Genomic DNA, 1,125,475 nt, shown 5'->3' with positions numbered 1-1,125,475 from the left:
GCAACAGCTATGAATGTAAATGGCGCTACATGTAGCTACGTCGGCTGTTCGCTGTTAATTTGTCTGTAGAATTGCGAAAAGTATCAAAGTACCTATCTGATAGGTAAAATGAAAACAGGACACACGTACGGCCGATGAATCTACAGTTACATCACCCGGCGATTCGCACGGTGAGCGAGTCCTGAGTAGTAGCAGTCGGTAATACACGTAGCGTAATCTACCACACTAGCGTCAGCGACTATACAGCTCACAGTACAACGTAAGTGTACGTATATGGGACTAGCTAGCTAACATCGGTTAATTAACTGTGGTTAAGTTCGGTTAGGATCGGATAGACGGATATATTGTTTGTTGGTGTTGTTTTAATTTTTGAGGCACGTGTCATTCAGTTGTGAAGATTTGCGCCTCAAGCAGCGATATTGTGATGGATATTGTACTCCAGCTGTGCCAAAATGAAAAAAAAAAAAAAAAAAAAAATGAATGTTGAACATTTTCTTTCAGGTTGTGGCCGCGCGGAAGGGAATGGGGGAGCCCGGGAACTAGAACCGTAGTGCCCTCACCCACATATCGGGTCACTTCACCCCATCCCCTGCTTCAACCCCACCTCACCACACACACTATTCACACACACACACACACACACACACACAAACACACACACACACACACGCGCACACACACACACACACACACACACACACAAACATACACTTCAGACTAAAAACAACAAAACGCACACACACACCATCCAATTATTTTCGACAGTTCTTTCGTGGGGATGGGTGGGGGACCCGAGGGGCCCCGGGGGCGTTTTTTTTAAAGACGGCACAGATTGGGGCATGGCGCGTGTTAAACCTATGGGAAAAACGTTGGGTTAGGGTTTTTGGTTATGGTTAAGGTTAGGGTTAGGGTTAGGGTTGGGGTTAGGGTTAGGGTTTGATGGTTAGGGTTAGGATTAGGATTAGGGTTAGGTTTAGGGATAGGGTCCCCGATAAATTTTTAGTTTCCCCAATCTGTGCCGTCTAAAAAAAAAAACACGCGCCCGGGGGGGGGGGGGGAGCATTGACCCTTGACACAACCAACCATGCAAGGGTACCGGACCCCTCCCCTGGGCGCGGATCCTAGTCTTAACGGAGCGTCCACCTCCCCCTAAAAAAAAACGTTCCCCGGCGCCCAGGTGAGCCACCCCACATTTGCCTTCGTCATTCAGGACATGTTCATAATTGTTGTTCAGCAGTTTGTCAAAAAGATATATAATTCCCCGCCTTTTCCTGATCGCTTTATTTTACTTTGCTTTTGGATGTCCATTTTTCATCAAATTATTATTACTTTGAATTCCTATTAGAATGGTATGGCCTGTACTATTTCATAAGTGGTTTCTTGGTATCTCACAAAAAGTTAAAAGCCCAATTCTCATCTTCACCAAATGTACAGTACCATCCCTTTAACATTGATTACACTGACTACTGTTTTAGGCCCTGTATATATCATCCCTTTCAGCACACACACAAACACACACAAGCACACACAAACACACACTGTGTCACACACGTTTTTCTGTTTTATGATATTCTTTATTTGAGTTTCATTCAATATCAGGTCCATAATTTATGTTGACAATGAAATTAATGATATAAAAAAAAAACAGCTGTATTCTTCTTTCTTGTGCTGCTAAATCATTTTTCCAACATACAGTACAATATATTTGTTGTTGTTTTTTCAAATCATACCATGTTTATATAAGAGAAATGACATGAAATTCTGCATAACTCTCAGAAAAAGCTATCTTGATTAACATAATCAAGATAATCCAAATCTGCCTTATTACACACACACACACACACAAGAAATTGTGCTGCTAAATAACTTTTGTTAAACATAACTTCCTCTTTTTTTTGAAGACCACACGCTAGATACAAAAATATATCAAATTAAGCATAACTCTTAAAAGGAAAAAAAAATCTTGATCAACTTGATCAGATTAATTAATATCTGCTTCATTACATAAATTCTCTTTACACTCCCTTGAGAATTTTCCAAAACGTGCCGTAATCGGAAAAAAAAAAATCATGCTTAAATTATTCAAACAAAACTCATCATTTAATAACCTATCAACCTACCCATACCTACCCATACACATACAACCCACACACATACAACCCACACACACCCCATAGAAGAAAACATTCCCACGTGCATGGTTCTGGTTGTATAATGATAATGACTGTTAGTTCACTGTGGTGGTTTGCAAAAGAGCGTCCTCTCTTGCTAGCAACACTGGCAGATTATTATGTACAAAATAATGTACTGTGAGTAGTAATACGTGGCGTATTACAACTCGCTGGCTACAGTACGACAGAGCACAGAACTGATGGCAGTGATGTCAACGTCCGAGCACTCGAGTTGCTTCCTCCAAGTATACGTGGCAAACTAGCATCGTGACACATCACAAGGATTGGTGCATTAGTGTTATATGATAACTGTCAATCATTTTCATGACTTCTGTCGCGCATTCAAAATGATGATATCAAACTATGCATCCATTATGTAGGCCTACAGCCGCTGTGTCATAGACGAGAAAAATCCATTCGGATATGGGGTTATCGGGATGAGGAGACAGGACTTTGTCTTGTTTAAAGCAACCATCCCCATCTGTGCCAATGAGTGTCAAATGCGCACAAATTTCACACACAAACCTGTGGCCAGAAAAGCAATGTGGTATGCAGAGGATTAAAAGACGTTAAAGATTGATGAGCCATTCTTCTTTGTACGTCCTAAGTGCATAACGTGTATTGTAAATATACACTGATTGGTTTATTCAGCCGTAAACCATCGTGCGTTTATTTTAAATAGGAAATCCACCCCAAAAATAAATAAACTTCAAAAGAAAGAGACAAAATGTTCCCTACAGAACGATACAAAAATGACAAAAATCGGATAAGAAATAAGGAAGATACAACATTTTGAAATTTCATTCTTTTTTTTCGGAAAACGTCTCTTGACCAGTCCTTACGAATATTCAAATCAGCTAGTTGAAGTCATGCTCTCACAAAATTATTTCTTATTCATTTCATATCAAGTCAAGCGATTTACTTATTGACAACGGTCTCCTCCATCTGTGATCCCGAAATGAAAAAAAAAAAAAAAATCATACTTCAGCTGTATAATTATGATTGTTTTAAAACCGCGCAAAACACAAAACAACAGTTATTAAACTCTGATATTATCTTGGTATGCATGGGAACATGCCCATCCCACATGAAGGAACTTTTGTTTTCTACAATTGAAATTCAATGAACTGGTGCACACTTTGGGTGGTACATTATTGTATGCCAAGTACTCCAAGTTTCAAATTCAAAAATTGAAAGGGTATAATTATTATCCGCAACTGCCAACATTCGCAATTAGAGGAGCCGACCAATTACACACTGATTCACGCACAATAAATAACAGTCCCCTCAAAACTTATGGTGAGGGTATGATAGATGATAAACTAGGAATGGCTAAGCTCTATACTACCTGTCACCCGCGCCCACCCTGCGTGTGCGTCTTCACTTTGTGTATAATGGACGGAGGTGGGTAACGCTCACTGGTAATGACAAAAATACTGAATAAATGGAAATCCAAAAATATATGTGGATTGCGTGAATGCAGCAATAATAGAAAAACACATCAGTGAAAGTTTGAGGAAAATCGGACAATCCTTTCAGAAGTTATGACTATTTACAACTTTGAAGCTGCCATCAATGGATGAAAAGACTATAACACAGATTGTGACGTAACTATATAATAATCATTATGGAGAACGGTATAAAGAAAATTTAAAGAAAATTCCACATTCCCTAGATCGACTTGTTACTGGCATGGTATTCGAGGGCTATCATCCCATTTTCCTAAATACACACAACAGGGCGGAGTTGTTTTTCTTTGTGTGTGTGTGTGTGTGTGTGTGTGTGTGTGTGTGTGTGTGTGTGTCATTGCAACATTTTCACTACTTATTTTGTTTGTTTGATAATGACAGTAATAACGCCAATGATTTAATCAAAAATCAACAAACATAATAAATGTCTGCCAGTTAATGCAGCTTGGTTCAAGGAATTTCTTAATATTCAATATTTTCAGTTGAAGTATAGATTATAAACATCACAAAGTTTGAAATGGACCATGATTTTCTATGTAGGCCTGTTATTTATAGGGATACCTGGTGATTTTAAGATGCCTATATTTATATCACATGGAAAGGTCTTTATATAAGACAATATTGTATTATTAAGTTCAACCATTGATTAAATGATTTTAGAAACTGACGTCAACGGATTTGACTTAATATTTTCACTATAACTTTGTTCATAATGATCTTTTGGTAGGGCCCTAAAATTCCGGAGTTCGATGATTGATGATCCTTATCCAGGTTTATGCAACGCGAGAGGACTCAGCACGAGAGCGACTGTTAGGTTCACCATTCATCAAACTGCAAAACAATACTGGATGCCACTTGTGGCGAACATTTTCCAGTCGGATGAAAGTTGGCGTATAGAAATAATCTATAGAATTTGACGCTCGATCTCTTTCGACAAAGTTGATTTGCTGATTTGCACCATAATGGATACATCAACGAGGAAGTTGTTTAACATATAGAAAAGGCTACGTTGCTTTATACTCTGCACAGCATAGCACTCTTTTCACCTCACAACTGATTCTTTATACAGCTGTTGGGTGCAGACAGCTCCAAGCTCTTTAAATGAGTATACCCACCCATTTATATTATAATAAAATCATGCCCTCCCTAGACTGTTGCTGAATTAGATTGTTCTACTTCATTAGAGTCCTCCTTTTCTTTTATTTATATTTATATTGGTTCTCGTATAAATAATTTGAATATATGTAAATAATGTTTATGTAAATTATGTTCATTTGTAAAGCTTGCTGTTCCTGATCAGTTCATCTTTATTTGCGTCTTCCCTATAGTCAAGTTCTCGCTATATCTATATAGCTTCTTCAAATAGACTTAAGTTAAAAGAGGATGGAGTACATTTAAAAGTCCTAAGTATACAACATCAATTTTGACACGCTCCATTGTGTACGACCATTACAGGCATTCGCTCCACGTTTGTAATACAAAATGAATGAATGAATCCCTTGACTGGAAGTATCATGTTGCAAATATTTGTTCTAAATTGTTAAGAAATGCAGGTGTTTTATCCAAACTAAAAAGTGCATTACCTTCTAATATCTTGGTAAACATTTATAATGCAATAATTTTGCCTCATCTTATTGCAATGAAGTATGGGGAACCACATACAGAGTACACATTAACAGATTATACATGCTCCAAAAACGAGCTTTATACGTATAGTGAGTAATAGTCATTTTACTTCTCCAAGTTCACCACTCTTTGTACAATTTCGGATACTTCCAATTTTTGATCTGGTCAAGCTGAATATTTTGTTGTTCATGTTTAGGTATCACCAAAATATGTTGCCCGATGTGTTCAGAAACATGTTCCATATGAATTCCTCATTCCACTCATACCCCACCTGGTATACCGCTACAATTTTCCTAAACCTTTTACTTATTCCGCTCTTTAAGATTGCAATCCATATACGTTTTACAGGTGTCAAGGAATGGAATTCTACTGATGGTGACCTTAAATCTAGCACTACATTTTCCAGATTTAAAGTATTATATAAACAGAGTGTATTTAGACAGATGGTATCCATGACTGACTAGACTTCCTTTCTTCCTCTACCTTTCTTTTTCTCATCTCTTTTTCTCTGTATACTAAGGATGGATGTGCGAGTGTGTACTATATGTCTGCCAACAAATTTTAAGCAAAGATATGTTTTTGTGTCAATAACAGATGACTTAAGTAGACATTGTGTTATTTCAATTTGGACTATAACCTTCTGTATGTATTGGTCCATATCACAAAAAGTGTTGGTTGATTGTAACTATGTACAGTATTTAATTATCCTTTTTGGTTTGAGGGCTCCAGCCACAAGCACAAATTTGCTTCTTAGGAGTCCTGGCATGTATTTGTTTCTTGTTGCATATTGTATATTGTTTTATATTTTGCCAAATAAATGAAATGAAATGAAATGACAATGAAAAATATACAATACCTGTTACATACTGGTGTATTCCTTTCTTTATTCTCGCCGGTCTTGTGTTAGGGGCCCATATTTTATAGGCCTACGCCATCAAACGAGCAACGAAGAAGTGGTGTGCCCTCAACGCCGCACTACGGTGTGGACAAAGCTGTGACTCTTTTGTTTCTTGCAGGCTAATAATAATAGAAATAATAAAATCATGGTCATAGCCACTCAGACGGGATTGTGTATTATGCCCATGTTTGTCTCTTTTGTTTATCATGGCTATAATGTTATTACATATGTACTTTGATATTGAATCCGGGTTTCAAGTTTACGTTCATTAAGGGCAATTTGTCAAGGAAGAATGATACATTAAGTTCAAAACGATACCTTGCCTATCGTTTATGACTTGGATCCAGTCCCGCAGGATTTCACTTCGAGAAAACTTTCCCTCGTACCGATCTTTTCTTGGGGAAAATAAGCGCTCTGTCAGCACGAAAGGAGGCGAGTCATTCCTGGCTGATTTGGTCGGATTTTAGTCGCTAATTAGCAGTTTGTCAACAAAAATATAAAACAAACTTTTCATTAAAAATCCCCCAAAATAGTAATAATAGGTAGATAAATAAGAATAATGATAAATAAATAAAAATAATGATAAATAAAAACGGTCTGATGGCGGGCGACTTCCCCTAAAATTCTCTAGTGGTGAGGGCCTGGGGAGGCGCGTATTCCTAAACATTTAATTGATGTTCTAGGAATGTAACATGCTTGCTTGAGGCGGGCATGCAGCCCTAGGAGCGAAAGTTGAAAGTTTGAAAGTTTGAAAGTTTATTTTACTCAACAACCCATACTCTGGTATCGGAGTCCAATGTAAAAATATATACAGATGTATCACATTATCAATTCAATAATACAGAATTGCAAATAACTTTAAAAAGTGTACACAACAACTAAAACAAAGTAAATAAGAATGAAATGAGATTGATGAAAAGAAAAAAATGTGCAGAAATATACAATATATACACGATATATGGTGAAGAAAAAAACAAAGAAAGGGAAATATGACGAGAAAGAGGGAGAGAGAGAGGGAGAGAGAGAGGAGAGAGAAGGGAAATGGAGGTGAAGAGGGAAGAGTGAGGACACAAAACTGGTGACAAAGTACCTATACAAATTAACAAAAGAAATACGAGTGACATATAGTTCAGAAAAAAAAATAAACAGAAAAAATAGAAATAAAAAAACCCGCAGAGAAATACGGAAATATATTCGCACGATATGTGAACAAAGAATGAAGGAAATGTGGAGACGAGAACGAGAAGAAGAAAAATGGGGGGGGGGGGGGAGAGTGAGAAGACAAATAAGTTATAAAATGATTGTAAAGAAGGCACAGCCTGTAAAAAGGCTTATATGTAGTATTTACAAAAAGGACAAAAAAATACTAGTAATCTAAACATGTGTCATTATATAACTACAAAACTTGGTTAAATTGGAAAGGACTGTTCTCTTTTGACAATTAAATAATTGATTCATCTTCATAGTAGCCTATTTGGGTATTTCCAGTAATATTTTTTCAAGTACCTCCTTTCGTTGTTCATTAAAGAGGCTACACTGAAAAAGGTAAAGAAATTCATCACCAATTTTATCTTCATTGCAATGGGTACAAAATCTTTCGTTTCTAGGAATTTGATTATACCATCCAGATTAGCACAACGGAATATGTATAAAATTTTTGCCAGCGAATCATTTAGGTGTCGCGCATTCCACACGAAACACTGCACTTTCTGCATGCACACAGTGTTGTATAATGTAACCAGTTATACTATGCCCTTGGCAACGGCACTATATTGTACGCGCATGTACACCACCGTAACCAGGGCCACGAGTTCTGTGCCAATAAAGCCTCAAGCCAGCAAGATGTACCTCTAGTTCTGTCTCCGAATCAAACCTTATTTCTGCGTCTGTCTTTACTTTTGTGTTATGAAACTGCCACAAAGTCCTACCTCATAACACAACATGGTGGCTAGCTGCGGGATATTTTTTTTGTGGACCAGCCAAAGACGCGAAATCAAAGTGACGAAATGACACTTTTCTGGACTGACCGAGCAATCGTCTGATTCGACGCGGATCGTATGCGCGTAGCTTTGACACAGCATACGCATAGCTACGATAGTTACGGTACAGCACCAGCGCACGGACCAAGTTTTCAATCAAGCAAGGTAACAATCTAGTTACGGTCATAAATGCATGTCTATGGACGCTCTGCTGATGCATTTATGAAATGAAACATTAGCTATATTACGCTTGATTACCTTACATCTTGAAGCAAATGCAAACAGTGTGCCATTGATTCTATGGATTGCAAAATCTGTTCCAGTGTTCGTACTATTTGATTCATGACTGAGCACAAATAGTCTAACGTTACACGTCGCAGCGTAGCTTCAAAATCTACCGGCACAGTGATCATACGTGTACCGCATGGTCATGGATACTTGGAAGCACACTTCTCGGTAGATCTATCACTAGATCTAAGTGTAATGTGTGAGCTAATGGACGCTCTGCAGCACACATTACCTCGTCAGTTGCCAATTTTATCGTTCAGCAAGCAAATGCACTTTGCAGTGTGGAACATTATCGGCACATCCACAGCAACCAGACTACAGGAGAGTCACGGACAGGACCCGGGATTCTACCTCATCGAGCCCATCGACCAGCGGAGAGCCAAACGCGGACGCTGCAGCCGCCGCATCCTCAGCCTGCGAAGGAGCAAGCCCGACAGCCAGCTAGCGTACTACGTCAGCCCATCGCGGATGGATACTGCCACAGACTTTCATTGCAGTCGAGTCTAATGTCAAGTTAGATTACGTGACGCTTAGCCTTACGACTGTGATTTTGAGTGAAAGACGCTATTCAGATAATACAACGTAACGTTATTTGATTTTTAAGTGTCATAATAAAATAAAGTAAATAAATTTTGATGTAAAAAAAAAAATCAGGCATTTGGACTCTGTTAACATCTGCCTTAGATATAAATGGACACAGATGTGAGTTATTCCAGTGTATTCTAATTTGTGTCATATCAAAGTACACGAGTGAATGAGAGTATCGAGACCCAAGGAAAAGGTCCAGCGCATATTTTGTGAGTATATTTATGCCAATATTATTTTAGATCTTGTGAAGTACCTACTGCAGTATTACTCTAGCTAAGTAACAGGTCACATATTTTCCTGTACGTGTGATATTTAATGATAATGATACTATAGTGGTCTCTTATAAAGCGCTGAAAGTCCATCAATAATGATGCTCTTGGCGCTATTTGTTCCAATATACATTGATTTGTGAAGGATTGAAAATATTTTTATGTTCTAAGTAAACATAATTAAAATATTGGTTGATGAGTTTGGATTGGTTGCAACCACCAATTACTAATATTGTATTGGTTATAATTTAACTGTTATTATAAATTATTTTTATAACCCACACTTAAACTAAAAATAAATTGATAAATAAGATAAAGATTTTAGTCATTATATTTACCCAGTATAGACTGTATACAAAGGATATTTTTGTGGATTTATGGTTTAAATAATTCCCCATCTGAATTATTTAGAGGTAACCGTTTGGAATATAAATATTTAAATTTTGGATGTTTTATTAGATTTTGAATTTATTGTGGGATAGATTCGTATTCTGTCACTCGCAATATTGTATTCATTTCATGTTGTTAGAGTGCATCGTACTGTCAATTTTTGTTTAGTGCTGATATTCACGAGTTAAGCAGAGTTACATTATGGCTAAATTCCCTGAAATGAATTGGAGCGCTAGCAATGTGGCAGAAGAGTTTAAGCTTTTCCGACAAAGAACAGAGCTTTGCTTTTTGGACCATAATATTGTTGATCCTATCAAACAGGCAACAAAGATAAAGATTGCCGTTGGCAATGAAGGCCTTCGTAAGATTAATGCATCTGGCCTCTCTACTGATGACCAAAACAATCCAGCAAAACTGTGGAACCTCTTTGAAGACCAACTAAAGGTCAAGGTCAATTTCAGAATCCACCGTCTGGAACTCATGAGATACAGGCAGAAACCAGGTGAATCAATCGATGAGTTCGTTAACAGATGTCGAAGTAAAGCAGTAGAGTGTGACTTCAAAGCCGATGAGTTATGTGAACGACTGGTAGAGCTTGTGATCGTATCCACACCAATAGAAGCATTTCAAAAGGATTTGCTTGATCAGCCAAAAGGTTTCAATGCAGACAAACTGATCGAAACCGGACGCAAATACGAGGCAATCATGGCCGGACGTCAATGCCTCCAAACACTGGACAATGACACCAACATCGGTGCCATATCACCTGCGTCAAAGAAGCGCTGTGGAAACTGCGGTCTGTCCCACCCCCCAAAGCGATGTCCTGCTTACAAAGACTATTGTAAGGCATGCGGTACCATCGGTCATTGGGCAAAGATGTGTCGAAAAACCAAGCATGAAAGCAAGATACAACCCAGACACACGGGCGGATCAACCACCCAACAAAAGGGACGCAATCGATCCAGGAACCGAAGGTTCAGAAACCAATCCACATATCGAGGGAAGGACAGAGATCGGAGCCCGTCCCAACGGGACTGGAACAAATCGGTTGATGCTGTCACTGAAAGTAACCCTCATGAACGCCCATGGCAGGAGCAGGAAGACAACGTTGAAGTCAGTTTTCATTCCATTGGCTCCAAAGACACAAAGGAGGCATTTGTGGATGTCGAAATCGTCTGTCCTAAACGCACAGGAAGAGCTACCCTGAGCCTAAAAGTGGACACAGGAGCAGGTGGTAATGTTCTACCGTTGCGTATCTTGAAAGACATATACCCACAGACGTGGAGACAGATGATCACGCCTACGAGTGCACAACTTAGCGCATACAATGGCACTCAGATTACATGCCTGGGATCCATCACACTTGGATGCAGGTACAAGCAATCTCCATGGTCTCAACAATTCCTTTACATCACAGATGCTGCAGGCCCAGCAATCTTGGGACTACCTGGATGTAAGACGTTGGGAGTTGTCACCATCAACGAAATCAGAAACATCCCAGGAAGAAGCCTCCAGGACAGCCATCCGATCAAGTCTATCAAAGACTTACAAGAGATGTACCCCCATCAGTTTGACACAATTGGAAACTTCAAGGGGGAAGCCATCCTCTATCTCAAGGATGATGCAACGCCCTCAATAGACCCCCCTAGAAAGTGCAGTGTCCACATCCGTGATAAGTTGAAGGCAGAACTAGACAAGATGGAGCAGGAAGGTGTTATCCGCAAAGTTCAACACTACACAGAGTGGTGTAGCTCCCTAACGACAAGTGTCAAGAAGGACGGAAGCCTAAGAGTATGTCTTGACCCCAAAAGACTGAACAATGCTCTTCGAAGGTGCCCTCACAAGATACCTACTTTAGAGGAGCTGAACCCAGCATTCAGCGGTGCCAAGTTCTTCTCGAAGCTTGATGCAAAATCGGGCTATTGGTCTGTACACTTGGAGAAGAAATCACAAGAGTTGACCACCTTCAGGACACCCTTTGGTCGCTACTGCTTCCAGCGCTTACCGTTTGGACTGTCGGTAAGCCAGGATATATTCCAGGAACGCATGGACCACATCATTGCACAGGTCCCTGGCTGTGTAGGAATTGCAGATGACATTGCTGTTTTCGGCCAGACAGAAGCCGAACATGACCACAACCTCCTCCAGCTCATGGAGACAGCCAGACGTGAAGGGTTAGTCTTCAATAGCACCAAATGCCACATCAAGACAGACCACATAGAGTTCTTTGGCTCTGTCTACACAGCTGATGGCATACGCCCCGACCCCAAGAAAGTGGAAGATGTTTGTCAAATGCCCACACCTCAGGACAAGGATGACCTGCAGAGGAGTCTTGGATTCTTCACGTACTTAGCACCATACATTCCCAACTATGCGGAACGTTCATCCATACTTCGGGACCTACTCAAGAAAGACGTACCATTCCTCTGGCAGGAGGACCACCAACATGCCTTTGATGATCTGAAGCAGGCAATCACTCCTGAATCATGCCTGAAGTACTTCAATCCTCAGGAAGAGACTACTGTTGAGGTAGATGCCTCCCAGAAAGGCCTAGGGGCGTGCCTTTTACAAGGAGGAATTCCAGTAGCATTCGCATCCAAAAGCCTATCACCTGCACAGGCAAACTACTCAAACATCGAGCGTGAAGCACTTGGACTAGTATTTGGCATTACAAGGTTCCATACTTACCTGTTTGGAAGGACATTCACGGTGGAAACAGATCATAAACCCCTCGAGATGATCTGGAAGAAACCACTTTCAAGTGCACCACCTCGTCTCCAACGCCTACTGATCAAGATACAAGGCTATGACTGCCAGGTACGCTACAAGCCAGGCAAGAACATGGTACTCTCAGATGCCCTGAGCAGACTGCCAAATCCTCACAAGAGACAAGACATTCCACTTGACCAGCAAGTGGATGAAGTACACTTGGACATTGAGGACTTTCACGGAGTTGACCTAACTAGCTTTGAGGAACCAAAGCAGAAGCAACTGCAGGATGAGACAGCCAGAGACCCAGTCCTCAAATTACTCTGGCAAACAGTTGTCACCGGATGGCCTGATACAATCAAGGAACTCCCTACTTCTATCAGAAGCTTCTGGCCATTCAGAGATGAAATCGGCATCTCAAACGGTGTGATATTCAAGGGGAAGCGAGTTCTCATTCCTCAATCACTACGGGATGACATCAAGAGTCAGTTGCACCAAGGCCACATGGGGATAGAGAGAACGAGAAGGCTGGCAAGAGAGACAGTATACTGGCCTGGAATAGACAGTGGCATTGAGAAACTTGTGAAAGCATGTGAGGCATGCCAAGCCCACCAAGCTAGGAACCAGAAGGAACCACTTCAACCACACGAGATCCCATCTTCCCCGTGGACCAAACTAGCCACTGATCTGTTCACCCTGGAAGGAGAAGACTATCTGCTGATAACAGACTACTACTCAAAGTATCCCCTTGTCCACAAACTCCCAAACACGAGTAGTAGGACAGTTGCAAATATAGTCAGTGCAACATTCAGTCTCTTTGGAGTACCAGCACAGATTGTTTCAGACAATGGACCCCAATATGCTGGTCAACCGTTCAAAACCATGTGCAAGAAGTGGGGAATCAAGCACACAACCTCATCGCCGAGGTACCCCCGGTCGAACGGGATGGCTGAAAGGAATGTGAGGACCATCAAATCCCTCATGAAGAAATGCAATGAAACTGGTCAAGATATCCAGATTGCACTTCTACACTACCGTGCAACCCCACTGGGATCCAATCTTCCCTCCCCAGCTGAGCTCCTGCTTGGAAGACAGATACGCACTACCCTTCCAAGTCACCACGTCTCCAGTCATCGTAACTCAGATGAGATCTATGACAATCTGGTGAAACGACAGCAGCGAATGAAGGAGGACCATGACAAGATGGCGAGACCCAGTCTTCCGGCACTACACGTGGGACAGAGAGTTAGACTCCGAGATGCCCAGGACCAAACGTGGATCCCTGCCCGGGTGACAAAAGTCTGCAAGGAACCACACTCCTATGAGGTGGAGACACCCAATGGAACACGGCTCAGGAGGAACCGTTCCCACCTTCGCGAGGTTCCTTCCATCAAAACCCCTCCACAAAACACAGAAGCTAAGCTTCCAGTACGTAGACGTGTGAGCTTCGCTGATGGAGATGTAACAGAACCACAGAACACTCCAACACAACTCCCTCCCAAACCAATCCTAAAAACTGGAAGGACTGGTTACAAGCAGTTGGAGCCAGGTACCACAGTTACTAGGTCCGGTAGAGTGGTCAGAAAGCCATTGCGTTATCGAGACACATAGTGTGCATACACGCATAGATGAGATATCTTCAAATGCGTAATGGGGGAGGAGATGATGTATATAAGTTCTAAATTTTGAAAATGAGTCATGCAACATGATTGCATAGCCCCAAAACTGGGTAGACTCCTGAACATTGTTACATTATGATATATCAGGTTGTCCTGTTATAAAGAACACTGATGGATTATATTATAATGTCCTACTTTTTATGTGAGAAGTGATTAACGTGAACACTCGTATACATGATAATACAAGAGTTTGAAATTGTGATAACACAATGTGTTAAACAGTATCCACTTCAGTCTTCAGACACCCAAGTTATCAAATTGTGTTGATTTATGTTAACTGCAGAACAGCTCTATTTGTTAACTATACAACAAACTCTGGTCAATAGAGTCGTGTAATTCAGTATCAACTCTGAATTGTTAAAAGTTGAAGTTTTCTGTGTTAACTAGCAAGCAAAAGAGGTACCTTTGTATCATTCGGTTGCATACACACCAATGCATACAACTATTACTCACTGTATGAATGAAGTTAGTTGAAAGGTGTATTATGTAAGTATCATAAGTGTGCAACCTAACGGAATGTTTTGACAAAAAACATGCATACACTATACTGTTTTAGCTATTATATGAAAATGACAAAAGCGTTGCAGTTTATTAGTTCGTTTGAGAGCGAATTTCAAAAAGTATTGGTACTGGCATAGAAAACAAACTTGGTATGATAAAAGGAACACTCTGTAACTTTCTTTAAGGAGAGGGGGATGTTGTATAATGTAACCAGTTATACTATGCCCTTGGCAACGGCACTATATTGTACGCGCATGTACACCACCGTAACCAGGGCCATGAGTTCTGTGCCAATAAAGCCTCAAGCCAGCAAGATGTACCTCTAGTTCTGTCTCCGAATCAAACCTTATTTCTGCGTCTGTCTTTACTTTTGTGTTATGAAACTGCCACAAAGTCCTACCTCATAACACAACACACAGCATGAGCACGCACGGGCAACACGCGGATATAAATGTGTAGCATTTGCTGTCCGCTTTCGTAATTTCCCTGTCGCGGGCGGGCTGCAGCTTCATCGTCAATCCAATTGGAAGCAACGCCGGCAAGCTTATAACAAAGGTTAGGAAAACACTTTTTAAAAACAAATTGTCTTTTGTCAGTCAACCATGCTGGTACTGGTCTAGCATAGGCCAGGGTTCGAAGAACAACAACTAACAAGGTCTACTACCCTGGTGGACTCGAGTCTTCATTTGTCTAGTCCGACGTGTAGAGATACGCGTAGGCACTAGTAAATTTACGTTAATGCACATCAAGCTCGTTACAATTTCTAACGTTAATTCAGTCTGTCACTGTGTCTGTGGTTCTTGAGAATTGGACATTTAGTTACTCATGAAATTGTCTTACATGTGCCAGATTTTCAAATGTTTTGTCTTTGAAATAATATGGCAAATATAGTGTACTTACCCTCCCTTTCGATTCCTAGTTCTCAGTACCGCGGTAGTTGTCCACTGCACGTCACCAGTCACTGACACTGGCTAACTCTACGGCTATCCTGGGTTTTAGGGGTCTAAATTATTTTGGGCTGCTCTGGTCGGGCTAGTCACTGGCCAAATTGCACACACACACACAGGACCAAAAGTTGTTTTGGGTGTGTCTGATCCTGGGACGAGCCAGCCTGGGTGGGTTATGTGTGAGAATGCCTGTATTACACATGTAGGACCTATGTCATATGGTTTGTCTGTGCTGCTGTTGTACAGTGGCCTGTTCTCATCAACTTAAGAAATTGGCTTAAGTCCTAAAGTTCTGTAACAGAACACTAAATTTACACTGCCTACCTACAGTATAGATTTCAGAATGTGAATGGCCTGCAGGCTGTAGGGCCTAGTATAGCACAATAGGGCCTACCATGATCTCTCCTAAATTGTCAATTTCCACACCATGTCCATTAAAGTTGGTATTCAATGTCCATGTGATGGTTGCTCTTGTACAGGTGTGACGGGTCTGTCGAGAGAATGACATCTAGCACTAGCAGTGATGAAGGGGATCTTACCAATACCGCCTCATCCTGGTGGCAGCGGCAGAAGCAGGAATCTAAAAATTTCAGAGTTGATGAGTGTGAAGAGTGCAGATACGTCGCAGGTCTGAGCATGTATGGAGTTGCAATTTATGTGGCATATACAGCAATCCAGCGGCAGAAACTCAGACAAGCCAAGACACTGTGGGGTGCAGCGCCAGCATTTATTTTCTCCACATGTAAGGGAAAAGTGTCAGTGAAACTGATGCAATGTTTACTATTGGATCTACTCTCTATTGAATGCCTTTACTTTCATTTTCTTTACTATACATGTTGTTTACACCATTTTGCATCCAAATAATAGGGTACTTCGTTATACATGATGTAAATGACCCTTTGGTGTACAGGTACATGTATATGATTCCCCCTTCCTGTAAAACCTCTAAAATGAGAGCAATTACTTACGTGTACCGTACATTGTATCGATTATAGCAATGTTTGTAAGCATTGAAGCAGGTAGATCTACCTTTTCCACTTAAATGAAAAGCAGAACTGCCAAGTCTCCCTTATTCTACAGGAAGCTTCCTCAAAATCTCATTATCTCTGCATGTCTGCACAAAAGAATACAAAAATCTTCGTGATTTACCGGTAATAATAATTTCTGCCCATTAAGATGTGTTTAATATACAAGTATCTCTCTGATTGCTCTTCGGCATCTCCCTGATTATGATGGGTGATTGTTGGCAGCCCTGTGAAAGGTGACAGTGTAATATAAAAAGTTTGTTTCATGACAGCAAAGGGTGTTGTTTCTTATGATCCTTGTCTTTTAGGAATAGCTACTGATGACAGGAAGTTGTAAAGTGATATTTATCATACAAACCATAAACTCTGCTTTCCCATCTTTGTGCATGGTTATGAATCTTCATGACACGTTCTTCAAACTGCTCTTTTGTTTTGTCTGTAGTAATCGCCGGTCTGGGTACTGCTCGGCTGCTACGCATCAATCCCTTCAACAGCAGCGGCAGTGAACTAGGAATAGACTTCCTCCAGCAATGGAAGAAGAAGAAGGCTACAAAGCCAGTAGACTCTGAGGAGCCAAAGAGCTGAAGCAGATGTTGGACCCACATGGCAAGGTAGTGCCAGGAACCACTTCCTCTTATCATCATCCCAAGAAGATGACAGCTTCTGATGGAAGCTTGAAGCATCAAACCCTGTGTCTTCTCACAGGCATGTAAGGTTATTGCCAGGATATCCTGTGGAATGGCCAGGTGGGGGAATGAGAAGAGCGCAGGAGGAAAACATGGGAGAGGAGATTGCTGACTGGAGATACATGGAAACAGAAGTGAATGGATTTTTGCAATGCAATTTTTGCATTGGTTACAAACTCGTCCACAATGGAGCTGTATCGTTCACTTCAAAGTCATGAAATTAACTATCGGTGCTACATTTATAGGTTTCTCTTCTGGCATGATGTCTTATGTAAAATTGATCTCTAAGTGCACCCTGTAATCTGTTTGCACTCAATTTAAAGTTGTCTCCCCTCCCGCAACTTCAGCAAACAATGAAATGAAATCACTTTATGATGCAGCTGGCATACACATGGTTGTTAGCGACATTTGGAATAGTGACACTGACTGGGATCATGCTGAGCTACCAGCTGGTTGTTTACTTCCCACATTGTGGTATATCAGATTTTCATGTGTTGTCATTATGAATAATTGAATAATGTGGAGTTTAATCTGTTTGGGGCTGTGTTTGACTTTCTGATCCCTAACTTGATTGAGCAATCAGCCTTGGTTCATGATAATTAATACTTTGTGTGGTAGCTACGGTGGGTATGGTTCATGAAGTCTTGTAAACATGTTACGTTTTAGAAAAGCACCACACAGGAATAGATCACATAAAAAATCATCATCAGTACCAACCTAGCTGGGCCCAAGAGTTAGAACAGCTATTCAGGGTAATTGGCTATGATGAGCACCCTACTCCTTACCAGTAACACTTTGTCAGATTTAGATCTATAGGCCTGGTATTTGAGAGAACCATTATGCTTACGAGTTCATCAGCACTAACACAAAAGTTGGCAAAACCTATTTATGAGATTGCCAATGCATGAGACTTGATTCAAAACTCTGATTCTGAATAGCCATACACTACATGTTATTGCCAACTATAGTTGACATTGCTCGAGCTGATACACAATTCCCAGTGAGCAATGCTTTTGATAGGTTTGAATTGCACTCCACTTGCCAGAGCAAATAACATGATGTAATGTAAGGGCAACACAGTTATGATGGCCACACAATTTAAGTGTTGTAAATGAAACAAGAAGTGAACAGTGAAAGTATTCTGATGTTATGGAAGAGTGACTTCAAAAGATTTGTTGCACAAGTCATGTACAAGTAGCATGTAAAGTCAGTGAAAATTTGCAATTTTGTAGGTGTTGTCTACTACAATGTAAATGCCCAGAACCCTCACGTCAAGTTATGTCAATTTCTGCCATGACACCATCGTGATCACATCTCAAATTGAAGCACAAATGGTTCAGAATATTTGCAAATCTCCTCTTCACCAATTGGGATTATCATGTGCAACTTTACATTTTTCTGACCATGCTTGTTTTGAATGTATTCATCTTGTGCACAGATGATATTAAATGAAATAAGAGAGTAGGGTTTCTACACAGATGTACTGTATGCAGGTAGTCTGTTGCCATGGAGAATGCTAATGCTACAGTCACACATGGCAGGGTCACAAAACGGATTTGATCTGGGTGAAAATGAGCTGGATTAGTCCCGGAATGGAGGGTAATTTATGCTACAGTCACACACGGCCAGATTTCGAAATGGGTCCATAAGGAATTAAAACTGTATCGACCCGGTTCGAGCCGTGGAGACCTGTATTGACCCGTATCGAACCGTATAAAAATCTGCTTTAAATCCTTAACTGAATCCTTTTCGACCCCTATCGACCCGTGTCAACCCGCTTCGACCCTTCCCAACCCGGATGCAAACCTCGTCATCATCCGTTGCATGAAGGCAATGCAGTATACTGCAAGGGTCCATACAGTTTTATGCTGCAGGTTGCAGCGGGTCGATGTGAGTCAGTGAAGTTCACACCGGGTCAATTCGGATATCAATACGGAATTGAAATCTGTGAGAAAATTTTGAACATGACCAAAAAATTTTCACCGCCTTATCGTAGCCCCCAGAATCCATCTGGTATTGACACGGGTTATGATGTAGGTCAATGCGGGTCTCTACAGCTCGAACCGGGTCAATGAGGTTCTAATTCCTTATGGACCTGGTTCGAAATCCGGTCATGTGTGACTGTAGCATTAGGAAAAAAGCATTAGGTAAAACCAGAATGAGAATGGCAGGATGTAGAGGAGAAGTGTAGCTTTTGGCTCATTGTTGAATGGCTGGTTGGCCACTTGGAAACCTGGTGTGAAAAAGAAAAATATTGCAAGAGAGAAATATCAGACTGTTGATAGGAAAATGTAGATGAAAGCAAAATGATCATTACAAGCAAAATCTCCAATGCAAAAGTATGACAGTGGCAGAGACTCCAACCCCAAGCGTTTCTTAGATGGGTCAGGGAGATTCTCCTGCCTGGACCCCCTCAGCAAACTGGAGACTCTGATCATGTGGATTGCAAAATATTTTGTATGGCAAGCTTCATAAGGGCCCTGAAAGCTCTATGCTTGTGCATGTTCAGTTGTGCTATCTTAGCCTTACTTTTGAACATACAATGTGCATTTATATGACAGAACTGATGTTGAGTATGAGAAAGCTAATTTCTAAGCGGGAGAAAATGCATCCCACCAGGAGACACGTCTAGAGCAAGAGATATTCAAAGACGGGGGATTTTGAGAGAAAACGGTCTCAAATTTGGAGAGATAGAGTCTCTGCAGTAATTTGTAGTGTACCACACTAGAAGATCACATTGCATCGTCTTAACACTAGTCAACCGTACATGATATTTTCAGACACGTGTTAAAATTGGTAATACAAAATGAACAAACAATACTCGAATAACTGGTTGGGGGGGGGGGGGGGAGCATCAGCTTTAACCGAGTTGTGTAACAATGAATGCCAAACAATTCAGACACCTTATAAATGTGACCTACCAGAAAGGTGTGTGTGTGTGTGCATGTGTGTGTGTGTGTTTTACAAAGCTTCAGTGTGTAAATGACTCTTTCCCTCTTATCACTTACATTTGCTTGAAGACCGTGTCTGGATGTGAAATAAAAGAACTCCCCCAAAACAAACAAACAAAAAATGACAAACTCGCCAAAGACATGTTAGATTTTGTGTATTGTGGGTGGGATGTATGTCAATATGATGCTGAAATGCCTACATGAGACAAAATTGTACATGAAATGAATATTTTTGTTCGTATGATCTATAGTAATGACTGAAACAAAACAAAATTGCACATTTTCATGATTGTGCGAAAGGTTTTTGTAAAAATTTTAATTTTTACACAGATCAGATAGAAGAGTTTGTAGCAGGGGTGGGAAGAAGAACATGGAATTGTTTTTGCTCTTCGAGTGCACTCATGCACATAATACTATTGTAATAAGACAAACATAATTTGCTTTGTGAACTTCTATTCTATTGAAATAGAAACATACTCATAAAGCAAACCTGTTATGAGCTGTAATGCCATCAAATGATAATAATAGCACATAAAATTTAGTACATTGTACATGTAATTTGAAAAATGTTGACAAGAAAGGCGCACTTCAGAGAACATTCACAGGGACTGTACAACAAACAAATAACAGGTACAGTGCACTCCAATTACAACGAACATGGTTGTAACGAAATTCTGGTTACAACAAAGTCAAAGTTCGGGCCGCAACATTATCCACTATGTATTTTCATTGTTTATGTGTTTGGTTATAATGAATTTTCGATATAACTTAAAAAAACTGCCGGTCCAGAGGACTTCGTTATAGCGGGAGCCCGCTGTATAGTTATGTGGATTCATTGAATGCAGAAATACTGTAGTAGAACACACCAGGAAATTTTGAGGAAATTGGAGAATGAATTCAAAAGTTATGAATTTTCAAAGTTTGATTAAAGCCCATGAGCCACTATTGCTGAAAAAGACGGCTACAATTTGTGATGTCACAGTAGTGGAATGATGTGAAAGAAATATGAATAGAATTCCTCAAAATTTGGTAAAGAATATTCCCCCTGATGGAGGCAAGACAAGCGCTCTTTCATTATGCTAGCACAGCACAAATATAATATTGAATTTTCGTTATACTTTCTTTATATCATTCCTCTACTATGGCATCACAAACTGTTGTAGCCTTCCTTTCCAGCAATAGCAGTAACAGAACTTAAAATAAAAATTATGCATTTGTATCTTTCTCGAACTTCACTGATGTGTTCTACTATATTGCTGCATTGACTGATCAACATAAATGCATATATTTATGTTAAATTTATCACCATTATTAAAAGGACACATCAAACATCTTCATCACATGACTAATAAAACTGGCAAAGAATGCTGACACTTTGCATATCTTTGACATCTTCATGCTGTTGCTTTTTAGGTTTGCAGATTTAATGCACAGACTGTTATCTAGTAAGTATTCCTTTTAAGGCAATATTCTTAATGAGATAAATTTTCCTTAATTTTGTGAGAAAATAACAAACATGCACAAGTTTGGGATTTATATGTACGTGACGGATCAGCTGAACCGTGCCAAAGCAGAACCACTTTCTTACCATTCAAAGTTACAATACCTTATTGTACAAAGGGTAAATCTGCAATCAGCAAACTTACAGTTCCAAGGCCTGAGAGATATACACAGCATGAAATATATAGGTTAAAAAAATGTCTTTTCATAACAGTCTGAATTTATACTTTGTTGAAACGACAGTGATATGTTTACACTTAGAGAACTTAATGAGACACAAAGGAACACAAATATAAAGGAACTGGTTGCAATATTCCTACACTTTATTCTATGAACCATGGCGAATAAAGATCACATTGCAGTAAAATATGATTGACCATCAAAAAAGTCAACAGTGACCTCTGACACCATTTGTCTAAAGAGAAAAGAAAAGAAAGACACCTTTAAAGTTCAAAAAGTTTGAAATTCAGGAATAACAGCTATATGATCAAACTTATGACACTTCACATGAAATAAAATCTTGAAGGACTTGAAGTGCAATTTTGCATCATGTTTGAGTTGACTTGGACAGAGTAAAATAAGGCAAAAAGAATGGTCGAAGTTTCATAAAAACTCGGATGAGACGGAAACATTTTTGCTGCAACCACACAAACCAATCAAAAGGGGCACTGAAGTCATCACCTACTCTCTCACTGGTTTGTACACAAATATAGTCAACCTTGCTTTAGTCGAATCTATTTGGACTGAAGAAATAGCTTCAACATAGAGAAAACTCAACTTACTTGTATGAGGGATTAAAATCAATAGAATATAAAGAGAAGAGGACTTGAAAAGACCTTTGACTTACAGTATGTGATTATTTGACTTATGCAAGATCGACTTACGCAAGGTTGACTATATCAAAACACTTTGTTTTGGTTGATAACTTTGTATTATAAACCCTTTCCCCATAACATTCATTATTACTGGGTTATTGCAAGACTACAATAATTTGATGTGATGAAAATATTAATTGATTTCATGCCCCAGAAAGGAAGGAAATTTTTATAGTAAAGATTTATCCATAGATTATGGTAGTGGAAGATGGTGACATCATTACCTCCTCCAATTTCAGTGTGTCGTTGATGCTCCCGGCCTAGCAGACCCAATTTTAATTATTTTTCCCCCCAAGATTTATGACTCATTCATTCACAAATATGGCAAGATGCAATACAATGCCCTGCACTGATGAGTGCTATTGCTAACAGAGAGTGCACACACCACATAGCGCAGGCTTTAAAATCCACAAGGTCGCATGATTCTACAATGCCTTCAGCTGTCAAGGAAGATTCATACCAATCCAAACTCTGTAAAATACTACACTGTTATTCCAACGCTGTGGCACATTCAATGCAAATCACACATCAAATGGCATATACATAGTGAGGGCAGTATATGTATATGCATACATACCAATAACAAATATTCATGTTACTGTACTAGAGACTTAGTAAGTGATAGCCATGCTTTGCACAAGCAATGACTACAGACTGATATTGCAAACTAAATTTACCCATTCTTACCACTCCTGTGAAAAATAGGGACATGGTCATTGGTGCACTGCCAAATATTATTCATCTCTGTTGAGGTACAGGACATAATGTTCCACTGAATGCCCACAAGAGGTATGCTTAAATGCCCACAAAAGATATGCTTAAATGCCCACAAAAGATATGCCTACATGCAGAGCATCTCAAATATATGCACTGAAGAGGAAAAAATAAAGATGCATAGACATTTTCACACCTGCACTATCAAAGCACACGTCAGTATTGTATACTGCTACCAATGCAGTAACAAATGAGAACATGTTCTACATATAAATTTCATTCAGCTTTCCTTGATGTTTTCAACTGTCTCATTCCATTCACATCACAAGAGCCATATGCACCAATATATACGCAGCTAGTGACACACTTTGAACATACAGAAAACAGCTACCAGTAGCTGAACTCACAATCGCACACATTTGTTTCAGTCCCGAAGGACTGTAGCATACTGAAGAATGCATAGGTTGTACAATACACACGTACCACCAAACAAAGGTCTGTCTCCTTCACTGATAAGCTCAGATTTGGTACCGGTACCTGGTATCTGTTGAGCAAACAGTCAAATGATGCAGATACAGTATAAATAGCAGCGACACTGCTGCCAGTCAATATTCCCTTATACAGACTGGTCTACATCACAAGGGGCTAGATAGCGGACGTATGCGTATGGTCAAGGAGTGGTTTACTCTTTCCATCACATCAAGCTTTTTATCTGTACTGATTTGATCCCTGTACCCCATCAAGTATTCGAGGAAAAAAAAAATTGCTGCAGAAATGTCTGTCTTGTCCTAATTGAATAACAAACTCTGAATTTTATTACCTCTACTCTAATAGTAAAACACAAGATCAGAAAGACATACATCAGATATATGCCAATTTGAATAACAGGAAATTAAATGTCCATTAATGAATCAGTACTGAACATAAAGCAATTAAGAAGATTTTGTAAATTCTGCAACAGAGACCAATAAATAATTTGTAAATCTGTTTTTTCCCGATCAATATATGATCATCAAAATTAAAATTTCTGTTTTCTCAATGAAATTTAAAGCACCATGACAAAAGTTACAAGACACCTTTCATGTGGTTTTCACAATTTGATCAAACAACAACAACAAAAACAATGCAGGCATTGGTTCATTTGCACCTAGACACACAGATACCTGCCCCGAGTAACTAATGTCCAAACAATTTTGAGCAAAGGATGAGAAATATATATGTAAGAAGAGATTTGCATACATTTTTTCATTGGGCCTTGACAGATTACAGCTACCAGCAGATTGACATGTTAGGATGTATGTGAAGTGGTATCTACTGTATTATATTACTTTGAAAGTAACCAACCATTTTGTACATACGCCTCTGTAAATATGGGTACACTATAATTACACATATCATAATTTCATCACCGCTTTAACATGGTCATTTGAAGATGTAGACTACATTATGCACTGAAAGATAAATAAATTCAGACCTACATGTGATGACTGAAAAGGCGGCACCAACAGCACATTATCATGAAAAAAAAAGAGATGCAAATACTGATTTGAGTTCATAGAGGAGAGGTTGTTTTGGATGTTGGTCTTTTGTCGTTAAATATTCAGTTTGCTGCTTAAAATGGCAGTCTCTTTTTTACCTCCTGTTCAAGTCATAAGACTAAGATGTCATCACAAACCAAAAATAATCCTGTAATTAGCATGCTTTCAGTGCCATATCACACATTCAAATACACATGGGAGATTCTAATACATGTGGGCACATATTTGGTGTATTCTAATTCTAATTACAGTAATTGCAAATATAAGACGTAATAAATGGATTATTCCATCACATTGATATCAGCGTTATCTCACAGGAATATCAAACAAATAGTACATCCATTTTGTACTATTCATCCTGCTAATAAAGCCAGAAAATATCTGATAATCTGGATCACATTACATACAAACTGTAGTATATGATACCATAAAGAGCCCTGTGGCTGTACACAAGATACGGCATCTGGTCAGGATACTTTCTGTAAAATACCAATGTCATGTATTTTTGGAAACAATGTCAACACACTTGTACCTTCAGTCAACCCTATCCAAGTGGTTGTCTGCTTCCTGTGTGCAAATAAATTTCCTTCGGATAAATTTTGTGTAAAATGCCCTGTATTACATCAGAGAGAGGGTTTTCCACCTCCCTGATTACATGGTGTCTTAAATCATTTGTCCACTGCTAAGTATTTTTCTCACAGTTTGTTCCCTCCTCACTCACACCTGGTTAGTTTTGTTTCTGCTTGCATCCCTGAATCTCAGATAAGAGCCATTTAAGGTCAATCAACTTTTGCTTTGTTTTGCTGTCTATAATACTATAGCGGAACCTACACAGACCATTTTGACAATCAGTGCTTTGACAATGTTCAGAACACGTACGAGTCTGAAGAATCTAACTGCTTGTTATATGCAATGAGAGTGGCCATCAATCCATCATTGGCCACCAGTTTGCATAAAAACATGACTACATCTAATTCCTATGAATAGCTGATATACTTGGGTTTGACTTAACACATGTCAAACGTACAATACTGCTTAGTGCACTATTTTCACATCTACATATAAATAATTTTAAACCTTCAAAGAAGAAAAAGAAAAGAAAATAGATGGAAGAGTTGAAGAAGCAGAAAAAGCTGTCAAGCCAGTCACCCTGCGGTCAATGAAATTCTAACCCTGACAAAATAGCACCACATCGATATTTGCAATTTACGTACACATTCGCAATGATCATGAGTTTTTATGCCTTCTTATGGTTCTGCATATCAACATAATGCAAGATGCTGATCTGAAGGTGGAAACACACTTCATACATCACCGATACAATTCAAGTTGCATACATTTATCAAAAGGGACAGTTATGAAATCTATGAGGTCTCCAAAGCTAGGATGACGTTAACATAGACAAAGCAGAAATTGCTACACTGTTTTGTACACTAATCTGTACAAATAAACAGAATCATCGTCATATTGGCAGAGCATATATGGATTCTACACAGAACTGGCTATGGCCTAATCAGATGATTCAACTGACAGAGTAGCAACAGATTAATACTACAACCTAAACAGACTGAAGTTTGAGAAAAGTAACCTGAATTTGATTAAGCCTAGGATTTCATGTACAGCTGCTACACTACTTGTTTAATTGTATACAGCCGCTCTAGACTCAAATGCCTCTTTATACTAGCAGAGTGTCAAGGAGAAATAAGTAGCAATCAAATGACATGATGTAACAAGCATCCACTTATTCCTGTTCTTCTTCTACTCCTCCTCATCATGAATCATATACTGTAAAAGTGGAAATCTTCACGGTGTGGAAATTTTTGCGCATTTCACGCACACTGAAGCTAGCACGAAAATAGAAGCACACAAATATTTTTGCATGCCAGTAGCTAATGTCCTGATTCTGCAGAATCAAAAACAGGAGAAATCCATCTTACCATGCTGAGCATGAAAAATTACTTGCGCAAAAATATCCACTTTTACAGTATTTGTCTGGTGATCATTACCCAGGACCAGCTGCTCCACTCAAGCGCTGCTGTCTCTATTAAGTTTCATCTGGCTGGTCCATCAGCATACCGGTATCTGCACCCCATCCATTGATGCCATCCACGGCTGAGGGATCATAGATACCTCTGCAGCATCTCACCCTTAATGAGCATAAATCACTGAATCTACAATGTCCGCAGGATTTACTCAAGAGCTTATGATTCATTATGTTCTCCAAAAGTTGTCTTCCAATGTTATGCTTTTTTTAAAAGATCTTGATCATTTTTTTCATTTTGTTGTTCTTTTCAACCAACACAAAACAATTCCGTGAAGATACATTCCAGGTACATTCTCCATAAACCTGTTTCTGCCGTACCCTGAATAAACCTCATCCATGTGATGAATTAAAATATCAAAAATGGGTCAAGCACATGTGAACAAAATGAATAGCAGAATGCCTTTTCTAAAATACTTTCATTATAGCAATTCCATTCCAAAATACATTTTCAGTGTAGAAAAGAAGAAAGAAGAAATATCCTACAAACCAACAAATTTGAATATGAATGGGGAAATCAAAAATACAGTAGCACTAATTGCAAAATATGTGATGTATTTGTACGGAATTTCTACCCACGCTTTTTTCTTTGTCTCCTCTGTAATCTTCTGTCCAGAGATCATAGATAGCAGCCCCAGAATGATAGTTTTAAATGTGAGATGAGCCAACCCCATCATTGTCACACCAATGAGTTCACGAACCATCATGGCAGCCACCTGGTACAGACCAGGCCATTGAATCTGAGGGGGTGGCAGCTCTGTGTAAGGAGGAGGCATACCAAAATGGTGAGCCAGCCAGATACTGGAGTAGATGCCAGTGGTCACCCCCATGATAACTATGGTATCACCCCGTGTGCTACTCCAGCCATCTTGGGTTGGATAGATTGTCCCAAGGAAAAGGGCTGTTACTATGGAGACGAGTGGGGCAACGGGATGCGTTATTAGGAAGGTGTCCAGCTGCTCCAAAAATTGAAAGACGATGAACATGAGGATGGCCGTGAGAATGATCCCAACTATGATATCCTGAAAGGTAATAATGAGATTATAATAGATGTACTGTAAATCACACCATGGTCTAATTTTCAAAATCAATTAATGTGATCTATAACTATATCAAGGGACACAACAACAAAAGTTTTTCTTACAAATCCAGCAAATTCATGAGATTCATGAAACTCATTGAATTCAAATGTCTAAAAACAAAGAATGAAAGTAATTTGAATTTCACAAACATGTAAAACATGCTACAAATTTGAACAATTTTGCCTGATTTTGGAGGAAATAGTTTGAACCCATTATAAAAAAAAAATTCACACATCTAATTGCGCCAATGCCAAGAATACTGGTATCTTACATCTAAAAAGAAACAAACCAAAAACAAACAAACAGACAAAACATGTCTTTTTATTTAAGAAAAAAAGAACCACTTGCCTAGGTTACAAACCAGGAGCAGATCCAGGAATTCCGTAAAGGGTAGGCGCCTTTACAAACTTAACCCCCTAATTTTTCCTATTATTTCTTTTGTTTTAGCAAAAAATAAAGAGGGGGTGGGTGCCTGCCCCCCCCCCCCCCCCCCCCATTGGATTCACCATTGCAAACCAAAGATTTTGTGGGGAAGGGGAGCACTGAATTACCTGGTACACTAACAAAGACATCAAACAAAATCAAATCTTGAAATGCAAACATTATATAAAGTCACTATGATGATAGAACTGAATGCCATCTACTGAATACCAAGACATTCATTGATAGATAGTACAATGCCATTATCTTCCTCTTACCATTATATAATGCATTCCTTTATAGAGACGACTCAAGCACACCAAAAGAGTCCATGATGAAGCAAGAAGAATGCCAGCAACTGGGGAATACTGTGTTTAGAAAATGGAAAGAGGGATGGATTGAGCACAATAGATCTAAACTATGTTTCAAAAACACTCACATTCATTTTGTGAGTGAGCACAAGTCTTTGAACTGCAAATATGAAATAATTTTTAATGACACAAGAAAGGCATCAAATGGTGAATATCTATGAGATACTGTAATCTAAAAACTTTCTTTTCCTTCCATAGCTGTATTCTCATATGAAGAACAAAATTACACTGCTATATTATGGGAACAAGACATTATGTATTAAAGGGCACAAAATTATCCTCCTACCCCCCCCCCCCCCCACCTCCACGTCTTGAAAATGCGGTCAAACTTTGAAAAGTCAATACTTAGCCCTGGATATAATAGATACTGTCTTGGCCTTACCTCTACTTTGTCCCATGAGACCACTAGTAGTGTGAAAGGTACCAGTGTTCCTACCATGGCGTGAGTGGATGGCATACCATACTCCCGAAAATACCGCCTCTCTAGTGGTGCAACAGGAGGGGCAGATGGGCGCGGCCACTTGATGATCTGAATGGTTTAAAAAACAACACTTCATCTTCAATACTCATCATCTTATACAATTCTGCACTGAAACAGAACTACATGGTATTATGTCACACATTTTCTCAGTTCATTACAGTACATAATTATTCTATCCCTGTCAATAATAGCATAGGCCTACATGTACTAAAGAGGATGTGGGGTTGTATCCGTATGCTCATACTGCAGACAATATCACCATATCCAGTTTGCATCGATTCTATGTCATTGTGTCCACTATCTGATCAATGTTCTATGAAGACACTTGGAAATGGAACTTGTGATTAGAGTGTAGGGTGGACTAGTGGACATGGGGTGGACATGACATTTCATGTGCAAAATGCCACATTTGATATATATCGGTAATGTGTTTGCGACACATACATTGGAATCAATGCCATACTCACACTGCCTTTCTTGCCAACAGTAGTTGGGGATGACTAGATGTCATTGAAAGTCAGTGATAACATGTGTGTTTCCTAGGCTATGGTATACCTGGTATAGTGTAGGTCCCAAGACTGAAACTGTTAACTATAATTTTCTTACAGGAATCTTACATGAAGTTAGCGCAACCAGACGCCGTGCGAAGCAGATGGAATTTGTGTACAGCGACGGGGCTGTTCAATGGATGATGTTCATATTCTTTTACGTACCCCGGCACGGGGCGCTGTAGCTAACAGCAGGGAGGTGAGATAAAAACACCTCCCTGCTAACAGTTAGTATGTGTTGGGGGTCGCTGCCAGGTGCGGTTTATAGTTTCAATTAATCACAGCGGCAAGAATAAAACTACACTGAAATTCTTGTGCAAAAATACAACCTGTTTAACTAATAATCATGATAATATAGATCTACAAGTGGGTGCCTACAGGTGTTCTGCTACACCAGTTGAGATACAGCTGTAGATCCTACTTATCCCCCGTTCACACCACACTTGTCACATTAGTGACCGTAACACAGTCAATGAATGGGAATGCTTTGTTACCTCTTTGCTTGACTGCCCGATGTACATAAGCAGCCCCCACATTAGGGCAACTCTTCGAATAATCCACGGCGACAAGTTGAAGAACCAAAAGGGGTAGAAGGTGTAATAGAATATGTCATCTCCAAGGGCAGCGCCAAAGGCGAAAAGGTAGTACCAGAACTTGTTGTGCACACGATAGCTCACTGGAATTTCCAGCGACGCTGTAGGCTTCCCGAGCTGTACTTCTCGCGGGGAACTCAGGGCATGCTGCTCTTCTGATGATGAGCTGTGTACTGTATCCCCGTAAACTTGACGTCGCGATACGTCTGAACTGTTTTCTCGTATACCTTGACCCTTAACAATATCATTTCTTTGTTGCGAATCTCCTGTAATGCCATTGATGCAATCGTTTTCATGAACACATTCTAGACCAAAATACAGCTGAATATTTGCAACCGTTTCGGCATTGTAGAGCCATCCACTTCCACCCCACCCCATGATAACTTCACCCTGTCCCGATCGAGCGAACACTGAGTTCATCATAGTCCACTGCGTGCCTGAGCTGCCTGGACTGCCTTCGTATTCGGCGTGCACACTCTAGCTGCTAGCATCACGCGGAAGTACCGTCGTTGAGGGCGTGTAGTATAAGGAGAGACCCCCCGAAAGACAGTCCAGTCGATCTTGCCACCTTTTCCCAAAATCTTTTTTTCGGGGGCAGCAATTTGTGGACTCGCGCGATGCGTGGACTGTCGCGATCAAGAAGACTTCGCGCTACCGCCAATGAGGGCGTATAAGAGAGTGAGAAAAAAGAAAAGAGTCCCAGTCCCGTATCGGGACTAAGTTCATCAAGGATCGTTCAGTGCATGCTTGCAGTACAGTGTATAGTAAGGGTACTAGGTCTCGCGCAGGGACTTAATGATCGCGCATAGCGTAACTGCGTATAGCAAGCAATATTACGCGTAGGACTAAGCGCAAAATTTGCCGATACGCCCATGGAATAAAAATACCTGACAACCGCTAAACATGAGAAGGAAGCAGGTAAGAAATTTTGATTTCAAACAAATTTTTCACTAAATTTCCAATTTTTTGGAACAAATTTTTCACTAAATTTCCAATTTTTTACCTTATAATTTACCTACCTTAGCTTAAAATCTTTTTTAAGGATGTTGTAGCCTAGACGTGTCGTCTCGCTTGTCTCGTTCGTATGATCGTAGCCGATAGAATTCGTAATTTGTTCGATCGATCGTTTATAATATTCTACGAAAGCCGAAGCACGCTACAGCCGCAGAGAGGGGCAGACACTTTCACGCATGAAACTACATAGGGCAGTTGCGCGATCTTTACATACCCCGAGAAATTGAACGCATAAAATTAAGTCCGACATACAAACGGCGACAGCGCACTACTCCGTCATCGTATCATCAGGAGATTCTGGGAGGTGATTTTTCTGCATTTTCGTTATATTTATTGAGAAATTCAGGTACGATTGTGGAATAATTTTTATTATACGAGCATCACAAATTTTCGTGCGCGATATCTAGACCCCTCAACCATACATTAATTTTGTTCCATCCCCCGCGCCCGCCGTTACGATCGACACGCAATCCCCAATAAAACGTACTTTATGTACAGTAATTCCGGTCCGCGTCAAAGATGATGGAGCGCCGCGCTTACGGGTAAATAATTCCCCATAGAGACGTGTGTTAAAATTCAAAAGTCAAAAAATTCTCTAAAATAGCTGGGAGAAATGAGGTGTACCATCTTCACTAACCTGGATACTAATAAGTGAGATATATCCTTTCATCCATAAAATTCCCAAGGCAGGTTCTTCAGCTCAAACTCTGTCCAAGGGTCCGCAAAGCCAGACTACGAGTTCTTTTCACCTATTTTCTGTATATGCACCCAATTATACCCAATAGTCCCTGCAAAAGCTTTCATCTTCCAACCAAAATGCAGTTTGTAGAGGAATTCATACTCAATAATCTGCAGGTTTTTGCCAAACTGCATCATTGATTTTTAATCATTTTTTTTCTTCGTTTATTTTGAGGGGTCTGGGACATTCCATTTTATTTACATGTGTGAGCCCTATAGTATAGTATAGAGGCCATAGGCCCTATTTCTTAGTTGAGTGCTTAACATCATAAATGTGTTTTTGATGATATTTGCCCATACATCATATTATGAGAAATTGCACAATGAAGGGTTGTAAAGCTTCTCAAAGGTACACGTTTGAAAATGATGCCCTTTTGGATTTTTTTTTTCAAAAAATTAGTTCTTCATAAGATGAATACATATGCAGGCAGTCATCCTTGGTTAAGGGGTTGTCATCATCACCTTATTCCCTACAAAGTACTTGAAAAGACTTTGTTTGTCAAACAGACTAACTTTATGTATTTTGAGCTGTTTCAGTGGTAGCCAAAACAAAGAAATACATTAAAATACAACGATCATTCCAAGTTGTGTGATACTGATGACTATGTGCTGAGATCTATAGTACCACAAGAACATAATAAAAAAGCAAATTGTAATAGTTAAGCAGAGTTGGGGGTGGGTAGAGGAGGGGGCGGGGGAAGGAGAGGGGGAAGGAGGAGGGGTGGGGAGGAGGGATTTGACAGAATAGATCAACATAAAGCAGCAGAACTTGTATGGGATGGATACTTCCCATTGACTTGTGTGCATTACATGCATACTCTATAGGGCTCACACGGGTAAATAATTCCCCATAGAGACGTGTGTTAAAGTTCAAAAGTCAAAAAATTCTCTAAAATAGCAGGGAGAAATGAGGTGTACCATCTTCACTAACCTGGATACTAATAAGTGAGAGATATCCTTTCATCCATAAAATTCCCAAGGCAGGTTCTTCAGCTCAAACTCTGTCCAAGGGTCCGCGAAGCCAGACTACGAGTTCTTTTCACTCTAAAAAATCACCTATTTTCTGTACATGCACCCAATGAAAATATAATCCCTTCAAATTCCATGAGAAAAGTTTTCATCTTCCAACCAAAATGCAGTTTGTAGAGGAATTCATACTCAATATCTGCAGCTATTCAGTTTTTTGCCAAATTGCATTATTTATTTTTAATCATTTTTTCCTCATTTATTTTGGTATCATTCTATTTTATTTACAGGTGTGAGCCCTATACAGTATTAGTGCATGGAGAGAATTCCAGCGCACGGTATTCGAGTGCGCTTCTGTATTCTTTGGTACAATGTATTGGAGAACTGGTGATAAGATTTTGAAGGTTATGGCGGTATCAATACTGATTTTACGCAAAGTCTAGAAAATCCAACTGGCGGTATATTACCTGTGAGGCGGAATGTGGATTCTAAAGTCAATTTTAAAGAAAGGAATTTGATAGAATTAGGTAGATCGTTCAAGTTATCAAATTTAAATGGGCGTTTGGTGCGTTTACGTGTGATAATTCAAGTACTATAGATTATTGTTTGATATCTAGTGATTCGTTTAATACTGGAAAGAAATTATGAAGTGGATTGTTTTGATGATTCACTATCTGATAAACATAATGCACTATACATGTTTCCTTTGATTTTGATTCTGATGAAATTAATGATGAAACTGCATGTACGCATAGAGAATGTAATGCAACCCAAGAGTCAACAAAGATTGTGTGGGATCAGGCAAAATGTTCTGATTTCAGAAGTGAAATTAATGATCGAGAGCATCATAGATGACATCTCTGCTTCCCACCTCCCTGACTGAATTGAGTGATGTCAATCAAACCGTGATAGATAATTTTGTTCGTTTCATTACAAACCGTGTACTTTACAGCAGCCTCAAACATGAATATGGTTAGAAGGTCTGTAACAAAAACTAAAGATAATTTCGCAAAATCTTCGGATGATAAACCATGGTTTGACGATAATTGCTAAAAAAAAAAATATCAAATTGAAAAAGAAATGTAAATGTGATGGTTTTAATCGTGATGTAGTGGATGAGTTTGAAAAATGTCAGAAGATCGCGCAAGAAAACCTTAAAGAAAGCACAATCATGTTCTTTAAGGACACCCATGAAAAATACGTACGTTAAAGAATAAAAATCCAAATGAGTATTGGAATATCAAAAATCCCTCAAGAAAAACGAAATCAGGGAAGTGTTCAATTGACATTGGAACTTTCCAGAAACATTTTATAAGTTTAAATGATATTAATGATGGTATGCTGGGATCGAAATCTACGAGTTTTTGTGAATACTTAATTGTAATGCAGCACATATTCCTCTTACCATGCATATTGAACATGATTATAATGATCGAATATCTGTAGAAGAGGTGACTGCTCACACTATAGAACAGTTGAAAAACAATAAAGCATCTGGTTTTGATTTGATACTTAATGAATAAAAAAAAACCAGCAATGCGTCTCTAGTGAATGTAATAACTAAATTGGTATGATTGGTATGATACGCCCTACAAAAAGAAAGGATCTGTTAATGACCCTGATAATTTTTTATCGTGGAATATCTTTATCAAGTTGCATTGGCAAATTATTTATACTTCAGTAATTAATGATAGATTAACAGATTTTCTTGATGATAATCATGCCATCGGGGAAGAACAGGCAGGATTTAGCGGGACTTATTCAACTGTTGATCACATATTTGTATTGCAATCAGTTATTGACTTGTATTTATCACAGAGAAAAAGAGTTTATTGTGCGTTGATATAATATTATATGAAAGCATTTGACTCTGTCGATAGAACATTGCTATGGAATAAAGTTGCTAGATGTAATATACAGGGAAAAGTTTTCGACGTAATCCGAAATATGTATCAAAATCGATCCTTCAATTGCATTTTTTAAATGAAATCTTGTACCATATAGGATATATACATTACCACACGAATACCATCACAGCTGAATGACTATTAATGTCATTACCACATGAGCCTGTGGTATATAATAACTATTATTAGGCCTACCCATCGAGTTCTGTGGTATTGAACATTCTCATGGTATTTTGTGTTGTAACATCAGTTCTGTAACACAGGCTAATACATGCACAGGGCATCAACATCGGGTTACAAAGTATGTATACACATGCCACATGGTGGGTACCACAGCCGGCGTTATATCGGATATTCTTATGGTACTGTGGTAACATACATGTTATGGCCTGTGGTACCGACAAGTACCACAGGGAATACCACAGGCATTTTTGTTAGGGAAGGATCGGTCCTTAAAATGGACCCTGCCTCTTCCTCTTCTGATGATATCAAAGCGACTTGCCCACGTGACAGAAATGTCCACTGCAGTCAGGCTATACTTGCAGACGATACCATCATGTCCATCCAGTCAGATGAAGATGCCAGGCTTCTACAACAAAACTTGGATAAACTGGTACCTGGTCAAAAGCTTGACTGATGGAACTCAACTAAATGCCACTCAATAACAGTCACCAGAAAGAGGACTATAGATATCATCACCAATACAGATCTGAATGGCTGGGTATAGTCCTGGACAATGTCACATCTGCCAGGTGCCTTGGTGTCACAATCGAAACCAACCACAAGTGGAACCAACACATTTTAAACATCTGCCAGAAGGCTTATAACACCCTGGCCTTCCTCCGACGAATTTTACGAATCCATTCTATACCCAACTCAAAACGACAACATATACCAGGCACTATATCATGCGTCCTCTTGCAGCATAATAGTAAATGGATGCACAGTTTGGGATCCTACACAGCTGGATGTAGGCCTATACATCAACCGGAAATCAATGATCAAGAGACGAGCCGAGCGAAACGTGCTAAACCAGTATCATAATATACCTCAAGCGTATCGGAAATGCTTGAACAACTTGGCTGGGCTTTACTTCAGAAAAGAAGAGAAGTTTCTCTACTGACCATGTTGTACAACCGTACAAGATGCACTGAACTCGCTGGTAGATTTCAACATGACCACCACGTCCAGCCGATCACACAAGACAAACAAGGACAAAATTTCCAGAAACGGACAATAAAATCGAAACGAATTGAATTGAATTGAATTGAATTGAATTGAATTGACAGAGCATCCATATGGCTATCTGGTCCCCATCTCCAGGACAGAGCAACATAAACAGTCCTTCCTTCCACAGTATGGTAGTGGAATAGCCTACCCCAGGAGCTCATCCTGCATGTCCTGGCGCCGACTGCAGATGTCTTCCGTCATCACCTGAAGGAAGATGTGGAGTAGATCGAGCAACAGGATTTTACTTGCACCATGCACCCAGCATCCAGGCACTTGCACTCTCAGATGCCCTTGTAATATGCACACACACATGTATATAAATCTGCAAGAATCTTCAGGATTGAAGGAGGCAGAATAAACAGAAGAAAAAGAAGAGATTTTGCAAATATATTATTTGCAAAATAATGTCACAAAGCAATTTTGAAATTGTGCGTAGCCTTGTACCGTCAATGTGAAATGTATATAACCATTTTTAACAAGCAACTTTGACATCGCGCACTGCGTCGTACCGTCGCTAAGTACTATGCTATGTGAAATCAAGGAGATTCAAGAAAATGGAGTCACAATACTGTCTTATTTCCTTTGAAGCCACGTTCGATGTCGCCACTCAGAAATATCTTATGTGCCAAACTGGATCTGCCACCCAGATAGGAAGACAATTGACTCGTGTCTCATTGCATAATCACCAGCCACTTTTAAGGAAGATGTCCTTGTGATAATAATTACTTTTCGCCATCCCCACTTGTAAAAGATATAGGTGATCTATATAATGGTTATAAAGACAGGGGGATGCGCGAATTGAACTTTCCCAAAAATTATGAAATAAAAATGAAAATTACTCGACTGGCCGTGACATGGCAGCTATCGGATATATCTATTGATAAAGAATAAATACTTGAAGATTATTCCATTAGAGTGTTATTTTCGGAATCAAAGTGGAAGAGTGATTAAGCCGGCATTCCAGGAGGGTGCAGTTTTAATAACATTCACGTGCAGCTCTGAGTTACACTTTTGCCTATAATTATATCTGAACGGAATCGACTTTTATTTCATATGCCTTACCATTAAGTGAGATTTCATTTCATAAAATGAATAAACAATCAAAATATAAGTAACTATATACGTTAACGTTCAAAATGAATTTTCAGATTGTTCAGAAAGACAGTGTGAATTCTTTTGTACCTCAATAGGAAACTGACAACTGTTTGAATAATTACAGCTAGTTGGAACTCCATCTCTTAAAGCTCCTTGGTGAAATGTAACAAATTCTATAACAAAACAATTGTGACGCCACATTTCGAACAAAACAACTGTAACATCACAAAGCAGTCCTGACATCATGCGCTACTTCTTGGGGTCAGTTATGAGTTCCTTCACAGCATCGCATTCACCACATTACTTTTCACCTCTCGTCCCCCCCCCCCTTTTTTTTTTTTTTTTTAATGTTTGATCCAAAATATCGAACAATATACGCATACTTTGCCTAAGTTCGAGTTTCTGGTTAAAGGGGAAGGCTAGTAACTGATCAGTGGGAATCAGTGGAAATGCTGGCAGATGATTGTTCCAATCCTTATGGGATTCATTCAAGAGTTCATTGTATATCTATTGTTGTGTGAAAATGATTTGCTTCAGATTGGTCTCATATTCAAGTAATGTGCAGATTAATGCTCCGTCACTGACCAGGGACGCTAACCTGGAAGCATTAAACTGCACATTACTTGAATATGAGACCAATCTGAAGCAAATCATTTTCACACAACAACAGATATACAATGAACTCTTGAATGAATCCCATAAGGATTGGAACAATCATCTCCCAGCATTTCCACTGATTCCCACTGATCAGTTACTAGCCTTCCCCTTTAAAGCTACAGGCCTCGTTACCTCCAAAAGAACTATTCACTGAGGGGTCACCCTCTGCCTATAGTTTTAACCAAAACTCTCAAGGCAAAGTATATTTTGTGTACTACTAGTATTATTCTTACTATCAAAACGTAGTGTGTAGCAAATCGCTTACAAAAATCAGATGATATTCATTCATTCATTCATTCATTCATTCATTCATTCATTCATTCATTCATTCATTCATTCATGTTTTTATTTTCATTTCCAACCAATATACATAGGTAATACAAACGTCACTGATAACATATCTTGTAACATAAATACATATTGTTTCATAAAGGACTTGGTGGAAATGAAATTTGAGGGGCTGCTAAAAAGCGTCTATTATAGTCATCTAAACAAATCAGTTTTTGAATGATAACTTCTGATAACAAGATTGCAAGTGGTATTTGAACCTGTTAAACTGTACGTATTGCTTCACATTGAACTGTTCGGTCCTTGCACTGAAAAAAATATATATATACAGCTGTATATATATATATTTCTTTATCATTTTTTTTTTCTTCGGCTACTGCGGCCGTAGACCCTGGGTACTATTATTTGCGCTAGTACATCAATATGGAAAACGCAGGAACATTCAAATTACATCAGCAGCGTGGGCGGTTTTATTCCAGACATTAGGGTTCATTTGAAGTACTTTTTATTCCAATATTCAATGAGTGATGACGGGAAATTATGAAAAAAAAATATTAGTGAGGGTCTTCATGTTTCAGGTAAACAAAGAGACCGATAGGTTCTTTTGTCAATATGGAGTGATTGTTATAGAGTGGTTTGTGGGAATCCCACAGGTTTGCTACAATGTGCAAAAAAAAAAAAATAAATAAATCCTAAAATATTCCAAGTAGGGCCTATTACACACAACCACTCATTCGCCACTAGCTGTCTTTTGCTACTGCATATCTTGCTCGAGGTTAAAAACATAATAAATATTTTTTTTTATACCATTCTCAATAATTCAGCAATTATACTAGTAACCCCTTCGTAAAGGACATCGCCTACATGATTAGGCCCTATGCCAAGTCATTTCAAGTAGGCCTATAAGTGCATGCATGATGACGGGGGATTCTGAATGCTTCTTACCAAATTCCTTTCCAACGGGAAATGGATACCAAGTTTTGTTTTTGCAAGGCAGTTGAATACTCATATTAATAGGGCCTATGATCTAAATATTGCGACCAAAACGAATATTGCATGAATAGACAAGGGAAAAAAGGCATACAACTATAACCAAAATCTTATAGGCCTTTCAAGCTAAAATTTGAATTGCACAGTGCGATGGTGTTGCAGATGGGATGTCTCGTATACCCAAAGAAAAACACAAACCAAACCAAAACAACAAAAAAGAAGAAAAAAAAACCACAACAACAAAGTGTTACTAATGGGAAATGATATTCGCCAGACATCATAAACTGAAAATGAAATGGAACCAAAAGACAACCCCCCCCCCAAAAAAAAAAAGAAAGAAATGAATAAATAAAAATCGAAAAACGAAAAAAAAAACAACAACAACAGCAAACAAAAATTCAAAAATAGGAGAAAATGTCGTGTAGGCCCTGGGCCTACCTTTCTTTTATCAGGTGCCATGTAATGGCGATTTGCGTGAGGATATGTTGCATGCAGCATTTGTGTACCGCCACTTCCCGCACTTCGTCCCTGCAATTGAATGTGCTCGCACACTGACGCGAAAGCGACAGTCTCTCATAGATTCGGCCATGTTTAGCTGGAATTCCCCAGTTTGCGATTGAACAGTACTAAAGATAAAGGTAAGTGCTTGTTTTCATCCCTACACTATACAGTAAAACGTGCTAATATTCCGTAGCTAAACATGTTTTTACGGCTAATTGCTGGTCAAACTGGCGAACTCTACCATACAGAGGATATTCGTCATTTCCTCAGCATTGCGCTCGGAAACACAAAGCTATGAAAGTGTCATTTTGTTAAACTCGACGCCATGGCCATTAATTCACCTCTGTTTGAATAACTCTCTTAGTAAGACTCGCAGTTATTATAGTTGTCAATATCACAGAACGATTGTGATCGAGTAAAAAAAAAACTTCGTCTGTTGTTGTTCATGATGTTAAGATTGGTCGCGTAATTTTATTTTGCGTGATAAGCAGCCTTCAGTACAAGTGATCTGCACTAATATGCATTCATATTTCATTGACAATGTAATGTAGAGTCTATTTCAGCACACCCGGACGATATGTGTCAGGTATACTGTCTTTAGAGTATCACAGGTTATCACATGCAAGCAGGGTAATGCCAAAAATACATTAAACAGTATGATAGACTGTTTTCACGCTTGAATGTGAGTGCATGAATGGAAATGTTCAAGCACACAAGTAAATGGCAATGAATGCTCTACAATTTATAATACGTTTCTTTGTCACAGCCGGCTTATACTGCCATCCACACCTCTTGTTGATATTGATTGGTGTATCACCCGATTTTTTTTTTTGGGGGGGGGGGCAAAAGAGTGCAAGGCTCAGGAGGGTCATTTCCAAATAAATATCATACTTCCGATTTAGAATATTATGAGCCTTACATACCCTTATACTTATTTCCGTTTCATTGGTAGGTATTCATCACGAATGCATGCAAAGCTGTATAGTTGTGTAATTATTATGTCCAGAGAACAGACAAGTAAATAGCATACATAACATAAGTTGGTATATGTAAACTGCTGCTGATATCAACCCACCACTCCAGGATGTTGATGAGTTGAGAATGGAGAGTTGGTATTTTAGAGATATTATGTAAAGGCAGTGGGAAACAAAAGCACTTTCCGTTAGTTTATTCCGTCAGCACAACTGTCTTATCTATGAATATAATATATCCAATGCAGGAACATGGGCAGAATAATTATCAACGTTGTTTCATTTCTGCGGCATTCCATTTCATCACTGAACGCCATTTCTAACAAACTGTTGGCGTAATGATATGAATTAAAACATGCGTCAGTATACCATATACCGGTAGTTAATCGTTACAGTGAATCCGTATAAAATGTATGTAGCATAAATATATATATAACACAATGTTATATTGAATGTACACAAGCAGAGCAAACACTTCGGAGGAAAAGCCTCTTCTGTACATGCAGTATACTATAATGAACCTCAATGAATGATCATGCTCACGAATGCACGAAAGCATTATGAAGTCGTTATCTACATTACGCCACTCGGCCCAGCCGTAGACCTGTTTTTTTTTTTTTCCAAGAGTGTATTCACAATTATAGATAATCTTGCTGGTTGTCATAAAATGCTTCAGCGACAGTTCTGTCCATATTCAAGATTTTTATGATAATATTCATGTAATCTCATACTCGAACAGCCGCCAAAGTCGTGCATAAAATTAAATGAATGTATCCATGCATAGTGCGTATGGAATTTGTTGCTTCGGATGACGACTTGTCATTACATAAAAGTCAAAGGTCCATTTCAAAGGACCTAAGCTTGCCCTTTTTTTGGGGGGGGGGGGTGGGGGTGGGGCTGAAATAGATGAGAATAGATGAAAAAAGAATACAATAAGTGACTAAAAACACTGCCCAAATGCTGTAAATGGTTGCCTTTTCGTGAATTTGAATTCCTTAACGTTCATCACGACGGTGCCGATGCAAATGTAAATGCGTTTCGCGTGCAATTTTGATTTGAATACGTATTTACACGTTCACGACAGTCGTGAGAAAATCACGAAGTGGAATGCTAATGAAATTGAAATGACCTAGTAAAGGTTTTTGAATGTTGAGCTCAATGTTCATTCAAATTTGTTCGAACTTGAATGATTGCATCGTTAAATCGAATGAAAATCTGATGAAATTGGGTGGAAAAACCTATAGCAGGGTATTGATAATTTCCAAAACATTTCACCAAAAGTGAGAGCCAGATCCTTGAATTTCAGTTATAAAAAGGCAAAAGTTCTCTCATGTGAGAGGGGGATACCCCCTCCCACACCCTTTCCCTTCTTGGTCTCCGTATATAGACTACGTACAACTATTTTGATTGACGATATTATTCCATAAAAAACTTTGAGCCAGATCGTTGAATTTCAATTCTCAAAAATGCAAAAGCTTCTTCATCTTCTCCCCTGTAGATCTAGTGCACTTTGGTGATTGAAGATTTGTTGAATATTCCGCAAAAAGTGTGCATCGCATCATTACATTTTAATTCTAAAAAGTGACAAAGCTTTGTCGTGTTTGTGTGTGTGTGTGTGTGTGTGTGTGTGTGTGTGTGTGTGTGTGTGTGTGTGAGTGGGGCGGCAGGGGGTGGGAGAAACCCTCTGTCCACCTCCATAGACTTACACGTATAGTTATACACAGTGATGACGCACAAGCGGAAGAGACGACAGATACTGTTGTTCACATTCTCCAGAGTAATTTTGTCGTACTTTTCTGATAGAAAAAAAAATCTAAATACATGTGTATTACCAAAAGTGTGCACAAGATCGCTGAATTTTAATTCTGATAATGCAGAATCTCCCTCGTGTGGTACAGTAGGGGGAGGGAGTTTGTGTTTGTGGATGATGACTATATCTCCGTGTATATGTATCTGTGTGTGTGCGTGTGTGTGGTTGTGTGTGTGTGGTTATGATTATATGGTTGTTTAAACATGATTGTGATCTCCTCTGGACCCCCCCCCCCACCTCCATTCCAGGTCTGAAGACTTGTCTACGCCATTAAAAGAGAGCCATTTCACAGTCGACTCTCAGACATAATGTACACATCAGTTACAATATAACCGCGATGTTTTCGTGATGAAAGTAATAAACTTATTGGAATAGGAAAACTGTGATTGACGTAGCTTTTGTCCATGTCATTTTCCATAGATGGGTAGGAAAAACAAAAATCGACGTCGCAAAAAATCAGGTGGGTCAGGAACGACGCGTTCTGGCGCGCACTCGACCCAAGAGGAACACGGAGCAGCTCGACCACCTTTGAACTCTCCGCAAAAACTTCCGGGTAAGGCATTACAAAGTGTATTGTAAAGATCCTGAACCGCATAATCTGTAGATTTTAGTGCTTGCAATGATAAAAAGAATAAGAGGGGGTTTATTATCGCTGTAAGACTCTTGATTCATATACAGTTGCCATTGAAAACCATCCATGAAACTGTCAATTATGTATAGCCGGTAAATCTCGGGCCATGAATTTATGTCGCAACCGCTCTCTTTGATGAATTCCCCAAATAGAAAAATGAATCTCTGTAACACATACGCCCCCTCCCCCTCGTTCCGCCGGCCTTGATATACGGCACTGAAGCTGTTGTGTCCTACATGTAGAATGACCACCCATACACCTTAACATCTCTAAATAAGATACTAGATAATACATTTACAAGAAACTGCACGCTTGCCATAGATGTTAGTTTTTGCTGGCTGCTTAAGCTTTACGTGGTCATTCAACAAAATGATATTTATTGAAGAAAAACTCAGAGATAAATTGCATTTATCCAACTCCAATTAGTTGTGAATTATTAGCTGATTTTAGATACATCATGAAGAACTATTCATAATACTGGGACCTACGCTCGACAAACTTGCTTCTAAATAGGTTCCATCATATTTCTTTAGAATTTACAGTATTGTGAGATTCCAACTTCATCGACTACTATATTATGGTACACACAATACAAATATAATAATCATGTGTCTATATACAGAGGCTCCAATATCATACAAGCTTTGCTTCTTAGTGGGACCCTCCATTTCCATCCCCATCCTTAGTTAAATTGTATTATGTACATATTTTGAAGAAAAAAAAACCCAATTGTGTTTCTTTAACTCATTTTCATATTTACTTTGTTAAATCACATTTTGCAATTATCATGAATGTCCTGGGCATATGCATTGTACATAATTTCTCTGTTATTTGATGGAAATGAAAATAAATTTGAATCTTGAATCTTGAATGTTATACTATACGCCTCCTAGAAGGATGTATGTTATTTCATTTTGTCGTATTTGATGTATTTTTTCACTGTGAAATATGCAATGAATTGAAATTGAAATCGAAATTGAAATATTTAGTGTATAAACCGGTTTCACGTGAATCTAATACTCCTGTCCCGTCACAAAACGTAATCAGTTTTAATCTATTTTTGCACAATGATGAATAAAAGACGTTGAAACATGTGTCTGTTACAGGTATGACAGGGAACAGGTATAATATTGTTGTTTTTTTTTTCCTAAAGCTGTAAAAAAGTGTCAACGGTGTCACAGTCAAAATGAAAATATTATGATGAGCTCTAAGTTCTGTTACGGTATCTAAAGCCAGATTTGCGAGAAGGACACTCAATAGCCAACCTTAGCCAACCAATAGCCAACCGCTTCGGTAGATTTTCAAAATCATTATTATCAATATTTCACGATGTCCACTGTTTGTCCATTTATGAAATTTGTAGTTTACAGTAGACCGTCAATGTCAGGAGCCAGTACTTGTCATTGATGTTGATGTTAAGTTTTCAATCTATTGCAGAAGATTCTTTGCAAGACATAGAGGATTCCCCGACACGTATTATATCAATCGAAGGAGGTGTAAAAGAGTTGCACTTTCACGACAAAGTGCACACCGTTCAGCTTGGAGACACACACAACCACTTGCTATCTAGCATGGCAGAAGCCACGGGGGATGATGACGACGGTAAGATATGCTCACTTCGTTATTATGAAGTGGTTTGTCATCGCTGTTGTGTCGTTCATTGAATTTCTTTTCGCATATGTAGTACGTTATGAGGCAATCCAAAGTGTCACAGATTCATAAGACAGTAAGATGCATGCTCGATTTGTAATTGCATCATCAGTTCTCAAAATTTTACTTTGCCCCCCAAAATGACGACGTGAAAGACAATTGCAATTGATCTCGCACACAATGATTTGACTCCCCCCCCCAAAAAAAAAAAAAAAGTAAGATAAATAAATAAAAATATGCCAACGTATACTGTGCAGAAAAACAATCTGAAGGCACAAAATATCCAGATTAGATTCATGATTTTGCAATTTTTTAGATTCTGCGAGATTCCGTGTCTTCATGAAGAAATTTATAGGATGGGAATTTATGGGGGACGTTAATCGCAGGATTATCGTTGGACCGTATTAGGCCTAAAGAGTTTTAAGCCTGATAGTCTTTATATCAGAACACAGCAAACTTTGTTTCCTAAATAATTTCTGTCGAAATACCGTTTTCATATCTCTCTACAGAAAGGGAAATGCATGTACTTGCTGAATTTGAGCCAACACTCAGTGGCCCTGATGAGGTAAAGAGCACCATAAAGCAGCTCATTCAGCAAGTTGTAGGTGACTACCACAATGTCAGTCTGTGGCATAGTAACAGAAACCTATGTTTACGACTTGCGTCTCTCTTCGAGGAGCAAGGTGCATCCCTGTGCAGAGTGCAGTTTAGCTCCATTCATTTCTATGTTCTAACGAAGACGAGAGCAAATTATAAGAGATTTACGCGAGCGTGTACGGACGGAACACTGTCGATGGCTCTCACGGATCTTCTGGTTACACCTGCACTAGAGGACGCCGCTGGTGTACAGCTGAGAGTCAGGACTCACTTGCAGGAATCTTCAATGTTATCCGACATCCCTCAGACGACAGGTACTCAAAATGTCTTTCTTGGACGTGGTAAACGTAGTTTCGACGCCATATCAAAAATATGAAGCGCTCAAACATCGCTGAAACAATCTTTAAACAGAAATTGTTACAATTTATCAAAGATTTGTGCGTGTGTGTGTGTGTGTGTATTTGTGTGTTGGGCATTTTTTTAACATACAAGACTGCATATTTCATGTTACTTCGCCTAATTTGTACGTGTGTGTTTGACTAATTTCACTCTTCTAATAGGTCCCATTAAGTTATTAGTTTACGCAAGAGTTTATTGAAGCTTCTAACCGTCTTTTCATTTGATTTTACTCTATATACATTAAAGTAACTTAAACACTGAGGGACATTCCACTCTTATGAGATTCGATTCAATTCAATTATGCTTTATTTCCATCAAACAAAAGGTTATGCATATTACGCAGTACTCTATACATTATTTTTGACAAGGTACATGTGTTTAAATGTAAGAAACATAATACTCGGTATATATAACAAGTATACAATATTACACCTCTAAGAAGTATTGACATGCGTGTAATAAGTATCTAAATTAATGAATCTACTGTACGAAGGTATTTTTGATTTGAAATCTGTAGTTAAAAAGAAATATTCAGTTTGTATTGGATGATGCACGTTTAAACGAGCTGGTACTTGTAATATACAGTATAATTATAATTATTACAATGTGTTTGATTGTATAATTACAAAAGCATGGATCATCTGCTTATCAAACAAATATTGCTATATGAATTGAGTGAAATAGATTTCTAGCGAAATCATGTCATATCCCGGTTAGAACATTTCAGGAATTGAAAGGAAAATATTTTTACGTAAATCCTTTTACGAATTCTTTTTCTTGTAAGAACTGTGATACACCAGAAATATCAGATTCCTTAAGATTTTGTAAATTTGTAAAAATTAGCAAGCTACATGAAAGATAAAATGCATGGTGTGTTTTTTAATGAAATATGCAAAGAATTTGTCATGCAATACGACACTGCAATAGCTTATACGTACATGCTTTAAACGTTTTACGTCCAAGTGAAAAATATTTTACCCTCACTCGCCTGTGTCCTCATGCGCTTGCTGATGAGTACAAGATATCAACAAGTATACAAACAGCGCTCCTCGCAGCAATGTTTGAAAGCAATACAAATATATCAGACTACTCACTGTATCTGCCATAGAAATCTAAATATTTTTGCCGGCGACTCTAAATCAGTTTTATGTGGGCATAATACTGTCATTTTATGTAGAGTTATATACGCTGTTCTCAGTACTTTTGTGTTTCATTGTGTGAATAATACAATTAATACTTACAATTCCCGATTTCTTTCCTTATTTCTTTTTGTCCTATTTATAGATGTCGAGGAAAAGAAGGTTCGAAGTTTGCATGGTATGTCGTCAAACGACGTGGCAGACTGGCTTGTACATGAGGTAGATATTCCTGGGGACGTGGCTGCTAGATTTCAACAAGAGGATGTAGATGGAGCGCTACTTGCAGAGTATAAAGAAAACCATATCAAGAAAGACTTCAACTTGACGACAGGAATCTGGCGAAAGATCAAATACGCTCGGGAAAAGTTGCTCGGAGTAACTTCATCAGATTCGTCCTCAAGCGAGTCAGGAGGCGAAGAAAGCAATAAACCAATAAAAAGACTTGTAGAAGAGCGTGCCTCTCTTGCGGAGGGAGATTTTGATCACAGTTCACGTGAAGCATTGTCATCTTCTTCAATGTCCAAAGGAAATGAAATGGGTCAACTCCAACGTGGACAGTTGCGATTCGATGGAGAAACTGATGCCAATTATCCTCAGAGATCTGCTCTCAAACAACACACGCTATCTAAGGAAAAATTATCGGCAGAAGAGGAGCGCGTTCGCTATCTTCTGACAGGAGAAGAATCAGGAACTCTTGATATCGCGTTTCACCCTCTCCTTGTTGTAAACAAACCACAAACTGCTAAATCCGAAGGATGTAATTCACTTCGTGAAAGGTTTGGTTTTACCTCGTTGGTTAATTGGAATGCCGTGTTTGACTGTGACTCGATGTCACTAAAAAATGGGCTGTGTGCTATGGTTCAGGAGGAGAAAGATCTGAAGTTACTCTTACCGTCGACATTTAGGAAGGAATTATCCTTAGAAGAAGTAGAATTCAATGATGTCCCAGCCTGGATATTTACCAACGGAAGAGAAGATCTTGACGATATCGCAACTCCAAGCTTGACTTCTGAATGGAATGAGAAATATAGCGCAGATGTAGATCGTGCTGTGGACTTCTTCACAACATCTGCAATACCCAGAGACAGGGCTGTGATCATCTTCCTCCTCCTGTCTGACACAAACATCCAGATCATGAGCGACATTTTTAAGAAGTTACAGTCGTCCATGCAGGGCAAGGGTTCATTTACGTTTCTCGTAAATGATGTTAAACTCTATGAACAATGGGCCCAAGAAGTCAAGAAGTGGTTGCCAAGAGAGCAGCTCAACAAGCGCAGCTACGTTGTTGATGATTGGCGTTGGATTGATGGTCACATAAGGAAACTTATAGGAAAAACATCTCTTGCTCCAGCTTTACTTCCGAAGTCCAAGAAGCAGGCATGCATCCTCCCGGACAAAGAGCGTTCCAAATGGCAGAACATCGAAGTTCTTCTGCTAAATGAATGTGAGAACCCTGCAATGGATGAAAACAGTCCTGAATTTCAGGATTTGGCAATGTCAGAAGAGCATAACTTCTATCGTGGCAATGCGGTCTCTTGGTGGAACTTCTTTCTAACAGATGAAAAAGTCAGAGAACGAGGATACAATCATGTTCTACAACGTGATGCCAGCAAAATACTGCAAAGTAAAGTAGAAACAAAACTAGAAAACATGAAAAATGCCTCAGGTCCGTTAGTGACATTTACTGTTTTTCATCAACCAGGCTCTGGAGCTAGTACCGCCGCAAGACAAGTTATGTGGAATTACCATCGTCAGATTCGTTGTGTAACTGTCAGGAGAGCCATACAACCAACAGTTAAGGAAATTGTAGAGGTACGTCATTTTGGCTACAGTGCTGTCGAAGACATCCCGCCTGTTCTTGTTCTGCTCGATGATATGGATGACAGTGATGTTATTGACTTCATCGCACAACTCAAAGCTGTCTACAAAAATGAGGACAGTTTGACTTGCGTTATCCTTCACTGCAAGAGAACTCCAGATCCAGAGGCAATGGCAAACTGCAATGGTGCAAACTCAGTAGTTTTGAAGCACAAACTATCAAACAGAGAGCGCAACTGGTTTGAAAAAAAGTTCAACGAATACGAAGAAAAGTACAGTGAAAAACCAGAGAGGTTGATTGGTTTCATGGTAATGAAGGAAGAATGTAACCCAGATTACATTAGGAGAATCGTGTCCAGAATCTTGGAAGACATATCAGGAACCGAAGCTCAATTGCTGAAGTACATTTCAGTCATCAGCATGTTCATGGAAAATTTCGGGATGCCAGTCTCTTGCTGTGATGAGTTTATGATTGCGCACACACCACTGGAAGGTCGAGGATCAAGGCGTCTAGTTAAGCATGTTCCATGGGAAAATCTGCTTTCCAATGCGATACGGATTCTTCTCTTATGTACAAAAGTTCATACCAAACAAGGGCTCACAAAGGTGATCAAGCTAGTCAGCCCTTCCCTTGCTGAAGAACTTGTCAAACAACTTGTCGAGTGCGAAAATGAGAAAATCGGAGACGTCATCTCCGAATTCATTCATGAGTCAGGCATTCTCGAGTCAAAGGCCTACATGAACACGTACATGGTCCTGAAAACCCGCGAACTCCTTGTCCGACGCAAGGTGTCTGAATTTGACTCGAGAGAGCAAAGCCAGTTTTCTCCTTTGATCACCTATCTCCTCGAAGAAGATAAACCAGAGGCTTTTCGATTGCTGGATGGAGCATTAGAGAAGTTTCAGAGTGGAATCATTGCGCAACAACTTGCTCGCTTGCACCTTGCGGAGAAAAACTTTGATGAAGCGAAATATTTTGCCAACAAGGCAATAGGCTTTCAAGAAACCAACTCGTTTTTCTTGCACACACTCGGTTTAATAATCATCCAAGAAATGGCTACCTACCAAAAAAACGCTGATACTCCGCTCGATGAGAAGGAGACTGATATACTTCTTGGCCTCCTTCAGGAAGGAATAACTGCTTTCCAAAAATGTCAACAGTACAGCAAGACAGAGGAAACACATTTTTCCATCTTTTCTGGATACACTGGTGAGCTGCAAGTCATATTTCGCTTTCTACGGATTTTGGAGCAGAGAGAAAGATCATTTTGTGCAGGAAATGGGAGGGACGTGATCAGACGCTATCTATTGACCAATGAGGAGATCCCCACACTGAATGCCAGATGGATTGCTTGCAGAGAACAGTTGCAGGAGCTCGCAAAGAGGGCCAATATCTCGTTTGAAAGCATCAATGATCTCTTGACATGCAGTAAGAATGGGTCTGTAGCAAAGCAAGATGTAGGAAATGAGTTGCATGTCAAGAACCACAAGTTCCCACAGCTTTACGATGACCTTGTATGGTTTTTCTGCATGAGCAATGATGATGACCCTCCCACCTCAGTGAAGAATGATCAAGAATCTATGAATAATTGGCGTAGAACACAAGTAAGATCAATGAAAGCAGACACATTCAATGCGATTTTCAAACTCGCTCAGAATGAGGATGGAGGGCAGCTAACCACCGTTCTTCAACTGCTAAACCAGAACAGACCAAAGAATGTCTTTGACCTGAAGCTATTGGTGTGTGTTCACTTTGCCCTGGCGTCCCTAGGAAAAAAACACACAGACTTCGATACGGTCTCACAGATGATTGCAGACCTGAATGATTTCGATCGCAGCTTGTATGGAGCCCTTTTTGCGTTGCTGCTTGCCTGGCCGAAGGATAGTGGCAATACCACCCAAAACACAAATGGAGGGATATCGACAGAGAAAGCGGTCATTAATCTACGGGAAAAGTGGAACAAAATGATCTCTGGCCAAAATTCAACAAAGCGAAATGACGGGCATGATCGTTCTCTCCCTCGTCACCAACTAGTTAAACGGAGGCCCCTGACACACTTTCTTCTTGCAAAAGGAAAGGGTTTTGAAAGGTTCGTGCACATCTTCATGTTCCGTGCAACTAATTCAACCTTGGAGGAAGAAAGGTACAAATTTTGGTCACGGAAAGAAGTTGTGGAAAAACTCGTCCGGCTTGAAGGAACCATCCAAGACGCTGAAAGACTAGTATTCAGGACACCATCTAACGAGCGCATTTACATCAGAATATCCCGCCCTCGACCGATCCAGCCAAGCCAGGAGAAAGTGACTTTCTTTCTTGGGTTTAACTTTGCCGGCCCGCTGGCTTACGACGTCACAGAAAAGAGAAAGGAACTTGCTCCCAATCAAGTGAGAGAAACACCAATCCGCGAGGCCTATCCAGGATACCTCCTTGGCAGCTTAAACAACCTTTATGAAAAGGAAGATGAGATCATTGCCAAATTAGAAGACATCGATTACAAGACCCGGAAGAGGAGGAACAGACAGCAACTTACAGCTGAAGAGGTAAATCGTAAAATGTGTGCACTTAAAACGAGTTTTGGTGGTGGAACACCAGTTACTGAAGTCAAGTGGGCAGGCTATTGTTAAAGACCAGGGGCGAATCCATCAATTCCTTAAAGGACAAGTCCACCTACATATACATGTGGATTGAGTAAATGCAGCAATATTATTGGAATAAATTAGTGAAAGTTTGGGGGAAATCGGACAATCCGTTAAAAAGTTATTGATTTTTAAGTATCTGCGCAGTCACTGCTGGATGAGAAGACTGCTACAGTGTATGGTGCCACATAGTCGATAGAAGGAAAGTATAAAGAGAATTTCACCAAAAAAAAAATATGCCTGTAAAATAAAAATGACGTATATTAAGGGTAACATTATTTCCCCTGCCTTCTAAAAGAGGCACAATTATGGGGAAAAAAGTGAAAATATGTTGAATTTTCCTTATATTTTCTATATATGATTCTACGCATGTATAACATCACAAGCTGTAGTAGTCTTGTCATCCAGCAGTGACCATTGGTGACTGAGCAGAAACTTCAAAAATCCATAACTTTTGAACGGATTGTCAGATTTTCCTCAAACTCTCACTGATGTATTCTACTAATATTACTGCATTTACTCAATCTGCATGTCTATGAAGTTGTAATCGTCCTTTATTTCTGGTGGCACTTCCGGGTTTAATCAGCTGACAAGCAAAAACAAAAAGAAGAAAAACAAGACAACAGCGCACATTTTGAAGAGGCCTGCTGGGGAATTGATTCGTGCCATTTGAAATTGAATTGAATTTAGTGTAGGTGTGTGTGTTGGTATGTGTGTGATTTTGCATCATCAACGACTGGAAAGTGTGCATTGGCAACAAATCTTATTTCCGATCTCCAATATGATGCAAACGATACGACCAATTTAGCATTTTTTTTTTTATTTTATTTTGTGGAAAACAGTTGGTTTCCGTCTCCAGATAAGCCATCGTACTTCACACATATTCACTACATGATATCTTTATTCTTTTTTTACGCGGCTTACAGTCTATTTCTGTTTCTTAATGCTACTTCCCTTTCACAGAGGACATTGGTGCAGTCGAGGATGAACTTGGAAAAAGATCTCGAGCAGATCAGGAACAAAATCCAGCAGAAGACGGAGCAGAGTAGTGATGACGACGATTTCGTGCTAGTTGTCAGGAGAAGAGGAAAAGCAAGAGCTACTGGGGCCGCTTCTTATACATAGGCCTAACCTGCGGAGGCCAGTATCCAGGGACGTATCACACATCATTCTGTGGTCTGTCTTTCAGTTTTGCTGCTCTTGATTTGGAGCTGACAATAGCAAAGAATATTTGCATAACTCTTTGTGTTTTGTATAGTTATAGAGTTCAGAAGAGCGAAAACTTGACAGAATCCCCGAAAATCGATTTCTTGATCTTCTTAATTTTCTGATTCTTGTATAATCACTTTTTTATAAGCTTAATCCGTTGAGGACGACTTTATTTTACTGTAAAACATATTTCCCGTTGACACCTGCCTGAGTATACTCAGGATTTGACTTCAACGGTTCAATGCTGTGTAATTTGACATACTTTATTTCACGCTTTCTACCAGATATATGGCAAGAAGCTGATTATCGGACTAACACAAATTTGAGAGAAGTCGACTTTGCAGTCCGAGGCGCAATTGACCGTGCAGAAAACTGGGAAATTAAACAATTGCTTAGATAAAGGACTTCATAATAGCGTGCTTTGAAAAACCCAAAACGTTTCATATCTCAACATTGTTCGACTTAATATATTAGGACAAGAGTTCCTTCTCGGAACAGAGGTAAAATATCGTCAAGGGAAATAATGTGGTACAGTGTATCTACTTAAAACTTCCATGTAAACAGAAAACAGTATGTGTGCGTGTGTGTGTATGTATGTGCGTGTAATTCTGAAATATAGGTATTGAAATACCTAATGTACATTTCTATAGTGACCTACATAAACCCGCAATGCTAACTTAATGTCGGAATGACTTCATTATATATTGACAGATGAGAAAACTTCTCGTTGTTCATAATAGAGTCCACAAGTGATATTTGGCCGATTTTTGTTCTGTTCTTTTTTTATTTTCGAGTCGGAAAGTTTCTTATCTTCTCACTCTCTTTCTCGTGTACCAGTGTAAACGATAGAAACAGCTTGGTGTATATCCTTTATAATTGCATTTTGATATAATATCCTGCAATAAAGTGTTATATCTATAGCTTTTCGTTGACGCCAGAGATTATTGGCAATTTAATGTAGGCCTATTTCATTCATCCTCGTTCAGACTTCCATAGCCAAAATTTTGGCCGCTATTCTGCATGACAATAAGATAAAAGTTTGCGTGTGTGTGTGTGTGTTTTTTTTTTTGTCTACCAATGCGGTGTTTATCAGTATGTGTGAATAGCTATATAAAATGCATAGTGTATCTGTTCTCTGTCTTTTGAACTGAATTGAATTGACTTGAATTGAATTGAATTGAATTGAATTGTTGTTATTGGTAGTTCCTTAGGAAGCGATGAATATCTACATGTAACCACGGGATGAGGAAACAATGTCTTGCCTATGGGCACAACGAACAACTGCAATACAGTCATGGCACTTGAACCAGAGACATCGTGATTAAGAGTGCGTGGTCTTATATACTGAGCCACGATGGTTCCTTATTGTCCCCGCCGAACGAGTTCGAGCAGGGGACTATGAAACGGGCTCCGTACGTGTGTGTGTGTCCGTGTGTCCGTCTGTCCGTCTGTCCGTGTGAGCGTCAGTGTGTGATCAAAATGTTCAATTTGCTACTTCTCTGTCATTTAAGAGCCAATTTTGATTCTGTTTGCTTTATATGAGAGCACTACATGGGAGCTTTGAAACTTCTACACACAATTTCAGTTGTGACCTTTGACCTTGACCTTTGACCTATATTGTACATTTTGCTACAAAATGCTACTCCTTCGCCATTTCTAACCCGATTTCGATTCCGTTTGCTTTATGTGATGGCACTAGTTGAGGGCTTCAAAACTTCTACACAGAATTTTGACCTTTGACTTCTTTGACCTTTGACCTTGATTTTTTGACCTGTATTGTACATTTTGCTACAAAATGCTACTCCTTCGCCATTTCTAACCCGATTTCGATTCCGTTTGCTTTATGTGATGGCACTATAGGTGAGGGCTTCAAAACTTCTACACAGAATTTGGACCTTTGACTTCTTTGACCTTTGACCTTGATTTTTGACCTATATTGTACATTTTGCTACAAAATGCTACTCCTTCGCCATTTCTAACCCGATTTTGATTCCGTTTGCTTTAAGTGATGGCACTAGGTGAGGGCTTCAAAACTTCTACACAGAATTTGGACCTTTGACTTCTTTGACCTTTGACCTTGATTTTTTACCTATATTGTACATTTTGCTACAAAATACTACTCCTTCGCCATTTCTAACCCGATTTCGATTCCGTTTGCTTTATGTGATGGCACTAGGTGAGGGCTTCAAAACTTCTACACAGAATTTGGACCTTTGACTTCTTTGACCTTTGACTTCTTTGACCTTTGACCTTGATTTTTGACCTGTATTGTACATTTTGCTACCAAATGCTACTCCTTCGCCATTTCTAACCCGATTTCGATTCCGTTTGCTTTATGTGATGGCACTAGGTGAGGGCTTCAAAACTTCTACACAGAATTTTGACCTTTGACTTCTTTGACCTTTGACCTTGATTTTTTTACCTATATTGTACATTGGCTACAAAATGCTACTCCTTCGTCATTTCTAACCCGATTTCGATTCCGTTTGCTTTATGTGATGGCACTAGGTGAGGGCTTCAAAACTTCTACATAGAATTTTGACCCTTGACTTCTTTCACCTTTGACCTTGATCTTTTTACCTATATTGTACATTTTGCTACTAAATGCTACTTCCGGCGGGGACATATTTTACGCACCGCGTAATTTCTACTTTTCCTTGTTTTTTTAAAGAGGGGCTGAATTGTTTTGTTTTCATTTTGATTTTTGAAAATATTGTGAACTTGTCATGTAATGAATCTTTGCCCATAATGCATGAAATTGACAAATGTTTCAAAAAGCATTTTAGAAGAGATTCAAAGGCTCGATTACGTCATAACCAGACAGCCCATGGCCTTATTGTGGTCAACAACTTATTTTCGGTTCCTTTCATCTGATCTGAAAAGAATTTTACATATTTGAAATCATGGTATATCTGTTATTATACGTCGAAGCCTGCGGCAATCTTTCATAATTTGCACTATTTTTCGGTTGAGGTCCAAGCAAGTTTATCATCAACCCTCTTTCTGCGGAATCCTCATCCCTTGTGTTTACGTTCATTCGTCTCGGCTTTCACGAAATTGTTTCGTGTTTGTGTCGAAGATCCTTTCGTCAATATGATGTCAACATGGATTTTCGCCCCAGTCGTTTTTTCGTAATTTAATGAATTTTCTCGTAACTAAGGACATGGTGACATGAGCTGCGTTCCAGACGTCGACAACTTCAAACACTGCCATTTTTCCTGCAGCTTTGGAGTCGCTGTTTAGATTTGTTATTTCCTCAAAGTGGTAGAATCGTGTACAGTCTGCATATGACCTGATTGTATAGTAGTAGTTGTAAAGTATTATTCTATTTCAAGAAAGGAAAGAAGCGCATTAGTTTCAGGGACTTTTGATCAATAAGAGCACATTGCCGATAATCTCTTAGAATGCTATGTTGCATTTATAAAGATATGATCAGTTTCGTTACTTATATCATCGAAGCTATTGTCAGCGCATATCACTATGTGTGATTACCAGAAGCTACACTATTATATACAGAAATACATCGATTTTTCTGGAAAATTTGTTGTTACAGATATTGATGCGCGCGGACTTCTTACTGTTTTATTTTGTATATAGAATTAATGAGGTGTATTTTCACTTGCTTTTATCGAGTAAACCTTGTGTGACTGTCTTCGATTGTATTTATTGATATGAACTTTAGATGTAATGTACAATTATGTGATTAGAAATATTTCAAGAAGTATTCACAGTTCATATTATTGCTTTCAAACAACCACTTTTACTTCCTGTATTTTCTTAAATCTCGGAAGAATGTTAATTCCATTCTAGGTGTAACGTGTCTTATCACTGACTAAAGAATGAAATGTTTGATTTGTATTCTGAAATTCACACAAAGCACTGATCCATTTATGTTGTAGGATCCTACATTATGATCTTATTTGCCTTGAATACATTCAATCACAAGATACACTATATAACTTGCTATTATAATTGTATTGTATCATATTCATTTGTGTGCGAAACTTGATTCAGTTCATTTCTGTATTGACTTTTGTATTTTTAATCTACGATCGGAGTTATGTACAGTTTTGTTATTACATAATAATGTAATTTTATCGAAAGTTAGGCTGTTCGAAGGCGTTTAAGTCACTTACCGGTTATTTATCTATTTTTTTTTTTTTTGTATATGTGTGTGTGTTTGACAACATCAATTATACTTTCAATAACTGTGTGTCTTGATTTACATGTGACATTCTTCTCTCGAATCAAGGAAAGGCGTGTGGATACACATTGCTATTGCTTGTATATTGTCCATTTATTAAACTTATCATGTATGTGTATGTTAATTCATGTTTATAGAAATAACAAATCAGTCGCCACACAACAGTGTAATGTGGAGTATGTAATGCGATGTGAAAAGGGAGAGTAAAGTTATTTGTTCTGATAATTTTTCTCTCCATCATGTACAGATGTACCAGTTTCGTGACTACGTGAGACAAATTGAGTCTATTTAACGTTGTTCTGAATGCACCATTGAATGAAAGAGTTTACTTCGTGGCTGTTCCGTTTAGTCTTGTGTAAACACGGGAACTGTCAATTCGTATTGACTCAGCTCTTAGGAATGTTCATATCACAAGAGCGTATTATCATTAATTCCACACATAATATTATGCTACAAGCTTGACTGTGCTTATTTCATCGTGTTTTGTTTTGATGATGCGTAAACATGTGTGTATACATGTATATATGATCACATTCAAGATTGTTATTATGTATATAGTTTTATTAAACGCATTTACCTATTGGTCTTTATCAGGATATCAATAGTACTATCAGTACTTGTGTATCGGAAGCTTATGATATTTCATTACAGATATGGAGTCAGTCGTTTTCGTCTTACATTATTTCTTTGTGAATGCGTGATGTGAATATTTCTATAAAAGTTACTGTCAAAGCAACATTCGAATGTATGCCATGATATTCTCTTCTTCTGTGCTCGGAGTGATGCAACCTATAGACTTTCCCAGTTTTTATAGATTTACATTTGTGTTACAATGGATGCCCAAGCTCTGTTGCTGAGTATTCACACACCTTATATTTTGTAATACATAATATGAATAACTCTAGCTTCGATAACTTTGAAGTTATTGAAAATATGATAACAACTAATTAGTTCAATAACTTCGAATTGCTTGACACTGTAAGCAAAAGTTGCAAGATGTGATTGCTACTGACATTTTAGAATCTGTATAGTACCTGTAATCTTAATATGGATAGCAATATGTGATATCTAAAATCATTCTCTTAGCTCGAAGGAGTTTCGAAAACAAGGGTATACTTGCGTGTAACGCCGATCTGCTAAATCAAATTTCATTTCACGTCTAGTCTTATCATCTGTTCACAATAACACGATTTCCCACACCTGGGAACTTTTCCTCGTCTTGTATTGGAGATGTCTTCGTTTACTAGTATCTTAATAGATGTATAGCTATCTTAAGTATACCCTAGAACGCCAACTTAGATGAAGACCTCGTGTACGAAATTCTGAGTTCGATTAGTCAATTCCAAGGAATTGGTTGTGTTTGCCAGTTGGCTTATCAACTTTTTTTAAAGTTTTGTTATGATGGTTTGCTGTCGCTGGGTATGAAATGGGTATGAAATAAATGAATCAATAAAGGAAACATTTCATGTAGCGTCGATTTTGTCTTGCATTTGACAAGGAATTAATGCAGACATGCAGAAAGAGATGGTTATCAAGAGAGAAAGGGTGTCTTGAAAGTACTGTATTGCATTTTTTTTTTTTTGCGGTCCTTTCCTTGATTTCCGATCTTCCAAAATGTTTTCTTTTCTTTTTCATTTTCGGCCTTCCGCCTGTCCCATAGAAGTACTAGCAAGAATAGAGGGCCTTTAACTTTGCCTTTGCATGTCACATAATAATAAGGGAGAGTGAGGATTTCATCCATATGATCAACAGAAAATTCTGATTAGAAGTGTTATTCTCTTTGGTATGAAGGCTTATGAAGTTACTCATAAATAATGGAACATGATGGGTGTGTTAAAATGAAAGAAAACGGATATACCATTGGTTAAAAAAATGAATATCTGTTACATGCTTTTCGTCATTTTAATCACCTGGCAAAGTATTTAGTATTCATTCATTATAGGACGCTGCGCCTTCAGTATAACGGAGGTCCAGGGTGTGAAAGTTGCCACTACATTTCTGTCCTGACCGTCACAATATTAACGGTACAGTGCTTTGCAGAACGGGGGCGAGTATAGATCTGTTGTGTCTATCGGCCATGACAGGCAAGTACATTCATGTGTCTGATGCATAAATGTGTTTGTGTATATGCTTGAAGAGAGTGTTGCCAACCGGCTTCTACTTTGTAGAAGAGTACTGGAGTAGTTGAAATAGCAAACATTCCCTCTGCAGGAGCACAATCTAGCTCCAATTTTATGGAAGGATCTCGTGTATCAGTAATGCACTTATAAATTGTAGATAGCTAAGTGCTAAAATCTCGCAGTACTATAGCATTCAGTCACAAAATCTTTTGCCGAGTGTTTGCTCATATGTGTGTGTACATATATATATATATATATATATATATATATATATATATATATATATATATATGTATATAATCAAATATATGCAATGTATGTATATAATTATATAAGGAAAATGCTCAATCGTTATCTTTCTTTTTTTTAATGACTAGCTAAAGGTATTACAGTTATCAGTGGAATGGCATAAGAATGAAGCGTAACACATACACATTTATCATTCGGTGTGGAGGTTTATTGAAAAGCTGCTCTGATTGTTACAGTCCAGTCGCAGTGCCGTGGGACAATCATCGTACATCGTAATAGGTATGCTCCTTTATGTTATGTAAAGGCATTCTTAGAAGTCCTTTGAATGAATTCATGCCTAGCTGTTGCATTAACAAAGAACACCAATTGCCCTGGAAATGATGTATTCAGCACGGAGCAACATGTGAACGTGTGAATCGATATGGAAAGGGTGAATAATGACGAAAATTAAACTCGGAGGTGAAATTTGTACCTTGTGTCAAATAAAAGGGTAAGTCACTGGCGTATATATCAATCAGTGCTTGTAAAAACTTAGCTGCACCTACAGTCTGTCGTGAGTGTCCTGAAGGCGTGCCGTCAAACTATACATAACATAATTATTGCAATTTCCAGACGATCTTAGCTCATTAGAAATCGACCGGAAAACTGAATACTGCAGTAACCAGACGTGATTGACATCGCACGCTATAAAATCACGATTTCCTTCTTTCTTTTTTGTCTGTTTTCAATTACAAGAATGCATAATGCTGGCAAATGTTTTGAAGGAGGGTTTACCTCTTGTCAAAAATTAGGAGCAAAGGTCATAAAAGACACAAGTCTCTTCACTCATGCTAAAGTTGAAAGGCCAAGCTGTTTTCAGATGCCACGCAAACCTCATGTTGCTCTGACGGAAGATCAAACAAAACTATGATAATGCTAGTCATACATAAAATTGTATTTACAAGAAAATATATCTATACACACTTGTCTGTTTGGACGGATACCCAACTGTTATTACTCCGAAAAACAAGAACCCAGGTAGAGAAATATATACACACACAGTAAAGCAGATTATGTTTCGTTGTAGCGTTTCATCGTCATACCTTTATCACGACTTATCATGATAAACAACCTCCCAAGCCGTTCAGGGATGAATATTCACAGTATGAACATTACATTACACGATCACTTTTATCGTAATACGAACGCAGTAATTGTTATACTTTGAAATCAGTGACGACATTTAGTGTTTTCCCAACAAGACGTTTGCTTTTAACCATCACATTGCATTTTATCTAGAATACACTGTCGTTTGACTACATGCAATACAATGCAATGGATAGGGTGGACCGATAGATAATCCACACTTTAACGAAAGGTTCCAGTAAACATAACGCGAGAAAGTTGTTTGCATTCTCCGTTACACACACTGATCTGGCAATCCTTGAAAACATTTTACTTATGCTGTAAAGAAACCATAACAATTTATTTTGGGCATCGTTCATGCTGTCAATCAAAGTCAGTAATAGTTTGTACACAATCACAGGTGAATTGATATTCGGCATAAATATATATCTAATCATCATAAGTATGACTGCTCCATATTGTACATGCAAATAAAAAGTAACCAGCATATAAGTTTCCAAAAAAAAAAAAAAAAAAACTTTTTGTACGCATTTCTATATTTGAATGTGAATTTACCTCACTGCAAATGCCAGAATCTACATATTGTTAACAAAGTCGAGTACGGCCATTATGCTATCACTTTGTATATGATTATCGTTTTGTTTGTCAAACGGCCAACAAACAAAAAAATATTTTCTTTTGTCAAGGTCCTGAGGTACTTTCCTGCACATGAAAACAATACCTCGTCATTAACATTTACCTTGTTATGTCACTTTTCTTTTCCTAATTATCTTGTGCAAATGATTGAGTGAGATTCAAAATTTCGTGGGGGCCTAATGTTTACAGCAATGAACACGTCGAGGATTTCTTGGGCTTGGGCTTGGACTCTTCGGCCGCTGGTTTGGGTTTGTCGCCCGATGCCTCAGCGGCTTGTGGGGACTTTGTCTCCTGCTCGGCCTTCTGCTGCTCGGCTTGGATTGCGGCAGCGTTTCTGTAGACCATGGGATAAAACAAAAATAGTTGTTAAAAGTGTGAAATGTATGTTAAGCTATCAGCGTAAATATAACATAAATGAAATAAAATTTTATACAGGTATATATAAAAGAAATAATAATAAATAAACATACAACTTAATGCAACCTCGATCAGTTCACAATATTCTTTGACAAGACTACGAGTGGAAGAACCGCAACATTGATTCTTATGAAAAGAAAAGAACACAACACAAGGACTTGTATAATACAGACGATTATGTCTCGTTGGGTGGGCTGTCACTCTCCTAAACATATTCATGGTATCTTCCTGATATTCCCCTCCCCAAGATCGGGACAAGGAAATCAGGTTAGTTCTCAAATTTACATTTGCAAGTCTACATGCTTCGTTAAATATTATGGTACTTTCTGTATCCCACCATCTGAAGAATAAATTTGTGTTATCCAACTCCATGCTCAAAAACACGAAAACGACCGACAAATCATGCTATCCATCACAAAGCCTTTCTTGCCTTTTTTCTCCAAAATTATGTTGTTATCGAAAAAAAAAGCTCCTTGTTTTTGCGCTGTTGAAGAAAAATACTAATCCACCCATCGTAACTCATTTAGCCACATATCTATTATCAAGAAAGAGTGTAAAAGGTTAGTGTTCCTCAAAATCAGAGCTTTCAAAGTAGCTGTTGAAAAATCACTTATACAAGTCACTATAGTCACAGCAATCTCTTTGACGTAGCATCGATATCTCATGCAACAGTCAAGTTACGTACGACGAGTCAATAATGGTGTATTATAATTATTATGAATATTATCTCTTCTGTGTTTTTGGTTGCAGGGTTGTTGTTTTTATTTTTTTTCAGCAGACAATCAAGGAAAAATAAGAACAACCAAACTTGTAGGATAATTAAACACAAATTTCGGCATGTTAACTTCCATTTGAAGAAAAATCTTTACCCAGGCATGAGGTCCTCAATGTCCTCGTCCTTCTCCAACCTCTTCTCCATTTCGATGATGGTAGATACGCCGTCGATCACGCACTGCACCTGCTCGACTTCGGATGTCCCGAGACGATCCAGGTTAGAGATGTCGTACACGCCGCCGACGCCCTCGGTGAATTCCCCACCTGGCGAGAGAGGGAAGAGCCGAAAATTTACCAGATCCTCACAACATAATTTGCACAGTAGATTACTCACCTTCTATTACTGCCCACTTTCTCGTGTTGATCTCGTACAGACCGTATTTATGCTGCATTGTTAGTAAGCCTCTAGATTTTATACCGAACTGCTTCAGAAGAAGATTATGGTATTATGATATTTCACAGAATAAGTAATTCATCCTGATTACTTTTTCATACATTTCTGCTTCTACATGATTATATCGTTTCATTTCGGAATTTAGAAACTATTCAGAATTGCACATTCAAAATTCACACATTTTTATTTTTGTAGTTTATTTTACTCCATATTCATCATGTTCAAAAATGGAGAGCTGGTGATTTCGTCGCCACCGCAAAAGTTACCCAAGTCTTGTATCTGAACTTTAAGTAAATTTCCTTTCTCGACATGTTATGATATTGATAATAATGAATAATCATTAAACTACTGCAGTCTCGAAAATACCAAGCAGCATGGACTTACAGGAGAAAGAGGCTGTAGTCGAACTGGACCACAATCATGACTTGTAAATATAGTTGTATACAAAATAGTAATTGTATAAGTGATAACACCATTGCCTCTCCTACACTCTGTGTAGAGGACTGCAACCACAAAATACAGACATGAGAAACTTTAAAATCCAATAGCTTCTCTTTTTTCTTGTTCTTTTTTTTTGGAGAAACTGCTAGGATTCTGTGCGAACGATTTCACTCTGTCAATCAAAATCAACATGAACCTGGTGTTGTGGAATTGCACTTATTTTGCGTTAAAGGGATGGTATAGTTTTGGTTTAGAGAGCGCTTCAGATTTAACTTTTTTGTGAGATATCAGAAACCATTAATAAGATATGAAAGTACACATAACTTTAAGGAGGATTCGAGTTTATTTGATGAAATTCGGTTTTGAAATGGATGGGATATTCAAAAACAAAGCGGTCCTAATAAAAGTCCGTCCCCAACTTGTATTACGTGATACATCAACTTTAGATAGCTCTACTGTTTGAATTTGAATTCATTCGACATAAATAATCAACGTTACATACTTGTTCCGCGCATCTGGAGACGCAGAGCGGTGCAGATTGCCTTGCAGCGCGGGTCCTTGGACAGCTTTGGGATCCTCACGTGTACGCTGCAACGCACCCCTGTTCCCAGGTTGGTAGGGCAGGTCAGGATGAAGCCCAAGTGCTCGTTCCACATGAACTCCTTGCCTTGTTCCTTGATCTTATCTTCAACCTGACACAATGACCGGACAACAACGCATGGGTCAAAAAATGAGCGTTCGGAGAGTTCATCACGATATACCGGAATCTGACGACCTTCAAGTTGAGAAAAAAAGATGTTGTAATGCCCTATTTTTTTTCTGTTCATCAAACAAGTCAAACCTCCAAGAAGATTATTCCTTTTTCAGACTTTGTAAGAATTAATATATATATATATATATATATATATATATATATATATATATATATATTATTGGTTTGTTGAATTATTAATGTACAAGCAAGTATTGTGTTTCCTGCCGAGGTTATGCTACATTGGAGTTGAAAACTTTCAATCTTTTTTTTTTTCTACTGTATTTTAAAATCTTATGACGGGGTGGTGCAAGCTTTTTACAAGCACATTATCACTGAAAGGAAAGTGGCAATTTTTTTTTTTTTTTTGCAATGTCATTAAGTTGACCACACTGAACATAAAGCAGAAGAAACTTTAGCGGTATCTTTTTCTCTATACGTGGTGCAATCGTTTGATGTTTTGTTTTTTGTTCTTTTTAATCATACTTTTTTTAACACATTCAAAAACTTGATATCATTCCTATATTTGGATACTTAATATAATTAAGTATCCAAATATAGTATCCAAATATACAAAAAACTGAATATCATTCATATATTTGGATAATTTAATCATCATGCGGTACTTGGGTAATGTGGGAATACCGTGGTGCAGTGGACAGGACGACCATGGATTTTCAGGAAAAAGGTCTTGGGTTCGGATCCCATTCTGTGCTTTTATCCATGAACAACGCACGTTTCACCCACGATGTCCCTCGTTACGCAGATGTAAATAGACGAGTACGTGGTACCATTGGGTCACCCCTGGAAATTGTGCATTTTGCTCTGCATGTCCTCGCTGAAACATCTGTTTTTATTAATGGGTACCTGGTACCGTTGGGGTTATTGGAATAGCAGGGGCCTCTGATAGAGCAGCAGTAACACCAAAGAGACTTGATAGCTGTGGGTAGATAGATTAGATGCTATACCTGTGTGAGACCTGAGCAGAAGCGTTCAAAGACCGCCTTCATGTCGCCACCCTTCTGCATGGAGATGATACGGGTCTGGTCCTCCTCGTTGATCCACACCAAGAAAGTCTTGTTCGTATTGTGCCTAACGAGGATAAGACGGGGGAGTACGATGAGTTCGGGGAGCACCAGTCCATATTTCTAATGCAAGACGCATTGTCCCTGGCGCATTGTTAGTATTTCAAATAAATAATACTACAGCCTATAGTAAAATTGCATCACGTCAAATTATAACATTAAAAAATTAAAAAATTAAAAACCGTAGGAAACTATCATCATTTCTATTTGTTTTCTTCCTCTTAACATCGTCCTATTACTGCATGTCGAAGACACAACTTTGATGAATTATTTTTCCAGACCATCAAAAACTGTGCACGGTCACAAGATATCAGCGTAACTTCACGTTTCTGCGATTTGAAGTTCTGTTACCTCGTGGAGATATTATCATGTTACGTATTGTGTGAATTAATCGCTTAGAATGACTAAAACCACTATACCAAAACACTTTTGGCAGTTGCTATCAAGTTTTCTCAAGAGACATCAAATTGCCTTTACCGGAACATGACATTTCCACCTTCAGAATATCAGCAATCTACTTGCAAACTCCCGACCCTACAATGTAAAAACTTATTCACCCTTCCCCTACCATGAACATGATTCATTTTGCATCGGTACACGGCACCAAAGAAACAGGGCACTATCAATGTTATATTTTATGTCATTCAGGATTCAATGGGAGAGCATGGCTCTGTGGTCAAATATCACTTGGATGAACGAGGGTCCTCTGCCCTTGTTCTCGACACTACCCATATCTGGATGAAACTTACGTTTGTACACACAATACCGAAAGTCTAATACACGGCACATGACACATGACTGAAGCAATGTCAATAAATGACTGGTGCCAGACTTAGCTATCGCATGCAACATAACACACTTGAGCCATTGGCCCAGGCCGGATAAAAAGGACATTAGCTTAAAGACAGTGAAATTTTGCATGAACATGAACAAAACTGATGATTTCTAAACTGCACCACTGGTGCCAGACAGCATCAGTATATAAAAAAGTACGGTCAGGAATAAGCGAATCATATAAATATACGGAATTAATTTTCACACCTCTGGGGTAATACGTACCAAATGCCACGCCCATCGGGGAAGTCCCTTGCCATACCTCCGCTGAGGAAGTGGCGGGAGATGGGTTTCTCGAAGAGGAAGTGGTCATCGATGAGCTGTTGCTGGTCCTCGGGACTCATCGACAGCAGGGAGTAATACTTTCCCTCGAACTCTCCCGACAGTGAGCACAGAGCTGCGATGATAAAGTTCGGGATGATATTCATAGTAATGACGATGATACAGATACTGATATATTGAATATGAACTTCAATAGAAAGGAGAGATAATCCATATTGCGTTTGCGTTAATGATGAAAACTAGAGGAAATTTTCACAATCACATACGGTCAAAACAATGAATGAAAGCAATTGATGACATCAACATGTGAAACTATTGAAGAAACGAACCTTTTACACATTACTCTTACATTCCTTTCCTTTTGATCAACATTTTTCTTCAAAAAAAGATTATACAGACTAATTCTCAATGCTTTTATCCATTTGCAAACTACTGTTCTTGTAACTGGGATGTGGAAATAATGGTAATGATATGACAAAAGGTGGTCCTGCCTCTAAGCGAACTTTTCTTGTCGGTTATCAGCTTCAGATGTGGCTTCATTTACGATTCCATGCAAATACAAGATGCAAGCGTTCGCGAGCAAGGATTATAATCGTCTTTGTGACATTTCACTACGTCCGCAATTTCTTAACTACTCATCATGGATAACAGGTATCCCTTCCATTACTCGCTTCAACTCAGATTTAAGAAAAAAAAAAGTCACCTTATTGATGGACCATTGTGTCAAAGTTTTCTAAACACACAACAAAGCACAAAACAAAAGAACACAACATTCCCTAAAGCTTAAAACATTGCTCCAGGCAGAATTCTTAATACCAGTACATATAACAACAAATTTACATGGTGTATTTTTCATGGCCATCCGCGATTTATATTCATATTTCATTTTTTATTGTATGATCTGTGTAGGGCCTATGTTCCTGTATGCTCCTTTATCATGTTATGTATGTTTTGAGATGCACGGAATTATGAAGGATAGTCTGTGGCTGAAGCAAGTGCCCGCGTGGAAATAAAATTGAAATGAATGAATGAATGAATGAATGAATGAATTTTGCATAAAGCATAATAAAATAGGTTTATACCTTTTTCCGGCTTTCAAGTTCGTGCTCCTCTACCTCATTCTCTTCCTCTCATTCTCTCTCTTTCGTGCTCAAACTCTTTCTGCCCGTCTTCTCCCCTTCTAAAAAATCACCTATCTATCCATCCATCTTCATTATTTTGTTGTTGTATCTTTGACGTATGCCCTGGATGTATGCTTACCTTCAGAGACAAGCTTTTCAACTTGTCGTCTCTCACTGCGAGCAATATGTGGTGACAGGGCGTAGCCCTTGATGTTGCGTCCGGTCCTGATGCGAGAGCTGACAACATAGTTATCGTCGAGAGGTCCGCCCGTAATCTTCGATGGGTCCAAATCTGTCTTGTGGTTGTCTGTGTTGAAAACATTTTGAATTTAAAAGAACAGATATAATAAACTGCTCATACAATAATTCGCATTCGTAGATTGGTGCTGGTGCTTGAAACTTAACAGGCCTAACTGAAGTCACTTACGGGCAGACACTGTGTATAGTATCAAATTGATAAGTATTTTTTCCCCGTACGCAATGTATTTTGCTATACTTTAACAGAATAATACTTTTAAAGATGAAGTATCATTTAGATCTTGTTGACTGTTTTCACGTCCATTTAAGACTAATAATGCTGTGGGATATTATTTCAAGAAATATTTCAGTGGTACCAATAGGTCCTTATGGCGGCAATAGGAGAAAACGCAAAGTGCAATGAGCCATTGCGCATTTTTGCCCTAACAATCACGAAACAAAATTGGAGCCAAACATAAACAGGTTTCAAAGGATCCATACGACGCCGTCGTTGTTCACTGGAAAATTTCATACTGAAAAACATAATACATACATCGAATTATTTTTTAGGTTCTCAGCTTACTGAACTGTTAATGCTGTCTTCAATAGGGCGATCTGACCTCATAATCTTACCCAACCTTGGCGGAAACCATGGACATTTTCCGACTTCAATTGACCATTAATTCATTTTGATGGGTTGCCCTGCATGCGTGGGACAAGTTTGATTCCACCTAATTTGCAATTACTGGCGGACTCACCTGTTGTCTTGAAGCCATTGTGGTACTCCTCGATAACTTTGTCGAAGAGGTCGGCGAAGACAGTGTAGCATTCTTCGTCGCCAGCTAAAATGCCGACGTGAAAATCTGTGTAAAGAGGAAAGGAATACTCGTGATTAAATCGGCCCTCAAGATCCGCACTGCCAGAGGACAAAATTTCTCTGTGTGCTTATAGTGAAAACTTCACACAGGGCCTCAACATTTTATACATTCACAATCTATCGTATCATAATGAAATGGGACCAGATAGAATGTTTTCATCAATTTCAAATTTTCTTTGAAGCTATCATTACACCAACCAAAACAATACTCTTTTGGGCATATTAATCGAAGCTTGGGCATATTAATCAAAGCAAACAAACCCGAACGTTTGATACTGGTTAACTCCTACATGAGAGTGACGGATAGAAAGTCTGCGTGTGGATTGAAGTTTTATTTTGATAAACGGGTCACGCGTATTGTGTCTTATTGACAACACGAAACAAAGATGAGGGTAGATAGTAAAATGATGCTGTGAAAAGCAGAGACGGACTGAAAATAAGTATTAGCTTTGAACTCGCACGATTGAACAATCATCTTCTTGTACACGCCTATAAAAATATTTGTCGCACTGGAGTATCATAAAGTTTATCTGATACTTCAAATTTTGTCTCGAAGTGGAGTCTCATCAAAGTTTTCGTCACTTTATAATAAAAGATACTATTATTGGTCATTATGCATGTCATGGCGCATGCACTTTTGAGCCCACGTTAAACTGTTCTTGGATGTATATGCATGGGATGTTCAGAGAAAGATCAAACGCTCTTGGACTGGCTGCTTATAGGCGGCTAACCTGGGTTGTCCACGCCGTTCTGGATGGCCCTGTCGATGGTGAAACCAGACGACGTCTGCACGTCACGCAGCTTCTTGTACACGTCTTGCGTACAGTACTTGGCCAGAAGGCTGTGGTGACCGTCAAAGTTCGGGTAGTCCTCACTGGCGTCGAAATCTAACTGCTTTAAGTTCGCCATTTTTTTTTCTTTCTTTTGGTTTTTCGAATTTGATGTCTCTGGTCTACGAGCTTTCAAGATGGCTTTATGAAGCAGTCGTCAGCTTTTCCTGCTGGTAAGAGTTAGAAGGGGACACGGTTACTGTGATTAAAGTCACAAAAAATGCACAAGAAGTTTTGATATCAGAGCACTTCTGTGAAACAGAACACAAAGTAAATTTTTCCTCTTTTTTATCTTTTTTTTTTAGGAAGACAATGATAATATTCTCGTCACAGCTGAAGACAAATACAATCGACATCAAACAGCTTATTTTGATTTCAAACTTTCATATTGCATTTATTTTTCCTCCGTTGATTCCTATTTTTGTGTATAAATCACTATAAAGGTAAGAGGGTTTGTATAAAGGGGTGAGACGCCACTAATAAAAGTCATTATTGGACGGAGCGAAATAAACTTTAAGGGTCGGATAAAAGAACACCCTTAAAAGTTACAGCTTTTCGCAAACTACAAGAAGCAATGGAATAGATACGGGCCATTTCTATTTCTTTTCCCCCACTTCCACAAACACATAAACGTATAATGTGACTGGCTTGCACAACACCAACGTTTAAACTAATCACCACAGCTTGCAGTATGCGTGTAATTCAAGACAAGGTGTAATCAGAACATGGATCGAATGTACGCCACCTTTCTGTTGTTATTTTTTCCCTTGTCTTTTTATTCTATTGCCTGAATGCCTGGATGCAACCACCATCAATCTCGCAACGCGCAAGACTGAAATGTCTTTGGGGTCTATCCTATTACACACACGAGGCGCCATTGCTCGCGAAATCAAGGTCACGTGTGAGGCGTTATCAGCCAATGCTGTTCTCCTTCAGCTCCTATTGCGTCTCACACTGCTTGCCTCGAACGTCATTCGAGGATTGATGGACACTATAAATCGAGTTTAAAGAGACATTCCAAACGATTTATCATATTTAACATCACGTAGTGTATGACTTGATATTACCATGTATAGATTTGTGGAATTTATCATGGTCCCATAGCATATGGACCAGTACTCTAAAAACTCCAAACACAATACACTGAACAAGGATGATCACAATCGTACAATTAAGGCTCACATATTCCAAAAATGTAAGCAATGTTGTTCCATGACATTACCACTTACTCAACAAGTCCACCTGGGCAATTTATGCATGCTTTCTTCTTTTGTTCTGCTTCCTTGAGCATCCAAACATGCATTCTAGTGTGTAGCTGCCATGTCATCATCCTCGTTCATTTTGATTTGTTATCAATTTTGAAAACATTCTTATTCCTCATTCCAAACATTACACATACTGAAGCTCTTTGTTTACCCAGTTTAACCATAGATATAGGCGTTCAATTGCAAAAGTCTGAAAATCATGAAGAAGTCTCCTGTAAGGGCATGTCCATTATAAAGTGAAGTCTAATGACGGGATGAGAGCTTATCTCCCATAACATACGTTTTTGCTTATCTCAGTTTTCAAATCTACTTTAAACTTGATTGAGAAACAGTAAAAGAAACATAGTTTGTACAGGATAACAGGCTATACGTTCTAACTTCGTGAACATTATGATTGGTTGCTGGAAATCGTTAGAAAACATTCTTGACAGGTCTGATGGTTTGGTTTTGCTCATTACAATGATATATTCATTTTATTATAGCTGAAATATTCTCTAACATCTTCGGAGCAGATGTTTACGAAGAAGCTTGCTGAACAAATATACTGCAATGGATGAGCACTGCACTCTTTCTTTCGAAGCATACTAAGACGATTTTACAGAAATCCAAGCGGGTAAGGTAATGATGCGTGGTGAAAAAAATATATATACATTGCACGGCAAGTTGAAGCAAGCTTTGACAAGATTAAGAAAATATTAATCATGCATGTATAGCTCACTACATGCATAATGAATTAAAGCCCTTTTGATATCACCATACACATGCATGTCTATATAATACGTATATATGGAGACTCTTTTCTCTATACGTAGAATATACTATCGAGGTATCCATGACGACGATAAATTTTCAACAGCATTACTTCCACGAGTTCGGAATGGCTGTTCTGGCATACCGTAATTAATACGCATTATCGGTTCATTTACCTTAAAAATACCAAAGCAAAAATCGATGGCGCGGCATTCGACTGTAGTCAATGATAGCAGTTAGTCCCTCAGGGAATATCACAGAATTACCCGAGCTTAAAGATATCAGCGATGCTATTTGTGGCTATGGTCAGAATATTTTGTACAAATCTACGTTTGATGTTTGCGCAGTCATAGCTTACATCACGAAGAGGAATTTTGCAATATTCAGGAAAGTACGAATTTTAACCTCACGACACGTATAAAACAACTTCTAATAAGAACATTTGTCATATTATTGTTCCATCACTGTCACTGCTACAACTACACCTTTTGGACGAACAGTATATTGCTATCACCATATCATGTACTTTCTATCCTTTATCATGGTGATGATAAAACCAATCATAGAAATGATAAGAAAAAACAAACAAACAAACAAACCCGAATCTTCTTCGGCTTTGATTACATCAAAGATCTATTCAGTAGTGCTAGATGTTGTCGACTTACATGATGAAGGAATAAGTTCTGGAGGACGATTACATCTTCTCTAAATGAACAAACATAGAATTCTTTTGGAAAAACAAAATACATGTATTCTTAAACTAGAATAGAATATATATCACTGACGATTCTTCTAAATTTTCAGTATCGTCACATTGAACATTTCATGCTTGAAATAAATTCAGCTTTTCAAGCATTTCAGACCTCCCATGGCATGTATAAGAATGGGAAAAAAGATGAATGCTTGCAATGTGTTTGTGTGTGTGAGTGTTTCTGTGTGTATGTAGACCTATGGGGAAACTACATTCACTGTTCATCATGAACTGAATACAAGATTTCAACATTATTATCAATGCACGAACCCATGATCGTACATGTAGTAGGGCGATGACGGTCTCTTCGCATTTTAAATTGTCTTTTAAATTAAAACAATATCGGATTCAATTAGGAAATAACTTCCATCATTCTGTGTGTTTGACTTTATCATGTTATTTGAAATCAACTTCAATGTGGCGTTGAATTGCCCTTTAACTGAAAATTCTATTCTGTCGTGTATGACCAAATTCGAGTTTTATGACGTCATCAAGATAAAATCGTTTGAAACCGCAAGAGTTCTGCGGCCTTGACAGCTGAAAATTCCAGAACGTATCATACCATGAATCACAAGTACATGTGACAAGTAAGTGACAGAGTTTTTCAACGAAAAAAAAAATGTAAACTCGCATCATAAAACCAACAAATTTCCACAGATATGACTTGTTTGTGTAAAGGTTATAGATTCTGAAACGGGAGATTCTATCACAGCCGCCTTAACATTATAATAATAGCTCATAAGAATTGGGTGTTCCTTACTACGCATATCTAATGATGGAGACATAAACATGTAAGAATGCTTTTTTTTTCTTGGAAAAAAAAAGGACTTTGAAGTTCAGGGTTTATTCAAGTGCATTACTGGAACACTCATAACAACAATCTTGTGATAACTGTGCCATGTTGAAAAAAAAATATTCCTGATCGTCATAAAACTTTCTGTCTTAGGTTTTCATGAACACTTTCACATACATGTCATGTACTTCAAAGAATGGAGAAAAAAAAACAGCTAGTAACAACAAAAATGACGTAAATTGTTGAATATAGGCCTGTATTTATACACTCGGTAATACTGTACTAAATTTCATGCTTTTAAATTCGAAGTTTTAGGAAGAGGTTAACTTTGTCTTTAAAAAAACACAGCAAAATCCCATAATCGGCTTTGTTACCCCGAATATTGTTTTAAGCATACTTACATGAAATTCAGTCAAATGGGGGACATTTTGTGGGGCTTTTTTCATGCAGGGTTATAAAAAGTAATGACCAAGTACTGGTGGGCATCAAAGATGTCAACGTATAATTAGGAAAATATTCGCCTGCAGCTAAATAGAATAAGTCACAAAAGAATATTGGATGATAAATCGTATGCATGAAGAAACATCGTCATTGGAGATTTTCATTAAAAATGTCATTAATATTGTTGTCTAACTTTTCATCTATCTCAGTAACATTTTAATTCACAATATGTTACATGTTTTTTTCGTACAAACATTCAAAATTGTTAAGCATTATCTAAATATCACCAAAGAAGATTCGAAAACAGATCTTCTCTCCCAACAAGACAAAAAAAAAAGCCCAACACACAAAACCATGAGATCAACAGGGAATAGCTTAATAACGCGAAGTGTGAACACGATATATTACCATCAATCTATCTTCCATGCCTAAGGCACGCTCGGAATTCGAGATTGTACGATTCTATTTCGAGCTAGACGTCGAGAAACCACATACACACATACACACATACACACATACACACACACACATTATACACACACAAGCTATATTTCATTAAGATGTACTGCTCACGTAAGTCACGTATTCTATACTCATCATTGTGATCCTTGATATAGATAACAGACGAACCACAATACTTACGGAGATTAATGGAAAATTTATATTAAGAAATGATGGAGATTTCGTTGACATTGATGAAAAAAAACAACAACACCATAGTGCCAGAGTATACTGATGTTCAATTTCTTCATCTATACGTAATATATTCAGTAGCAGCAATCATCCTGAAGAATTGGCAGAAGAATTTTTCGCTACCAACACAATGAGACAATATCCAGCTGAGACACAATGTAAACAGTAAAGATTGTAAATACGATCAAAGGTCTCTAGCATGTGCTTCTTCGACAGACAAGACATTTTACTTGTAAACTTATTCTAAAATGAAGGGCAATACGTGAGTTAGATGACAAACAGCAAACCACAACCTCATGACTGTATTGCACTTTATATCGATAAGTCAGTATGTCAAGGTTCTAGAATGACACAATAACGTTAACATTTATTTTCGTCATTATTAATAATGTTCAATCTCAAACAAATGTATGCATATATTATGTGTGTGTGTGTGTGTGTGTGTGTATTTCGAGCGATGCTATACTGCGCAGAGTTCACAGGAATTTTTTTTCCTTCTAAAAACAAGGACCAATATAGATAGTAAGAATTATGAAATAGAATGATGATAATAATAATTTTAACAATAGCAATAATAACTGAATTCATATTGCGCAGTTTCTTTACGTTTGTAATACATACTCACCTGCGCAATGATATAATCAAAATAAAAGAAAGCAAAAAGATTATTACACAAATAACATGACATTGTATTCAATCTTAACTGAAAATCTTGCAGTATGATAAAGATATAAATTTTAAAGGAGTTGAAAATTACGTAATGATTACATAAATCGATCATGGTTGGTAAAGTGTATCTGGAAGTATGCAGAAATGTGTTAAAACATGACTATGGAAAACTATGAAAAAATGGAATAGATGAGTTTTAAGAAGATTTTTGAAACTGTCGATTGATGATGCATGGAATAACGCTTGTAACGTTTGGCAAACAATTTGCCAAAATTCGAAGAATATCACGCATTATGTTTTATTCGTCGCATTTCGCTTGGAAATGTTGCTATAAGACAGTTTGTTGTGTTAGACAGACCTCCCCGAACAAACACAAATACTAGGACGAATCAAATGCATAGGAGGGAGAATAAAGTCCGTGTCCCCGAACACTACACGATGGCCTTAGTAACCCTATTGATTTCAGGTACATGGCAACAGGCGGCATTGTGACAACCGGAGAGTCTGAATGAAGGAAGGCGATTGTAGCGAACAAAGCTAACTGGGGGCAACTAGCACAATAACAGCCGTAAACAATTCTTTGCCCAGCGGAAGGTGCCGCTTTGAAATCACGACGAACATGATTATGCCCTAATGGACTTGCGTACGTGAACATAGCAGCGAATTGCACATTATGTTGTTAGGGTCTTCTGCATCATGTGCGAATACAGGGAGCAGTTCTTTTAGTTATCATATAGGAATTATGAAAGAAACTCACATTTTGCCCAGTGAGCAGTGACCTTTGTTTATGGAAGGGCACGAGTAAGAAAAGTGGGTCACTTGATTTACCAGGCGGAACATGTAAGAAGCCAGGAAACTCTGCGAGTGGGGTCAACGGCTGAGTTTACAAAATGTCGCCATTGTGTTCGCACGCGTCCATGGCAACTAGCTTTAGAGCGTACAAAGGGGCGGTCTCGAATCAGCCACCGCGCTCTTTGGCGATGGCGGGTAACAACTCGTAGTTCAACTCTAAGAGGCAAATCACCTGATATTTTATGTTAAACGCCCTAACAGAGATCATAAATTCTCTCACATTTCCACTGCGTTGTCATTTATAAAACAAGACATTACTACAGAATGCGATTATCTGGATTTGTTTGCGCTAGTGTGATATGCGTCTAATATTTGTTTTGAGATGTAACGATCAGGGTAATAGTCTATAACAAAAGAGCTACTCTACCGGAACTGTTACTAGAATTGCATATCTACCAACCAGTAAAAAGGGAAAATGTGACATTCTAAAGTATTTTGGGAATTCACTGACCTATCACAATCTCCACTGGCCGGCCTCTATAATGCATCATTAGATGTCCGTAATATATTTGTCTTTTTACTTAACCTTAATTAACCGTGTGTTTGAAATGTATTGTTGTCGAGGTCTCCTATATTAATATGGCAAACACCATCAATGCCAGAATGCTGCTCGGTCATATTCACTAAACCCCGGTTTTCTATAGTTGATTCACTGTTATGCAAGAGTGCAAATAACTTCATTGACTAATTCTATCATCTAAAATGAGCATTCGCTATTACGAATTACGTAAAATTGTTGAAACATCATGCCAGTATTAATTCAGAATTAATGTTATCCTAAAACGTCATTATACCAATAGGTTTCGTTGATAAGGCCAGTAAAATGCTCACAACACACAGCTGTTCAGTTGTTGGTTTGAAATGAAATCCTAGCACATGCCATAGGCACCTGCGCCCTTTCTCTCATTGAATTTATTGGCAACTTTTGGATTGCTCACATTTCGGAGCCCACAACTAGATATTATGGCGGTCACATCATTTGTGTTCCCTAATAGTAATAACGACACAAAATAACGAAGACATCGTGCATGGCTTCGGCACCGATTTTCTTCATATGATTGTGATTACGCCTTATCTCTTCATGAAAAAAAAGACATTGCATAAGTCCAAAGTTGGACAGAGCAAAAAATAAATAAATAAATAAATAAATAAAATACATTAGAAATACCGATTAAATGCAGTTCGCAGTGAGGTTCTGATGAGGTACCTTGATACGACGGGAGCTACAAATGCGAGAGTCCTTGATATTATTACAAGCAGCCAGGGTTTACCTTTCCAGCACCCTACCTGTTAAAAATGTCCCCGGCTGTAACTCTCACTGTCTAGATAGTCATAAAGTAACACCACTCTCAAACAAAATTACTCGGAATATAAAAGTACTCACCGTTTTAATTTGCTAATATGTAATGAGACCTGAAGATATACAGCGCGTCATGTGCACTACACTAGCGACGCCCGTATCCGATCGACTGAATGGATAATGCGTACGTTCGACTAGAAGAGATAGAAAAATGCTACGCATCTGTATAATGCAATCGGGATGACGCTGGGTACGCATGTGTAGGGCGGTGAGCTCAGGAGGTGATCGATATTCAGTACAACTGTACTTGCGCGACCATTATTTCGTACGGTCGCGTTCTTGTGCGAGGTCGCCTGCTGAACACACTTGTGCGTACATCATGCAGATGCGATAGGAGATGACTTCTCTCAAATCCCGCAAAGTAAAGATGTGTCCTATGTAGCTCACGCTCTTCTAAAAGGGGCTATTCGCGAGGAAACGCGGAAAAGAGAGAAACTCAATCAAAATCTTGAAATTTTCAGAAAATGTTATTGATTGATGATATAATGATACGTTGATTCAGTCTGATCTGGTTATCTATAATCTGTTTTCATGCCTTGATTATCTAGAGGCCTCCAGCCTGGCATCTCTTATGAAAATCTTTCTCAATTCCCATCCTCCCATTTCATAATATCCACTTTGTGTAAATATCGAGCATTCGCAAAGTCGACATAATCTCGGGCATTTATCAACCTATCCACCTCCATTAAGCCTTATTATCGGAGAAATTGATTTTATGTTATAGGGCTCGTTGGTGATTTTCTGTGTCTTAATTGTGCTCCTATACATAGGCTTATATCAAATTTATCATCTAGATTCAAGTGTCACCACATTTAATTATCAATTTCAATTTTGTCATTATCAAATTTATTGGGGTTTTTTCTCCAATTCTTCCGCATCTCCGTCCACTTATTTCTTTCTGAAAAGAATCATCTACCCAACATGGAAAACATAATATATAACATGATTTCTACACTAAATGACTTGTTAATAACTGCTGTGCAAAAGTCTACAATGGCGAATTCTGTTTCGATTTGATTTGACTTGATTTGATTTGTTTTGTTTTGTTTCAGATTACCTATCCGCTAAGGAAGCAGCCTGGCAGACCTATACCGAAGGACTGTGAGGATACTAAAGTGCCTTGCTTAAGGCAGGGTACAACCTATTCAGCCAGGGGTCTCGAATCAGGGATTTCGGGATTTACACCAAAGGTCTTATCCACTGAGCCACAATAGCACCTCGATGATAATAGTAATAATAATAATAATACACTCTAAAAACACAAATGTTGAATTAACATTTAAAAGGGCCGAGGAGTGACAACATTTTCAAAGTGTTGGTTTTCCTGCTAGATTCAACATTTAAAATGTTATTTCAAAAGTTGGATGCAACACTTCAAAAATGCTGTCACTCCTCGGCCCTTTTAAATGTTGATTCAACATTTGCGTTTTTAGAGTGTAATAATAATAATAATAATAATAACAATAATAATAATAATGATGATAATAATAATAGTAATGATAATAATAATAATAATAATAATAATAATAATAATAATAATAATAATAATAATAATAACAATTATAATAATAATAATAATAATAATAATAATAATGATAATAATAATAAAACAATAGTAATTATCATAATTACAATAATAAAGATAAAAGAATAAAACAAAACAAAAAAGTGTTCCAATTGTCACTTCTATCATGTTTGCGGCGTCAGATACAAACGCGGGGTAAACTGATATTCTGTATTCGGAAAGCCTTTTTAGTATATTTCCATTGTCATGCTTCTTTTTATTTTCCAAAATAAAATGAGAAAGAGAGAGAAAAAGAGACACAGACAGACAAAGAAAGCAAATATTATATACATACATATATATATATACATGTATGTATATATATATATATATATATATATATATAATTATAATGGTGAACGACGTATTCAGCGTAAACAAAAAGAGGCCCAAAACCCTGGTGTTAATCATGAAAATATACAGAGTTTCGCCATCATTCAATGAACGGAAATCAAACGGAAGGAACGCGTTGAGATTAGACAATATTAACAAGTTGATGAGTATTAATTTCAATTTTCGATGCTCCAGAAGCAGTCTACCATGAGTGTCAGACGAAAAAAAAAATGGTGTTGTCTCCATCGCACAGGTATGATAAATCCTAGCTCAGTGAACCATGGACTGGATTATAATAGACAGCTAATACGGCCACCTGTAGCCCTATTCGCCTCATGAGCGTCACATGTCTCCGGAGCGAAGGGCATTGATCTCGGGTCATAGGTCATCACCATAGCGAGGGTACGCCGGAACGGATCAGCCGGCCTCTCTACAGCCTCGCATTCTGGGCCGCTATGTAGGACCCTATTGATGGTGAACAGTATTCTTGGTGGTGCAGTCAAACGTTTTCTCGATCGCAAACACACAAGTGATGTTCGTCATTAAAGTCACTTTTCATGTCTAATGTATGACGTTGTGCCGAATTTGCACAAACAACCCTTCGTCTATGTGATCAGATTCAACGTTACCTGGGACAGAAACGCAGACGTGACGAATGATGTTTGGCATGTCAATGTACAAAGTACAATGATAATCAGACGGTACCACTGAGTAATGGGATGCCCTTTCATTTATCAACGTTTACATAATACGTGTTTTTGATGTTATTTTCATTTCAAGCACTTGCTTATTTCGTTTCCGCAAGCTGGTAACCTATATACAAGTCGATTGTCCGAAGGCATATCCTTCCCTTATACAAGTACGCATCCTATGTAACTAGGGGCTGTGAATTTGCCTTGGTTCGCAAAGTGACATAACAATTCATGTTACGAGGAACATCTATAAAATGTTAAAAACAAACATATACACATAATATTTACAATCATGTTCGCTCGCACATCTATCTAAGCATACGTATGAATACACACGCAATCACACATATATTTACTCTACCATGCCACTCTACATGCAGATCTCAACGGTATACGTTAAAAAGAGTAAAACCGCACACGGTGTTACTGTTAGCAAATAATACCCCAAATGAATTTTGTGGACTCAACGTATAGGTAAATGTGTGAAGAATACATTGGTGAGGTTTTAGGGAAAGTTTTTAATCAATGTACCATCATCATCGCTGGAAAAGAGGGCTATAACAAATCGTGATGTCACAGTAAGGGAATAAGAATTTTTCCTCACATTATTTTCGCTTCGGTCTAACCTGGCATAGAAGCACTTTTCTTACATAAAATTGGAACATCCTGTAGAAGATGGGGAGAATAATGATATCATCGTCGACATAATGATTAGTTTGACAGTAGCAAAAGTCGATGCCGTGTAAATTTTCCATTGAAGAATAAACTCTACTGATATGTTCTTCTAAATTTCTATGCACACTTAATTCACTTATACACACACTCACCATCCACATTCATCCCTTGACCTACGCAGATGTCGTTTGGGTGCATTTGAAGATGATGTCACCAGCCCTCTCCAGCCCTCTATAGGAGTCTGCAAGATTTAATCCAGTCCGCTCTTTATGCATTCTTAAATTCCCGTTTTAACTCTAAATACCTCACAATATCGCTATATCACGCAGAGCGATGACCATAATCATAATCTCGACTTCTCCTGTGAAAAGTAGAAATTAGACAATAGAATCGAAAGAATACGCTTTATCTGCATAACGTCAATCCCAAATCATGTGCCAAAAAGGGCTCTAATTTTGGGCACTTATTCAGTTTAAATGAAAGTGGCGTAGAGTTTATAAAAACGGAAAAGATTAGACACCCTACTGATGAGTGAACTCCCATTCTGTAGATAAGAGTCTAGCAATTTTACAACCCGTTCAAAAAAAGAAAAAAAAAAAAGAAATATGTTTTCTCAGGACAACTATAAGGTCAAGAAGATGTTTTCAGATATAAATGAAACATCTCACCAAGTGTTCCTCTATGACATCAGAAGCTAAGGCATGACTTTACAAAGAATGTGGGAGCCATGCAGGTGAATTGTCGCAAGGTATTGGTAAAAGCTCAATTTGCACCACTGTTCCTCCGAATTCCTACTTAGTAGAATCATGATAGTTAACTCATTTCATGACTGCTTTTCTTTGAACAAAAAGCGAAAAAAAAAACACAAACAAACACACACACACACACACACGTCACATTACACACCGCATATATACCAACATTATTATTTTTTCCTTACCAGGCTGCATGACAATTCCATAAACTTGCCACCAGTTAATATATATATTTTTTTCTGTCATTCATTTATCTTTCTCTTCGTTGTAACGAATGTCATTATACTTTGCAGTATATTATGTGCTACCACAGTAATCATCATTATGTATAATATCTATTTTGAATAGAAAGGTTCTACAGGGTAGAAAAGAGAAAAGGCGCTCCTATATCACTGGTTTCCACGAAAATCCCTTCAATAAGCGGAACTATAATAGCAGAATTTATGTAAGAAAAAAAAAAAACCACAAATATATCAGTACATTCTGCATCAAGAGGAAGCACACAGTGCTTCGGGACCGCTGTCATGGATCTGACAGTTCTGATACGACAGCCCCCCAAAATGTTTATGATTTTGTTTATTTACTTTACCATGACAACCACTTTTCCAGAGCGTCTCACGGGATGCTGGAGTGATGTGGCTGATAGGTGTGCGGCGTACCTCGGACGCGCTTCCAGCTCTCATCTCAGAGGAGTCGGCCTACTTATAACTTTTTTTTTTTCTTGCGGGGGGGGGGGGGGGGGGGTCGGTTTACCTTACCTTCATGCTAACAAATGGATTAATATTCCCATAGATATTATACAGACGGAGAGATGGATAGACGAGCTAGTAGATACACAGATTGAGGATATGGAAAAAATGAGAGAGGTATGAGACTGATAAGTGTGCATGTCTACTTGTGAGTAATATAAGCATGTTGTAAGAGCGATAGAGGGAGAGAATGAGTGAGTAAGTGAGTGAGTGGATGGGAGAGGGGGAAATATGATTTTCGTTAAGATAACGTATAAGAAACGTATCTATAAAAACGTTTTGCTGTCACACCCTGCAATAGCTTGTTTTTATGTGAAACACTCTTAGGCGCGTGCTCTATCGATATTGAGAACGTCTTGGTAAATAGTACAATGTACTAGAGATCGACTATGGAATGCCAATTGGCTAGTCCTGTTTGCTGTTTTGTTTTTGTGGGTCTTTTTCCTCCTTCAAATCGACGCGTTCGACTATCGAATTGTATCTTCACTGCCTACATTAGAGGACTGTAAGATGAGGTTATATCAACCTCACTAACACAATTATTCGCTGCATGATGTGGCAATATTATAGGTTTTCCTATGATTTTCCATAAAATTGTTATTTATTTTCATTTTATGTACATTCAAATTCGCATACTTGAAGCTGTGCCGTGACTTTGGTCAAAGGATTTCATGTTTAATGCTTTAAAATTCGTTTTAGGCACTCAAATCAATCAATGGTCATAAGTTCAAATTCGGATGTAAACATACAATTTCATGTTTAGGCATGTATTTCAAAGTTTTTGCATTTAAAAGAGTGCGATGGGCTCGATAAGTTAAAAGCACTTTCAATTTCGTTTTTGAGCAAGTGATTTTCACAATTAAGCATTCAATTTCGTAATTCACGTATGGAACCTACTTGTAAATATTATGCAAGAGTGATTATTTCCAGTAAATCATAGAATGTGACATATACTTTTTATCGTAAATTTCATCATCATGACCAGCACTTGTTTTTATATGAACATTCAGATTTTTTCCCTTTGCTAAACATATCATGTAAACTTAAATATAAAATCCTCATTTTGTCACGTCATCACAAGCTTTCATTATCTATAATTTACATCTTTATTATCATTAAGATCACCACGAATTTTAATTGTGTTTACAATCTTTATCTGACATATTTATTTCAATCAAGATCGTCGTGGGTCCTACTGCTTCGTAATCTTTATTTTACATAACTATGCCTTTGCATCACCATGGGTGATCGACATGTGGATTTTTTAACGTTCAAATTAAAACGTAGTACAAGTAACATACTTTTCAGTGGACACTGTACAAGTTTGATTTGAATGCTCCTTTTGTGAACTTGTTTGCCCGTATGCGAATTTGAATACTCGGAAAGAGCTGGCGATTGGCGGAGACGAAATTGAGTAACCATCGCCGAAAATGTATGCGCATTCAATGAATAAAATATGCACATGCGAAATCGGTTGCCAAATTAGTCAATTTGGACGTAGGAAGCGATTCTGAATGAGTTATTTCGATGACTGAGCAAATGTAACGAAAATGAACGCTTCTAATATGAAATTTAGTGACAAAACAATGAAATTGGCCGGGAAAACCTATATCACTGTGCGGAGGGGAAACACTATACATACCACACGCAGACAGAACAAACGTAATGTCAAAACCCTGCAATGCATTTTGTTAATCAGATTAGTTAGCGTGGAAGCATACAAGTTACCCTCAAGGGGAGGGGGGGGGGGGGGTGGTGTCTATTTGTACGTCTATCGCGGCTAAAATGACGGCATAGGCCTACTCAGGGAGGTGAGACAAAACTTCCCTGTCATCTACCATCTCCGATATTAAACATGTGAGGGCGTTGTACGCAAGCAATGCCGCGCCCCAGGCCGTCATTTTTTATTTTTTATTTTAATGTGAATGCGGAGCGAAGGGAGGAAGTTCTATTTTTTATCAACCCATCACATTCATTCGTATCTATAAACACCAATGTTGTAATTTGGTTGTATGTACAACACTTTCTTAATATTCCCGTTCCCTTAAGCGCAAGATTAAGAAATCTATTTGAGACATAAGCACGTACGCTGCAAGACTGAATGATAGATCCTACTCCATGTATTTTTTCTTCCACATTGAAATGTCAATGGTACAGAATGTTCAATGTATTTTCTTAAGACTCAATCGGATATGCCAATAAAGGTCAAGTCCGATAAATCACGTGTTTACCCTTCCTCCAAAGACAGAACTCTCCGCTTGACATTGTTATTATATATCACTCCTTCACCAAACAATCGGGGAAAATCAAGAGCTGGGTCTTCGTTGCTGAAAGAATAATTGTGTGGTTGCTGTCTACGTCATGGTCATGACTGTAACCAAGATACTTACCGGTATGTCAGAAACAAACGCTTATCATGTGATAAGCCCCATAGCCATTGTTCACAAAATACGTATTGAATGTATTGTCACATAGAGCCCTAACTATGGATCCAGCTCTAGGAAGACACTATACACCCATAGCTACTTTATTAAGGAGACACGCGACCTAAGGGAGACAATTTGTGTCTCAATAACGTTTTCAACTACCGGGTAAATTGTATCCCATTCAATCGCATGATTTAGTGCTGACTTAGCTTATCTACACAGTGTCTCCAAAAAAAAATTCTTGGGAGATGGATGTTAAATAGTGAATTTTTATGTATACAAACCAAGCGGAAAGCTGTTCAACAGCTATTTCACACCGAGATGCCAATTTCTTCTGCTCTCAAAACTTTACCAATGATGACTTTTTAAAAGCTTTTTTCAACCAAATTTTCACTGACCTACTGCTCTATTTTTTCTGTTTTCACACAGAGCAACATAGTTTATTATCAGGACGGAATTTCCCCTTAACAAGATTTCTTTGTGAAATTACATTACAACCACGCAACTACACATCTTCATGTTACAACCAACAAACATTACATGCAAATACTTTAAAGCAGCTGCACATACACACACATACACACATCACATCACATCACATTATGAATTGAACACGCCCTCATATCTCATTATTCAGAAGTCTTCAGATCAATAAATTGAAGATACACATAAATGGAGAAGTCAAAGTGTTGTATTAATTAGAAAACATATCCACATCAGTAGAAGTTTTGTACATCTCCTTACAATATGCACAATATCCAACATTACATTCACAGCATATTTGGGTCTTCTTTTTTTTCAGACCATAACTATCTTACTGATGAATAGTTATTGACGTGCTGTGTGCATTCAGTTCATAGGTTGGAGTTATTCATAAAGCTATGGTTATACAAAGGAGGAATCTCTTATTCTAATAACCAAAAAAAAAAAAAAATACAAAACAACATGGAGATTGGTTTGTATTTTACTTTCCTTGTTGTACCTCTGTTTATTCAAACAGGTCATTGGGTGAAATTGGGTGGAATTTCTAACCCTATGGGCACTGTTGTATGGACTTCACCAAAATGATGTATGTCATATCACACAAAGCTTTATGAATATTGCAATCAAATCAGCTCATACACATTCCACAGTCTTTGTTCCATAAATGAAATGCGAAAAAAAAAACCACCTCAACCTCTTGGAAGAGCATTCTTAATAGCTTCTTCGAGTCAAAGCAATTAGCAATTTGAATTGCTAAACGTTGCACAAACAAGTACACGTTTCTGGGCTTTGTTTTGTATTGTTTTGTTTTTTGTCGAGTAGTTTAACTGAACTACTCATTTGCCCTGGTGAAGCAGCTGACAGACACATTTCATATTTTGACTTCATGGTTGCCTTTGTTCTGCTGATGCCATACTGTGGATTACAAATCAATGAGGATGGTGACTTTCTGCATCTTGAAAACAAACTTATCAATATTATCTACTGTACATGGAGACAGTTGATCAGAATGGAATCCCTGTAAAACCTAACATTTCTTGTTCATTAGCATTTTGATTTGACCTATTTTACCTCTATGCGCCCAATATTGTCCCCTTTACAGATGATCAGGAGGTTGACTGCCCAACAGAGTATTCATATAATTCATGGGGAAGTGATAAATAATCACATATTAAGTGACATCAAAAGGGAAAAGAAGAAGAATATTTCAAACGTGTACATCATGTCAATGTATACAGTTACATATCATAGCTTCTTGGCAGTATGATTCGTGTAAATTAAACAAGTAGTATGCTGGTTTACCTTCGACATATTCCTAGCCCTCTGAAAAATAATAACAAGCTTTAAAAAAACAAACAAACAAACAAACACAAACATATGAATGGAAATGATATGATCATTCTCACTCTATGTTTTGAGTCTATTTAACAAGTTTAACCAATTAAAAAAACATGAAAACTTACATTTCCAAGGTATTACGGGTAAGACAATTGCAAGAGAAGGAAATTTGATAAGAAGAAATAGGACTGATATTAAATAAATGCAAATTTGATACTTTATTTATTAACTCAACTGCAATGTCAGAGTATGCTTTGACACTTTCTGTCCTTCAAGTCTTAAAACAGTTACTGTGTTTTGAATTGACTCATTAATTTGATATCTCCATGACCGAGTGCATAAATTTTACAGATATTTCTGACAGCTATAACTTTTAGCTTTTGATTGCAATTTTGTACTGTGTGATCATGTTATCTACATTGGCTCTATTCACGCGACAGAAATGTCTGCCAGATTACTTTGCAACTATTAACAAGAGAGGCTGCACTCCTTGAAATGACATTTCATGATGTGTAGAATGTCTGTAGACATATTTTAGGCAACTTTGCCAGTACAGTAATGTATGATTAAACTGTACCTACCCACAACACATTACAAACAAGCATGCTTTTTTTCGTCTGAATTTTTCAGACTTACGCATCACACTTTGAAAAAACTGTGGACCAGAATTTAGAGATATCAAATCAGCTATATCAAATATTCAAGAAGTAACAATGAATTGATTTCTACTACATAGTTGTTGTCACAACTCTAATCTTCACACTTTGTAATCAACACTATTTTGTGTGCACTGCTCAAGTTAAAAAAAGTTCTTGATTTCCTTTTCTTGTTTCTGTGTCTTTTCTTGTCTTCGTAGAATGACTTTGGTCAAGTTGAACCAAGAGTTTAATGAAAAAAAAAAACCCAAACATATTTGCAGGTTTTCATTTCTTGTAAAGTAAGATGAGGCTATAGAGAATGTACTGGCATACTGACCCAGCAACCAATGTGTGTGAACATCAGAATAAACCTAGAAACAACATCTGATGTAGTAGGGTCTTCCTTTCCACTGATTAGAAACAAAATCATGTGAATGCTCTTGCAAAATGCATTTAACACAGCAACTACGAATATGTCATTACTGCACACACACACACACACACACACACACACACACACACACATACAGACACACATGCACACAATCACTGACACACAACTTTTCATCATGGAATATGATAACCTTCTTGAAGCTCCATCTCAGTGATGCAGTCACATATTCCAAATTATGTGTACTTGCAGAACCTGATCAATGCCACAAAGACATCAACAAAAGTAAATCGTCACATATATGCATGGCTGCACATACTCCACTGCAAATTGTGTCCCGTGCATATATAGCGCTACCGCACACTGTGGAATTCTCTTCTTTGCATCCCTGTGGAAAGTCATCACGGCACTATGCTTATAACTTTGACATGAGTTCAGAGCAAACATCTTGCTGGTGGTAAAGGTCAGGGAGGGTCACCACTTGCCCCTCTTGGACCAGTCCTTGGGCGTCCAGTGCAGACACTTAGGGTCGATGCGGATCTTGCGCTTGCTCATGGCCTTCTGGTGGGCGTCCACCACGTCCTTGGCCAGGGTGATGACGTACTGGCCCTTGTAGTAGTTGATAAGGTTCAGGTTGCACAGCGTATAGATCACATCCTCCTTGCGGATGCTTGTTGACTCGCAGATGTCGCTGGAAAAGGGGGGAGATGGACGAGGGAAGAGAGACATGACAATGGGTTTTAGGGATATACCATACCTGTAATCATCACACCATCACCAAATATAAAACCATGTCTTTTTACTGTCAAATGATCAAACTGTCTGATCCATCAATTCCCACACCTGAGCCCACTCTTTCTCCATCTTGCTTAATGTGTTCACACTCACTCCACTATACCAGTCTTTTTCACTGACCCTGAGAAAATTATCCTCCTCAACCTGTTGCACTGCATTCACTCCTAACAGGACTCTATTTTTTTTCCCATTTCCTCACGTTTACTTTGAATACTCCTCACAGCATTTGATAGACTCTCCTATGACAAAATAACCATATGGTTTCTGCATCCTTCAGCACAATACACCATCTTCAAATTTCATTTGCATTATCTCCACAGTAGAAACTGATAACAAACCACAAAGTAACTACAGAAATCAGATGTGCAGCTACATAACCTCATGGAAGTTGATTACCCTATTTTGTAGGCTCAAATTTGTGTTTTATCACATTTGGAAGCAATAAGTGACATCCAAAGCACTTTTTCTTTTTTTTCTTCTTCTTTTTTTTTGCTGAGATGGCAGCATCCATGTCCAATTATGATCTACCAAAAGTTACAAAAAGAACAACATCACATACACACTTTCTGAATAAATGCAACAAGGTATCAATGTATTTTATGACCCAACACAGGATATGGAAATGAATTGACGGTGCTTGAACGTACTTGATGGTGATTTGTGCCCTTTCACCGTCAGGAGGCTTCGGTAGCTTGAGAATGCACTCTAGGATAGCCTGAGACCAGTAGCTCCTGTACGAGAGAAGGCCCAGGTCAGACAAGGGCTTCTCGGGGGAACCCGTCTTGCCCTCAAACTGAGAAAGAACGTAGCCTGAGAGAAACGGGAGGTAATGGCACAGTCAGTGTGATAGCACTTTGGTGTAGTGACAATAGCTGTGGACTTGCTCTGAGATATCCTCAGTTCACAGCCTCCATGGATGCAAAAATTATTAACCCTTATAGATCCTCTCGACCAAGGTGTAAAAATGGACATGTGGACGTGCTATAATTATGAGGGTAGCGCCATGGTAGTCCGAAATAAAGCTCTAGACAAGAAATCCGGAGTTTGCATTGCCGCCAGTGTGAACATCTTTGGACAAGGCTCTTTGACTGACGCAGTGCCTTTTGACTAGGGTGTACAAAAAGGAAGAACAAAAGTACTGCAGTAATAATGATGCCATGACCCTTCACAGGAGCAGTGCTAACACTAAAAAAACTACTGGGGTTTTAAACATCAGCATATTTTGCTCTGCCATGGAAGTCATGTAGCAGAATTACCTTAGAATTTTGGGGATGCATCATAATGAGTCAGTATCATTTAAATTCTGTTATACTGATTCTGTGGTAATCTTCCTTTTAGTAGGACTAATTAGCTTTATCTATACTCAATACAAAGATTTACTGACTTATGAACAATAAGATACATGTAAATACTAGTAATGCTAGTCCTTAATTCCAAGGGTAAATGTGTGAGAATGTCAGCCAAGTCTTTTATTTTGACCAATGAAACATATCTGGTTTTAGCAACATTTGGAACAATGTGGAAGTAAAGAAAAAAAAAAACACAACAGCAAAGTAAAGCTCAAAATACATTTGCAGAACAAAAAGCACAGCGCATCAAAAATGAAAAGCATACTCACAAACTGTATCTGTTTACTATCTCCAAATAAGAGTACAAAGGTGGAAGAGCTAATAGTCACAAGGTATTCAGAATAATTTTGTCATGACCTCAAAATTATGCAAACCAAACGAAAAATTGAACTTGGAGCCTATTTATATTCAAGCATGGCTGACGCAGTTGTCAAATTCAGTGGTTAACAGGTGTACTATTAGAGTGTGCTACTAAAGCGCACTTCTGGTTTACTTACTGAATTCTATGAGAAGTTTGCCAAAACCTTTCCTTTGGAATGGAGGGAGTGTGAGGATGCAGGCAACATTGTAGTCTTCTGTCGATTCCTTCTCCTGGAGAAACAACGATCAGTGCATCAAATGAAACAAAATTTGTTTTCATTCCATTTCATCAATGTTGCACACATTAATTTGCATCGCGTACAAGACTTAGGAGCAGCACAATACATCATTTATTTGGAACAGTATAGAGTGCAATGTGGCATCACCACTTATATTAATCCATATACATTTTCAAATTCATTTCAAAAGTAATATAAGAAAACCAATCAGGAGACAAACATTCTCTGAGGAAAATCGGCTTTGAAGTTTTAAGTTTAAAGACAGGTAAGGTGCGGAAGATTAGGCATTCAAATACACTAAAGCCATTCAAACTACTGCTGAGAAATTCCTCATTAAAAACAAAACAAAAACAAAAACAATGAAAAATTTCACATCCAAAACCATTAGTGGACATTGGTATTCACACTTGAGATGGTTACAATATCACAAGTTGGAACTTTGAGTGAATACCATATCAAATTTCTCATTTTACAGTCAAATCGCACCATATTGCAAGTTTTCTGCTTTAATAAGCCCAGTCATTACAATTTTTGGCATTTTAATTTGTTCACATAAAAACAGTTTTAATGCCATCAGATAATATTTTGCAAGCAAATATACTGGCACTTTGCAATGGCAGTCATCCAAGTGGTGCAGTATTTGCAGTATAGAGGATCAACTAAGAGCAAATGCTACCTTTCATATTTTGACAAAAAGACTCGCATATACAAGTGAAGAGTTTTATCGCAAAACGAGCTAACTTCATTCTTGTTGAGACATTTGTGATTAAAGCTGCTGAAAAACTAAGAAAATAATGAGAAAATACAGAACATTTTTAATCATAACTTCTAGAATATTCCTTGTTATGTCACAAGTGAGGTATTACTGGAAAGTTTTAATTTTGCTCTATCTGATGATGGATGTGGACTTACTTTGGAATCTTTAAAAATGACGCTTAGCTCATTTTGCAATAAAATTCTTCAAGTACTTGTATCGGTTTAGACTAGATCAAAAGCCAGAGGTTCAGTTCGGTTTAGCTACAGATGAAATCTTACAGCACAGCCACAAGGAACTCTTCTCAATGTATGGGGGGAAAAAAGAAATGAAAAGGGAAAATATTCCAACAAATCTAAGTCCAATAAAGAGAGGAAGAACACATACCTTTGAAAAGTAGCCAACAATGTGATAGCCCCTGCTGTCAAACTCTGTCATGACGTAGAAGAGGAAGGGGTCTGTGTCGTAATACAGTGTTTTGTGGTCCAGAAAGAGCTTGGCCAGCAGACATAGATTCTGGGAGTATGACTGTTCAGGTAAAGAAGAAAACAAAAAGTTGGTTTCATTCCCAAGGAGATGACTTCCCACACAAAATACTACATAAATATGAAGCCATTATGATATATTCTCATGGCATGAACAAACAATGACCATGAGTATGATCAGTATGGGGTTAACATTCCCTTTTTTGATTAAAGATGGTTTAGACAAGAATTCATTGAACACTCAAGTCTTGGACAGTTTGAAAAGACTTGCTGAAAAAAAAATGTAACTATCTTATTGTTTTTGCTAAAAATATGTCATTCAAACTATAATATATTGAATATATATATACACTATTCAAAATACATTGTGTTTGGCAAGTTTATTCAGTTTTGTCTATTAATATCTGACCCGTCAAATCTCATATGTTGAGTCCATCATTTACTGTTGCCTATTTTATTTGTTGAAATATCTATTTATTAACAGAAATACTACACTGATAGTTTGAAAATTTAAAATTTGAAAAACCAATGTTCAACCCATGTTTCTATTATTCATTGATTTAAAGAAATATATCATTTCATAATTCTGAGAGTATTACTGTTCGGTTACAAATATTTGATTAAATATATGTGAACCAGTGCACACAGTGCTGTGTCTCAAAACTTGTTATGAAATGTAATCAGATTTGTAAAGACAAGCTAACTCTTCATTTATGAAATCTAGTAAAGCGAATTACAATTAAGCCCACTGAAATCTTGAGTGGGAATCTCAATGCAAATGACCTTACTACTTTGACAAGATTGGTGAATGGATTAATGAGTGAATATGTGAGAGAAACAACAAATGAATGGGATGAATGAGTGAATGAATGGATGATTGGATCAATAAATCGATTAACCAATGAATGAATGCAAGGGAGAAATGAATGAGCACCTTGTTTTTCCTTCCATCAATCTCAAAGAAGGAGATGTGGTTCTTCCTGTAGATCTCATTGCCAGGTGGATGTCTTAGCTTACACTTTGCCTGCAAAATATAACAACAAAAAAAGGAGTGTTCTCATCCACATGTACCCCACAACTTGGCAAGAACAAGTCAATGGCAGCGACTGAAAGTTCAAAGAATAAGTGAGATAATGGAATACAGTTATATGCAACAGATTATTCACTTTCGTCACTGATCAAAATCACCTTGCTGCAGGGAACTACTCTATCATAACAGTGTGCATGAAATATGCCTTGCTATGTAATTACATGGAACTGATCAAATAGCGATCATTCTGCTTAACTTTCTTTGCACCTTTAGCCATTTGTAACACACAGATGATACTGATAACCTCCATACGTGTATATGCACATCCTATCAGAAATGTTTGGTTCAATTTGTATTTACTACTGGCATGTTTATATGACATCATAAAGACTCAATATTTTGCCTATCTGACAAAGAGAACAAATAAACAACAACAAACAAACAAACACACACATGTTAAAAAAACAAAACAAACAAAAACTGACCTTATGCCTCTCTAGGCACTTGATGCTCCGGACATACTTCAAACAGAACTCGCACAGGTATATCTTGGGTTTCCCCGTCAGCTCAATGGGATATGGGGAGAAGTACCATGGTCGTATGCAGTGGCGCCCCAGGACAATCATCTCAATGTTCTTTATCCTAGTGATGATGTCATCGTGATTCTTGTCTGCTACCATACTACCTGTTTGCCTGGGTGCGTTCACACTGAGACTGTCTAGAGAATCCTTTCAAATGGATGCAGAAAAATGAAGTCCATGTTGAACAGAAAAATAAAAAAAAAATTGCACTGGCAAAGCAACCCCTTGAATTAGTAAATTGCACCAATATAATTCTACACAGTGGTGTTAACAAACACATCAAAAAATGAGATGATACATCATAGGAATGCAGAAGACACACTCAAGGAATTGACTACTTGTGCCCTTTCTTTGAAATCAAGGCTGACTGAATGGTAACTTGAAAGATAATCTACCACTATTCCACAGTCTCAGATATCGAGTAAATCAAATTAAAACAAAAAAGAAAGAAAAAGAAAAAGAAACAACAAAGCATATGACTAGTGTAGAGTATGAACAAAAGTTGAGATCTCCAGGACATGATGACCATTACAATGTCACATGGTAATCTTCTATATTACTCCCTGGACATATTGCAAGAGTTTCACTCATGAAATGATGGTCATGCTCAGGGTCTGGCAGAAATTAGGAAATATTTCTGCACTTTCCTCACGTTTTCTTGGACTGCTAGAGACACCATATGGACTAATATCACATGACAATATCTAAGGTTATCATACCATGTATTTGCTAATAAAATTCCTCACAGCTCAATTAAAATGAAGGCGTCTTCTTTATGATTGATCTCATGGTAAAACACAAACCTCTGATTCCAGGAAGGGTAATTTTCGTTTTCTTCCCACAGGATTTCCTTTGTTTTTAGGGACGTTGCCATTGACCTGTAACAGATTAAGAGGAGAAAATTACACAACATCCAGATTTGAATGCATACCATTACCCCTGGTTTCCATGTGGTATATACTGTAAAGCAAGAATTTTTTTTTTGAGAAATGGAGCCGACTACTTTTTTGCGGCATAAAATTTTCACAAATTGCCACTGGCATTCAATGCATAATGATTTACAGAAGAACTTTCATACACATGTGCATTCTAATTTCATGAATGTTGGCTGTCTCAAAATTCATAAAATTAAAATACACGCAGAAAATTTCTGGTTTTGCAATAACCTAATAATGTCTGGTTCAGTGAATGTCTATCTACAACCTAAACTTGAACTCTAAAAGAAACTCCTCAAAAAGCAATGATGAGACTTGATTTTATGAGAAATGTCATTGATTCAAATACATTTGTGCTTCTTCTTTCCTTGTCTCACTGTCACATACAATATTGCAAAATCACACAGAGTGTAACTGGTTGTGCCATTATACATCAGCTGTGCTTCTGCAGTACTACTAGAAACACACCCTACATTGAAAACTGTGATGCATTAGCTGCTGGATACAAGTTAAATATACAGCATACATCTATTGATAGAAGCCCTACAAGATATGCTGATAGGTCGAGTAAACTCAAGTTACAGAGTGCACTCACCTGCAGCATGGCAGGAGTCGGAACTGGAGTCAGGGATGCGGATATGGGTGGTGTAGGTGTCGCCAGCGCTGGTATCTCCCGCTCCGGGGTAGAGGCTCGGGAGCTGCAGTTTGGGGTGGGCACCTCCTTCTGTGGCGTCTTGGCCTCCTTGTGGGGCATCTGGATTTTCTCCAGGTTAAGTCTATCCAGACTGACCCACTCATCCAGACGCTTGTTGTCTATTTGGATGGATCAATGACAGCCAAATCTGATTCAATCAGGGCATCAATGTTATGTATAACATACATACACTGGAAAGGATGTACTGCTGTAAGGTGCTAATAATCAAAGTGCCTTCCTCACAATAGCAAAACAAACTGAAATGGTAGACTGAAATGCATGCGTACTCCCATATTAAATGGCACAGTAACACTGTTTCTACAAAATGTGTGATCACATACTGTGTACGTTGAATATTTCGCGATGTTTTTATTTCTGCGAATTTCGCGAGTCAGGTGCTATTCGCGAAATTAAAGACAAACGAAAATATTGACTCTGATTCCGACGTGGATGTGATGTATGTGTGTACATTTCTCCGTTCAGTACATCAAGACTCCACGATCGCGAATTTAACCACTCGCGAAATCGTCGAGAATTCCCGATTCGTGAAAATTTAGACTCGCAAAATATATGGCGTATACAGTATTTGATCAGCATTTGTCAATTCTTTGCATTCATGGTTAGATTAAAGCACTACTGCACAGTTGTTGTTGTGTCTTGTGTGGGTTCTGTTTTTTTGTTGTTTTTTTTTTGGGGGGGGGGAGGGGGGAAAACATATACTGTAGCAAACCTTCCAAGGATAGCATTCATGAACAATGTTTTAAGACTGACAACTTTTGTGTGCACTCAAGATTTTTCTCCCTATCTCTCTCTCTTTCAAAATACATCTTGCCTTTAACATCAACCTTAAAGGCAGAACTTGGTTCTTAAAAGGGCTCAAAATTAATCCTCCATCATTTGGAACTTGCTTGCAATATCCATGTCAAAAGAGTCTACCAGGAAACTTGTCTGCTGACACAATTTTGTAGGATTATGAGCTGTTTTGGAGTATTTTGAGATCAACTGTGTAAAATTATTTTTATTGTACATGTGCTGATCAAATCGTACCCCAGCACTAATATTGACTTGCATGCAGTTAACAAGTTCATGCAATTCACTTTCACGGGATGGATACTGCTATAGCCCAATGTACATCTACGTACTTGATTATAAAACATCACGTAGCAACCACGATCGGGTATGCTCTAAGATTTCAATAATTATGGTGTACCTTTTGGGGTAATATTTTGCATTTTAGTCATTACCCAACTGGAATCATGTTTATCAGCATGATATTTCACACATTTCTTATATGTGTTGTAGGTCTCCAGTTTAGAGTAAAAATCAAGTTTCTGCAGTCGTATGGGAATTATGTTTACCTTCAACATGTGCAAAAATTTGTGACAACACAAGACACACCTAAAGAAGCTTCTTTAATACAAAAAAAAGAGAAAAGAAAAAGAGATGTAGCTACAACAATAAAGAAATTAGAGGTACTCACAGTCGATGTAGTGGATATAAAACATGAATCCATCATCAGTATCCTTTCGACTTATGACTTCACCAAGAGCTGTGATGAGAAAAACAGAGAATCCAATGACCATCAAAACAGTTGTACATTTTACTCAATCCAATGCATGAGTCTGCTAACATGATCACAATTTGAAGTACGCTTTCCGTGTAGCAACAAAAGATGTATACAAATTCTCATCCTTTCCGACAGTGAGAATTTGGGCTCTAATGTACAACTTTCACATTCGTGTCGATATCTCAAATTCCATAATCCCAAATTCCACCAAAAATTCAGGAAATACTTAACAATACTTCTTCAATCGCTTTCTAACTTTAGACATATTCCTTGAATGAATGTTTGATTTGTCACTTGTTAACCCGGGGTGCTCCTTGTACCGGTACACAGTTATACTGTGGGCTGGTCGCAGTTTAATAGTCACTTGTCAACTATGGTACGGAGCTCAGTTTTTACTTAACCCATGCCATGCAAATTTGGACCCACAAATTTGAACTCACTTGTAACTGTGTATTTGCTTAATTGTAACAGTCCATGGTAATTCATGGCAGTCGTCCATGATATGGTGACAGACTTATTTAATGTTAGATCTTTAAATTTACTAGAAACACCAAGTCTATATAGTTGAAAGTTTATTTTACTCAACAACCCATACTCTGGGTTTAAATGGACTGGGTATCGGAGCACAATATAAAAACATATATCACATTATTAATTCACAACACAGAATTGCAAATAACTTTTAAAAAGTGTACAAAACGACTATAACAAAGTAAACAGGGAAAAGTAGAAATTACGCGGTGCGTAATATATGTCCCCGCCGGAAGTAGCATTTTGTAGCCAATGTACAATACAGGTCAAAAATCAAGGTCAAAGGTCAAAGAAGGCAAAGGTCAAAATTCTGTGTAAAGTTTTGAAGCCCTCACCTAGTGCCATCACATGAAGCAAATGGAATCGAAATCGGGTTAGAAATGGCGAAGGAGTAGCATTTTGTAGCCAATGTACAATACAGGTCAAAAATCAAGGTCAAAGGTCAAAGAAGGCAAAGGTCAATATTCTGTGTAGAAGTTTTGAAGCCCTCACCTAGTGCCATCACATAAAGCAAACGGAATCGAAATCGGGTTAGAAATGGCGAAGGAGTAGCATTTTGTAGCAAAATGTACAATATAGGTCAAAAATCAAGGTCAAAGGTCAAAGAAGGCAAGGGTCAAAATTCTGTGTAGAAGTTTTGAAGCCCTCACCTAGTGCCATCACATAAAACAAACAGAATCGAAATCGGGTTAGAAATGGCGAAGGAGTAGCATTTTGTAGCAAAATGTACAATATAGGTCAAAAATCAAGGTCAAAGGTCAAAGAAGTCAAAGGTCAAAATTCTGTGTAGAAGTTTTGAAGCCCTCACCTAGTGCCATCACATAAAGCAAACGGAATCGAAATCGGGTTAGAAATGGCGAAGGAGTGGCATTTTGTAGCAAAATGTACAATATAGGTCAAAGGTCAAGGTCAAAGGTCACAACTGAAATTCTGTGTAGAAGTTTCAAAGCTCCCATGTAGTGCTATCATATAAAGCAAACAGAATCAAAATTGGCTCATAAATGACAGAGAAGTAGCAAATTTAACATTTTGATCACACACGGACGCACACACGGACGGACGGACGGACGGACGGACAGACGGACGCACGGACGCACGGACACACACACGTACGGAGCCCGTTTCATAGTCCCCTGCTCGAACTCGTTCGGCGGGGACAATAAGAATGAAATATGATTGATGAAAAGAAAAAAAGAAAAAAGTACAGAAATATACAATATATACATGATATATGGTCTATGGTGAAAAAAACCAAAAACAAAGAAAGGAAAATATGACGAGAGAGAGAGAGAGAGAGAGAGAAGGGAGAGAAATGGAGGTGAAGAGGGAAGAGTGAGATGAGGACACAAAACTGGTGACACAGTAAATTTACCTAATCCAAACCTATGCAAATCAAAAGAAATACGAGTGACATATAGTTCAGAAAAAAAAAAATTAAAAAAGAAATTGAAAAACAAAACAACAAAAATAAAAACAAAACGCAAAGACATACGAAAATACATCTAACGACAACGTTGACGTTAGATATATTCATCTGTTCATACGACAAGTGAACACAGAGAACCAGAACGAATGAAGCGCAAGGAAATATGGAGACGAGAAGAAGAAGAGAAATGGAGGGGAGAGTGAGAAGACAAATAAGTTATAAATTAATTGAAAAGAAGGCACAGCCTGTAAAAAGGCTTATATGTAGTATCTACGAAAAGGACGGAAAATATACTAGTAATCTAAGCATGTGTCACTATATAGAATTCTAACTACAAAATGTTATAAGAATCTACCAACACAAAATCCAGTTTGTGGGACACTGTGGCTGTATCCTACTTACGCCAATCATCGGATTGCGTCATCCGCACGGGCATCCGACATCCTTCCACAACCAAGTCCTCCTGAAATGATAAAAAACAACACAAAATTTCATATTTTATATATTTCAGTGATGTCAGTTTTCTTGAATTACAATGAAAAGCAAAAACTCACCGTTTTTAACGTAACGTCGATATGATCCGCCATTTTGTTTGTTTGTTTGTACTAAGCTGTGAAGACGTTCGTCGAGTTAACCTTGCTCCACTGTGTGATGTGGGTGATGGAAGTATTCTTGTGTCCCTCAGCTAGGTCTGTTGATTTACTAAACAAACTACCAAAGCCAAAGGCGAGCTTCCACACCTAAGTCTAAATGGTTTAGATCGAATCAGTGGTCCAAGATGATACACATGCAGAAACTGGTGCTACAAGTCCAACGACGAGGCAGAGACATCAGCAATGTCTGTGTTGGTCTTCATCAGCTGCGAAGAAGGAATTACAGTTGGTTGTCCTGTTACAATAGTCCGACACCTTGTAGAAGAAGTACCGTAAACATGGTGAAGTCTGTCAGAGTTGTTTCATCATGTGGACGTGCAGCTATCCCAGGTGATCAACCTCACCATGGTTGTCGAGGAAGAGAAATGAGTAGCCATGCTGCCAAGAGGAAGAGGCCGATGGTCGGCAGCTGGCAGACGACATCTGAGGATGATCTCTACGATGTGGTGATCGTTGGCGGGGGAATGGCTGGACAGGCGATGGCGTGCGCTTTGGGTAAATTTAATGTTTATGTTTGGGTAAAGTTTAATGATTATCAGCTGTAGCCTGCAGGGCTCACACCCATACTTTCCCCATAGGGATGTGTGTTAAAAATCAAATTTCAAAAAATTCTGTAAAATAGCTGGGAGAAATGAAGTGTTTCAGCTTCACTAACCTGGATAAGTGAGATATATCCATCAAATTTTCAGGGTGGATTCTTCAGTCCAAATTCTGTCCAGGGGTCCGCAAAGCCAGACTACGAGTTCTTGGCCCTGTTTTATCAAAAGATAAAATCGATTTTAAATTTCCTCAACACACAGGCTGCCATAGACTTATCATAGAAATCAACTTTATAATCAATTTTAACTCTTCATAAAACAGGGCCCTTGTCACTCAAAAAATCACCTATTTTCCGTACACGTACCCAATGAAATATAGTCCCCTCAAATTCCATCAGAAAAGCTTTCATCTTCCAACCAAAATGCAGTTTGTAGAGGAATTCATACTCAATATCTACAGCCATTCATTTTTTTGCCAAACTAAATTTACATCATTGATTTTTAATAAATTTTTTTCTTCATTTATTTTGGTATCTTTGGTACGAATTTGTGTGAAGGGGTCTGGGACATTCCATTGTATTTACGGGTGTGAGCCCTGTAGCGAGGCCGGTCTACAACTTGAAGGGTATTTATTTATTTGTGTGATAAATGCCATGCACAAGAGCTCTACTAGTACTAGATGAATCTAGACCGTGGACGTTTGTAAACTAGAGTCTACTCCAACCAAGAATCCAAGACAAGATAGTTTAATTTCATTGTTTTGAACGGTTCTTTACACTTAATTTACAGTGTGTTAATAGAATTGTCTTTTGGAAAGGAATGTTTTTTTATTGACCCCCTGGATGGATGGAATATTCAAAGCATGATGTGGTCAATGATACTGTATACATCCTAGTGTAAAAGTGGAAATTTTCATGTGAGTTACGTTTCGCACTAAGCAGGGCCACAGGGTAAGATAAAGTTCACTTGTACAAGTGTAGACGGCAAGTTACCTAAAAACTTGGCTGAAAGTGCACGCCCCCTTCCAGTTCCACGAGTAGATCTATGATTATCTATCAATTAATACAGAGAAATGAGCATGTAAGACTTGTAATTGCTAGTTGTATTCATGGTTGTTTGTTAGCCTTGTGAACTGTAGGCCTAACATTTTGATTTAATTGCATGCCGTAATAGATCTTTGGAAAGGCAAATCTTTTATTTAAAAGACTCTAAAAACAATGCTTGTGTCAAAATAACTCTTAGAAGTCTTCAATGTGATATTCTTTGTATGAATAATGAAAGGAAACTCATTTGATTATTTCACCTGCGTGAATCACTGCAGGTCAAGACCCAAGGTTGGCTGACCATCGCATTCTGCTCCTAGAGCAGGGCAAGCCACCCAAGATGCTTAGTGAGCTGCCTGAAAAGTACAGCAACAGGGTGTGTGCCCTCAACCACAACTCGGTAAAACTTTTGACAGGTAAGAAGTTATATTTTCAATCTTTATTTATTTATTTGTTTACTTATTTTTATTTATTTTGTTATTATTATAATTATTTTTTGTTTGGCAGATAATATCCCATAATACACTTGTATGGCTGGGTTGTTTTTCCTTTGCTTTGTGTGTGTGTGTGTGTGTGTGTGTGTTTGTGTGTGTATTTACCATTTTGCTCCATTTAACACTATGTGATAACATCTGAACTGGTGTCAAACAAAGCAAATATATATATATATATGATGCATCACGCGTTACCCCGGGGTACCGAAGTACCCTGGGTAACCGCGTTGTGTAGCGCCACCTCACATCCACTCGAGGACGCCAGAGAAAAATGCATGCACTGTGTGTGCGTGTAGCCTACATAGTAATTCCGATGCCACTGCATGTTATACTATGCGTGCATGGAAGCTGCGATACCACTAGCGTGTGCTTTAGTGCAGTGCAGTGCGGTGGCTAGCGCGCGCTAGCTCCAGCACCAAAATAATTTCCTCTTTTTGGCACCCAGGGTACAACCTTTTTAAAAAGATAAGTAATTCAACAAAATGGCTGATTTTTGTTTGGTACCCCGGGATACCATTTATGTATATATATATATATATATTTTTTTTTTTTTTTTTTTTTTTTAAATGGACAAAACAGGTACTTTCATAATGTTGTTTATGATGGAGCATTAACTTTTCCATCAAACCAAGTGTCTTACATTCAGGTGCTGTGATATAGCCAAACATGCCAGATAATATTTCAGAAATTATTGTGAATGGTTCTTTGACAAGGGCCATCCCATATCACATCTTATGAAGAATACATACAGCACTTGTATTATGCATATCCCAGCACCATTTTCAACTTCTGTATTCCATCCAAGTACTTTTCTTCTCTTTTTTTTCCCCTTTAATACTTGATATATTCAGATAAAGTCTTCCTTGCTTTGTTTCACTGACAAATCCAAAGAGGTGTATTATCAGGAGGATGATTGGTACCATATGCTTTAAACAAATGATTAAAACTAGAAATGTCGCTACAGCGACTGGTGTATGCCTCCGCCATAATACATGGTTCTTCTAATAGGTCTATAGTACAATGTCTTGACAATGTGTGATGACAGTTTCACACAATTGGCAAAATATTAAAATGACAGGTTTGCCACAAATGTGCTGAATGTTCACTTTCCTAGAACTAGGTTCAATTGGATGAATGATTAAAATTTCAGAGTGCAGGTACATTGTATTTGGGGGAACTGATGATTTTCACTTGACTTTTGACCCTTTACAAGTTTATGCATTCAGTAATTTTCAAGGTATTGAGAAAAAGTATAATTTCAGTATCAAATGGTAAAATAGTATTATCGAAACCTGGCCTTTGACCTTTGACCCCACAGTTCCAAAGAGAATCACTGTTACGTAGAACATGCATAAATATGTAAGTTTCATGACAATACCTTGAGTTATTTTTGAAATATGGAGGAAAAAGTGCAATTTAGCACTTTCACTTGACCTTTGACCTTTTGGCAAGAAACTTCCCACAGAATATATATTGGGTTATACATGCATACATCAAGTTTTAAAAAAATCCTTCAGGCATTGCATATATATAAAGGAAAGTAGTTATATTTTGAGGAGTTGACCTTGACCTTTGACCCCTGACCTTTGACCCATGACCCCCAACTTCCCTAGATAATCACTGCCCATCGGTACAAGCATATATACTAAGTTCCATGAAGATACCTTGAACCATTTGCGAGATATGGAGAAAAACATGAAATTTCAATTTTTTTTCTTCACAAAATAACCTGTGACCTTTGACCTTTGACCCTGTGACCCTAAAATCCACACAAAGTATTATCCCCCAAGGATATACCCTCACACCAAGTTTGATGCAAAACCGCCACACGGTTCTTGAGATATCGCCAAAAACAAAACGGGACGGACGGACGTACGGACGGACGGACGACCCGAAAACATAATGCCTCCGGCCACTTCGTTGGCGGAGGCATAAAAAATGACATTCATGAAAAGGGAATGTAGGAATCGTACATGAAAGTGTTGTTTGATTTTTCCCCAGTGCATTTGCTTTGTTAGTTCACTGTATCATCTTTTTTCTTGTCTTGAATGCTGTTGAACAGTTACCAGTATTAAACTTTCTTTCTGTTAGACATAGGAGCATGGCAGCACATGGTGAAAGTGAGAGTGAAACCATTCCGCCGCATGCAGGTCTGGGATGCCTGCTCAGATGCACTCATCGCCTTCAACCAGTCCCCTGACCTGTCAGAAGATATGGCCTACATTGTGGAGAACGATGTCACGAATGCTGCCCTCTTGAGTCAGCTGGATGGAGTGAAGAGCAATGTTGAAGTGCAGTATGAAAAGAGGTACTCATTTACTGTAGTCATATAAGAAAGTTTTATTATCATCATTTTGACTGAATGTGAGGTAATCCATCCCTGTGGCTGTAGGAATATTTTTTTTTTATATGTCCAGAATTATCAGCATGAACATGCTCACTGTTAGCACTTGCTAAAAATAATCCTAGTTGTGGATTTGTCAAAAATGGTGACCTTAACAGATCTACGTTGTTAGGGCATTTGGCGAAACTATTCTCTATACAGGACAGTAGCACACAATATTTGATGTGGAAGGTTTTCCATGGTACTTTTACTACTGTAAATGATTTTAACTGGTGCTATGATTTAATGCATTGTGCACAACAGGGTATTTACTTGCTCCTTCACTTCCATCAGAGTGAGTTCATAGCAGGGTTCAAAACTAATGTTATGACAGCAAAAATACTTAATTTGTCATTTGTTTCTGTTTGATTATTTTGCACGGGCCATCCGCAAAATCCAGATGGACAAAATGAGCCCATCCAATCACTGCATCTGATTGTTGCAGCAGCAAATTGGTATTGTAACGATATGATGATACATGTACTATGGACTAATTTACCCTGGGTAGCCCTGCAAATGTGACCCGCGACAACGGTTTCAGGCAAAAGTCGGGCATTTTGAAAATTCATTTTTTCACTGAATCACATTGCCCATTTCCTAAGCTTTGCATTGATATAAAACACTTGTATTCTTCGGCACCATAAGTGGGCATAGAAAGCGAAATAAAATGCACTTTTTAAGTTGTTAGCCAGACAAAATTGCGAGAAAACGGGCTTTGAAGATTCACCTCTTACTCAAAGACAATGTCCGAGCGGCGATGCGAGGTGAGAATCACCCATCCGTACGATGGTGCCAATCGATGTGAAGCTCCGCCTCTAGCAACCACATCGCCTTCTGATTGGCTCACTGAGAGAGTCAAATTTCCCGGGCACCCTTCCTCGGAGCTCAGCGTATGGAGCCGAAAAACAATGCGGTTCGCTCGGGTTTGTTTTACCAGTACGTCTTTCAAGATGGCGGATACGATAATTGCACGTATGGTGTACATGTGTATGGTGCACGCATTACGCAATGGCATCCACACGCCATGATCTTGTGCATGTAACAGGAGCGGGTGGCGAATCCACACATTTACATATCGCGTTTTCATTGTTGTTGATTTGACTTTATCATTGGCGACCCTTTTGAAGGCAGAAAAATGCCAGAGCTGGCAAGGGTCACGCTTCCTTTTTTATTTGTTTTTACAAGCCGTGCATATGTTGCCTTGATCGGTGGTGTTGATGATATCAAAACAAACACACAAACACGTACGACTCGTTAGTTTGGTGCGATCTTGATGTGTAGTATTTCAATATAACAGGTTACATGTGACCTCTCCTTTCCTCTCATCATCCTTCCCTTGAGTCAGTCTGCTGTCATAATTTTTACTACATGTACAAGTAGACTTTTTTTTTTCTTTTTACACGATTATGTCGTGCTACATGATTTTTTGTTTCACTTCCGTTGTCGAACATTGCGGTAGAATAGTTTGGATAGAAAGCCAAACGAAGAGCACGCACTACAGAGCGAGCGTATAAACCACTATAGCAAGAACAATGGAGCATGTACATTGTAATCATGAACGCGTGGACAAAGCATTCCCAAAACGCTGCAACTGGTGTCTCCGAAAGCCGAATTATGTAAATGTGTGCGACGCACCAGCCAATCGCATGCGAGACCCTGCGCCGTAGCAACGCTGGGGATATTGGCGCGGCGTTCGAAAGAAGATCGAAACTGACGAGTGCGATTCAACATAGGGTGCTTAAAATTCCATTTTCGATAGGAAAGACGTAGTCTTATGCTATGAAATTTAGTGTAGATGTAGAAAACATATCAAAGATTCGATTTCTGCAAAAAACTCAAATCGACAAAAATTATGGTAAAAATCTTTGTGCCCCGCCTAGGAGGGAATTTGCTCTTGCGACTTTTGCCTGAAACCGTTGTCGCGGGTCACAAATGTTAACACTATTCTCCTAGAATGACCTACCATTGGCAATATGCCAGCATGGGCCTGGTACTACAGTGGTCCCATAATTGTTTTGATCACTTAAAAAAAATACAAGTGACTGTTGTGCCTATGAAGATGGAAACACTTGACTGATTGCTTATCTCTGTAGACTGAGCTCGATCCAGATCCCTCCTCAGGGGCAATTCGAGGAGGAGAGCTGGGCCCAGGTGCACCTGGAAGGCGAGGAGAGCGTCATCAAGACCCGGCTGATAGTGGGAGCTGACGGGGCCAGGTCATCGGTGAGGAGGATGTCTGGCCTGAAGCAGCTGGCTTGGAACTATGACCAGTGGGCTGTGGTCGCCACTCTAAACTTGGCAGAGGTAGACACATCCCCTCCCGTTCACCCTCCAGTGCCCTCCGCCCCCTTCCCCACCAAGGCTCAAAACAAGAAAGAAACATACACATGTCTTCATCAAAACCAGCACCTTGATTTATTCTGGGGCCTTGTGAAATTTTTCTTGAGTGTGGCGTAGTCTTTTGGTCCCTTTTGAAATGCATTAAAGGCATAATTTACCCCATTTGTAGATGAAACAAAAACCCACCATTAGTGCTTTAAAATAGTTCTAAAATGTGAGTTAGGGATAGAAACAACCACTGTAAAAATTTGAATCAGTAAAATCGATGTTAAAGGGAGCGTATAGTTTTGGTTGAGACCTAATTTTACGTTTCTTACATTTTTTCGTGAGATAATGAGAAATCTCTTTTGAAATATGAAAGAGCATGTAATTCTATGAGGAATTCAGTGTTTATTTGATGAAAATAGGTTTTGAAATGGCTGAGATATCCAAAAAAAGAGTGATTCTAATAAAGTGTGGGACCCACACTTTATTACAATTGCTTTGTTTTACTTTGTTTTTGGATGTTTCAGTCATTCCAAACCCGATTTTCATCAAATAAACTATGAATTCCTCTTAAAATGGTATGCTCTGTACTATATCATAAGTGTTTTCTTGGTATCTCGCAAAAAGTTAAAAGCCCAATTCTCATCTCCACCAATACTGTACCATCCCTGTAAGTATTGTTAAATATACAAAATGTTAACAGTAGTTATAATAAAAAATGTTTCCAGACTAAACCGTTTACAGTTACAGTTAGATGAGAAAAATACATATATCTCTTTATATTCTAGGCTTTATCACGAAAATTTTATATGATAGGAATTTTTGTGGTACAACAGACCTACACATATACATTAAATGTCATATCTTGAAAATTTTTTAAATCACTGTTCTCAAAGGTAAACAGGACCTTTAAGATGTCATTATCTTTGCTTTGCTGATGCAAATATTCAAAGCATGGTAAAATGCCATGGCATTTGACTGAAATAATGACACAAATTACATAGAATATCTCGTATGGTATCAGTTTTATATCTTGAATCATGACCGTGTTCAACCTATGTTGGCTTCTTAGACCATGTGCCTTATTCATGACAGATTATATCTTGTGAACAGAAAATAAGTAAGAAGTGTGGACATTATGATGATAAGTAATATTCAAACTATTGAGGAGGAAAGACAAGCTAGTGTGATTGTTGTACTGTATTCTATTGCTCTTACGAGTGGTTGAGGTAGTCATGCAATCATACTCTCATGTTCTCCTTTCTTACCTCTGACTATTTTTGTTTACTTGTAGCCAACAGAAAACATTGTTGCTTGGCAACGTTTTCTACCATCAGGGCCGATAGCACTTCTTCCGGTGAGTTTGAGAAAATGGTTGAAAGCCAGCAAAAATTTGGTTGCAAAATTTGAAATGAAACTTTTTACCAGCTTGAATGTGAACCCTGTTTACGTGCATTTGTTGAGGCAAGCTATAGCCATGCATTGTCTATATGGTGTGAAACAAATGTTGCTAATGAATACAAGCGTTTACATTTGTATATTGATCTCTGTTGAAGAACCACATAGAATTCAATTATTCTGCCATGAAGACACTAATACCAATATGTTTCTTTGTTCACTAGCTGCTAAAATCTATTAATTCTGTGTCTTGGTGTATTCAAATGATATGACGTAAGTTGGATATAATCTATGATAGCAAATGTTTTGATGATCTCTTGAACATTTGGTTGTGTAGGTACCATAACACTAAACCCTCATTTATTCGTCTCATGGTGTTTTAGTGACCTTAATTGTCTGTGGTCAATGTACCTGATAAATTGAATTTTGCTTGATAAGTTACAACGTGAGTGGGATGAATGGATGGGGACATGTGCACTTGTCTGGAAGCACATATCATATCAGGAATGCATTCCTTTAATGAAGACACACGTGAACCAGTAATGTTCTCAATTACTGACTGTGTTCAGTACATGCGACCATGGATTATCGGATGTACGTGTATAAAGATACCTTGAAATAGAAATAGGTTAATGATTTATTATGAAGAGAGGCTGTCAACTTTGTGAACACTCAGCATGATGTAAGGTACAATTATTGTATGCAGTTTTTTTTATCATTTTGTGTTCTTGAGTCCATAACATGGCAATTAAAGATCAAAAAGGTGGACAGGACCATGTTAGAGGGTTCTGAGTAATGTGCATTTGCATGTTTATGTATATGACGAAGTTATATCGGTCATTGAGTAATTGTTCCTCCCTATGCATTTCTATCCTAAATGTGTTGGTATTTCATCAGATTATTTGTTTTGTTTTTACTCCATGCAGCTGAGTGATGACATGAGTTCTCTCGTCTGGTCCACAAGTCCCGACCACTCCAAAGACCTCATCAACATGGAGGAACAAGATTTTGTGGAAGCAGTCAATAATGCCTTCGTAAGTGCTCAAGCTTTTAATAACAATTTTGCACTGTTTCATCCACCTTCTTTTTTATTATAACTTCACAAAGTGTCGCCGGAAGCATCATGTTTGGATGTGAATTTATGTTTATTATGTTGGGAATAATATGTAATTCATGTGAGTTTGTGTAAGAATTTTGTTTGAGTTTGAAAATCCCTCTTTTCCACATAATTATTAGATTGAAAAAAAAAAAAATCATGGCAGGATTGCATCCAGATAAAAGAGAGAGTCGGATAAAGGGAGGCTGGATAAGAGAGGTCGGACTGTATTTTTTTATTATAATTTCTTGATTATGATGAGAGTATACCTAGTGCAAAATGTTTCACATTAATGAGTATTCCAATGTTATGTTTCTTTTTTCTTTTTCATCAATTTTCACCATTCATTGTGAGTATTCAGTTTTTGTTTTTGTTTTTGTTTTTTTGGAGGGGGTAATTTTCATCTTACACTGTTTAATATCTTTTTCTATGTTGTTGTCAGATACAATGTACACACATCATTTTCATGTATGATTTCTGTTGGAAAAAAAAAGTAGAAATGAAATCAAACTGAACTGATGTCAACTGATATTATCTCTTCTGTGTTATCACCTTCTCCATCACAGTGGGATGACAGTCACCACCACCCAACGGTGGATGCTGCCACCCAGCTCTTTGGAGGATTCCTGTCGGCCGTCAAGCCAGAGGGCTCATCCATCCGCCAGCTGCCTCCCAGCATCTCTGGCGTGGATCCCAGTAGCAGAGCCTCCTTCCCTCTGGGGCTCTGCCACGCCCCTCAATATGTGGACAGCAGAGTTGCTCTCATTGGGTAGGCTGCCTCTATATATTTGTTTCTATATACCGTATATGCCATATATTTCATGAGCTTTTGATTTTCGCAAGTCAAGTCCTCTTTGCAAATTTAACAACGCATGAAAACATTAACTTCGGTCCCGACATGAATGTGACATGCACGCATACATTTCTCTGTTTATTATTGTACTCCACTATCACAAATTCAACCACTGGTGAAATTGTTGGGAAGTCTTCATTCTTAAAAAAAAAAAATAGACTAGCCATATATATATGGCATATACAGTATTCTTATTTAGCCATTAAGGTGGTGTTTAGAGCTGTTAGAGCTTATAGTCCTACCTGTATTATGCTGTGGCCGAAGGCAGAAGCAAAAGTAAGTGCACTGGACTTAGATAAGAGCCAAAGCAGTTCAGAAGTAAACCAGTGTTCAAGATGGTGAGATAGGGTACATCTTATAGGGATATAGCAAATGAAAGCCTACAAGATTTGGGAATTTCAGTGAATTGGTACATGTAATTGCATGAGCTGCGTGCATTGGACCCAACTGGCTCTCAGTTTGGTGACAAGGCATGGAAAATGCTTTGTAAACTCTCTCATAGATGTCATTAGAACTCCTGAGTATTCAAGTGTTTCCCCTAGCTGTAAGCTTGCAAGTCCTGTAGTATTAAAGGTTTACAAGATAATATTGTTTCACATTACAGTCTGCTACATGATTGATCATTTTGACCTTAAGTGATCAAATGATCTTTTTACCTTCCCTTCCAGAAAACAAACAAACAAACAAAAATGAAGAAAGCATTAACCAAACCTCAAACATGAAATAACATAGAAACCTCAAAGATGTTTAACATGGAATTAACTGCCACACTGTCATAACAGAATGAAAAGAAATAATCCCTTTCCCCATCCTATTTTTTCTTCTTTTTTCAGTGATGCAGCACATCGGGTGCACCCCTTGGCCGGTCAGGGTATTAACCTTGGCTTTGGGGACGTGGTCACCCTTGCGCAAGTCTTGTCCGAGGCTGCTGCACAGGGGAAGGATTTAGGTGAGCATCTCCCACAAAGTTTTTCTCCAACATATCCCAGCAGTCAATCTGTTTTGAAGTTACTTGCTTATTGTGAATATTGTTCTTGAGACAAATGATAGCATCACAGCATTCTGATCAACATGTAAAGCCTTAATTTCATTAAACTGTCAGCTGGTATGAGAAAACCTTGTCTCTTCTGTCATAGTCTCATGAGAGGCAACATTCTAAAATGTGCAAGTAAGGTCTGACCAGACGAGTGTCAGTTTAGTGATTATCATTATTAGTGAAATATTTGTGATTTTAACAACAATAACAACAATTATAGGTCACAGATACTACATGTATTCACACTTCGGTATATATGTGTATGTTTGGCATAGATGTGTAAAGTAAGCTGTCATTTCATTGTCCATATAATCAAAGTGTATGGGAACAGTGTTACATGTATCAACCACTAAGAATTAAATCCAGGTAATATGCCTCGAATGAGATTTAGCTACCAGCACTATGGTAAGGCTTAAGCAATTATGATATACTTAGCAGTAGTGAAATGTTTTGAAATTTTGCATGCTATTTGCTACTCTTTTTTAGAGTACCTATTCCTTCAAATTGACCAGGCCACATGCGGCACGTGGACTCTCTCCCATTCAACCGTCTGAAGTTTCCGTTCAAAATATTATACAATGGTTGCAAAATAAGTTCATAAGGATAGTTGATGAATATAGATAAAGAAACTGTCTGAATAAAATGTCACAAATATAATACAACTGTTGATGTGGTTAGAGAACACTTTATCTATACGTTATACAATGGTCTTTAAGACAGCTTGTCCCTCCATCAAACTCATACAGTCCATATGTCTGTTTGTTTATTTGTTTGTTTGTTCATTTTCCATCTGAGAAGATGGCTGGATAGGACATTATATGAATAATTTGGTTGAAAATAACACAGGAATTTTATGATCGGCTTTTTGTGAATGATATCCAGGGTCGACTACTCACCTGATGGACTACGAATCCCAGCGCCAGCGCCATGTGGTGCCCGTCATGGGGACCATTGATGCACTGAAGAGACTCTACTCCACCAACAATCCTGCCGCAGTACTAGTCCGCAGCCTCGGCCTGCAGGCCACCAATGCACTGGGACCTCTCAAGGATCGCATCATTACTTCCGCGGCAACGTAGTGTCTGCATCACCCAGGACTGTCTGTGACAAATAATCCTCTTGTTTGGACTACTTAAAACCCTTTATATTCTTCGAGTGCTGATTACCACAGCTAAGTCCTACATGCTGAAAGAATTATCGAGACGTGTGTGCAAGAAGGAGGAATGAACAGCATCAATATGTTTTCCACGATACAGGGATTTTCGTTCTGTCCTCGGGAGTGTGAGTTTGAGTGCCTCCACCCCAGAGGGTGCCGAAAGTGTTGTGTATTCCAGACTGAAATTCCATCTCTTTGAATTTGGGCACATCATGGATGAGAAATTTCGCAAGGAGCTCCACTTATGATCCAATCAAAGATGGATATATCTGAGATGCATTTTATATTTCTAGCTGTAACTGTTGTTCAGGGATGCAGGATGGGAGAAGCCTGTCTGATCAAATCAGAGATGTCCTGATGTACATCACATGTTCCCAAAGTTTTCATGTGGCACCAAGCATAATGAAACTCTGCTCTGAGGTATCATCAAGCATAGCTTCAATGAAAGTGTAAGCTTGTGAGACTTGGTAAAGATTGTTGTGGTTTCATAGGAACTTGCAGCACATATATTAGAAGGCATGATGGCGAAATTATTGAAGAAATTTCAGTCTCCCAGTCAGCGCTGATCTCACGTGGTACGATAAGAGTTACCCTGACCTCATTTTTACAAAGCCGTGTGCTGGATGGAGATAGGCGTTCTCTTGAGTCAAGTGTTGGTGTAATTATCTGTGTTCATTTTGCAAAGCAATTAGAAATGTTGAAGCAAAGATTCTTGTCAGTCTCATGATATCAAGCTTGCGACTTTCAATGTCAGTGTTTTGCATAGTATTTGTGAGTGGTGTACTGCGTTTGCTTTGAAAATAGATGTGTACTGCATGGGGATGTGGCATTTCCTACATAAGTATGCCAAAATGACACAACTTCCAGCACCAAGGACAAAATCAACAAGATTACTGCACATTTTTGTAAATTTATTTTTCAATATATGATGAGACTTCATATTGTTCGTCAACATGTCTCAAATCACTTTGTGGAATGTGAGCTCACATTACCTATGTACATTTTATACTACACGTACGTACTGTCCACAGAAACAGACTTGCAACATGTACAATTATTATCTGAAGTCATGAATGTTGGTAAAACATTTTTCACAATATTTCTGTGATCTATCACAATTATAGTGCAACTGAATATGATATTACAAAAATCCATTACACCAATGACATTGAAAAGTGGAATTCGGTTCCTTTCCTGTAAGGTAGTCATGGTGTAAAAGTTGAGAATTTCCCCACAATCAATACTAATTCATGTTTGGCTGAGTATGATAAACATCACATCTCACATTATGTGCAATAACTTCACACCACGTGATCACAAGCTCCTATGCTCTGACTCTGCCGTAAATTACTTGTAGGTTTTACCCTAAATAGACCAACAATGGAAGATCAGTGAAGATACATTAAACCTTTCACGAGTTGACATACATTGGACACAGGAAAATTTGTTGACTTTGGATAATGTTGACATGAAACACACATTACAACTGCTCACACAGAGCTGCATAATCAACTAGCTCGAGTTGTTCATGAACACATGTATGAGATTGTAGGACTATACGACCTCCAGAATAAACAGAAAGGCACATGTCTTGTAAATAAATCAATGCAATTACAGGCTCAATCTTATGATCAGCTATGCCAACAACCTTTCTTAATGTCTTCATCAAACCTTTGTATTGAAGTGGTGTTTCCACTTTCATGGAAAACCCCATGAAATGATGGGAAATTCATCTGTTTTGTCTTTCAATGGAAGTTACAGAAGCAACAATACCTATCAACTTACCACAGGATTTGTGGTTATACCAAAACAGCACTTAGTCTGACCACTATGCACTGTTACAAAATGCATCTCATAGCTTTACCTCATGGCAAACCATTACAAACACATCTTATACCTTTACCTCAAGGCAATAGTAGGTAACAAAAATAAATTAGCTCATATGGAAACTGTTTTCCCCAAGTAACAGTGATGGCTTATTGCGCACTCCAAATAATGAATGTCATTTAGATATTCTGAGGTCAGTACATGTGCATTTACTAAATTCTAGAAGAACTGCTTTAAAAACAGTACTAAAGTACAGTACTTTGCTCCACAAAGTTTTTTTTTCCCCCAATAATAATCTAGTTGCTATGGAGAAAAAAAAGAATCACTGGACACTCGCACGATATATTCTGCACATAACAAACTGCAAATCATCACATAACACAGTTTTCTAATTTCTGCATTATGTATTAAACAGCAGTTTGCTTCTTATGTGAAGAATTAATTTAGAACTGATGGAGATAGTGTGAACATCACAATGATTACACATGTAGCTGGCAGCAAGTCGATCAAGATAAAAGTCTTCGAGAAATTGTGGCAAGAATTCACAGAGGTAGTTGAGAAGTAGTCCATGGTTTATGCAAACTTCCTCTGCATAAATGCCGGAGATGCCAACCCTCCCGATTTCACCAGAAGGCTCACGGAATCCGACTCCAACTCCCATCCTTACGGTCACCTACATCATGCTCCAGGAATTTCTGTGTGTGTGTTTTGTGTTTTGTTGTTGTTGTTTTTTTTTTTTGGGGGGGGGTGGGAAACATCTTCCTACACTTGGACAAGGAAGTGAAAGAAAAAGATATTCCTTGGGAATACTGTGTAGCAATTTGTGCCAATAATGCATCAGTTCTGCTAGGTTAGCATAAAGGCGTTGCATCTTTCATTCACAAACAAAATGCTGATTGCTATGTAGTCAGCTGTCCTTGCCACATGATTTATAACACTGCAAAGAAGGCAGCAAAGGCCTTGCTGATTGCATTAGATGAATTATTAGGAGACAGAGATACTACTATCTGCAAGAGAGTAGTAAGTGCATCTGGATCAGAGGCGTGAAGCATCTTCAAGAACTGTGGAAGGCCTACTAGAAAAATGGTTATCGATGGAATGTTGTCTTGAAAAACTTCTGGAGCAGTGGGATCCATTGAAGCTCTTTTTCCACGGAGAGATTAGAAGGAAGCTGAGTAAGAAGAGTAAGATAATGCAGAGCAAGCCAGCAAAGATGTCTGTAGTAACCAGCTGCTGTCGTATCAGAGCTCCTAACTACAATGACATTCATGGATAGAAAAAAACCAGAATAGCTGATGACAGGCAAGGCAGCTTCAAGTCAGAGCACTGCAGGAACAGACCAGCTCAGCTTGTCACAAACAGACATTAGTGTATTCTACAGTGCAGTTCCTAGCTTTATGAAAAAGCAACATGTGACTACATTCTGAAGACACAGCCACTTCATGATGAACTGCTAGAACATGCAGATGTACTAGATCTTCATTAATAAGCGTCATCACAAGAAATTTGCATCACTCAAATACTTGTTGAGAGATTTCCTTGTCTTTTGAAAGAAGACAAGGTGGATCAACTAGAGATTGAGTTTGCTCACTATCAAGTTGATCCCCTTTGTACAGTGACACATCTCAACGAATTGATCAGCAGTGGGATGAAATTGCTAAGATTTGTGATCCATCAACTGGAGGGATGAAGTTCACAACTCTAGCTACTGTCGTGACGGGATTACTAGTCAAAATAGTTAGTGGATCTTATGAATTAAATGAATGCATTTGATTTTACAATCAACTCAACCAAGGATTGATTGAAACATTATGTGTAACACACATTTACCCACATCAGCTTTTTATTCTTGATAAAAATGTCATATCAGCCCCACTTATCTTATCTCATGGAGGATGGACTGATTTTGCTACAACACGCATTTCCCATAGACACCTGCCCGCGTATACTCGGGACTCGTCCTCAACGGATTATGTTTCCTATCATTTGTAGACCTGTACATGTACATGTAACCCTCTCCCCCTCATTTTTTCCCCCGCATATATTTTTTTATTAAAGGTGCACTTTTCATTATTTTGATTACTATAAGAAATGTCAAAATACATGTAGTGTGAAAATAGACTGACAAAATGGTTTAACCCCAAGAGCTTGAAAATTTAATAATCTTGGCCCCTCATTTTTTTCATGTAAAGTTGAAAGTTATGCAGGGTCTAGATAGACTTTAAACTGAGACACTGCATTTAAAAAATTCCATTTTTACTTTTTTGGGGGGTAATTCAATGGTGCTATCAAAAAAGTGGGGATTTTTTCCTACATGAAAATGTTCCAAAATAAGCCTCAGATTGCACCAGAGAGCATAGAGAACCCAAGAGCTTCCAGGACCCTAAGGCGGGCCCTAGACCCGCCACATGGGTTGAGCACTTTACGCACATTATTTGGTGTCATGCACAGTTGCAAATCCTTCCTGATTTTGATTTCCAAAAGGTGGCATCTCTGATAATGCATGTGACAGATCATGTATGCTGACAGACATCCAAACATGACTGTGTGCTAATACTACTCACGTGAAATGTATGCTTTTTTCACACTTAGTTTAGTCCATGGATTGAATGAAAAACCATGGATTTGATTTGAACTACCTCCATGATGAATTTGGGCCTAATATTCCCCTCCAAGTTCAACACATAGCACTTCTGGTTTTCTGTCTGTAGTGGATCGATACCCGACAGGAAGACGGCAAAATGTAATTGCTCATATGAAGGGTTCACATGGCAACAATTATTTGGTCAAAGCCCTAGCAATGGGATGTGACAATTTGTCAAATCATATAGGGAGACATGCAAAAACAGGGCCATAAACAAGACTAACTTTGTGAGCATGACTCGGAAAAGAGCAGAGATCAGAAAAACATGATTATTGCAGTTTTGCAAGATTCTTTTGTCCTTACCATTCCATGTCTCTGAATATCGTAGTGCCAATAAAATGCTGTTGATGATAACTAATACAATGACATCAATATGAGATATGAGATATGAGATATGAAAGAGAATGATAAAATCATGAATACAAATAAAACAATAAATGTTGACAATCCTGTATACATTGAAAAGTTTTTGCATGTTGTAACAGTGGGTATTTTCGCACAAGTAATTTTTTCGCGCTGGGCTGGGTAAGATGAATTTTGTGTGTTTTTAATTCCCTGGACACCAGTCGTAGAATAGTGGTACATATAAAAAGCAAAAACATTTGCATGCTTTTGTTTTCGCGCTAGCTTCTGGTTGTGCAAAAATGTGTGAAAATTTCCACTTTACAGTACGTTGTAAGTTAGAAATAACTTATGGCAAGGTTGCAGAGTTCTGTGATTACTTAAAAAGGATTAACGACTTGGATGGTGTGGAGGGGCTCAGGTGTGTCAGCTTGAGTCCAGCTGGTTGAGGAGATTCTGTCTGGTGTACTCCCATATCATCAGGGCTCCACTAACGTGGACATTCAGTGACCGGATGAATCCCATCTGGGGGATCTCCACGCAGACGTCCAGGAACTGGATCAGATCGACCGGGATGCCTTCTCTCTCCTTCCTGAAAACAGTGCAAAGGTCACCAAACAGATACGAGATAATTGTAGAATGGAGTGGGAGGCGATCACACCTGATGGGTACAGCGAATGGCCCACGTACCTACACAAACTTGGCTAAAGACATTGGTTTATGTGCGGAATGAGATACAACGTATTGCTTGCAGGTACACGAAAACATCGTCAGAGTAAAAATGAAATTAGTTCCTGGAATGTTACAAAGAAATTGACTTGTAAGCTCAAATTCTGTTTGACATATTCACTACACATTTACTGAAAATAGTGGAAAAAACAAAACACTGAACTTCACATTGATATTGCTATGAAAAAGGTAAAAGAAAATTGACAAATAAATGAAATGTTTTCAGTGGTGAAAATCAGCACAGTCTCACTGATGCCACATTCTTATGATAACGAGTGCCTACGTAAAATCAGCTTCTCTAACTATCCTTTAAAAACAAATTCAATATTAAGAACCCATAATAGCCTGGACTTACCCTAACAGGAGCATGGTGCGTTTTGGAAACTTAAAGTCTGTCAGTGCCTGGCTGTTTGCTGTCTGCTCCACACCCACCAGCGCGTAGCCATGTTTCTTCATCTCCAGCATGTAATCCTTCAGGTCACCTGGCTTGACCTGTCACCAAATACAGATGGTCAGAAATGTTGGATGGATACAAATTCACGGTTACAGAGATGGGCAGAGAAATAGGCAGATAACTAAAGATTTGACTGCGAGATATTTCCAAGCACCAGCGGGCAATAAAGGGAAATTTGATACAAACATTTCCACCTTGTAGGACTAGCATGAATTTTTCACAGGAATTACATCACAGTCACAGTCAGTCTCCTGTAAAACTCCTAAATAACATCACAATCTCCTATTGATCTTAATCTTATTGAATTCACAAGACCCTGCAAATACATCTACTTGACTACACCCCAGCTGAATTTCTTGACCTATGTTGTCACATTTATGGTTCTGACTTCACTGTAAGAATGCTGCATCATCATTACAGAGCTAACATAAACTAATATCTGAGAAAGACTTCGACGAGGACACTTTCTTGCTGCATCTCATACCGTTCTCCCAAGCTAGGCTCACCATCATGAACTCAGTTTCATTGATCATCTGTGAAATTTGACTGTCAATTTAATTGCCTGTTGTCTGCCCATTCCTACAATGGATTTCTGGCTGGCACAGCTCAGCTGGAATTACTCAGATTCTATTTAGCCACTCTTCTCCTGTTTTGCATTACTCTCACAGAACATAATGGAATGACTGAGTCAAGACCATAATGCTCTGTGCTCAGACCAGTGATGAACTATGGAGGGCTCTCTGTGTCACTTTACCTTAAGCACCATATGTTAACAAGGTTCTTATTTTCATGAATTTGAAGCATCAGGTGCTATTCGCTAATTTAACAACACCAAATAATCTGAACTCTGATCCCAACAATATTTACAGAATACTGCAAACACAACACATGCAGAGCACATGAACATGATTGTGCATGTGTCTAAATCACATTTGTGTGAGTACCAGTACATTGTTATCGGTACAAACTCTGTAAATGTCTGCTTCATTCAAATGATCTTGAATCATTTTTGGAATACCTCATCATAGAGTCAATTCTCAACATGTGGTTTTTTTTTTTTTGTTCTTTCTTAAAGTTTATAGCACTTCTGTTTTCCATGAGGGATTGCTAATTTTGCTTCCTAAAAATGAGTGAATGATACCAATTTCTCCATTCATTGCTGTACTCCTCAATCACAAATTCCACCACTTGTGATACTGTTGGGAAGTCCCTGTTCACACACACTTACACAAAATCAAGTTGGTAAATATACGGCATATTCAGTACCTCTCTGATTGGCAGCCACCTCTCAGCTGACACACTGAGACTGAGGAAATCCTGGTGGTCTTTGAGCAAGAGGTTTCCCAGCACCAGACACGATGCTCCGAAGATCTCACATGTCCTGCACAGACCTGTGAAGGGCAGGGCAATATTGGTGACTATTTAGTCATCATATCCTTTCTATCACTTCTCATAATGATGTACATTTAATTTGTACATACATTTGTCAACATCCTGCACTGTACCATGGGTAATGGTTGAAGTTTTAGCAATCAACTGTCATGTCTGGATAATAAAATGACTCTGCACATATGTACAGGACAGCTGCACTTGCCTATCGTAGGTAATTTTACATCTTACCCTCTCAGAAAATGCATTGATCAAAACACACTTCAGCAGTATGTCATTTTAAGGACTGCATTTTTAAAAACAAAATCAACAATGAGCTACCTCCCACATGAAGCTGTTGTTGGTGGTGTTGTTGTTGTTGTTGATGTTTTTTACATTGACATGCATCTTGCATTTTGAGCCACCTCAATGGCCATCTCTGGTCTTTTCACACAATATCTGCAATATTATCCCATGACATGCAAAGATGACAAAAACATGTAGCTCAAAACATGGAAATTTCATTCTGACGCCCGCAAATACTTGTGCCTTCTTATTTGCTAGGCATGACACAAAGGACAAGAATGAAAGTCTGATAGGCAGATGAGTGTGTGTTTGCGTGAATCCATTTGACTGTCTGTCTGTTCTCATGAGCCTAACTAACGTGTGTGAATGTCTGATTCCGAGTGCCACAGTGTGTGTCCGTGTCTCCTTTCTCCATTTTCACCCCTCACCTCCAAGATTTGGTATCCTATCCACTAGTGATGCCACAACCACCAGATGACCCCTGGTTGACCTCTGACCTGCGGAGGGTTCCAGGCCGGGTACGGGGGCCTCCTTCCATGGAGTGATCTTCTTCTGGACGTCAGCCGAGCCGTCCTCCAGCCAGGACACTGCCCTGATCTCGGCGTCTTTTACTGGAGGGGAGACCAAACACTTCCATTAACCAGTTGAGGACGAGTCCCGAGAATACTCGGGCAGGTGTCTATGGGAAATGCGTGTTGTAGCAAAATCAGTCCGTCCTCAGCGGGTTAATCTTTCACATACCCCTGGGACGCCAACACTCACACATCTAACTAGGGAAGGTTTCGAAGAGCAATCATGGAGATATGTACAATGTATGTGCATTGCCTTCAGCAGAAATAATTCCCCATATGGGGAGGATTTTATATTCTCTTTTAAGGTCTTGAGTCCTCAGTTTTCAGGGAGCCTCCTGCAGAATCACAGACACTTTTCAAATCAGACACTCTGTGTACAACTATTACTTGACAGTTCAATTCATTCCTGCATCATGGTGCATATTACATGGCATGTGCTATTTTTTTGTTCACTTCGTTTCATGCATCAAGCAGAAGACTTGGCCACTGAGACTAGTTTCCCAAACCTCCCTCTATATGAATGGCATGCAAAAGTTTGCGGCATGCAGATAAAGTCACAACATTTAAAATTATTTTTTCCACTGTTGAGATGCTGTATTTCTTACTTTTTTCATATCAGATGATGTAAAAAAAAAAAACCACTGGAAACATAAAGACTGGTTGTAATATTGTAATATGATTAAACAGTAGGGGGAAGATACAATTCACATGTATCACAAGGACAAAACCGGTTTTAATAAGAGTGAAATTTACCTGACGTGAGTTTCTTCTTCTCCTTCAGTTTGCAGGTCCTGAGGGTGTCTCGGCCATTGAAGAGGGGCATCCCTGCACACGCATCATCCCGTTTCCACGGCGACGCATCGGACACCAGGAACAATTCTGGCCTGACGAGCTCGTCATCAGTGACAAGGGTGAGATAGGGCATGGTGTGGAAGATGGTCTCCACGCTGAGGTCCAGGATGGGATTGAAGAACTTCAGGAAGAAGCTTCCATCCATCCTCTTCCTCAGCTGCTCCAAGGCACTGTTGGATGCAGGAGGACAGGACATATATAAGGGGTATTCCATACGATTTTCATAATTTCACATCATGTAGTTCTTGAATAAACAGCTCCATGTATAGATTAGTAGAATTTATTGCGGGTCTTGAGCAGAGAAACCAATACTCTGAAAAATCTTAAACAAATTACACTGAACATCAATACTCTGAAAAAAAAACTTAAACAAAGTTCACTGAACAGTGGTGATGATATATGAGCCTCACAGAATTTTCAGAAATGTAGCAGTGTAATTCCATTACAATACTGCTTGCTTAATAAGTTTACCTGTGTAGAATCTATACATGCCTTCTTCTTCTGTTCTTTTTCATTGAGCCCCAATTAACTCATGCATTCTTATGGTGAGGCTGCCATGTCATCATCCTTGTTCATTGCAATTTGTTACAAATGTTGAAAACATTTTTATTCCTCATCCCAATCACTATAAATTCTGAAACTTTTTACTCAGTATAACTAATGCAATAGTCTGAAAATCATCCGGAGGTCTCCTTTAAAGGGACTGTACAGTACTGGTTGAGGTGGGGATTCACGTTTTGAACATTCCTAAGTGAGATAATGAGAAACCTCGTATGAAATATAAAAGAGAATGTAATCTTAAGAAGGTTTCAACGTTTATCTGATGAAAATTGGTTTTTAAATGGCTGAGATATCCAAAAAAGTGATAATAATAAATGACTACAGGCCATACCTTTTATTAGGATCTCTTTGTTTCACCTTGTTTTTGGATATCTCAGCCATTTCAAAACCGATTTTCATCAAATAAACTTTTGATACCCCTTAAGATTGCATGCTCTTTGACATCTCATAGAGTGGTTTCTGAATATCTCGCAAAACGTTAAAAGCTAAATCCTCGCCTCAACCAGAACTGTACACACCCTTTAAACAAGTAAGAGTAAAGGTTTTCGATGCAACCATCATGGAGCTGCTTCTAGTGTTGCCCTTTAAAAGTCAAAGTACAAGGTTGTTAAATTATAGAAGCCTTTGGGAGCTCTTTGGGAGCTCTTAAAGGGATGGAATAGTATTAGTGGAGATTAGGATTGGGCTTTTACCTTTTTGCGAGATACCACATACCCACTGATGAAATAATACATAGCATACCATTCTTAGAGGAATTCCAAGTTTATTACATGAAAATCGCTTTGGAATGGCCGAGACATCCAAAAATAAAGTGAAACAAAGTGATCCTAATCAAAGGTGGGTCCCAACTTTTATTAGGATTGCTCTGTTTTGAATATCTAAGCCATTTCAAAACCAATTGTCATCAAGCAAACACTGAATCCCTCTTGGAATTACATGCTCTTTCATATTTCATAAGAAGTTTCTCATTATCTCACTGAAAGATGTCAAAAACCTGAAGTTAGGTCTCAACCAAAACTATACAATCCCTTTAAAATCATCACAGCCAAAGCAATACATGGCAAAAAAGTCACCGCCAAAGACTCCTCTCTTTCTCTCACTTGCTATTCTTGGTGAAGTCCATGCAGACGGCCACACCCGGATACCTGTCAATCACGGCCTGGAGCCCCGCCTCCTGGCAGTCCCTCCACATCTTGCAGAGGGAGACCTGGGCCTGGGTGCGGAGGGCCATGGCTGGCACAAAGGTCCAGGGCAGAACGGTCGGGATGGCCCGCATGTAGAAGGCTTCCTGCATGGGTGAATTCAGCAAATTGAAGGAGAGAATTGCAGAAGAAGAATTACAATAAGAACTTCAGTCCTCACCAGCATCCACCTCCCCCCAACACCACTCTCGACGACGACGACGACGACAACAACAAGTTACCATATCAACCACTGCTTATCCATGTGTTCTAATCCCAGTAAAGAAAGACAAGAAGAAGATCATTCTGACAGACAATCAACCAGGATAATTCTGACAGTCGATCAAGTGGCCTATCATGGCTGAGACATATCTAATCCCCAGTCCAGTCCCTCGCCGTCCATTGAGGGACGGGATGGTCTCACCTGTTGCTCCTTGGGATGCACAGTTCCGAGATGTGCGATGATCATCAGCAGTGGTGAGAAACTGACCTCTTCAGAGTTTGCAACCTGAAAGGTCAAACATAAACATACAACACTCACAAAATAATTAAAAATGGAAACAACAAAAAACACAAAATTTTGACTGATGAGCTCAATGGCCTGAATTCACGAAGGTGGTACAATCTTGTCCATGGTTTAAACCATGGACACAGACCGTAGTTTTTTTATGGGGCACCAAGTGTCGCAATGCCCATTTCGTTACGAAATCAGTCATTTCGTTGTCGATGAAATGTTCATTTCGCTAGGAAATGTTAACATTTCGTCAACGAAATAGGCCATGCGACACTTGGAGTCCCATAAAAATCTAAGGTCTTTGTCCATGGTCTAAACCATGGACAAGATTGTACCACCTTCGTGAATTCGGGCCTATGGGGCTGTGTGATCCTCACTGTAGAAAATTTATGAAAATGCTTAAGTACAACAATGTGTAAATGATGGAAATATCTTTACAGATCAGGTACATCATCATAAACACATATTTTGCTGTAGTTCTCTGTTAGATCTGGCTCCTATTTCCTAAAAAGTTGTTAGGACAGCAACTCTTGCCGAAGTGACAAATGTCATGGTAACGAAAAGACTCCTGCTTCCTGATTAGCTGCTGCTACGGGAACTTGCTATTTTGGCAAGGGTTGCTATCCCAACATCTTTTATGAAATGGGACTCAAATGACTAATTTGCGATACAACTGGACCCGTGAAAAGAACAAACAGTCTGGGATCTGAACCTCTTTTCTACATATCATTGGTCAGTAATCAATGCCAGCGAGCTGAAGCTAGTCTATGACAGTGACATAATGAACTTCAAATAACAGCCCAGTGCCTCCATTTCCAACAATTCTCTATTCATTTATATCTTATTGGAGACTACAGATGACATTGGAGATCAATTAGACCAGAGAGATGGAAAAATATGAGAAGAGAAAGAGATAGGAAGACAGACAGACAGACAGACGGACAGAGAGGGAAATGTAGAAAGAGTAGCAGGGAGGAGATGGGAAAAGGTACCTCTGCGGCATAGGTCCAGAACTGGTCCACAAGGTGCGGGTGCAAGTGTAGGAGTCGCACCACAAACAGCTCCATGAGATGTCTGGTGGAGGTCTGGTTCTCGGCCCTCAGTGCCCTCAGTACTTTACCCAGCATTGCTGCAGCTGATGTCTGAGGTACGGCGATGCGCAAAACAAAACAAAGCTGACTGTTAGGGAGCATTCTTCTACAAGACTGGACCTCTTTCAATCTTTTTATTCCTCCACATGACCAGCTTGTGAGAATTTACACAGCTCTTGTAAAGTGCTTCCTAGTTTGGCCATGTGAACTCAATATCATGCATATTAACATGTACACATATAAATATTCAAAGGGTAAAGCACACTGTCCCAATGCCTGCAGAAACTGCCAAAATTTGCCGCAAAATAGACACATATATGTACATTGAAAATGTGTGAAATAGTGCTGTGATAACACAATTTTAGTTGGGTATTGCTTCTAAACGACGTAAATGTGAATATCAACCAAAAAGGTACACCAACATTATTGCAATCTGAAAACATATTAGATCGCTGTTGTTATGTAATCTTTTACAAATGATTTTATCGATAATCAACAACTCAGGCCATAGCAGTATACATCAATCTTCTGCGCGAGACTGAATTGCAAGCAGTTTGTTGGGAAATAAAATTGTTAGGGCACAATTCATTATCAAGTAACATTCTACCTACCCAATACCGAGCAGGGAGGTCTCTTCAGGAATAAAAGTCTGGTACTTTTTTCACACTTTTCATCTCAAAATACTCCGAAACAATTCACTATCCAGGCAAATTTCATCAGCCAGACAAGTTTCTTGATAGACCCTTTCAAAATATTGCAAGCAAATTCCAAATGATAAAAGATGGATTTTGAGCCCATAGATGTTATTTCTGTTTAAAGCACCATCTAAACTCCCTGTTAAATGCTTTCATGGTGATGGCCACTAATCTTCACGTAACACAGCTGAGCCACAGTCAGGCATGTCATCTTAATGCTTGACAAGCTATCATGTATTAATCAATGTATGTTTGAATGTATGTGTGCATTTGTCTGTGAGTGTGTATGTCAGTATGTGTGGATAAATGTATGCAAACAGGTTTATATTGTAGGCATGAACAGATGTATGGCTAAATGGATGTATTTCAAGGTATCAAGTTGTGTTGAAGAAGACAACAGAAAAGGTTACCTCAGAAAGGAACTGCACGATCACCACAGCCGCTTGCCAAATCCGCAGTTTGAGTCGATGGACCATAGAGTTGATGATGTAACTGCGTCTTACTGGAGTAATTTCCTCATCCTGGGTGTAAATTATGGGAAACCTTTGAATTTAGCTGTGAGGGTTCATGGATTTGGTGGATACATCTTATGTTGGGTGTTGCGTAAATTCACAAGGACTGTGAAAAACATGTAGCTTCTATTATAAACTTATAATATAAACTGAATAAAGTATACAAATATATTCAATAATGTGTTAGGAAGCTTGGGCTTTCAAACCCACTCACTAGGCCTAAAGCCTTAAAAAAGTAAGTAAATACACAAATAATAAAAGACTGGGAAGAAAAGAAAGAAAGAAAGATTTGAATAAAGAACAAAGTAAAGAGAATACCAATAAATCTTTGAAAACAACAACAAAATGTACAACCAAGTTTGTTTCCAAAACCCTTTTTGAGGGTGTATACAAAATCACCATTAGACAGCAACTGATACATCAATCTGTGCCTCACATGTCCGAATAAAGAAAAATATTGACACTTTGGTCAAAACTTCTTTGACAATGAAAACAGGAAGCTAAGGTCAAAGTTCAAACAAACATGTGCTTACCTTGTCAAGCAGACTAGTCAGGAAGTCCTCAAAAAATGCCTCCTTCCCCTGGAGGTCGCTGTTGCCAATTTGAATCAAGATGTTGATCGCAGCCACTCTCGGATGACGAGGGTCAGTTGCATTACTGAGGAGTAAGATGTAAGAATATGGCACCCATAAAAGTCAATGTCTAGTGTGTCTGTGCAACTGAGTTACTGGTTAGCTGTTTTTTTTCTCTCTTATGGTACAGCATGCCTGTTTGACAAAACTGTTTTCATCAATTTGATTTGATTTATCATTCATGCGTAACAAAGTGTTTGCTGGTTAATACTTGTCGCCTGGGCTGAACCAAGAGGGCTTGGTATCATCTGTTTCTGGAAAGTAAGCACAAAACTCCACCATCTGGTCGAGCTCTGTTCTCTGCCAGAGGTGAGATGGGCAACACTGGCTCAGCTGGCCTCACTGGGTTTCACGCACACAAACTCTAGACAATACTCAATGCAACCAACTGAGCCACACCATCATCTTCTCTAATAGCTGATAAGTATCTCTTGTATCACGATACAGCTTCTATTTTCCGTAATATTTCTAGATATGCACTTCAGAAGTCTTCTGTCACAATGTCATCAAATATTCAGTGCATCTGAGGTCTGAAAAATAGTGAAGAATTGGTCTTTTTACCTGCCACTCTTGAGAGTGCGCCGGACTGTCAACAACCCCTCATGCTGCACCAGGTAAGCAGAAACATCTTCCATCAAACTGCACAATTAGAAAACGAGGGGGAAGAGGGAGAATAATCAAAAGAAAAAAGAAAAAAGAAAAAAAGAAAAAAACATCCCTGGTATTGCACTATGGCACCTACATCTTCCTGCTGAAAAAAAACAAACAAACAAAAACAACAGAAAACACACAGAACACTGTCCATGAAGGAGGGCTTTAAAAGTAGTATGATATTCCTACAGGTACTACACTACAACATAACAGAGACAGATAAAGCCCTACAAGATTCTTACTGTTGGATGACATGCATATCTTTCCATGAAGACAATTTCATTTTTTTTTTTTTGACATACTATACAGTAAAACAGAAGGTTGCGATCCAAAAATGCATGACAACACAGGGTTTGTTCTAGTAATGAAATTCACCACACCACATTTTGGGATTTCAATGTAAATACATTTGTATGGTCATCCATCAACCACAGCTTAAGTTCCTATTCAAAAGTCTTGTATACAGCACCTTCCCATTTCTAAACACTGCAAAACACCTGTGACAATGCAAGACTTTGGAGTTTTCAATCCACTGAACAAGTCTACATGTAGAATGTAAATGACTGACCTATAAAGCAGAGATCATTACAATCAGCTCCCATATGGCTTATAGGAGCAACATTTTTTTCCTTTCTCTCTCTCTCTTGTATGTGGGGCTGTAAGGTCTGGTGAGTTTTTTCACCCCTCTCCTGCATATGAACTTGGATGATGTGCTACTTTCGCCTAAACTCTTCTCCAATAAGGTTCAACAAACAACAAAGTTTCAATCATACTGACCGAACAGATTTGGAAATGGTTGGACCAAACAGCACTGCCTCCCGCAGAATGTCAGAAATGTTCCTTAAGACGGTCATGGCATTGTAGCGACGGTCCTTGGGCGGACGTTGGAAGAAGTGCTTGGACAGCATGTCAGCCAGGTGTGAGATGAGAACGTTGACCATACCCAACCTGGTCTGGCCCTGACTCATGATCCTGGAAGTGAACTGTGGACAAGGACATTTCCAGTTACACTTGCAGGCCATCCATCCTATATCAATGTTCCGCACATTAACAGTAAACACCAGTATGCTTACGTATTCAAATCTATGAATATTCTTTTTCCTCAGTGGTGGCTTACTGACCATACTTTCTATCAATGTGTACATAATTGACTCTTTTTAAGGCTTGAAAAGCAGTTTGCAGGCATGAGTTCTTGCTATATTGGGTAAAGCTGCACAGCAAGTTTTCTATTTGTCAGGCACAACCGGGAGAACATGAAATTTGCGTTGGATACGTTAGAAGAGAGGTCTGGCACCTCTGCATTGATGATACCCCATTTGTGGCACAATCCCACACTTGTCGTTTAACATTTATCCACACATTCATGTAGGTTCCGTCACTAGTACTCCTCATATTTTACCAACAACACATCAACATATCATGACAAATTGAGAGTGTTAAGCCACCCCGACAATTGTGCGGATTTGGGTTTGCACATGTTTTGCACATTGACACCAGTCGAAACAAGCTTTGTGACCAAAAAGGGGGAAAATAGTGACTACTGCAAGAATATCATGGCAATGAATACCAATACATGAAAGTATAATGTAAACATGACATGTCAATGCACATCCTGCAGAAAATGCATTTTGTGAACTATTTGTAACTTCGACCTGACTGAAAAGGGACTATGCGACACTATATAGCATGCAATGACAAGCCATAATGCGGGGTAGCGTGGAAGCCAAATTTGTTCAAGCATCAGGATGGCTTTAAGCTGACAAATCTGACCTTCTGGAGGGTGGCATGAACTTCTGACCCCTCTCCATGCTGAAGTAGTGCTGGCTGATACGTCAATGCGACAAACGCCTCGTACACACACCAGAACGTCACATTTGCAGTCCATCCATCCAATACTGTGGTCCAGGCTGCATTTACCCCCTCAAGGCACGATGGAATGTTCCTCTCTGCTACCTAATAGTGACAAATTTAGAAGAGATGACAATTACTTTACAGCTGTACATATTGAAGTTGATATCTTTTCTTTAAAATCTATGACATCCAACATCCTTCATATTTCATATATTTCAGACACTAAATTACCAAGTTTCTTTTGTAAAATCAAATCTTATCTCAATAAGACCATAGCAAGCTACAGACTGCCATAACATGAATAGGAGAAAAAATAAATAAATAAATATCCACAGCCATATGGAATTTATCATTGCTCATGGTGTTGAGACTGTAATTCGTTTACACTTGCATATATCTTCTTCTGTTAATGCACAGTTGTCTGTTTCTTTGCTTCCTGTATTCTTAGGTTTTCTTGAGTTTCAACAATCAGAAAAAAATAACAACAAAAACAAAGATATATTCAAATCCTTTCCCTTTGAAAAGAGATAGCTTAATGTAGTTAGTGATGATCTCCTTGATTAGTAAACTGAACTCCCACTCATAGCCTGCTAGCTGGTTTAATCTACCCATATTTCTCTGTGATATCCCATTGTGCTACCACGGAATACAAGCACCTTGTTCATGCCTGATAGACAATGATTACGCATGTGATTATTTCATCCTTAATGTATTTCATTCTATTTTTTGACACCGTCTAAACCGGTTTCCATTACTTTGTCAATGAGGAGAGTGGCACACTTGAGCAGAGGCACAGCCTGGACACTGGACACCAGACCAATGTCCAGCAGGTAGCCGGAAAAGACGCGCTCCAGCGACTCCGAGTCCAGGCGGCTGCCCTCTGCGTGAGGACCACTCCGCTGGACCAGGGTCAGGAGGCCTTCCCACTTGGTCTGGATGAGACCGGATTGGATGCGGCCGTGGTCAGACACGGCTGACCCAAGTCCTGGTAAGGCAGACACAGATGAGGGAAAACAAAATGTCATGCTGATGAGTCTTTGGTATCTTCAGAAATCTCAGCTTTTTTATTTACACACTATCTGGGAACTGCTTGAGCTCAAGCATCACATTTCATTAATTCTAAACCAGTTTGATCGATTTTTAAAAACAGTGAGAAACCTCTCCTTTTTTCCTTATTCTTGAATCTTTCATATTTTTTGTTTCCGCTTTTGTATGATGAATGCTACAACGTCTGAATTATTATACAGCAGCACAGACTGTTTTTATTGCCTATGTATTGACAGAATAACTCCTCCGGCTCACAGAATATTGAAGTAATACAATTTGGAGCACTGTGTCTTCTGCTTTTGGCAACTATTCATACCTCAAAAAAGCATCTTAACAATGGTAAAGACAATTACAAACTTTAAAACTTTTCTTTTCTTTCAATTCTTTCAATAATTTCTTTCATGTAGCAACTGTTTTCTGGATTTGTCAGGACAAAGGTCATAGTTTATTAAGTCTCACAAGCAAATATTGTCAAAGGTCATGGTATACTAACCTTTGCTCTCTCTGGATGAGTCCTTGTGTGCATTTACTGAAGACTTGATGCCAAGGAGTGCATCTAGGAAGTCCGAGGGTGGGGGCAGCAATGGGGTCGGAATTAAATCGTCCAGTCGCAGGAGCCAAGCAAGGAGAGTGGTCAAGATGTGGTCCCTGAACTGACCACTACGGGCAGAACCCTACAAGAATGACAATGATGCACCAAATATTCACCCCTTATACTCCCAGCTTTGTGTCCACTTTTTACCACGTGAAAAATAAAAGTATAACAAAAGACATATACAGGAAAGAGTGGGTTTCGCATTGCATCAGATCAGTTATTTGTTCCTCTTCGTTTTGTTCTTTGTTTTCTTTTTCTGACATCCATCATATAACATGTAATGGTCACGGTTATGTTTCTCATTGAAATCAGAGTACGCACAGGTGGACACACGTTTACACATCACTTTCACTAGCTCATCATACATCTCCTACAGTGATACTGACAAAGATATATTTTTGCTCTAACAACAATGCCTGCCACATGATGCTACCTGTGGCTCACACACTCACACACAAAAATGATAATCTCCAACATTGATTCAAGTCTACCACAACTCACCTTGGGGCTTTCGGTCACCCCCACGAGGAGTTGGACACCATCAATGAAGAGCCGCTTGCCTTCTGTCAGAGCCGCGGTCAGCGACACGTCCCCTTGACCGTCGCGGCCAAGTCGCGCGGCAAAGGAGAGCAGGGAATCGAGGAAGGAGCCGTACAGGGCAACTCTGCCGACATCGCGCACCTTTGAATCAAGCATAGCAGATTTCCAAACCATAAGGTGAAAGAGAAAAATCTCTGCAGACATTTTAGGAGCTTTTGACCCCAATGGAAAAAGAAGGACCCTACCCTAAGCCCACTGCCTACAAGAAACAAGTGGGTACTGTGCAAACTCTTTGATGACATCAGAATCTCATAGGAAATGAGTTAACTTACAGAGGTGCAAAGGCACAAACACAAATTTCGCTATGCCAGTATTAGGCCATTTTGTAAATTAAAGCACCCTTCATTAAGCAGAAAAATGTAAATTGTGTGTCCTCTCACAAACAGCAGAGTACACAAACTCTAGCAGGCTGCATTATACTTTGGGGAAAGGGCTTCTCAAACAAATCCTACTCTCCTGTTAAAATTTTTTAAAAGAGAATGAACTGACTCCTGTAATACTAACCTACAAGTTTTGCAATTTGGGGGATTTACTCCACTTCAAAGTAATCCTGCCCTATCCCATTCACCATGCTTTGCACATAGAGACACAGCTACCATCCAGCATTCAGTAACATAATCACACACAACAATCATCAACACAAGGTTGTCGATCTGTTCATATGATCTGAATTGTTAATCATTATCAAACACACCTGAGATTCCTGATTTGCCAGCAGTCGCCTGAGGAGGTACTGGAAAATTTCACCAAGAGTAGAGCTCAGCATTGAAGTAAGGCATGACAGTAGATCTGAACCAAAAAGAGGGAAAAATTAGTAGTGGTCGCACTGACAAAACTTCTCGAAGTTTAACTTAAAGAGCACTTTGCAAAGTTTGCTCTTCCGTTCACACTGGTGGCCAAACTTCTCAAAGTTTCAGTTCTCGATGAGTTCTTGACTTTTTGGTCACTAGTGCGCATGTGCAACAAAGCAGAAAGCGCACACCATACAACAACTGATTGTTAAGTAAACAATGTGGAAATGATAATCCCAATGAATGCATGCTTCAGAGACACCACCCGCAAACAGGTGGTAGACTGGTCACATGACAAACTTTTCAAAGTTTCGGTTGAAGTGTTCAAACTACACAAACTTAACAAACACTTGAGGGGGTACTACAGGAAATTTCCCTAGTTTGTGTGGGAAGTTCAAAAGCAGTCAAAGCATTCTCTAAAATTAATGACATAAATCCAATTTTGGTGCCTGCATCCTTCCCACATTAACACTAAGTAATGCAATTAATTACGGTTCATAACCTACATGGTAAATACCACAAGAAAGAAATAGCAAGAAAATGAAAGTTCACTGAACCACGACCTCTAACAACTTTATTTCTACCTTATCAAAAGGCAAAGGTTTCATTCAAGGACCACTTTATTTTATTATTATTATTATTTTTTTTAGTTCATCCTTTCAGGAACGCCTGCCACTGACTGTTTATACAACCTGGTTGCCAACGGTAACAACATAGCTAAATCCCAAATGACCTCACCTAGGTGACCTCCTTTGTCCCAGGAAGCCATGTTGGATTCTCGGAGGAGCATCAGCAGCAGCTGGAGGGCCTTGTCTGATTTGAGGGAGGGCTGGTAGATGTGGCTCCCAACCCGACTCAACACCTCTAGGAGTGGGAAGAGGAGGTCCGATGCTGGGAGGGAGCTGAAAGGCAGGATGATAGGACGTAGTGCCCAACTCAAAGCCAAAACATAGTTCTCAGATGGACTCAAAATTACTCTTTCACCATTTAGAATTTAACTGAAATGCATTGAAAGTGTCTACTGCACACTTACCTGGCTGATGTGATTTGCCAGGATATCAATTTTTTTTTTTGAAGTATTTTAAGATCAAAGGTGTAAAATTTTAATCACAGTACACAACTTTAATTCCACAACTGTCCTCCCCATTCAGTAGTAGGTAGGTAGAATATTACTTGATCCTCTATGTCCTTGCAATCACAATTCCAAACAAGCTGCATGCAATTCACTCTAGCACAGGAGATCAGTGTATACTGCTGTGGCCCTGTCGATTATCGATAATCAGTTATAAAAAAATTACGTAGCAACCATGATCTGGTATGATCTGAGATTGTAGTACTTCTGGCAAACCCTCTTGGCTAATATTTCACAATTTAGTTGCTACCCAACTGAAATTGTGCTACTGCAGCATTATTTCACACACTTCTGCATAATAGAGCAAAATTTGACAGTTCTGCAGGCATATGAGAATTATGTTTTCACCTTAACCCATAATGACCTGGGAAATTTTGCTTCAGACATTTAGACTTCAATGCATATATATCTGTTAAGGGGTGAGTACTAGACAGGACTGGTTGAATTCATCAATTAATGCAATGTGAACAACATTGAAAACAAACAAACAAACAAACAAAAACCCTGAAATTTACAAAAATGGAGCTATAGGAAGGAGAAACAGGAACTGTAATGCCCTAAATTGTGTTGTAAAGTTAAGAATCAGTTGTAAATTTTATAATCACAAGGCCTTTGAGAATTCTTCAACAACATAGAAAAGACTTAGATACACACAGCAATGGGCTGCAGAGAACAATATGATTGCTGATTCTTCCATGTGAAACACTAACATTGCATTTAAAATGTTTTAAAAAAAAGTGACAAGGAGACAGAGTAGTAAGATGTCCTGAAGTCTCCTCAAGCCTTGTAGCACTTTGCTTGCTTGACTGCACATCCACTGGTTTGCTTTCTTTTAACAATTACTGTATACGCCAAATATTTTGCGAGGTTTTTATTTTCGCAAACTTTGCGAGTCAGGTACTATTTGCGAAATTAAAGACACACGAAAATATTGACACTGATCCCCGACGTGAATGTGACGTACGCGTGTACTCTTCTCCGTTCAGTACAGGACTCCACAATCATGAATTTAACCACTCGCGAAATCGTCAGGAATTTTCGATTCGCAAAAATTTAGACTCGCGAAATATATGGCGTATAGAGCAAACTCTGTCTATTTATCCATTCCTGAGCACTACAGCACCAATGTGGGACTGTCACAATGTGAAACACTCTAGTGTGTCCAGATAAATTCTAATCACAGCCAGGTTAAGATGGGACTTCAAGTAAATGCCATGAAATAGTATCAGTATTATTAGTGCTGTTACCATTACCATCTTCTTCATCACTATCATTCAACTTATCATCATCATTACCTCCATCAGTGAGGTTATGTTTCTGCTGGCACTGCCTTGCCTGTTTCCAGAATAACACAGAAAGTTGTAAATGGATTAAGATGAAATTTAGGAATTACACGAAAAGAAGGAACAGACGATTTCATTTTGGTAGTGATCTGGACCATCATCCGGACCCTAGAATTTTTTTTTTAAAATCTTTGAAAGGATTCTCTATCACTGGCAAATTGGGTCAACAAATGAGAATTCAAGCTGTGCATATTTGAGTTTGCACACTCAAGGCACAGCAGGAAGCTATGGTAGAAAGTAGAGACACTAAAAAGGATTCTTTATTGTTGGGGAAAAAGAGTCAATTTTCATTTGCAGCATATGTACAGATGGGTGGAAATGATGCAATTGGCAGAGGTCTGTGCTCTCCACTTTTCCTATACATTTGCCATCATTTATGATGGCCATGATCATGATCACTTTCTTGTTCTTCATCATCATCATCATCATCATCATCATCATCATCATCATCATCATCATCATCACCATCACCATCAACATCAACATCATTTTCACAATAATTGTTGCACCTACTTTTTCTGGAGATCAGAATGTTGAGCATCCATCACAAGAAGGACGATCACAGCCACCCTCTGTGCCTTGTGAATATCTGGCAGGTCGTCCGCCTCTGAGAAACTGGCAGTGGGGTCAACGTGAAGGTGATCTTTGACCTCCTGGAGCGTTTGCTGCCACAGGGATGAAGCAGGCTCTGGACCTCCCTCTGAACTGAAGCTTTCATTCAGAGCATCGCAAACCTTGGGTGTGCAAGAGCAACAGAGATGCAGGTATATATGAAACAAAAGCAAATAAAATATACACTACCTGCACACATTAATATATCTGTGAAAACAAACTGAAGAAATAACACACAACAACAACAAAATATTGAGCAGAAAAGCATCCAACTATTTTCTGTCAAAAAAAAAAATGCATATGAAAGCTCGAATTTTTAAGGTAAGTTTTTAATCCAAGTGTCTACAGAGAAAATTCAAACAATACATGGGGACAGATTGGAACTCAAAATCATTCAATGAAATAATAAACCAGAGAGCTTTGGAAATTGATGGTAGATAGCAGACTTGAAAGGTTCCCAAGGAAACAAACAAACAAAAAATACAACAACAACAGCAACAAAAAACCCCTCAATGTTGGTGTACTTGCCTCCTTCCAGAGTGGTGACCCTCTCTTCAGAACATCTGTTGCATTGCACGCTGCGAGAAGACCGGACACCTGGCTGAGTGAGACATCGCTCCAGTCCAACAAACGCATGGCAGCCCTGAGGAAGAAGCACTGGATGGAGCTGCGATATCCTGTGGGACACGTCAGGAATCCCGTAGATAGCTTGTCTCTGCAGGGTGATAATGATCCATTACAGTAAACAAAACTGTTTAAGGCAGGCTTTGTACAGGGTGCCTAGTTGCGGCAGAGGCCATTTCATTCATTGGTGACAAGGCCTAATCAGGTGTCACTTCCAATATCACTTGCGAGTAACTCCTGCTTGTGTTCCAAAGTGGGACTAAGCACACATGATGTTCACTAGCTATTCTAATGATGAATAAAAGTGCCCCTGCCAGAAATAGGCACCCTGTCGCAAACTGGGTAGATTACTCTAGTGCTATTTCTAAGACATTTATCCTGAACCTCCATAAGACAGTTTAGAAACCAATTTCTTTCCCCCCCCCCTTTTTTTGAGTGTGTCTGAGTGCCTTGAGTGCGTTGAGAAGAGAATCATTCAAGGGATGGTCGAAAGGAAGAGAAAAAGGGGTAGGCCAGCAGCAAGTTGGTTCAACGACATCAGGAAGTGCACGGGAACAAATATCGTTGGCGCTACTAGAATATGATATTATAATATGATGCATCAGGCGTTACCCCGGGGTACCGAGTACCTCGGGTTACCGCGTTGTTGTGTAGCGCCACCTCACGTCCACTCGAGGACAGCCACAGAGAAATGCATGCACCTTGTGTGCGTGTACATAGTCATGCCCATGCCACTGCATGTTATATGATGCATGCATGGCACGCTGTGCTAGCAATAGTATGTACTTCAGTGCACTGCAGTGCAGTGGTTAGCGCTGCTAGATCCAGTACCAAAATAATTTCCACTTTTTGGCAACCCAGGGTACAACCTTTTTAAAAGAATAAATAATTCAACAAAATGGCTGATTTTCATTTGGTACCCCGGGATACCATTTATGTCATCATATGTGTATGCAACGTGACAAAGAAGAAGAAGAGCTTGTCAGTGTGGGTATAAATTGTTAGTCTCTGAGCTTTGTCAAACTCCCAACTCTTTTCTATAGTGTTGAGTTTGGTAAGTAGCCGCACAACCCATGCCAGGACAGCGCACCACCTCCATCGGTTGTAATTAACCCATTGAAGATGAGTCCTGAGAATACTTGGGCAGGTGTGTTGGGCAGGCATGTTATAGCAAAATCAGTCCATCCTCAACGGGTTAATAGACCACCCAGCTCGTGACTGCGGCTTCCCTGAACAAATTGTGCTGCTTGTGGTACAAGACTGCCCCTTCAGATGCTGTCAATGTGGCCTTGACGGAATTAAAGACACAACAGACAATGCCCTATCCTGGCTTAGCAGCATAGACTTACAACTTTTGCATATGCCATATAATAAGAAGAAAAAAAAGTCTAGTAAGTCTTTAAGTTTTTGTGGAGAAGATATACTCTTTAATTTAATGGCAAAGAATGTTGACCAGTTTTGATTGGCCCTATATTGATTGACAGATTATTTTACATAAAAGGCTAGGGGGGCTACCAGTCTTTGAACTCATTTGTTATTTATTGGCTGAAAGTGTTCTGAAATATAATACATAGAAAGAAAAAAGATTCCTCTCCATTAACCAATCAAGAAAGCCCTCTCAAAGAGAGAAGTTCAGGGGACCCTTACGCTTGTTTTGTGTGCAGACTGCAGAATACTTTCATCAATACAAACAGCCAAAGGCTTTTTGTGAAGAAAACCAGCATGAACGTATAATGTGGGACTGTATGAGAAATCATGTGTAAGAGAGAGAGAGAGATGGTACAGGCGAGATAAATTCTACCTATTTCAGTCAAAAAAGAGCTGTAAAATTGCATGAAAATTTGTGAGATGAAGGTCGTAATTGTAACACATTTTTGTTTACAAAATCAAAAGCTTTAACGCTGAGGTGGGGGGGGGGACTTCTATCTGTACAGACCTTTTTTTTTTTTTTTTATATCAGAACAGGGATATAAGGTAAAATATGGTAAAATGGAAATAAACCTGCAAAGATGCATAACATAAGAGAATGCATGTAAATATACATGTAAATGTAAGTTTATACTACAGGTATAAACTGATGTACTACAGTATACCATGGCCAGCACCATGTTTTAAAAAGGGGGGGGGGGAGTTTATATTTATGCCACTTCTGGGTTTCATCAGCTAACAAGCAAAAAGAAAAGAAAAAAAAAAAAACGCCTCAAGCACAACTTTCAGATTTTCAGCAATTTTCAGTCCTGTAAGAGTAATAGTCCTTATAACATGAATTACTCGCCCTTTGTAAATGAAATATGATTTCATCTACTTGTGAGTTAAGCTCTTATGGAGAAGTGTGTGATACCGGTAATTCTTACCAGAATTTCCACCAGAAATCATGGAAAATGCACTTAATCTTACAATCACCTATTCAGTGTAAAAGGTTTCCAAACTTCCAAGCAATGTGTACATCATCCTGTCATGAGTATTGAGGAACAGTTGCCGAATTCAATTTCATAAACACAACTAGAAATGTCGCTATGGCGACTGGTATGCCTCTGCCATAATGCATGGTTGTTCTGTACAATGTCTTCACAATGTGTGATGACAATTTCACATAACTGGCAAAATATTGAAATGACAGGTTTGTCACATATGTGTAAAATGTTCACTTTCCTTGAACTAGGATTGCTATATTGTTTAAGCGTGCAGGTACATGTATTTGGGGATTTGAGGATTTTTACTTGACTTTTGACCCTTTTATAAGTTTGTGCATTGAGTAATTTTCAAGGTAAGAAGAAGAAGTGTAAATTCAGCATAAAATAGAAATATTTTTGCAATTTAGCCTGACCTTTGACCCTTTACCTTTGACCTTTGACCTTCTGGCAGGAAATTTCCAAGAGAATCTCCATTACGTAATACATGTATTTATCAAGTTTCAAGAAAAATCCTGCAAGCATTGCATATATATATATATATATATATATATATATATATATCCATGAGGAAACCTTCGGGCGGAGGCATAATGAAGACAACAAAAATCCACAATCATGATAATAACAATGATGATAATGTAATAATAATTTTACTTCAACACGAAGAGTGAAGTCTTTCCCCAGACAGGGCACTGTGGAATGTTGGCGAGGGCTTCGGCAATAAACAAGATCGTGACTGGACCCCAGGGCTGCTCACAGATTAGTGTCAGCAGATCAACCAAGAAACCTAGACAGGTCACAAAAATTGAAAAATAAAAATTCAATGAACTAGTAAGTAAACTGACACAGGTCTCCCAGTCACTGTCATTGACATCTCATATGTTACACATATTACATATTTGCCATATGAAATAATGATGACATTCAAAAATATTTACAAAAAAAACCTACCAGCAATGATAATGTTCATTTACTACTACTACTACTACTACTACTACTACTACTACTACTACTACTACTATATTGTACTATTACTACTACTAGTACTACTATTGCTACTACTTCTACTACTACTACTACTACTAATATTGCTACTACTTCTACTACTACTACTACTACTACTATTGCTATTATCATTACTGGATTATCATTATTATAACAAGAATGTCAGTGACAATAATGATAGTCTTCATTTCAATCATTATTAATCTTCACTCCACAAACAAATATTGGCCATGTTACAAATGTCAGCTATGGCAATGCCCATTAAGACACTGTTATCGCAGTGTGCATGGATAGTACAAAACCGCATTGTCACCATGGCACTGATATATCTTGTCAACAACTCATAAAAAGCCAAAAATAAACACTGCCTGAGAAGAGAAGACTTTCAACAGGCAATACAATTTCAGAGTGCATTTATTACCATCTCCAGCACATTAAATGCCTTAATTGCAGAGTTTTCCTCCAGAAGGCACAAAGTCCAGAGTACAGCTTAAAAAAAAAAAAAAGCAACTGAATATTTTTCACTTCCAGATTAGTCTGTGGGTATCTACATTTTGTGCTTTTGCGGTGTTTAGATAGTTTGATTCTCATAAATCAATTCATCTTTCATTCACTACAGATGACAAGGCCACCAAGCATTCAAGAAGTATGACATTGTCTGCGAGGAGTCCTTTATACAGAGCATAATATGCATGGCTTTCATTTTAGTATGATAGGAGAGCAGGGAAAGCACGGTAAGGGGGGTGAAGGTTGGTCAGGGAATGGGAATGGGGGGAATAATGAATCCCGCCAGCAGTCATCCCCAACTCCCTTCCCTCTGGTCACATGACCAATGACTGTGTACACACATCTCCATGCTCTCCCAAGGGGCGGTGCAACGTGTGCAGCCTACTATCCGTCGAGCACATGGCATGACATGTGAGTGTACGGGGAGGGGGCTGAGCCAAACTGCGGTAAACTCATATTTTTTCACATCAGCGGACAATCACCTTTTATTCAGCTCACTTATTCTGCGTCTCTCAATTCTCATTTCCTCCTCCTGTTTTGTAATTTGACTTTATGTGGTCACAGAACTACCCTTGCTTTTGCTTGGAGGCCTTCTGTTTTTTTTCATCAAGAAGACATCATTGATTTATTCAGATGGTAACTCAGCACGAGAGAGAAGAATTCTCGGATAGATGTGGTCGCCATAAAATGGAAACACCCTGGCATTTTAATACTTGTTCAATTTGTTATTCAGTCACAAATTCTACATAAATGTGCTCCACCCTTGAAAAAAAGAATGATTATATAATAAAACATCACTGTTTTTTTAATCAACTATCACCACTGTTCTTTTTTTTTTTAAACTTTCCTCCTCTTTCAAGAAACTTTGTGTTCTGAAGACTTTATTTTCAAACAGAATTTATAAGAGAAATTGAAAAGAAATACACAATAGAGTGAGATATCTTGGAAAGGTGTGGTCACAATGAAATGGAAACACCCAGGCATTTGAATACTCGTTCAATTTGTTGGGACAATGAGAAACCTCTTATGAAATATGAAAGAGCATGTAATTTCAAGAAGGATTCAACGTTTATTTGATGAAAATTGGTTTTCAAATGGCTGAGTGGCTGAGATATCAAAAAAAGTGATAATAATAAAAGGCGACAAGCCACGTCTTTTATTGGGATCTCTTTGTTTCACCTTGTTTTTGGATATTTCAGCCATTTCAAAACCAATTTTCATCAAATAAACTTATGATACCCCTTAGAATTGCATGCTCTTTGACATCTCGTAGAGAGGTTTCTGAATATCTCGCAAAACGTTAAAAGCTAAATCCTCACCTCGACCAGAACTGTACACACCCTTTAACATCACAGTCATTATGTGTGCCAAATTATTTCTGAATCGTTTACAAACCAGAAAAGAAAGGGAATCTGCAAGGGGCACTGTTACCATGGCAATGCACTTTCTGCTACTCTTATAAATTTGTCTGGCATGACTTTCATACCTTCATACAACTTACTAGAGCAATAATGATAACAAAGACTTTTTAGTCACCTTGTGAGATACATAAGCAGCAAGTACTCAGAGTTGAAAAAAAATAACTAAACACAATAACAATAACTTTAAAAAAATGACCTATTACTGAGCGATGTAATAAACATAAAACTGAATACTTGAGATCAATGGCACAGAAGCATATCAAACACAAAGTTTATGATACACATAATTACTGCAAGACACATGTCAGCATACAGTTTTCTTTTTCATATTATGGAAGGTGGGCCTGTTTCGTTATAAGTGGCATGACTACAAGTTCCAATAATTGCTGTTGAAAAAATAAACAGAAACAAACATTCAGTTGCCATGAGGGTCCAGGTTGTTGCCATGGCAGCAGCAGTTTTTGCCAATTACAAACACTGCAAAAATGTTCTCACATAGCAGGCCTCTTGGGCCTTGATTTGGCTCACGTGTATGGGTCTCCGACGGCAGCTGAGAGATGCAGGCCGACATGAACTTGGTCAGCGCCAAGCCAATGGGAGGATGCTCTCCTTGGGTGTCCTCCGGGGCCTTGGTGTAAAGGTACTCCTCATGCAGGGCATTCAGCAGCTGGCCGAGAATGAACTGCCAGAAGGGGAGGAACAAGAGCCACACACTAATGTCAAGATCACAGGGTGTTTAGAGCAAGCTGCAGTCGTGCCCCAATTTATCAAAAATATGCTATTTACTGCAGCTTGTAATGTGTACTTTAAATAAACTGACATGAGCGTCGCTCTGATAAACTGATCAAGACAGGAAGAGTATCATTTCCACACACACACAAAAAAAAAAATGTATTTAATGATTAGAGATAAAGAGAGAATTGAGATATTACCAAACATTTAAAGCACACTGAGAAAGCTCACTGACACAACAACACCACAGGACAGGGAGTTCGACGTCTACGAACATAGGGTTCCTTCTACATTAACATACACACCTCAATACCGTAATATCGACAATAACACTATTAACCCACTACTCCTACACACACTCCCTTTACCCTGCCAGATATCAATGCAGCCTTTGCTTCAGTCAGCTTACCATCCTTCATCCTCCTACACAAAATCTCAAGAGTAAGCAGACTCTCTCGTCCTCATCTGACGTTCTTAAAATTCTACCCTTTGCATCTAACACTTCACTGTCATAACACTTCATTGTCAACATTAAAAAAAAGTCAACCTCTAAAAAATGCCACTCTTCTTCTAATTAGAAGATGTTCACTCAGGGATAAACCAACAATGCTCATTCGGCATTAGAGGTAAAACATAGCTCTCAGGAGGGCTCAAAATTCATCTTCCATCATTTGGAATTTACTTGCAATACATCGAAAGGGCCTACCATGAATCTTGTCTGGCTGATAAGATTTGCCAGGAGAATGAGTTGTTTTGGAGTAGAATCTATCTTGAGATCAGATTTGTAAAAGATCGCAGTACACAATTTTAATTCCTGAAGCACTCTCCCCGTTCAGTAGTGGGTAAATACAACGTTCATACGATGATCAATTGGGCCCTAATGACTGTATTTCCCAACAAGCTGCATGCAATTCATTCTCGCACAGATGACTGATGGATACTGCTACCGTCCCATAAGTAATCAATTACGAAACACTATGCACCAACTACTATCAACATTATCCTCTGAGATTACATTACTGTTAGTGTACCTTTTATACTAATATTTTCATTATTACCCAACATTTTCATCATTACCCATTTGGAATTGTGTTATCACAGTATTATTTCATCCATTACTTACGCATGTCTGACCATTTCAGAGCAAAACGTGTATAGTTTCTACAGGTACTCTTTTCTTCTTTACAACAAAAAAACCATCAAAAACTGTACCAAAGTTTGTCAGACTACAGATGAGGTATCAGTTTTACCTTGAGCCCATCTTGGCGAAGCAGGGAACTCTGCACAAGGTCCAGGCCCAGAAAGTTGGCAACACCAAGCCTTGTCACCGTTTTGCTCTGATGGACAAAGCAGCGCTGGTAGAGAATGCACAACCAGGTGGAGTGCAATGTACACCCAGCATTGTGTTCTGAGTAAAGAAGACATAAAAATACATATATCGGTATTTCCACAGTAAAAGGGTACTTTCCAGGGATGTCTGGACTGTAAGTTTGGTCAGTTCAAGTAAGATATGTTCACCACTATGTCTAGAAATGGCATAAAACACAATGTTCAATAGAATTTAGGGCTGTTATTATCTTTTCTAGTTAATATTAGGCCATTCAGTAGCAAAACAACAAATTTTCAGTGAACATTTATTATTTGACTTTCTTCTTGTACACTGTATTTATAACATAGATGTCAGTCCAGCTTTAAGACATTTGCCCCAAAATTTTCATTTTAACATAAAGTCTAATAGATTGCTAGTTTGAAGCAATTTTGGGGCAAAGTTATATCTTATCAAAGTGTTCTAAAACATCACATTTTTTTTTTTTGTAATGAATAGTGAAAACAGAAAATAACCCAACATCCCTAAAATGAGCCATTTTATTGTGGAAATACACATACAAATTTTGTTTTTATTTTGATAATTCAGAAAATGGCAACATGAACACAGCATGGACTACTGTAAAGCAAGAAGCATTCATGGCACAAAATTTTCATGAATTGGAGCCAATGGCCTTTCTCATGGCATGAGATTTTGCAATTTGCCATCAGCATCCAATGCATTATAGACAAATAGTGCAGACAAGAACTTCTCATGCATTTTAATTTTACAAATCTTGTTAAACGTGACATTCGTAAACTTAAAATGCACAAGAAAATTTCTTCCTTTACAGCAGCACTACCTACAGTACAGCCAACCCATGTCAATCATGACGTACAGTTGTAAGACTTTGTGAAGACCAACATGTTTCAATATATCCTAGTAAATGTATGTATGTATCATTGTTTCACATGTACTTTGAAGGCCCAGTCACACTGCCCAAAAGTCGCGTAAACGCATGAATCACGCAAGAAATTTGGTTGTGCGTGCTTGTCCGTCGAGAATTTTCGCTGATATACGCGATGAAAATCACCGATGAATTGTGCAAGAACTACAGAAAGATCACACAAAAATCCCTTACAAACCACGCACTTTCAGCGCATTGGCACGCAAAGGCCCCAAACAGGGCGAATACGTGGTTGTGCGCGACGACTGAGGTCCACAGAAAACCATGCATAATCTGCGCATTATCACTTATAATGAACTGAGTATTAATCGCAAATGATTCGCGCATGAACGCAATAGCGGCAACATTTTTGCGAACGATCACTGATACTCCACACATATTTCATGCATTGTTTGCTTAAGAACCATGCAAACTACGCAAAAATTACGTAAAACAGCGCAAAACTGTGTAAACTTTTACGCGAAGCCAAGTTTTGAGCTGCTCAAAACCTGGAATCACGTAAAGCGCTGATCCGGCACACATCAGTGGACAACTACGAAGGTTCCACGTCAGACAAACTCATGAAATATTTGCGCATGTATCGCGTAAGGCTCTAATTTCTTACGCGATTCATGCGTTTACATGACTTTTGGGCAGTGTCACCGGGCCTCGAGTGAATAAGAAATATGGCTATGGGGATGATGAACACACAGACACAATACCTTTGATGTTTGAGACATAAGTGGCTCTGGCTATGTTGGCAATCCGTGGTAGTACCGGCATCACAACATGGATCTACAAAAACAATGGCAACAATCATAGGGTACTGTATGTTTCGTCTTATAGTACGACAACATTTGATGGCCTGGCTAGGGGCCTGTAAAATAATAAGATGCAACAGCAATTGTACATAATCCCTAAGGCTTACTTAATTTGTTCAACTTACTGGCATTGATACCCATTTGAAGAAGTTTTTATGAGTGTGCACACACAAAAACACACACACACACACACACACACAACCATGCACCAAGGAATGCATTGTAATGACAGGAATTTCAATTGAAGAAAAATGTATCATAATTATATCCAATCACTGAGCACACATATCAGCTCAGTTACAGATTTCATAATCCATATTAGCATACATTTATGTGAAAAGAGTGCTGATTTTTTTTTTCACACAATCAGATCACTCTGCGAGTGTCACGCATAGCATTAAAAAAAATAAATAAATAAATAAATAAATGAGTCGCTAGACAGTACGAACACTTCTGTTTTGTCTTTGGCCATATGATGAGATGTTAATCATGAAGAAGTGTATCTCCCATCACATCTTTATCAACAAGAGGTAACATAACTTTTCTCCTTCATTGAAGTAATTGTGAGAATTCATTCCTAAGATTCAATTTGTTTCTGAGGCAGGTCAAATAAAATGTGAGATAACTGCGATATGACACAAGACATCAAATAAAACATATGCAACAATCAAAATATGATTTAAATAAAAATTAACTGTGCATAATTTCCAAGTTGAGTAAAGTTCCATACCTGCACTTCATCAAGTGTTTCATATATCAGAAAAAACTCCAGCCAGAGTCTCAGGAGCTTGTCTTTGGAGGAAGGATTCCAGCTAAAGAGGGGTTGGTGGGAGGGTTCAGATTCACAATCCACGGGAATGAGGCCATTACAAGTCGCTGCCACATCAACAGCCCGTTTCAGGAGATACGCAGCACGCTTGCGAGTTAGGGGATTGGAATGGACCAGCCCAACTTGGACCAGTTCCCAAAACGTCGTGTCCCTCAGGAGTCTTGCGTCCGACTTGTGCATGTTCTTGTCAGTATCCGAATCATTGCTTATGCCATGTTTTCCATTCTTGGCGCATGGTAGGAATTCATCGGATAGGGCGCACAGGAGGAGGAAAACGTTTTCATTCATTTCCTCAGAGTAATCTCTGGCTCGCGAATGCATCTTCAGCACTTGCTTCCACGTTAAGTCTTGCATTTCCTCTTTGGTTCTTTTTCCTGCTCTCGTGCCGAGGGAAGAGTTTGCGAGCTGGGCCAGCTGCACACACATAGATGGTTCAGCTACATCCAGCATGTCCAGCATTAAGTCTGAAAGGTCCCGCCACGAATCTGCGTCCTTGTCGCACATTCGACCTTTGTCTTCCTCAAACTGCTCTGCAACCCTGCTGAGGACAGTCAGGGTCGATGATATGCTCATGTCACAAATGTCATGCGCAGTATCCTCATCCTCGTGGCTTGAGTGACCCCCACCATGATGCTCTCCCCTGGAATGAAAGGATCCCAATATGTCATTTCACAGGATACGCATAACAAGTACAATTGCTAGTGACCACTGTGTTGAAAGAAATTACACAAGTGTGAAAATCAGTCACTACACCTCTATCACCAGAGACATACAGATGTTCAATAGACAAATTATATAATGAATTTAGCAGCTTTTGTATAATTCACACCATAATTATGTGTAATATTTTAGCATAAAGTATGTAACAATCTTGTCCATAAATGTCAATAACAAATTTTACTTTCATGTAACTTTCCAATAAAATCAACTATATTGACCCTATACTCAATATCACTATCACAAAAGTTTCAATTTTAAGAGTATTAATCTAGTCTACATACTTATATGTCAAAGTTACTTGAAGACTTTAATGCATATCTCTGTCCTACTAGAATGTTCTGTACACGTAAAGAATTTCCCCAAAATATCTATGAATATTTGACTTGCAATGACATATCGAATGAAACAGAGAGGAAAATGACATACCTATAGTGCAAGAGACTCTCTCTGCACTTTGTCATCACAACATCACCTAGTTCCGGCTGATGTAGTCTAAATGGAGAAGCCACACACATAGCTAAAAACTCACAAACTGCTTGGAAAACATGCCCTTCACCAGCATCCCTATTGCCACGGCCACTGTCCCTCACCCAGGCTCGGGTCACTGGAAAACACAAGAGCTTGACAAAGTCTAGAACCTCCCCCGACTCGACGAGCTCTGGATTCCTTTGGAACATATGAGAGCAGAAGCCAATCAGCTCAGCGGCATCCTGGGGAGACCCAGACTGGACAATCTGGGTAGCCTTCGCAACAGCACCCCTGACGATCACCCCAAGTTGGGCATCGGGGGGCATCCCCAGCAGATCAAAGAAATTAGCTGCCATACTGCTGCAGGCCTAGTTTATTGAAGAAAGAGAAGACAACACTTATAGTAAAATATCTAAATGTACCAGACATGTCTACTATAAAAAAAAAACAACAACAAGGTTTTCTTTAGCAGGCATACAAAACAATGAATAATATCTATGTGACATGAACTGCTTGGTTTCATTACTTAAAGAATTGTGAAATTACCTTAAGTTCCCTAATTTCCGTTTCATACAGACAACTGAAATGATGGTTCTTGATTGGTTGTCACTCACAGGTAAAAACTGATTTAATAAAAAAGAATCTGGGGTGTGCTTGCTTATTACATATCTACCATCCAATTTTCTTGGTTTAATGAGTCCATTTCTTATCCTCAGTCGTCTTCTTCACTAGAAATTGACAATTTGATCAACGAGGTTTCCCAGTTTTGCTGCCTGCAATTGAGTCAAATATTTGCCTGCATTTAAAAACTGCAAAATCAAAAATCAGTCATCGTAACAAATGATAAGACTATGTGAGCAGATCCTAGGCTATAAATCACTGTATGCCAACGTAAGGAAAAATAAGGGTTTCAAACTGAATAATCTAGACCACTGAATAATACATTCACAAACTCATACTTGTAGATACGACCATAAACATGTAAATACTGCAACATGAACTTTAGAGTTGAGCCTGAGCATTGTCCCATGGTGATGAAGCTAGCTGACAACGCTTGATAAGCGCCCCAAGCTGCTTGGTACAGGTAGCTCTCCTAACACTGTATCCACACTGATCACAAATCTGTTCTCCCACGTTGGTATTTTTCTTACTGCTACATATCATAATAAACGCAAACAGAGGGAAACTGACCACAGATGAATCTAATTCATTAGTGGAAAAATGAGCAAAGAAAATGGGATTCCATCAGGATTCAAACCCAAGACCTCCTGATTGCTAGCCCAGTCTCCAAACTGTACCATGCATCTGGCACCACTGCTCAGTGCCACGCAAGCTTGTGCATTTCATATAAGCCCTGTCTGGAGAAAAAGTTTGGCATGTCTTCACCACTATAAAATGCTGCCCCCTATTGGTCGGTCAAACAGAAACCAACCCAGGAAAGAGTTCCTTATGTACGTATGTAACCCCCCCCCCCCCCCCCACCACTAACCTAGCTAGGACTCGACTCCTGTTCCGTGTTACTCTGCTGGGATAGTGCACAGAGATCAACATCAGTTCCCTACCCTAACCCTCAAGGCCTAATCCTAACCCCGGGGCGCTCCTTCACATAGCTGTACCCTAACCCTGATTGATAGAACACACCAGTCTTGCCCAGGAGATATGGCAGACATGGAACTCTTCACTTGCCCAGGCTGGTAGTTTCTTTGACTTTCTTCTTCTTCCTTTAAATTTTATATCTTCAATCAAAGGGCCATGCAGCCTATCACAGATCAGTCATATGAAGTCGAAGATGAACCTATCTTGTGTTTTGTTTCCAGGAGGAACATGGTTTTACTCAAGATTGGTAGAGTGTTACATAAAATTGCAAAAGTTTAAGCCAAACTACCAAAGACACAGTTGTTTGATGATGTTGATGGGTTGGGGCAAGAGTTCCATATGTTTAGGGTTAGGGTTTACATATACTAGGTTAGGGTAATAATAACAATGTTGATCTCTGTGTCTGCTAGAGTATATGCGGACCCTAACTGCGACCAGCCCAAACGTAAAGTGCTCCCACAGTCAGTGTATGCGCCCGCCACACGGCTATGCGGACCCCGGAGTCCTAACGTTTACTCCTACTAGTCTAGGACCTAGAGTAAGAACCCCAATCTTCAGACGGCCTCCAATATCCGGACACTTACCACTTATCACAAGGCAGGGCTATCCTGGGTTTTAGGGGTCTAAATTATTTTGGGCTGCTAACTTCAGCACAGGCATAGATACGGACTATGGAAAGCCAAATAGGATTAGGGTTAGGGTTAGGGTTATAGGGTTAGGGTTAGGGTTAGGGTTTAGGGTTAGGGTTAGGGTTAGGGTTTGGGTTAGGGTTAGGGTTAGGGTGAAACCATTTTGGCTTTCCATAGTCCGTATCTATGCCTGTGCTGAAGTTAGCAGCCCAAAATAATTTAGACCCCTAAAACCCAGGAGTCGACTGTCACAGCACAAGCATATCACATCGTTTCACATACTAGCACACTCGTTCACCACACAAAAATGCCTGAGTCACCTCCAAAAATCCATCTAAAATCCCAAATTTTGCCGTCAAAATCAAGGAATCGCCGTGATTTTTCCAAGCGCGCACATATTAGGGCCCGTGTTAAGAATCGGGGTCGCCGAAAAAGCGCTAAAAATTGAAAATTACGCCATTTGGTTGCAAGATTTTTCGCTTATCGCAAGCTCAGAGTGTGATGGTATCCTCAAAAACACAAAAGAAAAACAAAATCTCCGTACGTGCCGATGCAGTGAATGAATGTACAGGGGCTGAATGCAAGTGGAGAGTCCCCAAACTTTGGACACGAACTGGCGCCGCAACATCCCCAATGCAACCTTGCGTCAACAAGGTATGGCGCGCGCAGATTTTTCAGCAGCCTTGTATGCGTACTGACATTGCACGCGTGTCCAGATTTTGGAGACGCTGTCCGAATTTTGGGGAATTGACAAGGTGATTAATATTTGGGGATTTTGTGAAATGTTACGATCGGTTTAACAAAATCAAAATTGCGAAAAATTAGTTTGATATATGTGACAAACATTATTATTGATTTCATTTTGTGGAAAATTATTCGAGTTGAATAAATATTACAAAAAAAGCTTAAGTGTCCGAAAATTGGGGCTTTTTAGTTTTACTCTAACGTTAGGTGGCGGTGTGGGGTGCATATGGAACTCTTTCCCCAGCCTGACCTCTGTCCGCTTAAATTCATTGGAAATTGAGAATATACCCACATTAGCTACAATGATCCTATAGTATAGAACTAGATCTAGTGACTGCGCAAATATTTTCTCCACTCACTCCCTTCTACATCATTAAATTACAAACATATTTTTGAACTTATGGGACTACACTCATGACTGCCTTAATGACAAACCAACAATGCGGTTACATCACTACACGTGGTTTGGATATATCATAGATCTAGATATTCTTTCGAGTACGAACTGAGGTTTATGTGAATAGTTTCACCTTCACAGCATAGCTAATGATAGCAGCAGCGGTCCCCAGTCATGCCAGTCAGCGGCCCAGCGTCCATCCACCTGCACACACGTAGTCCACTTCCTGGACTGTATTCGTAGTGTGCCCGCGTGTGTACGGACGTACGTTGATGGTGTCTGTATGCACACTGTATTACACAATTCACCCCTCCTGATTTTTTTCGGGAGTACCAATTGGTGGAGTGTCGCAATCAGCGGTTGGGCGCATTGGGTGGGTGCCGAGTGTGTGGGGACTGCGGATGATAAAAATCGTCCAGTATCTGGACTAGCACACACGTTGAACGTGGCCTCCGAGTCCGACTTCGGCGAGTCGAGCTAGCTAGACAGGATACCGAACGTGACACCACCAGAGAGGTGAGAGGAGCTCACCTCCCTGGTATATAGTACACACCTGTGCTACCGCTTCATTCGTGAGCTCAGCTCAAACCCTCACACGATCGACATCACTGCACAAAACACGTGCAGGCCTGGTCAGGAAGGTGAAAAAAAAAAGTAATCCAACTCTACTACGTGTACTTATTGTCAATTTCAATTTCATTTTTTTTTTTCACAAATTATTCACATGTAACACAAACCCCTCATGGGGACATGTATGTTTTGTACATACTGTATAGATATTACCCCCCCCCCTCCCCCCCCCCTCAAAAAAAAAAAAAATGAACCAGTTTGATGTATACATGGAATGTTGTGTGGGACCAGGGAGGTGAGATCACCTCCCTGGTGGGACCTTGAAAAAGCACCCCACCCCCCCCCCCAAAAAAAAGATACTACACGCAGATGTGTGCGAATGATATACAATGTATACATTGTAAACTGAAGGGCTGAGATGAGAAACAAAAACCAGAGGGAGGTTGGGAAAAAAGAGAAGGAAAAAAAAAATGGAGGGAGTTGTGACATACGATGCAAGTATAGGGATTTGTTGGTTATTAGGGAAGGAGAACTCTTCTTCTTCATACAGCACTTCCATTTTCTCTGTTAATATTCAGTTCAAGACATAACTCGCAGGGACAGTGTCTTGAATTATGAACAGAGAAAGATGCACCAGTGGAAAGATGCATGTAGGCCTATGGGTTGGCCTTTAACTTAGAGGGCAAGGGAGCCGGAAGCGGGGGGGGGGGGGGGGCGAGGGGGCAAGTAGTGCCTCCTCCCCCATGTGCTCCCTGTAACAAATAATCAATCAATTATTTAAAGACCAAAATGAATAATATAAAGGGCACTTTTCTTGTCTAAAAATTGCCAATTTGATAACTGAAAAAAATGTGAACTTTTCGTCCCTAACGGGCCGGCACTTACACTCCAAGTAAATTTAGTGTATATAGATGGTAGCCTCGCATCCTTCGAGTGTGCCCCCTGAAACATACCTTTGATAAACCCTTTCATTTTTTTTTTCATTTTCTTCATAGCTTTCTAGCAACATAAGAATATTTTTTGATGCACGTTTGAGTTTTTAATGAATACAAATCAGACTAAAACCGAATGGCAAAGTGAAAGTGGCCCACCATTGCATGCTGGCGCTGATCTAGCCTAACTGCACGCAATGCACCCAGCGGCTCATCAGCATTAAGTGACCAATCCCAAGATGGTCAAACGAAAAACACTTTTGTGACTTTACTATGGAAATTTCCAACAGTTTCGGCTCATTAATAATGGATTATCGTTAGAAGCAGCTGTCAGTGTTCGTATGCGTTCATGAGAACGAAAATTTACGATGATTCTGAGCGTCTCGCGTCGTTCGCGCTTATAGGCCTAAATGTGTATAAATACATTTCTGAAAAATTTCTGAAAGGATATTGCATTACAAATGTGACTTCTGTTATTTTGAGTCAATAACAGCGTAATACAAAATTTAGTTGATAAGACGTGAAAGTCTATATATAACGCATTCCGAAGCGCTCGCTCGCTCGCTCTGCCCGTAGGCCTACTTAGTAAAATGAATAGTTTTCATAAGTTATGATCTCAGTCCTTATAAGCAGTGATATTTTTACTTATATATAAGTTTAATTCCTTAGAAATTTGTTTTTAAATGCTCTATAAACACGACTTTTATACTCTGTTTTTACAAAAAGTCTCTACCGTCACATAAAATTAGGCCTAATGTGTCGGCGTAAGTTATATTCATGGTCCTTCGCAGGGATTTTTTTTTACTATGTTTAATTCCCTAGAAATTTGTTTTTAATGCTCCGTAAACGCGACTTTTTTAACTCTATTTTTACAAAAAGTCCCTACCGTGGGAGGGGGTATCCCTCCTCCCCCCCCCCCCCCCCCGATCCCCCGCTCGGTCGCTTCGCTCTCTCGCCGACGATCTCACAGGTGCTGTTCGTTATTCCGAAGGTTCGTTATTCCGAAGGTTCATTATTCCGAAGGTTCGTTAATCCGAAACACACAAATTCCCAATACCTAGAGGTTCGTTAATCCGAAAATGAAAAAGGGTTCGTTAATCCGAACATATAATGTGGCATTATTCCGAAGGTCCGTTATTCCGAAGGTTCGTTTATCCGAAAATGAAATAGGGTTCGCAATTCCGAAGGCTCGTTTATCCGATAATGAAATAGGGTTCGTTATTCCGAAGGTTCGTTAATCCGAAAATGAAATAGGGTTCGTTATTCCGAAGGTATGAATTCCTTGATCCGAAATGAAAGAGGGTCCATACCGAACCTTAGTAATAAGGAGTTTTGTTTCGATTTCGGATTAACGAACCTTCGGAACAACGAACCTTATTTCATTTTCGGATTAATGAACCTTCGGAATAACAAACTTTATCACATTTTCGGATTAACGAACTTTCGGAATAACGAATCTTCGGAATAACGAATCTTCGGAATAACGAAGCTTCGGAATAACGAAGCTTCGGAATAACGAAGCTTCGGAATAACGGACTGTAACCCGATCTTACACTGTCACATAAAATTGTGCCCCCGTCGAGATTTAGCCCCCCCCCCCCCAAAAAAAAAAAAAAAGTGTTCCCGCGCACTTGTTTGTGTGAGCATGTGAATGGCGGGAGTGACCATGTGATCGGACAGGAGGCCATGTTGAAGGTTATGAACCATAAAAGGTGCGAGGAGACCCTCTGCTTGTTGATTTGATCACTCTCATCGACAGATCTCATCCATTTCAGTAAGACATTCAGTGTCCTTCGTGATAACACTCCAACTTGGATGAAATGCAACTGGCACTTTAAAATGTTAATGTGCTCATGGCAGTCATGCGTGACATTTTTTGTCAACACAATTAGGTAGGCCTATCAGAATGGAAAGAAGAATTCTCCTTTCCTCACAACCAACTTTGTAACAAACAAAAACAAAAATATAGTAGCCCTCCAAAGTTGGATTACACACACACAGACACACACAGACACAGACACACAGACACACACACACACACACACATATATATATATATATATATATATATATAATTATGTTGATAAGGTAGTCCACGTGTTGGCAAGATAAAAAGATAAGTAACAAAGGTGCAACAAAGTTCATGCTGTATTCACCAACGGTTTATTTCTTCACACAAATTTTCGAGCGTCTCGCCGCCCTTTCTCAAGTGTTGATCCGATATATAATAATTATAATTATATATTATACATATACATATTATGTATCTTATTATCAGCAAAAGGTTTCTGCTAGAAGTCCAATAAAATTTTGGTTCACAACAGTAGTTTAAGAAAATACTATAGATTATATATAAATATTTAATTTATATATATATATATATATATATATATATATATATATATATATATATATATATATATATATATATGAAGATCATTGATTGATTCCTTAGCATTATCCCTTTTTTCTGATAAAACTTAATCACAATCAAATAAAAAGTTTTTACACATGATTTTCATCTCGAACCGTTCGTGTATACTAACTGTGGAATCGCTTATCGTTTGATCCGCCAGCTGCTTTCGTTTTTGTTTTTGTTTTTGTTTTTTGGTTGAAATTGAACATACACTCCCACACACAAAAGAAATGCGTCAAATTCAACGTACCTAGCTGTTTTTTTTTTTTTATATAAACTAGAGCAAAGTATGCCTCCAGTGATATTTTGCGGAAAACACGAGCTTGTGTAATGAGCTCGATCAATGTTCAATATTACAAATCTGTACATGTCAGCTAATTTGGTGTATTCGGACAGAAAATAAAATGACGCGCATCAGCTGCACGTATATAAGATACGGCAACAAATAACGATTGAACCCTTGCCAATCCATACATGATTTGTGAATTTTAATCATTATTGCAGAATTTACGACTGACCTAGATATTTATGTTATAGTCTTCAACTAGAGCGTGCTTTTGATTGAGTCCCGAGTATCATTACATAGTTTCGTCAAAGAACCACAGGATCGATTTCAGTATTCTGCAAGATGTCATGGCTATGCATTTTGCTGCATTTTTTTAAAGGTCTCTGTTCATGTCCCATCGCTGAAAACTAACAATCAACAGCACCAATGTATCCATAATACTCTTTGTAATGACTTTTTCTCTAATGTCATGATTCTGCATATTTTGTTCGCACATTTCCTCCTTTCTCTCTCCCTCTCTCCTTCCCTTCCCTCTGCACGATTTTTGGACCATAATTTATTATATATAGGTCTATAGTGCTCTCTTTCTTTTGCCCCACTACTTTTTGTTTCATGAAAATTGAAATAATTGTAATTGTGCCTGATTTGGTACTTCTGTCCCTTATTTCGTCTGACTGTATTTGATTTTCGGTATTTTTTTAAACAAAACAAAACGGAAAAACCCAATGAGGCCTATATGGCTTAGAGATATGAAAAATGCAAATATTTTGTCTCTCTCTTTTTTAAATCATTAAACGTGTCTGAATATGTCACTGTTATGCCTTTCCTATATTTAGACTCACACATCTAATCCACTGATCTGTTGTTTTTGCCACACTTTCATTAAAAACAACTCAAATTTGCACGTATTTTCCCTCTTATCTATGCTATACATCTGTAGTGTAGGCAGGGAGGTGGCAAGCAGTCTCTGCAGTGTAGGTGCGTGCAGTAGTGCACGTGTTGTTACATGCGCTACAAGCATTAACTTCCCCGGGGAAGTGCGAGTGTACTGACACAAATCTGTCAACGGTAGTAAAGGTTGTTTATTCTGAAAAACTGCATGTACTCTGAGTTGTATTCGATGAAACCAAGGAACTACTACAGACAGATAGTTCCTTGATGAAACGGATGCACGCCAAATCCACAAGCCAATCGTAGGTCGACGTAAACCTTGATACATTGTATTATATTTCTTTTAAAGCACCTATTGGTATGGTAATAGCCGTTGATATTATCTGAAAAAAGAGATCCTCGCATTATCCTTTCTCTCCCAAATTCTTTCCCCCTATTTGTTGTCGTTGTTGCTGTGTTGACGTTCTCAAAAGCTTGCTTCTTAACGATGATAATCCTTCACAAAGCCATTGACATCTTGGAATGACGCAAAAATCATTTGCTTTCCAGTATATAGTCCCACTGAGAGAAGCAAAAGTTATGAAGCAATGTTCACAATTAATATGCATCAAACTCAACAATATTACGAGTCTTGAAATAGAATGGAGTCAAAAGGGGCCTGAGTTTTCGATCCTAACAGAATCTTCATCAGAGGCAAAATGCCAAACATAAGGACTTCACCCAACAAGAACAGTAGGGACTGGCTATAATAGAGACACACAGAACAAAGAAAACAAAAGGGGAGGGTAGGGGGTCATGGGCAAGTAGCCCAACAGGTAAAGGGAGGGGGTTATAGAGCAGGAGGGTGGACAGACAAAAGGCAGAGGAGGGTCAGTAATGATCCCGATGACCAAGGGGGCAACCTGTGAAGGATATAAGGATGAATAGGGAGGCAACGTCAAACAAGATAAGGAACAACAGAGGGATAAAAAAAGGAAAAGAGTGAAATAGCAACAGCATGGGGGGGGGGGGGGGGGAGAGCTGAGCAAGCAGCGAGCCCTGATAAGGTGTACCAAGAGAATACAACAAAGTGAAAGTGAGAGTCAACCAACAAATGCAAGTTATCAGACGTATCAAAGCATTGAATAATGATGATGATGATATATGATATGTATATCATATGTTTATATACAGTAATTATTTACGGGCCGGTTATGTCCATTTTGATTTTCCCCCTTTGTATTGTTAATTTTGTTTATTTATAGGATTTATATTTTTGCATATGTATTTATCATTATGTATATTTTCCTGTTTTTCCTATAATATTGGATGTGAAATAATTATGATAATGTTGGGTGGATTTAATGCAATTTATTGGTAGTGAATTTCGGTAGATTCGTATGATTGAACGAATGATTAGAGTTTTTTTTGTGTGTGCGTGTGTGTGTTTCCTAGGTTAAATGTATGCTGATATAAGTTCATTTTAGTGTTTTTTTTTTCTTTTCGTCCTGAAACAGCTGTTCATGTATCATGTTTGTGCGTAAATGTACTTGTATACATGTATATATTTGTGTAACTGTCAATTGTGGTGTGATGGACCGAGTCCACTGTATTTCTTTCCTTGTACTTACCTGCCTGTGGGCAGGTAGTATCCTAGGAATATTCATCACATGCTTTAATTTGCAAAGGAAATAAAGTATGTTTTATACATATAATAATAATGATAATAATAACAATAATGATAATAATAATAATAATGACAACAATAATGATATTGATGAAAGAAATGAAAATTACGATATATGTATAAAATATACATTATATAAGTATATTTATGAAAGGGGGAACACAAAATCCAAGGGAGATAAAACACATATGTTGATATGCAAGCATGAATATGCATAGTAAGCACAAACATGTATAACCACAAACAAATACAAGTGTGTGTATGTGTAGGTGGAAAAGGGCTGTATGAAAGAGACTCTGACAAGAGGAAGGAATCAATCGGGAATAAAACGGTCTGAAATAAGAAAATGCACAAAAGGCTCGAGTCTTGAAAAACCCATTTATAAGACAAAGCGTAAGAGTGACCAACACGCCAGACGACAGCGCTCTGGCCTGATGGAGGGGTATACAATATAGGACCTATATAGTTTACCGTGTGTTTGCAACGTACTGTTCCTTGAAATTGAAGTTCAAAGTTTATTTCACATCAAAAACAAACATAATATCTGCGATTACATAAATCATTGATACTGCTTACATAGAAAATACACAGATTACATAATATGAATTGCTTTCTATAAGTCCAGTCTGGTGAGTGGGCCGTATAATACAATTAAACATAAGTTTACTGTGAGATAAGCTGGACTTCATGAAAAATAAAGACCAAAACAAAACTTGAAGACCTACTTATTTTGATATCCCCATATGTGCACTGGATTTGTGATGTCCCTGCCTGGTAATTTGTATTTAGGAATGACATCTCTAGCGCTTTGTATCCAGTAGAAAAGGCGCTCTAATGTCTTAGTTCACTTCAAATTGTTAAATGGGTATTTTTACATTGAACCTTGAACCTAGAAAATGTTGCCCTGATCCTATATATTTATTTTCACCTGGCAGTTTGTTCCACTCATAGAAGTTTAGTGATTCGGAAAGAATTCAAAGAAACATTCCTTTCAAGTTACATAACATCGATGGAGGCGGTTTCTTTGACGCGTATTAAGGGCAAATAAGCTTTTCACTCACTTTATTTTTTTCAATTTGCAAGATCATGGATAGGATTGGAGTCACAATATAAAACTCAAACTGCTAAATGATACATTATCAAGTGGCAGCAACTCTAACTGAAGGAATAATGGTTTACTCGACTGTCTGAAGTCTCAATTCAATTTTTTTTTCAATCCAAATGATTTTATTTCCATATAAAGTAATACAAAGTAATATACATAACGCTGTAAACATGAATACATAACATCAAAAGGAACTTTCAATCACGTAATTTTCAACAAAACATGAATACAGCATATCAACGCTGATTTGGATGAATAAACAAGTAAGCAATACAATCTTAATTTATAACTTTACATGGAAAAGAGGAATTCATAAGAAAAGCATAGCTTGTAAAGTTTGTGAATTACTCTAGAAGGTGAGGGCATCTCAAGATTCGTCAAGGACTCCATGTATAAAATTTTGATATCATGATGTCAGTCGAAATAATCAGAAAGTTAAAAAAAAAAGACTGTGACAAGGACAAGAACAAAAGCAGGGACGGAACAGACAGAAAAAAAAAACACTAAAGATAGGCACGACAAAGAAAGGGAGGGAAACAAAAGAAGACAATGTCTACATTCAGTTATCCGGAAAGGTCACCAAGGCATGAGGAAGAACTTAAAATTCTATACAAATTTGGCTTAAAACACATGCTCTTAATTATTTAAAAAAAATACTCATCATTAATTTATTTATTTATTTTTATGAAAATCATTTTTTTTATCTGTTTGTTTGTTTGTTTACGTGAGGATGACAAAAGATTTTTTTTTTTTCAGTTTTGATTTAAAGGAAGGAAAAGTCAGAGCATCTTTTAGAGTATTATCAAGGCTGTTCCAGAACCTCGGGCCAGTGAAAACGAAGTCTGAATTGGTGATAAACCGTATTATAGCTTTTCCCGCCCAATTTCATCAGATTTACATTCAAATTAATGGAAAGGCGGTCAAAATCAAGCAATTTTGGTCACTTATCTGATACCACGGTTCATTTCAATTCTGTGAACATTCAAATGTACATGTAATTTCATTTTCATGTCAAAGTTTCATTTAATCTATTAATTCTAATTGTATTGTGTGTGTTTCTTTCCTTTCGACCTTTATTCCACTTTCAATGTAGCCCCTGTCAGTATATGGATTTAACATTATTTTGTAGGGAATGGTCATATCTCAGAATCTCTTCTATGTCCACATTTATATTCAAATTCTGGATTCCATTCCTGCCTTCCTGTGTCTATGTATCCACCGGCGTATAGCCAGGACTTGATCTTGGGGGGGGGGGGGGGGGGGAGGGTGTGGGACTGGGTGTCTCCCCTCCATAGTGCGACTTTAAAGGACAAGTTCACCTTCACAGACATGTGGGTTGAGTGAATGCAGCAATATTAGTAGAACACATCAGTGAGAGTTTGAGTAAAATCGGACAATCCGTTAAAAAGTTATGAATTTTTGAAGTTTATGCTCAGTCACGGCTGGATGAAAAGACTACTATAGCTGGTGATGTCACATGAGTACAACAATATAAAGAAAGAATAAAGAAAATCCAACATATTTCCTTTTTTCTCGCATAACAAAAGAACACTCGACTTCTCTCTTTCAGAAGGCAGAGGGAATAACATATGTCAGTAGCAAGTTGAAGAAATGTGCACTTTATTCAAAAAGTAAAGTTTTGTGAAATTCTCTTTTTATTTTCCATATATAGTTGTACGCATGTGACATCATACACTGTAGTAGTCTTCTCTTCCAGCAGTGACTGCGCATGTGCAGATACTTAAAATATTCGTAACTTTTGAACGGATTGTCCAATTTTCCTCAAACTTTCACTGATGTGTTCTACTAATATTATTGCATTCTCTCAATCCTTATGTAGGCCTATACTTATATATGAAGGTGGACTTGTCCTTTAAAATGATGTAGCAGTATTTTGATATAGGTTATTATTGAACAATTTACATATAACATGTTATCATTTAAATGAATTTCTTATTCTTATGATGAATATCATTAACGCTGTCTGTTAAGCAATCAAACAGAAAAAGCGTGAAAACGAGGGTGTAGGAGAGGGTATTTCTCCTCACACCCCACGTGGGTGATTTTGCATTTTCAGACCTGAAATTCAGCGATCTGGTGTAAACTATTACTTACAATATTTTTTCCAGCAAATAATGATAATGAATAAATGAATACGTAATGGAAATAAATATATTTGTATTTGTTTTTTAGGGAAGTGTTAATTAAAAGTTAAATCACGGAATTAAGCTATTATTCAGCGTGTGCATCATCACTGTGTGATATGTACAAGGTCTATGGGGTAGAGAGGGAGTGTGTGGAAGGGGGTTGCCCCCTTCCGCTCGACAGAGCTTTTGCGTTTTTAGAATTGAAATAAAGCAATCTGAAGCACACTTTTTTTGTGGAAAATTTGGAAATTGTCATTCCCCAAAGTGCACTAAGTCCATAGAGGGGACCAAGCAATGGGGGGGGGGGGGGGGGGGGGGCTGGCAAGATACCGCTCCCATATTCGAGGGAGCTTTTTTTCCATTTTTAGAACTGAAATTAAACGATCGGGCGCATACTTTTATTGGAACATCTGGAAATTTGTTAGTCAGAGAAGTGTAGCAAGTACATGAAGTATGTAGAAGGAGACAAAGCAGGGGGATGTTGGAGGGGATAAGCCTAATTCCCCCTTCTACACAAGGGAGGGTTTTTTTTATGATAGCAGTTAAACGTTCTGGTGCACACATTTTGTGGCATATTTGGAAAACTGCCTATGTTCAAAGTGTAGCCACAGTCTAATAAAACTACATCTGAACTGAGCGAGGAAAGTGTTGATTCAAAGGGGACATTCCCCTTGTACATGAGGGAACTTTTGAGTTTTCGGAATGTAATTGTCAAGTCTTGTACACTCAGAATTATTCAGATTTTTTTTTTTTTCAATATGAAACAACGTGTACAAACAGACAAAGGCTAGGGAAAGGGGCACAGAGGGGTATGATTTGGGAGGGGGTATCCCTCTCCCAATGTCTCCCAAGTAAGACAGATTTTGCAATTTTAGAATTGAAATTCAACGATCTGGTGCATACTCTGAGTGAAATATTGACAAATTATAATATTACTTGATAAAAGGTTGAAAGGGAGCGGCTTCATGCACATGCATACAGTATACACGTATTTTTTTTTCCCGCCTTCCAAATTCCCCCGTCCAAATCTTGGGGGGGGGGGGGCGACTGCCCCCCCCCCCTTGGCTAAACCGGTGCATATTATCACAATAATCACCACAATCATCTCAGCTGCGTAGTCCTGTTTCACCCAGGGGTATATCGCCATCGCGCCAGTGGTACTGTCTTGCTTGTTGTCTAATGCTTCGCTCACTAATTCTGTCTGTATTCGAGATATTCATGTTATGTGTACTCTGCTCTAGATGAAAAATGTACACGTATATGTTTAATAGAGTTATTCTAGCTATTCGCTTTTTGTCAGGCAAAAGGTACATGACTATGCATTTTCAAACATATGAATAACTACAAAGAATATAAGCAGCGACGAAAAACACTGCCCACATGTTATAAAATATGTTTGCCTTATAGTCAGTGGCGTATCTAGGGGGGGGGGGGGCAAGGGGGGCACGTGCCCCGGGCGCCACTCCTTGGGGGCGCAAAAAAAAAACGAAAAAACGAAAAAAAAAAACGAAGAAGAAGGAAAAAAAAGAAGAAAAGAAAGGAAAAAGAAGAAGAAAAAAAATAGAAGAAGAAGAAGAAGAAAAAAAAAAAAACCTCGCCCGTACCCCCGGGGGGGGGGGGAGAGAAGGGGAGGGGTCAAACAAAACAAAACATGATGATGACGCGGACAAAATGACAATGTTTGTTGTATTCACAAAAGATCTCCATGTTTTGTAAGCTGAAATACAAAAATTTTCGGCTCGCTCGCTACGCTCGCTCGCCAAACTTTATGTAAAAATAGAAGATAAGAAAAAAAAAAAACAACGTGGTGATGACGCGGTAAAAAGGACAATGTATATTGTGTTCACACATGCCATTTTATGATTAGCAGGCGAAATGTTACACGGAGCAGCGGCTGCAATTTCTTTCGTTCTGAAGCGATCGCCGATTGGATCAAAAGAGGACACCAACGGTTTCAAACATACGGGGGAGGGGGCGCAAAAAAAAACACAAACAAACAAACAAACCAAACAAGAAAAGAACAAAAAGTAATAATGACGCGGAAATATACATATTTCGGCTCACTCGCGCGTACTAATTTAGAGTATTTTTTCAAGTCCTCATTTTGTTGGTATAAATCGTTATCTACAAGGCCGTCACTATATCTTCATTAGAATTGTATGATTTAGTAAGCAAAAAATGACAAGAAAGCCATATTTTGTAAGCTGAAATACAAAAATTTTCGGCTCGCTCGCTGCGCTCGCTCGCCAGAATTTTTCCGAAAAATAAGAGAAGAAGATAAGAACAAAACGTGATGATGATGCGGAAATATTCAAATTTCGGCTCACTCGCGCGCACTAATTTACAGTATTTCTTCAAGTCCTCAGTTTGTTGGTATCAAATTCTAATTCGTTATCTTTGAGGCCGTCACTATATATCTGTAAGATTTAGTAAGCAAAATATGACAAGAATTCCATGTTTTATAAGCTGAAATACAAAAATTTTCGGCTCGCTCGCCAAAATTTATCAAAAAAGAAGAAGAAGAAGAAGAAGATAAGAAAAAAAAAACGTGATGATGACGCGGAAATATCCGAATTTCGGCTCACTTGCGCTTACTAATTTTTTTAGAGTATTTTTTTCAAGTCCTCAGTTTGTTGGTATAAATCGTTATCTATAAGGCCGTCACTATAAGTTATTATCTTGATTAGAATTGTAAGATTTGATAAGCAAAAGAATGACAAGAATTCCATGTTTTGTAAGCTGAAATACAAAAATTTTCGGCTCGCTCGCTGCGCTCGCTCGCCAGAATTGATCAAAATTTATTACATCTAAATCATCCTCAAAAGACCCCTTTCAAGTGCTTGAAAAAGCATATCATGCGGACTTTTTTTTTTTTTTTAAGTCCCTACCGGGATGGGGTTGCGGTTGAACACTGTCTTTTTCAGAAGTTAGGGCGCAATTTTCGCGCTTGCCCCGGGCGCCGTTTTCCCTAGATACGCCACTGCTTATAGTGAATTTGAATACTTTATAACTTTTTTCACGGCCGAGCTGATGGGAATTTATCATTCACCACGAGCACTTCAATTGCCGCGCAAACAAGCACAGTTTTAATGACCCAATATCTGCGGACACACACGCTCGCAAATAAAAAGGATCAAAACAACTCTATAAATCGATCCTGCAGAGAGAGAGAGAGAGAGAGAGTGCACATACAAATCAGTCATTGCCGAGAATGACGCAAGGAGGATCTTCAGCTACCTTTCTTCCATAAGAAACAAAAGCACCACCCATTATAGACAAATAAACAAAAGCAAAGACAAAAACACAAAATACCCACCGAACCGAAAGCGGAAAGGAAACATACGGATCCTTAACAGTGAAAGGAAATAATAAATATTGTATATAATTATGTGACCGCTCCTGACAAAACGAATCGATCAACATGCGTAGCACGTACTTTCCTCCATTTTTATATAATATCAGTGAATGTGAGTGGAATATGTGATTAATATATTGAGACCAATTTTGTCAGTGGTTAAAGTTTCAGAAGTACGACATGAAATAAATCAAAAAATAAAAATTCCCTTACGGGAAGCGTGACACCTAAACTGATTTCATTTAAACATGGTTTACGAATTATTCAAAAGGAGTCATAACTGCGATTAAACCTATAAATACACTGAAGCATAAAACAACGTCTCCTACCAATCAAGGTGGACGTGTCACTAGTAATCGTATGTTATATTGTAAAATAAGTTATTTTTTGTGGTCAGTTTGCATGCGCCAACTATTATCAAATCTATGACAAATAGCATTTCTTCAATGATATTCACTTGGTTGGAAAAAAAAAAGCACACACACAAAGAAGAAGGTGAGGTCTTTATTTTCTAAAGGAGATTTCTGTTGCGTTTATTATGCCTATATCCGATAATCGTTACCTATAAACTGCCACATAATTATGTAGATTTTAATGTTTGGTTCGAGAAAATATACAACTTTAAAACTGAAACTATATATGGCAAAACAAAACAAAAATAACAACAAAGAAAAACATCCGAATATAAAGCAGTTAACCCGGAGACAAACATCTCTGGTTATTACTCTTGATGATATCATTGACTGATACCGAATAAGGTATATTAATTATGTTTATTTGATTGTCATTATGACCAATTTTGACGTGTGACCAAAAATACACTTCGTTTAAACTTAAATGCTCTGAAACTCTACGAAGAAAAGACAGTTGTTAATTTAACAATTCTTTACATGATGATAAAATGTATGCAGAATATCAAAAATATTGTATACTATATACGAAAAGTAGCTTTAGAAAACAGAATGTGCAACAAGCAAGGTTTAGGGATATGCAATTGTATATAAAACAAAGATTAAAAAACAGAATGATTATACAGTAAAGAAAACAATAAGAAAGAAGAAGGAATTATTTCGCGTTGGAACATAGATGGAATATTTCATGTATGGAAGATGATGCAAATCCGAGCGATGCAAAAGAAATCAATGAATTAAGTAAACAATCAGATTATTTGCTTAAGCAGATGTACAAAGAGACGTTCCTGCGCTGTAGAGAAAATGGATCGAGAATGGTGAAAGTTCATGTACTTTATGAATTTAGAAAGCAATTTTCGGTGTGCAAAAAGAAAAGGAAAAATTGAATCCATAAAATTGAATGAAAAGAATGTGATTATCGAGTATAGGAATATTTTAAAACATTCAAACGAATATCATTCGGAATGATATTTTCTCCAAAGAAATATATCATTATGTGAGATACACTCATACAAAACGTTGACTTTGATATTGTCTGAAGATGACGCAAATTGACGTGAAAGATAGAAGAATACTGCATCATTATCTATGTCAAACAATAAAAGCACAGGAAGTTACGGTTTTTAAGTTGAATTTCACAATTGTTTTAAGATGATATTCAACATAATATTTTGATCGATAGTCCTAAAGGAAGCTTTTGTCAGAATGAACTTTCAGTGACCCAGAAACAATGTGTACCGATTTTATTTGAAGAGGTGAAAGGGCCTTCTGCAAGATTTCAAGAAAGCACTTGACAATGTAAATCAAATATATTCGTTGTGATAAAGCTCCACTGTAAGTTAATCTTTCATTAAGTGGATTAAATGTTGTATAATAATGCTACAGGCAATACGATGAAACGTGGTTGCGTCACCAAAGACTTAAAAATCAAGCAATTGTTATTACAAAGGTGTGATACAAAGCTGCCCTCTATCGGCCTTATTATCTCAATTACAAACTTGTAGTAGATGTTTTGACAAGTATAAAGACAAAACAAAACAAACATGTGGTGTCAAACTACCGAACACTGTTGATGAAAATTCGGAAAATATGTATAAAATTACCAGATGTCGATGTCATATTGTTTTGTTGAATCTTACAATATTGCTTTTGACGAAGAAAAGAAATTTGGTTACACTTTGTATGGCAGGCCCGAAATTCAGTGAATTATAATATATATATGTATGTATTTGTATGTATGTATGTATGTATATATGTATATATATATATATATATATATATATATATATATATATATATATATATATATATATATATATATACATATATATATATACATGTATATATATATATATATATATATATATATATATATATATATATATATATATATATATATATATTGTATGTAAAGCTAATGCAATATCAATACCTTATCAAATTAAAAATCTAAATGATTCAACGTGGTCAACAGACCTGGTGAATTATCTTGGCATTTATGGTAACAACACGCAAAAAAGATATCAAGGTATTAAAATTGGACATAAAAGTGGCATAAGATACAATTCTGAAATTTTATGGAAAGGGAGAAATTTCACTCTATGGGAAATTCGAACTTATAAAATCCTTTACAACTGATTGACAAATTGCCCTACATCGACGTAAATAAGCACTGAATTGATCAGTGTTTTAGTAGTAGCCATGATAAAAAAATCATGGGCGTACATACTCGAGCAGGATTCGAACCTACGACCTCCTGATCACCGGACAGGCGTCATCTCCACTAGGCCACTGAGCTTTCGCCCGAAAGCAAGTGTTGGTTCTAATCCTTATAGCATGCAGCGGGTACTGCTTTGTTATTCAACTACTAAAACACTGATCAATTCAGTGCTTATTTACGTCGATGTAGGGCAATTTGTCAATCAGTTGTAATGAAAACATCTCGACGGAAGAAAATCATGAATTTGACTACTAAAACACTGATCAATTCAGTGCTTATTTACGTCGATGTAGGGCAATTTGTCAATCAGTTGTAATGAAAACATCTCGACGGAAGAAAATCATGAATTTGAATTATAAAATCCTTGTTTGACAAAATGTGCACATTGCAATAGCTTTGAATGTGACCTGAAGACATTGATATTATTGAAAGACATTAATCTTTTTGCTTATTCATTCACACACACTCATATAAAAATGTACAGTGTATATCTATATCATATATAAAATGTACAGTATATATATATGAAGAGTTTGTTTGCAAAAACCGATAAGTCCATTTTTGAAGATTTTGAAGTACGGTCTCTGTCATAAAGTACAAAATAATACCTTTTAAATGACATATTGGTCACTACGTATAAATGTACATTTTTGAAGTTATGGTCAAAAGAAGCAAAAAATTTCTTATTATTCTCTTTATTTTTCTTGACCTTTAATCGCAAATATCTCCATTTGACAAATATGGACTTATCGGTTTTTGCAAACAAACTCTTCATATATAATATACATATGTCTAAATTTTTGTTTATGTGTCCATTTTTGTCCATGTACATGATAGACACACACATGTATACACACACGTGTATACATTGTATAATCAATGTACATGCACATACATGTATACATGTATTTATGTATAGGGGCCTATGTATATTCATATATGACATGTACATGTATTGTATTGACATGAATGTCAAATCTTGTTCACATATGATATGCATGAATCATTTTCCCACATGATCCACATCAAACATCTTCATGCAGTACCTCCTCTGCTTACAGATTTCTGCATGAGCCTGCAAAAACAAATGAGGTATTCAGACAAAGATTTTACATTTTCATAGAAAATGCTTTAATTTAGATATTTACTTTAATTATTTACAAGTGCACAATTCTGGCTTTGACATTAACCAGCCATGTGGCATCAGTTTTCAAGTAGGTAACAACAATTGTACATCAAATATTTTTATTCATACTGTGAGACGTGGTTACTTTTAATAACTGCCTGCACAGTACTTAAGGAAACAAACAAAAACACAAACGAGTCATACAGTATTTGAAAATACTATCATTTCCAGCTCTTCCTCAACCATTCCTTTGATAACAATAGCAATGATTGCCAATAATTTCTAGAAGCTATTGAAATCTATACACGTCTTACACTGATAAGAGTGTCTGAAGTGATATTGTTCTCTTTGATCTGATGATCACTTTGGTTAAAAAATGGGCACATGCCAATCAAACACACTTCACAATGCCACGGTATGACAATTGTCGGCCAAATGTACATTGATGCATAGAAAACTGTACAAAAAAAAAGTACATTTGTCAATGAAAAAGAACAACAAAGATGGGAAAAGAAATGTCTGCTTCCACAAATACACAATACTTGTAAATGTATACATGTGCGTACATGTAACATCACTTGACTGCAGAGCATCATGGGTACACTTGAACAGCAAATTATGCTCCGTGTGGCTTTGAAATTAACATATTTACTAGAAAACTGACATTCCGGGCTACTGGGAACTTGGAAGTGCATAAGATTGCTGGAATAGCTTAATTTATCATGGTACATACAGGAACTGAGTTAAAATTATCATTTCAAACATTCTACCATCTCTGAAGATCACGGGATCAAACACTATTGATATATCCATCGGGGAAGTCAAAAGCTAATCTTGGTGACAGGGCATACTTGTATGCTGCACCAAAATTATGGAATAATCTCCCTCTGTTTGAAAGGCAAGCAGCTACGGTTTAAGACCAGGCTAAAAACTCATCTTTTGAATAATGCATTTTATGTTTGAATTATGTATGTCATAATTATTACTTTGTAATGCCCGGTAGAGTATATTATTATAGTAGCTGCGCAATATAAATGTCCTTTATTATCATTATTATTACAATGCTATGCAATACTCACATCAACATGTCTCTTTGGGATACCAATTTTTTTTCCCCTTTGGCTTACAATACATGGGGACATTGGTCGCAAACTTTCCCATTTCAAGGACTTGAAGTTCCAGTAGTTTGACTTGCAAACTTGACAGCTGCTATTCAGATGACAATGACTGTTAGGAAGTGGGTAGAGAGTGTGCAAAGGCTGGTGTGCATATAACAGCTCTATTCATTAACTTTGCTCTCATCTCTTTTCACATACCAGCACAGTATGTGCATGTTTTGTGCATGTCGAGTAGATGCATGAAGCTGGAAAGTGAAAGTGGCACAACTCATCACACTGGCAATGCAAACAACAGCAATCAATGGATTGAATGAATGTAATAGAAAATATCTCACAGAAAACACAGTAAACAGTCTTTCTTCATCCATGGTGCACATTGGTCTCGCTCAACAGAAGTGCACTCACCTCCCCTTAAAGTTACACATAATGTAAACTTTATGACATTCACATGATAACACATGACCTTCAAACAAAACACACCTAATAAGAACATCATGTCAAAAAAAAAAAAAAAAAATGGTACGACAATCTGTTTAGTGCACAAAACCTTGATGGACACTGGAAGCACAAACCAGTAATACATTTTCATTCTGAAGTAATGTTTCCTTTAAAGAAAAGAGAAGATAACAAGTAAATTTGCTACTCATTCTAAGCGTAGACATCCCACATTTGCACTCTTTTAAACCTATGATTTTGATCATGATCTTGCAGGAATATCCATATTTGCTACTTGACTAGAGTGAGGGTATAGAAACATAATGCAAAGATAAACCTCATCACATTACAGGTACTGGTACAATTTCATATTACATGTCAAAATTATAATCTAATCAAGTTCTGATTGCAGCATCTTTTTCTTCTTTTTTTCTGTGATGAAGTACACGTAGATGTAAAGAATTGAACTCTGTAAAACACAATACAATGTAACAGTTCTGGAAATATTCAAGGGGGCGAGAGAGATACCATCTGCAGTTGACTGACAGAATATGGTTGTTTCACAAGATTATTTCTGATCCACAGCAAAAATATATGTCAGTAACTCAAAATAATAACACTACACGAAGCCAATTAACGTTTTTCTTCCGCAACAAAATTCTTCTCATGTCAACAGGTTTTGACACTTTCAAAAATTTGAGAGGTATGTTTAAATCTCATGTTCTCAATGAGATATTGTTAAACAGCACCTGCCCACAGATCAGGTTATCCTATGATGATAGAAAATGTACAGAGGCATACACCATACAATGTTTTGGTGCAATGTATGAGGAGTGGTACCTCATCAGTTAATGCATTCAACTTATTACTCAGTGTCAAATTTTGATGGAAAGAAAAATCACCTTCACACACTTTTTTCCCTAGTCAAAGTATAAGATATGAACAAATGTGGCAATTCTGTCAATATAACATTCTTTCAACTTGTGCCACTGAATTACTAGGCCAAATGGGAAAGTATTTGTACTGCATTACAGAGGAACCCATGAAAGCAGACTTATACTTCACATTAAAAAATGACATCAATATGAATAGCAAGCACTTTCAGTGGGGAATTTTGTTGCAACTGGATTCCTTACATTCTTTTTTTTTTTTTAATAGCACAATAGCATGCTGAATACTTTTATTCCATACCGAAATGGTTTGTACTACCATTCAAAACATAGTGAAGGCTACAGTAGGAAAAAATATCTTTTCAAAGGAGTACAGTCCACAATTTACATTATCGTCAGTGGGAGAAGACTTATGTTCTACCTTTTTTTTTCAGAATTACTCTCTTTCTCAAGCTTGAAAGAAACAATAAATAAATTTCATCTTTGATTATTTCTTCTGAAGAACCTCTGACAAAGATCAGAAGATCACTGCTTTAGGTATTTTTCTTTGTTTAATTCCTCTTTTGATTTAAGTGCACATTCTAAATGAAAAATCCTAGAAATTAAAATAATAATACACAACAACAAACAGTTATCACACTGAATACAATTTAGTACGTCACATTTGCTGTACTGATGCTAGAACCATCTTACATTAATACCTTGACACAAGAACAAGCAACTTTTGATTTGACTGACTGCCTCAGGATGAAAAAAAAAGAAAAAAAAAAAAGAAAAAAGATAGTATCTTGTAGGAGCAAGATGTTATACATACATGGGTCAGATTCCTATTGCACAAGCACTTTTGTGCCTTCTTAGCATTGGCCATCTTGGCATATTTCAGGTTTGTCAATGCTGTCATCTCCTGGAATAGGGTTATCGTCAATGACTGTATGTGATACACATGAGAAAGATAAATATGACACATCACAATGCCACACTGACACAAAAACCTCAAAACAGAGAGTGTTCCTTGGCATACACTTTATCCTGCGCAACACTAGTCTTTGTCAAAGGCACTTTCACCATTAAGTAACTGCAAGAGAAGTGAGCAGCAGGTCTCATGTAAGACAGCACCAAGCCATCAATAAAAGGACATTTTGAGAACCATCAGCATTTCTGAACTTATGCCTTCGAATATTTCATTTTGATACCAGCATGCAGTAGCAAAGATCACAACCAATCAGCGAAGCTCTATTCCAAGAAGCCTATGATGGCCAATGGGTAAATCTAACAATTCCATTGGTTGAATTGCACAACTGCAGTATTCAGCGATTAAATTGTTCAGTAGGTGTTGTGTGCAAATTAGGCTTTAATTGCCAGCTCGTGAATGATAATCACATTTGCTGAGCTAAGAAGGCCTTTGCATGAGGCATTTGGCTCCTGCTCACTTCTCTTGTAATTGTCAGCACGAACAAAGGTGTGAGGGCCTTTGAAATAGGCGACTGCAAAACGGGCTAAAACATACACAAGGACAAGACAACAGCAATTCTTGGATGATAACAGTTGGACCAAGCGCTAGTAATTGACAAATGTGAGCAACTACTAGATAGCTTTAGGCTGGAGGTACCTATGGGCAAATGACAGTCAGCACTAAAAATGGGAGCTCTGGAGCCAGAGTCACTGCTTGGGACTTGATGTGCTGGAATTTGCAGAGACTGAGACTCCAGATGACTGTATGGCATTCTCAGCACTAGTTCTTTGGGTGCTGGTCTCTTGGGATCCCACAGGACCAGGGTTCATGAATGTCGATGAGGTCGAACCCTCCACAAATGACAGGGGCAAGTTGCTGAGAGTAAATGCGCCACTGTCAATGGCAGGTGATGTCCTTGACGTGGACTCAAAGGATGACATGTCAACCATATTTGCAGGATTCTTGTCCACCATCGCCTTAAGGCCGTCCATAACTTTCTTTGCCTCTGGAGTGCCAAATGCATTGGGCTGGATTTTGGAGAAGTGGGTAACAGTATGGTACATTACATGTGCTTGGCGGTGCAAGTCACTCAGCTGCTTCTGCAGCTTTGTGTTTTGTTCCATGAGGGAGGCCGTTTGCATCGTAAGGTCCAGCAGGCCACACTGACGCAAGGCGGTAAAAGTGCGGTGGAATCGCTTTCGCTTACGATCTGTCTGTGCGGGGCGCTTCAGCCCGACTGAACTGAATTCGGAGTTGGCTTCGTCTGCTGCATTTTGGGCTTCGGGCGACATGGCAGCTCGCTTGGTCTGGTAGTAGTGTCTTGCTATTGACCAAGGGATATGCCGCTTGCGGTTCCCACTGCTACCGCTAGACATGCTTTCCTGTTTACTCTCATCTGACACCTTGTTCCCCTGGCTGTTATACATGGTGGAGACTCCAGTACTGCTGTTGGTCACCCCACTCTGCAGCAATTGGGGGCGCGATGGGCCCGGCAACTCGAGGTCGCACTGGACCGAAGATGGGTAGTTAGCCCCGATGCCCGAGGAATCCGACGTAGACTCGAGCTTCATGGCATTGGCGGAAGTGCTTATTACCGTTCTCATATCCATGTTTCCAGAACTTGAGTCAGACCCGGAGTCAGTGCCAGTGTTCCTGGCCTTGTTCCGTATTTGTCTCCTCTGGTTGGCATCCACTAGCACTTTGTCAAAGGTTGCCTGGGTGATCTTCTTCTGCTTCTCCTGATCACTGTTCATCCCACTGGAACTATGCCCAGTCAACGCACTTCCATTGGATTCATCCTTTGGTGATGTCTGGAAATGAAAAGCACAAGCAATTGGATGAGAAAATGAGGTCCTTCGTCATTTGAAACGGCGAAGAAATTCACAGCAATAGATTTGTCGTAAATTCTGCTAAGGGTTGTGATACTTAAGAGTTCAAGCTCAGTGGAATGCATTTGCATCTTGAATACAGTATGAATTTGGAAATCAGTGACAAGACTTTGATGAACAAAGAGAGTTCAGGAATTGCTATAGTAATGATGAGGAAACGGCACATTCTTTAAGAGAAAGCAGAAAGAAAAGGGGAAATGTTTGACACTATTCATACCATGACTACGAATTATCACCAGTCAACAATCAGTTAACCCATTGAGGACGGACTGATTTTGCTTCAATGCGCATTTTTATTTTTTCATAGGCATCTGCCAGAGTATACTTGGGACTCGTCCTCAACGGTTAAGTATGAATGAATGGTCTTCTGAAGAGACCACTCTACAATCTCTTTCACACTTACTGTAGAGCAATTAGCAGAACCAGATGAGGATGTTTCAGACATATCTGAGACGCAGCTATCTGTAAATGTGGAAATACAAACAAATTTAAACATCAACATGATGGGACTCACTATGATACAGTACTGTATGCATTGTAAATGTACATACAGTTCAAAGAAAGCAACTTCTGATGTGCAGATACTGAAAAAGGAACATAGAAATATCTTAATGGTAGAATATTTCTTGACTACATGTACATGAGATATTTGTAGGCTAACCCCCAATTACTACACCTGTGTACTTATTTACATCAAATGAAGAATCAAGTATTGTATGCCAAATTTGATGAAAAAACAATGTCACATCATACAATATAGACGCCGCAACATGACACATGGATTGTTGCCAGTCAAAAAAGATAAAAATGAATAAAAATATCCCTACTCAGATGTTGACATGTGCTGTATGGCAGGCTGAACATCCAAATTTATTCAAACCAATGTAGCAGTTTGGCATCATTGCTGTCTGTTAGGTTGTCTCTTTCCTGTAAAATACAGGTTACTACAGAGCTTTGCAAGCTTCTTTGAGATGTGCTACAACCTTTCATCTTTCTTCACAATATTCCCTTCAGATTAAACCAAAAACCAAACACACACACACACACACACACACACACACACACACATAAAAAACCTCAAAACAATTAACTTAAAATTCTAGATTTTGAACTAATGAACGCATACACTAAGAACAGAGAAACAGTAAAGGTCCCTCAATAAACAATATAATTTTTGGGCAAGGAATTGCCATCAAAAATCATTACGACTTAAAACTGTATTGTAATCTGCCTTAGTACTTACTGAGCAAAGTGTGAGCCACACTCTCTGTACATATTAAATAATTCAACTAAAAAAAAAAAACCAACTAAATAACAGACCAGTTTTGTTATGAAGAAAGCTGGCAGCCTACTATTGAGACCACACTACAGTTTATATTCTCCTGCATTCACCCTTGTGCACCCAAAATTGTACTACATTGGTCACCCCTGCTATCCCCTATATAAATCTGCACTGTGCTTCCACCGTGCAACTGTTGCCTCCACATGTTTCTTGAGGCAAGATCAAGTCTCCTAGTTGGAGACAAAAAGTGGGTTGTTATTTATTGATTGAGCTGGCTCTTTCTTCCGCGCGCCACATCCGTCTTCAAAAAGGTCTTCATCTACTTGGATTTCACTCAGCTCTGCTAAAAAGAAGAAAATATCTTTTGTTAGCATGGGATAGAAAGGTGATCACAGTATCAATTTTGAAAATAGCAACACAAGGATGAACACAAATGTAAACTGCCAACAAAAAAGGGAAATCTATCAGAGAAGAACTATGCACGCCTACACCTTTAATGCAGTGACTTATGAGCTTAAGATATCAAACTACAGCATATTTTGATCGCAAAAATAACGTATTAGTTTTTAAACATGAAAAGCTGAAACCAATCTCAAGCATTCATGGGAATACTTCAAGGAACAGAAATAGTGTCAGTGAAGCTAAAACAGACAGAATTTCAGCCCGAAACACAGCTCACTTTATTTGGTGCTTTATGCTCGTCTTGATTTGTGGCGATTTTGATTACAGTGCACTCCCGTTATAACAAACACGGTTATAACAAAATTCCTGTTACAACAAAGTACAAATTCAGGCCGCAACATTATCCACTCTTTGTATTTTTATTGTTCATTTGGTCATAGCGAAATTTCGATATTACGAAAGAAAACTGCTGGTCCCAAGGACTTCGTTATAACGGGAGTCCACTGTACATACTAGGGCATTCTTTCACCCTAACCAGGGAGGTGTAACACCTCCCTGCCCTAACAATAACTGTGCCACAGACCCCTTGTTATTGCTACATCAACTCACCTCTCCAGAGGACATCAGGTGACCTAGAGTCACCAAGCGACGAATCACAGGAGGGACTCGCCGCTGGCATCGGATTCATCCCATCTTCGGCTATCAGTACATCAGATGGGCTGGCCCCAGAGGTGGATTGCCCCGCTAACAACAGGTCTTCGCCCTGACCCTCAGGCTCTGGCAAGGCACCGGGGAAGGGGTCGAAGAGAGTACTGGAGTGTTCCGTCTCATATCTGAGCGTGGCCTGGGTGCGAGAATGGCCTCCTCTCTCCATCAGAGTCCTCTCCCCAGTGTCTGGTGTTGCGTTCTCTCGCATCTTGTCTGAACTGTCACGGGGCAATTCATCCCAGCTTACGGCTTCAAAATCTTCAATAGGTGGTGGTTGACTTGATGATGGCTGTGGTGTGCGAGATGCCATTTCATCATCTACACATCTGAGAGAAAACAGAATGCACATTGGCATTTTAGAAGTATAACGAGCCAAATGGTTCCAAGTTTACAATCCAAGGAACGTACAACAGCCTTGTTCAGAAGCACAAATTTGTGTTCAAAAAGGCATTGTAGAAACAAACTTGATTAATATGATCAACATTTTTATTAATTATTTGGATGAATTCAATTTCACACATGTGTGTATGCTAGCAATACTCAGGGGTGTGAGAGTACTGGTCGAAAAAAAAAAAAATCAGAAAAAATCTGAAACTAACAATGTTGTACATGAAAAAAAGTCTGAAGTGCATTAAACTGCATGGATACTGTATTTCAATGCATTTGAATTGCCCAAAAGTCTGCATAAGTGGGTTTTGGCAAGGAGCTTCTTGGTTTCGGGCGGAGTAAAATAAATCTGAAATCAGATTAAACCCCAAGTCCTCACACCCCTGAATACTACTGTATATTGAAAAAAAAAGGAATAAATCATGGTTTCACAGAATTTTGGCGCATGTACAGTAGCGCTCACGGTAACCTGTGTCACTCCCGCGTATTCCCGCGTGCTTCTTCGAGTGGATAAATCGGCGTTCACTTCCGACATACCTGCGGGGATACGCGGGAATACAGCGGGAGTACAACGCAGCGAGAGCGCGTGCGATTTATCGTGTGGGAAACACGCCAAAACAGCCCGATGTACGATCAACGCAAGCCCGATGTACGCAATGTATGAACAATGCTATGCTTCGCATGGCTGAGTGTGCGATTTGCGCTGTGTTGGCCTACAGGTACATCCTTGCATAGCGCGTGTGCTTGCAGACGAACCAGCTCAGTGACAGTTGCAATTATTTGCAGATTAAGAAAAGTACGCAAAGAAAGCTGCCTCATTGTAATTTAATTCCACGTGCCAGCACATCGTACTAGTACCTCGCACGGAGGGCCCTGTAAGCAGCGAGGTGGGAGGGACTCGATTCTACCTTCCTGTCAATCCACTGCACAAAACTGCAAAGCAGTAACGTCAGTATTACGAATGGAGCGATGTTACAAGCACGTGATTTCCCGAAGTTTTTTCTAGACTCACAGAGAAATTAAAAAAAACCCCTCTTTCTTTTCAACTTCGTGCACTCACCTCGTGACACATTTCCTCAGAAGAGTTCTTCTATCTTTGTCAATAAATTCACATCGAACCATGCAGTAATTTTCCAGAAAAAAAAAAATTCATCTTTAAACAATAAAATACATGTATTCATGTACGGAGAAAACCTTGTGAAGAAATTACTACATGTACGGTATCCGTAAATCGCTACTCATTCTCGGGGAAGTTGCACAGTGTTATCTCTCCCGTACTCAGTGGAGGAGTGTGGGAGAAACGCGGGAGTTACAATTTCAAGCACGCGGATACGAGAGTTTACAAAGATCGAACCCTCGGGTGTGAGGGGAAACGCGGGAGTTACAAAACTCGCACCCCTCCCGTACTGAGAGCATGGTGTGCGGGAAACGCGGGAGTTACAAAGCTCGGATACGAGAGTTACAAAAAAGAACGTACCCCACCATCCCGTATTAAGAGCATGGTGTGAGGGAAACGCGGGAGTTACAAAGCTCGCACCCCTCCCATAGTGAGAGCGTGTTGTGCGGGAAACGCGGGAGTTACAAAGCTCGGATAACAAAGATCGTACCCCACCCTTATTAAGAGCAGGGTGTGAGGGAAACGCGGGAGTTACAAAGCTCGCACCCTCCCATAGTGAGAGCGTGTTGCGCGGGAAACGCGGGAGTTACAAAGTTCGGATAACAAAGATCGTACCCCACCCTATTAAAAGCAGGGTGTGAGGGAAACGCGGGAGTTACAAAGCTCGCACCCCTCCCGTACTGACAGCGTGTCGTGTGGGAAACGCGGGAGTTACTATATAAAGCTCGTCCCCCTGCCGTATTATTTTGTGCCCGTTTACTTTTCTTTTTTTTTTAATCAGGTGATGAAACATCGTAGACCAACAGAAAAATAACAAAAAGCCTTTCTATATTTTTTCTAATTTATGCACTTTCTCTACTGTTATCTAATCTTTTTCTGTTCTTCTTTTTACTTTTTTTTCTTCTTCTAATTACTGTCATTACAGTAGGCCTATTAGTATCATCACAACTTTGTTACTATAACCTCTGAAATTTTCTTTTGTGCAAGCAACAAACTATCTTTCTCTATTCGTCTGCATGAGCACCAAGTGTTTTCTTTATTCAAGAGAAAAAGAAAGAAAAAAGCAAAATCACAAGCGTTGCGCTCAATCTACTTCCTTACGTTTATTATTGAGAAACTTAAATATATACTATAGCAACGATTGTACTAGAAATGCATACCAGCATCAAAGTAAGCCCATTTTCTATTATTCCTTGAGTTACAATAATCTCGCATCCTTTCCTTGTTAACTCTATACCGGAGGAGGGATTACGGGGTAATTTCAAAGTTCGCGCTCTCTATTCAGTGGAGTGCGCTTCTGCGGTAAACGCGGGAGCACTAATCTCTCATCCCTCTCGTGATGCTTAGAGGAAGTTGAGGGAATACGCGGGAGTTACAAAGCTCGGATAACAAAGATCGTACCCCACCCGTATTAAGAGCAGGGTGTGAGGGAAACGCGGGGGTTACTATAAAGCTCGTACCCCTGCCGTATTATTTTGTGCCCGTTTTACATTTCTTTTTTTTTAAAATCATGAATCATGTGATGAAACATCGTAGACCAACAGAAAAACAACAAAAATCCTTTCTATTTCTTTTCTAATTTATGCACTTACTCTGTGACACATTTTCTGGGTAAAGTTCTTCAATCTTTGGCAATAAATTCACATTCATACTTTTCTCGAAAAAAAAAAATTGTGTTGCACAATAAAGTTGAGGGAATACGCGGGAGTTACAAAGCTCGGATAACAAAGATCGTACCCCGCTCAGGGTGTGAGAGAATTAAACGCGGGAGTTACAAAGCTCGCACCTCTCTCGTACTGAGAGCGCGTTGTGCGGGAAACGCGGGAGTTACTATAAAGCTCGTACCCCTGCCGTATTATTTTGTGCCCGTTTACATTTCTTTTTTTTTTTTTTTTTAATCAGGTGATGAAACATCGTAGACCAACAGAGAAATAACAAAAAGCCTTTCTTTTTCTTCTATAATTTATGCACTTGCTTTGTGACACATTTTCTGGGGAAAGTTCTTCAATCTTTGGCAATAAATTCACATTCATACTTTTCTCGAAAAATAAAGATTGTGTTGCACAATTAAGCAATGAAATATTCTTCCTCACATTTTCTTCTATACAGTTATGGTTTAATGAGAAAAATAGCGATATTTCCTTATAGTTTAGGCTTTATTGAAAAAAAAAGAAGGTATGGTTGGATGTTTTGTGATACAACTGACTTACACATTTGCACCAAAAAGTGATATCCTGAACATATTTAAAATCATGATCATCATATAGATACAGTAAAATGTAATATATGATTTTTGTTTGCTATATCCCTTTTTTCAATTAGATATCATTGCATTTCTTCAATTTCACAAGCTCTGAATCTTTGATCTAACAGTACCATGAATACGAAGTGCCTACATTTTTTTTCTTTTTTTTTTAGTGGCCTAAATCACTTAGCGATAATGGTCTAACGCATCATGGTGTGATAGAAAATTATTTTCTGGCACGGGGTATATCCCTTTCTCATTTTCGCATGAGTGACATAGCTCGTATCCCCCTCCTGTATTGAGAGTAGAGAGTGCCCCTCCCCCAACCGATACTTCTTAGTGATATCCAGAGTGCGTGATTACACGAGTGACGAGGTTCGTATCCCGCCCGTATTGAAAGTAGGGTTTGCAGGACTACGCGGGAACTTCAAAGCTGATTACCCCTCCGGTATCGAGAGAAGGGGCGCGGGAAAACGCGGGAGCAACATAGGTCGTAATCAACTTGCCTGTATTGTGATTACAAAATGCGGGAGCACGCGGGAGCTTCAAGGGTCATTACCCGCGTCCCCTCCCTTATTGAGAGTTAAACAGGCAGAGCGGGACTACACGGGAGCTACTACCTTTCTTCTCATTTACATGACCACTTTCAGTGTTAATGCCTTCACAGACCACAGGCAATTATTGTAATTATAATTAATAGCCATGCTTTATTTTCACTTACCTTTCTCCTCACTTTCACGAAGAGTTTGTCGGTATATCATTATCCTCGCTTCCTTGACAGAATGCTTGCCCTTCCCATTAAGGTCTTGGTTCACATGTCCATCGACAAGCTCCGGATCTTAAATTTATATGTTAAATATCTGATTAACGCTATTAACGAAAGCTTAAACCTCTCTGCCACGACACGGAGTGATCATGCATTTCTTCATCTGGCGGCAAAATATTACATACGGTAAATATCCAAATGATGGTTGTACACCCGGAAACTAAAATTGAGTCGTAACGTGGCAAGCAAAATCCTCGACGTTGTTGCAATATCAAGTGTTTATTGTAGATTTCATTGACATCCAATGAAGTGAAAAGGGAAAACTTGTCACATAGTTTCATAACCTTACTAAGTGTTCATCACGCAGACGAAGAAAAATTTGTCAAGGCAAACCTATGGTTTCACTATGCGTTCACTTTTTGAATTGTATTCAAATAATCTATTCTGTACTATCCTTAATCTGATCAATCTTGCTGCTCTTCTCTGCGTCTTCTATTATCATTGTAACTTCGTTTCTTTTACCTCTTTAATGTCCTTTCCGATAGGCGATAAGGCAACTGTCTTCTCTATATTTCCTCTGAGCACCAAATGGTTTCATCAGTCAAAAGAAAAAGAGGAAGACAAACAGCGAGGAGCTCGATATGCAATTTATATACATTCTTCGTAGAATATTTGTTTTGGCAGGATATTGGTCCTGGCCATCACTGTAATGTCTATTTCATGTATTTATTAACTGCGCATTCTTTTCTTCAAACCCACCAGTTATCAAACTCATTTTCTTTACTGGAGTAACAGTAACAGTAATGTCGCATCCTCCCCTTGTTGAGACAGGATACAGAGGGGCAATTTCAAAGTTCGCACTCTCTATTCAATGGAGTGCTCTTCTGCGGTAAACGCGGGAGCACAACACTGATCTCACACTCCTTTCATGATGTTCAGAGGATGTTGAAGGAATACGCGGAAAGTGCTACCAGCTCCACAAAACTTTGGGTGCTGAGGATTACGCGGAAGACACAAAAGCTTGCACGTACCCCTTCCATATTCCTTGGAGCGAACGCGGGAATCGCGGGAGCTACAAATCTCGACTCCTCCCGCGTTCACTGGAGGTTCTGAGCAAATACAAGCATACACAAATCCATTCCAGAATTTTATTTTCTGTTACATTTGGTCCTATCCATGGCCACATTTTTTCGGAATTGTGGTACCGGAAATTTTATATTGTACTTCTTCCCATCCACAAGCTTTGGTTCTACTAATTTTTTTTTTTTTTTTTTTTTTTTTTTAATAGTATACATGTAATATGGCAAACCTGTAAATCCATCAACAGATTACAAGTAGTTTTTGATTTGTTCTGCATTTTGATAACAGTAGTTACAAAAATCCATGGGAAGAGGGAAACTTGTCAAATGCATAGTATTCAGCATTCAAATGCGTTCATCTTTCGAACCTTATACTCGCATCTTTACACCTGTTACCTAATCAGTCTTTTTCTCTTCTTCTTCTTCTTCTTCTTCTTCTTCTTCTTCTTCTATACTGTCATTCGTATCATCACAACAACCTTGTTACTATATATTATAACCTCTGTAATTTTCTTTTAGACAAGCAGCAAACTGTCTTTCGCTATCTTTCCTCTGCATGAGCACCACGTGTTTTCATTATTCAAGAGAAAAAATCACAAGCGTTGCACTCTTAATCAATACTTTCTTGACAGAGTATTTGTTATGGCCGATTTTGGTCCGGGTCATCAGTATAATGAACATGGGAACCATTTTTCAAACTCACCAACTTACTCTCTAAAAAAAATCGAGTGAAAATTTTCACTCTGAAAAGAGCGAATACAAAAAAGATTGAATTTCGAGTGAAATTTGAGTGAATTTTGAGTGAAAAAGCTCATTTTCACTCATTTTGGAGTGACGTCAGGGATCACTCCAAAATCCCTGACGTCACTCCAAAATGAGTGAAAATGAGCTTTTTCACTCAAAATTCACTCAAATTTCACTCGAAATTCAATCTTTTTTGTATCCACTCTTTTTAGAGTGAAAATTTTCACTCGATTTTTTCGGAGAGTAAGATCTATAGACATGAAGCAGAGAGGTGGAACTGCTTGAATTAATGCACTATAAACTATGGGTATACACGGTTATATTTACTTGAGAAACTTTAGTATATAGCAACGACTGTAGACATGCATATCAGCATCAAAGTATACTATTTTCTATTATTTCTGGAGTTAAATAATCTCGCATCTTGTACTTGTTAAGACTATTATATTATACAGAAGAGGAGGGATTACGGGGTAATTTCAAAGTTCGTACTCTCTATTCAGTGGAGTGCGCTTCTGCGGTAAACGCGGGAGCACTAATCTCTTATCCCTCTCATGATGCTCAGAGGAAGTTGAGGGAATACGCGGGAGGTACAAAAGCTTGCATGCCTTCCGTGTTCACTGGAGCGTACGCGGGAATCGCGGGAGCTACAAAGTTTAATCTCGACTCCTCCCGTGTTCACAGGAGGTTCAGCGTGAATGCAAGCTTACACAAATCCATTCCAGAACATACTTTTTTTTTTGTTACATTGGTCCTGCATGGCCACACTTTTCGGGATTGTCGTACCAGAAATGTTATACTGTACTTCTTCAAATCCCCAAGCTCCGGTTCTTCATAAAATAATAAATAATCATATATGAAATTTTATACAATGTATATACATTTTCGGAAACGTTGTATATACGTGTAGTAATAAAAGATGGCAAATTAAATCCTCGAAACATCACAAGTCTTTGTTTTTATCTTTTAGTTTGATAACAGGAGTAACAAAAATCCATGGTTAGAGGGAAACTTATCAAATCACTCAGCAATATTATTCAGAGTTCACCCAATAAACAAACAAACAAAATAGTATGCGTTAACCTTTTGAACTGTATATACTCGCATATTTACACCCGTTATCTCATCAAATCTTTCTCTGTTCTCTTCTTCTACTTGTTACTGTCATTATTAGTATTATCATAACAACTTTGTTACTATTAACCTCTATAATTTTCTTTTGGACAAGCAACAAACTAACTGTCTTTCTCTATCTTTCCTCTGCATGAGCACCACGTGCTTTAATTATTCAAGAGAAAAATAATCACAAGCGTTGCACTTAACCAATACTAGTCTTTCTTGACAGAGATTTGTTATGGCCGATTTTGGACCGGGTTATCAGTAATGAACATGGGAACCATTTTCTTCAAACTCACCTGCTTGAGATCTTACAGAAATGAAGTATTGGGAGGCGGAACAATGAGAATTAACGCATATTCATTTGAGAAACTTCAGTATATTATTTATAGCAACGACTGTTCCAGTCTTGCATAATCAGCAGCAAAGTATAGCTAGTATAGGCCTATTTTCTTTTATTTCTGGAGTTAAACTTAATAATCTCGCATCTTTTACTTGTGAAGACTATTATACAGAAGAGGAGGGATTACGGGGTAATTTCAAAGTTCGCGCTCTCTATTCAGTGGAAAGCGCTTCTGCGGTAAACGCGGGAGCACTAATCTCTCACCCCTCTCGTGACGCTCAAAGGAAGTTGAAGGAATGCACGTACGGGAGGTACAAAGATTGCATCCCTTCCGTGTTCATTGGAGCGTATGCGGGAATCGCGGGAGCTACAAATCTCGACTCCTCCCGCGTTCACAGCAGGTTCAGCGTGAATACAACCTTACACAAATCCATTCCAGAATATTATTTTTTTTTTTTTCTAACACTGGTCCTGCTTGGCCACAATTTTCAGGATTGTCGTACTGGAAATTTTATACTGTACTTCTTCAAATCCACCAGCTCTGGTTCATAATCAAATATTATACTTTTTTTTCCGTACACGTTTTTTCGTCTAGTAATATCAGATGGCAAATAGATCCCTAAAAACATTACAAGTCCTTGTATTATTCATTTTGATAACAGCAGTAACAAAAATCCATGGTAAGAGGGAAATTTATCAAATCATTAGAGTATTCAGCATTCACCTTAAAAACAAACAAATGCGTTCACCTTTCGTACTGTACTCACATATAAATACACCCATCATCTTACCAATCTTTTTCTGTTCTTCGTCTTCTACTTATTACTGTCATTATTACTACTATCATAATAACTTTGTTACTATAACCTCTATAATTTTCTTTTAGACAAGCAACAAACTGGTATCTGTCCTCTGCATGAGCACCAAGTGTTTTCATTATTTAAAGAAAAAAATATCAAAATCACAAGCGTTGCCCTCTACTTTCTTGACAAAGTATTTGTTATGGCCAATTTTGCTCAGGGCCATCACTAGGTAGTAATGGACTTGGAACCATTTTCTTCAAACCCGCACCAGCTAGAGATCTTAGACTTGAAGCAGGGAGGCGGAATTGCTTGAATTAACGCACTATCAATCTATGGGTACGTATTTGAGAAACTTACGTATACATAGCAACGACTGCATACTATAGAAATGCATATCAGCATCAAAGTAGGCCTATTTTCTTTAGTTGAGTTACAATAGTCTCGCATCCTTCACTTGTTAACTCTATACCAGAGGAGGGATTAACGGGGTAATTTCAAAGTTCGCACTCTCTATATTCAGTGGAGTGCGCTTCTGCGGTAAACGCGGGAGCACTAATCTCTCATCCCTCTCGTGATGCTCAGAGGAAGTTGAGGGAATACGCGGGAGGTACAAAAGCTTGCATGCCTTCCGTGTTCACTGGAGCGTACGCGGGAATCGCGGGAGCTACAAATCTCGACTCCTCCCGTGTTCACAGCAGGTTCAGCGTGAATACAACCTTACACAAATCCATTCCAGAATATTTTTTTTTTTAATTTTTTATTTTTAACGCTGGTCCTGCTTGGCCACAAATTTCAGGATTGTCGTACCGGAAATTTTATACTGTACTTCTTCAAATCCACCAGCTCTGGTTCATAATAAAATATTATGCAATTTTGTTTTCCGTACACGTTTTTTCTTCTAGTAATATCAGATGGCAAATAGATCCTTAAAAACATTACAAGTCCTTGTATTATTCATTTTGATAACAGCAGTAACAAAAATCCATGGTAAGAGGGAAATTTATCAAATCATTAGAGTATTCAGCATTCACCTTAAAAACAAACAAATGCGTTCACCTTTCGTACTGTACTCACATATAAATACACCCATCATCTTACCAATCTTTTTCTGTTCTTCGTCTTCTACTTATTACTGTCATTATTACTACTATCATAATAACTTTGTTACTATAACCTCTATAATTTTCTTTAGACAAGCAACAAACTGGTATCTGTCCTCTGCATGAGCACCAAGTGTTTTCATTATTTAAAGAAAAAAATATCAAAATCACAAGCGTTGCCCTCTACTTTCTTGACAAAGTATTTGTTATGGCCAATTTTGCTCAGGGCCATCACTAGGTAGTAATGAACTTGGAACCATTTTCTTCAAACCCGCACCAGCTAGAGATCTTAGACTTGAAGCAGGGAGGCGGAATTGCTTGAATTAACGCACTATCAATCTATGGGTACGTATTTGAGAAACTTACGTAAACTATAGCAACGACTGCATACTATAGAAATGCATATATCAGCATCAAAGTAGGCCTATTTTCTTTAGTTGAGTTACAATAGTCTCGCATCCTTCACTTGTTAACTCTATACCAGAGGAGGGATTACGGGGTAATTTCAAAGTTCGCACTCTCTATATTCAGTGGAGTGCGCTTCTGCGGTAAACGCGGGAGCACTAATCTCTCATCCCTCTCGTGATGCTCAGAGGAAGTTGAGGGAATACGCGGGAGGTACAAAAGCTTGCATGCCTTCCGTGTTCACTGGAGCGTACGCGGGAATCGCGGGAGCTACAAATCTCGACTCCTCCCGTGTTCACAGCAGGTTCAGCGTGAATACAACCTTACACAAATCCATTCCAGAATATTTTTTATTTTTATTTTTTATTTTTAACGCTGGTCATGCTTGGCCACAAATTTCAGGATTGTCGTATCCACCGGAAATTTTATACTGTACTTCTTCAAATCCACCAGCTCTGGTTCATAATAAAATATTATGCAATTTTGTTTTCCGTACACGTTTTTTCTTCTAGTAATATCAGATGGCAAATGAATCCCTAAAAACATTACAAGTCCTTGTATTATTCATTTTGATAACAGCAGTAACAAAAATCCATGGTATTAAGAGGGACATTTATCAAATCATTAGAGTATTCAGCATTCACCTTAAAAACAAACAAATGCGTTCACCTTTTGTACTGTACTCACATATAAATACACCAATCATCTTATCAATCTTTTTCTGTCCTTCGTCTTCTACTTATTACTGTCATTATTACTACTATCATAATAATTATGTTACTTTAACCTCTATAATTTTCTTTTAGACAAGCAACAAACTGGTAACTGTCTTTATCTATCTGTCCTCTACATGAGCACCAAGTGTTTTCATTATTTAAAGAAAAAATATCAAAATCACAAGCGTTGCCCTCTACTTTCTTGACAAAGTATTTGTTATGGCCAATTTTGCTCAGGGCCATCACTAGGTAGTAATGAACTTGGAACCATTTTCTTCAAATCCGCACCAGCTAGAGATCGTAGACTTGAAGCAGGGAGGCGGAATTGCTTGAATTAACGCACTATATAATCTATGGGTACGGTTATATTTGAGAAACTGAAGTACGATAGCAACGACTGTACTAGACATGCATATCAGCATCAAAGTAGGCCTATTTTCTATTATTTATTGAGTTACAATAATCTCCCATCCTTCCCTTACTCTATAGAGGAGGGATTACGGGGTAATTTCAAAGTTCGTACTCTCTATTCAGTGGAAAGCGCTTCTGCGGTAAACGCGGGAGCACTAATCTCTCACTCCTTCGTGATGTTCAGAGGAAGTTGAGGGAATACGCGGGAGGTACAAAAGCTTGCATGCCTTCCGTGTTCATTGGGGCGAACGCGGGAATCGCGGGAGCTACAAATTTCAACTCCCTTGCGTGTTCACGGGAAGTTCTGAGCGAATACACTAGTCAGGAGGTATAATCAAAACTTGTCAAATCATTATGAAGATATTTAATATTCACAAATGCGTTTATTTTTCGAATCGTATTACATCGTCTGTGTCTACTCTTTGCCTCCTCTTGTAATCATAATTTTTATTGTCTCCTCTCATTTTGCAAGGGGTCTGTGCCGTCCATTTACTCACTTCACAAAAGCTAATTCCAATAATCATTTATGACATTATTATCATGACTTCATAATTTTCTTTTAGCTCTATAATTTCCTTACGAATATTTCTAAGCGATACGATAATTGTTTTCTAGCTCTATTTTTCGTATGAGCACGGTATGGTTCCCTTTTCATATAAGCAAATTTAATAAACAGAGGGCCGCGGGGCGCTCAACAAATATTGTCGATCGCGCGTGCCAGCTGTTGTGATCGCATATTTCTCGACAGGTTGTGAGTATCAATGACATTTCGGGGAATACACGTTCTTTAGGGGCTACACGTGTTTTCATGGTTCTCTGCTATAAACTTTATTCTCTGACGTTCGTGGCATAAAGTTACGGCAAATACATAGGCCCTAAGTAAAGCAAACAAATGGAAAAAAAAAAAAAATCTTTCTCGTACGCCTTACGCTGTGACAGGGAACAGCTGATACGAACTAGCGCAGGCTTATTAGCTCATGCGGTACCAGAAACACATGGAAGGCAATATTATCACTATTATCATTATTATCATTATTATTATTATTATTATTTTTTTTTTTTTGGTACTGCCAACCAATCGACTCGGCGGTCATACAGCACGGTCGGAGAACTACATGTGAGACACAGGTGCGTCAGTTACCAGTGGGCCTACAAACTGTACTTTACGTACAGGAATACTGCACTACTATCGCGCAAAACACATCGTGCTGTTTTCATGGGACTGGGAATCAATTCGACGTTTTGCATTTGTTTGTCATGTTGCATTGATTCTTGCCGTTCGATGCCTCCTCGGGACTCGCTCGAAATGAGAAGGTAACGATATTGTACCGTTGCGTTCGTGGTCCAATGCCAATGTCTTCTAGTCTTTAATGATATGTAGCATGAATTTTACTTGGGTTTTGCTGGGATTAATTCCACATTTGTTTTTTTAATGTACAAGTTTTGTACTGTGATTACGCCACTCGTAACACATACAGTGAGTGCACATTGCGTCGTCAGGAACAGCATGCACTACATGCACAACGTTGAATCGCGCGCTGCTAGCTGTGCTGTGCACAGTGTGCATGCATGCTGCAATAGCGATCGTACAACTCGCACTGAACTGGAGTCTCGCTCGTGTGGGCGGGAGTTCCCTGTACTGTGTGCGGTATTGTCGCGATTTTTGGCGCCGCACACATCGTCCACGGACTTGCGAAAATTCTGCATGACAGAGCGCGGGAGTACGCGGGAGGACGCGGGCATACGCGGTAATCGCGGGAGTGACACGGACCCCCACAGGTTACCGCGAGCGGGACTGTAATACAAATTGTTCACTGTACTGTACAGCAAGAAATATTCATGGCATAAAATTTTCACAAATTGTCACTAGCATCCAAAGCATTATAGTGTAGACAAGAACTTTCATGTTCATTTGAATTTTGTGAATCTTGGCTCGCAAAATTCGCAAAATTAAAATGCATGTGGAAAAAATTTTAGTTCTAAAGTATACTGTCTACATGGACTTTCAAGTTTTTATCACATTAGAGGATTCATCAATTGACATTAAGTATGCCTATGCATTTACAAAGAAGTGAAAGAACTGATAGACATTCACTCCACTTTAAACTCAAATTTAGTCTGGTTTTGGAGTCTTATGCATCTGTTTTTGAAGACACTTCAACACTTCACAACATCATAATGAGATGGCAGTGACACTACACTTTCTTGTTCCAAAATACAGAATACAGTACAGTAATTTGAGCAAGCCACCAGCATATGATTTCCAGTCATTTGAACATTACTAGCACACTGATTCTGTAGATTTCAAGTCAGCCATTTTCAATGTGCAAAGAGAAATGTACTGTGGAAATGGAAATTTTCACGGTGTTGAAATTTTCGCGCATTTCGCGCAACAAGAAAGCAGCACGAAAAATAAAAGCATATAAATGTTTTTGCTTGCCATATGTTCCAGTAGTTTATGTCTTGATTCCACGGAATTCAAAACACGCGAAATTCATCTTACAATGTACCCAGCTGAGTGCGAAAAATTACAGGCACAAAAATATTAACTGTAACAGTACCATGTAGCAACACCAGAATCCTATATGAAGCAAAGAAACTAGAAACAAACAAACTGAAAAAGGGGGGGGGGGGAAGAAAAAAACAAAACCAAAACCTACATGTACAGCACACATCAACTGCTGCACAGAGTCAACTGAAATGGTTTCCTCTTCTCAATGCAATCACTACACATGTACTATCATGTGCCATAAACTGCTCATGGCCACTTGACTGACAAAGGGTTGGTCTTTGACCCTCTCAGACACAAGGTTGTTGTTCTTGTTTGGATCAAGGCATGTCTGTTCACATGTGGAATATTTGCACCAACACTTCACATAAATCTCATCAATTTGTTTGGTAACATATGGTTTACGAAAAAAAAAAAAAACTTTCATATCCTGGAAGCATCATTTATAATTATTCAGAGCACACAAGATATTGTGCAAATTGTATCTTGAATTGTCTACTCTGCTGTCTACCCAGCAACACCCCTGTTGGTGTATGGAATACAATACAATGGTATCTTCTTGTCAACCTGGCTTGGGTGGTACATTTGTACATTCACTGCTCATATCAGTTGATGTAAACTATATTTTCGCGAAGAGATCAGTGATTACATCAAGCAAGGCCCTGTTGCAGAAAAGTTGAGATCAAACGTGCATGAGTATAAAGACAAAAAATCAGACATACGGCTCTGAATACTTGGGCTCAATTCTGATTGGCTGACACCTGACTTGCGTTTGATTTTCTGACCTAAACGTTTGATTGCATCTTTTTATGCACCAGGGCTCAGACTTCTCAGACTCGTTGACCAAGGCAAATCCCACAGGGAGCAGGGGCAAAGGCCAGAGTGATGTTCTTTTCTGAAGCCATATTAATGTAGATATCTGTAAACATTTTAATTTATAAACTAAAAATTTAGAAGTACAGAGTGTAGATACAAAGCCAATCAATGGTGGGTACCCCAAGTATGAACAGTGTGATACGTCATTTAGGTCACATCCATTTGTATCAAGTGAACAAAGTTACTTCCTTAGTATTTTGTTTTGTTTTGTTTTGTTTTCTCAGAGATGCCAAGTTTTTTAACTGGCTGGGAGTCAGAAACTGTGATTATAGGGGATGGCTAGTAACTGATCAGTGGGAATCAGTGGGAATGCTGGGGGTGATTGTTCCAATTCTTGTGGGATTCATTTAATAGTACATTATATCTATTGTTGTGTGAAAATTATTTGCTTCAGAATGGTCTCATATTCAAGTAATGTGCAGTTTGATGTTTCCAGGTTACTGTCTAAGTGGAAATTTTCGCGGTGTTGAAATTTTCGCGCATTTCGCGCAACCAGAAACTAGCGCGAAAATAAAAACACGCGAATATTTTTGCTTGCCATACGTTCCTGTGCGTGATGTCTTGATTCCGCGGAATTAAAAACACGCGAAACTCTTCTGACTCGGCCTAGCGCGAAAAATTAGTCCCGCGAAAATATCCACTTTTACAGTAGCATGCCTGTACAGAGACGGGGCGATCATTAACGATCAGGATTGCTTTATTTTGGGTATATTTCAGCCATTTCAAAGCCAAATTTCATCAAATAAACTTTGAATTGCTCTCAGAATTATATGCTCGTTCATATTTTATGAGGTTTCTAATTATCTCAAAAAATAATCATCAAAAAACATTCGAAACCTGAAGCCCCATCATACATGTAAACCCAAACTGTACCATCCCATTAATATGAATAGTATCACCTTAATTCCCCGATTAAGCTCTCTCTCTCTCTAAAAAAAAAAAAAAAAAAAAAAAAAAAAAAAGTTACTAGCACTTGTACAGGCCAGGTTAACATAATATCTAAACCTCATGTGGCATAAAATTGTACATACCTGGGAGCAGGACAGCAGATTTAGGTAGAGATATTAAAGACGTGGCAAAGATAGACAAATCAATAATATCCGAGTGAAAACTTACAAGTAATAGGCCTACTGGTATCTTTTTTTTTTATTTTTTTTATTCCACAATGTATATCAAAGTACAACTGAATGGAACTAGTGGTTTGTTGAAAGAGCAAAAAAACAAACAAAACAAAACAAAACAAAAATCTTCTAAGCATTTCAATGACATGGTAAAAACCAATTTAAATCTACTGTAAATCACCACATGGTGCATGGTTGCCATGGGAACTGATTAAAAGCTGGTGGCAATGTTGGTGATCAATCAATTTTGTCACCATTTTTGTATACCTACAGTGTTTGTACTTGTACACTTTTATCAATCATGTTGGGGGTAAAAGGTGCAGACAAATTATATGAATATTGTATATCATTTCAGTATTCTATGAAGGAATTCACTGTCCTGCAGTAGACGGGATACAAGCGCGTGACGTCGATTCCGCTGAATGAACACTGACCTAGGTCGGTCAGTGGATGAGAAACACATGTCTTCCCCTCTGTAGATTATGTCGAAGTACTAGTACTTGCGTAATATGAGAGAAGCCACAATTTAAAACACGCGGCGACACACGCGCGAGCAGAAATACGCCAGCGAACCTCGCATGAAATCGCCGAGACTGGAGACAAGGCGCCGTGTCTCGTGTACCGTAACGTGACAATTCCGCGAGTGCGAGGTCGCCTGACTAGCAAGACAGGGAGGTCCACCTCCCTAACGGCCCTGCTGGTGATAGCTGGCACGCTAGCTAGCTAGGCACGTACACTTGCAGCATAAACTACGCATGCACCAGACTAGCGCTAGCTCGGCCTCAGCTAGCTACATGCATAAAAAGCGGCCAGGCCCTTCCACCTCCTGGCCATGCCAGGCCATGGTTCACCGACTTTAAATCAAAGAGGTTCAATATATGTAGACGTATAGAGTATGTAATATTAGAAAAACCACTAAACACGACCTAATGCTCTGAACACAACACTGGGTAGGCCTATTTATAGTTCAATCTAGTAGTAGTATGGGCCTAGTCACTGGTATATAGACCCTGTGGATGTAACGTTAGTCTAAATAGGATATTTCTAAGGGGATCCTTTCTACATTTCTAAGATCTTTAAGGTAAGGATCCATCTCTAAACATCACAAAGCAGGTCACACATCGTGCACAGCGACATGCTTCTGAATGTAGGCACAATGTAAGATCCCTTCACAACATAACATCGCATCCATTATACGACTTCTCACTTTGCTTTGCATTTCCCCTCCCCCATTTCCCTTCTTTTGTTTAAATTTTTGATCCAAAATATAAAACAAATATACTTTGCCTAATTTCGAGTTTCTTGTTAAAACTATAGGCCTCGGTGCCTCAGAAAGAACTATTCACCTCGGGGCTGCGCCCCTCAGTGAATAGATTCTAGTTCTTTTGGAGTCACCTCTACTCAAGGCAATTTGTATACTATTCTAGATAGTAAACATTCTTACCTGCCATCGCCTGCAGGAATACGATCCACGACACAGCGTTATTTATCCTGACTATCCACCAATTGGCACCATGATCAATTTCGCTGGGTAAGTTGGTTGTTAAACATGCAAAATGTAGTTTAGGGTCTATCTAGACTACTGATTTTGAAGCAGTCAATTAACAGCTGATTAACCCATCACGGCCGACCACCAAAGCAAAGTCAAAGAGCCGCTTCGTCTCCCAGTCACTGCACGTATGCACTGTATGTCACCGAGTGTCAGTCGGTAGTAAAAGCGTCAGCACCACAGGTCCACAGTACCACTGACTGGTTAGTCCGTTACTATTTGCAGACTTGTATCTAGAATATCCTAGTCGTGGGGTTTTGAGCATAAAAATCAGATCATTACGGCACCGTGGCGTTGTATAGTCAGCTGGAGGTGATGAAAAACGGGGCCTGCTTCTTCGTACGAGCTTTCCTGTTCTAACGTTTGGAGGCTCTTGTCTACTTGTCCAAGGTACAATTGGATTGTATCCAACTTGCAACCAAGCACGACAGCAGAGAGAGTGACAGCAGTACGGCAATAAATTCCAATTGCTCACACACAGTAAGGACAGTTCACCAGAAATCGTATCCGTCCTGAACAATGTGGCAAATGCATGAATTACGAAACAGGTCCTCTGAAAAGCGGCACCAAACACGAGTATGCTTAAAATTTAATCTACCGTAGTATGACCGTTTATCATGCATGTGCACTCGTATTGGGTTTCCTTGGGCAGCCCTACACGCGTACGTGTGAATAACGATGGAGGCTCCTACATGTCACCTCGTGCAGAGACACATTCTTGAGCGTACAGCACGATTGCACGGCGATGACAATGCGCCCCGATATGCTGGCACGTGGATCATGTTTACGTACACGTGAGTTTAGTCTATGTCTTCAGCCAGTATCCAAGAGAAAGGAATTCTATTTTCTCAGCGGTAATCTCACTCATCATTCAGATGTTCAATTCGGCTGTAGCTGGAGGAAACCTAAACAATTTTTGGAATTTAGCTGTTTTGTCTCGCAATTCAATGACTTTTTCAATCATCTTTGTCACGACGCGATGAATGTTTCAAAATTGTTTTTATAGCAACTGGTTCGAACAGTCTTCCTCGGCGACTATGAGGAAAACAACAGTCTTCGCCGGCCCCAGTGCAACAACATGTTGATCAACGTGACAGCGAGTAGTGCGGCATGAAAAGGCGCGTGTACACTTGTTATTGTGCCATTTCTCCGACGAGGGCGTGGAAATATCGATTCCTCGGGAAAAAATAGCACGACACTGCAAGCATAATCACGACCTATTTAGTATCTGCTTGTGTCTAGATTGCATAAGGGTGGTAGTCCATCTATAATAAGATCAATGGGACACCTGGGATAGATTTTTTTTTGGTCATTGTCAAGGTAAAACCCAAAACAACAATGCAAATTAAACTTAAATTCCGAAGATGTGACTCTAGATACATATTTGGGAGGGGGTGAGACAATTCACCTTGATGTGCCAAACTTTCCTTCAACATGTGGAAGATATCTTATACATGTATTAAATTGCAACAGCATAGGACTGTAGCAAAGGTGTTATAGAAACTGAGTTGTATGTGACATATTGGTCTATAATCCTGCCTTTGTCTGCAACTCACTGTGGCGAATACTAGGAAGTGTTTACAAATTTCTCTCATGTTTCTTCACTTGTTCCTGCCCACCCTTGCAGCATGTGCCAACTCTGCATGTGCACACACGCATGACTTCCTGAGTGTCTATATACATGCATGTATAATATATAAAAAAAAAAAAAAAATCTGAGTACATTCAGGAAAACTTGCAATGCATGCTCAAGTGTTAAACAGAGCATTGAACAAGAACACAGCTTTCAACATAGTTTTTGTTGATACACATTGTACTTTTCATAGAAACCTAGTAGCTTGATCTTTAATTACATTACCTAGCAACTGCGATTGGACATGTCGGCCTATGTGTATCTTTTTGGCTAATATTTCATATTTTCATTTTTACCAAACTGAAATTGTGCTATCACAGCATTATTTCATGCAGTCCTTTTTCATATCTGTCCATTTTTAAAGCAAAAGTTGGCAGTTTCTGCAGGTGTTTGGAAACTATGTTTTACCTTTAACTGATTGCCTGGGTACTTCACCCCTATACCAAAATTTTTGATTAATCATACACCATTTATTCAGACGCACTCAACTCAATTTCTATTCATAAATACAGTGTACCTGTTTCTATGACAAGTAGCAAAGCACATGCCAGAGGCATATAATTACACGGCCCGTTTTCCTTAACACACATAACACACACACAACGTACAACTAGAGATTGTAATTTGTCATCACTGACAAATTAAGGTGATCCGATTTTTTTTTTTTTTTTTACTCAATGATTCAAGTCCTGATCGCAATAGGCATGACCATGCAGGCTTCATCTGTGTTTAGAGACATTGGCCGTGTGATGTTTGGATTCTCATTTAGAAAAGGGCTCTCGAGTCATATCTGCCATCTTTGGTACCAAATCTGTATACACTATAACGAAGATACAGCAACAAGTACATATGACCTTTGACCCCACTTTGCACAACCTAGATGGCATCTGAGCAAAAAGTGGTTATTTTGTGAAATGATTCTTGTAACATGATCTTTGCGTGTGCAAAATATGGGAAAGATAAGACATGTATTCACCAAGATACAGGATGAAACATTTGTGACCTTTGACCCTAATTTACATACCCAAGATGTTGTCCGATCAAGTAGTTGTTATTTTATGAAATAATCTACGTGACATGAACTAAACATGTGCAAAATATGGGGGTGATAGGGGCTGTTTTTCTTGAGTTATTGCAAAGAAAGTTGCAGAAACATAGAAATATCTCAGTATATTGAAGATAAGCTTTAATTTCAACCAAGTATTTCAACATGATCCCGACATCATATGAAAAAACATAGGGCACGTAACGATAGCGCAAAGTCTGAGTTACAACATATTAAAATCTGAGAAAAATTCACCGAAGGGTAAGTGAGCTAGTGCTCGATAAAGACAATCGTGTCAATATTAACATCTAGAAAAATTCCCTCCCATAGAGATAACACATCATAACGAAGATACAGAAAAAAGGACATATGACCTTTCACCCCACTTTGCACAGATAAGATGGCATCTGAGCAAAAAGTGGTTATTTAGTGAAATGATTCTTGTAACATGGTCTTTACGTGTGCAAATTATGGGAAAGATAGGACATGTATTCACCAAGATACAAGATGATACATTTATGACCTTTGACCCTAATTTACATACCCAAGATGGCGTCTGATCAAGTAGTTGTTATTTTATGAAATAATGTTCGTGACATGAACTAAACATGTGCAAAATATGGTGGTGATAGAGTATGTTTTTCTTGAGTTATTGCACATAAAGTTGCAAAAAGAAAGAAATATTTCAATACATCGAAGATAAACTTTAATTTCAACCAAGTTTTTTGACGTGATCCCGACATCGTATGAAAAAACGAAGGGCACATTACGATAGCCCTACGTCTCAGCTACAACATATTAAAATCTTAGAGAAATTCACCAAAGCCTACGTGAGCTAGTGCTCGATAAAGATAGTCATGTCAATTTTCATTTCCATAAAAATTGCACTCCCATAGAGATTACACGTAAACTGGTCAAATTTGACAAGGTTACCTTCAATCCATTTTTTCGAGGTGATGTCGTCATCTAATCAAAATTGTGTAATTACATTTATGAAAGAGCATTTCATAAGCTACAACATATTGCAACTTAGGTGAAAAATTGGCAAAGGATAAGTGAGATACGCTCGAGCAAACTTGAAATTTGATGACGTCATTTTGAAAATTTACTTTTTTTTACTTTATTAAGAAATTTGATATCTTTTAATCATTTTGTCAGCATAGCCAGCCCATGAAATGACATGTACAACTCATCAGCTTTCAAAATATGTCAAGAAAATGGGGGGTCACCATCCATCCTGACGAGTAAAATCCGATTTAAAATTGGCGGTTTTTTGGCATAGTTGCACTGTGTATCCCCATTGACGCACGCGCGGAATTTTGAATTTGACGGGCCCGTATGACGTCATATTGAATCGGATCGACTTGAAACTTGGTATAAATATTCCTTGACATTTCGGACATCCGATCCGTGTGAAAAAATTGAAAATTTCATATGAGCTGTGCGTGCGAATATGTGCGCGCGCGTACGCGTCCGTCCAATTTTTTCAATTTTTCAAAAAATGCTCCAAATGGTCTGAAACGTGTGCAAAAAAATTTTGAGCTCGATTTGAGCATACAAATATTTCAACGCGCGCATACGCGCGCGTTTTGAGACAAAAATGAATTTTGAGAATATGAGTAGAATTCGCATGACTTGAAATATATGTGACGTAAATTTCATTGAAATATTCTATTCCATTAATGAGATATGCATGAAAATGTGTTTTCATATAATGACGTCATAGTGACGTCACGGTCAACTGATCACTATGATTTTACTTGCGCTGTCGTCTTTGCGACATGATACATATATGGTATAAGTTTGACATTGAGAGGCAATGCACTTTCTGAGCTAACCTCTGCACAACTTTTGAGGAGAAATAAAGAAAGAAACAAAGAAAGAAGAAAGATTCAGTACAGATACAGAAGGTGATCCGAGAGGATACTCGGATCACCTAATTACACTTACACCTTACACCTCTCTTCCGTCTCCTTTCATCTCCAGTTACCCTGTTCATACTATGCAAAAGGGGGGTTCTGAAGGATCCTATAGCAGCCTCGAGCAGCCTCTCAGCTCAGTATAAACAGACATACATGTAATTCAGAAAAGGTGGTCCAGTCAGGTCAGGTTCTGAAACCACCTACAGGGGGTGGTTTCAGAGCCTGCGTGCTGCAATAGCAGCCTTGAAGAGCCTCGACTGCAGTGTAATTAATGCTGGGGGTTTTGAAAAACCGCTTTTCAGCAGACTCCGGCAATGTTATCAGTGAAGGTCATCACCAGCTAACCTACACAACCTAGCCGTTGTGACCAACTGATAAACGTTGCATGGCTCGCACACTTTCGTGCTCCATCATGTTTTATGGTTATGTAAGAAATTCAAAAGCTGGCGCGTATATAAGAGGGGAACTCGGTTACCATGGGAACAGAAGCAGTCGGGTCTGCTGGAGCACTATAAGCATGAAATAGGCCACTTTTTCAACACCCGCCCACTGTATAAACAGGTTACAAGTCCATTTGCCACTCTCAAAGATCCAAGGAATCATATACATAAGTCAACACAAGTGCTTTTCATGTCAGTTTATTGATCACATATATACACATAATTATTCTATTCATAAAACACTATAATAGTATCATATACCCATCTTCATGATGTCTTTACAAAAGTGTTCATCTCACACCTTATATTTTACTCACATCCAAAGTTTGTATGTACATCAGCAACAAATATTTGCTAAGGCCTGGCAGTTCAGTTGCATGTATTGTGTAAGAAAACATCCTAAATATGCCAATTCATCATTATTTCAATAAAGAGCGCTCTTATTTCTGTATACCAATACAGCTGAACAACACTGTGCAACAATCATACGGGTGTCCATCCATTCTTCCAGAAAATCATTTTTTAAAGTGAAAACATAGTTCTGGTAAGGGTTTGAGAACCTGTCTGGCACCATTTCATATTTGCTTGCAATATATCGAAAGAGTCTACAAAGAAACTTACCTGGCTGACGCGATTTGCCGGGATGATGAGTTGTTTTGGAGTATTTTGAGAAAAATAATAAAAGTCGGAAAACCAACTTTTATTCCAGGAGGATCCAGACTAACTCGGTCTCAGGGAAAACTCGACCCTATTTCAGACAATTTACACGCAGTTCGTAATCGCCATATTCTACTGTATAATACCAAATGAGGCCTAACTGAACAGACAGGAAAGTGCGTGCTAATTCTGTACAAAACAAATGGACAGTGCGCGGTCCTCAAGCCTATATGCACATCACTTGAGTTGCTGAGACGCACTGTCTTTGAAGTTTTTGTTGCTGTTTATCAAGCGTCTTTGATTGTTGTTAGAGGTGCTTGATAGGCACACACTAATTTTGCATGCGCGCCAAAGAGGTTTTTTGACGCGCGCGTTGTAACAACTCGGACCATTACTGCGAGTAGCCAGAATGCGAAGCGCTAGTTTATACAGGCCGCTCCCATGGTACAACACTGTACAATCCAGAGGGACAACCAATACAACTCAGCCCGCCGTCAAAGTGAGGCCGAGTTATCCCGAGTCCGGGTTTAGCCTGACCCCGTTTGGGTAAGTTCTGAGACTGAACCTTTTTGGTTAATATTTCGCATTTTCGTTGTTACCCATCGAATATCTTGTTATACAGCGTTATTCCGCACATTTCCTAGGCATACATTCACATTTGGGAGCGAAATTTGACAACTTTTGCAGGCGTACCAGAACTATGTTTTGGCTTTAAAACTTCTCGGGCAACCAAGGAAATCATCATTTCTGCAGAAATCAGACATCTTCATGTGTCAGTCTGCACATGCAGTGCTATCAGCCTCATTGCCCTAAGCAGCAACACTGCAAATATGACAGTGAATGATAAGTCATATATAAATGTACAATTTTATTCCCCCCCCCCCCCTAAATACACTGGTCATATTTTTGTGTTACCTATCAGTACAAAAAAAAAAAAGAAGAAAAAAGATGTGGATGTCAGTTCCAAGAGGTGCTTGATATAACAAACAATCAAGGTGAAACAATTGCTTGGATTTTCAGGCAATTATAAATTATGCAAAATTTAAGTACCTGTGTATGTCACGTAACCACTAGACATGGTTTTGAAATGATGATTTCAACTACATGCCCAGCAGTACGATGTACAAATTAAAAAGGACATTTTAACATTTGTACATACAGATATATTCGTATGAAAATTTACAGCATGATGCAGTATGCTGTAAAAAATTACAACAAATGAAAGAAACATATGAGATGCTGAACGAGTTGCAGACATCACCTTGTCAGTCAATAACAAATTTGACACGTGTGTCATCTGATGAGATATCACACCATCTAATAACATATTAAAATGAGCTTGATGATAAACTACCAAGCTGGCAATATACAAGAACACGGTTAAGTGGAAATACGGGAAAATGTGTTTAAACATGCATTTGAATTTGAACAAACTGGGCTCAAAACCTGCATGACATAAAGACCAGTCTGACTTTTGTTGATTAAAATAACTTCAGTATGTAGGTGTCCTTTTTTTTTTGGGGGGGGGGGGGGAGGAGGGAGGGGGTGGGCATTGCTAATATTTTGAACACACCTCTTCAAATAAGGCTGTTAAATTCTCTTCAATCTTTTTGGATGAAACTGTCACTGGCCCTGCTATCCACCCTGCAACTCTCAATCGACTTTCTAATAACCAGGTTTGCAGCTAGTTAGCCACCAAATATTGCAGCATTTCTAGCATCATTGGCATTTGCTGGTCCAGTTACTTTATCTGGTCAAATGCAACTCTGCAGACACAGAATTGGCAGTTATCATCACATAATGCATGTTCCAATGTTTACTTTGCATCAGGTAGACACTTTCTTTATTTCTGCTAACTGGACAGTATGTTGACCATGCTATTAATTACTCTCGTGAACATCAACATAACAAGTAAGGAGGCTCACCGAGAGTTAACACATGGTCGATCTGTATTTGGCTTATCACTTTGCGTAGCAATCCTGCCATGTACAATCACTGGTGCTTATCATTTGTACAGTCTTGTGGAAGGCAGTGCACTTGGCATGATGTTAATCATTCACAAATAACTCGTACCTTAAAACAGCTGAGGTATGGAGTACTAGACAAAGAGGATAAATGACGAGTGCTGTAAACAAAGCACTCAAGCAAAGGTTCATTTCCAGCACTGACCTTTGATTCCAGTCAGTCACCCCCCCCCCCCCCCCCCTTACTGGGATACACGGGGAGCAAGAGGTGGGACTACATTAAGCCTCCACTTGAGAGGAGACTTGGGAGTAAAGGTCAATTACTTTCCAAGAGCATTCATGTCTCGTGTCTCTGTTGTGTAACTGTATGAGAATATTACACAGCTGGTGGCGTCATGATAATGTGCATCAAATTATGCAAAAACAAAATCTGGAGTTTGCAGTCAGCAAAGAAGGTATTTCTGTCATTGACTTTCTCTCTTTGCTTTTTCCCTGTGGCTGTAACACCATGCATGAAAACACCATTGAAATACTATATGGCCATGTTAAATGTTTATCCTTGGTCCCACAATTTTTTCTTTTTCATTCTTTGTTCTATTTTCTTTTTTAAGGTTAGTACATTCTACCTATCAGAAGAGGATGTGTTGATAAAGTGAGGAAACAAATGTTCATTGTTAAAAACCAATTTAACAGTTATCAGCATTTCCTGCATACCTTATTGCATCTACTGCACAAACAGAACAATCTAGAGATAAGGTTTTGGGATGAGAATGGAGCTAAAAATGATTCAGTATTGTTCAAATTATCAAATAGGACGTAAGAAAAGTACACTACTGTACATTAAGATGTCTGTTTTTCTTTCCTTTCTTCTCTTTTCATTAAATCCCGCACACATAAAATTGATTCAGTTGAAGCATGATGTGAGCTGTTTATCTTTATGTTACTGCTATCTGTAAGCCTTTCATACATTTGTATTTGAGCATGTGGCAACAATATGAAGAAGATTGACATTATGTGTAATTGCTATGATCTACGTATTATCAAATGGCATCCTATAAAAAGATAATGAAAAACAAACAAGCGTCGACAGTCTATTCTGGACTAAATCACGAGTTCCAATATACCACTGTTTGTTTGATGGCACTTGTATCATTTTTCTATTAATGAAAATACAACAACCAAACACTGCATGGTGAAGTACAATTTGAACTACACGTTTTGATATATAGGAGCTCCACCCACTTTCATGACACAGTATTACAGACATAAATTTATGGAGATCCCACAGGCTACTGGGACATTCCTTAACATTGACAGTGAGAGGGAATGTAATCTCACAACAAGATTAAAAGAATTGATAATTGCAATTTACTCAGAACACTGGAAGGGTAAACCAGGGAGTGCTGGAAAGTGATCCTGAATATTCACAATTACTTCAAGCACTGACATGGCAGATATCTTTGTCTTTGAACAATTCTATCCAAAACTTTATCTATAATCTACAATTCACACAGCATACCTGGACCAATTACCAAGGAAATCCACAAAATGGATTTTCACAATTCATCATGACAAGATCTCTGTGGGATGAACGGACGGATGACCCAAAAACATACCACCTTCGGCACTTTCAAAATGGAGGCGTTAAATTGACAAGTATATACCATGCTGCACTGCCAGGACATGAAACATATCCCTGAACTCCAGCAAGAAGTACATGTCTCCACACAATTGCATTTCGTGCTTGGGCTGCTAATAATAAAGGATTCTTCAGTGCCGGCTTGTGGACCTTAAAAGAAACATACAATTTGGACAGGCTGTACTGTTATATAATCCCGTGAAGGAGGATAGCCAGATATTTTAAATCAACAAACAAACCAACAAACTTGTCTCGAACATTTGGAATGATTATGCTCACCAACAGGCTGTAATGCATAACATTGTCCCTACTATATAATTCCACTATAGGTAACTATCACATTTGGCCCTAGATGACATTAACAGAGCAAATTTCATGAAATCATGCTGCATCATTTTTAAAGGTATTGCACATAGTGATGCAACATTAGAATCTGAGCTTGACCTTTGACCGAAGAGCCATATCTATCCAAAAATACTTTTAATTTGTAACAACCCCATGTTTCAATGCTCATTAGATATACCCAAAAACAAACTGGAGATTGGCAGTAATTGTGGATTTATCAAAAATTAACATGCAGAAGGGCAACTGGTCAAAAGGTAATACCGTATCAGCTGTTATTTTTGTGTACTGATTGATATTTTTGCGAATGAGGTCGTGAACAATTCTGCGAGATGTTGTTTTCGCAAATTGACATGGAAGCTGTTGCAAGTGAACCGTTACATCAGCACATGGGCGACATATTTGCGTTGTTAAATGCACGGTCTAACAGTGATTCATGAAATTTGCGAATATATAACATCTTATACAGTATTCCTAGGGCAGAAATATATGGGGGATGGATCTAAAAAAAAAAAATCCATCACAGAAACTGAAGATATGAAGCGAAATTCCACATCTAACCAGGTGAAGGTAATGTGTATTGACCCTGTTAAGTACTCGCGGATGTCATATACACAGCCTCTCAACCTGCGTCCCTCCGTGATAGTTCACATACAGTGCGTGGGAGTTGGAGAAGCTTGCCTCATACGACCACCATAGTTTCGCTGACGGGCATGTTGATGACGGCTGTGATGACGGGTATGCTTCGACCTTCCTTCAGCACAAATACCTGTCAAACACAAAACGTGCATAGCACAACATCAGGCAGTGGTCATGTTTGGTATAATATTGATGGTTATTAGTGATACAATCTAGCACTCAAGACTTTTCTTCAGACACCTTCACATCAAGTTTGATTAAGAGGTGATGTACATGCTTCCAGTCATGGTGTAAACAACAAAAACTTAAACATTTGGAGAGGTAATTCAAAAACAGAATGCTTTTGGTACTCTCAGTGCAAAAGCAATAAAAAAACCCAACAACAACATGCAAGTAAACCCTCTCAGAACTGATATCTCAAAATGTCAATGGCATTTTGGTCGAAGATGTTGCCAGCGGTATTATCAGATTTAATGATAGATACATGAATTCTATGCACAAAGTTCCATAAGGGACTGAAGGGGGGGGGGTGGGATGAGTATGGGCTTTTACCCTCTATGCCAAGTCACAAAAGTGACTGCCCTTACCTTTATAACATCTGCTATTCCTTTATCACTCAGACATTCGACTAGTGTCTCAAAAGAGTAATTCAACCCAGGGACTAGCATCGGAACCTGAAGAAAACCAGATAAAGAAACAACACAATCAAACAAAAACAAAACTATGAAAGGCACAAGTGTACATGTATCCGTCTCTCTGCATGTCGCATTGCTTCTCAAATGAACCGTTATGTCATTCATAATATGCATATCTCAGCAATGCTATAAATGTCTCACTGGCCAGTAGCAACAAATATTCACTAAATGATGCTGATCCATGTAACCGAATATAGGAGAAAAGCTCCAATGCAAATTGTATATGATATGAAAACATATGTCATGGTATAATCGATATAATCAGTAGGGTATATAATGTTGCAGTTCAACACTATAATACGATTGCTTTTGCTGTAAGTCTTTTCTACTGAGTTGCCAATTTAATCACAGCTTGAGCTGCAATACCCTTACTGTGGTTGCTTTGCCGACTGGCACAGATGTCCAGAAACTAATTGTTGATGAACAGAGATTGTCTAATCCCCCTAATCTCTATAGTGACCCTATGGCCTTCCTGTTGGACTGTGGTACATTGCTACATGCAAGTGGGCTTGGTAACTGTGCAACAAGGTCCAGTTTGGATGGACGAATGGATGCCTATGAAGCCCAGGGTCCATTTCATAAAGTCATCACTTAAAGGTAGGGGATACCTTTTACAGACCTCCCAAAGTGCAGCAAAACATTAAATATGAACCTCAGGGGACTTGTTTAGGCCACTGCTGAGAAATTTGGAAGTCAACAGTTATCTACAATTTGAATAATGCACAAAACTCAACTACTCAGTAGTTCTGTGTGTCAGCCACACTTAAGCCTTTTTGTTGCAGTCTTCTGTATTTTTTTATCTATAAACACAAATCTAAAAGTATAAGAGCTGATGTAATAACATATAGAGTGTGTGGCAAGAAGGCATATAGAAATGTTTGTAAGTTTTGATGAACTTTCTTCACAAAATATACATGATGGACACACATGCAGCAGTGCATGGGTCTGCAAAGGTAGCCTAGTAATGTACTGGAATTTACGGTGAGCCCCGAAAAAAATTCAATTCAAAATCTAACAGTCAATAAAAATGTACTAAATGTTACCTTCCACTTTCAATACTTTATGGGAGTTTCTAAAATGATACTCTCTTCAACATACCACTGTATTTATACAACTCTTCATTTGAGGCATGCAAATGGGATTCCCTACCTTTAAAAGTCTTGACATAAATCTCAGAATGGCCAAAGTCACTCTTTTGTAGCTATTAGAGACTTTCAAAGAGAAAAAAAAAATCCATTTCATTAAGTCTCTAATAAGTGTGTCTTATGAACAAAAAATCTCTCATAGAACTTTCATGAAATAAACCCCTGGGCACACAAAGGGTTGAGTATCTTGAGACCAGCCTTCAGAGCATACACAACTGGAGAACGTCTCAGCAGAGTTTGAAGAAGTTTTCAACTGGTACTCATTGTTATGATGTTGGCACTTACAGGAATCATTGTCTTCTGCAGAGAGTAGAGCTTCTCGTCATACAAGAAACTGATTAGGAGCTTCATGGATGGCTTGTTGATGGACGTATTCTGCAGCTGGACGGTCAGCTTAAAAGTGGGACCAATGCCCTGAATCTGTAAAACATGAGATTACAAAAAAAGATGTTGCATGTTGTTTGTGTCAGGGAGAGAGAAAAAAGTGGCTATTTGACAAACTCAAAAGATTGCCAATGGAGATAGGACATTGTGAAATATGGCTCATCAGAATTTCAGTGTGATCTGGCAGACTTTGCACTGGTGTAAAGATAACACTGGATTTTAGGGATTGATAGTAATGACTTGTTTCACTTGTGATCATCTGACTGTTGCTATGGGAGCTCCATCTTATACAGTTGCATGGGAGGTAATGCTAACACCAATAACAGCACCAAACATGAATGATGCTGTTGTTTTTATTTTGCAACAAGATTTTTTTTTTTTTTTTTTTTGCCACATGATCAGAACAAATGTGAGAAATTTGCACAATGGCACTTCCCCCCATATTTCTGCAAGGAACTCATATGGGTTTATACTATGAGCAGAATATATCTCTGATACAGTAGAGCGCAAGTGAAAGAAAGAAATAGCACACAAGCACAAGATATCAGTCATATTGTGGCAAAACACCCACTAGATGTTGCTACAGCAAATATGTCTGTTGTAAAACACATCAATGAGCATCACCTGTGCAGACAGCTTGATGGGTTCGTTGGGGTTGGTGGACACCGGCGTACTGCTAGAATCCATGGCCTTCACGAAGGCTCTCGCTGTGGTCAGCCGCAGCCGGTACAGATCATGCTGAAACATGCGGTGCATGGCTGATGGGGAAGAATTTGATTGACAGGTGTTTCTAAAACAATGGGGACCACTGAGGCATTACTATCTAGAATAACTTCTCTTTTGAAACACAAAACAAGAATCATATGCAGTCAGGGGATAGTCCTACACCCAAATATATTTAGAAACAAATAAGCATGTGACAAAAGTTTGTCTGAGATAATAAAAAGAAATATATAAATAAAGTCTAGACAAAGAAAATGAAATCAAGTACTTGGGAGCATAGGGGACAGGGGAGTACCTCCACCGCAGCAGATATCTACCTGTAAACAACCATGAGTGCAACAAATTCCTTCTTGACACCAAGTTCTAACTGAATCTAGCCAACTGCTGCCCCATCCTTCACCATGCAACTATGGTGAGACATGGTAAGACATGGTGTGTAGAGAAACTGAGCATAACACAAACAAAACATACACAACAGTAGACAGAATACCCCAGCCACTCTTCATACAAGCATGCTTGAGGTTCGAATGAAGGTAAAGATATTGTGATTGCCCCACCCTTCACCATGCATCTATGGTGTCCATGGAAAAGACATGGTGGATAGAGAAACTGAGCATAACACAAACACAACATACACAACAGTAGACAGAATACCACAACAACTCTCGATACAAGTATGCTTGAGTTTGGAATGAAGGTTTGATAGTGTAAAACCAGAAACATTGTGGCATGAAACTTTTGCGAAATGGAGCTGACGGCCTTTTTCGTGGCAAGAAATTTTGGTTACAGTTCGTTATTCCGAAGGTTCTTTGGTCCGACGGTTCGTTATTCCAAAAATGTGATAAGGTTTGTTATTCCGAAGGTTCATTAATCCGAAAATGAAATAAGGTTCATTATTCCGAAGGTTCGTTAATCCGAAAATGAAACAAAGCTCTTTACTCCGAAGGTTCGTTACGGACCCTATTTCATTTCGGATCAACAAATCTTCGGAATAACGAACCCTATTTCATTTTCGGATTAACGAACCTTCGGAATAACAAACCATATTTCATTTTCGGATAAACGAGCCTTCGGAATAGCGAACCCTAATTCATTTTCGGATTAACGATCCTTCGGAATAACGCCACAAATTTTCGGATTAACGAACCCTTTTTCATTTTCGGATTAACAAACCTCTAGGTATAGGGAATTTGTGTGTTTCGGATTAATGAACCTTCGGAATAACAAACCTTCGGAATAACGAACCTTCGGAATAACGAAAAGCACCCGAAATTTTATGGCATGAAATTGCCACTGGCATTCAGTGCACTGTGTAGACAAAACCTTTCCTGAATCTTGTCTCCTTGCAGGGGCGGATCCAACAATTCCGTAAAGGGGGAGGCGCCTTTACAAAATTAAAGAGGGCCGTACAGTTCCTCCCCCCCCCCCCATTCTTTCTTTTTATTTCTTTTGTTTTAACAGAAAATGAAGAGGGGGCAGGGGATCCACCACTGGCTTGTGAAATTCACAAAAGCTTCATGTACACAAACAATTCTGGTTTTACAGTATTGTGATGGACTTACAAATGCCATGCTCCCTCTCCCTCATGGTTTGATCCACAAACACCTTGGTCTTTTTCGGAACGTTCAGCTTCTGTTGCTGAGACGCGGGCGGTCCCCTCAGGACGTCCTTGTCCTCGAACAGGGCGTTGCGCTTGAGGATCTTGATGATCAGCCCCCCTCGCTTGGTGCTCATGACGAGAGTGCTGTCCTCCCGGCCAAAGCGGCCAAATTTCAGCCCGGTGATGATGTCCTGTAGGGGTCAAAGGGGCACGAAGGCCAGAGCCACAAAGTCGAATGATGTGGTCAGATTTGTAACAACCAGAATGTTGGATGGAAGCACATTTGCATTATGATTGAGACTCGTACAGTTGGGTGCATATACCAAATCTACAAAGAGACTGCCGAGTCTCTTTACCACAGTTCCACTAGCAGTCCAAGGTCCCTACCGCATCCATGCTTTTGCAATCAATTACTATTTCAAATACACCAATCAGGATGGACTACTCTATACGCCAAATGTTTTGTGAGGTTTTTATTTTTGCAAATTTCGTGAGTCAGGTGCTATTCACGAAAATAAAGACACGTGATAATATTGACTCTGATCCCAATGTGGATGTGACGTATGCATGTACATTTTCCGTTCTGTACAGCACTCCACGATCTCAAATCTAACAACTTGCGAAATTGTTGGGAAATCCCGATTTGCGAAAATTTAGACTCGCAAAATATATGGCGTAAACAGTAATCAGGTATCATTGGATATTTGACTGAATTGATTTTTTTTTCTCTCGTCAGCAATAAATTGCTCATTTTGATAATGAAAGGGGAGAGCGTTAAAAGCACATAAACCTAAAAAAAACCTGGTTCACAAAGAAATGTTATCATTTTTTTTTTTTTTTTAAATTACCTATCTACTGTGCTGGGGTGCTCAGAGCACCTGCAACATATTATAGCCCAGTCGCTGGAATCAAATCTGCTCTTCACATGCACTCATTAAAATCCCTGAGGAATACTCTAGCCGGGCTGCCACCTTGTAGTTTACACATGCCGAGGACAACTACACTAACACTCAACTTCCTGCCAGGGGGGTGTTTCATAAAGCTGTTCTTAAAGTTACAAAAAAGTTAAAGTTAAGAACAACTGGTGATCAGTTCTGATATGCTATACTTATCAGAATTTCAATAATTCAGCACAAGAACTGATCACCAGTCGTTCTTAAGTCATTTGTAACTTTAAGAACAGCTTTATGAAACACCCCAAGGTAGCCATGGGGATATCACATACATTTAAAAGTCTCTCTGGCCTTACCTCTGTCTTGATGGAGTTGATGAGGAACTTATCTCGATAGATGTGCACCTCCCCGTTCCTGAGGGCCACCATGACGGCCTTGAAGCCCTTCTGCCGGTGGTCCATCAGGTCCATGGTGGTGATGGCCGCTGGCAGGTACACTGTCCACAACTTTTTGCCCTGTAGGGGGTCAGGGAATGTGGTAGGACATTAGGCAAGGCTTTACACCTAGGAATCTTGGACATTACAATGATCTAAGCCCTTTTGGTACAGCAGGTGTCAGCTTTGCTTCCCTTTTACTATGAGCCCTACAGCTTTTCAATGAATGTGTATAATCTGCACATAGCTACTTTCGTAGGGGGTTACCAAAACTTCTGTCTGTTAGCATCAGTTTGGGGTACATGGACATCCAGGGCACTCTGGCTCTAATCATCTGCTCCGCAAAGTCATTACAAACTAACCCGTGGCACCAAATTGTAGCATTATATGTGACCATACATCACAAAACCAACAGAAAGTCATATGCCTTGATTTTACTTGAAGACTCAAAATCAATGAAAAGAGTCAATCTACATGTAGTCAATACTAAGTTTTCCATATTTTCTGAAAGATCAGTCCTTCTTCTACATTGTCCCAAAGTTTTGGATCATAAAATGAATGGGAAAGTGTGTTTAAGCAGTTTGTTTTTTTTAGAACACTTTTTTTTTAGAATCTCGTGGTGAGGTATTCCTTACATTCCCTTTTCATTTCTTTAAAAGCCTCTACACACTCTTCACTGTCAAATTTGATGACTTTTGAAAGGATGATGCTACTGCTTTGAAAGTTAGTATTAGTCATGGGCAGAATGTGTTGATACAGCATGCCCAATTTCAGCCTATGCTGATAATCTCTTCATTGTTGTTGTGATCGAGCTTTACGTCCTGTTTTTTTCCCATTCTGTGGTCACATTCAATACACAGAGGATGGCTTGGGAGGATTAAGCACTTGAATAGACCCTTTACTTCGCAGCCTCTCTTTTTCAGTAAACACTTTTCCACAGTGTATGCTTTCTTTCCAAAATTTAGACTGGATTAAGAACGTCAATTTGAACTGAATTACATATCCTTTCAAAGCTTAAAATCTGTTCTTCCAGAATCTGCCCTGAACTACAAATCCATGTCTGGTGACTTTTTGTTTGCTTTGTGATGCAGGGTCACATGTTTATGGTTTGTGCAACACTCGATGAGGATTGTGCATAGTGCCCTCAGGCATCAAAACAGTTGTAAGATTTTTCACACTGACTCTCAGTCCTGAAAATTTTCAAAACTTACTCTTAGTTTGACTGCTGAGAGGGTGCTGATAGCTGATAGTTGTTGTTCGTATGACAATGCGTTACGCTAAATCACTTTACCTGAACCCTGGCAAAAGTGTTGCCCCTGCTCTTTATTATAGATGCCTGTACTATTTGTGATTGTTCTGTACTCTGCCTCTCTGTACCACAGTTTGTACATGTATTCTTACTTTCTCTGGTAAAACAGATGGTTCAAATGATAAGATGATGATAACAAAAGGTAACTGTAACTTCTTGCCTCAGTTCACTTTGTGTAAAAGTCTGTCATCATGGGTGATGATAAAGTTGCAAAGTGTGTGCAGATTTTTGCAACTAGCAATTTGAAATTTAAAGGACACTGACACAGAAGATGCAGCCCCTGATATTTATGACACTGAGCTGTTACTTCCTAAGAGTTGCTGAGCAGAACTAGTTACTTTACAAGAAACATGGCGGGTTGGTGTTTGGTAGGCAACCATGTCACTTTGGCATTCGGGTTTGTTTTTGTTTCTGGTTTGTTTGTTTGTTTTTGTTTATTTGTTTGTTTGTTTGTTTGTTTTTTTTTTTGGGGGGGGGGGGGGGGGGCAACCACATTACCTTGGTGGTGTAGCACTGTAAGGTCTGGTCCATACAGCCAACGATGACATTCTTACCCACCCTCTCCAGGCCCACTGGCTGGGAGTTGAGCTCAAAACACAATTTGGCCATCTTCATTCCCCTGCAAAACAATAGATTTGGGGAGGTGGGCAGAGTGATCAAATTACTATTTTCCTTGCAAAGTAATTTTTAGCTTGCTCAGCATAAGGCAGTTTTATGTTTTTATGAGGCTGAGAACACATAGACAGGGTCAATTCAAACCTTTTTTTTTTCTACTTATATGTGGGTCAATTCAAACCTTAAGTATTACAAATGTATTACACACTGAAGTAATGTTACACATAATTTTTGCATGCAAGGGATGCTTTGATTGTCCTAATATCTCAAGATCTTATGACCGTTTATTTCAAAGAGATGACAGCAACATTACTTTGTGATAGATAAGTAAAAATAAACAGATGGAAATTTGTATAAATGATAAGCAATTTACATGTTCTTGATACATATCATAAGTCTACAGCATATACAACTTCAAACTAAAATTTTAATTGACATTTCATGCCAAATTTTTGGTCTTTACCTAGTGGTGCAATGAAGAAGAAATTTAAAGGGTACCAGTACCTTTTAAGGGTGTACACATTGCCATTCCTGCACGACATGACCACCCGGAACTCAACGTCATACAGACCAGACACGCTGAGAAACACCGGGACACTCGGAACATTCATCTGAAATTGATATGGTAAGAAAACACAAATGTATTTATAAGGTAATTCAAAACACTCAAAACATGCCAGGATGTAATCTATTTTGCCTAAATCACCACATCAATCCACAATCAGAAGCACTTACTGATTGCTGACAAACCTACACTTTGAATTAGTAGATTCATAGCAAAATTTGCTTACAATGATGCCAAAATACAAAGGCTTTCAGCTATGTAATGGCGAGTAAGGGTAGAGAGCCATGATTAGGGGCAATTTTAGCCTAAAATGGCTATTTCTGTCATTCACAATACCAACTTGCACACAAAGATTTGCAAAATGTTGTTCAAGTAATACATGTTTAAAGTCAATGATAGCAATGTGGGCAAAAAAGGATTCTAAAGCAGACCTTATAAAGGCATGTCAAAACAAGATTTAGATACAAAGCATTGAATCCACACTGACTGCTTAACCCGTTGAGGACGGGCTGATTTTGCTAAAACATGCATTTTCCATAGACATCTGCCCGAGTATACTCTGGACTTGTCCTTAACGGGCTAATGACTAGTTTTGGGTCTTCATCAACCCTAGAGTTAACCTTAGATGAGGAATTCAAGAGGCCTCAGACTTTAGCTCTTGTGTTTAAAAAAAAAAATTGTCCTTGTTGCAGTAGAGACAGATGCATATGGGTACAAGACACATCATGAGGTACAGACACATATGAGGTACATTTTACAAGATAAAAGGTGGACAAGAAGATTAGACCACCACATCAATTCTTAAAGATAAATGTGACTACAACATTCACATTATCATGTCATAGATGTCCACTCTCAAATGATATGTTTCATAACAAATTAATGCACATGAAATTGAAAGAAGAACATATAGTCATTACTGGGCAAAAGAACTTATTCATCAAGCAAGAAATTAACGGGAGGATAGAAGAAATTCTATCCACATCCCCACTGACCTTGCAGAGGATTGTAAAAGCTTCTGGGTCCAAGACGTAAATCTCTCGACTCTCTGTGCCAACGACTAGACAACTGATGGCATCATCGTCGGCAGTGCTCTTCTTCAATGTATCCAGGCAGGTGATGACAGTCTGGGGGTGGGGCAGAAGGGATAACTCAATATCTACATTAAATATCCAAAATGCCCATATGACTCACATGAGTATTGACTGTATTTGAATGGCAATAAAGTCTGCAGTAAAGTTGTTAATTGACAGTGAACATTGTTTCTGGGCTAAAGAGCCATTCATAATTCACAAGTGTATTTTGTGTATGGAATTGTGCATACAGTTGAACCTCTTGTATCCGGACAAGTCGGGACCGGGGCTCATCCGGATAAGGGATTTGGCCGGATACGGGAGACTCAATGCTTTATACATGTACATATACATACACATGTACTGATGTAGCCCACTGTAGTACCACATGTAGTAATGTGTATACTGCAACCTTTTCATTGTTACACTCAGTAACAGACCCAAAAATAGAGGTGTATGTTACTGTTGGAAGTAATATGTAATTCATGTGTGTTTGTGTAGGAGTTGGAGTTGGGAATCCCCCTTTCCTCCCGTAATTATAAAAAAAAAAAAAAAAATCACGGCGAGATTGCATCCGTATAATAGAGCGATCCAGATAAAGGGAGGCCGGATAAGAGAGGTTCAACTGTATTTGCATATATTTTCATTGGTGGACATACAGTCTGTGTTTCACGTCTGATCCCACACAGTAATTTATGTGTGTTTGTGGGTGAGGGGGGAATATCCTGCTGGGATCTAGTCTTATCATTGTATGGGCACACATGTTTACGTGACAATCCAGATGTTGTATACATCCGTTAGCAGGATATGGTGAATTGGCATTTGTTTCTTTATTGACGTAATGCACTAAATTGTGGGCCTGTTTGCCATATTTGGAGTGATGAACAATAATTCAATGAGTAAATATGTGCAAGCTCAAAATGTCATATTATCCAGTGGTGATGATGATGGCACACATTGTATGTGTATCATACAACAAGGAAAAGTAGAAATTACGCAGTGCGTAATATATGTCCCCGCCGGAAGTAGCATTTAGTAGCAAAATGTACAATATAGGTAAAAAGATCAAGGTCAAAGGTCAAAGAAGTCAAAGGTCAAAATGCTATGTAGAAGTTTTGAAGCCCTCACCTAGTGTCATCACATAAAGCAAACGGAATCGAAATCGGGTTAGAAATGGTGAAGGAGTAGCATTTTGTAGCCAATGTAAAATATAGGTAAAAAATCAAGGTCAAAGGTCAAAGAAGTCAAAGGTCAAAATTCTGTGTAGAAGTTTTGAAGCCCTCACCTAGTGCCATCACATAAAGCAAACGGAATCGAAATCGGGTTAGAAATGGCGAAGGAGTAGCATTTGGTAGCAAAATGTACAATACAGGTCAAAAATCAAGGTCAGAGGTCAAAGAAGTCAAAGGTCAAAATTCTGTGTAGAAGTTCTGAAGCCCTCACCTAGTGCCATCACTTAAAGCAAACGGACTTGAAATCGGGTTAGAAATGGCGAAGGAGTAGCATTTTGTAGCAAAATGTACAATATAGGTCAAAAATCAAGGTCAAAGGTCAAAGAAGTCAAAGGTCAAAATTCTGTGTAGAAGTTTTGAAGCCCTCACCTAGTGCCATCACATAAAGCAAACGGAATCGAAATCGGGTTAGAAATGGCGAAGGAGTAGCATTTTGTAGCCAATGTACAATATAGGTAAAAAATCAAGGTCAAAGGTCAAAGAAGTCAAAGGTCAAAATTCTGTGTAGAAGTTTTGAAGCCCTCACCTAGTGCAATCATATAAAGCAAACGGAATCAAAATCGGGTTAGAAATGGCGAAGGAGTAGCATTTTGAAGCAAAATGTACAATATAGGACAAAGGTCAAGGTCAAAGGTCACAACTGAAATTCTGTATAGAAGTTTCAAAGCTCCCATGTAGTGCTATCATATAAAGCAAACAGAATCAAAATCGGGTTAGAAATGGCGAAGGAGTAGCATTTTGAACATTTTGATCACACACGGACGCACGGACGGACACACGGACACACGGACACACGGACACACAGACACACACACGTACGGAGCCCGTTTCATAGTCCCCTGCTCGAACTCGTTCGGCGGGGACAAAAAAAGACAACAACAACAACAACAAACAAACACTCCAAAATCAATGAATCTTTCCTTCTTTGAATTTTATGAAAAATATTTTGATACTGTTCTCATGAATATTTGGAATTATCACATTTGTACAATTATGATTATTCATTGAAATTTACCTGTCTCTTCAGCTGACCAACTTTGTGTACATTGGCAAAGGCCTCCATCTGTTCTCTGTCTTGTAGCATGAGAAACCTGTAGAATACCCCAAAACACATTTAGTTCTAACCTTTCGATGTTTGCAAGATACTTAAAAATTATTCCAAACCATTGCATTGCATATCACGAAGACATGACTACTTTCTTTTTATAACAAGGTTTGGGTACGCAAGAGAATATCAGTTAGAGGAGTGAAGTTTGAGGCGTGAATTTTCTTAAATTTGTCTCCCACTAGAAATGAAATTTGTAAGATTGCAACAAATGACACTAATGCCTTGTCCGCCTTGGACTACTTAACATAACAATGTAAGAATTTTGGAGTTTGGGTATTGTTCCAAGTTCATCGCGCCACTGCCGGCAAACAGGGATAGCCTTGTGGTAGTGTCGCTGCCTGGAAGCAGTAGATGACAGGTTCAAGTCCTGTGGTTCCTTTTTTCTGACATGTTTGTTAAATTACATATCAGCAGTTGCGATCTTACAAATTTCATTTGTAGAGGGAGACAAGTTGAAGAAAATCCACACCTCACAGGTTTGGGTAACTGGAGAATTTACAATTGTAGAAGGTTTTCTTCATGGAATAAACCAAGACAGGGTTCCCAGCATTTCAAGAAAACAAAATTCCGTAATTTTTCCCTGATTATTCCCTGATGAAGTATTAAATTTTTATGATAACAATTTCAACTCATTTCCAGTTTCACATCCGATTTTCATCCAGTTTCATCCAATGACAATGAATGTTGGTTTGACATGCAATAAAACATAACAGTCTTACCGACTACTTTAGATTTTCGGGCCAATCAAAATTCCCTGACTTTCCCCTGATATTGAGGCATTTTTATCAAATTCCCTGACTTTTCCCTGATTTCACTGATGGGCTGGGAACCCTGCAAGATGGATTAACTTAACCTGTGGCTTGTACATATCTTTTTTAAACAGTGGATTGCTTTGAGATCACTCTGTGCATGGCTGGAAAATTCCCTCTATCCTCTTTTTCAAACTGTTTGAAGAGAGATAAGGAAAGCAACTTACCTAAGTGACCTAACTGTGAGAGCGCCCTCATTCCCTTCTCTTCGTATGCTGTCAAGCATCTCACGGAGAACGGTGACGTCGATTTTGTCCTGCAAATGAACGAAAGGTTGAATACTTGGACAATGAGGCTGTTCTGTCCGTGTTTCTACCATTTTTCTTCAAAGGACAGCTTTTTCTTTCACTGCCAACACATACAACACAGTTGAGTCATGATTTGAATTAAATCATTTCTACGAAAAACAAAATAAAACATAATATATACAGCAAGAAGAAGGGTAGAGATCAATACAATAAATTTCTTTTGCAAGAGAAAAGCAGCATGACATAAGATCTATCACAATGAAAAACCAAGGAGATATACCCTTGGAACACTTTTATAATCAGGATAGTTTGAATAGTCATGCTGTTCACTTGAAAAATTTAGTACCTGATTGAAATACATTGATATATGATTTAAATAAATAACAAGGACCAATTCACCAATGAAAAAGAAAATGCCCGCATCAATGCACTCCTACATTCAAAACAAAGGTGTGTTAACATACTGTCATACACATACTTATAAAACAAGGCATGATTCTAACTATTCAATTTGAAATATATATGCACGTCATGATTACTTCAGTTAGTAAGTTTATTTCAACATGGACTAGAGCCGTATCGATCACTTACGTCTCTTGCCTGGTTCCAGAGATCCTGCTCCACGGGGTTAACATCCAGAGGCGGCAGTGTGAATTTGAAGTAAGGCCTCAGGTTTTTGTAGACGTACAGGTAAGGACCGGAGGCAACACCAATAGCTTTGGTGTGAAGGTTGGGAGGAAGGGGGGGGGGGGGGCAATGAGCAAGAGAGAAGATAGGCAAACTCAATAAATTACTCTCAAAATAGCTTTATGAGGCTTCATATTAAAAGGTTCCTGCAACCCAAAAGTATGTTGACCTCAATTGATGCCTTTTGGTCTGTACATAACCAAATCACTAAATACCTCATGAAATTATGCATCATATATTTTGAACATTTTTCTTGATTTCTTTTCTGCACCCTGTTAAGCCCCACCTCTAAAAAAATCCTTCACATCATGTTTATTCATATTTCTGCAGTGACATCATCCTCCTGTAACACTTGAGCTGAACAATGGACACAGTTATGTCCCTTACCATTCATTGCTACCTCAAAAATTTGTCACAAGCTTTTGTAGTGCTTGCTGTAAATTCTGCTTAGGCTTACCTGGTACCCTGGGCTCATTGGTGTCCATGAAGAATGTACACACCCCAGTGGGGAGGTCAATGATGGCATTCTCACTGATCAAGGACGTTCCCTTGTACACCTTCAGCTTCATGTCGAATGTCCCTGTGCCAAGGTCGGCGATCACCAGTTTGTTCTCTCCATCTCCAGAGATGTCTGAAAAGGCTACAGAAAGTTGGACGAGACAAAAAATATTAGATTGTGATAGAGAGTATTGCACCTGACAACTCCTGTTCTTGACGACACTTTGTTTTTTTTCATTGCTCAGCCTGCATTATTTCATAAACAACATACTACTTTCTTCTCCCGATTTTGCAACAGCAATATTTTTTGGATTCTCCTTGCTCTTATGTTCTCATGTTATCATATTGTGTTAAACTAATATTATTTTCTTGTCAATTTACCATGGTAGACTATGTCTATGGACTAATGCAAAGGCTGCCACTAAAAGTTGGCTAATTTCCATATAGCAGTAAATGTTCTATTTCCATTCAGAAAGAAACCACTTAAATGTAATATGAGGTTATCCACCACAATCCCATCTGAGAGAAGTGCTATATCTGATGGTGAAAAAGTGTCAAACCTCACATTTTGCACTCTTGTGCTAAGAGACAATCTGAATTACACATTATATCCACACTGGACAGGTCTGACCTCTTCAGTACAATATCAAACAGCAAAGACAGCAGGATGATTGTAAATTATCTTAAAATAATGATATTAATGTCCCAAGTTGAATGCTTCAAACTTTGATTTATACTCACTCATGCATGATGAAAATGTGTAGAGGCTGGCTACTGGATCACTGTGAGCATCAAGCCACTTTGCATTGCCATCATGACTAGAAAAAAAAATAGATAAAATGAAAGGAAGTGAAAACAGTCTTCAAGCAAAAGCTGTCTCAATGTAATAATGATAATGTGATGGAACAGCTGCAATATATATATATATATATATATATATATACACACAAATATTATATATATATATATATATATAATATACATATATATATCATATATATATATATATATATATATATATATATATATCATATATATATATATATATATATATTTATATATATATGTAAACATCTACTTAATTCTAAAATACTGTAAAAGTGGATATTTTCGCGCGACTAATTTTTCGCGCTAGGCCGGGTCAGAAGAGTTTCGCGTGTTTTTAATTCCGCGGAATCAAGACATCACGCACAGGAACGTATGGCATGCAAAAATATTCGCATGTTTTTATTTTCGCGCTAGTTTCTGGTTGCGCGAAATGCGCGAAAATTTCAACACCGCGAAAATTTCCACTTTTACAGTACTCAATAGGCAGCTGTAGAATTTTGATGCTTTATATCAAAACATGGCACTGACATTTAGGTTTGTTTTCTTTAAAAGTCAATGACTCTTCTTAATAGAAGAAGATCCTGAAACTGAGTGAAAGGACCTTCAACCTACAGGTTGTATTTACCACTTGCTGATCATCTGACTTTCCATCATACTAAGTAAGTGAAAGCTACATTGTAAAGCAACTGCAGTATCTTAATGTGTCATTTCAGAATACGATATTTGAATGCCTGATTGGGTTCACAAAACCTCTTCAGTTGAAACAACTGAAGTGAAAATAAAACAAATTAACAAGGAAAAGTTACAATGAAAGAGAGGTATTCTGAGTTAACACAGCATAGCAATAAATATATGAGCAAAATCACACAATGTTAAAAGGATAGTTCTGACAGCCTGGTATCCTACTACTAACAGCAAAGTTGTACAATCAAAGATAAATTACAGTATCTTGTCAGCACGTAGATTCAAACTTATCATAACCTACAGTATCAATTGCACTCAGAAATACTGGCCTATGCCTCTGCACTGAACTTCCTAACTGCACCAGCGACCCCAACCCGTACCGAGTTGGGGTCGCATGGCAGCCCTATGGCTATTGAAGAAATGCCTCATACATGGCTTAGCATTTTGGTGACCAGAGACCAAAATACATGGTTCTACACTGAAAATCATAGCCATACTGCTAGATAAGATACTTATAATCAGAGCCGCTGAAATCAATTTACAATACGATCTGTTTTAAGAGCTTAGTGAAAGATTTTATCCGAGGTTTTAGTCTTTCCGCACTTTGTATCGTAGTACAACTTACACAGTGCATGCGCCAACAGCCTTGCTGTCAATCGGGTATGGATAAAACATAGCACATATCATAATACACAATGTATGTGTGTGGAAAAAAAAAAAAACAGGACGACTTGCTGAGAACTGAAATGAATAGTCATTCGCGCATGCGCATATCATTTTATTTACGTGATATGTTCAAAGTGGCGATTCGCATCTCGCGGAGATGGTCTCAAAGATGATGACGATTAATCTCGTTTTCGGAGGTAATGGTGAGTGATACATAGTTGCCTATAATATTCAACAATATTTATGGTATTACAACATGTGGCTTTTCGTTGCGAATCCAAGTGTCGTTTTGAACGATGAGTTGTTTGCTGAATTGCAAGCATCGCAGTGTACCTCACTAAATTGCATACAAGTCTTCGGGGCGCTGTTGCAGGTACAGCGTACTTGACAGGACTGCCACAGCTTAACAAAGCAAATTGTGAAAATCGAACAGTTTTTCGCGAAAATCTGAAATTTTATGAGGAATATGTGTTATAAGTATCATCACGGTCACCCGCACGCATCTTTTACATCTAGGCCTATGTCTACGGAAGCATCACGGTCACCCGCACACGTCTTTTACGTGCTTTGTCTATTATGGGAGCACCGGAGACGAGTTGCGGGCCCCTTCCTTAGCGCACAACTATTCCGAATCATTCGTGTTTGGCGACGATAGCTGCAAATATTCGATATCGATCAGTGAACTTGTGATTCCATTGGAATCTTCAGCATTTTCCCTGTATGCGAGTGGGATTTCATAGAATTTCAGTGACGAAATGTGATTCAAATATGCACAAACATTAACTATGACGAGGTGCGGTTCACCCAAGTATCTACTGCTACTTGAGAAATTCAGAGTTTATTTCAAATCTAATTCGGCTTCCCATGGCCGTGTCAACACCGTGAAGAAACAAGAGAAGGTAGTTTAAAGGGACTGTACAGTACTGGTTGAGGTGGGGATTCATGTTTTGAACATTCTTAAGTGAGATAATGAGAAACCTCTTATGAAATATGAAAGAGCATGTAACTTTAAAGGACAAGTTCACCTTCATTAATATAAGGATTGCAAGAATGTAGCAATATTAGTAGAACACATCATTGAAAGTTTGAGGAAAATCGGACAATCCGTTAAAAAGTTATAAATTTTTGAAGTTTTTGTGCAGTCACCGCTGGATGAGAAGACTACTGCAATGTATGGTGTCACATGCGTACAACAATATAAAGAACATATAAAGACAATTTCACAAAATTTCAACTTTTGAAAAAAGTACATTCCCTTGACTCATTACTGACATATGTTATGGGTAATATTATTCCCATTGCCCTTAGAAAGAGGCAAGTTAAGTGCTCTTTTATTATGCGAAAAAAGTGAAAATATGTTGAATTTTCTTTACATTTTCTTTTATACTGTTGTACTCATAAATATGACATCACGAGCCTTAGTAGTCTCCTCATCCAGCGGTTCCAATACAAAAATTTTAAAAATTCATAACTTTTGCATCGATTGTCCAATTTTCCTCAAACTTTCACTGATGTGTTCTTCTAGACACTGATATTGCTGCATTCTCTCAATCCTTATGTTTATGAAGGTGAACTTGTCCTTTAAGAAGGATTCAACGTGTATTTGATGAAAATTGGTTTTCAAATGGCTGAGATATCCTAAAAAGTGATAACAATAAAAGGCGACAGGCCACAACTTTAGAATCTCTTTGTTTCAGTAGGGTAACATCCCCAGTATTTGGTCACTTAAGCTTTTTTGCAATATTTTTCAAACTAAATTAATACATACATACATCATATCTACAGCAATGTATGTGAAATATATCAAATTTCTTTAATCTCAACTTTCATTTTGTTAAATATCTCACAGAATTGCACAAAATCCCGAAATATTTCACCTTGAAAATTCCCCAGTATACGGTCACTGGCACCAGTATTCGGTCACGAGATGTGCGCGTTCAAAGTCAATGCGTGTTCAAGGCAGCTGAAAAATGCACGCGCGCACTACCTTGTTGGCGCAAAATTGCATCGGAGACGTTGCGGCGACCGTTGGTGACTGAATACTGGGGCCTCTGCACTTGCATTCAACCCTTGTACATTGGGACAATGTATCGGCACGGAAATTTTGTTTTTCTTTTGCGTTTTTGAGGATACCATTACATTCCAAGCTTGGGATAAGCGAAAAATCCCGCGAGAGAACGGCGTATTTCTCGATTTTTAGCGCTTTTTCGGCGACCCGTACTCTTAAAACTGGGCCTTATCCGCCTGCGCTTTTGGAAAGTAGCGCCGATTCTGCACTTTTGACAGTAAAATTTGGTAATTTTGGATGGATTTTTAGAGGGGGCTAAGTAAGGGAGTTTCCTGTTGTGATTGAGTGTGCAAGTATGTGAATTAATGTGATTTGCGTGTGCTGTGACAGTTGAACTTACTGGCTGCATGGTGACTAGTGATAAGTGACCGAATACCGGGGGCTGACCGAATACTGCTGGTGCCCTTTGGCCTTACCCTACTTTAGTTTCACCTTGATTTTGGATATCTCAGCCATTTCAAAACCGATTTTCATCACATAAACTTTTGATAGAGTTAGGGTAACATCCCCAGTATTCGGTCACTTAAGCTTTTTTGCAATATTTTTCAAACTAAAATAATACATACATACATCATATCTACAGCAATGTATGTGAAATATATCAAATTTCTTTAATCTCAACTTTCATTTCGTTAAATATCTCACAGAATTGCACAAAATCGCGAAATATTTCACCTTGAAAATTCCCCAGTATACGGTCATCGGCTCCAGTATTCGGTCACGCGATGTGCGCGTTCAAAGTCAATGCGTGTTCAAGGCAGCTGAAAAACGCGCGCGCGCGCTACCTTGTTGGCGCAGAATTGCATCGGGGACGTTGCGGCGACCGTTGGTGACCGAATACTGGGTCCTCGGCACTTGCATTCAACCCTTGTACATTGGGACACTGTATCGGCACGTACGGACATTTTGTTTTTCTTTTGCGTTTTTGAGGATACCATTACACTCCAAGCTTGCGATAAGCGAAAAATCCCGCGAGAGAACGGCGTAATTTCTCGATTTTTAGCGCTTTTTCGGCGACCCGTACTCTTATAACTGGGCCTTATCCGCGCGCGCTTTTGGAAAGTAGCGCCGATTCTGCACTTTTGACGGTAAAATTTGGGATTTTGGATGGATTTTTGGAGGGGGCTAAGGGAGTTTCCTATTGTGAATGAGTGTGGAAGTATGTGAATTAATGTGATTTGCGTGTGTTGTGACAGTTGAACTTACTGGCTGGTGACTAGTGATAAGTGACCGAATACCGGGGGCTGACCGAATACTGGTGCCCTTACCCTACCCCTTATTAGAATTGCATGCTCTTTGACATCTCATAGAGTGGTTTCTGAATATCTCGCAAAACGGTAAAAGCTAAATCCTCACCTCGACCAGAACTGTACACATCCTTTAATTCATGTACTTTATAAACGATGCGATCAAGGCTGTACGCCAACACTCAACAGCGACATGGTCATGGTAACGAGACGCTATCGGCCTGCTAAGCTGCATTACTAACTGTGTATAGGGGTCCTACTGCAACGAGAGCAAGACATGGCCGCAACACACGGTGCGGCACGGGTGCAATTCGGTCCTATACTCGTACACTACTGTTGTCCTCCACTTACGATAGCTTCGAGTGGTGCATGTTTGGTTGCATGCAAGAACGCTAGTATTATCAAAGTAATATACTAATGGATGGTATTTACCTTATGACATCAGATCTATCTGTTCCCGGATTGGCATTTTTGTCATTTTCCTCTGGCATTTTGACATCAGAATCGTACAGAATCGCAGTCTCCAGCTCCAGGAATGTAAAGTAGGATGAAATACACTGACGTAGAGGGAGCCCTACTTCGGATACACCCAGTGCCGTATATTAATATACGGCACTGGATACACCTGTCGTCCTCTCATAGTAACTTGATTACTACAGTAATCCCGTTATTTTTGTCCTCTTTTCAGGCGCAGTGAGATCAGAATATTAAACCACTGGAAAGATGTTACAATCAAAAGAAAAATATAAAATTATTTCTTTTTTTCATCCTTTTAAAATGATATTCTGGCACAAATGAATTGGTAACCCCAACACATTCTATTTCCTCTTTCATGCGTATCATATCATGATATAACACTGAACAGATAGAAGTTGAAACGTGATGACATTCAGGCAAGTGTAAACAAAACAATCACTTAGAAGAAATATCATTAGTTTCGAAGAAGTAATTATACAACCTAATAGATACATTCTAAAAAGGCCCCCGAATAAGGTACATGGCGTTCAGTGGGACGTACATGAGATAGACAGAAACATGAAGTGTCCGTGCAATTAGCTAGATCTTACGAAAACAAAAACAAAACAAAACAAAATAGATGACGTAATACTTACAGTATATGTTGCAGCAATTACTGTAGACAATGAGTGAAGGAGTCTTAATAGCTAGATTGCTGGACCCATAAGAGCATTTTCTATACAACTATAAGAAATTATATTATTGCACCTCTTATCCAAATTTCATACACACCAGTCCGACCTCTCTTATCCGACCTCCCTTTATCCGGATCTCAATTAGATTGAATTGAATTGAATTGAATTGAACTGAATTGAATTGAATTGAATTGAATTGAATTGAATTGAATTGAATTGAATTGAATTGAATTGAATTGAATTGAATTGAATTGAATTGAACTGAATTGAATTGAATTGAATTGAATTGAACTGAATTGAATTGAATTAAATTAAATTAAATTCAATTCAATTGAGATTTATTTCCATTCCATTTGTTCACAAAATTGTAAAATAAAGTACAATGTATACATTATACAGTCACTATTTTGTCATTTACTCGAAAATACATAATACAAGTATCATGAAGTATAAAAAACTATACATACAATGTCATTGAATAAGCAAAATAACAAAGTAAGCTTACACTTGAAAGACTGACAAAAATAAGATAAAATGGAAAAGTAGTGGCCCACTGAAAAGCAGGGCTTGTCAGTGGGTCACTTGAGACATAATGTACTACATATCATACGAAATTAATTCACACATAACAGGAAATAATAAGCAATAGCTATTTTCGAATTTTGAAAAAAAATGCAAATTACAATTTACAAATTGTAATTGTATCATTAATCCTTATCATCCGGACGCGATCTCGCCTTGATTTGTTTTTTGTTTTTTTCAATCTAATAATTACAGGGAAGAGGGGATTTCAAACACAAACAAAATTCCTGCTCAAACTCACATGAAATACATCTCAACATAAATGACATACATTCACAAGTTTCATCTGCTTGTATTCATTGTCACTACTCACTGATGGAAACAAGCGAATTCTACAAAGAGTTCATACCTTTCCTTTATTTTATGTCAGCAAAGTCTACATGCAGGCCTGAGGACATTCACAAACACCGTGATGATGATGAATACACGTGAAGATGTGAGGTAAGTAATATCCAAATATCAAACGACTGAGGGGTATTGAGTGTATCCCAACATGAAAGAGGACACCAATATACACTAAAAAGTTTTCTTGATTGGCTCTCTCTCTCTCGTTGTTTTGAATTTCACCGACAACTCGGCTTTACATATAAATCACGTTTCTCCTTTGACTGTATTACAGATCTTCATTTAAACGTGACGATTATTCAATATAAAACATCGACAAAACGGCGACAATAACCATAACCCACACAGAACAAAGCAGGGCTGTTTTCGTGTCGAGAGGACTGTCTGTCCTTCTCACTATTGTCGACGGCTATGTTATTTCCCACTTCCTCTTGGTTCTCACCTGCACAGACTTAAAATAGTCGAACCCCCATGCCTTTTGTGACGACCAGATGTTTTGTGTACTATGTGTGTGTGTGTGTGTGTGTGTGTGTGTGTTTGCTTGCTAAAATGGGAAGAAGAAAGCAATTTAATGGACAATTCCAGACCCCGTTAAAAGAAAGAGTAAAATGCTACCAGTATACAGTATCTATATTTGATCAAAATAGGATCAAAAGTATAAGGAAATTACAAAATTGTAAGGATTTGCTAATTTTTGCAAAACAGTTCTCGAACAGTTGATATGAATAATAAAGATGAGTGAGCTGATGATAATTGTCATCACCTACAATTTTTCATTGTGTTAAAAACAAACAAACAAACGAAAATTCAATTTTTCTGCTATACATAATGTTATTCTCTGACAGAATAAATTTGAAATAACAACCATTTAAAAATGTTAAGATTTGAGACTGTCATGTATGAAACATATTCATTTCATCTGAAAAAAAAAGAAAGCCCAAAATTTCACGATTTTTATGTATCAATTATAAAGGAGGTACTGAGGAAGTGGCGTCATAACTCATTCATTTGCATATTCATTCTGATTATTCGAGAGCTGTTTTGAAAAATTTAGCGAAACTTCACAATTTCATACTATACCTGCAATTTCTACCCAATTTTGATCAAATTCTCAATGGTTTGTGCTTGCAAAATCTTACTTTTTCTTTTCTGACTACCTTGTAACTAAAGACCGGAGTTGTCATTTAAAGGGGAAGTCTGAACCAGTTAGAATCTGATAAGAAAAAATGCAAGTTTCACGAGCACGACTGTGAAAATTTGATAAAAATCTAATAGAAATTAAGGAAGGTATGAAAAATGTCAGTAATTTTTCTCTAATTTTCACCAAACAGTTCTTGAAGAGTCAACAGGCATGAATGTGCAAAATAAAAGGGTTCGTATGATGTCATTGCCTCACAAGGTGTCGAAAAGTTTGTATACAAAATTTTGAAATTTCCAGGTTTTTAGTTCAAAACGCAATTATGCCCTATCTTAAAACATAATTTGAATAATAATTATTTTGAAATCCGGATGTAGCCAGGAAAACGCCCTTTTTACACTTTTAAAATAGCTGAAACTAAAGTTTCTTATTTTTCTTTTACCATGATCAGAGGAAAATTGTCACGTGATGACATCATAAACTTACTCATTTGCGTATTCATATCAATTCATTTTTTTTTTTGCTTTTTAGTATAGGTCCCCCATATTTCATGTTTGTAAAATTGTCTTCTCTTGTATTCTTTGTAATTACGACGCTATGTCCAGTCTTATGTTCAATCGATTGTATCATGTTGTGTTTTGAGATGTGGAACAATAATAAAATGGAATAAAATTCTTAGAGAACTGGTTTGCAAAGATTAGCGAAACTTCACAATTTCATGATCCACCTGATTCTTATCCGACTTTAATCAATCATTGCTTTAGGGCCTATTTTACTCTGCAGCCTACTTTTAACTGGTCAGGAGTTTCCCTTTAAGCATTTAAAGCCAAGGTGCCCTAGTGGGCATGGCAGATCTTGTTTTCTTTTCACTATTACGTGGCACGTTTGAATAGATGTCGTGACCAACGCGGGAGCTTGGTCTATAATCTCAATTAGAGCCAATAATGTTTTTGTCTTTAATCATCCATAAAGGGTGAATATCTAAAACTTTAAAGATGTTGGAAAATCAAAGATGTAAAAGTGCAACTCCGCCACAAATGCAATGCACTTTGATCATGTTAGCAGGTAGAGAAAACATGCAGAACAAAAACAAAACCAAGTGTCATGTGGCATTGGGATTTAATTCCAAATTGAGTGAATTACTAGAAAGTTCCTCGTGAGGCATATCACTTACGAAACGGAAATGTCAGTCGAGCGCAATCTTTTATGAAGTGTACAGTCATGTGAAAGGATGACGTCATCGTCTCATTATCAAAGCTCCCTTATGATAACATCTTATTAAAACGGAAGAAAAACATCTTTGACATCACATTATTCTGGGAATTAATAGGCCTACGCAGTGGTTACTTCAAAGCACGGGATATGATCTTAGGTGCTGAATAATTTCGATGAAATTATTTTGCATGTTATTTTAAGACAAACAAATGGGGACCGAGTGAATTGTGAGGAGGTGATGCCCTATATAGGCCAAGTGCACTCAAATGCGACCTGTACAAAGAGTGTAGGCCTAGGTCCTAAAAGTGTTGTACGATATTATAATAGGGAACTTCAACATTGTAACTTCCCTTTTTCTTGCAGTTTGGACGCAACCCCCCCCCCCCCCCCCCAAAAAAAAAAAAAAAAAAAAAAAAAAAAACTATCCAGTATCCCCGGTTCGCCGACCTGGGCCCCGTTTTATAAAACTTGTCATCAGTGACAAGTTGTCATAGTTGTCATAAGCTACTGAAATTCTTGCATCTGATTGGCTGAGAGCAAATTTGTCATAGAAATGTGGCAGATGTCACTGATAACAAGTTTTATGAAACGGGCCCCTGATTCTAACTGGACAAGTTCGCTATAAAGCAGCGGCGCGATCTACACAGTTTTGAGTGTTTGTGCACCGCACGAAATACACAATACGAAAAGAGACTGACGTATGCCGAAGTCTGTAGACATTGTGTGATAGATATACAAGCACCCATACTCTCCATGTTGATATAAATGCATTGACGATTTGTGTGCAATCCGTTCGTGAAGAGCTTCAAACGCTATATGAATTAAATGTAAATCATACGTATATACCGGGTATATATCCCACATTTGTATTGCCTCGAGCTTGGTTTGTATTTTGAACTGACAAACAAACGCACATGGACTTTGTGTTGTCATATGTGCATACATTATAGAAGTCACCACCCCTTCTGTACAAATGCAGCGCACTTTCGTTACCAAAGAAGGAAACCGCTCCCCTTATTTGGAGGCCATCGGAGGCCATATCCGCCATATTTGGTAGACCCATTTCCTTTACGGTGACATGGGTCGTTCTACATATCTCTCCGCGCGATATTAATACGCAGGACATGTAATCATGAGTTTTGATCCCAAATCTAAGCACTTGCATTCACGAAATAGTTTGAATCATCATCCTCGTATCCTCAAATAGAGTGAGTTTGAGTAAAATTATTAGGAAGATCAACAATTTTTAGCACTATTTTATTTTGGCGTACGTTTCTTCAGCTGGAAAGGCATCCTGTTTCCTTATGAGGAAGACATCATATTCTGCATTTGGGCATAGGATTCGTACCGCGAAATAAAAATCGTGAAGATCATTTAATGTTTGAAAACTGATTGGACTTATATTGCTGGTCGATTAGGAAGAAGTAGCAATGTCTACTATTTCGTTTTCGCCACTTCAAAAACTGAAAAATGGCAGCGGCGATCATGGAGCGTGCCTGGCTGACAGTGATAGTAGCTCCGTTGGAACAGGCTCCGAACTGGCCGAGCGAGATCATGACTTGGATGAGCCCGGATTGGGCCCGGGCTTGACTCATCTCACTCCCGCTGATCTGGAAAAGGTAGCAGCAGGGAAGCACAAGAAGACCAAAGGGAGGGTAAAAATTAAAATGGAATTTATTGACAACAAGTTGAGACGATACACAACTTTCAGCAAAAGGAAGACGGGCATCATGAAAAAGGTACGTATTCGAATACAGTGAACATCACATTCACAAACAAACTTGTCATGTCACTCCTCAATTTTCTGACTATTCTAACACGTTTAATACTAGACCTCTGTTCTAATTAGGTGATCCGAGTATCCTCTCGGATCACCTTCTGTATCTGTACGGATTCTTTGTTCTTCTTCTTCTTCTTTCTTTATTTCTGGACAAAAGTTGTGTATCTACGTACTCAGAAAGTACTCAGAGTATCAACTTCAAACTCATACCATATATGTATCATGTTCCAAAGACGACAAATTTTATAAAATCATAGTGATCAGTCGACCGTGACGTCACTATGACGTCATTATATGAAAACACATTCTCATTCATATCTCATTAATGGAATGGAATTTTTCAATGAAATTTACGTCACATATATTTCAAGTTATGCGGATTCTACTCATATTCTCAAAATTCATATTTTCTTTTAAAACGTGCGCGTACGCGCGCGTTGAAATATTTGTATGCTCAAATCGAGCTCAATTTTTTTTTGCACACGTTTCAGACCATTTGGAGCATTTTTTGAAAAATTGAAAAAAATGGACGGACGCGTACGCGCGCGCGCATATACGCACGCACAGCTCATACGCAATAGAAATTTCCCGTTTTTTCATACTTATCGGATGCCTGAAATGTCAAGGAATATTTCTACTAAGTTTCAAGTCAATCCGACTCAATATGACGTCACACGGGCCCGTCAAAGTTGAAATTCCGCGCGCGCGTCAATGGCGATATACAGTCCAACAATGCCAAAAAACAGCCAATTTTGAATCCGATTTTACTCATCAGGATGGACGGTGACCACCCATTTTCTTTACATATTCTGAAAGCTGATGAGTTGTACATGTCATTTCATGGGTTGGCGATCCTGGAAAAACGATTAAAAGATATCAAATTTCTTAATAAAGTAAAAAAAGTAAATTTTCAAAATGACGTCATCAAATTTTAAGTTCACTCAAGCGTATCACACTTATTCTTTTGTTGATTTTCGTCCAAATTTCAATATGTTGTAGCTTATTAAATGTTCTTTCAGTCATATAATAACAACATTTTGATTGGATGACGGCATCACCTCGTAAAAAGGGATTAAAAGTAACATTGTCAAATTTTACCAGTTTACGTGTAATCTCTATGGGAGTGCAATTTTTATGGAAATGAAAATTGACATGACTATTTTTATCGAGCACTAGCTCACTTATGCTTCGGTGAATTTCTCTAAGATTTTAATATGATGTAACTGAGACTTTGGGCTATCTTGAGTGTGTCCTTCAATTTTTCATACGGTCCCGGGATCACGTCCAAAAACTTGGTTGAAATCAAAGCCTATCTTCGATGTATTTTCATATTTCTTTCTTTTTCAAACTTTCTTTGCAATAACTCAAGAAAAACATACTCTATCACCACCATATTTTGCACAAGTTTAGTTCATGTCACGTACATTATTTCATAAAATAACAACTACTTCATCAGACGCCATCTTGGGTATGTAAATTAGGGTCAAAGGTCATAAATTTTTCATCCTGTATCTTGGTGAATACATGTTCTATCTTCCCCATATTTTGCACACGTAAAGACCGTGTTACAAGGATCATTTCACAAAATAACCACTTTTTGCTCAGATGCTATCTTATCTGTGCAGATCGGGGTCAAAGGTCATAATGTACTTCTTTCTTTATCTTCGTTATGACGTGTTATCTCTATGGGAGGGAATTTTTCTAGATGTGAAAATTGACATGATTGTCTTTATCGAGCACTAGCTCACTTACCCGTTGGTGAATTTCTCCCAGATTTTAATATGTTGTAGCTGAGACTTTGCGCTATTGTACGTATTCCCTTTGTTTTTTATATGGTGTCGGGATCACGTCCAAAAACGTGGTTGAAATTAAGGGTTATCTTCGATGTATTTTCATATTTCTTTCTTTTTCCAATTTTCTTTGCAATAACTCAAGAAAAATAGCCCCTATCAACCCAATATTTTGCACATGTTTAGTTAATGTTACGTACATTATTTCATAAAATAACAACTACTTGATCAGACACCATCTTGGGTATGTAAATTAGGATCAAATGTCATAAATGTTTCATCCTGTATCTTGGTGAATACATGTCTTATCTTTCCCATATTTTGCGCACGCAAAGACCATGTTACAAGAATCATTTCACAAAATAACCACTTTTTGCTCAAATGCCATCTTGGGGGTGCAAAGTGGGGTCAAAGGTCAAATATACTTCATTCTGCATCTTTGATAGTGTATACGGAATTCGGTACCCAAGATGGCAGGTCTGACTCCCTTTTCAAAATGAGAATCCAAACATCACACGACCAATGTCCCTAATCTCAGGTGAAAACTCGAATCATTGATTTAAAAAAAAATCGGATCACCTAATTTGTCAGTCTTGACAAATTCCGAGTCTAGTTCATGAATTGCTGTGCTTGTCATGTGGATGTGATTGTGACTGTGAGCATGGTGTGACACACAACTCAAAAGTTTGTGTTTATTTGTAACTGTTAGTTTTAGAGCGCATTGTCTTTGGTAACAGGTTCGTGAGTCTTTAAATTGTGAGTGGTTATGTGAGTCATTCATGTTTACATTTTATTTCAAGGAGAATATCTTGCTTATAAATTATATTATAATGAAAGATAATTTTTTTTTTTTTTTTTTTTAAACAGACCCACTAGACTAGATATTCAAATATTACATACAAGATGGGTAGCAAAAATCCTGCAATGTCTTTGTTCGAGAGCTGTAAATGTTGATTTTTACTGGCAACATGCTACGTCACAGAGGACAGCCAGCATGCAGCACTTGCACCAGCCACTATAAACATGCTATCGGAAACTTGCAGCAAGAGTTTGCGCTTTTGTAGCAAAGGTTTGTGCAGTAAGCAAGCCTTTGCGCACTCACACTCAATAAGTTCAGAGATGCTTATTGGCTAGAAAACCATACAGTATGTCCAGTAAATTACTGGATGCATGGTTTGAAGTACTGGATATGGATGCATGGTTTTCATCTATGGCAAGCCAAAAGGAAATGCAGCCAGTAACCATAAATTTGCCTTCAGGTAAACATGATCAAGAAATGGATTTCTGGCAAGTGCAATTAATGTGCTGTCATCACTGGATAGGAAAACTACGGGGGAAATTACAGAATACCGGTTTTGCGCCATATAAATTAGCATATTGGTGCGTATAAAAGCCGCCGGAGGCGGGGCCGAAGGCCCCGCCTCCGGCGGCTCTTCCTTAGAGATGAATTTCAGCCCGAAGGGCTGAAATTCGTCTTTTCCGTCGTTTGGGGCCCCAAAAAAGCCCGGGAACGGAACGGCCGTCAAAAAGTAGGTTGACCACACAATTTTTATGAAAATTGAGTGGTTTCGGAGGAAAACTGCTCTAAATCAAGATAACTCGAGTAAATCGTCGATAAAGATCAATCGAGCCGATTTTGACGGAACTACTTTAAACTTGATGACATCATCACAACTGACATCCTCCTTCCTTCATCTCTTTTCGACACAAGTCATTCACGATCAATCACTCTACACACTAGTTTGGCAAGGCAGCGCGTATACGCGTATTGTCAAGAGACATGTGCGCACTCAACTGCTATACGTATTGTACACTGTACTAGTAAACATGCGCGCGTTCTGCACACTCAATACGCGCTACCACTGCACACGTACGCATCATAAGCTGTTGTGTGTAGGTACTGTTGTACGACTGCATAGAGTCAACATGGTGGGCTGTCAAGAGCACCCACACAGTGCGTAAGCTCTACTGTAAGCTAGCACCAGCAATTAGATAAGTGATTGTTTTCTAGTCTCACCTAAATTGCTATCGATTTCTAGGATACGGACTATCCTCAACTCCTAAAAACGTGAGTATTCATCGTAAATTCGGGTAAATTTTAACGGCTAGTCTAGACTAGCATCGTCAGGATCTAGAACTACATTATTCGGGGGACACCCCCGAAACCCCCGAGAGCAACGTAAGATACCACACTTCTCACCGCACAGATCAAAGAAAACACACGTAAACAAATGCAATCGTCGACAGCCGAATCACGGACCGTATCGCAGATCGGATTAATATTTCAGATGGTTGCTGTCGGCAAGCGTAATTACGCTCTTTTCAGAGCGATTTGCGCTCTCCGTGATTGGTTGCCGGTATTCTGTAATTTACCCAAACTACAACAATGATGCAAAGACAATGCACAGAGAATTCCACAAATATAATATGTATTTTTTTAAAATGAAAAGTACATGTACATTACACATTCTTTAGACTTGATACATGTATTACTGACATAATACATATTAAGAGTAATATTATTCCCCAGCATTCTGAAAGAGGTAAAGTCTAGTTCTTCTTCCTTATGGCAGAAATTTGAATAATACTATGTTGAACTCATATCTTTTTTAACGCTATTGTTTTTTTGTTATATTGTTGCCATACAATGCACATTGCACTTTTATTCCACAAATTGTTATAGTCTTCTTATTCAGCAATGAGAGCACATGGATTTACATGTAACTGAAGAATTCACAACTTTTAATCTGATTTTCCAATTTTCCTCAAGCTTTACCAATGTGTACTAAGTTGTCGTAGTGTTTTTGCATTTACTGAATCCATGTATGTATCAAGGTAAAGTCAGGGAATAAACTGATTTTGTTTGTAAATTTATGCACTTTTGTTTTGTATCCAACAGTGACAGTTTTTTTTCCCCCTCAAACTGTGTTTCAAGTTAACATTTTGTAACTATTATATGTCCTGGATATTCATAGTAAGCAGATTTGTACAATTCTAGCTGTACAGCATTTATCTTAAAGTATTTATTTATTCCTTACTTATTCATTCATATTTTTAAGGAAACAAGTGAGTGATAAGGCTCTATAATATTATATTTTTATTCTATTTTATTTATTTATTTGTTACAAAACAAAGCAGGCATTGATTATGCAAGTACAACTGTAATATCAGAAAGGATGTCATGTCACAGTCTTCAGGTAATTGTGACTGTACAATACATACTGCTTCTCAAAATAGTACATTGTAATACCCAAATGGTTTTCCAATCTCTTTATATCATTACATGTTACCCCACCCCCAAGTGATTAGTTTTACATTTGATACTCCTCCTTTATTAATATGAAAACAACAGGAAATGGCAAGTAGAGTTGCTGAGTACATGTATGTAGCTCTTAACACATTTCACTCAATGTACACAATGTATTGTATTCAACACTTTTATGATTTACCCAGAAGATGTGTTGGTTCGTTAGTACACTGTACCTCCCACATATGTCTATGATGAATGAATTGATACTTGATATTGTGGCTTGATAGTTTGCCTTCAGAATACAAAATGAAGATGTAGTATTTATCATAAAGAAAATGTTGTGATGCAGGCTAACTTCAAATTACTCTTTTATTAATGTTTCTGATTAGTTTTGTGTTATATCAAGATACTTCTCTGTACTGGCTATATTTTTTATGCATTCCCTGTAAGCTGCCAGTTCACCTTTACAGACATGAATTGAGTAGTAAATGCGGCAATAAGTAGAACAAATCAGTGAGAGTTTGAGGAAAATCGGACAATCTGTTCGAAAGTTATGATTTTGTAAAGTTTATGCCCAGTCACTGCTGGATGAAAAGACTACTACAACTTGTGATGTCACAATTGTACAATGATATGAAAAAAAATCAACATATTTTCACTTTTCTTGCATAATAAAAGAACACTAACTTCCCTCTTTCAGGAGGTAGGGGAAATAATATTATCCTTAACATACGTCAGTGACAAGTTGAGGAAATGTGCACTTTTTTTCAAAAAGTAAAATTTTGTGAAATTATCTGTTTACTTTCCTGATATCGTTCTACGCATGTGATATCATGCACTGTAGTAGTCTTCTCATCCAGCAGTGACTGTGCAGATACTTTTTATTTCCACCCATTGTACTGTAGGCACTGCTGGCAGGCTGACTTCAATCTCACACTCTGCTATAAAAAGATTAATCACCAGTCACACTGATTTCATTCCTGTAATGACGCTGGTACATTGTATCATCTCCTGCCATGTCACAAGTGAAAACCTGGCGGCTCTGGAGAGATTGACTGCATATGAAACTGGGCTGTTCACTTGTTCTTGCAGGCATATGAACTCTCCACGCTGACTGGTACCCAAGTAATGCTCCTAGTAGCCAGTGAGACGGGGCATGTCTACACATTTGCCACACGCAAGCTGCAGCCAATGATCACGAGCGAGAGTGGGAAAGCGTTGATTCAAACCTGCCTGAACTCCCCCGACATCCCTTCGGATAATCACCACCACAACCCAGACCAGCGCATGAGTGCGACCGGCTTCGAGGAGACAGAGCTTTCCTATCAAGTCAGTGACGAAGAAGCCTTAAATGCAAAGGTTTGTTCTGTTTCAATATGACCCAGTACAGTCATTATAAAAAAAACCCCAACCAATATGTATGATGTGAGAGCGTTTTCCCTAAATGTTATGAGGATTCCTGAATATATTATCCTGAGTTGGGCCAACCATCGCAATAAATACTGTAGCCTCCTTACTATTTAGTCCCTCAAAGTTGGTAACCAACTGTCTGTACGCTGCACAAAAACCCACATAAAAGTCCCATCTTAGAATTGCTTCACTTTCAAACTTTACCAGTCTTTTTTACCTCTTTGTTTTTTTTCTTTCTTTTTGATTTGTAAATTGAAATGCCAGCCTACTGTTCACAGGTGAAAATCCTGTATGCTTTATAATTATTTGTTTGTTTGTTTTCATGTAAACTCTGCCTTCTTGTGTACAATTGTATGTGGGCAAGCATCTATTGTTTGTTCATAAAACTGTTGTCTGAAAATAAATAAAAGAGAATAGGGGGAAACAAAGCAAAGTTGCAGCACAATTTGAAAGAGATTTATCATTTTTGTTTCAGACAGCTGGATCGAGAATACACATGCCGTGAATGCTTGATTTTTTTTTTCAGTATTTGTTGATAAGAAATGAAATTTCCTCTATGAACCACAACAGTGAATATCACTCAGTGAATAATGGCTGTTGTGATTACATTCGAATACTGTTCACCTTTGTCAGGGGGGTCAGTTACATGTAACTCCATTCATTTTGTCAACTGTTGCAAGCAGGCAAAACTAACTGTCAAAGCTGGGCAGGCATATCAGCGTAACCCAAACAGCCACTCACTGTGGGGTAGACTGTAGTCTGCTAATTCAGGCCCAGAGAACATTTTTTTTTTTAACCTCACCTACTTCAACTCAGCTTTTGCGTGTGTGTGTGTGTGTGTGTTGGATGGGGGGGGGGGGGGATGGGGGGATGGGGATGGCATAGCATGCATTGAAATATTCACTTTTTTGTGGATGTAAGATATAAAAACAAGTTTACTGACTTATAATTGATTCCTTCATGATGGCAGTGCTGACTGTTGAGAATGGATAGGTCTACTATGTCAAAAAAGGAGATTTTCAGCTTGTCATGTGTGTACTTGCAAGACTTTTTTTTATTATTATTATTTTTTTTTTTATAAATGTGCATGCATGTGTACAAGTATGTATGTAGCTTGTTCTTTCCCTTGTGCACTTCCTGATCATAGGTTTCATTTGCTTTGTTTTGATTTTTTTCTTCTTCCTCTAAGTGGAAAGAATGGACATATACACTAAATTGAGATGAGGATCTCACTCTTTGCTTGACGCCATTCTGTCTCAGTCACATAGAGAATACAGCAACATTTTTAACAGATTGGATGGGTGGCCCAGCCTTCACCTGTCATTGCAAACAACAATAAAAAACAACAACAAATGAACAAACAGCAACAATGATTAGAAGAAATTAGAAGTAGCAAAGAAATCATCAACAGAGCAGGAAAAGCTCACCCATAATGCTCAGGTTACCACATAGGCCTAATGATACATGTATAACCTGTAGTTCTTATACAGTGGATAAAGTCATGTAGAAAATAAGAATATGTCTTTGCAACTGATTGACAAATTGCCCTACATTGACGGAAGAATTTCATGAATTTGAAGAATGTGTCTTTTAGCAATACAATGGCTATGCATTTTTATTTATCTGAATAGTGTACATTACTTAAAGACATACAAAATGCAGAGCTTAACAATAAAAAATGAGAATGTTTTGAGGTTCTCTTGGAAATTTGAGAGAAAAATTTATGAGTAGGGTTCAATTTGTAGTGAGTTTCACCATACAATTGTAGAAAACCTTGTGCTTCCTAGGGACCTCTAGGGCCTACTTCCTTTTACCAGTCTTTTTTTTTTTAACTTATCCTCAAGATTGTTGTTTCTGTTATTATTTCTTCCATTCTGCAATGTGCTTTTCAGAAAGAGTACAGGCTTGTTCTCATCCAAACACTCCTTATTATTGATATTTTACTTTGTCATAATCCCAGCCCAATCTTTACAAAAGCTATCTTTTAGACCATTACATTCATGGACCCTAGTTCCGTGGATCTCCCATCAGCAGAATCCTCAAAGTACATGTAGGAGTCCTTATTGTAACCAAGGTATAATGATAGACAGAAACATGAAGCAGGATATACATCCCGTACTAGTATTAAAGTGAACATAACAGAATTAGAATTGTTCCTACAATGTAGCACAATGGGTTCACTGTTGAGGAAGTGCACCAGTTCAAGACTGCCTGCCAAGCCGAGACTAGATGATAGGCTTAGGCCCGCCCTTAGCGACCCCTGAGATTCACTCCTCCAAGACCCATTGAGAGGGATGTGCTTGCCTGGCGTGTGCCATAAAAGGGCCATGGCCCCTTGACCCCGCCTGGCCTTGTTTGGGTAGCCCCATGCCTTATAGGCCTGCTCCCCCAATTATGGCAGCCCTGGCATGTGCCTGGCAGCAGGTCGTGTCCATCACCCTGCTGTAGGCACAAGCCTTCTCTGCCATATATGGCATAATGGCATGCAGGCTCGTTGCATATGTAATTGAGAACACATGACCCCGGAGTAGCTGTATTCCCCCCCCCCCCCCTTTTTATAGGTTTTTGTTTTCCCTTCTTCATGTGGGCGATTCAGCTTCTGTTTTGTTTTGTTTTTTGTCTTCTTGATGGCATTTTTTTTTTTAAGTGAGCTGGAGGGAGTCATGTCTGGCATAGCTCCAGTGTCCCAGAGGATGGTTGTCAGGTGATGATTTCTTTTTGTGCCCTTTTTGTTATTTCTCCAAATTTACTATGAAGTCATGAACTTTCTTTTCCTACCTTACCTGCTTTTTTTTTTCTTTTCAGTTTCAGTGAATTACATGTGTAGATACCTCCTTTTTTTCTTACAGTAGGAAGTCTCATTTAAAGCCTCAGTATGAAAACAATAACAACAAATGTACAGTAATAATGCTTCACATAATAATGTCAGTTATACTTCAACATTCGTGGTAGTATGACTGATATAAAGTGTTGCTAGGGTTAGCCTAGTTGGTAGAACTCGTATCACAGAAGCATTAATAATCTCAAGTTATAGAATTGTCTTTGAAAAGTGTATGCAAGGATAGGTGTATGCAAGCAGTTCCCATCAGTATTACTTTTTTTTCTCCTTTCATTTGCTGAAAATTTCTTTGTGCTCACAGGGTCAGAGCTTGATGACAACTGCATTTGATTAGGCTGTTAAAACTATGATGCTGAGTGCATCCCTCATTGGCTTAATATGAGGTATCCATGATATACGTAACTGCAAGAAATCTTGTGGTCAAGAGCATTGAGTAAACTTTAAGATTACAATATTGAAGTTTAACTCTGAGAGTAGGCCTATTCACACATTCTCTCAAGTGTTTTTAATCTCTCTTGGGTTCCGCTATCACAAAGTTTATGTAGTTAACTTGAAGTTACGTCAGTGAATGTCACTGTCAGTAGTTTAATATTGTTGATATCATCCTGTCACAAATGGTATCCCTGACGGGGACTTTTGTTTTGATGGACCATTAGGTTCATGCAACCACACTCCTTTAGCTGGTCCAACAGCTTTTCTGGACTGCCAGTGTTGCAGACACCTCTGCTAATAGTTTTTATACTGTATGAAAACCAGTGAATGACTGCTAGTAGCAGTACTCTCTGGTATACTGGTATGGTGTTTGGTAGAAGAGAATAGTGCTCAAATGAAAATACTAGTAGCTCCATGGGACACTCGTTGCCAAACTGACAAGATCAGTAGTGGATGATAGCTACAAAGGAGGTGGGGTAACCAACATCATTCCATTTGCCCCATAGGCATAAAGGCTAGAGTATTCTGTAAGGCTGCGTTCACATAGAAGTATTCGGTATTCGGTATTCGGTATTCGCTATTCGGTATTCGGGCCCCGAATACACCATCACCCGCACCGTCAACTCACCATCCCATGCAGTGAGGATTTCTTCCTCCTACATCCTAGCAAATCTTATTAACAATTTCTAAACTGCATCAGAATGTCAGTCTACATGCCTATTTTTGCTAAAGGGCAAATCCAGACCAAAATTGTCATTATTTCACAAACGAGAGATGGTATACGCTGCAAGAAAATCGAACAAGTTCGATTCCCACTTTGCTATACTTTTCGCAGCTATTCGGTACTTTCGAATAGTGCCCTCCTATGTGAACCGGTGTGAGGAAATCCTATCGTTCGATTCAAGCTATTCGCGTGCCCTCGAAAAACGAGCCCGAATACCCGAATAGTATACTTCTATGTGAACGTAGCCTAAAGGAATTCGTAGTCAGTACCACACATGTGTAGTTGAAATTCAAATAAACAACCTCAATAGCTGTTTGTAAAAAAACAACAAAGACTGCAGGCTGTGTGTGTGCAAGAAAGCCCTACTACAATTTATGTGCATATTGCCTTCATGGTGATTTAACTTTCTCAACAGCTCATTCCAAAGGACCACAAAGGGAGAGAGTGTTACTTTGCACTTGACGCCAGAGAAGAAAGTGAACCTTGGCCCAATTTTATGATTTCTAATTTCCTGCTTTCCATTGTAATATTACCCAAGTAGGCACTGAAAGATATGAGTATAATACCCTCTGACAGCACTTTGACACTTGCATAGATCTGCATATAATTTTAGCAGCTGATTTTACTCTTCTCCATCCATGTTTATCCTGGCACCTTCTTTGATCATCTTTAATGGGTTTGATTAGCACAGAATACATATAAACCTCTTGAGTAATTCTAGGTGCAATGTGATGTCTCATAATAGTAGAATTCAAAACAAAAACAGAACAAGCGAAAGACAGAAAAATGTGTTACAATACATGTCACTGTGCCAGCATTTTTACCAAGCTTGCAGTTGCTCAGAACCACATATGAAGCACCCTAGTCTAATAGTCAGACCAATATTTCTTGTTTCAGCAAGCCTGAAAAGTGTTCATGTATCCACAGTGTGATATACACAATGACGGTACTTCCTGCTGCCCAATAAATGATCTTAAAAATGCTAATGAAACATACTGTACATATGCATGTGCAACATTTGAATTGATATCGAATGTATTCAATGTCAGGATTTCCCCATTTGCTGATCTTTTCTTCTGGTTGTAATCAGAACTACTTGTGTTTATTTTCTCCGTACCAAGCCATTGTCGTCATAAAAGGAGGGATTTTTTCTCCCCTTACCTCCTGATAATGCGTCCACTCTGTGCGTAGGTGTGTGCAGCATTTCCTCGCTCTTGTCAAAATGTCAATGACAGGAAAACCAGTATGAATTAGAATTGAGAGGAAGGAACAAGGAGGGTTCAATCCTGACGGAGATATCCGCCATGACTCATGTCCCATTCACAAGTACGCCGGAAGAAAAGTGAATGAAAAAAATGAGAAAGAATAGGATGGATAGATGGATAGATAGATAGATAGATAGATGGATAGATAGATACATATATAGATAGATAGATAGATAGATAGATAGATAGATAGATAGATAGATAGATAGATATAGATAGATAGATAGATAGATAGATAGATAGATATAGATAGATAGATAGACAGATAGATAGATAGATAGATAGATACGTAGATAGATAGATAGATAGATAGATAGATAGATATAGATAGATAGACAGATAGAGAGATATAGAGAAAGATGGGAGAAGAAGAAGAGAGAGAGATTTATAAATAGACAAATATGGCAAGAGGAGATGGAGAAGAGAGAGAGAGAGAGAGACAGGATGAGAGAGAAAGGGAGAGATAGTGAGATACGTTACAGAAAGAGAAAGAGAAAGAGATAGAGAAGGCCTATCCTGTCACCATCTTCTGTTTCTTGATTACGCACAAGTGCATGTCATGTTTCGTTATGTAGAATGAAAACAGCAGTGGACCACTCGAAAGAAAAAAAAAAACCATTTCCTTGTTGCATCACTAGTCTCATTCAGAGGATATTCAGTTGTTGTTATTGTATTCTAGGAATTTCCTCATTTGCAGACTTTTACCAGCCACAATCTGGCACAAGTGGATTACGAATGTAAACTTGAATGATTTACCGTGCAGCCAAAAATAGTTTTTGATTTTTGTGACTACACCAACAAAGAGGAAAACTAGATATTTCAGGAAAAGCTGTGATTTCTTTACTGCCCTTAATAAAGTGAGATTGGTGTAGAATTATGCAAAATGTTAGGTCAGTATCAATAATTGCAACTGAGTTCCAAGATTGTGCCTATGGTAACCCAACCAGCAGCTATTTTACTTGATTCTATTGGAACAGTGTGCTAGGGGTCAATTGAGGTCAGTCAAAAAAGCTAAGGTCTGTGTGCGATATTGTGATACAATAGAGTCGCAAGGGAGCATTGATATGTTTAACCAGTGTATAGCATTTTTGAGGAATTAAAATGATAACTAAACCCCCCTCCTCTGACAAAAAACCAAACACAAAAACAAAGAACAATTAGGTGGCTTCAGGCAAAATGTTCACAGTACAGAATGATCCTATACATGTATCATTCTTAAGTCTAGTGAAAAAAGTTGGAAAGTTTTTTTTTTTTTTGTAATTAAGCACAAACTAGAACTAGAGGAGAATTTATTTGCCTTTTTGTGGTGTTTATATTCCCAATGTTTGTCCTGTATACACTGATTTAGTTTATTACTCTTTTAAAGTAACTTCACACACGAACAGGTATGAGTAACATGACGACTCTTAGTTCTAAACTTCTGAGTAATTTGCTGCAGATTAACTCATTAAAAGCTCTCTTGCAAATTATTTCCCAAAATATATGTTGGCATACACTGCCTGTAAGTTCAGACCAAGTAATTGGCTTTAAAAAAGGGAGGAATTCAGTATAAGAACCAGGATGAGTTAGTAAATACCTATACCAAAACATAGAGCACTTTCATACTGCTCCATTTATAGTTCTTTAATGATTACAATTTGGTACAGTGCATTGTTGCTAAAAGATGAACTCCTTGTATATGTTTTGCCTTCAGTTAGGTAGTGCATTCACTTTAACAGTTATTCACAGACTTACATTGTAGATAAAGAGATCTTGAAGCAAGATGTCAGATAAGCTTGACCAGTGATTAAAGGGATGGTACAGTACTGATTGAGGTGAGGATTTAGGTTTATAAAATTTTTTGGTGAGATAATGAGAAACCTCTTATGAAAAATGAAAGACCATGTAATTTCAAGAAGGATTCAGCGTTTATTTGCTGAAAATTGGCCTTGAAATGGTTGAGATATCCAATAAGGCAATCATAATGAAATTGACACGTCACAACTTTGTTTTACATTGTTTTTAGATATCTCAGCCATTTCAAAACCGATTTTCATCAAATTAACTTTTGATTCCCCTCATAATTGTAAGATTTTTAACATTTCATAGAGTGGTTTCTAAATATCTCACAAAACATTACAAGTTGAATTCTCACCTCAACCAGTACTGTACAGTCCCTTTGATAGCCTGTTTCAAGATGTAGGCAGAATATAGTTTGAAGATTTAGAAAGGTGATAGTTTTACATATTATCTGCTTTTGTTAGCATTTTCTGTACGAAATGGGGTAGTCCCTGTAAAGTCACTCGGCCTGATGTGCTTGTGGCAGCCTGTACAGTGTATGTGACATTATTATTTGAGAGATGCTAACTTTTTTGAGCATGGCTCATATGAGCGATGCTAAGCATGACCATGTAGTGAACATGTTCATTGAATCTTCTTGGAGAAGGAAAGGACCAGGAATGCTAGTTATGAGGGAATGTGCTCGTAAACATGTACAGAAAATGCCATTCCAACGTGTGGATTCTTGAGACCTGTCTGATGGGGGCATTTGCACGTAGGCTTCTTCCCAGTCTTCAACTTTTATTCCCCGGAGGAACGGACCTGCCTTGTGTTTATAAACAAGAGGAGTATCTATATATGTGGCCCTCTTCCACGTGCTATGGGTGTGATGACGTCTTTTTCTTAAAATAGCTCGGCGCCGTACTCCTGGTGGTCGCAAGAAAGAGTACAGTGATGATAGTATCATGCCAGAGATGACTTTACGCATCTTGGAAATGCCTGGCGCTCTTTCATGTGCGGACTATACAATTGGGTGTCTGCGTCCTTCCCCCACTCGGTTTGACGTCACAAGTGAATGCAGAGGGGGCGCTGCACATGTCCCATGTGTGGCCGCGCCAGCGAGGTTCAGATTGCTTGGATTGCGAGGGGCGGCGCCTGGGCCCGGGATGGGGCGTGGCTACGTGGGGGGGGGGGGGATTGCTGCACGCTGTACGCTAAAGTGAGCCGTACTGAAAGGGACCCGGCCGCGGTGGATTTCTTGATGGATCGCGCAAGGGGTTGTGGCCGATTAAAAAAACCACTCAGCGAGTCAATCAGATTGGTATCAGCCGAATAGGTCGTGATTAGTGCAGTGTTTACTACGCCACACTCATTTGCAGTCATTAGCTGACCTAGAAATTATGGAGAGAGACTGGGCGGTCTAATCCTTCCCTCTCAGCAGATAGCAGATTAATTATACCTCATGTTGACCTCAGTAAGAGTACTTTTCACCTACCACTCATTGCTTTCTGTGGCAGTTACAACAACAGTATTGTGGAATGTCCTCGTTTGACATTGGGTTACATTGTGTTTTCCTCAATTGAGAGCTGTTGTAACCTGCTATTCACATTAGAATTGAAATAGTCCATTATTGTTCTCATGATACTGAGATGTGTGAGCATAGTCTCAGTGTTGTAGTGGGGTTTAACAGAAGAATAAATGTGTACACTGTATACCTTTGAATTCATTTGCTCTTTGTTCATGAGTGATATGTATATTTTAATGCATGCTATACAGCATTTGTATGTGCTCCCTTTCCACCATTTATAGAAAATGTTTGTTTTTTATGTTTTAAGTATGCATTTTTTTAGATTTAAAAATGGGGATTTCAGAAAGTGATGAGGTGTATCCCATTTGCTTTGTGAGAGTTTGATGGAAAGAAGAATACAGAAGAGGAAGATATCCTTTTGTATCGTATGTAAATAATAGAAAAAAAAAAACTCTGCGGGATCCTTCTCTCTCTCCCCCCCCCCCCACCCCTTCCAGCTTGGTGCGTCACTGGCTGCCTTGGAACAGTCCCCCCTTGACAAGCTTCTCACTTCTTGGGAAGCCCCTGTATCATCAGCTGCCTTCACTGATTAATGAGCTTACCATGTTTGAGAACACATTTTCCTTATATGGTCATGGGTCCTGGGTTGCGCCCACAACTCAGATGGGGAAGAATGCAAGGGGGGTTGTGGGGCGGAGATGCCTGGGTTCCAGCCCTGCTCTGTCTCTCTCTGGCTGTACTCTCTAAATATTTATGATGGAATATATTTGTGAATTTAGGTAAAACAAAGCAGTGAAACACCCCCTCCCCCTTTGTGGACTCACATTGTACATCTCATGTACCCGTAGTGTGTGTGTGTGTGTGTGTGTGTGTATGTGTGTTTGATTTTCTGGAAGAGTGTATTTGTATGAGGGCAAGCTCCTTGTGTTGAATAGCTCATGGAGCTACGTAGCTCCATGAATAGCTCTTCCCTTCCTTTGTATTTCCCTCCATCTTATCTTGTGGGCATTAAATACCTCCCCCTCCTCCTTCACCTCCCCCTCCTCTTTCACCTTCCCCTCCCCCCCTCCCCTCCTCTCTTATCTCTCCCAATTCATATCATTATCAACTCATTCAGAGCCAAGTTGTGTATTTGCACACTCTGGTCGGATGTTGAAAATCACTGTTGCATGCCATGTTATTGCATGTTACCTGTGCTTGCAGGTACTGTTACTTTCAGTGAGTTTCTAATGAAATGCTTTGTTCAAAGTGACTGTGCAAAATAGCGTGATTCAATCCCTTCTCCCACGAATCATTCAACGTGCATTCAGTGACTCGAGTGTACCATACAAATGATGATTTTTAAAGTCAAAGCACTTTTAATAATTCACAGCCTTGTTGTATACAATTTGATTGTACATCAAATATGATTATGATGATGATGATTCACAGCATTTGTATGAGGCTGCCTAAAAACATTCCACATGGCACATTTAAAGAATTTACACATCTGAGAAGGTAGATTTCCTTGAGAGATTGAGTGTGATGTCAAGTCTGCAGAAAACTAAGGGTGTGCTTATGCTCAATTTGCGAAGGCAGAATCATCGTTTTGAAATGCTGATTCAAAACGCTGATTCAAAACGCCGTTCACGGGAGCACTGTTTATGCTCACTTTCTTTGAGTCTTGGAAAGAGTGTTTGCGATTGCTTCGCTGACCTCAGCAGAGGCAGGTCAAATTGGGGCGCGCGCTGCGATCGGTGGCCTGGCCTGGGAGAGCAGCTGGGAAAAACATGCGTATGCACAGTACATGGGAAAACTGCACAGGCAAGGGTAGCTGGCTGGCCGGGCGCGCGCTTTTTCACGTGAACTGGAAAGGCATTTAGATGACGTCACTCTAAATGCGTTTAGAAACGCTGTTGCGTTTATGCTTCCCTGTCAAACGTGATTAGTCAGAAACGCCGATAGTAAACGCACCTTTTTGTGCATTTTGGATCGGCGTTTTGAATCAGCGTTTCTATCGAAGTGAGCATGGACACAACAGCGTTTTGCACTAATCACGTTTCAAAACGCTGATTCTGGCCCAAAAAGGGGAAGCATAAACACGGCCTAAATTAACAAAGAAGAGGGGAAAAAATAAGCTTACACTTCCATGAGACAAGTATATTTTACCTCACTTATTTTCACTTTCACATTTTTCTTCCTTCAGCCATAGTTGTACCACAGTATATGGCATAATAACTCATTTCAAGTAAAAAGAATCCATCCATTTGTATGAGCATCTAATTGGCTGAATGAAATCTGCGTACAACTGCCATCACGATTGGTGTACAAGTTGTAATGTGAAGTTTGGCATTGTTGTTTGGCTTGTTGTGATGACTTTCCTTCAGAAAAAAAATAGAGAGAGAGAGAGAAAAAAAAAAAGACATTCAACTTACTACCATTTTTTGTTTTTGACTGTGCATTGAGAAATACTGCGGAGTTTTACATTTGTGTAAGAATGTAAATTGCGCACCTGCTGTAATTCTCAAAAGCATGTCATGATCTAAGGTGCGAAATCAGAACATGACGATGTAAAGTAGGCCTACTTAAAAAAAAGAAGAATGATTGTGTCTTATTCAAGCTCTTGTTCCACTCATCCCTACTACTTAAAAGTAGAATTAGTTGCATATCTAATTACATGCTAGTCATCACACAAAAATAAGTAAAGACAAGATTTGTACGTATGTGCACAAATAGAGAGAGAGTTGTGTGTTGATGTTGTCAGCACCTCAGTTAATTTGCATATTTTGGTGCCATGAATATTCAGTCACAACATGTGAGACTTTAAAAATTCCACAACTTTCTTTTTGCATGTCCTCATGTATTTCAAAGACAAATTACCGCAAGAATGTGAAGGTATTGAAAGTGATGTGTGAAAGCAAAGATCAGTTCAAGTGTGGAGGGACACTGACATGTATTCTGAAAGTAAGGACAGTTTTATTTTATGAGTAAATCAAACATGGCTCTCAATGGGCACCTTAAAGGACAAGTTCACCTTCATAAGGCCAAAAAAAAAAAATTGTTGCATTGGCGTAACATGAGATTTTCAAATAGGGTCGGTCGGGCGGATTTTTTTTTTTTTTTTTTTTTTTTTTTTGCTACCTGCATTTTACGTGTAAAACTCGTGCTCAGCTCGGTAAACAGTTACAACTGCTGCACCGAATGTGCTGTGTTCATCTATTCTACAAATCATTCATGAGGCCGATATTACTGGAATTATACCCCTTCACAGAATTTAAAGATGTTGAAATCTCTATCCTGAATGTTTTCACTTCATATTTTACTATTTTGACTTAGATAAGATAGATGCAAATTGACCCATATGTACGATCTTTTCATCGCACACGGCGATCTCTATTACAGTCCCACATATACAGATTCGTGTAAGTTCTTCACACAAGAAACCTACGGTAAAACTGTGCACAATACATCGCAGTCTGAATGCTACGTATACACTGAATAAATCTTGTTAGAGTACGTGTCCGTGTTGGAAACAGATGACGTACTGATCAAGGAAGGCTTATGCGAGGCGCTAGATCTCTCCCTCGTACATCCGATATTCCCAGAGCCGTTTCCACTTCCGGGTTTGTGCGATCGCGATCGCAATCAACAAGATATTTGATATCGATAGCAAAAAAAATAATAAAAAAAACATGGGGTCGGCGGAATTTTTAGGGTCGGGCGGGTTACGCCAATGCAACAATTTTTTTTTTTGGCCTAAACATAAGGATTGAGAGAATGCAACAATATTAGTAGAACACATCAGCGAAAGTTTAGGAAAATTGGACAATCGATGCAAAAATTATGAATTTTTAAAATGTTTGTGTTTGAACCGCTGGATGAGGAGACTACTACAGCTTGTGAGTCATATGCGTACAACAGTATAAAGAAAATGTGAAGAAAATTCAACATATTTTCACTTTTTTCGCATAATAAAAGAGCACTTGACTTGCCTTTTTCTAAAGGCAGGCGGAATAATATTACCCATAACATTTGTTGGTAACGAGTTGGGGAAATGTGTACTTTTTTTCAAAAGATGAAATTTTGTGAAATTCTCTTTATATTTTCCTTATATTGTTGTACGCATGTGACATCTAAGTTATTCACACACTGCAGTAGTCTTCTCATCCAGCGGTTACTGCACAAAAACTTCAAAAATTCATAACTTTTGAACGGATTGTCCGATTTTCCTCAAACTTTCAATGATGTGTTCTACCAATATTGCTACATTCTCTCAATCCCTATGTTTATGAAGGTGAACTTGTCCTTTAAAGTTATCGTCTTGATATTCACCATGTTGTCACTTTAATATGTGATATTCTGTGTACAGAATGATTTGAGAAAGGCATGCATGTATATTTTCCACCAAAGTTCTGCTCAAGATCTAATACTGGAAAATTTGTTTTGTTTTGTTTTGTTTTTTGTTTTTGTTTTGTCCTCCATGTAAGTGGCAGGTGATTCTTGCCATTTATATTCGAAGATAAATGCTTCAATAGTTGATTTTATTTATGAATAAAACAAACAGATATCCCTGCAAGCAAAGTCGGAACCATACAGCTACTGTAAGACAGCCATTGTAAATATTCAGTAGTATGCTAACTTGGATGACCTACTAATGTTTAACTGTCTTAACTTTCTTTGAGTGTGCGCAGTTTCACTAAATCTTTTAACTGTGGCTTTACTTTCTTATAGATTCTCTTGGATTGTTGCAAATGAGATTTTATGAATTTCGGTACATACAATTTTGTACTCTTCTGTTGGTTTTTTATCCATTTTTGTGCTATTCAGCAAAACAGCAACAATGGTCTCATGAACAAGCTGTTAAGTCATAAAGTACAGGAATATGTGGGCAAAGGTGAACTAATGTGATAACAACATAATGGCAAATAATTCCCATCACTTGGGGGGGGGGGGTATGAGAAGAATAATGTTCTTTGGCACTGAAAATGAGAGTTAGTGTGCATGATATGGCCCGACACTCAATTCATGGTCATAGTGTCACATTTGACTCATAAATTTGACTTAGAGCTTTATGGAAACATAATGCTTTTGAGACAGTGGATCAAATGAGGAGCTTACATCTTTTCAACACCTACTGTGACTGTAGGTGTAGCTGCCCACTTGCTGCAAAACCAAAGCCTCTCTACAAATACTGTATGTGCGGAATATTTTGCAGGGTTTTTATTTCCGTGAATTTTGCGAGTTTGATGCTATTTGCGAATTTAACAACATATGAAAATATTTGCTCTAATGCTCACATTGTGGGTATACATGTGCACATATTTAAGTCCAGTGCTGTTATCTATTATCGTGAAGTCAACCACTTTTGTAATTGTCAAGAAGTCCCTATTTGTGAAAAGTTACACTTGCTAAATATGCTGTATGGTGCATACAGTAAACAATTTGGGAAAATAGAAAAAAGAAAAGAAAAGATTAGATTGCATTAGAAAAAGAGGCTGCTTTTATGTTTATTGGAAATGATTCTGGTATACCAATTAAACTGGGTATTGCTCTTGAGAAACTATTACACACAGGAAGGCGTGGTATGTTTTGAACGCTAAATTGAAGATAAAGAGTGGGAACATTTAAACATAAACCTCATTGAGCGTCATTCCAGCTTCCTGCTTTCATGTTTACGTAGAACCCATTGATGTCATCTAAACGGGAAGTTGATACTACAGTAGTAGTAGTGTGCATCCATCCTTTCCCAGAATTTTGAGTGCATTAATTCTCCCTTGTGGCATTTCAGTGATATCGAACTATAAAGAGAGAATGCGTTTGCAGATTGAAAATAGTTCCCACATACTACCAGTGATGCTATTAATGCCAGTAAAGAAATCGGCCCAAACTCGATCCTGTTGATAATTGGCCAAAAATGTTGTTACTGCGGTATTCAAGACTTTCTGCAAGAGGAATGTCGCCTCCTCTACTGGCCTCTCCCAAACTCAACATCAGATATGTGATGCCAAATGAAGAAGCCGTTGGCAACTTTTGCCATATGCTAATTGGGCGGTCCAGCCAATTGCGGCTCTCGGGGAGCGCGGCCGGTCGCATATATGGCATTCCAGCATATATGGGACGGAATAGACCCACTGCATTGTTGGAAGTTAAAAGCTATTCTGGGCTGATGACGTTGATAGGGGACGGTTGCCAAGTTATCCGTGGTGATAAGGAGAAAGTTTGAGGTGGACAGAATAGTTGGGATATGTGGATAATTGCCATACCACGCATTTTTGGCAGGTCATAAATGTTGTAAACTGATGTTACAGCCACGTTTGTGTTCTTTCGTATGTCACTTTAATGGTTTTATTACATGCTTGAGGCTGTTTTTTGGTGGGAGGATAGTGACATACAGGTATACTCTTGTTTCTGGACGTCTTACTTCATTTAATTGAATCTTTGTTTCCGAAATGAGTAAAAAGTAATTCAGGGATACATTTGTATGATTTCCATTTTAGTACCTGTAAAGGTTTATAATGATCATTTTAAAAGTACAATGTAGTTTAAATGCTGTTGATGAGTTCATTAACAGACTTCATGCAGGACCATGGTATTGCTTCTTGAATTAGCAGTTAATCCCAAAGATTCACCGTATAAACAACTCAGTAGTCATGTGAATACATCTGATTTATGAGATCTGTTTTCCTTGGCCTCTTTGGGTTGGACTTACTTTAAAATTTCCCTTATTCTTGTAATTTTCAACATACTCTACAAGATATGTACAATATTTTCTTTTACATCACTCCCAAATCTAATGTTTCAATCATTTGAAGAAATTTGCATAGGCAATGATACATATTGCATGCCGATTGCGGTACCTGTTTCTCATACTTTTTTTTTTTTAGTCTGATCATCAGGTATCACTATCTGCAATGGGAAAATATGTCCCAAGTAGAACTTGATATTAAATGTAAACTCAAGTGATCAAAAACCACATATCAGTTGAAAATGAATGAAAATGTCAATCACCTAAATATATCTGCAATGCTCTTTGTGTGTTGCAGCCCAAAGTTCAGGCTGCTTCAAACTGATTTTAAAAAATGGTTGCTAGTCTGTTTACACTGCCTACTGTCTGTTTGATTATCTTCTATCCACTTCTGCTGAGGTCCAACTATATCACTTGTGCACTTTAGGTCAATTCTGTAACATAAAATTTGCGTGCATGCTGCCTACATGCGCACAACATTTATGATATCATTTCTACATCTTGAAGAGGGACCTGAAAAAAAAACCACCACCAACAACAACAAAACCTGCATTGTTTTGCAGCTATGCTGAACCTGAAACAGAATAAAAAAAAAAAAAAAAATGGAGATCCAGCCCAGAAAACAGACTTTGGCCAGTGTGAATAGAATTGAAGTCTTGTCACATTCCATTCATGTGGTGCGTCAGATTAGTTCAAGTTGTAGCTTGGTGGTGACATCGTAGGATATCATTTATGTCACAGTTTTCGCAAAGATGGCATAGTTCTGTTAAGGCTTTGATGAATGTATTCATAATAGCTGTTTTTTTTTTTCCGTATAAATCCTCCAGTACATAGTATGAAGTGACTCACATTGAAATTGTGGCTATTTTTAGTACTCCTCTGATTTGCTGGAAAAACTGCATATCTGTTGCATATAAATTTATCAGCTTAGAATTTTTTTATCAAAAATATTTTCTCTGAAAGGTAAATTCCCTTCATACAAAGATGACAGAAGAAGTAAAGCTGTCAATGAATTCAGTGAAAAAAAATGCATTAACCCTCAAAGAACCACTATCTCAAACTTCCAATGAAATTGTGCATGAGCCAAGTGCTGGTGGTACTGACAGAACTTTTACTACACTGTATCAGTTTGCTTCATCCATGATATGACAGTGTCATTGCATATATTTCTTGAAAACAGATGTTAGTGTCTGCATGCAGTAATTGTTAACATTGTTTCTTTGGATCTCCAATTTTTATTTTATTTCTTTCATTTCAGGAGGGGAAATCAGCTCTCTTCACAGCGACCAACATACCAGGAGCTGGAGCAGATGCCAACATCAACACAAGTGCATCCACAAGTATGAAGAAGGCATTCGCATTGGTCGAGAAAAGCCTGAGCTTTTCTCAGATTTAGGAATTTTCACTGGAAATTTTGAGACAATTGGTTGTGCATACTGAGGAAAAAGTTAGCATAAAATCTCTACCTCCTGTGTGCATTCTTCCCCCCCCCCCCCAATAAAAGTGGCTGCTGGAGTAAAAATTTGGTCACCTGACTCTTCCTACCCTAGCACATGTGACTTTTTGGGAATTGTAACTTTCAGGTGTGCCTTTAACCATGCTTGGAGATTCTGCATACCCTGCAACACTGCAATGACTTGCCTTGCAGCCTGACTTACTAAAATGACAGCTACTATGGCAAGCAGACTTTTAGGGATTTGTAATAGCTTTTCCAGCCATTGTAAGTGATTGTAAATCATTTTATTGAAAGGGAATTATTATTTTTTTCTCTCATAAGTTCACCAATTGCTCTCATCCAACAGTTGGTTGGGAAAGTCTGAATTTGATGTACAAGTAGACTGTTTTCTGTTGGTTGACATTTTGAATTTATGACATTCCTTCACTTCCTGGTCAATTTCTCTAAGTCAAAGACCTGTAGTGACCCCAAACATTTTCTTTGAAATGTCATGTGAATCTTGTCTGACAGCTGAATAGGCTTCAGTTGCTGCAAGCTTTCTCTTTCAAGCTCCTTAGAATACATCGGAGAGCAAAACAGGCTGCAATATGAAGAGGACCCTTTGGAACTTGGTGTGTTTCAGTATCAATGAATTTTGCTAGTAGGATGTAATCGTATCATGCATGAGACTGACCTTTGACCCATGTCAGTTGTGATGATGAAAGATGTTTGGATGTAATACCCACTGTTACAGTGTATGTTGCTTGAACTTGGAAACCTGTTGTAGGCCTACGGACATAAGGATTAGTCAAGAGACCGTTAGTAATGGTATATGGGAATACGTGATTTTGTCTGTTTCTGCTGCTGTTCTAGCTCTCCCAGTGAGCTGTTTTACGAAAGGACCACCTTCTCAAGTTTGTGGCTCTCATCTTTTTCTATTTCTCCAGGCCTCCAACTGACTGGGGCTGGCCACACGTTTCCCATGACGACGTACCTGCCCACATCCTCTGCCGCACAGATTGCCAATGCCGCCAAGGTGAACTCCAGCCTAGCGGGTAGTGTGTCCACAGCAGTGCCGCAAGTGGCCAGTTTTACTACCCTCATCTCCCCGACAGGTACCTAGTTGATGCCTTTTCCAGTTCCCAACCCCAATTCCGTTCATCCTCAACCACCCCTTTATGCTCAGACAAGACCTACTCAGTAATGTTGTGGACGTAAGTTTGTGTGCTTAGCTGTTGATATGCTTGTGTCTTCACTCCTTCATGCAATGAAAAGAAAGGAGAAAAGATGAAGAAACAGATACTTCTGTGTTGCTTGGAGGTTTGCATTGTGAACTAAATGAGGGAGAAAGGTTTGCGGTAACACCATGTGTACGTAGTCCTTATCCGGATTGTTGCTTGGCAGGAGAAGAGTCTAGAAAGAGAAGAATTGAGGAGGGAAATGACGTATGGTGGTTGTAGGGAGGGCACAAAATGAAGAGTGGGGGACAGTAATGGGCTGGAAGTTGAAAGTTGTACTAGTGGAGATGGGAGAAAAGGGAACAGAGAGAGTGGTAAGGGAGAATAGAGTGAGAATCAAGGAAGATGTTCGGACATCGTTGGGAGGAGAAAGATGAAATAAGAGGGAAAGGGAATAGGGAGGAGTTGAAGGGTTAGAAAATCATGGAGATGGGAGAGAGAAGTGAAGATTCATTTCATGAAACCAAAAGGAAGAACAAAGGTACTTTACATGTCGTGCTTGCATTCGAATACCAATAAATTTAGGTTCCATATTGTATATTCTGTGATGCAACAACACCATTTCGGAGTTTTTACATGTAGTGTCAGGCTTTAAGGTAGAGAGGCTCTGCTCCCCCATTCTCCCGCAATGTATTTGATTTGGCATTACAGACCTTTTCTATTCCCTGCCTTTAAAAAAAAAAAAATAAAAAATTGGGTGTGAGCGGAATAGAGGACAAACATATTGTAACAACATATTGTAACAGCTTTGGACATATCAGCCGTCCCTTGTGTACATGAAATCCTGTAAAATATACAATAGCACAAAGTATACATTTCACACAGTGCCGACGGATGTACACTTGAGTTACAGATAAATAGATATGTGAGACCAGCATGCATGCCATATGTATTGTCTCATGGGCACACAGTGTAGATATAAGATAGTGAGGAAGGTGGATTCATGTGATTGTAAACAAAATAGACTGTGCAACTGAAATGTCAATTTGGAAAGTGATGCCAGGGTGAGTAGAACAGACTTTGGTTTAAAGTCTCACGTGTTGGATCACTTAATCTGTGTTTGTACCCGTTAGGTCAAGCCTTGACACCAGGCCAGGCTCTACAGACCACCGGTGTGCTCCAAGTCCAGCCCCAGGGACAGCCCCAGGTTCAAATCCAAGCTAACGCCCAGAGCCACACCCCTGCTGCAGCACCCACCCTCTACAGGTAATTGACACGAAAATAATATATGTAGAGTATCTTTTACCTGAAAAACTGAATGTGAGAACAAAGATGATTCAGTGCACATACAGTATGCCTGCAAGTAGATGAGCACATGGAGAATGCAGACTTCCACCAAGCAGCTCATTTCCACCCATTTACACACATATTTCTATATGCTGAAAATGGCCCAATATCCCAATAATAAATAATCCTTTCACATATCTCTACCTTGGCTTCCTGCTGCGCCTCGAGCACATGCTTAGTGTGCACATATGCAAACCTCAAATATGTGCAGCTTGAATTCCCCGGGTTGTATGCCATATTTTATTTGCCAGTGATGAAGAATCCTTAAAAGAAACAAAAAAATAATGAAAGTTTGATCAAGACAGTTATCTGGATCACTACCAGAATTTAGTCATCTGTTCCTTGTGTCATGAACTTTTCCTGTGAGTTTAATCCAAAACCGTTCATAACTTTTCGAGTTATTTTGCAAACAGACAAACAGACAGACAGACAAACTAACACTGACAAAACCATAACCTTGGCGGAAGTAAATATCTCCCCTACTTTCCAACAATATTTATAATTTCAGGCAAACTAGCAATAGGTACCTGTGGGAGTACCCCATTGTTTTCTCCCATAGACAAATACTCCCACAATGTCATTTTTACCCCCCACAGTGCCTGACTAAATAAAGCGAAACATAGAATGGAACCCCCACAATGTCCTCTTGTTCGTCCATGCCTACAAACACCAACAGGGTCAGTTATGGAAACACTCTTGTTTGGTAACCTATCACATCATGCGAGTCATTATGCCCATGTGCGTGGAACCATGATGACAAAATTGATTGTGTGTGTGTGTTGATATTTATAATACAGAATTCAGCATCCCTGCTGTTGATATGTTGTATATCATTTTGAGCACTAGATGGGAATGTTGGTGTGTTACAATTACCACTATTACATGGTTCATTCCTGGCAGGTTTGAGAAATGAGTTTTTTTTTGAAGGTTTTGGTAAGATTGAGGTGGGTTAACCTGAGAGAAACATACATAGTTTAAGCTATCACCTTTAATACTGATGGGTAATGATACAAATTGAATTTAGAGAAAAGAGGAATTTATATTCCATTTGCAAAACAAATTAGCAGTATACTGTTGCTGGACATCATTTCATAATTATGCTTATATCTTTGATGATTTTATAAATGTGAAAGAGGAACCCCATAATATTTCTCCTAAACTGTCCTCACAAATTGCGTGCTTTAGTCGTGTATCTAGTATCAAATTGACAACTAAGCCCCACCCTCCCGTGATTTTTTTTTCACCTATTTCAAATTTCTTTACATTCCCCAAGCTGAGTAGCCTATTCATATTTTGCAAGTTTGATACTGAATCGAAGTCTAACCTTGCCAATTTTTCTGTCTTCTTCTCTGAACATACACAATAAGTTTCTTGTGCAAAGTATGTCTGACAACAAATTCTTGCAATGTGAGATCATTGATGAATGAAGGTGGCCAAAGAAGTAGTCAATGTATCACATTTTTCTCATTGAATGTTATGAATTCAGAAAAAAAAAGAGTCATTATGTATGATTCTCCTTGCAATTCAGGTTACCACAGGGAGCCTCCCTTACTGGCCCTGCCAGTCAGGTTGTCACCGCACTGGTCCCGTCAATTCCCGCTGCCTCCACGGCGACAACGACGCAGCCATCACAGAACGCCAACAGTGTAGCGATGCTGGCTGCTCCACAGACATCCATCAGTCGTGAGTAGAACACAAAATATTGCTTGTAAAGAAACAAGTTTTTGATTCATTGTTTTATCACATCACAGTATGTGGATGTAGTGCTAAGGCGTCATTCTTTCATTTCGTGTCAGTCAAAAAGGAACTGAGGCAAGCTGGATGACAGAAAGTCACACTTACTTTGCTTTATACACAGAAAAAAAAGCATTGCCACAGTTGTTTTGATTCACATGGCATTGTACGCCAGTTAGTTTGAATGTGCATTGATGCCCAGAGCAGTAGAAACTAAATTCTTATGAACGTATTTCGTATCTAACACTCTATTTTTTTGCAGTTTGGAAGGTGACATGGTAAATATGGTGAAGTTGTGATTAAGCAAAAATATGAAATTATATTATAGTGGCATCATTTTGATATCTCATTTCTTGAACTTGTAGACACTGGTTACTTTTCACATTTTAATCCCAAAATTTGAGAAATTGTATCATATGATAAGTCCATTGAGTGAGTTGAGACCTGAACATTAATTTATGTGTAAGCATTATACAATCACGAGGGTGTTTCACTTTTATAACCCTAGCATTGATATTAAAGGCAAATCGTACTGTCTTTTCTTCCTCCTAGACGCAGGCAGCACCAATGCCATAGCTGCCCCGCTCATGTACCACGCCCCCCAGGGTCTGGTCTACGCTGCCTCACCGGGCTCAGATGGCTTTGTCTTCAACTACCAGACAGCTACGGCCCACCTGTCGCAAGTTAGCCAAGGTAAATAGTGTCCGGTGAACCGCAGTCACACAACAGGCTTTTTCACTCAAATGACAACTGCCAAAGAGGAAGTTTTATTTCCCTATTGACTACCACCCCCCCCCCCCCAAAAAAAAAAAAAAAAAAAATAACAGAAGAGAGGAAAGATACATGCTTATCTGCAAAGTCCAGTATTGACACTTTTTTTCCCTTTTGACATGGAAAGCTTCTTGCCTTCTTTCCTGGTTAGACAAAGATTACTTTAGTGTTATAAAGGGAATTGGAAGTATAGATACAGAGAGTGAGATGGATACAACCAAAGCAGAAAAGTAGTCAAAACAATTACCAAGTCTGAAAGACCTAGACAAAAGTGTAATTTTGAGGTTTGGATTTTGCAGAATAATTAGCACTCTTGTATACCCGCAATGGAAATAAAACACGCATTGAATATCAGTGATAACTGATATATCACAGCTATTGTATGCAATTTTGACATGAAGGGCAAATATATTTCCTTCTGCGCAGGCTGTGCGAATGATTATGTTGTACACCAAAATTTCAATGCATGAGAATAATATATTTAGTGACATACTAACCAATGTGCCTGCTCAAACCACATTTACTCATTTACTAATCAAGATAACATAGCATGCCAGCCTGAGCATCATTATGCCATGAATATGAGGAAGGTAAACTGTAGCTTAATAGTCAATCCAAAAATCCAGATGTTTCACACATGGCAAGCTTTCTCTGTCTTCGTAACACTGCATTGTTGATGGTCTTATCAACGTTTTATTTAATGGTCAGTAGCTTTTAGAATGTGATGACACCTTTTTCTTTTCCTAATAATAGTCTATAGTGAACCTCTTTTTTTTTTTATTATGGTGACTACGTACAAATGTATGTACTATCTGGAAGAATTTTCATCAGAAATGCATAAGTTTTTCAGCAACTTGTGAAAGCATCAGTCGATTGCTGTCGAACTTGGGAATTATGATCAAATGGCAAACAGCGTTTCATTTATGATTCATTTTGAAGGGAAGGAAAACATGAGACAATCAATTTATGAGAAAGAAGAAAGTTTAGCCAGGCAATTTGACTACAACTCAGTGCAACTTTGCACACTTTCTATTGCAGTAGGACAAGCATGCCTACAGCAGGTCTCAAACTGGTCTTTCAAAGCAGGTTTTTCAAGTGTTCACAAGACCTCTTTATTCTTGACATGTGCACCGGTTTTAGTTTAGAGAGGACCACTGCACAAAGAAGAGCTTTCCATAACCATGATATGCTATTGATAGTTTGAGGGCTGCTGTAGCTTAAAAACAGCAACAACAAAAGTCACTAAACAAAAAACAAAAAAGAAAAGCTGGAGAATGCAGGTGAATGAGTAAGAGGGGTGATGCAAAGTGGCATTAACTGCATGTTTGTGTGTGATCCTCCTTGACCACTTAGCCAACGTGGAAGGGAGCAGCAGCCCGGCATTCACGGGAACGGTTCCGGCGATTCCCATTCAAGTCCATGTAGCATGTCAGCAGGTGGGCAAGATGTCATCCCCTTTCACACCAGACCTCTACACCGACCCACAGTTCCGAACCTCTCACTCAGACTCTTTAACACCAAATCCCCCTTTCAACCTCCATCTCTAATTCCTTTACACAGGCTCCTAGCACCTGACCTATAACACCAAACTATCTGCATAGTCCCTGCACTCAAAACCCTTTGCTTGTAACCCTTCTCTTCATCCCATCTTCTCAACCCCTGTGCTCAAACTCCTTACACCAAACTTGTGACACTCACTTGTCTTTTCAATCCTTTCACTCAAACCCTTAACGCCTTCACAACTCATTGCACTAATCTTTCTGTCCAATCCTTTGGCATGATGCTTAGCACTAGACTTTCTACATGAACCAATCATTACAGTCCCTTCAATCAAACCTCTCTGACCAATGTATCACATCAACCCTTGTATTACAGTCCCTTAACCCAAATCCTTTACACCAAGTATTTGAGACCCACTTGTCCTCACATGCCTCTCATTCAAACCTTTAATACACTACATATGTGGCACCATTCCATTATTTTAGTAATTTTACTTATATCCTTAATATCTAACTTGTTGTACCAGTCCCATTCCTCCAATTTCTTCAATTCATCCCTGTACATCTATCTATGTTTTTTTTTTTTTTTTTCATGACCCCACAGCCTCAATTTGCTCTCTCAAATCAAAACACCAAACCTGTCACACCAACTCATCACATCGACACATCACCCAAATTGTATATCATTCAAATTCTGTCATTCACACCCTTCACCCCCAACTTGTCACTCTATTAAAAGGTACCATCCCAATCTCTACACATGACACCTTATTTTTCATATTCACCACTCTTCCATGCCCTTTACTCAAATCTGTTGCACCAAAATGGTCACCCCAACCTGTATATGCAGTCCTTAACTGCTTTACACAGTTTTTGCTGCATTAAAGGGACTGTACAGTACTGGTTGAGGTGAGGATTCAGCTTGTAACGTTTTGCGAGATATTTAGAAACCACTCTATGAAATGTTAAGGAGCATATGATTCAAAGGGGATTCAAAAGTTTATTTGATGAAAATTCATTTTGAAATGACTGAGATATCTAAAAGCAATGAAAAACAAAGAGATCCTAACAAAAGTTGTGGCCTGTCATGTTTATTAGGATCACATTTTTGGATATCTCAGCCATTTCAAGGCCAATTTTCAGGAAATAAATGTTGAATCCTTCTTGAAACTACATGCTCTTTCATATTTCATAAGCTTTTTCTCATTATCTCACTAAATATGTTATAAACCTGAATCCTCAACTAAACCAATACTGTACAGTCCCTTTAATCTGTTCCTCCAATCCCTTCATTTGCATTTTTTTTTTCCAAACTCTGTTTGAATTCAATCAAACATTCAGTGACTTGCTGTCCAAATTTACTTACCCCTATTACTCTGTTACCAGAAAGTCACACATAACTTATCAGTGTCGAACAACTTCACTGAAATGATGAAGATCATTTGTGACTTGTAGCCACCATACCTTGTTTAAGTTGCAGACATCAAAGCTGAGAAACTGTAGAATTTGGAGTTCTTTCTTTAACTAAAAATTCTGAAAGCTCAGTGTTCCCTGTCTGAATTTCAAAGTAAAAGAATGTTTGAAAGTTTGAAACCCATCCTTATGATGCTTGGTTCCTTGGTGCTTTGAATCAACTAAAAAAACAACAACAAACAAAAAAACAAAACAAAAGCCCAACAACTACAACAACAACAAAAATGCCCAGTTTCTTGCACAATTTCAACACTTTTTGTTTGGGGCCAGCCTTCTTACCGTTTCTAGGGTAGATCTTTGGAAATAAAGTGGGACAATTCATATATCAATAGAGAAAAAAAAATCTGATGAAGTTGTAAATTCATAATTGGTTGTGTTTAAATGATTTCATGTCAATGGACCACATTTTATGCTATTATAAATTACAAATTCTGTTTTTGTTGCTTGCTTATGATGCTCAAAACCAATTGTGATTGGATTAATGTACATACAATTGTTTGCCAGAATTTTAATGACATGGCATTTGTAATTTATTTGGTATCACTTAGTGCAAATGATAGTGTGTGATTGAAATCACTCTAATATTGTGTTGACAGAATGAGTCACAGAGTATGAGCAATCAAAAGTTTTAAAATTGTATTCAATCTGTAATGAATGAAGTGCATGCGTCAAACAAAAATTGTGTCATGGCCACTAAAAATACAATTGTTTTTTGTGACTAATATTATAGCATTTTGTTGCAAAAGAAAAGAGTACTGGGTCACAGTTTTGATGACAGTCATGATTTAGAAATTCATACCATGATTCCTCACCCCCCCCCCCCCCAAACTGCTCTTTCCCGTTTGCCTCGACCTACTACTTTACCAAGCATGCACCAGCAGGAAATAATATCCTAAACATTTGCAAGCAGCTCCAATCCGTTTTTTGCTTTATTTTTCTTCTTTTGAAATCTTTACATACCTAAAAATCTTTATCTCACTTCTCAAATAGGAGAACAAGGCTGGCATGAATATGACAGAATGCTGTGTGAAACCTCATGTGAATCCAAAACTGAAAATTTTTGCTTGAGCTTCTTTCACACTCGATCACAATTGTCATGTTGTTGTTAAATGACAATTTAGAGAAAAAAATAGTTTCTGCTATTGAATTATTGCGATATGAAAAGTAGCCCAGCTGAACACACAAACTGTTCTAACAGGGAATGTAAATTAACATGTGGGCTTCTTGTGGCTTGCATTCGAATAGAGTTAAAACCGAGCCCTCTTCTGAAGTAATCTGATATGTATGTATTGTTTTGCCAAGTAGTGTCAGTGAAACAACAGTAGTAGACATATGGTTTAATGTCCAAGCACAAACACTGAGTAAACCTTGTGAGATTCCCCCACTTCTTATTACATGTATAACACATTTGAGTGGCATCATTGGAATTTGCACTTTTAGTCAAGAGTAACTTGTGTTTGACCCATAGCGATGCATTTTTCATTAATTATTTGGTGACATGTGAGAGGAAATTAAAGTGAAAAGGAAAACAACAACTTCCAATGTATGATGCTTCTATGGGAATTAACTTTGACGTTGCCTTTATGTAATGAGGGTTCTTTTTTTTTTTTCCTGATTATGTTCATGTCATTGTTACAGGGGACCACCACAACACAGGCAAGTAACTCGGCCATAGCAACAGCACTCCCTCTATCGACACCGCCCCAGGTTTCCGGCCAGATAGCGGGAGCTGCACTCAGAACAGCGAGCCCTGCTGCCGTACAAGTCAAGGCGCCAGCGCAGTCCAAAGCACTGTAATCATCTGAGTGTGTGTCATTGTCACCGTTAACATGTGTTTACATCATGTCCACAGAATAAGAAATAAGAAATCCTAATGAATGCTTACTTATGCAGACCTCCCAACCTTCCTGACTGAAAAATTAGGATGATTTGGCTCAAACATAGTAAAGAAAGAGCAGTTCCCTTAGGAGTGTCTAGTAAGATTATCAAGAAAAATAGGGAACTCCTGTTGAAACAAGAGCTGGGAATGGTCAAAATTCAGATTTCTTTTTTTTTTTTCTCGCCAAATTCAGAATGGTTGGGAGGTATACTAATGGTCATGAATGATGAATAAATAACAATTCCCTCTAGCAATGGATGAAAAGAAAGAAATGTTGACTCATAAAGCACAGAAGGCTCTGATTGAATGAGTATTCCTGAATCTGCAGAAGATTTATTGTTTTCTTGGCAATGTCGTCTGTGATACACAAAGAGTTCTGTCAACAGCAGTTTGGATGATGCTGAAATATCGGTCTCATAATCTCTTTGTGCAGACATTAAGCAGCTTTGATTTTAGAAGTCTGGTATTTCATCGCCACACTTATTTGCAGGCAGTGGTGTGATTGCTGTGAGTTATCGCATGCAGTTACGCATGCACCACAGGTGGGATGAATACTCTTCAGTAAGTTCTGTGATATGTTATGTTTTTTAACCCTAATTTCTGTCCAGACATCAGTCGTATGAATAGTGAATGAAGATGTTACAAGTCAGAGCCCGTGATAAGTTCTTATATTGTAAACATCATCTACACTCACTTTATAAACTCACTTGGCCCGCTATTGTGCACCTGCCCCAGGAAATTGGTGAATTCATTGGTCACATTATCTCATCCTTTTTCTGTGTACCCTTCTGGAATGCTCTGAAATATAAACATGCCATCATTAATTCCACCCTATTGAGGTGAAGTTGGCAACTACTATGACTTTCCTGGAGGGAAGATGTATCATTATTTTAGCATTTCAAATCTGTCCGATTTGTATATTTTTAGGGGATATCTTTCCGAAGAAATGTGTGTAAATACATGTTAGAAATGTCCATGCCTTGGTCCAACAGTTGTCATTATTGTGCTCTGAATGCTTCACTTTCTTTTTCATCTTGTTGCTGGATCTATTTGGAAGAGACTCTTTTCTTTGAATGTAATTTAGCGAAAATGGCTGATTCCATTGGCAGCGTGTCCAATATAAAAGGAACCAGCGTGTCTGTCCAAGGCAATCACAGATGTTCATGGAGTAGGGAAGTTGGTGGTTTGATATTGATCCATCGTAAGTGTACATCTTGACATATGATTCCTTGTCATATGATGACATGAGCACGGACAGATCAGAGTGTCATTTAGGAGGAAATTGAGAGACGCCTTTTCCGTTTTCTGAGTAATGAGAAGGAAATTGACCTAATCAAAGACACCGTTCAACATTGGTGGTTCAGTTTCAAAAAGCGTTGAAATCTGCTCACTGAGCTCTGTGATGCCATTCAAATGCATAAAGAATCATTCAATACTAGAACTGAACATTGTGCTATCACTATGAAGAGATCTCCAAACTAAAATTACCATGCAAATAAACTATTTACGAAATTGTTTTGTTCCAACACTGGTTGACTGCACTGTTTTTAAATTTTTTTTCTTCTATTTTTTTTTTTTTTTTACTAAGCAGTTTGCATTTATTCAGAGGTTGTGATACCATGTAGGACCTTGCAGCTCAGATTTTTCAAAGTGAAAATATTATAAAACGTTACCTTATATGTTTTTGCTTTTGGTTTCGGCACAGGAAGGCGGTTGATCTCAGATTGCAAGCACTATATCACATTACCCAATGCCAATTTCAGAGAAAGAGGGATTTCAAAGAAAGGGATAAAAAAAGAGCATCAGTCATAATTTTATACCTGTGTTGACCCATTCATGTTGTGTGTTGTATGTCACGAATGAGCCCTTGCAGATGAATTTCTAAGCAAATTTGTGCCTTTAAATGTTCGGATTCACAGGCCCGGCAGTTGCTTGCCAATGCCACTCATGTGTCAGATCATTAATTACATTATTTATGTCATGCATTTTACCCACGCAATACAAGTGCGTGGTTTCTGTTCATTGATTCTCTGTATCTCATATGCTGAATATGCGCCATAGTATCAGCATCTAATAGCGGATTGCCATGGCTAAATGGTGAAACATTGGCTACTGTTTTTTTTTTTTTGTAGGGAGGAATTGTTTGATCTATGAATAATGATCATTGTAAAGGGGATTTGCTTGTTACGGAATGCTGGAAAGTACTGTCCTAGTTTATTGGCCTGTATATTGCAGTCGTCTGTGATTGGTGCAATATGTGGCCATAGAAAACTCATACAATATTTTCTTATGTCCCTTTCAGTGCCACCCGATATATTCTCACTGTGTAATATGCTTTGTTGGCGCCAGAAGGACGCATATGATTTGAGTGCAAAAATGTGTGTGGTAGCGGCCATCACAGAAAGATTTGTGATTCTTCTTGTAAGAGGCTGCCCCCAAAGGTGAAATCTTTTGTAGACACGTATGAGAGGACGCATACCAAAGAAATGGCTGAAGTGGTGGCGCAAGTATAGCAAATAATCTCAGTGGTTGGTGTCAGCCATGGAGCGAAGAAAAAAAAATGTGCAAGAATTTTGTGTTTATACAATGCATTGATACATGGATGTCTTTTTTTAAATCAACATCCATGCGAAGGTGTGAATATTCTTTCAAATATCTTAAACAAGACACTTTTTTTTCTTTTTCTTATTTTAGAAATCAGTAAGTTCAGTGAATAGGTGTATTTCAATTAGATATTGTGATAAAGTTGAATTTCAGTAGAGCAGTTGTGAACGATTTGACCATTTTTTCCAATCAATGCATGCATATATTTCTTATATTCAAGAATGTATACTTATTGTAAGATGCTACTTTTCAAACCATTTTCAAGTAGCTGTAGAACTTTCCTCGAGTATAGCTGATCTAATATCATCATTCCAGAGGTAGTAAGTGCATGGTAAAACAGTACTTATTATTGAAGATAATTCTTGGTTATGTCTCACATTTTGCTCATGTCAGCATCTAAGCAGATGAAAGAAAAAAAAAAGAAGAAGAAATGTCATATTGTAATAATATGATGGATTTTATTTCCTGTTTACACTGACAGTTGCAGAGAGCTGTGAATGACAATTCTTACATTATTTTTATAGTGTTGATCTCTCTTTTTATACATATTTGATCTTTTCCTATAATTCAAATGTGAATAGGAATATTTTCTTGGTCTCACGGAAACTTGTCCTAGTCTTACAGTGAGCATATATTTTGAAATGCTGCTCTCTTGAGAGTTACATTCTCATCTAATACAGACATTTTGCATTTCATGTGATATTTTGTTGATGATGATATAAATTTTTGTGACAGCTCTTTGATGTTTCATTGGTCATGGCAACATACTTGATTCCAAGCAACTGGAAAATGAGATTGTTCGTTTGTGCAGTTTCATGCTGTGCAGTGGAATACAGTGTGCTCATTTTCAGTTGCTCGAGTTGTAGGCTCGTAGCCATACTGTAATTGGGGGGCACACTACATGTTGGAACACCATCTGACTCTCCCTGCACATGATTTTGCTGAAATGTCTAATGCTGCGTTTACACCATGCTCCCGGCGGCCACGGCAGCCCCGTTTGCCCCGTTTGCCCCGAAATGTAGAGCGCCGTGGGTAGATGAGACATTCTCCTGTTTTTTCTCTTCGTATTCGAGTCTTGTTTGTTCCAATCCTCACCCCTGTGAACATACAGCTTTCAGATGCTGTCCTCATGGTGTCTGGTCAGGCTAGACTATCAATATTTTCTGTTGCGTCCCGCTACAGACCGCCTCCGAGTTTTGTAATGGTCTGTTATGTGCCGTTGCGTTTTGTTCCGTTAACCTCGTTTTATTACGGCATACAAGGTTCCTTCTTAGCACCGGGACTGCCTTGGCAATTTTTTTGACAGTTTAAAAATCTGACACGGCATCCATGTCAGTCGTGACCTGTCACGTTTGCCTATCCTGTCTCACTGCGTTGTCTCATGTCCATCCCGTTTTGTTCATGGTGGCCTGAAACAACGTGACTGCCGTGGCCGCCGGGATCATGGTGTAAATGCAGCATTAAGAGTTGCCGATCGTCACACAACTTCTGAATTTGATTGAAGCTGCGCTTTGTGCGGCAAATTTCATTTTAAAGTATTTATTGATTCAATGCATGATTCCACATCTCCTATACGAAGGATATCTTAGTGGCGGATCCAGGAGGGGGCGCACCGGGCGTGCCCCCCTTGATTTTTTTGTTAAAACAAAAGAAATGAAAAAGAAAAAAAATGGGGGAGGGCGCGTGCACCTACCTTTAATTTTGTAAAGGCATCCCGTCTTTACAGGATTCCTGGATCCGCCCCTGATATCCTGTAATGAGATTTTGTGTTGTAACTATAAGGATATACTAGCATGCTATTTCTGACAAGTTTTCCACAGGTTTTCTTGCGTGTTGGAGTGTCACATGTGCTGCTCTATGTACATTGGCAAATGTAATACATCAAAGATGAATGAAAGTTTAATTGCCTGTGACAAAACCAAGTTTTGCCAATTTTGTTCTTAATATAGTTTTTTGATTGGGAATATTTCTTATTGGAAGTTGGAAGACTCAAATAATCTACAGTCAACATGCAATGGATTATGGTGCCAAGGTGATTGGAACTTCTTTATGCTACAGGCTTGAGAGTTTGCAAGACTGCCATGAATTAAGTGTGGCATCTAAATTAGTTATTACACGCTTGCATGATAGAGTGGATCAAAAGTCATAGAAAATGATGATAAGCTATTCATATTCAACTGAAATGTAGCCTCAATGGAAATAGAACATCTTACTGCTTGTAAAATTCCATTGATTAGGCTGGCTGAGCTTACACACAGACACCTCAGAAAGATGAGAATAATGCTTTTCTGCTGGACAGTATGCTTCCAGTGAACTTGAAACATGCCTAAATTCTAAAATAATCATAAAAGCAAATCACCCTATGCTAAGAGAAAGACCTGCTTTTCTTCTAAATTTCAAATTTTGCCTTTAAGCAGAGAAATAAGCCTCAAGTGCATCTCTCTGTATGCTGAAAAATAAGACTTTTTTTTTTCACTCAAATTCAAATGATGCCTTTAAAGGAGAGCTCTGGATGATTTTCAGACTTCTACATTTGAACAACTATAAATTGGTTATACTGGGTAAAGAGTTACAGAATTTATAGTGATTGGGATAAATTCTAAGAATATTTTTCAAAATTTATAAGAAATCAGTGAACAAGGATGATGACATGGCAGTTTTACCATAAGAATGCATAAGTGGGGGCACAAGGAAGCAGAAAATAAGTAGAAAGCATGCATTGATTCTAACAGGTGGACTTGTTAAACAAGCAGTATTATAATGGAATTATATTGCTACATTTCTGAAGTATGTGAACCTCCTTTGTCATCAACACTGTTCCGTCTAATTTGCTTTGGGGTTTTTCAGAGTATTATTATTTTTTTTTTTCTGCATAAGGACCACAATGAATTCCACAAATCTATATGCAGAGCTGTCAATTCATTTAATACATGATGTAAAATAACAGAAATTGACTGAACTTTCCCTTTAAGCAGAGAAACGGAGCTGTGTTCCTGTTGCAGGAAGTTCCAGATGTTAAAATGGCAAAACACCCTGCTGACTAAGGTGTGTAATGTTATGCAGTGTATTTATACTGCATTGAATTATCATTGCTTTGTCAGTGGACAAATTTGAAGATGGCAAGTGTAATAATGGCTTGTGCTGAAGAAAAAAAGAATGCAATGGTGACATTTGTTTCTGTATGGTAAGAAATAGGCCAAATACAGGACTCTAAATTTGGTAATACTGGTATGGCTTTAATTTGACATTTTAGATTGTGTGTTGTCATTGTCAATGTCTTAGCAGAATTTTAATCTGATTATCATTGATTTCCTATTCTTACTAAACCGTGTCTTGAAAAGATTTTCCCGTGATAGCAAAGCATCCCAATGAGGTTGGTCGCATTATAAAATTGACTTGGGTACTGTTGCCGTCCGGAGTAAGTCTGTCTAAAGATCTTTTGAGAATCAACTGTTATTAAAACCCCAGGACAGTTTTGCTGTAAAGGTTCATTTTGAAAGAAAATGCCAAACTGTTGCTTACTGTGATTAAGATGTGTATATCTTGTAATTTCTAGTCTAAATAATGTCGACTAGCAAAATGTACAAGATATGGAAAGAAAAGACCAAAACGAACAAATGCTTAGCCTGACACAATTTTTCTCAAAAAGGATGGGCACAGACATGAGCATGCAGGACTTTTATGATTGTGTTTGTTTCCCATGTCCAAAGTGACTTGCCTGTAATTGGCAAAATCTTGGTCTTACATGCAAATTTCTTGCCTAAACCTTACATGGAATGCATGCCACATGTATCTATCCTTTCATTTTGTTTGAGACAAGGTGAAGTTATGAGCAACAAATCGATTGGGGATGTTTTTTTTTTTCAAAACTGTGCTTGGGCTTCGAATGATGGTAACCATTGATTCAGTATATAGTGTGTTACTGTATAATACATGGTCGTCCCTCTGATTTGTTTCATTCTCTCAGTAGTTAGCTGCTCTCGCTGCTCTTTTGATGCAAGTGGATTTTGGGTCAAACTTAAAGGTGCATGGTCCCGGTGTTTTAGTCAAATGCGTACATGGGCGCATGGCGCAAGTTTCATATAGAGACCTACGCTATTGACTCCTCTTTAGCGCTTACGCTTTGGCCCACTTCCCCGAGTCCGAAGAAGTCCGATCCACTGTAGTCAGTGGTCCGATCACAGTTCGGCTCAGGATTTGGCTGAGGGGGATGACAGCTTTAGCAAACTTCTTTTGTGATGTCATAATAACAAGCACATATGCACGCACCCTGGCATTACTACAGACTGCGCGATGTGCAGAGAAGACAACGAAGGCAACGTTACTTAGCAACGCCTACACACTTTGCTCTTGATGACAGCTCAACTTCGGTATAAAATCTTCGTATCAATGCTAACGGTGATCGGCAGTATCATCAACAGCGCCCTCTACACTACCGGGACTATGCCCCTTTAAGAGAGTGAGAGAGAGAGCCATAAATGTATTTGATGCCATTTACAACTTTGATCTTCTGATAATTGTTTCTATTGAAATGGAGGCTACTTTCAGCCGCCACTTTTATTGATGTAGTTTTAGTGATCTTTCTGAGTTATGTTTCCTCTCCAAACATTCTGTTCATTTGCTTCTCACTTTTGTATCTATATATGTCACAAGATACTAAGGTTGTACAGTGCCTGCCTTATATTCCCCTATAAGAGGTAAAATATTTTCTTGCAATAGACCTGTATATACTGTACAGAGAGATGAAGCAGATTTTTGTAATGGTTGTTCCATTTATCTCGAGTGCATGGTAATTGTGCATCGTGTATATGAAGTCTTGAGAAGATCTATGAAACTGCCAATGTTTTATTATTTATGGAACAATTGTATGAAATGTGTACAGACTGTAACATGCAATTCTGGAACGTTCTGATATCAACCTATATGTTGCCTGATGGCCCAAATGTTGTATTCTGTGTAACAAAAGCAGGTAAACATTTTGACGATCTATAAAGTTGATGTTTAAACCTGCTTCTCTTGTCTATTCCCATCTGTTCCAGCTTCAGTAAAATGTGCAAGTATACATATCATGAATTTGTTGTTGAAAATGAAGTTGTCTTTAATGTTTGTTGATATTTTCTAAGTGCCTAAACATTTGTTAGCTGCTGTATAAATCAAGTAAAACCATAGTTCATGGTTGCTGAAACTCAGTAGTCTTGTGTTGCAAAGTATAATGTTTCTTTTCCAGAGGAAATGGGACCCATGTAAAACATATAAGCTAAAATATTTACTTAGACTTGATTAGGCAAACATTTCACTTTTGATACATGTGATAGATACATAGTTTTTGTTACTGGTTTCCTCAAGTTTGGTTAAGGTGCCTTAAGGACTCCCTAATGTGAAAAAGAGATCAAATTATCATCTCAATCAAATATTTATTTTGCAATATCACCCACAAAGATGTGTATTGACATATACATTGTACTTGCCCTTTTTAATACAGTGCTTTTTCTTATCATTCAGCAGAAATTGAAAAGAATCAAAAGAGAAAGGTCATATTGGACCACTGGAACTAGAAACGATGTTTCTATCTTCCTCTGCTTTGAATTTGAGATGACGAACACTCAATCTGAAATGAAACCATTCTTGGCAATTTTGTTTATGAGTGTCCCACGCAATGTAAGCCTTGCGTTCACTTTGTCACTGCTTGTATGCTTGTTGTCTATGCTCGTAAATAAGAATATGCAAATATTAATTTATTCCTTGTATCTCATTTGAAATAAAGGAGACTCTATTTTCAAAGTCATTAGTCCTCTTGTCAAAAGGAATCATCGTTTATGTTCTGGGATTGGAAAAAATGATATAGATCGATCTGTGCATACAAATTCTTATGCGAATGCCATTTGTTGGGTAGAGGAAGTAAGAGAGAGAGATATAGAGACGGAGGAAGAGAGCAATGTAGAGAGGAAGAGAGATAGCTGCAGAAGAGATTAGAGACCAAGAGAACAAATTTACAAATAAAATGTTTTGTGTGAAATTATGTACAATGATTTCTGTTTCAAATCTACTTATCTGTCTTATCAATCAATCAATCAATCAATCGACCAAATCGATCGATCGATCGATCAATCAATCAATCAATCAATCAATCAATCTATCTATCTATCTATCTATCTATCAATCAATCAATCAATCAATCAATCTATCAATCAATCAATCAATCAATCAATCTATCTATCTATCAATCAATCAATCAATCTATCTATCAAGCAATCAATCAATCAATCTCGATCGATCGATCAATGAGGCGCGGTCGGATCGATCGATCGATCAATCAATCAATCAATCAATCAATCAATCAATCAATCAATCTATCTATCTATCTATCTATCTATCTATCTATCAATCAATCTATCTCTCTATCTCTCTATCATCTATCTATCATCTATCTATCTATCTATCTATCTATCTATCTATGAATAAATAATATATGTATACCATGATATGTGTGTGTTCATGCGTGCAAATGCAAAGAAGTAGTGATGCGCATAAAGATATGTCCATTTGCAAACCCAAAGGGAGATAAAAAGAGGGGTATCAATAGATGTGACCATCACTTGACATGGCTAGTGAGCCATGTGTCTGAAAGAGCAAAGGTTTAAGAGATATAGTGAACTAAGTGAACATGAGTGCATAAATGGCAGGGGAATGTGCCAATTTTTGAATTTACTTCAGTTCTTGTGCAGGCATTGCTGAATTCAAATGGTTGAGGGAGCCACAAGTGACACAAGTGTCAACTAACATTTTGCCAAGATGAGATTGAGTCCACAACTAATGACTCATTTAAACATAGTTTATTTCATTGTCATTATTTCGTGCACCGGAGGACAATAGCAAAGGGAGTGATGAAAAGAAAAACAAACCAACAAACAAAAAGCCCACCAACCACAATGAATGATCACAATCGAGCCGTTCGTACAATGCGGGCATACACGTGGACGGGATGTTTACGTAGGGAATTCCCCTACGGGATGGATCCTGCCATGACGAACATAAACAACCATCAATGACTCCAGTACTGCAGTAGTCAATGGACTGACGACTCACTGTTTTCGTTTCGCCCTTCAAGTAAGTTATTGACGTTACACATGTCTTGCTTCGTACGGAGTTTAGATATTAGAAATCATCATCCATCTATCTATCCTTTGGAAACAGTAACAAAGCCTTGAATAAAGGTTATTGAGTCTAGTAAACAACTTGTTTATTCGTAATCGTGGATAGATCTACGATATGTCTACGTGCTTGGGAAAAACAGCGAATATCATCGGTAAATTCCAAGGTGTTCCAAAGCTGTGATATCTAGATCTATGCCGCCATGTTTCCTATCGGCACCACAAAACACATGCGATACTGGTATGTTCATCGACAATTCATGTGTTTACGCATACAGTTACACTGTTCTGTTTTGTCTTCTGCACATATTTTCTTCACTATGCATGATATAGACCAGCATCGCGAAATAGTAGTCCCACACCTTAGGGTTTGCGTAATTCGTAGCAGTACAGTGGGAACGCTTTTAGGCAGGCATATCCGTTTTGTAAATGTGACTAGATCTAAGTGTTTTCTTGTGCCTACGAAATTTCGTCATCGACGGTCGTATGCAGTAGAACTATGGACTAGCAGAGTGTAATTACTGTATATGGGATAAAAATACATGCAATACAAGACTATAGGCCTACAAACTAGAATCTTATCTTGAGTGAAAGATTGGTTTGTATCTGGTTGGCGGATACATGTTCTGCTTCACAGATCCCCTCCTAGCATAGGGCTATACGGAGGAGAGCCGATAAAGTACAAAAAAACCAAAAATGATAAAAGTCTCCTCAAGACAGATTTTTCTGTCTAAATCTTATCCAGCATCCATAGCAACACGGCTACTAGTAAAACACTAATTTACTAACGTTACTGATAATACTATATATAACAAAAAACGGGCTCGGATGCATAAAATTCCTTTTTTCTGTGTTTGTATTCAGCCTCTTATTGATGATCATTGCAGGATGATTTATTGCTGATGATGATGATGTTACTCCAAAACCAAGTGAACCACTTGTCCATGAGCAGATATTAGATAATTTGAGCTAAGTGTAGTCTGTAAATCTACATTGACTGTAACATGACATTCATTTAGCATTATAAAACCAGCTCATGCAGTTGACAATCAGTCTTTGATTCTAATGTTGAATGTTAAATATACCATGGAGGTTCAAGAGATTGGAGTCACAACTAGTCAACACCATGAAAATGTATAGTTATTATTATTATTATTATTTATTCGACCAGGTAAAGAATATAGGATACATATCATTAACATCACAAACATGAAACAAAAACCAGAATGAACATTACAAAGGATACACTGTACTGTACACGTTACACAAAATGAAAAAGTTACGTGCCTTTGATATAATAGACATTCACAGCTTTTTTAAAATCTGCTATTATTTGTGCAAAGTACAGCATTTAGACACCCTGCCCTCCAATTTTGTACCGATTTTCCTCATTTACTGAGTGCCATAGTCAAGCGCGCACACAGCTGCTTTGACATGGCGTGTCTGGTAAAGCGTTGCTGCTGTGTGTGGACCGTGGAAATTTGCGAAAATGTCATCCAACAAGCTCCCGCTTGTGTGCAGAATTTGAATTGTGTGCCTGACTCAGGTGGAAAATTGTTGTGTTTAGACAAAAACAGCTTGAAAAAAAAACTCAAATTTCGGAAAAATCACATTTCAAGACTGCTCTCTCCTGCTGATTGTGAGATAGAAATGTAATTTCACAAAATTGACAAAATTGACAAGTTGCATAAATTGGCTTTGCGATGATAAAAGTGATTTATGACTTTTCCCTGCTTACTTAACCACTGCCAGCGATATTAAGTTCAGGCACATCTCTTTTATGAAAAATCCAATGAACAGAGTGATGTGTCTGGATTAACTACATTGTGGAAAAAAGAGATATCAATTTACCCTTTTCATACATCATGTACATGTAGCTTGCTGTATAAAAGCCCAATTTCTGGCAAGCTGTGCGTGCAAAATAATGGACATGCATGCAAGCACCAGATAGAGCCTTTGGCGATGACTATCACAACTGCCGTTTTCCCTGTAACCCCTTTTTGATGCTGCCATAGATAGGAAGACAATTGATTCATGTCTCATTGTTTAATGCCCAGCCACTCTTCATGGAAGATATGTCTTTATGATAGTAATTACTTTTTGCTATCCCTATTTATAAAAGATGAGTGATAAATAACGGCAAAGACATGGGAATGAACGACTAGAAATTAAGCGAATTTTAATAAAATAAATATCAAAGTTACTTACTGGGCATGTATGGGGACTAATTGTAGTATATCAATTTATAAAGAGCTATACTTGGGCATTGTACCGTATCAGTTTGATTTATTCAAATTTAGAAGAAAGTGATAAAATCGGCTTTCTAGGAAGCTCTCTTTCAAACATTTATACAACATACAGGTCTGATTTATACTTACGCAGATATATCTGGATGTGATTGACTTTAGTTTATGATATGTTTGTAATAATACCAGGGAAATTTAATTTTCATTACTGAATTAGCAAGCAAAATATACCTCATATTAAGTAAGAGTTCAATATCACTCTTCAGATTGTTCTGAAAGATAGCAGGTTCAAACACTGAACATCAAAGGCAAAAATGCACCTACGGAATTATTTTGTGCATCCATAGAAAACTGAGCTGTTTGAATAATTGTAGCCCATTAGAACTCCAGCTCTTGAATCTCCTTGGATATAAATACAGATCAGCATTGTCACGCTTGCTTCTATTTTCTTTCAACATTCCCAGGATCAATATGATGACCAAGCTTTCATTGATTGTTGTGACATGGATGCTGTGTGGTAAGCGAGTAAATTCAAAGCTTTGAATGTATGATTTAAATGAAATTGATGATTAAACAGTAGAGTGAATTTTATGTTTACCCATTAGCCAGATATCAGATTAGTAGTGCAAACCCAAGACTTGTGCTAGAAACATATCTATTGCATATTGAATATCTCATTGACTCCACTTGATTATTTTTACTTCGAACAGTCACAAAATGCTCTCTGTGCATGCACTCATAATACATTTATTTAGTATTCTGTATTGATTCATTAATTGTAACAGTGGAAATATTTATATGATTAATTTGCAAGATAACTTGATGTGTATTTTCATTGTCTTTTGAATTTGTAGACTCCTAATGTAACTAGTACTAGGATAGATAATACTTAAATCAGTAAAATGTTTGATTTTGTTTTCTTTTTGCAAGGTATGACATTATACACGGCTTGCAAATATTTTCCCTGTGTGAAATATCTCACTCATACAGCTAGCTTTTGTTTATTTGATTGTTCAAATATTGATAGGTTTTTATGTTTTCCTATTTAAAATGTGTGAGCAATATTCATTGTCATTGTTTGTCATACATGTAGCTCTTTCCCTGCTTTCCTCAAAATAGGTGCCCTCGGGTGTCCTGATCCGGGCACCCCTCAGAATGGTGCCCGACATCCGCCCGAGCCTGCGACACCCACAGAATTCGCCGTCCATGCTGTTCTCCGCTTCAGCTGCGATGACGGCTATCTTCTCGACGGCCCCCCAAAGATTATATGCACAAAGAGTGGCGCCTGGCTTCCCCCTCACCAGCCATCGTGTGTGGGTAAGTCAAGCCATTGTTATCAATGCAAAGCTGCCACATCTCACCGATTTTGCAGGGGGCTCACTGAAAACTGAAATATCTTGTTGTAATGTCCTGACAAGGGAACTTGCTGTAAAAGTGGATATTTTTTTGCGAGTAATTTTTTGTGCTCTGCCGGATAAGATGAGTTTTTGCCTGTTTTTGATTCCACAGAATCAAGACATGAACTACTGGAACATATAGCAAGCAAACATATTCACATGCTCTTATTTTTAAGCTAGTTTCTGGTTGCCTGAAATGTGCTGACATTTTGACACTGAAAATTTCCACTTTTACAGTTAATGCCTCCTTGATATTTGAGTCAAGCTAGTTTCTGGTTGCCTGAAATGTGCTAAAATTTCGACACTCTGAAAATTTTCACTTTTACAATAAATGCCTCCTTGATATTTGAGTCATTTGTGCTCATTGAGAGGCTTGTAACACTCGAGTATCTCTCATAACCTGTTTATACTAGGCAAAAAAAAAAGGGAGCTCTGAAGCCTCCTGTAACAGCCTTGAGCAGCCTTTCAGCTCAGTATAAACACACAGAAGGTGATCAAATCAGGTCCGATCACAGGTCAGGTTCAGAAACCACCTACAGGGAATGGTTTCAGAGCCTACTAGAGCAGCCTCTGCTGCAGTATAAACATTTAGGGGTTTGAGAAGCCACTTTTTAGCTGATCCGGAAGTTATCACTGAGATCATCGCCCACTAACAAACAACCTAGCTCGCTGCGACCAATCCCTGCTGACAAAACCTGCGCAACTTGCACATACTTTTGCGCAGAAGCCCGCACCATATATCAGAGGGGAGGAGCCTGTTTGACCTGCTAGGGCCTGCTCGATGGCCTGCTCGATGGCCTGCTTTTCTCAAGCAGTATAAACAGATGAGAGGCTGCTCTTTCAGAACAGGCTTTCGAACCTCCTTGAGGAAGCTCTAAAACCGGCTCACAGTATAAACGGGGTATCAGATTGCCCTCTTGAACCTTCCTGATTTTAATGTCTGAATATTAACAGCTGTGTCATTGTCATTAATTTTTCACCACTCTAGGGGGCTGGATATTTCTTTCCCCTTACAGCCTTTCTGGAGGCGGCCCAGTCTGTGATGGCCACCCTGAGTAAGACTAGATATTTTTGTGACTTTTGCTATAGTGTCTTTGCAGGGTCTGCCCTGTGGTCTTGAAGCAGACACTGAGGGGTTTGTAGCCTTCTGTAAGCAGTAGTTTTTTCTTTGCCAGATGCCCTTGGAACCTATATTTTCAAATGTCATTCCCATCTACTTCTGTTCATGTGAACTCATAATCCATGGTACAAAACTTGAAAGATGTTTGCAGTTCGTACAACAGATGTCACACTTCTTTGGAATAAAGGAGTTTTCTGTTCAAGTCAATGTGAGGCACAACCTTAGAACAAAAGATTTTCATAGGCAACATGCTAGCTTGTCACACAAGTGATATCTAATGCAAATTAGTCAGACTCAAATTATAACAACAAGGTCCACAAAAAGCTGCAAAGCTGTTGAGGAATTGCAAGTTGCTTATCAGTTTGATGAAACAACCAAAAGTTTACATTTTGTTATTCTAATGTTATTAGACTTTAATCCCCCGCTTCAGTTCATAGTGAGAGCAGTTCAGATAATTTCCATACATTAGTTGTTGCTATATTAGGCAAGCCTTCCACAGAGGTTTTTTGATTGTCAGTAGCCACTTTTGACATAAAGGTGTGCAGAGATTTTGATGTGTTCGTCATCGCCCTGTGACAGCTGGATTAGCAAGATACTGACTTGTGATGGGAAAAATTAATTGCTGGAACACCTTGAGGTTTTTCGAAATGTCAACTTCTACTCACGAGAATAAGCAGCAAATATTTGTTATATTTTATTACTGTCATCATCATCATCATAATCATTATGATAATAATTGCTTGCATGGAATAACTAGAAGACATAAACCATGAACATAACTTCGCTTCTTGGGTTTTGAAAACACAAACAAACAACACCCCCCCCCAAAAAAAAAAAAAAAAAAATAAATAAATAAAATAATGATTGTATTCTGCAGATTATTTTTCCCAAATGCCACTTTATAAAATTTTATGTGTATTTAGAAGATACACTGTAGGGCTTAATGGATTATTGGATGTATCTCTCCTAAGCATAGCCAGTGAAATTGATCCTCTTCTCTGCTCTGTATTACTCTTGGCATTAAACATGCATTCCATGGACTGTGGAGCTAAATTGCAGACTGCCCTCTAGTGGCAGTGTTGTACACACAGAGACAGGATGTTTGATGGGCAGCAGTTTAGTATTTCTTTGCACATTTTCTACTACCATAAAAGTGTTGATGCTCTGTGTATGTGTGTGTGTGTGGAATGTAGTGAGCAAATTTCTGCTATATTTGACAATCACTGAAGTGAGATTGCTGTGGAATAATGTGATTGGTTAGAGATGTTTTGATGGAGACACAGTAAGATATTTTTAGGCAGTTTTTTAACATTATCTTTTTTTATAAATAATGATGAATTTTACAACAGTAATGTCAGTGTTGCATTGTTCAATGATGATGTGGATTCTTTTTTAATCTGTTGTTAAAGGTATCCTAGACCTATTTGTTCATTCATGTTTTATTCCTATCTGGACAGTAATCATGCTCCAAAGTAAAAACAGATAATAACTTTCATATCATTGGGAAGATACAATTGTAACTAGTACCAGTGAATAGCACATAACAAGAAACAGTGGACTGCCATGCTATCGACTGTCAACATCATACATAGTCAAATTTAAAGAAAATAGTTGTTTTTACAACAATTTCATCTCGCGAACTTGTGCATTCTCATGTGCTGTAAATAATTGATTTCATATGAATTACAGTGTAGTTATCATTAATTTCTTGCTTTCTTTATTATTCAAAACTTGGTCCTCTTATCCCAAGTTGACAGGACATTGTGAATTTCCTAATGTGTTTAAGCATGATGATTATTCAGATTTTGCGTAACCCATTGAGGACGAGTCCCGTGTATACTAAGTACTTTGGAAGGTGTCTATGGGAAATGCATGTTGTAGCAAAATCAAACTGTCCTCAACGGGTTAAATTGTTTGATACCATTGAGTGAGATGCTTTGATCTGTGTTCATACTTGTTACTTTTGACATGAGTTAGTCACATTTAATTGTCTGTGTAGCATTCAAGAATCTTATACTTCCAAGGTTTAAAAATTAGAATCCCTATGAGACCATGTTTTCGTAATCAAAGTGAAATGTCAGGAGAAAAAAACTTTGGAATGTGATGTTTTCCAGTACGTTAGCAAATTTAGGACTCTTTAACATTTCAGGAGAGTCAAGATTTATAACCAGATCTCCACTGAATGACTATAAAAGGGGAATTAAAAAAACACATGCTTAAAAGTTTGTCTGATAACCCCCCCAAAAATAAGGTTTTATAACCACAACAGTGACAATTTGATCAAAATTGGAGTAAAAGTAGGATTTGCTAATTTTTGTGAAATATTTCTCAAACAGTTGAAACAAATATTCAAATGAGTGAGCTGATGATGTCATTACATCACAATTTTCCATTGATCATACCGTGTGTGTACAAATATGATGAAATTTCAATTCTTCTCCTATGAAAGTGTAAAGCATGATGTTATTCCTGGATGAAGAGCTTCACAATAATTAACTGTCAAACATAGTAGGATTTGAGACTGGGTCAAAAAAAAAAAAAGATATGGAAATCTCAAGAGTTGATATACAAAATATATGACAAGTTGTGAGGTGATGACATTGACTCATATTTACATCATATTGACAGTTCAAGATCTGTTTTGTGTATAAAATAGATAAAAGGAGAGGGAGAGAGAAAGTGACAGAGCTTTAGAGTGACATTAGATGAAATCTTTGCCACATGGACATTCATTTATAGCACACGCATATAAACTGTACTATGGCATGAGAATACTGTTATTGCAGTCCCTTGTGTATTTTTATCTGGTGGTTGGAACATTAGGAAGTAAATGCACAGCATTAAAGGGTGTGTACAGTTCTGGTCAAGGTGAGGATTTAGCTTTTAACATTTTGCGAGATATTCAGAAACCACTCTATGAGATTTAAGAGCATGCAATTCTAAGGGGTGTCAAAAGTTTATTGATGAAAATCGGTTTTAAAATGGCTGAAATATCCAAAAACAAGGTGAAACAAAGAGTTCCTAATAAAAGGCGTGGCCTGTCGCCTTTTATTATTATCACTTTTTTGATATCTCAGCCATTTGAAAACCAATTTTCATCAAATAAACGTTGAATCCTTCTTAAAATTACATGCTCTTTCATATTTCATAAGAGGTTTCTCATTATCTATGCAGGAATGTTCAAAGTCTGTTTGGTATTTTCTAAATTTTATTTTTTTTTTCTCTCTTTGGTTCTTTAGTTATTCCTGCCATTATTTTTAAGGAAAAATATGTCCCCCAAGAACGATTTGTGACGTATATATTTATCTCTGCACATTATGTAAAAAGAAAGAAAGAAAGAAAGAGACATAAAAGTTTTGCTAGGGGGAGAGTTTTAGCAAAAGATTTGCCATTTTGTCAATTGGAGCATTCTTAATTTAAGAAATATGATGTACTGTAAAAGTGGATATTTTCGTGCGACTAAATTTTCGCGCTTGGCCGGGTAAGAAGAGTTTCGCATGTTTTTAATTCCGCGGAATCAAGACATCACGCACAGGAATATATTGGCAAGCAAAAATATTCGCATGCTTTTATTTTCGCGCTAGTCTCTGGTTGCGCGAAATGCGCGAAAATTTCCACTTTTACAGTAGATGAATGTGCATATGACTTTAAACTGTCACATATGGAAGAGTAGCTCTCAGAAAAGAAGAGAAAAGAAAAAAAGAATTGCTCAATATGTGGCAAAATACATCACGCCGAGAGAGAGAGAGAGAAAAAAAAAAAAACAAAACAAAAAAAAAAACAGGCCAAATCTGGCCTGGCAAATTCACCTCAGTCCAAATAAAGCGGAGTGAAACGTGATACGTGATGCTTTTGGCGTGGAAGTTTGGAGGGGAAAAGATATTCCTCCGTTGCCCGAGGTGGTCTCAGAGACCAATCGCAGGTGTTGTGGGGCATCAATGAGGGTGACGGGCGCATTCCATTGTCGGCATTGTCGAGGCAGAAATTTCTTGCTAGATTTTTTGTTATTATTGAACATATCACTGCTATTAAAATGGTAGTGGAAATTCATGGAAAATACTCATTCAGATAATCAAACTATCTTCAGCAAGCCTCATTGTTACCTGCTAGCTGTCAGAGGGATAGCTGGAAGACATTTTCTCTACAGTTAGGGAAGATTGCTTGTGGAGTTTTACTTACTGTCCCTGCATTGGACTTAATTTGCAGCACAGAGATAAAGATGAAAATGTTTCTCCTCATTAGATTTCAAAATGAATAGGGACTATTTCTGTAAGTACACTATATGAACTAAGAATAATGTGTTGTATAATAGAATAATGATAATGATGATAATCATAAACTACTACTACTACTACTACTTAACTACTAATTATGATGATGGTGATAAGGATAATGATAATGATGATGATAATAATAATAATAATAATAATAATGATCATAGCTGCCATAGTAGTAGTAGTAGTAGTAGTAGTAGTAATAGTATAAAGATGCGAATATACTAAAATAATGTTTTGTTAGCCAGTTTTGAGCCCCTTTTGCACCGAAGCAAACACAACATCAGGTGACCAAAATAACAGACCTTAGGACATTCTTGCCACCAGTCAATTCAAGTGAAATCAAACACCATGCAGTATTTGTTGTCATGTATCAAAGTAGAACATACATTTAATCATTTTCAATGGTAAGTCTTTGAATTGTCAGTGATGGGCTTGTAGACAACTTACACAAGTCTCATTGCTAGGTTTCTGCCATTGACTAATCGCAAAATTGGAGCATGTGCATACAGTTGTAAAAGATACTAACACATTGTCTTCATTAGGAGCGTTTGTCAAATTAGAGGATATATGTTATTTTCTTAAGCTAAGTTAACGGTTGATGGGTCTTCAGGGACAACATTTAAACAAAATTGTTTTACACTTGCAGTCTAATACAAACAACCTGCTTATCTCTTGTATCATATTTGCTATGACTGTTGAAATGGAGCTGTTCATTGCCAAGATACATGAGAAACAGATCATTTATAGATAAATGATTTAATTGATCAGTTTACTACTACTGCTAGTACCTATGAGTGATCATGATAATGGTGATTAGGCATAACAGTGACGTTGATGATTAGAGAAGTTATATTTGGTTTGATTGATTATACCGACTATTAGGGTAGAATTTATGTCACTCGTGAAAATTATTAAAGTAATGGTCACAGTAATGTTGATGAAATCATTGTGGAGGGGAAATACTTGTAACAGGGACAGAATGATCTTTCGTGCTGTTAATCTGAAGACAGGTTTTTGTGCTTGATGAATTTTTGGCCCACAGTTGGCATTTTAAACTATTAAATTGAATAGGAGAATTTTCCCTCCTTTATTTCTTGTAACCTTTTCTCAACAGTAAGGTGATCCTGTACATGACAAAAGTGATGCATTGCAAAGGAGTCTCATGTTATTTTTCACCGTGTTATGATTCTTGTGGGAATGATAAGGCCTGACCTACAAGGTCAGTCATATTTTACATTGGCCATGTTTGTCATTTCGCCATGATTCAGCTGTACGTCAAGAGAAGAAAAAAAGAAAGTTGTTGCTTTTTTTAAAACACTTAACTGTCAACAAAGATATTTTCCCCACCACCTCCCTGCCACGTTGTAATCTTAGCCTGTAATAAAACTTGCCTTTGAAATATTTGTGAGAGAAATCAATACTCAAGAAAAGGCTAGCTGTCAGGAGAATAAGTTAAGATTTGCCTGTTTCGTACTTGCTATTAAGCAGCTTCTCTCGATGATTGAGGGCAGCCAGAATGTTTTGTTCATCAAACTTATATGACAAAGAAATAGATATGGCTGATGCAAGGATATGTGTGGAAATAGTTATACTTGCTATGTGATACTGAATCATTAAATGCATTTTCTGTGCACTGTCAAGTGTTCTAGATTGAGTTAAATACCCTCTTTTCAGAGAGATTTTTTTTTTTTTTTCTCATCGGTCACTCGTAAGCAAAGTTTTTTGCTTCTAGCCACTCACTGAAGTGTTTTGGATCACAGTCTGATGAATCCGACCTGTGTTGGTCAACTATAAGGTCAGTGTCAGACATGTTGGGCATGATCCGATGAGGCAAGATCGTCCAGTTTAGGAACTATTGTAGGATCAGAGCTTAGTTTGCCATCGAACGCCATATCGAGTCACAAGTCCAGTCAATGTCGCTTTCTATTAATATGTATTGAGCCAATTCGATAAAGTGTCAAGTCAATCCGATTTATGTTAGACTTGTGTTGTGCGACTATCGGGCATGTCCAGCCGACGTCCTATGACAGTCTGTTGATATTCCGACGGTTAAACAGTTATTGGACAGGCAAACATGAGTCTTGGTTCATACAGGGGCTCTTCTGGCATTGGCACCACTATTGATGACCCTCGGTGCAAGTCTCTGCAGCTTGTTGGATCAGATTTCATGGGAACTCATCAAAATGCTGAAAATTTTGCATTTTTGCAATTGGATTTTAGCCTTGGATGGTCAGTGGAATGGGGGCCGAAGGTGCAACTCCAGACCAGGTTCAAATTGGCATTAATTGATATTAGATGATCAATGGAAATAGAGTTATAATTTTGTTTCTCCTTTTTCTTGGGTGGAAATAAATGAAAATTTATTTGGATTGAATTGAATATTGGTCACAACGAAAGATGCACATATGCAGTGTTGATGATGTCATCACCTCACAGCACTCCAAAAATATCAGTAAGATACTATTTTTGGTCAATAATTTCAACACCTACAATCCCTTCCCCATAAAAGTCAGTGTTTGCTGTGTATCATCATGAGACTACAGGACTGCAGTTGTCTGTTGGGAAGTAAAGTATTGTGCTGGTAAAACATTGTGTGAAATGTGCAAGCATATTCTCACTACAGAATACTACAAAGCAGATAAGAGTAGTCTTCTTGAGTTCCACTTGTGATAAGACTGACTTCTGTCAGCAGTGTTCGTCACAGAAGTTATGATGATTTTGTGATAGAATTAGAAGCATCTAATTCAAAAGTGTGATATAATGACATTTCATGCACAAACAAGGAGGGCAAAAGATTACCATGTCTGCTTCAAATCAGAGCCACATACCAGGATGATAATTTCTGATTTTCATGGATGTTATGTGTGAAAATATAGCTACATAAGATTATTTTTATTTCATAAATTCTTCTTTTTTTTTGTATTCATTATGCTCTTGAATTTTGCCTAAATGTCCATTTACCTTTTTGAGGGCTCTCTGATATCTGAGAAAAAATGACAAAATTTTCCCGTAGAATGATTGTACTGGTAAAAAGAGTGCCCATAGCGAAATAAATGTGGTCTGCAGATGGCCATCTGCAGGCCATCCGATAGTTATCCGATGCTATGCCATCCGATAACTATCGGATGGCAATTTCACATGCAAATTAGTTACCATCAGCAAGCCATCGGTTAGCAGATGGCTTGCTGATGGATACATTTCCCGATGGCTTGCCGATGGGTACATTTCCCGATGGCTTGCCGATGGGTACATTTCCCGATGGCTTGCTGATAGCACTGCGGATGGCTATACCTACTGGCCATCCGATGGCTATCCGGTGGTTATCCGATGGCTATCGGATGGCAATTTCACATGCAAATTAGTTACCATCAGCAAGCCATCCGCTAGCAGATGGCTTGCTGATGGGTAAATTTCCTGATGGCTTGCTGATGGTAAATTTCCCGATGGCTTGCCGATGGGTGCATTTCCTGATGGCTTGCTGATAGCACTGCGGATCGCTATACCTACTGGCCATCCGATGGCTATCTGGTGGTTATCCGATGGCTATCGGATGGCAATTTCACATGCAAATTAGTTACCTTCAGCAAGCCATCCGCTAGCAGATGGCTTGCTGATGAGTACATTTCCCGATGGCTTGCTGATGGGTGAATCTCCCGATGGCTTGCTGATGGGTAAATTTCCTGATGGCTTGCTGATGGGTAAATTTCCCGATGGCTTGCTGATGGGTATACATTTGCCAATGGCTTTCCGATACATGGGTACATTTTCCGATGGCTGATAGCACTATGGATGTATGCCTATATACCAGCCACCCGCAATGGCTTGCTGACGGGTACATTTCGAACACACTCTGAAGAGTCTCTTCTGCAGGCTTGACCATCTGGTACCTCATGACCTCTTGGCCAACATCAGGTACGGTATTGCGAGTATCTAAACTTTGATTTGCTCAGTTTTCCCATCCATAATTGCTAGAGAAACATAAGTACCGGTAGCAGGAATTCCTCTTTCCACTGTCCATTCTCTTGGAAGATTAGCTGTAGATTCAAATTCAAGCCGTTTGGGTCGAGGCTGTATAGCTACTCCATCATGTAAAATCAAATGAAGAAATCCGCATGCATCCACAAACCACATCACAATCCTTGTATGTTATAGTAATGGGGCAATTTCTGGCTGGTGTATCCGCGGTCACACGAAGTCAGCACCCTTCTGCAGGAATCTCTGTTACGATCAATTTTCAATTTATATGTCATTGCCACAATCCATGCAGAGACTCTATCATCTCGGTTCATAGAGATACTAGTACTATAAAGCATTTCCCACCAATATCTCAAAGTCCGATCGGTAGACTTACCATCACGCAGGTATATATCCAGTGCACAACACACACAGTCCCACTCATAGCTATTTGCGTAAATATGTCTCATGGAGTTAATTGACACAATTTCCGATGCAAAAACGTTTAGGCTCCACTCCTGATACCATGTAACATTGCTTGGTCCGTTTAGAGACTACCATTAACATCTCGCCGGTTCAAAATCACTCACCATTCAGTTGGTACAGCTGTACAGTACCGGGTAATCATGTTGATTCATCATCTTCTAGCTGACACAGGGACTGGATACTATAAGGCTCATACTGAACATTGCAGCTACACTTGATCCACCATAATTGCAGGCTCTTCAGTTTTCACAACATTCTGTTACTGTGTGACATTACAGTATGGGATAAAATGAGAAACTTGCTTACCTGCTGATATGAATGATGGAGAAGAGACATAGACCCTACTGGAGTTGTACATGGAGTGGTGTAGGAATGATGATGGCCAACGGTTATTTCAAAGATGGTTTAACCAGGGAGGTGGGCACCTCATTGGTCTGACCACAAGGTCATCATCACCCCATACAGTCTCTCCCCCAGTCTCTTGGCCTGGCCCATAAATTTTCTTAATGACACACAAACATATATTGTATATGAACTCCTGGTTTCAGAGACTATGTTTGCTGATGTCTTCCTGGTGATACACATGATCAGATTTTTGAAACTACAAGTTTTCTGATGGCTTCCTGATAACTGTTTTTATTTGCCAATGTCATCTTGATGGTTGATGCTTTGCCATCAGAAAGACATCAGCTACCTGATGTCTTCCCGATGGTTAGGTGAGAAGCTGTTTAAAAAACCGAGTTTGCTGATGTGCTCCTGATAGTTATCAATTGGCCATCGGCTAGCCGATGTCTTGTTGATAACTGGGTTAGAAACGATCAGAAAGACATCAGCTACCTGATGTCTTCCCGATGGTTAGGTGAGAAGCTGTTTCGAAAACCAAGTTTGCTGATGTGCTCCTGATAGTTATCAATTGGCCATCGGCTAGCCGATGTCTTGCTGATAACTGGGTTAGAAACTATCAGGAAGACATCGGGTAGCGGGTGATTGCTGATAGCTACCAAATCACTGCCCAAATGCTATCCGATAACCATCGGATGATCATCCGATGGCTATCGGATGATATTCTTTTTCGGTATGGGTGATGCTGTTCACTTTGATGATGGGTTACATGAGATTGTCATTAAGAAATGCCATCCTTGAGTGTATTCCAAACAATCCTTGGTCCAATCGGTGCTTTTTCCTTGTCTTGTATGCTTGTCTCACTAGATCCCATCTTTTCTTCTTCTTTTTTTTTTTAATTTGTACTGTGCAATCTTCTCCCCGCATTTATCGCAGTTTGCATAAATGGATGATCAATGGATGATCAACAAGCATCAATCTGTGTACCTCAGTTAACAACTGCCTCAACATCATTTTCATTTTTCTTCCAGTTTGAGCAAAAAACTAAACCCTTCCTAAAAAGAGAATGAAGAAGCAAGTTTTCACACGTATTACATTACTGTTTACTGAGAAAGGAGATATTTTCTTCAGTGCCAGTCAGACTGTTTGATCAAGAGTTATATGGCATGAAAATGTTTGCTGGAAACTGACCTGGAGCTAATGATGATGACGACGCAAAGCATGAAAAAGCTGCAGTGTGTATAGATCTACGTACCGTCAAGGCCTTGGTATGATGCTTCAGCAATATTCTCACAGAGATTGCTACATTGATTTCATATCATTTACTTTACACCACCTAATAATCATGGCAGGCATATAATATCTCTCCATCTATCTACATGTATCTGTCTATCTTTTCATAAGTATCTATCTATCCCTCTGACTATACATTTTCTATTTATATATATATATCTATCTGTCTATCTATAAAAAACTACCATAAGAACAAACAAACATGAAATGTTTATTTGTTTTCCTCCATAGAGCATAATTTGTTCCCCAGGGATTTTCATTGTGTGCCGGACCTACTAACAGATTTTTGGCGTTTACCAAATTTGTTCCTGGTTGCAAGACTAGGCCAACACTTTTTGCCAGAAAGTAGACAAGTATCAAATATGTTTTGATGAATAAGTTCTGTTATATTATTGTAAAAAAGCTCTCGTGAGGCGTGTCTTCATCAGCCCAAAGTTCAAACTAGCGGGATATTTTCCAGTCTTGGAAAATAGCCCAATACAGTGCATGTGCGTCTTCATCAGCTCGGAACAGCCCGCTTGGGGAAATTAGCCCGAAAATTGACGCATGCACACTTTGCATCATTACTCTGCTTAGCTCGTGGTTCGAAAGTGGATTTCCCTCGTGCAAAATCTCCTATATCACCGTATTAGCGATCTAGTTCACGAACTAGACCAAGATTTTTGGGGAAACTTTCCTGATCAAATAGCGCGCTATTTGCATCTTCACTACACAAATAGCGCGCTATTTTGACATCGGGCTAGTTCGGTAACCGCAAGATAGCATGCTATTTTGAAACTTCGGGCTGATGAAGACACGCCTATAATTTCTGATTTTATCACTAAGTTTGTTGAGTGTATTCTTCTTTTTTTTCGGAGCAGTTGTCAGTTAATTTACAAAGGAGCAGCTTCCAGCTTTAGGCTATCATGAAGATTAGAACAGTCAGTCACAGGGGTTTTTCATATGCATATAAATCTGAAGAAAAGAACAGAGAGAAAGCCGTTATTATCAAGCATATATTATTATTATTTTTTCTTTTTGCATTCATGAGAACTGTATTTTGTCAATGGGGGTTGAAAACAAACCCTTGTAAATGTCCATGCCTAGACCAACTGTTTGGTGACTGGCAATGATGATACATTGGATAAGTTCATGTCTGTGTCAATGATGCTCTTTTCTCAGTTGACACCCCATCTTCCGGGGTGCTGTTTGCCTGTATCCTGTATCCCCCCCCCCCCCCAGCTGTTGGTGAAAGAACTCCCCGGCATCTCGTGGCCACTGCATCCCCCCTGCAAAACGGCTCTCATTAGTTTCAAAAGGAGACTCTTCACACATTCCTTGTTAGTGATGATGGTGAGGACACACCCTGCACCGCACCCACTCCTGGCACTCCTGCTCAGGAGGTGGATGTTGACCAGGTGGCCCTGTATGGATGGATTTAGGGGCATGAAAGCTTTCTCTGTACTCCCCTCCACCATCTGGCTACCCTCTCCTTTACCTCCTAGCTGTTAGCTGTCTCCTAATGCTCAGTTGAGTGGCTTTGGATGCACCACAGAACTAATTTATAAACGACATGTTTCAAAACATGTTTCATGTTTATTGAGTTGTTGTTGTTGTTGTTTGGTCAATGTGAAAGCGAAGTAGAACCATTTTGCTCCCTCATGCCCTCACACATTGCTCCAATTCTATTTTGCCAGGTGTGGTCTGGAAGTGCTTTATTGTTGCCTTTGTACTCTGTAGTTGTGGAGCTTCCCTTGACCTTTTTAAAACAAAAATCCAAATTTGGTGATGTACTCTTGCATAGAAAGCATATATGGAAAGCTACAATTATGACTTACAGGCTGTGTAGTTTGCAAGACAACTGTTATATGGGACCACCATGCTCAAAACCCACAAAAAGCCACAGATAAGGAGTCTGAGTTATGAAATGAAATATTAATTTGGGTTGACCAACACAAATTTTTAAAGTTTTTCTTACCTGGGAGAGTAATCTTTTCCGTCTCCACCCACTGTAAAAATTTGACAGTTTAAAACAAAACTGAAATCAAGATATCAGCAGTTTTTTCTGGGCTGTGTTTTTGGGGACAAGTGCTGCTTCATTGGGAAATTAATACTTCTGCACAGCACGCCTCAGTGACGGTAATCTTTAAATCCTCTTTTCTCCCTTTTCTATGAAACTGCACCTCCTACCTCTTTCATATTTCAATCACTCTTTGAATATGTTAGAATGGTCCAATTTTCAACAAATTAAAATATTATATTTCAAGCATAGATCTGACATTTTTTAAACTCTGTAGAAAAGGGAAATTCATGTTGGCCTACTTTTTGTGGGTTTTAAAGGACAAGTTCACCTTCATAAACATAAGGATTGAGAGAATGTAGCAATATTAGTAGAACACATCATTGAAAGTTTGAGGAAAATCGGACAATCCGTTCAAAAGTTATAAATTTTTGAAGTTTTTGTGCAGTAACAGCTGGATGAGAAGACTACTGACGTGTGTGAATAACTTAGATGTCACATGTGTACAACAATATAAGGAAAATATAAAGAGAATTTCACAAAATTTCATCTTTTGAAAAAAGTATACATTCCCCCGACTCGTTACCGACAAATGTTATGGGTAATATTATTCCCCCTGCCTTAAGAAAGAGGCAAGTCAAGTGCTCTTTTATTATGCGAAAAAAGTGAAAATATGTTGAATTTTCTTTACATTTTCTTTATACTGTTGTATGCATATGACTCACAAGCTGTAGAAGTCTCCTCATCCAGCGGTTCCAACACAAAAATTTAAAAAATTCATAACTTTTGCATCGATAGTCCAATTTTCCTCAAACTTTCACTGATATGTTCTACTAATATTGTTGCATTCTCTCAATCGTTATGTTTATGAAGGTGAACTTGTCCTTTAAGTTCAGCAGTCAAATATGAAACATCATATAAAGCTCAATGTATGAACGTTTAGCAAATCTAAACACATCAAAAAGAAACACGCTTCAGAAGAGTGCAAACAAATATGTTTTTTTTTTCTGTAAAGTCTTAAACCTCCTCTCTACACCCTGTCTTGTTTTGCATACCTCCCCCTTTCATCCAACCCTGGCGGAAGGATCCAAGGCTTTATTGAATAAGGCCCAAATTAGGTTAAACGTCACTGACTTGCTTGCTGGGAGGCAATTATGCGGCCAAATTGAATTAAGGCAATGAACATGTATGAATGAATGAAACGATCTTTTTTTAAAATTGTAATCACAATTTGCCCATCTGTGCCTACATACCCAGGGAGGCTGGGAAGTGAGCAGTGACAAAAATGGGGGGGGGGGGGGGGGGGAGGGGTGAGGATTGGGATAAAAATTGCAAAATCCTATACCTCTCTGCAAAAAGAGAAAAACTTCAAATATCAGTCTACGGCAAGAGATACGCACACTGAGAGCACAATGCATTTCATTCCCTTTAGTCAAATCATGAGTGAGAGCAGACGTAAATGATTTTTTTTTTTTCCGCACTCTGAACTTTCATACCAGGCATGCAATCATGCCGTGGGCATCCTCTTATGGGATAGGTTAATAATAACTGATTGTCTCTGATTTTTGCAGGTCATTTCATTTTACGTAAAAGACTGAACAACTTCATACGCAAATATCTCTGATTTTCAATGAACCTCTGCATTAGCAAGTTGATGGTGGTCGTACTCCAAGCTTCAAGTCAGAATCGATCGATTTATGGCTGTCCTCCATTCGCCATGAAGATGTCGGATTTGCCTAAGCCATCAATGCATTCTGACATGCTTGATATGCGTGAGGCTGTAGACTGGAAATGGCATAGCGTCTGGTTCAAAAGTAATCTGGGATTGTTTCTCTTCATTTCCTAGAGATTAAATGATTGGTATTGGTACCTCAATTGGCTTAGTAGGAAACATCAATTCATCTATATATGCATTTACATATTTTCTGGTCACTTATGATAGTTAGAGAGTATGCTTTCACATAAAGTTTGCACAGAAATGAACAAAAATGACCTGGGCTCCCTGTTCATGTATGTGACCAAGATGAAAGAATTTCATTTTCCCTGAATTGTAATTCGCAAATTCAAATATGTGGATCGTTGTAATCATCAGGTCTGTATTAGTCTTTAGATTTTGATGGGGGTGGGGGGGGGGGGGAGGGGAGGGGGGAGAAAGGAAGGATTGGGTTACCAAGAAACAAGAGTTGTGTTGACGTACTTGGCATTTAGCAGACTTTTTCCTGGACCGTCAATTCTAACTGTTTTTTTCTGATAGACAGTTATTGCAATGTGTATAAAATTTTGCAGATGTGCATAATGTCATCACTCTCCCGTGTTCATGGCGATGATGGCAGGAGAATTGTAGTATCTCTATTATAAATGCCACATGTAGTTGTGTATGGGGAGAATAATGTTTAGTTTTATACAGCTGTAGCTGATGATACTCTATTTGAGCTGTTATGCTTGTAATCTGCAGGTAAAGATTAAAAAAAAAAACACAACAAAAACAACAATCTAGATGTCATCTTTCAATATTCAGGTGCAGGGATTTATACAGCAGGCATCATGGTAACCCAAGATTTGCCATAGCAAGTTTTGACATTGATATTGGTCCGGTGATCTGGTGACCCGGGCCCACTGAAAAAAGTGATGTTTGGCTACCAAACTTTAAAAAAGGATATCTTTCGGTGGTATAATAAAGCAATTAAGATTTATCACCGTGTGCTATTTCGGTTGGTATTATGTTGAATGGACCCTTGGATACCAGCATGTTTTGGAATTATCGATGGATATTTGCAGGCCTATTGATAGCTCTATTCCCACGCATGTTGAAGCTATTTTCTCGTACTATGGGTACGTTTCTGGGAATGATAACAATTTTTGGAAGTCATTTGAAAAGCAACTTGTCAAGCATTTCTGGGATTCCTCATGGGACATTTCACATGCAAGATTTTAGCCTATTCCATCTAGGGATCATTAAAAGTCAAGAATTCTGGGATTCCTTATTCAATGGATCGACTCTCCTTGGGCTTTATATTTCAGGATTATTTTGAACGTGATTAAATTCAAAATGTATGTTGTTGAAGAGCATCCATGGTAGCCATCAGGCTGAATTATGGACATTTTACAGGATGCTGGGTTGAATACACTGAAATGTGTGCAAAACTGTATGTAAATGATACAGAGTAAAAAAGATATAAAATCATGTTGGTTGATCAAAATGTGTGCCTATAAAATGGCTGCGACTGGCTGGAATGCTCCCAATGGAGTGGAGAGTGAGCACTGTCAGTGCTGGTTGGAAATGGATGTATCCAGTGACCAGGTTAAAAATAGTCTGTCAAGCCCATTGAGATACTTAACAAGTGCTATATAAAAAAACTAGCTATTATCATTATTATCTTGAATATTACACACGCAAAAATTGATCATTTTTTTTATAACTACAAAATAAAAAAAAATATTGTATAGGGGTGTGGCTTCTACTTATTATGTATCTCTATCTCTCTCTCTCTCTATATATATATATGATGTATATGTATTATTATTGTCGTTATTAATATTGTTATTATTATTATTATCATTATTGTTATTATTATTATTATTATTATTATTATTATTATTATTATTATTATTATTATTATTATTATTATTATTATTATTATTATTATTATTATTATCATTAACCAGCATTAAAGATTGAACTTTCTACATCATTACGTATAAAATGAAGCACATCCATCCAGCAGACAGAGGGAGAAGCACAGAGAGTTCTAAACAAGAGAGGATGAAAGAAATTTGAGAAGAATCTTCACCAGCAAGAAGATGAGGGGAATTGAGAAAAAAAGAAGAAGAAAAAGGAAAAAAAGACCTGGCCAGGAAGTGTACTTTTTCCTGTTGTCAAACCTAATGCATGTATCAACAGAGACTTTGTTCTCAAACTCAATTAATATGCCAATCAAAGCCATAGTCGCTAGGGTGGTAATAATTTTAAAGTACGCAATTTACTTCCGCCGTAATTTGTTGTAAATTTACTTGATTGTTTGCCAAAGAAAAGGTCAAACCCCCCTGTGTAACACGAATGACATTCCTGGTTTGCTGCGGTGAGCAATCTATCTTTTGTATCTAGAAAAGATGGCAACAAAGTTTGCATATTTGTCGTTTCGCCGCGTTTGGTCTACGGGGGGCACTCAGTAATGGCAACGATGACCTGCATTTTGCTTAAAGTGGTAGTGCCCATATCCAGTAGCTGTTCTTGTAAATTTGATGAGAAAATATTTCAGCCCTCCCTAGCCTTTGGGTGGGTTCGCATCAGAATGTATGCAACTGGGCTGCATTATTCATTCATGTTCCAGGGCATTATCTGGCTAATTTGGAGTTCATAAAGCAAGAAGAGGATCACATTCCTCCGTGATCTCCGTCTCCAAGTTATTTTGGTTGGAGGAAAGTGTGATGAGTTTGACGCTCTCTCCCCGTCTTCTCCATTTTCTTCATCTCTTTCATTTTCTATTCCTTCACTCCTTTCTTCCTTCTGTCCTTCCCTCCATCTTTCATTTTCTTGTCCTCTGAAAGATCTTTCTTCCTCTCTCTATCTCTCTGGCGTCCACCGCCGGGCGCGGAAAAAACTTGTCATGGCATCCCCATGTCAGTATTTGGGGCCGACCCCAGCTTCGGCCAGCTTTTCAGGTGAGGGCTGGTGTCGTCGTAATCGAATCTCGGGAGCAGCTTCCACCGGGGTGGCGGCCTGACAAAATGTCAGGCGCTCTGATCAAGTTCTTTGCTGGGCTGTTTTTTGTGTGTGCCAGACAGTTCAGAGGGCTGGTTGTGATTTGGCTTTCCAAATTGCGAAAGTTGTTTCCTTCCTTTTTTTTTTTCTTCGCCTCTGTGTGTATATAATGAATGTACAAGTACACAGTTTTAACCAACAGTACAAATGGAATCAAGAGCAGAGTATGAGTGCTATGTGGAGATGCCTTGGCTAAGTTTATGGCTCACCATTTAACAGGATTTCCCCTCTTTAGTGCCTATTATTTTCCAGGTTTTTCCTTTGTGGCTGCTGATTAGAGTATTTTCTCTCTCTCTCTTTTATTATTTTGTCTCATGCCAAGAAAACAGTGCCATATCAAACTGATGAGACTCTCATACCTGTCCCTGTGCTCCCATGCTTCAAATTTTTCACTCTTTGTCCTCTGGAAAGCACTCAAAATGGCAAATCAACCCGCTATTAAAGTTGCTTAAATGCAAATTTTCATGTCTATTGGAAAATCCACACTTGTGACTTTTTATGGGCTTATGATGCATGGTATAGTTATAATACGTTTGTTTTTATAGCGTTTTTTTTTTTTAAATCTGTGTTTCTATTTCAGGAAATATTTCGATCGACTGATATTTACGAAATTAACAACTTGTGATAATATTGCTTCCGTAACACAAGTGCTCCGCCCATCATCTCCAAAATATAATTTGTAAGGGATCGCAAACTTTTCCCTCAGGGTCAGATGATATTCATTTTATATTCTCTTATTTCGGTTCTCGATCACAGTCCTAATTCTTGAAATATACTTGTGAAAACTATGGCATATTCAGTGCTTGTTTTCACTGTCTTTAATAATATTACATTCTTACCAGATTGTTACATTGCAGTTGTTTAAATGATTTCCCTTGTAATAGTGCACGAAGGGCTTACCTATCAGGTAAGATTGAGCTTGGAGATTTATGACAGCAGGACTCAACCCTAACATTTTCCTCTGGTGGCCCGTGTGGGCCACTAAAATCTTTTAATTTGAAATTTTGGTGTCCCGAAAAAAGAAATGTAATGGCCTGAAATAAAAAGACATGAAATTTCATTTGAATTTTAGCTGCCTGATCAGGCCTCCAAAATGATAAGCTCTTTACAAATTTGATGGCCTGATATCAATTTTTAGTGGGCCAGGCCACCATGCAGTGGCACTCCTAATGTTGAGTCCTGGACAGTGTGAGTGAAACTATTTAAATGTTGTGCTTAATTACCATTTTAATGTTGCTCAGTTGTGTAAAAATGACACTCAATGGGTCACCATCCGACATCATACTGCCTGTTCTCTTGGCTAATATTCCTGTCCTTACGATATTTACATACATATCACACATTATCCCTGCCCATGTGTTTTCTTCAAATATGGCTTTCATGGGCATGCCACTCAGGAAGAATGCCAGATAAATATCATCTACAATCCAACCATGCTAGACTGGGGGAAGTTGTTCCTGTGCACAGATTCAGGGCAAATCAAATCTTTCTCTAAATGACTGCATGAAATGCAGATTTTTGTACAAGGTGCTTCACAGTCAAATAGCCCCCAAATGTTTTTGCATCCATAGGAATTTCAATGGCTGGCTTTACTGTCAACATTCAGACTATATCTCACAATCTTTACTAGGTACTCATGCAGATGCAGCTGATTTCACTTTTAAGGGATTTTGTTTTATCGGTTGCAAGGCCATGATTATTGATTTCATTTGCAGAAATTTTTTATTTGAAGTAATTTGCTCTGCATCTCAGATTTCTTTCTTCTTTCTTTTTTTTCTTCCAGGGAGCTTAAGTAAGCCATATGAACTTCGTCTTCAAACATCGGTCATTGAATCCAGCTTAAATAATGTCATAAAGGAAATTTCATCAAATGTGCACATTGTCAGAGTGTTCCATTTTCTGTAAAAACTGAGCAACTTTATTCAAGATTTTACAAACAAAACTATGATGCTGAGAGAAAGAAGTAGCTTTATGTGGTGATCTAGATATTTGTTTGTTTTTTCTTCTTTTTTTTTCAGCAAAGGGAGGAAGTAGACCATAAAGGCCTGAAGAGACATAGCAATCTATAATAGCTCTTGTGAGATATTTAATCAATATCATTGGGAGGCAATTTGAAAACCAGACGTCACGCTCAATCAAACCTCGAAAGGTGTTAAGGTAGAATTGAAATTTCCTTTGTTTTTAGTGAGAGAGAAATAGGGAGAGAGAGAGAGAGAGAGAGAGAGATAATGACAGAAAGGGATGAGACAAGACTGAAAAAAAAAAAGAAGGAAAGGCTACACCAGACAGTCTAGAATAATTTTCTCCCTACATGCCTTATGCACAAACCTGGAAACGAATGCTTGAATTCATCTTATTAATTTATTCATACATGTTTTTTCAAGGTTAGATAGTATGACCATTACCTTGGTATCTTCTTATGGAAATGCTCTTCTCTGAGTACTGATTTGTGAGGAAAACCTTATAGATTTGTACACACTATTCAAAGTCCCCGGCAAAGAGAGGGTTAAGGTGATATGATATAGAGCTTCATACTGTCACTGTAGAGTTCTTTTTTTTAAGACGAGCACAGCCTATTTATGTATGGCTGAATAGTTCATTGTATCACACATTATTATGAAATGATTCATTGCCTGATGGTTACTATGTCAAGAATTTCAGAAGTTTTAGAGATTGTTTGTCTGTGCTGTAACTTTACTTAATTTTATACCCTTACTAATTGAGTACTGCATTGGGTCTTCCAGACAATATTGATGAATTTTATTTTATTTTATTTTATTTTATTATTTATATATTTATTTATTTATTTTATTATTATTATTATTATTATATACATTTTTTTTTTTGGGGGGGGGGGTTGAATTTGCAATTGTCATTTACATTAGTGGACATAGAAATGCATTTAGGCAAGTTTCATGTTTGTGTGTTGTAACATTTGTGAATAGTAATCGACTCACAAAATTTGTGAAAATATAGAACCACGCGGAAATTAACCTTTTCACAAATGCTGGGTCAGATGGACATAAGTGCATCTCTGTAACACTGCATGAACACACACACACACACACACACACACACACACACATGCACACACAAGCATGCACAAATTTATACCTTCACGGACATTCATGCTTGCCCACGAACCAGCCAACCCTGATCGATATCATATCTGCACGAAGAGGTGTTACAACCAAAAATCTCTCACCTCCTGTCATTGATAGCGCTGTCTTGATTAAATTGCTTGCTGGCAATTGGCAAGAGGACAGAAACTTACTGAGACAGGGGGGGGGGTTGAGAAAAGATGAAAGAAAATAAGAATGAAAGTAAATGAGAGATACAGTATGAAGGGAAAGATATTAAAAAAGGAAAAAAAAAAGGAATCTTGACAGTTTTTGAAGATCATGCTTCTACAGCTGGCATCTGCGTCTTTGGTGTCGCAGGAGTGCGAGCAATTTTGCGAAGTAACGTGAACCCAGAGTCGCCCTTGTCTGCATTTCTTGCAAGATCATGATGCCGAACTGTCTATGAGATGAATACCGCTGTTTTTTTTACTGCCGCCAGAAAGTCAAGAGCCCATGAACTGCGCATTTGAGAGCTGTTTGAAAATGGGGAACTTTGTAGTCTGTATTGAAATGCTGCCTTGAGGATTTATTGAGAAGAACCAATCAAATAATTGAGAATTACCAATCAATTAATTGAGAATAACCAATGTATGTGCGTGCTGGCAAAGTTTTGCATGAGAAAATTATCTGCATGCTATACATAATACGATGACGGCATGAAAGCCAGTACTACAAAGTCATTACTGCGTGACCTAAGAGGTGAACTTCCAGGGCTACACAAGTTAGGTTTTTGTTGAATAGTTTTGAGCGTGTGGGGCAACACTGAGCTCATTACAGAGCTCCAAATGGCTGCTCAGACTGCTTCAGAAACAGCAGATTGTATACTTGTATATTCTACAATAATGATAATAAAAAACTACATTTATAATGCGCAGCATCTATCATTACTGATACTCTTGGAGTGTTTACAATAATCAGAGCTCAAGACCTCTTTGCAACAGTTGAAGTACTAGTAGTGCAGACAATTTTTGATGAGTATAACAGGGCTGATTAGAAGGTTCAGCGTGGAGTAAGACTAATTAACAGAGATTCAGAAGTCATAGTCTGTGATTCATGCAATAGGGTTTCCTACATTGTACATCTTCACATGTACCTGGAAGAGATGATGCTTTTGCAGGATAATTTTAGGCCAGTTATAAGTTTAGTAAATTGTAAAGTAAATTGAATTACTGAAACTGCACTGGTCTTAGTATGAGAGGAAAGAGTAGAATGTTAAAATGAATAAAATGCGCCGCATCTATCATTACTGATACTCTCGGAGTGTTTATAATAATCAGAGCTCAAGAACACTTTGCAACAGTTGAAGTAGTGCAGAAAATTTTTGATGAGTATAACAGGGCTGATTGGAAGGTTCAGCGTGGAGTAAGACTAATCAACAGAGATTCAGAAGTCATAGTCTGTGATTCATGCAATAGGGTTTCCTACATTGTACATCTTCACGTGTACCTGGAAGAGATGATGCTTTTGCAGGATAATTTTAGGCCAGTTATAAGTTTAGTAAATTGAATTACTGAAACTGCACTGGTCTTAGTATGAGAGGAAAGAGTAGAATGTTAAAATGATTACAAGTAAGCTATAAGGTTATGGAATTTTGTAAGATTCACTTATTTTTGCAAAACAGTTTTTGAATGGTTGACATGACTATGCAAATGAGTGAGCTGATCATGTCATCACCTCACAATTTTCCATTAATTGTGAAAAGAAAAAAATGACACCTACCCAATGTTTCTGCCTCAAAAGTGTGAAATATTGTGTTATTTCCTACTGAATGACTTCAAATTAGTAATCAGTCAGATATATTAGTATTTGGGATGATGTAAATGTATTTGAACGTAAGAACTTGAATTACAAGATTTCAGGTACAAAATATATGGCAAGTTGTGAAGTGGTGACATCATCAACTCACTATTTGCACATTTATATTGACTGTTGAAGAAATGTTTTCATTAAGATGAATAAAACTTCACGATTTTTCATAACTTCCCTAATTTTCATCCAATTTTGATCAAATTTTCACTGAAATGTGTTTGTAAAATTTGCTCTGTTTATTCCCCTTTAATCCATTGTCACTAGCTGTGTGCTGACTGCAGTTGTTAATATCAGTCAGAGACACGCTCAAAAGAGGCTGTTGTCTGTTTTCAAGCAAGCATTATATCTGACTGATAATGTAGGTCTTACAGAGTTTGTGTTTCTGAATGTGATAGCTATCTTGAGAACAAATGATTAGTCTTGTTCAATGTTGTGTCTATAAAAGCATGCTTTGTTTTCTACAATGTATTGCATGTGTGTGTTGGTGAGAAGAGTCATTGAATGCATTCGTCCTGATTCTTTAAGAGGTTAGTTTGTTTGTTTGGTTGAGTACGTATGTGGAGACCAAGAGTGGCTGTTATGTTTTTGTAATTCACAGAGTATAATGCACGATGACTGTGAATGAAACATTTGTGCAACATAGCACCAATATTGTTGTGCTCTACAAAGTTATCAAAAACATGACTTACCACATTTGTTTTCTGGATACTTCAGTCAGAAGAGAACCTTGCTCAGGGCAAGTTTTAGATTGTTTTATTCAGTGTCTGTTAAGAAAAAACAAACGTGGAAACAAACATCTAACTGTTTATTTTCTGAGAAAGTGTCAACAGGGTGTGACAAAGGCTTGATAGTGCACTTGATGAGGGAGTCATTGAAATCAAGATCTGTTTTGTTTGACAGTAAAACATCATTTTGTTGTGAGAGGACAGTTTTTAAAAGTTTGCCCATTGTAGCATCTTTCTATACTACATGCAGAACAGTATTGAATTCTGCTCAATACTATTAGAAGTGCATGCTCACAGACACTCTTCTACATGTCAATCTGCTGGTAAATCCCAAAATCCCCACAGAGTTGATGCATGGCATTTAATGGTTCATTTGATACATTACGTCTCAGAAACCAGATTTATGCGGTTTGAGACTGCATCTTTCACTAGCTGTACTAGATTTATGTTGTTATGTTGTTCATTCAATTTTTTTTAATAATGTAAAATAAAGTGAGCAGAGTTTTTTTTTTTGTTTTGTTTTGTTTTGTTTTTTTTAATGGTTGACAACTTAGTGAACAATCTATATGATATGTAATTGTTTGTTTGGGTTGCAGAATTTTCAAGTCTTTTAACCTGTTGAGGACGGGCTGATTTTGCTACAACAGGCACTTCCCATAGACACCTGCCCGAGTATACTCGAGACTCATCCTTGACGGGTTAATTTTTAACTTTGTATGTGGCCATTTAATGTTGGCAACACATTTTTGAAATTTATGATTTTTTTTTTCTCTAAAATTGGCAAAATATTTGTAAGTATCTCTCTGATTTTGTGCAGCATTAAATAATTTCACCAATCCGATGCAATTCTTTTCCTATAAAAGATATCTTGCAAAGTTCAGGGCCCTGACTCACTAACATGGGAACCCAAATTTTGGACAGATTCAGATCAGATCTAGTTGAGAAGGATACCTAGACAATCAAGATGTACTCTAGAATGTGGCAAGGTAGGTGCAAGACATTGTTCCCAAATGGCTTAGTGAAACAGCTCTTATATTCTATGGACTAATAGATCCCAAAACCATCTCTTAGGATCCGTTTAATTGAACTTGGGATTGATTTTTGAGCTTGATGAAATAGCCCCCCAGAATTGTCAATATACATGTAGTTATAAAAAGATGGTAATATGTGCAGAAAAATTCCCCGGAACCTGTTGTGTTTAGCAGTCAATTTGTTTTTGTTTTTATTGGAGGTAACGCAGTAATTGGTTAACAACTAATTTTGTCACCCACCTGTTTTACACATATTATATGTAGGTAAGCCAGCATTAGATGATGTGCATGCATATGCACATTTTTTTTCTGCAGCAGTGCCTTCTTGTTTTCATGCAAATTTAACAAGCTTTTATAGGCAAGTAAGTATGCAGATCTTTCTGAGAGATACTGGTACATGTGAAATGTAGCTGTGTGAAAGAGGGTAAATAATTGTATTCCATTTAGGCTAAGTGGAGAGCAGATTGAGTGTATTTACTCGTGCGTGGACTGAAGATGTTGACTCCAACCGAAAATTGCCTCATTTGCTTCATAGGGCTGAGATGGAAATTACTTAAGCTACAGTCATCTTTCCCACTTTTGGAGGTGACATCATCAGAATAGCTATCGCAGTGGGATCCCCCCTGCCCGCTTTCCCTCCATAAATGTCATTTGACAGTCGTGGAACTCTCTGGATAGGATCGTGTTATCATACTGGCATTCTACCACTGGCGTGAGATGATTGGCTTAGCCAAAAAACCTTAATGGACCTACAGGCCAGATTTCACACAGGGGTTGTAAAACAATTCCATGGATCACGATTTTAGTAAATGCGCTTGACACATTGTGCATTTCAATAGAACTCAATTATGAATGCACACTGATGTGCATATGTGTAACCTAATGCCTATATTTGGCACATAGTCTGTGGACTTAACTGCACCATGCCGAATTTGATTTAAATCACCTTTGGAAATTCGGGCCATTGATCTGGATATTTACTTGTAAGTCTATCAATAGCAAGTCTTCTCCTTTAATTTAATATGCTTGTTTTTAACTCTTTATGTGCCACGTTCGCACGTCTGACTCGGTCGATGGCGAGCCAACTTCGCATATTCTGCTTTAATGCACAAACCCGCCCAAACTGATTGATAAAACGCCAAATGGCGCAGTACAATAAGAGCGGTTCTCACGCTTCCGTTCCTCTTACATATAGCTTGCATTTTATGCTGTGATTGACTATCAAGCTGTGTGCCCTGCTGGATTTAGGTGTGAATGCCAAGTTTCTGTCACTGTTTTGTGTGCAAAAGTCATGCCTTTACAGTAATTTAGCTACTAATCATTTGAAAGAAAAACAATCCTAGCTTTGTCATACAATTTACATCGAAGCAAAGCATGGTATTTTCTCTACAACTTTGCTCACTATGGCCCGAATTCACGAAGGTGGTACAAATTAAACCATGGTTTAAACCATGGACAAAACCATGGAGCGCCAAGTGTTGCACGGAATATTTCGTTACGAAATAAGTCATTTCGTCGACAAAATGACTGTTTTGGTAAACGAAATTATCATTTTGTGGACGAAATGTTCATTTAGTTACAAAATATTGTCATTTCGTTACAAAATAGTCATTTCATTGACGAAATTACTTATTTCGTAACGAAATGTTCCATGCGACACTTGGCGCTCCATGGTTTTTGTCCATGGTTTAGACCATGGTTTCATTTGTACCACCTTCGTGAATTCGGGCCTATGTGTCCCGCTTTACAGAAATCTATAGATATAACATAGATTTGAAAAGCAAAAGGTTTTCTCAAAGCATGACAATGTTGGTGTCTCAGAATAATGTGGCACACAGGGGGTTTCCACCATAGCACATTAAGAGTTAAGGGGGAAAGGTGTGAGGTTCAAGTTGATGACTACGTCAGTGAATGTAATGTGCACAATATGACTATGAAATCCCTGACATTTTTAGGGTCAGTCACATTATACCAATACAACTTTCATTTTTCTTGGCCTTATCTGTTGTTATTGATACATATCATCAAAATATTTGGTGCTACTTTTTTTTTTCTCACCATCCCTCTCTTTAAGAGATTCAGTGGTAATCCTAACTGGCTATATCTAGCAGTTCTCCCAAAACTTTGCCAACACACCACAGTGTGTGTCTGCCCACATTAATTCTATTTTTGTTTTCATACTGTCAGAGCATATCTGCCATAGTAGGGGATTGTGTCTCCTTTACTGGCAGCCAGATTGTTGCAGATCCAAAAATATAATATCTATCTTTGAAGAGAGGAGTGATGTCCTCTCTAGCGAAACTAAAGCAGTAAGTGAAAGGAAAGCGATTGGCACCAGACGAAGAAATTTGGCAAGGCATGCCGAAGGGATAGCAGTAATGATAGAATTGAGATCTCTCAGAAGCTCAGCTAAGCAAACTATTGTCTCTCATTGCAAGCTAGAATATGTGTATGATAGGTAAACAATAAATGATCATCAAGGCATAATTTGATATATTAATCCATCTCTGATGCTACTAGTTATGCATTTTTTTTTTCTCCTCCAGACTTGAGTTTATTTGTCGGTATGAGGGAATTCTCAGAGTGCTTGATGAATTTATGATCACTGACGTCCATTTGTTTTGTATTTTGTTTTTATTTGACAGTGGTGTGTTCTGGTTGCAGTGACTTTAATAGAATAAGGTAGCTAAGTTTTCTGTTACATTTCTATGATGATGATGCATTACCAGGTATACGTGATATTGAAATGGTGAAATACTTAAATCTACTTCTTGAGGTCATTTATGCATCCAAGCATATCGTATATAGTAAATTTAGGATGTGGCCTAATTACCACTACCAAATCATGGTCATATTAAATTCCAGCGAATCGCCATCTTAACTATCACATATAATCATATATGGAACTATGCTATATGCCAATGAGCAACGCTATTACATCCAGTTAATCAATCTTACAGACAATTCTACATTCCACAACCAAGTGACAACTTGTGTTTTGTTATCAGCTTCTTATTGTTGTCATTTCTGTGCCAATTTTAAAAAGATAAAAGAAAGTCTTAAATACAATAAAAAGCACAGCATGAACAAGTAGATTTGCCCAGCAACAGAGGGGATTGCAGTACAATAGCCTGCAACAACAGCATTATTTCACGCAATTTAAGCAGCTGATTGAAGTTTTGAACAGAATAAAATCGTACCGCACTTTTTTTTTCCCTTTAATTGTTGTGGTTTACCAAACTTGGGATGTGGCTTATAAGGTCTTATTCCCGGCACACATGGTAATTCATTTCGTATTGTGTTTATTTGTGTGTGTGGGTGTGTGCTTGTTCGTGTGTTTCTGCCTGATATCAACCTTAAAGCCATCAGTTACAGATTCAGGATTTGAAATTCTATGACCATGGATATTGTGACAGATATAGATATTTTGCTTGTTTTGAAAGTGCTACCTCTTCTATCAAGAATGTCTCAATTTATGGATTTGACAGCAATTAACATATCAAATTACCAGAGGACGGGGGGGGGGGGGGGGGGGGGGATGCAATGCCCTTGCCGGAGTAGGCAAACTGTTCACAAAGATATTCATCCTCTCTCTCTCTCTCATCATTTTTCCTGTCACCATATCTCACACAACTTTTGCCCCCCACTCTGGAAGTTGCAGTCAAGGATGAACAATTTTTACCTTAAACTCTTTATGTGCCATGGTGTAAATCCCCTGTGTGCCACATTATTCAGAGACAGCAATATAATCATACTTTGGCAAAGTGTTCCATTTTTCAAATCTATGTAACTTTTTGTAGATTTGTGTTACCCTGGACATGTAATGAGCAAAGTTGTAGATAAAATGCCCAGTTTTATAATTGCTTTGATGTAAATTGTATGACAAATCTATGATTGTTTCTGTTTCAAATGATCAGTAGCTTACATTATTTTAGAAGCATGACCTTTGTACGCAAAATAGTGACAGAAACCAAGAATTTACTTGCAAATCCAGTAGAGAACACCCGATGATAGTAAATCGCCCACATAAAATGCAAGCTGCACGTGACAGGAATGGAATCGCAAGAAATGCTTTCACTGCACTGTGGCATTTGACGATTTATCGATCGGTTTGGGCGGGTTTGTGTGCTTGAGCAGAATATGTGAAGTTGGCATGCCGTCGACTGAGTCAGGTGTGCGAACGTGGTACACATAAAGACATAGTTTACCATTTGCAGATGAAACAAAAACCCAGCATTAGTGCTTTAAGATAGTTCCAAAATGTGAGACTGGGATTGATACAACCACTGTAAAAATTTGAATCTGCATAATCAATGTTAAGTTTTGTTAAATAGACAAAATGTGAACAATAGTTAAAATAAAACTGTAGCCAGACTAAACCAACTGTCGACAGTTATGGTTTAATGAGAAAAATACTGACATCTCTATATATTTCAGGCTTTATTGCAAAAATTTTATATGGTAGGCTGTTTTGTGATACAACAGACCTACACGTATGCATCAATTGTGATATCTTGAACATTTTTTAAATCACTGTTCCCAACGGTAAACAGGACCTTTAAACCTGCTCATCTGCAGAGTTGAAAGACGGATGTGATTCCCAGTACTGCTGTGAATACTGTGATTAACCATAAACATTTATAGCAAATTGGAGCTGACAGCCTTATTATTTTCTTTTTTTTTTTGAGGAATGAAATTTTTGTGAATTACGACTGGCATTCAATGCATTGTGTAGACAAAAAACTTTTGAGTGCTTTTTACTTTTGTGAGTATTGGTTCTTCACAAAATTTGCAAAAGTATAAACACATGAAAATTTCTGGTTTTACAGCAGGCATAAGACAATTATGATTGGCAGAAAATGGGAGCCAGTGGGTGTCTATCTATGTCATATGATTTATGGCAGTTGACAACCTAAGTGGAGTTTCAAAAACTACAATCTGAGATTTTTTTTTTCTGCTGAATTTCTCGACAAACAGATCAGAGAATTTTTGACAATTAAAATAATATCTTTCCTTCTTCCCTTCCCATACGAAGAAACCTGAAATAATCCTCGAGTAAAAGGAAAACAGAAATCCCCAAACAGGTTGTCATGTCAGTGACGTAATGATGAATCAATGTTAAACTACTTTCTGCAGATGCCTGGATGTGTGAGAGCCCATTGAAGATTTGTCATTGTGAAATTCTGACTTTCCCACTTATGGTGTTGCAAAACTAAAACCCCACCCCAGTAAATCCTAGTAATTTCCAAATTTGGGAATCTCTTACTGCTTTAGATGCTATTCTTATAAATGTAAGTGAGGATGGTGCTTTAAAAAAAAAATGTAATTGATCTTTGCACATAAAGAGAAAGATGAACTCTTTAAATTGTTTCTGTGTGATTCTTCTGTGTGAAGGTGTAATGTTGAATCTTAATCTCCAACCCTAGCAGATCGTGTCTCCACACACACCTGTCAGCATTCATAGCCAAGGTATTAAATGCGCATCAGGCTTCATTGATGTGTCGTACGTTGCACAACCGCTGTGTTGTATCAGCAAATTGCGAGGTCATCTTTCTGGGCCAGTGCGGGACATTTGACACATGAGCACATTATTGACCCATTCTGTACTTTACATGGCAGCCAAACTTCATGCCACGTGACTGTAAATGACATCAAAATCCATGCATTCTTAATGCTTCTCATTTTCACCTACCCATTCAAAAAAAAAAAAAAGAAAGAAAAAAAGAAGAAGAAAGTTGCAGCAAGTTGTTCCCCGCCGTTTTCCTCCACAAGAACTTGATATTGGACTGATGCCAAAAGCTGACGAGTTCACACTTCTCCGCAGTTAGTGAGCCAGCGCGTAATCTTACCGAGTGATTTGCATGCGTGTACATCTCCTTGATTTCATTAAGGGACATGTTCTCCAGAACAAGATGGTTTGGGAGGGGAGGAAGAAGGGGGGGGGGGGGGGGTCGGGGGTAACAGACACCAGGACAATATTTAGCCCCAAAAAGTCAACTGTGAATGTGAGGAATTGGAGCACGTGTCTGCCAATGGATCTCACCTGCACATCCAGCTCCAGACTGAAATCAAAGCATTCCTTTCCCCCTCTCATCTCGTGCAAAGGACTCTAACCCATAAGTGGTTTTGCTTTGCAGTGGGGTGGAACAAACTGGAGCTTCCAGCATCGCCTCGAGTCACCTTAGGAGTGATAACCCTGGCATCTTTTCATTAAACTGTGACTGAATTATCTGTGCTCAGTGAGATTTTTTTTTTTTTAAACCCGCAATGTTTAGCTGTAGTGTTCATGTGGTGCTCTTAGGATAGGTTTGGTGCAATTTGCACCACATTTTTTTTTCTTTTTTTTTGTGGTGGTGGTTATTATGGTGTTTAATAGCATCTGGTAAGGGAAATGAGATGTGAAAATTCCAGCAGCGAGTCAAAACCTGCATAATGGAGGAAGTGTTGAATAAACCTCAAAAACTAAGATTTGGAATGATGCCATATTGTTCATGCGCTGTTAATTGTGTTCCCAGTGTGAAGTACCATTCAAATGCCTGTGGAGATTATCCTGTTGTTTTATCTCGCATGGTCTCACTTGTTGATGCCCTGATAAGTGTCTTGATGTGACGTTCATCCACCTTCTCCCTGCTATGCTTTGCCTTCAGATGGGACAAACCTAAGTGCCCCTTGCTCGACACATGGCATGTCCCCAGAAACTAATCAAAGTTGCGTTTAATGGGACTGTCAGGTGGTATTTTAGCAGGAGATTTTTCTCAATTTGACAGACTCAAGGAGAAGATGAAACCAATCTTTCTTTGTCTCCCCCCCCCCATTGTGCCAAATGTGATATAGCAGTCACTGTGGAATACTGCCTGATCTATATATATAAGGCACCAGGGATAATTGATTTGTTGTTTCTTAACTACCTGCGATGGGTAATAAAAAAGAGAGCTTAACTTTGTAAGTTGGTCTACAAATAAAACAAAAAATATGTATACAGCGGAACTTGATAACATTTCTTTGAAGGAATTTGACTATTCACAGCTTCTGTTAGTAAATATCTTAAAATGCTGGATAGGGGTATGTTAGCATGACAAAGGTTGACGAGGAGATATTTCAAGATATTTGAAGTAAAGACAAAGATATCTAGAATTATGAGTTGTGTGTTTGATTTGATATTGTATTTAAATTGGTGATAAAATCCTGTAGGATGAAATTCTTACTTTCTATTCCACAAACGCTGTGGAACTTGTGGGGGGGGGGGGGTGGAGATATGTAAACAAAGACAACAAAAAATGGACAAAATAACCCTGTCCACAGTGCTTTGCTCTGTGATGTTATGACCAAAAACATTTTGAAGGGGGGGGGGGGGGTTGTTGGGTTTACTTTATCTTTGACCCCATTGCGAGCAGTAATGCAGACCATCATATTAAAAACAAAACATTCCACAGCCTATTTTCCACCTATCTTGTTTTTTATGTGTATTTTGCCCATCAAGTTTTGAAGCACAGTTTTGTTCTGGCAGTAGTTAATTTGTGTCAAAGTTTTATATTTTCTTATATTTCATACCGGTGCCCTACATAACTATATAGATGATGGCCATTAGTGTGGTCATTATTTCCCACCTGCGCAACATCATGTCAATCAGTAAAACAAACTCGCAGTAGATGATTAACTAATGTCCGTCTGATCGCGGAACACAGCCACATAAATGTCGTCAGAAGGGGACGGGTATACGTCACTGAGGAAGGCAGTGGACAAACTTTGATCCATTGTCCCTGTGGGTTCTTGGTTTGCAGCCGAGAAATGAGAAATTTGAAGGCGCATTCCATGAGAGTCGGTGATGTTTCACACATCAGCCGTGTGCGGATGGCATGTTGAGAAAGTAAACACGGAGTGACTGGCAGTTGTATGAGATACTGTGTTGAAACAAAAGTCATTTGGGTTAATGTTTAAAAGCTTGTGGAAGGTGCAAAGATGACAAAACATTGGAAACAGGAATATGCTGTTTCAGTTGTTTTTTGTTGTTCTGCTGGCAATTAAATTCTTTAATCACCAGATAGTATCAACTGAATAAATAAGTACTGTAATATGTTGCTTTGTCATCCATCCATCTATCCATATAAAGCTTAATGAGCTGTCAAGTGCAGCATTTCCTGTGTGATGATGACGTTTACGATATTTTGGTAAAATACAGTTACAAAGGATTAGGATTCATTGGTGGTGTTTTTTGGCAGTTTTTCACACAAAATCACTGAGGGTAAAATACATCAGCATAATGGGAGCCGGTCTTTAAGTTCCCTGTGGCACATTAGAGTTGTCAAATTGATTTTTATGATAAAAAGTTGCCATCAGTTATGTACAGTAGTGTATAGAATATCTTTTGAACATTTAATGAAGTAGTATTTGTATCTTTGCAGATTTTAGAGTTTGGTTGTTGTTGTTTTTTTCCCAGTAGGGCAACAAGTGACACAAAGTATTTTTCTCTAATATTTGGCATAAAAGGGATTGGCACATTTGAAACAGCTTATAGCACAGTCACAGACAGAATCAGTAATGTGGAAGACAATGTATAGAGTTTATTTGTTTGTATTTTAAATGCCAAAGCTTCACTGAGGCACTGCAAGTTGTTGGACATAGCTTCGTCCACCAATACATATGCATGCCAAGTTTCATTTGGATACCTCAAATGGTTCATAGAGTGAAACAGAAAATCAATCATGGATGGACGGTCAACCCGAAAACTTTGTGGCGGAAGCATAAAATGACAACATCAAAAATGGGGAATCTGTGCGCCAAATGCCTTGAAACTTGAACGGCTGCTGTAGACCCTTTCAGCCTGAGACTAGTAGAGGAAACCTTCACCATTTGAGAAGGATTTAGAGAGGGGTGATTCTTGGCGTAGTTTCCTATGCCTCAACTTTACCCAATGAAATGTACTTAAAATTTGATCTCTGCTACTGTGGCAAGATTTGATACACACCTTGTCATCTGTGATCAATTCAAGTTTAATGAAATAATAAGTAAAGGTAATGGTGACTGTAAAACCAGAAATTTTTGCATGCATGTTAATTTTGAGAATTTCATGAGAGCCAAGATTAACAAAATTAAAATGCATGCCAAAGTTCTTTTCTACACTAGGGCCTATATACATTGCATGCCAGTGGCACTTCGTGAAAATTTCCTGCCGCAAAATAGGCCATTGGCTGCAATTCACAAAAATTTCATGATGCAATGCGTTATGGTATTCCATATGGATAACAATGAGAAAATGAAATTTAGATTAAAACTTGCAAATCAGAATTTAGAGGCAAAATCTCCAGAGAATTAATATGCTGACAATCACACCATCACCAGGATTTTTCCCCTGACTAAATTGTATGTTATCATGTTGTTGTTGTTGTTGTTGGTGATTGTTCTGTGTCCCACATTTTAGAGGAAAACTGATGCGTAGTTGCCAGTACAGTATACTGTAAAACGAGGAATGTTCGCGTGCATTTTAATTTCGCCAATTTCACGAGCGCCAAGATTCACGAAATTAAAATGCACACAAAAGTTCTTGTCTACACTGTGTGCATTGAATACCAATGACAATTCACGAAAATTTCATGCCGTGAAAAAGGCCATCGGCTCCAATTCGTGAAAATTTCATGCCGCGAAAAAGGCCGTCGGCTCCAATTCGCGAAAATTTCATGCTGCGAATATATCATGTTTTACAGAATCCCTTCTTGCCATAGGCATAATTTACCATTTGCAGATGAAACAAAAACCCAACATTAGTGCTTTATGCCCCAGTCACATATAAACACGGATGCTCAAGGATCTACACGGTGATCCGGGGACGTCCGGGGATATCCGGGGAGATCCGGGATTTTGGTATGACTGTACACACGGAATCAACACGGCAGCTACATGGATAAGGCCGGAAGAGCGCGGCGTCCACACGTACAAACACGGCATCTACACGGATCAACACAGCAGCTACACGGCAGCCACACGGACTACCCCGGATTGCTCTGCCAACACGGCAATCCCCGGATGATGCCGGATGTTTTTGACCTCTAAGAGTTGCCGTGTTGGCCTCCCGGCGTCAACACGGATCTCTCCCCGGATCAGATCCGGGGTGGTCAGGGGTGATCCGGGATGTCTATGTGACTGGGGCATTAGAATAGTTCTAAGATTATATGAGTTAGGGATAGAAACAACTACCGTAAAAATTTGAATCAGTAAAATTGATGTTAAGTATTGTTAAATATACAAAATGTGAACAATAGTAATAATTAAAATGTTTCCAGACTAAACCGTATACAGTTTTATTGAGAAACATACTGCTATCTCCTTATATTTTAGGCTTTATTGTGAAAATTTCATTTAGTAGGATGTTTTGTGGTACAACAGACCTATGCATATATGCATCAAATGTGATATCTTGAACATTTTTTAAATCACTGCTCCAAAAGGTAAACAGGACTTTTAACCCCTGGAGGTACATCAAGCAGCCTATATCTGGGCTCTTTGTTTGTGTGATAGGGTACGCTTCTTTAGCTTCTGGCAGTAACTCTGGCGGCTGACATTCGCGTTACATCACCCTTGTTTGCCCCACCTCCCTGGTTTATAGGAAATTTCATTTCAAGGTTTAAATCAGCATTGACAAGAAATATATCAGAATGTGAATTATGCTGCCCCATGATGCTGTGCAATTTTAGAAGGAAAAAATAAATGGGAAAACAAATGAATTGAGAAAGAAATGCTCTTTGATGTACTTTCGTATAATCACATTGTCTGCTAGTTATTGTGTTGAAGAAAAAACAATGTTGAGTTAGGAAATGCCATAGAGAATGATTTCAAAAATGTGCATTAATGTAAATAATCATAACATTCCCTCACAACTATATTGGTGGTCATATGGTCTGGTAGGAATTTAATGTGTGTGCTTCATTTGCTGTTTGTGCAATGTTTAGAATATGTGGGTCTTCATGCACTGAGGCATACTTATCCAATTTTGCTTGTTTCTTCCATAATAATTTTCATTGTGTTAAACCACACTTGGGCTGAGAACGAGACATTTCATTTCTCCAGAGGAAATATGTTTTTTTTTTTTGTATTATTATTATTTTTATTATTATTATTATTATTTATTCGACCAGGTAAAGAATATAGGATACATATCATTAACATCACAAACATGAAACAAAAACCTGTATCTCTTTCTTAGCAGTAGCCATACCCGAAGACATTGGTATTGACCAATCAGTCTTAATGTATTCTTTATTTTCTTTCGAAGAGCCCTTTAATCCTTTTAATGCCTATTCACCAAGGTATACATCGCCAAGCTATTTCATGAATATTTAGGTCATGACATTGGTCAGTGACATCGGTCAGTAGTTGTTGGTGTGTCAGTGTTTTTGTATTTGTCTGTCTGTGTCTGTGTCTCTGTCTTTGTCCTCACCTCCATTTTGCATTTCTATTTACTGTGATACTGCATATTTTGGATTGTCATATATGTCGTTCATTAAATGTTAAGGGCACACCCGTTACAATTTTTTCTTAACTTCTGGAGATGTGCCCCCAGCATTCTCAAATTGATTGCATGTTACCTGTACTTATATATTGATATTTATATTTGCTGGAAATAAATGTCATTGGACCTGGAAAAAAAAAATTGACATTTGGTGATAACTTGATCATTGTAGCCTTATAACCTTTGCCCATGCTCTTTGTTGTACCTTGCCAACATTTTTTCCATCAGCCTAATGCTTAGTTCTCGCACGTCCATAAACCTGACCTTAACCCGTTGACGACAGACTGATTTTGCTACAACACACATTCCCATAGACACTTGCCCGAGTTTACTCGGGACTCGTCCTCAACTAGGTTAATGCCAGCGAGACCACACACTCAAATAGAGCAATGCCAAAGTTGCACCGGAAGGCCATTGTTATACAAGTAAGGGATTAAGAGGATTACAGAAGTACCTAACCAATATTATATGACAATGGAACTGACTGTCTGTACCAGTTAGTGGCCAAATCTCTATCTAAGGACTAATTATTTTGCTTGGAGGCTGCTGGCATGAATCAGCAAGACAATGTCTTATCTTCAGACACGACTACTCCAACTTTTCCACATCCCTGCAGAAATTGGCGGAAATGCCATTGCCATCATATAAATCCATAATTTTTTGGCTCTTTGAGCGATGAACCTGAGATAAGTGACGACTCCATTCTGCAGAGTAAATATTTGTCATTATTGCGCCATGAGAAATCCAATAAATGCCGGCATGGGTCTTGCTTCCGCCTCATCAAATCGGCGTCATGGAGAGAGAATATTTGACGGAATCGCAGATTCAAGGTTGGCCCGAAATATTGTGAAAACTTTCTTACTGCTCTCCATTTTGATTTTGATTTTTTGTGTATGTCTTTAAAGGAGTGTGGTGGAGATGATGATGGGCAGGGGGGGGGGGGTTCTCTTTGTTGCATGGAAATATACATGGCACATATTATCTGAAGCTAGACAGAGCTCTTACATAGACAACAACAATAACAGCGAAAAGAACACCCCTGAATACCCTCGTTTCTGTTCAACCAGTTATTTCCCTTTGTGAGATATAAACTGGTTGATATTCTAAAGGTCATTTACATGTATGGAGGCAGTGCTTTCATTTCTGAATAAAGTGAAAGATGAAGGCGTTCATTAAAGGGATGGTACAGTATTGGTGAAGATGAAAATTGGGCTGTAACTTTTTTGCAAGATACCAAGCAGGGCATACCATTTTAAGAGGAATTTAAAGTTTGTTTGATAAAAATCGGGTTTGGAATAGCTATAACATCAAAAAACAAAGTAAAACAAAATGATCATAATAAAATGTGGGTCCCACACTTTATTAGGATCGCTCTGTTTTGGATATCTCGGCCATTTCAAAACCAATTTTCATCAAATAAACATTGAGTCCCTCTTAGAATTACATGCTCTTTCATATTTCATTAGATGTTTCTCACTATCTCACCAAAAAACGATAAAAACCTGAAGTTAAGTTTCAACCAAAACTGTCCGATCCCTTTACGCTTCAGCCCATCATTAGTGTGTGATGGCTGTAGTGCACCATAACAGTAACACAATTCTCCAATACAAAGCATTTCCAATTACAGGTTGTTCAATGCACTGTACAAATGTACATGCAATGCGCAAAATATATTGAGAGATACAAAAACGGGCTAAACAAAATTGTCTTAATTTCCTTTTTCTCTTTCTTTATAAGCACATACAAAAAGGAGAATATATGTTACAAGATTATTCTATTGTGGAACATGCTACTTTTTTTTTCACACCTAAGTGTATTTATATATATACTTTTAATTAACATTCATGTCAATACATGCAATAAACCTCAGCTACAAAGGCAACGGTCATATAAAACAAAATCTATCAATAGTTGTAAGTGGATATGAGTGAGATATCACATGCATGAGTCTTCAGAGTAGAGAATTGTTACAAGGTGTGCAAATGGAAGTTTTGGTCTGACTGCCTTCAAATAACCCTGTAAAATGCCAAATGCCACGGTTTGATTTTGTTTGTGTCACAGTGGCCTTGTCAATTATACAGTTGTTCAGCTTGTATAACTGATCGAATTTCATAACCAATATAAACTCAGTAAACTCTCTCCCACCTTACTCTCATTTCAAAACATTTCACACCTTATGAATTGTCGCACTGTAAATTTTGTAAACAAAATTTAGCAATCTTTGAAGAAAATTACAAAATGTAATTTGTAGAACAGTGTATCCCTTCTTGCCATTACAAAGTGTGTACTGTTCAAGTTTTGTTTTAATGACCATCTGTAGTGATTTTGTCATCATTTTATTGGGGGATGGGGGAAGGGGTGAAACAGCCTTCCATTCTTTGTAGAAGTATTTATTGAGACAGTAAGGGATTTAAGAACCACTCCTTCCCCAATCCTCATTCTTGTCCTTTCATTGTTGTGATATCAGCAGTAGATATGAAGAAAGGGGTTTAGAAATTTAATTACAGGCATTCACAGTATGTGTTCAAAGGGGGTTGATAAATCCTTTAGTGAGAGATTTGTTTGTAGATGTACAATGTACAACAGTTGTTGACTCCAGGAAAGACTTTAAAAGTGGAATGACCCCCACTTTTGGTGTAAATAAGATCTAGTACGTGTTTGTTTATTTCTAGATCTGATATTTTTTGGGGGTAATTTACTTTTCTGAGGAGCAACAAACCACTTGATAAGCCTTGTTTGGATCTCTCTTATGCATGGACACCTAACTAAACTATTTTTTGCTTTTGCACAATCAATACAAAAAAATATATAAGAATTAGGTAAAAACAAGTAGAAAAATATGATATCACAAGACAATAAAATCAGCCATGTGTACATTACAAGATAAATCAGTCTAAATTCCTGCTTCTCAACTGGCGAGATGCAAAACTCTCTCAGATGGGCTGTGATGTCAGCCAGAAATGAATAAAAAAAAATACTGTAAAAGTGAATATTTTCTTGTGACTAATTTTTCATGCTTGGCCGCATGAGAAAAGTTTCGTGTGTTTTTAATTCCACAGAATCAAGACATCAAATACTGGAATGCATGGCAAGCAAAAATATTTGTGTGCTTTAATTTTCGCGCTAGCTTCTGTTTGCATGAAATGCGTAAAAACTTCAACACTGCCAAAATTTCCACTAATCTAACTGGGCCTCATAAAACAACAAACAAGCAAACAAACAAACTTATTGGAGCCAAAGTATACCTCGAGTTAAAAAAGATTGAAAAGCATTGATCTAGACAATTGCTAAAAACTGTTTATCAGAAGACATGAACTTTGTACACCTCTTTGTGCTATCAAAACATGAATGTGATACATTTGTGTTTAGTTAGGCTTTGTTCTTTTAGTGTAGATATGCTGAGAACGCTTTAGCTTTTAGCAAACTGAAATGAGTTCATTTTGTTTGAAGCTGGCACTACCAAGGTCCCTCCACCTATATTTAGCAGTTTTGTCAATATCTTTTGCCACCCCTTATATCTACTCTGTATTCTGGTAACATAGGGTTCCAGCTTTTCTTGCACTCATTATTTTGTAGGCTTTTATATCTGCATTCACTAATATTTTCTTAAACCCGCCCATGTTCTCATAATGAGTGTGTTTATTACATCATCCATTTTTTTAAATGTGTACTTGACCCCTATTTTGTAAATGCTTATATAAAGGAATTAAATTCTACCTTTAGTCATTGTTTTGCATAGCAAAGTGAGAAAAAGGTTGTTGCCAACTTGGAGTGGTCATAGTCCACATGGACTCTTGGAGAGTAAAGGGTAATGACCCATCATCGCTTGACAACCATCCCACAAGTTTTCCGGTTCATTGAGTTAGCAATAAACCCTTGTGAACAGATTATTCGCTTGCCAGGCAGAAAATATTTCACACTGCACAATGCTGTCTTCTCCTTCATTTCTTCCTAGGGCTGAGGCAATCCACGAGGGAATAAACGATATAAAAATATGAAATATCACCCAATTCAGAGTATTGCATTACGTCACCACAACGCCAAATAGCCCTGATACTTTCTATACCCAAAGTCCTCTATTTGTGGTCTGTGTAGAGATGATCGCCATATATGCAAACCTAGCAGTTTTCCTCATTATTTCAAGTATATTTTGTTGGCTTATTTATGTGATCCCCAGCTCTCTTACGTGTGAAATCTTACAGGGAAAGTGCAATGACTCTCCAGCAGGATTGAAAATACAAACCCATTTGCTTGTTTTGCTACGAGGTTTCCTGGCTGTATAATGTGCCTTTGGGAGCAAAGTGAAAGGAGAATGAGTCTCTTTTTTTTTTGTGTGTGTGAAAACTTTTATTTTTGCTACCCTTCATGATAATGGGAGTGGATTTGAATCGCTTAGCATGCTAGTTGTCTTGATAATGTCTGGAATGTACTCAAGCATCTTCAAATGAGTGACCAAAATTACTGCCGTCATAAATTTGTCTCTCGTCTTAACTTCACAGCCTTGCTGTCTTTGTTGAGATGAAATGTTTCTCATGAGTTGTGAAATGGGTAAATTTCTTGTCTTTTTATTCTAATTTCTTTTTCCTTTTTTGTGGGGGGGGGGGGATGGGGGATGGAGTTGCAAATCAGGGATAACCTTAGGATGTGGAGTAAACCAAATTGGCTGCTATGAAGAAATTAATCTACACTTTAAGCCATCGTCATTTGATTTATTTGCATTTAATAGTGTTTTCTCATTTGATTTTGATTGAAAAAAAAGATGCTCTGAAGTAATATGTTACATTACTGTGTTCCTAAAAGTGGTCTCTTGCAAGATACCAATGGTCATATCATTAGCAGTTATGTGATAAAGGGGAAATGGAGGAGGTGAAACAGGCAGTAAGGGAGGTAAGAACCACTCCTTCAACAACTTATATTCTTGTTCATTTCTTGTTGCAAAATCAGCAGTAGATATGAAGATGGGACACTGAATTTTAATTACGGGCTGTCACAGTATCTGTTCAAAGTGACGAGAGGTTTGCTTGTAGATGTAAAATGGAGAACAGATGTTCACCCCAGGAAAAGACTTTTAGATAAGAGTTAGCACTTGTTTGTTGACTAGATTGTTTGTTTCTGGATGTGCTTTTTTCACTTTTGAAATTTCCATTAATTTTGATAGTGGACAGTCCATTATGCATATTGTTTAAATTCTTATTTTCTAATTTGGTGTAATTTTTGTTTAATTATCACTTTTATAGAGTCTTGTCATTTCATTTTGTTCTAATATTTACTCTTCTCCACAGATGCACCTGCTAAAAAACAGCTATGTGTTGGCCTCTCCCATATACAATGGTTTGGGTGACTGCAAACACAGTGCATGTGGTCAACCAAATCGTTATATATATTGTGCGTAATATCAGTGATATACAATGGTTCTGTAATTAACCGTGGTCAACAAAACATGTGGCTCTCTCTTTCGTGCATATTTCCCAGCAATACAAGTTGATGATAAAATCACATGTTAGACTAATAATTAAAGTTTGATATATTACAAAAATAATTGAAAATTCCAGACATAAAGGTGTTGCAATCATGATTGAAAAATGGGTAAACTTTAAACACGATTGTCTCGAAATATCATTCTTATGCCAAAATTGCATATACGATGGTTTGGAACTGCGGACGTTATGACAAGGTCTGCACCATCATTTCGTACCGACAGTGTTGCTGTGTGTTCACTGTGAATAATTTTCTAATGCTCTCCTTTGCAAAACACATTTTCAACAGAGATTACAATGTCATGAGATTTAATTTGGAGGTGCCTGATGTATACTTCTCTAGTTCTGCAGGATTTGGACGGACTTGCTTACTGGAGAGAAGTGTAGTCTCTGTGTTAATTACCTCCGCCAAGGACAGGTTATGTTTTCATTGGCATTGGTTTGTTTGTTAGTTTCTTTTTTTGTTTGTCTGTGTGCAAAATAACTGAAAAAGTTGCCAACAGATTTGGATAAAACTTACAGGAAAGGTTGAGAATAACACAAGTAACAGATGAATAAATTTTGATAGTGATCTGTCAATTTTTGTGGTTTTTATGACGGATTTTCAATATTTTGGCAGGTAGGGTCGATGAACTTTGGAGTTGAAGCTGTGCATTTTTGAGGTTTTCATACGAGCACTAAAGTGCTTGCTCTAGTTTCAGGTAGGGCGAGGCGCGCATACGCGCACTAAAGTGCGTGCTCTAGTTTCAGGTAGGGCGAGGCGCGCCGCGCAGCTGAGGGTTGATGATGTAACAAAAGGCTTCTATAATGGGAAAGTGGGCTATTTTCAGTATGCATGCGTGAGTGGAAATCACTTATCTCTGTGGAAGAACAAGATCTGTAGTGTAAATGAACTGCTTGGTAGAGGTCTCCACTCTCAGAGTGCCTCTCTAGTTTCTGTTGAAAAAGACTTGATGATGCCATTCAGACTCAAATAATATTTAATCTATCGTTTAGTGGCTTGCAGGCAACTAATGTGCCCATTTACCACTGTGGCATTCTATAACATGACTCTCTATTGTCATTTGACATTTCATCTTTGATAGACTCTTTGTGATGCCTGTGCTGTATTGTTGATCCCCCTCATGTTTGTTTTGGACTAAAGGAGAAAATTCTGTTGTTGTTGTCGCTGCCATTAGAAGATATAATTAGAATATACCATTTCTCAGACTTTTGCGAGGTGGCATCTGTATTTTCTTCCCCAGATGTATCCTAGAAGAAGAAGAAGAAGAAGAAGAAGAAAAAAAAAAAAGAAAGGCGAACTGCCATGCAATATTGGAACAACCTCTTGTCGCAGTATCCATAAATGAGAACTGATCCTAGAAAAGAAAAAAAAAGAAAAAAAAAGAAAACAGAGCAATTTCATAAAAAAAAAGTCTGACAAAGGGCAAAAAGATGAATAAGGTGCATCATTTGGACTTTCTTCCTTGATATTGCTTTCTTGCAGGTCTCACTTCTATCGATATAAGATGGCAGCGCCATAAGAGCTGCCTCTCCCTCTGTAATGTGCTTTTTATTACACCGGATGCCCTGCTCATTATTTGAATTCTCATGGCCTTTCCTGTGACTTTGCAGCATTTTTCTCATGTCCCTTTTCACCACGACGATGGTCACCGGATTTCAAAGGTTAGAAGACCCCCTGGCAAATTGGATGCAAACACAGAACTTGCCAGCACGCTCACTGACAAAACAGCACTCGATCATAACCCCTTGTCATTTTTTTTTCCCCAGACACATGTCTTTTTGAAGTATTATTGTTATCTTTTGAGATTCTGATTTTTTTCTTACGCCCACAGTTTCACAGTAGACATTTTTTTTTTCTTTAGTCGAAAGATTCAAAGTAAACAGGTCTTGTCAACCAGATTCAAATTTTTCAGTCTTGGTCCAGCCATGCTCAATATCAGATTCCTGTTCAGAATTTCTCTGTAAATTTCCATTTTCTCCGTAACTGTTTTATCGTGTCTAAAGGTACTACCTGCACAAATATTTAATGAGATTCCTGTATTTAACCCATGTGTGCAGAAGATATGACATACATCACACACATTTAGCTTTAGGCCAATGGATGAATTGTTCAATCATATCTCTCTCACTACAACCAGATTTGGGATGTCAACACTTCATAATCACTTCAATATTATACATCCAATGGAGACGGGGGTGGGGTATAAGAATAATATCAATGTTAACAATTCATTTATCATTCTTTGGAATCAATATGCTCAAATTTGATGGCAAGAAATCCCTCACCTTTGCTTCTGTTTTATGCATCTTGAACTGCCCCACCCCTCCCCCTTCTACCCCAAATACCCATTTAAGCGATTTTGCTTCTCTTACAGTACCTCTGCTTGCGCAGGAATTATGGTGGTACTTGTAACTCTGGATCCACATTTATAATTCTGCAGAAAAAATGAAAACAAAGATGACAGTTGATTGATTGTTAGTGATTACCATCATCATTACTCTGAGCACACAGAGATCCATTGTGAATGGATGGGAGCTATACCTGCCGTGTGCAATCAATTTACAACCTCATTGCTAAATCTGGCGTAATGCGTGGTGAGCTATTTGCCAGAGCTGTTACACACATCCCCCTGGAACCTTTTCGATGATTGTTTGAACAATTCTTGACCATTACTTTTTTTTTTCTATACCGCTGTAGAAATTGAAATATTTTGAGAGAACTTTACCTTTAATAAAGTCAAAAACTTAAACTTTAACAAAGATGATGGATAAATATCATTTCTTCCTATCATAACAGCACAACTTCTCTGGACTACAGGATTACAAGTGTATATATCCTCATATCATAGATTTTTCTCTGAGATTCCTCCTGAAATTCACTTCAAAACATATTTGCAACTTGACCAGAGAGAATACCAAACAAGAAAGAAAAAAAAAAAAACCCCAAAAAGTATATGCCCCGCTGTTTGTTAGTATTTCATGTTTATTTAGGCATAGCTTGATAGATGTGATATAAATCTGATCTGATTAAACTATTTGCTTTACATTGGTGTGCTATAAAAATTATTTGGGCAGAAATTGTGTGGTGGCTTCAAACTCTGATATATCTGTCAGTTGTCGATAGCAAAACATCATCAGTAAGATTTTAAATTATGTTAATTGAATAGATTTGTATTGATTTAAAAGTGGCTGCTGAAGGAGCAATGAAAGCAAGCAACCACAGAACTGACGGATGAAAGTCCCACCCAAAATATTTTGAAAACAGCTCTTCAATAGAGATCCCATGTGCTGAAATATTCTGATTCCCAACATTGAATACATGATTACGATGTACAACCGTGTAAGATTAACTCTTCAGAGGTGTCATCAACAAGATTATTCCCCCTACTAGCAATTCACGACATACATTGTGTAAGATATATTTGTCTCTCTATATATTTTCTTTTTGTTAAGTCACGCGAAGTGCCATAATCATTTTATCAAAATGAATAATGGTGATATGGATACAAATCTCAGGTACACTAGTTATCTTTATATAGATATATAAGATAGTCAATAGAAAATTTCCCTATTTTCTCTCTCTTCTTATTTTCCCAATGAAGCCCAGTTTATCAGAGAATTTGCAATCGATACTATTGTCTTCAAATGATGAGGACAGATTTCACCATTGTCAATAGAGTCTTGAGTCACCTTGATGTGAACCTATCCATTCCAGATAAATAGCAAGTCCCTGTTTATCAATAGTACAGGAAGGGTGAAAGTGCCAACCATGTCCAAAGGCGTTACAACTGTCTCTTCTCGTATAGAGTTTTTCTTCCTTTATAAAGCCTTTTCAATTTCCCATGCATTGTAAGCCTGCCAGTATTGATATTTGCCCATGAGACGTTGCCTTCTGAGTGTTTTCGAACTGCCACCTGATGACAGACAAAAAGACAAAAACGACAAGCAACAACAACATCAAAAACTGGCTCTGAATCTTGCTTGTTTGTTTTAATTCAAGTCTTCTCAGGACTTTGTAGGACAGAAGGGCTCAGATAGCCCTGAGCCATATTATGTGAAACATATTATTTTGAGCAACAATGCTGAGATGAGCTACGTGTTGTACAGAACAGAAATATTTTGCAGTCTTAATGCATACTGCAGAGGCTTGCGGTCTGAATTATTTTGTTGAACTACAATGTACTCTTTCCTAACTGTGACTGCAGAATGTTCTCATTGTTTTTACCCAACCTGTTTTTTTTTTTTTAATGAATCTTGTGGATCAATGTTGTATTGTGAAAAAAAAAATACATTTTTCATTCCTTCAATACCTGCATTATTCTGTAAAATATGAGTTTGCTTTATTATGATGAATTTATTGACATGTAGATACACAACACACACAGACACAGACATGTAGACATACATACATACATACAAACATACATTTATGTGTACGATTTGCAAATATGAATGCCTGCACACAGACACAGACATATTGAAACATACATTTATGTGTACGATTTGCAAATATTAGTGCGCACACACTATCGTGCCAATGAAGTACTTTTCCACGCTGTTGTTTGTCAAATGTGCAAACTTTTTCTGATTAACTTCAAAGAACATCTCGTTCTGGTGAAGCAATAAATGGATGGCAGTTCAAACGGTTGTTTCATCCAAATCTCCATTGTTGATTAAATGGTGTGAAAACCAAAGTTGCATGGCCCGATTATCCCCGAATCCAATCAGGCGATTACGGGGGAAATCACGGCGTGCTCACCACACCGTGTCGCGCGGGTCCGAGCACACATGGCCTTGGGCACCTGGGGCTTGCAGAAAGTGGTTAAACCCGGTATGCACGTGCATGTCTCGATGTAATTTAGAGTGTCTGGGACTACGAGCCAGAGAGAGTGGCATAGAGCGGCAGAGGTAATGAGAGAATGAGAGATATAGGGAGGGGGTGAGGCAGCGACAGAAAATAGAAGAGACATATAAAATAAAAGGAAAAGGGTACAGGGTATTACAGAAAAAAAAAGGTGTTGGAAAGAGATAAAGATAAAGTAAAAAAAAAAAAAGAAAACGTGTATGCAGGGCATGCAATAAGAAAAAGAGAAAGGTAAAAATAACGTCAGAGGTCCCGTTTACCTTTTGGAGCAGTGTTTTAAAAGATGTTCAAGATATCACATTTGATGCATATGTGTAGGTCTGTTGTATCACAAAACATCCTGCCATATATAATTTTGCAGTAAATCCTAAACTATAAGGAGATATCACTATTTTTCTCATTAAACCATAACTGTAGACGGTTTAGTCTGGAAACATTTTTATTATAACTATTGTTTACATATTGTGTATTTAATAATACTTAACATCGATTATACGGATTCAAATTTTTACATTGGGTGTTTCTATTCCTAACTCACATTTTAGAACTATTTTAAAGCACTAAAATGCTGGGTTTTTGTTTCTTCTACAAAAGATGGTAAATTATGTCATTAAGAGGGGGAGTAAACAGGATGATGGAATGAGAAAGAGGGACAAAGAAAAAGAAAGATAGGATCGGTGGGAACAAAGAGAGAGACAGATAGACATAGAGGAAGAGACAGACGGACAGAGACAAAAAAAAAACATGAAGAGGGTGAAAACAATAACAAAAGTCTATAAGGGAGATGGAGAAAGAGATGGACAGATCTGACTTGGGCATCTTTAAGAACCAGGACAAATTACTTGTTGTCATTTAGCGCAGATATTGGCTGTCACCAAATGTTTGCTCCGTAATGACTTCTGTGCGCACTGACAATCAGGGTATGACTTTTTCCCCCCAGGCCACATGAGCATGCAGTGCACACCTGCTTAAATGAAAAGGTAAAGAGAGAGAGAAAGAAAAAACAAACAAACAAATGTTGCCCCAGCTTGCCGACAGTGTGGGGGAAGTGATGCTCATGGACCAAGACATGAAGTCGCCTTTCAGCAGGGCATTGACATACACGCAACGTATATCGGCATATATGAAATAATTTGATCACAGTTTGACAAATAATGGGAGAGTTATGACCATAGGAGTGCCAGAAAGTCATTTGTGGCCTCCATCGGGTGTTTTTTTTTTCTTTTTTTTTTTATAAGTGCACCACCTGTTAAAGTTACGAGTGGAACATTTCTGGAGAAGGCAAGGTGGTATCGGTGACTGTAGCTGGACAGAACAAATGACAAAATGTCATATAATTGATGTCACATCACAACATTGATATGGGACTTTAACTGTGCGATGAATCACTGATGTTATGTGTATATGATGTCTCAAGATGGTTGCATTGGTGTCATAGTTGCACACTTTTGCCAAAACTTCCTGTGATCTTTTCTGTGTTCATTTACTGTACTGTCAGTGTACCCTCTGTATTCTGTACAGTACATAAAACATCATTTTAACCTTCTTGATACCTCAGATGGTTAAAACAAAAGTAACAGAGAGAGAAAAAAAGAAGAAAGTAGTATAAGTAGATGAAGGCATAGAAAGATCTTCTTCCAATTTTTTTTTTTTTTTTTTTACCTAGTATGATTGGCACAGCTGCCAACTATTTTTTTTCTCAATGATATTAAGTATCATTTTTCATCATGAAAAGCAATTTTTTTAAGCGAAGAATGTGTTTTTTTTCCTGAAATTTTATTTAGCATGCGTAAAATTGTAAATCAATGTACAAGTACAATTTTAGTCTCCAAGATAGATTGTCTGCTGCGTATGAGTACTTTAAAAAAATTTTTTGATGTGCAGAGATTTGCAGCCCTTGGCGTGACTGAAGAATTGTGAACAAAATTAAGTGGATGTTTTTACTGAGTGACAGCGCCCTGAATCATGAGGGAATTCGTGGGTGGAACACCATGTTCACCGATGTAAACACCAGGTAAAATAAGATCTGGGGACGACTTTGTTATTAAACATCAAGACATTGTGTTATGGACTGTAACACAATGTTAACTCCTACTGTATCCACGTGTGCAATTGTTACAAATCCTGTGGTTTTCTGAAGCAATGGCCAAAATAGGCAGCACAGCAAAAAAAAAAAAAAAAAAGAAAATAAAAAAATGTGGAGTGAAAGTGTGTGTGTGTGAGAGGGAAAGAAATGTCATAGATTTATAACAATTGAGAATCATTTTGCTTCCTTCCTTTACCTCTTGGTTTCTTTCTGTCTCTCTCTATTTTTTTCCTCATGTATGGAAAGTGTTTTATCTCACCGACCCTGCTGACTTTTCGGCATCTTATCGAAAAATAAAACCGCAATAAAAAAAGGGCAAAGTGAAGCTGTAATAGCGGACCCACATATCACTTCTCCATCGAAATCCATTTCTTTCTAATAATGCACATCCCTGACCACTTTTTTTTGGAAGCCAGATATGACTCTTGCGGTAGTGCCCATTCTATGTGGAGAACTAAGAATCGGACAAGACTTTGAAGAAGAAGAAAAAAAATACTAGGTCAAGAAGAATAGTTGATTGTCATATGCTGCTCTGTCTCACATGTAACTTTGTGAGCAACTTTGCATCATTTTGATACCTCTTTTTTTTTTGGCTTGTTTTATTTGCTTTACTTCTCTGTCATCCACAGAAGAGCAGAATAATATTGGATCTGAATGGGATAACATACAATGTAATTGTGCAAGTGTGTATAAGTGCAGTGCTGGAACGGATACAAAAACAGGTAGTATGACAACTATGGTGTATCAGATTTGGTGTTTGAATTGGGAGGGTGTTTTTTTATCTTGACCTGGTTGAATCCTACAGGGAGGGGATAGGGATATGCAGTGCTGTTACAAACATGTATTTGCACATATATCACCTGTATGGTATATGTGGATTTGTTATAGGTAATGATGTGATAATTGTAATATGTGTAAATTATACCTAATTGAAACACTGACTAAGTTTTAATGCTAGTTGTATTCTATGAAGTTTTTGTAATGGTTTTGCTTTTTTTTTATTTTCTTTTTTTTGTACAAAGAAATTACTGAAGGTATAATCAAGTTAAAATTGAAGTGCAAATTGTCCTCAGTCAGCTTTGATGGCAGGTGAACTTCATTTGTCAGTACTGGTGAATAGAATTGCATCTTTTAAATGATTGACATTTATGGATCTGGTGGTGGTCAATGCCATTCTCGTATACATTTTTGAAGAAGGGAAAGCAGATCCAACGTTGTTGAAGATGATTTCTTGCAGAGATTTAAGACTGCAGTATGATATTCTCCTCTGTCCCGATTTCACAATTGGCAGGCAATTAAAGTGTCTCACTTTTCATGGACACATTCCCCCACCCCCTGGCATTTATCGTCTGTATTGTTGGGTCTTTTTGTAGATTTCTTGTCGTTGTTGTTGTGCCACGCTGCTGTCAGGCCAAAATGACAGCTCTCCTTCCCCCAGGCAGGTGGGCTGGTATTCCGATCAGCTGCTGCTGCTCTCATTTCGGGGCTACGGCCTGTGGAATTGGTGCGGAGCCCGTGATTGGCATTTTACTGGTGCTCCCCAATTGGCGATGGTATAGTTTGGTGGCATGGGTGTGTGTTGGGGGATGGAGGAAGGAGGTGGGGGGGGGGGAGGTTGGGAGCAAACTGTCTTTTTAATTTTGCCAGAGAATTCCACTGGGACAATGATCAAAATACACCAGCGGTATGTGAGGTGTGAAGTCGACAAAAGACTATTAAACTTGCCTTATGGCATTTTCACCACCATGACATCATAAAGTAGGATGAGGTGACGCTTCATTTTGTTTTTGTTTTTTGGTCATATTCATCTCAGCCTTTTTTTCTGGGGGGGGGGGGTTTGTTCTACATTGGATATTTGTTTTTTGTTTATTTGTTGTTGTTGTTTGTTTTTTTAAATAAGAGAAGGGAAATACTGGAAATCAAACAGTGTTCGGGATCAGGACATAACTTCCCATGGATGGTACTTTTCCTCATTCTTCCCCCCCCTCCCCTTGCTCCCCCCTCTCTCACTTGTCCTATCTCTCTTTCCCTTTCTCTCTGTCTCACAATGTATGCTTCTGATCACATAATAGCTCTGCTGCTATTAACTTAGCCAATTCTGTTATTTTTTTTTATTCCTCTTTTAAGGTCTATTTCAAATGCAAATCTGCAACTGTTTCAGGCAATTTCTCTCTGAAATTTGATACAAGAAAAAAAAAACCACACACACACACATACACAAGCACACGAGAGGAAAGGAACTTTGCAAAATTAAAAAGATTAAATTGATTACATCAGAGTGTAGCTTTTTTTCCCCTTTGCCTTGTGTGCAGACTTCCTGCTGAGTGATTTTTCAATGAAATTTGCCTCGGGAATGGTTTGATAATTTCTCTTTAACGGAGAGAAATCGGTGCGCATTCCAGCAATTGACTATCATTGCCCCCCAAAATTCAATGCGTGAGGCAATTCCCTGCCTATCCGAAAAGTGTGCATCATTTCTTTTTCCAGTTTCTTTTTTTGTTGTTGCAATTAATATGTGACTAGTGGAATGTGCCCTCTGACTTTGACAGCAAATTTTTGTTATTAGATTGAAATGGAATAATTCAAATTATCATCATCATAATTTTTTTTTTGGTATCGTTTACCCACTATATATTTGCCCTCCATCATGGAATTCATTATTGGATATTTTCTGAATAAAATACTCATTAAATATCCCCAACTCCATTTTCGGGGGTCTTTTGCCATTATAGATTTTATTTATGCATTAATTTTTATCACATAACCAATATACAGAGTAATGTATTCATGGGGTGCCAAAAATATCAGAAACTTGTTTTTAGTAATCAATTAAAATAGCATCTAGAAATAATCCACATACAGGTACACATCCACAGATTCAAATACTGCATTTTGTAACATCTACTATATGACATACCCGTGTACATACATACACACACAGACAAACACACACACACCTACAAATGTATACATGTACAAATATATCTTTTCAGTGTGTGCATGAGATGATTACACAGCACATCTTTCATTGATGATATGTATTGTGGAGTGTGCTGGTTATACTTGACATGATATTTGGTGTAGGTAATGTGGCTTGAAACCTACAAAATTTTGAAAGTTTCTCTGAAATTTCCATGTGTGGTTGCGATCACCATCACTGTTTAGTGACAACATGCAGAGCTTCAAAATGCCTCAACTATTCTAAGTTTTGTCCAGTTTTGATGAATTATTTGCTATTTCATTTGCCTGACTTTGCAATAACCTGAGCATGGAGTAGCGTTCCTCTCTTGAGGATGCACTTACCATGGGGTGTTTGTAAATCATGCCATGTACCCACTTTATTTGGGTCATTCATAGAGTGATTTCAGAGCCCCAGTCTGAGTGCATCATTGTATATCATAGGATGGGTAGCAAGAATCCTGCAATCTCATTGGTCGAGAACTGTGTGTGGATTTTCTACGGGCCACACGCTGCCTCACAGTGGTACACAGGTTATCGCGCACTTGTAGCAAGAGTATGTGCACTTGTAACAAAAGGTTTGCGCACTAAGCGAGCGTTCGCGCGCTCAGTACGAGATGCCTATTGGCTGAAAAATCGTGCATCCAGTAATTACTGGCTGCCTGGTTTTGAAGTACTGGATGCATGATTTTCGGGCTTTCGTCTATGGCAAGCCAAAAGGAAATGCATCCGGTAAATTTGCCATTGGGTAACATGACTGAAAATGGATTTTTGGCAAGAAAATTGTCCCCATTCTATAACACAGATGACGAACATATTGTTTCGTGCGTCAGTCGGAATAGTGTACATGCGGTAACTATGGACTTTGGCCTAAACCCACTCGGCTTCGCCTCATGGGTTAAGCATTCCATAGTTACCTTATGCACACAATTCTGACTGACGCACTCAGACCTGTGCATCATTTGTATACCGTCTGCTGATGGACGTTCTTAGCCATAACCACTTTTTCCACTGTGGAGGATCACAAATTCTACACCTTGTGGCATGTTTGTGCATGTTTTATGGCATTCTGCACAAGACCACTGAAGGCATCTCTTTGCTATAGTGCATATGAGCATGGAGGAGACAAACAATTTAAGAGAGAGAGAGAGATTTTAAAACAAATAGTTTTTAGTACCTGTATGTCATTGCTAGACCCGTCACGCATTAGTGGTGTCAAAATATTTACTCTGCCTGTAGATGACTAAGAACAATCAACTCATGCCCTATCAGTTTGACCATACCTCTTGAAACATTCAATATTGAATCACTACTAAAATTGTAAGGTCTTGGTCACACTGAAGTAATGCAGAGACAAGTATAGACATCTCAGTCCTGCATGCTTCACAATGTTACCATTACTCCAAAGAGGTTCTGCTCATCATTATGCATGATATGTGGAATGTTATCATTCTTCCCCCGCAGTCGAGGGCTGCTACGTCATGATTGGCACCAATCAGAAGCCATATTTTTAGCAGATGAAGTCAGCACATTGAAGGGGCCGTGAAGTCATGGGGTAAGAAGGCTCTTCAGAAATATAATTTGCAACTTCAGTCAGTGCTGCAGTCACTGCACTGAAGCAAAACCAAAATGGGCGTACCGTCAGCTGAGAACCAAAAGGGCACTGTCGTGTTCTCAGATTTGAGCATGAATAAACTTGAAACAATCAATTTCTATGAAATAAAAACTTAATTTAATCAAAAGTTGGTTATGTAATACTAATGGACGAGGTTCCAATGACGCCATGCTGAGGGGTAAAACTGTGTATGGGGCCCCCATACGCGTGTGGAAGTGCTTTTTAGCATTGCATCCTACGTCCTACGATAGACAGTGACGTGTACTGGTACCATGCCCTAGAGCTATACGCTTAGCACACATGTGATTTGTTTTTGCCCTTTCAGGCGACACGCCCTTTGTCATCATTGAACCATTTCTACTCGTGTCTTTCAACTTTTTTTTTGTGTGTGTCAAATTTGCACTTTTATTTTCACTTCTTTTAATTCTACTCTATTCATATACAGTAAATCAAGATGTTTTTACAAACTACATGTAGATGCAACAACCTTTTTTCGTGGCATGAAATTTGTTTCAATTGCCACTGGCATTCAGTAGATATAGTGTAGACAAGAACTTTTGTGTGCATTTTCATTTTGCAAGTTTTGGCTCTCGCAAATTTCATGAGATTAAAATGCCCATGAATATTTCTGGTTTTACAGAAAGTCAATTTGAATGTGGAATATTATTTCACTGTACATTATTGCACAACAGACAGAATATGGTTAGTTTTTGTGCACCAACTACTTTGCAATAAAGCTGAAAATTGTCAGTGAGTTACAAAGTCAGTCCAGTGTGTGTCCATGTTTCTAACACTGCAGTAGTTTTAAAATCTGTGTAGAAAAATTTATGTTTAGTCTGTTTGACCTGGTCTTGAATTGATGTGTTTGTCTGTTGGTATTGACATAACTTCATCTCAAAGAGATTAATGTCCAACAGTCTTTTGAAAAGTTTGCTGTTTAGTTGGCAAAAGGTAAGGGGAAAACTTCTTCATTTTGATATTGGAACATTTCAATATCATATGCTTTGTATTCAATGTTGGTTGCAAATCTCATGTTCAGGTATGAATTTTTCATTGACTGCACTGCAATGTTGTTTAATGTCAATGTATAAAAAAGAAGACATACACTGTATAATATCATTTTGTGTGTCTCTCTCACTCCAACAGCAGGTAGAATTGAGGTATTGTACATACATACTGTTATTTTCACGTACAAATATGTTTCCTGAATGAGGAGGCCACAGACACTTTCGTGAGATGTAGTTTTTCGCGATTCGACACCGAGGCTATTGTAAATACGTTATTACCATAGCATATAGCAACAGTTTGGCATGTTTTTAGATTCACGGTCCAATACTGTTTCACAAAATTCGTGAAAATTAAACCCTCACGAAAATAACAGCTTAGAGAGCAGTATCATGCAGAGATGGAGAATGGCAGTCATCTCTTCTTCACTGTAAGATTTTTCGCGTTTCTAGACCTGTGAGGATAATGGCTATCAAATTGAGATTTACCCAGTTTAGGAACATCGTATATCTGCATAAGTATGCCTCTCTGTTTTCATATATATACCACGGTATACCTCGGCTGGACCCAGATTTTCTAGAAGCAGCAGTCGGCACTGCAGTGGCGGATTAGTCTCATTTTCTATCCTGATGATCGTACGTGATATATTTTTGTCTCGGATGGGAATTCGAGGCCAATCCTTGCAGTGGCTGAGAGTACTGCCTCCCCGTCACCCACTCATCCCCTCCCCCTTCTGTCCTCTTCCGGGGAGAGCTTATGGATGTGTTTGAAAGACTCAGCTTACAGATTTTTTTTTTTTTTTCGCAGATCATGAGGCCTGTGAATCCTCTTATACCAGTGTTATCATGGAATAAATCATAATCATTCTTATCCATCATGGATGGAAGGGGTGTGTGGGGGGGGGGGGGGGAGGAGGGACTAGGGTTGGTGGAAAGCATTGCAGCAGTTGCAGTCATGGTGCCAGTTATTCCTCAATCTGTGTCAAGAGCCTTTCTCTCTTGTCTTTTTTTCCTTCTTTGTCCTCTTTTATTGTAAGTGTGAAGAGTGAAGATGTTAATGGGGGGAGAGAGAGAGAGGGGGTGGAAAGATTACTGGTTTTCGACGGGGCATCCTTTGCTGGAATTCCAGAATGGAATGAGGGGTGAAAAACCCACCAAAGGGATGCATTAATTTAAAGTAGTTGAGGAGAAAGAGAGAGAGAGAAGGAGAGACCGCGAGAGAAGAAAAGGGCTAAATGTCAGCTGAAGGAACATAAGCTGCCCCCTGTCTTATGAGCCTTGGGTGAAAAGGTGGTAGAAGATCAAGCTTAAAGGTTATGTGTGCATCTTCCCAGCGTGGCCAGGGGGGATATTTGATCACTGTATCACATGGCAAAAAGAAACAGTAGAAGCAGATGAAGCAGAAGAAGAAAAAAGAGCGCCGTGGTCGCAGGTGAAGTAGAATCGTCACCCTCTCCCTCTCGTTCAGTCAAGGTTTAATCATACTATTATGCTGATTCCTTTAAGTACTGCGAATTGTCTATCGCCATCTTTTAACCTCTTTATGTGCCATGGATGAACCTCCTGTCTGCCACATTATTCTGAGACGGCAACGTAGTCATACTTTGGGAAAACATTTTGTTTTTCCAATGTATATAACTTTCTTTTATAGATTTTTGTTACCCTGGACATTTGTAATGAGCACAGCTGTAGAGAAAATGCCATGCTTTGCCTTGACGTTAACAATGTTTGACAAATCTATGATTGTTTTTCTTTCAAATGACCAGTAGCTACCCAATCGCAGAGGCATGACTTTTGTACACTAAACAGTGATAGAAACTTAGAATTTACTCGCAAATCCAGTAGAGAACACCACTTGATTGTCAATTACAGTACCACATAAAATGCAAGCTGCATGTGACAGGAATGTAATCGCGAGAACCGTGTTCATTGTACTACGGCATTGGCAATTTATCAGTCAGTTTTGGCGGGTTTGTGCATTTGAGCAGAAACATGCAAATTTAGTATGTTGTCAACCGAGTCAGGTGTGTGAACATGGCATATAAAAAGTTCCATCAAGATTGTGTAGGAAGTATATTTTTTTAAAGAAAACAACAGTGACCAAAACAAATATCCATATCAACGGAGTTCTGTGGTTAACATCAAATGTTTCATTGGTCAATTTGTATTTGGTCATTGCCACTCAAATATGTTTGAGGCCACAACTCCCTATTAGTACTGGGAAAGAGGAGACTTATACTGCATACTTTTGGTTTTATTTCTTTTTCTCTTTTTTTTTTTTTTGCATTGGGTCAATTTAAGTAAGCTTTGCTTGCATATGATTGTATTGATCACAGTATTTTTCTACAAAGTGTGTTCATATCTCCTGAAGTTATTAGTGTGTTATCATTTTGCCCTACTGCAGTGGAGTTGGGAAATTTGATTACAAATGAGATTGTGAGCTCCCCCCCCCCCCAAAAAAAAAAAAAAAATAGAACAGTAAGTGCTCTTCCCCAACTAATAAATGCTTGTGCATTAGGTAATGTTTATCATTAGATGACTTGGTCAAGTAATTGTTTGTGTGGGTTTATGTTGTCATTGGTCAGTTCTAGTCTTTACACTCATAAAATGTTTCATTACATTTTCACATTTACAGTGTATCAGAACTGTGCAAGTAGCTCAGGTATTTGAAGGTTGAAGTAACACCAAAATGTTTCAGAAACATGCAGATATCAGTACTATTCTTGCTCTATTTTCAGTATTATTATTTTTTTTTGAGTGGGCCTGGTACAGCCAATGGTGAGTTTCCACTCTTATGTAATTTTGTGTAATGAAATGCAATATTGTTAATTTGTCAGAGCAGCAGTTAATGCTCTGTTTAGGGTGTGGTTGCTGTAGAAATGATTTGTTTCTGTTTTTGTTTGTTTGTTTGTTTTGCTGATGGGATGACGTGATCACGCATTGTGCCTGGTTGAAGCAGACAAAGCTAGCGAACAACTTGTTGAACCTGTTTGCGTTTCGATGTACGACATGGATGCAAGCAGTAGGGAGTTGCATATCTCCGACAAGCAGCTAATATAAACAGAGCTCTTTATTGCTCTATCAGTGGAATTGATCATAAAGCCCTTCAGCTCACAGATTATTAATCAGTATACCAGCCGAGGATGGTAAAATACCCTGAATACCGGCACTCTTTATTGTGGCGCAGATATTCTAGAAAGAAAGATTCATACTTCGTCTGTGTGTACTAAGTATGTGGGGGTGGGGGGATTGATATTGAAGTATGGATCAGGAACTGAGCTAGGGTGCTGATAGTGTAGGGATTTTACTTCTTACAGTTCTTAATGGAAAGGAAAGATGAGGATTAATGGTATATTTGCAATCAGTTCCATGTATAATTCAGTTTGCCAGGAATGCTAATGTTGTGTTTGTGCCCAAATCCACAGTCACACACAGAGACAAAAAGAAATAAACAGATGCACACACACATACGCACATGCACACACCCTCGCACACAAACATACTATAAACACAAACATGTACAAGCAAATATGCTGATGGTATTAGGATATCTAGCCAAAAATGTGCAGACAAAATGATGATATGAATTTGATGACTTTGCACATTCTTGATATGACTTTCAACACATCTGCTCAAATTTATATTCCTGTCGGTATCATATTGCAGGAAATGCTTGACAATTTCCACACGGCAAAATATGTGAGGTTTGTGGCAATTTGTATGCATAAATTGCAACAGTATTGTGTAAATGTTGAAATTTCTATGGTGTGGAAATTTGCAATATTTGGCACAACAAGTTACAAGCACAAAAGTGCAAGTGTACAGTTCTTTTTTGCTTGTTACGCAACACCATTTACTGTTTTGATTTTGTGAAATTAGACACATTAAATTCATCCTATGTTGGTGAATGCATAAAGAACTCGCACAAAAATTTCCACTTTTACATTGTACTGTTTTCACACAGTCACAGGAACAGACGCAAACACAAACATAAGCACACACGGACAGACAGACAGACACTCATATACTCAAGCACACAAGGAGATACAGACTCATAACACACACACACACACACAAGCAGACTCATATACCCTTTCACAAACAGACAAAGACTCATACACCAACACACCAAGATACACAGGCAGACAGACAGACTGACACACAAAACACAGGCACTGACAGGGTACAGATACACACATATCCATACACATCATAAGCAATATTGTCCACACATACAGAGGAATCATGTCGGACTATAATTGTGAATAAACGAAGTCAGAAGTTTTATTACTATGTCAGAGATGAAAAAGAGAACTAATCTGTGGAATGAATGACAGGCGACTGAAGTAGCTAGGTAGCAGGTACAATCCATCTATAAACCTTGTGCAAATCTTAGTCCTGTGGTGGTGATTTGTTATACACAATCTTAACAAAAATAAACTCTGAAATGATAAAAAATATTCCCAAGATTAGAATACTCAGTGATCAGGATGTTAAAAAAAAAAAGAACAGAACATATCAAGAGACAAAACTTAAGTAGCTGAATTAAGTGCCGGTAAATGTTTGCAAAAGTTCGTGGATGTGAGGAGAAAAACTGTCCCATTCTTTCTCAAGTTCTAGGCCACCTGAATAGTTGTGATGCCCTCAGTGCAAAGTCACAACTCTCTTTTGTGTTAAAATATGACAGATGAGAATTTAGATATTTTCAAATTAGCAGTACAATTACTGTCTTGTTTAAATATAAGAAAGTGCTTGATGACAAACTTGCATTTTGGTGTTTTTAGAATGGAGAACTATTACTGTCATTCTCATGTATGTTCTTGAAGACATTTCAAATTTGTTTACCATCAACTTGCAGCATTAGAGAAAGTGATCTTGCAGAGAATATCTAATGCTCAATTGTCATTAGATTTGCCCAATATAAAGCTTTTCACGCTTTCTATCTTCTTGAAGCCAGAATCCCAGCAACAAATTTTATACAGGCATGTATAAACAGCTTTTCTAATTTTACCTAGCCTCATTTTGGGGATGGTGATCACGTAAGTGCAAGAGTCGAGCGATGTAGGCAGCTTTTTTTGGTCAATGATTAATGCTCACTGTCATTGTGAAATTGAGGGGCTTTATGAAATGGCACATGCCGAGCGTTCTGACTCGACAAAGTCTCAGTGGCGTTGCGCGTGATGCTTATCAGAACGTAATTACGCAGGATACTGGCAGATCACAATGCCGGCCACGTAAATATTTTCACCTGGCGGGCAAGAAAATTGTGAAACGTGCAATCCTTTTTCATGGTCTCTACCTCACTTTCTCATTCACTCTGCGACATTTTCCAGCTGTTGTACTATTCTGTTGGGAACAATTTGCAAAGAGAAGCAGTCACGTTGACAGGAGTTGTCGAATATTAAATTCCTTGCCCGATCCAGACGGTTTATGATTAATCCCATGCTCTGAGGGTGCATACTTTACGTCATTGCTATCCAATGATCATTTACACCATCCAGTTGACGCGTGGAAGTACAGTTGGCTGCAGAAAATGGTATCAAAGTTTGGTAAATGTTTAATTTTATTTTTTTTTCACTTCTTCTGTATAAGAGCAATGGGACAAAAAAAGAAGAAGAAGAATGCACCTCTTCCGGTTATCTTTGTCAACCAGTGAAACAAAGCCATGCTATATGCCTTTCCCTGTCATCAGCATGTAGTGATCAACAGGACCATTTTGAAGGTCACAACATGTGGCTCTTTTTTTTTTTCTCTACCAGTGGCCATTCAGGACCATGGACTGCTGAGCATAAAAACCTTCAGATCAATTAAACATTGAACACATTGCATCACATTACAGACTCCACTGTACACCACACTACTCCGATGAACATAGACTTAACATTTATCATTGCAGTTTACTTCTTTCAATTGATGGTTAAGGTATCAATAAATAGAATAAAAGCAAACTCTGTATTTACATATACATTTCCTAGGTATTTTACAAACATTAGACATTGGACTACGTTCAAACTAGTAAAGAAAATGAAAATATGATGATGTAACAAAAGGATGATCTATGGTATGCATACTCATTCATATACATATACATGTGTGTATGCAAATATGTACACACACATTTATGTGTTTATTGGGATGCACCTACGTTAGACAAAATGATAGGTTTCTATAACTACATTGCACCAGCAGAGGAAATGAAGAAATGTCAGCTACAAAAATATATGTTTTAAACTCGCATAGTGAGGTGACCACTAAATGTTCACAAAAAATGAAAGAGGAACTGATAAAGAGAAGAGAGAGAGAGAGAGGGGAAAGTTTGCGGGACACATCGGTGTTGTGGAAAGGAATGATGGGAGAGCGGTGGAAGAAGGAGTGTCCATGATGTGCTGACTCTTGAGAGGTATCCCGTGCAATCAGGTGTTGTGCTCGCTCGAATCAGAGCAGGGTTCGGCAGGGAGAGGAGGTTGGGAGGGGAAAGGGAAGAGGGAAGATGGGGATGGAGGGTAGAGGTTGACTGTCCGCCCTGCTCCCCTGGTAGGATGGATGCAGGCCATTGAAATAAACAAAAAGGAACGCGGCGGCAGGGGGGGATGTGCACCCATCTTATTTCCTTCCGCTGTGGAGGTACGAGTTGCAGGCCACGTACGCCCTCGTTTGGCTGGCGCTGGCACCGCTGCCCTTGCAGCCGTTGGCGCACTCCATCATCTTCATGGAGGTATTGCTGCTGCAGACGAAGCACTTCATCACACACTTCCGCTGCTGGACCAGGCTGTTGCGCTTCACCGCCTCCATCTCGTCCTCCAGGCCCAAGTCCTCCAGGGCCAGGCCCTCGTTGTCGTCGAAGAACGGCGCTGGCACGGCAGGGATCAGCTCGGCCGTCAGCAGGATGAGTCCCATGACAACAAGGATGGTGGAGTTCATCTGTAGATGAGGTGGTTAGATCAACATGAGAACATCTTGAGAGTAATGGCTTCAAATTACACAATCTAAATCAATGCTTCTCAACTGTTGGGCCACAAAGCACTCTCTGATGGGCTGCGATGTCGGCCAAAAATGAAATAAAAAAGATTTATATTTGATCTCATTGGCCTGACAAAAAACTGCAAAAGTCAAACTGGGTCTCAGCTAAAAAAAAAGTTTGAGAAGCAATGATCTAGCAAGGATAGTTGTAAGATATGAACAAGACATTAATTTTAATATTTTAATATGCATTTGAGGGTATGTGCCATTCTCCTTCTGTTAATGCTCTTTCTCTGTTGTGTTAAAGATTTATTGTTGTAATCACCGTTATCAATTTTAATAATAACATAATTGGTGTACATTTAACTCATTTTTTTTTTTTTATTTCATAGTGTAGCTTTTTTTTTTGGGGGGGGGGGAAGGGAGCAAACATGAATTATGTTTAGGTTGATGTGTGGAAAGATCTTGTTTCTCTCAACACATAGTTTTAATTTCATTTAATGTTTGGGATAGGGTTTGTAATGTCTGTTGGTGTTATGTTCACACAGTCTATTTTCTGTTTTGATGTGAACCATATAAGGTTAGTCTTCCAACTTTATTTGGTATTTTTTTAAATGAAACCCAAATTTAAAAGATGATGCCAGTTCAGGTGGAAAATGAATACCAATACATCAGTTGAAAACCAGACAGGCATTTCACCCATTGACTTTAATACTAAATGAACATATAGTTCCTCAGGAAACAAATACCTTATTAGCAGTGAACAGTCTCTACTCTTCTTCCCAATGTAAAGAGCCTTTCAAATTTTTACCGAGCCTTTTAAACTTTATGAACGTCTGATATTTTGTGATCTCAAGTCCAAGGGAATTATTACGTTGCTTCAAAAGATGTCAAAAATCCAGTTTGCAGTTTTTGGTTCTGGTTCCACTTTCTGGAATAGAATTAATTTGCATCAAAAGCTAAACAGGCAGTGCATCAAAGTGCAGTTACACATTTTTTTTTTCACTTTTGAAATTACATATTTTCTTTTCTCACAGTGCTTCTCTGTGACACTATGTTGTGTTTATGACACATGTGGAAGTACATCTATGGGCAGAATCAGCTGAATTCCGTTGTTTTAAGTCTGACAGTATTTTCAGTAATGGTATGTTCATGAAACCAGAGCAATCCAAATGAACAGAGTGTGTTGTAAATTACCCTCTGACCATTGATGGTTCTAAAAAGCAAACATAAAAGGGATTAGAGTTTTTTTTTTTTTTTTTGGGGGGGGGGGTGGACCCAACCCAGAATCACTGTGATGCTTTGATTCAAAGTTTTGACAAAATCCATTGTATGCACTAGTCCCAGTTCCTCTATTTGACTAAGTAATGAAAGAACTTGGAAATTTGACTCTGCGGGGATGAACACTGTTAGGTTTTGTTATGGGGTTGATCTTGATCAACCATGGGGTACTTTTGACTACCCAAGTTTACGGCAGGAAAGGAGTGAGACAACCATGTTCAACTTTGTGTTTGATTTAATTTTTTTCTTTTCAAAAAGACAAATTCATCTACAGTATGGTGAATATTTGTTACAGTTTGTTACAGGATAATCCTTACCTTGCTTGATATGTAGTGCTTTCCTAGCTGGGGAGAATTTGTTGGGGATACGAGATCCTTGCTGGTGTCTTGGTGGCTTGGGGCTGGTGTGTGTGTTTGTAGCGATTTCCTGTGAAGGGGAGAAAAAGAACAGACATATTAAGTACAAGTGATGCACTCTGAGCATCATGTTAAACTATGTGTATGTGTAAAAATTGAGCGTAATATCCTGGTGCAAACTTACTCAAGGTAATTATCAAAAAGAAAAAAAGATGTTGAAGATGGTGCACCGTGGCTTGAAAGAGCAAAGCTATTTGATGCCAAATCTGAGTGAAAGTGAGAGTGAAACAAAGTGATCTCATCCTCTCAGATTTCTGATTTGGGAGGAGTGTGGCAACAACCAGGCCAAATATTTGACGGTGGGACAGTGCGTATGTGCGACATCAGGAAAGAACTAATTCAATTAATTCGCTCCTGACTCGGTCTCGGCTGATTGCAAATGTATAAACCCGGAAGCCATGTTTACATGCTGTCCGTGGTATAGCTAGCAAATGGCTGTTCCTCTGCAGAACTTTGCCTCTATTTTGGTGCCTTTCCTTTGTCTTTGGTAGATGTGAATGCAGGACAGAGAAAGGAAAAAAAAAAAACAGCGGAGGATCTCAGACACCTTTCTATCATAATGTTTTACCCTTCTGGCGATGACTGATTGAGAGATGGATGGGTGTATCACTTTCATGACATACATTTTTTTTTTAATGCATGTTTGTGTGTGTCCGTGGGTAGGGGCCCCACTGTCTAAAGCAGCCCGCGTCAAATCACCCCATGGCCGTTTTATCCCTCTCGAGTGGTGATGGCTGGAGTTCAAGCACACTCTGCCCCTTTTCTCGCGACACGACACCGTGCGATTGAGAGTGCAGGAAGGTTTTGAGTGTGAAGGGGAAGGGGGCCCGTACCAGCCAGGGAACATGCTATGAGGTGATGCGGTGAATGTTTATTACTATGTTTTTTTAGATGCCAACATACTCTCTAAATGCATCAGATATGGGAAGGGCTCCCTCTGTTTGTTCTCTGATGTTACGGACTGTATTTAACAACATTAGTTCTGAAAGTTCATTCTTTCTTCTTTTGTTTGGGACAGAGAGAAGGGTCTACATGTACTTAATGTTTTTTTTTTATTGAATGCTCTTTTTACATAGCTGTTCTAACAGAAAATAGGAAATACAACTTATAGTGCATTTCCATGGTAATGGCTAGAAGTCATGCTATAGTAAACTTAACAGAAAAGGCACTAAACCCATCAAAAAGTGACAAACTACAAAAATAAAAAGAGGAGGGATAGGTTCAACCAAGGAGTTGCTGCAGAATATTTGTCTGCAAGTCTGAATTTAAGTTCAATCCACTGGAATGATAATTCAATGTAACTGAAAATCACATCTTGTAATGGAACATGACATCTAGCCATACCGGTATGTTGAATTAAGTGTCGGTGAGTTAATTTCACTGCTGCTTTTCAGTGCTGCTTCCCCCTCCCCCTTCTTCACATCTCTGCCCTACTGTGAGGTTGAAGTCTTTTTTTAACCTTTTTTGCTCCCAATTTTTCATTTTATACACTGCTTCTTTTTTTTTTTTTTTGCTCTAAGATTGTTTTATTAGCTTTGAAGGATACACCTTTCTCATAAAGCATAAAAAAAAGTGATTGTGTGTTTGCATGACCCTGCTGGCAGACAGCAAGCAAGAACCCCTTGTGAGTATTTCTCACTCTTTAAAACTAATCCTTGTTTAACGCATGATGAATCCCGGCAATCGTCTTGTGGACATGAAACATCCTTCCGCAGACACTACTCCTAGACCAATTTGTATCTGCTAATACCTCCCCTGGCACCCAGTGATGAACTGCTCGAGCGAATGAGAGATGGCAGAGGAAGCAGAAAGGGCCCGAACTGTACCCCTCCTCGCGTATCTCTCGGAGTAGAGGGAGGTATTACTCGTTCAGACGCGTCCAACCTTCTGGTGCCAGCCCCCAGTGTGTAGACACAGCCATCCATCAATAACCATCCACTGAGACGTATCGTACGCAGGACACGTCGTGCGGATTTACAATGGATTATGACATTGTTTTTTTTTTTTTTCGTCCTGATTTATATTGGCATGTCAGATTGATATGCCTGTTCATGCGCGTGACTCGTTTACACAAGTTTGCACAACTTTGGGAGAACGCCCCACTTCCCTTCCCCCAGTTTTTGATGGTCACGTGCTGCAGACAGCCTCCTTTTTTTTAATGAAACCTGTTTATGTGATGGATGTTTGTTTGTCTGTTGTTTGCCAAAAAAAAAAGAGGGTCATCTGCCCTGCCAGCTCATGACATGGAAATCTCAAATTGTTGGTCTTTTTTTTTACGCTCCCTCGTTCATTTTCCTCATGTGACTGACAGCTTTGTATTGACACCCATTTTTAACTGCAAACAGGAAAGCTATGCTGTGAATACAAATTTAGTTTGCCTTTGATATCATGTCCTGCTGATACCCGTAATCAGACCCAGAAAGCATCTATCAATACATAAAGCTTATTCCTCCAAGGGGGAAATAAGGATTTGAATGTTGGACTATTCTTTACCAGAAGGCAGAGGATTCTAGAAATAGTTGGCTTTTTTTTTTTATAAAGCAACCAATCAAACTTGCAACTACAAACTTGATTTTTCTTCTAGTCGTTTTGTTTTAATTAATCGTGTATAATAGTACAGATGTGAACCATTAATGACATCGGAATGTGGAAGTTTTAAAGGCAAAACATAATTTTCAGAAGGGCTCAGAATCAATCTACCACCATTTGGAATTTGCTTGCATTGTATCAAGAAGGGTCTACCATTAAACTTGTTTGGCTGAAGTGATTTGCCAGGTAATGAGTTATTTTGGACTATTTTGAGATCAGATGTGTAATGTAATTTCAATCGTAGTTCAAGACTTTTGTTATAGAAGAGCCTTCCCTGTGTAGTAGAAGGTAGGTAAACATTGCACTATGATCAACCATGCCCTAGTAATCATAATTTCCAGCTTGAATCACTCTTACATGGAAGATTGATGGATACTGCTATGCCCGATTATTGGTAATTGATAATGAAACATCACACAGCAACCATAATTGGATATGTTCTCAGATTCCAATAATATTTGCATACTGTTTTGACTAATATTGTAATTTCACATTTCACATATCCAATTGAAATTTTCACAGTTATTTCACACATCTGTCATGCATGGTTAGTCCATTTTTTTTACATGTTTTACTTTTAAACTTCACACGGACTTTCTTAACCTAGCAATCAATGAGGAATGAAACAGCATCAAATGTTCTTGAATACAGGCTGTGGGATTTCTGTGGATTTCGCGTCACCCTATTTGATAATGGAACCAAATTTAGTCACCGTTAGAGATGTGATTCCAAAGAGAGATGATCATGGCCGTGGGTTGGCTTTTGGCTGCTTTTATATTCTGGACAAGTTTGTACACTCTTTTCATTTACAGTAATGTCTAATTTTGGCAAAGATAATCAGATGTTACCTTAATTGCAAAACTGCTTCACAGTTGCTGCATGAAAATTTTCCATGTCTGGTGAGGTGCAGTCTTCTTCTGTGAGATGATTTTCATGTCTTTTCTAAAAGTGTGATGACTTGGGGCCGTCAAACTGGTCTGACATGAAGCTTTCAGTTTTCTCATTACTTTTCAATTTGTGCCTTCTTCTCTTATAATGCCACATCAACAAGGTAAATGTCGCTTTTGCGTTATTTATGTTTGCCATCGACTTTTCCTTCTATTTCTGTCAAATGTTAAAGAGAGCGCCGCAATATCCCTGGTGACATGAAGGCATTTGGAGATGAGCTATTTGCCCGGTGGTCAGACAAAGTGTTAGAAGAAGCGGCAAGTTTATGATAGTCCTGATTTAAATCACCTCATCTCGAGTGAAGGACAATATGATCGATGTGTCAGATATCAAGAGCATCTTGTACCCTAAAATATCAAGACAAGGAGTTTATAGGGTCTAGCCACATCATGGTTGCCTTGTGAGCTAGGCGGTCAAAATCAGTCATGTCTAAGCTCCCATCGAAAGAAAGAGAGAAGGTTGGAAGCAAAAAATTGGGACAATTTTTATAGCACTCTGGCAGTTTCAGAGAATGAGGGAAGTATCTTTGGCTTAGGAAACTTGTCTTTGGAAGTCTTTCAATCAGTTTTTTTCTTTTTTTGTTTGTCTTGTTATGATGATTTCATTGGGTTAGTAGGATTATTTCTGAAACTTTTCAAATGAAAATATAAAAAACCCCACAAAAACTTCACCTCTCATCTCTTGCTCACGTTCACAAGAATGTTCCTCATTCCACGTCTAAGAAGTCCCTTTGTAAGTCATCATCAAACGATGTCTCCAAATGACCTCTCCATTTTAGCTCTGTCCCCTTCCCTCTCATGCGTTTACTCTTACTGGGATGTGTGCACACTTTCAAACTCTATGAGTCCTATTACCCATAATCCCTGTCACTGGGGAAAATTGTCCACAGATCTATTACAATGTCTAGGGGAAAAAAACTTTGGGAAACCTGGAAAAGAATCTATTGTGTTTCTGATCTTGGGGACCTTTTCAGCACTTTGAATTACAATTCACCAAATCAAGAGGTTGTGATGTATCTGACATTCTTTTTATCAGTTTTGATCCTGTGTTTGGGAAAATACTATGATATCACAACCTGGCTCAAAACCCACAAAAAGTTTGCCAAAATGAATGTTCGCTTTCTTATGTAATTAAAAAGAGTAAGCTCTAAGCTTTGAAATGATATGTAACTTGTTAAAATTGGACTATCCTAACCCATTCAAAATGTGATTTGCCATATGGGAGAGTTAGGAGGTGCAGTTTCATAGAAAACGGAGAAAAGAGGATTTCAAGATAAGGGTCGCTCAGGCGTGCTGTGCACAGTGCCTGTACTTATGGTTTGTGATACTGAGCTGGTATTTATTAATTTGTTATTTTACTAATTAATTTTTTATCTCTCTAAATCTAATCAAACAAACTTTTTGTTAGCTCTTTATACCTTATGAACAAATCCAAGTGATCTAAATTTTAACAAGGTATGCACTTCATACCCTGGAAAATTTAATGTGAACAATCAGGAGTTGGAATCTGAAAAAAAATCAAAGTTTGTTCAAAACTGAAGAAAAAGTTAACTAATAAATATTAATAAAATGCATCCTACTTGATACCACAGAATAGATGCAACATAGCTTTGTGTGATGGAACCCCCCCCCCCCCAAAAAAAAAAAAAAAAGAAGATCAAAGTTCTTCCAAACTAATGGACTTACTTCCTACACACTTCTGATATTTTACATTCATGAAATTAATCTGGCCAGGAATGAGGATGCGGACACAGGACTTATAATGCCACAGACTCTGCATCTCTTTTGCCGAAATCTTGTGGTATCCGGAAGGAATTACTTGATGAAGGAGTCGGAAATAAGCAGGAAGAAAGCTCCAAACCATGGCCAAGTATTACAGAAAGAAAGTTTTTTATGACATGCCAATACCTCCCCCACCCCCACCCGACATGCCCACACACACATACACGTGCTTCAGAGTCAATATTGCTAATATGTGAGGTTGGTGCAGGTGACCTATTTATGGCTTTCCAATTAACTACACTTGTATGATGCAGCTTGCACTTGTCCTAGACATCTCCATTTCCTGATAAGTGACAACTTTAAAAAAGCCAACATTTATACCACCTCCTTCCATTTAAATTTCTCATGAGGGCATCATTTCCAAATATAAAATTCTTTGAAGTCAGTGGCAAAGAACGAGAAAAAAAGAAAGGCAATGCATGATGTTTTGAGGTCTGCCATCTCCACAGAAGTTATTATTTTTTTTTTAAATGTATTACTTCTGACAAGTGAATAAATATTTGTCTCCAGGCATTAAGAATTTGATGCGCATTCATCAGCTCTGATTCTCATGACTAAGTTTGACTGAAAGGAGAGGAGATTATCTACGATTTGACATAGATTCTGATCAAATTGCGAGGTGCTGCGCGTTTGCATATTGATTGGCCATTGATCTCAAATCATCCTATCCTGGCTCTCAATGTACAAATGAGATAAAAGATTGAAACTGGTACGTGTCGAGGTAAAATCGGCCACTAATTTGTCACATATTTGTAACTGAAATCATGATGGGTTGGTAACAATTGCTTTTGCTCAGTACTGCCAAACAGTGCAGTCAAAACAAAACAAAAATAAGAAAAAAAAAACCCAGGGTTCCCAGAACCAGTCAGATAACAGTGTAGGAAGCAAAAACTCTACACTCAATTTATTTTCCATGCTTCTCCATGCTATTTGAACATGAATTCTCTTTCAATTTGTTACAAAGCAATCATGCTTATTCATGCATGTAATTAATCTCATTTTCATAGTAACAAATAGTTTGGGAATTTTCTTTTTTTCTCCTTTACATATCTTCCATGACATTTGCTCCTGCTACAATTACTCCCATGAAATATCTGCACGCTAAGCCAAACATAAATTCTATCCACAAACATAACTCTAATCCTAATCCTCACATAAAGAGAAACCTAAAACTCTATCACAACCCTATCCCTAAATCACATGATTTATTGCTGATAATTAAACCGACAGAACATTTTGAGCGATTCAGAGTTAATATTTCATCTTAAATTGGCCAACTGTTTTCATTTTTTTTTTGAGGAAGAAGAAGATTTTGTATCATTAAATGAGTGAAGTATAGGATAGGCAGTGAATTCAAAGTTACCAATTCGATGGCTAGAAGATGATAATTCAAGGAACAAATTTCCCTAGGACTTGGTAGGTAGCAAGAATCAAATATCTTATGGCACACATCTGAACACGACCTGTTCCATCTGCGCAGGGAACAGCAGTTGGGTGTAAGTGCAAATGTACTTGAGCACAGGAAACAAGGTTACTCTTAAACATCACTGCAAATCTTGTCCAGATGCTCCGATTCTGGAAAGAGCATTCAAAACCCACTTTGCTTAATCAAGGCACCGCCTGCTGCTGTAATACCACTCGCAAATCTTGTTAGGGCACCTGCCTTCACCCCCCGAATTAGATTCATTCTGGTGGTCTGTGAGAAAACCCGGCCAGAGTCGAAGTGAAGTCATGTGACAACGTTATTGAATGAAGAGGAAGAGTTGCAAAGACCTGTTGGTTCCTAAGTGATAACCTTCTGCCCCACCCCTCTGTTCGATCTCCTTTCATCTCCCCTTTAAAGAGCAAGCTTTCACTAGCTGTGATGCGGTCAAGCTCTCTGTGACTGTATGTCTTTTTTAGGAACATGCTCTGCTTGGTGTGATTTCAGCTTTTGGTAGCCCTCCTTGTGGCAAAAAATGTTAGATTCGCCATTTTAGGTAACAGATTGTGATGCAGTTTAAATATAAATGCTGAATTTGTCCTTTCTTTTTTTCTCTTTTTTTGAGGGAAGAAAATAAAATATGAATAAGTAGAGTATGTGAGACTTTTATGTGACACCTTTTTCTTTCAGTTTGCTACTCTTCTTCTTTCATATTTTTTCTTTAGCTGACTTGCGAAATATTGTTATGGTGATCTAAGTCATCCCTATGTTGTGTGTTATGTGTGCAATAATGCCATTTTTAATTGTATATATTGCAAACATTGAAAGAAACAAGGAGGGTTCTGTGCTCTCAGTCACATGCATCCATTTATATAGGACCCTATCGCATACAAACAAGCAATTGAATTGAATTGAATTGAATTGAATTGAATTGAATTGAATTGAATTGAATTGAATTGAATTGAATTGAATTGAATTGTGATATTGATCTGTTGAAAGTGGATGTGGCCTAGAGCAATCTGTTCCCTAGGAAGTTATGACATTTTGTAGTTTTGCTAATTTCTGCAAAACAGTTCTTGTACAGTGGATATGAATATGCAAATGTGTGAGCTAACCAAGTCATAACCTCACAATTTTCCATTGATCCTGTACAAAAAAAAAAAAAAAAAAAATGACGAAAATTCAACATTTCTGTCATTGAAATCTGAAACATGTTATTCCTGATTGAATAACTTCAAAATAGTGAACAGTTGGATGTAGTAGGATTTGAACCTCGGGCATAATTTCGTTTGAATGAAAAACTGAAAATGTCAAAATTTATGTACAAACTATATGGCAAGTTGTGAGGGTATGACATGCTCACTTTGTCATTTGCATTTTCATATTTACCATTCAAGAACTGTTTTCTGACAAAATAGCAAATCTTCAAAATGTCACAACTTCGTTATTTTTCACTTGATTTTGATCAAACCTTTACCGTTGAACTCGTAATATTTTACTCTTTCTTATCAGACGAACTTGAATTTGGACTGTATTTCCCCTTTAAATTGGCTTGCTGCAGTTTAGCATGCTGTGTGTTTCTCAACTCGTCCACATCTGCATCACAAATCTGTAAACAATGCTGCTGACTTGCAGCAGGTATTTTTTTTTTTTACCCCAACAGAATGATGGTACAAGGCAATTATTTAGTGGATAGCATGTGTAAAAGAAGCAGGTTGCTACCGGCGATACTCTTTTGTGTTTGTGTGTGTGTGTGTGTGTGACCTTCTTGTTTGGTTGCCAGGGGGGAAAGGTTAATATGGGATGTAAATCAGTGTCGTTCCCTTTGTTTTCTTTATTCTCTCTTTCCGTCTGCCACTAACCTATCCTGTGCGGTAATCACTGAAGATTCAACCCCGCATAATGAATAAACTCTTTTTTTTCTCTCTCTCTTTTTTTTTTTTTTTAATCACCAAATGCATCAACTCGGTATTCAAATGCCCACGGTGGAAGCCTGGGGTCATCTCCCGACACTTGTTTGCATTGCTCATTCAGGTTTGACACACAAATTTACTGCGATTGATTGATACTGGGATGTCGGGGGGGGGGGGGGGGGGGGAGAAGGGGTGAGGAAACTGCGCTGCAACTGTTGCGTCAAAACACATGGTGTGCCTGTGTGAGTATCTACGGGTAGAGTACAAGGGGTCTGGTATCAAGAGAAGATACGAAATGTTTTGTTTTGTTTTTCTTTGCGCTTTCTGTCATAATGTGGTATATTCTGCTCATGGTAGCTCAACTGTCAGGGAGGGAGAAGTTTGCTTTTCATGAGGGATATTGCAGTGTGGGATTATAGACAAAGGTACTGATTCATGATTAAATGTCTGCATCGTGCATTCTTGATGACATTCCTACTTCTTCTGTATGTTCCAATAACGATCAGGGCAAATATGGCGGAAAGTTCATGAAGATATGCCCGACAGCTTTTTATTCTATGATATACGTAGATACAGAGAGAGAGAGAGAGAGAGTTTGACATCAATGTGTTTTTTCTTCTCCTGTTCTGCATGAAAGTGGAAATAAATCACACTGTGATCATAAAATATCTTTCCTTTAGGCTTCATTCTTTATTATGGTACTGTATAAACAGCAAGGTGATCGAAAAAGGTAAGATAAAGAAAAAATGAAGTTGCACAAACAATTATCAAGACCGATGGAATTTCACCTACTGAACAATGACTGAGGGAGAGTTTGGCAATAACAGTGAAACAATACAAAATAACAGAAGGGGAGATTTATTCCCATAAGCTTTCAAATCCAATCAATTTTCCTGGAATGTTTTTTGCTGTCAAAACTTTATGATGAGAGGGAGGTAAAAATAAGGCAGCACCAAAGACCTTATCTTGTGTGGTTATCTTTATGCTCATCATATGGAACTAAACTTGGCTGTCTGAGCATTTCTGGTAAATTTATTTTCTTCCCCTGTCTTTGGAAAGTGGGTGCTACTGTAAAGCGAGCGGTAGTTGCCCAGTGATGACAAATGCACCCAACGACTGATATTTATGACAGTCATTAATGTACATTTATGGCTTGTGCCCGTAAGTGCCAGGTGCACTTATATCGACATTAAACGTGATGCCTCGTCGAGCACTTTTCTCATTTTTCTCACCTTTTTCTGTCATTCAGAATGTTTTCTCAGGCATTTGTCTTGCTTTAGATACCTCTCATGTCGGGATCCCAACAACTCCAAAGCTCTTTTACGAATTCCGTCACAGTTTATCTGTTTGGTTAATGTCGGCAGTAAGCATCAGCAGCCATGCAGTTCACTCTTGATGCGTTTACAGTCATCAGAAATATCATTCCAGGAGGGGATGTTAGTCATTAAAAAAATGTCTCCTCCATGTATTGGTTTCTTGAGACTACATATATATATGTCTCATCATTCCAGCAAAATTACACGGTTATTATTTAGTCATAAGAGACATTGTAACAGGAAACCCATCATTTTAATTCATTGATGTCTGTCTACCTAAGAAAATCAGTCTTATGTTACCGTAAGCCAAATTCCCATAAAATCATGAATTCCCTCACCAGCTTTGGAATGGAATATCAGCACCATACAGTTTCTCAGGGGTGGGAACACAACAGTGGTTCTGGTGCTGTCTTTCTCCTTTTACTGCTGACAGTTTATGATATAGAATCGAACAATTTGAAACCCTGCCGTTTTTCTTTTTAAATCACAGATGCATGAGTGTGACAAAGTTGATCAAAATCGCCCATTTGCCATAAATCAAAATTAGACATGGGGAGGCATATTATTACTTCTGAGTTGAAGACATCATTATTGGTGAAAAGTGATGTGCATGGTTGATACCATTTGCCGACTTTTGCTAGTCACCCGGGACGAGGAGGGGGGGGGGGGGCATGTTATCATTCACCTCTCTGCAAGGACATGGAAGACTGATCTACTTCATTGTGTTTTATTACAAACTGCCGCGCTATTTGTGAGAGAAGGTGACATGCAGGGGAGAGCAATGTCTTAGCACCGAGGGACGAAAGGCGGACGTTAACTGGAGAACACCTCCCCCACATCTAATTCCACTTTCATCCACCTGTCATTCTCAACACACCACCGGCCATGCAAGGTCTCCATAGAATGTGCATTCCCCAGCCCCCTCCCACTCAGACGCATGGAATGGTCTGGTCTGAATATGATGTAATCTATCAAGCAACGTCTTGTTGCAAATCGAGACTTTCTCATGCATGAAATTTATAAATTGGATAAGAGAAAAATGTTCTAATTAAGGTTATTTTGAACAAATCACAACTTGTGATTTGTGTTTCACCTTTGTGCAGTAAATCAATGTCAGTGTCTAAGGCATTGGACTAGAAATGTAAGGCAGTGTGTTTACTGAAGGGAGCCGCATTAAGGAATGGAATCGGAGTACTCGTTACTTGTGTAAGGTCGCTAAGAAGGGATTTTTACGCAATTAGCCAGAGTAATGGATTAAAGCGGTATAAAATGCAAGTACATTGTACATTCAGGGGAGAGTGCTTATTCAAATCCAATTCGATTAGCGGGAGTACCCCATTAACTGGGACTTCATCATGTAAGGATTGCTGTCGATAATGTCAAGATAGTGTCATGGCATTGACACTTATTAATGTCCCATATGAATGTCATCTTATGCTAATACTGACACATAGTACCGCACTTAATTTGAAATTTGTCCTTGTACCAACAGTTGATTTTACCGTCATTATTTGTACCCATACATTGTTTCTACTATACTTACTAATAAAATGCAATTGACCTATGGAATTGGTCACTTTTTGTTTGACTGATGACATCATGTATCACAAAACCAGACATGTAGGCCACTCTTTCTGCCAAGTTTGTTCCATTAATGGCCAAAATTCATCCAGGAGGCAGAATTTGAAGACTCCTTTTCATCATTTTGGTTCTACGTATGTGGCGTCTCATGCACATACTATCTTGACATTGATGCTGCATTGCAGCAATGCGACGTGATAGTAGAAATGCTAAATCCATTAACGATCATGAATCTGCCCCTTTTTATCTTATGAAAAGGGGGGAAAACACACCCTTGCAACAAGAATAGGAAAAAAAATCAACAAACCAACAAACACGATGATGCTGCGCTATTTTGCCCAATTCCAGTAATTCTTTGTTGATGTTGTTACCCATCTCGGCAATTTTTTGTCAAGAGTCTGCTATTAATAGAGTATACCTTTGATTGTATGCATCATCTCTTGACGTCAAAGAGGTCGAGTAGTGTGCACCCAGCCTCTCTTTTGAAGTGGGAAGACAATGTTTGGCGAGTTCTGTCTTGCTGCCTGAACTTTTGAAAAGAGTCAGCGTGCCTGGGTTGGACTTGAGAGTGGCACAAAAGCCTTTTCTGCTATGACCATTACCTGTGAGTTTTTCCCTTTGATCACAGGGGCAGACCGGAGGAAAAAACAAAATGAAAGAGGAGAAAGGGCAAAGAGGTTGCCATTTGACGAAAATCAGGTTCCTTTTATCCAGGTCGCAGCCATCGTCAAACAATCGTTTGGCTTTGCAAAAATGCTGCAATGTTCACTTTGCTGTTCAGGGGCATACAATTGATTATGGACGGATGTGGCTGAACACATGGATGTGTCTCTTTTTTTTTTTTTGGGGGGGGGGGGGGGGTAGTGGACCGGAGCTGTGACCTTCCCAAATATATTTTTTAGAATTATATCTGATGCTTATAAAAAAAGAGGTGGAAGTAGATCTTTGTGAAATGAAGGTTTTGAATAGCAGCATCTAAGGATGGGACATGATTCATACCTAGACCTATTGTCATGTTTGGACAGAAAAAAAAAGTAAGAATGATTTGATGCCTTTTCATCATAGAGGAACTTGCAAAACTATAGTGTGAAAAGAAGAAAAAATGGGCCATTTATATTTGATAAGTTTTGGGGCTTTGGTGGGATTCTTCTCTGTTGACTGCAGAAACTAAGAATATCAGTGCTGTGATAAAAAGTAAACAAAGAAACACCCAACAATATAAGTAAATATGCTAAATAACAAAAGAAAATATTGGTATACCCTGTTAAGAATCCTATTGTGTTTGCTTGTTTTCCGCTAAGAGCAATCAAATTCAGTTGTATTTACGAACAAATGAATTTTGAAAATGATGCCAAATAACAATTTTTTTTTTGTCCCTACTTTTTATCAATCAGTGTCCATGTTTACTGCAAGACAGCTGTCTTCATAAGTATCTTTACATCAGCACAAGTTTGTCAAAGAAGTAGACCTTCGAGTGCCAATTATGGGTGCGATTTATACTCTGTGCATTGGGACTTGTATCAAGCTAGCTGCGAGCAAACTCGGACACAAACATGAAAAAAATATCTATACATTCAGGCAACCCCCACCACCCCTTTTAGCAAATTGTTCTCATCGAGACTCCATAAAATATGATCAACCCTGGCATCAAATTCTCATATGATACCATAAGCTGTGGAAGAGAGGTCTAAAAACGAAAGCTTGGAAAAAATGGCTCGTGAGAGCATTATCTAAATCCTAATGGCACGAATAAGAGCTTCCCTCGTCTGGAACGCAGTCGAAGCAATCCGCCATGGTCTACGGGGAGATGCCATTTGGGCGGGCATTGGATGCGCAACTGCCGTTATTGGCACGTCACGTCGTGAATTGCCATAACTCACTGGCAATAAGTGGCAAACAGATATCTATTGCTAGATATCAACATGTGCCTCTATCAAATTCACCAGAAAACTTTTCATCTTTCCAATTATCCCTCTCTGCATGTGTTTGTTTGTGTTTGTGTTTTTGTTTGTTTGTGTGTGTTTGGGTGTGTTTGGTTATCTGCATGTTTGTTGGAAGCTGGAGTCAGGAATGTAACTACAATCTTTCCGACATTACAAAGACGATGGTACTTGATAGACAATCAAGTGTTTTATCAGTAACCATGCACTAAGGCTTTGAGGTGTCGAAATGGTGACAATCGACTCAAAATCTTACATTCAGCTTCCCAGGCATCACTCAAGCGTGTCGACGCATGCAACTTCTCTCTCTCTCTTCCTGAGCACAAAATAAAGTCGTCAATGGCAACGGATGACAGAGTGGCATCAGGATGGATAGTGGGATGAGTCCTTGTATCTTTTTTTTTTTTTTTTTTTCATTTCTTCCTCTCTGTCAACCATCCTGCTCATCAGGCCAGGGGAGGATGGCCTGAAAAATGTATGTCAATAATGACAAGTGTCATCCTCGACCCAAACATCCGAGCCATATCCAGTTTCATAATTGAGTTATTTCTCTCTCATGTTTTTTTTCCCCCTTCCTGATTGAGCTAGAGGAATGTTCTGCAGAGAGAATTACCTCTTGTGTGAGGTAGTTGTTATCACTACTCTATTTCTTTCTTTCTCCATTGAAAGGGGGGGGGGGGAGAAAAAGAAGGATAAGATTGGAAATGCAGAGAGGGAAAGAGAATGAGTGAGCTCGTGAGAGTGTGTTGCATCGCTGGTTAAAGGACACACTGACACCTACCTTTTCCTGAATATGATTGCTGTTTCTTCGTTTGCAGCATTTTCCCAACAAGACACAATGGTAAAAGTTTGACTAGACAACTTTGTAGACACCAGACGTACCCTATCTTGATCTGCAAACTTAGTTTGAAAGACGAAGCAAACAAGAAAGGCTTGCAGTATGGTTTCACACCATTTTTGTCCCATTCAGCAATCTTTCCAACCACCCCTCCTCCCCCATGTATTGGTAAGTCAGTTATTCCTGTATATAGAGATCTTTTACAAAGTCATTCAGTTCAAATAGCTTTTCCATTTGCTTAAACAGCTGCTTTCATTGTGTGTACTACTGAACGCTAGAGCAACTCATAAACCTCAGTTTAAAAAAAGGGAAAAAGTTTGGGACTAGTGGATCAATATTCTATCCAGCATGTACTGCACATTCAGTGACTTTGTTAATGTCACTTGGTCGACCATTGGAATCCAGCGTACATTGAACCCTGTTTAAGATTTTTATTTTTTTTTTTTTTTTTTGGGGGGGGGGGTCTTTGTGCCTGTGTGCACCACCACTCTATGTTTGGCAGTCTGTATGTAGTGATGGTGGCAACATTTAGGTGTACAGTGGTGAATGGTTTGGCTCTGACAGGTGGCAGTGTAATTGAGTTTTTCCCCTAGCGGATGCCTTCAGCTGATTGAAACCAAAATTGTGTTTGTGTAAGCTCTCTAGGATGGTACTCAACTAATGAACTTGCTTTTTTTTTCTCCCTGTGGCTAGTCAATTTATGCAGAAATTGTATTCAGTCATGATGCCCATAATCCTCAAAATCCCTGAATCCCCCAAATTTATGCATTTTTTTTTTTTTTGTAGATTTGATTAAGGCTGGTTGTCATATTTGGTGGGTAATGCAGTGGTTTTTAAACAGAAATATATGCACAGACAGTACTTTGTGTGTATTTCTACATCTAACTATTTGAAAAAAAGCTGTTTTCTCTCAAAAAGTGGAGACTTTGTCATAAAACTTACACTGTACCTGGACACTGTTTCTGAATATAGTGAAGATCTATATTTTGTTTTATTTTTGTTCTTCTCCAGATCATTATTATTTCTTTTCTGTTCAGGAGCTGGAGGCAGAGAAAAAAAAGGTAATATGCCTTTAGATACAAGCAGACTGTAGCGTATCTGTGACTAATTCTCATGCTGAGGTAATCTCTGAGTATGGAACTACCCGGTAGGTAATATCCAGTTTATCTGTTGGGAAATCTTTGACTAGACTCGAATAGCTGGGTTTGTTTCCCCCTTGATAGTAAGTCTTCAAGATGAATCTTACACTGTCTGGATGATAAGTATATTTTCATTGCCCTAAAACTCAGTGGACGCATAAAGGGCTATTCAAGTATTAAGCATGTGTATCTGAGAGGAAAAAATTCTCTGAACAGCATTTGGTCGTATTGCTGAGGTGTGACAGTAAGAAAACATCTACTGAAGATGAATGGTGGTGGTGGGGGGGGGGGGGGGGGGCTTGAAGGGGGAGGAGATTTATGCCCACAATCTTTTCAAGTCCCCTGACTATTTTGAAGATAGGGTTTCTCAACAAGCAATCACTTTTGTCTCTGTCAGCTTTCTTTTTCTTTTTTGGTCTCTTTGTAAGCAGAGAAATTTTATGGGAATGTTTTGTGGAAAATTATGTTTTTTTCTCTCTGTATGCACCATTTGGGATTTGAAATAATAAACTAATAAGAGGATAGAGAACAAGCTTCATTTCCTTTTGAGAATGCCCTAGTTTGATATGTTTTAAAACGTTAAACTGTGTATTTCAGTCTGTCATAATAGCTTATTCTTTCTGAAAAAAAGTGAGAAGACTAAAATATGAGGTGTGAGTTTTTTTTTTTTTTTTTTTTTTTCAATGTGCTGTTTGCCTTCTCTACCCTCTCAGTAATCTCTCGCTTTCAAGGCTGAAATGCTATGTAAGTTTGAAAATGAGGTTAATCTTGCAAAGTGTTTTGTGCTCTGGCAAGATGACAGGGAAAGGAAATGAGACAATGTACTGATAAATGTGCATGATTTATAATTATAGTTATAATGTTAGATGCCATTCTCTGAGAAGAGCATTTCAGTTTCCTGAAAACTGCAAGCTTTTTTTTTTTTTTAATCCAGGCGCTGTACCTGGAAAACATCTTACTATCTTGCCTGTAGAATGTGACCTTCACTCTCCCTGTTTGCTTGTGAGTGTAATGTGCCCTTTTTTTTTTATAGCATAATGTGCTTTTCATCAGCTTATCTATTGTGAACATCACCTCTTCTCTGAAGAGGTTACTTGAAGAAGGTAATAAGTTGACGTTTCTTGTCGAACATTAAAGGCTGACTGCAGATTCTTTTTGAAGTTGCCAAAGAGGCATTTCGTATTTCTGCCTCAAATTTCCACACTTGTGTAAGAGGAGGCATCACACAACAATTTAAAGGATAGAGCTCTCCAAGTAAAGGCCTGAAATCACTCAACAGGCATTTGAAATGGGCAACATTAATTTGATGACTTGAAAATGAATTGTCATGTCTACATTTTTGTGTCCAAACTGTTCTTATTAGTCCCACCCATTGCTCTTCCTGAGGGCCCTCTTCATCATCATATCAGCATCCTTACATGCATGTAACCATTTACACGCCAGGATCAAGGCAAATGTAGTGACCGAAACACTTTTGACCAGGATGGATGCTTAGACAAATCCACATCTAGAGCTTTACAATTACATCCTTTCTTTTCTTCTTTTTTCTTTCTTGAATTGTAGCTTCACTTGCCACACCTATGGTAGACCTGAATGGCTTTACATAGAAACAAAAGGGTAAAAAGGGTTGAACAGAACCTGCATGTGTGCAAACTGTAGGTGTTCACATATATGTATGAATGCAATGGCAAAAAAAAAAAATGAAACCAGAAAAGTCAAATCAATATGGGATATTAGTCTTTCACAATGCAAAAATCACTTCGTTATATGAATTATTTCAACTATGAAGACAAAATAGGAGAGTGAAAAGAACGAGAATGCAGAGAAGAAGAGGGAAGAGAAGGAGGAGGATGGGAGATGGGAAGGAAGGATGGAATGTTGTGAGATGAAGAGCAGCAAACGATTTCGCTTCCACAAAATGAGCATGATATTTTTTGCAGACTTCCTGAAGAAATATTTGTTCTGCTTTCAAGGCATAATGGCAGAACGTGATGATTCTTTGTCCCCCCTTTTTTTCTGTGAAGTATTCTATCCAGGTATTTACAAATATGCTTGCCATTTTTTCTGCGTGATTTTGCCTGGTTTGCCCATCACTTTGCTATTTCTTCGAATTACACGAAGCGATGTGAAGACGACTCTCCAAACAAGACATTAACTAAAAGAATGCAATCACTTCTCCATTCTACATTACTGGGATAGTGTGGACCAAAGCAGTCATACAAGCTTGTGTCCTGTCGTGCAAACTAAACTGACAGTTCTGTACCTGTGGATTGATACCAAGGTCAGATGTAAAAAACAAAACAAAACAAAACAAAACAAAAACAAAAAACCCAAAAGCAAAAATATAGAGTACTCTAGAAACCAGACCCCAGGTAAATGGTGTGCCTTTTACATAATGACAAGAACAAGCGAAGGAGTCTTCCTCACTTCGTGTCCATTAAGGATATCTATTTGACCAAACAACGGATTGTTTGTGCAGTGAAAACTTGTTACATATCAACCTTGACTTCTCACAGGTATTGAGGGAGCTGGTTTCCAACTGAAAATGTGATCTTCTTTCTTAATTTCTCTCTCTCTATTTTTTTTCTCTCTCTTTTTTTCCCTTTTTGCTTCACATCAAGGTAGGATTCGGTATCGCAATAACTTCAGCAGGTATTTGATATCAGAATTGCTCTTTACTCCACAGGCATCCATCCCCATCATGTTTTAGGCCTTTTTTTTTTTTATGGCGACGAAAGAGAAACAAACGTCAGAAAGTTTTTCTTCATCAGCAGATTAATCGGGGGCGTGTAATTACTGTTGCTGGCACCTGTCAACTGCAGAAACGATCATGTAAACATGCTCGGAGTTCGAAAACCTCCCATCCTCAACTTCCTCTTCCCTCCCTTGTTTCTTTTTTTTTTGTTTTTTGTCTGTCTGTCTGTCTGTCTCTTGATGTCTGTCTCAACTGACAGGCATTGACATCATAGAGACTCACATTCGGTGGCCCTACCCATAATGGACATCCCACAGTGTACACACACACACACTCACACACGCACACGGACACACACATGGGACAAGATGGAGTACCATCAGTGTGGAAAACAATCACTCCTCTTCCTCTTTCCGGCATCTCCCATTAGCCGCTGACGATGAGGGGCACGTCGTGCCGGACAGCAATTTTTTAAAAGCCTGTGTTTTCAGATCAAATGTCACATCCAATCGTCTGGACCGCTCGCTCCCTGGGCCGATCCAGTCAATGATGCGTCTACTCAGCAATACTGAGTCATTTTACTATCCTTTTTTTTTTTTTTTTTCGTGCTAAGAGAAAACATTCCACTACTTTCCCCCTACCTGCTCACCTAGTCAGTCTCGTATTGTTTGGAAATTTTTGCAGAGTATTCTCGATCCGGGCTATTGGAATTTTTCTGATATGATGAGGAAAAAACCATGTCCTTGGCTAGAAACATGAAAAAGTTACTTAGTAGTTTGTTTGTCAGACAGATTCTGTCTGTTCTGTTTGTTTAATGTGGTAGCATATGTTTCATTTTTTATTTGATTTGTGTTTGTAATCTGTCACTTTCATTAAGTATTTTGAATTTGACTCTGAATTTGTATTTGCATGATTTTATTTATCTAATTCTACAATGGGGAACACATTTGCCTCAAGCCTTTTCCTTTCTCTGTGAACTCCCTATTACATTTTACACGATACATATTTCTGTTTTTATCATTATCAATGAAGTGAAGTGAAGTGAAGTGAAGTGAAGTGAATTGAATTTGATATGTTTTTTTTTTTGGTGCGACACTTTGAACTTCTTTGATTAATTTATAGTCTTCCCACCCTTCAAGGGGATTATATTCCTATCAATCATGGCATCATCAATTGTGATGGGCACAAAGCTTATTGTATTTTCTCAGTCTTTCTCAGTCTTTACATTTCCTGAAATTGACATGTCCCTTAATCATTTATGGTGTTATGATGTGTGGCTGGTAAGAAATCTAATAGTTTTATAGTTATTGTTCTTTTTTTCAACAGTGAAATAATATCTTTTATCTTTGTTCCCATTGTACTTAAATTATGATTAGAAAGCAATCTGTGTAACCTCCTACCAAGAGTCTTTTGATTGTAATGACTGAAATAAATAACATATGTGATAATAGGGAGCTTTAGATTTTGACGTGCAGATGTTTGAGACGACGAGTGCGCTGGACGTTCTCTTCTCCCCTGCGTCGCGTTGAAAAGTAGCTTTAGATTACGCTGGGACGCAACGTATAAAAAATAAAATGCTGCCCCCATATGATCGGTGCATGAAGTAGTTCTCTACGTTGCAAACTGTGCGGACGTAAAAATAGCCCAGTACATGTAGTGAAAAACTCAGGCGACGCAAGCTAGAAATAGATCGACTTGACGGGCGCTTCTACGCATGCTCAGAACATGTTTTTTTCCCTCTGAACGTCCGTGCGTCAAAATCTAAAGCTCCCTAATAACACATCTGCGGCACAGAATGTACTTATCTTGTTTCATGTGACTGACTGCAGAGCCCTCTTAGAAAATAAATGTCTTTTATTCAGCTTACTTACTGGAAAAATCATATATTTTTGTGTCTTACATTATATTGTCAGTGTTATGACTTTTCCACCTCTTGACTTTTGTCTTTTTTTGTCTATGATCTGTGACTTTGGATAAGTGCATTCAAAAGTTGCCTGTCCCCTTTCAAGGATGCAGTCTCCTTCCGTTAAATCGTGCGTGAATCATGTAAAATCACAGACCAGGTGTTCGTGCCATCGCCTGCAATGTACATGCCCGCAGGGACAACAATGCAGACGTACATTAGATGATGAGTGATTTCATAATCTGTGAGTGTCTGCTTAATTGAATCCACCTCTGCTCCGTCACCTGACCATCGCACAGCGCTGAGTAGCGAGATGCAGGTTGGGGTCATTTATGCATGTTTCCATGGTTTCACAAGATGGCAGATCTTATTTTTTTCCCGCGTTGACACACATTCTACACTAAGTTGGCTGATGGATGGTGTAATGCATGACACTGAGATGAATGAGAGTTACTTGAGCTGGGCCGTGCAATTCTATTTTCATTTTTTTCAGGGCAACTGTCACTGAAGAATGGTGACATTTTAGATTGTCATGTTCTAATAAGCGTGCATGCATTCTTGTGTGCTGACTATTGCATACCAAAGCTGTGTAAGTACGTTCCCTGTGTGTAGTAAGCTCAATGCTAATTTTGTGAGCTTCAAACCGTTTTGGTGTATACAGCAACTTACAGTCTAAGAGCTATCTGTAGGACTTTTGCCTCAGAGGCGTCAATTACCTCATTATTATTCAAAAGATTAGTTACATTGTAGCTTTGAAAATGCATGATTCATTAAAATGCTGTAAGGGTGGATAAACTTGGAAAGTTATAATATAATAATGCAAGATTGTGAACAAAGGTCATATAATTTGGATGAGGAATGACAAATTTTCCCTCAAAATATAAGCCTTTTTATTCACCATCTCCAGCTAAAAAGGTTACCGTTACCTTTTCACTCATCCCTAGGGCAATTAATGCATTATTCTCCTGTGTCGTATAAATGAAGTCAAGGGATTCTTAAGACAATTTTTGGCTGATTTTTCTTTTTTAATGCATGGAAAGATTTTATTTTTCCTGTTATTTGATGCAGTCTGTCCACTTAATGGCTTTTAGCTCATTTCCCAGGCTTATAAATTTTGCAAAACTGAATGTGTGAAAAGTTTGACCTGGAGACGTGAATGGACACTATCAGATTTTTTTTTTTTTTCATCCAAGACAATCAAACTGGTAATAGCTGTCAAAATTTGTTCAGCTGGGAAGGGCAATTTTTTTTTTTCCTTCCCGAGAGTAGCTTAATTTTGGAGTAAGAAAATGGGGGCTTGTGGTCAGTCACGCATTTCCGACTGTCTGTTTCTTGATTATCTCAACACCACTATTTTGTCACATTGCCGTGGGTGGGAGCAGGGAGCAGCAGAAAATCAGAGTAGGGATAGGAGTATTGCAGAGAGCACATCGAGGGAGTTTATACCCAGGTATGCTTCTGCAAGACGATTATCCTCTGCCAATTGCACGGGGGAAACAAATATTAATTGCCAAGTGATGATGGGACTGCAGAGTTCAGTCCATAAATGGGGTAAATTGATGAGCAAATGGCCAGTCAAAGATATTGTTGTCGTTTTGAGACGGTGGTTAGATGAGACTTGTTCAAGTCATGGATTGCAGTTTGAAAGCGATTTCTCATCCATCGTGTGGGCAGATTTGTTTGCCTCTATTTTCAAAGAGCAAGAGATGAGGTTTGAATGTTTTTTTCATTAGGTTTTTGGTCCTGAATCTTGCAGTATCATCAGAGTTCTCAGTTTTTCTCATAAACACTCAACAGTTCAAGCACTGCACAGTGGAAGTGTCACACACATATAGAAGAGGTCGCTGACATGAGAGTATATTCTTGACCACAAAAAATGCCTTTAGTTATATTTCAGTGCCATCTTGATATTTGCTTTAGCACTATTGATCCTAACCGCGGGGACAGGGAGATGTTTTCCTGATTTTTTGGAAAGAAGTTGCCATTACTGGAATAGATGGTCCCACCAAAGTTCGTGTCAGAGTCTCGCGTAGAAATTAATTGAAGAATAATCAATAACTAATACAGCTGAGACGTCCGCATCATGAGTATTTTAGCCTAATGAAATATTTTTTTATTTTCACGGAATTGCTTCTTCTAGTGAAAAAAAAATGGGATAGCAAAGACGCAGGTAAATACAAGGTGCAAATATTCATTAGATGGAAGGTCAGCAGAAGAATTGCTCTGAATATAAATAAAGTCCCATCGTCGTTAGATCCTGTCTCGTCCCCATGCCGTACCCTCATAATCCCATACTCAGCTGGCCTGATTGTCTTATTTTGTTTTTTCTTGAGTCCACACTACATGTACACACTGTCCTCCAGATGAGGTAGATTTAGAAATCTCTTTCAGGGAAGAAGCTGGTGGGAAAAGAAAAAGTCCGGTCCCCAATATTTTCCCTGCGCACACTCTGGTTTGCACCTAAATATTAGGATATAATCTTACAAGAAGTGGGCTGCTTATCTAGAGATTCTACGCATGTCTTGTGACCGGAGATTTCTGTACTGGATGTGCGCAAAAGATAAACATCATGGACCTGAATTTTGAATGAAGGACAAATTTGTTCAGGTTGAATCTAGATGACCCTTTTTTTTTTGGTGACTCATTATGTGTGCTACCAAATATTAACCTCTTTTCCATTTATTTTGTCCCTGTGTCCCTTTATCTAGTTTTGGCTGTCTTGTTGCCCCCCTCCCCCTCTTTTTGTAGTTCATCTCCTGTCTGTGTGAAATGAGCTAAGAGGGGCCAAAGTTTCTCTTGAACTCTTCATAAAAAATGTGCAACAGATTGTCGGGGTGAAATAATCATGATAGTGCAGTGAAGGGGTATGTTGGTGTGTCATAAAGCGCTGGCATGTTGTTGGGTGAGTTTTTGAGGCTTTTTTTTTGGTGGTACTTCATAGATCCTTGATATGTTCCCCTGACATTTGCTTTCATCGCTTTGCATGTTTGAATAACATTTCCCCCTTCTATTTGATCCTTTGCACTCGCATCTTTCTGACTCTTGGCAAATAAGTAGAAAATGTATTAGTGAGGATTTTCAGAAAAAAAAAGAGAGTGCAGGCAGGAAGTCAACCTGCAAGGCAAACTCCCACACAAATCAAGCGTCGAAATATGCAATATTTTTCGTGTCCTCCGCGACAAGAAGAGATATACCCTCGTAGCATGTTTAGCCGAGAGCCGGCAAATATTAATCATGCTTTACCATCAAGAGGTGAGAATGTTAATAGCCATCACTTCCACCATCCTGACATTTACCCCCTCTCTATGCCGGTGCAGCCAATGGCGTACCAATAATCCCTCCCTTGATCTTCCAACCTTAGGTGTATTCACAACTTTAGGTCGTGCGGCAGCCAGCAATCCCTTCAGATGTTTGCTTAGTCCGTTTTATCCCAACTTGGCAAGATTTGAAGTTTCCACTCTTTTTTTTTTTGGGGGGGGGGGGAGGAACAAATTCCTTTTCCTTGACCTTGTTTTTTTTTTCCAACATTTTCCCTCTCTCGTTTCCATCCATTCTCCCAGCCTTGCTTTCCAAAGATCAGAATTGTTGGTTGTTGACAAAAGATAACACCACAAATGGACAGTAAAAACCTTTTATCTGGTTGCCATGGCTACTTGGGAAGCATGCTGCGACTGTGGCATTTCAATTTCATGTGCAGCGACCAAGGAGTAATTCAAAAACTGCATTGCACTTGTTCGTAATGGCAGACTTATTTGCTGTGGTAGAGCCATTCTGTGCCGTCCTTCAAACGAGACTTTACCAGATTTTAACCTTTTGAGAATCTTAACTTGCAAATTAGATTAGGGACCCTTTTCCACAACTATCCCCAGAGAGACATAGTTTGCTGAAAAAAATGATTGTCAATCGTGTTATCTTTTATGTGCATCGAAATTCAAACAGTGAATTAATACAATCGATAACATCATCAGGTTTCATGTTGGAGAGATGGTATCAAACGCTTCCTCGTCCCCTTGTTGCGTCTTGTTAGATGTTCATGACAATCTCGGCAAAGCTTTGTAAAGGGGGGAAAATGAGAGGGAAGGGCTTGTGTCAACAGTATGTAGCCAATAGAGTTTTTGTTGTCCTTCTGCCTCTGTGCTCTGTGTCTTTGTACGTCAGTTTTAATGCTCGGCTTGCATGTTTTTGCAAGTGGCTTATGAATGTTCGTGTTGGACAACAATGTTTGCTGAAAGGCGGACAAACCACTCTGGCAGGAATTTATCTGTGTCTGTAAAGGGAGAGTTGTTGGAGCTTGTCTAATGATTGTGCGAGGATGAGAGCTACCGAACAAGAGGCATTTATCTGACTATAGAAATCATTTCACTGACACGGGGACCTTGAAGAGAATGTGTTGTTCTTTTTGTTGTTGGTGTGTGTGGGGGGGGGGGGAGGGGGAGGGTGATGGTGGTGTTGCATACCCTCTCTTCATAGTGGAAAATTGATGAACATAAAGATATCAATTTATTAGCCAGCAGCGGCGCCAGTTTTCAATAAACGTGGTACCGCCGACAATTCCATTTCACCCATGTAAGCAAGGCTGCACGTGAAAGAACGACCCGCCCCTATTTCCCGCTCATATTACTAGATTTTGTTCATTTGTGACATTTCATTAGTAGACCGCCGTGATTGTTCTAATTGTTTACTTATAGCAAATTGCATTTACCTGTGGATATTTCTTTTGTGTGAGTGTATGTAACAAGTAGAAAAGATTTTTTTATGATCGTTGCCAGAGAAAAAACAGTGTGATTCTGTATTTTCCTTCAATCAAAAGAGAATAATCATACTACTTTTTCTCAATTTGATTGCCTCTACCTATTGTCAAACTCCTATTCTAAAATTGTTGGCTCCTGTTTCAATGTTCATGCACTAACAAATGAATGACACACAAGTTCATTAAAAAACCCCAGCTCTGAGCCTAAAGTCGGCTTTACAACTGAAAAATTACATCACTGAATTAAAAAAAAAGAAGTTAATTCTACTTTCTGTCTCATTAGGGAGTTTGTTCACTACTGTCAATCAGTTGAGTGCAGATAATACAAGGATAGATACCAAAGCAAAAGGGAAACTTCATTGAATGTGCAAATGGCATTGTATCAATAGAATAAAGTAAAAAAAAACTAAGACTGGTGAAGTCTCACTTAAGTTGAATGAAATACTGTAAAAGTGGATATTTTCGCGTGACCGCTTTTTCGCGCTTGGCCGGGTAAGAAGAGTTTGGCACGTTTTTTAATTCTGTGGAATCAAGACATCAACGACTGGAACATATGGCAGGCAAAAATATTCATGCGTTTTTATTTTTGCATTAGCTTCTGGTTGCGCGAAATGCACGAGAATTTCAACACTGTGAAAATTACACTTTTACAGTATATTGGAAAGTATTGGCATTTTAAAAGTCTGGATTTATATTCAAGGGATACATCATGTTTTACATGCACACATGTGAATTAGAAACGTGATAATACCAACACCTATTAAGTTTTCCGTATATCTTTATCCAAAATGTACAAAATAAATCTTTTCCTGTGATTTAGTAAAGATCTACATGTCCCCTCTTTAATACTCACCATTGCTGACTCAAGTACAAGTCTACAATGACATAATGCATACTTGCCAACTAGTAAGATTTTATCAGATTCAGTAAGATTTTTTACGTTAAAAATAGGAAAATCAGATTTTCTGTCAGAGAAATCAGATTTTAAAAAAATATTTAGATATACCTTTCATGTGTATTTTCTGAAGATTTGACCGAAAGTAAGATTTTTAACTTCAGTTTGCATAGAAAATAAGATTTTTGCAATCCAGGAGTAAGATATTTCATCTTGAAATGTTGGCAGGTATGCATAATGCAAGGTAGTTTTTTTTTTCTTCTGAATTCCGTTAAGAAACAAGATGTTACCAGAGTGACAGTTTATATTCAAGTTGTTGAAAGACTAATTTGCATAATTTCATGTGACAGATATCAATTTCATGTCAGAATATGTGAACCAAAAGCATGCCAAAACTTGAAATCTTTTCTTGAATGTTAGAAATGAAGCTATGACTCTTCTGTTTGTGTGAAAATGTGGCTTTTTCATGCTTCTACCCTTGTGATAAGAGATTGACATTGCGTGTAACCTCTTGACGCCAAAGGGCCAAGCAGTGAAGACCTTGGGGGCAACAGAATATGTCCGCACTGCGCGGGTGGTGTGATGCATGTGCGAGTCGTGTCTGCCGCGGAGAGTACCAGGTGCGAGATGAGATTACATTGGCTGTCGAAGGACAGTTTAAGCCGGGTGCTTGTGCATAATCAGAAGAGTCAGTATCAATTACTTTCTCATCGCTGAAGTAACTCGAGCCTTAATCCATTCATGGCAAAGAGTTTTAAAAAAATCCCCACAGACTCTTCACAGCAGCTATCAAGCTACTAGTGTGGGCAGTGATTTATGTCACTTTGTTTATTCTTCTTTGGTCAGGAATGCATGTTATAACTTTACTTTTTGTTTTTTATTTACAGTCGTTGATAACTGGGAAAATGAAATGTATGTATGGCTGTCACTTCATTCGTTTGATACCACAGGTTTGTGAAGTGCGAGCTTTTGCTGAGAAGTTGAAGAAGTTTCATGCTCACCCCCCCCCCCCAATATTGTCAGCTTATTGGCGAGCCAATCACAGCCCAAAGACAGATCATCTCTAAAATGAGCAGACGGTGATGGACCTACAGCATTCACATCTACTCAAGATGATTTTATCATACACAACATCAATTAAAACATGTCTTTTATTCGTGGCTACTGCCAAACAGAGTAGCTTGTTTGATTACAGTCAGTGTATGACCAGTCTGTGAGAGGAAAAACAAAACAAAATAAAACAAAGTCAAGCATTGAGTGCCATGAAACTGTGCTGAGGAGTGAACTATGAGCCACAAGTGATAAAGACTGCATAATTTGGGGGGGGGGGGAAGAAAAATATCAGACAAGCTTTCTCAATGTCAGAAGTCTTTCAGCTTCAATAAAATACTTGCTACAAGTCATTTCCTGTGTTATGCATGTACTTGTGGTAGACAGTTGAATAGTTTCTTTGTACCACTAGGTGGCATTGTCCATATGGTAATTCAAAGATATCAGAGCAGAGCTGTTTCTGTCTGGTACTTTCAACTCATTCTTTGGCAAACAGGAGGTTGCAGGATTTAGCAAGGAAAAAAAAAAAAGCGGCTTTCAAACCAAATGAAAGAGTTTAAAGAATAAAGGAATTCTGGCTGGAATGTAGGACATCGGCCATTATCTGTGGGCCTTTTTCTCCTTTCGACATCGATTCCTTTGTGGACCCGCACATTGTTCCTTATGAGGAAAATTCTGCCCCCATCTCCGAGGTTCTCACGTATATGGCGTGTACCGTGCCAAATCTAATTAAGCGGAAAATGAAGGATTTTACCCTCAATAGAATCGCATGATAATTCAATTCCCCCCTTTTTTTTAGCTAACCGCTAAAGAAAAGAAGAACAATTCTTGCAAGCTTCGATGTCCACTCCTGCCCTTTTCAGTGTTAGAAACCTTCCAGTCCATTTAGGCAAGCAACTTACAATCACTTTTGGTTAAATGGGCCATGCAGTGTTTCTCTTACTTTCCGCCTGCATTTATCATGGCTCAATCTTTGCAATCAGACCCGGGCGATCTTGGATGAGGGGAAATTGTGTCACCGCCAATCCGATAGACTGAGATAGGGGAGTCATTGTACTCTTTTATCTTGTGTGTGTGTGTGTCTGAGTGAGTGTGAGTGTGTATGTTGTGCAGTTTTCAAGATGCATTGTGCTGTGTGATACTTTGGGACTGTAGTAAAAATAAAGTGGACTGGACAGATGGACATTGAATTTATCAATCCTAGGGGCGCGCCTTTCCTTGTAAAGTTAAGATACATGTGTCTATTTGGCTCTGTCTGAGTGGAGTTTTCAAGCGGAATTGTCTAGATGGAAGCTATGTTTTTTTTTTGTTGCAACTGAGCTATGTTTTTGTACTCAACCATTCACCAAAAGTTTTGAAATTGGTTTTATAAATACCCTTACTTGCTTTAGTTGTCTGGATGGAATATACACTTATACAGTCATATATCCCCCATTGCATCCCATGCAAAAAGGAGTTACCTCTTTTAAAGGATTGTCAGTAAGCTTGTTGGAGGCTGCAGATATCCTCTAAAAATTCCTTTTGAAATAATGAGAGACAAGGTTTCTAGATGACAAATGACATCAGAATAGCCAATAATGTAAAATCACATCATTATGAAATCATCACCTGTCACCAAACTGCTCAAGCACGTTAGGGGTGCACTGTATTTCATAATATTGCGTATTTCCTTTCAGTTTCATTAATAGCACTTCATGCTCATGTTTCTCTTAGATTTTGAGCCTGCATGGAATGCCGCTGAACCATTTTGCTTAGTTACAAATGGTTTGACCAGCTCTGTGCCCTGTTAACTGAAGTACATGTACCAGTGACAGCTAAGCCTTAGCTGAAATATAACAACTTCAAACTGCCCCCCCTTCAGACAAAGAATGCAGGAAGTATGAGTTTATTCCCTTTCCCTTCATGTGTTCCTCACTATATGTCTTTATCTGCTTTTCTGTTATCTTCCATGCTTTGCCATCGCAAGTGATATTCTAACTAAATGAAGCCATGTACAAAGTTCAACTAGTATTCACCTTCATCAAATTAAACAGATTTGGCAGTTAAAGTTTCCTGAATTGAAAATGTAATTGCATACCATACCAAAAGGGATTGTGATCATCATATTTAGCAAGGTTATTACCGACTTTCTTACCGCATAAATTGTTTTCCTGATTACTTGTCTGGCTTTGCATTTGTTTTCTATTAGGGAAGATTGCCATCCCATCCAATATATAATCACTTATGATTCTCTGCTTCACCTCTTCTGACAGTCTAGATTGGACTCTGTCAAATTCTTCTCTTTTTTTTTCTTTATAAAAATGTGACTGGCTGTGTTTATTATGTTTAAACAAACAATTTGTTTGTTTCTGATATCATTCTATATCATTGGCAACGGAGGGGATGACGTGAATATGATGTATGAAAATAGCGCCATTGCAAGAGTTACTGGCTCCCAAGATTATAGTGTCTGTCTGTCTTCTATAGCTTGTGAGAATCTATTGGTTTGTCTTCCAAGTTGCATGTGCCATTTAGGTAGAGCACAAGTGAGGAATATATCATTGTGTTTATACTTAAAAAAAAAATCTAAGACAATGGGAAAGAAAAAAAAAAAAACATCCAAGAGAGCTGATTATTAAGTTTTGAATGCCAGAAAGAATAACTGATCATTGATTTGCTTGGCAGTCTCTAAATTGAACTTGTGTGACACTTTCAGGTAGACAACAATCTCATTTAAATTGAAATCATTGAGATAGATTGAGATCATTGAGATAGGTTCACTTTTGTGCAGAAACATCATAAATTGAATGCATTTGTTTTCTCGGCACACTTATGCCTGGTCAATTCTTTCTTCTTCTTTTTATCCCCCATATCTCCTGGGGAAGAGGGCAACTGCCATAAAGCTAGTTTGTCCTTCATTGCACTCCCAAATGGATGAAACTAACATTTCCTCATGCAGACATTTAGCGGTGCATGTCTTCTAAAATTGTGTGTCGGAGCATAAATCAACACAAATTTCAAATATGGTATGCATCAGTGCACAATTTTGACTCTTACTCATCCTGCAGAACCAAGCAAACAAAAGAAAAAAAAAGAGAAAAAGATTAAGTGATTACCCAACGATGTAGCTTTCTCTTTGGAGAAGGAGGTTGAGCTATGCCCTTCAACGGGGGTTCGCAAGAGTTGCAATTACTTCCACGTCAAAGAATGACAGTGTCTTACCGTAGGTTTTTCCGAGTCCACATACTTTCCCAATTTACAATGAGATTGATCTGTTTTGAAGATGTACTAATGAAGGTTCTGAGATTTTTTGATGCAGAAAATGTGCCTGTCTGTGTGTTTGTTTCTTCCTGTGCTCATGCATCACCATTGACTTTTAGGGCATCATTGCTCCATAAAATGATTGCTTCATTGCATTTGTGTCAGAAAAGCTTAAAGCTACAATATATCATTTGCAGATTTAAAAAAAAAACACCCAGCTTTACTGCCTTAGAATAGTTCTAAAATGTGTGTTAGATATAGAAACAACCAATCTAAAAATGTTAATCAATGTTAAATATTTCTAAATATAAACAGTATGACTAATAGTTTTATTAAAGTTGTTTCTAGTATATAATGTCTACAGTTATGATTAATTGAAAAAAAAAGTAATATCTCCTTGCATCTGTGTCTTTATTGCCAAAAGTTTTGATATGGTAGGGTAGGATGTTTTTTGATACAACTGAGCTATACATATGCATCGAATGTGATAATTCGAACTTAAAAAAAAAAAAAAATCACTGCTGCCAATGGTAAGCAGTGGCTTTAACCTGTTGAGGACGGACTGATTTTGCTACAACACGCATTTCCCATAGACACCTGCCCAAGTGTACTCGGGACTCGTCCTCAACGGGTGAAGATGAATTGATTAACTGTGTGGCTATGGCTATGAAGGAGATTTTGTCTTTACCTGTGTCAGAATGAGATTAGTTCATCATTGGTATGTTTGCTTTCCTACAAAATTACTCCACAACAGAAATGTCAGAGCTATACATAATCTTTGATCTATATGCAATTTTCCCACATTCTTTGATATTTTGAGCTCTATGAATGTAATTAGAAACTGGTATTTTTTTTTTCATTTTTTTTTTTTTTTTGTGTTTGATCCTTTCAGTGGTAATATCAGTGTCCCCATTTTGGATTTTCAAAATAGGGTATAGATATTCTAAAGAGGCTGTCACTCAGCACTAATCTTAATCAGTCCATCTTATCTTTTTTTTTTTTTTTTTTTTGTCTGCTTCTCCTTTCCCGTTTTATTCCCCTTTAGCTGCTTGCCGATGAAACCGGTTTTAAACTTGTCTGACAGTCTCTATTTGGCTTGTCCCACTGCTCTGGTAGGTCATCATTGATTAAGCACGCAGAATGCGGCCATAGAGCTTACGATGTTCGGCCGGTGTAAATTTCATTAAGCGAGAGTGGCGTTGTCAAGACGAACAATAGCTGTGGACTTTTTCCCGAGGGGGGAAGAGTATTAACGTTTCCACGAGAAATCTGTGCCAGCACTTTTGATGTTGTTTGATGCACATCAGTTGTCATTGCCCTCACTTGTTCTTGAACTTTTAAATGCTTTTATCCTGAGAAAACCCACAACATCTAAAGATTTAACTTAATTGACCCATTAATGTCATTCTACAACGTTTTACAAATCTCATCCTGTAGTTGCCTAATTTTCCTTCCATGTCATTTGATATTTGTTGATGTAACATCTCAAGTCTAAGTTTGATTCACTTTTTGTTAAAGCAGGGGAATATGTACATTTCCTAGATATTGATGTGTTTTAACTTCTTCAGTCATTGTTTCTAGTTACATACTGATAAAGGTGTCCTATGTAGTACAAATAAGTGCATCCCCAAATCTATAGAGTAATTTGATACATTTCCTGTTTAAGATAATTGAATGCTTTAATGAGGTGATTAAACCCAAAGATTCCCTAATCCCTCACCCCCCACCATGATGATATGAAACTAAGGCCTTCTTACTTCCTTTAAGTAGATGATTCTTAAAATTTATCACACCATTGTCACGTAGGTATGGTATTGAAAAAGCTACACTTCGTTTGCAGCATTCAAAAATAGCAGCAGTATGATCTGAGTCAGGTGGCACGCAAAGTTGAGCATCACAAATTTAGAGTGTACAAGACTCGGATTTCCTGGCATCCGTAGCGAGGCTTACGGCGAGAATATCCGGTTGCGCATATTTACAGTTTTTGACACTTTTTTCTCCCCTTGTTTTTAAGCCATCACCCACTTTTTATTCGGAAGATATTTTTCTCATAATCCCTCTGAGTTGGAGATTAAGTAACATTCAGAATATGCAGTTTTCTTGTGATTCAATTACGTTCACGTTTTGATTTGCTGCTGCTAGCCAGCGGAAGGACAAGGTGTAAACTGTACTGTCACTCCAGCGGTGCAGCCTTACAATGAAAGAGAATGATGGTACTAAATGAAAGGAAGGGTTTAAGCAGGAATGAATTGTCTCATCTGCAAATTACTCGTACAAGAATGGACTGTCTTGGCTCAAGGCCGTATTGTGGTCACAAATTGACCATCCGTAGATTAAAGACTCTGGCCTCGACATATGCCAAAGTGGACAAAGTTGGATGAAGTTGACCTGTAGCCTGTTGCAGTAGTTTACTGGTAATCCATTAAGTGCTGCTTAAAGTAGTACCCCCCCCCCCCCCAAAAAAAAAAAAAAAAAAAAAAAAGGAGAGAAGAAATTGATTTGACCAAGCCAAAAGTGATAGTGAAGATATAGGTCTTCATATTTATTGAGTGCCATGCACAAGATAATCGGGACTGAAAAAAAAATGTATATATGAAATATTTTTCCTGGCTTTATTAAGTGTTGCTTCGCCCACACCTGATCCCACTCCCACAACCGAATTAGTACCAGAATAAGGGTTTATTATCCTTGACTCTCTTGTTGTGTTATGTGAAATCTGTTTATGTAGTCTTTACTTGTAGAATAGAGCAAAGATGTAGCTATGCAGCCATAGGAATTTGTATCTTGCTCCTTGAAAGACATATTCTAGAATATTTGCTGTAAATTACATAGAGTGGATGTTTAATGATTTAGTGCATATATAGGCTGTATCATTGTTTGGATGCTGAGATTACTTAATCCATTTGCTGATTAATATGATACTGATTAATAAGTGGATGAGTAGATAAGTAGAAATTGCCAGTTAATACGATATATATTATGTTTATCTGATGCAGTGACTGTCGGTCAAGCATCAATGCCATTGAAATATGTGCAGTGTGATTCACAAAATGACTAAATTGTAATTAGATCCCACGATGTTGGCGGGCTTTTGATTACATCCTCGGCTCTGATGCTTTGCTGCATAAATTTTTCCGTCACATGATGATATTTCAATTTTTAAGAAATTGATTTTCACTGCGTAGAAATCCTGCTTGTAAAAGCTGAGGGACGACCTGTATGCAAAGCAGGAATACTCGCTTTGTTTGATACAGAAATGGCCCATTATTGGAACACTCTCTTTGTGGAAGAGAATGTTGTATCTTGCTGGGACATTGAAAGCACAATGTACATAGAAGCTTGTTATACTATGAAGTGACATATTTGGAACCAATCAATGTGTTTAACCCATTGAATCCAAAGGCAATAATGTGTTTAATTGTTGAACAAGAAGAACTGTTTGAATGCCCAAAAGAGTTAATAATTTCTAGGTCGTGGAGTCAATATAGTTGCACGTGACAAGGCATAGAAGGGTAGGCGCCTATTTTACTTGATGTTCTGTTGGGTTTTTTTTTCTGTCATTATTTTAACAAATGAACTAACTCGAAAGGTTTATAAATACAGTTGCCAAGAAAAATGAGTTGCAGGTGCATTTTCTTAAAAAATATCTCAAAAATATTAAAAAGTAGCCATTAATTGTTATTCTTTTAGAGAAATATATGATATCCATTAGTATTACTGAAAACAATGATTTATTTATACATTTCAAAAACACCTACATGAATATGGACTTCATATGAAAGTGGGCATTATGAATTCAATCTTGTTTCCTCTCTTAAGACATTGTGAGTATGGGTGAGATTGAAAGAAAATGATAATCATTACTTACTCAAGTTTACTATGCCCTAGCTCCCCTTATGCAGGAAAGGAAAAAAAGGAAAAAGAAAAAAGAAGAAATGAAATTTGAGACCAGAATTCCTTGCGCTCATTTGCGGCGCCTTCTCTGGGAAATTTTTGGCTGCCAGACAGTAATTACCTTGGTGAACGGTGCTAGAGTCGGTATAGCATTGATTGATGAGGCCATCTAGTAAAGTAGACACCCAACATTGAATATCATATTTAAACCGGCACGATGTATTACCCCATAGTTCTCCTATTTCTGCCACAAATAGTCCAATTAGAGGGCGCCTCCAGCTAAATCCCATGAATTAATAGACACAATTTCTCAGCCGTACCTCCATTTCCCGCCCCCGCCCACCAAGCCATCTCCTGACCATTGTGACGCCAGGCTCACTGAGTTCTCAGTGATGGTATTCATCAATTTTTGATCATAGATATTAACATGTTGACCATTCATTTTGGCTTGCAGATAACAGGGGTGGCCACACATTCTTTTTTTTTTCAGTGGTGGGGGAATCTGAACAGCTTGGGGGCAATGCTTGTGTCTGGTTGGGTCAAGGGTCAAGGGTCAATGTTCCCTTCCCCCCTCCCCTTTCCTCCTTTATTGAAATCTTTTGAGATGGAAAACCCTTTGCTTTCTTTTGTCTTTTTGCATAATCAATTTTCTTCTTGTTTTTAAGAGCCAAAAGTATGGGGCGGGGGGGGGGGGGGGTTCTGTGGCCCCTTGAAGAAAAGACTGTTGCAGAGAGTGATATTAATGGTAAGATTGCATGATAGAGCAAGAGAGAGAGAGGAAAGGAATAAATGATAGAAATAGAAAAAGAGTTTTAACAGAGAGAAGATGGGAGGTGGAAATGGTGTGTTAGATTTAGGGAAGATTAGGCTTAAGGCAAAGTTTGAAAACTTTGATGACTCCTCTGGATGTATGGAAGTAGTCAACAAAATCTGTGCGTGTTTTAGTCTGTGTTTGTTTAAGCCTGTATGAACTTATTTTGTTAGTAGGAAAGTTTAAGTAGAAAGAAAAATAATTAATCTTGATAAGTAAAATCAATTTGAAAACATTTCTTTTTGTGAAGCAATCACACCAAGCCCTCTCAAGTGTGCATATAGAAGTATGATGTCAAGGCATGTGAAGGGCTGCATCAAATTTGACGGCTTTGATGAGGTCTTGAGTCCTACTATTCTCCAACAAAGCTGCATTGGTCTTGATGGCGAGATAAAATGTACTGCAGTGTAATCACAGACAATGTAACAAGGAGGAGGAGGAGGGGTGGGGGTGGGGCGGGGTGGAGAGGAAGCATGTAGTGCAGGTGGCTCGTGTGATGATATTCAATTACTAGGAGTGGGTACGTCACAACCTCTCAATGTCTCAATATATGTGGCCTGTTCTCGGCTGTGTCGGGCAAGGTTTCATCACCCGGGTTTGAAAGAAAGTGACTCCTACAGAGGCAGGTGTGCCGGTGAAGGTTACAATCTTACAACTCACTCTTCTTCGCTTCTGCACACAAGTGTTCCCACTCCACCCCCACACACGCACAGTGTTTCCCCCTCCGCATTCCCAATGGTCCATGCTTCCATCGATTCATGACGATAACTGCAGATCAGTCAGAATGATGAGCAGCTGCTCTTTTTTTGTGTGTAACGTTACAGTTGCCAGAAGGTGTGAAAATTAATTTTTAGAGTGCAAACCGAAAGTGTGCATGTGTGTGTGTGTGTGTGTGTGTGTGTGTGTTTTTTTCATTTTTAAGTTCTAAATATATCGCTGGTAAACAGTCAAGTAAGATTGGACACCCCACCGTGAATCCGCTTTTTTATTTCTGCCTTTGTGAAAATTACATTATCTGGACAAAATCACACACATTGTGTTGGTGTCAGCACAACAGTAGAAATGAAGATAGCCTGGAGCTTCTTGAGAAGAAGCAATGATATTATATTTGTTTATGGCAGACACCTATGTGTTTCATAGTGCTGTTCCCTCAGGTGAGAAAGTGGTCCAGGTAATCTCATTTTAAGCAAAAAGTGAATTCATATCTGCTACATGCAAACAAGTACATTTTTATTCTTGTTTTTTTTTTTTCTAACACCTTTTTACATACAAGTGTACTTGCCAACTCTAATGATTTGTGGACAGCATAATATTACTTTTAGGTATTTGAATCTTTTACCTGTATTTTACTCTTACATACCGATTTCTGCAAAGCTGCCTTAGAACTATTGTAAATATAAGATAAGGCCCTAGCCATGTGCTAGGTGCACATATGTACTTATATGCTGATATCCATATCTAACTTAGATCACACAATTAAACTTGTAAATTTTGAGATCCAAAACACAGCTGAAAGTTTTTGCTTTGTGGAATATGCTCCGGTACTATAAATACTGTGATATAAATTGTTGTTGCAGACAATAACACATTTAGAACCAGCAAGGTTATGTTTTGAAAGCCCAGTCATTGTCTAATATCAAATAAAAAAGCAAAAACACCATCTCTCTCTATTTTTTTCTTTTTTACTACATGCCTGTCATAAGTGCTTTGTTTCACAGTACTTCAAAAACAGTAACTATGATTGTTGTGCAACCCGTTGAGGATGGACTGATTTTGCTATAACACGCATTTCCAATAGACACCTACCCGAGTATTCTCGGGACTCGTCTTCAGCCGGGGGTTAAAAAATATCTGGGGGAAATTGTACCCAGTAAATGACTTGAAATAGACATCATCTATCTCAGTGATCATACTTCTCCTGATATCATGCACACTGTTATCTACTGGTAAGTACCAAAGGAACACCCTACACTTGTCTGAAGCTGTTATGTGTTTCTGCAAGCACGTTGAATAATGACCACCAGCAGCTTGTGCATATTTGATTTCTATATGGTAATTACTGCAAAATAGTTGGTAAAATACAAGATAACAGATCTCCCAATACATACAAGTTTGCATCAAGTCACAAAAATTCATCTTGAAAAGCAAGAAAGTTTCTCATTTTGGCAAGGGAATGACTTCTCCCACTTACTCTCAACCTCACTCGCTCGGGTTCGATTGCTTTGCTTCCTCACACTATTGATCTCTCTCTTTCTTTTGAATGTTGGCAAGGTTGGCTTTGGAGGAATCAAAAAGCAAGGGGTGTCATTGATAAACTTATAAAACAGGTAATTTATCCATGTTGAAAACTTACCACTGATGTTTTTGTTTATGTTAAAGAAACAGGAAACTCATTGATAAGATAATACGAGGATCTGACTTTTTTTATTGTGTGTGTGTGTTGTGCCAACAGAGCCTGTGTTAAAGAAAATTGTTGAAGTCTCAGGACTCTATTCATGATGCTATGCTGCAGAAACACTTCCTTTTATCTTCTGTTACTCGGGAGAATCAAGCAACCATCTCATTTTACCAATGTTAGCAAAATTCATTTAGTTCAAAAATTAATGATAATAATTGATCTATTAAGATGTATATATATACATACATACATATATATATATATATATATATATATATATATATATATATATATATATATATATATATATATATCTTTATATGTATATTTTTTTAATGGATGTATATTTTTTTTAATGGATGCTATATTCCATGAGTGCTATCTATCATATAAAATGGAAACTTCCTTAGCTATACTACAAGATATAACATTTTTTATTTTTGTTTGTAAGTGGAGGAATCATTCTTATATGTTTAGATCTTGTTTGGGGGTATTTCTTCCTATCACTACAGCATACATAGGGAGGCAAATTAAAGTTTTTTATGCAGTACCAGTCTTTTGTTTGTATAGATATAAACTCAGAAGTAAAAAAATAAAAGAAAGGTAAAAGAATATCTTGTAGACATTTAAAAACATGCTTGATTCTGTAAAGTCTTGTGAAACTCTAACACATCCATCTGGAGTGTCCAGTATATCAGGGTGATATTTAGAAGATGCAATTGATGTGCTACTCAAAACAGAAGTTGCAACTCTTTCTCGACTAAAAGTACCAGTGACCAGCATGAGCATACACCACTTGACAAGATGACAAATAGATGCAAATACAGCAGTGTCGAAGCCACAGAAAAATAAATTAATCTCACTTTGGAGAGAGCGGTCTCTCGAAACTGTGACCTATCCCAATTTCAATTAGGTTAATTCTTATGCTAAGCCCGTAATCTATGCTTTTAGTTAACGTAATGGAAATCTAATGCAAAGCACAAAGGATTTGGGGAGCTATGGAATGAATGAAATATGCAACTGCTCATAATTGGAATCGTGTCTGATGCGTGCCATATCAAATCAACCAAGTTTGTGGGAAACAGTAAAGAAGACTTTATTTGATGTCAAATTGTATGGATTTTTTTATTATTATTTCATTTTCCATTATAGATATTTCCCCTTGTCTTCTACAGATGTAGATGTCATTTTGGGAAATTGATGTAGGAGAAACAGTTAATTTGTCAGGTTGATTAGAGGCTATAATCAAAGACCATCTAAATTTAGGAGGGGGAGCTACTCCTGCAATAAGTAACAAAGAAATTATGGTGTGATAATAGATATTTTTCTCTTATCTTTTAGAGATGTCGATGCACCTACTTTTGAAAAGTTGATGCAGGAAAACAGCTGATTTTTCAGATTGATTACAACTTTAATTTAAAGACCAAAGAGGCTAATCAAGTAAGGAGATGAGTTTCTCATGTACAAAATGATAAAACAGTATATGATATTTGAAAGTGCATCGTATATTCTCTTGTAATTTGCAAGATGATTTGAAAGGCATTGAGTAACTAGTGTAACAAAAGAGAAAGTTTGAAGGAAAAATAGGAAAAGAACACATATATCAAAAAACACTTGTTAAAGTTAGTATGATGGCAGGGAGTTTATGATTTCAATTCTTCCTGTTTTATGTAGTTTCTATAGAAATATCATTTTGTCGTTTGTCATATGAATACATGTTTTGTGTTAATGTTATACTGAGATATTAACACAATATATAGAAATTGAGATTTTTCAGGTAAGATAAGATGTCACTGCCTTAGCGGGTTCACAATCTTGACCAACGAATAAAAAAGGAGAAAAGCCTCAAGTATACTCAGTTCTGTATCATTTTCTATGGCAATGCTATTTGCTAATGAGTTCATCATTTGTGGAAAAAAATATAATATAGACACACTCCACTAATGAAGTTTGTTACATCTAATCACATAGATGGCAGATATTTGCGTGATTATGAGATTCTGCATCCGTTCATCTATTTTATGTGTAGATTGGTCTCCGCATCATGTTAATGTTGATTAATTCTGACGTCGTAAAACGTCTTCATCTTGTGGCTAATGTTCCGAGCATGACATGATCCGACCTTGGGTGATTGATAACTACATGTACCGTACCTGTTATGGTGGTTGGTTTCATCTATCAGGCCATTAAAGGGAGCAAACAGACAATCCCATAAACATTACTTTTTTTCCCCAGAGTGTCTCTTGCCTTAGGGAGTTATTAAAGAGTGATTAAATCCTGTCAAGTACCAAACTCGATTCATCTTCTTCGTTGTATATTGGCTGTGATATGTGTTGGCTTGTTTAAAGAATGATCACATCTTGAGGAAGGAAACATATGTTGTTGGTGCTGCTTTATTCAGTCTGTGTGATGGAAAGCCTCTTGAAAGCCAAAAAGATTTTTTTTTTCTTGTTTTGTGTGCAAGCTTTGTATACTATTGTCAAGATGACAAGCTCCCTTTCCAGCGGTGCGTGAATAAGAAACTCCCACATACTTGTTGTAGAGGGCGATAAACATCATTTTCACAATGCTCTCAAAGAAAATGCTACATGAGCTATCCACCCACAAATGCTTGTTCGTCCGCAGCTTTTCAGCAGAGATAAACAGCAGTGCAATTTCCCATCCCACCGAGATACCACCTTACTGCGAGATTGAGAATATCTGTTTTCGCTGTACCTTAAACTTGCAGAAAGATGTGGTAGAGAGAGAGACATGCACATACTGGTTTTAAATGACAAAAAATGGACTTCTCACTAAAAGACAATTATCTCACGTAGATGTGTAAGAAGCTTGTGGGTCTCTTACCTGTAGTCAGTGATGATGTCTTGTGGTGGGGCTGTTCTTGTGAGATTGGGTGAGATTCCACAGTGGAGGTATCCGTTTGGTGGCGTTGGATTCTTGCTGCAACAGTCAGGCTGTCGTAGTAGGAAGCCCTCCCTTTTAAAAGCTACCAGCTTCCAGCGCCGTTTAACTGACAGTCACTCGAGAAAACAAGCAGCCAATCGCAGGCCGCTCTGAAGCCTCGGTAAGTAACTCTAGGCTCCGCCCCCTCCTCCATCTCCCCCCCCCCACTCCACTGGCTGCGTAGACAGGAAGTCATGTGGTGTGAGCGAGAGAGTTTGGTGGCATATTGCTTTATTCGCGCTGGGCAGCCTGTTTCTCCTGCATCTGATAGGAGAGTGATAAATGATTTCGAGGTGAATGACGAAGGATGATTTTTGGAGAGAGGAAAAGAGATGGATATGGGGGAGGGGGTCAGAGAGCTATGTGTAAAGATGCACTGATGCATAATAACTTCTTGACTATTTGTTTCACAAGATATCTTTACATGTAGCGTCTCTTGGTGTCAGTTACAAGGCACCTCCTATTTTGTTAATGTGTCTTCCGCAGCATCACCCACCATGCTACATGAAGTGAATCCAGCGATTGGTGTCGTCAAGGTCTTGAGCTTTCAGACTAGACGTCAACGGCAAGCGTTGCTCACCAGCACCTGGCATACAATGTAGCTCATTTTCTTCCTCTGTTTTTGTTTTTTCCCCGGCACAGCAGCCTTAATCACTTGATTGCTGGGAGCCAATTCACTCTACGGCAGTGCAGTGTGTGTATCCACACATTATCTCTCCCTCTTTCACTGTTAAAATCTCAGTGAGACTGAATTCACGCCTGTTAGTTTGAAAAAAAAAAAGGAAGAATATTTATGAGTTGAAAGAGGCACATTTCAATACTTTGCAGCATCTGCTTCAATCCTTTTTTTTTTTTTTCGTTCTGTGATGATTTTATGTTTGCTTCTATGGAGGATGTAGTTAAATTATGTATTTCATGAATATTGTCAGCATGGTTGATGTGAAACAGATCTTTGCAGAAATCTGATCAATTCCTGTCACTTTTTCAGATTTGTGTGTGCATTAGTGTATTTCAAGGGGATTGTAATGTGTGTACATTGACACTAGATTTTCTTGAAGCCATAATGAAGTAGATGATCTTACAGACCTACATTTGATAGCTAAATAAAATTAAGTCCTTTTCCCAAGACTGTCTTGTTTTTTCTTTCTTGATGCTACTATGAATATAAAAGAAAGAGGATCATTCGATGGACCATTCAAATTTGGCTATCTTTTAAGTTTCATTGATACTTTAAAACCTACATGTATTGCTGTATAATAAAAATGATGATACCAATTGGTATTGTGCTTAGGTAATTAGAACTCATGATAAAAGGCTGCTCATTCTTCTGAAAGACAGTTTTTAATGCAGTAAAATGTAAAGCAATAGTTAGGAATAGAAAGTTATAACCTGTTTGAAATAAAAAGTTTATTATTTTCCTACACATTTTTGTGTGTTTTTACAAGAGACCAATTTATGAACTTTTCACATGTTTATCTCTATAATATTTTGTCAAGTGAAAAACTAATCTTGTAATAACAAACACTACATTATAATTATTCCTTACCCACAACAGGAAATGTTACAGAATTCATCGTATGATGTATCTTCCTCTTGCTTTTTGGTTGAAGAAAGATTTCTTATTTCCAAATTTCAAGGCAGTTTTATGACTGAGGTGTTTTGTGCCAAATACGGATCGTATGAGAATTTGGATAACTGCTAAAAGGCAAAAGACATACATGTGATCACTTAAGTTTGTGAGATGTTTGTGTAAATGTGCTGACTTTTTTGTGAGTTGACAAAAGTTATTCATCAAATGTATTACAAACTTAAAAGATATAATTAATTAGAGGATGCTATTTTGCTTTTTAATTTAATACATCAGTGTTTTATCCCTACCCAAAGTCTTTGCAGGATTACTGAATTTGTACCGTGTTGATTATGTTTTGTGTAACCCTCCCCCCCCCCCCCCGAAAAAAGAATGTCTTCTGTATTCAAAGGAAATCATTTCAATTCTCTATTCCTATTGCTATTTGTGCCTAGACTATCCTCATTAACTACATTATTGCTAACTTGTCTAGCTGTTTATGCATATTTTTCACATCTTTGCTTCCAATTTCATGGCCAGAAGTAGAACTTTGAGGGACACTTTACGAAGGATCAGTGTCTTTACAAGCTTGGACCTCAGCATGACTTGTATCAAGTAGGGAAGGAAAAAAAAATAGAAGTGGAAATTTTCTTGAGAATGACGTTTATACTTCCCAGGCAAAAATCATCACGGGAGATATTTGCATTTTGTGGCTATAAAAAGTCTCATTGACACTTGTATCGTAGATGCGATGTGACGTCTCTGTAGTTACTTGTAACCTGAAACATTCATGAAAATGTAAGAATCGATGAACTGTCAGATGGATTCCGTCTTCCCTGTCTTTACGTCAATGTAATTACATGGGCTTCAGTTCTTTGCGAAGATTTGAGCGTACTAGTATCTAGAAATGAATTGCATCAGTGTGTGTCAATATACAGTTTGATTGTGATGCATTCTCCAGTGCGCGGTGTCATGGCTGCTTTAATATGTGCAGCGAACCGGGGCCCTGTTGCAGAAAACTGTAGTGACTTTACTATCAAATGATAACTCTGCAACCAGTAGTAACCATCCATGATTTCATGGCTTTGATTGGCCGTGGAATAGTGTTGCTATGGTATGGCATTTACCTTTGTACGCCTTCATTCCGCCGCCTTCCAAAGTGCACAGTAAAATTGCATTTTGGGCATCAAAATTATCTTGCCCCTAAAAGTGCACCCTGAATTGCTTTTATTTCCTTAAAGTGCTGAAACTATTTTTCGCCATTGTTTTTTCCCGCAATCACCAGGAGATAAAAGGTCACTGCAATACATTATGCATTAATACATTGTTTCCATGAAAGGAGTGTTTGGGAGTATGTATACATACCACCGTAAAGTGTTGTTAAAAGCTACCATAAGTCTGGTGGGGGGGGAGGGGACAAAACCCTTATGGCACTGTGGTGATGAGTGCTGCCAACCTTCAAAGTCAGCAAAATTTTTCCAGACATCAGGAATGAGAAATATTGCCCCCATTTCCAATCTCATTATAGTTTTCAGAATATATGATGAAAAACTCGGTTGTTGTTGTTGTTTGTTCTTATATGTTTGATGAAGCTGGAGGTTAGGGCAGAATTTTGAAAAGATACAATTTTTGTTATGTTTTGAAGGATATTTTGCAGCATCTTGTCATACCTAGTGCAGTCAAAATCTGTAATAAATGGAATCTGTACTATGATTTCAGAGTTTCTCTCTTTTGTGAATAAGTATAAGATTTGATATACTTAATCAGACTTGAATGTATATGCAGCAATTTGTATTATTTTTTATTGTGAAAATGCAATAAAAGCTGCTTGCCAGTGTTTTAATTTCATCTTGAGCCTTCCTTTTGAGGTGTAAACAGAAGGTGAAAAAAAAGGTCAAACTAGAAAAGCACTCCGAGAGCGCAGACCTCAGCCAAGCAGTTACTTTCCACTAATGATCTTGCTCTTCCATAGAGTTAAGTGATTTTCACCCACTGAAAAATCGCCCGATTTCCCAATTTAGAAGCCTTTGTTACGTCATAAACCCTTATATGCGCGGCGCGCCTCTCCCCAGCAGAAACTGGAGCACGCACTTTAGTGCGCGTATGCAAACCTCAAATACGCGCAGCCTGAACTCCCAAGTTCATTCACCCTACCTGCCAAAATATCAAAATCCTTCATAAATTCCCCCTAAATTCTCGGATCACTCCCAAAAGTTAATTGTTTGTTACTCGTGTCATTCTCAACCTTTCCTGCAAGTTTCATCCCAATCCGTTAACTACTTTTTGAGTTGTTTTGCACACGGACAAATGAACGAATGAACGAACGAACAAACAAACAAACCAACCAACGGTAACGAAAACATAACCTCCTCCTTTGGCGGAGGTAATAATGGACCATGTTTCACCACCTCAGATGTGTGTGCATGCATAGAAGTTGGCGGTATGGATGCTAATGTTCTGTTTATCAGAGGAAGACTGTGTTCCAATAAACCTTAGAACTGGAAGTTTGAACGACTGAAAAATGCCAAATTTTTGTTTCTAAGAGTTGTATGGCTTCACATTGTACCTCTTGTCCAAAAGCACATTATGATTTCTAGCACAATATTCATTAACAAAATAATTGAGTTGCCCTGAAATAGTGCTTTCATTATAGAAGTATTGTAGCATCTGGATATAGCTTAATACCAAATTTTTCAGACTAGTGTACGTCATTGGTACATAATTGGTTTCTTCTGTTCAACTAGTCAGTTGCTAAGCAGAGCATCAGTCACAATCTTTTGTCAATGGGAACTGACAACAGATATGATTTGTGTAAATTGGAAGAAAACAGTTTAATAGAGGTGGTTGATATTAGCAAGATATGGTTACTATGTTACCAGACCTTTTAAGGAAAGAGGGAAACAAGGCCAAAGCAATAGACGTCTTCAAAAGTGGAACAGTAATCAGTATGAAAATCGCAGGCAGCAGATATACTCTCTATAGGAAGATTTTGTCGCACAAAAGAAGATGGCATATTGTATTATGTCCAGTATTTCCAGGATATGTATTTGCCAAGCACTCTGTTGGTGATCTGGAGAATATAAATCTCAATGCTGTGATGAATTGTGGCTCATTTATATTTCATAAATATTTCATATATAAATGAAATTGTTGCAAAATTTGTGCTAGCGTGATGTCGCAGTAAATGTCAATTCTGTTTCATCATCAGATTCACATTTATATATGAGGCAATTGCAATTTACTCCATCAGAAAGTATAAACAAAATAATTTTGGTGATGACTGTTTTATAGAGGGAAGTTAAATTTCAGTGTATGTGATCACTGATATTTTAGTCTTTGAGTTCGCTTGATCATCAAAGTCTTTAAGTCTTTCTAGGTATAGAAAATTATCACAAAATGTTTCAATTTTGCGAAATTGGTAAATTGATAAAATGTATTTGTGATGGACTGGACAGTGAAATGTCGCTCTCTTTCTTTCTGATATCATGTCAAATCAAACTTTGGCAATCATTTTATGGTAAAAAAAAATTCAAGTACAGTGGTTCCCTTAAACTACTTGAGGAATTCTTTTTGCATGAAATTTCTAATCCTTCTACAACTTGTACAGCCCAGGTAATAGTATTGTAAATGGTATGTTGCATTCGCTTGATAATCATATCAGCAAGTCAAACTCAGCTACTTCAACTTGTACATGATGCATTTTTGTGGATCATATTGGATATCTGTTGTCTTGATATGATGGGGTTATAGTAAATCTCCTCCGAGACATTTTCACAAAATGAAACAGATTAAAACAAAAACAAAATACAGTGAGGAGAACTTTGTCATGTTCCATTCATATTTGACAAACTATGCACACTCTATTTCACAATTTAACAAGTTAGTAGTTTTTACATGCATGTCTCTGGGACTATATCCATCACCACAAATAACCATAGTGGTTGAAGACTGGATGCAAGATATGCTTGCGGGCAGTGGGATTATAGAGGACTTGTGGTACCTTTCCTTTTTTAAAGGTAGGTTCGTAAAATCTTACTGTGATCATCATGATAATCAGTTCACACTCACAACAGAAAGGTGGACTTTCCCCTTCCACTACTGTAAAAGTGGATATTTTTGTGTGACTAATTTTTTATGCTCGGCCGGGAGGAAGACTTTTGCATGTTTTTAATGCCACGGAATTAAGAAATCAACTACTGAAACATATGGCAAGCAAAAATATTCATGTGCTTTTATATTCGCACTAGTTTCTGGTTGCGCGAAATGTGCAAAAATTTTAACACCGCGAAAATTTCCAGTTTTACAGTATCCGAAAAGAAGGTACCAACGGTATGCTGATGATTGCAGACAGCAATGAAGTAAAAGTTCCTGTTTCCTTGACTTGGACATTTTCCTTGTGCATGCTAAAATAGATGGCAGTGGAGAAATTATGCTCAATGTTTTTGCATTCAGCAAAAGAAAAAGAAACATTTTATTTTTGTGCTTTCTTGTCACCATTTTAAAATGTCTCAAATAACGATATTGGCAGTGCGATCAGACTTCTTTGCTCTAGCTAGTGTTGACAGATGCTACTTTATTGCTCTGATAAACAAAGGGTCTTTAACGCACTGCACGTGCCTTGGTGGGTGCAAGCTGTGTCTTGTTGGCTTGCCCTAATCCCGATTGTGGTAGGCATCAATCAAACTGACTTTTATAGCAGACGTATAATGAAGTCCTTGTGATAATTGAGATCATCAGAGAGTGAAATTCCTATCAGCGATGAAATTAAGTGGGTTTGCTGGGGTTTTAAAAAAAATTATTCTAGCTGCAGTATTCAGTGGCAGTATGGTGTAAACAGGGTACATGCATCCAAATTGGTTACAGGGTGCTTACAGTACATGGTTTCCAATCTTACCGCAATTGGTTTAAGTCGCCGGCATGCAGGAGATGTCTAAAACCACCTGTCGGTTTCATCAGGAGTAGAGAAAACCAAAATGCCTTTTGATGAATAGGGCACAATCAAACAAATAAAACGGAAGAAGTCTCATTAAAGAGGAGGAGTTAACCTATTAAAGAAAGCTGTTAACTTAAAGTTTCATGCATTTTCACAATACAGTAAACTCAGTCACATCTAATGCCCCAGTCACATATAAACACGGATGCTCAAGGATCTACACGGTGATCCGGGGAGATCCGGGATTTTGGTATGACTGTACACACGGTATGAACACGGCAGCTACACGGATAAGGCCGGAAGAGCGCGGCGTCTACACGGACAAACACGGCATCTACACTGATCAACACGGCAGCTTCACGGCAGCCACACGGACCACCCCGGATTGCTCTGCCAACACGGCAGTCCCCGGATGATGCCGGATGTTTTTGACCTCCAAAAGTTGCCGTGTTGGCCTCCCGGCGTCAACACGGATCTCTCCCCGGATCAGATCCAGGGTGGTCCGGGGTGGTCCGGGATGTCTATGTGACTGGGGCATAAGGGAGGAATCAGTATGAGGTGATGATGTCATTTCTTGACCACAAAACGCTCCCATTGATTTGTTTAATACACATACACTGTCAGAGCCAAAATTTTCGCAGTGTTTTATATTGGTGAATCGGCGAATCATGAAAATAATTCCTAGAGAGCAATGAAGCCATGCCAGTGCTGGTTTGTGCGCAAGTAATTACTTTGTCAGTGTAGTATTCTGCGTGGGTGCATGTCATGAGACAGACACCCACGCATCATACAGCCCATGAGTCATACAGTTCATGAGTCATATAGCCCACGAGTTATTATAGAATCCACAAGCCATACAGCCCATGGTCCATGAGATCGATACATTAAGCCCCGTGCTGTAATGTTGAACTTGTAGGCTGTTTTTACCTAGTGTCAAACTCATGGGCCTTATTTGCCTAATGTCGAACTCATGGGCTATATGACTCATGGACCTTTTTTTTAATGTTGAACTCGTGGGCTGTATGACTTATGGATGTCAGTCTTGTGGGATGACTCCTTCTGCATGAGCCATGATGTAGAAATGTCTGGGATGTAGCAGCAGACTAGTACAGTACTTTGAAGGCAAAACACACTTCTTGTTTATGTACAGCTAATCATTATGTAAAAAAAAAAATCAAGGTAAAGTAACAAATAGACCTTAGCAACCGCTAATTTAATAACACTAAAAAATGTCTTACAAGTAGCAATTTGAGAAAACATCTTTACAAAAAAAAAAGTCAGCTTCTACAGTATAGGAATCTTGGTTCTTGTCATTGAGACAGTTATACAGCTGTACAATGATTTCATGTAAATAGCATCAACGAGTTATATTTTTATTGAAAACCAATGGCAACAGAAGATTCAAATTCAGACCAGTGGGAGACTGAGGGGGTGATGCCATCCTTACATTATCTTCATTCTTTACTATTCTTACAAATTTGATGTTTTGTGAACACTTGCCATTCCTATCCTGTGTAATTCAATGCATCTGTTTTTGATTGATGAACACTCTACAGTTGTTGTTTTTTTTTTTTTAATTCTGCTCCATTTGCCAAAGCAGACTTCAAGAATGAAGCATTAATTCAAGTAAAACAGGATGTAAGCTGGTGTTCTACACCTCATATTTCCACCACCCACCCTAACCAGAGCCCTCCTCCAAATTTTGATTCTCTATCACTGTAGATATGTGCGCAAACATACATGTAAAAGTGCAGTGATGAGCTGCTGTGGTGGAGTTTAATACAGAGTTGTAAAGAAGATGTTTCTTGACAGCACAGCTGAAAGAAGTAAACATCTAATGCTAAAAAAAGAAAGAAAAATAGGCAAGGAGTAATGCTTAGGAAGTGTAAAGATCACATGACCAGAACAGCCTCTTAGAGGGTACTTTCTGAATAGATGAATATCATGGTGTGATCACTTACAGGATGTCTTAATGGTCGAAAAAATCTGACCTGTCAAATTTTCCCCTTACATTCCATATCTTTTTTTTTTTTTTTTCTCTGCTGCTGCTTTACTGGTCACATAAATTTGAAGAAATGATATACGGGAGTTGTGTTATTTTATGTAAGTCTTTATCAACAAGTTTTCATCTTTTTTCCCCCCTCAAAAGTCATACAATTCAGTGTTTTCATTGTTGATGAATTGCTGTAGAACCTGCGGCATGCATTCTGATAACAGAAAGCGGTGAGTTGAGGACATGCATTTTATGTATCAGCCATGGCGATGTGCTACTCTTGGGCTGATCTGATAAGGAGACTTTATTTTTTTGTGCAGTTTCCATGGAAACATAATAAATGCTCACAGCCAAACATTCATTGTTGTCACCATACCTGCTGCTGAGGTGAGAACAATCACTTAATGTTAGTGTTGGTGGACAGGGCCCCGAAGGATGAACTAGCATTTTGCATCAAGTTCAAGACATTTTTGAAATATTTATCACACCAAACTTTATGGCTCTCCATACAGAATACACATCTCAGGATGTCAGTGCCCCCTGTTGGATGACACCGGATTATTTCAAATCTGGGCGCATAGTGCTCCCCCTTCAAACTAGAGGATGTGTAACTAATAACCAGCTGCTCGTACGTTAACACCCACCGGCCTTCTAGGCATGTGAATGGAATAGGTCAAGCAGCCACTAAGACACAAACACTGGTAGGAAAAGAAAACTTGCCCACTTGTGTTTCCCCTCCCCCATCAAAGAGAAAAATCAGGATCATGCATGATTAAAATGCAAACAGATCCATACCTGTTTATAGGAGGCTGCAAGGACAGGTGCAGAGTTAGGCATGTTGAGAAGAGAGATGCATTGTTTAGGTTGGATGTATTCAGGAGTATTGAGACCCTTACACAAAGTAGACAGGAGAGGGAGAGTAAAATATTTAGAGGATTAGGAAGAAGAGAGAATAGAGAAATCTTGGAAGTTTTGCCGCACTCAAAATGATTTTGAGGACTCTTTTGATTACGCGAGTGACTTCTTCTCGTAATATGTCTTGGTCTAGCTTGGGCTGAATTTCTCTCCCGTGAAACTCACCGATATCACAACTTGTTTTTCATCCTGTTCTAGTTGTGTAGGAATGAAAACTTGTCGATGAAACAGTTGCTTGAATTTCAGACCATTTTTGTCTACTTTTGACTCTTGTAATCATCATTAGGTTCATCAAAGGCTTGGGGAGAGTGTGTGGCTTCCTCTCAGAGCAAAATTGGAATAGATATCAATTAAGAAAATTGTACCTGATGAGTTTTTCCTGATCCTGAGGTTTTTTTTTTTTTTTTTTTTTTTTGTTTTTGTTTTTGTTTTTGTTTTTTTTTTTTGGTAGATGCCTTGATGGGGAAGGAGTATAAATGCAAACATTGTGTTGCTGTCATGATGAAACATCTTATTGTCATGACATGAAATAACACAAACTACATCACAAAAATGCCAATTACAGTGTTGAGCTGATTTTGTCATAATTTTCTGATGAGTGAAGTTTCACCTACGTCTTTTTAAATGGATCAACGGAATTTTGGATAATTTCTTTGTCTTTTTTTTTAGGGGGGGGGGGGAGGCAGTTTACTCAATCTTGGAGGGTTTGTGAAAACCAGTGCATGATTGTTATTATTTTGCATTGGTAGCTGTGAACTTGTTGAAGCCGTGAATAATGGATGCCATTAGTTTAAAGTATAAAGTATGAATGTTTCGGTAGTACTTAAACCAACCCATATGATATAAAAGGTGATGACTTTTGTTTATTTATTTTTTCTGGTCCTGAAGATATACAAAATGTTCTAACATTAGGGTTTGACTTGCTATTTTGGGAAGATTTTAAGTCCCTCAACATTATTTCAGGCCCTTTATGTGAATCCTTTCTATGTTCCCTCCCACGCAAGTCTCGAATATCTACAGTGTATATAGTGTACTTGGCCGTTGAGCTGATCGTGAAATGAATGACTGTAAACTCTCATATTACAACTTCACCTCAGTCTGGCTAATATTTCACTAACAGTAATGCCTTTGTATGTACTGCTTTCCAAGAATTCCACTTCCAAATTTAAATGAATCTGCATTGATGGTCATAGACATCTTTTGCAATAATTCCCGGGATGCTGCAGTTCGTCCCTACCAGATGTGCCAGGCAGGTGCAGGGGAAATGATTTGTTGGGCAAGTGAAAGTTGAATAAAGTGGCCAATGCACAGTTACCAGAGCTTGCATTAAAAAAAATTCTGCATTTCTTTTTAAATTCTTATATTTAGAAAATGATTAGTATGTTATTTACTCAGTAGAAAACAATGTTTATTAAACATCTACATACATGGCAAATTAAAGCCAAGACCCCTTTGAAGTAACTAGTATTTGTAAATATTGATGATTATGTATCCGGTACAGCACCTTTGAAGGATGCTTATGATGCTTAATCTAAAATGTCTTAACTTCAACTGTTCCTTCAAAGTACGATGTTGGAATATTTATTTTTCATTATCTTGAGTCAAGGATTAGATGCTATTTTTGAGAAGGTGGGCCCAAATGGGGTCCAGAACAAAATTTGTAAAAAGTAAGATCTGATATTAGTATTTTTATGTAAAAAAATGTTTAATGATGATTGATACTGTAAATAAAATGTAGTGTTTGATACCTGCAACTACAGTTTACACACCACACTCTTTTCATTCACAAAAACAGTCACACATAAACACAAATTCAGAGGCAGTGCAACATGGAATCACAGAAATAGAAAGAAGGAAAAACAATATCTCCTGCTAATATTTGTACGTAATGTATCTAGTGTGTGTTTTCACCTATTTCTCTGTTTATTTAGTCTTTTGCTACAATTCAGTGCATTAATCCTTCATTTCAAATTCAGTTCCATATTTCTAGCTGTTGACTGTTGTACAGCTTAGTGGGTCCAAGTATACGCATGCTACAGTTTTAGTTAGTCCTTGATTTCCCTGGTGTATGTATGAGAATTTAGAACAACTTGTTTCCATGATTCTCTGCACCAAAAATGAGTCAACTAGAGTGGCATATGTGGTGCTTAAGTTTTCCTTTTATGTTGTTGAAGGAGTTTTGTGGCCTTGGAACCAGTTTGCCACATGGTGGGTTTGTTTTTATCTTTATCGGGGGGGGGGGGGGGGGAGGGGGATGGACATACCTGTGATGATGATGCAAGTTTGGGCCATTGCTCCTCTCTTATCTTGATTATGTATGGCATAGCTTTTCTATCGATCGACGATTATCCTGCCTTTGATGCTCATCTTCCGTAATGTTTCACTCTGGGGTGATGGCAATGCAGCAGCAATTAATCTTTCTTTTTTTTTCTTCCTTTCTTTTTGTGGCTTCACAGTAAGCTGGTGTGCACCGGCGTGTCGGGCTCCCTGCCAAATGCTCATTGTTGCATTAGTAATGTGGCACCGTCAAACGAGATGTAAAAGGGTGGGATGTTGAGGGCAAAAGTTGATAGGATATTGGTGAAGGATCTCTTGCCGTGAGCCTGGAATCATGAATGGCTCAAGTTTGATGGGAATTTCTGTTGTAAGACTACAATGTACATTTTCTCTTATCTTTATTATCCATCTCCCTCAGTCTTATGTGTTTGTTTTTATAGCATAAATATTTCCCTTTAATATAATTGCACAAAAAATGAAAGATTGATGATTATTTACAGAGAGAGTAGAACTTCAGTGCCATTTATCGTGACTGATGTAAGGAAGATCTCAATGCGATTTGCTTCTTTACACCTGTTGTCATGTAATCATGACATTAAAACATAAATTTATAATTCCTTTTTTTTTTTTCAGGAAGAAATAGAATGTTGGCAACCATGCCCCAGGTAACCTCCAGAAATAGCTTCTGTTGAGGTGAATAGACTACTGTAGTTTCAAATAGCATGCACCTTGCATGATTCTCTCTCGTTGACTTCTTTATCTGTGATCATTTTCCACTTTTATCCTTCTCATTTTCTCTTAAAATCCTGGAGATTTGGATTAAATGCTGCACCTCTCTTTTTCCTGATGCAGCCTCTGAATGAGAAGGAGGTGTCGGAAGCTCATATGAGCAAAAAAAAATCAATACATATTATGAATCAATGCACTTTCAGTGCATTTAAGTGCATGCAGGCCAGTGTGATGTACAAGCTGCCTTAACCGATTCGTTTCCACACATATTCCCATTACACTTTTGTGTTCCAGCATGCTGAATATGATGCATGATTTTTTTCTTTTTGTTCATTTGCATGTGTTACTCTGTGGCTAGATGCTTGAAATGTACAGTAATAGTTGAATACTTGTTGGAAGGCTTTGTGGGCAGCTAAAAGAAAAAGAAAAGAGCTTTAAAATCAGATTTGTAAAGTGCACTGTGTTGAATATTCATGGTATGAATATTCAGATATTAAGGACAACTTTGTCATTCAAACAAAATGACACCTAACTTCTTTTCAACCCAATGGCAGTGATAAGACATACTGGGATCAAGTTAACAAAGTTTCACAATAATTACATTTGCAGTTGACGTATTTTCCTACCACCATACTGGATGACAGGATCCTATTGAAATACCTAGCCGCTGGTGAAGTTGGATTCTGGACATCATTGCATGCATCATGACCTGTTAGCTTACATTTGAGCGTTTGTTCTGGGTACAGCAAGTATTGTATCCGCACTCCTTGCATGAGTACAGTCAAACATTCTTTTAATATCTCAGAAAAAAATAAAATCTCATGCAATTCCTTTTAAATATCTTGGGTTAGTCTATGCTTGTATGACTTCACAAAGTGTTATGAAATGCTAGACAAGAGGGTGACGTAAAGAATTATCCACAGCTTTAAAGGTCGAATATTCCTTTTGCAAATGTCATGCATTTTTTGCATGACTGAAGAATAACGTCTCCCAGCATTGTGTATGAAATCATGGTAATACACCTCAGACTTGAAAAAGAAAAAAATGAAACTTACCCCATAATATGCCAACTTATGTAAGGAATCTAATTATCTGGGTTGCAGATGGAAAGGATGAACAAATTTCAAAGGGACTGTACAGTACTGGCTGAGATGGGTATTCATGTTTTGAACATTCCTAAGTGAGATAATGAGAAACCTCTTATGAAATATGAAAGAGCATGTAATTTTACGAAGGATTCAACATTTATTTGATGAAAATTGGTTTTTAAATGGCTGAGATATCCAAAAAAGTAATAATGATAAAAGGCGACAGGCCAAGCCTTTTATTAGGATATCTTTCTTTCACCTTGTTTTTGGATATCTCAGCCATTTCATAACCGATTTTCATCAAATAAACATATTTTTTGATACCCCTTAGAATTTTGACATCTCTTGGAGTGGTTTCTGAATATCTCGCAAAACGTTAAAAGCTAAATCCTCACCTCGACCAGAACTGTCACACCCTTTTATGTCCATTTAACTTTTGAACATGACGCGTGATTTACATTGTACCTCAAAATTTCTGCATTCACCGACTGGCACAGACATGTTTGTAGAAACATTCCTTATCTCCGTCAGGACCAATGACAAACCATTCCCTCCAAATATTAATGTATCTACAAGAAGTTTTTCAGATGCTTGAGGTTTTATCAAAATTATTGATCTATACACAGAACCAACTCTCACAAATGCAATGACATACATGTGTGAGCACATTACCAGTAGTCGTATCTTTATCACCCAACCAAGAAGTTTCAGTTTCGAAAAGTGTATTTTGCATTATCAGACTGGCCCCCATTTTATTTCTATTTCTATAAATCTGGGACATTTGTGACAGAAGTGTTGAGAAAAAAACACAATAGCAGGTATACATAATACTGTATACGCTGTTATTTTTGCGTACAGATATTTTCGCGAATGAAGAGGTCATAGACATTTTCGCGAATGAAGAGGTCATAGACATTTTCGCGAGATGTTGTTTTCGCGAATCGGCGCCGATGCTTACGTTAATGCTCTATTGACAAAGGGCATAGAAACAATTTTGCGTGTTGTTAAATTCGCGATCCAACTGCAATTCGCAAAATTCGCGAAAATTAAACCCTCGTGAAAATAACAGCTTATACAGTAGCTGTCAGTACTGTTAGGTATGCATGGAAGTTTGGCGTTTCACTGTAGATTGAAGTATGGCTTCAAATCACGATGTTTCAAATGAAAATGTTTGATGAATTTCACGAGTTGGATATTGCTTTCATCCTAGACAATGATATTAAGGAAGCTTGCTATTCTGGTTATTTGAACTGCGATGAATATGGAGAAATCAGAGAATTTGATGAAGAAAGTACAGGACAATGAATGACAGTGACAAGATACTGCAGCTGATGGCCAGATGAGAGCTTACTAGCATGAATCTAACAGGGCATTCAGATGCAAAAAAAATATAAACTAGAATGGTATAGCTATACCAAAATGGTATAGCTATACAATGAATTTATATGTCTGAACGCTGACTAACGAAAGGATGTAAAGCGAAACAACAGTCAGCATCGTTTCGAACCTAGAAGTCGATAATGAATCAGCATTCCGTGTGCGTCTGAACGTATGGCGACCATAGAACGGTATAACTGGGCGGAGCTTAATGGGAGCGCGCAGGAAAGGTGACCCCACAGCTGTCACTCGTGACTATAACAGCATGCGTGGTGGGAAAGTGTACATCTATATGACTTTTCCCCAGAACGGTCGAAATTAGTGTCGGAACAGTCGGTGGGCTATACGTTGAGTCTTTATACGTTGTTTCGTTATCAAGCTTTGGTATAAATTGGCATGCGTCTGAATAGGGGGTAAGCCATGGCGGGGGGAAGCTGAAAAGTGGAAGCTGAAGCAAACCAGCTGGCCAAACTTCAGATAGAAAATACTTTGCTTTTGAAGAGAAAATTGGTGTTGGTCTTCAATCCCATGCAGAGTCCACTTCAAAATGTGGCTATCGACACCAGCACACACTGTATAAACTTGATCTGTAATGTGACGAGACCTGGCTTCTCCTAATTCTATGAAGAAGTGATAGGACTCGGGCTGGTCCATTTGATTTACAGGTGTGAGACCCATATGGTAATAATAGAGGTCATGCAACCTAGGCGGGAAGTAAAGAATCTCCTGCTGATCTGCTTTTCTAATAATCTCCTCTTCTCCACCCCGCAAAGAAAAAAGAATAAAAACCCCATGAAAATTATAGAAATGGGATTGTGGTTGTGATGGAGAAACACTTCTTTCCCTTTTATTTTCATTCATGTGACGGGAAAGATTTGCGAGCCTTGAGTAGCATGGTGATCACGTTTTCAAGTTGTATCAAGTATACTGTATGTGTCCTATTTCTGCTCAACAAACAAGTTCCATATCTGATGGCTTAATTACCCTGATCAGACTTCATTTTTTGTAAGCTATGAAGTCCTACAAATGATAAGTACCTTGTTTTCAATGTTAAAGCAGGAAAACTGTAATTGAATGGCTTGCTGGACGGAACCTTTTCTAAAGTTTGCATGTTGCAGAGGAAGGTTTCTGCTGGTTTCTCCCCTGGATTAAAACCGATTAGCATTAAAATTGGCTCTGCTAGATACTATATATTTTTTCTCTTTAACCAGACTTCTTCTGATTATGCTCTGTGTTATTCACAGAAACCAAAAGTTGCAACATATTAGCCTCCCCCCTCCTTATTCAAGTTGTTGTTTTTTTTCCTGTGTGTTCAGGTTTTTGCAAAATGTTCTTATGGTCTGTCATGGCGTCAATAGGGGAACAGGGCTGCTGAGTCGTAGAGGTTTAAAGGGGCACTACAGTTCAGCCTGTGTTCTAACATGAATTCCAGTACATTCCCTCCCAGCCCCTCACATTCTTATGGGGGGGGGGGGGGGAGGGGGTTTCATGTCTCTCACGTTCTGATCAAGGTTTGACACGATTTTCATGTACTGTCAAGGCGTTCTACTGATTAGATGTGAATGCCAAGCAGTTTTGAAGCACGTTTGTGCCCACCGTACATCTATCTTTTATACCCGGGACCTTCATACATTTGGGCTTCTTCTGTGGCATAGCATGGCCTTCTTTCTTCATTTCGGAGATGCAGCAGTTTGTCATCTGATGCTCAGACTTGAGCAAAGCTCCCCCGCTGGTCCCGGCTTTTGAATACTCCCTTCCAGACTCTGCGTGCCATGTCAGACCGTAGTAGAAAGAGAGAGAAAAATAAAGAATACACCGAGCTCTTACAGTCATTTCTCCCCTGACATTATAAATCTGGTAGATATTGTTAACTCTTTGCCTCTGTGATATTTCAATTCTCCATTTAAGGTTCATGCATGCTGCAAAAGGTTCTTCTTATCACTAGTTTTAGTTTTGAAATTAAAGTCAATATGTTAACAAAGAGAGTGATTAGTGAACATTATCTTGACACACTGATGGGAGATTTGTGAGGTGGTGATGTCATCACTTCATCTTTGCATCTGTGGTTAAAACTAACACTGCAATTTTGGTGAAAAGTTTTGTACTTTAAGATTCTTTATTTACTTCAACCTGTTGAAGACAGACTGATTTTGCTTACACTACGCATTTCCCATATACACTTGCGCGAGTATACTCGGGACTCGTCTTCAACGGGTTAAAGATTTCAATTCAAGTTTTAATTCATTTTCTGCCATTTTCATGGGTTAATTTTACTCTGTATTCCTACCACAATATGAAAATGGATACAAATTTCAATATAGCATGTCGTATCGCAAGGAAGAGTAGCAAAATTAAAGTGTGTAGTTCTAATGTACATGTCAATGAAACATTTTTTGTTTGAAATCCTAAGATTTCCGCTCAGAAGGACTTCCCTATTCCTGATACTATTCCTAGTATTGATATTTTCTCTTCACTCTTTAGTATGAAATCTCCATCAGTAGGAAAAAAGCCATCACAGAAATGATAGTCTGACTCGGTGTTTGTTCCGACTGAATTCTTGTCTTTCAAGATGGGGAGACCGGTACCCTATTCTTGAGCCTGATGACACCCAGGCTCTTTGCATGTCCACTCATCCTCAGAATATTAGCAGTTTAAAGGGATCGTACAGTTTTAGTTGAGACCTAATTTCGGGTTTCTAACATTTTTTGGTGAAATAATGGAAAACCTGTTATGAAATATGAAAGAGCATGTAATTCTATGAGGAATTAAACGTTTATTTGATGAAAATTGGTTTTGAAATGGCTGAGATATTCAAAAAAGAGCGATTCTAATAAAGAGAGAGTGATTCTAATAAGTGTGGGACCCACACTTTATTATGATTGCTTTGTTTTACTTTGTTTTTGGATGTTTCAGTCATTCCAAACCAGATTTTCATCAAATAAACTTTTAATTCCTCCTAAAATGGTATGCTCTGTACTATATCATAAGTGTTTTCTTGTATCTCGCAAAAAGTTAAAAGCCCAATTCTCATCTCCACCAATACTGTACCATCCCTTTAATAAGTGCATATTTTCATCTTTAACTCCACAGATTTGATGGTGTTGGGAAGAGTTGCTCTCGTTGTTGCTTCCATTATTCTTCCTGGTAGGATTATATCTTTTAAATGTTGAAATTTAAAAGGTTCTCTTATCTAGGATTTCTTTTTTTTTTTTGCCATTTTTTTTTCTAAGGGACAAGAACCTGTAAATGATGTATTCTTCTGATTTTGTGAGGAATTGCTGCTCTGTGCCATCTCACTGACAATTGACCATTCTTTGCCCTCTTTGCCCTCGTAGCAGTATCCACTTGTCATGCCAGCTCGTGCACGTAATTCGCGAGAAATCTTGGCGGATGTACGTTTCCGCAGGTTGCGCCGCAATCCACAACTGCCCAAGAGATGCCTTCACAGAATTGTGGAGGGAGTCACAATTGAAAGACGGAAGAAAAAAAAAAGAACAGAAAAAAAGAAAAGAAAATTGATATATACCTTTTCATCGGTGGTATATTGAGCGTTATCAAGACTTATGCATTTACCAGGGCAGTGTGATGGTTGCGTGGTATTCTTACTTGTCTCTGAAAAGGACAGAGCCCAAGAAAGTGAGTTTCTATATGTACTTCTTTGTTCATGTGTTCTGTGTGTGTGTGTGTGCATATATGTTTGTGTGTATGGTTGTTGGTGTGTTTTTTTTGTTTTTTTTGTTTAACTTGGCTGACAATTCTTAGCTGCGATGATAATGCGAAATGTTTTTGCAGTCTTAAATGTCAAATTGGGTCTTTCTCTTTGTGTGGGTACTTCGAAGAAAAAGAGAAGTATTTACCACAGCTTGTGACATTTCATGCCAAGAGGGCATGGACATAGAAGCTATACTTGGTGCAACAACCATACTGTAGGTCAGCAAAGTTCACACTATGGCTTCACAAGAATAATTGTACTTTGAAAAAAAAATTGCAAGAAAGAATGAAAAAAGGAAAACACATTTAAATACCAATGTTCTTTTCTTCCTTGTATTGGTCAACCTTTTCATTAAACTGTCTTATTTGTGTATAATGTGTAATTCACCGGGAAAAGTTAAACTCTTCTGACTGAAACTCTTTTTTTTTTTTTTAAATAGAAGTTAAGTAAGACTTTCTGATATAGTGAATTAAGCTGGTGAAATTAAGCATAGATGTGTGTCAGTGTAGTATTATGTAGATGCAAAGCTGTCGATTTCCAGGCTGAAGAATCACAAGAGTGACGATCTTCTGTGTGCTGATCCGGTGGTAAAAGCTTGTTAATCTTTGGCCCAATGCACTCTTTCAAGCCACATTTTCTGTCACATCAGAGACAAAAGAAAAAAAAGTGGATAGATTCACCCTCTTCCCCTTCACGTTGGCCATTATTTTCTTTCCTTCGTGTTAGAGAATGGTTCTCCTGTGAATATGTTTTCTTTTTTTGGTGTTAAATGTCTTCTTCATCTTCCACAATCATGAATGCTTGTAAAGCAGGCCTTTGGCACCACATAATTGTATTGCTGTCACTGACAGATGCATTATGGGTTGTGTGGTCTATTTGGTTTGTGTGTGTGTGTGTGTGTGTGTGCGTGCCTGGCACTGTATACACCATAAATATCACACATACGGACTTGTTTAAGACAATAACTTGAGTCGTTAGTTTGACAAGTGTTTGTGTACTCGCATCAGTCACCAAGAATAAGAATTCTGCAAAGTGGTGCGCATGTGCAATATGGAGAATGGCAACTTTCTGCATGTTTCATAGAAGGGAGAACAGCAGTAACAATATTGATGTTTTCATCATGGTGCAATGTGGAAGAAACAGTAGTTACATGGGAATCAAGTTGTGATCGATGCTAGATTCTCATTTTAGTGAGAAGTGTTAGCGAAGAGATAGGTTGACACATGTACATTCACAACTGTTTAGATGTATGATCTTTGAATTAGATTTTCCATGCAAACTTGTGCACCACCACGTTTTTATAGGGTGATATGCCTGGGGTTCTATCCCTTGGCTATCAGCACAATGATTTCAATTTTTTCAAAGTGTGCAAGTTATCTGTTGCCTTCCTTATCACAAAAAGAAAAAAACAAGATTGGATGACAACTCGAACAACATTTGGAGTCAGGCAAAAATGAATTTTGCAATGCCTTTTCAGTGTATTTAGCATCAACTCAGTAAAGGTCCTAATTGATGTAAGCATTCCTATCGTCACAATGTTTTCATCGGCCACGAATCTCATCAAAAGGTCACAATGTCAAAATTTGCCGGAACTGACTGTTTTTCACACTCAGAAGCAACGTTTGAAGGCCTTTGTGGCAACTTTGGCCGAACTCGCCTCGAATACGACATCACCTTTGTGCTTGAAAATCTGTTTTGCTACACTTTCTGGAGTGACATTTAATTTCACTCTCATTCCCAGGCAACTGCTTCTCTCCCTCTCCCCCTTCACCCTTATATTCTTATGATGCACACACAATGCACAATTCAGTCCATCTGTGTTGTGACATGCAAAGTTCAACCATCTTAACCATTGTGTTCATCCATGTTTTTATTCCTCTCTCATTCTTTTCCATGCTCTTCATTTTTGGATCATCTGCCCTTCATGTGGTCTGTGATACCTCTTGCTGATAACAGGTGAGTATCTTTATTTTCTTGGATGTCTGTTTTTTTTTTTTTTTTTTAATAGTGCATTGTGTAAACACTGTCACAAAGTGCACGTGGAAGATGTCTGCAATAGGCATGATACACTCCAATCCTGTCTACAATGAAGGCTGACCTTTACTAAAAAAAATATAAAGTAATGGGTTTATGAAGTTTATGAAAAGATGACATTCCATTGACTTTAAGAAAGAACTGAATAGTGCAGTCATAAAGCACTTTGTGTGGTTGTTTATCAAGAATGTATCACATCAAAGAGTGTTCCTTTCCATTACATGTATGTTCACTCACTGAACAGACAAATTATTCTCTTTCCAGTCACGTCTTGTTTTCTGTGTATGTGTTACTTTGGTTCTGTATTATGTGAGAGCATGTGTATATTTATGTGTGTTGATGTATGTGTGCATGTGTGTGTCTGTGTGTATGTGTGTTTGTTGGTCTTTGTTTATGTGTGTGCATTCAAGCCATCAGGCATATTCACTCTGCCACCAGTAGTTGAAATGGTTTTTGATGTGATTCGGATAGTGAAGCAAAAACCATTTTTTTTTTTTATGTGTGTGGACAAAATATTTACTACTACTAGGGAGAATCAAATCGTGATCTGCGCACAACTAACCACGATACAATTTGAGGCGTGACTTTTCTTTGTAAGCAGGTGCAAGTGTGATTTTTTTTTTTCAGTGTCAGTGTGCGTGAATGGACCTAATAGTGACCAATTGATGTTTCAAGAATTCCAACCACACTCTTAATCCTTCTAGCCAGAACTTCCTAACCCGTTGAGGACAGGCTGATTTTGCCATAACACATATTTACCATAGACACTTGCCCGAGTATACTCGGGACTCATCCTCAACGGGTTAAGTCGCCATCGACTTTGAACATAACCCAATTCAGTTTAATTCAATTCATTTATTTTCATTCTCATTTTTCTCCCAATGGTTAAAGCCTTCAAACTGCTTGAAGAAATATTGGATGTTAATTAGTATTCCCCTCATCAGTGGGAAAGGCCAAAAACGTGACAACAGATATGTCTGTACCAAAAGTAGCAAAATAGGAGCTGTGTTTCCACTTTGAGTGAAATTAAGTCGTATAATGTCATCCTGTGAGTACATCAAAAGATTGACATGTTCTGCTGTGAAGCCATGGTAGACATCTTCTTTTGTGTGTAACAGCTCTGCATGAAGGGGCTTTTATATTTTTTCTTGGAGGGTACATGTAAACATGGTATTTTGCTTTTTCTGATGAAATGCCATCTCTAGACAATTTCTTACTTTCGTTACTATCAGACAGCACTGAAATCATTAAGCAAATAAATAAATAAATAAATAAAAGAAACTGTAGACAAGCTGTCATATTTGTAAATATGCAAATGGACAAGGAAAGTCATGTAAAGTTTCATATTTTCCAGCATCATCCCTCCTCCCATAAACCCGAGAACTGGGATGAAGTTTGCAAAAGTCGTGCTCTATTTTTGTCAAAGTTTCCAAACCCCGGTCTTTCTCCGTCGTCTCTCTCTCTCACGTGTCATGACTCAAGACGCCTCACAGGGGCGCCGTCTCTCAACAATACGGCTGCACCTTGGTGTCCATTTCCCCCCTGTTCGATTCTATCCTTAGCTCCCTTTTCACTTTTCTTCCCATGTTTTCACAGATTCCCCTCAAATGTGTGATCCCCCTCACACACAGTGCAGTCTAGCTGAAATATTTGTGCACTTACACAGACTGTGTTTTTCAAGATATTGATTTTCAAAGTATCACACACTTATGCTTGGTGGGGGGAAGGGACCAAAAAAGAAAAAAAAAAGAAGAAAAAAAAAAGAATACTGCTGGCATTTCAGTTCCTAGGTCTGTACATCTATTGCCGGGAACAAATCCAAATGAAAAGCAAGTCATTCACCCAACCCAAAAGGTTTAATCACCCAGACATGTTCGTGATTTCGCCGGTTTAAAGTCGCCCTTCCACAAAGGCCTTTTCCTGTGATACTGGAAGTAGTCGGGCGATGATAGTTCCTTGAGCTAATGCTTGGCCTGCCCACAACACCTCTGCTGCCCCATTTAAGATCTACATTAGATGTGAAAATGTCATCTGGCAAAATGTCTCCACTTACCTTTTATCAATGAAAAAAAAAAAAGAAAGAGGAGAAATCAATAAAGAACAATTATACTGAGATGTGAATTATCAGTTCAAACTTGGTGAATCCTCAAAACTTACAAACATGAGACACTCACGTGCGAGTGCACCTGTAAGCGGAGCAGTAGTTCATCAGACCACATGCTCAAACACAAACATATCAATCCACTGCTTACAGACATCGGATCTACTAACTCTTATCTAAGGAGAGCAGGTTTAAATACTTCCATACCTGCTCCCAGCATCACTTCAGTCTCTACTTCTTTTTTTACTTACCACTTTGCCCTTTTCCTTTCCTTTCTTTTTGAAAAAAAGAAGAAGAAAGTATCGACCAAATGTAGCAGTTGTTATTCACTGTAAAAGCAAGTTACAAAGCTTTGTGTGCATGTGTGTGTGTGTGTGTGTGTGTGTGTGTGTGTGTGTGTGTGACCACCATCATGTGAAAATATTTGTAGAGAATATGTCCTCATACTTTCCATGTAATTCTGCCTTTAAATGGTACCACAGAAAAATACACTTATCATGGTGCTAGATCAATTTTGTCGTATTACGGTGTATTGCATGTTATTCATTAGCCTTGGAAATTGAAGCTCATGTCAGGGATTGCATATTCGGGACATGTCACTTTGCATTTTCTTTCTTTTTTTTTTTTATTCAAAGATCTTGCATTGTCTGAAGTGCAGCAATCAAAACCAATGAAATGAAATCATATATGAAATGTCATAACCAGAAGTATTTCTTCCTGTATTCTCATATTTGATGTAAGGTCAGAGTAAAATGCATCGCTATGTCGCCATCGTATAAAGTCAGATTCATACAAAGAATAGATAAAACAAATGTTTTATTGTAACCTTATGGAATCCAACTACTCATCTGTGTCTTTTTATATATGTTTGTGTTATATCCAGAGACTGGGAGACACTACTACTACTACCACTACTACTTTTCACACACAATGGCAACTATTCAGTTGCACCTCGTCGGCGGAGAATGATAAGGGTGTTAAAGGGATGGTACAGTATTGGTGGGGATGAAAATTGGGCTTTTAACTTTTTGCGAGATACCAAGAAAACACGTATGAAATAGTACAAAGCATATCATTTTAAGAGGTATTCAAAGTTTATTTGATGAAAATCGGGTTTGGAATGACTGAAACATCCAAAAACAAAGTGAAACAAAGCGATCGCAATAAAGTATGGGTCCCACACTTATTAGAATCGCTCTGATTTGGATATCTCAGCCATTCTAAAACCAATTTTCAGCAAATAAATGTTGAATTCCTCATGGAATTACATGCTCTTTCATATTTCATAAGAGGTTATCTCAACGAAAAATGTTAGAAACCCGAAATTAGGTCTCAACCAAAACTATACGATCCCTTTAAGTTGTTGCCTGTGGCTTTTTTTTTTTAAAAAAACATACTCTATTTCTTCACAAATCAAAGCATGTAATAAACAATCCTAGGTTAATACCTGCCCACAGGCAGTAAGTACAAGGAAAGAAATACAGAGTACCTGGTACATTACAACACAATTGACAGGGACACAAATATATATATATATTGACATTTACAAACAAATATAATACATTTGATCAGCTGTTTCAGGACAAAAATAAAGAATAGAATTATTTCAACATAATTTAACCTAACACACACACACAAAAAATAACTCTACTCACTCATTCAATGATACAAAACTTCCAAAATACACTACCAATAAATTTCATTGAATCCACCCAACATAACATTATTTCACATAATAATAACAACATAATAAATAATGGAGCCAGATATGCAATGATTCAAAACAGGCAGATTGTTGTCATGCAGCACCTACCAAAAGAGAGTTTGTATGATATTTCTGTTGCTGGAGGAGACAGATTTTCTTTTTTCCAAGAAAACCCCACTTCATGTCCCTCACCCTTTAGCCACAGTATGTTAACCTCCCAAAAGATAGTCGAGGCACCACCCGGATGTACATCAACTCATTCCCTTTCCCCAAACCGCACATCCTAAGCCTTTTATACCCTTCTCAATGTTTACCATAAACAGCATCTCTTCTTTAGCAGTAGAGAACATGTCAGTGACCCCAATTCCTCAGTACAGAAAGATTTGACCAATCAGGATGAGGGCATAGAATGCAATTTGAACTTATAACTTTGGATGGAGAAGGCACGAGTTGTAGAGGTTGTTCTCCCGCGATCGCACTCCCCATCAATCGCATCAGTGCGTATATACCTTGATCAGTGTGTGAACTCCCTGTAATAAAGCGACTTCGTGGAAAAACTGAACAACCGGGTGTGACAGAGTATTCTTTTATGGAGTAATTGCGGCAAGGATCCCGTGCACAGTGTTGGTTGATGTGGGGTGCAATTTGCCGACAAATCCACCATGTATCCTCCCTACAAAGCATGCATGTTAAGAGCTTTTTGGCTTATCCTTAAACCAAACTAATAATGAGTTGGTATTCATGGGGTAAGATTAAGTTCCTTGTGGCAAAGTTACTGTCTTATTCATTGCTACATACTCAGCATTATGAGTACCTACTTTCTTTTTTATGTTCCACCTTTTGATACTCCGCCAGTATCTATCGCAGAAATAAAGAGAGCTAACTTCAGTATACATACTCCTAGTGAAGCTAGTTTTTTTTTTTTTATCATTTATTGTAAAACAATGAAGACTTCTCAAATGTCAGCATGTGTATAATTCATGAATAAATGAATGCTGAAAGACAAATTGTACCTTACATATTTTAGGAGGAATAATACTGTTTGAGCCTCAAAGAGGTATGAAAAATGAAAACAGATCCATCGGCAGGAAAATGGGAATAGCTGATTTGAGTTGATTTCAACAAGAGAAAGTATGGATAATCATTGATGGTAGCTAGCTTGTTTACAGAATTTCGCTCTTCAAACACAGCTTTAGATGATGCGAATTATTGGCCAAACCAACCATAGTTTTTACATTTTCATATTCCTCTGCTCTTGTAATTGTTGTTGCTGCCTTGTTTTCTTCTATAATGATGTTTTTTCCCAAATATCATCTGTATGATATGGAACAGGTCTTTGATCTCCTGCATTCTCTTCCTATAGGTTTTGATATAACCGGCTAAATCTTATACATTTATTATTATTATTATTATTATTATTATTATTATTATTATTATTATTATCATTATTATTATTATTATTATTATTATTATTATTATTATTATTATTATCATTATTATTATTATTATTATTATTATTATTATTATTATTATTATTATCATTATTATTATTATTATTATTATCATTATTATTATTATTATTATTATTATTTCTATTATTATTATTAGTAGTAGTAGTATTATTGTTATCATTATTATTATTATTATTGTTATAATTATTATTATCATTATTATTATTATCATTATTATTATTATTGTTATCATTATTATTATTATTATTATTATTGTTATAATTATTATTATCATTATTATTATTATTATCATTATTATTATTATTATTATCATTATTATTATTATCATTATTATTATTATTATTATTATCATTATTATCATCATCATCATCATCATCACCATTATTATTAGTATTATTATTGTCATTATTATTATTATTGTTGTTGCAGTTTCAAAACTTCCAAGTTGAGCCTGTCACAAATTAGCACATTGTTCATGCTAATTTGAAGGTCTACTGTGTTTTTGTTAAAACATCAGAACAACACAGCAGAATCAACATTGAAGCCTTTATAACCTACTTACGTGAAAGAGTACATCCACCTGTTCTTATCTGGGTATAATGATGTGATGTCGTACAATGTTTGACAAGTCAATAAGGGGGAAAGGAAAAATTTTGATAAAAGAAGGTAGAAGTAAGTGAAATGAAGATGGAGCTGAGACATGCATCTACTGAGGGGCAGAAAATGGATAGCAGAAAGAGAGAGATGTTTGGGGGGGGGGGGGAGGAAGGCCACGTGATAAGAACAGCACGCAAGAGATTATTTCTCACTGTGACCAACTGAAAGCGATGGGTGTGTCAGCAGAGCCGAGCCCCCGGAAAATCTTCTCAAAATGGCATCTTCAATTCAACGTGACGCTTCAGATTTATTGAGCTAGTGTGCTGTGACCTTTTTAATCTGGGGTGTGAGGGTACTCACCCCTTGCCCCAATGTAATACCTGTCACAAATGCCAACTGAAGGTGACGAGAATTGGCTCTTTCAAAAAAAATTCCCCAAAATGTCAAACATTGGTTAGGTCATATTTGATGTCAGTGACTTGATGTCATCACAACTTTGGCTGTTTTCAATACTCCCGTTTTTGTGTGCATATGTGTTTGTTAGTTTATGAGCTGCTTCATCAATATCTGCTTTCGTTGTAGCCACGTCCTTTTCAAGACAAATTCGAGATTGGAAAATTTTAGATATGCTCAGGAGATGATGGACATTTGTTTGATGCTCATTTACTCTGCAGTGAGCAGCCATGGACAGCAGCTAGTTTTTCCTTTGAATTCTTGAGTCTGTGTACAAACTCTGAATGCTTATGTGAGTTTTATAATGATGTAGACAGAGCGCTTGACTAACTTCTAATAGAAATACTATGGTATTTAAAAGTTCAATGAACTGGCTGCCTTCAGAAACAACCTTTGTTTCATACATATACAAACTCTCCATCGACAATTTTGGAGATAAGCAGAGTAATGTGCTGGAATGTTAGAAAAGCAGAAATACATTAAAGTCACAAAACCCACCACCATTGAAAAAAGAATAATGACATTTGTTCTGTATTTACCTTTCTTGCAACAGTGCATGCATTTCCTCCAACTTGAGGGTGCACATAATTCATACTTGCTCTGAAATTGATGTATGGTATTTGTGTGAATTTATATGAATATGAATTTATGACTGGTAATGAACAAAGATTGAAGGTGAATGATCTACTTTGAAGTCTGCACAGGAAGGAAATAACCATGACTAATAACTGTTTATTGACAAGATGAAGCATGTCCATGTACCACTGTGTACCTCTATGTGTGTTTGGTTCAAATCAGTTTGAGTCATGATGATGTACATTTCAATGTGCAAATTTCTGAAAAGGAAAAACATACACTCGGTGGATCTCAAAATGATAGTGCGTAAGCTTGTAGTCTTTTTCTGGGACCAGGGTTGTATGCATAGGACTACAAAGGCACATTAACAAGTCATGAGAAAGTGACCCACCCACATAGTAGATACATCAACGAGCTCTAGCTTGCTTTGTTCACACAGTTACCTGACCATCAGTGATGTGTGTTGGTGCAATTGCTCATGAAGTACAATTAGTAAGCTATTAACAAGCTAAAGTTGATTATAAGAACTTCGAAGCATAGAGTGCTTCATACAGTGACCCCCATTATGTCCATCCCGAGTGTTTGCAAAAGATTTTGAAGTGAGAAGCAGAAAATGCAGCCATTACCTGAGTTGAGAGTATAAGCCTTGTTCACGGTAGATTAAAAACACAAATACCATACACCGTACATAAGACTCTTGCTAGATAACAAATAGCACAAGAACAATTTGAGGTGTTCATTTATACAGAGTAATCCAGTGCTTACAGGGATGGAACTTCATCATGCGCCCATTGATAGCATAATTCACATATGGTGTGGGCCCTACTAACTATGGATGCTCTGCAGAGGGTGTTCTTATCCTCAAGCTATCTGCGACTTACAACATGAAATATTTTTTTCGTAAGTAGCTGGGATAATAACTCAAAATTAGGTTTGTACAAGATTGTTCACGTGGTCCCTAACTTGAAGTATAACTCCCATGGGCTTCCACTGTCATCAATGTAAGTAACCTCATTTTATCTAACCTTGCTTTCACACGTACCGGGAGTGCTTACTTTGAATGCTGAATTACAAACACGATTGCAATTATGATTCAAATCATTGTTCGTTCACATGACCAAGGGAGGCTTCGCGGATTCTGCAGTTTTGAATTTCAAAGTGAGGAAGGGAGGTTTGGCTTCTTTCCAAATTCCCATCAATCACTCTTCAGCCGTAAGTTGCACACACTTTGACTGTAGTTCGAGCATTTGGAATGGTTGAAAGGTCAGCGTAAGCTGCACCCACAAAATATGGTTGGAGGTCAAATTGCGTTTATGCGACTGTTTGCTCCGTAATTATGGTGAAACGTGATTGGAAAACACATGGGGACCGTCACTTGATACATGATTGGAATTATGATTCAAATCACCCTCCACGTTTCCAGTTTGCATTCACATGGCAAGAATGCTTAATGTGAAACACTATTCTAGTGATGCGTCATTACAATCATGTTTCAAATGACGTGTGTTTTAATTTTGTGCTAGTTCCTGGAAGAGCGAAATGTGGGAAAATTTCTACACCCCGATAGTTTCTACTCTTACAGTAGTTTTGTAATGGAATTTTGCCAGAAGCCTCACTAATTGGAGAGCCAAATGTCATCCTAAGGAAGGGTTCAATATACCTCTCTCACAACAGCCATTATTAACTGTCCCCTTTGCCTGTCTGATGAAAGCAGCAATGTGCCCCTCACTCCTGTCACAGTAAAGTTCATCAAAGCCTAGCCCAAATCTCAAGCCCGCCCGTTTCCCCTCAAAAGTTCAACCACGGTCATGATCAGACAGGTCTTGCCAATTTGGAGAAAACGGTCGGTGTTTGCGCTCATTCAAAAAAGCAAGGTTCTCTTTATTAGACCTCCCCTTTTCGTGTGGAGTAGGCCACCTACTTAAAAATCTGTTTTTCGTTTTTTTTTTCAAGAATGTTATAAATTCATTTGCTAACCCCACCCCCTCACCTCATAACCTCAAGGGGTACCACCAAGCAAGGACTTTGAATTTGTTTTTGCTATATTACAGGTATACCACTCATGAACATATTTTGCAACTCTTTTTCATCTCAAGAATTCCTACCGACCCCACAGAAGGACAACATTTGTGCAGCATTAACACTGTAACGATACACTGTTTGATTTAATCATGATTGATACATCATCAGTTGCCCCTGCACGTGCCCAGTCACAAACTGCCATATGCATGAAATGCCTGATAACGTACATGTAGCTAGTTTATACCTACTGTACATTCATACTTGAGCTGTGCCCGATGCTCTGAGGCACTGTCCGTAAACACGTGATAAGACGATAGGCTGTACGAGCACGACTCATGACTACCAAACTCTGCATCCTGCAGTGTTTCCATCCTGATGCGAAAGCTCCCTGATGACCGGTATTAGCAGTATTGATTGAGTGGACCAGATAAGCAATAAACATTTGACTTAGGCATATCATGGAAACAGACAAGCAGATGACAGTTACACACAGAATTTGTGTTCTCGATAAATTCTGTAAACACCTACAATTCGTCAGTTGTTTTTTCTTCACCTATGTCATAGCCATGCTATACAGATATTTCCTTGGCAAGTGTTTAAAAAAAAAAAAAAAAAAAACAAAGCCAGATGAATAGAAGTCTTCCCTAGTGTAGATGGCCCTTTAATACTGTCTAAGATATTTTGTGGTGATGGGTCACATTTGTTGAAAGATCACCTTATCCTTGATTCTTCAAAGTTTGCATTTACGTCTGTTAAGTAAGTTTTCCAATTACATGTAACTTGCCCTGAAAAAGGCACACTTTACATCATCACAATATCAAATTGCATTTAGGTCATTCACTAAGTCATTGACTAAATTATTGACTGTAAGTCATTGACATGTGACTAACAACATCCAGCGGAGCCTCTGCATGAGGAAATGCTTTAAAAGTTCTGAGTGTAAAAGTCGACAGTTTTTTTAGGTGAGAAATAATTCAGACTGTGTTGATATTATGAGAGTACGATACAAATGTCCAATTCATTCCACAGAGTGTTAATCATAGCAGCTTTAATGGGGAGGAAGCACATGATTTTAAAGTCATTGACATTTAAGGTGCAACATTCAGCCATTTCTATGGAGGTTAATGAACAGTACCTGGGAATAAATGACTGAAATCGTATGACTTGATCATTTAGCAGGGATTTTGTTGTTGTTTGATTTGTTATAGTTTTATAACCAGTGCCACATACAATAAACCCCAAAGAAATGAATGGACAAAGCAATAATTTCTTGGTGAGTGTTGATGGTTTGATTTTCTGCTTCCAAAATGTGATGGTCAGGAGTATTAAAATGGTGCTCGTCATGAATCATATTTTAGTTGCCATGGAGACGTTTCCTGTGATTCCTACCGGAGATTCGGCAGCAGTGTATTATCTGCAGCACCTCTCCCATTACAATGCATTTCGCTGAATGGATTTTATCAAACAAATCGTTTTGGCACAGACAGCAAGTTGTTTGCTCCCCGCTCAGTGCAGATCGGCTTTTCTGTCGGTCAACAAAGTTGGGTGTGAGTTTGCTAGGAAATGTGAGAAGTTGCAGTTATGATCAAGCAAGTTTTGGCAGCGATACTTTGCCCTTAAAGGGACTGTACATTACTGGTTGAGGTGGGGATTCATGTTTTGAACATTCCTATTAACCTGTTGAGGATGGATTGATTTTGCTACAACACGCATTTCCCATAGACACTTGCCCGAGTATACTCAGAACTCGTCCTCAACGGGTTAAAGTGAGATAATGAAAAGCCTCTTATGAAATATGAAAGAGCATGCAATTTTAAGAAGGATTCAACATTTATTTGATGAAAATTGGTTTTCAAATGGCTGAGATATCCAAAAAAGTGCTAATAATAAAAGGCGACATGCCACAACTTAATTAGGATCTCTTTGTTTCACCTTGTTTTTGGATATCTCAGCCATTTCAAAACCGATTTTCATCGAATAAACTTTTGATACCCCTTAGAACTGCATGCTCTTTGACATCTCATAGAGTGGTTTCTGAATATCTTGCAAAACATTAAAAGCTAAATCCTCACCTTGACCAGAACTGTACACACCCTTTAATTGTTCCTGTCCATGCTCATAGGAAAAGAAATGAGATCCTTGTGACTACATATTAATAAAATTTCTGTAAAGATGGTGTTGCGTGATAATGCTACTAGCAAATTTGATCCCTCTCATCTCAGTTTTTTTTTTCATTTCTTTACCGTAAAGAAAGATTGATGATGTAAAGAGGGTGTAAGACTAGGTCATACTTTCCAAATCTATATCATCTTAAAAGTATATTTTTGCCTGGTTTTAGGTTGATTTTTTTTTTCTCCAGAATAGATGCAGAGTATGTACAGAAAGGAAAAAGGATGAATCAGTATAAGAATTGTCAACTCTGCACATCAGTTATGATCGTCCACAATGTCTCTGATAAAAGAGCTGGATAGGCGTATAGGAAATTAGCAACATTGCATGCTATAATCAAATGTGAACATAACTAATCACAAACAATCTTGAGACAATTGCCATACAGTAAGCCATTGTTTGGAAATTTGAATGGTACAAGATTTCACACAAGATGAAAGTTAGAGGTGCTTTTTTTATTAAAACTCTTTATGTACCACGTTCACACGCCCGACTCCGTCGACGGCCTGCCAACTTTGCATTTATTCTGCTCAAACGCACAAATCCGCCCAAACTGATGAAGAAATCGCCAAATACCACAATACAATAAAAATGTTTCTCACATTCTGTTCTTCTCATATTTAGCTAGCTTTTTATTTGGTGATAGACCAGCAAGCGGTGTCTCCTATTGGATTTGCGTTTCTGTCACTATTTTGTGTGCAAAAGTCATGTCTTTGCTGCAATGTAGCTCCTAGTCAATTGAAAGAATAACAGTCGCAGATTTGACATACAATTTCAATGAAATCGAAAGATGGCATGTTCTCCACAACTTCGCTCACTGCATGTCAAGCTTAACAGATATCTATAAAAGTCACATAGATTTGAAAAAAAAAAAAAAAAACCAGAATGTTTTCTCAAAGTATGACTACGTTGTTGACTCAGAATAATGTGGAACACAGGGGGTTTTCACCATGGCACATAAAGAGTTAACAAGGTGAATCCGAGTTGAATCATGTGCCTGATCTTTCACCGAGTGCAAAATCTTGTTCCACTGGATGAGTGAAGACCATATTATACTATTTGTTTTATACAACATCTCGGATGTCAACAGTTGTGGTCCACACAGATTCTTGAATTTAGCACAGAAATGGTAACCATTTTTTTGTGAAAGGCACATGAGTAGCGCAGTCACAGCTTGTACGTTTACATCTATGTAAGTATGCTAAACTGATCGGTTGAGTTACTTACAGTGAAATGAGTAACAAAATGTGCACTTGTAAGCACGCTTGAGGCTGTTGAGTGTGTGTGGCAAGGGTGTTTTTATTGTGATGGCAGAACCGTGCAATGGAACAAAAACTGTGAGTTAATCATGTGTTTAATGGGATTCAAGGAAATTAATGACATCAGGCATGCAATAGCTATTTTTGCTCAAAATTCCACTGCTGACATCGACAACATGCAAGGGAACTTTTAACTGCATGTCATGTGATGAGCAACTGACCAATCGGATAGCTACACTCTTTTTAGGTGTTGTATATTACGAGATGAAGCAGAAAAGTAGATTTTATAGGAGAGCAAATGGTGCCAAGAGAAAAAGACCTGTCTGTGGCAATTGATGATTGCATGCACTTTCAAAAATCTGAGAAAAAACCGTGAATTATGATTTGCAAGAAATGTCCTACCATCAGAGTCTACTGGGTCATAAGTGTGCAACCCCGATGTGAAGTATTTGATGTGAAGCCAATCAGAAAACCATGTAGAAAATGAAAAACTCGTTGATTGTCTGTAACTGGAACATTCAGGATTCTCGCCAGAAATGCACCGATTCCGGTTAGAATCAGACAAAATGCACTTCGCAAATGAACGTGCTTAGTCCGCCGTCGTGCACGCCTGTCGGGTCTTCTGATTGCGTTCTTTGGCAAAGTATTGCAATTTATTGGCTGCTGCCTTAACGTGACTGAACAGGAAATTTGATTGTTTGAAATGCAATAACAGAACCCCGGGTATGCAAACTTACAATTTCGATCATGAAGCACAGAAGATACATAACCAAGTCACTCGATACCCCCCCCCCTTCCCCCACTGCAAATTTCAAATGACATGATAACACTTTCAAGCAAAAATGAGACCATATAAACTTCAGGCATAGTGTCAAGGACTCCCCCTCTCTCTCTGTCTTTTGGGGGGAGGGGTACTTGATGATAAGTTTACACTCCTAAAGTACAAAAGTGCACTTTCTGCATTCATGCAATTTGCTGAAAAGCATGATATATGTACAGAGGGGAAAAAAACCCACATTCTCTGCTTCTTGTCATGGAGTCAAGGAATGAGGTAAAAATTCAGATGATAACTGTCAGATGACAAATGCATGAGAATATTACAGCAGCTTGGATACACACAAACCATGCGCCTTTCTGTTTATAGCCAACACAGCTAGATAGTTGCCATACTTGTAGTCTTAACTATAACCATTGAGTATAATAGTGCTAAATACCATGACCAGGTCCTCCAAATTCATGTGTCTAAAAACAAATAAATAAACAAAGAAAGAAAGAAAGAAACAAAGAAACAAACAAGCAAACAATCATATAGCCAAACATAAACAAGCATTAGCCTTTGTTTGCTATACAAACAAAAATATCTACAGAGAACTTGAAGCGTCATTTCTTGTTATGTGTTTTTTTCCAATTGTGTGTTTGACCATGCAGTGGAACCAAAATATCGCTTGTTTCTCAGAAAGGCATCTATTCATAAACCCTTTTCTAAGATGAACAAAATAAGGCAAGGTTAACTTTTGATACACAATGTGACTGTATATGAACACTAAAACCTGACACACAATTTAAATTTTCAGATCTGTTTGTGGTTACTTATCAGTCGGGGAAAAACAGTGATTTTTATGCCTCTGCCAACGAAGTGGCCGGAGGCATTATGTTTTCGGGTCGTCCGTCCGTCCGTCCATCCCGTTTTGTTTTTGTCGATATCTCAAGAACCGTGAGGCGGTTTGCATCAAACTTGGTATGAGGGTATATCCTGGGGGGATAATACTTTGTTTGGATTTTAGGGTCACCGGGTCAAAGTTCAAAGGTCACAGGTTATTTTGTGAAAAAAAGGTTGAAATTTCATGTTTTTCTCCATATCTCGCAAATGGTTCAAGGTATCTTCATGGAACTTAGTATATATGCATGTACCGATGGGCAGTGATCATCTAGGGAAGTTGGGGGTCATGGGTCAAAGGTCAAGGGATCAAAGGTCGAGGTCAACTCCTCAAAATATCACTGCTTTCCTTATATTTATGCAGTGCCTGAAGGATTTTTTTTTAACTTGATGTATGCATGTATAACCCAATATATATTCTGTGGGAAGTTTCTTGCTAAAAGGTCAAAGGTCAAAAGGTCAAAGGTCAAGTGAAAGTGCTAAATTGCACTTTTTCCTCCATATCTCAAAAGTAACTCAAGGTATTATCATGAAACTTACATATTTATGCATGTTCTATCTAACAGTGATTCTCTTTGGAACTGTGAGGTTAAAGGTCAAAGGCCAGGTTTAGATAATACTATTTTACCATTTGATACTGAAATTATACTTTTTCTCAATACCTTGAAAATTACTCAATGCATAAACTTGCACTCCTGCACTCTGACATTTTAATCATTCATCCAATTAAACCTAGTTCTAGGAAAATGAACATTCAGCACGTTTGTGGCAAACCTGTCATTTTAATATTTTGCCAATTGTGTGAAACTTTCATCACACATTGTCAAGACATTGTACTATAGACCTATTAGGAGAACCATGCATTATGGCGGAGGCATACACCAGTCGCCGTAGCGACATTTCTAGTTTTTTTAAAATTTTTTTAATCTGAATCCGTGATATGTACCAGCTTCCTCTGAAATGTGGGTGTTATTGCTTGCATGGAAGACTTGCGTTGATTTGAAAGTAGATAGTCATGCTACAGTTGTTTGTGAGATTGAAGTTTCCTACATTAATGTCAGCTCTAGGGCGTATCCCTCGTTAACATTTCCGTGTAGACATAATTAAGATGGAAGCTCATCCTGGAATACTTCCTTCAACAACACAGCTTCACTGCAATTGAATGATATCAATTTAGGACACATATCTCTTCCTCATTTTGAAGTGTAGATCAATATCATACCAGAAGATGATAATTGTCATTCTCATATGATCGGAAGACATAGGTTTATCCCCTGTTCTTGACAGTCATAACACAGTCTAGTTAACAATTGATTTATTAATTGTGTTATCAATTCATGGTAACCAATTCGCCAGAATAGATGTAGTTTTTCTCTGTGCCCTGTTTCCAGTAAATGCAATGCTGCTCATGTCATGTATATAATGACTGGTTTAGTTTATGTAACATGAGAAGTAGTGTTCCTCAATTTGTTTTGCTTTGTTTTTGACCCTAAAATACATATATTTAAAAAAACAACAACAATGTGCATGTGATTGATAAAGATCCATTAAACTGTTTTTGGTATACATAATATAAAAAGAAATCAACCAGACAGGAGTCTCCTTCTGCAGTGCAGGAGAATATATGTATATATATATATATATATATATATATATATATTACCATCAGCTGCAGTATATTGATCTGTAACTCATCAATACCTGCACAAAGGAGGTAATGTTTTTTTACCGGTATTAGTGTGTTTGTCTGTTTGTCTGTTCATTGTACTTTCCGTTTGCAAATATTAACTCAAAAAGTTGAGAATGGATTTTGATAAGAATCACAGGAAGAGTTGATGATGATACAAGGAACAGACGGTTAAATTTCGGTAGTGATCTGGATGATCACCTGGATCCAGGGATTCTTTTTTTGTAAAAATGTTTTTAAAGGATTCTCTATCATTGGCAAATAGGGCCAGCAAGCGAGGGAATTCGAGCTGTGCGTATTTGAGGTGTGTACACATGTACTGAGCGTGTGCTCGAGGCACAGCAGGAAGCTAAGGTAGAGACATTAGAAAAAATTCTTTATCATTTGGGAAATTAAATCTACATGAAACATGTACATAAATTATGTAGGGTGATTATTTAGCAAATAATGTGTATATAAGTGAAAATTAGCTGCTTGGCGGAGGTCTGCACTCTCCGAGCGCTTTTGTTTTGGTTATTATGATCATTTTGTGCCACTACCCATTGACCATCTTAAAAACCACCAGGCTGAAATCCTAATAATAATATAGTGATAAATACAGCACTTGTAATGCGCCATCGATCTAAAGAGAATAACAGACTGTAAAACGAGGAATGTTCGAGTGCATTTGAATTTTGTGAATTTCACAAGAGCCGAGTTTTGCGAAATTAAAATGCACGCTAAAGATCTTGTCTACACTATATGCATTGAATGTTAGAGGCAACTTGCGAAAATTTCATGCTGCGAATAAGGCCGTCGGCTCCCATTTGCGGAAATTTCATGTTACGAAAATATCGTGTTTGACTGTACATTGTACAGTTGTACATCTAAAAGTGGAAAGTAGAGAACCTTATTGACTTTGTATAAAGATATGTCATTTACAGAACTAAAAGAATTAAATCAGTATCATGAGGAGTCTCTGATTTTGTACACTTACATGTCCTGTATGTGCAATCAATGAGAAAAATTTGATTAAAAAAAATCTGTCAACAATTCAATTAGTTTCTTAACCCGTCGAGGACTGTTTGATTTTGCTACAACACGCATTTCCCATAGACACCTGCCCGAGTATACTTGGGACTTTAATATCCTAAACGGGTTAATGAGTCCTTGTGATACCTCAAAACTTAAGTATACAGGCGATGTATATTGTTAATAGTCATTAGTCCTGTAGGGACTAAAAGAAAACTAAAAGAACTTTAAAAAGTTCAAGCTCAGTTTCAGTTTGACATGATATATTTTAATGTTAAAAGAACAAAACCATAGCACAGCATTTAATTAGAAGCCCCTCCCCCAACCACAAAAAAAAAAGACAACTCAAGTGAAACCACAATTTTCTGAATAGTGTGTCATATTTCGTCTGACGAAGTTTACCTTCAGAGTGCATAAGATGTCAGCAGTACTTCACTCAACAATCACATGCACAAAAGAAAATACAAAACCCTGCAAGAGGCAGTGTGAAGGTGAACCATACTTTGAGCAAAACAACTTTTTTTTTTGGGTCAAAGTTCTGGAAAGATAGTGATAGAAATATCTAACAGTCTATTGTTTTTCTGAAGCATATGGGAGAAGTGCTTATTGAGTTTCTGCATTATGCAGGTGTACAACTTTGACTTTTGGTGTGAAACATCTTTGAAGTGTCAAATTATCTGCTTTGTTTCTTTTAACCCATTGAGGAAGAGTTTGGAGTATACTCGGGCAAGTGTCTATGGGAAATGTGGGTTCTAGCAAAATCAAACCGTCCTCAATGGGTTAAAAAGACTGCAACTTCATCACCAGCAAAAACAGTATTACTTGAGTGAATATCTTTCTTTTAATTGATCCTTGTAACGGTATATATAATTCCCTCGGCCAAGTTCCAACAATTGAATTTAGTACTATGTGTCAAGATTTAATGGCTCTTGCCTTTGATATACCACAGTGCCTTTTTCAGGATATAAGATTATAAAGAAATAAACAGAAGTAAATGGAACGACTGTATGCCACCCAAGAAAGACAAAACTTTCATAATTGTATGCATTGAACATCTATGAAAACAATTTTTGCCATTTTGTCTTCGGATGCACCAGTTCAAAGAATGTCAAAGAATGTTCCAAGAATTTTCTTTGTGCCACATGAGATTATAATTTTATGATGCATGACAGTTACTGTGGCTTGTTCTAAACTGACGTGAAGACTGCAAGATCAAAAAGGAAAAGTGAAGAAGCAAAATGGAATCTATGTAATGCAGAGACTCCAACCCCCAGTACCTTCTGATCTGGAGATTCTCCCGCCTGAAACCCCTAGCAAACGGGAGACTCCAAGTTGATGTGCGCGAAGCGCGAAATTTCTTGCGACCGAAGTCCAGTCTATAGGTTCTAGATGCTCTCTCGTGCTATCTATGGCTTATTCTTCAACATACGATATGGCAATAAGTAAGAAATTCTTTTCAATGGGAGACACAGAGCCAGGGCGGGAGAAATCAAATCTCAAGCGGGAGAATGGGAGATTTTGCAAAAATGGGCTTTCGGCGGGAGATCCCCCGTCGAAAGCGGGAGAGTTGGAGTCTCTGGTAATGAAGAAGTGATGATAAGGAGGGAAGAAGAGGAAAAGGGAAAAGGAAATAGTTTCACATGATTTGTTTGCAAACGTATAATTGTAATGTATTAAAGCTATATTGAGAGTTTTGAACTCACTAATGGTCTTATTCTTTAAATGAGTGAGAGTTGTGCCCAATACTCAGAGAAATCGCCACCAGCTGTCTGGCTCTCGAAATGAAATCAACTAAATACAACACATACTGTGAAAGGCTCAAAAATCTGTTATGATGGGCAAGGTTGAATATTAACCCGTTGGAGACGAATCCCGAGAATACTCAGGCAGGTGTCTATGGGAAATGCGTGTTCTAACAAAATCAGTCCGTCCTCATTGGGTTAATGGCAAACATCCCAATGAGATGTAATTTGCTGTCAAGCTGACACATCATTGCTTATTAAAAAGACTGAAAAACAACAATGCCAGCCTTGTTGTCTTCCCAAATTTTTGTGCCATACATATTTGTTTTGAATTATTTTTAAAGATTTCCATCAACCCTAAAAATCTGTATCATAGGAAAGTTCTTCCAAGTAAGACCTTCTCATTGCAAAATGTCTGTGAGAATTAATTTTCCTTCCTTTATTCTCATACAGATTTATGTAATTTTGATAGCAGCCATTTCATTGCATGAAGGCAGTGCATGTGTGCACGGAAGAAGTGGAGATAGAGTGTCATGGTTTCGCAGAACCATCACAATTACCTTGATTTCTTTCCTGGCTGTAAGCCTTTTCTTGGAAGAAGGGACCGATTGCCCCGATCGACACAATACAATACAATACAATACAATACAATACAATACAATACAATACAATACAATACACTACAATGAAATACAATAAACTTCATGCTTTATACACTCTTCCCATAAGGCTTAGAGCACTGACAAAGTTACAGAAATGGAGGCATTTATTGCAGAACAGTACAGTGTAAATAAATTAAAAAAAAAATTGCTCAACCTGAGATCCATCAATTGGATGCTACACAATAGGTCCACACAGACGTATATGTAGGCCGACATATGTGCACAATTCATATACACATATAATCATACACAATATATCCATACGCATATGCATGTACAACCTAGGTAGAGCTGGAAATTGGATTTATTTTGTTTGTTTGTTTGTTTGTTTTTAGAGGAATTTTTGGATACAGACAGCCTAATGATTAAGGGAAAATTATTCCAAAACTCAAAGATTGTTGATTGGTGGCGCTCCTTCCCCAAGGCCTAATATCGGACCAATGTGGCGGGCTGCCATTTACCAATTGGCTGAAACACCCTCACTTGCGCACTTGTGATGTCATGTGTCTGGAGTTGTAAGTTTTCTGCGCTTGTTTTGTGTGCGTGTGAGTGTTTGCGAGACCATGTGCGTACATGTTTGTCTCAAAGGAAGAGAGAGAGAGAGAGATGGAAAGGCTAAGCTACGATGGAAAAAGGAAGTGTACTTAATACATACATGTATCAGTGCTCAACATTAGCTTTTTCTTTCAATCATCAAATTGCAGTTTTTGGTGGCTCGAGTGCAAAATTTGATGGCCTGAAAGAACATTTACTGAGAAAAACATATAAATGACATAAAATAATTTAACACAACATTAAGACTAGAGAAGCACTCTTAGAGCACAGACCTCCGCCAAGCATGCAAATCATTTTCACCACTGATCCATAGAGATATCAGTGATTTCCACCCATACGTACTTGTAGCATTGTGTGCTGAAAGTCGCCCGATTTCCCAATATAGAAGCCTTTGTTACGTCATAAACCCTCAGCTGCGCGGTGCGCCTCGCCCTAGCAGAAACTAGAGCACGCACTTTAGTGCGCGCATGCAAACCTCAAATACGCGCAGCCTGAACTCCCAAGTTTATTGACCCTACCTGCCAAAATATCAAAAATCCTTCGTAAATTCCCCCAAAATTCTCGAATCACCACCAAAACTTAATCGTTTGCAAGTTTCTTTCCGATCTGTTAACTACTTTTTGAGTTATTTTGCACACGGACAAACTAACTAAATAACTTACTAACGAACACACAAACCAACGATAACGAAAACATAACCTCCTTCCTTGGCAGAGGTAATAATACAATAAACCAGGATAATTATGTGAAAATTGACAGGTATGACAACATGTGTTCAATACCATGTACCTTGACTAAGATGTAAAAGAGTAAAACATTAGAAAATGAAATAATTTGAAAAAGCAATGAAATGGTCATAAATCTTGATAGTTGTGTAAAATTTTGCAGGTGCGGTAGAGGACTTCAAATGTCGACTTATTTGGTATTGAAGTGAGGCATATGAGTGATTTTCTATGACACATCACATTCATGAAATTATCATATTTGACAAGGTTAGCCCTATACCTACTTCTATTGTTGGATTGACAAAATTCAAAGGATAAAAGAATTTGGCTGTTTATAAGATAGACTGAGTTCAGTCACAAAGGCTACCTCGCAGTCCTGGTTGCAGCAGCTAACCAAAATACATGCAGTTATGAAGCACCAACCTCCGGGTTATTTTCCCCTTTTCTAAATGAAAAAAGAAAAATTAAAAACAAAATAACAGTCACATTTTTGCGACCCTCCGGAACATGTTTTTCGTAAAATGTGGTGGCCTGACATCTGTTTCTGGTATAATGTCAAGCCTTGTCACGTATGTGACCATGCATCACAGAACAAACAAAAAGTCGCCAGACATGGATTTTTAGTTAAGGGCATATTCTGAAAGAGCAGACTCTAAGCTTTAAAATGATGTATAGCTCAATTGAAATGGGCTCTCCTAACCTATCTCAATATTGGAAAGAAAGCACACACTCTGGAAAAATGTGAATCGAGATTATAGAGGCCCCGAAGAACAGGGTCTATTCACGCGCTTAATCTTCACCAAACCGTGCCAGCTGTGCGATGAATGGGACAAAAAACAGGGTGTAAACTACCGGAGCAACAACAATGAAGAGATTATCAGATTAGGCTGAAATTAAATATGCTGTATTAACACATTCTGTTCATGATTATTGCCAACTTTCAAGGCAGTAGCGTTATCCCTTCAAAAGTTTCTAGACTTGAAATGTGAAGAGCATGCAAAGGGGTATCAAGAAATATAAAGGGATCTCTAAGACATACCTGATCTCACTACTATACAAAAAAAAAATTGTAGAAAAACTGCTGAAAATGCACCTTTCCAATGATTTTATGATCCCAAACTCAAGAATAACATAGAAGAAGGGTAGCTCTTTCAGAAAATATGAAAAAACCCAATATTGACTTGGTTGACCCGTTTCACCTTTTTTCAGTCCTCATGTAAAATCAAGAGGTGCGACTTTTTGTTTGTTTTGTGATGCACGGTCACATATGTACATACATTGTGTATATATATATATTTATTAGCAAAACGATGCAGCCAGAAATCTGATGCTGATCATCTGGCAGAGCTGACAGCTTACAGGGATGTCAACTGTCTGTATGAAGCCATTTTCCTTCCTTGCTGAGGCTCCCCATCTCTCTCTGGCTTTCTTTCTCTCATACACACACCATTGTGGGGTACACGCATGCTCACACAAGCCCTCACGCACGTTCGCACGCACACAAAAACAAGCGCAGAAAACTTACAACTCCCAGACACGTGACGTCACAAGTACGCACGAGGGTGTTTCAGCCAATTGGTGAATGGCAGCCTGTCAGGCTGGTCAGATATTAGCCCTTGGGGAGGGAGCGCCACCGCTGCGAGCAGGGAACAAGGCGCACATCCCACCAATCAACCCACTGAGTTTGATGGGGGGACCCCCCGCAGTCCCTTCTCCCGAGAGAAGGCTTTACAGTAGTGAAAGAAAAGCAAGATGATTGTGATGGTTCTGAGAAGCGTTGACGCTCCATCTCCTCCTCTTCCACGCGGGCACTGCCTTCGTGCAATGGAATTTCTGCTTTAAATATGTACAGAACTTTGTTTTATAAACTGTGTTTTTTTTTCTCTTGTGTTCCTTTTTTTCATCACATGACCACCTTACAAAACATCACACCTATTTTAGTCTCCCTTGCTAGTCCTTGGTCAGTTTCTGCAATTATAATTTTAGCTCACCCGAGCCAAAGACTCAAGTGAACTATCGCGTTCATTCATCGTGTGGTGTCTGTCTTGCATAATGTGTTGCGCATCATGCGTAAATGTTTCACATTTTCAGCTTCTTCTTAAAACCGCGTGACACATTTTTTTGCCAAACTTGGCAGGTAGCATCCAGTGGGTATTAGAATCTTAATCTGTTCAGATGGGCACCATAAACTTTGTTTTATAAACTGTGTTTTTTTTTTTCTCTTGTGTTCCTTTTTTTCATCACATGACCACCTTACAAAACATCACACCTATTTTAGTCTCCCTTGCTAGTCCTTGGTCATTTTCTGGAATTTAAATTTTAGCTCACCCCAGCCAAAGACTCAAGTGAACTATTGCATTCATTCATCGTGTGGTGTCTGTCTTGCATAATGTGTTGCGCATCATGCGTAAATGTTTCACATTTTCAGCTTCTTCTTAAAACCGCGTGACAGATTTTTTGGCCAAACTTGGCAGGTAGCATCCAGTGGGTATTAGGATCTTAATCTGTTCAGATGGGCACCATAAACTTTGTTTTATAAACTGTGTTTTTTTTTCTCTTGTGTTCCTTTTTTTCATCACATGACCACCTTACAAAACATCACTCCTATTTTAGTCTCCCTTGCTAGTCCTTGGTCAGTTTCTGGAATTTAAATTTTAGCTCACCCCAGCCAAAGACTCAAGTGAACTATTGCATTCATTCATCGTGTGGTGTCTGTCTTGCATAATGTGTTGCGCATCATGCATAAATGTTTTACATTTTCAGCTTCTTCTTAAAACCGCGTGACAGATTTTTTGGCCAAATTTGGCAGGTAGCATCCAGTGGGTATTAGAATCTTAATCTGTTCAGATGGGCACCATAACAGTACCGCTGGCCCCAGGGTCCAAAATTCCCTTCAAATTACAAAATCTTTATTTACAAGGATCTTCTCTTATTAGAGTAGAAGCTCATCTGTATTGGAAAATGCTGAAAATTTTGGAGTTAAATATTTCATATTGAGATCAAAAGTTTAACATCAATTTAAACCATGCGTTACAGGAACCTGGTATACCAGGTTCCCAAAGTGTAGACAATGTGCCTGTATTCACGGCCTGAATTCGTGTTTATTTGTGTTGTGCTAATTGGTTTTGATAGAAAGATTAGAGTTTCTTGTATAGATATCAGCTTTTTTCCGTATGAAAACTGTGTTTTGCAAGATTATTTGTCTTTTTTCTAATGTAGTGTGCATTTATTTTGCTATGAAATTTGTATAAAAAATATGTACATAGTGATCAAGACTGAGATCAGGAGATTTTCGCTTTTGCTGACCCCATTCAGGTGCCTCTTTGTGTGGAACAAAAGAGCTCGTGACCCCATCAGCACACGCACTATTCATACCTTGCACCAGATTGATATTTTGCGTTGTTCGATGGAACATGTGGTTGACCGTGGAAAGGGGAGATGCTTGTACCGCTAGACTAGCTGTTTCGTTCAGTTGGATTACCAACTTGTCTGTTTCCTGTCGACTTGCAAAAAGAATCTCGTCTTGGGGCATTGGAGGCTCTCGGAGAATTGCTGGAAAAATGGATCCTCTCTTGCAGTCATTATTCAGAAACAAACAAATAAGACCCTCAGGAAACACTCTCACTGTTGATTTTATTGTCTAAACACTGATACTCGCTCTTTTGCATCACATGAGGAATATCCAATGATGCAGTTCAGATTCTCCTGAGTATAATCACAATATTTTTGAACTCACATATTTGCCATTTGCTTGGTAGAATGAGACAGTTCCGTGATGGAGGCGGTACTTCTCAAAAAGAATAATACCTCGGTTGTGTTTCACAAAGAATTAAAGGCAATATTATATTTCAAGATCAACTTGAAATTATGGTATGCTGTGTATGACTTCAATAGCATTCTAACTTTCATAGAAAAATGACAGTTTTTGAGACTTTTTCATATAGGCAGTAATTTACAAAATAAAGTACAAAGGGACAGGAATTTTTTCATAAATCTTTATAACAATTTGAAGTGGATTCTGAAACATTAGATTAAAACTGAAAAGAGAAACCAACAGCATACCATTAATTTAAGTCGATCCTAACTTTAAATTTTGAATAAAATTCTTTGTGAAACACCCCCTGACCTCTTTCACTATCGTCTGCTAACTTTTTAAACACTGTGCTGATGACATCTGGTGGTAATATGTTCACAAGGGTTAATCATCATTAATGCAGATATTTTCAGGCCAGTCATTTACTGCATTCTCTTGGCTTCAATCATGGTGGTCCCATTTGCTGCAAAATCTAATGTACGATCTTTGCCCAGGGGCAGGAGCGATTTTCCATTCCTTTTTAAATTTACGGTTCTCAATTACGCTTTTTATCTTTCCATCTCTCTCTTTTGCAGGAATCGATTAGAATTCATCTTGTCTTGGCATAATGCGTGCTGGTTTAATCAAATAACATCTGAAGAGGTGTTATTTACCACAACGTCAGAATCTTCCATAAAGACTTCAGAGGTCGACACAAATTAATTCCCGCATCAGGGATTTTTTCTTGACCCAGATTCAAGTACGTCCTCGTACATTCTATTGTGTACATACACATATGGGTAAAGTATTGCATAAGAATGGCGTGTATTTTCAGTTTGAACCCTTAAGAACCACGGCCTCAAAATGTCATACATTTAATTTTTTTATGCAAGAGATGATATCAATGGTTATGAAAAAGTAAGAAAGTGGCATGGTCAGATATGTAAGTGCAGCCATTCTCCTTGGTTCTGATGGAAGACGTTGTCATGCAGAATGCTTGTGATTTGTTGAGACTATTTTTTTTTTTGCATATCAGGCATTAAATTTCTTGTACTTTGACATAAACTAGGAATCATAAACACTGTTTGTTATGTATCACCCACATGAAATGTGTTTTGTTGCGTTGAAAGTATCAATAAAAGATGATTAAAATATAAAAAAAGAAATCATTAACACAAAAATAGAATGAACAAAAAAAACTCATCCCCTATCCATCTCTAAATGTGAGTTTTCCTCAACAAGAGTATTAGTCAGACATTTATTACCTCCGCCAAAGAGGTTATGTTTTTATTGGTATTTGTTTGTTTGTTTGTTTGTCTGTCTATTTGCAAAGTAACTCAAAAAAACTTCGACAGATTTCGATAAAACTTACAGGAAAAGGTTGAAATGACATAAGAAACAGATGATTGAATTTTGGTAGTTATTCAGCTAACCATCGGGATTCAGGATACTTTTTTTATTTATTTTTTTTTAGGTGTGCATAATATATGCACACTGAGTGCGTGCTAGAGGCAAAGCAAGCAGTAAAGCTGCTGATGAAGTAGACTCAAAACACAACAGAAAGGTTTCTTCATCACTGGGAAGTGCTTTTCTAATTGCTGATGCCATTTTCTGTCCCCTTTATACTTTAAATCTGGAAATGTTTTGTGGTACATTAATTTTTTACATATTTCATGCTGCATTTGGCTAGCACGAATTCAAGAAACTGAAAATGTCTTCACAATTTTCTGTCAATTATCACATTTTGAATGGGTTGAATCGTGGGCTTTGTCAGTGGTGCTTCTGTGGTGCAAGTGTGTGTGTATGTGTGTTTGCATTACTCGGTAGGGCCTACACACAGTTTCTGTGCAGGCTGTACGTGTAAATGGTTCAGGAAACACAACTTTTCTGTGAATAGATGTAAACATACATGTACAGACCAATTGTGCAGCACGAATTCAAGAACCCATGAATATGTTTTTGAGCCGCTCAGCGTTAAAAATTATTCACATTAAAATATTGACGTTTACAGTACTTGAATGCAAAGTATTTAGCATGACAAACAGACCTTATGCACAGAGTCAGTAAGAGAGCAACTCAGAAGAGAAAATATTAATCAACAAATAAACAAGTCCCCCCCCCCCATACACACAGGCACACTTTCTCAAGAAGAAAGAAAAAAAAAAATAACAGAACGTGACAGTCATATCATGTGTCATGTGGGGACTGATGAAATTATGACTGATTTACTGCGGACAATTAAAATCTTGTCATATTTGCCATGGACCGAGCATGGTGATGAATGCACGACCGACAGGGATGTGCTCCTGAGACGTTTATTTGCATTTAGATATCCATCACTCCTTCCTTTGGGATTGCATCATCCAGCGGTATAGCTGGTACAGATATTGGTAGAGAGCGTACCGGAACATTGGGCTGCTCCATTCATGTTGTTGTCCGACATGGATCCACTTTGCTCAAGAGATGATCATGTGATGTTATACAATACCTATAAAAAAAAGAATGTACACGTAGCTGTCCGATTGGTAGATTGCTCATCACGTGACATGCAGTTAAAAGTTCCATTGCACTTGGTCGCTGTCCGTCGTGCAATTTTGTTTGAGCAAAAATTGATATGGCATGACTGAGGTCACCAATTTCCATTGACTCCCATGTTAAACTCATGATTGACTCAAAGTTTGTGTTCCATCGCACGGCTTTGATGTCACAATAAACATTTGCTGCGTGCACTTACGAATACAAGTGTGCATGCTATGCAAGTGTGCATTTTGTCTCTCATTTTACTGTAAACAACTTCCAAGTGATCAGTGCACACACATACTAAGACAGACTGTTAGTATGCTACTCATTTGCCTTTCATGGAAAATGGTTGCCATTCCTGTGCTAAATTAAAGAATCTGTGTGAACCACATCTGTTGATGTCCAAGGTGTTGTATAAAACAAATAGTGTATGATCTTTACTTCTGCAACGGAACAAAATTTCACACTCTGTGAAAGATGAGGTGCACTTTTCAACTTGACTCAAAAGAGTGCCTTCATTTTTCACCTTGTCTTGTCCCATCGCACCTGTGACCATTCACTATTTGTATATTGGGCTGGCATGGTAGCAAGTGTTATTCAATCAAGAGACCTCTGATGTAAAGATGTACACTTCGCATGGAAATTCCATGACATATAATGCCCTCATCTACCTCCTCCCCCCCCCCCCATCACCTTTCCTCTACCCAGTGAATGGAGCCTGACATTAAAGGGACTGTACAGTACTAGAGGTAGGGATTCATGTTTTGAACATTTCTAAGTTAGATAATGAAAAGCCTCTTATGAAATATGAAAGAGCATGTAATTTTAAGAAGGATTCAACGTTTATTTGATGAAAATTGGTTTTCAAATGGCTGAGATATCCAAAAAAGTGCTAATGATAAAAGACGACATGCCCCAACTTTATTAGTATCTCTTTGTTTCACCTTTGGTTTTAGATATGTCACCCATTTCAAAACTGATTTTCATCGAATAAACTTTTGATACCCCTTAGAACTGCATGCTCTTTGACATCTCATAGAGTGGTTTCTGAATATCTCACAAAACGCTAAAAGCCAAATCTGCACCTCGACCAGAACTGTACACTGGTCGGTTCCAGGGGCGGATCCAGGAATTTGGTGGGGGGGGGGGGGGGGGGCAAAAAGTATTTTTGTTGCCACTCCTGGCTTTAATCAGCGTCCCCCTTTCATTTTCTTTTCTCTTTATTTCTTTTGTTTTAAGCAATATTAAAGAGGGGCATGTGCCCGGTGTGTCCCCTCCGATCCAACACTGGGTTCCTTTGTCATTAATAATTGAATGGAAACCATGAAATTTAATGTTTTGATGTAGTTAACAGGGGCAGATCCAGGAATTCCATAAAGAGGGGGCGCCTTTACAAAATTAAAGGGGGGGGGGTGCTTTCCCCTGGATCTGCCGCTGGTTAAATTATCAAAAAATAAGGCTTTATGCAAAGTGTGGGTGCATATGCAACTAGATATATCGCTACGGCGACTGATATGCCTCCGCCATAATGCATGGTTCTCCTAATAGGTCTATAGTACAATGTCTTGACAATGTGCGATGACAGTTTCACACAATTGGCAAAATATTAAAATGACAGGTTTGCCACAAATGTGCTGAATGTTCACTTTCCTAGAACTAGGTTCAATTGGATGAATGATTAAAAATGTCAGAGTGCAGGTATTTGGGGAACTGATGATTTTTACTTGACTTTTGACCCTTTTATAAGTTTATGCATTGAGTAATTTTCAAGGTATTGAGAAAAAGTATAATTTCAGTATCAAATGGGAAAATAGCATTATCTAAACCTGGCCTTTGACCTTTGACCTCACAGTTCCAAAGAGAATCACTGTTAGGTTGAACATGCATAAATATGTAAGTTTCATGATGATACCTTGAGTTACTTTTGAGATATGGAGGAAAAAGTGCAATTCAACACTTTCACTTGACCTTTGACCTTTTGACCTTTGACCTTTTGGCAAGAAACTTCCCACAGAATATATATCGGGTAATACATGCATACATCAAGTTTAAAAAAAAAACCTTCAGGCATTGCATAACTATAAGGAAAGTAGTGATATTTTGAGGAGTTGACCTTGACCTTTGACCCCCTGACCTTTGAACCATTACCCCCAACTTCCCTAGATAATCACTGCCCATTGGAACAAGCATATATACTAAGTTCCATGAAGATACCTTGAACCATTTGCGAGATATGGAGAAAAACATGAATTTTCAACCTTTTTTTTTCACAAAATAACCTGTGACCTTTGACCTTCGACCCCGTGACCCTGAAATCCAAACAAAGTATTATCCCCCCAGGACATACCCTCATACCAAGTTGATGTAAAACCACCACACCGTTCTTGAGATATCCATATATTGTATTGTACATGTGTGAATAATGTGCACAGCTATTAATATTTACCAGGTACCATATTTTTTCCTTTCATTGATCTCACATTTTTCACAGAGGAAGACATTCAAAACTACAGAAGCACTCTGAGAGCGCACACCTCCGCCAAGGATGCAGCTCATTTCCACCACTGATCTTGCTCTTCCATAGAAGTGATTTCCACCCATACATACTTATAGCATTGTGTGCTGAAAGTCGCCCATTTCCCAATATAGAAGCCTTTGTTACATCATAAACCCTCAGCTGCACGGCGCGCCTCGCCCTAGCAGAAACTAGAGCACGCACTTTAGTGCGCGCATGCAAACCTCAAATACGCGCAGCCTGAACTCCCAAGTTCATTGACCCTACCTGCCAAAATATCAAAAATCCTTCATAAATTCCTCCAAAATTCTCAGATCACTACCAAAATTTGATCATCTGTTACTTGTATCAATCTAAACCTTTCCTGCAAGTTTCATCCAAATTCGTTACCTACTTTTTGAGTTATTTTGCACACAGACAAACTAACTAACAAACAAACAAACAAACAAACAAACAAACCAACGGTAACGAAAACATAACCTTCCCCCTTGGCGGAGGTAATAACACAGTAACAGCAGATTTGTGACAGAAAAAATCTACTTTGTCTGCAGATTATCCTATCATTGTTTTGATAGCAGAAATTCTAAAGAATTTGGTAGGGTTGGGGTTTTAGGTGGTATAGAATTGTTAAGTGGTATTGTTTAATTCAAGTATCAGAATGGCTAATCACTTTCGACATCCAGCTGAATCCCTGCTTGGCAAACTGCTTGGCACACTCTCTTATTGCCACAAACTAGCATTAGACTAACATGAAAACATATGAGTGGGACTGTCAGGACAGCAGCAATTCTGCTTAACCCACCACCTAGGCTTCAGTTTCTGTACCCGTTCACATGGGTGAACCAACATTTAAGAATTTTTAGCTGGCAGAAATGTATCAATACATTGCTTTGAAAGTGATTGCTATACAGAATCAGAGCATATGTGAGTTTTGTCCTGGCAGTTCATATTACAGGATATCCCATAGCGAAATATATGTGGTCTGCAGATGGCCATCTGCAGGCCATCCGATAGCTATCCGATGCTATGCCATCCGATAACTATCGGATGGCAATTTCACATGCAAATTAGTTACCATCAGCAAGCCATCGGCTAGCAGATGGCTTGCTGATGGGTACATCCCGATGGCTTGCTGATGGGTACATTTCCCGATGGCTTGCCGATGGGTACATTTCCCGATGGCTTGCTGATAGCACTGCGGATGGCTATACCTACTGGCCATCCGATGGCTATCCGGTGGTTATCCGATGGCTATCGGATGGCAATTTCACATGCAAATTAGTTACCATCAGCAAGCCATCCACTAGCAGATGGCTTGCTGATGGGTAAATTTCCCGATGGCTTACTGATGGTAAATTTCCTGATGGCTTGCCGATGGGTGCATTTCCTGATGGCTTGCTGATAGCACTGCGGATCGCTATACCTACTGGCCATCCGATGGCTATCTGGTGGTTATCCGATGGCTATCGGATGGCAATTTCACATGCAAATTAGTTACCTTCAGCAAGCCATCCGCTAGCAGATGGCTTGCTGATGATCCAGATGAGTACATTTCCCAATGGCTTGCTGATGGGTGAATTTCCCGATGGCTTGCTGATGGGTAAATTTCCCGATGGCTTGCTGATGGGTAAATTTCCCGATGGCTTGCTGATGGGCATACATTTGCCAATGGCTTTCCGATACATGGGTACATTTTCCGATGGCTGATAGCACTATATGGATATATAACATACCTGTACATACCAGCCACCCGCAATGGCTTGCTGATGGGTACATTTCGAACACACTCTGAAGAGTCTCTTCTGCAGGCTTGACCATCTGGTACCTCATGACCTCTTGGCCAACATCAGGTACGGTATTTGAGTATCTGAACTTTGATTTGCTCAATTTTCCCATCCATAATTGCTAGAGAAACATTAGTACAAGTAGCAGGAATTCCTCTTTCCACGTACGTACTGTCCATTCTTTTGGAAGATTAGCTGTAGATTCAAATTCAAGCTGTTTGGGAGGCTGCAGCTAGCTGCTCCATCATGTAAAATCAAATGAAGAAATCCGCATGCATCCACAAACCACGTCACAATCCTTGTACGTTATAGTAATAAGACAATTTCTGGCTGGTGTATCCGGTCACACGAAGTCAGCACCTTTCTGCAGGAATCTCTGTTACGATCAATTTTCAATATATATGTCATTGCCACAATCCATACAGAGACTATATCATCTCGGTTCATAGAGATAGGCCTACTAGTACCGAACTATATAAAGCACTTCCCACCAATATCTCAAAGTCCGATCGGTATAAGACTTACCATTGCGCAGGTATATATCCAGTGCACAACCACACACAGTCCCACTCATAGCAATTTGCGTAAATATGTCTCATGGAGCTTAACGTATCACATGGCAGGAGTTAATTGACACAATTTCTGATGCAAAAACATTTAGGCTCCACTCCTGATACTATGTAACATTGCTTGGTCCTTTTAGAGACTACCTGTAACATCTCGCGGGTTCACAATCACTCACCATTCAGTTGGTACCGGGTAATCATGTTGATTCATCATCTTCTAGCTGACACTGGATACTACTAATATAAGGCTCATACTGAACATTGCAGCTACACTTGATCCACCATAATTGCAGGCTCTTCAGTTTTCACACAAAGTTAGGACATTCTGTTACTGTGTGACATTAAAATATGGGATAAAATGAGAAACTTGCTTACCTGCTGATAAGAATGATGGAGGAGAGACATAGACCCTATTGGAGTTGTGCATGGGAGTGGTGTAGGAATGATAATGGCCAATGGTTATTTCAAAGCTGGTTTAACCAGGGAGGTGGGCACCTCATTGGTCTGACCACAAGGTCATCATCACCCCATACAGTCTCTCCCCCAGTCTCTTGGCCTGGCCCATAAATTTTCTTAATGACACATAAATATATATTGTATATGAACTCCTGGTTTCAGAGACTATGTTTGCTGATGTCTTCCTGGTGATACAAATGATCAGATTTTTGAAACTACAAGTTTTCTGATGGCTTCCTGATAACTGTTTTTATTTGCCAATGTCATCTTGATGGTTGATGCTTTGCCATCAGCGGTAAGACATCAGCTACAACTACCTGATGTCTTCCCGATGGTTAGGTGAGAAGCTGTTTAAAAAACCGAGTTTGCTGATGTGCTCCTGATAGTTATCAATTGGCCGTCGGCTAGCCGATGTCTTGTTGATAACTGGTTTAGAAACGATCAGAAAGACATCAGCTACCTGATGTCTTCCCGATGGTTAGGTGAGAAGCTGTTTCAAAAACCAAGTTTGCTGATGTGCTCCTGATAGTTATCGATTGGCCATCAGCTAGCCGATGTCTTGCTGATAACTGGGTTAGAAACTATCAGGAAGACATCGGCTAGCGGGTGATTGCTGATAGCTACCAAATCACTGCCCAAATGCTATCCGATAACCATCGGATGATCATCCGATGGCTATCGGATGGTATTCTTTTTTGGTATGGGATAACAGTAGTTGTTGAATTCATGTTCATGGAATACAGCAGTGAACACAGAAATGTACACATGCACGTTACATGATCAGGAGTTGATATTTTCACATGTTGTTAGATTTGGGAATAGTACCCAGATCGCAGAATTCCCACAAATAACCCCAGGAAAACAGGTACGGTATGAAGTCTCATTAATAAAGATTGTCTTTGATGCGTTTGAGGTGACAATGGAAACAGAGACTCCAACCTAAAGCACCTTCTGATCTGGAGATTCTCCCGCCTGAAACCCCTAGCAAACGGGAGACTCAAAGTTGATGTGTGGGAAGCGCGAAGTTCCTATAGGGTTCTAGATGCTCTCTGGTGCTATCTAAGGCTTATTTTTTCAACATACGACAGAAATAAGTAAGAAATCCTTTCTAACGGGAGACAAAGAGCCAGGGCGGGAGAAATCAAATCTCAAGCGGGAGAACGGGAGATCTTGCAAAAATGGGTTTTCGGCGGGAGATCTCCCGTCGAAAACGGGAGAGTTGGAGTCTCTGGACAAAAAATGATGTCACGTATCAAATCTAAATGCCAATCGTAAAATTTGCTTTGTGTTTGCTCTGTGTTGTGGGTTGCTCAGGTACAGCCCTGTCGCGATTTAATACAGCGACTAGGCTGTGTATAGTTAGTGTACAGTGTATTTACATAATATGCACAGCCCTGTACAGTGTATTTACATAATATGTGTATGCACAGGCCTGTCACATCATTATCACAGCAAGTCATGACTGTGTATAGTTAGTGTACAGTGTATTTACATAATATGCACAGCCCTGTACAGTGTATTTACATAATTATGTGTAACTATATGCACAGGCCTGTCACATCATTATCACAGCAAGTCATGACTGGTACTCTTAGTGGTCTCAGTCTGGTGGCCCCTGGCTGGGCCCCCTGCCTTGGGCCAGCACTTAGGCTCCTGGCCTCGGCCCGGCCTTGGGCCCCTGGGCCACTGGACCTGGGCCCACTTGGGCTATGGGCCCCTGGGCCTGGGCCCACTTGGGCTCTGGGCCCCTGGTTCCGGGCTAAGGCCCGTGGCCTTGGGTCCGGCCTTAGGCCCCGCCTTTGGCCCGGCTGTATTTTGTACATGGTCTATGTGAAATCAGGCTTGTCTGTAACTGTGTAATTACAAATAATTACAAATAATCACAAATGATCAACAGGTCCATAATACATATAGGACTATATGAATATATGAATATATGATTATATGAATATATACAATGTATGTGAATATAAATATTATTATATATGAATATATATTTGTGATCAGGCATTCTGTTACGGTGTCAGATCTGCAGTCATTCATATATAGCAAATTTTGTGCATATATAAATGGCATACATTCATGTGTACAGTATGCTACTTGATTGAACCAGCCAATGGAGAAAGATCACACCATTGAACAATACTTGAAAGACATATACACTTCAATGACTCAATGCTTGTTATTATGAACTCTGTAGATGTATGCAGCCCTCTTCAGATGGAAAACATAAGTTGGCTATCAAACAGAGCTTGCAAAACCATCAACAATTTATTGAGTTGGATTTGTGTGTGTGTGTGTGTGTGTGTGTGTGTGTGTGTGTGTGATAGAGCTATTTGGCTTGTTTCCTTTGCATGCATCATCACAAATTCCCGAAGTCTGAATAAAGTGAAACCAAGACCTTCATATAGATGTGCTGCATTGTAAGGTGCTGGATCAAAGCACTACCATAAGATTGACACCATGGCGGGAATTGTGCTAACAGTGTACTATCCTTCCTGTGCATTTATGTTAAAGTGTACCAATACCCTGAAAATCACATTTTAAAAAATAACCTGTGACCTTTGACCTTCGACCCCGTGACCCTCAAATCCAAACAAAGTATTATCCCCCCAGGATATACCCTCATGTAAAACCACCACACGGTTCTTGAGATATCGACAAAAACAAAACGGGACGGACGGACGGACGTACGGACGACCCGAAAACATAATGCAAACTAGAAATTCTAGGGGGGTGGAAATTTTCAAGAATTTTCCATGACAAGAAGCTAGCACGAAATTGAAGTGCAGAAATTCTTTATTCTCATTATATGTACAATGTATACGCATTATCATTTTATATGTTTGGTTTTAAGGTACGCATATTGTAAGGGTAGGCCTATTACAGTTGAGTTATTAGTAGTTTTCTTCATGTTCAATAGTCCAGTAGCCTGAGTGAATTCACTGTCGTGAGCAGACCAATTACATAGTCTGTTAGCTGCATGTGTTCAAACCAACACTATCTGTATAATCACACTAGCTTTTATCATTACCCTCCATGGCATTAATAGTCAAGAGTGACTGCAGAAAAAAAAAAAAGATATATCGCTACGGCGACTGATATGCCTCCGCCATAATGCATGGTTCTCCTAATAGGTCTATAGTACAATGTCTTGACAATGTGCGATGACAGTTTCACACAATTGGCAAAATATTAAAATGACAGGTTTGCCACAAATGTGCTGAATGTTCACTTTCCTAGAACTAGGTTCAATTGGATGAATGATTAAAATGTCAGAGTGCAGGTATTTGGGGAACTGATGATTTTTACTTGACTTTTGACCCTTTTATAAGTTTATGCATTGAGTAATTTTCAAGGTATTGAGAAAAAGTATAATTTCAGTATCAAATGTGAAAATAGCATTATCTAAACCTTGCCTTTGACCTTTGACCTCACAGTTCCAAAGAGAATCACTGTTGGGTTGAACATGCATAAATATGTAAGTTTCATGATGATACATTGAGTTACTTTTGAGATATGGAGGAAAAAGTGCAATTCAGCACTTTCACTTGACCTTTGACCTTTTGGCAAGAAACTTCCCACAGAATATATATTGGGTAATACATGCATACATCAAGTAAAAAAAAAACCAAAAAACAAACCTTCAGGCATTGCATAAATATAAGGAAAGTAGTGATATTTTGAGGAGTTCACCTCGACCTTTGACCCCCTGACCTTTGAACCATGACCCCCAACTTCCCTAGATAATCACTGCCCATTGAAACAAGCATATATACTAAGTTCCATGAAGCTACCTTGAACCATTTGCGAGATATGGAGAAAAACATGAATTTTCAACCTTTTTTTTTCACAAAATAACCTGTGACCTTTGACCTTTGACCCCATGACCCTAAAATCCAAACAAAGTATTATCCCCCCAGGATATACCCTCATACCAAGTTTGATGTAAAACCACCACACGGTTCTTGAGATATCGACAAAACCAAAACGGGACGGACGTACGTACGGACGGACGGACGAATGGATGACCCGAAAACATAATGCCTCCGGCCACTTCGTTGGCGGAGGCATAAAAATTGAGGATATGTGTCTGTTTGGAGGCATCCAGATAATAGAGAAGTGTGGAAAACAGTGAGCTGGATGATCAAGGTCGGACTGTATTTTCTTTCATCCTTATTATGTAGAGGATGTATTTCTGAATGAATGATAGTGTTTTCTTGCCCAAGTCAATTAATAATCGCCATGTCTGTCAAGTCTAAATAGGTAGATGTTTGCCTGATGCTTACTTGATGAAGGATAAACAAGAAAGTCCCCAAAACAGCTTTTGAATCTTGTGGTATTGGACATAATACTGTGATTGATTTGAAAATATGCTTTCATGACAAAGCTTTAATTCTGTTGGGCTCCTGCTGATCCCAAAATGAATAAAATATGTTTATTGTCGCTGTCCGTTGTGATAACTGTCCTTCGTGTCAAGCCCTGTGCCGCTTAGCCATGTGGACAGAAGGTGAAGGGGCTGTTTGATTACTTGGAATTTATGACGTGTTTAGATGCACTGCTTTTTTCATTGAGAGCTGTAAGTCAGGCCTTCCCAAATAGTAAATGTTTAGCCTAAGACATCTGATTTATTAAATTGCCCTGTCATCATTGTATATTTGGCAAATATTTTCAATCATGTCAAACAATGTGATCCATTGCATTCAAGAAGCAAACATTTATTCATTGATCATTGCAATTATCAATTATTTTTTCAAGGTAAAGTGGAATGAGGGTTGGTGTGTAGAAGCAAAGGAAATATTTTCTTTGTTTTTGTTCTAATGATTCACCATGACAGTCATATATACATATATATATATATATATATATATGTGACCCGCTACAACAAACAGGTCCTAAAGTCGCGCACGGTCGAAGCCGTGAAAATCGAGTTTGAAGTCAGAGCATTAAAATTGGCCAAAACTTACGATTTTCTGATTTTGATATATTATTGGAGTCTAACATGTCTTCTATCATCTGTCGAAATTTTGAAGCAAAATGATCAAAGGAAAGACCAAAAAATAGCGTCTTTCTGAGCCATATTTTTTTGCGTTTCAACGAAGCAGAAACTGGTTCGAAAATTTGGATTGAGCGCCACAGATAGGTTCCTCCCCTAACAACGTCCAGAGTGATCTCATTGGTCAGTTTGCTGCTTGCTGCTAACCGAAGCGTGAAGCTCGCACACTGCCCAGTCGACTGGTGCGTGCGGGCGGGGTGCGCTATGCTCAGCCGCTTCTCACATCCTGGTCACTGATTGGTTGGTGAGGAGACCGCCGACGCTGATGTGCTTGAATGAACTCTTCGGGGTTGCTAGGGCTTACCTTCTATTGTCCAGAGGTGAAAACTGACTTGCGTGTCCCTTGATCGCGATTGCGTCGAAAGGAAGACTTTAACGGCGCTTTTCTCGAAACAGTGATTTTCGAGACATCTCGACATGCTCTCTTTTAAACATCGATACCTCCGCAGCCGATTATTTTTATAAAATGTGTTATATATCAATTTAAAGCAGAAAGATTAGGGGATTATGTCATGCAATTTTCAAATAATCGACCTCGCCCGACTTTAGGATCATTCTGTTGTAGCGGGTCACATATATATATATATATATGTATATATAAGACCTCTGTCAAATTTAACCCATTAACTACAGGAACCTGGTGACCAGTGTTGAATAAATTGGGATTTGAGAAAGGGGCAAGGAATGGGTTACTGACCAAATGTGTTGCTAGCCAAATTATTGCAGTCTTGCATCTTATTCACAATAAATGTAGCAAAAAAAGCTGCTGAAAACTGCTGAAAACTGCTCATCCAATAGTGGCGAGCCAAAGGAGTAAAATGGAGTCAAAAGGGGCCTGAGCTTTTGATCCTAGCAGAATCTTCGTCAGAGGCACAATGACAGACGGGCAGGGAAAGCAATCACATATAAGGACTTCACACAACAAGTACAGTCAGGGACAGGCTGGGGACACAGAACAAAGAAAACAAAAAAGAGGGTAGGAGGTCGTGGGCAAGAAGCCCAGGTAAAAAAAAGGGGGGGGGAGAGGATTAGAGCAGGAGGGTGGACAGACAAAAGACAGAGGAGGGTCAGTAAAGATCCCAAGGACCAAGGGGGCAACCAATGAAGGAAAAGGATGAATAGGGAGGCAACATCAAACAAAAGGGGGGGGGAGGATTAGAGCAGGAGGGTGGACAGACAAAAGACAGAGGAGGGTCGGTAAAGATCCCAAGGACCAAGGGGGCAACCAATGAAGGAAAAGGATGAATAGGAGGCAACATCAAACAAAAGGGGGGGGGGGGAGGATTAGAGCAGGAGGGTGGACAGACAAAAGACAGAGGAGGGTCAGTAAAGATCCCAAGGACCAAGGGGGCAACCAATGAAGGAAAAGGATGAATAGGGAGGCAACATCAAACAAGATAAAAACAACAGAGACAAAGGAAAAAAGTGAAATAGCAACAGCAAGGGGGGGGGGGGGCTGAGGAAATAGCAAGCCCCAAAGGTGTACCAAGAGGAGGCAACAAAATGGAAGTGAGAGTCAACCGACAAAAGCAAGGAATCAAACATATGCATCAAAGTATATATACACAATAATGGTGATGATAATAACAACAATAAAGATGATATGTAGATAAAAGAAATTAGAATACAATAATTAAAGCACATAAGAAAAAATGGGGAGGGGGGGGGGACACAAAATCCAAGGGAGAGAAAATGTATGTGTTGAAGAGCAAGCATAAATGGGCATAGTAAACACAAATATGTAAAACACAAACCCCAACAAGTGTGTGTTATGTGTAGGTGGAAAAAGGCTGTATAGAAGAGACTCTGACAAGAGGAAGGAATCAATCGGGGGGGGGGGGGGGGGGGAGAAGTCTGCAGTTGGAAAAAGTGCAAAGAAAGAAAGAACAAAATAAAATTAAAAATTATTCACAATAACGTACAGTTAGGTACTGTAAAAGCTTACTCAGGAGACCAGTGCCATTCTTAGTTACCTCCATAGCCAGATTAGCAAAGGCTGTATATTCGATGCTGTGAACAGGAAAGCTTGAGCACTATCAATTGTTCTTGCCCGACCAATCTCAGTGAACTTCATTTGCCTATCAATTATTTTGCATATAGGAGCATTAATTTCTCTGTGCAACTTGACGTGATCTCATTCTTATTTGTTTTCTTTGTCATCTATTTTCACACCAGTTCATTAGAGAGTAAACTTTACAACGTCAAAAGTCCATCCATACTCTGGAGCAATTGCATTTACATTTACAGTACAATCGTACATGGTTTGTTTTGATTTTGCTGTTAGTATTGACTTCATTCTTTTAAATGCAAATTTATTCAATTCAAATGTAATTTGTAAGGTTTGTTATGTTCTATACTGATATATCATGATATCAATTTTTGCAATTGTATAACTGATACAGTACCTGTAGATTCATTTCATAATTGAAATGTTGACTATCTATGTAGGACTTCGAATGATATGTTGTAAAATATATAGAATGTAATTTGTAATTTGATTAGCAGGAGCCTCAAAAGCTGGTAAGAGATCAGATGACTGTTTAAATTATTCACGGCACCGCTGAAGGGGATGCAGAATTTGCTGCCTCACGTCCTGCAAATTGGCAGCTTACGATACTTTTATTGCAAGGGGGGAGGGGGTGAATTCAGCATCTTAAGTCCCAGGTGTGGGGAGATAGAGATCCTGAATGTCTTTATTTAAAGATTTCTTTCTTTCCTTCTTTCGTTCTTTCTTCCTTTCTTTCTTTTTAACCATGGGATGGAATTGTGCCTGCAAAAAAATAATGTATCCACAAGGCACAATCAGCTATGCTGTAGCATAAAACATGCCAACAAGTGATAAATCAAATATATATCCAAGCCCATATATGATCAACACCAGTTTGAGTCAATCATATAGAATTTAAATTGAAATTACGAGAGAAGTTGCCCTCCAGATGAGCTCTAGTTATAGCTACCACAGCAATAATCGCAAAGAAGAATTTTATGCGGTGTGTGTATATCCGCCCACAAAACTAATTGAAACTGCTTGGAACATGCTTTTGGGAACTCTGCTTAGAAAACCCATGGCTCATATTTCCTACCAGTGTATTCTGTGTGAACAGAGTTAATCCAGCTGATCTAAGGTCTGCTCCTCTTAAGACTTGTGCGCAATTTTACAAATTAAAGGAAACCAAAACCCAACGAGAAATGTGGATTGAGTGAAAGCAGCCACATTTTAGTAGAACACATCAGTGAAAGTTTGAGGAAAATTGGACAATCGATGCAAAAGTTAGGAATTTTTAAGGACCAGTTTACCTTTGGGAGTAGTGATTTCAAACTTTTCAAGATATCACATTTGATGCATATGTGTGGGTCTGTTCTTTCAAAAACATCCTACCATATAAGATTTTTGCAATAAAGACTAAAATATGAGGAGATATCAGTGTTTCTCAATAAACCGTAACTGTAGATGGTTTAATCCGGAAACATTTTGATTATAACTATTGTTCACATTTGTGTATTTAACAACACTTAACATCGATCATACGGATTGAAATTTTGACAGTGGTTGTTTCTAGCCCTAACTCACATTTTTGAACTATTTTGAAGCACTAATGCTGGGTTTTTGTTTATCTGCAAATGGTAAATTATGCCTTTAAGGTTTTGGTGTTGGAACCGCTGAATGAGGAGACTACTTGAATTTATGACATCATGTGTGGATAACAATTATAGGGAAAATATAAAGAAAATTCAACATGCTTTCATTTTTCTAGCATAATGAAAGAGCACTTTACTAACAGCCTTTCAGAAAGCAGTTGGAATAATTACTACCAAGTTTACAATCATCCCCCCTCCCTCCCGAAATAAAAAAAAAAGAAAAAAAAAAAAGAAGGAAGAAGCAGAAATGTGATTGTATCAATTTTGGCACATTGCATGACGTTCTTGCGCCACCTTCAGAGAGCTAACAAAGCTTAACAGCATTCTGTCTTGTAGGATATGTATACATAATTTTCTCAAGCGCTCGCTCATAATATAGGACGACATGTATACATGCTATGACGCGCGCCACTCAGGACCATCTGCAAATTACATATGAAAACAAACACACAAACAAACAAACTACCACCATAATTGAACCCCATCCATTTCCTGCATCATTGAGCAAACGATGATGACTCTGATTACTCAGTCAGGATACATCTGTGGGCATACACAGGGATGATCGCATGGGGGCGTTGATCCCAGCAGCAGGTCTTTCACTTACAAAAGTCCCCTCATATGCAGAGGCGTCGATGCGGGGGGGGGGGGGGGATGTGGGGTGTGGGGGGTGTGGGGATGGTTCCCCCTTAAAAGTATTGGGGGCAAACATATCATTTTGCTCCTCCTTGTAATTCCCAAGATGTGGAAATTTTCTTCCTTTTTGTCGAGCCCACCGGAGGTGAGCCGTCGTCTGTCTGTAACGCTACAAAAACTTCAATAACTCTTTACTCTGGGCTTCAATTGCAATCAAACTTTGAGGGAAGAGGGGTCATACAAAGTTTCACATTTTACCATTGAAGAAGGTCACCTTAAGGTCAAAGGTCACAAGCAGGGGTCAACAAACTTTTAGAGCCCAATGTTAAGTTTTTATGGCGCGTTTCTATTATGGGTCATAGCTTTGGATCCATAACTCCATTTGTGACTAAACTTGGATGGTAGATGTCCCTTGGGGAGTGGATGGTCACCACAAGGTCAATTGTCACAAGTATGGGTCAACAAACTTTTAGAGCCCAATTTTAAGTTTTTATGGCGCGTTTCTATTATGGGTCATAACTTTTGATCCATAACTCCATTTGTGACTAAACTTGGATGGTAGATGTCCCTTGGGGAGTGGATGGTCACCACAAGGTCAAAGGTCAGAAGCATGGGTCAACAAACTTTTAGAGCCCAATGTTAAGTTTTTATGGCGCGTTTCTATTATGGGTCATAACTTTTGATCCATAGGTCTGTTTGTGACGAATCTTGGATGGTAGATGTCCCTTGGGGAGTGGATGGTCACCACAAGGTCAAAGGTCACAGGCAGGGGTCAACAAACTTAAAGGGCTCAATGTTAAGTTTTTATGGCATGTTTCTTTTTTGCCATAAATTTTTACCCTTTTATATCCCTTTTTATCTGTTATATCTCTTTTTTTTTTAACTGTTATATCCTATTCGCGTACAATTTTTTGTACACGAATGGGCGAAACACATTATGGCACTTGCCATGTTTGATAGAAAAGTGTCTAAATACATCACCCAAAGATGGCTAAATTTCAGTCCTGAAAAAACAAAATCTCCCTCACATGAGAAGGGGATAGGCCTACCCCCTTCCATATCCTCCCTGTTCAGTCCTTTCTACCTAATACACTTTTAGATGTACAGATTTCCAAATTTTTCATCTAAAGTGTGCACCAGGTCTGTCACTTCGGTTTAAAAAAAATGCACAAGTTTCGTCGGGTGGGTGGGAGGAGATATCTAGATACTGAAATGGAGGGTTTCCCCCATAGATTTAGTACACTTCTGGGATTGAAATTTTCCCAGATTCCATCATAAATGTGCTTACAAGATTTTTTCATCTGAATTCTAAAAATGTAAAAGCTCCCTCGTATGCAGGGGCGTCGATCCTGGCGTGCACCAGATCGCTCAATTTCAGGTCTGAAAATACAAAATCTTCCTCGTGTGGGAGATGGATACCCCTCTCCCACACCCTCCCCCCCCCCCCCTCGGTCACTCAGCTCCCTCGCACAGATATTCCAACTCCAAGTCCCCCCCCCCCATTGTGAAAATGCATCGATGGCCCTGCCCCTCCCATTCCTTCTCTCTCTTAGTCGCTCTGTTCTCTTGCCCATATTTTCCCTGTTTTGCCCTACCCCCCCCCCCCCCATCATTAAAACATAACGATGCCACTAGGGATGATTGCGTTATTGACTTAAATCAAGAAAATTGAGAAATACAATGGCTATAAGAAAATATATGACTACATTATTACATATAAAGAAATAGATATCCATATTACCATTTTATTAATTTCATTTGCGCATTATGCAGGGCAACGCTACGTTTTTTAAAGTGGTGGGGGTGTCAAAATTGTCTGTCAAGCAGAAAGAAAAACAGAAGAAAATGGAAACAACAACAAAAAAGTCTTCGTGTCTTTGCTGCCACTTCCCTCCAACCTTATATTTCATGCAAAAAAAAAAAAGAAAAAAGTAGGGGATGCAAACATTGGATCCCTGTAAAGTGTGTGTGTGTGTGGGGGGGGGGGGCATCCCCCCTCCCCCAGCTCCTCCCCTCCTCCCCCCCCCCCCAGGCTGCGCCAGTGAGGTTATGGGCTTATAATCGTGATTGTATGTGATGGTGACTATATCGCCGATCATCCTCCTCCCCCCCCCCCCCCCTCGGAATGATTTACACCCATGATTACTACCCTTAACATATGTCAGTATCAAGTTGATGGAATGTGTAATTTTCATGAAAAATGAAGTTTTGTGGAATTCCCTTAATATTTTCTTTATATTGGTGTCCACACATGGCATCATGAACTCTAGTAGTCTCCTCATCCAGTGGTTCCAACACCAAAACTTTAAAATGTCATAACTTTTGCATCGATGTCAGATTTTCCCCAAACTTTCACTGATGTGTTCTTCTAATGTTGCTGCTTTCACTCAATCCACATTTCTCTTTGGGTTTGGTTTCCTTTAAAGATAATCTGATGAAAGCCAGTGTATAGAACGTCATTATGTATAGATACTCTGACATGCTAACATTGCCAAGTTTTCAACACTAAAGAATTTGTTTTCAACATGCTTTCCACAGAGGTGTCTAAAATAATGTTGTTTGTAGCAAAGCAGCATGAAAGAAATGAAACAAAGTGCTTTTCACACATTGGAAAATGATACTATGGCTTCAAGTTCAGAATTATCTGACAGCAATTCACTCTCTTGATATATCAAAGCAGTTTTAGCAGGACATTTTTAACATTGGCTGTCTCATAACATTGTCTTTGGCTCACCATCCATTAGTCTCTAGCTGCATTCACCAAGCAAGCACCAGGTTGAAATTTTGCATAATTCTTTCCCACCCTTCTGAAGTCTAGGGAACCACCATTCCACCACAAAATATCACACAAATACTGCACGTCTATAGGTAGAAAATATACAGATTGCATCCATCATTTCTGCTATGCCAGGCAAGTCGCAGGGTAACCTTCAATCGATTTTAAGGGCTGGCATGGTAACTCACTGTGCTTGTTTTATTCTTGAATTGAAATGCTACAGTAGTATTCTTTTTATATTTTTTATATTTTGGTCATATACCTGATACTAATATTATGACAACCAAGAATTGTGAGGTTTCTACTGCCATGAGGGATTTTCTCCTTTTAATTGCAACGCTTGTGTTTATGATATTCAATTTAATCATTAAAAAAAACCCACACACTTCAGAAAGTGCTTTGTGAACCATGCCGTGAGGTGGAATATATGTACTACAGTTCTTTGATCAGTCAGTGGTCAGATGACCCTATGTTTATCCCTTTTTGACTTGCATCAGATGTATAGTTTGATGCTAATGGATGTAAATTGTCAAATAGCCACAGACACTGCAGGGATTGTTTGTTTTGTTTTGTTTTTTGCTACCTTACCTTAAGTACATCCGGCATCTTTGCTCAGTCATATTCAAGCCAAGAAAATAGCCATGACAATATTGCTTTCTTTCTCTCTCTCTCTTTCTTAGTCTTTCTCATGGATACACACACACATGTGCACACACACACACACACACACAAACACATAGACAGACAGACACGCACACACTCCTTTCATCCCTCTTTCCTTACAGTCGGGGAATGCGAAAAACCGAAGTGATAGCTGGAAATTGGCTGGAAAACCAAATATTGTGTTGAGGAATAATTCCACCACTGCTGGTACAAAGGAGCAGCGGTTCAAGGCTGCGCACGCAGAAGTTTGATGTTTTCCTTGTGTGAATCGATAGCGAGAAAAGTGAGTGATGACAGGTACCATTGTTAGCATTAGTACTTGCGAAACTCCATCGCGACTTATTGCACAACAGCCCCGTAGCCTGAGTAAAACTATTCTTGGGGCACGGTGGGTTGTGTGACCTTTTCATCCATAATAAAGTGAATTAAATCACAAAGCCAGCATGGTTTGCATGCATGTATGTGTGTTTGTGTATGGTACACATGTCAAAACAAACATGCTTGAAAAGAAGCAATTACTGTATTTCTCATGAACATTTAGAATATTTTGCTTTTGATTGCAGAGTACAAAGGAAATAATTTTCACCAGTATAAAGATAGACAATAAACCACACCCAGAGGCTTTTTTTTTCTTTTTTTTTTATTTGACCATGTCTTCAGAGACCCAAGATTTTTACTACTATAAAATATTGGAATTGCAAGTATTAGCAGCATTTCAGGGGAAAAGGGCAATCTTGCCTGAACTTCAATGCCATGTTCCACTCAGTTGATCTTTCAAAATGGGGTGAATTTATGATAATCTGAACCATAAAGACTTCACTCAGACAATAAAGAAATCTGCAAAAGTCATTGAATTTTTGTATGTGTTGCCACAAGTAGTGATATCAGATATAGTGGGCATGGGAATCTCACAAAAATGACTGCTGTGGAATTGAAACCATGTAACCATTTTATAAAACAAATAATGCACATTACATGATCAAGCATTAATAGAAATTATTCACCTTGCATAAATTTTGAACACCCCAAAACACACTTGCCTTCACATTGTGTGTTTCCAAAGTTCACTGGTCCAGAGTCACTATCAGATGGATAATTCTTCCTAATACCCAGTGTAATGGGCATTGTTTTTTACAGACAAAACCCGTAAGCATAGATGTGACAACTAGGGAGGGCTTGTGTAGCCGATTGATATCCGTGTTTTGTTATATATGCTATGTTCATTGTACGTAGATATTGAGTCAGGAAGACGCTGAAACTCTCGTTCACGCATTCATTAGCAGTAGGCTTGCTTATTGTAATGGGCTACTGTTTGGCTTGCCAGATTCACAGATAACCAAGCTTCAGCGTGTTCAGAATGCATGTGCGAGACTTGTGTCCAGTTCGTCAAGATTTTCAAATATTACACCTGTTCTGATGAAGTTACATTGGTTGCCAGTAAGGCAGAGAATTGCATTTAAAATTGTGTAACTTATTTATAAAGTACTGTGTGGTCAAGCACCTGGTTATGCATCAGAATTAATATCACTAAAATCATATTCATATTTGCATAATTTACGAAGTACACAGGATAAGTTGCTTCTAAAGCAACCTCACTTAAAAACAAAAGTAACTTTGGGGGATTGTGCCTTCAGTTGTGCTGCTCCAAAACTTTGGAATAAATTACCTGAGAAAATGAGGAAGGCCCCATCACTTGCTGTCTTCAAATCTTTATTGAAGACTTATCTTTTTTCAGAAGCCTTTGATTAATTTGTTATTTTTTTTTGTCTAATCAGTAACAATGTCAGGAGCTCTGTTACATCACAGTGCAGTAGAGTATAATTACATAGTAGCTGCGCTATACAATTTTGTCTAATTATTATTATTATTATTACTCAGATCTGATAGGCTGATAAACAGTTCTCTTGTGTAAGATGGTAAATGGATGCTGAGGAATTATGGATGAACGTCTTGTCCTTGTACTTTGCTGATTACAGAATCAACCCAGTGTCATGCAAGTGTATAGTGCTATCACAGCATGGTCACATGTCTGTGTTATGACATAAAGTAGATTGTGATGTGTGTTTGGGCAATAGACCGGTTTACTAATGATATGCATAATGATGTCAACCCCACGCGACCGTAGTGATTGTAACTAAGTCGGGCAAGAGAAATAAGCGCGGACGCGCGCGCCACACTGTTTTTGCATTCACGCGTGTATTGTCTACGATCATTACTCGCTGCGGATAATCGACAACTTTTGTATGCTATAATCTTGCTTTGTGATGGCGTCAGCTTCAAGTTCTAGCCAAAGTTCGAGCAAGCCATGGAAGAATTGGACAGTTAAGGAATTAACTGAGTATTTGAGGGATATAGGTGTGAGCACAAGCGGCTACAACAAGGAGAAACTTATCAAACTAGTGCAACTGCCGTAGCTGATTTGGATTTGCCCATCGATCTCGACCTCTCCCGGGCGGACACCGGCCGGTCACTGCAGGAGAAGCCCGCTCTGGTAGGCTGCTCGTTCTCCGATCCTAACAAGCTCGCTGGGTTTACATACAACTTCGAGAGTATTCCAGATTTTGGACTCTTTGACGCGTTCAACTACCTGATCATCAATCGGACTGACTATGACTGGAAAAGCTAAAGGGATACAAGTCATTTGAGCTTTTCGCGGATGGGAGTGTTTCAAGCCTGAAGTTCAATGAGGTTTCGGGCACGAACCCTTTTCGTGTTTTCCTTGGTGAGGTTAGGCCGACCGTACATACCTTAACAAACCAACGTACCAGACCTGGGTCGTGATAAATAAGTCAACGGGGGAAATATATGTTGCCTACTGCGAATGTCAGGGAGGTTAGGTCTATCATTGTTTTTGTTTTTAATTTAGGTCTACGTCTAGATCTACTCTAGATCTAGTCTATATAGGGCTAGGCCCCCTAACTGTTATTGTTAATAGAAAAATAGGTCAAAATCGTCATTCTATTTCATGAAGTCTAATCAGTCTGAGTCTAACTTTAAAAAAATCCTTGGAAACATATCGATTATGAGAGATTTGTTGTCTAGTTCAAATTTCACAATCAATCATAATGCTTAAAATCATTCAAGTTTGAAATGATGCGGTCATACTGTTGTATGTTCCGTAGCAGCGGTGTTTTCCACCCATTTTCAGAACTACTGAAGACAAAATTGAAGTCAAAATTCAATAAAATTGAAACTATAGTCCAAATTGCGTTTGATCACCGCAGGATTTTCCCTCATCTAAGGTTGGGAATTGATTTAGAGCCACCTGAAATGCCAGGAGGTAAAGTCGAAGTTGATGCATCGCACACAAGTCATGTAGATCTACACAACATACACGTAAGTCTACATGTGGGGACGTGTCGGGGACGGCTGCAGCAGCTGACGTTGCAGGCTCGCATCCTTTGTTTGCCCGAGGTTGTGTCCGTGTGCAAAATTAAAGATCTGTGCATACATTAGTAAACCGGCCTATTGGGTAGATATGTCTGTATTACTTTGGTATGGGACCATCTATGGTACTTTCATGCCAGCTGAAGAATAAAAAGAGATAACGCTGGCTTTTTAAAATTTGTTGCTAACTTGCTCAAGTGGTCAAGGCACTCTATCATTACCTCCGCCAAGGGAGGAGGTTATGTTTTCTTTGTGTTTGTTGGTTTGTTTGTCTGTGTGCAAAATAACTCTAAAAGTAATGAACAGATTGAGAACGGCACAAGTAACTGATGCTTAAAGGACAAGTTCACCTTCATAGACATGTGGGTTGAGTGAATGCAGCAATATTAGTAGAACACATCAGTGAGAGTTTGAGCAAAATCGGCCAATCCGTTAAAAAGTTATGAATTTTTGAAGTTTCTGCTCAGTCACAGCTGGATGAAAAGACTACTATAGCTTGTGATGTCACATGAGTACAACGATATAAAGAAAGAATAAAGAAAATTCAATATATTTCCATTTTTCTTCCATAACAAAAGAACACTCGACTTCTCTCTTTCAGAAGGTAGGGGGAATAATATTACCCTTAACATACGTCAGTAGCAAGTCGAAGAACTGCGCACTTTATTCAAAAAGTAAGTTTTGTGAAATTCTCTTTTTATTTTCCTTATATAGTTGTACGCATGTGACATCATATACTGTAGTAGTCTTCTCTTCCAGCAGTGACTGCGCAGATACTTAAAATATTCGTAACTTTTGAAGGGATTGTCCAATTTTCCTCAAACTTTCACTGATGTGTTCTACTAATATTGCTGCATTCTCTCAATCATTATGTATATGAAGGTGGACTTGTCCTTTAAATTTCGGCAGTGATCCAGGAATTTTTGTGGATTTTATGGAGGATTTTTGATATTTTTTGCAGGTGGAGTAAATGAACTTGGGAGTCCAAGCTGCAAATTTTTTAAAGGCTTTCATAAATGCATTCATAAATGCACTAAAGTGCGTACTCTAGTTTCTGCTAGGGCGAGACGCATCATGCAGCGGGAGGTTGATGACGTAACAAAAAGGCTTCTATATTGTGAAATCGGCCGACTTTAAGCATGCATACGTATTGTTGGGTGGAAATCACTGATCTATATGGAAGAACAAAATCACTGGTGGAAATGAGCTGCTTGGCGGAGGTCTGCACTCTCAGAGTGCTTCTCTATTTATTGTTTGTTTTTTAGAGATGTTTAATTTTGTCAACAATATTAGTCCATCTTTAGATTAGATGTAAGTGCATGCCCTCGCCTGGTGACCACTTTTCACTTCTTTTACCCACATGAAGAAAAGGGAGAGAAAACAAAATAACCACTCCCTCTTTAAATAGTATGTATTTCATGGTCTCACTGATTGTATTGTTACTCATTTTTCTTTTTCTGGCAGGTCCTTTTGATTCTGTGAAAATGCTCACCTCCGAGGAATGATGCCAATTTAGATTCTAATTTTAAGGAAATCAGTGCCTAGGGCATTGGTCAAGGCATCCTTCATTGTTCGTATCAACTCTTCAACTCCCAGGTACCTTGCACAAAGTGCATGAATGGCAACAGTCATAAAACTCCATTTATCATTTTTCTCTATTTTTACTTCGAGGCCACAATAATTTTCTTCTTTTTCCCCCCTCTTTCTTGAAAGTGGCAGTACTGGATACAAAGTCAGCGAAAGTAAAGGCCAAGGAGACACAAATAAACAATAAAATGCAAAATATGGACACGAAATATGGACAACAATAATGACCCAATAAGTAGTATGCTGCAGCTTTTAAAGAATTTATCAGGTGATATTCATTCACAGGGGTGATATATTTTCTGCACTCTGTGATGAACTACAAATGATTCGAACCCTGTTGATATTCTGATTTTAAACCAGCTCAGGGTTCTTAGTTGTGGTTTAGGCTAGAGCTAGTTTGTTTCCAGTGTGATTTTGATCACTTTTCGTTACAGTTACTCTCACATTTATTAATTTCAAGTAAGGTTTGTAACCCTCTATTCATGAAACATTGTGGTAAGCTGTTATGGTAGGGTCTGTACATTGTAAAGGGAGAGATCTATTTTGATTGGATTATACAAACAAAGCATGACATGCAATCTAGGCCAATTGTCTTGAAGTTAGCATATGTGATTGTTAAGCATGAGCCACGCGGGTGGGTTGTGGATGCACTAGAAATGTTTCAATGAACATAAACTGCATTGCCCTTTTTGTGATTGCCTTTTCACATGATGCAAGGCAAGCATGTCTTGAGATGTACATTGTTAATTTTTATTGCATTGGCATTGTCTATGTGTTACTGCACTTATCATGCATTATACAAGCATGGCCACGTATTCAAGTTTGAAAAAAACTTGTCGTAGTACTGGTAAATCAAATGTAATGGTCGAGCACTGCAGGAAATGCTGTCTAAATCCCAGGCTATGGAACAACTTTTGTTTGGTTGATGACTGCTTCTTAACACACAACAACATTGCACTTGTGGTGAAGCTTTGACATTTCAGGTGTGTCCTTGGTCATCATTATCTTTAGAAAATGTATTTTGCCTTTACCGAAGTTGGTTGAAAGGAGATGAAAGGAATATCAACCATTTCTAAACGGATCAAGAAACGGATCAAGAATATATATATATATATATATATATATATATATATATATATATATATATATATATATATATAGTGCGAGAGATAGTTCCCTTCCCAATCCCAAACGTACGTGGTGCCTCATGTGTATATATATATGTATTCTTTGACCAGTAGAATACCTGTTGTAATCAGCAGAGATTTTTTATGTTTTGCATCTCAGAGTTGCTATGGCAGGAAAGTGTCTGTGCATTCTACAAAGACCCCATCCAAGACAAGAGGTTGTCTGAAAAGGACCATTGTATTGACAAGACAGAATTGCTCAAAATTAGGCAAACTGTTATACTTGGCAAGAAGGTTATGTTCTCTGTTATCACGAGTCTTGGCCTCATTACTATGACCTTTCTTGATTAAACCCTTTAGACGTGTTTGTGTGTATGTGTTGCACTGCATGAAGAAAGCATCGTGTATACTATTTTTAAACCATGAAGGCAACTGATGAACTCTATTAGGGTAAAATGTAGAAAGCAACATTTCAGTTTATAACATATAATGTCATGAAAACAATGTTGTTGTTCTGAGAAAAATTATAATCTCTTCACATACCATTGGGAGAATACTTCATAGTTACATAGACAATGTGACTCCATAACTGTGTGACCCCACTAACTCATTGCACTCATTTTGAAACATTGGTATTGTGGTATGTTTGTCTTTAAATGTAAACTGAAGTTGTACTTTAATATTAGGCAGTTACTTGGTTGACTTGTAAACTTGGGCTCAAAATTGCCGTTTTGTCATCGTTAATTATGGGATTCTAAATTATTCCTTAGCTTGTTAATGCATAATCTCTCTATGAAGAGCTGTATATATATTTTTTTTTGTCTCCACACTTGTAGCCAACTTTTCCCCCTCATTGTTGTTTTGTGAATTATATCATTTGCTTGCTTGTGTTCTTTCTTCTTCTTTTTTTTTAAAATTTGTTATCACTTTGAGTTTGTTTTTGTGTTATGTCCCCTTTATAAATAGTTCTTTTCTTTCCATACCTTCTTGCTTGTTAGAGCTGTTAGATATATTTTGTAGTTTGCGTAAGAAGTATTTAATCAGTTGTTGAATACTATTTGTAGTGATTATGAGGACCCTTCATTTTCCTAGCTGTGCTTTCTAGGGTCTCCTAGTCTTTTTTTTTCCTGCTTAGCCAGTGAATTCCACTTAGTTTATATGCTTGTTATTATCATACTAACTAACACATGTAATTAAAATGAAATATGTTGTACAGAAGGAAGAAAGATGAGTAAACTTGAACTTGAGCAGATCAGAGTTGCTATAATGTCTGTACATTAACATTAAAGATGGTATCAAAGAGATGAGCTTTAGACTTGTAGATTGATAGGCAAGAATTTCTCAAACTTTGGAAACTCCAATATTAGACAGTAAGGTTACATCTACTTTGTCATAAGTAGTCTTGGCATCATTGCAATGACCTTTCTTGATAAAGTCATTAGACTTTTATTTCGTCGGCGGTCGTCCGAACCGTCGTATATCCCAATTTTCGGTCAGATTTTTGATTTTGAGATTTTCAGTCATTTTGATAGTGGACATTCCGTTACGTGTATTGTGAAATCTTCAGTTTCTTACTTGATGTAATTTTTGTGTAATTATCACTTTTATAGAGTCATGTAATTTAATTTTGTTCATTTCCCCTTGGGCGCACATGTTAAAACACAGCGATACCCCGTCCTCTCGTTATACATACGACAGTTCGGATGACCGCAAACACAGTGTGCGCGGTCAACAAACCGTTGTATATCAGGCACATTGACTTTGTGCGTTAGCTTAGTGATATAGGATGGTTTGTTTACCGCGAGTACAGTACGCGCAGTCAACAAAACTGTCGTATACATGGTAAATGACGACAATCTTTGCAAACCGAAAAAACATGCATGTATATCTCTTGTAATTTCTCGCATAATTCCTATCAATACAATTCGACGAGTACATCACAGGTTAGAGTAAGAATTAAACTCTTATGTACAACAAAAATAATTGCAAATGCCAGACATAAAAGTGTAGCAGTCATGATCAAAAAAAGGGGTAAACTTCAAATGCGATTATCTCGAAATGTAATTCTTACTCAAAAATTAGATATATGACGGTTTCGATGACCACCGACGACTTGTATGTGTGTCATAAGCTGTCTAAGAAAGTTGAATGTACACTATTTACAGACTATGATTGTCCCTGTTTCTCTCTACCAGAGAAAGTGTGGAAAACATTTCTTGTATTAAAGGTACATGTATATAAAGTCATGAAAACAATGTTTTTCTGAGAAAATCTGCAGCATATAATGTCATGTAACATATGGGCAGAAGAGACCGTAGTTTCATAAACATTGTGACCTCCATAACTGCATGACATTGTTGTATGACTTTATTTATTTCAGTATCTCAATGACTGTGCAAATGTCTCTCTGAATATATTTTTTCATGATATTTTGCTTTCGTGTGAGCACATTTTGCGTAACTTTGCCTTGGGTTCTAAAACCTCCTATTGAGTGATTAAAGAGAGTTACTGGGAATGGTTCTATTCCTCGGGCATGGAAATTTGTTAGGCAATGTTGTTTTTGTACTCTGACACAGTGAGAAACGTGATGTTACAAAGGCAATTGCCATGGCTTTCGGGTCCTTGTTATTTATGTGATTCCCCTTTATAGAGGACCAAGAATTGTAGATTTGAGGTACTATTTTCAAATCTTGCCAGATTTATAAATTCTCAGGAAAGCTTTTTTCACCACCTTGGGACATAAATAGGTTCTTGTTCAATGCTGCCCTCTTATCATTTAGGGTACACGCTTATGCTTGTTCTATTAATTCTGTTCCGAGCACTGTACTATCTTGGGACTGCCAAAATTTCTGAACCCCCTTTAAAGGGACTTTACAGTTCTGGTTGAGGTGAGGATTTAGCTTTTAACGTTTTGCGAGATATTCAGAAACCACTCTATGAGATGTCAAAGAGCATGCAATTCTAAGGGGTATCAAAAGTTTATTTGTTGAAAATCAGTTTTGAAATGGCTGAGATATCCAAAAACAAGGTGAAACAAAGAGATCCTAATAAAAGGCGTGGCCTGTTGCCTTTTATCATTATTACTTTTTTGGATATCTCAGCCATTTGAAAACCAGTTTTCATCAAATAAACATTGAATCCTTCTTAGAATTACTTGCTCTTTCATATTTCATAAGAGGTTTCTCATTATCTCACTAAAGAATGTTATAAACCTGAATCCCCACCCCAACCAGATAACTAAATTTGGCTGGTTTTTTGCAAGTTTTTTTTTTTTTTGCATGATTTTTCTGCCTAGGAGACCCCCTTAAATCCAGAACACTGCTCAATGCATCCATCCCATATCTCAGGTGAGCTAGCTCTCATTCCAACAATCTATCTCAAGACAGACACCCCCACCCCACCCCCCCTCCCCCCTTCAGGAGTGGGGGGCACTGGCAAGACCACCTGGGAAACCAGTGCCCACACAGAAAAGACATCACTGGGTGAATTTTTAGACCATATGTGACCCGCTACAACAAAAGGATCCTAAAGTCGCTGACGGCTGAGCCGAGAAAATTGAGTTTGAAGTCTCTTTTTCAAAACTGGTGAAAACAATTGGATTTCTGTTTTGGGCGTAACTTTGTAGTCGAATGTTTTGTCTATTATCTGCCGAAATTTTGAAGCTAAATGATCAAAGGAAAGGCAAGAAATCAGTGTTTTTCTGGGCCATGATTTTCTGACTTTCAACGTAACAGATAAGTGTCCGAAGATTTGGATCTAGCGCCGCAGCTAGACTCCACCCCTAGCAACGAGTGAGTGATCTTATTGGTCAGTGCGTGGCATCCTGATTACTGATTGGTCGTGCGTAGACCGCTGGCACTAAGCTTCAATGAACATCACAGAGGTTGCTAGGAGCATGCCTTCTATAGCCAAGCGGTGAAAACTGTCTCGCCTCCACTTGCCCTTGATCATGATAGCGTTGGAAGGAAAACTTTGAAGGCGTTTTTCTCGATACTCTGATTTCCTCAACCACTTGACATGTGCTAATAAAATCATCGATATGTGACCCGCTACAACAAAAGGATGCTAAAGTCGCTGACGGGCGAGCCAAGCATGGCCCAGAAAAATGCTGTTTTTAGGCCTTTCCTTTGATCATTTAGCTTCGAAATTTCGGCAGATGATAGAAGATACATTAGACTACAAAATGATGTTAAAAACAGAAATCCGAACGTTTTGACAGATTTTAGTGATCCGACTTCAAACTCGATTTTCTCGGCTCACCCGTCAGCGACTTTAGGATCCTTTCGTTGTAGCGGGTCACATATCTCCGCAACCGAGTACTTTTATGAGTTGTGCTATATATGAAATTAAAGTAGAAGAGTAACAGAATAATGCCATGCCATTTTCAGAAAATTGTCCTCCCCCTACTTTCGGGTCCTTATGTTGTAGTTTGTCACATGCCATTATTATACGTAAAAGACAGTGTACGAGGAAGTCAGGACATGGAACCACTTTTCGTGTAGACATCCTATCTAGTCTGATCTTCAGCTGAAATGAATTGCCTCGGCTTGAAAGACTTGATCTGTATTACAATTCTCATTGCCCCAGATGTCACATGTTTTGTTTTCCAATCAAAGGATCTAGGAGTTCATAAACAGATGGACCAATTGATATTTGTGAGATGATCGTAGAAGTGACTGTGGTGACCTTTGTTGACAAGTTCGCTAAAGAAGCAAGTGGTGCGTGAAGTAATTTAGTTTTGCTTGAGTTTACATACGTAGGCTAGTTGTAAGTGAGGAATGAAGATGTGATTATTCTCCTGTCGGACTGTAAGACAGGATGAAAAGCTATTTCTATAAATCCTCACTTTACTCTCCTATGTAAACCCAATGTTTACGTTAATCATACATTCAGTAGTCTGATGAACCAGATGAGCGATGGCCCCTCCCCCACCTTACCCAAAGCTGAAAAGTGAAATTTGAATGTTTGAAATGTTTCAATATTGGAATGTTGTGTATCCCTTTTAAGAGTGTCATGAAACTTTGCATGGTTGAAGAATAATATTTCCCAACATGATGTATAAGATCTTGCAGTATAAATACACCTCAGAGTCTTCTCATCCAGCATTGGCTGCACCGAAACTTTAAAGAGGCAAAACTTTTGAAATGATTATCCAATTTCCAGCAAACTTTCACTGATGTGTTCGACTAATATTGCTGCATTCACTCAATCCACATTTAAGTTTTGGTTTTATTCAGCTTTAACCCTCTTCGGCCAGATAAAATTGAGTGTGGTTACATGTACACCATTAGGTATTTACATCAATTATTCAATTGTAATATGATAATAATAATAATAATAATAATAATAATAATAATAATAATAATAATAATAATAATAATAATAATAATAATAATAATAATAATAATAATAATAATAATAATAATAATAATAATAATAATGATAATAATAATGATAATAATAATGATAATAATAATGATAATAATAATGATAATAATAATAATAATGATAATAATAATAATAATAATATAATGATAATGATAATGATAATGATAATTATAATAATAATAATGATAATAATAATAATAATAATGAAAATAATAATAATAAATAACGACAACAACAATTATGCTGATTGTTGACTTTTTGTAAACTTTGGTTGATTTGAGCAAATGAAAGACTTTAGAGCAATGCTTTGATCTCTGGTGAAGAGTGGTGCATTGCAACCACGCAGGGACTGTGTTTATAGGAGAAGCCTGTCTCTAAGGGCATGAGTCCTTTTTTTTTTATTAAATCAATATCACTTGACCTCTTAAGAAAGTCAACATATATTCTGCCCATGTTTCAAGCAATAACAGTTCATTGCAGTTGTGTGATTAGTCAACTGTAAAACATACATGTCCTTGATCCTATTGAAAATCTCCCCAAAGTCACTTGGATAGTAGATTGCAATGAAGTGAAAGTAATTGTGTACATGTATAACATACATTGGATGTGTTTATGTGCAATGCTTGGCTGTGATAATGCATAGATTATTTCCAGCACTTTGCTGCTGTAGGAAAAGGTCAGAGGATAAGGTGGAGTCTTAACTGCATTAAGTGCAATTAAGTACCAGCGATTATTTCCATGTGGCTGTGGCTTAAAGGCCTTACCCTTAGTTAGTTAGTGTGATATTAAACAAAACAATAAACACAGCAAGACAGCTACAAGAATTTCTATGCAGTGCCAAGCAATTGATGTTACTGTGGGTACTGTAATAATCAGTATTTTATGGGATAGGTACTGTGAGTAAAATTAACCATCTAGTTAAGATTACAGTAATAATAAGTTTGATGTCAACAGCCAGTTGCTGAAGGGAATTAAAGAAGGATACTTTACAAAGAAGGAGGGAACCACTTGTTGCATTTTGACCTGCTCTTATTTGTTACCTTTAGAGAGAGTTATGGAGGGGGAGGGGGGAGAATGATGGAGACAGAAAAGATAGGGAGGGGAGGAGGGGAGGGGAAGGGGAGGGAGAGAACAAGGAAGAGAAGGAGAAGGGACGCGAGGGAGGAAGGGGGAGGAAGAAAAGAAAGGAAGGGAACATGAAGGGGAAAAAGGGGAGGGAGAGGGGTACTAGGGGGAGAGACAACAGGAAACAAAAGGGAGAGAGAATAAAAAATGAGATATCGGGATATTGGAAACGGCGCATGGTCATGATTGCAAATTCACTGATGCAACATGTCCAATTAATCACACTGCTGCTGCCGTCTGATGGGGCGCTCTTCCAAACGACCGCCAGTCGGTTCCGATGCTCGATCTGCGAGTTTTGGATGCTCCACGAGTCTGATGAGCGACATCACTTCATCAATTACAAGTGACAGCACACCCTAAACATTGACACCTGTATAATCTCCCAACGTTTGCTTGACGGATGATGGTATGCTCTTGGCGGACTGTAAATAGTTCCGTTTATAGTGCTCCTTATTGCTAATTGATCAATTGAATGAAAACAGTTTTAGATGAGTGACAAATGCATGTATTTGTAGAAGAAAAGTTTCCAGAAGAAAAGTCAAATGCTGGCATTTATTACTCAATCCTTCCTCACTCCTTCCATTATGGCAGCAATTTTCATTCTAGAAAAAAATTATCTTTTTGATACAATATTCTTTTTTATTCAATCAATAGCTCTTTTCAATCTAAACAGTGTGATAGTGATGACACTCCTCAAATTATGATTATGATGAGATTCAATAAAAAGATATGCTGAAGAAATGGCAGGAGTTAACTGTAAAGAATTATGTTTCAGTATGATTTCACTTTACATTACAGCTTTCTTTTCACATGCAACTACTTGCATTCTCTATACTTCCTCAATACTTTGGAAAGCACTTGCATTCTCTACACTTCCTCAATACTTTGGAAAGCATTCCACTGTTATGTCATCAAAGAGTTGGTTGTAGGAATGAGATATATGGGCATGAAATCATTAGGAATATGCTGTCATGGGTTTCTTGATGTTACGCTTGAAGATTCACTGGAATAAATTAAGATTTGAGGACATCCTTGGAAGGGGAATAGAAAGTGGGAATATGGTGACAGAAAATGGGCATAAAAGAAATCTTCTGAAAGTGTAAAAAAAAATGGAGAAATTTCATTTTGTTGTTTGTGGGCTAGGGTCTAGACAATAGAATGGTTGTCAGGTTGACATGCTAGTGTATATGGAGGAGCAAATGATAAAATGTCTCCTTTCTGGTCTATGTTGAGCTGATAGCTGTCTGCTATTGCATCATGAAGCAAATTTCTCTGAGGTTTCCATATTGAAAATTTGGCATTACGTCTATGTCACATACCCTCATTTGAGGTCTTTCGAAATTGCTAGACAATTGAGCTCATGGTCAGATCTTATGGCTTGCGCAGATTGTTCTCTCCTCCTAACCCCCCCCCCCCCCCCACTTTTCTCTGCAGAGTAAATATGTGGTGAGGTTGTAGCTTGGATGCAAATATGCTCTTACAAAACCAGAGGATTACACCCCGACAAAAGTGACACTTACAGATTTCTTTTTTTGTTGTTGTTAATGTGTGTGTGTTTTAGGTCAGCATGAGGGACTAAGATTTTTTTTTTCTTTAAAAGTCCTTTATGACTTTTCCTTTTACACCATGCTTGCATGATACAAAAATCATTTATATCCCCATGATTTTTTTCTTCTTTTTCTTTTTTTAAACCAAAAATTTGACTTTCACACAGTCAGTTTGTAAATTAGTGAGCAACAAGAATTGTCATATTATTTGATATCATATCAATGTTTTTCCTCTGCATTTTGGCAAGATATTTGTATTAATCGAAATATGTCAGAGTGTGAGTGCAACAGTATTACCACTGCAACAAGAGCCAAATAAAGTCATCAAAGACTTGTTTTCAGGTCACAACATCTCAAATTATCCAGACTCTGAGCTTTCCAATTGTACAGAAATTTAACATTCATGTTCATTTTCAATCACACTCCATTATAAAGAAATATATAAAAGGAAAATCAAAATAGAATACAACAGGGCCTCTGGAAAATCCCAGTTTTCAGAGAATTGGCTATGAAGTTTTGATGCAGTCATGTGAACAAGAGATGAGGTACTCCAATGCAATCAGGTCACTGTAGTAACATGACGGCTGTAGAGATGAAAAGATTCTGATTTTAAATGTCTGTGAGAAAGATATGAAATGTACTGTTACTGAGCAAACATCAAATTTCTTCTTTTTTTTCAGACAGACCACCACCTGTGCATTTTTGGAGGGTATCTTTTGGTTTTTATTTTCCAATCATGTTGATATGGTAACAAGTCCCTTATATTTTCTTGTGCAATGAAAGGTGCAAGTCTGTAATCTAAGTTTATCGTGATGTAATTTGTTTGCTTGTGTATGTGTGTATTTGTGTTTATTTTTCATGCTGGAACACATGATCCCATAAGATGAAAGCTCTGTGTTGACCCCTGGCAAGTTTACGTAAATGTTGGAAACAGGTGTGACTGAATTGTATATGATTTAAGTGCAGATTTTCAGATTAACCTGATAAGGACCTTTATTGTGAGTATCTTTAGAGAACTTTAGAGGGGTTAGGAGGAGTTAGGATGCAAGGCCATTTAGGGCTTGCTTATGTACAGAACAGCCTCTGTATTTATTACTCGGAGAGTGTTTGAATCAGTTGATCATTGTCCGGTGTGAACATTGACAGTGAGTCCTACTCAAGCCAAGCGAGTCTGGTGGCTTTCAGTGGCACCAGACTGATTGGAAAGATGAACGGACTTGGTGAACACCTCAAACGCCGCGGTATTGTCTCTGCATGAATCCCCTTCCCCCAGCCTTCATATCGCCTGTCACAAATGATGCTGTTTTAGATCAGGTATTTCGGAAAAGGAAGAAGAAAAATCAATCGCGTCGTAGACCCACATCCTCACAAAACGAGGTAGGCCCTTATGGAAATAATGTCGACAACAACACCGACAAAAGCATCCCTCGGGATATTGACTTTTGGTCGGTGCTGGCAAGATGGATGTGGTTGTCATCTGACTTCTTAGATGTAAATAAAGATGTGGGACTTGCGGTTCTATATCGGAGCAAAAAGCAAATCACAACCATCCCTACTCATATCTCAGCTTGGAGGGTAGTGTGCTGAGCTAAAAGCGTTCTCATTCCATTCAGCCATTACGGTGAGTGGGAGGTAGCCTCTTTCAAGGCTCTCACTCTATTATTCAGTCTGACGTTTGTCAGCAAAGAGCTACTAGAGAGCCTAAAGCTGAGGGCGTCGGCGTGAGAGCATTTTGAGTTCTGCCGTTGTGATTATTATTCATGACCGGAGAAAGCCTAACTTGTGCACAACTACTACTGAGTAATTCAGCCACTGAATAATTTAGTCACTGCATAATTCAATCACTGAATGATTCAGTTAGCCACTTGGACCAATGAAATTGCTCGATTGGCCCATTGGCCCTCAGTATAAAACATGTATGCATGAGCTTCTTCTGACCGTGCTCTACTGATTGGTTGTGAATTTTGCTTCCACATGCTGGTAGCAAAATTTGGTAATTCAAAATCGTGAGGGAAGAAATTCAGACAGATTCTCCAAAGGTCCTGTCATTGGGTTTGGGCTACCTGCTGGTGGCTTGAGTTGTATACAAATAATACGCAGGTGAGAGTGCATTAGTGGAGATGCGGCCTGCTCAAGGGTATTTAAACTCAAGGGTATTTTCGTGTAACATGCAGGAGGTGCAGCCGAGTGCTTTGTTGCACAACATTGTGAACCCAGGAGTGAGCTGCATCTCCACTAACGTCACAAATTTAAACCTGTACATTATTTGTTTTATAAAATGGGTCTGTGAACTGTTTTCCATTTACCTTTATTGGTAAATATCAGCCAGGTACATGTGGAACTTTGATGCTCAAAAGCCACGATGTCTGAAGAAATGTTCCAAATGAACTGAACGTCAAGTTGGAAATTGTTTGTAGTAAATAAGTGATTGAGCATGCGCTTGTAACTGATTGATTGCTTGCTGTGGAAATATACTATTGTGATGATGAAGGACATTCTCCTATTATCAGAAATAGTAACTTTTAAAGTCTATGGGGCTGGCCCATTTTACTTTGAACAAACTTGCCAGAAAACTTACGTGTACCTTCAGACATATTTTTTCAATTTTTGAAGAAAAAAAATCAGCTTTAAGTTTAGATGGAGTCAAGCATGCTGAAGATTAGGACTGGTGTACAAACACAAGATATTAATTCAAATACCATAACAACGTGATTCAGATGCAAGAGAAAGTTTCTTATTTTGAAATACTCTTAGACTTTTTAGACAGGAGATATTGTCATCAACTGAAAACCAGAAGAGTGCTATGGTGTTCTTAAATTTGAGCATAGATAAAAATAAAACAATTGATTTTCTGATTTTCATGAACTAAATAGTTGAATAAAAATGGAGATTTAAAAGTACTATTCCGTAGGGTAAATTAGCACCCTTTTGAATATAATTTCCAAAATTTAACTGAAAGTTGAAATAATTCAAAATTGATTCTATAGTGTAAAAGACATTGAGCTGTACAACATCATACCAATAACTCAATACCCCCCCCCCCCCCCCCCCCCCCCCGGAAAAAAAAAATGTGATTAAGCATTCTTGGTTCTCAGACAACATTGTAATCTCTATGTTGTAAAACATTTTTGTTGTGTTTTTTTTCTTTCTCATTTAAGCTACAAATTTAACTGATAAAAATTCTTTACTTCTATACATAAAGTGTATGAGGGTATATACATACATATATTTGTTAATTTATATATTTATTCATCTCTTTATCTTCTTATGATGAACATGTCATTTATGTGTTCAAACATATGGGTACATTTATATATTTGCAAATGTGTGGTTTGCTTGTTGTGTGAATGCATCCTCTAAAACCATCACACGTTTATCCTTGACTGCTCTGTGGTTCTTGATTTCCTTCTTGCATCAACTTTCTCTGTTTCTTTGTGTGCCACCATGTGGAAGCAGAACAAGAAACCTTAAGGGAGCCACGTGCTCTACCATTATGTCTTTCATGGCACCAATTTCAGTCTGTCTGACTTCACACTCATTCTTCCATTTTGTGTAACAATCAATGAGAACAACAAGCCAAGAGAGGTGATAGATTTTATGTCGTTCTTCAAGTGCGGCGGAAGTTGAGGTCTTCGATAGAGATCATAACGCTTCATTTGTTGCAGGGTAATATGGTCAGAGAAGACTGGCAAAAATATGCAACATTCTGGCGGAAATTTACTTCCTATATGGCTGCTCATTATTGTAATTTATAATTACCATTATACCAAATGCAAATTGGTACTTTTTGGCACTCTTTCTTCATGACTCATTTCAAATGTCATTTGCAGCATCGATATTCACAAAGCTCCATACATACTTTCCATATATACAAATAAAGTGAAACATTTGAAGAGTTTGATTGCAAAACCTGTAGGTAAGTGCTGTATCTTATTATTTTAAAATAAGTCCGTCAGCAGATAGAGCATATGGTAAAGCATTTACAATGATACCTCACTTGTTGCATAAGGAGTATTCTTAAAATTATGATATAAAATATCATATTTTAAAATCATGATGTAAAATATGTTCTCATAATTTTTATGCCTCCGCCACGAAGTGGTGCCGGAGGCATTATGTTTTCGGGTTGTCCGTCCGTCCGTCCTTCCGTCCGTGATGAATTTTATGGACAGCATAACTAAAAAACTTTTTGAGGTATCCTAATGAAACTTGGCATGTATGTGTATTAGGGGGTGAAGTTGTGCCTATAAACTTTTGGGTGCACATGCTCAAGGTCAAAGGTCAAAAGGTCAAGGTCAAATGCTTAAAATTTCACTATTTCCCCCATATCTATGCAATGCCTGAAGACATTATCTTGAAACCTAGTGTATACATGTATTACCCAATTAAGATTCTCTGGTGAAAGTTTGGGGTCATGAGGTCAAAGGTCAAAGGTCAAAAGATCAAGTAAAAATGTTAAAATTTAATTTTTTTCTCCATATCTTGGAAATTGTTCAAGGTATCTTCATTGACCATAGTATATATGCATGCACTGACTGGCAGTGATTATCTAGGCAATTTGGGGTTCATGGGGTCAAAGGTCAAGGGCAACACTTCAAAATTTTACTATTTCCCTCGTATTTATGCAATGCCAGCAGGATTATTTTTTTTTTAAACTTGGTGTATGCATGTATATCCGAATAGAGATTCTCTGGGAAGTTTTTTTTTTTTTTTTTCCAAAAAGGTCTAAGGTCAAAAGGTCAAAGATCAATTGAAAGTGCTGAACTTACTTCTTCCTCCATATCTCGGAAGTGGCTCAAGTTATCTTGAAACTTAGAACAAATTTATGCATGTTGTGCCTGACAGTAATTCTCTTATTAATTTTGGGGTCAAAGGTCAGATGAAAATGGTAACAATTTACTATTCAATACAGAAATTGCACTTTTTCTCCATACCTTGAAAACTACTCAATGCATAAACTTATGAAAGGGTCAAAGTCAATGCTCTCCTATTCATCCAATTAAATGTAGGTCAAGGAAGGTGAACATTCAACACATTTGTGACAAACATGTCATTTTAATATTTTGCCAATTTTGTGAAAATGTAATCACACATTGTCCACATGTACTACCGGTATAGACCTATTAGGAGAATCATGCATTATGGCGGAGGCATACCAGTCGCCATAGTGACATTTCTAGTCGTAATCTTTGTGTTGTAGCAGATTTGATCACAAATATCTCAAAGTGAAAAGAATGGAGTTAGCTCACTTTGCGATCAAACTTTTCACACACACACACACACACACACATGCACACACACACATGCACACACACACACACACACACATACACACACACACATACACACACATACATATGGCCGTGCATCACTACATCTACGACAGCTTGCCTCGTGTGATTTCTGAATGAATGTCAAATACCAAAAGAGGAGATTTTCAGCTTGGATATGAGAGATATCACTCAACAAACCTTGATGTTTCTGAACCTGCAAGTATAGTAATTATGTAACTTTTTTTTCAAAAGTGTTTTGCTAGAATCATACTAAAATGAAAAAAAAAAGAGTAGCAGAACTTCAAAGTTGAAAATGATGTTCTTGTGAAAGAGTGCTGTTGGTTACATTCACTCATGCATACCTGAATGGACTAAGACTGAATAGTATGTGAAGTAATTGTTTTTCTTCTTTTCTCTGTTTTTATCTTCTACATGCCACATGCCACCCCACTTGGTCACGCCACTATAAACAGGTAGGTGTATGAAAGACTAATAATTTTTGTCGTAATCCCTGTGTGCAAGAGTTAGGAGCAATGTCCCAAGTAATCACTGGGATTGCATGTAAACGAGTCGGCATTGGTGCTGACAGTTTATTGCTGACGGAGCCAATAAGCATTCTAACCTCGAGGTAAAGGCCCGGTCCCACTGCACTTACAGATGCAAAGAGGATGTAAAACGTAAAAAAGATCTTGCCATCTGTTGGAAAACGCTACGCATCCGCTGTGTACTCATCGCATACATGTTTCATATGCTCTATCCATTGAGCATCCGTCCATGGTGATTTCATCCGCGCAAAAATTTTTAAGCCGCTTAAAACTTTTGGAACGGATGAACTTTCCGCCGTGTACGATGTAAATCCGCGACATATACGAGCAACAAACGTATGTCCGTTATCATCCGTTTAACGTTCGCTGTATCCTCTCTGCATCCTCTGGGCATCCTCGCAACTCACATCCGCTGCATCTGAAAACGGAAAGAGGGAGGAAAGATATGGTACATGGAACGTCTATACATCGTTAATAGCACGGAAATAGAAAGGATATAAGCGTATGCATTTCGTATATAAAGTATTCAGAACGGACAAAGCGTTTGTTTCCGCTAGGTGTACGTGATGCATCCACTTCATCCGCTCTGCATCCGCTCTTTCCGCTATGCGTCCGCTTCGCAATTATCCCCGGTAACCCCTTCGGAGCTGTCATCCACTTTCATCCGCTAGGCTTCCGATGAACATCCGTTTAACATCCCCGCTACATACTACCCACGTCCGTTCTTTTTCCGTTCTGTTTTCGCAAATTTTTGCCAATTTTGTCAATTTCTGGAGCGGATGAAAGCGGATGGAGCCACCCCCGAAATTTTGCTCGTCCGCTGTGTCCTTTCTGCATATGTTTTGTGTCCATCGGCCAGTGGGACCGGGCCATAAGGAAACCTCGAGGTTAAACTCCTACCCCTTTGAGTGCGTTGATTTTTATGTCCACATGGTGCTGAACTACGAGTGGGGACCCCCGTGGCTCGTGGTTAGAGTGCTAACCATAAGATATCTTGTGGCTCTTAACATCGAGCTAACCTCGAAGTTAGCTAACTATGAGTGCGTCTACACGGTCCCTAACTACAAGCTTAACCTCGAGGTTAAGGGTATTTTTGTTCTGAACGTAACTAATGGGACCAATGCTTGAGTGAAGTATTTGTGATGACCTTTCATCTGCCTTGTGTCAACTATTGCACTTTTTACAATTGATTAATCTTCTTTGAATTTTAACAAATATTGTCTGGAATCATTCTTCGGGACAGACATTACACATTTGTGACCGGCGACAACGGTTTCAGGCAAAAGTCGGGCATTTTGAAAATTCATTTTTTCACTGAATCACATTGCCCATTTCCTAAGCTTTGCATTGATATAAAACACTTGCATTCTTAGGCACCTTAAGTGGTCATGGAAAGCGAAATAAAATGCACTTTTTAAGTCGTTAGCCTGACAAAATTGTGAGAAAACGGGCTTTGAAGATTCACCTCTTTCTCAAAGACAATGTCCGAGCGGCGATGTGAGGTGAGAATCACCCATCGTACGATGGTGCCAATCGATGTTAAGCTCCGCCTCTAGCAACCACATTGCCTTCTGATTGGCTCACTGAGAGAGTCAAATTTCCCGGGCACCCTTCCTAGCAGCTCAGCGTATGGAGCCGAAAAACAATGCGGTTCGCTCGGGTTTGTTTTACCATTACGTCTTTCAAGATGGCGGATACGATAATTGCATGTATGGTGGACATGTGTAAGGGCGCACGCATTACGCAATGGCATCCACACGCCATGACCATGTGCATGTAACAGGAGCGGGTGGCGAATCCACACATTTACAAATCGCGTTCTCATTGTTGTTGATTTGACTTTATCATTGCCGACCCTTTTGAAGGTAGATAAATGACAGTGCTGGCAAAGGTCACACTTCCTGCTGTTTGTTTTGCTTTTACAAGCCGTGCATATGTTGCCTTGTTTGATGGTGTTAATTATATCAAAACAAACAAACACAACTCTTTAGTTTCGTGCGATCTTGATGTGTAGTATTTTAATATAACTGGTTTCATGTGACCTCTCCTTTCCTCTCATCTACCTTCCCTTGAGTCAGTCTGCTGACATAATTTTTACTACATGTACAAGTAGACATTTTTTTTCTTTTCACACGATTATGTCGTGCTACGTACATGATATTTGTTTCACTTCGAACATTGCGGTAGAATAGTTTGGATAAAAAGCCAAACGAAGAGCACGCACTACAGCGTATAAACCACTATAGCAAGAACAATGGAGCATGTAATCACACATGCACGCGTGGACAAAGCATTCCCCAAACGCTGCAACTGGTGTCTCCGAAAGCCGAATTATGTAAATTTGCGCGACGCACCAGCCAATCGCATGCGAGACCTTGCGCCGTAGCAACACTGGGGATATTGGCGCGGCGTTCGAAAGAAGCTCGAAACTGACGAGTGCGATCCAACATAGGGTGCTTAAAATTCCATTTTCGATAGGAAAAACGTAGTCTTATGCTACGAAATTTGGTGTAGATGTAGAAAACATATCAAAGATTTGATTTCTGCAAAAAACCCAAATCGACAAAAATAATGGTAAAGATCTTTGTACCCCGCCTAGGAGGAAATTTGCTATTGCGACTTTTGCCTGAAACCGTTGTCGCGGGTCACATTTGTTCATTGAGAATTGATGTCTCTGATAACTAGGGGTTCAGGAACCAGAAGGAGGTAGCATAAAGGTTCAAAATTGTCTGGAAGATCCTCATTTGTGTTTTTGTTTCCTAAATTCCATGATTCTGAACAAGAATTGTGGACATGACTGTCACATTATACCTCAGCAGTGTAGACCTTATATCTAACCAAAGTACATGTTCATATAGATTTGGTAAGATAAACTGAAGTGGTCCATCAAGTTCTGTTTAGGTTTTCAGAAAAGAAATCAAAATGGTCCATGAAGTTTCTTATGAATTTCAATGAAGGAAACTGAGGTGATCTTAAAGTTCCCATATTCTTTTTTTTTTTTTGGGGGGGGGGGGTATGAAGTAATATATTGTGTGCAGTTCCTTATACATCACTTCTTGTGTACACACAATTTTGTTTTTTGCTTATTTGTATCAGAAAAGAAGGATGGTATAAAAGAAAACATCTGGATGTAGGCATGTTTATGTACAAAATATACACTCTCTGTATTTAACACTTATATGCGTTTTGTTTGTGTGTGTGTGTGTGTGTTTTGGGGGGGTTCGTTTGCATACCTTTTTATCCCAGTTGATAGTAATTACATGAATCATTTCATGTAGGTCCCGACATCTTAAAGCAAAGCTAGTGTCTGAAATTAGCATAGCTACTGAAATGGAATTCAAAATCTTTTCATTTTCCCCACATAAAGATCAAAGAGTGAGCATGATTTTTTTATGCCTTCGCCAACGAAGTGGCTGGAGGCATTATGTTTTCGGGTCGTCCGTCCGTCCGTCCGTACGTCCGTCCCGTTTTGTTTTTGTCGATATCTCAAGAACCGTGGGGTGGTTTTACATCAAACTTGGTATCAGGGTATATCCTGAGGGGATAATACTTTGTTTGGATTTTAGGGTCATGGGGTCGAAGGTCAAAGGTCACAGGTTATTTTTTAAAATGTGATTTTCAGGGTATTGGTACACTTTAACATAAATGCACAGGAAGGATAGTACACTGTTAGCACAATTCCCGCCATGGTGTCAATCTTATGGTAGTGCTCTGATCCAGCACCTTACAATGCAGCACATCTATATGAAGGTCTTGGTTTCACTTTATTCAGACTTCGGGAATTTGTGATGATGTATGCAAAGGAAACAAGCCAAATAGCTCTATCACACACACACACACACACACACACACACACACACACACACACACACACACACACAAATCCAACTCAATAAATTGTTGATGGTTTTGCAAGCTCTGTTTGATAGCCAACTGTATGTTTTCCATCTGAAGAGGGCTGCATACCTCTACAGAGTTCATAATAACAAGCAATGAGTCATTGAACTGTACATGTCTTTCAAGTATTGTTCAAGTCAGTCAAGTAGCATACTGTACACATGAATGTATGCCATTTATACATGCATAAAATTTGCTATATATGAATGACTGCAGACTGCAGATCTGACACCGTAACAGAATGCCTGATCACATTTATATATTCATATTAAATAATATATATATTCACATACATTGTATGTATTCGTATATTCATATAATAATATATTCATATATTCATATATTCATATAATCATATATTCATATAGTCCTATATATAGTATGGAACTGTTGATCATTTGTGATTATTTGTAAATATTTGTAATTGTACAGTTACAGACAAGCCTGATTTCACATAGACCATGTACAAAATACAGCCGGGCCAAAGGCGGGGCCTAAGGCCGGACCCAAGGCCACGGGCCGTGGCCCGGAACCAGGGGCCCAGAGCCCAAGTGGGCCCAGGCCCAGGGGCCCATAGCCCAAGTGGGCCCAGGCCCAGTGACCCAGGGGCCCAAGGCCGGGCCGAGGCCAGGAGCCTAAGTGCTGGCCCAAGGCAGGGGGCCCAGCCAGGGACCACCAGACTGAGACCACTAGAGTACCAGTCATGACTTGCTGTGATAATGATGTGACAGGCCTGTGCATACACATATTATGTAAATACACTGTACAGGGCTGTGCATATTATGTAAATACACTGTACACTATACTATACACAGTCATGACTTGCTGTGATAATGATGTGACAGGCCTGTGCATACCTGGTACACATATTATGTAAATACACTGTACAGGGCTGTGCATATTATGTAAATAACTGTACACTAACTATACACAGCCCAGTCGCTGTATAAATCGCGACAGGGCTGTACCTGAGCAGCCCACAACACAGGGCAAACACAAAGCAAATTTTACGATTGCATTTAGTTTTGATTCTTGACATCTTTTTTTGTCACCTCAAACGCATCAAAGACAATCTTTATTAATGAGACTTCATACCGTACCTGTTTTCCTGGGGTTATTTGTAGGAATTCTGCGATCTGGGTATTATTCGCAAATCTAACAACATGTGAAAATATCAACTCCTGATCATGTAACGTGCATGTGTACATTTCTGTGTTCACTGCTGTATTCCATGAACATGAATTCAACAACTACTGTTATATCCTGTAATATGAACTGCCAGGACAAAACTCACATACGCTCTGATTCTGTATAGCAATCACTTTCAAAGCAATGTATTGATACATTTCTGACAGCTGAAAATTCTTAAATGTTGGTTCACCCATGTGAAACGGGTACAGAAACTGAAGCCTAGGTGGTGGGTTAAGCAGAATTGCTGCTGTCCCTACAGTCCCACTCATGTGTTTTCATGTTAGTCTAATGCTAGTTTGTGGCAATAAGAGAGTGTGCCAAGCAGTTTGCCAAGCAGGGATTCAGCTGGATGTCGAAAGTGATTAGCCATTCTGATACTTGAATTTAACAATACCATTTAACAATTCCATACCACCTAAAACCCCAATCCTATCAAATTCTTTAGAATTTCTGCTATCAAAACAATGATAGGATAGTCTGCAGACAAAGTAGATTTTTTCTGTCACAAATCTGCTGTTACTGTGTTATTACCTCCGCCAAGGGGGAAGGTTATGTTTTCGTTACCATTGGTTTGTTTGTTTGTTTGTTTGTTTGTTTGTTAGTTAGTTTGTCTGTGTGCAAAATAACTCAAAAAGTAGGGAACGAATTTGGATGAAACTTGCAGGAAAGGTTTAGATTGATACAAGGAACAGATGATCAAATTTTGGTAGTGATCTGAGAATTTTGGAGGAATTTATGAAGGATTTTTGATATTTTTGCAGGTAGGGTCAATGAACTTGGGAGTTCAGGCTGCGCGTTTTTTTGAGGTTTGCATTCGCGCACTAAAGTGCGTGCTCTAGTTTCTGCTAGGACGAGGCGCGCCGTGCAGCTGAGGGTTTATGACTAACAAAGGCTTCTATGTCAGCACACAATGCTATAAGTATGTATGGGTGGAAATCACTTCTATGGAAGAACAAGATCAGTGGTGGAAATGAGCTGCATGCTTGGCGGAGGTCTGCGCTCTCAGAGTGCTTCTGTAGTTTTGAATGTCTTCCTATGTGAAAAATGTGAAATCAATGAAAGGAAAAAATATGGTACCTGGTAAATATTAATAGCTGTGCGCATTATTCACACAGTCATGTACTATACAATGTATGACAGTAGCATATATTCACTCACAAAAAAACACTGATACATGTAAAAGGAGTTAAAGAATCAGCAGACATAGTTTTACAAGATGTATTGCAGAGTTCAATTAGTAATAGTAGTAGTAGTAGTAGTAGTAGTAGTAGTAGTAATAGTAGTAGAAGTAGCAATGATGATGATAATGATAATAGTGGCTACTTGTATAGCGCACAGGTCCACTTTTTAGTGCTCATGGCGCTTCATAAATGAAAAGATAGATATAACACATGTTCAAACATGACAACAGAGAAGAAAATGGCAAACAACAACAAACACATACCAGATAAAGAATGCAATTGTTCCGAACATTATAGACTGCAATTATAGTCCTCAGTGTGAGAGGAATAGGTGACGTTTTGAAGTTTGGATTTGAATGTTTCTGTAGATGACAATTATAGCTGTACACACAGAGAAAATGTTCCAGTTAAAGAGGAACGTAGTCATACAAAGTGTATGTATTTCACATTTTTCAGTATTTTCAATCTTTCATATCCATATGCAATGGGCATAATGGCTCATTTGCATATCATTTGCGTAGTATGCTATCATGGGGTGTGAAAGTATGCTGAGTGTTGACATATAGGTCATCCACTCATTGTATCCCCCGAACAGAGTTCGGAGGATACTATGGATTTGGCCTCGTTGTGCCGCGTCCGCCGCAGAGATTTTCTTGTGAGCACTCTACTGGCTGCAGTTCTTCTTAGATCATCTTCAAATTTGGCATGAAGGTGTGTTAAAACGAAGATGCCTATTGTTTTTGGTGATGGTGCCCTAGCTTGTTCCATCTTTATACATGAAAAAGTAAATTTAACAGGGTCTGTTTGTGTGTGCGAAGCTGGCCTTGCTTCGCGACCAATTTTTTTTTATGCCTCCGCCAACGAAGTGGCCGGAGGCATTATGTTTTCGGGTCGTCCGTCCGTCCGTGCGTACGTCCGTCCCATTTTGTTTTTGTCGATATCTCAAGAACCGTGTGGTGGTTTTACATCAAACTTGGTATCAGGGTATATCCTGGGGGGATAATACTTTGTTTGGATTTTAGGGTCATGGGGTCGAAGGTCAAAGGTCACAGGTTATTTTGTGAAAAAAAAAGGTTGAAAATTCATGTTTTTCTCCATATCTCGCAAATGGTTCAAGGTATCTTAATGGAACTTAGTATATATGCTTGTTCCAATGGGCAGTGATTATCTAGGGAAGTTGGGGGTCATGGTTCAAAGGTCAGGGGGTCAAAGGTCAAGGTCAACTCCTCAAAATATCACACTTTCCTTATATTTATGCAATGCCTGAAGGTTTTTTTTTTTAACTTGATGTATGCATGTATTACCCGATATATATTCTGTGGGAAGTTTCTTGCCAAAAGGTCAAAGGTCAAAAGGTCAATGGTCAAGTGAAAGTGTTGAATTGCACTTTTTCCTCCATATCTCAAAAGTAACTCAAGGTATCATCATGAAACTTACATATTTATGCATGTTCAACCTAACAGTGATTCTCTTTGGAACTGTGAGGTCAAAGGTCAAAGGCCAGGTTTAGATAATGCTATTTTCCCATTTGATACTGAAATTATACTTTTTCTCAATACCTTGAAAATTACTCAATGCATAAACTTATAAAAGGGTCAAAAGTCAAGTAAAAATCATCAGTTCCCCAAATACCTGCACTCTGACATTTTTAATCATTCATCATTGAACCTAGTTCTAGGAAAGTGAACATTCAGCACATTTGTGGCAAACCTGTCATTTTAATATTTTGCCAATTATGTGAAACTGTCATCACACATTGTCAAGACATTGTACTATAGACCTATTAGGAGAACCATGCATTATGGCGGAGGGATATCAGTCGCCGTAGCGATATATCTAGTTTTCCCCTAAAACTGTTAGGACATTACATTTGATAATTTCATCTCCCAACATCTTCAGACCAATCTGATGTCTGAAATGAGCATTTTCTTCTGTAATACTGAAATGAATTTGAGAATCCAGTTGATATATTTCCCATAATCAGAGCAGAAGGTGAATGCGTCCCGGCAAGAAACCATTTAAGAGTGTGATCATCATCATGGGTGGTCTCAAGGTTTTATGTTCCCCGATGCTCAGCGGGGACTGATGGAGCGTGATTTGGTTCAGGTTAACTGTACCGCTGGCCTCATTTCTTAATTTTTGGCAGCAGGCTGCTTTTGTCCAGCAGATACTTAATCAGACAGTCACCTGTCCCGGCCTAAGCGGGGCATCTGTATAGTGGGATTCTGTCCTTATACAAGGTAGATGTGTGTGTGTGTTAAGCCCCGGTCACACAGCACTCCACGTCTAAATCACGTACAAAAAGTTATGAAAATCTGGTGGACGTGGTCATAAGTGGTAATTTTTGGTCAATTTTGGTTTGTCCGTGCTTTGTAAGGAGTATATGGCCGTTGGCGGCTGTTCCACTGCTGAAGCACTGCCTAAGCATGGCTAACCACGTCCAACCACGTGTATGTACGCGGAAAAATCCATTTGTCAGTGATAAGCTGCTAAGCACACGCTATTTCCCGTGATACCAATGCGTAACACGCGTCAGATGACCGTGCTCTGCCCGTGATAGACCGCTAAACTTTTGCGTCTTACCGCGTATCCCCAAGTTTTAATCACTGCCTGAACACGGATTATCATGTGTGTTTCACGTGTGTTGCACATCTTTACCATGTGTGCCATGTGTGCGGAATAAAATTTTGAGCATTTCAAAACTTTTTACCGCGTCCGACACTGTTCGATTTTTCCCCGCGTCCTGCCACATCTATAAATTGACGGTAGCTCGTCTTAAACTCGACATCAACGCGAACAACATCGTCTGCTTCACGGGAGACTACTTTTTGACGTGTTTTGGCCGTGATTATCACCCAACTCTATCTCATTACAAAAGTCTTTTTGATTGTCTGACCAGTTTCTGGTTTCCCGCTCAAATATGTGTGTCCGTCTTTTCATCTTAATCGACACCAGTATAGTATTATAATGTGATATTTTTGTCTCCATTTCAGTTGCTTTCATTACATGAATTGTTTATTTGTATTTAACTATGTCAAATGGAAAGTAAACTTTAAAGTGTCTATTAAAGCCATTTCATACTAGAAGTGGGTGAATCATCTGTTAATGGACTTTGAGGATTGCCATTGCTGGAAATTATTGGAATAAAGACCAACATCTGATTGGAAAGTGAGGCAAGGTGATAAGAGGTGTGTCCCTGATAAACCCCCCCACCCCCCCCCCCCCAAAAAAAAGGAAGACTCTCTGACATTTAAAGGACAAGTCCACCTTCATATACATGTATAGATTGAGTGAATGGAACAATATTAGCAGAACACATCAGGGAAAGTTTGGGGAAAATCCGACAATCCGTTCAGAAGTTATACATTTTTAAAACATCTGCGCAATCACTGCTGAATGAGGAGACTACTAACAGTGTATGATGTCACATGTGTACAACGGTATAAGGAAAATAAAAAGAGAATTTCACAAAACTTTGTTTTTTGAATAAAGTGCACATTTCTTTGACTTGTTACTGACGTATGTTAAGGGAAATATTATTCCCCTTGCCTTCTGAAAGAGAGAAGTCGAGTGTTCTTTTGTTATGCGAGAAAAGTGAAAATATGTTGAATTTTCTTTATGCTTTCTTTATATCGTTGTACTCATGTGACATCACAAGCTATAGTAGTCTTCTCATCCAGCCGTGACTGAGCAGAAACTTCAAAAATTCATAACTTTTGAACTCATTGTCCAATTTTCCTCAAACTCTCAATGATGTGCTCTACTAATGTTGCTGCATTCACTCAACCCACATGTCTATGAAGGTGAACTTGTCCTTAAACATTCTAGACAAAGAATGTCTTTTTATTGGTATGAATCTGATGCTATAGGTGGGTGTTGCTGGTTGAAAGTTTCATTCTCCACAAGGTCTTTGCACTAATGGCCATGAATTCAGTGTCATCAAGTGCATATATGTGGAATACAATTTGGATCTTCATCTTCAGAACAAGCAAGATGGGATGGAATTTCGCAGCAGAAGCCACATCATAATTTGAAGCATTGTTGAATACTTACGGTTCGAACAGCAGTCAGTATCTCTGCCCCACCCCCCCCCCACCCCCAAGGCAAAACTTTCAAAAAAGCATGATGCAACAAACGTGAGCTCCGACATGCTCTTGTAACAGAATGATATCAAAATGACATCAAGAAGGGCTGGTTTGGAAATAGAAATCTTACAAAAGCCCTGAGATTCATCTATGCATATTTATGCTCTGTTAGGAATTGCCATTCAGAGTACAATAGCCAGGTATGCATTAGATGAATGTAGATGCTCTTTGTGTGGTATACTGGGCTTGGTGAGACACCATTATATTTGACATATACATCATGAACATAACATGTTCATTATTGATTGAAAATTTTAGCAGTTCTTTCTAATGTGTATTAGTCAACATCATAATCCACTTATATCAGAAGGCGATCATTTAAAAACTGTAAAGCGAGGATGTTCGTGTGCATTTTATTTTTGCGAATTTCGCGAGAGCCAAGATTCGCAAAATTAAAATGCATGCAAAAATTTTTGTCTACACTATATCACGCCTTGAATGCGGGTGGCAATTTGCGAAAATTTCATACCGTGAAAAAGGCCATTGACTCCAATTCGTGAAAATTTCGTGCCGTGAATATATCATGTTTTACAGTAGAGGAGAAAAAATAACAGTACTCAGACCAGTTGTCTGTATAAGGTAGCCCACTAGAAATTTGAGTCTTTCATTGTACTTTGTGTCATTTTCATTATATGTCATATATGCTATATATGTGCGAAATCTTGTGGATATTCACACTGCATTTGTCAAGAAATTATCTTTTTATTTTCCTTATATCGTTCTACGCATGTGAGATCACAATATACTGTAGTAGTCTTCTCATCCAGCAGTGACTGTGCAGATATTTTAAAAATCAATAACTTTTGAATGGATTGTCCCATTTTCCCCAAACTTTCAATGATGTGTTCTACTAATATTGCTGCATTCACTCAGTCCACATGTATATGAAGGTATGGATTGCCCTTTAATATAGGCCCTACATAGAGTATGATTTCAGTAATGGCAGCCACAGCAATTTCAGCCAAATGGATGCTTTACTTTTTTGATCCTTTTGTCTCAGTTCCAACTATAGAAAAGCACTCTGAGAGCACAGACCCCTGCCAAACAGCTAATCTATACCCATAATACATGCATGCTGAAAATTGCCCAATTTTCCAATATAGAAGCCTTGTGGTATGTCATCAGCTTCCAGCTACGCGGCACCTCACCCGAGCAGAGGAAAAGCGTGTATGCAAACTTCTACGTACAGCTTGAACTCCCACTTGAACTCCCAAGTTCATTGACTCTAACTGCCCAAAGATTAAGAAATCCTTCAAAAATCCATAAAAATTCCTTGATCCCTACCAAAATTTAATCATCTTCTCCCTGTGTCAGTGTCAACATTTCCATCAAGTTTCATTCAAATCCGTCACAAACTTTTTGAGTTATTTTGCAAACAGACTAACAAACCAACACCGATGAAAGCATAACCTCCTTCCTTGGCAGAGGTAATAATCAGTGGGCTCTCATTATCAGTGACAATTTATCAAATTGATGAAATTGGTGGATTGTGTGATGCTCTAATATCTTTTCATTCAATGTTCACAGTTTTGTGAGAACTTGAAATTAAAGGTCCAGTTTATCTTTGGGAGCAGTGATTTCAAAAATGTTCAAGATATCACATTTGATGCGTATGTGTAGGTTTGTTGTATCATAAAACATCCTACCATATGAAATATTTGCAATAAAACCTAAAATATAAGGAGATATCGGGTTTTTCTCAATAAACCGTAACTGTAACCGTAATGCTGGATTTTTGTTTCATCTGCAAATGGTAAATTATGCCTTTAACAGTGAATGGAAAAGGGTTGACTTCCCAGGGGCTGTCATAGATGCAGTTGTGATTTACAGAACAAATCCTGGAATAATCCCTTTTGTGCCACAGCCTAATCTGTTTACCTGCTGGTCCAAGCATTCAGAAATGAATTTAGGTAGGGTTTGATTTCATGCGATGCCAGGATCTTTAGCTCATTGCATCATTAGCGTTGCTTGTAAGATCTACTAATAAAGCACGCATTGTCAATATCAATGCTGCTGTACCACAAACCGTGTGATTCAATTCAACAGGAGAGGATATTAGTTTATTGGGTGAATAATTAACATCCATAAACATGTATTCAGATTTTTTTTTCTACCCATTGGTTGCACTAGTTTCATTAGCTAAGTTGATATAAGATTTTTTCATTTTGCCAGTTAGTCAACCGGATAGTTCTGTGATGTATGTATAGGAGTATATTTTATGTTTTTTGTCAGTCGCTTGGCACTTTGTTTCTAATGCATTAATGTTAATTGTCTATCCCCACGCTGTAATTACAGACCTACCAAGTCTCATGCATCAGGCATGCCTGACACACACACACACACACACACACACACACACACACATGTGCACATGCACACAGCACATGCACACAACCACAATCCCCCACCCCAGGGTTTCCAACCACCACCACCACCACCAAAAAAAAAAAAAAAAAAAAAAAAAAAAAGGTCACACTTTGGGGCAGTGTTTTCTTTTGTCATATAATTCAAAATATTCAGTATGCACCAGATTGCATGATTTACAGCTTAAAGGTCCTGTTTACCTTTGGGAGCAGTGATTTAAAAAAAAATTCAAGATATAACATTTGATGCATATGTTTAGGTCTGTTGTATCACCAAAAAAAATCTAAGGAGATATCAGTATTTTTCTTAATAAACCGTAACTGTAGACGGTTTAGTCTAGAAACATTTTTAGTATAACTATTGTTCATATTTTGTGTATTCAATAGTACTTAACATCAATGATACAGATTCAAATTTTTATGGTGGTTGTTTCTATCTCTAACTCACATTTTAGAACTATTTTAAAGCACTAATGCTGGGTTCCCGTTTTGTCTACAAATGGTAAATTGTGCCTTTAAGAATGCAAAGCTCCTTCCTGTTTTCTGGTCATAGTGCCTCTGTATATCATTTATTTTATTCTGAATTCCTTCTGTTATGCTTTTTTGTTTGCTTGTCTGTCTATTTTCATCTGTGCTATCTCTTCCTCTCTCTCTCTCTCTCTCTCTCTCTCAGATTTTTAGTTTGAGTTGTTTTTATTTCATTCATACATGAATTTAAAAGCTTGCTTTTAGCCAAACAGCCGTGTTATTCTTTTAACCAAGGCCATATTTTACATTATTATCTATGTAAGGCATTTTAGCAGTGCATTTAAAATGCATACTTTTGTCTGCCCGATTTACATGTGCAATGTCAGAGCGCATTCAATGCAACACATAAGCTACTGTATTAATTCCCTGTAGGCTACTTACTATAATAAATTGGCTGTGCAATAATGCACAGTATTTTGTCTGGTCTGTTGTGCAAATGTGCACACACTTGCCCTGTGTGTTAACCCTTGCTACAAGCATTCATACTTCCTACATGTGCAAGTTGGTCATAATCTACAGAGTCTACTTCAAATTCTAGTACTGATAAATGCTTTTTACACTTCATGACTTTTCTACATAATGATTGACAAAGATAAATGATAGTCATATTTGATGGCTTGATTTCATATAAAACAAGACAGTATTGCATTCATTAGTGCCAATTTTGCACTAATCTTTGAATTTGTGTAATATTAGTCATGACTCATGCAATATCCCCTGGTATTCCATTCATTGCCATCCAATTTCATGTAATTAACTTACGCAGAATTTGCCCAGCAAAATTAAGAACATATATACAGCCATTGAATATTCACAAACACAATTTTCAAGGGACAAGAAAAAAAGATTAACATAACGAAAGGATTCATGTGTTTTCTAGATTGCATACAGATATGAGAAGACCTGTGATTTATTACATATCATAATATAGGCCTATGTATTTTCTTTCTCTCTTATACCCCTTTCTGTTTATATATTTATTACCTTCCTAATTGGCATATCTCTTTTATCTCTTTTTTTCTCTTTCTACCTTCATCTCTTTAATTATTTCACTTTTTAAATAGCATGTTGGGTTTTTTGCTCTCACATTCTTTCACTTTTGTTTATCTCTTTCATTGTCTTCATTGTCTTTCTCTATTTCTATGTGTCTGTCTGTTTGTCTATATATATATATATAAATTTCTCTCCCCCACTTGCCTCTCTCTCTCCGCCCCTCTGTCTGTCTCTCATGCCCATTGACTCAGAAGTGCAGACTACGTGACACCATTTTCCAGACCCCGCTGCCCAGAGAGCTCCTGTTACTCTCTCGGTGCACTGAGGGTTCATTCATGTGCTTCATCCAATTAGTCATCGATTTCGAGCGCAAGAGATTACAGGCTTTCAAGAGTCGTTGTGGGATGGGCAGCGATTGCACAGGGGGTGTGCAGCAATTGTTGGGCGAGTCCCAGGGAGTTCAGTCGGTGGCTATCGTCACCAGAAGGGCTGAAGTAATCCGCCCCTCCCCCCCCCCCCCATCGGTGCAAACGTAGCTGTAACCGGACCTGAATATAGATGTGACGTTGGTTATCTGTAAAAGATGTGAAACTACTGTGTTTTGATTCCCTGAACAGAAAGAAGCAAAGCACTCTTGCTAAAAGTATGCTGTCAACACAAATATCAGTAACAATAATAACAACAATGGCACAAAAAGATTGTGAAACATGTGAAGGAATCGAGCCCTCTTGTTTGAAACTACTGAACTTTCGTGCACCGAGGAAATGCATATTGGAGTCTTTTATAAGGGATATTGATTCACCAATAAAGGAATCACATCTGAGCCAAGCGCAATTTTGGTTCACTTGTATTTCTGGGGTTGTTATTGACTTCAAGTCTCATATGAAGTTAGTTATCAAGTTTCCTCAAGGAGCAGATATACATTTTTTTTTTCAATCTATCCGTGTATATTTTCAATGAGATAGCGATTACACTGTGTGAAGATTACCAGCATCCACAGTATTGGCAGTTTATGTCATTGAATTTGTAGAGTTTATAATGTGGTGGCTATAACAATAAAGTATTAATTGTAAACTTTTGTTTCCGTGTAAACTTTGAGATAGATAACTGTGTTTATTTTTGTTATATGATATTCTTTATTTGAATTTCATTCGATATCAGGCCCATGTTAACGATGAAATTAATATGAACAAACAATTTATGCAAAGGAAATGTGCCTTTAGTATAGCACACTCAAGTTGCTTCTTTATTCTGCCTTCTTTTAAGATACCTATTAAAGTGCAATGTAGTTTGTTTCCCTATTCTAAACTCATGAAAGTATCTCTGTGAAGAATTCATATCATCTTGTGCTTAATTGGATTTTGTTTTATGTGATACATTAAACAGATGGAATTACAGCTTTGTAAAAGAAGACAGACCAGCCCATGAGGATGATTATTTTTGATTAACTTGAAGCAGAAGATTGTATTATGTGAATATTTGTCCCTGAGAAAATGACTTTGGGATGGCAAAAGCCTGTCTCAATCTTTCTTCTTGATATATGTGAAAATAAATACATGAGATTGATCAAATCATCATCCATTACAAAAGAATATTTAATGTGTGCAGTAGACTTTCTTGCATCAGGAGCCTGATATGCTTGCCGCAAAATCAATTTTTATGGTTTTTAGTGTCATCAAATTCTCTGGACTTCATGTCATATACTGTAGAGTATGTCCCAATTCTATTCATAAAGACCTACCACAGAGGTAGCGAAGAAGCTCGCCACCGGATAAACACAGTTTTGAGAAAGTCGGCTTTGAAAAGATACTGTAACACCATATATTTCGCAAGTCTAAATTTTTACGAAACGGGAATTCTTGACGATTTCACGAGTGGTGTAAAATTCACGATCGTGGAGTCCTGTACTGAACACAGAAGAGTACACGCATTCGTTACATTCACATCAGGATCAGAGTCAATATTTTCGGGAGTCTTTAATTTCGCGAATAGCACCTGACTCGCGAAATTCCCAAAGATAAAAACCTAAAAAAATACCGAAATATTTGGCGAATACAGTATATGGTCTATTCAGAGAATGGCAATAGCATGCCTCATGAAAAAAAAAAGTAGAATTCCAATGCAATCATATAGCTTTCACATTTGGACAAGAGTCAATTAACAACTCAGTAACATGAAGTTGTATTTTCCCTTTTTTTTTTCTGGCCCTATATCTCATTTTGTTTTCTCAGTTTGAATGTCTGCAACTTTGTCAAGCTTTCCTTGTGACAGTCCACATGTATCTAGCTCAAATGCATCTCTGCTCCGTTTTTGTTTGTTTTGTTTTGATTTTAACCATTATGTGGTGCTCTTTTTTTCTTCCCAAGTTTTTCCCTCCTGCCCTGAATGTTATTTGAATTCAAATAGTGTCAGCTTGTATTTCACTTCCCCGCAAACATCCAATACCTACAGCTGTGGCGCACTGTCAGAAATAGGGTGGACTACTTTAGGGTGTTCCTGACAGTTTTCCCCACTCTCTCTCCCTAGATAAAAAACAAACATCTTTAAGGGATTGGCAATGTAAAGAGACCCATTCATGTCAACATGCGTAGAGCATTCTGGATGCCTACGAAAGTTACAGTCTGACTGCAGTCCCATGCATGTTGTAGGCATGCTACTATAGTTCTGGATATGTGTGTGTATGTGTGTCTGATAGTGACACACACACACACACACACACACACACACACACACACACACACACACACACACACACACACATCCACACACACACACACACACACACTCACACACACTCACACACACATATATATATATGTATATATATATATATATATATATATATATATATATATATATATATATATGTGAATAACACATTATATCATAAGAAGTAAAATCACACATTTTGATAGTTCTGCTGGTGATGGGCACAATTCATCATCAAGATGCCACTTCTTGGCAATAGAAAGGCCTCAATTTTACCAGGACATATGTAAAAAAAAAAAAAAAAAAAAAAAAAAAAAAAATTTCCAGAAAGGAAGAACATTGAATTACACTTAACAGAATACATTTTGTTGATGCATTATTTTTTTTTTTTAGGAAAGAATGTTACAAACAGTTATCCTGAAGTGAATAATTTTTTTTTACCTCCCTTTGACCATTATGTAATATTAAGAGATTTTGTGTGGTAATCACAAAGTGATGACTACTTGAAGATGATTTATCATGTGGAAATATGTATTCCCACCAGATGTCTTGAATCTAGTTTTCATTTGTGTGTGTGTGTGTGTATGTGTGTGTGTGTGTGTGTGTGTGTGTGTGTGATTGTTAGCAACCTCTCCATTCCCCAATTGTGAAAGGAAAAAAAAAAATGCTATCCAAGTCATCAATCAATGTGTTTTCTTTTTCTGGGTTTGAACATGAATTTTATACCAAAAAAAAAAAATGGATATATTTACATTCTCTGTCCTCTTGCCTTCTGTCTTTGAGTTTTGTTTTTACCTTTCTGCTGTTTTTACATTTAACTGTTATACCAGAATTTATTTGTCTATTCATCTTTTAATTATAGGAATATTACAGGGATACATTTTTTTTCTAAAGTGAATACATGTAAACAGGTCTGTGTGTCAAGCATGATGATGTGGATACGCCCAAGATCTAACCCATCAAGTCCCCCCAAATCCACGTCTGTGGTTTGGTGCTGTGAATTCTTAGTATGATTTTCATAAGTCATTGTTAGTACTTCATAGGCTACAGAGTAGAGTCTTTCATGTGAATCCTATGTTGTATATATGTGATTGTTTGTATTGGTTGCGGAATTTTCAATAGCCTCTACAGGGGTCACACTTAACTTTTTTTTTAACTAGCCAGGCGGACTACTTAGAATCAATTTTGACACTGAAGCAATATTTTGGCTAGCCAGACGGACTAGTAACTTCAGAATGTTATGATTTTTAGCTAGTCCGACGTGATTTTGGGTGGCCAATGGCCAGCGGACCATTGCCAATTTCGAACCCTGCTCTAGATATTAGTAGATTTGTACCTGATTCCTCAATGGGAAGTTCGTGATAGAAGACCAGAGTTCATGTTATCATCTCAAATTGAGAAATCTTGATAGTGTGGGTTTTTTTTTATTTTTTATTTTTTATTTTTTTACTATTTGCAAATTTGATTATTACAGTCAATCCCAGTTCCATCTAACTTTTCTCTAACATATTACATGCAGCAAAATTAAGTGTTGCTAAGTATGTAATGACAAGATAATTATGTCTGTGGTAAAGTTACCCCACGGCTTGATGTTTCGGGTTAGTTAGATATCAGTATCTTAGTTTCTTTTGTAATTCCACTTTTTATGTATAACAGTATATCAATCATATAATTTGTTTGTATTATGTGTGGGGGAATGCACCCTACAAGCACTGCTTTTTAGCATTCCTCCCATTTCCAGCATTTCAGTATACCTAAAATATTCTATAAACGCATCTTTTATTATGTACCTATTGTGATGTAATTTATACATTCGATTTCTGTAAAATATTTGTATGTTTCTGTTGGAAATGAAAAAATAAATCAATGAATGAGTAATACATAGCCTATTGATATACAGAGATGCCAACTGTTACATCTTTACCACTATTTTTGGACTCTGTTTTTTTGTTTTTTGGTTGTTGGGTGTGTTGTTGTTGTGGTTTTTTTTGCCTAAAATACTACATGTTTCATGGATAATAAGTGTTTTCCCAAATTGTATCCCAAAGTCCCAAAATCCCAAAGTACACATGTATATTGTAGGAAAGGTACAAAATACTGCTTTTTCCCACCAAATATATATCCCTTGAGAAAACTGCAGTGTTCACAAAGTTGGCATCACTTGATGTGTGTGAAGATTTTCTTATGGTATAAATTATAGGGCTTCTATGCACAACAGATCAATCAAAATTCTTGCCCAATGGATCACAGAAATAGCTGAGTTGAACAGATTAAAGCTTTAAAAGTAAAAGTAAAAGCCATATGGACATGAATGTAGTTGACTAGCAGAATTTATGTGTGCTTATTTTTAGTTGATATTGACCTTTTCAGTAACATTTCCGTAGTTTAGTTGTTGTTTTTTTAAAGCCTTGTAAGAAGTAGCCTTTTTGATGGCCCTCAGACTGTTTATAGCATATTATATTCTATGAAACCTTATGTCAAAGGCCTAGTGGTAGCCTTGCTTGTATCGTTGATTTTACATTGTTTTGTATAGCTCTGATAGTGGCATGCAAATAGAATTTCCCATTTTTTTTTAAATGCCTCCGCCACGAAGTGTTGCAGGAGGCATTATGTCTTCGGGCTGTCCATATGTCTGTCCATCTGTCTGTCCATCCATCTGTCCATTTGTTCCTCCGTCCATCCATCTTTCCATCCATAATCAATTTCGAAGACAGTAGTTACATTCAGACGGCAGGCCCTAACCTCGAGGTTAGGAAACCTCGAGGTTTAGCTCTTGCCCCCTAACTACGACGTGTGTCCACACGACGAATCTTAACCTCGAGGTTACAAAACTTCGAGGTTAAGCTTCTGCCCCCCCCCACCCTGTAACTACGAGTGGGTTCCACTCGATGTTAAAACCACAAAACCGGAAGTTTCAGCCCACACTGCTAACAAGGCGTCTATTTATTCTTTAGTCCAACCCTGTCGGACTCGCTTACAGGTACTCTTTTTCTCTGTCATGGTATGCAGAGATAGCACTGCACTGATGACTTTATGCCTTTATGAAGATATTCGTCGAAAACATTTTTTTTTTTTTTAGCGTCGGAGAAGAATATAGAATACAGTAGCGAGTTCGACGTGTTCAGTTTCAGAGATCAAGCGCATGGGAAGAAAAGAATTATGTTGTTGTGTCGTGCGTCATAGGTTTTTCACGTGTAGTGTATTTGTGGTGTACGTTTGGGAGGTTGACCCGGAAGCAGAGGGAAATTGTGGGGGCTGGAGTTTACGGCGAGGTCACTCTTAACTTCGAGTTCGTTGTTTTTTGTGTCCACACGGTGCTTAACTACGAGTGGGGACCCCCCGCGGCTTGTGGTTAGAGTGCCAACCATAAGATTTCTCGTGGCTCGAAACATCGAGCAAACCTCGAGGTTTGCTAACTACGAGTGCGTCTTCACGGTCCCTAACTACAAGCTCTAACCTCGAAGTTTCCTAACTTCGAGGTTAAGGGCTCCCGTCTGAACGTAACTAGTGTAACTGAAAAACAGTTTGAGGTATCCTAATGAAGCTTGACATGTGTATGTATGAGGGGACAAAGTTATGCCTACATGACTTTTTGGTGCACATGCTCAAGGTCAAATTTCAAGGTCAAATTTTTAAGATTTCAGTGTGTTCCCCATCTCTATACAATGCCTGAAGGCATTTTTCTGGAAACTTAGTGTACACATGTATAAGCCGATAAAGATTCTCTAGGGAAAGTTTTAGCCATGTGGTCAAAGGTGAAGTGAAAATGGTGAAATTCAATTTTTTTCTCAATATCTCAGAAATGGCTCAAAATATCTTCATGAAACCTGGAACATATACTGCCTGACAATGATTCTATTGTGGAATTGTGGGTCATGTGGTCAAAGGTCAAAGGTCAGGTTAAAATGCTAAAATTCTACTTTTCAATGCTGAAAGTATACCTTGTTGTCCATACCTTTGAGATTAAACTTAATCAGACTAGATGTATTCATGCATTACTATACAATCATTCTGTGGGGAAAGATTTTGGCCTTGGGGTCAAAGTTCAAATGAAAATGTTAACATGTCACAATTTTCCCCATACTTTGACAATAGCTCAAAGTATTGATTCATGTTACCAATTTATAGTGATATTTGAAGAATTGTGGGACATGGTATCAAAGAGCAAGGGTCAAAAGTCAAGTAAAAATGCTCTAATTCCCAAATACCTGCTCTCGTAAACAATTTCACCGTCCATCCGAATGTAACCTGTTTTAACTCGTTGAGGATGGGCTGATTTTGCTACAACACACGTTTCACATAGACTCCTGCCCGAATACACTCGGGACTTGTCCTCAACAGGTTAAAGAAGAGGAAACACTCAACACATGTGTGACAAACATGTCATTTCGTCTTTTTTTTTTTTTTTTTGGGGGGGGGATCTCATATGTTGTTAAGATGTACTCTAGACCAGGCTATTGGGAGAACCATGTGATAGAGTGGAGGCATACCAGTTGCCATAGCAACATTATCTCATGTGTTTGTATGTGTGTGTGTGTGTGCAGGCTGGGAGTGGTAATGGCACAAAATTCTTGCTACTGTAGGAGCTTGAGAAATCAGAGCAGGACTGCAACATTGCAAAATACATCGTCTTGTCCCGACCGAAAAGTGCAGTGACCCATGCATTCTCTTTACATTTTGTCTCTGTGATAGCATCTTGAAGTATTTCACCCATAAAGTGCACTGACATTGTTGTGTTGCAAAAAAAAAGAAGAAAAAAATAACAAAAAACAAGACAATTTGTCCCAGAGCTGCCTATCAGATGCAAAGAGACTTATTAGGCTTGTGACTCTCCTCCCCCTCCCCTCCCCCTCCTAGCCTTCAGCAGTTTTCGATCAGTATCTCCACTCATTATTACTACCATGCACCCTTCACGTGCCCCTGCGCTTAGCCATAACCTTTCAACACCTTTTATCAGTATTCCCTTAACCCTGTATGTGCTCGGGTGCTGAGCTTAAATTGCCAAGCTTTTTTCCATCAGCATTCAGTGATCCATTCAAACTTGACCAATTGGTTATTTGAAAAGTTTGTAAAATTGTAAAGTTAGCAAGCCCACTGAGGTGTAGCAATTGTGCCTTGATCTAAAAGGAAGGCAATGCCGACACAGTAGGGATGAACTTCTACTCTAAGGGATAAGGTGGATTAAGTAAATCTCACTTCATTGACAGATACTCTCCAGACATCTATGTCAATCGGCAATAAAAAAAAAAAGCACATTAGGGTGCATGCCAATCAGTATACAAAGCACATTGAGGCTTAACTTCCCACTTATTACAGCCAAAATATAGTTTTCATACACCTACTGAACTGTTGATTATTGCTCTAAAATGTACATATATGCATAAGAAATGTGTGAAATAATGCTGTATTAACACAATTTCAGGTGGGTAACATTGAAAATGCAAAATATTAACCAAAAAGCCTTGCCAGAAGTCCACAATCTCAGAGCTGACCTCTGTTGCTGCATAATTTTTCATAATTGACTATCAGTAATTGACAAATCAGGCTACGGTGATACCCATTGATCTTCCATGCTAGAGTAAACTGCAAGCAGCTTGTTGGAAAATATGATTGCAAGAGCATGATCAATTATCATGTTACGTGTTACTTTCCTACAATGCTGAATACGGGGTTAACAGTGAGGGCTCTTTTGGAATAAAAGTTGTGTACTAGTATTGAAATTATTCTCTGCTTTTGATCTCAAAACACTCCAAAAAAGCTCATCATCATGGCAAACCGCATCAGCCATTTTAAGTTTTTTGGTAGACTCTTTTGATGTATTGGAAGTAAATTCCAGGAGATTGAAGGTTAATTTTGAGCCCTTGTGAACACTACGTTTTGGCTTTACCATCGTATCAGTTACACAAACTCACAATGTGAAATGGCTGGAACTGTCCCCCTAAAAGGCCACTGTGATTCAGTACTTATTAATGGGGGCATAGTATCTGTATTTATTTAATTTTCTTTGTTGCTATTAAACATTTGGATTGATGTTGTTAAAAGCTATCAAATTAAATCTGTTTGACTGGATTTACTTCTGAAAATTGTGGAGAGAGCAGTCTTTTCGTGACTCATCCGAGTCACTTCTTCAGCACTGCTTTTATGGCTGGCTGGAGAGCATTCACCCGAGCATTTACGCTTTTAGCATACAACCTGGATGAATCAAAATCTATATCAATATGTTGACACAGTTGTTGTTATTTTTTTTTTAATTCAGGACACATGTGGTTTGGCAGGTATCAGTGTGTGCATGGATTAACAGCAGATCAGTAAAGAAAAGCACAGTAAAAATGAAAGGAAACCTAGAAACCTCCAAGGAATATTTGCTAGAAGTTCTTCTCTTTAAAAGCGGAATCATGTAGATTCTCAGCCTATGGACTGTGACTTTGAGATGGTATAAGTGGTGAAGTGTGACACAATAGTGCTACTCTCTCGGAGGTGGATGTCATTCAGGATTGGTTCAAACAAAGAGGTCATGTGTTCAACAGTTGTATTATTGATCAAGAATATTACACTAGAAGTGAAATGTTTGGCAGTTTGTACAGTAACAAATGTGAAATGAGATGGAAGCACAAGCAGTATGACCAGAGTATTTTTATTTTCCATTTTGACATCTTGTCATCATTGTGCAGTTAAAAAGATTATTAATGATATAGTGATGATTAGATGACATTTGTAATGTGCATTTGAAAGTCCAGTTTGTTTGTTTGATTTTTTTTTTTGTAGAACATACTTCTTGATCATGAAATATTGTTATCATCATGTAAAAGTATCAAGTAAATTGCAGTTTTTGTAAACCTGACTTGTTGCTCCCAGTAAAATGCTTGTTATTGTCACCACAAAAGAGACAACACAAAAATTAGGCTCTATTCAGCATTTGCTCTTTAATATTGTCGCACACAAATTTGAAGATAACTTTGCAGGTGATTCCAACAGTGCAATTCATGGCCATGTTCATTATGTTACCAGAGGCCAAAAAACACACACAAAATATTGCTTGTATAATAATTTACTTATATTAATTATAAGGAAATAATTTACTTATATCACTTATAAGAAAATTATCTACTTATATTTCCTAGAAGGACAGAGCATCTCTAGAGAGAGATATGGAATTAACTTTTAAAACAACTCATCCTTTGTTTCAACTTATTAACTGAGTGCTTAAATGACATGAATACAACAGTGATTCACATTCAGTACAAATATGATCTTGCCACATGTATATACATATTTTTGCCTTGTTGGCAGACTTAACATCATTGCATTTGAATTCATCTTCTTTACCTAGATTTGTTTTGCTCCTGAAAGATATAGTAATGTCATTGCAATTCAAGAAGTATCAACACTGGACCAAGTATAGTTTGCTTTTAAATCATCAACAACAAAAAAAATCTACAAGTAGTAATTAATCATTTTTTTGGGGGGGGGGGTGTTATTTTAGCATTTATGAACTCACTTCTTTCAGGGAGTGTTAGACAATTAGTTTAAAACACAAAGCTGTTTTGATGTTTGCTCTGTAAATTACCCAAACACTCTTAATTGCTCTTGTTTGTACATGTCAGGACTGTATAAGCTGTATTTACTGAGCCATTAAAAAAAGGCCCTTGCTGTCATCTATTTAAGAGTTGCTGCCAAGATTAACATGCCTGACACAAGGGAAAAAAAAACCAAGTACGCTGAAGTTAGATTAAAATATAGACAGATTAAATCAAAGAAATGAGCAGTTAGCACTGGTAATTTACAATGAAAGTGTGTAGTCTATTCTTTTTGTAATTAAAGTCTTTCTAGGATGTGTGTTTGTGTGTGTGTGTGTGTGTGTGTGTGTGTGTGTGTGTGTGCATGTATGGGGTAGAGGGAGAAGTTTTCTTTTTCAGTTTGTGAAAGTGAGTTTTATTCATGAGCTCGAAGAAAGCTGCTTAACCGGCATACTATTCTAACTGAATAAATCAGGTAGCTACGTTGACCAATGAAAATTTGTAGATTTGCCTGCCAGTTGTCAGTGCAAAACTTTCATTAGACCAAATAAAAAAGAAAATATAGTTTCTCGTCCTCATGCACATCTGATTGGCTGCCGCATGTTTAAAGACTACTATTTGCTATTTGTAAAAAATACTGATAAGAATATCAATTTTTTCAGAGTTCACCTACCATCCATGATGTCCCATTTCTATGCCATGCATGCATTGCATTAAAATCTAGTAACATTATAATGCATTAATGTGCACTGTCATACCACCAGGTAGAGGGATCTACAAACCTGGATGCAGAGCACTATTGAGAAAGCATCAGAATATGCATCTTTAATGGACAAGTTGTCTTTTTTTTTTTGTTAACAAACCTTTGGAATAAGGAATGTTCAAATTTATGAACCTTTTGAATCATGCTATAAATGTTCAGATTAATGAGCCCTTTTTCATTTTTGGATTAATGAATATCTAGTTAAAGGAAATTTGTGTGTTTCAGACAAATGAACCTTATTTCATTTTTGGATTAACAAACCGTCGGAATATTGAACACTACCCAGATGATCCTGGCTTGGTTTCAAAGGTTGTGTACTAGTACTCACGGCTTATGTCACACTAGCTTGTTTAGGGTTGCAGCAGTTTCAGATCAGAAAAAAATAGTAGGATATCAAATAGAAAGGACCTCCCGCACCATCTTTATCTGAAAATCCACACGAGAAACTACTTGTTTTCTTTTTCTTGGCCTGATAATCATTTATAAGCTTTTTCACGAAGTGTTCTGTAGGGAGCAAATTTAGTACTTTAAAGGCATTAGTTAAGAAACTTGAATGGTTCACGCAAGGCCCTCTCATTAGGGCTTGCCCTTTATTTGGTCACTTATTTGACCGTGCGTGATGACTGTCTGCTTCTTTGCTTGCAATTACTGAAGTGAGAGGGTCTCTGACTGGAGCTGGGGGAAAGGTGATGGTTTTATTTCACTTTTAATGAAACAGGTCTCATTTTCATCTCAGTACATTTCAAAGGTGTGTAAAGGCCTTTCCAGTGATACCAAATGATTCCTACCATGGTTCTCTTGCCCAAATTGTATGGTCCATTCAGGTTGGCTTCAATACATCGGTTGAACCATGGACCTAATATCACATGGACTGTTCACTACAGTCTTTCTTTGATGTAATGATCGTCGCCGACACCTGATTATGTCCATCTTAATGAGTACATTCAGGTGTCTGGACAATAATGATTGTGTGATCATGTACCGTCACTAACAAAAGAATCTTTTCCCTCATTTCAGTCTTGTTTCACTGATGTGCCTTTTTCAGATGGAAATGTCTTTGAATAATACAGATGATGAGGAGCAGCAAACCTGAGATCATGACATATTTTGTGTCAAAAGATGGGTGATTGCTGATTCGCACATTTTCCCTCACGCATAAGACCTTGCCTAAGTGCAAGATGTACCTGTTCTCTACCATTACCGTCCCTTTTTGCTCTGGAATAAGCTGGAGAAAAATGAAATATTGAGATCACAAATGACAATCATTCTGCCAAAATGTTAGCTTTCTTTTAAAAACTGCCTGCTTGTCCCAAGCGAAATTATTTGTGGTATGATTTCCTAACATACACATCAACTGCACATTAACTTTACTTGATTTTTGTGAGTTATTTTCTTCTGCGCATATAGTTTTACATTTCTCGAATCTCCATCTTGTTCTTCTCCAGTCTTGCTGGTGGTGACAATCATGGGATCAAAGCAGTGAAGCATGCTAAAAATGTCTTTGTGGTGCTTTTGAGATGTACAGGTGCATGAATTGATTAACGATACGATAAATGTCCATGTGTATTAGGTCCATGGTTGAACCACCAAGCGCTGCGAAAAAATGCAGCACAGTTGAACTGATGTAAGTCATTATCATTGTCCCGTGTGGAGAAATCTCTACCATTGTGTGAATTCATGGAATTCCCTGCAGAGAAAAGAGTGAGGAGAAAAATTTGCCAGGAAACATGAACATTGTAAGTAAATGTTAAGCTGCAAATGGAAGAAGTTGTGGGGGATTATACTTTGAAGTCTAGGAGAAACCCAGACCCAGCTGGGCAGTTGTTCAATGTAACTGTAGCATTCCTGAACTAAGTCCTACATTTCCTTTAATGTTTGCATTGTATTCATCAGATATAGTTTGTTTGTTTGTTGTTTGCAACAACAATGAAGGGATTATGAGATTAAGCTTAAATTGAGCATGCTTTATAAACAATCCTGTCCATTATTGAGGACAACTTTCAAAGCAGTAGCATCATCCTTTCTAAGTTATTAGAGTTGAAAGTGAAGAGTATGTAAAGGGTTTTTTAAGAAATGAAAAGGAAAAAGACACACCTAATCACAGCATTCTACCAAAAAGATAAGTAGTGTTTGAGAAAAACTGCTAACAACACAATTTCACGTTTATTTTATGAGCCCAAACTTTAGCGTAATGTAGAAGGAAACTTGCTCTTTCAGAAAATATGACAAACTCAAGATTGCATAGGTTTACTCATTTCACCTATTTTCAGTCCACGCACAAAATCAGTGCGTGCAACTTTTTGTTGGTTTTTTGAATGATGCACAGTTACAAATAGAAAGGACCTTCAGCATCACCTTAATGCAGAAATCCAGAGAAGATGCTACTAACTTTTCTTTTCTTGTCCTGCTAATCATTTATAAGCTTTTTCAAGAAGTGCCGTGTAGGTAGCAAATTTGGTTCTTCAAAGGCATGAGTAAAAAAAAAAGAAAAAAAAAGAAAAAAAGAAGAAGCTTGAATTGTTCATCGAAGGTCCTCTCATTAGGGCTTGCCCCTTGGAGCTGGGGGAGAGGTGATGGCATTATTTCTTTTCTCGTGAAACAGGTCTTATTTTCATCTCAGTGCCTTTCAAGGAGGTGGAGAAACCTTTCCAGCTAGACCAAATGACTCCTGTCATGGTTTTCTTGCCCAATTTGTAAAGTCCATTCAGGTTGGCCAGAACGCATCGGCTGAACCACCAACTGCTGTGAAATATTGCAGCACAGTTGTGGTCAGATATGTCATTATCATTGTCCCGCGTGGAGAAATCTCTACCATTGTGTGATTTCATGGAATTCCCTGCAGAGGAAAGAGTGAGGAGAAAAATTTGCCAGGAAACATGAACATTGTAAGGGTTTGTTTGTTTGTTTGTTTGTTTGTTTTACCCTGCATAAGTTGCAAATGGAAGAAGTTGTGGGAGATTATACTTTGAAGCCTAGGAAAAACCCAAACCCAGCTGGGCAGTTGTTCAATGTAACCATAGCATTTCTGAACTAAGTCCGACATTTCCTTTAATGTTTGTCTTGTATTCGCATAAGTTTGTTTGTTGCTTTTTTTTTCATGTCATTCTGAGTAGGAAGATAATATCATAACATCATACCTATCAAGAGAGGTGAGAATTTCGAGAACTACTCAACCTTTCTTTCACCTTATTGACTGAGAGCTGAAATGGGGCAAATACAACAGATTTGAATCACGTCATGTACACATATTGATCTTTCCACATACATAATGGGCATTTCTACAGTAAAAGGATACTTCACAGATGTCTCTTTATTTTCTGTTTCCATTGTACAGTACCACTGAATACAATCTGATCTTCTAGGACACTTTGAGAAAAGATAACTTTGCCCCAAAATTGCTTCAAACAAGCAATCTATTAGAATTTATGCCAAAATTAAATTTAGTTTTTAACATTTTGGGTGAACGTGTGTAGCGCTGGACAGAAATCTATGAACTAACATATGAAGGTCAAATTATGAATGTTCATTCATTGTTTTTCAATGGAATGGCTTAATTTTGGTGAGAGAACATGATAACAGCTCTAAAATTCTATCGAGTATTGTGTTTTACACCATTGTTAGACTTAGGGGTGAACATGCGTAACATGGACAGACCAAAATGCAACAAGTTGAGGACAATGTGTCATCGGCATGAAGTGGTCACATACAGATTCATACAGGGCTGTGTCAAATTTTTCATTTTAGAAGCTAGTATCAGTAATGTTTGCGTGTATGTTTGTGTACATTTGCATCATGACAAATATACAGCCCTTACTAACAATGGTATAATGTCATTATTCCTAGGAGTTACCCAATTGAAAGCCTGCACTTATTTTATAACATTTAAGGACAGGGGGGGGGGGGGTTATGCCTCTGCCATGAAGTGTCACTATAGGTATTATGTTTTTGGGCTGTCCTTCTGTCCTTCCGCCCTTCCATCCTTCCGTTCATAATCAATTTTGTGGACAGCATAACTTAAGATCCATTTAACATATCCTAATGAGACGTAGCATTTGTAAGTATGAGTGGACAAAATTGTGCTTATCAACATTTTTGGTGCACATGCTCAAGGTCAAAGGTTAAGGTCATTTTTTTTTTAATTTCACTATTTCCCCCATATCTATGCAATGCCAGAAGATACATTGTATTTTCCTCAAACTTAGTGTATAACCAAATAGAGATTATTTAGGGAAAGTTTTTTTGCCATGAGGTCAAAGGTCAAGTGAAACTGCTAAATTTTCACTTTTTATGCCTCCGCCACGAAGTGGTGCCGGAGGCATTATGATTTCGGTTGTCCGTCCGCATTCTTTTACGTGATAACTTGAGTAATATTGACTGGAATTTTACCAAACTTGGTCCATGTATAAAGTATGATAGGGCAATTACTTGATTAGATTTTGGGTGAAATCGGCCCAAGGCCCAAGGCCAAAGGTCAAGGTCAAATCATGAAATTGTATCCGTTTACGCGATAACTCAAGGCTGGATCGAGCAAATTTCACCAAACTTTGTCCAAGGATGATGTATGATGGGACAATTACTTGATTAGTTTTTTAGTGAAATCGGACAGAGGTCAAAGGTCAAAGATCAAGGTCAAATCCTAAAATTTTTCTGTTTACGTGATAACTCAAAACTGGATGAAGCAGCTTTCACCAAACTTGGTCCAAGGATGATGTATGATGGGGCAATTAGTTGAATAGATTTTAGTGACATTGGTATGAGGTCAAAGGTCAAAAGGTTAAGGTCAAATGCTAAAAATGTTTTTCCCCTATATCTATGCAATGCCCAAATTTATTTTCTTGAAACTTAGAGTAAGCATGTACTCCTGCTTAAAGATTCTCCAGAGAGTTTCATGTCATAAGGTCAAAGGTCAAAAGGTCAAAGGTTAGGTGAAAACGTTACATTTTCACTTTTCTCGCTAATGGTTCAATGTATCTTCATGGAACTTGGTACATATGCATGTACTGACTGGCAGGGATTATCTAGGGAATGTAGAGGTCATGGGTCAATAGTCAGGGGGTCAAAGGTCAAGGTCAACTCCTGAAAATTTTACTATTTCCCTCATATACTAGTATATGCAATGCTTGCATTATTAGTTTTAAAACTTAATATATACATGTATTACCTAATGGAGATTCTCTGGGAAATTTCCAGCCAGAAGATCAAAGGTTAAGGGTCAAAGGCCAGGTTTAAATGCAAAAAAAAAAATCTATTTTGTACTGTAATTACACTCTATATCTTAATACCTTGAAAATTACTGAGTGCATAAACTTATTAAAGGGTTGGTCAGAAGTCAAGTAAAAATCCTCAATTCCCCAATATTCGTGTACCTGCACTCTTAGAGCAAACCCAGTTCAAGGAAAGTGAAAATTCAAGATATTTCTGACAAACCTGTCATTTCAGTATTTTGCCAGTTATGTGAAACTGTCATCACACATTGTGAAGACATTGTACTATACACCTATTGGGAGAATCATGCATTATGGCGGAGGCATCAGTCGCCATAGCGACATTTTTAGTTCTCTATATATCTCTGGAATGGCTCAAGATATCTTCATGAAACATGATACATATGCATGTACTGCCTGATAGTGAATCTCTTTGGAGTATTTAGGTCATGGGTCCAAGGTCAAGGTCAAACGCTCAAAATTTTCGTATGGAAAAGTTGTGTACATCTGCTCAGCATGGCCCGCACAAATCTTGTTTAACATGGGAAGTAAACATTGCAACTAAAAGTTTTTGATGAATTGACTGTAATAATGTAAAGTAGAGCACTTTCTACAAAAACCTTGAGGCGGATTCTAAAATTTTAAAAGGTTTTATGTACAGTGATACCAAATTTGCAACTACTCTATGAAAGCAAAGAGTTGCACTTTTGTCATCAAAATTTCCATGTTTCCAGTGTCTTTACGGAGCTTTTGGTAATTTTCTGATTTTGGGGCTCGGTGTACAATATAAGGCTTACCAAATTTTACAGGACTATGGATATGATTAGAACTTTTTGGGTCGTTTCTGATACCTGATGATTTTAGCTGGAGATTCATGCTACAGTGGTTCTTACTGGGTCGTAAGGAGCTCATCAAGTTTGCTAGACAGCTTGTTAGGCCTATAACTTAGTCTTTATTCATAACTTCAGTATGAATAAGATACATGCACGAATGACAAAATGCACATTGTATCAAGATGTTCAGTGTAGAGTATCTACCAATTATCAACAAAGCATGTTCTTTACCGAGCAGTCACCATAGTAATTACGTAGCTGTAGCATCTGCTGCGATGCTACTAATACTACTGTAAAAGTGGAAATTTTCGCGGTGTTGAAATTTTCGCGTATTTCCCGCAACGAGAAACTAGCGCGAAAATAAAAGCACACAAATATTTTTGCTTGCAATATGTTCCAGTAGTTGATGTTTTGATTGTGCAGGATTAAAAACACGCGAAACTCTTCTTAGCGGGCCGAGCGCAAAAAATTAGTAGCGCGAAAAAATCCACTTTTACAGTATACATAATGTGCCAGCTAGGTATACATATAGTATATTAACATACGTACAGTAGATGCTGCCTTGTGATTATGTATAGCATAGCATTCTGATGGATCATAGAAAATGTATCATTTTGATCTGTGTGCACAAAAATGCACTTAGCCCTACATGTTTTTCATATGCTATTTCTCCCATGTAATTTTATATGCAATGCCTGAAGGCATTTAGCATTTTCAAGAAACCTAGTGTGTATATGTGTATTGCTTTTGTTACCAGATAAAGATTCTTTTGTAATATTTAGGCTGTGGGATCAGAGGCCAGAGGTTAAAGGTCAAATGAAATGCTAAAATTTTCCTTTTTTTCCCCCATATCTAAAAATGGCTCAAAGTATCATCATGAACCTTAGTGCATATGCATGTATTGCCTGACAGTGATTCTCTTGGAAATTTTAGGGCAATGGGTTCAAAGGTTAAAGGTCAAAGGTCAGGTTAATATGCTAAAATTCTATATTTTTTATTACTCTTTTTTGTCCATACCTTGGAGGTTACTCAAGTCACTAACTCAATAAAACTAGGTACACGTGTACACATATACCTTAATCACTGCAGAGTGATTCTGTAGGGAAAGATTTTGGCCATTTATTCAAAGGTCAAGGGAAAATGTTCAAATGTCACAATTTTTCTCATATTGTGAAATAGTTCAATTGAAAGTACATTGTGTTGTCATGAAAATGGCTGTTTAATACCAAAGAATTATAGGCCATGAGGTCAGAGGGCAAAGATTAAAGGTCAAGTAAAAATGAAAAAATCCCCAATACCTGCACTCTCAAACAGTTAAGACATTTACATAATTGAAACCTACTTTCAGAAAGTAAACAGTCAACACATTTGTGACAAATATGTCACTTTGATTTTTTGCTGTTTACCAGTATGTGAAACAGTTGTTTCATATTGTCAAGATGTACTCTAGGCCTATATTCAGAGAACTATACATTATGGCGGAGGCATACAAGCTGCCATAGCGACATTTCTAGTTTCTTTTCACAGTAATCAATTTTTTTAGATAAAATTAAAAGATTGCACATTATTTACATACAAAATATTTACATTGGAGCAATGTACATGATTTTAATAAGTGTAAATTACACTTGATGCAAAGGAAAATTTACTTGCAGTGGTGCACTTGTGTGTTTTATACCATTTTGAATATTCTTTTGTGTTTGCTGCATAGATTACCTAAACATTATCAATTATGAGTATTGTATCCTGTTAGGACTATGTGTGCCAGCTGTATTTATTAAGGCATCCAGATTTCGACATTTGCAGACAGCTTGATTAAAAAGGCCACTGCTGTCGTGTATTTCAAGGCATAATTTACCATTTGCAGATGAAACAAAACCCAGCATTAGTGTTTTAAAATAGTTCTAAAATGTGAGTTAGAGATAAAAACAACCACTGTAAAAATTGAACTTGTAAATTGATGGTAAGTATTGTTAAATATACAAAATGTGAGCAATAGTTATGATAAAGATGCTTCCAGACTAAACCGCCTACAGTTACAGTTTATTGAGAAAATACAGGTATCTCCTTATATTCTAGGCTTTATAGCAAAAATTTTATATGATAGGATGTTTTGTGGTACAACAGACCTACACATATGCATTAAATGTCATATCTTGAAAAAATTTTTAAATCACTATTCCCAAAGGTAAACAGGACCTTTAAGATTGACTGCGAAGATTTATATGCCTGTAACATGGAAAGAATAAACAGACTGAAATGTATACATTGACAGTTTGAATCAAAGAGATAGGCAGTTATCTCTGGTGATTTACAATGAAAGTGTGTAATCTATTCTTTTATAGTTATAGTCTTTCTAAGGGGTATATGTGTGTGTGTGTGTGTGGGTGGGAGAAGTTGTTTATTTCAAACTCCTTTGTGTTGTTGTCAGCACCCATAGCTTCTTGAGCGAACATGCCAAGGTGAACATGTTGGTGGCAGGGCCAGTTGAGTTTTGAGAATGTAATTGTTACTCATGCTGTCTGTGCTAAATTCTGATAAGAATATCAACATTTTCTTTTTCAGTCAGCACCTGCAACATACATCATCTTTTATGATTTCTATTTTATGAAAAATTGTAGGATATCAAATGTGATTCTGCATCACAAAACCAACAAAAAGTCGTCAGACATGGATCTGTAGTTTAGAGCAGATTCTGAAAGAGCAGATTTTAAGCTTTAAAATGATGTAGAACTCTATTTAAAATGGATTCTTCTAACTATCTAAATATAGGAAAGAAAGCACACACTTGGGGAAAAGTATGAACTGAGAAAAGAGGCTCTGAAGTACAGGGTTTATTCAAGCACTTATCTTTACCAAGCCATGCTAGCTGTGTGAAGTATGTGACCAAAAAAAAACCACCCCAAAACCCCCCAAAAAACAAGACGTAAACCACCTGAGCAACAACAATGAAGGGATTATGAGATTAAGCTGAAATTGAGCATGCTTTATAAACAAATTCTCTCCATTATTAATGATAACTTTCAGAGCAGTAGCATCATCCTTTCTAAAATTATTAGAGTTATAAGTGAAAAGTATGAACAGGTTTTTTTTTTTTTTTAAATGAAAAGGAAAAAGACACACCTAATCACAGCATTCTACCCCCCCCCCAAAAAACAAAATAGTGTTTGAGAAAAACTGCTAACAGCGCAATTTCCTGTTCATTTTATGATCCCAAACTTTAGCGTAATGTAGAAGGAAATTTGCTCTTTCAGAAAATATGAAAAACTCAAGATTGCATAGGTTTACTCATTTCACCTATTTTCAGTCTACGCACAAAATCAGTGCATGCAACTTTTTGTTGGTTTTGTGATGCACAGTTACAAATAGAAAGGACCTTCTGTGTCACCGTTATCCAAAAATCCAGAGGAGACGCTATTAACTTTTCTTTTCTTGTCCTGATAATCATTTATAAGCTTTTTCAAGAAGTGCCCTGTAGGTAGCAAATTTGGTTCTTTAAAGACATAAGTAAAAAAAGAAAAGAAAAAAAAGCGTGAATTGTTCATCGAAGGTCCTCTCATTAGGGCTTGCCCCTTGGAGCTGGGGGAGAGGTAATGGTATCATTTCTTTTCTCATGAAACAGGTCTTATTTTCATCTCAGTGCCTTTCAAGGAGGTGGAGAGACCTTTCCAGCTAGACCAAATGACTCCTATTGTGGTTTTCTTGCCCAAATTGTACGGTCCATTCAGGTTGGACTGCATACAATAGCTGAACCACCAACCACCCTTGAAAATTGCAGCACAGTTGCGGTCAGCTATGTCATTATCATTGTCGCACGTGGAAAAATCCCTGCCACGGTGGTAATAGATGGAATTCCCTGCAGAGGAAAGAGTGAGGAGAAAAATTTGCCAGGAAACATGAACATTGTAAGTAGATGTTAAGACCAGGCGTCCACCAGGGCGCGAACAAGACGCGGACAAGACCCGGAAAGCAAATTTGGTATTCCGCACTCGTTCGGCAACCTGTCCGCACGTTCCTGAAAGTGTCCGCTCACTGTCCTAAGCATGTCTGAGCGTTTCTGCACCGTTGGGAGAGATTTCCGCGTCCAAATTTTGATCGAGACCAAAATTTGGACGTGGAAAACTTCCTGACACCTTCAGCAACTTGTCCTGATGATGTCCTCAGGACATCCCGCCTGTCCGGAACCCTTCCACTCCTTCCGCAAACGCTCCTGAAAGAATCCTGCAGTGTGGGGAAGCTTCGCAAATGAAAGCAGAAGACACCAGGAATGTTTTAGGACAGCGCAGAGCCGATGCGGATCTATATGCAAGTGTCCGGAGCCGATGCGGACATTTTGTGATCAAGACATGAAAGAGTCAGCACGTTCCATGAGCGAAATGATTTTGAAAGTTGAAAAAATAGATCAATGCAGCATTATGTCAATGAAACTCAAAAAGACCAATAAGGGAGGTGAGGTCCCCATGCAAGCCCCACAACCAAACCTCTCTTCCACTGATTAGGAAAAGGTAAATATCAGCATTTTCCAGTCCCAAATGAAGGAAGCAAAGCAGAAGGCAGTAGATATTTTGCCAATTGTAGCTAGGAAAAAGAGGAAGCAGCACTCTCCGCTATGATTAAACTTCGGGGGTTTTTTACGTTCTTTTCAGAAGTCATTTTCATTTGAGGGATTTTTAATAGTTGCCATTACATCTATACATAGTGCATTGTGTAGTTCGCTTTCATTGTGACCGCCCAACTCAAACACCACAAAAGTGGAACTAGGTAATATGTTATATATAAATAGGCATAGGGCTTATATACTTATATTTAAAGTAGGGCCTGCTATGTTATGAGCTTGAAAATTATTAAACTTGTTTGATAATAACAATCCTAAAGGGACCAGTGCCAGTGCTCGTTCGTTCATTCTTATTTATTTTGCTTTTCAAATCAAATCAAATCAAAAACGAATTACATCAATGTGACAAATTTAAGCCAAACATAACCAAATGACAAAGGAGCAACACAAATGTTTGTACATTACAATAGTATGTTTTTGAAGGAATAGAAGATGTGAGTGAGTGCTGTGCGAGTGCCTTAGGTGAGTTGAATGTTTTTGTTGGGATCATTTTATGATATATGATTATTCTTCAATATTTCAGTATAATAATACTAATAAATTCAGACCAAAACATAAACAAACTCATATCAATTATCATACTCTATTTTGCTAAATATATTGAGTTAAAATATATTTCTTTTAACTAGCTTTGAAAGAAAACAGAGTTGTTCGTGTTTGTAGGGAGTCCGGTAGAGCATTCCATGTATCAGGTCCGTGATGCCTCACTGACCTGTGAGCTATATAAGTGGTATCTCAGCATTTCTCACAGCTGGTATTTGAAGCAATAGGGCAAAGCGAATTTCGGCTGGTGTGACCTCCATGATGGCTAGCAGTCAAATGAAGAAAATTCAAAGTCAGCGCCAAATTTATACCTTTCCATTTTCCTGGAATTGTCCGCATGTCTAACTTATGTTGTCCGGAAGACATCCTGATTGTCCGCGTTCATTCCTGGTGTAATCCTAGATGTTTCTGCGCTGCCCGGCTATGATTAGCATATTACGAGGTATTTTGCGCTCTTCCAGAGTGATTCCTAGGACACTCCTAGGAATGTCTGCAGTCAGTCCGCAGACAGTCAGCGGACATTCCTAGGCATGTCCCAGGACAAGCCGATTCACACTTTTTTTCTGCGTTTGACGTGGACAGGATGCCGAAATGACAGAATTTGCCTCCGCAACCCTTCTAATTCCTGGGCTTTTCTGCACCCTAGTGGACGTCTGCCCTAAGCTGCAAATGGAATAACTTATGGGAGATTATACTTTGAAGGCTATTATGATAAGCCCAAACCCAGTTGGGCAATTCTTCATGCAACGGTACCATTCCTGAACTAAGTTCAGGCCTTGCCTTGTTTTCATCACAAAAGTTTTGTTATGTTTTTATGGCTCAGCCATGAAATGTCGCAGAAGGCATTATGTTTTTGTGTTGTCCATCCATCCATCCATCCATAATCAATTTTTCTTTTCTTTTTGTCCTAATAAAACTGGGCATGTATATGTTTAAGTGGACAAAGTTGTGCCTATCAACTTTTGGGCATCAAGGTCAAGGTCAAGTGAAATTGCTAAAATTTCCTTTTTTTATCTCTCCCTATCGCGGAAATGGTTCAAAGTATCTTTGTGGAACTTATTATTTATGCATGTTCTGCCTGACATTGATTCTCTTGGACATGTTGTGGTCATTGGGTCAAAGGTCAAGGTAAATTCTTCCAAATTTCATTATTTCTTTCATATCTATGCAATGCCTTAGGGCATTTCCTTGAACTTACTGTATACATGTATTGGCCAACTAAGTGTCTCAGGCAAAGTTTTTGGCCAAAAGTTCAAAGGTGAAATGATCAAAGGTTCAGTGAAAATAATAAATTTCACTTCTTCCTCCATATATCAGAAGTCAGTGGCATAACTACGGGGGGGGGGGGGGGGGGGGGGGGCATGGGGGGGCACGTGCCCCCCCAATCCGCTGGTAAAAAAAGAGAAAAAAAAGGAAGAAAAAAAGAAAAAAAAACCTACCAAAATGGTAATTCAAGGGTTAGTAAACTGCTTTTGAAATCGACATGAAAGGATGATCAAGAAAAAAGATATTTTTCTAAGATTTCTTTTAACCATGTAATTAAAGAGGTATTATAGTGAAACATTGTTCAAAGAGCCCGGAGACGACAAAAGATTGTGATTCAGTGTGATTCCTGGTTGGCATTTTGAATACAAGCAGGATGTGCGCAGTGTTACTGAGAACATCGGAATGGCAAAAAGAGTCGCAGCAATGTTGCGCAATGTGATGTCTAATAGGTTGTACACATTTGCTATCAAAGCTTGATCATTGATTTTGCAGTGTTGCTCTACATACTATAGTCTATATTAAAATGCCTTGCATTGCCAATAATAAGACTTGACCTTGGCTATTTCCTAACTTTTCCATCTACATGTATATGAAACACACACACTCACAAACACAAACAAATTAGGGGATGCTCTATAAAGTGCAGATTTTGGACATCCTTCTCCCGCTTGGTCACTTCGACGCCCCCTCGCTGGTCATACCTCCCCCAATCATGAATATAAACCGACACCCTTGACTACCAGTGGCGGATCCAGGGGGCGCACCGGGCGCCCCCTCCCTCCAAAGCGAAAAAATATATATGTAGCTACAAACGACAGTCTTTGGACTGTAAAATGTCAAAATTTTCAAGCTCGCTCGCTTCGCTCGCTCGCATTTAATCATTATGCAATTCTCCTGATGCTGCTGTCAGTAATTGCCAGCAGTTGCGCCCGGTGCGTCCCCTCCCCTTAATTTCCAAAGCGAAAAAATATAGCTACAAAGTACGGCAGTTTGGGGACTGTAAAATGTCAAAATTTTCAAGCTCGCTCGCTCGCATTTAATCGTTATGCAATTCTCCTGATGTTGCTGTAAGTAATTGCCAGCAGTTGCGCCCGGTGCGCCCCTCCCCTTAATTTCCAAAGCGAAAAAAAATATAGCTACAAACGGCAGTTTTTGGACTGTAAAATGTCAAAATTTTCAAGCTCGCTCGCTTTGCTCGCTCGCATTTAATCGTTATGCAATTCTCCTGATGTTGCTGTCAGTAATTGCCAGCAGTTGTCCCCAGTGCGCCCAGGCCCTCTCCTTAATTTCCAGAGTGAAAAAATATAGCTACAAACGGCAGTTTTGGGACCGTAAAATGTCAAAATTTTCAAGCTCGCTCGCTTCGCTCGCTCGCATTTAATCGTTATGCAATTCTCCTGATGTTGCTGTCAGTAATTGCCAGCAGTTGTCCCCGGTGCGCCCAGGCCCTCTCCTTAATTTCCAGAGCGAAAAAATATAGCTACAAACGGCAGTTTTGGGACCGTAAAATGTCAAAATTTTCAAGCTCGCTCGCTTCGCTCGCTCGCATTTACTCGTTGTGCAATTCTCCTGATGTTGCTGTCAGTAATTGCCAGCAGTTGTCCCCGGTGCGCCCAGGCCCTCTCCTTAATTTCCAGAGCGAAAAAATATAGCTACAAACGGCAGTTTGGGGATTGTAAAATGTCAAAATTTTCAAGCTCGCTCGCATTTAATCGCTATGCAATTCTCCTGATGTTGCTGTCAGTAATTGCCAGCAGTTGCACCCGGTGCGTCCAGGCCCTCTCCTTAATTTCCAAAGCGAAAAAATATAGCTAAAAACGGCAGTTTGGGGACTGTAAAATGTCAAAATTTTCAAGCTTGCTCGCTCGCATTTAATCGTTATGCAATTCTCCTGATGTTGCTGTCAGTAATTGCCAGCAGTTGCGCCCGGTGCGTCCCCTCCCCTAATTTCCAAAGCGAAAAAATATAGCTACAAACGGCAGTTTGGGGACTGTAAAATGTCAAAATTTTCAAGCTCGCTCGCTTCGCTCGCTCGCATTTAATTGCTATGCAATTCTCCTGATGTTGCTGTCAGTAATTGCCAGCAGTTGTCCCCGGTGCGCCCAGGCCCTCTCCTTAATTTCCAGAGCGAAAAAATATAGCTACAAACGGCAGTTTTGGGACCATAAAATGTCAAAATTTTCAAGCTCGCTGGCTTCGCTCGCTCACATTTAATCGTTATGCAAATCTCCTGATGTTGCTGTCAGTAATTGCCAGCAGTTGTCCCCGGTGCGCCCAGGCCCTCTCCTTAATTTCCAGAGCGAAAAAATATAGCTACAAACGGCAGTTTTGGGACCGTAAAATGTCAAAATTTTCAAGCTCGCTCGCTTCGCTCGCTCGCATTTACTCGTTATGCAATTCTCCTGATGTTGCTGTCAGTAATTGCCAGCAGTTGTCCCCGGTGCGCCCAGGCCCTCTCCTTAATTTCCAGAGCGAAAAAATATAGCTACAAACGGCAGTTTGGGGATTGTAAAATGTCAAAATTTTCAAGCTCGCTCGCATTTAATCGCTATGCAATTCTCCTGATGTTGCTGTCAGTAATTGCCAGCAGTTGCGCCCGGTGCGCCCAGGCCCTCTCCTTAATTTCCAAAGCGAAAAAATATAGCTAAAGACGGCAGTTTGGGGACTGTAAAATGTCAAAATTTTCAAGCTTGCTCGCTCGCATTTAATCGTTATGCAATTCTCCTGATGTTGCTGTCAGTAATTGCCAGCAGTTGCGCCCGGTGCGTCCCCTCCCCTTAATTTCCAAAGCGAAAAAATATAGCTACAAACGGCAGTTTGGGGACTGTAAAATGTCAAAATTTTCAAGCTCGCTCGCTTCGCTCGCTCACATTTAATCGCTATGCAATTCTCCTGATGTTGCTGTCAGTAATTGCCAGCAGTTGCGCCCGATGCGCCCCCTCCCCTTAATTTCCAGAGCGAAAAAATATACCTAAAAACGGCAGTTTTGGGAAATAAAATGTCAAAATTTTCAAGCTCGCTCGCTTCGCTCGCTCGCATTTAACCGTTATGATGTTGCTGCCATGAGGTGCCCCCCCAATGTCTTGACCCACGGTACGCCACTGTCAGAAGTGGCTAATGGTATCATCATTAAACATAGTACATGTTTATACATGGACTACCTGACAGAGATTCTCTTGGGAATTTTATGGTCATGGATCAAAGGTCAAAGCCAGATTCAAATGCTAAAATTTTACTATTTGATACTGAAATTACACTTTTCGTCATAATTTGGGAGATTACTCAATGCATAAACTTATAACAGGATCTAAGGTAAAGTAAAAATCTTCAAATTCCCCAAAACCTCCACACAAATACAAACAGATTAAGAGGACAGTCAATAAGAAACTCAGAAATGCACAACGGGCATACATATCCAACCTTTCTGAGGCAGGTAGTAAACAGTTTTGGAAGTACATTAAAACTAAACGGAAGGATAACGTAGGAATCTGAAGTCTTAGGTCTGGAAACAGTACTGTCACTAATGATCAAGGGAAAGCGGACATACTGGCCAAGCAATTCCAAAGTGTCTTCACTAAGGACAATAATCAGGTACCCAACCTTCCACCAAGTAGTGTACCAGAGATGCCTGAGTTTGACATTACTGTCAGTGGCATTATAAAGTTGTTGAATAAATTAGATGTTTCAAAGGCAGCAGGCCCGGTTAATATTCCAAATCGTATCCTGAAATTTGCAGCTGAACAATTAGCCCCGATCCTCCAATTTATATTTAAACAATCCTACAACCAAGGACAGCTACCTGAAGATTGGCGTAAAGCCAATATTGCTGCCATCTACAAGAAGGGTGACAAGAACGAACCAGCTAATTACCGTTCTATATCCCTATCCAGTGTATGCTGTAAACTGATGGAACATAATATACTGGACAACCAACTGATGAAGCACCTTTCCACTAACTCAATCATCACAGATTACCAGCATGCATTCAGACCGAGTAGATCATGTGACACCCAACTGGTAGCTACTATCCATGATCTCAAACTACAACAACAAAGATACATGTGACATTGCCGTCCTCGACTTCAGTAAAGCTTTTGACGTTGTTCCACATCAGAAGCTACTACAGAAGCTTCACATGTACGGTATCCGCAACAAGAACCTTGCCTGGATGAAATCCTTCCTGACATTGTACCAAAGGACAGTCGTCAACAGTAAAACATCCGTCTGGAAGCCAGTACTGAGTGGTATACCACAAGGCACTGTGCTCGGTCCCCACTTGTTCATCTTGTATATCAACGACCTCCCAGATGCAGTCAACAGCACAGTAAGGTTGTTTGCAGATGACTGCATAGCTACGGTACAATATCCAAAAAAATCTTTGCAAGAAGATCTTGACAATCTAGTTACATGGGCAAACACATGGGGAATGAAATTCAATGCAACGAAATGCTCCGTTATGAGAATTTCTACAAAACGCAACCCAGGGCATACCAATTACAGACTCCTTGGCGAACACCTCCAAGAAGTCGACAGTCACCAATACTTAGGGATCTACATAGAAAACAACCTGAAATGGGATAAACACCCAACACTCCATCAACAAGGGTACAAGTGCCTTAAACTTCATAAGAAGGAATTTCCACCACTGCTCCAAAACAGTTAAAGAACGACCCTACCACACTCTAGTAAGGCCTCATCTTGAGTATGCATCCATAGCATGGCATCCGCGCACCGCCAAGAACACCAAATCACTCGAAATGGTACAAAGGCGTGCAGCTCGATTCATAACAGGAGACTACTCTAGAGAGTCTAGTGTCACTAATATGATGAACACACTTGGCTGGATTCCCCTGGAGGACAGAAGACAACATCTACGCCTCATCAGCTTTTACAAGCTCATCCATGGTGAACTTGACCTAGATCTCCACAAATACACCTCAAAGAAAGTAACCAGGATACGGCGGACACACGACAAGCAGTACAACGCTGTATCAACCTTCATCTCTACAAGCCAGCTAGCAAACTCATTCTTCCCAGATGTAATTTCCCTCTGGAATGACCTCCCAAAAGAAATAATATTACCAAAGAGTACAGAAGTCTTCAGAACCAAACTAAAAAATCAAAGCTCTCATAAAGCAAAATAAACTGGTGCTACCACTCTTGTCAGCCCTGAGTTACCCTTCCTAGCGGAGGTCTTCAGGGATAACTACTACAAGGTACAAGGTACTTACGCAATACAACTGATCATCCAATTAAACCTACATGTAGTTCAAGAAAATAAACATTTGCGAAAAACATGTCATTTTGATTTTATACCAATTATGTGAAAATGTCACACATTGTCAAGATGTACTATAGACCTATTGGGAGAACCATGCATTATGGTGGAAACAAACCCATCACAATAGCGACATTTCTAGATTTTTTTTTCATGCTAATCTGTGTATGAAGATTGCATTTGATTTGACTCTGGCTGATGCATTTATATGCATTTTACTTCGTTTCTTTCCAAAACACAAGTTAAAACAGACAAACAAATTCAATCAAATGAAATGATAGCTGTGACCCCTTATTTGTGTAGATGTTGGCCTGTCATTGCATGGAGGGTTTGAATTCAGTTTAAGGTGAGCCACTGTTTCCGAGGGAGGTCGAAGCCCTATGTCTTTGCTGCTGGGTCAGTGATGGTGTCGTATACTAGTATAACTTGAGTTGTGTTTGAGACAGCACATGACCAACTTCTGCAGCATTTGGTTTTGGAGTCTGATACCCCGTTTATTCTGCGAGCAGGTTTCAAAGCCTCCTTGAGGAGGTTCGAAAGCCCACTCTGAAAAAGCAGCCTCTTGTCTGTTTATACTGCTTGCCAAAAGCAGGCCCTAGCAGGCCGGAGCAGGCCCAACCGGCTCCTCCACTTCGATACATGGCACAGGGTTTTGAACGAAAGTGTGCAAGTTGAAAGGTTTTCTTCAGCGGGGATTGGCCGAGATGGCTGGGTTGTTTATGTAAGCGGGCGATGACTTTCAGCGATAACTTCTGGGTCGGCTAAAAAGCAGCTTCTTGAACCCCCTAGCATTTATACTGCAGCAAAGGCTACTATAGCAGGCTCTGCAACCACCCCCTGTAGGTGGTTTCAGAACCTGACCTGATCTGATTCGATCCGATCTCCTTTTGTCTGTTTATACTGAGCTGAAAGGCTGCTTGAGGCTGCTATAGGAGGCTTCAGAACCCCCTTTTTGCTTAGTATAAACTGGGTATGAATGTTCCAGTGACTGAAGGGACATCCAGACTGGCTTGTGGGAGTTCAGGTGCATGAGTTCATCGTGGATTGGAAGGTCAGGGTCTGCATTGATGGCACTGGCGACCCTTGCCATATCCTTAATTCCTGCTTAGAGAGGGGGAGTGATGTGTGCCAAGACACCTAGGCAACCAGTGAAGAGGGGTGCACTTGAGCATGTCTGAGACTTGTGACATTGCTGAGTTTAGGACCGTGTCAACTCATTTCACATTACGGCTGTTGGCTGACAAAGATGAGCAGTACTCTGCAGTGGAGTAGACAGAGAGTACTGGCTTTTAGACCATAATTGTTGCGAGTTTCATGACGTTGACTACTCTCTTCAGGTGTTCTCGGTACGTGAGAGTGCGGTCCAACGTAACCCCATGGTACTTGGGAAACTACTCATGCTTGACAGGCTTGCCATAGAAGGCTACCTTCAGCTTGGCATTAGCAAGATCATTACTAAGATGGAAGGCAGTAATCATGGTAGACTTTAAAGGGTTGGCACTAAGTCTCCAGCAGGTGAAGTACTCTTCCATTTTCTTCAGATCTTGGGTCAGGATTTGGCCGATGTCATCCAGGGATCTTCCCTGAGATGTAAGTGCGAGGTCATCTGTATAAGCAGACGACCTTGCCCTTCTCAGAGCCAACACATTGCTGGATGTGTTGGCCCTGAAAGGGCAATTATGGAAAGTATCGAAAGGTGCTAGGTGTCAAGGTAATAACATGTGTATGCCCTAACATGATATGCCAGAAAGTGCTGTTTTTCAGCATATCTCTCTTATCCAGCCAAATTGCTGTTCGGATACCAGTCGGTCCAGGTAGATAATCGAGGTCTGACTGTGTATGAATATGACTATATAAAGCAGAGGAGAAACAAGAGACAATGCAAATAAGACAGAGTAAGGCAGGATTTTATTTCACTGTAATAGGAAGGGTACTTGTAGGCATTTACTATTTTCCATGTAGATACACAGTAAAGCAAGACATTCAGCATGGGCAAGTTTTGAGGTCAATTTTCAAGCTATTTCATAGTGTTAAATCTTGGTACTGATGGTAATATGAGAAAAGTATGAGAAAATTCATGCCTTCAATTTAGAATGCATATTAAATTACATTATCTTTTAGTGTTTTGAATTATCCAAAAACAAATCCTCCACTTGAAAAATTGTGGTGAAAATGATATGCGAACATTAGTACCTGAAATTCCAGCGTGCGGTCTGTGAATACCACCCTGCATTTTTGACTTATTTATTAACTAGGCAAAATAAAGGAACATCAATAATGGTCAAAATATTTGTATCCTGCATAGGAGGGAATTTGTTGTTGCAACTTTTTCCTGAAACCATTGTGGTGGGTCACATATTTATATTATATATTTGAATTTATAAAGTGGGAAGGTGCGTACCTGTTAAGAAATTGAGAGAAGTATTTTGGAAGAAAATGTGAATGGCTCTCCAACTGGAGTGAAATTTAATAACACTTTAGGGTCATTAACCTATTGTTCCACTGGCGTACCCAGTCGGCTCAGCAGCCTAGCGCACCCATCGCGCATAGTTTGCCGGCCGCCGCCGCGCTAATTAAGCCTATTGTGATTGTTTACTCAGTGTGCGAAAATCTTTCAGTGGCTTTTAATGCCTTTCTTTTAGACATATTGAGTGATTCAGACATGTCGATCTACAATGAAAACTTCATATGAAGGATCAGGAAAACATATTGTGCAGTTGTTGGGTGCAGAAATAACAGAAAAAACGGAGATGGAAGCTGCATGGCAGTGTGTGAAATTCATTCACCACTGACGCATGATGAATATATACGTAATTAGAGACAAGTGAAATACAACGGTATAAAAATGCACAGATTTCGAAACAGAGTTAGGCCTATGCCTACTAGATCCTCTATTTAATTAGGCTATCACTGCATATTCGTAAAATATGTTGTTCATTTTAGAAGGCAGTTAAACAAAAATTTTGATAATTCACTGTTTTTTTATGCTTGGTCACTGGTTCACTACTTTCCAAAGTTTAAATACACTTCCTGGCTATATTATATTATTGTTACAAACAATTTACAGCCTACACTACAAATGTTTCAAGATGCATTCAATTCTTATATTGTCTTCACTTCTTCAAATGTTCAGCATTGCATTGACTATAGGCTAGCATTTATAGCATGCCTATTCAATTTTGGCCTGAAACTCTGAATGTGAATTTTGATATTGATACTTATAAATATTAAACTATGGATGGGGGCAAACATCCGCTTCATAATCATATTAAGAAAGTTTAATCTGAAAATCAATTTTGTAGATTATAATACTAGGCGTTAGCGCGATGTTATGCAATGTTACTTAGACCTAGAGAAGTTCCTAGAACAGTAGAAGTTTTGCCAAGTTGTTGACCTCAGGCGACCTAAATTTAGTTTACACGGTTTAGAAATGCCTAGATCTGTATTCCGTTTGGTTTACTTAGTTAGGCTTGCCTGAAGTTAGCGACAACCGAAAATAATAAATATAGGATGTAGGGTTCTAGAAGTCTCCTTAGTCTAATAGGTCTAGCCTGGACTAGCTAGCCTAGAATTCTAGACAATATCTAGATACTAACGTTAGACAGATTCTACCCCGCTGGTCTGGGTAAAGCCTAAAAAGGTTTAAGTTAACCAATATGTTGCAATTTATAGTGCCATATCTAGCTCAAGATTCTGATTCATTATTTGTATTTAATTATATCAGTTAACTTCTCAACAGTCTAGGCTTACTCGCTAGACGTCTGCCTGCACCTTTCCATAGACCCATAGGGGTCATACAAAGTTCCACATTTTACCATATATGAAGGTCACCTCAAGGTCAAAGCTCACAGGCAGGGGTCAATGAACTTTAGGGCCCAATGTTAAGTTTTTATGGCGCGTTTCTATTATGGGTCATAACTTTTGATCCATAACTCCATTGACCAAACTTGGATGGAAGATGTCCCTTGGGGAGTGGATGGTCACCACAAGGTCAATGGTCACAAACAGTGGTCAACAAACTTTAAGAGCCCAATGTTAAGTATTTATGGCGTGTTTCTATTATGGGTCATAACTTTTAATCCATAACTCCATTTGTGACTGAACTTGGATGGTAGATGTCCCTTAGGGAGTGGATGGTCGCCACAAGGTCAATGGTCACAAGCATGGGTCAACGAACTTTTAGAACCCAATGTTATAAGTTTTTATGGCGCGTTTCTATTATGGGTCAGGCAGGGGTCAACAAACTTTAAGGGCCCAATGTTAAGTTTTTATGGCATGTTTCTTTCTTGCCATAAATTTTTACCCTTTTATATCTCTTTTTATCTGTTATATCTCTTTTTTTTAATGTTATATCCCATTCGCGTACAATTTCTTGTACGCGAATGGGCGAGACACATTATGGCACTTGCCTTGTTAGTGGTCATGTTTGCATTCCATCAAGTTTATTCTCATAATTACCTTTACATATTGATATCTTGCGAGCAAAATTTTGTAATTACCAGCATTTCCATGGTAGCCACCAATATGCAGACGATACTTCATGGTTTCATTGCCGATCCGGAAAGCCTTGTATTTGGCAAATCTTGTGCTGCCAGCTTCATCCATCAGGTCAATGCGCAGTTCATAGTTGCGCTGTGACATCATCAGGTGGATCTTGTCATTTCCCAGCCAGTGTTCTGATGTCAGGTTTCCAAACCCAGTTTTGTAGTCGATCCAGAGACGATTGAATTGCTCTGATCCATCACTGCGGCGCTGGAATACCTGTTATTGTCACAGATTTTTTCATTTATATTTGAAAATAGTGTTATTTGTAAATCAAATAAAAAACAGTATGCTACATGAAAAGAAGAAGCATCTCCTACAGCAGCTTCCATTGCAACAAAAAATTACAACGAGATATGAAACTCGTCACGCTGAAGACGAGTTAGGTGAATCGCTAGGGGATCATCAGATGTCGGTCATCCGTGATCGACAAAGAAAAGAATGTGATATAGCGCCTTAAAGTTATATTGAGATATGAAGTTGAATTTTTCGTACCTACATAATTCAGATCACATTTTTTTTTCTGTCACTCAAAGTTATTGGAAATTCCGGACATGTGTGACTAAGTCTATTTACAGGCTTTTTGAGTACGTACAGTGCATTTACCAAGTGATCCTCGACACAAACAAATTGAAACATTACAATTAAGTGTTTTGATAACCATCTTGACTTAACATTGGCCTTTTAAAATATGGCCTTTGACCTTTATTTACATAACCAAAATTGCTATATCTTATATTGTTGTCATTAATAATATGATCAGTTTGGAGAGCTCTTACATATCGCACCTACAAGCCTGTGAAATGAAGAGTCCAATACAAAACAAAGGGAAATAGAGAGTGTGTGTGAATACATGACAATGTCATTTGTACCTGGACGAAAGTGGCAATACCTCAATTAAAGAAAAAAATTATCAGAAGAAAAACTCGATTCGCTTTGCATCCTATGAGGTTTGAAACTTCACAGGTCCTTGTGATCCTCGACACGAACAAATTGAAACATGACAAGTGTTTTGATAATCATCTTGACTTAAAGGGGAAGGCTAGTAACTGATCAGTGGGAATCAGTGGAAATGCTGGGAGATGATTGTTCCAATCCTTATGGGATTCATTCATGAGTACATTATATATCTATTGTTATGTGAAAATTATTTCCTTCAGAATGGTCTCATATTCAAGTAATGTGCAGTTTAATGTTTCCCTGGTCAGTGACCGGGGCATTAAACTGCACATTACTTGAATATGAGACCATTCTGAAACAAATAATTTTCACACAACAATAGATATACAATGTACTCTTGAATGAATCCCATAAGGATTGGAACAATCATCTCCCCGCCCAGCATTTCCACTGATTCCCACTGATCAGTTACTAGCCTTCCCCTTTAACACTGGCCTTTTAAAATATGACCTTTGACCTTTATTTACATAACCAATATGACTACCTGTAATCTTGTCGTCATTATATAATATGATCAGTTGAGAGAGCTCTCACAGCTACAAGCCTGTGAGATTTACCAGCAGTAAAAGCAATGAAGCCTCCAATACAAAACAAAGAGGTATAGAGCGAGTGTGTGTGTTTACATGACAATATGATTCATACCTGGACAAAAGTGGCATCACCTCAATTAAAGAAAAAAAAAAGCAAAAGAAAAGCTATTCTTGCTTTGCATCGTATAAGGTTAATTATTCGAAACTTCACGAGCCCAAACATACGGCTCTGGCAAAAGAGACAGCACCTTTAACCATGTAACTATAGGTCTCCTCCAACCATGAGTATGGAACATAAGCTTATACGTGAATGATAATTTATGACGATCACCCGTGATCGACACATATTCAAAGGGGACTGTTAGAAGTGGAAGGAGTGCTAAGCATATTGTCTCATTAATTCCAAATAAATGACGCCCTTACATATAGGCATACCATAATTTCGCCTCTAAAAACAATGGTCGCACTCATGCACCATTACTTGTAGAGTGCATAAACTTTCCTTTATAAGCTTTGAGTGAAATGTGTCATAACATAATTCTGTAATTTCATCAGCAGTGATTAGCTTAATAAAGAAGAAAGATATATCAAATTGAACGCTTAGGACTTAACTCAGGGGGATTATAGCATGATACTCGGTTCTTTACTGCCCACATGCCAACAACACCCATCACCCACGGCTACTCGTAGAGAAACAGGTATGACAAAAATAAAATTTTGCCTTTTCATAGGCAAAACGACACAGAATCTCTTCAAACACACTATACTTGGCAGGGTGTGGCATGAAAGAGCTCTTTACTAATGCTGAACAGTGTATGCCTTCCACTCATGTGGCACGAGATCCCTCTCCAGCGACATAAAGCCTGTCTACAACTACAAGCAAATGTATTTAATGTTATAGCAGCTAGTGTTTTAGCATAAACAGACAAATAGACAGACAATGTAAAGTTTAAAAACCATCAACTTAATGTCAGAGAAGATGCTAAACAAGATGCAGTAAATCCGTAACATAAATCGCTGCTCTACTACTCGGCCACGGAACATCCTCACACACACACAAAAAAAAAATGTTAGGGGAAAGAAACAACTTTAAATATAACATTTTCGAATAAAAGGAAAAGAAAAGAAAATGTCCACTTCAGGATAACAAACATGCCCGCATGAACATGCACTGTATTGCTAGAAGGTTATACAGTCTTGTTGCAAATGATTGTCTCATTAATTCAAAAGCAACGATTCTTTTACCATCACCTTTACTACACCACAATGACGTCTCTCATGCACATGTGATTGCTTCGTGCATTAACTTCCCTTTTCCTAAACTACCAGTGAAACATGTCATAATACATGTATATTGTGTAATTTGATCAGTAGTTATTGGCTTTAAAGAAGAAAGATATGTATCAAACTGAACGCTTACCACATTACTAAGGGCGATCACAGCATGATCCTGATCTGTTCTATACTGCCCCAGATGCAGGGCTGCCAACTCTCTGAGACTCACGCAATTCAACCAATTTTGACTGTCTCACTCTGATAAGTGAAATCTCACACTAAACCCCCAAAATGGAATGTACATGACTACAAAAATAAATGTATCTCTAAATTCTCTGATATTCCGAATATCGATATGCCCAAGCCCAAAATTTTGAGATTTTCCCGCGCGGGTGTAAAGCTTAACCAATAATAATCATTTTCGGTTCGCACGCAAAGACAAGCTATTGGATTATGATTGGTTTCTACCTATACCACGTGAGCATAGCTTGTACTTTTGGCAAATTACAGTACATGTATGGCTATGACGTGTGCTTTACATTGCTTTACATGCACTGTCGCTCCGCTCCCTCGCAGTGTCTCATGCCAAACTCTCACTCAAGGTTGGCAATCCTGCAGATGCCAACAATACACATCACCTATGGCTACTAGTGAAACATCTATGATGATATAAAAGCCTTTTCCAGGCAAAACGACACAGAACCCCTTCATACATACTTCACTTGGCAGGATGTGGCACGAGATACCTCTATAGCAACATAAAGCCTGTCTTTAACTTCGTTATTGGGTCGAACAATAACCTGAAATTTCAGAGATGAGCGAGATGCTATACACCTGGCCTAGAGTTAATTAATTCAGTTCTCATCCCTACTCAAGTTGTGATATGTGAATGTACACATTCCCACCTACAATATAACAAAAACAAACATAAAGAAAAGGAAAGAGAAAAGGAAAGGTGGTAAGGGGAGGGAAAACTGCATAAGGGCAATCTATAACCTTCCACGTGACAAATGAAGCAAATGTATTAGACTTTCTGGAGCTTGTGGAAGAAGTAATGATGATACCAATATAATTCAGCATAGACTATGAGCACACAATTTCGAGGTCGAGGTCCGCAATCCAATAAACCATGAATGTTTCAGGTACTGTACTCGTGTACAAGACACAGCCCAAACCACAGATTTTATTACATATGTTGAATCCAAAACGTTCCCTGTTTTTATTTCATTTCACTTGCAAATTTAATATACCATAGTCTCTGCAAGCAAGATTTACAACTGCACTAATTCTCAAAATGTGAAGCATTGTGAAATAAAAGGAGTAAGCCTACAGATTGTGATACAGTACATTTTTCTTATATAAATCTGGTCTTCCCTTATCAGATAAATTGAATTCTAATAAAGTTTATACACACGTCTATAGCAATGCGAAAAAATAAGAAACAAAAATTAGAAATGCCTTGAACTAAAACTAGAATAGGAGATTACTTGTTGTTTAAAGGACACTTGCTATTGAATATGAAACATTGTCTAATAAGAGTTAAAAGAAAAATGATTAAAAACAAAAGTGTCCTGCGAGCATCGGTCCCTCAATAGCGTGCATGCAAAACTGTTGCTCCTACCAATCCGCCACGGAACATCCATGGAAATGGTAAGGCAAAAAAATAATGTATAGATATAACAGGGGAAAAAAGTCAATGCCGCACAAGGAGCATGCCCGCGTGAACATGTATTGCTAGATGGCAGTGCGGCCTTGTAACGACTGATGGCGCTATGCCATTTCTAGCAACTGGGGAAAAATATGTCCCATAGACATAACACGTAAAATCGGCTGATTTTGATACCTTGCTTTTAAATTAATCACAATTTTCAGTGTGATGACACCATCAAATTACAAGACAAACATATGGACTTGAAAGACAATTGTTCAAAATACAACATATCCAAATTTTGGGTAATATTGAGCTAAAACAACCGAGATATAGGCAACTAGATGACAGAAACAGTACCTTACAAAAATTTAATCCTCAAAATATTGATACTAGAAATGTTATTTACAATTCATATGCTTTAGTAACATGTAATGAAAACAAATGGTTGCCGGACATTTTAAAGAGCTATGGCGAAGTAAACAAAGACATGTTTTTTCACTATATTTGAACATAGAAGCGCGTACGGAATTTGAACTTTGACGCAAGTGCATTGTTTTGTTATTGGTCAAAATTGATCAGAAATCAATGGATATTGTCACTGAATGTATCAGGAATCCAAATCAGTCAGAAAAAGTGCCTTTTTATGTTGCTAAGACGCTGTGCGTGCGAAAATGTGCGGATGGACGCATACATGCAGAATCATGACGCGCATATGCTGCGCGCGTCATGATGACCTGGGTAATTAGCATAGCACAGGATGATCAGTCGTGACTTGAACTTTATGTTTACGAAATGACATTTTGTTTTGAAGTTATGATCGATCATGTGACTTTATCGGAAAATCACAAAATGGCGCATAGATGACGTCACAGATATGTTATCATCATGAAAAGTTTCATGTACAGAGATATTGATATGAGATATTTTGACTGAAAATTTCATGTTAAGTGGTCATGTCTTTGTTGAGATACTTTGTCCACAAAATTCGTCAGAAAAAAAGAAGACAAAAAAAAGGAAGATTCCGTACAAACACAAGAGGTGATACACTGGTAGCGTATCACCTAGTAAGTAGTTAGGACAGGACCCTTATCATTTAGCTGTTTGGGTGTTTTAGTCCCATTCCTGTATTTTTGCCCTGAAATCTCCTGCCAAGAGTACTTCTGTTAACTCTTTATGTACCACGTTCGCATGCCCGATGGCGTGCCAAGTTCACATATTCTGCTCAACCACACAAACCGATTGATAAATCGCCAAATGACACAGTACAATGAGAGCGTTTTTTGCAATTCCATTTCTGTCACATGCAGCTTTCATTTTTATGTGGTGGTTGACTATCAAGTGGTGTTTCTTCCATGATTTGGGAGTAAATTATAAGCTTCTGTCAGTATTTTGTGTGCAAAAGTCATCCTTCTGCAATAATTTAGCTACAGGTCATTTGAAAAAAAAAAGGCAATCACTTTGTCATACAATTTACATCGAAGCAAAGCTTGGCATTTTCTCTGCCACTTTGCTCACTACATGTCCAGGATAACAGAAATCTATAAAAGTTACGTAGATTTGAAAAACAGAAGTTGTTTTCCCAAAACATTACTATATGTTGGTTTCTCAGAATGATGTGGCACATTATTTCCACCATGGCACATAAAGAGATAATGGGGGCTTTATTGCTGTCTTTGTTTTTCTTATTTTGTGCTTGTGCATGTAGAAATTTTGCTCAAAGGTGAAATTCAAGTCTTTGGCAGGATATGTGCACTGGTTAAGCAATGAGAATCAGCGTAGAGTTGTGAAATGTTACTGTGAATTGTGAAGTTAGAATTAAACTTTGTATTGTTATATAATCATGTATCAAATACACCTGAGCAAGATCAGGTGAAGCTTTTGTGAAAGGTGAAACTAAGAGACCTTTGAAATTCAAACGTTTCATTTTTTTTTTCAGTAACACAGTGGTTAGTCACATTCATGTGATAAGAAATATTACCATAATGATAACTATAGTGATAGTAAAATGTCATGCAAATAATGAATGTGTACATAAGTGCAATTTTGGACATGATATTCACAAGGCACAAGACAAAATGATCCATTCAATGAGACACAGCTAAGTTGAATTGATCAATAATTTCATCTTTCACTGAATGACATGTTCTGTCCATTTCACTAATTTTAAAAGAATTGTTTGTTTCTTATATAACACTTAAATAGATCCTAGTCTTTTGACTAGTTGTTTGACATAGATCATTTGTCCCATTTCAATATTACATCATTATTTGTGCCATTGCGGCTCTTTTTACTGTGCAGTCTTGGATCCATGTAATTTGCTCCATTGCTTGCACGCCAACAGCTTGGAACACTACATGTACGTACTACCTACGTTGTATTCATAACGCTCGCGCTAGCACTTTGCATGCAGTGAAGCATATTGACGGACAGCGTGCTAGCGTATAGCACTCAGCACTCTCTTGATTTCAGATCTTCAACATTTTCTTGTGTTTCTAAATTCATGAAACATCAAATGACAAAGATTTATTGCCAAGTGTTATATAAAACAAATGATAAATATTTTTCATTCATGCAAGGAACAGGATATCTCATGAGGTGAAAGATGAAATTACTGATCTGTTCACAAGACTGTGCCTCGATAAATGGCTCATTTCATCTTTCATCGTCATGAAAAATTCTGTCCATAAACATTTAAAAATAGATTTTTGTCTTTTGATGTTTGATGGATTGGCTCTGGGGTGCTTAATTTTTTTGGGTAGCTGATCCCTAATTCAGTCTGTCATGTACTGAGTGATCCTCTTTAATTTCTTGATTAGATGTAAGATATCATGTTAGAGAAATGTACTGAGTGATCCTCTTTAATTTCCTGATTAGATGTAAGATATCATGTTAGAGAAATGTTTGGCAGTGATGTCGTGACCTCATGATGCTCCCATTGAATTCAATACCCCTAAAATGAAATGAAATGAAATAAATTAATTAATCAAGTACTGTAAAAGTGGATATTTTCAGGTGAGTAATTTTTCACACTAGACCGGGTATTATACCCCTTTCATAAACTCATCCTCCTATTATCCTCATAAGAATAATGCGGACAATTCAATAAAAAATGCATTCACAAACTCTGAAAATAATCCGCATTATTTTTACGAGCGCCCGTCCTGAAAAAGGCGGATAATCGTCATGGTGACTGCACACGTCCCTCCTGCGGGAAAGACAGGTGACGTTTGACCGCACCCCGGCTATTATCCGCATTATTTGGGTTTGCCTTCATAAACTCAAAATCTGGTCCCGACGCTGCTATTATGCGGATAATAGAAGGGTCGAAATAATGCGCATTATTCTATCCCCGCTCCGATTTTACGACCAAATGTTGCGGATATTATCCGCATTATTGAGTTTATGAAAGGGGTATAAGATGAATTTTGTTTGTCTTTAATTCCACAGAATCAGAACATTAACAACTGGAACATATGGCATGCAAACATATTTGCATGCCTTTATTTTTGCACTAGCTTTGGATTGTTCGAAATGTGTGAAAATGTCCACTTTCAAAGTAGAAGCAGGGAGGTGTTCCACCACCCTGGTAGAAGTACCTGCCTAGCAAATTTTGCCTATTGGCAATCAAAATGCAAGAAATGATGAAGGGCAATTCCGCAGTTAGGTGGACATGACATGGATAAAAGAAATGTGCCTCTTTATCTTACTCTTTAATTTAGGTATCAACTAATGCCATGGATGTTCACCAATCACTAAGGTCTTTCAAATTCAGTAGATTTTATTTTTCGTATTTATTGATTTTGCGAAATCTAAAACCATCATTTAAAATGTACATGTGGGACTGGGGATGCTGAAATTCACTTAAATGCAAATTACAGTGGGTTGCTTTGAAATTTTTTCCTCAAATTTTTGCTAAAAGGTAAAAGATGAATACATTTAAATACACCAGAAGTCATGTGACATTTTGTCAATTACAAAAGGGTGAAATGACCTGCGGAATTACTCTGGACAAATGTAACGTTACTAACCGTAACGTTACTAACCATGCATTTGGGGGTCTAGCTAATAAATTATCTGTCGAACTGCTAAAAATATTTGCGTGGACATTTGTCATGATGCAATAATTGAAATTAATGCAACACTTTGTTTGAAGTAACTTGAAATTTTGCACACTTTTTGTTACAAGACATTGATTTTTTTTGTCATGTCCTTTTTTCGTAACGTTACTAACCAGCCCTTTTAGTTGCCATAGCAAATCTAATATTTATTGGATTGTACTCATTCTTTTCTATATCATAGACCTGGGAAGGATGAACATGTTTTAACATAATTTTGACTTGAAATGAATAAATAGTGATTTAGTAGTGAAAATAAATATCTAAATTTCTTTAAATGTAACGTTACTAACCGCGGAATTGCCCTGAAGGAGAATTAAAAAGAAACAGCTGAACTAACCGTCCAGTTTCCTCCGTCTGTGTCCATATCGCAGTATACTTGGAACGACTGGTTCCCTCCGGCTGGTTGGACCTCATACAGCCCACTTGTCCTCGGCTGACTTTCGTCTATCTCAGAGCAGTCATGAGGAAGCAAAACTTTCTCTGCTGGGGAAAATGAGATGATTCTTGTGGGCTGTTAAATGCTTAAGTAATGAAGTGTTTGTTTTCTGGCTGTAGAAAGTTTGCTTTGTTGATCCGATTTAACCTGTTGGAGGCTAGTCCCTAGTATAATTGGTCTATTTGAAATGTATATCAGAGCAAAATCAACTCATCCTTAATGGATTAAGATACATGATATCTCCACAAGAATAGCCACTTATTTGAGTGTGTGTGTGTGTGAAAGTGCTTTTAACTTGTTTAGTGCGGGCTGATTTTGCTACAACACACATTTCCCACAGACACCGGCTCGAGTATACTCGGGACTCGTCTTCAATGGGTTAGGACCACCAAGATGTCAATGGGTGGATTTACCAACTCCCTTCTGGCCCACAATTAACTCATTGAGGATGGACTGATTTTGCTACAACACGCATTTCCCATTCCGTGATCTGAAAGGCATTTGCAAATGTGTTTTGATAGTGGGTAATGAAACATCATGTTAAAACATTGGAAAGTTATTAAATGCAGCCAATGACAGCTGCATAAATGGAGATTGAGAAGGAGCTGCTTTCAAATTGACATTTATCTGGCTATATTAGCAGCTAAAATCCTTTAACTGATTTATTTCCGCCAGGCAATTTGGCAAGGCATGTATATCATCATTATTACTTCATGCTTCAGAGTATGTATATAATTGTTCGAGAATTTGATTACTTGGCTTGAGAAGACAAACGCAGTTTTGTATATTTGCATATAGCTTTTGTATGATTTACAGTTAGTCACTTGATATTAAATGGTTTAGAGTGACTGAAGTCTAGAATGTGACCCACCTGTATTCTCAGCAAACTGGGGCACAGTCTTGGAGGTATCAGTCTCGGCCGATGTGGCAGTGCCTGCATCTAGTTTTGCTGAAGCCAGGTTTAGAGAAAGTATTCATACATGAAATAGTATACAAATAGTGAATGGTCACGAGTGCAATGGTACAAAATTTCGCACGAGGTGAAAGATAGAGGCGTTCTATTCAACGAGGCGAAGCCGAGTTGAATAGTGCGCCTCATCTTTCACCGAGTGCAAAATCTTGTTCCATTGCACGAGTAAAGACCATCACCTCGAACGTCAACAGATTTGGTACTCACAGATTCTTGAATTTAGCACAGAAATGGCAACCATTTTCCGTGAAAGACGAATGAGTAGCCTCACAGTCGCAGTCACTGTTTAACACTACATGTGTACGTACGTACGTAACGTACATGCGAAACGAAGTTGTATGCAAAAATGAGTGACAAAAGTATGCGCTTGTAAGCGCGCTTGTAATTGTTGAGTGCGCGCGGCACATGTTTGTTTATTGTGACATCAGAGCGCGTGCAATGGAACATTTTGGTCAAACCAAAATTGCATGGCTTAGACAGCCAGAGCGTGCAATGGAACCTTTCACTAAATGTCACGTGATGGGCAATCGACCAATCGCATAGCTACATTCTAAATAGGTGTTGTATAATCATGAATAAGAGATAGGCAGACATCCAGAGAAAGAAAGACAAACACCTCAACATCATGTATACATAATTATTGGCTCTAAACTCAATTCTGTTTATGAAAATGATACAACAACAAATGTGTCTGGATCAATGAGGTATTGTCTTCCCCCCCCCCCAAAAAAAAAAAAAAAAAAAAATTAAATGAATTTTTTTTTCAAGGGTAATGTCTTCTGCCTTGTGGGGCCATATTGTTCAACTACCGACTTTCCGTAGAAATCTGTAACTTTTTCACACCAGTTTGCAGTCAGAGTTGTTTCTAAGAATTATTAATGTATTACAAAAGTCAAGTCCTAATTCAAGCCCTAGTCCATTCAAGCCCTTTTTACCCTCGTGTTTCTTAACCCTGTACTTTCTCTGACCCAGGACTATCGTTGATCCCGTACCAATTTTTTCAGCTTTTTACACTCGCCAATAAATCCCGTACTAAGCTCTTGTCCAGGGCTAAGGAGAAAACTGACCTTTTTACACTCACTTTCTTAGCCCCATACTTTCCAAACCACATGAATATTCATGATTACGCTGTGCACTGTACAAGTACACGCACGCACAGGCAGCACTTGATTACCTCATTTCTGATTGGTCAGTTGGGGATCAGACTTCGTCTCCGTCGCTTAGCCCTGGATTATTTTTTCGTTCCGTTTACACTCGCATGCTTGGCACCGCAATTGCGGTGCTAACCCTGCTATTTTGCAGGGCCAGATAGTACAGGATTATCGGTGGGGCTAGCCCACTTTTGCAAAAACACGTGTAAACAGAAAGTGGGCTATTGGAAAGTCCGGTACCAACGGTGGGGCTAAGGCCCCCCCCCCCCCCCCCAGCCCCACCGTTGGTACGGGACTAAGCAAAAATTTGCAAGTGTAAAAAGCCCTAAAAATTCTAGGTTTTCATAGTTCTCACATGTCAATCCCTCTTCCATTGCTAAATTGCAATGATTCAGAACTGTTTTTTCTGTTAGTTTATTTGTTTTAGCCCAAAATTTGGATCTGAGATAAGCTGCCAGATACTGTCATGTTCCTGGCTGATGTTGGTTGTCCTCACGTTTAATATTGAGTAAGGCCATGCAAATACAATAATTGACAGTGTTTGGATCTTGTTGGTAAAATCAATGCTATTTCCTAAGATTCATGCATCCCCCCCCCCCCCTTGAAAAAAAAAAAAAAAGATGATCATTTGGCTGAAAGTTAAATGTCTAAACTGCACATGTTTAAACAATGACTGGATCATATCCCCTGGTACCCTAATGTATGGACCTAGTGTGGGGAGTTATAAAATGGGATAAAGAAAAATGAAGTTTTTATTTTTGATACCATTGACACACCACACTAGTGGTAATTACCACTACGATTTACGAAATTAATACAGGATGATCCACTTTATGCACTGTTAATTTATGTGTGTGTGTGTGTGTGTCAACATACAAATGTAAAATAATCAATTTTCACATCCCATTGCAAAAGTACTTATAAACAATCAGAAATCACTCAGATGATTATCAGTAGGTGAGAGCTGTTCACATTTTTTTTTTTTTAAGGTTTTGTCCAGAGCTATGTTCAATAAATGTCATGAGTGAAAGCACTGGAAGTACTGTAAATAGCATGTCTATTAGGAAATGCTTGATGGAGTTATGAAGAAATAACTTCAAGAAGAAACTCCTTCAGACTAATTTCTAACATTTGTAACTCTTGTCACCTGTCATATCATAAACTGTTCATTCCCATCTGAATTTATATGAATGTCAAGAACCCTTTACCGTAACAAACGGGTTATTGAGTCAATTATCCATTAAAAGATACTTTAAAAATTCATTCAAGCCCTCAATTAATGCTTTGGTATTCACTTAAAAAAGCAACAACTATACTTCAAGAGTTGAGGATGAAAAGATTATTGTTTTGAAGTTCTACGCAATTTCATTTCTACCTTCAGCAAGACATTGTGTCTTCAGAACAGTCCTTCTGCACTGATTCCAACGTGGCATTCTCGGCAATAGTTTCCAGCGATTCATGGTGGTAGCATTCTGGAAAGACTGCTTGCACATGGATGTAGTCTTGGTGCAAGCAGCTGCAAACCACAGAGAATGCAGAAATTGAAAAAGAGAAAAGAAAAAGTTGCCATGTTGCCATGAAAAAAAAAAAAAGTTGCCATGAGTTATCAGTTACATAGAGAAATAAGAATAGGAAATTATTGAAAGAAAAGAAAAAACTTTTACGACGACTTTCAGAAGCACTCCAAAGGTGATCCCACAGATTTCATCAGAATATGATGGTCACAATTTATTCATTTTCGCATTTAGTATGCCCTTCTCAATATTTCTAAACAACGTACACTGTACATGAATATTATAGCAATCCAAATAGTACTATACAGGGTGGCCCAAAAAGAACGGAACGCCTAAGATTTTTAATTTCAGCAATATTGTTGCAAATATGTCATTATTTTGCATACTGTTGGAAAGGCCATTCTTTTTCCAAAAGAATAACACCAAATTCTTTAATTTTGGTTCATGTACATGTATCATGGTTTTAGGACCCTTTTTGTCAACCCTTGCAATTTTCAAAATGTGATCATTTTGCACTCTCAGAGACACCGAAATCAGCGAGAATTTGGCTTGTCATAGAAGCAGTAACGTTCACAATGTGTGGAATGTGACTATTATTGTCTGTTACAATAACACTGTCCGCCCCACATTCCGCACGTTGCGAACGCTACTGGTTCTACGGTAAGCCGAATTCTCACTGGTGTCTGTATCTCTGAGAGTGCAAAATGATCTCATTTTGAAAATTGCAAGGGTTAACAAAAATGGTCATAAAACCATGATGCATGAACCAAAATTAAAGAATTTGGTGTTATTCTTTTGGAAAAAGAATGGCCTTTCTAATAGTATGCAACATGATGACATATTTGCAACGATGTTGCTGAAATTAAAGATCTTAGGCGTTCCGTTCTTTTTGGGCCACCCTGTATTTCATTTAACATAATGTCACGTAGAGATGCACCTTGTTTCGTTTAAGACTGGAATTGGAAAAAAATCAAGGGACTGCGAAAAAGCAATGTATAATGCAGTCCCCTCACAATCACATTTATGCAAACTTTGTCAGGGAATGATGTCATTTTTCCACTCAATTCTCCCAATGTTCTATATTCAAGAATATTTTGGAATTAAGATGGAGTCAAGTGTGTGAGGACTAATGCAAATGAGAAAGGTCAATTTTAAGCAAAAATTCAGAAATTTTGATTGTAGTAAGAATATCAGTGGTAGAAAAACCAGGGGTAAAAATGTCTGGTAAAAATGTTTTAGGAAGAAATGTTACAGGTAAAATGTTAGTACTTGAAGTGTACGTTGCATGTTGTGCAGGTAGTCTACACCAGATCGCTCTTCAGGAGTGACTTGTTTCAGGTTTTGAGCAACATTACAAATGTGGGCTTCAATATCTATGTAGGTCTAGGCTTCCCTTCGACCGATGTGCTTCAAATTTATGAGAGTGAGTAGATGTAGGTCTATAAAGCTAACGATTATTTTTTGTGATTTGGTGGAGTTTGACTATTTAGAAATTGAGATTCGGGAATTTATATCGATATGGATATGAAAGTACATTCGCACCACCCAGTGTTACAGTGTAACTGCAGTGTCAAAACTCAAATTGTGTTCCAGACGCTACTACAGGCAAAGTATGTACTAATGAAAGGTGTTCCTAGAGTTTTCCTTGAATTTGTCAGGTCAAGTGTGCTGCAATCTGATTCATGCTTGAATATTTTAAATCTTTAAATATTCATTTACGTAATACAGGTAACAGCATATTCCCATACCAAAATATATCGGAAGTAACATTTGTTCTGTTTTATTCTGGGAGGTTTTAAGGCAACTTTTATATCCATACAGCTGAAATATGAGATTTTTGTAATTTCTGTTTATGAAATGAGTAAGAAATTGTGACAGCATGACATCATCAACTTGCTGATTTGAATGATCATAGGGACTGGTAAAGAAGTGGCCTCTGAAAAATTCTGGAATTTCAGAATGTCCTAACTTCCTGTCCAAACTTTTACTGTACTGCAATGAATTTTGTTTTTCTTTGTTATGAAATTATATTGATAAAATTGTGGAGTGGATATCTTCCTTATAGTGTAGGCTACTTTAGCCCTTTTTACACTTGTGTTTCTTAACCCCGTACTTTCTCTGACCCAGGACTATCGTTAGTCCCGTACCAATTTTTTCAGCTTTTTACACTCGCCAATAACTCCCGTACTAAGCTCTTGTCCTGGGCTAAGGAGAAAACTGACCTTTTTGCACTCACTTTCTTAGCCCCGTACTTTCCAAACCACATGAATATTCATGATTACGCTGTGCACTGTACAAGTACACACACGCACAGGCAGCACTTGATTACCTCGTTTCTGATTGGTCAGTGGGGGATCGGACTTCGTCTCTGTCGCTTAGCCCTGGATTATTTTTTTGTTCTGTTTACACTCGCTTGCTTGGCACCGCAATTGCTGTGCTAACCCTGCTATTTTGCAGGGCCAGATAGTACGGGATTATCGGTGGGGCTAGCCCACTTTTGCAAAAACAAGTGTAAACAGAAAGTGGGCTAAGGAAAGTCCGGTACCAAGGGTGGGACTAAGGCCCCCCCCCCCCCCCCTTAGCCCCACCGTTGGTACAGGACTAAGCAAAAATTTGCAAGTGTAAAAAGCCCATAAGTGTACAATCCACAACCTCCAGACCTTTTTGTTACAGAGAAAACGAGAGATCAATTAACCCGTTGAAGACAAGTCCCGAGTATACCCAGGCAGGTGTCTATGGGAAATATGCGTTATGGCAAAATCAGTCTGTCCTTAACCCGTTGAGGACGAGTCCCGAGTATACTCGGGCTAACATCTATGGGAAATGTGTGTTGCAGCAAAATCAAACCGTCCTCAACAGGTTAACGGGTTAAAGAAAACCATAATGCACTCACCATTACTATTGTCTGCCAGGCAGATCAATGCAAAGGCTACAGCCACGGTGGACACCATTGGGCTGCTGATGAAGGCAATGATGATGGTGAAGATGATGATGATGATGATGATGATGATGATGATGATGATGATGATGATGATGATGATGATCCCTCTCTAGCACTTCCTTTCTTGAACTGAAACTTAGCAGTGGATGATGTGATTAGTTGTTCCACAAAGCCGTGATGCAAACCCAGCCTAGTCTCTGAGGCACAGGCATTCTTCAAATGCGGGGGCTGACAAGAAGTCAGTTTCCAAGGCAGTTGTGCGCATCATGGCATTTACAAAAATAAATATTGAATGAAGTACTTCTGTAATGTAATCAAGAGAGTTATTAGGTCTTGTAAAAGGTTATAAAGTCTTGTTTGTAATAAAACAAAATATGCAGTGTTCATAATGGCTTCCAGAACAAGAAGTGTTTTTAACAGCATGAGGCTGAAATTGTATGCTTTTCCATACAGAGTTTTATATAACTATTAAAATCTTTTCTCAGATACAGGTAACTCCTTGTTTGACAATAAAAGCTGTTCTTTTATGACTCAATTACAGATGCCAAGCATGGTGGTGGAGCCTGTGTTTAGGTTTATCTGTCTGGTTGATCTCTTAGTCTGCCAAAAGATCCCCTTTCTGCTCACGTTGTATTGCATTATCAATGTGTCTTAATGATCTTGTCTGTGCTTGCATATGCACGTACAAAAATTATAAAACTAATTTGATGGTATCGAGTCACTGCTGCTGTAGAAAATGAATTCAAAACAGTGGATTAAGAATGATATCTAAAATTGTGTGTTTTTCTTCAGCAATGCTTGGTTCATCACACTTCAGGAAATCTTTTGAGTTTGTTATCATGTATGATATGTGAACCTGATAAATCCAAATGGATATATGATTATGTGCTAGAAAGAAATGCTTCAGTACATTCAGTTTGATTTTGTGCAATCAGGCATATTCATATATGTGACCCGCTACAACAAAAGGATCCGAAAGTCATTGATGGCTGAGCTGAGAAAATGAAGTTTAAAGCCAGATCATCAAAATCATTCAAAACCATTGGATTTCTGTTTTTGTCATATTATTATAGTCTGATGTCTAAGTGTGGTCCAATAAACTGCTGATATCTTGATTGTCATTTTGTTTTAAGCCACCAAACTGTGTTTGAGTCAGTCAGCCCAAATGACATATTTTGGTCCGTTACAGAGAATCGTAATCTATGACTTTTTGTACATCTTGACCTGAGTGGTCACGTTGTGAATACCACGTGGGAGATTTGACATTCAACAACATGTGTCTGCATGTTATCCTGGTAAGTGTGTAAACATGAAAACCAGGAAAAATATAGAATTAATTTGTTTGGTAAAGTAGCAGGAAATTTTATATTATAAAAAAATCAAGTTGATGAAAAATAGAACATCTGTGTGAATTGCAAAGGCTACGAATGTTTTCAAATTTGAAACATTTTGGTTTTTATGAATCATGTCATTGTTGTATGTTTTATGCAACCTGGGATATGGAAGGACTTTTTGAAGGGGGTGATGGCATGAGATATGTGACATTCTGTGTTGAGGGTCTGCATACTGTAAACTGAAGTTACGTTCACACGACGTTACTAAACTTTACATGTTGAGGACGGATTGATTTTGCTATGAACACGCATTTCCCATAGACACTTGCCCGAGTATACTCGAGACTCCTCCTCAACGGGTATGAAGATTAGCTCAAGATTCGATCTTTAATTATCATCATGTACTGTAGTTTAGTCCCATGCAGATGCAATTGAAAGTTATAGTTTTAAAGAGTAGTCAATTTTTTTAGATCCACCAGACATCTCTAGGGTGTATAGTCTATCCATGTCAAACAGTGGGGTCCCCACTCATAGTTTAGCATTATGTGGACGCGATGATCAATGCATTAGAAAATTAAACCCTATTTCCCCTCACCTTCTGGGTCAACTTCCGGTGTGTGTTGTACCCTATTGTATCATCACACATTATCGGGTCTATTGCTATCATTGCACGTATGTTTTAATCATCTAGTGGGACTCATGTTCCAAAACTCAGTTTTCAAGATACGTATTATGTGGGCATGAGCATAGTTTAAAACTACAAGCTAATCATCAAAGTTTTGTCGTTGTTTTTTTAAGATTCCAAACGTCTGAATGAAACTACAGAAAACAGGACTGATAGTGTTGCGTTGGATAAAATGTTCTGTTCTGGAAAGCTGCTGTCATCCCAGGCACCTGCAGATAAAATCTAATTGAGATGTTTGTGGATTTCATACAGCATGACAAAATTAGTCATCAGTCTGGAAAGGTCCCATGACATAGAGAAAAGACCAAAGTAGTACAACGGTACGTTAGGTCTATCAGGGAGGGAAATATAGCCATTTATACAACATGTGTAGATCCATGCCATCTGATTGGATGAATGAGGGTGACATGACATTCATGAGAATCAGCTATCCCATGCTCACTCTTAAAGGACAAGTTCACCTTTATTAACATAAGGATTGAGAGAAAGTAGCAATATTAGTAGAACACATCATTGAAAGTTTGAGGAAAATTGGACAATCCATTCAAAAGTTATGAATTGTTGAAGTTTTTGTGCAGTTACCGCTGGATGAGAAGACTACTGCAGTGTATGATGTCACATGCCTACAACAATATAAGGAAAATATAAAGAGAATTTCACAAAATTTTGTCTTTTGAAAAAAGTACACATTCCCTTGACTCGTTACTGACATATGTTATGGGTACTATTATTCCCATTGTCTTTAGAAAGAGGCAAGTCAAGTGCTCTTTTATTATGCGAAAAAAAATGAAACTAGACTTGGAATTTGTCAAGACTGACAAATTAGGTGATCCGATTTTTTTTTTAATCAATGATTCGAGTCCTGATCGCAATAGACATGACCATATACGTTTCATCTGTGTTTAGAGACATTGGCCGTGTGATGTTTGGATTCTCATTTAGAAAAGAGAGTCAGGTCTGCCATCTTTGGTACCAAATTCTGTATACACTATAACGAAGATACAGAATGAAGTATTTTGACCATTGACCCAACTTTGCACAGCCAAGATGGCATCTGAGCAAAAAGTGGTTATTTTGTGAAATGATTCTTGTAACATGGTCTTTACGTGTGCAAAATATGGGAAAGATAGGACATGTATTCACCAAGATACAGGTTGAAACATTTATGACCTTTGACCCTAATTTACGTACCCAAGATGGTGTCTGATCAAGTAGTTGTTATTTTATGAAATAATGTACGTGACATGAACTAAACATGTGCAAAATATGGGGATGAAAGGGGCTGTTTTTCTCGAGTTATTGCAAAGATAGTTGCAGAAAGAAAGAAATATCTCAATACATCCAAGATAAGTTTGATTTCAACCAAGTTTTTTGACGTGATCTCGGCGTCGTATGAAAAATTGGAGAGTACAATGACGATAGCCCATAGTCTCAGCTACAACATATTAAAATCTGGGAGAAATTCACCGAAGAGTAAGTGAACTAGTGCTCGATAAAGACCGCCATGTCAATTTTCATTTCCAGAAAAATTCCTTCCCATAGAGATAACACGTAAACTGGTTGAATTTGACAAGGTTACATTATATCCATTTTCACGAGGTGAAGACATCATCCGATTAAATCTTCGATAAATAGAACTTAAAGAATATTAAATTGGCTACAACATACTAAAATCTGGAAGAAATTCACCGAAGGGTAAGTGAGCTAGTCGTAGATAAAGACAATCATGTCAATTTTCACATCTAGAAAAATTCCCTCCCATAGAGATAACACGTCATAATGAAGATAAAGAAAGAAGTACATATGACCTTTGACCCCACTTTGCGCAGACAAGATGGCCTCTAAGCCAAAAAGTGGTTATTTTGAGAAATGATCCTTGTAACATGGTCTTTACGTGTGCAAAATATGGGAAAGATAGGACACGTATTTACCAAGATACAGGATAAAACATTTATGACCTTTGACCCTAATTTACATACCCAAGATGGTGTCTGATCAAGTAGTTGTTATTTTGTGAAATAATGTACGTGACATGAACTAAACATGTGCAAAATATGGTGGTGATAGAATATGTTTTTCTTGAGTTATTGCAAAGAAAGTTGCAGAAAGGAAGAAATATTTCAATACATCGAAGATAAGCTTTAATTTCAACCAAGTTTTTGGACGTGATGCCGACTCCGTATGAAAAAACGAAGGGCACATTTACGATAGCCCAAAGTCTCAGCTACAACATACTAAAATATGGGAGAAATTCACCGAAGCATAAGTGAGCTAGTGCTCGATAAAGATAGTCATGTCAGATTTCATTTCCAGAAAAACTGCACTCCCATAGAGATAACACGTAAACTGGTCAAATTTGACAATGTTACTTTTAATCCATTTTTACGAGGTGATGCCGTCGTCCAATCAAAATGTTGCTATGATATGACTGAAAGACCATTTAATAAGCTACAACATATTGAAATTTGGACGAAAATCAACAAAGAATAAGTGAGATACGCTTGAGTGAACTTAAAATTTGATGACGTCATTTTGAAAATTTACTTTTTTTATTTTATTAAGAAATTTGATATCTTTCAATCATTTTTCCAGCATCGCCAACCCATGAAATGACATGTACAACTCATCAGCTTTCAGAATATGTAAAGAAAACGGGGGGTCACCGTCCATCCTGACGAGTAAAATCGGATTCAAAATTGGCGGTTTTTTTGCATTGTTGCACTGTATATCGCCATTGACGCGCGCGCGGAATTTCAACTTTGACGGGCCCGTGTGACGTCATATTGAGTCGGATTGACTTGAAACTTGGTAGAAATACTCCTTGACATTTTAGGCATCCGATAAGTGTGAAAAAACGGGAAATTTCTATGTCATATGAGCTGTGCGTGCGTATATGTGCGAGCGCGTACGCGTCTGTCCAATTTTTTCGATTTTTCAAAAAATGCTCTAAATCTTCTGAAACGTGTGCAAAAAAAATTTGAGCTCGATTTGAGCATACAAATATTTCAACGCGCGCGTACGCGCACGTTTTAAGAGAAAATATGAATTTTGATTATATGAGTAGAATGTGCTTGACTTGAAATATATGTGACGTAAATTTCATTGAAAATTTTCATTCCATTAAAGAGATATGATTGAGAATGTGTTTTCATATAATGACGTCATAGTGACGTCATGGTCGACTAATCACTATGATTTTATTAGGAGGATCGTCTTTGGGACATGATACATGTATGGTATAATTTTGACATTGATAGGAAGAGGACTTTCAAGAGATTAGCGATACACAATTTTTGCGGAGAAAGAAGAAGAATAGTAGAGCAGATAAGCCGAAGAATTGTGCAAAATTTGACTAAAGCATGAAACTTTCACCATTGTTAGTACATGCTATAAGATTAATTTTAAGATCGGGAGGTAAGTCTGAATTGACCTCTGATGACCTCTAGAGGTCAATGACCTCAAAATCTAAGAAAATTGATATTTTGCGTCATTGGTTAATGATAAACACAGTAATGATGTACTAAAACTTAATATTTGTCACAGTGAAATTGTCTTTATGTTCCACAGAGCCCTGACAGGTTTCTACCTTTGACCTCTGATGACCTCCAGAGGTCAATGACCTCAAAATGTCAGAAAATTGATATTTTGCATCATTGGTTAATTATAAAACACAGTAATGATGTACTAAAACTTAATTTTTGTCACTGTGAAATTGTCTTTATATTCCACAGATCCCTGACAGGTTTCTATCTTTGACCTCTGATGACCTTCAGAGGTCAATGACCTCAAAATGTCAAAAAATTGATATTTTAATGCGTCACTCATAACTGAAACACGATAATTATGTACTAAAAACTAATTTTTGTAAGAGGAATTGCCTCAATGTTCCACTGAGCCTTTCGAGTCAGATTTCTATCTTTGACCTCTGATGACCTCAGATGACCTATGATGAGGCCAATGACCTCAAAATGTCAGAACATTGATATTTGGTGCAATTGGTTGATGACAAACATGATTTAGATGTTATATTCATTTGTATTACAATTGAATTGTTTTCCTATTCCACAGAGCAAGAGAAATTACTCACGTGTCTCTACCTTTGACCTCTGAGGAAGGTGACAGGTCAATGACCTCAAAATATCAGAATATTGATATTCTATGTATAGTCAATGGTCAACTTTGTAATACCCGATGTACAATCATTTATGCTATAATAGAAGAATCTTGTCATTCCATGGAACATTGGTCATTAGCCTGTGCATTATATCCAACTTTGACCTCTCAGGACAATGAGAGATCACTGAGGTCACATGTGTAGGCTTACCTGTATTGATGTTTGGCTTCATTGGTGTAATCGTAAATGCTTAATCATGTACAAATCACGCATTGATGTTTTGATCAAAGTATGTATGCATATTCCACAGAGCATTGGTTTATAGTAACAGGTCTCTAAAATGTGAGAGGTCAATTACTTCAGAAATAAAGCTTAAGTTTCTTGAGTGATGGCAGTGACCTCAAATACAACTGTTATGTTTGGGTTAGTTATGTAGACTAGCAAATATGGCCATTATCTCGACACTCGAGGAAAACAAGGCCCACGAGACTGATATACAGAGTGTTTAATCTATTCAGTGTAAGTCTCATAGATCTTTTCCCCCATTTGTCGGACTCATTATGGGACTGGTTTGCCTAAGTGTCAAGCTCATGGGTAATATTTGCATAGTTTCCAGCTGGTGGGCCTGTATTGGCCAGTGTAAAGCTGGTGGGTTGTTACAGTATGACTGCGATGAATGACTCATGGTCCTGGAGTATACAGTCCACAGCTGCGACATCATGGACCATCTTGAAAACTTCGACATACTGTGAGGCCCAACATGCATTCCACATGAAGCAATCCTGTGTATTGCAACTAGCTATTGCCATCCGAGACTTACCCAGGGAATAGATAAGCATTCATGGCAAACCATGGAGAAAGCGGATTGTGCAAAATATTTTGGAGTTCCAATAGGAGGCTCAGCTGGAATTAAATCGCCACAGCAGCTTAAAAAGGTTATACTTCAACCAAAGACTCTCTCCGGACGAAGATACGAGTATCATAAAGTTCAGGTGTTTTGCTACTCCGTGCCGCTCAGGACTGTCCTGGAATATGCATGCATCATCTGGGATCCATTCACCCAGGTGAAACATCATGAAGTTTGGAATGATCCAGAGAAGATATGCACTCTTTAGCTGCAATGACCATCATATGCAAAACAAGCAGTGTTACAGCCACACTTGAAAAACAAAACAAAGCAAAACAAAACAAAACTACAATGGCAATCCCTGTAAGAAGGTACAGCTCAGGCAAATTCAGCGATGATGTTCTGCATCAAGAACCCCACAATATCCACTCCGCAGGAAGTTGTGGCTCTATTGCTGCATTCTTCAAAAAGGGCAAATGACCAAAAATGTCAGGCATCATTTGCAAGAACACAAAGTAGGCCTACTCCCAAAAAAGGTGGCGGCTACTCTCGGCCACTGTCTCTTGTATCTCTTTGAAACACTTCAGAAGAGAGATACTCAATATTCAGCTCTGTTATTAAAGATACATATGTCTCTCTTTTTGTTTTTGCATTTGTTTGCTGTTTTTTGCTTCATATAGCTCTTTGGATACCTTCTTTAACCAATTAAGAAAAGGCTCCATGGCAGAATATTACAAGATTACACAGTATAATGAAGAAGAAGAAGAAGAAGAAGAAGAAGAAGAAGAAGAAGAAGAAGAAGAAGAAGAAGAAGAAGAAGAAGGGGAATAGGAAACGAGATCTGCTGTCAATGATGCAGAGCCAATACCAATCAGTTCCATGGCAGATCTTAGTCGGCACTGCAAAGGTTTGGATGTCTCTCTCTGTTGACAAAGGATATTCTAAAGCTCCAAGTAAGTCCATGGGGTGGTTTACATTGTCTGGGCATAGAGGGTTGGGTTGGGTATATGAGGATATGATGCTTTGTTATAACAATTAGGTCTGAGATATCTATTTTTTATGTTTGTTTTGACCATCCCGCATGGATCTCCAACGAAAAGGAATGATAATGTGTTAGACCCAGCCGCCACCGTGTTTTTTTCAATAGATTTTGATATTACAGTGTAGTTGAGAAAAAAGTAACCGCTCATTGTCCTAGATGGAAGTCAAAATTGAACTGTGTGTGGAATACTCTGCATATAATTTTGGACACACACACACACACACACACAAAATGCATTTTTTTTTTAGATATAATTATTATTTCATAAGCAGCAGGCCATTTCAAACCAATGAGACCAGACATCAATATTCTTACATTTTGATGCATATCTTTCAATATCCTCCAGAGGTCAGAGGATCATCGCTAATGTTCATGTGAAATGAGTACACGCCTTTTGAATTGCTCACTTTTATTGCTATAGAAATACACAATATGTGCATCATGTCAATCATTAAATATTGTATCAGTTTCATTTTCAGTCTTGGATTATTTTTTCTATGTACAAATAAAATCGTGGCAAAGTAAACAACTTTCACATCAATATATAAAAGAGAATACTAAAAAAGAAATAGATGTAATAACGTGCAAGGCAAATACCAGGCCTACATCATCTTAAGGTATACAGGTGAAGGAAATCACCTTATTGATAAACAATTTACTTGACTGGGATAGCGACCACTGAACAATATTGTTTCTTAAAACTCTCTCTTCTTTTCAACAAGTGGAATAAAACACATGCACATACCGGGGCATTAGTTTGGAGGAGGGGTGGGGTGGTGGCAGGGATAGTTGACCCCCACCCCATTAAATTCTGAGATAGGGACTATGTTTTGTTGTTGTTAGTTTTTGTTGTTGTTTTTTGTTTTTTTGCTTTTTAGACAGAAAACTGCCCAAGTTTTTCACTTTAAGTGTGCATCGGATTGTTAAAATTTAATTCTGAAATGCAAAATCTCCCTTCTGTGAGAGGAGATATCTCCTTTCGATAGACTCCTTCCCCCTGCTTGGTTCCTTCCACAGATATAACATACTTTGGGGAATGATAATTTCCCTTATTCTATGAAAAATGTTTTTAAGAGATATTTTTATTTGAATTCTAAAGATGAAAAGGCTTTCCTATATATGCACGATTGTTCATTTTGGAGGGAAAGAGGCATTTGCCCCGCCTCCCGAGAAAATATGGGAGGGGGAATGGTGGGGACATAACACTTTGCCTCCAAGTATTTCCTGAGATTGAGATTTTTTTTCTTCACTTTTTTGACAGAAAATGAATTGTCACTGAACATTTTAGCTATAGTATGCACCAGATTAAAAGGCAGAATCTCCTTTGCATACCCCCTCCACCTTTTCTTTCGTTATGTCCCCTTCCATATACGCTCAGTGCTTTTGTCCCATTTTTGTTCTATATCATCACAAAGTATGTACTAGATCTTTAATTTCAGTTCCGACATATTAAAGAAAATCCCTCTTGTTGGAGGGGGTAGTGTATCTTTCAATTAACAATCCCTCCTCGGTTTCTACCCTTAGATTTGGTACACTCCTTTTACTGATAATTTCCCAAATGTTCCATCATAAATGTGTATACATGTACTAGATATTTTTTTTTTACATTTCTATTCTTACTGCAAAGGCTCCCTCGCATGGGAAGGATTGGGGGACAGCCCCTTTCATACCCTCCTCTCGCTGTATCAACCTCTCCTCCATGCATTGAGTATAGCTACACATTTGGGTATGGACTTTTTTTTTTCAAAATGGTAGTTCAACCAAGAGTGGCACGAGATCATTGAATTGCAAACAAAAGAATGCAAAAGCTCCATAATGTGGGAGGGGGATACCTCCATATATCATTCACAAATGTCTAAAAACATCGATATTTTGATATTTAAAGTTCATTGACCTCTGGAGGTCATCAGAGGTCAAAGGTAAAAACATGTCAGTGCTCTGTTGAATCTGGAAATGATTTCTCTGTGGTATAAATGCATGTTTAGTGCAACATAACCACATATATCACTTGCAAATGTCTAAAAACATCGATTTTCTGATATCTAAAGTACATTGACCTCTGGAGGTCATCAGAGGTCAAATCAGACTTACCTCCCGATCTTAAAATAAATCTTATGGTATGTACTAACACTGGTGAAAGTTTCATGCTTTAGTCAAATTTTGCACAATTCACTTGATTTTGAGGGCTTATCTGCTCTACTAGAAGAAAAACAAAGAATCAGTACAGATACAGAAGGTGATCCGAGAGGATACTCGGATCACCTAAATATGTTGAATTTTCTTTACATTTTCTTTATGCTGTTGTACTCATATGACATCACAAGCCTTAGTAGTCTCCTCATCACAAGCCTTAGTAGTCTCCTCATCCAGCGGTTTCAACACAAAATTTTAAAAATTCATAACTTTTGCATCGATTGTCCAATTTTCCTCAAACTCTCACTGATGTGTTCTACTAATATTGCTGCATTCTCTCAATCCTTATGTTTATGAAGGTGAACTTGTCCTTTAATGGCAGAGCAATAGATGTCTGTTGAACAATAAATCACACAAGCCAGCAGTGCTAATAGATCCTAGGACACACTGAACTTGTGTATTGTAAAGCATTGATGTATACGAGCACCTGTTTGTGCTACCAGCAATTAGACCTGCAGCCAGATCTAGATCTAGACATAACTGTTAGTCCTCCTCCTAGATAGGCTTAACATTAGATCTATTTTGGTCCAGACCAGGACCGCATCATGTGTTGTATTTAAAACAAATATTCAATGTTTTATCATTTGTGCGATGGTTCAAATATTACATTCGGTGCAAGTTCTATTCAACTCTGCTTTGCGTCATTGAATAGAACGGTTAAACTTGCACGCTCATGTAATATTTGGAACCAGTGCACTCATGAGAATTGAATATTTGAAGAGTTTGTTTGCAAAAACCGATATGTCCATTTTTGAAGATTTTGAAATAGGGTCTCTGTCATAAAGTACAAAATAATATGGTACCTTTTAAATGATACATTGATCACAACATATAAAGGTATGTTTTTGAAGTTATGGTCAAAAGAAGCAAAAATTTTCTTATTATTCTCTTTGTTTTTCTTGACCTTTAATCGCAAATATCTCCATTTGACAAATATGGACTTATCGGTTTTTGCAAACAAACTCTTCATTTGTATAATATACGTCCAAGTGCGTACATGGCACAGTTTACTCCATATGACTTCAGCTCCATTCATAGGGATCTTAGTAGCCAGTCATATGGAGACTTTACTAAAGGGCAGTGAAGGCCACTGTTTGACTTTTGATCTATCTGCTCTTATTTCTTGTTGGCAGTTTTATGGAGAGAGAGAGTTCTCCCTCTTCATGTCATGCAGAGGTTGCACATGATAACATTTTATGTCAGACTGAGGACACAAGTGACCACAGGGTCACAATTTCATACAAATAGTGACTGGTCATGATCGAGTGTGCGATGGTACAAGATCTTTCACCAAATGCGAACTCTTGTTCTATGGAATGAGTAAAGACCATACTCTATTTGTTTTTGCATCACCTCGGACATCAACAGATATGGTCCATATACAGATTCTCAAATTTAGCTCTGAAGTTGCAACCATTCTTTTGTGAAAGGTGAATGAGTGGCACAGTCACGTGCAGTTGTCAGCGCTATGCAAAATCAGTTGAAAAAGCTGTTGACAGTAAAATGTGACTGAATGGGTATTTGTAACTGATTGAGTGCTTGTGGCAAAGATTTGTTTATCGTGCCATCAGAGCCATGCAATGGAACAAAAAACAAACAAACAAACAAACAAACAAACTATGAGTTGATCATGAGTTTGACCCTATATAGAGGCAGTGGAAATTGGTGATGTCAGCCATGCAATATCTTCTTCTTTTTTTTTTTTTTTTACTCAAACAATATTATGCAGCTGACAGTGACAGTATGCAGTGGTACTTTTAATTGTATGTCACATGATGAGCAATCAACCAATCGGATGGCTATATTCTTTTTAGGTGTTGCATGAAATATGTTGGTGAAGGTCATAAAGAAGTCTCCCAAGCTGTCTTGGTAAGGCTTCAGTCTCCTTGCTGGAAAAGTTTGAAGAGGGGGAAGATCAAGGTTATGTCGTAGCACGAGGATAAGGCAGTGACAAAAGGGAGGGCGATCAATGTGGGTGTACAGCACCAGTTAGAACAGGAGAAAAAGCTGATAGGTAAGGATGGAATGTGCTAGACTTTGGCACAACCAAGGTTAATTACAACCATTAATGTGGAATTCAGAGAATATGACATTTTACTTGACCTCGGTACATGGTTGGATAATGTGAGAAATGACATGAAAATCATGCCACGTAACACTTCAAAATTGATAACACTGTAGTATCAGTGACTGAGAACTAGAGTTCCCAGGAAGTTCTATTGTGTGCAATGATTTAGTATGCCCTCAAGATTTCTGAAATATAATGGTGTTTCTTGTATGAGGGGATCCTAGTGATTGACAGAATTGATGACCTCAATTTATTTTCTGTAGCTTTGTGTCAAGATATTGGTACAATTGATTTCTGTGCACTGGAAAGGTATAAGTCTTAGATTAATTCAGTTTTATGAAATGTCATATGTCACTTCCATTTCCTTTGTTCCTTTTTGCCAGTGTACACCCCTTCTCCTTCACGCTAGCTTTGTCAATGCTTCTCATATGCAGCGTGTTTTCTTGCCCATAGGTGGCAGTTCTTCGCAGCTTGGCATCAATGGCACCTCTTTCCATCCGCTGTCTTTGTACAATATCCACACCGTGCCTGCCAATCGAATCTACTTCGTGGTGGTTTTGTCACTCTGGTCTCTGATTCTGCGCCTCTTTGTCCGTCATTCTGAGCGGGCGGCTCATTGACGTGGGCGTGAGAGTTTAGTTTGAGCTGGCAACAGTCCGCGAGATGGCATGGAAGGGGCAGTCGTGGAAATGGACATTGTCCACCAAAATGACTGAATAGTCAGATGGAGATTCAGTCTCATTCAGAAGCAATTCTTTATTAAGGGCAGGAAAACTCACCTTGTGCATGAGCAACTTCATTCAAGAGGAGCCTGTAAAGTCACAGGTTCATTGTAAGAAATGTGCCACTTCTAAGTCTAGCTGTTGATGGATATAGCCTTTCATAAGGCCAAAACATCAAAGGCTGTTGTTTGGTACTTCCTGGTCAAGATTGTTGTTGTTGTTGTTGTGTTTTTTTTTCTTCTTTCTTTTTTTTTTTTTGTAAGACATCCCATCACAGTTTGACATCTATCAATCACAACTGAGAGAAGAATAATAAAGTCAGATCTTATACCATTCAACTAATTTGAGATTGTGAGAAATGGATTATTCTATGAGAATTGCAGATCTATTACTTGAAAGATCTTTTTTCTTTTTGGTTAAGAACAGGAAACTTGGTGTTCTCTTTCCTCTAAAAATCATAGTAGTGCCTGACTTTATAGCATTAAATTTTCCCTGATCAGTATAATGGCATTTGCAATCACAAAGACAGAAAGTATGAAATTTACGCCGACAAGACGGTGAAGAAACAGGAGGCACAATTTTTTTTTTTTTAAATAGAAAAACACTCTGCTGTGTTAGGCCATGTGGCATTAGTGTTTGATTTAAGTTTGAGATATTTGATGTAATGGAGAGGGGGCGAGACAGATTGTTCTGTAGTAGAGTGGAGTGGTCACCTACTAGGTTTTTGTTTGGTTTGGTCTTTTTCAACATTTCAGAACAAAATGTAAGATCTTTGATAGTGATTTTTCAACATTACTGACAACAGAACACAATGTAGATGGAACTTTCAAATCTGTTTTCAACGATGACTAATCGATGTCAAATGAAAGCAAGATTCATGAAGCACAAAGGCAACGGTCATATGCTTGAAATAATGATAGCCTGGAAATGGAGTTTTGAAGAGAATTAAAAGGACAAAACAAAGTTGAAAATATTGTGCTGGTAATTGTGCAAGATGCAATCGTTCTGTACAGTATGTGAATGTGCATGAACCTTACAATAGTTACCTTAGCTACTATTGTTTTTGTTAAACATGATTTGATACACAATCAGAGTGATTAATTATTAAATGCAATGTAGATATTAAGGACCTGACATGCAGAAAGTATGTTGTATTGCAATACATAGAATACGTCATGTAAAATGTATTTATTCCTGTTTATAAGAGTGCAAGCCCGAACTCGAGATTACAGCATCAGTGCTAATAGATGGAATTTGATATTTTTTGTTTGTTCTTGTCTTCTTTTTCTTCTTTTTCACTTTGTTGACCATGTGGTTTATGGTTTGAGTAAAAAAAAAAAAAAAAAAAGACAGAAAGACAGAAATACCTGGCGCTACGAACGCATCTGAGTTTAATGACCTGTCAAAGTGTTTTGAATTTAATATTGTTCTATTCTGTTCCAACGTACTACACAACACATTCAATCAAGTGTACAAAAGGATTTGAAAAAGACACAAATTTTGATTTCCCTTAATGCCACTGCAGTAAAAGCCCTGAAGTATGTACAGCTGTATATAAAGTGTGTGGTGGTGGATAGTATGGTGATGGGGCTGTGAAGATCCGTCCCAGGTAGACAGACAAGGTATGATATGATAGGAATGAAGAATTTACTGTAACACGTGTGTTCTTAGCTTAATTGCCTTTGGACTGACATAAATGCCTTTAAGCCAAAGCATTAATAGATTGAAAATTTCTTTCCAACCCCCTTACTAAAAGAGAGAGAGAAAAAAAAATGGAAAGACACTAGAAAAAAGTGTTTCTGTTTCTTTGCAAGATGGTCACATATCCAAGAGGTTTTCTTCAATCAACTTACTGAGTCTAGGGAGTGCCAGGGCAATTGTTGGTGTGTGATGGGGGTGTCTTATCGGAGTTTGCTTTCCCAGAAGTAAGCGTCAAAGGTAATGCCTTACGAGACCTGCCTTCATATCCCTAATGTCCATTTGGTCTTAGTTGTAGTGCTTAAAGGGGAAATCCAGTCCAAATATAAGTTAGTCTGATAAGAAAGTGCAAAATATTGCAAGTTCAATGGTATAATTTTGATCAAAATTAGATGAAAAATAAGAAAGTTATGACATTTTGAAGTTTTATTTTTGGGGGAAACAGTCCTTGAACAGTCAATATGAATATATGCAAATGCCAAAGTGAGCATGTCATTCCCTCACAACTTACCATATGCACAGTTTGCACATGAAATTTTGAAATTTTCAGTTTTTCATTCTAAAAGCGCAATTATGCCCGAGGCTCAAATCCTTGTATATCTAACTGATCACTATTCTGAAATTATTCAACCAGGAATAACATCACATTTCAGACTTCAATGACAGAAAAATTGAATTTTTGTCATATTTTTGTACAAGATCAATAGAAAATTGTGAGGGTATGACATGGTTAGCTCACTCATTTGCATATTCATATCCACTGTACAAGAACTTGTTTTGCAGAAATTAGCAAAACTTCAAAATGTCGTAACTTCCTTATTTTTCATCCGATTTCAGTAGAATTTTTACTGTTGAACTCGTAAGATTTTACTCTTTTTTATCAGACAAACTTAGATTTGGACTGGATTTCCTCTTTAATCAGATACACTTATTTTGATTGGCAACAAGCTGTGAGCTAAGATCCTACGTCTTGGCAGGTCAGAAACTGGAAAAAGGTCTTTGGGGCATTTGTGCACTTATTAACTTCATTACATTTGTTTGTCTATTTTCAAACAAAATGATATACAATCATAAGGACAACATGATTTCATGAATACAAACTATTTCACAAATTTACATCTGTGAGTGAAATGTTATATTTGATAAAGGTATCAAAATTGAAGGTATGACAGGTATAAAAAGTTAAAGGCATAAAATGTTAAAGGACACTGTCTTAATTCATTATCTCAATGAAGATTTCCAAACACACACTTTCCAAATTTGATGAATTTGGGAATGAATGACCTTCAGAGTATTGAAAACTCACATCTTTTATCTGTTATTTCTCTGGCTGTCAAGACACATTTCTTTGAAATATTGTTCAGCAAACACGGTCGGTAAAGTTCAGATAAAGCTGGAGAATTTTACCATGCGAGTTGCAGTGCTTGAAGCTTTATTCAGAGTGAAAACTCACAGGGAGAAACAAACTCAAGGGATTGACGACATAAACTCGGGAGAGGAAAATAACCAATTTCATTCCATGATAATTGGTGTGATCACCATGATGGGAATATTTTGAACATTTGCAAAGGGCACTTATTGTGTAGCAGCAATATTTGAACACGCTGTTGAGCTATTTCTAGATGCCCGCAACTATTCAGTGGAAAATAAAGACCAGATTTATCATCTCACAATAAGTATAAAAAGTGATATCTGCTTGAAGTAGATATCCTTTTATATCAAAGCTATCATTTTTTTTTTTTTTTTGATAAGCAGGGTTGTGACATTTTCCATGTAACTCCTAAGAGCCAAAATGCAAAAGTGACCTTGTGAAGATGCATGCACATTTTTTCATTGGTTTTTGTTTTTGTTTTCTACCAAAAAGTATCACAGTCAAAGAAAATAATGCAGATGCAATGGGCTGAAAATTTTAAAGGTAAAGAAAAAAAAAAAATTCACCCGGAAATGACCAGCTAGCAATGACCGCTGCTCAAGCACTTTGGTTGACTACATATGCCATACGCTGGCCTTCTTTTATTCTTTAAACTGTCATGTATTTATGAACTTAATCAGTGTGTACCCATAGAGTTAGTGTTGTGAAATGTTATCCTTGAAATATCCCCGGTTGTATTTGTGATATAAAGGTCAGTCACTGCTTTATTTAAGATGCATGATCTTTAGGCGCAAAAACACACATACTCACACAGCACATATACACACATGCACACACACACACACACACAAGAATACATGTACTTTTTTTGTTTGAAATCTTTATTTCAGTTCCTTCAAATAATCAAATAACAAGCAATCATGAAACCAATTATTGAAAAGGTCATATTCTATAACATCAATTCATAAGAGAAGTACCGGTAGTAATTGTGTTCAATAGCTTGAGAACAGTGATGATAATCAGAAAAATTATGCATACACAGCACACATTATGATCGTATGTTGTGTTTAGTAATTATATCAGTTTTTCACGTTTTCTTTTTTCCACTACCCAGTAGGATGAATTAAGTAAATCGTATAACTTTTAGTGCTCTTGTCTGTATAGAATGGCATAAACCAGATCTTGGTGCGTAGGTACATGGTGTATAGTGAAATCATCTAAAATCTGGATCAGGTTCAGTGCTTATCACCACTATCTTGCCATCTCCTGGTATGTCTTCTCCAAATGGAATTGCCCAGCTCAAAACCCACAAAAATTAGGCCAAAAGGAATTTTCTACCTTTGATTTTGAAAGAGTAAGCTCTAGGCTTCGAAATAGAATATAACTTGTTGAAAGTGACCCATTCAAAAAGTGATTGAAATGAGAGAAAGAGAGAGTTGGGAGGTGTCATTTCATAGAAAAGGGAGAAAAGAGGAAAGAGAAGATTAGGGTCATGTTAGGTATGATGTGCGATCTATGAAAAAAAAAAATATGGTCCCGAAAAAACTGTCTATCTTGATTTTGGCTTTGTTTTAATCTGCCAATTTTAGACAGTAGGTAGAAAAAAGATCATTATATCAGGTAAGGTAAAATATTTAGTTAGTTGACCCAAATTACTTATAGTTTGGTCCGTTACAGAAAAAACCTAATCTACAACTTTTTGTGGGCTTTGAGCTGGGCGGTCACAAAATCTCATTATCAAAGCTGTCTCTATGACATCTGCAGATAGATGGCTCAACTTTGATTGAGTGATGATGTCGCGCTTGCTGCCACCCGATGACCATCTGATTAAACAGAAAATACATAGTTAGCCAAGTCTGAGTGTCGGAAGGATGTTAAAGACCCATACTAGCAGAATCAATGATGTCACTTGCATTTTACAATGTCAGGTATTGTAAGTATTACTACATTTTTAATAACAATCGTATGTAAGAAAAGAAACAGAAGAAATTCTTATCAATATTGGATGGCTGTAATGATCAAATCATATGTGATATACCTGGGAAGTGCTGTAATTCTGCTTCAGTTTAGGTGCAGAACAATACTGTAATCATTCATCCTTCTTTTACACCTTCAAGAGAGAATTATTTCTTGATATTACGGTGCTATGAAAAGAGAAGCTCCAATAAAAAAAAGAAAAAGAAAGTTAAACAAGATATGTTTTAGGGGCATTGATTATGTATAGAATTCATTTTTCTCTTGCCTAAAGAATCATGTAAATTCAACTTCCCTGACCTGGGATTAGTGTGTGCTAATCCTTTTGGGAATCCAATGTCTTGGATTCAAGTTGATAATGATTAGTAAGAATTGGAGTAAGAGTTGTAATGATGATGGTGGTGAGAATTCAAAGTGTGCTGGCTCTACTTGAGATAGTGAAATACTCAAGTATTGTGCATGAAGAAGAAAAAAAAAAATGGAAAAGAAGGAAACAGACCCCGTTTACAGTGCGAGGCTCAGCCGCGGCTTGGCCGTGGCCGAGCCCACCTTCATTTCAGTGTAAACGCGCAAAAGGCCAATTGCGAGGCCAAAATTGGCCGCGCATTTGGCCACGCTCTGGAGGTGGTCTCGGCTGCGGCCGAGCCGCGGCCAAGCCCGGCCCTTTCTCAGTGTAAACGCAACTGGGCCTAATGCACGGCCAATTTTAGTCTGGCTTCCAAACCCTCTGCCTATACTATTTCACTATTCAGGATATTAACCCCCTCAACGTCGAAAACTAGTATAATTTAAGGTGGTTTTGTCCTGCAAAGGATATTTTCCTTCGGCAAAGGCCTTTGCCCGAATGACGACTTCGTTGCCACGGAATTCAGTTGGCAAAGGGTCTGAAAACCAGACAATACCAAATTGCGTTTGTTTACAAGCAGAGCGCCACTACGACAAAATATTTAAAGGTTTGAATCAAAAGCACAGCCGAGCCCGGCAGTGTAAACGGACAAAATTGCGGGGCTCGGCCTCGCAATTGAGGTTGGGTTCGGCTGCGGCTTGGCCGCGGCTTGGCCCAGCCCCGCACTGTAAACGGGGTCATAGTTATGGTCATATTTTTAAAGAGATTACCATGGTCAGTATTTGCAACGTCTCCTAATTTCTTTATACATCTAAAGCTAGGGCCATGAGTGGGTCATTATAAAATTGCTTATGCTGCACACGTTCTGTTCAAACTCATCATGTTTTTTTTTTCCATGTGCTTTTTAATGTGAAGGTGGCATTTAGCCCAGCCTGTGTCATGCCTGAGGAGGAGACAACTCTAATTTAATACTCAAAATGAATATTTGCAAACAGAAATGTTTATATACTATATGCGCCATACATCATTTTCATTTCTGTGAATTTTTTTTTCTTAGTTGGATGTTACGTCGTATTTGTAAATTCAACAACAAGTTCATAACTCTGATCATGTCATGAATGTAACGTGCAGGCATACAATTTTGCATTCATTACAATTCCCTAATAATCATTAATGTAACCACTTGTCAAATTGTTTGGAATTTAAGTCCCTTTTCGCGAAAAAATTAGACTCTATGAATATATGTGCAGTATTCAATGAATGCATATTTTTCACAAGTATGCATGTCAGTATAGCTTGCCTCAACTATCAGGAGTATGGAATGCCTGTAGGCATGACATGAGGTGGGTGGTCATTGGATGAAATGATGATATGTAGTGGTAAAGAGAAATAAGAGAGATCCAGCCAATGAAAGGTGACAGAGAAGCAGTGGACGGCATTGGGAGAGGGGACTTATGACACCTCAAACTACTGAGTGACTGCTGTGAAACTTGTTGGACAGACGCACCAATTTGCTAATGTACGATTCTACTGGGGAGGTAATGCTTCCATCTCATTTTGTTTGAATATATACATACCTATCACCGTAATAGAATACTCACCCCTCACTTTCCATCTGATGTAACATCAGATTCATACACATGCATGTAAACCAGACTATTGAAGGGGGGAATAAAGTGCTACATCAGTCATTTTAAGTAATTGGACAGTGTAAGGGGCAGTTTTTGTTGTTGTTGTTTTCCCATTCTGTAAAGAATTACAAAAGTAGTTTAGCATCTGTCAGCAGTATGGAAAGTTCAAGCCACATAATTGTTTCCATGGGGACAGTATTTCCGGGTGCCATGTAATTGCCTTGTGCCTCACGAAATATTCAGCATTGTTCAGCTTTTCTGCCGTGTTCAAGTGTATCCAGAAAGTTTCATCTTCGTCTACACCCAGGTCCATTGATCTAATAATAGCAGCACAGCATGACATTGGCATAGAAACGGAAATGAGAGATAGAAACACAAGAGATGTTGTGCCCTGGGGAGCACGCTCCTTTTTAGCAAACTTTTATTGTGCTGTGATAGTGACTTATTCCTTTTCTCTCTCCCTCTCCTACCTTTTTTCTCTCTTTCTTTCACTTTTAAAGTACATAATTAAAGATTGTTAAAGTTTCCAAAAAGGTTTCTCTTAAAGTTTCTCGAAATGTCTGAACAATGTTATTTATCATTTTGAATATAATGTCTATGTCATTGTACAGTATTTTGTTACTAGACTAGTCATAAAGCAGCCCAACATTATTATCAAATTTACAACTCGTTTAATTTGCAATCACATGTGAATGAATTAGATTTTTGGTTTTGGGTTTAGAACCAGAGTACCCCTGGACTGCATCTTGCACCCATCTTTGGATTTCAAGCTTTTACACTGTTTTGTGAAAAGTAACTAATGTATTTGGGGATGGGGGTGGGGTATTGGTGTTATGAATGTTGTAGTGGATGTATCTTTCTGACAGAGCAATGTAATTGGGGTTTGTATCAGACAGTGATGATGTCTGTCGTTTTTAGCACTTTGAATCTTTGCTCCTGATGACGTAAATGACAGCGTTTCAGGCCAGACTAGTTTGTTATGTGTAGCATGGTTAATCATATGGCCTTTGCACAAAAGTAGAAGAATGAAGGTTTTGTTGTTGTTGTCGTTTTTTTTTTTGTCCTTGGTTAGAAAGAAAACAGAAGACCAAATTGTCAGCATGTGATACCTTACATCATTTACTAGTCGTGATGGTGTGGTCTTCTTGCCCATTTGAAGTCCCGCTCTATCGGTTTGCATCTGGAATATTTCAGATGATTCAAATGACTGATCAAAGATGATACCATAATTCATGCCCCCGAAAGTGGCCTAAATAATTAGCATTCATCCCATTAGAGGGCTATCTGCAGACGGAGAGACCGTCGTATTGAATGACAGTAATGGAATCATCCCTGTGGTATGAAAGAGATTTAATTAAAGAGTCAGTGTTTTGGGGGATGTTTGGTGCATAATCCACTGTTTACGTGGGGATAGTGCCCACTTTACAGATTGTCTGGGTGTTATGTATGTGATGAACTAATGAAAAGGTCTATTTGATGGCAAACCGTGGAATGAAATTAAAGCAGGTATTTGATGGGTTTGTGCTTCATAATTAAAGTTGTGGCTTCTAACACTTGATGAGGTGCAGTATGGTAATATAGCTGCACCCATGAATAAGGGACAGTAATTGGTAAGAGAGAGAGAGAGAGGCTTTGGATGGAGTGGGTGGTCAGTGACAATTTTTTCTTTGGCCATTTTGAGTCAGAAAACAGATATTATAGGTAAATAATTTAGAGGCAATTATGGATGGATTTAAAACAGTTGCCGACCTCAGATCAGGCCAACACTTTGTCCTTGGCATTCATGACTGTTGATTGGTTTTCTGCAAGTAGATTTTTGACATCATTCAGGGAAAAAAAAAAAGATTGTTATGATAGATATGCTAATTGTTAACTTTCTAGTCTTAACATGTTTATCGGCAGTTTGGGACTCTTCAAGGACACTAGTTTGATAGATACTTTCACAGGCAGTTACCAAACTTGAAGTTTGAAGTTCAGGTTGAAAACTTAACTGTCGATGGTTTGCTCCGCTCTTGAATTCATGGTGCAGGTCACACGCTCACCGAAACTTAACAAATCCCACTCGATGATAATACCGGAAGTGCAAATTTTTCACTATGACATTATGCCCATACGAATGAATGAGAAGCGAGGTTCATGCTAACTCACAAGCTTGTTGATTATGGTGTCTTGTGGGTCTGATCATAGACTAAACTTTAAGACTGCTAACTTCCGAGTGCATCCACACGATGCTAAACTACAAGCTAATCATCAAGAGTTAAGTTTTCGACCTAAACTTAAAGTTTAGGAACAGCATGTGAACATAACTAATATCAAGTTGGGCTATCTTTGTCTAATGTGATTGATACTTGATAAGGCAATCCACTAAGTTTCTCACCTGTACTTATATGTACTCCAGAAATATGGCCAAATGCAGGATGGTGAGAAAAAAAAAGGGGACACACAGAAAAAATAATGCACACACATGGAATGGCTGGGCGTGTTCATGGGCACTTTGCACACATAAAGGAATACATAATGGAGGAAACAGAGGTAAAGTGAGAGAAAAAAGAGATTTACTGTACCTTAAGATGTCAAGCACTACCAATGATAACTCACTGCAATTGATACATGAACTTGAATAAATATCAATCTCTCTTCACTGCATCTTTCAAAAATTTCAGCCTTCAAAGCGCTCCCCAGACCCCATGACAAACATACCAATCTTTGCTCGTAAATCATATCCGTACTCGGATGCGCATCTGCCCAGCAACCACTGTTTGTGAGGCAGGAGCATTATGGGTCGTAATTTCGTTGCATACTCGGAAATCAATATCACTCTCAGCATCATGGCATCGGGACAGCAAATCTTGTTATGGCCGTTTTACCTCCCTCTTCTGCATATGACTCATGTTGTTGTTGTTGTTGTGACATTTACTGCAAGAGACAGATATGTGTTTACATCATGTAGTCTCAATTTTCTGCAGTTGGAAGCTGTTATTTAATGGGCAAGGAGTGTTGTTGTTATTGTTTTACAGATATGAACATTTTACCCACTCTGCAGTCAGAATATGAACATTTACCCACTCTTTAGTCAGTTAAGAAGCCTTAGTTGAATTTTGTCCAACACACTTGAAATTCCCTATGAACTGCTTTCAACATTATGCATATATGCCAACCAGAGAATGTAAGCTCATCCCCTGATAATACATGTAATTGCATGAGATCATGTGGTCTGTCATGTGATGAGGGAAAATATTGAATTAGTTCGGCTGCAAAAATGTTGCCCAGGCAGGGAAACATTGTTGAGGGATCCACTGAGGGACATCACAAGACAATTGAAACATTCAGCTGTCTCCAGTATTGGTCAAAATAGTTAAAGAAGAGAGAAAAGAGTGCCAGATGAGAACTTCAAGCTTTTTCTAAAGATCATCATTTTGTATTTGAATCAGCATGAATCTTTGTGAAAGGAGGACGAAAAAAAGTAACTGCTGTTGCCTTTATGAAAGTTTCTTATCATCATACTGAATTATTATAATCTTGATAGCAGTATATTACTTTAAGCTAGCAAGAATACAAGAGTAATACAAAGCAGATTTCCTATTCCTGAGAATGTTTTCATTCTCAGAACTTGGCCAGAAATATTCTCGCATGTGATTATGTCAGAGTAACATGATGAAAAACTGCCTACCACTCTGAAGTTTGAAAAGTAGAGCACTAGCATTTGATGCCCATAGACTTAAGAGCTTTTTAGCAGCTTTACAATAAAAAAAAGAGGAAATTTTCAGCTATCCCACTTTTGTTATTCACACCTCGTGACATTGCTCTCCATCGGAAGTAGGTGGCACTTAAATTCGCAGTAACCAGGGAGTTTCCTCTCCCGCCCTCATCAGGGTATCACCACGCCACCACCCAAACTAAACTTTGCCCTTGGAAGTCGTCACAGGGCTTCCTGTTTCCGTCGGCCCCGGCGACGTGGGAGGAATGTGAGACACTGGAAGGAAAGAGGAGAGTGGGAGGGCAAATAGGCACTGCAGAGTGCTGGGGGATGGACTGCCTGTCAGATGTAAGGTATCGGACAGAAGGAATCTTGTCTTCTGCTGCATTATGATTTTTTTTCCTCTTTTTATTTTTTCCTTTTCTTGAAAAGGTGCCCGGCATTTCAGTGTGATCAACAGCTTTCTTGTCACTACATCCCCCCAGATCTCATGGATACATACCATTGCAGCAAAGAGCAATTAAATATTTGATCACGAGCTCAAGGGGTGAAGACGTAACGGACGGCCATGCCCAGTCCTCAGCTGTCAGTTAGAAATCATGCCACTGACATGTGATCAAGTGACTCTTCGCCATGAACTCCATGAGGGGAAATTTTATTCACTTTAGGAGCAGAAAAAGGCAAGATTTTTGGTCACTGACAAATAAAGAGATGCAGAGGGAATGACAAAGTGATGTTTAGAGTGCAGAAATTGTTTGGGAGTTGTCATAACTCAGCTTTGCTGACTTTTTTGTGTAGCTTTTCAAAGGTCCACATTTACTGTGCAGATGTACTTGTGAACAAAAAGCATCACTGTTTTAGGAAGGCATCGGAACAAGTAAAAGTTCAGTAGAGTGCTGATTTACTTTACATTTTTTAGGTAAACCTTCACTATTCTGTATGTTTGCGTTAGTCTATTGACTATAAGGCAATGTGCGGATGGAGTGGCTCTTTTCATAAATTGTCTTTTCATAAATTGTCTGACATCCTGAACAGAATCCATACATAAGCAGCCTTTAGTTTGTGGGGGTGGGGTAGGAGGAGAAGATTTGGAGGCTACTGTTGGTAAATGCTTATTATGTGCACACTGAGATCTCAGAAATATTTCTCAAGAGAAGTATCGCATCTTCCAAGTTTTTTTTTTCTTTCCTTTTTAAATCTTGATACTTGGAATGCAAAGGTATTCTTTTAATCTTAACTTTTCATTAGAAATATCTCCTCATTAGTCAACTGTTCCTACCGAAGGTCACATGTGAGCCCATATGTGACTGCTCATTTCAAAAACCACAAAAAAATGGGCAAAAAAGAAAATAATTTCCATTTTTTTGGGACACATTTTAGAAGAGTAAGTCCTAAGTTTTAAAATGATATATAACTTGATAAATTGGCCCATCCTAACCCATTTGAAAAGTGATTGAAATAAGAGAGAGTTAGGAGGTTCCATATCATAGAAAGGGGAGAAGAGAAGATTTGAAAATTATGGGCACTTAGGCATGCTGTACAGAAGTACAGTACATGTATCAATGAAAAGACACCAAAAAAATGGTCCAAAAAAAATGCTAATATCTCCACTTGGGCTTTGCTTTAACCTGACAAAATAACAAGCTGATGAAGGCTTTGTTTTTCCTCTGATTTGCTTTGTTCTTGGGCACATAATCAACTTCATGATTTAAATTTTAAATTCATTGTCTGCTCTTCTCTGCCTCTTGCTTCAATCAGAGTGTAAGGCATGCTTACAGTCTGCACTCTTGTCTTTCTGTGCCTCTAGGCTCAAGTTGCCCTACATGGATATACACAACCCCAAATGCATTGTAAAAACAAGTTTGATAACAAGGGCATTTGGGGAAAAAAAGTGGTGATATCTCAGGCAGACTTAGCATGTTGAATCAAACAATTATTTGGTTTCCCTTTTCAATAACAAGTCAAATTTCTGAGGCAGACTGTGTGGAATCTACTGCTTCTGAGCTGACCTCTTTGAGCAAATGCTATGTGCAAGTTAACACCAGTATTCGTTAACACAGTTGTGGAAAGGGACCATTGATTGACAGTATTGGTTATCATGCCCAGTGTCACATCAGTCTGATGGGGATGTCACTATGCTTTTAGCAGGATGATTTGTAGAAATTATCTTGCAGACGGTATCGTTTATCATGCCCAGTGTCACATCAGTCTGATGGGGATGTCACTATACTTTTGGCAGGATAATTTGTAGAAATTATCTGGCAGACTACACAGAAATTAAATGCACACATAAATATGCCCGTACTTTGCAAGATGAATCTTCTGAAGAACAATAATCTTAGCCCATAAATGTGAAAAAGCAGCTGCGGTCACACTGGCAAAGCATCATGAAGTTTGATTTTGTGAAGTTTCAGATCTTAAAGTTTTGCCAGTGTGACCGCAAACTTCCTGAAACTTCTCAAACTGAGGAAATTCTCCCATACCCCCGCCAATCTTCTCATAGTTTTGGCAGTCTGAATGCTGGCAGTGAAACTTCACAAAGTTTGTCTTGTGACTGGTCCTCCACCTTCTTGCGGATGGTGCCCCCAAAGCCTGAGCTCAGTGGGATGTAAGTGTGTGCATTGCTACTTCACAATTGTTGACTGTCAGATGTGGAGCACTTTCTTCTTTGTTGTCAATGCACACCATTGACCCTAATTTCGAGAACTGAAACATTGATAAGTTTGGCTACCAGTGTGGACAGACGAGCTAACTTCAAGAACACTTCTCAACAGTCGCAGCGGACGACTATTATTAACTCCCCCAAAACCCATGAAACGTTTTGAATTTCCAACCATTATCGAGGCAGTGCGAATCGGGCGTTCTCATTTTCACCAAAATTTCACCTCCTCATATCTCCACTATACATTGGCCAAAATCGCTCGAACTTTCAGTATCAATGTAAAATGATGATTTCTATCTACATACGAAAAATCACGAGAAACGATTGAGAACTTTTTAAGTTATTCAACATTTCATGTTTCTATGTCTCGGAAAATTACCCTCCGATTATTTCCAGACACATCTGGTCGCACCACTTAATATTCATGAAACTTAACATACATATTCATTAGACATGGGCGGACGTTAACAGAGTGGTGTTCGCTTTGCCGAAGACCTATTTTTGAAGTTACAAGTGAAAATAAATGAGGTATCTTGTCAGAAATCTCAAATTATACGGGAGCAGCAAACGAGAATAATGACGTCATATTCTAAGAAAAACTGATTTGTGCTTACGCAGTGAATGGACTTTCCCATGCTGCTTCGATCCATCGAGCTGATTGGTCGATGTAATGCAGCGTGCTGTTACTGTGCGATGCGAGGTGGCTGCATGCTGCGGATGCCTAGTACACTGTACATGCATGCTATGAGAGTGGGCCGCGGGGTGTCGAGAAGTACAATGTAGCAGTGTGCTGCAGGGGACTTCGCCACCTCAAAAACAAGCACTTACGTTATCAGAACTGGCCTATTAAAAAGAGAGTAACAAAAATGTGAATATCTATCAGCTATGATACCAGCTATGATACCACTTGCAAATTCATGACATTGGATTATTCAGACTTTACGCAGATTTTACTGCACCATACAGTAAGTAACATTACAACTACGAATTCCCGGTACGAGTTACGATCAGAGTACAGCAGTGCTGTACGGCACTGAAGTACAGGTGACATGAGCACAACAAAGATGTGGGTACGTGGGACTGTACCCTGTCTTCCTGTGTGCGAATGACTATGAAATTTCGTGCTCAGAACGAAGGTAGAAAGTGCACCTCTTACGATTATTTCCAGACATATCCGCACGCATGACTTCTCGAATGTGATATTTTAGAGTTCCGTAAAGAAATACATACTTAGTAACACAAGGTCAAAATGTGAAATTTTAGCAACGATTTCTGACAATTATTTTCCATTTTGAGAGTGAAATTATGCTCCAGTTTGGAATATTTTATCGTCGTTATTTAAAAAAGGTAACATAATGGCAGGTTAAAATGAGGTTTTTACTTTTCATAACAGTTTGGATTATCAAAAAATATGAATTAATAGTAAAGTTACAGCAGTTTTGCTGCGACACTTTCCTAGCGGTTTTCGTGCGAAAGGTGTTCATTCAAGAGGAAAGCGAGGTCAGGTCAAAATGAAAACAGTGAGTTAATTGCACCCGTCCGCTGCGACTGTCAAAGTTACACTTCACAATGTTTCGCCAGTGTAAACCATGGCTAATGATGCAGAGCTTAACAAAGAAGGAGAGAAAAAGAATGAGAGAAAGAGAGAGAGAGACAGACAGACAGACAGAAACCCATATTGAGATTTAAGAAAAAATTCCCCAAGATATCAATAAAATTATTCATCATTATTCATCATGCTGGAAATCAGTGCATGTCCCATATAAAAACACTTTAAGCATTTTTCATTTGCATTTGTATAACCTTGAGAAACCCTTTGTAACTTTTGTGTTCTTTACTTGTCCCTTATAGATAGGAATTCTAGGTGTCAGTATATTCCACAAATTGAAGCAGGATTTTCCCTCAGTTTGGTTGTGTTGTCAACCTTTTGTTGATAAAACTATCCTGGTGTATTAAGATCAATGTCACTGATGGCATTTTTTATCACTTTGCGCCCACGCCGCATAAATTGCCACTTTGCCAGTCACTCACTCTTTGAGGATATTACCATATCCTACCATCAAGGAGAAAGATTGGATCTCAGTCAAATATTTCCATTTCTCATCCCAGAGACGGATGAAGAATATCTTTCAGTACGTATGAGTCATGCGGCATCTTTTCAAAGTGGAGTTATCCCTTTTGTTTTTACTTTTGAAAGAAAGAATAATAATGTGAGGCAATATCTTTCAATGAGTGCCAAGGTGATTTTGGATGGCGTGGGTGTTGTATTATTGTGTTTGACAATGCTCTTGTCCCCCCTGAATTACCCTGGAAGGACCAAAGAAGTATATTGTCCATTAACTCCACTCTTCGTACAAGGTGACTTTTAACAAAGAGAGGCGTGCTAGGGAAGCAGGGCAATAAAAAATTCATCAAAATCACACCTGAGGATAGACTTTGGGGATTTGGAAAGCTGTAGTTTTGAATAGCTTATTCTCCTCAACCAGTGAAGGCAGTCACAATCACATATCTGAAATCAAATTCATTACAACTTTATAGACTGAAGGTCCTACAAAATTAAAGACTCAAGGTCCGTTATACACAAGGTCAAAAATTCTGTTAAAAAGTAGTACACTCTGGGTGTGTGTGGGAGCATATTCACTACACTACTATTCAAAACACTAATAATGTGCAGTAGATGTGTCCCTGAATGAAGTACTTCACTCCTCACATATTGTGTGTGTGTGTGTGTGTGTGTGTGTTTGTGTGTGTGTGTGTGTGTGTGTGTGTGTGTGTATCTATGTGTGTTTAAAAGCTTGCAGACAAACTACTAATGATATGCTTAAAGGGTGTGTACAGTTCTGGTCGAGGTGAGGATTTAGCTTTTGCGTTTTGCGAGATATTCAGAAACCACTCTATGAGATGTCAAAGAGCATGCAGTTCTAAGGGGTATCAAAAGTTTATTTGATGAAAATCGGTTTTGAAATGGCTGAGATATCCAAAAACAAGGTGAAACAAAGAGATCCTAATAAAGTTGTGGCATGTCGCCTTTTATTATTGTCACTTTTTTGGATATTTCAGCCATTTGAAAACCAATTTTCATCAAATGATGAATCCTTCTTAAAATCCCATGCTCTTTCATATTTCATAACAGGATTTTCATTATCTCACTTAGGAATGTTCAAAACATGAATCCCCACCTCAACCAGTACTGTACAGTCCCTTTAAGAATTTTTGACAAAGTCAATTGGACATTTGGTCTATCAATTCCCCCTTGTCAGATGAGATAGACACAAAAACTTAGAACAATCTCATTTGTTTTTACTTAAAGACATCACAAAATCGTTCATCTCATCAGCAACTGTAACCCCTTCTGCTTTTACAAAGTAATGGGTGCAATTCTGTTGTAGCTTCCGAACACAAAATGAGAAGGGCATAATTTTTTTTCATTCTTATCCTTTCATGAATTTTCAGGGAGATTCATGCGCAATCAAATGGCAGATTCATGGGGGCTATGACGTCATCGCCTCTTCATGTCGGCGCATATGTGATTGATAACAATGCTACTAATCTTGCAAAACATGTGAAACATTTAACAAGTGATATTCATTCCTTGATTGCTTGATTCTTGCGCTACTTGCTCATCATATCTTAATGACTTTTTCTATAAGTGCTGTCTGTTTGCTTTTCACTCGGCGTACAACAGTTGCCTTGATCATTTGGCGATGTTTCATCCGAATGGCATGCTTTACCATGGGATGGCTTGATGTTTTGTGTGTTATATTGATATACTTGGGTGAGGAGTGGGTACAGTGACTTGACTGTCGAAATACAGTGTTCAATACGTCGGATGGGACAGGTATACTATTTTGGTAATCTATCTTACATCATACACTCTGCACCGAGGTCATGCTATTGTGTTTTGTTGTTGTTGTTGTTGCTGATAAAGGCGATAGGCGTACTTGATTTTTTCGCGATTCCAAGCGTGCGACATTTTGCATCAATAATTTGCAGTCTTGAGACAATGGATCCTTTCCCGGCATGAAGCTAATGGAAATTATTAAGTCATAGTAGCCCCTGTTACTTACGCTCAGTAATGGACTGGAGTGATTATGCAAAAAGAAAAGAATAACAGCAAAAGCAACACAAAAATGGTGAAGAAAAAGAAGCCAACTCTAACAACAATCTCATCGCTCCTCCAGTAGATGCATTTTGAACCTATGACCAGAATATATCCTCTTGTGTTGGGCAGTGTTCCACTGTGAACGGTTTAAAGGGTCTTTTCATTCATCATACAAGTTCTTCCTGCAGTGTCCAACTCAGACACTGGTAATCTGCAGAAAATTCCTCTTGGTTGTTCAAGTTCATCGGGAAACGTGTGATCCCTCTCTTCACAGACACAAGCACAGTCTGTAAATGATAAGTGAACTTCTTGTACTCAAACTCTTACTCATTATCATATAAGATAGTTTTGAAGTCTTGATATTTTTACCTTTGTTGAGATCAACGAAATCTTAGGGATCTCCTGAATTTAGGGCCATTATTTGCCACTTGGCCCATTGAAGACTAGTCTTGAGTGTACTCGGGCAGGAGTCTATGCGAAATGCATGTTACAGCAAAATTAGCACATTAACAGGTTAAGAAAAGATAGGTGTACTGACTTCTCTCATGATGTTGCTGCCTTTATTTTATCAGTCACTCCCTGCCACCTTCAAGATCAAGCGTGTATTATAAGTTTGAAAAAAAGTAGCTATTATTTCATGCCATTACTGAGCTGAGTGTGCCAAATGACCAGTATGCAGAACTTTTTGATTCTCTTTTTAAATTGCAAACTTATCATTGTTCACTTCTGTTATTTCTCATAATGGTTTACTCTACAGCTCAGACAGGAATTAAAAAAGAAGGCAGAACTGAAAGGCTCTGTAGGAGGTGCTCTTACTGTTGCACAGTCCAGAACTTCACAATGTAAAAGACAACCTGATGCTTAGAGTATTCACGGCAGTTTGATGAATGCAAGAGTGTTCACACAGTGAATTCCACAAACTTCACACAAAGTTTAACTCCACATGTGGCTCTGCCTTTGTCGAGGTTAGTTAACATTACAAGATAGTCAAGCTTTGCTGAGTTGAAGCCTCTTTATTGCTTTATCCAGGGTCATAGCATGATAACAGGCAACTTTAACTACCCGGCAGATGACATATACTGCAGAAATGAAAGGGATATTTGAAGAATATCATCTTTATTCATAGCCAAACTTGAGCAATAGTTCCGATCCAAACTTTGGCATATGCTATTTCAATGCCAGCCACCTCTATCATTTTCTGAAATCAAGTTTTCTTGTCGAGTGGTGACACAGAACTCCCATGGGGGTATATAATACAGCTGTAAAGTATGGACTAATAGCCTTTCAGCGTAGACATGGCATAGTGATTTGCTGTCATTCTCCTGGATGCTATGGTGGGAAGCGTGGGCTCTGCGACTTCCAGTCTATTCACTTATGCTCATATTATCTTTCATTGCAAGTCTTGCCTTTGGCATGTTATAATGTGGCTGACACAAGATGGCAGTATTCAGATATTTGCCTAGAGGTCACATCAAATGAAGAGAACAGCAACCTTTTTTCCCCCTACTATTCATCCAGACTGGTATGTGGAGTGTTGGCACTATTCAATCTGAGGACCCCGAAATTATAACCACTATAACATGTGCAAATCATATTTGGTGGTGACCTCATTGCCTCAAAAGTCTGCCATTGATCTACTCTCAAATCTACACTTTTTTTCTTTTTTAAAGAAGAAAAATTAAGCATTGAGGAATAGTGTCTGAGATCCCCGCACACTAATACACACACCATTCACTTGGTAGACACACACACACACACACAGGATTTAAAAAGAGTGTTCTGCTCAATGTGATACAGGTGCTAAAACTGTATGCTGCCCTCTGTTGTTGTAGACAGACCAATGACAGCCAGATGATTGGTCCAAAGTTTTGCTTGTCATGAATATTCATTCCTCAGGCATTCTACATGGTGTATCATGCATGTCCACTTTGAGAATGGGAAGATGTGTACAATATTCCCTTTCTTTTTTCTTTGTTATTCTGGCCTTTATTCATGACTTGATTTGCTGTATTATTCAGGTGTTTTATATGCTCATATAGAAATCATGTCATATTTACTGACTTGTGGAAGAGTGTAGAGACAGCAACCCAAATCTACCCCACCCCACCTCACAGATAAGCATATACATTGCTTAACTTGCCTTTATGTTCATCTGAAATATTTGAGAGAAAAAGTTCTCTCTCCCTTCTTCCTCATCCTCTCTCTTGCTGTCATTCATGTAATTTCATTTTCATTTCAATCTATTTTCATACTTCTCACATATAGCACAAAAAGTTATATAAATACGAAAATTAGACAAAACATGAATTAGATGAAACTTCACTGGAATGTACAAAAGTTTGTACTGGTATAAACACAAGGTCTGTATACATGAGAGTTGAGCTATGGTCATAAGGTGAGAAATATGATGGGGCCTGCGTAAAAGCAAGCTTGTACAGCTGCAGGTCCCGTGATAAATCAGATTAGGGGAACTATGAAATACGTATATTTGTTAAAGCATACTAAATTTGGGAAACCTATCAAAACAAACAAAATATCCAATCAAACAAATGTTACTAACTAAAATACAGAAAATTCTCTTCTCAGTTTATTTCAGTCAGCAGAGTATCAGGCCTTGCTTCACATGTGCCGAGAGTACTTAACTCTTTATGTGCAATGTTCGCACTTCCGACTCAGTCGACGGCGTGCCAACTTCGCATATTCTGCTCAACAAGCAAAGCCGCCAAAACCGATCGATAAATCGTTAATTCTGAGGTACAATGAAAGCGTTTCTTGCGCTTTTGTTCCTCTCACCTACGGCTTGCGTTCTACGTGGAGATTGACTATCAAGCGGTGTTCGCAACAAGATTTGCGTGTACATTCTAAGTTTCTATCACCGTTTTATGTGCAACAGTCGTGCCTTTACAGTAATGTTGCAACTGGTCATTCAAAAGAAATATTGAAAATATATTTGTCATACAATTTATATCGAACCAAAGTTTGGCATTCCTCTTTAACTTTGCTCACTAGTATGTCCACCTTAACAGAAATTTGTAGAATTTTACAAATTGGAAAAGCAGAATTCTTTCTCAAAGTACGACTACCTTCGTGTCTGAGAATAACGTGGCACACAGGGGGTTTCCACCATGGCACATAAAGAGTTAATTCGAAGCATGATTGCAATGATTCATCACTAGAATCGTTTTTCAAATTAAGCATTATTGCCCTGCGAATGCAAACTGTGTAATTCATTTGTTCCGCACAGAAACTTCTTCCTTTTAATGTGTTAAATTACTACTCCCATGATAAAGGCAATCTCTCATTGACTTTATGTGTAGTTCATATGTACAACTACGTCCTTTAATCTTTAGACTTATATAGACAATTTTTGTTGTTAACTGAGGAGGTAAATTGCATGTCATAAAAATGTTTACTTCTTTTTTTCTCACTCCTATTTTTCTTTTTCTTTTTTTTTCATAGTGGATGAACAAGTTAACAGTTATCCCAGCCACACCAGGTATGGGGAGTGGTAGGAAACTCATTACTAACCACTCACTGTTCGCAAAGTCTGCTAGATGAATTTTGCTGATACCCTGCACAGTAAGCATAGATTGTTTGCTGTTCTTAACGTTTGCTGTTCTTAACGTACTTTCCAAACCACATGAATATTCATGATTACACAGCGTATTCATGATTACGCTGTGTACTGTACACGTACACGCACGCACCGGCAGCACTTGATTACCTCGTTTCTGATTGGTCAGTGGGGGTCGGACTTCGTCTCTGTCGCTTAGCCCAGGATTATTTTTTCGTTCTGTTTACACTCGCTTGCTTGGCACCGCAATTGCGGTGCTAACCCTGCTATTTTGCAGGGCCAGATAGTACGGGACTGTCGGTGGGGCTAGCCCACTTTGGCAAAAACAAGTGTGAACAGAAAGTGGGCTAAGGAAAGTCCAGTACCAACGGTGGGGCTAAGGCCCCCCCCCCCCCTTAGCCCCACTGTTGGTACGGGACTAATACCCCTTTCCTGCTGAAGGAAATCTTCCCCGGGGGCACCCGGGGGCACCCGGGGAACCCCACAGTGTGAAAGGTAACTCGGTTGAAACCTAGGGGAAGCCTAGGTGAAAGACCGATTAAATTTTGGGCAATTCTTACCCTAGAAGCGTCCTGGGTAAACACCGATAGTTCAATGGGAAACCACCGGTGGTTCACCGAGGAACGCCCAGCGTGAAAGGTCGTCTCAGTGAAACACCGGGCGAAATATGCAAATTGTGTTTTTCGCAAGCAAGCGCCCAAGTTAATCCACACGTAGTTGGTGTATACCCATGTAAACATACACACGACTACAGTAGTATGTCGTTCGTGTGACGTTCACAGCCGCGACGGCATTGCGGTATTGCATCGTGTTGTATTGTTTAATTGCACAAATAAACAGAGCTGATTAGAGTGTACTCGATCGAGTTGCCGTGTCTTCTTCTTCTTCCTATCCAGTCTGGTACGGTCCGCCTCTGGCATATTATCGTACTGTACCTTGTGCTTGTCAAGTGCTGGGTGTACAGTGATAGCAAATCCATTCTTTCTTTCTTTTATTTTACACAGTAATGAACGGCTAATGTCGCGAATTTCAACACTTTGAGCAAAAAAAAAAAAAAAAAAAAAAAAAAAAATGAAGGCCCTCCGAATATGTGAATTACGATCGATAGAGGTAGAGAATTAACGAGTACGAAGTACGAACCAACCACTGCGCACTGTATACAGTACGTTCAAATTAGCGCGCGAAATATCGCGCCATTATTACACACTTCTGCTAGGATCGGCCGCGGTGCGAGCAGAAAACACGTCTAGGGGAAAGTTGCATAACAAAATTCACCGAGAGCATTGTCGTAGGTGTGAAAAGACGGCACTGAAAATTTCACCCGAGGTTCCCCGGTGAATTCACCGAGATATCCAACGGCGTTTCACTGAGAGTGGCAGCGGGAAAGGGGTATAAGCAAAAATTTGCAAGTGTAAAAAGCCCTTCTGTTCATTGACGACTAGGTTCCAGATATCTGTGCCAATCAGTAAGGAAAGCAGCGGATTGCGTGCCAATCAGGGAATTGAACACAGTGAGGGTTAAACAAACAAAGCCTTCTGCTGCAATTTTGCAACACTTCAGCCAGTAATGACATATAATAAGAATGAAAGTCAAGCAGTGGGTGATGCTGGATTGTTATTAATAACGAAGGGTGCAGACTTTTCTTGGCTGCAGAGGCAGCCCCACAACTGATCAGATATGTGATGTAAGGCAAGAGATCATTTCCTCTCAGTGATTCTGTGCAAAGCTTACAGAATTGTGCGTTTATGGCATTATCTATTAGCATCGACAATCTCTGAGGACCCTCGGCTATACTATGACCAATGAGGCTACTGCATGGAAACTTCACAAACAGCTAAAGAAACACATAAACAAAAAAACCCACATCAATTCTTATTACGAAACACTCCTTCTTGTAACTGATTGACAAATTGCCCTACATTGAAGTTAATAAAAGAAATCATGTGCATACATATGCATTCATACTTGGCGCAGGATTTGAACCTATGACCTCCTGATCTCTGAACAGGCATATTGTCCACTAGACCATGGAGCTTCCGCCTGACAGCAAGTGTTGGTTCTAATCTTTATAGCATGCAGGAGTAGTGCGTAATTATTCAAATTCATGAAATTCTTGCGTCGAGTTGTTTTTATTGCAACTTATTGACAAGTTGCCTTACAGTGATGTAAATATTCAAATGAAATGATATCTTGAAGCAACGCTATCTTCTTCTTTTTTTTTTATGCACAAGTGCTGAACTATGATGTGTACACATCGCCACAGTCTAGACTTCATTGACCTGAGATCTTTCTGGGCACTCCTAAAATGCCCTCTGCCTTTATAGGCTCTCACATCAGTATTGAGTAGGAATACTGCAGCAGAGAACAATCCCTCATTGTGCCCCTCTGGTGATGATTCATCACCCCTGACAGTCAAAGTCTTCACTGTACTATTTTCTTGAGTAGTATGCCATCCCAGACCCTGCTGTTCTTTGTCTTTGAAGAAAATTCTTCACATTTTTGTACTGTGTGTTTTAGTCCAGTGGTTGGAAATTCAATAAGTAGATTATAAATGTGGAATATCATTATTTTCTAATTTTCCAACATTGTTATCATTGCTATTACCATTATCATTGTTTTATTATTATTATTATTATTATTATTATTATTATTATTATTATTATTATTATTATTATTATTATTATTATTATTATTATTATTATTATTATTATTATTATTATTATTATTATTATTATTATTATTATTATTATTATTATTGTCATCATCATCATCATTATTTTTATTGTTATTAGTATTATTATTATTATTATTGTCATCATCATCATCATCATTATTTTTATTGTTATTATTATTATTATCATTATTATTATATGTATTACTATTATTATTACCATCATCATTATCATTACAACAACTGCTATAACTATAACTACTACTACTACTACTACTACTACTACTACTATACTCCTACTACAACTACTGCTATGCCACGTTTGTTATTTTCATTATTATGACTGCATGTGCATTGAATTCACTGAAGTCAGAATGGATTACTCTTCCTTCTCTACCAAAAGCCAAACCAAAACAACCAAAAAGAGTATGTTGTGTTAAGCACCAATAGTCAACCAATACGTCGTGAACAGTTTCTTGGAATTCACTTTCAAGCTACATGTAGCAGCTCATGGAATACATAGGCTGTCACTGAATGGAAATAATGATAGCGATAATAATGATTACTTTCTGGATAAACAGTTGTAAAATTTTTTTTAATCAAATGTGCCTATGTATGTTTGATATTTTGCTAAATTTTCTGCTGTGGTTTATGGTAAGACATGAGAATAGAAAGTGTTTGATTAAAACCAGCCGCTGACACACAGCTAGCTTTGGGAGGCCCCCCCCCCCTTTTTAATTTATCATAGGGTATGGACTGAGTATGGGCAGAAATCATTGCGGAAATATGCATTTGTATACAAATATACATTGTAAGTATCTCTTTCTCTTTCCCAGAAAAGTATGAATTGATGCATAAACAAATATCCACTGGGCTATATTTGTCATTCCTACTCAGATGGGATGCAATCTGATACAAGAACTGCTCAATCACACATTGATGTATAGCATGTCTCCTCAAAGAATGATTCATTCACATGGCGCACACGCGCGGGAATGGGACAGCTATTTGCTCGGAGCATCCTCTCATGCCCTCATGGGCCCAGCATTTGGTTGCTTGCTGTTGGCCAGTGAGCTTCACACGTCATAGTCTGCCAATGTTCGGTGTTCAAAAAAAGGAGGAGAATTTTCCACGTTCTCTCCCTCATCTCTCTCATGTCACCAATATCTTTTTTCTCTGTTTTATCTTTAAATATATATACATGGTCTCCTCTTCTTCCTCCTCCTCTTCTTCTTTCTCCTCTTCTTCCTCTCCTTTTTCTGTCTCCTCCTCCTTCCTCTTCCTTTCTGTGAATTTTGTTTAGCTTTCAATCTTCTCATTAACATGTCTTCCCACTCATTTCTAGCTATTTTAACCACATGAAACCACAAATTACTATGAGTTGGACTATTTCTCCATTGCAATCTGCATTGTTCAGTTTGTCCTCACTCTGTCTACATGTCTGTCTGTCTCTCTCTCTCTCTTTGTGTATGTTTCAGTTATGTTACTACAATATGTAGACCGGATGACGTTGCTAGACCACAGAGGCAGTCCTATTTTTACACCGTGCCAAACACAATGCAGTGATGTGTTGATGATGTGTCAAGAATTATATGACAAGTCCTCGTTCACACTCACAAAATGAGTGTGCTCATGGCAAGAGCTATCCATAAAGATCAATGCAATGATGCAATTCTATGGACTTCTTTGTTTGTGGTTAACTTATGATAACATTTCTTTTTTTTCTACTGGAAATGTATTGAGCTGGCCTTTTGCTATAGCTACTTCAGTTGAGTTTGTGGTGGAAGATTTGTTTCAAATTGTGAAAGTCTATATAAAGTTGCGTGGTAGTATAGAATGCACCCAGAAACAGACCTTAATGCCATTCAATACTTTAAATGTATAAGGCATGCAAGCTTCACACACTACTTTCACTCATTTTCTTCTTCTTTTTTTTTTTAGATTAAAATCTGTATTAATTCAATCCTGTTAAACTTGCTCTGACTTGGCCAATGTGAACAGGGCCTGAACCGTGCTAGAGTTAGGGCACTGGGACAATGCATTCTCAGTATAGCAGATCAAGGAACATCATGTGAGGGTTGGGAGAATACCCACGGAGGGATGCGTTGTAATGAGTCATTAGAATCATACAGCTGAGTTACTGGCTAGGCATTTCTCCGTTTGCTGCCTAACAAGGCATGATGTAGAAACCTGGTCAGTTTGCGTCTGTGGTATGATGCGGAGGAGGGAAAGAGAGGCGGGAGTGGGAGGGAGAGCAGCAGACTGTTGACAGAGAAGAAGAATAAAAAGCTGTGAGAGATCATATACAAATACTGTAACAGTGGATGATATTTTTGCACAAGTAATTTTTCGTGCTTGCCTGGGTGAGATGAATTTTGAACGTTTCTTTTAATTCCGCGGAATCAAGACATGCACTAACAGAGCATGTGATGTACAAAAATCTTCATGTGTTTTTATTTTTGCGCTGGCTTCTGGTAGTGCAAAATGTGTGAAAATTAACACACCGTGAAAATTTCCACTTTTACAGTAGTGAATGGTCACAAGGTGAGAGATAGAGGTGCTCTATCTAACGAGGCGAAGCCGAGTTGAATAGTGTGCCTCATCTTTCACCGAGTGCGAAATCTTGTTCCATTGCATGAGTAAAGACCATACACTATTTGTTTTATACAACACCTTGAACATCAACAGATGTGGTCCATACCAATTCTTGAATTTAGCACAGAAATGGCAAGCATTTATGTGAAAGGCAAATAAGTAGCTGCACAGTCACAGTCAGCTGTGTACGAACATATCTGAAACCGATCGGTTGAATTTGTTTACAAAAATGAGTGACAAAAGTACGGGCTTGTAAGCATGCTTTTGATTGTTGAGTGCATACTGCAAACGTTCGGCTATTGTGAACCAGAGCTGTGCAATGGCACAAAAACTTCAATTAATTGTGAGTTTAACACAGGAGTGAATGAAAATTGGTGACATCAGCCCTGCGATATATCCATTTTTGCTCGCAAAAAAATTGCACAGCTGAAACAGACAGCGTGTGATGGCACTTTTGATTGAATGTTGTGTGATGGGAAATCAACCAACTGGATAGTTAACATTCTTTTTAGGTGTTGTATAAAGTGAAATGAAAGGCTTAGAGTGAAGGGGGAGCCAACAAATAGAAAGAGAGAAAGAGGGAGAAAGAGACAAAGAGGCTGATAGACAGATAGAAAAAAGAAAAAGAAATGGAGGATACACAGATGCATACAAACAACAACTGTTAAAATTAGAGATCAAAATATGGAACTAGAATATATTAAAAAAAAACAATGAGGGAAGCACGGTGATAAATGTAGAGTTCACTCATTTTCAATGCAGAAGACACACACACACACACACACACACACACACAAATCACTACAGTGTTATTTTTGGTCCAAGGTATGCACAAGACAAATTTATATAATCATAATCATAATTATAATGATAAAATGCACTCACAATGTGCCATTTCTATTGTTCACAATACTCTCAGTGCCTGAGAGCCTACGGAAGACAGAGCATTGCTACACCACACTACACAAAATAATGACAATAAGTATTGCAACCCTTAAAAATTCAGTGTCATATGAAAATAAGCCACAATTACAGTTACAATTAGCCACAAATGCAGTTTGGGGGCAGTTGTAAAATGAGTTCACGTTATTACACCATTTTGAATTCCCTGCAAGTGGATGTCTGTTCAGTTTATCATGCTTTGATGATGAAAGGTCACAAGTCAAGATATGTCTCAATGGATGCCTTCTGCGATACCTCACAGTATATCTGAAGGTGTTTTATCCCTGCTCAAGACCGCTTGAACCATCAGGATTCCGCATGGTGAGAAGTGAGAAGGGTCAGACTATTTGGATCGGAAGTACGCAGACAGATTTCTGTCGATAAATTCCCTCTGAAATCGCTCACCGTACTTTTCCTCACTCCTGTTACCCAAAAATGAACGATCGTTGTTTTTTCGCAGATGCTGTACCCCTCTTCAGCATGCCCTACCCTCTCCGCTGCTGCGTCCGGGCACAAATGGCACTGATCGTTGGTGAACTTTGCGACTTGGCCGCAAAATGTTCTCTGAATCGACAAACGTATGCAGATGTTCTGACACAGCATGCTTCAGCAGGCATAGTTCAATTGACCATTTGCATTGGCCTGTCATTATCTGAAGGAAGGAAGGCCCTAAACCAACATTTTATGGGAGTCAAAAGAAAGACAAAAAAATGGGATTGATTATTCCATTGGTCAGAGTTTCAGAGCAATCTGATTTGCTTTCAGCATCCAAAAACATTGACAGGTAAAACCATCAACACTGGGGAATTCTCAGTCAGGCTTAAAACTTGACAACACAATAGAAGAACAAGAAGAAAGCAGTGATCTGTGCAGCAGTATCAGACACTAGCAGATAAACGCTGTGTCTGTGTTTTTCTTTTTTTTTTTCTTTTTGTTTGTGCAAATGTTGGGCTGAGTTGCCTCTTGGATTGTAGCATGCTGACAAGCATGCAGCTAGACGTGGCCGAGCTCCTTTTCTCAAGTCCTCAGGATGGAAATCTGGCCGTGTCCTGGGTTTCTGTGTTCCTAAAATAGGGTTTTCATGTCATGACAATCCTATGCAAATGGACCAAACACCTTTTTCACAAAGCAGAGAGTCTATACTGTACGAGCTGAAATTTTCGCGGTGGTTTCATTTTCGCGAATTTCGCGAATCGCCTTTGAACCGCGAAAATAACAACACGCGAAAATTACAACGTGCGAATAGATAAGTGCAGTTAGACCTCGCAACCGCGAAATTAAGTACACGTGAAAATGTCCTCCTAGTTGCAATTCGCGAAAATATCTGTACGCGAAAATTTCAGCTCGTACAGTATATTATACAGACACAAATGTCAGTGTGTGCCATGGTGTGTATTGTACAACAGTGTACATGCGCACTTTATGTTGCGATATTGTACAAGCTGAAACACACCACATGTCTATTACTTTTGACTTATTTACAGCACAGAGAATCAATGAGTAAAATCATTAAATAAGTATGTACTTGCTACTCATTCTTATATACTTTGTGAAAGATGATGCAACGGTTACTAGACCCTCATAACTGCGACATTACTAACACGCGAAAATGTCCCAAATGTAGCAATGGGCGAAAATATCTGCATTGAAAATTTCATCTCATATGTTGAGACATGTATGTGTTTGTATGTGAAGGTCTCGCTGGTCAAGTCATTACCGTATATGCCAAACATTTTGCGAAGTATTAATTTTCGTGAATTTTGCAAGTTGTTGCTTTATACAAATCTAAAAACATGCGAAAATATTGACTCCAAATCCCAACATTATTGTGATGTGCAAACATGCATATCTACTCCATTTAGTAATGTACTCCACAATCGCAAACTAGAGAAGCACTCTGAGAGTGCAGACCTCCGCCAAGCATGCAAATCATTTTCACCACTGATCTTGTTCTTCCATAGAGATATCAGTGATTTCCACCCATACGTACTTATAGCATTGTGTGCTGAATGTTGCCTGATTTCCCAATATAGAAGCCTTTGTTACATCATAAACCCTCAGCTGCACGGCGCGCCTCACCCCAGCAGAAACTAGAGCACGCACTTTAGTGCGCGTATGCAAACCTCAAATACGCGCAGCCTGAACTCCCAAGTTCATTGACCCTACCTGCCAAAATATCAAAAATCCTTCATAAATTCCCCCAAAGTTCTCAGATCAATACCAAAAGTTAATCGTTTGTTACTTGTGTCATTCTCAACCTTTCCTGCAAGTTTCGTCCCAATCCGTTAACGACTTTTTGAGTTATTTTGCACACGGACAAACTAACTTATGAACGAACGAACACGCAAACCAATGGTAACGAAAACATAACCTCCTCCCTTGGTGAAGGTAATTATACCACTGTTGGAAATTGTTGGTAAGTCCTGATTTGCAAAAAAATTAGACTCGATAAATATATGGTGTATACAGTAGTTCATAATAGTTCGTAATGATAATAATGATAATGATGATAATAATAATGATAATAATAATAATAATAATAATGATAATAATAATAATAATAATAATAACAATAATAACAATAACAACAATGATATCATTTAGAAAGCACTTATTAAGTTTCACAGACCAGACACATGGTGTACACCATTATGCAGGACATACTGTAGTATGAGCCCACCCACCCTCTCCAGCGTTATTATTTACCATTGATTGATAGTCCATAATTATAATGTGCTTGGGGATGTGGGATCAGTCTAGCCATCTAGTTGTGAGGCAGTTGCATGAATGAATTATAAACCATGAATGATACCTATCACTCGCCCACACATACACACTGTTTCTCAGAGAGAGATAGAGAGAGAGAGAGAGAGAGAGCGAGAGAGGTTGTCTTCATCAGACTGAAGTTTCAAAAGAGCGTGCTATTTCATTGCTAGGAAACTAGCCCAATGTCCAATTTCAACGTGCTTTTTGTGCAATGAAGATCTAAGTATTGCACTATGATTGGGAAAATTTCCCCCCAAATCTTGGTGTAGTTCATGAAATGCAACTCAACCCAAATACTGCACCAATTCAAAAATTAGTGTCCTGTTGGAGTTGTGTCTCCTTCAGTTCAAAATTTTCTTGATCCCATCATACTGGGGAAACCACTTTCAAACTGCGCGCTGAGCTGAGCCAAGTAGTCATGCAAAGTATGCATGCGTCAGTTTTAGGCTAATTTCCCAAGTGGGTGTGTTTTCTAGCTAATGAAGATGCACATATTTATATATCTATGGAAAATGCGCTATATAAATTTGTTATTATCATCATTATCATTGCGTTATTTTCCCAAACCACAAAATAGCCTGCTAGTTGGAACTTCGATCTGGTGAAGACATGTCGAGAGAGAGAGAGAAAGAAATCGTGGAAGGAGAGAAGGTGAAAGAAAGAGAAGGAAAGAGAGGGGGAAGCAAGAAAGAGAAGGAGGGAAAGAGGAAGGGAGATACAAGCAAGTTTTTGCTAAAGATGGCCACCATGTGCACTGTGGAGTAGTTCCAATATGCATGAAACAGTAATAAAATGAGGAAAGGAACAGATTGGGTGCATGCAAGGTAATTAGCTTCAGTATCCAGCTGTGGGTTTTTCCCCTTTCAGTCAATTAATATCCACAGTCTTTTCAAATGCACTTTGCTGCAGGTTAGCTTGTAGTGAATGAGATTTTCTTCATGATTCTGGGATGCATACTAAGTGTATGGTTCCCTCTTACGTCATGGAGCTACATGTGTACATCCTGCTCATCATTTCCCATCTCCATCAGAATGGGGGGGGGGGGGGAAGGAAGAGATGCTTATAAAACAATTTTCACTGGGTTTCTTGTTTGAGACACAGATGAAATGTAAGCATATTACGCTACCAAGTCAAAGTATGAATGCTAGTTATCAAAGCTGAGGAATTACAGTACAGTGTGAGTGATGAGAGTGATATAGTTTAAGGCAAACTTATTTTCTAAACACTTTGAATTTTGTCAGTGGCCTTTACAAGTCATGTGGGTAAAACTTTGTTATTTAACATCATTTACTGCAAAAATGTGATGTACAATTAGGTTATGACAGGAAAACTTGCTCTGAATATGTGATTAGGTACATCGCAGGGTTAATCATGTCGACATTTTTCTTCTTTTTTTTGTATAAGAATTTCTCCCAGTAATTTAGGAACTTGTTTGTTTGTTTGTTCATTTTCCATCTGAGAAGGTGGCTGGATAGCCCATATTCAGCTATGCTAAGCTGGTCTTCCATGGGGTCCAGTTGGATGTGAGGCGGGACCACTTCACCGGGTTAAACACCCTGCTCTTTGTGATGAATGAATGAAGCGGGATCTTTTACGTGCATGAGTTGTGACTCTCTCATACATGGGACCTCCATTTCATATCCTATCAGAGGGACAATGTCCTTTTCGAGGGGCACTTTATACCCCCACCCCCTTGAAGTTTGCTGATGGCCTCATAAAGGCTGGTTCTTCTTTCGCAGTAATTCACCTTCTTTGCAGTTTATGATGTTTTTTTGTTCTCAATGGCAAGTCATTGGAGACCAGTACCTGCAGAGTTGTGTGAGGAAGAGAGCAAAAGGTCTTTGATAAAAGTGGGTCCTTTGTTTTTGAGAGAGCCGACCAATAGGCTATTAATTACTGATTTGAATCCTGTGACCCCATAATAAACATATGATGTGACCACCCATGGCTGAATGTCTATTTTTAAGCACATCTGCTTGATTTTTATGTGATGACATGAAGGGGGGTGGTTAGCAGGAAAGAGAAGGGGGCATTTCTTGATAAATATCATGGTGGTATTATACATGTACAACAGTATACAAAAGGAAACAAGCCTAATCAACAGATAACCAATCATTGCACTTTTTACTCCATCAGCCAATGATTTGCATTGTATTTGTTGCAGCATCAGTGGACTCATGGTTATGTAATTCTTTTATGTCACTGTTAATTGCTGGTAGTGGAATTTACCATTGCCATTTTTGTTTACCACCACTAGCATCACTCACAGGTCAGCTTGAAACAGTCAGCATGTTTAACCATGTGATTTCTGACACATCATTTGTGATCAATTGTCATGGTGCATTAAACTTGTTATGCAAAGGGGGGGGGGGGTGTCGGGTCATCCTTTTCAGATCAGGTGGTTTTCTCTCCTATAGCAATGTCCTTCATTCTATTGCCCATTTGCATTTGACATGAGCTAAAGATGGGCTAGTTAATATCACAAGTCAACTATACTTTGCCAGCTTATTAAGCATTTCCTTTTCAACCATGTCTTTTGTTCAACTGTCCCAGACATGTAAGTGTGCTTTTCTTGAAATGACCAATGGCAACTGTGAAAACGACATTTAAAGGCAGTGCATATGACTACATCACATTCTGTGAATTGATGACATGTTGGAAATCATATAGAATTTATACCAAAACATACCCCCCCCCCCACAAGTACAGTTACATACTTGAATGAATGTCTATGGAGACACAAGTGAAACACAAACAGTAGTGTGGAATATGCAAAAATTTCAGCATCTACAGTTGTATATGATTAATGCAAGAGGAGGTCTTAGAAGAGAGAGAGAGGGGGGGGGGGGGCAGGGCTCCATGTCATAGAGATGTGTTCCCTCACTAGACATACACATAATTTGGTATTTAATAGTTAATGCGGAGTGTCATACAAATTTGAATTATGTAATCCAGCAATATTCACGCAACTACCAACTGAGCTAAAGCAGTCTATGGCCAGTTGCTCATGGCTGGTTGCCCCATTTTAGGAGGCTGACATCTGCTCTGAGATTTTACATTGCAAGCTTACACACTTGGAAGAAAATAGGATGACCTTTTGTTCCAGTCCCAGTCTAGCCCTTTTTACACTTGTGTTTCTTAACCCCATACTTTCTCTGACCCAGGACTATCGTTAATCCCGTACCAATTTTTTTCAGCTTTGTACACTTGCCATTAAATCCCGTACTAAGGTCTTGTCCCGGGCTAAAGAGAAAACTGACCTTTTTACACTCGTATAATTAGTCCAGTACTTTGTGTAGTTCGGGCTTCATCTATTCGCTTAGCCCCGGATTATTTCTTCGTTCTGTTTACACTTGCTTGCTTTGCACCACAATTGCGGGGTTAGCACCGCAATTGCGGTGCTAACCCTGCTTTTTTGCTCTTGTCCGGGGCTAAGGAGAAAATTGACCTTTTTACACTCATATTTCTTAGTCCGGTACTTTTCCAAACCACATGAATATTCATGATTACGCTGTGTACTGTATACGTACACGCACGCACCGGCAGCACTTGATTACCTCGTTTCTGATCAGGTCATTGGGGGTCGGACTTCGTCTCCGTCGCTTAGCCCAGAATTATTTTTTCGTTCTGTTTACACTCGCTTGCTTGGCACCACAATTGCGGTGCTAACCCTGCTTTTTTGCAGGGCCAGATAGTACGGGATTATCGGTGGGGCTTTCCACTTTGGCAAAAACAAGTGTAAACAGAAAGTGGGCTAAGGAAAGTCCAGTACCAACGGTGGGGCTAAGGCCCCCCCCCCCCCTTCAGCCCCACCTTGGTATGAGACTAAGCAAAAATTTGCAAGTGTAAAAAGCCCTTCTGTGTACTACTGTCCGGTAAGAGTGACATGTTATCAACACTGCCTCCCTTCACTATCCACATTGCATTTAGAAACGGCCATTTTTCAGTGGTTCAGAACCTTTTTGCAGTGAGGTTATCTTGACCTAGCCTCTGAGGGCAGTTGGACATTACCCCCCCAATGGAATAGAGATGGTATCCACCACTGTCTTGGTTGGCATAATGCACTGGTAACTAGGACATAAAGTTTGAAGTCATGAGAAGGGGGGGGGGGGCTGGAGTCTCTATACTCAAAACAGTTGATGACACCTCCATCCTGTTTATATGCTATTAATCAATGCATTGAGGTTACACAGTAAACCTGTCTTTCTTAAACTTTGAGCATGAGTGATGTGGTTAACTCATTGAGGACGAGTTGATTTGCTATAACACACATTTTCCATAGACACCTGCCCGAGTGTACTCATGACTAGTCTTCAACAGGTTAAGTAATCTTGTGTTAATAGAGAACTACCCCTTCCCAGCAATCATGATGAGGATAGCTTCTGGGTCCAAAGCGACCCAGTCCCTTCCATGAAAGCTGGCTCTTCCCTCTCTTAGTTAAAGCCTGTTAACGTTTTTATGAGAAAGCTCTCCTGATGATTGCACCACTCCTGTTAGGGCCCCAGAGGTGGACTAAATACTGTCATCATTAAGTGAAAGAGGGTATTCATGACATAATATATATGCTATTCAGATGGGGGGCATGGGGGCCAACATGGTCAAGTTGATATGAAAGTGGCCTCCTAATGTCCTCCAAATCTTCCAGCTGAGAGAGATGCTTTAATTGGGGATCTTGATAACATTTCGAGTGCAGGGACCAGTAGCTCTTGATTGTAGCACTGTTGTTGTTTTATTTTTGTTCATATCTTGCCATGCCAGAAAGTTTCATATCTTGCTTAGATACCAACTGACCTATTGTTTGACGTGCACTTTCATCATCGCTACCACCAATCATTTCTGCCTCCGTGGTTTTGATGCGACACCTATACAGGTGTTACTTGGGGGCTGCCTTGAACTTGATATGATGCTTGATCTGCTGGAGTTCACTGTACTTGAGCTGAGAAGTACCTCCTCTGGTTGAAGCCAGGATTAATAAGCCCAGGATGCTTTGTAGAAACCGAAAATGAAGCAGTATCTTAATCCCCCCCCCCCCCAAATAAAAAAAGAAAACAAAGAAAGAAAAAGAAATAGATGACAAACCAAAATGCTTTTATAGTGAGAGTAAAATATGCATTCAGAAACTCTCTCATGTATTAGTTAAACCCATTGAAGACTTGTCCCGAGTATCCTCGTCAGGTGTCTAGGGCTAATGCATGTTTTGGCAAAATCAGCTCGTCTTCAACAGGTTAAATGTCATATCTATGCACTACTGATAACAAACTACTGTATACGCCAAATATTTTGCAAGGTTTTTATTTTCGCGAAGTTCGCAGGTCCGATGCTATTCGCGAAATTGAAGACACGCAAAAATATTGACTTTGATGCCGATATGATTGTGACATGCAACAGAGATGCCAAGTTGAAAAAAAAATTCAATGAGTGAGATTTTCATGACTCGCATATTGGTGTGCGCGCATGTGCATGAGCGAGCGAGCAAAGTGAGTGAGCAGGGGGAGAGAGTGGGAGGGGGGTGTCTCCCTTCCCACGGAAGGGAGCTTTTTCAATGTTGAGCTCTTACTGGTGCGATTTGGTGCATACTTGAGTGACCATTTTTGACTTATTTTGAAAGACAAAAGGGAAATATACCTTCAATTGCAACTATCACTTTAATCCTTTGAGCTACGTCCTGATGCGTGAGAAAGAAGGGTGTCATGCGTGAGATCACGAGACGGACCCTTAATGCTTGAGTCTCACGCAGAATGCGTGACACTTGGTAGCTCTGGTGCAAGTATACATTTCTTCAGTCAGTAGTGTGCTACAAGATTGCGAATCTAACCACTTGCAAAATCGTTGGGAAGTCCCGATTCATGAAAATTTAGACTCACTCAATATACGGGCTATACAGTATGTGACAAATTGTTGATTGAGACAAATTCTGCAGTCCAGCTTAAAATTGTGTATTTGCATTTGGCAGATGAGGTCAGTTATTTAGCTGACAGCAAACACAGACATCAGCCAAAGATATATTTGGCATTATCCCATCCACAAATGGCTTAACAGTAATGACCCTTAAGTTCCTGAAGGTGACTGGTAGTTCAGCTCCTGAGTTTTGCGCATGTGTCATTGACACATTCTGTCTCTCTATGTAAAGAGATATTTGCACACCGATGCAGCCATCTAGAGTAACTGGCAGCAAAATGTGCTGGTCAAGCAAATCGTGAGGTGGATGGCGGGCAAGGACACTTTCACTGACATCTCGGTCATTTGCACGTCCAGCTTGGTTGAGACAACATATGTGCAGACGCATGAAGTATGACATCTGTGAGACATTTGTTTTCTTTCCTTTTTCTTGGAAGAGCAATTGACTTGGTTTTTTATGCGGGCTGTACCCTGTAGAGTGTGGACAAGGTTTTTCAGAAATGAAAAAAGGATTCTAAAGACACACCTAATCACACTATTCTACCAAAAATGTTCGAGATAAACTGCTAAAAAATACACTTTCCTGCCCGTTTTATGATACCAAATTTTAGCATAATGTAAAGGAAGACCCGCTCTTTCAGAAGATATGAAAAAGTCAAGTTCGGCTAGGTTGACCCATTTCACTTATTTTCAGTCCTCACGCAAAATCAGTGTGTGCGACTTTATGTTCGTTTTGAGGTGCACGGTCACATATGATGATCTGTAGAAAATAAAACTATTGTGTCATCTCCTCAACTAGCCATACAGTCAGATCTTTAAAGGACAAGTTCACCTTCACAGACATGTGGGTTTTGTGAATGCAGCAATATTAGTAGAACACATCAGTGAGAGTTTGAGGAAAATCTGACAATCCGTTCAAAAGTTATGAATTTTTGAAGTTTTTGCTCAGTCACGACTGGATGAGAAGACTACTATAGCTAGTGATGTCACATGTGTACAACGACATAAAGAAAGTATAAAGAAAATTCAACATATTTTTACTTTTCTCGTGTAACAAAAGAACACTCGACTTCTCTCTTTCAGAAGTCAAGGGGAATAATATTACCCTTAACATACATCAGTAGCAAGTCTAAGAAATGTGCACTTTATTCAAAAAGTAAAGTTTTGTGAAATTCTCTTTTTATTTTCCTGATATCGTTGTACGCATCTGACATCATACACTGCGGTAGTCTTCTCATCCAGCAGTGACTGCGCAGATACTTTAAAAATTCATAACTTTTGAACGGATTGTCCGATTTTCCCCAAGCTTTCACTGATGTGTTCTACTAATATTGCTGCATTCACAAAACCCACATGTCTATGAAGGTGAACTTGTCCTTTAACACGATTGTCGCTATTCCAATGCACAACTCACAGGAATACATCTTTTTGTGTCTTTTCCTGTCATGCACAAAACTTTCTGACAAACCAGTGATGAATGGGAAGAATAACCTTGCTATTACAAAAAGCATGATGATGTTTTGCCAGTATTGTTTTGATAACTACATTTACCCTGTGAAATACAGTCCTGAATAGGTATCATTTCAGAAATGCGACCCTTTATATTTGCTGCTCTCTGCTCTTCCACTGAAACTCTTATTCATATGTGTAATGTTTAATGTTTCCAGGTTATCATGCCTGTACAATGACGGGGCGATTAAACTGTACATTACTTGAATATGAGACCATTCTGAAGCAAATAATTTTCACACAATAATAGATGTATAATGTACTCTTAAATGAATCCCACAAGGACTGGAACAATCATCCCCCAAGGATTGGATAATCATCCCCCAGCATTCCCACTGATTCCCACTGATCAGTTACTAGCCATCCCCTTTAATGCAAGTGTCCATACATCTTAAAATACGTATGTTCTTTTTCAAATATCAGTCTGCACCATTATGGGTTTGTTTGCACCAAAATGTAGTGACGCACATCTCAAGATAAACTCACAAGAGACATCCATTCCAGCTATGGATGTTCTGCCTATCTGCTGAGCAGTATGCATATATGCATCGAGTTATACTCCCATTGGCTTTATTTGTGTATCAACATGCTGCAGGTGATTTTGAGTGATTGGCTAGAATTGCAGTGTATTACCTGCGACACTGATGAGCCCTAGAGATATTAGGCTATAGCGTTAATAGCCAGCAGACCGGTGGTGGGGAATTGCTTGTTTGGCCGGCATTCGGTGAGAGGAGGCTAAGATCAACAAGAGTTTTCATAATTATGCTGACAAAGTGATTAATCCATTTTCAGGTATTAGATTGAAGCATATGACACCAGAATTTTTTATGCTATGCTTTTGATATCATAATTCATTTATTTTTGCTTAATTCTAAGAATCATGTTTTTATTTTTTATTTCTTCTGATCTTAAACTAGCTTTCCCATTCTTTTTGTGGGCAAGCAGACATCCGTGGAACTGAAGCAATGATGTGACTGCTACAGTACTATTTTTTTTTTTTTAAGTTGATTTATTGTTCAGCTGTTATATGTATTTTCCTTCTTTTTTCAGATTATCAGGGTAGGATTCTGTGCCCCTTCCCCAGCAATTCCTACCCCATCTCCCAGAAAAAGAAAAAAAAAAGGAAAAGGAAAAAAAGGAAACAAACAAACATATGTTGTTCTTGTTTTCGCAAGTGGAAAGAAGAAACACAGTTCACAATTTCCCATCACCATGTCTGAGAATGGTAATCAACCCTTCATATGCCAAGCCACTTAGCTTAACTTGCCAAGCATTCTCAGCAACATTCAGGAATCCATCCAAACATGACCTAGCTGTAAATGTAGCAGGCCCACAAATGTGTAGCAGTGTGCCTTGGTCTATAAACATGAAGGCTGTGGTAATACAGTAGAGATAAGGGGGGTTAGGTAATATCCATTCATTAACAATTATTTTTCAGGCATTTGTGCTAATCAAGAAAGGAAGCACACTGAGGGTTAACTCTTTATGTGCCATGTTCGCACGTCCGACTCAGTCAACGGCATGCCAACTTCGCATATTCCGCTCAAACACACTAATCCGATCGATAAATTGCCTAATCCCGCGGTACAATGAAGGCTTTTCTTGTGCTTTTGTTTCTTTTGCATACAGTTTGCATTCTCCGTGGTGATTGACTATCAAGCGATCAATTTTCGTGTAAATTCTAAGTTTCTCTCACCGTTTCATGTGCAAAAGTTATGCATTTACAGTAATGTAGCAACTGGTCATTAAAAAATAAATAGAAATAGATTTGTCATACAATTTATATCAAAGCAAAGCTTGGCATTCCTCTTCAACTTTGCTCACTATCATGTCCAGCTTAACAGAAATTTTTAGAAATTGGAAAAACAGAATTCTTTCTCAAAGCATGTAACTTCGTGTCTCAGAATAACGTGGCACACTGGGGGTTTCCACCATGGCAAATAAAGAGTAAAGGCTGTATGGAGTCAGAGCTGTTTCTCAGTGTATAACTATTTGCCTAAAGCATGCCATGAATTTGTTCTGAAATTTGAACTCGATCATAATAAAAGTGAGAAGCATGTTTGGTACTCCACCCAAACTGTCACCGTTTTTGAGCATGAAGATATTCCCCAACTTTTATCAGTGGTCAACAGTCTCGCGCTATCTCTGGACTGTACCAGTTCATTACGTCACCATCAGCATACTGGTGTGGGATGCTGATCAGGTCAAAATGAAATTATTACGCAATTAAGATTATGTCCTAACATTTTTCACTTGCAGTGCCAGGTTGAAATTAATACTGACTATACTCCTGATTACAGAGAGCCAATTCCCAAGGTGACATTTTCAAGACCCGCCAATACTGGTTAAATAGGAATTCCCCAGGCCGCTATCGTATTTAGTGCACTTGCTCTTGGCTAAGCAGCAGTGTGTATTAGCCAATGAAGGTTAAGACATGAATCATGAGTGTTAACTGAATTAACCCTTCTGTACCAATGAGTCAGGTGTTCACAAATTTCACACACATACCTGTGGACAAAAAAAAAAAATTAATGCACCATGCAGAGGCTTAACCCGTTGAGGACGGGCTGATTTTGCTACAACACGCATTTCCCATCGACACTTGCCTGAGTATACTCGTCATCAATGGGTTAAAACCCATCAAGCACCAGAAACCAAATTTCTGTGGTTTTTATGAAGTGCACTTTTATGTGGTTGTTATGTAGGCCTTAACAGTCATTTTTTTTTTCAAAGTATTCAAAAGCTTTGTAAATGCTGGGTTTATGACCAACTCTTGGATTTAATTGCAACCCACATTTAGAAGATTAAAGTTTCTGTTACTATTCAGTACAGAAAAATTGTTGGAAATGTCTTTCTTGCTTTATGTAGATTAAATGAATGTGTCCAGTTCCTGTCATCTTGCTCCAATATGAAATATGCAGTGAAACTCATGTTGCCAATTTTGTGATGGCAGTCATAATTTCCTCCAACATAATTGTTTGTGCAGATTTGATAAATGTAACCAGTTCCTTTAGTCTTGCCTCAGTATAAAATATGAAGTGAAATTCAGTGTTGCCAATGTCATGTTTACAATATGATGATTTCTGCAGCAAAGTTGTTTCCTTCTTGCTTTGGGCAGATTTCATGAATGTAACCAGTTCCTGTAATCTTGCCTCAATATAACATATGCAGTGAAATTCAGCATTGCCATTTTCATGATGATGATGTATGATACTTTTCTGCAGCATAATTGCTTCTTTCATACTTTCTGCAGATTTAATGAATGTAACCAGTTCCTGTAATCTTGCCCTAATATAAAATATTCAGCAAAATTCAATGTTACCAATTTCAGGATTACAATGTAATTTCTGCAGTGAAATTATTTCCTTCTTACTTTGGGCAGATTAAATGAATGTAAAGCAGTTCCTGTAATCTTGCTCCAATATGAAATATGCAGCAAAATTCAGTGTTGCCAACTTTATGATGAACATATATGATAACTTCCTGCAGCTTACTTGTTTCTTTCTTACTTTCTGCAGATTTAATGAATGTAACCAGTTCCTGTAATCTGGCACCAATATAGAATATGCAGTGAAATTCAGCGCTGCCAATTTCTTGATGTCTAGACGATAATTTCTGTGCAGTAAAAATTTTCTTGTGCCTTCATGAATAGGTTTTATGCCTTTAGAGCAATATGATTTTGTGAGCAGCTCTTCCCTCTGTTATGCTGAAGTATCATGCTTGTATGCGACATCCTGCAAAGCTCCTTTCCTTTCTCTGGAGTATGGAGGATTAAGCTGCTCCTGTAAGTTTCTGTCTATGCTCAGCTTGTTTTTTTTTTTAATGTTGGGGGGGGGGGGGGGTTGTCCACTCAGAACAACTGCAGAGTATATTCAGGCTGAGTGTATGAAATGTATTTTCAGTATTCACGTTGTGAGTTTGTTCTTCCCAAGCAATGCCATGCCAAGACTTGAAACTTCATCCTTGCTGCCAAACAATGTTTGTGGTGTTTTAGTTTAAGTTTAAGTGAGAAAGCATACAATGTATGATTTAACCCGTTGAGGACGAGTCCCTAGAATACTCAGGCAGGGGTCTCTGGGAAATATGTGTTGTAGCAAAATTAGCCCGTCCTCAACGGGTTAAAAGCAAGGTGTTTTCATAGAGCATTATGGTACCGGTAGCTGATGAAGAAAAAATATTTTCTTGTTAACCTTCAGAAGATGATGTCAAGTTTCCTGTTATTTATTTCTCTTTTGCAAGGGAGGGGCTTATATAGATGTTAAGATTGTTCAAGCATGGGAGTGGAATCATTAGGTGGGTTTTCATCAGCTCGAGCTTGAAGAATAGCCCGCTATTTCTGATCCAAAGAATTAGCCAGATCAGAAAATAGCCTGCTAATTTTGCAATGAAGACGGAAATAGCGCGCTGTTCCGATTGGAAAATAAACCACCGAAATCTTGGACTTATTTTGCAGAATAGCCAGCTAATTTGCAAAATAGCGCCCTAATCTTGGCGCGTCTTCATCAGCTCTAGCTTAAACATCGGCGCTGCATGCGTTGCGCACCACGCAGCACCACTCAGGAACATAGGCAGTGGGGTTGGAATGTGTTCACGCTGTTAACATTCATTTAAGTGCGCATGCGCCAGCATCGAGCTTAAACCCGACCGTGCCTGAAGCTCGAGCTGGTGAATACGCGACTGCACATTTCAGCTGACTTTGGGCTTATTTCTCTGATCCCCCATAAGTGTGCTATTCTTCAAGCTGGAGCTGATGAAGACCCACCTATTGTGATATTCTCTATTCACAAGCAGGTACATGCTTCCCATCTGAAGTGTTGTCATCACCAGCTTTTATTAAATAATACATGCACATTCAGTTTGGCAATGTCTCTTTTTCCTCTAAAGCCATTGTAAGTGGATTGCAAATGAGTTCCTATTCCTGTCATCACATGGAAATTTAAAAGAACCTCTCAAAAAGAAAAAATATTGAAAGCAGATTTTCAGCTACTAAATGTTTCATAACTTATCAATATAGTCATAATATAAATTATATTTCACAAATATAAATATATTTGTAAAGATTATTACAAGATATAAAAAAGATTTTAAAAAAAAGTATCTGTAATATGATTACATTGAATATACTGGGTTTTTTTTTTTCCATTGGGAAGCATTATGAAGGGATTAGCAGGATTTTCTAAAACTTTCTTCACTCATTGAGGGTATCCCATTCAAAATCATTGCAAAGTATCAATGTTAGTGCTCCCTGTTCTTGTGGTGTTTTCAGGCATTCCTGCACCTGAAAATTGGTAATGAAGAAAACTGAAGACCGAAGTGGAGTTGTACAAAACTATTAAAAAAAAGAGAGAAAATACTGAAAAAAAAAGAAGAAGAAAAATGATTGATAAAAGGCATACAAACCTGCAAGATGTGTGTAGAATGGTTAATATTAAGACATCAAAGGAAATAAGACAATAGAATTGATCTAGTTTACATAAAGCACATACTTTCTATTCAGGTCTACTTGAAAACTAGCCTCATATGGGTTTTGTGATGCATTTCCTCTCAAGTGTGTTTTGCCAATACTTGTAAAGTTGTATTTGAAAGGAGATACCTTATGTAAAAAAACACAATAATATTGTGTATCGTGACATCAGTGTACCGGTAATTACTCTGACGTAATGGTCTTGGAATGTTAACTGTACGTCCATGAATTATCAGTCTTTTTTAGATCTTTCCTGAAAACAAGATACTTCAAACTTACTCAACTTTATATAATTTCCGATCCATCATAGACAAGTGTAGCAATTGTTACTCCAGTACTCAATAGTTAACTCTTGAAAATCCATTATTTTTGGTGGTCACTTTTGTGAGAGTCATCTCAAAATGCTTTCCCTCTTCATACAGGATCGAGCGAGTTCTTCTGAAAAATATTTTACGAGATGGTGGTCATTGTAAGATAATGAGAGCCATCAAGTCATTTACTCTGTTTGTAATTGTTCCCTCATGGGCATCATTTAACAATAGAACAAAAACAAAAAAGAGAATGCATCACACACACATGTTAAAATGAAGGTGACCATACAATCACTGCTCTTCATCGGTAAAGTAATGGACACTGACACTAAATAAAAAAAGAGGTTGTTTGTTTGTTTGTTTGTTTGTTTGTTTTCTTTCAACCTTGATACTTCCTGGTAGTCAGAGCTCCATAAATATTGCCAGATGTATTCCTCTAGTGTCTTTCATCCTTTGCTGATGAGGTTGTGCTGATGCTTTGTGACACAAAGTGGATCAAGAGGGCATTGAGGTTGTTCCCTATGTTCATCATGCCATTCTCTATCAGCAAAATAGGCCTTGCTGGCATGAGCTTGTTTCCTGAAATCCTTCCTTAAAGAGGAAATCCACCCAAAAAATAAATAAACTTAATAATAACAATAAATACAGAAAGAAAGAAAAAGATATTTGATACAGAACGATACAAAAAAATGACGAAAATCGGGTACGAAATTCGGAAGGAATGACATTTTGAAATTTCCCATTTTTTTTCGGAAAGCATTTCTTGACCAGTCCTTATGAATATTCAAATCAACAAGTTGACGATGTCATGCTCTCACAATTTCTTACTCATTTCATATACAGAAATGACAACAATCTCAAATTTCAGCTGTATGAATATAAAACTTCTCTTAAAACCACCTACAATAAAAAAGAACAAATGTTAAGTTCGATATATCTTGGTATGGGAACATGCTTTTACTTGTATTAGCTAAAAATAACAATTTTTCAGAATTTCATGAAATAACATACTGGAAAAATTGTGAGGGTATGCCATCATCAACTCGCTCATTTGAATATTCATAAGGACTGGTTACGAAGTGTTTTCAAAAAAAATGTGAAATTTCAAAATGTCCTATCTTTCTCATTTCTTATGCAATTTTTTGGGGGTCATTTTTGTGTCATTCTGTAGGGAATATTTTTCTCTTTCTTTTAAAGTTTATTTATTTTTCGAGTGGATTTCTTCTTTAACCTGTTGAGGACGAACTGATTTTTCTATTTGTTATATTATACACATTTCCCATAGACACCTGCCTGAGTATACTCGGGACTGGTCTTCCATGGGTTAAACATGTACATCATCGCTTGGAATCTGCAATCTCTTTCAACTGAACTTGAAAGAGTTGTTCTTTTTATCTGTCTAGAGAATAAGAAAGAATTATTTAAGACACTCGTTGTTGTTGGGGTTTTTTTTTTTTTGGGGGGGACAGGGGGCATAAAACTGATATTTGCCTTTGCCTTTTCTCTAATGTCGTTTATTTTTGCTTTTACTGTACATATTTGTCATTGCTTTTGTTTTAAATGGCACATCAGTACATTAACCCCATCCTTGTTCATACTCAAGTCTAAAAACTGCATCAGCTGGTCATTCATTGTGACAGACAAAGAGCTTGGGAAATCTGTGGCGATTATTTTGTGGCAAACTGTTTTGCCAAGAGCAAAGTCAGTATCTCTCTCCCCCCCCCCCCCCCTTGGGGTTAGGTTATGTGATGATCAGCCATCCTGTCAGAGACCCTTTCAGACTAACTATACCTGTTAAAGTGCCGATGATTGAACATGGAGAATTCATAATCATCATCATTACCAGGTAGTTTACCTCTACGCATCCTCCAAACTGAAATGCAGAGAAGGCCAATGCAAATTACATGTGCAAGAAGCACCCCCCCCCCCAAACTCAAAGAGGTCTTTGCACCCATCACCTCTTCAGCATGAGAAGTGCAGTTTGATAGGCCTTGCCACTGGGTAGCATTACCCCCTAGCCTCATTCACACGCAGGATTTATCATTTTTTGCTTTACAAAAAAGGAAAAAAAGTCGAGCTATACAGATATTTGTATCATAATGGATTTCGCAAAGAGATAGGGATTTTGTGTCAATACACAAAAATTATGAAAGCAGTGTTTTGCATCATGTTTTTCAACTGGGACTTTTTTTTTTATTCTGAAAAAAATCCATGAGGTTCATTTTGGTATAATGAAAAAAGTTCTTCCATTGTGAAAGGGACATGAGTAAGAGCTATGACCATTGAGGGATCTACAGTGTAGCAGGTGATTTTGCAAAGCACTAACATCAGTCACAGGCCGTTTTCAGACACAGACTTATCTTATATCCATACATCATATGGACACAAAATCAGCATTCAGACACACTGTCTGTCCATCCATACCAGAACTCTGTGGTCTGAAAAGGGTTATAGATAGTCACATACACATACAAAAAAGAAGAAGAAGAAGAAAATACAAATAAACACTTTTCAAGTTCATATTTCTCATGGAATATTTTAATAAAAATCAATGTATCATATACCATATTAAAGGTAATTTAATTGGCTATGAAACTGGTAGATTGATACAAGTGGAAACTTTACGCATGAGTGAGAGCACATTCATTATTTTCCTCCAGTGCTCAAAAGTAAAAACTGCAGAAATTGACATTTTGTTATTCATTTAAAAATACAAAGACAAAGGCAAAGTTAATGCAATGAGAGACATGAATGAAATAGGAAAAAATAAGTTTTTGCTCCCCATATTATCCCCTTACGAAAATAAAGTGGGAAACTAAAGGGGGAAAATAAGAATTTTTTTACCAACTCGAACCTCAAATGACATAGGGAGTAAGCTGCAAATTTGATAAAATGGACAAAATTTATTCATCTCATTCTTTTAATACAGGAATTTAAGATTTCGTGAGACAAATTCAAGAACCAAATATTGTTTTCAATTTTCCTAATTTGAAATAAAATTTCAAAATTCTGCTATTTTTGGTAATATTGCTTCTTTTCTAATGTCATTTGAATTTGGATTTTACAGATTTTTCATTTTCTTCCATTATTTTTAAGAGCCTTTTATTATCCGTAAGGGCTACAAAGCCATGATAGAAATCATAGGTCTATTTATGCCAATTAATTTGTGTTTCTTATTGTGTTACATTTGTATTTTGTTCTCATTGTTAAATGGGAGAGCTCTAATGCAGAAATTACAACTTGTTCATTTTTTGCTATTTTTACTTTTAAGCCTTGGAAGAGAAAAATGAGTGTGTTCACTCATGCATAAAGTTTTCATTTTTATTGACCAACCAGGTTGGAAGCCAATAGAATTATCTGTAACATGGCATATAAAACACTTACTATTTAGCCAAATATTATATGAGAAATAATAACTTTAAAAAGTGTGTACTTTCTTTCTTTTCTTTTTTTTTTTTTGCTGAGCATATATGCAATAAGATGGGGTGATAATGTTGTCACCTTACAAGCCCCCCACTGACCAGCCCACATGTCCTCCAGAAAGGACATTACATGGAGAATCCTTGCATGAGAGAATCACAACTCACTCACGTAAAAGATCCCACTCCATTCATTCCTCGCAAAGGGCGGGATACTAACCCCATGAAGTTGCCCACTCACACACCCACACAAGAAAACAGGTGAATGTTGCCAATCCCCCAGGTGACTGGCAATAGTCAGCGAACAGTATCAACCGGGCACATTATGCCATTATATAGAAGATAAAGGATAGCCCACGGATCTTTGATAGCAATCGATCGTAATTGACTGATAGTAGCATTTTCATTACTATGCAACGATGCCTTTGGGGGTGATCAAGAGGCATGCGATTCATCAAATATCAATCAAAGAACATGATTTCTATAATAAGTAAGTTGGTAGAATTTATTAAGTTGCAATCTTCTCCAGATAGACAGATATCAACAAATTCATTGATGGGCTTGAAACATTATTTTATTTGAGAAGGAGGAACAGAAAAGCAGTATTTAAAGAGCGGTTACACACGGTCAAAAATTTGTCATTTGAATGATGATTCCAGTGAAAAATAATTCTAATGACGAATGTTTAGCATGTGTGGAAGCAAATTAGAATCACGAATGCTAATCACAATCATGAATTCAAATTCTAATCCGGAGGTGAATTTCAGTGAAGTTTCACTCAAATTACGGTGCGAAATTTGCGTGTGTAATGCTTGACCTCCAAAACATCTTTTGAGGAGCGGAGCTTACGTGACCTTTCAAGCACTTCCATAGATAATACGTGCTATAGAACCTCGTTGTTTTGATTGACAAGTCACCAAGGATTACGTAACGCCTTCGCTTGAGAATTTGAATTCTAATCACAGTTTTCGAGCGAGCGTGTGTTAGGTCCGATAATTCTAAAGACGAATTGCAATCATCATTACAATGATGATTCAAGTTACGAATTTTCTCTCGTGTGTAACCGATCACAGTCAAATTACAGTCGAGTTATTATTTATGCATAGATAGAATGGACAAGGATGCTTTTATAGAGTGGGCCACATGACATGAGTACTTCTGTCAGTGGCGACCTTGTTCTGCCGTGTGTTGACTCAGAATCGGTCAAGTGCACCGGGAGATGATCCTGGAATCATTTAGGACAATAAATTCTTGTGTTTATCTTCCCCTAGTGACGGCATAAACGAGTGGGCGCGGTTCGTGCAGGATTTGATGTGATGAAAGTGTAGAATGTGCATGCTTGCTGCTCAAAACCATCCAAGCAGTCAAAGAAGCATGTAGCAATCATGCTGTCATTGTTCTTTCCACTGGAAATAGTCAGAAAAATATATATATATTTTGAAGGGATGGTATAGTTTTTAGAAACCTCTTGTGAAATAGGAAAGAGCATACAGTTCTAAGATATTCAAAGTTTACTTGATAAAAATTGGTTTTGAAATGGCTGAGATATCCAAAAACAAAGAGGTCCTAATACAAGGCTGGACCTACCTTTTATTAGGACCTCTTTGTTGTACTTTGTTTTTGGATATCTCACCTATTTTAAGACAGATTTTCCTTAAAAAAAACTTTGAATTCCTCTTAGAATTGTATGCTCTCTAATATTCTATCAGTGGTTTCAAATTATCTTGCAAAAAGTTAAAATTTGAATTGCCCATCTGACCTAAAACTATGCCATCTCTTTAATGCAATAATGGGTAAGGAATGGTAGTAGCAGTAATAGTCATAAGTAGTAGTAGTAGTAGTAGTACTAGTAGTAGTAGTAGTAGTAGTAGTAGTAGTAGTAGTAGTAGTAGTAATAGTAGAAGTAGTAGTTGTAGAAGTAGTAATAGTAGTAGTAGTAATAGTAGAAGTAGCAGTAGTAGTAATAGTAGTGGTAGTAGTAGTAATAGTAGTAGTAGTAGTAGTAGTAGTAGTAGTAGTAATAGTAGTGGTAGTAGTAGTAGTAGTAGTAATAGTAGTAGTAGTAGTAGTAGTAGTAGTAATAGTAGTAGTAGTAGTAGTAGCAGGCGTAAGTAAGAGCAGGAGGAGGAGGAGTAGTGGTTAGTAGAAGTAGTAGTAGCAGCAGGTAGTGCCAGGTAATAGTTGAATCTACTGGTGATTCAATTTTGAGTGTGCCCTCTATGTACACTAGCTGTCCCATCTCATTTGTCACCCCTGTTTTGTATTTCCCTTGTCACCTTAATGTACCTCAAACTGCACCTGCGACTGCTGCTAGAGTCATTAACTGGTTTGATACATATATGGCATGGTCAGGCACCACCGGATCAGAACAGTGGGTTGTTAATGGCTTCCCCCTCGAGAATTTTTGCCCCATTATTTGCTATCTGAGGATCCTCCCCCACTTATTCAAAGCTCCTCAAAAACACACTTACACACACACACACACACACTTCCCTCATTTTACCTTCTCTTGTCTTGATGTTTGAAAGAAGTTGGTGTTACTAGCCTTGGCATTGAAAATTACGATGTAATGAGCAAGATCCTAGTTTATTAATTCCTGTCCATTCCAGTCAAATGGGCAGTGTGACACAATCCAAATATGGTTTGTGCGCGCGCACTTGTGTGTGTGAGCGTGCGTGTGTGTGAGCGTGCGTGTGTGTGTGCGTATGTGTATGCCAACATTCAGGGAATTAATGCACCTCTATTTCTGGAACTCCTGCATCATTCCAACATGCTCTGTATGTGCTCCTATTTAGGGCACGACACCTGATGTTTGGTGTCGTATATTTGCGTTCAACCCTCTTCTGAAACGGAATACTTTTTCTGCCAGTTTTCATAATTTTTCTTTTTTCATTTGCTACCTATCACCATTTTACCCATTAAAACTGCAAGCATTAAAGCTGAAAAGCCTGCAAGAAGAAGTGTGTTATGTGGATTATCCTTTTATTTAATTTTTTAAACTTCAAATCATATGCTTCATATCTTAACTGTCACCTTTTCAAAGTCCAATAACATTTTTGGAAATTAAAGGGACTGTACAGTACTGATTGAGGTGGGGATTCAGGTTTATAACATTCCTAAGTGAGATAATGAGAAACCTCTTATGAAATATGAAAGAGCATGTAATTTTAAGAAGGATTCAACATTTATTTGATGAAAATTGGTTTTCAAATAGCTGAGATATCCAAAAAAGTGATAATGATAAAAGGCGACAGGCCGCATCTTTTATTAGGATCTCTTTGTTTCACCTTGTTTTTGGATATCTCAGCCATTTCAAAACCGATTTTCATCAAATAAACATTTGAGAGCCCTTAGAATTGCATGCTCTTTGGCATCTCATAGAGTGGTTTCTGAATATCTTGCAAAATGTTAAAAGCTGAATCCTTACCTCAATCGGAACAACAACAACAAATCTCAAAATCTCAAAATTTCTGGCTACTGTTGACATCAAAATGAGTGAAAAGTACAATTCTCAATGCATTCAAAATAATGCATTATTTCAGGTTACAATTAGGTATGAGACCCAAATTTTCGAAACTTTATTGTGTAAACACAAATAATGCAGTATTTTGTGTGATTTGGTTCACAGTCTAAACCACATTGATTTGTGTCTTTTTTTTTTTTGCAAAAAGACACAGTGTTATAGCCTGAATGGTGGTCGCAAACAAATAAATATTGAAATGCTACATCCCACAATGAACAGTGTAGATTACTACTTGCTCTTCTACCAGCTATGGGACACCACGGTGTATTATTCCAAATTGGCACAGTATGTGTAGTCTTTGAAAGAACATATTCACTAACATGCACTGGTCAGCTGTTTTGCAAATCATGGAGATCCAATTTTCTACAGTGAGAATGATAAATCAAAAATTCATGTCCTAGCTAACTTTCAAAATTTTATCACAATTATACTGCTAAAAATATTTTAAATTCTAGTGTATGAAATTCAGTGCTAATTTTTTAGCTGTCAGTTTTACAAGAAGGAAATGGGAATCATTGCATGATTCAAAAAGCATCAATGTCAAAATGCACTTGGATGAATGCATGTGTCTGATTGGTTTTTTTTTTAATCGATTTGAAGCTTGTAGCTAAGCATCAAAGAAGCATCTGTCGTCTATAAAGCATAGAAGTGAAAGTCACGAAGTCAAAGTGTATTCTCATGTTTACATAATGAGTAGACATTTGAGGAATGACTCCATATTTGGGTCTTCTTACGTACTCGATCAGTGGTTGGCACCTCCGCCATGCTGTCTGATGAGAGAATTGGATAATCTCTACTCCACTCCCATTAAACAGCTCCAGATGGTTGGTTGGAAGAAAGTGGTGTGAAAAGCCATCAGCATTTTGCGAGCTCAGCTCTCTGGTAGAAGGAAAGCGCAGTACTACATGAAACGAAAAAACTGGGTTGTGCTCACACAGTTAGCTCATTAAGAGCAATGCTCAGATCTTTTCTCTTTTTTTTTTTTCTCCGAATGAAGCATCTTTGCTGTGTGTTGAATATCATTTATGGATATGCTTCCCACAGCTAGGTATCGATGCAACTTAGGACACTATGAGGTGGTAGAATTGTCAGCATCGTAAGACTCCAGTGTGATTATTATCAGAAGAAGGGAGAGGAGGGGGCAACCCAAGGGGGACTTGACACCTGTGGTAACATACAAACTGGGTAGAAGAAAAAAGACCCCGTTTACAGTGCGGGGCTGGGCCGAGCCGCGGCCGAGCCCAGCCTCAATTGCGGAGCCAAGCCGTTTACACTGCCGGGCTCGGCCGCGCTTTTAATTCAAACCTTTCAATATTTGGTCGTAGTGGCGCTCTGCTCGTAAACAAACGCAATTTGGTATAGTCTGGTTTTCAGACCCTTTGCCAACTGGATTCCGTGGCGACGAAGTTGCCATTCGGGCAAAGGCCTTTGCTGAAGGAAAAATCCTTTGCAGGACAAACCCACCTTAAACTATACTAGTTTTCAACGTTGAGGGGGTTAATATCCTGAATAACAAAATAGTACGGGCAGAGGGTTTGGAAGCCAGACTAAAATTGGCCGCGCATTTGGCCCAGTTTGCATTTACACTGAGAAAAGGCCGGGCTCGGCCATGGCTCGGCCACGGCCGAGACCACCTCCAGAGCGTGGCCAAATGCGCGGCCAATTTTGGCCCCGCATTTGGCCTTTTGCGCGTTTACACTGAAATGAAGGCGGGCTCGGCCGCGGCCGAGCCTCGCACTGTAAACGGGGTCAAAGACTGGCAGTGTGCATTTTAAACTCATACATGTCCCCATATCTTTGTGGGTCTGTCGTGCAATAACTCTTTTGAGGGTTGCCATATCTGTGAGCCAACTTTTCATTCAGCATCGCATCATGAAAGTAAACAAATACAATTATCAAAAAATACTAGTAGCAAAATGTTGCCCCTTCACATCTAAATGTAAGTTCCAGATCTCAACCACACTGTCTACATTTAAGGCAAGGCAATTATTTCAGACAAGAGCATGAAGCGAATTAAATAACTGTTATTTCCTCATATGTGTATATCAAAACTGACTCAAGCCCTAGTCAGGACACACCTTCTTAGATCTATAATGATATGCCTATTCAGACAGGTGATGAAACTTCCTTGTTTGTTTATTCTGTTGCTATGGTCTAATGATTCACAAGTCATGGTCACTACCAGAGCTACCAAGTCTCACGCATTCTGCGTGAGACTCAAGCATTATGGGTCTGTCTCACGATCTCACGCATATGGCACCCATTTTTCTCACGCATCGGGTGAAGTCTGCAACTTGGGCCAAAAATAAGGAGAATATCTCAAAGGATTAAAGTGATAGTTGCAATTGCAGGTATATTTCCCTTTTGTCTTTCAAAATAAGTAGAAAATGGTTACTTAAGTATGCACCAGATCGCATCATCAAGAGCTATAATTAAAAAAAAAAGTTCCCTACCATGGGAGGGGGGACACTCCCTAATTCACGCGTGCATGCGCGCGGGCGCCGAGACGCCGAGTCATGAAAATCTCACTCATAAAAATTTGTTGAACTTGGCATCACTGCACTGCTTGCATTTTATGAAATAGACAGTGGTCAAGGGCATGCATGGTTCGGCACTTTGATGACCAAAAGTATGTCAAAAACATTGACTCTCCCAACAATGAATATTTTGCTCTTTTGTGCATGACGATTGACCGCAATGATTTCTGTAGCTCAAAGTTGTGTAGAAGGCAGACTTGGTGCATGTAACATGATCTCTCCTGTTTCCTTTTGGGTAGTGAAATGAGTCCAGTTTTTATACATTATTTTTTGCTAAGTCAGGCAAGACTAGGACAAGCTTTCAGGTTGTTAGTAATAACCTATAGTGTAAAAGTTACATGCATTAAGATTGAATATGTTAGTAAACTGATCTGATCATATAATGATTTGCTGCCACTGTAGTTCAGTGGATTAGAACACAGTCTCTCATTTATGAGGTTCATGGTCCAAGTCCCCTATCAACAGCAGTTCTGCCCTTAGTCAAAAGACACTTTTCATATCTTCATTGCCTATATAGTCCTTGGGAGGGGATTGAAAGTTGTTATTCCTGAGGTATTAGCTTGTTCATTGGCATTTAAGTGCTTCCTTAATGGCCACCTATCAGTTATGTGGTGCAAGGACAGAAATGTACATTTTGAAACAAACTTTGGTTATACAAGCTCCTCCTCTTATGGACTTTACATGGTATTCATGAAGAAAGCATGGTCTTTGTCTATTATGAAAATATCTTGTACAATAGTTATCACACAACAAGTGGGCAGAATAGTACAGGTCAAATTTTGTTTTTAAAGAAGACATCCACAGCTTTGAATGATGCATCATTCATTAACATTTAATGTTCCAGAATGATTAAAACTGTGATAGGAAGCAAGGATCATTGAAGCTCAGCACTTTGACTCCTCTTTGTGTGGACATATAAGGAAGATTAAAGAAGACAAAAAAAATAATAACCTCATAGTTACCACTATGAAGAGATTTCAAGATTATTAGAAAACAATTTATTATACCATGACAAACCCATGAAGTATGTTCTCTTCACAATATTTTCAAATATTAATCATTCAAATAATTAAAACAAAGTGTGGAGTAATCCTTCATGATTTTATTTGAGTCATGTGGGCATTTTCTCTCATAATCTCTGAAAAAAAAAGAGAAAATGAATGTGCTTTTTGCATATGAAACTGAGAGTGAATATAACATATGTGATTCACTGTTGTAAATATTGTAGGTGTGTATTCCTAATTGAGCTATCTCATAATCCTTTCCCAAGTAAATTAAAGTGAAATGAAACAAGGTAAAGTAAAGCTGTACTGTACTTTCAAGACAATACTAGTATGTCTTACAGCAACAAAAGGGTAGCAAAGGGAAGCATTTGATTTATCCTGTAATATAAGATTGCTATTTTTCTCACATGTGTGCACGTGATACTTGCATGAAGTTTCAGACATTAGGTTGAAACAGATTCCTGTGTCAGTGTACTGGTAGCATCAAATGACAGATAGATAGATAACTGTCAATGATCTTGGTCCTTGTGTTTCAGTGTAAGAATGGTGAGCTTATGCCTATGGACTGGTTAGAAGCGTCCCATAACCTGTTTGTACGTGAATTATCCCAAGATCCTTTGCCAAGCATGAGTCTTCTCCTCCACCAAACCTTTCAAGACACTGTTGTTTCTTTGACTCAAATGTCACCCTGATAATTTTGTGTCTTGTTTTGGTTGACTTTTGCCGCCTTCTATTGTTTGTTTGTCTGTTTGTTTACGTGTCACTTGTGACACGTGAGTGTGGTTTTGTGAAAGATGTCGCTCAAGGTAGATGGAGAAGTCCGGGGCCAACGTACTGGTAGCATCAAGTGACAGACAAGACAGATGGATGTCAGTGGTCATGGGCCTTTTCCTATTGTCCCGGTGTGAAAGCTCATATCAAATGACTCTTTGGCACATTCCAAAGCATTTTCCAGAGATGTGTATGTGTGAATGCACTCACTAGGCGTTTTCAAATCAGCCCGATGTTTCTAAATAGCGCGCTATTTTCTGACTTGGGAAATTTTCCCGATAGCGAAATAGCACGCTATTTGATAATGTGAACACAAATTAGTGCGCTAATTGTATCGCTCTGATCGAGAAAATTTCTCGACTCCAACTCGGGAAATTTCTGAAATAGCGGGATAGTAGCGCGCTATTTGATAATGTGAAAACGACTCGAGAAATTAGCGCGATGAATCCCATCAAGCCTAGCGTGTGTGACCCGATCGATCGAGACACACTGCACACAAATCATGAGGAATTTTTGAGAGGGCACACACATTACTGATGCTGTTTGCACATACTCAGCTGTCGAATTAGCTATTTTAAAATTTCTAACTATTCGGGCTACCCCCTCTTTGGGCTGATGTGAATAAGAAATGAAATAGCGCTCTAATTCGCAATCGCGGAAAATATTTCGAGCTTGGATTTTTATCGGGCTGATGTGAAAATGCCTATTATTATTTTGTTTCAATAATATGCACAGTGCCCAGCATGCTTCAATGAAACAACATAACACAGAAGACAAAGTCACTTATTGTATTATCTAATTTGCCTACTTCAATATAAAGTGTTTTAACAATTGTTTGACAACTTTTTCAAGCAACTGGGAGACAGCTAAGACTTGCCGAAAGAAAATGAAGGAGTGTTAGCTCAATGTTGGAGAACTTCTAACTGCTTTCTTTGAGAGAGAATATCACTAGCAGAGTTTGATTTTCAGCTGACTATTTCACCCCATTTCTATCTCACTCTTTGAACACCCCACCCTCCTTTCTTTAGTATTTCTCACTTTCTTGATATTTTTGATTGATTGCAGTATTATTCTCCTTTGGTTATGGTCAAATATGTAATGGAGACCATAACTGACCTATGCATGTTTAACTTTAGAAGAAAGTGCATGTGATGTGGGCAGGCAGTAAATGTCTTTCACGGAGGCATCCATGTGGAATGATGAATCATGCGAGAGAGAGAGAGAGAGAGAGAGAGAGAGAGAGAGATGGAGAGAAAGAAAAGAAAGGCAGCCAACGAATTTGATATTCCCCAAAGCAGCATAAATGTAATAGTCTGTCTAGGAGAGAGAGAGAGAGGGGCATCTTTCTTGAAAGTATTCTTCATAGTCTGGTGGGGAAATGATGAAGGATTTTCAAGAAAGGGGCCATGCCATAACAATCACGTAGCCACCCATACTGAGCTGTGTAGTATGAGTCTCTGTTCTCATACCATCGATGTGTTTTGAGTTAGTCTATTAAAGTACTTTGTACTCTTCTCTTCTCATATGATCCACTCTTGTCAGTCAAGAAAACGACATGTGCAAAATTATGATTATGATGATGATGATGGTGATGATTATTGTTATTATTATTATTATCATCATTATCATTGTTGTTATTATTATTATTATTGTTACTGTTATCATTTTCACCATCATCACCATCATCATTATTGACAAGTACTAGGTTTTAAATTAAAATGTGCCAGAGCTTCGTCTCAGTAAGATGAATTGAATTCTGTATCATCTCACACAATAAACACTTGCAAATAATGATTTATTGTTGACCTGTTTCAAATGACCTTTGCGGCTCAAGAAAGTGTACCTATCCTGTATAAGGTTGTTCTAAAGCAAGGTAAGTTAAATTCAAATACAATAAAATGTAATCAACAGACCATTGAATTAGATCAACTGACATCAAGGTCACCGTCATATAGGGGGTAAGCAAAATGATATCCATATGCAGTAATAATTGCAAAGTATTTTCCAAAGTTTTCATTGACAAACAGATTGAGAGTGATGTTCCACACATATTGGCAAGCTCCACATGGAGGTATTCATTGTTTAAGGTTGCTCTCATGCCACGGCGAAATTATTCATTGATTACACAATTCATTGTGCATGGTAGCTTTAAAAATGGGCAGTGGAATTGCCATTAATTGTGAACATGCCACCAATCATTGCACTGTGCTAGTCATATTAGTTTGTAGCTATGCAGTTACGCTCCATGCTCCTATTATCAGACATGTTGCCATCTGATATTTTGGGGTTTTGTTGAGAGGGAGGGGGTTGAAATACAAGGGACAGTGTAATGTGATTTTGGCTATGCATGGTTTGCAGAATCCCCATTTACTGTAAAACCTGATATATTCGCGGCATGAAATTTTCGCAAATTGGATCCGGCGGCCTTTTTCGTGGCATGAAATTTTCCTGAAGTGCCACTGGCGCTCAATGCACATAGTGTAGGCAAGAACTTTCGCGTGCATTGTAATTTTGCGAATCTTGGCGCTCGCAAAATTCGCGAAATTGAAATGCACACGAACATTCCTCGTTTTACAGTAGATTTCCAGAAAAGAAAGAAGGAAAAATAATCACAAATGCCAAATTAGAGAAAATTTTGAAATTTTGACAAAGAGAGTGGTATGGAAGGAGTTCCACATAATGTGTTAAGTCTGTGCTTTCCTTGGCACTGGTAATTCAAGCTGTGCTGTAGGAGAGTTAGCCCAGTTTTACTGGTTATGTAGGTTAATGCCCCAAAACACTGTTATTGGACACTGTGGAGACCATCCCCTTAGCTCATTCGTATTGTCCTTTCCTCCTTTCTATTTTTCCTTTGTTGCTGTAATGCTAAGTGAACATTGTTGCTCAAGATACCAGCTGAAAACTAGTCCATGGGCCAGAATGCTCATTCTCATAATTGATAAAGGTAACTTCAGCAGTCCAGTTACAATGTGCTTTTCTCAAGGATATGCAAGTTGTGTTTTATATAATTTTGTTTTTGTTTTGACTCTTCCAAAATTATGCATATGCATGAAAATTTGAATTGAGAGTATTTTGTTCTTAAGTAGTATTTTGTATGAAAACTTTTAAGTTAAGCCATGTACTAATGGTAGTCATAATTTGGTAAAGTGCAGAAAAATTCAAAACACCATTACTGAAGGCATAATCTGATATTGCCAATAACCTGAACTTGGAGGTATCAGCATTTGTCATTGAATTGCTATACTCACCATAATGTGTAGCTTACATACTTTGTTGATTGTTGAACTTGCACTTTTTTCCCAAAAATGAATGTCCATTATAGTTTGATCTCACAGATTTAGTTATCATTCAACCATTGTTTGTATTGTATGTTTGTCGGCATTCAGAAACACTTTAAATGATCACACATGCACACACAGGCATATGCCCCTGCTCTTTTGATACTGACACTGTACCAGCATTATTGTGTTTCGTCGGTTGAGAGTGATAAGGGCGTTAAGTTGCCGCTAAACCCATAGTGTTCAAGACCACTTAACGCCCTTCTCATTCTCAACAGACGATTTCTAGTAGTCACATGTTTGACATGGCTTGCGGCGCATATTAGATGAACTGTGAAGAATAGGATACTGTGCTATTTTATTGCCATGTTTACAGGTAATTACGATCGTTAATTCCAGCCAGCTGATCCCGGAAATTAGGCCATGTCAGTAGCTGTATAACTATGTGAATATGTTAAATACCTATCTCCCTCACGCTCTCTCTCCTTGTTTATGTACAGTTGAACCTCTCTTATCCGGCCTCCCTTTATCCGGATCTCTCTATTATACGGATGCAATCTCGCCGTGATTTTTTTTTTTTTATATAATTACGGGAGGAAAGGGGGATTCCCAACTCCTTGACAACTCCTACCCAAACACACATGAATTACATATTACTTCCAACATGAACATACATTACATCAAATTTCCTTCCAAATTGCTTACCTCCAGACATTTCAACATCCCCAAACATCCCCAAATGTAACAATGAAAAGGTTGCAGTATACACATTACTACTTGTGGTACTACAATGGGCTACATCAGTACATGTGTATGTATATGTACACGTATAAAGCATTGAGTCTCCCGTATCCCTTATCCGGATGAGCCCCGGTCCCGACTTGTCCGGATACAAGAGGTTCAACTGTATTATGTTTTAGTCTACAAATATGTATTTGTATCCATCTCTCTCTCTCTCTCTCTCTCTCTCTCTCTCTCTCTCTCTCTCTCTATATATATATATATATATATATATATATATATATATATATGAAGAGTTTGTTCGCAAAAACCAATAAGTCCATATTTGCCAAATGGAGATATTTGCAATTAAAGGTCAAGAAAAATAAAGAGAATAATAGGAAAATTTTTGCTTCTTTTGACCATAACTTCAAAAATATGCCTTTATATGTAGTGACCAATATATCTATATCTATATATATATATATATATATAATTTAAAAGGTATTATTTTGTACTTTATGACAGAGACTGTAATTCGAAATCTTCAAAAATGGACGTATCGGTTTTTGCGAACAAACTCTTCATATATATACATATTCATGTGTGTCTATGTTTGTACGGATCTATTTATGCATCAGTGCCATTTTTTCTCCTCTTGTTTCATATGATACACACATACATGCACACTCAGACACGGATACACCCCAAGAAGCACCACATAGAGCTATCTCATTCCCTTTTAACGTGTTGATGGACCTCTTTAGATTCTCCCGTTCCCCCTCTTTGACTCACGTAACATCAATTTAAACAGCAATTTCAGACTCATTATCAAAACTTCAAGCCATCTATTTTTCATCCATTCTGCAGCACATTTACAGCAACGTCAGTCAGTTTACCCGATATCTTGTGGCAAATACAGCGCGCTACAGTCTCTACCATGATGGATGTCAGTTTATTGTTGCCATGGCAACAATCTTGATGCTTTTTTTTTTCATGCACCCAACAAAAGCATGCACTCCCCAAGCACCTGACACTGCATCATCATCACCATCTCTTGATGATCTTGCACACCTGAGATACATTCCACACAGGTTCACTGAAAGTATTGTTGCAGAACTCTCACTTCTTAATTACATAGGATATAAGGAGAGTAGATTTTGCCCAATTAACCAGAGTGCCTAATGAAGAGGGGGGAAATTCTGTTAACATCATGGGAGGTGTTTGTTCAAACCCTATCCAGTCATCAGGTGAATCCCATTAACTGGTGGTACCCATTAGACGAGGGGCTACCAAACTTACTGGCTATGTCTTAACCAGTTCCATATACGGGAACCTGGCGGCCTGCGTATCAAGTGTATGGAGATACAGAATTCAGTATCCAATGGGTTGATTAAATGGTCTACATCTTTCTCAGTGTGATTCCTCATTATCTCATCAATGATACCCCCCTCCCCCTTTTCCAAATGCCTCTTCCTCATTATCTCTCCACCCACCCTCCTCTACCCCTGTCCCATTCTATCCTTGGTTGTAATAATCTAGATGCTTGTGGAAATGGAGATAGAGTGTAGCTCCTTATGAGAACCATGGGAGGGAGACTTCAGCTGGCATGCATGCACAATGAGGTAGCAACAGTCATTGCAACTTAGTTTTGTCATTTCTTCTTTTCTTTTTTTAATCATCATTCTTTGATACAACTCAGCCAAAATCTGCAAACATCATGATGTATTTTGGCTTTATTCTGGTGAAAATTCTCACTGGTACAGGAAGGAAATAAACATGTCCTCACTTGGCAACCCAAGAGCTCATTTGCATTTCTTTCTTTGTTTTTAAAGCATGACCCTTACATTTTGAGTGTTTACTTTTTAGTCTGTAAATAGCATACTTGTACTTTTGAGCTGTTTGAACAGAAGTTCTTTCGCAATATTGCACCTATAGCCTGGTATTACTTCTAAATGATGCGAGGGATGCGGAATCAAAGCAGCTCTAAATGTAGGCATTATTTTAGAACATGGATGCAACATGTTTGCAGGGATGGTGGATGCAAGCAAGCTAATCTTACAATCTATTTGATAGAACAAATCAATATAGCACAACTTCATCTTATAATATACACTATATACAACAATAAATAGATTATATAAAATTTTGTACTAGATTTTCTTTTTAAGAGCTGCATAATTTCTTTACTAGAGAAGTGCTCTAATATCAACAACAGGAAAGCAATCTAACTGAAAATCCAGACAATATCAAGATGATTTATTATTCTTTTTTTTTTTTTTGTAATGGACAATATTTCTTGGATGAGGGAAGGTGAAGGGTATGCCATGATTATTGTCCAGTGCTAGAATGAAGTTAATTACAGATGGTCAGCTTGTTTGATTTTTTTTTTTAAAATAATCATTTCACTATCCTTCACGCCCAGAACTGCCTGGTTCTTTTAAAGAAGTCTGAGGTACATTCATGAAATCAATCAAGTACGACCAACACAGTAGCTACTCCGACCACCAGTCATGTTTGCATTAGATAAAGAAAAAAAAAATGTGCTGTAGATAACAACCCAAAATTATTTGATTAATTAGACTGATGGAGAATACTTCAGTGCAGATCAGAGAAACATTCTTTCAAGGTGGAAAGCTGGGGTTAGTGTTACATTAAACAGTAGAAAGTTTTTGTTTCCTATCCCTATGGTGTCTGCCTGCTGATCAACATTTACACCAGAATGCATATTGATGTCGTTGAATCATGTTATGAATATGAGCTTTGACATGTACAGGCTCTTAAGCCTTAAATACATCAGAACATGCTTTGCAGTGCCACAAACATCAGGACACAAAATTGTTTGACACTTCTTCAGAAATTGTTCTTACTGATCAATGTTATTGCACACACACAAAAATAAATAATGAAAAAAAAAATGAGATGAAAAATACTGGTGTTGATGGTAACTGCTTTTTGCCATAGAGATTGCAGAGTTCAAATGTATTACTTCACTGATGAATAAATTACAAAAAAAGTGTGGTCCAATATGTAGGATGTTCAGAAAGCATTTTCAAAAAGCAGTTTGGGCAAAGGCTCTCATGTTGCATGATATCGAATACATGAGAGAAAAAAAAAAGTCCCCTCAAGTGAACCCTGAATACAATGAACCATCTTTTTCTACTAGACATACTGATTACTCAACTTTGGACTTTTGATGGGAAAACATGCATTTTTCATATAAATGGCACCATTACAAAATCAAAAACTGGTTCAATATTTCATTTTCCAGGGATTTTAACATTCAGCTGAATGCACTAGACATTGTGTTGCTGCATGAAATCATTCAGTGTTGTCAATTCAATTAGTAATAAAAGTAGTCAGCTGACCATTACTGTTAAGATTCTAGAGAAGTTGAATCCTTTTCACTCCAGTTCTTAATAACATGTGGAAATTTAACTTGAACATAGTGTGGTGGTTTCGGGTGCAACAGGAACAAAATGATAATGAAGGATATACATGTAACAAATGGCTGAATGAATTTTTTTTCTGTATTTACTAGTAGAGAGTACAGTTCTTAATAGTCTGTGGTTTTTGTTGGTAAAGTGGGATGGGGGTGCCAAGAATTATTCAGGAAAGTCTAACGTTGGTGGCGATAGTGAGTTGCGCATCTTGACCATGACTGGGCATCCATAGGGCTGGTCAGCATCTTCCTTGTGGTAAGGCCAGAGCAACCGGTAATACAGGAACCGAGGTTGATGCTGTTCTTGTGGAAAGCCTTAATGCAATTCCAGCAGTTGATGACGCACTGGTCGCCTCTTGGCATGCGCCGTTGCCGCAGCAGCGTGTCCAAGCCGTCGTCGAAGCCCATGGCCTCCCTCTTGTCGAAGTCGTGGGCACCACCGATGTTCTCATCAGCCTCATCAGCTGTGTTGACGTCCATGAGTTGGTCGAGTAGGGTGGGGGCAGCAAAAACCATGCTGGGAATGACCACAGCTAAGACGCTCAGGACAAAAATGATGTGCTTCTCCTGTTTCAGAAAAGATATAATCAAAAGTGTACAAAAAATGATAAAACAAAAATACAACCAAGTTGATTTTTATTCTTTCTGGCTATCTGTGTGTCCTCAAACATTCAATTACACTTGACCAGCAGCACCAGAACACAGTGGACCAAACTGAGTTCAAATTGCTTGAATCTGCTTTCGATGAAGGAAACTCACATTTGGCAAGAAGTTTCCTTTGATTCTTTCAAAAAGTGGTTTGGTTGGGACAAACATCTCCTGAAGATGCTTGTGAATGGATATGCTTGGGCTGTCAGGCAGTTGTTTTGATTTGAATACAGAACTAGCGATTTATTTTTTTAAAATAAATTATTGTCCTGAAATGAAGTATTAGCTTTGAAGTTGCAATCAGTAATGCTGTGCAAGAGTTGCACTCCCAAGATTCAAGCTTAGAGGACTAGTTTGAAGATGATTCCACCAAGTGACCTATGCTAGGTGTTTGGTAGTTCTTTTTCAGATGTTCTTTGTCCACTTACAGATATCATGTAGTAATGACTTTGGGGGTTCATTCATTCAAAAGTTCAAACTTCAAAAGAAAGAGAAGAAATATTCCCTTCAGAATGATACAAAAGATGACAAAAATCGGGTCAGAAACAAAATAGGTATAAAAGTTTAAAATTTCAAATTTTTTTACGAAAGACATTTCTTGACCAATCCTTGTGAATATTCAAATCAACAAGTTGACAATGTCATGCTCTCACAATTTCTTATTCATTTCATTTACAGAAATGAAAAAGATTTACAAGTATATTTCAGCTGCATAAATAGAAAACTTGTCTTAAAACCACCCAAAATAAAAAGAACAAATGTTAGCTCTGATATATCTTGGTATGGGAACATGCCTTTACATGTGTCAGCTGAAAATAACATTTTTTTTTTTTTCGAATTTCATATCATGTAACATACATGAGAAATTGTGAGGGTATAACATCATTAGCTTGCTCAGTTGAATATTCATAAGGATTGGTCAAGAAACCTCCAAACTCCAAACTCCAAACTTGTACATTATTACACGTGCCTTCACAGAGCAGATAATATGTTCTGCTATCAGCAATTCCATACAATTGTATATATCATTTTCTCGTCGCTTTCAACGCTCTACACTTTTAATATGGCTAATAGTCTCTGTTGGTTTGATCTTGAATGTATCGATTGATCTAGGCTTTTTGTTTTTAGTTGTCTCGTCTCTTTATTTGTATTTCTGCTTCTTCCCTTCCCCCTTTTCCACTTTATTTTTTCATCCCGCACATATGTAGTTAAGTTTTCACTTTTTTTTTTTTCCTCCTGTGAGGTGCCCACGTTGTACAAGCATAGTCTTTTGAGTGGGTACCTCCACTTTTTTTCGCAGAATGTATGTCTGTATGAAAGATACCTAACTTTGTAATGATTATTGACAAATGTTATTCTTTGCTATGTATCATTCCTTATCAAACGCATGTCGAATCTATATTTTTTGTACATTCTGTTGAAAGAAGTGAAAATAAAACCTTTGAATTGAATTGAAAAAGAAATATTTTGTGAAAAAATGTTAAATTTCAAAATGTCACATCTTCCTTATTTCTTATCCAATTTTCGTCATTTTTGTATCGTTCTGTAGGGAATATTTTTATCTTTCTTTTGAAGTTTATTTATTTTTTAGAGCGGATTTCTTCTTTAAGTGTAAGAAAAAATCTACCCCTGATGGACGTAAACATAAAATTTTACTGTACAATTTGAAATCCTTGTAAGTCAACACATTTTGTGAGACTTAAATATTTTGAATCTGTACGCACATAGTTGTACATGATCCCGAGGTTAAAGTTTCATTGAATGCCGTCATAATCTGAACCATTAATTTCACTTGCTCTGTATATCTTGCAGGAAATGGGTACTTCACTTTCGATCATACAGCATGTTTTCAAAGCTCTGGGACTGTTCCTTGCAATCAATGTTGGCTGCTGTTTTTGAGGACAAATTTTGTGGAAAAGTTTGAATATGATCAGAGCTGTGATTGAGTTGCCTCTGAGTATTAACAATCACATTCAGTTCTATCGCCAATTGAGATTTTCTTGAAGGTCTCCTGCCCTCTCCCTTTGTTCTTGACCTATCAAAGTTATCAGTAATCGGAAAAGATGATTCACAAACAGTCAAGGCCATATGTATTAGTTTAAACAGCATTCATGCAGTGATGGACATGACATAAAAATTCCCCGCAATAGTAATGTATGATGGAGGTAACTACTATCCTACCGACTAAATGCACCGTCAAAAAATTATGTGACTCTTACAGAAGTAGGTAAACAGCTCTCCATTTTCTCTCCTTTCTTGACCTTATATAGGTAGGCCTACTGCTTAAAAGCTTCTATACACATAATTATGCAACTTAACTACACAGTTGTCACTGATGATTGCTGAAATTTAGCTCATAGCGAAAGCATATTTTATCTCAGAGGAGTTATTCTTTGAGCCGGTGAATCCTCACAATGTTATTGTTGTTAAAGTCCTCTCAAAGGAGATGAACATTTATAAGATTTCAGTGATGACTCCCATACATCCTTGACTTTAACAACATAATTATGATTTCATTGATGTGTTCTGAAAACCTGTCTATATATATATATATATATATATATATATATATATATATATATATATATATATATATATATATACATATATTTTTTATTTCCTTATTTATTGCAGTATCTTCGGCAGGGTGAAAGCATTTTAATTTCACAAATCTTTGCTCTCTCAAAATTCGCAAAATTTAAATGCACACGAAAAATTTATGGTACAACAATACTTTCTCTAACCCTCAGTGGAGAAAAGCTGTTAGCATTAAGAAGAAACAGAGTGCACCCATGCATGTTTTTGTCCAGTGAAGATGCATTTTTGTTTTCATTAAAAATGAATAAAGCAGTGATAAACAATATATTTCCTTATCAATTTTTTAATTTCAGTCCTCATACATAGCATGATTATGCAAAAATGTTTGATATTGCGGCCTTTGAACAAAAATGAAATTCTGTTGAAATCATCAATAGTCCACCTAGTTTCCCAAATCAGTGTATTAAAGAAATCATGAAAAGTATTTTCAACAGCATGAAAGCTAATCAGGTGTGGAGATTTTCAGGTTCGCAGCAAATTTTCCCAATTGACTCACATGATGAATCAGAGAAAAATTATTTGCTGTTGGAAAAGAACTTTGCAAGAAAGTATGTAAACTTACCATTATTGGTGTGATTACAGCAAGTGACCTGCCAAGTGTGAACCCAGGTGGTTTTCCGGCAGCTTGTATTCCCTCTTTGAATGAGATGAAAGCCTCTCAGCTGGTGACCGTTTGAGTTTTTGTGTGTGTTTGTGAATAAGGCAGGGAAGTGGTAGAGATCAAGGACGCGCACACAAACAATATTTTTGTAACTAAATCACTATGGAATCTTGAGACTCTGCTTCAACGAGGTTTCCCGAACGACGGAGTGAGAGGGAAAATGTACACAAAAAAGGACTTTAGCAGAAAGAGAGGGAGAGCGAGCACTCGGCCTAATTGGTCTGTCGGTAAATGCCAAGAAAACTAGACTGCAGACAAAAACGTGGTGCTTGTCATATTTATAGTTTCAAACAGGCTTTGGAAAACCACAACCTCCCTCCGCCCCCCCCCCCCCAAACACACCAACCTTTCTTCCCTTGGAGTAAGCTTCCTGTAATATCCAGCCAATGCCTCAATGGAGCGATGGTTGCAAACGTCATGAGGTGGGCGGGGCCTAATGTCTGTGGCTTTATCCGATTGGCTGGGCTGAGCCAGGTTGTGAAATACTGTTCTTTCTGAGCCTTATAGGCCAGTAAAGTACCATGTGACGTCAAAGGGAATTGTACGCACAGTTCTGGCCTCGGAAGAAACAGACATACAGACAGACTGATGGAGAGAGACAGACAGATGGGGAGAAAGAGAGAAAGAGAGGGAGGGTGAATACATATTTACAAAGTCTGGGTGTCTCAAAGTCATCAATTTCTTTGAAAATGAAAATGGTAAGAATATTTTCTTCCAACTCAACTTTTGTTTCCTTAGTGGAAGAGTAAGATTTCCCTTATGAACTTGTTTGGCTGGTGTAAACCCATCACAGACAAAGTTAAGAAGTCAGGTTCAACAGTAATCAGATTGCCAGATGGAAGTTCTAGTCGGGTTATGCCAATCAATTTTTCATGAATTGTCCCACTAACATTAAATTTGGAATGATATTGTATCGTTCACTAACACCACAGCTGTCAAGTCATACAAACAACACTTTGCAGTCACTTACAATGTATATGGAAATAATGTATTTTAACCATCAAGTCCATGGAGACTTTGGTTGCAAGAATGATCATCATTTTCCAAATTCATGAAATTCTTCCGTCGAGATGTTTTCTTTGCAACTGATTGACAAATTGCCCTACATCGACGTAAATAAACACTGAATTGATCAGTGTTTTAGTAGTAGCCATGATAAAAAATCATGGGCGTACATACTCGAGCAGGATTCGAACCTACGACCTCCTGATCATCATCATTTTGTCATCATTTTGTCACTAAATTCATCCCTTTTATCATCATTTTATCACTAAATTGAGCCCTTTTAATCTTACTGCATGACTTGTTATGGAGAAAGATAAGATAGAAATGATTAATAAAATGATTTTCATTTCATTTTATTTTTATGTCTTCAACCCAATCATCTTGTAACTTTATTTGGTATTTTTCTTGCCCACATATCAGCAGCTTTATTGAGTTAATGCAGGGAGATTATCACATATATTTTAAGCTCTAGTAACATTATGTCATCAAGATTCTTACTGAATCATTTCCATGTGTTTCAATTCCTCTTTGTGTTCTTGTACCAAGTATTTTTGTGTGATTTAGATTAAATCAGGAAATCTGAACCTGTAGGTTATTGATATGGAAGGTACCAATATGTTTTATGTATATATATATTTTTTTTTTGTAAACTGGTATTCAGTCAAGTACAATTCATTTCAATCAATCATTCAGTCCAAATTATGAAAGGGACTGCAAATATATGATGAACTTATAGGCGAAATCAAAATTGATCCATCAAAAAAGGAGAATGAGGTGTAGTTTTGAAGAAACCATGCCTGTGATGTGGGTGAGAGTTGGTCAAATGCTGCAAAGCATTGCTTCGGTTTCGACAAATTGCAATGGGTACATATAGGATGGGACATATATAGGACTCAAATTACAGCCATTGACATCGCAAGGATGTTTTGTGGAATCGTAATCACATCACCCTGCCATTCATTAGAGTAAGCTAGAAAGGAAATGCAATCCTTTGGCCCTTGTTATTTCCTTGTAAAGGCATATTCCTTTGTATAATGAAAGTGCAATCTCCAAGTATATAACAAGTATATACCTGCCCAAGTAAACAGAACTGAAGTCCTGCACAGATTAATCGATGGCATCTAATCACTTTTCATCAATGCAAAAATAAGATGGATTTGCAAAAGTAAATAGACATGGTCTTGAAGCCTTTTATCATTAAGGGCTGGCAGGAGTTTTTTTTTTTTTTTTTTTTTTTGTTCTGTTCTGTTTTTTCGAAACATTTGTGACCCGCTACAACAAAAGGATCCTAAAGTCGCTGATGGGTGAGCTGAGCATGGCCCAGAAAAAAAAAAAATTTTCAGGCCTTTCCTTTGATCATTTAGCTTCGAAATTTCGGCAGATGATAGAAGATAAATTAGACTACAAAATTATGGTAAAAACAGAAATCCGAACGTTTCGACAGATTTTGGTGAGCTGACTTCAAACTCGATTTTCTCGGCTCACCCGTCAGCGACTTTAGGATCCTTTTGTTGTAGCGGGTCACATTTGTCTTCAAACTTTTCTGGGAATCGCATTAGCCATGAATTGCATTTATTGAAGATATGAAACTTGTGTGGGACTTTTTTTTTTTGTAAACAGAAAATAGAAATTGTATTCAGATTGAATGGCATGATAAGCATCGTTAAGTGCAACACTTCTTTGACGAGGCCATTGCCTTTCGTAGGAGGTTGTAATGCGAATCAACGTCTTTTATTTGTCAAGGTTTTTCCATCAAATTAGAAGATGTCACTGCTCAGAAATTGCAGCATTTTGATCTCATTTTTACTAATTACTGATTGGGTATGTGGGTTGTAGTCATGTAGATCCTTGGTCTTGGGGAGGGGTAGGAATAAGCACCATTAATCAAACAAGATTGCAATCATCCATTGTCCCAGGCAAAGGGATATTTAAGGAGGAGAACAGGAGGATAAGAGGAAGAAGAGAGAGAGAGAGAGATGTACAAAGTGTATTGACATACCTGCGTACATACATGCAAATATACGTACTATAAAACATGATATTTTCGCGCAAGACATTTTTTGCGAATTGGAGCCAACGGCCTTTTTCACGGCATGAAATTTTCGCGAGTTCCCTCTAACATTCAATGCATATAGTTAAGACAAGAACTTTCATGTGTATTTTGATTTTGCGAATCTTGGCTCTCTCAAAATTCGTGAAATTAAAATGTACGCAAATATTCCTAATTTTACAGAATGTGAAACATTCAATGTTAACCCGTTGAGGACGAATCCCTAGTATACTCGCGCAAGTGTCTATGGGAAATGCGTGTTGTAGCAAAATCAGCCCGTCCTCAATTGGTCAACTTGTATTGTGCGGCAGACACTCGCTGTGGTCAAACTTGTTTTCCCCTTTCAGTTGCCAGTCCATATATGGTACATAGTCTCGTATTGACGTCACTTTGCACAACCAGCGCTTTGGATTTTATAGATGACCTGGCCATTTCCTGTGGAAAAGGTTCACTTAATCTCAAACTATGGACACAAAACAATACTACCACCACTTTATTTCCTTTACTATTTGTTGTAGCCATGGTAATTCTTTGTTTTTAGTTACTCAGATAAAGCATGAAACTGTTTCTTTTCAGTAGATGCTTGTGTGTATGTGTCTATGTAGGAGAAATGACAGTTTTGCAGAACTGCAGACTCCTGTAGGAGTTTGATCAAGTAGGACATAGTATAACAACAAATAGCAATTTTAAGATAGATACAGATGTTGCATTTTTTTTTTTTATATACCGTAGTCAAAGTATGAATAATTTAATAAGATAGTTAAATGCTCGCTGATGAGCACTCTTGCAGTATAAACTTTAATGATTAGTGACACATCAAATAGAAATACAAGCAAACAGCATGACTAATTGTTGTCATGCATGTTGGTGTTACAGGATTTTGAAAAAAACAACATCAAGAATAACAACAACAAAATGTTAGTCATCAAGAACAGAGTTTGCTTGTGGCTGAAGATGATGGGATAAAAGTGTGTTGTTCAGCTGATTATAACGAGGGTTCAAATTCCTGCATGAAGTTGCATCTCAATTTGTCCTTGAGAATGGTCAAAAGTGATTGGATGCTACCAACAAATCTATGTCAGAGTCAAGTCCGTAGTATACTGTAAAACCGGTAACATTTACAGCACCGACATGAAACTTTTGTGACTTTGAACTGGCAACATTTTTGTGGCATGAAATTTTTGCAAAGTGCTGACTGCAAAAATTATGAGTTTTCTACATGTTGTGGATTGTGTAGACAAAAACTTTCGTGTGCTTTTTACTTTAATGAATTGTGGCTCCTCACAAAATTAACAAATGTTTCACGTACACAAAATTCATAAGTTTTCATGCACATGAAAATTTCTGGTTTTACAGTATACCATGTGGTCAGATGTACACACAGAGAAATAATGTTACAGAAAAGGGTTTTTTTTTTTACCTTTAAAGGAATTGAAGAGTTTTCAGAGATTCCAAGAATGTTTTTTTTTTTTTTCATTTTCCCAGTCAAATTTCAATTTAAGTAGAATTGACATATTCTGAGTAGGGGAAAATCCTTTTTATTTCATTATTTCATTATATCATAATCCATGGAAATCAGGCACGTGAAATGCATATTTCTCATTTATCCTTGCTACCATTTTTTTTACCATGACTTGCGCATGATATCAAGACTTTTTTTCTTCTTTTTTTTTCCTTTTCGTCAGACAATTAAGAATTATTCGTAATAACGTAGTGATATGGTCCATTTACAGCTGCACATCACTGCATTTGTTTATGCATTGGCTTCTTGACAATAACAGAGAAAGTTTTTTTTTTCATCATTCCAGCCCATGGGATTATGCCATTACTGTTTTTGCTCTTTCAAGTCTTGATATTTAGCATACTTTATCCAACATTTAAAATTTAGACATTGTAGATAGATGTACCTCATTTGCTGTTTGTGCTTCAGGGGTAAAGCCAGGAAAATATGAATGCATACACAGTCAACCTTGCTTAAGTTGACCTCGCATATTAAAAGTTGAATAATTGCCTAAATCAAAGGTCTTTTCAAGTCCTCTCCTCTTTATATTCTATTGATTTTAATCCCTCATAAGTCAACTTTTCTCTAAGTCAAAGTTATTTCTTCATTCCAAAGAGCTTCAACTTAGGCAAGGTCTGACTGTATTGTACGTATGTGTATGCTTGTGTGTTTTTGGGTGTGTGTGTTATGCTTGCATAAAATTGACCCCTTTGTGGCTTTATTTCAAACAGCTGTCTTGAAGTGCAAGTCCATATGGTGCGAATGGATTAGATACCCTCGTTGCCATGGCGAGTATCAAACATATTTCGAGAGAGCTCCCGCTCATTGCGGTCGCTTAATATCCTGTCCATAACGAGAGGAGGTACCGCACTGCTCATGGAAATCAAAGCGTAAATTTCAATTAGACTCACAGGTCCTCCAACACCTACAGGTGCTGAGTCAACAGCAGTGGAGTGTTGTCATAAGTGGTTATGCACCAAATAAGAGCTGTTCTGATCTCACCGCTTGTGAGAGATGGGAGCAATTAAACGGTACATGACCCAGTTACGCTAAGCCTGGATTATCTCCCCTCTCATCATTCCTGTTTTCTTTTTCTTTCTTTTTTTCCTCAGCAACTTAGTCAAGTTTTATTGGTAGAATTTGTGTCAACAGAGATTGAGCTGCTTGAGCATACGTATATACATCAAAGAGACTCACTCTGTTTTACGACATTACAGTGAGAATTTGTGGGCAAAAGACTTTTAGGATCATTTCAATTTGTTTCTGCTTCATAGGACCCATGATAAATCCGCCAGTGGGAGCCGTACTCTCACTTCGACAGTTTTATGTCATATTAGCTGCTTACCATCTGTATGCCATTTATTGCAATCGTAATTATCAATGTGACTAAGACCATTGTCTTTATTATTGTTCTTCTTCCTTGTTTTACTGTTCTTACTGTGTTTATTATCATCATTACAAGAATTGTTCATTAGAAAACATGCAGGTGCTTCAAGAACTTAGAGTTCTTGAAGCACCTGCTGTGAATGCCAACAAAAATGTTAATGTATTTTGATTATTATTATTTTCCATTGTCATTTAAGACAATGACAGATGACTCTGTAGCTGATGTGTATTTGTTGATGAGGAGGCCATGGCTAATCAAAGTCCTCATTTTTTTTTTATCTTTGTAGTAATAGCCAGCATTCCAAAGATGGTTGATGATGAAAATGGTGATAATGGAGAAGGAAATTGATGATGATGGTGAAAATGACGACAGTGATAGTGATGATGGTGATGATGAAGATGGTGATGATGGCAATGATGGTGATGCCGGTGTTGGTGATAGTGATGAAGATGATGATGATGACAATGATGATGGTGAATGATGATGATGATAAAGATTGTGATAATGGTGATGATGAAGGTGGTGGTGTTGGTTGTGATGATGATGATGATGATGATGATGATGATGATGATGATGATGATGATGATGATGACAATGATGAAGATAGTGATGGTTGTGATGGTGTGGGTGATGAGGGTAGTGATGATGATAATTATGGCAATACTGATGATGTTGGTGATGGTGTTGGTGCTGACAGTGCTCATGATAATGGGTATGGTGTGATGGTGATGGTGATGATAGTTTGGGTGATGAAGGTAGTGATGATAATTGGGATGATGATGGTGATGATGGTGATACTAATGATATTGATCATGATGATGTTGCTGACACTGATTAAGATTATGATGATGATTAGTACTGTGGCAATACTGATAATATTGGAGATGATGATGGTGATGATGGTGAATTGGTGATGATGATGGTGGTACTGACAGTGACTATGAAAATGGTTATGATGAAGATGGTAAAAATGATGACAGAGAAGATGATAATGGTGACTACGTTGATTGAAGTGACTAACCATTGCAGTGATTTCATAAGCACAACTTGGTGCGTACGTGCATGTTTTTTGCATATCAAATTGTGTTTCTTTCTCTCTCTTACTCTCTCCTTCCTTCTCACTCCAGAAAGACTCCAAAACTAACACTTCCCTGTTCTCACTGGGAAATAATCCCATGTCATGGAAACAGTGTTAACTAACAGAGATTATGGCTTTTTTAAAAGTTACCCTGTGATGCAAAAGGGAAACAACATTACCCTGATGGCATCTAATTTCCTTCCTGTGACGGCAGCATTCAAAATCAAAGTTCACCGGCCACCCAACCCCAATTGTTTACAACACATCTCCAGCTCCCAGGAAATGAGCACTGTTGCCCGGTACCTTGTTTTGTGCAAATCAGCTAGATTTACCAGTAATGCTGTCCTGAAATCGGTGGGTTAGTTGCAATGGAAGTGGATGAGTGGGATGAATGGCCAAGAAATACATCATGTCTAAGAAACCTGACGATAAACAGTTATACAAACTTTACTGACTGATAGGGCCCACGTAGGATTTTGGGAATTTCACCAGGAAGAAAATTAGAGTTGCCTAAGTTTGCTTGTCTTGTGCAGTTATGATGATGAAGTTTGCTACACCAGTGTTCAGTATTATATATGCCATTTTTGAAAAGTAATCAAATATCCAAAATGAAATCCACTTATTTTCTCTCTCTGAACAAATTTCCATTATCAAAATTCAAATGGAACTTTTATTTGACAATCATGGAACTGGTGTGGCTTTTCAGATAATGCTGTTGTTATTTTTGTAATAAAATAAACATCATCTCTAAAAGATGTTAAAGTAAATGACAAGAACACTGCAAAATACATATCACTCAGGAACAAAGAAGATCATTTTTTATTTATTGAAAGTCAGACGAAATATCTCCAATTTCTTAACTGTTATCAAATTTGGAGACAGTTTCATGTAGACAATAAAAAAAAAAAAATTGTACCACTGAACTGAAGTTTGTAGAATTGCACAGGATAACTGTCAAGGAATATCATCCTGTCAGGTACTGACTCAGAGCTCAGAACTTTTTGTAGATATTGCAACTAAGAAAAGGAAGATGTATTTCTTCGCTTTACTCCAAATATACTAATGAATTCAGTCCATCAACAAGACAGCCATCTGATAGAATTTATACAAAGAAAAAAGTTCCACAAAAACACTAACTTAATTGTGACTGTATGTTATCTGATGGAGTCGTCCTCAGGGACTTTGGATATCTCGTCACTACATTAGAGACTGCCACTTCAAGGATGCTTTTCATTTGCTTCCTGCCCACGGTTACCATGGTAACTGCATCAAACACACCAACCCACATGACCCACAAAAAAAAAGATAAAAAGAAGTGAAAATCCTCCCATCTGGTAGACAGTGCCCCACATTATCCGGTGCAGGGGTGAGAGAGATGCGTGAGAGGGTGTTTTCTGTGAAACATACCATGCCCTTTTCCCACAAGTGTCTCTGACCCTCAGTGGAATTGGGTTCGGGTGGAGCAACTCTCTGGCGAACTAACCTGAGTCTCCATCTCATCTTTGAGAGGCGTAAACATCAACCCACCAGTAGTTTAGCCCGAGGAGGCGGAGTGGCCAATGATATCATACTCCATTGTCCATCTCCAGAGGACTGGCGCAATCTCAAAAATCATCCCAAATTACCAGCAGCTTTGGGATACGATCGAGAGATGAATCTCATACAGGTAATTGATCCTCCTCTGAGTGTCGCTGTTGCATTCCAAGGTCAACATGGATAATCATGCAATCTTTTACAGAGATTTGATTGTGATGGAACATCGGCAAAATATTCCTTGTCAAAATGCTTCACATGACACCTCTCTGAAGAAGAAAAAAAAAGACAAATATTAAAAGACATATCACATCTGTAGCTTTCATCTTGTTAGGTGAAAATGAAAACACTGTGGTCTCCATGGAGATGAGATGATATCTCGTACTAATATCTTGAAGAGGTTCGGATTGGTCTTGTCAGTGCTTGTCAGTGCCTTTATAGGTAACACGTGAGATAAGCTGTTATGAACTTCAAGCAAGAAAGTGTGTGGAATGAAAGAAATCAGTTAGATCAGAGATGTGCCAGTCCTTGTAAAAAAAGAGATAATAAAAAAAAAAAAATCTTGAATGATGTTAACACCTCAGGAGCTCTGTTGCTACAAAGTCTATGCATGAAGTAGAAACAGAATGCAGAAGTCAAAACATTTCATGATCAATCAAAATCTAGAATCAGTGACTGGCGTTTGATCGTTAAAGTTTAAATACACATCTGAACTTTCCATGCAAGTAGGATTCAAAATGCCTCACAAATAGGTCTGTAAAGTCAATTAGGTATGGACAGAAATCTAGCAAATGACTTAACTTTTAGATTTTAGATGTTTTATGTTATTTACACCCCTGATGCTCATTTTTTTTTTTCATGCACATCTTCTACATATTAGTCTCTGGAAATGAGTAATATCAAACACTTTCTGAGTAGCATTGAGATAGAGTTTTTGTGTAATAGCATCATAGCAGAAAAAATAAATAAAAACACTAACAGACTCCCAATTAGTGCAGATTCGTAAAGGTAAAGGGGTTCACTAAAATGACGTACTGAAATATGACTTTTCCCTGGGAAAATATAGTATTCAACTCATCACCCAGAAGGGAGACCCTTTTATAGAAGATTTATAACTTTATGGAAAGAGTTACAATCAAGCAGTTGCACCTTAACCAGTTGAGGACGGTCTGATTTTGATGCAACACGCATTTCCCATAGAAGCTTGCCCGAGTATGCTTGGGACTCGTCCTCAACGGGTTAAGATACTTGACCCATCACCTGAAAAATTGCACACTGCCATACAATTTTGTTACCTTCACTGAGGGGTGCAATTCTGATTGTTTTATATTGTAGTATGAACTGAGAGAGAAATGGTATATGATTCTGCAAATTTGTATGCAATTTTTTTTTTTCAGTGACAATTTGCCATGTATTGAAGTCCCAGAGTGTAAAGAAAACAATTGAAGAGTGGTCACGAAACAAATGAACTGCATTCAATTTGAGATATTTGCGATCATTTTAGCCCATTATTTCAATTTGTCAAGTGGGTAGTCACACATCATTTGAGTGTGTGTGCATGTGTTTGAGATACTGTAACACTAGAAACACGGCATGAAACTTTTGTGAAATGGAGATAATGGCCTTTTTTTCACAGCATAAAACTTTAGTGAATTGCCACTGGAAAACTTTTCCATGCATTTTACTTTCAAAAAAAAAAAAACTTGGCTCATTGCAAAGTTTTATGCATGCCGAAATTTCTATCTTAACAGCAGTCATTTTGGTCATTTTAGTCTTTGCATTGCTGTTCTAGAGTGTGGTGTCCAATCCTAACAGCCTGAAAATGTGCTAACTTCAGCTGTAGGTGCCATTTATGCTTTATAACCAAGCCGAGTGACATTATTTCAAGAGTCTTCCTGTCTCGATCGATGCAAAAGCAATGAAGGAAAGGCCAAGGAGATAAAGATCTGTGTGTGTATTTGAATATATGTGTTTGTGGGGTTTTTTTCTCTCTCTTCTTTGGGGGTTTTTTCAGGAAAGTAGGTCAAAAGAAGCTTTCTTTGAAGTAGGAAAGCAATGGGCTTTGTGTAGAAGTACATTTCATCCAGATGACAACATGTAGACAGGAAAGTTGTTTGATTGTAATGTTAACCTTTGTCATTGTTACTTCCATAAGTTGCAGTCCTGTATTTTCTCTGAAATATTGTCTGAGAATCATTTATATCTGCTTCTCGTAGTCATGTTCAACATGTGATGTTCATCTAATTTGAATGTCTATTCATAATTCTAGTGATAGGGTCTAGGATTTGCATAGCAGTCTCCACTCTAAGAATGTCTCTTGTGCCATAGCGTTCTTATTAACTTTGAAATAATCAATATATCTTGAATTTGAAATTTAAAAAAAAGAAAAAAAAAACTTATTTATCCCCTTGATGGGCTCTGTTGGCCATTGCACATCTGCTGTAGTTTTTTTTTTTTCTTTCGTTCTTTGCTGTCTGGCACCATTGGCTGGACACAAACAGCAAGTGAATAGAGATCACCTAATCCCATAATTCCTATTGTGTCTCCATGGCCCTATTGTTGGACTACAGACACATTGTTATGACTGACTGGGCTGGCTAATTCATTTACAGTTACATGTAGATCAATGGAGGAATTGATTAAATGCAAATGGACAATCACAGCAAGTTACAGCTAATATCCTGAGCAAATTACAAGTAAAATTTGTTACTATTATTTTTTTTTCTGCTGTAATGTATGCTTTGTTATCTTTATGTTTTAAGCACATAACAGTCATACAGGCTTCACATCTTCTATATTGGAACTAAAAAATTTGATTTTGATTTTGATTTGATTTGATTTGATTTTGATTTTATTTTATTTTATTTATACACATGTACATACATTATTCTCAAATATGCACATAGTTAGTACACAAAATATGTTATTATACATTTATGTGGATCATCATAAGCTATGAAAAGCTATACTGGTATGGTATATCACAAAACCAACAAAATGTTGCATGACCCAATTTTAAGTGAGGACTCAAAATAGGTGAAATGAGTCAACCTATAGTATTCTTGAATTTTCCTTCTTCATAAAATTTGGGATCATAAAACGAATGGAAAGGAGCCTTTTTTCGTGTGCAATTTTTCTCTAACATTTTCGATGGTTTGTGTGACTAGTTATGCTTTAGAGGTTCTTTTTTCATTTCTTAAAAATCCTTTATGCACTTTTTACTATCAGCTGCAATAACTTGTTGAGAGGATAATGCCATTGCTGCATTGAGAATTGGTATTAGTCATGAATAGAATGTACCCAATGAGTGTGCAAAATTTAAGTCTGATTTGATAATCACTTTATAGGGGTTGCTACAGAGGTTTGTATATTTGTTTTCTTTGTTCCGTTCATTTCGCAGACTGTCGGCGGATGAGAATAAGCACTTAAACAGACTCTAACCTTTGATGTCCCATTTCACAGTAAATACTTTTCCAGATGTTGAACTTTCTCTCCATTATTTAAATAGTCCATTTGTATTGAGTAATATGTCATTTTAAAGCTTGTAGTCTGTTCTTTTGATCTGAAGCTGCAAAATCCACACTTGGCAACTTTTGGTTGGTTTGGTGATGTAGGGTCACAAATGACAATGTGATCTATGAAAATGTTGCTAAAGTCCATTATTCAGCTGCAAAATTTATGATCAGGACATAAACAATGTGACAACTCATTCAAGGATAATCAAATAATTATGACCAAGTGACTCAAACCACCCACACTGGTTGTGTTCAAATCCATTGTGCATAGTTTTTTCTTTCTTTCTTTTAATGATTACCTTGTTCCAGGTCAATTCAATTCAATTCAATTCATTTATTTTTCATTCTTCTTTTTCCAACAAAACATAACGCATAATAAATTTGGAATTACATCATAAACATAAACATTCGACTTTGCAAAAGATAAATGATACAGATAAATAAAAAAACACATACTGGAAAAAAAAAGTACAAAGTTATGCTTCAGTTGAGAAAAAAAAGAACTGAGAGGTCCACTAAAAAGCAAGCTTGTATGTTGTGAACCACTCAAAAAATGAACAAACTTATGAATTACTTAGTTACAAATACTTATCACACTACGACAGAACAGAACAAGACAGGAGAAATATAAAAGACATGAAGGTCCGGTAGAGTGCTGTTGTATCTTCAGTGTGGGGCAAATCCGAAATATTCTGCGGGTGTGTGTGTGTGTGTGGGTGGGAGGGGGGCATTGTTTTTACCCTTTTTTAAAATGTCGTTTGCATCAGTGACGTTATAAAATTAGTTTCTCTCTATCCATTTGAATAAATGTTTTGAGTTGCAGTGAGGAAGAAAGTTTTTGAGGTTTATGCTCCCCATTTGTAGAATCTCTTCTCACCCACATGTAAAATGGGTACATAAGTCAGCAGTATCTATTTCTCAAAAGTTTTGCTAAATTTGAAGAAAATGGCAGTTTTTGCCCTTCTCCCCTTGTTACTTTTTGCTTTTAATTTAATGTAATGCTGTGGCATGTTACTGGCTATAAGTCTGGCTAGGCCTTGTAAGGAAAGCAATAGTCTTGAGGGGAGCCTGGATTATCCTTCTAATGTGATCCCTCCAGTCTCTAGCAAAACTTCCTCAGATTATGATGTTTACCATTAGAATTCGGGAATGTCACTCGCGTCTATGGATCGATGCCTGTATGCGAATTTGTATACAACTGTTGACCTTTTGACTTTTTAGAGAAATGTCATCGTGGAACTTTGGACAAATAAAGACATTCTTCAAACCTTATTTTCACATCATATTTGTGAGCATATGCCTGAAAGCTTTCAAATTGCAAGGATGTGCAGTTTTTGTTTGTTCATGAGAAGTGCTTATATCAGAGTTTAATGAATTGCTTGAGTTTTGTCTTCTGCTGTAGCACATTGCTTGGGCAATGAGAGGCCGAACAATGCACATAGCAGCAAAAGCAAATATTGGCATGAAGACTAAGTTGACTGCTTCTCTCTCCTTTTTTTTTTCTTTCCAGTCTGTTTCCAAAATCATCTCTCGTTTCTTTTTATAAACTGGTATCATTACACAAATAGAAATGCATTCTTTTAAAATGATATGAATGCATGCTCCTGTTTTCTTTTGTGATTTGATAAAGAAGACCAAAGCGGATTGTGTGCGGATAAGATGCATCCTCGTATTGGCATCAATTCCGGCCGGCCAATCTCCCTGCTGTAATCGTCAGAAGTTGAAGAACCACTCAGCCGCGAACATGAACACAAATTGGCAACGGCTGAGCCTGGTGATTAGCGATCACCGGAAAATAGTACCGCAGCCCATTTGGGTTAAAAGAGGGCGAATGGCAAAGGCACATGTGGACCCCTTTGCCGATCAAATTGTCCCAAACATTAGGAGCGGATGTCCGTGATACTTGAGTCAAGGATGAGGGAGGTAGGCACATTATTGGAGAGATGTTTCAACTGCTTGCATCTTCTTTCCAGAGCTTTCTTCCTTGCATGAGGCCATTTTTTGTTGCTCTTTAGGGTCACTTTTCGTGTCTCCGGTGAGAGCGAGGGCTGTCCGTGCGCTTCATTGCCAATGGTATTTGTATTGATGACTTGTCAACCCACATTCTGCTTGTTGACTTTGCCATTTTGAAAGTAGCTGCTCTCTGCACACACGGGCCAATTGAATGCGGCAAAATAGCATACATGTATAATCCCAAGTAGACTGATTTTGTCAATTCACAAATGCTATCTCTTCATATGTTTTAACTTGTTGAAGACTAACCCTAAGTATACTTGGGCAGGTGTCTATGGAAAATGTGTGCTGTTGCAAAATCAGCCCATCCTCAATGGGTTAAAGAAGTTGTGCTTGATGTGAGGCATATATTCCATATCATCAATGATCTCAATGTTCGGGGAACCAATAAGGAGTGTCTATAAGCTGACTGCTATGAATATAATGGTAGGACAAAAATATAGAGGGAGGGATGAGAAAAGTTACATTTGTTCCAGCATGTTGAAATATTCAATTCATTTATTTTTTTTTCAATGCAATTCAACTATTCATTTTTTCCCCATCAATAAAAGGAAATACATAATACAAGGTGATACATTTATCATTTCAACTTTTAAAAGATTTAAAACAAAACAAAACAAAACAAATTGTCCATCATTGCCTCCTCATGGTCTCATCAAATTCAAACTCTGGTGGGTAGGAAAGCTTTTTATTTTTGTTTTAGCCTTTGCAATGTCTACTAAATTTTCCTTATCTTTTTCCGGAGGACAAGTCAATGGAGGTGCCCAACAATGAGATACAATATTCCTCTAAGGTTGGGGAGAGAGCTAGGAAGATGTTCTCATACTACTTATAAATCTGATCTGTTCTGATCTCTTTGGACTTCCAGATACCCTTTGATTAAAAAGCTTTTGATTCTCGGACAGATTCTTACTTCATAATCTGTTTCTAAAATGTAAGAAATGTGTATAAAAGGTTGTAAATTGAACATCTGTCTGTGCAGTGTCCTGTAAAAGCTCATGGGAGCTGCTGCCATCCACAGTTTGTCACATACTTGGTTTTGTAGGGGTACTGATTGCTAATGTCTGGTATTAGACCAAATGCATGCCACAACACATGTGCCAAGCAACATGCAGAGACCAGCTACAGTAGTTGGACAGGTTTTTGAGATAGAGCACAAAGCCAGGGTGTTCATAGATGCGGGCAGCAAACGATTAAATTTAGAAGTGAGATTAAAAAGATACAGGGACAGGATGTTCGCGCCACAGCATGCACAGCACTGTGGTAGCAATGCATTAACCTCTTAGAAAACGATTGCACGTAGTCATGAAACAATCATCACTTATGTGACCCTGCATCACAAAACCAACAAAAAGTCGCCAGACATGGATTTTTAGTTAAAGGGCAGATTCTGAAAGGGCAGACTCTAAGCTTTAAAATGATGTATAACTCAATTCAAATGGACTCCCCTAACCTACCTAAATAATGGAAAGAAAGCACACACCCTGGAAAAGTGTGAACTGAGAAAAGAGGCTCTGAAGTACAGGGTCTATTTAAGCGCTTAATATTTCACCAAGCTACACTAACTGTGTGATGAAAGGGACAAAACACAGGATGTCAACCACCTGAGCAACAACAATGAAGGGATTGTCAGATGTATCTAAAATTGAGCATGTTCTATTAACACATTCTGTCCATGATGAATGACAACTTACAAAGAAGTAGCCTTATTCTTTCAAAAGTTATTAGGCTTGAAAGTGATGAGTGTAGAAAGGATTTCAAGAAATGAAAAGGGGCCTCTAATAAATACCTGATCATTCTATACTCTCCCCCCAAAAGGGATGATAGAAAAATGCTGAAAACACATTTTCCCATTCATGTTATAATCCCAAACTAAAGAATAATGTAGAAGAAAGATAGCTCTTTCAGAAAATATGAAAAACTCAAGATTGACTTAGTTGACCCATTTCACCTGTTTTGAGTCCTCACCTAAAATCAAGGGGTGCGACTTTTTGTTTGTTTTGTGGTGCACGGTCACATATATTAAAAACGGCATACTGTGAATGGGTTAATCCACTTTTACTTGCCGTATTAAACCTTTCGCACCTCTGGTTGCATGCAAGCTTCAACTTGGGCTCAAATGTACAAACAATACATACAACAAAGGCATTCTTTTGATCTATGTGTGAGCATGCATAAATGATAATATTTGAATTGCATTGTTGAAATCACAGTACTCCGTGTTGGCCTTCTGTGCAGTAAAAGGACTCTTAGAATGTGTTCTATGAGATGTAGCATCCCTCTACCAGCTTTGTGCAAAGACCAACATGAGTTGTGCCAAAAAGTAGAGAATAATTGAACATCTTGTGGCTCAGGCTAAATGGAATCTCATGTTAAGATCTATCATGTATTTTACATCACTGTGTGCATTGATATACCTGTCTCATCCTTCTGTGTCTTTTTTTTTTCTTTTTCTATTTTTGTCTGAAAAAGGGGGAGGGAGATCATGGCAAATTTGTGCCAAATTAATGCATCCAATCTCAAGTTACTGGTAATTGATGGGTGATTTTAAGCATCACTCTTTGAAGATCAGAATTAAATGCAATACATTACACTTCAAGTGTTCGCCATGCTCCCTTCAGCTCCTGTGCAGTGTATGTGCAATTTGCCGTCATGTCAATGTTTGATCCACTTATTTGCTCCATTAGCAGCATTAAATTGCACTCGGGGTGTGCGACTGTGATGGTGAGGGCTTTGAGAACACACTGGTAAATGTACACTTGGAGTTGGGGATGTGTGTGTGTGTGTGTGTGTGTGTGTGTGTGTGTGTGTGTGTGTGTGTGTGTGTGAGTGAGTGATAAAGTAACCATATGTAGGGAGGAGAAAGGATATTTTACTGTATGGAACCATACATATGGGAAAAAATACATTTGAATTTCCCTCCAAAAGTCAATGGATCACTTTCATAATCATGTGTCAATATCCTATGCGTGCTTTAGTAAGTGAGGTCACTCATAGCAACCCAAAAGTTTGTGTTGTTTGCTCTCTTGTAGTTGGGGGGGGGGGGGGGGAGGGTTTTCCGGCAACCATTGCATTAATGTATTGAGTTGTGGACATTTTCCCCACAGGATGTGGTATACAATGTATAACAAGCCACAGTCAAACCTGCATGTAGCAACCACTCGCAGGAAACTAAGGTTGGCCTTTATAGCCAGGAGATCACTAGGTTCCATTCTTCACTTTATCATGTACTGTCCCTTTAAACCTGTTGAGGACGGGCTGAAATTGCTACAACACGCATTTCCCATAGACACCTGCCCGAGTATACTCAGGACTCGTTTTCAATGGGTAAATATCACCTGCTGAATAAGAAATTCAAATCTGCATTTGTATTTATATTTGTTATTTATGCAAAAATGCACACATGGACCAAAATCACCTAAGAAAATGAGCAATTTCCTCTTAATGATTAAAACAAAACTCGTAAATAGTTCCATGTTGTCTCACATTTACACTACTGTTTTTAACTTAGTTTTTGCATCATATAAGATCATACTATTGAAGCACATAAACATCCTTAGAGCAACTCTTTCTTGCAAAAGTTGATAATTCCTGTAAAGATCCTTGATCTGAATCATAATCTGAGTCATCACCACAAATTTGTCATCTCTTCTTCTTTAAACAACAATGGATATATCCTGAAATAACATCAGGATTCATGTCATAACCTCTCAAGTAATGTTGCAAACATATATACAAACAAATGCCTGAAAAAACATAACCTGCTTGGCTGAGGTAATAATGTAGTACTTGATCCGTATACAGCTCGCACATGTGATTTTTGTGTTGGGCAAGTCATATAGCAAACATACACCTGTTGTCAGGAATAGTGTGTGTTTTTAGATGTGGGATTTGACTGATGGTCAGTAGACCATTCTATTGATTGATAGCTTGGGTATTGGCCAGCAAGCAGTGGAGATTGTTTTATTATCATTATTATTATCATTATTATTATCATTATTATTATTATTATCATTATTATTATTATTATTATTATCATTATTATTATTATTATTATTATCATCATCATCATCATCATCATCATCATCTTTATTCACATTCCGGGGGGGGGGGGGGGGGGGGCAGGTGGTTTGTCTTTTTATAGAAGGATGCTTTTTTGGCAGTGTCATGTCCTTGTGACTTTTTTTTAGTGTCATGCTTCCTGTGATTGGTGCATCAATACAGGTCACATATCAAGCCATATGATGGGCAAGTCTGTATGATCACATTCCTTTTACCACATAGTGTACCGGGAAGAAAAAGGTACCATATATTTGATAAGAAAACCAAAATCCCATGATGATTAGCAAGGAACTGCTTCATCTTCAAGTGCAAATGTCATTCTTATTGTTGCAAGGAACTAAAATCATGTGCCCTGTCAGTGATTTTGTAGTTTTACCTATCACAGGAAACAGACAGGAACAAATAAAGTTCACATATTCCCAATTGAAAGTATATTTCTGCCTTATACAAGAGAAGGATCCTAATTAGATAGTTTAGATTAGTGCTTAAGAGAATTGCTTTGTCAGTTCTTTAGAGTGCAACATTATGGACACGAAGTTGTGTCAAGTTTGTTTGCCTTTTTTTTTTTGGGGGGGGGGGTATTTGAAAATCAACATTGATTAGCAGTTGCAATCTGTGATTGAGAATTTGTGAATCATGAATTTTGTCATTAGTTGAGATACCTGGTTGATTTTGAAATTCCTAGATTTTTTTAGGTCAGTCTGTAATGAGATATATCATCTATACTGAAATACTATGAAAAAGATTTTTTTTATAAAAAGCACAGCTTATCCCATTTCCAGGAGGTTCTGAATTCGGGGCAGACTCCCCCATTCAACCACCAAGTTCCTGTGGGCAAAGGTACAGTGTCTAGAATTTGTGATATACACACCATCATTTCACAAGAATGGAGAAAGAAGGCAAGAGCGCTCCTTGTACAGCACTAAGAGCGTCGATCCTTGTAACACTAATTAAATGTTGCCTGTTCAGTGGACCCTGTGAAGGCATTCGTTTGCTTAAGGCAAAGTCCTATATAAATGTTCAGGATTGGTAAATCAAGTGAAGTGTGTTGTAAGCATGACGATGCATACTTTAGCAAGAAACAGAGACTGTCTAGGATTCCTCTTTCTATGCATCATCAGGTGTTGTGCTCAAAGGTACACACCAAAATGGCTGTGAGCTCACTGGCATTTGACATCTTTTGACATTTTCACGTAGACCCCATTTCCACCAAGGGTCTGGACTGATCGAGTCATGGCTCAACCCAGGTTTGATTATGGGGCTTGGCCTCACAAATATGTTCATTTACATGGAGAAATTAGGCAGCAGCCAAGCTTTACTTTCTCATTCCCGCAATTATGGCACGCTACTATCTCCAGAATTCATAAGCAGATCCAGATGGGGGCACCCCCGGCGTGCACCCCCCTGTTTTGTTTTGTTTTTGTGTGAAAAAAAAAAAAGTATAAAGAAAACAAAATGAAAGGTGGCGCAGGCGACCCCCCTCCTTTAATTTTTTGAGAAACCATCTTTGTCAGCCGATTGTAGTGGTAGCAGAAAATTGCACTGAAGACTTTTTTTTTTCTTTTCTTGCTTGTCAGCTGATGTTACCGGAAGTTGCACGAGGAACGAAAAAATTGCATGCTGAAGCGGCTTTTTGTTTGTTTGTTGTTGTTGTTGTTTTTGTTTTTTGCTTGTCTGCTGATGAAACCCGGAAGTAGCACCAGAAATATTTTTGGCGCCCCCCCCTCCCCTTTTTGTAATTTCTGGATCCGCCCCTGGAATCTGCCCCTTAAATTTGGCTACAGCGCGACCGTACATTTACATTAAGTGACCCGAGCTTTTGTGTAAGTGGGGTCATATTTGACGATTGGGCAGAGCCTAATTGAAGCTCTGTCTATTCACATTACGCCTCCTGTCATGTAACTATCCATTACATCACAACATATGACCCATGTGATAGATGTTGAGTAATCTCACACAAATTTGTCATTACCCCGTTGAGGAAGCAAGCACCTGGAGTGCAAACTTTGCCATTGATACAGCAGCAAATTTGGTGTCAGAAATACTCTCCAGCAGTCACTAAAATGGGACATTGTTAATTCCAGTATAGGAAAGTGTAGGAGTGTGGACGTCTATTATTGCTTCATTGGATCAAGTTTGGCAGACGGCAGATCTGCCGTCAAGTTGTCGGATGTGGACTCACTCGAAGCCACTTAGTGACAATTTACACCTAGTTGTGTGCTAAGTTTTGTGCGTTTGCTTCAAATTATCATTATTACTCAATTTTTGTTTAAACTGAACAGTGTATCGCTTATTTATAGCTCCCAAAGGATTCTGATGATCTTTAAAGAGCTTTTGTCAGTCAATCTGTCGGATTAAAAAAAAATGCAGAGTGAGTTATTCATAAGGAAGAATTGTTATCTATGTAGAGTATGTTCACAGTGCTTGGGAACATACCAGATGGGAAGGAGAGAGTACCTAGTCCCACATATACTCTTTTTACAAGTTGGTCACATTTTGGCAGTGATTAGTGTGACTTAACAGGAATTGTGCCATACTTTGGATGCATTTATAAAAATTAGTCACATTTTCACAATGGTTTGATGATTGGATTTGACTTTGACTTACAAAGGAAAAAAAATCACAAACAAAAGTTTGGTGCAAAACAACTACCTCCCCCCACCCCTCCCCCTCAAAAAAAGAAGAGAACATGGTCGATGTCTTGGTGTGATGACTTAGCCCCACTAGGATACATAAGTCAAAAACATAAGTCCTTGTTACAATTTTCCTCCATTCTCTCTTTTTAGAACCATTCCTGCTTTTACTTTTGCTTTTATATTTCTGTGTTATGTCCCTAGCTCTTACTTTCTCCTCATCTCATTTGTTATGTTTCCTGCTTCTCATTATATGTAAATCTGTCTTTTGATAGTGTCATTGTCATTCCTTAACCCATCGAGGACGAGTCCCGAGTATACTCGGTCAAGTGTCTATGGGAAATGCATGTTATAGCAAAATCAGTCCATCCTCAGTGGGTTAATGGGTTTATTTAAAAGACAATTGCCTTTGTCTTCTTCCTCTCATGTACACCTTATGTTTCTATTCCTTCATTGTGACATTTTTCCTTATTTATTGCTCTTTCCTGTTTTTTCTTTTCTTTAAATTGCATTTCATTTTTTTCTCTTGCCCTTCCTCTTTATGTTAGTTTTTTTTTTTTCCTCTCAGAATCTTGTCTCCTTGAGAAATTCTCAGAAGTGTCTCACACATGAAAAATTTTCCGGTTTAGCAGTACCCCTCATTTGTTTGTTTTGTGTGTTTCGTTTTCTTTTTCACAGAAATGTTAATAATTATTTTAGTCAGTAATGGATTTGACATCAGAAGTCATATTGTTGTCTTGGGACTGGAGGCCTATGCGTAGACAGTCAGGAGTTATTTCTGTTGCCAATTTCCAACCTTGTTCCTGTTTGTAATGGGCATACCATATAAAGTATCGGATACCATATGCCAGCTTGTACAAGGGTACAAGTATCAGTTCCTGTGTGCCAGTTTGGTAATAGATATTGCTTTTCCTGAGTGTCACCGTACAAAATCATGTGTTAGCATATCAAAGTGATTTTTTTTTTCCAAAATAAAGAAGTCTCAAAACTTACTAGACAAATTAAGGATAGCAGAAATCAAATGTTATCAGTTTAAAGATTTGAAAGCTTTTGTGGAATAAACATTGAATGCGTCCTTTTTGTTTTAAAAAAAGTATATACAAGAAGGAAACATAACACACCACTGACCAGTGAGTCTATAACTACAACGGTTAATACTGAGATAGTTGCACATTGAAGCATGTGTGTGCACATATTACTAGAGATTGATAATGATATGTTACAAAACAATGGGTTTTTATATCTGCTTACCTGTCTATGTATTTATCTATCTGTTGTCTTTACACTTTAAAAATCTCTAGAAACCCAGTAGTGAATGTCCTTAACCCCTGCCCACCCCCATCCCCCCCCCCAAATTAAGGAATCTAAAACAAAAGTGTGAAAAATAAAAGTATGAGCTCAGTCCCTTTCAAGCTTCTTAATGTTAGCGGGCCCTATAAGCCTAAACTTCTAACTTTTCATTTCAAAGTTCAGTAGATCTTTCTTAACCATATATTTTTTATATAAAATTTGAAATCACTGAATAATTAGTAGCAGTTGTACTTCAGGGAAAACTTGTCCCTATAATTCACATGCTAGAATGTTATTAAACAATTTATTTATTTATTTATTTTTTTTTGGGGGGGGGGGGGGAAGGGGGAAGGAGTTTTGACCAGTAAAGTTTGGTAATTGTGGAGAAGTAAGCAATTTTGGAGTTGAAATTTGCACATGAGCAGATAAAGGTCATTCAGCCACTACCTGATTGCTGTCTGTAAGTGCACAAATTGCACGGCCAAACCCTGGAGTTTTACCTGGGCCAAGCCCTGCTATGGTACCTGGACCAAACCTTGGGTTCACCCACGACTGTGGTATAAACAAATCTCTGTTGCTGCCACCGTGTAATCATAAAAAGCAGTGTGCTATTACAAGAAAAAGAAAGAGAGATCAAGAGTCAGCTCAAAAATCAATTTGCTGACACAAACAGTCGGAATTCTCAAAAGCCAGTAACCCTAGAAATCAAGAAGTTCTTTTTATTCTCCTCTCAGTTCCCTACAGTCTCCTCCCCCCCCCCCCCAATATTAATACAATCAATCAAGCACCCCCTGCAGCAACAGAATTACTGCCAGTTCATTATTATATAAGCATAAGAAAATGACTGAGGTGCTCAGATTACCCAAATAGACTGTCCCAGTTCATGATGCAGGTGACATCCGACACTTGACTTTGTGATGTCCATGTGACTTTTCACCCCCAGGCTACGGCTGACTTTTATTGATGCTACGAAGATGAAGCTGGCGAGTCTATCTTCATTGTCTTTCGGCTTTTCCTCCTACACACTAATCATCTTCCACACTCTTTGGCTGGTTGTCCTCTTTCCTCCCTCTTGCTCCAACTTTCGTTGCCATCCTCACAATCTTTCCTCTTCCATTGTACTTGTTTTCATTTTTTTCACACTTCAGTTATGATGTCATGTTTTTCCTTGTTTGTGCTACCTCTCTTTCTGCCAAACTTATCAACCAACATGTTTGGAAAGATGATTTTTAAATAAAATCAGTTCGTTCCTTCCTCCCGCCATAAAGTGGGAGTTGGGCAGCCTTTTCTGCTTCTCTCTAGTGGGGTATTCATCAGCTCGAGCTTGAAGAATATCCCGCTATTTCTGATATGAAGAATAGCCCGCTATTTCTTATCCAAAGAATTAGTCTGATCAGAAAATAGCCCGCTAATTTTGCAATGAAGACCGAAATAGCACGCTGTTAATCGGAAGTTAATGGGAAAACCAAAATCTTGGACCCATTTGCAGGATAGCCAGCTAATATGCAAAATAGCGTGCTAATCTTAACGCGTCTTCATCAGCTCAAACTTAAAGATAATAAAAAGTTTTGGTACCTCAAAAATTTCCTTGTCTTAGTTTGTGTTTCAGGTTAAAGTACCTTTCATATAACTAACACTGTGAGACTTACTCGCCCCAAAGTGCTCTCATGTCTTAGTAATCATGCAATTAACTGCGACCAGCAGCCCCATACGCATAGCGACCAGCAGTCCCATACGCATAGCGTGATCGGGCTTCGCATTGTAGCATTCAGGATCATGACAGATTTAGTATCGCGGGATAAATGTTAACTTTTAAAATCCCAAAAATTCTGTGATAAACTGATCTTATGGAAGTCTGAGGTTGAGACTACTGTACTATCATTTCCGCTCTTGCTCTCACCCTCTCTACTTCCAGCCCTGTTTTCTCTCCTCTCTGATAACAGTAACTCCCTGTTCTTCCGATGCCACCCTATCTGTCATCTTTCTCTTATCTGCTGTAAGACGCCAGTGGTTAGACTGGATGCATTCCTTACTGACCACTGCTGACCACAACCCCTTCCGTTCCCATGCAATCCACTGTATAAAAGATGTACATAGACTGGAATAAAGTCAGTCCGGTAATTGCAGCCACTGAGTCAATGTCTACTTTCTTTTGCGTGCATATAACCTAGCTATATACATCACACATATACTAAGGTTATAATACTGGCGACGAGGATTAAACTTCTGTATTATGGCTGGTCTGGTAGGAAATATTGAAGAATTCCGAGAGGGAATCGACTGGTGCCAATACATAGAGAGATTGGACCTGTACTTCAAAGCCAATGGGATTGAAGCAGAGGAGAAGAGGCAAGCTACATTGCTGACTGTCATCGGGCCAGCAGCTTACAGTCTTCTTCGCAGTCTTGTTTCTCCAGCCAAGCCAGCGGACAAGAAGTATGCTGAACTTGTCCAGGTAATGACGGAGCATTACACCCCAGCACCAAGTGAGATTGTTGAACGGTGCAAGTTCAACAGCCATTTCCGAAAAGACTCAGAAACAATCAGTGAATTCATAGCTGCACTAAAGTCAATGGCAGAGCACTGCAATTATGGTTCTACTCTAGGGGAGATGATTCGCGATCGATTAGTCTGCGGCATCAGACATGATCGGATCCAACGTATTCTTCTAGCTGAGAAGAAGCTTGATCTCACCAAGGCCGTTGACATTGCGACAAGTGTGGAGACGGCAGAAAGAAATGTGTGTGATCTGCAATCAACACAGGCTCCACGCGAGAATGGTGCTACAAATAAAGTGTTCAAGCAGCAGACAGGACACAAAAAGAACAAAACTGGAGCTCAACATCACAACTCGTGTTATCGCTGTGGACAGGGGCACGAGAAGGGCAAGTGCAAAGCAGTCGACGCCACTTGCCATAATTGCGGAAAGCGTGGACACTTTGCAAAAGTCTGCCGGAGCAAGACTAATTCCGGGCAGAGGACGGAGGTCCAAACACAGTTCCTAGCTGAGATTAGCGCGGAACAGTCGACACCACCCAGGGACAACATGGAGGAGCTAGAGTACTTCATGCACAAGGCGCAGGCATCGCCAAAAAAGGAGGCTCCGATGTTGCTCGAGTTGGGGATTTCCCATAATAACACTGTGATGGAGATCGATACAGGAGCTACCCTATCGATAGTGAGCGAGGCAACTTATCGGGCATGGAAACATCAACCCCAGCTGTCACAGTCTGATGTGGTGTTAAGAACTTACACAGGGGACAAAATACCGGTAGTGGGCGCATGCAAAGTGAATGTGAGGCATGATGCCCAGGTCCTGGAACTTCCCTTGCTAGTTGTTGAAGGTGATGGGCCGAATTTACTGGGGAGGAACTGGCTAGCACGGCTAAAGCTGGACCCTAGCATGCGCATCCCCAAACCAGCAGACTACGTGCTAGTTATGCAACACCTGGAGTCAACACCCGTCACACCGACATCGATCAGGCAGTGGACCGCGAAGGATCCAACTTTGTCGCGAGTGCGCGAATATGTTCTTCGTGGATGGCCGTTAAAGTGTGATGAGGAAATTTGGCCTTATTTCAGGAGGCGGGATGAGTTGTGTGTGTATGATGGCTGCATCATGTGGGGAGCACGTGTTGTGATACCTCCACAAGGGAGAAATCAGCTCACTGAGGAGCTGCATGAAGCTCATCCTGGGATCTCGCGAATGAAATCGCTCGCTCGCAGTTATTTCTGGTGGCCTGGGATGGATGGTGACCTGGAGAGCAAAGTGAAAAATTGCAAGGAGTGTCAGCAATCTCGAAAGTTGCCGCCAGCAGCACCACTTCATCCATGGGAGTGGCCACGAAAGCCATGGTCGCGAATCCACTTGGATTATGCAGGGCCATTTATGGGCCGTATGTTTCTTGTGTTGGTAGATTCGCATTCGAAATGGATGGATATCTTCCCAGTCTACAAGGCAACCAGCTCAATCACAATTGAGAAGCTACGCGAAACCTTCGCGATACATGGCCTGCCAGAGCTCATTGTCACCGACAATGGAAGCGTGTTCACAAGCGACGAATTTCAGCAATTTCTACAGCTGAATGGAATCCGTCATGTTCGCACTGCACCTTTTCATCCATCATCAAATGGGCTGGCAGAGAGGGCAGTGCAGTCCTTCAAAGCTGCAATGAAGCGCATGACCAACGGCACAATCGAAACGAAGTTGTCGCGATTTCTGATGGCATACCGCATCACACCTCATCCAACAACCGGGACCCCTCCTGCGCAACTTCTCTTCAATCGCATTCCCCGTTCGCGATTTGATTGTGTGAAACCCAACATGGAGGAGCGCGTTCAGCGAAAGCAACATGATCAGAAACAGAAGCACGATCAGCGTGCTAAAGCTCGCGATTTTTGCATCGGAGATCGCGTGTACGTGAAAAACTTCGCCAGCGGTCCACAGTGGATGCCAGGCGAAGTCATCTCCATCGACGGCGTCCAATATACGCTGAGGCTGGCAGATGATCGCATCTGCAGGCGACACATCGAGCACATCCGACGTCGCTATGACAACGACGATGTGACCGCGGATGTGTTCCTTCCTCATCCACGTGGGGAGGGGAACAACAATGCACAACAAGACCATGATGACGAAGCACCAGCACTTCGCAGGTCTAACCGACAGCGAAAATACCCTGAACGCTTTGGGGAGCCAATACCACATTGAGGAGGCAGTTGTAAATAACACTTGTAAAAATGCCGGACACTTTGGACAATTCAAGGTTGAAATTAAGTTCAAAGTTAAGAAAGCATGATTTTGTAACTCCTTGTTTCACAGCTGAACTCAAATGGACAGTTCATTTGGACATTATAATTTTGGTTTTCGTGTGTTGATACATTTGACGTGGTACACACACACAGTTATACCTCCCTGAAATAAGAAGGGTGACTTACGAATATAACAAACTGCAAAATAAGTCGAACAGACCGATTAAATTAGATAATGTATCATATGGAAATGTTAGACATTTGGAAGCTTTGGGATAACATTCAAATAAGATACTGATATTCAAAAGAATTTAAGATTTCACTTTTGGGTTGAATAATGTTGTGTTAATTGATGAGAACCATTTTTGGAAAAACCAAAAACAATTCTAAGGGGGAGGAGTGTGATAAACTGATCTTATGCAAGTCTGAGGTTGAGACTACTGTACTATCATTTCCGCTCTTGCTCTCACCCTCTCTACTTCCAGCCCTGTTTTCTCTCCTCTCTGATAACAGTAACTCCCTGTTCTTCCGATGCCACCCTATCTGTCATCTTTCTCTTATCTGCTGTAAGACGCCAGTGGTTAGACTGGATGCATTCCTTACTGACCACTGCTGACCACAACCCCTTCCGTTCCCATGCAATCCACTGTATAAAAGATGTACATAGACTGGAATAAAGTCAGTCCGGTAATTGCAGCCACTGAGTCAATGTCTACTTTCTTTTGCGTGCATATAACCTAGCTATATACATCACACATATACTAAGGTTATAATAAATTCTTCAATTTGAAGACTTACCAATTAAGGTGAAGTATTGAAAACAGGCTTCGGGCAACGTTTGGTTCTGCCTACAGTCCCTTTCTGTTCGAATTGATGACTGAATGTGACTCGGCCGAGAGGACCTTGGGAGAGCTACATACACCACACTGAATACTACAGCCAGTGCATGCTAACACATCACATGCGCACAAATTTCAAATCCCATGTATCAACGGATAAGATGTTTGTGTGCGCATGCGCTGGCCGTAGTAGTCAGTGTATGCATCGGTCCATGGTGTATGTAGCTCTCCCAAGGTCCTCTCGACCGAGTCACATTCAGTCATCAATTCGAAAAGAAAGGGACTAGTTGGCAGAACCAAACGTTGTTCGAAGCCTGTTTTCAATACTTCAACTTAATTGGTAAGTGTTCAAATCAAAGAAATTTTGGGATTTTAAATTGACATTTACCCGCGATACTAATTCTGTCATGATCCTGAATGTTACAATGCGAAGCCCCATTACGCTATGGTCGCAGTTAGCTATGCGTACAATGGGCTGCACGCTGCTGGTCGCAGTCAGTGGTTTCGTACAATATTTATCGACGCTGTACGGCGACGGCTCTGGTACGAAACCATTATTGCATGATTACTAAGACATGAGAGCACTTTGGGGCGAGTAATTCTCACAGACAATGTACTTTAACGTGAAACACAAACCAAGACAAGGAAATTCAGGGAAACTTTTGAGGTACCAAAACTTTTTATTATCTTTAAACATTGGCACTGCATGCGTTGCGCACCACGCAGGAACGTAGGCAGTCAGGTCAGAGTGTGTTCACGCGGGTACTGTTCGTCTAAAGTGCGCAAGCGCCAGCATTGGGCTCACACACCTGACCGTGCTTGAAACTCGAGCTAGTGAAGACGTGATTGCGCATTTCAGCTGACTTCAGGCTTACCCCCATAAGCATGCTATTCTTCAAGCTCGAGTTCATGAAGACCCACCTATTGGGTGATAACCCTCCCCTTCAGTTCTGCCTCTGTAAATTTGAATTAATCGGGCTGCTTAAAAGTTCTATTCATAAAGTGGATTTTTTTAACTTCCAGCAATTTTAACATACTTTCAACTGGTTGATAAAGTTTGAAACCACACTGGATTTAAACCATCAATCTAACCCATGCACTTTGAAGAAACAAATCCATCTTTACACTTCTACTCATAACTGTTGACATCTTCAGCTCTCTTCAGTTTGGTATAATTGTGGAAATGCAGTGTTGATCTTTTTACTTTAGATTTTGAAAAAAAGAGTAGAAGAAAACAAATGTGAAAGTCACATTAATATCTGAAAGTTTTGAAATCATAAGTTTGAAACATTTTAACATTTTAGTAATAGCATGCCACATGATTTTTTCCTGAATGTCTCTTTCTGACATAAGTTTAAAGGGTGTGTACAGTTCTGGTCGAGGTGAGGATTTCGCTTTTAACGTTTTGCGAGATATTCAGAAACCACTCTATGAGATGTCAAAGAGCATGCAGTTCTAAGGGGTATCAAAAGTTTATTTGATGAAATTTAAATTTTAAGAAGGATTCAATGTTTATTTGATGAAAATTTGTTTTCAAATGGCTGAGATATCCAAAAATAAGGTGAAACAAAGAGATCCTAATAAAGTTGTGGCATGTCGCTTTTTATCATTAGCACTTTTTTGGATATCTCAGCCATTTGAAAACAAATTTTCATCAAATAAACATTGAATCCTTCTTAAAATTACATGCTCTTTCATATTTCATAAGAGGCTTTTCATTATCTCACTTAGGAATGTTCAAAACATGAATCCCCACCTCAAACAGTACTGTACAGTCCCTTTAAGATGAAAGAATGTATCCTTCATATCGAGTAATTCTTGTGTTTTGAACATCTTGGCAATAGGAGAGGTCATAGTTGTTGGGTTGTTGACAGGAAAAATTATTTCAAAATATTTTCATGTTCAGACATGAATGTTAGAGTTATGAGGCGATGACACCCCCGCCTTCCTGAATATGCTTCAGCGGTTGCAAATAGTATCACTGTTTTGTGAAAGCATATCAAACTTGTAAAAAAAATGTTGTAACTTTGCTTTCACTTTGTTTGTTTGATATCGTAAAACTTTATTCATTTTTTTTGTCTTAACTCTTGAAACTAGAGTTGACTTACTTCTGTCATGATTTACAACATGAAAAGAAAAAGTCATTGTAAATGAGGCATATGATAATTTTATGTATTTGATGCATTTGTGCTTGTTTCTATCTCTCTCTTTATCTTCCTGTAAACAAAATGTCCATCTATATAAATCAATCAATCAATGTACAAAAAGAGAGAGAGAAGGGAAAATGGATAGAAACTTAATACCCAAATGATGCTATACAAATAATGTTTTAATGCAAAATCCAAATATGAATATGTCATGCAGAATCCCCCTGCAAAAGAATTTGTGTTTGTCTCCCTGCTCTGTGTTTTTTGTTTGTTTGTTTTTTGATGTAGCTATTATAAAGCAGCTTTTACCATGTCCATTTGTTGCTATGGATACCACGGCATGTGGTCAACGAATAGCTCTGGAGTTTAGGTGGGCATTTTGTTCCTATGGGGTGGATGATGCCTTAGAGATTTCTTGCGTTAACAATTAGCAGCAGTGCAGAGAGAAAAAGTGGCACTGCCCTCCTCGTCATTCTTGTTGCTCTGTGGGAAGAGAGTGGATGTGTAATTTTAGTTTCATGACAGAACTTTCTCCTTCTCAAGGACAAGTATTGCAAAAAGAATTATGGTGAATGTATGGTCTTGTGTTTGTTTTATTTGTTTTCTTTCTCTGTTTTTTTTTCTTCCTTTCTTTTTATCATGAATATTACTTTTGAAGTTCCTGGCAAATGTGTTCTCAAGTGGAACTACTGGTATCTGTGAGTGAGGCTACATGCTGTACTGAGGAGGTGTATTTTGATTGGATTTCAAGCACAAAAATAATTACTTTTTGCAATGGCATCCTTGAAGCTTTTTGTCGATGAGGATTCAACATCTACTTTGTTTATTTGTTGTGTGTGTGCGTGTGTGTGTGTGTGTTTCCATGTTTTGAAAACTATTGCTCAAGGTTTGATGCAGCAAATGCCGCTCTCTATCTTATCACTTTACTTTACAGAATCGAAGTAATCTCTCCATAATCTGATGTCAACTACATATTGGAATCTTCCTTTCTTATTTCTTAGATATGTTTTTTTTTTTTCTCATAATGACCTACATTCGTTAAATAGTTGTGTTGGTCTCAAGAGGGGTGAAAGAAAATGAAGACAAGGATAGTGACATTGGAATGGTGTTGGAGAATGATTATTACCTCACAGGAGATGAGAATAGACTGATGACTGGAGGATCGGGAAGTGGCAAAAAAAAAAACCCACAAGGAAAAGTTCTCTCAGAACCTGAGCACAGTTGAGTGCAGAAATCTCCCAGCGAAAGAGGAATCCTAGTTTTTTGTTTTTGTTTATCTCGTCATTTGTTTGTGATCACAACCATAAGGAGAGCAAACAATATTGAGCAAAACTGCCTCATTCACAACAGACCACTGATATAAATCATCAGCGATAAATCGAACCGGCCAAATACGTGTTTAAGAATGCAAAATACTCAAATCTGAGGTTTTGCTGTAATCTATTGGTAGAATGTGTGGTTTATATCTTGTCACAAAATTCTAGACTGAAATTCAATGTTATTTCACAGGAAAAGTGACTTAGCAGTTGACGATTAATAGCACATAGCATGAAACTTTAAATGTATTTTTCTCAAAAGTAACTTTTGCACTCTTATGAAGGACATGACCGGTTCTAAATAAAAGAATATCAGGCGTGATTGTTTTACTAATCTGGATTCCATTGTTTCCTTGTTGAAGTCATTTTAGTTTTTATATTTTTCAATGTGTTTTTGTCATTCCAGTATCATTACCTAGCCAAAATGGAGTTCAAAAACTTTTTTTGGTCATTCATGCATGATCACAGGAAAGCAAACAACATAAAATTCAAACTACTTACTCATTTCTATGGGTGACTAATATAGACAACAGAATATCAGGCATGACAGTCCGTTTTGCCTTCTTTTTTTTTTTTTGTAGGTACATGTATCATCGGATATTTGTATTTGTCAACATGTTTTTGTCATTCCCAGTATCATTGTGCTTGTCCATGGGAATTGTAGAATTAGCCATTATCATGGCGAAAAAAAAAATGGCCAGGGTTTCTGTAGAATAAATTCATACCTCCAAATACACTGCTGCTATTAAAAGGATAATGGTGTATCAATCAATGCCTGAGGAGGGGATTATGCACTTGGAATTGAATCAAAACCAAGACCACTTGTTTGACAAGTTCAAATTTGGGGTTGTTGTCTTTTCCTCCACTATAGTGGGACCAAGAGATAGAAAGAGAGGACAATGGGTTGAGGATATTGAATAAATGCGTGTGAGGATGAGTTGAAAGAGACAAGTGTGAGATAGAGTCATGACAGAATGGGAATTAAAGGGTGTGTACAGTTCTGGTCGAGGTGAGGATTTAGCTTTTAACGTTTTGCGAGATATTCAGAAATCACTCTATGAGATGTCAAGGAGCATGCAGTTCTAAGGGGTATCAAAAGTTTATGCGATGAAAATCGGTTTTGAAATGGCTGAGATATCCAAAAACAAGGTGAAACAAAGAGATCCTAATAAAGTTGTGGCATGTCGCCTTGTATTATTAGCACTTTTTTGGATATCTCAGCCATTTGAAAACCAATTTTCATCAAATAAACGTTGGATCCTTCTTAAAATTACGTGCTCTTTCATATTTCATAAGAGGCTTTTCATTATCTCACTTAGGAATGTTCAAAACATGAATCCCCACCTCAGCCAGTACTGTACAGTCCCTTTAACCCGTTGAGGATGAGTCCCAAGTATACTTGGGCAGGGATCTGTGGGAAATGGGTGTTGTAGCAAAATCAAACCATCCTCAATGGGTTAAAGGGAGAAGGGTTACGGGGATGGCACTCTGAAAGAAAGTGAATGATGGTGATATGACAAGTATGACAGATATTTGTAGCAATGATACTGAAAGAGAGATAGATAGAAAGAGAAAAAAAGACAGACAGACAGATGGAGAGATAGACAGACAGAAAGAGAAGGAGATTTTGAGCATCACAAAGCACTTGATACAACACATCGCATTGTGCAGTTGGTGACACTTCTGTATGCTCTAAGAAACTGACTCATGTAATGAATCTGTATGCACCACTTCATTTTACTATAATACGGTTATCAGAATTGTCTCATACTTTCAATTTTCTGATCTCTAGTCATGCATGTCTCAAGCACTCTCTCTCTCACATTGTAAACATCTTATTATCATTTGAAGTCCTTGGAAATATTTCTTTTTTTCTATTCTATTTTTAAAAGACTATTCAACCTTTATTTCTGTTATTGATCATCCATGTCTCTGATTACAGGTGAAATGATTCCATCTAAAGCCCAGCACTTTGTAGTGATTACTTTGTACCCCCCCCCCCATGGCATAATAATGTGTGTTTCATTTAGCACGTACACAGTCACACTGCATAGCCACATTTATCCCAGGCTCTAGCCAGCCTTTGCTTTTCAGAATTATTTAACTGTTTGATTTAACACTTTACCTAACTGAAGAATGTACTTTGGTCAGGTCTCAAATGGTTTTCCTTTTTGTAGTTCTCATGCATACATAAATCATGTCCATCAACTTCAACTTTTTATCTGTTTTTTTTTTTTTTTTTTTTGGGGGGGGGGAGAAGATGTGTCAAGATTTGCAGATAAACAGAGATATTAGTGACCCAAGACAATGCTAAAATGATTTTCTTTTGGACTGTATTTCTAGTTGCCAAGTCACTAATATATTTGTGAATCAAACTGTACACTAGAGTGCTTTTTTTATTATTTTGGCAGCAAAACCACCGATGAAATTGAGGCCAAGTTTTGATGATTATAGAGATTTGGAATATTTCAATATTTCAATATTACCTTGATTCAGAAAACATTGATAAAAGGATAAAACCATTCACCTGGCACAAAACTTTTACTCTCAGGATCTGAGTCCCTTTAAACCCATTTGTTTCCTTTCTCTTGGTATTCTCATGTACTTGTTGACTTTGTATTTGTTTTCCCTTCTTTTTGGATGATTTTGCTCAAATAGTTTGTCAATATGTTATAATTGCATGTGTTCTTCTTTTTTCTTCCCATCCATGCTTTGCTGTACCTACTGTGTGGTTGTGTCTCCGCTTATCAACCATATTCCATGGATCATTTACAGGTGAGTTTGATTTCTCTCAAATTGAGTAATAGAACCTGTTTCTGTCTCCATTTTGTGTGTTGTTGTTTTTTTCACATAAGATGAAGTCCTTTCAATTGTTGAAAAGCCATTCACAGGATTTTTCAAAGTGATAAATGTTGGGGAGGTTTAACTACAAACACTGCCTTTGTAGTTTTGTTTTTTGGTGGGTTTTTTTAATTATCAAGTTTTACACTTTTGGGGGTCAAAATCATTAAGTTATTGAGATCAAGAAATCTATCCTTCATAGTTACTTAGGTTGTAGGTACTGTCCAGTATGATTCTATGTTGCTGATGTGTGGTCATTTTTCTTTGTTGTTTATGACATGGAACAGTTTGTTCCATTGTTGTGTCTCCTTTGAAATCTGTGGTATAGACCTAATGGGTAAGCAGGTGATATTTATTTATACTGAAAGGGTTTCTAGCAAGTGCCATATATAAGAAAGTGAAGTTGAATATGTTGTAGATTTGTGGAGTAGAGAAGAATATACCAGCATATAAGATATCTAGAACTTTCACACTTTGTCTAATTGGTGTTCAGGAAAAAAAAAAAAGAGTTAAACAATTTCATTCAGAGCTACAAGTTTATTCATGGCTTCCCCCTTTTTATATGAAATTGTATGTACATACATTTATTGATATCTCTCTCTCTCTATATATATATATATGTTTGTACACACATATGGGTATGTACCCATATGATTTTGCATCTAGTTTTATAGAATTTCACAATATGCACCATGCATTTTGTTAGAAATACTACATACTCGATGCCCATTTAGAGTGAGAATCACACACAGGTGTGAGCTGCCACGGGATGCTATGACAGGGACTGGGGCACTGTCTCCCCTTTGTCTCTGTCTATATATATGGTATCTTTGTCAGCTATAGCAAATTGAAAAATTGTGTTTCTGGATTAATTAATTGAGTGAAACCAACAAAAAAAAAATGGAAGGAGAGGGAGGGAGGGTAGCGGAAGGAGGTGCCCAGGATAGCATTGTTTTGCTCTTTTTGGAAATTGATGCCAGGAATACCTGCCAAATGAAGCCATCAGCTTAGACCAAAAATTGACAGTCAGATAGGATTCACTTTCATCACCGTGGCAACATCAGTTTTAAGTTTCACTCAGTGCACCCAGGTAGTCCCAGGATGTCTCAAAAAGATATGCGCGATGACCGTGCCTCGCATGTTTAGGTGTGGGCGTAAAGTGTTTGCGTGTTTACTGTAGTATGGAGTGGTACGAGTATCTATCTCTGATATGATATGCCATAGGCTCCTAGTATTTCATCTGTGTAGACTTTGGTGAGTGGATTGTTTAACGTGCCGGTGTCTCACAAGTTTCCTTCACTGCAACCCACACCAAATCATCCCGCAAAAAGAGTTCATGATGTTAGTCTTCATTTTCTTATATTAATTTCTGGCAGAGTGTGCAACTGTTTTCATATTTGGAGAAAAGCATGCAATGTTGTTATTGTCGTCATTAACCTGCTTGGTACCAGATCCTAAAATCCCTCAAGCGACGAGATCTCATATCTGAAAATCATGACAATTTCAGGCGAGCAAAAGAACTTCTTCACTTTGGCAACATTTTTGCAAAATAACATCAATGTTGATGATGTAGAATTAGCGTTATGGAGTACATTGATAATTGTTCTGTTTTAAAACTCATAATAGTATTTTTGATATTCACAATTGAGTTTATGTCAGGAGTTTTTTGTTTTATACATAAATATTATGTCAATTGAGTTGTGTGGTCTTTTTACCCCTGGGTTGAAGGAGGTAAATATTTAGAAAAGTTAATCTAATTTCCAAATGCATAAAATAGGGCCACATCCAGTCATTTTTCTTTTCAATGAAAGTCTGATTCAGCTCTTTGGCTCGAATTCAGGAAGGTGGTACAAATGAAACCATGGTTTAAACCATGGACAAAAACCATGGAGCGCCAATTGTCACACGGAGTATTTCGTTACGAAATTGGTCATTCCATCGACAAAATGACCGTTTCGTTAACAAAATTATCATTTCGTGGATGAAATGTTCATTTAGTTACAAAATGTTGTCATTTCATTACAAAAAAGATTCATTTCAGTAACGAAATGACTGATTTTGTAACGAAATACTCCGTGTGACACTTGGCGCTCGATGGCTTTTGTCCATGGTAATTTAAACCATGGTTTCATTTGTACCACCTTCATGAATTCGGGCCAGAGTGTCATTAGTAAACTAGATGAATGAAGAGGAAATGGATAGCATGGTAGTGTGTGTGTACCTTTGTTTTATGGCCCTACCTGCCATTGTAAGAGACAAAATTAGGATAGCTCAACTGCTTCAAGGCTTTATCAGGACACTAATTGAACTCTTCAAGGTGAACCCACTTAGGACCACTATGCTGGAAGTACCATTGACATTGCATTCTGCAACATCACAATTGGTCATGACAGAGTTAATTTGGCTTTGTCCAAATCCGATTCTCATCTGGAAGAGTGAAATCAGTTTGATTGATGACCTACCACAGATGACAGCGGAGATTTTAGCATCGCTCTGGGCCAAAGTCGTTGGAGATTAGCGGCCTCGGAGACCAGTTTGTATTGAGATCTTTTGCATTTTTTTTTTTGAAAATGACGTGGCTGCAACTTTCCACGACAGAATTCATACCTCACATATTGGTCGATCTATTTTGGTATGTTAGCACCCCTTTTGATATCAGTCAGTCAATCCATCAAAAATTTGGGATCGCTGTGTATCTTCATGCTAGTGCACACTTTATCTGTGTTTGGACCCTTGTATTCAAATTCAACATCTGCTTGCTGTGATCAACCCTCTGCCAAGGTGATTGGCCAGGTGATACTCTGCCTCAATTAACTCATTGAGGACGGGCTGATTTTGCTACCACATGTGTTTTCCATAAGCACTTGCCCGAGTATACTCATTACTCATCCTCAACGGGTTAAGTTTAATATGTACTAGTATCGGGTTGAAAGTGCTTTACTCTCTGATTGCATTATGTGCCATATATTCAATGAGTCAAATTTTTCATGATTTGGGACTTCCATATAATTTTCAGATTTGTCAAATTGGCAATCACAGAGTGCAGTGAGTAGAGAATGAATGCTCGCATGTCGCATTTATGTCAGGATCGGAGTTAATATTTTTTGTTAATTTGGTAAATAGCATCCTAATCACAAAATTCACAAAATTAAAAAACCCGTGAAATATATGGCATACACAGTATCTATTTACAAAGAGTAAAGCTACAATTGCAAACTCTCAGACCCGTATGAAATGAATCCATTGAGGGTGATTTGCACATCACAAAATGGTTGTTGTTGTTGTTGATGAGCATAATGATTGTTTGTTCATTTACTAGTTGAATATGTTGATATAGTTGCCCATCCTTATTTATAATTCAAATCTCAACTGATATTGTGACCAGAGTCAGTGTACTGGTTAGTGGTATCAAATTGCAAGAACCAACTTCAGAAAGGAACAGAAAAGAGAAAAAAAAAGAATGTACGTGGCACATTCTTAACTAGTAACTGATCAGTATAGGAATCAGTGGGAATGGTGGGGGATGATTGTTCCAATCCTTGTGGGATTCATTTAAGAGTACATTATATGTGCATTGTTGTGTGAAAATTATTTGCTTTAAGAATGGTCTCATATTGAAGTAATGTGCAGTTCAGTGTTTCCAGGTTAGCATGCCTGTACAGTGACGGGGCGATTGTTAACAGGCCGTTAACGATCGCCCCGTCACTGTACAGGCATGCTAACCTGGAAACATTGATCTGCACATTGGGATTGGAACAATTATCCCCGAACATTCCCACTGATTCCCACTAGTTACTTGTACTAGCCATCCCTTTAACACTCTCACGACTATACCTCAGTGTCCCATTGATATTCACACAAGTGAGTTGCCCATGATATCAAAAGATTTATACCCCAGTTCCTCAGAGATTTTTTGTCATCGGTCACTCGTTAGAAGCCAAGTTTTTTGCTTACGGCCATCAACCAAAATGTATGGGATGGCAGTCTGATGAATCCAACTTGCATTGGTCGACTATCAGGTCAGTGTCAGACATGTCAGTCATGATCCCATGACAGACACGATCATCCCATGAGGATCATACCCGACGTGTCTGACACTGACCTGATAGTCGACCAGCACAAGTCGGATTCAACAGATTATGGGTGCGTTTATCAACTCTTTTTCTGGGCAGAAACAGGTTTTCCAAAGGGCTTTCAGGGAATTTTTACGAGATGATGAATGCAAAGCTGTTTTGATTATGGGGTTCGGAAAGCCTTATAAAAAGCCGCAAATTTGTGCTTTCAGAAACAGGTCTAGAAGCCCTTTGAAGCCAGATAAACGCAAAGCTGTTTTGAAACAGCTTTGTACAGTATGACCCCTTCTCCTCAGGTCAAATTGCGCAATGCAGCTGCGAGGTGACAAGGCCAGTTTTCGTGTTCACAATGAGTTGATAAACGCAACTATTCTGGAAGCCGTTTCTAAAGGGCTTTGGAAACAGCTTTCGAAAGGGCTTTGGAAACGGCTTTTTAAAGCCGTTTCAAACAGGGGAAAGATGATAAATGCAGCCTATGATCCGACACACTTCGGTGGGTGGCCGGAAGCAACAAAGTTTACTTCCGACAAGTGACCGATGAAAAAAAATTTATGTGGAGTAGGGGTATTAAGTAATCAGTCTTTAGTTACGTTCAGACGGGAGCCCTTAACCTCGAAGTTAGGAAACTTCGAGGTTAGAGCTTGTAGTTAGGGACCGTGAAGACGCACTCGTAGTTAGCAAACCTCGAGGTTTGCTCGATGTTTCGAGCCACGAGAAATCTTATGGTTAGCGCTCTAACCACGAGCCGCGGGGGGTCCCCACTCGTAGTTAAGCACCGTGTGGACACAAAAAACAACGAACTCGAAGTTAAGAGTGACCTCGCCGTAAACTCCATCCCCCACAATTTCCCTCTGCTTCCGGGTCAACCTCCCAAACGTACAGACACCACAAATACACTACACGTGAAAAACCTATATGACGCACGACACGTGGCAACAACATCATCTTTTCTTCCCATGCATGCGCTTGATCTCTGAAACTGAACACGTCGAACTCGGTACTGTATTCTATATTCTTCTCCGACGCTAAAAAAAAATGTTTTCGACGAATATCTTCATAAAGGTATAAAGTCATCAGTGCAGTGCTATCTCTGCATACCATGACAGAGAAAAAGAGTACCTGTAAGCGAGTCCGACAGGGTTGGACTAAAGAATAAATAGACGCCTTAATTGTTAGCAGTGTGGGCTGAAACTTCCGGTTTTGTGGTTTTAACATCGAGTGGGACCCACTCGTAGTTACCGGGGGGGGGGGGGGGGGGGGGGGGGGGAGGGGGGGGGCAGAAGCTTAACCTCGAGGTTTCGTAACCTCGAGGTTAAGATTCGTTATGTGGACACACGTCGTAGTTAAGGGGCAAGAGCTAAACCTCGAGGTTTCCTAACCTCGAGGTTAGGGTCTGCCGTCTGAACGTAACTTTTGTGACTTAGTTCTTGCCTAACAATTTCCTGTTTCGTGTAGGATGATTATTTGTCAGACACCTGGTTCAAGCATACACTCGATGTTCACCAAAAGATTTCCATGTCACAGACTTCCTCACTCATTTTCATTGGATACACCAATAGATCAGTTATGAAGTATATTGTAAGATATTTGCATTTGATATAGACTCAACATCCTTTTGTCTTGAGGGGCATGTCATTATCACAATATCCTCAGTGATGTTCATTGAGCAGAGGTTTGATGTGTGATTCCATAGGGCTTCTCATCTCAACTTTACTACCATTAATACATACAATTGTATGGCAGGGCTTGACCGTTAGCAGTGACCCCGGTGGCCTAGGACCACTAAAAATTGGTGTCAAGCCACCAGATTTATCTTTTGGTAGCCTGATCAGGCAACTAAGATTCAAAATTGTTTTGTTTTGTTTTGTTTGTTTTGTTTTTCGTTTTTTGTTTTTATTTTCGGTCGATACATATCTTTTTCTGGCCCCCAAAATTTCAAATTTAAAGATTTAAGTGGCCCGAATGGGCCACCACACAAAGAAGTTAGATTCAAGCCCTTATATGATATACTATACGTCCATTTATTTTTTTTTCCTCCCACAACCACTTTGACATTTTTTTTTCTTGGGGGGGGGGTAGTGTCTCAAAATCATACTTAGGTTACTGGAAAATGTTGACTTCTTAATGAAGGTTGAAAAGACAGAAATAGAAAAGAACTGGCCATGGCTCAGAATAATTCATTCATGCCTGTTAATTTGAATTTGAATGTGAAAACTGTGCTTGTTTGTTGATGTGCTCTTTCTGTTGCCATGCCTCAAATACATAAATATAAGGAATGTATAATCCCTCAATTGATAAAGAATTGTAATTCTGTTGAAGTATTAAAAAATAACCTCAAGAAGCACTTATTTCTTTCATTTGGCCTACAATAATTGATTACTGGTACCATTATTTTTATATGGAATGTATTGTACTGTTTCACTTTGTCCTTTCTTTCTTTTGTGCATATAATTTATGTTTTGCATATTGAACATTTAATTATTAGATGGATTTTGCATGTCGTAAATTTAATACATTATTATAGGTCTTCATGCCCAATTTCATCTGATTTGCATTCAAATTCACTCAAGATCAACGAGTGAATGTGAATTGTCACTGAGATCAACATTCAAAGAGGTACCTAGTTCATTCAATTTAATTTCATCAGCATGCGATTTCATGAGTTCCTCACATAAGGGTGTAAAAAGGGCATTCAAATAAAAAATGCAAGTGCAACGCATTCAAATTCGCATCAGCACCGCCGTGGAGAGCGTTAAGGAATTCAAATTCACGATAAGGCAAACAATTACAATGTATGGGCAGTCTTTTTCCTTGTTGCTTTTATTCTTTGTAGTTACTCAGCTCTTTGAATATACATACAAACTTAATATACTGTGAAATTTGATTTTTGGCTCATACTAGCTAATTATTCATCATAACCCCACTTGCAGACACATGCATTAACATTTTATTCATACACGATTTTAGCCGCTGCTACATTACAGAGTTTGCGTCATCATCTTGAATACAGACAGAATTAGTGGAGGAAGCATGACTTTGACAACCAGCAAAACTGAAGATATAACCCTTTGGTGAAATAGGTCTATCTACAGCTGATCCGAATGCGGCAACTTATGACATGGACACGGGGAAGTGAGGAATGAAATCAAAATGGATCAATATGGATTTGGACGTGTAGGACCTCTAAGATATTCTGGGATATGACTATTTCCTAAATGTTACATCCATACTGTTAGGGATGAATTGAAAATGAAAGAAAGGTCGATAGGAAAGAAATACATGCAGTACAATTAACATGATTAGATGAGACTTTGAAATGAAAATGAAATTGTATCATCCAATATGACAATGATAAAAAAAGGCCCGTAGAAGTTGTGTATGTTGATTGAATTCAAAGTTGTGTTCCTATAAATGAAATTGAAACTGGTATTCGGCGCAAATTTTAACGTCTATCCAGCTGGCGCGAAATTGAATGCCAACTTTGAGCCATTAAATTGAATGAATTTCTCTCTAAATTGTTTGAAATTAAATCTAAAAAGAATGACACGAAATGTAACTGAATACTCAAAAAATTAAAATGAACCGTGAGAGTAGAGCATTGCCCCAAATCCCTTGAATTTGAATGCCTTGTCATTAATTCTAATGCAAATTTGATGACATTGGGCGGGAAAATCTATATGATTATATTTTTATTATTATCATTATTATTATTATTGACATTATCATCATTATATAAACTTTATATTCAATTCACTTTGGTGAAGTGCTTGGCTGGTTTTCAAATCAATTTCAGTGCATGGCAGTTGTATCATGGCGGAAGATGGGGTTAGTGAGGAAATTGAGGAAATTGGTGTGAAAATGCAAATAAAGATATGTAGAAAACAGTCATGCTGCAAGAGGGAAAGGGAGACATAATTAGTGGTGATATTTTGTCAGCGTTTTCCTCGAATGGGCAAATCCTCAGTTAGCAGTCGTCGCAGGCGTGAAGGGGAGCAAGTCATTGTACGTGGCACATGCACAGACATGTCAGGTATGTTCCAGCAGATTACAAGAGCTTGGATGGCCAGCGCTGGCGACTTGGGACTTTCGGCGCAGCCAAGTGACGCAATTGCACACCTTGTGACTTTCTCAGTCCGATTTCAATCTTTCTCTCTGCCTCTCAGCTGGGAATGGTTTTCATTATTTGTATTCCCGGTCACCATGGTAACAAAATTAAGATGAATAGATGTGTTTTCCCGACTTGGTTGTTTGGTAATGGCTGGCTATGGCATATAAAAGTGCATGCGGTCTCCAGGCTTTTAAATGGATGCACTGCTGGGGTTCTGGATGTTGTACATTATTGGAGCAAGAGCAGAAGTTAGATATTCTTGGAAAAAAAAGATGTGATGTCCATGACGAAATTCTGAGATTTCTGTAAGACCACAAGCTCACTCGGAACTGCGCAGATGTGAGGAGGAAGAGTGTTTCCGGTGCTTGAGCATTCAAAGATGACAGATTAGGCTGACTTGCATGGGGACATTTTTTTTAAAACTCAAAATAGTGGAATCCTTTCTGCAAAGCACAGAAGACTTTCAAGCGTGGAAAGTTTTATGTAAATTGGAGGTGTCTTTGATTGTTTAAAAAAAAAAATGTATATGGACACAACTGAACGAAGTATAAAAGCAGTGTAATACGTGGGTTTATGTGACTGCCAAAGTATACTAACAAATAAGTGTGGATGGGGGAGAGACACTGGTTCATCTGTTTATATGTTTGGGTTTTATGTAGTAATCCTTTTACAGTTCTCATTGACTTTTGTGTGACATATGGTGGCTATACCATGTCAGCCAATTTTAATTGTAGATTTACAAAAATATCCTACCTTACTGAACATTCTCACTTCAACTACATGATTTTGTTGGTTCTATTTTGTTTTTCTTTGTTTTGTTTGTTTATTTGTTTTTAACAGAAATGATTCTAGGTGTGAGTTTTTTCAATTTGTCTCTCTCTATAGATTAAATTTTTAAATTTAATTTGTAGAGGGAGACAAATTGAAGAAAGTCACACCTGAACCGTCACCCCTCTGAGTAATATCTTTCTTTCAGAAATTATTTTGCTATCAAAATGACACCAAGTCTGTTATGTCACAGCTTGAATCAGATGGGGTTACTGGAGTGTACACAGCGAATTGAGTCTTGGAAATATGTCATTGCTAATTCTCACATTGGCAAAGAAAATTGAAAAATGTGTCAATATGGTTAGGAGATATGTACACTATTGTTGAAAGAAGCTGTGCTGGTCAACCATTGGAACTCCTGCCAAGAGGCAGTTTGATTTCACAGTGACAGAAAATTGCTTATGAAATGTGATGATAAGCTCTTTCATGCAGGAATGAGGGAAAGAGGGAGGTAGGCATATCTAAACCAATACGGCTCACTTCTATAGTCATTACACCCCTAATCTGGCACGTTGAGTGAAAGACTGTTCAGCTGGAAAGGGTGATAGCTGGTCCATGTGAGTGTCGAGGGACCCGCTAATGTGACCCCTGGGGATACATGTACAAGTCCTACAAGTACCCCAATGAGTCAGTAGAAAGGGTGTAACTCCCCATCTAGATCTCCCTGGTTTTGCTCTCATGGTTTGTGGGTTGTGTGGCGAAAATTAAATTGAAAGTTCCAAGTTTGCTGCATTCACACACAGGAATAGGTGGTTTTTGCATTGCGGTGCAAAACTCAAAATCTATTTGTCCCCTGATTTGTTACTGTTCACATAGGCTGCACAGGGGAGAAACAAAAAATTACAGTGTTCAACAAGAATCAACAGTGACCGGAACATGACCCTTGGCATCTGCGTTTGCAAACTTACTGTTGCGTGTTGCATTTTTGTATCAAAAAACTTCAGTTTCTCTTCACGTACTGTTCGCATAGACTGTTCAGGGCAAATTGTTGTGATTTCTAAAGAAAAAAAAAAATTCAGGCAGGATTGATTTTTGCATGGTGATGCAGACTGCAATAGTTAGCAGTTTCTTATGCCTGCAACCAATTTTTAATTTTGTTTTGTTTTGTTTTGTTTTTGTTTTGTTTTTGTTTTGTTTTTTGCATCGCTATGCAAGCCTGAGTCGCAATACATGTTAATTTTTTTGAGTGGAGAGGGGGTGTGAACAGCACTTCTGTTTCAAGCTAAATTTTATCTTTCAGGCAAACAAGGAGAAAAGTGAAAATGTCATCCAAATTGGGCAGAACTCAGAAAGTTATGGAATTTAGCAGTTTGATGTATGGAATAAAAAAACCCAGCAATCTCAGTCACAATCACCCTTGCAAAGAAGTTTTATCAATGATGTCTTAGCCTCATGAGACCCCCATCCTTTATAGGTTCACACACATATATCGACTGAAATTTCTTTGACAGGAGTTGAAGTAAAAAGTACATCCTTGGCAACAGATAAGATTAGATTTGTAATGATATAGCAACTACAATTTTTCAAGAAGGTTTTCTTTTTTTAGTGAAAGAATTATCAATGTGATGTGATTGCAATCAACAAGTAAGGTAGTGATACAGCGTTATTCCTTTAATGGCAAGTCTGTTTTAATTCATATATAAAAGAACTGTGTTTCATCATTTTTTTTTAGACCATTCAGGAATTATAATCCCCCTTGCAGTAAAGCTGAACCTCACTTGATCTCATGCTAAAGCTTCTGTTTACGTGTTTATGTTGTTTTGATGATTTAAATTAACCCCCAGCCCACCTTGCTGTGGTCATCAGTATATCGGCCTCTCAGACCACAAGTTTCCCTGGATATCTCAAGGTTTTCACTCTTTCATTGCAAAGACAGTCTGCTCGGGGTGCGTAGGTTTAGGGGCTATAGTGATGTTTGTTTTAGTAAATTTTGTGAGTATTCTGTTTCTCATAAAAATTTCAACATGCAAAAATATAAACTCTGATCCCAACATGAATGTGATGTGCACACATACATTTCCCCATTCATTACTGTACTCCATGATTGTGAAGTTACTGTAACCACTTGCAAAATTGTCAGAAAGTTCTACTTACCAAAAAAAAAAAAGTGAATAAAGATAGATTCGCTAAATATAATGGTCATGTGCAATCAATTCCTCTGCAATATTTTGAAATTTGAACATTCTGTTTGTTCCCTCCCACACTTTTTGCTGTGATTTTTTTATTCAGTGCTGGAATTTTTGTGATCTTTGTGCTCTGCTGTTGCCTCGCAAAGACAAGAACGAGCAAAGATAAGAACTAGCAAATATTTAGGGGCATATGTTGCAATATGCACAGATATATTTTGATGGACAAAAGTATTCAAATTGGCCAAGAATGAGACATTAATAATGAGAAAGATTTTACTTTCACAGTATTCAATATCAAATTACAGTACAGATATGTTTATATCGTAACTGGATGTACTTGTTAGTGTAGCTAGTGATATCCAAAGATGTACTTCAGTGAGAACTACATTGTATATTAAGTTGAGCGAAAACAATGTATTTATTGGCTAAAAACAATAGCATTCAGAACCCTCGGAGACAATGTGTAAGATGGTAAAGAAATGTGGCATGTGGATGTCATTGAATTTGTGTCTTTTCTATTTGCTCCATTTAATTTTCACAGTTCAGTCTCAATATTCTTTCCAAACACTAAGCAATTGTCTGGATTTCTTTTTCTATGTGCATATATGAGTGGCAATCATAAAAATTTAAATCATACACATTGTGTGCATATGTGTCTACATGTGTATACATGTATGTGAGTAATCATCACGAAATTCAATTCTTGTCTCCCTCTCAATGCATAAATACACACATGCATATTAATATTCTGGTGTTTTTTTACCCTCCCCCCCCCCCCCCCCATGGAGGGCCACAAGAATCTTTGTCCAGAAATAGACAAATATAATTCAAGTTGCTGATAGAAGCACAATTGTTTTATTTTTGCCACAAAATTTGTATTCCTGTGAACGGGAGATTAAAACCGTGGAAGGCTGCCCAAAACCAGTCTCTCTAATGGATTTTGCTGCTTTACTGCAAATGCTATTAAGCTCGCACATCTGCTTTGGATTTTTCCACTCATAATAAACAAAAATTTTTCATAATATCCATTTGTGATACTGTGTTTGTAGTGTTTATGCACAACATTGATGATTTTATTTTTAGTGTAGGCCAGCAGCATGTGTGACGTTATGCTGCCATTTAGGGGTCTTAGGATGTTTAGGATTCATCTGACTTAGTAGGGTTGTAGGCCCTATTTGTTTCCAGTTTCGATTTCATTTTTTGTGTGCATATTTGTTTGTTGTTTGCAAAAGTGTTTATGTGGAGACAGGATTGGTTACATTTGCATTTTATGTCATAATCCATGCTAAAATGAATCTGTATTTGACTGGAATTGAGTTCATAGTTGAGTTATTTCATGTAACAACTTTAGGAGCCATTAAAAAGCAAGCAACCACAGGGGAAAACAGTTTTCAGTCCCCCCCCCCCCCCCCCAGGATAGGGCAGTGAAGATGAAGTGCATTGTGTATTGGCACTATTGATTGGATTGAATCTGCAGTCTCAAGATTGAGGGTCTGTGGTCTAAAGGCCCGGTCACACTGCCCAAAAGTCGTGTAAATGCATGAATCACGTAAGAAATTAGAGCTTTATGGGATACCTGCGTGATTTGCGCATTTCATGAGTTTGTCTGACGTGGAACCTTCATAGTTGTCTGCCGATGTGCACCAGATCGGCGCTTTACGCGATTTTGAGTTTTGAGCAGCTGTATACTCGGCTTTGCGTAAAAGTTTACACAGTATTGCTCTTTTTTTACGTACTTTTTGCGTAGTTTGCTTTGTTTTTACGTGAACAATGTGCGAAATATGCGTGGAACATCAGTGATCGTTCGCGAAAAATGTTGCCGCTATCGAGTTCATGTGTGAATCATGCACGATTCATACGCAGTTCATTAGTGGTAATGCGCAGATTATGCATGGTTTTCCGTGGACCTCAGTCGTCACGCACAACCACAAATTCGCCCTATTTAGGGCCTTTGTGTGCCTGTAGTGTGTGGTTAATTGTGAGTGATTTTTATGCCTCCGCCACGAAGTGGTGCCGGAGGCATTATGTTTTCGGGTTGTTTGCTTTGTTTTTACGCGAACAATGTGCGAAATATGCGTGGAACATCAGTGATCGTTCGTGGAACATCAGTGATCGTTCGCGAAAAATGTTGCCGCTATCGAGTTCATGTGTGAATCATGCAGGATTCATGCGCAGTTCATTAGTGGTAATGTGCAGATTATGCATGGTTTTCCGTGGACCTCAGTCGTCACGCACAACCACAAATTCGCCCTATTTGGGGCCTTTGTGTGCCTATAGTGTGTGGTTAATTGTGAGTGATTTTTATGCCTCCGCCACGAAGTGGTGCCGGAGGCATTATGTTTTCGGGTTGTCCGTCCGTCCGTCCGTCCGTCCGTCCGTCCGTCCGTCCTTCCGTCCATCCCTTCGTCCGTCCGTAATGAATTTTGTGGACAAGGTAACTATCAAAACCTGTTGAGGTATCCTAATGAAACTTGGCATGTATGTGTATCAGGGGGTGAAGTTGTGCCTATCAACTTTTGGGTGCACATGCTCAAGGTCAAGGTCAAATACATAAAATTTCACTATTTCCACCATATCTATTGAATGCCTGAAGATATTTTCTTGAAACTTAGTGTATACATGTATTACCCAATTAAGATTTTCTGGTGAAAGTTTGGGTCATGAGGTCAAAGGTCAAAGGTCAAAAGGTCAGGGTCAAATACATAAAATTTCACTATTTCCACCATATCTATTGAATGCCTGAAGATATTTTCTTGAAACTTATACCCCTTTCATAAACTCAATAATGCGGATAATATCCGCAACATTTGGTCGTAAAATCGGAGAGGGGAAAGAATAATGCGCATTATTTCGACCCTTCTATTATCCGCATAATAGCAGCGTCGGGACGAGATTTTGAGTTTATGAACGCAAACCCAAATAATGCGGATAATTGCCGGGGTGCGGTCAAACGTCACCTGTCTTTCCCGCAGAAGGGGGGTGTGCAGTCACCATGACGATTATCCGCCTTTTTCACGACGGGCGCTCGTAAAAATAATGCGGATTATTTTCAGAGTTTGTGAACGCATTTTTTATTGAATTGTCCGCATTATTCTTATGCGGATAATAGGAGGATGAGTTTATGAAAGGGGTATTAGTGTATACATGTATTACCCAATTAAGATTCTCTGGGTGAAAGTTTGGGTCATGAGGTCAAAGGTCAAAAGGTCAAGTAAAAATATTAAAACTTCTTTTTTTTTTCTCCATACCTTGGAAAATTGTTCAAGGTATCTTCATGGAACATAGTATATACATATACTGACTGGAAGTGATTATCTAGAGAATGTAGGGTTCATGGGGTCAAAGGTCAGGGGTCAAAGGTCAAGTGCAACACTTCAAAATTTTACTATTTCCCCCTATCATGCAATGCCAGCAGGGTTATTTTTTTTTTACACTTGGTATATGCATACATGTGTAACCTAATAGAAATTCTCTGGAAAGTTTTTTTTTTCCTTCTTTTTTTGCCTCAAAGGTCAAAAGGTCAAAGATCAAGTGAAAGTGCTGAACTAACTTTTTCCTCCATATCTCGGTAGTGGCTCAAGTTATCTTGAAACTTAGTACATATTATGCATGTTCTACCTGAAAGTGATTATCTTATGAATTTTAGGGTCAAGGGCCAGATGAAAATGGTAACAATTTACTATTCAATTCGGAAATTGCACTTTTTCTCCACACCTGTACCTTGAAAATTACTCAATGCCTAAATGTATGAATGGGTCAAAGTCGAGTTAAAGTCCTTAAATCCCTAGATACATGCTCTCCTATTCATCCAATTAAACCTAGGTCAAGGAAGGTGAACATTCAACACATTTGTGACAAACTTGTCATTTCAATATTTTGCCAATTTTGTGAAAATGTAATCACACATTGTCCACATGTACTATGTAGACCTATTGGGAAAATCATGCATTATGGCGGAGGCATACCAGTCGCCAAAGCGATATTTCTTGTTGTGTGATCTTTTCATAGTCCTTCATCTGTGATTTTCATTGCGTAAATCAGCGAAAATTCTTGACAGACAAGCACGCACAACCAAATTTCTTGCGTGATTCATGCGTTTACGCGACTTTTGGGCAGTGTGACCGTGCCTTTATTCACTGAGCCCAGCCAGCAGCCAGCCTTGTTTTGCAGTGAGGATTGTGATGACAGTTCAAAGGTCTTAGTGGGACACTGTGAGCCGGAAGCTGCTCACCGGACCACCTAGTCATTGGCAGCATGAGAATTAAATGAAACATCATTCATGGTCAACTACCGGCAGACTATGGTGCTTCCTTAATTGTGTACAGTCACAATCTGTTGACGCTGACGAGTTGACCTATGCTTACCTTCCTGCTATGGGTGCTTGCAGAACAGGATTTCTTTTTGAAATAAAATATATCAACAGGATGATTAATTCACCTCATCATTTTCATGGAGGAATTTTCGAAATTCCTCCATTTTACATCCCATCAGTCATGGGAAAGCCATTAGTAGGAAAAGCCCCAATCCCTAGCCGGCGTAACTCAAAAATTATGCCTAGGTCATTTTGGGTGATATTTTGATCTCAGTTGGGATTTCAACTGTGCCAATATTGCATATGTTGATCCCCACATATCACTTGCCCCTCATCCTCTCAACATCGAGCTAGAAACCCAACGAGAAACATTCAAACACAACTCTTTCCCCTGCCCTTAAGAGAAACAAAACAATATAACCAAACAAAAAAAAAGTGTCAGAGGAGCATTTTTTACTTATAAGATGAAATATGAATGAAAAAAGACAAAGAAAGGATCAGATCAAAATATGACTCAACAGTTCGTCTGTCATCCAAGTGATGAATAGCATGCAAATCAAGAGACTGTGGAAAAATGCAGGAATATCTCAAAGATCTAGATTTGTGCTCCCACAGACAATGAACAAAGCCTCAGTGAGCAGTGGTTCAGCTGATGAAAAGATTTGCATCCCACACTCTGCACCACAAAATGAGATCTTCATGTTCTTTATTGGATGGAGTAGAGATTGTGCCAAGGTCACGCCTACATACCTTGTGCTTGTGAGATGCTGCCCAAGTTTGCTGTGGGTTTGCTGACAAAGTACTACAGAATTTCTGGGAGAGGAAATGATATGTTTTGTCTCCCATGCCAGGTGATCTGGCTCATACTGGGCCAGTCTTGACTTAACTTCAATGGAGAATAATGAATAACACTTCCCTAGCATATTTGTGATGAGTCAAACACATTTTTAGTGCAATGTGTTTTAAAATGATTTCCTCATGAACGAGCTAAGAAGTTGTCTGAAAGTCTGCTTTATGTTGCATGGAAAGCTTCCCCAAAAACAGCTATGTGGATACAGCCAATATTATAGAAAGAATAGTGAGACGTGAAACAATTCATTCAGAAGTTATAGAAAGTGCAACGTGTATGAAAATGATGGGGCAAATATTATTCTCCATCCCTCCTGGAGGAGCCAGGTCAAGTACTCTTTCAATATGCTGCAAAATGGATGCAATTTAGTATTTGTCTGCTCTTTCTGCATTAGAAAGATTATGCACTGCATATGCATGTTGACTTGTATTGATTCATAATACCCTGATCACCACTTTTGTGGCAAAAGAATATCTAAATATGTGCAGAAATCATTGCGCCATTGAAAAAAAACCCTCATTCTGACATGCTTTGCTGGGAATCAGTCATCTAACATAGCATGCTGTCCACAACTGAAACTGGCTATTTTCTAGCACAATGACTTTTGCCAAAAGTCTTGCAGAATTTTGAGCGGTTACACACGGTCAAAAATTCGTCATTTGAATGATGATTCCAGTGAAAAATAATTCTAATGACGAATTTTTAGCACGTGTGGAGGCAAATTAGAATCACGAATGCTAATCACAATCACGAATTTAAATTCTACTCCAGAGGTGAATTCCAGTGAAGTTTCACTCAAATTACGGTGCGAAATTTGCATGTGTAATGCTTGACCTCCAAAACATCTTTTGAGGGGCGGAGCTTACGTGACCTTTCAAGCACTTCCGTAGATAATACGCACTATAGAACCTCGTTGTTTTGATTGACAAGTCACCAAGGATTACTTAACACCTTCGCTCGAGAATTAGAATTCTAATCACAGTTTTCGAGTGAGCGTGTGTGTAAGGTCCGATAATTCTAAAGACGAATTGCAATCATCATTACAATGATGATTCAAGTTACGAATTTTCTCTCGTGTGTAAGCGATCTTCCTTTCTTTGTTGTGCAGGAAATAAATCTCACTTCACATGTTCAGAGGAAAAAGAAATTCTATTCCACTGTTCATCCTAGGATATGTGGGAAATTTTCATTTGAGATACTTTCATTTTCACTTGACTTTGATCATTCTTCCCTTTCCCAAAACTTTGACAGATGGCAAATCGATAAAATTTCGTATAACAAGTGAGAAATATTTGTTTGGTATAACATTATATGCAACACATGTAAGCACATTGTACGATATCCAATTCCAAACTAAGATATCCTATCAGGAATGAAGGTAATTGGTTGACATGGAGCGTATCAGGGCAATCAGGGTTAGGGTTAGGATAAGGTTCAGGATTAGGATTAGGATTAGGGCCAGGGGAAGGGTCCGGGGTAACTGCCCAGGGGTAATTGCCCTAGACCCGAAAAAAAGATGTCGACATTCTGTTCTTTCCCATCCTCTAGAGACAAAGTGAAAAAGACATTATTTATTAATGATCATAGTTTGATTATCTTTATCCAAACCTGCTGGGGATGTGTAGCAAGTTTTTTTTTTTTTTTTATGGACAGAAAGATGCTGTTAGTATTCATTATCTTGTACAATTATTGGGGTCATCCAACGAGCCTGACACCCACAAGTCACATGAACCATCATGAGTTCGATATTGAAAAAAGGTCCATGAGTAATACAGCCTCCAAGCCATGCAGCCCTCAAGTCATGCAGCCGGTGAGCTTGACACTAGGTAAATAAGGCCTATGAGTCCAACAGTAGGGAAGCAAGGCCCATGAGTCTGACACTAGACAAAAAAGGCCCATGAGTCCAACACTAGGTAAACAAGGCCCATGAGTCTGAAACTGAGTACACATTAAGCCCTGCGATGTAATGTCCATCTCATGGGCTTTTTTGCCTAGTGTTGGACTCGAAGGCCCTGTTTGCGTGGTGTCGGACTCATGGGCCTTTTTTGCCTAATGTAGGACACATTAAGCCCTGCGAAGTAATGTCGGTCTCTTGGGCCGTTCTTGAGCCTAGTGTTGGACTGGTAGTCCTTGTTTGCCTGTTATCGGACTCATGGACCTTTTTCGTCTAGTGCCGGACTCATGGGCCTTGTTTGCATAGTGTCAATCTCTTGGGCTGTATGACTTGTTGCCTGCACCTCAATTATTTATCAAAGTTATGAATTCCTTGTTCCTGTGTTAGATTACCATTATTTTGCCATACAAAGCAACTACAGTACTGCATTACTACAGGACTTATCAGAAGTTATATTAAGTGGACAAGATAGCCTTTCTTTTTCCTGCTAGTGATCAATCAGGTAGTTAGTACATGTATAAGTGATTTCATTTTTCCAGTGTACCCAACAAGGTTCTTTGAATAATTCACAAACATTTTATATATGTGTGGAAATCTTGGGTAACTTATGGAGTGTTTGGATTAATAAAAACTTCTGGCAAACTTACTTCAATCAACCCCAGCGTGGATAATAGTATTACCTGACTGATCCAGCTGATAGGAGGTATACAATTTTATGATTTTTGTACATACAACAAATAGTTTACTTCACAAAACTGTTGTTCAGACAATCGTATTTCCTGGCAAGCTTGTCCTCCAATATATTTCCAACCATTGTAAATTTTCAGAGATGAGGTTTTTCACTTAACTGCTATTGTCTAAATTGTCTTCCTGTGTGTGGGAGGTTTTCAGAGAGAGAGAAAAAAAATCTTTTTACTGCTTCGAATTCTGCAGTAAACATCTGAATTTTTCATAGTGCTAGCTCGGAAGATTTTCTTTGTAGGGGGATTGTATTTTCCCTTCAATTCATTCTATATATAGTGAGGCAAATTTCCTGTAGAAGAATGGATTCCGTTAGAAAGTGAATATTTGTATTCTCAGCTGGTGATTCGTTTAAAATCATGGACCTGCACTGGGTGTGTTTTCAAAAGGAGGGGAAGTATTATCTCCTTTTGTTTCTTGTTACTCCAGGAAAGGTGCAAATCCTGGACTTATTTTTGTGTCAAATTTCCCCAGATTGCAGATGAGGAACAAGGGGATTGCCATTCACTTTCACAATTATGTTGTTCCTGGTCTGTCCCGTCTTGATTTTGGAGTTTTTGTATGGCATGTCAAATTGCAAGTTGGCACCATGTCCAAATTGACAATGATAGATAAGCTTCAAATTGGACAAACAGAAAGGGATGAGCTTCAACAAAAATTGGGCAAAGAATGAGAATTTTATTCAATTTTGGAGTTTCACACATTCTCACAAAATAGTGATATAAAGGAACAACCACATGTGCAAACTATTCCTAAGGGGGTGATGGTATAAGCTCACAGCTCTCCCATCGGTTTGTATACAAAATTATTGCAAAGAATCATGTTTTTTGGTCAGTGACTTAGAAGTCACAACCCTTTTCCCTGGAATGTCATTGTTGCTTGGTTATTACAGGACTGCAGTAAATTGATTTGAAGGATATATCTTAGCCATGTTGATTTTATATCAAAGGTGAAATACAGTTTAAGTTTTGTGCAGTTCAGTGGTAAACTTGTGAGGTGTTGACATCATTGTTCCTGCCAATTTGATTAATAAAGTGGTTGTCACTGTGTCACTGTGTGACAACCACTGTGATATCACTGTGATATCACTGATTCATGAAAATTTGTCAGATGTTTAAATTCCATAACTTTCTTATTCCTGGTCTAATTTTTATTAAAACTCTATACCTCTGCCCATTCGACAATTACTCTGTGTATTAGAACAGGCTTGAATAGGGTGTTGAACTGCACCGTATTGGACATTGCTATCTGATTTGGCTTGATATCAAGGGATTCCAGTCATATTCTAATGTGATGATTTAATTCCCATAACTAGGAGATTGCTTTTTTGCTTATTTGTTTTCCAATGTGCCCCTGTTTTGTGTGCTGTAACATAAGGCGTTTTCACATCAGCCCGATAAAAATCCAAGCTCGAGATATTTTTCGCGATCGCAAATTAGTGTGCTATTTCATTTCCTATTCACATCAGCCTGAAGACAATTAGCCTGAAATTTTTTCGAGCTAATTTGACAGCTGAGCATGCGCAAACAGTGTCGGGTATACCAGAGAGTGCGCACTTTCAAAAAAAATTACCAGCGTGATCGCCATTTTTGTGTGCGGGTTGCCTCAACCGATTGATCGATTACACCACACGCACGTTTTGTTTATTGTATCCCTCGAACAGAGTTCGGAGAATACTATGGATTTGGCCTCGTTGTGCCGCCGCGTCCGCCGCAGAGATTTTCTTGTGAGCGCTCTACTGGCTGCAGTTCTTCTTAGATCAATCTTCAAATTTGGCATGAAGGTGTATTATGGTAAAACAAAGACGCCTAGTGTTTTTGGTGATGGCGCCCGTGCTTGTTCCGTCTTTATACATGAAAAGGTAAATTTAACAGGGTCTGCTTGTGTGTGCGACGCTGGCCTTTTCAAATTTGGTATGTAAATGTATCATAGTCAAATCTATACACCTATAACTATTGATAATGCTGCCCTCACTGTTCCACCTTTTACAGGGTCAAAGGTCACCCTGATCAGGATAAAATTTGCAAAAATGCTTATATGCAATAACTTGATTGTTACGCACTGGATTTTACTCAGACTTTGGAAGGAGGTGTATGAGTGGTCATTCTATAGTGTCACAACAGTTTGTGGTGACAGTGCCCTCAGTGTTACGATTTGGATGCCATGTCACATTTCTTGTATGTGCTCTATCAGCCACATTTCTTGTATGATACCATTCAAACTTGCTGTGGAGGTTTATGGGGGTTATTCTGGGTAACAAAAGTTTTTATGGAAAGCGCCCTCCTTGTTTGGACTTTTATAGGATGCCATGTCTTATTTCTTATGCTACACCAGCCTCATTACAGTGATCATGACCCAGTGTATTTGAAGACTCCTACTAATAACTTGTAACCTAAAAAAATCATCCAAATGAGGTATGGGGGGGGGGTCCAGGTTTGGGAATACATGTGCTCGATCGGGTCCTCTGGCCGAGTGCTCTAGTTAGTTGTTCCCATCTGTCATGGAAGTTGACGAAACCCTGCTTAATATTATAATGCGAAAGAGAAGATGCCGTGAGGAGAGGAATCATGAACGATTCTTCAAATTTGTGAAGAGAAGGAACCGTTCATTTCTTCTGCTCACTGCCATTGTGTTCACGTTGTTTAGACACATCTGCCATGCACCCCTCCAACTCTACTTCAACTCTCAAGTGGGTTTTACAAGAGTTACATAAGATATACAAAGAATACTTTTTAGTATGATATTTGCCAGTATTTTGTCCATTTCTGGTATTGCATACCAGTGAAAGTGCGAGCTGATAATGAAATCTTTGCACCCCATCTTTCAGTGGGGTGGATCTGAATGGAAAATAGATGTTATTCAAGTCAAAAGTTTTTCATGAGCCAGATTTAAACTTATTGAAATGACACACACAAAAAAGGAGCCTCTCAGTTTGTGAAAATGTGCAGCAAATTATTGCGATAAGACAAGAAGCAAGATAGGAGAAAACACTGAACTAATGAAATTGTGATCTAGACAAGATCACCGTCGGGGTATGAAGGATGCAACCTTTTACATCTGACTCATTCAAGTGATTCCAGTTGACAATTTGATTGGTAAATAAATCAAACCAGAAGATTCCTGAGAGTGTGAACATGTTTTCTACGAGTGACCTGAATTCTGTGTTTTCCTTTAATACCCGTATGTTTACCTTGATTTTTTTTTTCCTTTCTTCCTGTGGTTTGTTGATATCGTCCAATTATTCATAGCCTTGGCTTCATTTTGGTGTACACCAAATCATAATTACACCTCCATACATCTCTTCATGAAGGTGACTATGGAATGTTATGGATAAGGGATGTAGATTAGGATTTATATCTGTTGTGTCACTAGGTTAAATCCTTTTTGAAGTGTTTTTGTGTTTGCCTTCATCATGCAAGGATGTCGTTGCCTTTCAGTAGATGGTAATTATCCCTGTAAAGGAAGGAAATCTTATGAGGCATTTCCGTGTCTGTTTACGCCAGTCAATTTTAAGAGCGCAATGAAACTCACCATATTTATTGGTGAATTTTCTTCCCCAATTTCATTCTCTATAAATGAGTCATGTATGTTGTGGTTCCAAGATTTTATTCCAGTCTTTGCTTCAAAGTGTTTCCTCATGGTAGATATCTTCCCACCACATGAGCATACATGTGACTCTTCATCACAAAACCCTCAAAATGTTGCACAAGTTGACTTCCCAGTAGGTCTGAAAATAACACTTGTTAGGTCAACTCAGCTGCTATTGTCTTTAATGTTGCCAAATGTTTTTTTTTTTTCAATTTAACCTTCTAGTTTCAATAGTTTTTTTTTTTTGAAGTTTTTGTTAACATAGTTTCCCTGTCTCTAGTTTTTTCCTCTTTCTTTGCATGTTAAAATATGTGTGAAACTCATACAAAAGCTCTAAAGACAGTCAGCTTTATGTCAAGACACAGTATATAGAATATTTGTTTTTCTATTCCATAAACAAATATAGCTCATATATATATATATTGATACCTAAAAATGATGCATAAACATACTTAATAATCAGCATAAAACATGCAAAAATATTAAGTGTATATACAATTGGTAAATGGGGATTTACTAATAGCACTACTGGTAAACAAGTTCATTACCCCCAAAGTCTACTGTAAAAAAAAAAAAAAAAAAAAAAAAAAAAAAAAATCAGGTGTATATGTAAATGTATAAATATATTCATGAGTCCAATATGTACATCACAAACAATGGAGATATAAAATCAAATATAATATTTCTTACTATTCATAAAATTGTTTTGCTTTCAAAATGCATGCTTTCTATGTGAGCTATGCAAAATTTACAAGTATAATCATGAATAAAATGTTGTTAATGGGCTGTGAAGTTTTAGATCAATCATCAGGGCCCTATTTCATTAAAAGTTATTAGGATAGCAACTCTTGCTGGAATGGCAACTTCCTGTAGCAACAGCCAATCAGGAAGCTGGATTCTTGTCATTGCCATGACAATTGCCATTCCAGCAAGAGTTGCTATCATATCAACTTTTCATGAAATTGGGATCCCTTTGCAGGGCTTGCTAACCTTAGACTTTCAAATCCTCTCATTGTTACCACACAACAAGAGGTGATCCAGTGCATTTACATAGATCCTTAACTTCAAGCCCCCTTTTCTCAAGTTTAGCATTCTAATATGTTTGATTTTCTATCATCTACAGTATTTTGGTAAGTTAGTAACATCTGATTATGATGAGTTACACATAATTTGTAGAGCAGAGAATCTCTTCTCTCAGAATTTGACCTTAATGTGATATTGGAAATGGTTGCATTCAATTTCTCATGCTTGGCCGGGTAAGATGAATGTTGTATTTTTTTAATTCTAATTGGTCAAAATATGAAATAGTGTTACAATTAGCGACTAATTTGTAAAATTTCTAGCCTTTGCGTGCACCCACCTCAAACTACAATCTTATCATGAAAATTTAAAACTTCAAGTAATCTTTTTAGTTTAAAAATGTCGTGTGAAGCTGATAACTAAGATATAGATTAGAAAAAAAAATATTGTGTAGTGTCTGAAATGTGTCAAAGCTGGGCAACTCAGTTTGACTACAAAAGTTACTTGCTGTCTCTGTCAAGTACATTTTGTAAGAATGGGAATGTCTTCTACTTCCTCATTCACCAAAATAACATCATGAACAGAATGTGTATTTCTTTGTGCATGTGTGTGTGTGTGTGTGTTTGTGTGTGTGTGTGTCTGTGTGTGTCTGTGTGTGTCTGTGTGTGTGTGTCTATGTCTGTGTATGCAAAGGAGAAACATTTTCCAGTGGATGGTCAAGTGTGAAATATGTGCGTGAATCAAGCACCTGTGTTAAGTCTTTAACAGTTCTGCTAGCTGGTCTGCTCATGAGCTGGCGTGCTTCCTTTGCCAAATACCACAGACGATATCCCAAAACAAGCTGACAGTGAAATTGGAATTCCAGTACATTAGATGTGATTTAATTCCTTTTATGACAATGGTCTTCCTGCAAAACTGTTTTATAAACACTTAAATGTACACTGTACCTGAGGAGGTTGTCTAGTCATCATTATAGTGATTTATTTTTCATCTGTCTATTTTTGTTTTGTTTTGTTTTGTTTTGTTCTTGAAGGGGGACGAGGCTAGGAATAAACTAAATATTCATAAAAGAAAACATGGTATGTTACAGCTAAAACACAGGGACACATAGAGGGGTTTGATGCATGTGTGTGCACTGGTTTCATGTCTTGACATGAAGTGTTGAGAAATGACATAAAAGTGTGTGATTTATCGCAAATTAGCCTTTTATCAACAAGCATTAACTTACTTGGTGTGGATTCCAGAAAATTTTGGGGGAGAAAAGGGCAATTTCATTCAGGTCAATCACACTCTGGTGATAGATTTCCATGCCATCACAGTCCCTCCAAGACACAGGTCATACTTGTACCAAAAAGTCCATTGATTGTGATGGTCACAGTATATTGCCAAGCAACAATCTCCATAGCTACCTGTGTGTCTCCACCAATTTTCTGCAGTGAAGTGGCAACATTGCCATTCTGTGGTAGAATAATGAATTTGATCAAAAGCCTGCTGGTTTGTTTTTGTAGAATCAATATAATACATTGTCGTACATGATATACTGTATACGCCATATATTTCGCGAGTCTAAATTTTCGCGAATTGGGACTTCCCGACAATTTCGCGAGTGGTTAAATTCGCGATCGTGGAGGCCTGTATTGAACGGAGAAGTGTACACGCGTACATCACATTAACATCGGGATCAGAGTCAATATTTTCGCGTGTCATTAATTTCGCGAGTCAGGTGCTATTCGCGAAAATAAAAACCTGGTGAAATATTTGGCATATACAGTAGCACTTAGCACAACCATTGTTCCTTCAAAGGGGATGGCTAGTACCTGATCAGTGGGAATGCTGGATGATGATTGTTCCAATCCTTGTGGATTCATTTAAGAGTACATTATATATCTATTGTTGTGTAAAAATTCGGGGCAATCGTTAACGATTGCCTCGACACTGCACAGGCATGCTAACCTGGAAACATTGAACTGCACATTACTTGAATATGAGACCATTCTGAAGCAAATAATTTTCACACAACAATAGATATATAATGTACTCTTAAATAAATCAACAAGGATTGGAACAATCATCCCCTAGCATTCCCACTGATCAGGTACTAGCCATCCCCTTTAAGCTGCTCAATGTGAACAAGATATCTTATGGCATATCGTCAACACAAAATAGAGAAATGAACATGTTATCCACATTATGAATTCAAAGGCATGCATAATATCATTTACAGTAAATTCAGCTTTTGTAATGTGGGTGGAATTTAAAAAAAAAAAAAATGTTTTGCATGTTTGTCTGTATTGAAATCTTTAGGAAGTATCCAGGGTAGGTGACAAACAAAAAATTAAGGAGGGAAGGGGGAGGGGCATCATTTGAAAGATTTGGAATAAAGGTGTTTAGAGCACTGAAGCATGCCTTTAATTATTAGATATAGATGATGTCACAGTCTTTTGTTATAGCTTGGGTTAGAAACAAGTGAAGCATAGGCACTCAGGCTAGGTGTGGTTGTTTAGAACCAGTTTCCATGGTGATGAATGGGTATGACATCACACTTTGGTACTCTATAAAGACTTGATGAAGGGAGCTGCAGTCATGATACACGTTATGGATGATCATTTGCTTTTGTTTGAATAAAGCAAAAATAGAGATTGATTATTGAAGGACACAGATTTTTCATCTCTACCCTCACCTTGTCTGTTTGTTTGTTTTTCATTCTATGAAGGAGATTGTTGTGGGATTCTTTTTCTCTCAGACTTTTGTATTGTCTGTCTGTGATTTGTGTGTCTGGGAAGTGGGGCGGAGTATGAGTACAGTGTAGTCCCTCCATTTTTGTGTAGTCCCTCCATTTTTGAGTAGTGTCAGATACAGTAGTCTCCTTATAATTGGGTAGTGTCGGGGTACAGTAGTCCCCGCACAATTGGGTAGTGTCAGGGAACGCATGCAGTGTACCCGACCTACCAGAGGGCATGTTTCATTCATCTCACAGTTACCATACACTGGTACAATGCATGCATCTGTATGACACACACAGGACAGTATGTCACAACAGACACAACTCATGGATGGCCTTAATCATTCATCATTTAGCACATATGAAGGTAATGGGAGGTGAAGACATTTGCTAAAATGTATACTGTTAATGCAGAAATTTTATGCGGTTCATTATCTTTAGTGTATTTCACATGAATTCTAATAGCCGCAAAGATATTTTTTTTTTCAATTTTCTTTGCACACATTGAATGGGTTGACATGTGCGCAGTGCGAATTCAAGAACCCACGAATATGTGTTTGAGCTGCTCAGCGTGAAAGATTAATCAGACGAAAAATATTGACATTTGCAGTATTGTAAAATCAGAAATATTTGCATGCATTTTAATTTCGCGAATTTCGTGAGTGCCAAGATTCACGAAATTAAAATGCACTTCAAAGTTCTTGTCTACACTCTAATGCATTGGATGCCAGTGGCGATTCGTGCAAATTTCATGCCGCGAAAAAAGGGCCATCGGCTCCAATTTGCGAAAACTCTATTTTGCCAGTATTGTCGTAAACACAATACTCCAATGAGGAACTCTTTAATACTAGAGGACGTTTTGTGAATGCTTGGTTTGAGGCTGTGTAAGTTGGGAGCAGTAGCACAAGGCGAGCTCCTCTTTTGCAGTTTGGCAAGTTTTAGGCTGACAGTAGCCCAGCTTAATGAAGACTATTAATGAAACACCAAGAAGGTGTGAGGGTGGTGATCTGCAGGATAGGGGATGAATGAGATAAAGAGAGACAGATATATAGAGAGAGAGAACGCAAAAGTGGAATTGGGCCCCACTGATGGATGGAGTTGACGGCGATGAAGCATGTTACTGGTTGTGTTGTCATGGTAACTTTTTGAAGTGAGGTGTGAGGATTTTTTGCATCAAAAAAAAAAAGGAAGAGTATCTTGCCAGTCTGCTGATCAGTGGAAAAAAAAAAAAAAAGCTACCCTCTCTATGCAATTGATCATTTTCTGTACTCCAAAGTTTTGGTTTTGAACTAGGCTGCCATATTATGTGTAGACTCTACACTAGAGTCATTATAAACTTGCCCTACAGAAATTCTTGTGCAACCACATATACTGTTAATCACTCACTTGCAACATTCTTTGTATGATCACAGTGACAAAAGCATATTATATTCACTTGATGGAACTTTATACAAATGAAACCCTTGTTTTTAGTGTGATATTGAAAAGTATCTTGCGATATACTTTTATCTTCTATCAAAGTATGAAAGAGCAGTTCTTGTATGTCATATGCATAATATACTATGTAGAATCTGTGACAGTATTGGTGTAATGGGGCCCTGTTTTATAAAAAGATATAATCGATTTAAATTTCCTTACCACACGGGCTGCCATAGACTTGCCATAGAAATCAACTATATAATCAATTTTAACTCTTCATAAAACAAGGCCCAGATCATTTATTTGTTAAACTTATGTGGAGATTCAGTATTTTAGATGTATGAAAATTAGCACCCTGCCTTTTAAACTCATTTTCTACAGATTTACCATGGCCAATAAAACTATCTCAATCACTTTGCCCACTCAAAAAATATGATAAATCACATAATGTACATAATGTAATGTTGAGACAGGTCTCAACAAGAACAATAAAAGTGTGAAAGAGAAAGATATTAGTATGAACCATATCTGTCCATGTGTCAGTGGCTCTCCCGCTACTCACTTGGGGCATATTACATCAACTGCAACAGTATTCTTTGCTACGTGACTACCAAATTGTATGCATTTTCACATTTCTTTCTTTTCTCTTTGTTGATAAGATGCATCCCCAGAGATGGAGAAAAAGAGGGCATGAGTAGCACATAATATCGCGTAAGCAGGGCACTTTGGTGTTAAGCCGTTCACGTAGGCCTGCCGCTCTGCCAAGCAAACAATATTGGCGTCAAGAGCTCTGAATTACCCTCCCGACTTTGACTTCTCACCAGACAGTCGGTGAATTGTTGCCAGTAATTGTTTGCTGAGTGGAAATCAATAATACCCACTCTGGAATAGCTGATATGTAATAAGATATAATGATGCATTGTATAGTGACAGGGCATCTCCCAGATGTAAACAGATTCTTGTCTCACTGTATTTTTTGTTGTTGTTGCAAATGTTTAGTCATCTGTTTTGTGATAAGAGACAAACATGATTCCCTGTAATTTGTCTATTTGAGCTTGTCATTTTGATGTGTCTGCAACATTTTGTAAGTACTGCATCGCTTTTTACAAATTTCATTGTTGTTGTTTTTTTTATAAGTAGAAAGATTGAACAAGCATCAGTGTACGATCAAAGACAATCATTCAGGTCTGTTTGGCATTTGTGCCACAATGGAATAAACCATACACCCAAAGACACAATTGTACAAGTAGATGTAATAAACATTTTGATTGTTTAAAAAATAAAACAGTTTAGTTGTTGTAATACCCCCTCTTCTTTCTTTTTTGTTCCCCCCTTTTTATGCCTCCGCCACGAAGTGGTGCCGGAGGCATTATGTTTTCGGGTTGTCCGTCCGTCCGTACGTACGTCCGTACGTACGTCCGTACGTACGTCCGTACGTACGTCCGTCCGCTTTCGTTTACGCGATAACTTGAGTAATATTTACTGGAATTTTACCAAACTTGGTCCAAGTATGAAGTATGATGGGGCAACGATTTGATAAGATTTTGGGTGAAATCGGCTAAAGGTCAAAGGTCAAAGGTCAAGGTCAAATCATGAAATTGTATCCGTTTACGCGATAACTCAAGACTGTATGGAGCAAATTTCACCAAACTTTGTTGGAGGATGATGTATGATGGGACAATTACTTGAATAGTTTTTCAGTGAAATCGGACAGAGGTCAAAGGTCAAAGATCAAGGTCAAATCCTAAAATTTATCTGTTTATGTGATAACTCAAAACTGGATAAAGCAGCTTTCACCAAACTTGGTCCAGGGATGATGTATGATGGGACAATTAGTTGAGTAGATTCTAGTGACATTGACAAGAGGTCAAAGGTCAAAAGGTCAAGGTCAAATGCTAAAAATGTTGCTATTTCCCCCATATCTATGCAATGCTAGCAGTTATTTTCTTGAAACTTAGTGTAGACATGTACTACTGCGTAAGGATTCTCCAGAGAGAGTTTCATGTCATAAGGTCAGAGGTCAAAAGGTCAAAGGTTAGGTGAAAATGTTTCAATATCACTTTTCTCCCAAATGGTTCAATGTATCTTCATGGAATATGGTACATATGCATGTACTGACTGGCAGGGATTATCTAGGGAATTTAGGGGTCATGGGTCAATAGTCAGGGGTTCAAAGGTCAAGGTCAACTCCTCAAAATGTTACTGCTGTATTTTCCTCATACATGTATACTAGTATATGCAATGATTGCATTATTAGTTTTAAAAGTGTTTGATATATGTACATGTATTACTTGATGGAGATTCCTTGGAAATGTCTAGCCAGAAGGTCAAAGGTCAAAGGTTAAGGGTCAAAGGTCAGGTTTAAATGAAAAAAAAAATATTTTGTACTGTAATTACACTCTTTTTTCATACCTTGAAAATTAAACTCAATGCATAAACTTATAATAAGGTCGGTCAGAAGTCAAGTAAAAATTTTCAATTCCCCAAATATGTGTACCTGCACTCTTTAATAGACAATTATAGCAAACCCAGTTCGTGGAAAGTGAACATTCAAGATATTTCTGACAAACCTGTTATTTCGATATTTTGCCAGTTATGTGAAACTGTCATCACACATTGTCAAGACATTGTACTATACACCTATTGGGAGAATCATGCATTATGGCGGAGGCATCAGTCGCCGTAGCGACATTTCTAGTTTTTTTTTGCATCACAGAAAGAAGGCTTCAAATTTAATCAAAAAAAGTAAACCCCCAATGACCTTTGGGATTGAATACACTGGAATGAAAGTGATGATATCAACATTTGCAAACACTGAGTTGTAAAGACATCATCGTAATTTAAGATGCAGTACATCTAAAGTGCTAGCAGTTTCAACTTTCTATGCAGGTAATTGGCATCAGTGCTTAAAGCATTATTTGTGTGGATGAATATTAGTCAATGTTATAATTTTTTTTCCCCTCACTTAGAAGATTCTGGCAGCTGTCACAGTTGGTGAACACAACTGGTGATAGATAGTGAATATTTGGCTTGGATTGTAATTAACATCCTGCCCAAATTTCTTGTACTCTTTTCTTCATACAATAACACTGGACAGGTTTTTAGGATTCAGAGCTACTTCTATGACATTGCACCAGCTCTGATTATGTGGGAATGGTCTTTAATGTCATAAGGTATTAAGTTCTATAGAACGTCTTATGTTTGTTACTACTGCATAAGCTGTTATTTTCGCGTACAGATATTTTCGCGAACGAGGAGGTCACTGACATTTTCGCGAGATGTTGTTTTCGCGAATTGACACAGAGGCCTACATAAGTGCACTAGTATCTAAGCGTATGGTAACATTTTCGCATGTTGTTAAATTCGCGGTCCAACTGAGATTCGCAAAATTCGCGAAAATTAAAGCCTCACGAAAATAACAGCTCATACAGTAAATCAGGACAAGGCATCAGTTATGAGCCATACTGTAAATGTAGAAGTTTTCACAAGTAATCTTTTTCTTTTGTGCGCAGCAAAGTGAAATTAATTTTTGATGTGTTGATGGGAAGTGCAACTCACTGCAGAAGAGAAAAGAAAACTGATGTTTATGCTTTAAAGAAGAAGTAAGCAGCTACTCATCCATGTGACAATTCTCAGTCATGGATCATGAAAGCATAACATAAACATCAAATTTTTACAACTTCTCTTCAGTGAATGTGTAGTGATTTATTGTTCAAGTATATGACTGGTATTGCAGTGTGTTGTAGTTTTACACTGAATTACACTGAATGTAGTATGTGGACAACTGACCACTTACAACGGAGAGCAACACTCAGCCACAGCATCTTGTTTTCATTCCCCAAGAGTCCTGATTATATGGAGATGACTGTATTCCACAGTGAGAGTGTGTCATTTGTTTGTTTGTTTGTTTGTTTGTTTGGGGTTTTTTCACAAAACCTCTAGTAGTGGTACCTGAAAGTTTAACCAACGCAAAGGTTTTATTCCCAACTTTTCCTGGTTAGGTACAGGTGACTATATTTCAGAGGAAGGAAAGTTTTATCTACAGAAAACCTGTGGTTCCTGATATAGATTAATTTATTAGTTTTGAATATATCTTCTTGTCGGCTCCGTGCAAATAAATATTTAGGGGTATTTCTGCCCATATTTTTTATTGAAGAATTTCTTTTAGAGTACATTATTTTTTCAATATAATTAAAAAGAAATCCTAATCATTTTACATCAGTGGAAAGCTTATGATGTACTCCTACAAATTCTGCAGCGATGAAAAGAAAAAGTCTAAAGATACCCCCTAAATCCCTTTTTGCCAGCAGCCAACATTATTTTGCAGAAAAATATATTGTGCCCAACTTTGAAAGCTCTCAGTGACTGTGTACATTGAGAACATTAAGGGTGTAGATGAATTTGAAAAGAAAACAAAAGAGTTTCATCACCATCATCTATGAATATTTTATCATTCAAAAATCCCACTGAAAACAAACACGCTTTCCCTTAAATCCTCCAAATCCTATAATCTCCCTCTTTTGCCTTTTGTGCATATTTCTCAGCTTCTTTTACGTCACATGAATTTCAGTCCACCTCATGTTCCTACTTTTTTGGTTTTGGATGTATTTCACTGAACGTCATGTCAATTTTCTTTCACACATCATTTCCGTGTGTTACAAAATCCGTCCTGCATTGTCTCACCTTTAGCCTTTCTCCCATAAATGTGATATTCTTGAAGAAAGACTAAATCATTTCTATGTCTTTGTGACCACTGATCCATCAAATTTGTTGCTTTTATTCAGCTATTCTGTTCCTTTTATAATGGGTCTTTTAGGTCATTAATCCAGCCTTCTCTTCCTTCGTTCATGTTGGGGTTTTTTTTTTCATATCTTAATCTAGCTTTCTTTTCAAAGTATGATACTATACCATGTTGAAGTTTATTGTAGTGAATAGATTAAAATCAGACGAAAAAAAAAAAAAGGATAGAAGTTTCATTCAAATCAGACCTGAGATAAGAAAGTTGGGTAATTTCAAAGTCTTGAGGGCGTTTACCAAACTTTACTCCCCCAGGCAATATGCTTGTCAAAACAGACAAACAAACAGACAGGTACAGACAGTGCATACTTCCAACTCCTTTAGTGTAATTCAGCATGTCTCTTTGTGCCTGCCATAACAGTTCAACAACAACAACAACAACAACAACAACAACAACAACAACAACAACAACAACAACAACAACAACAACAACAACAACAACAACAACAACAACAACAACAACAACAACAACAACAACAACAACAGCAGCAACAACAACACCTCTCCAATGTTGCACACAGTCGTCTTTTCTCCAGATTCAGTACATACATGTGCACAAGGTGTCATTTTCACTGTTTTCATAATTTCATGTGTGACAGTGTAAATGTGCATTTTATCTTTGTGTTGCTGATTACCAGGAACTTCATATACACATTGTACACAGAAGAGAGAGAGAGAGAGACAAAAAAAAAAATACTTTGTGAGATTCATTAGAGTATATTATATGGTATGATATAGAATTTACCATTATTTATATGAACAAATTCTGTTCCATTTTCAAGTATTTGATGACTATAAATGACATTAATGATTGCTATCAATAAAAAAGATGAGGGTTCCAGGGCAGTTGGGGAAAAAGATGTTAAAAAGAAAAAAAAAATCTGTGAGAAGATCTAATTTTAGCAGAGACATGTAGTGTTGTCATGTGAAAGGATTAATACATCATGTCTCAGGTGTATAGGTCTTCGTCACTTTCTTATCTTGACATTGTGACCGCAATCTGAAATGGTTTAGATCGCTTGGATTTTCAAGAGCTGCCAGACTGGCAGCTTTCCTTTGATCACAAGTACGTCAAAATATGATGTACCCTTATATATGTTATGAGAGCTGTGACTGTTTATCAGTTCATTTTGGTTTTGTGCCTATTTCAGACCCTATCTCCTATTCAAAATCTTTATAAAAAGTTTGTGCATTCTCTGTGTGATGTGATGCTGCATAGAAAGAACGGCATCCTAACCATGCTCGTAAATGCCTACCATTGGATTGACATGATCTGTCATGTACAAACCTGATTCATTATTCCCAGACCTACCAAGTCTCATACATTAGGCTCTAATGTGAGACTCACACTTCACAAAAACAAACAAACAAACAAACAAACAATCACAAAAGGCATAGATTTCCAACCACTGAAAATATCACATTTTGAGAGAATATAGATCTTTTTAAAAATCAGAATGAGCCAAAAAAATCATATATGATATGCACCAGGGCCCTATTTTATGAAGAGTTATGATTGATCATATAGTTGATTTCTATCATAGGTCTATGGCAGCCTGTGTGGTAAGGTAATTTATGATCGATTATATCTTTTGATAAAATGGGACCCTGATTGCATGATTTACAGCTTTAAAAATGCTGCAGCTCCTTACCATGGGAACACCCCTCCCTCCAAGCCCTCCTCTCTCAGTCGCTTCAGTCTCTCCAGTAGCGTTCAGACGCACTGCAAAATCTCCCGCCCAGCTCCTCTGACCTTGGTACAGTGTATCTCTGTATCCCATAGAATTATATTATAATGCATCACACAAAACTTACACAAGAAATTGATCAGTGCACTTCAAAATATGCATTTTAGGTAAGTGTGGCTGATTTGGGGTTTTCTGTGGTATTTATGAGAGAGGATGCTTGAAAGAGATATATATGAAGAGTTTGTTCGCAAAAACCGATAAGTCCATTTTTGAAGATTTTGAAGTTCAATATGTGTCATAAAGTACAAAATAATATCTTTTAAATGATATATTGGTCACTACATATAAAGGTATATTTTTGAAGTTATGGTCAAAAGAAGCAAAAATTTTCTTATTATTCTCTTTGTTTTTCTTGACCTTTAATTGCAAATATCTCCATTTGGCAAATATGGACTTGTCGGTTTTTGCAAACAAACTCTTCATATGTTGTGTATTGAGTGAATACAGCAACATTTATGAGTAGTCAGCACATCAGCAAAGTGTTAGGAAAATTGGACGATCCATTCAAAAGTTATGAACTTTTACACTTTCAGTGTAGCCATTGCCTGATGGGAAGGCTACTGCAGTTCATGACATCACATTTAAAAAACAAAATTAAGAAAATATGAACAAAATTCACTACTTTTCTAGCATATTGAAAGAACTCTTGACTTACTTCTGTCAGAAAGCAGGGTGAATTATATCAAAGCAAGGCGATGTGTACTTTTCATACAAATGAAATTGTGTGGAATTCTCTGTGTTTCTCTGTATTTCTTTTTTTCTCTCTCTCGGAAAAAAAAAAATCTGTAGTGTTTTAATTGATGTTGTGATGTAAGATTATTCAAAGAGGCAATGCAAAATTTATACTTCATGATATATTCATCTAATGTACCATATGCAGGTAAAATTTCAGTGTTGTGTAGGGATACTTGCAGTGAAGGGAATCATTACTACAAGTCACATTTCATCAATATCAGATATTTTAGAAGTTGATCACTTTTTTAGATGTGCAACATATAATGTTACAATTATCGCTACTTCCTTCCCCTTTTTCTCAACAGTCATAGGTGATGTTTTAGATTACTTGCTATTCTAATCGATAAATTCTTGCTTGAAGTTGTTGGGGTTGTTCATATGGTGTAGCTCATGAAAATATAATTGCCCAAATATGTGTTGATACCAGAGAAGTACAAGTGCTGTTATCTCCCAATAACAAGTCTCTGAAACCTGAGGAAAACAGAACAGAGCAGTGCGTGAGTTCTCTGCTATATCTTACATATTTTCCTCTGTTGCTGAAGTGTCCTTCTTATCTATACCATACTCATTTCTGTAAAGATGAAGAAGTTTTGCTGGTGATTTTGATCTATTTCTCACTCAAGTGTCTCGTCCCATGTAGTCTGCCCTTGTATTCCCCGGGGAAGCTGTGTCTAAATCTCCTTAAAGCAACACTCTGAACTACATTTGTAGGGTTTCATTTATTTACCACAGGTAAAATGTGTATACAGTGACTTCATTACCATATGAATTGGAAGGAGTTTTAAGCATGGATGAATGTCTTTTACATTCAGACATCGAGAGTAAATTGTAGATGGGTTCTATCTATGAACTTTACCCAAACAATAAGATATGTACATGTAGTTTGCAATGCACAGGATTGGTACATATACCATTTTAAGCTCTTCCTGATGTCGCTAGCCCTTTCCCGACAGGCTACCGCGTTCACCAGCAGTCGGTTGAGAAATATTTTGAATAGGAAGATCAAAAGTGTCCAAAGGTGCTACAAAGGATGAAGCCTTGGAGAAAAATGTGATCATTTCAGTTTTCCTCTTGTAGAGTTTCCTTTAAGTCAAACTGTATGAATTGGATCAGGAAAAAGAGTTTAATTACAACTCTGGTGCAGTGAAGGCCGACCCCTTTGAGTTAATAATTGTAAGGTCTTCGCTTGCATAGGCAAGTGATCTGAAGCACATCAGCTTTGATCCCCATGTAAGTCCACTTCATGATCGTCATGGCAACGATAGGGCATAAGCAAACATGGACTTTCTGAGCTTGATTCTAGGCTCGTCAGGTAGGAATTGTTTATTGATGCATGAGATGTCATGACATAAATACACTAACAAACAAAAAATGTCCTTGTTACATCATTGTAGAGTGTCAGGTTATGATGACAGGATGAAACAACATTCTCAGGAAACTTTTGCTTCAATTTTTTGCCTAAGCTTACTTTCCTTAATGTTTTGATCGACAACATTCTACACACACTAATGTTTAAAGACTTCCAGAAGTGTCAGCCCTGTTCAGATTGTACAGTGACAAGTTATGTGATAAATTATGTGCCAGACTACATGAAGCTGCCAAGAGCAGTTGCAAATAAGCACAATAACTTCTGAGCTCTCCTTCTCAGCTACAGTAATGATCTCCAGTTAATCATTATTCTCATGGGGTGATTTTCTTTGTAAGGCTTTGACCATCTCGAGCCCAGTTTCAGTAATGATTATACTTCAAATTGACTGTTTATCATGTCTCAGGTGGTCCAGAATATTTCTTGAAATTTAGCGTTCAATCATTTTCCCCCCTCCAAATTTACACCCCAAATCAAGTTGTTCATGGCACACAAGCAGGTGGCACTATGGTTTGGATAGTAATGGTGGATGATTTTGTATCACATTGAAAGTGATGAATTTTAAGCCAAAACGTAGTTCTTGTGTGCATGCAGAACTGTCCTTTTTTTTTTTTTAATCTGTACACTTATGTGAACTGTAACACATGTGTGAAAGAATGCAGTGATAACACGATTACCATTGGGTAATGAAGAAGATGCAAAATATTAACCAAAAAGGTGGATCAGAAGTAGACAGTTTCAGAGCTTACTCGATTGTGGTTGCTACAGAATGTTTTTAATTTGATAACATCGATTACAACACATTGGGTCATAATGGTATCTCTTGCTTGCGAGGGTAAATTTGCTGGCAATTCAATACTACTACTAGGACACGCTTCAATCATCAGGAACTCGCGGTATTCTACAGGGGAGGGCGCTTCCAGAATAAAAGTTAGTATACTGACTTTATTAATCGTTTTACACTCTTTGATCTAAAAACGCTGGAAAACAACTTGATATCCCTGCAAATTATGCTAGCCAGACAAGTTTCGTAGTAGATCTTTCTGATATGTATAGCAACCCAATTCCAAATCCTGGATGATGAATGTTAAGCTCTTGCCAAGTACTATGTTTTGGCTTTAATGGAGGTAATTGTGGCGTCCAATCTTACAGCTTATAAGGATGCTTAGAAATAAGAGTCACAAAGATGATATATGCTTCAGTAGGTAAATTACTGTCTGCCTTTTTTCACCTGCTCAGTATCATGGCATACTGTAAAACACAATATTTTTGCGGCATGAAATTTTCGCGAATAGGAGCTGACAGCCTTTTTCGTGGCATGAAATATTCGCGAGTAGCCTCTAACATTCAATGCATATAGTGTAGACAAGAACTTTCTCGTGCATTTTAATTTCACGAATCTTGGCTCTCGCAAAATTTGCGAAATTAAAATGCACGCGAACATTCCTCATTCTAATTTACCATATTTTCTGCTGTACATTCAGCCCACCGTGTATACCATTCCGGTAGTATCTTGAAATGACCCGAGTGTAAGGCATTCAGACACTTGCGGATACAGTGATTGCATACTCACTTTTAGTTTCTGCAGACATCAACAATGACTTCATGTTAAATAAGTTTGAATACATGAAAAGGAAGCCATGCAATAAGTTATCAGAGTTGTATTATAGGCGTATGGTTAAAGCAGATCTGCATGGCTGAATGTGAACATTTTCACTAGAATCAAGCTCAACAAAATGAAGACTACCATAGAACAGAGTTCTGAATTGAAAGACAGCTTCAGCTGCAAAGTAAAGTTTTTTTTTTTGTGAATTGTACAAATAAAGATAACACTCAAGTAATTCTTAGATATGCAAATAAGATATTAGTAAGTTGATCCTTTTTTCGTACATGCTGCCCAATGAGAGTGCCGTAATAATGCCATTTTTGCAACGATTCAGTGTACATTGGTTTCTACACTCCCCCTCAAACTTTCTGAGCAGATGCCACATATATATACATAGGACCATGTGCATATATATCTTTTGTAGTTTCTATATAGTTTCTAGTCATAGAATCTAGTGTTTTAAACAAACAACTAACTATTAACTCACTAAATCAAAATCAAGAGATGTAAGAGTTAGAACCTCTTGATTGCTCAAATGTCTGAATATCAACAAGGCTCTTACAGGTGTTTTGACATGTTTAATGGATATTTCAATTTTTTATGCCTGGTTTGCAGGGGAATCGTGGCACATACAGTCTTGTTATTTTTCAAGTGTTTCAAAATTATTTCATATTTGTTATACAACACTGCCTGCAACTGGGAGTTCTGACTGAATTTTTAGCTCACCCTTTTAACAATTTGATTGTCCTGATTTTGGGTTCGTTTGTTTGTTTGTTTGGGTTTTTTTTTTCATTTTTTGTGCATGGGCTTGTGAAACGCCTGTTTACTGCATCTATACTCCATATGGCATATATTTAGTGAGTCATATTTTTATGCAAATCAGGACTACCCGACAATATCTGGAGTGTTTTTTGTAGACTGCAATACTGAGCAAAGAAATGTAGGAGTTCATTTCACATTCATGTCAGAATCAGAGTTAATATTTTCGTATGTTTTTAGATTTTGGAACATCACATGACTTGCAAAATTCACGAAAATAGAACCCTTTGCAAATTATTTGTCATATGCAGTATCTCACAAGAACACACATGACTACAAAGGCTCCTGGTAGTATGGTGTAGTGTCTCTTCAGGTTGTTTAAAGGGGATGGATAGTAACTGATCAGTGGGAATCAGTGGGAATGCTGGGGGATGACTGTTCCAATCCTTGTGGGATTCATTTAAGAGTACATTATATATCTATTGTTGTGTGAAAATTATTTGCTTCAGAACAGTCTCATATTCAAGTAATTTGTGCAGTTTAATGCCCTGTCACTGTACAGGCATGGTAATCTGGAAACATTAAACTGCACATTCCTTGAATATGAGACCATTCTGAAGCAAATAATTTTCACACAACAATACACATATAATGTACTCTTAAATGAATCCCACAAGGATTGGAACAATCATCCCCCAGCATTCCCCACTGATTCCCACTGATCAGTTACTAGCCATCCCCTTTAATAGTATGGGACAGCCAGATAACGGAAGAAGATTCCAAAAGATGCCTTCGATCTTTTGCCATCCCTTACCATCCGTCATACATCATTTATTTAATTTTTACCCAGATACTAAATCTTTACATTTATGCCTGACCTTCTTTCATGTGCAGGAAAGAAATAAACAAAAGAAGAGGAGTCCTAAGCAAAATTTTGCATTATTGACCGCAAAAGGTTAGGGGTGGGGTTCCACTATTGCACTTAACCTTATTTTGGTGGCACAGTTTAAATAAAAGATATGCTGATCTCAATTCGAATCACTACATACCATACTTGCGTTGTCAATGTCAATGCTTGTTCTTGTTTATTGTCCAAACAGGAGAATGACTAATCCTAAGACTGAATTAGGCCAGATGTAGAAAAAAAGGGGGAAAAAAGACAGTGTGTCCATGAAATTTTGCGGTTCAAAGTACACCGAAAAAATACTGTGAGAGAGTCAAATGAGAGAAAGTATGGAAGTAAGCCACTGTGGTTTTGCATGCGAGGAGAATTCTGTCTCGGAAGCATGCCGACCAAAGAGTGGATGGTCGTCGCCCACTTAATGATGCCGATGGCCTGAGCCCTCTTTTCTGATATCAAGATTTCTATTCTACTTCTAGTTCTTCCTTTGTCATGATGAATAAGTTAATTAAGGTGGCTCTTTTTTTATATGAAACTTTGTGTTTGTTTGTGCACAATGGCCCATGTCTTAGGCTTTTGTTATAAACTTTTGTTCCTATCAAAATTACTGCATTAACCTTGATATATTTCTGTTCATCCTTCACGCTCTCATATTTCCTTCCTGTGTGCAACATCTTCCTCACTTTTTTTTTTTCATATCCTTCCTTCCCCCATGTCGATTCCGTATTTTCTTGGGTTTTTGTCTTTTTTATCTGTCTTCCACAAAGTGTCACCAGAGGCATTATGTTTTGGGGTTGTCTGTCCTTCTGTCAGTCCGGTCCATGATCAATTTTGTGGACAGCATGTAGCTAAAAAACTATTGGAGGTATCTTCGTGAAACTTGGCATGTCGATGTATGAGTGGGCGAAGTTGTGCTTAGTAACTTTTGGGGTGCACATGCTCAAGGTCAAAGGTCAGGGTCAAATGCTCAAAATTTCACTATTTCCCCCACATCTATGCAATGCCAGAAGGTATTTTCTTGGAACTTAGCGCATACATGCACTATTCAATAAAGATTCTCTAGAGAGAGTTTTGGGCCATGGGACCAAAGGTTAAAGGTTAAAGGTCAGTGAAAATATTACAATTTTACTTTTTTCTCCATATATCTGAAATGGTCATGGGTATCTTCATGGAACTGAGAAGATATCCGTGTACTGAGTGGTAGTAATTATATATGGAATTTGGGGGTCATCAATTAAAGGTCAGGGGTCAAAGGTCAAGGTCAACTCCTCAAAGTTTCACTATTTCCCTCATATCTATACATTATAGACATTCATGTATGTACATAATGCTTACTTCTGCATTCAGTAATAAAAGTGATGCATGTATGGGTTATTTCATCACAAATATACCTATTTATATGTCAGACTATCTTATAGGAAAAGTGACAAACTTACATCCATGTATGATTACATGGAATCATCACCATTACCCCAATAGAGACAAAGCCATTTAAGCTGAGACAGTTCAAAGTAAGTTGATCTAGCTGAAAAATAGGAAAGCTGATATTTGTTAAAAAGATCAAAAAGACTTTGTGTAAAGTCTTCCTTGAAAATTCAAACGGTTAAGTTCTGTGTGCATGGTTTCACATATTCTAGAATTAGGCTATTACATATAAATGCTAATCTACTTCCACCTTGCCTACTTCAACAATTCAAAGCATATAATTTGGGAACTGTGTTCAGCTATAGGTCATTTTTCTTTCCAGAGTTGGTGAAAATGAAGAAGTATATATAGATATATATATATATATATATGGGCCATGACGCGAGAAAAGGGCCCCTAGGGCAATAAACAGCGAAAATGAGTTTTCACCTCCATATTGTAGAAGGAAGTCTGACGTATTTGGATATGAAAACCTTTTTCTGAAATTTCAATCCTAAATGCCCCAATTACGACATTAAAAACCGCATGTTTTGTCAAAATCCTGTCACTTTTTGATGCGTCTATGCATGTGCACGTAGTTAGCTAGTTGACCTTTTTTTGCGCGTATTGCTTTGTTGAACTTCCGCGCCGTTTTCTGGCGTTTGCACGTAGCGGCGCTAAGGGCCCTTTTCTCGCGTCACGGCCCATATATATATATATATACACATATATATTTCATTGCGTAGGTGGAGATTTCCTCTATGAACAAATACTTAGATTAGAAAATTGATGTTTGTTGACTATCTCAGGCCTTTGTGGCAACAAATTGCACATTTGGTACAATTTTAACTCTTAATACTTAAAAGTTTGTTCGCTGCGTCAAAGCCAAATTTCAACCATGCAATAACCAGCAATTATGAAACAAGTGATTAATGTGGGAGAGTAAACTGAGTAGATAGTGTGATTATGTTCTGCTTGAGTGGCTATGACAACAATGGTGATACTTCGATGTTCACTGCTTCTTCAACATCTTACACAGATATCGGAAGAGATGTTACCACAGATTTTGCTGTTTTCTCATGGGATTGCAATTATGATGCAGTCTCTTAAATCTTGAAATGGGGCTGTTAAATTTCATAGTTCTTATTACCTCCACCAAAGGAGGAGGTTGTGTTTTCCTTACCGTTTGTTTGTCAGTTAAATAGTTAGATAGTTTGTCCATGTGCAAAATAACTCAAAAAGTAGTTAACGGATTGGGATGAAACTTGCAGGAAAGGTTGAGAATGACACAAGTAAGAAACGATTAAATTTTGGTAGTGATCCGAGAATTTTGGGAAATTTATGAAGGATTTTTGATATTTTGGCAGATAGGGTCAATGAACTTGAGAGTTCAGGCTGTGCGTATTTGAGGTTTGCATGCGCGCACTAAAGTGTGTGCTCTGAGCGCGCCGTGCAGCTGAGGGTTTATGACGTAACAACGGCTTCTATATTGGGAAATAAGGGGCTTTCAGCACACAATGCTATAAGTACGTATGGGTGGAAATCACTGATATCTCTATTGAAGAGCAAGATCAGTGGTGGAAATGAGCTGCATACTTGGTGGAAGTCTGCGCTCTCAAAGTGCTTCTCTAGTTAGCATATGTTTTCCAGAGTGCATACGTAAGTGGGCGTTGTATTGGGATATATTAGATATGGTATACAATATTAGCATGCTGAGAGTTATTAGCTTTTCCAGTGGGTTAAGTTTCTCAGGCAGTTATTCATTTCAAAGCTGTGTGGGCGTCATTAAGTGTTAGACATGTCACAAACATTGTTTGATTTTGTTTGGTTTTGTATTGTTTGTTTTCATTCTTTCATCTGACAAATTGGTGAGATAGCCGATATTCAGCTGCGCTAGCTGGTCTTCCATGGGGTCCAATTATGTTTTTTGGGGGCGGACCTCTTCACCGGGTTATGCACCATGCTCTTTGTGATGAATAAATGAAGCAGGATCTTTTACATGCATAAATCTTTCAGCAAAAATCATTTTATTTTCAGTTAGATATGATGACATAAATGGTATCCCTGGGTACCAAATAAAAATCAGCCATTTTGTTGAATTATTTTTTTTTTTTTTAAAGATTGTACCCTGGGTGCCAAAAAGAGGAAATTGCTTTGGTGCTGGAGCTAGCGCGCACTAGCCACTGCACTGCACTGCACTGAAGCACACGCTAGTGGTAACACAGCATGCCATGCACGCATAGTATAACATGCAGTGGCATGGAAATGACTATGTACATGCACACGCAGTGCATGCATTTTTCTCTGGCTGTCCTCGGGTGGACGTGAGGTGGCGCTACACAACGCGGTAACCCGGGGTACTATGGTACCCCGGGTAACGCGTGATGCATCACATGTAACTCTCGATAAGATTGAGTAGAATGTGTTAAATTTGTTAAATCTGCCCATAAAGGATTAAAAAAAGATGTACACAAACTAACATTACTCTTTCAAATGTATTGCCAATTTAAAGATCCATTTTGAATACAGTGTGATAGATGTTGTTTGAAATTCTGCAAGCAAAATACACATTGGCATATGACCAAAGCTGGCTCAAATGAATTAGATGTTTTATTCTAGCATCTGAAATAAAAGCATGAAAGATAAAAGACTGTGATATATATCGATGTTTCATTAAACCACAAATTCTACTTGGACTGGATAGGTTAATGCAACGATAAATTCCTTAAGAATGATATCATTTCTCTTCCCAACTGATGATCAGTTAAGTTTTACATTGTGTGGAGGTCTCATGTAGGGCATGGAAGTTATTGACACAGATTGATACAGACATAACATCAGAGTTTGCTCAGGGTCATTATCGATCATGTCAATGAGAAGAGGAAGTGTTTAAAAGTGACATCAAACAAATGTGGGTAATTCTCAACCAGACTTGGTCGAAATTTAACATTCACATTGCTCCATTTTAACTCACCTGTCTTCATGCATATGTCAATGCATAGGCTGCATCAAAGAGAGGAGGGGGGGGGGAGGGGAGCACAGAAAGGAAAAAAAAAGGAAGAGAGAAAGGAGGGGGAGAACAGCATAGTTGGAAATGTAAGTATTTGAAGAATAACCCCATGAGAAGGCTTGTCCTCATCTGCCATTCATTCGTTAATATCTAGCAGCGAAAATGATGCATGGCCGTTGTCGCGGCAACTCTGACCAGCTGGCCGCGCCAGTGATGCTGACCAAAATGACACCCTTGGTTTCATTCCCCTTTTAACCCCCTGTGCGCCACCAAGCTGCATTGTTTGCTGCAGCAAGTTGTAAGACTATTTCAGGCTTCGAATGGTTAATATAGTCAGTCACCCAAGCAGAGCCGAGGTGTAATTTGTTCCGTTGATCATGGTTGACTTGTATTTGAATTGCATTTAGTCCTTGCAAGCTGTAGCCATCAACTCACCCCCACCTTTAGAATACAAGAGGAGGGGGATTCTAGGGTTGTATGCTCTTCAGGGGCTAATAAGTAACTGGCAGCCCAAGTGTATGAATCTGTGTGGAAGACTATGTCAGGGAATTCAGTAAATACTGCTTAAAATACAGGGGAAAAAATGGTTTTAAACTCAAATGATAAGAACCTCATAGGTTAATTCACAATCAAATGACAAGTATGAAATGCAGTGATACATATCTCAAAGACATTTTATTAATCTTTTTACTCTACCTTCTTTCCATACCTATTGTTATAATCATCTTTTTCTCATTTTTGGTGAAGTTTGAAATGAATGAATGCTTCAGTTTTGTTCAAAATTTCATGACCTTATTTATCCTAAATTCAACAAGAGATGGAAATCTATCTATGCCATCTCCCTCATTTTCAAATGTCGAATGGACAGGATAGGTTCATGTCTCTATATTGTGTGGCAGTATGAAAAAGGCTTTTAATGGGGAAAATTTTCATTGTACAGGGCACTGCCTTATATATGTGAAGTATAGTATAAATGTAACTTGCCTGTATTGTATCTATCTATATTCTTACCCAGTTTGTTCATTGCTGTTGCCTGTTGCACTAACAATTTGATCACAGCATGGCGCAATCGATGCAAATCTTATTTATGAAATGGGGCACAGGTCAGAGGTGGTGTAAAATTTCCTGAATTTTTTTTTTAATCATATGTACATGTCGGTTAACAAAGCAAAATAATATGTGTGCTTGTATCCATAAACATGTATCATTTGCAGTGTCTTGTAATTTTCCTGCACAAGTTGTGATTTTTTTATGATTTGGAAGTCTCTTCTGAATACCAGCTACAACCATGTACTTTGCTTTTTGATTTTATGCAAGTCATATTTCATGTGAGAAAGCTTGTCAGCTGTCAACATTATGATAGACATAACTTTATGATTTCAGGAGGGAAATATAGCAGATGATAACTCTGGAATCCATAGCAAAGGGGATTTTAAACAAAGAGCCAGATTTTGCACAAATAGTATCTGTAGAGTGTCATGGTGGTCATGTCCTTTAAGATCTAATCCTGCCGCACTGATTTTAAGCATCCCCAACCTATCCATATACCTTCGCACATTTGTGATTAACACAGAGGTGTTATTCTTCACTATTGGAGAAGATGAAAACAAACAAACATGTGGTTTATGTATTCAAAAAGAATGAGTATCAATTCAAAAACGGCAGTAGTCATACTCATAATCAATTTGATTGAAACTTTTCAAGTATCACTGATTTGCTTACGCATGAGGCTCCTTGAGAAGTGGAACACAAGACATTTAAGAGGAAATGCAACATCACGTTAACATATCCAAGTAAGGGAGTAAATAAAGCAGGTGAAAATGACAATGCAGCAGGTACATCTAATCATTCCAGAAAAGCACGAGCTGATATTTACCTTGATTAGACAGGTGCTCCACCCCTAATATATATAAATGAGAGTCTCTGGTCCCTCACATCACCAATCTCTCGAATGAAATCGATATCACCCACGCCAGCCACATTGGTTTCTTCATTAACCAGTTTGTGATGGGGTCCTTTTGATCACACTCTGTGAGTAATCTCCGTCTGTCAGCAACTGCGTGCACTTTTTGAAGGTCTCTGTTCATTCCACATAAATAACTGTATTTTTCATAGGCAAGGAAATTTGTCCAATGAAGCCGAAGATTTCTTTGTCTTTCTATGTCGAGCTTCATTTATTTTTTTTTCCCCCTGTGGGGGGGGGGGGGGGGTGGGTAAGGGGACAGGGGAGGAGGGGAAAGGCATTACTGCTTTGTGTGTGTTTTAGTAATGGCAGAAGGACATCTTGTACCTTTTCTAGCATAAGTGTCTTTTCCAAATCTACCAGTTTATCCTGGCTATAATTTTTCACTACCTAGTAGTAGTTTGCATGTGTGAATGTGAATGATGTTCCTGAAAGTGTAAGAGCTGAGAACTCCACCAATTTTTATCTCTTGTCTGATTGTGGTGAAGCTTTTATGTGTGCAAATCTGTGTAGTAGAATTGTTTTATTTTTTTTTATATATGATTCATCAAAGACAATTTCAGCACAAAGTAATATGTCATATCAAATCATATCTTACATAAAATGCTGTAGAAGAAGGAAGTGACTGAATGATTATCCAACAGCATCCTATTCAAAGTTGAGTTACAGTCACGACTGGCCTTTTTCATGATAGGTCTATATGTATGTTGTGTTGTTTATTCTTTCTATAAATGAAGAGTAATGAACCACTTTTTTTTTTGGGGGGGGGGGCTGGAATAACTCTTATTTTCAGTAAATTTTTGTGTTGTTTCATCTAATTGCATAATAATATAATACCAAAGTAGGTGAGTCCTTTTTCAATTTGATACACACAACAGAAAATAGTGTGAGATAGCAAAGCTGATTTAGAGTTTCCCATTTGTTATGTCCTTCTTTCCAGGCTCAGTTCGTTATTTAGTTCACCTTTTTTTAGGTTCTTAGGTTGTTACACATTCTCAATTAACTCTGCTCTATTTCTCCCTCATCACCTTCATTCCTTTCCTATGCATATTTGTGTTCATATCAAGGTAAATCGTTTAATGAATTAACTTGTTTTAAAAAATGGTGAAAAATGAAAGCCTACCCCTCTTATACCTCTCCCACTATATCTTCCCTCTCCCCCCCCCCCCCCCATGAATCCTTATCTTGGTATATATGTCTCCCCCTCCCCATTCTCAATCCCTGAGGTTCCCTTTGTGCATCAACTTTCACATGGTTGAAGATTCAAAAGTAGCTGTGGAATTCTGTGAATTGTTTAAAGTTCAACCCTCCTATGTGACCCTGCATTTTGTGCATTTGGAAAGATGTGTGTGATTCAGTTGGGTTAAATGCCACCCACTCCATCTGTTCCAAGGTAATCGTGCTTGAGTTGCTAACCCAAAATAGAGTTGATGACAACTCGTGTAGAAGATTGATACACTTTAAATCATTGTATAAGTCACCTGTTATGTGAGCAGGCTGATAAAGTTATACATTATCAAGTATTTTGCTCATGAGGAAGACAAAAGGGTAATTACCTAAGTATGGGCAAGCACACTCTGAGCAGAACAATCCGTTCGAAAACCGAAAGAAATGCACAGCTGACATCAGCGGAGTGAAGAATGTCGCATAACTCAATTATGAGCGCAGTGGGGGTAATATATCTTTGTGTCCAGTCAATTAACGGGAAGATGGCCAGGTAGAGGGAATGGAATGGAGTGGAGATGTTGAGTTTGCTTTGGTTATGCGGCGCTGATGGACGACAGATGCTAACCAGTTCAAGAGCAGTGTCAAACATTGTTGCAGCTCAATTTCAGAAATTTGCAAACTTGCCATTTGTATTCAAGTTGGTGCAAAACACTTCAGTGCACAAAAGTTTTGAGTATTTTGTTGTCACTATCAAAAGATCTATGAACAAATATCACCATGCTAATGAACTGTAAAGTAGATGGTTCTTCCAACAGTATTGTCTGCAGAAAATAATTGTTAACTTTGTAGGAGAATTTCGTGTTTTTTTTTTTTCAACACTCATTTTTCCATAGTCTCACATTGACAGGGTGTGTGTATGTATTGTTTGTGTTTGTATGCATTTATTTACAACTTGTCACATGTCATTATTGATGTTTTCTCTAAAAGCAGAAAAAGGATTTTTTTCCCTTTCTATTCAGAGGTCTTATTTCAAAAATCATTGTGGATTTTATCAAATCAAATCTGACATTTGTTTATGTGAATTCTTCACTTGTTTCGGGAAAATTCTATATTCTGATTAGTGTAAGAAGCATTTACTCAAAACATCATTTAGTTTATTGCTGTAGGTACCATAGCAGATATGCCACTTGGAGCATATGACATCCCTAGTGATGCCATTAAGGACTGTTTAGGGGAGCAAATTTGATATGCTGTAATATGATGCATCATGCGTTACCCCGAGATACCATAGTACCCGGGGTACCACATTGTGTAGCGCCACCTCACGTCCACTCCGGGACAGCCGCAGAGAAATGCATGCACTGTGTGTGCGTGTACATAGTCATTCCCATGACACTGCATGTTATTATGCATGCATGGCATGCTGTGCTAGCAATAGCGTGTGCTTCAGTGCAGTGCAGTGCTAGCGCGCGCTAGCTCCAACACCAAAATAATTTCCACTCTTTGGCAACCCAGGGTACAACCTTTTTAAAAACAATAAATAATTCAACAAAGTGGCTGATTTTTATTTGGTACCCCAGGATACCATTTATGTCATCATATGCCAATTAGGGTCCATTTCTGAGGTGTTTTGATGCTGGTGGGTAACATATTGTCTGAGAGTAACCTCCTCATGCCTCCCCCTCCCCCCCCCCCAAAAAAAAAAAAAAAAAAGAGTGAACTGTGCAGTCACATATACTCACAAAAAAGAGAAACTTCCATCCATTTCTGTTCAGCATTAATCCTCAAAATACTTAGCAACGCCTGTGAAGAAGTTCCTCTGTGAATGTCTGATCATGATATCCCCATACATCTTTATCTACTACAAATCTCTGCAGCAAAAATCTTTTAATATCAGGAGTAGATTGTCTTGCTCTGTCACGTACTAACTCTCCTTGAAGTTTTCTTTGCTAGAATCAGGAAACCAGTCCACCTTAGAAGAAAGGGCTTGAAGTGAAGTATGGCAATGGGCATATCAAGACGAGGCTTTCACGTTACAAGTACATCCTGTTTATTGGCCTTGCTTATACAGAAATAGTCGTATATGATCATGACTTAAAGATCTTAATTAGGCCATATTTGGTATACACTAGCATGACAAATAAAAAAACAAAGCCAGAGAAATTAAAAAGAAACCCTGAAATTAAATCAATGAATGAGCAGCAAATAAGGTGTGACTTACTACATTTTTTTATGGCATTTGTAAAAGCTAATGCACATGGGTTTTAAAACATTTCACTTATATGTATATAACAACAGTTTTATTGATTTCATTGATTTTGATTAAATTAATTTAATTTTTTTTTGTATGTGACCACTGAAAAAGTAATGAACCATGGGAAGGACTGCTTTAAAGGAAACCAAAACCCAAGGAGCAATGTGGATTGAATGAAAGCAGCAACATTATTAGAACACATCAGTGAAAGTTTGAAGAAAATTGGACAATCGATGCAAAAGTTATGAATTTTTGAAGCTCTGGTATTGTAATGACTGGATACAGAGACTACTAGAAAATTCAACTTACTTTCACTTTTCTACCATAATAAAAGAGCACTTGACTTACCTCTTTCAGGAAGTGTGTTCTGCTAAAGTTGCTGCTTTCACTCAATCCACACTGCTCTTTGGGTTTTGGTTTCCTTTAAGTCTCTTCCAAACGATCAGGCAATGAGGACAGGTGCCCCATGTAGGGACATGACCACTGAGTGCAGCCAGTGGACTTGAACCAGGGACTCTGTGATTAATATGCCATAGTATTTTTCCACTAAGCCACAACTGTGCCATGGCACTTGTACTGCACACCGGGGAACATCTCTGATATATGATAACTCGCAGAATGAAAATGAAGTTAGTAGGCAGCATTAACATTTGTCCTTCAGATGTGAGACCATAAAAGAGTGTGGGTTTGTGCGTTGAAGAGTGGAATTTTGTCAAACTATCAAAGCTACTTCCGAGTGTTTTAAAAAGTTTGTGTAGGTTTCCGTGCCACCTTCACATGCAGCATGATGGGTTGAAAGTGGAGAAAACCAACTTGAAATGAAACAAGAAATGGGTAGATAAATATGTTTCAATTCTTTTCCATGTTTCCAAACATTGAGTATAATAAAAAAAAAAATTAAAAAAAAGATTAACCCATGTCAGAAAATACCCAAACTCAAACAGTAAAGTTGCATGAACATGGTGACCGGTTGCTTAGGATATACGTTTTTTTTACTGTAAAGGCTGTTATTTTTATGAGGGCTTAATTTCTGCAAATTTCACAAACTACACTTGAAGAGTTTGTTTGCAAAAACCAATAAGTCCATTTTTGAAGATTTTGAAGTACAGTCGCTGTCATAAAGTACAAAATAATACCTTTTAAATGATATATTGGTCACTACATATAAAGGTACATTTTTGAAGTTATGGTCAAAAGAAGCAAAAAATTTCTTTTTATTCTCTTTATTTTTCTCGACCTTTAATCGCAAATATCTCCATTTGGCAAATATGCACTTATCGGTTTTTGCGAACAAACTCTTGGACCGCCAATTTTACATGTGAAAACGGAGTCAATGGACAGTCATTAAATGCACTTTAATTTTTTACCATAGCCTTGATGTCATATCAGGAAAACAATATCTCGCGATAAAGGTCTGTGTCCTCATTAGTGAAAATATCTGTTTGTGAAAATAACAACTATATCCCCATATTATGGGGAAGCTGTGGAGGAAAAAAGAGCAGCTACCTTGAAGGACTGACATCACAGTGAAGCCATACAATATGAGACGTAGATAAATGGGGAAACAGCGAGAAAGACTGTATACTTTACTTTTGATCACCAAGCTCAGAATTGAGCAGATAGATGATTTTGTGTCTAATGGAAGCCAACCGTGCATGAAAGGGAGAGATCTCAAAATAATCGTCATAATTTGCCTTGCTTGATGAAATGTCAACCCCTGGAATCACTCAGAGGGAAGAAACTCGGTTTTACAAATATTTTCCCCGAAACTCAGTATTTTCCTTCTGATCCGTGCTGTTGTCAAAACACTGGACGTCGTGATCGTGCCATCCACCAAAAGAACCAAACAAAATAAAGAGATGACCACAGATTCATTATCGTAGGGGAAAAAATATCAAATAAAAACCTACTTGGCAGGTCATTGCACATTGCAATACTTAATATGAGTTGTCATTATGATTATTGTTATCTTTATAATTATCTCATGATTGTCTGCTTTAATCAATAAGCTTCAATAAAAAAAAAAAAAAAATGAAAAACTTGACTTCCAGGAACTTGGGGCCTATGGTAGGATACCTCAAGATTTCATACATCTTAATCTAACCAACTAGATAGGTAAATCTCTTCAAGGAAAAGTAACCAGGTCATCCCCATTTTTTTTTCTCCCTTCAGCTTTATTTTCAACGAAACATTTTTTTTTTTCATCTATCTTTTTACATTCAAGTGGGGACGAGAAATAGACCGTGAATGCATGGGCTTTAGAAAAATGGCCAAATAGGGCTTCTTCCTATGGGATCAGGGCAATATATTCCTGGGAGAAAAAATAAAGAAGAGGACAGAAGACAGGTTGATAATCCACTCCAGCTTTGAGAGCTGCAAAGACGTATGGTAGGGAGGGGTTAATTGCAGCTGGCTTTAGTGTTTTTCCAGTGATGGCAGGTGGAGCAAACAGGCCTTCCTTCACAGCAAGATGGTCATTGGGGCATTCTCCCCTCATGCTTCATGTCACCAAGGAGTTAAGTCCTTTCCCTCACCAATGTGTGTTAAGATGAGAAGGGGGAGGGAGGCTTGAAAATTGGATCAAAAACCTATTACTTATCCCTATGGCACAGGTACAGCTTTTCTTTCTTTCATGCAGCGAAAAAGTTTGGGGGATATGGGCATACCAATATCTTCTTATATCAATTTCTTATACTAGTATGTCATGAAGTTAAAGGGTAATTTTTTTCCCCCAGTAAATAGCTAGTCTTAAGAGAAAGAGTAACATTTGATAAGCAAAAGATTTAATCAAAACTGGATAAAAATTAGGGAAGGTATGACATTATGAAGTTTTACTAATTTTTGCCGAACAGTTCTCAAACAGTTGAACGTTCATCTTCATTTTGCCAAAAAATTTTTGCAGGGATACTGTATATGCCCTATATTTACCGAGTCTAATTTTTTGCGAATCGGGACTTCCAGACAATTTCACAAGTCTTTAAATTGGTGATTGTGGTGTACAGGACTAATACAGAGAAGTGTGTGTGTGTGTGAAAGTCACATTCATGTCAAAATCAGATGAAATATTTTTTGCATGTTTTTGATTTTGCATATTGCGCTCGGCTCACAAAATTCATGAAAATTAAAACCTTGCAAAATGTTTGGGGTATACAGTATGCTGTTCAACAATGAAATAAGTTTCACCCAATATCCCGATGTTTACCTCTGATATTGAAAAAAAAAAAAAAAAAAAACCTTACATGCATAATGACACTCTACAAGATTTTAGAACTTCTTTGGAAGTATGAGCCAATTTCAGATGACTTTTCCATTATTTTGTTTTGTGTTGTCTTTTTGGTGCTGTGCTTACATGAATAATGCTTATCGTTAAAATGTAGATGCTGCATCTTTCCTCATCCAGAGTATTCAAACTTTTGCATACAGAAAAAAAAAATCATGGTCAAGAAGGAGTATGTTTCTGATACAGAATTTCATTGAAGTCTGAAGGAGCTCTGATTCAGCGACGAGAACAAATGAAAGAGTTTTAGCTGATGGTACGAACTTGCTTTCTCTGGATGAATGCATTTAGAGAGCATTTCCACCCCCCCCCCCCCTCCCTTTATACCTATCAGGTAATCCATCAAAATCATCTGCGGATAATCCAACGCTACGAAAATTTTCCCGCGTCTAATCAAATACATAAAAGATGCAACCCCCTCTTTCTTTGCCTTGCTAAGTGGGATGTACCAAGTAATGGAGTTTTGACCCAATTTTGCAACAAGATAGCATCTTTGAAAGTGCAGATAACTCCCACTCAAATGACGCTGGATTTACACATTGCTTGTAGGAACCTGGTGTATTAATTCAATCAGAAATTACACAGTCTTGAAGGTAGTGGCTTCATCCCAGCGCTGAATTGGTTGACTTAGGAAACCGACGGACCATTTTCTTCTTTCTTTTTAGTGGTTTCATTCATGAATTCCATTACATACAGCACAAGATATTTATGTAGACATCTTATTCACTTCATCGAAAGGGGCAGCATTTGATGTCGGTGCAAACATCATGTAAATATGACTGCTATGCCGGACGATTGAAAAGATCTTGTAAAATAAACTCTGATACTTCATTGATTTTGCAGACAGATATTTGCTTGGTGTTTAATTTAGTTTATCATGTTTTGTAGACAAATGTACTTTTACAATAGAGGTCCACTGGTCCTCCCCCCCCCCCCCCCAAGAGTGGGGGGAGGGGGAGAATGGAGGGATGAAATGTGGGGAGGGGAAAGTCCATCACGTATCAAAGCCATAGTGCTTGAATGGTTCTTCGTCTTCCAAGGAGCGATTCACTGGGGTTTTGAGACAGTGACTCAGTGAAGAAAGGACTGCACAAGATGCTCACAGTCGATCGATACTAGCAGACAAATGTGAAGGTCTGACAGTGGTAGTGTGAATAAAGGCGGGGAGTAGGTGGAGGTTTGAACTTGTGAAAAATAAGTCGTGTCGAGTCACTGTCGGCACTACGTTTTTGTTGATTATAGGCAATTAGCTGTATTCCAGTGAGTTAAAAACTCTGGTGGTCTTCTCTTTTAATCTGCTTTTCTATGTCTTCTTTCTCAAATTAGAAACCAACCTCTTGTTTTTTGTAACTTTCCTTTGTCTTCACGTTTTCACCTTATCTGTTTAACTCATGTTGTCTTCTTCCTCTCAACTCACTTTATGACCTATAGATATAACACACATATTAGTCACAACTTTGCTCCAAACTTTTTTGGGGGACAAAGATATTTAAATGGTATCCAATGAAGCTTTTGTAAACATTTGCATAGCTCATGAGATTTTGTGATCAATTTTCCTGTATCATTTTTTTTTTTTTTTTTTTTTTTTGTGAGGGGAGGGGAGGGGATCAATCTCATCGCTTAAATCAGTTTCAGGTAATAAAACCATAGAAGTGGTATCATTTTTTGTTCTGTTTTGTATCTGAAAGCTGACGAAAAGTGCTGGTGAAATTCTCTGCCTTGTATTGTTATATATTCCCCACTTGACAATCTTAAGTTTCTCGTATTTCTTCCAAGTGCTGTTTTCTGTCATTTTAGTCCTCATGATAACAATCTATCCTGCCTTATGCATTATTTATCTTCTGTTACAGAACTTTATCCTAAAATGGAAGCTTTCTTAGCAGCGTGTGACAAGGGTATTTTCTACTCTCTCATTGAATCATTGTTTGTTTTTTTGTGTTTTTTTTTAATTTCATTTATTTTCCACATCCTGATAAAAAGCATTTACAAAATGCATGACCGATACATACACAGTAGGACATTGCAACAATACCAGAAAAATAAGTCCAACTAACAAGGATTTTACAACAGACAAACACAACATAAAAGCAGCTATTTCAGTTTGTGGGGGGATCAACATAGACCGTTGCTCTTTCTATGGCCGATCCCAAACGTTACAGCAAAGAATAGTTACTTTGATGCAATACACACAAGAAAAACTATACTACAAAAAGTGCACAATACATATAAGAAGGCAAGAGTAATCAAAGTGTGGTGCTTGTTCACTGCATAAAACTTCAAATTTATAATATATCTTTATGAACAAGGAATGATTTATATCTCCTTTTAGATATTGAAAGTCTATTAGACAGCTTTATCACATTTGGCAAGTCGTTCCATAGAACAGGTCCCGTATATTTGAAAGTGTATCTTGAAATACAATATTTAGAATTTGGTATATAGAATCTATTCATCTGTCTAGTATTATATTTATTCTTATTTTGGATGAAGGAAGTATCAAGAAACCCTGGCAAAATGTTGTTTATATATGTGTACATGAAAACAGCGAGAAAAAATTTGTTCATATCAAAAATCGTCAATAAGTTATGTTCTTTGAATAGAGGACCTGTGTGGCTAAGAAATGGTCTATTACTAATCATACGGATTGCAGGCTTTTGTAAAATAAAAATACGCTGTAAAAGATACTTTGCACAATTTCCCCATATTATGTTACAGTAAGATAATTGAGGCATAATCAAAGTGTGATATAACTTAACAAGAATTTCAGGAGGTACGATTGCACGTATACTATTGATTGCACCTATTGCTCTAGAGACTTTACAGCAAACTTCATTGACATGATATCTCCATGTTAAGTGATCATCAATGATAACTCCAAGAAATTTGGTAAAGCGAACAACTGGAATTTTGTCTGTTTTTGTGCATATGTATGGCTGAAGGAGTGAAAAAGTCCTAAACTGTATTTGGAAAAATAACACATTACACTGATTTACAAACTTTGCCTTTAGTAATGTTGAAACATTTATTCTTGAAAAAAAGAAAGAAATGCGTTTAGTTGCTGTACAGGGATTTGGAAGAAATTAAAGTGTTTGATTAAAAGTTCTCAAATTTGAGATGATGCCACATGGTACCACAGCGTGACAATAGACAGATTATGTTGTCTAGTATTCCAAGTTTGTTTGTTTGTTTGTTTGTTCATTTTCCATCTGAGAAGATGGCTGGATAGCCCATATTCAGCTACGTTAAAGGGGAAGGCTAGTAACTGATCAGTGGGAATCAGTGGAAATGCTGGGAGATGATTGTTCCAATCCTTATGGGATTCATTCAAGAGTTCATTGTATATCTATTGTTGTGTGAAAATGATTTGCTTCAGAACGTTCTCATATTCAAGTAATGTGCAGATTAATGCTCCGTCACTGACCAGGGACGCTAACCTGGAAGCATTAAACTGCACATTACTTGAATATGAGACCATTCTGAAGCAAATCATTTTCACACAACAATAGATATACAATGAACTCTTGAATGAATCCCATAAGGATTGGAGCAATCATCTCCCAGCATTTCCACTGATTCCCACTGATCAGTTACTAGCCTTCCCCTTTAAGCTGGTCTTCCATGGGGTCCAGTTGGATGTGAGGTGGGGGACCACTTCACCGGGTTAAAACACCCTGCTCTTTGCGATGAATGAATGAAGCGGGATCTTTTACGTGCATGAGTTTTTGCTCTCTCATACACGGGACCTCCATTTTATGTCCTATCCGAGGGACAGAGTGTTTTTGCCTCTTGCTAGAGGGGACGGTATGCTTACACACAACATTGCTCAGTCCAGACTCGGGTTCGAACCTGGGCCGCGTGATCGTGAGGCAGACGCGCTACCGACTGAGCCAGCTAGCTCACCGCCCAATTGTGATCCCAAATGTATTTGGGCCCATATTGCTGTCATTATATTTGTGCAGGTTCATAATGTTGGGATTTTGAAAAGGAGGTACCAAAGGCTTCTCAGGTATTTCTCAATTCAACTGCCATTTTCCCCTCCTTTTTCAAACTGTATAGCTAAATGAAGATGGTATTGTTTTGTTGTTTTAAGAGAGGTTCCCAGGTAGGGGAATCACTGTTCTCCTTGTATTATATACACCTGTGCTGTGGGTAGTACAATGATACAATGATGTTGAGCTGACAGGTGCAACAGCTTCTGTCATGGACACATATACTGTATCTACCCCACGTGAGAATGGATGAGGCTCTCGATCCCAGCAGTCTGCTGGTCAGCATCTTGCTCAGCGTTTGTCTGCCGTATCCACCAGCTTACTGGTTTTAGCGATGATTGAGGGATGTGTTGCTTTTCCATGTCCTTTTTTTGGGGGATGCAGTTGGGCTTTCTAAAGTCCCTGCATTTTGTTGCAGCTGGTACAATCTGTTTTATACTTTACTGCAGCATTTTCCAACCTCGCCATTCTCGTCTTAGTGTTATTTAAGTTTTACTGCAACATATTCTTTAGTACATGTATATTGGATGGCAATGAATAGAATACCAGGAAATATTGCATGAATCGAAAAGAAGTGCAATATTGGCTCTAACAAGTGCAGTTTTACCTTGTATTCCATGAAAAAAGGCCATCAATTACTACTATCATTTTTTATGTTAAACCATTATCTAGAGAAGGCATAAACATTTATATATATATTTAAAAAAAAAAACATTTACTACACTATAGTTTGAAGTAGAATCTGGAGTAAGGTGTGACTTGCACTTGTCTTGTAGCAAGAGTTTGTATACCATACATACATTCACACAGGGGACAAGACAAAATAAAGTGTATTATTACTGGTCACTTTACTAAGTTAGTCTAGGGAGAATTCATACAGTAGCCTGTGTGTTGCATTAAAGCTCTTTTATTGTACAAGCAAATCATGTGGACAACAATACATGTGCATAATGCATTTTTTATCGCAGTTGTTGCGTACATGGCAAGGTTAATGTCTGTGCTATTCTGAGTGGTGATTTTCAGTCGTTCCCACTCTTAATTGCCTTGACGGCATTTTGTACCTACAAATTCTAAGGTGATTGTTTATGAAAAGAGCAATGATAGTTATCTTGTAATCATCAAGGTGATCTGGTACCATGTCTGCTATGGCCGTCAGCACACATGACCCTCCCATTTTGTCCAGTTTCTGTGTGCAATTCATGGCAATCATACAGCAAAGATCTGGTCGCTCTTGTTCAACACTACATCCAATACAACAGTAGTTATAACTTGACGATAAATTGCTTTACTGTGTTTTGATGATCTCATCTGTGTTCCTGTGTTATTAGTGCTATTTTCCCTTTCTTTGAAATACAAATAAACAATGATCAAGTCATGAGAATGTGGTGTACTCGATAAAGTGATACACTGTCGATATGGAAACAAAAATTGATGCATTGGTACAAACTTTTGCTGTGAAACAGCAAGATATAGGGCATTATTTTTCCTTTTCTGTACGTCTTATTGCTCCAGGTTGCCTTATGTGCTTACACTTTTTCTGTCTCTTCTAAATTCTCTTTTTTATGTTTTCATCAAATTGGATCCAAAGTTGTATTCCATTTGGAAGCAGGCATCAATTTGTTTTGATGATCAGAAAAACATTTTTGAGATTTTGCATTTTCCGCAAAGAGATGAAATTGTAGCAATGCCCCCTGCATTCACAATATGTCTGAAATAATCCTCTCTAGACTATCTCAGGACAATGCCCTGCAGGTAATTCTATTTATATCAAAGGTATTTTCTCATACTCAGTGTATATGATGAGAATGTTATCAATTGGTGACTGGAAAATTACCCAGTCTTTGTAATTAGTGGAGATGAATACCTCATATTAAGATTCTTATTACTGATTGGTCTATAGCATATCAGTGGACATGGTGCAGTTCTGCCTATTATTGTCCCACGGTTTTTGACTTCCTATCACTTGACCTAAGGTCAAATGATAGAAGGCCAAAACCCTCTTCTAGAATACGTAACCCCTCTGCAACTTATGCATACAGTGTAGGCCTACATGTAGACATTTGTGCACAGAGTCTGTAGCCTACACAAATTTGCATTTGATTTTCCAAGGATGTTACGAGAATGTTGGTTATATTACGCACATCGTACATGTGCATAGCACGCAGGAATTTTCAACAACCCAAGTGCTCACGAAACTTCGAGATTCGAAATGTTTATGCGGAGGATTTTGCGCAGTTACTCGAGGAAGCAGAAAGTAAAAACATAAAGAGACAAATCATCAAGTATGCGGTCTCTGTCTGTGAGGATTACTGCTCAGCATGCAGTGTTGGAAACATCAAAAACGTGAGTGACATTTATCATTCTTTGGCCAAGGCCTCCAGGTGATAGAAGGGGCAGGTATGAAAAGCACCTTGGGAGTGATAATTTCCACCACTATCCTCATGAGCAGTCAATATTTGTATATTATATTGCCTGTTTGTTAATGATTGAAATGCTTTTTTCGTACCTTCCAAGACTGTGCAGGGCTTAATGAGATATTGAAGCCTAAGCCTTAAGTGCTTCATGGCTTGAATGGTGTAAGAAAGAATGAAGCAGGTGCAGACAAAAGTTTATACAAATAATTCCTTGCAGATGGACAGTGCAGACATTCGTTGATAGATTGCGATGATGTTGCAAGTGCTCCAACTCCACTATGGCATGCATTGATTTCCACTTCCGTTTTGAGTTTATTAGCTTCCCGCTTGTGTCGAGTTTATGACATGTGTGAATGAATGCAAGAGTGTTTTTCATGTTTGAATGTAGGAGTGTCTATTGCTTTGCAGCAGGCATCATTCACGCTCACTTTGCGCTCTTCCCAGAGTCTCGCAGCACATCGTCAAAAAGCAATACGCCTCCCTCCTCAAACTGTAATTCATGTGTTAACATTGCTACCAGCCCCCCGATGAAATGTCTCCCCGGCCTCTGTGTGTGAAAAGTGATTAAGCTCCGCGGCCCCTCCCGATTGAATTAGCGGGCCAATTGTGCCCGGCCACACATGGCCAAATAATGTTCAGCTGATGTCAGTGATACGCTTCAAGAGTACGGCCGTCCAATGAGGAGAAGCAGCAGAGAGAGAGAAAAATGTTCAATTTTTCAGAAAGTGGAGTGGGAGACTGTAGTCATGTGAAGAAAAATCAATCAAAATCAATACAGCTGTAGAACTTTGTGAAGTGCTGTTAGCAGGTCGCAGCACTCTTCTTTTCCTCCATCTCTCTCTCTCTTTCCCTCTCTCTCTCTTTCTCTCTCTCTCTCTCTCTTATCTCACTGAAGTTTGTTAAGAATCCCCGCTTGTCCATTTTACCTCATTTTAGATTTCAGACCATGGAGGATGCCCCTCCCCCTCCCGCTTATTCTTCTCATATTTGTGATCTGAAGTTTATTGGATGATGGATGTGGCAAGCTATGTTTGCATCTTTCTCTGGGTCTTGGTGTGAAGGATGACTTCAATTAAAGCAAAGGCAAAGATTGAACTACCTAGGGCTTTTTCACCACTTTTTTTTTTTGGGGGGGGGGGGATGCCTCACTACTTACTAGCAGTAGCAAAGTTGAGGGTATCATCAGGAGATTGTGTGTCTGAAGAATGAGTTTTTACTTTGCAAGAGGGACAAAGGCCATTTAAATCTGTTTACTATCTTTATTTCCATGCTAGTTTTGTGATTACATGGATAGTAGTTTCTCCAAAGTCATTGCACAAATTATACAGTTGGTGTAAATGCATGTTGTCTACAGCACTCTAAGCTTAGGTAGAGTAATCATCCCTGTTTATGACAGGGTGTCTATTTGCAGCAGAGGCAGTTTTCTTTGTTGATGAAAGATCCAATCAGGTGCAAGAGTACCCTCACATGAAACTTGCGAGTATTGAACTCCTGTTTTTATGCCTCTGCCACGAAGTGGTGCCGGAGGCATTATGTTTTCGGGTTGTCCGTCCGTCCGTCCGTCCGTCCGTAATGAATTTTGTGGACAAGGTAACTATCAAAACCTGTTGAGGTATCCTAATGAAACTTGGCATGTATGTGTATTAGGGGGTGAAGTTGTGCCTATCAACTTTTGGGTGCACATGCTCAAGGTCAAAGGTCAAAAGGTCAAGGTCAAATACATAAAATTTCACTATTTCCACCATATCTATTGAATGCCTGAAGATATTTTCTTGAAACTTAGTGTATACATGTATTACCCAATTAAGATTCTCTGGTGAAAGTTTGCGTCATAAGGTCAAAGGTCAAAGGTCAAAAGGTCAGGGTCAAATACATGAAATTTCACTATTTTCGCCATATCTATTGAATGCCTGAAGATATTTTCTTGAAACTTAGTGTATACATGTATTACCCAATTAAGATTCTCTGGTGAAAGTTTGGGTCATGAGGTCAAAGGTCAAAGGTCAAAAGGTCAAGTAAAAATATCAAAACTTCTTTTTTTTCTCCGTGCCTTGGAAAATTGTTCAAGGTATCTTCATGGAACATAGTATATACATGTACTGACTGGAAGTGATTATCTAGAGAATATAGGGTTCATGGGGTCAAAGGTCAGGGGTCAAAGGTCAAGTGCAACACTTCAAAATTTTACTATTTCCCTCATATTTTTGCAATGCCAGCAGGGTTATTATTTTTTTACACTTGGTGTATGCATGTGTAACCTAATAGAAATTCTCTGGAAAGTTTTTTTTTCTTCTTTTTTTGCCTCAAAGGTCAAAAGGTCAAAGATCAAGTGAAAGTGCTGAACTAACTTTTTCCTCCATATCTCGAAGTGGCTCAAGTTATCTTGAAACTTAGTACATATTTTGCATGTTCTACCTGAAAGTGATTATCTTATGAATTTTATGGTCAAGGGCCAGATGAAAATGGTAACAATTTACTATTCAATTCAGAAATTGCACTTTTTCTCCACACCTGTACCTTGAAAATTACTCAATGCCTAAATGTATGAATGGGTCAAAGTCAAGTTAAAGTCCTTAAATCCCTAGATACATGCTCTCCTATTCATCCAATTAAACCTAGGTCAAGGAAGGTGAACATTCAAGACATTTGTGACAAACTTGTCATTTCAATATTTTGCCAATTTTGTGAAAATGTAATCACACATTGTCCACATGTACTATCTAGACCTATTGGGAAAATCATGCATTATGGCGGAGGCATACCAGTCGCCAAAGCGACATTTCTAGTTTAATCTAAAGTGGGACTTAGCACACTTGACACTACTTTAGCTGTTTTATTGATGAATGAAACCGCTCCTACCTAAAAAAAAAAGAAAAAAAAAACAGGGATAATCAGTCTATATGAGACACTGAGCATACTGATTTTAAACTTTCATTGAATCCCAGACTTTAGATAAGTTTGGAATATAAGCTATTTCAGGAGTAAAAGGGAATTTGTGGTCCCGTAAGTTATAGTATGTTTCTATCAAAGTTTACCTCTTTCTTTTGAATGCAACATTGCATATCGTCGCTGGGGTGAGAAGACCTTGTATCTGAAATTTTGGTGAAAATGACTCTTTTGGATTAATGGACAAATAATGGGTTAAGTGATGTTCTGAACAAGTCCCAACTGTCTTACTCCAAAAATAAAGCCACCACAGCATGTCAAAGGAAAGGTTATCCCATTCGCTATAGTGCTTTAGCCGCCATGTTTTTTCGCTCTCCTGAACATTTGACATTTTGTAGATATAAGGTCTTGTCGCCCCAGCGACGATAATTATGTATAATGTTGATTTCATTATGTCGCAAATAACCAACACTAGCCGGTTTGACACAGAATAGAGAAATGAAGTATATCAGAATGTGCACTGCATACTGCAGCAACTTGGGCACTCTCACTTATCATTTAAAAGTTTGTTGGGCAATAGTTGCAATTCTGTCTTATTGGAATTCCCCAAATTCACATTAATAAGCAGATAATAAAGTAAATAGATAAGTGACCAGATAATAGATGCCCTTTTAAACTGATTAACAGGCATGCTTACGCAGGTTCAGGCTTACATAAATTTTTCTCTTTTTTTTAATTTTGCTCTCATGGTTGTGGTAGCCTACTTCTCTGCTATTGATGGCTGATGACTGAACGTTTTTTTGTATGTGTATGTTCATGTACGGGTCATGAAAGGTTTGATTAAATGTATTAAAAGTATTATACAGAGAACTTTTTTTTTGGGGGGGGGAGGGAGGGAGGTAAAGGTATAGGTTAGGAAGGGTGGCTAGGGAGATTTGCTTTGGAGAATGGGTTTGTTAGTTTCAGATAGCATACCATATTTCCACTTTTGTGTGTGTAATTTTTCTGTTCTATTTACATTCCATTTGTGTCACTGTAAAATGAGGTATTTATCATTCCCTTTGCTTAATTCTATTTTCAAAGTGTGAAAATATTAATAAAGAAACTGTTGTTTTTGTTTGTTGTGACCAATAATGAATGTTGCTATGTTGTACTGTTATAACCAACTGAATTCCTGTTTGTGGTACTGTTCAAATGGAAGTGAGTGAATATCATTGGGGAAAAAATGTAAACAAGATTGAATTTTATAGTTTTATAATTTTGTTATGATATAGGACTCTTAGATAAAACCAGTAAGATAATATTTTTCAGGGCAATACCTTCTGAGAACAATATTATTTCCTTAAAATGATTGAAATTCATAGATTTTGAGATAAAAAAAAAAGATAAGAAAAGTGATGTGGGGAGATCTAAAGTTTTGTTGATACAAAAGTATGGAGGAATAGAAATTTGCTCTCCGTAATTAAGAAAAGATGACTCTGCACTTTGGAAATAAACATGAAATGTACATATTGGAGAATGGCGCTCTGGCATGAAAGGAAAAACAATAAGAAAACACAATTTGTCTGCAGAATGTGCATGGAATATTACTCCGCAATCTGAACAAAATTTGTGCAACTATGCACATGAATTATTCATGATTCTTCCCGATGACAAAGACGTTATCCCAGAACATCCACCAACATCATATACCCAGCTTGAAAGTCGTATTTACGGCTTTGGTTTCGCTCACAGTAACCTTTTTTCTAACTGTCATGAAAATGCATTTGCAATGAAATGGGATTTTCATTGGCCTGTAGTATGATTCTCATGGGCATTTATACAAAGCCTGCTCTTTTCATCATAAACCAGCAAAGGAACGCAGTACACCTGGCTGTGATTCACCGGCGCCAGATTGTAAATGTGATATTTAGGTGAGATAGAATATGGCTGCAAGTGCGCTTTGTGATATCCCCACATCCTACACTAGAAAGCATTACTTCTCCTTCATTGGAGTGTGTAGTGCGATGCACCCAAGTTTGAGAATAACATTTCCCATCTACAGAAAATCTAGAAATTCACTCTTTAGAAAAAAAAAAGATAAGGTGCAGAGGTGCAAAAGATACTCCAGTGTATGTTTGTTATTCAAGCATGGATATCATGAAGCCATTGATATGTATATCAGTTCAACATTGACAAATGGAAGACCACTATTCTAATAATGTTTTCTGAAAATATGAGAGTCTGAAGTTCTTTATGAGTGGAAATAATGATAAGAAGAGTTTTCCAAATTGCTCCAAAAAACCTGCTGGACATCAATCTGCCTTGGGCTGCTAGTTGTGCGCTTGCCTTGTAGTTAAGCATTGCTACCCTCAATTCAATAATACAAACAGAATTGTAGATAAGCATTTTAAACTCATCAGTGCATAGGGACATGTACGTTATGTGTAATGTGCTATAGAAGCATTGTTAACTAATGTTATCATTATCAAATTCTCTATCATGTAAACCTATTTGCAATAATGTCATATATTTGCTGCATGCCAGTGAAATCTCATTGTCAATCAGAATATTCAGTCACCCAGTTTCTCCTTTTTCGCTCACCTAAGCCAAAGGCTCAAGTGAGCTATTGCGATCGCCCTTCGTCCGGCGTCCGTCGTGCGTCGTCCGTCGTCCGTCGTCCGTCTTCCGTCGTGCGTAAACTTTTTACATTTTCATCTTCTTCTTGAAAACCCCAAGACCGATTTTCATCAAACTTGGCAGGTAGCATCCCTAGGGGGTTAGGAACTCAATTTGTTAAAATGGGCACCATGCCCGACCCAGGGGGCCCCCAGGGGGGCCCAAACCCCCCAAAATTAAGGACTCTGTAAAAAATCTTCTTCTCTAGAACCAGAAGTGATAGAGCTAAGTTAATACTATGAGTTAGTACATTGATGACTATAGTTTCAAGTTTGTTCATGGCAGAATCAGGGGTGCCCCCCTTGGGACCCAGGGGAGGGGTCCTAATGGGGCCTAAATTGTACATTTTCATCTTCTTCTTGAGAACCCCATGACCCATTTTCACCAAACTTGGCAGGTAACATCCCTAGGGGGTTAGGATCTCAATTTGTTAAAATGGGCACCATGCCCCACCCAGTGGGCCCCCAGGGGGCCAAACCCCCCAAAATGAAGGAATCTTTAAAAAATCTTCTCTAGAATCAGAAGATACAGAGCTAAGATAATACTATGAGTGAGTACATTAATGACTGTAGTCTCAAGTTTGTTCATGGCAGCTCCAGGGGTGCCCCTCTTGGGGGCGGGGGGGGGGGGGGGGGGGTTGGGAAGGTCCAAATGGGGGCCTGAATTGTACATTTTCATCTTCTTCCTGAAAACCTCATGATAGATTTTCGTCAAACTTAGCAAGTAGCATCCCTAGGGGGTCAGGATCTCAATTTATCAAAATGGGCACCATGCTCCACCCAGAGGACCCCAGGGGGCCCCAATCCCCCCAAATTAAGGAATTTTAAAAAGTATGGGGCCTTATTTTACATTTTCATCTTCTACTTGAGAATGCCTGGTCAAATTTTAGTAGAGCTGTGAATGATTTAGATTAGAGACTGCGTGAAAGGTGAACTTGAGATACTCAGGTGAGCGCTAGACCCGCGGGTCTCTTATTTCTTTTCTTTTCTTTTTTTTTTTTTTGCCATATTGAAAAATCAAGCCACTTTTGTTGGAAAATCCATAGTGTATGAAAAAAGAGATCATATATTCATGTGATATTTGTCATGGCAGATGTGTGATATGGTTTAGTTTGTTATTATGAAGGTTCGATATTCCAGAGGTGTGTCTATATGAAAATGGAATAAGGTTCGTCATTTTGAAGGTTTGTTATTCTGACGGACCAATATTCTGAAAATGAAATAGGGTTCATTATTCCAAGAGTTCATTAATCTGAAAATGAAATAAGATTTCTTATTCTGAAGGTTTGTTGCTCTGAAAATGTAAAAAGCTTATTCAGAAAGTTCATTATTCTGAAGAGGAAAAAGAAAGGTCTGTAATTCCAAAAAGGTTGGTAGTACATTGTATGTACCTTTTTTAGTCTACCTTTCCTACTTCCACAATCATGGGGTAAATTTGGGGAAGTACATGGGATTACATATTTTGGACATGAATTGGGAGCATCTATCACATTCCATCTGCAAGTCAATAAAAGAATGATTCAATGCCATTGACCATTTTTACACTATTTCATTGTTTGCTCATGTTGAGTCTTATCTTGCTCTGTTCGCACCAAACAGCCATGCACCCATGCAGCCCCAACCCCTGTCAGAACGGAGCGACCTGTGTGGACACCTCCCTAACGAGTACTGGGACTCAGCGGTACCGCTGTCACTGTCCTCCAGCCTACCATGGCAACCACTGTGAGCAGAGTGAGTACAGTCAGTGCTTCTTAAGACCCCTTGGCTAATTTATTTTTTTCCTCTCTTTTTTCTTACTCTTCCCACAGGCAAATTCAGGCAAACACCAATACTACCCTCTATGCTGTTTGGTAGAGTAGTTTCGTAAAGTGTACGAATGCCCTGAGTATTATGTTTGCTATATTTGTAGAGATGACACAGCATTTGCTCCTGCGACAATTGCTCCAGTGTTATCTTCTCCAAGGACTTATGGTCAGGGTTAGGGTTGTGATAGGATTCTAGATTTAGTTTGATGTGAAGATTGGGATGAGTGTCAGGGTTATGTTTGTGGGTAGAATTTATGTTTGGCTTAGCGTGCAGATATTTCATGGGAGCAATTGTCACAGGAGCAAGTGTCATGGAACCATTTGTAGAATATACGTGAGACATGCCCTTTGCAAAAATTAGAATTTTTTCCCTCCGATTTTTATTTATTGGGGTTTAAATGTAAATTTTAAAGAGTATAGAAAAACAAAAACAACTTGAAAGAGACAAGTCGATCACCCAATTCTTTCAATCGAATGATCGCGCTATATATATTTTTTTCCAGATACGTTTTGCACGACAGCGATACGCAATGCGTACGTGCCATCAGCTGACCCATCAACATGGAATCTTGATATTATATGTAAAAATGTACACTTATAGCTGAAATGTGCCAACATCCGTACCAGTGCTTATGGAGCAGAATTTACATGGCCAGAGCACAAGTACTAAATTCAGGGCCAGCGCTGCCTTTTTTGAAAGTGGGGGGAGGGCAGTTTATATTTCTGGTGCCTCTTCCGGGTTTAATCAGCTGACAACCAAAAAGGAAAAAGGCTTAACCACATTTTTCTGGTGCCACTTCTGGTGTAAAAAAGTGGGGGGGGGGGGATGGGGCCCAAATGGTTAGACTCTACATATATGTATTCCTATGTAGTATACACAAAAAGTAGGGTCTAGGGCCTTCTTGCCATTATTTAACCATCTGCATTTATTTCCATAGATGAAGTTGATGATGACGATGATCCACAGCATTTGTATGGTGCCATATATTTGTTTTAAGAACATTAAAAGCCACAGAGTTAGCAACTGAATGCCTAGTGAAAAATGTGAGCCATGAGTTAGGCTTTGAAGTACTCCAATTTGTCTAAATTTCACAGAGAATAAATGAAGTTCTATAAATTAAGACATCAGTCATTGCTATTCATTTGTTTTGGAAAGTTTCACTTGTCCCTTCTTTTTTTTTTTTCTTGTTGGTTTCATTTCAAGTGAGATTTCTAGTCTATTGCCACACCTATCTCGAGTTGTAGTGTGTGCAGCTCAGTTTTTGAATGCAGCATATGAAACTAGATGAGAGCAATTGGAGAGCACAGACCGCCTCCCAAACATACACGCTGAAAGTCGCCCTTATTTCCCAATGACTAAAAAAAAAAAAAACTTTCTGTTGTATCTCCATCTTAGAATCTTCCTCATCAGCAGCATCAGCAACGCACTCACTGTGCGTATGCACAGCTTGCACATACATGCAGCTTGAATTCCCTCATTTGTTGGCCCTATTGCCAATGACAATCCTTCAAAAAAAAAGTCATATAAAGTATACTGGATCCAGATGGTTATCCACATCACTACCAAAATCTGTTCATTTTGTCATTATCAACTTTTCCAAAGTTTCATCCAAATCCATTTGTACCTTTTTGAGTTATATGTTAACAGACAGACAGCGGAGGTAATAATTTCCAGAACAATGCTGTGATTTCCCACTGAGGGGGCTTTCATTTGTATGTCTGCATTGATATCAATTGTGGAAAAGTTTTCTCCAGTTTAAAGATACTTTCCTGTCCAAATCCTTTTTACACAAGAAATAAACATATATTGAGCACAGGTGGAATTTTCAACAAGGGATGGTGGTGGTTTTTATGCCTCCGCCACGAAGTGGTGCCGGAGGCATTATGTTTTCGTGTTGTCCGTCCGTCTGTCCTTCCGTCCGTCCGTCCATAATGAATTTTGTGGACAGCGTAACTAAAAAAACCTTTTGAGGTATCCTAATGAAACTTGGCATGTATGTGTATTAGGGGCTGAAGTTGTGCCTATCAACTTTTGGGTGCACATGCTCAAGGTCAAAGGTCAAGGTCAAATACGTAAAATTTCACTATTTCCACCATATCTATGCATTGGCTGAAGATATTTTCTTGAAATATAGTGTATACATGTATTACCCAATTAAGATTCTCTGGTGAAAGTTTGGGGTCATGAGGTCAAAGGTCAAAAGGTCAAGTAAAAATATCAAAATTTCACTTTTTTCTCTGTACCTTGGAAATTGTTCAAGGTATCTTCATGGAACATAGTATATATACATGTACTGACTGGCAGTGATTATCTAGAGAATTTAGAGTTTATGGGGTCAAAGGTCAGGGGTCAAAGGTCAAGGGCAACACTTCAAAATTTTACTATTTCCCTCATATTTATGCAATGCCAGCAGGATTATTTTTTTTTACACTTGGTGTATGCATGTATAACCCAATAGAGATTCTCTGATAAGTTTTTTTTTCCTTTTTTTTGCCTCAAAGGTCAAAAGCTCAAAGATCAAGTGAAAGTGCTGAACTAACTTTTTCCTCCATATCTAGGAAGTGGCTCGAGTTATCTTGAAGCTTACTACATATTCATGCATGTTCTGCCTGACAGTGATTATCTTAATATGAATTTTAGGGTCAAAGGCCAGAGGAAAATGGCAACAAATTACTATTCAATACAGAAATTGCACTTTTTCTCCAGACCTTGAAAATTACTCAATGCATGAACTTATGAATGGGTCAAAGTCAAGTTAAAGTCCTTAAATCTCCAAATACTTACTCTCCTATTCATCCAATTAAACCTAGGTCAAGAAGATGAACATTCAACACGTTTGTGACAAACTTGTCATTTTAATATTTTGCCAATTTTGTGAAAATGTAATCACACATTGTCCACATGTACTATAGACCTATTATGAGAACTATGCATTATGGCGGAGGCATACCAGTCGCCATAGCGACATTTCTAGTTGTTTTTGTTTTTGTTTTGTGTGTGTTTGTTTGTTGTTTAGGGTTTTTTTGGGGGGGTTAAGTATGGGTAGGAAGCAGTGGGTATTGAATTACACGAACTACAAAACTGATAAACGTGAATTTCAGGATAGTTTGATACAACTGATTAATATTGGAAGAACAAAAATGTTTGGTAGAATACACAAATTTCAGCAAATTAATGATTTGCCCCCTCCCCCCCCCCCCACCATCATCATCATCTTTCTTCACACCTCAACTTCCTGCTTCCTTTGATAGAAAAAAACTGCAAATCTTTCAATGCCTAATCCTAGGTGATATCTAAGAAGCCTCATTGAAATCTGAAACAATTTATACCCATCCCCCCCCCCCCCAAAAAAAAAAAAAACAACCTGTCAATGTCTTATAATTTTCTCATGTCTCACAGTAATCTAAGAGAAAATTGATGTCCATGTAGAATTTGCAAATATCTGGTGGATGTTCCTGCAAAATGATCATGCTTTATTGGTAATAGAGAACAACAATACCGACGGAAGGGATGTGATAACTCAATTGCACTTGATCAATTCAATCAATTTCATGAGTCAATGTAATTTGTACTTCCTGTCCCATCACACATGATGGATTCTTCTTCATCTGGCAACAGACATGATTAGTTTTATAGCAGTTGGGCATGAGCATCAGGTTTCGTGTTGTCTTGGAACTTTCTTCGAGGGGGGGGGGGGTTGTAAAGTTATAACTGGGTTTTCAGAACATGTGTGGCAGTGGCTATTAAGTAGTCTTATGATGTTTCTCAAATTCCCACTGTGCAGCATTGTATGACATTGCAGGCCATGTTCTTCACTTGCACACCCATTGACTTTCACTCTACAATGTATAATTGAATTATATGTTTGCATGAGAATTGTAAGTCGTGCACGCGAAAGCCCAATGATGTCTTAAAGGGATGGTATAGTTTTGGTTGAGATGGGGCTTCAGGTTTTTCATCTTTTTCTCTTTTTTTTTGGGAGATAATGAGATACATCCTAGGTGATATGAAAGAGCATACAATTCTAAGAGGAATTCAAAGTTTATTTGGGAAGAATTTGTTTTGATGTGGCTGAGATATCAAAACACAACAACCAAAGATATCCTAATAAAGATGGGACCCAACTCTTATTAGGACCTCTTTGTTTTCCTTAGTTTTTTTTATGTCACAGCCATTTCATAGTCAATTTTAAAGAAAACAATTTGAATTCCTTTTAGAATTTTATGCTCTTTTACATTTGGATTTAAAAATCAAACAAAAATACAACCACACTAGGTTTTTTTTTACACTTGTTGATAGTATGTCTTGACCATTTGCATTTCTATGTATATTGGCAAAATGCAAGTGATGTGTGATTTGAACAGTGCGTGATAGAATTCAGTTGACTTCCAACTTGTCTGTAGTGGTCATTTGTCTATAAAAGCCATATTTCTATTGACTGGCTACTGTATGCAGGTACAACAATAACATACAAAAATGAATTGACATTTCTGTTAAAGCTGGGAGTAGTTAGTATAAAGAATAGTGTAGGTGATCATTTGATGTAATCTCTGAGAAAACCTAATAAATATCAAGGATCAAAGGTCAAAGTTGATCTGCAGAATTTCATTATTTAGCCAAGTATTTCGATACGATTACTTTTGTTCTTAATACAACAAAGGAATTAACTCTTTCAAATTTCACTATTTTGCACAACTACCTGAAGAACCTGAAGAAATGTGTTTGATATAAACTTCAAGAAGGAAAAATTACTTGCCATATTTGGGGCAAAATAAGGTAAGAAACAGATATAGACAGGAAATTTGAAAGCACAACAGTGGACACTGCAATGCCAAATATCTACAGATATGTTCTTTTGCGGCAATACTATGAATTATTATCATTATTTTTTTTTTTTTTTTTTTTGCATTGATCTCAGGAAGAAAATATTGGGATAATTGATAGTCTGCCAAGCATCAGTCACTTTCAAAGAGTTTCTGGTTCTTTCTATAGGTGATTTATACCATTCCATATGATGAAGGAAATGTGAAAGGTTTTTTTTTTTTTCCAAAATGGGTCGAGGGTTCAAAGGATGTGATTTGTCTTTGACTTCTCCTGCTCCCAATATGTTTGAGGAACAAACATGTCAATGGGTGGTTTACTCTGGGAGAAAATAGCATGGAGTGATAAAGTAGGGTTCAACTCCTGCAAGGATGTGGTGTATCAAATGTCTAGGTATATCAGGGAGGTGGGATCCTACTTCCCTGGGTAGATTGTATACCAACAGAAATTGAAGAGGTATTGATCATTCCTGTTTTATGATTATTGTTTGATTCTATGAGATTGTACATCCAAGATGCACTGGTCATCATGATTCCCACCACTTAACTTTTCTCTCAGGAGATGTGTGGTTGATCTCAGGGTCATGGGGTGGGGGGAGTTAATTCTTCAGCTCTTAAGTCTTTGTGATGAATATGGTCTTTGACCATAGCTTACGTCATCTTCACATTTCTCTGCCGGCTTTGCAACTCTCATACCCCTTTCATAAACTCATCCTCCTATTATCCGCATAAGAATAATGCGGACAATTCAATAAAAAATGCGTTCACAAACTCTGAAAATAATCTGCATTATTTTTACGAGCGCCCGTCCTGAAAAAGGCGGATAATCGTCATGGTGACTGCACACGTCCCTCCTGCGGGAAAGACAGGTGACGTTTGACCGCACCCCGGCAATTATCCGCATTATTTGGGTTTGCGTTCATAAACTCAAAATCTGGTCCCCATGCTGCTATTATGCGGATAATAGAAGGGTCGAAATAATGCGCATTATTCTTTCCCCGCTCCGATTTTACGACCAAATGTTGCGGATATTATCTGCATTATTGAGTTTATGAAAGGGGTATCAGAGACTTGTTTGCAACTCTAAGGCCCGAATTTACGAAGGTGGTGCAAATGAAACCATGGTTTAAACCATGAACAAAAAACATGGAGCACCAATTGTCGCACGGAATATTTCATTACGAAATCAGTCATTTTGTCGATGAAATGATTATTTTGTAACAAAATGACAACATTTTGTAACTAAATGAACATTTCGTCCATGAAATGATAATTTCGTTAACGAAACAGTCATTTTGTCAACGAAACGACAAATTTCGTAAAGAAATATTCCATGCGATACTTGGCGCTCCATGGTTTTTGTCTATGGTTTAAACCATGGTTTCATTCGTACCAACTTTGTGAATGCGGGCCTTAAGAGATTTGTTGCTTGTGATTTTTTGTTTGTTTGTTTGTTTGTTTGCTGTTACTGGGGGCAAGACTTGAAAGTTTTTGATAAAAAACTTAACTTTTGGCCCAGTCAGACTCCATTATTCTGGCTCCAAGGAGAACAAGAGAATGATAATCTCGAGAGCTGTAGGTGAGGTCTGTGGATGCAGTTTTACCCAAAAAGCAGCCACCATGCTAAGCATGGTAGATAGAAATACAAGAGAAATAGAAAGAGAAATGAGTGGACATGTAATCGTCCCGCCGATGTTCGGTCCTCAGCCTTGGCAGGGAGACGGAGCAATGGCTAATCCTCTTACAGAGATGCATTCCGCTCTTTTCCATGTTGGAAGTCATCTCCCTCTTTGATGAGATGCAATGGCAGATAGGGGCAGTTAATGTGAGAGAGGAATTGGCGGACGATGCTCTTCAGAAAAAAAAAACAAAAAAAACACCAACTTTTGATGTCTAAGTTGCTCTTTTTTAAAAACTGCAACCGCAATTTCTTCCTTTTCTTGATATGGGGGGGGGGATGGGAAGGGGAAAGAGGTTGTGTAATAAAGTTAAAAAACAAAATAGCATAAATCCTGCCAGAATTTGGAGAGCTGTTTGTCGAAGACTTCTTTTCTTGTTCTTGGAAAAAGCTTATCCCTCACTCAAAGTTTATCTGACTGATCTGACTTTCTGTATCCGGAAGACACTATGGGGGCCCCACGTAGTCAGTACTTGGTTGTCAAGATGCTTGTGACAACTCAACTTGGCTCTGTCCATTCCATGCCTTTGGCATCTCTTTTTTTTTTTTCTTTTTTCATCTTTTGTGCATGGTCATGTCTGTCTGAGTTCACGGTCAATGGTGACGTTTTCACCTCTTGACTGGAAATTGCAAGATCCGGGACATTCCATTTACAAGATGAAAGTGTGAGTGGGATTGTTGGGTTTTTTTTTTTTTTTTTATTCCAGAGATTATTTTTGTCAGTTGGGTTATTAGTGCTGCAATCATCACAGGCTGAACTTTTTTTTTCCAATTAAGATTCTTAAAGTCAGAAACCACACTCTTGATGAAGACAACTGGAGCAGTCAGAACATCAAGGCATCTTTGATATCATCACAATTTATGTGAACTCACATGCAAAATGTATATATGTGAGATGGAACTTGATATGCACAGATTCATTATGCGTCTGTGGAGCAATATATGGGCATTATGCCTCGCATGCTCTGCCTCACTTTCCAAAGTGAGCTGATCTTCAAGCTGCAAGTGGGTTACATGTTAGCGAGCAAGTGTTGATAAGAGCAGAGGTAGAAGTGATGCGTAATGCCCATGTATTGCTCCACAAGCTAAATCATATGCAGGGGAGATGCTTACTCTTCAGTGACCACAAACTGTTAGTAAATTTTTAATTATATTTTTGTGATAATTGGTTACATATGTATTCATATTCTTGAAATTTGAACTATAATATGAATAAAGCAGTGTATTGTTGTATAGTAGTTTCTCCTAATGTAATAATTACCGATAGGCATACAATTCTGAATCTCATTCAGAAGTTTGTTTGTTTCAGGTCTCAATTTAGTGTCGAACCTCGCTATGAAACCTCTTTCTCTCTCTCTCTCTCTCTCTCTCTCCCTCTCTCTCCCTCTCCCTCTCCCCTCTTTCACACACACACACACACAGGCACACACTCTCCCTCTCTCTCTCTCTCTCCCTCTCTCTCCTACAACTATACACTAGGTCCTACAACTTTATGGACATTATGTGCACTATAGGATATACAATGAGCAATATTTGTTATGCATCCGATTTCAGTACTTGATTTGATTTGATTTGATTTGTTTGTTCTTTATATGTTTTAAGAAGTATAATCAAGCATTGTAAGTTATACAGTGGAATATATATGCTTGTGTGGTGGTTTATGGCATTATCATTTTTTTATAAAGGTCATTTCATTGTGCAATATTTAAGATTTATATAATTGTTTTTCCTCTTCTTTTTTTTACTCCATGCATTTTTTGTTTTTGCTTTTGTATATATTCAATGTTTTCATACTGATTCATGTAGATTCGTGCCTTGGTGACCTTTCCAGAAAACCGGATTGTAGACACTTGTTTTTGTTTCTCTCCCTTTCTTTGTTATGCCTATATCTTTAGTTTGTTTTCCTGCCTGTTCCGTCCCTGCTTTCGTTCTTGTCCTTGTCATAGTCCTTTCTTTCTGTTTGTTTTGCCTGACGTCATGATATCAAAATTTTTCATACATGGAGTACTTGACGGATCTTGAGATGCCCTCATCTCTAGAGTAATTCACAAAATTTCCAAGCTATTATTCTCTTGTGAATTCCTCTTTTCCATATAGAGTTACAAAATGGGATTGTATTACTTATTTGTTTATATGTACCTAAAAACCAAAGTTGATATTATTATGATATTGTATCCATGTTTTGTTGAAGCTTATGTGATTCAAAGTTCCTTACAATATTATATACTCATGTAAGCATTATGTATATTGCTTTGTTATACTTTATATGGAAATAAAATCATTTGAATTGAATTGAATTGATTGTCTGCAATTCAGCCTCCAGGCTGCTATGGATGTTACCCAATAAAAAGTACCTTTTCATACCTTTTCATACCTTTTCATAGAAGCAAGAATTTTGCTACTTAGTTAGTGTGCAGTGGTCAGAATTACTGATGGATATTTTTTCACCATGATTTGTATCAATGTAAAAACTCATTGCATCTGTTAATCAGTTTGTACACTTTTTTTGCCATAGCATTTGGTATTTAACAAGAGAGATAAATTTGTACTGTATTCCTAAAGTTTGCAGGACAATGGATTCTCATCACAGTGAACTTCTTAGGACGATTAGAAATCACTTTGTTATTGTGACTTTTTGCTATACATGTGTATCAACATTAAAAGAAAAATTTAGCATGAAAGAAACAGTAATCTTTAAAATTACTTTGTCATAGTGAGAGTTTGACATACTGGTGTTCTTCATAATGTGAGTCTGCTGTATGTGCAAGATTGCAGAAGGCATAATGTGGGGTTTTCCACAACCTACTTGGTATTGGCATTTAAAAATCAAACAGGTAATGAATAACATACCCAAAATTGCTTACTATGAATAAGGCAGATTATAAAGTGTCATGCAATGCAGTCAAAGTTATTTTCTTTGTGTGTAAACTAAAAGGGGGGATATCATGTCTCTCAGAACATCACTGTTATACCCCTACCGTGTGCTCAGCTGATGCATTTCATTGATTGGGAAAAATCAGACAAAGATTTTTCTCTTATGGATAACCTCCCAAAAGACAAATTTGTTTTTATAATCATGCACGTCATTCCTCAGTTTGAATAGAATGTAATCAATATACGAGGTGATATTAAATTTGTCAACAAGACATTCTGTTTGAGTCAAATCCAGTCTGATAGCATTACTCTTAATCATCAGTAAAGCAGAATGTCTCCAAACAAAATAGGGCGTTTCTGTATGTAAAATATCTTGTCAGTAGTTGGGATAATTGAAAGAATAGTGCATACGCTGAGTACTTTTCTTGTGATTTGTTAAAGAAATGACCTCATCTAACATGCAAGAAAGACATCATAATCAAATGGCATTGGTAGATTCAATTTTGGCACAATTTACAACTGTTAATCTGAAATGAGGCAACAGTCTCGACAAATAGGGAGACCTAGATTTGTCCTTTGCCCGTCAGAAGGAAAGTGATCAAGATTGTTGAGATGTTCATGTCAAATCGTGCAATCTTCGAGTATGTAATATTTTGAGCACCTCCACCAAACATAGATCCGAAGAAGGCCAGATAGAGACATGGATGGCATCAATTCCTCCCATCCTAACTCCAGACTCCAATCGATTTCTGTCCCTTGTGCCATCTCCATTTCTGGAAACATGAGAGGGAATTTGTCGCATTTACAGATCCCGCAGTTTCATGGCGAATCAATGCTTTCAGTTTGTTGTGGCCGCCATTGTTTGTGCTCATCATTTTGCCTCGAGCAGACGTCATCTTTCTTATGAGGGGGGGGGGGTGGGGAGGTGACAGAGTTTTTGTTTTGGAATTAATGTTGTGTGTTGACAGCTGCTTCAATGTGGCTTATATTGGCTTGACTCTGGACAGCTAGAAAATCCACTTTTATTTGTAATCCTTATGACTCCTGCTGGAAATGAATAAGGGAAATAGAGTAGGAGCATTCTCATAATTGCTAACTCATGCTAATTTAGTAATTACAGGACAGGCTGCACAACAAAAAACAAACACACACACACACACACATACACACACACCTGTAATCTTTTCATATTGTGCACTTTCCTTTCAATGTTGGGCAGATACAAAATGGTAACCAAAGAAGAATGTTGGGGAATTAAAAGGCAAAGGAATTGGAAAGAGAAGCTAGGGTGGCAAATCCACCTAATAATGTAATGGTCACTGGGGTAATCTGAAGCCACTTTTAAAGCCAGCCTCTCTCTTTTTCTGCACCAGGGCAGCCAGTAAAACATCATGCTTACTGAGTGCTGGTCAGAAAAAAGGCCTGCAAGTAGTATGATGATTGCACCAAGCCATGGGAAATTAAAACATTGGAAATATTCTAGTAATGAATTACACATTGATATTACTGTTATTCCCATCATACATGATTGCAAAAATTCATTTTGGTTTTGCTTATTTTGCATCATGCTCTCAATTGTCAAAATATATATTGCTTGTAAATATCCTTATTTTTGTCATAGCTTAGAATACCATCATGGTCAGCAGATGACACTCTTTGTGTCAACAATTTAATATATACTGATTTCTTTTTCCTGTAATAAATGTATCGCATATTTTTTCAACTCTCACTTGAACAAATGTCAAATATCCCCACTCCCCCCGACCCTGTCTCTGTGATATTTTGATAAAGCCCATTTTACAATATGATTTGCTAGGTTTTTGTCGTTGAAAATTTAAAGTTATATTTTTTCTCCTTTTTTTGTGTGTGTTTTAATTTGGCAGGAATGGATTGTCAGCTTCCACCAGACTCGGATGTACCCAACAGCCACTATTCGGTGGAGGGCCAGATGTCTGACAGCACAGGCTGGTACCTTCCAGGTACCACGCTGCACTACCAGTGTGACCCCGGCTTCGTCGCACACGGTGCCACCTCCACCCGACAGTGCCAGAGCGGGCAGTGGGTGGGCAAGATACCAGAGTGTGGTACGTGCACATCATTAATGGATACGGGTCCAATTTAGTAGACGCATTATTAAAGGGTCTTGCATACTTTCTGTGCAATGCTAAGATTTGCTTAGAAGATAGTTGATTATCCGCAGCAGGACAACAGAAAAAAAAAAATAAATGATTAAATGTATACACAATGTATAGACATATCAGAGTTTTGGCACTACTGTATACACCATGTATTTAGCAAGTCTAATTTTTTCGCGAATCAGGACATTTTCGCAAGTGATTAAATTTCGCTGTTGTGGAGCACAGTACTAAATGGAGAAATGTATGCCCGCATGTCATGTTCAGAGTTTATATTTTCATGTCTTTCTAAGTTCATGAATAGCACCCAATTCACAAAATATAAACCTCATGAAATCTTATATATATGTACTTATAGTACCTTCTTTCTCTGATGGTCTATTCGGGCCACTAAAATCTGTGAATCTGAAATTTTGTGGCCGAAAATAAAAGGAAATATTGCCGTATTGGGCCACAAAAAGATAAACTTTTTGGAAATTTGGTGGCCAGATGTGGTTTGTTTTTTTTTTGGATTTTTTTTTTTTTTGATCATCCTCATTGGGTTAATGAAAATGAGCATCTAAGATCGAAATCTCAAATTGGCTAAAGTCAGTAATCGTTGGCCCTCAAACATGTAGGCCAGTGTCTTCTTACGCGCAGCCCTCTGTAGGCATGCAACAAACATATCAGCATGAATTATGATGATACTCTCCAGCAACTTTCTTTCGTTTTATTTCTATTTTCTATTTTTTGCTAATTGCAATGCTGTTGTATTTCACTCAGGTTTTAGTAGGCTGGCAATCACTCATACTCACAGGCCTATGCCAAGGGATGAACGTAAGAGATTTTAATTCCCATCGAGGAAGTTACACAAAACCCATACTCGTACAAGGCAGGCCACTTCTGTAAATATAGTGAGCTATCAATCATAATTCAACCCCTGCTTGCATGCTGATTGCTCAGATATCGTCCATATGATCTGGCCAGTAGAAACCTCGAAATGTCATCATTAGATTGTTTTCCATGCATCAAGCACTGGTTAGAGGGATGTTGATTTTGCTGTAATAGTGTATCATTGAAAAATGCTAGATCTGGGTGACATAATATGTTATATATTGAATTGTAATTCTTCCCAGCCAGAAAATAAAGGAATTTTGACTGATGGTAGTCTTTGTTTATAACTTACAAAGTATCACAAATGCTTGGGATAAATGTTGCCTTAAAGATTAATATTTGAATTTGAATTGGCTGTGATGAAATCAATATATACAGTGTGTGTTTTATTGTTAATATCATATCAACAGGAGTTTCCCCAAAGGCATGAAAAGGAAATCACTTGATATCAAAAGTGGAATTGTGTGAACACATGGCCTGATTTAGGCATGAATAAGAAATGTCATGTCAATGGGACTTACACCATTTGTATCATTTGCAATTATGGCATTGTGGGCAGAAATGTGTGAGATGTATTATTCCCATCAATCTCATGTGCTCTGAACCGAAGGTTTTCACAATTTAGGGAATGCCTAGAAAATCATTCATAATTCTTCTTCCAGAACCAATGGTTTACATCCTTCCGGTTGGACAGAACAAATGAAGCTGCAAGTTTTATGTGTGTGTGTGTGTGTGTGTGTGTGTGTTTGTGTCTGTCTGTTTTGTGTTAGTATGTGTATGTGTCTGTTTATGTTTTGTGTGTTAAGTCCAGTATGTGTATGTATGTGTGAAGAACAGATTTTGTTATTCAATGATTATCACATTGATATCAAGTGTTTTTTATTCTTGTAAATATTGATATAATATGGACTGGCCTTGAGGGGGACACAACAATTATTGCCTGAACTAGAATTGCATTGCCCTCATCTTTGACTCGGCCAATACAATTCTAGTGAGGGCAATCAATATTGTATCCCCCGAAAGCAGACAGTCCATATCATTATTATTACCAATTTCAGGCATCTTGAGCAGTAAAATGAATTACAATGTAAACTTTTTAAAATTTGTATTCCCGATTCACGGTATTCCACTTAGCGCTAGCTTGAGCTCTACACCACACTGCGTGCTAAATCCCTATACACAGTTCAGGTACGCAGCACGCGTATAACAGCCAACTCACACCTAGGCACAGGGATCGTCCTCTATGTTCATGTGTTAACCTATGGGAATTTGCCCTCTGTCACGAAACTCGGGTATGCGGCACGCATAGAAACAGCCAGCTCACACAGTGACAGGGATCGTCCTTTAGTTTGTAGGTAATGATCAATTAGTTACCTGAAATGACAGGTGATGAAAGTTTAACAACACAAGAATTAAGTTACAATGCCCTAAAATGACCTCAAGTCCCATTTGGGGTAAGTCCAATAATGTAATTGATTGAAACAATCAGAAATAACTTCCTTCCTGCAGAGAAGGTTTAAGGTCAATCCTAAGTTGTGGTCGAACTGAATGAACTTTTTCAAAGTGTAAATAAAGAGTAATGTACATCTAAGGCACATTTGTATTATTTGCATAGAAAACAGCGTCACCCCAGTTGACTGCATGGCAGTCAAATTCCTCTAGTTTCTGTCTTTTCTCTCTTGTATTTGTTGGCTTGTGTGCTAGCGAATAAATATATCATATAAAAGTTTTGCCAGATTTTGATTATCCATTATACTCATGGATTAGTTTGTACCTGTGAGTTAGCAATGAATAATCTCACCATTTTGTTAAGTGATAGTATTAACTTTATCATTATCTACCTTTCTCCATCATTTGAACCTGCATGTTAAAATGTGTTTTATGACCATTTGGGCACATCAACTGCTATCAAAGTATCCTCTTAAATTTCACTAGATAGTTATAGTTTCCCCTCCTGTCAATAGCAGTTTACGACAGTTTTTCCATCTTTACTTTCATTTTGTCTATCCATCTAGACACAGTTGTTACCTTTGCAATATCACACTTGCTAAAACTATACATCCAAAAGCCATATCTGCTGTAGTACTTACCAGAAGCTGATAATCATCAACAAGTTATAGATATATTATCCAGCTTTCAGTGATGAAGAACATTGTGAGAAGATGCAGATCTAAACCAGCTTTAATCAGAAGCTAATTTCATTTGTATTGGCATTAATTCATAAGTAAGCTTGTTAAATCTCAAACCAATACACACTGGCATATGCAGTAATGTGTCGTTTAGTCATAAGTATAGAGTGTTTGTATTTGTTGTGAACTTAATTTATGCATTACAAAGTTTTTATGTTCGATGAAATGCAACTTGTGAAAATGTATGGATTGGGGTTATAGAGGTTCATATCTTGCAACTTTCATGAATCATCAATTTCTCCTGGGTCTTTTTTTTTTTTAATGTTTGTTCCTATATATCTGGGGTGTTTGTGCTTCTTTTTGTGGCTGTGACGATGTAGAAAGAAGATACATGTTTGTAATCGATGGATATTTTCCAAGTCTGTGTGTGGCGATGAATCAACGGAATAACTCCATGACAGTCCATCCTTCAAATATGGAGAATAAATACACTTTCATCTTCCTCTGACACCAGTATGCTAGCCTCTCCAACCTATTTTGCAAAAGTTAAAAAAGAAAAAGAAAAAGAAAAGGAAATGCAGGGGGAAAAAATCGAGTAACCATCCGTCCAATCCATCTACGTTGTTTTCGTCATGCAACTCCAAAGCATATGTCGTAATATTTGCTTGGGAGTGATTAATGCAGTTTCAAAGCTCCCAAGTAAAGCTTTATACCACTTAATCTTTGCATCAATTCTAGTATGGAGGTACGCTTGAAGTGATCATTATTTGTTTTATGTACTTCTGTAATGCGTAATCCTCATTTGCTTTCTCGTAGTGCAATATTTGACAGGGGGAAAAAAAGAAGAAAGAAGAAACAAAAGAAAAGACATATGCTTGCATTGACTTAGAGTTGGTCTGATTTGATTTGTTCACTGTACACATTCCCTATAAATCTTTACATCAGCATGATGAATATCATTAATATAAGCCTTAGAATAATGCCCTGCCTATGGTAGCTTACAGGAAAAAAAAAAGTGAACAGAGCAAAGGGGTAAAGGATGGTTTCAACTCTATTGCTTAGGAAAATACAGAATGTTCAAACTGAGTTTTATGACCCTTGTATAAATGCTTACAAGAAATGCCTCATAGATTGTATCAGTTCCTTTCAGTGACAATTAAGATATGATGGACATTGTAACGACATCAAAGAGATAAAATGTGTAGCTTCAGATTACATAAACGAGAGGTTTTGTCCTCGTGTTCACAAAATGTATCCTCTTCATTATGTCATATCTTAATGCAAGCAGTAATCTGTCAAGTAGCAATGAACAGGGAAGCAGTAATATGGCTTCCCTGATGCAAAATTACTGTCTGAAAAATCAGACAGCACTGTACTTCTTGTTGACATTTTGAACAGGCACTTTCAGATAAGTTTCAAGAGTGCTTTAGGAAATTTGTCACAAATATATTGTTGGCAATTCCTCATCAGATTGTTGTGCACTAATATAATTATAATGTATATCTCTGCATGTCAATTCTCTCGTCCTTTTTTTTTTTTTTTTTTTTTTTGACGAACATGCAATTTTGTGTCATTATAGTGTTCTTTATTGAATAATATGGTAAAATCAGATGGACAGAAAAAGTTTCTAAAGTACCTATAAAGAGGGAATTATGGAATTTTTGTAGCATGATTTCACTGAATAGTGATATTTGTCACAACTACTTTGAATTAGATGATGTCATCACCTCTCAATTCTCCCATTTTTTCTACAAAAAAATTTTTGACAAATAACAAGCAATACCGGTATTCTATAATCCCTTTTCCACTTAAAGTCAGGGTTGCTTGGTCAAAAGAAGGGACATTTTCTGGAGATTTATGAACAGTTTGTAGTCTTTGGTAGATTTGTGAGGGAACAACATCATCGCCTCCTCCAAGTCGCATATGTGGCTTCACCCTTAGATACCTGCTCAAGCATACTTGGGAGTAGTCTTCACCAGGTCAATGTACTTTGTTTGCTGATTGGCATGCCTGTTGGAGTGTGTTCTTCGGGGTCATCCCACGATCCCAACATTTACGAGTCATATGGCCCACGAGTTTGACATTGAAAAAAGGTCCCCGAGTCATACAGCCCACAAGTCATGCATCCCATGAGTTTGACACTAGGCAAATAAGGCCCATGAGTTCGACACTACGTAAAAACAACCCACAAGTTTGACATTATATCACAGGGCTTAATGTGCTAGTCTCATGGGCCTTGTTTGCTTAGTGTCGAACTCATGAGCTGTATGACTCTTGGGCTGAATAAGTTGTGGGCTGTATGACTCATGGGCTGCATGAACTGTGGGCTGTAAGATTCGTGGGTGTTGAACGTGTGACGTGCACCCCTTTCTTTGCTGGTCGGCACCAGTGCATGGAAATGACTCGTCAATGAAAAAGAGATACTTAACTCTCCTTCCCATTCAGAAGTCACCATTACCCTTTTGATGGACTGAACTACATAATGCTGCACCAGACTGATTGCACTAACTTTACAACTTCGTCAGGTTTCGATGTATTACTGAATGCTGGCAAGTTGAGCTAGTGCCAAGGCACATAAAGAGTTAACATTGCTGCTTTGTGAAAACATGTTCAGTGCTAGATTCCATTACTTTCTTGTTGTATTCTGATTTTGATGAAACATTTACTGTATATGTCCACCTGGTCATACTCTAATCATCAGAGCCAATATGAATATGGTGTTGAATTGCCATTGGGATCAGTTATCATTCACGCCTCCCTTCTCTGATCTGCCACCCTCAGTCAAGGAGCAGCTCTGTGAGGATCCAGGCAAGCCAGACCACTCCAAGCGCTGCTGCCAGAGCATCTTCAGTGCCGGGGTGCGAGTGAGCTTTTACTGCGACGAAGGCTACCAGCTGATCGGCGATGACGAGAGGACGTGCCAAGCTGATGGAACATGGTCTGGAGTTCAGCCATCTTGTGTGAGAGGTTAGTTTACTCTCAGAGTGTAGAGAGTACCTCCATTTGGTCACCTTATGCTCATATCAGTGGATGGATTGTACCCCTTTCAGTAACCCTCCTGGCTCGGGCCAGGCCCGAGCTAAGTCGTAAATTTCAAGTTTATGAATGGGTCGGGCCAGAGTGGCCCGCACCAGTCACAGACTATTTTGGCGCTTCTGCAGCCTAGCACCAGGTACAGGCCAGGCTTGGGCCTGGTGCCGACCGAAGAGTTTATGAATGGTAGCAGCTCGGGCCAAAATTCTTTGCACAGTCAATGGTCACAGTTACCTGTTCGTGCCTCAGCCGGAGCACATGTTCAGTTACCATGGTAGTTTTCCCTTACGTGGCCGAGTTCATGAATGGGTCATTGTAAAAGAAGCGCGGCTCTTCCATTATACTGAACACAATTTTTAATGCTTGGTGCGGACCAATTTAGCTTGGACCAGGAGCTGGCCAAAACTGCACAAGTTGCTGAAAGGGGTATTGGTCTGTGTTTTGTATTCACAGTGATAAATCATTTCACTCTTTTTGTAGAATGAAGTTGTTGTTTCAGCCCATGCATAACTGATGAATGGTTGCTAAAGATTGTATTTTGATGCATGAACACAAAGAGATAAAACATGATGGAAGTTGATCACTGCATGATTTCATCATTTCAGCATGTTGTAGGAGGGGACAGAGATGCCTCAAAGAATGCTGAGTATATTTGAGTAATATTTGTGTTTTATTATTCAATTGCTCCACAAAATGAGAAACATGGTATGTGGGACATTTTACTGAGGTATTTTCAACTTTAAAAATAAAAAATGTGTCATTAGGCTGTTCTATGATATATTGCTGCCTTTGCAATTTTATTTTTCTCATTGAATTTCTTGGTTTTCAGCAAGCTCTAGTTGTAAGCTCTATTTGGCGTCGTAACATTTTTGTTCACTACACCACTAAAGCTGAATCTCAATTATTAAATGCTCTTTTGTTTCTAGACATCATCTTTTAACCCGTTCGTTACGGGAACCTGGTATACCAGGTTCCTGTTGGAGCAACTGATATACGGGAACCTGGTTCCCAAGATGAAGACACAAGTGCTTGCTTTCATTTTTATGTTTCTTCGGGTTCATAATGACCAGATGAATGGGTTTGATAAAAAGATAAGAGTTTATTCTATCAGTATTTGTTCTCTTTCTGTTGGAAAATTGCATATTTCACAGTATTATTTACTTTTTTTCAAATTTAGTTTGCGCTTGTTCTTCTATAAAACTCGTATGAACATTTGCATAGCAATCAAAGCTGAGCTCATTAGATTTTTGTGTTTGCTGACCCCAGTCATCCCATTCAGGTGCCTGGTTTTGTGTAGAACAAAAGAGGCTGTGAGCCCATCAGCACACGCTCTATTCATACCTCACACCTGATCGTTATTTCCATTGTTCAATGGCACATGTAGTTGACCATGGAAAGGGGATACATGCACTGCTTGACTGCTTTCGCACAGGTGGATTACCAGCATGTCCATTCTCTGTTGGTGGGCAAAAAGAATCTTGTTTTATGGCATTACAGGCACTCAGAAAATGGTGGAAGGAATGGGTTAACAAGACAGTTATTTTCATTGACACAATGAAATAAAAGCAACTTTGAAGCATCTGTTAAACTTTGTGCAAAATGAGACATTTTATGTCTCAAAGTCATCGCATTAGCTGAAATTTTATTTGAGGTATTTGACACTCCTCATCTGACTTTTAAGGGAAAAATTGAATCAGGAGACATCACAGTCACATGATCTTCATGTCTGTTTGTAATGGCCAATAGGAAGCCATGTGAATTGATGTAGACATTTACATTAACCCATTCCCTATGGCAACCTGGTGGCCTGCATGTTAAGTCTATGGGCATTTCAGAATTCAGTATGGAATGTGTTAACACTGACATCACTCAGGTTTCAATTGATCTTCTGTGGTGCCACATGGCTTCAAATCCTTTCTCTGCAATTTTCTTTTGTGCACAAATTTGCATAAATTTTGCCAGATTGCTAGGTGAAAGCTCATGAAAAGCTGGTATCACTTTTACTGATGCTTTTTCTCTCACACAGCAACAACTGACCCAACCATCCACGGAACTAACATGTTCAACACAGAGACCCTGACAATTGTCACAGCCACCACCGGTTCCATCCTTGGTGTCCTGGTTATAACCGTCATCTTGACGAGTCGGCAGTGCTGCGGCCAGCGGCACCACGGACGCCGCTGCTACCCCACTGTCCTCCAGGCTCGCCTTGCAAGAATTCGCCACGACTCCGACGCCCTCTTGGCCGTGTCCGACAATATCGACGTGGTCTTGCCGACCTACGACGAGGCCATGGCGCCGGTCGTGACGGTTCGCCCTAGAAGAGCATCGACAGAGGATGCGGCCAGCTCCGAAAGTACGGATCAAGAGAGCAGGTCTGCAGTACAGGGGAGACCCCTTCCACCGTTGCCACCACCAACTCAAGGACGTGCCACAAGGAGCCGACGCACCAGAGGTTCACGTAGTTCCGCCAGTACTGAGACGGATACCTCGCCCCTACTGGAGACCATGCCAGCTGCAACAGCGCCACCACCCCCGTATCAGAGTGAGCCAGCCCCAGCGTCGGATCTGGAGGAGGTGCCCGAACCCGACAGTGGGGTTCTGCACAGCCACGTTGGCAATGATCTCTATGCAGAGGTTTCCCCCAGAAGAGCCGAGGTTCAGGGGGATGGTGGTGCACATGTTAGCAACAGTACTGACAATCAAGAATCTGTGTGTGATAATGGGGCTGAATAGCAATACACACAAACACACACACACACACACACTTGAGGCTATTTAAAAGTCAGTTTTGTATGAGACAAGGAATATGTTATTGTGTATCAACTGTGGATGGAATGACTACCTGAACATAATATACCAAAATATATGTTAGCATTTCCACATATATATTTCTTTTTCCACAGAGTAGTTGCACCTCAATGATGGCTTAACATCGAGGTTATTGTTTTTTGTAAGCAGCTTGTACTATGAGTGAGATGTTGTGTTTATTGTACTGCACTTAAAAGTATGTTATCTATGTTATTTAGACTTCAGGTGGGTGTTATAAATCATTATTACACTCTCTGTAAGAGGCTGATGTATAGACCTATAGTTGAGAAATTCCTAGAATTTCGGGAGCTCAACACTGATTTACATTGTGATATTAAGTGAGTGATTTTCTGTGATGCAATATTTGCCTGTATGAAGTCATTGTTTATACATATTGTACTAAATTCTGTCCAGTTCAAAACAAAAATTGTTTTAACTTTATGTACCATAGTCCTATGGCCAAATTCAACATAACTTACATAGTAAAATAAGAGTTCATGTCGATTGATGCTTGCTCCAAAAGATTTATTAAGGATGCCTTCAATATCATGAACATTGACTCAATAATAAGAAAAGAAAACTACAAACTTATCTAACTAGTTACCATCAAAATACATGAATTTTGTATAATCATAGAAAGAAATTAATAGATACAGTACTATTCTGCATAATTGTCTCAAAATGTTTTATAATTTGCATTACATTTCAGATGACAATATGTAATAATTATAGCATCAATAAAACTATTGATTCATTATAAAAATATACCACCTGATAAACTCATTACATATCATGCCTGGAGATATCTACAGCATCCCTGAGATAGACTGCCAATTACATCAAGATAGCCCAGAATGTGACAGTGAGCCATGAAGCTCAAAACGAGTTTCAACAAACATGCAAAGCATTCAACCAACTGAAATTATCATAAAGGGTTTCAGACATATAAAAACAAGAACAGAAACAAAAATAAGAGTTGGAATACCAGTCTAGCCATGAATAGGGATCAGATAATTTTACCTCTACTTAATCATTGATTGTTGCATACATTGTTGTGTCCATGTCTTAAAGATCTTGTTTACCTTTGGAAGCAGCAATTTAAAAAAACAAAAATGTTCAAGATATCACTTTTGATGCATATGTGTAGGTCAATTGTATCACAAAACATCCTACCATATAAAATTTTTGCAATAAAGCCTAAAATATAAGGAAATATCACTATTTTTTTCTCATCAAACCATAACTGTAGATGGTTTAATCTGGAAACATTTTATTATAACTATTGTTCAAATTTTATACACCTAACAATAATTAACATAGATTATAGATATTCAAATTTTTACATTGGTTGTTTCAGTCCTTTATTCGCATTTTCAAACTATTTTGAAGCACTAATGCTGGGTTTTTGTTTCATCTTGAAATGGTAAATCATACCTTTAACATATGAACTAAGCAACCTTTAGCATAGTGAGATGCAAAGATATTTTGTATGTGGAGGTAGGCTTCTCAGCTAGAGTAATTAAGGTAGCTTATACCTCACCCTGGCATCTCATTTGGATGTACTCTAAGCCTGAGACTCCTTGCATTATACACTGTACAAATTCATTATGTAATGAAAATGAGACTGTGTATTTTTTTTTTTGGGGGGGGGGGGGGGGGGGCTTTTCTTGTGATGATCCCAAATAGAATAATGATAATGATAGCGACAGTAATGGGTCGAGTATATGATGAGCATGGCACATAGAGGGCTGCTAACGAATGTAGTTGAGAAAATGATGCAGAGTGCTGGACAGTGGTGACATTCCATAGTGTGATGTTATCCATGTAGGCATGGAATTAAAAGTGTGGCACTTAAAGACTTCATAGTGTGCACCATAATATATTATTATGATATACATTGTATGCAAAGCCTTGTGAAATGATATACTGCCCATGAAAAGAAGAAAGCCACTACAGGGTCATACAGAGGATCCCGTTCCTCTTCTTACATAATCTAATCACAGATTCCCTCAAAATATGCACACAGGCAAACAAACAAGCTATAGTTCACCCTTTTGTGCTCTGATCAGGATTCTCCCAAACCAGAGCAAATCATTTCACAAAATTCCTCTGGCAAGCTATCTGTACTACACATGTGCTCTGTGTAACGTATGCACTCTGATAATACTACAAATATACTCATATATCCATTATGTTATTAGTGTCATTATAGGTAATACAGTATAGCGTTATAGTAGCAGTATAGTAGCATCATTAGTAGTAGTGATAGTGGTTATAGCTTAAAGCCAATACATAGTTCTCGGAAGGGCTCAAAATTCATCTTCCACCATTTGGAATTTACTTGCAATACATAGAAAGGGTCTGGCTGACGAGATTTGCCAGGATAAAGAATCGTTTTGGAGTATTTGGAAATCTTGTGTATATGACTTTTATTCCTGAAATGTCCTCCATATTAAGTAGTGGGTTGGCAGAATATTAAATGATGATTGATCATGCACTGGCAATCATATTTTTAGACAACAAGATGCATGCAGTTCATTCTAGGGTGAAAGATAGTTGGATACTGGATATTTGTTACTTATCAATAGATTACTGTAAAACATGATATATTCGCGGCATGAAATTTTTGCGAATTGGAGCTCACAGCCCTTTTCGTGGCATGAAATTTTCGCGAATTGCTACTGGTGTTCAATGCATGTAGTGTAAACAAAAACTTTCGCGTGCATTTTAATTTCGCGAATTTTGGCGCTCGCGAAATTCCGCGAAATTCGCGAAATTAAAATGCACGCGAAAATTTCTCGTTTTACAGTATTGAAGATAGTACTTTAAGTAATAGCTACCACAGTCAGGTATGCCCATAGACTGTAGTACTTTTGGTGAACCTTTTTGGCTGATATTTTGCATTTTCCTTGTTGCTCAATTGAAATGGTGGTATTACGGCATTATTTCACACATTTTTTATGCATATGTGTACATTTTAGAGCAAAAATATATACAGCTTTGTAGGCACATGAGAATTATATTTTTCCTTTGAAAGATGAACATGTCACAAAGCAGTAGTATAAGTCACAACAGGGTATGCATATTGCAGAACTCGACACTAACTTTTTCCTCTGATTGCCCATTTGCATATTTGAATATAAAATTATGGTTGCCAAAAAAAAAAAGAAATGTATTGGCCTGAAATGGAAGCAAATATAACAATTCATTTTGAATTTTAGCTGCCTGATCGGGATGCCATAACAGATCCTTCTTGGAAATTTGGTGGCCCAATATCAATATTTAGTGGCCCTGGACCACTGAGTAGCCAGGCTATCACTATTGTCAAGCCCTGCATATTGAATGAGGGTATGGTGTCATCATTAGAAAACTCTTTTTTTTTGATTTATCCATAAATATATTTTTAAAAATCATGCACTTTGGTGACAACATAGTATTTTGACCTCTTCTCTTAAAAGTTCTATATTGCTAAGTTACCAAAAATCTACACATCATTTGATGCAATTTATATAATCTAATCATGATGACTTTAATGCAAAACTTAATTGTGAGGATTTGATATTCAGAAAAATGGGAGACCTGTGAGAGATAACATGATTACTATCTTATTTGTGTATGAAATTTAAACTTTCATAATGCAACTTTTCATTTTTCAACTTTTAAATGTTCAGACACTTGGTCAATCTGAATCTCTGGACTCATCATCTCACGCACTAAAGCATGTAATAGCACACAGTCCATCTGATTCTCTGGAGGATCGGTGAAAGAATACCATTTCCTTCCACGAGAGAGGGAGAGATGAAGGGAGATGATGATGATTGGACCGTTGTCCTTGGCCCTCGTCACAGGCTGCACGAGACACAAAATGGGTCGATCACAACTCTTGGGATGGCCTAGAGTCTTTCACTCTGTGTCAGCAGAAGTTAAAGAATGATGGGATGCAGTACATCTTCATAATCATTATCTCTCTTTCTCTTTATATATATATATATATATATATATATATATATATATATATATATATATATATATATATATATATATGAAGAGTTTGTTTGCAAAAACCGATAAGTCCATTTTTGAAGATTTTGAAGTACGGTCTCTGTCATAAAGTGCAAAATAATACCTTTTAAATGATATATTGGTCACTACATATAAAGGTATATTTTTGAAACTATGGTCAAAAGAAGCAAAAATGTTCTTATTATTCTCTTTATTTTTCTTGACCTTTAATCGCAAATATCTCCATTTGACAAATATGGACTTATCGGTTTTTGCAAACAAACTCTTCATATATATATATTTAACCCTTTGCACCAGTCTACTCTTTTCTCTCAACTTCTCACCCACATTAGATTCTGTGTATGGTTTTATCTCACTTTTTTTTTTTCTTGAGTTTTTCTTCCACTCTTTTCTTGCCGTCCTTTTTTCCCTCATTTTTTTTTTTGTCTTCCTTTTTTTTCTTTTTTTTTCTTTTTTAGGTGGTGGTGATGGTGGTGGTGCCATGGTTGTACCTTTGTGTCTTTGTGCTCCATATTCTTGCATGCATCCCATGTTGTATTTGAATATAATCTCACTCAAGACTCATCATATCAAAGCAAGATGCTCCCTCCCCCCCTCCCCCCCCCCCAAAAAAAACAAAAAAAAAAACACCAAAGATAAGAGAAAGTGAGGCTACTGGACTGTGGTATTGATTCTGAGGTGTGATCGTGGAAGCCCCTAGCAGGTGACCCGACACAGAAGCCTCACCTTGGAGACAGTGTCTTCTGTGCGGAGGCCGGCTCCAACCTTTGTTTCCTGTGGGCTGAGAGGAGGCATTAAGGTCAAGGGCCCACTCGCACATTATTCTTGGCCCAACCCCCAACCCCCAACCCCCACCCCCAATAAAAAGGAATCAGAGCAAAAAGGTGTCAGATATGGGATGAAAACTTGCTCTTCAGATTGATGGTGGGGGACCCACAGAGTAATGTTTGCTGCGCCCTATGAAAAGAACTGCCGCTAATGTTCTGGGATGTATTTTTTCGCCATGCCTTACACAGTGTATAGCCATTCAAATGGAATGGTCCGAGTACTAGAATGATGTTACTATTAAAGTACTTGTAAGCCATAATTATTATGTATAGCGAACACTTTTTGAATGGACTTTTTCATGTCGCACTGATACACTTTAATCTGGTTGAAATCATTTGATATTTGCACATACAACTGGAAAATGGAAATTTATTGTCCTTTTCACGCATCATCCATTTAATGATACATGTATTTTGAGTGTTGAGCAGCTTTATCATACATGTATTGGTGTCTTTTAAAAGGGATTATGTAATTAGATGTGATGTACTGCTAGAATATAGTACTTGAATATTTGATGCCTAATAGCTGTATGTGTGAATCATGGTTATAGTGATACAAATATCTGAAGTGAAGTCCTTTTGAATGACATAATTATTTCACTGCAGCTTACTCCACTGTAATAATGAATGAAGTACAAAAGAGTAAAAGGAAATCATAAAGCACTACAGATGTTAGGGGTCTTTTAGTTTCATCTTATATACTTAAGAAGCAGAGATGTACAAGAAAAAAGCATTATCAAAAGTTTCAGATATCAAGGTGCATTAGCAAAAAAATAAATAAATAAATAAAAGAACATAATGGTATGCTCACTCACCCAGGTTAGACCTAGTCCCAAGTGCATCATGCTTCTTGGGTTATGAGAATGTGATTACAGAATAAAACAGAATTAAATCATATAGATGAGTTTAATGCATTGCTTTATGGAGTTATGTTTTTTCAGTGTGTATGTGTGTTTGTGTGTGTGTGTGTGTGTGTCCCCTACCTTTCCCACCCCATTATGGTAACAATGACAGAAACAAGAACAAAATACATACTCATTATAAGTGAAATAAGATTTAATCATTGCAATTGATTAATTGCCCTACATTGACATAAATAATCAGTTGCAATAAAAATAACTCAATGCAAGAATTTTGCAGCACACTAAGCTTGGGTAACTTGTACTTTACTTTGACAGAGTTTATTTCCACATAAATAACCTAACATCATATGAAACCCACAAAAAGCACTTGTAAAGTGTTTTTTGCTGTTTGCTTTTAATTTAGAACACACACATACATAGTGTACATGCATACAGACATATAGACCTATATACATGTCATTTACGTATGTATGTCTACAGGGGTGGATCCAAGAATTCCATAAAGGGGAGGTGCCTTTGCAAAATTTAAGGGGAGGGGGGGGGGGCGCACACACCCTCCCCCCCCCCATTTTTTCTTTCTATTTCTGTTGTTTTAACCAAAAATAAAGAGGGGCGCGCACTGGGTGCACCTCCCTCTGGATCTGCCACTGGTCTATGTAGGATGTAACAAATGTATGCAACTTTCAGGTGAATCCATAGTTGGATCCAGAATGTCATATGTTTGTATATATACATATGTATGTGTGTATGCATGTGTGTGTGTGTGTATATATATATATATATATATATATATATATATATATATATATATATATATACATATATATACATATATATATATATATATACATAACAGCAATATATGTATATATAATTATATATATATATGTATATATATATATGTGTATATATATATATATATATATATATATATATATATATATATATATATATATATATATATATATATATATAGGCGTACCTGTGTTTTGGTGCATTGTCTGCTACCGGCGGTTTCACGCTGTCGCGATCCTCAGGCAGACTGACAAAGTGGTGTGTTTCTGTGCTCGTGTGGCGCGGTGGATCGGTTTGACGCTTGGATGATTTTTCTTTTCCGGTGTCTGCATTTGGATATGAGCTCGGACAGCGACAGCGTGAAACCGCCGGTAGCAGACAAGGCACCAAAACACAGGTACGCCTAATATGCTCTGCTTTACAGCATTGAGCACTTTTCAATCCTCAACAAACTTCATATTCCCGACGGATATATACCAAACGGATATATATATATATATATATATATATATATATATATATATATATATATAAAATTATATATTAATTATATGGGTTTCAACTCCTCTGTAAGAGCCGATTTTTTTTTATATCTATACTTACCTGAAGGACGAGTTTCACACCTGTTTTGTGGTTCATTAATGCCTCGGTCCCAGAGGGTCTTGAAGGCATCATTTGAAATGAGGTGGAACACTGTTACATCGTTAGAAAGCTTGGCAACAACAACAAAATTTATCATATATATATATATATATATATATTTATATATATAACCAATACCAAACTTTATTCCTCTAGAACCTATTCTCTGTGCAGTTAGTGGGATTCTGATTAGATGAAACAAAAGCATTTTCATTAGCTCTTGGATAATTTAGGTATTGGGCATGTTTTGATTATTATTATGAGATGCGATCGTCAGAACACCGACTTTAAACCACTTTTTTACGGATAGTCTATTCCGCCGACTTCATGGCGCAAATACGATGAAATGTGTAAGGCAGTTCATAGTTAACAACGGACTGCATTGATCTCTGAACCGCATTTTCAAAACATGAAGTAATATTTCTATTAAAAGAGCAATTGAAAACAGCCAAGCTTAAAGTGGAAATATATTTTTTTTTATTAAAAGAGCATCCACACAGCCAAGCTTTATAAAGTGGAAATTACGGAAATAAAGTGCTGTATGAATGGTTTTTGATGCGGTTGCAAAGAATGCACATTTATCAGTTGTGGGCTACATTCAGACATGTGCCTTGTTACAACATGAATACAGTGGTATCTGTAACAGTTTACATGATGCCCCGGTATCCAGTTTTTCGGATACCTCGGTTACAAGTTTTCTGCAATGACCTTTATTTGCACGTAAATTGATTGTAACTGTGAATCGCTGTCTTCACATCTGATACTGATAAAAACTTAGCATTGCTCACACAATATCCACCGTGATAGCCCCTGGCCTGTAGAACTGTGGAATTTGCACAGCGACGAGCAGTTTCTTAAAATCAAAGTAATGATGTACGGCGGGGAATAAGTGATCTTAAATTTGGAGAGAACAGAGTTTTCCTTTGTCAACAGCGCAGCCCGGAGAAGCCATTCCTGAAGGTTGAGAGGGGTTTTAGTCCCGCGTACGCGTTTATGTGCACAGTGCACTTGACACAATGTGGTTTGGATGACTGACGAGACGCGAACCCGTACGAACGTCCAGAGTTTTCTTTCAGAGGGCGCTCGCGCGAAATTGACAGTTATAAGCTATCATTATCCGTTGGACACATACTTCGCATGGCAGCTGTGTACACCGACGCATCTCGCGTTAAAAGCCTTTCCCAGGCAACCATGTACACGGGCTTGGATCGGTCGAACTGAGTTCTTGAGAAAATGATATGTTCGTGTAAATCAATCCAAGAGCGCCGGGTTTCTACCACGTATTTTTTGCCCCTTTGGTTAAATATCAAGAGGGTTCTCCAAAGTAATTGGCGCTTCTATTTGTCATGAGGGCAAACAATAAGACAAACCCCTTTTCCGAAAGTGAAGACTGGTGATTTTTTTTTTTTTTCGGCATAAGATGTGCGACTCGGAGTTCGAGAAAAGGAATTCTGTCCATAATCCTACATCCAACTTTGAACTGCTAAGGAAAGTTCCTGAAATAATTGTCTATCTGGTATTAGGATACTCTCAAACTTGCCACTGAACTGCATATCAATGCAGCTATGCGCAGATAACATTGTGCATTAGTGAAAGAATAATCGAATCTAAGAAAAATAAAAGCAAAGCTGTCCTAATCGTCTTCCATTTTCTAGTGTATTATTACTACTATTGTAACTACTATTGCTATTGTAACTACTGAAACATGTTTATATGAAGAACAACGGCATCATATCTTATTCTTCTGAGGCAATATGAATCGAACTTTTATCATCTTCTAAAATTATTGTTTTGCTAACTAGTGTAAAGCAAGCATTGCTACATCGGGGAGTTGTGCACATTTCAACATCTTCTGAATTCCCGGAGAAAGTAGTCTTTGCCAATTACAAGTTAAAATAAATATTTTGGCCTTCTATTGCGGATTGCTGTCTTTGCCTTCTTAGGAACTGACCGATGTCCGTGTGCTAATCAAATTAATTCCGGTCACCGATCGCCATTGTGTCAAGCCATCTAAAGATCTCTTTTGATTTTGGCGATACAGTTTCTCCGTTGTTGTTGTTGTTTATAAACTCATCTGTTTGTTTTTCCCATGTCGACATACGATGCATCGTTATGCCTATTAAGAAACATCAGGCAGCCGAATTGCTCTTCCATATCTGTTAGTTATTGTTAAAGTGGAAGTTTCTCAAACGCAAACACCATGTAGTGAATTCAGAGAGACGAATGAATTACATGTGAAGAATTGGGTGGGTTTTATTAAAGCGAAAAGCCGAAAAAAAAGCTGATATCATTCTCTGTGCTTTCTTGTAGATCTTTTGCCGTTTTCTTTAGAAATATGAATTTTAGTATTTCTTTAAAATTGTCTATATATGATTATGATACTGTGACGTTACATATTGTTTGAGAGTCCCCCCCCCCCACCCCACACACACACACGCACATCTATATCCACATACATGATCAAAATTGTTACGGTTGGTATAACTTAAAAGAATAACTGGTTGTCAGATGTTTTCGAACCTGCTCTGAGTGTTACTCTCATCCTCTTCCCTTTGATATTATATTGACACACCTTGATACGTTAACTACACGCACAGGAAAGGTATGGTGTGATGCCATGTAAAGATTACTGCTGTCTCTAAGTTCGTGCCTACCACGAAATTTGAATCACTTTGGTGTACACACATGAGACAAAGAAAGCAAACGTGCCACAATTTGCCTAAGTATTAAATCACTATAGACAGCAAACAAAGAATAGAAGCAAGATCTACTGATATACGAACTTTTCAGCCATTTAGCGTCACTTTAAAGCTTTTCCGATTTACGATTCTACATCATTTCAAAATTTGAGTCAGGAATTAAAGTGATGTTTTCCATTGCATTGGATTCCCGTTCCCTGGGAAAAGAATCAAAAATAAGATTGTCATTATCTGTATAATCACGCGAAATATAGTAAACTGGTAAATTATAACGACATGGAGGATGATGGGAATGCTGATGCCGATGATGATGATGATGATTAGGGTGCCTATAATGCTGACAAAGTTTATAATTATAATTATAATAAAGATGGTAATGGTTATAATGTAATGGATATATTACGTTGACATCTATCATCTTATACTGCATTAGCCTAAATTATTAGCATTTGACGTGCGGCCACGTCTATGAAGGATCTAATAGCATGTCGCATGTAGTTAAGATTAGCCTTTTGTCAAGGCCCTCTCGCTGTATGGTGAAGAGAGCCCAGCTGAGTGGGGTTGGCGCTGGCGCGCTCGGCTGGGCTCGCTTCGCTCGCCCATTACAGCGAGAGGGCCTTGACAAAAGGCTAAGTTAAGATACTCTTGAACTCAAAAGCTCTACAAAAAAGCATCCTCCAACAAGGAGCAGACATAATCTGAGAAAAAGGAAAGATCTGCACCCAAGATTATGATATTCCTTGTTACGAAATGTCACCGGTGGAAGAGATGACCGCTTCGCACGTCTCTTAATTCTCAACGAAGGGTTTATCCATTCGCGATTATTATTACTTAATGGTTACCAGTCTGTGAGGCGTGAGATTTCGAGCATCAGATAATGAATAGTCGCACGTGGGTCGACGTGACGAACGAATATAGCAGCCCTTTATTTGTGGACAACACGAAACGCCGGGGAAAGAAATTATGCATGAGAATGACGTAGAACGGGAAAGTGCTTTCGCCGTCAGATATCAGCTCGTTTCAGTCAGAAGGCCATCTTTACTCTTTTGTCATTCATCACGTCATACCAATCATCTCTTTCTTTCGTGTTTTTATACATTACTTACAACCTCCCTTAAGACCTTTTTTTTTTTCTCTCTATTTGTCTTTTCCCCTCTCATTCCATTTATCTTGGTTCTCTTCTGACTCGTTCTGACTGTAATTACGTCAGTCGGGATTGGGATTGACTCTTAGTGAAAATGAGTGATACGAATTACAGATATATTTATGATGATAACAGCGTTCACTATCATTGTTATTGTAATTATTGTTGTTAATGTATATCATATTCATATAGGGCACGGAATCAAGTAACTACATCTGTATCGCCCAGACCTATATTTACTTGCTTCCTGAAGAATTTTCGACCTCCCCTGATGTTTTTGTCTAAACAAGTTTGCATGACATACCAGCTACAAAGTTGTGACTTAATTTCCATCAACATCGCCGATGATCAAGTTAATGACAAAATACGTGTTTACTTCAACTTTGAAAATGCTACAAACCTAAAAAACAAACAAACAAACAAACAAACATACAAAAACGCATACTGGCAATTCCGTGGATATGCCGAGGTCTAAAATTCGGCATTGCCATATTCTTCAGCAATAAGTATATACGGACAGCAATATTACGCATAACAGCGCCGCATTTGAAGCATTAGCAGCCCTTCTGTGGTGAAGGTTTGTGCTGTCAGAAAACCTTCTAGCAGTCCTAATACTTTAGTAAACGTCACCCCGTGGAAAAGTGTGAATGATGCCCCATAAAATATCGACTGATGTTCGATTAAGAACAGTGATTTACGTGCACGATATATCAATGTAGATTTTGATGCAAGCTATGAAACGCCGTGATTTTAATCGGGACAGGATCTGATTTTAACAGGTGGAAAGGAGAGTCGTGAATAACCAGCACTGTAGTACATTAAACGTGGGTACTTTGCCAATAAGAGATAAAGTAAGACATGTGCATATATATATATATATATATATATATATATATATATATATATATATATATATATATATATACACGTATGTATAAATATATCTATATCATATTGCATGTTTTGCATGTTGCACATAATTTCAAAGAATGACTGTACTCATGTCATGTTTTTGAAGCAAGAGAAGGCAGTAGTTTTGTCTCTCATCACAAATCGAATTTTCCTGCACTCTTAAGTATTTTGGCGTAATGAGTACAGAACACACTGTCTATTCTGTGTTAAAATGACGAAAGTTATACGACATACTGTTAATGAAAACAATGATCTATATTATGATAGTATGCCGGCGTATGCAGCGTTTTACATAGATTTGTATTATCTTCTAGCCTGTTCATCCTGTATTGATTTAACTTTTTCCTATCATAATGTCGTCTTGTGTTACGATTCTTATCATTTTCAGTCCAATATTGTGGAAACATGTTGAAGGAAAGACTAACGTGTGAAACCTTTATGATCGACGAATGTAGAAAGTTCGGGAACGCTTATTATTACGACCACGCTATAAAAAGTCTCACAAGAGGTGGCGCTAAACATCCATGCATAGTGGAGACCTTGCTTGCACCTAGATCAATCACCCCTCAAGAAAAGTATGTCAGTGTACTGAAAAAGAGCCGCCGATTGTAAATACCAATTAAAGTGCAATTCCACACATTATTGAATTTTGCATTAATAAATGAAAAAAAAACAGACAAAAAGACTTAAAGGGAAATTTCAGACCATTCGAGAGGAAGTCTGGAAAGGAAGAATTATTTTAATGCAAAACAAGGAGAATATGATCAAAATCGAATGCAGATTAAGAAAGTTGAGAAATTTTGAAGATTAGCAATATTGTACGAAACAGTCCTTGAACATTATATGCAAACAATGAATATTGTGTCATCCCCTCACGACTGAGAGTTTGTTTGCAAAAACCGATAAGTCCATATTTGCCAAATGGAGATATTTGCGATGAAAGGTCAAGAAAAATAAAGAGAATAATAAAAAAATTTGTGCTTCTTTTGACCATAACTTCAAAAATATACCTTTATATGTAGTGACCAATATATCATTTAAAAGGTATTATTTTGTACTTTATGACAGAGATCGTACTTCAAAATCTTCAAAAATGGACTTATCGGTTTTTGCAAACAAACCCTTCGTTTGTACTACATTAAATTTTGAAATTTCCAATGTGCCATTCAAATGTAATTAGGCCCTACATAATATATGCCCTCAGTCTCAGGTCCTGATATATCTGACTGATCACTATTTTGAAGTTATTAAACCAGCGATAGCATAAAGCTAAACTTTTACAGCAGAAAAAAAAAAAAGATTTCTGCCATTTCTTTCGGTACACGATCGTTGGAAAATTGTGAGGTGCTCACTCACTGGCATATGCATATCAGCTGTTCAAGTATTGTTTTGGTTTTTTTTTTTTTAAATAGTGAATCTTTAAAATTTCATAACTGCCTTACTTTTTATCCCTCCCCAAAACGTCATCATTGTTAGGTTCTTTCAACTCTGTATCATCTCATCTAATCTACGTAATCATTGTGTTTGCTACTTATTATTACTGCGTTTCGAGAAAACATTTGAAATTTCAAGCCTTCTTTAATATACTCAGTAAATGTAACTTCCTAATTTTAGGGCAGATTCTTATAAAACCTTTACCATTCTGCCCGTTTGACTGGAATTGCGCTTTAAAATATCATAAATTTAAAAAAAGGTTACAATAATGATTCTTATGTATAGGTTCCAAGCGTTACTGATAATGCAAGTACGAACAACTTTGCAAAACACTGAAGAAAAAAGAAAAGCGATCCCATGAGTTCATCAAAGCTAAACAAGAGTTTAGCAATGGAAAATAACGACTAAAATAGAGAAATGCCTAAATGATGTAATAGGAATGAAAAATCAAACTTTTTTAAGGTTAAAAGGGAATTCCCTGCATTGATAGTAAATTATATACATTCAATAAACTTAGCACAGTGGCAATGTCGTTTATCCCCATGAGTTTGACTAGCACACACCGAGTTCTAGGGAAATGTCAGTCTTAACGGGAGGTCATTGTGATTTATATTAATATTATAAAAAGCAAAGTGAGCATAATATCATTGATTTACATAATTTTGATACATTTTTAGAAAATATCTGTCCTGTTGGGGACTTTCTTTCGCTTTTCGTAAAATCCAGTATAAACCGTGAGGTTGCAACTGCCGGTAGAGGGCGCTATCAGATGTAATCGTACAGTGCCGTCACGGTACAGCTCTATGCTGTAATCGTACGGAAGATTTGTAATAATATTTTATATTAAATGGGTTAGTCAAATATCCGAAAAGATCTGTTGAAGGTATTCGATATGAACATAATACAATGTATTCATTTTTATTAGATTTGATGATAAGTACAAGAACGAACTGTCCAGTAATTCATTAGTGTTCTTTGCTATCTTCGAGCCCCATGACATTTCAAAATGGCTGATATTTCATTTAAAAAGCGAATTTATATAATGGTAATAGTATACAGTTTTTATTTTTAAGAAGTGTAGGCCTATATTTCTACACACACGCACAAGCACACACACATGCAAATATATATATATATATATATATATATATATATATATATATATATATATATATATATATATATATTTATATGTATATATATTTATATTTACTATTGTCATTATTTTTTTTAATCATGATATGTAGGCCCTGCTACTATGTGTGTTTATGTGTATGTGTGTGTGTGTGTCTGCATTTCTGTTAAATCTGTCTCACATGTCCTGCACTGACACGAAAAGGATGCACCAGGGTTTAAATTTGCAGTAGGCCTATTTTTGAAATCTGTTGCAAAGTAGGATTATAAGTCTATTACATGCCATTTCTTTGTTACTTTCGTTCTCAACATTATATCATTAAAGAATTATATTTATTATTATAGAAGTATACACTATATACTAATATATTAATTATTATAGAAGTGATAATACTATAAAATGAATACAAAGATATGTATTCTCTCATAATCTCTCAGAAGTTGGAGGCTGAAGAAGTTCTGCAAACAATAAATCAATACTGTCAACTACAAAGATTCCATCTGACAGAGATCTTATTTCTCTACCCGTAACATGAAGCACAAACAATTAAAAGTAAAAACTATCACAACATGTTACAGCACTAGACCTCACCGTTTATAGGGTTAACCAAGGTAAGCAAAAATGTATCAGGGACAGGTTTTGAATTTGCAGCAATCAAATCTGCAGCAAATGTATCGGATTTTCAATCTAATATTGATACTACTACTACTACTACTACTACTACTACTACTACTAATAATAATAATAATAATAATAATGATAATAATAATAATAATAATGATAATGATAACAATAATAATAATAAATAATAATATTATTAATAAAAAATGATAATAATGATAATAATGATAACACTCCACGGCCAGCACCACGTTTTCAAAAGGGAGGAGGGGGGGGGGGGAGCCAGTTTATAATCTGGTGCCACTTCCGGGTTTCTTCTCATTCATTTGGGCGCCTTTTCATGTTTCTTTGACATGTAAATGGCGCTATATCAACGCTGTGTCATCATATTTTCATCATTAACATTAGATATCAATCCTGCACTGGTAGCCTACTATTTTAATGCTTTGTTTTGTTTGGCGTCTTTGTGTGTTTTTTTGTTGTTGTTCATGTCTGTATTCTGTGGCGGATCCAGAAAGGGGGAGGGGGGGGGGGGGGGGAGACGCACCGGGCGCGCGCCCTGTCTCTCTTTTGTTTTTCGGGTTGTTTTTTTTTTTGTTGTTGGATAAAACAAAAGAAATAAAAAGGAAAAAAGGGGGGCTTATGCACCCCCTTTATTTTTTTTTTCCTGGATCCGCCCCTGGTATTGTCAGGTAGGTGTGCCCGATAAAACCGTGTTCTTTGTTGCCACGCCTTTTTCAATGTAGGGTCTACATAACTTGTCATCGTATATAGATTTTCTATGTAATGATTTGGTATAGAAGGAAATAAACGTTCACCTGAAATGAAATGATAGGGTGTGGCGCTTTATGGGCCTGACAACAGGATGTTGTGCGACCGCTTCGTCTTGTCAGAGGGCCCTGGACCCTCCACCGTCATGGCTTAGCCGCTGAGTAACGATGGGACCTTTCGATGTGTTGTATTTTGTTTTGGTTTGGTTTGGTTTGCCTTTTTTGTCTTGTTTTGTTTTGTTTTTTGTTTTTGTTTTGTTTTTGTTTTTTGCTAGGTGAGATTTTCAGATTCCATATGGCATGCTATGCCGGTGCCACGTTTTCAAAAGTGGGGGCGGGGGCCAACTCAGACTTCTGGTGCCACTTCCGGTTCCCCCCCCCCCCCCAAAAAAAAAAAAAGTTCTTAAGCGCAAAGGGCTCCAGCACAAAAACAAAGGTCATATTTCTTTCTAGTGCCACTTACGCACGCCACTTCCGGGGTTTAAAAAAGTGCTGGGGGGGGGGGGGAAGGGGCTAAAGTTGTGACACCTTAATTATGTATTCCTTTGCATGGTGCAAAAAAAGTGGGGGGGGGGGGACTGGGCGAGCCCCCCCCCCCCCCCCCCCGTTCCGCCGGCCCTGCACTTGGCCTTCCGAGTATTTATAGGCTATATCGTTGACACGACATGGGTCTGATAACGTAACCTTTTCAGACTACATGTATTTCGATACAGCTAGTGGGCATCGCTGTTCAGCACGATGGAAGTATACTTTCATTATTCATGAAAGCAATTCGTTCACTTCATTGTCGATGATTTATTACTTTTTGTGGTTGATTATTTGACAGTGATATTTGCGTCCATTTATTATTATTATTATTATTATTTATTCGGCATTTGCAAAACAATACAAGTGATAACAGAGAAACAAAACAAACAAACAAAACACGAGAAAACAAAGTGTCAGGCTTTCCCTGTTGAGCTTCCCTAAGGAGCCATGCACTTGGCCTTGAATTATTTTCTACACTGACAGAGAGTGATGAATATCCATAGGGATGCCTGTTGATCTGTTGATGATTCGTTGCTTATTTTTGCAGGCGGTGCGTTTATCTTGAGGTCAATTGCTTTTAGTGTCGAAAAAATAATCACAAAGTTCATGTGTGGGATGAAATGTAAGGATTGCTTAGCTCTGATAGTAGCTCCAAGTTGAAGTAGACCTACGTATTATACGTCTCGCACAAGCCAGAAATGATCTCCGTCACAAACTTGAGTTCAAAGAGGTTATATTCATTAGAAGTCTACAGTAAATTAAATAATATACCTCTTTGGTTCAACAATACAAAAATATTGTCGACTACATTCTGATTGAGGGCGTCCTTGTATATCACTTCAATCCGCGATCCGACGTACATGACCGTACTAGTCCAGGCGCAGCGACCCAGAAAAAATGACTTCGTTCAACCCACCCCGCAGAAAAGGTTTGACTGCATGGGGTGGTCGGTTGGACCCTCTGGAACACCCCTAGGTAGTATGTGATATCAAATTTTGGTATCAATGAAATTTTACAGGCTATTTTAGTTGCGACATGACCATATTCTTCGAGGAAGCGTCTGCGCACACTAAGACTACTACTAGCACTGCAGCAGGCGCCAATGCCAGTGGTGCGTGTTATAGTCTTAGCGTACAAAGACTTTTTCGGCGACAAACATCGGTTTTTGCCTGCAAACTAACTTTTCACCCTAAGCTGGGGTCGGTGTAGTGTAGTTTCCAGACGTTTTTATTTCGTCTTTATTTCTCCGAGTTAAAGCAAGCCAAGTGAGAGTGCATACCCAGCGATTGTGACGCCCGAACCGTTTTTTGTGGCAATCATTGAGCATGCACCCTCACTCGGCTTAGCGGAATACAGCGGGCTTCTGCACAACACACAAGCTGTAACTCAGAGAAATAAAGGCGAAATAAAAACAGCTACAAATTAAGACTAGGGTTGGTAACGCTTGTCGCTATTGGGGCACTGAAAATGACAAAATTATCACAGTTTTTGCATTTATTTCACGAAGGATTCATCGAAACGCCTTAAAACTATATATGTGCATGTTGCTAGAGATGTCAGCAATACAATGGGATATATTGTAAGGTATAATGTTGTGCATGGTTACCATGGTAACCGGATGCCAACAGGTGATTGGTAACTCCCAAAAATATCTGGAATTTAGACAGGTTTGTTTCTTTTGCCTTTCGTGCACATCACTCATTGTAGATGAGCTCTACACTGTAAAATTAGTCTGGATAAAAAGGGAAAAGACGCCCAAGATTTTTCCCTCATTCTCTCCTCAGCATTAATTCATTACTGCACTTTTTGAATAAAATTTACATATCATGATATTTCATTTTATTCTTTTTTTCTTTTTTTTTACAATAGCTAACGAACACAAAAGTACGCTTAATTCATTGATGGATAATCCAGCGCACGTGTATATTCCTTCTTTCGAAAGGAATTTATCGGTATTCTTGAATAAACTTCCTTTAAGAACATAAACAATCAATTGCTTTCCTCAGCTCTTTTCCAGGATTGTTTTGAATAACCATCGCTCTGTAAATACTCGAAAGAGCTACTATAGAATATTGGCTTTGCTCTCTGTATTCATCTTATTTTTAAGGGAAATTTGTGTCCATACATTATTAAAAGCTATATACATTTGGCTATGCTTTGAAGTCAAATTTGTGTTGAAAGTACGACGGATGCAACTTTTTCATGTATTTTAGAATGATATCTTTCTTTCAATGGCCGTTTATTATGCCTTTGCTTACACATTTTGCTGTAACTTGATAATGCTTCAAAATATTCTTCACGTATACCTGATGTCGTACACTTTATGCAGAAGGAAGGACATGCTTATTGAGCTTTTTGAAATTATGGGCTTTAGTTTTTTAGTTATTGACAACTAAATTCTGATTGGATAATACTGGTTGCCATGGCAACAGGGAAAACTTTTTTAACGAAAATCAATAAAAAAATTGTGTGTTTTTTTTTATAGCATCTATAAGATAAAAAAAAAACCAACAATGTTTGCAGCAGCAGGAGGCATTTTGGGGGTTACCAGTCACCTTTAGGCATCCGGTTACCATGGTAACCATGCACAATATTATAACTTACAATGAATCCCACTGTATGGATGACATCTCTAGCAACATGTACATATATAGTTTTATGCAGTTTTGATGAATTCTTCATGAAATAAATGCAAAAACTGTGTGAGTTTGTCGTTTTCAGTGCCCCAAATAGCGACAAGCGTTTACCGACTCTAGTCTTAATTTCTAGCCGTTTTTTCGTCTTTATTTCTCTGAGTTGCAGCTTGTGTATTATGCAGAAGCCCGCTGTATGTATTGCGCTAAGTGGAGTGAGAGCACACACCCAGTGATTGCGATTCGGTCGTCACAATCACCGGGTATGCGCTCTCACTCGGCTTGCTTGAACTCTTGAAATAAAGACGAAATAAAAACGGCTAGAAACTACACTACACCGAACCCGGCTTGGCGTGAAAGTTAGTTTGCAGGCAAAACCCTTGTTTATCGAAGAAAAAAGTACATGCGCGCTAAGACTACTACATGCAGCACTGGCACTGGCGCCTGTAGTAGTGCTAGTGGTGCCTGTAATAGTCTTGGCGTGCGCAGACTCTTTTACGTTTGTTCCAACAAATCATGATGAAAAGTGGCCAGTAAAATTCTACTGACACCACAATTTGGAACCACATACTACCTGGGGATGTTCATAGAGGTCCCATCTATCACCTTGTCTGGTCAAACCTTTTCTGCGGGGTGGGTTGAACGAACTCCTTAATTAAGCCTCTTACAGGAATTAGCGCCTTGACTATACGCCGTATGTTCGTATCCCATTGATTGCACAATGCACTGACCACTAGGCTCTATTCCGGTTGTACGTGCAGTACAACCGGCGATCAACTGCGACTAGGGATTGAGCCGGGGGATTGCATGGATGACTCAATAGCACGGTAGAACACTGAAAACCAGCAGACGACGTCGTGGAGGGGAACAGGAAGAGCCACATTTACTCATTTTTGTTAAAAAAGGATGACGGAAGTGGGCAAGGTAATTCATGCCATGAATATAGGGTATGCGGACTTTGTGCCCTTCTCAGCTCACACAGCACCCAATGAAAACGGCGGGGGTCGGGCCAGAAATCAATCGTAAACAACAAACAGTGAACGGTGATCACCTGACGGTGCGGTGCTGCGGTGATATAAAAGACAGTCGTGCTGGAGCTGGTAATTTCATTGTGTTCATGTGCTCAGAAGTGACGCCCGATTTCTACATCAGCAAGATGGGTATTCGCATACTAGTGGTGGCAATCATTGTCAGGCTCTGTGTTTTGAACTCTCGCAAGGTTTATGCATGGCCCATCATCGGTCCCTCGGCGGTAGGGATGTTTTCACGACAGAGTACCACTGGGCTGAGGTCATTGGAATCACAATTTGACAATATCGTGAGCCATTTGAAACAAGTTACTTCAACAAATGACAGCTACCACCAGTTCTCGAAATCTGTCCCATCAGCTACAGCAAGCCAAGAACAAGTCCATACACGAACACGTGCCAACGTCACATCAAGTTACAAGCGAGACAGGTTAAATAAGTTGTTAAGAAACAGGTACTGTATACGCCATTATTTTCGCCTATTTAACAACACGCGAAATTGTTAATACAATAATAGAGCATTAACGTAAGCGTCGGCGTCGATTTTCGAAAACAACATCTTGTGAAAATGTCTATGACCTCGTCATTCGCGAAAATATCTGTAAACTTACGCGAAAATAACGGCGTATACAGTAAATTACATGTAGAAAATGTAGAAAACCTATATAGATGTTCTTCAAACCTACTAACGTTACTGTATATTAAACGATCAATGTTCGCATGCGTTTTAATTTTGCAAGCGCCAAGATTCGCGAAATTGAAATGCACGCAAAAGTTCTTGTCTACACTATATGCCTTGAATGCCAGTTGCACTTCGCGAAAATTTCATGCAAAAAAAAAAAAAAAAAAATTGAAAATGGCCATTTGCCAGTTCAATTGTATAAATCTATCGGCACTCGCACCAAGGTTCGACTAGGGAGGTGGAAGAGAGATGGAGTGTGCTCTTTTGAGTTCCCTTTGAAGTCATGCGTGGTACCGACAGCGTTTTTTCCCCCCTCCCGTAATCCCACCATATTCAAATTACGCTCGGTCATAAATCTAAAAAAATAATAAATCTTTTGCCAGAAATCACGACGCGAAATGCAGGCCATTGTGGTCGGGGAACAAAATGGCATCCTATGGTGTAAGCAGTGATGGTGGTTCTGGCGATGGTGATTTTGACGGAGACGAGTTTGTTGAGGAAGAATTACTTCTTTAGCATTTAGGTTTGGCGGAATTTTGGGGGCTATTTGGGCTGTCATTAGGGCAAAAAGCGCTCATCGCCCTAGTTATAATGTTTTTGCTACTCTGTACTTTGGCAATAGTACACCTACAGCCTACAGGACTTGTATTTGTACAGGACTTGAATTGTATTAACTCAATTACAATGGTAATTTGGTATATTAATGTTGCCTAGAAACTTAATTTGTATTAAAAGGGGGAGCTAAGACTAACAGTAAGATGGTCAAATTCAAAATCACATTGACACTGCAACTTAACAAAATTTGATTAACAATTGAAACTAAAAGTCAGAAAGTAAGTTGGGCCTTGGGTTGGAAATTGGAAGCCAAGGCAAGGGCAAGGCTCAGGACACTGTGCACTGTCAGCGTCGGGTCTGCTGCCTAGCAAAAGCATACCTAGCTAGTAGACTCTAAACTAGATACTACTAGCTCCAGAGGTGTACTCTACTACTTTTTAATCTAATTTTTTTGTAACGTTAGCATGGCCATGCCCATGGTCATGGAGGTGTGCTCAGAGTCAAGCCGATTACCGGTATTTACCGAGATTACGATGAATGATCGAGGAGGGAGAGTGAGGCGGAGAGCTATATACTAAGCTTTGTTTTTCCCCCTAAAATATACTTACAGCATCATACATCTAGGCTTTTATAGATATCATCTTTAATTCTCTACGGAAAATTATTATAATCAAGGCTAATATGTCTCATTTACACCTTTTAACACTCAACTTTCCATTCCAATATGTATTAACTAGTAACTCAAATTCACAGAAACAACAGCAACGAACGCTGTCCCAACGCCTACGCGGCGGCCCTACAACAACCCGACGAGTAATGCTGAAAAGCCCCAGCTCGCTCGGGTGCAGACGAAAAAAAAAATCGCTTCGGTCTCTATGAAGCACTACTTTTACACTCAAACTGTTTTAAAACACGCCCGAACGTGCTCGTGCAACTTATATAATTTTGAAGATCAAGGTCAGGCCTACCTCTCTAACTATTAAAAATTTGCGGAAATGTGCGGAATTTCTCATAATTGATACAGAAACAATATGATGACATCTCCAGCACACAAAACTTACTGCACAGTACATGTAACTCCGTTGTTTGTGTACCGATTTTGCTGGTTCAAACGGCAATCTCCTCAGCACAGTCTGTTGAACCAGTGAAAGGTATAGACATACCACACTACCCAATTCGTGAGCCATAAGTTGTAGCTTTCAAAGGGGGACGTCTTACTGAATGTAATAGACAGCCAAAATTTTGAATATGACGTCATATTGTCAGTGCCACGCATAGCTTCAAAGCCCGATTTTTACGAGCGTGTGTTTATGGAAGGCCTGGAGAGGAGATGATGTTGCATCACTTTAGCGCACGGGAGGGTGATGGGCGGACCGATAAGGCCAGATTTTGACATATTTATCACCGAATAAGGGTTGAATTTCAAGATGTTAATCTGTGTAAGACCACTTGATTTTTTTCTCTGAGGGAAGCTCTCAGAGTGCCATCTCCATCTCTCTTCTACCTCCCTGGTTCGACTGTGCGCAAAAGCATATGTACTTTTCTACACAGTAGCAGGCGGTCAAATTTTGGGCGGCAAAATGGTCAAATTATGGGTAGCTTGCATTCGTATTATACATGTACATTTAAAAAGTAAAAATATAAGGGTTTTAAAAAAGCAAAAGAATTGGCAGGTGTGAGCCTTGAACACGGGACCTTTAGATTTAAAGTCCGATGCGGTATCCACTGACCTATTTCATCCCCCATAGGCTGTGTGTATTAAGCAAAATGACGCTACATCGAAGCCAAGTGCCAATTTCAACCAAGTTTTTCGACGTGGTCCTGACGTATGAAAAAATGGAGGGCACATTTACGATAGCCCAAAGTCTCAGCTAAAACATACTAAAATCTGGGAGAAATTCACCGAAGGGTAAGTGAGCTAATGCTCGATAAAGACAGTCATGTCAATTTTAATTTCCAGAAAAAATGCCCTGCCATAGAGATAACACGCAAACTGGTCATATTTGACGAGGTTAATTTTAATTGATTTTTTCAAAGTGATGACGTCATCCAATCAAAAGTTTCGGGAACATATCAGAAAGATAATTCAACAAGCTACAATATACTGAAATCTGGGTAAAAATCGGCCAAGGATAAGTGAGATATGCTCGAATGAACTTTAAATTTGATGACGTCATTTTTAAAATTCACTATTTTTATTACATTGAGGAATTTGATATCTTTTAATAGCCGGGTTCACACGTACACCAATTAGCGGGATACAAATCTCGAGATTTGCATCGCGATCGTCATCCCGAGTTTTTTGCACGTGTGGACAGAAAAAACCCGAAAATTAGCGGGATAAGCATCGCGATGCTAATCCCAAGAAATCTTGCGCTGGTTCGCCAATTAGCGGGATAATTGGCGCCGCGCTGGTACGTGTGAACGGTCGGGATTAGAATCTCGAGTTTTTACATCCCATCATGCAATGCGCACATCACAACAGCGAGGCCTCTGCGAAGAGGTCTTTCACCTCTTTGGAGCACAACAACAACAGCGCGCAAACCACACCACTGGCGCGTAAAAGACAATGGACAAAAATGTAAGTGCACACAGGCAGTGATAGAGAAGGGCGCTGCGTGACCCAGTTTGCTGGCTTTGCTGTTATCTCTATCGGCAATTAGCGGGATAATTCGGTACGTGTGGACGCTCGCCAAATTAGCGGGATACCGATCGCGATCGCTATCCCGCTAATTTGGTACGTGTGGACGCTCGCAAAAAAACTCGGGATGAGCATCGCGATCGTCATCCCGCTAATTTGTACGTGTGAACCCGGCTAATCACTTTGCAAGCATCCGGCACCCATGAAATGATATCTACAGGTCACCTGCTTTCAGAATATGTAAAGAAAATGGGGGGGGGGGGGGGGGGGGTCACCGTTCATCCTGACGAGTAAAATTGAGTTAAAAATTGGCAGTTTTTTGGCATATTTGCACTGCATATCGTCATTGACACGGGCGCGGAATTTCAACTTTGACGGACCTGTGTGACGTCATATTGACTTGGGTTGACTTCATGATTCATGTGAAAAAATGTGAAATTTCAATTGCATTCGAGCTGCGCGTGCGTATATGTGCGCGCGCGTACGCGTCTTTCAATTTTTTTTTTATCAAATGCTCGAAATGACCTGAAATGTGTGCAAAACAATTTTTGAGCTCGATTGGAGAATGTTAAAATTTCAATGTGCGCATACACGCTCATTTACTGTGAACATGATCAAATTTTATGAGGTGAATCGATACAGCTTGACTTGAACTATATGAGATGTAATTTTCATTGAGAAATTCCTTTCCATTAATGAGATATAAATGTGAACGTGATTTCAGATAATGACGTCATAATGACGTCATGGTTGACTGATCACAATGATACATTAGATTTGTCATCCGTAGGACATTATTCATATATTAAAAGTGATAGAAGGACTCTTTGAGTTAACCTCTGCACAAGATTTCAGGAGAAAGAAATGGAGAAGATTTAAATAAACATGAAAGAATCAGTACAGATACAGAAGATGATCCGAGAGGATACTCGGATCACCTAAAAATTTGCAAAAATTATAACCAACTTTTGCCTGATTCTGTGAAGAAGAGACTTTGCCTCCTGCACAGATCATGTGGAATTCATGCTTTGAACCACAGCGCTGCATAGCAACAGGGCATCAGTGCAGGGCTGATTCATTCCTTGCTTGATGTCATAATTTTGGTCCCTAAAATTTCGCCTTCAGATCGGGTTCTGATGGGTAGAAAAGGGTCTCAAAACACCATCTATCCATCATCCTAGAGATGTTTTTACATTTTGAAACTTAATTATTCATATTGCTAGAGACTTTAAAACAGAAATGTTTAATTCACTTTATTTATTATAGATATCAAGCTGTTTTTTCTCGTGATGACCACTACTAGTATAAGTTTTTAAGTTAGCGAATAAATTGATGCATTCACAAAAAGAAATCAATAGATAGAATGGCGTAAAAGGTGTAGCTCTACACTAATGCACTTGCCATGCTTGCACAGTACAAACAGCCCCAAGAATTTGCGTAGGGGCTCATTCCCATGACATTCCTGTGTCAGACTTCACTTGAGTAACAGGTCTGTAGAATCTACAATAACGCCAAATCCTAACACTACAAGTAGATAGGATCCTGTGAGATTGGACCTTTGAACATTATTTTGCCAAGTATTAGATTTACAATCTCCAAATGCAGTTAAGTGTTGAGACCGGTTGCAGAGACATTGCGGAGATATCTCACCAGTTACAGACAAAAATGAAAATAGTCTGCAACTTGTGGACATTCCAAGAACTTAGATGTGCATAACTGCCGGAAGAAAAACAACAACACAACAACATGCTCATGGACACCTGATATTCTATGTTTAGTCAAAGACAACTTAAAGACACCAAAGTTTTTGTGGAGTCAATATACCTAAGTATGAATTCAGGTCACCAGTCACCTGATGCCTTGGTTGGCATTGTCAGTCAGTCACAAGACAAAAATTGTTCATAGACCATCAGTATACAAATGACAATGTGATATCTTAGCGGAAGAAACAATGTATTGTGTACGCTGAGTGTCTGTTTTCAAATGGCTGTGGGCAATTTCCTCTTGCTTTATTTTGTAAGTAAGCATTTATGCAATTTTACTTGTTATTACATTATCTCAATTGTCCAATTGTCCAATTATTATTCTTTGTTTTTGTTTTTTTGTTTGTATTGCTCTACTCAAGTGCTGAATTGTACTGTAATTGTACAGGTTATAGATATGGCTGTCTGCTGTTTGGAGTTTCAGTTTTGATCTTGCACGTTGACACCTGTATCTAGAGTTTACTTTTTTGCATTACCTAGTTCTATGTGTGTGCTTGTATTTTCACAATCAAGATCTAGTAGTTTTGCACTGCTTGAATGTAGAGTGGATGAACAATAACTTTAATAGCTGTACAAGTAGTGTATGTACATTGTGTATGCTGACCAAACTTCTTGTTGATATGATTATTCCACCAGATCTACCAAATCAAGCTGGACCGAACTGGTTCTCACCATACAGTGGCCTCAGACGTTCTGTATGGCGTACAATGTAAGAAAATTCCTCTTGACCCACATTCAATTCCTGTCATTACCCCATGATATTCATCCATTGTGTTCTAATTGTGACTAATTAAATACCAGGTACCGTTACTTTACCATGTACTTGTAATTTGTCAAGACATGTGCATAGTAGGCGTGCATAGCAGACGTAAACAATCCAGTGTTTTGTTCTTTCTATTTTTAGTTCATAGTTTATGTTGCTTCTTTCAATTACAGGATAAGCAATCTCAAGCCATATTGTCACAGAGCCTTTCAAACTAGAGTTACCACGTCAGTGTCTGGGTAATCTTTTTTCACCCTGCTTGATAAAACAGAACTTTTATAACCTGAACATTGTCATGGTAACTTCTGCTTTTTGCTTTTCTTATCTCCTGCTGTTTAATTGTTTGAGGTTAGAAATTTTGTTCTCTGGATGTTGCCACTATGTTGCCGCAGTAAGGTCTGTTAAAACGGCTTCAGAAAATACCTAGAATATGAATGATCATCACTTGCGGTACTTTAAGTACAAGACTTATAATTCCACAGTTTTGGATGCTGTTTTTATTTTTGTTACAGTTGTAGCATGACAGAAGAAACAAAAATAGTTGACCTAGAATTCATGCATGTTGAACATATCATGTGTTTTGAAAGATTTACCTGGATCTAGATTTGTCTACTATATTTTATACTGTAGATGAGTGAAATTGGAGTAAACTATAGTGGAGAGACTTCAGCAAAACTTCACACTCCCGCTAGGGATATTTCCCCCTGTGTCACCCCCCACCAAACTTCTCAAGTCTTTTGCCAGAGGGACCGGACAATAAAAGATTGTGAAGACTTTGAGATCTTAAGCTTCTCTATCTTTTGCCAGTCTGGCCCTGCCCAATATCTTCAAATTTTCTTCTCTTTGTGTGCAGTTGGTCTAACACCTTTTGTGCCAATTTTTATTTGCATGTGTGCATTGTAACACAGAGCTCTGCAACTCATGAAGATGACAGGTGTGTTGTGCCGGAATCACAATCAAACTGGACCCTTCATGGCCTGTGGTAAGAGGGAACTTTTTTTTAATGCTCTGTTGATGTTTGTAAAATGTGCATGGAAGAATACAGCGAGTGTGGTGTTAATGAGTCTTGAGAGCAAAAGTTTGTTTCAATGGACCTTGCACAACGCACAAAAATTCTTTGGGTGGTCGTTATGTTTTAATGCTTCAACTCGAGGCTCAGAGGCATTTAAGACTGTCTTGGTGGGTGTACTCGTCAGAGCATGTTGTCGACTACTTTATCACACGTAAACTTTCCTGCATAGAGTGCCTTTGAGAAAACATACATTACTGTAAAAGTGCATATTTTTGTGCGACTAATTGTTTGTGCTCAGCTGGTTGAGAAGAGTTCCGGCATGTGTTTTTAATTCTGCGGAATCAAGACACCAACTACTGGAACATATGGAAAGCAAAGATATTTGTATGCTTTTATTTAAATTGCGCTAGTTTCTGGTTGGGCGAAATGCGCAAAAATGTCAACACCACGAAAATTTCCACTTTTACAGTACACCATTATCATCTCAAAAGCTTTCAAAGAGAGAGAAGAAGGGGGATGTTCACACTGGTAGTAAGAAATCACATTATTTTGGTAAAAATTACAAATTTCCAGCTTGCCAAAAGCCACACAAATCATCACCAGAGCATATTGCATGCTGTAGTATGAGTTTTGTGATCAATATCTTCAGATTTTTGCCAGTGTGGACATGGAAGTCGCACTAAATAGCATGATTGGCATTGGGCTCCAAACTGAAAGAAATTGTACAATTCCTTTAAAGTTATCACAATTTGAAAACTAGTGTGATAATTGCACCACAGCAGATGTCTGAAAGATAGAGCAAATAATCTTGATATTTTTATTCCATCATTCAAAATGCGCCATTGAAAACAAGGGCAAAGGCCATTACATTCGTATTTCAGCAGACTTGAGGCATGTGCAGTTTTGTCAACAAATTATCACAGTCAGCAGTTAGTGAGATATTTCTGTCCATCTGAATGGGGGCAAAACAAAAGTCTTGGTACATGGATTTCAGCTAAAATTCTGCTGTTTTGTCTGTGTGCACCTGTCTATTGTGAACCTTAAAGGGATGGTACAGTATTGGTGGAGATGAGAATTGGGCTTTTAACTTTTTGTGAGATACCAAGAAAACACTTATGAAATAGTATAGGGCATACCATTTTAAGAGAAATTCAAACTTTATTTGATGAAGGTCGGGTTTGGAATGACTGAAACATCCAAAAACGAAGTAAAACAAAGCAATCGTAATAAAAGGTGGGTCCCACACTTTATTAGAATCGCTCTGTTTTGGATGTCTCAGCCATTTCAAAACCGACTTTCATCAAATACATGTTGAATTCCTCATGGAATTACATGGTCTTTCATATTTCATAAGAGGTTTCTAATTATCTCACCAAAAAATGTTAGAAACCTGAAATTAGGTCTCAACCAAAACTATATGACCCCTTAAACCACAAACAGAAAACAACTTGTGATCTAGATTCCTGTCAGATGACTTTGTTTTGATCACTCCCTGCAGTCTCATTAGGAAATGTGCCACTAGCTAGCCAGGCTAGAGTCCCATTTTTTGCACACAGCATTCTGCAGAGCCAATGATTCAAGTGCATTGCTGTGGCAAAAGAAAGAAAGAAAAAAAACCTCAACAACAACAACTCAAAGCGAACCAAAATTAAATGGCAATAACAAAATGAAACAATCCTTTTTTACATTGTATATTGCAGTTTGAATTGAGAGAGCAAAGATAAAATCTTTCAGAGTGCTGCGATGTCAGCAAGTGAGATTATAGGCTTTTGATAAGTAATTTTCCTCATATCTCAGTGTAATCATGACCTCTCTTTTGTGTTGCTTGTGTCTTTGTTTCTGTTTCAGAAGACCTCACAGGCACCTCTTGTGCTTGGGTTGATTAATGATCAATGAAAATTAGTTTGACCTTTTGTTGGCAGATAATCTTGACCATCCATTTGCAAGCACTCAAATCGTGTACTGGTATGCTGATCTCCACTTACTATTAGATTGACACCAGATTTGGGATTTGTTTCATGTACAATTAGAATGGTTTCTTTACCATCCCTCTCCAAACGAGTTCACCAAAGCAGGACAATAATAGACCACTTTCTAGCCAGTTGTGAAAAAGATCGAATTCAGAAAAAAAACAACAAAAACAAACTGTAATTCAGAAGGGAAAAAAAATCTTCTGGAGTGTCAAATCAAAGAAGGTTAATCCGTTGGGGACGAGTCCCGCGTATACTTGGGCAAGCATCTATGGGAAATGCGTGTTATAGCAAAATCAAACCGTCCTCAACGGGTCAATTGACTTTATTTTAGTGAAAGTGACTTCAGCAAGGTGTCATGTGTAATGCTACCATATATTTAGCATTAGTCAAGTAAGTACTGTATATGCCAAATATTTCACAAGGTTTTTATTTTCATAATTTTGGGAGTTGGGTGCTCTTTGCAGATTCAAAAACAAGCAAAAATATTATTGATGCTGACATGAATCTGACATGCATGCATACATATCTCTGTTCATTACTGTACTCGCAAAATTGTTTGGAAGTCCCGATTTGAAAAAACGAAAAGAAAAAAAAAAAAGATTAAACTTACTAAATATAAACAGCATGATGATCGTATAATTTATGTGTCACTTTTTTTCATTTGCATGTGCAGTAGGTTATCATGCAATTTGTACATCAATTCAAAATATTGCCTTTTTCTTTTGCATCTTTTCTCTGTTCTTTGTCTTATATTTTCCTTGCACACTCAGGCCATCAAATCCAGGAGAGATTGGACCAGTATCCTGCAACAACTCGTGGCAGTTTGATGTCAAAAAAGTCTCTGTAGGTGCACTATGGTATACTATTTATATATTCCTACCAGCAGCTCTGTGTAATGATGTCGTGGACAGATTATGCAATGTATTCAGTGGCACCCGTGTCCCTCAGGTTATGAGGTCACAGTATAGAAATATACCAGTCCTGAGAGGCTCTGATTGAAACTATGTGCATGAGGTGACTTCAGTAGCACTATTTTCTGAGGGACGCAGCCCCGAAGAAAATAGTGCTACTGAAGTTACGAAAGGCCCATGGTTTCAACCGGTGCCTCGAACAATATGGCCTGGTATATTTTTTTTTATGTCCCTTCCAATGAATTTAAGACGAATTGACAGCTGGTATTCTGTAATTTACCCTTTTTAGGGCATCCTTGCTTTACTCTTTTCGAGAAGATTCACAGGTCAATCATGCTTTGGGAAAGCAGCAGGAGGGCAGCGCGTATGCTTATTATGAAGAGACAACTGTGCGCTCAGCCGCTAAACGTATTCAGTGCACTGCTGTGTACTGGTAAACATGCGCAAACTGCAGACTCAGCACGCGCTTCATGCATGCAATACGCCTATCCGGTCTGTCAAGTACTAGATATGTTGATGTGCTCGAGCTGATCAACGATGTGAGCTGCAGCTGTTGTTATGTTTTCTATTGTCTTTCCAGCATTTTCTAACTGTCTGTACATGAATATGGACTATCCTTTGCTGTTAACCCTATTCCCACCGGCCATTTTGGCCCCCCCTTGATGTTTCGCGTGATTATTCCGCAACGCATGATGCTCTCGCCACGACATTTTAAGACTTTTTTCTTTCAAGTATTGCGCAACTTTTGAGACCAAATTTGTCGCTCCCGGGCATACCGTTTTGAAGTCACACCCCTTTGAAAAAAATTTGTTGACCCAAAAATTGCTCAAAAACATGATTCTGTGTACAAATCCAATGTAAATTGTGTTTTTGCAATAAATTCATATAAAATTTAGAAAAGCACTCTGAGAGCGCAGACCTCCGCTAAGCATGCAGCTCATTTCCACTACTGATCGTGGTCTTCCATAGAGATATCAGTGATTTCCACCCATACGTACTTAAAGCATTGTGTGCTGAAAGTCGCCCGATTTCCTAATATAGAAGCCTTTGTTGCATCATAAACCCTCAGCTGCATGGCGCGCCTTGCCCTAGCAGAAACTAGAGCACGCAGTTTAGTGTGCGCATGCAAACCTCAAATACGTGCAGCCTGAACTCCCAAGTTCAATGACCCTAACTGCCAAAATATCAAAAATCCTTCATAAATTCCCCAAAAATTCTCAGATCACTACCAAAAGTTAATCGTTTGTTACTTGCGTCATTCTCAACCTTTCCTGCAAGTTCCATCCAAATCCGTAACTACTTTTTGAGTTATTTTGCACACGGACAAACTAACGAACAAACACACAAACACACAAACCAACGGTAACGAAAACATAACCTCCTCCCTTGGCGGAGGTAATAAATATTTTTACTCTCAATGGCTGATAATGATTTATTTTAACCTGGTTATGCTTTAAAAAGTTTCTGTGACAAATTTTGACAAAAAAGTGAAAAAACAAAGAAATACATAAGACATTCAATAAACAATAAAATACATAAGAAATCGTCACGAAGCTGAATTTTTGCTTCAATATTATTGTTAAGGATGTTGAAAAGAATATGTCCATCAAAAATTAGAAGTCTTGGAGCTTTATTTCTTGATTTATAGGCAAAAATTTATTTTTGCATAAATTAGCATGAATTAATTAATATAAAATACATAAATTAAATTTGAAAAATCTAACTATACAGTCTTGTAGATTACACTGGCCTCTACCTTAGTGCAAATTTTCGCGAGGATCGCGTGATCCACGACCGAGATCTGAAGGGGGGGAGGGGCCAAAAAAGCCCCCCTCCTTCCCGGTGGTTTCAAGTCCCTCAAAAAACCTGGTGGGATTAGGGTTAAAAATGCAAGTTTACATCGTAAATTTGGGTAGACCAAATTAGTCTAAATAAGTCTAAATAGTCTAAATTCAGTAATGGCAAGTCTAACATTAGATTAGGCACTGACAATGGTTACCAAGATCTATGGTACCAGGTAGATCTGTCTATGTAAAAATCTCTAGAATCTAGAGCCCATGTTTCAATAGATCCACAATAATGCCTAGACACTGTTGTTGCATAACATTCTGTTCCACAACGCCATGGGCATCTTTTTGGGTAGAATGATGGCTTTATAAGAGTTTCTCTGAGTCTCTGTTATTTTCTCGTATTGAGTGTATTGTCTACGGTGTTCGATACTCATTCATTTGTACATGAAAATTGACTTTGTCTTCTCACGAAGCGAAGGCGCCGCGATACCCATTCATTTGTACATGAAATCTCTTGCAAAGCGAAGGTGCCATGATACCCACTCATTTACACGTGTAATCTTTTGCAAAGCGACACGAAGCAAAAAAGGCGCGAATTTCACCAGCATGATATAGTTTTTTTTACTATTTCCCTAGGGAGAATAGCAAGATGCGGATTTATGGTAGAAATATGTTTTGTCCTTTTCAGTGCTCTCGACCAATCAGAGGACAAGAAGCAATTTGTGAGGGCTATAATACAGTATAGATATATCATAGTGATGGTGCATGTGCAGTTTGTGTACTGAATATTTCGTGAGGTTTTTATTTTCGCAAATTTTGCGAGTCGGGTGCTATTCGTGAAATTAAAGACACGCGAAAATATTGACTCTGATCCCGGTGTGAATGTGACGTACACATGTACATTTCTCCGTTCAGTACAGACTCCACGATTGCGAATTTAACCACTCGCAAAATTGTCGGGAATTCCAGATTTTCGAAAATTTAGACTCACAAAATATATGGCGTATACAGTACCTACTGCCATTGAATACTATATTGTTTTGTTATCAAAGAGTTAAGGCTACACTGTAAGCGACACATTCCAGAAAACATTCACAATTGCAATGAAAGGTGGTGCATGCCCCAATCCATTGTGGAAACTCATTTTAGATACGTTGACAACGTGATGTATTGAAGCAAATGGTACATTGTGCAGCTTGATGGGCCCTAGATTGTCTCAGATCACCTTCAATGGCAAGGCTAGGGTATAAGAAACACTGATTGGGTTTGAGAGATTAATATTCACAATCTGCTGACATTTAGTTTGAAACATGCAAGGGTTCTTGATGGTACATTTAGCACCAGTGAATGACAGGGGCTCTGTACAAGCCATTGTGAAATACGAATTCATGACAAGGATATCAGTTCCAAACATATAGATTCTGTGTAACGTTCTTAGTGATTGTAGTAGGCATTCAAACTGAATCAGATAATGCATGTGTTCAGGGTACTACTGTAAAGCATATTTTCACGACATGAATCTTTTGTGAACTACCACTGGTATTCGGTGCATAACTATAGTAAAAAAAGAACTTGGCTATGTGATATGTTTGTGTCTTGGGAGATAAAGCAAACAATCGCTGGTTGATCTGTGGCAATAATGCTCTTTTTATTATCTTTTTTTTTAATGCGTTTATTGAAACCTGCTTGTACAGTTGATTATTGAATTACATGTACTTTGTATGTTATTGAGAGTCTGTACTAACTTAAAGATATTAAAGGTAGGGGATACCTTTTACAGACCTCCCAAAATGCAGCAAAACATTAAATATGAACCTCAGGGGACTTGTTTAGGCCACTGCTGAGAAATTTGGAAGTCAACAGTTATCCACAATTTGAATAATGCACAAAACTCAACTACTCAGTAGTTCTGTGTGTCAGCCACACTTAAGCCTTTTTGTTGCAGTCTTCTGTATTTTTTATCTATAAACACAAATCTAAAAGTATAAGAGCTGATGTAATAACATATAGAGTGTGTGGCAAGAATGTATATAGAAATGTTTGTAAGTTTTGATGAACTTTCTTCACAAAATATACATGATGGACACACATGCAGTGCATGGGTCTGCAAAGGTAGCCAAGGAATGTACTGGAATTTACGGTGAGCCCCGAAAAAAATTCAATTCAAAATCTAACCATCAATAAAAATGTACTAAATGTTACCTTCCACTTTCAATACTTTATGGGAGTTTCTAAAATGATACTGTCTTCGACATACCACTGTATTTATACAACTCTTCATTTAAGGCATGCAATTGGGATTCCCTACCTTTAAAGCATTTTCTGTCCTGTTGGTAATGTTTTATGTTTAAGTTTATGTTATGGATTTTCTTACTACCTTCACTGGAAACCAGGATCTAGTGCCACAGTTGGAAAAGGACTGGCCAGACTTTTTACTCCTGGATCACTACTATTCACTGTGGTATGTACACTGTCCTTTTCTTGAGCAAAACACTCATTATTATTATTTTTTTCTGGGAGTTTCTTTTCTTTTAAATCAGATGTTCATCATGATTTCTTTTTTTTTTTTTTTTTTTTTTTTGGGTGATTAGCATGTCTGTTTTCAGATTCATTCAGATCCATCTTTATTGATTTGTGATGGGACATAGAAATTTTGTTTCTGTTGACATACATGTATGTACAACAATCATGACAATCCAGACACATTTTGCATCAGTTTTGTGTGTGTGTGTGTGTGTGTGTGTGTGTGTGTGTGTGTGTGTGTGTGTGTTTGTGTCAATGACAGTAACAATGAAAATTATGAACATCATAAATAAATCACTTGAAAATGTCCCTATGATGAATGTGCCTCTGCTGTTTAATAGAATTCTCTAAAGAAGTTCAGAGTGCATCCTAACAACAACAACAACAGCAACAACAACGACAAAATGATATTGGAATGTACAGAGGAAACTCAAAATTTCAACCATTTTTGCTGGAAATCTTGAATTCTTACCTCCCCATGCAAACCTTCAAGCAACACATTACTTTTAAAGGAACTATGCAATGCAAATGCATGTTGACTTATGTTGCTTCATGATACCCTTAGCATAAATGTGATCAGATGGAAGTGCCAGACTGTGATTGAGATTTACATCCCTCGCAGTTGTCATGAACCTCAAATATTACAATGTCGTGCACTGATATTTGTCAGTGTAGTTCCCTTTGTGTGGCTAGAAAACCCAGTTATGTAGTGTATGTTCTCACTTGTGTTGAAGGAGAGATCTTTAAAGGGACATTCCAGACGATTTTCATAATTTCACATCATGTAGTGCATAAATCAACTCCATGTATAGATTTGTGGAATTTATTGTGGTTCTTGAGCAGAGAAACAGTACTTCGAAAAACGTTCAACAAATTACACTGAACAAGGATGATGACATAGGAGGTTCACATATTTCAGAAATGTAGCATGTAATTCCATTACAATACCACTTGCTTGCGAGTTCACCTGTGTATAATCTATGCATGCCTTCTTTCATTCTGCTTCCTTGAGCCCCAACTCGTGCATTCTTATGGTGACTCTGCCATGTCATCATCCTTGTTCATTGCAATTTGTTCTAAATTTTGAAAATATTCTTATTCTTCATCCCAATATAAATTCTGAAACTCTGTCCTCAGTATAAGTGATTTATAGTTGTTCAAGTGTGAAAATCTGAAAATCATCCGGAGGTCTCCTCTGAGTGGGTAAACAGCATGCTGAAATGGTCCAAATTTGAGCCATTTTTCATTGGCAGGCTTTGCATGAATAGATGAACTTTCTTGAGTTGATTCAGTGCTTTGGCTACTGTGACTCTGGAAGCTGTATATCTGGGGTCATCACTAGACACCGCCATACATACATGTGCATGGTGGATTGCCATTGTATTAACGGCAGTTCAGACTATAAAAGTTAGATTAATATGGAGCCACCTACAATTAAAGGTAGGCCTACTGTTTACGCCATTTATTTTGTGGAGTTAAATTTTCACAAAGTTTGTGAGTTGTGTGCTGTTTGCAAATTGAAAATACACAATAATAATATAAACTCTGATGCCGACATGAATCAATGTGCACATGTTGAATGTACATTCTCCATCCATTACTGTACTCCACAATTGCAAATTTAACCACTCGCAATTTTGTTGGGAAGTCCCAATTTGCAAAAAATTGGACTTGCTAAATGTATGGCTTGCACAGTACATGTACATGCACCATGTACATGTACACCTGTACCTTGTAGAGAGCTAGCTAGAAAGTGGTGTCCTAAGGACCTCTGACATTAGATTATGGGCAATATGAACAGTCTCAGTAGCTAGGAGCTACTGTATATTACGCCTTATATTTCGTGAGTCTAAATTTTCGCGAATCAGGAATTCCCGACGATTTCGCGAGTGGTCAAATTCACGATCATGAAGTCCTGTACAGAGCAGAGAAGAGTGCACGCATATATGTCACATTCACATCTGGATCAGAGTCAATGTTTCCTGTGTCTTTATTTTTGTGAATAGCACCTGACTCGCGAAATTCGCGAAAATAAAAACCTCACGGAATATTCGGCGTATACAATATTCCATGTGCCTATCAGCAATGATAGCATGACAGTGTGAACATGACTGTTAAAATGTTTTCAGCTCATTGGAATTGACAAAGATCAACCGACAGTATAGACATCTATTTTGTACGAAGAATGTGAGTCACATTCAATTGTGCTGCCAATAGGCACCTTTTCTTTCTTTTTTTTTCCTGCCATTCTTGTCTACACAAATGAATAGTATATCATATCTGGTTAACATGATCATTTTTATCAACTGTGTATGACATGGTTTGAAGTCAGAAATGAAAGTATGGAACAGGATGTATGTATGGTAATCCCGACATTTGTGTTTACATCTGTTAAAAATACGGTACTGGTCCTTTTTCCCATGTAGATATGCATATATGGAGGAATGCCCATAACGACTCTAATCATAACATTCTTTTGCGCAATAAATGTCTCAGGATTCACATGTGTTCTTTGCTTTGGCTTTTGCTCAAACTTTAGAAAAACTTTCAGTTTGGAAGAGCAGTATTGTGTGATGTCTTGTGCAATATGAAAACATTTTCCATAGTTTTGATATCTCTGTGGCCTTGTGTTATTTGTGTTGGCCAGGAATATTGGATCATACCAGGTGAAAGAGGATGTACATCAAAGATTCTTTAAGGAATACCAACTCTTCTCCATTACATAAATTACAACATCATGATTATAGTTTATTCGGTAGATTATAGCATATGAATTATATTATCAGACCTACGAAACATTGGTCCACAAGTGTACAAAACACTGTTTTCAAGCAAGTTTATGCTTCAAAACTTTGGCTTTTCGTGGGAGGATTATTCCTTTAAAAGTACCCTCATCACTCCCCCCCTCCCCCCCCCCCAAAAAAAAAAGAAGTGAAAATTAGCATTGTTGGCCCATAGTGTATAGACCTTTTGAGAAATTGCCTGAAGTAACTTTTTGTGGGTTTCATGATGAAAGACATGTGAATGTACTTCATTTGCAAGACACCAGTTGCTCCCATGAGACACTGAAATCTATGCTTGTGTGTGAGTGTACATATCATACTGGTAATAAGATTTTTTTTTTTATGCCTCCGCCACGAAGTGGTGCCGGAGGCATTATGTTTTCGGGTTGTCCGTCCGTCCGTCCGTCCTTCCGTCCGTCCGTCCGTCCTTCCGTCCGTCCGTAATGAATTTTGTGGACAAGGTAACTATCGAAACCTGTTGAGGTATCCTAATGAAACTTGGCATGTATGTGTATTAGGGGGTGAAGTTGTGCCTATCAACTTTTGGGTGCACATGCTCAAGGTCAAAGGTCGAAAGGTCAAGGTCAAATACATAAAATTTCACTATTTCCACCATATCTATTGAATGCCTGAAGATATTTTCTTGAAACTTAGTGTATACATGTATTACCCAATTAAGATTCTCTGGTGAAAGTTAAGTTTGGGTCATGAGGTCAAAGGTCAAAGGTCAAAAGGTCAGGGTCAAATACATAAAATTTCACTATTTCCACCATATCTATTGAATGCCGGAAGAGATTTTCTTGAAACTTAGTGTATACATGTACTACCCAATTAAGATTCTCTGGTGAAAGTGTGGGTCATGAGGTCAAAGGTCAAAGGTCAAAAGGTCAGGGTCAAATACATAAAATTTCACTATTTCCACCATATCTATTGAATGCCGGAAGAGATTTTCTTGAAACTTAGTGTATACATGTATTACCCAATTAAGATTCTCTGGTGAAAGTTTGGGTCATGAGGTCAAAGGTCAAAGGTCGAAAGGTCAAGTAAAAATATTAAAACTTTTTTTTTTTTCTCCCTACCTTGGAAAATTGTTCAAGGTATCTTCATGGAACATAGTATATACATGTACTGACTGGAAGTGATTATCTAGAGAATGTAGGATTCATGGGGTGAAAGGTCAGGGGTCAAAGGTCAAGTGCAAGACTTCAAAATTTTACTGTTACCCTCATATTTATTCAGTGCCAGCAGGGTTATTTTTTTGCACTTGGTGTATGCGTGTGTAACCTAATAGAAATTCTCTGGAAAGTTTTTTTTTTTCTCTTTTTGCCTCAAAGGTCAAAAGGTCAAAGATCAAGTGAAAGTGCTGAACTAACTTTTTCCTCCATATCTCGGAAGTGGCTCAAGTTACCTTGAAACTTAGTACATATTATGCATGTTCTACCTGAAAGTAATTATCTTATGAATATTAGGGTCAAGGGCCAGGTGAAAATGGTAACAATTTAATATTCAATTCAGAAATTGCACTTTTTCTCCACACCTGTACCTTGAAAATTACTCAATGCCTAAATGTATGAATGGGTCAAAGTCAAGTTAAATTCCTTAAATCCCTAGATACATGCTCTCTTATTCATCCAATTAAACCTACGTCAAGGAAGGTGAACATTCAACACATTTGTGACAAACTTGTCATTCCAATATTTTGCCAATTTTGTGAAAATGTAATCACACAGTGTCCACATGTACTATCTAGACCTATTGGGGAAAATCATGCATTATGGCGGAGGCATACCAGTCGCCAAAGCGACATTTCTAGTTTCTCTCTCTGTTTGTGACATATTCCATTACATTGTATACATAGAGCCTGCAGAGCCCAGATGTGTTCACAAATATGGGTAGTGTGGACGTGTGCAAGTGATTATTGGTTTGCAGCAAAGGGGAAGTGGGAGTATTTGCTTCCTTTCCACATCGGAAGTTGTGATTCAGAATTTGATTTGGATTTAAAATCCTGCAGATTGCCAATGTCTGAAAGAGAAGATGGATCTCATCTCCTGGATTACATTTGTAACATTGCAATGACATTGAGAAAAATGTTCTTCAAAGAATTTATAAACCTGTAATTCAACATACTATTACTTCTACTAAATTTGCAACTAGAACTACCATCAATACTGCTGCTTCTATCACTGCTACTACTTTCACTACTAAAACTGCTGCTGCTGTGCTGCTACTACTACTACTACTACTACTACTACTACTACTACTACTACTACTACTAGTAGTACTAGTACTACTACTACTACTATACTACACTCTACTATTACTACTACTACCACTACCACCAGTGTACTACTACTACTTCTTCTACTGCTATGACTACTACAACCCTACTACTAAAATTACTTGTTATTAAAAAAATGTACTAATTTTGTAATGGTCAAAGGAGCGTCAGACTAATTGTAAATTGCACACTGCATGACTGCTCCTACCTTATACCTACAAGTACTGCCACTGCTACTCACTCGATCAGTGTATAAAACCCCAAACTGGGAATCTGGTTTACTCATCGCTTTGTGGTGTTGTCTTTTGTGGACAGGGCACATGAGTGGGACAAACATGGCACCTGTGCATCCGATCTACCAACCCTGTATGGAGAGCACAAATACTTTGAGACCACCCTCAAACTGAAGCAACAGTATGACATTCTTTCGTGAGTATCGCTAAAATTAGGTAATCTTAAAGGGTGTGTACAGTTCTGGTTGAGGTGAGGATTTAGCTTTTTACATTTTGCGAGACATTCAGAAACCACTCTATGAGATGTCAAAAACATGCAATTCTCAGGGGTATCAAAAGTTTATTTGATGAAAATCGGTTTTGAAGTGGGCGAGATATCCAAAAACAAGATGAAACAAAGAGATCCTAATAAACTTGTGGCCTGTAGTCTTTTATTATTATCACTTTTTTGGATATCTCAGCCATTTGAAAACCAATTTTCTTCAAATAAACATTGAATCTTCCTTAAAATTACATGCTCTTTCATATTTCATAAGAGGTTTCTCATTATCTTACTTAGGAATGTAAAAAACATGAATCCCCACCTCAACCAGTACTGTACAGCCCCTTTAAGTTTATCTATGTTCAGACTTGTTGCCATAATATGGTAATGAATCATCCAAAAGCCTGTTGTTGAACACAGAGCTGAAACTGCGTTACCAGTTCTAGTCTTTATGTCTAAAGGGCTTTTTACACTTGTAAATTTTTACTTAGCCCCGGACCAACGGTGGGGCTAAGGGGGGGCCTTAGCCCCACCGTTGGTACGGGACTATCCTTAGCCCACTTTCTGTTTACACTCGTTTTTGCCAAAGTGGGCTAGCCCCACCGATAGTACGGTACTATCTGGCCCTGCAAAATAGCAGGGGTTAGCACCGCAATTGCGGTGCCAAGCAAGTGAGTGTAAACAGAACGAAAAAATAATCCTGGGCTAAGCGACGGAGACGAAGTCCGACCCTCACTGACCAATCAGAAACGAGGTAATCAAGTGCTGCTGGTGCGTGCGTGTACGTGTACAGTACACAGCGTAATCATGAATATTCACGTGGTTTGGAAAGTCCGGGGCTAAGAAATACAAGTGTAAAAAGGTCAGTTTTCTCCTTGGCCCCGGACAAGAGATAGTACGGGACTAATTGGCGAGTGTAAAAAGCTGAAAAAATTGGTACGGGACTAACGATAGTCCTGGGTCAGAGAAAGTCCGGGGTTAAGAAACACAAGTGTAAAAAGCCCTTAAATATACTAGATGTTACAACAACAAAAAATCTCAGTTTTAATCCTTGATAGTTCAAAAACAATATATCAAATAACACTGTTATTGATATGAGTAATAGCTTTAATAGTGTACAATTTAGTTGGAGGTGACTTGAATATGAAAGTATGCCTAGATACTATAAATCTGTTTCATGAAATCCGTGATTAATTTTGAAGTGAGATTCCAGATTTTGGTCAAATTTTGACCCTCTGTACAAAACCTAAACTTTACACAGGAACCAATGATGTGTATGTGAGTGTGTGCTTACAATGACCCTAAACAATGGACATGAATACCACCTGTTCAGAGCTAGCTGACTAGGAAGTGATGCCATAAAGCTTCCCCAGATCATATAACATGTTGATAGGGTAAACATGAGACTTTCCTTGTTACCTTTTCCTTGAGAATCCTAAAGTTGATTTTTTTTTCCCCTTGGCTGAAGGAAGGGAATCATCTTTACATTACCTACAAGCTTGTATTTTATCAAAGCCTTGGCAAGAGTATTTATTGTATGTGGTCATACATAGTTTACATCAGTGTCTGTAATTTATGAATATTTTTCCTGCATATTTAGTTGTGGGAATGGTATGATTAGCAAGTGTGAGTGTTTGTGTGTGTGTGTGTATGTTTGTGTCTTTCATGCCAATGTTAATGGCAATATCACATGAAACACTGATGTACACTATTATAGGAGAAAAAGTGTATCCACTTCATAATAAAATCATCTCTTCCATCTCAGCTCTTATCCTTTGTAAGAAATGACTTGCAGATCATTTCATTCAGCTGTCTCTAAATGAATATATTCGGACTGTCTCATTCAGGTTTACATCCTGTTAGAACAGGATGTTCGAACTGTTTCCGGGTCATATCAGAATTTGATGATTGCACACAATATCATTGTTTATCATCTATTGTCAAATAACTGGTCACAGGCAGGATGAGGGGATTTTGACATCCACGTTGATGCCAACAATGCAAAATTGAGGTCCTCTTCAGATCCTCGCAAGTCTCCCTGCTGTACACAACATTTGAATCTATTAGACGCAGATGATGAGTCATCAAGGCAGATATTGTAACTGGGTGGCAGTGGTCACATTGTCCCCTAGTATCCGAGTATGATTTCCCGTTATCCGTCAGTTCCCTTTAATAACTCATTTTCATTACAAAACAATTCCTCTTTGATTGATGTAAAAAACTTTTTAGTCAGATGTTGTAGATAATTAGCTGTGCAAAGCAATACACAGGGACACCTCACCAAACTAGTTTTATTGAATGATGTCACACTTGGTAGTTTCTTGTAATATCTCATAGATTAACAACAACAAACAAACAGACAAACAAACAAACAAACAAAAGCTGTCTAGGACCCCGTTTACAGTGCGAGGCTCGGCCGCGGCTCGACCGCGGCCGAGTCCAGCCCCGCTTCAGTGTAAACGCGCAAAAGGCCAAATGCGAGGCCAAAATTGGCCTCGCATTTGGCCTCGCTCTGGAGGTGGTCTCGGCCGCGGCTCGGCCGCGGCCGAGCCCGGGCTTTTCTTGGTGTAAACGCAAACTGGGCCAAATGCGCGGCCAGTTTTAGTCTGGCTTCCAAACCCTCTGCCTGTATCTTTCGCTGTTCAGGATATTAACCCCCTCAACGTCGAAAACTAGTATAGTTTAAGGTGGTTTTGTCCTGCAAAGGATTTTTTCCTTCGGCAAAGGCCTTTGCCGAACGGCGACTTTGTCGCCACGGAATTCAGTTGGCAAAGGGTCTGAAAACCAGACAATACCAAATTGCGTTAGTTTACAAGCAGAGCGCCACTACGACCAAATAATGAAAGGTTTGAATCGAAAGCGCGGCCGAGCCCAGCAGTGTAAACGGACAAAATTGCGAGGCTCGGCCGCGCAATTGAGCCCGGCCCTGCACTGTAAACGGGGTCTTACATCTCCAAGAAACTTGGTAACACTGAATATGCAGCATATGAGCAAAACTGCTGAATAAGTGTAAAATGTGAAAAGCATTGTGTAAAAACCAGGTATAAAGTTTAGAGTGATAGTAAATAAATCAGAATTCAACATTGCACTTTTTGCTTTGAATCTTGTGGAGACCATCACAGAGATTTGATATTAGAAAATGCAGAAAATCAAAAATCAAAATTAAAAATAACTAAAAAAAAAGCCTGTTCTACACTTTGAAATTAATGGTATAGTCCTTGGATGGATTTCATTGCATGTGGATAGTATTTATCAAAGTAGACATATCTCTGATGCTTTTCTACAGTTAAACTCGCATAAGTCGATCTTCTCGGGACTGAGCAAAACACATCGACTTAGGCGAGTTTCGACTTGTGCGTAAGTCGAAAAAAATCGACTTAACAACAGTCACACCACACGTACATTATGTATAAATGTACATGTATGTTGTCTACTCTGGAGCCGAGAGCTGGAGAGGTGTGCCGCAGCACGGGTCGCCCGGCAGGGCCGCGGCTGACTTTGCATGGACAGTGCATTAGCATTGGCACAGGTCCGATTACTTTACACCCTTGTTAAACCTTGGGGAAGTGAATATGAACGACATTTGAGCAGTGATTGATTCCAGTTTACCATACCGTGGCTTGAAATTCGTGTAGAGGTGTACTTCTGATTTACCCGTGCCCGTAACTTTCCCCCTACTCTCCGCTTTGAAAACTCAAGCAGCTTCATCCATCCACTGCACAGCGCAGACTGCAAACATACACAGACTATACACAGCCCAGTCGCTGTACGCACAACTATACACAGCCCAGTCGCTGTACGTACGTAGCGCTAGCGCGACAGGGCTGTACCAGAGGACCTCCAAACACGAAGAGAGTTCAACAATCGTATGCGATCGCTTTGAATTTTGATACTTTAGATCATTTTTTTGTCACCTGTCTTGTCGGGCTAGTTCTTATGTAAACAAAAACTGGCGTCTCGTGATTTTGACAGTGATTTATTGCACAATAAAATCTTATTCGACTTAGGCACAGTGAATTTAATGGTTTTTCCGTGAAAGTGTTCTTGGAATTTCATCGACTTAGGCGAGTATTCGACTTACAAAATTCGACTTGTGAGTGAATTATTACACGTAAGTCAATGGGGAAAAATCGGGACTTTTTAAAATCATCGACTTGCGCGATTATTCGACATATGCGATGTCGACTTAGGCGAGTTTAACTGTAGTTCGCTGTGGCATCCCTCAAGGATCACGACTGGGCCCCCTAACATTGACTGTGTACAATTACATGGGCAGTCTTAAAACTGGTGGGAAAAAATGTCATAGTCCATCTTCTCAGTGATGTACAGCTCTGTAATGCAAGGGTACAAGAGCCACTGACATTGTTGCTCTTAAAGGGGATGGCTAGTAACCGATCCAGTGGGAATCAATGGGAATGCTTGGGGTGATTGTTCCAATTCTTGTGGGATTCATTAAAGAGTACATTATATATCTATTGTTGTGTGAAAATTATTTGCTTCAGAACGGTCTCATATTCAAGTATTGTGCAGTTTAATGCCCCGTCACTGTACAGGCATGCTCACCTGGAAACATTAAATTGCACATTACTTGAATAGGAGACCATTCTGAAGCAAATAATTTTCACACAACAATAGATATTATAATGTACTCTTAAATGAATCCCACAAGGATTGGAACAATCATCCCCCAGCATTCCCACTGATTCCCACTGATCAGTTACTAGCCATCCCCTTTAAAGCTTTGATTTATTACTCATGATGGGAGCCAGGCTATAAAGCTTCAGTTGATGCTCTAGATACATGACGACGGAATGAAATGATTTATTAGTTGTGCCCAAAGCAAGCATTAATACTCAGTTTTAATGGGCTAGCAATTGGAAATGTATTGTTTAAAGCTAAAGCGTAGCTTTCAGAAGAGCTCAAAATTTCTCTTCTACCATTTGGAATTGTTTGCAATATATCGACAGGCTCTACCAAGAAACTTGTCTGGTTGGCACATTTGCCAGGATAGCAAGTTTTTTTTTTTTTTTTAATAGTTTTTTGAGATGAAAAGTGTGAAATAATTTCAATCATAGTACACAATCTCTATTCCTGGAGATCGCATTCCCATCCCATTCAGTAGTGGGTAGGTACATTATAGAATGTCACAAGTATGTGATGATCAAAATGTGCCCTTGTGGTAGTGTTGAACTGCATGTGGTTAATAGCTGTGTATGTGATTCACTCTTGCGCGATGGATGGTGTTTGCCCCAATGTATTGTTAATCAGTGTGATCGATTATGATTAAAACCTCACGTAGCAACCAAAATGAGGATTGCTCTGAGATTGCAATATTTCTTGCATAAATTTTTTTGGTAATATTTCACATTTTGGGCGATACCCAAGTGAAATTGCATTATCACAGTGTTATTTCACACGTGTATTATGCATTTATCTTCATTATAGAGCAAAAAAAAAAAAAAAAAATACAGTTCCTGCAGTCATGTAAACTATGTTTTACCTTTAAAGGGACTGTACAGTACTGGTTGAGGTGGGGATTCATGTTTTCAACATTCCTAAGCGAGATGATGAAAAGCCTCTTATGAAATATGAAAGAGCATGTAATTTTAAGAAGGATTAAATGTTTATTTGATGAAAATTGGTTTTCAAATGGCTGAGATATCCCAAAAAGTGCTAATAATAAAAGGCGACATGCCACAACTTTATTAGGATCTCTTTGCTTCACCTTGTTTTTGGATATCTCAGCCATTTCAAAACCGATTTTCATCGAATAAACTTTTGATACCCCTTAGAACTGCATGCTCTTTGACAACTCATAGAGTGATTTCAGAGTATCTCGCAAAACGTTAAAAGCTAAACCCTCACCTCGACCAGAACTGTACACACCCTTTAACCCTAAAAAGATGGGGGGGGGGGGGCATTCCCCCCCCCCTCCCTCCGGAAATTTTGCAATACCTTCCAGAATTTATAAGATTTCACCACAAGACTTCATGACTTTCTTCTTTAGAGTCTAATGCATCTTTTGATACCTAATTTGGGCATATCAATCAATCAATCATAGTTTATTTCCAATCAACGAAAATCAAAAACATAGTACAATGTACACATGTCATTAAATGATATTGTTCAAACGCTTGCAAAAGATTCATGTAATATACGAGACAAATTATAGAACAACATATATGTACAATAATAAAGAGGAACACTGTACAAATACTACGTGGGCGAGCGGAAAATAAATTCAATTATGGAAAATAGTGATCCACTAAAAAGCAAAGCTTTATACCTGCAGCGGTTATGGTGTTATGTAACATTTTACGGTCACATGTCAGTAAAAAATGGCATATTTGTATGTGTTTATGGGTAAGTAAAATAATGAATCACTGAATGAGGTTTTGCAAGATTCTGATGTGTTTTTTTTTTTTCTTGCACAGTCTGTTTTTCAGCTATTAAAATCTGATTTGAAGTTCAGATTAATTGTTCTGAATAAATATAGAACCATAAAACAATAGAAAACATAAGAAAAAAATAATTATAAAAACATAAGAAATACCGAGATACTCGCGTTTGGTATGTGTAACTAGTATAAATGTGTAATTAATTACCTAATTAATTGATCTTGGACAATCAGACTACTCAAGCTAGGTATATGACAGCAAAACTAAATGATCACTTATGTACAATGTGTACTTGAGCAAGTATCTAAACTCAGTTTTAATGAGATATCGATTACAAGCTACTTTTTAAACCCTGGGCTCTGCCAAGTCTAGTACTTCAAGTGTGTAGTTTGATATGCATTGAATATGGAAGCATGCATGGGAAATGATAATAATACATAACATTTATAGAGTGCTTGATATCATACATGTACTTCTAAGCGCTGGGGAAATGAAAACAGAGATAGAGAACGAGTGAAGAAGAAAACAATACTACATCCACATATAACTACAGTAAAACAATCATGTATAACAACAATTACAAATACTATAATACTACTACGAACACATGTACAGGAAATCAATACAATGCATGATCTATAGTCTGTGGTAAATCTGGATCAAGGCAATACTGATAGAATTGTTTGTGTGTGTTCTCAACAAGCAAGATTAAACTGTAAGTAATGGTGTATTAACCGCACCTTATTTCGCGCTAAAACAGGTCAAAATTCAGGATGTGGTTTATACGCTGTTACAGCCAGTATCTACTGCATGTCTGCATAAGTGTGCAGACAGTGTTCACTAATGTGTACAATATACCATTCTCAGATTGCCTATAGATGGTAAGGATAGATGAATGTTCAAATAAAGACACATCAGAGACATTGTAATCATTCGAAATTTAATGGCACATTGCAGAAATGACGTTAGCAATACCACTTGGAACATCCATCGCAAACCATTCTGTCTACATAGATAGCGCTAATGGAAAAAAACATTGTACTGTGATGGCATTGATGTTCTTCTGTACTGCATACCGTAGCTATAGCCTTGATATACCATGGTAATCTCAAATTGACTGTATATTAGGAAGAAAGATTTGCGGTGACACCATGTGTATGTAGTCCTTAACCGGATCGTAGTTTGGAAGAAGAGCTTAGAAAGAGGAGAAACGAAGAGGGAAGCGACATATGGGGGTTGTGAGGAGGGCCAAAAGTGAAGAGTGGGAGACAGTAATGGGCTGGAAGTTGAAGTTGCACTAGTGGAGACAGTAGAGAAAGGAACACAGAGAGTGGTAAGGAAGAATAGTGTGAGAATCAAGTAAGATGTTCGGACATCGTTAGAAGGGGAAAGATGAGATAGAAGGGAAGAGGAAGAGGAAGGAGTTGAATGTTGGAGAATCATGGAGATAGGGAAGAGCAGTGAAGATTCATGAAACCAAGAGAACGAAGTCGGCGAACAGTGTGGCTATGGAATGCGAATCAATGGAGAAAGGACGATTAACAGAAATAAGGAGGGGTAAGTAGAGGAGAAGTGAGAATATGCGGAGAGAAGGGAGAGAGAGAGAGAGAGGGGGGGGGTGGGCAATGAAAAGAAGAAAAGAACAAATTGAAATTCAAGACGTAAATTAGTTGAGCTATTGTAGATCCTAGAATTAAATGCTGCTGCGGAAAAGAAAAATAAATGGAGAGGAAATTGATGACAGTTAAATCCTGAAAAGGTTCCTGTGGGAGAAATGCAAAAAAAATAAAATGAGAAATTAAAATAAGGTTAAAGTGACCTGAGGAGAGAAGACAAGAGAAATAACCTTTAAAGAAATGTGTAAATTAAAACTAGTGGTCCTGAAAAGGACCGTTGGGTTGTATGGAAGGAAGAAATAAAAGAAGAAGAAAAGAAGAAAGAAGAGAACAGAACAGAAAGAAAAGAAAAGATAAGTAGTGTAGAAACAGACAAAAAGTGTAAGAGAGAGAGAGAGAGAGAGAGAGAGGAAAGAGAAATGAAACACTGAGTAAAGGTACACAGCTAGTGAAAGTAGAGCAAGAAGTCTAGTTATAAGAATAACTAGGAGAACCGAGGAACTTGACGTTTCGGGCAGGTTGACTGTCCTTCGTCAGAAGTGACACATTAGTGAACACTTCTGAAAATGAACGCGAAAGTACTTGTCTACGCTATATGCATTGAATGCCAATGGCAGTTCACGAAAATATCATGCCGCAAAAATGCCGTCGGCTCCAATTCGAGAAAAATTCATGCCGCGAATATATCATGTTTTACAGTAATTTATGTGGTTTTTGTTTCACTGTGCCCCTCACAGAATTCTGGAGAGTCATGGAATCACACCAGACATGGAGAAGGTCTACGAGTTCCAGGAGATATTCGACGCAGTCAGATACACAGTGGGGACAGACCCCATTATCAATTGCCTATATGATCCGGTGAGTGTTGACCAGTGTCAAGAGTATCCATGGGTGCGTTTGAGTGCTCTAAAGCGAACCAAAGCGTACCGTACCGGACTGTGCCAGTTTTGGAGCATTCGAGCGCTTTGTGAAAAAAGCGTACCTCACAAGTTATTTTTAGAAAAGGTCACGCTTGTTTGTAGCAAGAATGTCATCCACCTGGCTCTTTACTACTTACAGCTGTCCGGAACAAAGAGAATGATGTCTTTGCATTGTGACGTATGCGCATGATACGCGCATGCTTTACAGCAAACTTTTGGTACGCTTTTGGTACGCTTTTGGAGCACATTGGGAAGTGGTCCACTTTTGGCTCGGTACAGTACGGTACGGTAAACTTAAGGAGCGTTCGAGCGCACCTCTGGCGCGGGTACGGTACGGTACAGTTCGCTTTAGGAGAGCGCTCGAACGCACCCCATGTCTGAAAGTGAAAACCAACGTGCGTCCTTATTCCCCTTGCAATTACGTGGAAATTTATGTGGCATGAGCAAAATAACATTTTGATTTCAAAATATTTAGGAGGTGAACGTGAAGTTTGCATCACCTGGCATATTTAGGGATGGGGAAAGGGAGGTCGATCCTTTAAGTTTTAATGTATGTATGGTATATGTTATTATTATTGTTATTACTATTGTTGTTATTATTATTATCATTATTATTATTATCATTATTATTATTATTATTATTATTATTATTATTATTATTATTATTATTATTATTATTATTATTATTATCATTATTATTATTATTATTATTATTATTATTATTATTATTATTATTATTATTATTATCATTATTATTATTATCAGTTCTGAAAAGTGAAGGTGTATGTGTGTATGGGGGGGGGGGGGTTGTGGGGAGGGCTGCAGGCCTAGTCCCCACTGGGTCTGCAGCCTCTGCCACGAGTCACAAGTTTTACAAGTGGACTCCCCCTATAACGTAGTCCTCAGGACCGGCACTGTTCTTTCATTATATCCGAACAAATAAGCAATGATAAAACATAGTGGCGATAGTGTTGCCATCTGAATTTCAGTATAACCGTGTTCGTTGTAATGGGAGTGAACTCTACTAGTAGTACTACTACTACTACTATTACTACCACAACTGCTACTACTGCTGGTACTACTGGTATGACAATAAGAATTGTAATGATGATAATGACAAAATTGTAGAAAACTTAATATTGTTTGTGCTTGTATTCTTGTATTCATCAGCAGGATCATAATCATCATTATTACTCTGTGTATTGTGTAACATCTTACAATTGTCACTTTGCCATTCCTGTTCCTTTGCTTCAATCCCAACCAAACAGGGGACCAAAAAGGTGTATCTGTCCGAAGTTGAGCTCTGCTTGGACAAACAGTTTGGTCTCGTTGACTGTCAGCCTGTTGATGCAGCAGCCAGGGGGACACAGGTTGAGGATGAGAACTGCTCTCGTGACAAAAATATCATGTATCCACCAAGAGAGTAGGAAAGAAAGTGTGTGTGTGTGTGGGGGGGGGGGGGGGGGGAATGACTTCCTGAAATGTTCCCTCCTCCTACTTGTACGTTAATCTTTACCGGATTGGGATTTTAGTCTTCCTCGTCAGATGATCTACATCCTGTTAGATTTGGCACCAGCCGATCTGGTTGGAGGTTTCACAATTCCCAGGAAGAAGCTGTGCCACTTTCCCCCATTTATATTGTAGACAATGCTGCCTAGCTAGTCAATAGCTTGAGAGTGAAACTACTTTTAGCCATGAAAGCACCTACTGTAACAGTGCATGCTGCTTTGTGTCTCCCAGCATGCTGCAGACTTGTGTTGATGTGTGGAATGGAATGAGATCACTTGTAGGCAGTGGTACTTGTGAACCACACCCGGCAAGCAGTAGTGGAATTCACATCGAGAATTGGTCTATTATTTTGCAGACATGCTTCCATTTTGGAAGATTAAAATGTTAGAAGTGCACCATAGGAATCATGAAAAAAAAAATGTTTACACATTCAAGAATATGAAATTATGACAGATGAAAATTGATATCTCTCCAATGATGTGCAGCTCAAGATTTCATTGCAGATTTTTATATGTGAAATAAGACCACAATCAAGTGCCGGCAATTTCTTCATGAAGTAGATTAAAATGTTACATCGTATACAAGGAAATAAGAAAGACAGTAAAATTGAATAGGTAGGAATACAGGTGAAGAAAGGTGAACTGTTTTGTTCACCTTTTCAGTTATTATTTTATGAGATGCAAATTTTTGTTTTATTCATTTGAATTTATATATGCAAGGGCTTGCTGAATACTTCATTTTAGTCGGAAGTACATTTAGCATGTTGGGTCCATGGTAAACAATTTTTTTGTTTCGTTTTGTGTCTTTCATAGCAAAGAGTGTTTGCTTAAAGGGTAGATGGATACAACTGGACTGTCTTGTGGGATATTTATGTATCAAATTGTGAAGGACATCAAATTGTTAAGGACAAACATTGAGCTATTTAAATACTGAATAAATGAAGTTCTATCCAGTAGTATGATGATGGCAGCTCCAATTAATCCTGACACCATGCCTCCTTCCAATGACTTGTCACTGAAATTGGGAGTACCAGATACCACCTTTACATAAGAGTGACAAGTGTTTAATTTTTTTTGTCCATTTTTTATTTATTTCTTTTTTATTTTTCTTTGGGATGTATGTGTGCACATGTATGTGCATGGAGATGTGCTAGTGTGTAGTGTTTGTGTGTTTGTGTTTCTGGTCATTTTCATACTAATGCGTATTAAATTGAAATCAGTTAAAGGGTGTGTACAGTTCTGGTCGAGGTGAGGATTTAGCTTTTAACGTTTTGCGAGATATTCAGAAACCGCTCTATGAGATGTCAAAGAGCATGCAGTTCTAAGGGGTATCAAAAGTTTATTCAATGAAAATCGGTTTTGAAATGGCTGAGATATCCAAAAACAAGGTGAAACAAAGAGATCCTAATAAAGTTGTGGCATGTCGCCTTTTATTATTAGCACTTTTTGGGATATCTCAGCCATTTGAAACCAATTTTCATCAAATAAACGTTGAATCCTTCGTAAAATTACATGCTCTTTCATATTTCATAAGAGGCTTTTCATTATCTCACTTAAGAATGTTCAAAACATGAATCCGCACCTCAACCAGTACTGTACAGTCCCTTTAAATTTATCAAATTAAAGTGGATAAGCCAATTTGTGGGTATGGTTGTAGACATGTGCTTGTCTCTTTATGTATACTATGCTTTTGTGTTCTAGTTGTTTGAGAATGCGCGAGTGTCAGTCCGAACCATAGTTATTGGTGTCATGTTTAATATTGTTAGTTTCTTCTTTTGTAGCAAGATCAGTGGTGTACAGAATTCTAATGTGTATTAAACAGAATTCTAGAGGGCTTGGCTGAACATAAGAAGTGCAAAAATCGGTAGTCTGCGAACCTGAAACATCTGTCTTTCAAGCAGCAAATGTAGCCATGAAATTTAAGATATCCTGCTGCTATAGCGTATATGCTTATCTATTGAATAACAAAGGCTTATACTGTATAAGCTGTTATTTTTGCGAGGATTTAATTTTCATGAATTTCGCGAATCACTGTTGGACCATGAATTTAACAACACGTGTAAGTGTCGCCATGTGCTAGTGATAGTGGACTTACGATAGCCTCAGTGTCAAGTCGTGAAAACAGCATCTCACGAAAATGTCCGTGACCTCCTCATACGCAAAAATATCTGTAAGCGAAAATAACAGCTTATACAGTAATGTGGGGGAACATCATTACTGCTCCAAGGCCCTGTTGCATAAAAGTTGTGATCAAACATAAGTCAGGAAATCGAACATTAGTCTCTGAATACTCAATTGTGATTGGCTGATGGCAGACTTATGGTTGATTTTCTCACTTATATTTGATTTCATTTTTTAATGCATCAGGGCCCAGGTATATGAGCATGTATGCAGCTATGTTTTTATCTTATTCTGTTTTGCTGGCATGAAAATGTGAAGCATTATTTGATATGTGATGAGCTGAAAAATGAATGAGAAAAATAAGACCCATAATAATATGAAAAGAGATGTGTGATTACATACTGCAGCCTTTCTTGTGACTGCTAATGGCTGCTACCTAATGCACGTGTAAATACATGTATGGTTTTCACATGAGAAATTATGACAATGTGTGACAAGCTAGTTGGCATAACAAGTGCATACTGTTTAAAGTATGCTGGAGTAATATGCATCCTCTGTATCTGAGTTAAATGGACTGGGATATTTGATGTACTGTATATATGTGTTCGAGGGATGATTGACAATTTGTTGACAAAAGGTCCTTTCTGTGGTCTAGGTCTACAAAGCACTTGTAGGGCAAGATCCTTGTTTCTACTGATCTGCAAAAAAAGGTACTTTCTACTTTGGGCATTGTCAATGGTATAAGAGATGCATGAGATACATACTGTAATTGCTGTAACACCTGAAGGCAAGGTACTGAAGAAAGGGAAAAAACAAGGTTGAACAAAGGTTTATGTTCTGTATGTGCTAAGGCTACTGTACCTCAGTTGAGAAATATGCCAATATGAAGATGATTGTAACACATACATACATAGGTTGCCGATCATGTGAAGTACAAAGGCAAGTAGGACACTTTCTTGCCAGATTTGTACTCTGTGTATGGATGATGAAGTTGCCTTCTAAAGTGCGGTCAGCATTACAAAATCATGCATTCTGACTTGGAAAGGAATTCATGAATATTTGCTGTTTGTGAACTGTACCTATTATAATTATGAGCAAGTTTTCTATTAACCCGTTGAGGACGGTTTGATTTTGCTACAACACGCATTTCCCATAGACACCTGCCCGAGTATACTCGGGACTCGTCCTCAACGGGTTAACGTCTTACATTATGCCTTCTCTATACAATGCCATATGTCACTCAGAGTTGTGCAATAGTTTCTTCAGCATGCCTTATGAAGCTTTGAGAAAAACAAAAATGTACAGTGTCAAACATATGCAGACTAAGGAAAATCAGTTTAGAGAATATTGTGGAGATATGATTGAAATATTATGTAGTAAGAAAAGGGGTCAGTGGTATATTAGCATCATGTAATTAAATTATCAGTATCATCATTATGCTCACATGAAATTTCAAAGTCGCGTGGAATTTGCCGTGTTAATTTTGATTCCTTTCCTAAATAGCTCGCCAGAATAATACATGTGGCTGTACAACTCTCATAGTACCCATGAGATGCTTTGAATGTTACTGTAGTTTGCAGTATTAACTGTTTGGTATTCACATGGTATGTTTAATGGATAATTTCTAAGAACTTGCCTGCCCTTACCTTTCCAGGCATATTGTGATAAAAAAACTGTCTCGTCGGTGTACTTTAAAAACAAAACGAAAAATCAAAGTTAACATATCTTGCAGTGCTGCAACACACGTAGTGCCTTGGCAATGTTGTTTTACATCAACATAAGCAAGTTTGAGCTTAAGTAGTAAAATGCTTATTTTGTGTACACACTTTCACAACAGAGATGTATCAAAAAGAGAGAAAAAAGTGACAAAAAGAGCAGAAGATGGACCCAGGTTGATAGCCAATCTGCTTTTGCAACACTTACTGAAATCTATAATAAATGCCAGTGGCAGGGATAATGTCTGAAAATTGTTTGTAACAAATTAAATTGTCTTCCTGTCACTGTACCTCACTTATTTTATGTATGAAATGACGCTACTGTGTATGTACTGTGACTCCAAGACATCAATAATACAATGTATTTTCATTTTGTAACTGTGCATACCTTGGACATGTACTGTAATTTTCATGTGCTGACATGTACTGCAGGCTTAATCATGTTTAGAAATTCATATGTCATCATATTGCTGTACTCTACATGTACAGTGCACTCCCATTATAACGAAAACGGTTATAACGAAATCCCAGTAACAGCCAAGTAAAAATTCAGGCTGCAAAATTATGCCCTTTGTTTTTTATTGTTTTGTTTTGTTTTGTTTTGTTTTTGTTTTTTGGTTATGAAATTTTGATACATGTAATTGTATATGGAAAGAAAATTGCCGGTCCCGAGGCTTCGTTATAATGGGAGTCCACTGTAATCATTCATTTGGAACACTGTAGTGGTGTAATGCTTCTTTTCTTTTTTCATAAAGCACAAATATAGTTTTCATGAGGAGTTGTCTGCATGTTAAAATGTAGTTTTTTTTTTTTCCTTTATATTGCATAGTTTGATGTAGAGCATAATAATGTACTAAGTTCTTCGAGTAATGAGAATAAAAAGCAAACAAATGATCTAGAGATATCTGTGGTTTTCATGAAACACTGTGTATTGTTTCTGGGTGTTGTTATCATTTTGCCGTGAAATTCCTGTAGAATCTAATTTAAAAAACGAATATAATTAACCGTGAAATCTTAGATTTTGCTACAAGTGCAAGCAGGTATAAAAGAGAATGGGAAGACACCATGCATCTGTGGTAAAAAAATAAATAACAGTTTGCAAAGAGACTAGCAGTGTCTGGGAGAAACTGTGAATCATAATGGATTACAATTCATGAATGATTTTTTTTTTTCTACAGCCTAGCAACGAACCGGATTTACACTTATGCACATATTCCTGGACGGATTGATTTTTTTTTTTATATGCTTTATCATTAGATGCAATTTCAGTTCATTTAATATATAATTCAATTCAATTCAATTCAGTTCAGATTTTATTCAATCATGTATCGCAGCCAGTGGCTGAATTGCACATGTTTACAAAGATAAAAGATACAATCATGACTATCAATTCATATAAAACAACAAGAAAATTGAATCTCCTACAAAATACACTTAACTAAAACTGAAAATATTAACTTAAACATTGAAAAGCTTAAAATATACAAAAAATTATTACTGACATAATTATCATTATTAATGATACAAACAATAAAAAAATGAACATAATTCAATCATCAAATTACAAATTACTAATTACATTTCTATCTATATACTCCCTAAATCAACAATTTCAAACTTAAAAAGACACTTTTATAACTGATGGCATAATTGCACATATTTCTATAATAAACATTAAAGGGGAAGGCTAGTAACTGATCAGTGGGAATCAGTGGAAATGCTGGGAGATGATTGTTCCAATCCTTATGGGATTCATTCAAGAGTACATTGCATATCTATTGTTGTGTGAAAATTATTTGCTTCAGAATGGTCTAATATTCAAGTAATGTGCAGTTTAATGCCCCGTCACTGACCAGGGACGCTTACCTGGAAACATTAAACTGCACATTACTTGAATATGAGACCATTCTGAAGCAAATAATTTTCACACAACAATAGATATACAATGTACTCTTGAATGAATCCCATAAGGATTGGAACAATCATCTCCCAGCATTTCCACTGATTCCCACTGATCAGTTACTAGCCTTCCCCTTTAATGTAATCACTATTGAAAAAGGCAATATCTAGTGTGTATATATAATACACTCAAAGCAATCAAAAATAAACTGAATTAATGACGAAAACATAAAAATATAATTATAAAAGATAGATAAGAATAATCCATATAATATACTCTATGTTTGTTTAAAAAATAATATATTACACTAGGAACAAAATCAATATTGAAACTTGAATTACAGTATGTACACATGTATTTGAGATAATATGCAAAATATCCCACATTTAATTTTGCCACATGTTATGTTTTCATTTTATGAGGATTGTTATTTGAACCAGTTCTGAAGGCACAGACACAAATAGAAGTAAGTTATAGAAGTAAAATACAAGATCTAGAAATTGCATAGCCTGTTCATTTTTATGAAACAGCCTTGCAATGCTAACAATGACAAATTTAGAATTCATCCGTCTAGTGTGCAATCCTTTGAATTTCGTAACATTGAAATAAAATACAGAAACAAGAACAGCATAAATACATTACAGTGGTGGATGGGGGGGGGGGGCGCAACCAACGCACGCCCCTTCCCCGTTATTTTTCGCTAAAAACAAAAGAAATAAAAAGAAAAACTAAAATGAAACCCGGAAGTGGCACCAGAAATATTAGTTTAATATTTCCTTTGGGCACTGAAGAGAGGGCAATAATCCCCTTCTGTATCAATGAGTCAAAAAGGCACAACTTTCGCACACAAACCTATGGAAGGAAATAAATGTGGTACACAAAGGATTAACGTGCATTTCATACCGTAATAACAGACGAAACATAAAACGGGACATCGATATACAGAGCGTATAAAAAAAAAGGTAATCCAACTTTGGAGGGCTGCCATTTCTTAATTGTCAGTTATGAAGAGCACAATGTTGGTTGTAAGGTAAGGGGGACTCTTCCTCTTTCCATTGATACCTAATTATGTTGACAATTGTCATGCATGACTGAGCACATGGACTTAAAGACAACAATGACAAATTGCACTTTTTCCAAGTTTGCGTGCTATTGTGAAGGAACAATGCATGTCTCACTGCATGGATGAGATCTGTCAATGCAAGTTGCCAGATAGGCCAGCCTGTACGAATGCAAGTTTGTGTTTAGGTTTTGTTTTTAGGGTTTGTGTTTAGGTTTTCTCCTAACATTTGATGGTCCATAACCTTTAACATGGCCTTTTGTCTGAAAACTTGGTCGCTCCCACAGAGGCCAACCCACACAATCCATTCTTCTCTGTTCATATTCAACACATATAGCTCCAAGTGGCAAACCATGTCTTGAATACGAAGAGAGTAAAATGGATAATGGTTTCGCCTTAATGGGGAGGACCAAATATCGACGACGTGGCCATGTTGAAGGTTATGAACCATAAAACGTCACAAGAAATCATAAAACACGAATCTGCAGTCGTGCAGGCTGGCCTGATGATTTGACCACCTTCATTGACAGATCTCATCCATGCAGAGAGACATGCACTGTTCCTTTACAATAACACGCAAACTTGGAAAAAGTGCAATTTGACATTGTTGTCTTTAAATTCCATGTGCTCGGTCATGCATGACATTTGTCAACATAATTAGGTATCAATGGAAAGAGGAAGAGTTCCTCTTTCCTCACGACTAACATTGTGCTCTTCATAACTGAAAATTAAGAAATGGCAGCCCTCCAAATTTGGATTACCTTTTTTTGATACGCTCTGTAGATCGCAAACAAAATAGGTTGCAAAGTCAATTGCAGAAGAGCTCCAGCAGTTTACGATCAGTTGTATACGACAGAAGGATATGACAACAGAATAGTAATATTAAAGTGAATGAGTGTATGCGTCTACGTAAGAATGAAATGAAAGGCAATATGGGCTATCCAGCCATCTCAGATGGAAATGAACAAACAAACAAACAAACAAACAAACTTTTAAGTGCGTACAATTGTATTTGCATGCATGAGATCACGAGTTCTTTCGTGAGATTTGACATCACAGATATTATGCATCGCGAATCTGTGTATGGAGAATCAGGATGTTTCCACCGCGTGTTCGAGGTAGAAGTTACATTTTTTTTTCTCTCTCTCTCTCTCTCGCCTTTCTACACTTGTGTGTTTGCATGATGTTTTAAATGGACCTTAGGGGTTGCCCTCTTCATCGCGATCCTCTCATTGTTTTGTTAATGGACAAATTATAAACTTAGAAATTAGAAATTAGATAAACATTTAAATTATTATGCTAGTCATATTAATAATGATGCTATAGTAACGGTAATGAAAGGATTGTGAAATTGTGAAGAGTGCGCTGATGTTGAAATCTCGAAATAGTGTTTCTGTCGTTTATTGTATGATATCTTTATACAAGCTTTACAATTATTCTTTGCGACAAAAAATAACTGTTTACGAATTTGACAGTTATCAAGTGTTGAAGGGGATATCTCACTGAGCTGCAAATATAATCTTTGCGAGCGTAGCGAATTCTATAGCAGTGGCGGCTCCAGGCGGGGGCGCACCGGGCGTAAGCCCCTTTAATTTTTGATAAAGCAAATGAAATAAAAAGAACAAATGTGCGACCCCTTTAATTTGGTAAAGGTGCCCCTCCTTTACGGAATTTCTGGATCCGCGCCTGTATAGGGAACTTCACGGTTCGTTAACAGTTGCAATCAAATTCGCAAACAGTTTCATTGTTGTAAACTTGTTGTTTGTTGTTGTTTTTCTTGTTGCAAAGGACTTTTGAACATGATTGCAATTGTTTTCGAATTTGATTGCAAGTGTTAACGAGCCTGGGCGAACCCTGAGATTCCCTATTATAGAAATCGCTACATTCGCACACAGTCGCTGCTCAGTGAGATAACCGGCCCCTTTGCGAACTTGATTGCAACTGTTTGCGAATCCTGACGAACAATAAAATTCGCCATGTTCGCAAACATTCGCCGCTCATAGATACTCCCAGACGGTTTAATCTATCACTGTCAGCGAGTTCCGGGCACGAAAACCATCTATCATTCTACTGCCAGTATGATTTCTGTTTTGTTTTGTTGTTTGTTTGTTGTTTGTTTGTTTTTTTATAGCAGGTAAACACACTCATCGAAAATGATCCGCAGTTGATATCGACCGTGGTGTTAGTGTATGATTGCTTGATAGACAATTAATTCTTGCGACACACTTTACAGGGGATGGGGGAGGAGAGGTAATTAGATAATACTTTCACTCACGTTCTTTTTCTGTAGTGTCATGCATTATAAAAGCCGCAAGAACAAGAAAGGCACATCATTATTTAACAGAAGAGCGGATCATGGCCCAGTAATTCCCATGCGCGGTACCTCTCGTCATCTGAAACACGTCTTGTCATCATGAGCTTTTGTTGCTTTGCTTTGTTTTTTGTTGTTATGTGTATGTGCGTGTGTGTGTGTGTGTGTGTGCGCGCGCGCGCGCACGTGTTGGTGGGTTGTTGGGGTTTTTTTTTTCGGTTCGGGAATTCTGTTCTGATTTTTTTTCTTTCTTGAGGCTGTAATGCTGCTCAACAAGCAGTATCCGCCACCTCCCTGATCCGTGTTTTGGTTATTGATGGACAAGTGAAAATTTGCGAGTCATGTTATTGTGCAAGGCGGTCACAATACCATGATCGATGCACGAGGTAGCAAATAATGATGTTTTTGCGCCAAGCTGACCACCACACAGTTTGTTCAATTCAATCAGCTGTTGGCTTGTACACTAGTCACTTTAGTTTCAACAGGAACAGGTAACGATAACTGTCACATCAGAAGATCAATAGATAAACAAAACAGAGAATTGATAAGTCATGGAGCTCACTTTAGTTTCAACAGGAACAGGTCACGAAAACTGTCATATCAGGAGATCAATTATAGATACACAAAACAGAAAATTGATAAGTCATGGAGCTTTGCAACATACAATAATACTTCCTTTTGAAAAATCTGTATCCGCTATTGCGTGAGAGAACTATTATGCAGATTCATCATCTAGTTTTGAAACGCCGCATAGGAGATTGAGTGTGTTATCCCCTAAGCTCTCGTATTTCTTATTAAAGACTGTTAGAAAGACTTCAGCAGATTTTCAAAGGTGCAGTTCAATGCGATGACCCATTGTTTTGCTCGCGTTCATTAATGAACAATCATCAAAATATTTCCAGTCATAATAATATCAAGAAATATTTGCATATGTATGTAAATAATGATTAATTTGACCTTGTATGTGCATAGATATGATTTTCATTAAGCATAATAATTAGCCTTCGTCAAATTAGGCCCAACTTCGCTGTATCATTGCAGTAGAAGCGGGATTAGAGGGTCGTCACGTACGAGTGCCAAACCAACAACGAGGCGCAAGCCCCATTGATAGGCGCGCTCTGGCTTGTTTGTTCGTGACTTGAATTTCTTTTTGGATAACCTTAAAGATTATATTCTGTGAAATTCCTCTTGTACTGTGGCATCATTACTCGTTGTCGAGTTTCCCCAAAGCATCAACCAGGTGTTTGAAACTTCATAAGTCTAAGAATCATTGTCTTGATTTTCAGTGAACTCTGACGGATGTGTTTCACTTTGAAAAAAAAATAAATCCCACACGAACTAGATCCACATTATTACGTTTGGGGAAACCCCCTTTTCAACCTTACGTCGCAGTCAAAGTGTAAGAAGGTCAAATATCTATCAGAGTATGCTTACTTGAGAAGAGGAAGTTTGCCTTTTGTTAAACCAAGTTTATTGAGCTCATTTAATGCCAAGTGTTAATTTACCATCACAAAGAAAAATGAAAGAAAATAAAATCATATGGTTCACAACTAACATTTCTAAAAACCAATCAGAGGTTGTTTTTATGAGGGTTCATAAAAGGGGTGTCAAAATAACTGCAATCAGATCGACTTATTGCCAAAAGCAAAAGTATGATTACGATTTAATAGCGCCCACAGTTACAATGATATTGAATTCTCCTCGTAAAATCATTTAGGCATTTCTTTCTTCACAATGGCCATGTGTCAGCAAGTTTCCTCAAATCCAGTTTTGTGCACGATACAAGTTTTAATGTTAAATGACACGTGATAGCAAAACTTGTTAAATCTACTGGATGCAGGGAAAGTACCTACCATTTTAAGCTATGGAAAAACTCGTGAGTTAAAAAATAAAGCCTGTTGTCATAGGCAGAGAAAATGACTATAACAATAGACCAAATGTATAGTGTCCGGACAGTTCATGTTTTCTTTCCTACAGCCTAGAGTGACGAAGCATTAATTTAACCTGTTCCCTCCCATTGAGTCCCTTAGGCGGGAATTCACATAGTCAGTTATTGCTAGGTGGGGCAAGCCTCCGGCAAGCTTTGTGATTGTTATGGGCAACTTTTTTTTGTGAACAAAACATGTATAGAATTTTGGTACGTTACTGAGTCTATAGCTTGAAAACATAGGGCTACATTGGGCACTCTGCCGTAACGTACAGCTAGGGTAGTCAAACATGGACCATCCGCAGTGACGGAGGTGTTACATAAATTGATTGGCAACTCTTCATGCTTCATACAAAACACGTGTTTTGGTTCAAAGCGTTACAATAAATTGGCTCTCTGGAATTCGCCTACGCTTTGATGTCAAGATCTACGTTGCTCTAGCTACGTGTACAAGACGAAGTTTGGAGATGAAGAACGCTTTTCACATTTCATCGAATTACAAGCTATCATCTCATCAGTTTAGGAAAGATTTCGAGTTATAAAACATATTCTGATTCTAGTTACCTCGTAATGCGCAAGTTGAAATGAAATGAAAATTATGTCCTCTTAAAATTCAACATTTCCATGACGCGCACATTTGCACATGCTAGTTTTATATCTTTTAATTTGGGATATTTTGATCTCTCACATAGAGTGCTCTGCTGTAGTGTGTTCCAGCGTGCTTTTCGACTCTTTGCTGTTAAATTGACAGTTTTACACTGCATTTTGATCCGCGGCTCCAAATTCAAGGTACACAAATTCATTGTTGCCATCACAATGAAAGAAAGAATGAGCTACACAAGGGGGAAGTATTTCCTGATGTGTATGATATTGCTAGTCCTGATTACTGATGCTCTCATTTGTCATAAGCAAAATGTGTAACCAGCGCATAACTTCTCGGTGGTGCCCAGCATGACTTCAAAGGAGAGCGGTAGTTGATCCTCCTCTAACATCTGAAGTTGAGGATCGAAGAGTTCGTGAAGGTTGGTATTGACGAAACAAACAAACATTGTAATCAGGAGCTGTTCCCTCAATAACGTGATAAACCAAAAGAAGTATCTTAAACCGAATACGCTCCTGTACAGGCAACCAATGAAGACTTTTCAGGATAGGTGTGATATGACTGCGTTTACTTGACAAAGAAACAATACGTGCAGCGGCATTTTGTAGCTTTTGTAATTGGGCAATTTGTGAGTTTGGTAGATTGAAAAACAAACCATTACCGAAATCAAGGCGTGAAGAAATAAGTGCATGAACAAGTTTTTCCGTGGCAGAGCGAGTCAAATACTTGCGAATAAAACCAATATTGCGAAATTGATAACGGACTGATTTAGAAATGTTGGTGATTTGATCAGACATAGCCATGTGAGAGTCAAACATAACACCCAGATTGCGACATGACTTTGACAGAGGGATATCATTACCTACAATCGAAATAGAATTAATATCCAACTTATTCAAGTGAGATTTAGAACCAAAAAGGATAAATTCACACTTGCTGTGGTTTAGAAGCAATGAGTTAGACCTCATCCAAGCATCAATATCAATGATACAATTTTCTAGACAGCGCAGTGCATGAGATGCTTGTATTTGATGCGGTGGAAAAGATACAAAAACTTGTATGTCGTCAAAGCAGGGAAGAATGTTTAAAATGCTTTTGTGACACTGTTGACACAGACAAAGACATGCATTGATTAACGAAATGATGAATGTCCAATTTGTCCATGTGTAGTAGGTCCATGCTTTGACAAAGACAGCATTTCTGTCTAGGTATGCACCATTCCTCAATCACAACAAACCCAGCGAGCAGCTGTTCGCTGCCCTTTTCAGTATTTTCGGCAGCAATCATTTAAGGTGCAGACCCGGGTGTGCAGAGAACAGGACGCGACGCGACGCAAATATTGAATCAATAATAACAATAATAATAATAATGATAATGATGATGATGATGATGGTGATGATGATAATAATAATAATAATAATAATAATAATAATAATAATAATAATAATAATAATAATAATAATAACAATAATAATAATAATAATAATAATAATAATAATAATAATAATAATAATAATAATAATAATAATAATAACAATAATAATAATGATGTACTTCTTTCTAACAGGCTATGCTAAATCCGAGATCTCGGCCATCAGTAGTGCGATCGCGGCGAAATTTGGCACACACGACACCCACGCCATAATCTACAAGACAGTGTCTTAAAATTATTTGAAAATTATCAATTTCTAATTTTAATCAATTAATAATGCAAATTAAGCCCAACATCTTTAAAAGCATTGAGTCTTTTTTTTTTTTTTTCCGGGGGAGGGGGGTGTGCAAAATATATCTGTTTTAACATATTCAGCAATTGTACATCATGAGAAGTTCCAAAAGTCATTTAAGTTCTTATGTATTTTTCGTTTTTGGAATTTCTTCTGTATTTTGTTGATTATTTTACTTTTGTTTTTTTCTTTGCTTTCTTCAATGGAAATTGTCATGGATCACTTATCTATCAAAGTGATGAATAGTAAAAATAGTCAGGTGTTTTTGAGTTTCATGATAGAGCAGTGTTTCCCTCAGGAAATATACACAAAATCACAAAATTGTGCACGTTTTTGGGTGACATGCCGTTATAAAAATGGGCATGGCTTCATAAGGGCACGAGTGGACATTGCAAATTTGGTCTCAAAAGTTCATTGCGCGAAGCTTGAAAGAAAAAAGTTAAGAAGTCTCATGAAGAGGTCCTTTTGCGTTGCAGAATTATTGCACGAAACATCGAGGGGGGGGGGGGATTTCAACCCCCCCCCCCCCGGCCCGAATAGGGTTAACTGTAAAACACTACTCAAGCACACAGAAGCACGCATTAGCCAGTTACATGTACAGGTACTTCATCCTGAAGATTTAAAGGCATAATTTACCATTTGCAGATGAAAGCATTAGTGCTTTAAAATAGTTCTAAAATGTGAGTTAGGGATAGAAACAACCACTGTCGAAATTTGAATCCGTATAATCGATGTTAAGTGTTGTTAAATACACAAAATGTGAACAATAGTTATAATAAAAATGTTTCCAGACTAAACCGTATACAGTTACGGTTTATTGAGAAAAACCCTGATATCTCCTTATATTTTAGGTTTTATTGCAAATATTTCATATGGTAGGATGTTTTATGATACAACAGACCTACACATTTGCATCAAATGTGATATCTGGAACATTTTTGAAATCACTGCTCCCAAAGGTAAACTGGACCTTTAACATCCAAGTGTGCTAAGGATAAAACCTGGCAAACAAAAGCATATGCACACAAATATTCACAGGATGGTTAAATGTTGATTTTTTTTTTTTTTTTTTTACGAGATACACCTGTACTACTATGCCTTTTTTTCAGTCCTAGACTATTACTATTAAACAAGATTTGAAGAACAAGGCAAGTGCCATAATGTGTCTCGCCCATTCGCGTACAAGAAATTGTACGCGAATGGGATATAACACATAAAAAGAGATATAAAATGGTAAAAATTTATGGCAAAAAAGAAACGTGCCATAAAAACTTAACATTGGGCCCTTAAAGTTTGTTGACCCCTGCCTGTGACCTTTGACCTTGTGGTGATCATCCACTCCCCAAGGGACATCTACCATCCAAGTTTGGTCACAAACAGACCTATGGATCAAAAGTTATGAAACGCGCCATAAAAACTTAACATTGGGCACTAAAAGTTCGTTAACCCATGCTTGTGACCATTGACCTTGTGGTGACCATCCACTCCCCAAGGGACATCTACCATCCAAGTTTGGTCACAAATGGAGTTATGGATCAAAAGTTATGACCCAATCATAATAGAAACACGCCATAAAAACTTAACATTGGGCCCTAAAGTTCATTGACCCCTGCCTGTGAGCTTTGACCTTGAGGTGACCTTCATATATGATGAAATGTGAAACTTTGTATGACCCCTCTTCCCTCGAAGTTTGATTGCAATTGCAGCCCAGAGTAAAGAGTTATTGAAGTTTTAGTAGCGTTACAGACAGACAGACGACGGACGGACGGACGGACGGACGGACAGACAGACAGACAGACGGACGGACAGACGCCGTAAGCGATCCCTTAAGGGCTTTTTACACTTGTGTTTCTTAACCCCGGACTTTCTCTGACCCAGGACTATCGTTAGTCCCGTACCAATTTTTTCAGCTTTTTACACTCGCCAATTAGTCCCGTACTATCTCTTGTCCGGGGCTAAGGAGAAAACTGACCTTTTTACACTCGTATTTCTTAGCCCCGGACTTTCCAAACCACATGAATATTCATAATTACGCTGTGTACTGTAGGCCTACACGTACACGCACGCACCGGCAGCACTTGATTACCTCGTTTCTGATTGGTCAGTGAGGGTCGGACTTCGTCTCCGTCGCTTAGCCCAGGATTATTTTTTGTTCTGTTTACACTCACTTGCTTGGCACCGCAATTGCGGTGCTAACCCCTGCTATTTTGCAGGGCCAGATAGTACCGTACTATCGGTGGGGCTAGCCCACTTTGGCAAAAACGAGTGTAAACAGAAAGTGGGCTAAGGATAGTCCCGTACCAACGGTGGGGCTAAGGCCCCCCCCCCCCCCCCCCCCCTTAGCCCCACCGTTGGTCCGGGGCTAAGCAAAAATTTACAAGTGTAAAAAGCCCTTTAGTCTCCCCTCACCTCCGGTGGGCTTGACAAAAACTGGACAGATTTGTTTGGTACGATGTACATTTGAACCACCAAGTTCCATACTGGATTTCAGCATTTCCTCTGAAATACAGGTTAAAATTGTTAAAATCAAGAAAATCTTCTTTGGTTCCCATATCCAAATAAAGTCTATATAGAGAAGAGCGGCTCGGATAATGGATACACCAAAGCCAGTGAAATGCTAAGCATTCAGCTGTCATGCCATAGAGCCTATGCGTAAACATGAACAAAATTAAAAAGTGAAGAGATCCCACTCCTTCTCTAGCACTCCCCTGGACAAGGCATTTTGAGGGCTGACCAGTGAAAGCAGTACACTATTTGGCACATTAGCCAGTTGTGTGGAAAGCAGAGGTCAAATTCATTCACTCATTCCAAAGGACATGTACAGCCTAGAATCAAGAGCATGGTGGTGTCTTGCTCACCTCTCTTCATATAACCATGACAGCAACATGACAATAAAGAGTCGTTCACTTCATAAATCTAACAATTTTGTGAAGTTTATTATGCCTGATACTTCCAAAGGCAAATTCTTACACTCTACACAAAGAAGCAATCTTTCATGTTTGTTTGTTATGACATCACTGACCCACAATCAGTGTGGGGTGTTCATGCACAATCTACGCACAAAAGCCTACCACAGATAATGATGAAACTGGATATCCATCAACATTGAGCAATTAGGGATCTCCGTTACAGGTTTTATCAAGTACTGACAGGAAATAATTTTCTGTCACAATGGGCGGTTGTGTGGGAGGATGACCCTGGAGCTGGAGACAGTCACATGACCAGGGAGTCACATGATCGATCCTCTCAATACATTACGAGTCAGCAGATGTTGAGCTGTCTGAGCATACATTGCATTGTGCGGATACAGACAAAGACATTCTATACAACCCTATTTCCTCACATTCATGAGAACTGCATTCCTTCATTTGGGTCTGGGGCAATTATCCCCGGGGCAATTACCGAAGACCCTTCCCCTGACCTAACCCTAACCCTAATCCTGATCCTGAAGCTAATCCTAACCCTAACCCAAACTCTAGCCCTAAACCTAACCTAATCTTTACCGTAACCTTATCACTAACCAGTATGTAGCCGGGGGGTAATTGCCTTGATACGCTTCATACACATGCAAGGTATACACAGAACATCACAATTTTATTTTTCCTTGAATGTGTTCTTAATTCTCCATCCCTAAATAACTGAAAATACAAAGGTTGCACTTTCTGAAGGAAAACAATGGGAGGAAAACAATGGGATGCAATGTTACCACGATAGCAGGTGTTTATTTGCGAAAACAATGCACTAATAATGTGAGAGATACACATTGGACTTGGGACAATCAATTGTGACAAAAAATATATAAATATATATATATTGATATGTATACATGTATTGCTCACATGTAATCGAAGGAGAATAATGGCTTCTAAACTGGGATCTGAATGTTTTTCAAACATGCCACAAAGCATCATTGATGTGGAAAACAAAACTGCAGACTTGCCACTTTCTCATCAAATGTCTACAATTCTCCATCACCATTGCAGCTACTATACATATCCTATGATCACGGTCAACTCACTACCTTTAATGTAGTATTTGGCCACAAAACCGAAGATCTCTGACCATCACATTTACACAATAATCTATTTGTCAAAAGCACTTGAAAAGTGGTTATTTTTGCACTAGTAATTTTTCACACTCAGCTGGGTAAGATGAAGTTCCTGTGTTTTCAATTCTGTGGAATTAAAACATTAATAAGTGGAACACATGAAGGGCCAAAATATTTGCATGTTTTATTTCCGCGTTGGTTTCTGGTCATGCGAAATGCGCGAGAATTTCCACACCGCAAAAATTTTCACTTTTACAGTATGTTATTTCTGTTGAGTACCCAGGACAAACCAAGTAAGGGATAAGGTCTATAAATGGTTATTGAGCTGAACAGGTTTGTAAGCAGACATGTCAAAAGAATATTGTTCTAGTGGTTGAGACTGTACAATGTGAATAGATGCATCACCACTAGATTCAGTTGTGATTTCTTTGTGGTCATTTTTAGACAACGGAAGGCTGCTTACACATTGTGGCAGGTGAAATAGCTGAGGCCCTGCTCTTGAACAATGTACCACTAATAATTCACACACAAACATTATCAATGTGCTATTCCTGGGCATTGTCAGCCAGAATCTTTGCACAAGACAAAGAGGAACTGGAAATTCTCTTTTAGCTCATTATCTTTGTTTTGAAACCACAAACTAAGGTGTGGTGGAGAGCTAGACGGCAAACTTGCGAACTGAACACTGTTTCTATCTTACGGAAATACATTGTTGCAAAACAATGCTAAAGGGCAAGGCCTTCTCTCAATGTCGCTCAGAGGCCTGCCTTGCGAGGGTGGTACCGCAATGTTCTGAAGTTCAAGACACATTCAGATCACTCTGAGAATTTCTGCACTGTGACATCCGAGCGATTTTCTGCAACATACAACAAAATACTTCCAAAAATTTCCAGCATGGTGAGACAGCATTATGCAAAGGACTTCCATGCTGTATAGGACTGCGTCTTTCAGCAAAAAAACCAAAGAAAGATTGTGATACCTGTGTTATTACAACCTGCAAATGGCATTTAGATGTGATACTCCTCAAGGTTTAAATGCACTTCGAAGAATATTGTAGTTCTGTTAATTATCCTAATAATATAGTTTGGGTATTAATTTGTATAAAATGAATTGAAAATTATAACGTTAATGATGCTGAATTCCATGACATTTTTACAGGTAAAGTCCTTCTGGTGTCCCTTCGTTCTTGCGATACAGCACATTTTCCTTTGACTTCTTGAAATCCTCATTTGTAACTTTCATTCTCCTCTCACGAAGCGCAAGAAGGCCTGCTTCAGTGCAGATTGCCTGTTGAAATAAAAATGAAATACACAATTGCACAAAAGAATGATATGTTTGAGTGAATACTTTTCTTCACATTCACAATATTGTCATAGACAGCCATTTAAACATACCATGCACAAAAAAAAAAGTCAAAAAAGTTTGTCTGAGGCCAATGCACATCTGAGATGTCTCTAATACGCCACTGTTTAACCATATTCTACCTGTGTTCTAATTGTGGTTTCTTTTTGTTTGTTAAATTGACGTAAATTAGATTATTTCAACTTTTAAGTTATTGAAATTAATCAATTCTACTGTAGATAAGCTTGAAAAAGTGCCTGCAACAAATTTTGGAAAAAAAAAACAACAATAGAAAACAAAAGGTCAAAAAACGGTAAAATACATAAGAAATTAACATAACAATAAAAAACAAAAGAAATTGATTTTGATTGTGCTATTTCTTTTACAAGAACATTGTTTAATGTGCTTGAGGAATTCTGACACAAAAATTTAGCAATCCTTCAGTCTTTTTAATGGAGTTACAGGTGAAAATATGATTTCATGCATAAATTTGCATAATTAATTTACTAAAAATAAAAAATCAATATTTTTGTATTGTATGACCATGTAATCTTGTAGTTGACATCCAGCTCTATGTTCAGGCAAAATTTTGCGGCAATCGTGCCATCGGCGGCTGAGATCTGAGGGGGGGGGGGGGGAGGGGGGGGGAGTCAAATTGACTCCCCCCCCAGTAAAAACTTGGTCTCAAACAGCCCAGTTAGAATAGGGTTAAAGCAGCCAATGATGCAATGTTGAGCCAGAATATTCAGTTAAGAGTACCTGAGTAGCTACACATGTACCTGTCTGCCTGTGTTTCTAAATCTCATATATGTATACAGTAATGGCCTTTCCTCGAATGAGCAACCACCACAGTTTTAGTCAAAATAACGACAACAAAGAAGTCATTCTTTGATATCTTTTCACTTATTAATTTTGTATCAATATATCTGTGTTTTCTTCAACAGCAGGGTAGCCTCTTGTGCAGCCAAACACAATTGCTTTCAATAGGAACCCTGTAGTAGTGGTATAGTGAAAAATTCAGCATATAAACTGAAAAAAAAAAAAAAAATACTGTGGGGGGGGTTCACAATTCCACTGGTGTTCTGACTAGAATTGAAGATTTCCGACACACCACTGACCTTGACATCTGCCCCTGACAGATCATCCTTGGCCATGATGTACTCATCCAGGTTGACGTCCTCGGCCAACGTCATGCGGCTTGTGTGAATGTTGAAGATGCGTCGCTTCGTCTTCTCGTCTGGGAGCGGGAACTCAATTTTACGATCAATGCGACCTGCACATGCAAACACAAAATACATGTACATCAAAATGGGACACCTCCTGTAATAAAAGGGACGCAGCAGAGCCACTCTGCACATTCAGAAGATAATCAAACACATACAAACGTGTACCATACAACAGAGAATGCATCAAGAATGCATTAAAGAAGACATGTAATAATATGCATAGCAGCACAGTAGACAACTTTGCATGTTTAGCAACTGCCACGTTAGTGCATTCCTGAAAAATTTACAAGGAAAAAATAGAAAAGATAGCGGCATGCTTCCTTACATTCGTTTGGGTCACAAACTTCAAGAGATGCCAACTGGAGTCATAGAGCCAAGAAACAACTTTGAAAGTCCGACTGGTTTACCATCAGTATAATCACATTAACCACAGACTATTGTAGACATTGTCGAGACATTTTAGGCTATTTCTACCCAGTGGCGTATCTAGGGAAAACGGCGCCCGGGGCAAGCGCAAAAATTGTGCCCCTAATTTCTGAAAAAGTGTTCAACCCCAAACCCATCCCGGTAGGGACTTAAAAAAAAAATCAACATGATATGCTTTTTCGAGCACTTAAAAGGGGTCTTTTGAGGGTGATTCAAATGTAATAAATTTTGATAAATTTTTGAAAATTTTCGTATTTCAGCTTACAAAACATGGAATTCTTGTCATATTTTGCTTATTAAATCTTACAAATCTAATCAAGATATAGTGACGGCCTTATAGATAACGATTAATACCAACAAACCGAGGACTTGAAAAAATACTCTATATCAGTACGAGCGAGTGAGCCGAAATTTGTATATTTCCACGTCATCATTAGAAAGAAATTGCAGCCGCTGCTCCGGGTAACATTTTGCCTGCTAAATATAAAATGACATGTGTGAACACGATAAACATTGTCATTTTGTCCGCGTCATCAACATGTTTTGTTTTTATCTTGTTTGATTTGGTTTTCTGCCCCCCATTCTCCCTCCCCATCCATTTCTCCTTCATTTTTTTTTTTTTTTTCGTTTTTGGCGCCCCCAAGTAATGGCGCCTGGGGCACGTGCCCCCCTTGCCCCCCCCCCCCCAGATACTCCACTGTTTCTACCCTATTCTTTTAACTCTTTATGTCCCATGGTATAAACGCTCTGTGTACCACATTATTCTGAGACAGCGACGTAGTCATGCCTTGGGAAAACATTCTGTTTTTCAAATCTATGTAACTTTGATAAATTTTTGTTACCCTGGACATGTAATGAGCTAAGCTGTAGAGAAAATGCCATGCTTTGCTTTGATGTAAGTTGTATGACAAATCTATGAGTGTTTTTCTTTCAAATGACAAGTAGCTATATTATTGTAGAGGCATGACTTTTGCACACAAAACAGTGACAGATACTTAGAATTCACTCGCAAATCCAGAAGGGATCACCACTTGAACTTGAACACCTTAGAAAATCCAAGGTACATGTGACAGGAATGGAATCGGGAGAAACACTTTCATTGTACTGTGGCGTTTGGCGATTTTATCGATTGATTTGGGTGGGTTTGTGCATTTGAGCAGAATATGCGAACTTGGCATGCCAGTCGACCGAGTCTGGCTTGCCAACGTGGCACATAAAGAGTTAAGGCATTGTTACATAGTGATGGTGCATCTACAGGTAATGATGGTGCCAACACAGCTGTTTTGCTGACCTGGTCTGATGAGGGCAGGGTCCAGAGTCTCGATCCTATTGGTTGCCATGATGACTTTGACATCCCCCCTGGAGTCAAAGCCATCCAGCTGGTTCAGAAGCTCCAGCATTGTCCGCTGGATCTCACGCTCTCCACCAGAATTCGACTCGTACCTGATGGGTGGGTTAAAAATATACATGTATGTGATAAAATATGCATGATAATATGTGTATATTTGATATAAGCACAAAAAAAAATTATGTATGCATCAAAAGAAATGAAACTTCATGCACAACAGGCCTCAGTTTAGATTGATGACATGCTACATAATTATCCAAAATTCCATCCACACGTGCTAATGAATAATTTGTAAGTCATGTGCCACACACGTGGTACCGGAATTTCGAAAACTAGACAGAAAATACAATGTATATCTTCCTCAGTTTAGAAATATCCTACGGCAACTGATCATAATTGACCAGGTAATTGATCAGTTTGTAGAATATTCTCTTGTGAAAGCACTAGCAACCGATACTTATCAATCTCATATGATCAAAGAGGAGTTTCATGACATTTCGATAGACAATAGCCAAAGTAAGCAATGTCTGCAAACCAGAAAATAGATAAGATCACGAGGTTCTTTTCTGTGATGCCTCAGTTTGTAAAACTATTCATCTCTTTGTCTACAAAACACAAACCAACCCCCCAAAACAAGTATTGTGTGACATAGTTTTGTTGAGACTTGGAAATTGCGATTACTTTACCTCTTTGTTCCTATAGCATCGATCTCGTCTATGAAGACTATTGACGGGGCGTGTTCCTCGGCCACCCTGAAGAGCTCCCTCACGAGTTTGGGGCCGTCTCCCTGGTCACATGATGACACAGATTGTGAGGAGAAAGAGGTTGTCAGCGATGCATGATGGGAATGACATCATAGTTCTGTATTTGAAATTCAGTGTCACATGCCCTTATTTTTTTTCTTCTTTTTCTTTATGTTGTAATCTAAGGCCTTGTAGATAATGAGTTTCTTTCCTTTTCTACTTTTGTGTCTGAAACAAGCTATCATGGTGCATATACCTTGTTTCTTGCTCTTTGCATATTATGTGATGTATATCGTTGTCATACTGTACGTATAATGTTTGTATTTTTAATCAATGTGTGGACCCCTCTGAAAACCAGCCTTTGGCTGGTTTTGGCTGGTTTTTGGTATGACCTTTGAAAAGATATATTTCAGTGGATATTTAGCTAAAACTTAAGAAACTGACTCCTGGAGTCAAAAAGGGGCCTGAGTTTTCGATCCAAGCAGAATCTTCGTCAGAGGCAAAATGACAAACAGACACTGAAAGCAATCACATAATATATATAAGGACTACACACAACAAGAACAGTCAGGGGAGGGGCTAGGGACACAGAACAAAGAAAACAAAAGGAGAAGGTAGGAAGTCATGGGTAAGGAGCCCAAAAGGTAAAGGGAGGGGGATTAGAGCGGGAGGGTGGACAGACAAAAGGCAGAGGAGGGTCAGTAATGATCCTGAGGACCATGGGGGCAATCATTGAAGGAAAAGGATGAATAGGGAGATAACATCAAACAAGATGAGGAACAACAGAGGGATAAAGAAAGGAAAAGAGTGAAATAGCAACAGCAAGGGGAAGGGGGGGGGGGCGCTGAGCAAACAGCAAGCCCTAATAAGGTGTACCAGGAGGAGGCAAGAGTTTTTTTTTTTTTTTCACATAAAAAAGGACTGACTTTATCCTTTTTTTTTTTTCCAAATCCTTTATTTCACTTTTGGTGCGACTTTTGAAGGCATACAACTCAGTGAATATTCAGCTAAAAATGTAATAAGCTAACCTCTGACAGAATCTTTGGATATCAGGGAAAACTTACCAAATACTGTAAAAGTCAAAATTTTTTGCACGTTTCATGCAACCAGAAACTAGCGCAAAAATAAATGCACATGGATATTTTTGCTTGCCATATGTTCCAGTATTTCATGCCTTAATTCCACGGAATTAAAGACACATGAAATTCATCTTCCAGGTCGAGCGAGAAAAATTTCTCTCGCAAAAATATCTACTTTTACAGTATTGCCTCACATCGCATTAGTGAGAAACTGATTTTTTTCTTCCTTTTTTTTTCTGACAAAATACAATGAAAAGTAAGGCTGTAACACATTTTATGAACATTTGAATCATACATGGCACATCAATTTCACTATCAGTTAATCCAACATATGTGACCCGCTACAACAAAATGATCCTAAAGTCGCGCGAGGTCGATCATTTGAAAATTGCATGATATAATCCGCTAATCTTTCTGCTTTAAATTGATATATGACACATTTTATAACTAGAAATGTCGCTTTGGCGACTGGTATGCCTCCGCCATAATGCATGATTTTCCCAATAGGTCTAGATAGTACATGTGGACAATGTGTGATTACATTTTCACAAAATTGGCAAAATATTGAAATGACAAGTTTGTCACAAATGTGTTGAATGTTCACCTTCCTTGACGTAGGTTTAATTGGATGAATAGGAGAGCATGTATCTAGGGATTTAAGGACTTTAACTTGACTTTGACCCATTCATACATTTAGGCATTGAGTAATTTTCAAGGTACAGGTGTGGAGAAAAAGTGCAATTTCTGAATTGAATAGTAAATTGTTACCATTTTCATCTGGCCCTTGACCCTAAAATTCATAAGATAATCACTTTCAGGTAGAACATGCATAATATGTACTAAGTTTCAAGATAACTTGAGCCACTTCGAGATATGGAGGAAAAAGTTAGTTCAGCACTTTCACTTGATCGTTGACCTTTTGACCTTTGAGGCAAAAAAAAAAGAAGAAAAAAAAAAACTTTCCAGAGAATTTCTATTAGGTTACACATGCATACACCAAGTGTAAAAAAAATAACCCTGCTGGCATTGCATAAATATGAGGGTAATAGTAACATTTTGAAGTCTTGCACTTGACCTTTGACCCCTGACCTTTGACCCCATGAACCCTACATTCTCTAGATAATCACTTCCAGTCAGTACATGTAAATACTATGTTCCATGAAGATACCTTGAACAATTTTCCAAGGTACGGAGAAAAAAAAAGAAGTTTTAATATTTTTACTTGACCTTTTGACCTTTGACCTCTGACCTCATGACCCAAACTTTCACCAGAGAATCTTAATTGGGTAATACATGTATACACTAAGTTTCAAGAAAATCTCTTCAGGCATTCAATAGATATGGTGGAAATAGTGAAATTTCATGTATTTGACCCTGACCTTTTGACCTTTGACCTTTGACCTCATGACCCAAACTTTCACCAGAGAATCTTAATTGGGTAAAACATGTATACACTAAGTTTCAAGAAAATATCTTCAGGCATTCAATAGATATGGTGGAAATAGTGAAATTTTATGTATTTGACCTTGACCTTTTGACCTTTGACCTTGAGCATGTGCACCCAAAAGTTGATAGGCACAACTTCACCCCCTAATACACATACATGCCAAGTTTCATTAGGATACCTCAACAGGTTTCGATAGTTACCTTGTCCACAAAATTCATTACGGACGGACGGAAGGACGGACGGACGGACGGACGGACGGAAGGACGGACGGACGGACGGACGGACGGACGGAAGGACGGACGGACGGACGGACGGACAACCCGAAAACATAATGCCTCCGGCACCACTTCGTGGCGGAGGCATAAAAATAATCGGCTACAGAGATATCAATGTTTAAAAGAGAGCATGTCGAGACATCTGGAAAATCACTGTTTCGAGAAAAGCGCCCTTAAAGTCTTTCTTTCGACGCAATCGCGATCAAGGGACACGCAAGTCAGTTTTCACCTCTGGACAATAGAAGGTAAGCCCTAGCAACCCCCGAAGAGTTCATTCAAGCACATCAGCGTCGGCGGTCTCCTCACCAACCAATCAGTGACCAGGATGTGAGAAGCGGCTGAGCATAGTGCACCCCGCCTGCACGCACCAGTCGACTGGGCAGTGTGCGAGCTTCACGCTTCGGTTAGCAGCAAGCAGCAAACTGACCAATGAGATCACTCTGGTCGTTGTTAGGGGCGGAACCTATCTGTGGCGCTCAATCCAAATTTTGGAACCAGTTTCTGCTTCGTTGAAAGGCCAAAAAACATGACTCAGAAAAACGTTATTTTTTAATCTTTCCTATGATCAATCTTTCCTATCATCATGATAGAAGACATGTTAGACTCCAATAATATATCAAAATCAAAAAACCGTAAGTTTAGACCAATTTTAATGCTCTGACTTCAAACTCGATTTTCACAGCTTCGACCGTGCGCGACTTTAGGACCTTTTTGTTGTAGCGGGTCACATATTGTTGATTCTCATTCTCTTCAGCACCTGTATATCCAAAAATAAGATATACTGTATAACGAGGAATGTTCGTGTGCATTTTAATTTTGTGAATTTCGCAAGACCCAAGATTTGCAAAATTAAAATGTACGCCAAGGCTCTTGTCTACACCATATGCATTGAATGCCAGAGGCACTTCGCGAAAATATCATGACGTGAAAAAGGCCGTCAGCTCCAATTCGTGAAAACTTCATGTTTTACAGTAAGCATCATCAAAAGTTTAGTTAGTTGCTACTTTCATTCAATACAAGTACTCTTGCTCCCCTCTCTGTCTGTCTGGCTGTCTGTCTTTTTTGTCAGTCTATTTTTTTCCCCTGTCTTTCTTGTTGGTATATTATAAATGTAAAATCAATCTTAAAAACTTATCAGCATCCCTCTCTCCATGTATGAAGTTTCTCATATTAAACAACACAGTGCATCCTCGTGCTTACCAGGTACTTCTGGATGAGCTCTGAGCCAACAACACGTAAGAAGGTGGCGGAAGTCTGATTGGCTACAGCTTTGGCAAGCAGTGTTTTGCCTGGCAAGAGGGGAAAAGTATTCAACACAAAAAATAGAAACCATTTATAATAGCACATGAGAAATATATACAATGTAATGTCTAGAATATAAAAAGCAAAACCACTGGAGGAAATCACAACTGCTTCTCACCATAAACGAATGTTAGAATCAACAACAATGGACTTATATGAAGACTAAGAATCCAGCAGTATACAAACAATGACAGCATAAAATGCTCAAAGTTCAAAGACTTCTTTGTCATTATACCACAGAGAATCTACCCGTACAAAGATAATGCAGATGGAAGAAACGGACCAATACTCCTACGTCATATTTCATTACACACAGATATTACCATAATTGGAATATTCATGTCTTTGAATTGTACTTTCATAATTATAAAACACAGTTTTGCAATTTATGTTTGTTATACACTGACAGTTCTATTTTGAGGATGTGTCTAGTTATGACCAACTCTCAATCCTTTCCCCTTCCAAACTGTGAAGGAAGAAATACATGCAAACACACGGGCACATGCACACAAACACTGAAAAACAATTCTAACAATCTATCAGAGGAAAAAAAAAAGGGGAAAAAAAAAGCAATACCACATAAAAAACCTGGGTGACAAACTTGCAGAAATATTCCCACCAACATCCTCAATCCTTGCACCCCAAACAACACAAACAAAACAACACAAACACAGCAGCATCAATGGTTAAGACATCAAATCAAGTGTAACTGCAATTTCTCATCCAGGAAAAGACAGCCTATTTCATTTCATTACAAGATCATAAGATATCAACTCTGATGAAAGCCGAGCAGACGGCAGGTGTGCATTTGGCAGAATGAAACTCTCCTACAACTTACTTGTGCACAAGATTTTATTCTGTATTCCAATTCAGTATTCAAAATATTTCCCTAATATTGGTAATTACCTGTGCCAGGCGCTCCATACAAGATGACTCCCTTTGGAGGCCTGATACCCATCTCCTCGTAATACTCAGGGTGGGTGAGAGGGAGCTCCACAGACTCCTGTCACCATGGAAACAAGAAGCAGTATTTTCATCTTCGGTTCTCACTCATATACATTGAGCTTGATTGCACAATATCGACATGAATTGCACAATACTGGTGAGTGTCGTAATTCTATTGCATTAGGACTTCATATCATAGATATATTGCAGCATATTTTTCTGACAATGTCACAAGAAACTTCCAAAGTTGCAATTCAAGTATTTTTACGCAGAGACAAGGATTGCTGCAGTTTACTATGTCTTCAACATTCATACACTACAAATGAAGTCCAAGACTTAATACTGTTTGTACTAAACACTGTGAACATACAATTTGTAAACTTGATACTGGAACACACTGGTAAATATCGATTCTGGTAAATGACATTATCATCAGATTTCAATCTAGATTCCTGCTAAATTTCGTTTGTTTACCCACGGCATTCCAGTGTATGTTTCTTATTAGTGTGAAATGAATGTACTCTACGAATGTCCTCACATTACTATCAGCATCTTAATTTAAAAGACCAATATACATACACTCCATATACTTTTTTTCCCCTCTCCTTTGCTATGTACATAACAAAATGTCTATGATGAAATTCTGTATATCACACCAATTTTTGCAATCAATGCAATTATATTCTGTATATCAAACACTATCAAATGTTATCTATTAACATTTTTATTATCATTATAATAATCAATACAAGGCACTTTACCCACAATCAACAACAGGATTACGAAGATTCTCTCGGAAAAGAAAAAAAAAATGACCATGTGCTCCTCATCAGTGATTTTTAACAAATATCCTGAGTTTCTGGACCCTACCTTGATTTCTTGGATTTGTGTGTCTAGGCCTCCTATATCTGCATAGGATTCCTGCGGTGCCTTCTCAAGCTTCATGACAGATACCATGGGGTCGGTGTCATCCCCTAGAACACCAACAATAGCTAGCACCTGCAGGGGTCAGATTGGGAAAGGGATCACAATGTACATAAAATAATGAGACACAGAGAAAGAGAAAGAGGACATAGTATGAGAGAGAAGGAGGGAGATTAATTAGGAGAAAAGGCTTACAATCGGTGAAGTATGCATCACTTCATCCAATGCTGTACTCACCATATATTTTGCAGGGTTTTTATTTTTGGGTATTTTGCCAGTTGGGTGCTCAAAGATCAACTCAGATCAAGACATGAATATGACATGCATGCATACATTTCTCCTTCATTCCGTACTCCATGATGGTAAAATTGTAGGGAAGTCCTGATTTGCAAAAAATTAGACTGGCTAGACATATGGTGCATACAGTATGTGATTTGTCACATTGTCAATGCCATCTTCTATGTTCACACATTGTTACAATGAATACTTTAACAATGTGATATCCATGGCAATGCAATAACCAACATGCCATTCTCATTTCTAATTTCTATTCAATTACAAGTTCTTGAGTAGTTGCTACCTCAGTTAATATGCAAGGATCACTTGACTCTTTATCATTATAGATGAATTTCATATCAACTTTAGCATCATAAAACACAATACTTACAAAATGCAATTCATTGATATAACCCAATTTGCTATAAACTACAAGCATAATAACTCTTAAAATTCTTTGAGAAAGATGTTGCCCTTGTGGTGTATAGCAAACTGAACTAGAAAAGCATTCTGAGAGCGCAGACCTCCACCAAGCAATTCATTTCCACCACTGGTCTTGTTCTTCCATAGAGATCAGTGATTTCCACTCATGTAAGTTGAAAATTGTCCAATTTCCCAATATAGGAGCCTTTTGTTTATGTCAGCAGCTTTCACATGTGCAGCACCTCACCCTAGCAGAGCATACACTTTAGTGCGCGTATGCAAACCTCAAACATTGACCCAATCTGCCAAATTCTGAAAAATCCTTCAAAAATTAATAAAAATCCCCTAACCACTATCAAAATTTAATCATCCGTTCCTTGTGTCATCAACTTTTCCTGTAAGTTTCATAAAAATCTGTTAACAACTTTTTGAATTATTTTGCACACAGACAGACAAAAACACAAACCAACGGTGGCAAAAACATTACCTCCTTGGCAGAGGTAATAATAGACATGATATAGCAGAAATGCAAACACTGATGCTGGAGAGAGATAACAGTACATGGTCTGGCACTGTATTCCCTCATGTTCAAGGCATCTGGCAAGTTGTACTGCAAAAGTGGAAATTTTCGCGGTGTTGAAATTATCGCGTACTTCGCGCAACCAGAAACTAGCACTGAAATAAAAGCATGCAAGTATTTTTGTGTGCCATATCTTCTAATAGTTGATGTCTTGATTCCGCGGTGACCAGAATTAAATAACATGAAACTCTTCTTGCCAGACAGAGCGCTAAAAATTAGTCACGCAAAAATATCCACTTTTACAGTATTACAGCGTTCTAGTACTTTCCCATTCCACTATTTCTCTCTTCTTTTGACTTAAATGAACAAATATCCTGATGACTCACTTTGTGGTTCAGCAGGACAGTGCAGCCTGGCTCAAGCTGGTCCTTGTCAACAAAGGAAAGGATGCTGACGTAGTATTCTGAGCCCACAGAGGCTGACACGATGGCATGGTTGTCGTCGATGATCTCCTCCAGTGAGCCCACTGACATAGGAGTTCCTCGAAGGTCATCTACCTTGGATCTCTCCTCCTGAAAGTCAAGTGAAAGAAAATGCTGAGCATTGTCATACATGTGGTGAGTTGTAAAAAACTGTAAGCTGTAAAAACTTCTACAAGAGGAGAGACCAATGGGATTGCAACTCACCTGAGCATAACTCAAATGGTTATTCTGTACCACATGAACGTTCCCAATTTTTTGAAAAAGGGTATATTTTAGGGGCTCCATTTGGGGGGGGGGGGGGTGTGAATCCTTCGAATAGGGGTTCTTGCAGGATTTCCCCCATAATATTTTCACTTAGGGATGGTTGATTGCAATACCGATAGTTCACTTAAAGGTCCAGTTTACCTTTGGGAACAGTGATTTAAAAAATTTTCAAGATATCACATTTGATGCATATGTGTAGGGCTGTTGTATCACAAAACATCCTACCATATAAAATTTTCACAATAAAGCCTGAAATATAAGGAGATATCAGCATTTTTCTCAATAAACCATAACCGTAGACGGTCCAGTCTGAGAGCATTCTTATTATATCTATTGTTCACATTTTGTGTATTTAACAATACTTAACATCGATTATGCGGATTCAAATTTTTACAGTGGTTGTTTCTATCCCTAACTCACATTTTAGAACTATTTTAAAACACTAATGCTGGGTTTTTTTTCTTCTGCAAATGGTAAATTATGCCTTTAAGCTTCCAGGTTGGGTGAGAAATAAAACTTATATTTTGCCTGCAAACGATTTTTTTAATCTGCCTAGAATATTAGCACATACCTCACATTACTATCTTCCTTTTTCCAGGAATATTTGCCATTTGCTAACATTGCACTGCACCAACATAGCGGGCCTCAAAACTCTATTTTCCATTCTTCATAGACTCATGTGCATGTGTCAAGATACAAAGTGATGAGGTTAAACCCTTACATGTTAAATATATGGACCAATATTTCATACCACACAGAGGCTACCATGGTTATATTGTTGACATAATTATCTCAAGGTTTGCATTACTCTATACAGAGAACTGCTTCAAATTCTGAGAGGTACAGGTAAATCATTCAGTAGACATGTGACAATAACAGTGGGTTTCTTACTTGGGGGAGACACTAGAAACAATATTACCCTCATTAGGACCATCAGTATATTCTGGTGTCCCCCTCCAATTCAGTATATCGTTGCTGAGGCGACAAGACCTCATATCTACAAAATGTCAAATGTTCAGGAGAGCCAAAAAACATGGCGGCCAAAGCACTGTGGCGAATGTGATAGCCTTTCCTTTGACATGCTGTGGTGGCTTCATTTTTGGAGTAAGACAGTTGGGATTTGGACAGGACATCACTTAACCCATTATTTGACCATTAATCCAAAAAAGTCATTTTCACCAATATTGCAGATACAAGGTCTTGTCACCCCAGCGACGATATATCATAAAATATTACAATGTTTCAGCCAAAATATCCGAGAGCATGATATAAATGATCTATGATACTAGAATTATTGAAGTTATGTATATTGGTAAATGGTGGAAAATATTTCCTCTTTATTCAGGAGATAAAGTTAGACTTCCTTAAATGTTTGACTTACAAAGATAGAGTTATCCACAGTGCAATGATTATCATGTGGTTGAGACACAAAACTTTCCCTAGCCTGCAAAGAGGCGATCTCCCCGTTGTTTGTCACATGGGTAAATCTTGTTGCTAAGTTTTCTTGTTACTTATCACTTCAGTCCCGCCATTTCTGCTCATGTCACAAAACGTCCAAAAGTTAATGGCATGTGCAGCTAAAAGAGAAATAAAGAGAGTGATGACTGACCTCATCTTTTTCTTCTTGGGGCTTAAGTCTCTCCTGGTTTCGGATGAACTCTTCCTCCATCAGTAAGTAGTCTTTGATGCGCTCCATCTTCAGAAGCCGTAGTCTGCACTTTGTGTGTGGCGTAACTGACAAGCAAAAACATTAAGAGGATGGTAAAATATTACACTAGGGCCACCAAGAGGCTGAAAAGAGTTGGTTGATGACAGTATCAGTATTCTTAATGCTTTGCTGCTCTCTTCACACTAACACGTACATCTGATACATGAGAACATCGGTGGAACAAATGGCACATAATCTACAGTGCATCCTAGACAATCATCTTCTGTAGTAAAAACAAAAACAACAAAAATCCATAAGTAGAAGAACATGCTATTGCCATGTTCCTGTTCTTGTGTGTGTGTGAGTGTGTGTGTGTGTGTGTGTGTGTGTCTGTGTCTGTGTCTGTGTCTGTGCACTGGGCAAAGCCATTTTTGCATTCAGGCAAGCAGTCTATGAAACAATTACATATTTATTTTGGGAATGCGATGCTACACAAACATTTATTTCTAAAATACAGGGAATTTTGTTACAGAATAAAATTCAAAGTACTAAAAGTACTTTTATGTTTGGTTCTACAGAAAACCTTGAACGATATGATGTTGTTGTTGTTGCTGTTGTAATTTTTTTTTGCATGTTAATTTTTTTTTATTTTCTGCCAGAAACAATAAGAAATCACTTTCTCATTTTGTCATTTCATAAAGCGAAGAAAATAGACGAATACATGTCCAAAAACCTAAAGATTTTGCATCCCTTATCAGCTCGAATTGTATTCATATCATTAAGAACTGTAGCTGTCTATAAAATTGTATCATGTAGAGTCACCTGAATGTTTATATGTAAATAATATTTTGTGTGTGTGTGTGTGTGTGTGTGTGAATAAAAAAGCAGTCTATGAAAAATTGCATTGGAGTCCAACTGCAATGCTCTCCTGGAAAGCAACTGCATATCACAGTGTATGTAAAACAACATAGTTTATGGAAATATACTTAATACATTGAGTAGTTTTATTGTCACAAATTTTCCAAAATCAGAAATCATGAGACATTTGCAAAATTAACATGGCAACTATTGCTTCTTGAGGTAACAAGTACAATGTTTATCATCTCCAAGGGAGACTATGCCTTACTTTGCTTATTGAAAATGATAATAGTTATTTTTTCAATCCATGTTCTGTGATTCTTGACAGCAGTTTTAACCACACATATGATAAGTGAAATATCATGCTTGCTTTTTGAAAATGCCCATATGGCATATATACAATACACTGCAAATCTATTGCCACCGATGATCAATGCTTGCTTAACAAATTTATCACATGTGTACATTAATTACTATTATGGACATGGGAACTGCAAAGTACAGAAAACAGTTTACACCTTCTGCTGTGGGCCTGTGACCACACTTCATGCAGTGTCTACAATGGTCAAGTGGTATTGCATACCAGGGTGAACTGATTGCTTTTTGAGGCACTAGGAGTGATGCAGGAACTCACCTTGTGGAAGTTTGCTTGCTGTGTCTGGTCCTTTGGTCCTCCGCTTCTTCTTGCCCACCCTTGTTGGGACTGGAGGCTCATACTTCTTCTTTTTATCCTTTCAATATAAAAAAAAAAAAAAAATAGTGACATAAATCAACACAAAACATTCTGCTGCAGTGATATACATTGTATTACCTGATCACTATCATACTTTTACTACCCTAGTTTACAGCAATCATGTTAAAAAGTGCTCCTGAAGTGACAAACTTACATGGTCACAACTTGAGAATGAAGAATTTAATGAAAATTACAATGTCAAATTTTATCCCACTAGCAATATTTTTCTTCTGAGTAGGCATACACCAGATGGAACTAAAACAACAAATCAAAACAGTTAGCAATTAGTCTCTATGATACACATATTGCCAACAAAATATGATTTCACACAGCATGCATATCATGCTAACAAACTGAAAAAAAAAAATCCCCACAAAAACACAAACATAACAGCATTTCCTTTGTAACAAAGGTGTTACCTTATCATCTTTCTTGTCACCATTTCTGCCTCCTCCTCCTGGTCCACCAGATTGGTTCTGACCCTGTGAATAAATGATGAAAAAGTATTAAAAAAACAAAACAAAACAGAAAACCAGATGTAGAAAAGGAGAAATCAACTCAAATCTGAGCAAAGCCTCTGCAGTTGACAGATAATGGTTCTCTCTTTAAGCACAGCAGGAAAGTTTTTTGTTTGGTTTTGGGGATTTAATCAAGCAGAAATAAAGATTGTTCTTTCAAACAGTTCAAACACCATGAGGCATGCACAGGTACAAGTTAACGATACAAGTTTTTTCATGAACATTTACAAGATCGTAATTTATGAACAATAAGACAAAAAGAGGAAGTTCATCTTCATATCAACAACATCCACACAACAAAAGAGTGCACTTTTAAGGTCACAAAACTGTGAAACAGTAAAATATGGAATGGGCTTACATGAAAGAGTAGTACAGGCCTATCACAAAAATATGACACTGGTATCAAATTCACACAAAAGCCCGCATTCACGAAGGTGGTACAATCTTTGTCCATGGTTTAAACCATGGACAAAGACATGGGGCGCCAAGGGTAGCATGGCCTATTTCATTACAAAATCAGTCATTTCGTTGATGACAAAATGATCATTGTTAACATTTCTAAATGAACATTTCTTTGGACCATTTTGTCAACGAAATGACTGATTTCGTAATGAAATAGGCTATGCGACACTTGGCGCCCCATGTCTTTGTCCATGATTTAAACCATGGACAAAGACTGCACCACTTTCATTTTCAATTCGGGCCATAGAGTCTACATGTTATAACATGTATACACCATCACTGCAAGTCCACATTCGCATTTAACAAGGTTGTAACTTGCATATTGATGTCCTAGAAGGGTACATGATACAGTAGATGGTTAAATATCAAAGAAAGAACTTATCCATGTAATGAATATCTTTTACAGTTAGACAATACCTCTTTGAATGACTTTCTTTCTTGGAAAGACTTCCTTTTGGGACAGAACGCTATACGTGATAGCACCCTTTGAAGGTTCTGTGGTTCTCAGTTGACGACATAGATCTATCTCAGTCCGGGAAACCTGCTCATGAGGCCTGCTCCCCCGTACGAGCACTCCTCCGCCTCACGAGGCCTGCGGAGAGCCTCACGACGCTCCCGAGGAGAGAGACTCATAAAGCTCCCTGTTCACTTTTTATTCATCTAAAATCTGACATATAAATTGTCGCAACTTTGCACCGTGAGTTTTTGTTGCACACACATATCCACTATCCATGATGAAAAGAAGAAAAAAATTTGTCTGTTTTTTTTTTTTTACAACAATCGAGTTTTAATCAACCGATGCACAGCGACCCATCGAAACACGGGCACCAGCGGGTTCGCTCAATGCAAGGCTGCCGCACCTAGCGGCCTGATTCGACTAAATATTTTCGGTGCTTTTTTCTGCAGCTCTCATCTCTCCGCGCACGAATCAGCCTTGTGAAGCTGAAGTCTGACATCTTTTTACAAAAATTTGTAACGAGAAAAATAAAATCAGTACTAACCTGATCTTGTGTATATATTCCAAATTACTATTCCACACTGATAGAGTAGGTGGGTACTCCAGTTTGTTAGCATTAGCAAACTAATCACTTTGTAGGTATGACAGGTTCACTTCCTTCGTCAATTCCGCCATCCGCTAACCTTTGGGCGCTTTTTCATCCCGCGACGTGACGTCGGAATTGACGAAGAAAGTGAACCCGTCATACCTACAAAGTGATTAGTTTGCTAATGCTAACAAACTGGAGTACCCACCTACTCTATCAGTGTGGAATAGTAATTTGGAATATATGTATACACAAGATCAGGTTAGTACTGATTTTATTTTTCTCATTACAAATTTTTCTAAAAAGATGTCAGACTTCAGCTTCACAAGGCTGATTTGTGCCTGGGGAGGTGAGAGCCGAAGAAAAAAGCACAGTAATATATTGTGTCGGATCAGGCCGCTAGGTGCGGCAGCCTTGCATTGAGCAAACCCGCTGGCGCCTGTGTTTTGATTGGTCGCTGTACATTATGTGCATCAGTTGATTAAAACTTGATTGTTGTGAAAAAAAAAAACACACACAGAATTTTTTCTTCTTTTCATCATGGATAGTGGACATGTGTGTGTAACAAAAAATCACCGTGCAAAGTTGCGACAATTTATATGTCAGATTTGAGATGAATAAAAAGTGAATAGGGAGCTTCATGAGTCTCTCTCCCCGGGAGCATTATGAGGCTCTCCACAGGCCTCATGAGGCGGAGGAGTGCTCGTACGGGGGAGCAGGCCTCAAGAGTGGGTTTCCCGGACTGATCTAGGCCTCTACACATACAGTAAAGTTTAGGTACAATTGTCATGTCAGTTCGGGAAACCCACTCACAAGGGGGGCCCCTCCTTATAAGTAACCCGTCCCCCTTATAAGTAACCCCGTCCCCCTTATAAGAAACCCCCGGGGCACCCCTTATAAGGAGTCTCCACGCTTTTTTGCAATGCAAAGGGAAAATGAAAGGACTGCGGCAATTCGCTTGATTATGTCCATAAAGCTTCACAAGTTTCCTAGTTACTCACGAAATTTGAGCAAAATCGGTTCGAGGCATCATATCTAAAATCATGGATTTAAATGCTATGTCAAACGACCCATGCGAATGCTGAAATGTGAGCGATTACTGGCGTGAGTGTCGCCAGGCGCGGCGGCGCGGCAATGCTTGAGTGCAGACCAAAGAGTATAGAGCGCACGATGCGTGCGCTTCTATACCCTTTGGTGCAGACGTGGCGACTGAGTACGTACTCGGTCGCCACGTCTGCACTCAAGCATTGCCGCGCCGCCGCGCCTGGCGACACTCACGCCAGTAATCGCTCGCATTTCAGCATTCGCATGGGTCGTTTGACATCGCATTTAAATCCATGATTTTAGATATGATGCCTCGAACCGATTTTGCTCAAATTTCGTGAGTAACTAGGAAACTTGTGAAGCTTTATGGACGTAATCAAGCGAATTGCCGCAGTCCTTTCATTTTCGCGTTGCATTGCAAAAAAGCGTGGAGACTCCTTATAAGGGGTGCCCCGGGGGTTACTTATAAGGGGGACGGGGTTACTTATAAGGGGGACGGGTTACTTATAAGGAGGGGCCCCCCTTGTGAGTGGGTTTCCCGAACTGATGTGTAATGATACAAAATAAAATCCCTCTATATAGTCTTCTGGTAAATATATCATACAGTCTGGTGGCGATAACAGTAACACTACAGACGAAGCCAGGATCAATTCAGCCAGGGCGCAGGGTCAATCCGCACCCAACACTAAACCTCTATTTTTACACAATGCAAGTGTACCTCACTAACACTAACAGCGATATAAATGAATGGGACTGCTCATCACCTTGATACAACTATCATCTAAAAAGAAGCCTTTAACTCAAAATCTGTTCTGAACTTAACCATTTTATACCAATAATGCAATTGATGAAATATCAAAATACATGACACTGTAAGCAATACTAACCATAGCTGGAGTTACTTGTTAGATTGTTTGCTCGTCTTCTTGATCAGGGTTGAGCACGATAATGACTTCGCCGATTTTGTAATTTCGCAGGTACAGCACCGCATTCTATCCAATGAAGCTTTCGTCGTGGGTAAGCAAATGTTTTATTTGGGGGCTCAGCGAACTTTCCTCTGAGCATCTGTTATCTGAATGATGTGCACAGAAACAAAACTTTCTGTTTCAGTATAAAGCATGGAGTGGCTATAATCTTTTATGGGCTTACTGCAAGGGATAGCTGATGTAAAAATTAACCCTCTCGTATCGGGGATCATTGTTTGTATTTTATCACAGTGTGAATGTTTATTTGAATCAAAGCCATAAACACAAAGGGCGCTGATCAGTACAAAATAATAATGCACATAGCGTGGGGCGTTAGTAAGAATATCAAATACACCCGATGATAATATTCCTATATATACCATCTAAACTTAGAACAATCGGAAACACATCAGGCAAAATCAGTTTTGTGGTCCTATTCTTTCTTTTCTCATACATTATGGAAAGAGAAACATGAAAAGAAAGAGGGATATGAGAGTTTGGTTTTTCTTGGCACTGGACCCATGATGACAGTCAGCTTCCATGATATCCTGAGGAAGTGTGCCCCACTTTCTTAGGAATACGTGTTTGCTGGCAAAATGGTTGGAACTATGGCATCATGAACTTATGTGTTTGGACCCGATTTTTCAACTTAAAGTTATAGGGGCCTAATAACTTAAGATTTATCCTTTCTGTACAGTTTTTGTGCGCACAAGACTTAGTTACAACCGACGCAGAATGCTCGTGAAGTTTCTGATTAATTTTTATTGCTTTTAATGCAAAGAGCACATCATAGGCAGCTGAAATACATGTACCAATAAACATGGTATGATACTTAGGAAAGAATAATGTGACACTAGGAGAGCAAATTAATGACCGATGATCTCGAAGCCTTGTTACGAAGATTCATATTTAGCAAGATCGTTTGTACTAGGGGCTATGAAATCGTGAAACAGATGTCGCTGTAGGCCCTACGGATTTTTTTATATATATATTTTTTTTTTTTTTAAGACATGAACACACAATGATATTATGAAAGGCATCAGGCAGAACGTTCTGATGAATAGGCTTGTTATTGAACACAAATTCAAGGATAATAGAAACCGGATGACTTTGCAATTGTTTACAATGTCACATATCATATGTATATTGAACACCTTTCGGCGTAACGAAAATGAATACATTGCACTATCAAGACGATCTCTGATCTCTATTATCATATAGGCCCTACGTAATATATATACGATTGCATGTTTTTACACCAACGATATCTAGCCTTTATCAAGAATTATCATTTTTGTCTCATCTCACCATAGTGATTAAGTATTATTAGCTCTATCTTGAAATAAATAAATTATTACCGAGGATATCCCATAACATGATAGGTGCAGTCAAAACAGACTTTCACGAACACAGTAACAGGAAACCAAAAACGATCTGGGAACTTCCGTTATCTGAAAAAGAGATTATATCGATCCTTTTGATAGTATAAGAACTAGCTCATGTTGCAATGAAAATGCTTGATGATTTATCGAACGGTATTCTCAATTTGCATTCAGAAAGCAGTACTGTACTGGTCAACATTTGTGATGTCGCACCTGACCTCATGCATTTTCGGTATGACGAAAATAATTGCATTACACTATATTACAAAATATTACAATATACAAAAAACCCTTACATTTTGTTTCAATGCTGATATCTCCCGTTTAAATCTTCCTCTTGTGTGTGTGTGTGTGTGTGTGTGTGTGTGTGTGTGTGTGTGTGTGTGTGTGTGTGTGTGTGTGTGTCTTACACTCCTTTCCGTCAGTCGATTGTGCGATAGTCTTTGATTGTACATATATGAAGCATCAATTTTTGTTAGTGTGCCCTTTAATTGAATTTGCACAAACACACCTAAATCTGAAATACTTCATACATGGAGGTGTAGTACTTTTGACAAAATGTGTCCTCTGAACCCCCCCCCCCCCAAAAAAAAAAAATAAAAAGAAGTGAAGTGATGGTATAAATAAAAAGAAACGCAGTGAAAAGCAAATGATTTTGAAACATGCCCAAGCAAGTCCGAAAACCATATCATTGATGATAGGAAGAAATTAATGATCCAAATATTCATTAGATATAGCGGCCTTACAGAAAATTGGCCGGCAGCAGTTTAAATGGCATGAAAATCAGTGAACATAAGAATGAATATATTGAATCTCAAAGATGTCTCTTAAAAGTTGCAAGTGAGGGTGCAGTATCACGGATATTGACGGAAGCTGATTCTAGAGGCTAGGCGCATGCGATTGGAAGGCTTTGTCATCTGTTAGATGTCTATAGATTGTTCTGGGAATGTGTAGAAACTGCAACAAACGACCTTAAGGAAACGGGAGCAAGCACAGACTTTTCCCATCGTGGATGAATCGTGGTGATCCCAATCCCATCACTTCTTGATGTCAGGCATTTTAATGACCTTGATCTTATCAACAACAACAAAAAAAGAGAAAAGAATGGATAGTTCGAAATGTTTCTACTATCTGCATTAGGTCCTATCTATTGTCTATTGTGATAATCGCATCAAATCCCACCATGTCGTTATAAATAAAACGCGACAGCATCTGATTGTGTTTCGGAATAGTGGTGGTCGGAATCAACCTTGGACAAGATGAATAATTGTATTATAAACACGCTCTGATGAAAGGCGCACGATCTGTCACGATCTGAATGTGACCCCTGTTGGATACCATCATTGCTCATGCTGCCAGTCGTGAATGATTCAAATGTACAAGTGAGTTGACAAGAGTATAGACGTGTACAGGCTATGGGTATAGATCGAGAAATCACGCTTTTTCATGGTCGACGCGTACAATGAGTACGAGTTCTCGCGTCCATATTGCAGTGATACAGTCATGGTAATACTGATGGACAACATTGCGTGCGCCTCATTCGGGAGAGCATACATTTACTGTCACTTCCTGATATAACTGCTTTTAGGGACGTCACCCGGTAAGGGTCAGAATCATGAAGGGAAATAAAGGGGTTGCCCCACCCCGACGAAAGCCTAAACCAAACTGAGTCCAGCGACACTAGTGGAGGCAGTAAAGGTGGCAAAGAAAACCGCACCATTGATCGCACAACATATCAAACACTAACAATGAATAGAGCCTGTTAAACAAAGAATATAATATGATATACACACACACACACACACACACACATATATATATATAATATATATATATATATATATATATATATATATATATATATATATATATATATATATATATATATATATATATATATATATATATATATATATATATATATATATATATATATATATATATATACATATATTGAAAAAAAGATACACTCACTCATCCAAAGAAATCTTTGGTATCTCGGTCTTGATCCGATAGAGAATGTATACGTTTTGTTATTTTCGTATTACCCAGTACAGATTATATAAAAAAGCAAACCGCTCTGTCGTTATTATCTTGCTTAGTGAAAATTTAATGTTTGTTGACTTGTCTTGATTCATGATATTCTCAACATCACTTGGCCCTGTGTGTCCAATAAGTAGCGTGTTTTTACATACATTTTGATTTGTTCTAGGTAACTTTCTTGCATTTGCTGGTTGACTCTCGCTTTCATTATGTTGCCTCTTCTGTACACGAGTTTAGGGCTCGCTGCTTGTTCAGCCCCCCCCCCCCCCCCACTCATGCTGTTGCTATTTCACTCTTTTCCCTTGTTGTTCTCTGTTGTTCCTTATATTGGTTGATGTTACTTCCCTATTCATCCTTCTTCACATGTTGCCCCCCCCCCCATGATCGCTGGGATTGTCACTGACCCTCCTCTGCCTTTTGTCTGTCTATACCCTCCTGCTTCAATCCCTCTGCCTTCGGGGACCTAGGCCTATACTACTTGTTGGGCTCCTTGTCCCATGACTTCCAACCCTCCTTTTGTTTTCTTTGTTCTGTTTCCCTAGCCTTCCCCTATCTGTTCTTGTTGAGTGTAGTCCTTATGTGATTGCTTTCCCTGTCTGTTTGTCATTAACTCTGCCTCTGACGAAAATTCTGCTAGGATTAAAAGCTCAGGCCCCTTTTGACTTCAAAAATTTTTTATAACAATTTGTCAAACATTTTTCTTCAGATTTCTTGGATAGGCTTCAAAACCCTTCAAAAAAAGACTCTGCCAGTGACATTATCATCTTGCTGAAGTGCTACAATTAGACATTGATGCACCTTCCCTCACACTGAGCATAGCTTGTATGTTACTATAAATAATAGATAACAAAGACATTGCAGGGAAACATTTGAGGTCGCGTCACGCACGCGCACGTTTTGAGTAGTTCTTGCGCATAAGGCATTTTCGAGAATTAAACCACGAGCAAATTACGGCAAGGGATGCGGGAAACGTCTGGAAGATATTTCATTTTATTTTCTAAATTCCCGTTGAAGACTTGATGCTATCCGTCCATGTCGGTTAGCGATCTGTTAACAGACTAAACAAAAATACGAATGTTTGACTTTGTCGTCCTTCGAACATCGTTCGCGAAATCCGTGAAAACATCCCTTTGATGACCTTTACGACCAGGCGCGCCGGAAGCAGTTTTGGATTGGGGGGGGGGGGGGGGGGGCAAACATTGGAGGGGGCTCAAGATTAGACCATGCATATGTTACACAATATACACATACACACACACACACACACACACACACACACACACACACACACACGCACACACATCTATTATATATATATATATATATATATATATATATATATATATATATATATATATATATATGTATATATATATATATATATATATATATATATATATATATATATATATATATACAAAGTGGCGTACGGTGGGTCGAAACATGGGGGAACCATAAAGTAATTTTGACGGTCTGTATGATTGTGCGTGTGTGCGTGAGCAATAATGGGACTACAATACATTACGGAATGTGATACATTCAGCAACGCAGTCATTGAGGAACATTGTAAGTTTTCCTTACATGGATTATGGAATGACGGTGTGAAACGATCGACAAATTATATACTGTCAGCAACATAAGGTGAATGGCATATTGGTAACAATAAAATGCGAGCGAGCGAAGCGAGCGAGCTTGAAAATTTTGATATTCTCACAGTTCCAAAACTGGAGTTTTAATTGTAGCTACATATTTCGCTTTGAAATAAATGGGGGCGCATCGGGCGCAACTGCTGGCAGTTATTGGCAGCAACATTAGGAGAATGGCATAACGATTCAATGCGAGCGAGCGAAGCGAGCAAGCTTGAAAATTTTGACATTTTACAGTCCCAAAACTGGGGTTTGTAGCTTTATCTTTCACTTTGGAAATTAATGGGGAGGCGCATCGGGCGCAACTGCTGGCAATTACTGGCAGCAACATTAGGAGAATGGCATAACGATTCAATGCGAGCGAGCAAAGCTAGCGAGCTTGAGAATTTTGACATTTTACAGTCCCAAAACTCCCGTTTGTAGCTTTATCTTTCGCTTTGGAAATTAAGGGGGGGGGGGCATCGGACGCAACTGCTGGCAATTACTGGCAGCAACATTAGGAGAGTGGCATAACGATTCAATGCGAGCGAGCAAAGCGAGCGAGCTTGAAAATTTTAACATTTTACAGTCCCAAAACTCCCGTTTGTAGCTATATCTATCTTTCGCTTTGGAAATTAAAGGGAAGGTAAACCCAAAAAGCAATGTAGATTGAGTGAAAGCAGCAACATTAGTAGAACACATCAGTGAAAGTTTGAGGAAAATCGGACAATCGATGCAAAAGTTATGAATTTTTAAAGTTTTGGTGTTGAAACCGCTGGATGAGGAGACTACTAGAGGATATGACGTATGAGTGGACAACAATACAAAGAAAATATAAAGGAAATTCAACAAAAATTCACTTTTCTAGAAATATGAAAGAGCAATGGACCAAGCTCTTTCAGAAAGCAGGGGGAATAATTGCTACCCCTAACATATGTCAATATCAAGTTGATGGAATTTGTAATTTTCATGAAAAATGGATTTTTTTCAGAATTTTCTTTATATTTTCTTGGTATTGTTGTCCACTCATACGTCATAACCTCTAGTAGTCTCCTCGTCCAGCGGTTCCAACACCAAAACTTTAAAAATTCATAACTTTTGCATCGATTGTCTGATTTTCATCAAACTTTCACTGATGTATTCTACTAATGTTGCTGCTTTCACTCAATCCACATTGCTCTTTGGGTTTATCTTCCCTTTAAGGGGTGGGGGCATCGGGCGCAACTACTGGCAATTACTGTCAGCAACATTAGGAGAATAGCATAACGATTCAATGCGAGCGAGCGAAGTGAGCGAGCTTGAAAATTTTGACATTCTAGAGTCCAACAACTGCCGTCGTAGCTATGTTTTTCGCTTTAGAAATTAAGGGGGAGGCGCACCGGGCTCAACTGCTGGATGCGAGCAAGCGAAGCGAGCGAGCTTGAAAATTTTGACATTTTACAGTCCAAAAGCTGCCGTTTGTAGCCATATTTTTTCCCTTTTATTCATATATATACATATTTATTTTATTTTCTTTGTTTATTCATTTATTTTTATTATCATTATTATTATTATTATCATTTTTTTTTTTTGGAGGGGGGCTTTTTTGGGGGGGGGGGGCAAAAATGCGTTTTGCCCCCCCACTTTTTGGATTGGGGGGGCGGCCGCCCCCCCCCCCTGCCCCCCCACTTCCGGCGCCTATGTTTACGACAAGTTCAGTGTTTTTTGTGTTTTGTTTTTTTGTTTTTTTGTTTTTTGTTATTTTTTGTTGTTGCTTTTTTTTTTCTACATCTCGTACACATGCGGATCGCCGCGCGCCGCACCTACACGCACGTTACACGAATTAGCAAACGAACTATCGTTTATTATTGTTTGGCCCGTTGCGACAACGACTTCGCCCTTCTCTAGTCTCTGCTTTCACAACATATGACCTGATTTTTCTCGTGACATAATGGATCTTCTATCAGAATTGTTTATGGCATCACTCTTTGTATCAGTCTTCAACATTTGTCAGGGTATGACAGTTATTATTTCAGCGATAACTACAATACAATACATTTTAATTACGCTTGAGCCGAAATCATTCCTGTTAGTCCCATGTATTGATATTTATGTTTTGGGTGATACACAACTTGAAAACATGAAAATTAAGAAAAATGTAGACTAGATCTACCATCTAATCATCTAATTATATATATGATAATAGACATAGCTACGTGTACTGTGTAGCTGGCTAGCTGGTTTGTTGTAGTCATGTGTGCTGTCGAGCAGAGTGATTTAGGCCTAGCCATTGGCAGTGCTATGCTACTGTAATTTTTACAATTAAAATTACAAGTGTAAGACTGAGAGTTAGCCTGCGCCTGTTGTAGAGTCTATATGCGAAAACACATTTTCAATGCAATACTAGGTCAGTAGTAAATAAATCTGTAGGCTCCTATAAAGATCTAGCTCTCTATCATGAAAACAGTTGAGTTGAATTTATACTGTATTGTAATATCTGATATACATATTCCCATTTGGAATTTCTTTATTTGTAGGTTCTATCTTGGGTTGTGTGTGAACTGCTGCATTGAATATTTATCTTTTTTTTTTTTTTATAATGATTCGGCGCTAGTACTAGTGCAGTTTCGTACTGCTCCTATTCAATTCTTGTTTCATTCAACCAATTTTCTTCAAATTTTGTGACAATGCCATGTACAAATGTAGTTGTAGAGTAACATGTGACACATCACCCAGCTAAACATGAATCAAACTGAGCTACCGGGCATCTAGTAATATTGGCTTCAGTCTTTGACATTGCTGCAGGCCTGTAAGATTACAGCAGGGCACTAGCATTACAGCGAATGAGAATATAATGAAATTTGGTACAAGAGTGTAAATATTCTGGTCCTTAAGTTATCATTATAGTCTATGGTGCAAAATTCGCTTATAGTGAACATGATTATGGCAAAATTCTTGTCAGATTTACAACAAATTCGGCATTCAAGCATGTATGTATTTTGCAAGGTATTTACATTTGTGTTTTTGTGAATTTTGCAGGTTGGGTGCTCCTGCTACTTGTAAATTTAACAACACACAAAACTGTCAACACTAATCCTGGCGTGAATGGGATGCAGATTGCTTACATCTCTCGGTGTATCACTGTACTCCACAATTGCGCACATGAAATCATCGTGAAGTCCTGATTTGCCCCCCTCAAAAAAAAAAAAAAAAATAGACTCGCGAAATGTATGGCTTATAATGCGGTGTGTATTCTCACGTCTCTCCAACAGTCCAAAGCCTGCAGTGCTACACCTGTGATGGGGAGGACACCAATGAAAATTGTATAGGGGCCAATAGAGTTCGCACCTGCTCCATCACCCAGGACAGGTGTCTTACCCAGGTCACCTACTCTAGTAAGTGTGAAAGTATTGGTCATGTACATTATGTATCATTATAAATACATGAAATATCTGAAGTGCTGAGGTTTGTGGATCTTTGAAGATCACATGTGATCTGTTCATTCTGTGTACTCATTACCACAGGGATAAAAAAGCCAGTCACGTGTACAAATGAGTGATTTTCTTTTTTTTTTAAGATAAAGATTTTTTGTTTTACAGTTTTGAGTGGACTTGCTTACAGTTTTGAGTGGACTTGCTCATACAGCATTCTAAGATACAGTGAATGAAAATCATGTGTCTGGTGTGACTGTTCTTCAATCAACTTCTCACTTACTTATAGCATGCTGAATATTTGATTTATGATTTACTTGATTTATCTGTAAAAGTTGAAGACGGTAGGGATTTTGGAAAAGAATTGCAATCAGTTGACAAATCAGTCTGACCATTCTCTGAATATGATCTAATCAATAAAAATTATTTTGAAAGTTTCTATTCCAGTACAGAAGTTAAACAAAATTTCGTGATGACTCTGCCTTATTCTCAGTAATTTGCAAAGATTTCTCTCAGTCGTGTTTTTGACCATGTTTTACACCTCTTTCCATTCCTCTCATAAAAATCAACAACAACAACTATAGGGGAAAGAGGCAAGCTTCACATTGATAAAAGATGTGCATCTACACAAGGTTGCACTGCTGCCACTGATCAGCTGGGAAAATATTACTTCTGTGACAAGTCGCGGAATGGCTGGGGTTGTGTGGACTGTTGTGCGACAGACAGATGCAATACAAGTGGTGGAGTGAGCATCCAGTGCAAGTTATGGCTTCCCATTTTTACAGCTTCCTTTCATTTTTTCATGGTCATGATAGTGAGTGAATTTAGTTGGTAATTGCAATTAATTTATGCAGGTGTAATGAATTCAGTGAGTGAAAATCATGAATCCTCTACACAGCCTTGTACAATGTATTCACATTTAGTCAAGGCAATATGTTATCTTTATGAAAGGTACCAGAAATTCTTGTACTGCATGGTTTTGCAAGTTGTTGAAATTCCATGTTGAATTCAGAGAATCCTACCTGATATCATCATTAAGTGTCAAAGCAATATTGTGATTTGTACATCATCTGGACACAGAAAGTAAGAACTTAACTTTTCACTATTTCTACAGTGCATTATTTAAAAAAGAAAAAGAAAAAAGTAATGTATGAATGATGAAAATTGGTGCACTACTGTATTGTCATATTCTGGTTGACAATGGTTCCTCTGGAGCTATTTTCCAAATAACAGTTATGGATGATCATTGGAATGTGACACATTTCATCTCATAAGCTACATAGCTTTTTGTCATTTTTATAGGAAACAACTGCCAAAACTCCAACTGGAAAATATTTCTTGCATTTGTGCCAATAATTATACCCCATGTCCCCCTCCCCCCCCCCCAAAAAAAAAGAAAGAAAAGAAGAAAAAAACGTCAATGGGACCCTCTGCACGATAACTGTAAAAATAGTGAATCAATCCAAATACAATTTCAGGATATGAAACTTTAACTTATTACCCACATCATACAGAAAACCCCTTCCGATTTGCTTCAGTGGTCAAAGAGAAATGAGGATTTTTTGTAGAGCATGTTAGGAATTCCTTCATTCCAAGTTCTGTTCTGCGTGTTCACACGTCAATATGTAGTTCCATGAGCATCTAAGTGCTAAACTTGAAAGAATCAGACCCATGACATGCCTAACAACAGTCCACATTTCTCTGTGACCACTTAACCAAATTGACTGGGGTTTTCTCCAAAATATAGGTAAGATGTTATATCTTTCGACCCTGAAATAACATTCAGAGAGTTTAATCATATCAGAAGTTATCAATGCAAATTTAATTGTTTTGTTGTTGTTGTTGTTGTTGTTGTTTTTTTTTTTTGATTTGTTTGGTGGGGGGGGGGGCATACTGTGTATAGAACTTCAGAAGTAATAATTTTGTTTCATTAAGGGGTTTTCATTCAGATAGATTACAAGTTACTGGCATACCCACAATATTTCAACATAGTTTATTCATGCTATCTTATTCAATTTATGGACTACTAGTATGCCTCCAATCTTGCTTTTGAAAATGGTTTGTAGGCTTACTGTAAATGCTGCCATAGTAGTATTTTGTTGTTCCCAGCTCTTCAATGAATTTGTTTTCCCACTGATATCGTGTTTAAGTCAAGTGAGATTGAAAAGTACTACGTACGTGTACATACATCAAGTCAAGTACTAAAAGTAATATATTTGATGGATAACTTATTTTTTCATAATACAGTTCAAAATGAAATGACACTTGTAAAACCATGCTGGTATGCATATCATCCACTTTATACTTCAGAGCATTTTGGAGTTACTCATACTGTATTTTGAAATTATAATTACCAATACATATACTCAACCTTACCAAACTAAGATTAAGAGCTGTCAGGCTCTGTAGGACCTATGGATTGTTATGAATGTCCAAGAGAAAATTACATGTTTTGTTTACATGTACTAAGTAAAAGGAGTGACAAAATGGACAAAGTGCTTTTTTTAATGTCTGTTTTACAGACAAAATCACTGTTAAGCTTTTGGGAACCAAGAGTTAGTTTAGTGTGCTAACATAAACTGAGGTATTACGTTCAATATGCAGATTATTTTGGGCAAGGGATACTACTTTTTATCCAAGGAAATATGTTAAGAAATGTGTGCTCGTACATTGCAGTGATGTTTTGTCATGTGCATTTAGAAGTACACTGTACGATTTGTACCCTGTACCAAGATATTTAGTTTGAAATGAATACAATATGCTGTCTTGCTGTGTAAAAATAGGGTTGATTGGTATTTGTAATTGTTTCCACAAATTGTAGCATCTCCTCTCCTTCACTTCTTTCAGCACGCCATTGTTAGAGAATTGTGTCTTGTGCATTGCATAGGAGACTTACTTTGGCGTGTGGTACTATGGACAAGCTTTGCAAAATTTCAATTGCCAATTACCTTGAAAAACACATTAAACTCTGGTGGCCAACCAGCGACTTTAGGCACTTTGAAGAGAATGGTTGGTTTGTGGGGGACTGCCATAAAACCCCAAGTAAATAAACAAAAGTTAACTAGCAAATTGGCAAAACAGTGTCATTGATAAAGTTCCAAATTTACAACTTGAAAATTTTAGTTTTCTGAAAGGAAGGACTTTGCCATGTAAGGAGGAGATTGAAAAAGAGCTTGTGCTTGTTTTCATCCATGGATTTGATATGAACTATCTGAATTTGGGCCATTGCCACTATTTATTGCTGTTTCTGGTATAAGTTTCAAATTCTAGATTCCATTTTGATTATTCATCTACCATTCTCTTCCCTTGATCTTATTTTATCATGAAGATCAACCCACAGTTAAGTGGAATTGCATCACACTTTTTGTACGACTGCAAACTATGGTGCACTTCAAATACACTAGGATGTCCGTCATATCCCTCTTAGTTGACATTCATTAATTGCAGTTAAAGAAACATGTGTGCCTACTTCAAACCAAATTTGGAAGGACTTTCAGAACGAATGTAGGGCCTACAGTTTGCTTCCTTAAGGGTTTTTGCATGGCAACCGTGCAAAATATGTGCTGTTTGTACAGGTATATGTGTATAATAATTCATGTACATAGTATTGTCAACAAGGAAAGATATATGAAGATTGGAATTATCAAGTTTCTTCCTCTGTGATGCTGCTTGCCATGCAAAATACTACATATTCGAATGGATGAGGAACGAAGCAAAGTCCACATATGTTATCACTAGACAAAGAAATGACGTTCAAACATTCCCTGGGGAAATGCAATTCTTGCCATTTTTATAAAATATGTAGAATATATCTAAGTGATATACTTCATAATATGTTCTTAATTTTCACTAAATCTTTCAAATGCCATGTGTAGATTGACTTGTTTCTGCATATTACCGCAGCAATGTACTCGACTTAATTCCAGCAGATTTCGACTGACTGTTGACAAATTTCTGTAATGCAAGATTGTGTGAGATATCCTCCATCAGTTGATTATGCAACATGAAATGTCTGATCCAGATTAAACAGTTTTTTTGTATTCATTTGTATTGTATTCACTTTCTCACCGATTTCCAAAACTGAAATGACCACCTGAAGATGCCATATGATTGCACTTAATTTATTTGTTTTCAAGAATGTGAAAATGACATTACATGTATTATTCTCTTATTCAGATCCCTTTTTCTTTTAACTGTGTTTGAAAGAAAGATGATATGCATAAAAATGGTCTCTCTATGAAAGTAAATTTGACTTTTTCAAATAAGTATTTCTTGAAAATGTACATTATAATGCTATTTGCAGGTTTTCATTTTCTTGTGCTAGTCTATTTTTCTTTTCTTTTCTTTTCTTTTTTGTAAATCACAAATCTAAATTATAGTACTATGCTGCTTGAAATGCGATTACGCATCTGTAGCAGGTGTTTTTCAAAGTGGTTTTAAGGCGATGTACATATATACATATGTAAATTGTATAATTGTAATTAGGCCTATATGCGTAGATTATTGATATACATGTACATGTATTTACAGTGTAATTCATAATGAAAAATTGATGTACAGTATGAATTGATGTCTATTCTTTTAACATTCCAAGAACTACATATACATTTTATTTGCTTATTTCTACTATTTTTTATGAAGACACAGTTTTAAAGAAAGTACAGTATACGCATTAATTAGACAACATGCAGTGCGCTATAGTCCTCCACCAGTATAATCACTCCATCAGTAGAACCAAGGAGGTTGAAAAGATGTACATGTACAGTAGTTCCATCTGGTTGTAATTATACAAACAGCTGTCAGAGTTCTATGGATGCAGACCAGGATTTCACAGATGCTGATACTTATATTGTTCCTTTGATGTTCGGGGTTCGATGTTGCCATCTTTCTGAGCAATCTGAATAGTCATTTCTTTTTTAACGCTTACATGTTTATATTTTGCTTGTTTATGCAGTTGTAATTGTATCAAATGAGATGAAACGTCCCGTGATGATTAAGCATTATTGAAGCAAAGTCAATCAAGTCCAGCAAAATATGTGCAAAAGTGTTAATCTGAGCTGTGTGTGCGTGTTTGTGAGTGTGTGTGTGTGTGCTTTGTAAGTGTTTGCAATTGTTTACCCTCTTGGAAAGCCAATTTTGTAACTTTTCTGGTTAATTCCGACAAATGGAACGGATTTGGTATAATCTTCACGTATAGTTCTTTATAAATTGATATGTCAGATTAGTGTCCAGACATGTCACAGTCGAGTCATTTTTATTTTAATTTCAGCAATATTTGCGCAATTTCTGTTTGCGCATCTCGTGTCTCTAAATACATGTACCATTATCCTCCGCCAATATTTTATAGGGATGGCGAAAAGTAATAACCATCGTAATAACAGTACAGTGTATGTTCCGTTGAGGGTGGCTGGGCATTACGCAATGAGACATGATTCCATTGTCTTCCTGTCTGTGGGGCAGATCCAGTTTGGCACATGCTTCAAATGATATTTTGAATGGCGCATCGAACATGTGATCAAAGAGGATAAGACTGTTGTGACTCTCTTTAACCTCCTGGGTAGAACTCGCTGATGCGGGAAGAGGCATCCGGTAATAGTCATTTTATGAAGATGAGCATGTGCTCGATACATAACTCTCAATTACATACCTGCCCTCGTATTTCCAATATTCCACTGGGAAATCACGAATGACGTTGCAGTATACATTTCATGTTTATATTTCAGTCAATATTTTGTAATGGCGTATTTGCACACTGTTTGAGACAAAAAGTGTATTCTGTGTGTGTCAGGTGCATGTAAGCACATTCGTTCTGATTAGTGAAAGGGCCTGCATGAGAAATACATAACATGTACAGTACATGTAATTGTTATCTTCGAAGAAAAATTGTGGGGGAAATTTTTACCACAAAGACCAAAAAAAGAACCGTATAGTTACACAAGTCTTGAGGCTTAGTCTTCATAAGATAATAAATGACATAACAAATATAAAAGCATGCTATTTTTCATGCTTGATCCCTATAAAGAGACGAGTAAGTAACGACAGTTATGAAGTTTCACAAGTAATTATAGAAAACCTACTCGCTAGTGGGAGAGTGTTTGCGCAATACCTGTACATTATACAAGTATACATGTACATAAATATTGTATATATGATTTTTTTTTTTTTTTTTTTGGGGGGGGGGGGTGTATCTTCATGTACTTCGTTTATCATAAAACCTCAATGCTCCTTTCAACAGTCCTATCGTTTGTATGATATTGTAGCACCGATTCATTATGAGAACAACCTATCTTATGCCCGGAATGTGGAAGAATTTCGAAGGGTACGTGTTATGCAAACTGACGTATTCTTGACTTGGTTGATCATTCAAACCCTTATTCTTTTATTGCTGTGCTATTGCGTGTGTGTGCAAATGTGGTATCGCTATTTGAGATATCTATTAAAATTCGTTTTTATAACCATTTTCAACTTTGTGTATGATGACGGTAATTTTTAGCGTGTTCTGTATGTACATGTATATACAACGTTTTCTATGTACAGTACATGGTGAGAGACGACAATCGCTATCTATACACGTTTAATTTGGATCTCGCAAACTGTACAGCCAGTGTTTTATAGCATTTTTATGCTTACTTACCGGATGTTCGTAAATGATCAAGCATTTGTGTGCTAAACGTTTGTTTTATTTACTCCACTTCATGGTTGTATTTTGACACTCGGACCGAATTAAAGGCACACGAGTCAAATTAAACAAAGTTGCACAGTGAGCAGTGACAGTACAGGGTATGCCAAAATCTTGAACTCTAAAGTGATTATTACCGTGGGTAAAGAGGGATAGTATCCTTTTCGAAGGAAGTTGCTTCAGGATCGGGCTACATATTGCGCTTTTCCTGGCTAATTCATTCACAAACTGTATCCCAACTCGTGTGGAAATGATTCAACCGGTGCGAGGAGAGATGTCCAGATTTGACCTATTTTCTGCACATCCATTTAGAAGGCTGGACCTTGCAGTTGAACAATAGATATAAAAGTTGAAACGGGTGATGAACCACGTAGTTTCCCTGGCTTACAGCCGAGTTTGTACGTGCTTGACGACTGTTAGGCCACTATCCGGTGTGGTATGATGGTTGGCACGTCTGTTTCTTATGCCAGGGCGGATTTCTGGTTCGTTACCAAAGGAACTATCGGTTGTAAAATGCATTGCAGACATGTGTACTGCATTATATTCCCTTTGCACTCAACTCCTTTTCTGTCGAGACCCTGATTGCATTCACTTGTTAACCCTCTCCAAAAGACAAAACTACGGTAAAGCAAAGCAGAATAAAACCAAAACAAAACCAATATTAAGGGGATGTTATAGTTTTGATTGACATCATGAGGATTCAGATTTTAACATTTTGTGTAATAGATGTAATTAGAAGCCACTTACATGAAACATAAAAGAGCTTGATGAAAATTGGTTTTGAAATGGCTGAGATATCCAAAAGCAAAATGGTCCTCTAAAAGGTGGGGGTCACCTGTAAGGTTTACTTTTATTTCTTTTTTTTTTTCTTTTTACAGTGATCTATGGATATCTCAGCCAGTTCAAAACAGATTTTCATCAAATCACCTTTTAATTCCTCTTAAAGTTTTATGCTTTTTATAGTAGAGCAGATAAGCCCTCAAAATCACGTGAATTGTGCAAAATTTGACTAAAGCATGAAACTTTCACCAGTGTTAGTACATACCATAAGATTTATTTTAAGATCGGGAGGTAAGTCTGATTTGACCTCTGATGACCTCCAGAGGTCAATGTACTTTAGATATCAGAAAATCGATGTTTTTAGACATTTGCGAATGATATATGTGGTTATGTTGCACTAAATATGCATTTATACCACAGAGAAATCATTTCCAGATTCAACAGAGCACTGACAGGTTTTTACCTTTGACCTCTGATGACCTCTAGAGGTCAATGAACTTTAAATATCAAAATATCGATGTTTTTAGACATTTGTGAATGATATATGTGGTTATGATTCACTAAACATCCATCTATTCTTCAGGGAAACCATTTTCTGATTCCACAAAGCATTGACAGGTTTCTACCTTTGACCTCTGATGACCTTGAGAGGTCAATGACCTCAGAATATCAGAATATTGAAGTATGACATCATTGGTGAAAGGTCAAACATGGTAAAGATGTACAAAACAAGCATATCTGTGTACAATGACATCGTCTTCATATTCCAAGGCACACAGACGAGTTTGTGCCTTTGACCTCTGATGATCTCGAGAGGTCAATGACCTCAAAACATCAGAATAGTTTTGCATCATCAATGGTAAACATGATGATGTTCTAGAGAGCACTCGTAGGCCCTGCTTATTAACGAGCCATTACCGTTCACCTATGAAAATCACACAAGGTCAAATACCTCGAATGAAATGTGAGGATGTTAATATTGATATTGCGATAGTTAATAGTGTTAATAATTGTTTATAATGTAGGGCTTTACTAACCATGCATTTCTGTTACCAAAAAAGTGGTTACTCATTCCGCAGAACTTTTCAAGTAATCATCTAAGTCGGGTATGTGCACAGAGCAAGGGGTGTCGATCTGTTTTCACGTGGGGGGGGGGGGACTTGGAAAATATGTAAAAGCATAAGTTCATGGTGCAAAGGAATGAAGCGGAGGGGGAGGGGGAGGATGTGGGTGGGGGGATTGGATTTTTGCAGGTTTAGACCTGAAATCAGTGATTCAGTGTAGCTCTTGTTTAATGTGTGCGTCATCACTTATACGGAAGTTGATGGGGTGTGGGCGCATCTCACCTACCCTCCTCCAAAAGACGAAGTTGTTGTTGGTTTTTTTGTTTGTTTGTTTTTTTTTAAAGAATCTGATGCATACGTTTTGGGGAATACTTAGAAAATTATGGATCACCAAGTTTATATGGATGGGAACCCAGCAAGCGCAGCGTTGGCGAGGGTAGGGTATTCCACTCCCATTCGAGAGAGCTCTTGTATTTTGAGAAATGAGATTCAACGACCTGGCACACAGGCACTTATGAAGGAATACCTCGAAATTTGTATCAAAAAGGTGTAGTAAGTCAGCCATTTATGGAGGGAGACCAATCGACAGAAGGATGTGGGTGGAAATATCCCCCTCCCACATTATGGAGCTTTTGCATTCTTTTGTCTGCAATTCAATGATCTCGTGCCACTCTTGGTTGAACTACCATTTTGAAAAAAAAAAAAAGTCCATACCCAAATGTGTAGCCATAATTAATGCATGGAGGAGATGTTGATTCAGCTAGAGGAGGGTATGAAAGGGGCTGTCCCCCCAATCCTTCCCATGCGAGGGAGCCTTTGCAGAAAGAATAGAAATGTAAAAAAAAAATGGAATATTTGGGAAATTATCAGTAAAAGGAGTGTACCAAATCTAAGGGTAGAAACCGAGGAGGGATTGTTAATTGAAAGATACACTACCCCCTCCAACAAGAGGGATTTTCTTTATATGTCGGAACTGAAATTAAAGATCTAGTACATACTTTGTGATGATATAGAACAAAAATGGGACAAAAGCACTGAGCGTATATGGAAGGGGACATAACGAAAGATAGTGTTGGGGAGGGGGTATGCAAAGGAGATTCTGCCTTTTAATCTGGTGCATACTATAGCTGAAATGTTCAGTGACAATTCATTTTCTGTCAAAAAAGTGAAGAAGAAAAATCTCCATCTCAGGAAATACTTGGAGGCAAAGTTTTATATCCCCACCATTCCCCCTCCCATATTTTCTCGGGAGGCGGGGCAAATGCCTCTTGCCCTCCAAAATGAACAATCGTGCATATATAGGAAAGCCTTTTCATCTTTGGAATTCAAATAAAAATATCTCTTAAAAACATTTTTCATAGAATAAGGGAAATTATCATTCCCCAAAGTATGTTATATCTGTGGAAGGAACCAAGCAGGGGGAAGGAGTCTATCGAAAGGAGATATCCCTTCTCACAGAAGGGAGATTTTGCATTTTAGAATTAAATTTTAACAATCCAATGCACACTTAAAGTGAAAAACTTGGGCAGTTTTCTGTCTAAAAAGCAAAAAGCAAAAAACAACAACAAAAACTAACAACAACAACAAAAACTAACAACAACAAAACATAGTCCACATCTCAGAATTTAATGGGGTGGGGGTCAACTATCCCTGCCACCACCCCACCCCTCCTCCAAACTGATGCCCCGGTATGTACATGTGTTTTATTCCACTTTTTGAAAAGAAGAGAGAGTTTTAAGAAACAATATTGTTCAGTGGTCGCTATCCCAGTCAAGTAAATTGTTTATCAATAAGGTGATTTCCTTCACCTGTATACCTTAAGATGATGTAGGCCTGGTATTTGCCTTGCACGTTATTACATCTATTTCTTTTTTAGTATTCTCGTTTATATTTTGATGTGAAAGTTGTTTACTTTGCCAAGATTTTATTTGTACATAGAAAATAATCCAAGACTGAAAATGAACATGATGCGCATATTGTCTATTTCTATAGCAATAACAGTGAGCAATTCAAAAGGCGTGTACTCATTTCACATGAACATTAGCGATGATCCTCTGACCTCTGGAGGATATTGAAAGATATGCATCAAAATGTAAGAATATTGATGTCTGTGTGTGTGTGTGTCCAAAATTGTATGCAGAGTATTCCACACACAGTTCAATTTTGACTTCCATCTAGGACAATGAGCGGTTACTTTTTTCTCAACTACACTGTAATATCAACATCTATTGAAAAAACACGGTGGCGGCTGGGTCTAACACATTATCATTCCTTTTCGTTGGAGATCCATGCGGGATGGTCAAAACAAACATAAAAACCCCCAGATATCTCAGACCTAATTGTTATAACAAAGCATCATATCCTCATATACCCAACCCAACCCTCTATGCCCCGACAATGTAAACCACCCCATGGACTTACTTGGAGCTTTAGAATATCCTTTGTCAACAGAAAGAGACATCCAAACCTTTGCAGTGCCGACTAAGATCTGCCATGGAACTGATTGGTATTGGCTCTGCATCATTGACAGCAGATCTCGTTTCCTATTCTCCTCCTCCTCCTCCTCCTTCTTCTTCTTCTTCTTCTTCTTCTTCTTCTTCTTCTTCTTCATTATACTGTGTAATCTTGTGATATTCTGCCATGCAGCCTTTTCTTAATTGGTTAAAGAAGATATCCAAAGAGCTATATGAAGCAAAAAACAACAAACAAATGCAAAAACAAAAAGAGAGACGTATTTATCTTTAATAACAGAGCTGAATATTGAGTATCTATCTCCTGAAGTGTTTCAAAGAGATACAAGAGACAGTGGCCGAGAGTAGCCGCCACCTTTTTTTCGGAGTAGGCCTACTTTGTGTTCTTGCAAATGATGCCTGATATTTTTGGTCATTTGCCCTTTTTGAAGAACGCAGCAATAGAGCCACAACTTCCTGCGGAGTTCTTGATGCAGAACATCATCGCTGAATTTGCCTGTGCTGTACTTTCTTACAGGGATTGCCATTGTAGTTTTGTTTTGTTTTGCTTTGTTTTGTTTTTCAAGTGTGGCTGTAACACTGCTTGTTTTGCATAATCAGATGGTCATTGCAGCTAAAGAGTGCGTATCTTCTCTGGATCATTCCAAACTTCATGATGTTTCACCTGGGTGAATGGATCCCAGATGATGCATGCATATTCCAGGACAGTCCTGAGCGGCATGGAGTAGCAAAACACCTGAACTTTATGATACTCGTATCTTCGTCTGGAGAGAGCCTTTGGTTGAAGTATAACCTTTTTAAGCTGCTGTGGCGATTTGATTCCAGCTGAGCCTCCTATTGGAACTCCAAAATATTTTGCACAATCCGCTTTCTCCATGGTTTGCCATGAAGGCTTATCTATTCCCTGGGTAGGTCTCGGATGGCAATAGCTAGTTGCAATACACAGGATTGCTTCATGTGGAATGCATGTTGGGCCTCACAGTATGTCGAAGTTTTCAAGATGGTCCATGATGTCGCAGCTGTGGACTGTATACTCCAGGACCATGAGCCATTCATCACAGTCATACTGTAACAACCCACCAGCTTTACACTGGCCAATACAGGCCCACAGCTGGAAACTATGCAAATATTGCCCATGAGCTTGACACTGAAGCAAACCAGTCCCATAATGAGTCCGACAAATGGGGGAAAAATCTATGAGACTTACACTGAATAGATTAAACACTCTGTATATCAGTCTCGTGGGCCTTGTTTTCCTCGAGTGTCGAGATAATGGTCATATTTGCCTATATTTGCTAGTCTTCAAAACTAACCCAAACATAACAGTTATATTTGAGGTCACTGCCATCACTCAAGAAACTTAAGCTTTATTTCTGAAGTAATTGACCTCTCACATTTCAGAGACCTGTTACTATAAACCAATGCTCTGTGGAATATGCATACATACTTTGATCAAAACGTCAATGCGTGATTTGTACATGATTAAGCATTTACGATTACACCAATGAAGCCAAACATCAATACAGGTAAGCCTACACATGTGACCTCAGTGACCTCTCATTGTCCTGAGAGGTCAAAGTTGGATATAATGCACAGGCTAATGACCAATGTTCCATGGAATGACAAGATTCTTCTATTATAGCATAAATGATTGTACATCGGGTAATACAAAGTTGACCATTGACTATCGATAGAATATCAATATTCTGATATTTTGAGGTCATTGACCTGTCACCTTCCTCAGAGGTCAAAGGTAGAGACACGTGAGTAATTTCTCTTGCTCTGTGGAATAGGAAAACAATTCAATTGTAATACAAATGAATATAACACCTAAATCATGCTTGTCATCAACCAATTGCACCAAATATCAATGTTCTGACATTTTGAAGTCATTGGCCTCATCATAGGTCATCTGAGGTCATCAGAGGTCAAAGGTAGAAATCTGACTCGAAAGGCTCAGTGGAACATTGAGGCAATTCCTCTTACAAAAATTAGTTTTTAGTACATAATTACCGTGTTTCAGTTATGAGTGACGCGTTAAAATATCAATTTTCTGACATTTTGAGGTCATTGACCTCTGGAGGTCATCAGAGGTCAAAGATAGAAACCTGTCAGGGCTCTGTGGAATATAAAGACAATTTCACTGTGACAAAAATGAAGTTTTAGTACATCATTACTGTGTTTTATCATTTACCAATGATGCAAAATATCAATTTTCTGACATTTTGAGGTCATTGACCTCTGGAGGTCATCAGAGGTCAAAGGTAGAAACCTGTCAGGGCTCTGTGGAACATAAAGACAATTTCACTGTGACAAAAATTAAGTTTTAGTACATCATTACTGTGTTTATCATTAACCAATGACGCAAAATATCAATTTTCTTAGATTTTGAGGTCATTGACCTCTAGAGGTCATCAGAGGTCAATTCAGACTTACCTCCCGATCTTAAAATTAATCTTATAGCATGTACTAACAATGGTGAAAGTTTCATGCTTTAGTCAAATTTTGCACAATTCTTCGGCTTATCTGCTCTACTATTAGTACAAGTGGCTTCTAATATATTGGAAAAGATTTAAAATCTGAATCCCTTACTCAACCAAAAGTACAACATCCTTTTAACCAACTGTAAAACTAAAAGCGACGGTCATGAATGGCGAAATCAGTCATCTGTTATGATGTGTGTTTTGGGTATTCAACTTTGCTCCTTGGGTAATAGGTGTTTTCACTCAGTGTGTTGAAACCCTCCGCGATTGTGTGAAAGGATATCAATTAGTAATAAATTTCAAGCGAAGTGGTGTTTTCAGTGGTTTTGGTTTTGTTTGTTTTTATTCCATGTACACCCCGTCATGCTGATCCTTATGGCAGATAGCAAGACCAATAAGATTTTTTAACATATGCTTAACGAAAAAAGTATTTAAATAAGATTTTGTTGCGTTTTGTGGTGCACGGACCAATAATGACATCGTTTACCCTTAAAACTGACGAATATTGAGATCATTTTTTCTATTCAAATGTCCATTGACCGACATGACATAAAATAGTTGTGATCGTATAAAGATCATGACGTAACCTGACAGGGTCAAGATCATCCCTGACTGAAGGAAAGATTGCAATATGACCACTGGTTTGGCTTTGACTTTCGAAGGGATTTCTACCTTGACGGCTGTCTTGACCTGCAGTGTCCTGACACGTAAGCGACGACTCGCAGAATTTGCAGATTTCTTAATGTTACCTATAGGTCCTACCCAGTATATAGGTCCTATGCAATGTTTTCTGATATTTTCAAATGTTTTGTCTGGCGCGAATTGTTATTTGCCCTTTTGTTATTTATTCTCGTCTGCCTCCACGTATTCTGTCCCGTCGTTTCCCACTCCTTTTCCCTTCTTTCTATATACAGGAACACACTGTACATGCACTGTATTACAATAATTATTGTATACTAGTATTCGGAGTCAAAACTTAAGGGGCCTGAGCTTTCGATCCTAGCAGAAGCTTTGTCAGAGACAAAATTACAAACAGGCAGGGAAAGCAATCACAAGGACTACACACATTAAGAACAGTAATGGGAGGGCTAGGGACACAGAGTGAAGGAAACAAAAGGGAAGAGTTGGAGGTCATGGCCGGCAACCGGGAGCCCAACCGGTAAAGGAAGGGGGATTAAAAGCAGGAGGGTAGACAGACAAAAGGCAGAGGAGGGTCAGTGATGATCCCGAGGACCAAGAGGACATGCAACCTGTGAAGGATAAGGATGAATAGGGAGGCAACATCAAACAAGATCTGTAACGAATTATTTTCGTTACACTAATAAGTTTCTTCTCCTGGTTTTCTCCATCAATCCACCCCCTTGTCCCGTCCTTTATTTTTTTTTTCTTTTTTGGTCCTATCTTCATGCCCATCATGCTCAAATCCATGCTTAACACAGAGGATGTATGGCTCTGATCACTTCCTCGCCACAAGAGACTTGCTTTGCTCGTCTGACAACTTGTCTGATCGAAAGCAGGACTTCTGCCAGCGTAGCGATCCAGTCTTCTTTTTCCGGTATGTGTTGACCGAAAAGTCGTCCCACCGTCATTTTTGCTCTAGTGAAGCTTTAATGTGGGTTTACAATCACATTGATTAAATTCTTGAAAGATCTTGGTGGTGTTTGGCAGCGAGAATGATCATTTTGACATCATATCACGACGAATCATGGGAGTTGGCAGCTTGTTTATCCTGGAAAGTACTCCTTGATGCTGTTCTTTATACAACTTTTCTCTCAGAATTCCTTGCAGAGACATAAAAGGGTGGACGCGAAATAGAAAATTTTGCTCTCACTAAAAACACTTCCGCTATGTAATGATAAAATCATGAGTGGTGATAAATCACTAGGGAACGGCAACAATGTCCAATAAAGGAACCACGAGCGCCCACTCGCATTATCATTTCAGATGATATCCTGTGAGGTAGCCGACAACACCGCAGGACGGTCTATACAATTCCTGACAACCAACAACATGGTGTCGTGCTAGTATATTATAGTCGGACACCTTTCTGTCACTCATACACTGGGTCATTTGCCTGCGAGGTCAGCAATCATTCGTACGGCTGTTTCCTGTGTGCGTGAGCTGAAGAAAACCAATGTCAGTAATATATGTAGAAGTTCTGTTCGCATCTATACACGTGCAGTAACACGCTACTGTAAAGAAAATAGTCAATTTCAGAGCAAGTGCAATTTCAGCGGACAACTTTCTCTGCCATCATCACCATCCCGTCTATTCTTCTGCTTCACCGCTGGAAGATTTTCAACTCGAATCATAATTACATTTGCAAGTGGTTGCATGCTTTCTACACTGCTATCGAAGAGTTCACTCCGCTTGTCGAAGTGCCTAGATTATTCTGAGGTAACAGTTCTCAATAACCATTGAACGGCGTCATGAGTGATACCGACGTCGGCGAGCTTAACGACGCATCCCTCCAGGACTCGGTAGACCTGAGCCACTCAGAGTCCTGGGCCATTTACTCATTTTCTTCATACTTTCAACAATACGACTGGAACGTCGACCTTGAGGATCGTTTCATCCTCAACAAGATAGCGTTCTTCGTCTTCCTGGCCCTGATTGTCGTCGGCGCATTGTGCAACGGGGTCCACCTCTACAGCATCGTCGCATTCGAACGGGCTCGCCGTCTCGTCGAAAATGTCTTGATTGGAAATCTTCTCATCGCCGATTTGCTGTACCTATCTACGGCGAGTATTGCCAATCTGATGGTGTGCGGATATTTCGCCTTTGTATCTCATCACGTCATACCGATGTTCATCATTCATTGTTTCAAGATTTTGGAGCTCTTTAATACGGTAAGAGAAAGCATGTGTGCCTAACAATACACATATCATAGGTGTGTTGCGATTGTGGTAATACGTATGGCGTCCTGGCAATAACTGTCCCCTGCCTATTTTTTTTTTCTACTTTTTGTCCTTAATCGTCCTCATGAATTAAATACGGTAACCATGATGGCGAGGAAATCAACTATGACAGATACATTATTGGCACGGTGATTATTGCATCCCCATGCACTCACACTATGGGCGAAAGAGGTCGTGCCGTTCAATGCTATCGCTTGGAAGCTCTTCACTGGTCTTGGTATTCCTTACATTGGACAAAATCCCCACTTGACTCGTTGACTTATCACTGTATTATCATTATTATTATCATTATTGCTTTTATTATGGTTATGATTGTTGTCATCATTGTTCTCTTCCTTTTATTGCTATAGGCTTGTATCATTATTATCACTGTCGTTGTCATTATGTAATGTGGAACTTGTATAGATTAGGGGATGGCATCTTTCTGCTCGTGGGTAACGCAGGGAATTAGTGGGTTTTAGTGGGTTTTAAATAATATTATGTAGGTACAATAGTCCATTTCCTAACAGCAAATAATGCCGCGTAAAAGGGCCGCGGAACGTATTTTGTGTGTGTATGTGCGTGGGGGGGGGGGGGGGGGAGTCAAGGGACAATGGTAGGCCTAGTACATACCCCATCTCTTTCCAGCTCCCCCCCCCCCCCCCCCATCCGCTCCGCGGCCCCTCCTCTGCAGTATACGGGAATGCCGGACGGGAATATTATTTTCTCAATATTATATCTATATATGTGCTCATTGATTAACCCCATTTACAACAATTTCATAGACATCCGACGTCCATGCCATGTCATAATTTTCTTTGAATTTCAGGTGGTACTTTACCAGATCGGTAGCATGATCACAGTCCTGGCCGTTGACTATTACGTCGTCGTCACCCACCCGATCACTGCCAGGAAATGGAGAAGTCCGCGGAATGCTTTCGTGCTTTGCATAATACTGTGGATAGGTGAGGATTTTTTTTTTATTGGATTGAAGAAGCAACATAATAGCACTGGAACTGAAAATCGATAGAAAACAAACAGTTCAAGCAAAATCAAGATGCAAATACATTGTACTTGAAATCCACGTCGTCCAAAAAAAAAAAAAAAAAATGTACATATAACGTGAAAATGATATACTGTCCCTAATCCTTGTTAATACTAGTGTTTCGATTTTCTTCATTTTCATTAAGGTATTTTTAACTTAAAGCTACTTTCTAAAAAAAAAAAGAAAACAGAAGAAGAATGTAAACCTATAATAGTATGTTCGCATTATCCTATACAGGATAGGCCCCCTACTGATAATTCTGCAATGATTTCCATGAAACATTCAGTCACTTTCTTCTTTCTATACAGAGTCATTATACGTGTATTCCGATTATGAATTCTTGTCCTCCATTTTGTAATCCTGATGTGTAGCTATGAGCAGTGATTATTGCTACCTGTATCACAAAGTGGTTATATTTTGCACCCATTATACACAGCACAGGAAGTATGGTCTGCTTTCTCCGATCTGAACAAACACTATTATGATATGGTGACCTGCTCTATACCCGTTATCAGTTTTGTTTTGATTTTGTTCTCATCTCATTGGGAGAGTGGAGGGCGCGGAGACTTAAAGTGAAAACATTCCCTTCAGCAAAATAGAATAATTTGCAAATTCATTGCGTAGACAAGGCGAACGAACATTGCCATGGCAGCAGTGCCAGCGAATTTTCTAAAGTGTACCAGTTTACACGAAAGGTTATTTTCCGGACCTTAAGATCGACAACTGGTCGAATCCAACTTAAGACCACCAGCAAAACCATCATCAGTTTTGTTTTGTTTTGTTTTGTTTTGTTTTGTGTGTGTGTGTGTGTGTTTTTGGGGGGTCCCTAAAGTTATCACCGCAAAATAAAACGTGAGTTGAGGATTACTCTTTCTCCTCTTCTCCTCGGCTCTTGAGAGGACAAATACCATCTGGACAATATTATCCCAGACCCTCCCCCTGATCCTAACCCTAATCCCAATCCTTAACCTAATCTTAACCCTAGGAACCCAGACTCCAACCCTAAACCTCACCCATAACCCTAATCTTTACTCTAATCCTATTGTGGTACTAACCGGTATTCAGCCGGGGGAGGGGTGGTAATTGTCCGGCGGGGGGGGGGGGGGGGGTACCTGTCCTGATACACTTTTCCCCACCCCCTTACCTTTAGAAATGAGGGTCATGCATTATGATTTATCCGTGTGTTGCTTTTCATTTTTATGGATATTTACATTTTTCAATTCATTTCTTCCACATACATCCATACGGCAGCCGGTGTAATTGTGGCAGTGGCAGACGGTCTTACATTTCTGGCTGATCACCCAATGATCCATATCGTTATGCTGATTAAGGATTCGCTGATCGTTATCTTTCTCTACCTGGTGCCGGTCACCTTGACGACAACACTGCATATTTGCGTCTGCCGGACACTGTGGAGCGCGCGGAGGGCTACGGGCCAGACGCGCCAGCAGCATTCCAATAGATTCGCACAGATGACAGAGGCCGACGGAAGTGCGCCCGGTGCGCTCGTCCGCGCCCAGGAAATGCCAAACACTACAGCTCTCTTCGTTTCCTTCTTGATCTGCTGGGCCATCTATCACACCACCATTCTGGTGATTGTCTTTGTCTTTGCTCTGAAAGGGTTCGACCATCCCATCTACGAGAACAACAAGGACGAGATCCTCACGATCTTCGCTGATATGGCCGTACATTTCAACGTGGCACTAAACCCGCTGTTTTATGCGGCGTTCAACCCAAAGGCATGGCGACACATTTCGCAGACTGTGTACGTCATACTCAAATGCAATGGACGTCCATTTGAAGACCAGACACCCTTGTCTGATGAGGCAGAAACAGCATAAACAAAACAGTCTTCACGTCGATGGCGGTCATGACGTAGACTACAAAATTCTTGAAAGACACGACTGTTATATAACTGGAAACTGGTCATTAGTTGTAGATACATGCAATACATTTCAGACATGCAGACATCCGCCTCTCTGATTATTTCCAATCTGCATTAACTTTAAACACAGCTACAGTGTATTGTTATACCTCGGACATCTCATTTTCTTTTTTTTTATGATGCAATGTAAGCCTTTTTTGATAGATAATGATTATATGATCGTAACTGATGTAGTACTTTGACATTTTCTGGACATCGATGCAATGTCGTAAGACATTATTATGTTTCATCGTCTTGAGAAGACAAAGAGAAGAAATCGTGCTCGAATGAAGTCACTGCCATGAACTCAACAGAAATCGGTGCTATATATTGTGCAATATATAGGCTTCTACGTGAATCACTTCACAACTTGCCATTATACAAAGTACTGGAATGTCTTCTTTTTTTTTTTCTTTTTAAACGGAATTAAGACCCAGTCTAAAATCCTATGATTACATCTCACTGGTCACTGCTGTGAAGTTACTCAGCCAGGGATAACATTGTTCATGCTTGTACAGTACAGTAAAAAAAAAATGAATTTTTACAATTTTGTGTTTGTGTACACGATCAATGGAAAATTGTGAGGTGAAGACATAAGTTCATTTTATTCATCATTTATCAAATGTTTCAAAACTGTTACACAAACAGCGCGGAACTTCAGCATTTCATTTCAACTTCCCTGGTTTTCATCACATTTTGATCAAATTTTCACTTTCATGCTTACAAAGTTTTTTTTTCTTTTCAGACAATCTTGAAAGTGTTCTTGAAATTTGTTCCTTACTGTAATTACCCATGCATAATCAGCAACTTACATTAACGGAAGTCATGAAAATATCAATAGATATGAAGTTTCGTATAACTTCCCTCATTTTTATCTGATTTTGATCAAATCTTCATTGCTGTGCTTTTAAAATTTTGCTCTTTCATTTCAGCTGAACTTTTAACTGCTTCGGAATTCCCTTTAAGGAACAATTTTGTGTATGTATAGTGCATGCATTCTCTTCTTCTTCTTTTTTTCATTAATCTTTTGGAAACCAGAAATGATACAGTATGATAAGGAGAGAGTCACAAATCATGACCAGTGACTGTGACAACGCAGACAATAGTATGGAAGATCGAGAAATCTACTGCATTCTTTCAAACTGGACACTATAGGTACTGTATGAAGATTATCTCCTAGGCCTTTTTAACACTTATGGTTTCTCTCGGCAATGTAACAACGCAAGGAATTAGTATCTTGTATAGTACATTAGTGGCGGATCAAGGGGGGGGGGTGGGGCTTCGCGGGCGGCGAATATTTTTTCCGTACATGGAAACGCTACAGGACATGAATTATTCATAAGTTTAGCTGAAAGAATGAAATGCGCATGCGCACGGACTTGCGAGAATGAACGCCACATGCACATGATGCTGCAACGAGCTAGCTAGCTACTAGTACATGTGTATGAGTGTGTGTGTGTGTGTGTGTGTGTGTGTTGCGCACAATGGTTGCGCATGTATATGTTCGTGCGTAAACATGTCACTGCACTCACGAGGTGCGTACGATCCACCGAACTAAAACATAGTGGAATGCGTGTTCACCCAGGAAATACGCAGCCACCAAAACTTGCTACCACCGCCATTTTGTTACGGCAATTTTTCCTTATATGGAGTGCGGGCTGTGTCTCCGAAGCGCGAGACCATTGTCATGTACAAACGTGCATTGTTACGTCATAATCACTAGCCACTGGACGGCGTACTCTTGCTTGCGCGCGTACCAGTGGCCCAGTCTGACCGCGCCTAAGCGTGCACTCCATAAGGAAAAATTGCCCGAACAAGATGGCGACGCAACACGGTAATTTGGCTGCACGGTCTCGTGTATGTTGGGAATAGGGACACGCATTCCACTATGTTTTAGTTCGGTGGTACGATCGACCAATATCTGCTGCAGCTGCAGCGCAGAGGAAACTGCACTGTCGCTTGCGATCCAACACGTCACATACGTGTCATTTTAATTGCACACACGTAGCACTCTGTACATTGGATACAATCACGCTCACATATAACTTCTAATTGACTAATATTGGTTTGAAAACGTAGAACTAGACTCTACTGAAGTTCGATCTACTATTATTAGTTTACATATGGATTGGTCATGATCTTATCGTTGTACATGAATTTCGAAAGTGCACTCGCGATGCTCGAGTCACTAGCATGGCATCACTGAGAAGTCGATTGTAAATGCACATTCGCTTCATAGGCGAGTACGAAGTAGGCCTACTGTTCTGTGGTAGCGGTTTATTTATCGACAAAAAAGGCGTGCGAAAGATTTCGGAAGAACTCTTTATTTGGCCATTTATGCATGTACGAATAGTGGTAATGTGGCATCAATTCCAAGCCTATGGCTGTAGTTTAGGTTGCAGCTTGTAAAGCTGTTCATTTCACGCGAGCTGCGTATGTACCTGCTTCCAACAATCGACTGCACTTTCTTCGAACCCTGCATGCTCGCTCATGCTCGCCACGCCGGCTGCCCTGGCTGCGCTGACTATCACGATGCTGTCTGCTCCCCGCATATTTACCAGCGGGGTTACGTAGGGCGCTCATAAGATTTTTGTTTCTTCTTTTTTATTGTTTTCATAGCAAATGGCACTTAATCCCACGCGTACAATTCGTTCTTTACGCAAACAGCCATGATACGCAGGGTGCCGATGTCAAGGTACCCTGCCGATAGGTGGTACCCTTACCATACTCAGTACACTGTATGTATGTACAGTATGCGAGTCCGTTCATTCGTGTACAAATTGGCCGAGCTATAGAATTGTGAAGTCCACGCGCTTGCGCACTTCAAAATTTCAGCTCAACTTATGAATAATTCATGTCCTGTAGCGTTTCCATGTACGGAAAAAATATTCGCCACCGGGCGCGCCCCCTCTTTTTTTTTTTTTTTGGTTAAAACAAAAGAAATGAAAAGACAAAAATGGGATGCGTGAGCCCTCCCCCCTTCAATTCTGTAACGGCGCCTCCCCTTTACGGAATTCCTGGATCCGCCCCTGTACACGATGTTGTAAGGGTATATGTCCATCGATTTCGATGATGACTGAGACGATCTATGTGTAAGGATGCGAGTCAGTTCTTATTATGCTTCCTGACATGGCTCCACAGACCAATTCTACTTGTACTGAGGAAGTTGCAAGCAGTGCATGCATAGGGTTTGTCTGTTTCTTGTAAGCAAGAAGCTTTGGCGTGTCTTACTGCTCTCTTCTCCTCTGCTGCCTGATGTCGCTCTCTCTCAGCAGAATTTGTTTGATCCCTTACAATATTCCTCCAGTATGTCCGATTTACGGCAACCTTCTCCAGACTATCTGGTGGGATCTTGGCCAGCAAAAGTTGTCTTTTCAAGGTGTCTTTGAAGCGGAGGAGGGGACGGCCAATGGGTCTTCTGCCTGTTTTCAGTTCTCCATAGAGGGTTTGCCTTGGCAGACGATTACTATCCATGCGCACAACATGACCTGTCCATCGGAGTTGTGACCTCATGATAGTGGATTCCAAGCTCATCATACCTGCTCTTTGCAGCACTTCTCGTTAGAGATATGGTCATACCAGCGTATGCCCATGATGCTGCGCAGCTGTCTCTGTAGAACCTTGGATAGTTGCTTTATGTGACGTTGGTAAAGGACGTAGGTCTCTGACTAATACAGCAGTGATGGTAAGACAATAATTGCCCGATACACAGCTATCTTGGTAGACAGTTTTACACCATGTCTATGCCAAAGTTTGTCTCTCAGCCTGGCAAAGGAGGAGTAAGCTGCTTGAATCCGTTTACTTCTCTCTTTGTCAAGGCTGGTGTCATGAGTTACAGTGCTGCCTAGGTATGTGAAACTCTTAGTAGTTGGTAGTGGGCGACCATTGAAGTTTATGGTTGGGTTATGGTATTCAGCTCTAGGAGGTGGTTGGAACATCACTTCTGTCTTTGAAGCGTTGATAGTGAGGCCAAAGTCTGCAGCTGCTGTAGAGAAACAGTTGAATGTTCGCTGGAGCTCTGCTTCAGAGTGAGCAACAAAGGCTGAGTCATCAGCATAAAGCAGTTCCTGTACACACACCTCCTCTACTTTGGTTTTGGCAGACAGACGGCGCAGGTTGAAAAGGTTGCCATCTTGTCTGGTGCGCAACCATACTCCTTCAGCTGGTTGGTCTTTTTTGGCTACCTCCAACACTGCAGCAAGATAGAGAGCGAAGAGTGTGGGTGCTAGGGTGCAGCCTTGCTTGACACCATTGGTTACTGGAAAAGTGTCAGAAAGTTCTCCACCAATCATGACTTGGGCTTCCATGCCTTCGTGGAAGAGCTTGATGATGTTTATGAACTTGTCAGGACAGCCATACCTGCCAAGGACTCTCCACAACATGTCTCGGGGGACGCTGTCAAAGGCTTTGCGGAAGTCAGGGTAGATTCTGCTCACGGCACTTCTCCTGAATCTGTCGTAGTGTGAAAATCATGTCGGTTGTACCACGACTTGGCCTAAAACCACATTGTGACTCAGGAAGGTGTTTCTCTGACAGAGACTGAAGCCGCATCACCAAGATCTTTGCATAGAGCTTCCCAGCGATTGATAGTAGGGTGATTCTTCTATAGTTGCCGCACTCATGCCTGTCGCCTTTGTGCTCGTACAATGTAACGATAACGCCATCTTTGAGGTCTTTTGGCAGAGTTTCATTGTTCCATGATTCTGTTATTATGTGCAAGAGCTGTTCTTTGATGCGTATACCCCCAGACTTGAATATTTCTGCAGGTATTCTGTCAATCCCTGGAGCTTTACCATTGTTGCATAGTTTAATAATTGCTTTTTCAAGTTCTGAAAGTTGGGGGGTGCTGATAGAGAATCATCAGTACGGCGCTGCTCTACTCGCTCTATTGCAGCTACATCTACTGTGGGAGTGTTATTCAGGAGCTGGCTGAAATGCTCCACCCATCGATTCATGATGTCACTTTTCTCTGTGCATAGTACTTTGCCGTCTGAGCTGTTGACTGGTGCAGTGTTGCCTGTTGAAGGGCCATAGACTTTCTTCAGTGCAGCAAAAAGTTTTTTTGAGTAGTTTATGCGCTCATAATAAATACCAAAATTCTGTTCGGCTACTTATGTAAAGCCAAAATTTCAGTGCTTTTGAATTCATTTTGATGTATGTTGTGCAGTTGATGAAGAAAGTGTGTGGCTTTTTTTTTTTGTAATAGTAAAAAAAAATCTGAATTGATAGAGAACGCTTTGTCAACTCCTATTCGTGTAAAAACCAACAGAAAACTACTCAATGTAGCAAAAAAAAAAAAAAAGCTGCTGAAAACTGTTTATCTAATAAGGGCGAGCCAATGGAGTAGAATGGAGTCAAAAGGGGCCTGAGCTTTCGATCCTATAGCAGAATCTTCGTCAGAGGCAAAATGACCTTTTTGCCTCTGACGAACATTCTGTTAGGATCAAAAGCTCAGGCCCCTTCATTTTGCCTCTGACGAAGATTCTGCGAGGATCGAAAGCTCAGGCCCCTTTTGACTCCAGAAAACTACTCATTTATTTTACAAATCAACTGTCATCCTTCGAGAAGGTGATACAAGTCCTGTTTACCTTTTCAATGCCTCTTCATACACGGAGAATACCTAGAAAAATAATGTACAAATGTGTAAAACAAAACAAAATTTGTCGAATAATGCAGTGTAGCTATACTCTTAAAGCAAATCATATAGAGTAAGATTCTCGTCATGAAATTGATCAGCACAGTCAGGGTCTCGAGGCCTCGTGCCCTGAATTGCGAAGCATGGGGTGAACGCACAATGCTGCCTCGCCATAATTATACCAGTATATATACTGTATCCCATAATTCAGGAGTGTCATATCACGGTCATTACCATGCAAGTTCAAGAATTGGAGTCACAGCAGTCTTAGTAACTTTACACCCATGTTCGATGCCGCCACTCAAAAATAATTCAAGCATGTGCCAAACTGGATATGCCACACAGATACAATAGGAAGATGAAGACAATAGATTAATGTCTCATTACGTAATGACCAGCCTCTCTCTCATGAGGAAGATAATGTCAACGACGCGGGGATGCGCAAACATAAATTGCACAAAGACAGATGAAAAGAAAAATCAAGATTATTCGACCGAACATGTCTGGACACTAATGTGACATGTGTACATTGTATATCTTATATTCATATACTATAGTAGATTACATCATATCAGTCTGAATTTGTTGTCCCCATTATACTATAATTCCATCCACGCAATATGCAGGGTGCATGCTTTTGCAAAGCATGTGTACTCATCCAAATTAATATGCCAGACGTATTGCCTTGTGCTGATTGAAGAATTTCGTGAATTGTATTGATCGACTGTTGAGTGACTAAAGTGTATTTTGACAATGTAAATTTTACGGAGACAACAGCCGGGCATTTGTGTCTTTGTGCACGGTGCCGTAAGAAACCATTTTTTTTTTTTTAAATAAAATGTTTGTTATTGTAATTCGATCGTTCTGATATTTTACACAAAAAAGAGGCCCTAATGACTAAGAAAGGAGATTTATTAAAGTCAAAGAAACCAACATTCTACATCTATTACGCGTTTCATCCATGATATTCAACTTGTTCGGGGTGAAGATGTTGTTGTTATTTTAAAGATCGAAAGAAGAGAGAGAGAGAGAAATGGGGCCCTATACAAATAATTTGCCCCAGACAGCACTTATAACATAAAACAAACATTATAGATCTTAAAGAGATATAAACAAGAATATTAAATGCATACCAAGTCTCCTCGAGGGAGCTCATATCGTCTCCACGAGGGAGCTCATATTGTCTCCACAAAGGAGCTCATAAAGTTTCCACGAGGGAGCTCATATTGTCTCCATAAAGGAGCTCATTACGTCTCCACGAGGGAGCTCATATGATATTGATGAATACCTCATATTATTCTTCAGACAAACTCAAATAATTACACAATACACGCGCGCGTGTACCGCACACTAACTCATCCACGTGCACACACTCAACCACATACACACACCTTCAACCACGCACAGACACATCCATATCATGGTTCAACCCAAAATAATGTACAGTATTTAAATAGAGCACACACACAATGATATGTTTTTTACAAAATAGATAAAATTACTATAACTGTATCATTGTTTCGAAAGAAAGAAGAAGAAAAAAAATATATATATACAGTGTTTATATCAAGGAGCTCTAAGGCGTTGATACAGAAAAATACTTGCATATACAGAAAAATATTTGCAGTGTTTATATCAAGGAGCTCTAAGGCGTTGATACAGAAAAATATTTGCAGCAAACAACGGAGAAATATGATACAGATATAATCCTGGAATCAAAGACGTATGAGTATACCTGCGGGCTTCAAGCCCCAAAAAATAAAAAAGTACAGTTTAGTGCCAGAAAGTGGGAGTCATTATAATCTTCAAAATAAATTCAAACCACAGATTTAAAGTATTAATTAGGTGCAGGCGACTCATACGAAAGGGGATTAACAAATATTTTTAAGTTGTTCTCACCACAAAAATGATGAAAGGTGTATCATTTATAAAATTACACTATAGGTATATGAACGAAAGGGTGAAGATGATAGCAACTCTTTATTGCTGCTATACCAGAAATGATATAACAGAGCAGTACAAACATACACAATTTATAGCTTTTTAGCTAAAGTCGATCCCGAACTTATGTTACGAGGACGTATTTAACCGGTGCGTTCAAGAGCGTATACAAAATCAGATCACTTCAGTGTTTCCTAATTTTATCAGAATTTGTTTATTTGCTTGTATCATTTCATTCGTGCAAATGTCTGGTTATATCCATCCATGACTGACTGTGCTGGCAGGAAGAAGGTTTTCCTCTATACCCGAATCGACTCATTAATGAACCTCTTTGACTCATGCATACTCAATGCGTTCACACACACTGTACTTTTATTTGAACTGGTCCTTGGTTATGGAAAACTTGGATTGCAACATCAGAGACGCAATAAGTTGCCATTATAATTTCTTCCTGTACTACAGCATTTACAATTCGCATCATTGTTGGCCTACAATGACAATACAAATTCCAGGGGAATTCCACGCGCTGTTGTGGTTGTGCGTGTATGTGTGTGCGTGGAACTGTTATAGGTGTGTGTGTGTGTGTGTGCGTGTGTGTGCGTGTGTGTGTGTGTGTGTGGGGGGGGGGTGGTGCATGTCTGCACGTACCTGTGTCAAGAGTGCTTAGTTGTTGTCGTTTTTTTCAGTGTCCGTAAACTAACGACATGATTTTTGCGATTTTCTATTATACACTTCGTCACTGGGCACGTTACTGTATGAGTTACCATGTATGTGTCTAGTGCATATGTGTGTGTGTGTGGGTGCGTGGGTGAAGTGCTTGTTTGCACGTTATACCTGTTTGAGTGCTTGCTTTTTGTTTATGCTGTGTTCGAACAAAATAATGTGTATTTGTTTTATTTTTTTTCGGGGGTTGCAACAAACTTTGCAAATCCTTATTGTACCTCCTCATTACGCTATTATAGAACGATTGTTAGTCTTGTAGCTAATTTCCTTAATTCCAATTTGACGCCTTTTTAAAAAAAAAAAAAACAAACCTTTCTTCTGGGCCTCACAAACTATTTTAGACCACGGCTTCTCAATTTTATCCAAGTAATAGTTAGATATTGTTACGTCTGGAATCATCATTCACCATGGCCCTGTTGCATAAGAGTTTAGATCTTAGAAAGTCAAACATAAGTCTGTTACTAGTCAATTCCGATTGACTGATTTCTGACTTCTGTTTGATTGAATCTTTTTATGCAACAGGGCCCAGGATCTATAAACAGCCTTTTCAAATCCTTTATCACATTATCTGCTCTTTCATGTGGATCGTTTCATCGCATCTCCGTCAAAATAGATATTGGTCACATGGACACTCTCAACCAATCATTCGATTAGAATCTACTTCCTCTTTTTAACATTAATAAACTCAAACAACAACGATTTTGCCGCCCTCTACTGACGCCTGGCGCCTGTACTGCACTGGCGTTATGGCAGCGCCGCGCACTACTGGCATATGGGTGCGCTGCCTATACTACGCCTAGCCTAGCTTTGCTATGCTGTATAGTATGTATATTGTGTGTGGTAATGGTGTTTTATGTACGGTTCCGGGGTTGCGACGAAGAACGCAATCATCGTATTCTTATTCAAATTAAACACACGCATGAAGATAGATAACAGCGATCGATTGTCCACCGTCGTGTCGTCCTACCGTTCCACTGAAGACCAGCACTCCATACCAAGTATTTAATTTAGCGTTTTGTGGTTCCATTTTCCATGTTGTTGCGGTATCTACACTCTATAAAACAGATTGAATGTTTTGTCTGATGGCTGTGCTGTGTAATGTGTTTGCATGTTTGGAGTAACGTTAGACCGCGTTTTCTACCACACTAACGTTTACACTCATATACCGTAACTATACACAGCCCAGTCGCTGTTATAGCGTAACAGCGTCTGGTCGGGCTAACACTCATACAGCCACAGGACAGGGTGTATACTGTACATCCGCATTGAAGTTTTGTAATCTCAGAGTCGAACGCTTTCCTGACTCGGCCTCATTGCTTAAGCAGACAGTTGTCACCTCAAAATGAGACCCGACAAACACAAGGCGAAAAAAAGCGCCAATTACCGAAAAGGACACCATGGACGCGGTAGAAAATCATCGAAGGAGAAACAAGAAGATAACCTTAGCAAGCCAGTGCCAGATGACCGTCATCGGTCACAAGTGCATAGCAAGGAGGATGTGTCACGAAGCCCAATCATCTCTCAGTCTCATATGGTTGCTAGTAGATCTACCAGTACCAGTAGTAAAAATGGATCTGGTCCATCAACGTATATCAATGAAGACCTGTCGTCATCGGTTAGTACCGTAAGGCGTAATAGTAAAATACTTGGCACTCCTAATATGATAGAGATTCTAGAACAGAGCTAACGTTAGGTGGTGCATGCCTCATTTTGTAAAGTAAGTAAAGTAACAGTTAACGTTAGGACTAACGTTAGGTCTAATCGATCTTTACGTTAGGTATGTTTTGAAAGACCGAGTGCTTTAACTTTTATTCAGAATCATTTGGAATAATTTTTGTGTCGTAACTTTCACGCATGGATAAACAGGAAGTCTGTACGGAAACCTGGCGGCCTTCTAAATTTAAGTCTATTAAAAATGTTAATATGGGCATTTCAGAATTCAGTATAAATTTATATCTGTACTATAGAATCTATTAACACTAACAGTGACTAGATCTCGAACAGGTTAAGAGAGTGCATAAATTGATTTGTGCAAGAGTAGACCTCTATTACTGTTGTGAGAGAAGGAATTGAATGTGCACATATTATATTCTCTCCTGGAAATACAACAATGCCTGCTAACAATCATTATTCTGTTTTGTTTGGTAGAAATACTCGAAGCGCAAGATTGAGTCCAACTGGCTGCGATATGATGTTCCCATCGAAGACTTGGAGGAGAGAGAGGCATTGAACACAAAACCCAGAGGACTTGATTTTCAGTCTCTGATCATGCAGACAGGTTAGTTTGATCAGTTGAAATGAGACACTCCAACACTAAACAGTTGCAAGGATTTTAGACTGATGAGATCTCACTCACTTTGATTCCATCCTGTGGTCCTTGTCTTGTGCTCACATAATGTTTCTGCCCTTAGCACAGATGTTTCCAGGATAAACCTGGCTACATACACATACGTACACCATTTCACTAGTGGCCAGTGTTGAGGCATGTACAGCGAGCATGACCTTTACACTCTAGAGTTCCATTCCTGTGAATTAGAAGAAAAGAACGATAAATGGTATAATTCTACTGTAATCTGATTTAACCAAATGTTGATAATGTGTATCGTATCAATAGATTTGACGTAAAAATGTTTGTTGGTTCTTTCATTATTTATTCAACCAATATATACAAATGTGTATATCTGTATCTTGGGAGTGTACTAAAAGGTTTGTTCGTGTTCTGACATTCACTATGAATAACTTCATGATGTGCATCTGTGCAGTCCTGTTTACAATGTACAGTACAACATGTAGTTTATAGAAACTGGAAAAGTGTTGATCCTTTGTGGTTATGCCAGTATGGATTGTTTGTTAGAGCTTGTAATGATACCTCTTCAGTGGTGAACATTTTGTAATTTCTGCTTTCTAATTTTGATAATATTTCACAGAGAAACAAGTTATTTTCATTATCTTAAATTATTTTTGATTGTGTGTTGGTCGATATCTTGCTCTGAAAAGTTCCATCCCACATGTCTTCACATAATTCTCTTCTATCTTCTGCTTTACACAGTTGGTGCTGCAGAACAGTTTCATTTTAAAGATGACACCTTTGATCTTCAAGATGATGAGATCCAGGTATGAGATTCTTATATCATATTTCAAATTAGTACAAAATTGTCTTATCTCCAGACATGTGGAACTAAATACATTACTGTGTGTGATATTTGTGCAACAAAAACTTCATCACATATTTTTTTCTTCCTGTTTGTCAATTTCAGTGAGAGATGCTGCAAATATCTGCCTTGATATAAAAAGAAAAAAAAAATCACATCTACATACAGGAGGATAGTGGGCTTAACCCTTACTAGGCCAGGCTATTTCGGGGCACAAAATTATAAATTATGCTAAATTATGCTAATTTATGCATAATGATGCATGAAATCAGACAATTTGGTATAAATCACTAAAGAAAGCTCAAAACAGGCACATTTTTTTGTGTAATTATTTTTAGTGTCCTTAGCAAGCAAATATAAGAGGAAAAAATGTGCAATCAGAAAAAATTTCTGAAGTATTTCATTGTTTTTTGAATTTCTTGTGTATTTCTTTGTTTTTTTGACTTTATGTTTTTCATTGTTTTTTCGATGAAATTTGTCCGCGACATTGTTCCGAACAAGAAAATATGTTAATTGATTTTAATCAATAAAACCCCCAACTAATCATGCTTTTATGAAATTTGCCTGTAAACAAAGTTTGCATTGAAATTGTACACAACTTCACGTCTTTTAGCAATTTTTTGGTCTGACATGCACGTGCATATTTATGCGCAACTTCCGAACCGCGCGCCAGGGCATTGCAAATTTGGTGTCAAAAGATGCGGGAGACTCAAAAGAAAAAAGTCATGAATCGTCGCGGCGATAGCTTTTGGGGATAGCGATACATCGCGCGAAACGTCGAGGGGGGGCCTCGGAGCCCCCCCCCCCCCCCCCCCCCCGGCCTAGTTAGGGTTAAGAAAGAGGAAAATTTACTGCTAGGGTGAAACACATTGTTGATGATATGGTTAGAAATCATCAGACTGAGCAATTTTACAAATTTGGACAAATTATGAGACTTGCTGAAAACACGAAGATATGCTCCAGATTTCTCATTGTTGTGCAATGATAAACTGTTACCGGTATGTTTCCACCATGGCTTCAGTTTTGTAAAGCCGATTTGGTAATAGCAATGTGCAGCTGAGCCTGTGTCTGCCGTTTGTCACCTTTTCAAGCTAGACCATCTCTCAAAGAACAAACCCAGATGCAGAGAATACCAGGGACTAGCAAATAACCTGTGATCCAGCAGCATCATATCCAGCTAATTTGGAGGGAAGCTGCATGCAAAAGTGGCACACTGTGATTCGAGGAACTGTGATCAGCAAGTGAGGGAAAGTTGTCATTGAGTAGTTCATTCAGCCATCCATCTGTCAGCTACACCTTTGATTGGAGACATTGCTCCATGCAGTGTCTCTAGAATGGGATGCAGATATACCAGTGGCTAGCAACATGGAGAAACATCAAAGTTTGAGCATCTTTTGCTGTAAAGAAAGAAAGAAAAAGATTCTACCATTTCCATAAGCACTCTGGAGTTCATACTGCAACCAGCATTACCACCGATTAGGATATGATGTGAAGCACTGAACAAGTACTACACATACATCATCTAGAGGAGAAGAGCATGTTGGCAGCAGGGGACTCGCTGAGAAGTAAATTACCACCCCACTCCAGACAAGGGAAATGAATAAAGAAGAATTGAGAGTGTATGGACAATGTTCTGTGGCCATGCAGTCAAAAGAATTATTTATGGTCTGCCCCAAGAAATACTTCAGAAGCAATAACACCTGGTCTGTGCCACAGTATCGCTGAAAATCATGCTCCATCCTTTAATACCAACCATGCTTTCAGAGTGCCTCACAGTGAGTATCTGAGTCTCTGAGTGCACCTTGCTCAACTCCATTGCAATCCATGCAAGCTTCACAATGGATGGCATTGTGAAGGTAGACGAAGGGCTGCTGACCGTCCCTGTCGGAGAACGCCGTGGCGAGGAAGGAGAGGGAAGCCATTCCAGCAGAGAAGCAAGAGTGGCTCCCATCACCAAAGTAAGGCCTCTGGAATGTCGATACTCGACAGGCACTTGGGGGTTGTGTGAAGCAGAGGGGTCAGACACACAAGTTCTAGGACAAGGTCAGGACAGGCCCTCAAGTTGTTGGAGTTTCCTGGAAGCTCTGCTTGGAAGATGGCTAGCTCAGGGACGTTATGCTATATGTATGGTAGTCAGCTTTAGCAGTAGCACTGGGTTCCAGTTTGCTTGAACAACTATGAATTCTACTCATGAAGCAGTATTAACTCTCCAGGCTGAGAATTCTCATAATGTCAATGTTATAGTATGATGTCCCTTGTCTGGCTATAGTTTCTAATGCCTGTCAATGTTCCCTTTCCCCTTTCAATTGAGCTTATTTCATTTTGTAATACTAATGATGTATGATCTCCCTGTCAGTAGGTATGCCCCAGAACTCATTAATTGTATCCACAGGTAGGTGTAACGGAGGATACTTTCTGCGAACAATATGCTTGATAAAATGTAGGCGCTATGTTTCATGTATTCGTGGTGATTGGTGTTATGACACATCTTGCTCTTTTCCTGTGTTTGCAGACTGAAATGGAGGCCATCAATAAGCTCTTTACAATCAACTTCAAAGAGGTTGCAGATTATCTCACAGCAACTCCACTTCACAAACGACTTGACATACCTGAGAAGTACTTTGAGGTGAGTGGGCCATCAAATTCTTGTTAATCATGAACTTATTGCATGCCATTTTCTGACAAGGTAACATGGGCTAATCCCACTGGAGCATAGTCATTTAAGAATTGATTACTTGGTGCAGTAAAGGCACTACTTAGGAAGTAGCTGTCTGTGAATTGCACAATAGCCTTTATAGATAAAAGTCATTTGGATTGACTTATTTGGCATTAGAAGTGATTGAGCCTTTTCTTTTTAACCTCAGTTCTCCTCCCCCTTTTTTTATATAGATTTTATGATTGTGAATTCTTTTTTTGTGTCATTTATTTATCATTTGTCATTTAGATGCACATGACACTCGAGTACTTCCTTGATTACTCTTTGGAACCTCCCTGCCTTTGAATCTGATCATACATTGGTTACAGACAATTTCTTGTGAAGAGGTTAATGAAATGACACCAAACGTGTTAATCTCTCTGGATTTGGTGTTTTCTGCCGATTCTAAAGATACATGCTAATGGTTAGATTTTGCATGTGATACTCTCAGATACATTGAAGTATTTCTGTAAATGTTAAAGGTGCATAGTCTCTGTAGGAGACATGTTGTTTCACTTTTGTCTCTTTTCTTTTTTTGCAGAAAGATATGTTAGACAAAATTATTGCAGATGCAGATTATCATTCTGCGAGATTTAGGGAACAGTTGTCGCAAGAAAAGCGTGAGAAAGCAGCCAGAAGAGCAGCTGAACGCGATAAACACACTTCACAGGAGGATTGTGCTCAAGCAAAGAGTGACTGCAGTGAACAAGTGGAGGAATTAGTAAATGTGGAACAATGCGCAGATAGGACTGCACAAAGTGAAGGCAAATGCTATAAAATCAGCGATGACTCACAACAGCAGGAGAGAAGCATAGACAGTAGTTCGCAATCAGAGACTGCCGCTGTCACCATTCATTGTCAAAGGGATGTGGACTTAAAAAGTGAAAGGAGTGATAGACAAGGGACAGCTGTTTCTGATGTTAAAGAGAAGTCTGGAGTACCTGCAGCATCAATAGCGGAGTCCAATATTACTGGTACGTAAGAGGAGTGAATGGTATGGTGTGAATGCTCAAGGTACCGTGTTTCTGTCAGGAACATGCTAATTAATACTACATCAAATACAATTCATGCTATCCCTTACAAAGTACACCTATTTTATGTTTATATTTTTACTCCCTATCCCCTGTTTCGTTTCATGTGCTTGATATTTGAAATTTACACTTTAATGATGCTTTTCCTTAATGATAGGATTGATTCAATGTAAATTCAGATCGCAATATGACAGATGATTATAGTTTCTCGGCTTTGAAATTGCATTTAAAAGTTGATGATGGCTGAAAAATTAGACGAGGAGTCCTGAGAAAGTAAACAAGGAGTAAGTAAACCTAGGCCACTCTTGTCATATTTTAGGACTGCAAGAATACTAACACAGGGTGGTCGACAAGAGCAGTATTTGGCAGTGATATGCTACAATTTAAGCATGATTTGGAAATTTTGCATTATTCTGTCTTGCCAAACAGCGATGACATCAAGAAACTTGTAAATGCACCTCAAAACTTTATCAAAAATTTCACTAATCCTTGGATTCGAAGTTCATTCACCATTTTTAAAGTTATAAATAAGGTCAAGATAACCCCACAGACCATATATAGAACTTACGAGGGGCATTGTGAAAGTATACTCATGCTCAGAATATAGCCTTTTTTTTTAATGAAACATTTCAAAATTTCAATTTGTGGATGAGAAATACCACAAGGTAAGTCAAATTGAAACAAGTATTAAAGTGTGAAAAATGTATGCTCTGGTAATGACTAATGAAATGAGAATACAGTCAACCCTGCTTAAGTTGGCCTCGCATAAGTCGAAGGGCAATTCCGCAGTTAGGTGGACATGACATGGATAAAAGAAATGTGCCTCTTTATCTTACCCTTTGATCTAGGTATCAACTAATGCCATGGATGTTCACCAATCATTAGGGTCTTTCAAATTCAGTAGATTTTATTTTTCGCATTTATTGATTTTGCGAGATCTAAAACCATCGTTCAAAATGTACATGTGGGACTGGGGACGCTGAAATTCACTTAAATGCAAATTACAGTGGGTTCCTTTGAAATTTTTTCCTCAAAGTTTTGCTAAAGGGTAAAAGATGAATACATTTAAATACTCCAGAAGTCATGTGACATTTTGTCAATTACAAAAGGGTGAAATGACCTGCGGAATTACTCCGGACAAATGTAACGTTACTAACCGTAACGTTACTAACCATGCTTTTGGGGGTCTAGCTAAAAAATTATCGGTCGAACTGCTCAAAAAAATTGCATGAACATTTGTCATGATGCAATAATTGAAATTAATGCAACACTTTGTTTGAAGTAACTTGAATTTTTGCACACTTTTTGTTACAAGACATTGATATTTTTGTCATGTCCTTTTTTCGTAACGTTACTAACCAGCCCTTTAAGTTGCTATAGCAATTCTAATATTTCTTGGATTGTGTTCATTCTTTTCTGTATCATAAACCTGGGAAGGATGAACATGTTTTTGACATAATTTTGACTTGAAATGAATAAATGGTAATTTAGTGGTAAAAACAAATATCTAAATTTGTTCAAATGTAACGTTACTAACCGCGGAATTGCCCCGAAGGTCTTTTCAAGTCCTCTTCTCTTTATATTCTATTGATTTTAATCCCTCATAAGTCGAATTTTCTCTTAGTCGAAGCTATTTCTTCAGTCCAAATAGATTCGACTTAAGGCGAGGTTGACTGTAGATATGACATGGATTTATTTGGTCATGACATGTTACATGAAGCTTAATATTTTGCTGTTTTCCTCTATACAGAAGCACCTACTGAATCACCAGTGAGAACAGATGATGCAGACCCAGAAGACTGGCTTGCAGGGATTCTGGATGAATGAAATCAAACACACATAGCATGTTGGAGTGTTTTGGGTAACATTAACTCCCCATCCTCTCCCCCCAAAAAGAATAAAAATTGATAACTAAGAACTTTCTCTCTCTCTCTCTCACTCTTACACATGTACAGGAACACATACGGACTTGTGCAATTGCTTCATAATCAATTTGTTTTCCAGTGGCAAGATGTCTCCACATTATTAAGATATCACATTTTGGAGTGAAAAAAAAAGTGTTGTGCATTCCCTTTTCTTCTCTTTATTTGTCTTGAGATTATCCCCTTAAAAAGAACAGTTTACAGTGATTGATATTTATCAAGTGCAGTGTATTTTCTGACAGTTGAACCTCCAGCGTACAGTCATTTTCATTGCAACTGATTGACAAATTGCCCTACATCGACGTAAATAAGCACTGAATTGATCAGTGTAGTAGTAGCCATCATGGGCGTAGGTACTCGAGCAGGATTCAAACTTACGACCTCCTGATCTCTGGACAGGAGGTCGTAGGTTTGAATCCTGCTCAAGTATGGGAGGTCGTAGGTTCTAATCCTGCTCGAGTATGCCCTGTATGTACGCCCATGATTTTTTATCATGGTTACTACTACTACACTGATCAATTCAGTGCTTATTTACGTCCATGTAGGGCAATTTGCCAATCAGTTGCGATGAAAACATCTCGATGGAAGAATTTCATGAATTTGTAGTCATTTGTTTTTATGCTCATGCATTTGATTGGATATTTAGGCCATTTTTTTTTGCTCAAGTCTTCTATTTACACTCCTTTTATTTAATTATAGTTGCAGTTCATTTCTTTGTTCTATTAAATTTCTTTGTAATCTTTTTCAGTGCCAACAATTGTAGTATTTAAGTTCATATTATGTTTATAATTATATAATATTGTATCACAACAAATATTCATTTCAAGGAAATATCCAATTTCAAGCCACAGTGCATGCAGAATATTTTTGTTGTTCTTAAATGTGAATGTTGATACATGGATATGGAAAAAAAAATAGTTCTATAGATCTAATGTGAGCTGGTAAAATGGCTATTCAAAGGCAGAAACCAGACATCCTCTTACATTTTAGACCACAATTATTGTTGATGTACATTAGATTTTTTTTCAGTCTAATGCAAAGAGTAATTTTGTTTTGAAAGATGAACTGCTGTGTAGACTATTCTGATGAATATCAGTGTGGATGAGAAATGAGAATTATTTTGTTTATATCCTTTTAAAGAATGTTTTGCACATTTCTTAAATTTTTCTTTTTTTTTCTTTTTAAGTGTTTGCCTTCACTGCCATTTCCTTCACATCAGGATTATACATGTATTTCACTGTTTCACTGGTAGACAAGTTCTCTTTTTATTTGACTAAAATTTATATGCTGTGGGCAATACGATTCCAGATCCTTTGTCAGTTGAGACTAAACATCAATCACAGTCAAAGTTCATAGGTCCTTTTTTTCGAGTCCGCCCATCTTGAGCAAATATCACGTCAGGTTTTATTCTACATGGTCCTTGTTATAGCAGCGCAATTCACTGATGATGATGATATGGGCTGGAGTCATGTAAAGATCAGGATTTAATGTCAATGTAAATGAACATTATGACCTTACACTTTGGCAACAACAGAGTTTTCGCTCATCCGAGTGAGTGGCTTGGTTGAGGTATGGCTACAGCAGGGCTCCGCACTAACTTTTATTTTTGGTGGCCCAAAGGCAAACATCCAACCTTTTTTGGTGGCCCGATCAGGCCACCAAATTCTTGATTTCTGAAATTTTGGTGGCCCGACATGCGTTTTTGGTGGCCCTGGGCCACCGGGCCACCGTTAGTATCGAGCCCTGGACAGTACGAGCTACATGTATTTCTCTCTTTATGTCTCTGTCCTGAGAGTTGCTTAAGGTTACCAGGGACCTAATGCCCGACAAAGGTGGTACAATCTTGTCCATGGTTTAAACCATGTAAAAAGACCATAGTATTGTATGGAGCGCCAAGTGTCGCATGGTTTATTTCGTTACGGAATCAGTCAGTTTTGTCGACGAACTGATAATTTCGTAATGAAATGACCACATTTCATCAAGAGAAATGATCATTTCATTAACGAAATGACTGATTTTGTAACAAAATAGGCCATGTGACACTTGGCGCCCCATACAAATTGTACCACCTTCATGAATTTGGGCCATTGTGTTTGTGTTGTCCGCCTGTCTCTCCATCCTAGATCTCATTTTAATAGTTCAGAAAGAAAAGCAACAACATTCAGTATACGTGTATTTTGGGGGTACCTGATAAAGGTAAGCTACAAGGGGTGTAGATGTGCTGATTAGATTTAAAGGGGCCCGTGACGTCCAATTCTAGACTTGATTTTGACTAAAAATGGCACTTTCTGCTACATTATTTGTTTAAATTGATCTTTTGGTAATAAAATATGGTGTGAATTTAAGAAATTGGGAGTTATTTTTTTTTCTTTCGAAATGATATTGGTGAAAGGTGAAAGGTCACGTCAAATGTCAGGACATAAAAGAGGAGGAAAAAAGAAATGTCCTCTTTAGCCCCCCACCCCCTTAGCTAGGAATGTTCAAATGATAGACAGGGAAGCAATTGGTTTTTGGACAAACAATTGCAGGTCAAAGGTCACTTCTTTTTAAGAATAAATCCCAAATCCATATGGTAACTTTGCTTGTAAACACAGGTTGACATTCAACAGGACAGGAGAAAATCTGTCATTTAGTGCAAAATTTTGACTCGTGCAGAAGCCAACAAAATATTACAATAAAATAATAGAAATATAATTGGGACATTTTCATTGTGCTGACTTGCACAATTTGTTGACTCCTGCAGTGTCAACTTATGCAAGGTTTCCTGTATATCATTCTCAAGCCATTAAGTATGGCAAGGAATATCCTAGAGCAATATCTAGATGTAGATGGAAAGAAATGATGGGAAAAATGAAACCCTTCAATTATTTTCTTTCAAAAGCACTGTGATTACATTTAGCAGGAATTACTTTAGGGATTAGGGAGGCAGAGTGATTTAAAAGGTACATACGGTCCCCAAGATGCCTTTTGGTAAGATTGTTGAGGGCCAAAACACTACAAATTTCAAACATACCTTGAATGTCTACCTTGATATTCAGGTAAATTTTATGGAGCATAGACACCTTGAAAAATAAAGCGATACGTTGTAATTGTTTGTTGGGGGCTCCTAGACAGGCACTTAGATCAGGGAGGTTTTCCTCTCACCTCCCTGGTTAGATATAGTTAAGGCCATACCATTGAGGAACACTGCAGCAAAGTTGCATCCGAGGTCATACTATTTTGAAGCTTAGCTACACACAACATTCTGCTTCATTAGTGTTAGTTGACACTGCAGTGCATCAAATGACAGTTGCAAAGCATTCAGGTCTTGTCTTTTGTTTTTTATCACAGGGAAAAAAAAAAAAACATTGACGACCTATGCAACGCAATTTCAATATGATTTCCTCAGTATGGACAAATCACATGAATATTTTTTTTCATATTTCATAGCAATACATGTAGTTAGCTTTTCAATTGCAACATGTATACAGTTACAGGGAAAACACAGACCCCTATCGCATTGATGCAAGGTGGTGATTGACTAATGTGAGGTTTACTGTATGCACATACATACATGCATGTACTAAGTACATGTATACAAGCATATAAGTATAGTGGGAGAGAGAGAGAGAGCAGTGTCAAAGACCTTTTGCTGTTTAAAATGTTTAGGGCAGGGGGGCATTTCATGAAGCATTTTGTCAGATATTTCATCTGACAAAATGTTAAAAGCTACTGAAATCCTTGCATCTGATTGGCTGAGAGCAAATTTGTCCGACAAGTTGTCGGACAAAATGCTTCATGAAATGCCCCCCAGTTCTTGTAAGGTTATAAGTTCTAAGCTTGATAATTAGTAAACCATGTAAATTTGATAAGTGTGTAAAGAAAAGGACCATCTTTATTGAGAAAATGCTTTTCACAGATTAAGCAGATCCTCATAGGACCACACTTATTAAAAGTGAAAATTTACTATGAGAGCTGATAGAGCTAGAGGGCCTATGTATTGTTTCTTCTGATTATTTTTCTTTTTTTCTCTTAAGGAAATTTACCCGAAATATATACATGTGTGGATTCAGTTAATGCAAAAGTATTAAAAGATCACATCAGTGAAGTTTGAAGAAAATCATTACTGTTTCATACAAATATTTAGTGTATGTGCTGTCTGCATTATATGCAGATATTTAGTTTGATTTTCTTTACTTTTTGAAAAGAAAACAAAATACACAGAATAAAAAAGTCCGTGATTAAAACTTCAGATAATTAATTCTAGCAGTTTAATGACTCGTTGACTTTATGTACAGTACTTGTCTAATGATACTTGTACAATACATGTACTTACAACCTCGTTGCCAAGATACATGTACAGTACTAGTGTGCTTGTACAGTGTACAGTATAAGAAACCTCTTGTACTGATTCAGCACTAGGTGGAAGTAAAACATTGTATGCTGCACATGTAATCAACGGTTGCATGGTCATGTGATGTCTTATCTGGGTATTTTTCTTCTGTTCTCAAGAATTGAGCTACAATGAAAGAGAATTGAAAAGAAAGAAAGCAAAACAGCTAGGACCAGTGTGTGAGAACTCTCGCACATAGCGAGAAAATATCTTCCCCACTGTTTTTTTTTTTTTTTTTTAAATGAGATGTAGGCACCATAAGCAGTTCACATGCATTGTATGTTTACATGTATAACACTTTTGTCATACATGCAGTTCTATTAGACAAAATTGTAGTACTTTGTATGTTTGTTTTGCGTACGTATGTTTATAGATATGTACATGTATATGCGTGTGTGTGTATATATGTATACATATATATATATATATATATATATATATATATATGTATACACATATGTATATGTATATATCTGTATATGTACACATACACACATATGCATACTTTCTTATTCATGTGTGCATGCATGCACCATCAGTGAATTACAGATCGTACTCCAGTATGCCGAGACATGAAACCACACATTTAAATGCATTGAGCTGTGAAATTACATTCACACACGAACCCACGCACACACACACACACACACACATATATATATATATATATATATATGTGTGTGTGTGTGTGTGTGTGTCATAGTTAATATTGAATAGTGTATTTCTTACATTATTCTTGATTAGTCTAATTGGTAATTGTGACATTCATCGATTTTTTTTATACATTGTAGTTCACGGTCGTGAGAATATAGATGTTAGAAATACACTTCAATATAACTAACATGTATAATATACACAATGTATATATTTATATGTTATAGTGATATTGAATAGTGTATTTCTAACATTCTTAATTGAATTAGTATTTGTGAAATTCATTGATTTTGTTATACATTGTAGTTCACGGCCGTGAGCTATCTATTATTATTATTATTATTATTATTATTCTTGCATGGGGAATCCCGTGTAATACAAATTATACTCTATTACGTGTAGTTACCCACACACATATGTTATGAATACACGATACACACGTCTTTACTATACCTAGAATAAGATGGTACATGTTCTTTCGTGCACTATTCTAGCCAATATGCACTCCAGATAATCTTTGGTACGCCTAACATTGTATAGAGCATGCAAGATCATATACTTTTAGTATTTATATATCAATGAATAAAGGTACAGTCGTGTATGTATGTACATGTATATGTATATATATATATATATATATATATATATATATATATATAGTGTGTGATGATGCTGATATTCCTACCGCACGCCTCTGTCATCTTAAGTGAAATTATAGTTGAGACAATGTAGATAACAGAAGATGTCGCATGGAACCGGCAGAGTTGTGAAGCTTTCGACCATGGTCTTCCTCAGCTTTAATATCTGTTTGTGAAATGAAATATATGTTTTTGAGCATAACAAATCTGAACTCATAAACACAATACATGTATATTAAATATAAGTTGAACGTGAGTTAATAGTTACATGACATACTTGGCAATATTTTTTGGCACTTTGCAACACATTCAACAATGTATAACTGTAAATGAGTGTATAGTGAGTATATGTAGCATACATATGATATGTTTGTGTGCTACATATACTCACTATACACTCATTTACAGTTATACATTGTTGAATGTGTTGCAAAGTGCCAAAAAATATTGCCAAGTATGTCATGTAACTGTTAACTCGTGTTCAACTTTTAATATATTGTGTTTATGAGTTCAGATTTGTTATGCTCAAAAACATATATTTCGTTTCACAAACAGATATCTACATTGTCTCAACTATATATATATATATATATGTATATATATATATATATATATATATATATATATATATACCTTATAGCAGAACAACACAATTATAAAACAAACATCCAGATGAGATTCGGATTCGATGAATGGTCCATCTCCACAATACGTGTATAGACAAGTTTAATTCATTGTACAGTCATGCATACATCGCTCCGCTCTTATTGTTTAGTATCCAATATACAGAGTATTACTTATTAGACCCTGATACATTATACATCTATACATAAACCATAGAACCCCCTTTTTATTTACTTTCTCCCACATCAACCCCTTGAATGTATACATCTAGATTAAATAGCAAACAAGAAGAAAGGAAGAAACCTTAATTCGTATGCGAGGGTGCAGCAAACGTCAGACTACACTGTTAGAGTAGCAAGTTACGAGACAATAATGTAATTGGTTGTTAAAATTACATCGCACATGTTTCTATGCATACAAAACCGACGGCAAATTTGCCAAGTATATAGTGGCCTCGGAGGGGAATTCCCTGAAATGTATTTGTCAATTCAGTGAATGCAAAAAAATAAAAAATAGAATAAATGAAAAAATGAAACACCTGGCGAACCTTTGAAAATCAGAAAATCTGTTGAAAGGTAAATTGTTAAGGTTTGTAAAATACCGGTAAATTCCCCTTAGTGCACATAGATGGTATACCCTTCAACACCTTTGGATGTCATACACAAAATTGCGAATACTGTGAATTTCAGCGATCTTATATTCAAAAGAAAAACACAGACAGTCCCACCACCTGTTACCATCGAGTATGTTGGGACAAAATCACTCTACATGCCTCTTGGGGGAGCAATGTCAAGTACTCAAAAAATAAGTGAATTGTTACGTTGCGAATATGAAAGTTCTACTTTTGTAGAGAGAGTAATTCGCTTTATCAATGGATGTTATGAATGATGTAAAACCTCACTAATGTTTATTTACCAAACTCTGAATTCCAGTCCATTATGAAAAGACTGACGCGATTTATTCAGCTTGGTGTTAACTAGCTCTGTCACTCGTAGATCTAACGTTGGTCCTAACCTATCGTACTGTTACTTGCACTGTTAGATCTAGATCTAGATATAGACCCTAGACTCGATAGTTGAATTTGGATTTTCAGAATTTTGTCTACACAGGTCACAGGTTCATAGAAACTGGTATTGTCTAGACACGTCATGCTCGTGTAGAATCTTAAGTGATCTAGGCTTTCGTATGGTTCGCCTGGGTATGTATGTTATTTTATATAACACATAGTGCATGACATCTTTTTGCACTATAACAAGTACCAAGCACCTCCAAATTCTGAATTTGCCCTCAGGCAGTTATATTCAATTCGGCCTGCGGCCTCATTGAATATAACTGACCTTCGGGGCAAATTCAGAATTTGTCGGTGCTTATATTGTTATAGTGCATTCAGCCTCATGCACTATATATATATATATATATATATATATATATAGATATATACTTACATACACATACATAATATGTCCAGTTGTGAAAAGCCATTTTCTAAAATGATATAACCTATCACAATAATAATCTATATGAATCAGCAAATGGATAGATCATGCCAAACCCCATACAGACAAAACCAACACATCATTAAATATACTCAACATGGCAGTGTGTTAATCTCACTGAGATCCTTATTTGTCCGGAATTTACATAGTAAGTATATTTGACCTACAGGGCCTATCATTTCACGCTTTTTATTATATAGTATGTCTTCCCCCCCCCCCCCCCAAAAAAAAAAAAAAAAATTACAATCAGATTTTCGCATTGATAACACCCAATATGATTCAAATGTTTAAATTCTACTTCAGGGTCTTAAAATATAACATCATAGCTCAATTTTTGTAGAAAACCCCATTTCATTTGGTCAAGCGGTCACAGAGAAATGTAGATTGTTGTAAAGCATGTCATGAGTCTGATTCTTTCAAGTTTAGCACTTCGATGCTCTTGTGTGTGAATACAATAGACAGAACTTGGAGGGAAGAGACTCCTGACATCCTCTACAAAATTCCTCATTTCTCTTTGATCACTTTTGAAGCAAATCAAATGGGGTTTTCTGTAAGATGTGGGCAATGACTTATAGTTTCATACACTGAATTATTATTTAGATTGATTCACTATTTTTAAAGATATCATTGCGGAGGGTACCGTTGAATTTTTTTTTTTTTTGGGGGGGGGGGCGGGGACATACGGTACACTCTTCTTCTGTTTCGGTAATGCGCCATGCCACATAGCAATAGGAAGTTCTCAAGATAATGTAACCTTGTTGTTGACGCACCTTCTGTGGCGCCCTCAACTCGAGATGTAAAAATGACTTATCAGGAAATCACATGACGATAAATCGTTTGAAAACCAAGCGGTCCTCCGCGAAATAATTCAGACGAAGACAACCATGGCGATGCTGCGGGTGTTTACTTTTCTTGCTCTGTTCTTGGTGCCGACTCGTGGAGGTGAGATTACATGTGCTGGTATATATGGATCTTCGAAATTTAAAAAGGGGGGCCTATCCACCTCATAATGCCTCAACTGTTTCTTTTTTTTTAAAATCTATATCCTATAGAACCTTTACTGATGGATACTGTGTCTTGAAACTGAGAGATCTTGGTTTGGACTCTGCATCATTTTTTTTTTTTTTTTTTAACACCGACCGTGTCCTGTGCAAACCGTTTCCTACCTGAAATCTTAAGACTGCATTATTATGTCCAAAATAAATGCTTTTAACTCTCGTGGTCTTCTAAACCTTTATTGCAGCAAGTTCCACCTTCCTGCATGGTTACAGTGCCCAACGTGAAGCATCACCTGTAGACGCAGCCAAAATGGGGGTTTCTTTGCGTTGTGTCACTCTTTTGGGGCCTTAGATTATTCATTCACTGAATTTTTTAAAAAGACACAAATCGCTTATCTCATTTTTCATTTTTCTTTTTCATTTTATTTATTTTTTTTTTTTTGAGGCTGCCATCACTATCAAGCACCTGCTTAAAATGGCAGACTCCCGCATTATATCTTTTCTCTCTAACTGGCATTACGTACTGCAAATTTCTTTGTTTTCACTGTATGAGTTTCATTTTATAATGTGTATTTATAGAATGTATTTTTGTGCAAAATACATTGCACATGTAGGCCCACCATAATTCATAATTTTTTTAAATAAGGAATATATAGATTTGAAATTGAACTGAAACTGAAACTGCAACCTTTAATAGAATATCATTACCCCTTCCGCCGCTTCATTGCGCCTTTTGTATATTATTTGGAATAATATATAGATTTGAAATTGAATTGAAACTGAAGCTGCAACCTTAGAATATCATTACCCCTTCCGCAGCTTCATTGCGCCTTTTTTTTTTTTTTTTTTTTTCATGATCACCGAATTCATAATAGGTTCAGAGATGATTACAGCTGCACGTTTGGTCATCAACAGCGGGAGCGAAGCCAGGTGGCAATCCTGACAGGCCCGATAGGCATCATGTTATTGAAAAGAGTGCAATCAGATGTAAACAATATTGCTCAGTATATACGCGTGTATTTATGTTGAATAGTCTTCCGATGTTTTTCCCTCTTACAGATTGCCAAAACGTCGCACAACCTACAGTGTATATCAACACTTAGTCTTTACGAAGCGATAACTTTGGCACACAACGTGGCTACATCGTGTGAAAAAAAAAATGTTCCTATAAATCATGTTTCTTCAAAATGCTTGATGCCGATGGAGGGTTTCACTTTGTCTGGGATTCAAAGTCAAGAAATATGCAGATAGATGGATTATTTTCCACGAGTCATCACAGTGTAATATTTTGTACGAGTTTTGTTCTCGCGCAAAAACGCTCGACACAAACGTTTCTTGTCAGAACTCCTGATTCCATGCAACGCGTTCAATCAGCCAGGCAAACTAAACAAAAATTCTTCTCACGGCGTTCTCCACAAAAAAAAGTTCATCGGATTTTGACCTTGCTTTATTTCATGTCAAACAAGTTTATTGTCTCATGAATCATTCGTTGTTGCACCAGGCAGTATTGAAATACGATTTTTCGTCCCTTATGGAAAGTAAACATGCCTTTGATATGTTCCGAAAATACGTTGAAGCAAACACTATGCTCCATGCCCTTCGGAGGAGCTAGGTGAAGAAGAAAATGCATTCAGAAACTTTTTTTTTTTGATGTTTTTTTGAATTCTACAATAACATGAAATGTCGAGTTGTCTATACGTAATATTTTTAAACTTTTAAACTTTTACTTTGCATTGTGTTATTATAATCTCCTTTTTTTTATTCTGTCACCGAATTCATACATATTGTTGGGGAAACTTTCCCTTAAAGGTAGGGAATCCCATTTGCATGCCTTAAATGAAGAGTTGTATAAATACAGTGGTATGTTGAGAGTATCATTTTAGAAACTCCCATAAAGTATTGAAAGTGGAAGGTAACATTTAGCACATTTTTATTGACCGTTTGATTTTGAATTGAATTTTTTTCGGGGCTCACCGTAAATTCCAGTACATTACTAGGCTACCTTTGCAGACCCATGCACTGCATGTTTGTCCATCATGTATATTTTGTGAAGAAAGTTCATCAAAACTTACAAACATTTCTATATACATTCTTGCCACACACTCTATATGTTATCACATCAGCTCTTATACTCTTAGATTTGTGTTTATAGATTAAAAAATACAGAAGACTGCAACAAAAAGGCTTAAGTGTGGCTGACACACAGAACTACTGAGTAGTTGAGTTTTGTGCATTATTCAAATTGTAGATAACTGTTGACTTCCAAATTTCTCAGCAGTGGCCTAAACAAGTCCCCTCAAGTTCATATTTAATGTTTTGCTGCATTTTGGGAGGTCTGTAAAAGGTATCCCTTACCTTTAAAATCTTGTTTTACGGGCTGTCACTGAGAAAGTCATGGTTAGAGTTATATACGGCAATTCATCAATACTTAAAATGACAATAAACAAGAAGAAGAAGAAGCAGTTGTCAAATTCCTGAGTTAGCGTGTGTGAGATGACTGTTGTTGTATCGTACAAGTTAACAAGGCGCATTCGAGTCTGATAACCACTAAGAAAGGAAAACCGGGACATGCATATGTGTCACATTGGCGACACTATCATGTTCCCCGTATACGTCTGAAACACATCAGACCCTTTCTGCCACGGAAATGACAACGAAGAGATCCCGTTCAAATACATCGGCGAAGAGACAGCAAAGACAGGGACAATGGATGTTCATGGTACCTCATCCCCTTCAAATATAACAGCGGTTTCGCCAGGTTCAGAATATAGAAGCAATATTTCACTTCACTCCACACAATGATTATTATAGATTAACTAAGATGGTGCATTTTTAGAATTAGAATTCAATTGTCATTCTGGAGCACTTTGAATAGGCGAGGAACATATGGAAAATGTTCGACGATAAAAGTGATTATTTATTTCAATTTGACCCCCACCCCCTCCCCCCCCCAAAAAAAAAACCAACAACAACACCAAACTAAATGCTTCCATTTTTGCATGATTTTCTCAATGACCGATCTATATATATATATATATATATATATATATATATATATATATATATATATATAAAGAAGATAATATCTAATCGCAGAAGCTGAGTTACAAAAGAAACTTTAAGAAGATGAGCTTACAGAAAGATGCAATAAACTTAGTCATGAGAAGAAAATTATGATCATAAGAAATATTGCTACAGAAATAAAACATATATAAACACATAATATAACTTGCGTCCGCACCTCTCTCATTCAGCACATTTTATAATATCCTTGTCTGTGTGTGTGTATTATACAGACATATACATAGTATTTTTTTTTTTTTTATGCATGATTTATGGATATACGTTTTGTTGTGTGTGCATCACTCACAGGCAAACATTATCAAGTATTACTTTGACCAGTGATATGAATTTTGCAGTCAGTACATCTGGGCAATACATTCACCTGTCAGAGTATGCCCTGCCTGATGTTCCTTCAGACTCCCACGGTATTGAATTCATGATTATTATCACTCTTTGTGATAATAGTCGTGAACACAATTACAATGTATATCATACTGTATAGTTTACGGTATCAACCAGGTACATTGTGTCATGCGCTTGACTAAATAATGATGAATCATTCTTTGTGAAATTGAGCAGCACGCATAATAATCAGAGTTTATTTCTTTGACATTTTCCCCTTTCTTCAACCTTCTTGCAGGAGTTGAGGAGAACTTCCGCGAGCTGTTTGAGGCCTATTCGGAGAATTACCAAGCCGTCATCCAAACCTCGGCGGACAGTGGCCTGAGAGATGACGATGAGGTATGATGTAGCTCAGAGAACTTTCAGTTTGCGCCTTCTTGTCCCCTCAACGAGAAAATCTGCTCGATTTTGTTTCTTTCCCGGTGTCCATCTCTTCTTTTTTTTTCACTTCAGAAATATGGATTTGTCAAGCTCAGTTCTCTAAATCATCTTACTTCATGCTCGTCTTCATCTTGCATTATGGAATAACGTATATTTGAATTAATAACTTATCTGTTTCAGCGGTTAGATTCAAGTAGACCCTAAGATTGTACTCCATTCAATTGACTTTGTATTACATGTATGTATGAACAAGAAATGCAGAAATAAAATCAATCAACCAATCAATCGAAATACTACCATGACCCCACGAAGACAATCTACACACGTGCACAATATGTATTTCTTTTCAGATTATAATATCACCACTGAGCACAGTAAGGGTTCTTATGATACCTCATTGAAGAAAATAACTTGCCACATCGGCGTCCTGTCCCCGTTTCATGAGCCACCTTCAGTTTTGTGACCTTTATTTTGCTCATCACTTATTGCGTGAATAGCAGTTTGAAATCATTTGGTCACTCTAGTATTTAAACCACTTTATCATTGAGTTACCGAGGTACATGCTAACCAAGTGCAACATTTCACGTGAAATACATCGGAAATGGCTCGTGAAGTGCGGGCCTGTTAAACACCGGGTTTTCATTTTGTCCAGACGGATAAGTATAGATAAGCGACAATGTCAATGGATACCAAATTAACAGCAATCTCCAACTTCATTTCCGTAGTGATCTTAAGAGAAGACCTCATTGTCATGATTATATATAGCATCGAAAGTGAGGCAGAAAACTCGCAGTAAACAAACACTGACAAATGAAACGACCTTCTTTTCCCGATCCGTAAGTCGGTCCCAAAATGGTAGACTGATGCACCGCAGCAGTGTTACACAAGCCAAATTAATGAGGGTCAGGTTGAGGTTCAGTGACATTAATTTCCATGCAGCAAATATAGATATATGAGTACAAGTAACATGCTTCATGTAGCAACAGGTGCATGTGTGTTTCAAATTCTTGTAAAGATAATTCTTTATTAATTTCTCCTATTGATTATCACCATGCAGGGACCTGGTCCTCACTTAAAACTCCATATACTGAAAACGTCTATACTGGAAACGTGTATAGGCCCAGCTATTGTGTCGGTAGTCTTATTCAAAGTTATTCAAACATTTTTCAAGGATCTGAAACCATATTGTGCCTTTTTTTTAATAAGTATCACGTGGGCGAAAGAGGATGCGGAATTAAGAGAGTGCACTTTCACAATTAGTTCAAGCACAGAGTAATCACGTACTAAAAAAGAACATGTCGTTAGTTTACCCCCTTTTTAAATGTCAATCCAATTATACTTATTAAACATACACTTATCAGGATAAGTACCATACGTCAATCCATTAAATCATTACATTTATCCAATTAATGTAATAACTCTACATAATTTTTAAACTAAGTAAGTGTCTTCCATACTTTGTATTACCAAGTGATTAACTTTCTGTGTTTCTCTTGCATAGAATGTCTGTTTATTCTTTTATTATGATGGAAAGAAGTAGCAATGTAATTATAGGGCGTCACTCATGCATTGTATTACAGTCATGTGATCATTGATTTATATATATATATATGTATATATATATATATATATAGATTAAACTTCATAGGCTCGGTCACACATAAGACATGGAATTGAGTTTATTCGCGAGTTCAAGTTATTCCCTATCTTCAACTCAGTATAGTAGAAAATGAAGGGAACCTAGCTCAAAGACAAAAATCGCATCTAACATACACTCACTAACCCTTCAAGCCCAGAAACCACATTTTTATGTGATTATTTATCATAGTTTTGTATCTTTTGAATATGATTTATATACTATACGTATACATTGTTTATGTGTGATATAATTGTAGAGTAATACATTCACGTTCTGTTGAACTATTTTTTTGTTCATTTGTAATTGTTTGTTTCGGCTACACCATTTCAAAAACTTCTCAATCGCTACATCTATTCATTAATAAAATTATTACTAAGTCAATTTCATTATGATTGTTGAATTTTCATCTCATCAGAGATTCTTTCTCAAATTGGTAAATATTTGTCATTTCTTAAAATACAATTTATCATTTTATGCAGGTTGAATGAATGTAACCAGCAGTTCCCTCTAATCTTACTCAACGTAATCAGCGGAATTCACTTTTCCAATTTTCTAATGATAGGACGATTATTAAAGCAGAATCCCCCATCAGAGATAGTTATTACATCGTGTATTCATTCGAACGCAGGAGATGATACCAAGTGGGCATAAACTGCGCATGAGTGTGGCGGTGGTGTTGTGTGTATAGGTGTGTGGATGACCAATGGTAGGTCCTGAAACTGGATTCGCAAATCGCAACAATGGGGAAGTAAAGAGCCGTACTGACGTAGGGATATGCGGCTTGAGAGAATACGGAATATCAAATTTAAAATATTGGGAACAATAGTGGGATTATCGCCTTGTGCTTGCTGTTTCCATATTGACTTTTGAGGTGACTATTTTATTATAACAGTACCACACAACAATCTCACTGTATTTGCACATCGATACAGAGCTAAAAAAAGAAAAGAACAGCATGCTAATTGGCAAATATTTGTACAATGATAAAGTGTTAAGTAATCTGTAATAATGATTCATACCTGTTTCGAGAAGTTCAACTTTCATATACTGCGTGCCTTTTGGTTGAATTGCTGTTATATGATATCCCCATGTTCGAATATAAACAAAGTTTCATGTTCCTTTTTATGCCTCCGCCACGAAGTGGTGCCGGAGGCATTATGTTTTCGGGTTGTCCGTCCGTCCGTACGTGCGTCCGCATTCGTTTACGCGATAATTTGAGTAATATTAACTGGAATTTTACCAAACTTGGTCCAAGTATAAAGTAGGATGGGGCAATTACTTGATTAGATTTTGGGTGAAATCGGCCAAAGGTCAAAGGTCAAAGGTCAAGGTCAAATCATTAAATTATACTGTTTACGCGATTACTCAAGACTGGATTCAGCAAATTTCACCAAACTTTGTCTGAGGATAATGTATGATGGGACAATTACTTGATAAGTTTTTGAGTGAAATTGGACAGAGGTCAAAGGTCAAAGATCAAGGTCAAATCCTAAAATTTATCCGTTTACGTGTAAATTTAAAACTGGATGAAGCAGCTTTCACCAAACTTGGTCCAAGGATGATGTATGATATGGCAATTAGTTGAGTAGATTTTAGTGACATTGGCAAGAGGTCAAAGGTCAAAAGGTCAAGGTTAAATGCTAAAAACGTTGCTATTTCCCCCATATCCATGCAATTCCCGAAGGTATTTTCTTGAAACTTAGTGTAGACATGTACTACTGCATAAAGATTCTCCAGAGAGAGTTTCATGTCATAAGGTCAAAGGTCAAAAGGTCAAAGGCGAGGTGAATATGTCACAATTTCACTTTTCTCGCAAATGGTTCAATGTAGCTTCATAGAACTTGGTACATACACATGTACTGACTGGCAGGGATTTTCTAGGGAATGTAGGGGTCATGGGTCACAATAGTCAGGGGGTCAAAGGTCAAGGTCAACTCCTCAAAATTTTATTTTTTCCCTCATATACTATTATATGCAATGCTTGCATTATTATTTTTAAAACTAAAACTTGATATATACATGTATTCCCTTATGGAGATTCTCTGGGAAATCTCCAACCAGAAGGTCAAAGGTCAAAGGTTAATGGTCAAAGGCCAGGTTTAAATGCAATATATATATATATATATATATATATATATATATATATTATACATATATATATATATATATATATATATATATATTATACGGTTATTTCACTCTTTCTCCATACCTTAAAAATTACTCAATGCATAAACTCATAAAAGGGTCGGTCAGAAGTCAAGTAAAAATTCTCAATTCCCCAAATACAGGTACCTGCACTCCATAGCAAACCTAGTTCAAGGAAAGTAAACATTCAAGATATTTCTGACAAACCTGTCATTTCAATATTTTGTCAGTTTTGTGAAACTGTCATAACACATTGTGAAGACATTGTACCAAACACCTATTGGGAGAATCATGCATTATGGCGGAGGCATCAGTCGCCATAGCGACATTTCTAGTTTTTAAGATGTAAGTGAATGCATTTTGATGTGATAAGTTGTTGTGTTAAGACAAGGTGATGAACATTTCTATATAATTATGTTCTACAAGCCCCGAAAACAGTTCTCATTATCAAGCATTGGTCAAACGTGTGAAAGTCAATCTTCTTCCCATTGTTGATGTGACTTGCCCGCGCAAGGTTTTATTACCTCGTAAGACTGATCGGCACCAGATGGATAGCTGGATTCAGCACAAGCCCATTCCACATAAAATAGTGTGTGATTAAGAATCACGATAGCTCAAATTAGCTGATTAAGCACAGTAGTAGACAACACAATGTACCTTGCAATCGGTGGCGCTATATCAAGAAAACTTCCACATCTCCGTATTGTACTGTGATTTAATCTGACCCATTACCTGTCCAGTGGCGTACCGTGGGTCAAGACATTGGGGGGGCACCTCATGGCAGCAACATCAGAATTGCATAACGTAACAATTAAATGCGAGCGAGCGGAGCGAGCGAGCTTGAAAATTTTGACATTTTACAGTCCCCAAACTGCCGTTTGTAGCTAGTATATATGATAATATATGTATGTATATATATGCATATATATATATATATATATATATACATACATATATACATATATATTTGCTTTGGAAGTTAAGGGGGTTGCACCGGACGCAACTGCTGGCAGTTGCTAGCAGTAACATCACGAGAATGGCATAACGATTAAATGCGAGCGAGCGAAGCGAGCGAGCTTGAAAATTTTGACATTTTACAGTCCCCAAACTGCCGTTTGTAGCTATAATTTTTCGCTTTGGAAATTCGGGGGGGGGGGGGGGGGGCTCACCGGGTGGAACTGCTGGCAATTACTGGCAGTAATATCAGGAGAATGGCATATAACGGTTAAATGCGAGCGAGCTTGAAAATTTTGACATTTTATGTTCCCAAAACTGCCGTTTTTAGGTATATTTTTTCGCTTTGGAAATTAAGGGGAGGGGGCGCATCGGGCGCAACTGCTGGCAATTACTGACAGCAACATCAGGAGAATTGCATAGCGATTAAATGCGAGCGAGCGAAGCGAGCGAGCTTGAAAATTTTGACATTTCACAGTCCCAAAACTGCCGTTTGAAGCTATATTAATTTTTTTCGCTTTGGAAATTAAGGAGAGGGGGCGCACCGGGCGCAACTGCTGGCAATTACTGACAGCAACATCAGGAGAATTGCATAACGATTAAATGCGAGCGAGCGAAGCGAGCGAGCTTGAAAATTTTGACATTTTATAGTCCCAAAACTGCCGTTTTTAGCTGTACTTTTTCTCTTTGGAAATTAAGGGGAGGGGGCGCACCGGGCGCAACTGCTGGCAATTACTGACAGCAACATCAGGAGAATTGTATAGCGATTAAATGCGAGCGAGCGAAGCGAGCGAGCTTGAAAATGTTGACATTTTACAGTCCCAAAACTGCCGTTTTCAGCTATATTCTTTCGCTTTGGAAATTAAGGAGAGGGCCTGGGCGCACCGGGCACAACTGCTGGCAATTACTGACAGCAACATCAGGAGTATTGCATAACGATTAAATGCGAGCGAGCGAAGCGAGCGAGCTTGAAAATTTTGACATTTTACAGTCCCAAAACTGCGTTTGAAGCTATATTTTTTCGCTTTGGAAATTAAGGAGAGGGTGCGCACCGGGCGCAACTGCTGGCAATTACTGACAGCAACATCAGGAGAATTGCATAACGATTAAATGCGAGCGAGCGAAGCGAGCGAGCTTGAAAATTTTGACATTTTATAGTCCCAAAACTGCCGTTTTTAGCTGTATTTTTTTCGCTTTGGAAATTAATGGGAGGGGGCGCACCGGGCGCAACTGCTGGCAATTACTTACAGCAACATCAGGAGAATTGCATAACGATTAAATGCGAGCGAGCGAGCTTGAAAATTTTGACATTTTACAGTCCCCAAACTGCCGTTTGTAGCTATATTTTTTCGCTTTGGAAATTAAGGGGAGGGGACGCACCGGGCGCAACTGCTGGCAATTACTGACAGCAGCATCAGGAGAATTGCATAGCGATTAAATGCGAGCGAGCGAAGCGAGCGAGCTTGAAAATTTTGACATTTTACAGTTCCAAAACTGCCGTTTTTAGCTATATTCTTTCGCTTTGGAAATTAAGGAGAGGGCCTGGGCGCACCGGGCACAACTGCTGGCAATTACTGACAGCAACATCAGGAGTATTGCATAACGATTAAATGCGAGCGAGCGAAGCGAGCGAGCTTGAAAATTTTGACATTTTACAGTCCCAAAACTGCCGTTTGTAGCTATATTTTTTTCGCTTTGGAAATTAAGGAGAGGGGGTGCACCGGGCGCAACTGCTGGCAATTACTTACAGCAACATCAGGAGAATTGCATAACGATTAAATGCGAGCGAGCGAGCTTGAAAATTTTGACATTTTACAGTCCCCAAACTGCCGTTTGTAGCTATATTTTTTCGCTTTGGAAATTAAGGGGAGGGGACGCACCGGGCGCAACTGCTGGCAATTACTGACAGCAGCATCAGGAGAATTGCATAACGATTAAATGCGAGCGAGCGAAGCGAGCGAGCTTGAAAACTTTGACATTTTACAGTCCAAAAACTTTCGTTTGTAGCTACATATATATTTTTTTCGCTTTGGAGGGAGGGGGCGCCCGGTGCGCCCCCTGGATCTTTTTAATTTAATTTTATTTTTGTTTATTTATTCTCCACTCATGGGATGGATTGCCCTGGTCAGCTAAAAGCTGGTTTTCACAGGGGTCCACCACTGGTAGTCAAGGGTGTCGGTTTATGTTCATGATTGGGGGAGGTATGACCAGCGAGGGGGCGTCGAAGTGACCAAGCGGGAGAAGGATGTCCAAAATCTGCACTTTATATAGAGAATCTCCTAATTTGTTTGTGTTTGTGAGTGTGTGTGTTTCATATAGATGGAAAAGTTAGGAAATAACCAAGGTCAAGTCTTATTATTGGCAATGCAAGGCATTTTAATATAGACTAGTAAAGCAACACTGCAAAATCAATGATCAAGCTTTGATAGCAAATGACTGTGTACAACCTATCAAACATCACATTGCGCAACATTGCAGCGACTCTTTTTGCCATTCCGATGTTCTGAGTACACTGCGCACATCCTGCTTGTATTCAAAATGCCAACCAGGAATCACACTGAATCACAATCTTTTGTCGTCTCCGGGCTTTTTGAACAATGTTTCACTATAATACCTCTTTAATTATATGGTTAAAAGAAATCTTAGAAAAATATCTTTATTCTTGATCATCCTTTCATGTCGATTTCAAAAGCAGTTTACTAACCCTTGAATTACCATTTTGGTAGGTTTTTTTTTTTTTTTTTTTTTTTTTTTTTTTTTTACCAGCGGATTGGGGGGGCACGTGCCCCCCCATGCCCCCCCGTAGTTACGCCACTGCCTGTCATTATATGTAGAAGGTCGTATCTAGTCTATTTACCACGGGGGCCCCTGGGCATAGAATCATAACAAACATCGAGAGTTCAGATTTAAATCTAAGCACTGTGAGGTGCTATCTCCGATTCTGATTACACTCGTGACCCTACATTTTGCCACTTCGCCCTCAAGTTGTTTCTGTTTATTTCTTATTAAAGACAGATGAAATAATATAGATTAAAGGGTATTGTCATACTAATTAACGGCAGTCGGTGCCATTGGTCTTTGCTCGCTGGCCATTTGCAACGCGTGACTGAAAGAGCAAGTACAAAGGTCCAAGTTGTTGGATTTGATTAGCGAAGAGATACGCCCCCTTCAGGCCTGTGCCCTGTATCATCCACGGGAGAGTTTGCGAGGCACGGAGCTTGACCTTAACCACCCATTGCGATACCCTAGATCCTAGGGATTTGGGCTCTCTAGTTGATTACAAAGCTGGAGTTATCAGTGAATCCAACAACAATCTCGGACAATATTACTCATCAAAATTATCAAAAGCCTCTGTATCTGCTATCATTGCTCTTCGATTTTTTTTTCTTGAATGAAATGTGATAATGCTATAAGTTATATTTACGCAACACATTTGAAATTATTCGAAATGAATATCATTACTCAGTTCACACTTTCAAGGTAAACGAAATACGTTGGGACATATTGTGCATGTATGTACGATCTTTAGTATCGCGGAGTAGAGAGAAGGGATATAGTCTGTGTTAAGACAGGTTTTCAATGTTGATTTTACTTTGTTTTTATCAGTATTGCTCTAACAACTGGATATTATTTCCACAGTATGGGATCAGCTTCAATTGTCAACCTTCGGTCTCCCCCGAGAAACCTACATCAGGCAAGTGATCTCTCAAATCATCCCTCATTATAATATTACCTAAGAAGTGTTAGTCTGGCATATAGTACACTGATATACTAGTAGTTGTCACTGCTCGGAACTATTTGCACAGGATACCCAGGGATGAAATTCTGCACATCCTATAATAGAACACCTAGGGACAATGTGTTTGGCTAACAGTGTCCGGGTGACCCACATGTACGATAAAGAATAACCTGGCACGGATATTGAAGAGGGACCCCGTGAGAGAGCATGACAAATACTGAAGAGGCTATCTTGACAACACTTGGTATTATATCAACGATTCTAGCCCTTTTTGACAATTATCGGGTTTTTTTCCTCATCTCGCCGCTGTGATTCAATATGAGCTCTCTATCTGGAAATGGAACAATATTTTGACCAAGAATTTGTCATGATAAGTCATTACATCATGCATTCAAAATAAACTTTCACGAACGCAGTAACAGGAAACTCAAAACGACTTTGGAACTTTCGTTATCTGAAACTGTAGATCAATTATCAATCCTTTTGATTGTGATATTGTTAAAGAGCTCATATCGAAACTAAAATGCTCATTAATTTATTGAACGGTATTCTCGTTTTCCATACAGGAATCTCAGTAGTTTTTTATATGAATGGACAGGGGGAAAGTTGGAAGTGGTTGACAAAGAGAAAGACAGAGAGGTCGACTAGTGAGAATAGAACAGGCATTCATCTAAAGAATACATTATTGTGCTGCATATTCTCTTTATAATTGTTAACGTATTTTACAGCGAAACATTAACGCAAAACAAAAGGGGGCTTCATGCGTTGATGCTGTTTTGTAAACACGAGGAACTGCATGTGACAGATTCCTTGGAAAAGAACTTTGGCACAGCTCGAAATTGCATACATTATTTTCGCCGCAACGCTTCTATACTTCACATCTTCCGCATTGTAAATCATTATTCGCTCTCTTCTCCTGTAGATACTACTGTAGTTTTGTTTACATGCCCACTTTGATAAATGTCCTGTCATACGCATTGCCTGGTATCTATTCGTCTTTCTTAGCTTATCAAAACTTCAAAGCTGAAGCTTCTTTCGTTGATGAGTATTTGAGACGTATACCAGCAAACATCGCTCTTTGTGGACTATTTCCACTTTCGCATGAAAACATGATATTGCCAAATACACAGGAAAATCTGTTCAAGCAGAATTAGCACTGTTTGTAAAGCGTTGTCGAAACAACATTATATCTGTGAGCTCTCTTATTTCATCTAACTTTATGTTACAGTATATGAATTGAACTGAATTAAGAAATCTTTAAAAGCCACCTATATATCTCAAAGCCCACTCTGCAAACGACTCTGACTGAGGGTGTCTCACGCGAATTGCTCTTTACAAACTTAAATAGAGTTTCGAAATATTTCCCTTGGGTAGATCTGTAGCATCATTATCACAATACATTATAGCTGCAGATTGCCAGTTCATGATTCTTCAACCGCAGAAAGAAACGTTTTCAGGAATTCAGACCATTTTACACACACAGTCATAAACACTAACACACTCACAGATACACTCACATAAAGCGGATGTATACGCGCTCTCATCTTTAATTAGGACATTTTATCAAGATACGTGAATATTGAATTATTATGTTGATCTCATTAGTGAATTTCATAGATATGGTCAATTAATACAAAGGCCCAGCTGTCGCTAGCGATGGTCAAGTCTTTTACTTGGTTTTTGTTTTTGTTTTTATTTTGTTTTGGTTTTTTTTTGTATCCTTTTTTTTAGGCAAGAAAAAATGTTTCTTTGATTAAAGGATTTCGCAACTACAGAGAGCATCGGATGTATGATATTATACTAGTATTTAATATAATGTACGCCTACATGCAGAGATATTGAGACAAAGACCAAACAAGGCCTTGATTAAACAATATGAATGAACTAACCTTGTTTAGTTCAGCCCGTTTACATTTCCTTTGTTTCTCTCAAAGGCAGAAACAAGTTTGTTAGAATGTGTATGATATTGCCATGATGATCCCCCCCCCCCAAAAAAAAAAAAATGATGCCTGTTCTATTCGATATGAAGAAGATAATTAAGTTCACATAGTATTCTTTCGAAATCGAAGGCAAAGCTATGATATTCCTGGACGCACTGCTCCGCTCAGTGTCAATAATGTGTGTGATCTGCGCATATTGCGATATCGCACCGGTGACGCTGCTATAGCGACAACCGTACAGCCAGGGATTTGTATAGATAAAATTATCACACGCGCTACCTTTAACCCACCTCCCTGCTTTAACCGGCCTAATCTAATAAATAAACACAGCACGACAACTATTATATACGACCTTCATGCCAAGTCTTGTTTCCTGAATATTGATTGTTATAGCTTCAAATACTAGCTAGATCTATGATCTACGTCTAATATTGGAGGTAACAAAGGAGGCTGAGTTCAAGTGTCTTAATGATAATGGAAGAAACAGGCCGCTTTCTGAACTAAGGGTAATTATATGAGCAATTACTGATATGATGTGAGATTAGAATCTGATATAAAAGATAAATGTTTTGCTCTTATTTACCCAAAAAGTATTAGTGTGGCTTATTCGGAGCTATGGCGGAGCTGCTCCTTCGGAGGACTTCGCTATCTTACCTATAGTCTTCCATAACGAGACATAGGCCTACTTATTATATTCCTTCACCTAGGTCAAACATCACCTTTATGGGTCAAACACTTTGATTATTAATGTTCGCACCGGACGGAGATTGAATCTGGGACTCTTGTCGGAGAGTGCCGAGCTTCATCCGCTATCACCACGGGCCCCAAATGAATAAAATAAATAAATAAAATAAATAAATAATAGATAAATAAATAAATAAATAAATTCATTAATGAACAAATAAGTAAATAAATAACTTAATTAATTACATACATTTATACATAAGTAGATAAATAAATACATAAATATAAATGAACGAATGAATAAATAAATGAACGAATAGATAAATCAGTCAATCAATCAATCGTTTTGTAGATCCGCGTCGCGTATAAGAAGCTGCAAGATGATGGGCTGTAGCACAGTCAGGTTACCAGTAGACCTATGTAGACATCGGGGTTCGTGTAAAGAACTGGAAAATGATAACACTTGCAGTAAAATGCTATTCTCTCTCAGTGTCGCAATCTCGCTCACACAGTTCGTTATTCGGTTTGTCATAAACAATCCAAAGTTTCGATATTCTAAAGGTTCATTAATCCGAAAATGAAAAAAGAGTTCGTTATTTCGAAGGCCATCAGTTAATCTGATGAATGAAATGAAATAAGGTTCGATTTATTCCAAAGATTATTGTAACGGGCTTCTCTCTTCCATTCCTTCAACTCAATTGGATCGTGTACAGCGACTTCAAAATTGGGCAGCCCGATTAGTGTTTCAGGTTTCTAGGGACTACGCATCTCAGCCACTTCTGAAGTCGTTGCACTGGCTTCCTTTGAAGCAACGGATAATTTTCAAACTAGTTTAGCTTGTCTATAAAATCCTCAACAATCAAGCTCCGAAATATCTAGATGCCTGTTTGACTTTATATACACCTACTAGAAATTTGAGGTCATCTAATGATCCGCTTCGTCTCACATACTCTGTTACTCGCACCTTAGCCGGTGATAGGACATTTACTGTGTCTACTTCAAAGCACTGGAACAATTTACCACTTACCGTTAGACAGTCTCCATCAGTCAGTGTTTTCAAAAAAGCCTTGAAAACACATCTTTTTAGTAGCAACTAGTTCGTAGCTGTAACATTATTTTTTTATCCAATTACACATACTGTCGTACATGCTTTGAATTGATTGTAAGCGCTTTGGGCCATGTGGGAAAAGCGCACTATAAATAATAGTAATAGTAATAATAATAATAATAATAATAATAATAATAATAATAATAATAATAATAATAATAATAATAATAATAGTAATAATAATAATAATGAGGTTTCTTAATCTGAAATTGATAAAAAAGAAAGATCGTTACTCCGAGGGTTCGTTAATCTGAATATGAAATGAGATTCGTATTTCCGAAGGTTCGTTTGCGCACACCTTCTTTTCATTTTCGGATTAACAAACATTTGTGATAACGAAAGCACCCACGATCTCACCTCGGTTATTGGTTTCCTTACATCCCTTCTTCCCCTTCCACCCTCTCCTCCCCCACCACGCTGTATCTAAAATTGATGTGGGTCTCATAATCTCCCCGATTTGACTTTCTCTGCTACACAGTTCATCGGCTACGTCCAGGGGACATTGACGTGGTAGCAGCGATCGGTGATTCTCTATCGGTAGATATACAGCAGTGATGTTTATGACGATAATAATTATGGTGATAATTGTGATGAGTTTGACCATGTTTAGAAAACATTGATATCACTGATGTTTTATAGTGATAATGTATGATCAATATATGCGGCAAAGTGACTGATCAGATTTATAATTATGATAATTATGGTGATGATTAGGCCTATACAAAAAAAATCATCATAAATAGCTATTGTAATATCAGTAACTTGGTTGTAAAGATAAGTACAAAAAGTTAAAATTACGCTATTGACGTTGAATTAATTGACAGTGACAACGTTAATGCCCACGGTTATGCATTCAGAACGGTAAAGTAATAGCAACAAGTTCGTGGCGACGTTCTATAGCAGAATCTATTGATATAATTCATTTGGGTCACATTTTTGCCGAAGTACAGTTTCGTATGCTATATTCGTATAGGCTGTTGCAGGGACACCTTCCTGGCTGTTGTTACATCTAGATTTATGTGTCATACGTTGAAACGAGTGTCCGGGTCAATAGATCATTTCTTTTTATAAACAATTAATTGCATCTCAACTCTTATCTTAAGCGTACATTCAAGATAAGAGGCTGGCATTATTTTCCCACTGAATTATTTGCAGACGGCATATGCAGCCGAGGCGCCCATCTTTCTACCTGTCATGCTTAACTACTGGGGGGTTTCAGCAAGGTACGTGCTTCCAAATCAAAGAAATAGTCCTGTATATTCCATTATTTTATGGAAATTGAAAGAAAGTATAACGGCCCTGTGATCATGTTTCAACAGATATCCAACTGAATACCAAAGTGTGCCAAATGTATAATGAACCGAGGGGGAAAATGTCTAAAGAGAACGTCATTACTGGTGGTTTCAACTTCAGGGTCATTTCACAATACAACTATTTTCATTTCTTGGGGCGACAAGATCCATCGCGAGTTCCTATACACGTTTACACTGAACCTCATTTTGGGGTGACACGACATTAATTGCTCCTGCGGCAATTGCTCGGTTCTTATTTTCTCCAAGGACTTAGGGTTAGGGTTGTGTTTGAGGGTAGAATATAATCATGTTTGGCTTAGCGTGTAGATAATTCATGGAAGCATAATTATTGTCGCAGGAGCCAATGCCATGGAACCCATTTTGGATAAAAGGGCCAACAGGTGTACCAACACTCTGACACTACGCACACACAGTAACATTCAATCCCTATTGGACAGTGCTAATGAGTTGAAAAATATTCTGTGAGAGCAACTTCGCTGTCATGTGATGATTAGCTAGTCTTATAGAGGTAATGTTGCATAGCAACAGATCCATGTTTCCCATAAAATATTAGCACATCTCGCAAAAATTAAGGAAGAAATACATTTGAATTCTGATATTTCTGTCAATTTCTGCAGTCTAGTTAATAGTCTTTGGGGTTGTAAGAAATATTTTGGATTTTTTTTTTTTTTTTTGACTGAGTTGACATTCCGTAGACAGATTTACGCTGACGTTGATGCATGATATAGAACACTTTGTGTTTATATTTTCCACCAGCATTGGAGGAAATGGTGACATCAACTCTGTGGGAACCGTGGCAAGTGAGTTTAATGTAGCTCCATCCTTCCCAACCTCTCTCTTTCCTCCTCCCTCTCTCCTTGTTTTCCTGACTTAATCCTCTTCTAATGCTCAACAAAATTACGTGTATTTGACACCTTAATGGTATAGTTTGCCATTGGGAGCAGTGATTTTAAAAACAAATGTTCAAGATGTCACATTTGATGCATCATATGTGTAGGTCAGTCGTATCACAAAACATACTACCATTAAAAGATTTCACAATAAAGCCTAAAATATAAGGAGATATCATTGTTTTTCTCACTAAACCATGACTGTAGGCAGTTTATTGTAGAAACATTTCTATTACAACCATTGTTTGGATTTTGTATATTCAACAATACTTAACATTCAATATACTGATTGAAATTTTAACATTGGTTGTTTCTGTCCCTAGCTCACATTATTTTTAGAACTATTTTGAAGTGCTAAAACTGGGTTTTTGTTTCATCTGCAAATGGTAAATAATGCCTTTTAATTGATTTCATGGTCTGGTGTAGTATCGAAAGGCATTATATGAGGGAACCGGCTTTAGAATTAGGAGATTGGAAAGTATGCCGACCAAAGTGCATCATGGGTTTTATTTCTGTTACTGTTACTATATGTGGCTACCAATATCAAAAGAGACGTATACTCACGTCTCTTACTTTACTCGCGCCGAGGAGAGAGAGGGAGAGAGAGGAAAATACCTTTTCAAGTGATTGTTGTCTGACAGTGTGTGGCATAAGGTTTGAACGCATGGTGGTGCACGTGTTTTCGCTAACTTATCGCAGCTTATCATGATACACGTGCATAATCACAAATGTAGGCCTCTATGTGAGCACCTCATTAATTTGTGACGTTTACCTTATGTGTGGATCAATATGATCTATGATATAATGACCTTGATAAACGATTTTGTATGGATCTACGTAAAAGGGTAAATCCGATGAACAATACAGTTACGTGATATTGATACAAGCAAAGACGATGGTTTGTTTATTTTATTTCATTTTGCATTTTTCAAACAAATTCAAAATAATATATACATTACGTGATGCTTATTCAGCATGATACACTAGATAATTACTTAATGCAAGGTGCAATTTGATGAGACGTGATGATTATACTAATACCTTACAGGCAGCATTTTTCTTGTATACTGGTAAACATGTGATTTACCTCGTGGAAGTAAGAATTAAAAATGTATAGGAGAACTCATTTTAAATAGTTGCGTGATGTCAATGACGACGACGGGGAAAGCGAAATTTAGGGACTGTCAGTGAATAAGTGAAAACATGCAAAAAGAGAAAAAAATAATAGAAAATGAAAGAGAAAAGAGAGAATGCGTTTCAGTATCATATTATTATAGGCCTACAGTGTAAATCTAGTATAGGCGTTGGACAGTCACAGCCAATATAATTATGGATACCTTGTCGAGCCATTTTTTTTACTGGTCAAGAAAACCTTGGCTTTCTTCTAATGTGATTATTATCATTATTATTATTATTGTTATCATTATTATTATTATTATTGTTATTATTGTTATTATTATTATTATTATCATTATTATTATCATTACTATTATTATTATTATTATTATTATTATTATTATTATTATTATTATTATTATTATCATTATTATTATTATTATTATTATTATTATTATTATTATCATTATTATTATTATTATTATTATTATTGTTATTATTATTATTATTATTATTATTATTATTATTATTATCATTTGTCTCCGACCGGCAGATATCTTAAGACAGTACAATCCCGATATATTTGGCTTCTCCACCGGATCGGGTGTGGTCTTCACACAGCCAAAAGTCAAGAATTTCAATCATGCTGTGGTCGGAGCAACAGCAGAGTGAGTTACATTTCTTACTATAATTACATTCAGACGGTGATCCTTAACTTCGAGGACAAGCTCGTAGTTAAGCATGAGGCGCCAAGCGTCGCATAGTCTCTTTTTTGACGAAATTGTCATTTCGTGACGAAATCGACCGTGTGACACTTGGCGCCCCATAGAGCTTATCCTCGCAGTTAAGGCTCACCGTCCGAATGTAATTTTTGTCAACCTCGACATGATTTATACATGTTATACAGTATATCTTATTCTATACATCAAATCTGTTTCCATCGGTCTATCTTAATGTTATTTATATCACATCATACCAACTCATATCATATTTCAGCAGATTTATCGTAATATATTCTCTTTTTTAAGTTAGTTTCAGGATGCTTTGAGGACTCAGACAAACTTTCACGGTTAGTTGCAAAGGGAATCCCAACAAGTCATCTGATATAGACAGGAAAATTGCCAAGTGGTATACTGATCGAACACGTTGTAGGAGCAACTTTTATAACTGTAATCTTCTTTATCAAGGAGGTTTTCATTCTGTAGCAGCCATGTAAGCCGCGTCCCTTATTTCTCTACAGCGGTATCTGTATTCTTTCATTTATATATATTATGTCGATAAAACATCAGTGACATGCCAAAGCAAGCTCGCCGCCTGATCGACGACCTCAAGGCCGATTCCCGCGTCGATATGGAGAATGACTGGAAGTTCATCACCCTCTTCATCGGAGGCAACGATCTCTGTAGTGGTTGCAACAGGGAGAACTCGAAACCCGCCGCTTTTCTGGGTTTCATCCAGGAGGCACTGCAAATGTTCCATGATGAGGTATGGTCATAAAACATAATCCAACGCGGAACAGAAAGCATGAAAACGGAAATCCCCAATGTGAACGGAGAAATAATCATAAAAACAAAACAAAACAAAAAACAGATCTTCACCTTGTGTGACATTTATAAACATACATCGTGACGTAGAACTATATCATATTCCGTATCTTGAATTATTCAGTGAAAATAACATCTTAGTTTTGTATTTACCAAGGACAGGAGCCAACTGTTTCGTGAACGCGGATGCACGTCACCTGCTACTAACATCACATTACACTGAGCACTGAATTCCCCCATTTACTTTTCTCGGCTAATATGCATGTGACAAGAAAAGGAGAGTCAGTGCAGTCAAGGAAGTAAACCTAGGAAATGATAGCATCAATTATAGAGTTATAATCACCTACATACACGTCATGACCGAAAGTATATAGTTACATACTCCATCTAATGATATGCGTACTATGTAAATACTCAAGATATCATGTCAGCATTGCCATACTCATTTCTCTTTTTCAAGTAGGTATTAAAGTATTGATTTCTTTTTGTTTTTGTTTTCTGATTTCTTTTTGTAGTACATTGGATATCCCAGATTTAGGCTACTGTGTACTTTTTACTAGGATCCCTCCTGCGTGTGATTCCTTATTGCCAGTTTCATTGTTCTTGCTTCGTGTTACAGAAGTGTTGTAGTTGATCATTTTAGAAGTTTGTTTGTTTGTTTGTTTTATTTTATTTAATCACGAGATAAAATGCCCTCGATCAGCTAGGTGAGGCTGTTTTTAAGAGAGGCCGTGAATACAGTGTTACAGCAACAATAAAAACAACACAACAGTTAACAAATCAATCAAAGCAAATTAATAATAAGAACCAAAAAAAAAACCAACAACAACAACAAGCGTAACAAAATGAAATACAACATAGCAGAAACTAGATACCAAGAAAAAAAAGGAATATAGACGTAATCACTAAACAGAAACGCTACAAAAGAGGATGACACAAACATGTATAGTGCAATGTCATTTGCAATGTGGAGTTATATGTATTGACATGTTTTAGTCTTCTCTGCAAAACAAGGAATAAAATCAAATCAACCAAATCAGATAGTAATGGCGTTACGGAATGAAGTCTGTGACAAGTATCTTTTTTTTTTTTTTTTTTTTTTTTTTTTTTTTACTCTCACAGTATAACGAGGTAAACATGAGTATAATAAACATGAATTAGTTTTTTTCTTTTTTTTTAACTTCCTCTTCCTCAATTGCCTTAAAGTGCAATGTTATACTCCACATTCACGCTAGCTTTGATTGTGGCGTATAACCAAATGAGTAGAATGGCTATAACAAACGCAACATGACACATAAAAGAAGGTTTTAGGGATTCACACGTTTACGCGTTTACCACATAAGATATGCAAAGAAAAAAATATGAAAAGAAAAAGAGATGTGGACAAAATATTCGCCTCACAAGTGTTCTAAAGAAAACAAAAATTCTTTCTGTTTTATGACAACTGAAAGAAGAAAACAAGAAAGAAACTTGTATCTTTGGCATCAGTTGTTAGGTGGAATGCTAAGCAAGGCAAAATCTAAGAAGAAGGGAATTTCACTTCCTGAATCATTTTTAGTTCAGTCCAAGTCAAGTTTATTTTTCTCCATCTCAACATGTAGTTAGTAGCACATACACACTACGCAAATAAAAGGAAAGAGATGTCAACAAATAAGTAATAAAAAAAGGCAGGGTACAATATGATTTTGAGGAGATAAAAGAGGTGAAACATTGAGTAATAAATAATTTGGTGATTATCGACCAATAAATTTTTTATTAATGTACAAAACCGTGGGAGAGTTTTGAAGAAGGGTGACATCATCACCTAAGTATATCTGCATATTTGTATCGTTGGAAACAATGATGAAATAAAATTATCGCAGTTCTGTTGGAAAGCCATGGATTTCCATAACCTTATAATTTTCACTTTATAGACTTTCATTAATTCATTCGAGTATTCGTAATAAATTATGTGCTGTTTCAGATTCAATTATGAAATAATAATGATACAACGTAGTCAATAAGGCGGAGTACAATATCATATCGCAGGTTCCACGGACGTTTGTCAACTTGGTTGGCGTAATGAATGCATATGTTCTACCAGAGCTTGGAGGAAGTCTGACATGTAACCTCGTTCATCGGTAAGTTTTGTGTTCATCTTTTATCATAATTCTTGTCGACTTTGACACTGCTGTGCAAGAATTGTGGATCAATTGACCTACTAAATGCCAAAAATGTGTGCTAACTATCAAGGCTGCAATAACAGCCCCTTTTATTTGTTTTCTTTCTTCTTAGATTTAAAAAAAAAGAAAAAAAGAAAAATGAAAGGGGGCGTAATGTCTGAATGTACTGCGCGTAAGGCTTTTGGTTTTATTCTTTTTTTTTTCTTTTTTTTCCTTGTCAGCAGATTAAACCCGGAAGTGGTATATAAACTACATTGCGCCCCCCCTTTTTTTAAAACGGAATTTCTGGATGCACCCCTGTGCGATGCTTACCTTATTCCGGAGAAGACAGATTCAAATTTCAGTTAACATGATTGAATATGATAATCTGTGGAGTTCAGTTATCATAAAATGCTTTGTACTGACGATTTTCATAATCATACACAGTACATGATAGGAGAGAAAGAGAGAGGGATGGGGGTGGGGGGAGGAGGGGAAGGTGGAATAAGTTTTGAAGGGAATCCAAATTTCCAAACATGTCGACTACTTGAAGAATCGGCAGTGATACCAATGACAATGATATCCCCTGTTTGTAATATTAGCATAATCAGTTGTCTCTGTATTAAGATGTGAAATTTTGTCATTCTACTCCTTTCTATGCTTGTTCTTCTTTTCCTCAGGATAGTTTGCAAATGTTTATCTCAAGACGGTGGAGATGAGGAAGTGTACCAAAGAACCAAGGAGTATCAAGTAAGGTTATAGACAACTGGAAAGGTAGATTTGGATATTAGTATAAGAGTGGCGGTCGGGTAAGAGAACGATAGCTTGCGAAATTTGAGGAAGGCACTTAGTTGTTGGGCTGTTTCTTTATGGAAAAGGAGCTTTCTATATCTAAAAATTAGGTAAAATTATATTGTAATTGTTTGCATTGAACTGTAATTTTGTATGTCAATCTTTTTTTTTCAGTATCTTAATTCCTATTTTCTTTTTGTAATATGCATGATTTCTTATATTTTGCTTTGTGTGTTTGTTTGTTTATTTTTTTCTTTTCTTATACTATGTATAAAATGTACTGTAATTGTATGGTTTTTAAACTACACGGACTCACAGAAGAACAGCCATTGGCTGAAGTGAGTGACCCGTGGTGAAATAAAATAAACTCAACTCAACTCTTCACCTCACACATCCTTCTTGAAAACTTTATCATCAATGTTATTTTTTTCTTTAAGTGAGGGAAGTCTCTAGAAGATTTACATGTATTTCTGGGAAGATATCTATTGAACAATGCTTATTTCACAGCGTGATTGATGCCAAGATGTTGTTTTTTCTTGCATAGAAAATGGTTAAGGAATTCATAGAGAGCGGATATTTCGATAACAAAGAAGACTTCACAGTGGCGTACCAGCCTTTCTTCCACGAAACAACGCTGCCTCGAAAGCCGGTAAGGACACTTCGTGAACATTCCCATTTTTCTTATATTAAAACGGGAAAAATTTGCGGCATTATGTGGAAATTGGTGTCTTTTTTGTTTGTTTGTTTGTTTGTTTGTCTGTGTGTTTTGTTTTTTTTGTTTTTTTTTTTTGTTCACGACTGAGGTTTCTTTCATATCGACGCATAAAGTTATGAGTATGATAAACCACGGTCCTGAAAATACGATGTACGCTGTCGGTGTAGTTAGAAACAAAACAAAACAAACTTTGATAACAAGGTATTGGTGACTTTGCAGCTTTAGGTCGATGTGGAAGCACGAACATTCCTTGTCTTTAGGAGGTAGATGTACCTATGTGAGTGCTCTCTCCAGTAATACAATGGAGTTATCATTAATGTATTGGTTATTTCTTCCATAGGCTGGACAACCACGGAAAAACCAAGGGAAAAATAATTTAGGATTTTAAAATTACTCGAAGATGGCAGACATTTCACAATATGAATGAGTTCTCCATGACTTCTGAGTGTAATGATTTAGAAACGCACTGTTGATAAAGGCATCGTGTTTTGTTTTTGTTTGTTTGTTTGTTTGTTTGTTTGGTTTTTTTTTTTTGGGGGGGGGGGGTTGACAAACAATTATCCCTCCTGCAAGCAAGGGACACTTCGCTGTCAATTTAAGAAAACATCATCAATCGATGGTCATTAATAATTCCTGAAACCGAAGAGCAATTCTTTGAATGAGAAATTAAATCCTTATGCCTGTAGGATGAATGATAACTCATGAATATTCATACGATCATGCACCCTTTTGAGGACCAACAGCACAGAACTCTAATGACATTGTATAATGTAGGGAGGTTGTCAATGACAGTGGCGCAGTGAAACGGTCAATGATTATTCATTCATTTATTTTTTTAACGTAATATCGCCATTCAGGACGGAAAGCCGGATGCTTCGTACTTCGCTCCCGATTGTTTTCACTTCAGTCAGAAAGGGCAGACAGCTCAAGCCGTGGCCAATTGGAATTCTCTGGTAAGAAAGTACCACATTCAGCATGATGTATATAGCGTAATATTTGGTACAACAATTAATATAATATTGCGATCTCCATGGAAACAGGTATTGTGTTTTTGCATTTTTCTTTTCATTCATTTGATTTTAAATGAACATAATTATTATCGCCGTGTTATTTCACACGCGCCTTGTTAAATAGCAATAAAGTCATTATGTCCACGAACTTTCAATGTCTTTACAACCGTGACGTGAATATCAAATCTAATCCAGCCGAGGCAAAGCATTCTTTTCTCAAAATAAGGTGATTATCTCAAGTGTTCCTATTGTCTCGTTTCATAATCTTGTTTTCTTTATGCTGTCTAGAAAACAGTGAACTTCTAGATTACTTTGTTGATATAGCACATGTTTCTTTTTAGGGCTCATTTTTCTTTCGTCCAAATACATATGAATCGTTTTGAAATATATACATTTGTCTCATATTCTTTATTTCGTATTTCATATTGACGCGATCCTTCACAATTTCTGTGACAGTTTGAACCAGTTGGGTCCAAGCGACTGGAATGGGTACCCGGAGAAGAACTACAGTGCCCATCTGAGGTATTTTTTGACAAAATCCGATCAGCCGCATGTATGCACAAGCATGAGAATGCACCATCCCAAAAAGTACCAAAAAATGAAAATACATGTTTTCCTGATAGAGTTTACAGACGACATCGCAGGAAAACATGCAAGTTTAATATGCTCAGTCTTGGGAAGGTGCATTCAAAAAAATGTCTTTTGTTAAATATATTTGTGCTTTACCAGTGATTGACAGATGATGTCATCGACTGACTCTTGGTTTGGAAATTTTGTTTTGTTTTGTTTTTGTGGGAATATCCAGGTTATCTGAAGAAAATTATAAAAATCATTGATAAATGTATGAGACATATTTAGCTATTATTTTGGTCACATTATTATGTGATGATCATACAGGGTACTTTATTAATGACTACATGTCAACATGCAGTAGGCCTACATGTCAGCATGTATTGCATTTGATTTAATTCCTTGAAATAATTCAACACCATATCGTCCATGCCTATTTATTATTTTCTATACATTTCTATCTTTTTCACTTCTTTGACTGACAATTAATTTTCCCCAATGATCCACCCAAAGTATGCACCAGAACTTGAATTTCAATCAGGGAAATGCAAAAGATCCTTCGTCATGTGACAGGGGATATCCCCTCCCACATCTTCCCCGTTCTTAATTATGCAATCATTGCAATCACAACGAACAACTGTGAAAAGGCAAACATCCAGAGGATTACACAAATTCTGAATCTTGAGTGAGATCTATTCTCTTATATTTTTAAAGTTCTCTTACAATTTATGCTGTTTCGTCAAGGTGAAAATCAAAATGACGTGAAGAGCTCTGAACAGTACTTGATACCACAGCTAATGATTGTCATAATTCATGAGATTTGATCGCACGACTCTTGTACCAAGCAGTTAGTTCTCTTCTTTTTTTTTCCTCTCGTGATTGTTCCTAGACTGACAAAAGTGAAATGTGACATTTTGTTAAAGCTGTTTGTGGTCCAGTTTCTGATGGTTATACGCACATTTCCAGCTTCTATTACTTATTCTAGAGTCACTGTACCCTGACTGCAATAATAGATGGTATTAATGTCATATTAGGGCTAAAACGTCGTTGCCATTGATTATCTGTATGAAATACCAGTGCAGCCCTATATGTAACTTATGACGAAAATGATATTCAAATTAATGAAATTCTATAATTGCTATAATTCTTTATAGTTCCTTAATGCTATAATTCCTTATAGTTGCATGCTATAAGGATTAGAACTAACACTTGCTGTCGGGCGAAAGCTCGGTGGTCTATTGGAGATGACGCCTGTCCGGTGATCAGGAGGTCGTAGGTTCGAATCTTGCTCGAGTATGTACGCCCATGATTTTTTATCATGGCTACTACTAAAACACTGATCAATTCAGTGCTTATTTACGTCGATGTAGGGCAATTTGTCAATCTGTTGCAATGAAAATGATGCTATACTAATTAACGTCACGAGTAAATGTAACGGCACACTGGTTATCGTCCTTTTGATGTATTCTCTTCGCATGTGCCAGGATTTCCCATACATCTACACCAATACGAACAGTCAGGCCCACATTGCGGGGAGCGACCAAGAGATGCCGTCACATCAGGAGACCGCTGGCCACATTCCTCTGTCCGACAAGAGTGGCTTCACCAGTCAGACCCTAATCATCGTCGGAGCCGTTTCGGGCGTCCTCGTAAGCATCGTCGTGATCGCCATCTTCGTGAGTGCGTGGAAGAAACCGAGGAAGCCCAATACAACTTACGCAACATTTTAAAGGGAAATTCCAGGCTTTTGATATGGAATAAAATCAGACGTGTACACTGATGCACGTTTCATCGAAATCGGACAGAAAATCAGAATGTTTTGAAATTCTAAAGATCCGCGTGTTTTCACCGAACACAATAATTTTGGAAGAGGCGGACTTGTGCCTCAACTCACAGTTCTCTCATTGGTATATTATACACGACATTGTCATTAAAATAATTTTTTTGATCGATGTAGCAACTACATTCTTTTTCCCTCTGCATGTGAGTCATCGTTGGCAGGTAACAAGACTATGGTAATTTGATGCAAAGGGTACATCTTATAGTCACGTTGATTTCATGCCAAAAAAGAGGGAAGTTCTGTGAAGATCTGTATGAATTAACAGTTCCATGGGAGACTTATATGGTCGTACGTCACATTTTCCAATTTGAGTGTATTATGGCTGTAATTAGTACAATTTATATATTTGCGATTTGCGAGATCATTTGAAATTCTACAATTCTATAACTTTTTCATCTTAGGTCTGATTTTGTCATCGTCGTCCATTGCGTTTGATTTGTCTGATCTTTCTCTATTTATCAGAGCTAACGTGAATAAAGTGTGGAATAATCACACTTTTAACAGGCATGCCTGTACAGTCGAACGCTGTGCATGCAGCACAAAATGATGAACAATATTCATTCATATTTCGGTGAATGAATGCACTCTCAATGTATCAGAACGGTGCAATAGCAGCGATTTCATTCACTGCAATTGATCTCTTTTTCTTTTTCCTTATATAATGGGTTTATGCAGGCAAGAAATACAGTATTAGATGTCTTCCAGGTACAGACCACCTGACTTGCAGGGTTCTCAAAGGTTATATCAATGGAGAGTGTGAGGAAAACATTAAAGGAGATCGCTGAATCTCCCTTCTAAGAAAGTTAGGGTAGTGCCAGAAGTTTTGCTCTTCTATTTTGTAAATTATGTCGAAGAAAAATATCTGGTCCTGTCCCAATCGTAGGCAGCGTGTGCTTTTTTTAATATTTTGTTCTGTTTTCTCGCGTTTGAGGAAGATGTCATAATTTTGTATGCTTTCCGTATACATCGTTTTACTTAATTCAATGCAAAGACACATTATAGCAAAAAAAAAAAAAAAAACCTCGTCGAGAAGAATGTGTTGAATGCTGCTTCATGAAGAACTAAAGAAACGCTTCAAATTCATGAAATTCTTCCGTCGAGGTGTTTTCATTGCAACTGATTTACGTCGATGTAGGGCAATTTGTCAATCAGTTGCGATAAAGAAATGCTGTTTATCATAAGTTCTTGATTGCTATATCAGATGTGTGGACATCGATACCAAATAGGATTTTTTTTTTCAAGCAAGGGATTATAAAAATGTCTTATGAGCGTGTCGAAAATGTCAAGTTGAAAACGTTTTAACGACTAACATAGCCATGTGTATAAAAGTGCATCATTATGCCACTTATGATTCCAATTCTTCCAACTATATTATAAACTAGTAATTTTACTCCGAGTATAATAGGTACATTAGACCGATGACATATTATATTGAAGAAAAAAAGATGGATATTCATTGGCATCGTGGCTTGATCCCTTTTCATGTTCGTCCCTTTAAACTATAATGACACTCACATAGAGATAGCTACACCTCCCTGGACATCATCCTCTATATTATACATTGTATTCTGATATTTACCACAGTGTAAAAATTCACGTCTGTCATGACAGCAATTATCATTTTTATCTTATCTCATGTGCGTTTCCGTGGCTTTCCTCTTTAAAGGGCCATTTCTTATTTTACAATGCACACAATTAATGCCTCCTCAATAATAAAGTCGATTCTATAATCGAGTAATGTTGAGAGGCCGGTCTCCCGTGTAGTTTTCCTGTTGTCAATTGACTGTTGTCAATTATAGCCATCGCAGACTACTTGCAGTGAAAGCACATGAAATATTGTAACCATGCAGGGAAAATCGTACGCAAACAATAAAAGCAATTACTAAAGCATTATGCTTTTTCTTTTGTATCTCATTAACATCACTGTTCATAATGAACGTTGAAGAAAACGTGTGCTTTACTATGGTATACGCGTATGTGACAGGCAAACGTATAGTGGTATCAATGTAGAATCAAAGCAATGCAGTTGCACTCCTTTTCATGTATCGTGAATGAAAATAAAATATTTATTGCGATGATAATATACCTCCATTCTATTTCTTTGACTGTTATCTTAATGGTTATCATTGTTCCTATTGTTGTCATCATTGGCGTTAATTTTGCTGTCGACTTCTTCTTTTTTTTTTTTGGCATGAGCTTAATTAAACGTTTGCTTGTTAATAATATCTTACGCCATATTAGATTGTATGCTTTTTGAAATATTCGCGTCATCGATATATTGTGCAAAATATTGCCTAAATTATTATAAATTATTTGATATATTTGCTTTGTACATTTGCTCAGTTTGTTAAAGTGATCGTATATGCTCCATGGAATGTCATTTTCATAAAAGTTTTGAAATTAAAAATGTGCCATTGAGCCCCCTTCAGCATTGGCTATTAGATCTGTTTTTTTCGCCGTTATTGATTTTAAGCGTTTTTAAAGAAAATTTCGACATATTTATTACCAATAATATTAATACAAAAAAAAAAGAGACGAACAGACAAAACAAATAACTAAATACTGCTGTCACGAGAGAAGTCAGAAACATGAAATCACAAGAGGGTTGACGCTAATGCGTTGATGCACTACTCATTTTGAGCACTTCCTAATAGAGAAAAAAAGAAACGAAGTTCACTTATTAATAATCAAGACATGTGCACATTCTCTTGAACTCGTTATGGGAAACTACCTTCCTTTCTTCTTCTTCTTTTTTAAAGAAAATACTGTCACAGATAATTTTTTTATGATTGCCCCTGCATGATTGGTAAAATTGAAGAAGTATAGTTATTAGCCTCCACATACACAAAGAAAAAAAAAAAAAAGAAGAAACGAATCTGCAGGCTATGTCAACACCTTAAATGATCGACAAGTTGGAAAACTAGTCTTGCTTCTTCTGACAATTTACCGGTAATAGTGATGAGGTGACGACGACGATGACGCAGGCGACGACGACGATGATGATGATGATGATGATGATGGTTATGGTAATTACAACAGGAATGACAGTAATAAGAATGGCAACAATTACAATCACAACAACAATGAAAATAAATGCAAACAAACGACAAAAATAACGATGATAATAGTAATGATAATGGAAAACAGTAATACTATCAAAAAAAATGTATGTACAATAGATTGTTACTCCAGCTCTCCTAGTTTTGATAGTGCTGGAGAGAATGAGAGGACAAAATAAATCCAGACTGTGGTCAGAGCATCGCTCTTATACTGCATGTAAATTATTGTGTAAGTCCTCTCCCGTATGTCCCCCAAAAGGAAATTACAACGGGACTCTCTGCAATGATAACTGGTGAATCAATCCAAGTACCAGAAGTACAATTTCAGGGTATGAAACTAAAACTTATTACCCACATCTTACAGAAAACTCCATCCGATTTGTTTCAGTGGTCAAAGAGAAATGATGATCTTTCTAGAGCATGTCAGGAATCCCTTCCCTCCAAGTTCTGTCCATAGTGTTCACACATTGATAATAATTCTATATGCAGTAAACTTGGAAGAAACAGACCCATGACATGCTTTACAACGATCCACATTTTGTCTGTGACAACTTCAAATTGCATGGGGTTTTCTGCAAAATATAAGTAAGATGATATATTTTCATATACTGAAATAGCATTCAGACAGTTAAATCATATTGAAAGTTGTTGATGCGGAAATCCGATTTTTTATTATTATTATTATTATTATTATTATTATTTATTTATTTATTTTTTTTTTTTTGAGGGGGGGGGGGGGGGCATACTAGTACTGTCCCCAGTAATTGTGGTGAGGAGGAGAAAAATCTCTTTGGTCCTCTCACAGCCTGAATCAGAGCGGATTTAGTGCTGTGCTGCCCTCTTCGATCACACGTTCGGTACGATCATGATTACGATTATGAGTACATAACAGTAATTAACCAGTCGTCTCATTAAAATAAGAATATTAATGTTTGATACTTCACTAATTTTACTTTACAAGCTCCTGCCTCAATAAAGTTTTAATTAAAATGATAGATAATTAAACATTTAATACATGCAATTTTTTGATTTTATCCAAAAAATCTGAGAAATATAGAACTAAATTTACGGACTGCTCATGACTCAATCTACAACAACGTAGGACACACAAAACAACAACAACACAATGAAAGAATAAAGTCGCATCTGAACTGTACTTGTGTTTATGCGCAGGAAAGCATATTTTCTGGGATGACAGCCGTGGAAAATGAGGGAATTTGTGGCAAATGCAGTGCGTCTCTTGGATTCTACAGAGAACTGCTAGTGAGTTAAAACTCTGTACAGCGTGGAAGCGGTTTTGTTACATTGATGTTTAAATCAATCGTTGAAAATGCAGCTGATTTTGTGTGTCGCATGTATGATACTGCTTGTGGCTGGTATTTGTGTGGATGACAGCTACTGTTCTGCGTTACGGAGAGACAGCCGCTCAGTGGACAATGGTCACGTAGGGAAGAAGGGTCGCCATCTGCCATCTTACTCGGCCTCGGACTATGCAAAAAACGACAATCTTCGTACATTGCCCACTTGTTCTTCAGCACAAGCCTTCGATGTCAGCGACAGTTACATAATCAGAACAAAAGACTCCAAAGAAAATGGTGCATATTACATTAATGCCGTGAAAGTGAGAACATTTGAGGTGTGTCTTGAACAGTGCTGTCTGAACGAAGTCTGTGACACTGCCATCTACAGAAGTGATGAGAGCTCATCCGACCCAAACGAGGCGAACTGCTTCTTGTTTGAGTGTAGGCCAGAAGGTGATGGTGGTCCCAATGTCTGCTCATTCACGTACCACAAGGGATATGTCAGCAGTATTATGCTTGAAGGTGTGCGCGAACATGGCATTGAGGACCAAGGTGAAGAAGACCCACGTCCAATCACTGTGACTGAGGAACCACGACAGACGCCAAAAAGACAAACCGTGAAACCAACAACACTTCCACCGCCACCTGTAGTTCTAACGTTAGTCGGTAAGACTAAAGAGTCTCAAAAGACAGCCATAATTTCTTTCAACCGCAGTGATGACATGTTTGTTCATGTGTTTGTGCCTGTGAAGTAAATTGCCCAGAGTGTGGCAATGCAGTGCTAACTTAATTCCAAGATGCTTACTCTTGTAAGATACTTCATATGTACACTACATTGTAGGATAATTGTACTTTAAAACAAAAGATGAGAAGGTACCTGTAATTGACAGTCAGTTGGTTCTGAGTTTCTTTCATTGTTCATCTGTCAAAGAAAGCAATGGTGTAGCACAATGATGAGTTCATCCCATGCCATGCTGTCATGGTGTGTTAACAGTGTAGGCCTAGGTGTGAATTCATATTTTACATGCGATATGATTGGCATTGAAACGATCACTCTCAAAGTATGAAATCATCTTGTTAAAGGCTGTGTACATATAATGTTCATTATGCTGGGTTAAAACTGCTCCTCCCCACTGACCAGATGGGGGAGGGAAAAATGGGCTTTTCATGTACTGCACTTGACCGAAAGATCAGTCTGTATCTGGTCGTCTGGGATATGTTCCACGGAGACTGCGTCTGGCTTCACGGAATCCCCTCAGAGGAGAGTGATAATGTCAAAAAAATAAAAAACTCCTCTGGAAGGATCTTTCTGTCTTGTGTTGCACAAACTTGCATCACAGAAAATCAATGCTGTTTTTGTGCTGCCTTCAGTGAATGCAGACGACGAATCATCAGACTGCGAGAGTGGCCATGTGCAGTGCACCTCTGGAGAATGCATCAACGAGCTCTACGTCTGCAACTCGGTGGTTGACTGCAGAGATGGTTCGGATGAAGCTCGTTGCAGCACTGCAGATGAAGACACTGATGGGGTTGAACTGCAGAACGAGGACACCCATACTGGTGAGTGTTAGTCTTTATACAGTGTAAATACTTTCTGCCACTGCCATGTGAACCTTGTATCATCCAATGCGTGAGGTGCAAGTCACAAGATTTGGCTGTTCACCCTGTACATATTAGAAGATTTAAAACTTTAATGTTTAGGCTAAATCAGAAGATCTAGACTCAGATACCACTGGACTGTATCATGACAGAACTTCAAATTGCAGCTTTCTGAACGCTTTTATGAGTTTGCCTTATGTATACAGCATGGGATCTTCTGCTTTGGTTTCACCCAGTGAATTAAAAATTCATTAACTTTGAGAAGTTCCAGCTCAAAGCAAAGCTTGTGATAAAACTTTTGCTTGGCTTCCTGCAAGAACTAGTTACTTTAGTTGTAAGTATACAATCTACACAATGTACATGCAATCAGAGCAGCTACATGTACATTGTAATCAGCAAACTGATTGCTAGATGAGCATGTTTCCAAATTAAATCTATAAAATAAAAGAAAGGGAAACAGAAAAATGAAATGTCTGCAAATATCAATTCATGAACTCTTATTACAAGTCTGGAAGAAGTGACCTTACACTGTACATGTGACTGTAATGTCATGGTAGCTGATTTTGCATTCGCATAGTGCTGAAGGGGTATTAAATTTTTTGTTTTCATTTTTTGATGGGGCAGCAATCTCATACTGCATTGTACGACAGCATTCATGTACATGCAGAATGTATGTTCCTGAACTGCCAAAAAGATTAAAAGAAAAAAAAAAAAAAATGTCCATTGGTAAAATGTGCATAATGAACTGTATTTTTAACCAGCTACCCTCACTGAATAACACACAGCTTAGCTACAGTGTAACATGCCATCTGCTAAGCATTTTAATAGCAGATGGCGTGATAGCTGTGTGTAATTCAGTGATGGTAGCTGGTTAAAAATAATAGTAATAAAGTACATAATGCCAATGGACTGTATTACTATTGGATGCATAAAGATGTAAAACACAAGGTGGAAAATTTTGGTGTTTTGGCTTTTGATCTAGATTATTTGTGTACCATTAACATTTCCAAAACAATCTCCAATGCTATACATGCTAGAAGACTGATTGACATCAAACTAACATCAGACATAAAATCACCTAACTTTCTGTAACCGGTTTGCTTCCTCTCTTAATGCTTCGTAACATCCATGCAGCTAAGAAACTGACTACTTCTCCCCATCTGCCTCCTACTAACCCACCAGAAGCAATAAAAGCTGATGAATCATACCCGTATAAGACAACTGGTGACAGAGATAGTCAGGCCGGTGATAGGGACTTGACTCGTGAACATGGATACCAGAACCTTGCCGACGAATTGAATGACCAGCTACCAGACCGCGTAGATGACAGCAGTACCAGGCAGTTAGGCAGAGTCCAGAATGATCCGTTCGATGACACAGAATCCCAGGGCAACGTCAATGATATGAGGGACCGACTGGAAGAAGAGAGCAGGGGGAGGGATCTGAAAATGCCAACATACCAAGACTCGGCCGGTGTCAAGCAAGATGATAGGAGCAGCGATCCTGACTTGGCAGATGTTGAGTGCCAGGGCACATCTTGTTACGACGTTAGCCCGGACAGGGAGGAAAGTCTGAATGATGGACTTACAGAGGACTTTACAAATATAGGGCGTCAGTGGAGACCAGAAGATTCCAGTCGGCAGGAGAAGGTACGGCAGGACAACCAAGATGCAGGAGCTCGGGAAAGCCACCTGCCGCCATCAAGGGACAAAACACAAACCTTTGACGACGGAGGCATGGACAACACTCCATACGAAGGTGAAGACATTGCAGATGTAGATGGAGCTGATGAAAGCGATGACGACCAAGGTACTAGGCTGGATGAGGGTGGCCAGAGAAGCGCTGAAAGAGCAGAGGGTGCAAGAAAAGGTGGATACCAGACCAACAGACACCTGTCAGATCTGGAAGACAGAGATGCCTCCTACCAGAGAGAGCGGGAATACAGTCCAGAGCAGAGGAAAACTACTTATGACCGCAAGTCTGGCGTGAAGTACCCTGCAGATGCTGCTGATGAGAAGACTAAACCATACAGGGAACAGCCACAACGGGACAGGATCAAGACAAACAACGACTGGGGATTTTCCAACAAGTCTCCAAAAGTACACTCACGTACAACGCCAGACCCTCCCCGCCGGGTTATCTCGCAGTCAGATCCAAGACCCAATCCAGGATACATCTACAATAGTGACTACTATAGCTACTATTACCCTGTGGACAGTCAGCAAGGTCCATTCAAGCAGCGTACACAGTACAACAACTGGCCAGCATCCAGCAGGAACCGGGCAGAGAGCTACAATGAGAGAAATCCTCAGAATGTTCCGTACAACCCGTCTAGGAATCCTAACAGAGGCACTTCTTATGACAGCGGTCGTTCCAATTACAACAGACATGATGTTAATGTCTATAGTAATGGACGTTCCCCAAAGGGCCCCACTGAAGCTGATCAGCAAAGTGGAAGGAATAAGTACTATGAAGACAACGGGGCTGATTACAACAGTGAGTAAATTTGATGAGATCTACATGCATGCATCAAGGAATCCTGTGTGTGTTGAAGTGTAAAAAGATACTCGTATGTTTTTGTTTTGTGTGTAAGTGGGTTTATATTCTCGCTTTTTTTCATGCGTTTCTTCTAAATGTGTTTCGCATTTGCAAGAGAGGTGCTATTATACATGTACTCTATGTGCATTGTTGCATGATACTCTTTGCTTACCCTTCATGTAGCAATGAAGTTTGTTACTTTTGTACATATTATTTTTCCTTTTTGTCAGAAACAACTCTGCTTTATCAAGAAAAATATTCAAAATGTCTGTGTATACATGCAATTGTAAAATAGAGAATCAATTTTGTATACCCGGGTATCATCTGTTTTTCAAATAATCAAATCCTGAATACAGAGCTGCCAATGTACAGTACTGTACAATAGTACATGCATACAAGTGTACTCATGTGCACATGTACATGTATACAAAGTGTACAAGTTTTTCTGTTCAATGTACAATGTGAATTACACTATGGTGAAACTACACTGTACATGTACATGATACTTTCAGTTTACCCTGGAGCCCCCCCCTCCCCCCCCCCTGAAAAAAAAAAAATGTGTTTTCAATATTCAGTATTAGATAGGGGTAAGCAAAAATTCAAAGAATTATTTCAGTCAACCTGTAGGAAACATTGAAGATGACTTTTTACATGAGAAAAAAACAGAAGGCAATGTGTAGCAGTTTACCAAAGGCATAGTCACCAAGCCATCAGATCTTCTCAGTGATATGCCAGTTTAAATGGTCACAGGCTTAATTATGACATACAAATGAATGACACTACAATTTTTAACAGAAATTCTGTAAAAGTTTTTTTTTTTTTTTTTTAAATTCAGATTTTGTATTGAAAGCACAGCTGCTGAAGTGTAAATGACGACCTTGTAGTACTTGTACATTAATTTTTCTTGTTACCCTGTACATATTAAGTAGACCATCATTATTTTCGAGAAAAAGATGTATCCTTCAGTACAGTCTGTACACACAGGCTGTAACCTTTGCTTCTCTTCCATTCAATGTGTACACTGTATTGTACAATGTACATCATTTTAGAGCTGTGTTGTTGTTTACTGTGCTATACTGTAGATGTATTGTCTTTGTGTCATGATATTTTTGTGTTTGATTTTCGTGCATGATATTTAAATGACATGATCACATCAAACCGTTTTACGGGTTGTATGATCATTCCCAGTTTTAACTGAAAATGTATTCTTTGTGTTGCATAATTGTTTGATGTGTACAAAGATGTGTAATGCATGATATGTACATTTGTATGTGTTATGTTTGTAGAGCAGTGTTTTGTATGGTTTAAGTGGTACAAAGTATGTTTTGTGACAAAGATGCTGATACTGTGGCCAATGTTTATTCAAGAAGTCAAAATACATATATGTACTGTGTTTTAAAATACTGTATGTATTTAAGAGCAAGGAAAGTTGATCATCAAACCAGTATTTAAACATTGTAGACTGGTTTGTTACATGCAAGAGTGCAGTGTGAGCATGTTGTTTGGAATATTACAGTTTGCTGTAAATCTACATGTATGTATTACCTGCATGTACTGTATTGATTATGATGTGCACTACATGTATCTCTGCAAGTTCAAGCAAGAGTATACATTGTACATGTATTGTAATGTGCCTCTTTAAAGGGAGTTGCACATCCTATGTATTTTGTGAGCTGCAACTCTTCAGTATCTGTGTGTATATGCACATTCTTCAGGGTAAAGAGTAAGAGGAGTCAGTGTAATAAAATCTATTGCATTCAACTTGGTCTACACTCCATGCGGGCTGGCTGCGTTACACTTGGACCCCATTTACAGTTGGGCTTGTAATTTGTGTTCTTTGTGAAGTGCATGCTTTATAGGGTCTTTCTCAATTAAAACCCTGCCCAAAAAGTGAATTTTCATCTGTGATCTTTATGAATCCTTTTAACTTGATTTACGTAGAAGCAGCAATAGGCACCCCCCTTTTTTTCACAATGGACTTTACAAATTATCTTTTCTTTTCTTTTTTTTTAAACAAAAAGTGAAATTACGGAAAAATATTTACTGCTCTGTGCTCAGTTATTTGCACTGTGTGTTAAGCCTTTGTGATGTAATATGGAAAACAAATCCTATGGTCAGTCTGTATGGGACTTTGAGACTTGGATCATGGAACTTGGCCTGTAGGGTGTCTGTATGAGGGTACCCTGTTCTTACTGTATTGCAGCCACTTGCTTCATCAGAGATGTGCAGACTTTCTTGGAATCTCTGGGCTTATCTAAAATGTATGGTGTCTTTGATAAGATCTCAAATGCCTCAAGGAAAGCCCAGCAATTCAACTAGGAAAATGTTGAGGTATCTGGCAGCTTCTGACAATCCTTACAGTGTACACACAGGGAGTACCAAAGACTCCAACATACAATTTGTATGTACCTGTATGAGTCTGTACTGATGATGCCTGTACACTGTACATGACGAATTTGGGCATCCTGTACACAGTGTACACAGGGCTGCACAATAACCCATTTTTCTACTGGTCCGCTGGTGATTTTTACTGGTCAGAGACCGTCGGACCAGTGCCAGTGTGCAGTGCTGGTGTACAGGTAGGAGTACAGGACTGTTCGACTGACTGGCCCTCCATTGGCAAAACTTATCAGCCATGGGCTCTATGATGCTCATACTGGTAAAGGAAAGTGACAAGAAACTGTGTAGGCTCATACGATAGTATGTACATGTACTGTATACAATTGTACAGCACATTAACATGTTTTGGGTTCCATGATTTTAGCTGGTACAGGGTACATTACTGTATGGACATTGTAGGAGCTTTATGTATCCTAAGCTTAACCTGTAAAGCACTTTTGACTTACATACAGTACTGTATTTGACACATATAGTGTACATTTTAAAACAGTACATTGACCTCTGTTTGAAGTGGATCCCAGTTATCATTGCATGGCACTCTCTTTCTCCTGTATGGCACCACGTAATAATTGCCTGTATATGCCTTATCTTTTCCTCCCTGTCGCACCTCCTCTGTCTATCCAATCACTTGCTGGTAACCAGACTTGTGGAACACCTGGCCGTATTACTACCCCAGCAGCGTTGTCGATGAAAACGAGTTCGATGATGACGTCCATGGTCGCAATAGTGCGGGCCGGGGGAAACCCTCCCAGGCTGCTGGCAGTGGTGTCAGCCGCCTCAGACCCCGCCCCAAAGTGCATCAGACTAATGGTATACCTCACAGTGTCACCACACATACTCACCCTCCTCCCACTCCGCCCGTCACTCTATCCCCTCTCCAACTTGATATTGTAACCAAAGGTAATCATGGTTCTTCTAACATGTATTACTAATATGCATTTTACCGATATTATGTCGCATAGAAAGTTGCATCATAAATGTTGCATTATTGTATCAAATCTGTGCATGATGCAATACTGACATTATGCATGGCAAATCTGCGTTATAATTATTGGCCAAGCCTGCAAATGTTCTTTTACTTTCCAAAGCTAACTTTTGTTTCGATGAAGAAGCCAGTCATGCATGTTGCTAACACTTATACTCTTCACTGCTGACTTGAGCTCTAAGCTTTACCCGCTTTTTGATACATTGTTTTATACTGATGTTTGTTTTGAGTTTTGAATTGTTTTGCAATGTATTATGTTCAAATTTGAATAATTTTTCTCCAATTGTTATTATGTTCCTTTAAAAATGATATTCCAATGTTCAGTTATACTTCATTCTGCAATCTCATTACTGGCTGTCAAGAGTTCCTGTATTTTGCTCTATTTACTTTAAATTTTTAGATTCTTTCCATCAGAAAATAATTTTTCTCATATTTTGCTCTTGATTTGACTACCTCTGTAGCATTGGCATGGCAGCATTTTTGCCCCATGATTTTATAGATTTAGATTGATTGTTACTTTTCGATTGCTTCTTCTTCTTTTTTAGATGAAGATAGTAAAAGAGAGATAGAGAAGGAGAAAGAGATAAAGAAGAAATATAATGGAACAGAACAAAACAAATGAGAATCTCAAATGTTAAAAGAAGATGAAAAATATATCATATTTTGTCAGAAGTGTGTCCTTGTCTACAGAGTGATCGCTATGCCGTACAGAGTTGATTCAGAGTATTTAGAATAGAGAAACTTTGAAGTCAATCATCATACTTATATCAAATTTTTCTCTCGGGCCACCAAAAATTTGAAATTGATGATTTTGGTGGCCCCATCGGGCCACCAAAAAAGAAAGTTTTTTGTGGAGCCCTGCTTATATGATTGGCAAGGAAGAGTATTATTTCATCACTTTGTGACCTACTTGTAAAGGAACCTAGTGTGCCCCATTCAGTGTCAAGTTAAGTTTAACAAATGCAAAGAGAAGAAAACTGACCAGAAATGAACTCATACCCCTTTCATAAACTCATCCTCCTATTATCCGCATAAGAATAATGCGGACAATTCAATAAAAAATGCGTTCACAAACTCTGAAAATAATCCGCATTATTTTTACGAGCGCCCGTCCTGAAAAAGGCGGATAATCGTCATGGTGACTGCACACGTCCCTCCTGCGGGAAAGACAGGTGACGTTTGACCGCACCCCGGCAAATATCCGCATTATTTGGGTTTGCGTTCATAAACTCAAAATCTGGTCCCGATGCTGCTATTATGCGGATAATAGAAGGGTCGAAATAAAGCGCATTATTCTTTCCCCGCTCCGATTTTACGACCAAATGTTGTGGATATTATCCGCATTATTGAGTTTATGAAAGGGGTATCAGATTATTAATGGAAAAATGAGCAAAGAAAATGGGATCCTATCGGGATTCGAACCCGAGACCTCTGGATTGCTAGCCTGGTGCTCTACAGACTGAGCTTCTTATTGTATAGAAAGCCCTAGTTCAGTGTTCGTCCCAGAAACCCTAAATTTGCAATGCTTCGATGGTCAGAAGCTATATAGCAGTTTGTTTAAACACGAAGGATAATTCAACTTGGGGATAAATGCGAGGGATCGTCGAAGTGATGCAGCTTTTTGAGTATGTAACAAATGCAAAGTGAAGAAAGAGCTTCTGACCATCCGAGCATTGCGAATTTAGGGTTTCTGAGACGAACACTGAACTAGGGCTTTTTATAGCTCGGTCAGTAGAGCACTGGGCTAGCAATCCAGGGGTTCGAATGCCGATGAAATCCCATTTTCTTTGCTGATTTTTCTACTAATAAGTTAAATTTAAGTGTATGTAAATTGCCTACACTGTATGCAGTTGTTAAGTGTGTTTTATTGTATGCAGGTGGTACAATATACTATATACCACTGATATTCAGGCCCATGTTGATACACATGTTTGATACACATGTAGGTGCTAAAACTGTCAGGAAGATTTGTCAGAAGACCATGAAAGTTTAATGTTCCTATTTTACCTACATATTGTATATGATAAAGAAGAATGCAGCAATGCATGATTTACTTTGAGAGAGAGAGAGAAAAAAAAAATGTAGGCAGTTTGAGATTGTATTTGTATTTGTCCTGCTCCTGTAAAGTTTTGCAAACATTATTTAAATGAGGAGTTTAACAATCCCCCAAATGTGCAATCTATAACATGAAGGTACATGTACATGTATATGTTACCATTTAAATGCATTGGAATAATTTTTCTTCAGATGTGACATTTCGTACTCTCATACTTTTATCATCATAAAATTGATTACAGCCATTTATTATTATTATTGTTATTTCGTTTTATTTATACAATGTACGATATCAAAATATGTTACTTGTACTTGTATATGAATTCTTTAATCCTGTCAACTCTTTCAATGTTTGGGCAAATTCCTGGTTTTGTGCCATGCTATTTTCTAAATGTTTATTCTTTCATGAACATTTCCATTTTGATTGACTTTTAAATGTACCACTATTATACAGTATATTCATTGCAACTGACTAATGTTTATTTGGATTTTGATAAGTTATGAATATTTGATTTCTGCATAGTTGACGTATTATCTAAAAGTATGTATCTTGTCTCTCCTCTGCACACAAACTTCACTTGTTCATGAAGCAGTTGATACAGTTGATAAAGTCAGAACAGACACTGAGGGTGCCACCACACCCAGACCTACCAGGGGCAACAAGACGAGCCCAGCCAAGGAGGCAAAAAGCAATGGCTTGATGGATGACACCAATGAGGTAACTGTGATCTATACAACTGTACATATGATACAATGTCACAACTGTGGAGTACAAGTATTTACCTTTGTACTTTGTGAAGTACAAGTCACCAGCTTCGGAATATTGAGCTCATAAAATAAGGGTAGGGAGAACATATCTTGGTGCAATTCATCATGATACCATTGGTGTCTGACTCCATGAACAAAACTGGGACTTATGTAAACAAGTCTCAATGATTTCACAGCAGCATTATTACAGTACAATGTACGTCATCCTTATTTAGTTGAATGTGAAAATGAAACGAGGTAGTGATGCTAGTATGATACTGTACTTAGTGTACTAGCTGCTACAAGTTTCCATACAATACATGTACTTACTGCTGGAAAAAGGCTTTTACAACCCCTTAGCAACAGTAAAGTAAATCCCGTAACCATGATGCAAGCTATACTGTAGCAATTCTCCGAGTGCTCTTTCCACTCCAGCGAACTTAACACATGCTGCACATTTGCCATACAACCAATATAACTTGGCATGTGAGTCATTTTACTGAAAATATGTCAAATTGCTCTGAATATTGTTTAGCCTGAGCGCTTGTATATCATTGGATCATTTCAATCAAACATTAATCACATGCTAGGAGTATTTGTAGACAGAAGACTTGTGAACGAGTGATCATTTTAATGAAACTTTGACACATACTACAAGTTTTCTCATGACTAACTACAAATGAATGCGCAGGCCATTTTGATGAAGCTCATACGAAGTACACATACTACATTGCATGAGCATTCTTGAACGTTATACATGTACATGGTAATACTTGGGCCCCATTTCATAAAGAGTTGATATGATAGCAACTCTTGCTGGAATGGCAATTGTCATGGTTACGACAAGAATCCAGCTTCCTGATTGGCTGTTGCTATTGGAAGTTGCCGTTCCATCAAGAGTTGCTAACATAACATCTTTTATGAAATGGGGCCCTGATACATCTTATCTTTTCTGCATGCCCTGCATCTACCTGTAGTTTGTTTTTGTACAATATTATGGGATTTTGGATGTAAAGATTCATGTGACACATTTTGGACTGGACTTTCTACCAGCAGGTTGATGCGGTGGAAGTAGTCCGCGGTGAAGGAATGCCGACGGCGAAGAGCGCCATCCTTGCCCTGGTGGTTGGCCTGATCATCACTGTCTGCCTCCTACTCATGGTCGGCTGCCGGCTGCGCTACATGAACCAGCGGCTGCGCTACGGCCGTCTCAAGACCAGTGCCCACGATGCCGACTACCTCATCAATGGAATGTACCTCTGATTGCACCTCCAGGGGTTTGTTGTGAGTGTTGACACCCTCACACCCTCCCCGCAGGGTGGTACAACCGAGGCAGTTCATCGTGGATATTTCATGGAATTCACACTGATCAGCAGATCTAAATGCATGAGACATATTGTTGGTGCAGTAGTCTATCATTTGCCAGGAGAAGTGTTGTACGGCGCATTAAAATGAAAATAGCATTCTAAGGAGGAATACCAGTGAAGAAAAACACAACAACCGACGAACGTTGTTATATTAGCTTGATTTATAGTACTTTTATGTCAGTTTGAAGTTGTCCTGCATTTTAGTTTTGTGTTTTCATTTCATTGAGTGGAATTGTCACATAAGATCACACTGATCTGTTACAAGATGTTATGTCTGAATCCTCACTCTGAAGACTTTCTTTCATTGTATTTTGCTTGTAAGACATGATGCTGTAAGCAGGATATTATGATAGGGATATGGCTGATTTCAAGTTCTTGAACCTTGATGGTGCAGACAGTTCAATATGAATTGATATGTAAATCATTTTCCTGTCTTTTTCTCTCTTTTTTTTTTAAAGTTGTACACAATATGTATATCTTTAGTGAGTTTTCTCTCTTTTTCTCTTATATTTGGTGAGATCATAGAGTATGACCCTTAATCCCTCCCCCTTATTTCAGACGAACCTTTCCATGTATAGAAATCATTGATGTCCATCATCATTGTTTTGCAGAAAAACTGTCACTGCTTTAAGTTTTCCATGTATTTAAGAGTGTGCCATTAAATGTGTTGGAAAAGTGAAACAAGACAAAAAAGTCCCCGGCATGTTGAGATACACGATAGTTAAACTTCTTTATGGCATTCAAACTACTGTAAAGCAGGAAATTTTGGCAGCTTGAAATTTTTGAGAAATTGGAGCCAATGGCCTTTTTCGTGAATTGCCACTGGAATTTGTTGAATAAATAGTATAGACAAAAACTTTTGCCTGCATTTTTAATTTCGCAAACCTTAAAAAAAAAATGCAAAATTAAAATGCATATGAAAATTTCGGGTTTTACAGTACTCCAGATTTAGGTGAGAGAAATTAGATACATTATATTTTATTGTAGAGGTCTTACTGTATTTAATGTCAGAATGAGACACTTGAAAGGACATGCTGCTTGCACAAAATAAATCAATGCTGTCATGTCAGGCACTACGTGATTTGAATTGTCCGACATCAGAGTGCAATTTGCCAGAAATCAGTTTCCAGCGTACACATGAACCGTTGATTGGTCTTTGAAATAATGGGACATATGAGTATGCTTCATACAGGCAAAGCCACTGTGTGATTGTTATACCATGCACTCAGAGTTTTAAACTCATTGCTATAGTGATAGCTTATACGTGTGCATGTACATGTACATGTATGCCTCTGCTGTCTATTACATTACATTGAAATCTTGAGGGTAAGGCAAAGTGAATGCTTGTGGCACCACGTGTATGTGCTGTACATGAACAATACCGCATTTGAAACTGACATAGTATTCGGTGTCATGTATTAAACAAGTGTGGATGATGATGCTCTGTGATTTTACTGTGACTTTATATAGATCTCCATCAGTGAAATATTTCATTCCGCTTGTCACACCTCCATTCTTGTATATTGATACATTTGTCTTCTGGTGCTCTGTGTTGACATGTTCAAAAATATTTGTCATCCAATAGACAGTACAAACCATCCTATCTTCGATGTTTAAGAGGGATGTTACTGTATGCGCCATATATTTCACAAGGTACTTACAATGTAGTTTCGCAAATTTCACAAGTCGATGCTAATAACGAATTCAACAACAGGCTAAAATATTAACTCTGAACCCGACATGAATGTGACGTGCATGCCTACAAAAAAGAAATTAAAAAAAAATTTAAAATCTGATGTTACTGTACTCCATGATGGCAAATTAAATCACTCATGAAATTGTGGCGACATCCTGATTCACGGAAAATTAGACTGGCGAAATATATGGCGTATACAGTATATGGCCCATATAATGGTGTGTGTGTACACTCCTTGGGCATGAACGGAATCATTTATTCAAATGTGTGTACAGTTGTATATCTCTCTGTGAATGAAACAGATGTTTTTTATATTTGAATCCTCTACTCAACATATACATTGTATGTATAACATCTTAAAGTGGTACAGTAAAGAGGGGCGTGGTATTCAGTCGGTCATGTGGTACAGTATATCTCTGAAAATATATCACCAGTGTTTTGAACAGCCTTCTAGTTCTGTCTATATATCGCTGTCATTGTTTGTATATATTGACATCAAACATGAATAGGTAAAAAAAAGGGTTATGTGCATTGTAATTTCTTTCTACTGGCATGAAGCAATTCCAAACCGTCTTTCACTCTATCCTGAACTTAAAAACATGAAATACTGTCATTATTATTTGTTCCTAATATTTAGTATTCTATATAAGGATATATATATTTCTGCCAGAAGTTGCTACAACTTCCACATGCCGCATAGTCATTCCCAAATTATTTGTGACATTTCCGTGCAAAGTTTTCAACTTTCATTCATATGAAATAATGAGTACATGGAGCTACAAGTTAGATAATGGAAGGAATTGAAATGTCAGGCTTGTTTCTTGGCTGTGTGTATTTGTAATGTTTGTGTGTTTCAGTATTCTTAGGCTCAAATTCACAAAGGTGGTACAAATGAAACCATGGTTTAAACCATGGACAAACACCATGGAGCGCCAAGTGTCGCATGGAATATTTAGTTACGAAATCAGTCATTTCGTCAAGGAAATGATTCTTTTGTAACGAAATGACAACATTCTGTAACTAAATGGACATTTCGTCCACAAAATGATAATTTTGTTAACGAAACGGTCATTTTGTCGACGAAATGACCAATTTCGTAACGAAATATTCCGTGCGACACTTGGCGCTCCCTGGTTTTTGTCCATGGTTTAAACCATGGTTTCATTTGTACCACCTTCGTGAATTCGGGCCTCGATGTTTGAACAGCTACTGTTTATGTTTAAACCACATGTATTTGCACTTTGAGGCTTTATGCAATTTTTAGTATGATTTTCCCGTGGTATTGTCAGTACTGTATGTAGAAGATGCTAGTGCTTTTCCTCATTGACTCGAATCTTATCCCATGGAGTAAGAAAGTGTAGTCAAATTTCTGATGTTTGTTTATGAAGTTTGTCTTTGTGTTATGTTGTATTATTAAAAGAAAATGGTAGTAGAAATGTCAGACCTAATTTAATAACCTCTGAATGCTTGCCGTAATGAATTATCCATGTTGTAGCAGATATAGAAAATGGCAGCAACATTTTGTTTATATTTTGTTTTGAGAGTGCTCCCCCGTCCAGATCCACATTGCAATGACCCAGACAAGTTAGGATATCTGGCTAGTTGGAGGGGAAAAAAAAAAATCATATTTAACAAATCTTTTATGAATATCTCCTAAAGGTGTTACCAACTACATTTTCCCGAGGTTTGCTCACAAATTTCACACTGGATATTATGCATCATGTGGGCATTAAAGGTCCTGTTTACCTTTGGGAGCAGTGATTTCTAAAATGTTTGAGATATCACATTTGATGCACATGTGTAGGTCTGTTATATCACAAAACATCCTACCATGTAAAAATTTTGCAATAAAGCTTAAAATATAAGGAGATATCACTATTTTGTCAATAAACCATAACTGTAGACGGTTTAGTCTGGAAACATTTTTATTATAGCCATTGTTCAAATTTTGTATATTTAACAATACTTAACACTGATTATAAATTCAAATTTTTACATTAGTTGTTTCTATCCCTAACTCACATTTGAGAACTATTTTGAAGCACTAATGCTGGGTTTTTATTTCAACTGCAAATGGTGAATTATGCCTTTAATGCATTCCCACAAAACACTGCAGTTTGATATATGAGTGGCAGTTTCTCTACTTGCGTTTGAGGCAGATGCATACTCCTAAAATTGTCTGTTATGCTTGATGACAACATAGCTGATCAAATGTACCTATAGCAATTAGAAATAGAAACTGCTATGCACTATGTTCGAATGCACCTTGTTTACATTTCATTATTTCGGCCTTGTGCTCGATTGATTAGCATAGGAAAATGTATTAAAGCATTTTACTATAATTTTGTTCCCCACGCATTTGCATTGAGTTGTAATGCAGTAGACTGTTGAACTCCCAAGCTCAACTAGATCCACAATTCATCATTGTCGTCTTTGTTCAGGGGATCCTTCCTTCCCCAACCATCGCTGTGGGGCCATTCATGGACCGTGGTGTGACTTGCTGTTAGATTTGAATTCCATAGTAGCATTCCATCACACACACAAAAATATCATGTACATATTATGATGTTGTACTTGTGTATGCACACTCTATTGAATGTACAGAATGATTGGTAGTGTCCTCAAGGATTCAAATGTGAATTGGAGTTTAAAAGAAGAACAGCTGAGTTTCGGTAAAAAAACATGCGTTTTTCGCAACAGTGTATAAATGCATTTCTTGAATCTGTGTACATTGTAGTATTATGAGATTACCTGGTATGTCTGATGAGTACTTATTGTGGAGTTGTCCTTTTCATCCCAGTTTGCATATTTTGTCATAGTACCTGTACCTGAATAAATATTTTGTGATTTATAAGGGGGAGTATTGAGAATCCTGTTGTTTTTGGTTTGTTTGTCCAGGTCTGTGGAAGAAGTACATAACATCCCGAGCTGTGTGGCTGTTCTGTTGTTTATTTTATACAAGTATTATCATTTTCATGATTACTATTGTGACTATCACTGTCATTATTATTATTACTACTATCATTTATCATTATTATTATCATCGTAATTATTGATATTCCCTTCTTTCCCCATGACAACATTTATGTTTTTCGGACATGTTTCGGAATGCCATGTTCCCATAATATCCGACATGTTGATGGACGATCGATTATCTCTGCAGCTGTTATCATCCATTGATTTTCAGCTCAACTTTCATATTCCGTTAAGGTCCTTTTACTCATGAAAGAGACCTGTGGGCAACGAAAGTCAAACAAAATCCCTCGGAAGTCTCGAACAACCCCCCCCCCCCCCCCCCCAAAAAAAAAAAAAAAAAAAAAAAAAAGACCAGTGATAACAACTAGAACTATCAGAGAAGGTAATGAGTACCCCCGCTCAGGCAGCTCAGACTCTTATGAAAAAGAATTGAACCAGGGTTAGTAAAAGATTCTGTTTGTGTGTGCGTCTGTGTGTGTGGGTGCAGTACTTTGTGAGTATCTTGTGAGTTTGATTGCCCCTTAATTGTGGAAGTAGTTCACTCCACAAGGTTTTGGGAAAATTGTGGTTACCATGGCAACGCTTTCTCCGACAAACACAAAAAAATATGTCTTGCATATCTACACCTCAATGTCATCATATACACCAAATTTGATTTCAATTACTTCAAGATTGTGGAAGTAGTTCACAAGATTTTAAAGAAAACATGCAGTTAAAAGCATTGTTGACCATTTGCAGATGAAACAAAAACCCAGCTTTAGTGCTTCAAAATAGTTCTAAAATCTCAGGGATAGAAACAACCAGTGTAAAAATAAAAAGTTAATCAGTATAATCAATGTGAAGTATTGTTAAAATATACAAACTGTGAACAATAGTTATAATAAGAATGTTTCTAGACTAAACTGCCTACAGTTACGGTTTATTGAGAATAATAGTGATATCTCCTTATAATTAGGCTTAACTGCAAATATTTTTTTATATGGTAGGATGTTTTGTGAAACAACTGACCTACACATATGCGTCAAATGTGATAACTTGAACATTTTTGATATCATTGCTCTCAATGGTAAACAATACCTTTAATATTGCAACACCTTGTCGGGTAAAAGCGTGTCTTGCATAACTGCACCTATAGATCATCATAGATAGGAAATATACTGTGAAAATAGTTCGCTCCACAAGGTTTTGGGAAATTGTTACCATGGCAACGCTTTCTCCGAAATAGACAAAAAACATGTCTTGCACATCTACACCTTAGTGTCATCATGTACACCAAATCTGATTTCAATAATTGCTTCGAAATTGTGGAAGTAGTTCACAAGATTTTCAAGAAAATATGCAGCTAATATGGCAACACCTTGTCGGGTACAAGCACAAAGAGTGTCTTGCATAACTACACCTATAGATCATTATAGATACCGATACTGTGGAAATAGTTCGCTCCACAAGGTCTTTGGAAAATTGTGGTTACCATGGCAACGCTTTCTCCGACAAACACACACACACACACACACAAATATCTTGCACATCAACATCTTAATGTTATGTACCCCAAGTTCCATCAAAATTGCTTCAAAACAGTAGGAGTTCGCGACACAAGATTTGCAACGGACCGCCCGACCGCACGCTGATTCCTATACCCCCTTAACTATACACTTCGTGTATGCGGGGTATCATAAACTAACCAAGGAAACAACAACCAACAAAAGCAACAACAACAACAAAGATTTTGGAGATTGAAAGAGAATATAACTATAGAGGGGGAAAGATGTGCTGTAAGAAATTGTTAGCATTTGTCCTGGCCGGCAATTTTTAACCCGGAAGTACGTAAGTGGCACTAAAAAGAAATATATAGAGATCTTGAAGTGTGATCGCGGTAAGGTTTAGACCTTTTTTTTTTTTTTTAAAGTGAAAGGAGAAAGGTGAGCTGAGGACCATTTTTTTTTTTTTTTTTTGCTTGTCAGCGGAAGAAAACCCGGAAGTGGAAGGGGAGAGATGAGCTGAGGACCTTTTAAGATAGCTACTGTTGATCTACACTAACAAACACAATGGAGAAAACGAAACTAGTAGGATTGTAACTTGTCATCTACTGCTGATGTAACAATGTCGGCATTTTGAAGCCTGGATGTGTGTCTCAAGTTCATCGTGTCACTGCCGGCAACTAGGGATAACCCGGTGGTAGTGTCGCTGCCATAAGGCAGCAAACGGCAGGTTCGAATCCCACTGGCTTACGGAGTTCGACAAATTAATGATAGTAGTTTCTTACAGCACATTCTGGAGATCCGTTTGCACTTTTTGAGGGACCTTATTCTCGCCGATGTCTCATGAGTCCCGTTTTGGAGTGCATCGTTTTTTTACTGTGCAGTATTTCAATGTCTTGTGCTATAACTTTTCCACTGATAGCTGTCACTGATTCTTTAGATTTCGGCGGAAATTCACCCAAAGCATTAAATTTGTAGACGCGCGGACCGCCGAGTGGTGGACCAGGGTGGACAGATTACTGAACGTTCATGTAAAAGTCTGCTGCCCTCTCGAGACCACTGAGAGACTGTTGATCAAACATTTGATGAAGACCATGCCTGACCATATAGCATTCTTTCAACCGTCTCCCCTTTTTACCATCTGTGGACAAGGGATGTAAGGGAACCCAACTTACATGTTCAAGGTGGTGAAAAGTGGATATAGTGTCTCCAGGAAATGTTGCTATTGGACCTACTCAGATGTGAAAAGTAAACGCGGTCTTATTTGCTTTTTTTTTTCTCTCTCTCTCTCCTTTCTTTAAAACACAGCACTTATTTGCTCATAAAAATGTCAGTTAGTGTGCATAATACTTTAGCAAATATGATAGGTCGCTCTCTTTGATATGTCATCATCGCTAGATCATTGCCACCACATGTAAAATAATCAATTGTTGCCATCATTTTAGAAGATAGTGCCGTGTATGTATCAATGGGTAAGCGTGTGAGGTGACGATATCAGCAGTCCATCAAGTCGAATTGGCATTGAAACGACTATCTAATGACTGTTATCACCGCTTCATGAAAAAAAAAAAAACACCCCGAAACTATGAAATACCATGAGAGCTGATTAAAAAAAAAAAACTTTCATCTTATATACATATCTATCTATATATATATCTATATATATATATATATATATCTATATCTATATATATATATATATATATATATATATATATATATATACATTGTATGTATATTTCCAATAACGTAAATTTGAACATGGGGTTGAATCTAATTTCAAAAAAAAATTGATAATAGCTAAAATCAACAATAACGTAATTTTCTACCAAGTCATATCCGTTCTGACTGGGGACATTTAAAATTTCACATGACATTAATTTGCAGATTCCCCCCCCCCCCCCCCCAGCTGTGATCAGGGCGTTTAAACGGCAATGCAGATTCAATCGTGATAACAGACAACAGATAACACCATTTAAATTACATTAATATTTCTTTTATTTGTTAAAACACTCCAGATATGACATGTTAATGTACATCGCAGGACTTGAAATCTCTCAGTTATTCTATCAAAATCATTCCCATCTAGAGGACAAAAAGAAAAGCAACCATCCATATTAGATTAAAGCGAATTGATAAATCATTAAACAGAAAAAAAAATATATATATATTATGTTACTTTCATCAACAAAATAAGCATGGCAGGGGAAGTTATGATACTTGTCTAGAAATGCAGTGAAAGTTCTCTTTGTTATAAAAATAATTAGTGCATGGATTATTCTATACAAAATGCGCGAAAACAAATAGCCAGTATGAGTATTGGTCACTGCATCTGAAGATGATCATTTACACCTAGAGAAACGCATCTATGTACACTTCTTTCAACGCAAGATAGAGATTCTGCTAATAATTTTCACAATCAAGAGCGTTTTCCCTCGTAACAAGAAAAAAGGAAGACAGTAATAATCTTCTTTTATTTTCATAAACAATTTGGTCTTCCTGTCTGACCGTCCATGTATGAATAGATTTGGTGTTTAACTGTCCAATAAGGCACGGTACAAGACTATATATTATAGGTAAACATATGGTTGTGAATCTCGTAACCATTCTACGGTCTTAGAACTCGGAAAAGATTGCAGCACGACCCTAAAGATGTTCACAAAGATAAATCAAACATAGTGTCCAATCATACATTGGCTCTTCTAATAGAAGTTGATTACTGGTGTTGCATAGTTGATCCTTATAGCCACTGACTTCTTATCTACAAAATGGGTTACACGTCTACAGTTATTTCAACAATCAAAACAAATCTCTAAGATTAAAGAAAGGAATAGCGATTTAGAAGATTACACACACAACAAAGTTCAGAACTTCAGAACTGACGGTAGAATCAAAAAGAGAAAAGATATCGGCTAATCGTGATTAGGCCGATTGTTCACTTGTATAAGACTAACACTGTATAACGAACCAGAAATTACATGAAAACTATGCTGCAAACATCTTAGAGCATAATATTTGAAAGCACAAAAAGTGGATAAATATTGATATTAACTGGCAAGATGGGAGCAAAAGACAAAGTATCAACAATGATGAAAGCAGCGGAAGGTAGGTACAATGCGGTTGCAAAATGAAACTAAAAATGCTCTTCGTTTTGTCCATTTAGTTATCTCCAATAGCAGCATATTACATGGCACATATGAGATACTTAATAACGTCTTTATAATATAACTTAGATTAATGAAATAGCTATAAGTTACATTGCAAGTTTGTGCCTATCCATGAACGCACTCGTCATACGCAAACACTACTCATTAATGCCCTATCATATCGCAATTCACGTTTCGTTTAAGTCTCATTCTTGCAGGAGACCATGCTGCATTTTGCCGGACCTCTTGCGGAGAAATCAACGACTTTTTTCTCTCTCTTTTTTTTTCCTTTTTGGTCTTTTTGTTGTTGTTAATGCTTTCTCTCGCTCATTTTAAAAATGGCGCGCAATTTCACAACAGGACCTGGTAATCCAGGCCTTTTTCCTTGAGCTGATGTTTTTGCTTAGAGAAATGCAAATAAGTTTTAATTACTCGCGGAGTGAGTGCTACCTTTAACTCCAGTTGGTGGTGAGCGATAAAACATCGAGACACTGAGGCCCGAGCATCTTGCGAAAGACTACATAATAACAAGCCTAAACAGGCAATGAAGTGAGCTGCTACAAAAGTGGGGGATAAAGAGAAAGAAAGAAAGAAAGATAGATAGATAGATAGATAGATAGATAGATAGATAGATAGATAGAGAGAGAGAGAGAGAGAGAGAGAGAGAGAGAGAGAGAGAGAGAGACTAACTAATGAAACGAGCAGAGTAGAAATTGGGGAAGAAAAGGATGATACAATCATATGAATACGACTCTGAAGATTAACCAAATAAGAAATATGTTGTGGAAGGAACAGAAAGAAAGATTGAGAAATGATACAAAGAAATATGCTTAACTGATTGTATGAAGTATACTATGTTCGAGAATAGAACAGGATGACGAATAATAGTGGGTTTTTTTTTTTATTATCTTTATGCAGTCTTTTCAAGTAGCTTATATGATCGACTAAGAAACGAAAAACATTACTAGATGACACTATGAAGGCTTTCACTTAATAAGATACAGTAGATGAAATAAAGACTTTGAGATATCTTGCAGATGTTATGCTTCCTGCTTGATGATAAGAACTTTAGTACTTTCCGCAGTCCTAGTGTTGAGTGCATGCCATCATACACGTTTTCTCCCACAAAATGGTCTGCGACCAACCAGTAACAAAACAACCGAGCAACAATCACGATATTCTGAGCGTCTGTTTGTGTGCAAGACGTGCCCCGCATTCCTCGTAATCCTGACTGCTGACCCATCGCTCCTGGAAGCTCGAGTGGGAGGCGAGGATGGCACCGCCGATCCACGTGGTGATGTCGCGGTTGTCATGGGCAACGACCGTCCTCCGGATGTTGCGCGCCGTCATCTCGCTCTGCAGCCGCTCGGCGTAGCCGCGGAGTTTGGTGTTGCCTCCAGCCAGGAGAATGGTGGGGTCGATACTCTCCAGGAAGGTATTGTCGCACCTAGAAAGAGAAAGGACAGTGAAAAGGTCATGGGGCAGATCTGTTGGACTGGTTAGGAGCAAGTACTAGTATTCAGAGAAGCGGTTTTCGCGACTGACGTTGGTACATTTAAGACCTCTTACCGGCATTATTAGGGAGCTTTAGATTTTGACGCACGGACGTTTGAGACGACGAGTGCGTTGGGTGTTCTCCTCTCCCTTGCGTCGTGATGAAAGGTTGCTTTAGATTATGCTGGGACGCAACGTCTAGAAATAAAATGGCGTCCCCATATGATCGGTGCATGAAGTAGTTCTCTACGTCGCAAATTGAGCGGACGTAAAAATAGCCCAGAACGCGTAGTGAAAAACTCAGACGACGCAAGCTATAAATAGATCAACTTGACGTGCACGTCTGCGCATGCTCAGAACATGTTTTTTCCTCTGAACGTCCGCGCGTCTAAAATCTAAAGCTCCCTATTGTTGGAGGGTGAAAACCCCAGTTTAACTGGCTAACAATTTAAACGGTTGTCCCCGACATTATTTCAAAGAGTCTTAGAACAGAACTAATAATGTCAGTAGTGCAGTTTATAGATTATCTCACTGCTGTAGATATCCCAGTCTTATCTCTCCTTTCTTTTTTTCTTGTCATATTTTACTTTGATGATGGCATGTCATTGAATAATACTCTAATTATTTGATACCATCGCTGTAATGTTTTTGGCAAAAGAAATGATTAACATGAAAGAATCCTACGCTAGTATGCATCTTTATTATACCCCTCAACTTGCGCAACAAAACTGAAATGTGTATATTGACCGATGATTACTGAATAAAAGTAGGCATCGATTGCAAGATGTCAGGGACTTTGAGAGATTATCATCATATTCTTGTCATGACGGACTGGCTTCTTTTTGTACATCCAATATACAGGTTTACCTCATAGGTTTTATTTTTCGACAGGCTATCATCGGTACATATTCGAAGACACCCGTCTACCTTCCATACCAATACATCCTACACAATCATTCAATCACTGTCTTTTTTTTTTCTCTCTGTCCTAAATAACTAAAAATTAGCTTTTTTTCCTATTCTGTCTCGGACTATTGTAGGCCTAATGTACATGTAATTTTAGTTATGTTAGAATGTACAGCTTGAAAATGACTATATTTCTTTTTTTTTAAATCATTTTCCTGTTTGTTGTTTTTTGTTTGTTTGTTTGTTATTGTTGTTGTTGGGTTTTTTTTTTGTTACGTTCTTTGCAAGAACTCTGACATGATTTGAAAATGAACTTGAATTTTAAAACCATATTTAAGAAATGGAGTGTATGGGTCAAAAAGGGCGCTGTACCTGCTAAGACACTCCTGGATCACGTCGAGCTTGAAAATGACTGTATTTCTTTTTTTAAATCATTTTCATGTTTGTTGTTTTTTGTTTGTTTGTTTGTTTGTTTGTTTGTTTTTTGTTATGTTCATTGCAAGAACTCTGACATGATTTGAAAATGAACTTGAATTCTAAATCCATATTTCAAAAATGGAGTGTATGGGTCAAAAAGGGCGCTGTACCTGCTAAGACACTCCTGGATCACGTCGAGCAAACCTCTCTGCTGCATAGGGCTGAAAAGGTCGGGTCTGAACATCGCCTCGGTGCAGTGGAAGAGGTCCTGTCGTCGCAGCGACACCGCCGACCCATCCGGCAGGGTGTATCTGATCGGAGTCGTCAGATCAGCCTGCTGCACCTCCTTTTCGAAATCTGCCACAATCGAAGCCAACAAACAGACAAATAGACACACGTTTATATACAAACACGTTTGCGTTTGTAAAATCGAGCTGTCATCAAAACAGCCACAACATAATACTCTCCGTAAATATTTCCATGTATCATTATATCTGGATTGGTATAGGAAGTTATAGGAAACATATTTTTTATTTTTTTTATTTATTTATTATTTTTTTTTTGGTGAGATGACAGTTATGTGTTTGCTTTTACTCTGCTCGTTTCGTTTTCTAGTGGGAGGACATCAATAATTTCGAAACATGACTGAAGAGAAACTTTAACTTAAATCCACAATTCAATTGTGCAAGCAGTCAGAAACAAATAATGCTTAATGCAGTTTTTTTTTTCTTATTCCTGACCGATCATGCTCTATAGATCCGAGTTGGGTACCTATCCTTGCCAAGCTTTACGTGTCAGTGTTATAATTGTTATATTCCATTTAAGGACTTTGGAATGGAAACTGTGAAAAGGTATCAGTTTACCGTTTGGTTAGTAATTCAAGCACACTTCGAATTCAGCATCCCTCATATTTTGCAAATCTCTCTTCCAGTGAAATATTTATTGTGAGCAAATACTGTAAGTGTATAAATATCCATATCGTTTACTGTGTACATGCGACTTTGAGAAACACGACTAGAATTTGAGTAACAAATACGAGGGGACAAATGACATTGTTACACGTAATCATTACGGCATGCAGACTTGAGTCAGGCCTGGTGGCTTAGATATATTTATATTCTACACTACCAACTAATTTGAGACCACAAGTCATGCATTTAGTTTATAACGGTGCGGGAGAAGTGAGCGCGCAACCAGGAGGGGGAGCGCAAGGTCTCGTCACCTCATTGCCGCGCTGTTGGTCATAACCAAAGAGATTTGTGCCTATAAAATCCCTATGGTCATGAACAAGACCCACGGCGTGGAAAACAAACCCATGGGGCCTATATTTTAAAGGGTAGTTTCAATATTGCTACAAATCATCCAGATTGAGAAGATTGATAACACAGAGATGATGTTATCGCCTTGTCTTCTTTAATCCCTCATCGGTTTTGTGTTAAGAAAATGAGACAAACTCGTTAACTTCAGGAAGAAATGGTGCAGAGATGATGTTTAAGTTTGCTCCTTTTTTTAATATTATTTAGTCACACTTGTACATATCCATATAGTGTACAAACGAACAACGAAGTGCCGATAAGCGCCTTACCACTACAGACGTAAGCCATGTTTTCTTTCATCTCCCTTACGATGCGGTGATCGGACGGAGTCGACGTGGTGAACGAGTGCTCGTCCATCAGGATTCGCTGGAGCTTTCGTGTTACTCCTTTTCCCGCTATGTCGAGCTATATGGAATGAAGAGTATGGAGTTCAGTAATAGCAACCTTTCACAGTCACGTGTTACATCGACGCAGGGCATCATAAAGAATTATCAATCTTTAATGGAAATATCTTTTTTTTTCTCTCTCTCCCAGGCATCTCGGACCTGTGTATGAATATTGACCGATCAAGCAAAATAATGCTCTTTGCCACATTAATTTGGCTATCCTCAGTGATTAACCAAATGCACACTCTTCGCTCTTTAAAGCACTCTACACCTTTGGATGTCTCTGCACGACGATGTGTTTATCTTAGATTATTGTGACAATGATGTTCAATACTTGAGTTACGTCATGACGTCGTCACCCTTTAAAGCATTTTTCCTATGGTCTGAACGGAGAATTCTCATATCCTTCAACCCACTTAGTTGTCTGAGAATAATTGTGCAGGAAGTATCAGTTGTCTCTTTCAGACTCCGTTGGTACAAAGAAAGGAATAAATAATTCTTCCAAATGACAACAGGCCTAACATCCTTCTCATTACAGAATGAAGAATCCTGGCAAAAAGGTTACAGTCACTTCGTTATTCCGAAGGTTCGTTATTCCGACGGTTCGTTATTCCGACGGTTCGTAATTCCACAAACGAGATAAAGTTCGGTATAAGTACGCAGGTATTTTCATTTTAAGATTAAAGAACTTTATTTTATTTTCGGACTATGGAACTTGGGGGGTAATAAGAGGTTGCGTTGAGCCAGTCGCAAAGAGTAGGACACTACAATGTACCTGAGAAGCGTGAAGTCAAAATGTATTTTGGTCAACATCTATAGTGCTAATGTTGTTTCCCCCACAGCAATTCAATTCATCTTGATACTTAATTTTTCAACAGAAACATCAAAATCAGTACAAAGATTATTCTTATTGCTCAAAGAAAATCTATACAAAAGTATGGGTGTTTTTGTTTTATGTTTTTCAATTCATGTACTAGTCTGAAAATTCTCCATCATGTTCTATCTGGAACGGAGACCATTATTTTTTTTTCGGGGATCCTTTCAAACACTTAGCAATAATCCAGTCACTTTATTCAGAAGTATCCGTTGATATCAATATGAATGCCTTGTTGTTCCTCTTCATATTGCTACATTAAATTTGACAGAAGTTTTTCCTCTTTTTATAGACTTACCGTTACCACTGCATTGGACACGGTACATCCCTGGTAAACCGGGATCACTTCGGTCACGCCGCTGCCGCTACTCAGCACCAGACCCGACGTCTCCCCATTGGCGTGGAGTGCTAGGGCCCCCTGGTTGATGACGTAACACGCTGGGACGTGATACTGCTCAAAGAGAGTCTGGAGACCGGCAATAATAATAATAATGATAATAATAATAATAATAATAATAATAATAATAATAATAATAATAATAATAATAATAATAATAATAATAATAATGATAATGATAATGATAATAATGATAACAATAATAATAATAGTAATAATAATGATAATAATAATAATAATAATAATAATAATAATAACAATAATAATAATAACAATAACGATAATAATAATAATGATAATAATAATATATAATAATAAGGTCTTATTTACCCAGGGTAGTCTCTTCAGTGTTGCCACTGCTATACCAGAGGGCCCTGCTATTATTATTATCCTAGCGTTGCCAGGTACCCATTTATACACGTGGGTCGAGAGGGATATAGTGGGTAAAAACATCTTGTTCAAGGACGTAAGCACTGGGCGGGATTCGAACTCGGGTCTGCCGAACGGGAGTCAGGGGGGTGTTTCATACAACTATATATACGAACGACTTACGAGTGACTGGTGATCAGTTCTTGTGTTGAATTATGGAAATTCTGATAAGTATAGCACATTAGAACTGATCACCAGTCGCTCGTAAGTTGTTGGTAACTTTATGAACAGCTTTATGAAACAGGGCCCAGGAGTCCACTATGCCACAGCGCCCCCACACACGCTACAACACACATTAAGCAAGCGACCGAGAAAGACCGCTAAATGGTAATGGCCTAGAATAATTATTAAGTCACAAGGTACTCATCGATAAAGGAGGAAATTAATACACATTTATTAATCAGCAGAACATGATTATACAGCAAAAAAAAAAAAAAAAAAAAAAAAAAACTATCCCAAGACGGGGAAGATGAGACTAGGAGGAGAACAGAGAAGAAGGAAGAAAAGGAAAAACAATAGTAATATCTCATACACAGAATACACACATCACCGCCTGGAATACCGTTATGTTTTATTATAAAGTCATGTCACATTGTCCCCATATCGACCTGCCATGCAGGAATCCCTGCAACTGCGAGTACTATATAAGAAAGGACCAAATAGCAAGGCAAATTCATAGAACCATCTGCATTTATTATATGACAGCAAACTGGTCCTTGCAGAGACTTTGCCCATTTAACAGCATATTTGGACGGTCCTATTGACCATTAAAATGTTCCTGAATTCTTCTTTTGCAAGTAAGGAACTTGAAAAAAAAAAATAGAGTGATGCGAGTACATGCTGAGAAATTGCAATAAATAAATAAAAAATAAATAAACAAATAGACAAATGAATCAATAAACAAACAAATAAAAAATAAATCTTAGCATTGCAGCTTTGAGGACAGCGTTGCCAATTTGAATACTGCGCCTCAAAATGGGTTTTCTTTTAATGAAGGTTGGAGTCAAAGGTCAATATTCTATTATTGTCACCTCTAGCATCTTCTCCCTCTGCCGTCGTGGAGCCGAGGCGATTTCCGTCAACAAGATCGGGTGTTCCTCCCATGAGACGTTCAGCTCCTCCCTGATCACGTGATCCCAGACCTTCTCCAGATCCGGCCAGCTGTCCACCAGTCCATCTGCGACATCGCGCGAGTTAAAGTGATTTAGAATATTATAATAATTATATATATGATGATAATAGCATAAAAGAAGAGTTAAGACGAACCCATCAAAGTACGTGTAGTTAAGACCGAACGAGTGCTGGCTCAAGAACCCGAATTACATTTAAATCATTGATATTAAAATGAAAGTGGTAGCTTCTTTCTTGAAACAGGGGATAGGCCTACTAACGCAATATCATATACTTCGAGCACTTTTTACTGCCATCGATGCATCTTAAGTGCATACCGTATATTGCATACATTCATTTCATTCTAATTTTCATAATCAGATAAAAGCTACAAAAGTATGCATTGTGGAAAGTGTGAATTCCTCTATTGCATTGTTTGTCACGGCAATGAATGGATCTCACCATAACTCCTCATCACCCAATGAGACGAATATCCTGTTGAAGGAACATAATTTGTCAACGCCTGCTTGACGTACACTCACAGAACTCTTTAATGAGACTTTCTGGGACCCTGAATTGCAATATTGATTTGTGAATAGAAGTCTGGTAGACGTGTATGTAAGATATGCATATATCTGATTGTGTGTGAACGAGCGCGCATGTGAATTATTATCATTACCATTAGGGTAATATCGTAACTATGCTGCTATTAATACTACAAATAATATGATAAATAGAAAGGCAGATAGATCAAATTATAATTCTCACCTTATTACAACCAAACTCAAGACAAGCACGGGTCTGATGATGATATAAGGAGAGGTAGTCATTCATCTATTTTCTACCTTCTTCGTTTTTCTACTGTCAGACAAAAAAAAAAAAAAATGAAATCGTTAAAAAATCATAGTGGCACCTGACATAGGATGGTTGACGCACACCAGTCCATACTTCTTCGAAAGTGCGCCACCAACGTACACATTGGAGCGTTGACGGAAGCTCTCGATGTCCTCTTTGAGTCGACCGACCATTGCAGGCATGGTCACGGAAGGAGTGGAACCGTCGGCGAGCCCGGCCTTTATCACCTCTGAACCGTTGTCGATGATGACGGGCGTGTTGTAGAGCCGGCGTGGAGGCGGTGCTGATGCAGAAGAGGCTGATCATTGTAGAAAAGTGATTTTTGTTTAAAGTCGATTAAAGGACCTAATCAGTGTCCATTCTTACTTTCACGATATACTAGTATCACGTGATTCGGATCATGAAAGATATCACTTCTTCCTTCCATTCTCCAAAACACAGACAGTTTTACTGTTATTGTCTATTCGTGATACTATTGTGGGTTTGAGTGTTTAATTGAAGGAATAGAGATATGGATTTTGAGTTTAGAACTCAAATGTATTTACATCAAGTTCACCCATTTTTTTTTTTTTTTTTTTTGTGTGTGCAATTCCATTCCCGTTTCTCATTTCTATTTTTGACCTGACATCATGTTAGTCTTTCTATTCATATCAGAATTCTTGTGCCATATTTATGTTCGGGCTCACCGTGTCTTAGTTTCTTGACGGCTCTCTTTGAAGAAGAATTGTGGAAGGTTATCATTTTGTGCGTGTTCGTACTTTTTGTACGTGATCACTGAAAGAATCCAAAAATTAATTTCATTCATTTCATTCCCCCCCCCAAAAAAAAAAATGGAACTGAAAATAAACTTTCAAATACACATGATTACACAAAATTGAGTCAGTTCTATCTGTTCTAAGGGAAGAAAATTGCAGGAAAGTGACAAGATATCACATCATATAGACAATTAATCATTGTACAATCTGAGCAACTGCGAGGAAAGCTGGGCGTTGGATAGGCTAATAGACTATGAATGAAAGGTGATTTCCTGAACACATTGTCCTTACACACGGTTTATTCGACCTAACTCGAAATAAACATGCATCAGAAAGAAAACGAACTCAAAACTGTTCATAGATGAATAAAGACGAACAACCATTAAAGCAACGTAGAAGACATCTTTAGACAGCTGAACGTCTTTATTTCGGGGAATATCAAGAGATGATGAAAAAAAGACATCTACCCGATCCTTGGTTTGATACCAATCATCCTCTACACGTAGGTAACAGTGACCTTCTCTCTGCGCAATCTTCCTCCCTCAGTAAATATCTCGGCTATGGCAGAGGCGGTATCTAGCCTCATTAACTGTCAGCAGGCCTGTTTGTACCGACATATATCCGACGCTATCCATTTGTTCACAACCTGACCTTTTCTTCTATTTACACAAGGCCCCTCGATATATACCAGAAACATTCCAACATAATATCTTTGAGGAAAGATTTTATGGCTACCGGACTTTCCTTTTTTTTAATGCTTCTCGTAAAGATTGACGTCACAAACCATACCTGATGACGTCGCTAATTGCCACTGGTGACGAATGACGTCATCCTTTTCTGACCCAGTCCCGACTCCGACAAACTCTGGGACAGAGAATGACGAGGTCACTACCGCCTCCCTGCCGTCGGTTTCACTTGACCTCCCCTCCGAACGTCTTTTCCTCTCCGGCTCGCATTCTCTCCTTTCGCCATCGTACTCAACCTCGTCCCCGGTATCGTCGTCGCCTCTGAACGCGGCCGAGAGGTCGTTGTCCGTGCTCTCGACGAGCTCGAAGCCGAAGTTCGTTGCCGACGGCTTGTTCGGGTCGAGCTCGAGGAAGCCGTACCAGCTACTGCCTGTATTCAAGCATCAAACAGTCACTGCTAGTGGTGAATGGAGTGAAGGAATTAGTTAGAGGAGTAATGAACCACATACTAATGCAGAAACAACAACAACAACAACAACAACAACAACAAACAAAAGCAACAAAAACAGGAAACACAGGAAATATATTATAGGGAGAGAGTTATCCGATTTGAAAGCCATGTTTAAAAGCACGAGAAAAAAGAATGAGATTCTAAGTCAATATAGACAAATAATGATAAGCATTACATGAGAACTTTTGCTTGAATTCAGTGATGTGACATGAATTAAACAACTACTCAAAAGTGCTCATTATAAAAAAAAATGATAGACATTAAGATTACCCACATTTTGATTGTCAGTGATTCCAGCACATGATTATGAAAAGATTTTCATTTGCTCGTAGATATTCTACTCTGTCCAAAAGTACTTTCCCCCATTGTTCCACTCTGAATAGGTCAATGACACTATGTATGAGTTCGAGAGGACATGATTACTCTTTAATAAAGTGAAGTTGTTGTTACTGTTTTTTCTTCTGGAGTAAAAAAAGAGACAACTGTTAGTCGAAAAGATCCACAGTCACATGACAAGGAGGTTATTTCAAAGGAATTACTAAACGCCATTGGTCAATGTCATTTCGTGATGTTAATGTGATCTTAACACTGCGGTAACAGTGGAATGAACGATCATTGATTACATCGAACTACTACGTCATGAAATATCATGGGCGTAAATCCCGGGGGGGGGGGTGGGGGGGATATATCCCCCCCTGAAATGGAGGAGGGGGGGGGGGGGATGGCCTGTACAATCATCCCCCCCCCCCCTGAATTTTGAAAAAAAAAATGGAGGAAGCAGAAATGTGATTGTATCAATTTTGGCATATTGCGTGACGTTTGTACGCCGGCCTTCAGACAGGTAACAGAGCTGAACAGTATTCTATCTTGTAGGAAAATGTATACATAATTTTCTCAAGCGCTCGCTCGCTTCGCTCGCTCGCGAAGAAAGTAACATCGACATAACCGTCGGCCTTATGCCAAAAGGGCCTTAACACCATAGACTTTGTACACTATTAGTGCCCTTTTGGCATGAGGCCGACGATACTGTACAATGTAAGGTATGGCTCAGACGTTGACAACGTCACATAGTATAGGCCTACATGTAAACATGCTATGACGCGAGTAACTTGGGACCATCTGCAAAATATGTACAAAAACAAACAAACAAACAATAAAAAAAAACTATATCGCCATAATAGAACCCCCTCCATTTCCTGAATCATTCCTGAGAAACGACAGTGACTGGTGACTCAGTCAGAATACATCTATGGGCATACCCGGGGGGGGGGGGGGGGGGGGGGGGGGGGGCAAAGGGGCATCTGCCCGCCCCTACGGAAGTGTTTAGGCAGACAAATCTAGATGCGCCCAAGCGAAAAAATATAGGTCTAGCTACAAACAGCAGTTTTTGGACTGTAAAATTTCAAAATTTTCAAGCTCGCTCGCTTCGCTCGCTCGCATTTAATCATGCCATTCTCCTGATGTTGCTGCTAGTAACTGCCAGCAGTTTTCGCCCGGTGCGCCTCCTTAATTTCCAAAGCGAAAAAATACAGCCACAAACGACAGTTTTGGGACTGTAAAATGTCAAAATTTTCAAGCTCACTCGCATTTAATCATTATGCCATTCTCTTGATGTTGCTGCCAGTAACTGCCAGTAGTTTTCACCTGGTGCGCCCCCCTTGATTTCCAAAGCGAAATAATACAGCCACAAAGGACAGTTTTTGGGACTGAAAAAAATCAAAATTTTCAAGCTCACTCGCTTCGCTCGCTCGCAAAGGGGCATCTGCCACCCCTACGGAAGTGTTTAGGCAGACAAATCTATCCCCCAAGCAATTCCCGAGATGAGGACAAATCTCGAACCTTCTTAATGGAAAATTGTCTAAATATCGCCAGAACTATGCACCAGATAGTTGTATTGCAATCTTAATTAAACATGCAAAAGCTCCGCTATACAGGATCCCTTTTGATAGACTTTGTACACTTTTGAGATTGACGTAATAATATTTCCCTAATTTATCAAAGAGTGTGCAGCAGATCTTTCACTTAACAAAAGCACCCTCATATTTATGCAGAGGCGTCGATGGGGGGGGGGGAATGGTTCCCCCATAAAAGTGGGACAAACAAAAGCGAAAAATATAGCCACAAACGGCAGTTTTTGGAGTGTAAAAATGTCAAAATTTTAAAGCTCGCTCGCTCCGCTCGCTCGCATTTAATCGCTATGCCATTCTCCTGATGTTGCTGCCAGTGACTGACAGCAGTTGCGCCCGGTGCGCCCCCCTTAATTGCCAAAGCGAAAAATATAGCTACAAACGGCAGTTTTTGGACTGTAAAATGTCAAAATTTTGAAGCTCGCTCGCTTTGCTCGCTCGCATTTAATCATTATATACCATTCTCCTGATGTTGCAGCCAGTAATTGCCAGCAGTTTTCGCCCGATGCGCCCAAGCGAAAAATATAGCTACAAACGGCAGTTTTTGGACTGTAAAATGTCAAAATTTTGAAGCTCGCTCGCTTTGCTCGCTCGCATTTAATCATTATACCATTCTCCTGATGTTGCAGCCAGTAATTGCCAGCAGTTTTCGCCCGATGCGCCCAAGTGAAAAAATATAGCTACAAACAGCAGTTTTTGGACTGTAAAATGTCAAAATTTTCAAGCTCGCTCGCTTCGCTCGCTCGCATTTAATCATGCCATTCTCCTGACGTTGCTGCTAGTAACTGCCAGTGGTTTTCGCCCGGTGCGCCTCCTTAATTTCCAAAGCGAAAAAATACAGCCACAAACGACAGTTTTGGGGACTGTAAAATGTCAAAATTTCAAGCTCACTCGCATTTAATCATTATGCCATTCTCCTGATGTTGCTGCCAGTAACTGCCAGCAGTTTTCACCTGGTGCGCCCCCCTTGATTTCCAAAGAGAAATATTCAGCCACAAAGGACAGTTTTGGGACTGAAAAATATCAAAATTTTCAAGCTCACTCGCTTCGCTCGCTCGCATTTAATCGTTATGCCATTCTCCTAATGTTGCTGCCAATAATTGCCGGCAGTTGGCCCGGCGTGCCCCCCCCCTTAATTTCCAAAGCGAAAAAAATAATACAGCCACAAACGGCACTTTGGGGACTGTAAAATGTCAAAAGTTTCAAACTCGCTCGCTTCGCTTGCTCGCATTCAATCGTTATGCCATTCTCCTGATGTTGCATACTGCCAGTAATTGCCAGTACTTGTGCCCGGTATGCGCCCCCCCCCCCCCCGCCCCTTAATTTCCAAAGCGAAAAATATAGTACAAACGACAGTTTTGGGACTGTAAAAAGTCAAAATTTTCAAGCTCACTCGCTTCGCTCGCTCGCATTTAATCGTTATGCCATTCCCCTGATGTTGCTGCCAGTAATTGCCGGCAGTTGTCCCGGTGTGCCCCCCCCCCCCTTAATTTCAAAGCGAAAAAATACAGCCACAAACGGCACTTTGGACTGTAAGATGTCAAAATTTTCGAACTCGCTCGCTTCGCTTGCTCGCATTCAATCGTTATGCCATTCTCCTGATGTTGCATGCTGCCAGTAATTGCCAGCAGTTGTGCCCAGTGCGCCCCCCCCCCCCTTAATTTCCAAAGCGAAAAATATAGCTACAAACGACAGTTTGGGGACTGTAAAAGTCAACATTTTCAAGCTCACTCGCTTCACTCGCTCGCATTTAATCGTTATGCCATTCCCCTGATGTTGCTGCCAGTAACTGCTAGCAGTTGCGCCCGGTGCGCCCCCTTAATTTCCTAAGCGAAAAAATACACCAAAAACGGCAGTTTTTGGACAGTAAAATGTCAAATTTTCAATGTAAAAAGATTTCACCGTGGGAGGGGGAAAACCCCCCTACCATACCCTCCCCCTTACTTGCTTCGCTCCCTCACGATCTCATAACCGCTCCCCCTAGATCAAATCCTGTCTACGCCGGTGTAGGCCCCACTATTTAGTAGGCCTTCCCAGTGATGTCGCACAGGCGGAGCAAGAGCTGAAATACCACGAGTTAGTCATTCAATAATATATTGTGAATACTTCATTTTCTATTGGGTTTTTTTAAGAAAAAAAAAAAAACAACAAAAATTTCACCAAACGTGTGCGCCAGATCGCTGAATTTCAGGTCTTAAAATGCAAAATCTTCCTCGTGTGGGAGGGATACACCCCCCCCCCCCTCCCCATACACACCCTCCCCCCGTTCGGTCGCTCCGCTCCCTCTCACAGATATTTCAAAAACAAACTGATTTTCCACCGCAAGTCATCTGACAAGCCAAAAAAAAGCAACAACAAGAACAAAAAGTCTTTTTGCTGCCATTCTCCTCCCACTTAATATTTCTGCAAAAGAGTGGGACATCCGATCCCTGTAAAGTGTGTGTGTGTGGGGGGGGGGGAAGGGGGCACAAAGCTTCTTCCCCCCCCCCCCCCCAAGGCTGCGCCGGTCCGGTTATGGCTTGTGATCGTGGTGATGGTGACCATCCCCCCCCCCCCACTTCTCAGTACGGATTTACGCCGTTGTGAAATATACCATCATCAATCTTGTTGAAATGATAAAATTTAGATAGATGATAATAAAGACGATCACATTACAGGTTACACCAATACTATGCATCTACTTCTACTACTCCTGCTGCTGCTGACAGGCCTCCTGCAGTATACCACCACCGCTACTGTTATAACGATGGTAATTATTATAACAAGATAAATAAGACAGTGCATGATAGCAATAAATCAGCTCTGAATCACAGCAACTTTATTTCAGGCCTTGCGAAAATGAGGACAGCTGAGACGACTGTGGACAACTTGTATGTAGAATCAAAGGATCTATACTTCACATACTGTATGATGGCGAGCTGGACGTCGAGGTCGATTCATCAATGTCGGCATCCCTGGCAGCTGAGGTCGACTCCTCATCCTGCGAGTCGATTTCTGAGTAAAATTAGAAATATAATCCAATGACTTGAAGAGTACTTGGAACTGAGCAGTGAATGTAACATAAAAGATAAATGGACTAAAATCCTGTGACTTCCTTCTGTTTTCATATATCATAAAGACCTTTAAACAACAATGAGATGAATCTGGCGGATGAATCTGTTAAGAGGATGTGATCAAAACTTTTCAAGAGCTAGGTGTGCTAGTATCAATTACAATGATTCATAAATTGAAGTTACACGCAATTCTTCTGCAGGATTGTATAAGTGCTCTTAGAACATCTTGTGCTATTGTTGTATGACCATTTTAACCATTCAGGTCCACTGACTATCTAGTGTTGCATTTTCATATGAAATCAGCGAAATCATGACGTCTGTTCCCGTCATAATTGATTAGCTTAATCGAATCCACCGCAGTTACATGCATGCAAATTTGCCAATACACGTCGCTGTACATTGAAAACGTTAAGTACAAGCATGTTGAGTGACGTTGAGTGTTTGCTGATGAAAGACCTTGAGTCCGCCAGTTTGTTACATTCACCTGTGTGGCCACGAAAACCATATTATGTCAAGTCTATCCCTTGAAACACTAATTGTTAAAGCTCGTCCCACTTTCATGCATGCAGCTATTATCTATCTTTATATATATATACATATGCATGGCTCTGTGTGTGTGGGTGTGTGTGTGTGTGCGTATGTGTGCTTGTGTGACAAGCTACCTCTGATCATATCGGGGTCACACAGTGAACGATAGTTTTTAATACATATGATGGACGAGTGGCGCAAATAGTTATTTGGAATGCGAGTAATCAACGGTCACTGGTGCCGGTTGAAACACCGCCGCCGACATAGATGGCGTGCAAGAGCGGACATCCTGTCATCTCTCGTCCAGCAGGTCTTGGCCAAACAAAAACGACCGCTATTTTTACCCCATGCTAATCCCCCGGCCTTTCCGGTTCAAACATTTACTGCCATAATAACACCCCTTTCCCTTGACTCTTCCAAGAAGCATAGTGTATGTTTGTTCGGGTGAATTCACATCTTCATCGGACAGGTCGGACAGCCTTGATGATTGGATAATGTGATATATATATATATATATATATATATATATATATATATATATATATATACGTACGTGTGTGTGTGTGTCTGCGCGCATCAGTGTGTGTGTGTGTGTGTGTTTGTGTGTGTGTAGATTGATAGATTGAAGGAGAGAGAGGGGGATGGAGAGAGGAAGAACGAAAATGGAGAAAGGCAAAACATTGGTACTTTCATGTTTTGGAAGTTTGTATATATCTTGATGAATATGTTGACTGGGTAACCATTAAAAGTCACTTCTATACGTCTGTTAATATGAGAATAAAATGAGTCGTTATGACGTTTTATTTTGGTGAACGAAAATCGTGCTTTGTACAGGACTATTCATTCTCATTCCTACAGACCTGCCGAACATTAAAAACCTCGCGTTGAACTCTGTATAACAATCTAAGTAGATAAGTCTGTTGCTAAAAATACACTTGCAAATTGGGAAAAATAATTTTTGAAAAAAAAAAACACGTCAAGTTATCATGTCTTGCCTCCTGATTAGGGTTGAATTTCAGGCTTGAGATACAACTTCAATGATTCGCTTTCTACAGACAACATGCTTAGTTTTTTAAGTAATTTTTTTTCTTCGCGATAACACGTTTGAAAAACAAACATCGATTTTAACAGATGTGAATAATGCTACCCTCAGCTGGTTTCAATTAAACAGTTGAAGACGGCACGTCTGTAAGCAACATGAGACAATATAAGACGATGACATTTAGTACCATGTCATATTTTCTTCACACAGTTTCTGCAGGCTTACTGTACGTTCGTAGTCCTTTATGGGCGTATGGTCGCTTCAGTGAAAAAGTGCGGTTGCATTCGGCTAATTCCAGGCATATTTTCGCCAGCCGAGCCCATAAAGTACCCAAGTTTAAAAATCTCGTATATCAAGCCGTCCTTGGCGGCTAAATATAACCATCTGGAAATAAATGGACTGCTATTTTCACGTATAGGCAGGATTCTAAATCTGGCTCGCGGGCGGGTCATCTGCTCTGCTCGTTATCGTAATACGCCGTAAGGTTCGCGCTACACGCGGAAGCTGCTGTCCAGTGAATCGCTTTATATTGGCGCTTGACAGCAGCAGCCGCGGAAGTCAGTGGCCGGCGACACGTACCAACCTATGGCCCGTGGCGCAACTCATGAGGAAGTTGAACTCTTGTGACAGGTTCACGTGTGTGTCGGCCAGCAACACCATGCACGCCACGCATTCATCTTTCACAGAGCAATCACCTACATGGCAAGCCCCCCCCCCCCCCCCAACTCCTTCTCCCGATTTCCACTCGAGATTTTCTTTAGCATGATGACTACATCCGCAGAGCTGGGGCAAAGGCGATTACTGTAAGGTGAAATTTGTATGCCAGCAAGTCCTGCACCGATTGAGTCCTCTGGCCGGCAATTGATATCATCTAATGTATCAAATTATATGTTAATATCAAAGAGCAGATATGCAAGGCGTCTACCATATTTTGGATGCAAAGCATTTCTGATTGCCCGGTTTTGGTTTTTTTTTTTTTTTTTTCGATATCAAAGGTGTCAAAGTAAAACATTCATTTTATGGAGCTTTGCAACTTATCATCATTTCGTTCGTATTTTACATTTATTCATGCCGCTGTTTTGATGCACCGCCAAGAACATAACACATACACACACACACATTCACACACAAAAATGGCACTTAAGACAAAAAAACAACAACAACAATAGCATCACCAAAACACCTGGAACTGACGTCAACATGTTTCATTATTCGTATCCGTATCGTACACGTATCCGTTTTTTTAATTGATTTCAAGTTGTGAATCTTATCGCATTTTGTATCTATGTTTGTTTCAATTCAGTACATTACAAATGACTGTAAATGATTACACATAATATTTACATCACGATATTTGTTAAGAGATCATTTTCAATAAGCCTACTTTGTGATTCTCATGATTCCGCCACTATCATATTTGACACCATAGCCATGTTCAGACGTATTTCTAGTCGGAGTAAAAATTTATGGCACGGCAATTAAACTTCAAATTAATGCATATCTTACCACGACCCTTGTGTCCACAAGACGGTCGTGGGAAGAAACTCCGACCAATTCTGTGCGAGGGTCGGTGTAACTTCCGGAAGTGGTAGCGCCGCGCACGTCGACCATGTGATTGTTTTTTACCAGTTGCATTTGTCTCCTCCATTCTTGTTGATGGAAATTTCTGCATGAGCGCTAGCTTCTTCATCGCGATCGACTAGGTTAGAATTGCACTACACGCTCACGTGTACTCGCAAAATGTCAACATTGCGATTTGACCCAGGAAGTTTTACCTAGGTCGTAAGGTATGTAAGTTCATAAATACTCCGAGGGCTTGTCCGCACGGGCAATTTACTCCGACCGGCTAGTCGTGGTAGCGAGATACTCCTGAGAAAACTCAGGAGTATCTCGTTCGGAGGAAGAGGTCGTGGTAAGTTCCTCCGTCGGAGGAAGTTACCACGACCTTGTTCAGACGGGCACTACTCCGACCTATCCTCCGAAGTTACTCCGACCAAGCTTCCTCCGACCCTTCCTCCGAAGTTACTCCGACCAAAAATGCCTCCGTCTGAACACAGCTCTAGTATTTTTGTTTGTTTGTCTGTTTGTTGTTTAATGCAAAGTTTGTAAACCAATTATAAAAGTAGAAATGAATAAATGAAATGAAAATGAAATGAAATTCACGAATCATAATTATTTACAGTCTCTCAGTATTTCAGAGAAGGAAAACAGACATGAAGGGATGGGAATGAAAGTCGTCGGTCACAACTTAAGAGGACCTAGATTCCATTACTAGTACTCCTTCGATCGCGCAATATCATGTGACTAATGAAGATGCATGAAATATTACGTAAATGATAAACTGAGCACACTGAATTATTTCAGCTTATCAGCTCAAGCTGAGCACTAGATGTCTTGTGTGCAAAGTTGCATTCTGTGATTAATAACCTGATTGAATCGTCAACGATATAGTCCATTTCTGTAATGTATTACAATTTATGGATTTTTTTTTCCTACAGCCTAGTAACGAAGCATTTCATTAACCTGCCCCTTCCCAGTAGGCTTTTTCACATCAGCCCGATAAAAGTCCAAGCTCGAGATATATTTCGCGATCGCAAATTAGCGCGCTATTTTATTTCCTATTCACATCATCAGCCCGAACATTATCAAATAGCGCGCTTTTCGCATTAATTATCCTGCTATTTCGGAAATTTTCCGAGTTGGACTCGAGAAATTTTCTCGATCAATTAGCGCGCCAATTTGTATTCACATTATCAAATAGCACGCTATTTCGTGATCGGGTTAATTTCCCAAGTCAGAAAATATCGCGCTATTTCGAAACATCGGGCTGATGTGAAAACGCCTATTAAGTTCCATAGGCAGGAACTCGCTTATAGTTGTTGCATGAACCTAATATACATGGACTGTTCACTGCAGTCTTTCTTTGATGTAATGATCGTCGCCGACACCTGATTATGTGCATCTTAATAAGTAAATTCAGGTGTCTGGACAACAACGATTAATATAGCGTGATCATGTATTGTCACTAACAAAAGAATATTTTCCCTCATTTCAGTCTTGTTTCGCTGATGTGCCTTTTTTTTTTTTTTTTTCGATATCAAAGGTGTCAAAGTAAAACATTCATTTTATGGAGCTTTGCAACTTATCATCATTTCGTTCGTATTTTACATTTATTCATGCCGCTGTTTTGATGCACCGCCAAGAACATAACACATACACACACACACATTCACACACAAAAATGGCACTTAAGACAAAAAAAAAAAACAACAACAATAGCATCACCAAAACACCTGGAACTGACGTCAACATGTTTCATTATTCGTATCCGTATCGTACACGTATCCGTTTTTTTAATTGATTTCAAGTTGTGAATCTTATCGCATTTTGTATCTATGTTTGTTTCAATTCAGTACATTACAAATGACTGTAAATGATTACACATAATATTTACATCACGATATTTGTTAAGAGATCATTTTCAATAAGCCTACTTTGTGATTCTCATGATTCCGCCACTATCATATTTGACACCATAGCCATGTTCAGACGTATTTCTAGTCGGAGTAAAAATTTATGGCACGGCAATTAAACTTCAAATTAATGCATATCTTACCACGACCCTTGTGTCCACAAGACGGTCGTGGGAAGAAACTCCGACCAATTCTGTGCGAGGGTCGGTGTAACTTCCGGAAGTGGTAGCGCCGCGCACGTCGACCATGTGATTGTTTTTTACCAGTTGCATTTGTCTCCTCCATTCTTGTTGATGGAAATTTCTGCATGAGCGCTAGCTTCTTCATCGCGATCGACTAGGTTAGAATTGCACTACACGCTCACGTGTACTCGCAAAATGTCAACATTGCGATTTGACCCAGGAAGTTTTACCTAGGTCGTAAGGTATGTAAGTTCATAAATACTCCGAGGGCTTGTCCGCACGGGCAATTTACTCCGACCGGCTAGTCGTGGTAGCGAGATACTCCTGAGAAAACTCAGGAGTATCTCGTTCGGAGGAAGAGGTCGTGGTAAGTTCCTCCGTCGGAGGAAGTTACCACGACCTTGTTCAGACGGGCACTACTCCGACCTATCCTCCGAAGTTACTCCGACCAAGCTTCCTCCGACCCTTCCTCCGAAGTTACTCCGACCAAAAATGCCTCCGTCTGAACACAGCTCTAGTATTTTTGTTTGTTTGTCTGTTTGTTGTTTAATGCAAAGTTTGTAAACCAATTATAAAAGTAGAAATGAATAAATGAAATGAAAATGAAATGAAATTCACGAATCATAATTATTTACAGTCTCTCAGTATTTCAGAGAAGGAAAACAGACATGAAGGGATGGGAATGAAAGTCGTCGGTCACAACTTAAGAGGACCTATATAGATTCCATTACTAGTACTCCTTCGATCGCGCAATATCATGTGACTAATGAAGATGCATGAAATATTACGTAAATGATAAACTGAGCACACTGAATTATTTCAGCTTATCAGCTCAAGCTGAGCACTAGATGTCTTGTGTGCAAAGTTGCATTCTGTGATTAATAACCTGATTGAATCGTCAACGATATAGTCCATTTCTGTAATGTATTACAATTTATGGATTTTTTTTTCCTACAGCCTAGTAACGAAGCATTTCATTAACCTGCCCCTTCCCAGTAGGCTTTTTCACATCAGCCCGATAAAAGTCCAAGCTCGAGATATATTTCGCGATCGCAAATTAGCGCGCTATTTTATTTCCTATTCACATCATCAGCCCGAACATTATCAAATAGCGCGCTTTTCGCATTAATTATCCTGCTATTTCGGAAATTTTCCGAGTTGGACTCGAGAAATTTTCTCGATCAATTAGCGCGCCAATTTGTATTCACATTATCAAATAGCACGCTATTTCGTGATCGGGTTAATTTCCCAAGTCAGAAAATATCGCGCTATTTCGAAACATCGGGCTGATGTGAAAACGCCTATTAAGTTCCATAGGCAGGAACTCGCTTATAGTTGTTGCATGAACCTAATATACATGGACTGTTCACTGCAGTCTTTCTTTGATGTAATGATCGTCGCCGACACCTGATTATGTGCATCTTAATAAGTAAATTCAGGTGTCTGGACAACAACGATTAATATAGCGTGATCATGTATTGTCACTAACAAAAGAATATTTTCCCTCATTTCAGTCTTGTTTCGCTGATGTGCCTTTTTCAGACGGAAATGTCTTTAAATAAATACAGATGATGAGGAGCAGCAAACCTGAGATCATGACAAATTTTGTGTCAAAAGATTGGTAAATGCTGATTCGCACATTTTCGCACACGCATAAGACCTTGCCTAATGGCAAGATACACCTGTTCTCTGCCATTACCGTCCCTTTTCGCTCTGGAATAAGTTGCGGAAAAGTGAAATATTGAGATCACAAATCACAATCATTCTGCCAAAATGTTAGCTTTCTTTTAAAAACCGCCTGCTTCTCCCAAGCGAGATTGTTTGAGGTGTGATTTCCTAACATACACCACAACTGCACATTCACTTTACTTGATTTTTGTGAGTTATTTTCTTCTGCGCATATAGTTTTAGATTTCTCGAATGCCCGCCTTGTTCTTTACCCGGCTTGCTGGCGGTGACGATCATGGGATCAAAACAGTGAAGCATGCTAAAAATGTCTTTGTGGCGCTTTTGAGATGTACCGATGCATGAATTAATTAACGATACGATGAATGAATATGTCCATGTGTATTAGGTCCATGGTTGTTGCTAAGTCGGGCAGGCCTCTGGCAAGCTTTGTGGTTGCTAAGGGCAGCTTTTGTGAACAAAGCATGCATAGAATCTGAATACATTACAGAACCGGTCTATTGTTCGTGTGTGGCTATGTATACGTATTCTATATTTTATGATTTGTATACACGATTATTCAAATATATTTACATATTGTTTGTCCAATGTATGATTAATGTGGGAAAATTGTTTGTTTAAATCAAATCACGAGCAGTGGCTTGAGGTGCACCGCTATAGACATCATCGCCACAAGTCATTTTTTTTTGTTACCAATATCACTTTATCAACAGCTCTTAAAATGACAAGTTCGTTTAATAGATACGTGGATTGAGTGAATGCAACGATAGCAGTAAAGGGTATCAGTGAAAGTTTGAGGATAATGGAACATTCCGCATAACTTTTGAAATTTTTGTGCAGCCATCGCTGGATGAGAAGACTACAACATTTTATGACGTCATGACATTGTATGCACAATGATATAAAGAAAATATAGACAAGACACAACACATTTTCCTATTTACTCGCATAGTGAAAGAACACTTCACTCACCTCTTTAAGAAAGCGGGGGGGGGGATGATATAGCCTTTTATAACGTCTATAAAACGTCAAGAGATTCGTACTTGTCATAAAAAAGGAAAGATTGTTGACTTTTCTCGTTTTTTTTTTTTTTATAGCGTTGTGCATAATGTACAGCACAACGAACTGCAGGAGTCTTCTCATTCAGCGACGGCTGCACCAAAACTTTGAAATTTTATAACTTTTGAACAGATTTTCAGATTTTCGCCAAATCGTACTGATGTGATGATGTGTTCCACTAATATTGCTGCATTCGTTAATCTACACATCATTATATTTTGATGAGCTTGCCCATTAACAAGAGCTTTTCTCTGGGACAAGAACGAGAGAGAGGTCACCGCTGCTGGAAACAGAATTTACTTATGAAAGAACTAGAATAGAGGTTGTGACTACTGCCAAAGATATCGGTTCTACAGCATTTTTGTTACTTCTTCAATATGAAATGATTATTCTCTATTACGAAGAAAACAAAGGTTGATATACAACATCTGAAATGATTTTAAAAGACAGAGAGGCCCGTACCGTTGCTGTTCCTGTTGTCATATACGAGCGTAATGTTGGTTTTTTTTTCTGTGCATAACTTGACGTATGATTATAGTTTCTGCATGGCCAAACATATCTTTTATCAGCCAGACATAGACCACACTGCAATGTGTGTTCAAAGCATGAAAATGGGGAAAAAATCTAAACAAACAACACACACACATAAAAACGTCTCCTTGTAATCATAAGTGTTGCCCCCAAAACAGAATGGATTATTGGTTGTGCTGAAAGATAGATTGTTTGGAAGTTAATCAATGCTGTGAGAGGAAATATCCTGAAAATCGGAAATTTGCCTTGTTATCTTCTTTTGATTCGAAAGATACCAACGTTGTTGTTCGACCAGCAGGTAAAGCATCAAATGACTAGCTGGTAATTGTGTTGTCTTGTATCACAAGTAATCGAATCAGTGCAGTCATCTCTACTATTCCTGTTCTACTCTTTAATAACGCAAGAAACATAAATGATACATTTTATATATTTCGATAATGATGAGATAGATAATGAAAATTAAATTTTACCCAAGCAAGTTAGAATAAAGGTAAAAGTTTCTCCTGTACGGGGAAAAAGATTCAAAACAGTGATGGCTATGTTGAATGTTTGTATAGATAGATCAGTAACACGTGGTAATAGGACAAGCTTGTATGAAAGAATGACGGTATACCTGCGTTACCACCTCAGCAGCTTGTACACAATGATATATATGACGTGTAATGATATGTATATATATATATATATATATATATATATATATGTATATATATATATTATATTATATTTATAATATAAGTATATGATATTGTTTTCTTTGAGAACACCGCATTGTTTTGAAACGTTACAGCTTGAGTGATATCTGGAACAGTGCCCAGAGGGTGCGCTTGGTTGAAAGTGAATTTACGCGCTCCAAATGGGGTAGATAACTATGGTTAACAAAAATCATATTAACAAGACATCGCACAATATTACATAAACAATACCATATTTTGAGAAATGCTTTTTCCAGGATGTTTTTGTGACAATAAAGAAATTACTGTTTTCATGTTATTTTTTTTTCATTAAACGTTCCATAGAATCTTTGCGTCACTTATATCAACAGCAAACATATCAAGACAATATCCCCATCCTCGGTTCATGTAACTCACCTAGAGGCTCTGGAAGCTCTGGTATCGTTGGGGTCGTCCAAATGTCGTCACTATGGATGCGATGGATCTTGGGTCCTGGTTCAACGTTCTGGCACGACAGGAAGAATCTGCTCTTGGCACTCGTTGACACAGGCTGCACAACATCCAGCTCGTCGTTGACTGAGCCTTCGCTCTCCTCAGAGGAATGGCTGAAGCGACCCTCCGAAAGGTCTGATTCCATGGAACTACGCACGGGTTCCACAAACAAGAGTGACGCACGGAGGTTCAAGTCTTCGTTGGAAAAGAACCGACTGGCACCCCTCTCGCTACTTTCTCTGACCGGAGAGGCGAGAGTGGTAGTTTTGGCTGACTCGGTGTCTTGCAACACAACGATGCCAGACGACTTCTCTTTGGTTGATGCTGTTTTGGAAGATCTCCACGGTTCCGCCGGTGACTGGTCACAGATGTCTTCAGTTGCAGTATCACCGCCGGAAGGCGTCTCCTCGGGCTCACTTGGCGGGGTCAAAGAATGTGAAATAGCTTTCGCTTCCGCCTCGAGGAGGTCAACACTAGAATACTTGGTCCCTTGACCATGGGAGTCACATGAGTCTTGCGTGCACAATACGGACATCACTGCTTTAGCACCTCCTGCGGCAAGAAAACGAGCTTTGGCATTGCTTAATTCAATAGACCTGGTACTCACAAACACATCATCACTTTCCTCGTCGTCATCCTTCTCCTCAGCTGAGGCCAACCTTGTCTCCATAGGTGAATCAAGCTCATGAATAGCACTGTTTTCATTGTCGTCGTTAGTCCTAGCCACACCAGTAATGTTTGGGATGTCCTCCGTGAAGAGAATGCCAGCTTCCTTTGCTTCTGCAATCTGTCTTCCGGAGGCCCGGTACCTCTCCTTTCGGTATGAACTTTCGGAAGCATCAATGCTGTAATGACGGAATATCTTGGGTCGCTTTGGGGCTGCGTATATGGCGCCATCAGATTCATGATCGAAGCTGAACTCCGGTTTGAACTCTTGGGGTGAAACAGTTGGCGAAAAAGTGACGGACTTCTTCCTACTTGGTTTTTCCTGACTGTTACCATGTTTCAAAATGGAAGCATGTTTCCTTTTAGAAGAGGGAGCGGGCATTGGAGGATCACCGACGGTAGGGTCGACAGCTGGCGAAGCTGACAAGGATGGAATATCTAAGCTTCGAGGACGATGGCGCTTGACTGGTCTGTCTTGAGGAGGTCCCATTAATGTCTTTTCTACGGGAGGGAGAGAAACCTCTCCAATCTGAACAGAGGGGACCTCCAGACTTTCTTTCCTCCTGGCCCCTGGAGGCTTTTTAGGTTGAGAAGTTGCAAGTGTTCGATCATCCGGAATTCCAGATTGCGGTTGTTTCATGGGAAAAGATGCCTCACCTGTGAAAACCTGCGGAATTCCCAGACTGTCAGTCCTCTGAGGAATAGGTCTGACCACCTCCTGGGTAATATTTTGGTCCTTAGCTTGCTCAGTTTCACAAATTGTAGGAGGTTGAACTGTAATTGTCAAAGGTTCAGACTCTCTCTGATTAGGTTGTTTCTTCCGAGCCCCGGGGTATGCGATCTCCCCTGTAACAACAGATGGTATGCCCAGACTTTCCTTACGCGGAACACCCTTTGGACGTTCAAATGATTGCTTTACCGAAAACTGTACATGAAGTTCATTGCTTTTCTCGACAGGAGGAGAGCCACTTTTCTGTGTGGTATTTTGACCTGGCATTTGACCTTCACTGTCGCTTTTATCAGATTCTGGAACGACACATATTATCGGCATGACCCTCGTTTTAGGCGGCTGATCTATATGCGTTTTCGTTTTGGTAGGTATTTTGCACCTTTTTTCCTTATATTCAGGTGATGACGGTTCAGAGGATGATGTCACAGAAGATGACGTCACTTCCGTTGTAAAGGAGAGTCGTGGGATTACACGTTTGACCTTTGGGACACTCTTTGGTATCGTAGACGGTTCCGTTGACTCGGTTTCCTCGTGGATGGTGGCAGGGGCCATCACAGAGATAGATGGTAAAGAACCCTTTGTCTGCGCAGCACTTTTGGTGGAATCCTCGCTTAGATTAGAAGGCACAACTGGAAGTGAAGGGCAACTTGTCTCAGGCCCCAGCTTCTTGGCGCTGCTTGACTCTTCTTTCGCTTGACCTGTCAAGAGAGAGGAAGAAAAAAAAAGAAGAGGATGATAAATCTCCATTGTAAGACTTTGTTGCACACAATAGAGGAAAGTATCTTTAAAATAGATTTGCCATCTTTCAAGAATCCCAATCATGGCATATTCATAAGATGCATTGGCAACTTGCCAGTGGAAATAAGTGACGGAAATCGACCCTGCAAACGACTGGTAGTTATCTCCGCTTGACCCCGTAGCTCAAATCTTTAATCATCACGGACGTTTGTGGCACAGCTACTACCCCACGATTGTTGTTAGCCGTCTCTTCGCGCTGAGATGGGCGCGCTTGACAGCTTGGCATGTGACGTAAACATCTTCAAGATAGATTGCTGCGTCAATTAAACATCCCGAGATATTGCTCTCCCTCCGCTGCGGCAGGGATGTAGGTCATGTTCCGGCGCTTGAGCTATTTGGAGTCAAGTCGCCGATGAATAGAGAGGATCGCCCGCCGACGAGAGCACGACGTTGCAGAAAGCGCCCGTGGTTGTTATGGCGGATGGCTGCGATTTGAGCTTTGCTGCAAAGTTATCATCGGGCAGCATTTTCCGCAGCTTGGTGTATTGCCGCGGCACCCGGGACCCATACCGGGCTCGATCCGATCATGCTGCGTGTCTCCATTCCACGCAGGTCATTGACGACATTAACCTCTCGCCCTGGTGCGGTCGTGGGATTTATCGGAGATTGGTATTAATTCCTGCTTTTGGTTTCTGAAGGCAACCTGGGAGGGCAAAGACTTTTATTTCAGTCGTAATTCCACCGTACCAATAAACGTGAACACGAAGTGTTATTTTTCATTTTACCATTATGGTCTCACCTTATTAATTTTAAAGGAGACCTCGGGTGATTTTTAGACTTTTACATTATGAACAAATACAAATTGGTTATACTGGGTACAGAGTTTCAGAATTTTGTGGTTGGGATGAGAAATAAGAATGTTTTCAAAATTTGTAAAAAAAATCACAATGAACAAGGATGATGACATGGCAGCCTCACTATAAAGACAGATGAGTAGGGGCTCAAGGAAGCAGAACAAAAGAAGAAAGCATGCATCTACACAGGTGAACCTGTTGAGCACATGGTATTGAAATGGAATTACACTGCTATCAATTTACATTTCTGAAATATATTATGTGAGGCTCCTATGTCATCATTCTTGTTCAGTGTAATTTGTTTTGTGTTACCAAAGTACTGATTTCTCTGCTCAAGGACCACAATAAATTCCACAAATCCATAGACATACATAGAGCTGTTGATTTATGTACTCGATGATGTGAAATTATAAAAAATCGTCTGGAATGCCCCTTTAAGCTATTTTCCAACCCTCACTTATGGCAACGTAATCATTTTCTTTCTTTCTTTCTATATTATCACCATGACAGCTTTCGTTTTCGCTTTTTTTCGTTTTTTCCTTTCCTACTGTTTCTCTCCTCTTTCACTAGATCAGTGTAACCTGTATTTCTTACATAAAATGATTAATTTCTTTAGCTGTAAACCTGACTATTGTTATTTTTCAGTCCTGTATAAAATGTTTCTTATAGACAGCTTCAAGTATTGTTACACATCATAGTATAATCACAAAATGCGAGTACAGATAAAACAAGCCAAGACAGCATAAAACTTTCTCTCCTGAGGAAGTTCCTCAGGAACTTCCTCTCCTGATATCCTTGTCAAGAGGTAACAGACAGGTAAATACAAAGTGTTTACTTATAATGAGGCAGATAGATAGATCCGAATCTATAAATTTATCTTAATATGACCAACCTACCATATCTGATAAACTGCATGTTGTCTATTCATTTTTCTATCTATACAAACCTACGAAGCTTTTTATCTATTTGCCTATTCATTCATTTATGTAACAAACTATATGTGTAGTTTTCTGTCCGTGTATCTATTCATCTATTACCAAACTTCCAATCCGTCTATTTGTCCATTTTCATAATATCTATCTATCTATCTATCTATCTATCTATCTATCTATCTATCTATCTATCTACCTATCTTTCTATCTATCTATCTATCTATCTATCTATCTATCTATCTATCTATATCTTCCTATCTAGAATGTATACATGAGATTATTATCATCACTTACATGTCTACACTAGCTTACTTGTACAAATGGGGAACGCAAGTTTATTTTTCCATGTTCGAATGTTGGTGCATAACTTCTCTCTATCTCAGTTGTCTTGCCCTTTTCTATCACGACCTCCTAGACTAGCTCGTTCTTTCATCCACCAATGATTAGGTGGTTTCTACCCTTTAATGCGGGGCTGGGGCGTTTGGACGCAATGAAAAAAAAGGATATGGAAAGATCTGGATGACACGTTTGGTCATCATTATAAACAAGCAAATAGATTCGAATCTATTACTTTGGCAAGTACCAATTCCCCTGTTTTTATTTGTGTTCCACAAGTATTGCCCCTCTTTGTCCTTGAGAAATTGAAACACACAGCTACCTAAAATAGAATCAGGTTTGTTTATCACGACGAATAAAAACGCAGAGGTATGAATGTATCTAGATTCTGCAACCAAAATTCATACCGTCGCTGGAGTCCTAATGATTCACGCGGCCAATGTTGTAGAAGTGGGTTCTGCGATTGCTAATTGACATAATGCGGTCCTTGTGGGTGATGCTAGTCTTAAATGAAGACGCACTGCCTGGTGAAATCTTGTACTGCATTTACCGGTCATGAACATTTTGCATATAGGCTGCCTGCCCGGGTCGTTTATAAAGTCTTAAAGGGGGAAATCTAGTTCAAATATAAGTTAGTCTGATAAAAAAGAGTAAAATCTTACGAGTTCAACAGTAAAAATTTGACTGAAATCGGATGAAAATGAGGAAGTTGTGACATTTTGAAGTTTTCCCCATTTCAGAATAGTGATCAGTTAGACATACGAGGATTTGAACCTCGGGCATATTGCGTTTGAATGAAAAACTGGAAATTTCAAAATTTTATGTACAAACTATATGGGGTGAGGGAATGACATGCTCACTTTGCCATTTGCATATTCACTGTTCAAGAACTGTTCCCCCCCCCCCCCCAAAAAAAATAGCGAAACTTCAAAATGTCATAACTTCCTTATTTTTCGTCCGATTTCGATCGAAATTATATCGTTGAACTCGTAGTAGTTTACTCTTTCTTATCAATGTTATATTTGGACTGGATTTCCCCTTTAAACGACAGCACCTGATTGCATGAACAGATCCCAAGTCTTGAATTATACAAGAACTGATATTTAAAAAAAAGAAGAAAAGAACACGCAACTTCCGAAGAAACAACAGAACTCATTGTGTAGGAACTATACAGTAGATGCTGTTTAGTTCTGCATGTGCAACTTATGTGGATGTGTGTTAAACATACATGTTTGTAGTATACATAGAGCTACCGTAAGAGGAAATATAGTGACTGCTTTCATACATATTTGTCGGAAGATAACCAACGGCTCTCTGGGGATTATTACGAAGTATAATTTCGTAGCGAGGAATTGCATTTTTTAAGGCTAATTTATGTTGACTGAAAAACATGTTTTTATTCTTCTAAAAACATCCTCTGATAAACAAAAACGAGAAAGTGAAAGTGAAGAAAAAAAATCGTTTCTAGATATGACTCTGACGAAAATAATGTCTCTGGAACGCGCTTGAGATAAAACACAAGCCTTATCATTGTATGAATGTCACATCGTCGAAGATCGAGCCTGCCAGAGCGGAAGCTAAATCTGGGCGGAGTGAGTGCATTTTGGGCGAATCCCGCGACAAGTCCGGATGTACCGTGGATGGTACGTGCTTGTCCTATATTGCGCCGTCAGGAGCCGAGCCGAGCAGGAGCTCAGCAGCGCGATGGAAGTAGTACCGCATTCCAAACATACCGCTGGTGCAGGGATTGACGACACTACTCCGTGCGCAGACGTCACCAGGCGATATGTAACCTCGTCATATCACAGACATCATATCGCTGTCTTTATACCATACCGCTCACACAGACATATTATCCAAACCGATATCATGCCATGCAGAAATAAAGCGCGAATCAAACAAATCTTGTTTTTGTCTTATCCTTGTGTCACTGTTAAGGTCTATCTTCTGTTACGTCTCCATTCTGTTTCTTATCGTCCCCCGGCGTCTTCTGTTATTCATTCTATTATATTCCAAGAGCTTTCCTTTTATCCCCCTATGTTCCTCCTATTTATTCCATATATTCATTCTGTCTAGTTTTGTTTGTTTTTCTCCCTAAGCGTTACTTTCAAAACTTTCTTATATCATGAAAGTTCGGTGGATAACATTCTAGCAATATTCCATATGGTATATCTCGTGATTGTAGTTTTTGTATGAGTTTTGTAAACTTGCAAGTCAAGGCTTCAAACTTTATAACATACATTGACATACATTTCAGCGGTATGAACCTTGAGTGTACCATCTAAAAACGATTAAAAAAGAAGTTGGTCTCAATTTCGTCCACTCCTTCAAATCGCACAAAATTTGACGAAATATTTAGCCAGTAAAATGCAATTGCTCACCAAATTAAATCAAAATATAAATTGGCTGTCAAAAACTATAAAGTCTACAAAGCCTACAAAAACTGAATAAAACAAAAACGCTCAGGGGGTTGCGCTGCGCTGGAACATTAAATACATATTTGGAATATAAGTCATAGTGAATTTCTTCACAAGAAGAACCCCAAATCAGCGTGCATGAAATCCAATTTGTTAAGCATTTTTGAAGGTTTACTTTTGGCACCTTAGGGAAAACACTGAACCGATAATTTCCGCACTTTCGCAATTTCCTACATACCATGTGACCTTCATTATTGCATGAACGAAAGCAATACATAGTCTGTTTCATATACGCGTAGATTGGTACGATTCTGTTGTGGCGGTTTTGCAATGGACAATCAGGCCAGGACATGGGCATACCATCAGTATGACTTCTCTCTGAAATGAACACACTCCATGCAATCGGGGCATGCAACTACGTTATATCCTTATCTGACGCAAAACAGTCAAATTGTTGAATTAGAACAAAAGTGCCACAACTAAAGTAGTGGAAAGTAAATTCTTTTAATAACAAAACATTCAACAACGGAATTGCTCCACTTGGAAACATTATCCTGCCATATTTGATACCATACATGCTATATGAGAGTGCGAACACTCTATTCGGTTACCATGGTTACGATCATTGTTGTGCATCTCACTCTGCTACTCCTTGTCATGAATGTACCCGACAAATACAAACGTTTCGCAAATTCCTTTCCCTCTCCCTGAACAGAATTTGAGATCATGCCACATTGATTTCAGCGTTTGTTTGCCATTTTTTTCCGTCTGTTATAATGCCTTATCGTTGTTTCTTTATTCAGTGCATGCAAACAATCAGTAAGTGCGGACAGTAATTCTTCCGAGTGCCATTTGAATAAAAAGGAATTATCATTCATCATGTTCAGTGGAGATGACGACTGCTTACAAAACTCAGTGAATTTCATTTCAGTTTACTTTCATATCCATAACACGTAAATGACATGGTTCTTTCTTCAGAAAATGATTCTATTACAGTAAATCTACTCAGTTCTGTATTAAGCGTCTTAAAATGCAGAACACTCGTCTTAGCGATGAGTTCAGAATGAAATGAATAATTGTCGCACCATTGCAGCCATCCTAACTTCTCTACATGTATTTCTCCATCCTTACCTCTCTTTTTCTCTCTCCGTCCCCCCCCCCCCCCCCACACACACTCTCTGTCCAACGTCCAGTACTTGATTTGACCCGGCCCCAAGTATGATTTATTGTTTTGTTTGTCTCCTGTCCTGTCTGCCAATGTTTCAGCTTGCTTGCTGGGCTACCTTTCCCTTCGTTTCAATCTTTAACTTCTTTTGTGTTCACCCCCTGCATGTATTATTACGAAACAACTGCAGTCAGAAGCGCCGCTATCTCACGCCGCACCACTCCGTCCCAGGGTTCGTTCTTTCAACATACTGCGAGACGGCGAGTTGTCTAGTGCTGATGTCGAAGTGTTATCGAGACGAGACGAGCCTTGTAAACAAGGGGCGATCCAGCGACAGGGACCTGGGCGATTAGTTCCGACCTGGAACACTGATAAAAGGAGCTCCAATCAACATTGAAATCGTCAAGATACTATATAGTAATAACAATAACATGCTGACCGTTGCCTTTTACCTCCTTTACATTTTCTCTCCGTTTTCTGTGGCGTTTATCCCTTTTGACTGAACCCGCACACGTATCTACTCTATACTTCATTATTGGATTGAATATCCAAATATGAATAAAAGACTTTCATATTGCACCAAACTGGAGTACATTTGACCACGTTTTTGTGTATAGCAGTTGTTGTTGATGAAGAACATAATTGATGTCAATCTACCTTCAATACTCTTACGTTCTGTTTCCTTTTTTATCTTTATTCTTTGAATCTTGTTTAACAAGAGAAAAAAAAATAGGCACGTGAATGATTTCACCTTTTTCTCTTTCTTTCTTTCTTTTTTTTTTTCTTTCTTTCTTTCTTTTTTTTTCTTTCTTTCTTTCATATTCTTTTTATATTTGTCTGTATGTCTCTCTCTATCAATCTATCTTGCTATATCTCCGTCCACTCCTGACAACAATTCGGTTTCCACGAACCCCGGCAAGCTGTGTTTCATTACAGAGACCATGATTATTTTCGTCTGCCGCTAAATTAATATCTCCGACCCCGGAGGCTGAATCCAGGGGCCGGAGTGGAGGCGAGCGTCTATTTATCCCCTACATGCCCCCACCGACATGGGAATACATCTTCAACCAGCAAAAACACACAGAGAAGCCATGGCCCACAACACTACGATTAACCCTCTTGCTGTCAGTTATTGAACTCCCATTCTTTTTTTATCACGCACGACTGTAAATCATCTTTGGATATACACAACGTACCAAGATGAGAAACAGGTGCAGAAAGATACGTTTACGCAGAAAAGATGACAATGATTTTATCTATTTTATAACTGAATGGATCGGAATACAACTAGGAGAAAGTAAGGCATAAGATTAAAGTTGTTGGCTTATAGAAAGTTTGTATGATGATGCACCAAGACGTTTTACAGACGTTTTTCATTCGGCTTTTATAAGCCGCTAGGTGGCTAATGGTTACTGTAAGTATCAATATGTACAGGCATCCTGTGTTACTACAATCGAAATAGAGTTGAAATGAATGTTCTCAGAAGATCCCTCCTGTTGGCCTGCAACCCAGCAGCGTTGAGGATTTGTCATTAAATAAACATAGGGATATAATTTCCTCTGCATAAAATAATTACTGCAGTCGTGTTGCAATCGCAAGGCAGTGATGGCGTTTAATTCTTTATTTTGTATTTTCATTCTATCATTACTCGATTATTGATGGAGTATTTCAAAATGATTGTAATGAGCTAAATATTGGGATACTTGTTGAGCTACAGCCAACATTGTATTATTTAACTGAATAAATGAATGATCTAATTTGCATAATGTGATTGCGACCGATATTTTAATGTATCGTAAAATGTGTGAACCTCACAAATTCCATCAATTCCTCATAGTTTGTAAGAGCATTCACTGGCTCTGCTCATTTTACCCAAGACAACTTGAACGTGGCGTCAGTTCACATTTTAACCTTCCAGCGACAGAAAATTCGAATCTCTTTTTATTTTTTTTCGAACGAATTGTTAAAATATCGTGACATAAAGTCTTCGAAAACTAGACACCTGACAATAATTGCTGTTTGTTTTTGGGTTGGGGGGGGGGGGGGGGGGCAGGAGAAAAGCATGTATATGATAAGCAAGCGCGCCGGAACACTTCTGTTTTTTTTTTTTTTTTTTTTTTTTGGGGGGGGGGGGCAAAATCTCAACGGGGGCACATTTATGTGACGATGTGAGATCCTCGGCGCGGGAGCGAAGCGACCATTTAAAAGCAAATTTCAAAGGAATTAAACATAGTAAAAGATAATCAGTGCGAAGGACTATGATTATTACATACGGGAGTACATAATAATGTGAGTACATAATAATGTGATGGTGTGAGATCCTCGGCGAGGGAGCGAAACGACCAAGCGGGGGAGGGTGTGGGAGGGGGGATACCCCCTCCGACGGTAGGGACTTTTTGTAAAAAACAGAGTATAAAAGTCGCTTTTATAGAGCATTTCTCATTTTAAATTAAATTTCTGAGGAATTAAACATAGTAGAAGAAATCACTGCGAAGGACTATGATAATAACTTATGAAAATTTTTCATTTTACTATAAATAAGTACGGGCAGAACGAGCGAGCCACTTTCACTTTGCAATTTATCTGAAATGTACTCATTAAAAGCTTAAACGTGATCGCATCGTTCGAACAATAAAAAATATTCTTATACATACGGCTAGAAAGTAAAGAAGAAAATGAAAAATGTAAGGTTTACTAAAGATATGTTTCAGCGGGCACACTCGAGTACACGAGGCTACCATCTATACACTAAATTTACTCATAGGTTGCTATTAGTGTATAGATACAATGGTGTATGTTGTTAGTGTATTATTATTGTCGCATTTTCAGTTATGAAATTACAACATTTAGACAAGAAATATGCCTTTATTGTTCATTTTGGTCTTTAAATCAGTGATTAATTATTTGTTACAGGGGGCACTTTGGCGGGGGGGGGGGGCAAAAACTCGTTTTGCCCCCAACATTTTTTTTTTTTTTTTTTTTGGGGGGGGGGGGGCAAGTACACCCCTGCCCCCCCCCCCCCCCCCCCCGCTTCCGGCGCCCTTGATTGATAAGTATGTATGTATGTATGTATGTGTGCGTATGAATGTGTATACATGCTTGTATCTACGTATATTTGTATCTATTCATTTGGTCGTCGTGTGTTATTTCACCCAGGAGTTGATGAGTAATATATTTTCTGTATCGCATTTTGCTGAGCTGAGTATATCTACTGAGTAGGTAAAATCCTGCCATGCTTAAATGTTGTGACTTGTCTTTGTTGAACATTCTATAATTAGCATTTCGTGGTGTGCTGTTGTTTTCTTCTCTCTTTTTTTTTTGGGGGGGGGGTCTGTGTCTGGAGAAAAGTACAGGTAACAGAAATCAACCAATCGCGCACAATGTAATCATTGCAGTTATTGGCAGCGATTGTTTAAGCTGTTTTTAACAAAACTTCTCAATATGTTTAGAAGTTTCCACATTTTCGCATGGAGTCACCAAGAGTTCAGTGCAAGCAATTTCGTCAATGATTGCACTACGATGCTTCCGTGGTTATCGCTGCTAGCATCATAATGGCCACGCTAATTGAGTCTGCAAGCGGCCAGACTACAAACCCAGAGTGGTAGTAGCCGTTGCTATTTGATTGTTTTCGTCAGAAAACCATCCCAGGAATTCTCCGCCGATGTCGAGAGAGCATGCTAGCGTGCTAGCCGGCGAGCTAGAGAGCGAGGGAGGAGCTCACTAGAGAGATCGCAACCAAGCCTCTGGATCATGTGACGGAGGAGTAGCAAACACCCCACCCTAAAGACACTCTACCCCTTTTCTTTTCCCTCTCACCGCATCTCTATCGTACTCTCTTTCTCTTGATCTCTCTCTCTTTCTCTGTCCACTCCTCTCTCGTCATTCCCCGTCTAATCCAAAAACAGCAATGGGAAAAATATAATCGCTCTTCGGAGATTCTGCGCGTTTTCCATATATAGGCTCAAGTCTCTCCGTTTGAAAGCCAGCTGCTTCCGTGAGCGGAGGGGGAAAAAACATAACAAACAAATTCAGATCATGGTCGTACAGCATAATACTATGCGGATTCTGAAGTATATCGTGTGATGTGGGTAAAGGTTGTTTTGCCTCGTCCGAGCTTACACGTCTTCTCTGTGATGAACAACGTCGCATTTCTCCCAATGCGTTTTGTTGTTGTTGTCGCTTGTTTGTTTTTGGAATGTTGCATTCAGAAATTCAGAAAGGGAGGAATAGAAATTGTACACTTTATTTGTATTTATTTACCATTATTATTATTATTATTATTATTTTTTTTTTTTTTTTGGGGGGGTGATCTCTGGAATACCACCGATCTATACACCAATAATAGTCTACAGCATGCACAGCGCCATGTCTGTTACCCTGTGACAAATCTGGCACATATTAAAGTAACTCTTTAGTCCCACTTGCTTACTGCCGTGTAAATCAGACTACAATGTAGTTTTGTACTTGCACGCTCAGCTGATAGCTTTAATTTGTATTGAAACTGAGCAGTATGTCAGGAATATAATCTTCATCGACGTGGTCTGACGTGATCTACGGGAATCACGTAGGATTAAATACACCAGGTTAGAGCCTTTTCAATCAGGTCAATGACAGAAAGTATAGCCTAGCAATACAAAGAAACCGACTGACAAACTTGTATACATGAAAGGAAATAAATTACACCATGTGCTATCATTCCATATGAGTAGACGCTAAGATAACGAGTTTAACACAGATAATTCTCATTTTAATTCGTTTTTTTTTTTAAATTCAATATGCTAAAAGGAATAAACAAATTCACCTGTACATATTGCACATCACGTTTACAGGGAAAAGAGAAGAGACAAAAATATGCGCGCCTAGCACGTGATAGAATCCGAAAATATCATATGAGAAAGATTATTTAGTTGCTGATTAGAGTACAGAGATAGGGAACAACAGTTAATCGCACTTTCTTTCCTTAAAAATACGTTAACCTTTTCTTCTTTTACCTTATGTTTATAGCATGTCCCTACACCCTACCCTGTGGAATAATCTACCCCAGAATTTAAGACAAATCACTGATACAAATAGATTCAAGTCTGCTTTGAAAACGCATTTGTTTACAGTGTAAGCAAACATGAAACTCGGCGCCATCACTGTAATTGTAATTGTATGTATTTTGTATAATCTTTCCATTTTTTTTTTTTTTTTTAGAGCGCATAGGGACATTATGCACTATGTGTTATGCGCTATATAAGTACACGTACTGTCAATTATTATCATTATTATACAGCGCTATCTGGTTTTCTGTCCATGTCGGCACTCTAAGCACTCAAAGAGTTAATGAAAGACAGAACTTGTGATCTCTGATGCCTGAACACTGCCCTTAAGTTTCTGAACATGTAGGTCTACTACCGGTCTACATAAGAATGAGAACACCTTTACCTTTCTTCTATCTAAAACCAAATGCAAATGTTTCCTGTTAGCACAGGATACTATCAATTCGATAACAGCACACACACACACACACACACACACACACACACACGCACAAATCCTATCTCGTATTTCATTACTTTTTATAAGACTTCATCAAAACTAATCCTATCCCACCTCCTTCTCTCTCTCTCTCCTATTTCTTCCCCTGGAACTGGTATACCATTAGCTGCAGTCTAAAAACAGGAGAAGAATAAAGGATCTACGGTTTCATGTACTCTCACCGATGGCCCCTGGACGAACAGCCGTGTGCTCTACAAACGAACGGCCCGCCCTGCCGTTCTTAGGTTACAGGCGTGACGTCAGCACACTCTACATAGCCCGCTGCAAGTGAGTCGTGAAACGGCCGGTGAATAGTATTCCATCCACCGTCCGGCTTTCCACATGAGAGTGTGTGTGCGTGCGTGTGTGTGTGTGTGTGTGTGTGTGTGTGTGTGTGTGAGTGTATGTGTTTGTGCATGTGTATACATATAAGTGTGGGGGCAGGAAGGAGGGGGATAAACATTAATTTGGAAACCGTTCAAAGCTGTCTCATTTTTAGTTGCTGTGCTACAATTGCTCAAATTCAAGATTTATGGGGTTGTAAATTCACACCGCAGAAGTCAAATCTACAATAATGCTTAACTTTACTCAAAACAGAGAGAAAAGTATATACTAGTAGCTTTATCATATGGTTCTCCCTTTATGCATCTTATATAAACTTTAAACGAAATACACCACTACATCACCATCTACCGAAGATCAAAGTGTCCGGTGGTGATAAGGTGACGCCAACGACAAACTTTGAGTGCAGTATGCCCTAATTGCGAGTTAGATTGTGCGTGTCTTTACCCTCACTTTGAACTGTTTCTATGGGTGCGGCGAACAGAGACACAAAGTTATAGTTCGTGTTTTCAAAATGCAATATACCACATACTAAATACATACGTTGACGTTATGTAGAAAGCAGATACCTTCTGTCGCACATGCGACGTCCTGCAGCAGTTGGAAAACATAATTTACCCGCGCTCCAGGTTCGTTCACGGTGGGAGATGAATATTTACTCGCCTCCTTATTTCCTACACACCATACAATGTGACGAGCGAGTTTCTCCCTTTACCCCGCTGCTGTCAATACGCTCTGTTTTTCGCCTCCCGCCATTTACCGCGAAGAATCTCTGGACAGCTCTTTGGTTCCCTGGCTACGGCGTTCCTTAAAATAGATTTCATCTGGGATACCAGGTTTGCCAAAAACTGACAATCAAAGCGTGGCAGCTCCGGTGTGACGAATTCTGGAAAAAAAAAAATGCCTCTCTTTCGTCGTGTGCATCCAGGAAACTGATAATGACATGAATCATGAATTCTAAAATGTTGTATATAGTGAATGAATACAGGTATAGAAACTTCTCGCTGGGTGTATGATTTAAAGCACTAGGGATATATTTGTAAGTAAAATGCTTGCATTACATAATACACATACATAATGATATGGCACATGTATGTATATATATGATATATATATATATATTATATAATATATATTATATATATATATAAATATAGTATATGTATATATATATATATATATATATATATATATATATATATATATATATATATATAATATATGTGTGTGTGTGTGTGTATGTGTGTATGTGACATGTACATACATATACATCATATTTGTTGTGTGTATATACACACCCATACAATATATTATGTAGGTGCCTTTGGTCGTGAATCGGACAAAAGAGAGAAAAAAGATCCCCCCACATATTTCATTGTTCGTCAACGTGAACTTTTAACTAACTTCAACAAAATTGGCACCGCCCACTGAGTATTGTAACACCAGTGCAGTTTCAGTAATCAAAATTAAACTACACTGTAATTTTAATAGATCTGAAATTGACCTAAATCCAAAATGTTAATCAAGAGCTCTCAATGTGCATTTTGAGATTGTTGCAAAAGTTTCGCCTTATTTCGTACTTTAATTATGCAGGGGGCATTATCTAAAATGCACGTAAAAACAATTGTCTAAAAGGTCTCATCAAAGGTCACGTGACATGATTTTTCTCGAACGGTTAGCACTGGTTAGTGTGGAGCACAATGACAGCGTTAGAACGTACAATCTTACTCTCAAGAAAAAAAATATATATATATATAATTATATCAGACAAAACTTGACGGTTCAATAGGGATGCGTGCGTCTACGTATCGGAAGATGAGGTGTCATATAAATTATGAGAAAGAGAGAGAGAGAGAGAGAGTTATTGTCTGATTAATTGAGTAGTATATTATTAATGTGTGTGTTCAGCCATATACCAGCGGTGCCATGCCGAGTGGTGCAGCTCCGCCTGAAAGGCACGGGGGTGGGGGAGAGTTGCGATTTGGGAGGGAAGCTCTGAAGGTTGTTGAGTTCTCTTTCCAATTATCATTGTATTGTTCCTAACATCACGGTTGGGGCTGGGGGAAATATATGGGCAATTTCTCTTCGTGGTTTCTCTCGCACTATGAAAAAGGCTTTTACGATTTTGGAGAGAGAGCACTTTCTCCGTTTATATTGCACTACTGATAAATTCGGCACGCTTGACTAAATGACATGCTTCTCCGAGGTATAAAGGGGTAAACTAGATCTTGGCTGTTGCGACGCCACACCTCCCCTTTCCCGCCAGAAGCTCCTCTGATGTGGGGGCAACTCGTATGCGACCACGACCCGTCTTAATGCGCAATATCGTGCGATCGCGATTTTGCGCAGGATCATCATTATTATTCACATCGTAGAAAAGAGAACGAGGCTGGTAGCAGGACTCCAGCTGAAGTAAAAGTGCAGTCAACCCTTCACGCTGAGAAGGAAGGCTAACGTCGCAGGTACCAGATATTTTCAAGCATAGAAAAAATAAAGAGAGAAAATAAAAGAGAGAAAGAAAGAGAGAGAGGGAGGGGGAGGGGATATTTTACTTGATTTGTCTGTAGCTTGAGAGCTATACGCACACCTTAGTTCAAGATTATATGATTGGCATTCTGGTGCATTTTCATTTCAAATGAGCCTAAGCTCATCGTACAGTCATTGTATGTTTAATACAACTATGAAGATGAAAAACATGTTATACTTTAGAGTATTACTATGAGGTAATATGTCTTTCTCTCTCTCTCTCTCTTTCGTTCTACACGCACACAAACAATATGTGTGTGTGTTTCTGTGTACACATGCATTCTTGATAATGTATACGTAATCATCACTATAATGAAAATGTTGAATGTTTTATCACATGCATACATCAGATTAATATGCAATACGACTGAGTTATATACGAAGCGATTTTCTGCATTTAAATATTTTTGCATTTAATTCAATTTCTGCCATAATAATGATCTACAGTCAGGTTTCATTGATGTTTATCTCACAATCACCCCAATTATCTTCTGACCATGTGATTTGAGGCTAGCAACTATCCCCTTTAAAACGCCGAGAGCGCCGCTGTGGGTATAGGCATGGTATAAAGGCATAGCCGTGATAACAGCTGCACCCGTCCCCCTGACGATGACGTCATGGCCTATCTTCGGAAGCTCCCTGGCATTCGAAGTAGGCGTGTCAATTAAAACTTTCAATCAGTGACGAAGCTTCCTCCATCCCTCCCTGGAATAACCACAGTCGCTCCAAAATGCCGCTACAGGTTAAATACACCATTTTCTAAACCATGAATGGAAAAAAAAAAAGAGTTTGTCTAAATGTGCGAGTAACGTGGAAGACAAGATCGAAACGGACAATATACATTCACAGGATTTATGATCGATAATGATGCATTCTACGCACACACACACACACACACACACACACACACACACACACACACAGATGATGTGGGAAGTAGTCAAGAGAGTTTCTATTATCTATCAAGAATTCGGTATTGAGTTGTTGCCTGGGTCAGTTTGTGGTTTCGGCCAGATTCCTAAGTATGGATGGTCGATCTACGTGACGCACTTGCTTTTTTTAAACTAGCGGAGATTGATGGCACCCTGATTTGGTCCTATACTTATCCTCTCCCCTCCATCACCCCCCCCCCCCCACACACACACACACACACACACGCGCGCGCGCCGCGCGCGCAAACAACCCCCCCCCCCCCCATTAATATCAAACAGAAATAGAATTCGCTCATCCGTTCCGGAAATCCGGCCTCCCATAACAAACTTTCGACGTCTTGTTCCCTCCGCACTGATGTATTTTCTTTACCACTGAAACGCTATTTGAGTTAACGTCATGTACACCAAAATACTACTTCATAGACTTCAAGGAATTAACCTATATCTCTATCATATTTCATTTCTCCTATTAAACAGAGGACCACATCTATATAGAAACTCCCTGATGACTTCACCATCTGTGACTGTAATTCTTTCCTCACTAAAACCTGAAAAATGTGGAGGTTGATTTGACTAGAAACATACCGCGCATACGAAATTTGAGTGAGGAAATCGGAAGAAATTGGAAATACTTTCAGACACGGTAACTTAACGTACCTTGAATAAATTGAACCATAAAGACAGTTTATAGGAAGGTGTTCACGGACTTGGATGTGCAAAGTTATTAAAAACACATGAACATAAAACAACGCTTCTGTGTGTGAAATATTTATCGAAGTCATTATCTTGTGTAAAATGTCTCACTAAAAAGTCGTTTCTTTACGGTAATTTTGAAATGAAATGCGGGATTTATCACATCTAATTGAAATAAATAACTTACAAAAAATAATTCTAGGACAAAGTCATCCCATCTCCATGATGCTTGCACCTGCACCAGCACCTATATACATACATCATCGAATACGTTTAGCTCCCAAGGGCTGCCACGTCATCAAGCGTTTGATAATATTGTGTCAGCTCTTGCAACCTCCGAATGTTGAAACGCAGTATTGACGAAAGGCCCTACTTTTCAGCTATACCTTCCTCTTTGGATGCGATTAATTGTTACCTTACTAACTGAATAGGTGACTTTTGTATGGTTTTTAGACCGAAAGACTGTGTTTAGTTTATGCTTCATATTATGATACAGATTTGCAGACAGAAAATACAACACACCATTTCAAAACAGAGCCCTACCTTTTATTGGCAATTAATTCAAGTAAGAATATACCGGTGAGATGACGCTTTCACTTCACCTTAGAATAGAGACATTCCACTATATCTTAATATGGAGTCAAGACTAATCCAGACGGATATAGCAGCGAGGGATGCAACGTAAGTGACGTCACAATCACATATTTCAGCCCGTTTGAGATGACCACAAGGACGAGTGGAGGTGGTCATTGGTATGCCATATCTACTGACAATCAAGCTACCATAAGTTCCCATGATTTGCACTCAACGGTCCTCGTGTCGTGCAGTACTTTCTGCGTTTGTTTTCTGCTACTTTTTTTGAACAATGGTTATTAATAACCTATAATATTCCAAGTCTTCAGTCAAAATCGACAAAGATTACAGTGATTCTCCGCCCTGGTTTTCGTTTGTTAACGAAATCCAAAAATTTCGCTATCGCTGTGTAATGGAAACTAGAGTAATCTTGTTACCGCTGGTGGAAACATAACAATCGTAGAGATTTATTTGGCATTGCTGGGCAGTTAGTTGTGAGCTACAAAAACAGGTTATTTTCAAGCTTGTAATCAAATGATCTGAGACAACATTAGCATATGTCCCAGAAATGGAGCTTTGATAATATTCTTTGATCTTTTAACGCTTCCCCTGCCCAACTACTGCCTGCCTGCCTGCCTGCTTGCCCCTCTATCTGTCCATGCGTTTCTGTCGTACTCTAATTCCTGCGCGCTATTTCCCTCCCTCGCTTGACTGTAATAATGCTGGCATTAAAATCTACTATATAGTTGCTTCCGCTAAAAATATTTGTGGACGTGCATTCGCAGTTAAGGTAAAAAATAATCATATTTCTTTTGTTTGCTGTTTTTGTTTGTTCATGTGTTTCTCGAAGATGACATAAGACATGTCCATATCGCATATTAGCCTGTATACCCGATGGCAGGATGTCACGAACGTTTAAATGTCACATTATACGTTTAGACTTTGAAGTCATCTCATTCTCATCTCGACGACATTTTGACATGATCGCCGTTGATGAAGGATGACTTGATGAGAGGTTGTTGATGTGTCGTTCATAGATTAATCCCCAGCGCTATGCCACTCAATCACTGCCCAGAGCCGGAAATACCTTCAATGCGCTCGACTGAATTCATACTTCGGTTCACGAACACATCGACATTGGCGACAATATTCGGAGGCGCCATGCGGTAAGGAAATATTACGCACGAAGAGAACAAACATCAAACAAACAAGCAAAAAAAAAAAAAAACAGACAAAAGGAAAGAAACCCACTCTAAAATAAAACCACAACCTCGGTAAGAAAAACACTGAAAACCGTTTTCTTCCTTTCGGCATCGTTAACGAGCAGCGGGCAGATACAGTTATGATAGCAGGCCTATCATGCCAAAAAAGCCACAGTCTCTAAAGTTTGCAAAATTGTTAATAGTCCTTGTTCAGGATCAACCACCTTCTTTTAGGCATTGGTTTGATCTCATTTGATATCCGAGGATGCATATCTTAGAGGTGTGATTATCGGAGTATAGTAAAGTACAATCATCCTACAGATTTTCGCATACCTTCACTGTACTAACACCATACATTTCGCACTTTACCTTTAGAGATCTTTTCCTATGTTCCAGCTCGACCTTAACACTTTTCTCAGAGCGTATCGAGGATGGAACTAGATAGTCAATGCCAATTAATTTATAAGACTGTAATTTTATGATGATAAAAAGTGACAATGATACGAGAGAAGATAATAATTCAAAGTTCACGTAATCATTCCTAAATTATAATGACGATTACGACTTCTACTAATGACAATGCTATTCGTGACAATGCAAAGAAAAGTAATATTACTCATTGTACCAACATTTCAGCCAATGTTACCGATTATTTTGATAATACTATTCTAATGACTGATTAATTCATTCACGTCACCCGTTTGCTTGTGTCATTTAATATGAGAAATTATCAAGAAATTAGGAATTGAATGTATTTTGTTCTTTAAAATACGATAGAAGAAATAAATAGATTAGATGATCTCACTTATGGTGCTACTAATATTGGTGACTAAAAAATTACCTTCAATAATGCTTCTCCTTTAACGCAGCCAAAATTTCCGCAAATCATAAGTAAACATGAATCGCCAAATTGATTAGAGGCAGTAGAACTTGAGTAATTTACATAATCTTGCATATTTGGATGGGATTCTAAGTCATCAGTTTGCTTGTAACTTTGACAGCCGAAATAATCAGTGAGGAAATACTTGTAAGGCTCGAATTGATCATTACTTAGTGAGTACGGAACATCCTTGGTAATGGATCAATGAATGATAGCTTAATTTGATCCGGTTCTTTCAAAACATGTTTTAAATAGTGCAAAAACACTTGAATTGAGCGCTTATTCCTAGAGATTAGTTAATATCGAAGCCGTAACAAACGTTGTAGAGCAAGTCGAGAGCTATGTGAGCCGAACTTGATGTCTGGAGCTGGTATCATGGCTTTGTCTGGCACGATGAAGCGGTTATTTACCGCGTCCAACGATGACATGTGATCCTTCCTTGGCGCCGCTATGCAAGCTATTTAGACGCGATTCATCCGCCAAATCGAAATGGGGAGAAATCAAGCTCTGACGTTGCAAAGGTACTGACGTTAAACAGGACTATCGCTTGCACCGATGGCATGCGATGATAAACGATCCGATCGGCCTCATGTCACAAATTGTTTGCTCGACCTGTCGTCTGACGCGATTCAAGGTGAGCGACGAAAAGCGCGCCAAGTCGAGGCCAGCTTGTTTCTCTCCCAGGTACCCTTAAACATGACAACTAAGCAGGAACAAGTTTTAATGCCCTTGAAATTGTTGAACTGTGGATACGCAATTTTACATCAATAAAATACAATGAAAACAAGACTTACCTCTCGCTCTCTCGGTTGTTCCACCGTGATCGTCTGCAGGAGACGTCGACTGGAGTGTGGGCACCGAACAAGATGGCGTGGCTTTGGCGGATGACGTAGAGGATGACGTCAGAGATGTGGTAACCATGGATGACGAGGTCTGTGTCCTTGGAGGTTGGGAGCTAAAGGTTGCAGAGGGTAAGGAAGAAGGGAACGATGACCTTCGGTCCAGGTTAGGCTTTGAAGGCGTCTCCCCTCCTCTCTCACTCGCCTCGTGATTATCATCATCGCGTTTTTTATCCGCGTCCCTCGCAAACTCGCTGGCGCGATGCTGATGGTGACCATTGTTGTCCGCGCTTGCACGTCGTAACAAGGACGGCTTGAAAATGAGCGGATTATTTCTCGGCTGCGCTGGTTTGGCGACCCAGTGCGAACGGTGCATATACGCCGGTTGCCTGGTTAACCAACTTTGCTCAGGTTGGCCTTCTTTGCTCCCCGAACTTGACTTTCTTCTTCGATGTTCGCTATCTTCCCCGTTGGTACTGCCCTCCGTACTGCCTTCCGAATCGTCACTTAATTTATGCCGCGTGGCGGCTGCCGTGGTCGTAGTTTTGGCCGATGTCGCTGTTATTGCTTTCTCTTGAATTGCCGTTTTCTCTTCCGAGCCAGATTCCGAGTTTTCTGCTGTTTCACCCCCTCCCCGATCTCGTGGTCTGTCTGAAGTTTGCTCATGTCGTACTTCCGTTACTTCCACCACAGCGTGAGGTCGGATGAACCTCGTTCTCGTCTGCGTGGTCGTCGACCTCAGCGACCACCACAAGGCAACGGTCCGCTGGCAATAGATTACTGCAGCCGTGGACACCAGCACGGCGGCCAGCGAGACCGCGATCTGCGTGCTCAGCGCCGATGCCAGGAACACCTCTAGTCCGTACACGATCGGATAAAGCAGTACGGAGGCCATGCTGGACGAGTTACGTTCTTCACGGGTTACTGACGGTTCGGGAGCAAGCCCGTCTTGCTACGGCAGAGAAAGGAGATGGTTTTGAAGATGATGCGATGGATGCTGCGCCGAGTGTCCACCGCGGGTCTCCTCCTCCCTAGCCTCTTGCTGAGAGATCGCGCTCATCCAATCCCAGCTCTGCGATGGCAGTCTGCGGGGGGCCCCGGCGCAAGCGCAGCAATGCTAAGAATGGCAGCTTGCCATGTCCTCCTCCCGTCGAACAGGGTCTATTTTTAGCTGCTTTAGGATTAACAGTTCAGACAGTAATGCAATACTGTTGACACAAATGACCGCTTCGTTCACAATCGGACTTTCACTTTCGAAACGTCTCTTCTCTTTTAAAACCACGATGTTTATCCTCACTCAAAAATTGACTAGACATGCCTTTCTCCAAAGCGGAATGAGGACAGTTTTAATCACCTGCAGAACGATAACATGAATGGACGTTTAGATTGATTCAGGAGAGTAGGCCTACTCTCTTGCATGCAATCTCCATAATCAATACATGCTAACGCTGTCGCCTTGTGAAGATTAGAGAATCACACCGAAGTCAAATTCACCATGCTTTTTTTTTTTTGTTTGTTTGACGCTCTAAAGATTCATTATCTACCTATAGTTCCATTTCTCCATTATTGACACGCTTAACGCAATGACTGGCGCAATGACAGCTTGTTTGTTTGTTTGTTTGTTTGTTTGTTCATTTTCCATCTGTGAAGATGGCTGGATAGCTCATATTCAGCTATGTTAAGCTGGTCTTCCATGGGGTCCAGTTGGATGTGAGGTGGGACCACTTCACCGGGTTAAACACCCTGCTCTTTGCGATGAATGAATGAAGCGGGTTCTTTTACGTGCATGAGTTGTTACTCTCTCATACACGGGACCTCCATTTTATGTCCTATCCGAGAGTTGATTGAAGTAATGTACTGGCAAAAGGATTGAAGAAAAGTTCAATCCTCCCAAGCACAGCACGACATGACATGAACCCCCAAGATGTGACGCGCGATTACCACGTTATCATTTTCCCTGGGATTCTGGGTGGTGTGTAAAAAACATTTCTAACAAATTTCATATTTCCATATGTGTTGAGCTGAAAGCAATTTCTGAAAGCGATTAACAATCAAAGTGAAGTATGACTAACCAAAAACTAGTATTGGTGCATGGATAATCATAAGCTTCACTCAAAACAGTCAAAAGATTTTTAAAGCAAATTACTTCCATAATTAAAATCATTATATATATAGCATATGAAAATAAAGTTCATCGAAGCACGTTGTTAAAAAATGTGAGGGCACCGCGTAAACATGCGTTTTGCGTTATGGAGTGATAAAGGTGGATTACTAAAGGGAGCTGTTCAAATTGTTTAGATGTCCATATTTATCCATCAGATTATATCAACTGAGTTAAAGCTAATTCGAGACATCACTTAACTTTGGATCTGCCTATGATTTATATCTTTGGATGAATGTTATATGAAATATCATGTCTATAATATGGTCCTAAATTCTTATGATGACATTTTTCGTTTGTGTCTCCCCCCCCCCCCCCTATGTTAGGGTAGCGTTGCTGTACACGCCTCTAAATTTGCTGAAGAGATTACCACGACCATCAAAGGAGGAATGTCAAATTCAAAGGGGTGATTAAGATGAAGCACCCAAACCTGTGTTTCAAATTGACATAAACTTATCCAAAAGCAAGAATATGATTATGTGATTCTTTTTTTTTATTAAAGATATGAAGTGTTTTTTTATAGGAAACAGGTATATAGGTCACGGACAAACATGTGAAAAAATGATGACATCGCTTCACAATTGTAAAACAAGATACCATAAAATCATGTTTTAGTCCATGATTATCATAAACATTCGGCATCCCTCTAGAAGACATTGGTGATGATTTATCACCTCTACAATTTGCATCGATGTTTCAGTTTCAGTTTCAGTTATAGTTTGTTTATTAGTCCACTTCTAATAAACAAACAAACAAACAAACAAACGAACAAACACGTAATGGATCAACGGCAATACACATCACAAAACCAGTGAAATTTACTCGTAACATATTGGACACGAAGGTATATTTAAGAAATGACGTGTAAACAATTACAAATGATTAGGCATACACGGTGTAATGTAGAGATCATTCTGTACGTCTGCAGTATTTTCTTTCATCAAAGAAAAGGAAAGTTATAGTGGAGATTAATTTGTGTGCATGCATTAATGTGAGGCTTGTGAGCCAATGACATCACCTCATTTATAATGTAGTAGCAAGTAATATCACTGTTTTGGTTTCGTGAAAGCGTGTAAAGCTTTAAGATGCCACAACTTTCCAATAGTATCCTCCAGATCCTCTTTATTCATATTTCAATCGTGACATCATCCTCCTATAATACTTTAGTTGAGCAATAGATATAGTAATGTACCTTACACTCTTTGCTATTATTACCTGCACTTCCTCACAACAGCATCACGTTTGTTTTTTTTAATGCAAATGTTCCTGACATAATTATTTCGTGAGTGCATAATAATACATGTATCATAATGATTATTTTGTACACGAGCAACAACAAAACCCTTTATGCTGTGAATAATATGAGACATATTGTGGGAGCCTAGCGCCCGTAAATGTTTTTGCAAGTAAATGGCGCTATATTAATCATTTTATGTTGTTTATCATCGCTGTCATCATCATTACGCATTTCATTAAAACGCCTTCAGTCGGAAAATTGACCTATGCTAGTCGGGAGAGGGCTCTTATACTGAATCTCAATGACGCTGACATGCACGTCCTGTGTACTGGCAAATTCACACGACATTTTGTCGGAATCGTCACTGTTCCACCAGTTTCATTGCTGACCCAATTCTCTCTTTACTCAGTCTGCCAATAATTTCCATAATGGGAAACCTGAAACACTAACATGAAATACGCACAAATGCATCGTATCACATACGTTAGACACGACATTTATACACTTTAACTATTTAAGTCGCAACAAATAACACACAGACACAACCACACACACGATACTCACACACTCTTTGCCAAGCATTTTTTATCAAGTTCTATCAAATCTTCATAATTATAAAACAATAACCAAATACGATACACTGTATCTATAAAACATTCAATGTAAGAGAATAAAAAAATACACCAATATATCAAAAAATAAAAATAAAAACAATGGGAATCTGTGTTTATCAAAAGGAAAGCTAGCAAGCCCATATCTCCCCATGCAATCTTTTGAACCTTCTAAACACACACACACACGCACACACACACACACACACACACACACACACACACACACACACACCAATGTGCTCCCTTCACATTGAACACAATATACACACCAAGTGACATAAAGACATCTTGCGTATGGTGTACATAAAATTTCTCACTTGCACGAGTTTATTGATATCTCTGCCTCAATTAACCTCATTACAGCGACACGTAACAAAGTGATATTTTGGACAATTCCTCATTTCCATATTCATCAATAATCATTTAAAGAAGGCCGAATGCTGACGAAATACGTAACGCAAGGTGACCAATTATTGCAAAGTTATTATGTAAAGCGGTGGCATCAGCTCCATAGATCTTCCGTGTGGGATACACCAATGCGGTTACGCGGAAAATGAGAGGGCGTCAGTCATTCAATATCAATATTAATATTAATACTAATATTATCGTCAATATTATCATTATCAGTAGTAGCAGTAATAGTAGCAGTAGTAGTAGTAGGAGTAAAAATATCATTATCAAAAACATTCTTATGATTATTATCATTGTTATCATATATCATTATTGTGTATTACTGATTATGATTACAGCGCTTTGAATGTCTCGCGACAGCATCACACAATGACGTCTACTAAAATTCTGTAAAATGCAAAACACCTGGTACACTATATCGACAATGACGTCAGTATTGATTATGACGGCTGCCGGTATTTCTTTGTCAGGTAATGCCAGGCCATTCTCTTCCGTAATATTATTGGCGCCGTTTTCAGCCAGCGGAGAGACATACGCTCGGCGCCCACGTGGTGTCACTTTACAATTCCAACAATCTTGGCCCAAGAAAACTTTGTAGCCAATACCATGACCCTACTACTGCCATGGTCAGTGCAGTGGAATATAATACGTCAGATCAAAGCAAGCTGCCCGCTGCATCATTCGTTGGCGTGTTGACGCAGTAACAGTAAAGGTATTTAAGGGAGTTTGGAAATTCGCTAGTTTAATACACTGTATTACAATTATCTGGTACACTATGGGAAAGAGGAAGCCTGCACCCCTCATAAAAATCATTAAGGGCGTAGAAAACAAAAGGTAAACGAGCATCTTCATATAATATCTAGAATTTACCATCCAACTCTTCCCATATTCATCTGTTTACCTTATGTGTATTTTGTGCGTTATATGTTAAAAGGTACATCTATACATCAACATCTCGGTAACGAAATACATGAAGAAGCATTAGCAAAACCATGGCCAACAATATGCAATTAAAAAAAAAGATAGTAAGTGTGTAGTGTCAATATATTAAGTATTCCGCATTGTACAACATGCAATAAAGTAAGGTTCATAAGTCACCCTGCAAGGAAGACAGAACACATGTACCTCGACACACATCTAATAAATACGTGTTCTTTAATTACAGGAGATTAATTTGTGATGAATACTCTCAAACAAAGCTGCTCAAAAATATGATCGGGATGATAATTAAATGGTTAATTGATGCCACTGACTTTATATTCAGCACGGACCACAGCCTTCATAGATTTCAGCTACAATCTTCAGAACAGCCCATTTTGTGATAAAAAGAAAACAAGTGCTCCATGGATAAATGCTAAAAAGAAATTTCAGGGATTCACAGAACATAATATTCGACAAGGCAGCCCCTAACTTCACAAATAAGAACAAGAAAGTAATATATTATAACATTCAGTCTTGAAATAGAGAGATCACAAAAATATTAAACTCAGTGATCATATATATATATATATATATATATATATATATATATATATATATATAGATATATGTAGTAACAAGAGCTATCGTTGAACATGTGTTGTATACATATTTTTTAAAGCATAGTTTCAGGAAGAACAAAGCTTCTGTGAGACACCATATTTAAGCCCTCGATTGGGACAGTTACATGAATGAATGCTGGCTACATGACATACAGTACTTGCACAAATCACCGCAAGCATATTTGACAGCCCATTTCTGTAAATTAGCGTAAAATTTGCATGTACACATGATCCTTGAATACATAAACATCTAAATTAAACGATTCGAATCATAACAGCGATGTAGATTTGATTCATCCACTAAGTGTGAGAACAACACGTAATTACATCTGTTGACTGGACTTACTTTATACATTGTATATCCAGTCAGAACTGAAAAAAGTGCCTCCGGGCAATTCCGCAGTTAGGGGGACATGACATGGATAAAAGAAATGTGCCTCTTTATCTTAGTCTTTAATTTAGGTATCAACTAATGCCATGGATTTTCACCAATCATTAAGGTCTTTCAAATTCGGATTTTATTTTTCGTATTTATTGGTTTTGCGAGATCTAAAACCATCATTTAAAATGTACATGTGGGACTTAGGACGCTGAAATTCACTTAAATGCAAATTACAGTGGGTTCCTTTAAACATTTTCCCTCTGAGTTTTGCTAGAGGATGAAAGATGAATACATTCAAATACTCCAGAATTCATGTAACATTTTGTCAATTACACAAAAGGGTGAAATGACCTGCAGAATTACTCCGGACAAATGTAACGTTACGGTTACTAACCATGCCTTTGGGGGTCTAGCCAATAAATTATCAGTCGAACTGCTAAAAATATTTGCGTGAACATTTGTCAGGATGCAATAATTTAAATTAATGCAACACTTTGTTTGAAGTTACTTGAATTTTCGCACACTTTTTGTTACAAGACATTGATTTTTTTTTGTCATGTTCCTTTTTCGTAACGTTACTAACCAGCCCTTTTAGTTGCCATAGCAATTATAATATTTATTGGATTGTATTCATTCTTTTCCATATCATAAACTGGGAAGGATGAACATGTTTTTAACATGATTTTGACTGGAAATGAATAAATGGTGATTTAGTAGCAAAAATAAATATCTAAATTTGTTTAAATGTAACGTTACTAACCGCGGAATTGCCCCTCCGACAAGTTATGAAAATGTACTCTACGTGAATTTCATGAGTCTAGTCGAACACACTTAATTGTGTGTTGTTGGTTTAAAACAAACTTTATAGTTACTTTACAATTTCATGGCAAAATATGTACAGGGGTACTGTTCACTCAGCATCTATCATTATTTTCCACAAACTTCAACAAGCAGTACAAGTGTACATGACCACATTCTGAACGCCAAGGGATGGCCACATTCTCAACATCGAGGGATGACCACATTCTCAACGTTGAGTGATGATCACATTCTCAACATCGAGAGGTGAAACATTCTCAACATTGAGGGACAATCACATTCTCAACATTGAGGGACGATCACATTCTCAACATTGAGGGATGATCACATTCTCAACATCGATGATCACATTCCCAACATCGATGATCACATTCTCAACATTGAGGGATGATCACATTCTCAACATCGAGGAATGATCACATTCTCAACATCGAGGGATGACCACATTCTCAACACCAAGGGATGGTCATATTCTCAACATCGAGGGATGATCACATTCTCAACATCAAGGGATGATTACATTCTCAACATCGAGGGATGATCACATTCTCAACATCGAGGGATGATCACATTCTCAACATCGAGGGATGATCACATTCTCAACATTGAGGGATGATCACATTCTCAACATCGAGGGATGATCACATTCTCAACATCGAGGGATGACCACATTCTTAACACCAAGGGATGGCCATATTCTCAACATCGAGGGATGATCACATTCTCAACATCGAGGGATGATTACATTCTCAACATCGAGGGATGATCACATTCTCAACATCGAGGGATGATCACATTCTCAGCATCGAGGGATGATCACATTCTCAACACCAAGGGATGGCCATATTCTCAACATCGAGGGATGATCACATTCTCAACATCGAGGGATGATCACATTCACAACATCGAGGGATGATCACATTCTCAACACCAAGGGATGATCACATTCTCAACATCGAGGGATGATCACATTCTCAACATCGAGGGATGATCACATTCTCAACATCGAGGGATGATCATATTCTCAGCATCGAGGGATGATCGCGTTCTCGTCATTGAGGGAGGAATACAAACTCAGAGCCAACCTCTCGTAGAGAGTGACCGTCAAAAAAGGCATTTTCTCACAGAGATGTGACCTCTCCATTACGGCCACTTGCAAGCATTCTCTCAAGTGGTCAATCGCTACAAGTTTGAGAGCTTACATGCCTTTGTGTTGTCGTATGTACCTGGACATAACGAACACTTCACATGAATCATGGCCACTTCAATACTGATTCTTAAATGGCTATCAATGTAGGAGCAATTCATGCATTGCATGTACTGTAAGAAAAAAAAAATACATGTTCTATATCTATATATACATCATGTTGTATATCACAGTTGAACTGCAACAAAGATGCACCATTACTAGTTTTCATGAAGTCAAGACAATTCTGTTCCCCAGAATCAACTAGGCAACACACCTATAAGATGTATTTGTTGTTGTTGTTGTCGTTGCTGTTGCTGTCTTTATCACTTTAACACATACTATTCCATTGGGTACTGCAATAAGGGGGAACTGAATCATTTGATCTTATTTGAAATTTCAGAGCAAACATGATTCCACAGAGTACGTGTATGGTTCAAAACACCACTTCTCTCATCCTTCACACAGATGGACAGACATACAGACACACACAAACACACAGACACAAACACACACAAACTGCAAGTGCGTGCAAATGCACACAGTGCATATTGATAGAATATCAAGAAATGGCCACAAGGCAAAAAGTCAAAAGAAAAAACAACACCACCCAAAACACCCAAATACATTCAATTAATGTGCACAGGTGTTGATACGTCAACCTGTTGTGACAGTAAGTGAGTGAAAACAAGGTTCTACATCTGTCAGCCCTGGGAAAAAAAAAAATCCAAATGGATATTGCTACTGCTGTCAATTTCCCCTCTCATTACACCTGCTCGGGGTATGATTGAGGGCATTTAACAACAGCAAAAACGAAAAAAGCAAAACAAAACAAAACAAAACAAAAAGGAATAGAATGGGGATAGATATGAACAATTCATCTATTTCCACAGTGGTTATTAATGGTTGAGTTCGACCCTTTACTTTGTTTTCTTTTTTTAAGAAATGAAAAATGACATGAAGAAACAGATTTCATCTTGATGATGATCCCTTCAATTTTGTGCAGATGAATTATGTTCAACCTACAAAGTGATACAGGTATAAAATATTGTTGACCACACCCTCCCACAAGGCTTCCCTCTACAATGCAGAGATGGCATTTCTGATGTCAGTGTTGAAATATCCAGGCAGGTACAAATATATCAAGGGATGCCTTTTCACACATACTTCCCCTTTGACAAATTTGCGTCAACTTTTCTATCCCTTGAAAGACAGCTCCTGGTGAGTAATTAGGCCTGGAGTGTTTAAGGAAGCTGATAAAGCTTAACAGTCCAAAACGCCATTTCCCTTCAAGCATTTGTAAAAGCATACATGTATCTCTTCGAGTAGAATTGGGTCATTTCAATATATCCCTATATTATGCAAAGGGTATCCTCTTTTTTCAAATAATTTGTGTACTATCAATCATCAAATACTTATTTTGCACTATACACACAGCAATGCCATGGTTTTGTTACTGTTACTTTGTGTATTTTGAATCAATTGTTGTACTTTGTTATTCTGTTGCAGGGCCACCAAGAACAACAGCGCATAAGCCACTGATGGGGCTACCCTGGGTAAAAATTACTGAATAGATATATAAATAATTAAACAGGTGATCATAGCACAATCTTATGTTATGAGGAACCAGGAGGGGAGTCACAAACAGCAACAAACATATTTCTGATCAAACTGTGAAACTACTTTCAATTACTATATACAGAATATTGCAATGGGACAATTAGCAGGCACATTTTTCATGACAGACCTACAAAATTGTACTCCCGTGCAGTGAGGTTAAAATAATGCCACAAATGCCTTTTAAGATGATGATTAGTAAGGGCAAAGCCAACAAACTGTCAATATTATGATGAGGGGAAAAAAAAAGGTGGTGAGGAAATGCTTGCAGTGTAACACAGCACTGTATGCAATCTAGATGTGATGCTAAACTTATTTTCTGTGAGGTCATGGACGTGTATATTATGATATCAACACATTCCATCTTTCACAGACAGATCAAGGCAATCTTTGATGATGAACACCATTTTGGTTTCTATTACCAGCTGCAGATTCTTGTCATTTTCCAATTCTCTCTCTCTCTCTCTCTCCCACACTCTCTCTGCTTCTCTCCATCTCTCTATCAATCTATCTCTATCTATTTTCACTGCTCTATATAATCTACAAAACTTGTGCAAAGAACAGATGAAGTAATGGACATATCACTAAGAAAACTTTCACATATCTTGCAAATCCTAGTTCAGAAAGTAAGCAACAGAGAAGTGAATACCGGCAAGAATTGCTATACCCATGTGTGTATACTTGTGATGAAAAGCTTTCTAAAGTGAAGCCACTGGGTAAAATTAACCAATGTAGTAAGTGCTGATGGCATTACAACATGTTGCTCAACAGTATACTAACTACAAACTAACACACCAAGACTATAAGAAATTCTTTTTGACATTCCTTTCAAGGAAGAGACATGGATGGGTCAATCCTGCATGCTACAGTGACCACTACTATACAGCAGTCATCTTTTCTAAATAACCCCTCCCCATCCCCCCCCCCTGCAAACAAACAAACAAGCAAACAAACAAACAAAATGAAACAAAACAAAATCTAAATCTAAAACACAAAACAAAACCAAAAAAGAGTGGGGAAGAAGACAGTACCATCCATAAAGAAACTCCACTAGTATAAATCCAACAAGACTTTGAATACAAGCAGAACGTAAACCGTCAGTTATAATGTCAGCAAATATCAAATTCATTATTAACCAAATTAAACTTATTTGGCACTTTTCCCGTCATCAACACACTGACAGGTTAGAAGTCATGTGAGAACCAAGCTGTAGGTCTCTCCATTTGTGACCATCTGATTCACTTTCTTCAGTCACTCTTGCTGTTAACTTGAAGTGACAGTTAAAAAGATCAACCATGAATGCAGCACAGAATCTACAGTGTCTAGCTCTAAATATGATAATTGTCGGGAAAATAAAAGCAGAAGCTATGAATACTGTAAAAGGTTTAGAAATAACATTTACGACGGAAAATAAATTATATGGTTTCGTTGGTATCAGGAAAATAAATTATTTGATTTCATTGGTATCAGCAATATTCGGCATCTAATTGTGCTGATATGCTTGTAAGAAAGGCAATCAAGGACTTTAAAATACAAAGAATAATACCTCCTTTATTTCAGTACAGATAGCATTAGGGAATATCATAACAATGAAAAATCTATTGCAAGATATAATCATAAGCTGCCCACATTTCAGATTAAATGGTGTTTATTTATATCTACACCTGTTTTCTTGATACATATGTAATGATCTTCTGAGTCGCAACAGTTCATTGCCTGTCTTTTCAAAGTGCTTTGTTTGAAATATCGTGATGTATTACGTGTTTCGATGAATGTATGCTTGATATCGAAAAATAAATATCCCAGTGGGGGAAAAAATTGCAACCCCAACCCCCCCCCCCAAAAAAAAAATAATAATAAAAATGATAACAAGACTGTCAATCTGTCTCACAAAGCCTTATAATGCCATTCACACACATACATTTACACCTTGCTGTCTATAAAAAGCATATCAAGCATGTACAGTGTTTGAAACATAAATTAAAACAGACTGATTTTTTTTTTTCCAATTTCATCATAGATTTTTCTTTCTCTCTCTCCTCTTCTCTCTCTCTCTCTTTCCTTCACTTTCTATCTTGAACTAATGAAAATCACACTTGTACTCTGAAAATGCCACTTCCCCATCTCCCCCCAAAAACCCTCCAATTTTAGTTCCCATTTCCATCCAGTTCCCATTTGTTCTCAACAGTAGAAAGATAACCCACAATACAAATATGAGAGGCAAGGAAGGGTGAAAGACGTCACCCACGAACATTGGTCTCTCTCCTCAGCCGCTCCCGTTCCGCCAGTGACGCAGCCTTGGCCTCTAGCCTGTCTTCTTCCTTCCATGGTATGGGAATCTCAAAGTCGGCCGGGCAGTTGCCCTGCTTTCGCTTGCCCAGCGCGGCGAGGATGACATCCACGGCGGCATTGATGGTGGACTCCTGCTGACTCTGGCTGCCCAGCTGTGGGTTGACCTCCACTAAGTCCATTGAGCTCAGGAGGCCTGACAAAAATTACAAAAAAAATCCATGGTTTGACATATCATCTTCAATTTAACACAAAAATTCTCTGGTTGTGTAAGAAATAATTTCGAGCAGCCCTTACAAATGGCCAGTCAATATCATGATTATCATCATTATCACAATGGTTATTACCATATGGGTGAAGTCATATTTCATTAACTGGACTTTTTCATCCATCTTAAAAAAAATCATTCATTGATGCAGACACCCAGTCACTAGGGGCTGCCTTATTATATAGAACAATGTGTATGCAGTAATGCCAAATATATGCAGTGGGTCTGGATATTTCACACAGTAGACTGTCTCTGGTTTTCTAATACATGTAACTTGCAGGGGCCAGCCAAAATGGCCATCCAGACAGGCTCATTACTTCTGTGCATATGCTTGAGAAATGGCAAAATCTGCTCAGATATTGGATGCTAGATAATCATAGTGGTCTATTGGTGGACATGGTACTATTAACATGATGGATGTTAGATCTCTGTGATACTTGACACATACAAATTAAAGTAGGAAAACATGTACTTCCATTTCATAGATCACAACAGACTGATATTTTATACTGACCATGATTGGCTGAGCAAACACAGAAGCTAATAGCTATGAGGGTGTGCGAATACATGATTGGCATTTCTCACATGATTGTGACATGATTGAGATTCATCACATGATTAGAATTATGTCACATGACTATCACAAGATTGGAATTTCAGTTTGCATTTCACCCTTCGTGTGGCTAAAATCTCATGAAGAAAAATTAACACAGAGTCAAAAGCAAATCTTAACCTGTCAGTCCCTAAACTGGCTGTGGCAACTCCTCTCTGAAACCACTGAACATTGCACACATTGAGTGCGTGTGTCAGGCATGGTGTGTAAAATATGTGCATTTCATAATGCAAGCTCATTATCAAGCCTGCTTGACGGGGAATCTGCAATAATGTAATCTTCACCGATATACTGGAATTCGTCTAAACCAATGTCAACTAGTGTGAAATTCAGTGTTCTCCTTCAGTGGTGGGTGCAATTGGCCTCCCGGCATAGACATAGGGGTTGATGTGCATGTCTGTGAGCGTTTGTGTCTGTGTGTATGTGTGAGCGTACATTGTATAAGTTTGAATGATTGAACAGGTTGGACAGTGTCACGATCGTCACTTACATCACAAATTTTAATGGCTTGCTGTGAAAAGATAACAGAAATTGGTGAGGTGAATGTGATGTTTTTATGTTGGCAAGGCCAGTATGCACAGTGCAGTTGAATGCTGTGACAGCAGATTCTAATTAAAGCCATTTTCACCCTTGAAATGTCATCATCAACAAAGTGAATCATACCAGTTTCAGCAATCTCCTCTGCAATGTATATGCCTTCCCTGTACGTCAGGCCTCCAAGGACTGCAACAGAAAAAGAGGAAGAGACAGACACTTTAAAGGACAAGTTCACCTTCATTAACATAAGGATCAAGAGAATGCAGCAATATTAGTAGAACACATCAGTGAAAGTTTGAGGAAAATTGGACAATTGATGCAAAAGTTATGAATTTTTAAAACTTTTGTGTTGGAACTGCTGGATAAGGAGACTACTAAGGCTTGTGATGTCATATGAGTACAGCAGTAGAAAGAAAATGTAAAGAAAATTCAACATATTTTCACTTTTTTCGCATAATAAAAGAGCACTTGACTTGCCTCTTTCTAAAGGCAATTGGAATAATATAGGTTTTCCCGGCCAATTTCGCACTTTTGTCAGTCTATTTGATAAAAGGTTCATTCAATTTAGCGAAAATCCTCGTCACTGCACATTCTGTCATTCAAAATTGCAACTTGTGCATTCGATTTAGCATTTCGATCGAGGAAATTCGCACATGTGTCTTTCGAATTCGTAAAACGGCAATTCAAATTGGCACGTGCTCTTCAGTCATTCAAATTTGCCAGCACTGGCGGAAGGTGGTATTTCAGTCATTCAATTTCGCGTATGGGCAGTCAAATTCCAAACATGTTCATTCAAATTGGCGTAATGTTATTTCTACTTTGAAAAGGTGAGAACCGTGGTTTATACGTAGGGGGTAAATGTGAATTTCTGTTTCATCCACACACTGTTAAGTATATAGGCCTAGCAAAGTTATCTTTGACCCTAAATAATTCAAGTTTGTTGTTCTGTAGCGCCCCTCTTATGTATATACATGTTATCAGAACTATACATGCACCAGTACCATAGATTCACTTTACTTTCTTATGTCCAGTCATGGCAGTACGAGTTAGATACAGGCGTATCTCTCAAGAAGGCAGGGAAAGAATCATAGAAGCATTTGAGGGTAATAACCTTGACAAATAATTGATGGCTAGAGCTGATCCGAGAACTTTATTATAGATAGCACCCACAAATTGAAAATAATGAAACATGCAGATGAAAAAAATATATAATTACGGTGTAAATTGAAACCTCCTCTCAAATAATGTCAAAACAAACAAGATTAATGTATCTGTGAATGAAATCGAATGCTATCGAACATTTTAAACACATACACATATTTTGAAAGTACTGTTGCAAAGTGATATCAGCATAAAGAATGAATACGAAAATATGAAATGCTAAGATGCTTGCAAACACTACCTATGATGAATGAAAATGGAAAAAAAAAGGAATAAATGCATTAACGTGTCTGCTAAATTGACTGCAGTAAATGCGAAATTGGATGCCCAAGAATGAATTCGAATGAACGAGCGCAGCGTATACGTGATCACGTGACTACACCATGCTAAATTGAATGAACGATTTGCAAAATGGTGCTTGTCTTACGAATTTGAACTGAAAAAGTGCTGATTCGAATGATGTTAAATGTAATTTGAATGCTCCAAAATGAATTTGAATGAAAAGATTATAGAATTGAAATACCAAACATGCCATCCAGGCTAAATTGTGCCAAATTGAATGCACAAATTAGGAATTGGACTTTCAAAGTGTGAAATTGGCCGGGAAAACCTATATTACCCATTTATGTCAGTAACGAGTCAAGGGAATGTGTACTTTTTTTCAAAAGATGAAATTTTGTGAAATTCTGTTTATATTTTCCTTATATTGTTGTACGCATGTGACATCATACACTGCAGTAGTCTTCTCATCCAGCGGTGACTGCACAAAAACTTCAAGAATTCATAACTTTTAAACGGATTGTCCGATTTTCCTCAAACTTTCAATGATGTGTTCTACTAACATTGCTGCATTCTCTCAATCCTTATGTTAATGAAGGTGAACTTGTCCTTAAAGCCAGAATTTTTTTCTCGTGCATGGAACCTACGTGAATTTTGCGAGGAGCCAAGCATAAGAAGTAAAATGCACACATATTTTTTTTGTGTGTTTACAATGTAATGTACTAATAATTTTTACATGGTCAGCCAATCACAAAAGTTTCATGCTGTGGAAAAGGCTGCTGGTTCAAATTTGAAAAATTTTGTGCCGCATATGCTTCTTGATTTACAGTAAGTGAAGGGGGGGGGGGTGAAGAGGGTTGGGGGAAGTGGAAAAGAAATTTGATGTAAAATATGGTACATCAAAAAAGAGTAAGGAAGTGGAGACAGAAAGACACACACACCCCATAATGCATAAGAATTAAAGAGATAAACACACTCATCTGAAAGTGAAGTTTGACATAACAAACATGGTTTTATCACAAACCTTTCTCCCTCATTTAGAATGTTCTTGCACAAAACATGTAAAATTGTGTACATGTATTAAACATACAAACATACAAACTTACAGTTTTTCCAACTATCTGAAAAACATACTAACTCGATATATGCTTGAAGTTGTGTCATGGTCACACTGCTTTAAATGACTTCTGATATTCCACTTTGTTGTATTTCTCAGACTTACTTCATGTGTATACAGCACTTTTATTATCTTTAAAAAAGAAGTTCTATCATACCTATCTCCACCAAATTCTACACACAAGAGTAACAAGACATTCTAAATTGAAGTTAAATAATGTGCCAACACGCAGGACTTGAATGTGTGTGTGGGTTTTTTTTTCAATGCAATAGAATTCTTATACCTACTGATAAGTATATACTGGTGTAAAAAAAAAAAAAAATGGTTTGCCTTGTCCACAAACCAAATGATTAGCAAGTTATAATGTGTTTCATAATATCCTGGTATCTTATCTACATCAGATTATTACAGCAAATAAAATGTCAATAATCTGGGCCACATTAATGGTCTCTTACTCCTGCCGGGATTATTTGCCATCAGAAAATTGTTCGTCAAGCAAATATCCTGAAGAGCAGAGTAAACATGCATTTGTGTGTGCAAAGGCACTAAAAGTAGATAAAAAGTATTGTCAAGGGGGAACCATACAGACCATTATAACAATACAACTTTGTCAGGTTTCTTTCAATGGTACTTTTTTTTTTTTTTTTTTGGGGGGGGGGGGGGTCATCTCCCCCCTTCCCCTTTCTTAAAGGTAATATTAATATTACCTGGAGTTCCTGTGCTGGCTGTGACCCCTGGATCCATGGAATCAATGTCAAAACTGAGATGTACTGGTCTGGTTCCTCTGTAAATATCAAGATGGGCAAATAAATAGTTAAATAAATAAACAGATATATGAATAAATAAATGAATTAATAAACAGCTAAATATATATATATATATATATATATATATATATATATATATATATATATATATTTACATACATACATATATATGTGACCCTGCACCTCAAAACAAACAAAAAGTCGCCAGACATGAATTTTTAGTTAAGACCATATTCTGAAAGAGCAGACTTTAAGCTTTAAAATGATGTATAACTCAAATCAAATGGACTCTCCTAACCTATCTAAATATTGGAAAGAAAGCACAAACTCAGGAAAAGTGTGAACTGAGAAAAGAGGCTCTGAAGTACAGTGTCTATTCAAGCGCTTAATCTTTACCAAACCGTGCTGGCTGTGCGAGGAATGGGACAAAAAACAGAAAGTAAACCACCAGAGTAACAACAATGAAGGAATTATCAGATTAAAGTGAAATTAAGCATGCCTCATTAACACATTCTGTCCATAATTAATGCCAACTTTCAAAGCAGTAGCGCTATCCTTTCAAAAGTTATTAGAGTTGAAAATGAAGAGTGTGGACAAGGTTTTTCAGAAATGAAAAAGGGATTCTAAAGACACACCTAATCACACTATTCTACCAAAAATGTTCAAGATAAACTGCTAAAAAAGCACACTTTCCTGCCCGTTTTATGATACCAAATTTTAGCGTAATGTAAAAGAAGACCCGCTCTTTCAGAAAATATGAAAAAGTCAAGTTCGGCTAGGTTGACCCATTTCACTAATTTTCAGTCCTCACGCAAAATCAGTGTGTGCGACTTTATGTTCGTTTTGAGGTGCACGGTCATATATAATAAATATATATATATACAATAAATAAGTAAAATAAACAACAATAATGATAAGAATAAATGACAATAATGGCAATAATGGTAAAAAGTAAAAGCAAACATACAAACAAACATAGGCAAAGTAAAAGCAGAGTTCCTTGTGCACATTCAATTTTGGTCAGCACATTGTTTTCTTTACTATTTCTTATTAATTAAAAAAAAAATGATAAAAATATCTAAATTCATGCTTCATGTCTCTATCTATATCCTTTTTGAGTTGAGGAATCAATTTTTTGATACTTATTATTTGGGGGATATTAAAGAGAGATGACTTTGCCCCAAAATTGTTACAAACAAGCAATCTGTTAAAATTTATGCCAAAATGAAACTTTTGGGGGGAACGTACATTTACATATTGCTGGACTGACATCTACAATTTGTATGTACTAACATATAATGGTCAAATAATACAGACGTGCAAAGTTGTATTCATTGAAAATTTGTTGCTTCACAACTAAATGACATGATATTAAGTAGCAGATAATAACAGCTCTTAAATTCAATTGAACACTGTATTACACAGTTGTACCATTCTAGACTTAGTGGTGAATGTATGTTACATGAATGAACAAAACTCGCATTTTGGTCAGTCTACATAACAAACATTCACCACTAAGTGTAGAAATACCCTGATTGAGCAACATTTAATAGAATTCAAAATTACTGCTCTGCTGCATCATATTAGCATGGGAACTGGTCCAATCTAGTTGGTAATAATGGCACATAGGCCTATCTATCCTAAAATATGCAAAAAAGTTAATTCCCCACAGCCACAAAATATCCACATGTACCTTTGTATGTGTTTGCATGAGAACAGAAAACAAGGTATTAAAACCTTGGTATTTGGTTGTAATATGATGCATATAACATTCATAAATTTAATAATGGTTCAAAGTACACAGTGTGAAGACCAGGAATACACCTGCAACTGGGTCTCTCATAACATATCCATCATAGTGGTATCATTTAATAAATTGGATAAAGTAAATATCTAAGTCCTCCCTCATTGCCTTTCACAGCAATACTGAAAAAGAGACACATTTTTTATTACAAAGACCCTTGAAAAAACAGTAAGATATTACAAAGTACACACCGTCACCTCCCCCATCTGTGTTTTCCTACAAAACGACAACAACAACAAAACAGACATTTAAATACATTCTTTTTTTACTTGGCCTTTAAACATTGAAGGTCTGGTATATTCCAACAATGCCGGACAACCAAACATGCACTATGTACAGGCATGTTGAAGAGTGCAGAATCACAAAAAGACATCACTATAGTTTGGATCAAAAGTTCATCCTCATGTGATAGGTTGGAAGAGCTTCAACTATTATTTGTATTTCTGACCATATCAGAATGTTGACACCTTGACATCTCATGGTGTACTATTTGGAAAATAATGTCACAGCTATACTTGTGATGAACAATCAACTGGCCCAAAATATGAGTATTCAGCAGCCATACAAGACCTTGAATGCCTTCCATCGATGGGTAACTCTAGAATTTTGCAGCATCACTACTACTACATTTTTTAATCTCAGATCACTGGCTCTGTGGCTGCTGGCCGGATAGCGATAGGACAAAATGAGAGGTAAGCTGTCATTCTTTTTTCCCCCGTTCTTTTTATCTAATTTTTTAATCCAAAATATAATACTGACTTATCCAAGTTGCCTAATTTCAAGTTTCTGGTCTAAGGTATCTGAAAATAATTTTAACCAGATATTAACCAGATACTCTCAAGGCAAAAGAGATAATCGTATACCAATAGGTGAATGGATTCCATTTACCCTCTTACCAACTCGAGTTGTCATTGGCATTGAGTACATACAGGTAGCCCATGATAATATGGCAGCCCATGACTGAATTATGTACAGAGTATCAGAGGATGTGCAAAAGGCTGAATTGACATCAGATGGCATTTGCTACAGTTCACTATAGCGCATGATCCTGCTTGAAACCATGAAATTTTGCATGAAGAATCTAATGTTCTAACTACACTTTCATAAATTAATGGAGCATGCAATATACACACATATTTTATAGTCCTTATGCAATTTCTTCAACCACTTTTTGACCTTAGGCCTCTATGTCACACAATTTAATTGATCCATCAAATATGCATCTATTGTGCATGTAATTAAGGGCAGCACAATCCATACACAGAATGAACAAATACAGAAACAGCCACAGAAAAAGTGCAAAGAAGCAGTACAAAATGCAGCTTATTTTATAACATTACAGTATATGACATATATCGGAATAAATTCCCAGTAACATACACTATTGTAACAATGTTCAATGTGATGATAATGTGAGCAGAGTAAGTATACATCTAATATGAGATGAAAGGGCTGTGCAACACACACAAGCTTCATTCTGAAATGACAGAAAAGAAGGATGTACATAGTGTATCCATCATGCGTAGATCTGATAGAGCAATGTGATGTGAGCACTGCCACTCACACAAGCATCATGTTATGGAAAAAAAAAAAAAAAAAAACAAAACTCCATTAAGAATCAGATCATTGTTTCATATGGTGATATGGCTATGAAAATCACCATCACCATTCAGTCCCTATATGGGCAGGACATAGTATACTCACTTTGGGTTTATGCGTTCCATTGCTCTGGCAAACACCTCTGATATGCCATATTTCTGGACGTCGTGGATTGAGAAGATGTTGATTCCATATTTCTCAATGATGTGTCTACATCACAAATAGCATGAATGAATAAACAGAGATGTTGTGACAGTATGAAAGGATAAACAGAGATGTTGTGATAGTTGGAATGTATCATAACTCATTCCATCTGAGACTATCAAATCTCCTCAGACTTTGTACAGAAGCTATGCTATGCCTGTTAGCTATGAGTAATTTTTGGGTAATTTTCGTGTATCAAACTAAAGCTAACATAACTAAAGAAAGAATGACAAACAGACCTGATAGAGCTAAACATGTTTGCAGCTTGAAAAGAGTTTCAGCATAATCTATTCTATCTATTTTAACACAAACTTTCAAAGCCTTCTGTTTTTTTCTTCAAATCCTTGGTCAGAAACACAGAGGGGCCAGACTTAATAAACGATAATAATAAAGAATGGATTAATGTTTGTCAGAGATTTGAGATATTCTGCATAAATTGAAAGAAATTCTACAAGAAAAAAAAATATCCCCCAAACTTTCATTTTTTCTCTCTTATAGTAATCTCTCATTAAATCAGAAGAGAAGAGAAAGAATTTCTTCAGTCTTGCTACTCATGAAGCTTATGTCATATTTGTCAGGATGCTGAACAGAAATGATACAAGGACTTGCAAGTATTAGAAATCTTTCTTTGCTATTCATAGCATAATTCTTGCATAGTGCATAATACAACTGAAAATGCTTAAATCGGACAACTGCAGGCAGCTATTACTGCAGTTGGGTATTAAAGATAAATGAGACTTAATGAACTTCAATTTATTTTTCCTCCTGTGCTTACCGTTCACCACTATCTAAATCACGAAGACCGATGTAGGCGATATCTTGACACGATATGCACGTATCCAGCCACTCAAAGTTCGGCAGCCGCGGGATGTAGTGGCGCAGCTCGTGGCACACGAAGGACAGCACCATGCCGTGGATGTGCATCGAGGGCGACGTCTGCGGCACGTTGATGTCGGCGTGGGCGTCGATCCACAGCACGCAGAGGTCCGGCCTCGAGCGGGTGTGGCCATGGAGGGAGCCTATCGTGATGCCGTGGTCACCCCCCAGGGTGACACACAGCTGATCCGCCCTGGTAATTTTCTCCACACCATCGGAGATCTGGCAAATTGTAACATTGAGGTACACGTGTATTAATATATTTTGGTGTACACTTACGCATTTAATCTTATTGACAATAGATATATCCGTATGCAAATGTATGTCATAACGATGTCATAAAAATACAATGAATAGGAGGCAACAGTAGACCTAAGTGCATGTTAAGTACACATTTATTTCCAAAGGGTTACTCTCATTCTCAGTGCGAACAGAGTGTAGTTGGGCTGGTCTCTTTGCATACAAATACACTATTGGGTACATGAATAAAATTCAATGAACACACAACAAAGAAAATCCACACAACAAAGAAAATCCATGTGCTATCTCCATCTCGATGATCCATCTCGATGATGATATTATCATAGATAACATGATCAAAAGGTTTAAAGAAACAAGAAACAAACATTTGTGCAGAAACATACACACACACACACACACTCATTCTCTCGCGTCTCACAGAAGCATACTGTTTTCCCTGTGCACTGTAAATGGCTTACATGTATAACACATAATTATTAGCATTATATACACTACTGCATGATTTAAACCACCTCCAACGTGTCCCAAGTGTCCAAATAAGTTGTAGCCTTTTGTCAAGGCCCTCTTGCTGTACCGGACAAGTGAAGCTAGTCCAGCTGAGCGCAAGAGCGCAAGGGCCTTTTGAAATCTGCTTCACACATTTTAATTCACGACACATGAACCCTACTGAATGGGTTCTGCTGGACCAGGATGGAATGGCGCGCTCCCCACATCCTTCATCTTGATGTTGTCCGGCCTGTTCGCATGCATCTCTGAACACCAGTGGAGGTCTGTGGCATGCATTTGCCATATATGCAAATCAGGTTCGGGCAGACAGACACGCAGATTGGTCAACTTTTGCTCCCAAAATCGGGGAGCAAAAGTCCGTAATTCAAAGGGCTATCAAAAGGATGCGCTATTATACAGTATATGTGACCTGCTACAACAAAAGGATCCTAAAGTCGCTAACAGGTGAGCCGAGAAAATCGAGTTTGAAGTCAGATCATCAAAATCCGTCAAAACGTTCAGATTTCTGTTTTTGGCATGATTTTATAGTCTAATGTATCTTTTATTGTCTGACGAAAGGCAAGAAAATAGCATTTTTCTGGGCCATGATTTTCCGACTTTCAATGGAACAGAAACATGTCCGAAGATTTGGATTTAGCGCCGCAGCTAGATTCCTCCCCTAGCAACGAGGGAGTGATCTCATTGGTCAATGCGTGACATCCTGGTTACTGATTGGTCGTGCGTAGACCACTGGCGCTAAGCTTGAATGAACATCGCGGAGGTTGCTAGGAGCGTACCTTCTATTGTCAAACGGTGAAAACTGTCCTGTTTCCCCTTGATCATGATAGCATCGGAAGGAAAACTTTGAAGGCGGTTTCCTCAAAACACTGATTTCTTAAACCACTCGACATGCGTTAATAGAATCATCGGTATCTCCGCAACCGAGTACTTTTATGAGCCATGTTATATATGACATTAAAGTGGAAGAGTAAGGGAATAATGTCATGTCATTTTAAGAAAATTGCCCTCCCCCGACTTCTGGATCCTTTTGTTGCAGCAGGTCACATATGATCTAAAAACAATATTTCTTCCCTTGTGAAATCAACCATGTTCGCAATATACAATGTAATACAAAGGACACTGAGTGGAAACATGCAAGTTATGCTCAGTTTAGGGGAAGGAGCTTTCCATTATCTTTTGTTAATCATATCAGTACTTTAGCAGTGACTGACAGATTATGTTGTCGACAGAATCTTTGTTTGGGAGGCTTTCTGTTGGCAGATCCAAATATTTCACCTGAAGAAAAATCATGGAAAATTACCATAAAACATATAAATGGCTCATCCCACTTGCATTCTTTTGGCCACATAAGTAATGATCAGGGAATTATGGGTCTTAGTCCATGGGCCAGGCCAGATATTGGTACCACCTGAGGTGGCAAAACCTCTATGGTGTCATTTTGTTTGTCGGGCATAGATATGCTTATCAAGCTACGATAGCATTTCCAAATGAGTAGCTTAGTCATAATAAATGAATTTTTAACCAATTTGGTCTCGTTGTTATATACCTATACTTCTGAATCGAAACTAACCGCTATACAGAGAAAAGCACGGTCTTCTGTATGCTCACAGGTGTTCTGTTGTAAACGCGGTGCGCTTAGTTATTATTCAAGGCAGCGAAGGGAATATCCAAAGGGTTATGATGTCCACAGCGCTTAGTCTTTATTCAAGACGGCGAAGGGAATATCCAAAGCTTATAATACAGTGTATAGCCCTTTATCTAAAACAACAACAACAACAAAAGCAATTCCTCGTGAATTTTACCATATTTTTCAATTATTAATCATTTTCCGGTCAAAACGCTACAGTGAAAACGCTAATACCAGGCCAATGTCGCTTTATTTCCATCCAACAATGAAAGATAATGCAAAAACAATGTACCGGTACACTACAATACATTATAGTGAATAATATTGTAAATGAACAGAGTGATTTTTTTTTTAAAAACTTATGTATTTGTTGAGAGGGTAGTATAAAAACAGTATAGATAATCCCTTTCATTAGAAACTTTAGATATGATAACGGTACATTGTTCTAGATAAAGACTAAGTGTACTGCGTGGCAGCTGTGGACATCATAACCCTGTGGATATTCCCTTCGCTGCCTTGAATAAAGACAAAGTGCACCGCGTTTACAATAGAACACCTGTGGACATACAGAAGACAGAGCTCTTCTTTGTATAGCGGGTTAAGATTCAGAAGTACAGGGATATAAAAACGAGACCAAATTGGTTAAAAATTCATTTATTATGACTAAGCTACTCATTTGGAAATGCTATCATAGCTTGATAAGCATATCTATGCCCAACAAACAAAATGACACCAAAAAGGTTTTGCCACCTCAGGTGGTAACAATAACCCATTTTTCGGGTCTTGGCCCATGGACTATCTAGGGCAATTACCCCAGACCCTTCCCCTGACCCTAACCCTAATACTAATCCTGAACCTAATTCTAACCCTAACCCAAACTCATAACCCTAAACCTAACCCAAACTCATAACCCTAAACCTAACCCTAACCCTAATCTTTGCTCTAACCTTATCACTAACCAGTATTTAGCCGGGGGTAACAGCCCCAATAAGGGGAATTATACATGCATATGAACATGCAGATGCAGGTCAACATGCAGTTGCACTGCATCTATATAGATTCTTTAACCAATTCCTTACTTTTTTGAGAGCCTTTCCCAAGAAGGCAGCGTTCTTGACACAATTGACTGTTTCCGTCTCGTTGTCCTGGGCGGGAAAAACAAGGTCTCCATGGTCGACGACTGTTCTTCCTGCATAGATACAATGGAAACACACAATGGAAGCAAGCTCATGTAGGCATGAAAAATTGCATCAAAGGTGACGGCTTTCTTTGCCAATTGTTTCAGGTTACACTGCCTGTCACAAGCTAGTTACGGCCATTCAACTGCAGCGTATTGTCTACCAAGATACCCCTGACTCCTCATGCAAGCCCTACAGAACTACAGCTGTACGAATAAGCCAGTTCGTAGTTCTGCTTTGCGCATGATGATGATGATACACAGCATTTGTATGGCGCCATATATCTGTATATACATTATAGAAACATTCAAAGGCGCAGACTCCTCCAAGACAGTTAGCAATTGAATGCCTGGTGAGCAGAAAGAGGTTATTCGTACCAAAACGCATTATGGTTTTTAGATTCACTGAGATAAGCATCTGTCATATAATGATTATTCATGCAATGCTTGTAAATGGTACTTGACAATACATCCACCTGACATGAAGCCTGGATTTGGTAATACAATTGTACGAATAAAGACGTCTTAATGCATTCAATACAAAAACAACGAAATGGATGCTTCCCTCGAGGGTTGTTTGAAGGACCGTTTTGGTCACCTGGTCTCGCTATGCAAGATCATTTTTTGTTAAACATAAATTCCATAAATTGTTACGCCAGGCAAGCTTACCGGTACACATTATGTTGCTTTGAAAACGAGTGAAGTGCCTAACCAACTGAGAAAAAAAGAAAGGTCATTTGTACCAACATGCACATGAGCTACTTATGAACTGGCTTATTATGCTTCCATGAAGTTCACTGATCTCTGCCCTTAAACTCGAAGCCAATTGTGTTGATCTGTAACCCATTTTTATGATCAAATCCTTGCGGAAGGTATGGCAGGAGAATGACCCTTTTAGACATTATTCAGTAACTAGTACCTTCTCATTTTATGTCATTTTATTTGATACCCGATCGTAAAGATTGCAGTATAAAAAAATTTTAAAAAGACATCAAATACATTTGCCTTGCTATAGTGAAACAACATTGGTATTCGTACTATATTACATCAACCAATATTATCAATGATGCTTGGAGCATGGTTTAGAACAAGCAATGACTGGAAAAAAAAATGGAGAACTCTGTTGCCCCACTCTAGGATTCAAGTACGAACGTGTACAAACTTGTACATCAACAGTGTACATGTACATTGTACAATGTACCCGTACAGGGTTAGATTACAGCATTAGTATTGCAAAAAGCAAATCATTACAAGCACAGCTATACAAAGTTTCCTTCAAGAGAAGCTATTAACCCCACTGAATTTGTTGAGAAAGAAATAATATCAGCATGGTACAATGTATCATTTCTTCATATTTACATGGATATGCACACATCCTCTGGTGTTTAGACATATATTTCAGTCTTACTGTGAAATTGGCAAATTTGTTAGGGTGTGTTTATGCTCAATTAGCGAAGGCAGAATCAGCGTTTTGAAACGCTGATTCAAAATGCTCATTCAAAATGCTGTTCACAGGAGACCTATTTATGCTCACTTTCTTCGCACCTTGGAAAGAGCGTTTGCGATTGCTTCCCTGACCTCAGCAGAGGCAGGTCAAATTGGGGCGTGCGCTTTTTTGGAAGTTCTGGTCTGAGTGTGTGCATTGTTCAATGTTCCGTAGCATGTCTTTCGATTGCTTTACTAATACACACGTACATGAACTGTAGACAATGATGGGAAATACAAGTATTTATTTCATCGACAAATTGTTGACAAAATCGGAATGTATGATATGTAGTGAGCTCTTCATGCATTAATATGTCTGTCACCATGTACAGTATCAGTACCAACAGGGAGCTCGAGGGATCAGCACGTGGTCTGCAAATTGTGTTGCGCAACTGCACAGTAATCGAAAGGTCGGCTGGCCTGGCACGCTCATTTTCAAGTGAACCAGAAAGGCGATGGAGATGACGTCATTTAAACGCGTATGTGATGTGAGTTGCGTTTATGCTTCCCCGTCAAACGTGATTAGTCAGAAATGCCGATCGTAAACGCACTATTTTGTGCGTTTTGAAACGACGTTTTGAAACGGCGTTTATATCAAAATGAGCAAGGGCGCAAACCCCGATTTGAACTAAACACGTATCAAAACGCTGATTCTGGCCCGAAAAGGGGAAGCATAAACATGGCCTTAGATTCAGAAAGTCACTAGGTAAAAAACAACAACAACAACAACAAACAAACAAATGCAATATTGCCCAGGTTTCCTACATTTATGGATGAGTTTGAAACATTCAACGTACATTTTCATGCAAAATCAATGTGTATGCTTACCTAAACCTTGAATTTGATTCACCAGCCCGGCATCTCTGATCACTGTTGGCCCATAGACAACACCATCCTTGTCCTGTGTATTGGGGTAGTAGATCAAAATTTGACAGTATGAAATCAGGCATTATCCGTATTTATCTAGCAGCAACTGATGACTGCAAATTGGTCCAGACTATGGTTAACGTAAAACATAAAGCAAGATCCACAACAGACTACATAATTATGTACAAGGCATGCTAAAAGTGAAGGAATTGCCAATTACAAAAATCAACTGAAAAGTACATTCATAAACCAGAAATGTAGTATGAGTATGAGATTAAATTGCTATATAACATATTAACAGAACCCCAGGCCCCCCCCCCACCCCATAAAAAAAAAAAAAAAAAATGCCTATCTTGTAATTTACTCTCGCATGCTGTGCTATTTTCCTCTAATATAAACAGACTGCGTGACTGCATTTCCAGGAATTTGATTGTACGTGTATGCAGCCCACTCGGTAGTAGGAGGAAGGAAGGAAATTCGGGGGGGGGGGGGGGGGGGTGTACACCCGTGTACAAGAATACAGTCTCTTTTCAGGGGAACACTAAAGCAAGGGAAAACAGCAACCAAGCTACGTGTACATGTCGTAAATGTACAAGAGCATTCACACAAATGGCCTTTAAGATTTCTTAATCTTCAGTAGGAAGCCCTTCCGAGGTTCATATGACAATCATTAGGAATATTAATGTGAACCATTGACGTAGTTCTGCGAATCAGTCGATCACCTGGACCTGTATCACAGGTTCTATTATCCCGTTGAAGACGTGTCCCGAGAATACTCGGGCAGGTGTCTATGAGAAATGCGTGTTATAGCAAAATCAGTCCGTCCTCAACGGGTTAAGTCCAGATGAGAACTCTTGTAGTAGTTGAGATTCAGATCAAGCATAAGTTTGAAAGAGAACTTCTGTTTTTATACATTCTGTTTTACAGAGGGGATGATCCTAATGTAGTAACCCCTTAAAAACAGCTGTCCATGTTTCAACAACTTGCTGCTATCACCCTATGGACATTTTCTGCCACCAGTTAGCTGGTGTCTAGGTGAGCATGCTTAATAACAGCCTGGGGAAAAAAGTTGACTAGAAAGGCCAAGGGATTGGACATTAATACTACAGTGTACGTATACACTATCTCTGGTTCATAACAGTGATGGGAAACGTCTAATACAGTCCATTCACAATACTATTACTAATGACCTACATGGTCTCTGCACAAGAATAGCTAGGGGACTATATATGTGCATTTTCATATCTTCATCTATTCATGGGATCTAGATCTACATAACACATACTGCATATTCTCATTTCCTAGTTGTTGTCATTGTTCTTCTTCCTCCATTTACTGTACAGTCCTCTTCGTAGATTGTATTGTCATACATGAATTGGTGAGGTCGCAACCAGGAAAACACATGACATTGGATTAATGTGTAGGGAGTAAATTATGACTATCTGTAGACTATGCCGATGCGAATAGCACTGCCACTTGTGATGCTCTGTCATATGGTCAGTGCAGATGTAACTGTACCAGCAACCCCAACAAGTACCGAGTTACAAAACAGCCCCCCGCACCGGGGTTTGTGCAGATGATGCAGCTATCACCACACCATATATGTCTGCACACATTGTTGTACAGTATTAACCCATTGAAGACTAGTTCAGACTCAGTTAAGACTATAGTATTCTCAGGCTTGGGTGAATGGGAGATGCATGTCAAATCAGTCCGTCTTCGATGGGTTAAAGAGCGAGCTACAAAATGTGCATAGCAATGCATTCTGTTTCGTCAAAGGCATCTCACAAGATCTAGACTAGGGCCCACCACTTACACCATTGTACATATTTGTACACAGACCACAATTAACATTAGATCTATATCTAACGTTACTATGTACTACTAGGGTACTAGTGTTAAAAATGAACAGCATTAATTATGAACGATTCTCTATTGACACTAACGTTACTTCTTGTCTAGTCCCTGTAGGCTGTATTTCACTATAATGATGCAATATTAAACTGTTCCATTACAGACTGATCCTATCTAGCTAATCATCTCCCGACAAGCAACGTTATCATTAAAATGCCTGCTTCACAGGCCTAACACATAGCCATAGGCCTACACGCTTAACGTGGATATAACACAGAAGATAACAGCTGTACCTGGCCCTTGTTTATGGGAACGCCAAGGATACCAACATCGCTCAGCGTGGAGGAAGAAAATGGTTTACACCATACACGGCTTGATGATGCAGCTGCCATTGACGATGGCGATAACGAGTGCCTTATCACTCGTGTAAGTCCTTTGACGTATCTTGGCATGTTTCTCGCCATTGTTGTTCCACACCGCTACACTACAGATGATGATCGAAGCGAAGACCGAACGGTGAAGTACGTGTAGAAATGTCTACACACAACGAATTCAATGCAGTTGGATGAGAAGGAATCAGAGGTTCTATTATATAGAACCACTTTGGAAGGAATCTAGCTGCGGGTTACTGCGATGACAACGTATGAACTCGTAAATGCAGCGTGTTTCTGTGTGTGCATGAATACTAGTGAAGAGACCGTGCGCTTCAGTAGCTAGGCATACACGTGAACCACTGAACCACTGTACAGAAATTTATAACGGTAAACACAGAATACATACAACTTACTGTGTACAAGCCTCCGTCACACCTCCAAGTGTTGCGTAATAGTTGTGCAGTATGTCAACAACTGGTTCAAAGTTTGGCGACGTCATCGAGTTTTTTACTGTGTTCAGGATTTCCATATTTAGTGGCACTTGAGTGGATTACTGGTATTTATTGTTTAATCATTTAATTACTTGTTAAGGTGAAACACCACGCATTAATATGTTCATGGAAACTTTATTTCTAAAAAGATAAAGTGAAATCAACTCATAAGTGGTCTACGTCCATGACACAAAGTTTCATCATAAATGAATATAAGATGGAAAAGTTTCTACAATTCCATGTCTTATATCGAATGCTTTCGATGATATTCATCACCTGCCCACGACAATAGGAGTTCTATCCGAATTAGGTGAGGTGGTAATAATAATGATGATAATGATGATGATCGATAGTAGTAGCTGGGGCCCGTTGCATAAAAAGTTACAATTATGGTAACTTTGCCATCCAATGGTAACTTCCATGGAATTCTTGATTTTGACTGGCTGTGAGTATTGTTACCATGGCAGTTACGTACCATTGGATGGCAAAGTTACCATAATTGTAACTTTTATGCAACAGGCCCCAGTAGTATTATTACTAGTACAGGTGTATAGATGTGATGATAATAACCGTCTATGAATTCATTCCTGCCACGCACCATCAAGGGGTGAAAATGGACTCTCTCAGGACGTCGTTGAGTCCAATTCCCATCGATACTTTTGTGTCAAGGGCCTCAAGAAGAGAGTAACTGCTCATCTGTAAGCCATTTATCTATTTATTTCTGCTTATTAACTGCTTATTAACTACCGCTTTAAATCGTCATTTTTTTTTCCAAGTTTATTGAAATTGAGTCCTTTATTTGTAATTGTCAACTATCATCAAAGTTAATTATCAAAATTTTCTGCAAAAGTGACAAAATAATCAACTGGCTTGCCGATTGTGGTCGCTAACCTGGAAGATGAAGAACACGAGAAGAAGAATGTGATGATATGGTTTTCTTGTCCTCACAAGTCTAGCACTCTGACCTTCAAAAAATTACACTCTTCACTATTTTACTGAATTGATGAATAAAGATGTCCTTATTGTAGACATAGTACCAGAGCAATGATAACATTATTTCTCATTAAAGTGGGATTTTTTTTTTTCACATATGGTTATAATCTCTCATCTATAATGTGGTTGCAAGCAATATCAAAGTTTTGCGAAAATAGAATTGCGTGGAATTCAAAAGATCCAAAATGACGTCTTTAGGTATGAAATCTACTATAATAAGCCTACAAATCTGTGTCTGCGATTTTGCTCAATTTATGTATTTCGGTTTACCACTAAATCATTGTGTTCTGTTATGCTCACCATTGCAATATAGGAAGTTTAGATAGAAAAAAAAATGTGAAAGAAGGAATATAAAAAGATAAAAGAAAATAATTCAAATATGTTGACATTTTAGTTGTAAAATGCACTCATTTGAAAAGTTCAGAATTGCGCCCGTTCGTCTAAACCTTCAAAAACTATTTCACAGCTTTAGGCCTAGTATTTGACTTTGAGGGGAAGAACAATTGCAATTCTGTGTGTATTTAATGAATTTGGATGGGTTTCTTGCCTTAATTCTTTTACTAATTGTCCTTTTCATCTGTTTAGTGTATGCAGATATGTGGGTTTCTTCCCACTTCAACTATATATAAAACTTGTATTTGATATTCTGATTTTGCATCTGCATGATGGGACATGGCATGTATTATGCTCATGGGCGTAAATCCCGGGGGGGGGGGGGATGGGGGGGGATATATCCCCCCCCCCCCCCTGAAATGGAGGAGGGGGGATGGCCTGTACAATCATCCCCCCCTGAATTTTGAAGAAAAAAAAATGGAGGAAGCAGAAATGTGATTGTATCAATTTTGGCATATTGCATGACGTTTGTACGCCGGCCTTCAGACAGGTAACAGAGCTGAACAGTATTCTATCTTGCAGGAAATCGAATGCATAATTTTCTCAAGCGCTCGCTCGCTTCGCTCGCTCGCGCGCTCGCTCGCGGACATGGACATACACTGTAAGGTATGGCTCAGACGTTGACAACGTCAAATAGTGTAGGCCTACATGTAAACATGCTAAGACGAGAGTAACTTGGGACCATCTGCAAAATATGTACGAAAACAAACAAACAAACAATAACAAAACTATATTGCCATAATTGAACCCCCTCCATTTCCTGAATCATTCATGAGGAACGACAGTGACTGATAATTCAGTCAAGATACATCTATGGGTATACCCAGGGAAGATCAGGGGCGTCGAAAATATCTCGGGGGGGGGGGGGGGGCAAAGGGCATTTGCCCCGCCCCTACGAAAGTGTTTAGGCAGGCAAATCATTTATCCCCCAAGCAATTTCTGAGATGAGGACAAATTTCGAACTTTCTTAATGGAATTATTGTCCAAATACCGCCAGAACCATGCACCAAATTGTTGAATTGCAATCATAAACATGCAAAAGCTCCGCTATACTGGATCCCTTTCGATAAGTACACTGTTGAGATTGACGTATATTTCCCTAATTTGTCAAAGAGTGTGCAGCATATCTTTCACTTAACAAAAGGTCCCTCATATGCAGAGGCGTCGATGGGGGGGGGGGGATGGTTCCCCCATAAAAGTGGGACAAACCAAATCGCAAAAATATAGCTAAAAACGGCAGTTTTTGGGGTGTAAAATGTCAAAATTTTAAAGCTCGCTCGCTCCGCTCGCTCGCATTTAAGCGCTAAGCCATTCCCCTGATGTTGCTACCTGACAGTGATTGACAGCAGTTGCGCCCGGTGCGCCCCCCCCCCCCCCCCCCCAATCTCCAAAGCAAAAAATATACACCAGTGTAGCTACAAATGGCAGTTTGGGGGACTGTAAGATGTCAAAATTTTTCAAGCTCGCTCGCTTCGCACACTCGCATTTAATCATTATGCCATTCTCATGATGTTGCTGCCATAAATTGCCAGCAGTTTTCGCCCGGTGCTCCCCCTTAATTTCCAAAGCTAAAAATAAAGCTACAAACGGCAGTTTTGGGACTGTAAAATGTCAAAATTTTAAGGCTCGCTTGCTCCGCTCGCTCGCATTTAATCGCTATGGCATTCTCCTGATGTTGCTGCCAGTGATTGACAGCAGTTGTGCCCGGTGCGTCCCCTTTAATTTCCAAAGCGAAAAATATAGCTACAAATGGCAGTTTTGGGGACTGTAAGATGTCAAAATTTTCAAGCTCGCTCGCTTCGCACACTCGCATTTAATCATTATGCCATTCTCATGATGTTGCTGCCAGTAATTGCCAGCAGTTTTCGCCCGGTGCTTCCCCCTTAATCTCCACAGCGAAAAACATAGCTACAAACGGCAGTTTTGGGACTGTAAGATGTCAAAATTTTGAAGCTCGCTTCACTCACTCGCATTTAATCATTATGCCATTCTCCTGATGTTGCTGCCAGTTATTGCCAGCAATTTTCGCCCGGTGCTCCCCCCCCCCCCCCATCGATACTTTTGTGTCAAGGGCCTCAAGAAGAGAGTAACTGCTCATCTGCAAGCCATTTATCTATTTATTTCTGCTTATCAACTGCTTATTAACTACCGCTTTAAATCGTCATTTTTTCCAAGTTTATTGAAATTGAGTCCTTTATTTGTAATTGTCAACTATCATCAAAGTTAATTATCAAAAATTTCTGCAAAAGTGACAAAATAATCAACTGGCTTGCCGATTGTGGTCGCTAACCTGGAAGATGAAGAACACGAGAAGAAGAATGTGATGATATGGTTTTCTTGTCCTCACAAGTCTAGCACTCTGACCTTCAAAAAATTACACTCTTCACTATTTTACTGAATTGATGAATAAAGATGTCCTTATTGTAGACATAGTACCAGAGCAATGATAACATTATTTCTCATTAAAGTGGGATTTTTTTTTTTCACATATGGCTATAATCTCTCATCTATAATGTGGTTGCAAGCAATATCAAAGTTTTGCGAAAATAGAATTGCGTGGAATTCAAAAGATCCAAAATGACGTCTTTAGGTATGAAATCTACTATAATAAGCCTACAAATCTGTGTCCGCGATTTTGCTCAATTTATGTATTTCGGTTTACCACTAAATCATTGTGTTCTGTTTTGCTCACCATTGCAATATAGGAAGTTTAAGTGAAAGAAGGAATATAAAAAGATAAAAGAAAATAATTCAAATATGTTGACATTTTAGTTGTAAAATGCACTCCTTTGAAAAGTTCAGAGTTGCGCCCGTTCGTCTAACTTCAAAACTATTTCACAGCTTTAGGCCTAGTATTTGACTTTGAGGGGAAGAACAATTGCAATTCTGTGTGTATTTAATGAATTTGGATGGGTTCTTGCCTTAATTCTTTTACTAATTGTCTTTTCATCTGTTTAGTGTATGCAGATATGTGGGTTTCTTCCCACTTCAACTATAAAAACTTGTATTTGATATTCTGACTTTGCATCTGCATGGACATGGCATGTATTATGCTATAATGTCAAACTGCATGGGGCCTTTGGAGAGCAGTTCTGTACAACTGAATTCACCAACCCCGCAGGATGTTATAAAGAAAGCAATTAAACAAACAATCCAACCAATGAATGAATGATAATGAATGAATGAATGAATGAATGAATGAATGAATGAATGAATGAATGAATGAATGACTAGTGAATGAATGGATGAATAAATAAATACACACATACATTGATATAAACAGTAGGATACATAACTACATACGAACGGCGATATCATGATTGTCATCATAATATTATACTTTTATAGAATATGCCTTTAGATTATTATGCTGGTAGGACAAAATGAAATAAATGCACTTCATTACGATAATAATGATGATGATGATGACGATAATGATGATGATGATGACAAAGATAATAAATTATAGTATATAGTAGTAGTAGTATATAGTAGTAGTAGTAGTAGAAGTAGTAGTAGTAGTAGTAGTAGTAGTAGTAGTAGTAGTAGTAGTAGTAGTAGTAGTGGTAGTGGTAGTAGTAGTAGTAGTAGTAGTAGTAGTAGTAGAAGTAGCAGTGATAGTAGTAGTAGTAGTAGGAGGAGGAGGAGTGAGTTGTGCTGGGTGCCCCCTTCCCCATCTAAACGAAAGCAAAAAGCAAACAATCAACAAACAAAATAATGAAACAAGACCAATATTTTTTTTTTCTGTTTATTCATACTAGTATTGTCGTGTGAACTGATATCAATTGATTTGTTTATAATGAGGTTTCATGATTAGGTGCGATTATAGTCCTATAGTTTCGATCCTTTCTAACATCATTTCGATGGGTACTATTCGTTATTCCGAAGATTCGTTATTCCGAAGGTTCGTTGATCCGAAACACGCAAATTTCCTATACCTAGAGGTTCGTTAATCCGAAAATGAAAAAGGGTTCGTTAATCCGAACATTTGTGGCGTTATTCCGAAGGTTCGTTATTCCGAAGGTTCGTTGATCCGATGATGTAATAGGGTTCGCTATTCCGAAGGCCCGTAAATCCGGAAATGAAATAGGGTTCGGTATTCCGAAGGTTCGTTTATCCGAAAATGAAATAAGGTTCGGTATTCCGAAGGTTCGTTAATCCGAAAATGAAATAAGGGTCGCTATTTCGAAGGTTCGTTATTCCGAAGGTTCGCTGATTCGAAAATAAAATAGGGTCCGTTATTCCGAAGGTTCGTTAATCCGAATATATCATAAGGTTCGTTATTCCGAAGGTTCGTTTATCCGAATATATCATAAGGTTCGATATTCCGAAGGTTCGTTAATCCGAAAATGAAATAAGGCACGTTAATCCGAAAATGAAATAAGGCTCGTTAATCCGAAAATGAAATGAGGCTCGTTAATCCGAAATTGAAATAAGGCTCGTTCAATCCGAAAATGAAATGAGGCTCGTTAATCCGAAAATGAAATGAGGTTCGTAATTCCGAAAATGAAATAAACTCACTGTGATAATATAATAAGTTGTCGTAATCAGGAAAAGAAACTGCTTGGATATTACGCAATGAAAATTCGATATTGTCTCGGGGAGGATGATGCACGTGTATATTTTCAGCTAAAGCACGTCGTGTTGCGTGAAGAAGTGGCGTAAACAAGAATTTTGATTTTAATTCAGTCTCAACAATTATTTACCTGATCAACGATCCAGAGCATAGAGGGGCTGTATGATTTTTCTATATCCTACCTTCAGACACCTTTACATTTTTAATGATAATAACAGTAACGACGATAAGACTAATACAGAGAATGATTAATACATATTGACAAGACTAAAAAGTATCATTAATAGTAGTAATGGCTATAATTATCGATGGTAACAATGATGATAACGCAGGGCAACTTTAATTATTACTAGATTCACAGTGAAAAGTGATGTTGCCGCGGTATCAGCATTTCATATCAATCCGATAATCAAATGACCTGCGGGGTCTAGGGGGTCTAGTGGGTCTAGGGGTCTATGAATCATAACTACCTTTACCACATGTCTTAGCCACCACCTGTCTATAGCGACCACTTGTCTTTTTTTAACATTTTCAACATTTTCTTGTAAACCCCACAACGGATTTTCACCAGATTTGCAGATAGCATCATGATGTGGTTGTAATTTTTTAACATGAGTCCCCCCTCCCCCACCACCACCACTTAAGGAGGGGGGGGGGGGGGTGGTTGAACTCTCAAAGTTCCTGAACTATGGATTTTTTTTTTCTTCTTCTGCCGAACCTAAAAAAGATAGAGCTAAGTTAGTGCTTTGAAGACATTAATGACTGAAATTTCTTTTTTTTTTTTTATATATATTATAACGGATCCAGGGGTGCTCTGATGGGGGAAGGGGGGGGGGGGTGACGCAGAGGAGGGGGATTTTCCACATTTTCAGCATCTTCTCGATAAATCTCACGACAGATTATCACCAAACTTGGCAGATAGCATCTTTACTGTGATATGATCTTTATTTGTTAAAATGAGTGCAAATGACCCTAGCGTCAGATCCTTAATCTCTGGAATTTTTCAATCTTCTTCTGTCAAACCAGAACAGATAGAGGTAAGTTAGTGATATGAAGACTTTAATGACTGAAATTTCATGTTTGGTTATGGCGGATCAAGGGGTGCCCATATCGGGGGATGGGGGGGGGGGAGGGAGGAGGGGGATTTTCCACATTTTCAGCATCTTTTTTAAAAATCTACAACGAATCTTCATCAAACTTGGCAAATAGCACGTTTATGGTAGTATGATCTTAATTGATGAAATGAGCCCCCCCTCCCCGGAGGGGGTTGAAGCCTCAGAGTCCCTACACTCTGGATTTTTTTTTGTCCTTCTGTCAAACCGGAAAAGATAGAGGTAAGTTAGTGCTAATGAAGACATTAATGACTGAAATTTCACGTTTGATTATGGCGAACCCAGGGGTGCCCAGATTGGGGGGGGGGGGGGGGAGGAGAGGGTTTTTCCACATTTTCAGCATCTTCTTGGTAAATCTACAACGGATTTTCACAAAACTTGGCAGATTGCATTTTATGGTGATATGATCTTAATTTGAGAAAATGAGCCTCCCCCTCCACACACACACACACACACACACACACACACACACACACACACACACACACACACACACACATACACCGCTGAAGGAGGGGGGGGGGGGTTAAGCCTCAGAGTCCCTAAACTGTGGAATGTTATCTTTTTCTGTCGAACAAAAAGAAGAAGATAGGGCTAAGTTATATAGTGCTATGAGGACACTAATAAAAAAATTAGGAAAATCTCCCCCTCCCCCTCACCCGACCCATCCCCAATCAGGGCAGCTCTGCACCCACCATAATCAAACATGAGATTTCAGTCATTAATGTTTTCATAGCACTAAGTTACAATGTATGTAGTTCTATCTTTTTTCATGTTCTTGGAATGGGCAGTAGGCCTAGAGGTGAATGCGCGGCGCCCGAAGCCTGCTGAGTGTTTTGACGAGCGTGGCTGTCATAGTCAAAACATTATGGACGGGCGTTGTTTTGGGTGTGCAACGAAGTTTGGCTTTTTCACCAAGGAGGTAAAGACATTGGTGTTTTGCTTATGTTTCAACACGTATTTACTACAACATCAAGTGCTCACGCGTAGTTCTGATAATGATTCACATTTTTTGATGTTTAGTCGTGGTAACGCGATATAACGTTACTGCTTGTAACAGTGAAGTACGCGATATGTAGTCCCATATATTCATGCTAATGTTTGTTGTGCTGTTTTCTCCTCATTTCCAACTATGATCTAGAGATCTAACCTGTTAGACAAACCACTCTAAATCTATTTTCTAGACTCTGTGTCACATTAGCAGCGTATTAAGTACTGGTTAATGGTGAGACAGCCTTACTTGCCTCTCTCTATTCCCATATTTTTGTAAATGCCATCTTGTAGTAAATTTGTAGTAAATTTTAAACTTAATAAAATCATTTTAGTGTGTATTAAATTATTAATATTAGGTTTATGTACCAATGTGTACAGGTCTTCTTCTTCTGATTAAGTCTGCCTCCTTCAATAGGCTGAAGATTCTTGCAGACTGTGCTATTTACATTATCATGATTATAATACAGTTTATTTACAGGTCTACGAGTAATGTAGAACTAAAGAAGAAACACCAAATCAAATGGGAGCAAGGCCTAGGGCTTTGCATTGGCAAGGCTGCGCACTGGCACTGGTCTGATGGTCTGGGACCAGTAACTTTTTCAGAAATGGACCAGTAAAAAATGGAAAAACTGGGTATAGTAAATTATCCCTACTACATATCGACCGCCCTTATTTTTTTAAACCGACCGCGTAGTATTGGCGCACAGAATACTTAGTACACACTTCACTGCGCGCAGAGCACATAAAAATGGATTGGCTTTGACTGTTGATGAAAATGAGAGGGAAAGCGCAAAAATGCACTGTTCATTTAATGGTTTGAATCAAGTACAAAATTTCAATGAATGTTTTAACCGAATTTAATGTAATGTCTATGGTAGTTTCTAAAAAGCTTCGTACAACACGGTGTTCAATACAACTCGGTTTGTGTGCATTGTCAATGCAAAAACAGCGGTCGTCCTAAATAAGGAGCGGCACCGCGGGAAGCTGAAAAGAGGCCACGCAAGTTCGACGGCAATATTTTTGCACTGAAACTTCGAATTGAAAAGGGAGCAGCAGCATTTGATAGTGCTGGATTTTCTCAATCACGTAGGTGAAGTTTTTACGTGAATTTCAGTGTTAAATATTCTTATCAAGCAAATAAAACATTAGGCGGTCGATGAGTAGTACGAGTAGGTCCATGAGTAGTACGAGTAGGTCCTGCTGATCCGACAGACAGGTCGGACCGGTAGAGAGAATGGGTTAGTGTGCAGCCATGGCTTTGGGCAAAAATAACTACAGACAAATGACTTGGCAAATGCCTGCCATCTGCTCAGTGTTATGAACCCCAAGGGAAAAGAAGGAACTAGCCTTGGATTTGAAGTATACAGTACAACCATGGACCCTACTAGGGTCCATGGTACAACCAAGGAGGTTCAAGAGAATGGAGTCACAACTGTCTCATTTCCTTTGCTAGGTGTTCGATGCCGCCACTCAAAAATATTTGAAGCATGTGCCAAACAGGATCTGCCACGCAGATAGGAAGACAATAGACTCGTGTCTCATTGCATAATCACCAGCCACTTTCTAAGAAGATATTTCTTTGTGATGGTAATTACTTTTCGCTATCCCGTCGTATAAAAGGTAGGTTGTACTGACACGAGGACGCTCGAATAGAAATTGGGCAAAAAATACTGAAATAAAGATTAGAATTACTCGACTGGGCATACCCGGGCACTAATCTGACATGTCTATCAATAAAGAATTATACTTGAAGATTATTCCATATTAGTTTCATTTGTGGAAATTAAGGGGAAAAGTGATAAAACCAGCTTTCAAGGATGGTACAGTTTTAAACATTTTCACATGATACAGCTCTGATTTACACTTTTGCACAACTTTCTGGACGGGATTGACTTTTGTTTTACATGCTTTATCATTAAGCGAAATTTCATTTCATTTAACAAATAAATAAGTGAAATATGGCCAACATTATAATAATGTGAATCTTCGAATTGCTCAGCAAGACGGCGGCGTCGAACATCGATCATCAAAGGCACAAGTGCACCTGTAGAATTCTTTTGTACATCAATAGAAATCTGACAACTGTTTGAGTAATTACAGCCAGTTGGAACTCCAACTCTTAAACCTCCTTGGTACAACTGAGTACAAGGTCTTATTCACAGATGGTATCAGCAAAAATAAGAAATCTCTGTAAATATACTCTCTGAAAACAATAGCATCAACAACAACAAAAATTCCCTTGGTTGACATCATTTGAAAAAAAAAAGGCAAAGAATGCCTCGCGTGATTTTTATACCCCCCCCCCCACCTTCCCCAATGCCCCTCTTTAGTCACGAGATGTACATTGTATCCAGTGAGCACTAATGAAGCACTTCAGTGATAAGGGTGTCTTCCACTGTTATTTTACTGTGTGTTGACCAGTTGGTAAAAGTGTCAAAGTAATCGAAGGCCAGAAGTCTGAATGTTGAAAATGTCCATGTGAAACTACTTCTTCACCTTTACACAAATATATAATTCTTTTCTTTTTCAGCATTCATGTCACAACTGTGGTCATATCTACTGTAAGAATTGCTTGCCACACAAAGCTGTCATTCCCAAGCAGGATCCAACTCAGAAGCAAAATGTCTGCCGGGATTGTTACAAGTTATTCCAAAACACCGAGCCTGATCCGCAGAAAGAAAACAGGCACAACGAAGCCAGATATTCTCCTCCAGAGAACTTCAAGAAGTATGTTTCCATGTAGCTGACTTTCTTCTATGTTTCGCTTTTTTGTGTGTGTTTCAAAAAAAAAAGATTGATTGCATCACTGCATTCAATTGGAATAATCCCTCCAAAATGAAGGATAAAAAAGTAATTTGTTAAAGAATCAACTGATAACAAATGGAAATCATACAGTGTTGTAAACAAGCAAGCAGCTTTAACCTAACATTTGCATAGCTAACTATAAAAAAAAGAAAAAAGTAATGCATACACTTTTAACCCGTTAAGGGTGGTTTGATTCTGCTACAACATGCATTTCCCATAGACGCTTGCCTGAGTATACTCGGGACTTGTCCTCAATGGGTTATGGGATTATGTGATAGAGCTTGCCTTTAGCTTGCAAGGTCAGATGTATGTTAAGTAAAGTTTGTGAAAAGTACAATGCTTACAAATAGTGTGAAACTTAATTACTATGCAGCCATGTACAAGTGATAATTTAGCGTTATTTGTATCAAGATAAAGATTTTGTGTTTTATGCTTTGACTTTGAATATTAAATATTCTTTGAGGTCCAATTTGATTTTCCATAAATTCTGTTATCCAGAGTGTGCACAAGCAAGTTTATATCAAAAGATATTGGGTGTAACCTGTGTTTTTCTCTCTTGGAAAACAAATTAAATCACTTTGGCGTATATGTGTCATCATGTAATATTAAAGGTGAATAGCAATGAGTGTGGACAAATCTTTCTCGAAATGTCTTTGTAACATAAAGGCGTGGATAGTTTTGAATGTGATTTGAGCGTTTATTTTTGTCTTTATTCAGTCTCCCTGGAATTTTTGCATATATACATGTATATATATATATATATATATATATATATATATATATATATGTGATATATATATTTTTTTTAATGTTATGTAGGAGGGTGGCAGCGCTGCAGCAGAGAGAGCAGACAGGAACTGGGGGCAAATCATCAAAGTTCAAGGGTCAGACCCAGCCCCACGTGTCATCCTCCCAAGGGAAACTTGCAGCAAAGTACAAGAACTTGTCTCCCCAGGACAGAGAAATTGCCATGAGGCTGGAAAGGCTTCAGGAAGACAGGAAAAAGAAAGAAAGTGAGAGAAATCTGAATATATCAGTCATCTTTAGTATTTATTTGTTCATTTGCTTGTATATTTATAAATTTGTGTTATCACTGTCTTCTATTTCATCTTATTCTTTTATTGTATATGTATTCTCAGTCTTAGCTTTGGTGTAAAGCACCTTTAGCATTTAACAAGAATGGAAAGTGGCGCTATAGAAATTGTATGTATTATTATTGTTATCAGTATTACGGTACATCCCTCATCAAACAAACTGTGAAGAAACAGATATCTGTGGTGGAGTTTTTAACGGTTATTAGATAATGTGACTTCAGTATATTTTTCAGTTATTGTGTAGTTACAATTGTAATAAGTACTGAATGTGTATGTATTGACCTTGCTGGGAATAATGACTGACAGTACAATGTAGGAGCAATTTGAATGCTGTGCAATCATGTGCCCAGCATATACATGTTCTTCTATTACATTTTGATTAAGTTCATTTAGCTTGACCACTGACCAAGGATTGACCAGTATGAAAGTCTGCACAAAGGAAGTATTTTCCATTTAAACCCGTTGAGGAGGAGTCCTGAGTACACTCAGGCAGATGTCTATGGGAAATGCATGCTGTAGCAAAATAAGTCCGTTCTCAACGGATTAAATTGAAATCCATAAGACCACATAACTTCATTGTTGGACTCAAAGGAATTCATTTCCAAAAATGGCATCTTACTTTAAATCAGTGGCCTGTGACTTTGACTTTTCACATTTCAACCCTGCCATTTCAGGTAACTAATTGGTTATAATTGGTTATGATTGGTTATAATTGTAATATTTGTTCCGGATTATGTTACCACTGGACATCTCTTACTGAAGTTATGGCTGGAAACCTTTGACCTTGACCTAGTGTGACCTCCTGCTACTATCACATATATAGAAGTACACTTGTACCCTGTCCACCAACTTGCATCACTAAATTCCATGCTGAAATGATGAAAGAAAATTCAAGTTTTTGGTATAAATACAGGGACCCCTGACCTTTACCATTGAACTTTCACCATTTCATTTCCTGGAAATATCTGTCTTAAGGTGCATTTACATTACAATAAGCTGGAATGGGAAACCTGATTTTTTTTTTTTAATGAACCAAAGAGATTGCAGGGTTTCAAAAACCTCCACTTCTGAGGAGATTTTTTGATTCTCTTTTTTTTTTTTTTTCATGTTCGTAGGTGCCCAGCAACTTAATGCAGCTTGATGCAAAAATAATTTTTTTTTTTTTTTTTTAGAATTGTCATCGAAAATTAACAAATCTTTCATATGACAATCATCATTGCTGTTGATATTATTGATTGGTGTAAATGATTAACAACAATTTGAGAGGATATAGTTATGGCATATGCCAGACAGAGTTAGAAGAAGCAGCCTGGTCAATTTTTATCAGGCTGCCCGTAGCTGTCAGGGCATCTTGATTCAACCAAAAACCTGCAATGTGTCATGCAAAAGCGACATCCACTTGTTGGAAATCTTGCAAATGTGCCACACCTGAATTGTGTCTTCCACTAATTTGCTCAAAGGACCTGGCGCTTCCGAGTCTGAAATAGAAGAGAGACTAAGAAAGCTTAAAGGCCTTCCCCCAGCTTCCCAGACAGGACAGCAACGAGTGAGTACAGGACATTCAGCTGTCATGGTTAAATGTGACAAGATTAAAAGACCTATGTTGTGCAAAATGCATATTGACTTGTGTTGATTCATGATACCCTCAGGATCCCTTATGTGGCCAAAAAAAAAAAAAATACATAAAGATGTTCCATATATTCTATAATAATCTTTCTACTATTTTTCTTCAGATTACCTGGATACACCCACAAAAAAAAAAAAAACCTTCCAAAGCAATATTCTTCTCTTGACTTCATCTGTCAATCATTGCTAAAGTACTGCTATGATTAACAAAAGACATTGGAATGCACCCTCCCACAGACCGAGCATAACTTGTATGTTCCCCTGCAATGTCTTTTGCTAGTCACATTAGTAACACGGAAACATGCAAGTTATGCTCAGTGAAGTGGAAGGTGCATACCAATGTCTTTTGTTAAACGTGTTAGTACCTTAGCAACGATTGACAGATGTCACTGGCAGAATATTGCTTTGGAAGAGCTATTATGGGTGTATCCAAGCAATATGAAGAAAAATAGAAAAATTTTTATAAAATGTATGGAATGCATCTAGATATTTGTTTCGCAACATACGTGATGTTATGAGGGTATCGTGAATCAACACAAATCACCATGCATTTGCATTGCATAGGCCCTTTAACCAATGTGTTGTTACTTGGGGATTGCAGGTGCTTTGAGATGTATATGGGTCAGAGATAAACTTATGATTATAAAAGTGTGTGTGTTGAACTGGCATTTCTTTCAGAGAATGTGGCTGTCATGTGACCATAAGGGTGTTATGGGTATAATCATAGAGTGTTAGATTAATGTGACTCTTTTAAACCTATGTAGAGCATACATTGTATGTGGTACAACCATGATAACTGTATTATTGCTCCAAAATAATAGTCGCAAATCTCTTCATGAAATGTGACAAAAATAGGATTTAGAGTCATTTTTTGACATTTCATCATAATGAATCACGGAAAACAAGATTTCAGACAAAATCCGTAATTCTATTTCCTATTTTCAGTTCAAATAGGATATTGACATTTCATTAATTTTCCCATTAGAATAGCCGACGGGAGATGGTATTTCCACGCAGTATTTGATTTTTCATCACCGGTTGTCGACCGGTCACTGGATGGTACTTTAAAGGGTGTGTACAGTTCTGGGTGAGGTGGGGATTTAGCTTTTAACGTTTTGCGAGATATTCAGAAACCACTCTATGAGATGTCAAAGAGCATGCAATTCTAAAGGACATCAAAAGTTTATTTGATGAAAGTAGGTTTTGAAATGGCTGAGATATCCAAAAACAAGGTGAAACAAAGAGATCCTAATAAAAAGGCGTGGCCTGTCGCCTTTTGATATTATCACTTTCTTGGATATCTCTGCCATTTGAAAACCAATTTTCATCAAATAAACGTTAAATCCTTTTGAAAATTACATGCTCTTTCATATTTCACAAGAGGTTTCTCATTATCTCACTTAGGAATGTTATAAACCTGAATCCCCACCTTAACCAGTACTGTACAGTTCCTTTAATACCCTGATTTTATGAACCTCTATGTGCCTGTTTTCTCATGCTCTGAAGGCTTTCCAGCCACAGGCAGCCAAGACGATGGAGGAGCAGTACGATGACCTGCTGGACCAGATGACAGAGGAGGCTGCCCTGGATGCCAAACTGGAAGGAAGGGAAATCCCCCAGCCAGGTACAGCAGTAGGTCTAGAATTATAATTTCAAGCATCTCTGACATACAAATGCATGTTGCTTTGTGTTGATTCATGATATCTTAAACATACTTTTGCAGTGAAACAAATATGTGGAAACTTTCCATGTATCTTTAGATAATTTTCTTCTTTCTTTTTTTTTTTCTTCAGATTACTTGGATATGCCCACACAAAAAAGAACAAAAAAAAAAAAAAAAAAAACCTTCCAAACCAATATTCTGGTTGTGACCTCATCTGTCAATCATTGCTAAATTACTGATATGTTTAACAAAAGACATTGGAATGCACCTTCCCCTCGACTCAGCATAACTTGCATGTGACTGTGATATTAATGTGACTAACAAAAGATGTGGCGAGGGAACAGATGAGGCACAACCAGAATATTGGTGTGGAAGGGTTTGTTTTTTGTTGTTTTTTTGTGGGCATATCCAAGTAATCTGAAGAAAAATAGAACAAAAATTATTAAAAAATACATCATATGGAATGTTTCTAGATATTTGTTTCACTGCCAAAGTGATGTTGAGGGTATCATGAATCAACACAAATCAACATGCATTTGTATGTCAGAGAGACCCTTTCATTTCATATTCCTGTGCTTTTGTTAAACATGAAAAGTCTGTTGTATGAGATTCGGTTTCTTCAGCACATAGATACTAGCACACAGCACGAGCACTAAAGTCAAGATCAGTTGTGCTGATATACAAATGGTGAAATACTGTATACATGGTATATTTTGCAATGTTTTTAGTTTCAAATTTTTAGTGAGTTGATTCATCTTCATAAAATTAGGATCATACGAAAATATTTCCTCTTGTAACACAAATGCACAGCAAATCGTCTTTGTGGTTAGAAGTCGCTAACTTTTCTACTGAAAAGGAAATAATACTGAACCTGTCATTTCAGTGGCGGATCCAGGGGGGAGCGCACTGGGCGCACGCCCCCCTTTTTTTTAAAACAAAAGAAATTAAAAGAAAAAATGGGGGTGCGTGCGCCCCCTTTAATTTTGTAAAGGCGCCCCCTCTTTACAGAATTCCAGGATCCACCCCTGCATTTAGTCACAGTAGTTCCTGATTGTAAATTCATCCACCCCCAAAAATTGTCTTAAAGCCCCATTTCACTGTATGAAACTTGTGAAATGTATTATATGGTATACAGTTTTGACAATTAGAGACATACACATTAGGTGGCTGCGGGCCAATAACAACAGATGACCATTATATGCAGGTTCTTAAACATATTATCAGTATTCATGGTACATTTTAAATTTACATTTTCATTATTCATTTGAATATTGGCTTTACTTATTCATGTATCATGTGATGTATCATCATTTGATGGTGGATATTTAGTGGCAATATGTTAAAAAATGGCTGCCAAGACAAGTGTGAATGTATTTAAATAGATGAGTTCACTGATAAATTCAATGCATATCTTTGTTCCTTGACCTAAACTCAGATGATACACCACCAATTAATGCTGGCATGCTGGATCCAAATGTGGAAATCCATATCTAGTGGTCTATTGAATTGCTAGTCTCTCTCTCCTCAAAGGCAAAGAAGAAACTATGCATTTCTTGAATACTTTGTGCTATCATCTTGTAACTAAATTCAATACAATGAAGTAACATAATAGTAAGAAAAACTTTGTATAGTTTGTTTTTTTAATCATTGCAACAATGATCGCCAGAATAATGCCTACCCGTATTATTACCCGCTGATGTGAGAAATGGGTTGCGTGGGCTGAACAGTGAAGTCTCTCACTATATTGTATACAGCACAATGAACACGAAAGCTATTGTGTCACCTTTGTGAGTGTATTATATGTGTATGGCATTGAAACTGCCTATTCATGTACAAGTTTATGCAGATATCGCATACATCAACACTGCGTGCTTGACACAAGCTTCACACATTTCAAACGTGCTGGAAGAGACAGCCTATTCATTCTGTCCCATCATATCAGAAATTGTGTCCTTCAATATCAGTTCCATGACATTTGCTCCTATGACAATTGCTTCCATGAAATATCTGCATGATAAGCCAAAAATATATTCTACCCACAAACATAACCCTAACCCTTATCCTAATCCTTATCCTCACATCAAGCTAAACCTAAAACCCTATTACAACCTTCTAACCCTAACTCTAAGTCCTTGGAGAAAGTAAGACTGGAGCAGCTGTCGCAGGAGCAGGTGTCGTGTCACAGTGAATATCATCATCGTTTGAATGATGTACTGATGCTAACAATTTAGTGCACACTCACAGCAAGAGAGAAGCCATGGCTTTACGTACTTCCATTTAAAAATGCAATATGGGTGTGTACTCAGTGACTGCAAATTATGAAAAACGGATCTGTGGATATTATGTTTGATATGAATTTTCAGAATTTATGTGATTGCAGCAGCTAAAACAAACAAGGGTCTTCATTTTGAAAAGAGATGTCAGATACCATCTAGCAGAAAGCCAGCCAAGAATGCAAGGGTGTTTACTCTGAATATTTGCAGACCATACTTTACAATGTGTCCTCGGCTCAACCTTTGTTATGCCCAGATCTTAGCAGCATTCCAGTCGTTGTGTAAATTGTCATGAAAAAAAAAGAGGTGCATCGATAGCTTTTCTTTCTATCCGTTTAGTGTGTGTCGGTTCTTTTACTCTCTGTTTTATGATCATTCTTCAGTTTGTACATTGCCATAACTGGATATTTCAAAATTATCAGTAGCCTCTCTGTTTGGTTATGAATCTGTCTGTGTATAAACTGGTTTATGTCTTCAAATGTACAATCTTGTTGTACATGAAAGACCCTTTTTTTCCTTGTCGGATTGAAAGTGTGCAGAAAAATTTGACATAAACTTTGGCGGTTAGAATTTTTGGACTTGTTTTCATGTGTGGACATACCGAAGATTGAAAGGAAACTCCACTCCATCATTTAAGTTTACTTTCAAATAACACATCCAGCTCTAGAGGCGTTTTCCTGAGGAAAAAAATCATTTTATTAAATTGGCACCATGTTTTAAAAGTTATGTATCTTGAAGAAAGATTAGAGGAAATTGATTTTTTTTTTTCATTTAATTTGCTCAGAATCTGGAAGAAGTTTACACAAATGTTCTATATGTCATTTATTGTAATGCATGTACAGTAAGACAGGAACTCCAATCTTCTGAAATGTGCAGCCAATCTAAGAATCACTCATCATTTTTGATATTGAGAGGTTCATGACAATCCTGCCACAGAAACAAACAGTGACTTCCAGTATATGAAATACAGGGCACTCAAATGCAAGGGACTTGTTTCTCGACCGTATGAAACATAAACAGTGAATCGCAAAATGTTAGAATAAAAATGATACCACACCAAACAACAGAAATGTAGTTTCTTGGACCAGATGGGATCAAGAGTACAATCATGCACTCAAATCTGAAAGTTTCATCAAAATTAGATAAAAGTATGAAAAGCTTAAATTTTATAGTTTCACACAATTCTGTTATGCATATTAGTCAAAATTTCACTATTCCTTTATGGAACGCCATTAAGGAAACAATACAAAATTCATTTCACTCCAGCCAATATTCATTTCACTTTTAACAAATACATTTCACTCACAAACATTGATTTTACTTTTTATAAAAATACATTTCACTTTTCACAATAATACATTTCACTTTTAAATTAAAATTCATTTCACTTTTCACAAAAATACATTTCACTTTTGCATTAAACCGCATCTCACTTTTCACAAAAATACATTTCACTTTTGAATTAAAATTCATTTCACTTTTCACAAAAATACATTTCACTTTTACATAAAGATTCATTTCACTTTTCATAAAAATACATTTCACTATTAGATACAAATTCATTTCACTCTTCACAAAAATACATTTCACTTTGGCGTACCATATCACTCAGACGAAACCATTTCACTGCGCTAAAACCATTTCACTCTGATAAAACCATTTCACTCTGATACAAAAAAAATACGTTCCTCTTTTTTCCCGGCCAAAAGGTGGCGCCAGTCTGAGAGGAGTCACAGTGCCATGACACTTTGTTAGCACTGAGCTGAGGTGAGTAGCCGGCCAGCTGACCGGCTGGCTATGCATGCAGTACCTAGATTTACTGAGTAGCCAGTCAGTCGGCAAGCCCGAAAAAACCCGTCTAGAATATCCAAGTCCTCGCACGCGAGTTGACCCCGCAAGTCATAGAGAGCGCGATTGGAGAATCGTTTTGAAATGCTCATATCTTGGTCACTGAATTACGTTTTCACATGATTTTTCTTTTATTTGATAGGTAAAGGTTAAAACTTGGATGCTATCTTGTTGATTTTTCCAAGAATGACATGAAAGATTATCAACTTCGTCGCTAACTAATTGCAGATGTTCCGGAAATAATGGATACAGATATTCTTCTAAAATTCTCCTAAAAGTCTTCTTTTTCATCGTGGGGCACCAACAAAAGTTATATCATGTAAAAGGAATTTTATTCAGCTTTAAGATGATACCTAAAAGTGTAATGTGATGATTTGTAGATGGGTCAGCAGCCAGCTGATATCATAGGGATGTCATTCCTTTTTTTCTCGGCACGAAATCGCGAAGTACTGTACTGTCCCACATATAGAAATTGACGTGTGCCCTCGATGCCTTTGTACGTGTGTGTTACTGTATGAGCGACCCCAGCGTAAATACACGTGGTCAGTTTCGAGCGTCTAGCTGTGATATACTGTACTTGTGTCTGTCATTAGACATTACGTACTAATAGTCTACAGCCTCTTGCTGGGCCTCCCTCTCTCTCCCTCTCTTTTTTTGATCATATGTCTTGTTCTTGTTATTCATAATACAATGTATGTTTGTTTTGTTTGCTTTTGTCCACCCTTCTGATTTCGTCAACAGGAAGTGTCTGATTCTCAGTTTCATTCTGCCATCAATCATTCACATCACTCTCTCTCAATTCAAAGCATCCTAAGCATCCACTCAAATACATTATAACCACTACTTATACCGTTCACTCCGCTAAAGTGAACACAGTTACATTATATCGAAATTCCGCTTACATTATCCACTTTTTTTTTTACATGCTTGGTTATAACAACATTTTGATATAACAAAAGAAAGCTGTTGATCCCAAGGACTTCACTACATTACTTCACTCTATTACTATAGGCCTACCTAACTAGGCGGAGAAATTTACATACATTATCTCATCAATTAATAAAATACCTTTTTTTTTTTCATTAATAACAACAGAAAAAGGAGCACAATCCACAAGTTTTTTTCTTTATAAATGTATATACATCTCCATATATATATATATATATATATATGTATTTATTACATGTAAGTGTTGAAAGAACTACATTGCAGTTACGTTTCAAGGTATCCACCAATCTTCATGACAATGTATCACACACATAACAACAACAAAAAATAATACCTAAAGTAAGAGCTGCATAAGCAGTCTACAGTTTTATCTTCTTTTTAGCAGTATAGTCAAATGCAGTTTTAGATCATTTTATTTTTTTTATTTATAACTCTCATTTATTTATTCATCAATTTATTAATTATTTTTAATTTATTTTTTGGTGGTGGTATTGGACTCAGTCTCCAGCCAAGTGGCATGTAAGAGACCTGCGAAAGGTACAACTGTCATCGGTCTTGTGAGTACATGGAGGAACGCGAGTAGGATCAGTCTGTCTTGACTACGACAGTGATGTACAGTGAACATTTTAACAACAACAAAAAAAAAATCTTCTGGTGAAGCTCAGTAATAAGACAAGAGCAAATGAATGTACCAGGTAGTTTGAACAATTGCAGAGCTACATTGTATGGAGCAGATCTGTACAAATAAAATGCCGGCAAATTTTGACACTGGCAATAAACAAACTATACTGATACCGATGTTGCACAAACATGAAACAGTTGTGAATATGGCTTGAATGTTATGTAAGTGAATAAAATCAAGCAAGAATACCACAAATGTTTTGAGGCAATACTCTGTAAATTACATGCCATCTACACTTTGGCAAGGTTTCACTCAAATGATACATGTACAGAGATAACTTCATTAATAGTTCAAAATGCATGAATGTTTGAGGGTGTACAAATGCCTTTGAGTACTCTGAAGGCAGGTACACATACATGTATCTACTATAGTATTCACATCGCCAAGGTTTCACACACGTGAATAGAGGGTGACAGTAAACTGGCAGCTGCAAGAGCAATTTGAAGGTGTACATGTATACATATGAAGTGTACTTACTGGAATCAAAATGAAACATGTACAAAATATATAAACTTCGACAGTCCAAACAGCAGAGAATGTTTTGAAGGTGTACATATGCCCTTAAATACTTTGAAGGCAAGTACAATGTATCTATTGGTCACACTGCCAATGTTTCAAACACATGAACTGGCAGCTGCATCAACAATTCAGAAGTGTACATACTACATATGAAGCAGGGGCGGATCCAGGAATTGCGTAAAGAGGGGACGCGTTTACAAAATTAAAGGGGGGCGCATGCACCCCTCCCCCATTTTTTTCTTTTAATTTCTTTTGTTTAAACAAAAATAAAGGGGGGCGTATGCACCCCTCCCCCCATTTTTTTCTTTTAATTTCTTTTGTTCAAACAAAAAATAAAGGGGGGCGTGCGCCAGTTGCGGTCCTAACTGGATCCGCCAATGTATGAAGTACACTTACTGGAAACTAAACAGATAAAAAATCTAAAGTAACTTTAAAACATCAATATTACTGGAAATCGAAGCAGACAGATTAGATTTGGCCTTATAGCATCTTGCAAAACATCTATGTGAAGAAATCTTTCATTCCCAACTTTAGCATCGACTGTATATAATCTTATCTGAAATGTCAAAAGGCAAACTAATCATCCCAACATCTCTGTCAACTGAATACACATGTACAGTACATGTACACAAGCAGTATCATACACATTTAAAATATTTGTGTGTCACTCTCTTCATGGTTATGACTGAGTGAATGATACAAATGTGTATTCGAACCCCTTACCAGTAACAACACTCGACAACCCTGGGGTAGACTACAGGCCAACATGAAACCCCCCAGGTGTTATAAAAATCTGCTCATCTTACCTTTCACAAGGTCCACAATTTTACTTTATAGGTATCTAATAAGAGCATGCCCGTTCAATGCGAACATGTTCAAAATTTTGGTTGATTTGGGGGAAGTACTAATGTAATGTATCATCTATCTAACTGTTGCATCAAAATCTTCATCTTCCTTATCCCTTCTTGACCGTTCAATTCCTTTTGGTGGCATACCTTGTGTATCTTCCTGATCGAACAGAATTCTTACATCTTTGAAACCTCTTCTGAAATGGGTCACAACCAAAATATTAGCAATAAAACATGCATACATGTACTAACTAAACCTCTTATAGTGCTTCAGTGATGATGTACAAATTAAATTCATACCTTCAGCAACAAGACATGCCCCTGTCGAGTAATGGCTGTACGTCCAGATACTACTTCATACTGTACAATGTACTTGCTTCCATAACATTTATCAAGAATATCATGAAGGATAATATTTAGTTTAATCAGGGCTCATAATTCTGCCATCTGTACAAACTCCAAAGTAATTTAAATGCACATAATTTAACATATACTATCTTGCATAGTTCCACACATTGATGTATCTGTAATGGTCGAACTTCACATTTACTACAACAACCGTGCTTTTCAAAGAATATACATGTACATCCTCTTTACTAAAAATGTTACCGTAAAGATGAATGAAGTTGATATACAGTAACATACTGTAATATGTTACAATTGTATATCAACTTCATTCTTCCTATTGTATCATATCACATATTTAGCACCTTTCTGAGGTAGGTTATCATGATCACATACTGCTCTAGGTTTTTCAATGAAATGAAAAAGTTGACAGGTGTACTAATCAGTTGTTTCTATTCTTGTGAGGAAGTCACTCAGCGCTTGCAAAACAGCAGTGCTCTCCTTGATAAAAATCTGTCAGAGATTGAATGGTACATGTGTACGTGTGCATCCAAGAAAACAAAATGCACTATAGAACTGACAGTGTAGATCTTCTCGTTTATGTCATGCAGATTTTCCTGGAGGCCACAGAAAAGAGAATCACCTTAAATATGCATGTTCCATCGGTGTGATGTCAGGTACTGGGGATACCTACATATACAATGTGACACAAATAGAGAAAATTAATCATAGATGATATTATAAACCATTATTCACAATAACATGTCCGAAAACATTATGTTGGAGTAAACCCCAATTCAAGCAGAGAGAAACTACAGACATGCACTGTACTATGGTAAACATATGAAGAGTCTGTTCGCAAAAACCAATAAGTCCATTTTTGAAGATTTTCAAGTACGGTCTCTGTCATAAAGTACAAAATAACACCTTTTAAATGAGATATTGGTCACTACATAAAAAAGGGCATTTTTGAAGTTATGGTCAAAAGAAGCAAAAATTTTCTTAGTATTCTCTTTATTTTTCCTAACCTTTAATCGCAAATATCTCCATTTGGCAAATATGGACTTATCGGTTTTTGCGAACAAACTCTTCATATTATTCTGAGAATAATTGCATTCATTCAGACATCCTCGTAAACTTTATTGTTACAAATTGTAGATGCGGAAGACTAATAATACATCTCTATATTTACTGACAACCTGTATACCAACTTGAAAAATTAAAATAGCCTGGTACTTGCAGCCGGGTCAACTCTTAAACATGTCATGAAAATTATGTTTACATCAAATACTAGAATCGCTCTTGTGCCTTCTTTCTCCATGCGAAAGAAAAAACTAATAATAATAATAATATTGAATCTATACTGTTCTTTTTTGTAAAGTGATGAGTAGGTGCCTAAATCATATAATAATTAACTACTAGTGGAAAAGTGAGCAAAGAAAATGGGATTCCATCGGGATTCGAACCCGAGACCTCCGGATTGCTAGACCGGTGCTCTACCGACTGAGCTATAGAAAGCCCTGCCTAGTACAGTGTTCGTCCCAGAAACCCTTAATTCTCAATGCTCGGGTGGTCAGAAGCTATAGCAGTGTGTTTGTGTGTGACACACACGCACACACTTGAACCTGGCATAAACCCGAAGGATAATTCAACTTGGGGATAAATGCGAGGGATCACCAAAGTGATGCAGCTTTTTGAGTTTGTAACAAATAAAGACAGAATAAACTGACCAGAAGAATAATTAACTACTAAGAGATGAAGACTAAGACCCTGTTTATTATAGACAGCATACAAATTGTACACTGTACAATTTTTGTGAATAAGTTGTAAATTCAAATTTACAAATTGCCATCGCCACATACAATTGTGTAGGCCTACCGCCACCGGCCTACACTGACTCACTGTACACAACACACGATATCACGAAGTTCCAATTGAGCGAATGAACAACGCTAATTTCAATATATGGGACTGAACCTGCACCTCCGCAGAGATCGTTAACGGTGCATTTACGGTCCGAAAAAGTCCCCTTCCGCACTAGATGCGATCACGTGACCTTCCGGAGGGCTAGAATACATTATTTGGCCTCTAAAAATGCAATCTTCAGGCCTAATTTTTAACAAGTTATGCTTCTAGGGCACCGTCGATCTTGGTATCTGCGTAAAGCACGAAGTATTGCCGACCTGATGAACAAAAAGTCACATCAATCCCCTTTTTAGATGGGTCAGCAGCCAGCTATAAACACGGGAATGTTTTGAAAGGGGAAAAATACTATGTCAACTTCGAGATACTATTTAAACGGCAAAAAAATACTCATTTTGAACCGGAAAAAATAGCATGTCGATCACAAGAAGTCAGACATCAAACTTACCCCACAACATCGCTGTTGAAAAGCGTTGTAAAACACACGTTAATTATTCAGCAAGTCAGGCAGACCAAGCTGAAGCCAGCGCCCAAACTCAGCGCCCAAACCGTGCTCTCGATACCTCGTGTTATCGATACTACGCCTCCGTGACGATACCGTGTGGAGTCCAAACTCGCCCTGAACGGCACAAAATCACTCACGTTCTCCTCATCTGTTGTCTCTAGGACGTCTGTCACGGCTTTTTATTTACTTTTTTGCAAGGAAGCGATAGCAGGTTATTTAGTTAAAGTTTCGAGCCAATTAATCATGGGTCACCTTCTGCAACTATGTTTCATTACAAATACAAGACAATAAGTTATTAAGATTATAGAAATCATGAATAGTAGGCATAATTTTCAAGGAAATGATTAGATGAAATCAGATTATTTTCGCCCCTAAATCGATACCTATTTTTTGTAAGATGATTTTTGTCACAAGTTTGTGAAAACTGAGCAAAATATGAATAGTTGGATGCCATTCAAAGGTTTAAAGGGAATAATCAGATAAATCAGGGTATTTTCTGCCTTGGTTTATTCTTTCCCTTCAAAGAAATATATCTAATAACCTGATACAACTTGGCTTATGGGAACTATTTCAAATATTATTTTGACAAAAATTTGTGAAGATTGGAGAAAATATAAAGGGTCGGCGGCCACTCAAACTCAGATAAAATTCATGCATTTTCTGCCTTTGTTTGATCTTTCCCTTTAAAGATATATAGTTTGAGATCTGATACGAGGTGGCCGCCCCTAGTTTAATCCGAAAAACTTGAAAGATGGCAAAAATTTTTAAAGACTGGCGAAAATGACTAAGGGTCGCCTGCCATTTTACATGTTAGAAGTGAGTTTGGGCGCTGGGACTAAAACGGGTGCATTCTCGGTCTGGATATAGTCACTGAAATCTGCAATGACTTCTTCACCCTATCGAGTGATATATTCCTTTAAATCATGAAAAGCTGTAAATACAGATATCATGTTTACTTTGTATTTCCAGACAAATTCACGACACGTGTTTCTGGTGATCTTTTGTTCAAGTCTGATGAAACATTAACAGTCCGCACCCGGTTAAAGGGAATAATCAGATGAAATTTGGGCATTTTCAGCCTGTGTTTAATCTTTCCCTTTAAAGAAATATATCTTCTACTCTGATACCACGTGTCCACCCCTAATTCGATCGGAAATAGTTTAAAGATGGTTTTGGTAAAAATTTGTAAAAGTTTCCGAAAATATGAAGGGTCGGCGGCCATTAAAAGTCAGAAATGAGTTTGGGCGCTGGGACTAAAAGGGGCGTATATTGTGTCTGGATATAGTCACTGAAATCTGCAATGACTTCTTCACCCTATCGAGTGATATATTCCTTTAAATCATGAAAAGCTGTAAATACAGATATCATGTTTACTTTGTATTTCCAGACAAATTCACGACACGTGTTTCTGGTGATCTTTTGTTCAAGTCTGATGAAACATTAACAGTCCGCACCCGGTTAAAGGGAATGATCAGATGAAATTTGGGCATTTTCGGCATTTGTTTAATCTTTCCCTTTAAAGAAATATATCTTCTACTCTGATACCACGTGTCCACCCCTAATTCGATTGGAGATAGTTTAAAGATGGTTTTGGTGCAAATTTGTAAAGGTTGCCAAAAATATGAAGGGTCGGCGGCCACTCAAAGTCAGAAATGAGTTTGGGCGCTGGGACTAAAAGGGGCGTATATTGTGTCTGGATATAGTCACTGAAATCTGCAATGACTTCTTTACCCTATCGAGTGATATATTCCTTTAAATCATGAAAAGCTGTTAATACAGATATCATGTTTACTTTGTATTTCCAGACAAATTCACGACACGTGTTTCTGGTGATCTTTTGTTCAAGTCTGATGAAACATTAACAGTCCGCACCCGGTTAAAGGGAATGATCAGATGAAATTTCGGCATTTTCGGCCTTTGTTTAATCTTTCCCTTTAAACAAATATATCTTCTAATCTGATACCACGCGTCCACCCCTAATTCGATTGGAGATAGTTTAAAGCTGGTTTTGGTGCAAATTTGTAAAGGTTGCCAAAAATATGAAGGGTCGGCGGCCATTCAAAGTCAGAAATGAGTTTGGGCGCTGGGACTAAAACGGGTGCATACTGGGTCTCGATATAGTCACTGAAATCTACAATGACTTCTTTACCCTCTCGAGTGATATATTCCTTTTAATCATGAAAAGCTGTAAATACAGATATCATGTTTACTTTGTATTTCCAGACAAAGTCACGACACGTGTTTCTGGTGATCTTTTGTTCAAGTCTGATGAAACATTAACAGTCCGCACCCGGTTAAAGGGAATAATCAGATGAAATTTGGGCATTTTCAGCCTGTGTTTAATCTTTCCCTTTAAAGAAATATATCTTCTACTCTGATACCACGTGTCCACCCCTAATTCGATCGGAGATAGTTTAAAGATGGTTTTGGTAAAAATTTTTAAAGGTTTCCGAAAATATGAAGGGTCGGCGGCCATTAAAAGTCAGAAATGAGTTTGGGCGCTGGGACTAAAAGGGGCGTGTATTGTGTCTGGATATAGTCACTGAAATCTGCAATGACTTCTTCACCCTATCGAGTGATATATTCCTTTAAATCATGAAAAGCTGTAAATACAGATATCATGTTTACTTTGTATTTCCAGACAAATTCACGACACGGGTTTCTGGTGATCTTTTGTTCAAGTCTGATGAAACATTAACAGTCCGCACCCGGTTAAAGGGAATGATCAGATGAAATTTCGGCATTTTCGGCCTTTGTTTAATCTTTCCCTTTAAACAAATATATCTTCTAATCTGATACCACGCGTCCACCCCTAATTCGATTGGAGATAGTTTAAAGCTGGTTTTGGTGCAAATTTGTAAAGGTTGCCAAAAATATGAAGGGTCGGCGGCCATTCAAAGTCAGAAATGAGTTTGGGCGCTGGGACTAAAACGGGTGCATACTGGGTCTCGATATAGTCACTGAAATCTACAATGACTTCTTTACCCTCTCGAGTGATATATTCCTTTAAATCATGAAAAGCTGTAAATACAGATATCATGTTTACTTTGTATTTCCAGACAAAGTCACGACACGTGTTTCTGGTGATCTTTTGTTCAAGTCTGATGAAACATTAACAGTCCGCACCCGGTTAAAGGGAATAATCAGATGAAATTTGGGCATTTTCAACCTGTGTTTAATCTTTCCCTTTAAAGAAATATATCTTCTACTCTGATACCACGTGTCCACCCCTAATTCGATCGGAGATAGTTTAAAGATGGTTTTGGTAAAAATTTTTAAAGGTTTCCGAAAATATGAAGGGTCGGCGGCCATTAAAAGTCAGAAATGAGTTTGGGCGCTGGGACTAAAAGGGGCGTGTATTGTGTCTGGATATAGTCACTGAAATCTGCAATGACTTCTTCACCCTATCGAGTGATATATTCCTTTAAATCATGAAAAGCTGTTAATACAGATATCATGTTTACTTTGTATTTCCAGACAAATTCACGACACGGGTTTCTGGTGATCTTTTGTTCAAGTCTGATGAAACATTAACAGTCCGCACCCGGTTAAAGGGAATGATCAGATGAAATTTCGGCATTTTCGGCCTTTGTTTAATCTTTCCCTTTAAAGAAATATATCTTCTACTCTGATACCACGTGTCCACCCCTAATTCGATTGGAGATAGTTTAAAGATGGTTTTGGTGCAAATTTGTAAAGGTTGCCAAAAATATGAAGGGTCGGCGGCCACTCAAAGTCAGAAATGAGTTTGGGCGCTGGGACTAAAAGGGGCGTATATTGTGTCTGGATATAGTCACTGAAATCTGCAATGACTTCTTTACCCTATCGAGTGATATATTCCTTTAAATCATGAAAAGCTGTTAATACAGATATCATGTTTACTTTGTATTTCCAGACAAATTCACGACACGTGTTTCTGGTGATCTTTTGTTCAAGTCTGATGAAACATTAACAGTCCGCACCCGGTTAAAGGGAATGATCAGATGAAATTTCGGCATTTTCGGCCTTTGTTTAATCTTTCCCTTTAAAGAAATATATCTTCTACTCTGATACCACGTGTCCACCCCTAATTCGATCGGAGATAGTTCAAAGATGGTTTTGGTAAAAATTTGTAAAGGTTGCCAAAAATATGAAGGGTCGGCGGCCATTCAAAGTCAGAAATGAGTTTGGGCGCTGGGACTAAAAGGGGCGTATATTGTGTCTGGATATAGTCACTGAAATCTGCAATGACTTCTTCACCCTATCGAGTGATATATTCCTTTAAATTATGAAAAGCTGTAAATACAGATATCATGTTTACTTTGTATTTCCAGAAAAATTCACGACACGTGTTTCTGGTGATCTTTTGTTCAAGTCTGATGAAACATTAACAGTCCGCACCCGGTTAAAGGGAATGATCAGATGAAATTTCGGCATTTTCGGCCTTTGTTTAATCTTCCCTTTAAACAAATATATCTTCTAATCTGATACCACGCGTCCACCCCTAATTCGATTGGAGATAGTTTAAAGATGGTTTTGGTGCAAATTTGTAAAGGTTGCCAAAAATATGAAGGGTCGGCGGCCATTCAAAGTCAGAAATGAGTTTGGGCGCTGGGACTAAAAGGGGCGTATATTGTGTCTGGATATAGTCACTGAAATCTGCAATGACTTCTTTACCCTATCGAGTGATATATTCCTTTAAATCATGAAAAGCTGTTAATACAGATATCATGTTTACTTTGTATTTCCAGACAAATTCACCACACGTGTTTCTGGTGATCTTTTGTTCAAGTCTGATGAAACATTAACAGTCCGCACCCGGTTAAAGGGAATGATCAGATGAAATTTCGGCATTTTCGGCCTTTGTTTAATCTTTCCCTTTAAACAAATATATCTTCTAATCTGATACCACGCGTCCACCCCTAATTCGATCGGAGATAGTTCAAAGATGGTTTTGGTAAAAATTTGTAAAGGTTTCCGAAAATATGAAGGGTCGGCGGCCATTCAAAGTCAGAAATGAGTTTGGGCGCTGGGACTAAAACGGGTGTATACTGGGTCTCGATATAGTCACTGAAATCTACAATGACTTCTTTACCCTATCGAGTGATATATTCCTTTAAATCATGAAAAGCTGTAAATACAGATATCATGTTTACTCTGTATTTCATGACAAAGTCACGACACGTGTTTCTGGTGATATTTCGTTTAAGTCTGATGAAACATTAACAGTCCGCACCCGGTTAAAGGGAATGATCAGATGAAATTTCGGCATTTTCGGCCTTTGTTTAATCTTTCCCTTTAAAGAAATATATCTTCTACTCTGATACCACGTGTCCACCCCTAATTCAATCGGAGATAGTTCAAAGATGGTTTTGGTAAAAATTTGTAAAGGTTGCCAAAAATATGAAGGGTCGGCGGCCATTCAAAGTCAGAAATGAGTTTGGGCGCTGGGACTAAAACGGGTGCATACTGGGTCTCGATATAGTCACTGAAATCTACAATGACTTCTTTACCCTATCGAGTAATATATTCCTTTAAATCATGAAAAGCTGTTAATACAGATATCATGTTTACTCTGTATTTCATGACAAGGTCACGACACGTGTTTCTGGTGATATTTCGTTTAAGTCTGATGAAACATTAACAGTCCGCACCCGGTTAAAGGGAATGATCAGATGAAATTTCGGCATTTTCGGCCTTTGTTTAATCTTTCCCTTTAAACAAATATATCTTCTAATCTGATACCACGCGTCCACCCCTAATTCGATTGGAGATAGTTTAGAGATGGTTTTGGTGCAAATTTGTAAAGGTTGCCAAAAATATGAAGGGTCGGCGGCCATTCAAAGTCAGAAATGAGTTTGGGCGCTGGGACTAAAACGGGTGCATACTGGGTCTCGATATAGTCACTGAAATCTACAATGACTTCTTTACCCTATCGAGTGATATATTCCTTTAAATCATGAAAAGCTGTAAATACAGATATCATGTTTACTCTGTATTTCATGACAAAGTCACGACACGTGTTTCTGGTGATATTTCGTTTAAGTCTGATGAAACATTAACAGTCCGCACCCGGTTAAAGGGAATAATCAGATCAAATGTGGGCATTTTCGGCCTGTGTTTAATCTTTCCCTTTAAAGAAATATATCTTCTAATCTGATACCACGTGTCCACCCCTAATTCGATTGGAGATAGTTTAAAGATGGTTTTGGTGCAAATTTGTAAAGGTTGCCAAAAATATGAAGGGTCGGCGGCCATTCAAAGTCAGAAATGAGTTTGGGCGCTTGGATTAAAACGGGTGCATACTGGGTCTCGATATAGTCACTGAAATCTGCAATGACTAAACTCTTTACCCCATCGAGTGATATAATCATTTTAATCATAAAAGTCGTTAATACAGATATCATGTTAATCTGGTTTTCGTGACAAATTGACGACACAAGTTTCTGGTGATCTTTCGTTAAAGTGAAATGGAACATTAACAGTCTGCAATAATCAGATGAAATTTGGGCATTTTCAGCCTGTGTTTAATCTTTCCCTTTAAAAAAATATATCTTCTACTCTGATACCACGTGTCCACCCCTAATTCGATCGGAGATAGTTCAAAGATGGTTTTGGTAAAAATTTGTAAAGGTTGCCAAAAATATGAAGGGTCGGCGGCCATTAAAAGTCAGAAATGAGTTTGGGCGCTGGGACTTAAAGGGTCGTATATTGTGTCTCGATATAGTCACTGAAATCTGCAATGACTTCTTCACCCTATCGAGTGATATATTCCTTTAAATCATGAAAAGCTGTAAATACAGATATCATGTTTACTTTGTATTTCCAGACAAATTCACGACACGTGTTTCTGGTGATCTTTCGTTCAAGTCTGACGAAACATTAACAGTCCGCACCCTGTTAAAAGGAATAATCAGATGAAATTTGGGCATTTTCAGCCTCTGTTTAATCTTTCCCTTTAAACAAATATATCTTCTAATCTGATACCACGCGTCCACCCCTAATTCGATTGGAGATAGTTTAGAGATGGTTTTGGTGCAAATTTGTAAAGGTTGCCAAAAATATGAAGGGTCGGCGGCCATTCAAAGTCAGAAATGAGTTTGGACGCTTGGACTAAAACGGGTGCATACTGGGTCTCGATATAGTCACTGAAATCTGCAATGACTAAACTCTTTACCCCATCGAGTGATATAATCATTTTAATCATAAAAGTCGTTAATACAGATATCATGTTAATCTGGTTTTCGTGAGAAATTGATGACACAAGTTTCTGGTGATCTTTCGTTAAAGTGAAATGGAACATTAATAGTAAGCACCCGGTTAAAGGGAATAATCAGATGAAATTTGGGCATTTTCGGCCTGTGTTTAATCTTTCCCTTTAAACAAATATATATTCTAATCTGATACAACGCGTCCACCCCTAATTCGATTGGAGATAGTTCAAAGATGGTTTTGGAAAAAATTTGTAAAGGTTGCCGAAAATATGATGGGTCGGCGGCCATTCAAATTCAGAAATCAGTTTGGGCGCTGAGACTAAAAGGGGTGTGTACTAGGTATTGTGTCTGGATATAGTCCCTGAAATCTGGAATGACTTCTTTACCCTATCGAGTGATATATTTCTCTAAATCATGAAAAGCTGTAAATACAGATATCATGTTTACTCTGTATTTCATGACAAATTCACGACAGGTGTTTCTGGTGATCTTTCGTTTAAGTCTGATGAAACATTAACAGTCCGCACCCGGTTAAAGGGAATAATCAGATGAAATGTGGGCATTTTCAGCCTGTGTTTAATCTTTCCCTTTAAAGAAGTATATCTTCTAATCTGATACCACGTGTCCACCCCTAATTCGATCGGAGATAGTTCAAAGATGGTTTTGGTAAAAATTTGTAAAGGTTGCCGAAAATATGAAGGGTCGGCGGCCATTAAAAGTCAGAATTGAGTTTGGGCGGTGGGACTAAAAGGGGCGTATATTGTGTATGGATATAGTCACTGAAATCTGTAATGACTTCTTTACCCTATCGAGTGATATATTTCTTTAAATCATGAAAAGCTGTTAATACAGGTTGTTTACTCTGTATTTCATGACAAATTGACGACACGTGTTTCTGGTGATCTTTCGTTTAATTCTGATGAAACATTAACAGTCCGCACCCATTTAAAGGGAATAATCAGATGAAATTTGGGCATTGCCATTTCAGCCTGTGTTTAATCTTTCCCTTTATATATATCTTCTAATCTGATACCACGTGTCCACCCCTATTTCGATCGGAGATAGTTCAAAGATGGTTTTGGTAAAAATTTCACCGACGATACCCAGACCCAATATACACCCCTTTAAGTCCCAGCGCCCAAACTCATTTTTAACTTTGCGGGCCGCCGACCCTTCATATTTTTGTCAATCTCTACACATTTTTACCAAAACAATCTTTGAACAACCTCCGATCGAATTAGGGGTGGACACGTGGTATCAGATTAATAGATATTTTTCTTTAAAGGGAAATATTAAACAAAGGCCAAAAATGCCCAAATTTCATCTGATTATTCCATTTAACCGGGCGCAGACTGTTAATGTTTTATCAGACTTAAACGAAAGATCACCAGAAACATGTGTCGTGAAATCGCCATGAAATACAAATTAAACATGATATCTACATCAATGACATTTCATGATTTAAAGGAATATATCACTCGATAGGGTGATGAAGTTATTGCAGATTTCAGTGACTATATCCAGACCCAGTATGCACCCCTTTCAGCCCCAGCGCCCAAACTCATTTCTGACTTTGAATGGCCGCCGACTCTTCATATTTTCGGCAACCTTTACAAATTTTTGCCAAAACTATCTTTGAACTATTTCCAATCGAATTAGGGGTGGACGCGTGGTATCAGATCAGGAGATATATTTGTTTAAAGGGAAAGATTAAGCAAAGGTCCGAAATGCCCAAATTTCTACTGATGATTCCCTTTTACCGGGTGCTTACTATTAATATTTCATTTGACTTCAACGAAAGGTCACTAGAAACTTGTGTTGTCAATTTGTCACGACAAAGAGAGTAAACATGATCCATCTGTATTAACGACTTTTCATGATTTAAAGGAATATATCACTCGATGAGGTAAAAAAGTAATTTCAGGTTTCAGCGACTATACCCAGACCCATTATGCACCCGTTTTTTTTCCCAGCGCCCAAACTCATTTCTGACTTTGAATGGCCGCCGACCCTTCATATTTTCGGCAAGCGTTACAAATCTTTAGCAAAACCATCTTTGAACTACATCCGATCGAATTAGGGGTGGACACGTGGTATCTGATCGGAAGATATATTTGTTTGAAGGGAAAGATTAAACAAAGGCCGAAAATGCCCAAATTTCATCTGATTATTCCCTTTAACCGGGCGCTGACTATTAATGTTTTGTTTGACTTCAACCAAAAGATCATGAGCAGCACGTGTCGTAAATTTGTCCTGAAATACAGAGTAAACATGATATCTGTATAAACGACTTTTCATGATTTAAAGGAATATATCACTCGATAGGGTAAAGAAGTCATTACAAATTTCAGCGACTGTACCCAGACCCTGTGTACACTCCTTTTAATCCCAGCGCTCAAACTCATTTCTGACTTTGAATGGCCACCGACCCTTCATATTTTCGGCAAGCGTTACAAATCTTTAGCAAAACCATCTTTGAACTACCTCCAATCGAATTAGGGGTGGACACGTGGTATCAGATTAGAAGATATATTTGTTTAAAGGGAAAGATTAAACAAAGGCCGAAAATGCCCAAATTTCATCTGATTATTCCCTTTAACCGGGCGCTGACTATTAATGTTTCGTTTGACTTCAACCAAAGATCATCAGGAGCACGTGTCGCAAATTTGTCCTGAAATAGAGAGTAAACATGATATCTGTATTAACGACTTTTCATGATTTAAAGGAATATATCACTCGATAGGGTAAAGAAGTCATTGCAGATTTTAGTAACCATATCCGGACCCAGTATGCACCCGTTTTAGCCCCAGCACCCAAACTCATTTCTGACTTTTAATGGCCGCCGACCCTTCATATTTTCGGCAACCTTTACAAATTTTTGCCAAAACCATCTTTGAACTACCTCCGATCGAATTAGGGGTGGACACGTGGTATTAGATTAGAAGATGTATTTGTTTAAAGGGAAAGATTAAATAAAGGCCGAAAAAGCTCAAAATTTCATCTGATTATTTCATTTAAACGGGTGCTGACTTTTAACGTTTCATTAAACTTCAACGAAAGATCAACAGTAACACGTGTCGTGAATTTGTCATGAAATGCAAAGTAAACATGATATCTGTATTAACGACTTTTCATGATTTAAAGGAATATATCACTCGATAGGGTAAAGAAGTCATTGCAGATTTTAGTGACTATATCCGGACCCAGTATATATGCACCCGTTTTAGCCCCAGCGCCCAAACTCATTTCTCAATTTGAATGGCCGCCGACCCTTCATATTTTCGGCAACCTTTACAAATTTTTGCCAAACCCATCTTTGAACTACCTCCGATCGAATTAGGGGTGGACACGTGGTATCAGATCAGAAGATATATTTGTTTAAAGGGAAAGATTAAACAAAGGCCGAAAATGCCCAAATTTCATCTGATTATTCCCTTTCACCGGGCGCAGACTGTTAATGTTTCATCAGACTTAAACGAAAGATCACCAGAAACATGTGTCGTGAAATCGTCATGAAATACAAATTAAACATGATATCTATATAAACGACTTTTCATGATTTAAAGGAATATATCACTCGATAGGGTAAAGAAGTCATTACAAATTTCAGCGACTGTACCCAGACCCTGTGTACACTCCTTTTAATCCCAGCGCCCAAACTCATTTCTGACTTTGAATGGCCACCGACCCTTCATATTTTCGGCAAGCGTTACAAATCTTTAGCAAAACCATCTTTGAACTACCTCCAATCGAATTAGGGGTGGACACGTGGTATCAGATTAGAAGATATATTTGTTTAAAGGGAAAGATTAAACAAAGGCCGAAAATGCCCAAATTTCATCTGATTATTCCCTTTAACCGGGCGCTGACTATTAATGTTTCGTTTGACTTCAACCAAAGATCATCAGGAGCACGTGTCGCAAATTTGTCCTGAAATAGAGAGTAAACATGATATCTGTATTAACGACTTTTCATGATTTAAAGGAATATATCACTCGATAGGGTAAAGAAGTCATTGCAGATTTTAGTAACCATATCCGGACCCAGTATGCACCCGTTTTAGCCCCAGCACCCAAACTCATTTCTGACTTTTAATGGCCGCCGACCCTTCATATTTTCGGCAACCTTTACAAATTTTTGCCAAAACCATCTTTGAACTACCTCCGATCGAATTAGGGGTGGACACGTGGTATTAGATTAGAAGATGTATTTGTTTAAAGGGAAAGATTAAATAAAGGCCGAAAAAGCTCAAAATTTCATCTGATTATTTCATTTAAACGGGTGCTGACTTTTAACGTTTCATTAAACTTCAACGAAAGATCAACAGTAACACGTGTCGTGAATTTGTCATGAAATGCAAAGTAAACATGATATCTGTATTAACGACTTTTCATGATTTAAAGGAATATATCACTCGATAGGGTAAAGAAGTCATTGCAGATTTTAGTGGCTATATCCGGACCCAGTATATATGCACCCGTTTTAGCCCCAGCGCCCAAACTCATTTCTCAATTTGAATGGCCGCCGACCCTTCATATTTTCGGCAACCTTTACAAATTTTTGCCAAACCCATCTTTGAACTACCTCCGATCGAATTAGGGGTGGACACGTGGTATCAGATCAGAAGATATATTTGTTTAAAGGGAAAGATTAAACAAAGGCCGAAAATGCCCAAATTTCATCTGATTATTCCCTTTCACCGGGCGCAGACTGTTAATGTTTCATCAGACTTAAACGAAAGATCACCAGAAACATGTGTCGTGAAATCGTCATGAAATACAAATTAAACATGATATCTATATAAACGACTTTTCATGATTTAAAGGAATATATCACTCGATAGGGTAAAGAAGTCATTACAAATTTCAGCGACTGTACCCAGACCCTGTGTACACTCCTTTTAATCCCAGCGCCCAAACTCATTTCTGACTTTGAATGGCCACCGACCCTTCATATTTTCGGCAAGCGTTACAAATCTTTAGCAAAACCATCTTTGAACTATCTCCGATCGAATTAGGGGTGGACACGTGGTATCAGATCAGAAGACATATTTCTTTAAAGGGAAAGATTAAACAAAGGCCAAAAATGCCCAAATTTCATCTGATTATTCCCTTTCACCGGGCGCAGACTGTTAATGTTTCATCAGACTTAAACGAAAGATCACCAGAAACATGTGTCGTGAAATCGTCATGAAATACAAATTAAACATGATATCTATATAAACGACTTTTCATGATTTAAAGGAATATATCACTCGATAGGGTAAAGAAGTCATTACAAATTTCAGCGACTGTACCCAGACCCTGTGTACACTCCTTTTAATCCCAGCGCCCAAACTCATTTCTGACTTTGAATGGCCACCGACCCTTCATATTTTCGGCAAGCGTTACAAATCTTTAGCAAAACCATCTTTGAACTATCTCCGATCGAATTAGGGGTGGACACGTGGTATCAGATCAGAAGACATATTTCTTTAAAGGGAAAGATTAAACAAAGGCCAAAAATGCCCAAATTTCATCTGATTATTCCCTTTCACCGGGCGCAGACTGTTAATGTTTCATCAGATTTAAACGAAAGATCACCAGAAACATGTGTCGTGAAATCGTCATGAAATACAAATTAAACATGATATCTATATCAATGACTTTTCATGATTTAAAGGAATATATCACTCGATAGGGTGATGAAGTTATTGCAGATTTCAGTGACTATATCCAGACCCAGTATGCACCCCTTTCAGTCCCAGCGCCCAAACTCATTTCTGACTTTGAATGGCCGCCGACTCTTCATATTTTCGGCAACCTTTACAAATTTTTGCCAAAACTATCTTTGAACTATTTCCAATCGAATTAGGGGTGGACGCGTGGTATCAAATCAGGAGATATATTTGTTTAAAGGGAAAAATTAAGCAAAGGTCCAAAATGCCCAAATTTCAATTGATGATTCCCTTTAACCGGGTGCTTACTATTAATATTTCATTTGACTTCAACGAAAGATCACCAGAAACTTGTGTTGTCAATTTGTCACGACAAAGAGAGTAAACATGATCCATCTGTATTAACGATTTTTCATGATTTAAAGGAATATATCACTCGATGAGGTAAAAAAGTAATTTCAGGTTTCAGCGACTATACCCAGACCCATTATGCACCCGTTTTATTCCCAGCGCCCAAACTCATTTCTGACTTTGAATGGCCGCCGACCCTTCATATTTTTGTCAATCTTTACAAATTTTTACCAAAACCATCTTTGAACTACATCCGATCGAATTAGGGGTGGACACGTGGTATCAGATTAATAGATATATTTCTTTAAAGGGAAAGATTAAACAAAGGCCAAAAATGCCCAAATTTCATCTGATTATTCCCTTTAACCGGGAGCAGACTGTTAATGTTTCATCAGACTTAAACGAAAGATCACCAGAAACATGTGTCGTGAAATCGCCATGAAATACAAATTAAACATGATATCTATATCAATGACTTTTCATGATTTAAAGGAATATATCACTCGATAGGGTAAAGAAGTCATTACAAATTTCAGCGACTGTACCCAGACCCTGTGTACACTCCTTTTAATCCCAGCGCTCAAACTCATTTCTGACTTTGAATGGCCACCGACCCTTCATATTTTCGGCAAGCGTTACAAATCTTTAGCAAAACCATCTTTGAACTACCTCCAATCGAATTAGGGGTGGACACGTGGTATCAGATTAGAAGATATATTTGTTTAAAGGGAAAGATTAAACAAAGGCCGAAAATGCCCAAATTTCATCTGATTATTCCCTTTAACCGGGCGCTGACTATTAATGTTTCGTTTGACTTCAACCAAAGATCATCAGGAGCACGTGTCGCAAATTTGTCCTGAAATAGAGAGTAAACATGATATCTGTATTAACGACTTTTCATGATTTAAAGGAATATATCACTCGATAGGGTAAAGAAGTCATTGCAGATTTTAGTAACCATATCCGGACCCAGTATGCACCCGTTTTAGCCCCAGCACCCAAACTCATTTCTGACTTTCAATGGCCGCCGACCCTTCATATTTTCGGCAACCTTTACAAATTTTTGCCAAAACCATCTTTGAACTACCTCCGATCGAATTAGGGGTGGACACGTGGTATTAGATTAGAAGATGTATTTGTTTAAAGGGAAAGATTAAATAAAGGCCGAAAAAGCTCAAAATTTCATCTGATTATTTCATTTAAACGGGTGCTGACTTTTAACGTTTCATTAAACTTCAACGAAAGATCAACAGTAACACGTGTCGTGAATTTGTCATGAAATGCAAAGTAAACATGATATCTGTATTAACGACTTTTCATGATTTAAAGGAATATATCACTCGATAGGGTAAAGAAGTCATTGCAGATTTTAGTGACTATATCCGGACCCAGTATATATGCACCCGTTTTAGCCCCAGCGCCCAAACTCATTTCTCAATTTGAATGGCCGCCGACCCTTCATATTTTCGGCAACCTTTACAAATTTTTGCCAAACCCATCTTTGAACTACCTCCGATCGAATTAGGGGTGGACACGTGGTATCAGATCAGAGGATATATTTGTTTAAAGGGAAAGATTAAACAAAGGCCGAAAATGCCCAAATTTCATCTGATTATTCCCTTTCACCGGGCGCAGACTGTTAATGTTTCATCAGACTTAAACGAAAGATCACCAGAAACATGTGTCGTGAAATCGTCATGAAATACAAATTAAACATGATATCTATATAAACGACTTTTCATGATTTAAAGGAATATATCACTCGATAGGGTAAAGAAGTCATTACAAATTTCAGCGACTGTACCCAGACCCTGTGTACACTCCTTTTAATCCCAGCGCCCAAACTCATTTCTGACTTTGAATGGCCACCGACCCTTCATATTTTCGGCAAGCGTTACAAATCTTTAGCAAAACCATCTTTGAACTATCTCCGATCGAATTAGGGGTGGACACGTGGTATCAGATCAGAAGACATATTTCTTTAAAGGGAAAGATTAAACAAAGGCCAAAAATGCCCAAATTTCATCTGATTATTCCCTTTCACCGGGCGCAGACTGTTACTGTTTCATCAGACTTAAACGAAAGATCACCAGAAACATGTGTCGTGAAATCGTCATGAAATACAAATTAAACATGATATCTATATAAACGACTTTTCATGATTTAAAGGAATATATCACTCGATAGGGTAAAGAAGTCATTACAAATTTCAGCGACTGTACCCAGACCCTGTGTACACTCCTTTTAATCCCAGCGCCCAAACTCATTTCTGACTTTGAATGGCCACCGACCCTTCATATTTTCGGCAAGCGTTACAAATCTTTAGCAAAACCATCTTTGAACTATCTCCGATCGAATTAGGGGTGGACACGTGGTATCAGATCAGAAGACATATTTCTTTAAAGGGAAAGATTAAACAAAGGCCAAAAATGCCCAAATTTCATCTGATTATTCCCTTTCACCGGGCGCAGACTGTTAATGTTTCATCAGATTTAAACGAAAGATCACCAGAAACATGTGTCGTGAAATCGTCATGAAATACAAATTAAACATGATATCTATATCAATGACTTTTCATGATTTAAAGGAATATATCACTCGATAGGGTGATGAAGTTATTGCAGATTTCAGTGACTATATCCAGACCCAGTATGCACCCCTTTCAGTCCCAGCGCCCAAACTCATTTCTGACTTTGAATGGCCGCCGACTCTTCATATTTTCGGCAACCTTTACAAATTTTTGCCAAAACTATCTTTGAACTATTTCCAATCGAATTAGGGGTGGACGCGTGGTATCAAATCAGGAGATATATTTGTTTAAAGGGAAAAATTAAGCAAAGGTCCAAAATGCCCAAATTTCAATTGATGATTCCCTTTAACCGGGTGCTTACTATTAATATTTCATTTGACTTCAACGAAAGATCACCAGAAACTTGTGTTGTCAATTTGTCACGACAAAGAGAGTAAACATGATCCATCTGTATTAACGATTTTTCATGATTTAAAGGAATATATCACTCGATGAGGTAAAAAAGTAATTTCAGGTTTCAGCGACTATACCCAGACCCATTATGCACCCGTTTTATTCCCAGCGCCCAAACTCATTTCTGACTTTGAATGGCCGCCGACCCTTCATATTTTTGTCAATCTTTACAAATTTTTACCAAAACCATCTTTGAACTACATCCGATCGAATTAGGGGTGGACACGTGGTATCAGATTAATAGATATATTTCTTTAAAGGGAAAGATTAAACAAAGGCCAAAAATGCCCAAATTTCATCTGATTATTCCCTTTAACCGGGAGCAGACTGTTAATGTTTCATCAGACTTAAACGAAAGATCACCAGAAACATGTGTCGTGAAATCGCCATGAAATACAAATTAAACATGATATCTATATCAATGACTTTTCATGATTTAAAGGAATATATCACTCGATAGGGTGATGAAGATATTGCAGATTTCAGTGACTATATCCAGACCCAGTATGCACCCCTTTCAGTCCCAGCGCCCAAACTCATTTCTGACTTAGAATGGCCGCCGACTCTTCATATTTTCGGCAACCTCTACAAGTTATTGCCAAAACTATCTTTAAACTATTTCCAAGCGAATTAGGGGTGGACGCGTGGTATCAGATCAGGAGATATATTTGTTTAAAGGGAAAGATTAAGCAAAGGTCCGAAATGCCCAAATTTCTACTGATGATTCCCTTTTACCGGGTGCTTACTATTAATATTACATTTGACTTCAACGAAAGGTCACCAGAAACTTGTGTTGTCAATTTGTCACGACAAAGAGAGTAAACATGATATCTGTATTAACAACTTTTCATGATTTAAAGGAATATATCACTCGATGAGGTAAAAAAGTAATTTCAGGTTTCAGCGACTATACCCAGACCCATTATGCACCCGTTTCATTCCCAGCGCCCAAACTCATTTATGACTTTGAATGGCCACCGACCCTTCATATTTTCGGCAAGCGTTACAAATCTTTAGTAAAACCATCTTTGAACTACCTCCGATCGAATTAGGGGTGGACACGCGGTATCTGATCAGAAGATATATTTGTTTAAAGGGAAAGATTAAACAAAGGCCGAAAATGCCCAAATTTCATCTGATTATTCCCTTTAACCGGGCGCTGACTATTAATGTTTCGTTTGACTTCAACCAAAGATCATGAGGAGCACGTGTCGCAAATTTGTCCTGAAATAGAGAGTAAACATGATATCTGTATTAACGACTTTTCATGATTTAAAGGAATATATCACTCGATAGGGTAAAGAAGTCATTGCAGATTTTAGTAACCATATCCGGACCCAGTATGCACCCGTTTTAGCCCCAGCGCCCAAACTCATTTCTGAATTTGAATGGCCGCCGACCCTTCATATTTTCGGCAACCTTTACAAATTTTTGCCAAAACCATCTTTGAACTGCATCTGATCGAATTGGGGGTGGACACGTGGTATCAGATTAGAAGATGTATTTGTTTAAAGGGAAAGATTAAATAAAGGCCGAAAAAGGTCAAAATTTCATCTGATTATTTCATTTAAACGGGTGCTGACTTTTAATGTTTCATTAAACTTAAACGAAAGATCAACAGAAACACGTGCCGTAAATTTGTCATGAAATACAAAGTAAACATGATATCTGTATTAACGACTTTTCATGATTTAAAGGAATATATCACTCGATAGGGTGATGAAGTCATTGCAGATTTCAGTGATTATATCCAGACCCAGTATGCACCCCTTTCAGTCCCAGCGCCCAAACTCATTTCTGACTTTGAATGGCCGCCGACTCTTCGTATTTTTGGCAATCTTTACAAATTTTTACCAAAACTATCTTTGAACTATTTCCAATCGAATTAGGGGTGGACGCGTGGTAACAGATTAAAAAATATATTTGTTTAGAGGGAAAGGCTAAGCAAATGCACAAAATGCCCCAATTTAAGCTGGTTATTCCATTTAAACGAGTGGTGACTATTTACACCTCATTTGACTTCAACCAAAGATCATCAGAAACATGTCTGATGAATATGAAATGAAGTAAAGAGTTCAACATGTTATCTGTATCAACAACTTTTATGATTTAAAGGAATATATTACTCGATAGTTGAAAGACGTCATACTTGTTTTCAGCGAGTATACCTAGACCCAATATACGAAACTTTCAGTCCCAGCGCCCAAACTCATTTTTTACTTTGAATGGCCCCCGACCCGCATATTTAAGGTATTTCTAATCAACCTAGGGGTGGGTGCGTTGTATCATATCAAGAAATATATTTGTTTAAAGGGAAAGATTAAACAAAGGCCGAAAATGCCTTAATTTCATCTCATTATTCCCTTCAACCGGGCGCTGACATTTACTATTTCATTTGACTTTCTTGAAAGGGAAATATTGAACAAAGGCACAGAATACCAAAATTTCATCTGATTATTTGCTTTAAACGGGCGTTTATTATCTGTGCTTCCTTTGATTTCATCTAAATTTTATCAAAAACACGTGTCGTGAATTTGTCACTAAGTACAGAGCGAACATTGTATCTGTATCAAAGACTTTCATGATTTAAAGAAATGTAGCACTCGAAAAGGGTAGAGAAGTCATCCTATTTAGCAACTATCCAGACCGAATATATCAGTACGCCACACTAAAAATTTGTCTCAGTGCCAAAACTGTTTTCTGACTTTGAATGGCCGCCGATCTTTAGAAATTTTTGCCAAAATCATCTTTCAAGTATTTCTGATTAAACTAGGGGCGGCCACTTCGTATCAGATTATCATGCATATATATATATACATTGTATATATACATATATATATATATATATATATATATATATATATATATTTCTTTTTCTTTTTTAAAAGGGAAAGAATAAATAAAGGCAGAAAATACCCAAATTTATCTTATTAATTCCCTTTAAACCTTTGAATGGCAGCCGACTCTTCATATTTTGCTCAATCTTCACAAACTTTTGACAAAAATCATCTTACAAAAAAAAAAAAAAAAAAATAGGTATCGATATATGGGCGAAAATAACCTGATTTCATTTAAACATTTCGTTGAAACTTTGTCGTCACCGACTATTCATGTTTTCTATAGTTTTAATAACTTATTGTCAGAAATACCCTTCTTGTATTTGTCATGAAATATACTTGGAAAATGTGACCCCGTTAATTGGTTCGAAACCTTACTAAATAACCTCCAATCGCTTCCGTGAAAAAAAAAAAAAAAAAAACCGTGACAGACGTCCGAAGAGGAGGGGAACGAGAACGTGGTGGTTTTGTGCCGTAGAGGTCGTGACCATAGAAGTTCTGTGGTTACAGGGCGAGTTTGGACTCCAAATGGTATCGCCGCGGAGGCCTAGTATCGATAACAGTAGGTATCGAGAGCACAGTTTGGGCGCTGAGTTTGGGCGCTGGCTTCAGCTTGGTTCAGGCAGGCGTAGATTCAATTCTCGATGTAGTATGCATGTAACGGCACGAGCGTGCATATTAGTGAGTGAGGCCGAGGCGAGGACCGTCGACTGCTAGCTCGCCTCGCGTCGCTTCCGCGCCAGCGTAGCGCGCTAAATCTAGGTACAACTGTACTGCATAGCCAGCCGGCCAGCTGGCCTGCCACTCACCTCAGCTCAGTGCTAAGTGCCATGGCACTGTGACTCCTCTCAGACTGGCGCCACCTTTTGGCCGGGAAAAAAGAGGAACGTATTTTTTTTTTATCGGAGTGAAATGGTTTTATCAGAGTGAAATGGTTTTAGCGCAGTGAAATGGTTTCGTCTGAGTGATATGGTACGCCAAAGTGAAATGTATTTTTGTGAAGAGTGAAATGAATTTAAGTATTTAAAAGTGAAATGTATTTTTGTGAAAAGTGAAATGAATCTTTATGTAAAAGTGAAATGAATCTTTATGTAAAAGTGAAATGAATCTTTATGTAAAAGTGAAATGTATTTTTGTGAAGAGTGAAATGAATTTGTGTTTAAAAGTGAAATGTATTTTTGTGAAAAGTGAAATGAATCTTTATGTAAAAGTGAAATGTATTTTTGTGAAAAGTGAAATGAATCTGTATGTAAAAGTGAAATGTATTTTTGTGAAAAGTGAAATGTATTTTTATAAAAAGTAAAATCAATGTTTGTGAGTGAAATGTATTTGTTAAAAGTGAAATGAATATTGGCTGGAGTGAAATGAATTTTGTATTGTTTCCTTAATGGCGTTCCATATTCCTTAACTTCGTTATATTTTGTCCAATACTGATAAAGTTCCTACTATTCTGTTGGTGCAGTTGTACAATATTCATTCAAGACAATATGCACACAGAGTGGAATGTCACATTAAAACAAAAGAAATTAACAGGTTGTTGCCATTGTTACAGCTAAAAAACAATTAGCATTTTGAAGAGTTTTACTCATAGCAGTGGTTTTCACTACTAATGTAAAGGCGATTCACTTGTTAGAATTACTCCAATTTCTATAATAATAATAATAGCTGGTTTTTATATAGCGCATTTCACACACTTCAGGGTTTCAATGCGCTTTACAGACTATCATTACCCCGGTCACTGGATACATTATCAACCAGCACTAAGAGTGCTCATTCTCCACTCCCTGGGGAGCATTCCAGCCAGTCGCAGCCATTTTTACAGGCGCGCACATGCTTATCAACCAACATAAGCTTTCTCATCCTACCGGGTACCCATTTATACTCCTGGGTGGAGAGCAGCAATGTGGATAAAGTGCCTTGCTGAAGGGCAAACGTGTCGGGCTTGGCATGGGCTCGAACCCACGAACCATACCACGCTCATGTCGTTCACAGACCAGCGCTCTTATCCACTCAACCACGCTCTTATCCACTCTGCGTGGTTGTGTGTTTTCACTTAATTGGTATTATGATGTTCAGCCACAGTCTCACAATTTCATATGTATTCTTTCGCCTGCAACCTCGTCGTCAACATCTGTCCAGGGCCCATGACGTCATCTCACTCCCAACATCCGGGTCACTCCCACCTGTCACAGGATCCCCTCATCCCATCCCAGGAGGAGTTGCAACAGCTGAGTGAAGATGCCAAGAAGCTACTTGGAGGTCACCCTGGTAGGATGCAGGGCTTCTTGTCCTTTTTTATTTTTTTTTTTTAGGGTAGTATCACACTGTCCCAAAGTTGATGCAACATGGCAATATGAACATGAACTTTTCAATTTCATACAAAGTTGGCCCCATTAACATGGTCAAAAGCCAGTCAGCAACCGAAGCAAGCACAGAAGGTCGCATGATGGCATCTGCACCACACACAAAGGCTACACAAAGATTTGAATCTTTATTAGGAAGTTTACCCAGAGGGCACAAGAAAAAAAAAACAAAAACACGCAGTGGCTACACTAAGATTTTGCTGTCACTCACGAAGTTGCTGTTGGAGCCCGAAAAACTCCACCTGCGGTCATACAATGGCTCAAGATGCCCTCATGAATGACCCACTGTTTACGTATTATGTATTTATATGTTATGTTTATAAGAGCTGAATTTGGAACATTACTTTTATTGTGTGTCCATCTTTGCTCAAATCTGGGACAGTGTGAAGCCTGCATCAGAGGGGTTAGATTTTCTTTTTATTACAAGTCTGACGAGGTTGAAAATGTCATTATCATGCCATGTTTGCCCTCATTGATTGAAATTTATTGGTAAACCTGAAACTTTATTGGTAAACTTCCTTTAAGTTTGATGTCCTTACAGCTTTTAAACATTCCGTGGCTCAGAGCCATGGCTCAAAGGGGAGATAGTAACAGATGTCTGTTTTATGTTTTGAATGTTTGCCAAACGCATGATGAAATGCACTTGCCAGCCTTGGAAGGTGAATGGATTATTGCAGAGTTATCTCAAAATGTAGTTGCAAAAAACAAGAAAGCAAACAATTAAACATGACATGCCAGACAAGGACATCATATTCACCAAGCTGGAGCAGCATAAATGTCTTTTGTCCAATGTTATTAAATGCATAACTAATATTGATTCAAGTGTCTGGTATCTCTGTTATGATAGAATGTATATGAAGAAACATCTTATAGGTGTTTGTCAAGATATATATATATATTTTTTTTTTTTTTTTTGCCTGTAGAATGAGCAATAATGTAGGAGGCAAAATAAAGTTGTTCAACAAAGTATACTGATGATCATCAGTGAATACTAGTATAAATGTTTCTTTACTCTTCCAAATAAAAACAAATCATATATAATGTGATTATGTTTCTTCCAGTTATGACTCTTTAAGGTCTTAAAATTTTTGAATTGCATGAATTAGATAATTTGTTTATATTCCTCTCTTTCTTCAGGGTGTTTTCTGCACCCACCCCCTTAAAGGGATGTTACAGTATTGGTGGAGATGAGAATTGGGCTTTTAACTTTTTACGAGATACCAAGAAAACACTTATGATATAGTACAGAGCATACCATTTTAAGAGGAATTCAAAGTTTATTTGATGAAAATCGGGTTTGGAAAGACTGAAACATCGAAAAACATAGTAAAACAAAGCGATCGTAATAAAGTGTGGGTCCCACACTTTATCAAAATCACCCTTTTTTTGATATCTCAGCCATTTCAAAACCAATTTTCATCAAATAAACGTTGAATTCCTCATAGAATTACATTCTCTTTCATATTTCATAAGAGGTTTCTCATTATCTCACCGAGAAATGTTAGAAACCTGAAATTAGGTCTCAACCAAAACTATACGATCCCTTTAATGCATACAAACTCATTGCATATTACACTGAGTCATTCCCAGAACCACATGTAAAACCAAGAGCTTTGTTACTTGCTGCAAACCATTGTATGATGACAGAGGAAAGGTGGTTGACAGTTTGATCTAGGCTAGTCTCTTTGTTTTGCTGGATTTTGTTTTCCTGCTCGATGTGATGTACCATCATAGATGTATACTAGTAGTCCTTATAGTCAGGACTGTCTCTTGAAGCCTGAAGGAATTGTGCCGTTTTGCATGCAGATGAGAGGCAGGTTTGGCTTTGAGTTTTGAATCAGTGCAAGTATGAAAGATTTTAGATTTTTTTTTTTTTATCAACTCGTTCTGAGAATCTGTGAATATGTGTGTTCATGACCAATCACTAGACAATTCAGAACCAAGGTCACAGCCTGCAAATGGAGCTGATGAGGCGACAGGAGGAGGAGGAGGAGGAGGAGGAGGTGAGCAGAGAGATCCAGAGGAGAACGCCAAGAGACTTGCGGAGGAGGCCAAGAAACTGATGGAGGAGGCAAGGATGGAGATTGCTCAGGAGGAGGAGAGTGCCAAGAAGGATGCAGCAATCTCCGACAGACTCGCACAGCTCCAGCAGCGAGACCCGTCATCCACCAAATCATCTGAAGCCACTTGTGAGTCCTCTGGCCTCCTTGGCCTATAGTCCTCTGGGGGATTCTTCTTCCCCTCATTTTCCTCCTTTCTTTGTTGCATTGGTCTATTAAAAAGAATCTGTGAAACTAACAGTAGGACGATAAGTCACAATTCATCTACCGATACTTTCATTCAATTCTATGGATTGACAAATTGTGAAAATATTTTGATTATCTTTACAAGCATGCATTTTTATTTTTTATGGTGGCAATCTTGGTGTAGAGTAAATGCTTTATATTAGTGATTATATAGTCGGGATTGTAAATGTCATCTAGAATGGTCATTTATTATTGCGTCATGTTTTGCTGCTCTGTGAGACACTTTCTCTTTCTGTGCGAGGTTGACCAACAGAGGATGATATCTCATAAAGTATAGTGAGGGGCAGTGTTAAAAGTATTAGACTGGCCGGTCAAATGTTTGTGAATTTGAATCTCTGATGTAAAAAAGTAATGGGAAAGTCTTCTGGAACGTCTTCGTTATCCTCTGCCCCAATGTACATAGTTTGTTAGACTCAATCAGTGCCAGAAGAGAAATACTTTGTATGTTTGGTTAGTTCTTGTCACATAAAATTTTGATATATTCCGTTGCCATTTTGTACACATTTGTAACTGTCATTGACTTGTGCAAGGCATGTAGTGACTACATGATGTGTGCATTTACTGTCAATGTGAAAATGACGTAAGTTACAAGGAACATAGAAGTGTTGAAAATATATACAATGGGAGCATCAATCGAATATTGCATCCCCTGTGTTGGAGTGAGTTTGGAGAGGCAACCTTATGATACGAATAACTCCTCCACGGCAATGTCTTGAGTGTCTCTTATGGTAACGTCCATGACAAGCTCTATGACAGTGTGGTGACAGCCTTCCTGTCATCATCTGTGATGGTCTCCATGACAACGTCAATGACAAATCATCATGAATATCCAATACTGTTTCCATCCATTCTGTTTGCCAGATGATATTGGCTTGATGGATGATGAGGATGAAGAGCAAGCCTCACAAAGGCTCATTAGACAGGTAACTATCATCCTGTGGGGGAATCAATTACTTGTAAAATTGAATTAATACACTTCACCAGTTATCAGTATTGGAATTCTCACACAAGATTGTCTGCATACTATGTCACAGGACTAATTATTGTAAGTCAACATCAAGTCAATACTGATGATGATTAATGTGTGAAAGTGTAGATTTTAAGACTTAGAGATTTGTGAACAGTATCTATAATAAAAAAGAAAAAAGAAAAAAAAAAGAGACTAATACCATGGGGGCATTTCATGAAGCGCTTTGGTCGGATATTTTTCTGACAAACTGTTACAAGCTACTGAAATCCTTGCATCTGATTGGCTTAAAGCAAATTTGTCAGACAACTTTGTCGGACAAAATGCTTCATGAAATGCCCCCCTCCCATGTCTTGCACTTAAGTAAATATCAGCATATGAATGACACCTTTATCTTGTTTTTTTTTTTTTGGGGGGGGGGGGGGGGAGGGGGAGGGTATTTTGATATATTCATTTTATGTAAAATGAAAAATAGATCCATCCCAGTGCATTTCTAAAAATGGAATATACATGGCTTTATATGGAGTGATCTGTGTGTCTATTACTTTGTTAACCCGTTGAGGACGGATTGATTTTGCTACAACACACATTTCCCATATACTCTTGCCCGAGTATACTCAGGACTCGTCGTCAATGGATTAAGCAATGTACGTGTATTTGCATGTGGAGTTTTTTGGCATTTTGATTCCACTATCAGTATGCCATGAAATAGTTGTTTGAATGTTTTGATGTCTGGTCTTGCATTACTCTCAATCGTTGGTGTTGCATTGTCATATTTCTCCAAACTTCTGCACCCCCAGCTCCTTGAGGAGAGCAAGTTGGATGACAATGTAGCAGCTGATGGCTTTGATGTGCCTACGAGGAAACCAAAAGATAGCAATAAAAGCAGCCAGGATGTGAGTTTTAGTCGTTCACTACTTTTAAAAAGCTGTTGTTCTGTAAAAAATAAAATTTAAGTAGCCATCATGTCATTTTAGAGTGCAGTTATTAGCTGGATACAAAGTTCATAAGAGTAGAGAAACAAGTAACATGCTTAAATATCGTAATGTTTTAATCTTTTGTAATGCCACTTTTTTAAAGTAATTTCAATTTGTAAGCTAGATATGATTCCTGTGGTAAACAAAGCATAACTCCTCTACAGAAATTTTATCTAAAGATCATATCTGAAAGAATATGTGAGTTTTAGTGGTTTACTACTGTAAAAAAAAATTTTGTTATGTAGAAAATAAAATTTAAGTAGCATTCATGTCACTTTAGAATGCACTGCAGGCAGCATCCCTGTTTTTAGCTGGATACAAAGTGTATAAGAGTAGAGAAACAAGTAACATGCTTAAATATCATGATGTTTTAATCTTTCGTAATGCTACTTTTTTTAAAGTAATATCAACTTGTAACCTGGATTTGATTCCCATGGTATTCTTTTACGCATCGATTACATAATACCCAAACGCAAAATATTTGGGTTACGATATGCAATGCGGAGTATATAGATGCGTATGCTTGTGTGGGTGTATGAAAGTATGTGATGCATGTGCCAAAGTTTTTGCCAAAGGGAGGTGTATGCTGTATGTGAGGGGTAAAATTGTTGAGTTTGTGTTGAGAGTGTAATTGTATCCATTTTTATTTGTATTACATGAATGTTTTAATGTCTGACGGTTTTTTAATGTTATATCTATGCTTTGGAAATTGAGTTGTGAAATGAATATTAAGTAATGTTACAATGTTATCATATGATCATATCTGTTCTGTAATGTAAGCTTTTTTTTTTTTATAAGCGATTTTTATGTGATATCGTTATGTTATGTTGTATTACTGTGTAAACTACCTCAATTCGGCCTTGTTAGGCTGCCATGGTAGTTGTTTTTTTAAACCATGAATAAATAAATAAATAAATAAATAAATAAATAAACAAAGCATAACTCCTCTATTGCAAATTTGTCTAAAAATCATACCTGGAACAGTATATCCACCAGATTTTAAAGCTTTCATGCTTTGTCCCTCACTTTAAACCTTATTTACTTTTGAGAGTAACAGCTTTCATAAGTCATAAACTCATACTGACTGCATGTACTCGCTATCTAATGACACTTTCACAGGAATTTATTCAAACATGTGCTTGCTTCTCAAAGCACCAAGGGATGGCTTGATGTCTTTTTTTTTTTTTTTATTATCACTGTTATGCTACAGACTACTGTTTCCCATGTCCGCGAGTCCAAAATGGTAGACTCCGACCCAGACAGGTCACAACCAGCAGCAGATCCGGATGAGCTCCCTTGGTGTTGCATTTGTAACGAGGACGCCACATTGCGTTGCCTTGACTGTGATGGCGATCTCTACTGCAAACGTTGCTTCAGGTGAGAGAGAGAGAAGAGGAGGGGGTACTGAGGGGGAGGGGGGACAGTTGAGACATACATTGCATCCTCTTGAAGTGGACTGTCTTGGGCCAAAGACTTTACATGTAAAGGCTGAGCATTTTTGTCTTGTGCCTTTCAGGGAATAATTTTTCTTTTCCAAAAATTGATTAGCAATTTTAGTCGGATGAAGATACATTTTGAACAAAATGGTGTACAAGTCTATGTAATGAAACTGCTATGAAAATGATATTCTGTAGAGCAGTCGTACGAAAATGCATAGCAAATTGCAATGCGATACCAGGAAAATTATTCCCTGACCTTTGATAAAGATCTGGTAGTGTTGGGAAACATGGTTGGTCCAATCAAGTTAGTCTTCATTTCGCTGTCCAGTGAGGTACATTCGAAACCGTGAATAGCAATCGTCAGCCATGTGTCAGTGAATATGTTCATCAAAGCAAATGCAGCTGTCAATTCCAGTCGGGATTCTTTGGCTGTGTGTAGAGATCGGTGAAAAAGCTGAACACAATTCGTTATGGGGACTCTTGAATATGTGACCCGCTACAACAAAAGGTTCCGAAAGTCGGGGGAGGACAATTTTCTGAAAATGGCATGACATTATTCACGTACTCTTCTACTTTAATTTCATATATAGCACAACTCAGAAAAGTACTCGGTTGCCGAGATATCGATGATTTTATTAGCACATGTCAAGTGGTTGTGGAAATCGGGGTTTTGAGAAAAACACCTTCAAAGTTTTCCTTTCGAGGCCATCATGATCAAGGGGAGGCGAGACAGTTTTCACCGTTTGACAATAGGAAGTATGCTCCTAGCAACCTCCGCGATGTTCATTCAAGCTTAGCGCCAGCGTTCTACGTACGACCTATCAGTAATCAGGATGCCACGCACTGACCAATAAGATCATTCCCTCGTCACTCCCAAATCTTCGGACACGACTCTGTTCAGTTGAAAGTCGGAAAATCATGGCCCAGAAAAACGCTATTTTCTTGCCTTTCCTTGGATCATTTAGCTTCGAAATTTCGGCAGATGATAGACAAAAAATTAGACTACAAAATTATGCTGAAAACAGAAATCCTATTGCTTTGACCAATTTTGATGATGTGACTTCAAACTCTATTTTCTCGGCTCAGCCGTCAGCGACTTTAGGATCCTTTTGTTGTAGCGGGTCACATATGCCCAAGGCGGTCCCGCCTTCCCACACAACGAATACCCACACTACAAGGGCTTTAAGTGGGCTGTCCTTGTATGTCTGACAAGAAACTTAACCTTACCTCTCCTCTCCTTCCACCCCCAAATCCACAGTTGTCTTCAACTCGCTCAGGCTTCAGTAAAATTTCCTGAACTACGCTCATGTAGGGAATTATCTCTCTATACCTCGATCAGTTTGGATGCAAGGAGTCATTGGAAACCAGTACATGTATAATGTTCACCTTTTTCTCTCCATCCACCTTCCTCTCTACAAGATGTTGACACTTGCAGGTCCACAAAATAAAATGAATATATTCATACTAAACAATTTGGTGGTTTCACTATGAAATACGTGTTTACAGATTTAGAATGATCCAGCTCACCCAAAGAGTTCAAAATGATTATTAGGGAGAGGAACTTGAGGGACTTAAAATTTCCCCAAATTAGCACTCGAAACTGGAGATTAGATTATTCTTTATGTTCCCAAAGCAGGAGTCATCATTAGTTTTTTTATTTGGGTTGGACCTTTGTCAAAACATTTTTTGATCAATACATGAAAGTACAGTCAAACCTGCTTTAACGGCCACATATCTATAGTAGACACCTGCTGTACATGGCCACTAACCCCCCCCCCCCCCCCCCGAGATGTCAAGGACACTATCTAGAGCAGCCACCTCAGCTACAACAGCTGGCCGCTATTATACAGGTTTGGCTGCACCTTCAACAATTTTGTAAGTTAGCTATTTCATAAGCATCATCCCCAGCTTGGACTAGCATGTGATGGATAATGTTTGCGCCTCATACTGTACATGCAGTGTGTATCCAATTTTGTAATAAGCTGCTTGCCCAAATCGCATCTCTGTACATGTTGATCACTGTTCATTGATGTAAATTGCATAGAACGCAATAATGGAGTGTAATAATTCATAACACATTGCTATTCTGTTGTGTGAGATCATTCACCATTTGTTAGCTCACCTGAGCCGAAGGCTCAAGTGAGCTATTGCGATCGCTCTTCGTCCGGCGTCCGGCGTGCATCGTCCGTCGTGCGTAAACTTTTGCATTTTCATCTTCTTCTTGAGAACCCCTTGACCAATTTTCACCAAACTTGCCAGGTAGCATCCCTAGGGGGATAGGATCTCAATTTGTTCAAGTGGGCACCATACCCCATCTGGGGGCCCCCAGAGGGGCCCAAACCCCCCAAAATTAAGGAATCTTAGAAGTGATAGAGCTAAGTTAATACTATGAATTAGTACATTGATGACTGTAGTTTCAAGTTTGTTCATGGCGGAATCAGGGGTGCCCCCCTTGGGACCCAGGGGAGGGGGGTGGGGAGTGGTCCTAATGGGGCCCAAATAATTGTACATTTTCATCTTTTTCTTGAAAATGCCATGATGAATTTTCACCAAAATTGGCAGGTAGCATCCCTAGGGGGAAAGAATCTCACTCCCATCAAATGTGCACCGTGCCCCACCTGGGGGGCCCCAGGGGGCCTAAATTTGGACCGAAATTGTAAATTTTCATCTTTTTCTTGATAACCATATCACTAATTTTTACCAAACTTGGCAGGTAGCATCCCTAGGGAAATAGAATCTCAATTCCATCAAATGGGCACCATGCCCCACCTGGGGGGCCCCCAGGGGTCCCACCCCCACCCCCTCCTGTAAGGAATCTTTACAGATTTTCTCTAGAACCAGAAGTGATTGAGCTAAGTTAATACAATGAGTCAGTTTATTGATGACTGTTGTTTCAAGTTTGTTCATGGGAGAACCAGGGGTGCCCTCCCCCCCCCCCACCCCCTTGGGACCCAAGGAAGCGGGATGGTATGGGGGGGGGGGGTCCAAATGCAAGCCTAAATTTTCATCTTGCTGAAAACAACATAATGGATTTTCACCAAACGTGTCAATTAGCATTCCCATAGGGATAAGATCTCAAAGTGTTTGAATGGGCACCATGCTTTCCTTGGGGCCCCAGGGGGTCCAAACCTCCTAGATTAATGAATATTCAATAATATTTTTACCTACTTCTAATCAAAAGTGATACGGCTTTAAATCTTTTTTCCCAAGCTGCATAATCCAACATTCTATAAAGTACAGTGTACTTGGCAGGTATTTTTACCAGTGTGATGGAATATGTAAATGGATACCATGCCCCCATTCTCAAAACTACCCCCACCATAAGTTTCCAATGTTCTCAGGTAAGAGTCTGCAAGAATGCATGGAAGGTGAACTTGCGATACTCAGGTGAGCGCGTGACCCCCGGGTCTCTTGTTATATAAAACTGTTCTCTCACAGTGGAACATCCCAGAATGTTCTGTCTATTATAAACAGTCCACTATCACATGATCATGTTCATCCAATCGCTGTGGTATTTGATCAGTCCATAATATCATGTATTGCACCATTCTGTTGTTCCTTGTTCCTTTTCTACAGGGACGGACACAGGGACTATGGTATTGAGAGTCATGAAGTAAAAGCCTTCAAACAACCACGAAAGTGAGCAGAACTTGTTGGCTGTCAGTGTTAGCTGTATCTCTCATATGTGCCAAGTGTAGAGTCTGTAAAGTACTGTATGTCGCGGGTGGCAAGGGCTCCTGTTTTTCAGAAGCTGACAAAATTAATTTTCAACTTCTCACACAAATTTCATATATTCTGCTGCAAAAATGAATGGACATTGAACTAACGCATGAACATTGTTTTTTTTTTTTTTTAATATGTGGGATTATTTGAAGTTGTTGTTTTTGTGCAGTCATATGGATCCACAAAGTAATACTGATTTTAAAAAGCTTAATTTAATTATGTTTATTAACATGAAGAAGTAGACTAAACCACTGATTGGTAATAAACCTGCATAGAAAAAAAAAATTGTTAAAGTAACCTGGCTTAAGCCCCTGGTTGATACTTGAGATAGGGAAGTGAGCTGTGTATTGTCATATATGTATAACATTTTTGTTGTTGTTGTTGTCATCATTGTTTTACCGGGGGTGGGGGGTTGAAGGACATGTTCACCTGAATATACGTGTGGATTGAGTGAATGCAGCAATATCAGTAGAACAAATCATTGAAAGTTTTAGGAAAAGCAGGCAATCTGTTCATAATTTATTTATCTTTAAAGTTTCTGTGCAGTCATTGCTGGGTGAGAAGACTACTACAGTTTATGATGTCACATTCGTAGAATGATATAAGGAATATAAAGGGAATTCCACAAAATTTCACTTTTGAAAAAGTACACATTCCCTCAACATAGTCTGTGACATATATTAAAGGTAAAATTATTTTTCCTGCCTTCTGAAAGAGGCAAGTCAAGTACAGTCAAACCTGTCTTAGCGGCCACCTCTCTATAGCGGCCACCTGCTCATAGCGGCCACTGAAAAATCCCCCAAACGCAATTGCTGTATTATGGACCCTTTATATAACGGCCACCTGCCTAACGCGGCCAGCGGCCACTCATTTTGTCTCCCGTGGTGAATATCAACCTGCGTATAGCGGCCACAAAAATTTAGTTGAACCAATAAATCAGCAATGAGTACGATGTCTTTTACGTTCATTGCGTGATTTCTACCGAGTCCTAGCTCAGTCATAATCACACAAACACGATTGACAAAATTAATGCAGCTCTTTGCCACGAAAACCCATCTTACCACCAACTTGACTAGATTAGATCTAGGCTTCAGTAATGCCGCCCTGAATAGATGCTACAAAGGCAAAGGCAACTCTTAATAACAACTTAGAATTTTACCGAAATGCAGACTAATAGTGTTTAAGTCCCTTTGAATAAGGACAACATGGTACTTGACCTGGGTATTGTTTCTTGTTTACGTAAGTTTTACACATTATCAATCTCCATCGAACTCGGCTCTCGTGAACCCCGCCCATGCAAACCGGTAGGGTATGAACCAGAGCACTTCTCAGGCCCGAAATATTATTTTAACATCAAAAGAACAGGAGGCAATGAAAAAAAAAATGAAGTGAATTGTACAACGAAAATCCCCATAATAGCACTGCTGCACATGCAAACTTATATGCTGGTTGTTTGTTGATCTTAAATATAACATGAGGTATTTTCTGCTATTATAAAATGCAAATATTGAAATTCAAAATGGCCGCCAACCTGTCTATAACGGCCACCTGTCTATAGCGGCCGCTTTTGTTGTTTCCCTTGGGTGGCCGCTATAGACAGGTTTGACTGTACTCCTCTATAATGTGAGGGAAGTGAAAATATGTGACTTTTCTTTATAGTTTCTTTATATCATTCTGCACATATGACATCACAAGCTATATCAGTCTTCTTATTCAGTGATGGTGGCTCTGAAACTTCAAAAATCCATATAACTTTTGAACAGATTGTCCAATTTTCCTCAAACTTTCATTAATGTGTCCTACTAATATTGCTGTGTACATTTTCTGAATCCACACGTATAGGAAGGTGAACTTGTCCTTTAATCATTGTCCTTCATGCACTGAAGGAAGTGCTGGTAATAAATCTTGCAACATGTCCTGTTATTCACGGTTGTATGCCCGTGTGCCAAAAGGCAGTGTTAAACTTTAGTTGTACATGTACAGGCAAGCTCCATGATTTGTGCCTTACATACGTGTACTTCCTAATGCTTTCCAGTTTATGCCTGTATGACATGATTGATACTATCTTTCTTTGGACGTTGTGTATAGCTATTTGCATGTCTGGTGTAGTACAATGTTTATGAACAACTCTAAGCTGTGGAGACCTCCTTGAAATGGTGAATTGGGGAATAGATTTAAATTGAAATTTCACTCTAAGTTCAAGTTGGCTTAACCCTAACTAGGCCGGGCTATTCAGGTAGATGATAGAGCCGGGGGGGGGCCTCCCAGGCCCCCCCTCCGGATCTCGGCCGTCGACCGCGCGATCGCGGCGAAAATTGGCACACACATTGCCTATGATGTATTCAAAGTGCCATGAAGTTAATTTTTTCAAAAATTATCATTCACATTAAATTATGCTAATTTATGCATAATGATGCATGAAATCAGACAATTTGGTATAAATCACTAAATAAAGCTCAAAACAGGCACATTTTTTTTGTGTAAATATTCTTTTTAGTGTCCTTAGCAAATGTAAGAGAAAAAAATTGCGCAATCAGAAAAAATTTCCTAAGTATTTTATTGTTTTTTGAATTTCTTATGTATTTCTTTGTTTTTTCGACTTTATGTTTTTCATTGTTTTTTCGATGAAATTTGACCATGACATTGTTCCGAACAAGAAAATGCGTTATTAATTGATTTTAATCAATAAAACCCCAAAATAATCATGCTTTTATGAAATTTGTCTGTAAACACAGTTTGCATTGAAATTGTACACAAATTCACGTTTTTGAGCAATTTTTGGTCTGACATGCACGTGCATACTTATGCGCAACTTCGGAACCGCGCACCCGGGCATCGCAAATTTGGTGTCAAAAGATGCGGGAGACTCGAAAGAAAAAAGTCATGGAACGTCGCGTCGATAGCTTCTCGCGATAGCGATACATCGCGCGAAACGTCGAGGGGGGGGCCTCGGAGGCCCCCCCCCCCCCCCCCCCCCGGCCTAGTTAGGGTTAAATTATATGGGGGAGTCAAACGAACAGATCATTGATGCTGTAAATATGATTGGACAAAATATAAGAAAGTTATGGAATGAAAAGAAAGAAAAAAAGGGCTGCTGAAAACTGCTCTACCAGTTACAGCAAACTAGTGGAGTAAAGTTGAATGAAAGGTGGCATGAGCTTTGATACAACGACATAACATACACCTTTTTCTTGGGGGGGGGGGGCGGCTTTAAAAGGGATAGGTTGGGTGTCATAAGCAGGGAGGCGATGAAGTATGGAAGGGAGATTAAAGTAATAGATTTAAAGGTCCTGTTTACCTTTGGGAACAATGATTTAAAAATTGTCAAGATATGACATTTAATGCATATGTGTAGGTCTGTTGTATCACAAAACATCCTATCATCTAAAATTTTTGCGATAAAGCCTAAAATATTAGGAGATATCTATATTTTTCTCAATAAACCATGACTGTAGACAGTTAAGTCCGAAAGCATTCTTATTATAACTATTGTTCACTTTTGGTATATTTAACAATACTTAACATTGATTTTACCCATTCAAATTTTTACAGTAGTTGTTTCTATCCCTTACTCACATTCTAGAACCATTTTAAAGCACTAATGCTGGGTTTTGTTTCATCTGCAAATGGTAAATTATGCCTTTAACAAACACAAAGGAAAGATAATCGTAGGGTCAGTGGTGATCCACAAAGTCATGGAATACAACAGTTTCACACTTTCACCAATTGGTGATATTTTTCAGTGTCACAAAAGCATAGGTAATGATGTCATTGTCTCAAACTTTTCTCATTGCTGTTCACGAGATAACACAACATACTTTTTTTCTTACACTTCGATGATTACACCAGGGATGTGTTACAGAGATGGAGTGGCAACTCTTCGTAATTCATGCAAACACATGTTTGGGTTCAAGGCGTTACAATGGGATGTCTAGCATTCCACTACGCTTTTAAGTCATGCTCGGCACCGCTCTAGTTGCAAGACGAAGTTCGGAGATGAAGAACGCATTTCACCTTTCGTTGAATTACAAGCTTTATTTCAGCGTAAAATTTTAAATGAAATACTTGAATTGATTTAGAATAGTTTAGGAAAGAATTCAATATTATAAACATGTATTTCTAGTTTCTTCGTAATGCGCAAATTGAAATGAAATGAAAATTAGGCCCTCTTAAAAACCTAATATTTTTCTATAGTGCGCACATTTCTGCATGTTAGTTTTCTATCTTTTAATCTGGGATATTTTGATCTTTCAAATAAAGTACTCCGCTGAAGTGTGTTCCATCGTGCTTTTAAACTGTTTGCTGTTAAGATTGTCAGTTTTACATTGCATTTTGATTCGCTGCTCCAATTCAAGGTACACAAATTCATTGTTGCCATCACATTGAAAGAGAGCGAATTGCAGTAGGGGCAAGTATTTCTAGATGTGAGAGTGCTAGTCCCGATTATTGATGCTCTCTTTTGTCAAAGCACATGGGTAACATCTGTAGTTGAACGCATAACTTCTCAGCGGTGCCGTGCATGACTTCAAAGGAGAGCAGTAGTTGTCTCTCCTTCTCTAGCACCTCCCTGATTACACTGAGCAAATTATAACTCCCATTAAAAGAATTATATACATGCTATTGCTGAATCATTTTAACTAAATTGTGTCGACTTCATAAGCTCTTGAAGACACAATTTCTTTCTTTTGGATTCATTTCAAGGAAGAAAATTAGGTGAAGAAATTTATGCATAAGCAGCTGGGACACTTGAGAGAGTAGACATCACGACCTCACCAAAGTTATGTAGATGTGATTGTCACTGATACTTGTGTTACATGGATACATGCAAAAAGCTTTTGAGTTCCATTTCTTTATTTGTGTCCAATTCAAATGAATGTCTCACTGTTAAGCTTGATTGCATGAATTAAATCGATGTACAGGTTACATTCAATTCGTTGGATTTCTTTGAAAAGAGTTAAGAAAAAATGAGGACCAACAAACAAATCCCAGGACTTTGGAGAACTGGCAGCAGGTCAATGGGTGACTCTTGAGATAATATATATGATCATCTCATCTAATGTGCGTGTGATTTGATTATCATCTATGTCACTGTGCCATGTAAACATGTGCGGTTTGATTTTTTGTTTGTTTGTTTGTTTGTTGTTGTTGTTGTTTTTTTTTTTGGGGGGGGGATGGAATGAAAATTGACTTGAACAAGGGGTGGACTCTCAGTTTCGAGATGTAGGTCGTCAGCAAAGTGGCCTGTCCCAGTGGAATGACCAAGACTTAAAAAGGAATCGTATCATTAGCCTTTGAAATGATTTGGCTGTCTGCATCACACAACATACAGTGCACACTTTTCCACACTGTAAAATGAGACGAAAATGTATTTCACGGTTACACAAGGGAATGTGTGCATCTAGAATAAGAATTTATGTATTGCATTCCAGTACAATACCAGAGTGTACATTACATCAGTCAAATAGCTTTGCCATACAATAGTACATGAACTTGAATTATCAGCTATCATGCAAAATTTTGAGTTTGCAATGGCACCATTTGGCATAGGTTTGGGGGGAAAAAAAAGTTTGTTGAACCATTTCTTCATTGAAACTGTTGCCAAAAGAATAGCATGAAAAATAAAATAAAAATAGTAGAGTGGAATAGTGTTCATTCTATACTTCTCTGTCTTTAGAACTTTTCAATCAAAGAATACTTAATAGGCATTTTTTTTTAAATCATACAGCACATGGTGCAACTGCAAACTTCAAATTTCCTCTTGAATACACTTTCAAAAGCTAAAAATACCATCTAGAAATCACAGTATGAACGGAATGCTAGTTTCTTATTCCAGTATAATGCCAATACAATGCTTGATTCTAATATATAGAATTCTTTCTCTAATACAATGTATTCAGTTTCTATGCTAATTAACAGCTTGAAAAACCCCACTTCAATACATGTATTGTAAGTGCCTGTTGTACTATCATGTGCATGAACATATCAGTGTAATAATATCTTATATCAGCACAGGTCAGTGACAAAAAAAATGCTGTAACTCGAGCATGTAAGACATGTAATTAAACATGTGCAATATATTGTTATTGAACCATTTTTGAAATACATTGTTCTTGTTGTTGTGTACAAAATTATGAAATTGATGATATAGCTGTAAAAGTGTAATACAAAACATACCTTAAACCTTGCAGGTTTGAGATAGATTGTATAAGATGTGCCATCATGTAAATTGTCTGGTGTAGACCATGTTAGATGTTTTGCGTCAATTCCATTGCATGTAAGATATGTCCTAAAATGTTCTTGGAGCTAATGTAACTATTACATACAATATTTTGATTTTGGAAAAGAAAAAAACCAAAGAAACAAAACAGATCTTACTTTGATTATACTGTGTTCAAATGCAATGTCTTGAGGACAATTACCGAGTGAGAGAGAGAGATTATTATTATCATCATCCTCATCATCCTCATCATCCTCATCATCATCATCATCATCATCATCATCATCATCATCATCATCATTCCAAGCTAGAATGCCCTGAGAACTTGGCCCTTTACCATGCTACAACCCAAAGGTATACGAGAAACCCATGTCTCGAAAAAAATGTGAATGGCCCAATCTCGCAGTGGTGAAATAGCCATGGAATTAAGAATACGTATTCAGAGGAAGAGTCAATTTTCCAGTATATTTCTGCTCGAGAACACAGAGATTTGTCTTTTTTTTTCCTTTCAGAATGGGGGGGGGGTGCATACAAAATATCTACCGCTGTGAGGGACATATTATGTAGTTCACTCCTTTAACCCAAGATGATTCTAACAGACACGCTTTGACATCCGAGGCAGAGTCAAAGGTCATACATAGCATGTCAGCTTGTCATGATTTATTAGGGGTTTGTAACATGAACCAGTATCAAAGCAGTTATGTACAATCGAAATACGCGTATAACCGAATGATACAAAAAACTATTGGGCACTTATATGAATCACAAAAATTCATCACTCGCAAGCCGCCCGCATAGGCTCCTAAACAAACTGATCATCTGTTGCTTTATTATATCCAAGCTATATACGATGGCAGTATTCAGTCGAACCGTTGAAACACATGCCTCTCCCAGCATTCACTGAGGTTTTCTGATTTTTCTTCTTCTTTCCAATGACGTCATTTTACTATGATCACTGTTAGCGGTTTTAGAGTCACTGGAGCTTTTCTTTCTGTTGCAATCGACCAATCAGAGGCCGTCATTTCTGAAAGTGCGTCAAGACTTGACTGAGGAACGTTTATTATCTCGGCTTACCTGGGATTTTTTTTTTCTATGACTTTGTCATAGTTGTTGTACTCCAATCATTACCCCATTAAGCAATATCAAAATGTGCCGCGGGGAGGGGGCATGGAAGTTACGACATGAAATTGCACGATGTACCTCGTAGGTTAGGAATGATATTACCCTGTTCAGCCTGTAGTGCGCTAGTGGCAAGATAAAATGTTAGGCCTTTGTGACAGGTTTACCACAGCTTGCCTGCCTTGCATTGATTTAAAACACACAAACACGGATCAGCTTTATGTCCTGGTAAAGCTCATACTGTATTTTGTTTTCAAAGTGTTCAGCGTGAATTTGCGTGCAAAAACGATGTACAAATGTACGTTACATTTCTTTTCGTGGATAGAGGGATAATCATAATGTATTACGTAGAATGATGTTGTCATAAAACTGACCAAAAAACTGTCGTAACAAAGGTCGGTTGTTCACTGCGCTAAACACTTTGCGTAAATTACGATAACAGTAACAAGGTAGAAAAATATAAAGATCGATAGATAGATATATAAGTAGATAGCTATAGCAGAGTACAAAAAACTGAAACCACGATAAAAGACAGAGAGAGAGAGAAAGCAAGATCGAAGGAGGAAGAGGAAAGAAAGGGGACACACCGAGCAATGCCGCTAATTGTCTCATCTTTCTAATGCAAAGATGCCTTGGAACATATGAAGTCAATTACGCTGGCAAATAGAACTCGTGTCCATGACTAGCAAACCAAACCAAGCAAAACTTAAATGGGAACAGCGCAAGTGTAGGACGTGTACGACATGTAAAACAAGACGATATTAAACGAGGGCATACGAGAGAAATGCCCAATGTATCGCTATAAAATTGTCAGCATTCCGTAATGACTGGGATTCAGTCTTTGCTCTGACTTAAAGAAAGAAAAGGGGAAAAAAAGTCTTTCCAGGAGATACTGCGGTGATAATTTTCAGTTAGGCCTTCCCATATCGCACCATGGTAACATGTCCAAATACAAGGTAGAGCACAAATAATTAGACCAGTATGGTTGCCGTGCCAATGCAGTACACAACCACAAAGATGACACACAAAATTACATCCGGTATGGCGGAGTAGACTTTGGTTTCCTGAAAGTGATTAGAGAGAGAGAAAAAATGAAAACACAAATATATCACAACAAAGATGGCCAAGAGAAAATACTTTCATTACTTCAGGCTTAACTTATAGAACATATTTTATGTATTGTGCAGTGTTCCTCAGGTGTAAATTAAAAAAAGATGCCACACGCTTCTGCTGAATCTAAAGGGACCGACATGCGTTTATATTTCCTTTCAAATGCCATCGGATTGTCAATCCGAGGGAAATCCTTTCACTTCTCAGAATTCAATAATGTCACATCGGCGATATTGGAAACATGTTGTCGGTCAAAGAGACCTTCGTTATCCTGTTATTCTTTCGTTTTATGGTATGCACATATTGTTGCGCAACTGCACATAAACTCATTCTCTTTTGTCTCTTTCTCTTATTACGTAGTCTTTTCATTAGTAGAAAGAATATTCCGTCAGTCCAAAAATCAACACTACATGAAATATGACGTTCGGAAAAGATTTTCATTCCTCCCATCCGCAATCTTCTTCATAGCATAAAGAAAAAGAGGCATTAGTGGTAGAAATAGTATATCAAATGTAGTAATGCTAGTGAAAAGAGAAGAAAGAAAGAAAAGGAAGAAGTAGAGAGGAAAAGGAGAGGCTCGAAGAGGATTTGCAGCAGAAGACCAATCTATACCGTATGTCCCAAAAGAAATTACAACGGGGCCCTCCACAATGATATCTTTAAAAATAGTGAATCAATCTAAATATAAATTCAGGGTATGAAACAATAACTCATTGCCCACATCTTACAGAAAACCCCATTCGATTTGCTTCAGTGGTCAAAGAGAAATGAGGAATTTTGTAGAGGATGTCGGGAATCTCTTCCGTCCAAATTCTGTCTATTATTCACACACAAGAGCATTGAATTGCTAAAATTGGAAGAATCAGACTCATGACAGGCTTTACAACAATCCACATTTCTCTGTGACCGCTTAACCGAATTGAATGGGGTTTTCTGCAAAATAGAGCTAAGATATTATATTTTAAGACCCTGAAGTAGCACTTATACAGGTCGATCATATTGGGTGTTATCAATTCGAAAATCAAATTGCAATTTTTGGGGCGACTTACTGCAGTATGTCCCCAAAAAATTACAATCAGATTTTCGCATTGATAACACCCAATATGAATAATTCTTTTAAATGCTACTTCAGGGTCTTAAAATATAACATTTTAGCTCTATTTTGCAGAAAACCCCATTCAATTTGGTTAAGCGGTCACAGAGAAATGTGGATTGTTGTAAAGCATGTCACGAGTCTGATTCTTCCAATTTTAGCAATTCAATGCTCTTGTGTGTGAATGATAGACAGAATTTGGACGGAAGAGATTCCCGACATCCTCTACAAAATTCCCCATTTCTCTTTGACCACTGAAGCAAATCGAATGGTTTTTTTTTTTTTTTTTTTTTTTTTTTTTTTTTGTAAGATGTGGGCAATGAGCTATAGTTTCATACCCTGAATTTGTATTTAGATTGATTTACTATTTTTAAAGATATCATTGCGGAGGGCCCCGTTGTATTTTTTTTTTTGGACATACTATATATATATATATATATATATGTATATATATATATATATATATACATTGTATATATACAACTTGTATATGGCGTGGTAACCTACTGAAAGTTTGAGCAGATGGTTCCTGTCTTCCTCATCAACCGTCCTCTCTGGCTTGGTTCTCTGGCACACACACAGCGGGAAGACAAAGAATGAGACTATGACAGTTATTTCGACCAGGAACACAAAGACGGTGGAGAAGAGAGTAAGATTCCGCACTTTTATAGAGCTCTTCGACTCGATTTGAAGTAGAAGGCTGAGTCCTGTCAGAAGCAGTTGCCCAAGGAAGGCCATACCGGCCGTGACAATTCTCTCCCTCGCCAGGGGAGGCAGGAAAAACACGCCTATCGACATCAGCGTCGTCAGGATAGACGACACCACAATCTGAAGAGACACGTCAACATCGGCGGCATCCTTGACCAGGACGATGTCGAAAACGGCCCTTGAGATCGTCGGTAGCGGAGCTATGGATTGCACGGTTGCGTTGTACGACCGCGTGCTGTGTAGGTCCCATTCCGACCCGTAGTACAACGCGTCGATGTCGATGCCGATCGCGTCAAAAACGATGTCCTCTATGGGTTCGACCCGGCACCCGATGGCCAGCGAGCACAGGAGGTTCGGCTTTCCGTCGATTTGGCTACCGTTTACCACATCGTATCCAGCGTCATCCAGCTTACTTTGGCGCACGCACGGCACAGTTGCCTGGAAGAAGCGAAGGTCAGACACCTGCCCGCTGTTATGTATGGTAGCATCATGTGCAATATTTTGTTGAATTTCTTTCCTAGAAGAAAAGCAGCATAATATCAAAGAACGTTACATACTCGTCGAATATACATAAGATATGTCAAACATAAGTTACCAATTCTCGTTCGATTACATTCACCACCTCAAGTTGTTCCACCCACCTCCTTGGTTGAAGATTGTTTAGGACCATTCTCAGTGGCGGATCCGGGAAGGGGCGCACCGGGCGCGCACCCCCACTTTAATTAAGAGAAAAAATGGAGGGGCGTGCACCCCCTTTAATTTTGTAAAGGCGCCCACTCTTTACGGGATTCCTGGATCCGCCCCTGATTCTCATTGTATAATGAATATTATTCGCCATTTCATCGTCAGTGCTGCTAAGAACAAATGACAAATGTGAAGTTTTGGCGTTACGGGAGAGAGTAATCCGAGTAACTAAGCCCGGGTAATTAAAGGGTGTGTACAGTTCTGGTCGAGGTGAGGATTTAGCTTTTAACATTTTGCAAGATAATCAGAAACCACTCTATGAGATGTCAAAGAGCATGCAGTTCTAAGGGGTATCAAAAGTTAATTCGATGAAAATCGGTTTTGGAATGGCTGAGATATCCAAAAACAAGGTGAAACAAAGAGATCCTAATAAAGTTGTGGCATGTCGCCTTTTATTATTAGCACTTGTTTGGATATCTCAGCCATTTGAAAACCAATTTTCATCAAATAAACATTGAATCCTCCATAAAATTACATGCTCTTTCATATTTCATAAGAGGCTTTTCATTATCTCACTTAGGAATGTTCAAAACATGAATCCCCACCTCAACCAGTACTGCACAGTCCCTTTAATCTAACGTTCGAGCCAAAGAGAAGAGTATCTATATACTGTGAAAATTAAAGGTTTCTACCGGGTACGTTTTCGAACAAAGGAAAATGGGTAACTATGACATATTGTGACGTTCTGCTTATGTGTGTGCAGTTTTACTCTGTTTTCTCACTACCTGACTCCGTAGTTATTGCTGATGTTGGTATTGTGTGTGCGGTTGTGTCAGTGCAGTGACATCAGTATGTCTAGAATATTATTGGACTAAACAGAGCAAAAATTACGAGTCAAAGGTCACGTTCGAGACGTACGTGCCGAGTAAGGCGATCCCACTCAAATTTCAGGCAGACCTATGGAATGGGAGGGATAAATAATATTCAATCCCCATGTAGAGAAATTACGGTCTAGGGCTCAGCCGTCAGTGACTGGGGTATATTTTTTTAATCAAAATTGCATAATGTTTGATTAGATATGATTTTGCGACGGAATGTGTTTCGGCACCTGTATTTCTGTGTCGTGATAAAGAATAAAGAGTTCAATATCACTGTCCACTGCTATAACGTTGCAACTTTCATGACTATAAACCCATGACTACGTATATAAGCCCTACGGAGGGCACCTGGAATGAGGCGCCAAAAGCTTACATCTATCATTACCAATAACACGGTCTGTTAAGTACTAATGCCATTTTTGCCTTGCGATATGGTGGTTCTGAGTGTGTTTGGCGGAAATTGCACTCCAGGTTCACAATTACCTTAAGAACAAAAGTAACTCTACACACTAAGAAATACGGGTTCAAATTTGAATCCCAAAATTATCCCTATACAACCACCCTATCCGGTGCAACTTTGCAGCCCAATAAGCAATTTGCAACCTCAGTTTTGTGCTAATCAAGGGTACAAACGTGCACCATAAACATTAATACATTGTGAATTGAAAATTTGGACCATGAGTACCAAGGTTTTACTCGTAAGATCAAACTTACACTCTGATAGATATGTCTGCATCTTTGTAGGTACGAATGTAATTGCGATATTAAATTTTCAGCTTGCATAAAAAGGTGCAATTGTGCACCCCAGGGTGCTGCTATAGGAACAAATAGGGTGCAAATTTGAACCTTAATTTTTTAGTGTGCACATCAAAAATAACGACAGAAAAACTCAATACAAAGCAATACAAAGAAATACTTTTCATGTAACTTGGGTAGAAAAAAAAAACCTCACTTTTCTTCTGACGTGACACATTGTCGCAATCACATTTGGCGATGCGATGGTTATAGTTATACCAATAAATATTCGTATTAGATTAATAGGAGTAGTAAAATGGGTCAAAAAAATCACCTGCTCTACCCTCCTTCCTACTCTCTAAAAAATCGAGTGAAAATATTCACTCTTAAAGGAGTGAATACAATAAAGAGTGAAGTTAGAGTGAAATTGGAGTGAATTTTGAGTGAAAATTTTCATTTCCACTCGTTTTAGAGTGACCTCAGGGATTGCTCCAAAATCTTCGAGTGATCCTTAAGGTCACTCCAAAATGAGTGAAAATGAACATTTTCACTCAAAATTCACTCCAATTTTACTCTAAATTCACTCTTTTTTGTATTCACTTCTTTAAGAGTGAATATTTTCACTCGATTTTTTTTAGAGAGTAGGGGTCAATCTAACCTCTCTTTCTTCTCACCTGAATTTCGATTTACGCAATATGGTTAAGACATGTTTATATGTATCTGCATGGGTAGAAAATTCCTTATTCTTAGGCAATTGTCGACTTTTCTAATGTATTCGTGACTATTAAGGAGGGCGAGAGTGCTGTCTGCCACCAGCCGTTGGCTGATTGGCCGACGCCTCTCGGTTGCGCTGTCTTGAATCTGTCCTCGGACGAGCGTGTCTTGATTGAAGTAAAGCCACGCGGTGTGGATATTGGGTACTTGTAAGAGGGATATCATTTTCTTGGAAAAAAGAATAAACAAAAATATGTGAAACCTTGAAAATATATGACTCTCTTACACTTTACGGGCCATTCTAATGAAATAACTCACTTTCTACATTTGTACTTGATTTTGCTTAATTTGAACAACAGGAACTTCAGTTACATTTTCATGTACTTCAACATTCTTCACTTTAGGTGCAAGTTAGGGCTCCTGCAGTAAACGCACAACAGTCCTACGAAATTGTAATTTCGAAATTTGGCGGGATGATTGTCTTTGGGACTTACCCGTGGAGTATGGCTGTGTCCGGAGTCCAAATGCTTTCGCGGGAGAGCACTAGATATGCAATGTCGTATTGGGTCCGGTTCCAGGCCACTTTTTCATCCGTCCAGTTCTGTAGATAAAAACCGCAAATTTGCGCTCTCAGTGGTTACTGAAGCGGGAGAAAACTGTTGAAAGTTCACTTGCACAAAAGTTATCACTTAATGCCATCATGGAATAGATGTTTGTGGATGTTATCATTCTGTCTCAAAATCAGTGTGAGCTGCGTTTCCGTTACTGTGACTTTTTTATTTCATTTATTTATTGTCTTCTTTATAAAAGCAGGGTAGTCCCATTCAAGCCGCAAGGCCTGCTTTCCAAGGGAGCCCTGCTGTAACAAATCACATTTATGGTACCCTGAAATATATACATAACAATCATATACAAACATACAAAATTAATAATACATTCCATAAGAGTGGAAAGCGAGAGAGAGAGAGAGAGAGAGAGAGGGAGAGAAAGAAAGGTGACAGGAAGAATACATGTGTACAACTTTCAAAGAAAGGAGAAATTACTGCTAGAAACCACCTGGATGTTGCGGACATTACGTTTAAAAAGGGGCAGTGAGGTGGAGGATTTGACAAACACGGGTAGTGAGTTAAATAGCTTCGTTGCTGTGTATGAAAAAGACTGCTTTTTATATTTGGTCTTGGGTTTAGCTAAATACAGTTGGTGCATAGAGACTGATCTCGAGTAGAGTATGGATTTGCTCGCTGGGGTAAAAGTCGTCTTAAATATTCGGGAGCAAGGCCATTCAAAATTTTATACATAAATACACTATATATAATTACATTCCAGTTTATGTTTAACGGATTGTAACTTCAAAGAATCTAACATAATTTGAACAGGGGTATATAGGTTGCATCTAACACTAAGCGACAATATTTGTTTTGACACCTCTGTAGCTTCATTAAGTTTTTCTTCGACAGTGAGCCCCACACAGTTGAACAATAATCAATATAAGGAAGTATCAGAGTGAAATATAAATGAAGGAGTACTGGTTTCGTCAGACAGTGCTTAATCCTTCGCATACATATAAGAGAACTCATAATTTTCTTAACAATATCATTGATCTGAAAAGACCAATCTAAATTCTGATTTACAATGACGCCTAAATGCTTAAATTTGGTTACATTTTCTAACAATTTGTCTTCCATTCTAATCTGTATAGTTTAGCTGGATTTTTCTTCCTTCTACCAGAAATTAACATAACTTTAGTTTTATCGGTATTGACAACTAATCCATTTTCATTCAACCATTTACATAAAACATATAATATCATTCTGTAACTGTGTTTGAACAGCCTGTACTCCTTATCCTGAAGAAAAAAAGGTTATGTCATCTGCGTACAGTGAAATATTCGTACTAATATAGAAAGGTAAATTGCTTATGTCATTAATGTACATACAAAATAAAAGGAGGCCAAGTATTGGACCCTGCGGTACACCGGAAAATACTGAAGAAAATCACTTCTTATTCCTTTGTATGATACACATTGCTTTCTTCCTAATAAATATGACTCAAACTATAATAATTCAATACCGTCCATACCAAAATAACTCAGTTTCTTAATAAGAAGATCATGGGGAATGATATCAAACGCCTTCCTCAGGTCTAAGAAGACAGCGCCAGTAAATCGACCTTTGTCAAGGTTACCATATAACATTTCACAAACTTCCATTAAACACGTTGAGGTGGAGTGTTTACTCCTGAAACCAGACTGCCGATCACTCAATAATTCTTCTTTATTTAGGTATCCCATCAATTGAAATTGAACTGCTCTTTCTAACACTTTGGAAATAATTGACAAACGGGAGATAGGACGAAAGTTACTTAATTCATGACTTGCTTTTACTTTGGGAACATGGACTACTTTAACCATTTTAAAATCATCAGGGAGACGCCCAGATTGTAGTGATTGATTAAGAATGCGCACAATAGGAATGGCAACCAATTCAGCACTAAGCTTCAGCAGTCGAGGGTGGAGGTCATCAAGTCCTGCAGATTTCGAACAATCTAGGTTAACTAGTTCTTTTTTTAACAAATTCAAAGGTGATCTGGTCAACAAAACATGATTGTGCTTTACTAAGTCGTTTAGTAGCATCCACGCTGTTGTGTCTCACTTCACCGGAGTCTTCTTTTCCATGAATTGACTCAGTGACTTAACTAAACATATTGTTGAACTCCGTTGCTATTTTTAAAGGATCAGATACAATTTCCCCATCCATAACCATATGTAAAGATGCGTTACATTTACTATCAGGCAAAAGCCCTTTTACTATATTCCAAGTTGTTTCATGACCATTACTTTCCTCAATCTCATTGCGGAAATAAGCCCTTTTCAACTTTTTATTCAAAATATTAGTTTTGTTTCTCAATGAAATATATTTCTCCCACAAAACAACAATTTTACTTTCATCACAAACATTCTCATGTTTCATCTTATCATATTGACGTTTATAATAATCTCTATTCCTTGCAACTTCTTTATAAGCTGAATTTATCCATGGGGAACCTTTAAGTTTCTTGCGCACTGATACAAATTGTGCATGTTTGTCAGACAATTTCAGAAAAATATCTCTAAACTTCTGCCACATGATGTTGACATCAGTAATATTTGAAAACAATTCATTCCAATCAATACAACTTCAATCATTGAGGAATGCAGTTTCACTAAACGATTATACTTGAGGCAACATATTTTAAGTTTTTACTTTCGTTACAATATATATTAAAGAGTGGTCACCGAACCCAATAGATTGTACACCTGAACGCAATTCCCCGAAAGCTGTTGAAGCAAAAATCACATCAATAAGAGTCTTACTAAAGGGGGTCACACGCGTTGGTCTCTCAATGAGCTGTTTTAATCCCAGTGATTCGCCTATTTTCTGTAAGCATGTTACAATTCAAATCACCTAACAATATCATCCTATATCAGACACCGAAAATACTTGTTCTAAGTATAGATTTTCTTCGAGTTCTTCAAAAAAGGAGACAGAGCTATTCGGTTTTCGGTACACAATACCAAGATACAAACTAGCCTCGTTTCTTGGCTTTTACTTCAACCCAAAGCAATTCTAAACTTTCACATTCCAAGTCATGTCTCCTGATACAAGGTATACTGTTTCGAATGTAACAACAAACGCCTCCTCCAAAATAATTTCTGTCTTTCCTCTCCATATCATATCAATCAATACAACATACATCCTTCCCAATAGTTTCATCTAACCAAGTCTCAGATAATGACATTATATCATAAGGATAACCTTTTAACAAACAATTTAAGTCACCTGTTTTATTTCTAAAACTTCTAACATTTAAATGGGCAATTTTAAGCCCCTTTTCAATGGAAAATGAACATCCTTCAAAATTCAAGTCACTCTTATTATCATTTACAGTAGTATCAAATAAACCTGTACTTATCTGCTATTCTGAATTAATATCATACACAAAGGGTAACTGGGAAAATAAACATTTTGTACACTGCCAATCCACAAATTTCTCATAAGGATCACTATACTGAGCACTTGAAACATTTACACATCTAGTATGTACCCATTCTGAACAGTTCGTACACAGCAAAGCTTTCTGATTTCTCTTTACAGTTTTTTTTTTCACATATATAGCACAGGGATACAAGATAGGCAAATACACACTATTAATATTCAACGGAACAGAGAGGTAGTAACATCAAAATGAACAGTGAAAAGAAAAGAAGCAAGTATCAACTCAACTTACGACAAGCATACATGTACATACAGTAAGTGTTCGCTCGGTTCACGTAATGGTCAACGTAGTCACTTTGGATAAGTGTTCTTTTCTCGTTACCTTGTGTCATGTCATGTCGGTCGCCATTGGGAGTTTTGACTAGTATGACTCCGTCCTGTGTCCATATTCTGTGGTCCTTCGCTAAGTTTGCAGTTCTGAGTTTCTACAGGAGTTTCGCTCTTGACTTGGTTAGGCTTTCATTGATGTATACATGCCTAGTTGATGACGATGTTGGATTCTGCGACGTCGATGACGATGTATTCCGTAGTTTCCTGCGAGCGGCGTAGATGCGTTCGCAGATTCGGTAGTTTGTGAACTTCATGATGTTTCGATCACGCTTTCGTTGACCGTTGGGTGGAGTGGTGCCGAGACGAGACGAGCATCAACACACACACACATCTACTCTTCGTCGCACATCGTCGTTGATGATGTGCGACGAAGAGCATGACTGTATTGCCATCATCATCATCATCATCATCATCATCATCATCAATCTGAAATCACGATTGAGATTTGGTGAAGATGGTCCATAGTGATTGTAACGTGAACGTTTGTCACACTTTACTCTGTAACAGCAGCTATTCTCAAAAGCAATAGGCCTATAATGCACCAGAGTACGCGCACGACATACGCATACATGACGTCCAAGTCACAACCAAAGTCGCCATTCCAATTTTGTTCCTTTTCTCTTTAACTACCGGTATATCAAACAGTATATCTGCAACAATAGCCGCATTCACACGTACAAAATGGGGATGACGATCGCGCTCCAAATCTCGAGATTTTTTGGATTGGTTTTGTTTTTCCAAGCGTTCACAAGCGCAGAAAGAGTGGGATAGCAATCGCGCTCCAAATCTTGATTTTTTTTTTCAAGGACAAAAATTGTTGTCAATCGATAAATCGATCAATCTATTGTTCTTGCGCCTCACAGTGATGTGCATTTTTTTTCTTGTGTTTACTAAACTGAATTTAGATTTTACTTCTGATGTTTGTTTGTTTTTTTTTTTCAGTTTCATTTTGGCTGGTTCAAGTTATCGTTAAAAAAAGAAAAGAAAAGAAAGAAATATATTTTCATTTTTCAAGAAACAAGTAGTGGAATGTAGCCAACACCCTTGAGCATTCCCCAGTTTTATGAACTTTGCGATAATGGTATCTGTAAAAAAAAAAAGAAAAAAAAAGACGGATTTCGGGTTTTTTTTTTCTTTGTTTTTTGATCAAATGTAAAGATTTGCATATCTCGGTACATGTACAATGTTTGTGTATAATGTTGTTTGTCTTTATACAATGCTTTGTTTGTTTTTGTGAATGTGATTATTTTTTGTGTGTCTCACTGAACGAAATTCGAATACAGAATCATGAAGGGTGGTGCGCACGCTGTTAAGATGTGCGCTTTGAATGATGGGATATAAAATCTCGAGCTTATTTTGGTCGAGCGTTCACACCGTCACCGTGGGGCAAATTAGCGCGCGTATTCAAAAATGATCGAGCCAATTTTTGTGTTTTCTTGTTGTTGGGTTGTTTTTGCCAAACGTGCGAAAAAAAATTCGAGCTTGCGATCGCGATGCAAATCTCGAGATTTGTAAATCTCGAGATTTTTTTTTTTTTTTTTGAACAAAAAAAAAAATGTGTACGTGTGAATCCCCCTATTGACAGTTATTTCGACCGGCAATACTCTTCCTGTACGTCTGAACGCTTGCAGAAAAACTCAAAATTCGGAGCGCAATCACTAACTTGCTAATCCTGAGCGTGTGAACGTTTGCAAAAACTCGATATTGGGAGTGCGCTCGCCATCCCGCTGTTGTGCACTTGTGAATGCAGCTAGTGTGAATTGATTGTCTGGAAACATTATTCTGTACTATTATGCTAACTGGCAAAACGTAATGTGTAGCAAATCGCTGACACAAATCAGATGGTATAATACTCTAAGCAATTCTAAATAATTTTTGAATAGTAACTTCTGAAACAAAACTGCAAGCGCCATTTGAACCTGTTGATTCACATCGAACTGTTGTGATTTCGGTCCTATCTAGCAGTGAAAATACAACAACAGCAACAACATGCAGCCATAATCTTCGATGGTCGTGTTTTTGTTTTGTTTTGTTTTGTTTTTAGACGCCAGCTACCGTGGCCTAGACCCTGGGTCATTTTGCTCTATAGTAGGACTGGAAAGCCATCAGGGACATTTCAAATCACATCAACAGCGTGATGGGCGGTTCCAGCGGCGCGGCGGTTCACAACCGAGGTATAAGATGAGGTCGAACTCGTTCACTGCTTGGTTAATCTTACATTACATTAAATAGAACTTTGATGTCTCACAAGGAGCTCGTGGTTAAACTTAACTGGGTAATCCTAACTAGATTGTATCCAAATAATAATAGAGACTAGAACAGGGACAGGAACGCGACTTTTCGTTGCTTGTGATATCATAAAATCGATGTGATAATTTGTTCGTTGGACTTTAAACAAAGCAGTACAAACTAAAACATTCGAAAGCTAAAAACCGTAACCTACCTGATACAGCCAAAAGTAGATCTCCGCAGTCCCTGCCTTTTCGTCCTGTACAAAACATCGACAGCGACAAAAGAAAAACAAAAAAACTTACTAAAAGAATGTACACGAGTGACGCTCACGTGAGTTAAGTGATTTTTCAATGCTCTACCCGAATCGGATGTGTCAAAAATAACATGCTCATCTTCGGAGGGGCACCCGAAAGAAACGCTCAAAACATGCACGGTTTCATTGCTCCGTCGTTTAATTTCGACATCAGATACGGGTGATATTTGTTAAAACGAAGGTTTCATTATCCGAAAATGAAATAAGGTTCGTTATTCCAAAACACACAAATTCCTTATATCTAGATGTTCGTTAATCTGAGAACGAACTAGGCTTCGATAATTCGAACATTATGCGGCGTTATTCCGAAGATTCGTTTTTTCCGAAGGTTCGTTACTTCGACAATAGGGTTCGTAATTTCAAAGGCTCGTTAAACCTAAGGTCTGTTGATCCAAATGAAATAAGGTTCGTTAATACAAATATGAAAAGAAGATGCGCATAGGCACCTACTAACGAACCTTCGGAATGACGGATCTAACTTGGTTTCCGGATTATTGAACCTTTGAAATAACAAACTGTACTGTAACCATCAGAGACACTGGTAACGGAACAGCTCACCATCACTATCCAATAGAGAAAATATATAACGAGATGTAAAGAAATACTATAGCATTTACTATTATATACCTCATAAGTGAGATTCGTATCACTGATTGGTCAAAAGTATATCACGTGACAAGGTGTAGTTCCGTCTATCCTGCCTTAGGGTTTTCATGTAAGTGATAGAAAGGCAAAACCCTCGTGATAGAAAGGCAAAACCCTCGTGGTAGTAAGTCAAAACCCTCGTGATAGAATTCGTAAACCCTCCACGACTTTTGTACACATAAGTACACTAGACTTCGCGCGCGGTGTCCGCAGGCCCTCCAAGGACGTTTACTACGCGCATCGTATACAACACATTACACACATGCACAATCACCGCACTATACTAGCGCACAGCAGGCATGTTTCAACATGGCATGGTGATCGAGCGCTCACCTCCGTGATTTGAAGTGAGTTGAATCAAAGATCGTACACTTTGTCTTCAGGATTTCTTAGGATCCCGAAGCAGAGACAAATCTCAGCATGTTGGAAATTTTGAATTAAAACACGAGCGACGGGAAACTGGATGTATATTGTAATCTTCTTCCAAGATTTTATGCAGGAGCTCGCCGAAGGCCTTGTGACTTACCGTGAGTACCGTGCGTACTGGGTAGTCTACGAAATGCACGAAAACCATGCAAGCGAGCGCTGTGGCCTGGTTTTAGGGCTAACGTTAGGCCTAACAGTTTTCACAGAATTTACTTCGGTATTTGCCTAGCCCTAGATCTTGGTTAAGTCTTAAACAATGAGGTATATAAAACAAATATCAACTGCTCTATATTCGGATGATGGTGGAAATTATCACTCCCTCGGTGCTTTTCATACCGACCCTTCCATCACCCCTCGGCTAACGCCTCGGGGTGATAGAAGGGTCGGTATGAAAAGCACCTTGGGAATGATAATTTCCACCATCATCCTCATGAGCAGTCAATATTTGTATACTATTACTATTATTTAATACTACTATTAATACACACACACACACACACACACACATATATATATATATATTATATAATGTATGCATATATATATATATATATATATACACTCTAAAAACGCAAATGTTGAATCTAGCAGGAAAACCAACACTTTCAAAATGTTGTCACTCCTCGGCCCTTTTAAATGCTAATTTAACATTTGTGTTTTTAGAGTGTATATATATATATATATATATATATATATATATATATATATTAATGTAATATATATATATATATACTATATGTATACTATATGTATACATAGATAGAGAATGGGGAGAGAAAGAAAGAGAGATACTAGTATAAAATAGGGAAGGAAGGAAAGATGATCACGTGACTTGAGTGTTGACATCACATCGCCATGCACTTACCACATTGCTAATGCTCTTCACAGATATCGACGCAGCTATTTTCAGTGGATCCGTCGTATGTGTCGTAGGTGGGAGGTACTTGCTGTAGTTCAGCAGGATCTTGGTGAGAAGCCTGTACCTTGCTTCGCTTCCGTCTGAAAAATTAACGGACATTATTTGTTACTAAAATATTCCGACATGTTGGCGACACGACCTCTGCCTGGAAACGGATCGACAGAGAGTGCATTGAATCAACCATAACTTGAACTCAAATGGAAACTGCTTGAAAACTATACGGTATATACATAAACATCCGGTACATATACCTTAGCCAAATGCAATCCATTTTTCACTTTGCCTGTGGACAGGGTTGCCAATAATGGCAACACTTTTGACAATTCCTTCGCAGACGACAGGGATCATCTCTGGGAATCAAATCCAAGCTTATCTAGAAATACGAATTTACGATGTACCTTTATACCTATTCTTTGTTTATTCTTGCCTTGAAAGCGCAATGTTCATCTTTTGACTACGTGTGTATATTCTATTGTGATACAGTAATTATCTTATAGCACCCTGAATTTTAAGAATACGGTCCAGGGCATGAATCTTGTGTCATAACATACTTTATCTCCTGATCCAGCTGTATGCATGTATAACTGACAAGGCTTGCATGACGATAATTGCAGGGCCTTTTTTTGAAGAGCAGTGACTCTGAAAGAGATAATATTTCATTACCTCTATCATTCTTTTATCATTATTATCATTATGATTAAATTTAAAATATTGTAACCATCATATCTATTAATCTCTACGCGTCTTTAAATTCCGGGGTTTCCCGAGACTTAGAATATTGCTCTTTGATTTTACTCATTCCTGTTTTCCAACAACTATAAAAAAAAGACAAATTAATGACAATTTCAGGCGAATAATTAACTACACCAAACTTGCTTCACAATCAACTGATAATGCAGACATAATATACAGACAGGGGAAGAGCATTGATCTGGATGTCATACTTGCAGCTTCACATAATAAAGGGAAACTCCACGTGGAGGCGGGGGGGGGGCACCATCTCCAACACAACAAGAAATACATGCATGGTGCAACATATTGTTGGAAAAGACAATACTGTATACCTACCACTCGCAACACAAACAATGTACAGTGAAAACCAGGAGGGATGAACCGACATACATTTTGAAGGATATTGTATTTCCGCCGTTCAAGGTCCAATAAATACGGGAAGGAACACGACCACTGAAAGACGAAAATCCGTTTGAAAAGATACGGATAATGAATTACCACTGACTAGAACTGTTCGATTTCAATGAAAATATTTCAATTGAAGTTTATCAGTGCTGTAGATGTCTGAAATCCCAAGTTTATATCATGCACAACATTCTTTTTTTTAAATTTATACATATCAATATCATGTATACACAAAAACAATAAACATGAACATGAACTACAAAGTATGAACCCACTAACCGATCTTGTCGCGTAAGCAATTTTGCGTGTTTCTAGTCGCGAACCCATAAAAGTGCACGACAATCGCTATCTATATACATACACAAGGTCCATATTATACTCTTCATATCTTGCCTTTTTTTTTTCGTCCTTCCCCTCTGGGCCAACTACCGAGAATGCGAGAAGAAACCAGCGCAATCCGACCAGGGAGGTGGACCTCCCTGATCTCTTCCCACCTTCCTGATCCGACCCAGCACGCACATCCACAGCTTTCGACTTTTCCCCCGTTGAGGGTCCGAGATTTACTACGACCTTCCAACTTTTATAATTTCCTCGAACCCGCCCCGGCAAAAACAAAACAGACCACAAAAACAAAAGCATCATTACGTATCTGAACAGCGCGTCTGGAAAAAAAATCAAAAAACACCAAACAACAACAACAATTCAATATTGGTTTACAGCGAGATTTTGAGGCTCCCCTGAAATTCTTTCATTCATATTTGTTGTTACGCTCACTATGCGACGTCGAGATACCTTTATAATTATATTGATGGTTAGTACATTATACTGCCATGTTTCATGCCTCACTTTGCCTCAAGCTGTAATGACCATAACGAAAATCTTTAAGTACATTGTATCACAACGTAACATAAGAATAGCTGTAATATTCATTGTCTACACTCATATCAACATTTAAATGTAGATAGATGGATAGATAGACAGATAAGAGAAAGATATACAAATATTCAAGAAACAACCATCAAGTGCACAAGTTCTTAAAAAAGAAAGGTTAGTTAACTTTGTATCATTACCTCAAAGAAGAAAGAAACAGATATGATCATTCTGACCATAACAAATTACATATTAGAGAACCCCTTTACATGAAAACATATTATTAACGCTAAATAAGCAAACAAACAGACAACTTATACTATCCAGCTAGGAACTAGCCCCGTAGAATGACGAAGTCCGCGCACGACGTACAGGACTGAAACCAAAATCATAATACTACCCAAACAAGTCCAAAGAAATTCTGATTCTAGATCTGACCTTGGTGAATATTGTTAAAATATATAAATCTAAATTTAACCCGAATTACTGAATTGCACTTTATTGTTTTATACGTGTATCATACGGATAATATTGACGAGCTGCAGCAAGTCTACAAAACGCTTGATACAGCCTTTAAGATGCTGTCTGTGTGAAGGCGAGTACATTTTAAAGAAACATCTCTTTGAGGATAGCATCAACATGATTCCAGATGGAGGTACGATACGCTTGAAGTACATTGTTTCATCTCGCATTCCTTTTCCGCCTGAAGACGGATTTTTATATAATCGATGCTATTATATTGATGATAGCGAAATTATACTGACAATAATATCAGTAATTATATTATCTTAACAGTAATAATGATAAAAATAACGATAATAGAATTATAATCATCATTGTCATTGTTCATGTTATCATTATCATCATCATTATTTTATTGCAAGTGCGTACTAGTATCACTGCGAGCAGAGAACATGACTGAAATCGACGCGAGGGCGATGAGGTGGCTCAGCCGGTTAAGCGCGTCAGCCTTGCAATCAAATACCTCGGGTTCGAGTCCCATTAGTCTGGCTGATCAACGTTTGTATGTGATCATGCCGTATATATCTCTCTTGAGGAGGTAATATCATTCTGTCCGTAGGAAAATTCTGACATTAGATGGATGTCCCGTGTGTGAGGTAGTCATGCCTCATGCAGACAAGTAAAAGATCCCACTTCCCTTGCTGGCGAAGAGCACGGTGCAAGCCGGTGAAGTGGTTCACCCCGTTTCATATAGCAAACGGTATCAACTCGGAACATTTTGCAATACGGTGAAGAATTCGACCAACAATTATTTACTGTATGTAGCAGTGAAAAGTCGCATAGCATATAACATTATATCAAAGGACAGAAATGCGATTATTCCGTCGCAAGTGTTACATCATAGACTTGCAACAGGCGATCTAAATTCAATTTAAGTTTCCAGCTAACAAAAGCGCCTGGTCAATATAGAGGTCACCACCCCTGCCCTGGCTCCGGCTAAGGAGCCCGCCTAGTACTTCGTGACGAAGTCATTTCATTTCATTTTATTTCATTTCATTTATTTCCACTTTCATGATTGGTTTACAAACTTTGCATTAAAACAAACAGACGGACAAACAAACAAACAAAAATACATGGTGTCACATAGTGGCGGAATCATGAGAAGCACAAACTAGGCTTATTGAAAATGATCCCTTAAGAAATATTGTGATGTAAATATGTAATCATTTATAATCATTGGTTTGTAACTGAGTTGAAACATATAACATTACATATATCAAAGGACAGAAATGCGATTATTCCGTCGCAAGTGTTACATCATAGACTTGCAACAGGCGATCTAAATTCAATTTAAGTTTCCAGCTAACAAAAGCGCCTGGTCAATATAGAGGTCACCACCCCTGCCCTGGCTCCGGCTAAGGAGCCCGCCTATAGAAGTACTTCGTGACGAAGTCATTTCATTTCATTTCATTTCATTTATTTCCACTTTCATGATTGGTTTACAAACTTTGCATTAAAAACAAACAGACGGACAAACAAACAAACAAAAATACATGGTGTCACATATGATAGTGGCGGAATCATGAGAAGCACAAAGTAGGCTTATTGAAAATGATCCCTTAAGAAATATTGTGATGTAAATATATGTAATCATTTATAATCATTGGTTTGTAACTGAGTTGAAACAAACATGAATGCAAAATACGATAAGATTTACAACTTGAATCAATAAAAAACGGATACGTGTAGATATGAAAGTAGAGAAGAAAAGAAGTCATGCTATAACATTCTCTGTCGTGTATTCAATGTTTCCTCCAGCATCGTGAGATATGAATCAGCCGTTTGCGCGACTCAAAACGAACTTGAACTCTGACCTCAAAGTGCGGCTGCAATTTGTGAAGAAAAAAACCCCCACATCAAACAAACAGAAAAGATTATGGGACCACGAATCACGTGTGGTAGTCATGTGAGCCCAAAGAGATTCTAAACCTATATCATCTCTCTGCGTGAGTCTAATCTGCTTTATTTAATAGATCGTTGTTTCCAACGAACCATGTATCGTCAGTTGGTCTTTTCTACTTGCTTAAGTATTCAGTATATTGCTCCATAATTGTATTATAACCGTCTTCTATTAGATTACATAGGGGAATAAACAAAAAAGATCTGACGGTTTGCAAAAAGACATGGAAGACTGCCTACGGTCATAAATACTATTCTCTTGCTGTAATATCACATCAATGTCTATCCGTGCATGCAGTCACGCATGCTTAGCCTTGCAAAAGCTGCAAAAATTGGCAAAAGCTTCCTTACAATCAGAAAAGAAATATGAAATAAAGCACAATTTCACGATAACAAAATAGTATAGTGTCAATGATCCTGAATCTGGATTTCTCTGTAACGAGAATTCCGTTATAACCGTGTTTTTTTTTTTTTGTTTTTTTTTTACAACAAGAGTGCTCTGTAAGAAAGTTACAGAATTTTTACGTTTTCAACAAACGGTGGCAGCCACACACAGAAGAAGGCATCACCTCACAATTATCATATTGTTTTGTACTGAAAAAAAAAAGATACTTATATTGTGCTTATGTCTTCAGTTAGCGCATAATACCTTCTGTTACTACCTCTCTACAACTTATGACGCAAATTTACGATGCGGGTTATTTTGAAAAATTGTGTTGGAAGGTAATTCCCACTATAATAGTGTTCTGCCTTTTTACAAGCAACATTGATTAAGGGGTGTGAAACAGAGTTCTAAAGGCTAATTCGTTTATTTCAAGATTACCTTTAAAGCACGAAAAGTTTCCTTAAGCATGTATAGACGATCATGGTGAATGCCAATTCGATGAATGTAAATGCTAAAAGAGCAGTTGAACATTTGGTGAAAACCTATGGAAAATCTGACAATCCCTTTAGAATTTATGACTTTTCAAAGTTTTTGTTTGTTCCATACGAGATTCCCTTTTTCAGGTTGGAAATCTGCAGCAATTCGTGATGTCCCAAAATCTGGGCAATATAAAAAAAAACAAAACAAACAAACCTAGAGAGCGATTTGGAAACATTCTTATTTTCAATGAAAACAACATATCCCTTTGACCTGTCACTGACACATCCACCAAATGTCAGTCTCCCGTTCTGGAGGGGCTAAGTCAAGCAAGCTTTGGATGTCCTTTCAAAAATGATTTGCTGTTGTTTTTGGTAATGCTTGCTTTACATTTCCCTTGCATTGTTATACTGCTGTGACGTCACAAGTCGTAGAATTTTCCTGTACAAATATACATGTATATAGAAAGAACGGTACATGGAATCAACAATAACAACAACAAAACAAATCATGATTTTGGTCTGGTTTTCCCCAAACCTTCACACTGAGAGTGTTCCATTGACACTCTTATTATGATTTTATATTCACTGAAATTAGGCGAAACTCCCCTTTATGAGAAGATTCGTTCGACAACATTTTTTTTTTCAAAATATACGCTTCAATATCTTCTTTTAAATCATTATTTCTTTTAAAGTTTCCTTCATCGACTGCCTTGATTGCTGATTTAAATGTTTTTTGTTGTTTTCTACGTGTTCTGAAAAAAGTGGAAAGGAGATTGTACGGCTGTTGTGTTTTACAAGGTTCCACGAGTCGTCTATTGTTCACCACAGTCGACAACCAACTGCCGGTACCATTGCAGTGAACTTAAAGCGGTCATACGAGGTAAAGAAGACAGAACAAAGGAAACAGAACAAACACAAACGTATCGGAAACCATCCGGAAAACATGAACATCCCTCTGAAGGCTAGAAAAGATATCTGAAAAAGAGAATGATGAACGCGGAAGGCCTTTCACGAAGCCGACAATTGAACAGCGGACGTGCAACATTCTGCAGGCAGCAAGAATCCACCTTTGACCCCACTGTCACCAGCTATTTTATGTCAGGTCGGCAACAGCTCTGTACTCATTAATATTGCGTGATTGAGCTTTTATACCCCGCTATTATAGAGGGAAATGAAACCTAAATGTATATAGGGTAATGCAGCAATATTAGTAAAATTCATATTCGAAAATTGAGTAAAATCGCACAATCCGTTTACTATTTTTTGAAGTTTCGATACAGCTATCGCCCTGGCTAAGAAGACTACTATAGATCATGACGCAAGGTCCGTAAAATGATATAAAGGAAATAAAAAGGGAATTCCGCAAATTTCATTTTTTTTTTTTAAATGTAAAGTACATCTTCAGGATCGTATGATCGCTCTGAACCCCCCCCCCCCCCCACAGAAATAGAGATCACGTCGCCTTTTATGTAGGCCTACTTAAATGCAATGACCTTTTGTTCGTTATATTCTTCGACTTACACATTTCCCACTTCATAATATTCGCCTCAGTAAATATTCGTAATATTCGTCATTCGCCTCTGTAAATTTCCTGTAAGAACTCTTCTTCTTTTTCTGTAGAAGTACATCTTTCATATCAAAAGTGCACTGCAGAGTGGTATATGCATGCCGTCATGTCACTATACATAAAGTGAACAATCATGTTGTTCAGTAATAGATACATGTGAAGTGTCTCATTTTTATAAAACAGCTTCTGGGAATCTCACGTCTTACAAGTACTGCTGCTATGATTCCTAGTTTCATTTATCTTCGTTTGAGTCTTTTGTTTGTATTCTGCAGTTTGCGAGTTCAATTTTTGATATGTATAACAAACAAGAAAGACCAAAACGTTTCAGAGGCTTGAATGGCCCTCTTGGCTTGTCCCATAGTCGTCGTGCTCTAAATAATAGTCGTAGTGGATCACACCATCACAATAATAGGAAAAATGAATTATGTGCATAATTATATCGCTAAAAGTCATTGTGTTTCAGCACAGTGATGGTAAGGGGTGGGGGAGGGGGGGGGTCAATCCCTTCTTATTTCACTCCTCCCCTTAGAATCTGCACTTCGGGCACTTTTAAATTATTACTTACTGACTTTCGGATTGAAATTGTTTATGCTCTGTCATTTCGAAAGCAAAAGGAACATGTATGATATGCACTTTATACAACAATTCTCTTTCAAAAGCCATAATTTGGTGGTGAAGACTGCGTGCACAGAATGTGTCCACTAGTGCAATGACTCCACAAAAGATATGAATGTATAAGCCACTTTAAATAGTGAGTAGTAATATGGCGCTTTAGCGAGTCGTTTTCTCGATCTAAACTGGATGCCTTGGCAAGTTGACACTTCCCTGCCTTTGCGTCCTGAACAAGACGCCTGCCTCATCAAACAGTTCAATCAAGTTTCCTTTTCGCAGCGGATTTTAGCTTCCCAAGACGGCAGTTTGCTGATATAGGCTAATACATTGTACTGCATAGAATAAAAACACCGTACCATATCAGTTCCCGTTCGTATTTTCTACACCTTTTCAAGGGTAAACAAGAAAAGGGATCATGTCGATTTTTATTTAGGTGTACACCTGTTAGTGTGCCACTTTCGACGATAAGATCACTCAATTTACGCACTAAATGCATTACGCACACACGCACCCCCCCCCCACACACACACACAAACAACAAGAATAATAACTACAACTACAACAACAACAACAACACATACACACGCACACACGCACACACGCACATTATTGGGCCTATACCTTTACCTGCATAGTGAAGGAAATAACTCGTCATGAGAAGGCTGAGGAACTGGAATACGGCTCTAGACATAGTAATGTTGTCAAACAAACAGCGCGCTGTATCAAGAGAGCAACGACGATCAGAGCCCCTTCCTCCGTGAATAAGCTCATAGGACACTGCTGGTTTCCTCGATCCCTGTTTTGTGGACAGTCTCCGCGAGGGGGTTGGAGTCGGGAGAGCTGACAGGCGGGCGGTCTGATTTTGCGATCATCTGAGCAGCCAGCAGCTGATGTCGTCTCTTTAACCACCCTCAAACGATTTTCGCAGACGGAGGAGCTAGAGGAACTGAAGTCACAGCGTAGCCCCATGTAGGACCTATCTACGTCGGCTGAATTTAAACCGCTTACCGGCCTGGCATGGTTTCTGTGTGCTAGGGGAAGCGGTAGGAAAGCACAGTGGATGTTTTATAGTCTAATAAGTGCACTGTATTAGTATGATTTTGGCCTCATGGCAGCCCTCGAAATGACAAGTGACAATCACCATATCTTACTGAATGTAATTTAACAACAACAACAACAACAACAACAACAACAACAACAACAACAGCAGCAGCAGCAGCAGCATCTACAACATTATCAATAACAACAACAGAAGTAACAACTAAAGTAATACGAAAAATTAAAGAAAAAAACCCAAACAACATCATTATTTTAAGGCAAAACCGATTGTATGGTTCCGTCTGTCAGCTAATATACCAGCAATGATTTTTGTCTGGGACGGAGACTGGGTGTTCTTTATGCTATCACATTATGCAGCAGACATTTATTATTTCCTGAACCAACATATTATTGACTAATTAGTTGGTGGGATCTGTACATTTTTTAGTGCTTTGAAGTTTTATTGTTTGCACCGTATTTGTACGACCACTCTTCGAAAAGCAGATACACAAACCAAGCTAGGAGAAATCACTATTCAAACAAAACAATACAAAGGACCCCCATGCAAAGAAAAAGATAAGAAATATAACGTTTTTCCTGTATTGCAAGTGCACGTCATCCTGTATAGAAGACAATTCACGTACTCCGCAATGATAGTGTGCAGTCGGCCGTGATAATATTATGATGTGCACGAAAACAAAGTGAAAAGAACGCCATTATTTACACACCTGTGATGCGCGGTTGCTTCCTGCATTTCCTTCCTGTATACCAGATCAGAGCCCCAATGACCGTGAGGAGCGGAGGGGGGGGGGGGGGGGGGGGGAGGGAAGGGGTGGAAGCATGCTCTTTGAACATCATAGATTCACATCATTAAAAAGATTACAAAAGGAAGATAAAAATTAATGTTCTCTCAAAGTTCGGAGTTTTGTGGAACAGCTAGCGGCTGTTAAAGCATGGACCACAAACAGGATTCTTATTACTCTTGTGTATGTGTACATAGTAATTTCATAAAACACTAGGCCTATGTTAGAGTACTGTTGTGGGGTAATGACATCATCACAGGTCATCATCCAGGTTTGTGCACATCGGATGACTCAAAATTGGTTCTATGGCATTTGCTTCTGCGACAAGAATAGTTCTCGGCATGAAATATCTTCACTCTTATAAGCCAAACATAAATTCTACACAGGAACATAACCCTATAACCCTAATCCTAATCCTCACATCAAACTGAACCTAAAACCCTATCACAATCCTAACCCTTACTCTAAGCCCTGGGAGAAAAATAAGACCGGTGCAATTGTCGCAGGAGAATATGTCGTGTCACCCCCAAAATTTTCAAACTAAAAAAATTCCAGAATATTTCTTGACTATGTTCGGATAGGGCGATACCTTTCCCGTTCTGTTCACCCGACTTTGATGTCGTCATTTTTTATTTATATTTTACGTATAAAGAGTCGAGTGCCTCTTCAGTCACACGTAGATGTGCGACCGTGAAGTGATTACTAGGAGAGTCCCTTTAAAGGGACTCTAGATGTGATTAGTGTTCCTGTATGCTTGATGTGATAGTGTTGGTCTGCCCTCTGTTGCCCGTCGGGCGTACAGGCAGTGGACCTGTCCTGAATATAATTCAAAGAAACTCTTCAACGCTCACCAATGCTATCGAGGATACATGCATTTCCCCCTCCCACCAGTAGCATCTCTCAACCGCCAAAAAATGTAGTCTTAACAGCGCCTCTCAGATGTTTTTAATCCTTTTTCTGTTTACAGTGATTTTCTAAAGCTGTGTATTGTTGTCAATTCACGTTCAGGAGGCTTAATCCTACAACACAGCTGCAGGAAAAATTAGAAGAAGAACAAAAAGAAATCGTTCAATATTAAACTAAATGATATGCCCTATAAAATATAATTGATTTTCAATTATGGAGTTTGATGTGTGTGTGTGTGTTTGTCAGTTATTTCTTCTTTCTCCAAGTGCAGTACCAATGCCCCCCCCCCCAAAAAAAAAAAAAAAAAAGAATACAAATCATGATAGGGACTGTCAATTTCGTGAAAACATTGTCCCTGATTACATAACATACATAACTATCAGTATGTGGAAACAATAGTAATGCATAAACCAGGGAGATAAACAATACAAGAGACCGTCATTATAAGCAGCTCTTGACTTAACTTGACGTGACTTTACATGGTTATACCGTTACATAATATTACAGTTTAAATGACTGTATTCTTAGAGGGGAGGCGATAAACGTCACTCTTGGATGATAATCTTGTGCTTACTCGAGGGTGTAGATAGATTCTGGGCTGAATGCTGTAGATGAAATTGCCGAGAGTGTATTATTATCATTATTATTATTATCATTATTATCATTATCATTATTAATAGTAGTAGTAGTAGTAGTAGTAGTAGTAGTAGTAGTAGTAGTAGTATGTTATTATTATTATCATTATTATCATTATTATCATCATTATTATTATTATTATTATTATTATTATTATCATTATTATTATTATTATCATTATTGTTATTATCACCATCATCATCATCATCATCATCATCATCATCATTATCATCATTATTTATTACCATTTTATTTTCTTACTTACAGGGGCATTGAAAAAGTGTGCATCGAAATAGCACTAAGCTGCAAGGGGTATTACGAGGCGGTAGTATAATCATGGAGCTACCAAGCTCCATGGTATAATCACGACAGGATATAGCGATTGCTCTCTGTGCTTGTTCAGCCAGCTGTGCGCACGGCACGAACTCAAGCAATCGCTTTGATTCACACGGTCCTTCGCTCGGCCAATCGGAGAGCGACTTCATTGTATTGGAATGAGAAGTTTGACCAGCTGATATCATAGCTGATATACCCATTTTATACAACGAATAATGCACAGTTATGCACGTGAGGTTAGTGGAAATGTAGCGCACTCTCGGGTATTCACAATAACATCGTGCATGCTTCACACTACGTGTATTGTCAATACACTCGAGTGCGCTCCATCTTCACAAACGCATTTCCAACGGTGCATTTATTGTAATGTTCCTGTGACATTCGTGTATTTGATTTTCGGATTTACTCATGGCACCTACATCAGAATACATTCATTGTATTTTCGCAGTGATTTGTGTTCGCTGTTGCTTCAAACTTTGGTTCCTAGATATCTTGTCGCATCGGCAGAATCACAGAAGGATATTCACGAATCGGTACTTCTTCCTTTTGTCTGCATAAGCCTTTTGTCTGTATAAAGACAGCCATGATGCAAATAAGTAAAGAAGTGTTTTGGACCCAAGGCTCTAGCAGGGGAATAAAATGTAGTAATGACGTCTGGTTTTTCAATACTGATTTGGTCATAAAAATCGATAATATGGAGATTCATACCGCAACAAATATCACTGTTAGAAAGACACAACAACCAACAACAAAACAGAATGAAAGCCTATTTATACAATTTTTTTTTTGTCGATGGTGCAGATGTGTGCATTTGTTTGCTTTCTTCCGAAACTGACGTTATTTCCTATATAAGTGACGGCAAATATGCGGAGACCACGTCAATATCCTTTTGTAACATTTGTTTTTTGATTCCATGATTTAATTCTATTGGAGCCAGCCATGAAGTTTTTTTTTTTTTTTTTTCTGTTCTCTTCCTTCCTCCCACCCTCTCTTCCTTCCCTCCCTTCCTCCTTCCCTCTCTTTTCTCCCTTGGTCTCACCGATGAATGAGCAATTTCATCACAGATATTGCCATCTACCAAAGTTTTTCCTTAGAGCGGAAGGTAATCGCTCGAAAGTCTGATGGGACCATGACGCCATCTACCGAGAAGCTTATCTCTTCTTATGTCACGCACACACACACACACACACACACACACAAACACACACATAAAAAAGTGAAAAAATGAATCAAAACCGACATTCTTTCTGCCAATTTTCAAATCTACTCAGCATATTGATAATATCCATAATTTCACTTTTACTATTCACTTACACAGATGCGAAATTCTTTCGCTGTCGGTGAAGCGAATGGCTGGGTAACATCAATGTTGTTCCTACAAAACACTGATGGGTGGAACCCATGTCACATACATTGATCCGAGTCATTTAGATTCCTTGTAAGATCCTTTCAAATGCTGGTAAAAAGCATCTGGGACTAGAAAATAATTACGTTCTAAAGCCCTCGCCTGTTAAAGTACCTCCGTGGTCACACCAACTGCCTGTGCCAAATAGTTTCAATTTTGTTCATGTTTGTCTTTCTGTTTGAAAGATCATGAATGCGAAAATTGTCCACGCAAAGCAAGCGAGCAAACAAACAAACAAACAAACAAACAAACAAACAAAATAAAACAAAACAAAACGAAACAAAACAAAACGAATAAAAATGACCCCGACAGCAGCTGTTTCATCGTTCAATCTGGGCACATTTATCCACGGATCCTAACTCGGGCGTGATACCTTCATAATCAATTATTGACGTTGTTTAAAACTCATAATGGTGCACTTGAATCTTTTTTTTGTTTTGTTTAAATATTTGATTAGTGTTGCGACCATTGCTTCACCGATTGATATGACCTTTGTGTACGACAATATTGTTTGAAATGTAATATGTACACTTACCAGCTGAACAAGCATTTAGGTATCTCCTATGAATAACATTATTACGCGATGAACCGGGCCTAATCAAAATGTATGTATGTTTCTCCACGAATATCTTGAAAAGTTAAATTCATGGAATTAAGATTGTCCTTCAAGTCCGGCAATATTTAATATATTCAATGAAGTTCTTGTATGCATCAATAGAACACACTTCAAGGTAGATATCTCATGGTAATCAGAATTTATAGTACTAGTTGAGGTGAGGATTCAGCTTTTAACTTCGTTTGTGAGATAATTAGAAACCACTTATGAAATGTTAAAGAGAACACAATTCTAAAAGTCATTGAAAGTTTACTTGATGAAAATCGGTTTTTAAATGACCGAGATATCCAAAAACAAAGAGCCTAATAAAAGGTGGGTCCCATCTTTTATTAGGATTGTTTTCTTTTGGATATCTCAGCCATTTTAAAACTAATTTTCATCAAATAAACCTTGATTCCTCTTAGAATTACATGCTCTTTCATATTTTCATAAGAGGTCTCACACAAAAAAGTTAGAAACCTGAAGCCCCATCTCAACCAAAACTACACCATCCCTTTAAGGTCATGAATGAAAGAAAATGTACCAATAAAACTGTTTAATCCCTATAATCCATTATTCATTATTTTGCATTTATGTATATTTACATTTATAAGTATGTATCTGTATTTCCGTCTCACTCTCTCTCTCTCTCTCTATATATATATATATATGTATGTATATATGTATGTATATATATATATATATATATATATATATATATATATATATATGTGTGTGTGTGTGTGTGTGTGTGTGTGTCTGCTAGCCAATTCAATGGTGATATATAACATTACAACTTTCGAGAATATGCCTTTAACAATGTGTAGATTTACAAACATACGTATTCAGGATTATGAAATACATATATCATCCACATTAATTTCATAATCTGGAATTCATTGGCAGACCTATCCGTTTTACCATGACAATGAGAGTCAGAAAACTTTAATGTTCTTTTCATGAAGTTTTCTGATAGAATAGAGCAGTTATGAAATAAACATAATATAGCATGCATGCCACCATCTCACTGCACAAAATGTGAGGTGGGATTTCACTCGGAACGGGAAACCTTTAGAGGATTTAGAGTCCCCAAACCATTATTTGTGTAGGAAAAGTAAAATTTAAAAAGGAGCAAACACAATTAATTGGACAGACGTCTGACACACGTTCACAATAATTGTCTTAATCGATGTTGACAAAAGTAATATTTGTTCCCATGTCTGTGGTCATACGTTGATCATCATTTGGAGATTATATAAGGGAAAATAGAATGAAAAGAAATCAGTTAGGACTAGAAACCTGTCCTTTCGATGTATAGACCCAGTTTAGTCATTAATCTTAGTTGCCTTCATTGTATCTCGTCGCGAACCGGAGACCGAGTCTACAGCTAGAATGGATGTTGATGTGAAGAAAATTGCTATAGCTCTCGTCTGCGTCTTCGCTTTCGTTTCCGTCGTCGAATGCAGACCTGTTGAAGATGTAAGTGGGCACAGTTACTTCTTATTATTTAAGCCTGGTTGTCTCCTTTTCCTACCTAGGAGTAATCAAATTGCACATTGAGACAGTAAAACAGACTTCTACCACAACCTGAAAAACTTGAACACTGATAATAAAAACTATTCAGTGGCAATGAGTATAACAATCATGATGATAATAACAACAATTTCTAAGATGATAATATTGTTAGTTGTCTATACTGATGATGGTAATAATAGCAGTTATGTTAGGTAATGGAAATGATATTGATCACTTTATTAGGTAGTTTTTTTTTATCTATTTATTAATTAATTTTCTTTGAGCACTTAAGCGTTTTTAGATCGCCAGAAACTGTTCAACCAGAGGGTTCTACAATACATATACAACATACAATTTGAGTTAAAAACTAATTATATCATACAGACATGCTAGAGAAGAGTCAACTATACAAGTTACAATCCGAGAAAGATTATGAACAAATCACTTAGACACAAATACACACGAATCCACCCCAGACTCTGTCTCTCTCACACACACACACACACACACACACGCGCGCGCACACACACACACACACACGCACATACACACACACACACTTCATTTGTTCTCGCAAGCTCACTTTTGCATGAAGGTGCACGCAATAATAATGTACATAAAAATAACTGCCTTAACTTGTTGATTGATCTGTTTCCAGAGTAGAAAAAAAAAATCTTAATCATTGTCCATGTTTGTTCTAAATTTCGTAGACTCACCGTAAACTGTATGATGATAATAATCCATTTCCTTTTTTATTCTATACTGTGCCGAACCCTCTTCCAAGTCACTTGGATGGCCTGAAACATCAAATTTACATTTCAAGAAGTTTCTCTCTCTATGGCAAATTCTATCCTTGTTCTATCCATGCCGCATATTCTATCTTTTTTTCCTTTCCTTTTTTTTTTTTTGGGGGGGGGGGGTCACATTTTGGAAGCATTATTATTACATAATATCTTGTATCCTTGAAGGCTTCCTGGAAAAGTTGTCAAAGATGGTCAACATCATTATTTTCGTAGAACAAGTTTCAGCCAATGTGGGATCCTTCAGTGATAAACCTTCCTCAATCAAAATGTTTGAAATAACGGAATGTGTGAATTTCTTTTACATTCTGGAGCTCTTTGGCTTTCAACTGTACATAATATCATAATCACCTCATAATATGTGAAAGAATTGATAGCTTAACCCATATGACATTGCACTTGAATTTCCATAACTCTTTTTTTTTAAATAAGCAAAACTATCAAGTAACTGTACGTGCTCGGCTCTCGTTGTGATTTTGGTGGGTGTTTTGATTAATTGCGTTTACTGAAGACAGGAACAAAGATCTTTCATCTTTCATGACAGTGTATTCTCGTTTAATAAGAATATTGCAGATCAGATCCCCAGGAAGAATTACCTATACTTGAAATATTCATTACCGGTTGCAAATTATTTTCTATTTCATTAAGGATTTCAAAGTTACTGATCGGAGGATGACACATAATACCAGTTAACCATGATATAGAGCTACCCTACTTTACATTTCAATCTATATATACCTAACCTCTAATGCATCAATTCCTAAGTCAGATCGCCTGGTGTATGATAGGTTCCATCGAATATAACAGCCAATACTACCTCCAATGGAATTTCGATCTCTCCTTTTTATAATTGTGAACGTTAACTTAAAAATTTGGTATAGAGTAACCTGGCAATATTTTAGACAAGCAGACCAGGTTATATCAAAATGATGGGTTTTCATACCTGAAAGTTTTCTGTCTTGACTTGTGAGAGGGTTGTCTTGGTGTGATACGGTGACTCCTATCAAGGTCTCTCGCAGCGACACCGACGTCGAGCTCCAGTTGGGAGTTGATCAAGAGAAGGACTACGGCGTCATGAGTTTTCTCACCAGCCTCTTTAGCGATGCCATAGCTGCAGAGACAAACTGCATCTTTATAGAATATTGTTCCTGCCTATTCTGCACTGTATCAACTTTATGCATCTTTTTCTCTGATTTGATAATTTCGTTCTACTGCTGTTTGATTTTCTCCCTTTTTTGGCGTCGTTGTCGAGCTTTAGGGCTACAAAAACATTTTGCGATACCCTGCATGGATGTCCAAGATGGCGTCAACCTTTTACTCCACTATTCTATTCAGGAATGGTGCAAAAGAGATCACTTCTTTTAGGCCCTGCTTTATCTCTATTGTAGTTTCCCGATCAAATTCAATAGAACTTTTGCTCTTATATATTCTTATTTCTCATCGATGGTTACATATTTAGCCTAACTGGCCCATCGTATCTCATTCCTAGCAGACTTCTGGTTCAAGTCTGGTGCTTGCTCCTTTCATTGTCATTGAGCGTTCCCCTCTCCTCGGTTTTTTCTTTAATATCTTCTTTGATTTCGTCATTATTTCGTAGAGTTTGTAGAGTTTACACTAGTCCCTACCAGTTAGTTCAGTTACAAACTAACAAACTCTCGAATAAAAGGCTTATTTAGATGACAATATTGAGAGTGAGTCGTTGTAGCGGACTGGACTAAAATGATAGCTGGAACTACGATCACAGTTACTAATGATATGAACAATAGTGATATATTTTTAACAGTCCATTCACCTCAAACACTGTTTTCTAGAAGGCCCTTTCACTGTTACGTCACCACGACGTGGCATATAACCATTTCGAAAATGCCCTGATTTTTCAAATCCATTCTCATAACATGGAGTTCGTTTGACAAGAGTGGAATGTGTGCTGTTTTTGCGAGGATGCAACTTTAATGGTGTGTTTTTGTTCTTATTACAATAATGATAATAATGACAATAGTAATAGTAATAATAATAATAATAATAATAATAATAATAATAATAATTATTATTATTATTATTATTGTTATTATTATTATTATCATTATTATTATTATTATTATTATTATCATCATTATTATTATCATTTCGTCAACACTGATGTGGCAATTTGTTTCTTGAAGTCGACATGAAAACATACTTAGTCCTACTTCATGATATTTATTAACAAATAATATATCTTATTTTGGAAAATTATACCCTTGGTCGTCCTGGAAACTTAGTTTCGTTGTCGTTGTATGTGAACGCTGACTTTCTTGGGAAGAAGGAATTTAATTTGGTTTCAAACTAAGGCTATTTCCCATTACGGTCTCAAAATGAGACGCTTTGATTCTTCCACGAAGGTTGATCCGTTGTCGACAAGCGTCACTGCCGAGCAAAACGTCACCGGTGGCAACTTTACTGACATGAGGCTGACTCCGAAGCAACTGCGAATTCTCTTCCAAGAGGACGATGAAGTTGATGAAAGTGAGGAGGAAATCAGTGTTGATGAAAGTGAGGAGGAAATCAGTGTTGATGAAAGTGAGGAAATTAGGGGAAAGCAGAAAGATGGAAGTTCGGATTCTTCCGAAGAGCAGAGACGAAAACGAAAGAGAAGGAAGGCCACCACTGACCTGACCACGCGATGGCCACAGAACACAGTCATGTACGAAATCGACTCCACATCAGGTATTAAGATTATGATATGTACGTATGTATGTATGTATGTATGTATGTGTGTGTATGTATTATTATATACATATTTATACATATATACAAACATACAGGGCTGACACTATTTTTTTTTCCTGATGGCCCAAAAGGGCTACTAAAAACTTTAAATTTGGTGGCCCGAGTAGAAATGTTGTCACACGAAAGAAAAGGAATATTAACAACCCATCCCACATCTCATGTCAGTTGACCAGCCGGGCAACCAAAGAATAACTTTTTTTTGTGTGTGTGTGGCCCGAAATCAATTTTTAGTGGCCCTGGACCATATATTGGTCGACAAAAGAATGACACTATGCTACAGGAATCGTCACCTGTTTGCATTATTGAATAACACTTTCAAGAAGGAAGTCACTTCAACGGACAATTCATTTTCTGGGGCACTTATGGCATTCACTGGGCACCCCGAGAGGTCGTCCGCGTTGAATGATGTTGACGATGCTTTCGTCGTAAATTGTCACTGATACCACATTCATCGCGTTCATCGCGTCACACACACACACACACACACACATACACACACACAAAATCCTGTTTGTTTTGTGGGTGTGTGTGCATGCGTGCGTGCGTGCGCGTGTGTGTACAAAACAGATGTGGCTCCCCTCCTTCATGTTCTTGAATGTATGTCATGTGTCGAAACGCCGAGTTCTTCTTTCCTTCCGGGCTTTCGTAACTTTTCAATATTTGTTAACTTTAATTGAGACACAACACAAAAAAAAAAGTCAAAAGAAGAAGAAGAACAACAACAAAAGCAATAAAACACTGAACACTTACCTGACATTGCTTTTCGTTTGAACCGGGATTATCAGTCGCTGTAGTTTCATCTGTCTATTCCACCCATTCTCCTGGAGGGTTTTGCTCTTTTCTTTTTAGTGTTTTGTTTTCTTTTGTCGTTTTATTTCATTTTTTTTTAAAGCCGATGACGAGTCTTACATCCTGAACGCATTGGAGCACTGGATGAGTCTAACTTGCCTGAAGTTTGTACCTTACTCTACGGAGACCGGGAACAGTTTGGGGTACCACCAGAAAATCCGTTTTTTCAAGGGAGATGGGTGAGTCGTTTGCTTTTCGAATGAGCACTATGTTATACAGAAACCTAAGCCCAAGTATAATGCGGATTGAGTCTTGAGTGAAAGCAGCGTAATTAGTAGGACACATCAGTGAAAGTTTGAGGAAAATCGGACAATCAATTCAAATGTTATGAATTTTAAAGATTTGGTGCCACAATGACGACACAATGACGTCATTTTCGACAACAGCAAGCTCATAAAGAAAACATACAGGAAGAATTCCTCAAAGGTTCATATTTCGTGAAAAGTACACATTCCAGGGACTTGCACTGACGTATGTTAAGGGTAATATTATTTCCCCTGCTTTCTGAAAGAGGTAAGTCAAGTGCTCTTTCATTATGCTATAAAAGCGGAATATGTTTCCTTCATATTTCCTTTATATTGATGTCCATAATGACGTCATGGAGTGTAGCAGTCTCTAATCAAGCGATCACGGCACCGAAGCTTTAAAACTGTTTTGAATTGCTCGTCCGATTTTCCTAAAACGTTCACTGATTTGTTCTTCTAGTATTGCTGCTTTCACCCAATCCTTATTTATATTTGAGCTTTGATCTCCTTAAACATTTGAAATTAGCCATGTAAAGACATCAGCAAACGATATAATGTAAAGTGGCGTGAAGTCGTCGTCATCTGGCTCGAACTATTGAGGACTCTCGAACTGGCATTGATTGCTCTCGACCTAACGCAGACCACTACCAAAGTTGAAATTTACCATGAACTTCGAGCTTAAGCCGTGATGTATATATATGTTTAAGTCATGTTTACAAAAATGTTCAATACAGATTCGTATCATATTCTTATTAGTCTTTCAGCAAGAGGTGTCGTTCCAAGAGATAGCCATAGGAACATTTTGAGTAATATTGACCAAAGGAGTATTGCACCAGAATATTTCACTAAACACTCGAGTAATTCAAAACATAAATGTATGACACGGTAAGAAAAAACTAGGTAAATTATAACTGTCAGACATTTGACCCTATAAAATGCAACGTCTCACAAAATGAGAACCCCCCCCCCCCAAAAAAAAAAACCTTTCTGAGTCGTTTGTGACTTTTAGAAGAGTTTGATAAAAATAGAACGCTTGTCGGCATGCTCACCCCAAGTGTGCTCCTATCTCCATGTCATATTCCTCGCCGTGTTTTGTTGGTTATGTACTTTTAACTTGTGTGGCGATGTGTGTGTGTGTGTGTGTGTGTGTGTGTGTGTCTTTGTTTTTGATTTAATTTTTCCTTCAGCTGCTGGTCTTACGTCGGACGAATCGGTGACCAAGGCACGCAAGATATTTCAATCGGAAATGGATGCAATGGGGTAAGCATGGGAAACACGATTATGGGTTTGTGCTGTTATGTACATTATACGTGTCTGCCTTATACACGTGTATGCACTGTCATACGTAACAATTAACTACATTGAAAGTGACAGATTGGGTACGAGATTGGGCATGGTTGGTCGTTACCAACAGAGGATGGGACGGCGTTCCTTTGTGCAGCTCTTCACGACGTAGGCCGAAAGAGCAAAATATCACAGATTTACAACATTATGATATATAATATATAATACATTGTATATGATAAATGTAATAAACAATATATAATATACAATATAAATCATATATTATATATTATATTATATCATATTATATTATATCATATTATATTATATTATATTATATTATATTATATTATATTACATATTATATAATATATGATATATATTGTATATTCAATATACATGAGATAGGTAGTTCAAATGATAAAGAATACGCAAAGTACTAATAGTGATTAATTTTTCGTCAGTTCGTAGTTTATACAAGCAATACAGAGATTTGTGTATACAGTTGGAAACTCTGCCGAATATGACTACTTATATGGGAATTGTTATGACGTTATTTATCCTTTTGTCATTATCATCAACATTGTCATCAGTGTTCTTTACATGTCTGATTAAAGTACTTGTATTGAATTCAAAGTCACCATCAACTTTACTGTAAACGCCAGGTCTACATCACTTATTATTACTAAATTTGTCATATTAATCGTTTTAATGCCCCTCATGCCATTAAAACCAAACCAATAAGCAGTCAATATTATACGACTGGGAGCACAAGAATATATTACCACATCAACGAGAACCCGGCCACTCATGATCGCCTATGGGCGCGTGCTAAAGAAGCCAAGTATTTACCCTTCCCTGTTTATATACTCTGACAGTCCAGAGTGACAATGACAACCTCTTTTCTTTAAAAGCTACCTGCTGTGCGTCACTGCAAACATTTGCAAAATCTTTATCATTAGGGAGAGTATTAATATGTATCATCATGTTAACTGACCCATTACATATTCCACGACGTCATAGGTTGTCCTTTCCCTTTTTATTTCAGCTAGGGACTACAGCTCACGAAATAGGTCATGCTATTGGATTCTTTCACGAACAGCAGAGACCAGACCGAGACGACTACATACAAGTTCACTTTTCCAACATTCTAAATGGTGATGGTATCGTGAGCAACTTTATCAAGTTAACGCAAGATGAAGTCATTACGACAGTACCATACGACATCGGTTCCCTCATGCACTACGGCTCAACAGTGAGGTTTTGTTTTCTTTTCTGCATTTTTAAAAAATCGCATCCCTCCGTTATTCCTTGGTCGTCATGTGTTATAACTTTGTCAATGCGTTCTCTGGCATTGCCTGCTGTCCTGCCTCAACCCAAGGGTAAAAAAGAAGAAGTAAGCATCACATGAATGCAGAATATATTAAACGTTTTGACGATAACGAACGGACGCACAATGTTCGAGCGTGTGAATGCAGTACTTTATACTGCATTCACACGCTCGCAAGCGTGTGAATGATCGCTGTATTGGGCATCGCTGTATTGGGCATCTACATTTTGGTCAGCGTTTTCTACAGCACACTATTTACATGTAAAGGAGAGATCTCAGCTACACAATCACTCTGACCTGACATAGGACGTGGGACGAGGCGGTATAAACGTAGTAGTGAGCATACAGAAATAACTAATGACAAATGCACGATGTGATTTTGAATAGGTGAATAAAAGATAGACCCAAATCGCTGTCAGCAAGAATTGATTTACTTCTAGAAATGCTTTTCAGAAGTGTGTGTGTGTGTTTGTGTGTTTGTGTGTTGGTTTATTGTCATTTGGTCTACCATCAGATGGTCTATTTTCCAGTTCGTCTAACACCACTACGGCTAAACTCACTTGGTTTACTATCAATTTCGTCTAATGCCCTTTTGGTCTACTTCTCACTTTGTCTAATGCCCAGTTTGGCTACTTATCGTTTCGTCTAATGACTAGATGGTCTAATTGCAGTTTTGTCTCTTTCCATTTTGTCTAATAAAGTATGGGTATTAGACGAAGTGGGCTTATCCCATCTGGAAGTAGACCAACTGGTTATGAGGCTAAGTGGCAATTGGACTAAAAGTTCAATGGCCATTAGACGAACTGGTTGTAGACGAAACAGGATTAGACCAGGTGGGTTGCGATTAGCTATCAAAGGAAATGGGAGTAGACCAAGTGATAGATCACTATAATATTGTGTGTTCCTCCATATTATATCCAGGCCTTTGCCAACAATTCTGACCTTCCGACGATCACGACGCTGGATCCATTCGAAATGGCGAATATGGGACAGCGCAACGGCCTCAGCTTCAAGGACGTCAAACTAGCCAATCTGATCTATAAGTGCGCAGAGAACTGTTCATCCGATCTCACTTGCGAAAACGACGGCTACCTCAATGAGAGGTGCGAATGCGTCTGTCCCGAAGAATACACTGGTACAACCTGCCAAACCGAGTCGTCAGATTACACGGAACGTAAGTGAGCATTTATATGTCTGTCTTATGCTCTTGCTATGTCCGTCTTGACCAGTGAATAAACCCCCAAATCGCTTTGTTGCATGACATAAATCACACCCCGTTTCTTTTCATGTTTTGTTGGGCATATAAAATACGTATAATATAATAATGTCTCGATCTGTGTCACATAGTGAACATCATCACCACTTAATGCAAGCTAAGTACCTTTTAAAAGTAATCCGGAAATACGGATTCTACATCGTTTGTAATTGTTTAATAACGAGCCTTCGGAATAACGAATCTCCTTTCAATTTCCAGTTAACGCACTTTCGGAATAACGCCATAATTTAGTGTTCGAATTAACGAACCATTTTCATTTTTCAGATCAACGAACTTCTAGGTATAGAGAATGAGTGTGTTTTGGAAAGGATTCTTATTTCATTTTCGGAATTAATGAACCTTCGGAATAACGAACATCACCAGATACAGTAGGTTCACTGTAACTATGTGTGTTTATTTGTTGTACTTTCACAACTGCCTTTGTTATACTGTTGCCGCAAACAGCCTGTGCGGTAACCTACAATGCGACATCTGGCGTAATAGAGTCGCCCAACTATGGTGCTGGGAATTACCCGGACAGTACAGTCTGTATGTATTATATCAAGGTAAGAAATATGCATAAAGAAACATTATAGCGAGATTACCCCTCCTGGAAAGAACGCGGCGTCCCACAGTGTGTTCACAGTGTGGTCGCATAGTCGACTATGTGAAAAACGCTAGAATTTAACAGTGTGGAGATGATTTCACACTGTGGTTAGGTTTTCCCAGAGTGTTCACAATGGTAATGTTCAGTGTCACACTGTGAATTGTTGATTCACAATGACGGGGATTGTGTCGAGTCACACCGGCCGTTAAAACGGTCGAATTTAACAGTATGAAGAGATTTCACACAATGTGTTCACAATGTATTCACACTGTGTTCACACTGTGTTCACACTGTGTTTCTCACACTGTGGGACACTGTGTTCTTCCCAGCAGGGACGGGATGAGCTATAAACAAAAAAACAACAACAAAAAAACAAGGAGGGGAGGAAGGAACGGTAGTCCATCCCTCATTATGGCTGTATGTCGTTTCCAATTCACATTTCACTTCCATTATTGACTAGTGATACAGTGTATCTTGGCAGTTTTTACCCCAATGTTGGAGGTAATGAGTGAAATAATTGTATCAATGCTTGCTTCAGTACTATATTTACTGTAAATATCGAACTTTTTTGGGGAAAATCTGTCTACTTTCATTGAGGCATGTATAGGAAACATGCCGTAACTATTGATAAACTGTATGAGTGGAAGCAAAAGTTTCTTTTTTTAAGGTATTGGTTCATTATGTTTGTTGATAGTGCATGTACAGATTGGGGATGGATTCTTTCAACGGCTTCAAACTATGATATCATGTTTTCCCTGAAAGTTCATGCTAGAGCTTCAAAATACCATTTTCTACCTAAAAAAAAACAAAACAAAACAAAACAAAACAAAAGACGAATAACATGAGGAAAATAAAAAGTAAGAGGAGCTATTGATTCTACGTTTCTTGTCTATGTTGACATTCAGACTGATAAAAGTTATCAATGTTCTTATCTTTTATGTAGCCTGAAAACATACCAGAGGGTGCAGTTATAGAATTGACATTTGAAGCATTTTCGTTGGAGCCGGCTGAGACCCAGGGTTGTTTGTGGGACTACGTTGAGGTCATGGCAGAAAACCCAACTTATGGCGGTGTACAATACTGTGGGTCAACCCTGCCCAGTACGATATATTCTGTCGGACAAGAAATAATGATCTGGTTCCGGTCCGACGAGTCGATCAACTATCCTGGCTTTAGAGCTACGTACACTGTATTGTTACCAAGCACTGCACCTCCAACTAAGACTCCTACCACTCAGCCTCCAACTGAGGCTCCTACCACAAAGGCCCCAACTGAACCCCCTACAACTAAGGCGCCAACTGACCCTCCTACGACAAAGGCTCCAACCGAACCTCCTACCACTAAGACGCCAACTGAGCCTCCTACCACTAAGGCGCCAACTGAGCCTCCTACCACAAAGGCGCCAACTGAACCCCCTACCACAAAGGCGCCAACTGAACCTCCTACCACAAAGGCGCCAACTGAGCCTCCTACCACTAAGGCACCAACTGAGCCTCCTACCACAAAGGCGCCAACTGAACCTCCTACCACAAAGTCTCCAACTGATCCCCCTACCACTAAGGCGCCAACTGAGCCTCCTACCACTAAGGCGCCAACTGAACCTCCTACGACAAAGGTTCCAACCGAACCTCCTACCACTAAGGCGCCAACTGAGCCTCCTACCACAAAGGCTCCAACCGATCCCCCTACCACTAAGGCGCCAACTGAGCCTCCTACCACTAAGGCGCCAACTGAACCTCCTACGACAAAGGCTCCAACCGAACCTCCTACCACTAAGGCGCCAACTGAGCCTCCTACCACAAAGGCGCCAACTGAGCCTCCTACCACTAAGGCGCCGACTGAACCTCCTACGACAAAGGCTCCAACCGAACCTCCTACCACTAAGGCGCCAACTGAGCCTCCTACCACAAAGGCGCCAACTGAGCCTCCTACCACTAAGGCGCCAACTGAGACTCCTACCACAAAGGCGCCAACTGAACCTCCTACCACAAAGCCTCCAACCGAGCCTCCTACCACAAAGACGCCAACTGAACCTCCTACCACAAAGCTTCCAACTGACCCTCCTACCACTAAGGTGCCAACTGAACCTCCTACCACAAAGACTCCAACCGAACCTCCTACCACAAAGACCCCAACTGAACCTCCGTGCAACGTGGTTTACGAACTTACCGAAGACACAACATGTCTTTCAGTTAAATCTATAAATTATCCGAATAAATTCCCCAAACACTTCACGTGTTCATACACTGTTACGGCCCCGACAGGGTATGTGATTGAGATCACATTTAAAAAGTTCAAAGTTGGCAGCAGTGGAGCAGTGACTGACTTATGCACCTCTACCTACTTGTCTGTCGATCTCGGACCTACAGTCAATGCGTTTAGGTAAATCTTATCACGATCAACTTGTATTACAGTCCGAGTTTCTCTCTGCCCATCTCCTTGTTCCTTTTCCTTCCTTTCTTTCTTTTTTTTTTCTTTACATTTTTGTCTGTATACAATATATATATATATATATATATATATGTATATATATATATATATATATATACATGCATTTACATGACTTGTGTTTATGTAATTATAGATAATGTTTATGTATCATACATATATGTGTCTATATACGTGTGTGTATACATGTATTATATCAATTCATTAATTCTACTAAATATATATGGAAAAATCAAGCGGATTATTAGAAGTGAGTAAATCATTAGAAGTAAGGTTATATTGGCTTTCGAAAATTTGGGGGTTTTGCGTTCCATGAAAGCACAATAAGGTGAGAAATCAATCCTATATCTTTTAGGTTGTAGGAGAAAGCAGTGTTAAAAATGTAGTATGCCACATAGTGTGCTGCAAAATGTTGAATGTGCCTCTGTCTGATCTTTGTCCCAAAAATAAGAATGACCTCAGCGTTAATGAATTATGATCATTATTCAAAATCCTAATCATTATTCACCACCATTTCGATTTGGTCCTAGACTGTGTGGAACCCAGCTACCGAGCACGATGACGTCGGAATCCAACTCGTTGACCCTTGAGCTTGTTACGGGCTGGAAGAGACAGAAGGGATTCCACGCGTCCGTCAGGCTGGTCCCGAAGACCACCCATTCACCCACCACCACTCTGTCTTGGAGTGATTGGTGGGAGTGGTGGTTAAATGGTCACGACTATGATAGCTGGGAGGACTCGGATAGTAATGAAGGCCATGACTGGAATTATTGGTCTCAAGAGAATTACGGGAATCACGGAGGAAATCATTGGTACTGGCATCATTGAAACAACTAGAGTGCATTCCGAGGGTCAAAGGTCGCTGACAGAATGACGTCATTATTGCATGGCGCCGGTCAATAGATATACAATTCTTTCGGGTTTATGATTAGGGCATAATCAGTTAAAGCAAAGGATTGATTTTAGTACGTCGTACCAAAACAACTTTATTGTAGACATCGTTTGTGATTTTTTTTTTTTTTTTTTTTTGGGGGGGGGGGATGGGGGTGGGAGGAAGGGGAATGGAATGTGGTGAAGACGCCTGATTTTAAGAAAGATTTTAAATCTGCATTTTGATGAGACAATTACCCCGTCGAAGCTAAACCCTCCAAAGATGATAATCTTTGACCGTAACAACTGACTATAATTTGACGTGCAGTAATGGTTAACAGAATCCTATGAGTTTAATATCTTTAATTTGTGCTTTTCTGTCTTTGGTTAAAGCCAGAAGTCGTTTCCTTCCCCCTTGAAGCAACTGGTATCATAAACTATCAAACATTTTGTGAGTAACAATTTCCCTCCTCACCAACCCCCAAGCTTATTACGAGAAAATGATCTCTCGCAGTTTCATTTGCGGCTAATAACATACTTGTGTCTCAGGACACGGACTACTTTCACGACTTTATGGCACTGCAAGCCCTCCCTAGATACTATCAAACTACCATCTGACATTTCTGTACAGTGTGAGTACATTAGTAACAGGATAATGTAAACTGTTATGATTGAGATGAACATGCCAATTAAACTATCGCTCTTTAGATTGTGCACCTAATTTTTCTTTAATCAAAGAAATAATTTTGTAGAATATAATATATATATATATAATTATACATATGTCTATATTATACATATATATATATATATATATACATATATATATATATATATATATATATATATATATATAATTATACATATGTATATATTGTCATTATCTAATTGGATGTGTTCTGTGTATCTATACCGACATGTGTGTGTGTGCGTGTGTGTGTGTGTATGTGTGTGTGTGTGTGTGATTCGAAGGGGAAAAATGATGAACCAAATAATTGGAAAAAGATTACTAAAAAAAAATACTAAAAAAAAGCCAGAGAGAGAGAGACTGTCAGAAGGGAGTAGTTGTACAGCTTAAAGTAGTAGTAGTGGTAGCGGGAGTGAAAGTGGTATGATAGTACGATGAAGTAGTGGTAATATAAGTAGTAGTAGTAGTAGTAGTAGTAGTAGTAGTAGTAGCAGTAGTAGTAGTAGTAGTAGGAGGAGGAGGAGGAGTAGTAGTAAAAGTAGTGATAGTGGTATGATAGTACGATGTAGTAGTGGTAGTATAAGTAGTAGTAGAAGTTGTAGTAAAAGTTCAGTGGAACCGTTATAATAATTATGTTTCCTTCACGTAGTTTTTTTTTTTCATTTTGTTATTTTCATGATTGTTATGGAAAAATAAATTAAAACGAATCAAATCATGATCAATCTGTTGGAATCTGATGAGCTGAAGGAAAAGTTGCATCTAAATTCGGATTTTTGTAATTTTTTCCCAATTATTTGGTTCATCATTTTTCTTCATAGATGTTCTTTTATTACGATTTTTTTTTTTACAGAAACCAAACAGACTGCATTAGTAAACTCCGAAGTACAAACTTATACAAGCTTTCTACATTATGATGCACTTCTCCTAAAGTAACTGAAAATGAAGGAAACTGGGGTTTGTTTGTGAGAATGTAGCATTGGTCGTTGCGTATCGTAAAAATTCGGAGAGATTATATTTCACGCAGTCTCTGTTGACTCAATTTGCTCGAGGGTTATCTAAATTTAAGATTATAGGCGTGAGGAATATATAGCTTCAAAAAAAAAATAATTGCCGACTGTGATTTTTAGATATCATGTTATGCATGAGCCATTGGCCACTTACTTTGTCAACATTATAGTCGGAAGTATCTTAAAGGAAACAAAAAAACCCAAAGAGAAATGTGGATTGAGTGAAAGCAGCAACATTAGTAGAACATATCATTGAAAGTTTGAGGAAAATCGGACAATCGATGCAAAAGTTATGAATTTTTAAAATTTGGTGTTGAGAACCGCTGGATGAGGAGACTACTTGAGTTTATGGCATCAAGTGTGGACAACATTATAAAGAAAATATAACGAAAATTCAACAAGCTTTCATCTTTTCTAGCATAATGAAAGAGCAAGTGACTAACCGCTTTCAGAGAGCAGGAGGAATAATTACTCCTCTAACATATGTCAGTATCAAGTTGATAGACTGTATAATTTTTATGAAAAATGAATTTTTGTGGAATTCCCTTTATATTTTCTTTATATTGTCGTCCACACATGACGTCATAACGTCTAGAAGTCTCCTCGTCCAGCGGTTCCAAGACCAAAACTTTAAAAATTCATAACTTTTGCATCGATTGTCCAAGTTTCCTCAAACATTCACTGATGTATTCTACTAATGTTGCTGCTTTCACTTAATCCACATTTCACAGTGCTAGAGCAGCTGCATCAGGTGAATCGATGATGAAGAGAATAGCGCCATCTGACGTCAGTATTGTGTTCAGGAGCTTGTAAACCATGGCAGAGCATTGCCAATGTCCACAAAAAAAGTAATTATTGCCCTACTATACTTCAGTGTTGATTTCATCTCCAGGCCTACGTCACACCAACCAGAATATGTAGAGCATTCAGGGCCATATACATTATCAAATTGTTTTAAGGGGCAATGTTACTTACCAAAGTAGTACACTGTAATCCTTGCATCGGTATCACCAACTAACAAAATTATCTTGAGGTGTCTCTGAAACAACAACAGAAAAAAAAAAGGGGGGGGGGGACACCTTCCCAGGGCAATCCTAAACATTATCAGTTTTGATTGACATTAATTACCCAGTTGCAAGTATCACAGCATGTTGTTTATTGGTATTCATGACTTTTTTTTTGTATGGGTAATCTGCAGATGTGAGAGAATATTTGCTCTAAACCCTGTGGACTCAGAAAAAAAAAAGAAAAAGAATGTCAACAAACATCTATCTAAATGTGTGTGTTTTTGTCGGGGGGGGGGGGGGACTGCATATGTACGTGAGTGCCTGTCTGTCAGTCCATATTTTTGTCTATGTAAGTTGAGATGGGAGTTACGGTGGAAATCAATGCATGACTAAAATCTAAATTACTGTCAGATGCGAGTAGAGCAGTTGAGTCCGGAGGACCTGATCTCATCTATATGCTGAGGAAACGGTGGAGTTCACACTCCTCAACTCAGCTCTACTTTGAAATTCTCCTGGCCCTGTTTCATAAAGCTGTATTTAAAGTTACGCATGACTTTATGAATGACTGGAATATGAAGTGCCAATATGTGTGCCCATTTTGTTTTTTTGTTTTTTCATCTTCTGACAATTAAGAGTGATTGTATGTCAATATTTCATCTACATCAAGGAAAAAACACTTTCAACTAAAAACTCATGTTAAAATGTAAGAATAATCATTATCATCTGCAAATTTCAACTTTAGCTTATATCAATATATCAACAATAATTAGGAAACCCACTTGGCTTGCCATATTTAAGTCATTCATAAAGTTGTGTGTAATTTACAGACAGCTTTATGAAACAAGGCCCTGGTTTGTGAATTTTTCACAATTCCTGGTAGTATTCCATCAATACCAGCGTAACATATTACACATAGAGTTTAAAAATGTTGGAATACACTATTAAACACAGTACATGTACAATGTATGATACTGATTCACATTCACTGCAGGAATTTTTACATAATGTTGCATATGTTATCAAACATAACATGTAGATAATGGCTGGTGGAGGAAGGAACATACAAAATATGCCATCTGAAGGGTTTGAAATGATTTTATATAGAGGGAGGTCATTACTTTGTACATCAGCAAAGTTCACTGGCGTAGCCAGGGGGGGGGGGGGGGCGAGTGGGGGCGGTCGCCCCCCCCCCCCCCTAAGATTTGGACCGAGGATTTGGGAGGCGGAAAAAAATGCGTGTATACTGTATGCATGCACATGAAGCGGGTCTCCTTCGCAACCTTTCATCAAATAAGATATGTTTTTTTGAATATTTCACTCAAAGTGTGCACCAGATCGTTGAATTTCAATTCAAAATATGCAAAATCTCTCATGCTTGGGAGGGGGTATCCCCCTCCCAAGCCCTCCCCCTCTATGCCTCTTTCCCTAGCTAAGTACACTTTTTAGATTTACAAAAAATTCTGAATAATTCTGAGTGCACAAGACTTTTCACTAATATTCCGAAAACTGAAGGTTCCCTCATGTATAAGGGGAATTTCCCCTTTTAATCGACCCTTTCCTCCCTCAGCCCCCCCCCCATCAGTTTTTTTTTTATTTTTTTTATTACCCAAATGTTGATTCCATCAAATATGCGTATTATGCGTATACGAGATATCTCAATTTCAACCTTAAAAAGATTAAAGCTCCATCGGAAGGGAAGAGTGGAGATAACACTCGCCAACGCCTTCTCCCTGCTCGCCCCCCCCCCCCCCCCCATGCAAAGAAGTAGACTGTGGCTATACCAAGATCGCTTTATTTCAATTCTAAAAACGCAAAAGCTCCGCGAGCGGGAGGGGGAATCCCCCTTCCCCTAAGTTCTACCTCACTAGACTTTATACATACGCACAGATGGTGCACATTCGGAATAAGAGCTAAATTCCGTGATTTTAACACTTCGATGAAAAAGTGTTGCACCAAAAATTTGCACCAGATCGCTGAATTTCAGGTCTGAAAACGCAAAATCACCTTCGTGTGGGAGGGGATATGCCCCTATCTACACCCTCGTGTGCATGCTTTTTCTGTTTGATTGCTGAACAGACAGCGTTCATGATATTCCGTGTGAGAATTAATACAAGAAGACTAGTGTGTTTGAATTATACTGTTTTATAGGCAAATTGTTCAATAATAATCTACACTAAAATATACTGCAACCTTGAACAAGTGGGACTGTTTCAACTCGTTAAAACACGCAAAAACATGCATCAAATTGCACCATTTGCAACATCAAAATGCAAAAAGTTCTCACCGTGGGAGGGGGGAAACCCCCCTCCCACACCCTCCCCTACCCCCTCGCTCGCTCCGCTCGCTCGGGTTCAGTCGCGTTCATGATATTCAGTGAAAAGAATTAATACAAGAAGTGTATTTGAATTATAGGCAAATTGTTCAATAATAATCTACACTAAAATATACTGCAATCTTAAACAAGTGGGACTGTTTCACGTCGTTAAAACACGCAAATACATGCATCAAATTGCACCATTTGCAAAATCAAAATGTAAAAATTTCTCACCGTGGGAGGGGGGAAACCCCCCTCCCACACCCTCCCCTACCCCCTCGCTCGCTCAGCTCGCTCGGGTTCAGTCGCGTTCATGATATTCAGTGAAAAGAATTAATACAAGAAGTGTATTTGAATTATACCATTTTATAGGCAAATTGTTCAATAATAATCTACACTAAAATTTACTGCAATCTTAAACAAGTGGGACTGTTTCACGTCGTTAAAACACGCAAAAACATGCATCAAATTGCACCATTTGCAAAATCAAAATGTAAAAAGTTCTCACCGTGGCCACACCCTCCCCTACCCCCTCGCTCGCTCCGCTCGCTCGGGTTCAGTCGCGTTCATGATATTCAGTGAAAAGAATTAATACAAGAAGTGTATTGGAATTATACCATTTTATAGGCAAATTGTTCAATAATAATCTATAAACACTAAAATATACTGCAATCTTAAACAAGTGGGACTGTTTCACGTCGTTAAAACACGCAAATACATGCATTGAATTGCACCATTTGCAAAATCAAAATGTAAAAAGTTCTCACCATGGGAGGGGGGACACCCCCTCCCACACACTCCCCTCGCCCATCCCCCCTCGCTCGCTCCGCTCGCTCGGGTTCAGTCGCGTTCATGATATTCAGTGAACAGAATTAATACAAGAAGTGTATTCAAATTACACCATGTTATCGGCAAATTGTTCAATAATAATCTACACTAAAATATACTACTACCTTAAACAAGTGGGACTGTTTCACGTCGATAAAACGCGCAAAAACATGCATCAAATTGCACCATTTGCAACATCAAAATGCAAAAAGTTCTTACTGTGGGAGGGGGACACCCCCCTCCCACACCCTCCCCTATCCCCTCGCTCGCTCCGCTCGCCCGGGTCCAGTCGCGTTCATGATATTCAGTGAAAAGAATTAATACAAGAAGTGTATCTAAATTATACCCTTTTATAGGCAAATTGTTCAATAATAATCTACATCAAAATAAACTGCTACCATAAACAAGTGGGACTGTTTCACGTCGATAAAACGCGCAAAAACATGCATCAAATTGCACCATTTACAACATCCAAATGCAAAAAAGTTCTTACCGTGGGAGGGGGGACACCCCCCTCCCACACCCTCCCCCCTCGCTCGCTCCGCTCGCTCGGGCTAGGTCGCTTCGCTCCCTCGCAGACTAACCGCCCCCCCCCCCCCCCCCAAGATGAAATCCTGGCTACGCCGTTGGCAAAGTTGACTAATAATAATCACCTGGTAACAGCTACATTTAGCTACATTCCTTCAACAACAACAACAACAACAAAAACAACAACAAAAACAGAAACAAAAACTCTGCTGAACCTGAAATAGAGATGCAGTTTCATTTTGAGACTTCCTTAAGACTACAATATAGAATGCATCATGAGTCATTAGTCCTCTGCTTTGAAGCACTGCACAGAATGCAAACATTTATTCTACTGAGCGGGTCAAAATCTTCATTGTTCCATTGTTTAGTATCATCAATTGTTTACACGTGTGATGTTCATCCAGTGATAAATATAGGACAATGTTCAGCCCATATGGAAATGCAACAAAATTTCACTATCATAGGATAATGTATCTCCAAATGCTGAGGGGAACTTGACTAATCACCACAATATAAAATGTAGAGTGGAAGAGAGCGAGAAAAAAAAAATCAGTAAGCAGATACTCTGCAGTGATGATGAAGCAGCACACTGATATTCACATTAAAAAATAAATATAATGGTACACACATATACACTATAGATATAAATCCATATACATGTGAATATATCTTTGAACAGTTTAACATCATTACACTCTATCAATACACTAAAATACATGTAATTCAGTTGCCGTCTTCACCCTGCCCCTCCCCACCCAAAAAAAAGAAAGAAAAGAAAAGAGAGATACTTCCTTTTTTTTGCAGAAGATATCCATGTCCAGTTTGCTTGTTTACAGTAGATAATGGTCTAAACCAGTTCATACAACAATGTTTATATTTGAAAGTCTGCACATCACTGGAGAACGACAGACTGTGTTCTCAGCAAGATAGGACACATCATTAAGAAATGAATAAAATCAATGCTGTGACTTGCATGCGGATTTCAACACTTTCTTCACATTTACACTATGTAGAGTAGGTATGCATTTGTGCACAGTATGGTCGATAATCTTTCTTGTTGTTTTGTAACTGTTTACTCACACTGTGTGGAGCATGCAGAATCACAATATAAACTATACAAGCTACGATGGCAGGTTACATTAACCCGTTGAAGAAGAGTCTTGAGAATACTCGGGCAGGTGTCTATGGGAAATGCGTGTTATAGCAAAATCAGCCCGTCCTAAACAGGTTAAAGGACAAGTTCACCTTCATAAACATAAGGATTGAGAGAATGCAGCAATATTAGTAGAACACATTAGTGAAAGTTTGAGGAAAATTGGACAATCGATGCAAAAGTTATGAATTTTTAAAATTTTTGTGTTGGAACCGCTGGATGAGGAGACTACTAAGGCTTGTGATGTCATATGAGTACAACAGTATAAAGAAAATGTAAAGAAAATTCAACATATTTTCACTTTTTTCGCATAATAAAAGAGCACTTGACTTGCCTCTTTCTAAAGGCAATGGGAATAATATTACCCATAACATATGTCAGTAACAAGTCAAGGGAATGTGTACTTCTTTCAAAAGATGAAATTTTGTGAAATTCTCTTTATATTTTCCTTATATTGTTGTACGCATGTGACATCATACACTGCAGTAGTCTTCTCATCCAGCGGTGACTGCACAAAAACTTCAAAAATTTATGACTTTTGAAAGGATTGTCCGATTTTCCTCAAACTTTCAATGATGTGTTCTACAAATATTGCTACATTCTCTCAATCCTTATGTTAATGAAGGTGAACTTGTCCTTTAAGAAGACTGCACACAGGAGGTATTTATAAACTTCCTGCACACAAAAAGGAACTCGTCAAGATAACAGACAGAGAAATATCTATGGGACACTTCCTCGGTGCACTTTAGCCTTTGCTGGGTTAACCCTTCTATTAAACCAGATAACATCCTGAACTCAGCCCGGGATGGCAGGGCCACATGGTACGTACCTGCATCCAAAGTAAACAGACTGGAAATACTGAGGAAGTTGCGCAAAATGGACGACCAAAGGCTTAACAGCAACATGCACATTTCATCATCTGTCAGTTTGCATCCTTTTTAAAACACTCTGCATTTTGTAATGCTAGGAAAGGTGTAATTATGTATCTAGAGAGAGAGCATAATTACATGAAAACTGATTTTTCTTGCTTCCTCTTTCTTTTTTTTTCTTTTTTTTTTACTTAAAGGGACTGTACAGTACTGGTTGAGGTGGGGATTCATGTTTTGAACATTCCTAAGTGAGATAATGAAAAGCCTCTTATGAAATATGAAAGAGCATGTAATTCTAAGAAGGATTCAACGTTTATTTGATGAAAATTGGTTTTCAAATGGCTGAGATATCCAAAAAAGTGATAATAATAAAAGGTGACATGCCACATCTTTATTAGGATCTCTTTGTTTCACCTTGTTTTTGGATATCTCAGCCATTTCAAAACCGATTTTTATCAAATAAACTTTTGATACCCCTTAAAACTGCATGCTCTTTGACATCTCATAGAGTGGTTTCTGAATATCTCGCAAAACGTTAAAAGCTAAATCCTCACCTCAACCAGAACTGTACACACCCTTTAATTCACCCTGTGTGAGCTATGATGTGAGGCCCCATATGTTCAGTTTTCATTTCCTCATTCTACACAGTCACATAGTCATCAATTAATGACAAACAAGCACCAAAGTATTCATGAATTCACTGCCGTTATTACTATCCTATCGTGCAGCTTTGCCAGGTACAAATTATTCATACAACTGGGCACTGTGGGACGTGGTGAGTAAAAACATCTTATCAGAGGATGTAGACGCTTGACGGGATTGGAACCTGGAACCTCAGACTGAAAGCCCAGTGTCCTATCAACTCTGCCACAATGAATTTCTTATGAAGTGTACATAGGACTGTGGTTATCGACTGGATTCACGTGACATCGTTGCGAAAGTTTTGCGGTGCCTTATTTCCACTGGACTATTACTACAAAGTGGCCAAGACATCATTTATATAGCTTACTATAGCCTGTGAACTCTGACCTGATATCCCACAGTCCTTTGCATCACTTCCTGTTGCTGATATTTTCATGGGTCATTTGGATTTGTATTCACTTTGGAGGTTTACAGCAGGCTGCTGACAGAATAGGTCTACATCTATGTGAGATAGAACACTGCTGTACGCGTACGTATAGGCCTACTTTACTGTAATCCCATCCATAGCGTCTATGAGTTTATAGACCAGACTAGTCCGTAAAGCACAGATCTTTGAGTTATTATTCAACATTTCTTCATATTTGTAAGCATTATACCCTATGAGTTATATACCATCGGAAAGCTTACATTATGAAGATTTCAAAACTGATAGTTGTTTTTCTGTATAAAGGCTAGGAATATTTTTCATTAGTGGTTTCTTTTGAAGAAGCGATGTGATTATTCACAAATATGTAAATCATACAAAAATACTAAAATCATTCTGACGTCACATAATTCATGACATGATGCTGATTTGCATTTAATATGAAAGGCCATTACTTTCTCTTACAATTGATATATAGTTTTTCACAGTTTTCTTTTCATAAGTGTCAGTGACATCACCTTGAATTTGAAACGGCACAGTTTAGTGAACGTTAAGTGAAAAAAAATTTAGTGTAATAGCCTCCGGCAGCAAGAGCCTTTAGACTGCATTACGCGACTGGTGGCATTTTGGAGGTGTCATACAATGCTTTTCAAACACCAGATCACATGGTACTTGCTGGACAATAAAGTGACAAGAAGTCCCTCAAACCCTGCATCTCACACGTGGCTACTAAATGCAGAAAGTCTTTTTTCAGGTAGTTGCCCGTGCGCACAATGTGTTGCGATTCCCCTGGCTTCACAAACACACTAATACTTCAACACATGTGTTTCCAGTACACTTAAGTTTGTGGAAAAAGGTAACATGCAATGTATTTTAACTGTATTTTGAAGGGTAAGCTGCCTACCCTCAAAACCAACGTTGGTTTTTTCCCTATACACCATTGAGACAATGGTGATATAGACATTACACATTCTGTACATGTCTACTTGGAAACTAGGTTTACGAGACAGTGTTTATGTGTACAAGGCCTGACTCATCTTAACTTCAAGTCTTTTTTTTTTTTTTTTTTTTTTTTTTTTTTACTTAACTTTCTGTTTAGAAATGTATGGACAGCTGCATCATTTCAGTAGACACTGACTTCCTGTGTTGACTTAACAGTCTGTAGTTCACCTCAGATTGACCAAAGCCATTCTCTGGATTCACTCATCTGGTTTTGAATGAGGCAAGATTACTCATGAAAGGCACTTCATGGTCTGAGTGTGTCTGTGAATATGTTTCAGATTGGCATATCCAATCTGAAGATTGGTTCACGCCGAGTGAATTTTGGTCTCATGACTCATGTAAACCTACTTCTTTGCAGTGCCCTGCAACAATACTACTGGCATCAACAAAGCTATTTTGGCCATGTGATATGGTTTAAAATCTAAGAAGACAATTACCTACATCTCTTGATCTACAGATGGTTGAGTGATTTGTCTTCATCACAACTTTTAATTAAGCTCCAATTTGTCTTTCATTTTGAGGATATTTGTCTCAGAAGCATGAGGCATGTACAGCACAATTTCGAACTAGTCTAACAGGATAAACCTGAGGTAAAGTGTTGGTTGTTCATATATCATGTCAGGCATTTTAATTTGATTTCCTTGTTTGGGATGGTAAAGTCATGTGTTCTGTGCAATACTTTCAAATACCAATACTCCTACATGACTGTGGCAGTCACTGACACAGAGTATGGCAGTCATTCCATAGTAACATGGATGCCATGTAACATGTTGATGATGGCGTACAGTGAACTAGTGCTCGGTTTGCGGCTCTCTTCATCTTGAACTCTGCAAGCTGGAAGTGGATGCCAGGATGCCAGCAGCCAAACTCCACATCACGCATTGCTTCACAAGCTTCCTGCTGACCTGACGTTGAGGTGGCATCATCGTCAATGAGACAGTCATGTCTCTTCCTGCGTCTTTGGCTTCACTTGCTTGATGCCCTTCCAGTAGTAGAACTTGTCAAAGATGCTCTTGTACTTTTTCACGAACAGCGCCCTCAGTTCCTGATTCTCCAGCACCGTTTGTGTCAGCGGTGTCTGGTTGGCTGCCACGGCTGCCATGTCAAAGACAGGGAACAAACTGCATTGGAAGAAAGGAATAAAGCAATTCTTACATCCATCATTTTTTTTTTCTTTTTACTTACAGATATCACAGAACAGGTATACATAGTTCCTCCAAAATCAGTGGCACAAAGGGGGCAGCACTCCATGCAATGGACTAAGTCAAACAACTGTCCAAATTGTTCGAATTTACACATGATATGTATTCACATTATACTTATGAACACAAGTGTCAAGGGGAAGAACAGGCCTTGGACACATTTCTACAAACATTCAACAAAGTTGTAGATCAAGGTATTGATATTCCTAGAATTGCATGTTGTTTAATAGAATAATAAGTAATTATAGCTCTTTCTATTGGCGTTTGCTGTACCCCAGGTGCTCTAAAGCTTGTTTCCCCTTTATGTGTTACTTTCCAATTATGTGCACTTTGCCACACGGAAAAGTCATCAAAGTTACCAAATTTAGATACTGGTTTATGCAAGGGTTTTTTTTTTTTTTTCTTCTTCTTCTCATTGTTGCCACAGAAATTCACATCTAGGTCCATTTCCCGACATGGTGTCAAATTATCTATATCCCATATGGTTAAGTATCCTTGCATATGTAATACGACAAAACACGAAGGACAATGAGTGCATACCCACACACACACACACACACACACACACATCTCTTTATCTCTATCATGCTCTCTCCCTCCCCCCCCCCCCCCCTCTCTCTCCCTCTTTCCTTGCAGGCAATCATGCACTGTTTGGAAGTTTTGCAATCCTACAGCTCTTTTTCTGTTTTTGTTAAACACTTCATATCTTACCCTTGAAGGACCAACGGCCTATCAGCAATATAGTGACTGCCACCATGATGCAGAGGCCACTGAAACTAAATTCCCTGTGGTGGAAACTGGAAATTTCTAGCAACCAAAGCAGGGACCCAGCAAAAAGACTTATGAAGATGGGGCTGTGGACCTGCCACTCCCACTGACACATTTGTTATGAGAAAATTTACCCGAAAAATAAATGTGCAGATTTGGTGAATGAAAAAAAAAAAAACAATTAGTAAATTACATCTGTGAAGTTGGAAAAGGATTATTGGACAACCCGTTCCAAAGTTAGGAATGTTTACAGTTTTAGAAAAGTCCATGTGCTGTCATTGATGGACAAGAAAGCTACAAAAGTTTGTGATGTCACAGAAGTGGCACGACATCTGAAAGAATTATCAAGAGAATTCCACATAATTTTTCTAGCAATATGAAAGAGCATCTGACTAACCTCTTTTACAAGGTAGGAGGAATGATGATACCTAAAACATATGTTATTAAAGGCAACTAAAACCCAGAGAAAAATGTGGATTGAGTGACAGCAGCAATATTAGTATCAACACATCAGTCAAAGTTTGAGGAAAATCGGACAATCGATGCAATAGTTATGAATTTTTAAGTTTTGGTATTGGAACCGCTGGATGAGGAGACTACTACAGGTTATGGGGGGTAAGCACTATTTGGGCACCCGTCCCGCTTTATCATGAATATGCATCAGGCAGTAAGATAATGTACTAGTAAATGGCGTAACGCTGGATATGTGCCATAGAATGTAAAAACGTATCGCCGGGAAATATAAAAATCTCAAAAAATTGCATCAACGGGGAATGTTAAAATGTCTCGCCGGGAGATAGAAAAATGTTCAGTTTTGCCGGGAAAAGTAAAAACGCTGCAGGGAAATGTAAAAATCATGTATTTCCACGATATTATGGATACATGTAGATGATGAATATTCATGATGAAGCCGGACGGGTGCCCAAGTACTGTAAAAGTGGTTTCTTTCGCGGTGGTTTTATTTTCGCGCTTTTCGCGTTTTGAGGTTGAACCGCGAATTTAACATCACGCGAAAAGGTTTTGAAAATTCGCGCGAAATTAACCACACGAGGAAATGTTTTGAACTCGCCGCTTGTTACAACGCTGTTGCGCACACATGAAAATTCTGCGCATTGCAGGTATTGATGGTAATGATGGTCAACACACACATAGATTTTGCTGACCGCGAATTCAAACACACGGGAAAAAGTCGGCACCAATGGAAACCGTGTAAGTATCTGTACGCGAAAGAAACCACTTTTACAGTAGTGCTTACCGTTATGGGGCCATGTGTGGACAACAATATAAAGAAAATATAATGGGAATTCCACAAAAATCCACTTTTCTAGCATAATGAAGGAGCACTTGAATAACCGCTTTCAGAAAGCAGGGGGAATAATTACTACCCTTAACAAATGTATCAAGTTGATGGAATGTGTAATTTTCATGAAAAATTATTTTTTGTGGAATTCCCTTTATATTTCTTTATATTGTTGTCCACACATGATGTAATAACCCCTAGTAGTCTCCTCATCCTGCAATTCCAACACCAAAACTTTAAAAAATCCATAACTTTTGCATCGATTGTCCGATTTTCCTCAAACTTTGTGGTCTACTAATGTAGCTGCTTTCACTCAATCCACATTTCTCTTTGGGTTTTGGTTTCCTTTACTACATCAAGGGAATGTGTGCTTTCCAAATAAGTGAAATTTACTGTGGTACTGGAATTCTTGCCACAGTTTAACTGAAATTCAGCATGTGGGTGTCAAGGTGAGTGGGTGCCTGCCACCATGATGTTGTTCTGTGGCTGCCAGATTTGAGTCACATGATACAGTGTACTCATGTGTGCGTACATGTGTGTGTTTGTGCATGTGTCTGTATGTTCCCACTGTCTAGCTTGATTCCATTAAAACCTAAGAGTCAGAAAAAGGGGCAAAAATGCTAAAAAAGGATGGTACAGTTTTGGTTTTGATGGGGCTGCAGGTTTCCAACTTTTGTGTGTGTGCGTGTGTGTGTGTTTGTGAGATAATGAGAAACCTCTTATATAAATAAAGAACATGTAATTCTTTGAGGAATTCCCCGTTTATTTGACAAAATTGGTCTTGAAATGGCTGAGATATCAACAACAAAAATCCTAGTAAAATGTGACCGGCCACGACTTTTACTAGGATCTCTTTGTTTTACGTTGTTTTTGGATATATCTCATTCATTTCAAAACCAATTTTCATCACATGAACTTTCATTTACCCTTAGAATTGAATGCTCTTTAACATTTCATAGAGTGGTTTCTAAATATCTCAGATAAAGTTAAAAGCTGAATCCTCACCTCAACCAATACTACACCATCCCTTTAATGCAGTGCTTTGTGACAAACTGTTGTTGTTGCTGATCCCCAACACTGATGGCCTTCTTGTCTCTCTGATCACACCAAACCACTGCTAGTATTGTAATCATTGCACCACTGTAGCCATTTATTAGTAAAGGCGGATTTGATCACAAACTTCACAGCATCCCTTAGGGTTTGGTTTATTTCACAACACATCCTTCCACGGGTGACATGCGCCCTGCGACTATGAGACTTTATCACAATTCAAAATCACGCTTGAAACATCACGATTTTCAACATTCAAGTTAATGGGTTCAATAGGACAAAGGTGGCCTAAACCCCGCCGGACACATAGGAAAGTGGGACAAGGATGGACTAATGGCTGATTTAATAGTATGGTCAGTTACTCTCAAGGGTAAGGGCACATGTAAAGTCAATTTGGGGAGGGGGGTACCACAGACACATTCTCCTTTATACTGGTACTTTACTATAGTTGGGTTAGCTAAGCTTACATGTAGCTTAGCTTAGCTTAACCCGTTGAGGATGGTTTGATTTTGCTACAACACACAGTTCCCATAGACGCTTGCCCGAGTATGCTCGGGAATCGTCCTCGATGGGTTAACTTGGTTAACAGACATGTAGGATAAAGTCTACCATGCAAAAAAAAGAAAAAAAAAAAGAAAGAAAAGGAGACCGATAGCCGGAAACAGGACATGCCAGATTGCTTTCCCTGCTTCCTGACTGCAATGTTCACTTGATTGGTCACATGACACAGCCTGGCTAAACAGTATGGCAGGCATGGATTAGGTTCGGGTTCGGGTTGTTGGCATCACTCCAGCAGCCATAGAGGGCACTATGCTTGCCGCAATGATACCCGAGGAGTATGGTGCAATAGCAGTTTGCCAGACATGACATCATTCTCTTCTGGCAAAACGGCGCACTGTGATTGGCCAAAATTTCTTCAAAGCCATTACCTCATGCCCTTCTTTTGACAGCGGTCGTGTGGCTGACATGTGGGTGGCTGACTATGTTCACATGGAGGAATGTGAGCTCACGCATAGTTTTCTCACCTCAGAGATTTGTCACACAGAATGAATTGAGCATTACTTCAAGAAATTACTGAGACACTGATCAGTTTAACATGTGAGAAAATGTGTTGATTTGTATCTTAATGATTGATATTTCATTAGGCAAGTCATTTCTATTTTGCCTTCAGAATGTCATTGATGGATGGCGAAACACTGCTGATCAATCAACAAGTACATAAATCAATGCTACTGATGGCAACCGTGGGGAGAGTGTAGCCCAAGATTTAGAGATCCCTAGGAAAGCTGCATACAGGTCAGAGGAAATACAGTACCCTGATGGCAGACTTGGCCTTAAGTTATGAGTGTGGCTGAGAGTGTCATGGTCTATAGGCAATGTAGGTATTTCATGCAGCATAAAACTGAATTCACTTTGTCTTTGTGTATATTCCATAGAGAATGACAAACCATGAGGCTTTTTTCAAGCGTGTACAAACACCTGACATATTATTGCTGCATGTTATGAATGTACTGTAGATGTTCTGAACAGTATGCATGAATACTTCAGAACAATCTGAATCTTTGAGGAAAGTGGCATAAAACATGACTTTTCTACTACTGTCTCAAATACTGGAAGTGGTGTATGGCTAGAATGAAGACTAAACTAATAGATAACAATGACTAAAGTGTGCCTTAAAGAGAATCTTTGAAATTTTTGGAGAATGACAATTCCGTCAACTTGCACAGAGTACCCTCAATCACATGATAAACATATCACTCACTTTGGTCTCCTTGTGAAGTCATAGACGCGGAATTCCGTTTGGTGCTCCTTGTTCGGATGCTGTCCTAGGACGATACGATTAGTCACTGCTATTGTCTGCTCTTTCGCCAGCCCTTCTTGTGTGCACATGTTGACAAAGGAGTACAAAACCAGCTCTACCCATTTCTCCTTGGTTTGTACAATAGGGTCTGAAAAAATACAAAAGAAATGTACATAATATATCTCTAATATACACAAAACGAGAAACCTAATCTAATGAAATCATTCCTCATATCATTCACATGGAAAAACAATTTACTGTCTCAATTTCAATGTGAGAGGCAAAATGTGAGCATACTGTAGTGTGAACAGTAAGACAAACTTGCAACATGAGGCTGAATCATATTCCAGATATTGTCTCTTTTCTCTCCTCCTGCACTTTAAATAGTAAAATATCAAGCACACCATCACTATTATCCTTCAACTTATATATTTCTCTTTCTCACATTGTCATAATTTTGTTGGTACATGTGTATACGGAGGATACTGCATAACGCACCCTCTCTCTCTCTAAAGGAACAAGGCAAGTGCCATAATGTGTCTCGCCCATTCGCATACAAGAAATTGTACGCGAATGGGATCCCTTAGTCTCCCCGCACCTCCGGTGGGCTCGACAAAATATCAAGGAACACCCTTTGAGAAAGTAGCACAAAAACAATTTGCTATATTGACAGTCAGAAATTGAGATTTGGGGTCATGGTGTAGAGAGCCAGTTCCAAAACATGAAAGTTTTAGCTCAGACCAAACACTGTTCATCTGATCTACAGCATGGTCTATGGCATTTTGTGGAAGGACCTGCATTACTGTATTCACTTTCATTCTCTCTGGAGCATGCGAACTTTGCAAACTTTGATACAAATATGAACACAAGTTTTACAATAGTCCCATCCCCACGCCCCCCCTCCTCCCCCCCCCCCTAAAAAAAAAAAAAAAAAAATGAGAGGAAAGCATCAGGTTAATGCCCATTGTCTGTCTGAATAGCTGTGGAGTTTCCATTATGGTGCTTTGTCCCTGTGTGTGTTTTAATTTTATCATTCATTCCAGGTATTTCCCAAAATCCTCCATAAGTATCTGGAAACCACATTAACTAAACAATCCTTTGACAACAGAGATGCCATGAAGTAAAATCACCCTCGCTTCTCACTACATTGATGGTTCTGTAACCTTGGCATTCCAAGTAATCAAACCAACTGTTGTTCATACAAAACAAAACAAAATAAAAAAAAATAAAAAATCTTCACTGGGTCTGAATGTAATTTCATTTGATCCTACTGGGTAATAAAAAGTACATGAATAAACATTGAGTTCATATGCAATTTGAAAGCTGAGATAGACGAAAAGTTGCCACATAAAATGTCACACCCAGGACAGTAAATCATCAAGAGAATTTGATATCTTAAGTTCTGACATCTTCTTGTAATTAAGATTGGCATAGTAAAGTAAGCTGCCAATTTTCAAACAGTTGTAAATAATTGTAACTTTGGTGATCATTGAGTCATAAATGTCTGATTATGTTCTGGATGTAAAATATAATGTTTAAAGGCACATGGTCCCGGTGGTTTAGTTGAATGCGTACGCGGGCGCACGGCACAAATTTCCTACAGAGACCTACACTATCGACTCCTCTTTAGCGCTTACGTTTTGACCCATTTCCCCAAGTCCGAAGAAGTCCGATCCACTGTAGTCAGTGGTCCGATCACAGTTCGGCTCATGATTCGGCTGAGGGGAATGACAGCTTTGGCATTGGCAAACTTCTTTTGTGATGTCACACTAAGAAGCACATATGCACGCACCCTGGCATTACTGCAGACTGCGTGATGCGCAGAGAAGACAACGAAGGCAACGTTACCTAGCAACACCTACGCACTTTACTCTTGATGACAGCTCAACTTCGGCAATCTTCGTATCAAAGCTATCGCTGATCGGCAGTATCATCAACAGCGCCTCCGCACCCAACGGAACTATGCGCCTTTAAATCAAAGATATCCATCCTGCTAATAAAACTCCTTTTTTTTTCCTTTACAAAATAATAGTTGAGATATCTGGCAGCAAGGAAGGGAACCAAAAGGAAGCATTTGAGAGAAGATCATCATAAAACTGATTTTCAGGAAGGGATGTTTACTGTATACGCTATATATTTCGCATGGGTTTTATTTTCGCGAATTTCGCGAGTCGGGAGCTATTCGCGAAATTAACAACACGCGAAAATATTACCTTCCAAAATGATTTATGAATCCCTTGCCTTGATGATACGAACATTTTAGTACTAGTATACCATGTCACAGCTTACCGAACAGACCATACTGGCTAAGCTTGTTTACATGCATATAGCACGTCCACGTCTAACTACTAGTATACACAGCCCAGTCGCTGTAAGTAGCATTCGCACAGCACAGCGTATTAACAGCGTCTGGGGGTGGTCGGGCTAATCCACGTCTACTTACGAATACTGTAGAGCCAATCCATTATCGCAACCCCTCGTACCACTCGTCAGAAATCTAGCGCGATGGACTTAACAACTTCAAAAATGCTGAATTCTAGTACTAGTTCGCAGAGTTTGGTAAGTTTTTTTTTCATGCAGTGTATAACTAGTATCATTCTTATTTGCTAGTAAGTTGAAAATTCACACTTTCTTTGCCACTTCATATTTTCTCTGGTCCCCAAATCGCGAATTTAACCACTCGCGAAAATGTGACAGCGGCAATTCGCAAAAATTTATGTACGTGAAAATTATACCGTATACAGTATCTTCCATTTCTTTTTCTTTTCCTAAAGACACTTTTCTTTTTTCCTGTAAAGCTTCTAAAAAATTGAGCAGCCATTGACCTTTTCAGTCATAACTACTGGTGATAGAATGATATTTATCAGAATTTAGCATCAAGAAGGGCCATACACTGTAAGTATACAATGTGATCTCATTGTGTGACTCCTCTTTTCAGCTGCCACAGATAAAACAAAAGGTAAAGGGTTTAATATTCATCTACCTAAAAACAACAACAACAACAAAAACCCCAAAAATATCAACTGAGACTACGTACTACATTTAAGCATTACAATGTTAAAAGCTGGGTATGTCAGGATGATGCTGACCTAAGACCTACTACAATGCACAAGCAGAAATTCAGATTTTCAAATAATTTTACGCTTGAAATCCTTAAAAAAAAAAAACATGGCTATGAAGGGATATTACAAAGTCACCAACAATCATTTGCCATCATGTTTGTTTGGTTTTTGTTTTTTTCTATTGCAGCAGATGTAAATTACAGTGCACTCCCATTATGAATTTTTGTTACAACAAGGTATAAATGCAAGTCCCCAAATTATCACTGATATATCCTTCTGTACTTTGTTTGGCTATAACAACATTTCAGTAGAATGAAAGAAAACTGCCGGTCTTGAGGACTTCGTTATAATGAGAGTTGCATGTAGATGATAAGCTGATATTGGAAAGCCAACCAGCTGCTAGCATCATCCAGCTTGGATATCTGACTAACTTTTGGTTTCGGCCAGTGGGCACGTGGCCTCTACATGGTCCTGCCTCTCCAAGGTGGTGCAAACGTCCTGTGTGCAGTCCCACGTCGACATGAGCGTGCCGTCCTCCGCCCCACTCTCTGGCCTGCCGGGGATCCAGATGAAGTCCGGCTTGATGATGCTCTTGCACTCCAGCACGCGCCGGAGCCGCTGGACGGGAACTGAGCTGAGAAACGTGTAGACGGTGCAGTGGGCGGGTATCACGCTGCAGATGTCATCCGCTACCGTCACCAGCTGTGATGGCAGGACGCAAAGGAAGAGGAGGTGGACAGAGGAGGCCACCTTGGCATTGTTGTACATGCACTCCACCCCTTTCTTCTTAAAGTGGGCTAGACAAGTGCAGAGAAAATACAAACAAACCAGAAAGTTGTTCTTGTTGGCATTTTGTTTTCCACTGAACTTTCTTTTCTTTTCTTTTCTTTCTCCTGTTTTCTATAATAGCAAACAGTAAATCAAACACTAAAAAGCAAGAATGTACATTGAACAAGCACATGCTTTACTGAAAATGCAGATGAATTGTAAAGGGAAATGTTTGTTTACATCACTTCCTAGTCTTGAACAGCAGGCTGGGTTCCCAATTTGTTTTTCATGTACATGCAAGCTGACTTTACCATTTTAATTCTTACCAAAGAGTACCTTGTATTTTTCCCTTTGTAAATAATCTTGCAAATGAGGAAAGCCTACCTTTGTTTCAAGACCCAAGTCATACTCTCGGGACCAATCCTTATTTTCAAGACATCCCTTCTATCATGGCACATTGAAAGATTGATTAGTCAATTAGAAAGTCTTCAAAGTTGCAAGACATGCAATCTTTTTCAAATGTACAGTGTACAAGGTGTGCAATGCCCCAATAGCAATGCTAATTGAAATTGATGATTGCTTTGTCACTGTTTTTGAAAGTTTGACATAGTTTTTTACTCCAGTGATATGATAGAAACTTACCCAATGTTTCAGGCCTTCTGGTTGATATTTGTATCTCATGGGGAAGCACATCTGAATATGTGATGAGAGTATTCACCAGATGGCTGCCCATCCGACCACAGCCAATGATGCCGATCCTCACTGGGTCCCGCGGAGGAGCTTTCTGGAGGAATTTTGAGGTTTTTGATTGCTGGGGGCTCTTCAATTCAAGAATTGTTTGCCTGGAAAGAGAGATTAAAAAAATATTACAAATCAAAGTTTCTTCTTCAACAACAACAACAACAACAACAACAAAAGTTACAGTGTACATCCTTGTCAATAGGAGACTATCATCATGACCTGAACTCAAACACCCACAGTTGATTTACACTTACTCTTAAAAAAAATGGAGTCTAAATACAGAAAATAGTCAAAGTCAAAGACAGAATAGTAGGACATTAAGGAATTTCACATCTTACGTTTATGATTATGAATTACTGTAAAACACGCTATGTACATTGTATTCGTGGCATGAAAATTTCGCGAATTGGAGCTGACAGCCTTTCTCGCAGCATGAAATTTTCGTGAATTGCCACTAGCATCCAATGCATCTGTGGGCAAGAACTTTTGCGCGCATTTTAATTTTGCAAAATTAAAATGCATGCGAACATTCCTTGTTTTACAGTGCTGTTTAATATGATTACGTCTATGATAACAAATTCATTTTGTTAATAGATCCACATGCTTTGCAAGTGAGATTAAAGCCCCTAAAGACAAATTGAGTAAAGACATAATCAGTTGCCATTTGATTTTATAGATCTATTTACAGTTAAGAGGGTCTATTAGTATTTATACACAGATAGGGTACCCCCTACAGTATATTTTCACACGTCATTGCATAATTATACATGTCCAGTCACATATCTACAATGTTTTGATCTAAATAGCATTTTCGTATGGGAGAACACACTAGAACCCTCTACCGGTACCAACAATAGGACTGACCACACTCTGACTACTAACCCAAACAAGTGGTCTGTTTCCCTGACTAAACAAATGGAGATTTATAGGACTTCCTAGCCCTGCTTAAATGTTTGCGACATGTGACTAGATCTAGGCCCTAAAAACTGTCAGCTAGCGCCAGCCGTGTTGCCATCTGTTCATTGGTCCGTTAAGGAGGTGCGCAGCACGTGTGCGCGGTAGATTGAACAGTGATTGTAGCAATCAATCGTCTAACGTAACGTCATTGGGGTCGAATTGTTATGAAAACGATTACAAAATTCCAAATATCATTGTATCATTCCCAAGGAATTGATTTCATCAATCTCTTCTTTCTAAACGTGTAGAGTAATAAGTACGAGTGCGAGTGTGATCGATATAGTGGCTAGATCTAGATCTAGGGATCTAAAGGCGTAAAGCCAGCCATAGCCATAAATTTGTGCCAATCGCCGAACAAAGCATAATAAAACTTTTAGAATAAAAAAAAGAAAGAAGATAAAACTGGTTAACTGAGACCCGAGTCTCTGAGATTCCACTCATCTCTATGTTAGTCAGTAGATACATGTAATTTAGGGCTATATAGGGCGGTCGGTCTACCAGTATGGTTGGGGCACCACCTATCAAGCCTATCGGCAGGGCACCTTCCCATCGCCTCGGCACCCTGCGTATCATGGCTGTTTGCGTATAGAACGAAAAAGTACGCGCGGGATTAAGTGTCATTAGCTATAAAAACAATAAAAACGAAGAAACGAAAATCAAACTCAAACCCCAAACAAACCAAGCTAAAAATTACACATCCGCTCAGTAACGACGCATGGCTGTGAAATTCACGTGTATTACCTATGGCCTGTGAAATTCACGTGTATTACCTATGCTGTGAAATTCACGTGTATACCTATGGAGGGGAGGGGGTGCCGATCGCAAGGTTCCCTCTTTCGCTGCGCGAAGAAAACGGAACGCACGCACTAAAATTGCGCTATTTTAAAACGGAGATTCATAATCAACGAGACGGTCACGACATTCAAAACTGCAGTATTTATGTCATATTTGAGGTAAGAATTAGGCGGATTTGTATTATATTTTTAGAATAAACAAGCTACAGATCCTTAGGGTGACGATACGTGGTACCCCCAACCCTACCACGTTAGGCGCCTACACTTGATATTATTAACTAACACTAACGTATACACACGGGACTAGGAATACGATACATCTGCTCAACCCACTCACCTCGCTTCATTCAAAACTGCGACAAAATATGCCGCTTGGGCGCATGCTGTCACAGTTACTGCATGCGATCTTTTACGAAGCAGTAAATAAGGGCCTTGCTCATCTTTTGGGATAGCAGTTTCAAATTGTAAAGATGGTAAATCTTTTGTAATATCATTCAGCTTCCCCACAGAGCCAACATCCAAAACAGACGCCATTTCGGTTTCCAAGCAATAAACGGTGCGCGCGCCGTCAGAGCCCTTCATTCATTGCATGCTGAATGGAAAGGCTATGACTTGACTGTGGTGAGTGCGCGTACGGGTGCGTCTGTTGCTGTTGCTGTGATAATGGGGATCTTCAATCGCATCAATCGCATTTCATTCCTTTTTTGTTTGTTATAGTTGTTTTGTACACTTTTCAGAGTTATTTGCAATTATTATTTATTGATATTATAATGTGCTATGTGTTTTTTATTGGACTCCGATACCCAGAGTTTGGGTTGTGAGTAAATAAACTTTCAAACTTTCAAACTTTCAAACTTTCAAACTTTCAAACTTTCATGTGAGCTCCTTGATAACACTGAATAACGAAGACTGAAAACAAATACAAGAAAAAGCTGTCTAAAAACAACAGTCGTAATCCTCAATCTTTGATTTTTTTTAAGGCCTGTTTCACATATTTATATATAACATTGATGCTAGCAGTCTACAAAGGTCAGGTTAACATGAAACAACATTAATTTGAAAAAAAAAAATGTGGAGTAGGTACTAGATTAGTTCTTCTCATTTTTTTTTCTTCCAAGCTGAGGCCCAGTTTGGCTCCCGCAATACTTTTCGAGGCCCAGTTAGATCAAATATGAACTTTTGAATTCATTTTTGGCCGACATCGCCGCGGCGCTCCGAGAGAGAGACAGCTTCTCGGCCCACCGGTTGCTCTATTTACTTCCCACCTCCCTGATACTAGCAGGGAGATGGCACGAGATGATAATATAAACCACAGATGAACAGAAGTGTGGAATATATAGGCCTATCAACATCAGCTTTATAGCTTCGGTTGTCCTATCAAGACCTACAACTGTATCATCTTCGAAGGTGGTTGATGGGAAATGGTATACGCAAATGTAAGTCCTACATGTGGATTGAGTGAATGCAACACTATCAAGAAATCAGTGAAGTTTGAGGAAAACTGTATGGACGATCCGTTCAAACGTTTTTCGGTGCAGTCATCGCTGGATGAAAAGACAGGGCTTACTCTAATTCTCGCTGTCACGTATTAACAAC

General features: G+C 38.3%; 26 protein-coding genes across 26 annotated transcripts; 12 read left to right on the top strand and 14 right to left on the bottom strand.

The window, feature by feature from the left end:
* Nucleotides 1-15,043: 15,043 nt before the first annotated feature.
* LOC140234241 (uncharacterized) lies at nucleotides 15,044-18,687 on the top strand. Its single transcript, XM_072314307.1, has 3 exons — nucleotides 15,044-15,122; nucleotides 15,994-16,256; nucleotides 16,982-18,687. The coding sequence occupies exons 2-3, from the start codon at nucleotides 16,016-16,018 to the stop codon at nucleotides 17,122-17,124; spliced, it is 384 nt and encodes a 127-aa protein (XP_072170408.1). The 5' UTR covers nucleotides 15,044-15,122; nucleotides 15,994-16,015; the 3' UTR covers nucleotides 17,125-18,687.
* Nucleotides 18,688-27,326: 8,639 nt separating this feature from the next.
* Nucleotides 27,327-30,717, bottom strand: LOC140227201 (sphingosine-1-phosphate phosphatase 2-like). The gene is made up of 4 exons (XM_072307632.1): nucleotides 30,241-30,717; nucleotides 29,100-29,246; nucleotides 28,625-28,714; nucleotides 27,327-27,866 (listed from the first exon to the last, which is right to left on the bottom strand). The coding sequence occupies exons 1-4, from the start codon at nucleotides 30,715-30,717 to the stop codon at nucleotides 27,327-27,329; spliced, it is 1,254 nt and encodes a 417-aa protein (XP_072163733.1).
* Nucleotides 30,718-44,708: 13,991 nt separating this feature from the next.
* On the top strand, nucleotides 44,709-52,502 carry LOC140237104 (sterile alpha motif domain-containing protein 9-like). The gene is made up of 4 exons (XM_072317046.1): nucleotides 44,709-44,739; nucleotides 45,297-45,698; nucleotides 47,068-51,281; nucleotides 52,341-52,502. Exons 1-4 carry the CDS (start codon nucleotides 44,709-44,711, stop codon nucleotides 52,500-52,502), a joined length of 4,809 nt encoding a protein of 1,602 aa, XP_072173147.1.
* Nucleotides 52,503-60,809: 8,307 nt separating this feature from the next.
* On the bottom strand, nucleotides 60,810-76,707 carry LOC140227191 (arginine kinase-like). The gene is made up of 9 exons (XM_072307622.1): nucleotides 76,562-76,707; nucleotides 68,865-69,130; nucleotides 68,015-68,119; nucleotides 67,159-67,326; nucleotides 65,842-66,013; nucleotides 64,666-64,789; nucleotides 63,449-63,638; nucleotides 62,207-62,375; nucleotides 60,810-61,254 (listed from the first exon to the last, which is right to left on the bottom strand). The coding sequence occupies exons 2-9, from the start codon at nucleotides 69,040-69,042 to the stop codon at nucleotides 61,104-61,106; spliced, it is 1,257 nt and encodes a 418-aa protein (XP_072163723.1). The 5' UTR covers nucleotides 69,043-69,130; nucleotides 76,562-76,707; the 3' UTR covers nucleotides 60,810-61,103.
* A 10,030-nt stretch (nucleotides 76,708-86,737) lies between these two features.
* On the bottom strand, nucleotides 86,738-97,919 carry LOC140234232 (histone acetyltransferase KAT5-like). Its single transcript, XM_072314295.1, is given in 12 exon segments — nucleotides 86,738-87,272; nucleotides 88,024-88,186; nucleotides 89,223-89,316; nucleotides 90,466-90,606; nucleotides 91,498-91,587; nucleotides 92,079-92,321; nucleotides 92,554-92,571; nucleotides 92,972-93,052; nucleotides 93,705-93,922; nucleotides 95,284-95,352; nucleotides 97,730-97,790; nucleotides 97,882-97,919. Coding segments are annotated over 12 exon segments (1,428 nt in total). The 5' UTR covers nucleotides 97,915-97,919; the 3' UTR covers nucleotides 86,738-87,055.
* Nucleotides 97,920-97,963: 44 nt separating this feature from the next.
* On the top strand, nucleotides 97,964-111,024 carry LOC140234221 (ubiquinone biosynthesis monooxygenase COQ6, mitochondrial-like). Its single transcript, XM_072314285.1, has 9 exons — nucleotides 97,964-98,475; nucleotides 99,841-99,978; nucleotides 102,148-102,364; nucleotides 104,533-104,743; nucleotides 106,059-106,121; nucleotides 107,089-107,196; nucleotides 107,825-108,027; nucleotides 108,945-109,060; nucleotides 110,030-111,024. Exons 1-9 carry the CDS (start codon nucleotides 98,106-98,108, stop codon nucleotides 110,224-110,226), a joined length of 1,623 nt encoding a protein of 540 aa, XP_072170386.1. The 5' UTR covers nucleotides 97,964-98,105; the 3' UTR covers nucleotides 110,227-111,024.
* A 4,506-nt stretch (nucleotides 111,025-115,530) lies between these two features.
* LOC140237094 (probable methyltransferase TARBP1) lies at nucleotides 115,531-148,533 on the bottom strand. Its single transcript, XM_072317036.1, has 27 exons — nucleotides 148,498-148,533; nucleotides 144,957-145,366; nucleotides 143,712-144,450; nucleotides 142,890-142,955; nucleotides 141,159-141,311; nucleotides 139,705-139,858; nucleotides 136,898-137,030; nucleotides 133,734-133,920; nucleotides 133,107-133,327; nucleotides 130,857-131,020; nucleotides 130,022-130,116; nucleotides 129,229-129,408; nucleotides 128,626-128,806; nucleotides 127,841-128,070; nucleotides 127,005-127,187; nucleotides 126,012-126,217; nucleotides 125,145-125,222; nucleotides 124,485-124,608; nucleotides 123,850-123,960; nucleotides 122,646-122,795; nucleotides 121,564-121,647; nucleotides 121,059-121,246; nucleotides 119,299-119,567; nucleotides 118,402-118,584; nucleotides 117,566-117,690; nucleotides 116,201-116,337; nucleotides 115,531-115,708 (listed from the first exon to the last, which is right to left on the bottom strand). Exons 2-27 carry the CDS (start codon nucleotides 145,352-145,354, stop codon nucleotides 115,543-115,545), a joined length of 4,905 nt encoding a protein of 1,634 aa, XP_072173137.1. The 5' UTR covers nucleotides 145,355-145,366; nucleotides 148,498-148,533; the 3' UTR covers nucleotides 115,531-115,542.
* Nucleotides 148,534-169,282: 20,749 nt separating this feature from the next.
* On the bottom strand, nucleotides 169,283-190,556 carry LOC140227179 (uncharacterized). Its single transcript, XM_072307612.1, has 4 exons — nucleotides 190,348-190,556; nucleotides 173,067-173,491; nucleotides 171,177-171,235; nucleotides 169,283-170,695 (listed from the first exon to the last, which is right to left on the bottom strand). The coding sequence occupies exons 2-4, from the start codon at nucleotides 173,473-173,475 to the stop codon at nucleotides 169,592-169,594; spliced, it is 1,572 nt and encodes a 523-aa protein (XP_072163713.1). The 5' UTR covers nucleotides 173,476-173,491; nucleotides 190,348-190,556; the 3' UTR covers nucleotides 169,283-169,591.
* Nucleotides 190,557-200,727: 10,171 nt separating this feature from the next.
* On the bottom strand, nucleotides 200,728-220,806 carry LOC140227170 (BBSome complex member BBS1-like). The gene is made up of 15 exons (XM_072307604.1): nucleotides 220,677-220,806; nucleotides 215,493-215,569; nucleotides 214,711-214,893; nucleotides 214,158-214,282; nucleotides 213,486-213,574; nucleotides 212,417-212,492; nucleotides 210,092-210,223; nucleotides 209,036-209,142; nucleotides 208,415-208,535; nucleotides 206,530-206,688; nucleotides 205,243-205,471; nucleotides 203,582-203,715; nucleotides 202,859-202,993; nucleotides 201,321-201,407; nucleotides 200,728-200,863 (listed from the first exon to the last, which is right to left on the bottom strand). Exons 1-15 carry the CDS (start codon nucleotides 220,733-220,735, stop codon nucleotides 200,777-200,779), a joined length of 1,800 nt encoding a protein of 599 aa, XP_072163705.1. The 5' UTR covers nucleotides 220,736-220,806; the 3' UTR covers nucleotides 200,728-200,776.
* A 5,183-nt stretch (nucleotides 220,807-225,989) lies between these two features.
* Nucleotides 225,990-259,465, top strand: LOC140227159 (serum response factor-like). Its single transcript, XM_072307594.1, has 9 exons — nucleotides 225,990-226,414; nucleotides 232,588-232,854; nucleotides 249,434-249,515; nucleotides 250,558-250,725; nucleotides 251,922-252,054; nucleotides 253,664-253,818; nucleotides 254,422-254,562; nucleotides 255,994-256,076; nucleotides 259,251-259,465. Exons 1-9 carry the CDS (start codon nucleotides 226,106-226,108, stop codon nucleotides 259,407-259,409), a joined length of 1,497 nt encoding a protein of 498 aa, XP_072163695.1. The 5' UTR covers nucleotides 225,990-226,105; the 3' UTR covers nucleotides 259,410-259,465.
* Nucleotides 259,466-269,449: 9,984 nt separating this feature from the next.
* LOC140227148 (sushi domain-containing protein 4-like) lies at nucleotides 269,450-724,264 on the top strand. The gene is made up of 7 exons (XM_072307584.1): nucleotides 269,450-269,487; nucleotides 271,957-272,009; nucleotides 272,612-272,809; nucleotides 703,535-703,666; nucleotides 714,997-715,197; nucleotides 721,032-721,217; nucleotides 723,310-724,264. Exons 1-7 carry the CDS (start codon nucleotides 269,450-269,452, stop codon nucleotides 724,017-724,019), a joined length of 1,518 nt encoding a protein of 505 aa, XP_072163685.1. The 3' UTR covers nucleotides 724,020-724,264.
* LOC140232302 (uncharacterized) lies at nucleotides 333,923-334,240 on the bottom strand. The gene has a single exon (XM_072312434.1). The coding sequence runs from the start codon at nucleotides 334,238-334,240 to the stop codon at nucleotides 333,923-333,925; it is 318 nt and encodes a 105-aa protein (XP_072168535.1).
* LOC140232375 (uncharacterized) lies at nucleotides 496,360-524,548 on the bottom strand. The gene is made up of 9 exons (XM_072312505.1): nucleotides 524,491-524,548; nucleotides 521,459-521,599; nucleotides 518,834-518,911; nucleotides 517,864-518,006; nucleotides 508,988-509,211; nucleotides 505,865-506,115; nucleotides 505,352-505,551; nucleotides 496,892-496,985; nucleotides 496,360-496,604 (listed from the first exon to the last, which is right to left on the bottom strand). Exons 1-9 carry the CDS (start codon nucleotides 524,546-524,548, stop codon nucleotides 496,360-496,362), a joined length of 1,434 nt encoding a protein of 477 aa, XP_072168606.1.
* Nucleotides 599,578-600,006, bottom strand: LOC140227137 (uncharacterized). The gene has a single exon (XM_072307573.1). The coding sequence runs from the start codon at nucleotides 599,963-599,965 to the stop codon at nucleotides 599,627-599,629; it is 339 nt and encodes a 112-aa protein (XP_072163674.1). The 5' UTR covers nucleotides 599,966-600,006; the 3' UTR covers nucleotides 599,578-599,626.
* A 19,844-nt stretch (nucleotides 724,265-744,108) lies between the features above and the next one.
* LOC140227128 (ribonuclease Oy-like) lies at nucleotides 744,109-774,678 on the top strand. The gene is made up of 8 exons (XM_072307563.1): nucleotides 744,109-744,602; nucleotides 750,426-750,498; nucleotides 751,461-751,534; nucleotides 754,308-754,380; nucleotides 758,632-758,699; nucleotides 764,138-764,251; nucleotides 773,069-773,189; nucleotides 774,520-774,678. Exons 1-8 carry the CDS (start codon nucleotides 744,109-744,111, stop codon nucleotides 774,676-774,678), a joined length of 1,176 nt encoding a protein of 391 aa, XP_072163664.1.
* A 16,357-nt stretch (nucleotides 774,679-791,035) lies between these two features.
* On the bottom strand, nucleotides 791,036-812,465 carry LOC140234198 (26S proteasome regulatory subunit 4). Its single transcript, XM_072314268.1, has 12 exons — nucleotides 812,381-812,465; nucleotides 808,846-808,908; nucleotides 808,328-808,424; nucleotides 806,797-806,921; nucleotides 804,828-805,013; nucleotides 803,169-803,297; nucleotides 802,260-802,356; nucleotides 801,252-801,340; nucleotides 797,194-797,294; nucleotides 796,451-796,602; nucleotides 794,626-794,780; nucleotides 791,036-793,453 (listed from the first exon to the last, which is right to left on the bottom strand). The coding sequence occupies exons 1-12, from the start codon at nucleotides 812,381-812,383 to the stop codon at nucleotides 793,319-793,321; spliced, it is 1,332 nt and encodes a 443-aa protein (XP_072170369.1). The 5' UTR covers nucleotides 812,384-812,465; the 3' UTR covers nucleotides 791,036-793,318.
* A 24,359-nt stretch (nucleotides 812,466-836,824) lies between these two features.
* On the top strand, nucleotides 836,825-840,178 carry LOC140237083 (galanin receptor 2b-like). Its single transcript, XM_072317026.1, has 3 exons — nucleotides 836,825-837,244; nucleotides 838,122-838,257; nucleotides 839,589-840,178. Exons 1-3 carry the CDS (start codon nucleotides 836,825-836,827, stop codon nucleotides 840,176-840,178), a joined length of 1,146 nt encoding a protein of 381 aa, XP_072173127.1.
* A 9,667-nt stretch (nucleotides 840,179-849,845) lies between these two features.
* Nucleotides 849,846-857,659, top strand: LOC140227117 (uncharacterized). Its single transcript, XM_072307552.1, has 6 exons — nucleotides 849,846-850,175; nucleotides 850,709-850,838; nucleotides 851,610-851,674; nucleotides 854,225-854,338; nucleotides 854,949-855,381; nucleotides 857,189-857,659. Exons 1-6 carry the CDS (start codon nucleotides 849,903-849,905, stop codon nucleotides 857,263-857,265), a joined length of 1,092 nt encoding a protein of 363 aa, XP_072163653.1. The 5' UTR covers nucleotides 849,846-849,902; the 3' UTR covers nucleotides 857,266-857,659.
* An 8,369-nt stretch (nucleotides 857,660-866,028) lies between these two features.
* Nucleotides 866,029-894,599, top strand: LOC140237062 (phospholipase B1, membrane-associated-like). The gene is made up of 16 exons (XM_072317005.1): nucleotides 866,029-866,086; nucleotides 868,772-868,861; nucleotides 869,846-869,946; nucleotides 878,369-878,423; nucleotides 882,679-882,737; nucleotides 883,356-883,423; nucleotides 884,270-884,313; nucleotides 886,073-886,187; nucleotides 886,809-887,004; nucleotides 889,092-889,183; nucleotides 889,885-889,954; nucleotides 890,541-890,645; nucleotides 891,569-891,664; nucleotides 892,178-892,243; nucleotides 893,776-893,967; nucleotides 894,594-894,599. The coding sequence occupies exons 1-16, from the start codon at nucleotides 866,029-866,031 to the stop codon at nucleotides 894,597-894,599; spliced, it is 1,413 nt and encodes a 470-aa protein (XP_072173106.1).
* Nucleotides 894,600-898,400: 3,801 nt separating this feature from the next.
* Nucleotides 898,401-910,254, top strand: LOC140237051 (uncharacterized). The gene is made up of 6 exons (XM_072316995.1): nucleotides 898,401-899,157; nucleotides 899,863-900,051; nucleotides 901,225-902,586; nucleotides 905,671-905,928; nucleotides 908,659-908,786; nucleotides 909,872-910,254. Exons 1-6 carry the CDS (start codon nucleotides 898,521-898,523, stop codon nucleotides 910,076-910,078), a joined length of 2,781 nt encoding a protein of 926 aa, XP_072173096.1. The 5' UTR covers nucleotides 898,401-898,520; the 3' UTR covers nucleotides 910,079-910,254.
* A 10,232-nt stretch (nucleotides 910,255-920,486) lies between these two features.
* Nucleotides 920,487-966,484, bottom strand: LOC140227106 (uncharacterized). The gene is made up of 10 exons (XM_072307541.1): nucleotides 965,545-966,484; nucleotides 944,170-946,338; nucleotides 934,429-934,518; nucleotides 929,210-929,536; nucleotides 927,724-927,963; nucleotides 926,732-926,877; nucleotides 925,173-925,340; nucleotides 923,884-924,019; nucleotides 922,469-922,655; nucleotides 920,487-920,928 (listed from the first exon to the last, which is right to left on the bottom strand). The coding sequence occupies exons 1-10, from the start codon at nucleotides 966,482-966,484 to the stop codon at nucleotides 920,652-920,654; spliced, it is 4,680 nt and encodes a 1,559-aa protein (XP_072163642.1). The 3' UTR covers nucleotides 920,487-920,651.
* Nucleotides 966,485-977,663: 11,179 nt separating this feature from the next.
* On the bottom strand, nucleotides 977,664-995,491 carry LOC140227097 (arginase, hepatic-like). Its single transcript, XM_072307529.1, has 8 exons — nucleotides 995,143-995,491; nucleotides 992,957-993,029; nucleotides 990,546-990,655; nucleotides 986,971-987,293; nucleotides 986,097-986,201; nucleotides 982,529-982,605; nucleotides 979,391-979,450; nucleotides 977,664-978,042 (listed from the first exon to the last, which is right to left on the bottom strand). Exons 1-8 carry the CDS (start codon nucleotides 995,311-995,313, stop codon nucleotides 977,798-977,800), a joined length of 1,164 nt encoding a protein of 387 aa, XP_072163630.1. The 5' UTR covers nucleotides 995,314-995,491; the 3' UTR covers nucleotides 977,664-977,797.
* Nucleotides 995,492-1,003,652: 8,161 nt separating this feature from the next.
* On the top strand, nucleotides 1,003,653-1,051,575 carry LOC140237040 (abscission/NoCut checkpoint regulator-like). Its single transcript, XM_072316984.1, has 11 exons — nucleotides 1,003,653-1,003,710; nucleotides 1,006,312-1,006,508; nucleotides 1,007,406-1,007,599; nucleotides 1,009,141-1,009,226; nucleotides 1,010,813-1,010,930; nucleotides 1,042,020-1,042,148; nucleotides 1,044,172-1,044,432; nucleotides 1,045,411-1,045,472; nucleotides 1,046,317-1,046,412; nucleotides 1,047,704-1,047,870; nucleotides 1,051,509-1,051,575. The coding sequence occupies exons 1-11, from the start codon at nucleotides 1,003,657-1,003,659 to the stop codon at nucleotides 1,051,573-1,051,575; spliced, it is 1,431 nt and encodes a 476-aa protein (XP_072173085.1). The 5' UTR covers nucleotides 1,003,653-1,003,656.
* Nucleotides 1,051,576-1,059,962: 8,387 nt separating this feature from the next.
* LOC140237031 (5-hydroxytryptamine receptor 3B-like) lies at nucleotides 1,059,963-1,082,075 on the bottom strand. Its single transcript, XM_072316975.1, has 6 exons — nucleotides 1,081,911-1,082,075; nucleotides 1,073,759-1,073,892; nucleotides 1,071,721-1,071,765; nucleotides 1,065,408-1,065,514; nucleotides 1,061,702-1,062,419; nucleotides 1,059,963-1,060,055 (listed from the first exon to the last, which is right to left on the bottom strand). The coding sequence occupies exons 1-6, from the start codon at nucleotides 1,081,972-1,081,974 to the stop codon at nucleotides 1,059,963-1,059,965; spliced, it is 1,161 nt and encodes a 386-aa protein (XP_072173076.1). The 5' UTR covers nucleotides 1,081,975-1,082,075.
* A 6,319-nt stretch (nucleotides 1,082,076-1,088,394) lies between these two features.
* LOC140237021 (uncharacterized) lies at nucleotides 1,088,395-1,099,670 on the top strand (the record flags this gene model as incomplete). The annotated part of the gene is made up of 9 exons (XM_072316968.1): nucleotides 1,088,395-1,088,481; nucleotides 1,090,326-1,090,481; nucleotides 1,091,699-1,092,023; nucleotides 1,092,979-1,093,114; nucleotides 1,094,368-1,094,440; nucleotides 1,095,513-1,095,719; nucleotides 1,096,716-1,096,968; nucleotides 1,097,515-1,097,615; nucleotides 1,098,600-1,099,670. Coding segments are annotated over exons 1-9 (2,409 nt in total), but the record flags the coding sequence as incomplete, so codon positions are not given.
* A 9,435-nt stretch (nucleotides 1,099,671-1,109,105) lies between these two features.
* On the bottom strand, nucleotides 1,109,106-1,124,419 carry LOC140227086 (NADP-dependent oxidoreductase domain-containing protein 1-like). Its single transcript, XM_072307520.1, has 5 exons — nucleotides 1,124,217-1,124,419; nucleotides 1,122,030-1,122,229; nucleotides 1,121,051-1,121,416; nucleotides 1,117,519-1,117,705; nucleotides 1,109,106-1,112,557 (listed from the first exon to the last, which is right to left on the bottom strand). The coding sequence occupies exons 1-5, from the start codon at nucleotides 1,124,411-1,124,413 to the stop codon at nucleotides 1,112,377-1,112,379; spliced, it is 1,131 nt and encodes a 376-aa protein (XP_072163621.1). The 5' UTR covers nucleotides 1,124,414-1,124,419; the 3' UTR covers nucleotides 1,109,106-1,112,376.
* Nucleotides 1,124,420-1,125,475: the final 1,056 nt, after the last annotated feature.

Source organism: Diadema setosum, chromosome 1 (assembly GCF_964275005.1).
Source record: "Diadema setosum chromosome 1, eeDiaSeto1, whole genome shotgun sequence".
Classification (NCBI taxonomy): Eukaryota; Metazoa; Echinodermata; class Echinoidea; order Diadematoida; family Diadematidae; genus Diadema; species Diadema setosum.
Note: the sequence above shows the minus strand (reverse complement) of the source record. Positions and strands in the feature narration are given on the sequence as shown.

Excerpts from the sequence above, each read along its gene's own strand:
- LOC140227191 (XM_072307622.1), bottom strand. The coding sequence starts at position 69,042 with ATGGCGAACTTAAAGCAGTTAGATTTCGACGCCAGTGAGGACTACCCG. Across the intron at positions 66,014-67,158 it reads TGAAAAGCTTGTCTCTGAAG|CTCTGTGCTCACTGTCGGGA; the intron begins GTAAGCATACAT and ends TTATCATCGCAG. Across the intron at positions 63,639-64,665 it reads TCTGCTCAGGTCTCACACAG|GTTGAAGATAAGATCAAGGA; the intron begins GTATAGCATCTA and ends TCATTGTGTCAG.
- LOC140237040 (XM_072316984.1), top strand. The coding sequence starts at position 1,003,657 with ATGGACGGGCGTTGTTTTGGGTGTGCAACGAAGTTTGGCTTTTTCACC. Across the intron at positions 1,009,227-1,010,812 it reads CCCAGACAGGACAGCAACGA|GCTTTCCAGCCACAGGCAGC; the intron begins GTGAGTACAGGA and ends CATGCTCTGAAG. Across the intron at positions 1,044,433-1,045,410 it reads CAAATCATCTGAAGCCACTT|ATGATATTGGCTTGATGGAT; the intron begins GTGAGTCCTCTG and ends TCTGTTTGCCAG.
- LOC140237031 (XM_072316975.1), bottom strand. The coding sequence starts at position 1,081,974 with ATGTCTAGAGCCGTATTCCAGTTCCTCAGCCTTCTCATGACGAGTTAT. Across the intron at positions 1,065,515-1,071,720 it reads TCTACTTTTGGCTGTATCAG|AACTGGACGGATGAAAAAGT; the intron begins GTAGGTTACGGT and ends TTTTATCTACAG. Across the intron at positions 1,062,420-1,065,407 it reads GACACAGCCATACTCCACGG|GAAAGAAATTCAACAAAATA; the intron begins GTAAGTCCCAAA and ends CTTTTCTTCTAG.
- LOC140227117 (XM_072307552.1), top strand. The coding sequence starts at position 849,903 with ATGAGACCCGACAAACACAAGGCGAAAAAAAGCGCCAATTACCGAAAA. Across the intron at positions 850,176-850,708 it reads ATGAAGACCTGTCGTCATCG|AAATACTCGAAGCGCAAGAT; the intron begins GTTAGTACCGTA and ends TTTGTTTGGTAG. Across the intron at positions 855,382-857,188 it reads AGCGGAGTCCAATATTACTG|AAGCACCTACTGAATCACCA; the intron begins GTACGTAAGAGG and ends TCCTCTATACAG.
- LOC140227201 (XM_072307632.1), bottom strand. The coding sequence starts at position 30,717 with ATGGGGTGGGGTGGAAGTGGATGGCTCTACAATGCCGAAACGGTTGCA. Across the intron at positions 28,715-29,099 it reads TCTCATGGGACAAAGTAGAG|TATTCCCCAGTTGCTGGCAT; the intron begins GTAAGGCCAAGA and ends TTCTAAACACAG. Across the intron at positions 27,867-28,624 it reads AAGGAATGCATTATATAATG|GATATCATAGTTGGGATCAT; the intron begins GTAAGAGGAAGA and ends ATTACCTTTCAG.
- LOC140232375 (XM_072312505.1), bottom strand. The coding sequence starts at position 524,548 with ATGGTGTCCACCGTGGCTGTAGCCTTTGCATTGATCTGCCTGGCAGAC. Across the intron at positions 521,600-524,490 it reads CCTGGCAGACAATAGTAATG|CTGCTTGCACCAAGACTACA; the intron begins GTGAGTGCATTA and ends TGTGGTTTGCAG. Across the intron at positions 518,007-518,833 it reads CCAGTTTGCTGAGAATACAG|AGAAAGTTTTGCTTCCTCAT; the intron begins GTGGGTCACATT and ends TTTCCCCAGCAG.
- LOC140227159 (XM_072307594.1), top strand. The coding sequence starts at position 226,106 with ATGTCTACTATTTCGTTTTCGCCACTTCAAAAACTGAAAAATGGCAGC. Across the intron at positions 249,516-250,557 it reads CAACACAAGTGCATCCACAA|GCCTCCAACTGACTGGGGCT; the intron begins GTATGAAGAAGG and ends CTATTTCTCCAG. Across the intron at positions 254,563-255,993 it reads CCTGTCGCAAGTTAGCCAAG|CCAACGTGGAAGGGAGCAGC; the intron begins GTAAATAGTGTC and ends TTGACCACTTAG.
- LOC140227128 (XM_072307563.1), top strand. The coding sequence starts at position 744,109 with ATGAAAACGGCGGGGGTCGGGCCAGAAATCAATCGTAAACAACAAACA. Across the intron at positions 754,381-758,631 it reads TTGATGTCAAAAAAGTCTCT|GATCTAGTGCCACAGTTGGA; the intron begins GTAGGTGCACTA and ends ACTGGAAACCAG. Across the intron at positions 773,190-774,519 it reads TCAATTGCCTATATGATCCG|GGGACCAAAAAGGTGTATCT; the intron begins GTGAGTGTTGAC and ends CCAACCAAACAG.
- LOC140227106 (XM_072307541.1), bottom strand. The coding sequence starts at position 966,484 with ATGGCCTCCGTACTGCTTTATCCGATCGTGTACGGACTAGAGGTGTTC. Across the intron at positions 922,656-923,883 it reads CATGGCTTACGTCTGTAGTG|ATTTCGAAAAGGAGGTGCAG; the intron begins GTAAGGCGCTTA and ends CGATTGTGGCAG. Across the intron at positions 920,929-922,468 it reads ATCCAGGAGTGTCTTAGCAG|GTGCGACAATACCTTCCTGG; the intron begins GTACAGCGCCCT and ends TTCTCTTTCTAG.
- LOC140227148 (XM_072307584.1), top strand. The coding sequence starts at position 269,450 with ATGTTTCCTATCGGCACCACAAAACACATGCGATACTG. Across the intron at positions 272,010-272,611 it reads TGTGACATGGATGCTGTGTG|GTGCCCTCGGGTGTCCTGAT; the intron begins GTAAGCGAGTAA and ends TCCTCAAAATAG. Across the intron at positions 721,218-723,309 it reads TCAGCCATCTTGTGTGAGAG|CAACAACTGACCCAACCATC; the intron begins GTTAGTTTACTC and ends TCTCTCACACAG.
- LOC140232302 (XM_072312434.1), bottom strand. The coding sequence starts at position 334,240 with ATGAACTCCACCATCCTTGTTGTCATGGGACTCATCCTGCTGACGGCC.
- LOC140227097 (XM_072307529.1), bottom strand. The coding sequence starts at position 995,313 with ATGGCGAGAAACATGCCAAGATACGTCAAAGGACTTACACGAGTGATA. Across the intron at positions 993,030-995,142 it reads TTCCCATAAACAAGGGCCAG|GACAAGGATGGTGTTGTCTA; the intron begins GTACAGCTGTTA and ends CCCAATACACAG. Across the intron at positions 982,606-986,096 it reads ATGGAACGCATAAACCCAAA|AGGAACCAGACCAGTACATC; the intron begins GTGAGTATACTA and ends TGATATTTACAG.
- LOC140237104 (XM_072317046.1), top strand. The coding sequence starts at position 44,709 with ATGGCAGAAGCCACGGGGGATGATGACGACG. Across the intron at positions 45,699-47,067 it reads CGACATCCCTCAGACGACAG|ATGTCGAGGAAAAGAAGGTT; the intron begins GTACTCAAAATG and ends TCCTATTTATAG. Across the intron at positions 51,282-52,340 it reads AGCAACTTACAGCTGAAGAG|AGGACATTGGTGCAGTCGAG; the intron begins GTAAATCGTAAA and ends TCCCTTTCACAG.
- LOC140227086 (XM_072307520.1), bottom strand. The coding sequence starts at position 1,124,413 with ATGGCGTCTGTTTTGGATGTTGGCTCTGTGGGGAAGCTGAATGATATT. Across the intron at positions 1,121,417-1,122,029 it reads CAGAAGGCCTGAAACATTGG|CCCACTTTAAGAAGAAAGGG; the intron begins GTAAGTTTCTAT and ends GCACTTGTCTAG. Across the intron at positions 1,112,558-1,117,518 it reads GACTTCACAAGGAGACCAAA|TTTGTTCCCTGTCTTTGACA; the intron begins GTGAGTGATATG and ends CTTCCAATGCAG.
- LOC140234221 (XM_072314285.1), top strand. The coding sequence starts at position 98,106 with ATGATACACATGCAGAAACTGGTGCTACAAGTCCAACGACGAGGCAGA. Across the intron at positions 102,365-104,532 it reads GAAGTGCAGTATGAAAAGAG|ACTGAGCTCGATCCAGATCC; the intron begins GTACTCATTTAC and ends TTATCTCTGTAG. Across the intron at positions 106,122-107,088 it reads GGCCGATAGCACTTCTTCCG|CTGAGTGATGACATGAGTTC; the intron begins GTGAGTTTGAGA and ends TACTCCATGCAG.
- LOC140237083 (XM_072317026.1), top strand. The coding sequence starts at position 836,825 with ATGAGTGATACCGACGTCGGCGAGCTTAACGACGCATCCCTCCAGGAC. Across the intron at positions 837,245-838,121 it reads TTTTGGAGCTCTTTAATACG|GTGGTACTTTACCAGATCGG; the intron begins GTAAGAGAAAGC and ends TTTGAATTTCAG. Across the intron at positions 838,258-839,588 it reads TTGCATAATACTGTGGATAG|CCGGTGTAATTGTGGCAGTG; the intron begins GTGAGGATTTTT and ends TCCATACGGCAG.
- LOC140237094 (XM_072317036.1), bottom strand. The coding sequence starts at position 145,354 with ATGGCAGCTAATTTCTTTGATCTGCTGGGGATGCCCCCCGATGCCCAA. Across the intron at positions 141,312-142,889 it reads GAGCCACTTATGTCTCAAAC|AATGCTGGGTGTACATTGCA; the intron begins ATCAAAGGTATT and ends TACTCAGAACAC. Across the intron at positions 119,568-121,058 it reads GACTTCACCAAGAATAGCAA|TGCCTTGGAGCAGCTGAGGA; the intron begins GTGAGAGAAAGA and ends TGCATCCAACAG.
- LOC140227137 (XM_072307573.1), bottom strand. The coding sequence starts at position 599,965 with ATGGTTTTTGCTGCCCCCACCCTACTCGACCAACTCATGGACGTCAAC.
- LOC140234241 (XM_072314307.1), top strand. The coding sequence starts at position 16,016 with ATGACATCTAGCACTAGCAGTGATGAAGGGGATCTTACCAATACCGCC. Across the intron at positions 16,257-16,981 it reads AGCATTTATTTTCTCCACAT|TAATCGCCGGTCTGGGTACT; the intron begins GTAAGGGAAAAG and ends TTTTGTCTGTAG.
- LOC140227179 (XM_072307612.1), bottom strand. The coding sequence starts at position 173,475 with ATGGCATCTCGCACACCACAGCCATCATCAAGTCAACCACCACCTATT. Across the intron at positions 171,236-173,066 it reads ACCTGATGTCCTCTGGAGAG|ATAGCTGCGTCTCAGATATG; the intron begins GTGAGTTGATGT and ends CCACATTTACAG. Across the intron at positions 170,696-171,176 it reads GTTCTGCTAATTGCTCTACA|ACATCACCAAAGGATGAATC; the intron begins GTAAGTGTGAAA and ends TTTCATTTCCAG.
- LOC140237062 (XM_072317005.1), top strand. The coding sequence starts at position 866,029 with ATGGCGATGCTGCGGGTGTTTACTTTTCTTGCTCTGTTCTTGGTGCCG. Across the intron at positions 883,424-884,269 it reads TACTGGGGGGTTTCAGCAAG|CATTGGAGGAAATGGTGACA; the intron begins GTACGTGCTTCC and ends ATTTTCCACCAG. Across the intron at positions 891,665-892,177 it reads TGGCCAATTGGAATTCTCTG|TTTGAACCAGTTGGGTCCAA; the intron begins GTAAGAAAGTAC and ends TTTCTGTGACAG.
- LOC140234198 (XM_072314268.1), bottom strand. Across the intron at positions 801,341-802,259 it reads GTATGGAGCGCCTGGCACAG|GCAAAACACTGCTTGCCAAA; the intron begins GTAATTACCAAT and ends CCCTCTTGCCAG. Across the intron at positions 794,781-796,450 it reads CCCTGCCCTCATCAGACCAG|GTCGCATTGATCGTAAAATT; the intron begins GTCAGCAAAACA and ends TTGCATGTGCAG.
- LOC140237051 (XM_072316995.1), top strand. The coding sequence starts at position 898,521 with ATGCAGCTGATTTTGTGTGTCGCATGTATGATACTGCTTGTGGCTGGT. Across the intron at positions 902,587-905,670 it reads CAACGGGGCTGATTACAACA|ACTTGTGGAACACCTGGCCG; the intron begins GTGAGTAAATTT and ends GCTGGTAACCAG. Across the intron at positions 905,929-908,658 it reads ACTTGATATTGTAACCAAAG|CAGTTGATACAGTTGATAAA; the intron begins GTAATCATGGTT and ends TTGTTCATGAAG.
- LOC140227170 (XM_072307604.1), bottom strand. The coding sequence starts at position 220,735 with ATGCCAGAGGAAAATGACAAAAATGCCAATCCGGGAACAGATAGATCT. Across the intron at positions 214,283-214,710 it reads CAATGAGCCCAGGGTACCAG|CTATTGGTGTTGCCTCCGGT; the intron begins GTAAGCCTAAGC and ends TTCACACCAAAG. Across the intron at positions 205,472-206,529 it reads TCAACTCCATCAAGACAGAG|GACATCATCACCGGGCTGAA; the intron begins GTAAGGCCAGAG and ends TGACCCCTACAG.